General features: G+C 43.3%; 2 protein-coding genes and 4 non-coding genes across 11 annotated transcripts; 1 reads left to right on the forward strand and 5 right to left on the reverse strand.

Annotated features, from left to right (window-relative positions):
* Nucleotides 1-4,812: 4,812 nt before the first annotated feature.
* SNX13 (sorting nexin 13) lies at nucleotides 4,813-158,239 on the reverse strand. Of its 3 annotated transcripts, none has more exons than XM_044295794.1 (26): nucleotides 158,097-158,239; nucleotides 116,201-116,313; nucleotides 101,615-101,717; nucleotides 91,309-91,398; nucleotides 88,019-88,140; nucleotides 84,088-84,209; nucleotides 70,480-70,581; nucleotides 64,668-64,756; nucleotides 64,482-64,565; nucleotides 62,602-62,740; nucleotides 60,396-60,484; nucleotides 55,971-56,070; nucleotides 51,140-51,333; nucleotides 50,770-50,874; nucleotides 43,225-43,357; nucleotides 33,722-33,759; nucleotides 30,432-30,501; nucleotides 27,727-27,863; nucleotides 24,630-24,737; nucleotides 24,289-24,399; nucleotides 22,254-22,415; nucleotides 19,816-19,887; nucleotides 14,959-15,104; nucleotides 14,787-14,855; nucleotides 13,137-13,249; nucleotides 4,813-10,801 (listed from the first exon to the last, which is right to left on the reverse strand). In XM_044295794.1, the coding sequence occupies exons 1-26, from the start codon at nucleotides 158,106-158,108 to the stop codon at nucleotides 10,554-10,556; spliced, it is 2,871 nt and encodes a 956-aa protein (XP_044151729.1). In that variant the 5' UTR covers nucleotides 158,109-158,239; the 3' UTR covers nucleotides 4,813-10,553. The 3 variants fall into 3 exon arrangements, with proteins under 3 accessions (XP_044151729.1, XP_044151727.1, XP_044151728.1); XM_044295792.1 differs by having other exon boundaries at nucleotides 27,727-27,896; XM_044295793.1 differs by having other exon boundaries at nucleotides 27,727-27,896; nucleotides 116,205-116,313; nucleotides 158,097-158,229.
* A 228,899-nt stretch (nucleotides 158,240-387,138) lies between these two features.
* LOC122939716 lies at nucleotides 387,139-387,265 on the reverse strand. The gene has a single exon (XR_006390154.1). It is a non-coding gene; the product is annotated as a U4atac minor spliceosomal RNA (small nuclear RNA).
* Nucleotides 387,266-397,409: 10,144 nt separating this feature from the next.
* On the reverse strand, nucleotides 397,410-397,536 carry LOC122939719. Its single transcript, XR_006390157.1, has one exon. It is a non-coding gene; the product is annotated as a U4atac minor spliceosomal RNA (small nuclear RNA).
* A 9,572-nt stretch (nucleotides 397,537-407,108) lies between these two features.
* Nucleotides 407,109-407,235, reverse strand: LOC122939717. The gene has a single exon (XR_006390155.1). It is a non-coding gene; the product is annotated as a U4atac minor spliceosomal RNA (small nuclear RNA).
* A 5,770-nt stretch (nucleotides 407,236-413,005) lies between these two features.
* On the reverse strand, nucleotides 413,006-413,132 carry LOC122939718. Its single transcript, XR_006390156.1, has one exon. It is a non-coding gene; the product is annotated as a U4atac minor spliceosomal RNA (small nuclear RNA).
* Nucleotides 413,133-439,647: 26,515 nt separating this feature from the next.
* Nucleotides 439,648-943,500, forward strand: HDAC9 (histone deacetylase 9). 4 transcript variants are annotated; one of them, XM_044293915.1, is made up of 13 exons: nucleotides 439,650-439,753; nucleotides 739,770-739,832; nucleotides 801,953-802,191; nucleotides 820,605-820,761; nucleotides 829,791-829,917; nucleotides 836,986-837,107; nucleotides 890,900-891,031; nucleotides 896,068-896,183; nucleotides 906,578-906,700; nucleotides 928,996-929,200; nucleotides 930,592-930,806; nucleotides 939,881-940,132; nucleotides 941,603-943,500. In XM_044293915.1, the coding sequence occupies exons 1-13, from the start codon at nucleotides 439,666-439,668 to the stop codon at nucleotides 941,654-941,656; spliced, it is 1,893 nt and encodes a 630-aa protein (XP_044149850.1). In that variant the 5' UTR covers nucleotides 439,650-439,665; the 3' UTR covers nucleotides 941,657-943,500. The 4 variants fall into 4 exon arrangements, with proteins under 4 accessions (XP_044149852.1, XP_044149850.1, XP_044149851.1 ...); XM_044293916.1 differs by lacking the exon at nucleotides 439,650-439,753 and adding an exon at nucleotides 739,277-739,563; XM_044293917.1 differs by lacking the exon at nucleotides 890,900-891,031 and having other exon boundaries at nucleotides 439,648-439,753.
* Nucleotides 943,501-1,153,433: the final 209,933 nt, after the last annotated feature.

A 1,153,433-nucleotide genomic window follows, 5' to 3' on the forward strand; every position in this document is an offset into this window, starting at 1 on the left:
TTCTTAGTAAGGAAAAAGGAAGGAGACTTCCGGACCATCATAAACTTAAAACAACTGAACAAGTTTATTCTTTACAGGAAGTTCAAGATGGAGTCTCTCAGATCCTTAGTGCCGTTGATAAAGCTAGGGGCATTTATGTGCTCGATCGACCTGAAAGATGCCTATCTGCACGTCCCCATTCACCCAGATCACCAGAGGTTTCTAAGGTTTGCTGTCCTAGACCCTTCCAATCGGATTTGTCATTTCCAGTTTATAGCACTGCCCTTCGGGATTTCAGCCGCTCCAAGGCTCTTCACCAAACTTGTGGTAGAGATGATAGCCCCCCTCAGACAGGAGGGATTAAATATAGTGCCATATCTGGACGATTTCCTAGTCATAGCGGACTCAAAAGATCTCCTGCTGTCGGACCTGGAAGTATTTCTATCCCGCCTATCTCAACTAGGTTGGATAGTGAACGAACCCAAGTCAATGTTGGTTCCATCCCAGAAGGTGAGATTTCTGGGAGTTACTCTAGACTCCGTAACTCAGTCAACCTTTCTTCCACAGAGCAAAATCCAGTCCCTGATAAACAAGGTGAGGCGATTTCAACGGGGGAAAAAATGCTCAGTGAGGGAAGCAATGAGCCTAATCGGCCTCCTAACCTCCTGTATACCCTCGGTCGAGTGGGCACAGGCTCACTGCCGTGTGATTCAGACCTGGCTATTGTCCCACTGGAACAAGAAGAAGGGTTCGCTGGACTCCAAGCTCCCAATCCCAGGATTAGTAAAGAAGTCCCTCTCATGGTGGACGAAGGAAAGAAATCTGTCCCAGGGAGTCCCATGGATCAGATAACCGTCGATTACCGTCTTCACGGACGCCAGCCAATCCGGTTGGGGAGCAAAAATCGACAGAGCCTATTTCCAAGGAACGTGGAAGCGTCTGATATCTGCTCAGTCTTCAAATTTCAGGGAGCTGTATGCAGTAAGAGAAGCCCTTCTCGCCGCCAAGCAATTGATACGAAATCAGCACGTGAAGGTCCTATCGGACAACGTGACTGTGGTCTCCTACCTAAAACACCAGGGGGGTACTCGATCAAGGAGACTCCAGAGTATCTCAGAGGAGATCTTCTCCTTTGCAGAAAAGGAACTAAAGTCCATCTCAGCAATGCACCTGAAGGGATCCCTGAATCTAGAAGCGGACTTTTTGAGCAGACAGGTAATAGATCATACAGAGTGGGCACTGAACCCAGAGGTCTTCAATATGCTAACCCGAAGATGGGGGCTTCCTACAATAGACCTGTTTGCATCAAGGAGAAATACGAAGGTGCAAACATTCTGCTCCCTAAATGCTGGGGACCATCCCTGGAGAGTAGACGCCTTCTCCCTAAAATGGTGCTGGGATCTAGGGTACGCATTCCCTCCATTGCCGCTCATCCCGAGGGTCATTCAGAAGATTCAGGAGAGGAGAACCCCGGTAATACTGATCGCTCCGTTCTGGCCCAAGAGGAGTTGGTTCGCCCCTCTATTAAAGCTAGCAATAGACGAACCAGTGAGACTCCCACTCAGGGGGGACATCCTATACCAGGGTCCTTTGCTACATCCTCATCCGGAGTTCCTGAAGCTCACGGCTTGGATCCTGAGGTCTCCCTCTTAAGGTCTCAGGGCCTGTCAGACCAGGTTATAGCCACCCTGAGATGTTCTAGGAAAAAGGTCACTTCAGCGATATACCTGAAGATCTGGAAGAGATTCTGCTCATGGTCGGGCGAGGAAAATCCAAATTCCGTGGGGCCCAGTATCCAGAAAATTCTGGAATTTCTACAAAAGGGCCTGGACATGGGCCTTTCTCCATCCACTTTAAAGGTTCAAGTTTCGGCATTGAGCGCCTTCTTTGATTCCGACCTGGCAGACCATAGATGGATCAAACGATTCATTAGAGCTGCACGTAGACTGAGACCCACACTTAGGTCCCGCAGCCCAACCTGGGACTTAAATTTAGTTCTCAACAATCTTATGTGTTCCCCATTTGAGCCGTTGGAGGATTGTTCAATCAAATTGCTTTCATTTAAGACTGCCTTTCTTATAGCAATTACCTCTGCCAAGAGACTGGGAGAGATTCAGGCTCTCTCCATTAGGGAACCATACCTTACCATCACTGAGGATAAGATTGTGCTTAAACTAGACCCAGGTTTCCTGCCAAAGGTGGCCTCAGACCGCAACAGAGGCCAGGAGATCCTACTTCCATCCTTCTTCAACAATCCCAAGGATCAGGAAGAAGAGCAATTTCATTTCCTTGACGTTAGGCGTGCAGTTATTAGATACTTGGAAGCCACTAGGGACTTCAGGAAGTCTGACAGTCTGCTTGTCCAATTTGCTGGAAGGAATAAGGGATCCAGGGCCTCAAAATCCTCCATTGCAAGATGGATTAAGGACACTATTACCTTATGTTATAAGAACCAGAATCTGGATCCTCCTTCCAATATTAGAGCCCACTCTACCAGAGCTGTATCTACTACCTTCGCTGAAAGAGCAGGGGCCTCCCTGGATGATATATGCAGGGCCGCCTCCTGGTCTAGTATTCACACATTTGTGAAACATTACCGTTTGGACTTGTCTGGAACCTCTGGCCTCTCTTTTGGTCAGAAGGTTCTCCAGGCGGTTGCCCCCACCCATAAAAAATAATTTTATAACTCTCCTTGTGGCCGTCATGGTGATGATATGGGAAAACCGGAATTAGACTTACCGGTAATTCAGTTTCCATTAAATCACCATGACGGCCCATACATTCCCTCCCTTCTTTGTTGAAATTTTGTTTTTCACCGGTATTTTTCTGGTATGGTGTAATACTGGGAAATACTAGGACACTTCTGGCACTTGATATCTTTGGAACACTGAGGTGCGGTGGTGGGAGGGGGCAATTTAACCTCTTCTCTGTTTCCTGCCCCCACAGAGGTCATGGGTCAATCTCCTTGTGGCCGTCATGGTGATTTCATGGAAACTGAATTACCGGTAAGTCTAATTCCGGTTTTCCTCAAGTTTGTGGGATTTCACACTATGAAGTGAACCCGGTGCTTTTTCTCAGTGTCAAAATTATGTCATTACAATGATTTGAGAGCATGTCATAATGATGCGAGTTTATGTCATAATATAATAATGATGTCAATTATGTAGGACAATTTTATAAGGTGAATGATGTAGTAGAAAGGGAAAAAAAGGCTGGTCAGACAGGGGCACTAATAAAAGACAAATTTATTAAAACAAAACATTTAAAAAGTGTAAGATGCTACGTGTGTATGGGGAGGACCTCCCAGGAACATAGAGCACCTTTCACTTCTTGTTTTAATAAATTCTCCTATGATTAGCGCTCCTGTCTGACCTGCTTATCTGCATTTGGATACCTGCACACGATGCGGATTATGTGCGGCTTGTCCACTTAAATTTTCATCTGGAAAAAAAGCACAGTAATATAGTACCAGCAAAGTGAAGGAGATCTGACAAATCTCATGTACACTTTGCTTTTTTTCTTCCATGCAAAAATTGATCTGTTGTCCGGATTTTAAAATCAACAGCCTGTCCACTGTTTGTGCAGTTCCGTACCTTTCTGTAGAGCTATTTCCCCCATAGACTTGAGTGGGGTTGTTAATGTAAAGAGAAAATCCACATGAAATTCTGCAACAAAAAAAAAAAAATCACATAAAAACCACACAACGCGCCAAAATCGTGATAAATAGCGTGGATTTAGGAGCTTTTTTTAATGCGGATTTCATGCACACAACTCTGCACCGCCTTTCTACTACATTACATTGGAGGACCACTATTCAGATCCTCGAGTAGGAGGGAGCTGCTTTCTTTTCTCAGCTGTGATCTACTGTAAGGCCCTTAACAATTTCTAGTAAGCAGAAAGTTAATACAATATGGAGTGCTGTGCTGTGCTCTGTTCTGTAAATGGATGAAGTCCTAATGATGATGATATCAATATTAATGGCAGCAATGATGATATGCAGGGTGGTCCAAAAGTATGGAGACACCTAAATAAATGGAAAATGGTAGTTGGAAACACCATTCTGTGTTGCTAAGGGGTCAAATCTGTGAGGGGTTTGTGTCCAACACGGCAGCCATTTTGAAAGCCGCTATCTTGGAACCAAGTCTATATTTTCAAGTGGGAAGGGGTGCATGTGACATACGCATCTTACGTATCATTAACAAACGTTATTAACAATGTTCTCTTTGTTACAGACACAGATATGGCTGTGAGATAAACACGCAAGGAGATAACATCCATTGTGCCGATGTCCAGCAAGCTGGATACCTGAGTCCTTGCAGTGGATATCAACGTTTGGCACAGGTGGCAAACTGGATTGCCACATTTCAGCTTTCATTTTGTTTATTTGGACATGTTGCTGGTGGGAATCCTATGAATGACCCCAAGTTGACTGATTGCCCCTATTTTGGCAAAACAAAATGTGTATGGCCAACTTAAAAGGGGTTGTCCGGTACTCAAATACTGTTGACCTACTGTATCCTCAGGATGGGTCATCAATACCAGACAGGTAGGGATCTGACTCGTAACTGCATCTCAATTCCATTTACTTGAATGGGGCTGAGCTGCACAGAGGCCCTGTGACCAGTGGATGTGCCGAGGAAGAGCTGATCTGCATGGATGCCGGAAACAGGATTCCCACTAATCTGACATTAAAAATAATTAAACCCGGACAACCTGTCAGAACCAATGGCACTTAGACGCAACCTAACCAAAAGTAGTGGTCTATTAAAGGAAATTGGGCATCTTCGTCATCTCGTTAGAACCCACATCAATAACACGACACACATACTATAGAACAGCTTCTGTTGATACTTTATTAGTGTTACCAGTATTCCAGCGTCTCAGTTAAACAAAAACTCAATGAAAATGAAAAAAATAAAATAAAATGTTCCTTTCAACCCATTAAAACAGCTGTAAAACATTCGATTGCCCTTTGCTCGAAAAGAAAAATAAAGCAAGAAAAGAAATGAAATGGAGGAAATCGCATTCATAAAACAATGCACAAAACCATTGACTGTACATGATATGCACAATTCATATTAAAACAGTTCTACCAATAGCATATGCTATATAAATATTTGCCAAGGACAGTAGGACACACTGTAAGAGAACCTGGAGAGACAACCGAGACTTATAAAACAAGTCCTTAACGTGTACCCATATTCTATAGTCTGTGGCGGCAGACATTTGTATCAGGGAGAATTCAGCCTATCAGTTCACTAAGAACTAGCGGCATCATAGTAATCTAAGCTACGTGAAGCTCAGAAAATGGCTGGAGGTACACGTGTTATAGAGCTACGCAGGAACACAAAGGAATGTATCTTGGATCATTGAATCTCTATTTCCACCCTTGAATTATTGTTTTGCAGTCATTTTAAGCACCAAAGGGGCATTTTTTTATTTTTAAAGTGGGAACCTTTGTGACGCATCCTAAATAAAAAAAAAATAATCAAGTGGCTGATACAATAACCGAATGGCTATATAATTCAGGAGAGTTTAGACAGCCTCCCGCACGGTAAAATGAACCAAGTGCTAATCCCACGGGGATGACGTTAAAGGAGGGTTAGGAAAAAAAGTTGTAATACTAAACACAGCCAGTGGACGGGTGTGGAAAAGAGCTGGTCATACAACCACCTACTGTTTAGTCTCGGCAAATATCTAACCAGTTGTTTGGGCCAAGAAATGTGCAAATATATGTAAATATTGGGAAGCAGTCAGATAATGGCTAAAAGGGGCTTTCCGAGATCTCTTACTGATTATCTATCCTCTGGATAGGTCATCAGTATCTGATCGGTGGGGGTCCGACCGTCACTGGTTGGATGTTTGCCAAGAGTAAACAGTAAGGGGTTCTATGACCTTCTCTTTTCCCAGAGGATAGGTCATCAGTAAAAAGATCTCGGAAAATCCTTTTAACCAGTAAGAAGGTAGAGGTACATAAAAAAGTTTTCCCATCCCAATATTTGTGGCATTTCACTGGGATATGCCATCAATGTCAGACAGGTGCACGTCCCTCCTCTGGAACCTGCTCCTACCTCTAGAAAAGGGCCCCTGAAGTGAACGGAGAGCAGCCGCATTTGAGTGGACACCCTCCATTTGCCACTATGGGGCTTAAAAAAAAATAGCTAAGCCCAAAATGCTAAACTTCTCTACATACTTTCCTTTGGAATTACTCATTCACATCACCGCTGTTTGTGCCCCATTTGTTCCCCTGTCTGTTCATAGGATCAGTCAGTATGCAAGTATGTAAACCGTTACGGTGGGGGACCGACCTCAACATCTTTGGTGATGAAATAGCGAAGAATTAAAAAAGTATAGGAGTACATTTTAGAGTTAATTTTTTTTCTTTGATCCCGGGAAGCGCCCTAACACTAGTTCATAAAATATATTGTATGGGAGGTTTTTCCATTGCATTTTATTTATTTTTGGGGTATTCCTGTGTAAATGAAAATGGGTCCTAGACGCTGCAAAATAAGTCAGGACAGTGAATTAGAGATCCAAGTACCCGGACACTTTGATAGGTTAGACAGCTGAAAATATTGCACGTTATTAAAATAATCATACAAAATAAAGCTACATTTCATGTTTTAAAACCTGTGCACATTCTTACAGCATCACAAACGTTCAGATTCATCGATCGTCACAACTGTTGAGCCAATGGATCTCTATTACGGTCATCACGCTTTAAAAAAATATTAAGGCTAAAACAAGTGCATTTGCTTTGGAGAATGGCACAAATACATTTCCAGCAACGATCTGAAGCCCCCGACTGCTGAGCCCAGACATGAGAGCGCCCGCTTTATACACCTTATTGTACAATCAATTTGCAAGATTTTAGGAGGATACAACGGATAAAGGCAGAACTCAATTGTGAACCGCTTCACAGTCTGGTACAGCAGATTTTGAGCAGCACTCAAACTAATGAGAAAAACCTAATTCAATATTAAAAAAATATATATTTTATTTTCCTTAAAACTCCATCACTACTTCTCTCACATATAAAACACAGACTGACGCTATATTAGTGCGCAGTTGCCACGTCACATACAAACAAGTCAGAATGACTTTCTAAAGAGTGAAGGCCTCGGCACTGCTCTACAACCTATAATAGCTAGATGATACAACTCTTGGTTTGAGTGGACCCTTTAGTATAGAGATGTTGCACCACCCCACCAGCCCAGTAGGTGTAATAACATGAAACCACTGATGATAGCCCACATTATAAGAGCAACATATGCTGCTGGGGCAACAAGCTGCAGAAAATGAAAAAAAGCTATAAAATCTTATCTGGACAGGGATTATTGGCTTGGTTTAAGGGTAAATCTAAGATATGCCCATCTATCATTTTTATTCAAACAAAAAGATTTGTAGTCAACGAGAATCTGTGACACCAGCTAACCAGGAGATAGAGGACTGATCAATCCCAAATCATGACCAGAATAAAGGTGACCATGCTCATTAGATTAACTCTGGCCATCTAATGTATATGGGGGGTGTCCCATCTGTCCCCTTTTGACCAATCCTTTTGTTCTTAAAGGGGTAATTCCATCTGGACATTTATGGTGTATCGCACAGAGGATGATTTTCTCAATTCACTGCTATGGGATGTCCAAAATGAAAAGTCCCATAGCAATAAATGGAGAGGACGCCACTCACGTGCAGCCTGCTATCCGTTCATGGCAGAGCCCCATGCTTGAGATAGGACCCATACGTATTGGACATTTACGGCATATTCTATCGATACGCCATAAAATATCCAGCTGGGAAAACCCCTTTAAGGGAAATAAGGTGCCAGATGTCTCTCTCCCTGTTGAGGATATATGCATGCTCAGCAGTGCTTGCATATGTATGGAGGAGGTTTGGAAGGAATATCTGTTGGCTCAGCAGCTACTAAAGGTGCATTGTCCTCCTTTACATGAAGGCCTTTGAGCACAGCACACTTTCTGTAGCCCATTACTACGGCGCTCACAGCTCTGCTTGTTGCTGACAAACCATCATGATGGACAGCACCGATTAAGGGTTATCACAAAATGGGACTCTTGAATGGCTGCCATTTTATCACCACATTTTAACTGCAGCGTCCACTTAGGGAAAATGTTTAGCAAATAGGAACTTGTCCAGATACAGTCAGCTGTTTGCTGGAGGACCAAACAGACCAAACCAGAGGACCTGGAAAAACCAAACACAAGCATTTTGAGATCATACAAGCTCCACGGTGCTTTGCAATCCCGCTAGATCCCATACTATATTAGCAGAGGAAGGATAACAGAAAACATAGAGATCATGAGCCCTAACTACATGGCAGACTCCAAAAGATCCAGAATCTTGAAAACAGACTTTGAGAAACTCAACACACTACCCACCTCCAGGATTCTCTGCATCCAGATAACCCATAAATATCAACCAAAATTTCATTTCAGGGAATATGTAAATTGTTTATGTTATGTCCTGGATGAGCGTATTGAGTCATACAAATTAATTTGTTTCATCAACAAGAGGCCTTCAGCTCCAAGGTGCTGGCCCCACTGCTGAACGAGCCCCCTATGCTGCTTGACTGACAGAGCCGGACATGTCGGCTGTCCCCGACAATCTCACCTCGGGGCAAGTGCAGCGACTGTGCATTCACCGTAAAACTTCCAGGTTGCGGCATAAGAACAGTCTCCGCTCTGGAAGTGGAAGCAGAGCCACTGCACTTGTGCCGCTACTCACAGCAGCGTCGCAGGAATGAGACTGTGAGGGTCAACCGAGATGTCCAGCACGGTCAATCAAGTGGCAAGGGGAGCTTCTTCAGCAGTGTGACCGGCTCTTTGCAGATTAGGAACTCTCGTTAATGAGGCGAATCGATTTGCTTATCTCTAATCGGAATGAGTCAGATTATCTATTTCTACTGTATAAAAGAGGAGAAAAGAAGCTGAATGCTCGTTTTCTGTTCGATTTAAGGAACATTTGTCAGTTTGATCAAGCCTAACCAGTCATACTGCCTGGTAGGGTTGATGATGCAAAGTGCAAGGACCTTGCAATCCGATCTCATTGAGAAATGTATTTTACTTTCCTGCTGATGAGGTGCTAGGTTCACCTATGCCTTTCCACCTTAGTGGCTCCCTCTCTCCCAATGACTGACAATGTATCAATGCCTGGCCCTGAAATCTCACGCATGCTCTGGCGACAGTTCAGTAGGTGCAATTCAATCTCCGGAATGGGGAAAGCAGAGGGCATGAGCGAGATTTCAGCGCCAGGGATCGGAACACTAATAATGCCTTGCCCTGTCAATCACTGGGAGAGAGGGAGTAATTAAGATAGAACGGTGGAGGTGAAGCAGTGCTCCGAGGGACAAGGCCCGCTCCTCAGTGCTACAAGCACCTTATTAACATAAATATAAAGTACAAATGGCTCAATAAACACAAATTGGATTGCTACAAGAGATGCACTCAGAATGATTTACTAGGGTTGATCATGCTGACCGATGCTCTTTAAAAAGAGCAAAATACTGGGATATGGCATCTGAAAACCATACTGATGATCAGTAGATGGAACAAGCAGTTGTACAAGTGAAAAGTGTGGTATTTTTCATCAATCTAGAGATATGATCTCAAATTAACACTGTGCTCTGTGACCAAAATAGAAAAGACTGGCACCGGCATTGTGCTCACAAGGCAACCAGAAGACAATTGATGGGGGAGAGTATATGGCAATATCCAGGATAACTATACATGCAAGAAAGTCACACTGGGTAATGTAATACACAGAACGACTGGTGGTGAGATGCTTTTGTACTGAGCCATGATATTATCTTCAGCAGGTGGTTGCCTTTGTAAAGATTGACGTCAAAGTGATAATGAAATGAGGAAGCATCAAATAGACACCATCCAGCCTAATTGCATATTAGGGAAGAAGAAAAAAGAAAATCATACAAAAACCTCCCAAAATAACCTCCTCCTCAAATAATACAAGATCTGCCTAAGAAGCCTGTCATAAAACTCTAGTGATGAAACAGAAAACAGCAGCAGTGGCTTAGCAAACCACCAAGTCCTCAGATACCATTCTTGCTATTTGCTACATGGAAATATAGGCATCTCCTAGCCAATAAAAGCTTGGGCCACTGCCGCTGCATTGCCATCATTGCACAATTTCCCAGCTTTAACTCAATCCTGTCGATCCTCCAGCGTAGCGATGTATTTGTGCTTGATATTATGTAGAAAAATACAATCTGGCACGTATTCAACCACTGGTACGCTCCCATCATGCTCTTCTAGGTCTGAATCCAGAAGGTACCATCTCTGGTCTGGTTCTTTATTGTGATTCCAATGCACCAATGTAAGACATTTACAGCTCCAATCCGCGAATGGTCGCACAGCAGGTAGGATGAATAGAGCCACACAGCTTATGGATGCGTCGATATTCTATAGGACACGATATGACTGGTGCGGAAACGTCAGTAGCCATCAGAAGCCCTGGAAAATGATGTCCAAACCGCTAGACAGTTATTCCTGGATAAAACACTGCAGAGTTTCTAGGGCACAACTTGACCATCCAGAGTGTCACCTTTTCTGTAAGGCGGGTGCAGGATAAGACTGATGTCTCTCTCTATACCTCCTCATTCGCTCTGACCTGGAGTGCAGTTTGTTAAAAAGCTCATGGAATTTGCATTGTGAAAATAAGGTTTCCAGAAATCCTTCTAAAAAAACATAGGCAAGTCTCCGGTTTAGTTGGGTGTGCTGAAACATTTCAAAGACCCGAAGGATTCCCTTTCTAGTTGTTTCTGCCCCAATTATGTGCTTCAGTTCATCTAAGGGAGAAAAAATATTATTCATGAGAGGTCACGGCATAATGAAGTATGCTCAGAAACACACAGCACTGCTGCTGCCAGCGCATACAAATACATATAATGATGTCGTCACGTAGCAAAAAGCACCAAGAATCATCATATAAAATGGCGGTCAAACTCCTAGGTGCATACAGGCAGAATATACCGAAAAAATAAAGCTGGCCATACCATTCAAAAAGCGGTAGGCCAAACGGTTTGTTCGGCTGACGGCTAGTCATCAGACACCCCCATGAACGTGCAGACTCACGGTCTCCTTTGGCAGGAATCCCATATAACCGATTAGAGGGTCAGTTGGTCCTAATGTAATTGGCAGGTTCGGCTGACGTTTATCTGATGTGTATGACCATCCTAATTGTGATAGATTTGCTTTTCTATTCTGCCGGCTTTTACCTTAATTAAGGTCCCCAGCTGCCTCCTGCTGTGACGGCACGCCACCGTGGCAATGACATGAGCGTGGCAGCCACATAGCGACCCAATTTAATGAAGTGTGGATGACACAGTACTGCAGTGTATCCGGTACAAAAATCCCTTTAATGGGAGCCGCCAAGGTGAACAAGCGTGCAACAGGTCGTGACGCTAAGTCACAGCCTTTATCAAACACAACGTGAAATCTAAAAGTTCCTGCTTAAATACATTAAAACACACCCACTCACACAGGAGTGGCCAATAACACAATGAATAAAGTGCTGATGTCATCAAAGATGAGTACTCTTGTGCTCCTACATAGTGTCTAAGTATACACCCACCATGGGTATAAGATCCATTGCCCCACATACCTTCATGGCGCACATGTTCCTAGGCGTCCCTTGGCAGCCAGCACGCATCCCCGGACATGCGTGCTGGCTGCCAAGGGACGCCTAGGAACATGTGCGCCATGAAGGTATGTGGGGCAATGGATCTTATACCCATGGTGGGTGTATACTTAGACACTATGTAGGAGCACAAGAGTACTCATCTTTGATGACATCAGCACTTTATTCATTGTGTTATTGGCCACTCCTGTGTGAGTGGGTGTGTTTTAATGTATTTAAGCAGGAACTTTTAGATTTCACATTGTGTTTGATAAAGGCTGTGACTCAGCCGAAACGTCACGACCTGTTGCACGCTTGTTCACCTTGGCGGCACCCATTAAAGGGATTTTTGTACCGGATATGCTGCCTCCATCTTCTTTCTTGGGACTTGTTACTTAGGAGCCCTGATGAATCTTGGACCCCAGGTAGGCTGTTGCATGCCGGATAACCTCGAGATCTGGTGAGTGCGATTCCACAACTATTTTTTGTTACAGTACTGCAGTGGACAGTGACTGGCCGCTGTGGCCAAATGGGCTTGCCCGGGGAGAGCACATCACTGTGGAATCTGGTTATGGTTTGAGCTGGCATGGAAGTGTACAAGGTATCAAGTATAATACAAATTTTCTTCTTACTGTTTTTAAGGCTGAAAAACACACACTAAGGCCTTATTCACACAATTTCCATCAGTGATTGGGAGCCAAAACCAGGAATGGAGACTACACAGAGAAAAGGTATAAAGGAAAGATCCGCTCCTGTTCTGTCAAAATCACTGATGGAAATCACTGACCGAACACTGACTGTGTGAATGAGGCGATAATTCACACGACACAATCTGCACCACGAGTTGATTTTCTTGGCGCATGGAGCATCTGGCACTTCTTCTTTAAAACAAGGATATATAAAAAAATTACAAACATGTTCATACCTAGACTTAGTGTCCAGACAAAACCCCTCTCACTATGTGACCCACAATTTCCGACTCGGGTGGGGGGCGGTCTGTGCCAGTGGGGTTGCATTACTGTTTAACTGTAGACCTTGTGAGCCAGTTAGCTCAGTCTGGGATCCAGCTAATATTTTTTAGTTACTGGGCATAAATACATCTTGAATATTCGAAGAAAATGTCAGTGCTAAGTTTCTACCACCTGACACCTGGGATTTGCCCTGCTATGGCCTACAAATTGCAGAATGGACAACACTCTCGGTTCCAACCATTACACCTCACCAGATCTGATCCGAGTACATGTCCTTTGAGTTCTATGTAGTTTGGCGGATGTATGTTATTTTTATGCCTTTTTATAATGAGAAACATGGTGGTGCAGAATTTTGTTCAGCCCAAGCACCTGGATCCACTGATCAAATCTTCTCACAAGATCCGCTCCAATAAATGTGCCCATAGATTGCTGCGCATCTAAATCAATCTTTTGCTCGTAGCTCTGCTGATGAAGAAAATACTTCTGCCCTACGCTTCATTTGCACGCATTACTTAAAGCCGCGGCTTACATTACCTGGCATAATTTCCAGCAGCTTCGTTTTTGCAGATACTCTAGTACGCATTCGTATACTTCTGTCTCTGCGAGGCGCAGTCTCCGCCAATATCCCATTAGGCCAAAACGAGTCTCTGCAATCAATGTTTCGATTAGATGCATCTAAGATTCTAGTTCTAAGAATGTTTACAGAATGAGAAGTAAGAGACTTTCCACCCTTCAAGTTCTTTACTTAAAGTGTACCCACATTTTTTAATATACTTTCACTATTTTAAATGCCATAAAACAAATTTTGAAATATACTTCACTTTTTTAACGTTTACTTTATGAAATCGGCACCTTTAGTTCAGGTGTCTATAACCCTTTGGAATCCGTACACTTGTACACGGCTGACAAGTCAGCGGTGTATGGATTCCACACTGGAGTGATGCACAGGCAGAAGCACACATTGCTGTAACAGGCTTAGGCGACATGCACATGACTGTGCCGTGTTTTGCGGTCCGCATGCGCAAAACGGACAAGAATAGGACATGTTCTGAGGGGTGAAATGACGGGGGAGTGGTGCGATCACTACTCCCCGTAATTGCTCCCGCTCCATACAATGGAATGTGATTCGTTACGAAGTAATTTGTAACAAATTGAAATTTTCACCAAAGTTTGGCAAAGCAGTCAAACTTAATTTCTGAAAACTTCGCTCATCACTAGTCAAAAGTGTACATTGACCCTCGTGTTAATGTTTATAAAGGATGCTTATCAGCAATAGATCAATGCACAGGCATGTGGAGGTGCCATCCATGTCTACAGTGTGGATAAGTAATATTCACACCACTGATTTCCCCTGTACTCCCGTTCTGATGCTTCCCGAGTCTCCAGGCGTCTCTATTTCCCGATCCCTCTTGACATGCAAATCAGCCAATCGCTGTATGATGCGGGTCACCGCTGCGGCCAGTGATTGGCTGAGTGGTCATATTTCCTGTGTCAAGAGGGACCAAGAAATAGCGTTTTCTAAAAACATTTCATTGGCTGGACAACCCCTTTAACACTATAATGTAAATTAATTATAGGAAAAAGAAAATGATCATATATATATATGGATGAAAACGGACAGCACATGCAGTAGAAAAATACAAAAATTTATTCAGCCACAGTGGCACAGTTGGCTGAATAAATTTTTGTATTTTTCTACTGGATGTGCTGTCAGTTTTCATCTACATACTTTGGGTAAGCAGTGATAACCCTGGACATAGCACCCGCTCTATCTCTTTTATACTGGTGCTGCCACACTTTTCTATGTATATATATATATATATATATATATATATATATATATATCCATCAGATATGTTTTTTTTTGTTTTGCACACTCTTTACGACATTACTTCTGCCTATTTTTTAATTTATAATTACAGTCCTATTACATATATACCTTAGGGGTGCAGCCACACAACGTGGAGTTGCTGTGGGTTTTGTTGTGGACTCGCCCTGGATTTCACTCGATTCAAAGCAAAGGGATGACATAGCGCGTGGATGACATTTCTTAAAATCTCATCCATTTTGCTGGCACTGTAGAACACATGTTTTTTTGCACGCAAGTCCTGGGTGGCAAATTGGCAGCATATACCGTATGTCCCGTGTGGACGTACCCCAAGTCTACATTTACAAATGGCTTACCTGAAATGCTTGACATAATCAGCTACTTGGTCAGGTGATGTCATGGACTCTACATGATCAACTATTTTTCTGGTGATCAAAAGAAAAAAAAATAAGGAATCAGCATGTCCACTCATGGCATCCATTCTTGTTTCAGGAGGTCTGTCCCCTACAGTATGCCCCAGGCATTTACCTATTAATTGTGTCTCCATATGTGGCTCTAATGAGCTGCTGGAGAAGGCTGGTGATTTGTCTTCTTAACCACTGATTTCTTTCCTTCAGGTCAAAGACTTCATCCATGAGCAGAAGCATCACACGAAGAGGGATATTGTCATCAACCTAACAAAAGAAGATTTATGTGATGTCTCAGTTAAGACGTCCAACGCTTTCTGTCAATAGCTGGCCTTCTAACACAAGAAATTACACGGGAAATGTTTTTCATGTAAAGAATTAACCAATAAATCAGAAATTATGGAAAGGTCTTTCCAGCAGTTTGCTTTTGTGGCAGTATAGATTCTGTATGTATTGTCCTGGGTGGTAGTCATTAAGGATACTGACCAATTAGGCAGAAATACAGGCCCCAATTTATCAAAACTGTTGTGTACTATATCGGTGTTGATAGGGCCTGCACTGCTGGAGGAGTACTGTTATTTAATTTAAATTAAAGTAGTTAAAGCATTGCATCACTTTAACTCCTGCAAATGCGCCGGCAAACGCCACATTGCCGCTGGTTTTGGCCGTTCTCCAGAGCATGCGCAGTAGTTAAAGCGATGCTGTGCCAACAATGGGCATCGCAGTGCGCATGCTCCAGCCCGGTGAGGCAGTGCGCAGGCGCTGGATCTCGGCTGAACCTTAGGATGATGCAAGGGAATAGGAGGGCGGGCATATGCAGAGGCTGGGGACCAACACAGTGAACGCCGCCCCTGGGCACTTGCGGGTGCTCATTTGCATATCAATCAAAGTTCGTTTTTTCCAGCTTCTGCAAGTGTAAAGACAAAGGTACCATTAAATTCATGGATAGGTGTGCTATAGGGCAATGTAAGCACTGTATATGGCCATATGGAGGTGACAGACTCCCTTTAAATACCTCCTCCGGCCATTCGTCCCCCAAGACTGAAATCTTTTCCAGCTGGTAGCTAGAATAACGATAACTGTGCCAGGGTAAGTGGCCTCGCCATCACCACGCCCTCTTTATAGAAACTGGCGAGGGCAGCATACAAATGCCAGCTGCAATTAAAAAAGTCACAATAGCATTTAAAAAGTTACAAACCAGGTGTTGTGACTTTTGTTACGCCAGAAAACTGCATAGGGGGAATGATCAATATATACATTTATAAGAACGCTTCTATAACCCTGGCCTGGAAACTGAACAAGGAGACTTCTACAACGCTGGGATCACTCCTGCAGTTTATTTATTTTTTCTGATGAACAACATAATGGACCCAAAAAGAAGGAAAAGTATTGGACCCTTTCCTTCTCTCTTGTATCCACTTCTGTGTTCGGCTCAAGGGCTGCAGGTGCAGTTCTAGCCAAGAAGATGTTAACCGGGTTCAGGATTTCATGCTAATTCCTAAAGGGTTATATATGAAATAATTTCATTTTTCTCGTCCAGAAACAGCACCACTCTTGCCAATGTGCTGCGACTGGCACTGCAGCGCATCCATATTCGAATACTAGATTTAAAAGCTATGGACTCCTTCATGGCAAATTTTTATAATTGCATTTTACTCACTTTGGTCTAAAAATATTTTTTTTAATTGGCCTTCATTAAAATATTCGACAGTTTTTTTAGATACATGCCGTTAAAACTTATTTGCAGACCAAAGAAGAAATGATTTTTAGCCCAAAAGGAGTAAAATGTAATCCCCCCAAAGTTGTCCATCCATAGCCTTTAACCTGTGCAAAGCGCTCAGTTATTTTGAATTATATTACTCAATATTTAAAGAAGGTTATTTTATTATTATTTACAAAAGTAGACGTTCACCAAAAATCTGTATGAAAATTTCTGACATGTCTGAGCTTTCTCGTTCCATATCTAAGGCTTTGTTCATCTCTGCCACAAAGCTGTCTCGGAGATCCAAACAGCACCTTTCGGCTCCACCATCGGGGTTTGGTTTAGGTTTCCATTGTTCTGACAACAAGAATAAAATTACATTCTGTGTTCTTTCTGTAAAAAAAACTGATGTAACTGAACGGATCTCCACGACATGAGACGTGACTGGGAAACCATCATTTATATAGGTCGGACTAATATCTTACAAAAGATCAGTTGCAGCTTTTCTTTTCTAGCGGGAGAAAAAGTTCCACAGCATATTGCTGAAAGAATCACCAACATTTCAAGGAATTGTGTGCCTAGAAGACAATGTCTGAAGACAAGATGGGAGCTTTGCTAGTACTAAGTGAAGCACTTGATCATTTTACAGCCATGACGAACAATCCAAAGTGCTTTAATACGAAGGCATTTATCAATGTGATGGTAACACGGGCATGTTCGGGAAGACACCATGGAATGCTTTGATGTGACATATATAAAAATCACAGTGGAAGACAGGTGCAGATTTATGACGATGACCAATTCCCATATAATTACCAATAATCTTTGCAAGTTCAAGACAAAGAAAAAAAAATATCCATCCCATTTGGAAAAAACCCTGTAGGTACCGGTATGTTTTATTAATTATTCTGAGAAAAAGACATCAATAGAAGCCTGGACGTGTGTGAGCACAAACCGGACTTGTACTAAAGAAGTAAATTCAGTAATTTCACTATTCAACCCACAGAACATTAAAGGGGTCGTCTATTCTCGCAGTTACTAAAGCGAGATGAGACATATGAGATCAACACTGCAGGACTGGCAGAACTGGCATGGCGGAGGCATTTAAAGGCGTACTCGCTATTCTTGGTCAGCGTGCACGACTGCTCTCTGTTCACTGCAGGGGTCATGTAATGGAGATATGGGGACCTGCACCTACGTGACGCTGATGGCATATCCTAGCAATGCCATCAAAATCTCACATGAGAATACCCCTTTAAAATCTTATCCACTTTTTGGATGTAATAAACTCTAGCAAAATCTGAATGTAAAATCAATGGTAACTACCACTAGGGGGCGCTGACTACTCTTGCACTGCACTCAATAGTAACACATTATGAATTATTACCAAATAATATCACTTGACTCCATTTTAGGGCTCATGCACACAAATGTATTTTCTTACCGTGTCCGTTCCGTTTTTTTTTTCCGATGCATATATGGCACAGTTTATTTCAATGGGTCCGCAAAAAAAAAAAAAAAAAAACGAAAGTGACTATGTGTGAATTCCGTTTCAGTATGTCCATTCCGCAAAAAATAGAACATGTCCTATTATTGTCCACATCACGGACAAGGACTGTTCTATTAGGGAAAAAAAAGGAATGCACACGAAAGTCATCCGTATTTTTTGCGGACCACAAAATACATGCGGTCGTGTGTATGAGCCCTTATGCAGAGCATTTTGAGCACTGCATAAAGAAAAGTTCTGACTGCTATAAATTTATACACACAGAAGGTTGGATGACGCGGTAAAAGGTGAACATTTACCGTGTTTACACACAGTTTTTTTAAGCTTCTAGAGCACGGAAAAAACACTCAAAATATGACTACATCTGCATCAAATTCACAGAAATTCTGCAGCAAAATCAAGGCAGATTTCACCCTATACACAGAAAAGATTAAAACCTGTGGCTTTTCTGAAACCTGAGCATGAGGCAGATGTTAAAGCCTGCAGTATGCTCAACTTCCTAAACATGTACTTTAAAGTAAATGTCTGAGAATTTGAGGAGTGGAATGCGCATGGTGAATCTGAACTCAGTCCTACTGCTGTAAACTTGTAAAAAGTAGGAAGAAAAAAAAAAAAGGAAATTCAGCTATGCTTTTACTCTCTCTCTCTCTCTAATATATATATATATATATATATATATATATATATATATATATATATATATATATATATATATATATATATACAAATTACATGGCCATCATCATCCATGTCCCCCAGCCAGCGCCATCAGCCCCATGCCATTGCCATCATCATGTCCCCCAGCCAGCGCCATTGCCATCATCATCATGTCCCCAAGCCAGCGCCATCAGCCCAGTGCCACTGCCACCATCATGTCCCCAAGCCAGCGCAATCAGCTCAGTGCCATTGCCACCATCATCATGTCCCCCAGCCAGCGCCATCAGCCCCATCCCATTGCCATCATCCATGTCCCCAAGCCAGCGCCATCAGCCCCACACCATTGCCACCATCATCATGTCCCCCAGTCAGCGCCATCAGCCCAGTGCCATTGCCACCATCCTCATGTCCCCAAGCCAGCGCCATCAGCCCAGTGCCACTGCCACCAACATCATGTCCCCCAGCCAGCGCCATCAGCATCATGCCATTGCCACCATCATCATGTCCCCCAGCCAGCGCCATCAGCCTCATGCCATTGCCACCATCATCATGTCCCCCAGCCAGTGCCATCAGCCCCATGCCATTGCCATCATCATCTCCCCCAGTCAGCGCCATTGCCACCATCATCATGTCCCCCAGCCAGCGCCATCAGCCCAGTGCCATTGCCATCATCCTCCTCATGTCCCCCAGCCAGCGCCATCAGCCCAGTGCCATTGCCAGCATCATCATGTACCCCAGCCAGCGCCATCAGCCCCACGCCATTACCACCATCATCATGTGCCCCAGCCAGCGCCATCAGCCACATGCCCCAGTGCAGCTCATTCTTCCTATCTTTTCAGCTAAAAGGCAAAAAACAGCAAAGCGCACACCTTGCCTCTAGATAAAATTATCCACTGCAGAATTGTGTTCGATACCACATCAACAAATAAAAACCACTGCCTGAAGACTTAAGACGCAGCTAAAAGCAAAAGAACAAAAATGAGTTTATGTCAGAAAAGAACTACTTGTAGTTCAAACGGTTCTAGCGGCAGCGATATAGAGTACAAACGTACCGCACAGAAACCAATTTCACAATGTATATTTGTAGAGAGGCGACTCTGTACCGTACTCACATTATCATCTAGTTGCGCAGACACTCTGCAATGTTCAGGATCTGAATCCGGTTTTGGTACAAGCATTGGAGCCTAAAGAAAAGAAGAAAATAGGTAAATGTCAAAAATGTTCATGGCTTTAAGTAGCTAGAATTTTATCATTTAAAGGGATTGTGCCACTATAAATGTATCCCCCTCCCCAACAGATACCACTTTCCCCAAATACCACCATTTATCAAATCTGCCTTAGGGCTCATGCACACACGGATCAAAAAATACAGATGACGTCCGTGTGAACAGCTGGTCCCTGATGGAACAGTCCTATCCTTGTCCGTAATGCAGACATGTTCTATTTTTTTTGCATTACGGACATACGGAAAGCACACAGAGTAACTTCTGTTTTTTTGCGGACCCATTGAGATGAATGGTTCCGCATACGGTCTGCAAAAAATAAAATAAAAAAATCGGAACGGACACGGAAAGAAAATACATTCGCGTGCATGAGGCCTTACTCTTAAGTTATTAGCCTACTATTGAACCCTGTGGCAAATCTGTTTGGCTATTCGGCTGGTGTTGGTTATGTTCTGCATTGGAGCCTTGTAATGTAGGACGCACAAGCGCCATTGGTGAGAACAAGGGGTGTGGTTAGTGTCACATGATCTGCTGATGTCAGGACACATCTCACTGCCCTAAGGCATGATGGGACAGCTGACACATAAACCAGGATTCAAGCATGGGGGATAAAATAAAACTGCAAATGAGGTACATTTTGAAAAAAAACAAAAAAAACAATCCAAGAAGGAATATGAGCTAGAGGAATTGAGAAAAATAAACTTTAGAGTGAAAAATAGATTATGGTGCAACCCCTTTAACTCTATGTTGTGTGATGCGGCAGGGACTGATGTGACGTGGTTTGTGGAATGTGTAAGCGCAAGTTTTTAACATTTACATAGGGACAAGAGGTCAGAAAAAAATATAAATTATGCAAAAATAAATATTTTGTTCTTGGTCTAACCTACTGTACATTGTGGATATAAAGCTCAAGGACAAGAGTGACTTTTGCTCTAGAAGGTATGTGGTGCCTTTAACTCTTCAATGACAAGACCTAAATGGACAACCGGGTCTTGGACTGGTTAAATGAATTCTTGTATACAGAAGTTTTGTTGTAGGTGTTACATAATACAATGTTGGGACTTGATAGAAACAAACAAAAAAAAGTGACACAAAATGTGTTGATTTGAAGGCAAAATATCACAACTCACAAGTACTAGTGACTGGTAAGAAGATTACCTTCACTTGAGTTTACATCATGTACCTAACCGGTCAGAGAAGACACATTTTTGTGGGAGTGCGGAGAAGATTTTGAGAGACTGACCCAAAAACAAAAGCTCTGTTTGCACTGCTCTCCCCCATCCCTACCTATTGCTTTTAGCAGTTTTGCACGGTCAAAACTGCTGACAGACTCCCTCTAATATAAGACTAAATAAGAACTAAAACACAAAATATAAACAAAGACAATTATTTTAAAAAAATCCACAGGTGATGACTGTTTCAACTTTTAGAATGTCCAGAACTGGGCTGATAAGACTACTTTCACACTTGCGTTAGGTGCGGATCCGTCTGGTATCTGCACAGACGGATCCGCACCTATAAATGCACGATGGAATCCGTTCAGTGCGGATCCGTCTGCATAACAGCTTTTTCAGATCTGAGTTTTCACGATCGAGAAAACTCAGATCCGACAGTATATTCTAACACATAGGTGTTCCCATGGTGATGGGGACGCTTCAAGTTAGAATATACTAAGAACTGTGTACATAACTGCCCCCTGCTGCCTGGCAGCACCAGTGCCAGTGTTTTCACGATCTAACTCAAATCCGATGGTATATTCTAACATAGAGGCGTTCCCATGGTGATGGGGACGCTTAAAGTTAAAATATACCATCGGATTGGAGAAAACTCCGATCCGATGGTATATTAATAGGGACTCCTGACTTACATTGAAAGTCAATAGGGGACAGATCCGTTTGCAATTGCACCATATTGTGTCAATGTCAAACGGATCCGTCCCCATTGACTTGCATTGTAAGTCAGGACGGATCCGTTTGGCTCCCCACGGCCAGGCGGACACCAAAACGCTGCAAGCAGCTGTTTTGGTGTTCGCCTCCAGAGCGGAAAGGAGGCGGAACGGAGCCAAACTGATGCATTCTGAACGGATCCTTATCCATTCAGAATGCACTGGGGATGAACGGATCCGCTTGTGAGAGCCCTCAAACGGATCTCACAAGCGGAACCCCAACTGCAAGTGTGAAAGTAGCCTAAGTTAGTTATCCATTTCAATCATAAATGTTATGTTTAACGACAACTTTAGTACAGAACTATAAGGCTCATTTATCAAAAAAAATGAAAAAAAAAAAAACGACATGCATATGACATCATTTCAATTAACTGAACCAGACCTTAGTAAAAGATTGCTTAATATCTTGTCCGAGTCTTTCAGACATTTTGCCCATGTTGTCAGACATCTTATTCATCCCTTCAGCTAAGCTATCTGGAATGGATTTCACGGCATTGGAGACATTCCTCATTGAATTGCGCAGTGGATTTACAAATGTGTCCATCTACAAGGAACAATATAGACAACTTAGGACTAAGATCAGTGGAAGCAACTTTCACTAGGAATTTGGAACTTCTAGATATAGATCACAAAAATGACACCACAAGCCATGAATTGAAGCTAAAATTCCTTAAAACCTTATTTTTAGGGTCCATTCACACGTCCGTAAGTGTTCTGCGGATCCGCAAAACACGGAAACTGGCAATGTGCATACCGCAATTTGCGGACCACACATCGCTGGCACTATAATAGAAAATGCCTAATCTTGTCCGCAATTGCGGACAAGAATAGGACATGTTCTATTTTTTCCGGGAACGGAAATGCGGACCCGGAAGTGCGGATCCGGACAGAACATTCCGGCCCCATTGAAAATGAATGGGTCTGCACCTGTTCCGCAAAATTGCGGAACGGATGCGGACCCATTTTGCGGACGTGTGAATGGACCCTTATTTTCACAATTACTTATAGCACCAATATATTTTAGGTTTTCCCCCCCGAGTCTTAGGGGGTCATTTATCAAACTGGTGTAAAGTAGAACTGGCTTAGGCTACTTTCACATTGGCGTTTTAAATTCTGCTATTGACATCCGTCATAGGATCTCATAAGGGGAATTAAACGCTGCAGTCTTGTCCCCATTCATTGTCACTGGGGACAAAACTGAACTGAACGAAATGCACCAAAATGCATTCCATTCCGTTTGGTTGCGCTCCCTTTGCAGACAGAATAATGCTGCAAGCAGCGTTTTACTGTCCGTGATGTGGTGCGGAGCAAAATGGATCCGTCCTGGCACACAATGTAAGTCAATGGGGACGGATCACTCTTCTCTGACAATAGAAAACGGATCCGTCCTGGCAGACAATGTAAGTCAATGGGGACGGATCACTCTTCTCTGACACAATAGAAAACGGATCCGTCCTGGCAGACAATGTAAGTCAATGGGGACGGATCACTCTTCTCTGACACAATAGAAAACGGATTCGTCCCCCCATTGATTTTTCGATCCGTCGTGGCTATAGAAGACATAATACAACAGGATCCGTTCATGACGGATGCATGCGGCTGTATTATGGTAACGGAAGTATTATTGCATGAGGGATCTGCAAAAACCGTTAATGTGAAAGTAGCCTTAGTTGCTCATAGCAACCAATCAGATTCCACTTTTCATCTTCCAAAGGAGCTATCAAAAATGAAATCTGATTGGTTGCTATGGGCAATTAAGCCAGTTCTACTTTACACCAGTTTGATAAATGACCCCAAGTATGTTTACAGAAGCATTTTTTGGGGCTATCACAAATATTATTAAATGGGCCTCTGAAGGGAAGCATTTCTGCTCCCTGGGTCCACCCCTGGGCTTCATAGCCCACAAGTAACCTTCTGGCATGGGCTCGGCCCTTCTGTAGCCACTGCCGAAATGTGCCACTTGGCGGACACATAACTGCAGCAGTCAGTCATTGATGTTTAGTATGCAATGATTGACTCAGGGAGCCAGGACAGAGGGGCTACAAGCAGATCTGGTGGGGAGGGGGGAATTTAGGATAGTTCATACAGTTTTTCTTTTGGCCCCCTGTATAGAACTCACTAGCATAGCTGTATTGGCGCTTGTTACGGATAAGTGTACCATCATTCTTGCTACCTATTTCTGCATCAAACAAAGTGTCAATAGAGTCTAGGCCCCACTTTTTGGGGTCTTTTTCTGCAGTTTTTCTTCCCAGGACAGAATGGAGGAGGGCTGTGCTTGCTATCCAGTCCAACTACTGTCCCAGATCAGGACCAAAAATTCTCTCTCGCCTTATCTCCACATATATTATGATGGATCCTTCCACTAATGCATATCACATGTAAAAAAGATTTATATAATTATATTTTATTCTACATACCTTACGAGCAAAGTCCCCTTTCCCTTTATTGTAGGCTTTGTTCTCAAGAAAGTCGAATACACAATGGGCCAGTGGAGGACAGGCCTTCAGCAACTCAGGACTTAGTAACAACTACAAGAAATGGACAAAAATACATCACAAATAAAGCTGAAGCTTTCAGGGCCTGGCAAAAGAAGAGAGATCTCGAGTGAGACATTTTAACTGAAACCACCTCACCCCATAAATACTACATACCAGTCATTCCTGATCAAACTGGCCAAGACTGCATATCATAAGGACATATGGAAACAAGTGCAATAGTTCTATAAAATAAGGTTTATATAGTACAATAAATGTATTACCTGTAAGTACGCATTCAAATCATTTTTTCTCTTTTCCAAAAATTCTTTATCCATGTTGTTGAAAGTCTTTTTTCCTGGCAGCTTGAGGAGACTGGCAAGGTTTTCAAACTGAAATGGGTGATCGAAAAAAATAAAAAGTAACACATTAGGCTATTAAAGCACCCAAACACTAGAGACCTGGTTATACGTGATGCCAATAAAACAGAAAAACAACGTCCTAATGTTTTATGAATACGGCCATGCTGAAGAAACCTCTCATATTACCTTTCGGTTACTGCCGGACACTAGACAAATGTAGATAAATATCTATGTAAACGCACAGGTGTGCCACACAAGCCTGGCATCGATGGCCAATGACATGGCTGCTGGTTGCAGATGGATATTTTACAATGTAAGGGAATCTTATGACAAATGACAAGCAAAACGGAGGTGTAGGAGATGTCTCAAATTCTTTCAATTGCACACGTCTGGTAGAATATGTTACCCTAAGGGTAGGACCAAACGGCGCCGCGGTCGCATGGTCCCAAGCTACCTCTAATTGCACCAAGGAGACCACACTCTGGTCTGTATTGTTATTGGGCGCACGGTATTGAATAGACCCATTGAACAGTGCGGCCTCCTTTGTTTAAAGGGGTTGGCCACTTTCTGGTTAGTGTTGACCAATTTATATGTGAGATGATTGTATGGCACTTACTAATATAGCCTTTGTTGATATTCTGCGCCATTTTCTATATTTCATACGGCATGTCCCTTTGTTGGCCAACTCTTTTGTGCTGTCCACACAGAGGTCTAGGGCCTAAAATGGCAGCTGATGGAAGGTCATGTGACCTCCAAGTGATGTCTCCTCCATTAAAATACTAGCACTGTGAAGAGTTTAGTGCAGATGTAGTGTGTCTGAATGGAGGAGGCCGAGTGATTTGCCTGGTCACATGACCCTCCATCATCAGCCATTTTATGTACACGACCTCACTGGGGACAGCCCAAAAGACTTGGGAAACAGGAGGGTATACTTTATGAAATGTGGAAAAAAAAACACAGAATTTGTAACAAAGACTATATCAGTTTGTGCCGTATAGTCATCATACCTACACATTTGTCAATAGTAGCCAGAAAGTGGCCAACCTCTATACGACTGCAGCGGCACGCCACGTTGCCGTTTGGTTGTACCCAAATTGCAGAATATGAAGCAGGAGAAGTGGAGCTGGTTTGTGCTTTGTGTGTAAAATGATGATGAATAATCCAGATTTTTCCACCACTTGCTGGCTCTGGTTTGCCTAGCGGCTTCAGATGGACTTCTGACACAACAAATATCAAAAACATCTACGGTATGACAAGATTATCATCACTTTACAAATAGAAAACCCCTCCGACCCCATTGCCCCATTTATACGCTGCCCTTTTCTGACAAGTCCGCTTAAAACCTTCTCTTTCTTTTCATACAACATCCCCAAGTAAAACTAAATCACTATTTGTATGCCAGTGTAAAAACACACACGCAGAGCGTATAAAACGTATCCTGCACTATTCGTGGTCTTGAAACCAATGACAACGGGTAAAATATTCCAAGTGCTAGGTTAGAAGGTAACTCGGGGTGTTTGGCTGGTTTCATACGTCGCTGAACAAGTACTGCATTCGGTGGGTGGGAAACTCTGCTAAGCCTCGAGATCAGCACTTTATGGACAGCTGGAAGTAGGATCTGCATTTACATTGCCTCATCTACTTTAACAATGGATCAGGAGAGGTCACTTTAGGTTCAAAACGCGTTCCTTAAGATTTGCCACTTAAGGCACTTCATTTCATGCACTTCAAGTAGACAGACTGGGAAATAACTAGCTCTGTGCAGTGAGCAGAAAATGAAGAACTGTCGCTCCGGAAAGACATGGCGTCCCATAGTGGTTAACAGGAGTTTAACTATTACACGCCACGAAACACATGATCTGATAGAATTTTCATTGCGGCAACTCCTTACCTCCATTTACAAGCTGATATAGAAACCTGCATTCCACCATAAAACGCATATTTCTGGAGGCACAATGAGATGCCTACAGCTGTCTCCGCTCAGACCCCACAGGCCCATAAGCTGTCGCACAAAGCCTACACACTCAATTCCCAAGCTCACGTTTTTCCTCCCTAAGCTCTGTGACCAATACAGCAACTGATCCGAGCCACTGTTCTCCTGCGCTTCTCAGCCTCAGACCAGAAATGATCCGGTTACAAGATAAATATGACTGAGCTTTACTACTGACACATTACTGCCAAAGAATAAAATATCAACCCCTGAAGATCGACCATGTTCATGCTCCAGTCCACAAACTCCATAGGAATGTGTCACATCACTGCTGAAATGTGCTGCAGGTGCTTCCTTCAGGCCGACCCTTACAGAACCATCAGAACCACACAAGAATCGGTTCTGTTTTAGGTCTCCTGAACATGATCACAGTCCACAAAACAGACGCAGTCCGGGCACATTCCGCAGCGGTTGCTGGACCCAATGTAAAAAAAATAAAAAAATAAAAACAGACAAGAATAGGACAAGTTCTGTCATTTGCGACCCGGCCGCACAGAAGTGGCCAGCACCCGGATGACATCCTTGTGCTGTCAGTTTTCTTTTTGCGGACACATATAAATAAATGGGTCCGTGTGCGACCCGCAAAAAATGCAGATCGGACATGGACCAAAAATATGGTCATGTGCATGAGGCCTTTTGGTGCATTCACATGACCATATTAATTTTGCCGTCCGCAAAACATGAATTTGCAAATCATGGATTACGTCCGTGTGACATCCATGTCGTATCAGTTTTTTTTTTTTTATGGAGTCATTGACTTCCGCATCTGTATGGCCGTTCCGCAAGGGAAAGAACATGTCCCATACTTGGCCACAAAATGTGCTTCATGGACCCATTGAAGTCAACAGGTCTGCAAAAAAACAAACCAAAAAAAAATGGATGCAACATGAATGTAGATGTGGCTGCAGTCTATCACGTTTATAGCGAATGTGCGATCAATATGCCATACACTTTTCCAATTCTACGCATCCTTAATAATGTCACGTGTACGGTTCCCTGAAAACATGATTTAAAAGCCTAGGGCCATACCTGTTCAGTGATCCGCATGTGGAAATCATGGAAGTCACTGTAACGCCGATAGGTTTTCCATATTTCCTGAATGCCATCTCGCTTCTTGACAGTGATGGCGTACAGTGCATAGGTTTTCCCATGTTCATTACATACTCCTGCCACAGCATATGGGTCACAGTCAACATGAACTGGTAGATTAAAATGTACAGGGACAAATGCACATACAAAAAGGGTAGAAGAAAAAGCATGAAATGACAGGTGGAATGAGCAGAGAATGAAAATAAATCAGACAACCCTATGTTCCTAAGCTTCAGGATTTATGGCTGTGGTCTACACAAAGAAGAGGTGGGCTTTTTGTGGGTCACCTCAATAATCAGAAAAGTCATAGGTAGAAATAGAAACAAAACCATAAAGACCTGGCTGAGTGTATCCTGTGTCTCAGGCCTCTTCCACACTTACTCTACTAATTTCCATTGCCCAGGTGCAAAACAAAAATGAGGACTCAACATATAACTGACCCGGAGGAGCCAAATAAATCCCATTGACTATAATAGTGTTCAATTTTTGTTCGGGTATACCCTCTTTTTTTTTTTAAGTGGAGAAAGAAGTCCTCCATGGAGGTCTCTTCTCTCCACTGTTTTTGACAGAATCTACTTTGGAGGCTGTGAATTAAATCTCCAATACAGAAGTAAACAAGCCCTCACCAATTTCATGGATGTTACCTAAAATAAATAATTTGCCTAAATTATAGGTTCTTGTTTTTTGGGCCTAGACAAGACAATCTGCAGCCAATATTGCTCTGGAGAACCCCATTTAAGGCTTAAAGAGGTCCTCTGCTTTGGACAAACCCTACTTCTTAGAAGTGTCTCTTGACAATGCCCTGATTAAAATGCACCCCTTCCCCCTCCCCAAATTAGGACTCCTATTGAGCAAATGTAATCTGTGATGAAGTTAGGCATTACCCAGTTATCATTAAATTAATTACCGGTAGTTATTTATGTAATGTGGGAAAGGCATGCCCTCCGGAGCGAGAAACACTCTTTGTAACCGCTCTACACTTTGACCAAGAATTCCCTAAAAGGGTATCTAAAAATGGGTTTTCTAATCTGGATATCCTGTTTATCATCTGTCAGCATGATCAACCCTATAAAACCAGGCATGCAGCCTGGTAGGGTTAATCATGCTGATAGCGATACCTAATCCACTGCCTGATTGCTGGGAAAATTGCATTTATTCATATGTAAATGTCCTTAGTGGAGCACTGAGGGGCTGGCCAGAGCTCTCGGAGCACCAGTTTGTTACACCCCTTCAGCTTTAGGGCTCATGCACACAACCGTTGGCTGCTTTGTGGTCCGCAAATCGCGGATTGCAAAAACACGGATAACAGCCGTGTGCATTCTGCAGAACAGAACGGCCGTCCCTAATAGAACAGTCCTTTCCTTGCCTGTAATGCAGACAAGAATAGGATCATTTCTATAATTTTGCGGGCGGCATGCCCCATGGAAGTTAATGGGTCAGCATCCGACCCGCAAAAAACGGGTATTGGACGTGCATGTACCCGAACCCCCTGATAAATTGTCCCAAAGTGTTAATTACACATGAATGTAATAAATAACACATTAACTACTTTAGAAGCAGAGTGGCATTGGGAATTAGATAAAGTAGTCTGAAGCATTTTAAGAATGTGTTGGCTTCTCATCGGGGCGGACAGTGAACACATTCTTCACGCCAAGCTGCTGGTATAATCATTCACATGGTATTTCACTTGCCTATTACAAGATTTATAGTTCAGGAAAACATTTAGCACTGTGCAGTAATCACAATGCCCTGGGACTGACTGCGCTTCTGATACTGGCCAGCAGATATGGGTATTGATATGTGAAAATATGTGCTCAAAGGATGTCAAATGTTATATAACGACTGCCTCAAAACACTGAACTTAAATAGGTGAGGGTCATGTGCAGTCTGAAGGAACAGGTACACGCTATGTCATTCTAATGTAGAGAGAGAGCGAGGGACGGATGGGAGAGACGTCCACATTTCTACTTAAAACCTTTCTCTTAATTGTTCTCCCTCTCTCTCCCCATCCGCCCCTCCCTCTCTCTCCCCATGCGCCCCTCCCTCTCTCTCTCCCCATGCGCCCCTCCCTCTCTCCTCTCTCCCCATGCGCCCCTCCCTCTCTCTCTCCCCATCCGCCCCTCCCTCTCTCTCCCCATCCGCCCCTCCCTCTCTCTCCCCATCCGCCCCTCCCTCTCTCTCCCCATCCGCCCCTCCCTCTCTCTCCCCATCCGCCCCTCCCTCTCTCTCCCCATCCGCCTCTCCCTCTCTCTCCCCATCCGCAATTATTTGGAAAAAACTATTCTTTCCCAATAACTGCCTACTCATCAGTGGAGTGACAAATCCATAATGACTTCAGTGTTTTGCTCGTTCATCGGGTAATCTGTGGCCTCTTTACATGGGCAATTATTGGGAATGAGCATTGGTCCTAATGTTTGTTCATGATAATTGGCCCGACACTTGCCCCATCAAAATCTTCAATGGTCTTTACACCAGGTGAATCCCCAAGAAGTCATTCTGCTAATACTAGTGGTCTATCTCCAGTGCTGGGTTATGGAAACTGAAAGGATGACAGATGAGTGCACACAGGAGAGAAATGATGACAGCAAACTAAATACAGAAAAAAAAATAAGAGGAAAATGGTAGAAGAAAGTACGATCTCTCACCAGTGTCAGATATAAAAGCATGGATTTGTATTGGCTCTTCAGCGGTGACGTTGGACAGGTCATCCAGAGACTGAAAAAAAAACATTTGAAAGAGAAGTTACATTTTAGTATAAAACTAATGAATCCTCCTAAAACTGAAATAAATTATATAGACAAAAAAGAACATGACATTTCTAGATCAAACACAGCCCAGTAAGCATTAATTTCTACTTTTATGCCCCTTTCCCTTTAAAAGTGATGAAAATTGTGCAACTCTGTGACCTTCGGAATGACCTTTCCCCCAATTCATTGCCTGTTCTGTTTATTGTAACGGAGTGACACAGGGGAGCTGTATTATTTGAGTAGGCATTTACTCCAGACATGGAGCCGGGCCAGAAACAACTAATCTGCTAGTGTTCAAACACCTGCACAAGCACGGCAGTCCCAGAATAGCACTAAACATTACACACCGAGAGGAAAGTCAAAGATTCCTTCATATACACACTATTGTTTCCCGGACCTCGTACCAACACCAATGTTTCCTTCTCACTCAGTGAAACGTTCCTTTCAACGGTAATAACACAAGAATGCCATTCACTGGGGCCGGCAGAGACTTTCCTCCACCAGAAGGTCAGCTAACAACATTGTGAGTGACGGATATAATTTCTTATGGTCAACAGATCAGTCCACTAAAAACAGAGCTTTTTATACAGCGCCTCGTACTCTGGGCTCAGCGGGTGACCCGCAAGTGCCGGATTTTAAGCTTTTCTTAAAAAGAGCCCAAAGAATCTTATCTGAATGAACACAGTTTACAGGCTCAGACTGCCGGCATAAGACGTATATATTCCTCCCTGTCCATGTAGCGGTGACCATCAGAGGTTCATCTCAGCGTTGTAAAACTGGAAGACGCTTTCAATTTTTCATCAACTGGAAGTTCAATTAAAAGGGTTCTCCTGGGAGTATAATATGAATGACCAATCCTCAGGGTAGGTCATCAGTATCTGATCTGTGGTGGTCCGACACTCGCAACCCTGTTTGAAGAGGCCACGGCTCTAAGGTGAGCCCTGCGGCCTCCTCACAGCTTTCCAAGCAAAGCACCGTTCACTGGATGGTGGCTGTGATAGGAATTGCAGCCCAGGACCATTCACTTGAATGGACTGAGCTGCGCCATGGCCATGTGTCCAGTGAACGTGACATTGTTGGCCTAGGAAGAGGCCGCAGCACTCAGAGCACCATGGCCTCTTCAAACAGCTGATCAGTAGTGGTGCCAGGAGCCAGGGTCCCACAGAGCAGATACTGATGACCTCTCCTGAAAATAGGTCTTCAAAATGACATTCTTCCCGCTCAAAAATTGACAGTCAATTTTCTTTTTAAATGTTTGTTCTATGGAAAGATTCCGTTTCTCTCCGAGTTGATGTGCTACCCACACAAAGCAATAATGTGAATTAAGTGTTATTCAAGTAGTTTCCCACTCAAGCCTATTGGGATCACACTGCCTTGGAATCATAGTAAACCACATACAGATGTGTCCTATCCTTTTTCTTGGCTTGACATTTTCTGAGATGAGTGGCCCAAGATGACATATGTTAAAAAATGTTTTAAAAAAAACTGCCTTTTGGTGGCCATCCATCCCCTTTAGGCTCATTTGTTTGAAAAAATCTACATGTTTAACCAGGAGAGAAATTGGAGTCCTTCATCTTACTGAGCTGGTCGCACATGCTCAGTTTAAATCTTCAATTGTCACCAGCCATATTTTCTATTAGAAGCTGTGGTGCGTACAGGGAAAGAGCTAGAGCAAAAAGGACAAACCCCTGCCAGCCTAAAGAAAATCTAGAACAGCAATTGGAGCAATGAATGGGGAGATCTCTAGATCCATGTGAGGTACAGGGCTGGTTCCAAGTTTGTTGAGAAAGATTGTCACATACTGTATGATGTCTGATTTTTATTTTTTACATCAATCTTGGTATAAGCTCTTTAGATATATATATATATATATATATATATATATATATATATAACAGCAGCAGAGGGCGCTGCATATATAACTGGGCGAGCAGATGCAGGTTTTGAGACAGAGAAATACAAATTTTTAATCCTAATGTAATCTTTATGTAATGCTACAGCCGTCACTCAGACGCGTAGGCTGGTTAAGTGTTCAGTGCTGAGAGGACCTGCAAATGTGGTGTCTGTGGGATTAATAGTTGGATTTCGCCGTCATTCAGATCTATTTACTAATCTCCCTGGTCACCTATATAGCACTGTCAGCAGTTTTCAGGGTCAAGACTGCTGTCAGACTGCTTGTAAATCCTCTGCATCTTCTCTGTTGAACCAATGGGGGTCATTTACAAAGACCTGCCCTTTACGCCAGTCTTTGATTCCCGCCTGCACTGCCGGAGGATGCTCAGAATTTATGACAAGATGTGTGTCTCGTCATAAATCAGGCACATCTATGGCAGTCTGTGTGCCTGGAGTGAAAAAGCCAAAACGCTGCATCTGGATTTAAATTCCACAAGTCTGGACGTGCCGACTCCTTTTTATTTATTTTTTTCTTATTTTTATTGTTCACACTACCTATGGGGGATTTCAGCCCCCCCCCCCTTCCTGGAGACGAGCACCCACTACACTTACACTAAGGAGTGCTGTTCATCCTCGACTTTGCAACTGGAGTAGATTTTAGTGATCAATTATGCCTAAAACCAGTGTAAATGTAAGTGAATATGCCGGGGCCAATGCAATAGAAACACCATGTGCGACAAAATATTATTGCACAGGCATTTTATAATTCCCAAAACTGGCTCATGTAACTTTTTTACGCCAGTGCATTAGTAAATGAACCCTAATGACTAAAAAGGGCTAAACAGCAAATTTGGTTGCACAAACATTAAGATTGCAATGAAACACTGCAGAGATTTATGAAAACTGGTGAAAAGGGAAACGGGCTTAGTTGCCCATAGCAACCGATCAGAAACCACCTTTCATTTTTCAGAGCTCATTTGGAAAACGAAAGGTGAAATCTGAGTGGCTGCGATGGGCAACTAAGCCCGTTTTTCTGTTCACCAGTTTAGATAAATTTCCCCTGCAAATAAGGATTGTGAATGTGGTCACGCTGCAACAAGTGATGTAACGTAACTGCAACTGTGACAAAAACCCAAACCTGCTGCATTTCCGTCTGCAAAACCTACATCACATGCAAACTGCAGCCAGACTGCACCAGAAAACAGCGGTGTGCCAGCAAGCTGCAGAGAAGGCACACGCATTTTGTGGTCACTTGTAGACAGGACATGCTGTACAGCTTGGGAAGAATTACATACCAAATTGATGCTGCCCGTCGGCGATCCATTAAAAGACTCTATGGATGAAGGGGAAAAAAAAACTAATTAAAGCAAGACTTAGAATGCAGAGGGTTAATCAGCGATTGTAACCAAGACTAAAAATCCCATCAGCTGAAGCATGCAAAACATAGAACAGCACACACCCAACATCACAGCCTGTAATCCCCATCGGGCTGCAACATAAACATCATACTGGAAACGCCTGTGCACCTGCAGCAAGTGAAGAGCCGGCCATTCCCAGCCATAAGGATCTGTAGAGCACAGCTCCACGGGCCAGGTCACGCAACAGCACTACTCTGTGGATGTCAAACTCTGCATTTAGTGGGTTATTTAACACCTTGTGGGGCAAAAAGTTTGGTATTAAAGAGATATTCCAGCTTTAGGCAACTTTTTGCATTTGGCCAGTACTGCGCTAACCTGCTTTCCGCCGCTCGGTTACAGTGCACTATATACCCACCCAATTAAACCACACATGTGATCTAAAAAAAGTTGACTTTACTGCACATAATTATATCAAAACAATATAACACGGGAAAAGGGTGGAGTGAATTTCCCTGACATGCGGAGATACAACTTAGCTAGCAACCTTAGACATGCTCTGGACTGGATCTCAGGGAGAAATAGCTACTCCAATTATAATCTGGAGACGGCGTTAGCTGCTCCGTGGTCTTTGGTAGCACTCCTACACACGAAATATGCTAAATTGCCGCCTAATATAAAAAAAGTCTTGTAGTAAGGGACACGATAGCCACGTGGAAGGCGGTTCGGAAAGAGTACGGGCTCTCTTTCACTCTTTCCAAATATATGGTAATATGGGGCCACCCGGAGTTTATGGAAGGCAGATTCAACAAACAATTCTGTGAATGGAGGATGCAGGGAATAAGGTCAGTAAGTGATCTATGGCATAGTACCGAGCATCGATACCTTAGTTTTGAAGAAACGCGTAGCAAGTTCACATTGAGCACTGGGCACTATTTAGCGTATCTCCAAGTCTACAATTTTTTGAAACCTAGACTGATGGAAATGAGGAAAGAATTTCCCAGTAACAGGTTTGACCTACTAAGAGGCACAGCTTCGACGTCATTGTCAGACTTGCAAAATAAGTTACAAGAGGAGTGGCAGGTGGTCTCCCCATTATTGCCATTTAAACGGTGGGATAAAGAGATTATAGAGGAAGGGACCCATGAAGACATACTAAAAGGCTGGTTAGGTCTAAGGAAGGTGATCCCCAATGAAGTATGGAGGGAGACCCAATTTAGAATAGCGCATAGAGCCATATATGGGTTTTACAATACGCCTGCCTCAATATTGGCAAAGAAAATGACACAGTGTCCTAAATGTGGCCTGGAAAATTCTAATTTGCTCCACGGTTTATGGGCATGCCCGAAAATAAAAGAATTCTGGGCGGCCTTTGCGGAGTGGCTTAAAAATACTTTAAACATACGGATAACATTAGCTCTCGGACTTATTGTATTTCTACCCTGAGGGCACGAGAATAGCTCAAATAGTGCATGTTTGTATTTTGGCGGCGAAACGGTGCATACTCAAGAACTGGCTGCAACAGACCGCCCCTTGATGGAGGAAATACTCACTCAGGTGAAATGGTGCTTGCATAGGGAACTCTCATTTGGCAGCAGCAAACACAGATAAGGCACTACAGAGATTGATGGCCAGGTGGAGGAAACTTTATGGTCAAAGTGTTAGATTCACAACTGAGATTAAAGTCTAATAGACCCTTGAAACAAAGTCCTGGTACTTACTGGAACAAATGAAAGGCACTCTGGGTAAACTGGAGCAGTAAGACTCTCATCAGCTTTAACTAGGGTGTCTATAGGTGAGTTAGATAGGTAGGGATGAGATGGTACCTGATTCGCATGAAAGCTAGGGAGAGGGGATGGAGGGTGGTAGTTGGGTCCATTGTCACACGCCGTTATTTTATGTTTCCTGATCTGTTCCGTTTTTTTGCTGAACAGATCTGGACCGATCTGGACCCATTCATTTTCAATGGGTCCTGAAAAAAACGGACAGCACAATGTCAGATTTTTTTTCAGGACCCATTGAAAATGAATGGGTCCAGATCTGGTCCAGATCTGTTCAGCAAAAAACGGAACAGATCAGGAAAGAAACAACGGACGTGTGAATAGACCCTTATATGGTTTGTCTCTTTATTTTATATATATATATATATATATATATATATATATATATATATATATCTGACTGTATTCAATGGAAATGAGTACACCAAATCTATGATTTTTGAATTGACAAATAAAAATCAATAAACTTTGGTTTAAAAAAAACAAAAAAAAAACAATATAACACATAGGCACATCATAAGATCCGCGGTGGAGAACTGTAGAGCCAAAATCCCCCCCACACACACACACAGATACTATCAGCCTATATTGCATGTACCACATCCCATATACATAAAGTTAATAGTATATGCACATTAACAAGGCAACGCATAACAAAGTGCTAGTAATATAGGATACGGCACAGTTATCTATAGCAGGTCAGTAATAAAGATTTGATACTCAACTAACATATAGCCAAAACATATGCTGGGTCCCCCACCAGTCATGGTCCAGACAATGTGGCTCCAACTTGGGGACATCCCAATAAGTATCGCTAACAGCAATCAGAGTGGTATAAACAGATATTACCCAATACAAACATACAGTACACTAACCCTACTATCAGTGGGGAGAGAGAAAGAGGACAACTCCCTGACGTACATTTCACCTTAGCTTTATCCAAGGGAAAGGTTACAGTGCAGTCACCACTGCTCAGCAATGCTTCTGGTCCCAGGCCTGTATATAGCACTCTGCGGCCAGTGACTGGGCTCAGTGGTGGCGTGACCCAGCAGTGTGATGCTACGTGGGGACAAGCCACCAATAAAGCCAGTGTAGGCCATAACGGTGAAGGCCATAACCCTATCTGGACATGTACAGGTCTGGGACCTGAAGCATCACTGAAAGGAGAGACTGGAACTGAGCGCTAGAGAGCAGGTGAGCGGATGTTTCTTTTTAGGTACAGTGCAGCCAAATATAAAAAGTTGGATACAAAAAACAAAACCAAAAAAAAAACAACAACACTAGCCTGTTGTGGTCATCCAAGGTTCGTGTGGCATGTGTCCATCTGGTTGCACATGTCACTACTGAACCCACTGATTGGCTGGCAGCAATGATGTGCTGAGAGTCATGCCAGAAACATGCCTAAGGGACTGGGACGAGCAGAGCAGGAGAGTTTTTTGTTTTAACACACAAGGGGGGTCATTTACTAAGGGACTTGTGACTATTTTAGTTAAAAAAAATAGTTGCAAGTCCTCTTTTTTTTTAACTGGATGGGCGACAATATTTAGTTGCACGGCCGGTTTTATGCAGTGTTTGGCAGTTGGGTGGTAAGTGGGGGCATGTCGGCGGAGTACCGTGCCTGGCTAATTTACTAACATTTATGCGTGGAAACAGGTGTAAATGTTGGGGGAAAACTATGCCAGCCAGGGGCTGGTGCATTTTTCCTGCCAGGCGCAAGGACTGGCTTAGAGGCACACACTTCATCATACATTAGAGAATTTCTAGAGGCAGCGCAAGTGGGAACTAAGATTGGTGTAAATGCCAGTCTAAGCAAATGTGCCCCACCGTGCCTGGCCATTGCCAAAATATTACACAAGGAAGCAAAACTGCATGAACTGCCTATGAGTACCAAGTGCTGCCGGGTGCAATTTCACAATGTGAATTCAGTTTTGTTCAGTATGTTAATTGTGTGAAAACTGTCTCAAGACACTAGGTGGCAAAGGGTTAAAAATCGGTAGCTGTGAGGGTTAAACAGCAGACTATTGGGGAAGAAGTGGGGCTGGTTATTTTGTCCTCCTGGTGATCACATGAATAGGCAGGATACAGCAACCCATCCCACACCTAACATTACTGTATTTTTCAGACTATAAGATGCCCCTTTCTTTCCCCATAAGTGAGGGAAAACTGGCGGTGTGTCTTATAGTCCGAATGTTAATGAGTATGCAGGAGGCGCACGGAGGGGTGAGGGAAGCGCTGCACCTGCTGTATTCACCCTCCCTGGTCTACTTCTGGACCCCTTTCGGCACTGTGCCAGAAGCAGTGCACGTAGGCGCCCACTATAACCTGATGCTGTGTGACCTCAGGTCACAGCGCAGCGCAGGCAGAAAGAGGTGAGCCCTGGATCTGCCGAGTGCGCAGCGCACTGAGGTGAAGTCTGACTCAAGGCTGATGGATGCTGGGGGGGGGGGGTCTAATCTGAGGCTGATGGACACTGGAGGGGGGGGGGGGGGGGGGGTTCTAAACTGTGGGTGACAAAGCTTGGGGGTCTGATAAAAAAAAAAGAAAAAAATTTCTTATTTTCCTCTAAATTTCCTCTTATAGTCCGACAAATACGGTATATAGGTACATGATAATGCAAGGAGGGATTTAAAAAATTCTAATTAAAAATTAACCGACCATTGTAAATAAAGCTCAGCGGTCTTTGTCTGGGCTCAAGCACACGGCCGTCTGTCCGCAAAATATGGTTAGTGGACTTGTGCATCCCACACTTTCCTCAGTCCCTATTGTAGAAATCCCTATTCTTGTCTGCAAAACAGATAAGATTAGGAAATGTTCTATAATTTGCAGAACAGCCACGTGGGTGACATCTGTCTGCAGTCTGAATCTTTTTGTGGCCCGATAGAAATAAATCGGTCTGCCTCCAATCCACAAAAAATGCAGTTCGGACACGCACCCACTACACGGTTGCGTGCAAGAGCCCACAGTTCTACAGAAGTCGGGTGTTAGGGTAGGTGCTATTCCTAGCCGTAGCATTAAAGGTGGGAGCAATGATGGACCAGTGGTCCACCCAGTGGTAGGTGACAACTGCATATCAGCAGAATACAGAATAAAATACAGCTCTCAGATCTTGAGCTTGAATTTCTCATCATTTATAAGATCTCTAACGCATTTCACGGATGAAAACCCAGCACACCTCATTACAGCAGAGAGTTGTGATACACGTTAAAAAGCCTTACACTTTTGTGAAGAGTTTCTGAATGATTCTTACTTGACTGGAATCTGATAAGTTAAAGGACCTTTCATGATGTCAGTTTTGTAGGTATGTGCTTTATGTTGTGTGCCTGTATTAATGTCAGGCACATGGTCTTATTAGGGCGTATTCGCACGACCACGTCGTGTTTTGCCAAATTGCATATCCAGAAAACACGGATGCCGCCTGTGTGCGTTATGCAATTTGCGGAACGGAAACACACTCTGTGCTGTCCGCATCTTTTGCAGGCCCCAATGAAATAAATGGGTCCGCACCCGTTCAGAAAAAAATTGACGTGTGAATGAGCCATTACTTAGTACCTCCATGTGTCGCATAGTAGTAGCAAGTGACCCCCATTATGTTCTCATATAATGGGCAACATGGTGATGATGTCACAATTAATAAGGGGCATACAGAGGTTAAAAAATAAACCACACTATGCCTCACATCACCCCTTTGACGCATAATGCCATACATGTACGGCCCATTATAGACCTGCTCCTATATGTTTTGCGGGGCTGTGGAATGAAACAACGGGTGCGGACAGCACACTCTGTGCTGTCCGCATCTTTTGCAGGCCCCAATGAAATAAATGGGTCCGCACCCGTTCAGAAAAAAATCCTATTCACCGTAATAGATCTCTATTAGGGTTAATAGGATAAGGGATCAAAGGATCCCAGGTTCTAATCCCCTAAGGAGGCTAAAAGTTAAGCAAAAATGTAAAAATAAATAAATAAATAAAAACGAAATGTTAAACTTTAAATCACCAACCCTTTTGCCAATTTTAATATATATATATAGCTTGAGAAAGGCTCAGTTGGAGCCGAAACGTCGCTATGCCACATATGGGTGAATAAACACACATTGTTTGAAGATACGCCTGGAGTGCAGTCCAATTTTTTCATTTATATATATATATATATATATATATATATATATATACACACATATACATATACATACACACACACACAGTACAGACCAAAAGTTTGGACACACCTTCTCATTCAAAGAGTTTTCTTTATTTTCATGACTATGAAAATTGTAGATTCACATTGAAGGCATCAAAACTATGAATTAACACATGTGGAATTATATACATAACAAAAAAGTGTGAAACAACTGAAAATGTCATATTCTAGGTTCTTCAAAGTAGCCAGCTTTTGCTTTGATTACTGATTTGCACACTCTTGGCATTGTCTTGATGAGCTTCAAGAGGTAGTCACCTGAAATGGTCTTCCAACAGTCTTGAGGGAGTTCCCAGAGATGCTTAGCACTTGTTGGCCCTTTTGCCTTCACTCTGCGGTCCAGCTCATCCCAAACCATCTCGATTGGGTTCAGGTCATCTGGCGCAGCACCCCATCACTCTCCTTCATGGTCAAAGCAAAGCACCCCCACACCATCACACCTCCTCCTCCATGCTTCACGGTGGGAACCAGGCATGTAGAGTCCATCCGTTCACCTTTTCTGCGTCGCACAAAGACACAGTGGTTGGAACCAAAGATCTCAAATTTGGACTCATCAGACCAAAGCACAGATTTCCACTGGTCTAATGTCCATTCCTTGTGTTCTTTAGCCCAAACAAGTCTCTTCTGTTTGTTGCCTGTCCTTAGCAGTGGTTTCCTAGCAGATATTCTACCATGAAGGCCTGATTCACACAGTCTCTTCTTAACAGTTGTTCTAGAGATGTGTCTGCTGCTAGAACTCTGGGTGGCATTGACCTGGTCTCTAATCTGAGCTGCTGTTAACCTGCGATTTATGAGGCTGGTCACTCAGATGAACTTATCCTCCGCAGCAGAGGTGACTCTTGGTCTTCCTTTCCTGGGCCGGTCCGCATGTGGGCCAGTTTCTTTGCAGCGCTTGATGGTTTTTGTGACTGCACTTGGGGACACTTTCAAAGTTTTCCCAATTTTTCGGACTGACTGACCTTCATTTCTTAAAGTAATGATGGCCACTCGTTTTTCTTTACTTAGCTGCTTTTTTCTTGCCATAATACAAATTCTAACAGTCTATTCAGTAGGACTATCAGCTGTGTATCCACCTGACTTCTCCACAACGCAACTGATGGTCCCAACCCCATTTATAAGGCAAGAAATCCCACTTATTAAACCTGACAGGGCACACCTGTGAAGTGAAAACCATTTCAGGTGACTACCTCTTGAAGCTCATCAAAAGAATGCCAAGAGTGTGCAAAGCAGTAATGAAAGCAAAAGGTGGCTACTTTGAAGAACCTAGAATGAGACATATTTTCAGTTGTTTCACACTTTTTTGTTATGTATATAATTCCACATGTGTTAATTCATAGTTTTGATGCCTTCAGTGTGAATCTACAATTTTCATAGTCATGAAATATATATATATATATATATATATATATATATATATATATATATATATAAAGTTGGTGATCAAAAGTTGTATGTACACCAAAAACGGTACAAATAAAAACTGTTTGTCCTGCAAAAAACAAGCCCTCATACAGCTCTGAAGAGCAAAAATAAAACGTTACGGGTGTCAGAAAGCAAAGAAAATGTAGATTTTGTTTAAAAAGTTTATTTTTTCGCTTAGTATAGAGCAGGGATCAGCAACCTTCGGCACTCCAGCTGTGGTAAAACTACGACTCCCAGCATGCACACCTGCTTAGCTATTTTCAGAACTCCCATAAAAGTGAATGGAGCATGCTGGGAGTCGTAGTTTCAACACATCTGGAGTGCCGAAGGTTGCTGACTGCTGGTATAGAGTATCGCAAAACTTTTTCTTTGTATCTAAACCGAATCTAAACCGAATCAAAATTTAGGTATGGTGACAACTCATTCAATCAGCTTTGTACTACACAACCGTTTACTTTCCATGTTATTAACAGTAACCTACTCTGTTCTGCATTATATAACTAAAGACCCAATAACCGTTATTTAAACTCTAAGAAGAGCTATGGCTTTGGCCACTAGAGGGCGTCATAGCACAAGGCAGGTCCCAGCTTCTCCGGTTACAATGAATCACTATACTCACAGTCACTAAGACTTAAAAGCACACAGTCCCAAAACCAGAGAAAAGGAAGACATATCGTTGAATAAATACATCCAGATATCAGAAAATGTTAATGAAAGATGCTTCTGTATGGGGTTAAGCTGCTCACAGCTTATCCTTCGGATAATTAATACCAGACAGGCAGGGGTCCCGACTCTCAAAGATCTACAGTCCTGCAATAGCTTCGGTGAAGGGAACAGGCACCAGAACTACATGTCTCCATCCACTGTGTTGGGAAAGGAGCTGGTTAAAACATGACTGAACGGGAGCAGTGCTGCTGTAACCAGCTACGTCCACTACACTGTGGACGGAGCCGTGGAGTTCTGATGCCTGTATCCAAGCTACTGGAACACAGCTGATCGGTGGGGGTCCCAAGAGTCGGGCCTCTGCTGATCTGATACTGATGACCCATCATAAGGACAGGCCATCAATATAAAAGTCCCTGAGAACCCCTTTAAGGCTGGGTCTCCACGGGGCAGCTGCAACCTCTCCCACTTGCAATGGCCGATGGCTGCACGACTTTGCCAGTTAAGGGTCCATTCACACGTCCGCAATATGGGTCCATCCATTCTGCAATATTGCGGAACGGGTGCAGACTCATACATTTTCAATAGGGCCGGAATGTGCTGTCCGCATCCGCATCTGCGGATCCGCACTTCCGCATTCGCAAAAAAATAGAACATGTCCTATTCTTGTCCGCAATTGCGGACAAGATTAAGCATTTTCTATTATAGAGCCGGCGATGTGCGGTCCGCAAATTGCGGAATGCACATTGCCAGTGTCCGTGTTTTGCGGATCCGCAAAACACTTACGGACGTGTGAATGGACCTTAACAAAGGGATTACTTTAAACCTGTGCAGCCATTGGTCACCGCAGGTTGACAGGATTGTGGCTGCCTGCATGTCCTACACCTAGCTGTAACTGCCCTGTGGCCTCCCACAGAAGGCGTCTTTGTCTGCATGCTACCGAGACCCCTCTGCACAGGGAATGACAACTGACCTGGGTGATGCCAAGGGTTGCCCGAATGCTGAAGCAGCACTTCCGTATTCAGGAACACCGCACTCAATATGAGCGCCATTTCCAGGGTTTTCTGAGACAGTGAATGGATTATTTCAGTCCCCTGTTACCGTACAGGATCAGGCTGCGAGTGACCCTGTGCATGCGATGGCACTGCGGGCAGGAGCGTGGAGTTCCATGAAACTCACCCTGTAAACATACGCCTTGTTACAACCTAAAACAGTGCACGATGATCAATACAGCAACATTAATGGAGCTATGAATAATATATGCTAAAATAAATTATTTAGGAATAGATGTGAAGTGAGTGCTTCGTTATCTATCACACAGTGTACAAGTGACTACCTAGAAATCGTATAGGCAACCTCACCGGGAAAGCCGCTTATTACCTCCATCTCCATCGTCAGATCCTTTAAAGCTTGGCTCTTTTAACATGTCCAGCTCTGCAAGCATTCGTATGTAGAGAGCGTTGTGGCGAAACGCGGGATAAAAGTGTTCATCCCGCAACATGATGTCATAAACCTGAGGAGAAAACAGGAGAAATGTCAATCACTGGATGACAGATAAGTGCGAACATTACAACCCATACAATACAATTAACCAAGGAACAGATAGCACTATGGATGGTTGCACAGCCAGTGTCTGGACAGTTTTTTTTTTCTGGAACCCAACTGATATGTCTGTATGAGCACTTAGCGCACAGGCCCAAGTGTCCAAAAACTGACGGCGCAGAGCAGAAAAAGACAGCATGCAAAATAATTATGCAGACACCACGAAACTGAGCCGGATTGCTGGGCATTTGTGAAGGGGCCCTTAGTGATAATATAGCTGTAACGGCCACATTTACACCAATTATATGATGGATAATATAACACAACAGATTTTATTCCTGAGCAAGCAGAGAAAGCTGAACAGTAAAGCAAACTAAAAAGACCACTGGAATCCGTGGTTGGTCTAATAAGAGTGGTCTTTATTGTGATATAAGTTATACATAAAACACATATCGGGGTCCTGCCCCTTCTTCACTTACAAATCACAATCAGTACATACAAATCAGAGGTGCAGTGGTCATATAAATATCCCCAAAATTGCTCCAGTCCAGCTCACATGTGGGGGAGAAGCTTCATCATAAAAGAGGTGGTGAGAACAAAAAACTGTAAAATAACACTAGAGGACTGGATGAGTAAAAAAAAAAACCTAGATTTTTGTGAACTCATCTGTAAAATCTCTTTCTCGCTTAGTTCATTGGGGGACACAGGACCGTGGGTATAGCTGCTGCTGCCACTAGGAGGCGACACTAGGCAAAAAAGTGTTAGCTGCTCCTCTGCCGGCTATACCCCCTCCAGCCTGGAGAGAGCATATCAGTTTGTGCCCAAGCAGTAGGGGAAGGAGAAAGAAATAAACATAAAAGCAACCAGAAAACCAGTAATGCCAAAAGGGCCAAACTGAACTGAGGACCCCACCGGCCTACAAACCGCTAACACCTGCGGTCATAATGGAAAATAACGGGTGGGTGCTGTGTCCCCCAATGAACTAAGCGAGAAAGAGATTTTACAGGCGAGTTCATTGGGGAACACAGGACCGTGGGACGTTCCAAAGCAGTCCACGGGGCGGAAGTTCAAGACACCGCTGCCTGCAAGACTTTGCGACCCAGCACAGCATCCGCCAATGCAAAAGTATGCACCTGGTAAAACTTGGTGAACGTGTGCAAGGATGACCACATCTCTGCCTTGCACAGCTGTGAAGCTGAAGCTTGGTGGAAGCGAGCCCAAGACGCGCCCACCGCCCTGTGCGAGTAAGCAGTGATACGAGAGGCGGTGCCTTGCCCCGGGAGCGGCACTCCACAGCAATTGCCAAATGGATCCACCTGGCAATAGTCACTTTGGAGGCCAGCAAACCTTAGCGAGGACCTTCCAGAATAACGAACAGAGAGTCTGTACGGCGGAATGTTCTTGAGACAGATAAGTAGATCCTTAGAGCTCTAACCACGTCCAGCTGGTGGAGAGCCCTCTCCCTAGGATTCGAAGGAGAGGGGCAGAACGACGGAAGAACGGTGTCTTCGTTGACATGGAAGGCAGAGACTACCGTCGGCTGAAAATAAGGTATTGGACGGAGTACTGCCTTGTCTTGGTGCAGAATAAGGAAGGGTTCCTTACAGGACAGCGCTGCCAACTCAGAGACGCACCTGATGGAAGTAATGGCTACCAGAAAGGCCACCTTCCAGGAGAGAATACGGAGAGGAACTGTGTCTAAAGGCTCAAATGGAGCCGACTGGAGGGAACCTAGCACCAGGTTCAAGTCCCAAGGAGGGATGTTGTGGGCCAACCCTTGCAGGAATGTCTTAACCGGAGTCTGTAGAGCCAGAGGGCGCTGGAGAAAATTGAAAGTGCTGATACCTGCCCCTTCAAGGAACTCAGGGCAAGGCCCAAATCCAGCCCTGATTACAGTAAGGAAAGGAGGACAGGGAGAGAGAAGCGTAGCGGGGGGAAGCTACGTTCTTCACAGAAACACAAAGAGGATTTCCAGTTCCAATAATAAATCCTGGACGACACCGGCTTCCTGGCCTTAATCATGGTGCGGATGACCCTGTCAGAGAAACCTTGTTGCTTCAGAATGGCGGTTTCAACAGCCACGTCATCAAACGTAGCAACTCTAAATGCTGGTGGAAGACAGGACCCTGAGACAGAAGATCGGGCCTGAGCGTATAGCGCCACTGAGTGTCTCCTAGGAGACTAACGACGTCTGTGTACCACGTGCGACGAGGCTAATCTGGAGCCACGATGATCGTCTGGATGCCCTCCATCTTGATCCTGCGCAAGACACGGGGCAGAAGAGGGAGAGGCGGAAACACATACACTAGTGAGAACCCGTCCCATGGTGCTACCAGTGCATCTACCGAGTGTGCCCTTGGATCTCTTGTTCGAGAGAAGAAGACAGGGAGCTTGTGATAGAGTCTGGAAGCCATCAGGTCCACCTCTGGTTGACCCCACCAGAGACAAATCGCTTGAAACACCTCCGGGTGTAGAGACTATTCCCCCCGAGTCCACCGTCGTCCGACTGAGGAAATCCCCCGTCGGAATGTAGACCGCCAAAAGAACTGACACATGGGTCTCCGCCCACCGCAGGATCTTGGCTGACTCCGCCATCGCTGCTTGACTGTGAGTTCCTCCCTGATGGTTGATAGTGGGGTTGTCTGACTGTACCCTGATCGGCCGGCCCTGGAGGAGACGGGTCAAATGTAGAAGGGACAGGTGAATGGCCCGGAGCTCCAGTATGTTGATGGGTATCTTGGACTCTGACCGAGACCATACACCTTGGACGGTCCTGGACGTGAGTCAAACAAAAGGAAGTTTCCCTTTTGTAAAACTAAAAAAGGAAGTTCCTTTCAGTCAATAAAGTCAGAAAACTGGGAGAAGCAGGGGGTTCTTATTAAAGCCCAAAAAATGACGCCAGGCTTCAGGTAGGGGGGAGATTCTTTGTAAAAAAAAATGGGAAACTATCACCATGAACCCCAGGGTTCTAAATATCCTATCAAAAGGACTCTATATTTCCTTTCGTCTTCCTCCTCCTGTAAACCTGTTCAAAGTGACACCCATTAAAAAAAAATCAGCTCTTCTCCAGGAAAAACTGGAAGAAGGTATCCAGAATCTTCTGGCTCAGAAGGCTATTATCTCGGTTCCTCCTCTTCAACAAAAGACAGGTTACTATTCAACCGTTTTTTGGGTTAAAAAAAGGAATGGAGGATTTCAGTTGATGATAAACTTAGAGTCTGAACAGATTTATAAAATACGAAAAGTTCAAAATGTAATCCATAAAAACCACCATAAAACAAAAGAAGGAGACGTTTTAGTATCAATAGACTTGAAGGATGCGTATTACCATATTCCGGTATGCGAGAGAGCGCAAAAATGTCCTCGTATTGCAGTCTGTTAACAGAGTTGCATCATTTTCAGTTCCAAGTCTTCCCCTTTGGGATCACCTCAGCCCTGAGGGTGTTCACAAAGATAATGGTAGAGGTAGTGGCTCACTTAAGGAGGCAGAACATCTTAATAATCCCCTACCTTGATGATCTTCTAATCGTGGGAGACTAAAAAGAATGTCTAGAAAATAATTTATTTCAAACTTGTTTCAGACTCTGTATCAAACAGGTTGGGTGATAAAGTGGGAGAAATCAAACCCCTGCCCTTCGCAGAGTTTAACTTTTTTAGGGGTTCGTCTGGATTCCACCCTTTCAACAACCTTTCTTCCGACCGAAAAGGTGACAGGAGTAATGGGAAAAGTCTCAAGCTTTCAAAATCTGTCAGTCTGCACGGTCAGGGAAGCTATGAAACTGTTGGGCACTCTAACATCATGCATTTCCGCAGTCAAATGGACCCAATTCCACAATCGTCTCCTCCAGCAGTGGTTGTTAGGGTGTTGGAACAGAAGTCAGTAATCTCTAGATCAAACAGTTCAGATTCCCCTTTGCCTAAAACATTCCCTACAGTGGTGGATAAATCCAGATCACCTGAGGGAAGGAGTTGCCTGGTCTCCTAGTCATCTACAGGTTATCACGACCGATGCAAGTCTGTGGGGATGGGGAGCTTAATACTCTCATCACTCCTGTCAAGACCAATGGTCCGAAGATCAGATGAATTTCTCATCAAACCAGAGGGAATTCTCTGCAGTTTGGGAAGCTCTAAAGGCACTATCCCAATATATAGTGGGAAAGGACATTCAAATAAGATCAGACAACACAACGGTAGTAGCCTATATAAACCATCAAGGGGGAACAAGAAGTGTGGGATTAAGTCGAATGGCAGAAAGAATATTTTCCTGGGCGGAGGCTCATCTAAAATCCCTGTCAGCAGTACATCTAAAAGGGTCTTTAAACACAAAGGCAGACTTCTTAAGTAGGGTATCACTGAAGTCGACAGAGTGAAGAGAAACAGGTCTTTCTACAGATAACTGCTTTATAGGGGGGACCCCACAAGTAGATCTGTTTGCCTCCGCAGTAAACTCAAAAAATTACTTTCCCTAAACCCCTTCAATGGGACTTTCACCTAGCATATGCTCCCTTTCCACTGATACCCAGGGTGCTAAAAAAGGACCCTCAGGACAAAGCCCATGTGATATTGATAGCACCATTGTGGCTGAAAAAGTCATGGTTCCGTCTACTAAAAATCATGTCAGTACAGAGCCCAGGGATTCTTCCCTGGAGGCAAGATCTATTGTCCCAGGGACCAGTTCACCACCCCAAGGTGGAAAAATTACATCTGGGTGCTCGGAACCTGAGAGGCTAACTTTAAGAGCTAAAGGCTTATCACACGCCATAATTAACACCATGGAAGCCAGCAGGAAGATTACCTCCAAGATTTAGAGAAGGTTCTGCGGCTGGTGTTCCCAATCCAAAAATTCATCCCAGGACTTCTCTATTCAAACTATTTTGGGATTTTTACAATCTAGATTTGAGAAAGGGTTGCGTCCAAAAACCTTAAGTGTCCATATGTTTGATAAAAAATAAATTTGCAGACCATCCTTGGGTCATCCAGTTTTTGAAAGAGGCAGATAGATTAAGACCCTTTCTAAGGCCCCTTTCACACGGGCAAGTATTCCGCGCGGGTGCAATGCGTGAGTTGACCGCATTGCACCCGCACTGAATCAGGACCCATTGATTTCTATGGCTTCTCTTCTTTGCTGTGTACAGGAAAAGGACCTGTGGTGACGTCACTCTGGTCATCACATGGTCCATCACATGATCTTTTACCATGGTGATGGACCATGTGATGACCATGTGACATCACCACTGGTCCTTTTCCTGTACAAAGCAAAGAAGAGAAGCCGGGCTGCGCGAGCAAGTGGATTAGGGCGAGTTAAATTATTATTTTTTAAACCCCTCCAGCGCTATTGTACTATGCATTCTGTATTCAGAATGCTATTATTTTCCCTTATAACCATGTTATAAGGGAAAATAATACAATCTACAGAACACCGATCCCAAGCCCAAACCTCTGTGGAGAAGTTCTGGTTTGGGTACCAAACATGCCGATTTTTCTCATGCGCGTGCAAAACGCATTACAATGTTTTGCACTCGTGCGGAAAAATTGTGCATGTTCCCGCAACGCCCATGTGAAAGAGGCCTAAGACCTGCAGTTCCTCCGTGGGAACTTAATCTAGTCCTGTCTGGGTTATCTATAGCCCCCTTTGAGCCTCTTTCAGAAGCCCCTTTAAAATATATTACACAAAAAACTTTATTTTTAGTGGCAATTACCTCAGCACGTAGGGCAAGTGAAATTCAGGCCCTAAAAATTGTTGACCCTTTCTTTACTGTGTTTCCTGACAGAGTTGTGTTTAGGTTAGACAATTCCTTTCTCCCTAAAAGTTGTTACTAATTTTCACAGGCAGGAGGAAATTACAGTTCCCTCTTTCTGTTCTAATCCAAAATCGGAAGGGGAAGTTGAATTCCACAAGCTAGATGTGCAGAGAGCCATCCTGGCTTATCTAGAGGCCACAAAACCCTTCAGGAAGTCAAACTACTTGTTTGTACAGTTCCTAGGGACTTATAAGAGTCATATAGCCACAAAAAATTCCATGTCCAGATGAATAAAAATGGCTATATCTGAGTCCTATAATACCTTGGGTGTGACCTCACCCAAAAACCTGAAGGCCCATTCCACAAGATCATCCTGGGGGGGAAAAGCAAATGCTTCCATAGAACAAATTTGTAGGGCAGCAACATGGTCAAGCCCTCATACATTTACCAAACATTACAGAGTGGATACTAGGGCAAATCAAGACCAGTCTTTCAGAAGGAAAGTTTTGCAGGCCATAGTCCCTCCCTAAGCAACAATTAATCTGTTATATCTCATTGTATGCCGTCATGGAGGATGAAATGGAAAAACAATATTACTTACTGGCAGTCTCCTTTTCATGAATCCTCCATGACGGCATGGGGCTGGATCTCACAGGCTAGTAAGGCATCGGGCTACCTTCCCGTCACAGCAGCGCGGGGACCCGATGGCTGCTCCCTCCCCATACATCGCACGTGACGCCATCAGCGCGGACCACGGCACATCAAAGGTTAATGCGCTGGCATCAGTGTTTTCACTAATGCCGACGCATACAGCAGGGGTCCGACTATAAGTCACTACCGGACCCCTGCCGCTGATCGGGCGGGCACAGCTCCGGCACCCACACGATCAGCCTACCGTAATAGTACGGCACTGGGCGGCAAGTCACATCCCGCTGCGCCGTACTATTACAGCGCTGGTCGGGAAGGGGGTTAAATGAGTATTGTCTGACAGGTGGGGTTTTCACCTGTAGGAGAAAAGCAGTTTCCTGAGGCAAGACAAGGTGGACAGTAGTGGTGGCAGCAGCAACAACTGACCGAAGATGCAGTGAGTGCGTGGATCTCCCAGCTGAAGTCTATAGGATTTAAGGAAACGGCTCACAAGGGCTTTAAGCCGAACATACTGTGTTCATGAAATCAGTGGATGTCTATGCCTTATGGTTGTTTTCTTTCTTTAAAGGGGTTTGTCCAGGCTTTTTAATATTGATGACCTATGCTCAGGATAGGTAATCAATATCAGATGGGTGAGGGTCAGACAGCCAGCACCCGCGCCGAACAGGGAGACGGCTCGAGCAGTTTGCATGTGCCATCTCCGTTCTCTTTTATGGGACAACAGCAGCGGGCAGGATGAAAGAAGGAGCCGGCACATGCATACCGTGCGCACCCTTTCCCCGTACATCTGATCAGCTGGGGGTGCCGGGCGTCAGACCCCTGACCATCTGAGAATGGGTCATCAATATTAAAAAGCCCAGACAGATGCTTCGGAAGTGGATCTGAATGGGCAGATATTTTGAAATGTTAAACCAATACTTCCTAATAAGTGGTAAAATAAGCTATTCACAGTAATAAGAAAAACAATAATACATGACAGTTTTAAGAAACTTGCCTTTTTTTGGACCTCATCAAAGATCTCAGGCGTTGGGTCTTCATTCTTCACCACTTCTTCAAGCTTTGCAAGCAAATAATCATCGATTTGAACTCTTGGTGATGCCTGCAAAACAAAGCAATAAATCGGAAACTGTCCACATCGCAACAGAAACTGTGGCAAGAAGGCCAACAGTCTATTAGCCAGTGCTCAGATACTGCAGCTTTCTGATGACTACAGGCTATCTGAAGACACGGGGCCAGGTAAATAGGCCTGCAAGAGTAAGGACTCCCTCACAATAAAGGTCCCCAAGTTCCCTATACATTAAAAAACTGTGCCTATAAAATAAATCTGTCCATTTTACTTTTTAAAAAACCTGACATTTTCATACCTTTTCTGATAAGTACTGGTCAAACACGCCAACCGCAGCTTGTTTTAACAGCCCCTTTGTTGGATTGATCTGGTGCTTTCCGTCACGTTGCCGGCTATGAAGCACCTCCAGCTGCTGCTGTGCAGTCACCCGGTACCCCTCCACTGTGAGCCAGAAGAAGAGATGTGCTTGCCCCCCAGTCTGCTGCATAAAATCTAAGGCGACAAGAAAACTCATGAGGAAGTGGACACACACTTTTTTCTTCATAAATAATACAAATATGACAATTACTACAAGGCAGAGCTGCTTTCCATTTATTGCAAAACAGACTTGTATTGGGGTATTTTGAACACATGCAGGCAGTTGCAGCACCAAGGGGCTGGCTGTAGCACTTCGAGCACCGCTACAGTCATGCCCATAGTGCTCATTACACTCCCGCTCCCCTCTGATTGACAGAGCTAATAGCCCTGTGACTCACTAAGGGGATCAAGCGCAGTGTGGGGAGGAGAGAATACTTACCTTCCCATTCTGCCGACACCTGTGCTCCTCTGCTATGTGTGAAGCCGCTGGCATGTCAGTTCACCGGGAAGTGGAGGAGCCGGCAGCTTCACACAGAATGGGAAGGTAAGTATTCTCTCCTATGCCACCAATGACTGTATACATATGAGCCACAGCGCGATATCCGATGCATAACTTTGATCAAAGTAAACTGCCACCAATGACTCCACATAACATATTAAAGCCGGACCCCCAATGATTATTAGAGCGCCACAGCACAGGCACCACTAGACAGGGCTATTATCCCTGTCAATCAAAGGCGTAGCTGTAGCGGAGCTCTACAGCCCTCCCCTTGGCGCGCCATCTCCACAACGCTGCAACCTGCAGAGATAAATAAGGTATTGCTTTCACCAGCATGATCAACCCTATCGAGCAATATGCCTGGTTTAATAGGGTTGGTCACGCTGACAGAGGCTCTTTAAGGAGGGCCTGTCAGCCAGATCAATGCTATTCAACCATACATACTGCCCGGGATAGGAATGATCCTGCCGATTAAGACGATACCTGTCTTGTGATAATTGGTTGTGGCATTCCTTAAAAAAAATATATATATATATTTATGCAAATGAGGACTTCAGTGCACAGAGGGGCACCTTGGTGCATTGAAGCCCTCATTTGCATAAAGATTGAAAGTCAGGATCGCCACAACCTATTTTCACAAGACGGGTATCGTTTTAATCCGCAGGATCGGCTCTAACCAGCAGTATGCCTGGTGTAATAGATTGAACCTGCTGACAGATGCTCGGGTGAACAGAATATTTTATACCTCATTCAAATGCTCTGGAAATTAATGGTGCCTGTTTTTTGTCCACACTGAAGGAAGAATCACCCGTGAGGACAATCAGCAGATTCAATCTTTGAGCTTATTTCTGGCAGAGGTGAGGATTAGCGGATTGACTGACATTAGCGCTAGTCCTCATGTGGATCCGCGGAACATCAATAGCACGTGTGCCGACAGTCGGATCCTCTTGTAAAATGTGTATCAGATTTGCCATAAGGAAACCTGCGATGTGTTCTGCTGTTACGTAATATAGAAAATAATGAGCCCAAGTGCCTGTCTGGGTCATCGCATTCCTAACGAGAGCGGATAATGGAGGAAGAGCAGAGATGACTTTGGATCGCTTTAGATAATGATACTTGAACAGACGTTACATTCAGCTCTTCAGGATTGCGCCAATTACAATATATGCTGAGAACAAGCGCACTCTCTCATGGCTAATCTGTGCTTACTAATCTGTCCGAGCACAAGGATGTCTTTGTAGCGCTGCTCAGATCTGTGCAATAATCCGATTATAACGGCGCTGGGGAAGGCAGAGCACATGAGAAAGGACTACTTCACTGGAGGAGCTTGTGTCGGCAGTAGTCAATGGGCTGTGACTTTTATTCCAATTCCTAATACCCTGCACAAATCACAGCATAAAGGGGCTGGCCCGTCTCGCACATTGGTGGCATGTTCTAGCGATATGCCACCAATGTCAGAAAGGTGCAAGTCCTACCTCTGGGACCCGCACCTATCTCCAGAATGGGGCCCCAAAGCAAAGGGGAGCACACTGCGCATACACGGTGCTCCCTCTATTCACTTCTATGAGAGTTCCAAAAACAGCCAAACGCTCGGTCACCTCTTTTCGGAGCTCCTAAAGAAGTGAGTGGAGAGCAATGCACCCAAGGAGGGCTCACTGCTCAAGTGCGTCAACCTCTCCATTCTCCTCTATGGGAGTTCTGGAAATAGCCAGGTCCACGCTCGGCTATTTTTGGCACTCCCACAGAAGTGGAGAGTGGCCACGCTTGAGTAGTGGGCCCTTATTCACTTTGGGGGCCCGACTCTAGAAATACACGTGAGTCCCAGAGGTGGGACCAGCACCTGTCTGACAATATGCGAGATGGGACAACCCCTTTAATTTCATTAGATGACCATCTGAATAATGTAAATTTTGTATTCTAGACCCAAAGAATTTAAAGAGGTTGTCCCATGAAAAGTATTCTAGATTTCCCTGAGCTGTGACAGGGAAAGAGCTGCAGCAGAAAAGACACGACCCCTGAGCTGTGATACGTAAAGAGCTGTAGCAGAAAGGACACGACCCCTGAGCTGTGATACGTAAAGAGCTGTAGCAGAAAGGACACGACCCCTGAGCTGTGATACGTAAAGAGCTGTAGCAAAAAGGACACGACCCCTGAGCTGTGATACGTAAAGAGCTGTAGCAAAAAGGACACAACCCCTGAGCTGTGATACGTAAAGATCTTCAGTAGAAAAAACACGTCACCTGAGCTGTGATGCGTAAAGAGCTGCAGTAGAAAGGACACGTCCCCTGAGCTGTGATACGCAAAGAGCTGCAGTAGAAAAGACACGACCCTAAGCTGTGATTCGTAAAGAGCTGCAGTAGAAAGGACACGTCCCCTGAGCTGTGATACGCAAAGAGCTGCAGTAGAAAAGACACGACCCTAAGCTGTGATTCGTAAAGAGCTGCAGTAGAAAGGACACGTCCCCTGAGCTGTGATACATAAAGAGCTGCAGTAGAAAAAACACATCCACTGAGCTCTTATACGTAAAGAGCTGCAGTAGAAAGGACACATCCCCTGAGCTGTGATACGTAAGGAGCTGCAGTAGAAAGGACACGTCCCCTAAGCTGTGATACGTAAAGAGCTGCAGTAGAAAGGACACGACCCCTAAGCTGTGATACGTAAAGAGCTGCAGTAGAAAGGACACGTCCCCTGAGCTGCCAGCTTGAAATAATCCATGTGAGTTACAGGGCAGGTTCTACCTTTGTTAGAAAGAGATTGTCATGGACAATATGATGTCTGATTTTAATCTTTTTACATTAATCATGTAACGACAATACAAAACCATCAACATTTAAAAATTTCTAACAGGGGTTAAAGGTTTTTTAATGCAGAATTTACAACTCAGAATGTTCCTTTCGTGTGGTATAAATGTGTTATGCAGGTTAGGCCTCATGCACACGACCGTTGTGTGCATCCGTGGCCGTTGTGCCGTTTTCCGTTTTTTTTTGCGGACCCATTGACTTTCAATGGGTCCGTGGAAAAATCGGAAACTGCACCGTTTGGCAGCCGCATCCGTGATCCGTTTTTCCTGGCCGTAAAAAAAAAATATGACCTGTCCTATTTTTTTCACGGCCAACGGTTCACGGACCCATTCAAGTCAATGGGTCCGTGAAAATCATGGATGCACACAAGATTGTCATCCGTGTCCGTGATCCGTGTCCGTGATCCGTGTCCGTTTTTTCCTATCATTTCAATGGCAAACTTGACTTAGATTATTTATTTATTTTTTTCATGTCCGTGGATCCTCCAAAAAACAAGGAAGACCCACGGACGAAAAAAACGGTCACGGATCATGGACCAACGGAATCCCGTTTTGCGGACAGTGAAAAAATACTGTCGTGTGCATGAGGCCTAATGCAAAGTACCACGCTATATAAGGACCGTACACTGTGCAAATATTGACCGACGCAGAGCATGCTTTACAGCTAGAAACAAAGGGTTGTATCTGGTCAGCAGCACAGCAGAGAAGCGGGGGATTTATGCAGCTACCCACATGGATTTTATAGTAATAAATTATAATACAAAATCAATAAATATAAAAAGATTGAAAAAATGACATCCCAGGCACTGGTACAGTGTCTAGATTTTTATTTATTTCATTCTCTATCCAGACGGCAGCCGCCTCACCATGAGGGTATGGATACTGTAGATATGCCATGTCTAGGGTGGTAATACCCCTGGAAAGTGTACTTCCAGGCATAATCTCCTGCCTGATTTAACACTGGGCATGGATAGATAAATAAAAAAAATATTTTCTTAATTCCCAGAGAACACTTTTAAGGAGAATGCAGAAAAATAAAAAATCACTACATGTAATCACTCACTAAATGTATTATCGGAAAATTGCACTGAACACTGCAACTTCAAAAGCGGCATTATTAAAAGGTGCTGGGAAGAGGATGAATTCTTCCATAAAGGGGTATTCCCATTCCCATCTGGACTATGCCACATACACAGGGATACCTCTGGGACCCACTCCTATCTCAAGAACGGGACTCAGTTCCACAATGGAGTGATTGGAGATGGCTGCACCTGTGGGGTCACCGCTTGGTCCTGCTCCTATTTCATAAACAGGACTTGCTTTTTGCATTGCAGTGAGGGGTGACCCTACAGGTGCAGCCATCTCCATTCACTCTGTCATATCTTGTGGATATGCTATAAACCTCCTTTTCCTTTAATTACAAAGATTCATTTGAGCAATTATTTGTGCACAATATGAACGGTGATCACTCACCCATAAAAAACTGTAGTGCAACATTGTGTACAAGAATTTTGTCCAGTGGGACTGTGCAAAGTTTTCCAAAGTTTGCAGCCAACTTCACAGTATCAATTTCCTGTAAAAAAAAAATACATAAAAAAATTGTGAAATAGGGTAATATATCACTCCAAGTTTACAGGGGCAGATCTGTTTAATACTTAGTGTGGACTTTGTGTTCTTATGATGTTCTGGCCCTTAATGAATGCAGAACATAGCAAGCCAATCAATGCTCATAAAGAGCTCTTTACATGCAGCAGTTATTGTTAATATGAGAATAAATGAGATTTAGAAACAAACGATCGTACCAGTGGTCAATCCCAATCATCACCCTGTGCATAGGAACCCAAAAGAACACTTTGCATGGGATAAATCAGCAGGCTATTATCAGGAAGGGACATTTTGTTCCCGATAATTGCCTGCTCAACAGAAAAGGTGAAAACCACATTTAGATGCAGCGATCAACTTTTCTTTATGGGGAAAAATTATCACTCATCCTCATAGAAAATCCTCGTTTCTGGGCGGTAGATCCTTAGTTACTCAGCACAATCTGCTGCCCAGAAATGAAGATTTATGTGTCTGCAACTCTACACCAACACTTGGCACCTTCTACATAGAGCAGACATAGTTGCCGAGTTTCGGCCGAGATGTCTAGCCCTGTTAATCCAGGAGAAGGGGGGGAAGAATTAAAGCTGTAGTGGTGTTATCAGCTAGAGCAGGGACCAGCAACCTCCGGCACTCCAGATGTTCAGAAACTACAACTCCCAGAATGCTTAATTCTCTTGTGTGGTAGTTAGAAGAAGAACAGCCGAGCATATTTGCATGCTGGGAGTTGTAGTTTCACAGCAGCTGGAGTGACAAAGGTTGCTGAGCCCTGAGCTCCACTAAGCTCATTTACATAGCAATAAAAACATGCTTTTCTCAGGAGTGGAACAACAGAGGTACATAATTAGGATATTGTTAATGTCAGTATGATCAACCCTACCAGGCTATATGCCTGGTTTCATAGGGTTGATCATGCTGACAGATGCTCTTTAAATTGGCATTTTATGAACTGTCAGGAGTTCAGAGATAAGGCTACTGTCACTCTAGAAATTTGGCTTTTTAATTTGTGAGATCTGTCATCGGATCAGTTTTGCCCTAATGCATTCTGAATAGAAAAGGATCCGCTCAGAATGCATCAGTTTGCCTCCGTTCAGTCACCATTCCGCTCTGGAGGCGGACGCCAAAACGGATCCGTCCCCCATTGACTTTCAATGACGCTCATGACGGATCCGTCATGGCTATATAAGACATAATACAACATGCTGTTATATTATTGCAACTGAAGCGTTTTTGCAGATCCATGACGGATCCGCAAAAACGCCAGTGTGAAAGTAGCCTCAAAATGTCCGCAAAATGGATCCGCATCCGTTCCGCAATTTTGCGGAACGGGTGCAGACCCATTCATTTTCAATGGGGCCGGAATGTGCTGTCCGCATCCACATTTGCGGATCCGCACTTCCGCATCCGTGCTTCCGTTTCCGCCAAAAAATAGAACATGTCCTATTCTTGTCCGCAATTGCGGACAAGAACAGGCATTTTCTATTAGTGTCGGCAATGTGCGGTCCGCAAAATGCGGAACGCACATTGCCGCTTTCCGTGTTTTGCGGATCCGTGTATCCGCAAAACAGATTGCGGACGTGTGAATGGAGCCTAAGAGTTATACATCCAGGTTTCAGAACAGTAACATGATGGCTCAGAGGAAGACTGAAAGTAACTACTCTACAGGTAGGTTGAAACTGTTGAAACTTAACCCTTTAGGACAAATTGACTATAATGATTTTTTTAACCCAAAATTAGTCAAATTTAAGCATAAAAAAAAGAAATTGACCCGAAGATGTTCACACAGATTATACCACTAAGCCCTGTCAGAGACTGCTGACATTCCACAGTTAAAGGGGTTCTCCGGGAATTAAGTAAATTAAAATATCTAAATATTATTTTATTATAAATATATTCCCAAATATCTTTCATTAGTTATAATTAGGGATTATTAATACTGCGCCACCAATGAAGATAACTCTTTCATTCATTCATATACAGGAGACGGGAGCTGGCTGCAGAATCACAGAGCCGGTTCCAGACCTCCATGAGTGGTAGCTGCGATCCGCGGCAGTTAACTACCGCAGATCGCAGCTACTTGTCATAGAGGTCGGGAGCCGGCTATGTAATTCTGCAGCCAGCTCCCGCCTCCTGTATATGAATGAATGAGAGGGGTATCTTCATTGGTGGCGCAGTAGCCACAGCCCCGCCCGTCCTCTTGTCCTCCTTCCTCTCATTGGTGGCAGCGGCACAGGGGGGAGGGAGACACTGCTTGCTTCTCCCCTGTGCTGCTGAGGGAACACGGAGAGCGATGTCAGCAGCGCGATCAGTGTTCCCGATTAGTTATCGGAATATCGGCAAAATAGATGCCGATAACGTTCAAAATCGGGAATATCGGCTGATAATATTGGTAAAACCGATAAGCGGTCGATCCCTAGTTATAAGGACTCGTTTTGTCTGGGGAGCAATCACCAGGAGAAATAAAATGGCTGCTATTCTACTAGTACACACAAAACCTGTCCTAATCACATAGCAGGACACAGCCACATCCCCACCTCCTCTCTGTACTTCATGTCTCCTCATGAACTCCGTTCCTTCAGAGATTCAGCTGAAGATCATATTAAACTGTATTCAGGACCATAACCCCTGACAAGTAAAGCACAGAGGAGGACGAGGCAGCTCTTTACCTCAGTGTTGTAAAGTAACTTGTCCTGCTGTGTGATCAGGACAGGTTTTATGTGCACTAATAGGACAGCGGCCATTTTATTTCTCCTAATCATTGCTCCGTAGACAAAACAAGCCATTATAACTAATGAAAGGTATTTGGGAATATATTTATAATAAAGTAATATTTTCATTTTCTTAATTCCTGGAGAACCCCTTTAATGCAAGTGAATTGGGTAAAATGAATACACAGATTTATTACAGAAAATGTGCCCATTTTTGCACAGCTTTCAGCCTTGATACGGCACTTATCAATTGTTTTAGACACTATTCTAACCTTTTCACGTGTTGTCCTAATAAGGGTGTGGCTAAGTAGGCGAGGCGTTTTTGTGTCTGAAAAAAACGGATCCGGCACCATTGACTCACATGGTTTTTGGTGCTGGATCAGGCTTCTTCAGTTTCCCATGGCGCACACAAAAACGCCGCTTGCATCAGTTTTGCGTCCGGCATGGGAACGGAACAAACGGGAACGGAATGCATTCTGGTGCACTCTGTTTTGGTTTGTTCAGCTTTGCCCCCATTGACAATGAATGGGGACAAAACTGAGGCATTGTACTGTAGTTCTGAGACCCTGTGCCGGATCTCAAAATCGGACAGCATAACGCTTATGTGAAAGTAGCCCAAGTCAACTTCGAGGTGATGCAAACGGACTGGACAGTCTAAAGATGCGACATGTTTATGAGCCGCTGTGATAAATCTCGTGCATCCAGGTTTACTTTTAGGGAGTATAAGTAAAACTGTCCCAATTTTGTGCCATAGCCTCAATGAATTACATTCGGGCTAACCTGGATTTCTGCCACAGATTTTTTCAAAAATCACATCTGCCACTGGCAAAACAGACAGGTGAACATAACCTGAATGCAGCATGCATGAGACTTAGTTTATTTCCTCACAGCCATACATTTTTATATATTTTTTCCCTGATGTTGCTCTGGATACCTTGGTTTATGTCATTTTGAGATCTTTTTTATTGTATAATTTGGTGGCATTTTTCTTATCACTTTATATACATTTTTATAATTGCTTTTGATTATAGCATTACAACAGTCAAAAAACTGGGGTCAGAGGTTTCTCCAATCCCAGCAGTTGTTCACATAAAACCCATTCCCTCCTTACCCATGGGTGATCACAGTATCCCCCTGACGACAGTGCCCCCAGTGCTTTATGTTGCCAAGGGGACACTGATGGCATATTGCTAGGGTATGCCCTCCATGTCATAGGTGTGGGTTGCACCTTTGGGAGTTCTCCTATCTCCAGAATAGGGCCCCCAAAGTGAAGGAGAGTGTGCTGCGCTTGTGCAGCTTTGGACCCCCAAAAACCGCCAAGCCAGCACTTTTCAGAACTCCCATAGCGGTAAACAGAAGGTGGCCGCTCATGTGCCGCTGCTCTCCCTTCACTTCAGAGGCCTTGTACTGGAAATAGTAGGGGGCTCCAGAGGTGGGACCAGCACCTATCTAAATCGGACGACATATCCTAGCAATATGCCACCAATATCCCAGATGGGAATACCCCTTTATAAAGACTCACACGGGCCAAGCAGAATGTACAGTAGATACAAATCTTACCAAGTTCAGCAAAGTCAATACATGAACTTACTTTCCCAGACTGCACTCTCTGTATTCGCGTTTCACATACTTTCTTTACAAACAGTAAACTGTTTATCTGGTTTTTTATAGTGTTGATGTCTAGAAGACAAAAGTACGACATGGAGATTTTCCAAGGCCGGAGAAAGTCTTTCACACGGTGCATGTTTAATAGTCAAGGTTGTCTTTACAATAAACGTACAAAACCAAAATTCCTGGTATTTTCCACTTCTCTCAGTTTTTCCACCAGGGTAGACTAAATACCTATCTATATCGGGTCTGGAGAAAAATTGGTTGCCATAGTGACTGCAAAATCTGGTCTCGCTCTTTGTCCTACCTGCTAGAAGCCATGATGACTCTGCTGGGACTAGAAGAAAATCTCTAAAGAAGAAAAAAATGATCTATTTGAGGAGCGCACCCCCAAAATCGGGTTTTTCAAAATCTCTGTGATTGGTTGTTAGGGGCAACAAAGATTTTTTTTTTTCTTAGAAAGTTTAAAAAATCTCCTCCCTCAAACTCCACATGTAGTGAACTAAACCTGATCTCACAGAAATAAGACTGGCTCATGGACGGTCACACTCCGCAGCCCTTCTGACTTCATGACCTAATTCTAGTGATGGCCACTGATTTATAGAGGACCTGCCGGCTCCCCGGCTTGTCTGTTGTAGTAATGACTTATATTTCCCATTTGATAACACTGGAGCAGCTTCTCTCTTATTTTTAAAACTCTGTTCTGTCCTGTTACTCTGTTACTCCTCCTGGAAATAGACAACTAGGCTTTAGCATCCCACTTGTCAAGAGATCGTGTCCATACATATTCTGACACTGTCCAGTCAAGTGTTAAAAGCACGTGCACTCGTTAGCGATCATCTTGCAGTTTAATATTGCCGCTGATTGTCCGATGAACGAATCGGGCAATTCTGCCTAAAAATCTGTGTTTGTCGGCGGCAGATCATGCTGTCTAATAGCAATCTGCCGCCGCCAAACCACTATACAGCATAGGGATGAGTGATGGCACAGCGAATGCGCGTCCATACTGCGGAGGAGATCACTGCATGTAGCAGCTAGCGAGCAGGCGATTGCTGGAAGGGAACACTTCTCTCCTGACAATCGCTTGCTGATCTGCCCGTCTAAAGCCTCATGCAGACGTCCGTGGAGTCGGGACCGCGCTGCATCATTGGTTGCTATGACGCTGTGCGCTCCTGCAATGCCAGTCAGTATCTCACGGACCGTGTTCCAAGGACGTCTGCATGAGGCTTTATAGTAATGGACACGCCCTGAATGAGCAGGGACAGACCCCACTGACAATGTTAATGCACAGTTAAAGTAGGAATAACAGAGGACCGGTGCAACGCAGAGTTCTATTTGCATGACAAACTTTTTAACCCCTTCATGAAACGCGACCTACATGAAAGTCACGTTCTGCAGGCACTAATTTAAGTGTCTAAATAGTCATGAAAACTATAGCTCTCCCGACAAAAAACATCAAGCCCTCACACCCTCCATCAATGGAAAAATACAGAAACTTATGGGTGTCAAAACATGGTGACAAGAAAAACAATTTTTTGTAAAAGTTTATCAAAAACGATATCAACGTGTTATCAGCGCACTGACCGGCAGAATAAAGCGACCAGGTATATTTTTTATTGCATGGCGAATCCCAGAGGAAAAAAAAAAAAACAAGGAATAATAAATGGTGGCATTTTTTTCCATACCATAGATAAAAAATAAAATAAAAATGTTTTTAAGTACATAAATTGGTGACATAAAAAAAAAAGAAAAAAATCAAACTTATGCTGCAAAAAAAACTAATTCTCATACAATAAAGTCAACAGAAAGAACACAATATGTATACGTCTTAGGCAGAGATATAAAGTCGTGCCAAGTAGTAAATCTGTTTTTGTAACTACTTGCATTCCACATGGAAACATTCTGAAGAATCATTTCTTAGGACTATGCTATATCATTCCTTTATTACTCCTGTCAGAAATTAGGAGTGGAATATTTTTATTATTTATTATTGAAACTTGCAATAAAGGTCCATCTGGATGCTACCATTACCAGTTGGGGGGGGGGGGGGGGTTCCTGCACAGCCTAATTCAATCTGTCAGACTGTGCAGAGACAACCCCTCAACTAGTAAAACCCACCCAAGCACGACTTCAGACTTTACTTCGGCACAAGACGGTCTAAATGTCAGAATCAGCGCTCTACTACTTACCATCTCCCACGGTATCTAAAGAACGGAGAAACTGTAATTCTTCAGCAGCTTTGTCCCTCACAGCTTCCAACTCTCTAATATTGTCACTTAACTTAATGACATTCATGAAGGCCTCATAATTGCAATTGGAATCATGAATCTGAGAAAGAAAAAAAACAACGGTGTCACCTGCGTCTCAACGCGACTTTTCTGTTGGCATTCCGAATTTCAGCTTGGAAGAGGAACCGCAGTCAGGATGGCTACAGAGAGTCAAGTACTTTATATGGAGGCTTCAACCGCAGGGTGCTACTGACTACACACCCCGCTCCTTAGAGGGGTGGAAACGACTACTTACAGAAAAGATTATGTGGCACTGGAACGTCTAGCTGGACTAAGGGACGGGAGCATTTTGGTTAGTACTGCTGTTGCTTTGTAGCAATGGGGTCCTCAGTTCGAATCCAAACAAAGACAACTTGTGCATAGAGTTTGCACAAACATTTCAAACCATAAATTGTAAGTGACAATATAATTGAAAGCAACTTAACAAGGTAGCGTGAAACTAGAGCTCTTACAGTAGCTCAGGCCTGGTATGGACAACGTTGCCTGTCATTCCAATGATGATAAAGGGAGTCTGTCAGCAGCTTTGACCATACAAAACTGATGACAGCACTAGGTAGGGGCTGGGGAGTAGCAGGAGTAGTGCGAATATGAAGTTTTGTTCAGTTCAATTCTCTTTTTGCAAGTGCTCCTGGCGGAGCTTGACTGCAAAGCTGTCTCTGTTTCACAGCCCCTCTCCTCTGCCCTGAGGGAGAGATTTACCAAAGCAAGGGGTGGTCTGTGGAGCAGCTGAAAGCAGAGAGCACTACACAGTGAAGCTCTGCCCTGAACACAAAGGAAATCCATCACCAGAGTCCTCCTTGTCCAAAGTTTTGCATAGACACATAGCTATGATTCACCTGATTAAAACGCTGCATTCCTTTTCTTGATCCTGGGTTATGTTTTCAAGTTATAATACTTTTTCTTAATATACAAATTAGGCCTTCGGTGCAACGAGGGCATCACCATTGCTCTTGTTCGACACAAAATCCACTCCTTTCTGTGGCCAGCCGCTCCATGGCTGCTCTGATTAACAGGACCAGGCAACAGCAAATAGCGACAGAGGGGCTGGCCACAGAAATAAGTGGAGCTTGTGTTCAACAAGAGCAATGGTGACACTCTCATTGCACCAAAGGCCTTTATTAGAAAAAAGCATCATAACTCAAAACTGACCCTCGGATCAACAAAAGAAAAGCACTGTTTTAATCAGGTGAAACACAGCTATGTGTATGCAATTTGACAGAGAAGCAGAATAAAACTTCATATCCTAACTATTCCCAATTAGAAAAACTCCACAAAAGAAGATTGTCCTGCTCCCCCCAGTCCCTACCTAGGGCTGTCAGCAGTTTAGCATGGTCAAAACTGCTGACAAACTCGCTGTAGAATTTCCTTACACATCCCACACAATATTTCCATTAGACAGCTTGTATAAATTCTCTGCATTATGCATCATAATTAGTGAGGTTATGAAATTCGTTCACACTTCATTAGGTGGTAAAAGGAGAATTGCGTTATGGATTTCATTAGCACAGACTATAACGCAATTCTATGACGGAATGCATAACGGAATGCCATTAGAGGCATTCCGTTATTCATTCCGTCATAATAGAAGTCTATGGGCTGCAAAACGGATCAGTCCCATTTCCGTTATGCAGGGGATGAAATATGAAATTCGCTCATCTCTAATCATAATACATCACATACAGCACTCACACTTACTTGATTGTATATTATTATTATAACTCATTCATTAAAAAAGAAAATAATAAAAGAAAAAAACATTAAAATGCCATTGATGAGCTCACCATCCAAAGGATATATTGATTAATATAATCAGGATCACTGAGCTGGTTTATTAAAGGAAGAAGAATTCCTCGTGAAAGGATTTCCTGAAAGAAAATAAATAGTAAACTGGTCAATCAACATCCGAGTTGGAGCAAATATATTAGTAAAAAAAATGTTTGGGTAATAAAGAATCCTCAAGGTCTCACCCTCACAAAGTATCGCATGATCTTGTTCTGGAAGTCTCCAGGAGGTAGCAATAAATACAGTAAAACTTCACATAAATCCTTCAGGAAGCCTGAAATCAAACACGGTAAAGATACGCACTCGATATTAGTAAATCAGTAATCGCGGCAAAAGTCAAAGTTTTGTAATTATTGATGCATTTTCCATCACTAAAAAAGTAAGGGCTGCACGGTCATGTGAGTGCAGTACAAAAGACCTAAAACCAGATAGGAACTGACTATCATAAACCAAAAGAAAAACTATTACTCTAAGGCAGGGATGGCCAACCTGCGGCTCTCCAGCTGTTGTAAAACTACAACTCCCAGCATGCCCAGACTGCTTACAGGTATCAACCTACAGCAGGGCCTGGTGGGAATTGTAGTTTTTCAACAGCTGGAGAGCCGCAGGTTGGCCAGCCCTGCTCTGAGGCTACTTTCACACTTGCGTTCAGGGCTCCGCTTGTGAGTTCCGTTTGAAGGCTCTCACAAGCGGCCCCGAACGCATCCGTACTGCCCTAATGCATTCTGAATGGATGCGGATCCGCTCAGAATGCATCAGTCTGGCAGCGTTCAGCCTCCGCTCCGCTCAGCAAGCGGACACCCGAACGTTGCTTGCAGCGTTCGGGTGTCCGCCTGGCCGTGCGGAGGCAAACGGATCCGTCCAGACTTATAATGTAAGTCAATGGGGACGGATCCCTTTGAAGTTGACACAATATGGCTCAATTTTCAAACGGATCCGTCCCCCATTGACTTTCAATGTAAAGTCTGGACGGATCCGTCTGAGCAACTTTAACACTTAGAATTTTTTCTAAACTATAATGCAGACGGATCCGTTCTGAACGGATCCCATCGTCTGCATTATAGGAGCGGATCCGTCTGTGCAGACACCAGACGGATCCGCTCTGAACGCAAGTGTGAAAGTAGCCTAAAGCGCTCACCGAAAGATAGCTCAGCCTGCTGCAACCTTCTAGCTATAACACGTCAGTGTTCAGTAAATGGTTGGCTTGATATAATATATCTCTATATTTTATTCACAATAAAATACTTATTTTAGATCATAAAACATAACAATAAAAAAAATCATAAAAAACGAACAAAAATAAAACATATAGTAAATATCGCTGGATAGCAAACATAATATCAAATTATAGTCCCAGTCCTTCTACTGGTTCCTATTGCGGAGCTCTCGCAATTATATGGAACCTATAATAATAAATAGCAGTTTCTGTGCGGCTTTTTTGTTGCCGTTTTTTGTTTTAAGATTCTGGTCCTGCAATTGTTGCTTTTATTTTACAAAATGTTCCTTTATAACGATGTAATAGGATCTTAACGTCTGCTATGTTTTTTCAATGGAGGATCCTCTGATATCCAAAAGTTATAATGTATAAACCGGACCGTTTTGAAACCTGACCGTTTGGGAAAAGAAAGTTACTGAAGCGAGAATTGGATATCAGAGGATCCTGTAGAAGGACTGGGACTATAATTTGCTATTGTATTTGCTATCCAGCGATATTTACTATACGTTTTGTTTTTGTGTTTTTTAGGCTGCTTTCACACTAGCGTTCGGGTTTCCGTTCGTGAGCTCCGTTTGAAGGAGCTCACGAGCGGACCCGAACGCAGCCGTCCAGCCCTGATGCAGTCTGAATGGAGGCGGATCCGCTCAGACTGCATCAGTCTGGCGGCGTTCAGCCTCCGCTCCGCTCGCCTCCGCACGGACAGGCGGACAGCTGAACGCTGCTTGCAGCGTTCGGGTGTCCGCCTGGCCGTGCGGAGGCGTGCGGATCCGTCCAGACTTACAATGTAAGTCAATGGGGACGGATCCGTTTGAAGATGCCACAATGTGGCTCAATCTTCAAGCGGATCCGTCCCCCATTGACTTTACATTGAAAGTCTGGACGGATCCGTCCCAGGCTATTTTCACACTTAGCTTTTTTTAGCTAATATAATGCAGACGGATCCGTTCTGAACGGAGCCTCCGTCTGCATTATTATGGGCGGATCCGTTCAGAACGGATCCGCCCGAACGCTAGTGTGAAAGTAGCCTTATTGTTATGTTATATCATAAATCACTATGATGCAGTCGTGTTTCCTGGACTCAGGACGGTCATGTGAATCAGCCGTAAGGCCCCTTTCACACGGGCGAGTTTTCCGTGCGGGTGCGATGCGTGCGGTGAACGCACTGCACCCGCACTGAATCCTGACCCATTCATTTCTATGAGACTGTGCACACGAGCGGTGATTTTCACGCATCACTTGTGCGTTGCGTGAAAATCGCAGCATGCTCCTCTTTGTGCGTTTTTCACGTAACGCAGGCCCTATAGAAATGAATGGGGTTGCGTGAAAATCGCATGCATCCGCAAGCAAGTGCGGATGCGGTGCGATTTTCACGCATGGGTTCTAGGTGACCGTCTATTCACTGTATTATTTTCCCTTATAACATGGTTATAAGGGAAAATAATAGCATTCTGAATACAGAATGCTTAGTATAATAGTGCTGGAAGGGTTAAAAATAATAAAAAAAAGTTAACTCACCTTCTCCTCTTGTTCGCGTAGATCCCGGTCTGTTCTTTATCTGTGGGCTAAAGGACCTGTGGTGATGTCAGATCACATGCTCCATCACCATGGTGATGGACCATGTGATTGGAGCATGTGATCTGACATCACCTCAGGTCATTCAGCCCACAGCTAAAGAACAGACCGGCATCTACGCGAACAAGAGGAGAAGGTGAGTTAACTTTTTTTTATTATTTTTAACCCTTCCAGCACTATTATACTAAGCATTCTGTATTCAGAATGCTATTATTTTCCCTTATAACCATGTTATAAGGGAAAATAATACAATCTTAAGAACATCAATCCCAAGCCCGAACTTCTGTGAAGAAGTTCGGGTCTGGGTACCAAACATGCGCGATTTTTCTCACGCGAGTGCAAAACGCATGACAATGTTTTGCACTCGCGCGGAAAAATTGCGCATTTTCCCGCAACGCACCCGCCTCTTATCCGGGCAAAAAACATGACGCCCGTGTGAAAGAGGCCTAAGTGTTCTGAGAAAATAATAAAATAAAAAAAAGATAATAAAAAATATTTTGCTGCACTTCCAGCTGGCACTTTTGGAGTAAAAATGGCAACAACAAAGCAAGAAGAAAAAAACAAACAAAAAAAAAAAAAAACAGGGAAGGATTTAAAATAATAATAATAATAATAACAAATAATAACAATAATGCTCCTTTCACATCTGCTGGACGTGATTGATCAGCACAAACGCTTCAGTCACAATAATACAACCGTCTGCATCCGTTAAGAATGGACCCAGTTGTATTATCTTTAAAATAGCCATGACGGATCTGACGGATCTTGCTCCGCACCCCATGACGCACTCAAAAACGCTACTTGCAGCATTTTTTGTGTGCGTCATCGGAACGCAATGAAATGGAATGCATTCTGGTGCACTCCGTTCCCTTCAGTTCAGTTTGATCCCCATTGACAATGAATCGGGACAAAACTGAAGAGTTCTCCTCTGATGACGGATGTCAATAGCGGAAAGTGAAAGCGCAGATGTGAAAGTAGCCTTACAATAATAATAACAAAAAAATAAATAAAAATACATTTAATTGCCTGTCCCAGCAGCCCCACACTGGAGGACCACGCCGGCTGCTCTTTACTTCTGTGCAGTTGATTGCTTGCCATCTCCCGCATACAGACGAGACCACTAAGGCCAGTGATTGGCTTCAGCAGTCACACGATAACCCACAAGTACATAAACAGGGAGATCAAAGCTTCGGCCTTGGGGGTTCCAGCATATTAAATGAGTTTTATTTTTATCTTCCTTTAGATTTTTTGTATATCGTGGACAACTGCTTTTAAAATTTACATATGTGCTTTTAAAGCAATTTTTAACTTTTAATATGAAGACAACTATGGATTAAAGGGATTGTGTCATAAAACATCCGACCTATGAGAGCAGTTTCCACTCTGGTGGACCCAGCCTGCCCATACATCCCACAGATAGCCATTCATTTTAATGCCTGGCATGTAAGGGTACTTTCACACTAGCGTTTTTCTTTTCCGGTACTGTGTTCCGTCACAGGGGCTCTATACCGGAAAATAACTGATCAGGCATATCCCCATGTATTCTGAATGGAGAGTAATCCGTTCAGGATGCATCAGGATGTCTTCAGTTCAGTCTTTTTGACTGATCAGGCAAAAGAGAAAACTGCAGCATGCTACGGTTTTATCTCCAGCCCAAAAAACTGAAGACTTGCCTGAAGGCCGGATCCGGCATTTTTTTCCCATGGGAATGTATTCATGCCAGATCTGGCATTCAAAATACCGGAATGCCGGAAGGTGGAAAAAATAAATGCCGGATCCGTTTTGCCGGATGACACCGGAAAGACGGATCCGGCATTTCAATGCATTTTTCTGACTGATCAGGATCCTGATCAGTCTTACAAATGCCATCAGTTGGCGTACTGCTTGCCGGTTCACTCTGCCGCAAGTGTGAAAGCAGCCTGATGCTCCACCTCCCCCAGCAGCAGCCACATCTTACACCGATGTGATCAGCAGACTGCTGGGATACAGAGAAGCTGAACCCCTGCTGGCTTCCGTTTGAAAAGAGCTTGCCTTCATTAGAAAATCCCTTTAAAAAATATTATTTTTTCAACTCTGCCAGTCTACTCATTTTTGGGCTAAAAAACATTTTTTTAATTTGACTTTATTAAAAAAAAGTCATCCTTTTTTCCTTGACAGCTTTCACTTTCAGTGCATCTGCATACTGTTGCTTCCCGCTTCTCAATGAATCCTTCACAGAACTGGCTGCTTTGTACCCAAATGTCAGTAATGCCATACAAAAGTGAGCAGAGACATAGGAACTTGGTAAGTGGCCATGAGCTTACCTTAGTCCACAAGGAACTGCACCCCAGGTGCCCATGGGCAGCGGTGTAAACAGGCACTGGCATTCATAACCTTTCCAATGTGACACTTTATTCCTCTACTGCATGTGTGCTGAATGCCCCTTTCACACGAGCGAGTTTTCCGCGCAGGTGCAATACGTGACGTGAACGCATAGCACCCGCACCCATTATTTTTTCTTCACACATCAGTTCTGCGTTGCGTGAAAATCGCAGCATGTTCTATATTCTGCATTTTTCATGCAGCCCTGACCCTATAGAAGTGAATGGGTCTTCAGTGAAAAACGCATTGTATCCGCGCAGAAAAAAACTGAACGCAATTCGCAGACAAAACTGACTGAACTTGCTTGCAAAAGGGTCCGAGTTTCACTGAACGCACCCGGAGCCAATCTGTAACGCTCATGTGAAAGAGGCCTAGAGGGGTTGGCACAGGCGCGGCTCCAGGACATGCACTGCTTTCCCAGACGTTCTGTACCTCTGCTGCCTGCATGCACAGTAGAAGACAGACACACCACTTCTGAAACATTATGGACGCTGTTACACTGTTACCTATGAGTACCTGGGGTCTGGGGACTAGTCTATGCGGGTTAAGGTAAGCCCAGAGGCTATTTGGCAGGTTTTTATGCCACTGCACAAGCGCTTTAAAGGGGTAGGCCCATCTCGGTGCGCCCTTGTTCACTTTGTCTTAGAGATATCAGACGTCCGAGCAATATGCCACCAAAGTGCGAGATGGGACAACCCCTTTAAATCTGTTTAATGGTGAAACAGGAAATTTGCATCTACAAGCAACAAAACAACAATAAACACAACAAAATAGTGATTTAGGGTGAAATAATAATTTAAAACACACAACAGGCGGGAATGCTTAGAAATACTAATGATTCAACCAACCTTCTTCATCTTTGGAAGAAGTGCATATGAGGTCACGACAGACCATTTTCTCCATTTCAACTTCAACCTCAAAAAAAGTATCTACAAAATCTTCAGAGGAATCTACAGAAATGCGGAAGAAAAAATAAATAAAAAAAGTGATAAAAACACTGAAGGAAGCCAGCTAACTCAGCAGTAAGTATATGCAAGCCCTGCACAGTTAGGGTGTGTAAAGTTTGTGGTTCTGTACAAAACACACAATAGTAAACTAACAGCTAAGAGCACCATGTGCTGCACTAATTAATAAAACATGCTCTGAACAGACTGCAGAGGAATAGTAAACCGCAGCAGCAAAGGAAGAATCTCATGACACTTGAAAGGCATCAAATACTGTGAAAATTGTCTTGTGTTTCAGCAACCAGCAAAACTTCAGAGACCGCACCCCAATATCAGTATATATAGAGTGTTTCATTCGTAGCCCGCTTTAGCCATTACTTTCCATCTTTTGTAGGCTTTTATTCAATTTTTTGTGTTTTGCTGCGATAATGTACTTCAGTTGTTCACCTACCTCAGGTTCTTAACCCCTTAGTGCTATTTGACATGTATACTCGTCATGGAGCACTGCTACTTGGCGCTTCATGACGAGTATACACGTCATGGCATTAAACTGTCACCAAGTCTGCAGATGACAGCGCCGAGACCCCGGCTGTTACACACAGCCAGGGATCTCAGCTAACCAATGAGGGCGGTCCCGGGCCGGCGATCGCTGTGATTAGCTAGTCTGTACAGACTAGCCAATCACACGATCCTAATGCCAGCTGAAAGTTTCTGATCCCCACAGTCACAGACCTTGTTAAATATATGCATATGTATATAATTTCATGATGGCCGAGCAGTCGAGCCCCCCCCCCCCCCCCTTCCTTCCCCCATTTTCAGGGTGGCGGAGCCATTAGCAGAATGTCAGCATACAGCTGACACACTGCTTGAAACGACTGTTTAACCCCTTCCATGCTGCGGTCCATAGGGACCACTGTATGGAAGGGGTTAGGAGATAGAGGGAGCTCCCTCCCTCATCAGACTGCTGTTGTGCTGTGGCAGCAGGCCGATGCTTGATGGGTTAACACAGGGGGGAAGCTCCCTCCCTCCCACATCCGGCTTTTGCACTGCTGTGGCAGCGCCAGATGGTTACCATGGCAACTGGATGCCTTCACAGGCTTCCGGCTTGCCATGGTATAGCTGATTAGGCTCCTGCTAAAGGCAGTGCTGCTGCCTTCTCAAACTGTTGATTGGCGGTGGTCCCGAGTGTCGGACCCCCGCCGGTCAGATGCTGATGATCTATCCAGAGGATAGATCAGTTTAAACAAACTGCAGAACCCCTTTAAGTAATAAATAAAGTACAATGTGTCACAAGAAAACAATCTCAGAATGGCCTGGATAAGTAAAAGTTTTCCAAAGTTATTATCACATAAAGTGAATTTTGCCTGGTCATTAAGGTGAAAAATGGCTGTGTCCTAAAGGAGTTAAAAAGGACCTGTCACCTCTGACATGTCTGTTTTAGACACTACTTGTAGTTATAAGATGCTCCAGAATTATTATTTCTTGGACAAAGCACGTTGTGCTGTTCCGCTGCTATTCCTACTAGAACTGTGATGGCTAACCTCATGCACTCCAACTATGGTAAATCTACGACTCCCAAGACGCCCCCTTTGTTGGCTGTTCTCAGTACTCCATAGAAATGAATGGAGCATGCTGGGAGTCGTAGTTTCTCCACAGCTGGAGTCCTGGAGGTTAGCTATCACTGTACTAGAATTTTATGAATAAAATGCCAACTGGGTGTTACCATTCTCCTTGTCAAATATGTATGCCCCTGCACAGTCTGACTAGTCCTGGGACTTCTAGTAGGAGTAATAGTTGAAAGGCACAACAATCAGTAATAAGAACATATGCTCCAGAATAATCATTTCACGTAGGATGCAAACAGTTACTAAAACAGACATGTCAGCAGAGGTAATTTTCCCACTACATTAAGTGACGGCATGGAACTAGTATCGGCCATCACTTGCTGATATATAGGGATCAGACCCAAGGCCAGTGATGGCTAACCTCTGGGACTCCAGCTGTGGTAAAATTACAACTCCCACCATCCTCCATTAATTTCTAAGGAGTTTTGAGAACAGCCAAGCAAGTGTACATCTTGGGAGTTGTAGTTTTACCACAGCTGGAGTGCCGGAGGTTAGCCATCACAGTGCTAGGCGATCTTTATAGTCCTTTTAGATTGGTTGACTGAAACGACAAATGCCACAAACGAACCATTCATTCCCTGATAATTGCCCATTATTAAGCAGCAACTACCTATCATTATGCATCAATCATCCCCTCTGTATGGGAATGAGTCGTGCACCCCCACAGTGAATCATTGTTGGAAGCAAATTCATGTTTGCACAGGAGGATCTGTGGACAGCAAATGATGATTTAAAGGGGCTATCCATGAATTTGATATTCAGATCGGTGGGGGATCGACTGCTAACATCTTTGCTAATCAGCTGTCTTAAGAGGCTACAGTGAAAAAGTATGCTCTCTGATTAATGGGGCAAGGGGGTTGATAAAATGCATGTTATCCTCCCCTGGGACCATGTACAGTCACACAGGGACAGAGAAGGCACTGAGTGTGGAATGGAAAAGAACTGTACAAGAAAGATGGTTTGCATCTTTCTCTCAAGGGAACGAATGTCCTCAGTGAACAGTTCCAAGTATTTGCTAAGGAGCATTTAAACTAGGAAAGGGGGGCAAAAGAGTGATAATACAGCAGTCCGACTGCCCCCCGGAACAATGCCAGTAGCACAAAAGGTTAAGAAATGACAAGCTCAGAGTCTTGTCTACAAATGCTCGCAGTTTAGGGAATAAGATAAATGAACTTGAGGCTATAATGGCATCTGAGAATATAGATGTAGTGGCTGTTACTGAGACGTGGTTCAAGGGGAGTAATGACTGGGATATATCCATACCAAGGTTCTCTCTATACAGGAAAGACAGAGAAGGCAAGAAGGGGGAGGTGTGGCCCTGTATGTGAAAGATAGCATAAAATCTAATTTAATACAAGTTAGCGAGGACAATTTAGAGTCAGTTTGGGTTACCTTGCAGCTTGATAATCATAAGGTAACTCGTGTAGGTGTGATATATAGACCACCTAGCCAAGTCAAAGAATTAGATGATCTACTAGTTGAGGAAATGGCTAAAATTACATTGAAGGGGGAAGTTATCATTATGGGAGACTTCAATCTTCCAGATGTAAACTGGAAAACCAAAATAGCTAGTTCTGCCAGGAGTATAGATATTCTAAATTCCCTACTGGGATCACCTCTACAGCAAGTAGTGGAGGAGCCAATCCGGAAGGAGGCCATTTTAGATTTAGTATTCACAAATGGGAATTTGGTATCTGATATTACTGTAGGGGAAAGCTTGGGATCTAGTGATCACCAGTCAGTGTGGTTTACTATAAGTACAGTGACTGAGTCACACCACACAAAAACAAAAAGTTTTAGATTTTAGAAAAACTGACTTTTCTAAAATTAGATTAGTGGTACACGAGCCCCTATCAGAATGAAACAGTTTCACTGGAGTCCAGGAGAAATGGGACTACTTAAAAGTGGCACTATTGAAGGCAACAGAAAATTGCATTAGGCTTGTCAGTAAAAGCAAAAAAAGGAAGAGACCACTGTGGTACTCAGCAGAAGTGGCCAAAATCATTAAAAACAAAAAGATAGCATTTAGGAATTATAAAAAATAAATAAAAATGATGACAGGCAAATTTATTGAGATTAGGCAGAGAGAGGCCAAACAAGTTATAAGAGCTTCTAAAGCATAGGCAGAAGAGAAATTAGCTCAGTCAGGGAAAAGGGCGATAAGGCATTCTTCAGATACATAAATGAAAAAAGGAAATTAAAACAAGGAATTACCAAATTAAAAACTAAAGAAGGAAGGTATATGGAAGAAGATATAGAACTAGCTGACTGCCTCAATGAATACTTCTGTTCAGTTTTCACAAAGGAAAATGAAGGAGAAGGACCTCAGTTAGGAAAGAAGACTAATGAATCTTTTGACGCATGTGTCTTTACAGAGGAAGAGGTTCTAAGTAAGCTGTCTAAAATTAATACAAATAAGTCACAGGGGCCTGATAGGATACACCCAAAGCTATTAAAAGAGCTCAGCGGTGAACTAGCAAAACCATTAACAGATTTATCTAACCAATCACTGGCAATAGGAGACGTCCCAGAAGATTGGAAATGAGCAAATGTTGTGCCCATTCACATGGAAGGTAGTAGGGAGGAATCGGGCAACTATAGGCCAGTAAGCCTGACATCAATAGTGGGGAAATTAATGGAAACCATACTTAAGGAGAGGATTGTAGAACATCTAAAATCCCATGGATTGAAAGATCAAAAACAGCATGGGTTTACTTCAGGGAGATCATGTCAAACTAATCTTATTGATTTTTTTGATTGGGTGACTAAAATAATAGATGGAGGAGGTGCAGTAGACATTGCTCATCTAGACTTTAGTAAGGCTTTTGATACTGTCCCACATAGAAGGCTTATCAATAAATTGCAGTCTTTGGGCTTGGACTCCCATATTGTTGAATGGATTAGGCAGTGGCTGAGGGACAGGCAACAGAGGGTTGTAGTCAATGGAGTATATTCAGACCATGGTATTGTTACCAGTGGGGTACCTCAGAGATCTGTTCTGGGACCCATATTGTTTAATATCTTTATCAGCGAAATTGCAGAAGGCCTCGATGGTAAGGTGTGTCTTTTTGCTGAGGACACAAAGATTTGTAACAGGATTGATGTTCCTGGAGGGATACACCAAATGTAAAAGGACTTAGGAAAACTAGCAAAATGGTAAAAAATCTGGCAACTAAAATGTAATGTTGATAAGTGCAAGATAATGCACCTGGGGCGTAAAAACCCAAGAGCAGAATATAAAATCAGTGATACAGTCCTAACCTCAGTATCTGAGGAAAGGGATTTAGGGGGTCAGTATTTCAGAAGACTTAAAAGGTAGGCAGACAATGTCATAGAGCAGCAGGAAATGCTAGCAGAATGCTTGGGTGTATAGGGAGAGGAATTACCAGTAGAAAGAGGGGGGTGCTCATGCTGCTCTACAGAGCACTAGTGAGACCTCATTTGGAGTATTGTGCTCAGTACTGGAGACCATATCTCCAGAAGGATATTGATACTTTGGAGAGAGTTCAGAGAAGAGCTACTAAACTGGTACATGGATTGCAGGATAAAACTTACCGGGAAAGATTAAAGGACCTTAACATGTACAGCTTGGAAGAAAGACGAGACAGAGGGGATATGATAGAAACTTTTAAATACATAAACGGAATCAACAAGGTAAAAGAAGAGATAATATTTAAAAGAAGAAAAACTGCTACAAGAGGACATAGTTTTAAATTAGAGGGGCAAAGGTTTAAAAGTAATATCAGGAAGTATTACTTTACTGAGAGAGTAGTGGATGCATGGAATAGCCTTTAGGGCTGCAGCTAACGATTATTTGAATAATCGATTAGTTGCCGATTAATTACTACGATTAATCGATTAATCGGAAAAAACGACAAAATTACAAAACAGAGAGGTTTATATGATCTTACTTGAAAAATTATGTTCAAAGGCCATATTAAAACAAATTGTGGACGACACTATTATGGGGGATCTGTGGACGACACTTATGGGGGATCTGTGGACGACACTTATGGGGATCTGTGGACGACACTTATGGGGGATCTGTGGACGACACTTATGGGGGATCTGTGGACGACACTTATGGGGGATCTGTGGACGACACTTATGGGGGATCTGTGGACGACACTTATGGGGGATCTGTGGACGACACTTATGGGGGATCTGTGGACGACACTTATGGGGGATCTGTGGACGACACTTATGGGGGATCTGTGGACGACACTTATGGGGGATCTGTGGACGACACTTATGGGGGATCTGTGGACGACACTTATGGGGGATCTGTGGACGACACTTATGGGGGATCTGTGGACGACACTTATGGGGGATCTGTGGACGACACTTATGGGGGATCTGTGGACGACACTTATGGGGGATCTGTGGACGACACTTATGGGGGATCTGTGGACGACACTTATGGGGGATCTGTGGACGACACTTATGGGGGATCTGTGGACGACACTTATGGGGGATCTGTGGACGACACTTATGGGGGATCTGTGGACGACACTTATGGGGATCTGTGGACGACACTTATGGGGGATCTGTGGACGACACTTATGGGGGATCTGTGGACGACACTTATGGGGGATCTGTGGACGACACTTATGGGGGATCTGTGGACGACACTTATGGGGGATCTGTGGACGACACTTATGGGGGATCTGTGGACGACACTTATGGGGGATCTGTGGACGACACTTATGGGGGATCTGTGGACGACACTTATGGGGGATCTGTGGACGACACTTATGGGGGATCTGTGGACGACACTTATGGGGGATCTGTGGACGACACTTATGGGGGATCTGTGGACGACACTTATGGGGGATCTGTGGACGACACTTATGGGGGATCTGTGGACGACACTTATGGGGGATCTGTGGACGACACTTATGGGGGATCTGTGGACGACACTTAGGGGGATCTGTGGACGACACTTAGGGGGGATCTGTGGACGACACTTATGGGGGATCTGTGGACGACACTTATGGGGGATCTGTGGACGACACTTATGGGGATCTGTGGACGACACTTATGGGGGATCTGTGGACGACACTTATGGGGGATCTGTGGACGACACTTATGGGGGATCTGTGGACGACACTTATGGGGATCTGTGGACGACACTTATGGGGGATCTGTGGACGACACTTATGGGGGATCTGTGGACGACACTTATGGGGGATCTGTGGACGACACTTATGGGGGATCTGTGGACGACACTTATGGGGGATCTGTGGACGACACTTATGGGGGATCTGTGGACGACACTTATGGGGGATCTGTGGACGACACTTATGGGGGATCTGTGGACGACACTTATGGGGGATCTGTGGACGACACTTATGGGGGATCTGTGGACGACACTTATGGGGGATCTGTGGACGACACTTATGGGGGATCTGTGGACGACACTTATGGGGGATCTGTGGACGACACTTATGGGGGATCTGTGGACGACACTTATGGGGGATCTGTGGACGACACTTATGGGGGATCTGTGGACGACACTTATGGGGGATCTGTGGACGACACTTATGGGGGATCTGTGGACGACACTTATGGGGGATCTGTGGACGACACTTATGGGGGATCTGTGGACGACACTTATGGGGGATCTGTGGACGACACTTATGGGGGATCTGTGGACGACACTTATGGGGGATCTGTGGACGACACTTATGGGGGATCTGTGGACGACACTTATGGGGGATCTGTGGACGACACTTATGGGGGATCTGTGGACGACACTTATGGGGGATCTGTGGACGACACTTATGGGGGATCTGTGGACGACACTTATGGGGGATCTGTGGACGACACTTATGGGGGATCTGTGGACGACACTTATGGGGGATCTGTGGACGACACTTATGGGGGATCTGTGGACGACACTTATGGGGGATCTGTGGACGACACTTATGGGGGATCTGTGGACGACACTTATGGGGGATCTGTGGACGACACTTATGGGGGATCTGTGGACGACACTTATGGGGGATCTGTGGACGACACTTATGGGGGATCTGTGGACGACACTTATGGGGGATCTGTGGACGACACTTATGGGGGATCTGTGGACGACACTTATGGGGGATCTGTGGACGACACTTATGGGGGATCTGTGGACGACACTTATGGGGGATCTGTGGACGACACTTATGGGGGATCTGTGGACGACACTTATGGGGGATCTGTGGACGACACTTATGGGGGATCTGTGGACGACACTTATGGGGGATCTGTGGACGACACTTATGGGGGATCTGTGGACGACACTTATGGGGGATCTGTGGACGACACTTATGGGGGATCTGTGGACGACACTTATGGGGGATCTGTGGACGACACTTATGGGGGATCTGTGGACGACACTTATGGGGGATCTGTGGACGACACTTATGGGGGATCTGTGGACGACACTTATGGGGGATCTGTGGACGACACTTATGGGGGATCTGTGGACGACACTTATGGGGGATCTGTGGACGACACTTATGGGGGATCTGTGGACGACACTTATGGGGGATCTGTGGACGACACTTATGGGGGATCTGTGGACGACACTTATGGGGGATCTGTGGACGACACTTATGGGGGATCTGTGGACGACACTTATGGGGGATCTGTGGACGACACTTATGGGGGATCTGTGGACGACACTTATGGGGGATCTGTGGACGACACTTATGGGGGATCTGTGGACGACACTTATGGGGGATCTGTGGACGACACTTATGGGGGATCTGTGGACGACACTTATGGGGGATCTGTGGACGACACTTATGGGGGATCTGTGGACGACACTTATGGGGGATCTGTGGACGACACTTATGGGGGATCTGTGGACGACACTTATGGGGGATCTGTGGACGACACTTATGGGGGATCTGTGGACGACACTTATGGGGGATCTGTGGACGACACTTATGGGGGATCTGTGGACGACACTTATGGGGGATCTGTGGACGACACTTATGGGGGATCTGTGGACGACACTTATGGGGGATCTGTGGACGACACTTATGGGGGATCTGTGGACGACACTTATGGGGGATCTGTGGACGACACTTATGGGGGATCTGTGGACGACACTTATGGGGGATCTGTGGACGACACTTATGGGGGATCTGTGGACGACACTTATGGGGATCTGTGGACGACACTTATGGGGGATCTGTGGACGACACTTATGGGGGATCTGTGGACGACACTTATGGGGGATCTGTGGACGACACTTATGGGGGATCTGTGGACGACACTTATGGGGGATCTGTGGACGACACTTATGGGGGATCTGTGGACGACACTTATGGGGGATCTGTGGACGACACTTATGGGGGATCTGTGGACGACACTTATGGGGGATCTGTGGACGACACTTATGGGGATCTGGCCTTGGGGATCTGTGGACGACACTTATGGGGGATCTGTGGACGACACTTATGGGGGATCTGTGGACGACACTTATGGGGGATCTGTGGACGACACTTATGGGGGATCTGTGGACGACACTTATGGGGGATCTGTGGACGACACTTATGGGGGATCTGTGGACGACACTTATGGGGGATCTGTGGACGACACTTATGGGGGATCTGTGGACGACACTTATGGGGGATCTGTGGACGACACTTATGGGGGATCTGTGGACGACACTTATGGGGGATCTGTGGACGACACTTATGGGGGATCTGTGGACGACACTTATGGGGGATCTGTGGACGACACTTATGGGGGATCTGTGGACGACACTTATGGGGGATCTGTGGACGACACTTATGGGGGATCTGTGGACGACACTTATGGGGGATCTGTGGACGACACTTATGGGGGATCTGTGGACGACACTTATGGGGGATCTGTGGACGACACTTATGGGGGATCTGTGGACGACACTTATGGGGGATCTGTGGACGACACTTATGGGGGATCTGTGGACGACACTTATGGGGGATCTGTGGACGACACTTATGGGGGATCTGTGGACGACACTTATGGGGGATCTGTGGACGACACTAATGGGGGATCTGTGGACGACACTTATGGGGGATCTGTGGACGACACTTATGGGGATCTGTGGACGACACTTATGGGGGATCTGTGGACGACGCTATTATGGGGGATCTGTGGACGACACTATTATGGGGGATCTGTGGACGACACTATTATGGGGGATCTGTGGACGGCGTAGTTATGGAGAGGGGGATCTGTGGGTGGCGCAGTTATGGAGAGGGGGATATGTGCACTGTTATGGGCATAACAGTGCACAGATCCCTTTCCTCATAACAGTGCACAGACCCCCCTCCCCATAGCAGTGCCATAGACAGATCCTCCCCCCTCCCCATAGCAGTGCTATACACAGACCCCCCCTTCCCATAGCAGTGCCATAGACAGATCCCCCCTCCCCCTTCCCCCTAACAGCCCCGGCCCCGATGCTTGCATCTTTATTTTACCTTTTTACAATGACGCTCCCGCTCCTGTAACAGCCAGGAAGAGCGGACGGCGGCGTAACGTCACTCAATCACGTGACGCGCATGCTCCGCCCACTTCATGAATGAAGTAGGCGGAGCAGGCGTGTCACGTGAGTGAGTGACGTTACGCCGCCGTCCGCTCTGCCTGGCTGTTACAGGAGCGGGAGCGTCATTGTAAAAAGGTAAAATAAAGATGCAGCGACCGCCCGCCCGCCCGCCCGCCCGAATAGCAACGAATCGGCGATTATTCGATAACTGGATTAGTCGACAACGAATCCAGTTATCGAATATAATCGATTACATCGATTAATCGTTGCAGCCCTAATAGCCTTCCTGCAGAAGTGGTAGCTGCAAATACAGTGAAGGAGTTTAAGCATGCATGGGATAGGCATAAGGCCATCCTTCATATAAGATAGGGCCAGGGGCTATCCATAGTATTCAGTATATTGGGCAGACTGGATGGGCCAAATGGTTCTCATCTGCTGACACATTCTATGTTTCTCTCCCTGTGTAGCGTCAACACTTTCCCAATGCCCACCTCTTTTTCCTGACTCTAGCTGACATTTCAGCTGGCTAAAGAGAGATGGCTTTCTGCTGGCATATCTCGGGTTGTGTAACAGCAAGAGATTTATGCCAGTCTTGTTTTAAAGCTGACAAATTCAGCTTTAAAACAAGACCAAGATCAAGATTCTAGCCACAACAAAAATCGCAATGAAAGTCGGGAATGAAAGCTGCAGGTATATCCAGCTTTCACTGAGGCCCTGGACATACAGTCATGTGAAAAAATTAGGACACCCTTTGAAAGCATGTGTTTTTTTGTAACATTTTTAATAAAAGGTTATTTCATCTCCGTTTCAACAATACAGAGAGATTAAAGTAATCCAACTAAACAAAGAAAACTGAAGAAAAGTCTTTTCAAGATCTTCTGTAAATGTCATTCTACAAAAATGCCTATTCTAACTGAGGAAAAAGATAGGACACCCTTGCCCCTAATAGCGAGTGTTACCTCCTTTGGCTGAAATAACTGCAGTGAGACGGTTCTTGTAGCCATCTACCAGTCTTCGACATCGGTCTGAGGAAATTTTACCCCACTCCTCAATGCAGAACTTTTTCAGCTGTGAGATGTTTGAGGGGTTTCTTGCACGTACAGCCCTTTTCAAGTCACCCCACAGCATCTCAATGGGATTCAAATCTGGACTTTGACTTGGCCATTCCAGGACTCTCCATTTCTTCTTTTTCAGCCAATCTTTGGTTGATTTACTAGTATGTTTTGGGTCATTGTCATGTTGCATGGTCCAGTTCCGCTTCAGCTTTAATTTTCTAACTGATGGTCTCACATGTTCTTCAAGCACCTTCTGATACACAGTAGAATTCATCGTGGATTCTATGATGGTGAGCTGACCAGGTCCTGCTGCAGCAAAGCAGCCCCAAACCATGACACTTCCACCTCCATGCTTCACAGTTGGTATGAGGTTCTTTTCTTGGAATGCTGTGTTTGGTTTACGCCAAACATGTCCTCTGCTGTTGTGTCCAAATAATTCAATTTTGGACTCATCTGTCCAAAGAACATTATTCCAGAAGTCCTGGTCTTTGTCAACTTTATCTCTGGCAAATGTCAGTCTGGCCTCGATGTTTCTCTTGGAAAGCAAAGGTTTCCTCCTTGCACACCTCCCATGCAAGTTAAACTTGTACAGTCTCTTTCTGATTGTAGAGGCATGTACTTCTACATCAACAGTAGCCAGAGCCTGCTGTAGTTCTCGAGATGACACTTTAGGGTTTTTGGAGACCTCTTTTAGCATCTTGCGGTCTGCTCTTGGGGTGAACTTGCTGGGGCGACCAGTCCTGGGCATGTTGGCAGTTGTTTTGAAAGCCCTCCACTTGTAGACTATCTTCCGGACAGTGGAATGGCTGATTTCAAAATCTTTTGAGATCTTTTTAAATCCCTTCCCAGACTCATAGGCTGCTACAATCTTTTTTCTGAAGTCCTCTGACAGCTCTTTTGCTCTCACCATGGTGCTCACTCTCACTTCAACAGTCAGGAGCACACCAAACTAAATGTCTGAGGTTTAAATAGGGCAAGCCTCATTCAACATGCAGAGTAACGATCTACTAATTATGTGCACCTGGTGTGATATACCTGTGTGAGATCTGAGCCAATTTAAGAGGGAATACATGTGAGGGTGTCCTATCTTTTTCCTCAGTTAGAATAGGCATTTTTGTAGAATGACATTTACAGAAGATCTTGAAAAGACTTTTCTTCAGTTTTCTTTGTTTAGTTGGATTACTTTAATCTCTCTGTATTGTTGAAACGGAGATGAAATAACTTTTTATAAAAAATGTTACAAAAAACCACATGCTTTCAAAGGGTGTCCTAATTTTTTCACATGACTGTATATACTGTGGCCAGAGCTTCGATCTTGAAGTTGGGTTGAGTCTCTGTTACACAGCCTAAGATCCAGGTACATCCTTGGCGCAAGCCGCTTCTAAATGTAAGACAGCTGACAGCTTCCTAGCTGGTTTACATTTAGACCATTTTCTAGGTATAACGGCAACGCCCCCGTTGCTCCTAGAGGCTTATTTGCATATATTAAAACTTCATATTTCTCAGCAATGCGGGCACATATGAACACAGAACCAACACAGGTGCCTTCAGCTGCCAAGTGCACATGTAACAGATCAGCCAGTGTCATAGGTACAAATCTGCTGACAGATGCTCTTTAAAACCATTGTAAGTCAATGTGTCCGAGAAAACAGATCGGGCACCATTGACTAGCACTGTGTCATGCCGGATCCGTTTCGCTCCACATCCCATGAAAAACAGCTGCTTGCGGTAGTTTTCTGTCCGGTATGGGAGTGTAACCAAACGGAACGGAATGCATTCTGGTGCATTCTGTTCCCTTCAGTTCAGTTTTGTCCCTACTGCCAATGAATGGGGACAAAACTGAAGCATTTTCCTCTGCTATTGAGATCCTATTACGGATTTCAATACTGGAAAAGAAAAACGCAGATGTGAAAGTAGCCTAAAACAGGCGTAAAAAATGGTAAATGAGACGGGCCTACTAGACCGTCCCCTTCCCCGCCCACTTTGTTTTAGACTTGGCACGAGCGGGGAAAATCGCAATCTATGCCAGAAAGATGCCGAATATAGACGTATTTCTGTTTAATAAATGACCCCCAAAGTTCATAGGACTGGTGTTAATTTGCCACGAGAAAGAACTTGTTTGTGGGGTGATGCAACTGTTTATGTGGCACAAAGATATCGTTGTCCTAGCACGTCGCCCAGGACCAGCTGCCAACAAATAATGAAACTCTATGAGGAAGAACGACCCTAGTAATGATTGTTCACCCCCATACATGAAAACGAAGCTCAACAAAGCTAAGACCATTGTTTCCCCTTGTGCTGTTACCTTTCTTTTGATCTTCTTTCTCTGCCATCCTCTGCTGAGCTTTTCTGAACACTCGGAGGTGAGTGGCAAAGTCATCTACTAACCGGGTGGTAAAATAAGGCTGCCAGTCAACTTCTTTAGACCTTGTAAAGAGAAGAGATGCTTTATTACAGCACATAAAAGAGTCTGAAAACTGTTATTTTACATAAAATATATAAAATCTGGGCTATTAGTAGAATTCATGTCTATTAACGTCTAATTAAGATTTTTAATCATTATTAGTTAAAATGAATTCCACGTTTTTAGAATAATGTACAAGAGCCGCAAATAATGCCGTAAAAAAGACTATCACATAACTCCCACTTGCAAACAAGTCACATATACCGAAAAGACAATGTTCTGCAGGAAGGGGGCAAAGAAACAATATGTGTCTGTATATACATATTAAGTAGATGGAGAAAGGGGCAGAATTATTCTTCTTCAATGTGAGACCCCAAAGCACGGTAGTCCAAAAGGAACATTATATTTTTAATAACTGGGACTTGAAGAGCTCTTCAGGATTCCGCAATAGAGGACCTACCCGCCCACAACCTGAAGGCAGGTTTGGCACTGTTTTTGTAAGAAAACAGCCATCTTTTTCTAATCATGGACAACCTGTAATTACCCACAGACCCGTGAGGAGAGAGGAGGGCAGACGGAAGACCGTTTTATTAACCTACAGCATGCACATACCAGTTCAATCTGTACCTCATCTCACATCCCATTTCTGGGCATTGACTGGGATACCCCATTAAAGGGGTATTCCAGTAATCTGAAGTTATCAACTATTCACAATATAGGGGAAATCCATTGGACCTAGCACCGAGACCCACTCTGATCACGAGAATAGGGGACCTGTACCCCGCAAGGTCCCATGAAGGGAATGAATCGGCAGATCACGCATGCACTGCTGCTCCATTCATGCCCGTCTCCAGAACTCCCATAGAGATGAAAGGAACAGTAGACCTGCCACTCCTTTCATTTCACGGGCCCTTGTTCTTGCGATTGGTGGATGTGTTACCGCTGGGGCCCTCATCGATCTAATCCTGCGGATAGGGGATAACTTCCAATTACCGGGAGACTTTTATAAATCACTCTCCAGATAATCCATGTCCATGAACATTAATAAAATATACCCTCGAGTATCCTGAAATTGGGATGCCTGTCAGACTGGTCCATGCGGGTAAATAATCCTATGGTTGGGAAGGACTGCCTCCTGCTTTTTTACAACCTCCCTCCATAAATACATGCTCCATAGGATCAGGAATTTTCTGTTTTTGGCTTGATACCTACATTGAAGGGGTTGTCTCACTTCAGCAAATGGCATTTATCATGTAGACATAGTATATAAGACATTTCCTAATGTATTTTGATTGACCATATTGCCTCCTTTGCGGTCTTGATTCATCGTTCCACTTTTCGTTTCCATGGTTACGACCAGCCTGATATAAAGCAGCGGTGGCCGTGCTTGCACACTATAGAAAAAAGCACTGTCCTTTGCGTGCTCCTATGGTCCTGGCCACCAGAGAGGCCAGCGCTTTTTTCTATATTATGCAAGCACGACCACCACTGCTGAATTGCATGGTGGTCGTAACCATGAAAACTAGAACTATATAACGTGATGGAAAAATTAATCAAGCCATCTAAGGAGGCAATATGGACAATCACAATACATTAGTAAGTGCCTTGTATTAACCTTCTCTACATGATAAATGCCATTTGCTGCAGTGAGACAACCCCTTTAAAGCTTTCAAATTTCTTTAACATCTTAAGCAACAGTATAGAGCAGGCATGCTCAACCTGCGGCCCTCCAGCTGTTGTAAAACTACAACTCCCACAATGCCCTGCTGTAGACTGATAGCTGTAGAATGTTCAGGCATGCTGGGAGTTGTAGTTTTGCAACATCTGGAGGGCCGCAGGTTGGGCATCCCTGGTATAGAGTAACAGGTGGGAAATCATTTTCTTAGCAATAATGAATTTAACAGCAATCTGAGAGTCTGATAACGTTACATTCGGATCACAAGGTTTTATTTTTACCCTGTACTACTGCAATTTATGCAGGTCAACACTGAGGAGGCTGAGGCGCTTGACAAAGCACAGTGGCCATTGAAACAGCTAATCGGCAGGGTGCCGCGAGTAGGACCCTCACCCATCTGATAATACCCATTTCCCCAGCTATTAGATGTTAACAAAAATGTTCTAATCCACTGACTGCAAACAAACATCTTGAAAATGATGCACATCTGAAAAGCAAAGTATATTAAAGGGGTATTCCCATCACAGACAATGGGGGCATTTCGCTAGGACATGCCCCCATTGTCTGATAGGTGCGGGTCTCACCTCTGGGACCCACACCTACAATAAGAACGGAGCGGGGAAATGAACGGAGGGCGCACTGTGCATGCGCAGCCGCCCTCCATTCATTTCCATGGGGCCGCCGAAAATAGCCGAGCGCTGGCTTGGAAATTTCAGCCAGCCCCATAGAAATGAATGGGAGCAGAGGCCACGGGTGCGCTCCCATTCACTTCTATGGGATCAGCAGGGAGCAGCACTTGGTGGTGGACGGCCCCCGGGAAAGCCTCCAGCCACAGCTCTCCCCGCTCCGTTCTCGTTGTAGGTGAGCGTCCTGCACCTATCAGACAATGGGGGCATATTCTGCCCCTTTAGAGGAGCAATAAACAGAATTTGCACAAAAAATACCCCATAATCTACTCTTTTTCTTTGATCGTATTACAATAAAAAACTGAGCAACACAAAGATATCTTGTGTGTCCCAGGAGATCAGCCGTGTCCCCCATTCTCCTACTCACAATCCTGTGCCTGGCTATGAGACAACTGGCTGCAGCAGGAGCCTCCAGTTTGTTTTAGGATCATGCAGAAAATCCTAGACTGACAAACCATGGTTGGCAAGATTATCTTCTGCTTCACTTTTATCACTTACTTCTAGGTCTAGTGTTTCTTTCAAAAGTAGTAAAACGTACAGCTATTTGAATCTTCAAAACTGCTGACAGCCCTAAAGAGCTGTTTAAACATATCCATGTGGGTGGTTGTAGTTATCAATATTACTATGAAAGGTGGCCCGAAGGTGGCCCCCCTCTTGACTCTCTGTACAACCCTTACTCTGTGCTAAACGATGGCTCTAGCAGTCTCCTGGTTGGTGGCCACAGCCATCACTCCAGTGCAGGAGAAAGGGGTTGTGGATCGGCTCACTGTGAGAGTCGAAAGTGCTTTCAGCATGAGAGACCGCCTTCAGGACTCTTTTGGGAAAGGCACAGGCTGGGTTCAAGTGTCTCCTTCAAAGTAAGGCTTATATTACAGTACAAGCGCCCACACAGCTTGCCAGTTCTCCTACCTAGCATTGTTCAATTCTCTTGGACCTCCAAGATCATCAAGTGCTGGCCTTATGTAGGAGAGTTTCACATATAAGTAGAAAATTACTTTTAAAAAGTTGTGCAAGAATAAGGGGAGTTTTGGGAAACTCCCCACTTGGCCAGACGTGTAAAAGAATGATTACTTACCTAGCTCACGGTGTTGGCTCCCTTCTCCTCCTCCCAGCCTGCAATTCTCTGCTGGGCTCCCTCGATGACATCATCTGGTTTGAAACTGCCACAGCCAATCATTGGCCGCGTGGGGCAGAATTGATCCCCTGGAGTCATGTGACCATTTGCCACGACATAAGGGGAGCCGGTCACCACTTCGGCCAGTGATTGGCTTGGACGACATGGAGCCCAGTGGTGCATCATAGTCCGGAAGGAGAAGGGAGCCGGCGCTGGGAAGCAGTTAAGTCATCTTCCCTTTACAGGTTCTTATGGACAAAATAGTGCTGCACGAGGTCAGCTGAGAGCACATAGAGGAATACTGTGTGACCCCGCTTCAGTCACAGCATAAAGAACATGATAAAAGTGTTTACTTACCGGGTGGAAAATTGAACGAGTGCATTCTGAACAGTCTGCCTTATTTCAAGGAGAAATGATTCGTCCTCGCTTAGTGTGTAATACCAGTAATGGATATAGTCTCTTAAGGAATACTGTATGACCTAAAACACATAGAAAGCCATTTCTTGGGTTTGCAAAAACAGAAATGTAATAATACACATTCTCTGGCCAGAAAGCCGTACATGAGGCCATACGTTGCAGAGCTGAGGGTTTAGAACATGGCTTCCATCAACACCTCGAAAGGAGTCGTCCTAAAGCTTTGTTTTAGGTGGCAATAAACTGATCGCTCTCCACTTCCTTTTGAAAGGTTAGACAGTGACACAAGTCAGCCGCTGTGGTCATATAGCCGAAACCCTGCTTTCTTAAGTAGCAAAACAGTAAGACTACAATCAGGGGCGGACTGGGAACTTAAAGTGGAAAAGAAAGAAAAACTAAAAGTGGCCCCATGTCGTAGGTGGATCCAGATTGACGGAAGGCAGAGCAACACAAGTAGGTAGAGCTAGCAGTACCTTAGTGCAGCACAAAATACCGACCCATCAGCTCCAACTATCACAGTGCAGCATAAAATACTGCCACCCGCATCACAGTATTCAGCTGTATTACTGTTCTGAGAAAAGAGATGCAGTTGAATTCAGAAAGGCACTTGTGGATGCCAACCAGGGGCATAAGTACCTGATGCTCTTAACATTAATTAATGCTGAGAGCATCAGATCGTTATGTACCCAGGCAGGGACTATGAGAGCTTGGGTGGCCTCCTGGGCATCGGCCCACCGGGAAATTTCCCTTTAAGGTCTATGGCCAGTCCGCCCCTGAACACAATACGTGTAATTTACATGGACACATATTAAAAGTTTAGGGTTTTCAAAGATCCCAAAACCTTGGGGGGGGGGGGGGGGGGGGGGGGGGGAGAGAGAATGTGATGCAGCAATGACATGACATTACTACCCACATGATCACTGCACCCCACTGAAGATTTATAGGAAAGTAGTTGGCCATTTACTAATTATCGCATGACTCCTCCCCCACTATATTCCCAATTTATTTTTTTATTTTTTTATACAGTATAACTAATGTTTGACAGAACAAACCAGAGGACTGATCTTAATCCACACCTAGGAAGCCAAATACACTCGCCACAGCAAAAGGCATAAGGCACAGTTCCATCTGAAGAACATAAAAAAAAAAAAAAAGGATCCTGTAAAAAATAAAACAGTTCTCGAGTGTCAGTTATGCAGCACTGTATGCGGATCTCAGAAGGAAATGGCTCAAAACGGACGCCAAATGTGCATAACTGATGCCCAGGATTAGGTTTTTTCACAGGATCCTGTTTTTATTAATTTTTCTGTTCTTCTGACGGATCAGAAGAACGTAAAATGAAACGGTTATGTGAACTCCGCCTAAGTAGGGGTACAGCCATACATGGCCTAGACGCTGAGGAACTGCGTACGGAAAACCTTCACCATTTACTGGGGCAGCAATTTTCACAAATCTCATCCAAATATAGCGCGGGGGGTTCTGCACCAAAATCCATCGAACTTGACACGTGTTGAGGATTGCAATTTCTGTTGAGGATATCCGCAGCAGATTTTACTTGTGCAATGCTGCGGCAATCCCTCAGTATATCCGCAATCATTTTCACCTTTTGGTGCAGATTTTGCTGCTGAGCAATACAAGTAGATCTGCTGCGGATCCATGTGTGGCTGTAACCTAACAATATAGGGGGTCATTTATTATCCAGAAATATAACAATATTAGGCGTATTTCTAGCACAGTTTATTATTTGCGTGGCAATCTGCGACTTCTCTCCGCTCACGCCCATGTCTAAAAAAAAAAAAAAGAGGGTGCGGAAGGGCCGGTAGGCCCATCTCATTCATCATTTTCTAGGCCTGTTTTAGGCGCAGAAAATAGTCTAAATCTAAGCCAGCAAGGGAGCGGTCTGACATTTACTCTGGCGCTGGATACGCCAAAGTTACTCTGGCGCTGGATACGCCAAAGTTATGGAGCAACCAGCACCCTTTTCATAAATTCGGTGGATCCATTGCCAGCTATAGGGGTTATTATGACCGGCGTCTAAAACGTCAGTCTTAGTAAATGAGCCCCATAATCTGCATCATTTTATTTCTATTTGTCGAAAAAGTCTACATAAGAAATAATCTATCGCTTTCTTGATAATTTAGTCGAGTTATTTCCTAGGAAAGTGGATGATCATGAGTGCTGACAGCGGGTACATGATCCTGTGTCCTCAGCAGATTGTTATTGCAGAATTTCCTTTCTCATTGTCTATGTGAGAAGCCACTTCCTGTCTGCTGAACAAGAAAACAGGTGAGCGCAACATCCACAGCGGGTGTAAAGCCATTATACTGTATGTGCAATGTCACACTAAAAAAGAGAAAACCGCAATAACAGAATCAAAGCCGTTTTCGACCTTCCAGAACGGAATTAGCTGAAACCAAGCCTTGGACGTGACCAGCTTGACTATGTAATGAAGAGTCCATTCTAAATTCATTAATACTGCAATATACACGCAACAAAAATATTGCTCCGTTCCCATCCCCTCAGTGCCAGTGCAGTGATCTCATAGTGAAGAAGCCCAGATACCTTTCATTCATCCATCCAACCCTACGTCTTAGTTTATAGAATTATATAGCTATCTCTAAACAGTGGAGAAGGAAATTGGGGAAGAGGGGCATCACAGGGCTCTTTATTAATGGAATTGCTGCAGGTGTGTGAGGAAGGGGTTAATAAGAGCTGATTGCAATGCACTCCTGGGAGACGCAGCTAATTACGGGTCACATGTAACAAGCTGCTGCCCGCCCACAGAAAGGGAAGAGACAAGTCCTCCAGAGAATGTAAGTGGGAAAAAAAAATTAGAGAGAAGCATTATTTTTTTTTTTTTCACGGAAATTATAAATATTGGTCTGCGTATAATATAAAGGGGTTTCTCAGGACTAGAAACCAGGTCTGCAATTTTTTCAGATCTGTCTGTCTATAGTCCATGTAGGGTAATGCAGTTCAGCTCCACTCACTTACAATAAAATTCCCTCTGCAGGCATTTATCTAGCCCCGGACACAGCATTTAAAGGGATTATCTGGTCCCATAATTACATTTTTTTTCCCTGCCCAGAGTACCCCAAACACTGCACATGTATGCCCCATATACCCGGTCTTCCCCTGTTCTCAGCCTCACTGCATCCTGGCAGGATGTTTACATACAGAACTTCCTGTTTTCCTTTTCCTCTGGGAGACTTCTCAGGGCATTACACACTTACTTGTTGCAGGGGTTCATCAATCATATTGGCACCGGTCACCCTTCTGTCAATTTTGATGGGTCTAGCTTCACGTTTCATTTCTTCTAAGACCTGAAAAATGAAAAAACTAATTAAATTATAATCCGTTAGAAAAATGTTTCATCATCATTGATTTGCAAGAACTGGCCCAGATATTTGCCTTACAGCTAGCATTTGGACATAAGAAAATAAAATGATTTCTTTGATGGGAAAATGTTGTTGGCACGCTCTGTGACTAGGGTTGTCACCTGGCCAGGCCGGTATTCTAGTGGCCTTGATGATGCCGGTGATTTTTTTTTTTTCTTACCAGCAATATTAATTGCCGGTATTTTCCTGTGCCAACGGTTACCAATGAGCGCTGCCATTGTGGAGCGCTCAATAGTACAGCCTCACCTCCTCCATTTGCTCGCGCTGCGGGGAACGCTTACTGCCAACTGGATGTGCAGGACAGGACCTGCGAGATGTAATCATGCTGGAGCGCAAGGCCTGTCCTGAGCTTCCAGTCAGCAGTGAGCGTTCAGAGCGTTTTTTTGCAGAAGCAGAGAAGGGGGCACTAATGGGGGATTTTTTATGGGGGCATTAATCTTACTGAGGGGCACTAATGGGAGCATTATTCGGACTGCGGGCACTAATGGCAGCGTTATTCGTACTGGGGGCACTAATGGGAGCATTCTTTAACTGGGGCACTAAGGGGGGCATTCTTACTGGGGGGCACTAAGGGGGGCAGTATTAATTCTGGGGGCGCTAATAGGGGCATTATTATTGGGGGAGACTAACAGGGGCATTATGTATGTATTTTGTGGTCCTCAAAACAAGGATCTGCAAAAGGAAAAAAAAAAAAAAAATGATGACATCCGTGTTGGGGGTCAGTTTTCTTTTGCAGATCAATTGTAACAATGCCCATCCTTGTCCGCAAAACGGACAAAATGATTTTTTTGCGCAACGGACATGCAGATATACGGAAACAGAATAGACATGGAGTCATTTCAGTTTTTTTTTTTTGTGGACCCGTTGATATGAATGGTTCAGCATATGGATTTGTAAAAAAAAAAAAAAAACAGAACGGAAACAGAAACAAATAAGTTTGTGTGCATGAGCCCTTAAGTGATATGCATTACAAAAGTGATTAAACAATTGCATTGTGACATCCCATAGTAAGACAAACTAAATTATTAAAAGAAAACATTTTTATTCTATTAAAAGTGGCTTAATTTTGTAAACTTGGCAAAAACACCCATACACATATATAGTGTTGCCTTGTTTGTCTAATAGACTATAGTGCCCGTACTGCGACCGCAAATTGCAGTCCGCAATGCATGGGCAACCGCCGCGTGCAATCTGTGGTGCGGAGGCAGACCTATTGACTTAAATGGGTCAGCGATCAGAAAGATATGGCAAGACAGGACATGTCCTATAATTTTGCGGTCCGCAATATGGGCAAGGAGCACTTACGGTCGTGAAGGCTACTAGGTTTTGGAGGAGGAAATTAAGAAAAGAAAAATTTTCATCAGACTTCATCTCAGACCCCCAATGTTAATCAGATCAGACCCTCAGTGTAAATAAGACCCCCAAAAAGACCTCAGATCATAACCCCAATGTTAAGACCCCCAATGTTATGAAGACCCCCATTCAGACCTCAGATCAGCCCCCCCATGTTAAATCAGGCCTCAGATCCTGCTCCGGACACCACTCCTGAGATCCAGCACTCTTCCTGCCACGCTGTGCTGTGACCCGACATCTCACAGCTTGAGGTCACAGAGTGCGCTGACCTCCTCACTCTCACAGGTCTGCAGGAGAAGACCAGGACCACGTAGGGACTTCTACATTCACCGCTTCCTGGTCCTCCTGTAGTAATGCGCACTTCCATAATAATAGTATTTGCCCCCATAAGACACATTTTCCGAACTTTGGGGGTAAAAGAACTCGGCAGGGAGTAAAAATGAAGGACATGGACTATAAAATACAACAAATACCAGCTCTGCAGGGCTCCGCCATCTCTGGAACTCCCATAGAAATGAATAGAGCTGCTGAGTGACTGGCCGATCCATTCATTTCAGGGGAGCTGAAGGGGCTACGGGGCCTCCGTTCTCGTGATGGTTCTGTGGCTAGGGAATAACTTGAAACAAACCCCTTTAAGATAACTGGACTACCCCTTTAAGGTGTACCACACATGCACCAATTATAAAATCTACATCGGATACGTGGTATTACATGGCAAGAGGACAATGATGATGCCTGGCACTCTCAGCCAAGGGGAGAGAGGTGGTTTGTTTGGTTTACCCTGCTTATAGCCCCTCTTTAGGAAAAGTATGGACACGCAAACATCAGGATTGGATAAGTAAACTAATATATTCAGAAAGTTACTCAAAATGCTGTAAAATCAGGGGGGGGAAAAAAAAAAAAAAAAAAAAAAAAAAAAAAAGAAGTAGCATCCTCAGTAGCAGGGGTTCACTTTCTTACTATGTACCTCTGCCAGAAGTGTGTCCTATAGAGATTACCCATGGAAGACACACACTGTGCCAGCCCGGGGGGGCACACAGCCTGCAGCGTTACAATGGGCTCCATCCTATCACCCTCAAGGTTAGCACAATCTTGCTATTGTACAGTGCGGGGCTGGGCCCTCCACAGCACACATCTCCTCCGCCATCATTTGCAGAGGAAAATTCTATGCCGTGCTCCATTTTATGATCCGCAAGTGGCAAAACAAGTTTTTCTTTAAGTTAACCCTCTCATTTGGACGATAAACTGTATAAATCAGGTGATGACACAGTTCAAAGACTGGGAGAGCCAGGAAATGAGTCTCTTCCGGGCACAAGGCTTTTACAGAGTTTTCGTTGGGACGTTTTCCAGGCTTATGTTGTGTAACGTTCTGGCACCAGTTTATGAGGCACCAGTGTTATCGAGCCAATCTGATTAGCTTTTATGAGGAGGTCAATTATAAAGTGGATGTTGGTACGGCAGCTCATGTCCTAGATAAGGGACTGGAACGCAAGGCCGAGGAGCTGGGTATAGGGCAAATAATTGGCTTCAGGATAAAAAGCAGAGGAAGGCTACTTTCACACTCGCGTTTGGTGCGGATCCGTCATGGATCTGCACAAACACATCCGTTTAGATAATACAACCGCATGCATCCGTTTGTATTATCTGTAACATAGCCAAGACGGATCAGTCTTGAATGTCATAGAAAATGGATCCATCCTCACTGACTTACATTGTGCGTCAGAACGGATCTGTTTGGCTCAGTTTCGTCAGATGGACACCAAAACCAAATGGAGGCGGAACGGAGGCAAACTGATGCATTCTGAGCAGATCCTTTTCCATTCAGAATGCATTAGGGCAAAACTGATCCGGTTTGGACCGCTTGTGAGAGCCCATGACGGATCTCACAAACGGAAACCAAAACGCCAGTGTGAAAGTAGCCTAAGGGCTCATGCACAGAACGTATTTTCTTTCAGTGGCTGTTCTGGTTTTTTTTGCGGACAGTGTGCAGAACTATTAATTTCAATGGGTCCGCAAAAGAAAAAAAAAAAAAAAAAAACGGAAGTTACTCCGTGTCCTTTCCATTACGATTTTTTTTTATTTTTTATATGTCCTATTATTGTCCACATTACAGACAAGGATAGGACTGTTCTATTAGGGGCGAGCTGTTCTGCAGCTCTCTGGAAGAAAAGGACGGGAATCGGCTGGACCAAAACCACTGTGTGCAGCAGTTTTTGCCTGGCCGAATGCCGGCATATTCGCCGGGGAGCTGCTGTATCTCCGTCGGATACCATCACAGAGGATCCAGAAAACTTCGGCAGGTTCTGCCACGAGTGTGAAGCTAGCCTTACCCCCGTGGGAAAGAAGAGTGGTTACTACAGGGAGACCACAGTGGCTTTGCATTTAGGGATTACAGAATTAAAATGAATTTTTAAATGCAGCCACAAAATGAGCCACCATGTTAACACGGAAGAATTTGAGGTTTAGGGTACTGTATGCCGCCAAAAAATTCACAATGAAATCAGCAGAAATCCCAGGGTGACCCTTGGATTTCTGCAGATTTTCATTCAATAACTCGCAAACTATTAGCCTCCTTCACGGGTGATAACCCACGTGGTCACCTGCCACTGATGCCGCTTTTATCTGTAACGCAGATTGGTCTAGTCACTTGATTCCAAACCCCTTGACCACCACGCTATAGTGTCAGGAAACAGCCTTCTAAACATGGCCCTGTATAAATTGTCAGTTTCAACACTATGTATGGAATGAACTTACTGTGTGCCAACTAGAGCTAGTGGCCCCAGGACAGATGCAGCCGGGCAGAGCACACCTTGCGGTAGTAGGCATGGAAGTACAAGACAATGGCGCATCCGAGACCTCAGAAGGAGGCTGGGGGGATGTCAAGCTGGAAGGGAAGGTCTGAAGACCAAACTGCGTGATTATTCTGGTTATAGGCACCACCGCCATAACTATTCAACCTGCATTCAGCACATGGCAAGTTCATTAGCCGACAGTTTACACGGCGCCATCTTTATAAAGCTACTCCCCGGCGGTATAACACAGCGGTGGTTTAGGGGCCTCATATAAAGCGACAGGTTTCCTTTAAGTATTGCAGTAATTAATCTGGAAACCGGCCTCACAAAAGTTGATGAAGTCTGTTCTGTAGAGATCTCTTCTCCACCCATATTATTAAAGGGGTTATCCTGGAAAAAGGAGAGGTCATCATCATCACATGGGCAGGGGTCTCAGTCTCGGCATCTCTGCCAATCAGCTGTTTCATGTAGCTATGGTCCAAGGACAATTTATAGTGGCAGCGCTTGGTATTGGGGTTGAGCTGCAACTAGGCCACATGACCGATGTACAGTGATGTCACCGGCCTAGGAGGGGGCTATGGTACTCAAGGCCTCTTCTAACAGCAGATTGGTGGGGGTCCCAGATGTTGTACCCCCGCAGATCTGATACTGGTGACCTATCCTAAGAATAAGACATAAATATCATTTCCTGGATAACCCTTTTAAAGGTGTTGGCTACTTGCTGGCTATTTGGGACCAATGTGTAGGTAAGATTATTATATGGCATATACTGATTTAGCCTTTGTTGACATTCTGTGTCGTTTGCTATATTTCATGAGCCATGTTCCCTTGCTAGGCAAATCTTATGGAATGTCCATATAGAGGTCCGGTCCTCATAAGATGGCGCTGACGGTGGGTCATGTGACCAGACACATCACTCCGCCCCCTCCATGCTAACACAACGCACCTGCACTAAACTCCCAACAGTAAAGTGCAGATTGGAGGGGCAGTGTATCTGAATGAAGGAAACAACACACGGAGTTAATATGTCTGGTCACATGACCCTCCATCAGCAGCCTTTTTATGGACTAGAGTCGAGACATTTGCATGGACAAACAAAAGACTTTGCAAATAAGGGGCATAACTTTGAATTTCTACAAAGGCTGTATTAGTAAATGTCATAATAATCTTACAACCACATTCGTCAACAGTAGCCAGCAAGTAGCCAACCCTTTAAGCTGGAAAACGTGGCGAGATCACACCACTGACAATATAAAGATGAAGAGCACAGACGGGCGGTACTGCTCAGCCGTCTTTTCACAGATAGGCACACTGGACCAGCTGTGACCGGACACTCACTGCTGGTGGTGCTCTGCCAAATAGTCCTTTAGATATAAACGGATATGTAGAAAAATCAGGCGGCACACCCCACAAATTTGAAGTAGAATTTATTTATTAAAAAGGAATAAAAAATATGACATTGGGTGGACCACACACTGCAGGCAAACACTTATGCCCCCCCCCCCCCCCCCCCACACACACACACACACACACACACACACACACAGTGACCTCAGCAGAGGTCACACAGCATGCCCACAACACTCTACCCTTTAAGTGTACATCAATAAAATCCAGTTTAATTATACAAGTTTAATTATTAGCCCTTCATTAATTGACAGTGAAAACTGGGGTGTGGTTCAGAGGAAAGATTTGGATTATAAAATAATGGCGCTGCCAAGTGTCATTTACTAAAGACCAGCGCTTCCCATTCCAGTAAAAACCCAAGTGGTGGAAGATCCGACCAATCTTCTAAATGGCACATTTTCTGCTGCCTGTGCGCCAGAACATAAATCTACTCCAGCCAGGAGCAGGAGTATATTTCCGGTGTAATGTGCATCAGTTTTCAGGCAGTGGAGCTCCTGCCCGCAGCCCCCATGCCCCCCGCAAGTCACAAATCTTATTGACAAAACGGCACTTGTGACAAAATTTGCGACTTTGGCGTAGAACGTTAGTACGTGACCCCCAGAGTGTGACAAATGCTCCGTTTGTAGGCGAGCCAAGGTAACACGTCAATTAGGGAGGAATACAACTACTCATACAGGTTAGGGCAGGTTCACATTGCCATTTATTTTTCCGTTCTTCTGATCCGTCAGAGGAACAGAAAAATAAAGGAAAAAAAAAAACGGATCCTGTATTTTAAGCATTCGCTATTCTCATCTATGAGCATTTGGCATCCGTTTTAGCCATTTCCATCGGAGATCCGGTATTTTAGACAGAAAAAAGTCCTGCATGCATACAGAACACAGGATCCATTTTTCTCTTTATTTTTCTATTCTTCTGTTGGAGTGAAGCATCACGTCCAATTTTTTGTTAAAGGGAACCTGTCACCAGGATTTTGTGTATAGAGCTGAGGACATGGGTTGCTAGATGGCCGCTAGCACATCCGCAATACCCAGTCCCCATAGCTCTGTGTGCTTTTATTGTGTAAAAAAATATATATAAAAATTTGATACATATGCAAATTAACCTGAGATGAGTCCTGTACGTGAGATGAGTCAGGGACCGGACTCATCTCAGATTAATTTGCATATGTATAAAATTTTTATATATTTTTTTTCCACACTAAAAGCACACAGAGCTATGGGGACTGGGTACTTCGGATGTGCTAGCGGCCATCTAGCAACCCATGTCCTCAGCTCTATGCACAAAATCCCGGTGACAGGTTCCCTTTAAGGTCTGCCTTAGTTTATTCCTGTGTGCGCTCGGCCCGAGCAGAGTAAACATGGAGAGGATGATGGTTGTCAGGTGCACAACATCTAATGTGTATGGTCACTTCTATAGGCCCTTTTTCCAGTGGTATGTACAAATTATGCAGGATAAAACATGTAAAAATAAACTGACCAGTAGCAACCAGTGCCAGCAATCATAGAATGAGTAAGAAGGAACATAGAAGGACCTTAAGAAAACATAGTAGACCAGTAAGTAGACCACGGCTAGAAAATGCATCCTTGTGAATTCACATGATGTACTAGGACATTATTTTTGGGAACATATATCCAGAACAATCCTTTTTTTTTTTTTGTCTGCATTTTACTCCTACCGATGGAACCCTGCTGGAATAAGGCCACAGGCCACAGTACTGGGCAAGGCTATGTGTATCTGCAGTCTACTGAGGTGAACTGGTGCATAACCGCAATATGATGAACACACCCAGCATATTACCAGTACAGGGAGGCCACGCGGAGGTCACAACACAACGAATCCATTCATTATCTCCTAAGTGACGCCTCGAAGGAATACCAAGATGAGCAGGTCTCGTGACAGCATGCTAATGTAATGGTTCCTGCAGGCTGCGGTCAGATCCAGAAAGGACCTAATAATACACGCCATTGCAAAAAGCAGAATAAAAGTAAGGCCAAACTTTCTGCCATTAGGTTCAGACTGGTGTTACAGAGGATTGATCTGTAGAAACAGTTTCTTCTCACAGGTTCTGCAACAGATCCTCCACCGACATCAGCGCAGGGCTGGATCACTGACGAAAGCCTGGAAGCCTAAGCAGATTTCCGGGATGACGATGTCTATTTATGTCTATGGTGCTGACTGCTGGGGAAATAAAAAAGCCTAACGCTGGGTTCAGACCTGAGCGTTCTGAAACGAGCGCTCTGTATGCGCGATTGTACGGGCGTTTACAATCGCGCATACAGAGACAGGCGTGCACACATTGTCGCGCGTTCCCGAATATCTATGTGCGGGAACGCGCGACAAACACCCAAAAAAAAGCTCAAGCACTTGTTTGAGCGTCGGGCGTTTTACAGCGCGATCGTACGCGCTGTAAAACGCCCAGGTGAGAACCATTCCCATAGGGAATCATTGGTTCTTGCCTGTTGTGCGTTTTACAGCGCGTAGGAACGCGCTGTAAAACGCTCAGGTGTGAACCCAGCCTGAATGTATCAGGAGGGAATTTCTGAAGTCAGTAGGAGTTGGAGTTGCCATTGAGAAATCTGTCGTACACTTAATTAACATAGCTAACCACAGGTTTGCAAAAAATAAAAATAAAGAAAATAATATGGCTGTGCCAAAATTTGCAACTTTTTTCCACCAGAATTCTGGTGCAACTGGAATGATAAATTCTCCCCTTATTGGGCTGTCCCATAAAGGTCTATGGCAGAGAAAAACATAAGCGATATAAAAAAATAAATAAAATAAAAAAGGAGTCATGTATTAACAATTCTGAGGAGGTCAGCGTCCCCTCCAAGACATTAAAGCGTACCTGTTTCAGGTAATTTTTCATAATAAGCCGCTGTGTGTACATTGGAAATAACACTCTTTCCTGCCCTTATATGACTTGTATCTGGCATTTTTCAGTGGTTGTTCCCTGTGCAATCTGTCTGTAAGGGCTGAAAATCGCAGATCCGCATAACATGCTGCCATTTTTTTTTCCCACTATAATAGAGATGTCCTATGCTTGTCGGAAAAACACACAAGAATAGGACATGTTCTATCTTTTTTACGGGGCTGCAGAACGGATGCATGGATGTGGACAGAACATTGTGTGACGTCTACATCTTTTGCAGCCACACTGAAATAAATCGGTCTGCATCCGATCCGCAAAAAAAATGCGGATCGGATGCAGACCAAACAGAGGGTTGTGTGCATGAGTGCTAATTGTCAGTTTTTCCTGAGCTATTGTGGGAGACTAGCTGAAATCATGTCTGCCCATACACAGCACATGGAGAAACAGGAGAACCTGCTCCCCAACTCCCTGAAACAAACCCACAGAAGCAGCGGTAATGGAGGACATTATACAGAAGAACTAAGCAGTTTAGATATGAATCCAGCAAATCACAAACCAGCAGCAGTCTCTAAGTCTCACTCTTTATAGGTCTCCTGCAGTCCTTCCTTTCTCATCCTCACTCCTCTACATAGATCGAGCCTTCAGTGAGCAGGCAGCCCGTCTTCACTGAGGACAGATCTGAGCAGTGAATTGAGTTAAAGTGGCCATACACATTAGTCTAACGTTGAGAAAACCAGACAAGATGTAATATTAGCTATGAGTAAGGGTGCCACTACCCAAAACACATAAGTACATTATGGATGCCATTTTATTAAAAAGAAAAAGTATTGAAGATTTTATTCTGATGCTGGAAACATCAGTTCTATATCAAATTTGTCAACCTGAGGCCCCAGGTTATTTGTGCACCGTACTTGGATGTGAATTTGGCCAATTATCAAATGAACTTTCACTGGGTGAGGTGTCTAAAATTTGTTTGTACCAATGTCTTGTTAGTCTTATCTACTGGCAGAAGCTTATCTCAGCGGGAACATAGTGAAGTCCAACATGTCTGATGCTTCGTTCCCTTGATATCTGCTTTTGGGTGAGAGAATGAAGACCCCCCACATGCACTTTAGACAGCAGGACATCCAGAAATTTGTCTTTCATTCATCTAAAAATGTATAAAGACCTTTAGACGTCTATTATTAGCAATGTCCACATAGAGAAGTTCCAGGAGGACAAATCATGTGAACGACGACTAGATTTACATTAGGCATTACATTGGTATAATCTGTCAGCAGTTTTATGGTGTCCTAACTAAGGGCTAAAATAAACTAGTGACAGATCCGCTCAGCGAGATGCTGGGTCACTTTCTTAGAGTGCTAAAATCTTGTATTAAACATCTCCTGAATATTCATGAGCTCCTGATTTTCTCCACCCCTTGCTGCTAATTCAGTCGGGAGCGGTGAAAGCAGAAACTGATGAATATCAGGACGCGCGCTGGAGCTGTTAGGACCTAGCAGCATAAACGTGAGGACAGAGTCTCGGGTTACTCCCATCTGATAAAGTAATGGAATAGCTCCAAAGACCCCCACCAATCTTAAAGAGATGTCAAAGACATGCCATCACTTTATCGAATGTTAACAACCTCTTAAAACCTATTAGGGCAAATGGATATCCTCTCCTAAAATGTGCGCACACAAGCTATACTTAAACAGATCTTTACGTCACAGTAACCTACCCTCGAGATTCCAGCAGAAGTTGATGGAAGAAACGAATGCTCACATCTCTCAAGGTACTTCTCAGAGGTTATCTTTCCGAAAAGAAGCGAGACCACAAAACCCCTAAAAGGAATAAAAATAAATAAAACTAATCAGTGAGGTTCAGAGGGAAAAAAAAGGCACCAAGATGTAATAGTTAATAAAGGGTCACTAACCTTTCAAAAAACTTTTGAGACAGATCATTAGTTTAGTTTGGGGGAAATCTAAGAGCGGAGACCCTACGGACCTCTAGAATGAGGGTTGAGAAGGTTCCGCAGATCAAGACCACAGACATGTATGGAGCTCGTCCTGTGCGGTGAGGAGAGAGCGCAGAATATGCAAGCACTTCTCTCCACTCGTTCAAGAGATTGGTGGGGGTCTCAGCACTCAGATCTCCACCATCTAAACTTTTGATATGTCTCTATAATATACAGGTATATAAAGAGAATTTTGAAAAGTTAGTGACCCTTTAAAGGGCATCTGACAGCAGATTTGTACCTATGACACTGGCTGACCTGTTACATGTGCGCTTGGCAGCTGAAGGCTTCTGTGTGGGTCCTATGTCCATATGTGCAGACATTGCTGAGAAAAATTATGTTTTAATATATGCAAATGAGCAACGGGGTGTTACCGTTACACCTACAGGCTCTGCTCTCTCTGCAACTGCTGCACCCTCTGTACTTTGACCGACAGGACCAGGCAGTGAAAACGTCATCACACTTGGCCCTGTCAATCAAAGGGTACAGCAGTTTCAGAGAGAGCGGAGCCTCTAGGTGTAAAGGCAACGCCCCCATTGCTCTTGGAGGCTCATTTGCATATATTAAAACCTCATTTTTCTTAGCAATGCGGACACATATGAGACATGGGACCAACACAGATGCCTTCAGCTGCCAGGTGCACATGGAACAGGTCAGCCAGTGTCATAGGTACAAATCTACTGACAGATGCCCTTTTATGAAGAATTAGTCTCCCACTTCTCAATGTGTCTGAAGTAAGCTTTCAAAGAGTCTAAAGTAAAAAATACTCAAAACGTACTAGACTTCCATATCCTTATTCAAGTAAATATTCCTCTGCTGAAAACAAATTTGAAAAATTATCTGCCACTCAACATTTAGTATTAGATTGCCCAGAAATGGAAGCAGATGCCAGGAAATAAAGTGACGGGTGAAAGATTCCCAATATTATTACCATGAGGGGCCCTGAACGTTTTTTTTACTCACAGGGAAGCAGTTGGGGTAAGGCCTGCATGTGGACAAGCTATGACCACCCAACAATTGGCTGCCATCGGTGCCCATGGTTTGGCCCCATGCGACCAGGTCCCCCGGCAGCCATACTCCTACTGTCATACTACTGCAAAGACGCCTGGTGTAGGTGTGAGTAAGGCATTTTAGAACCTGTGACCAGCATTATGCTCTCCCCGAGGGGTTTTGAATATTCTGCAAAGTATATATGAGCAGGCTGAATCAATTTGCCATCTTTACTGTAAAAGTGAAAGGTCTGGCTGCAGAGTTCTAGGGAGCCCCCGGCTGGGGAGCTGGTCAGGGGAGGCATGCAGAGTAAGTCCCAATCACAGCAGGATCCTCAACAATCTTACACCTGCTGAGTCACGATTATCTTCGAGAAATGTATTTCCAGTAAATGATATTGAAAACTTTTACAAACTAATATTTGATGGTAAGATATTGGCAAGTTTGCATGCCCAAAGAGCTTCAGACACTTCTGGGGTCATTTATTAAGACTGGCGTTTTAGACTCCGGTCTTAACACCCCTTAAATCCCTTGCTGGCGTAGAGTTGGTTATTTTCCTACACCAAAAACTGGCGTAGAAAATGATATCCGAGTCGTGCCTGCCAACCCCTCCCTCTTCCCCGCCACTGCCACGCCCTGGGAGGTGGTGTGGAAGGAGAAGAAGATGCAGATTTAGTCATACGTCCCCATTGCAACCAAATCTGTGACAGATGTACGCCAAAATATGGCATATATCTAATCATAAATGGCCCCCTTAAGGTTACATCAAACTGGCACTATTTAGAAAGACCTGTACTACTGACTAACTGGATGCTGTCCTATAAGATTCTCACCTGTCTCGCACTCCGGTGTGACCAAAAAGGGTCCTCGTGGAGCTGCGGGACAGGTTACGCGTTTCTCCATTGATACACCAGCTCTGACCCCTTTGCGAACCGATACGGGGATGCGCCGGAGGGGAAGACCACGTGGCTTTCGGGGACAGCTTGGCCGGGCTAGTGGCAGTACGCTGCAGCCGAGCTCGTCTCCGGTGCCTATTGCGGATTCTATTCCGGTGTCCATGTCGACGCGTTCGCGCACTCTCGCAGAGCCTGTTGCGCATCTGCATTTACGTTCGAAAACGGGTTTGCAGGGGGATATACGCGGTCGCGCGTACGCGCTTCGTCGACCAGCGAAGGGAATAGCACCTGGCCGCAAGTTTAAAGCAGATTAGCGGGCCGGCATTGGTCTAATTGACTAATGACCTACCAAAGCCTTGTACACAGGTGTAAGGCTGGATCATGACCTATGGGGAGTGGACACTTGGCGCCCTGAGATTTGTTAGCAGGCACATAAAAGGTGGCCTCCCAGGTCGGTCAGCACCCACTGTTATCCTTCCTTATCCAGGTGCCGGTCAGTACTGCTAGCTACTGACTGAAGTTTGCTGGGACTCCGTCCATTCCAGTGGGACCCAGGATGTCCTAAGATTGCCAGCTCATTTCTAAGTAGTTCCATAAAAATGGTAACGTGCCACCCGAAATCCATGCTGGACCACCCGAAATCCATGCTGGACCACCCACAGAGTACAAATGTCAGGCACTGATCTCTGACATGGTGCAGCTGCAGAAGTAGTGGTCAGTTCCCCATAGAGAAGGCAGATACATTTTCTAACCATCCCTGTATACACAGTGCTCAATAAGTGCTGTATATACAGAAGCCGCTTCCTGCTCCAGTCATAGCAATCATGTGATCACTGGGTGACGGGTAACCGCACAAGCTACCGCTAAGACCAGCTTTACCCTCACCTACTGTGTCCTTCCTTCTGCCATACCATGTAGTAATCTTTCCCCCATCTTGTTCAACCCCCCCCAACAGACCTATCTATCACGATCAATGGCTGCACACTCTCCCCAGTCAACAAAGCCTGCTTATATCAGACTCTCACCTACAGTGGAATCCTTCAAAAGAAACCTGAAAACCCACCTCTTCAGACAAGCCTACAACCAGTGACCCTGCTGCCTATATACCGCCATGACCAACTTAACCCGCACCTACTGTGTCCTTCTCCCATACCATGTAGATTGTAAGCCCTCACAGGCAGGGCCCTCTCTCCTTCTGTACCAGTTTGTAACTCGTCTTCTTTATGATTAGTGCAATTGTCTGTATTATGTATGTGCACCGCTTATCATATGTACAGCGCTATGGAATGAATGGCGCTTTAATAATAAATAATAAATAATAATAATAATAATTGAAAGCCCTCACGGGCAGGGCCCTCTCTCCATCTGTACCAGTTTGTAACTCGCCTTGTTCATGCTTAGTGCAACTGTCTGTATTATGTATGTGCACCGCCTATAATATGCACAGCGAATGGCGCTTTAATAATGAATAATAAAAATAAGCTGCTGAACCCAGAGCAGCTCTGCAGTGCCGTCAGGTAGCTGTATTCCTATTAATATGTCTGCCCTACTTCCAGGAGAAATCAGTACATAAGCACCTTTATGACCTTGATGAGGGCACCATCTAAGGGTTGCTGGATTCCGGCAGGCAGATCCGGCAATCTGTATGCAAACGGATACCATTTGTAGACGGATCTGGGTGCGAATCCGTCTCACAAATGCACTGCAATACTGGATCTATCTCTACAGTTGTCATCCGTAAAAAACGGATCCGGTATTTATCTTTTTCACATTTTAAAAGAACTTTAAAAAGTTCTGAGTTTCAATGGCACAACCCTAACGGGCTCGCAGTGACGATGTTCATGTTGTAGCACGTGCAGGACATGCAGTGAGGCCGATACCCGCAGTATGTACCGCAGTGCGCAGGTAGATTCCCCCGCCTGTGCCTGCGTGAGATTCCAATACAAAGCAAATGTGACATTACAGGCAGAGAGAGAAGGTCATAGTGATGTTGCAGGCTGAGGGGAAAACTTGTGATAGCAAGATGGAGGTACTGGCAGCGACTTTGGTATTTTCGAAGATTCAAAACCCTCTGCTGGGCCGCATTGACATGTCAAACATACTTCATTATCTGGGGCTCAGAAAAGAAAACTAACAAAGGTATGGTCTGATCGAGGTTTAAAGGGGTCGTGTCATCTGAGACATTGGTGGCCTATCGCTAGGATATGCTACCAATGTCAGATAGGTGCGGTTCCCAGAGGTAGGACTCGTACCTATATCTAGAACAGAGAGCACACCACACAGCCACCTCTATAGGACTGCCGGAAATAGCTGATCCAGAACTCCTATAGAAGTGAATAGAGAACGGCCGCACTTGTGTGGTTCACTCTCATTCATTTTAGGGGCTCCATTGAAGAGATAGGCCGAACCACCTCTGGGACCCATGCCCATCTCCCTACTGAAAAAATACCGAACCTAGCTCGCTTGGCCAACACCTATCTAACAGGTATCCAATGTGTACAGCCATCTTTATAAAGGTTAGCCGTGTCCAGAAGACCACGGTGGAAACGCAATGACCGTATCGATACAAAAGGTGATTATTAGGTTAAATTTTGGGCGCAGAGACCTGAGGATTTTGAGTGCACATAAATCTGGGCATAGATTAGCGTAAAACATAACCTACTCCAGACATAGCAACATAAGCCAAGAACAATATCAAGATGTGTCAATAATTTCAGGAAAAAACAGAGCACAACTAGACTCCGCAAGAAGAAGATAAGGATCTAATCAGGAATACAAACACTCGCAAATAACAACCAGGGAAGTATACGTTAATAATAATCAAAAACACCTTCCCATCAATCTAAAATATACCTTTTATTAATCAATTAAAAATAACCAATCCGGGCGGAGATCTTAAGGATCAGGATAACAAATACATATATACAATATACCAGGTATGCTATTTAACTCCGTACACGAGATACCCCCCCCATGGTTACTCACGGTTAGCTGAAATCACACCATATCCTTTCTCAACAGGTAGGATGGGGATCAATCCATAGGTGTTGTGCAGGAACTTAGATAATGTCCAGGAGTTTGCAGGTGGTTTAAAATGGTGGAAAACCACAAGCTATGTAATAGATGACATAAACCTACAAATTCCCTGTATGTCCCTTGAAGGTAGGGGTTCCCCGTCCTCGTACCTAATCTAGTATCGCCTATAATCCCCTATCCTGTAGAGAAGGACAAGCTGAGTACATAGGCATACATAAAACGGACAAACAGAATGACAGACAACAAATTCCCAACGATACGTTTCCCCAGTCAGTATGGATCACGACTGGTTCGTCAGGGGAAAGAAAAAGATGATACTTCAACCATGAGTCTCACGGTGGAGACCATCATTCAGTGCCCCTCAATCAAGACCCTCTAGGAGAAAAAAACACCTGACATCCTAGATTTTTTTTTCTTCTAGTATATATTGTATAAATGTATTTGTTATCCTGATCCTTGAGATCTCAGCCCGGATTGAGGTTATTTTTTATTGATTAATAAAAGGTATATTTTAGATTGATGGGAAGGTGTTTTTGATTATTATTCAGGAATACAAAGGGAAAGTAATGCAGCCAATGATTCCTACTCACTGTACGGGACGCCTCTGTGCTGACGCTGGTCCTAATGACATACTTATATTTAGCTGATGACTTGCAACCATCCAATATGTAATATATGTATCATAATAATCACTTTAATAGATCAGAAAATGTCATTAGCCCCTGGGGTATCCAATTAAAGGGGTTATCCGGGATTGGGGACATTGTTGTGATAGTACTAGAGTGACATACATATTTCACACATGCATGTACTACCTGCGCCACATATTTCTGAAGCCCCGTTTGGATACTGCAAATTATTGGGCGGAAGTGACTATTTTTGTAAAAACAGTGACGTACCGGGTCCCCTGCAGGCGAGCGAAGCCTCTTCTTCCGCTTCGCAGGGAGCCCGGTGACGTCACCGTCAGTCTAAGTCATTATGCAGAGAGCACGGAGGGGCAGAAACTAGGCTGGCAGACATTGCGCTAAGCCATGCCACTCCGGTCTGGTGACGTCACCGGGCATGGATCTTTCTAATGGGGGAGGAATATCTGCAGCTGGAGGTGGGATATGCATGAGGGGGGCGGATAGATGGAGGAATGGACGATGTGCGGCAGGAGGATAAATATGTATGAGGGGGGCAGATAGATGGAGGAGTGGACGATGTGCGGCAGGAGGATGAATATGTATGAGGGGGGGGCGGATAGATGGAGGAGTGGACAATGTGCGGCAGGAGGATGAATATGTATGGGGGGGGATAGATGGAGGAGTGGACGATGTGCGGCAGGAGGATGAATATGTATGGGGGGGGGGCGGATAGATGGAGGAGTGGACGATGTGCGGCAGGAGGATGAATATGTATGGGGGGGGGCGGATAGATGGAGGAGTGGACGATGTGCGGCAGCAGGATGAATATGTATGAAGTGGGCGGATAGATGGAGGAGTGGACAATGTGCGGCAGGAGGAAGAATATCTATGAGGGGGCGGATAGATGGAGTAGTAGACTATGTGCAGCAGGAGGATGAATATGTATGAGGGGGCGGATAGATGGAGGAGTGGACGATGTGCGGCAGGAGGATGAATATGTATGAGGGGGGCGGATAGATGGAGGAGTGGACTATGTGCGGCAGGAGGATGAATATGTATGAGGGGGGGGGCGGATAGATGGAGGAGTAGACGATGTGCAGCAGGAGGATGAATATGTATGAGGGGGCGGATAGATGGAGGAGTGGACGATGTGCGGCAGGAGGATGAATATGTATGAGGGGGCGGATAGATGGAGGAGTGGACGATGTGCGGCAGGAGGATGAATATGTATGAGGGGGCGGATAGATGGAGGAGTGGACGATGTGCAGCAGGAGGATGAATATGTATGAGGGGGGGGGGGTGCAGGGACGAGTTGAAAGACCGTAGAAACCAAGAGATGCCGCGCTGCGCTGGGACCCGCAGTGCAGTGCGGCAGGAAGTCATCACACAAATAAACATCAATGTCAGCAATATGTGGGGGACCGTAGGAGCCATGCAGCAGTGTAATAATACCGAAAAACCATCGGGGGGACCTTGACTCGGCTAGTAATAGTGAGTAAACTATACTTGAAAAAATAATTTTGGTCCCGGACAACCCCTTTAACACGTAAAATTAAGGGTACGACCACAGGGTGCAGTTGAGTATCGTGTGGATGCAGAGGCCACTGTGGGCTCTAATTAAAATAACGAGGGCCACACTGCTTAATTTGTAGATTCTTTCACTTACAGGTCCTGTCTGGTTTTGAAAACCATTTGCTGAATACCCCATTAGAGAATTAGAAGTTAAAGGGAACCTGTCACCGGGATTTTGTGTATAGAGGACATGGGCTGCTAGCACATCCGCAATACCCAGTCCCCATAGCTCTGTGTGCTTTTATTGAGTAAAAAAAAACGATTTGATACATATGCAAATTACCCTGAGATGAGTCAGAGCCTGAAAATAGGACTCTTCTCTAGTCACACATATAAGATAGGACTCGTATGTTAATTTGCATAAAAGGCGGGAAGTACAAAAATGCATAATACTTACTGAATTTGTCTGCAAATGGACTTTAAAGTGTAATTTATATGTTCAGGGTAACACAATGAACATTTAGAAACGCTCAGTGAGAGTAGCATAGCAGAGGTGACAGGTTCCTTTTTTTATTTACTTGCAAGTATTTTGGGCTAAGGACATGTTCACATCTACACTGGAGGCTCCATTCGGGGCCTCTGTCACCAGGGCCGGCGTTAGCACCCGGCATACCCGGGCAAGTGCCGGGGCCCACTGTTCCTTAAGGGGCCCACTAGTTTCCGCGGCCCCTTTAAACATTTTGACGTACAGTACTTTAACTTTATGCTGCTGCTGCGCTGCCATATCATAGGATCTCCAGCAGATCGGAAGAGGACTGGAGGAACAAGCACGTGATCACAGCAGGGGCGGAGCTGATCAGCAGCGGGAGCGCAGCTGAAGACACAGCCGAGCGCCGAAGAAACCAGGACTCCTGGAACAGTAAACCCGTGCATACTGTGACATCGCAAACTCTGATCTACAGTACCTGTTATATGGGCAGATCCAAGAATCGTTCCTTCAGTTGTGGTTCCTAAGATGGAGCTGACTTGTAAGAGTTTCTTTAATATCGACATTACCAGATTGTATTACATGCAGTACATTATAGGTCAGACACACAGTGACTTCCCATTCACCCAGGGCAGCAGTCAGTGTGAGATGTGAGTCCTGTGACGTGTGACCACTGACACCACACACCAGTAACATGAGGGGGTGGCTGCAGGGCTAATGCATGGTGTAGACCCCCCAGTATACCTAACCTCAGGCTACCACATCTAATGTAATGTATATCGATGAGAAATGCACAGCAAGCAGTAAAGCTAATATTCCTAAAGGCTTAGCAGCATATCCAGCCTCAGTCAGCAGTGAGTTACTGATAACTTATCACGGAAGTTATCAGTAATGACAGACTCACTCTCTGCTGACTGAGGCTGGACATGCTGCTGACTGAGCCTTTAGGAAAATTTGCTTTACTGCTTGCTGTGCATTTCTTTTCCTCATCCATATACATGTACAGAGGCGTATCTATCACGAGGCAAACAAGGCATTTGCCCGGGGCGGCACTTGCCAATGGGGCGGCAAAATGCCTTGTTTGCCTAGTTAGTTAACGTACACAAATACGCCAATTTTTTCTCCCCTTGCTTTGTCCGATGCTTGCCGATCCTTCACTATGCCGCTGCAAGCGGCAGCATCGCCGGCGCCGCATAGTGAAGGAGTGACTTACTTCCTCCTCCCTCCTCCTCCCGACCCCAGGTGTTTCCGCAATTTTCACCTACCCGGCCTTGCTACCCACGTCACTTTTAGTAGTGACGTGGGAGGTGCGTCTCTCCCCTCGGCTCCTGATTGGCTCTGCTGGGGGTTTGTCGGCGCAGGTGCGGAGGATTCCCCTGTAGCAAATAGTGCACGTGCACAGTGAGAGTGAGACTCATAAAGGTGGTATGAAGTCAGACTGTCTATGGTGGCCCTGGCCTCTCCTTGAGGCTGCCCCATACAGACTGTATGGGGCAGCCTCAAGGAGAGGCCAGGGCCACCATAGACAGTCTGACATACATACCCCCTTTATTTATTGGGGCAGTCACAAGGAGACACTAAACTGTATGGGGGCTGCCACAAGCAAATAGTGCACTCTGCACTGTGTCATAAATAAATGTGGTATGTGTGTCAGATTGTCTATGGTGGCCCTGGCCTCTCCTTGAGGCTGCCCCATACAGACTGTATGGGGCAGCCTCAAGGAGAGGCCAGGGCCACCATAGACAGTCTGACATACATACCCCCTTTATTTATTGGGGCAGTCACAAGGAGACACTAAACTGTATGGGGGCTGCCACAAGCAAATAGTGCACTCTGCACTGTGTCATAAATAAATGTGGTATGTGTGTCAGATTGTCTATGGTGGCCCTGGCCTCTCCTTGAGGCTGCCCCATACAGTCTGTATGGTGCAGCCTCAAGGAGAGGCCAGTGCCACCATAGACAGTCTGACACACATACCACATTTATTTATGACACAGTGCAGAGTGCACTATTTGCTTGTGGCAGCCCCCATACAGTTTAGTGTCTCCTTGTGACTGCCCCCGTCCCCGCCCCCCATACAGTATAACACAGTATAACGTCTCCTTATGTGTGCCCCCCGTACAGCTTGTATAATGTCTCCTTGTGCCTGCCCCCGCCCCCATACAGTATATCGTCTCCTTGAGGCTGCCCCCATACAGTATAACGTCTCGTTGAGGCTGCCCCCATACAGTATAACGTCTCGTTGAGGCTGCCCCATACAGTATAATGTCTCGTTGAGGCTGCCCCATACAGTATAACGTCTCCTTGAGGCTGCCCCATACAGTATAACGTCTCCTTGAGGCTGCCCCCATACAGTATAACATCTCCTTGAGGCTGCCCCAAACAGTATAACGTATCCTTGAGGCTGCCCCCATACAGTATAACGTCTCCTTGAGGCTGCCCCATACAGTATAATGTCTCCTTGAGGCTGCCCCATACAGTATAATGTCTCCTTGAGGCTGCCCCATACAGTATAACATCCCCTTGTGTTTTTTTCTTTTAAACGGGTATTTATTGCAAAATATATATCGTTATCGCGATAAATTTCTTAATATTAGTATGCAAAACAGGAAAGGGTGGAGCCTAAAGAGGAAGGGGTGGGGTTTACAGAGGAAGGGGTTTGGCCGTGACAGGAAGGGGTGGGTCAAATTTATATTAGGGGGGTGCCCGAGTTTAGTCTCGCCTAGGGCAGCACAAAACCAAGATACACCACTGTACATGTATATACATAATGTGGCAGCCCCACTCACTATGCGGTGCTGAGACAATGGATAGAGCGGACTGTGGCGGTGAGCCTACCCCATACACAGCAGGTGCTGTGACGATCTTACCATCGCAGAAGTGTCTGTCCCTGTATGTGTGTGTCTGTCTCTCCCTGTGTGTGTCACCATCACCATGCCCACAGTGTTCCTATATCTTGACGCAGCTGCATCGGGACGTTCTGTGCGGGGCCAGAAGAAGGAAGAAGAGGCAGCGCCACCAGCATGGAGTCCCGTGGGAGAGGCAAAGAGAGGCACATTATGGACGTAGGTAACACTACTGCATGATCTACACTAGTGTTATCTGTGGTTTTACATAGGACTGCAGGTAATACTGCCACATTATCAGAACTAGTGTTATCTGTGGTTTTACATTGAACTGCAAGTAACACTACTACATTTCTGTACTCAGATAGCCATCACTGTGTTATTTGTGGTTTTACATAGGACTGCAGGTGATATTGAATACTTTGTCTGTACTCAAAGAGTTATCACTATATAAGGGGGCCCACTGAGACTTTATCGCCCAAGGGCCCACATGAACCTGGAGCCGGCCCTGTCTGTCACAGATGTTCTAAAAAAAATTGCGGAGAGGAAAGCGCAGGAATTTTCTCTCCTCTAAAAAAGCGTTCTCCCAAAGGGATCCTATTATAGTCAACGGGATCCGTTAGGCTCCGTCCCTGTCACTGTGTGCCGGCACTTCCTTTATTTTAGTTGTTCAGAATAATAATGTGAAAGAGACCTAAAAATGTCTTTATATTAAACATTTTCATGCAATCTAATACATAATAGGCAGCAGAATTCCTTTCACTGACAAATCCATCAGACTGGCCGCTGCAGACACTTAAATTTACATTGGTTCTAAGAAGATTAGAAGACCAACAACCATAATAAAAACCCCATAACAAGAATTATTTTTAGCCCAATATGCAAAAAGAACCTGCTCATCCCGAGTCCTCTCCTGCATAACGGAAACCGGACGGATCTGTTTTGCAGCCCATAGACTTCTATTATGGCGGAATAAATAACTGAATGCCTCTAAAGGCATTCCGTCATAGAATTGCGTTATGGTCCGTGGTAACGGAATCTATAACTCAATTCACCTTAATTACCAGTAAACGAAGTGTGAACGAATTTCATAACCTGAAATTCGCTCATCTCTAATCCCGGTACTTAAGACCCATTATAACACTCCTTAACACTCCTATCTTTCAAGTGATTTTCCTTTTTACTGTTGACTACACTCCTTTTTCGAATATGGAGGTGGCCACTGACTCCACAATCCGGAAAGGTCCACTCCTTTTATACCGGCAGCATGGTGGAGTCCTCTATTTGGAACTTTCTGGGAAGTCCTTCCTTGTGATATTTCCTACGGCAACTTACATCAGAACCATCAGACATTCTGCTATTTGATGCCTCCATGAGGTAGGTCTCACCTTGACAAAGAGCTTCTAGTAAGCCAACAGAGACTTCCGTCTGGTTGTTAGCTACCCCCCTCCCCATTCTTCCCAGCTTCTCCCCCTTTTCCTGTTCGTGGTGTCAACAAATGACTGGTTGGAAAAACTCAGAAAATTATTTTTGATAAACGAAACATGTTGGGAAAAAATTGCCTGGAAATCCTATTTTTGCTCCAGAGATGAACTTACCTTACAATCTCCAGGAACCACTAAGACTAATGAAATAGTAGAAATTATGACAGACAGTAGCGTAACGGTCCCTTTACACTGCGCGATGCTCAGTCAGATTATCGCTATGATTCACACGGACACTCGCTAGCGATAATCTGTCTGTATAAAGGTGCCACCAATTACCCAATGAACATGCAAACTCTCGTTCATAGGAGTAATAGGATCGTTAATGTGGTGACCTAAATCATCGCTTACCAGCAGCACATTGTGCCGTCTAAACAGCTGTATAGGGACGAGCGACGGCATTAGCGATTCCTCCTCCCCAAACTGTGGAGGAGACCACTGCATGTAAATGCAGATTTCTCTTCCACTGATGAGCAGGCGATTGTCAGGAAGGAACACTTCCTTACCGACAATTGCTTGCTACATGGGGCCATGTAAAGGGGCCCTAAGGCTTTGAGTATATGGGTTTATAGACGGGTGATACAAGCATGTCTAAAATTACACAGTAAACTGCTTTATAACCACCGGGAAAACTACTCACATGATCCTCTTCCAACTACACAACTAGCTCTTTACAAGCTACAGTAAGCAGTGAGTAATCAGCTTGAGACCATTACATTGTATTTTAACTGTGTGTGCCTTCAAGAAGAAAACTATAGAATGTACTAAAGGACTGTATATAGGATAGAATGCTAAATAGTAACAGTAGTAATAATAGTCACACTGCAATAATCTTCCATTGCAATGATTGATAGATAGAAATGTAAATGTGCATTTATCCATGTGCTCTAGAGTATATGGAAACTATAGAGGGGGGTCCCTAAGGAACAAACTCATCCATTATATGTCATTCGACCTAACAGCTGTCCATGTAATGTGTGTGATAGTGGTGGCAGACAGTTTAACAGCACATATGTACCTTCTTTTATCCTGTGGAGCATTGCATGGTCTATAAAACTCCTTACACCTACTATGTACTCTCCACAAGGCCTCTCACCCAACTCAGCTAGTCCTCTCTACACTGATGAGGGGCAATCACCCCAAAACAACTATCTGCAGATGAGAAACTGGCTTGGCTATAATCCTAAAATTACGTCTCAAGGCCTGTTTTAAAAGTTCGAACATTAACTTATAAGATAGCTAACTTTAACTTATAAGATAGCTAACTTCCAACTGGTGGCATCTTTTTGTGGAAAGATCCAATTTGAGTACAGTAATTCCTCTTACTTACTCAGAAGCAACATATAGAAACATCAAAGAGAAGTACTGAGCAGAATAGATGTGAATAAAGAAATTGGGGTGAGATATAACACTAAGCTGCTGAGTCTTGCCACTGTCAGCCCGTGTCTTCCTCATAATGCTGATCACTTCTCATCCTCTCCTGTCCACTGTATAGATTTCAGCGCTGGCGACTGCCTTGAAATAGCTCCTCAGGATAGGCCAACAACAGCAGAGCAGTGGGGTCTCACATCTGGCACCCCACCGCACCGATCTGATAATGAAGACCCATCCTGAGGTTAGGCCATCACTATCCAAATCCCAGAAAACACCTTTAATTAAAAAAATATATATGGTAACTGCTAAATTATCTCCATTGATATCAACACGCACACTCAATGTTTCTCATGATGGAATCAGGGGAAATAGCTGTGGGCTGAACCAGCCATCAGTATAGGACAAACTTAGGCTCTGTTCACACTTCTGTTGGCTCTTTTCCATCAAGTATGACTTGAATGGGACGATCACTGGCAATTGCAATGCCCCATCTCTACAAGAGAGGCGATGCACAGCTAAAGCTAAAGGAGCACTCGCACGAGCACCTCTTCTAACAGCTGATCAGAGGCGGTGCAAGGAGTCCAACCCCTACCGATCCGATATTGATGACCTACGCCCAGGATAGGTCATCAATACCTTGCTCACTTTGTTAGAGAGGTATAATAGGAAATATAGGCTGTAATTTGGGGTACCACAGGGAGGAAGAAGTAATCAAGATGGCAAACAACATTCCAAGCATATCAACTATATACAAAAGGAACACGCAAGAGCCTCTACATTTTCTATAACCGCCTAAGTTGAACGATCTAGGCAAACAAATAGCTTGAGTGTATTTATAAAGGGGAAATACAACATAAAAACATCTTCTAACAAGTCGCAGTACATGTCCGAAAATTCCACTGTTATCAGGAGACTCAAAGCGGTGACCCAGGGTTTGTCCCAGCGCCTGACTCCCAGCACAACTCTTGGCCTACAGCACCAGTAAAATGAAGAGATATTGCAGTATGACCTGCAGTCCTTCATATAAAACGCGTCCCTCTGTAAACATTTATTACTTACCCACCCACGAAGCAGAGGATGTAAAAGGCGAAGTAAAATATAGCAAAGGGTCCAAATGTTACGAGGAAGAGCACGCCACCGAGACTTCCCCAACCCCATATGGAAAGACTGGCCTGGAGAGAAAGAAAGATCATTACACATAATTGGAAACGGAGAAGCAAAAAGCACAAAGACAGGATTGTGTATGTATTTCACAAATATTAGAAATAATAATTTCAATCAACACAACGAATGGAGGAAAAAAAAAAAACACATGAAAAACGACTGATCCCGGCTCTATTTACCCCGATGCAGTGATGACATCACGTCGACAAAAAGTGACTGCTGCAGCTCCAACCAACGAGGCCAGCGATTGACTGCAGTGGACATGTGCTAAGGACATGACTTCACCGCTGCAGCTCGGAGAACCTGAGCGGTGAACTGGATCAATCAGGTAAGTACTTTATTTTTATTTATTTTTTTAGGCAGATGCCGAGGGTTGTCCAGTTTTCTCCTGAAACTATACAAGCCCTTTAACGCAAAATGTGGCTTGAGAAAACCGGAACACAGGCAATGATAACCCGCAGTGTGTGGTCCTAGTGTGGAGAAAGAATGCCGTCAGCACTGCCTTGCATATACTACCGAGGTTGGTCCTGATGGTACATCCAAGGCAAGAAGAGGCGGGGCTTGTGGCCAAAATATTTGTAGCAATACCCACTTTTATAATACCATGCTAGCAATTCTTGTGTCCCTGATCTCAGAATCCGCTTCTGGGATCCTGGAACCTCCTTCCCCATACAGGCCGCACTATAAAATGTACAGAGACATTACAGATAAAATGGATATATTAGGTTCCTTGAAGGGAGTCCGTCACCAGGAAATTCACTGGTAAGCCAGGTACTCGTAGGGCTAGCTCAGCCGAGCGTAATGATGCCTTTCGCTTAAGCTACTTTCACACTAGCGTTTTTTGCTGGATGCGGCACGGCTCAGCAAAAAACGCTTCCGTTATGAACGGATCCGGTTTTATTATCTTTAACATTGCCAAGACGAATCCATCATGAACTCCACTGAAAGTCAATAGGGGAAGGAACAGATTTCTATTGTGTCCGAAAAAACAGATCCGTCCCCATTGACTTGCATTGTGGGTCATGACGGATCCATTTTGCGCCGCATCCCATGACGGAATGAAGACTGCAGCATGCTGAGGTTTCTCTCCAGTATGGGAACGCAACCAAACGAAACGGAAGGCACCTTGGAGCATTCCATTCTGTGCAGTTCAGTTTTGTCCCCATTGACAATGAAGCGTTTTTCTCCGGTATTGAGATCCTCTGCCAGATCTCAATACCGGAAAATGTAAATGCCAGTGTGAAAGTCGCCTTAGTGATGTGTTGGTTCATTCTCGAGAAAAATGCAAATGAGCAGTTAAGTGCACCGAGGGTGGGTCTGAGGCACTCCGGGCACCTTTTCTGCTCCTGAGCGCCTGGGTATGGTCCATTATACAAGCTGTTCGCCGGTCCGTGTACCGCTGTAACATACGTGTCATGGCGCTCTGAAATCCTCTCAAGGTGTCAATTCCTAATAGTGGACCTTGCATGACAATGGTGGCATCACTTCACCGCCCGTGTACAAGCAGGTCCGAGTAGTAGGGCTGACCACTGGTAATAGACAGATTATGCGACTGAGAAGGATCTACAGACCACCAGGGGGCGCCCGTCGGTGGAAGAGGTGGGTCACCGCTGTGTGTGGAGGGTGAGCAGGAAGTGGAGACTGATGGGGACCCAGGAGGTGTCAGGACGGGGGCTGCGGGTGGTCAGTGAACCTCTCAGTCCGCAGATCTGCTGTGCAGTAATGTAAATGTGCAAGAGGCCAGTGCAGAACAGGAACCCTACTGTACCAGCCGCAGCGCTGTACGCTACGCCATGATACTCCATTTCTCATGTACGTTATACTCCTGATCAAATGTCTTTTTGGAAAGCTTCACCAGCCCCACCTCAGAGACCTCAAGGAATGTGGGATTTTAGTGTGGAAAAAGGGGATGTCTCACAATAACCCCCATCATTTCTGCAGGCCCACCTGCAGCATTCCAGGGGCACAACAAGGGGCACAGCCACTCTAAGACGGACAATCCCTCTAAAAGGAATCTCAAGGATCTGACTTTATGGGGCTCTTAAGTTTCAGTATATTTAGGATTAGTTGATTCTTCTGCTCTCTCGGGTTTAGCTGCTTTTGGACATACCTATTCTTTCCACAGAGACTCCATACCCGGATGTCCCGATGAGCCTGGGGTGGGCTTATTTTTGGAACAAGCAGAGCTGCAGGGCAAAGCATGGAAGGGGAGGGGGGGGGGGCAGATTGGCAGTCTAATCCTCCTCAGCTAGGAGATTTATTTTGACAAACATTAAACTCTATGCAGGCGACGCAGTGACTGATAAAGCAGAGCCAGATAGAAGCAAAACAGTCAACACTGCAGACCAGGGGGTAGGCAACCTCCGCAACTCCAGCTGTTGTGAAACTACAACTCCCAGCATATATACTTCCTCCGCTCTTCTCACAACTCTCACAGAAATGAATGGAGCATGCTGAGAATTGTAGTTTCACAACAGCTGGAGTGCCAAAGGTTGCCGACCCCTGCAGGTAGGTACTCCTCATAGACCGCGAGTTTGTAGTTTATACCCCCAATAGCGCTGTCACTTTAACCATTACCATGACAACACATAATATACACAATATTTATCTGACAGAAACAATAAACAGATGCTGGCATTGGCCCCTGAATGGTGGTGGGCGGATATTTATAAAGCGCCGCACCCCAGATACATTGTAGCATTATGTATGGTAAACAGCTGACGGGCAACAGATCGACCGATACATAGATATTAGTACCCTGTACTACGCTGCCACATGTAGGGGCCCCGTCGTGATACAGGCATGGGGCTGATGATGGCGCTGGCTGGGGGACATGATAATGGTGGAAATGGCACATGGGGCTGATGGCGCTGGCTGGGGGACATGATGATGGTGGAAATGGCACATGGGGCTGATGGCGCTGGCTGGGGGACATGATGATGGTGGAAATGGCACATGGGGCTGATGGCGCTGGCTGGGGGACATGATGATGGTGGAAATGGCACATGGGGCTGATGGCGCTGGCTGGGGGACATGATGATGGTGGAAATGGCACATGGGGCTGATGGCGCTGGCTGGGGGACATGATGATGGTGGAAATGGCACATGGGGCTGATGGCGCTGGCTGGGGGACATGATGATGGTGGAAATGGCACATGGGGCTGATGGCGCTGGCTGGGGGACATGATGATGGTGGAAATGGCACATGGGGCTGATGGCGCTGGCTGGGGGACATGATGATGGTGGAAATGGCACATGGGGCTGATGGCGCTGGCTGGGGGACATGATGATGGTGGAAATGGCACATGGGGCTGATGGCGCTGGCTGGGGGACATGATGATGGTGGAAATGGCACATGGGGCTGATGGCGCTGGCTGGGGGACATGATGATGGTGGCAAATTGGCACATGGGGCTGATGGCGCTGGCTGGGGGACATGATGATGGTGGCAAATTGGCAATGGCATAAGGCTCATGGTGCTGGCTGGGGGACATGATAATGGTGGCAATGGTATGGGGCTTATTGTAAAAATATTGTTTTCATAAGGCAATTTTAGCAATATGTTAGTTTAAGGTTTTTCCTATTAGAGTACTCGGTTAATACTCAATTGCTAAAATAATCGTTTCCTGCAGCCCTAGATATCATCAAGCTGTGTACCTGTTTTGGTCAACTCGCAAGCATGGAGGAGCCTACATGTGGGGAGGAGGAGAAGGAGGAGATGCTCATAAAGAAGACCGCTGCGATGTCGGTCATATGGACCTGGTTTGGGATTAAGGAGTCTGGGCGAGAATAATAGCAAAGATGGGGAATACAATTTATCACCTCAAAACGAAGCACGTTTTGGAATACGAAAATAGCCAAAAACTGCGCCCTCCTCCACAAATGCCCGGTCAGTCAAGTGGAAACCAAAAAGATGGCCCTACCCCTACACACCAGATTCAGATTTTAAAAGCATTTTCTAAAGGCATTCCATATAACAAAAGAATCGGCGGTGGATTGATATTACAAATGGCATTACCCTGTACCTGTATAAGGACCTGGTGCCGTTTCTTACAGTGGAGAAAAGCAGCTTTCAGAACATGATTAAGACACTCGATCCACGTTACGAGGTACCTAGCCGCAAACACTTTACCCGAACTGAAATGCCCAAACTGTATGACAAAGTCCACCAGCAAGTGAAGAAAGAACTCTGGAAAGAATAAATCAAGGCAACTGGACTTACTGTAGATTTCTTGAAAACGTTTCACTCGTTCTTCTAACAAGCTTTCTCAATTCTGAGTGACTGTACAAGAATTCTGGGAATAAATATGTAACTGAATCAACAACTGGTAATTATACCCAGCATTGGGTCAAAGGTGTTGATTCCATTATCCTAATTGGAGTCTGTAGGTGATAAAGACTTCCCAGAAAAAGGTGTCAAGACAGCATTGTATGTGGCAGTGTGTTTTGGAAAAGGAGGTCGATTGGTACAAACGAGGCGTGAAGGAGGCCATCTACGTAAAAATGGAGAAGCCAAGCTTGAATAGAGGCGGGGGCGGGGGGGGTTAGACATCTATTGTCTGCCACATACAATGCTGTCTTGACACCTTTTTCTGGGAAGTCTTTATCACCTACTGACTCCAATTAGGATAATGGAATCAACACCTTTGACCCAATGCTGGGTATAAATGACCTCTGACCCCATGCTGGGTATAATTACCAGATGTTGATTCAGTTACATATTTATTCCCAGAATTTTTGTACAGTCACTCAGAATTGAGAAAGCTCGTTGGAAGAACGAGTGAAACGTTTTCAAGAAATCTACAGTACGTCCAGTTGCCTTGATTTATTCTTTACAGATTTACCATGACCTGGATAAATGAGAACCTTCACAGACAAAGAACTCTTGAGCATAAAACACTATGCAACTACTATGGACAATGGAGCCTTATATTAGTCTCACAGTCCACTTCATCAATGACGAGTGGAAGTTGTGCAGCAGATGCCTACAGACAGCTTATTTCCCCGAGGATCATACAGGTGAACTGATATCTAAGGGATAAAAGGAAGCGCTGGAGTCATGGGGACTTAAAGAAGAGTTACGAGTCTGCATAACCACCGACAATGGCGCAAATATGGTGAAAGCAGTAGAAATGAACGGCTGGACAAGACTGCAGTGCTTCAGCCACAGGCTCCACCTCGCCATCGGTAGGTAAACGTTTGACGCGGGGGTATGGTGCTAATAATATCTTCAAATTTTGTGTGAAAGATGCCCGTGTTGAACATGCAATTGGCAAATGCAAGAAAATAGTTAGTGCCTTTTCTTACACTTGGAAAAGGAAGAGAGAAATGGCTAAGGCCCAGGCTAAACTAAACCTGCCTCCTCACTGAGACACCAACAAGATGGGGGTATCGACAACAGAGTATTCAGCGGGAGCTTGAACAAGAGAAGGCCATAGCACAGGTCCTGAAAGAAGACAGGAAAACCAGGCACCAGGTACCGACTTGGCAGGACATTGAGGTGTTAGAATCTATGAACAAGACCCTCAACCCCTGTTGGAGTTCCCAGATGCTCTTTTTGGAGAAGACTATGTGAGTGTGTCGTATGTCAAACCTGTGCTCCACCTTCTAAACACCACAGTTCTTCCTCCAGCTGATGATGACATTGACAAAGAGTACTCAGACCCTGCAACTGATGACCTCTTGGATATGGCCTCCTCTGTCGACCCACGCTTCAGATCATCATATATAGCAGATGACCGAAGAGAGTCCATCTTCACAAAAGCAGCAGCAGAAATTCAGGCACTACTAGAGACCCAGGCTATTTCTGCCACAGAGTCACCACCATCACACACAAGCACAGGAGCTGCTGGAGAAGCCCAGAGAGAACCCAAGAGGAGTAAAATGACGTCTGGGCAGCTTTTTGCAAAAATGCATCCGCTCAGCCTGGCCCAGCTGCCTTCACTGACAGAAGCAATTGAAAATGAGCTTAAAGGGAACCTGAAACCTCCAAAAAAACATCCCAAGACGGCAGCAGTACCTGCCGGCTGTCAGTCACAGCGAAGGGGCAGGCAAGGGGGCGTGGTTACCGTTACTTGAAGCAAGAAGGCCGCTGCCTGCGTGACTTTAAAGGGCTTCTGTCACCCCACTAAACTGATTTTTTTTTTTGTGTAATTATAATCCCTATCCTGCGATATTGCTATACCTTATGTTATTAATAATTTTCGGTCAGTAGATTTTGTGAAAAACGTACTTCTATGATATGCTAATTACCTTTCTACCAGCAAGTAGGGCGTCTACTTGCTGGTAGCAGCCGCAGAAAACCGCCCCCTCCTCTTGTTGATTGACAGGGCCAGCCGCGATCTCCTCCTCCGGCTGGCCCTGTCAGCATTTCAAAAATCGCGCGCCTGTGTTGATTCGGCGCAGGCGCTCTGAGATAAGGAGGCTCGCCTCCTCAGCACTCCCTCAGTGCGCCTGCGCCGATGACGTCTTCTCTTTCGGTGATGTCATCGGCGCAGGCGCACTGAGGGAGTGCTGAGGAGGCGAGCCTCCTTATCTCAGAGCGCCTGCGCCGAATCAACACAGGCGCGCGATTTTTTAAATGCTGACAGGGCCGGCTGGAGGAGGAGATCGCGGCTGGCCCTGTCAATCAACAAGAGGAGGGGGTGGTTTTCTGCAGCTGCTACCAGCAAGTAGACGCCCTACTTGCTGGTAGAAAGGTAATTAGCATATCATAAAAGTAAGTTTTTTGCAAAATCTACTAAACGAAAATTATTAATAACATAAGGTATAGCAATATCGCAGGATAGGGATTATAAGTACACAAAAAACAAAAAAACTAGTGGGGTGACAGAAGCCCTTTAAGCATGTGTGGAGAAGCACGCCGGCAGGGGATTAAAGATAGTTTTTACAGCTTTTGCTTCACCTTCCTGCAGGAAGAAAATGATCGCTACAAACATGCTGCTGGCTACTCTTACGCTGGGTTCACACCTGAGCGTTTTACAGCGCGTTCCTACGCGCTGTAAAACGCACAACAGGCAAGAACCAATGATTCCCTATGGGAAGGGTTCACACCTGGGCGTTTTACAGCGCGTACGATCGCGCTGTAAAACGCCCGACGCTCAAACAAGTACAGGAGCTTTTTTTGGCGCGTTTGACGCGCGTTTGGGCCATAGACTCTTTGGACAACACTGCTGTCAAACGCGCGTTCACTATTAAAAAAAACGCGCATAAAACGCGCGACAAAAACGCGCATAGAAACGCGCGTTTGAGAAACGCCTAGGTGTGAACCCAGCGTTAAGGTACTGCTGCCAGCTTGAGATGTTTTTTGGAGGTGACAGGTTCCCTTTAAGGAGTTACCTGCAGGCTGTAGAAGAAGCTGACCCACTGGTGTGGTGGAGGCTGCACCAGGCTAATTTTCCCAGGGTTGCAAGCCTAGCCAAGAAATACCTTTGCATACCTGCCACCAGTGGCAAGCAACATAGTAACATGCCACCGATCTGCACTGAAGCCCGAGACTGTGGACAAACTTGTGTTCCTGGCCAAAAATCTCGTCTTATGTGCAAGAAGTTTAATCACGGCACGCAAGGAGCGTAAACACTGATGTTCAGTCATGTTCGTATTTGCACTACATATTGCAAACAGTTTGAAATTTGTCGTATATTTACAGGGAACCTGTCATCAGCTTTAGGCTACATGAACACAACCGTATGTGTTTTGCGGTCTGAAAATTGCTTATCTGCAAAAAAAAAAAAAAAAAAAAGGATGACATCTGTATGCCATTTGGCTTTTTTTTTTGCAGATCCATTGTAACAATGCCTAAAACAGACAGGAATAGGACATGTTCTATATTTTTTTTGCAGTGTGTCACTGATGAGCTAAAAGTAAGTGGTTGCCGAGAACCAGCAACATAATCATTGCAGCCCAGGCCTTGAAAAGAGTCAAATCTAACGGATCCGTTTGCATTATTCATTCAAAAAAAGTCTAAGTCAAAAACGGATCCGTCTTGACTTACATTAAAAGTCAATGGGGGATGGATCAGTTTTCAATTGCACCATATTGTGTCAGTGAAAAACGGATCCGTCCCCATTGACTTACATTGTAAGTCAGGACAGATCCGTTTGGCTCTGCATCGTCAGACAGTCACCAAAACGCTGCAAGCTGCGTTTTAGTGACCGTCTAAAAAAAGCAACGGAGACCAAACGCAGCCAAATTGATGCATTCTGAACGGATCCGTTTTGGGCCGCTTGTAACAGCCCTGAAACAGATCTCACAGGGGGACCCAGAAACGCCAGTGTGAAAGTAGCCTTAGTAATCAGGACAGCAGGAACAAATGTAATGTTTATTTTTTTTTACATTTTGCACTTTATTTTCAACAATTTTGTGTTTTACTAGCACTTCATCTTTACATTGTTTGGAATAAGATCTGTTACACAATACACATCTTAAACATTTCTTGAAAAGTTTAGTAATTTGTACACAAACCAGCCCTAACTCGCGGGTTGTTAAAGGGGTTTTCCAGGATTTTTATATTGATGACCTATGCTCAGGATAGGTCATCAATATCAGATCGGTGGCGGTCCGACACCCGACACATCGGCCGATCAGCTGTATGAAGAGACATGCCGTCTTCCTTCTCTCTTCCTGCTCGCCATAGACATAGCAGCAGCAAGAGAGAAGGAAGACGGACAGGGGATAGGTCATCAATATTAAAAGCCCGGAGAACCCCTTTAATGGTCACATGGTTTTAGGCAAACTGTGCGTCCATTATCGGTCAGCAATGCACAGGCACTTCTTCCAATACCAATCCGCATGGGCTCAAGGCTCCTGGTAACATCATGTACACAGCCAGGCTGTGCGGCGGTCTCAGGGATACCAGGTGTCAGACCACCACTGATCTGAATATTTATATATTGTACCGTATTTTTTTACTTTATAAGACTCACTTTTTTTCTCCCCAAAGTGGGGAGTGGGAAAAATGGCCGTGCGCCTTATAAAGTGATTACTGGTGAGCACTTCCATATGCTATATTTTTGGAACGGACATAAGGATGCAGAAAGCACATGGATCACCCGTGTATTCTGCCTCTGTATGTCCGTTCCACAAAAAGACAGAATATGTCTATGGAGAAAATGTGGATCACAGATCTATTGAAGTCAATTGTTCTGCCCAAAAAAAAGCACACGGGCCGCATCTATATTTTGGTTTGTGGTCTGCAAAATGGACACAGGCTAGTTTCACACTAGTGGCAGGGGAGTCCGGCAGGCTGTTCCGGCGGGTGACCTCCCCTGTCGGATCCGTCCTGCCGCTAGTTCACGTGTGCCCTTGAGTTCCAGTGGCAGCACGGCAGCGCACGCTGAGAGGCGGCCAGACTAAGGCCGAAAGCACACGGCCGTGAGCGGTCCATGGTAACCCGGCCTGGCATCCTGCTGAGAGCAGGAGCGCACGGTGTCATTGGTTGCTATCACGCCGTGCGCGTCAAGCCGCCGCTGCACTACAGTAATACACTCTTATTAATCATACAAGTGTATTACTGTAGTGCAGCGGCAGCATGAAGCGCACGGCGTGGTAGCAACCAATGACGCTGTGCGCTTCTGCTTTGGGCAGGATGCCAGGCCGGGTCACCACGGACCGCTCACGGCATGCAGTACTTTTAGTCCGGCTGCCTCTCGGCGTGCGCTGCCGCCGGAAATCCCCCCCTATTATAGTCAATGGGGACGAAGTGGCAGTTCGGGGGCACATGTGAACTAGCGGCAAAACGGATCCGACCCGGCTGTTCACCCACCGGAACAGCCTGCCGGACTTCTAATGTGAAAGTACCCCCACAGTCATGTGCATGAGGCCTGAATGACACATTTTCTGTCTCTTGCTAGCCAGATGACCAAGAGGGATCTGCATGCTGCTGTGTAGGTCCAGGGTGGCCACGTGCACAGCTGCTAGCCCATGGTGTCACCCACTCTTTCAACCTTACATTGCCAGGTGAGATGAATTAAAAGTGAAATATGATTGGCTGCTACAGGCAATTGCTGCAGTGTCCACCGCCATTTCCATGTACAGACTTACATGAGGTCACGCCCTTTGGCCGAGACATCATAACCAGACATAAAAAAGGAACCGCTCATGAAGGACGCGCTGACATTTTCATGCTTTGCTTCAGTTGAAGCGGGACTTGTGAAATCAAGTGACAAACTGACTTCTGAAAATATCTCACCACTTACAATGTGCTTAGTAGCAAAAATAATACTGAGGTGTCAGAATGGAGATAGGAAGTCATTATTTAAAGGGCATCTGTCAGCAGTTTTGTACCCATGACTCTGTCTGACCGGTTACATGTGCACTTGGCAGCTGAAGGCATCTGTGTTGGTCCCATCTTCATATGTGCCCGCATTGCAAAGAATGAAGCTTTAATATATGCAAATGAGCCTCTAGGAGCAATGGGGGCGTTGCCTTTACACCTAGAGGCTCTGCTCTCTCTGCAACGGTTTCCTCAGTTTCATATACCGTATACAGAAAAGATGATGTACTGATTAAATACAAAATAAAAGAGATCCAGTAATATGCTTAACACTTCTTTACTGGTTCTATCGAGATTTCTAAACGCTGAGTAAGCATTTCACAGATAAATTATTACTAAATCATATGACTGACCAAAGTAGCAGTCATAGTCAGCAGCCACATATGTTCACAAGCTCACCTCTAAGCGTGTCAACTGTTAGTAGAAAATCAACTCCCAACTACATTAAACCTTGAAGGGGTATTCCAGTTATTTCAATTTATCCCCTATCCCAGTGGTCGGATCACTGTACCTTAAGCAGCCCCATAGAGATGAATGGAGGGACAGTCAGCATGCTCGACCTGCTGCTCCATTCACTTTGGGGGGTCCCGTGGGATCCTGGGGATAGGGGATAACTAGAATTAACCAGAATGCCTCTTATATAATAATGGGGGAAAAAAAAACAGCATAGCAATAAACTAAACTATCATGAGATGTGAAGGATTCTAGAAGAAGAAATACAAAGTACCTTGAATTTCCAACACCATTCCTCACAAAATATGATAAAATCCATACATGTCAGAAGTAACAAAAAGATTCATTTTCCACACATTTAAGGCTACTTTCACACTTGCGTTAGGAGCGGATCCGTCTGGTATATGCACAGACGGATCCGCTCCTATAATGCAGACTCTTGCATCCGTTCAGAACGGATCCGTTTGCATAACTGTTTATTTCAGATCTGATTTTTCACTTCGGAAAACTCAGATCCGACAGTATATTCTAAACACAGAAGCGTTCCCATGGTGATGGGGACGCTTCAAGTTAGAATATACTGAGAACTGTGTACATGACTGCCCCCTGCTGCCTGGCAGATGCTGCCAGGCAGCAAACCCCTTCCCCCCCCCCCCCCCCCCCTCCTGTATTTAACTTATTGGTGGCCAGTGCGGCCCCCCCTCCCTCCCCAGTATTAATTGTAAACAGTGCGGCCCCCCTCCCTCTATATTCATCTGTGGCCAGTGCGGATTCCCAATATTAAATATGACCAGTGCGGCCTCCCCCTCCCTCCCTCCCCAGTATTAAATATGACCAGTGCGGCCTCCCCCTCCCTCTATATTTATTGGTGGCCAGTGCGGATTCCAAGTATTATGACCAGTGCGGCCTCCCCTCTCCCCCCCCCCCCCCTCCCCCCCTAATTAAAATCATTGGTGGCAGCGGAGAGTACCGATCGGAGTCCCAGTTTGAATCGCTGGGGCTCCGATCGGTTACCATGGCAGCCAAGACGCTATTGCAGTCTTGGCTGCCATGGTTACGTGGCAATAAATACAAGCATTATACTTACCTGAAGAGCTGCGATGTCTGTGTCCGGCCGGGAGCTCCTCCTACTGGTAAGTGAAAGGTCTGTGCGGCGCATTGCCTATAGCACAGACCTGTCACTTACCAGCAGGAGGAGCGCCCGGCCGGTCAGACATCGCAGCTCTTCAGGTAAGTATAATGCTTGTATTTATTGCTAAGTAACCATGGCAGCCAAGACTGCAATAGCGTCTTGGTTGCCATGGTAACCGATCGGAGCGCCAGCGATTTAAACTGGGACTCCGATCGGTACTCTCCGCTGCCACCAATGATGGGGGGGTGATTTTAATTAGGGGGGGGGGAGAGGGGAGGCCGCACTGGTCATAATACTTGGAATCCCCACTGGCCACCAATAAATATAGAGGGAGGGGGAGGCAGCACTGGTCATATTTAATACTGGGGAGGGAGGGAGGGGGAGGCCGCACTGGTCATATTTAATATTGGGAATCCGCACTGGCCACAGATGAATATAGAGGGAGGGGGGCCGCACTGGCTACAATTAAGGCCCCATGCACACGGCCGTTGTTCACGGCCGTGTGCGGGCCGTGGAACCGCGGCCTGGATCCCTTCCTGTGAGCTGGAGCGCACGGCGTCACTGGTTGCTATGACGCCGTGCGCTCCCTGCTGCCGGCACAGAACAGTAATACACTGGTACGATCTATACCAGTGTATTACTGTACTGTGCCGGCAGCAGGGGGCGCACGGCGTCCTAGCAACCAGTGACGCCGTGCGCTCCAGCTCACAGGAAGGGATCCAGGCCGCGGTTCCACGGCCCGCACACGGCCGTGAACAACGGCCGTGTGCATGGGGCCTAATACTGGGGAGGGAGGGGGGCCGCACTGGCCACCAATAAGTTAATTACAGGAGGAGGGGGGGTCTGCCCCCTGCTGCCTGGCAGCATCTGCCAGGCAGCAGGGGGCAGTCATGTACACAGTTCTCAGTATATTCTAACATGAAGCGTCCCCATCACCATGGGAACGCCTCTGTGTTAGAATATACTGTCGGATCTGAGGTTTACGATGTAACTCAAATCCGATGGTATATTCTAACATAGAGGCGTTCCCATGGTGATGTGGACGCTTCAAGTTAAAATATACCATCAGATCGGAGAAAACTCCGATCTGATGGTATATTAATAGGGACTCCTGACTTTACATTGAAAGTCAATGGGGGACGGATCCGTTTGAAATTGCACCATATTGTGTCAACGTCAAACGGATCCGTCCCCATTGACTTGCATTGTAAGTCTGGACGGATCCGTTTGGCTCCGCACGGCCAGGCGGACACGAAAACGCTGCAAGCTGCGTTCGGGTGTCCGCCTGCTGAGCGGAGCGGAGGCCAAACGGTGCCAAACTGATGCATTCTGAGCGGATCCGCATCCACTCAGAATGCATTGGGGCAGTACGGATCCGTTCGGGGCCGCTTGTGAGAGCCTTCAAACGGAACTCACAAGCGGAGCCCTGTACGCTAGTGTGAAAGTTCTAATCTCCTAATACGGAGATTATATAAACTACCCATGTACATTACCCCATATATGCCTTTGTGGAGTCTCCCAGCGTTTCCGGAAGGTAGGCATTCCGGTCTTTTCAGAGTGTGGAGGAGTAAAGAGATCCTCCTATTGCGACATTTGCTGAATGAGGAGGGTACTGGGCTTTTAACATGGCCTGAGGTACAGTCCAAGTATCAGATCCCAGCCTCCCATTTTCTGTCTTATAAGCAGCTACACTCGTACTGCATGGCTCAATCTGTGAACCTGGGAGATCCTGAGAAGTTGAACTGGTTTGGGGCCCTGGTGGGAGCCCAGGAACACTCACTGTCTGATCTCTATAGGAAGATGCAGAACATTCTCTCTACCCCATTAGGAGATAGAGTGTTTAAGAAGTGGGAGGACAAGCTAGGTGAGGATACAGTCACTCCTAAATTGAGGGAGGGAATGGAGAAAGTGAGACAGGTGATAACAAGTGAAACGTGGAGAGAGATGCATTTTAGGATCCTTCATAAAGCTACGTACGCCTTTGACTTATCATACAGAGATGCGCCTGAGCATTATTTGAGATGGTGCCCCAAATGTCTGCTACAAAAGGCTAACCTACTCCACAGACTTTGGCACTGTCCTAACTTGAAGTCTTTGTGGGAGGAGACTGTCGAATATATCCAACAAGTGTGGGGGATAAAACCACAATGGTCACCTTTGCATTGCATCTTTCATTATATACCACTGGATGAAAGAGGGGAAATATCCCATACTACTCATATCAAAGGAGTACACTTGTTCCTCCTGGCAGTGGTAAAGACCATACTTAGACACTGGATTTATCCCACAGTCCCCACAATCCAGGAGGTTTTGGGGGTGATGAAATATGTCATGTACCTGGACAGGCTAGATGTAGAACGTAGCAAAGAGAAATCTGCAAAGCAATTCTTTCACACTTGGTTTATCATTCATTCATTGACTTCGGCAGAAGTATCGGAAGTGGTCATGCCTTTTGTACATACTAGGTGGTATTTAGAGGGAAAGCTGAAGGGTACCTTAGATAGGTTAGAAGTGGTCTAGGGGGAGAGAAGGTTAACGTGAGACTCCTACTGCTTATGAAGGAGAGGCACTCTATCTGGAAGTCCTAATAGGTGATATTGGCATGACATTGCAAGTTGGGTAACAGTTGGGAGGGAGGGGGGGGGGGGGTTTGTTTGGGGGGGGAGAAAATGGAAAAGTTTTCGGAAAAGACACATTCTAAATAAACGCTGGACGGCTGTCTAATATGTATATGATCCTACATGATGTAATGTATAATGTGCACGTGCCTGCGCGCATGAGAATTTACTGTAATCTATGTACTTGCTTACTGGCTATATGTCTTCCGAATAAAAATTGTTATAAAACAGAACGCATTTAAACACTTTGCACTCGCAGGGGAAAAAAAATTACACATTTTCCCGCAACACCCGCATCTTTTCCCGCACGTCACCTGCAACGCCCGTGTGAACCCAGCCTAAGGCTACTTTCACACTCGCATTTGGTGCGAATCCATCAAGGATCCGCACAAACGCATCCGTTCAGATAATACAACTGCATGCATCCGTTCAGAACGGATCTGTTTGTATTATCTGTAACATAGCCAAGATCCGTTTTCACTGACACAATATGGCACAATAGAAAACGGATCCGTCCCCTATTGACTTTCAATGGTGTTCAAGACGGATCCGTTTTCTATTGTGCCATATTGTGTCAGTGAAAACGGATCCGTCCCCATTCACTTACATTGCGTGACAGGATGCCTCCGCATCGTCAGGCAGACATCAAAACGCTGCAAGCAGTGTTTTGGTGTTCGCCTCCAGAACGGACCGGAGACTGATCGGAGCCAAACTGATGCATTCTGAGCGGATCCTTTTCCATTCAGAATGCATTAGGGCAAAGCTGATCTGTTTTGGACCGCGTGTGAGAGCCCATGACGGATCTCAAACAGAAACCAACCTAAATAAAACCATCAGCCTGTGAAGATGTGCACTTCGGGGTATATTCTAATCATCGTTTTCCCATCTTCATACAATCCCCCCAAGTCAGAGTAAAAAGCTTATTAACGTTAGGGTGCAAAAAGGGAGTTGATGTTGCACCTCATTGCATCTGAGGCTCCACTGATTTTCTTTCCAGGCGGTGCCTTCACCGCTTTGATTGACAGGTCCCAGCAGTGTGGACACCTGGCCCTTAAAAGGGCTTTCCAGGATTTTTTTTAAAACTGATGATCTATCCTCCGAATAGGTCGTCGGTATCTGATCAGTGGGGTCTGACACCCGGGATCCCTGCTAATCAGTTGTTTTGAGAAAGCAGTAGCGCTGCCTTTTCGCAGCTTACCAAGCACGCCGCCGTACATTGTATAGCAGCTGTGCTTGGCATTACGCTCAGCCCCATTCACTTGAATAGGTCTAAGCTGCCCCTAGGCCATGTAACGGATGAACTTGCCATCACTGACCTAGGAAAAGCAGAGAGAAGGCAGGAGCGGTGATGCCTTCACAAACAGCTGATCAATGTGGGGGGGGGGGGGGTCATCAGTATAAAAAAAATCTCGGAAAAACCCCTTTAAATCTCACAGCAGCAAGTTTAGCGCACAAGCAGTACATGGCTGGAAATCGCCAGGCAGGTGGAATCTGTTTGCTCATTTGTCCAACAATATCCAGCCATGTTCTGCACATGCGCTGAACATGCTGCTGAGAGACTTCAGGGCCAAGCGCGAGTCGGTCTCTGCTGCCCGGCCCTGCCACTCAAAGAGGTGAGGGCGTAGCCTGGAAAGAAAATTAACAGAGCCTCGGGTGCAACATCAACTCCCTTGTTGCACCAAGGTGCTAATATGCATAATATTAAATAGCTTATTTTTCTGAACTGGGGTTTGTATTCAGATAGGAAAAAGAGCACTAGAATCTACTGTCAAGAGCACATCTCCACAGGCTGATGGTTTTATTTAGAGGTATGTGGTGACAGATTCCCTTTCAGGGAGTGAGCTGAAAGTCCATCTTAGATTCATTCAGTAGAAAATTGAGAATATATGTTAGCTGATCTCTCCCCCCAAGCTAAGAAGAAAAAGAGGATTTCTTTCTCTGATAAGATATATTACAAAGTTTCTTATATTCGCTTGCATTTTTTATTTATGCAAAGCTGTGTGAAACGTGAAATTTACACTTAAAGAAAAAATATTCCTCCAAAATATGTAATTCTGATGCCTTATACAATCAGTAGCATGTGTTGTATTATATCTATTTCCCTAAAAACACGGGGGGGGGTTTGGCCCTGTGTCTCTAAGACCAGATTAGTCTAAGGGTACTTTCACACTAGCGTTTTTCTTTTCCGGCATAGAGTTCCGTCACAGGGGCTCTATACCGGAAAAGAACTGATCAGTTTTATCCCCATGCATTCTGAATGGAGAGTAATCCGTTCAGTTTGCATCAGGATGTCTTCAGTTCAGTCGTTTTGACTGATCAGGCAAAAGTGAAAACCGCAGCATGCTACGGTTTTCTCTCCGGCGAAAAAAACTGAAGACTTGCCTGAACGCCGGCATTTTTTCCCATAGGAATGTATTAGCGCCGGATCCGGGATTCAGAATACCGGATCCGTCGTTCCAGCATGCGCAGATCGGTAAAAATGATAAAAAATGTACAAGACGGATCCGTCGGTCCGCATGACAAGCGGAGAGACGGATCCGTCCTTGCAATGCATTTGTGAGACGGATCCGGATCCGTCTCACAAATGCTTTTAGTCAGCGGCAGATCGGCGGATCCGGCGGCCAGTTCCGATGACAGAACTGCCCGCCGGATCACACTGCCGCAAGTGTGAAAGTAGCCTAATCACACTGCAAACTACATACGGTGAGAAGATGCACATGTACCATTTGTGATTCTGATTTTACTGTCTGGCCAAGAAGGCTTTTAACTCAAAGATTTTTGCTCAATGTGGCAGGAAAGCCCCCAAGAGACCCTGCTCAAAATAGTATTTTAATTGCCAAGATGCTAATTTTAAACATTTTGCTTGAACCACAAGTTAAGACAGATGCCTGAATGCAAATAAGAGATGTAAGACAGCAATGCTGACACTAGTCTCGAGATCTCAACATGAAATGGAAACACAGGTTCTGTTGCTCCTTTATGCAGAGATCTAAGAACGCGTTGGCCATTAAAGTCACCGTCATGTTGGAGGTTTAGGCCTCATGCACACGACCGTTGTGTGCATCCGTGGCCGTTGTGCCGTTTTCCGTTTTTTTTCACGGACCCATTGACTTTCAATGGGTCCGTGGAAAAATCGGAAAATGCACCGTTTGGCAGCCGCATCCGTGAGCCGTGTTTCCTGGCCGTGAAAAAAATATGACCTGTCCTATTTTTTTCACGGCCAACGGTTCACGGGCCCATTCAAGTCAATGGGTCCGTGAAAGAACACGGATGCACACAAGATTGGCATCCGTGTCCGTGATCCGTGGCCGTAGGTTTTAGTTTCATACAGACGGATCCGAAGATCCGTCTGCATAAAAGCTTTTTCAGAGCTGAGTTTTCACTTCGTGAAAACTCAGATCCGACAGTATATTCTAACACAGAGGCGTTCCCATGGTGATGGGACGCTTCTAGTTAGAATACACTACAAACTGTGTACAAGACTGCCCCCTGCTGCCTGGCAGCACCCGATCTCTTACAGGGGGATATGATAGTACAATTAACCCCATCAGGTGCGGCACCTGAAGGGGTTAATTGTACTATCATATCCCCCTGTAAGAGATCAGGGCTGCCAGGCAGCAGGGGGCAGACCCCCCCCCCCCCCTCCCCAGTTTGAATATCATTGTGCGGCCCCCCCCCCCCTCCCCTGTTGTTAACTCGTTGGTGGCCAGTGTGCGCACCCCCCTCCCTCCCTCTATTGTTTTAATACATTGGGGCCAGTGTGCGCGCCCCCCCCAACCCCCCCCCTCCCTCCCTCTATTGTTTTAATACATTGGGGCCAGTGTGCGCACCCCCCCAACCCCCCCCTCCCTCCCTCTATTGTAATAATAGCATTGGGGCCAGTGTGCGCATAACCCCCCCCCCCCCCCCCCCGATCATCGGTGGCAGCGGAGTAGAAGATTTTCATACTTACCTGGCTGCTGGCTGCTGCGATGTCTGCGTCCGGCCGGGAGCTCCTCCTACTGGTAAGTGACAGCAATGCGCCGCACAGACCTGTCACTTACCAGTAGGAGGAGCTCCCGACCGGACACAGAGATCGCAGCAGCCAGCAGCCAGGTAAGTATGAATCTTCTACTCCGCTGCCACCGATGATCGGGGGGGGGGGGGGTTGGCGCACACTGGCCCCAATGCTATTATTACAATAGAGGGAGGGAGGGGGGGGTTGGGGGGGCGCGCACACTGGCCCCAATGCTATTATTACAATAGAGGGAGGGGGGGGGGGGGTTGGGGGGGCGCGCACACTGGCCCCAATGCTATTATTACAATAGAGGGAGGGAGGGAGGGGGGTGCGCACACTGGCCACCAACGAGTTAACAACAGGGGAGGGGGGGCCCACTGGCCACCAATGAGTTAAAAACAGGGGGGGGGGGGTCTGCCCCCTGCTGCCTGGCAGCACCTGCCAGGCAGCAGGGGACAGTCATGTACACAGTTTTTTTGTATATTCTAACCTGAAGCGTCTCCATCACCATGGGAACGCCTCTGTGTTAGAATATACTGTCGGAAATGAGTTTCACGATGTAGCTCATATCCGACAGTATATTCTAACATAGAGGCGTTCCCATGGTGATGGGGACGCTACAAGTTAAAATATACCATCGGATTGGAGAAAACTCCAATCCGATGGTATAACAGAACTCCAGACTTTACATTGAAAGTCAATGGGGACGGATCCGTTTGAAATGGCACCATATTGTGTCAACATCAAACGGATCCGTCCCCATTGACTTGCATTGTAATTCAGGACGGATCCGTTTGGCTCCGCACGGCCAGGCGGACACCAAAATGACTTTTTTTTCATGTCCGTGGATCCTCCAAAAATCAAGGAAGACCCACGGACGGAAAAACGGTCACGGATCACGGACCAACGGAACCCCGTTTTGCGGACCGTGAAAAAAAACGTCCGTGTGCATGAGGCCTGAATCTGAAGAACATGGGGCCATGGTGCATTATCTTCTTGGGAGCAAAGAGACAGGTAGAGGGGCCCTAAGACAACACAAATAGTTAGCACCTCTTATTACTTTGGATCACATGCACTGAAAGCATGGTCAAGAAGATCAAAAGTGACCACACTATTAGGAGACCACCTCTTAAGATGGGTCAAAGCATAAGCTTCACAAAACCTGTCACCATGATTTTGCGCATAGAGCTGGGGACATGGGCTGCTAGATGGCCACTAGCACATCTGCAGTACCCAAGTCCCATAGCTCTCTGCGCGAGCTAGCGCATGCGCAGTGTCGGCATCATGTTCATTCCCTGTACTGGCATCAGCACAGGGAACGAACTACGCATGCGCTAGCTCGCGCATCGCGAGATTTCGGCGCTCCAGCTCTGTGACGTCAGCCAGCAAGGAGGAGATTCGGAGGACGCGGGGCGGTGCTGGGCTCCTTTCCGCTTGACTCATCTCCGGCTACAGGACTCATATCAGGTCATTTGCATATCAATCAAAACGTTTAATAAAAGCGCAGAGAGCTATGGGACCTGGGTACTGCAGATGTGCTAGTGGCCATCTAGCAGCCCATGTCCCCAGCTCTATGGCCAAAATCATGGTGACAGGTTTCCTTTAAGATTTATAGCTTTTATAAGATTCATACCAAAGTGTCCAAACAGTGAAACAAGGTGGTGGAAATATTCAAAAGTGCGTGACCTAGTTTGGATCTTGACACCTGCACCACCAAATACACTAAGGAAAAAGACAACTCAATGCTTCAGACATGTTATACCTTCTGGAAGATCTTTGAGAAGAAGGATTCATACTGACGCAAGACAGTAACCCATAATACACTTCTAAGGGCTTGCCTCATCACAAATAACCTTCAGAATACAGCCCCTAGGGCAGGGATGGGCCAACCTGCGTCAATCCAGCTGGTGCAAAACTACTTCTCCCAGCATGCTCAGACTACCTACAGCTATCAGCCTACAGCAGGGCATGGTGGGAATTGTAGTTTTACAACTGGAGAGTCGCAGGTTGGCCATCCCTGCCCTAGGGCAACCTGATAACCTCACCTAGTCCTCAAGAAAGATGACGTATCCAGCAGTCGTTCCACCAAAAAACTCCAATTATTATTATTAAAGGGGTATTTAGGTTTTGCAAATTTCAGCAAAACAACACGTTCTCACTTACTAATAGTGACGGTTTATCTGTAATGCCCCGCTTTCCTGCACCCCATCGTGGTCATGTGACATTTTCCACTATGTTAGTTCCCTATCCCGATGACATCATGTCTACATGTGAGGCACAGCAAGGCTTGTAAGGCTCTGCCCTGCAGACATATCATAAGGGCCTTGCCTCTCAGGGCAGTGTTCTGCTCATTCTTCTGGACTCTGCCCTCTAGACATCGTGTCAGCAATGATGCTGTGTCTTAGGCCTCATGCACACGACCGTTGTTTTGGTCCGCATCCGAGCCGCAGTTTTTGCGGCTTGGATGCGGACCTATTCACTCCAATGGGGCCGCAAAAGACGCGGACAGCACTCCGTGTGCTGTCCACATCCGTTGCTCCGTTCCGTGGTCTGCAAAAAAAATATATAATATATATCCTGTCATATCCGTGTTTTGCAGATCCGCAATTTGCCGACCGCAAAACACACGACGGTCGTGTGTAGGAGGCCTTAGGGTGGGTTTTTTCTCCAGCGAGATGCTACAGACACTTCCCATGAGTCTTGAGGTAGGATGTAAACACAGGGTGCGGGTCAGAGATCACAGTTACTCTGGAGGAGTCCGAGTGCACTCAGAACCTCATCATCGGATAATATGCAGTAGGGCCGATTGCTGGTGCAACCAGAAAACCGCATTAAATCATCTGAAATCAGATTCTTCCAGTAGGTACAAGATTACTACTACGCGTTTCAGATAAACACATGTTGCCCTTAGGGTACAACACCACAGCACAGCCATATTGTGACTATGACCCAACAGCGCTGCGGTCGTGTATGGTGGTGCGGCTGTACAGGTTGCAGCTTCTCCGTTAGACTAATGATAAACGCACTGTTCAGTCTGTATTGTTAATGACCGCATGGCACCCACAATACCGCACTGCCATAAACAATGCACACATACTATAACAGCGCGGCCCTCATCACCAATATTCAATTGCAGTGCCCCCCATATGCACGGGCCCCTCACACGGAATCTACTTACCTGGCTCCATGCGCCGCTCCTGCTACTCCCCGTGCACGGATAAAAAAAAAGGGGGGGGGGGGAAGGTTGGAGAGGTGACGGGGAAGAGCGTCCCTAGCATCGGGGAGTCCAATCCCTACCTCTACGTGCAAATGTGCCCATCTGTTCTTCTAATTCCCACAGAAGTGAATGGAGCACTCTGGGGGTTGTAGTTTCAGAATACCTGGAGTGCCAGAGGCTGTTGATCCCTGTTATAGGGAAACTAAGTCCCATGCTACTCAACACCAGATCTTTGTCTTAAAGGCCTATTGACAGGACAGGTCGTGAATATCTGATCTGTGGGGTTAGACTCTCGGCACTCCCGATGTTCAGCTGCGTGCACAAAGCGGCCTCCTCCCAGCTTATGAAGCATGGCGCCGTGCATTGTATTGCACTTAAAGAGATTCTATCATGACATTTGAGGCCTATAACCTAAACATATGGCCAGGTCCCTACTAATAACCTGAATCCGAAACAGTCCTTATTAAATGTGCCTGTGGCTCTATTAGCTCATAAAACAGGTTTTCATAACCTGTCATTCACCTACCTAAGGTGCCCAAGGGGACGTCGCTTCATACAGGGTGCCCGGCTGCAGCCATCTCCGTCTGGTGCCTAGCGCTGCCTTCCCACTAGAAATCGCTGCCCTCCCTTTCTATAGAGCCGCCTCCCTCACCTCAGCGCCGCCTCCGAAATAGTCCGCCAGATCCCGTGAGGCTGTAAGAGGATGGCTGCAATAGGCCGATCAGAGGCAGGTTTGATCCTCACCGATCAGATACCAATGACCGATCAGTATTAAACTCCCTGAAAACCCCTGTAATCACGTACTGACACAAGCCACGCCGATCTGACCCACAGTGATAAGAACCCACTGTACTCAACCAGGTTGTTTTCTCTTCTTTCATTGTGTTTGGATCTCGGACAATGTTACCAACTGTTGTGGTTCTCTTCATCACAAACCTAACCGCAGGGGTTAATAAAGCCCTTAGGCTTCTTGCACACAAACGTATTTTATTTCAGTCTCTGTTCCGTTTTTGCGGTTTCCGTTCGCGGTTCATATGCGAAACCATTCATTTCAATGGTTCCGCAAAATAAAACAGAATGTACTCCGTGTGCATTCCGTTTCCATATTTCTGTATATCCGTTTCACTAAAAGATAGAACATGTCATATTATTGTCCACGTAACGGACAAGGTTAGTACTGTTCTATTAGGGGCCAGCTGTTCCCTTCCGCAAAATATGGAATGCACACTTAGGGGTGGGCGATATGGCCTAAAATCTATATTGCGATATAATTTTAAGCATGTGCGATATATATCGCAATATATAGTTTTCTATATTTGGGGGGGTTTAAACTTTTTTTTTTTTAACTTTTTATTTAATAACTATTAGCCCCCTTAAGGGCTAGAACCCTTGTCATATTCACCCTAATAGAGCTCTATTAGGGTAAATAGGACTTTACACTCTCCCTGCTGCCCTGTGCTTTGTGCACACAACAGCAGGGAGCTTACTATGGCAGCCAGCCTCTGATCAGCCCCCCAGCCTCTCATGTGCCCCCCCAGCCCCTGATGTAGCCCCCCAGCCTCTCCCTCTTATCAGCCCCCTCTGCTAACTCAACCCCCCCCCCCCCCCAGTATTAATCATTGGTGGCAGTGGCCACAGGGTCCCCCTTCCCCCCCCCCCCATCATTGGTGGCAGTGGGCCCCCTTCCCCCCCCACATCATTGGTGGCAGCAGCAGTTCCGATCGGAGTCCCAGCAGTGTAATGCTGGGGCTCCGATCGGTTACCATGGCAGCCAGGACGCTAGCTGCCATGGTATGTTAGTGAGCAGCATTATACTCACGTGAGCGGTGGCCCCCTGGCGCTCCTTCTGTGAGAAGAAGCAGCGCACGGCGCACGCGAGCCATAAGCATTAGCAATGTGCCGCACAGACAGAAGAAGGAGCGCCCAGCGGCCACCGCGCACGTGAGTATAATGCTGCTCACTGACATACCATGGTCGCTCCATGGTCATATCGCAGTCTGGCGATATGCACAAAATCCATATCGCCTATACCGCCCACCCCTAACTGATATCATCCGTATTTTTTGCTGACCGCAAAATACATACGCTCATGTGCAAGAGGCCTTAGTATGACATCAGAGTATAGCAGTGGAATTATATGGAAGAAGTTAAGATGAATCGCAGTCCATGTAATACAAGCTAAGTCCTCAAGAATGGGAGCAGCTCACATAGAGCAATTCTCAGGTCTGGCTCACAGATGGAGACCCGAGTGAGGGACGTCCTCTGTATGGTGGTGGTCTCAGGAGTAAACCCTTTCTGCTAATAGAGTGTTTTTCTTGAAGATTTTCAGTTCCAAAAGCCACAGAAGATTTTCGCAATAAAGTCAAGTACGAGGAAAACTAAAGATCAATGACGTATTCTGCGAAATCCACACATACGATTTTCAGTCTAACTCCACTGTGTATCATTTTTTATTTTTTGGCTCAGGTCTGAAGCCAAAGACAAACAAGAAGAGGCGAATGACATGGGCTTCCCTCCAGTCATCCAACCCCGGCCCTATTAAACATTTATGTGGTACATGAAGAAAGAGAAAACCAAGTATTCGGTTGCATCACAGGATACTCTCTGGAACACGCTCCGTGTTGTGATAAGCTGGATCAGCAGGTTTCGCACAAACTGTGGAATCCATGCCAACCCCAGGCCACGTTGATATTAAAGGAGTACTCCGGTTTTCCAATTTTACGAGACACAACACATACTATCACTTACTAATAGTGACGGTTTATCTGTAATGTCCCGATTTCCTGCACTCCATCGCGGTCACGTGACATTTCCCAGTGTGTTGGTTCTAGTGTTGAGCAAATTGTACCTGAAGCCGAACTTGCTGGCAAACATCGCAAGACTCTCTTCGTCTCGCGTCCATGACAGAGTCAAAATCTGAAGCTGAGCTTCGTTAAAAGGTAGGAAGTCGAGTTCAGCGTCGGTTTGGATCCAGGGCTGCCACCAGGAATTTCAGGGCTCCATAGATGCAAACTGTGCGCCCCCCACTCTCTTTTATTTATGCTGTTTACCAGTCACCATAAATAAGGCCCCTTTCACACGAGCGAGTTTTCCGCGCGGATGCAATGCGGGACGTGAACGCATAGCACCCGCACTGAATCCTGACCCATTCATTTCAATGGGCCTGTTTCACGCATCAGTTCTGCGTTGCGTGAAAAACGCAGCATGTTCTATATTCTCCCTGGGAATGGGGCTTTAGTGAAAAAACGCATTGCATCCGGAAGAGATGTTGTTTGTAAACCTTCCGTTTTATTATCACGCACGTGAAAAAGGCATCAAAGCGCATTGCCTTTTTTTTCCACGCGGGTGCAATCACAGACAAAACTGACTGGTCTTGCTTGCAAAATGGTGCGAGTTTCACTAAACGCACAGGGAGCCAATCCGTATCGTTCATGTTAGAAAGAGGCCTAATGTATCAACACTATATATTGTATGGGTTATTGTTACAGGGACACCAAATACTGTTTGGTGATATTTAATTACAAAAAACAGTAATATAAAGGCATTAAAAAAATCTGATCTTTCCAGCAGAGCTTTTCTATAGAGGAGTGGGTAAGGCAGCGGCTTACTGTACGGCAGGTCTGGGATTCAAACCTCATTGGGATCTGTAAAATAATCTTTATAGTAAAAGGTTTTGGCTGCAAAACAGAACTTTCACTTTCCAGCTTTTTTCTTTTATAGTAAAAGTTCCAAGTTTCTGTTAGCTAACAAAACAACTAAGCAAGAACATTAAAGTTTTTGTAAATATTTAGTATAAAAAAGCAGTATCTGGTATCCCTGTAGCCATAATAAGCGGTACAATATAGCCAACACATTATTTATGCTGACATTTCACTTCATTTTTGTAATATACTATTTAGTGTTATGCCTATGACGAAAATGGCTTTTTAAGCACAGAAAATATACCCCATCCCACAGAGCAGGTCTGTAGTGTAGTAGTAACTCTTCTGCCTGCCATACAGAATGTCCGGGATTCAAATTCTGATGAAGACCTGTTAAATAATTTCTTTAGTGACGGTCTATGTGCTGGAAGAGGTCTCCTCCCCCACACCTTATCCAACACAGCCTCATTAGTATTTGCTGCAGTGACGTGAATACTAATGAGGCTACCAGACCCTGCATGAGGCCTCTTGCACACGAACATTGTGTGGCCACGTGGCCGTATTGCGGCCTGCATATGGCGAGTCCGCAATACACGGACATCGCCCCGTGTGCACTCCACATCAAGGATGTGGACGCATTCACTTGAACGCAATCTCCCAAGAAATCTGTGTAAGCCAGTACTACTTTACACCAGTTTGATAAATCTCCTCCAGGGTGCGGGTCAAGGATTGCAATTCTGCCGGAGGAGACAAAATGCACTCAGAACCTCCTCATCTGCTTTATAGAATGCAGTAAGGTTCAATGCTGGTGTCATTTTTTTGTCTAACCGGAAAACCTTTTTTATAGCCCTAATAAATCGAATGTAGAAATAAGCGACTTTCTGATAAAAGTATATGTGTTTATAATTACAGACTATAAACGAGCCTTGTGCGCAGCATGATCCGTCTCATCCGTGTAACCCCATCTCTCTTCTCTATGCACCAAAGTGTGAGGCCCCAGAAATCCAGTGGGAGTTCCTAGCCAGTGACTGACTTAATTGTTGGGCCGCACGGACATGACCGTATCTGCAAAATACGCATACCAGCGTGTGCATGCCGCACTTTCCTTGGTTCCTATTAAAGAAATGACTATTAGGCCGAATGCACAGGGCTGTGTTTCACGTCCGTGAGCGGTCCGTGGAACCACGGGCTGGATTCCTGCTGAGAGCAGGAGCGCACGGCGTCATTGGTTGTTATGACGCCATGCGCTCCCTGCTGCCGCAATACACTGGCATGATCTATACCAGTGTATTACTGTACTGTGGCGGCAGCAGGGAGCGCACGACGTCATAACAACCAATGATGCTGTGCGCTCCTGCTCTCAGCAGGGACGTGTGCATTCGGCCTTAAAGTGGACAAGAATAGGACATGTTCTATCATTTGCAGACCGGGGCACAGATAGAGACAGCACAAGCATAACATCCATGTGCTGTGCCCAATTTGTTATGGCCCCATAGAAATGAATGGGTCTGCATGCCATCCGCAAAAATTCAGATTGGACGAGGACCATAAATACGGTTATGTGCATGAGGCCGTATGCGCATTCAGACAGGGAAGGCTATCGGTCACTAACAGGACCACATTTTCATGGTGATAGGTCCTCTTTAACCACTTCATTAGCAAAAAGCTTACCCCCCTATTTACCAGGCCAATTTTCAGTTTTAGGCTATTTTCACATTTGCGCTAGCAGGGTCCAGCAGGGGAACAACCTGCCAGTTCAGTACTAACGCTAGCCCATGTGTGCCGCCGGAAGTCCGCTCCATTCACTATAATGGGGACAGGCCTGACCCTGCTAGCGCAAGTGTGAAAGTAGCCTTAGGAAAAGGCCTATCTAAAAGGGAAATAACCACATTTCTCAGCCAACCTACACATATTTGGTATTTTTTACGGCATACCATAGACCTTTCTTTTGTGCCATTAGAAAAATTTAAAGAGGACCTTTCATCTGTTTCACTTATAAGAGCTAAATACCTGTACTTGCGGGGTACCCCCCACTGACACCACCACCCAGTTTTTTTTCCTTTAAAAACATCGCTCAAACGCCCCGCTGCGCCCGCCCGAAGTTCTTGCGCTAAGTATGTAAATACTGAGCATCAGAACAGGGAGGAGGAGACGCCAGGGTTTCTCAATAGGCGTCTCCTTCTCCCAGGCTGTGCCGCAATCCAATCACATCGGAGAGAGTCACAGCCAGGGAGCAAAATATAGCGTAACACACAAGTATCACATACCCATTGTAGGGAGATTCACCTCAGGAGAGCGGCACACCCCGACGCGCGTTTCGGCGATGCCTTCCTCTGGGGGCGCCAGAGGAAGGAATCGCCGAAACGTGCATCGGGGTGTGCGGCTCTCCTGAGGAGAATCTCCCTACAATGGGTATGTGATACTTGTGTGTTACGCTATATGAGGAAACAACTTACGCTGGGTTCAGACCTGAGCGTTCTGAAAGGAGCGCTCTGTATGCGCGATTGTACCGGCGTTTGCAATCGCGCATACAGAGACAAGTGAACGCCCATTGTCGCACGTTCCCGAAAGTCTATGTACGGGAACGCGCGACAAGACGCCCCAAAGAAGCTCATGTACTTCTTGGGGCGTCAGGCGTTTTACAGCGTGATCGTACGCGCTGTAAAATGCCCAGGTGAGAACCATTCCCATAGGGAATCATTGGTTTCTCCTTGTTGAGCGTTTTACAGCGCATAGGAACGCGCTGTAAAACGCTCAGGTGTGAACCCAGCCTTAGGGTACTTTCACACTAGCGGTTTTCTTTTCCGGCACCGAGTTCCGTGAATGCCGGAAAATAACTGATCAGTTATATCCCCATGCATTCTGAAGACTTGCCTGAATGCCAGATTTTTTTCTATAGGAATGTATTAGTGCCGGATACGGCATTCAAAATACCGGAATGCACAGACAGAAAAAAAGGTGAAAAGAAATAAATGCCGGATGCGTTTTGCCGCATGACACCGGAAAGACTGATCTGGCATTACAATGCATTTTTCTGACTGATCAGTCTTACAAATGCCATCAGTTGGCGTACGGTTTGCCGGATCACTCTGCTTCAAGTGTTAAAGTAGCCTTAGTCGTATATTTGCACATGCTCTTTAACATAATTATCATGTTAGGTATTCTGTATTTATGCTCTCCTTTATATGAATTCATATGATTTAATTATTTTGCCAATTACGGCTCTTTTGTGGAATTTTGTCCTCATAAGACCCCTGTTGCTCCCCTCATATATGTATTTCCCTATAACAGATGTATAACACTTCATTGCTACTATATATGAGGCAACCACTTGTTGATATATTTGCACATGCACTTTAACATTATCATTATGTTGGGGACTATGTATTTATGCTCTTCTATATATGAATTAATTTATTCTCTCATCAATCATGGTTTTCTATTGGGATACAGCATTTTTATAATCCCTGTCATTTCCCTCATATATGCATTTTGATATTATCTCCTCAGGAGTAGACCGCACTTTACATTTGATCTATCATGTCTCTTTATTTATTTATGTTATATTGTGTATTTAATAAAGTTTTTTTTAATTTTCAACCTAGTTTTTTCCGTGTAGGTATATACTACTGCTAAAACTAACAACTATAACCTTTTAACTTTCTTTATTAAAACATTTTAATTTTTTTATTCATCTGCATTTTCAATATCCAGGAAACATCCACCGGCTGTTATCAAAACATGATAAGTGGGTAAAGTATAGGCGGCAGAGCTCTTGTTCCAAGAGCACATGCATATTCAACAGAGTCAATGTGGTGCTCCAGCCTCTAGACCAAAAAGTATAATGAATGTAGAGCTGTATAACCAACTAAGTCCTTTATTTCCTCCAAGGAAGGGGGCAGGGGGCAGGACCACTCACACACAGCGCACCAGAAGTACACACGGTGGTCCTGAAGAAGCGCGTGATGCGCAAAACGGCCGTCGCTACTCTGGTGCACTGTGTGCGAGCCGTCCCTTGTAACTTTTTATCCTTGGAGGAAATAAAGGACTTCAATGTAATGTTTTGATAACAAACGAATACCGATATATAGGTTAATATGGGATTTAAAACATCTATTGATGGAAGTATCGAGCCAGGAGCAAGATGTGAAGCACAATGGGGACCCCAGCACCCCCGGTACGGCAGCAGGAGGGAAGGGTGAGGGGAGTAGAAGCGCAGTTATTTTTTATGTGCAGCCCCAGGAGAAAAGGTTTTTGCTCTCCTGAAGTAAGTAGCCCAGGAATAAGAATTCTCACAGAGATTGTAAAGGGTCTAACAAAAAATATAGTCCCAGTTAAAAAAGAAACTCCTCATACGGACAACAGCAATGTCAATATAACAGGATGCAGACAGTAAGGCTAGTCTCACACTAGCAAGGAGCAGCCGGCTGGAGATGTCCGAATCTGGCACTGCCGACCTCATTCACTATAACCGCACAGCGTTTTTTGTCTGGTTGCAGCCAGATCTCCGCCATTAGAGTGAATGGCGCTGGACAGAATTCCGGCAGCATCCCCTGCAGTGACGGATCCAGCAGGCCGTTCCCAATGTGAAGCAGCAGAGGTCCTACTCCTGCCACCAATCAGCTGCTGGAAGAGGCCGCGGTCCTCATCTGTTCTTAGGCCAGTGATGTCCTGATCCTCTGTCATGTGGCCTATTTGCAGCTCAATCCCATTAAAGTGAATGGGCCTAGGCTGCAATACCAAGAACAGCCACTATATAACGTACAACACTGAGCTTGGCGAGCCTTGAGGAGGCTACAGAGCTCAATGGAGCACCACCACGGCCTCTGCAAATAACCGATTGTGGGGGTGTCAGGGGTCAGACCCTCACCGATCAGATACCTATCCTGATGATAGGCTATCAATTTAAACTCCTAGAAAACTCCATAACTCATTTTCATACCAAAAGTTATAGAGTTTCTAGCAGAAAAAGATATCTTTGCTGCTGGGGCGACTTCTGGACAGAATCAGACTCCTTTCCTCTCCGGCAGCCGACGATATAGTCAACCCCTTCTAGAAGGGAAAGTTATCACTCAGTAAAATAGTACATTAGCAGAATTAGGATAACAGTATTACAGCTCTATTGTCCTCTTGATAAAACTAGATAAAGATGTCCACAGACTAAGAGCACTGCACTTACTGGTGTACTGTGTGGCGCTCTTCGTGAGTCACTCATCCCTTTCCCTCTCTGGCTGCAGTGAATGGACTGACCGAGAAAGTGCGAAAACTCCAAACAAACAAAGGAGGAAGAGCCAAGACAGGAAGTAGAAGACTTCAAAATATTAGATCCAGAAAACCATGCACCAAACAAAAAAAAAACAAAAAAAAAAAAATTGAAATATTCACATACAGGCTGTTAATACGCAATTTAAAAAAACTGCTAAAACTTCATGGTAATGCCCCTTTAAAAGTCACAAAAAGTAAAAAATGGCGGCTCGGATGCGGACCCATTCACTTCAATTGGACTGCAAAGGATGCGGACAGCACTCCGTATGCTGTCCGCATCCGTTGCTCCGTTCCGTGTCCGTTTTGCGAAGAATAGGCCATTATATTAATGGGTGACCATGCCGTTCCGCAAATTGCGCAATGCACACAGACGCTATCCTTGTTTTGCGGATCCGCAATTTGTGGACCGCAAAACACACAACGGTCGTGTGCATGAGGCCTTACAGTGGTTGTCCTCCAAAAAATATTCTGTGGTTTTCAAACCAGCACCTGGATCTGAATACTTTTATAAGGCTACTTTCACACTAGCGTTTTTGCTGGATCCGGCAGGGTTCAGCAAAAACGCTTCCGTTACTGATAATACAACAATCTGCATCCGTCATGAACGGATCCAATTGTATTATCTTTCACATACCCAAGACAGATCAGTCATGAACCCCATCGGCGGACGGATCCGTTTTCTATTGTGTCAGAGAAAACGGCTCTGTACCCATTGACTTGCATTGTGGTCATGACGGATCCGTCTTGCTCCACATCCCAGGACGGAAAGCAAACTGTAGCATGCTGCGTTTTTCTCTCCGGTATGAGAACGGAACGGAATGCATTTTGGAGGATTCCGTTCTTATCAGTTACGTTTTATCCCCATTAACAATGAATGGGGACAAAACGGAAGTGTTTTTTTCCGGTATTGAGACCCTATGATGGATATCAATACCGGAAAATATTAACGCAAGTGTGAAATTAGCTAAAGTAGCATGTAATTACATATTTAGTAAAGCCACTGAGTTATTCACTCCAACTGTATAGTGCCACTTGCTGTTTGTTTGTTTTTCCCTCATTTCTCTGTCCACCTCACAGAAATGGCCGCACATGCTCTGTTCCATCCTTCAACTGCCTTTTGAGCTGTGACTGGGAGAGAGCTGCAGCAGAAAGGACATGCCCCCTGAGGTGCAGCACAAAGGGCACCTCTGCTGAGCTGCCAGCTCGATATACAGTGGATATAAAAAGTCTACACACCCCTGTTAAAACTGGGGATGTAGCTGTGTTCAGAAGTAAGCAATCACATTCAAAATCATGTTAAATAGGAGTCAGCACACACCTGCCATCATTTAGGATAGGTCTACACGACGACAATAAGTTGCGCTACAATTTTTATAATGATAGGCTATGATGTCGCACTGCGACACGCAACAGTCACAGAAAAATCCATCTCAAATGGATTTTCTGCGACTGTTGCGTTGCAGTCGCAGCATGTTGCAGTGCGACACCATAGACTGCCATTATAAAAATTGGCGCGCGACATTAGTGCAACAAAATGTCATTGTGTAGACCTAGCCTTACAGTGCCTCTGATTAACCCCAAATAAAGTTCTGCTGCTCTAGTTGGTCTTTCCTGAAATTTTCTTAGTCGCATCCCACAGCAAAAGCCACTGGTCCACAGAGAGCTTCCAAAGCATCAGAGGGATCTCATTGTTAAAAGGTATCAGTCAGAAGGGTACAAAAGAATTTCCAAGGCATTAGATATACCATGGAACACAGTGAAGACAATCATCATCAAGTGGAGAAAATATGGCACAACGTAACATTACCAAGAACTGGACGTCCCTCCAAAATTGATGAAAAGACAAGAAGAAAACTGGTCTGGGAGGCTACCAAGAGGCCTACAGCAACATTAAAGGAGCTGCAGGAATATCTGGCAAGTACTGGCTGTGTGGTACATGTGACAACAATCTCCCGTATTCTTCATATGTCTGGGCTATGGGGTAGAGTTGCAAGACGAAAGCCTTTTCTTACGAAGAAAAACATCCAAGCCAGGCTACATTTTTCAAAACCACATCTGAAATCTCCCAAAAGCATGTGGGAAAAGGTATTATGGTCTGATGAAACCAAGGTTTAACTTTTGGGACATAATTCCAAAAGATATGTTTGGCCCAAAAACAACACTGCACATCACCAAAAGAACACCATGCCCACAGTGAAGCATGGTGGTGGCAGCATCATGCCAAGGGGCTGTTTTTCTTCAGCTGGACCTGGGGCCTTAGTTAAGCTAGAGGGAATTATGAACAGTTCCAAATACCAGTCAATATTGGCACCAAACCTTCAGGCTTCTGCTAGAAAGCTGAACATGTAGAGGAACTTCATCTTTCAGCATGACAACGACCCAAAGCATACATCCAAATCAACAAAGGAATGGCTTCACCAGAAGAAGATTAACGTTTTGGAATGGCCCAGCCAGAGCCCAGACCTGAATCCGATAGAAAATCTGTGGGGTGATCTGAAGAGGGCTGTGCACAGGAGATGCCCTGCCAATCTGGGTGTTTTTGTAAGAAGAGTGAGCAAATCTTGCCAAGACAAAATGTGCCATGCTGATAGACTCATACCCAAAAAGACTGAGTGCTGTAATAAAATCAAAAGGTGCCTAAACAAAGTATTAGTTTAAGGGTGTGCACACCTATGCAACCATATTATTTTATTTTTTATATTTTTTCTTCCCTCCACCTAAGATTTCCGTTTGTTTTTCAATGGAGTTGTACAGTTTATAGGTCACATTAAAGGTGGAAAAAGTTCTGAAATGATTTATCTTTGTCTCATTTTTTTACATCACAGAAACCTGACATTTTAACAGGGGTGTGCAGACTTTTTATATCCACTGTAAATCTAGCAGAGCAATGAATGTGGAGATCTCTGACCCATGTCAGGTACAGGGCTGGTTCTAGCTTTGTTAGAGGTTGTCACGTACTATATGGCCTCTTCCACCCGGTCAGTATTTGTGCCTCAGTATTTGTAAGCCAAAACCAGGAGTGGGTCCAAGACACAGAAGGGGCACAAATATTTCTATTATTCCTTTTCTCTGTAGGTTCCACTGCTGGTTTTGGCTTACAAATACTGATGCAAAATACTGACCAAATACTGACCGTGTGAAAGAGGCCTATGTCAGATTTTTATTTTTTATATTAATGTACTACCAAATTTACATCCTGCAATATTTCACACATTCGGCAGACTTCTCTAAACAGACTTTAAAAATTCTACCTTTTTATAAATCACTAGTCACAGTATTGGCTCCTGTGCCCAAGAAAGATATCAAAGCAAGTTCAAAGGAGGGCAATTAAAGTAATAAATGGGTGGGTGGGTGGGCTGCAGTACCAGAAAGATCATCAAAATTAAGGGTCATTCAACTTTGAAAAAAAGACGACTGAGAGCAGATCCAATAGTGATCAGTACCGAGATCTCTCTGCTTACACAACTAGCACCAAAAGTCCATGATAAAACACAGAAATCCGTGTCCTGTACGCGGAGAACGCGAATCACTGATGTGTGAATAAGCTCTTATTTATTGAGGCCAATCTTCGGTATTTCCACCTAAAGTAAGTAACATGCTACTGAGGGCTCAAGCACACAAACCTATTTTCTTCCGTTTCCGTGCCTTGTTTTTTTTTCGCCCCCTATGCAGATCCATTCACTTCAATGGGTTCGCATAAAATACAGAATTTACTCCATGTCCACATGGCCGTCCCTCAAAAAAATAAAAATAAACACAACATGTCCTATTATGGTCCACATTACGGACAAGCATAGGACTTGTTCTATTATGGGCCAGACCATTTCCGCAAAATGTGGAATGCACGCGGCTGTGTTTTGTGGATCCACAATGCGTGGACCGTAAAGCAGGCAACGGTGGTGTACAAGACCTTACTTTCATGGCTTTTCTTTTCGCAGGGGAGCATACACCTGGAAAACGTCCGACGCCTGTGAACGCAACCTTACGCTGGACGCATAGTCCATAATACCGCTGTGGCCAGTGTGTGAAGACCTCATGGTGCCATCGGCTCTTCCAACAGAGCAGTACATTCGTCTTCCATATAATAGGTGTGCTTAGTAGTCACTTACCGTCACGGTGTGCACAAAAGACTTCTTTACACGTAAAGGGCAAACAAATCGAGCAACAAAAACTAGAAGGCCCTGTTCTAACTCATGTAATAGTGATGGATCCGCACCTACACAGGTCACGTCAAGACCTGCAAACCACACACTAGTGACAATACACTCAACTGATTATGTATGGTGACATAATACAAGACAGCATGGATACCGGGTCACCAAGAATATCCGCTTCTAATCCACATGGACATGACGTGGGAAGAAACACCTCCTCCCCCACAAGCTCAGATAGCTGCACTTTTTGCCTGCTATTTAAAATAGCACGAATTCCAATTCAATTTTATTCTGTAAGACGATGTTCACCCAGCAAAATACATGCGGCAAAAACAGTGGCAGAGCAGTGAGTAACTGGTCTCTGAGAAGAGGTCGCTTGTGGCCTCCGAATAAACTACTGCCCCCCCTTTGCACGAGCGTGACGGATTAGGTCCGGATGCATTCAGTGAAACTCGCACCATTTTCCAAGCAAGTTCAGTCAGTTTAGTCTGCGATTGCGTTCAGTGTTTTCCATGTGGGTGCAATGGGTTTTGATGCGTTTTTCACACGCGTGATAAAAAAACTGAAGTAGGGCTAAAACAATTAGGGCCGTTTCACACGAGGGATGCCGTGCGTGGCATCCGCTCCGTGAAAGAGTGCCAAAACCCGATGCAGACTGCAGAAGCACGGAGCAGTAACATGACTGATAATGCTCCGTGCCTCTCTGTGACCTCTTTACTACGAAATCACAGTGACAACTTTATCTATTAAGGCTATTAAGAAGCGAAATGTGCCTTTTTTTGTGCTCATTAAGTTTATGAAAATCATATAGAAAGAAATCCTCCACTCGGGACCTTTCATGGTCCCCGCTATTTATTCGTTCATGTATTTATTTTACTCACTTAGGCTACTTTAACACTCACGTTTTGTGCGGATCCGTTCCGATAATACAACCGTCTGCATCCGTTTGCATTATCTTTAACATAGCCAAGACGGATCCGTCTTGAACACCATTGAAAGTCAATGGAGGATGGATTTGTTTTCTATTGTGCCAGAGAAAACGGATCCGTTCCCATTGACTTACATTGTGCGCCAGGACGTTTGGCTCAGTTTAATCAAAGTGGAATAGAGACGGAACGGAGGCAAACTGCGCGGATCCTTTTCCATTCAGAACACATTAGAATGCAAACTGATCCGTTTTGGACCGCTTTCGAGAGCCCTGAATGGATCTCACAAACGAAAAGCCAAAACGCCAGTGTGAAAGTAGCCTTATATAGCACCGACATAGTCGATGGCGGTTTACAGATACTATCACTTAGGGATGAGCAAATCAACTTCGGATTAAACATCCAAAAGTCGAGTCACATAAAACTTTGTTTCAATACTGTACGGAGCGAGCGCTCCCTACAGGATTACAATGTATTGGAACCGAACCAGAGTTCGGGAAAAATATTTTTACAAAAATCTATTTATGAAGTTATTACCCAAAGTCCCACGAGACTTCGCAAAGTAATAACTTCGGCTCATCGGAGCCAATACATTGTAATTACTGTAGAGAGCGCTCGCTCCGTACAGTATTGAAACAGTTTATGCGAATCAACTTTTGGATGTTTCATCCGAAGTCTATTCGCTCAACCCTAACTATGACTCCGGCCTGGAGATCAAGAGCATCCGATAATCACCATCTGTTGTGGATTTCTCCAGATTCTCTGAGCTAATAATAATAATATTTTATTAATTATTATTATTATTATTGGAAAAGGAACACAGTTTCGAGATTGTTCCACAGTTTACAGACCGTTTTCCTCAGATGAACCTCTGCCGATGTATTCATTAGACTCTCTTACATAGTGCTGACATAGCATCTTTTGCTCTCCCCAGAGGAGCTCACAATCTAAGTTCCCTATGTCTTTGTGCGGTTTCCTCCCACGCTCCAACCACGGGGAGAACATACAAACTCCATGCAGATGTTGGTCAGATACAAACCCAGGGCCCCAGCGCTGACCACTGAGCCACCGTGCCTTCTGGGGTGTACAGCAAGGGGTGTTTAATGATAACTGTACGATCTCTGGGGTACTGACCACTGCGACCCCCAACATTCACAAGGGTCCCCGAGTCCCCTGTGTGACTGGAGTAGTAGTGCGCAGGCGTGACCACGGCTTCATCTCCTGACTGCTCGGCTACAGTGGCACACAACTTCTCGCTTCACACTGGGGGCTTAAAGACCCCCGTTTATTGTGATCTGTGGGGACACAGCAGTCGGACACTGTCCAATCAGTCCATGCAGGTAACACCCAGACTGCTGGCAATACATTCATAGTCTACATCAGGGATGCTCAACCTGCGGCCCTCCAGCTGTTGTAAAACTACAACTCCCACGATGCCTTCTGTAGGATGATAGCTGTCAGGGAATGATGGGAGTTGTAGTTTTGCAACAGCTGGAGGGCCGCAGGTTGAGCATGCCTGGTCTACATGCTCCATCTTTGTTATTATATAACACAAGTAGTTACTAAAGATTCATTCACACAACCGTATGTAATTTGCGGTCCGCAAAATGCGGAGGCGCAGAAAATGCAGTTGACACCCGTGTGACGTCTGTGTTGAATCCTTATGCAGAAGAGGTTACAGGTCCTTTTTAAGGCCTCATGCACATGACTGTATACCGTTTTGCGGTTTGCAAGCCGTGGATCCGCAAAGCACGGATACCAGCCGGGTGCATCTCTCACTTCCTGCGGACCCTAAGTAGTACTGCCTATTCTTGTCTGGATGACATCCATGTGTTGTCCGCATCTTTTTGCGGCCCCACTGAAAAGAATGGGTCTGCATTTTAAAATTTAAAAAAATGTATGGTCGCGTGCACGAGGCAGAATATTGAGCAGGAAATGCTGCAGACAAGCTGGTCTCATCTGACCACCGGGCAAAGGTGTGGCATTCGATGGCCAACAATACTCGGACAAGAAGTTACAAGTTTGTTCATAAGGAAATAAAGCACAAAATGCTATAAAAAGTTCACCTTTGAACGTAGTTTCCATTCTCATCCAGATATTATGTACATATAAGGGCCGGTAGCTGTGTTCCGTGGATCCGCAATTTGCAGACCGCAAAACATCCAACGACCGTGTGCATGACGAGCCCTTAGGCTGAATATATCCATAGGTATTTTGTGGCTTCGTTTTGCACTTTTGCCATTTTAGCAGCGTGTTTTGGTGCGTTTCTTCTGGAAATAACATCAACTCCCGATGTTAAAGGGGTTTTCCGAGACTTTAATACTGATGACCTATCCCCTGGATTGGCTGTTCGGCTGATCAGTAGTGCCGTAGCTGCGGCCGGACCTCCTGCCCGCCTCCATTATAGTGCATGCCGCTAATGTGAAAGTAGCCTAATGGGCGTTAAACAGGTACAATACAACGGATGTACACACTGATGGCCAAGAAAAACTGACATTTTTTTTTCTGTTTACCGTCGTGTGACTGTACCCTAAGGTAGGCCCGGAGGTAGCTTAGCGGTGCTCATGCTGTTACACACGGCAGTATGCGATTACCGATATATGTACAAAATGGCTAACCCCTTTAAGGTGTCACTAAGGGTTCACATCGCGTTTTTGCTATCCGTTTAACGTTCACGTCCATTTGCGGCAGCAATCGCCAGGAGTTTCCGAGTCCGAATCTCCTCTGATATAAACTTCTGACATTCCTCTACGACAGATCAGACCATGGACCAGTAAGGTGGAGACCACACATAGGAACGGAGGAGAATTATCAGAAGTAGTACAATCTAAAACTGGAGCAGTTGCCCATAGCAACCAGATTCCGCCTCTCACGAGCTTTAGGGAACCGCTCTACTTTTCCTCTACGCTGCACGCCAATGAGCGGAAAAGCTCATGTGAGCCCTAGTGTACCGAGGAGAGGAGAGGCGAGCCGTCCGGTTATGGCATGAAGTAGCATAGCGGACCCCTAACACAGTCCACTCTACGAGCAGCGGTGATCAGCTCATCTCACGCGCCGCTGCTCTCCACACATTGGCCCAGACTTAGAAAGCCTTTAGATGGCGTAAACTCACACAGATGTAGCATTGTCTGAGGCTGGATGATAAATTAGGCCACGTTCACATCTGCGCCAGTTACTTCAGTCGCTCTGCTCTGTTAGAGGAGCAGAAGAAAGAATATAACGGACAGTGTCGGATCTGGCGCAAAACCGAAACCAACCTGAGCCGAACGGACCCCACAGTGTCCGTTCGGGTGCCCACTTTTTTATCGGGAAAAGGAAAAAAAGAAACAGATCTGCAGGCAGGACTTTTTTTTTTTGTCAGCTCTTTTATGGAAGAATTTGCAATGAAGGCCTCGAATGGAGCCTCCAACATGTCCTTAGCATCCAAGCCCCGCTTCCTTAGCATCCAAGCCCCGCTTCCTTAGCATCCAAGCCCCGCTGCCTTCACACAAAGCCTTGCCAAGCCAGAAAAAAAAAAGCTTAGAAACCCAAGTTGCGCCACTCTTTAGACATTGGGCACAGCTTGGGTTAGTCAGGGTCCCCCGGTTTCAATAATCTTGGAGTGGAGAGAGAAGACCCGGCAGCCATGATAGCCCCCACCACCCGCCAAAACCGTGCCAGTAGTCTCTTCATGCCGGAGCTGCCAAAACAAAACAGACTTTTTTTTTTTCCCCAGAAAACCTGTTTTTACTGCACAAAAGTACTAAACGGTTTTAAAAAATGATTTGATTAGGTATCCTTACTGCCACAGTAAAAGGCAAAGAAATTATGTTAAAAAAAAATCAAGTGATAGATGCCCAAAAAGGTGGCACTGAAAAATACAGCGCCATGAAGTGAAAATGCAAAAATGAAATGACAAAGAATAGACACAAACACGGCTTGGCTGGTAAGGGGTTAAACAGCGCGTCTGCAATAGCCATTTAGAGGAAACTAACGTACACGTTCAGGGCACTAACCCATCAGATAACCCAGCACTGGCATACGGCGCAATGCTCTGCGGATCGCCTAGAGACAGGACGACGACACGATTCTCTGGTTTCGCGGGGCTCGATCGCTGTCTGGCGATATTGATCACAGCAATAACAACAAACAGAAACACAGAAATCTCAGGGGAACGGCTTATTTTATAGCCCTGGCGCTCCATCAGACATGACTGAACGAAAAAAATCCTCCCGCAAATCCCAGGAACCACCGGACTATCAAATGACCCCGGGCTGAAACCAGTACCAGGAACCTGCACAGGTATAACATACGTGTAAGGCTACTTTCACACTGGCGTTTTGGCTTTCCGTTTGTGAGATCCGCTCAGGGCTCTCACAAGCGGTCCAAAATGGATCATTTGGGATTCTAATGCATTCTGAATGGAAAAGGATCCGCTCAGAATGCATCAGCTTGCAGCGCTTTGGTGTCCGTCTGACGAAACTGAGCCAAACGGATCCGTCCTGACACACAATGTAAGTCAATGGGGACGGATCCGTTTTCTATGACACAATCTGGCACAATTGAAAACAGATCCGTCCTCCATTGACTTTCAAAGGTGTTCAAGGCTGATCCGTTTTGGTTATGTTATACATAATACAAAGGGATCCGTTCTGAACGGATGCATGCGGATTTGTCTGTGCAGATCTATGACGGATCCGCACCAAACGCGAGTGTGAAAGTAGCCTAACCTGTATGTACAGCCACTGACAACCAGTTCACATATCACTCGTGACAGATGGGGGTGTGCCAAAAAATGACAAGTTATAAAGAATGACTGGTGAATGAATGAAGTCACCATAATCCCTGACCCTCCACATCACCCGCTGCCACCCAGCCTTCAACTCAACTTAGTAGTCACCCACTGCTGGAGCCCCCCGGCACACCGCCGTCACCCACTGCTGGAGCCCCCCGGCACACCGCCGTCACCCACTGCTGGAGCCCCCCGGCACACCGCCGTCACCCACTGCTGGAGCCCCCCGGCACACCGCCGTCACCCACTGCTGGAGCCCCCCGGCACACCGCCGTCACCCACTGCTGGAGCCCCCCGGCACACCGCCGTCACCCACTGCTGGAGCCCCCCGGCACACCGCTGTCACCCACTGCTGGAGCCCCCCGGCACACCGCCGTCACCCACTGCTGGAGCCCCCAAAAAAACTGCTGTCACCATCCCTACAGCACCTGCCGGTCAGTCCTTCCCAGCTGATCAGTGCACAAACAGCTGTCACCGCCTGGGTCCAGTGCCCGCCGCTGTCACCTCCTGGGTCCAGTGCCCGCCGCTGTCACCTCCTGGGTCCAGTGCCCGCCGCTGTCACCTCCTGGGTCCAGTGCCCGCCGCTGTCACCTCCTGGGTCCAGTGCCCGCCGCTGTCACCTCCTGGGTCCAGTGCCCGCTGCTGTCACCCGTACAGCCGCTGCTGTCACCTCCTGGGTCCAGTGCCCACCGCTGTCACCTCCTGGGTCCAGTGCCCACCGCTGTCACCTCCTGGGTCCAGTGCCCACCGCTGTCACCTCCTGGGTCCAGTGCCCACCGCTGTCACCTCCTGGGTCCAGTGCCCACCGCTGTCACCTCCTGGGTCCAGTGCCCACCGCTGTCACCTCCTGGGTCCAGTGCCTGACGCTGTCACCCGTACAGCCGCTGCTGTGACCTCCCGGGTCCAGTGCCCGACGCTGTCACCTCCCGGGTCCAGTGCCCGACGCTGTCACCTCCCGGGTCCAGTGCCCGACGCTGGCCCCTCCCGGGTCCAGTGCCGACGCTGTCACCTCCCGGGTCCAGTGCCCGACGCTGTCACCTCCCGGGTCCAGTGCCCGACGCTGTCACCTCCCGGGTCCAGTGCCCGACGCTGTCACCTCCCGGGTCCAGTGCCCGACGCTGTCACCTCCCGGGTCCAGTGCCCGACGCTGTCACCTCCCGGGTCCAGTGCCCGTCGCTGTCACCCGTCCAACTGCTGCCGTCCCCCCGGCGTCACTGCTGTCACATCCCCACCTGTCTCCCCGTCATACTCCCATCATCTCGGACGCTGCAGACTGCTCAGCTCACCAGGACTACTCCCCCCATCCAGTGCTGGTGACCCCATTACTGGGGTGTACGCGTCTTACCTTTGGGGTCATGATTACCACCGGCCGAGCCGCTCCTCTATCCCCGCAGCATCATAAACAAGCGTTGTTCCTCGCCTGTGTTTACCAGAGCAGCCCCTGCCCGGCCCTGTATATCCCTATCCTCCGGTAGCTGCTCAGGCTGACCCACCCCTACCCTCCGGCCGCCTCCGGAAGAGCCGGTGACGCGTTATACTACCCTACCTCGTGAGATTTCCCTACCCTCTGACTTCCTGTCGCATGAGCGATGACGTCGGGGGGCGGGTCTCACTTTTCTCCATCTGCGCATGCCCAAAAGGACACTCTAGTGAAAAGCTCAAGGCTGAACTTAGCAGCACGCCGGGAACCTGCGCATGCGTCTGGGAGCCAAGGTAGGGAAACATCACGGGTCAGTGCGCAAGCGCAGTTAACTCATTAAAATCCACCCGATATACGCGCCTGCGCAATGTGATGGTAGGGGAAAATTACGTCCCAGTGCGCAAGCGCCGAGGGTAAGCATGAATATCCATGCCAAAAGCACTTTTAACCCTTTGCAGGAGCTATTCTCATATTGGTTCTTGACTGATTGTCCTCCTATATATAGGTTCTATTATATAGGGGGTCTGTCTGCACAGTATATGGGGGGGTCTGTCTGCACAGTATATTTGGGGGGCTGTCTGCACAGTATATTTGGGGGGCTGTCTGCACAGTATATGGGGGGCTGTCTGCACAGTATATTTGGGGGGCTGCCTGCGCAGTATATGGGGGGGGGGGGGGGTCTGTCTGCACAGTATATTTGGGGGGCTGTCTGCACAGTATATGGGGGGCTGTCTGCACAGTATATGGGGGGCTGTCTGCACAGTATATAGGGGGGCTGTCTGCGCAGTATATGGGGGGGCTGTCTGCACAGTATATAGGGGGCTGTCTGCTCAGTATATGGGGGGGGGGCTGTCTGCACAGTATATTTGGGGGTCTGTCTGCGCATTAAATGGGGGGGGCTGTCTGCGCAGTATATGGGGGAATCTGTCTGCGCAGTATATTGGGGTCTGTCTGCGCAGTATATGGGGGGGCTGTCTGCGCAGTATATGGGGGGGCTGTCTGCGCAGTATATGGGGGGGCTGTCTGCGCAGTATATGGGGGGCTGTCTGTGCGGTACAGTATATTGGGGGATGTATGTGCAGCATATTTTGGGGGGCAGTGTATTATATTTGTGGCCTGTGTGTTAGATGTGTACAACCCTAATTTAATAAATACTACGAAACTGCAGCCATCTCGTCACTTGGAGAAGGATGAGAAGCGGCCCCCATCCAGAGGCACACATCTGCCACCAGATCCGTCGCTCACTGGATTCTGTAATCAACGTCTGCTGTGTATGTGCGCACCGTCCGTCTGCTGTGTATGTGCGCACCGTCCGTCTGCTGTGTATGTGCGCACCGTCCGTCTGCTGTGTATGTGTGCACCGTCCGTCTGCTGTGTATGTGTGCACCGTCCGTCTGCTGTGTATATGTGCACCGTCAGTCTGCTGTGTATGTGTGCACCGTCCGTCTGCTGTGTATGTGTGCACCGTCCGTCTGCTGTGTATGTGTGCACCGTCCGTCTGCTGTGTATGTGTGCACCGTCCGTCTGCTGTGTATGTGTGCACCGTCAGTCTGCTGTGTATGTGTGCACCGTCCGTCTGCTGTGTATGTGTGCACCGTCCGTCTGCTGTGTATGTGTGCACCGTCCGTCTGCTGTGTATGTGCGCACCGTCCGTCTGCTGTGTATGTGCGCACCGTCCGTCTGCTGTGTATGTGCGCACCGTCCGTCTGCTGTGTATGTGCGCACCGTCCGTCTGCTGTGTATGTGCGCACCGTCCGTCTGCTGTGTATGTGCGCACCGTCCGTCTGCTGTGTATGTGCGCACCGTCCGTCTGCTGTGTATGTGCGCACCGTCCGTCTGCTGTGTATGTGCGCACCGTCCGTCTGCTGTGTATATGTGCACTGTCAGTCTGCTGCACTGCGTCTGTTCTGCCATTTGCTCTAACAATTTTAATTTATTTTTTTGTGTCACATCTCTGACCAGCATGTTCTCCTATGGAACACGAAGTACCTGAAGTGGAATGAAGAAGCCCATGTTTGAGGCCTGCGCCCTGGCGGGAGCATTGAAGGGGCATCTGACACGTGACAAGCTGCTCCTGTGTACTGTGATCACCGCGAGTTCAGAGGTCGGCAACCATAGGCCGTCCACATGCTGTGAATTACATCTCCCATCATGCTGGTAAAGTATTATGGGAGGTGTAGTCCAAAACATCTGGAATACCAAATGCGTATGAATGAAAAGCATGGTGTGTGACTGGTCAGTAACAAGGGTTGAAGCCTTGACGTGGCGTTACTGCTCACATGTGTATCCATGTGCCAATTCAACCAATGTGAGTGACTGTAACTAATACTGATTAGTTAACTATAAATACTGTGACAATGGAGAATTAAAAGACTGTATCTCCTACACACCACTTACACCGTGACCGTATCTCCTACACACCGCTTACACTGTGACTGTATCTCCTACACACCGCTTACACTGTGACCGTATCTCCTACACACTGCTTACACCGTGACCGTATCTCCTACACACCGCTTACACTGTGACTGTATCTCCTACACACTGCTTACACTGTGACCGTATCTCCTACACACCGCTTACACCGTGACCGTATCTCCTACACACTGCTTACACTGTGACCGTATCTCCTACACACCGCTTACACCGTGACTGTATCTTCTACACACTGCTTACACCGTGACCGTATCTCCTACACACTGCTTACACTGTGACCGTATCTTGTACACACCGCTTACACTGTGACCGTATCACCTACACACTGCTTACACTGTGACCGTATCTCCTACACACTGCTTACACCGTGACTGTATCTCCTACACACCGCTTACACCGTGACCGTATCTCTTACACACTGCTTACACCGTGACCGTATCACCTACACACTGCTTACACTGTGACCGTATCTCCTACACACTGCTTACACTGTGACCGTATCTCCTACACACCGCTTACACTGTGACCGTATCTCCTACACACTGCTTACACCGTGACCGTATCTCCTACACACCGCTTACACTGTGACCGTATCTCCTACACACTGCTTACACTGTGACTGTATCTTCTACACACTGCTTACACTGTGACCGTATCTTGTACACACCGCTTACACTGTGACCGTATCTCCTACACACCGCTTACACCGTGACCGTATCTCCTACACACTGCTTACACTGTGACCGTATCTCCTACACACCGCTTACACTGTGACCGTATCTCCTACACACTGCTTACACCGTGACCGTATCTCCTACACACCGCTTACACCGTGACCGTATCTCCTACACACCGCTTACACTGTGACCGTATCTCCTACACACGGCTTACACCGTGACCGTATCTCCTACACACTGCTTACACCGTGACCGTATCTCCTACACACCGCTTACACTGTGACTGTATCTCCTACACACCGCTTACACTGTGACTGTATCTCCTACACACCGCTTACACTGTGACCGTCTCTCCTACACACTGCTTACACTGTGACCGTATCTCCTACACACCGCTTACACCGTGACCGTATCTCCTACACACCGCTTACACCGTGACTGTATCTCCTACACACCGCTTACACTGTGACTGTATCTCCTACACACTGCTTACACTGTGACCGTATCTCCTACACACCGCTTACACTGTGACCGTATCTCCTACACACCGCTTACACTGTGACCGTATCACCTACACACCGCTTACACTGTGACCGTATCTCCTACACACTGCTTACACTGTGACCGTATCTCCTACACACCGCTTACACTGTGACCGTATCTCCTACACACCGCTTACACTGTGACCGTATCTCCTACACACCACTTACACGGCCATAGAGGGACATATGTTCTGACCTTTCTGAGACCTGGGGGGATTTAAATGCGGTGTCTCAGAAGATATGTTGTAAGAACAGCAATTTTTTTTTTTAAACATTCATATTGTTCTTAACCTTACATCATGTTATGTTTGTTTTTTCCAACATTTAAACAGGTTACACAACGCGTTGCTGATCTATCCAGGACGGCTTCAGGATGGACTATAAGAAGGAGGTTCAGTCCCGATTGGGTCCGGCGCAACCTCAGGGAGTACATATACAGCGGCCTTGGTTTACGACGACGCACAATGGCACAAAGAAGGTAAATTATATATATTTTTTAAAGAAATGTAAATGAAATGTAAAAAGAAATGTAATTTAAGGGACTGTCTGTAACAGCAGAGCGTTTGGCTACCCTGTTTTGGACAGCCAACTTATGGTGTAATGTAGACGTAGCATCGGACATGGATGGTGTTTTTAAAGGTAAATTTTTATTTCATTTTTTTCATACAGAACTAAGAGCAGCACTCTGGAGACTGAACAACCTCCTGATGCGGAAAATGAATGGATCGCCAACGCCAGACCTCCTGTCCCTCATGCATCTGCTCGGGAGAATCCGGGTCCCCTACCGGATCCCTCTGCTCAACAGAGGCTCTTAGGTTGACATCAAAATTTAAGAGCCCTGCTGAGCAGGCAGAGATCCGGTGTGCCAAAGCAAAATGATTATGTGGCCCGTGTAGAGGTTGTTTCCAACACTGTAGAAGGTTTGGACGAACATCAGAAGGAGTTTAGTGCTGCCTTGATTCGCCGCTGGGAGGGAGCAGAGTCGGCGATCCAATGCAGCCCTAACTACCATTATGGGGTAAGCATAATCAATTTGGTGGACTCAATGACGCCCGAGCAGTTGCATGAGTTTAATATCATGCTTAGAGAATGTGTCACAGAAATTGGCCACGGCCCCCACAACCTCATCCCACACCAGTGACCATTACCGACAACCTTCCCATTCCCAGCCCCCGGGCATGTGTTCCCTTCTGTCTCTTTTCTACTTCTCCGTCCCATTATTTTCCCCACCACCTCTTCACATGCTCGGGTACCCTCCTCCTCAGACCCTTATACAACCCACAATTTCAACCTGCATCCTTTCTTGTGGACTGTATTTTTAGCTCAGAGAATAAAGAGGACAGGGGGGCTACCATTGCCAACCTCAAACCACCTACACGACAGTCCTACTCCACAAAAAAAAATTATTTTTTTGTATAGTATGTATATATATATATATATATATATATATATATTTTTTTTTTATGGATATATTGTAATTTATAAAAAAATAAAAAAATGTATAGTTAACTTCGATGTATTTGTGTTTTCATTGGCCGGTACAGGGTAACAGTACCCTTTAGCACTACCGCTGTGGTGACATTACAACTACCATAGGGTCACTACAGTACGTTTATTGAAAAGCCCTTGGTATTTTTTTTTTCCATAAACGACATTATTGCCAAAGGTGAACCATGAACAATACCATCAGTAATGAGCTATGTTTTGGCCCTTTATTGATCGTAGACCCTATGATTGCCACATGAACAGCAAAGGCTTGTTCGTCGTTCAATCTTGCCCCTTTTCATTTGAGCCCTTGTGGGAGTCACGGTCCATCAGCATCATCAGGAATTCATTAATAAATTGTAATTTAACAGTTTGATTAATGATTTCCCTATGACGCTATGACATAACTAGTGTGATTACCGCAAGGGACTAACTGCTGTTAAAGGGGTATCCCAATCAATGGTGGCATATTGCTTGAATATGCAACCATTGTCTGATAGGTGTGGGTACCACCGATGGGACACGCACCTATATTGAGAACGGAGCAGGTAGCGCTGTGGCTGGAGGACACCAGATTTAATGGGGTCCGTCGACCACTGTTTGCTAATCCACAACTCTCACATAGAGAAGAGTGGAGGACGGCAGAGCATGCGCATTGCGCCATACTCCAATTTCGGGGACCAGTTCTCAATATAGGTGCGGGGAACAGCAGTTATAAGACAATGGCATATCCAAGCGATATGCCCCTATTGTCTGAGATGAGAAAACTCATTTTAAGGCCTCTTTCACACGACTGTATTCCCTACAAGAGGGCCATATGTCCCGCACTGGCATTGATCATGCCAACAGGAGTACACACAATCCTAGATTACACTGATGCTGCGCAAGTCGAGCTTCAGGTGGGGCTATTGCTTAGCACGAATAGAGAATAGATCATATGAATGCGGGACAATAGCCCATTGTGAGGCACAACATGAACAACATCAAGATGCCATGTGCTCCTGTACGCACGATCAATATGGCCTGTTAACTAACACTATACATGTTTTAGTGCATATAGTCGTGTACAAGAGTCCAAAAGGTGAGATACGGTCACGGTGTAAGCAGTGTGTAGGAGATACGGTCACGGTGTAAGCAGTGTGTAGGAGATACGGTCACGGTGTAAGCAGTGTGTAGGAGATACGGTCACGGTGTAAGCAGTGTGTAGGAGATACGGTCACAGTGTAAGCGGTGTGTAGGAGATACGGTCACAGTGTAAGCGGTGTGTAGGAGATACGGTCACGGTGTAAGCAGTGTGTAGGAGATACGGTCACAGTGTAAGCGGTGTGTAGGAGATACGGTCACGGTGTAAGCAGTGTGTAGGAGATACGGTCACGGTGTAAGCGGTGTGTAGGAGATACGGTCACGGTGTAAGCAGTGTGTAGGAGATACGGTCACAGTGTAAGCGGTGTGTAGGAGATACGGTCACGGTGTAAGCGGTGTGTAGGAGATACGGTCACAGTGTAAGCGGTGTGTAGGAGATACGGTCACGGTGTAAGCGGTGTGTAGGAGATACGGTCACGGTGTAAGCAGTGTGTAGGAGATACGGTCACAGTGTAAGCGGTGTGTAGGAGATACGGTCACGGTGTAAGCAGTGTGTAGGAGATACGGTCACGGTGTAAGCGGTGTGTAGGAGATACGGTCACGGTGTAAGCAGTGTGTAGGAGATACGGTCACAGTGTAAGCGGTGTGTAGGAGATACGGTCACGGTGTAAGCGGTGTGTAGGAGATACGGTCACAGTGTAAGCGGTGTGTAGGAGATACGGTCACGGTGTAAGCGGTGTGTAGGAGATACGGTCACGGTGTAAGCAGTGTGTAGGAGATACGGTCACGGTGTAAGCAGTGTGTAGGAGATACGGTCACAGTGTAAGCGGTGTGTAGGAGATACGGTCACGGTGTAAGCGGTGTGTAGGAGATACGGTCACGGTGTAAGCAGTGTGTAGGAGATACGGTCACAGTGTAAGCGGTGTGTAGGAGATACGGTCACGGTGTAAGCCGTGTGTAGGAGATACGGTCACGGTGTAAGCAGTGTGTAGGAGATACGGTCACGGTGTAAGCGGTGTGTAGGAGATACGGTCACAGTGTAAGCCGTGTGTAGGAGATACGGTCACGGTGTATGCAGTGTGTAGGAGATACGGTCACGGTGTAAGCAGTGTGTAGGAGATACGGTCACGGTGTAAGCGGTGTGTAGGTGATACGGTCACGGTGTAAGCTGTGTGTAGGAGATACGGTCACGGTGTAAGCGGTGTGTAGGAGATACGGTCACGGTGTAAGCAGTGTGTAGGAGATACGGTCACAGTGTAAGCGGTGTGTAGGAGATACGGTCACGGTGTAAGCGGTGTGTAGGAGATACGGTCACAGTGTAAGCGGTGTGTAGGAGATACGGTCACGGTGTAAGCGGTGTGTAGGAGATACGGTCACGGTGTAAGCAGTGTGTAGGAGATACGGTCACAGTGTAAGCGGTGTGTAGGAGATACGGTCACGGTGTAAGCAGTGTGTAGGAGATACGGTCACGGTGTAAGCGGTGTGTAGGAGATACGGTCACGGTGTAAGCAGTGTGTAGGAGATACGGTCACAGTGTAAGCGGTGTGTAGGAGATACGGTCACGGTGTAAGCGGTGTGTAGGAGATACGGTCACAGTGTAAGCGGTGTGTAGGAGATACGGTCACGGTGTAAGCGGTGTGTAGGAGATACGGTCACGGTGTAAGCAGTGTGTAGGAGATACGGTCACGGTGTAAGCAGTGTGTAGGAGATACGGTCACAGTGTAAGCGGTGTGTAGGAGATACGGTCACGGTGTAAGCGGTGTGTAGGAGATACGGTCACGGTGTAAGCAGTGTGTAGGAGATACGGTCACAGTGTAAGCGGTGTGTAGGAGATACGGTCACGGTGTAAGCCGTGTGTAGGAGATACGGTCACGGTGTAAGCAGTGTGTAGGAGATACGGTCACGGTGTAAGCGGTGTGTAGGAGATACGGTCACAGTGTAAGCCGTGTGTAGGAGATACGGTCACGGTGTATGCAGTGTGTAGGAGATACGGTCACGGTGTAAGCAGTGTGTAGGAGATACGGTCACGGTGTAAGCGGTGTGTAGGTGATACGGTCACGGTGTAAGCTGTGTGTAGGAGATACGGTCACGGTGTAAGCGGTGTGTAGGAGATACGGTCACGGTGTAAGCGGTGTGTAGGAGATACGGTCACGGTGTAAGCAGTGTGTAGGAGATACAGTCACGGTGTAAGCAGTGTGTAGGAGATACGGTCACGGTGTAAGCAGTGTGTAGGAGATACGGTCACGGTGTAAGCAGTGTGTAGGAGATACGGTCACAGTGTAAGCAGTGTGTAGGAGATACGGTCACAGTGTAAGCAGTGTGTAGGAGATACAGTCACGGTGTAAGCAGTGTGTAGGAGATACGGTCACAGTGTAAGCGGTGTGTAGGAGATACAGTCACGGTGTAAGCAGTGTGTAGGAGATACAGTCACGGTGTAAGCAGTGTGTAGGAGATACAGTCACGGTGTAAGCAGTGTGTAGGAGATACAGTCACGGTGTAAGCAGTGTGTAGGAGATACGGTCACAGTGTAAGCGGTGTGTAGGAGATACAGTCACAGTGTAAGCGGTGTGTAGGAGATACAGTCACGGTGTAAGTGGTGTGTAGGAGATACGGTCGTTTAATTCTCCATTGTCACAGTATTTATAGTTACCTAATCAGTATTAATTACAGTCACTCACATTGGTTGAATTGGCACATGGATACACATGTGAGCAGTAACGCCACGTCAAGGCTTCAACCCTTGTTACTGACCAGTCACACACCATGCTTTTCATTCATACGCATTTGGTATTCCAGATGTTTTGGACTACACCTCCCATAATACTTTACCAGCATGATGGGAGATGTAATTCACAGCATGTGGACGGCCTATGGGTGAAGACCTCTGAACTCGCGGTGATCACAGTACACAATGCTGGAGCAGCTCGTCACCTGTCAGATGCCCCTTCAATGCTCCCGCCAGGGCGCAGGCCTCAAACATGGGCTTCTTCTTACCACTTCAGGTACTTCGTGTTCCATAGGAGAACATGCTGGTCAGAGTTGTGACACAATTTTTTTTTATTAAAATGGTTAGAGCAAATGGCAGAACAGACGCAGTGCAGCAGACGGACGGTGCGCACATACACAGCAGACGGGGATTACAGAATCCAGTGAGAGACGGATTTGGTGGCAGGTGTGTCCTTCTGGATGGGGGCCGCTTCTCATCCTTCTCCAAGTGACGAGATGACTGCAGTTTCGTAGCAAAAAACATGCCATGGCATAGGAGATATAGGGAATTTTTATTTATTTTTTTGTTAAAATAGGGTTGTACACATCTAACACACAGGCCACAAATATAATACACTGCCCCCCCCAAATATGCTGCACATACATCCCCCAATATACCGTACCACACAGACAGCCCCCCCCATATACTGCACAGACAGCCCCCCCCCATATACTGCACAGACCTCCCTATATAATGAGCAGACACCCCCCCATATACTGCACAGACAGCCCCCCATATACTGAGCAGACAGCCCCCCATATACTGAGCAGACAGCCCCCCCATATACTACGCAGACAGCCCCCCCATATAATGCGCAGACAGCCCCCCCATATACTGCGCAGACAGCCCCCCCATATACTGCGCAGACAGCCCCCCCATATACTGTGCAGACAGCCCCCCCATATACTGTGCAGACAGCCCCTCCATATAATGTGCAGACAGCCCCCCCATATAATGCGCAGACAGCCCCCCATATAATGCGCAGACAGCGCCACATATACTGCGCAGACAGCCCCCCCCATATACTGCGCAGACAGCCCCCCATATACTGCGCAGACAGCCCCCCATATACTGCGCAGACAGCCCCCCCATTTAATGCGCAGACAGCCCCCCATATACTGCGCAGACAGCCCCCCCATTTAATGCGCAGACAGCCCCCCCATATACTGTGCGACAGCCCCCCAATACACTGCGCAGACAGCCCCCCAATACACTGCGCAGACAGCCCCCCAATACACTGCGCAGACAGCCCCCCATATACTGCGCAGACAGCCCCCCCCATTTAATGCGCAGACAGACCCCCCCATATACTGTGCAGACAGCCCCCCCATATACTGCGCAGACAGCCCCCCCCATATACTGCGCAGACAGCCCCCCCCATTTAATGCGCAGACAGCCCCCCCATTTAATGTGCAGACAGCCCCCTATATACTGCGCAGACAGACTCCCAAATATACTGCGCAGACAGCCCCCCAAATATACTGCACAGGCAGCCCCCCAAATATACTGTGCAGACAGCCCCCCATATACTGTGCAGACAGCCCCCCAAATATACTGTGCAGACAGACCCCCCCCCCCCCATATACTGCGCAGGCAGCCCCCCAAATATACTGTGCAGACAGCCCCCCATATACTGTGCAGACAGCCCCCCAAATATACTGTGCAGGCAGCCCCCCAAATATACTGTGCAGACAGCCCCCCAAATATACTGTGCAGACAGCCCCCCATATACTGTGCAGACAGCCCCCCAAATATACTGTGCAGACAGCCCCCCAAATATACTGTGCAGGCAGCCCCCCAAATATACTGTGCAGACAGCCCCCCAAATATACTGTGCAGACAGACCCCCCCCCCCCCATATACTGTGCAGACAGACCCCCCCCCCATATACTGTGCAGACAGACCCCCTATATAATAGAACCTATATATAGGAGGACAATCAGTCAAGAACCAATATGAGAATAGCTCCTGCAAAGGGTTAAAAGTGCTTTTGGCATGGATATTCATGCTTACCCTCGGCGCTTGCGCACTGGGACGCGTATATCGGGTGGATTTTAATGAGTTAACTGCGCTTGCGCACTGACCCGTGATTTTTCCCTACCTCGGCTCCTAGACGCATGCGCAGGTTCCCGGCGTGCTGCTAAGTTCAGCCTTGAGCTTTTCACTAGAGTGTCCTTTTGGGCATGCGCAGATGGAGAAAGGTGAGACACGCCCCCCGACGTCATCGCTCATGCGACAGGAAGTCAGAGGGTAGGGAAATCTCACGAGGTAGGGTAGAATAACGCGTCACCGCCATGTTGTGGAGGGGAGGGACGGGCAGAGATAATGAACATAGAGCTCTAGCGACAGACTGGAGAGGAGGGGCGTGGCTAGTTCAGTCACTCCACGCTGTTCGCAGTCTAAAGCTTAGCCCCGCCCAGCCTTGGCCCCGCCCATCCGCTCTTCTCCAGTTTCTGGTCTGTCTCATCACAAGAGGGAGCGTCCCTCAGAATAATACACGTAACTGACGGGAGGCGCCCGTCATAAGCCCAGGCTGGTGCTGAGGAGGGTGCACTGCGGGTGTCTTTTAGGACAGACTACTGGAGTACTTGGGAAACAGTGGAGGGGGGAGCTTTAATCCTTGTTCACACATAGAGGATTCCAGCATTCTGTCTGCAGTGCATGTGAATGGAGTATGTTATGCACACCATAATGGTGCTGTATACACCTGTGTCAGGATTCTGAACATTTAGGCCCCTTTCACACGGAAGCGTCTTTTGCAAGAAGAATTTGGCGAGGATTCTGGGCCACAAAGTGTTCTGACGGATGTGTGGAATCGTTTTCAATGGGAGGCCATGATTTATGCCAGCACCAAGACCGGAGATGTCAAACCGCGATCACATGACCAGCAGCGCTGTCTCCCATTGAAAACAGTGGGAGGCGGACCCTGTGTGGCCGCCATTTACACGGAAACAGAGCCAAATTCTGTCAAACTCAACCATCCCCTTAGGCTCAGAATTTTTATGTGGTTTTTAGGTCACTCATTGATTGCCACACAGAATCCGCACCGAAAAGTATATATTAGGGGGGATTTATCAAAACTGGTGTGACGAAGAACTGGTTTAGTTGCCCATATAACCAATCAGCTTCCACATTTCTTTTTTTCAGAGCTCCTTTGGAAAATTAAAGGTGGACTCTGATTGGTTGCTATGGGCAACTAAGCTGGTTTTCCTTCACACCAGTTTTGCTAAATCTCCCCCAGGATCCGGTAGCCAGTTCTACTTTACACCTGTTTGATAAATGACATCAAAAGATCATAAACACTCTTCAAACACTTTTTCTATCATAAAACTTCCAATCTTATAAGAAAAATAGAACTTAAAACCCTGTACTCCGCCCCTTTCCGTGGTCACGTGACTTTTTCAGCCTATCAGGAATGGGATTCCCTCTTCCTCCCTCTCTCACATAGATGCTGTCAGCCAATAGGGTTATAGATTGTATTCTAATTCAGAAAAACGTGTTACGTTGGTATAGTACGTAACAGGATGGGGCGCCGGCTCTCCTTTGTTCTTCGGGTTACCTTGAACATTGCCCAGAAGAGGGACATCCTATTAAGCTGGAACTGAACCTGCCCAAACTGCAGAAAGCCTAGTCTATCTGATTATTGATCTACCGCACTGTTACCCTGCACCGCATGATTTAATGTCCAGTTCTATATCTGGGCCCCTGGGCTGTAATGTATTAGGATTATAGGATTATCGGATCTCCACCACGCCATTTGTTCTTAACTAGCTCCCGTCCGATACAGTTTAATCCTTCCGTGTCCCTGTTTGAAGTGTAATGGCAGACGGTGTGCCTCCAACTCTTTATTTTATTGTCATAAATCTTTTTATTAAAAGTCGGAGCTCAGATAAAACATACAGTAGAGATGTTACAAAAAGCCAATACGAAAATAGCTCCACTTTATAAGAGATCAAAACCGTTATCTCTTCCTGTGCAGAGAGGAGGCTGCAAGGACACATTTCAGGGGGTCCCACAATCGGATATTTAAAGAGCTTGTCTCACTTCAGCAAATGGCATTTATCATGTAGAGAAAGTGAATACATGGCAGTTAGAATATCGTGCAAAAGTCCATTTATTTCAGTAAGGCCTCATGCACACGACAGTATTTTTTCACAGTCCGCAAAACGGGGTTCCGTTGTTCCGTGATCCGTTTCCGTTTTTGTTTCCGTGTGTCTTCCTTGATTTTTGGAGGATCACTAGACATGAAGGAAAGTGAAAAAAAATCTAAGTCAAGTTTGCCTTGCAAATGATAGGGAAAAAAACAGACACGGGTCACGGACGCGGATGACAATCTTGTGTGCATCCGTGTTTTTTCACGGACCCATTGATATGAATGGGTCCGCGAACCGTTGTCCGTGATAAAAATAGGACAGGTCATATTTTTTTCACGGACTGGAAACACGGATCACTGACGCGGATGACAAACGGTGGGTCCGCAGAAAATCACGGAAAACGGAACAACGGAAATGGGACACAACAACGGTCGTGTGCATGAGGCCTTATGCAAATTAAAAGGAATTGCATTAATGCAGCTTAAAATCTGAATTTTGTGAAAAGGTTCAATATTCTAGGCTCAAAGTGTCACACTCTAGTCAGCTAATTAATCCATAACCCCTGAGCAAAGGGGACCTCAAAATTGTGACTTTGGGGTTTCATAAGTTGTAAGCCATAATCATCAAAATTATATCTGTGTTTTGCGGATGCGCAATTTGCAGACCGCAAAACACACAACGGTCGTGTGCATGTAGCCTAAGATTGAGAATAGCGATAAGCTAACCATGCGATGAACGTCAGCATCAGAGGGTTTAAGACTAGTGATGAGCGGGAGGTGCCATATTTGATTTCGTAATATTTTGCGAATATTCAATTGAATATTCGTCTTATATTAGTCGAAATCGAATATTCGTCATTATTGTATTTATCGCAAATAATATGCGATTTCATTATTCGCGTATTGCGATATTTTTTAACTGTATAAGGCAACTTTCCTATTGTTTGGCTATGGCTACTATGTGTATTTTACGAATATTCGCTATATTGCTATAACTTCCTTTTTTAGAATAGTCGTCATATTCAAAAAAACTAAGTTGTAGCAATATAGCGAATATTCGTAAAATACACATATTTACTGCAATTTAGCTAATATAGTGCTATAATCTTTTTTTATAGTAAAACATTTTTTGTCTCTTCTGAACTTCAGTTTTGGAAAAAATGTACACTATAAAAAAAAATACTCTAGCACTATATTAGCTGAATTGCAGTCTATATGTGCATTTTCGAATATTTGCTATATTGCTATAACTTTGTTTTTTAGACTATGACGAATATTCTAAAAAACAAAGTTATAGCAATATAGCGAATATATTTGTTATTTAGAATATTCATATATTTTTTTCAATGTGTACTGTTAGCATACTGCTCCCCGACAAGCGTCCCTGTCACCATGGAAACGCCTGTGGAATATACCATCAGATCTGAGGTTTTACGATCTCAGGGAAAACTCCGATCCGATGGTATTTTCTAACCCACAGGCGTTTCCATGGTGACGGGGGCGCTTGTCGGGGAGGAGTATGCGAACACCTGTACAGATTGGGAAAAAATAATGAGAATATTCTAAATAACAAATATATTCACTATATTGCCATATATTCGTTTTTTTATATTCTGCATTTTTTTTCCATATGAAAACATGATTCCTTCCTGCTTAAGTTGCTTGTTGGCCAATGACTCATTGAGCCACAAGAAAGAAGCAGGGAGGAATCATGTTTTCAGATGTTAAAAAATGACGAATATTCGAAATAGCGAATATATAGCACTATATTCAAAATATTTGCGAATTAGCAAAGTTGCGATATTCATGATTAATATTCACTATTCGAATATTCGAGCTCAGCACTATTTAAGACACCATCTCCGCCCAAACACATTCTGCCCAAATCCCCTGAGGACGCCAGATTAGCTGGCGAAACATGTCGGGGGCAGTGTTTGAGCTTATTTTTAAACAGCAGGTGCACATAGTTTTAAAAACTAATGAACAGTATAAGGAAAATGATACATGGCGCAGGGACAGAATATGAGTGAACTTGTATGTATGAGGGCGCTGGGAAGTTCACTACATCCCTTAGCTATTTATTCATACTGTGAAGGAAACGGCGTCTACTGATATAAAAAGACAAAAAGAAACAGCTGATATTTTTAAATCTTTATTATTTACTCAGTAGGTATTTATAATATGGATTCAATAAATGTTACATTTTAATAAATAGAAAGTAGCACATGGAATTAAAAGGCACCCCTTTAAGTGTGACTCCGTTAAAACATAAGGGATGAAGGGGCCTGATGGGGGAGGGTATGCGGAGAAAAGGTAAGGATTTGGGGAAAACAAAAAAACACAGAGCCTGTGTTCCCCTAACTCCCCCCACACAAATGGCTGATCACATGACTGTGACATCACCACAGGTCCTGTAACCACAATGTAGTGTTTAGTCCAGACTCTAGAGCTGCTCCTGGTGAGAGAGATGTCCGTGAGGAGTGGGGCTTCTCGGGAGAGGGGCTGGGCTTTATGTGTGCTGGACCTGGCAGCACTGCGCCACCAATGTTTTTAATACTGGGGGGGGCGCACTGCGACACCAATGAAGATAACTAAAGTTTAATACAGATACAGGAGGCGGGTGCCGGCAGCAGAATCACAGAGGCGGCATCCGAACTCTATGACAGGGAGAGGGAGTAGCGCAGCCTAGTATCGGTAAAAGTCAAATCCCGATATTGAATCGATACCGGTACAAAAGTATCGATTAGGTATCAATAATTCGATACATGGTGCAACCCTAATCAGATGTTTATTTAAAAAATAAGTGAAATGAGTTTAGAGGGGGTCTTATCCCTTGTGTGTGCTTCCAACTTTTGATATTTCTGATAAGTTCTTGGATACAGGTTTTTAATTTCCGCATGGTGCGCCCTACATACTGGAGCCCACACGGACCATCCAGTACATAGATCACACCAGCATGTTCACTAGTCAAATTGCCACGTATCCTGTATTCTTAGTTGAAATTATGTTTTTTTAGTTTTTACACATTTTCCTTTTGGTGGTCATTTTTTGCACCCTGTGCTAAAGCTGCACAATGTGAACAGGCCTCTGGATCATCCCTCTCTGCCACTTTTTAAACTCCTGTGTACTATTTTGCTCTTGTGTGTGCTTTAGGGAAAATACATTTAGGAGTTTTCCGTAAAACTGGTCCAATGATAGGGTTGATTTTTAAAATCCTCCAAATACTCTTAAAGGGGGTGTCCCACGAAAAATATTGTACAGTTTTCAAACCAGCAGCTGGATCTGAATACTTTTGCAATTGCATGTAATAAAAAATTTGGCATAGCCAATTAGTTATTCAATAAAGTTTACCAAGTCCAGACCTATCGATGAGGCAAGAGACTTGGAGGGCGGGCAAAGGCAGAGGCTGGGGAGGAGTAAAGTGAAAAGAGGGCAGAGCAGCCTGGGCACCTACACACTGAACGCCGCCCCTGGGCACTTGCAAGTGCTCATTTGCATATGAATTAAACTTCGTTTTTCCTGCTGGTGCAAGTCTAAAGACAAAGGTACCGTTACAATCCTGTATAGTGTGCTACAGAGCCATGTAAGCGCTGTATATGGCCATCTGGAAGTGACCGACTCCCTTTAACTTATTTGTACATAATCTGTACATCTGTACTCCTACCTTGTACACTCCCCTTATCTGTATATAACCTGTTTTTATTGCACTTGCTGCTCTTTGCACTTCTGATTAGATGCAAACTGTATCTCGTTACTCTGTATTTATACATGTGTAATGACCATAAAGATGAATCAAATCAAATTTGCCAATTACATTTTTATCATTTGGAGATGGCGGTCATACATAGACACAAACATCAATCTAACCTCCATTTTAGGCCTCTTTCACACGGGCGTCGCGTGTGAGTGCCGGATAGGATGCGGGTGCGTCGCGGGAAAATGAGCGATTTTTTTCACAAAAGTGCAAAGCATTTTAATGCGTTTTGCACGTTCGTGAGAAAAATCGGCATGTTTGGTTCCCAAACCCGGACTTCTTCACAGAAGTTGGGGTTTGGGTTAGGTGTTCTGTAGATTTTATTATTTTCCCTTATAATATGGTTATTAGGGAAAATAATAGCATTCTTAATACAGAATGCTTAGTAAAATGCCGATTGAGGGGTTAAAAATAATAACCAAATTTAACTCACCCCACTCCGCATAGCGGATCTCCTCTTCTTTCTTCAGGACCTGGGTAAAGGACCTTGATGACATCACTGCGCTCATCACATGGTCCATCACATAATCCATCACCATGGTGATGGACCATGTGATGAGCGCAGTGATGTCACCAAAGGTCCTTTTCCTCCCAGGTCATCAAAGAAGCAGACAGAAGAGAAGGCCCCCATCCCGATTATCTCCTAGCAACCATGCGTGAAAATCGCACCGCATCCGCACTTGCTGCGGATGCTTGCGATTTTTTATGCAGCCCCATTCATTTCTATGGGGCCTTCATTGCGTGAAAAACGCTGAATATAGAGCTTGCTGCGATTTTCACGCAACACACAAGTGATGCTTGAAAATCACCTCTCATGTACACGGCCCCATAGAAATTAATGGGTCCGGATTCATTGCGGGTGCAATGCGTTCACCTCACGCATTGCACCCACGCGGAAAACTCACCCGTGTGAAAGAGGCCTTAGGGTACTTTCACACATGCGTTTTTCTTTTCCGCCACAGAGTTCCGTCCTAGGGGCTCTATACCGGAAAATAATTGATCAGTTTTATCCCCATGCATTCTGAATGGAGGGAAATCCGTTCAGGATGCATCAGAATATCATCAGTGTTTTTGACTGATCAGGCAAAAGATAAAACCACATCATACTACGGTTTTATCTCCGGCCAAAAAAACTGAAGTCTTGCCTGAATGCCGGATCCGGCATTTTTTTCAATAGGAATGTATTAGTGCCGGACCCGGCATTCAAAATACCAGAATGCCGGATCCGTCCTTCCGGTTTGCGCATGATGGGCAACGGAACCTCAGGAAGGCTCCAGCCTATCGCTTTAATGGAACAGCTTCCTCAATCTCAGCTGGGGTAGTCTATTAGGGAGATTGGTCTCCCCAGTGGATCACTCATACTTTTATGCACTTATGGCAACCAGTATAACACAGGCACCCTTGGGCACTTATTGGTTAATGCATTAAACAGATCTTTATCAATAATACCACCCACCAACTCGTCATTAAGAGTCAAATCAATTTCAGTCCTAATCTGTACTGTAGGATCACCCTTTAGTTTCTTATATACATATGTTAGTATCTATCCATTGTCGTGCAGAGTCTTATAGACATTTCTGCTGTTGTGTGCACTTGGTTTTTGTGCTGCTATTGATGATATGATATGGAAAGTATGCTGCTTACATGAATTGCTTAAATTCTAATTGAATCAAAATGCATACATTGTATGTACTCTGCTTCCATGTGTGAACTGTGGTCAGGATTGGCAGGATACTTTGACCACAAACCCCCTCCAGGACTCATGCTAAATCCAGGCAAGAGGAGTAACAATACGCTTTTTTATTAATATGAACAAAATTTTGCAGGACAAGACTTGTCTTTAGATTACATTGAATGGGTACTGCTTCAACATAATGAAGGGAGAGCATCAGTGTTGGACTGTGGTGGCAACTGATTAGCTCCATTGGCCGCCAAATGTTTTTTTTCCCTCCTGACCTATTGGGGCTCATTATGACATCAGAGCCTGGGTCACCGGAGGATCCTCTGCTACTCTGGTGGACCAATCAGTCTTAAAATGCAATCAGTTGGCATACTGCCTGCCGGATTCCTCTGCCGCAAGTGTGAAAGTAGCCTTAGTCGCTTTCCCGGTACTCCTCAATACTTCCCGCTAGACTCTACTTAGTTTAACAGCTGTTTTGTTACCTCCTCTCACGAATACCCTCTCCAGAAATTTCTCAACCATCTTAGCTGCTTGTAACTTATATTCAGAACTGCTGCCGCAAATCCTCACACGTGTGAACTGTCCCTTTGGAATCCCATTAAAAACCTGTGGAGCATGGACACTGGCAGGTCTCAACAGAAGGTTTAGCAAAGAAAGTACTGATAATCAGATCATAATCTCGGTCCATTCTCACCTCCACATCAAAGTAATGTTCATGCTCCAAATTTGTTTCCAGTGTGAACGTAGCATGGCAAGCATTAACCTTTAGAGGGCTGGGCAATTTTCCTCTTTTTGCATTTTCTTTTTTTCTCTCTGCTTTCCAAGAGACAGAACTTTTTTATTTTTCTGTTCACATAGTCATATGAGGGCTTGTTTTTTGCAGGACAAGTTGTATTTTTTTTAATAGCTCAATTTTATATTGCATACAATGTAGTGGGAAGCTGGAAAAAAATTCCAAATGGGGTGGAATTGAAAAAACTAAAACAAAATGCAATTCCTCCACAGTTTTATGGGCTTTGTTTTTACAGGGTTCCCTATATAGTAAAACTGGCATGTTACCTTTATTCTCCAGGTCAGTACGATTACAGTGATAACACATTAAATAGTTTTTCTTGTGTATAAATACAGAAAAAAATAAAACTTTGTAAAAAAATTACTGTATTTTTTGCCCCATAAGACACCAAAAGTGGGGGGAAACTGCCCCTGCGTCTTACGGGGAGAATACTAATGAAGTGCTTCCAATATGGAAGCGCTCATTAGCACCGGAGGACTGGGAAGCGGTGAAGTCTCTGCACTTACCGCTTCCTGGTCCTCGGCTGTGCAGGGCTGCGCACAGCGTGAGGGCACACTGTGACCTCACACTGTGCGTGCCGGTTCACAGCCCAGCCGCGGCAGGAAGGAGACACAGCGCACTGGAGGTGAGGAGCGGTGGCGTCCAAGAGCAGGAGAGGTAAGTGTTTTTTTATTTTTTTATTTGCGCTGATGGCTGCAAGCTGACATGTGGCTGGGGGCAACATTAGGCTGATGGCTGACATAAAAATGGGGGCTACATGAGGCTGATGGCTGACATAAAGCTGGGGGCTGATGGCTGACATAAAGCTGGGGGCTGATGGCTGACATAAAGCTGGGGGCTGATGGCTGACATAAAGCTGGGGGCTGATACATGGCTGGGGGCTGAACTGAGGCTTGGGGGATGTCTGAGGCATTGGGGGTCTGATCTGAGGTCTGATTGAGGGTCTTATTAACATTGGGGCTGTAAGCTGAGGTCTGATTAACATTGGGGTCTGATTGCTGGTCTGACCTGAGGTGTAATGAAAAATATTTTTTTCTTATTGTCCCCCTCTAAAACCTAGGTGCGTCTTATCGTCCGGTGCGTCACATAGGACGAAAAATACGTTAATTCTTTCTTTAAATTGCCATATTATGTGAGAGCTCATTTTTATGTTGGGTGATCTGTATTTTTCATCAATATCATTTTGGAGTGTGTATGAGTTTTTTCTCACTTTTTTAGATCCAATCGTTTTTTATTAATTTTTTAAGACACAAATTAGGCAAAGGTAGCGGACGCAGCTGCTGGAATAACAATAAGGACACCAGTTACACAATCATAGATTACAGATAATGAAGCAAAGGTATACATCGTTTTACATTATAGATGAATTCCAGGACATCCACTTGGATGTAGCCAACCTGGTATTCTGACATGTTAGTGTTTATGGCCACTGAGATGTGACCTGGTTAACACTCTATTAGTAGTTGAACACCTTATTATACAATATAGAAAGCTTGACATTTTCTCGATTTATTAGACTGTATGGTATCCCTGATGTATATAACACCTTAATGTAATAATTAAGGATAAGAAAAGAGCGTAAGAGAAAAAAAGAAAAAAGGAAATAAAGGTCAACAACAACAACAAAAAAGATCAGTGAGCCCTTAGTTTGCATTGTATCACTAAGTTTTATAAGTAGGAGACAATCATATTGGAGACCAATTAGAGCAGTGGACTTTGTAACGTGTTAGGGTTACATAGTGAATGTACTAATAGACCACAAGTACCAAACATTCTTGAGATATTTTGTTGATAAGATAGAAGGGGTTAACGCCCTCTCATATTGCCGAGTGGTATTTATAGCAGATATCATCTCTTCCATCGTAGGAGCCAATGTCTCCTTCCAGTGCCTGGTAATTACTAATTTGCCTATCACTAAAATCTTGCAGGCCAGTATTCTACTGCTTGGAGGCAGTTTTTCTAGATCCAAATATAGTTTTGCTCACTTTTTAATATTTTTTTTGGGAGGTGAGGTGACAAGAAAATGGCAAATTTGCCATTTTGAATGTTTTTCCATTACGCCGGTCACCGTATGGGATAAATATTTTTAGATTTTAATTTTACAATGCCTATGATTTTTTTTATTGTTATTATTTTTTTATGTTCATTTTGGAGAAGGGACAATTTAAACTTTTATTTTTTCAATTTTTTTTTTTTACTTTATTTTATTTTTAACTTTTTTTAAAGACACCCTAGGTGACTATAACAAGCAGTCATTAGATTGCCACTTGCATTCTGATATTATCCATTACAGAATACAGACTTCAGTATATTCCAATAAAGTACTGCCACCTGCAGGCCTTTATTGGAATATACCAGTGATGGGCATCGGAACCTCAGGAAGGCTCCAGCCTATCGCTTTAATGGAACAGCTTCCTCAATCTCAGCTGGGGTAGTCTATTAGGGAGATTGGTCTCCCCAGTGGATCACTCATACTTTTATGCACTTATGGCAACCAGTATTACACAGGCACCCTTGGGCACTTATTGGTTAATGCATTAAACAGATCTTTATCAATAATACCACCCACCAACTCGTCATTAAGAGTCAAATCAATTTCAGTCCTAATCTGTACTGTAGGATCACCCTTTAGTTTCTGATATACATATGTTAGTATCTATCCATTGTCGTGCAGAGTCTTATAGACATTTCTGCTGTTGTGTGCACTTGGTTTTTGTGCTGCTATTAATGATATGATATGGAAAGTATGCTGCTTACATGAATTGCTTAAATTCTAATTGAATCAAAATGCATACATTGTATGTACTCTGCTTCCATGTGTGAACTGTGGTCAGGATTGGGAGGATACTTTGACCACAACCCCCCTCCAGGACTCATGCTAAATCCAGGCAAGAGGAGTAACAATACGCTTTTTTATTAATATGAACAAAATTTTGCAGGACAAGACTTGTCTTTAGATTACATTGAATGGGTACTGCTTCAACATAATGAAGGGAGAGCATCAGTGTTGTACTGGGGTGGCAACTGATTAGCTCCATTGGCAGCCAAATGGTTTTTTCCCCTCCTGACCTATTGGGGCTCATTATGACATCAGTTTTTCTTGATGCTATTAAGTTTTAATTTCACATTTTTATCTTTTCAAATTTTTTTAAACATGGTTAAAGTTCCGGTGCAATATTCACAGCAGTGAAGGTAGAAGATGAACGACCAAACGTTTCGGCCTTTCACGGCCTTCTTCAGTGGTCTAAATCTATAAAGATAATTCATATTTATATGAGTCATATGGTATATGCATTGGTACCTTCGTTACATGAGAAAAAAATGTTTTTATATATATTTATATATATATCTATGTACACATTTACAATTTGAACGTAAGGGAAAATAATTTACAAGGGATATAGTATAAAAACAATAGACAGCTCGTTGTCCCTTGTGAGTAAACATAATTGTATCAGCGATTATAATTTGAATCCATGCAGTTCAGTATGCTACTGTTGGTTAGTGGATTATTGGACGTGGTGCGTCACAGTATCTTGATTGCATGCATGGTGGTTTTGCCCAATGTATGACACATTCACACTACTATACCGGTATTATACATGAAGGAGGTAAGAGTCTTATGGACTATTTGTATAAAACTATGAAGACGTATATAAAGTTCGTGTGCTGTGTCTATCACTGGGCAGCCCCACTGATGCATAAAATTTATAATCAAGGCTCGTCCTCTAGTTGGAGCGGCTGGCGGCCGTCCCCCCATCCCCTTGAGTAAGTATATATGCATCTTCTAAGAATTTCTTAGGCAGCTAAAAACAGGTCTTATCAGGAACATATAAGCAGGCAACATTCTATCGAATAACAAACTAATTGATCTGTGGTCATTACCTTAAATGCTGTGTATCAGGGGTAAAGCGCCGGATGTAAAGTGTGTGAGCCGATTTAGCGCCTTTTATAGTCGCGGGGGGTGCGCGCCGCTGCGCTCTGAACGATGAGGCATATCCGGTCATGTGGTCGCGTTGGAGAGTGCGTGCGTTCCACTTGCGTGTCAAGCACGCAGATTGGCCGTTCGCTGGGTTGCCGTGCGCATGCGCGAGCAGGACGGAACTGTCCTGCGTTCCACCTGCGTGTCACTCGTGCAGTTCTATGGTAATCAGGGGAAAGGAGTTTTATGCAGCGTGACATTGTAAAATACTGTGCGCTGGGGCTGCGTTAGGCATCCTTGTGTGTTCAAGTAGCAGAGCCATATATTTAAATGTAGAACCTGGATGAAATTCATAACAGAGAGGAAAAAGGATGCACTTGGATGTACAGTAAAGCACCATATATAGTACCAGAATGGAAATTAGGTGGGGTGGATGGATAACAGGAGAGAGGGATGGGGAAGGTCTAAGGAGGGGGAGGGAGGGGGGAGGAATTAGGAAGGGAAGAGGAAAAACGGGGTAGGAAAAGGGGGGGGGGAGGGGGGGAGGGGAGATTTGTGTTATCTCACCCTCGCAGGTCGTAATATCAACGGGTCTGTAGGGAAAAATAAGAATTTGTTAAACACATATAGAGATTGCTCGATACATTAGACATTAATAGAAAAATCACATTCTCGATTGAGACCATGTGGTGTGAGAGTCCCGAGTGTGTGGATCCAATACGCTTCTCTTTGTTTTAAATGTAGAATCCGGTTTCCTCCGCGTCTTGGAGAGTCGACCTGTTCTAATACCTGGAACCGTAATTGTGATACCTGATGATTTTTCTCTTTGAAATGGTATGGGACGGGTAGCAGGGTGTGTCCGAGTCTAATTGTGGATTTGTGTTTGCTTACGCGATCGCGCACATGTTGGGTTGTCTCGCCCACATACGCAAGTCCGCATGGGCATTTAAGTACATAAACTACAAAGCTCGAGTCACATGTAAAAAATCCCTTAATCGGGTATTGTCGTCCGGTTCTTGGGTGGGTAACGTATTCGCCTCTAGTGACGCTCGAGCATTGTGCGCAGTGTAAACATGGAAATGTTCCTTGTCGTTGACTCCTCAGAAAAGTTTGTTTTGGCAGCCTAGTGAGGCTACCTATGTCAGCCTTAACCAGTTTGTCTTTGACATTATGGGGTCTCTTGTAGCATGTGATTGGAGGTTCGCTGAATTCCGGAATGTTGGGGTATGCTTTTATGAGTAGTGGCCAGTGTTTTCTCAATGCTTGGTGAATTTTAGGTATCAAGGGGTGGTATGTTGTAACGCAGGCTAGCCTTTTGGGTTCCTTGTGACGTGGTTCAACTTTTTCACTAATGTTGTTTAATGTCGAATTAAGGAGTGTTCGGGGGAACCCTCTTGTCTGAAATTTCTCTGTCATCTCCATCAGTCTGGTTTCCCTCACTTCAGTGTCCGTGACAATACGGTTGACTCTTATGAACTGGGATTTGGGCAGAGAATTTTTGGTGGCCCTAGGGTGGCAACTGTTGTAGTGAAGAAGACTATTGCGGTCGGTGGGTTTATTGTATAGATCCAATGTCATGTTGCCTGTAAGGTCAAGTTTAACTATTGTGTCTAGGAAACTTATTTTTTCTTTGCTTGACTGTATGGTGAATCCTAATTCTGGATAAATAGAGTTAAGGTCCTGCACGAATTTGTCGTCAATAGTGGTTGTGGGGCCCCCCCATATGCAAAAAATATCGTCGATGAATCGTAACCACGTGATTGAGAATTGATTGAACAAGGGATGAGTATATACATGATCTTCCTCAAAGGCTATCATATACGCATTTGCATATGGCGGGGCCACATTTGACCCCATGGCGGTACCTTTTTTCTGGCCGTAATATGTGTCCCCGAACATGAAGTCGTTTTTGGTCAGTATAGTTGTTAGTAATTCTATACAAAATTTCTGTTGTGTTGTTTCCAGATTTGAGTGATTATGTAGTAATCTGTCTGTGGCCTGAATTCCCTTTTCGTGTTCAATAGATGTATACAGACTGTTCACGTCTAGAGTGATTAATGTGCAACCAGGTGGTTTATCTATCTGTTGTAATTTGGAGATGAAGTCTGTTGTATCAAGGAGGAATGATCTAGACGTTTTAATCAGGGGCGTAAGAATCTTTTCTAAGTAAATAGCCAACGGTGAAAATATGGAATCTGTGGAGGCAACAATAGGGCGACCTGGGGGATCTTGTAAATTTTTGTGGATTTTGGGTAAAGTGTAAAACACTGGTATGATGGGATCTTGTTTGCTGAGAAATGTTACGGTCCTGGAATCAATTATCCCTAGATTATTATATCTGATTAGAATATTGGAGATGGACTCCTGGATTTGTGGTGTCGGGTTCTGTTTTAAGATTTCATATGTTGTTTCATCATCTAGTTGTCTCCTTATTTCACGCATGTATTTAATCTTGTCCATCACCACAAGGGCACCACCTTTATCGGCTGGTTTAATTATAATGTCGCTCTGTGTTTGTAGCGAATCTAGGGCCATCTTTTCTTCTGCTGTCAAATTATTGGTATGTTTATAATGACCTTGTTTGTGGTCTTTTATGATTTCTTGTATGGATTTTTGGGCAAAGGAAATGTATGTTTCTATCGGGTGTTTGTTGCGGGGTGGCATGAATGAGCTTTTATTCCTGAGGCCCAATGTCTCCAGGGATAATGCCCCTGGTGATTCCATGGTATTGGATGGTCCGGGTTCCGCCTCGCTGAAGTGTGCCTTCAGTCTTAAGGTTCGGTAGAACCTCTGGAGTTCCTGTTCCAGGGCAAATGTGCTCAGGCTCGGTGTTGGGCAAAAGGATAGTCCCTTTTGGAGTATGTGAGTTTGTGCGGGGGATAGATTGGTAGAGGAGATATTTACAACTAAGTTGTTCTCCTTACCTGCGATCTGGTCTGTACTTGATTTCCTTGACTGTCTCCTGCCTCCTCTCCTGGTGCGCCTGGTCCTGGTCCCCGTCCTCTCCGTCGGTTGCCTAAAAAATGAGCTGGGTGTTTGTAATTTCCTGATCGGTCACTGTCGGATGATGAACCGGAGTACTGTTGGTATCTGTTGTTCCACGGATTGTGCTGAGGATTCTTCTTCCAACGATACACGTTGTCAAGGCGATAGTCCTCCGCGTCGCGTACGAATTTTTGTCGCTTGTTCAATTCTGTATGTTTCTTATATTCACTCAGTTGTTTGTCGATCTTATCTTTGGCTTTTTTCCATTCTTCCTCTGGTGCTGTTGTGGTTAGAGTTGTCTCTGTGATCTCGATCTTCTTGGATAAATCTTCTATTGACTTTTGTAGTTGTTCTAGCGTGAGTAAAATTATATCAAAGGAACATTTATTTAAAATGTTTTCAAAGCGTGTTGAAAATTCTGTATTGTCGGAAAATAATGTGGGTCTCAATCTTGAGCGTAGACCTCTCGGTATACGGTTGGTACGGTAATATTCGGCAAGGGTGCTGCAGTGGAGTTCCCAACCTATCAGACGTTTTCGGTCTCTTTCATAGTCTCGTATCTTCAGTTCATGACTGGGTATGTGGAGAACAGTGTTGAGTTTTGGAGTACCGCACACCTGTATGGTACACTGGTGCTTGCAAGGACTTCTTCAGTCACACTATAATAGTAAGGAAGTTGCAGCACACAGTTTTTCTTGATGCTATTAAGTTCTAATTTCACATTTTTATCTTTTCACATTTTAAAACAAAGAGAAGCGTATTGGATCCACACACTCGGGACTCTCACACCACATGGTCTCAATCGAGAATGTGATTTTTCTATTAATGTCTAATGTATCGAGCAATCTCTATATGTGTTTAACAAATTCTTATTTTTCCCTACAGACCCGTTGATATTACGACCTGCGAGGGTGAGATAACACAAATCCCCCCTCCCCCCCCCCCTACTTTTCCCCCCCCTTTTCCTACCCCGTTTTTCCTCTTCCCTTCCTAATTCCTCCCCCCTCCCTCCCCCTCCTTAGACCTTCCCCATCCCTCTCTCCTGTTATCCATCCACCCCACCTAATTTCCATTCTGGTACTATATATGGTGCTTTACTGTACATCCAAGTGCATCCTTTTTCCTCTCTGTTATGAATTTCATCCAGGTTCTACATTTAAATATATGGCTCTGCTACTTGAACACACAAGGATGCCTAACGCAGCCCCAGCGCACAGTATTTTACAATGTCACGCTGCATAAAACTCCTTTCCCCTGATTACCATAGAACTGCACGAGTGACACGCAGGTGGAACGCAGGACAGTTCCGTCCTGCTCGCGCATGCGCACGGCAACCCAGCGAACGGCCAATCTGCGTGCTTGACACGCAAGTGGAACGCACGCACTCTCCAACGCAACCACATGACCGGATATGCCTCACAGTTCAGAGCGCAGCGGCGCGCACCCCCCGCGACTATAAAAGGCGCTAAATCGGCTCACACACTATACATCCGGCGCTTTACCCCTGATACACAGCATTTAAGGTAATGACCACAGATCAATTAGTTTGTTATTCGATAGAATGTTGCCTGCTTATATGTTCCTGATAAGACCTGTTTTTAGCTGCCTAAGAAATTCTTAGAAGATGCATATATACTTACTCAATGGGATGGGGGGACGGCCGCCAGCCGCTCCAACTAGAGGACGAGCCTTGATTATAAATTTTATGCATCAGTGGGGCTGCCCAGTGATAGACACAGCACACAAACTTTATATACGTCTTCATAGTTTTATACAAATAGTCCATAAGACTCTTACCTCCTTCATGTATAATACCGGCATAGTAGTGTGAATGTGTCTTACATTGGGCAAAACCACCATGCATGCAATCAAGATACTGTGACGCACCACGTCCAATAATCCACTAACCAACAGTAGCATACTGAACTGCATGGATTCAAATTATAATCGCTGATACAATTATGTTTACTCACAAGGGACAACGAGCTGTCTATTGTTTTTATACTATATCCCTTGTAAATTATTTTCCCTTACGTTCAAATTGTAAATGTGTACATAGATATATATATAAATATATATAAAAACTTTTTTTTCTCATGTAACGAAGGTACCAATGCATATACCATATGACTCATATAAATATGAATTATCTTTATAGATTTAGACCACTGAAGAAGGCCGTGAAAGGCCGAAACGTTTGGTCGTTCATCTTCTACCTTCACTGCTGTGAATATTGCACCGGAACTTTAACCATGTTTAAAAAAATGTGAAAAGTTAAAAATGTGAAATTAAAACTTAATAGCATCAAGAAAAACTGTGTGCTGCAACTTCCTTACTATTATAGTGTGACTGAAGAAGTCCTTGCAAGCACATACAGGTGTGCGGTACTCCAAAACTCAACACCATTATGACATCAGAGCCTGGGTCCACCAGAAGATCATCTGCTACTCTGGTGGACCAATCTGGCCCTGTGGAGAGTATCTCTCAATAGCTTGTCCTTTCAATGGCGTAGCATGGGGGCGCCAGACTGCAGGGGGGCGCTGGCCGCTTGCGCAAAAAATCTGTGAACTGAATGAGTTTCGCTCTGCTGCGGAGCCGGAGCAAGAATAAGAAGATGGCTACCACAGTGTGCTGCTTCAGGACTCCACAGGCAGCCTGAATGAGCGTCGAGCGACACTGACAGTGAGTCAGTCAGTGTCACAGTAGGTGTGACAGCTCCGTGAGTGTTAGGTGTGGGACTCACCCCACATCTTACACTCAGGGAGTGACTCAGTCACACTGTGACACTGACTGTCACTCACTGCTGATAGCCAAGCAGCAGGCAGTGAAGTGCCATGAGAGCCAGGCCAAGCAGATGGCAGTCAGGGTGCTGGTGAAGGATGACCAGCACAGTACTACCTAGAGGATGCCATCTCTGCTGTCCATATACTAGGCCTACCAGTATTACACTTTCATATAGCACCTGCTCGCCTGGTCAGGGTGACCAGGCATGCAGGCGGTATATGAAAGGGTAATACTGGTGGTAGGCCTGGTATATGGACAGCAGAGATGGCATCCTCTAGGCAGTACTGTCTCTGGTCATCCTTCACCAGCACCAGCAACTGTTTGCAAGAAGGGCTGGAAGGCAAGGGGAGTGATGTATTTTACATGGGATGGGACTGTATGCTGAAGGGGCTGAAGGCAGGCGGCGAAGAGAGGGAGGGTGATATTATTTACATGGGACTGTATGCTGGAGGGGCTGAAGGCAGGAGAGTGATGTATCTTACATGGGACTATATGCTGGAGGAGCTGAATGCAGGGGGAATGATGTATTTTACATGGGACTGTATGTTAGAGGGGCTGAAGGCAGGGGAGTGATGTATTTTACATGGGACTGTTTGCAAGAAGGGCTGAAGGCAGGGGGAGTGATGTATCTTGCATGGGACTGTATTCTGGAGGGATTGAAGGCAGGTGGCGAAGAGAGGGAGTGTGATATTATTTACATGGGACTGTATGCTGGAGTGGCTGGAGGCAGGGGGAGTTTTGTATTTTACATGGAACTGTATGTTGGAGGGGCTGAAGGCGGGGGAGTGATGTATTTTACATGGGACTGTATGCTGGAGGGGCTGAAGGCAGGAAAGGGATGTGTCTTACATGGGACTGTATGCTAGAGGGGCTGAAGGCAGGGGAAGGTTGTATCTTACGTGGGACTGTATGCTAGAGGGGCTGAAGGCAGGGGAAGGTTGTATCTTACATGAGACTGTATGCTGGAGGGGCTGAAGGCAAGGGGAGTGATGTATCATACATGGGACAATAATACTACAGAGGGGTCCATTATAATATTAACAATAATAATACAGAGGGGGCAATCATAATAATAATACAGAGGGGCCATTTTATATTATAAGTATACAGAGTGCATTATACTTATGGGCTCTACGGGTAGGGGGGGGGGGTTGTTATCTGAGGATGATAATAAAGTGAGGAATCTAAAACATTTTCTGTGAAACTCTGCAGAGACGAGACGCGGCTGAAAGAAGGTATCATGGCGGTCTTATCTCCAAATGAAGACGCTGAGGAAAGTCTACATCACAGGAGATGTCACTGGATGTAACAGGTATCGTCGGTATTCTACTGCATATAATAATGTCCATCCACATATCTGTTTACGGTAGGGTTTGAGGGTGTTGGATATAGAATTTAAATGTAAGCCACCATTTTGCCGCCCCCCCCTTCTCTGCGCCCTCAAGCAGCCGCTTGGGCTGCCTTATGATAGAGCCGGCCCTGGGTCTCTTTCTTCTCTTGTCCTGACCTGGCTACAAAATAGTACGATGATACTCTCAAAAGCACCCTGAACAAGATAGCTTCCTCTATGTTCAGAATCTCCCTGGGTCTCACTTATAAATCAAAATCACTGCCTAGAGAGAACACTAAAAGAAAATTAATATTTTATTTAAACTCCAATAAAAATTATATGCCCATTATGTGTCGAAAAACTCTGTGTAGGTCAAACTAATATATGATCCAGAGACAAAAAATAGGTCAATGGAGACCAGGGCCACAATAACTAAAGGACCACCTCCAATGACTGAGTATGTAATAGTGCCCTGTAGTTTTGATCTAGGTCCCTGGACCCATCAGTGCACCTATAGGCTGTGAACTGGTGCCTAGTTTAAATATATGTTTTAAATTCATTGGTGGCCAGTGCAGCCTCCCCTCTCCCCCCCCCTCCTAATTAAAATCCCCCCCATATACTATGGCCCCAGTTGTGCCCCCATCTTTATATTATGGCCCCAGTTGTGCCCTCATACATATACTATGACCCCAGATGTGTCCCTATACATATATTATGGCCCCAGTTGTGCCCCCATACATATATTACGGTCCCAGTTGTGCCCCCATACATATATTACGGTCCCAGTTGTGCCCCCATACATATACGATGGTCCCAGTTGTGCCCCCATAGTTATATTATGGCCCCACTTGTGCCCCCATACATATATTACGGTCCCATTTGTGCCCCCATACATATACGATGGCTGGCTGCCATGGTTACTTAGCAGTTTTAGAAGCATTATACTTAACTGCGCTGTCTGTGACCGGCCGGGCGCTCCTCCTACTGGTAAGTGAAAGGTCTGTGCGGCGCATTGCTTATTGCACAGACCTGTCACTTACCAGTAGGAGGAGCACCCGGCCGGTCAAAGACAGCGCAGGTAAGTATAATTCTTCTAAAACTGCTAAGTAACCATGGCAGCCAGGACTGCAGTAGCGTCTTGGTTGCCATGGTTACCAATCGGAGCCCCAGCGATTAAACTGGGACTCCGATCGGAACTCTCCGCTGCCACCAACTGGGGCCATAATATATCTGTGGGGGCACAACTGGGGCCATAATATATGTATGAGGGCACAACTGGGGCCATAATATATCTGTGGGGGCACAACTGGGGCCATAATATAAAGATGGGGGCACAACTGGGTCCATAGTATATGGGGGGGGGATTTTAATTAGGAGGGGGGGAGAGGTGAGGCCGCACTGGCCACCAATGAATTTAAAACTGGGGAGGGAGGGAGGGGGGTCTACCCCCTCCTGCCTGGCAGCACCTGATCTCTTACAAGGGGCCATGATACACACAATTAACTCCTCAGGTGAGGCACCTGAGGGGTTAATTGTGCGGATTACAGCCCCCTGTAAGAGATCGGATGCTGCCAGGCAGCAGGGGGCAGTCATGTACACAGTTCTCAGTATATTCTAACTTGAAGCGTCCCCATCACCATGGGAACGCCTCTGTGTTAGAATATACTGTCGGATCTGAGTTTTCACAAAGTGAAAACTCAGCTCTGAAAAAGCTTTTATGCAGATGGTTCTTCGGATCCATCTGTATGAAAGTAACCTACGGCCATGGATCACGGAAAACGGAACAACGGACACGGATGCACACAACGGTCGTGTGCATGAGGTCTTAGTTATCTGCTTATTTTTCTTAAATCATCATTTTCTCTTATCTCAGGCTTTGGAACTGATTACTCAACTTACAATGGTTTCAACATACAACAGTCATCCTGGAACCAATTAATACTGGAACTTGAGGGACCACTGTATTTCCTTGTCAGTGTGTGGTATTACCATAACTTCTAGGCAGCATGCCCACTGTCTTGTCTTGTGTCTTGGTTATGTTTGTATGATTCTAATCTCTCTTTCACTCCTATATTCAGTTGTTTGCCTCACTCATGTCACCTGCACCTCAAAACATCTCTAGAATTTGCCCTTTTCTTACTGTGGAAACAAACAAAAAAAAACTCCTACTGTTGCCCTGATCCATTCTCACCTTGATTACTGTAAGGGTACTTTCACATTTGCGTTAAAGTTTTCCAGTATTGAGTTCCGTCCTCGGGGCTCAATACCGGAAAAAAAACTGATGTATTTATCCTATACCTGCGGTTTGCAGCTTTTAAGTGTGCTTGCGGCGGTGATCGGGCGTGCCATCGGGTCCCCATGCGGCTGTAGGGGGGACCTGATGGCATGGAAGGCAGCGCGATGCCTAAGGAAGGCATCGCGCTGCCTTCCGATGATGAGTCTGAGATCCAGCCCCCTGGATCTCACAGGCTGGAAGCTGTATGAGTAGTATATACAGTATTACTCATACAGTCAATGCATTCTAATACAGAAGTATTGGAATGCATTGTAAAGGATTAGACCCCCAAAAGTTCAAGTCCCAAAGTGGGACAAAAAAGAAAGTGAAAAAAAGTTGAAAAAATAAAGTTTTCCCCCCAAAAATTTTTAAGTTTCAAGTAAATTTTTTCCCCAAATAAAGTTAAAAAAAATTGGTTAAAAATAGGGGGGAGGGGGAAAAGTATACATATTAGGTATCACCGCGTTCGTATCGACCGTCTATATAAACATATCACATGAGCTAACCCCTCAGATGAACACCGTAAAAAATAAAAACTGTGCAAAATAAACCATTTTTTTGTCACCTTACATCACAAAAAGTACAACAGCAAGCGATCAAAAAGGCGTTTGCCCACCAAAATAGTACCAATCTAACCGTCACCTCATCCTGCAAAAAATTAGCCCTTACCTGAGACAATCGCCCAAAAAATAAAAAAAAATTATGGCTCAGAATATGGAGACACTAAAACATCATTTTTTTTGTTTCAAAAATGATATTATTGTGTAAAACTTACATAAATAAAAAAAAGTATACATATTAGGTATTGCTGCGTCCGTATCGACCGGCTCTATAAAAATATCACATGACCTAACCCCTCAGATGAACACCGTAAAAAATTTAAAATAAAAACTGTGCTAAATAAACCATTTTTTGTCACCTTACATCACAAAAAGTGTAATAGCAAGCGATCAAAAAGTCACACGCACCCCAAAATAGTGCCAATAAAACTGTAATCTCATGCCGCAAAAATCATACCCTACCCAAGGTAATCGCCCAAAAACTGAAAAAATTATGGCTCTCAGACTATGGAAACACTAAAACATGATTTTTTTGCTTTAAAAATGAAATCATAGTGTAAAACAAAATAAAAAAAAAGTATACATATTAGGTATCGCCGCATCCGTGACAACCTGGTCTATAAAAATTTCACATGATCTAACCTGTAAGATAAATGTTGTAAATAACAAAAAATAAAAACAGTGCCAAAACAGCTATTTCTTGTTATCTTGCCTCACAAAAAGTGTAATATAGAGCAACCAAAAATCAGATGTACCCTAAACCAGTACCAACAATACTGCCACCCTATCCCGTAGTTTCTAAAATGGGGCCACTTTTTTGGAGTTTCTACTCTAGGAGTGCATTAGGGGGGCTTCAAATGGGACATGGTGTCAAAAAACCAGTCCAGCAAAATCTGCCTTCCAAAAACCGTATGGCATTTCTTTCCTTCTGCGCCCTGCCGTGTGCCCCGTACAGCAGTTTACGACCACATATGGGGTGTTTCTGTAAACTACAGAATATGGGCCATAAATATTGAGTTTGGTTTGGCTGTTAACTCTTGCTTTGTAACGGGAAAAAATTATTAAAATGGAAAATCTGCCAAAAAAGTTAAATTTTGAAATTGTATCTCTATTTTCCATTAATTCTTGTGGAACACCTAAAGGGTTAACAACGTTTGTAAAATCTGTTTTGAATACCTTGAGGGGTCCTTTTGCCTCCTTTTATCCAACAACATCCACCACACCCCATGCAATCAGAAACACTGCAGATAGTAGTTAGTGACTGGCTCATTCAGCTTTATATCTACTCTTCTATTAAGATGGCTGGAGTCTGGACCATTGTACAAAACAAGCTCTTTTTATATTTTATGCTCCTACATCCTCATAAATTGCAAGTTCTTGTGAGCCGGACCTTGTTACTATGTAATGTATGATTTGTTTGTACATGTACTCTGTAAAATTATAAGCCCTCACGGGCAGGCCCCTCTCTCCTTCTGTACCAGTTTGTAACTTGTCTTGTTCATGCTTAGTGCAATTGTCTGTATTATGTATGTATGTATGTATGTATACCCCTTTTCATATGTACAGTGCTATGGAATGAATGGCACTATAATAATAATAAATAATATGTTGTGGAATATGTTGGCACTATATAAAGATTATTATTATGGATAGGATGCAGTATTGTTGGTCTGTGTGCTCCCCCTAGTGGGAAGTTTATCTGTTTTTGCGCCGTATGTGTCTTTTAAGTTTAAATGGAATGTGTAATCAGAAAATGACCAACTGTTAAAATTATATTCGTTAAACATGTATTTTTTTGTGTGATTTAAAAAAAAAACATTTTCCAGGTCAGTATCTATATTTAATAAAAAGATATATAATCCTGAAATGTTCACACTGACCACTAGGCCTAATAATAGGTCTTGATTTCCTGTTCTGCACAGGTAATTTTTCAGTAGCCATTATGATTATCACCACAGGCAGACAATGACAAGTAACACCTCTATATAGATAACACAGAATCCACAATTCATTCCAAAAAGGCCGCTAACAATCCATATCCCCTGGATGAACTCAAGGGAAACATCACAAACACCATCCGGAGCATCACAAGCAGTATCGGCCAACATAATCCGACGTGCCCAAAGATGCAGAGACCTGAATGGGGACCACTTTCTGCATTTTTTTGTGACTTGTGGGTAATTAAAAAAAAACAATCCACTTGCTCGTTCATCTTGTCATCGCTGGAGGCGAGCTACTTTTTCATGGAACACCCTGTATGTTGATGCAAACTGGAAGACCACTTTAATGTTTTCTGGCGTGCATCAACATCTTTTAAAACAATCATTTATGAAGGTAGCAGTCATCTTCTTATTTTCTGTGATGTTATGTCCATGCGCTTGTCACAGCAGCAACAGGGGCAGCAATAGGGGCAGCAGTTACTAGCTGGGTGGGAGGGGGTATAAACTAGCTAGGCATTGTTAGGGGCGGTGCTGGACTGTGGTACAGAAAGGAGAAGTGTATCATGGGTTTGGTTGGTGTCACGGACGTTCCTGTGGCAGGTGGCAACACGTGGTTTGATCTGACATGTTTTCCGTTTGGATCAAATGAGGTCTGTGTTGTTTCTGGTGCTTGCCACACCTTTTTTCCCCAGGTGTGGCTATTATGGTCATTTAACCTTCTCTATTTATTGTTGTTTCCCCCACTATGTTATGCGGTTTATAGCTTCATTTGGAGTTGTGGATAGCTGGTGTCTGGATCTCGGCTGAGTTCCTGGTGCTGCCATAGCCACTCGAAGTTAAGTGTTTTCTTTCGCTTTTTTGTTTGGGTTATTTTGTGTGTTGCATTTCCCTGTCATTTGTATTAAGGCCTGAGGGAGACTTCTGTTCGTCCTTTCTTTTGGAGGAACAGGTTGTCTCAGTCCTGACATTAGTACCAGGGTCCTATAGGGTGAGTTAGGACATTAGGTATTCCTGTGTATGAACTCACCTACCTCTGGGGTCTGTTTATACTGGTAGTTAGTCAGGACTTTGATTCGGGTTTTACTACGTGGTGTCCATCTCCTTACCCTAGTATTTCCTCACCCCTTTCCCTCCTATGTTCAGTGTGGTGTTTCCCTCCCACATCCGAACGTGACAGTTGGATGCAGCAACAAGAAGTGCCTCATACAGGATGATAACCAATCAAGTCACTTGTTTACATTGTGATCTTTATAACGTAACTATAACTTTATAAAGATTTTTTTAATGGTCAATAACACAAAAGCTTTTTACATGTGATGCATTAAAGGAGCTTGGTCAACCAAATCACAATAATTAGTTAACAATTAATAAAAAGCTCATTTACAAATACCTTATTAGAGAAATAAGGTAGTCTAGGAGGTTCTCCAGTTCCTAACTAGTGTTGAGCGAGCATACTCGGCCGAAAACCTCGTGTGCTCGAGCGAGATCCTCGAGTCAGTGTATTTAAATTCAATTTAGCCTCTATTTCTGAAAGGTTTCTGCCCAGGATTTGAACTCACAACCATCTACATTAGAGGCAAGGACTTTAACCACTCAGCTATAAAGCTAAATAATAAACTGTGTCAGAAAAACCTCATAGTAGTTTGTCATGTAGTAAGTATTCCTATACAGCAGAAGTATAATTTCATATTTCACTGCACGGTTCTTGGCTCTAATGTAGAATGTTGTTCAAATCCCAGCAGAAACTTTTCAGAAATAGAAGCTAAATTAGATTTAAATACACTGGGTGTCCCCAAGCACTGACTCCATACATGGACATAACTATATATGGAGTCAGAGCAGGGACTCCTAAGCCTAAGAGCACCCGAGCATCGTAAAGTGTTCTACTCGAGCACCCGAGCACTTTGGTGCTCGATCAACACTATTTATAACCTTTATCTATTAGCCAGACTGACAGAGGCAACAGACAGCATCTCTCACTTTGGAAGACAGGGGACTTGAAAATTTAAATAATAAAAACTATGAAAACTAGTTTTTCAGTTAAATGGAGATCATTTCAAACCTTTTTTCTGTAACCATTGCAGAGAAAGCAGTGGGTCTAGTGGACAGTCCCAAGCAGGGACTCGCAGCAGCAGGCATTAGTGCCGATTCTTCTGAGGTGAAATGGACTACAAATCCCATTAGCACTTGCTCCTCCCTGCAGCCAATAGCAGGGTGACCAAGGGAAAAGGCTAAGGAAGGAAGAGGAACAGCAGCCATCTTAGAGACAGCAGCATGGGCAGGAAATGGAGAGACTGCGAGATCTCTGCAGAAAGAAGTGTGCCCTGTGTCTGTGCAGACATCACAGAACAGTCCTGACAGCTCCTCTATGAGAAGGGAAAGTTTAGCTGCTGCATTAACCCTACAGCACAGCCCAGGCAGCCCTTGTGTTTCCAGTGTGAGAAGAGAAAACTCAGTTGCTGCATTACCACTACAGCCAAGTGTTTTGGGCACACATCTTTGTAGAAACATTTGTCTGAGTTTAAATAAACCCCCCCCCCCCATATGATGAATAGAATGAAAAAGGATATCATCATTGTTCAGGAGGTGGGTCAGGATTTGTGATTCTTTTACAGTGGGATGCGTGTATCCAAGTCTTTTTTCCCCTCTAGTTTAACTGAGGTAGCTGTGGTGAGTAGTACTTGGTAAGGCCCCTCAAATCTGGGTTCCAATGTCTTTCTGACGTGTTTCTTTATCAGGACCCAGTCTCCGGGCTGCAACTTGTGACTTCCAGGAATCTGTTCAGTATCTGGAAGTGAAGAAAAAACTCGAAAATGCAGGTCAATTGTTTACATAGAGCAATCACATAATCAGCTAGACAGTCATACTGTAATGCATTACAGTATGACTGTCTAGCTGATTATGTGAAAATACTGTGACTAGATGTTCTGGAAAATACTGTCCTAACTTGGGGGCACTACCAAATAGGATCTCAAAGGGGGATAGTTTCTCTTTTCCCCTGAGGGTATGGCGAACACTGGCCAGGGCAATTGGAAGGGTTTCTGGCCATGGTTTGCCAGTCTCTTGGGCCATCTTCAGCATCTTTAGTTTCAGAGTGCCGTTCATTCTCTCTACTTTTCCGCTGCTTTGTGGTCGGTATGGTGTATGAAAGGCCAAGTGCGTTCCCAGAGCTGTCCATATTTCCTGTGCAATGTCCACAATGAAAGCAGTCCCTTGATCACTCTCGATCACTTCAGGTACCCCGAACCGACAAACCACTTCATTCAACAACTTCTTCACAGTAGTTTTCGCTGTCTGGTTCTTCACGGGGTAGGCTTCTGGCCATCCAGAGAACATGTCTACAACCACCAAAGCATAATGGAACCCCTGGGCAGGGGCATTTGGATGTGGTTGATTTGGATCCTTTGGAAAGGGTACAAGGGTTTTGCTAGGCACTTTGTGGGAACCTTCTCCAGCTTCCCTGGATTGCACTTGGCACAGACCATGCACCTGTTCACATATCGAGAGGTATAAGTGGAGATGGCTGGTGCAAACCATATGGAGGATATGAGATTGTTCATGGCTGTCTTTCCTAGATGTGTGGGTCCATGGGCCCAACAGACTACATTTGGTGTTTCCAGGACTGTAACTTCATTGACAGCCCGTAGATCTTGTACCATACGATAAGTGTCTGGCTGTCCATTTTTCCCCTTCTTTTTAACTGGGAAAAGGGGCATGTTACACGGAGAGGTTGTTTTAATTATTGCTCCCTTTTCTTGGAATGCCAGGATTTGCTTAGTCACCGCATCTATTTGTGCCACTGACAATGGATATTGGGGTTTGCGTGGTAGGATGGCACCTGGCTTGAGCGTGACTACTACCGGCTGGACCTTTAGTCTTCCAATATCTTGTGGCCCTGAGGACCATAAATGGGGAGGTATCAGCTTCATTACATCTGATGGGATAGTTGTTCCCGATATCTTATCCTATATTATTTGTAGGGCAGCAAGCATAACTGTCTCTTCTGGTTGTAAGAGGGAAGAAAGTGTAATTGTTCCGTCTTCATGGAACTGGATGTCTGCTTGCATTTTTTGGAGTAGGTCTGCCCCCAAGAGGTTGAGGGGGCAGGTAGTAGACGCTACAAATTGTGACAGGACCGTGGGAGAAAGGACTAAACCTGAGGACACAGGCAATGGTTTAGTCAGCACAGATGTTCTTGCCTCTCCATCAATGCCAATACATTGTACAGTAATATTGTCCAGAAAGGACGGGTCATAGATCTCTTCAAGTCGGAGCACACTTCTGGCTGCACCAGTATCCACAAGAAAGGTGTGTGGGTTCCCCCCCCCACCTGCAGCTACACAGTTGGTGTAGGGCCACACTGGGGAGGACACAAAGCCATAGTATTAAGGGCCTCTCTGACGTGTGGCTCTGGCTTGCCCCCGTCCTATGGTTGATTTGGGGCTGCCCCCATTTGTTGAACTGCCTGGGCAGTTTGGGTCAGTGCCCAAGGAAATTGGGGAGGTCTCCTCTGCCCCCCCCCCCCCCTTGGCCGATATGGGCATTCCCGTTTGTAATGTCCCTGTTGTCCACATCCATAGCAGGTGATATGGGCTCTCCAGGCCGGATCCTGAAATCTTTCTTCTGCTCCCCTGGGCCGCCTCAATGCTTTTTGCTATTACTACAAGTGTTTCCAGGTCATCCGTCCGATACTCAGGGCGGGCAATTTTTAAGGCTTTTTGGATGGGTATTTTTACCCCATCCACGAAGGCACTGGATAACATTCTTACTTGCACTGTATCATTACGATTGAATCCTAGATCCCGGAACATCTGTTCCATCCTGTTAGCAAATTTTTCTACGGATTCACTTTTGTCCTGCTTCATATCTTGTATCTGAGTAGCTTGATCAGCCAATCTTCCCCTTGCCCATTCCTCCAACTTCTGACTAAACTTCTCCCCTGACCCATATGTCTTTAAGTGTTCTTCTGATGCATACGATGGGAGATTCAATTCTCGCTGCATGGTGGGCCAGAAGGAGTCCCCTGCTTTGATTTGTACCAGCCCAGACAAGTCCCTCCATGCAGCTGAATGCGTCTTCCTTATCTGCTCTATTGCTCTGTAGCTCTGTAGAAAGGCATAGGGTGCAGTTCTGGATCCGGGAGTGAGTTCACTAAATTTGTGGGTGGGGCTAAACGTAACATATCTTCCTCCTGTTTTATACTCCTCACTGGACCTGACCGTTGAGGTCTGGGCTTGTCGTGCTAAGATGTCTATTTGTCCAGACAGTTTGGCTACCATTAGATCCAGTTCCTTCTCTTTCTCTACCCTGGACATATCATCCAACTCAGGTGGTACCTCATCTGCTACACCTGTATTCTCCTTGTCCTCATCGTCTGTTCTCTGGTCCTCCGTTCTATTGGATTTTGCAGCTCCTGTCCTCTTCACTCCCCCCTCTCCTGCCCCCATCATGATTGGCACCACTGGTTTCCCTCTTTGTGACACTCCCTTTTCTGGTACGTAGTACGTGCGTCAGCATTTATGACTAGATATATGGGCACTGGCAGGGGGGGCATGGGCTGAGTCGGCTCCTGTGTTTCCCCAAAGGAGATGAGAGGCTGTACATTATTATCTGGAGCCACAAGGGGGGGGGGGGGGGGGAGCTGAGGGGTTTGCAGCTACTGCTATCAGAGAGGAGGTGCTACAAGGCCTGGGGGCTCCACATGCCAGGCAAGCGTTATGTGTATCTGGGTTCTTCTGCCTGCATACCTTACAAACCCACCCCTCAGGTCTCTGTTGGGGAAGGGCACTTTTCAACAAGGCCTGCGAGTTCCTTTGTTTGTGAGTACCATGATAGGGTCGTGGCTCATCTGGTCCCACAGTATACATATACATTTTCTTTTTTTATCCCACCTTTCTGTCCCTCCAGTTGCCATAAATCGACTTGCCGCTCGGTGCCATGCCTGCGCTGCACCTAATAATCCTTCATCATTCAGCTTTCCCCGACATCGCTGTACCAGTCTTTTCAATATTTCAACATTCAATTCTCCATTAATATCACATCCTGCAATCTTCATTAACTTCTTATAATTTTTTACATGTTGACTTCCTTCTTCTCTCGCTACAAGCTGCAGTATATTCTCCTTCTTCATGTAAGTGGGACTGGCCCATCTCAACAGCAGTATTTCAGACTGACACACACACAAAACAGCACCTTTAACCCTTTCCTCCGCAGAAAAAGGATTCACCCTCCCCTCTGGTTGGCTCAAATCTGACTATCACGTCTGACTAGTCAGCTGGGACTCCCCGCACGCCTTCCCCCTAGAGGGTCAGGTGGCTCCACATGCGTCTTTCTGGGGTCAGGTCAGGGGGAGAATATCTCTGCAATCTTCCCTTCTAGAGGGTCAGGCGGCTCTACGCGTCTTCCTGGCCAGGTCAGCCGGAGTTTACTTTGTCCCACAAGGGGAGTGTGTGTGGCCACCATCACTGCTTACTGTTACAGATAGCCCACCCCCTTCACAAGGAGTTTTCCTTAGACAGAATGCTTTGTTCCTTTTATTGCATTATCTTTATGTTCTTCACCATTGTACACCCTTTCTCAAATAAACCTATTGATCAGTTAACTCCATCCTGGGGTGAGTGTTTCTACTGAGCTGGGCAGGGGTTTTCTGAAGTGGCCACTGGCAGAAGAGGAAGACACTCCTGCTATCCTATAGAGCTCCAAGCAAGATTTGGATGGAGGCACTGTGCCATAGTGAGAACCACCATACACCCTGCCTACCAAGGGCTGCCCGAAGGGGTGCTACATTTCTTTTTTTGTTCTTGATTCAGGTTCATTTTTCCTACCATGCACCTCTTGCTTCTGTTTGCCACTTATGTTTTATTAGCATGTCAGGAGAGTAGGGTGCTTTAAGGACTCGTGCACACAAATGCATTTTTATCTGTGTCCGTTTAGTTTTTTGGCGGCCCGTATGCGGAGCCATTCACCTCAATGAGGCTGCAAAAGACAGAAATTACTCTGTGTGCAATCCATGTCTGCATGGCCATTCTGCAAAAAACCAAAACATCCTAATATTGTCTGCATTACGGATAGGATTGTTCTATTAGGGGTCGGCCGTTCTGTTCAGCAAAATGCATGTTTTGCGGATCTGCAATTTGCAGACCGCAAAACATTCAACAGTTGTGTGCATGAGCCCTAACTCACACACTGCATTACAGTAAAGCTTTCCCTTCTTCTCAACCTGCACTCTACATGTCCACGTTCACTGAATATACACCAGCTACTCCTAGCCTTGCTCCAGTATTAACCCCTCCTACCCAGGGCATGCATAGCAATTAAGGAATATATCCCTGCCACATGTACACCTAATCCTGGATGATATATCCAGTCGTGGCCAAAAGTTTTGAGAATTACACAAATATTAGTTTTCACAAAGTCTGCTGCTAAACTGATTTTAGATCTTTGTTTCAGTTGTTTCTGTGATGTAGTGAAATATAATTACACGCACTTCATACGTTTCAAAGGCTTTTATCGACAATTACATGACATTTATGCAAAGAGTCAGTATTTGCAGTGTTGGCTCATCTTTTTCAGGACCTCTGCAATTCGACTGGGCATGCTCTCAATCAACTTCTGGGCTAATTCCTGACTGATAGCAACCTATTCTTTCATAATCACTTCTTGGAGTTTGTCAGAATTAGTGGGTTTTTGTTTGTCCACCCGCCTCTTGAGGATTGACCACAAGTTCTCAATGGGATTAAGATCTGGGGAGTTTCCAGGCCATGGACTCAAAATGTCAACGTTTTGGTCCCCGAGCCACTTAGTTATCACTTTTGCCTTATGGCACGGTGCTCCATCGTGCTGGAAAATGCATTGTTCTTCACCAAACTGTTGTTGGATTGTTGGAAGAAGTTGCTGTTGGAGGGTGTTTTGGTACCATTATTTATTCATGGCTGTGTTTTTGGGCAAAATTGTGAGTGAGCCCACTCCCTTGGATGAGAAGCAACCCCACACATGAATGGTCTCAGGATGCTTTACTGTTGGCATGACACAGGACTGATGGTAGCGCTCACCTTTTCTTCTCCGGACAAGCCTTTTTCCTGATGCCCCAAACAATTGGAAAGTGGCTTCATTGGAGAATATGACTTTGCCCCAGTCCTCAGCAGTCCATTCACCATATTTTCTGCAGAAGATCAATCTGTCCTTGATGTTTTTTTGGGAGAGAAGTGGCTTCTTTGCTGCCCTTCTTGACACCAGGTCATCTTCCAAAAGCCTTCGCCTCACTGCGCGTGCAGATGCGCTCACACCTGCCTGCTGCCATTCCTGAGCAAGCTCTGCACTGGTGGCACTCCGATCCCGCAGCTGAATCCTCTTTAGGAGACGATCCTGGCACTTGCTGGACTTTCTTGGACGCCCTGAAGCCTTCTTAACAAGAATTGAACCTCTTTCCTTGAAGTTCTTGATGATCCTATAAATTGTTGATTGAGGTGCAATCTTAGTAGCCACAATATCCTTGCCTGCGAAGCCATTTTTATGCAACACAATGATGGCTGCACGCGTTTCTTTGCAGGTCACCATGGTTAACAATTGAAGAACAATGATTTCAAGCATCACCCTCCTTTTAACAGGTCAAGTCTGCCATTTTAACCCAATCAGCCTGACATAATGATCTCCAGCCTTGTGCTCGTCAACATTCTCACCTGAGTTAACAAGACGATTACTGAAATGATCTCAGCGGGTCATTTAATGACCGCAATGAAATGCAGTGGAAAGGTTTTTTGGGGATTAAGTTCATTTTCATAGCAAAGAAGGACTATGCAATTCATCTGATCACTCTTCATAACATTCTGGAGTATATGCAAATTGCTATTATAAAAACTTAAGCAGCAACTTTTCCAATTTCCAATATTTATGTAATTCTCAAAACTTTTGGCCACGACTGTACATTACGGCAGTATTATAACAGAGTTATGGGCCTGTGACCAATGTATGTGGCATCATCAAGTCATAAAGAAGATCTGGCAGTTCCATGAGCGAATTATTGGTGACCCTTCCGGGCCCTATTAATTACCCTTAACCCGTAATACCTCCGTCTTTTCCTTTTTACGTGACCCTTACCAATAAAACACAGATACTAGAGTCGGATTTGAATTGGCCACAGCAGCCGTTATTTATTAAACAAAAATACAAATATATTAACAATAAATTAACCCAGACGAGGGAGGTCCTAGAAGCCCCAACATGTATAAATCCATGAAAACCACCAACTGGACAATCCACCTTGCCTACAGCCGTAAAACACCCAGCCTGGAGCCACCAACTGATGGATGCCTCACCGATTAACCAAGTGCCCAATCCTGAGAGTCCAGCCCCACCATTGAGGTCCTCTCATTCTCAAGCACCAACCCATTCCACCAGCTCCGAGGACCTCCCACCGCTCGACTGCCGCAACATAATAACATACAACCCTCCCCATACCCCATACTTCCTAACCTTTACCATCACAGCCTGCTAGCTCCACATCTACTAAAGGGAGGGGGGGTGGGCGCTTTTACTAATTGACCTAAAATGGCCACCGGGCTAAGCCCCTTATATAAGGTCCCCCCTAACTCCACCCTTAATATCCCGCCCCTACGCCTCCCATTAACCCTACACCTACCAGGCCCTTGCACTTAAATTCATCATGAAGGCCTACGCTTAGGGTAAACCTCTAGTCCGGCCTTACTTGATCATCTGATCAGCTGAGAATCTAGATTTGGAGACCAAATAAAAAATGCAAGTGTACTTAAAATAAAATTATATTCTAAAAATCAGCCTTGGAATAACTCTTTTAAGTGTAACTGTATAGTGGGTTATTTCTTCTATGGGAGTGCTGCATATTAATTGAACACAAACTGGATAGCTCCCCTACAAGTTACAGCTTATTTCTCGGGGACCCACAGGCAGGACAATCTAATAAATCTGGAATGTCAAAATTAAGATCCCCCTTAAAGTGCGAGAGGTGTATCTAGTATGTCATGAATTGTGCCACATGTATTATGTAGTGTGTGCCATTTGTGCCAAATTAAATGGAGTCTGTCAGCCGTTGGGCAAGAGGGTTTTCCGGCGTCATCAACATTTTACGCTCAAACATTTGGGCCACGGAAGCCTGCCTTCTGCCAGATGAACGTGACGACGGCACGGTGGAAGGTGGAGTGGAGGACAAATGGGAGGAGAGAGGAGAAAAGGCAGGACGTGGAACAACAGGAGTTGTTCCCTAGGTGAGTATTAGGCTTACCGCGACTTATGCGTTGACAGCACAGGCAACACATGGCAACACTATTATCAACAGCTGACACTTAAAAAAAAGCCACCAGTGCAGAGCCATGTGCCGGCGTCCTAGGAGAGCAAGATGTGACCTTGCATGGTGGATGGCTCACTCAAGATATATTTGCAGTCTGCTTTTTGCCTCCTGTGCACTGCGAGTTCTGCCTGCTTCTCCTCCTTCTCCTCCCTATCTGCTGCTCCGTCTCTCCATGTGAACTCCCCTTCTTTTCCTCTATTGTGGGCACCCACGTGACGTCCATCGACACGTCATCATCATCACCTTCACCACTGACATTAGAGATCTTGGATCAGGCAGCAACAGCGGGGACCACCCTCCTTGGGCTGATCTGGGTACTGTCGTCAGACCGCTGGGTGGCGGCCATTGCTACCTCCTTTTCCTCATCCGAAGCCAAGAATGGCTGCGCATCGGTAAGGTCTGGGAATGGATGGGAAAATAATTCCTCTGACTCGAGTGGAGGAGCTATGGTGGTTTCTTTGGGGGTGCACACAGTAGAGAGTGAGGAGGGTGCAGTGCAGATACAGAGGATGAGGAGGGTGCAGAAGCGGAAGGCTGAGTGAGCCACTCAACCAACTCTGGTTTGCTTTTTAAAGTTATTGCACGCGCCTTCTCCAACTTCCCACTTAGGCTCTGGCCTGGTGCACTTGCCCGACCCCTACCATCCCTGCGGAACGGTCTGCCTCTTCCTCTGCCTGTCATTTTCTAAATGACCCTCTGCCTAAGGGCTCGTTCACACGAACGTGTGCGGCCCGATGTTGTATTGTGGACCACATTTACTGATCCACAATACACGGGCACCATTCTGTGTGCATTCTGCATCAAGGATGCAGACTCATTCACTTCAATGGGTCCACAAATCCGGAGATGCGGAACGGAAAGACGGAACGGAACCCTACTATGGAGTGCTTCCTGGGGTTCCGTTCCGTGCCTCTGCACCGCAAAAATATAGAACATGCTTTATCTTTTGCAGAACTGAGGGATAGCAGACCCATTCAAGTGAATGGGTCCACAATCCCCATGCGGCTGCTCCACGCATGGTGCCTGTGCATTGCAGACCGCAATTTGAAGTCCACAGCAAGGGCATGGGCTTTACACTAAGTCCGTAGAGAAGAGCAGTATTTGTGGAAGAAGTTATATCGAGCCCTTAATCAGTATTTGGAGGAAACAGGTACATAGCACCCCTCAATCAGTATTTGGCAGAAACAGGTATATGGCACCTCTCAATCAGTATTTTGTGAAAGCAGGTGTATCGCAGCCCTCAATAAGTATTTGGTGGAAGAGGGTATATAGCAATAGCACCCCTCAATCAGTATCTAGTGGAAGGAGGTATATGGCACCCCTCAATCAGTATTTGGGGAAACAGATATATAGCACCCCTCAATCAGTATTTGGTGGAAACATGTATATGGCACCCCTCAATCAGTATTTTGTGGAAGCAGGTGTATTGCAGTCCTTAATCAGTATTTGGTTGAAGAAGGTATATAGCAATAGCACTTCTCAATCCGTATTCAATGGAAGAAGGTATATGGCACCCCTCAATCAGTATTTGGCGGAAACAGGTACATGGCACCCCTCAATCAGTATTTGGCAGTAACAGGTACATGGCACCCCTCAATCAGTATTTTGTGGAAGAAGTTATATGGCACCCCTCAATCAGTATTTGGCAGAAACAGGTATATAGCACCCCTCAATCAGTATTTTATGGAAGCAGGTGTATCACAGCCCTCAATAAGTAATTGGTGGAACAAGATATATAGCAATAGCACCTTTTAATCAGTATTTTATGGAAGAAGGTATATAGCATCCCTCAATCAGTATTTGGAGAAAACAGGTATATGGCACCCCTCAATCAGTATTTTGTGGAAGCAGGTGTATCACAGCCCTCAATCAGTATTTGGTGGTAAAAAGTATATAGCAATAGCACCCCTCAATCAGTATTTTGTGGAAGAAGGTATATAGCACCCCTCAATCAGTAATTGGTGGAAGAAGGTATATAGCAATAGCACTTTTCAATCAGTATTTTGTGGAAGAAGGTATATAGCACTCCTCAATCAGTATTTGGCAGAAACTGGTAAATAGCACCCATCAATCATTATTTGGCGGAAACAGGTATATGGCACCTCTCAATCAGTATATTGTGAAATTAGGTGTATCACAGCCCTCATTCAGTATTTAGTGGAAGAAGGTTAATGTCACCCCTCAATCAGTATTTGGCGGAAACAGGTATATAGCACCCCTCAATCAGTATTTGGCGGAAACAGGTATATGGCACCCCTCAATTAGTATTTTGTGGAAGCAGGTGTATCGCAGCCCTCAATCAGTATTTGGTGGAAGAAGGTATATAGCAATAGCACCTCTCAACCAGTATTTTATGGAAGAAGGTATATAGCACCCCTCAATCAGTATTTGGCAGAAACTTGCAAATAGCACCCCTCAATGAGTATTTGGTGAAAACAGGTATATGGCACCCCTCAATCAGTATTTTGTGGAAGCAGGTATATAGAACCCCTCAATCAGTATTTGGCAGAAACGGGTATATAGCACCACTCAATCAGTATTTGGCAGAAACAGGTATATAGCACCCCTCAATCAGGATTTTGTGGAAGAAGGTATATGTCACCCCTCAATCAGTTTTTGGCGGAAACAGGTATATAGCACTCCTCAAACAGTATTTGGTGGAAACAGGTATATGGAACCCCTTAATCAGTATTTTGTGGAAGCAGGTGTATTGCAGCCCTCAATCAGTATTTGGTGGAATATGTTATATAGCACCCCTCAATCAGTATTTGGCGGAACCTCAATACACGGGCACCGTTCTGTGTGCATTCTGCATCAAGGATGCGGACTCATTCACTTCAATGGGTCCACAAATCCGGAGATGCGGAACGGAAGGACGGAACGGAACACTACTATGGAGTGCTTCCTGGAGTTCCGTTCTGTGCCTCTGCACCGCAAAAATATAGAACATGCTCTATCTTTTTGCGGAACTGAGGGATAGCAGACCCATTCAAGTGGGTCTGCTCCACGCATGGTGCCCGTGCATTGCAGACCGCAATTTGCAGTCCAAAGCAAGGGCATGGGCTTTACACTAAGTCCGTAGAGAAGAGCAGTATTTGTGGAAGAAGTTATATCGAGCCCTTAATCAGTATTTGGTGGAAACAGGTACATAGCACCCCTCAATCAGTATTTGGCAGAAACAGGTATATGGCACCTCTCAATCAGTATTTTGTGAAAGCAGGTGTATCGCAGCCCTCAATCAGGATTTGGTGGAAGAAGGTATATAGCAATAGCACCTCTCAATCAGTATTTAGTGGAAGAAGGTATATAGCACCCCTCAGTCAGTATTTGGCGGAAACTAGTATATAGCACCCCGCAATCAGCTTTTGGCGGAAACAGGTTTACAGCACCCCTGAATCAGAATTTGGTGGAAACAGTTACCGTATATAGCACCCCTCAATCAGTATTTGGCGAAAACAGGTATATGGCACCCCTCAATCAGTATTTTGTGGAAGCAGGTGTATCGCAGCCCTCAATCAGTATTTGGTGGAAGAAGGTATATGGCACTCCTTAATCAGTATTTGGCGGAAACAGGTATATAGCACCCCTCAATCAGTATTTGGCGGAAACATATATATATATAGCACCCCTCTATCAGTATTTGGCGGAAACAAGTATATGGCACCCCTCAATCAGTATTTTGTGGAAGCGGGTGTATCACAGCTTTCAATACGTATTTGATGGAAGAAGGTATATAGCAATAGCACCCCTCAATCAGTACTTTGTGGAAGGAGGTATATAGCACCCCTCAGTCAGTATTTGGCAGAAACTGGTGTATAGCACCCCACAATCAGTATTTGGTAGAAACAGGTATATAGAAGCCCTCAATCAGTATTTGGTGGAAGAAGGCATATAGCAATTGCACCTCTCAATCAATATTTAGTGGAAGAAGGTATATAGCATCCCTCAGTCAGTATTTGGCGGAAACTGGTATATAGCACCCCGCAATCAGCTTTTGGCGGAAACAGGTTTACAGCACCCCTGAATCAGAATTTGTCGGAAACAGTTACCATATATAGCACCCTTCAATCAGCATTTGGCGAAAACAGGTATATGGCACCTCTCAATCAGTATTTTGTGGAAGCAGGTGTATCGCAGCCCTCAATCAGTATTTGGTGGTAAAATGTATATAGCAATAGCCCCCCTCAATCAGTAGTTTGTGGAAGGCATACAGCACCCCTCAATCAGTATTTGGCAGAAACAGGTACATAGCACCCCTCAATCATAATTTGGTGGAAGAAGGTATATGGCACCCCTCAATCATTATTTGGCGGAAACAGGTATATTGTGGAATCTGGTGTATCGCAGCCCTCAATCAGTATTTGGTGGAAGAAGGTATATAGCAATAGCACCCTTCAATCAGAATTTTGTGGAAGAAGGTATATGTCACCCCTCAATCAGTATTTGGTGGAAACAGGTATATAGAACCCCTCAATCAGTATTTGGCGGAAACAGGTATATTGGACCCCTCAATCAGTATTTTGTGGAAGAATGTATATCGCAGCTCTCAATCAGTATTTTGTGGAAGAAGGTATATAGCAATAGAACCTCAATCAGTATTTAGTGGAAGAAGGTATATGGCACCCCTCAATCAGTATTTGCCAGAAACAGGTTTATAGCACCCCTTAATCAGTATTTGGCAGAAACAGTTACATGCACCCCTCAATCAGAATTTTGTGGAAGCAGGTGTATCGCAGCCATCAATCAGAATTTGGTGGAAGAAGGCATATGGCACTCCTTAATCAGTATTTGGCGGAAACATGTATATAGAACCCCTCTATCGGTATTTAGCAGAAACAACTATGGCACCCCTCAATCAGTATTTTGTGGAATCAAGTGTATCACAGCCCTCAATCAGTAATTGGTGGAAGAAGGTATATAGCAATAAGACCTTTCAGTCAGTATTTTGCGGAAACTGCTATATAGCACCCTCATTCAGTATTTGGCGGAAACAGGTATGCAGCACCCCTCAATCAGAATTTGGCGGAAACAGGTACCGTATATAGCACCCCTCAATCAGTATTTGGCGAAAACAGTTATATGGCACCCCTAAATCAGTATTTTGTTGAAGCAGGTGTATCGCAGCCCTCAATCAGTATTTGATGAAAGAAGGTATATAGCAATAGCACCCCTCAATCAGTATTTTGTGGAAGAAGGTATATAGCACCCCTCAATCGGTATTTGGCGGAAACTGGTATATAAAACCCCTCAATCAGTATTTGGCGGAAACAGGTATATGGCCCCTCTCAATCAGTATTTTGTGGAAGCAGGTGTATCGCAGCCCTCAATAAGTATTTGGTGGAAAAAATTATGTAGCACCCCTCAATTAGTGGAAGCAGGTGTATCGCAGCCCTTAATCAGTATTTTGTGGAAGAAGGTATATAGCACCCCTCAATCAGTATTTGTCAGAAACAGGTATATAGCACCCCTCAATCAGGATTTTGTTGAAGAAGGTATATGACACCCCTTAATCAGTTTTTGGGGAAGCAGGTGTATAGCATCCCTCAATCAGTATTTGTTGAAAGAAGGTATATAGCAATAGCACCCCTCAATCAGTATTTTGTGTAAGAAGGTATATGGCACCCGTCAATTAGTATTTGGCGGAAACAGGTATATAGCACCAGTATTTGGTGGAAGAAAGTATATAGCAATAGCATCCCTTAATTAGTATTTTGTGGAAGAAGGTATATGGCACCCCTCAATCAGTATTTTGTGGAAGAAGGTATATCGCAGCCCTCAAGTAGTTTTTTTTGGGGGCAACAGGTACAAACCGGATTCCAAAAAAGTTGGGACACTAAACAAATTGTGAATAAAAACTGAATGCGATGATGTGGAGATGGCAAATGTCAATATTTTATTTGTAATAGAACGTAGATGACAGATCAAACGTTTAATCCGAGTAAATGTATCATTTTAATGGAAAAATATGTTGATTCAAATTTTCACGGTGTCAACAAATCCCAAAAAAATTGGGACAAGTAGCAATAAGAGGCTGGAAAAGGTAAATTTGAGCATAACGAAGAGCTGGAAGACCAATTAACACTAATTAGGTCAATTGGCAACATGATTGGGTATAAAAAGAGCTTCTCAGAGTGGCAGTGTCTCTCAGAAGCCAAGATGGGTAGAGGATCACCAATTCCCACAATGTTGCGCAGAAAGATAGTGGAGCAATATCACAAAGGTGTTACCCAGCGAAAAATTGCAAAGACTTTGCATCTATCATCATCAACTGTGCATAACATCATCCGAAGATTCAGAGAATCTGGAGCAATCTCTGTGCGTAAGGGTCAAGGCTGTAAAACCATACTGGATGCCCGTGATCTCCGGGCCCTTAAACGACACTGCACCACAAACAGGAATGCTACTGTAAAGGAAATTACAGAATGGGCTCAGGAATACTTCCAGAAACCATTGTCAGTGAACACAATCCACCGTGCCATCCGCCGTTGCCAGCTGAAACTCTACAGTGCAAAGAAGAAGCCATTTCTAAGCAAGATCCACAAGCTCAGGCGTTTTCACTGGGCCAGGGATCATTTAAAATGGAGTGTGGCAAAATGGAAGACTGTTCTGTGGTCAGACGAGTCACGATTCAAAGTTCTTTTTGGAAATCTGGGACGCCATGTCATCCGGACCAAAGAGGACAAGGACAACCCAAGTTGTTATCAACGCTCAGTTCAGAAGCCTGCATCTCTGATGGTATGGGGTTGCATGAGTGCGTGTGGCATGGGCAGCTTGCATGTCTGGAAAGGCACCATCAATGCAGAAAAATATATTCAGGTTCTAGAACAACATATGCTCCCATCCAGATGTCATCTTTTTCAGGGAAGACCCTGCATTTTTCAACAAGATAATGCCAGACCACATTCTGCATCAATCACAACATCATGGCTGCGTAGGAGAAGGATCCGGGTACTGAAATGACCAGTCTGCAGTCCAGATTTTTCACCTATAGAGAACATTGGCGCATCATAAAGAGGAAGGTGCAACAAAGAAGGCCCAAGACGATTGAACAGTTAGAGGCCTGTATTAGACAAGAATGGGAGAGCATTCCTATTTCTAAACTTGAGAAATTGGTCTCCTCGGTCCCCAGACGTCTGTTGAGTGTTGTAAGAAGAAGGGGAGATGCCACACAGTGGTGAAAATGGCCTTGTCCCAACTTTTTTGGGATTTGTTGACACCATGAAATTCTGATTCAACATATTTTTCCCTTAAAATGGTACATTTTCTCAGTTTAAACTTTTGTTCCGTGATTTTGTTTTATTCTGAATAAAATATTAGAAGTTGGCACCTCCACATCATTGCATTCAGTTTTTATTCACGATTTGTATAGTGTCCCAACTTTTTTGGAATCCGGTTTGTATATCACAGTTGTTGCAATTAGTAACTCCAATAGCGTTTGTCCTTCTATATAGCTGCGGTATCGCAGCAGAACTGCAATCAACTGCTGCACAATACAAATACACTATAATATACTTTCTATGTTAGAAAGTATATTATAAGTATATCACACACCTCTATATCACACCTATCGATATCACACCTATACCAGTCCTTAAAAGGACTTTTGTGGCCCTATTAGCTAGCGTTTAGTGTCCCTAACTGTCCCTGCTCCAAAATGCAACCTCTTCCTACACTGGCAAAACACAAAGGGCAAGATGTATCATTAGCTCAAGTCAGAATAATGGAGTGAAAAAGCGCAATCGCTAAAACTGCTCAACAAATTTTCTGCTCTGCACTATGCTTGGCAGTTTTCTGAAAGTGGGCGTGTTTTCTTATGTAAATTAATCTCTAGACAGATTTACTATTGCGACTATTTAAAAAGTCGCAAAAAAGTTGCAAAAAAATGTGCATCATCACTCCAGTGAGGACCATGCTTATCTTATGAGACTTTTTAATAGAACATGCGACTTTTTCGTAAAGACGTGCGACTTTTGTAAAGCTGCTTACTGACGGATAAACTGCTACCGTGAAAACCACATTCATTACAGTCTTAAAGGGCTGATCATAAATCTGACTTGGCTAAAACTGACTTTAGCCATATGTGAAAGTGGAGTGAGCTGTCAGAGTCATGATAAATCTGGCCCATAATGTAAAATGGCTGCCAGATCTGGTTCTGTTATAGGGTTGGGGGTGTGTCCATGTGTTGAAACGTCTCAATTGGCTGTCCTGTCCAACCTGATGGTTGTGTCATGGGTCAAAATTCGGCGCTATGCAAAAAATTATGGTGTGTGCGAATATCGCCATATGTTAGCATGTTCGGCGAATCGGGAATGCGTAAAGTTTGCCGCGAAACGACTACCGGGCGAACTGTAAGGTCAGCTCTACAGGAGATGACTACAGCTGGTACTCAGAGCACAGGGGAAGGGCTGTGAAGCAGCTGAGTGCAGAGAGCAGTTTACAGTGAAGCTCCACTTTCTGAGCACTTACAATAGCAAAATAAAACTTCATATTTACACTACTCCTGATAATAAAAGCTACACAAAAGGTATGTTTGTACTGCTCTGTTCTATCTAGTGTTGTCAGCATTTTAACATTGTCAAAACCACTGGTTCCTTTTGTTATATTGAAATTTTATTTTCTTTGTGTAGTGTTATAACACTAGTAATATATTCTCCAAAAAGTGTAAAGAAAGGGGATGCTTTTTATAGGTACTTTAAATGGACCACTCAGCTCTTTTACTACATTTTAGGACAGCGCAGCACTTGTAAGCATTTGTGGTCTGAAATGTTTCAATTATATGATGAAGATTCACATTGTTTCACCAGAAACGACTTATTCCACAGACTGTACTAAATGGCATTCACTTCTCTTGTAATATCTAGTGAACACTAGGTGGCAGTTTAGAACTTTTAAACTTAACTAATGTAGCAATGTACAATTACTAGACTTACAGTTTTTGACATTGAAAAATTATTCATTAAGTTTAAAGGCAGTAAAAACTGTCAAAATATGCTGTGACTGTCACCAAGGGAAGTTGTAAAATGAAAGCTCTAAATAAAAGCATTACTGCTGTAAATATCCTGCTTTTTGTTGCTATGTTCTCTGCTGGCTTTCCACTTCAGGGACAGAGAAACATAGTGGAAGACCCTTGTATAGGTAGAATATATGGAACATTTGTCCTCCAGCAGCACATTTAGGGCTCATGCACACAAACGTATTTTCATTCCGTGTCCGTTCCATTTTTTTTGCGGTTCATTACCGTTCATTTCAACGGGTCCGCAAAAAAAAACAAAAAACAGGAAGTTTCTCCGTGTGCATTCCGTTTCCGTATGTCCGTATTTCCATTCCGCAAAAAAATAGAACATGTCCTATTATTGTCCGCATTACGGAGAAGGATAGTACTGTTTTAGTAGGGGCCAGCTGTTCCGTTTTGCAAAATATAGAATGCACACGGTCACATCCGTATTTTTTGTGGATCCGTTTTTTGCAGAACACAAAATACATACGGTCTTGTGCATGAGCCCTTACTAAGAGGAAATGCTTGTCAGACAGCACCCCTGCATGGCTCCCAAGCTTAGCCTTTATCAGTGCTAATTTCCTTTGAATATGTCCGTTTGTTTTCCCTGGTGCTCTTTGGTATAGGTTTTATTCCATACAAATGTGCATATAAAAAGAACACAGAGTTCATGCCTTACATGATCAGAGGAGACCTGTTGGAATGTGGACCTGATGGAGGAACCTCCAAAGGGGAACTCTACAGAGGGCAATTGTTCGTTCACGATAACTGACCTGTGTAAAGGTGCTGCTGATCACACAAATGCTTGTTCATAGGGTGAAATGATCATTTCTGCAGACACCTAAATCATTGTTTCTGGACAGCAGATCTGTGCTGTGTGAAGAATAATCTGCTGGCCAAAAATATAGAATCTCTATGAGAATGAGTAATGGCTACTGCCACATCTCAGTACAGTAGAGATGATTGCTGCATGTAAATGCAGGTCTTACCTTCACTGACAAGCAGACAGTTTTCAGATCCCTTCCCGATAATTGCCTGCTTGGCCGGTGCATGTAACCTCAACCTCATGGCAGCAGCGATCGCTTGTAGAGATGATTGCTGCATGTAAATGCTGCTCTTTCTTCCACTGACGAGCAAGCAGTTATCAGGAAGGAACAGTCCCTTATCGATTATTGCCTGCTTGATCGGCGCTTGCACCTCAACAAACATAAAGGTTGTGATAGCGATCATAACTCTGTGAAATTGCATCGGTTCCTCATACAATCCTCAGTGTACATTGATTGCATTACTATTTGCATTAGACACTACCCTAAAAGTCCATTAATGTACAGTACATATAGACGAACAATGCATCTATGGATCACAATAAATACATTATTCAGCCACAATAGCACTTAGTGCTCCACAATGGAAACACAATGAAAACATATGATGGAACCCTGTGTCCTGCTATATCTTCATCATTTATTCCCAACCTTTAAACAGTATTTCCACCCAAAATTTCTAGGTAACTATTGTTTATTTTTCAGTGTACCAATGTACAGTATTCTTACAAAAACCAAACCTACTGTATAGTTTTTTTGTTCCCTTTGCAATTTTTTTTTAAATGTCCTCTAGCCATGCTTTTAGAGAAAGCAGGCTCTTCTCCTTGTGGTGTAAGAGCTGTGCTCTGTGACAGGCAGATGTCAGGTAGTGAGGCTCTAACATGACCCCACACAGTCTTCTACCGTCCTTTGTTATACTTTTTGGTGACTGGGGAAGTTTCTGAATATTTACAGAGATGTTCCAGGTGGGCTAAGGGGACAGAAGGCTTCTGGAAGGTGGGGACAATAGCACTTTCCTCTAAGACAAATAGAGTTTAGCGAACGCCTAGATGTTCCGGGAGGTCGGCCGAACTTTAAAAAAAAGTTCGGGTTCGGAACCCGAACTTGGACCCGAACCCAAACCCCATTGAAGTCAATGGGGACCCGAACTTCACTTTATTATTTTCCGTTATAACGGAAAATAATAGTATTAGCTTTTTCAGATCTGAGTTTTCACGATTGTACAGTGGGGGGTTCCGCCAACTCCCCACCGCGACAATAACTTGCAGTAAGATTAACTATGGAATTCAGATAATATTTTCAATTCTCTTTTCTTCCATGCCAAACTCAGCAGCCTTGTTTTTATTAATGGAAGCATTCCCATAGTGATGGGGTGTCACGAGGGTGTCAAGAGCCACGTCTGACTCCGTTATACCCGGGGTCAGGAAGTCGCAGCGGGTGGCTGCGCGCTCTATGTCTAAAGATCACGGTGTTTCTTAGTGTTTGTTTTCTGTGTTTGCCTTGCTATCCTTTTTGTCTCACTCAGGGATCCGTAGCTTCTCCTCCTCAGCTGTTTCTTGTCTGCCACTCCCAAACTCCTTATATTCTCCTCTCACACTTCTCTTGTTGCCAGTTATAGAGCTTCCTGCCTGGACATCTATACTGACCCACTGGAGCTGTGAATCCTGGTTGTTGTTCCAGAGTGCTTCCCTCCGGATCCCTGTTGGGCTTTTGTTGTCTCCTGTTGTTGCCCACCTGGGATTATATGTTTAGTTTGTATTGTCTGTCCTCCCCTTGGTGTTTTCCTCTAGAGCTAGTGGTGCGGACTAGTGTTCCCACCGCCCTGTTCACTATCTAGGGCTCATCCTAGGGAAAGCCAGGGTTTTAGGCACGTGATCGGCGTACGGGTGAGGAACCCGTCTAGGGACGACAGGGCAGCCAGGTGCCAGACGCAAGGTGAGTCAGGGGTCACCACCTTCCCTCTCACTAGGGCAGGGCCTCCCTCTTTTCCTCCCTCCGTGTCACGTATGTGACAGTTACGCCGATCGTGATATTATAACTGGCCCTTATTTTTTGAGAAAAAAAAAAAAATATATATTTAATTTTTTTTTCTCTACTTAGAATCCAATATGGATCCTATTGCTGCTTTGGCAAAACAGCTTCAAGGCCTGTCTTTGGAGGTGGCAGGATTGAAGGCGTCTGTCCTCCAACAGCAGCAGCAAATGCAGCAGACCGTAAGCCCAGCGGTTGCTATGGGTAACCAGGTTGTTACAGAACCCAAGGTTGTTCTTCCTGACAGATTCTCTGGGGGAAGGGACAAATTTGTGTTGTTCCGTGAGGCCTGCAAATTATATTTTAAGCTGCGCCCTTACTCCTCAGGTAATGAAGAACAGCGGGTGGGGATTGTTATTTCCCTGCTTCAGGGGGACCCGCAATCCTGGGCGTTCTCGTTACCCCCTGGTTCCCAGGCTCTCCGGTCAGTGGAGGGATTTTTTGGGGCTTTGGGTCTCATATATGATGACCCTGACCGTGTCGCCCTGGCTGAGTCGAAGTTACGGAGACTCCTACAGGGAGAGCGGCCAGCAGAGGAATATTGCTCAGAGTTCCGCAGGTGGGCTACGGATACTCAGTGGAACGACCCGGCTCTCAGGAGTCAGTTCTGCTCTGGGTTATCTGAAAGGGTTAAGGATGCGCTGGCGCTGTATGAGACCCCCCTTTCCCTTGATGCTGTTATGTCCCTCTCTATCAGGATAGATAGACGTCTTAGGGAGAGATCGAAAATTCCTGAGCAATCGGTAACCTCTCCCAAGCAGCAGTTAGTCTGTACGGACTTGGATGAGCCTATGCAGCTAGGAGGAACTTCTCGTCAGGTCCGTCCTCCTGAGGTTCGCCGTAGGTGGGGGGCTTGTTTTTTCTGTGGGAGGAAGGGTCATTTCATTAATGTCTGTCCCTCCTTTCCCAAAAACAAAAGACCGTCGGAAAACTACTAACCCCAGGCTGTGCGGAGGATGTCAGCCGGGGGGTATACGTTTCCTCCATACGAACATCTCAATTTGTGTTGCCAGCGGTTATTGTTTTTGGTGTTAAGACGGAGTCTATTTCTTTTTTTCTAGACAGTGGTGCAGGGGTAAATTTGATAGATGCCCATTTTGCCCGCACTATGGGTTTGTCTCTCTGTACGCTGCAGAGACCCATTCCCATATTCGCTATTGACTCTGCTCCTCTGTCTCAGAGAAACCTCACTCACGTTGTCCATAACTTACATCTTCGGGTAGGGGACCACCATAAGGAGCGTCTTTCATGTTACGTTCTGGAGGGCCTTCCCTCTCCTGTGGTATTGGGTCTTCCCTGGTTGGTAGCGCACAATCCAGTGGTGGATTGGCAGGCCAGGGAGATATTGGAGTGGAGTGAGCATTGCAGAGAGAATTGCTTAAATAACAATTGCTTAATCGCCTCCATAGCTTCCCTACCTACATTTATTTCGGACTTTGAGGACGTTTTTTCTGAAAAGGGTTGTCAGAAGCTACCACCTCATCGTCCTTATGATTGCCCGGTTAACCTGATTCCCGGTGCAAAATTACCCAAGTCCAGGTTGTATAATCTTTCGGGTCCCGAGAGACAAGCCATGAAAGATTATATCTCCGAGAGTCTGGCCAAGGGACACATCAGACCCTCTTCTTCACCCGTGGCTGCAGGGTTTTTCTTTGTTAAAAAGAAAGATGGGGGCCTGCGTCCTTGCCTAGATTTCCGTGAGCTAAACCGGATAACCGTCCGAGACCCATACCCTCTTCCTCTAATTCCTGACCTTTTTAATCAGATTGCGGGTGCTAGGTGGTTCTCCAAACTTGATCTTAGGGGGGCCTACAATCTGATTCGTATCAAGGAAGGGGATGAGTGGAAGACAGCTTTTAACACCCCTGAGGGGCATTACGAAAATTTAGTCATGCCCTTCGGTCTGACCAATGCCCCTGCTGTCTTCCAACATTTCGTTAATGATATTTTTAGTCATCTCATCGGCAGGTTTGTAGTCATATACCTAGATGATATCTTAATTTATTCGGCTGATCTGAAAACACATGAAGTACATGTCAGGCAAGTACTGCAGGTCCTACGGACGAATAAATTATATGCGAAAATTGAAAAATGTGTCTTCGCCGTTCAGGAAATACAATTCCTGGGATATCTATTATCTGCTTCAGGTTTCCGTATGGATCCTGGGAAGGTCCAGGCAATTTTAGATTGGGATCTTCCTGAGAACCTTAAAGCTCTACAACAGTTTTTGGGTTTCGCAAATTTCTACAGAAAGTTTATAAAAATTATTCAGTGATCGTTAAACCCCTTACTGACATGACTAGGAAGGGGACTGATTTTTCTAAATGGTCTGACGCCGCTAAAATTGCATTTTCCTCTCTAAAAGAGAGATTTACCTCGGCACCTGTCCTAATTCAACCTGATGTCTCCCAGCCTTTTATTGTTGAAGTTGATGCGTCGGAGGTGGGAGTGGGGGCTGTATTGTCTCAGGGTCCGTCTCCTGGCAATTGGCGTCCTTGCGCTTTCTTTTCCAAAAAATTATCTGCAGCAGAAAAGAACTATGATATTGGAAATAGGGAACTGTTGGCGATTAAACTGGCGTTTGAAGAGTGGCATCACTTCTTAGAGGGAGCAATCCACCCCGTCACGGTAATTACGGATCACAAAAACCTTCTGTACCTAGAATCGGCTAAGCGTCTCACCCCTAGACAAGCTAGGTGGTCGCTATTCTTTACCAGATTTAACTTTGTAATCACCTATCGTCCTGGGGCAAAAAATACCAAGGCAGACGCATTGTCCCGTAGTTTCCCTGGAGGGGGTAATGTTAGTGATCCGGTACCTATTTTACAAAGAGGAGTGGTTGTCTCGGCTGTACACTCTGTTCTAGAGGGAAAGGTGTTAGAGGCCCAGGGGGACGCCCCGGCCTCTTGCCCCTCAGAGAAATTGTTTGTACCGTTAAACCTGCGTCTTGAGTTATTGAAGGAACATCATAATTCGGCACTTGCTGGGCACCCAGGTAGTAAAGCAACCTTGGAGCTATTGTCTCGTCGTTTTTGGTGGCCAAGGTTGCGTCAGGATGTAATAGATTTCGTGTCTACTTGTTCTACTTGTGCACGCGCGAAAGTCTCTCATACACGTCCAGCAGGGTCTTTATTGCCACTTTTCATCCCCAATAGACCATGGACACATCTATCAATGGATTTCATCACTGACTTACCTTTGTCTGCGGGTAAAACAGTTATCTTGGTAGTAGTAGACAGGTTTAGCAAAATGGTACACTTTATTGCGCTACCCGCACTTCCTAATGCTAAGACTCTTGCTCAGGTGTTTATCAGTGAAATCGTGAAGCTTCACGGGGTCCCTTCCGATGTGGTTTCGGATCGGGGAACCCAGTTTATTTCTAAGTTTTGGAAAGCTTTTTGTACCCGTTTAGGGGTACACTTATCCTTTTCCTCAGCTTTCCATCCTCAGTCGAATGGACAGACTGAGCGTACCAACCAAAACCTAGAAACATATTTAAGGTGTTTTGCGTCTGAAAACCAAGAGGTGTGGTCATCATATTTACCGTTAGCCGAGTTTGCCATAAATAATCGCCGTCAGGAATCCACTGGCAAGTCACCATTTCTTGGTGCATACGGTTTTCATCCCCAATTTTGTACTTTCAAAGAGGGGGGGTCTTCTGGGGTTCCCGAAGAGGAACGGTTTTCTTCATCTCTTTCATCGGTATGGCAGAAGGTGCAAGCTAACTTGAAAAATATGAGTGGTAAATACAAATGCATGGCCGATAAGAAACGGTCGCCAGGTCCGGACCTAGGAGTGAATGACTATGTGTGGTTGTCTACTAGGAATATTAAGTTGAAGGTTCCCTCTTGGAAACTGGGTCCTAGGTTCATTGGTCCTTATAAAATTGTAGCCGTCATTAACCCTGTGGCTTTTCGCCTGGAGCTACCTCAGACTTTTAAGATCCATAACGTCTTCCATAAGTCGTTGCTCAAGAAGTATGTTCCACCTCTAGAACCATCACCGCTGCCACCTCCTCCTGTTGTTGTGGATGGTAATCTGGAGTTTCAAATATCCAGAATTGTTGATTCTCGTCGGGTCCGCCGCTCTCTTCAGTATCTGGTGCATTGGAGGGGTTACGGTCCCGAGGAAAGAATGTGGGTTCCAGCGTCAGAGGTAAACGCCAACAGGTTGATTCAGGCTTTCCATGTCTCTCATCCGGAGAGACCTGGTCCTGAGTGTCCGGAGGCCCCTCGTGAAAGGGGGGGTACTGTCACGAGGGTGTCAAGAGCCACGTCTGACTCCGTTATACCCGGGGTCAGGAAGTCGCAGCGGGTGGCTGCGCGCTCTATGTCTAAAGATCACGGTGTTTCTTAGTGTTTGTTTTCTGTGTTTGCCTTGCTATCCTTTTTGTCTCACTCAGGGATCCGTAGCTTCTCCTCCTCAGCTGTTTCTTGTCTGCCACTCCCAAACTCCTTATATTCTCCTCTCACACTTCTCTTGTTGCCAGTTATAGAGCTTCCTGCCTGGACATCTATACTGACCCACTGGAGCTGTGAATCCTGGTTGTTGTTCCAGAGTGCTTCCCTCCGGATCCCTGTTGGGCTTTTGTTGTCTCCTGTTGTTGCCCACCTGGGATTATATGTTTAGTTTGTATTGTCTGTCCTCCCCTTGGTGTTTTCCTCTAGAGCTAGTGGTGCGGACTAGTGTTCCCACCGCCCTGTTCACTATCTAGGGCTCATCCTAGGGAAAGCCAGGGTTTTAGGCACGTGATCGGCGTACGGGTGAGGAACCCGTCTAGGGACGACAGGGCAGCCAGGTGCCAGACGCAAGGTGAGTCAGGGGTCACCACCTTCCCTCTCACTAGGGCAGGGCCTCCCTCTTTTCCTCCCTCCGTGTCACGTATGTGACAGTTACGCCGATCGTGATATGGGGACGCTTCAAGTTAAAATATACCAACGGATTGGAGAAAACTCAGATCCGATGGTATATTAATATTACCCGAACACCGAACCCGAACTTTTACTGAAAAGTGCCGAACACCGTAAAGTTCGGTACGAACCCGAACTTTACAGTTCGGGTTCGCTTAACCCTAGTTACAGAGTTTCAAATCTTATTCATAAGATAATACTTGTACCCTCATGCTCATATATGTGCGATATCAGCGATAAGTTCAATTATATCTTTACTTTTACATATGTGCGATTTTGGTGATAAACACAGAAATTATTAATTGAACAATAATATTGATCTTACTGTACATGTGACGGACATCAATTACAGACCATACCATCCTGGATTATTTGATCTATCACATGTACAACTTTATAATCAATGCTATCTATGACATTTTTGGTATAATGATATACATTATGTATACATAATAAGAGTAATATAGAAATCCATCATTAGCATTATACTGTTTATAGTCCACATTTTGCCATGTATGTGATAAGCTATCAATTATATAACTCCTCTAGTGTAGCTGAAGTGTCACATATATATCCACAGTAGTTGTGGCTTGTCATTTTTATTTTATTGTATCTTATTTCCTTTTAAATATATATATATATATATATATATATATATATATATATAGTTACATAGTAACATAGTACATAAGGCCGAAAAAAGACATTTGTCCATCCAGTTCGGCCTGTTATCCTGCAAGTTGATCCAGAAGAAGGCAAAAAACCCCTGTGAGGTAGAAGCCAATTTTCCCCACTTTAGGGGACTATAAACTTCCTTCCCGACTCCAATCAGGCAATCAGAATAACTCCCTGGATCAACGACCCCTCTCTAGTAGCTATATCCTGTAATATTATTACACTCCAGAAATACATCCAGGCCCCTCTTGAATTCCTTTATTGTACTCACCATCACCACCTCCTCAGGCAGAGAGTTCCATAGTCTCACTGCTCTTACCGTAAAGAATCCTCTTCTATGTTTGTGTACAAACCTTCTTTCCTCCAGACGCAGAGGATGTCCCCTCGTGTAACAGTCCTACAGGCTCACCTGTGTCAGAGGACCGCTGGCTGGAGGTAGGAGTGGAGCCCAGTGGCAAGGACCGCAGGCAGGTAGTAAGCGTGGTCAGACAATCCGGATGGCAACGGTGGTAGCAGTTCAGTAGGTAGGGATAAGGCAGAAGAGTAGTCGGTAGGCAGGCGGTGGGTCAGGGCAGGCGGCAGTAAGCGTGGTCAGACAATCCGGATGGCAACGGTGGTAGCAGTTCAGTAGGTAGGGATAAGGCAGAAGAGTAGTCGGTAGGCAATTCCTGGTCAGCAGTGGACTTCCAGCAGTAGCAAGAGCAACAGATGAGGAGAAGCTTGATCAAGGCTCAGGAGCTCAATAATCAGCAAGCTAGAGTGCAAGGGGCTGGACTTATATAGGGAAGTACCAGGTGTGGGGAATCAAGGGTGATGAGCAAGGCTTGGCAAGACTGAGGTTAACTAATAGGTTTCAGGGAGGAATGTCCAGAGAGGATGGTAGCCTAGTAAGCAGGGCTACTGCCTGGGATGTGGCTGGTCACGGGTTTGAATCCCGACAGTACTCCCCCCCCCTTCCAAGGTGACCTCCGGGCACCGCAGGGGCAGGCTTACCGGGGTGCCGTTGGTGGAACTCTTTTACCAGTCTGGGGGCGTGGACATTCTCTTCTGGCTCCCACCCAATTAGGTATTGTAGTCTTCCCCGGTGGATCCTGGAGTCGAGGATCTTTGCGACAACGTATTCTTCTTCACCCTGTACCCTCACGGGTGGTGGTGGGGGCGAGTGGCGGCCTGTGAAGGTGTTCTCCACGTATGGCTTGAGGAGAGAGCAATGGAAGACAGGGTGCACCCTAATGGAGTCCGGAAGGTCGAGCCGGAACGTGACCTCGTTGATTTGTGCGGTGATCCGGAACGGACCCATGTATCTTTGGGCAAATTTTTTGGAGGGGACCTTCAATCTGAAGTTCCTGGTGGACAGCCATACCTTGTCTCCCACATGGAAACCCGGGGTGGGTTTGCGACGTCTGTCTGCTCCCTGTTTAAAGCGCCTCTGGGCAAGCTGGAGGTTGTCTATAATGTTCTCTTGTGCCTCCTGTAGGGTTGTTAGGCGTTCGGCCACTGCTGGGAGGGTGGGGGCAACGGGTAGGTGGGGAATGAACACCGGGTGTGAACCTGTGTTAGCAAAGAAGGGGCTGTGCTTGGTTGAGCTGTGCTCAGCATTGTTGTAGGCGAACTCGGCCGTGGGGAGATGATCAAGCCAGTCATCCTGCAGGTGGGAGCTGAAACAGCGTAGGTATTGCTCTAGGGTCTGATTAGTTCTCTCCGTCTGCCCGTTTGACTGATGGTGGAAAGCAGAGAACAGGTTCACTTTAACCCCGAGCGCCAGGCAGAAGTTCTTCCAGAACTTTGAGGCAAATTGTACACCTCGGTCGGAGACCACGTCGTCCGGGATCCCATGCAGCCTGAAGACCTCTCTGAGAATAAGATCGGCCGTCTGTTTGGCTGTGGGTAGGCCTTTGTAGGGGATGAAATGGGCCATCTTGGTGAGACGGTCGACCACGACCAGGATGGTGTTCATCCCTTTTGAAGGAGGAAGGTCTACCACAAAGTCCATGGAGATCGAGCCCCAGGGGCGGGAGGGAATCGGGAGAGGTTGTAACAGACCCACGGGAGAGGAACGAGGAGTCTTATTGCGGGCACAGACCGTGCACGAGGAGATGTACCTCTTGATGTCCTCCCTGTATGTTGGCCACCAGAAGGAGCGGGAGAGAAGCTCCTGGGTCTTTCTTGTGCCAAAATGGCCGGCCACCTTGGAGTCATGGTTGAGTTTGAGCACTTCGAGCCGTGCGATTTCTGGTACATATAGTTGTAGGTCCTGATGAAACCAATGACCGTTCTTAAACGTAAGGCTGACATTGCCTGTGGGGTGGGAGAGGAAGGGGTCATTTTCATATCCTTCTTTGATTGTGCCCAGGAGTTCTTTAGAGTAGGTGGCCCCTACGACCCTTCTCTCGGGCAAGATGTTATTTTGGCCCTTGTTACTCTGTGAGGGCTCGGAAAACATTCTGGAGAGGGCGTCAGCCTTGCCGTTTTTTGATCCAGGACGATAGGTGATGAGATAGTTGAAGCGGGAAAAGAATAGGCTCCATCTGGCCTGTCTGGCTGAGAGTCTCTTAGCGCTGCGGATGAACTCGAGGTTCTTGTGGTCAGTTAGTACGATTATGGGGTTGGTGGCTCCCTCCAGCAGGTGTCTCCACTCGGAGAAGGCATCCTTGATCGCCAGTAGTTCTTTGTTCCCGATGTCATAGTTCTTCTCAGAGGGGGACATCTGGCGAGAGAAATATGCGCACGGGTGTAATAGCATCCTCTCCCCTGTCCGTTGTGACAAAACTGCCCCCACCGCAGAGTCTGATGCATCCACTTCGACTGTAAATGGGAGCTCGGGGTTCGGGTGGATTAGGATTGGGGCAGAAGTGAAGAGGAGTTTCAACTTGGTGAAGGCCTCCTGGGCCTCGGGTGTCCAGGAGAAGGGGACTGCCTTCTTGGTGAGTTGGGTGATTGGTGCTATGACCTTGGAGAAGTTCCGGATAAACTTCCGATAGAAGTTGGCAAAGCCAATGAATCTTTGTATCTCCTTCTCGTTTTTCGGAACGGGCCAGTTCATCACAGCTTGGACCTTCCCCGGGTCCATACTTAGGCCCTCTGGGGAGATGATGTATCCGAGGAACTGAGTGTTGGTTCGCTCAAACTCGCATTTCTCTAGCTTGATATAGAGAGAGTTCTGTCTGAGCCTCTGCAGTACCCTGCGGACGTGTTCGCGGTGCTGCTCGAGGTCTTCAGAGAAGATCAAGATGTCGTCCAGGTAAACGACTACAAACAGATCCAGCATGTCCCTGAGGACGTCGTTAATGAAGTGCTGGAAGGTGGCGGGAGCATTGCAGAGTCCAAAAGGCATGACCAGGTACTCGAAATGACCATAACGTGTCCGGAAGGCGGTCTTCCATTCGTCCCCAGGGCGGATTCGGACGAGGTTGTAGGCCCCTCGAAGGTCGAGTTTGGTGAAGATCTTCGCTTCCCGGAGTCTCTCAAGGAGTTCGGAAATCAGTGGGAGCGGGTACCGGTTTTTTACGGTTATGTCATTAAGCTTTCTGTAGTCTATGCAGGGACGCAGGGAGGAGTCTTTTTTCTCTACGAAGAAAAAGGGGGCTCCCGCGGGAGAGGTGGAGGGCCGGATGAACCCCTTCCTCAGGTCCTCGTCCAGGTACTCTTTCAGAGCCTTGAGTTCAGGCTCTGAGAGGGAGTAGATACTGCCAAAGGGTATTTCGGCCCCGGGCAACAGTTCTATAGGGCAGTCGTAGGGTCGGTGTGGTGGCAGCTTGTCTGCGTTTTTCTTGTCGCAGACATCCTGGAACTCGCTGTATTGAGGGGGTAGCAGATCCTTGACAGATAGTTTTGAGATGGTGGTGTCTTCGGGTGGAAGGACGGGTTTGTGGGAGCAATTTAGCGTGCAGAACTCGGACGGGAATCGTATGCAGCGGGTTTCCCAGTCCACCGAGGGGTTGTGGGTGGCCAACCATGGGATGCCCAAGATCACTGGGAACTTCGGGGAGGCGATCAGAGAGAAGTGGATCTTTTCACGGTGATCTGGTTCTATGAGGAGTTGTAGTTCGGTGGTCTCGTGAGTGGCCGGCCCCGAGGAGAGTGGGGATCCGTCGACGGTTTCCAGGTCAACGGGGGCTGCCTTGATTGTCAGTGGAATATTCTTTTCGCGGGCGAAGGTTAGGTCCATGAAGTTGCCTCCCGCCCCGGAGTCTAACATCGCTGAACAGGGGAGTTGTCGCCCCTCAATCTCGATGAGGATGGGGACGATGAAGTGGGATCCATGAGCCGCCGTGTTGTTATTTTCAGGGGCTGCTGGTGGGGTTGGAGTCTGTGGTTGCTCCTTTAGTTCCGTGACGGCAATAGTCTTTCGGATCTTATGAGGACATTTGATGGCAAAATGACCCGGCTCCCCACAGTAGAGGCAGAGGTTTTCGGCCAGCCGTCTCTCCTTCTCAGCTGTGGATAGAGACCTACGTAGAGCGTCGACCTGCATAGGTTCAGTTGCTGACCGGGGGTCGCGCTGGGCGGTGGAAGAGAAGGAATAAGTGGGTCTGTGGTCCAAGGACCAGAGTCTTTCTTTCTTCCTCTCGGAGAGTCTTTGATCTATCCGGATGCATAACTGAATGAAGTCATCCAGATCGTCCGGGGCCTCAACTCTGGCGAGTTCGTCCTTTATTAATTCGGACAGGCCTCGCCGGAATTGGCTCCTCTGTGCCGCTGGGTTCCAGGTGGTGTCCGTGACCCAACGGCGAAACTCAGCGGTGTATTCGGCGACGGAGCGTCTCCCTTGCCGCAGACTATGTAGTCGCGCCTCGGCTGTCGCACAGCGGTTGGGGTCGTCGAAGACTTGGCTCATTGCGGTGATGAAGTTGTTTAGGTTGTTCAGGAGCTGACTGTTAGTCTCCACGTATGGTGATGCCCATGCTAATGCTTCATCCGTCAGGAGATTGACCATGAATAGCACCTTCTTCTTCTCGGTGGTGAAGGGGGCCGGGTACATCTGAAAATAGATGCGGCATTGGTTTAGAAACCCCCGATACTGACGTCTATCACCGCCGAATCTTGGTGGGAGTGGCATGCGGGTGTCTGCAGCCATGCCGCGGACGTCCAGGAGTTGCCTCTGTAGTTCAATAATCTCGCTCTGTTGGCTTTGGACTACGACTTGGAGCTGGGCAAATTTCTCCTGATATGTAGTACCAAATTCTTGAAGTTCAGAGACCTGCTTACGCAGAGTGGCCATTGCGGACTCCATAGTGCGGCTGATTATTCTGTAACAGTCCTACAGGCTCACCTGTGTCAGAGGACCGCTGGCTGGAGGTAGGAGTGGAGCCCAGTGGCAAGGACCGCAGGCAGGTAGTAAGCGTGGTCAGACAATCCGGATGGCAACGGTGGTAGCAGTTCAGTAGGTAGGGATAAGGCAGAAGAGTAGTCGGTAGGCAGGCGGTGGGTCAGGGCAGGCGGCAGTAAGCGTGGTCAGACAATCCGGATGGCAACGGTGGTAGCAGTTCAGTAGGTAGGGATAAGGCAGAAGAGTAGTCGGTAGGCAATTCCTGGTCAGCAGTGGACTTCCAGCAGTAGCAAGAGCAACAGATGAGGAGAAGCTTGATCAAGGCTCAGGAGCTCAATAATCAGCAAGCTAGAGTGCAAGGGGCTGGACTTATATAGGGAAGTACCAGGTGTGGGGAATCAAGGGTGATGAGCAAGGCTTGGCAAGACTGAGGTTAACTAATAGGTTTCAGGGAGGAATGTCCAGAGAGGATGGTAGCCTAGTAAGCAGGGCTACTGCCTGGGATGTGGCTGGTCACGGGTTCGAATCCCAACACCTCGTCATAGTTACAGTCCTGGGGATAAATAGATCATTGGAGAGATCTCTGTACTGACCCCTGATATATTTATACATAGTAATTAGATCTCCCCTCAGTTGTCTTTTTTCTAAAGTGAATAACCCTAATTTTGATAATCTTTCAGGGTACTGTTCAGGGTACTTTGTTCACTGGAGCCCAGAACTGTATTTACTAGCATTTTTGCAGAGTCCTGGTTAAGGAATGTGCAGATTTGAGAGATATTTTTGAGTTGGGTCGGCAGGAGGTAGAAAGGTCTTGGATGGGTCGTTTAAAGGAAAGAGCAAAATCATAGGTTACCCCAAGGCAGCGGACTTGTGGAACCATCAAACATATACACTTACTATTTGTTCATAATTGGATTTACAGAACAGCAGTAGGATGTAATAGCACTCCCTGTTCATCATGCAGGAATAGAAGCTATGCCAGACTCCCACTGCAACGGCGGGGATCAAAGAACGCTACAGTCTGGAGAACAAACTTAAAATGTTATTTATTTGACAATGTAAAAAGCGTAAAAATATAGCAAAACATAATGATGGAACTGCATTTTTTCCCATCACTGCTCCAAAAAGCAATTAAATAATTTTTGAGGCAACAATTAAAATAATTATAAAAAATGATTTACATTTCACTCTGCAATCATATGTGTGAACAAACAGTATGAAACGTTATTATATATTAGCAGCTCACCACCCTGCTCACTGTGAAAAAAGGTGCTCTGTCTATATGACTCACCCTGTCAAATGTAATGGTATGTATAATATATTATGGAAGGCAGGAACTCTTCACTTGGAATTATCCAGAAACAATGGGTACATATAATAATGGTATTTATTAGTTCAACTATGGCTACTTTCACACTTGCGTTCAGAACGGATCCGTCTGCATTATATTGTTAAAAAAAATTCTAAGTGTGAAAGTAGCCTGAACGGATCCGTCCAGACTTTCAATGTAAAGTCAATGGGGGACGGATCAGTTTGAAGATTGAGCCATATTGTGTCATCTTCAAACGGATCCGTCCCCATTGACTTACATTGTAAGTCTGGACGGATCCGCTTGCCTCCGCACGGCCAGGCGGACACCCGAACGCTGCAAGCAGCGTTCAGGTGTCCGCCTGCTGAGCGGAGCGGAGGCTGAACGCTGCCAGACTGGTGCATTCTGAGCGGATCCGCGTCCACTATAGCGGATCCGCGTGCCAAGTCCAGTATAGTATATCCTCCATGTACTTTATCACTTATCTATAATAGCCTCCCTACATTCAGTGCGCTGCCTATGTTGTTCATAGTGTGCCCTGTGCTGATGAAGGGCAGGAAAAGTCTAAAGCATATTGGTATGCCTTAAACTTTTTCCAGGGCATGGGTGCCCACAGAGAGGGATCTGAGTGCCACCTCTGGCACCCGTACCATAGGTTTGCCACCACTGCCCTAGGAGCAACAGAGGCCATTACACCTCATTCTGCAACTGTTGCGCCCTCTACACTTTGACAAGGCCAGGCAATGTAAACATTATTACGCCTGACCCTGTCAATCGATAGGCAGGGAGTGCAGGAGTTGCAGAGCGAGGTGAGCCTCTAGGTGTAACAGCAACGCTCCCGTTGCTCCGAGGGTAATTAGCATATACTAAAACATCACTTTTCACAGCAATTAGGGCACATATGAACATGGGGCCAACACAGATGCCTTCAACTTCCAAGCAACAGGTCAACCAGTTTCATAGGTACAAATCTGCTGACTAGTGATGAGCGGCATAGGCAATATTTGAATTTGCGATATTTCGAGAATTCAAGGCTTAATATTCGCCATATATTCGCAAATTCGAGAATTCGTCATTATTTTCTTGATTGTGAAAATTGGCAATGTAATATGCGCGTATTGCGCGCTCAATACAGGCGTGGCTCACTTTTGCATTTTTCAAGCTATCAGAAGTTTCCTGAGACTCGAGAAAATGGTTGGCAGCAACTTTCGTGACTGTGAGGAAGAACAATAGCTTTATATGCAGATAGTGTTCCAATATATTAGCGATTGCACAAATCGGCGCATTTTGGCGCAATATGTGCAACTTCACTTTTTATCAGTTCTGAGTAGATATTACTGATTGGTGCACTAAGTATTGTTGTGACATCACAGCACAGTAATTCCTATCACACTGCCTAACACCCTGCACTGGAACCTATCAGCTACACTATATCACTATCTAAGGCCCCTTTCACACTTGCGGCAGGACGGATCCGGCAGGCTGGTCTCCCTGTCGGATCGGTCCTTCCGCTGTTTCGCTCCGACTATAATGGGGACGGGGGCGGAGCTCCAGCGCAGCACTGCGGTGCATGGCGAAAGCCGCCGGACTAAAAAGTCCTGCATGTCCGACTTTTTAGTCCGGCTGCTTTCGCCATGCACCGCCGTGCTGCGCCGGAGCTCCGCCCCGTCCCCATTATAGTCAATAGGGGCGGAGCGGCGGTCCGGCGATACGGCGAAACAGCGGAAGGACAGATCCGACACGGAGACCAGCCTGCCGGATCCGTTCTGCCGCAAGTGTGAAAGGGGCCTTACCCACACTGACTATCTGTATTATATATATGAGCTAACTATCTAATGTAATTGAATAAGGATCCAGATGACTAAGCCAAGCACAGAGCACAGCAATGACACTGCTCTCTCAGAACTGCAAAAAACAGCAGAAAATGGCTGCTGGGGAGGTTCTTATATAGTAAGGGGGAGGCAACTTTCTTGCTAGAGATGTTGCTAAGCTCAGACAAAGATATTGCAGCCTTCTCATTGGCCCACAAGCAAGAAGCAGGGAGGGATCAATAGTACTGAAGAAAAAAAAAATCTAGAATATTCGAGATTACGAAGATATAGCACTATATTCTACATCTTCGCGAATTTTCGAAGTGCCGATATTCGCGATAAAAATGTGTGATTCGAATATTCGCGAGCAACACTAATGCTGACATTTATCTAATATATTTGCAACATGTACTTCCCAGTCATCATGGTGACTGTAAAATAAATTGCAATTTCAATAAGTCAAAGAATAAAATATGCAATGTAGTTACAGTAGTTACAGTAAATATATATTTTTGTCTTGCAGTACATAATATTTAATATTTTTCTGTGCCAACATATTTTTGGTGCAGGGTAAAAGGATTCTGTAAAAGCTAAACTCTGTACCAATATGTAAGCAGAGCGCGTAGCAGAGCGCCGTCTGATGGAATGCAATTAATGCCCAGCAAGAGAACCTGCAACCCAATCATAATTTAATGCACCGTGCAAATAACGCACTTTCCTAATTGTTATTTGCGTTTTATCTGGAACACATTTCAAGGTTATCCTTTTTCATACATTTATTACAAGTGAGAATCTACATTGTTGAGTACAAGACCAGCAAATTATTCACAATTATTCTGCAATATGTTCAATAACCTTGGGTATTATCTGCACTGTGTTTCAAATTATGATGCTTGGATCTCAAGAGGCGACTAAAAATGGTCAAGGTCACTGGAAGCAGAAATGTATAGCTGGGTTCTTTCATTTCTAGGCAATTGTTTTACATGTTATGTATTAACCCTTAGACTCCCAGGGTCTTTAGCAATATCGCGCCCACTCGCGAGCGCAGTAGGCGCCATAATCAGCGGGTCTTTGTTTCAAACAACAGACGCCCATGGCTAATGTCTGCGACTGGCAATAATGCTGATCGCAGGCATTTAACCTTTTAGATCCTGTGGTCAAGCGTGACCATGGCATCTAAATGGAGACAAACCCAGAAGCACACTTACGGGTGAGTATCTGTGTTTTAGAGCTGCAGTTACTATGGAGGCCTGCAGGTGGCATTAGTAGTCAACCAGTGAATGCATACAAACTGTCCATCAATCAAGTTAACTCCTGCCCCACTGTTGATAAATGCTTTGATTTTCACAGTTTTAGACTCTAGCGCCACCTCGGCAGACAGGAGAAAACGGGTACTACCAGTAAAAGACAAAAGTACCCACACTACCAATAGTAATTTGGGGATTAAACTTTTTTCTTTTTGTTTACACCTTGATGCTGCAAGTACGGAAAAATATTCACAAAATGTCCCTTCTTGCCACAACAAAAGCAGACTCCTTTCACATGACCCAAGCTTTTGCCAGTAGTTCCAGGAGTAGCTCCTCCTAACTACATAGGCTCATCACAAGGCACAACCACCCGTGTCTCTCCACCATAAGTGTCAAAGGAAGTAGTACCCTTATTGGACAGTACGTCCTGAAGGAGAGGACCCCTATATCTCCTTCTCAGGCATCTATCAAGAAGTACAGCAAGGGACATAGCTGCTTCCAATGACTCAGGATTTTCATGAAAAGCCAAAGCGTCCTGCAGTCTCTCAGAGAGACCCTGGCAGAATTTGCTACGGAGAGCAGAATGTCTCCGCAGAACGTTCTCCCTGCCGCAAACCCCGTAACTTGGTCTCGGCCTGAGAGATCCGATCCGGGTCATCATAGATAAGACCCAAAGCTTTAAAGAATTCATCTACCGACCGGAGGGACGGTGATCCGGTCGGCAGAGAAAAAGCCCAAGATTGGGTGTCCTCTTTAAGCAATGAAATAATTATACCCACACTTTGACACTCATCACTAGAAGAGTATGGACGCAGCCTAAAGTATAATTTACATGACTCCCTGAACCGGATGAAATTGTCACTACCCTCGGAAAACCTGTCCGGGAGAGCTACCTTCGGTTCAGGGCAGGCCTGGAACCCACCACCAGAACCAGCAGCCCGTGGACGCTGAATCTGCAAAACCATCGAACGGAGGTCTGCTACCTCCAAAGTCAGATTCTGCAGCTGTTCAACCAGTGCAGTCATAGCATCCATTGCTGCACAGATTAGAACAAAAAATGGTGGTATTGGCTCTGGATAATGTCACGGATGTAGTAGGGGAGAACACCAAAAGACAACAAGAAGGAAGGGAAAAGACACTAGGACTCACCGCTAGGGAAGGAAAAGGGTCACCACCTATAAAACCCTGCTCCTGGCCCTAACTCCTGTCCATATGGGCACCTCTCGATGGTAGAGATGCCCATACACAGGAACCTAGAAAACCCTGGTGGCCCTCGGATGCCCTAATGGTAATGACAGGGCAGAGACTACCCGCTCCTTCCCTGGTGAAGGAACCAGCGTCTCGCTGAGGCCTAGTAAACAACAAAGGTGGGGGGGAATACAAAATACACCAAACGGAACACTTAGTCAACAAAAACCAAAAATTGACCTAGTGTGTCCCAGTATAGGGAAAGGGGAGAACAGTGTCTGAACCGATGTAGACCCAAAAAACAGGGACACACAAGAATAAGACTCGGTAAAAGCTCAGAGTTAAATCAAGAAATGGAATCCTGGATTTCTCCATGACAACTCAAAATCTGAACCATAGTGATGGACAATTGGAAGAACATTGTGTCGGTGCTGTGTCAAGGAGGGCTGAGCCATAGCACACGTGTTCAATCTGGTTGTCAAATGGTTCCTGAAGTCTTCCACCCATCTGCAAGACATCCTAAAAATGGTCAGGAAACTTTGCATGCACTTCAGCCACTCGTACACAGCAAAGCACACCCTCCTTGAGCTGCAGCGGCAGAACGGCATCCCCCAACATAGGCTGATATGTGACATTTCCACCCGTTGGAATTCCACCTTCCATATATTGGACCAACTGTATGAACAGAGAAAGGCCATAAACAATTTACTGATGATCCAAGCAGACGGGAGTACTACCTTGTGTAACGTTGATGTCAACCAGTAGAAGCTCATGCGTGACAGCTGCCGTTTGCTCAGGCCCTTTGAGGAGGCCAAATTATTTGTCAGTCGCCAGGACTACGGGATGAACAATGTTATTCCACTGCTTCATGTCCTGGAACAGATTCTGGTAAATCTGTTTGGTCAGGGGCCTGGAGATGTGGCGCCTAGATCTTATGGCCACATGAGCCCTGTGGGGGCTGAACTGGAGGAGGACATTGGAGCACAAGAAGTGTGTAGCAAAATTGGTGGTTTTTACACACAGGTGACAGGAGAGGAGGAGCTGGAGCCGCCCGAGGAGCTACAGGGTGATGAGGAAGCTGCGGCAGAGGACCCAGACATACTGTGGCAGTATGCAGTGAAGATGGAGACAGGGAGTCCCTCCGAGTCACTTGCACAAATGGCCCGATGCATGCTCACTTGGCTTGCGTAGTGACAGCAGAATTGTCTCCATTCGGCAGAAGGATAACTTCTGGCTCTCCACCTTGTTGGACCCTCGCTACCTGTCCAAAATGGGGGCCTTTTTTACACCCGCTGAGAGGGAGGACAAACTGTAGTCAGTTGGCTGCTGCCTATCTGCTCCATCGTCCATCCTCTCGCAGGTCTGACCAGGGAGGCCCTCTGTGCTCACGTTCCTCTGCCATGGCTGAGGTGGTGGCATACTTGGACAGCACCCTGCCACCCCACATTGAAGATCCGCTGGATTACCGGGCAGCCAAACTGTATTCATGGCCGCAACTGCCAGAGTTTGCCCTGGAAAAGCTGTTCTGCCCAGCCAGTAGTGTGGCATCAGAGCGGGTGTTTAGTGCGGCGGGGGCCATAGTTACCCCAAGAAGAACTCACCTATGCACCCAAAATGTGGAGAGACTGACCTTTGTCAAGATGAATCAGGCGTGGATCAGCCAGGATTTCCACCCACCAATTCCTGATGCATCAGACTAGATCATCCATGGTGCCACACCAACACTTTGACAAAAGTGTTTTCTTCTGGCTACTGGCCTCAGCTACTATTCTGATGCTGCCACCTGCCTGATGCCACACATCTGAAGCCAAGTGCTCCTTCTTTTACCCACCATCTTCAGCTGGTACTGGTATTGCCACCCACCTCCCCACTCGATCACCGGGTCACTCTGTGGTCTCCTGATGCTGCTGCCACCTCCACACTATGTCACCTTGCCACTCTGTGGTCTCCTGATGCTGCTGTCACCTGCACATTACGTCACCTTGCCACTCTGTGGCCTTCTGATGCTGCTGCTACCTCAACACTATGTCACCTTGCCACCCTGTGGCCTCCTGATGCTGCTGCTGCCACCTACACACTTTCACTGTGCCACCCTGTGGCCTCCTCCTGATGTTGCTGCTGCCACCTCCACACTCTGTCATTGTGCCACTCTGTGGCCTCATGAGGATGCTGCTGCCACCTCCACACTCTGTCATTGTGCCACCCTGTGGGCTCCTCCTAATGCTGCTGCTGCCACCTCAACACTCTGTCAGAACCTTCTTTATTGTGTTTGGGAGTCTTCCACATGCTGTTTGGTGAAACATGCTTTCTTATGTTTATTCCTTAAAATAACATTTTATTCTCGTACCTGTTGGAAAGGTACATGTTGTAAACTGTAGTGAATGTAATCTTCTTACCAGTCACTGCATTTGTGAGTTATCTCCTCCCTTCTAATCCTTAGCTGTGTGATGTGACCAACTCTCTGATCTCCAACTGACACAGGAGAGGAAGTCAGTTACTTCTCTATTCATTCCTATGAGACTGAGATTGAGGCTCCCCTAGGAATACATAGAGAAACTGACTTCCTGTCCACACATAAGATGCTGTGTTATTTGGATAGACAAAGTGTTGTTCACATGATATAGCTGAGGATCAGAAGGGAGGGGATAACTCACAAATACAGACACTGGTCAGAAAAATAACTTCACTACAGTTTGCATCCTACACTTTTAACAGATCAGACAATAAAAGGTTTTGTGGCAGTGCTTCTTTAAAGGGTTTCTCCAATATCATAAACTGCCCCCCATGTGCTGGGCCCCTGGGGGGAGGCAGCCAATGGCAGACGGGGATAAGGACGAGCCTCCCTAGGATCGCGGGTGATGCTATGGAAGCTTTGTCCCCATCCCCACCTGCCATTGGCTGCTCCTCCCCGACACCGGATGTTTTCATCGGTGCACAGGGAGAAGCAGCAGCGGTGGTGTGGGGACCAGGAGCGGCACAGGGAGCGAGGTAAGTATATTCCCTGTGAGGGGCCTGACTCATGGGGAGCTTTTTATGATATTGGAGAAACACTTTAAGCAATGGCTTTTTTCTGGCTACTTTTCCATAAAGCCCCACTCTATGAAGTGTATGACTTATAGTGGACAGATAAGACCTCTGCTATAGGTCTTTAGAGCTCCTCCATGGTTATCCTTTGTGCCTGATTAATGCCCTTCTTGCCCACTCTTGTCAGGTTTCTAGTTGTGTCATATTCTTTCCATTTTGTTATAATGACTTTGATGGTGCTTTGATGGTGCACTGAGGGATGTTCAGAGTTTGGGAATTTTTTTTTTATAACCCAACCCTGATCTGTAACTCTCCACAATTTTATCTCGGACCTCTTTGGAGAGCTCCTTGGTCTTCATATTTGCTCAGTAGTGTTGCAGACTCAAGAGCCTTTGAGAACAGGTGGGTTTATATTGATGTGACAAATGATATGACATCATGTGACAGGGGGAACCTTAATTAATTAGTTATGTGACTTTAAAAGTTAATTGGTTGGGCTGGACCTTATTTAGTAGTTTCATAGCAAAGAAGGTGAATACATATGCACTCGCACTTTTCAGCTTTTTTTTTTTTTTAAACAGTTGCAGGCCGTCCTCATCTGCTTCTGCTGCTGCTTTCTCCCTTAGGGCACATGTGTTCTCCCTGGCTCTTGAAAGGTCAGAGTGAGCTGCCTATCCTGACCTGACCTCTGTCTGATCACTGTATTGACCCTGTGCCCCAACACTGACCTATTGCCTGACTACCATATTGCGAAAAATCTACCTGTCCTGACCTCAGCTTGTCCCCTGACCATGCTTTTGCCTGTCCCCTTGGTGCCACACAATAGTGTCTCTCAGCAGTCTTTGAACGGAGACTACTCCTAGAGTCAGCATCTTAGTAGTTCCTGCAGTGACTTCTGGATTCACATATTGGAGTGAAAAAAAAGAGTCCACCTTGACAACACTCTTAGTAGTAACCCCAAGCGAAATCTCCTCAGTAGGCACAGTGGGCCCACATCCACTGCATTCTATTTATCCATCCGTGTATGATAGAAATGTATTTATGTGTGTTATAGCGTATGTGTGATATATAACATTTTATGGGGCGGGTTAATTTATATATGTGTGTGTGTATAGGGGATTGGGCACCGAATCTTTGCCCCAGGTGAAGATGTGCTAGCTACAGTTCTGCATAAATATGCATACGCCAATTGTAATTAAAAAAGTGTCTGAACAGAGTCTTAAACAATACAAAGTACTAACTACACCATTCTATGTGCCATATCTTAAGAACCGCATGTCTTCTTGTATTAAAACATTCCAGAGGCATTGTATCTGAGCATCAAACCCTTCCAGGTTAAAGCTCGATTATAGTTTTTTTTTTACGAACGTCATCTACATTTTGAGTTACCTTGGAGACAAATAGCTCCATACTATCAAATTTTCATAGTAATGGAAATTGATAAATAGAACAGAAAAAAATTAGTAAAACGACGATATTCAACAAAAATCCTTTTAACACATGAAAGAAAGCACCTCTCTATTTATAAGCATTGTGATATTTCAAGTCCTAGGTGGATTCAAATGTTTCTTTTTCGCTTGTGATATGTGAAAATGATTGAAAGTGTTATAGAAGTAAGGAACCTAACCAGGATTTCAGTTTATGGTTGGCGGAAGTCTGAATCATGGCAGCATTTGTACTAATTGCCATTGCACCTAAATAACATATTTTTTCCAGTTACCACCTTTGTACTGTACCAGTGCAAATATTTCCCATTTGTACAATTCGGACATTTGTTTTAAACCCTTGCTGTACTGTTAGGCTCCTTGCAGAAGAGCGAGTATTCAGCGCGGATGCAATGCGTGATGCGAATGCATTGTGCCCGCACGGAATCCGGACCTATTCATTTCAATGGGTCTGTGTACATGTGTACATGTGCAGTGAAAATCGCAGCATGTTCTATATTCTGAGATTTTCATGCAATGCTGGCCCCATAGAAGTGAATGGAGCTGCGTGAAAATCGCATTGCATCCGCAAGTTAGTGCGAATGCAATGTGTTTTTCATAGATGGTTGCTAAGAGATGTTTGTGAACTTTCCGTTTTTTATCACGCGCAAAACGTGATAAAAACTGAACAACTGAACGCCATCGCAGGTAAAACTCAATGAGTTTGCTTTCGAAATCGCGCATTTTTCACTACACGCATTCGCAACGCATCGAGACCTAATCTGGACACGCTCATCTGCAAGGGGCCTTACAGTTAATTGGATCTGCCAGCTGCTAAAAACAGTCCATCGGTAGAAGTGCTTGGCATTGGACCCCCATCAATCTGCTAAGGCCTCATGCACACAACCATATTTTTGGTCTGTGTCTGATCCACATTTTTTGCAGATCGCACACGGACCCATTCATTTCTATGGGTTTGCAAAAAAAAATAAAAAGGACAGCACTCGGATGTCTTCCATATATCCATTTCACAAATTATAGAACATGTCCTATTCCTATCTGCTTGTTTGCAGTTTATGGACCGCAAAACGTATACGGTCATGTGCAGGAGGCCTAATGATGACCTTTCCAGTTAAAAATTTTTTGTTTTAGATATTTCCTCCTCGCCTTCCAAGAACCCTAACTTTTTTTTTTTTCCCATTCACATAGCTGTATGAGGACCTCCTTTGTGCGGCATGAGTTATACTGACTAACTGCACAATTTATATTCCAAAAAGTTATAGGGGTCAGAATATGGTGACGAAAAAATAACAGATTTTTTTTCCAAGGTTTTTATTATTTTATCAGTATCAAAATGCAAAATAAAAACTATACATGTAAGGTATCGTTGGATTCGAACTGACCTGTAGAATGAATGTAACCTGTCATTTTATAGCACATCGAATGTCGCAAATAAAAAATCCATAAACTGTTTTTTTTCCAATTCCATCCTATTTGGGATTTTTTTCCTGCTTCCTACTATATCATATGCAATTTTAAAAGGTGGGGTTGGCAAGTACAATTGTTCTGCAAAAAAGAAGCCCTCATACGACTATGTGATGATGATGATGTATAGTCTTGTGTACACGCAGTCTTACCCTAGGGCTGCGATGCGCTTAGCTGGCTAATTCAACAAGGGAGAAAAAAGAAGAAGGCATGACACTTTGCCATGGGCCACAAAGGCCAAGAGAATAAGGCACCTATTCCAGAGACCAATTTCCTAGCGCTTATCGAATGGAGAGTCAAGAAAAAGAGAAGGAAGGTAGGGGATCTAAAGGTTCAAAGGGTTCGGACGAGATATAGAGAATGTGAAGAAACTATTTAATAAACGTGGGGAAAAAGTATCTTTAAAATAAAAGAACATTACCAACCGTGAATTTATAGACTAAGATTTAAGAAAACCCCCAAAATTATATAAACCAAATAAGTGTTATATAGGAAGATCAAATGCCTGTTTGAAAAGTAAGGTTTTCAGTGCACGTCTGAATGAGAGAAGACTGGGAATCATTTTCAGGGCCAGAGGTAGGTGGTTCCAAAATCTGGCCCCTTGAGGGATGTTCAAATTTGCAGAGTTACTAGACCTCAATGTCCTCAACGGGGCGTACCTGGTGAATTTACGTCGCAGGTACAAGGGCCCCACACCATGGAATACCCTATGCATGAAGCATCCAATCTTGAACATCACCCGTTGTTGGACGGGGAGCCAGTGCAAGGCATTTAGAGAGGGAGTGATATGCTCTCGGCGGGCAACACCCGTTAGGAGCCTTGCTGCAGCATTCTGCACAAGTTGAAGTCTATGCAAATTCTTCTTAGGGAGTCCCATGTAAAAGGAATTACAATAGTCCAACCGACTGTTGATCGCTGCTCTGACCAAGGCTTTCCAGAGCGGGGATTCGATGTATTTTAAAATCCTACCCAGAAGTTTCAGCTGGTAGTGACAGGTACTAACCACCAGATTTTTCTGAGGGGCCAGGGTTAGGCCTCTTTCACACTACAGTATGTTGAATTCAGTGTTTTGCGTTCCGTTTTTCACGGATCCGTTGTTCCGTTTTTTGCTTCCGTTGTGGTTCCGTTTCCGTTCCGTTGTTCCGTTCCGTTTTTCCGTATGGCAAATACAGTATACAGTAATTTCATATTAAAAATTGGGCTGGGCATAACATTTTCAATAGATGGTTCCGCAAAAAACGGAACGGATACGGAAGACATACGGATGCATTTCAGTATGTGTTCCGTTTTTTTTGCGGACCCATTGACTTGAATGGAGCCACGGACTGTGATTTGCGGCCAAATATAGGACATGTTCTATCTTTTCAACGGAACGGAAAAACGGAAATACGGAAACGGAATGCATACGGAACACATTCCGTTTTTTTGCGGAACCATTGAAATGAATGGTTCCGTATACGGACCGTATACGGAACGCAAAAAACGGACCGTATACGGAACGCAAAAAACTGTAGTGTGAAAGAGGCCTTAATCTGGAGTCCAAGACCACTCCCAAGTCCCTGACCTGGGTGGCTGTCTCAGGGACAGGTCCAAAAGACAATGGCCATTGGGGTGCTGAGGGTGTAATTCTCTGGTCACTGAATGTAATACATTCCGTTTTGGTGCCATTAATCTTTAGATAATTGGCACTCATCCAGTGATCGATCGCCAAGAGACATCCGGCCATGTGAACAAAAAATAAAAAAAAGTTATGGCTCTGGGAAGGCAGGGAGTGCAAAACGAAAACGCAAAAACAAAAAAAAACTCAGGGGCAGAAAGGGTTAATAAGTACAGAATTCAGTTCATTTTTCTTAAATAAATACAGAAATGTATAAAAGTACACAAACAAAAATTGCAGAGAAATCACTTTTTGACTGCATTTACCCTGAATTTTTTCGGTCAGAGAAACACATTTTTAGGCTTTTTTTATTTTTAAAAAATTTGATTCATGTTTCTGGAAGTTCTGTCAATGCTGTTGACTCTACAAGTTGGGGGGGGGGGGAGAGAGAGATTCGGATTATGGAAGATGTTGGTCTTAGATCATTGGTAGAATGGAGAGCGCAGTAAGGTGGCAGACAGATGAGGGAGAAGATATCGGGGTGCAGCACTGTGGAGAGCTTTGTGGGTGAGAGTGAGACATGTAAATTAAATGATATACTGTATGGGTAACCAGTGCAGTCAGTGACTGGCATCAGTGAATATTAACATTAACCCTTTCTTGTCGTACATGTATAGCACAGCAGACAGACAGGTGGTTCATTCTCTCTGCCAAACATGTACGATGCAGTGATGAGCATCAGCAGTGGGTGTCAGCTATAACACATATATATATATATATATAGCACTCTGCTGCAACATCCAGGATCGGAGATAACTCCAGTCCCAGATGTTTAACCCCTTAGAGGAGGGCCTAATAGTTTGGCTGTCAGTCATATGCTTATAGCTATAATGCACTGCGATACAGTATATACACCAAAATTGCACTAATGAAAAGTATAGCTTATTCTACAAAAAACAAGACTTCATAATGATTTGACAATAGGACATTTTTTTTTTAAAAGGAACAGTTCTCAGAATGTGGAAACACAAAAACAAATGACTTTAAAAAAATATATTTTTATTGATCAAAAAAATAAAAGTTTAGAAATAATAATAATAATAAAAAAAACTGTATGCAATATGGCCACGGCCGTGTGCATGAGCCCTAAAGGTAACACGGACAGGTGTCGCACTAGGAGGCAAATATATTTTTCTAACCTTGGACAACCCCTTTTTTCAGTTTGCATCAGCATCCTTTATAATCATCTAGGAAGGTAGCTGTACTTTTGTAATGTATTTCTTTTAGCATTATTGTTCCTCTTTTGCTTTCTAGGTTGTGGTCACGTGACCATGTCCATGCGGGTCTTTGGCCAGCTTAAGCTCAGATTTACCATGGTTCTTACTTATATCTGAAGATAAAGTGATATGTAAATGATGTATACGCTCCATTTACAACTACATAAAACCACCCAATAATAATTTCTATATTACTTTCCAGTCAGATTGCCAAAAATTCCTTGCAGGGCAACCATAAGACAACTGACATTTTTTTTTGAAGACACTACTATTAGCTGTTCTGGGACTATAAGCATATTGGGGGTCATTTACTATCAGAAATACGCCTATATTAAGTGTATTTCTGGTGCAGGTTGTAGCACAAAAGGTCCTTTGCACCGCAATCTGCAACTTTTCCCTGCTCACGCCAAGTCTAAAAATGCCAGTCTTAAAGGGGTTCTGCACTTTGTTTAAACTGATGATCTATCCTCTGGATAGATCATCAGCTTCTGACCGGCGGGGTCCGACACCCAGGACCCCCACCGATCAGCTGTTTGAGAAGGCAGCGGCGCTCCAGCAGCGCCGCGGCCTTCTCGCTGTTTACCGCAGGCCCAGTGATCTTACGACTAGTATCACTAGCTTCCTAACTGTCTTACATTTAGACCAGTTTCTACTCCTACCCCTTCCCCGCCCACACGACGCCTACTTTTTTAGACTTGGCATGAGCGAGGAAAAGTTGCAGATTGTGGAGCAAAGGACCTTTGTGCTGCAATCTGCACCAGAAATATGCCTAATTTAGGCGTATCTCTTTGATAAATGACCCCCTAAATTCTTTTACCTCATCCTGGAAACCACATAGCCCCTTAGTACACAACATAGTTTCATAGTTTGTCCGATCCCTAAGGATGTTTTCCAGCTCTGTGAGTACACTTCCTGCCGCCTTAGGTCTTCTGTGGTCCGGAAGTGTCATCACATTCACTATTAGGGTCCATGCCACCACAGAGGCTAGTACATGGCTGCAGTGGCACACGTAACAACAGACAGGATGTCACACTTCCAGTCCACAGAAGACCTGAATCAGGGGTGTGGGACCCTCATCGCTGGAACATAGCTCCAGTAAACAGGAGGGTGTTTTTCTTTTTTTAAAGTTAAATGTATTCCAGGCCTTAGCTGATTTTACCATGGGGGTCAGGCAGACATGCAGCAATTCTTTTTCTCCACATTTCAAAAACCGTAACTTTTTTATTTTTCAGTTGGCATGCAGAATGCATTTTTTTTTTTGGGCAGAATGACTAGTATTTTTTAAGAGCACCCTGTTGGATTACACCTAATGTATAATTTTTTTTTTAGACATTTTCGATGTGACAGTGTGAAAAAAACTGCAAATACACCATTGTTTTTAGAATTACATTTTTACAGTGATCACTGCACAGAAATATTTTCCAAGGTTTTCATTATTTTTTTTAATTTTATTCTGCGGTTTTGCTACAATTATGGAGATACCAAATAAATTAAAAACAACATAGAAGGCTGTTTTTTCGTGCTCCTTTGTGTCACCATATTCTGGCACCCATAACTTTTTTTTTTTTTTCCATAGTGAATCTCTACCTCCAGTGCACTGGCAGAATCTGGCATCATTTAAAATTCATATGGTCACTACTCCTGATGAAAAAGGTTCCACAAAAGGTAAGTTTGTCTCTCCAACCCCTACATAGTGCTGTTAGCAGTTTAGTGTTGTCAAAACTGCTGACAGACTCCCTTTAAAAATCAGTGCAGGTTTACTAATTGTGTAGCCAGCGCAATTGATGACATTAGGCACACTCAGATTAGTAGACATGGGACAATGAATTCACATATAAACATGCATAGATTGTTCTTCTGTGTTATTTTACACTGTGATATAATTGTGGTTGCCTGGTTTAGTGGGTAAGACCACCATAGAGGATAAAATGAGTTATGAAATGTGATTTGATAAAGTGTTTATCATTCCATACACAAGCTCAATAGCATAAGTTTAGGATAATTCTACTGACATGATTGGTTATTTTACTACAGTGTATTTCTATGTATGATTGTATTTTATGTTGTGTTCTCAAAAAACACTTTGTACTTTTTTAACGGATTCCTCCATGAGCTTCAAATGAGCGTTCATATTAGTCCATAGTTTATTATTCAGGAAATTGGCCTGCTCATATTAAATCCCATGCAATATTAATTTGTTTATTGTAATCATGATATTACTGTGATCTTTCAATTTCCAGTAGTGTTTGGTACTAAAAGGTTTTAAGATTGTTAAATGGCCTTTTCGAAGTACTCAGAGTCTACAATTACAGCTCGCCGAGCATGTTTAACTATTTAGTTAATATTTGGAATGCATATTTTATATCCCATTCATAAATGTCTAAAGAAAAAAAAAACGGAGACCATTTTTCAGCCATAGTTCTGTCCCTTGCAGACCTCGCTGACTTGTCAACCCCACACGTAACATCCTTGATGTACTTGAGTGTTGTTTACTGTACAACGCTACTTGATAAGGTGCATTCAAGCTTATATTCTGGACATCACCAAATGGGGAGGCATGGATTACATTTCTGCGGTTTTCAAATCGACTGTTTGTTTTAACCCCTTAAGGATTGTGCCACCCGCAATAACTTTTTTACTTTTCAGTTTGCATAGCTATTTTAGGGCTTATTTTTGTGGGGCAAGTTGTATTTCCATATCTTTTATTGGAAAACGTGAATAATTACTTTGTGGGGTAAAATTGAAAGGTAAACACAATTCTGCAATTTTTGGGGGGGGTTTTGTGTGTACGGTATTCACTGTACATTAAGATCTTATTCTGTGCATGAGTACAATTATGGTAATGCTAAATTTATACAGTTTTTCTTATGTTTCACTACTTAAAAAGAAAGCCTTGTAAAAAATTTAAATTTGCTTTGTATTGTCACATTCTTTCTTTCAGTCTACAAAGATGTGTGAGAGTTAGTTTTTTTGTGGGGCAAACTGTAGTTTTATTGGTGCCATTTTGTGCTACAGATGGCTTTTTGATCATTTTTATTACCTTTTTTGGGGGTAGGCAAGGTAGCTAAAAAAAAAGGTGAATTGCGCCTTTATTTTCATTATGCATTTAAATATTTTTAGATTTTAATACTGCTGACATTTTTCGACATGGGGATACCAACTATGTTTAAAAAATGTTATTGTTATTTTTATGTCTAAAATTAGGAAAGCAAGTGATTTGAATTTTTTTATGTTTTTGTGTGTGTGTGTTTTTTTTTAAACATACTTGAATATGAGCTCCCCTGATTGAATGCAGTGCTATAGTATTGTAGTCTATGGGATTTTTATTGGGTGCCTGTCAAGCAGAACCCAGACTGTCATAGCAACTGATCTGAGCCCTGCGATTTTGCCATGGGGACTCTGATTAGGGGGACTCTTAATGGCCGCTCGGTATTGAAGGTGCTGCCACCATTAAGAATTCGTACTTCCTATACAGTGCGGTTAGTTAAATATCAGGCAGCTGCAGCCTAATTGGCCCTGCAGTTTTTGACCGCAGCTGGCCATGTAGTGTCCCACTTATGTGTATATGGGCCACTCCAAATTGTTATATGCCCTTTCATGTCATCTTGCACTAATCACTGTATTTTCCTTGGTCAATGCTGCTAAATTCCTATTACAGGCTGGTGAAATGCATTACACACTACCAACACTAGAGGTCACTATAACACCATTTATATAGGTCAGCCACAGGAAGTTAGAGTAGGAGATTAGGAGTGAGGAGTTAGGAGAAGGAGAGGAGATAGACTTGTCTCTGTTCTCCTGGGCCTTGCCCAGGAGGTAAGCAACTTGATCTTTTGGAATCCAGAAGCAGAGTCAAGGCCAGGCACTACTAGGACTATAGTTCAGACAACCTTTTCTAAGAATGGAGCCGAGAGTTTGCCTGCCATGAGGTAGACCGCTCTTAGGTTGTATACTTAGTACCAGAGGATCCATATTAATTGCAAGACTGAATAGCCAGAGCAAGATCAGGAACCAAGTAAAGCATCATCATCACTCCTGCATAAGTTGACCTGGAACCTACATTTGTCACCTCACAGAGCCTGATAATTGGGTTTTGCAGCTTTATCATCTTTACCAACTTCATGTAAGAGAAAGTACTGCTTTTGAATGCTACTAATTAAAAGAGTACAAACTATAAGTAAAGTTCCTGTTTGGTTCAACTACTGCCTCTCTCATCATTCTACTCCATCTCCTAATTGCACCTAACAGTGCTGGCGTCACGAACACAGGGGCCCAGCCACCAAAGCGTCACACAATTACCATCAAGGGCACCTTAACTTCCATCTGGCTGGTATTGCCTGCAGCGGAGAGTGCCCCGGAGGATTTGGTGCTGTCTTCCCCTCCACTGCACGCCGGCCCAGGGAGATACAGAAAAGGGAGTACAACAACTGCTGCACCCACTCGGCATATTCACCACCACTCTTACCTTGCACTAACTACACCCCCTTGTGGCCTGGTTGTCGCAGCCACTACCTGACTGGATCACGACCATGCCATGTGGTCGTACCCTTATACAGCCAGCACCTGCAGCATATGGAGTAGGCTTTTCTCATGAGCCTGCTCCATACTTCCTCTGCATGCAAATGCTGTACATACACTTACCTAAAGAATTATTAGGAACACCTGTTCTATTTCTCATTAATGCGATTATCTAGTCAACCAATCACATGGCAGTTGCTTCAATGCATGTAGGGTTGTGGTCCTGGTCAAGACAATCTCCTGAACTCCAAACTGAATGTCAGAATGGGAAAGAAAGGTGGGATACAACAGCAGAAGACCCCACCGGGTACCACTCATCTCCACTACAAATAGGAAAAGGAGGCTACAATTTGCACGAGCTCACCAAAATTGGACTGTTGAAGACTGGAAAAATGTTGCCTGGTTTGATGAGTCTCGATTTCTGTTGAGACATTCAAATGGTAGAGTCCAAATTTGGCGTAAACAGAATGAGAACATGTATCCATCATGCCTTGTTACCACTGTGCAGGCTGGTGGTGGTGGTGTAATGGTGTGGGGGATGTTTTCTGGGCACACTTTAGGCCCCTTATTGCCAATTGGCCATCGTTTAAATGCCACAGGCTACCTGAGCATTGTTTCTGACCATGTCCATCCCTTCATGACCACCATGTACCCATCCTCTGATGGCTACTTCCAGCAGGATAATGCACCATGTCACAAAGCTCAAATCATTTCAAATTGGTTTCTTGAACATGACAATGAGTTCACTGTACTAAAATGGCCCCCACAGTCACCAGATCTCAACCCAATAGAGCATCTTTGGGATGTGGTGGAACGGGAGCTTCGTGCCCTGGATGTGCATCCCTCAAATCTCCATCAACTGCAAGATGCTATCCTATCAATATGGGCCAACATTTCTAAAGAATGCTATCAGCACCTTGCTGAATCAATGCCATGTAGAATTAAAGGGGTTCTGCACCTTCATTTAACTGATGATCTATCCTCTGGATAGATCATCAGCTTCTGATCGGCCGGGGTCCGACACCCGGGACCCCCGCCGATCAGCTGTTTGAGAAGGCGGCGGCGCTCCAGCAGCGCCGCGGCCTTCTCACTGTTTACCGCCGGGCCGCCCGCCCACTGACGTCACGACTTGTATCAACTAGAGTGGGCGCGGCTAAGCTCTGTTCACTTGAATGGAGCTTAGCCGCGCCCACTCTAGTTGATACAAGTCGTGACGTCAGTGGGCGGGCGGCCCGGCGGTAAACAGTGAGAAGGCCGCGGCGCTGCTGGAGCGCCGCTGCCTTCTCAAACAGCTGATCGGCGGGGGTCCCGGGTGTCGGACCCCCGCCGATCAGAAGCTGATGATCTATCCAGAGGATAGATCATCAGTTAAATAAAAGTGCAGAACCCCTTTAAGGCAGTTCTGAAGGCAAAAGGGGGTCCAACACTGTATTAGTATGGTGTTCCTAATAATTCTTTAGGTGAGTATATATGGTATTTTGTGTGAAGGGGTTAATAATTTTTGGGTAGAGCTGGCCATACACATGCCAAACACTCAGCCTCCAGCTAACCCTGCAGACACATTCCTTCATACACTTGCCTGCTCGGCTGAGCGTACATACGTTTTAAATGGGGAGAAAGCTGCTGCCAGATGCAAGGCTTCATTCCTATGAGTACAATCAATATCACAGTCCCATTCTTCTTTTTGTGCCATTGAAGTAGGTCACGTACCCTCATTCAAATTACTTCATCACGAAGCGCATTTTTTTTTAAGTAGCGGGTGCAGTGACAGGGAGCTGCGATAGCGCAGCCCACGTCATTGTACCCCTCAGATGCCGCATTCATACATGATCGCGGAATCTGAGTGTAAAATTAACAATAATTTTTTTATCAAACTTACTGCCTCCATTTGCTCACGACGGGTCGGTCGCCTCTATCTTGCTTGAAGCTCTCGGCCGAAATCCTGTGCGGTGCGAGATTACACCATCACGCCAGCTGGCATGGTGACGCATGAAGTCATCACGTCAGCCAGGGTGATGATGTAATCTCGAACCGCATAGGATTTCGGCCGAGAGCTTCAAGCAAGATAGAGGCGACCGACCCGTCGTGAGCAAATGGAGGCAGTAAGTTTGAATTTTTTAGTTTTTTATGCTATTTTAGGTTAAATCGATTCGCTGACACGAAGCACAAGGAAATTCGTCTTCCAGGCAAATGGAATTTATCCTGAAATTCGGATCGAATTCCACTTCGTGGGATTCGATTCGCTCATCTCTAATCTGTACCTATGAAGCTGACTGACCTGTTGCATGTGCACTTGGCAGCTGAAGGCACCTGTGTTGGTCCCATGTTCATATGTGTCCGCATTGCTGAGAAAAATGATGTTTTAATATATGTAAATGAGGCATTACTGTTACACCTAGAGGCTCCGCTCTCTCTGCAACTGCGATGTCCTCTGAACTTTTATTGAAAGGGCCAGGTGTGATGATGCCAGGCCCTGTCATTCATAGTGGAGAGGATGCAGCAGTTGCAGAGAGAGCGGAGCCTCTAGGCGTAATGACAACGCCCCCATTGCTCCTAGAGGCTCATTTGCCTATATTAAATCATAATATTTCTCAGCAATGCGGACACATATGAACATGGGGCCAACACAGATGCCTTCAGCTGCCAAGCGCACATGTAACAGGTCAGCCAGTTTCATAGGTACAAATCTGCTGACAGATGCCCTTTAAAGGTAGAGACAAAATTAATTCATCAAGTCATCAACATAGTTAGTTATACAAGCTGAATAAACAGTGAAAGAAACAGGATAAATAAAAACTTGTTCATCTTCATCCAATCTTCATTTTCATCCTATGTGGTTTGGGAATTATTTTTTCACCATCATTATGTATGAGAAGCCGCCATCAAGAATCTTGGGATTCCAATAAAGTCATTAACTAATTGTGGCAATCCAGAAGAAAAATGTGGTCTTGTTATTTTGATACATTATGGCTAATATGAATTTTATGTTTTATCATATAGATTGTGGGAGGACTTCATTTAAATGCATTGCACATTATTGGATATCTTTGTATATGTTTTTGCACATTATCCTTCTAATGTACACCCGCCCACCTTGTGCAACATTGTGACCCTCCCTGGGGTGCACTGCTGGCATTGGATTGATGTTTTTCGTTTTTCATTCTTTACACTGTTTTTGTTTTTTGTACATACAGTGGTATTATTTTTAGGCACTAGTCACTTTATATTGGCTTTCCTAATATCTGTCTGCCTGCCTTGTGCCTCCTTTGTGGCCCACACCGACGTGCTTTTTTCCCCTAGTGGACATGTGCAAATATGGTTTGGTTACTCCTTAGCTAATTCCACTGGATTTGTAATAATAACTTGTATAATCCGGTGGATGGCCTATAGCGAATTGGCACTGACTGTATTTTTTTAGACTGTTCAAGTCAGTATGACCCCAACTACTTTTCTGTATTGATTTTTAATCTGGCCGGTCTTATTCTCTCCCATTGAATCTATTTAGTCAATTTATGGATTATTATATATCTGTAATAAATTTAGATAATATTTTTATGAATTGGTTATGAGTCCCATTACTCTCTTGGTAAGTTATATATCTTTAGTAGGGAAGAGCGAACTTCCGTTTTTGAAGTTCTGATTTACGCTGAATTGCGTTATGGATTCCGTTACCATGGAACATAACACAATTCAATGTGGTCTCCTGCATATCGGAAACCGGATGGATCCATTATGCTGGCCATAGACAGGCATTCCGATATGCATTCCATCATTGAATTGCGTTATGTTCCATGGTAACGGAATCCATAATGCAATTCATCGTAAACCCGAACTTCAAAAACGGAAGTTCGCTCATCCCTAACCTTTAGTATTGTTGGGAACACTGCACTCACTGAAGCTAGCTAGCTGGGGTACACAACATCTTTTAAAATAGCCACACTGCATTGTATTGCAATATACTGTACCGTAACTAATCTTTTGTAAAACTTTCTTTTCAAATGTTCAAAATAGCCCACAAATGATTTTTCTAATACTTAATTCGAATATACTGTATACTACAATCAATTATGCTGTTTTCCTGCTCAAATAGGCACCCAAAGTCCTGGGTGTAAAATCATTAATCTAGTACAGTGCTAAAAAAAACATAAATATGGTAAAAACAGAGCGCAAACAAGCTGCTCAAACGGTTATTGTTTCTCTCTGCAAACAGAACATCAATGAACCCATCACATGAAATGCTGGGTGTTTAATGCATACTGGCGAGTTGCTACTGCAGTCAGAGGCTGCGCTGGAGCTGCACTGTGTGAATGCCCCCTTATGATGTTGTTAAGTGATGGTTTGTAAGTGAAGTGGACTGGAGCTCAGAATAGAAATCCCTGAAGAAGCCTTGGGAGATGAAACTAGTTGGGCACAGGATTTCCATCCAGAGATGATTCCTACTATTTTACTGTTTTATACAAGATACGGAATTCATCTTGTGAGTATTCAGAATAAATACAGCAGGCTGCTTTATTTTAACTGATCCCGCACAAGCCTCTGTCTCTTTGTGTCTCCATATCTCATGATCCAAGATACACAGATCTGAAAGTGTGAGGAGCTGCAGTTGGCCATCTACAGCAACTTGTGGTGATCCATACTAGTCTACAAGAGGGACCGTCAATGAGGACTCTATGAGGAGACCATTAAGAGGACAGTGCCTCCATTGGGGTGCCACAAGAAAATTTAGACTAGCACATTCATAGTCACAGATGCACATCCATAAAGCTAGCATGCAGAAAGCAAAAAAAAGGTATGGCAGCACAACATTAAACATACAAACAGTAAAACTGGGGAATAGGGATTATTCTGAATTAAAGTGGTATTATACCTACATGAATTTTTTTTTGATCAAAACGTGTGTTGGGCCCATCTACCAGGCATCAAGATGGCTTCTTTAGATGGGTACCTAACACTAAGACTTCTTTCAGACGGGCGTTGTGGGAAAATGTGCGGGTGCGTTGCGGGAACACGCGCGAGTGCAAAACATTGTAATGCGTTTTGCACTCGCGTGAGAAAAATTGCGCGTGTTTGTTACCCAAACCCGAACTTCTTCACAGAAGTTCGGGCTTGGGATCGGTGTTCTGTAGATTGTATTATTTTCCCTTATAACATGGTTATAAGGGAAAATAATAGCATTCTGAATACAGAATGCATAGTAAAATAGCGCTGGAGGGGTTAAAAAAATAAAAAATAATTTAACTCACCTTAGTCCAGTTGATCGCGCAGCCCGGCTTCTCGTCTGTCTCCTTTGCTGAACAGGACCTGTCGTGAGCATTCATTGCAGGAACAGGACCTGTGGTGACGTCACTCCGGTCATCACATGATCCATCCCCATGGTAAAAGATCATGTGATGGATCATGTGATGACTGGAGTGACATCACCACAGGTCCTGTTCAGCAAAGGAGACAGACGAGAAGCCTGTCTGCGTTATCAACTGGACTAAGGTGAGTTACATTTAAAAAAAATTAAGATTAACCCCTCCAGCGCTATTTTACTATGCATTCTGGATTCAGAATGCTATTATTTTCCCTTATAACCATGTTATAAGGGAAAATAATACTGATCGGGTCTCCATCCCGATCGTCTCCTAGCAACCATGCGTGAAAATCGCACCGCATCCGCACTTGCTTGCAGATGCTTGCGATTTTCACGCAACCCTATTTATTTCTATGGGGCCTGCGTTACGTGAAAAACGTACAAAGATTTTTTTTTTTGCTGAATTTTCTGCGACTGAAAATCTGAAAATCAGTTTCATTCACCTGAATGAGACTTCCAGAAATTCATGTTGTTGCCCTATTCAAGTAAATGGAACTTATTTTTGGTCGTTGACAATTCTGCAATTTGCAGCGTTAAGGCACCCTTGTTGGTGAGAAGATTACTCTTTTGGGTTACAGCTGGTGTTTTGACATTGACTGCACTGATGACCTTTACTACCAATGTAGAGACCTTTTTTCATTTATACTTACAGCTTTTTAGGTTCACCTGTTGCGCTCTGGGTCCTTACATGGTTTATAGTACAGTACTGCCATGTTAGAGGAGTACTAATTTCACTGGTGGCTTCAGCGAACGCTGCACAGGCTTGAGCAAACATTGCTGCTCCTGCCTGTGCACCCTCTCAAGCTTGGGTGAATTCTGACATAGCACATCGGTACCCTGAACACAGTGGCGTAGATAGAAATGACTGGGCTCCAGAGCAAATTTTTTTAATGGGGCCCCCCTCCCACAGTAATTTTTTTGCAACCCCTTCCTTTCATGCCGCCACCTTTCCTGTGGTTACTAAGGATCGCTCTCTCAGACCAGGGCCGGCAGCTATTCCATCCGTTTCCTACACTGTCTATACTGTGAATGTATATAATTTTATTATGTAATACTGTTGAGGGGGCCCTGACCAAATTTTTTAGTCCTCCTCCTGGATAGGCCCCTTTTGGGTCAGGGCCCCAAAGCAGCCGCTTCCCCTGCTTCCCCTATAGCTACGCCCCTGCCTGTACAGATGTTCTATGCCAGGATTTAATGGAGCAGGCTCCAGCCTGAGCCCACACCACTCAGATCAAGGCTTTCTATAGCACATTGGTACAGGACTAGCAATATGCTATACTAGAATAATGATTTTAAGGCACAATAACTGATTGATAACGCATATTAGAAAAATCATTTGGGGCTATTTTGAACATTTTTATTAAAAGTTTTACAAAAGTTGAATTACTCTTTAATGTCTTCCCAAAATCTTAACATGTTGTATGTCAGTGTGTTGGTCATATGTGGTCAATGATTTTCACATCTTCTTGAAGACATCAACCAACACATAGGGGGAGATGTCTCAAAACTGGTGTAAAGTAGAACTGGCTTAGTTGCCCATAGCAGCCAATCAGATTTTACCTAAGAAGGAAGAAGCCAGCAGCACACCATTAAGATAAAAAAACACGTGTGGTTTATTCACCCAGTGTCATGTAGCAGCGACGTTTCAACCGCTTGTTGCGGTCTTTCTCAAGCTATGTGCACATATGTTAAAACCATAAAATATATAGGTGTGTCAATTCATGATACAAAAAATCCAATTAAGTAAACAAAATTCATGATAAATCACATTAAAAAAAATACAAACTCATCAGCATCAATGTGAAAATTACATAATTGGAATAAAGTGACAGTGCCTTGTAAATAATACATGATATATAGTGACAATACATAATTAGGTATAATTGATGATTAAAAAATACAGGTGTGCCCAATACATGATGTGTATTAAAAACTCACACAATCAATACACTGCGCGCGCCGAGCATAGCGGTCTCGGAGGCATCCACATTTGGTTATTGTGCATGAGCGAGAACAATAGATCTTGCGATATCTCGGGCGCAAGGGAACTTAATGGAGACCTCATCAAAGATGGCCTACTCCAAAGGTGCCCACATGTGCGCATGCTTACGCAAAAGAGGCCCCACACTCTAGAGTCATGTGATCCTTGTCACATGATCCAAACAGAGCCAGATAAACAAAACTATGGGGATGTAAAGGATCCAAGCGGTAGACTGCAGGTTAGGATCCCGCAAGCAGCCCATGATTCCCCAGTAATCGGCGGTACAAACACTGCCATGGAAACCCAAGGTCAAGCGTCTTACCAACCCTCCTACCGCTATATAGACCCATTCATGAAATACACAACGTGGGGAAAGAAAGTGTCTCACAGCCAGGACCAACCGGGTCAGCAGTAAAGTCATCACTGTAATAGGGCAGCAGTGGCGTTGGCACGGATCACCGTGTCAAACCGCCCATGCACCCTATGAGACACTAAACAAATCCACACGTATGCCTTGCATAGATAAAACCAGAGCTGGCGTGACCCCTTGACAGAGGGGGCAACACCTTTTCAGGTGTGACATGTACCAAAAACTTTCAGTGTATAAGTGGACCTAAAATTGCAATATGCAACACGTCACATGTGTGGCACAATACAGACACGGCCATCATAAAGGTTATTAACAAAATATGTAAAACAGAATGTGGATAGCTAATGGGGACCGAGATGCTCTTGTCTTCATGCAGAATATCAGCCGTGATCGTGATTAGCAGCCGAATCTACAAATAATACAAAAAAAAAGAGAAAATGTTAAAAACTATTTATATTTTAACTTGGTTGTATTATACACATGTTCACTATATCCATACCAGGGAATAAGGACAACACGGTACATGGGGAGAGACACCACTAATCCACCCTAAAGTCAACATTTAAACCATTTGGCCTGAGGGTCTTCAAGGTAAAAATACAAAATAGCTCTCGCTTTTGAGGAGAGCCTTCCTATCTCCACCATGTCTGCCCATCTGTATCTGCTCTAATATGCGGGACCTTAAATCTTTTTCCGAATGGCCCGCATCCTTAAAATGCTTGGAGACTGGCAAATCCATTTTTTCTTTTCTAATGGAGTACGAATGCTGATTTAGGCGTGTCTTAACGTCCCACATGGTCTCACCAACATACCACTTCTCACATGGGCATGACAATAGGTAGACCACGTAGGATGAATCACACGTCAAATACTAAGTGATTTTGATCATTTTATTGGTCACAGGATTATGGAACGAATCCCCCTTAAGCACAAGGCAGCAATTCACACAGTGATGACATGGGTAGCAACCAGTCTGCGTGGAGCCACATAGTGACCTCACACTGGTCCTGCTACCCACATCAGACTTAACCAATCTGTCACCTAGGTTCCGCCCTCTTTGGTAAGAAAAAAGTGGGGGTGTACGAAACTCTTCAATCTGAGGAAAACTGTTTTCTGATGACAGATGCAATTTGCGGGCTATCAGCAGAAAATTGTGAAATAAAAGGAATCCGCGGGACTCTTGTAGTATCATTGAATGGGGTTTGTGTATGATTACTATCAGCTCGCAAAATGCTCCCCGCAAAAAGTTTCTTGGGATATCCTCGAGCAGCAAATTTCTTACTCATTTCCCTACATCGTAAATCCCTAGTCGATTTATCCCTCACAATCCTCTTGACTCGGAGGAATTGACTATAAGGTAGCGACTGAATTATGGAACGTGGGTGATGGCTATCAAAACGCAACAGAGTATTTTTGTCAGTACTTTTCATATAAAGATCAGTGGTTAAACCCTGACCCATGACCTGAACTTCTGTGTCCAGAAATTGTAGTTTATGAGTTGAATAGACAACAGTAAATTTTACAGTGGGATCGATTTCATTGAGAAATGCGTGGAACGCGAGGAGGCCCAACATGTCGCCTGTCCACACCAAGAAGATATCGTCAATATAGTCCCACCACCCCAGAACATGTCTGAAGTGGGGGCTACCATAAACGAACGACTCCTCAAGGTGGGACATGTAGATTTTGGCATAGGTGGGCGCCAATCAGATTTTACCTTTCATTTTTCAGGGCTCCTTTGGAAAATGAAAGGTGCAATCTGATTGGTTGCTGTGGGGAAGTAAGCTGGTTTTCCTTTACACCAGTTTTGATAAACCTCCACCATAGTGTTTTTCAAGGTGTAGATATACAATAATTGACACATGGAGGCATAGATTAAAGGCTATTTACACCTTTGGGGGCTATTTTTTTTATGAGCTAAAAATATTTTTTTCAATTGCTGTTTATTAAAAATATGGAATCCTTTTTGTGTACTTAGCTGAGATGCAGTAGTAGCAGCCTGTGGATTTTTTGCCTTTTCCATCAGTTGGGGAGCTGTCGGACTCCTTATCTCTGCTCTCTGACATTATAAACACTCATCAAGGCTCAATCGTTATCTTACTGATAAGAATGAGGCTTAAATAAGTGTTTATGACCTCTCAGTAGTTTAGAGATAAGTTTTTTAGATGACCAACACAAAGTGAAATGAAAGTACCTGTGGTGGGGACCCGATGCAACACAAGGCAGCCCGATGCCGTTTAGAGGCGGCCCAATGCCTTGCTTGGCATCGGGAACTGCCTTCTACGGGTGCCGAGGAGATCCAGCCTCAGGCTGGGTCTCCTAGGCAACCTGTTAGTGTATGACTCAGTGTCATACACTAACAGGCAATGCATTACAATAGCAGTGGGGATCAGACCCCCAAAAGTGAGTGTCATAAATAAAGTAAATTTTCCGAAAAATTTCAAGATTTGCTTCCAAACTTCTAAGCCTTCTAACGTCCTCAAAAAAAAAAAGTCATTTTCATAATGATTCAAACATGAAGTAGACATATGGGGAATGTAAAGTAATTACTATTTTTGGAGGTATTACTATCTATTATAAAAGTGGAGAAATTGACATTTGACATTTGCAATTTTTTTTTTTTTATAAATAAAAATGTTTTGTCTTAATTTTACCACTGTCATGAAGTACAATATGTGACAAGAAAACAATCTTAGAATGGCTTGTATAAGTAAAAGCGTTTTAAAGTTATCACCACATAAAGTGACACATGTCAGATTTGCAAAAAAAATGGCCTGGGCAGGAAGGTGAAAACAGGCCCGGGGTTGAGGGGGTTAAAGTTCCTGGGCTCCAATACAAAATCTGTAATGAGGCCCACGCCTACCATGGCCATTATATTACTGGTTTCTAATCACAGCAAGACCTCAGCACACGTCTTATCAGCGACTTTTGTGGGTGCACGTCCCCTTTCAGACCCCTTCCACCCGAGGTGTCAATAAGTAACTTGTATTAGTGGTTTGGAGACAGCACACCAAAGACGGCATATAGCTTCAATTTAATGTTTATTTTACCAGTAGTACAATCTCAGAGTAACATTTATTGCTTATTGCGACGTTTTGGGCTCAATTTGGTGCCCTTTATCAAGCTGAGAAGGCCGGTCTTGCTCGATACCACACAGCTGACCTGGTGCTTTTATCAGAGTCTTTCCCCTCTGAAGGCATCCAGGCCAGTTGATACTACCCTCTCTGGCTACTTGTTTGCCCATCTTGAGATTACATCTGAAGTTGTTTCCTGTAATCATGTTATTCAGTGTATACGGTCATGTTTTCCAAACATGTCATTTTAATTTTCCATGTCCTATTCACTTAATCATGTATTTTCATCACACTTAGCCTTTGGCCCGTGTGACCCACACGGACATACTATGTTTCTTTGGACCGGCCTTCTCAGCTTGATAAAGGGCACCAAATTAAGCCCGAAAGTCGCAATAAGCATTATATTACTGGTGTCTTCTTATAAGGCAGAGGGGTTTTTGGCACCAGGCCTGGGTGTCATTGCACCCCATGTAGCAAGGGTCTTGATTGCACTCTCCTAGATTCTGACCCACAAGACAGAAAAGAATATGTGCTTTAATATACAGGGAGTGCAGAATTATTAGGCAAGTTGTATTTTTGAGGATTAATTTTATTATTGAACAACAACCATGTTCTCAATGAACCCAAAAAACTCATTAATATCAAAGCTGAATATTTTTGGAAGTAGTTTTTAGTTTGTTTTTAGTTTTAGCTATTTTAGGGGGATATCTGTGTGTGCAGGTGACTATTACTGTACATAATTATTAGGCAACTTAACAAAAAACAAATATATACCCATTTCAATTATTTATTTTTACCAGTGAAACCAATATAACATCTCAACATTCACAAATATACATTTCTGACATTCAAAAACAAAACAAAAACAAATCAGTGACCAATATAGCCACCTTTCTTTGCAAGGACACTCAAAAGCCTGCCATCCATGGATTCTGTCAGTGTTTTGATCTGTTCACCATCAACATTGCGTGCAGCAGCAACCACAGCCTCCCAGACACTGTTCAGAGAGGTGTACTGTTTTCCCTCCTTGTAAATCTCACATTTGATGATGGACCACAGGTTCTCAATGGGGTTCAGATCAGGTGAACAAGGAGGCCATGTCATTAGATGCCACGTTGTGGAGTACTTGGACGCGTGTGATGGAGCATTGTCCTGCATGAAAATCATGTTTTTCTTACCTTGCAGACTTCTTCCTGTACCACTGCTTGAAGAAGGTGTCTTCCAGAAACTGGCAGTAGGACTGGGAGTTGAGCTTGACTCCATCCTCAACCCAAAAAGGCCCCACAAGCTCATCTTTGATGATACCAGCCCAAACCAGTACTCCACCTCCACCTTGCTGGCGTCTGAGTCGGACTGGAGCTCTCTGCCCTTTACCAATCCAGCCATCTGGCCCATCAAGACTCACTCTCATTTCATCAGTCCATAAAACCTTTGAAAAATCAGTCTTGAGATATTTCTTGGCCCAGTCTTGACGTTTCAGCTTGTGTGTCTTGTTCAGTGGTGGTAGTCTTTCAGCCTTTCTTACCTTGGCCATGTCTCTGAGTATTGCACACCTTGTGCTTTTGGGCACTCCAGTGATGTTGCAGCTCTGAAATATGGCCAAACTGGTGGCAAGTGGCATCTTGGCAGCTGCACGCTTGACTTTTCTCAGTTCATGGGCAGTTATTTTGCGCCTTGGTTTTTCCACACGCTTCTTGCGACCCTGTTGACTATTTTGAATAAAACGCTTGATTGTTCGATGATCACGCTTCAGAAGCTTTGCAATTTTAAGAGTGCTGCATCCCTCTGCAAGATATCTCACTATTTTTGACTTTTCTGAGCCTGTCAAGTCCTTCTTTTGACCCATTTTGCCAAAGGAAAGGAAGTTGCCTAATAATTATGCACACCTGATATAGGGTGTTGATGTCATTAGACCACACCCCTTCTCATTACAGAGATGCACATCACCTAATATGCTTAATTGGTAGTAGGCTTTCGAGCCTATACAGCTTGGAGTAAGACAACATGCATAAAGAGGATGATGTGGTCAAAATACTCATTTGCCTAATAATTCTGCACGTAGTGTACTATCGGGCTTGAGTCTGGATCTTGCGGACCATAAGTACAGACGATTCTACAGTGCTTGTTTATATACAGCATATGTATGGACAAGGATGTAGTGGTCTGTATATGGAACACATAACTTATTACAAGGTTTGAACTTACTACATGCTGGTCAATCAGGGGTTTAGGCTACTTTTACAACACTTGTGTTTAACTTTTCCGGTTTTGAGATCTGACAGAGGAGAAAAACACTTCCGTTTTGTCCCTGGCATGGGCCAGGGGGCATCTACGGATGAGGGACCATTGGGCATCAGTGCTGTTCAGTGATGAAATTTGATTCACGCTGAGCAGAAATGAGGGCCTTCAACGATGTTGGAGACGTCAAGGAGAGCGCTATTCATCAGCCACTGTTGTCACCAGATGAGCATTTGGTGGTGGTGTTACAGTGTGGGCAGGTGTGTCTAGTGAATACAGAACAGCCCTACACTTTGTGAATGGTACAATAATAAGCCCATAATACTTATAACATTATTAATCCAGTCATTGTATGAACAACACAGGCCTAATTTCATCTTCATGGACAACAATGCGCCAGCTCATCGAGGTCACATCATTAGGGAACGACTGCTGGAGCCTGGGGTGCCTCAAATGTAGTGGCCTGCACTTTCTTCAGATCTGAATCCAATTCAAAACCTATGAGATCAGCTGAGTTGCTTTATAGAGGCTCGTACCTCTGTACCCTAGAACCTCAGTGACCTAAGGACTTCCCTTCAAGAAGAGTGGGATGCCATGCCTCAGCAGACAATCAGTCGACTTGTGAACAGCATGAGATGTCGTCAAGCTGTAATTAATGCTCAAGGCCACATGACAAGTTATTAAGACATTGACCATTTGTTTAAATAAATTGTTTGAGATGAGGAAATCACAATTGCAAGCCTGTACTTAAATGCCTTACTTACATGATATAATATCACTGCAGTGTCTATATATGTCTACATATATAGACCATTATTGTAGCAGGGGTCTAATATACAGTATATATATACAGTACACACCAAAAGTTTGGACACACCTTCTCATTCAAAGAGTTTTCTTTATTTTCATGACTATAAAAATTGTAGATTCACACTGAAGGCATCAAAACTATGAATTAACACATGTGGAATTATATACATAACAAAAAAGTGTGAAACAACTGAAAATATGTCAAATTCTAGGTTCTTCAAAGTAGCCACCTTTTGCTTTGATTACTGCTTTGCACACTCTTGGCATTCTCTTGATGAGCTTCAAGAGGTAGTCATCTGAAATGGTCTTCACTTCACAGGTGTGCCCTGTCAGGTTTAATAAGTGGGATTTCTTGCCTTATAAATGGGCAAGAAATAGTTTTGATGTCTTCAGTGTGAATCTACAATTTCCATAGTCATGAAAATAAAGAAAACTCTTTGAATGAGAAGGTGTGTCCAAACTTTTGGTCTGTACTGTATATATATATATATATATATATATATGTATATATATATAGTTCTGCTGTATGTTAATACATAACCATGCTGGTTATGACCAGGCACTCCTGAGAAAGCCAGCAAGTCTGGCGATACGCGTTGGGCATTTTTCCTAACCGCCACGCATGCCCCCCATCATGCTACTTTTATTATAAGTATTTGAGCCTTTATTCATTGTTGATGGATTACATGCACTTTATAATGTCATATGCTTATTGATGTGGGGGTTTGTCTATGAGTCTGTGGTGAGTCAGGGTGGCATGTGCTGATACATGGTTCACATGGCCTTGATTTGTTGTATACAACGATGTTAACTTATTTTGTGTTATGTCTGTTTCCTTGAATAAATTTGTTATATTTTAGATGTGCGGTTCCTGTTTCGGTATTCTTTTTCTTCTTTTTTGCTATATAACCATGCTGGTATAACCTGGGCATCTCATGTATATAATTATCTATGTACAGCTTGTATAAGTTATTCATCTTCTTTTATATAGTGATATGGACCATACTGTTCTAACCTGGGCATCTCCTATAAATAATTATATATGTACACCTGGTATAAGTTATACATCTTCTTGTATGTAGTAATACCTTTATGTGCCATGCTGCTATAATCTGGGTATCCCCTGTATAAAATTATATATGTATAGCTGGTATACGTTATACATCGTCTTGTACATAGAGGACGTAATAAAAATATTGTAATTTGCTATACAAAAGTATCTTTTATTAAGGCCCCAAGACTTTGCTTGGGGCCCCTGAAATGCCAAGCCCAACCCTGGCTGCACCTACAGCATGTGCATAAGAAAGTGTGGACACAGTGGCCCAGATTTACTAATCTTAAAGATGGTGTAGGCTTATACAGGAGGCATATTGAATAAGGGTAGATTTTTACGCCGGTCTTCGTTTACCCTCTGCACTGCCCTAAAATGTATCTAATTTATGACAATGCGTGTGCCTCATCATAACTCTATGGCAGTCCTTGCGCCTGATGATAAAACTACAGCAGCCTCTGTCTGGCATATGCTTTTGCCAACATTTACGCATGGTGTAAATGTTAGTAAAATTGCCAGGGTCGGAGTCCCAGCCCTGTCACAGTCCTCTGGCATGCCCCAGGTCCTCCCTTGCCCCGCCCAACTGGCAAACACATCGTAAAACCGGCCATGCGACCAAATAATAGCATGGCTGGTTAAAAAGGGGACTTGCAACTATTTTTTCCACTTAAAGGGTTTCTGTCATAAAAAAAATGGGTATTAATCTGGATGACATTAGCAATGTGATAATGTCAGCTGAACATAACTATATTAGTCCCATGTCACTATGTGCCACCGTTATTTAGAAAAACTAACTTTTATAATATGCAAATGAGCCTCTAGGAGCAATGGGGGAGTTGCACCTGCTCTTAGAGGCTCTGTTCGCTTACCTCTTTCCACGCCCTTCTACACTTGATTGACAGGGCCTGGGCAGCATTGGTCTCCTGTCTGCCGGGGAAATCTGGCACCTGCGCCGTCCCGTTCAGTATTCTGCGCAGGCGCAGTGAGGCAAGGCCACTCGCCGACAGCCGGCTTCCTTACTGCGACGTATTCAGCGCAGGCTTTGGCAGGCGGGGGCGGGTATGAGCCTCCCTAGCATCGCGGTTGATCCATCTATCTGGTAAAATCGGGGCATACCGTATAAGCCCTGCCCCTGGGAATGCCCCAACACCGACCTGAAACACTCACTTGTGGGCAGAGTTTGCGTTATCCCTGCCAATTTTCAGCCTGGGACAGCGCAAATTTGCCAGGACTGTCTCTAAAAATCAGGGACAGTCCAGGGGAATTTGGGACAGTTGGCAGCTATGGATACCATGTAACAGCAACAGGCTGTCTCATAACAATAAGCTATGTTTTACTTTAAAACATTGAGCATAGTTATATAGAGTGCTTGGCCCAGGGAGAAGTGTCTGCTGGACAGCTATTCCCCAACTTGTTCCCTGTGAACTATAAGGAGAGACGAATAAGGAGAGCCGTGTCTATGAAGCCAAGCAGGGAAAGTGAGGGGAGGGCACTGTCCAATGGACGCTTCTCCCCAAGTCATGCACTCTATTTATTTTACTTACATAGCACCAACATGTTCCACAGTGCTTTACAGAATTTATCATCACTTGGTCTCCCCAGTGGAGCTCACAATCTAAATTCTATATGTCTTTGAAGTGTGAGAGGAAAGTAGAAGAAACCCATGCAAACATGGGGAGAACATACAAACTCCATGCAGATATTGTCCTTGGTCAGATTCAAACCTTGAACCCCAGTCCTAACCACTAAGCCACCATGCTATTCTAAAAAAACAATATAGACCGTGTAAACTTAGTCTAAAGATACGCCAAAATGATCGCAGTAGCTCATCTGGATGATAAATTGTCTACATGGTTAGACACTTTTGTCTAACTTTACACGACCTACTAGTCGGCATAATTTGCACTAACATTCTGGTGAAATGTTGCAGCAAATTCTTGCACCTTAAGCCTTCCCCCTTGGTACAGATTCATAAAAATAGGTCTAAAACTAAAATGTGCCCAATTGAGCCATATTTGGTGTATTTTGAGCCAAATTCTAGCTGGCCTCTCTTTACTCTCTGTGTGGTTATGGCAGCTTCACACTGCTGACAGGTTCCCTTTTCATTTAAAATATGGGAATATGAGGCATGATCTTGATAGACTATTGTTCCAGTGAAATTACATATTTTTATCATACAACGGGCCATCCAAGATCATAATCTGTGACTGGTACCAAAACAGTCTGGTCCAACCAACTGAAATCTGTTCACATAATAATAACATGTATCAGACGTGATAGTTTTTTCTTTAGTGAGTGGTTATCCTCTTAGAATGGTGACTAGTACTGGATCTGATGAATGTGAGAAGTATATACATGATACCGCCCTCTATACTGCGCTACCTCTACTACTAGCTGACCACACGCAGTAAACGGCAGGCAGGAGGAAGATCATATGTTTATCGTATACAGGCATTAGCTTCCTGACAGCTGTAGTTATGAATGGAACTCAATTCACCCAGAGCTGCTGTATTTCTACCGACCTGATAGAAATATGCTGCTCTTCATATGTGCATATTAATGCAGCATGGTATAAGTAAGTGACACCTCTACCTGTGCAGGTGAGTGACACTTGACCCCCTTAATGAAACCTTATGTAAGCCATCAGCTACCCAGATAGACTGGCAAATAAAAAAAAATGGCCGTTAACGCTGACACGTTAGTGTACAAGGAGCTCGCCTGCACCCGTGCGTGCTTAATAATGTGGATGCTGCCGGTATCAATGCCCGTGCTCGTGTTGTGAAACTGATCCACGATTGTTGGCTCAGCCGGCCTCTCCCTCTCTCTATTGAGCTGCTATTTTTAGCAAATCCTACTCGTGTCGCCACGGGCTGTGATCAGATCTTTCTCTCCCTCCCATCCTCACCCATCCTTTCCCTCTCGATCTGCAGATTTCAAAACCTCATCAAGTCTGGTCTCCAGCTCTGCAATGCTCCTGTAACCTGGGAAGTTGCAGCGCCAAAAACTACTTTACGTCTTCTGCCTACTCCTTCCCATATCCCTTGTCTCCTTGGTGAAGATGGATGATGCAGATGCATTAGGAAGTTCATTATCAAGCGACTGAATAACCAGAAAGGTAAGTTGTTCTATGGTATGTAGCACAGTGCAGGCGCTAGAACTGTTTATTAACCCCTTGTGAGTAGACGGTGCTTAGTCACTGCATAGATGGGTAATTGCTAGTGAGAGACGGATTCGCCAAGTTGTGATAGCAGTTGCATCAATTTCTGCATCCCATGGAATGAAAAGAATCTATTACCTTGCAGGATTTTTGCTCAATAAGTTTTGGTTTTTTTTGGGCAAAATGTCCCTATGTTATATGTTTTATATTATTTTTACTGATGTTTTTTTTTTTTTTTTTTTTTTTACAGAAAAGTTAACTTGCTTACAGCTAACAGTCTGATACCCCTGTTTGTATGGCTGGACAGGGTAGGAAATCCTGATGAATGAGAGTAGGATTCTTAGTCTAAGTCGAGCACTCTGGGGATCAGGGAGTTCAAAGATGCTTCTTTCTATTGTCTGACAATGAGTTTCTGCAGTCAGGTACCGCCATACAGCTGCCACTCCATTTAATAGCAGAATAGTGAGGATGGAAATGAGGAGCAGCGGCGCAGGGGATTAATAACCACTTGTTGTTGGATGACATAATACCCCAGCTTGTTGGTTTAGTGAAAAACAAATCAATGTTTAGGTCAAAGGAAGGCGGCAGTAAGGGATATGTGATCACATGTAATTAAATCTTCCACTCGGGAGTCTCAGAGGGACCAGTAGGTAGGAAACAGGTGGAGCACCTTCCCCTCAACATGTAATTTCTGCTATTATCTTACAAGTAAAATAACGGGTGCCGAGGAGGCCGCCTGTGCTTCTGGCTCTCAACTTGCTATATTTGTCATGTACGAAAATATTACTTTATGCCATGCTGAGTTTAATTATCATGTTGCGGACATGTTTTTGTAGCTGGTTTTATAGAATGTGACCCTAAAGGATTGAAATCTGAAGTGTTTTCTATGATGTATTAATACCAGCCCATCCTGTAGAAAAAGGGCAGATGTTCAGCAATAGTAAATTATCTGTCTGTCTTTCTACTATCTCTCTATCTATTTATCTACAGTATCTATCTATTTATCTACAGTATCTATCTATCTATCTACAGTATCTATCTATCTATCTATCTATCTACAATATCTATTATCTATCTACAGTATCTATCTATCTATCTACAGTATCTATCTATCTATCTATCTACAGTATCTATCTATCTATCTACAGTATCTATCTATCTATCTACAGTATCTATCTATCTATCTACAGTATCTATCTATCTATCTATCTATCTATCTATCTATCTACAGTATCTATTATCTATCTATCTATCTATCTATCTATCTATCTATCTATCTACAGTATCTATTATCTATCTATCTATCTATCTATCTATCTATCTATCTATCTACAGTATCTATCTATCTATCTATCTATCTATCTATCTATTTATCTACAGTATCTATTATCTATCTATCTATCTATCTATCTATCTATCTATCTACAGTATCTATCTATCTATCTATCTATCTATCTATCTATCTATCGCTTATATATCTATCCATCATCTATCTATCTATCTATCTATCTATGTCATATCTTTATTTTCTATTTCATATCTATCATTCTATCTATCTATCTATCTATCTATCTATCTATCTATCTATCTATCTATGTATTATCTATCTATCTATGTATTATATATCTATCCATTATCTATCTATCTATCTATCTATCTTCTTTCTATCTATTTCATATCTATCTATGTCATATCTTTATTTTCTATTTCATATCTATCATCTCTTATATCTATCTATCTATTATCTATCTATCCATCATCTATCTATCTTCTTTCTATTCCATATCTACCTATCTATCTATATTCTATTCCATATCTATCTATCTATCTATCTATCTATCTATCTATCTTCATTCTATTTTATCTATCTATCTATCTATCTATCTATCTATCTATCTATCTATCTATCTAATATCTATCTATCTATCCATCTGTCTATCTATCTTCATTCTATTTCATATCTATCGATCTATCTATCTAATATCTATCTATCTAATATCTATCTATCTATCCATCTGTCTATCTATCTTCATTCTATTTCATATCTATCGATCTATCTATCTATCTACCTATCTATCTATATTCTATTCCATATCTATCTATCTATCTATCTAATATCTATCTATCTATCTATCTTTCTATCTGTCTATCTATCTTCATTCTATTTCATATCTATCTATCTATCTAATATCTATCTATTTATTATCTATCTATTTATTATCTATCTATTTATTATCTATCTAACTATCTATCTATAGATAAAACGGCTCAAACGCTCTGGAGAGTATTTATTGTAAACATTAAAGGGGTAAACCAGTGTCTGATCAGTGGGTTTCCGGCTGCTGGGCCCTCCACCATTCACGAGAATGGGGGCCTATGTTCCCCCATTGAATGAAGTGGCAGACATACATGCCACTCCATTCAAGTTTGTGGGGCTGCTGGAGACGGCTGAGTACTTGAACCTGACTATCTTCAGCAGTCCCATAGAGTTGGATAGAGCGGCGTACATGCATGAGTGTCTGCCATTGCATTCAAATGGGGGAACATGGCCCCTGTTTTCATGACTGTTGTGGGCCTCATCTGTCGGACCCCCACCGATCAGACATTATCCCTTGTCCTGTGGTTGTTAGTTTTTGTAATGGGACAACTCATTTAAAATATAGCCCAGAAAATGAAATGGACCACCACCAATTCTTCACAATATAGAGTCAAAAAGGTCTTATATGGGCCATCTTTATCATCTTTTGTACATAATAAACTGCTTATTTCTGTAGGTCTATATGTAAAAATATTTGGTAGGTGATCACTTACCAAATCAATGGGATGTCCATTGACTATCCTTTATGTTAAGAGATAGTGCCTTTACTATAAATAAATAGGAAAGTTGTTATGCTCTCCAATAATAAATAGCATAACTATTTTATAAAACACTTTCTTTTCATAAATAAATTGTTTCTTGTAATTATTTTTTTCATGTACTTTCATACATTTTCTCTGTACTAAAATAATATAAATATATGTATGCCATTTTAAAAATCTACAACTATTTGCCAAAGAACTAAAGAAGTAGACAGAAAAATAACAAATGTTATTAGGCCATAGAATAAATTCACTCTTGTACCCAATGCTACATTTATCATCTGTCCATGGAAAGGTGATAAATGATTTGAGCTGGAATGCATCTTTCAGGTGGTTTCACACATAGTATTTTTTTCAAAGCTTCATTGCCGTTCTTGATGCTGTTTTGACACCACAGTTTTATGTTTCCATTGTTCTGTTCCGTTAGAGGAGCAGAACAACAATAGTAATGGATGTGCTGGATTGACACGAATGGAGTCCGTGGAGTTTCTGTTCGGAATCCTGTTTTTGTACTGGAGAAAAAAGTCCCGCAGAACTTTTTCGACCGGTCTTTTTGACTGAATCTGAAAATGGAGCCTCCAATGCAAATGTGAACTTGGCCTAATCCAGAAGTGGATCCAGCAGGAAGGAAAAAGTATGAATCCTGCCTTCATATTTCTCCATCCTTTTGAATCTATTTTTTGCTTTGGCTAAAAAAAAAAAAGCAAGCTATAAAAACATTTAAAGGATTAGGAAGAGATTTACCATAAGGGAAATTTGTAAAGTGAGTTTTGAGGTGTCTGCGTTGCTGTATTTTGCGCAGAAATGATCAAGCATTGCACAATGTTTGATAAATTTGGTGAGTTATCAAGTCTAACAACTTGAGATATCATAACCCCTTTGCTGAAGTAAAATTAGGACAATTTTATTGACTTTTTACAAAGTTGTAGTTGGTAAATCTGGAGTGAAACTGATTAACATAGCTAATCATAACCACTTCCTCACCCACTGTTCAAAACTGGAGTGAATGGTGTGAAAATTTTAAATTTTGCTAAATTTTTGTGTAAATAAGCCCAAAAATAGTGACAAAACTCTATTTTGTGCCTTTTTTTAAAATATATATTTTACTACAAAAAGTAATTTACATACAGTTGAGGAGAAAAACAATCCTCCGGATAAAGGTAATAAAACATTGTAACATGGTCATAGGTAAGTCATATTTCTTATGAAAGAAAATTATTACATCTTCGGAACAAAGGATAATCTATATCTTTTTAAGGTCTGGTCTGAGGCGACTTGGCTGCAGGGGTCACAAGGATGGATGGATAGAGGGAGATATGGATGTCTGGTCTATCTCAAGTAGATCTATTACGTATGTTGAGTGTTTAACTTCTAATATCCGAGGTCCGGAATCAGTTTCCAAAACCTCTGCGTATTTTCCATTCATGCAATAATTTAGTAAATTCTGGTATGTCCTCAATTCCCAAGAAGAGATTTCTTCAAATCTATGGATCTGGTCTACTTTAAACGACCATTGTTCTAATGAAGGGATTCAGCCGAGAGCCAGTATTTCGGGATGAGGAATCTAGCTGTGCATATTAGGTGTTTAAATAAGCCCAAATTAGTAGCTCATTGATTTGGGGGGTAAATATTTAAGAGCGCTAGTTCATGAGATGGACACTGCACCACATATTTGATTGCATGTTTGAAATATTTGGTTCCACCATTGGAGGAGTATTGGACATTCCCACCAAATATGAAGGTAGGAGCCTCTACCGAGTAAGCATCTCCAGCATGTGTCAGACACGGACTCTGAGTACAGACATATGATGTTTGGGGTCTTATACCATCTCGTAATCACTTTGTAGCCATTCTCTTGGAGTCTAACACATCTGGGCGACTTGTTTGGGGAAATTAGGATAGTGTTTATCTCGGAGCTGGAGAATGAGTGGTTCAGGTCCTTTCCCATAATATGATATATGCCAGGGTTGAATTCGTCGCTGGGGTTCTCAATCTGTTGTATAATTGTGATATAAGTTTAGGAGGGCTTTGAGAGTTGCTGATCAGACCTGAGGTCGGTAGAAGTCACCCAGATTGATATGTTGTGATAAGTATGCTCGGAGGAAGTATAGAGAGTTGTTATGTGATGTAGGGATTCATAATTTGCTGTTCAAATCACCCAAGGATGGTATTTGAGTGTCCTGAAAAAGATCACGCAGCCAGATGAGGGAGTCTCTGGATGACCTGGGCAAACCTTCGAAGAGAGCTTTAGGGGCAAGATAAAATATATCCCTAACTTGAAGGATCGGGGAGGGGTGTGGGGCAGAATAATGTGTTTCCTGTATCCATTTTCAGGCTGCTATAGTAGCTTTAATTATAGGAGTGGCCCTAGGGGGGGGGGGGGGGAGAGGTAAGAGGGATCCGTGTCCAAGTAAAAGGGCCCTGAATGTGGAATCGATTAATGACTGTTCTATGGAGAGCCAGGATTTATGGGGTGGGGCTCTCAGCCAGTCTACAACCATAGAAAGAAGAACTGCTTTAACCATAAAGTTCAGGGTCCGGGAGAGCGATCTCGCCTGTTTTCTTAGAATGGCTGAGGGACTTGTATGAGAGGCGAGCTTTCTTTTTATTCCAAATGAATGATCTAAAGAGTGACCTTAGAGAAATATAGTATGAAGTCGGGACAGGAATGGGAAGTACTTGTAATAGATAAGTCAGTTTACGTAAAACCAATGACATAAGGATATTTTCCTACCAAACCAAGATAGTATAGACAAATCTAAGTTTTTAAGAGTATCAGAGATATGTTTCATTAGGGGAATGTAGTTTAACGAGAATAGTTGATTGGGCTCATTGCTAATTTTCACACCTAAATATGTTAAGTGAGGGGAAGACCAATTGAAGGGGGAGTTTTGTTCCAACTATTTTTATGGCATATGGAGAGGCCAGTACTAATGACTAGGGACTTGTTGTGGTTCACCTTAAAATTGGAATGTCTGCTGAAGTTTTGTAGGTGTTGATAGATTTTGGGAAGAGCTGTATCATGATCAGTAAATCATCCGCAAATACGGCAGTTTTGTGCTCCTGGTGACCTAGCAGTACTCCCTTTAAAGGGAACCTGTCATGTGGATATTTGATAATAATCTAACTAATTATATACAATCATTAACTACTAAAAAGTACCTTAGATGTATTCACTTACTGGTGTGACAGATGGTTACCTCATAATATACACACAAAGATGCCACATGCTGCATGCTAATGAGCTGATTTGAGTCCAGCATGATGTCATTGAGTCCAGCGTATATTTAATTCAGAACTATAGCCACTCCCCTGCCAACCTGCTGCTGAGTCATATGGAAAATAACTGTCATTCAGCAGCAGGTGGGCGGGGAAAGTCAGGAGCTCATGAATATTCAGGACTTATCATTCTGAGCTGGAGCTTTTCAATACAAGATGTTGGCAGATTGACTGGGTCTATTAAAGAAAGTGACACAACATTTTGCTAAGAGAATCAGTCACTTATTTATGTTGCCCTTAGTTAGGACACCATAAAACTGGTGACAGGTTCCCTTTAATTATGTTTCTGATCTGATTGTTTGTAAAAGGGGCTCTATAGTCAAGACAAATAGTAGGAGAGAGAGAGGGCACCATTTTGGATTTGAAAGGGACTGGAGAGGGTACCGTTAACCGAGATTGAAGTGGAAGCGTTAGTATACATGGCATCAAACGCATAAAGGAAGGGGTCTGGAAATTTCTGTGTTGTGAGGACCTGTTTCATGAAGGACCTGTTGACTCTATCGAAGGCCTTCTCAGCATCTGTGCTGAGAAGGACTAGGGGCATAGATTTCCTTTTTGCATAATGTAGAATGTTTAGTACTCTTGCGGTATTATCTTTCCCTCTCTTCCTTTAATAAAACCGGTCTGGCCCCTATGGATCAGCTTTGGAAGTATTTTTGCCAATCTATTTGCTAATCTTGGCATCTAGCCAACATCTTGGCTTGAATTTTTAAGTCAATATTGAGAAGGGAAATGGGCTTATAATTTGGACAAAGAGTATGGTCTTTGCCCTCCTTCAGAATAAGGGTTATATGCGCTTTGGTCATTTCCCTAGATAGAGGTTTATCTGCTAAAGCTAGATTATAAATGGGAAGTAAGTGTGGAATAAGGGTGTTTTGGAATGAGGAGTAATAAGGGATTGGTAGTCCGTGAGGTCCTGGGCTCTTTTCTTTTGGAGACTTTTGAATAACCTCTTTGAGTTCTTCCGAAGTAAAAGGAGATGTCAGATGTTGTTTGTCTGTATCAGAAAGAGTCGGGAGGTCAAGACCCTCCAGAAAAGGGTTAGTGGGGGGAATAAACCCAGTTGCACTTTGTGTCTGTTGTGTGGAATCCAGATTATATAATGTTTCGTAAAAGTCCCTAAATTGGGCGGCTATTTGATTAGAGTTAAATGTTAAGGAGCCGGAGGGATTACTGAGTATGTGCACATAGTTGTTCAGTTTCCTCTTTTTAACCCTCTGAATAACAAATTTGGAAGCCTTATTGCCATGAGCAAAGATCTTCTGCTGAGAGTGAAGATAAAATTTTGATGATTTGGTGTTCAGAAGATTCTTAAGAGTGTGTCCATAATTATTCAAATCAGTCAGCTGTGTTTGTAATAAGGATTGTTTATGAACTACCTCCAGGCGTCTAATTTTATTGTATAAAGCATCTATCTGCTTATTTCTGTCTTTCTTAATATGTGCACCTATGCTAATACAATGACCATGGATAAAAAGGCCCTGTGAGCGTCCCAAAATGTTTGTTGAGAGATTTCTGGGGTTTGTTCAGAGAAAAATATTCCTCCAACAGCTGCTGTAGGCGAGATTTTGTGTTGCGGTTTCCCAACAATTGTTCATTTAGACGACATGTCAGGAAGGTATGTTGTTTTTTGGAAGCAGATAAAGAAATGTAGATTGGGGAATGATCGGACAGAAGAAAATAATCTATGTCCGCCTCCGTGCACTGCTGGAGATGCTCTTTTGAGAAAAACAGGTAGTTCAGGCGTTGGTAAGAGCCATGTACTGAAGAAGAGAATGTATAATCTATGGTGTCTGGATGCATGGTTCGCCAGACATCTACAAGATGGGCTCTCCAAAGCTTGGAAGTAAGGGAGCGAAGGGAAGTCTGGGAATGTGCGGATTTACGTGAGGAGGAATCTAGTAGTGGGTTTATTATCAAGTTGAAGTCCCCTCTGAGTTTTATGACTCCCTGTTTGGCACCCGGGGCGGGTACTTTCTCTGGCACCCCCTCCCCCAATACTTGACCACATACCTCTTACATCCAGAAACATCTCCTGTCATGTAGACATTCTCTTTCCTCTTCTCCTCCGTTAGACCGCCATGAAGAAGCGCATCTCGTCTCTACAGAGTTTGTAACACAGAAACGTTAGATTTCTAAATTTTTCCATTAACCTCCCCATCCTGGTGTTCCCTCAGTGTCGTCCTGCTGCCACAGCTAATACTGTGCCTGTTGTGCTTCCCAATGTCCCAGGTACTATACTGCTAAAAAAAACTGTGACCCCCAGTAGACATAACTGGGGTAATTTATCAAACTTGTGTAAAGTAGATCTGGATTTCTAAAAGAGCTGTCAAAAATGAAAGGTGGAATCTGATTGGCTGCTATGTCAACTAAGCCAGTTCTACTTTACACCAGTTTGATAAATTATCACAAATGTCCCTATAGTGTCCACAGCAGCTTTAATGTCCCCTAGAATGCCCCCCAGTAATAATGACATCCTATATTGTGCTCCAGGCAATAATCCCTGTATAGTATCCCCAGAAATTATAGAATTGCCCCTATAGTGCCTCCCCAATAGCAAAGGCCCCCACGCTGCCCCCATACAGTAATTTCCCCTACACTGCCCCCACACAGTAATTTCCCCCACACTGCCCCATATAGTAATTTGCCCTACACTGCCCCATATAGTAATTTCCCCCCACACTACCCCCACACAGTGATTTCCCCCACACTGCCCCCATATAGTAATTTCCCCCACACTGCCCCCATATAGTAATTTCCCCCACACTGCCCCCAAATAGTAATTTCCCCCACACTGCCCCCAAATAGTAATTTCCCCCACTCTGCCCCCATATAGTAATTTCCCCCACACTGCCCCATATAGTAATTTCCCTCACACTACCCCATATAGTAATTTCCCCCACACTGCCCTCATACAGTAATTTCCCCCACACTGCCCCATATAGTAATTTCCCCCATACAGAAATTTTCCCCACACTGCCCCACACAGTAATTTCCCCCACACTGCCCCTACACAGTCATTTCCCCTACACTGCCCCCACACAGTAATTTCCCCCACACTGCCCCCACACAGTCATTTTCCCCACACTGCCCCCACACAGTCATTTTTTCCCCCATATTGCCCCCTATAGTAATTTCCCACACACTGCCCCATATAGTAATTTGCCCCACACTGCTCCATATAGTAATTTGCCCCACACTGCCCCATATAGTAATTTTCCCCACACTGCCCCCATATAGTAATTTCCCCCACACTGCCTCATACAGTAATTTCCCCCACACTGCCCCATGCAGTAATTTCCCCCACACTGCCCCCATATAGAAATTTCCCACACACTGTCCCCATATAGTAATTTCCCCCACACTGCCCCACACAGTAATTTCCCCCACACTGCCCCATACAGTAGTGTCCCTCACACTGCCCCCATACAGTAGTGTCCCTCACACTGCCCCCATACAGTAGTGTCCCTTACACTGCCCCCACACAGTAATTTACCCCCCACATAGTAATCACTCCCATAATTATTGCCCCCACATAGTAATCCCTCCCATAATAATTTGCCCCCACACAGTATCCCACCATAATATTTTCCCCCCAAAGTTGGCACACAAAATAAAAAAATAAAATAAAAAATAAATAAAAGCTAAATACTCACCTATGTCCGGGCGCTTGCTCGCAGAGGAAGGCGCGCACACTTTACTGTACTACTGCGTCCTGGCACAGTCGAAGTCATCGCGCACGCCTGCGTCGGGATTTCACTACCGTATAGGCCTCAGGCCTACTAGGCCTGAAGCCTATGGCGGTGATCGGAGGCGGGGCAGCCAGGGAACTATGTGCTGTATTGATGGAAGTGCTCTTTGCTTCTGGGCCTGGCACCCCCGTGAGAGTCGGCACCCGGGGCAGACTGCCCCCCTGGGCACTCCACCACTTCCAAGACATCTTTCAGCCACAAGATTTGCTTGTTGTTAGGGGCGTATACATTTATAAATGTATATAGGTGCTGATGTATCTTCCCTTTAATCATTATATATCTACCTTTAGTGTCTGTATTTTGGTCTATCAGTTGAAAGGAGACTTTCTTTTGGAAGCCTATGCTAACTCCTCTGGAATTGCAGGAGGGAGATCCACAGTGGTACCATTGAGACAAGTATGAATAAGTGAGGTTAGGAAAGTGGTTCAATTTTAAGTGCGTCTCCTATAGAAATAATACCGTAGCTCTGTCTCTCTTTAATGTTCTGAATATCTGTCTCCATTTAGAAGGAGCATTTAGGCCCCATTGTAGAAAGCTATTCTTATGTCAGCCATTAGGGTCATCAAGAGAGACTTTAACTGTTACCAGGAGTGTGCTACAAATCAAGATGTGTATATTTTGATAAAAGTACTTATCCATCAAAGGCAAGTATTGGTGTGTCCTGTAGACTTCCCTGCAGACCGTGACCCGCTCCAGAAGATGTACTGGTGACCTATTTTTAACAAAAGTAACATAACAATAATGAGAAAACAAACCTAGTGAGCAGTAGGACTGCAAAGACATGAGGAAGGAAAGTTGGGTATTTTAGCCTTGTTTGATTGTAACTTTACTTGTTAAAAGCATATGATTGTTGGACCTGGAACTCAAGACAAGGACCGAACCGCCCTGTCCCCAGACCCAGATCACCGGCATCATAAAGAAGGCTCTATACACCAAAAGGAATATACGGTGAAACATGCCTAAAGGACTAGTAAAGTGGACACAATAAATAAGGCATTCTCAACCTGGTATAAAACTAGAGAGGGTGTCTCTGGTAATTAACTGCTTGAAAGAGGTTTCTAAGGGGGGGGGGGGTTTAAGGTGAAAGGGAGGCTAGGAAAGGATAGGTGTTAGGAAGGGAGGGATGGGTGGAGGGGAAGGGAAGGAAAGAGAAGGGGGGAGGAGAATCGAGGGTGGGGGAATGTGAAAACTTATGCGGCCCCCTCAATATAAGGGGGGAGGGTCAAAAAAAGAATTATACTTAAGATCGTGATGAAGAGTCCCAGAACATCATTCTCTCCAGAAACGTAGAGTTGGCAGCTGGATAGCTGCGTGAAGAGGTACATTTTCAAAAGGTGTCTGTAGTTAGGCGTCTCAGTGTTAGGGACGTGTTCCTTTTCTTCTGGCTTTGGTTTTAGGGGTTCGTTGGCTGTTGTAGAAGAAAGAGAGGCCAAACGGGAAGGTCCAGCGGTAGAGTACTTTGTGGTTTCTGAGCCACTTTGTAAGCGGTTCAATGGCTTTGCGTTTTTAAGAGTAATAGGGTCCAGGTCTTGATATATGTTAATTCTCTCATCTCTGAATAGCACTTCAGTTAGTTTGCGAGAATTCAACAGTATAGCTTCCTTGTCTTGGTAGTTTGGGAAGCGGCAGATTATATCCCTGGGGGGTTCTGTTGGTTTTGGGCGTGGATGCAGCGCCCTACGGGCCCTCTCTAGGACTGTTGTGGGGTAGTCTGGTCCCAATAAAGTTTCACAAATTGCTTGGTTTGCCAGCGCCATCTTGGGTTTTTTAGCTGCGTATATGGCCGACGCTTTTTTAATAAACTTGTCCATCTCACCGATGGCAGCGGGGGTTTTCTGTTGCTGGGAGATGTCCCCAGATCTTGTTTGTTCAATTTTCACAAGTTTTGGCCGGTATCGCTAGTGTAAGCTGCAGTAAAGAGAATTCTGTGTGACGGAGCTCAAGCACACACAGCCAGTCTCTTCCAGTACTGGCGCCCCCCCTCCCTATTTTGTACCTTTTTTTAAGCCAGAATTCTGGAGTGCAGGCCTTTATAAATTCCCCCTTACGGTTCATGCACACAAACCTATTCAGCATCCAAACGCGTTTTTTCAGGGATGGATGCAGACCCATTCACCTCAATGGGGCTGCAAAAGATACAGAAAGCACACATGTGCTATCTGCATCCATATGTCTGTTCCATGGCCACTCAAAAAATAAATAAATAAATTGAACATGTCTTATTCTTGTCTGTTTTAAATGCAGAACATACACTGCCGTTATCCGTGTTTTGCGGACTGCAACAACGGCCATGTGCATGAGCCCTTAATCAAGTCTGTTTGCATTGTTGCATCTTGGCTGTGGCAGTGACAATGTTTAACAATGCCTTCAACAGGATTTCAAAAAATTTCATTGATGTAGCATATGGGATCTAGGTCTCTCTACGTTTCAGTTTTTTTTTTTTATCACTTGACTCCCATTTGCCATTTTTGTATTTTTCCACCTTTGTTGGTAGAAGGGAGGGGCTGATACCAGGATATGAGTAAAAAGTTATATGGCGCTCACAGGTTCCTTTATCACATTATTGTGTTATTATATACTGCAATTATATAGAATAGAAATTTTTAGGTTGGGAAAATATAAGTTTTTTCAACTCAGATAAAATTCATAGCAGAAGGAGGATTACCTTGCCGGACTCTATGGAACATTTATTCCAAAAGAAATCCTCTTGGCCATTTAGCAGAAAGTGATCTGCTGCTTTCCACACAGCAAAATGGCCCACATTTACTAATGTCAGCACACTTAGATTTTGCTGTAAATTGTGCCAAAAAGTTGTGCAGTTTGGTGCATTTAGGCCTCTTTCACACGGGTGTCGCGGGTGAGGGCTGGATAGGATGCGGGTGTACGTTCAGGGAAAATCGTTGCGTTCTTCAGTTTTTTCCGCGAGAGTACAGTGTGTTTTGCACGTGCGTGATAAAAAACTGAATGTTCGGTACCCAATACCCAAACCCGGACTTCTTCACTGAAGTTCGGGTTTGGGTTCAGTGTTCTGTAGATTTTATTATTTTCCATTATAACATGGTTATAATGGAAAATAATAGCATTCTTTAATACAGAATGCAAAGTCAAATGTCAATTGAGGGTTAAAAAATAATACAAACATTACTAACCCCATCCACTTGATCGCGCAACCGGGATCCTCTTCTTTGTTCTTATTGAAGGACCTGCAAAAGGACCTTCGCTGACATCATCATGCTCACCACGTGGTGAGCGCTGCGAAGTCAGCAAAGGTCCTTTTGCAGGTATTTTTGCAGAGTTTCTAGGTATTAGCTACCAGATATAAAGTAAATGAATGTAAATGAAGTTGCCACAGAAACGGATGAATCTCAGAGTTTTAGAATTTAATTAAACTGCTTAGTTGATTTATGCAGAGACGACTTTGACATCTAAAATGAAAACTTTCCACCCAATCCTACAAAATGATGAAGATTTGAATGCAAAGTAAAGGATTTACATATCTTCCTAGACAACCACCCTAATGCATTCACACTTCTAAGGATAAAATCCACATAACATGGAAATAAGTTTGCTCTGCTTATCTTTTGTTAGTCCTAAGTTACAGTATGTGATAGTGTTTATACATTTTGTCATATTCAGATATTCAGATTTCTGCTGGCTTTCTGTAACAAGGGAGCAGTGTGTTGTGGGAGCTCAGACGACAGGCCTTCATGAGTCACACATCATTGAATCATGAACATGTGCTGTCTGTCTTCTCCATGGATGGAGCTTGGATCTGTTGAATTCAATGAGCATAGTTGGACGTGGTATTTTTTTCTGCAGACCTTTGATCTGCAGAAAAAAAGACAGGAGCATGCACTAAACACACCCATTCCTGTCTATGGGTCCAAGGATGCCATTCGTGTCCGGTAGGCTTGAGCGATACTGTCCAGTATTAAAATGGATTGGCTTGGTGGAGGCCCCAAAGTTGCTTGAGACTTTGTTAAATAACTTCGGCATTCATATCTGCTTATTTAAAAATAAAAATAAAATAGGAATCAAAAGTCGGGGTTGGCACGGAGGTACCAGCAAGTACTAAACACGACTTCAGATTCCTATTTTAAAATGTTTTTGAATAAGCAGATAGGAATACTGAAGTTATTCGCCGAAACCTTGCGCAACTTCAGGCGAGACAAAGGTTTCCTCCACAGAGCCAATACATTTTAATGCTGTATGGAAACAGCATTTTAAACTAAGTTTTTCAATGAATCTACTTCGGATCTATGATCCTAAGCTCGATTCGCTGAAACCTATTGTCCTGTTTATTTTGCATGGACTGTTGCTAGGAGATGCTCAGGAAATCCCTATTTCAGCCAATCAGTTCACTGCAGGATTCAGGTCGTAGTAAATGGGCCACATTCCTTTTTTTCCACACGGATGACACACCCAGGGAAAAAAAGTCACATGGAACAAAAGTGAGCATAACACGGACATCGTCACAAATGAAAAACATCATGGACAGAAAATCGACACAGACCTGTGAAGAAGGTCAACTGTTTTCTAGAGCAACCACAAACGTTAGAATCGCAGATACAGCAAACAACATAAACTTACTTAATCTGGTTCAAAAACTATAAAGCAAATCACATTACTCAACTTAAGACATAAAATACTTAAATTTCTGAAGGCCCATATAGCAAGTAAACTATTATCGTTATCATTATGATTACCATGACATTAAGTTGGTTTCCTACCATTCTAAGTGTCAACATGATAGGTAGAGGTCCAACTGTAGGATCAACATGATGTTTATATTGATTATCAGCCATTGCAGTACAAGAACTTTGGACTATTTGGCTTATGCAGACTACATTTATTTCAGTACATAGCAGGTGCAGAATGCCATTCACTAGCAAATCTGTCACACTGGCCTGGCCTGGTTTGGTCTTTAGCCACTCCTCTCATGAATGGTCAACTAAGCTGATTTATGACCAAATGAAAGGTGAATTTGGTCATACATTTTCATCTAAAGGTTTTCATATCCTTTTGTAATGACGTATGAAGTTGTACACAGGACCTCAAAACTGGACCTCACTTATAGCAGTCACCATTTACCCACAGGACTTACAGTAGAGCTAAATTGCACAACAACCAGATGGTTTCATAAACCACATAAACAACACAGCAACAGACTGACCACAAACACAGCAACACACAAAACTCTGTGAAACTACATACTCCAAAATACACAGAAAACACATTAGACTTAATGGAACTACAGATTTCAGAATACATACTAAACTAGAACAAGATCAGAATAACAATGTGAGAGGACATGCACATGGCAAACAATATACCCAAAAACCAGAGTGGAATGAGGCCTTCCTATAAATAAGCTCAAGAATCAGCACTCCACCCTAATTAATCAGGCAAAGCTGGGCAATCTGGCCCCCCAGATCAGATGCAAATTTAGTAATTAGGTGAACTTGAAGCAATGGGCAGACCCATGTTAGTCATAAAACATTTAAAATGTTTGTGTTGTTTACAATCCCATTTTAAAAATAGCCTAGTAATTGGCTGCAATGGTCACATATGCCTGTGTTGGGACATTATTGCCGCAGCAGGAAACAGAGGATAATGTAGTAGAATGAGCAGCCTTTGAAAGCGAGCAGCAGAGCTTTTCTACCTCCATCCACCTAGAGTAAGCATACAGGTTGGACCATTCCAGGAGCCGTTTAAGATGAGTAGCCAAATAATACCTAGGAATGTCTGGTACTGCAAGTCCTCCCTGAGTCTTGAGAGCAATGAGGGTGCTACCAGCTATTCGATGTCTCTTCCCATTCCATATAAATCTGAATATACTCGATTGCAGAGCTCTGAGTTCTCTTCCCGGAACACATACAGGGAGAGTTTCAAACAAATACAGTAACTTTGGTAAGATAGACATTTTAACCGCCGCTATGCGGCCAAATAAAGATATTGGAAGAGACATCCACTTGCCCATCTGTCGCTTGAGGTCACGGAATAAAGCTGGGAAGTTTTGCGTATATAGAGAAGGATATGATGCTGTCAGATTCACACCTAAATAACATAAGGTCGTGTCTGTCCACCTAAAACGGAAATTAGCCTTAAGCGAGTCTAATCTATCAGCAGGGAGATTCAAGGGAAGGGCCTCCGTCTTTGCAGGGTTGATCTTATACCCTGAGAGTCTACCATACAGTGCTAACAAATCAAAAAGATTCGGCAGGGTGATATGCAGGTCTGACAAGGTAAGAAGGACATCGTCTGCGAATAAGGAAACCTTGTATTCAATTTGAATAATTTTAATCCCATGTACGTCTGGGTGGGATCGGATAGCTGCAGCCAAGGGTTCAATGCATAGCACAAAAAGGAGGGGGGAGAGCGGGCAACCCTGCCTGGTGCCATTATGGATAGGGATTGGGGCAGAGTTAGCATATGGCAGTTTAATAGTGGCCGTGGGATGACTAAAGCGAACAGAGGGCAGTGAGAAAAGGACAGTGAAAGCCAAATGATTGCAAGGTGGAGAACATGAAAGGCCAACTTAAGCGATTGAACGCTTTTTCGGCGTCCAGACCCTGTTTATTAACTATTTCAATAAAATCAATGGTCCTCCTCGTATTATCTCCACCTTGACGGCCCTTTACAAAGCCGACCTGATCTGTATGTATGAGTTGCGGGAGCCAATATGAGAGCCTATTAGCTAACAATTTCGTAAATATTTTCAAATCTGAATTAAAACCCTTTAAGGACACTAACTTATTTCACCTTAAGGACCAGGCCATTTTTTGCAAATCTGACCAGTGTCACTTGAAGTGGTGATAACTTTAAAACACTTTGACTTATCCAGGCCATTCTGAGATTGTTTTTTCGTCACATATTGTACTTCATGACACTGGTAAAATGAAGTAAAAAAAAAAATATTTATAAACAAAATACCAAATTTACCCAAATTTTTTAAAAAATTGCAAATTTCCAAGTTTCAATTTATCTGCTTCTATAATACATAGTAATACCTACAAAAATAGTTATTACTTTACATTCTACTTCATGTTTAGATCAATTTGGGAATGATATTTTATTTTTGGTGGATGTTACAAGGCTTAGACGTTTAGAAGCAAATCTTGAAATTTTTCAGAAATTTTCAAAAACCCACTTTTTAGGGACCAGTCCAGGTCTGAAGTCACTTTGTGAGGCTTACATAATAGAAACCACCCACAAATGACCCCATTCTAGAAACTACACCATTTAAGGTATTCAAAACTGATTTTAAAAACGTTATTAACCCTTTAGGTGTTCCACAAGAGTTAATGGCAAATGGTGATAAAATTTCAGAATTTAGATTTTTTGGCATATTTTCTATTTTAATCAATTTTTTCCAGTAACAAAGCAAGGGTTAACAGCCAAACAAAATGCTATATTTATTGCCTCGATTCTGTAGTTTGCAGAGACACCCAATATGTGGCCGTAAACTACTGTACTGGCACACAGTAGGGCCTAGAGGGAAAGGTGCGCCGTATGGTTTTTGGAAGGCAGATATTACTGGACTGGTTTATTTACACCATGTCCCATTTGAAGCCCCCCCTGATGCACCCCTAGAGTAAAAACTCCATAAAAGTGACCCCATCTAAGAAACTACACCCCTCAAGGTATTCAAAACTGATTTTACAAACTTTGTTAACCCTTTAGGTGTTGCACAAGATTTAATGGAAAATAGAGATACAATTTCAAAATTTCACTTTTTTGGCAGATTTTCCATTTTAATATTTTTTTTCCAGTTACAAAACAAGGGTTAACAGCCAAACAAAACTCATTATTTATGGCCCTGATTCTGTAGTTTACAGAAACACCCCATATGTTGTCGTAAACTGCTGTACGGGTACACGGCAGGGCGCAGAAGGAAAGGAATGCCATACGGTTTTTTGGAAGGCAGATTTTGCTGGACTGTTTTCTTTTACACCATGTCCCATTTGAAGCCCCCCTAGAGTAGAAACTCCAAAAAAGTGACCCCATTTTAGAAACTACGGGATAGGGTAGCAGTTTTGTTGGTACTAGTTTAGAGTACATATTATTTTTGGTTGCTCTATATTACATTTTTTGTGAGGCAAGGTAACAAGAAATAGCTTTTTTGGCACCGTTTTTTTTTGTTATTTACAACATTCATCTGACAGGTTAGATCATGTGGTATTTTTATAGAGCAGGTTGTCACGGATGCGGCGATACTTAATATGTATACAATTCTTTTATTTATGTAAGTTTTACACAATTATTTCATTTTTGAAACAAAAAAAATCATGTTTTAGTGTTTCCATAGTCTAAGAGCCATAGTTTTTTCAGTTTTTGGGCGATTATCTTGGGTAGGGTATGATTATTGCGGGATGAGATGACGGTTTGATTGGTACTATTTTGGCATACATGCAACTTTTTTGATCACTTTTATTACCTTTTTTGGGAAGTAGGGTGGGCAAAATTTCAATTTCCTCATAGTTTTTATTTTTTTATTTTTGTGAAGTTCACCGTACAGGGAAAGTAACATGACCGTTTTATAGATCAGGTCGATACGGACGCGGCGATACCTAATATGTGTAGTATATATTTATTTATTTATTTTTTATTCAGTGATAAATGTGTTTTTTTTAATCTTTACTTTTTTCACTTAAAAAAAAAATTGACCCAGACCCACTTGGTTCTTGAAGATCCATTGGGTCTGATGTCTGTATAATACAGTACAGTACACTATATAGTGTATTGTACTGTATTTTATGTACACTTTGTCTGAACAGATCTATGCCTTTAGCACAGATCTGTTCAGCACCATGGACAGCAGGATGCCTGAGAAGGCGTCCTGTTGCTATGGGAACCTTCCCCGTCTGCCACAACTGAGCAGATGGGGAAGGGGAAGGAGGGGAGCTCCCTCCCTCTGTCACCCCATCCTGTCTGGGGGCTGCAAAGGCACAGCAGCCCCCCGATGGGAGAGGGAGGGAGCTCCCTGACTGTTAACCTTTTCCATACCGCGGTCCGTACGGTGATCGGAACAACACATGACGTACCGGTACATCATGTGTCCTTAAGGACTCGGGAAACATGCCGTACCGGTACGTCATGTGTCCTTAAGGGGTTAAGGAGAGCAATAGGGCGGTAGTTGGAACAGTGCAGGGGGTCTTTGCCCAGTTCCGGGATAAGAGAAATGTGGGAGTGAAGAAACGACGTAGGGACCGGGGAACCCAGCAAAAAAGAGTTGAACTGAGTACACATATACGGTACCAAAAAAGATGAAAACGTCTTGTAATACAGTCCTGATTAAAAGTTTAAGACCACTTGAAAAATGGGAAAAAATCATATTTTACATTTAGCATGGCTGGATCTTAACAAGGTTCCAAGTAGAGCTTCAACGTGCAACAAGAAGAAATGGGAGTGAGACAAAACATTTTTTGAGCATTCAATTTAATGAAAACAACGAATAAACAGGTTGTTTTCCAGCTGATCAAAAGTTTAGGACCACACCTCCAAAAAAAAAAACTAACCCCGCCCCCCAAAACAGAAATCCAACTTTCAAACATGAACTCAGTAATGAGTAGCTCCGCCGTTATTGTTCACTTCAAAAATTTGTTTCGGCATGCTTGCTGCAAGCGTTTCCATGAGGTGAGTGGGAACATTTCTCCAAGTAGTGAAGACGGCCACACGAAGGCCATCTACTGTCTGGAACTGTTGTCCATTTTTGTAAACTTCCCTTGCCATCCATCCCCAAAGGTTCTCAATTGGATTTAGATCAGGGAAACACGCAAGTTGGGCCAAAAGAGTGATGTTATTCTCCTGGAAGAAGTCCCTTGTCCTGCGGGCATTGTGTACTGTAGCGTTGTCCTGTTGAAAAACCCAGTCGTTACCACACAGACGAGGGCCCTCAGTCAGGAATGCTCTCTGCAACATCTGAACATAGCCAGCGGCCGTTTGACGCCCCTGCACTTCCTGAAGCTCCATTGTTCCACTGAAGGAAAAAGCACCCCAGACCATTATGGTGCTGCCTCCACTGGCGCGTAGAAAACATCTCAGGTGGGATCTGCTTGTCATGCCAGTAACTTTAGAAACCATCAGGACCATCAAGGTAAAAAAAATTCTCATCAGAGAATAAAACTTTCTTCCACCTTTGAATGCCCCGTTTGGTGCTCTCTTGCAAAGTCCAAGTTTTTGGAGGCCTTCAGTCTCAGATGCCGTCTGATGGTTATGGGGCTGCAGTCAGAACCAGTAAGGGCCTTAATTTGGGTCGAGGATCGTCCAGTGTCTTGACGGACAGCCAATTGGATCCTCCGGCTCAGTGCTGATTAAATTTTTTTGGGTCTTCCACTTGACTTTTTTGTTCCATAACCCTCAGGATCATTTAAGAAATTCCAAATGACTGTCTTACTGCGTCCCACCTCAGCAGCGATGGCGCGCTGTGAGAGACCCTGCTTATGCAGTTCAACAACCCGACCACGTTCAAAAAGGGAGAGTTTTTTTGCTTTTGCCATCACAACGTGTGACTACCTGACAGAAAATGACAATGAATCCACATCTTTGCACAGATTTGGCCTTTTAAAAGGCATGTGGTCCTAAAATTTGGATCAGCTGAAAAACAGCCTGTTTCAGTTAAATTGTTATTTTCAATTAATTGAATGCTCAAAAAATGTTTTGTCTCACTCTCATTTCTTCTTGTAACCTTGTTAAGATCCAACAATGTAAAATATGATTTTTTGCCATTTTTCAAGTGGTCTTAAACTTTTGATCAGGACTGTATAAGTAAGGTAGACCATCCGGCACAGGTGACTTGCCATTGGGAAGTTGGGAAACCACCCCTTGTATTTCCTTAGTTGTAATCTGAGCATCAAGGGCAGACAAGGCCTCTCTTGACATCTTAGGGAGGTTACACCGAGTCAGGAACGAGGCAAAGAGGTTTTGGCATTCCACCGGGTTGGAGGTCACCTGCTGTGGTAGGGAGTAGAGGGAGGTATAAAACCCTGAAATAAATCAGAGATACAGTCATGTGAAAAAATTAGGACACCCTTTGAAAGCATGTGGTTTTTTGTAACATTTTTAATAAAAGGTTATTTCATCTCCGTTTCAACAATACAGAGAGATTAAAGTAATCCAACTAAACAAAGAAAACTGAAGAAAAGTCTTTTCAAGATCTTCTGTAAATGTCATTCTACAAAAATGCCTATTCTAACTGAGGAAAAAGATAGGACACCCTCACATGTATTCCCTCTTAAATTGGCTCAGATCTCACACAGGTATATCACACCAGGTGCACATAATTAGTAGATCGTTACTCTGCATGTTGAATGAGGCTTGCCCTATTTAAACCTCAGACATTTAGTTTGGTGTGCTCCTGACTGTTGAAGTGAGAGTGAGCACCATGGTGAGAGCAAAAGAGCTGTCAGAGGACTTCAGAAAAAAGATTGTAGCAGCCTATGAGTCTGGGAAGGGATTTAAAAAGATCTCAAAAGATTTTGAAATCAGCCATTCCACTGTCCGGAAGATAGTCTACAAGTGGAGGGCTTTCAAAACAACTGCCAACATGCCCAGGACTGGTCGCCCCAGCAAGTTCACCCCAAGAGCAGACCGCAAGATGCTAAAAGAGGTCTCCAAAAACCCTAAAGTGTCATCTCGAGAACTACAGCAGGCTCTGGCTACTGTTGATGTAGAAGTACATGCCTCTACAATCAGAAAGAGACTGTACAAGTTTAACTTGCATGGGAGGTGTGCAAGGAGGAAACCTTTGCTTTCCAAGAGAAACATCGAGGCCAGACTGACATTTGCCAGAGATAAAGTTGACAAAGACCAGGACTTCTGGAATAATGTTCTTTGGACAGATGAGTCCAAAATTGAATTATTTGGACACAACAGCAGAGGACATGTTTGGCGTAAACCAAACACAGCATTCCAAGAAAAGAACCTCATACCAACTGTGAAGCATGGAGGTGGAAGTGTCATGGTTTGGGGCTGCTTTGCTGCAGCAGGACCTGGTCAGCTCACCATCATAGAATCCACGATGAATTCTACTGTGTATCAGAAGGTGCTTGAAGAACATGTGAGACCATCAGTTAGAAAATTAAAGCTGAAGCGGAACTGGACCATGCAACATGACAATGACCCAAAACATACTAGTAAATCAACCAAAGATTGGCTGAAAAAGAAGAAATGGAGAGTCCTGGAATGGCCAAGTCAAAGTCCAGATTTGAATCCCATTGAGATGCTGTGGGGTGACTTGAAAAGGGCTGTACGTGCAAGAAACCCCTCAAACATCTCACAGCTGAAAAAGTTCTGCATTGAGGAGTGGGGTAAAATTTCCTCAGACCGATGTCGAAGACTGGTAGATGGCTACAAGAACCGTCTCACTACAGTTATTTCAGCCAAAGGAGGTAACACTCGCTATTAGGGGCAAGGGTGTCCTATCTTTTTCCTCAGTTAGAATAGGCATTTTTGTAGAATGACATTTACAGAAGATCTTGAAAAGACTTTTCTTCAGTTTTCTTTGTTTAGTTGGATTACTTTAATCTCTCTGTATTGTTGAAACGGAGATGAAATAACCTTTTATTAAAAATGTTACAAAAAACCACATGCTTTCAAAGGGTGTCCTAATTTTTTCACATGACTGTAGCTTTAGCGTCATACACCGTGCTACCATCACTCTTCCTCAAGGCCGCTGGGGTACCCGCTCAAGGCCGCTGGGGTACCCGTAACGTTGGAATTCCACAGTTGGCGGGCCAGTATAGTATAGGACTTATTCCCCCACATATAAAAGCGTTGTCTAGAATATAGTAGTAATTTGACAGTTTTTTCAAGAGCTAGCTCCTGTAATCTGGCACTCAGCATCACTATACGTCGTAACAAATGACAGGAGCGGCGGGACCCCACCTGAGATTCCAAGTGTTTTAACTGAGTCAGGACGGTAGCATGCCGCAAATTACGATCTATTTTTAATCGGGTGCCTATGGCTATACAGTTACCCCTAAAAACCGCCTTGTGCGCCTTCCACAGTGTGAAAATAGACGAGACGGAGGATTCGTTAAGGGAGAAATAGTCTGTGAGAGAGTCATGCAATTCCTGCCTGCTCGGGAGTTTAGATTAAATTGTCTCACAATGACACACTCTTGTTCGACTGCCCCCTGATTTAAGAGTGATAGGAACAGGAGCATGGTCTGACCACGTAATACTGCCTATCTCAGCATCCCCAAGCAGCCTTAGTTTGGGAATATTTCCGAAAAAATAGTCTATTCGGGTGTGTGTACGATGGGGGTATGAAAAAAAAGTATACGTTCTGGATGAGGGATCGTTAATCCTCCATAAGTCATATAGTGCAAACTTTCAGATAAGACGTCTAAAGAGACACGATAATCTACGTTGTGATTTGGAGGGTGGAGCATCCCCAGGGGGTAATCTGTCCCAATGCTCAGAGAAGGCGACATTAAAATCTCTGCCTACTATAACAGCCTCGGGTAGGTATTTAGTGAGCTTCCTCAAAAAGGGGATTTGGGCTGAGTTCGGGGCCTATACATTACAAAAAATAAGTGGATTGCCATTTAGGGACGCTTTGAGAATGACATATCTACCACGCACGTCAGATGTACAGGATTCTACCTGTACAGGGCAGTTAGCGGACAGGAGAATGGAGAGAGAGAAAAGGCAGAGAAAAAAGCCCTGTTGGTAGGGACCTGACTGAACGCCTTCATAGGTGGAACGGTAGAGAGAATAAAACAGCAACAATGCTTAGAAAAAATAAAGGTAAACTAGTGTAAGGAGACAGTCCCAATTAAACAATGGAGACGCTGCTCATCAATAGATCCTCTAGGTGCCTGGAGTTATCTTTAATGGTTTGAGAATGGGAGGTGATGATGGATTGCAATTGGGCCACATAGCGACGGGTGTCATCGTGCTCTGTTTCAATGTTATCCACCCGGGAGGACATATGCTTTAAGTCCAGACGCAAGGAGGAGATCTCAGCCTTACAGGCATTCCTCACCTCGGTGACCATGGCCTTGAAATCAGCTTTAGTGGGTAATTGCAGCAGCGTTTGCTGGAGCAATGCAGGAGTTTGGGACGCTGGTAAGGATTTGTCATTCCTATCATCTCCCAGAACAGAGAGCTGCTCCCAATTGTCAGTGCCCCCTTCAGTGCATTCAGGGGTGTGTGCAGAGTCCAGCGGATCATCAGGAGGGTCTCCCCAATCACGTTGGCGCTGAGATGGAGTTGCCGCCTGGTTTCTGGCCTGCTTGAGAGCCGCTTTAGGCGGCATAATGGGGCCCGCAGATGTAAGGCTGAGTACGCCCGAAGATGTGGTCGCCCCCGGGTCAGACGTGGGCTCTGGGCTGTAGGGCACAAACTCCTCTGCTAACGGGGACAGGGAGAACGCAGAGTCCACAGGGATCACCCCCTCACCCTCAGCTCGTGAACGGGATGGCGCGCAAACTGTCACGCCTGTACTGGGTTAAGAGGCGGAGGGCTGATGTAGGCCGTACTGAGAAGGAGGGAGCTGGGAGCCGCGGGTGAGGTAGGCTTCTAGCATCACAATTACTCTGGCGATCGGGTGAGTGTTGAGCTTCTTGAGGGGCAGCTTTTTCCCCATGGAACGCGTCTCCTCCGCCTGAAGAGGTCTCTTTATGAAGCGCAAGCATCGGCGCTCAGTACTTACGCCGTCATTCCCTCAGATGTCCAGGCCACGCCCCCCAAGGCTCTTTAATAAGCTGAACACTGACTTACAGGGTAACTCCTATAGATGGCTTTAAAGAGATATTTCTGCCTTCTGGAGGAGAGCTAAATTGCAAGGATGGTAAAACAAGGCATTTTAATGAACAAATTAATCTGTTTTATGGTAGACAGCGAGACCTATACTTGGAACAGTATGTATGGAGATATCTTAAAATGTATGTTAAATAAGTGTATCCTTTACATTAAGGGGTGGCGTTCAATGATTCATCACTAATATTTTTTTCTAGATGTCAATAGGGATCTATCCCCCTGAGTGTCAACCAGGCATTTTTTTTCCCAGGCGGAAAGTAGTCTTCCAGCAGCCTTTTAGTTTCTGTAGTAAAGTTTCTGTAGGAGTCTTATGAGGGAGTGGTATGGACAATTTTAAATATAAATGTAAAGATAAAAAGGTATGCCCATTGTAAAGGGGGAATATTAATCACCAATATTTATGCAAATATCGATACTTTATATTCATAAATAGGAAGAGCCGTCTATTGATGACTCCGCCTATTTATACCTTTACATAACAATAACACTAATACTTTCACTATACTTTGCCTTACGCTAATCACTAAGCTAGCTGCATGCACCTTACTGAACTATCGCTAATAACCACACATTACACAGATAGTTACAAATAAAACATAGTATTTATTAATACCAACAATACACTACTCACGCAATACTATAACAATACAGTACTATAAATACAGCACTAAACTACACTACACAGTTCCCAAATTCCACCCACAAAGCTATCTAATACAGTACACACACACACACACATGTATTAGCAGCCCACCCCACCTGACTAATTCTATCCTAAGGCTGGGTTCAGACCTGAGCGTTTTACAGCGCGTTCCTACGCGCTGTAAAACGCTCAACAAGGAGAAACTAATGCTTCCCTATCGGCATGGTTCTCACCTGGGCGTTTTACAGCGCGTACGATCGCGCTGTAAAACGCCCGACGCCCCAAGAAGTGCAGGAGCTTCTTTGGGGCGTCTTGTCGCGCGTTCCCGTACATAGACTTCAACAATGGGCGTTCGCTTGTCTCTGTATGCGCGATTGCAAACGCCCGTACAATCGCGCATACAGAGCGTACGTTCAGTACGCTCAGGTCTGAACCCAGCGTAAGAGAACGATGAAGGGTTAACGGTGGCACTGCAGGGGTGAATGCAGGCCACAGACATTACGGGGGTACAGTATAGAGAGCAGGGATGCTCCTGTAGGGTTAGGGTATGGAACAGCACTGCAAGGGTTCCTGCAGGGGTGGTATGGGGATGATGGGAGTAGGGATACGTTGGTGGGATAGATGGGGGTTGTGTAGGGGATATGGGAGGAGGTATAGGGATAGGGAATGTGGGAAAATCGTTGGTATAGGGATAGGGAATGTGGGAAAATCGTTGGTGGGATAGGGGATATGGGCAAATAGGGGTTAATCGTTAGTGGGATAGGGGATATGGGAAAATAGGGGTTAATAGGGAATATTGTTGGTGGGGTAGCGGTATAAGAAGGGGGGGATACTCAGATTGCTCGTTCGTCCAGGGGTTGATCCTCTTCCATCAGGAAGGGGGGGAGCTCCGTTCTCCTTGAGCGCCGGCTCCGCTCTCCTTCAGGGGGCCGGTCGGGCTCTCCTTCCAGTGCAGGGCTGCCGGACTTTATATCCCGCAGCCCGCACTCCCCGGGCCATGGCGCATGCGCTGTGCGCGCGGCATGGTAAAGACACGTGGGCCGGCGTGGTGATATGACGTCACTGCGCCAGCCTGCGCGTCCCTGCACACGCACAGCAGGGCCGCGCTATTTGCTGACAGGCGGGAGAAGTCTTTGATCTCCCGCCTACAGCACCTTGCATTCCGGACAGCGCGATAGTAATCGCGATGCCGGAATGCGCATAATAGAAGGAGGGGAGGTTTCTCCCTCCCTTCTATCATGCATAATTATCTCCAGCAGCACTGGAGATAATTAGAACAAAGGACTCAGATTCTGTTGAACCTGAGTTCTTTGTATCCATCAGGATGACCGGACCCTTGTCCGGTCATTCTGATGCAATCAGCCAGATTGCATCAGTGTGAATTCTTGGGGCACATTCACACTGATGCACCTGGTTTCAGGTAAAGGAGGGGGATATATGTATAATATACATGTGTATGGATGTTTGGGGCACATCCATACACATGTATACACTGATACTGGGGTATATAGGGGACCTATATCAGGGGGCATTTATATATGTATATTATAAGGGGGATTTATATATACTATACACCTATATTATAAGGGGGCACAGCTACCACATATTTCCCACAGGGGCCACCATGAGCCCCTGTGGGCCACTAAGGGCAGATGCTGGGCACATCTGCGCACATGATCCTATAAAGTGTCAATTAATGCATGCATATATATATCATACATGCACGCAATTGTTTGCATGCATATATGTATATATATGCATGCGTCTCAACCCTTCCTCAACAATCCCCCTGTTGTCGGAATTATGACAATATCTTGGGGGGAAAGGGTTGAGATATATTTGCCCTTCCCCCCCTCAACCCCATCCTTGGTGGAAGTTCAGGAAGAACTGTAGTGCACACTGATCTTTAGGTACCTAGACATCCCTCATCCAGCTTCCTCCGACCTGCCCTTCACCGTAGCCTACACCGTCTTCTTCTCGCGGGAACTTTCTTGACATCTTTTGAATAGTCTTCCAGTGTCGGCCACTCCCAATGTTTAGAGTGACCACACCCCCACAGTCTCATCATATAATTTAAGTACATTTCTTATCAGGGCTTTTTTTCTGGCGGAACGCACCGGAATGGCGTTCCGCCACCTTTTGACATCGCAGCCTGCCATGCTCCAGCATCGCAGGCTGCGATGTATTAGCGGGGAGGGACTGGGAGGAGGAGCTGGGGGCCGGTGCGTTAACTGTGCTCTGGCCCCGCTGCTCCAGTACAGTTATAAAATGTGTAATTCAATTAATAATGATTCATGCTGCCCCCTCTGTAGTATAACATTCAATATATCCTACTCACAGGGCTACTGTTATATCGTAATGCAGGCCGGCCGGGCAGACGACCGGCAGCGTGACTGACTGCCGTCACGTGCCTGCCCTTCATTCATTTATGCCATCCACAGATCCCCCATAACAGTGCCATCCCCAGATCCCCCATTAACAGTGCCATCCATAGATCCCCCATTAACAGTGCCATCCCCATCTGGGGGGTTTCTTTGCTGGGCTGGACTTTTATAGCCCCCCAAATTTTACTTGCATCCCTGTTCTCTAAAGGGGTGATTTTAGGGGGCGGTCCTAGGCGTGGGTAGGGGCGTGGCCAGGGAGGGGGGTGAGTTCCACCACCTTTTCTATGAGAAAAAAAGCCCTGTTTCTTATTAACTTTAACTTTAAAAAAAAAATTGCTCCCCCCCTTCTCACTGGCCGGCAGTACCTGTGGAGAAATCCATACTCACCTATTCCCGCCACTCTGTTCCAGCTCCCTAGATCCCAGACATTCTTCACTCTCTTCCAGTGAATAGAGTTAGGGAGCCAGAATTGAGTTCTGAGGGTGAGTATGGATTTTTTCCCAGGCTGGCTGTGGGACAAATGAAAAAAAATGGGAAAGAAGTCATCATAGAGTAACATAGTAACATAGTAACATAGTACATAAGGCCGAAAAAATACATTTGTCCATCCAGTTCGGCCTGTCATCCTGCAAGTTGATCCAGAGGAAGGCAAAAAAAAAAGGTAGAAGCCAATTTTCCTCACTTTAGGGGAATAAAAAATTCCCGACTCCAATTAGGCAATCAGAATAACTCCCTGGATTAACGACCCCTCTCTAGTAGCTATATCCTGTAATATTATTACGCTCCAGAAATACATCCAGGCCCCTCTTGAATTCCTTTATTGTACTCACCATCACCACCTCCTCAGGCAGAGAGTTCCATAGTCTCACTGCTCTTACCGTAAAGAATCCTCTTCTATATTTGTGTACAAACCTTCTTTCCTCCAGATGCAGAGGATGTCCCCTCGTCACAGTCACAGTCCTGGGGATAAATAGTTGATGGGATTGATCTCTGTACTGACCCCGGATATATTTATACATAGTAATTAGATCTCCCCTCAGTCGTCTTTTTTCTAAAGTGAATAACCCTAATTTTGATAATCTTTCAGGGTACTGTAGTTGGCCCATTCCAGTTATTACTTTAGTTGCCCTCCTCTGGACCCTCTCCAGCTTTGCTATGTCTGCCTTGTTTACAGGAGCCCAAACTGTACACAGTATTCCATGTGTGGTCTGACTAGCGATATGTAAAGTGGTAGGACTATGTTGTTATCACGGGCATCTATGCCCCTTTTGATGCAACCCATTATCTTATTGGCCTTGGCAGCAGCTGTCTGACACTGTTTTTTGCAGTTTAGTTTGCTGTTTATTAAAATTCCTAGATCCTTTTCCATGTCAGTGTTACCGAGTGTTTTACCATTTAGTATGTACGGGTGACTTGCATTATTCCTTCCCATGTGCATAACTTTACATTTGTCAGTGTTAAACCTCATCTGCCACTTATCTGCCCAAGCCTCCAATCTATCCAGATCCCTCTGTAGTAGTATACTATTTACTGTATTATTAAAAAGGCATACCTTTAGTGTCTGGAAATGTTTAGGACTATATATAGTGTTAAGTGAAGTGCGCTTCGGATGCAAGATCCGAAGTCGCTTCCGCCAAAACTTTGAATGTTGTAGGGAGATCCATCTCCATGCAGCATTCAATTGTATGGTCTCTGGCGAGGTGAAATTTGGTGAATAACTTCAGACTTTGATTTTTAAACTTGAAAACCATTCTAAAACCTGAATCTGAAGTCGGCTTTCGTACCAAGGTATCAGCCGGTACCGAAGCCGATTTCGGAATCAAGTTTTAAAATGGTTTTCAAGTTTAAAAATCGATGGCTGAAGTTATTCACCGAAGTCTCGCGAGACTTCAGAGATAACGAATTTCACTTCACCAGAGACCATATGTTTGAATGCTGTACGGAGAGCGATCTCCATATAGCATTCAAACAAACTTTTGACTGAAGCAACTTCGGATCTATGATCCGAAGCTCGTTTGGCTCAACCTTACTCTCATATGTTACAAGAGGTTGATATTTCAGTTCGGTAGTATACTATTGTAAAATATGAGTCATGACATTTTTTTTTACAGATGCCTTGTTTATGAGAGCAAAAGCAAAAAGCTGCAAAACCTGGTGATATACATTTATCTGCACCGTCATCACTTTTTATGTCGACTCATATGTGGCTAGAACGATATTACATTAATCTTACTCCCTTTTCAGAAATACAGTACATTTTTAGTATGCTGAAATAAAGAAAACTGAAGTCGTGACCCATTACAGAACAGCTGCATCATCCTATTTGACTCATCAAATAAAACTAGGTTGCTTGGGCAGCAGTATGGGGACAAGAGCACCTGTTACAAAGTTAGAACACAGTGAGAACATCCCAAATATTCTATATTACTATAGGAATAAGTTGATGAAAACCAGTCCATATAAAAATATACTAATTCTACTTTTGATTATGTTTAGCTTCATCTCTTCTAAAGAGTTCTCCACCTTCATGAAAGGTTTTAATTACTGGTTTGCATGTGGATGCCTACAACATTTTCTCATGGTTTTGTATGAAGATTTCTACAGCACGTCTGTTATAAAGGGGTTTAGGGATTTTTTTTATTAGATGCGTACTTCTAGGAGAACATGGCAGACAGGGTCCATGTTGAAGCATTGCACAACACTTAGAGAATAATAGGATGACTAAGAATTTTAAAAATGGCTGTCTAAGGCGACTTTCACACTAGCGTTAATATTTTCCGGTATTGAGATCCATCATAGGGTCTCAATACCGGAAAAAAATGTTTTGGCCCCATTCATTGTCAATAGTGACAAAACCTAACTGTACAGAACGGAAGGCCTGCATGCAATCCTTGGCGGTAACACCAAATCCACATGGGATACACGGGTTACATGCTTGACGGCAGTCAGAAGGTTCACCCAGTGGGCAGTAAAACTTATATATCTTCCCTGCCCGTGTTTGCTAGACCACGTGTCTGTGGTCAGATGTATCTTGGCACCGACACTGTGTGCCAGAGATATATTCACTTGCAGCTAACCGTGGCCATATAGCTCTTGGATGCCCTTCTGGGAGAAATATTTCCTTCCGGGGACCTTCCATTGCGGTTTACCAATGGTCACAAATTTTCTAAAGGCCTCTGAGTCCAACAGTTTATATGGCAGTAGTTGTGGGCTAACCAACAAGCCGTCAGCGGTTGGGCAAGAGGGTTATCTGGCGTCATCAACTTTTTGCGCTCTAACATTTGGGCCACAGAAGCCTGCCTTCTGCCAGATGAACGCGACAATGGCATTGTGGCAGGTGGAGTGGAGCACAACTGGGAGGAGAGAGAAGAAGGAGAAAAGGCAAGACGTGGAGCGCTGGGAGTGTGGCTTTGTGGGTTCTGACGGCATTGCTCCCACTGGGCTCGGTCATGGTAGGCCAAGTGCCTTTTTAAGGTGGTCGTCCATAAATGAGTGTTGGGCTTACCGCGACTTATGCGTTGACAGCACAGGCTGCAGATGTCAACACTGTTGTCAGCAGCTGACACGTTAAAAGAATCCCACACTGCGGAGCCATATGCCGGTGTCCTGGGAGCGCCAGAAGTGACCGTGCATGGTGGATGGCTCGCTCCAGATACATTTGCACTCTGCTTTTTGCCTCCTGTGCCCGGCGAGCTCTGCCTGCTTCTCCTCCTTCTCCTCCCTCTCTGCTGCTCCGTCTCTCCCTCTGAACTTTCTTCCTCTCTTATGGGCACCCACATGACGTCCATTGAAACATCTTCATCGCCACCTTCACCACCACTGACATTTGAGATCTCGGAGTAGGCAGCAGCAGCTGGGACCTCCCTCCTTGGGCTGATCTGGGTACTGTCGTCAGACCACTGGATGGCAGACGTTTCTACCTCCTCTTCCTCATCTGATGCCAAGAATGGCTGTGCATCGGTAAGGTCTGAGAATGTATGGAAAATAATACCTCTGTCTCGAGTGGAGGGGCTATGGTGGTGGTAGTGGTGATATGAAACCCCTTAATCAGTATTTTGCGGAAGCAGGTATATTGCAGGACTCAATCAATATTTGGTGGAAACAGGTATATCAAACCCCTTAATCAGTATTTTGTGGAAAGCAGGTATATCGCAGGCCTCAATCAATTTTTGGTGGAAGCAGGTATATCAAACCCCTTAATCAGTATTTTGTGCAAGCAGGTATATCGCAGGCCTCAATTAATATTTTGTGGAAGTAGGTATATTGAACCCCTTAATCAGTATTTTGTGGAAGCAGGTATATCACCGGAAACAATTTTTGGTGGAAACAGGTATATCGAACCCCTTAATCAGTATTTTGTGGAAGCAGATATATCGCAGCCCTCAATCAGTATTTTGTGGAAGCAGGTATATTAAATTCCTTAATCAGTATTTTGTGGAAGCAGGTATATCAAGCCCCTTAGTCAGTATTTTGTGGAAGCAGGTATATCGTAGACCTCAATCAATATTTGGTGGAAACAGGTATATCGAATCCCTTAATCAGTATTTTGTGTAAGCAGGTATATCACAGGCCTCAATCAATATTTGGTGGAAGCAGGTATATCGAACCCCTAAATCAGCATTTTGTGGAAGCAGGTTTATGACAGCGTTCAATCAATATTTGGTGGAAGCAGGTATATTAAACCCCTTAATCAGTACATTGTGGAAGCATGTATATCGCAGCCCTCAATCAGTATTTTGTGGAAGCAGGTATATCGCAGGACACAATAAATATTTGGGGGAAACAGTTATATCGAACCCCTTAATCAGTATTTTGTGGAAGCAGGTATATCGCAGGCCTCAATCAATATTTGGTGGAAACAGGTATATCAAACCCCTTAATTAGTATTTTGTGGAAGCAGGTATATTGCAGCCCTCAGTCAATATTTGGTGGAAGCAGGTATATAAAACCACTTAATCAGTATTTTATTGAAGAAGGTATATCGCATCCCTCAATCAATATTTGTTGGAAACAGGTTTATTGAACCCCTTAGACCTCTTGCACACAAACGTTATTTTTTTCCGAATACTTTCCGTTTTCTTGTGTTTCGTATACTGACTATATACTGAACCATTCATTTCAAAGGATCCACAAAAAAATGGAAGGTACATTGTATGCCTTTTGTTCCCATATTTTCATTTTTACGTTCCGTTCAAAGATAGAACATGTCCTATTATTGTCCGCATAATGGAAAAGGATAGTACTGTTCTATCAGGGGCCAGCTGTTCCGTTCCGCAAACAATGGAATGCACACGGACGTCATCCGTATTTTTTGCGGATCCGTTTTTTGTGAAAAGCAAAATACTGAAAAAGCCATATGATCTTGTGCAAGAGGCCTTAATCAGTATTTTGTGGAAGCAGGTATATCAAACCCCTTAATCAGTATTTTGTGGAAGCAGGTCTATCGCACCCCTCAATCAATATTTGGTGGAAGCAGGTATATCGAACCCCTTAATCAGTATTTTGTGGAAGCAGGTATATTACACCCCTCAGTATATCACACCTATCGATAGCATAGAAACATAGGATACCTATACCAATCCTTAAAAGGACTTTTGTGGTCGTATTAGCTAACATTTGGTGTCCCTAACAACTTGTCCCTGCTCCACAAATCAACCTCTCCCTACACTGGCAAAACTGGCTGCCAGATTGGGTTCTTTCATAGGGTGGGGGTGTGTTCATGTGCTGAAACGTCTCAATTGGCTGTCCTGTTCCACCTGATGGATGTGTCATGGGTCAAAGTTTGGCGCAATGCAAACGAATATGGCGCCGGTGGACATCGCCATATGTTCGCATGTTTGGCGAATCGCCGCCGGGCAAACTGCAAGGCAATCTCTAATCTTGAGGACTTTCTTCCTTTTCTGTGGGTGGACAGCAGCTCACATTAGACAATCAAGCACCTGTATCTCCTAGGATGCAATGTAATTAGCTATTGTCAACCCCTTCCTCCTCTACATAGAAAATAGTGCCTCACATATAGCCCCAGAGATTCTTATGGTATTTCATGCCCCACTATTTCCCTCTTCTGTTATTTCTCTGGGGACCCGATAACCCGGATCAGGATGTTGATCGGTGGTATGATAATACACCACCAATCACTATCCTTAGATCCTGAGAGGTGATGGTGACATCACCTCTCAGGATCGCTCTCATTGGTCGGCTGGGCGGGCGGTTCATTCAAATTATCGCAGCGCTCCTCTCTTCCTCCTTTTTAGTCTGGAGCCTGAGGAGAGAGAAACTCTGCACCATGTCTCAGAGCCAGCACCCCCCATCTGTTCAGAGTCCAGAATCCAGCACCCCATCTGTGCCCCAGCACCACCAGGTATTTAGGGAAAGGCTAGGGACAAGTTAGATTAGGCAGGGATAGTTAGGGAAAGTTAGTTGAAGAAAAAAAAAAAACTGTTTTGGTTGCATCACCCTAAATTGGGTGACCCTAGACCCCACAGGGGTGCGGCAGCCTGCCCCCCTCCCCCCCACAACTATTTTTAGTTAGTCTTTTCGTCTGTTAGGTTTAGGGTGAGTTCGCGAACACCCGTGCCCCCACACACACACATACCAAATAAAGATTTACACGCACACACACGCAGATAAACACGCCCGCTGGATGTTCTCGGCCGAGGAGGCATACACCCAGCTTGCCTCTGAGTCAGAGAGTCCCAGTGAGGACGAGGATGACCCCACTTTCCTTTTGTCATCAGCTTCCTCCTCATCATCTAGCGATGATGATGAGCCCCCAAGGCAGCGGAGACGCCGCCAGGCGGAGCAAGGGGACCACCATGCTAGGGACCCTGTGGCCCACCCTAGTACGAGCAGCTCTGGGGCTCGTACTAGTTTTCCGGCCCACCAGTTAAATCCACCGGAGACCCCTGCGGGTGAACCTGTCTGGTATACCCCAGAGCGTTATGAGACCGTGATTCCTGATTTTGTAGACCAATCAGGAATCCAGATTTCCACAGTGGGCTTCACTGAATATGACTTTTTTAGTAATTTTTTCAGTGACCACTTTGTAAATCTAATGGTGGAGCAAACAAACCTGTATGCCCAACAGTTTGTTGCTCAACACCCTGGCTCCTTTTTGGCTAGGCCCGGTGGCTGGACTCCGGTCAGTGCAGCCGAGATGAGGACATTTTGGGGCCTCGTGCAGCATATGGGCCTAGTCAAGAAACCTAGTGTCAGGCATTACTGGAGTGGGGACGTCCTCTACCAGGCCCCACTTTACAGTATGGCCACGCTCCTGGTTTGAGGCCATCCGGAAATGCCTGCATTATTCAGATAATGCAGCATGTCCCCCCCCCCTCCCAAGGTGATCCTGCCTAAATTTGTACAGGACTATGTACCTGGAAGGAAGGTCGCGGTTGATGAGTCTCTCATTGCGTTCGAGGGGAGACTCCTTTTCCGCCAGTATGTTCCCTCTAAGCGGGCGAGGTATGGCGTGAAGCTGTACGAGGGGCGAGATTCCCGTATTCAACCCCCAGAATGTCCCCCCACTCTGGGTGTTAGCGGGAAATGATAAGGGTTACCACCAGGACGTGGACGCTTGTCCCAGTCCCTAGCCGCCAGATCCACATCCGCTTGTGGGACTGTGCGGAAAAATCAACGCAGCCTCCCTACCTACCCCCTCCAGGTACCTATCCCCAGGGGTGAGACCCGTGCCCTTACCACTGGAAACCTGTTGCTGATCAGATATAAGGACAAGAGGGATGTCCTTGTACTGTCCACAATTCATGGTAACGGCATCACCCCTGTCCCTGTACGAGGTACCGCGGCAACGGTCCTCAAGCCCGATTGTATCATTTACTACAATCGGTATATGGGAGGAATTGATCTCTCGGATCAAGTCCTCAAGCCATATAACGCCATGCGCAAAAGCCGGGCATGGTACAAAAAAGTTGCGGTCTACTTGGTACAGGTTGCCTTGTACAATTCTTTTGTGCTGTCCCGGAGCGCTGGCAACACAGGGACATTGCTTCAGTTCTATGAGGCAGTCCTCAAGGCCCTGATCTTTTCTGACCGAGAAAGAGCAGGCTGGAGTACCTTGGGAACTGTAGGCGCCCGGATCGTCCCTGGCCAATACTTTCCAGGTGTGGTCCCCCATACTGGAAAGAAGGGACGGACCCAAAAAAAGTGCAGAGTGTGTCACAGGAGGGGGATACGGAAGGACACCACTACTCAATGTGACTCGTACCCCGATTATCCAGGCCTCTGCATTATTGGTTGCTTCAGGGAGTACCACACTTTCATGGAGTACTAAATTTATATCCCAATTTAGCCACTGACAATCGGATAAAAAAGTGGTTCTCAGATACTAAAACTAAAAAAAATTGTTTTAAAAAATATTATTTTGTAAAACTAAAATAAAATAAAAAGTTGACATATTAGGTATCGCCGCATCCGTAATAATCTGCTCTATAAAAATACCCCCCTAACCCCTCAGATGAACACGGAAAAAAAACGTGCCAAAAAAGCAATTTGTTGGCAAAGTTTCCATTTTAATCTGTTAACAGCCAAACAAAACTTAATATTTATTACTCTTATACTGCAGTTTACAGAAACACCCCATATGTGGTCGTAAACTGCTGTATGACCAAACGTCAGGGCGCAGAAGGAAAGGAACGCCGTATGGTTTCTGGAAGGCAGATTTTGAGGGCTTTTTTTTTGGGACACCATGTCCCATTTGAAGCCCCCCTGATGCACCCCTAGAGTAAAAACTCCATAAAAGCAACCCTATCTAAGAAACTACACCCCTCAAGGTATCCAAAACTGATTTTACAAACACCATTAACCCTTTAGGCGTTTCACAAATGTTATTGGCAAATGGAGATAGAATTACAGAATTTCTATTTCTGGTAGCCTTGCCTCACAAAAATGTAATATAGATAAACCAAAAATCATATGTACCCTAAAAATAGTCCCAACAAAACTACCACCTTATCCCGTAGTTTCCAAAATGTGGTAACTTTTATGGAGTTTCTACTCTAGGAATGCATCGGGGGGCTTCAAATGGGATATGGTGTAAATAAACCAGTCCAACAAAATCTTCCTTCCAAAAACCACACGGCACACCTTTCCCTCTATGCCCTACTATGTGCCCGTACAATAGTTTACGGCCACATATAGGGTGTTTCTGCAAACTACAGAATTGGGGCAATAAATATAGCATTTTGTTTGCTTTGTTACTGGAAAAAATGGATTAAAATGGAAAATTTGCCAAGAAATCTAAATTCAGAAATTTTATCTCCATTTGCCATTAACGACGTTTGTAAAATAACTTTTGAATACCTTGAGGGGTGTCGTTTCTAGAATGGGGTCATTTTTTGGTGGTTTCTATTATATAAGCCTCACAAAGTGATTTCAGACCTGAACTGGTCCCTAAAAATTGGGTTTTTGAAAATTTCAGAAAAATTTCAAGATTTGCTTCTAAACTTCTAAGCCTTGTAACATCCCCAAAAAATAAAATACATTTTCATATGTATCAAATCGTTTTTTTTTACACAATAAAAGCACACAGAGCTATGGGGACTGGGTATTGCGGATGTGCTAGTGGCCATCTAGCAACCTATGTCCTTAGCAAAATCCCAGTGACAGGTTCCCTTTAAACATTGTCTTCTCCTAGAATTGGCCTGGCCTCCCATTTACCACCTGGGTGAGGTAGGCTCAAAGTCCAATCCCAAAAGTCAAGCAGAAGACATCCCCATTAAACCTATCTTTGGACCACTCACTTGCCACTAGCGTCCGCTTCTTATATAGTATTTGATACACATTCAGTAACTTTGGAAATTGTATTATTTAGCTTGTATGTCTGCAGATTTCTGAGCTCGGATATCCTAACATGCTCTTGATTGTTTGGTGTCTGTTTAGAACTTGCTCTTCATTTGCATAATGGAAAGTATAGTCTTAACAATTATATATAATTCATAACATTTCCAGTAATTTAATATAGGAAAAAGTAATAACTAAATAGCCTTAGAGAACCGACATAATGAGGCAGATTTACTAATACTCTCTAAAAGTAAGAGACTGTAAACAGACAGTCTTAAAGGAAACCTGTCACCAACGACCATCCTATCAAATTGTTTGAATAGACACATAGCTGTAGTTCACCTGATTAAACCATTGATTTCCAGTTTTTGATCTGAGTCTCCATTCCCGAGTTATGATAAATTTTTCTAAAATGAAAATTAGGCCTTTTGTTGCACCCAAACTCTACTCCTTTCTGTGGCCAGCCCCTCCACCGCTAATTTGCTATTGCCTAGCCCAGTCAATTAAAGCTGACACGGAAGGGCTGGCCATAAAAATGAGTGGCACTTGGGTGCAACAAGAGCAATGGTGACGCCTTCATTGCACCAAAGGCCTAATTTGCATATTAGTAAAATGTATCATAACTCAGGAACGGAGTCTTGGATCAACTGGGGAAAAACTTTGTTTTAATCAGGTAAACTACAGCTATGCGTTCTATGCAGTTTGATAGGGAGGTCTCTGGTGACAGATTCTCTTTAAACTGCGCCAGATGTATCACAGTGGATGATGCTGGATGGTAAATCTGCTGCCTTTTTTGAACGTCTAGTCTAAGTTTACACCACTACAATTTGGCTTAGCGTTACGCCACATTTTTTGGCGCACATATTTAGGGCACACCCCTATCCCATTAAAACACACACTTTTCTGCTAACTGCACCCCTTGTCAGATGAGGCGTAAAAAGGTTAGAAAAGTGTCTAAAGCACTTGATAAATGCAGTGCAAAGCATGTACACCATGGCGCAAAAAAAAAAAAACATGCCACATTTTTTGTTGTAAATATGTCCCGGTATGCTGATATTCTACTGGGCTGATTTGAAGCCCTTCTGATTCCCTGCAAGGGTACACATAGACAGAGAACAGGATAGTTTATTTTATTGCTGTGAAATATAAATGTGTTCATTATGTAACTACAAATCGTGTATCAACAATGTTTATATATATTATTATATATTTAATATATATATATATATATATATATATATATATATATTATAATATATGTAAATATATTATGGCTAAAAACATCAGTAGTAGTTTCCCACATATTAGGCATTAATATATATCAGAAGTATGATTTTATCTATCTATCTATCTATCTATCTATCTACAGTATATACAGACGTGGACAAAATTGTTGGTACCCTTTGGTCAATGAAAGAAAAAGTCACAATGGTCACAGAAATAACTTTAATCTGACAAAAGTAATAATAAATTAAAATTCTATAAATGTTAACCAATGAAAGTCAGACATTGTTTTTCAACCATGCTTCAACAGAATTATGTAAAAAAATAAACTCATGAAACAGGCATGGACAAAAATGATGGTACCCCTAGAAAACACAGAACATAATGTGACCAAAGGGACATGTTAATTCAAGGTGTGTCCACTAATTAGCATCACAGGTGTCTACAACCTTGTAATCAGCCATTGGGCCTATATATATGGCTCCAGGTAATCACTGTGTTGTTTGGTGATATGGTGTGTACCACACTCGACATGGACCAGAGGAAGCAAAGGAAAGAGCTGTCTCAAGAGATCAGAAAGAAAATTATAGACAAGCATGTTAAAGGTAAAGGCTATAAGACCATCTCCAAGCAACTAGATGTTCCTGTGAGTACAGTTGCACATATTATTCATAAGTTTAAGATCCATGGGACTGTAGCCAACCTCCCTGGACGTGGCCGCAGGAGGAAAATTGATGACAAATCTAAGAGACGGATAATCCGAATGGTAACAAAAGAGCCTAGAAAGACTTCTAAAGAGATTCAAGGTGAACTTCATGCTCAAGGAACATCAGTGTCAGATCGCACCATCCATCGTTGTTTGAGCCAAAGTGGACTACATGGGAGACGACCAAGGAGGACACCATTGTTGAAAACGAATCATAAAAAAGCAAGACTGGAATATGCCAAACTACATGTTGACAAGCCACAAAGCTTCTGGGAGAATGTCCTGTGGACAGATGAGACAAAAATCGAAGTTTTTGCCAAGGCACATCAGCTGTATGTTCACAGACGAAAAAATGAAGCATATCAAGAAAAGAACACTGTCCCTACTGTGAAACATGGAGGAGGCTCTGTTATGTTCTGGGGCTGCTTTGCTGCGTCTGGCACAGGGTGTCTTGAATCTGTGCAGGGTACAATGAAATCTCAAGACTATCAAGGAATTCTAGAGAGAAATGTACTAGCCAGTGTCAGAAAGCTTGGTCTCAGTCGCAGGTCATGGGTCTTGCAACAGGACAATGACCCAAAACACACCGCTAAAAACACCCAAGAATGGCTAAGAGGAAAAAATTGGACTATTCTAAAGTGGCCTTCTATGAGCCCTGACCTCAATCCTATTGAGCATCTTTGGAAGGAGCTGAAACATGCAGTCTGGAAAAGGCACCCTTCAAACCGGACACAACTGGAGCAGTTTGCTCATGAGGAGTGGGCCAAAATACCTGCTGAGAGGTGCAGATGTCTCATTGACAGTTACAGGAAGCGTTTGATTGCAGTGATTGCCTCAAAAGGTTGCGCAACAAAATATTAAGTTAGGGGTACCATCATTTTTGTCCATGCCTGTTTCATGAGTTTATTTTTTTACATAATTCTGTTGAAGCATGGTTGAAAAACAATGTCTGACTTTCATTGGTTAACATTTATAGAATTTTAATTTATTATTACTTTTGTCAGATTAAAGTTATTTCTGTGACCATTGTGACTTTTTCTTTCATTGACCAAAGGGTACCAACAATTTTGTCCACGTCTGTATATATATATATTTATATATATATATATATATATATATATATATATATATATATATTAGTAATTACACATTTATTTAGTGCCATCCATTTTTTACAATTACAAAAAAATATATAAAATACATAAATTTAATTTAGCCTCTATTTCTGAAATGTTTCTGCCAGAATTTAAACTCATAACCTTCTACATTAGAGCCAAGAACTTTAACCACTATGCTATACAGCTACATGTTAACCTGCACTGAAATAGGAAATTATACTTATGCTGTACAGGAATACTTACTTCATGACAAACTACTATGAGGTTTTTCTGATGTAGTTTGTCATTAAAGTCCTTGCCTCTAATGTAGAAGGTTGTAAACTTTTCATAGATATAGAGGCTAAATTAGATTTAAATACACTGGGTGTCCCCAAGCACTGACTCCATATATGGACATAGCTATATATGGAGTCAGAGCAGGGACTCCTAAGCCGCAAACTCACACTGGGGGATTCCCTCACTGTACAGCGATCTTCTGCATAGACCTGAGTGGGACCCGACACCCTCCCCTCTTCAGAGCAGGGGGTGCCTGGTTTAATGCTTGGTTTCTTGCATTGACTTCCATTGTGCTTCGGTGCTCTGTAGAGCATTCGAGCACCGCAAAGTGTTCTACTCGAGCACCCGAGCACTTTGGTGCTCGATCAACACTACATTGGACCCCATAGACTTATAAAGGGCTCCATGAGATTGTCATCATGTTGATGGTAAGAAAAGTAATGTATGCTACACTTTTCTTGCTGTTATAAGTAGAGGAACCTCTGATGGAAACCAACTGGAGGTTCTCTTTGGCAGTGTGAACAAAGCCTTAAATATATGCTGAAAATAAGTTTTGTAAAAGAAAAATCTGAGAAAATAATACACTAACAATAGATACAAACATTATATATGGATCAAGCCGTCACTCTAATATGATAAAATCTGAGACTCTAAGTCAATATATTTTGATCAAAATACATCTGTGCCCACCTACCCCCACCAAGGAAGTCTCAGTCAGGCAGGAACTAATCTAAACTTATCTATGCCGTGGGGCATCTACATTCAGGAGAGCAGACCCTGCACATATAGTGTGCTGCTCCTAGTTACCTCTATGTGCATCCAGCAACCGATGAGAGGAGGAGCACACACACCTATATGTACCACCTAATCAAAGTCGCCTATGAGATAGGCGGGGCAAAAGTGAACAAAAATTCTACTCCCTAGATGAAAAAGAAGCGCATTCACACTGGAAGGTGCCACAAGTGTATACTACAAACTAAGAAAAAAATCACAGAGAAAATATAAAGAACTAAGATAAAAACATCCTGCACGATATGATAGATAAATATGTGGATGTCCATGTGACTGCATTTATAAAAAAATCATGACAGAAAACTACAGAAAATAATGCACTAATACAACAGATACAAGCATTATATATGGACTAACCCCTCACTCTGATATGATAAAATCGGAGACTCTCAGCCGATATATTTTGATCAAAACACATCTATGCCCACCTACCAGCGCCAAGGTGGTCTCAGTCAGGCAGGGCCTACTCTACACCTACCTATGCTGTTGTCCATCTATGTTCAGGAGAGCAGACCCTGCACATATAGTGTGCTGCTCCTAGTCTATGTGCATCCAGCAACCGATGAGAGGAGGGGAGCACACAGCTATATGTACCACCTAATCAAGGTCGCCTGTAAGATAGGTGGGGAAAAAGTGCACAAAAATGCTACTCCCAGGGTAAAATAGAAGTGCATTCACACTTGAAGGTCCCACTCCTTCAAGTATATAGTGCAGACCAAACAAAAATCGGAGAAAAAGATTTTAAAAAATCCTGCGTGATGTAATAAATGAATTTGCGGATGTGCATGGCTACATTTATAAAAGAATAAAATAAAAAAAATAATGCAATAGATGCAAATATTATATATGGACTAAACCCCCACTCTGATATGATATAGTCCGAGACTCTTAGCCGATATATTTTGATCAAAACACATCTGTGTCCGCCTACCAGCGCCAAAAGACGCCTTGGGTTCGGCAACTTAACATCTAAATTCTGACTATGGATATTTCAGTAGTAGCCCTTAGTTCCTTGTTGTTGTCCACATTGCCTGAGGGTTCATGGGCAGGGGCTTCCATTGTAAAACAATCACCCCTGTAAAGCAAACACTATGATAGTAATGTAATCATTGTTGTCAATCCAAGTGGTGGATGTGATGCTTGTGCACGCTCTGTCGGTATGTCATTTAGTCATATGAGAAGCCTGGATCACTGTGGATCTGGTGGACTTAGGACCAGGATCACCCTGTAGCACTTCAGAACCTCTTCAGCACGGCTTCAAGGTTTCACAGTAGAGATCTGTTGATACTGATGAGAGCGGATACATTTAGGTGGAATTCCCCTTTAAGCAGCTTCAGATCTCCCATTTAATACACATGGGATGTAGTCAAATGTTCCTTTATTCTGTAAGCACATTAGTAACAAATGCGGCATGAATATATTGAAGTTGTGTAACTAATGGAGTACAATAATTCTTTCTACAAAAATAATATATAATATTGAAGAGGGATTGAACGGATGCACTGTTGGTGAATGTGCCATTATATATCACATTATAAGTGCCGCCATCTGTTCTGAAAAGCTTTTATTTATAGATGCCTGTCAATACCAGGCCTCTGTCTGGGCATGCTGTGATTTATACTGGTTTGGAGAGATGGCATTATTACATTTGTAATGAATATTTCATATTCAGACAGTGAGCACGGCTTCTGAGGAAGCGGTTATTATTACATGTTTGCAGTAAATAACAATCTGGTGGTACTGTACGCCGTGTAGAGGAACTGCAGATGAAGCCTTGTGGGGCAGATTCAGCAAAACTATCCTTGTGGCCCATAGCAGCCAATCACAGGGCAGCTTTCGTTTTACCAGAACAATTTAAGAAATAAAAGCTGAGCTCTGATTGGCTGCTATGGGCAACAAAGACTACTTTGACAATCACTATGGCGTAGCTAAAGGCTCATGGGGCCCCTCTTCCCTCAGGGCTTTGTGGCTGGGGGCAGGGAGGCACATAGCCTTTGTGCTGCCTGACGGAAAAATTGAAACGGCACCCTCCCTATACCAAATTCTTGACCTAACCCCTTCCCTCCAGCCAGAGGTCTAACTTGACCAGCATGCATTTTCTATAATACTAGTGTTTTCTTATGCACCACAAGGGTCTTTGGGCCTCCTCAGGCTCCTTGGTCTGGTAGAGACTGCTACCTCTGCACCCCCTATAGCTAAGCTCCTGACTATGCATATTGGTAACATATATGGGACCCTCCCACCTGCCAGGAAATGGGGATCATCTTTTCCATAAACCTATCCAACCACGCATGTACATGGCTCCATGGAGAGATTAGAAACTTAAAGTGGCCCTGGAAGAAAAAAAATGTCTCCATTTTGTAAGCAGATCCAGACTGACAGAATGTGAGGCAGGGCCAGCAGTACTGTAGTGCAGCACAAACCACCGCCCCAGCATAACCAAATACAACAATGCAGCACAAAATACTGACTCAGTAGAACTAAATATCAGAGTGCAGCACAAAATACTGCCACCCTCACTGCACTGTTCAACTGGATCATGATCCTGAGGATGGTGATACAGTTAAATTCAGGCGGGCACCGGCGGCTGTCAGCCAGATGCATAGGTACTTGATGCTCTTAGAATTAATTAAAGCTGAGAGCTTCAGCTCCTTATATACCCAGCTAGTGGCTCCTGGGCATCAACCCATCAGGAATTTTCCTTGTAGGGTCTATGGCCAGTTCACCCCTGTGTGGCTCTCTTCATTGGTCTAAGGGTCTCCATGACTCCAACAGACTTCAGTGGAGGGCCCCATGTGCAAATACAGCTACATCTTCCCTGTGTGGAAGTGATAGGGGTCAGGTGGAGGTCTGATCCCTGAGACGGGATTGTGGCCTTGACTAACCTTATTTCATTTATGATTAGAGCAATGATAGTCCATACGAAGCGGGGGGAGGGGACCTGCTGTGCTCACATGCATGTACAACGGGCCCAGCACTGTCACTGTACCTCATGCCGGGCCCTGTCAGAGCGCTTAACTCACTTGCATAATATGTAGTACAGCATCACTCAGGGTGGGTGGGGCCTGACTAACATTGGTTAGGCTTCACCCACTCCCTTAATTTGTAAATCATTCTAGTAGGGCAGTGCTGGGGCCTGATAGATGCTGTACTACATGTGATGCAGCTGAGTTGAGCACTCTGATAGGGCCCAGACTGAAGTACAGTGCTGGGTTCCGTTATATGTAAGTGAAGACTTGGGGCAGTGGGGGACATTACTAGTGGCAGTGGCGATCATTACTCGGGGGCAATGTGGGACATTACCTGGGGCAGTGAGGGACATTACCGGGGAAGTGGAAGGACATTATTAGGGGCAGTGGGGGACATTACTAGGGGCAGTGGGGGACATTACCTGGGGCAGTGAGGGACTTTACCGGTGGTAATGGGGGACATTACTGGGGAAGTGGAAGGACATTACTTGGGGCAGTGGGGGACATTACCTGTGGCAGTGGGGGACATTACCTGAGGCAGTGAGGGATATTACTGGGGGCAGTGGGGGACATTACCGGGGGCCATGGGGGACATTACGGGGGGCCATTGGGGACATTACCTGTGGCAGTGGGGAACATTACCTGAGGCAGTGAGAGACATTACTGGGGGCAGGAGAAGGACATTACTAGGGGCAGTGAGGAACATTACTGGGGTCCATGGAAGGGCACTATAGGCATATTACTGTGGGCACTCTAGGTACATTAGTGGGGGGGGGGGGGATATTATTACCGAAGACGAGGGGTGTAACTATCACGGTCACCACAGATGGGGGGAGGGGTGGTGATCCAAAGTTTGCCCTGGCGCCCATAGAACTCTAGTTATGCCACTGATATGAAGCATACACATGGCAATGAAGATATTTCCTAATTTCCTGCTTTGTCACATTTTTAGGTGCATAGATTATTGATTCCCGTCACTTCAGTCATTAGCCAGCCACACGAGAATATAAAGCGGTGCATAATTCATAACGTTTTGAAATTTTTATCTTTGTAGATGTTACTAAAAATAAGAATTGAATCGTGATATTCCCTGAGAGATAAATTAGACATGCAATCCAGAATGCAGGAAAGTGTGTTGACCTTGATGATGGGATCAGAAAGAAATATGGATATAATATTCATAAACTTCACAGCCTAGAATTATTCATGCACAGCCACTGCCCAGAGAGAATAAAGCTATTTATAAGTAAAGATTTTGACAGCAACATCTTTGTGTGGAATAAGTTTCCTTATCTGGATGTATTTCCTTCCATCTCTATACAGAAAGTGCATTGATGCTTAGTCATTACCACCAGCAAGCATTATCTACTAGAAATGGCAATATTCTTATGTATAATGAAAGCTTCTTTTGTCTTAGAGTCCATTCACACATCCGTAATTTGGGTCCGCATTTGTTCTGCAATTTGCGGACCCATTCACTTTCAATGGGGCTGGAACGGATGTGAATCTGCATTTCCGGGATCTGCATCCGTTTTTTCGGGATCCGTTTTTTTTGGGATCCGCAATTCCGTTCCTGGAAAAAAATAGAACATGTCCTATTCTTCTCCGCAATTGCAGACCAGAAAAGGCATTTTCTATTGTAGTGTCTGCACATTGCAGGTGTCCATGTTTCGTGAATCCGCAAAACACTTGTGAATGGAGCCTTAAAGAGGTTTTCCGAGATAAATAAAACATTTTGGGCAAGCCCAATTGGCTTAAACGAAAAAAATGATGTTATGCTTATTTTTTTCCAGTGTTGTTCTCTGCTCCACCAGTCCACCTGTTTACAGACTGCAGCTCTGATGTACTGGCATATGGCACGTGACCACTGCAGCCACTCACTGACATCAGAGGTATATGTTTCAGTGACGTGCACATCGGCGCGCAGGCGTACGGCACATGACCGCTGCAGTGGTCATGTGCTGTATACTGTCAGGAGGACTGGATGGGCACTGGAGAACGGTGGATGTAACATCATTTTTTTATTTTAGCCAATTGGCTAAAGCTCATTATTAATCTTCTAGATAACTCACCGCAGCTGTGAATAGCTTAGAACCCCTCAGCTCACACTGCCTCTAAAACATATAAACTGTACAGTACTTACATAAGTAGAACAGATATCATTGATATTTTACTGCCCATTTTATTGTATCCTGGGGATAGGTCATTATCATCAATATGAAAAAAGTGGACAACACCTTTAATTCCTTGGGTCCCAGTAACAAAAAGCTATCATTTCTAACAAAAAAGGGTCAGTCTTGTCCATAACAACTAATCAAAATCACTTTTTTTTTAATCAACCTTTTCCAGAAAAAAATATGAAAGCTTGAATCTGATTGTCTGTTACACGTAACATGAACAGTTTTTATGCATTAGGCTCTAGGGCAGGAATGGCCAACCTGCGGCTCTCCAGCTGTTTCAAAACTACAACTCCCAGCATGCCCACACTACCTACAGCTATCAGCCTACAGCAGGGCATGGTGGGAGTTGTAGTTTTACAACAGCTGGAGAGCCGCAGGTTGGCCATTCCTGCGCTAGAGCCTAATGCATGAAAAACTGTTCGTGTTACGTGCTCAAGGGTGTATGTATAAGAAAACGCCCTCGGTGCCCCGAGTGGTAAAATTACTCACCACTTAATCTTCTGCTGTTTTCAGCCCTGCTGCGTGGTCCTCACCTCTGGTTTGGGTTGACAGCCTGCATCGGTGATGTAGCTGTATACAGAACATGACTATAGCTACACTGACAGGAGGCTGCCACGTGACACCCTGGTTGCTGCCTGCATGTCAGGTTAGGGCCACAGTCCTGGATGTAGACTTGGCTGAAGAAGGACCTGTTAACTTTAGCGAAAGGGGTGTGGAGAGGAGTCACTAAGACTAAGCTGATAGAATGGTGCAGGGGGCTCTTAAAGGGTTGTCCCATGTCAACATTTATGGCATATTGTTAGGATACAGGACCTGCTCCTGTCTCCAGAATAGGGCCCCCTAAGGGAAGAAGGGCCCTGTAGTAATTTAATAAAGAATATGTTTTTCTTGTTGCAAGTTATGTGTTGATATTAAATACCAGTGGTAATACTAGTATGTGTACAACGTGGTTTTGACCAGGAATGGGGGGTTTAGGGCCCTTTGTTATTAGCAGCAGTGAGGGTCCCAAACGTTGGATCCTCATCCAACTTACTTTTATAACCTGATTGACAGTTTTAAAAAGCACAGAACGGGTTTTCATGGGACAACCACTTTAACGTTTAATTGCAAAAGTTTCAAGTGTGTTTTTGTAATGTAGAAACTTCCCAAAAAAAAAAATATATATACAGTGTACACTACGTGCAGAATTATTAGGCAAATGAGTATTTTGACCACATCATCCTCTTTATGCATGTTGTCTTACTCCAAGCTGTATAGGCTCGAAAGCCTACTACCAATTAAGCATATTAGGTGATGTGCATCTCTGTAATGAGAAGGGGTGTGGTCTAATGACATCAACACCCTATATCAGGTGTGCATAATTATTAGGCAACTTCCTTTCCTTTGGCAAAATGGGTCAAAAGAAGGACTTGACAGGCTCAGAAAAGTCAAAAATAGTGAGATATCTTGCAGAGGGATGCAGCACTCTTAAAATTGCAAAGCTTCTGAAGCGTGATCATCGAACAATCAAGCGTTTCATTCAAAATAGTCAACAGGGTCGCAAGAAGCGTGTGGAAAGACCAAGGCGCAAAATAACTGCCCATGAACTGAGAAAAGTCAAGCGTGCAGCTGCCAAGATGCCACTTGCCACCAGTTTGGCCATATTTCAGAGCTGCAACATCACTGGAGTGCCCAAAAGCACAAGGTGTGCAATACTCAGAGACATGGCCAAGGTAAGAAAGGCTGAAAGACGACCACCACTGAACAAGACACACAAGCTGAAACGTCAAGTCTGGGCCAAGAAATATCTCAAGACTGATTTTTCTAAGGTTTTATGGACTGATGAAATGAGAGTGAGTCTTGATGGGCCAGATGGCTGGATTGGTAAAGGGCAGAGAGCTCCAGTCCGACTCAGAGGCCAGCAAGGTGGAGGTGGAGTACTGGTTTGGGCTGGTATCATCAAAGATGAGCTTGTGGGGCCTTTTTGGGTTGAGGATGGAGTCAAGCTCAACTCCCAGTCCTACTGCCAGTTTCTGGAAGACACCTTCTTCAAGCATTGGTACAGGAAGAAGTCTGCAAGGTAAGAAAAACATGATTTTCATGCAGGACAATGCTCCATCACACGCGTCCAAGTACTCCACAACGTGGCTGGCAAGAAAGGGTATAAAAGAAGAAAATCTAATGACATGGCCTCCTTGTTCACCTGATCTGAACCCCATTGAGAACCTGTGGTCCATCATCAAATGTGAGATTTACAAGGAGGGAAAACAGTACACCTCTCTGAACAGTGTCTGGGAGGCTGTGGTTGCTGCTGCACGCAATGTTGATGGTGAACAGATCAAAACACTAACAGAATCCATGGATGGCAGGCTTTTGAGTGTCCTTGCAAAGAAAGGTGGCTATATTGGTCACTGATTTGTTTTTGTTATATTTGTTATATTTGTGAATGTTGAGATGTTATATTGGTTTCACTGGTAAAAATAAATAATTGAAATGGGTATATATTTGTTTTTTGTTAAGTTGCCTAATAATTATGTACAGTAATAGTCACCTGCACACACACAGATATCCCCCTAAAATAGCTAAAACTAAAAACAAACTAAAAACTACTTCCAAAAATATTCAGCTTTGATATTAATGAGTTTTTTGGGTTCATTGAGAACATGGTTGTTGTTCAATAATAAAATTAATCCTCAAAAATACAACTTGCCTAATAATTCTGCACTCCCTGTATATATATATATATATACACACATATATATATATATATATATATATATATATATATATGCTAAAGAACTAAATGAGAATGAGTGTCTGAGCTTTACTCTGCATATTGAGGTGAGAACAATGTGTTCAATTATTTTCTTTTCATGAAATATAGTCAAGAGGTGAATTTCAGTTCTGCCAGGAAGCTTTTCTCATGGGATTCCATCTAGATTATCCATCCATTATAACACAAGTGTATTAAATAATAAATATTAAGTTCGAGGGGATATTTTTCTATTTTCCATTGTCTTAAAAAATGAATGGAAAAATCCATTGGTCTATCTTCGCCAGATGGAAAATCTCTGTTACAGGATAATAGATTTCTCTTTCTGTGAAGAGGTCTAATCTTATTAATATATACTAAAACCCCATAATGTCTCATACTGGAAACTTAAAGTTAAAACATGTTATAATTGCAAAATAAACAGAACTGTAATAAAAATCACTAAAAACATAAATACCAAAAACGGAAGAATTCTTTGGTACGATTCACGTTGGATTGCATTCAGAGTTTGTCCACCAGTGATTTTTCTTATTTGTGAATATTTTTATTAGCATTTTATTTCTTTTTAATAGTTCATATTTTAGAAGCTCTGCATGGTCAGCTTGGCTTCTATGTATCAGTACAAGCTCACCTTCAACAAGAAGTGGATAGGGCGCTGATTGTGTGTTTGGAGTCCTAGCTTTAAGGGGCACAAACAGCCTCTTAACTTGGTCTTTTTTTCTACACCACATACTTTGTAATTTTCAAAAAAATAAAAAGTTGTCACCCCTTTCCATCCAGTCTGTGCTCTTCCTGTCTGCCTTTCATTTACAGTCTCCTTTTGTAAAGTGCTTCTGCATTATAGAGATACATTTTGTAAAGCACACTGTGCATTAGTAAATTACCATCAAAGGTTTACACAAGGGAGTTCACTCCCTATTTACGGTATATTATAGTCTACATTTTCTTTAAGCAAGCCTATGATCAGAACATCAAACCACATTGCAGTCCCTCAGTTCTACAGTACATTACATTTAGGGGGACATTTATCCAATGTGGTGTGCCACTTTTGTGGTGTAAAAAAATTGTTAGATTTTTTGGTGCAGTTTTATTTGTGCAAAATTTGGCGACATTTGATCCCCTGCGCCATACTTTGCCACTTTCAAAAGTAGAGTCTTTTTTAAGGTCAAGTTAGCTGAGTAGATCACTTTTATGACTCATTCAAAACCTCACAAAAAAGTTGCATCTCCGCTAGGGAACTCCCTGGCATGCTTTTACTGACCGAGGTGAAACCACTACTTCCAAAGTTATTTTTAATATGCGCCACTGTAATAAAACTTTGGTACAACAAAAAACAAAAAAAACAAAGACAGGCTTAAAACTGACATAGAAACATAGAATGTGTCAGCAGATAAGAACCATTTGGCCCATCTAGTCTGCCCAATAAAACACACAGGAAATGATAACTTTGCCTTCTTAGTATTTTTTCCATGTTTGTGTTATAGTAGATGCAAATCCATGCCCAACCACTGGTCTATTGGTCTGAAGAGGCCTTAGCAGGCATCATAATATCAATAAATACTTCAGTAAGTAGGTTGTATATTTGGGCTGTTGATTGTTTTCCCTCTCTCTAGCAGAAGAAAATGTGTGTTATCGTACAAATATCCTTGTAACAGTGATATCCTCAGTTTTAAAGGGTCTGTAAAGGCATCTGTCAGAAGATTTGTAGCTATGACTCTGGCTGACCTGTTACATCTGCACTTAGCAACTGAAGGCATCTGTGTTGCTCCTATGTTCATACGTGCCTGCATTACTGAGAAAAATTACATTTTAATATATGAAAATTTGCCTCTAGGAGCAATGGGGGCTTTGCCGTTACACCTAGAGGCTCTGGTCTCTCTGCAATTGCTGTGCCCGCTCTACTTTGATTGACTTTAAGAGAAGTCAGGGCCAAGCGTGATGACTTTTTCGCTGCCTGGCCCTGTCAAGTAAAGTGGAGAGGGTGTGGCAGTTGCAGAGAGAGCAGAGCCTCGAGGTGTAACGGCAACTCTCCCAATACTCCTAGAGGCTCATTTGTATATATTAGAATTTCATTTTTCTCAGCAATGTGGGCAAATATGAACATGGGACCAACACAGGTGCCTTCAGCTACCAAGTGCACATGGAACAGGTCAGCCAGTATCCTTAGGTACAAATCGGCTGACAGATGCCCTTTAACTGTGCTGCCGAAATATGGTTACGGTATATACCTTATACTGGAGTTGATTATAATTATGATAGTTCAGATCAAATTTTGCTTTCTGGTTTGCAGATCCTTCATTTGAATTACCAATCATTGAAACAACTTTCACTGTCACTACAAGATCTTGGATTTGATCTCTATCACACTTGGGCAGCATGTCTTCTCCAACCGTGAGCTCCACAGCACAACCAGGTCAGACTTCTGATATACCTTAATATCAATTTACACCATTTCTGGACTGTTCAAACCTGGAAAGTGATTAATGTTATGCTATGACATGTTTAACGGCGTTGTGAACTTTAGACAAACATCATTTGTGTAACCAAACTCAGCACGTGTTAGACAAGTTTCCACTGACCTCAAAGGAGCCAGGTTAATACTTTATTTTCTCGGTTGTGTCACTGAAGAACAGTATATGGCAGATTGTCATGGTGATACATGTAGATAACTAGTGGTCCCAGGGATGTCACAGGCTTCTCTTTCAAGAATGTTCTGCTCTCCTTTCTTTGTGTCGAATGAGACACCAGGAGTAAAACTCACTGCGCATGGAGAGATAAGGTGGTAGTACTGTCTCAACCTACATCAGTTATAGGAAGATACATAATTTTATAGACAAATGGACTTGCTGTTACTCCAAACAAAACAACCATTATATTACACTAAAGCACTGAGATGGGTTTTTTCACTTTTGCTGTTGCTTTACATATACTTATTAAACAATATAAAATTGTTAGTGACACAAAGACAAATTATTGGAAATATGTAAATTATCTGGACTAGAGATGAGCGAATAAGGCAAGATTAGTTTGGTTTTAAGTTTACCAAATGTTTAGAATTTTTATTTGATTCAATTTTCTGAAAGAGAGCGATGACCCTAGCATGCCAAGTACGTATGCGCAGAAGCCCCTTTCTGGGAGAGGTATTCAAATTAGCTTTCCTAATTCCTGATGCTGCCAAATATTAGACATGATAATTTGCATATATTTTCCCCAGAAATCAAGAGGAGCATTGTCTAGCCTATAAATGAGGATACATCTGCTGGCATCAGATAGGTTTAGGAAAGCTAATTAGATTTTCTTTCACAGAAACCCAGAGGAGCTTATGAGAACATGACTCAGCATACTAGGGGGTCTCCATAATGAGAAAGGGTACCCTTAGACAACACGTATATATTAAGAAACATCTCTCTATCTCATGCTTTGATCTGAACCATTCCATTGTAGCTCTGGCTGCATGATTAGGATTGTTGGCCAGCTGAAAAGTGAACCTCTGCCCCAGTCTCAAGTCTTTTGCAGCCTCTACCAGGTTTCCCTCCAAGAAAGCTCCATCCATCTTCGTACCAATTCTGACCAGCTTCCCTGTCTCTGCTGAAGAAAAGCATGGTGTGTTCAGGGTGATGTGCAGTGTTAGTTTTCCTCCACACATAAAAAGTTTAACGTTGTGTCCTGTAAATGGCTTGTGGCAAATTGCAAATGGGACTTCTTATAAATTGCTTTGAAAAATGGCTTTCTTCTTGTCACAGTTCCATAAAGGCAGGATTTGTGGAGTACACAACTAATAGTTGTCCTGGGGACAGATTCTCCCACTTGAGCTGTGGATCTCTGCTGCTCCTCCAGAGTGTCCTGGGCTGGCTGTTTCTCTATTTACCTGGGCTGTCATTTTAGGTGGATGGCGATGGCATGGTAGGTTTGCAGTTGTGCCATACTCCCTGAATTTTCAGATGATGGATTGAACAGTGCTCTGTGAGATGTTCGGAGCTTGGAATATTTTTTATAACCTAACCCTGCTTTACACTTCTCCACAATTTTAATCCTCACCTGTCTGGTGTGTTCCTTGGTTTACGTGATGCTGTTTGATCACTAATGTTCTCTAAACAAACTCTGAGGCCTTCACAGAACAGCTATAATTATACTGAAAATAACTTATACCTAGCTGGGGTGTCTATTAACTAACTAGGTGACTTCTGAGGGCAATTGTTCAAACTGGATTTTATTTAGGAGTATCAGAGTACAGGAGGCTGAATACAAATGCACGTCACACTTTTCAGAGTTTTGTTTATAAAAAATTTTGAAAACCATGTATCATTTTCTTTTTACCTCACACATACAGGATACTTGTTACTTTTTGTTGGTCTATCACATAAAATCCCAATAAAATACATTTAAGTTTGTGGATGTAAAGTGAAAAATTAGAAAAACTTAAAGGTATCACTACCTTTTTTAAGGCACTGCATATATATGTACTGAAACAGACAGAAAAATATAGCAAGTACAACATGTGGAACACATAAGGGGGATTTATCATGGCCTCCTTGTTGCAATCTTAATTAATGGGGTTGTATATGAAGCGCAGTAACATCTAACAACAGAACATTTAGACTTAAAGATGCACCAAATGTAACAAACATCAACATGACATTTGATTAATTTGGTGCAAAACTGTCTTTAAAAATTCCCCTCTGCCCCCTACACTGTGAAAGTGTAAAGAGCAGTAGATTAGAATATTGAGATGAAATTTGCATTAATTGTTCTTTAAAGGAAACCTTTCCCCTGAAAATTCACTATTAAACCCCACACAAGGCTTGTACAGCTAGCTTATCTGAATGTAATGATACCTGTCACTGAGCAATCTGCTTCATTCTGTAGAATTCTTTATATTGCAAATGATCAGTTAAGTGCACCGAGGGTAGGCCCAAGCCAGACCCAAGTTAGGCTACTTTCACACTAGCGTTCGATCGGATCCGTTCTGAACGGATCCGCTCATATTAATGCAGACGGTGGCTCCGTTCAGAATGGATCCGTCTGCATTATATTGTCAAAAAATGTCTAAGGCTACTTTCACACTAGCGTTCGTCGGTCCGCTCGTGAGCTCCGTTTGAAGGGGCTCACGAGCGGACCCGAACGCTTCCGTCCAGCCCTGATGCAGTCTGAATGGATGCGGATCCGCTCAGACTGCATCAGTCTGGCGGCGTTCAGCCTCCGCTCCGCTCGCCTCCGCACGGACAGGCGGACAGCTGAACGCTGCTTGCAGCGTTCGGGTGTCCGCCTGGCCGTGCGGAGGCGTGCGGATCCGTCCAGACTTACAATGTAAGTCAATGGGGACGGATCCGTTTGAAGATGCCACAATATGGCTCAATCTTCAGGCGGATCCGTCCCCCATTGACTTTACATTGAAAGTCTGGACGGATCCGTACGAGGCTATTTTCACACTTAGCTTTTATATGCTAAAATAATGCAGACGGATCCGTTCTGAACGGAGCCTCCGTCTGCATTATTATGAGCGGATCCGTTCAGAACGGATCCGATCGAACGCTAGTGTGAAAGTAGCCTAAGTGTGAAATTAGCCTGAACGGATCCGTTTGAAGATTGAGCCATAGTGTGTCATCTTCAAACGGATCCGTCCCCATTGACTTACATTGTAAGTCTGGACGGATCCGCACGCCTCCGCACGGCCAGGCGGAGCGGAGGCTGAACGCCGCCAGACTGATGCATTCTGAGCGGATCCGCGTCCACTATGAATGCATTGGGGCTGGACGGAAGCGTTCGGGTCCGCTTGTGAGCCCCTTCAAACGGAGCTCACAAGCGGACAGCCGAACGCTAGTGTGAAAGTAGCCTTAGACCCTCCCGTTCCTCCTTGATTGACATGGAATAGGTACCTACAGTCGTGGCCAAAAGTTTTGAGAATGACACAAATATTAGTTTTCACAAAGTTTGCTGCTGAACTGCTTTTAGATCTTTGTTTCAGTTGTTTCTGTGATGTAGTGAAATATAATTACACGCACTTCATACGTTTCAAAGGCTTTTATCGACAATTACATGACATTTATGCAAAGAGTCAGTATTTGCAGTGTTGGCCCTTCTTTTTCAGGACCTCTGCAATTCGACTAGGCATGCTCTCAATCAACTTCTGGGCCAATTCCTGACTGATAGCAACCCATTCTTTCATAATCACTTCTTGGAGTTTGTCAAAAATAGTGGATTTTTGTTTGTCCACCCGCCTCTTGAGGATTGACCACAAGTTCTCAATGGGATTAAGATCTGGGGAGTTTCCAGGCCATGACCCCAAAATATCAACGTTTTGGTCCCTGAGCCACTTAGTTATCACTTTTGCCTTATGGCACGGTGCTCCATCGTGCTGGAAAATGCATTGTTCTTCACCAAACTGTTGTTGGATTGTTGGAAGAAGTTGCTGTTGGAGGGTGTTTTGGTACCATTCTTTATTCATGGCTGTGTTTTGGGGCAAAATTGTGAGTGAGCCCACTCCCTTGGATGAGAAGCAACCCCACACATGAATGGTCTCAGGATGCTTTACTGTTGGCATGACACAGGACTGATTGTAGCGCTCACCTTTTCTTCTCCGGACAAGCCTTTTTCCTGATGCCCCAAACAATCGGAAAGAGGCTTTATCGGAGAATATGACTTTGCCCCAGTCCTCAGCAGTCCATTCACCATATTTTCTGCAGAAGATCAATCTGTCCCTGATGTTTTTTTGGGAGAGAAGGGCTTCTTTGCAACCCTTCTTGACACCAGGCCATCTTCCAAAAGTCTTTGCCTCACTGTGCGTGCAGATGCGCTCACACCTGCCTGCTGCCATTCCTGAGCAAGCTCTGCACTGGTGGCACTCCGATCCCGCAGGTGAATCCTCTTTAGGAGACGATCCTGGTGCTTGCTGGACTTTCTTGGACGCCCTGAAGCCTTCTTAACAAGAATTGAACCTCTTTCCTTGAAGTTCTTGATGATCCTATAAATTGTTGATTGAGGTGCAATCTTAGTAGCCACAATATCCTTGCCTGTGAAGCCATTTTTATGCAATGCAATGGTGGCTGCACGCGTTTCTTTGCATGTCACCATGGTTAACAATGGAAGAACAATGATTTCAAGCATCACCCTCCTTTTAACAGGTCAAGTCTGCCATTTTAACCCAATCAGCCTGACATAATGATCTCCAGCCTTGTGCTCGTCAACATTCTCACCTGAGTTAACAAGACGATTACTGAAATGATCTCAGCAGCTCCTTTAATGACAGCAATGAAATGCAGTGGAAAGTTTTTTTGGGGATTAAGTTAATTTTCGTGGCTAAGAATGACTATGCAATTCATCTGATCACTCTTCAAAATATTCTGGAGTATATGCAAATTGCTATTATAAAAACTTAAGCAGCAACTTTTCCAATTTCTAATATTTATGTAATTCTCAAAACTTTTGGCCACGACAGTACATAGTGCTCTTACCTATTCCTGCTGAGCAAAACAGAGAGGGAGGGCTGGCAGAGGAAGGAAGGCTCAGGCCCGCCCTCTGCACTTAACTACTCATTTGCATATGGATTAAAAGTACTTTTTCTCCAGAATGAAGCAGCAGATCACTAAGTGAAAGGTATCATTATATTCAGCAGATTATCTGTGGGTGAGGAACAGAACTGGATCGCACATCCACAATGCTATGCTTTGATCTAACTCGCTTCTCAGCGCTATATTAAAGTGTACAGCCCCCCATACTGTATGCTGTACAAGAGGCATTAGTGTACAAAAGTATCTTTTGGTCTCTGGTGAGTGGGGGCCTATGGATATGTTCGGCATATATACTCTGGATGCTTTTACAACGTACACATATATGCCAAGCATGTTAACAGGGTTAACATACATCATTTAATACAAACACAAGTGCAATAACCATGAATGAACTGAGAGAGGGACCAGCACAGAGGCAGAGAAGACCCTGCCTGCTAGGGCTTACAATCTACACATATGCTTATATATTGCTTCAAGTCAAGTAAGACTATATAATGGAGGACAGGAGTCCAGAATTTTTATATATAGTAGTTTCTCTGGATTTGTCAGGCTGTTGGACCTACGAGTATTCGTGTATTTCCTGTTAGAAAAATCTAACCAAGTATTCAAAACAGCAATTTTGTTTGTTAGAGAGAAAAAGAAAAGCAATCCTTTAATTAGCGGGTTTATTTGATGCAGAATTACTGCTGAAATCTGGAATAAAAGACTGATACAGATGGTACACGCCTGTAATCCCACTGCGGCTGATCACCTAAGTGGCTGAATTTCTTATTCATCTTTGTATTATCTATAAATGGGATTTTACAAATGGTCCATCTCTCTTTTTTCTAAGTTCATCTCTGCAATAAAGAATGGCATAATTCAGAGCTGTAAGGAAAGATGCTCCAAATTTGTCATTTCATAGGGATACAAGTATTTAATAAAGGGGACATGTTGGGGGAAATGCCAGATCCTATTTTAGCCTACAGCTGCAATCACTAGGTAATATTAGAGTTAAGAAAAACCTCTATACCGTACATCTTGCCAGTTGTCAGATAAATTATGAGCGGTTCATAAGAATCTTGTGGCTTTTACTTCAAGTCCATGCTCTGTTAGGGCTGTTTCACACGAGCGGATGCCGTGCGTGACATCCGCTCCGTGAATGACAGCCAAGACCCAATGCGGACTGCAGAGGCACGGAGCATTAACATGACTGATAATGCTCCGTGCCTCTCTGTGACCTCTTTACTACGAAATCACAGTGAGATAAAGGTGTCACTGTGATTTCGTAGTAAAGAGGTCACAGAGAGGCACGGAGCATTATCAGTCATGTTAATGCTCCGTGCTTCTGCAGTCCGCATCGGGTCTTGGCTGTCATTCACGGAGCGGATGTCACGCACGGCATCCGCTCGTGTGAAACAGCCCTTAAGGTCCCTTTATATGGGACAATTTAGGAGGCGACTGTTGGGAAGGAACCAATCTCCTACACAGTATGGTTAATGCCATCGCCTATCCACATACAGAATCATTGTTTGCTGGCGGCAGAGTGCTGAAGAGAGAATGATCTGCTGCCAGACACATAAAACAATAATTTAGGTGTCCGCACTAACTATCCTATTACCCACTTAAAGAGCATGTCACTCTTTCATTAGGTAATTGATGACATCTTTACACCGCCAGATAATTCCTAACGAGTGTTCCTATGAATGCTAGTGTGACGGACTGAACAGTCACTGGGGCTGCTGGAGAAGCCTGAGGGCCAGCCTCCTTCCTACAGACTATGCACCCAGAACTATAGAGACCCCCTCATACCTTTTGGTGTTACAAGGAACTATGAACCCTAATTTATGTGTGTAATTTATATGCCACATATTTCCTATTGCCCATTAAAAAGGCATGGTGTGGATTCAGCAGCACAAAAAGGGTTAACTCTGCACTGAGACGCCCACTGATTGTGTTAGTGATGGGATTAAGATAGTTGATTATAATAGCAGCTGACTCCTAGATGAGTAGATCACCCTATGATACACTCAGGAGATAATCCCATCACATGTGTCTCCTCTCTTCCTATTCATTCATTATGGAGGGGTGAAGATGTCTGTTTGCATGTTGTTCATGGTTGATTGTGTTATGTTTTTAGACTTCTTGAACTGTATATATACTGAGTTAATCTTCAATAAAGAGAGTTCCTATATTACCCTTCATCATGTTGAGGCTGGTGTTTGGGTAACTGATCGACACTGGGGATTGCTATACGCTGAAGATTTGCTATACTCCCCTGGCTATATTACTAGCTCTTGTAAGAGCTGTTCCTGCTCTCTGGATTTAGGAGAGGTTCACCCACTGGAGCTTTGTCGTAGGTCCAGGGTGGGTAGGAGACGGTGAGACCTCAACCAAGCTTCGGCGGTTCGTGGGGTCTGCAGTGCTTACGGTGTCAAGTGGAGTGCTTGGAGTCCTCGGGAAGCGCTAGGAGCATTCATCGACGGAGATACCCATCGGGGTGCCAGGAGATCCGTTACAGCTAGTTAGTGATTATCTGGCGCATTCTCAGCCTGTGTAAAAAGGCCTTTAGGCCTAGTTGTCAGGGATTTCATCAGTGGTTGTGAGCCACAACCAAGTTAAGTAAACCTTCCCATTACACCATATCTCTTTGGAGGCCCCACTCCTGGTTTTGATGGAAATTACTGACCAAAAAGCTGCCGTGTGATCTAAGCTTTAGGTCACTTTCACACGGTCAGTATTTGGTCTGTATTTCTTATCAGTATTTGGAAGCCAAAACCAGAAGTTGATGCAAAACACAGAAGGGATACAAAACGTTCCATTATACTTTTTCACAGTAGGTTCCACTCCTGATTTTGGCTTACAAATACTGATGAGAAATACTGACCAAATACTGGCCAGGTGAAAGTGGCCTTGAAGTTAGTCTTCTGACACAGAGACTTGGATCTCTAAGTTAGAAGGCAATGGGGCGTAGCATTCTAAAGACCACCAAAGCCCTTTTGATGTCTAGTTTAAAGAGGGATTTCAAAATTATGGTTATGTCCTAGATATCAAACTATTGGAGTCTGCGATCTTAGATCACCAGAATACAAGGACTCTATGGGGCACTGCTTACACATTTCTGATTTATAGGCAGTAGCAGTTTTCTTAAACAGTTATGTCGTACTGTATTTCCAGTAACAGAAATCTCTAAGCAGTGCCAAAGTAAGTTGACCTCCCTATACCTCCCTATACGGCGCAATTTCAGTTTGTAAGTCACTGCTGGTCTGAGATAATTTACTAACGTAATTTTCTCACAGGTATCTATAACATAACAGTAGAACATTTCCCCCCTAGATACAGAAATATATTATTCCCTAGATCAGTAAAACGTATGATGTGAATTTGATAAAAATCTTTTCACCAGTCGATTGCAGAAAATATCTAAAATTGTGATGTTGTTGAAATTGCTTCCCACGGCATGAAATCACTACAGCGCTTGAGTATTTTATGTTCTAGTGTGAAAATAATGTATATTGTGACAGCTGGCAATGACATCCAACTGGAAGAGGATATGCAGAGCTGTAAACTGCTGAAATAATAGATGTGGTGTGTCATTCCATTATTGCTGAAGTTATTATCCGTAGTATTATAATTACGCTGCTCGTAGTGCCGTAGCAGATACATCTCCTCTAATATAATAACCTCATAAAAGTTAACCTAGACCATGAACAGTAGGAATATATATACAACCTGGGAGCTTTAATGTTTCTTATTACAGAATCAGGATGACTCCTGCCTTTCAGAAACCGTCTCAACTTTGAAATAGTGCTGTAATACAGTACTTCTAACATCGGCTCGGCAGTAGCTCCTTGTACATGGTAGATAACCACCGTAGATAAGTCACTCATACAGTTACACAGGGTGTACGTCTTGTCCTTAGTTGTCCTGCGGTGCCAAAGGGTGGGCATTGCTTTTAATTGTTCTTTCATGTCTCACAAGGCGTGCTTTTCTAAAATAGAACCATCTGGTTTAATCACCACTGGGATTTTGGACCTGCTATTTGAGACAATATTTTTGTACCTTTATTCTCTTGCGACTGATTCTCCAGGGCCCTTTGTGTCATCAGAACTGCAGTGCAGGAAATAGACCTGCTTGGTACATTATGCCAGCCGACTTTGTTATTTGCTAAGATAAAAAATATCTCACGTCTCGGATAACTGCTTGGATTTGCATTTTGTTTGTACAATCAGAGCAGGTTCTAGGTACGGTAAGGCACCGTCATCCTGTACTTTCTGTGGGTGCATGACACATAAATAACTGATCATACCATGCAATAAATTCTTACAGCAGCGACAAATGGTTGCCCCATGGTGGTCACTATTTCCAATTCTTGGTTTCCAGGTTAAGGGTGGGTTCACATCGTGTTTTTTCCCATCCGTTTAACGTATACAAAAAATGTATGCGTTAAACGGATGCCTCAGACTGACTGTCATACAGTGGCATCCATTCACCATAGAGTTCCATTGTAAAAAAACAAAAAAAAAGGATACTTTTTTTAACTGGACTCAAGATACAAGAACGTGGTGTGCTGCGTTTTTGTTTCTAACGTATACGTCAAACAGAGGAACTAAACGTGACGTGAACCCTTCTTTACAAGTTTCAGGTTCACATCTGCATTCGAGGCTCAGCTAGCAGAAAAAATTGTGAGGCATACATTAGTAAATTTTATGGTAAAATGACAAACCCCATGGTCAATAGTCGGTGCTGTAGCTTGGGTTGTCTTAATCTGGAGTAAATATTCAATGCTATACCCCTCTCCCCCCTCCCACCCACGCATACTGCGCCAGAAAAGGAGACTTGCTTAGATTTGGAAGTGAACAGGAAGTGTGTTTTGGGCTGTGTGAGTTGTATATGAGTGCAAAAACAAAATGCAATAGCTCTCTGCAAACACAAATAATAAAGTAAATACGTACAATGATACCATACTCACCATAGGAAATATACTAATGCTACATTATAAATGTAAAGCTCTTGGCAAATACATTTTGTACAAAATTACTTGTGCCTGTCCGCCACTGGCAAGGCAACCTTTTTAGGACAGGATCCTATGTTAAATTACCTCCACTGGCCACCTGCGCACTGGGATGTGCTTACTAACCCCCCATTTCATTCTTTGCATTGTATATGAGTGCAACCTGCAGAAAAGGCTCATTCTTAGGCTCCATTCACACTTCAGCAATTCAATTTTTTTTTCCGAATTGCGGACCCATTAATTTCTAGGGGGTCGCACAATGTGCTGCCTGGATCCGGAAATGCGGACCTGCACTTACGGGTCCGCAATTGCGATCCCGAAAAAAATAGAACATGTCCTATTCTTGTCCGGCATTTTCTATTAGATTAGGCATTTTCTATTAAGTGCCGGCGATGTGCGGTCCGCAAAATGTGGACCGCACATCGCCGTTGTCTGTGTTTTGCGGATCTGTGGATCCACAAAACACACACGGATGTGTGAATGGACCTTTAGAGTGTCCATTTTGCCACTGTATAAAAAACGGTGACCTTGGGGTCAGGGTGCACTGCGGCATTGAGACACCAAACACAGCAAACAGTCCGCATCTGGACCTACGGGACGTTGGTGACTCCAGTGCCAAGTACAGCTTGAGGAAGATAGCATGGGGCAGTGTGCCACAGCCCTATAAGACAAGGAGAGCACATGGTGTAAGGGAGAACTAGTGGCTCCTTTACAATGGGGGCAATTATTGGGAAGAAACATTCCTTGTAAACGTGCTGTCAATCACCCAATGAACAATTGTTTGCCTCACTTAAAGGATCACTGATGCAGTCACCTAAATCATCATTTCTGGGTGGCAGATTGTGCTGTGGTGCTTTACACCACTCCATCCTACACCTGGCATTGTGCTTCCATGCAGCTGCTCGGTCACTAGACCCAATGTCATGAAGCTCCCAGTGAACAGTTATTGTACTGATGTTAATGCCAGAGGCAGTTTGGACTCTCCAGTTATAGAACCAGCAGAGCATTGGGAACAATTACGCACTAGGCTCCTCAGCACTCGGTGGCCCCGCTCTGTAACTTTATGTGGTCTTCATTCATGGCTGAGCTGCTGTAGTTCTTAAATGCTTCCACTATGCAATAATATCACTCACAGTTGATGGTAGAATACTGTATCTAGGAGGGAAATATTTCAGCAACTTACATAAGTGGTGTCTCATTACAGGACCACATTTGAATAAAAGTGCTAATGCAAGTTTATACTATATATTTTTTTTTAAATGGGTCCCCTTTGTTCCTATATTGTCCCAGGGTTGTGTATAGGGAGTCATTAGGCCAGCCTGCGTTCACTTAGTTCCAAACCTCCTTATGTATATTGTATATCCATCCATTAGCAATGGCCCCAATTACTGACTACTGATTATTTGTTGAATAGGCTGTAAAACTGTACAATAAATATCACATACCTACTTGTAAACACCTATAATGTATGGAGGCACATGTGCTGCGAGCTCCGGAGGGGCCGGTGCAGAGGATGGGAGTGGTAGTGTCCCTGATGAAGTTTTGTGTCAGTGTCAGGCCTTTGCTCCTTGTGGATCGGTGAAGAGTAGTATTGAAGAATGAGGCAAAAAACCAAGCGTAACGAAGGGCAACATACATTCAATAGCAGCAAATCTTAGTGCAAATCTTCTCTAGCACCAGTAAAGATTAAGGAGGCAGTTTGGGTGGCAGCAATTTAGGTACTTGCCTAGTAACGTCCATGGTGATGGGTGTCTTAGCAATAGTCCTTCACCTTTCAGCAGTGTCTTTAATGCTGGTTGTAGCAGTTCACTCTGCTGTCTAGGATCTCAAGACTTCACTTGAGGCTTGGAGTAAGCAGAGCTCTGTGAAAAATCCTATTTAGGAGCAGGAGCTCTGCAGTAAGCGTCCTCTCTCCTCTGTCTCTCAACAGGAACTCCATCCTCCTGGCAGGAAGCAGGACCAGCCCACTCCTACCAAGAGGGGAGGAACAGGGTCGTTGACCCTGTTCTGTGCCAACATTTGCCATCCACATGCTAGTACAAACGTCCATATACATAAAAAACAATGCATAACGATTTACAACTGTAGTATCCCCAAGTCTGTGATACTACACATGGACTGCAAATCAGATCTGCAGTATGATCCAGTATTGTAGTCTGTTTGGCTCACTGTACCTCCTTGTCCGTGTATTGTAACATTCCAGAGAAGCAATGTCTCTAGTGGAGAATATCTTTGCTGTACTGCACCTGTGTGAGTATCAGAGGGACCTGAAGGTTAAGCAGGTGCTCAAAAATTATCAGCAGTGTATTATTTTAGTTTGCCTAAAGGACCCTTTATGATTTTTGGGCTAAGTTTGCCTAAAGGCCCCAGGGCTGGTTTTTTTTTTGGACTTATTTTAGGGAATCAACTTTCTTATGAACACTGGTTCCACATAACTGGCCTGTGTAAAAGTGCCACCGATTACTCAATGAACGAGTAAACGTTTGTTGACTGGGTGTAAGAATGCGGACACCAAAATCATTTTTTCTAGGGGGCAGATCATCCTATGGAAATAATGATAAGATGCCCAGAAACAACAAGTCTTTATGGGGACAAGCAATCGCTGTAGTGATCGCTCGTCCCCATACAGAGGAGATGATTGCAGCATGTACAGTAAATGCAGCTTTCACCACTCTGACAAACTGGCAATTATCGGAAACAAAAAGTTTGCTCACAATAATTGTCTCCAAAGTTGGTTTGTGTAAAGGGTCCATAATGCACAGGAATAATGCACACAGTGATGTTATAATAGTGGGGTAATGTGTACAGAGATGTTACATCCCAGGCATAATGTAATCAGTGAAGTTACAGCACAGTAACTATACATACTGGGCAGGGCCGCCATCAGGGGGGTACAGCCAATACCCCAGTAAGGGGCCCAGACCCTGGGGGGGGCCCAGCCAGTTCCCCAAAAAAAAAAAAAAAAAATGTTTTTTATATTTTTTAATATTTTTTTCCCCCTCCCATTTGTCAGTGACTTGAGTTGAACTTTATCGCATCGCTAGAGGGGGGCAATTAATTATTCCTTGCTAGTGATGTCCGGTTCATGAACGAATCATTCATTTGAATCGATTCAGTTCACTGAACCGGAGGAGTCGATTCCTCTGACTGAGCGGATCCGAGTGAAACAGCTCAGTCTGACCCAGCACACAATAGCAGAGCCGCTGGCAGCAGGGAGGGGAGGGGCTCGGGAGGAGTGTAATCTGATCCTAGAGTGGAAGCTTCTTCTGCCAGCCCCTCCCCTCCCCACCCACCAACCAATCAGAGCTGAGGAAAGGCAAGCACTAGCAGCTCTGAGTCTGAGTCTAAGAATCACACAGTACACAGAGTCTAAGAATCAAATGAGTCACAGGTTAAAAGAATCTAAAGATCCGACTGCAAGCAGCGTTTTGGTGTCCGCCTCCATAGCAGAATGGAGGCGGAACGGAGCTAAACGGATGCATTCTAAACGGATCCTTATCCATTCTGAATGCATTGGGGCAAAACTGATCTGTTTGGGGCCGCTTGTGAGATCTCTGAAACAGATCTCACAGGCGGACCCAGAAACGGCAGTGTGAAAGTAGCCTATGCCGCATACTGAGCTGAGCTATTTCAAAGGCTCCAAATTATTTATTTTCACATTGATCCTTATGTTGTCTACTTGGCTCGGCAGCTCTATGTTGTGTGGTCTTTGCTCGGGGGTAAAATGCAAAGCTGTTTTCTGGATTATCCCACAGGGCCAGGATCCTCCATCATTTATTGTTATTAACCCCTCCCTTGCCAGCCCACCCAGCTCTATTTAGCTTTGTGTTCTGCTTTGAAAAAAAATGTTTAGGCCATGAAGGGGTTAATTAAGTGTTGGAGGGGGTGGGTGTGTTATTGTGCATATTGTGTTTTGGATCCATTTAAAAAGTTTGACCAGTTGGGTTTGAGAGTGGTTGAGTGTCATCCACAGATCCCCCATAAAAGTGTCATCCACAGATCCCCCATAACAGTGTGTCATCCACAGATCCCCCATAACAGTGTTCGTCATCCACAGATCCCCCATAACAGTGTGTCATCCACAGATCCCCCATAACAGTGTGTCATCCACAGATCCCCCATAACAGTGTGTCATCCACAGATCCCCCATAACACTGTGTCATCCACAGATCTCCCATAACAGTGTTCGTCATCCACAGATCCCCCATAACAGTGTGTCATCCACAGATCCCCCATAACAGTGTGTCATCCACAGATCCCCCATAACAGTGTGTCATCCACAGATCCCCCATAACAGTGTGTCATCCACAGATCCCCCATAACAGTGTGTCATCCACAGATCCCCATAACAGTGTCATCCACAGATCCCCATAACAGTGTTCGTCATCCACAGATTCCTCATAACAGTGTGTCATCCACAGATCCACATAACAGTGTGTCATCCACAGATCCCCCATAACAGTGTGTCATCCACAGATCCCCCATAACAGTGTGTCATCCACAGATCCCCCATAACAGTGTGTCATCCACAGATCCCCCATAACAGTGTCATCCACAGATCCCCCATAACAGTGTCATCCACAGATCCCCCATAACAGTGTCATCCACAGATCCCCATAACAGTGTTCGTTATCCACAGATTCCCCCCATAACAGTGTGTCATCCACAGATCCCTCATAACAGTGTCATCCACAGATTCCCCCATAACAGTGTGTCATCCACAGATTCCCCCCATAACAGTGTGTCATCCACAGATTCCCCCATAACAGTGTCTCATCCACAGATTCCCCCCATAACAGTGTCATCCACAGATCCCCCTCCATAACAGTGTCATCCACAGATCCCCCTCCATAACAGTGTCACCCACAGATCCCCCTCCATAACAGTGTCATCCACAGATCCCCCTCCATAACACTGTAACAGTAAACCTTGTGCTTTTAAGGTGTTTTTTCTTAAATGTGCCAGGGGAAGATTGCTAGGGCAGATTAGAACAGGTAGTGTAGTTAGTGTTAGTGGAGGGTCCTGCTTAAAAGAGTCTACCTTGTCGTGGTAGCAGGCTTCATATTATTTGGTCAAAAATTAATTCCTTACTGAAATCGCTGATTATCACTTTTTACTGTCTTTGTAGTTGTAAAAAAATAATGAAATTGGGGGTAGGTCCTTGGGGGTGGAGGGGAGGTGGAGTCAGGACGAATTCTGAAGGGTAGGAGGGGGGGCCCAGGCCTTGAGCTGTGTAAGGGGCCCCAAAATTTCTGATGGCAGCTCTGATACTGGGATGTCACAGTACAGTGAACATCAAACTATGATATCGTAGCACAGGAATATTGCCAACAAGAAAGGTCATCATATACACTGTGACTTCATATAATCGGAAGAAAAACACATGATGTCACAGTACAGTAATGCTGCAGAAAGGGGATAAAGAACCCAGCAAGGATAAAACCTCATCATCTCTAATTGCACCTATGTCTGAGTGGAAATGGACCCCCTTTATTGTCGTTGCTCTGCCTGATACCTAGCCTATGGATACTACGGGCAATTAGTCACTAGAGAAAATTCCTATAGACTTTCACGATTGCATTTCATTTTATGTTACATTCCCGTGTTTGGCCTCATCACTGACTAGCAGCTGGATATGTTGCTTCATTTGTATAATGATCCTTGTGTTAATTTACCCCTAGAGATTTGCTAATAATTTGGTTACATTTGCTAAAAATTTCTACAAGGATTTTATACGTGGCTCTGCAGACTGTCTGAGTGGTATAGTTCCCTTTCGTCATTCCTTCTTTCCCCACAGTAATGTATCTCAAATGTTTCTTATGATGAATGATGCAAAGTGAAGGCCCTTGTGTGGCAACAAGGACTTCCAGCACAACACTTCCATGAAGAAAACAACCGCACTTCACCCCAGAGAAATGGGTTTTATAAAGGACTTATTAATTCCCACGGCAAAAAACCTAATGCCAAGTTTCAGCAAGGGAGAATGGATCGGGGCATTGTTATTTGCTTAATAAAACAGTGAGGTCATTAAGGAAATGTTCACATCCTGATTATGTCATATACTCCCAACAAGCAAGGGTAATTTTGTTGTAATATTTTGTATCATGTAGCGTCCTCTAAAAGTGAAAGATTCCTATTGAATCTCAGTGGTGATTATGCTGGATCATTATTCAACGGATATGTAAAGCAGTTTTCTTTTTTTTTCTTTTTTATAAGACCATATACTGAAGTAAAGCATTCCATGGCTTCAGACCTCTTTCAGTAAAGGACCATTTTCAGGTGGAGACGGAAGCAGATTTTTCTAAGGTTGCAATAGGGGCTGGCCCATCTGGGGCATACAATCAATGTCAAATCGGTGGGCGTCCCACCTCTGATTGTAAGATACACCTAGGGTTTAGAAGAGGAAAAATATTTTTAAATCAGACCCCAGATTTGACCTCCAATCTTCATAGGACCTCAGTTCAGACCCCTCAGTCTTAATCACACACCCAAATCAGACCCACAATATTTATCAGACCTCAGACCAGACCCCTCAATCTGTATCAGACCTCAGATCAGACCCCTATCTGTATCAGACCTCAGATCAGACCCCTCAATTTGTATCCGACCTCAGATCAGACTTCTCAATCTGTATCAGAACTCAGATCAGACCCCTCAATCTGTATCAGACCTCAGATCAGACCCCTCAATTTGTATCCGACCTCAGATCAGACTTCTCAATCTGTATCAGAACTCAGATCAGACCCCTCAATCTGTATCAGACCTCAGATCAGACCCCTCAATCTTTATCAGACCTCAGGACAGGCTTCTCAATCTGTATCAGAACTCAGATCACTACCCCTCAATCTGTATCAGAATTTAGATCAAACTTAAAAAAAAAATGAACTTACAGATGTAGCCAAGCTAAACTTGACTCTGGTAACACATGGCACAGTGTTATTTTGGTGACATTGAAAAGTTAGTTATCTTTTTCTTGACATTCTTTACTTAATGCGTTAACTATCAACTTTAGCTCGGCTGCATCTGTACCTCTCCTGCTCTGACGGCGTACTTTTCCTGTACTCACTGTAACAAAGTAACATAGTTTATAAGGCTGAAAAAATACATCTGTCCATCCAGTTCGGCCTGTTTTCCTGCAAGTTGATCCAGAGGAAGGCAAAAAAAAACTGTGAGGTAGAAGCCAATTTTCCTCACTTTAGGGGAATAAAAAATTCCTTCCCGACTCCAATCAGGCAATCAGACTAACTCCCTGGATAATCGACCCCTCTCTAGATGATGAGATAGATATCTGTACTGAACCCTGATATATTTATACATAGTTATAATATCTCCCCTCAGTCGTCTTTTTTATAAAGTGAATAACCCTGTTTTTGATAATCTTTCAGGGTACTGTAGTTGCCCCATTCCAGTTATTACTTTAGTTGCCCTTCTCTGGACCCTCTCCAGCTCTACTATGTCTGCTTTGTTCACAGGAGCCCAGAACTGTACACAGTACTCCATGTGTGGTCTGACTAATGATTTGTAAAGTGGTAGGACTATGTTCTCATCACGGGCATCTATGTCCCTTTTGTTGCAACCCATTATCTTATTGGACTTATTCCTTCCCATGTGCATAACTTTACATTTGTCAGTGTTAAACCTCATCTGCCACTTATCTGCCCAAGCCTCCAATCTATCCAGATCCCTCTGTAGTAGTATACTGTCCTCTTCAGTGTTAATTACTTTACACAGTTTAGTGTCATTTGCAAAAATGTATATTTTACTATGCAAGCCTTCTACAAGATCATTAATAAATATATTGAAGAGAATAGGGCCCAACACTGACCCCTGTGGTACCCACTGCTTCCTGCTCTTCTTTCAGGCCCTGCTCTGTACAGGGACCCGACAACGCACAGCGTCAGGACGTGTGCGCGCCTACGTGTACTACGTCCTGACACTGAATACAGTGCAGCACGGGGCCCAGAAGAACACCAGGGAGTGGCGAGTACGACCAGCGCTAGCAGTGCTTGCCTCCTGCATACATGAGCAGTTCCATAATGGAATTTGTATTCACTTTATAAGATGCACTGCCATTTTCCCCCACTTTTGGGGGAAAAAAGGGTCTTATAAAGCGAAAAATACGGCAATTCCTAATGATTAAGTGCTACCGATAATTTTGGCTTGTCCCCTTAAATTGAGGCATGTGTTGGTATTTGGGGTCGTTATTCACAAACATAATTTGAAAACTGCCTGGCCCTGTCAATCAACATGATGAAGGTGCAGCGAGAGGAGTGAGAACAGAGCCTCTAGGAGCAGTGGCAACACCCCCATTGCTCCTAAAGGCTCATTTGCATAAAATAAAAGTTAATTCTTCACATAGAAGGATGGGACAAAGATTAAGTTGACATTAGCACATATCTTAAGTCCAGTTTAATAAGGATCTTTCTGATGACAGAAGCCCTTTAAAAAGAACATTAACCTCTCTATGTGATGGATATATCCATCATACCCACATGGCATATGTATTGAGTGGGTTCACAAACTGAGCCCACTGCATAAATGAACGGTGCCAGGTGTTTAATGCAGCAGACAACCCCTGGTAATGACTGGTATAACACCAATTCCAGTCATTTAACCCCTCAGATGTCGTTGTCAATAGCGATTTTGGCATCTGACAAATTAGATACTGATCAGACCCTCTGTGGTCAAATTGTGGGGTTCCCATGGGTTGCTATGGCAGCCTGGTGCCCTTTAACCGCCTCCGGACCGCCTAACGCAGGATTGCATTCTGGCGGCGGCCGATCTGTTCCTCCTTGACGCGCCGGCGCGTCATCTCGCGAGACGCAAGATTTCCTGTGAACGCGCGCACACAGGAGCGCGCGTTCACAGGATCGGGAGGTAAACGAGTGGATCTACAGCCTGCCAGCGGCAATCATTCACTGGCAGGCTGTAGATGCGATTTTTTTAACCCTTGAAAGGTATATCAGATGCTGTTTTGTTAACAGCGTCTGATATACCTGCTACCTGGTCCTCTGGTGGTCCCTTTTGCTTGGATCGACCACCAGAGGACACAGGCATCTCTGTAATAAGTAGCACCAAGCACCACTACACTACACCCCCCCCCTGTCACTTATTAACCCCTTATTAACCCCTGATCACCCCATATAGACTCCCTGATCACCCCCCTGTTATTGATCACCCCCCTGTAAGGCTCCATTCAGATGTCCGTATGTGTTTTGCGGATCCACGGATCGGCTGATCCGCAAAACACGGACATCGCGGATCCGCACATTGCCAGAACTATATAGAAAATGCCTTTTCTTGTCCGCAATTGCGGACAAGAATAGGACATGTTCTATAGGCTCTACAAAAAACGCAGTGTTCGCCCGATCAGACCTGATCTTGTGCGCACACTTGCGTTCAGTCCGCCCCACCGCAGTGACAGAAATAAAAAATTTCTGATCACTGCAAAAACACCGTAAAATCGCTGCAGCGCTATAAAAAGATCACTTTTGAGGGGCATGGCGAGTTCATAGAAGAATTTATTTTTTTGGGCACAAGTTAGCGGAAATTGATATTTTTTTTTGTTTTTTCTTACAAAGTCTCATATTCCACTAACTTGTGACAAAAAATAAAATCTCACATGAACTCACCATACCCCTCACGGAATCCAAATGCTTAAAATTTTTTAGACATTTATATTCCAGACTTCTCACGCTTTAGGGCCCCTAAAATGCCAGGGCAGTATAAATAACCCACAAGTGACCCCATTTTGGAAAGTAGACACCCCAAAGTATTCCGTGAGGGGCATGGCGAGTTCCTAGAATATTTTTTTTTTGGCACAAGTTAGCGGAAAATGATTTATTATTATTTTTTTCTCTTACAAAATCATTTTACGCTAACTTGTGCCAAAAAAATATATATTCTAGGAACTCGCCATGCCCCTCACGGAATACCTTGGGGTACTTTCCAAAATGAGGTCACATGTGGGTGTCTACTTTCCCTAGGGTGTCTACTTTCCGAAATGGGGTCATTTGTGGGGTGTTTCTACTGTATGGGCATTGTAGAACCTCAGGAAACATGACAGGTGCTCAGAAAGTCAGAGCTGCCTAAAAATGCGGAAATTCACATTTTTGTACCATAGTTTGTAAACGCTATAACTTTTACCCAAACCAATAAATATACACTTATTGCATTTTTTTATTAAAGACATGTAGAACAATAAATTTTGAGAAAAATTTATATAGAAATGTAGTTTAAAAAAAAAAAAATACAACCGAAAGTGAAAAATGTCATTTTTTGGAATAAATTTCGGTAAATTTTGATTAATATAAAAAAAATGTAAAAATGTCAGCAGCAATGAAATACCACCAAATGAAAGCTCTATTAGTGAGAAGAAAAGGAGGTAAAATTCATTTGGGTGGTAAGTTGTATGACCGAGCAATAATCCGTGAAAGTAGTGTAGTGCAGAATTGTAAAAAGTAGTCTGGTCATTAAGGGGGTTTAAGCTAGGGGAGCTGAGGTAGTTAAAGTAGTATTCTTATCTCCAACATTGAGAGCCTATTGCTAGGATATGCCCCCAATGTCTGATATGTGTGGGTCCCACCGCTGAGGACCTATGTGTGGGTCCCACACCTGTCAGACTTTGGGGGCATATCCTAGTGATATGCCCACAGTGTCTGAGATGGGATACCCCTTAAAGTCCAACCTCAGATCATTTGTAGGTGTGCCATTAGGAAAATGGGGGTTGATAGGTGAATACCATTACAGAATACCCTCTCCCATTAATTCATATCCCCAACCATCCTTTGGTTGAACTTATAGACATATGTCTTTTTTCAAGCGTACAATGTTACTATGTAATGTTCATTAAACAGAAGACCCCTCTCTTAGTTCCCTGATAGGGCATATGAAAATTGATTTTGTAAAGTGGATAAACTTTTACATTTTCATGATTGTCAGAATTGTGTATTGTAGCCTACACAGGCCATGCTTTTCTCTGTGTGAATTATATACAGGATGTATGTAAGATAAAGAGGTTAATGTTTTTCCAGTCAAGTTATAAAATACAAGTCTTTTTTTCATGAACATTTATTTACTAAGCTCTGCCATTTGCTGATTACAAAAATGCACAAAGGTAATTTGAAAGAGGCTGTTTCTTACAGGAAGCATTATGTGATTCATTATTCCAATAATAGCATGCGTTATGTCGTGTTGCCTCAGCTGACTTTCTTCTAATAGGGGCTGTTCAATCAAAATTATGTTTTTGTGCTGGTGATTTGGTTAAGAACATAATAACTATTTCCTCTCAAATGGATTTACTGAAAACATTTATGCATGAAAAGTACCAAAAGTAGATTATTCATTGAAGAAATAACATAGGGAATAGAATTGTCTGTAAATCATGCATTATATTAAAGAGGTTGTCCAAGTTATTTTTTGTGTTCTTTGTATGTTTCTAACTAAGCAAATGTAAGGGGTTTTCAATTCACTTAATTCATCTTCAGTAGCCTTGTTTTCCAAGTCAGGGTTCATCTAGCCTTTCTGCTGCCTGAGGCGAAAACTAAAAAAAAACACCCCTTCCTCCCCAATGCCAATTTCTTAACCTAACCCCTTCCCTTCAGCCCATGGCCCTTGTGCTGCCCCTCTCGTGCCCCTACCTGTGCTGCCTGAGGTGGTCACCTCTACTGGCCTCATTGGTGGTGCACCCCTGCTCCTAGTTAGTGTGTTAGCGCTAGAGTGTCACATGACTCTGTGTCTCTATGATGTCTGCTTCTTTCCCTGCTCTAATGATGTCACTTTGAAGGCTTTGCTGGTTGGAGAGATAAGCCATGACCCCTTCACTTGCTGGATCTGCTGGCTGAGCTGTCTCCCCTCCCACTAGATTCTTCAGCAAAGTTTAACCTCTTTTACCATCAGCAGCACAGGTTGAGGGCTGGAGGCTCTGCCTCAGGTGCTGAGCAGCTGCAGAGTTTCCTCTTCTCCAGGCACCGAAGAGACAAATGGTGTGCACAGGATCCTCCCTCCCTCCTCACCCTAAAAACACAGAGCTGACAAAGACTGTACTGTACTGTATTCTTCTGCCGGCTGTGAGAAAGGCATCTGCAGAGCATTGCACTAGAACAGGTAGGGGGAATATCCCATGTGAATCAGCAATTACATTGTACTGTACAGCTGGGACTTGTAGTCCTACACGAGTATCCCATCAGGCAGGGCATCACTTTTATTCACTTCCTTTGCAGAACAGGGTAAGGGGGAAAAGCAGTCTTTGTTGACACCCACAAATATTCATGAGGAAAACCTCAGACATTATTGCTACACCGCCCAGCTCTGCAACTGCATGTCAACAAAGGGCCAGAATCGAACTAGGTAAATGAGTAAATATAATTTATTTTGCCTAAAACTTGCTTAGCTTATACATATATTGCTGACCATGACATTTGCAGTGCTTTATTTTTGTTATATAACTCGGACAACCCCTTTATCTATTTTGCTGTTCCTTTACAGGAACAGAAAAGAAGTATACAAAAAAATAAAGAAGCCCTAAATTTTTCGGACAGCAATAGCACTCCATGGGTCCCATTGACTGTAATGGGGTCCATTGGATTTATTTTCTGATTCCACCATCCTACCTGCTATTTTACAGGAATCTGGAATGGAGGACCTAAGCGGAACCTCCGCCACAAATGTGCAACTAACCTTATAGGAGTTTTTATGAATAAACTGGGGTTATCTAAGGGCTCTTTCACATCTGCGTTCTTTTCTTCCGGCATAGAGTTCCGTCGTCGGGGCTCTATGCCGGAAGAATCCTGATCAGTTTTATCCTAATGCATTCTGAATGGAGAGAAATCCGTTCAGTATGCATCAGGATGTCTTCAGTTCCGGAACGGAACGTTTTTTGGCCGGAGAAAATACCGCAGCATGCTGTGCTTTTTGCTCCGGCCAAAAATCCTGAAGACTTGCCGCAAGGCCGGATCCGGAATTAATGCCCATTGAAAGGCATTGATCCGGATCCGGCCTTGAGCTAAACGTCGTTTTGGCGCATTGCCGGATCCGACGTTTAGCTTTTTTTCAATGGTTACCATGGCTGCCGGGACACTAAAGTCCTGGCAGCCATGGTAAAGTGTAGCGGGGAGCGGGGGAGCAGCATACTTACCCTCCGTGCGGCTCCCGGGGCGCTCCAGAGTGGGGTCAGGGCGCCCCAAGCGCATGGATCACGTGATCGCATGGCACGTCATCCATGCGCATGGGGCGCTCTGACGTCACTCTGGAGCGCCCCGGGAGCCGCGCGGACTGTAAGTATACCGCTCCCCCGCTCCCCGTTCCTACTATGGCAACCAGGACTTTAATAGCGTCCTGGGTGCCATAGTAACACTGAATGCATTGTGAAGACGGATCCGTCTTCAAATGCTTTCAGTACACTTGCGTTTTTCCGGATCCGGCGTGTAATTCCGGCAAGTGGAGTACACGCCGGATCCGGACAACGCAAGTGTGAAAGAGGCCTAAGTTATGTTTTTTCCTCGTGATAAGGTATCATGTGCTTAAATGGCAGAGAACAGTAACATTTGTAACTACATACAGATAAAAATAAAAAGTTGCTTACTTGAAGAATTTGCCTATGGATTGGGAAAAGACTTTCTGGGCCACTTACGGTAATATGTGTGGAACCACTTTGTCAATCAACAGGTTTGAACTGTACTTTCAGGGGTATTGCTGGTGTGGCACTATTTCTTGGGGTAACTTTAGATCTGACTATATTATTTCTGAAGAACTGTATTTTGGGGCACTGAGCAACACAGCATGTACAGTGATATGGTCAAATGGACAGCAATAAGCACAGAAGTGGGGGGCCGCAGGATGGGGAGTTTGTGTAGGTGGTGAAAGGTGGAAAGGGTGCCAGAAAAGTGAGGCACTAAAGATGGCTGGGCAGCAAACTCTGGCATTAGGAAGATTTCATGACGGTCTGGGTCAAACGGAAAAGGTAGGAAAAGTGAATGGCTACAATCAGAGAAATATCACCTGTTAATTATGGGATTTAAAGGGGTTTTCTGTGAATTAAACAGTCTCTAACTTGTCACACAACTTTGCATTAATCAATAGTGCAGGTGAATATAAGAAACTTTTTGTCTCTTTCTCCATTTATTGGGCTCTTTTCCTCAACCCCCCAAACTAACATTCTCCTACTTACTGTAAGTGATCAAGATGGACTGTCAGCTAAGTAAAGGATCAGATTACATGCTGCCCATGGAAGTCTCTCAAGATAGGGAATGTTAGTTTGGGGGGGACCTGATAAGAGGAGAAATTGCCACACCCAGCATGCGTAAATAACTTATTTGGGAGTTCCGAAAACAGACAAGCAAGTGTGCATTCTGGTAGTTGTAGTTTTACAACACCTAGAGTGCCGGAGGTTACTGACCCCTGGTATAATGTGTTTTGTTCGGCAGCAGTATGAAGATAATATTTGACGACTGTATAGTGGTAATATTTAGTCCTGGTACAGTGGTATTATTTATTAATAGTAATGAGCAAATCGATTCATATAAATTGATGCGTTTCATCAACCAGAGTTATACATGTGCAAGAGGGTGTCCCCGAAGCTGAGGGCACTACCCTCGACACTTGATTGACAGGGCCATAAATCTCGGCCAGCCCTGATAAACTCGCACCTGTGACTGTGCTCCCAGTAGCGGCAGAAGCACGGAGGCTCAGTTTCCGGAACAGCAACTGTTCGTGCACTGCTCCAAATAATAAAATAATATCATTATTTAAGTAGGTTCATATATTAATCCCGGGCCAGTTTTCGCCCTTCTGCCCAGGTCATTTTTTGCAAATCTGACATGTGTCACTTTATGTGGTAATAGCTTTGAAACACTTTTATTTATCCAAGCCATTCTGAGATTGTTTCTCATGACACATTGTACTTCGTGATAGTCATAAATTTGAGTCAATATATTTTACCTTTATTTATAAAAAAAATCCCAAATTTACTCAAACTTCTCAATTTTCTAAATTTCTATTTCTATGCCTTTAAAACAGAAAGTGATACCTCATAAAATTATAATATTTATTACTTAACATTCCCCATATGTCTACTTTATGTTTGCATCATTTTGTAAATGTCATTTTATTTTTTTAGGATGTTAAAAGGCTTAGAAAATGTTTAAGAACATTTCCCAAACCCACTTTTTAAGGACCATTTCAGGTCTGAAGTCACTTTGTGAGGCTTACATAGTAGAAACCCCCCATAAATGACCCCATTGTAGAAACTACACCCCTCAAGTTACTCAAACCTGATTTTACAAACTTTGTTAACCTTTTAGGTTTTCCAAAAGAATTAAAGGAAAATGGAGATGACATTTCTAAATTTCACTTTTTTAGCAGATTTTCCATTTTAATCCATTTTTTTCTTTAACACATCAAGGGTTAACAGCCAAACAAAACTCAATATTTATTACCCTGATTCAGTGGTTTACAGAAACACACCACATGTGGTTGTAAACTGATGTAAGAGCACACAGCAGGGTGCAGAAGAAAATAAACGCCATATGGTTTTTGTAAGGCATATTTTGCTGACCTGGTTTTTAGATGCCATGACCCATTGGAAGCCCCCTGATGCACCCTTACAGTAGAAACTCCCAAAAAGTGACCCCATTTTGGAAACTAGGGGATAAGGTGCAAGTTTTATTGGTACCATTTTTGGGTACATATGATTTTTTGATCATTCATTATTACACTTTATGGGGCAAGATGATCCAAAAATTGTTAATTGTGGCAGTTTTTTTCATTTATTTTTACAGAGTTCACCTGAGGAGTTAGGTCATGTGATATTTTTATAGAACAGATCGTTACGAACATGGTAATACCTAATATGTATACTTTTTCTTTAAGTTTTACACAATAATAGTATTTTTGAAACCAAAAAAATGATGTATTAGTGTCTCCATAGTCTTTTTTATTTTTTGATCGATTGTCTTAGGTAGGGTCTGAGGTGATAGTTTTATTGGTACCATTTTGAGGGACATACGCTTTTTTGATCACTTGTAGTTGCACTTTTTGTGATGTAAGGTGACAAAAATGGCTTTTTTTTTACACAGTTTTTATTTTTATTTTTTACGGTGTTCACCTGAGGGGTTAGGTCATGTGATATTTTTATAGAGCTGGTTGTTACGGACACGGAGATACCTAATATGTATACTTTTTTTATTTATTTCATTCTAACACAATAATAGCATATTTGGAAAGAAATATGTTTTAGTGTCTCCATGTTCTGAGAGCTATAGTTTTGTTTTTGAGAGATTTTCTTATGTAGGGTCTCATTTTTTGCGGGTTGAGGTGACGGTTTTATTGGTACAATTTTGTTCAAAATACGGCTGTTTGATCGCTTGGTGTTGCACTTTTTGTGATGTAAGGTGACAAAAATGGCTTTTTTTTACACAGTTTTTATTTAATTTTTTTATGGTGTTTATCGAACAGGGTGGATCATATGATATATTTATAGAGTCGGTTGTTGCGGACGCGGCGATACCTAATATGTGTGTTTTTCCTTTATTTTCAATTTTTTATTATGAAAACTATTTTTTTTATTAAAAACACTTTTTTTTAAAACTTTATTTATGTCCCACTCTAGGACTTCCACTTTTGGGGGTCTGATCCCCTCCTCAATGCATTACAATACATCTGTATTGTAATGCATTGCCTGTTAGTGTATGACTCTGAGTCATACACTAACAGGTTGCCTAGGAGACCCAGCCTGAGGCTGGATCTCCTCAGCACCCGTAGAAGGCAGGTCCCGATGCCGTGCAAGGCATTGGGCAGACTCTGCACGGCATCGGGCTACCTTGTCACCCATCGAGTCCCCTCCACAGCAGCGTGGGGACTCGATGGGCTCCCTTACCCGCAGCAAATTGCTGTCTCCTCCTCCTTTGGCCATTCTTACTCTGGTATCCGCAGTACTGGCACAGCTCTTGCCAGTACTGCTTTTTATTTTCTATTGGCTGGCAGCTTCCTATGACACTTGCTACTAGCCAATAGCAGAGCGTCATGGAATCAATCCTCGCCCCCAGCACAAAGCTAGTGTAGAGCAGGCGGGCTGCATGCATGTGGTCACCGTGTGTATGAGTGCGTCTATATGTGGTGAGCACATGTATGTGGTGAACGCATCTATGTATGTGGTGAGTGCATGTATCAGTGTGTCCATGTATGGGGTGAGTGTGTTTATGAGTGCATCGATGTATGTGGTGAGTGCATGTATGAGTGCATCCATGTATGTGGTGACCGCATGTATGAGTGCCTCTATGTATGTGGTGACCGCATGTATGAGTGCGTCTATGTATGTGGTGGTTAGCATGTGTATGAATGCATCCATGTATGTGGTGAGCGCATGTATGAAGGCGTCCATGTATGTGGTGAGCGTATGTATGAGTGTGTCCATGTATGTGGTGAGCGCATGTATGAGTGCGTCCATGTATGTGATGAGTACGTGTATGCGTATGTACATTAAGTTGGGGGGCCCATACAAAAATTTGCTATGGGGCCCAGTTAGTTCTAGCTACGCCCCTGATTACAACTAAGCCACCCTAGTCACTTCAATGGCACAGCTCCCTCCTATTCACTTGAACAGGAAGGAGCTGTCCCATAGAAGTGAATGGGACAGCGAGATGTAATTACACCTGATCACTGCTGCGGTTGAGACGAAGAGTGTCGGACCCCCGCTGATCTGATATTGATGACCTATCTTGAGGACAACCCCTTTAATCAGGGACGGACTGGGAGCTTATAGTGACCCTGAAAAAGAAACTTCTAAAAGTGGCCCCATGTTGTAGCGGAGTCCAAATTGACAGAAGGCGGGGCAACACAAATAGGCAGGGCCAGCAATACCATAGCACAATATACTGCTCCCCCAAAAGCTGTCCTTCCTTTGAGGCCATCAATTTCTGTCCTCCTCCACTTGTCTCTGATTAAGTTATGGAGCAGGGACTTAGGAGGTGAGATGCGGGACACTCAGGAGGGCATGTCGCTGGCCGGGTACATGAGTTTCTGATTCTCACAACATTCATTACCGCTGGGATCTCATTATGTACCTGGCCAATGGCATAGAGGGGCGCTTGGGCGGCCCCCAGGGCATCGGCCCACCGGGAAATTTCCCTGTAAGGTCTATGACCAATCCACCTCTGCCTTTAAGTCATTTCCTATCTGCATTTCCCTACCATAGTCACTAAGCTAAATGTACAATTTGAAATATACCTTTTCATTTACCCTTGTGAATATGCAGTGTGATATCATCAAACATGTTTAGCAAACATCCCATCCTGCTTAATGCAGTTTTGCAGCTGTACCTCTTATCAGATGTCAATGTCACTCGAAAGAACAAAAACCATCTGGTTTATGTAATTTATTTTTCTTGACTGTTCGCAGCTAGTTTCAGTCACACGGAGTCTTAAAACCATTACCCGTCTATTTTTACTTCTGTGAGTTTGTTTTTTCTGAATCACACATTTGAAGTGTTTGTTCGTATATGTAACATTACTGTCAGCTGAGAGGTTTAGCGGTATTAAGAGACAATAGTGCTGTAGTGTATTTCTTCAAAAAGATTTAGGGCTCATGCACACAAACGTATTTTCTTTCTGCTTCCGTTCCATATTTTTTGCGGGCCGTATGCGGAACCATTCACTCAAATGAGTCCGCAAAAACAACGTTCCATTTTCGTATTTCCGTTCCGCAAAAACGTAGTGCACGTCCTATTAGGCCTCATGCACACGACCGTTTTTCGGGTCCGCATCTGAGCCGTAGTTTTTGCTGCTTTTTGCGGATCTGCGGTTTGCGGACCGCAAAAAAACGGCACAGTCGTGTGCATATAGCCTTATTGTCCACAAATCACGGTCGGAGGTCCCATTCAAGTCAATGGGTCCACAAAAAATACGGAACGCACACGGAACACACCCATATGTCATCCGTATTTTGCCGATCCATACTGTAGAAATTCTATGCCCAGCACATATTGCTCATGTGTTTGATGATTAATAAGTTACTGTTTCCGTTTCCGATCCGCAAAAAAAACGGATCGCATACGGAAACCATACGGATATGTTTTGTGGAATAACAGAAGAGGACTTAAATCAGAGGGAAAAAAAACTGAGATACGGAACAACGGATCCGTGAAAAATGGACCGCAAAACAACAACGGTCGTGTGTATGAGCCCTAAAACTAAGTTCACACGTGGCTGAAAATACAGCTCAAAACTACGCTGCGGCTTTGGTTGCGTTTTCACAGCAAAAACCACAACAAGAATTGCATTTTACGGAAAAGCAGGTGAACTTCACCCTTTCCTTTACAAAGGGTGAAATCCGCTGGGGAGATCCGCAGCATAAATTGATACTCTGTAGATTTCAAATCTGCACTGCAATTTACATTGCAGTTCTGGTATGCAGCGCATGGATGAGGTTTCCTAAAATCTCACACACTTTGCCGGTGCCATACAACGCTGAGGATTTGCCGCACTTTAATCTGCAACATCAAATCCGCAGCTATTCAGTCACATGGGAACCCAGCCTAAGATGCAGGTAGGGTGGTGCGGAATTGCATGTGGAAAATGTTCAGCATTCTACAAAGTGGATGAGATTTAAAGAGACAGCAGAAAGGGGTATTTTTTTTTACTGAATATTCATAGCAAACACATTTTTGTAGAACTGTAGCAGCACTATATCCCTAAAACAATACAAAAAAAAGTTGTTGTGTAACAGTCAACACAAATGATAATACCTCCTATATAGATAGCAGAAAAATGTCCAAAAGAGACTAAGCCAGCAATGCGCGGCAATACCCAGCTATGCCAGATCCAGAGGACTCCAGCAAGTTGTTCTCTGCCGGTTCCGGGATGCGGCTGATGTGAATGTAGGCTGATACTGTTCCATTGATATGGATTCATGTATTGTTAAGAAAAAAGGCATCAAAAACTGCATCAGATGTTTGGGTATACTGTAAGTAAGTTCTTATTGCACTGTTTAGAAAAGAATGCAACTAATTCTATGAGGATGAAGTCCCCAGTGGTACACTCTATGGCCCAGATTTACTAACGTGTCTGCACCAAACATCTGTCCATATTACTGCAATTTGGTGCATGTAGGGTTTCTACGCTTTTTTCCGACTGCTTGACCTGCTTAGCGGAAAGGGGCAGGTCTTCACATGAAAGTGAGCAGGGCCTAAGATGCGCCAAAATTTGCACCACAATTCTTAAAGGGACACTGACAGGCCCAATAAGCATAATTATCTATATATATGTATGCACAGGTCTTCTAATGTGTATTAAAAACATATAAGTATAACCCCTGTCCACCTTATAAATACAGCAAACTCATGTTTTATAACCTGATAGAATCGCTCTTTTCGGCCCAAGGGGCGGCGTTTCAGCTTCACTTGCGCCCAGCCAGCCGCGCCCAAACCGCCATTTTGAAGCACCACCCAGCTCATCAATATTCACTTCGCTGGGTGGCTTCTGCTGTCCCCGACGTTCCGAGATACCATAGCTTTCTACTTGGAATGCGCGGGATGCCCAGTAGAAAGGGGGTTATACTTATAATATGTTTTTAATACAAATTAGAAGACCTGTGCATTCATATATAAAGATAAATATGCTTATTGGGCCTTTCAGTGTCCCTTTAAGTAAAAATCTGCCTCAAAGCCAACCAATAGTTGGTATTGAGTGAGAGAAAAGTGTCTATCCTGGCACTAGATTCATCATCCACCCTGAACCCCTGTGAGAAATCTGGTTCAGGGCTAGACAGTCGGTCTAAGCTAGCGCCTTCTTTAGGATTAGTCAATCTGGGCCAATGAATACTTTTTTTAATGAAAAGCCACATACGTATTTTTACTTCTCGTTCTTGATTGTTAATAGTTGTGCGGTTTTACAGGTAAAACTGGTATCTGTGACAATTTCACAACTGTGCCCACCATGGACGTGGTTTTCAGCCACATGCGGCTGCTGCTACATGTCTCTTGCTTTAAGCTGGGTTCACAAGTGCAATCTACAGATGTTGCTGTGCTTCCGCAGCAAGAACGCAACAAAATTGCATGTATTACATATATTTTTTATCGCGACTAAGCCATCATATTTCACCCGCCCCATTTCAAAGGGAGAAATGCACTGTATAAATTGACAAGCTGTGGATTTCAAATATGCAAGGCTCCAGCTCTTTCTGTTGTACGCATCCACTTTGTTGGTACTGTACAACGCATTTGCCACGCAAATCCACAGCTAATCAGTCACATGTGACACCAGCCTTAGGGCTCATGCACACGGCCATAGATTTACTCCACATCCAATCCACATTTTTTTCCAGATCAAATGCGGACCCATTCATCTCAATGAGGCGGCAAAATATTCGGACAACACACCAACAACAAATTCTGTCTGCCTATCCGTGGCCCCACAAAAAATAGAACATGTCCTATTTTTGTCTGTTTTGTGGACAAGGATAGGACATTTCTGCAGAATTAAAAAAAATGGTGGCAGGCTCTCTGCCAGTATCCGTGTTTTGCGGCTCCAAGATTTGCAGACCGCAAAAAACGGATACAGTCGCATGCAGGAGCCCTTAAAATGAACATAGCTTCTGAATGCTGTTTTGTGGATCTAAACACATACACATTAGGCCTCATGCACACGACAGTTTATTTTCACGGTCCGCAAAAACGGGGTCCGTAGGTCCGTGATCCGTGACCGTTTTTTCGTCTGTGGGTCTTTCTTGATTTTTGGAGGATCCACGGACATGAAAAAAAAGTCGTTTTGGTGTCCACCTGGCCGTGCGGAGCCAAACGGATCCGTCCTGAATTACAATGCAAGTCAATGGGGACGGATCCGTTTGACGTTGACACAATATGGTGCCATTTCAAACGGATCCGTCCCCATTGACTTTCAATGTAAAGTCTGGAGTTCTTTTATACCATCGGATTGGAGTTTTCTCCAATCCGATGGTATATTTTAACTTGAAGCGTCCCCATCACCATGGGAACGCCTCTATGTTAGAATATACTGTCGGATATGAGCTACATCGTGAAACTCAGATCCGACAGTATATTCTAACACAGAGGCGTTCCCATGGTGATGGGGACGCTTCAGGTTAGAATATACTACAAACTGTGTACATGACTGCCCCCTGCTGCCTGGCAGCACCCGATCTCTTACAGGGGGCCGTGATCAGCACAATTAACTCCTCAGGTGCCGCACCTAAAGGGGTTAATTGTACTATCATATCCCCCTGTAAGAGATCAGGGCTGCCAGGCAGCAGACCCCCCCTCCCCAGTTTGAATATCATTGGTGGCCAGTGCGGCCCCCCCTCCCTCTATTGTAAGAAATCGTTGGTGGCACAGTGTGCGCCCCCCATCGCCCCCCCTCCCTCCCTCTATTGTATCAAATCGTTGGTGGTACAGTCTGCGCCCCCCATCGCCCCCCCTCCCTCCCTCTATTGTAATAAATCGTTGGTGGCACAGTGTGCGCCCCCCATCGGCCCCCCCTCCCTCCCTCTATTGTAATAAATCGTTGGTGGCACAGTGTGCACCCCCTATCGGCCCCCCCTCCCTCTATAGCAGTAACAACATTGGTGGCCAGTGTGCGGCCTCCCATCCCCCCTCCCCCCCCGATCATTGGTGGCAGCGTAGTTCCGATCGGAGTCCCAGTAGCGTCCTGGTTGCCATGGTTACCGATCGGAGCCCCAGCGCTTAAACTGGGACTCCGATCGGAACTCCGCTGCCACCAATGATGGGGGGGGGGAGATGGGAGGCCGCACACTGGCCACTAATGTTGTTACTGCTATAGAGGGAGGGGGGGCCGATGGGGGGCGCACACTGTGCCACCAACGATTTTTTGCAATAGAGGGAGGGAGGAAGGGGGGGGGCCGATGGGGGTGCGCACTGTGCTACCAATGATTTATTACAATAGAGGGAGGAAGGGGGGCCCGATGGGGGGCGCACACTGGCCACCAAGCTATTATTACAATAGAGGGAGGGAGGGGGGGGACCGCACTGGCCACCAATGATATTCAAACTGGGGGGGGGGGGTCTGCCCCCTGCTGCCTGGCAGACCTGATCTCTTACAGGGGGATATGATAGTACAATTAACCCCTTCAGGTGCCGCACCTGAAGGGGTTAATTGTGCTGATCACGGCCCCCTGTAAGAGATCGGGTGCTGCCAGGCAGCAGGGGGCAGTCTTGTACACAGTTTGTAGTGTATTCTAACTAGAAGCGTCCCCATCACCATGGGAACGCCTCTGTGTTAGAATATACTGTCGGATATGAGTTTTCACGAAGTGAAAACTTAGATCTGAAAAAGCTTTTATGCAGACGGATCTTCGGATCCGTCTGTATGAAAGTAACCTACGGCCACGGATCACGGACACGGATGCCAATCTTGTGTGCATCCGTGTTCTTTCACGGACCCATTGACTTGAATGGGTCCGTGAACCGTTGTCCGTCAAAAAAAATAGGACAGGTCTTATTTTTTTGACGGACAGGATACACGGATCACGGCCTCGGCTGCAAAACGGTGCATTTTCCGATTTTTCCACAGACCCATTGAAAGTCGTGTGCATGAGGCCTTAAACTGATCATACAGCCATCTCAGCTGTCGTATATACTGATCATTTCTGTAAGTGTTTTAATTAGCACATCAGAAGTATGAGAAATTTCAAGCATAGCAAAACATGAAAGTATTTAATCAGGATGTCAGTGCAGGATTGAGAAATAAGACATGTGTGAAATATGCTGGTTCTATGAGAATATCTTTTTAAACAAATTAAGCAAAATGGGTTGGGTTTTGTGGCAAATGATGTCAGGTTACATTACAACTGCAGTTTAAAAGCTATGAACACCTTTGCAATTTTTTATTTACTGATTAGTTTATTATTATCACGATCGGCGTGACTATCACATACGTGACACAGAGGGAGGGAAAGAGGAAGGCCCTGCCCAAGTGAGAGGGAAGGTGGTGACCCCTGACTCACCTTGCGGCTGGCACCTGACTGCCCTGACGTCCCTAGACGGGTTCCTCACCCGTACGCCGATCACGTGCCTAAAACCCTGGTTTTCCCTAAGATGAGCCCTAGATAGTGAACAGGGCGGTGGGAACACTAGTCCGCACCACTAGCTCTAAAGGAAAACACCAAGGGGAGGACAGACAATACAGACTAAACATATAATCCCAGGTGGGCGACAACAGGAGACAACAAAAAGCCCAACAGGGATCCGGAGGGTAGCACTCTGGAACAACAACCAGGATTCACAATTCCAGTGGGTCAGTATAGATGTCCAGGCAGGAAGCTCTATAACTGGCAACTAGAGAAGTGTGAGAGGAGAATATAAGGAGGTTGGGAGTGGCAGACAAGAAACAGCTGAGGAGGAGAAGCTACGGATCCCTGAGTGAGACAAAAAGGATTGCAAGGCAAACACAGAAAACAATCACTAAGAAACAACGTGATCTTTAGACATAGAGCGCGCAGCCACCCGCTGCGACTTCCTGACCCCGGGTATAACGGAGTCAGACGTGGCTCTTGACACCCTCGTGACAGTACCCCCCCTTTCACGAGGGGCCTCCGGACACTCAGGACCAGGTCTCTCAGGATGAGAGGCATGGAAAGCCTGAATTAACCTGTTGGCGTTTACCTCTGACGCTGGAACCCACATTCTTTCCTCGGGACCGTAACCCCTCCAATGCACCAGATACTGAAGAGAGCGGCGGACCCGACGAGAATCAACAATTCTGGATATTTGAAACTCCAGATTACCATCCACAATAACAGGAGGAGGTGGCAGCGGTGATGGTTCTAGAGGTGGAACATACTTCTTGAGTAACGACTTATGGAAGACGTTATGGATCTTAAAAGTCTGAGGTAGCTCCAGGCGAAAAGCCACAGGGTTAATGACGGCTACTATTTTATAAGGACCAATGAACCTAGGACCCAGTTTCCAAGAGGGAACCTTCAACTTAATATTCCTAGTAGACAACCACACATAGTCATTCACTCCTAGGTCCGGACCTGGCGACCGTTTCTTATCGGCCATGCATTTATATTTACCACTCATATTTTTCAAGTTAGCTTGCACCTTCTGCCATACCGATGAAAGAGATGAAGAAAACCGTTCCTCTTCGGGAACCCCAGAAGACCCCCCCTCTTTGAAAGTACAAAATTGGGGATGAAAACCGTATGCACCAAGAAATGGTGACTTGCCAGTGGATTCCTGACAGCGATTATTTATGGCAAACTCGGCTAACGGTAAATATGATGACCACACCTCTTGGTTTTCAGACACAAAACACCTTAAATATGTTTCTAGGTTTTGGTTGGTACGCTCAGTCTGTCCATTCGACTGAGGATGGAAAGCTGAGGAAAAGGACAAGTGTACCCCCAAACGGGAACAAAAAGCTTTCCAAAACTTAGAAATAAACTGGGTTCCCCGATCCGAAACCACATCGGAAGGGACCCCGTGAAGCTTCACGATTTCACTGATAAACACCTGAGCAAGAGTCTTAGCATTAGGAAGTGCGGGTAGCGCAATAAAGTGTACCATTTTGCTAAACCTGTCTACTACTACCAAGATAACTGTTTTACCCGCAGACAAAGGTAAGTCAGTGATGAAATCCATTGATAGATGTGTCCATGGCCTATTGGGGATGAAAAGTGGCAATAAAGACCCTGCTGGACGTGTATGAGAGACTTTCGCGCGTGCACAAGTAGAACAAGTAGACACGAAATCCATTACATCCTGACGCAACCTTGGCCACCAAAAACGACGAGACAATAGCTCCAAGGTTGCTTTACTACCCGGGTGCCCAGCAAGTGCCGAATTATGATGTTCCTTTAATAGTTCAAGACGCAGGTTTAACGGTACAAACAATTTCTCTGAGGGGCAAGAGGCCGGGGCGTCCCCCTGGGCCTCTAACACCTTTCCCTCTAGAACAGAGTGTACAGCAGAGACAACCACTCCTCTTTGTAAAATAGGTACCGGATCACTAACATTACCCCCTCCAGGGAAACTACGAGATAATGCGTCTGCCTTGGTATTTTTTGCCCCAGGACGATAGGTGATTACAAAGTTAAATCTGGTAAAGAATAGCGACCACCTAGCTTGTCTAGGGGTGAGACGCTTAGCCGATTCTAGGTACAGAAGGTTTTTGTGATCCGTTATCACCGTGACGGGGTGGATTGCTCCCTCTAAGAAGTGACGCCACTCTTCAAACGCCAGTTTAATCGCCAACAGTTCCCTATTTCCAATATCATAGTTCTTTTCTGCTGTAGATAACTTTTTGGAAAAGAAAGCGCAAGGACGCCATTTGCCAGGAGACGGACCCTGAGACAATACAGCCCCCACTCCCACCTCTGACGCATCTACTTCAACAATAAAAGGCTGGGAGACATCAGGTTGAATTAGAACAGGTGCCGAGGTAAATCTCTCTTTTAGAGAGGAAAATGCAATTTTAGCGGCGTCAGACCATTTAGAAAAATCTGTCCCCTTCCTAGTCATGTCAGTAAGGGGTTTAACGATCACTGAATAATTTTTAATGAACTTTCTATAGAAATTTGCGAAACCCAAAAACCGTTGTAGAGCTTTAAGGTTCTCAGGAAGATCCCAATCTAAAATTGCCTGGACCTTCCTAGGATCCATATGGAAACCTGAAGCAGATAATAGATATCCCAGGAACTGTATTTCCTGAACGGCGAAGACACATTTTTCAATTTTCGCATATAATTTATTCGTCCGTAGGACCTGCAGTACTTGCCTGACATGTACTTCATGTGTTTTCAGATCAGCCGAATAAATTAAGATATCATCTAGGTATATGACTACAAACCTGCCGATGAGATGACTAAAAATATCATTAATGAAATGTTGGAAGACGGCAGGGGCATTGGTCAGACCGAAAGGCATGACTAAATTTTCATAATGCCCCTCAGGGGTGTTAAAAGCTGTCTTCCACTCATCCCCTTCCTTGATACGAATCAGATTGTAGGCCCCCCTAAGATCAAGTTTGGAGAACCACCTAGCACCCGCAATCTGATTAAAAAGGTCAGGAATGAGAGGAAGAGGGTATGGGTCTCGGATGGTTATCCGGTTTAGCTCACGGAAATCTAGGCAAGGACGCAGGCCCCCATCTTTCTTTTTAACAAAGAAAAACCCTGCAGCCACGGGTGAAGAAGAGGGTCTGATGTGTCCCTTAGCCAGACTCTCGGAGATATAATCTTTCATGGCTTGTCTCTCGGGACCCGAAAGATTATACAACCTGGACTTGGGTAATTTTGCACCGGGAATCAGGTTAACCGGGTAATCATAAGGACGATGAGGTGGTAGCTTCTGACAACCCTTTTCAGAAAAAACGTCCTCAAAGTCCGAAATAAATGTAGGTAGGGAAGCTATGGAGGCGATTAAGCAATTGTTATTTAAGCAATTCTCTCTGCAATGCTCACTCCACTCCAATATCTCCCTGGCCTGCCAATCCACCACTGGATTGTGCGCTACCAACCAGGGAAGACCCAATACCACAGGAGAGGGAAGGCCCTCCAGAACGTAACATGAAAGACACTCATTATGGTGGTCCCCTACCCGAAGGTGTAAGTTATGGACAATGTGAGTGAGGTTTCTCTGAGACAGAGGAGCAGAATCAATAGCGAATATGGGAATAGGTCTCTGCAGCGTACAGAGAGACAAACCCATAGTGCGGGCAAAATGGGCATCTATCAAATTTACCCCTGCTCCACTGTCTAGAAAAAAAGAAATAGACTCCGTCTTAACACCAAAAACAATAACTGCTGGCAACACAAATTGAGATGTTCGTATGGAGGAAACGTATACCCCCCGGCTGACATCCTCCGCACAGCCTGGGGTTAGTAGTTTTCCGACGGTCTTTTGTTTTTGAGAAAGGAGGGACAGACATTAATGAAATGACCCCTCCCCCCACAGAAAAAACAAGCCCCCCACCTACGGCGAACCTCAGGAGGACGGACCTGACGAGAAGTTCCTCCTAGCTGCATAGGCTCATCTAAGTCAGTACAGACTAACTGCTGCTTGGGAGAGGTTACCGATTGCTCAGGAATTTTCGATCTCTACCTAAGACGTCTATCTATTCTGATAGAGAGGGACATAACAGCATCAAGGGAAAGGGGGGTCTCATACAGCGCCAGCGCATCCTTAACCCTTTCAGATAACCCAGAGCAGAACTGACTCCTGAGAGCCGGGTCGTTCCACTGAGTATCCGTAGCCCACCTACGGAACTCTGAGCAATATTCCTCTGCTGGCCGATCTCCCTGTAGGAGTCTCCGTAACTTCGACTCAGCCAGGGCGACTCGGTAAGGGTCATCATATATGAGACCCAAAGCCCCAAAAAATCCCTCCACTGACCGGAGAGCCTGGGAACCAGGGGGTAACGAGAACGCCCAGGATTGCGGGTCCCCCTGAAGCAGGGAAATAACAATCCCCACCCGCTGTTCTTCATTACCTGAGGAGTAAGGGCGCAGCTTAAAATATAATTTGCAGGCCTCACGGAACGTCACAAATTTGTCCCTTCCCCCAGAAAATCTGTCAGGAAGAACAACCTTGGGTTCTGTAACAACCTGGTTACCCATAGCAACCGCTGGGCTTGCGGTCTGCTGCATTTGCTGCTGTTGTTGGAGGACAGACGCCTTCAATCCTGCCACCTCCAAAGACAGGCCTTGAAGCTGTTTTGCCAAAGCAGCAATAGGATCCATATTGGATTCTAAGTAGAGAGAAAAAAAAAAAAAAAAATTTTTTTCTCCCAAAAAATAAGGGCCAGTTATAATATCACGATCGGCGTGACTATCACATACGTGACACAGAGGGAGGGAAAGAGGAAGGCCCTGCCCAAGTGAGAGGGAAGGTGGTGACCCCTGACTCACCTTGCGGCTGGCACCTGGCTGCCCTGACGTCCCTAGACGGGTTCCTCACCCGTACGCCGATCACGTGCCTAAAACCCTGGCTTTCCCTAAGATGAGCCCTAGATAGTGAACAGGGCAGTGGGAACACTAGTCCGCACCACTAGCTCTAAAGGAAAACACCAAGGGGAGGACAGACAATACAGACTAAACATATAATCCCAGGTGGGCGACAACAGGAGACAACAAAAAGCCCAACAGGGATCCGGAGGGTAGCACTCTGGAACAACAACCAGGATTCACAACTCCAGTGGGTCGCATACAAAACTCACCCCAAATCGCACGACGCCTGTGTGAAAGAGACCTTAGGGTGTATTCACACATGACCATTTTGTTCACCTGACTGTAGTTAATTCTGCAGTTAGCACACCCTATTGAGACATTTCTTTGGCTCAAAAAACCGTGGTGTTTTAAAAAAAAAAATATGCTGTGTGTGAAAACACTAGGATGGACATAAAAGGCCACTCTGAAATGTGCAGCACCTTGATATGCCACACCTGTGAGGTGGGATGGATTATCTCGGCAAAGGAGAAGTGCTCACTAACACAGATTTAGGCTACTTTCACACTTGCGTTCGGGGCTCCGCTTGTGAGTTCCGTTTGAAGGCTCTCACAAGCGGCCCCGAACGGATCCGTCCAGCCCTAATGCATTCTGAGTGGATGCGGATCCGCTCAGAATGCATCAGTCTGGCACCGTTTGTCCTCCGCTCAGCAGGCGGACACCTGAACGCTGCTTGCAGCGTTCGGGTGTCCGCCTGGCCGTGCGGAGGCAAACGGATCCGTCCAGACTTACAATGTAAGTCAATGGGGACGGATCCGTTTGAAGTTGACACAGTATGGCTCAATTTTCAAACGGATCCGTCCCCCATTGACTTTCAATGTAAAGTCAAAACGGATCCGTTTGCACTATCATGAACAAAAAATAATAATATAAATTTTTTATTTATTTATTTTTTTGTTCATGGTAATGCAAACGGATCCGTTCTGAACGGATCTAAGCGTTTGCGTTATAGGTGCGGATCCGTCTGTGCAGATACCAGACGGATCCGCACCGAACGCAAGTGTGAAAGTAGCCTTAGACAGTTTTATGAACAAAATTTAAGAGTAATGGGTCTTTTGTGTATGTAGAAAATGTTTCAGATCTTTGAGTTCAGCTCATGCAAAATGGGGGAAAAACCGAAAGTGTTGCATGTATATTTTTGTTCAGTGTATACCGATATATAGTATATAGATAGACATTCAGTTATGTGCAAAATAAGAGCAGTGTGTTTAAAACAACTGAGAAAAAGCTCATTCCTCATAATAGCATTTATTTCCATAGACACAAAGTCACTGGGAGCACTACACATTCAATTCCAAATGAAACCAAGAACCAATTTTCAATAAGGAATAACAGACTGTTAAAAAAATTGCAGTTTGCATTTTCAGTTATAAATGTGAATATTTCCACTATAAATTGAAATTTGTTTACAGATTTAGCTTTTCTGATAATCCCTGAACTAATGCTTAGCTGTATAACCTTTATTTCTGATTTATACATCTGTGTGGCATGGAGTCAACTAACATCTGACACCTGCGAACAGATATTCCAGCCCAAGCTGACTGGACTACATTCCTAAGTTCTTCTGCATTCTTGGGTTTGGCATCAAAAACAGCATTTTTATGTCACTCCATAAATTGAGGTCTGGGGATTGGGCTGGCCACTTCACACGAGCTGGTCTGGAACCAGGATGTTGCCCGCTTGCTGATGTGTTTGAGGTCGTTGTCCTGCTGAAAAACCCATTTCAAGGGCATTTCTTCTGTATCATAAAACAACATGACCTCTTCCAATATTTTGATGTATTCAAACTGGTCCATGCTGCCTGGTATGCGATAAATGTGCCTGACTCCAGGGTATGAGAAACATCCCCAAACCCTTATGCTTGCACCTCCATGGTTTACAGTCTTCACAGTGTACTGAGACTTGAATTCAGTGTTTATTGGTCGTCTCACAAACTGTCTGCGGCCTTTAGACCCAATAAGAACAATCTTGCTCTCATCTGTCCATAGAATGTTGCTCCTCTTCTCTTTAGGCCAGCCAATATGTTCTTTGGCAAACTGTAACCTTTCCAGCACACGTCTTTTTCTCAGCAATGGTACTTTACGAGGGTTTCTTGCAAATAGTTTGGCTTCACGTAGGCGTCTTCTGATTGTTGCAGTACTCACAGGTAACTGAAGATTTTCTTAGATTTTCCTGGAGCTGATTATTGGATGCTTCTTTGCCATTCTTGTTATTCTATGATCTACACAGATGGTGGTATTTCTTTTCCTACCACGTGTTTTGGGTTTTGTTTGCCATTTTAAAGCATTGGAGATCTTTTTAGCTGATGAGCCAATTATTTTCTGCTTTATGTTTTCCCCTCTTCAATTAATTAATTTTTTTTGCAAATCTTTATTTTTATTTTAATACAATTACATAGCTTTATACATTGGCATGTGAACATACAAGGAACTTCAGTAAACCAATAAACAGGGTCTTGGTCACAGTACTGGCATTGCTAAAAGTTAGAAACATCACAATATTAGAGACTTAGGGCTTGTTCACATGACCGGCTTTTTCAGTGTTTTGAGGTCCGTTTTTACGTTTTTTGTTTCAGTAGTGTTTTCGGTTCCATTCCGTTTTTCTGTTCCATTTTCCGTATGGCATATACAGTATACAGTAATTACATAGAGAAAATTGGGCTGGGCATAACATTTTCAATAGATGGTTCCGCAAAAACATAACGGATATAGAAGACATACGTACATTCCGTATGTGTTCCTTTTTTTTGCGGACCCATTGACTTGAATGGAGCCACGGAACGTGATTTGTGGGCAATAATAGGGCGTGTTCTATCTTTGAACGGAAAACCGCAAATATGAAAATGGAATGCATACGGAGTACATTCAGTTTTTTTTTGCAGAACCATTGAAATGAATGGTTCTGTATATGGACCGTATACGGAACAAAAAAAAACGGCCCGTATACGGAATGCAAAAATTTTTTGTGTAAACGAGCCCTTAGGCGACTTTCGCACTAGTGTCTTTGCTGAATCCAGCAGGGATCAGCAAAAACGCTTCCGTTACTGATAATACAACCATCTTCATCCATTATGAACGGATCCGGTTGTATTATCTTTAACATAGCCAAGACGGATCTGTCATAAACTCCATTGAAAATCAATGGGGGACAGATCCGATTTCTATTGTGTCAGATAGTGATAGAGTTGCATTGACTTGCATTGTGGGTCATGACAGATCCGTCTTGCTCCGCATACCATGACAGAAAGAAAACTGCAGCTTGCTGCGTTTTCCTCTACGTTTTGGGAACGCAACCAAAGGGAACATTTTTGGAGCATTCCGTTCTGTTCAGTTACGTTTTGTCCCCATTGACAATGAATGGGGACAAAACTGAGGTGTTTTTCTCCGGTATTGAGATCCTATGATGAATCTCAATACCGGAAAATAGAAACGCTAGTGTGAAAGTAGCCTTACGAAGAAAAGAAGCCTTCTTGCTTAGTCGTAAGAGTGAGTGTAGAAAGGGAGAGAAAAAGAGGCGGGGGGAATATGCATTGTGCACCCTTAGGTAAAGGGCCTTAACGTACCTCTGTCTCACAGAGCCATAACGGCAAGAGTACGAAGGGAAAAACTGTTTGCGTGAAACCAGGTACGCCACGGGTGCCATGTAGCGTGAAATCTGTTGTGAGAGTGGGTTCCCAACTAGTAAGTTCCTCCATTCTGCATATCTGCTGAACTTTTTACTTCCATTTCTCCAATCAACTTCTTGATCAAAGTTCTTACATCTTCAGTACAATGTCTGGAACGACCAATTTTACTCACTGAACAAGGGCTAAAACCAGCAGGTACAACATTTGCTGCCCTACTTCTTTAAAAAAAGGGCCATAATTGACACTTGTTTCGTCACATAATGAATGACCTCACTAATTGAACTCCACACTGCTATTAATTTGAACACCCACCTTTCATTAAATGAGTCAATTACACCCAATTGGCAGTGTGCATGTCATGACAGTTGATTCTGTTGGTTGCCCATTACTCGGCTACACCTAATCATTCCTTTTTTCCAATGTTGTATTATCTTTTCTACCAAAAACAGTAGTTAAATACATTAGTGATGTTAGACTGCTATTATTTTGCACATAACTGTGTGTATATACTGTATATTTTTGCTGGTGTAGGTGCCATTTTTTTCATCTTTCTGGCTGTATTTCAGTTTTTTCCACATCTCCTTCTCTATAGTAAAACACCAAAAACACTATGGGCAAACATACAGGGGGAGATGTATCAAAATTGAAAAAGGGAAACTGGCTTAGTGGCCCATAGCAACCAGTCAAATCCCACCTTTCATTTTTCAAGCTTCTTTGTAAAATGAAAGGTGGAATCTGATTGGTTACTATAGACAACTAAGGCCAGGTTCACATCATCGTAAATTATTTCATTCTGATCTGTCAGAAGAACAGAAAAATAAAGAAAAAAATGGATCCTTTATTTAGAGCATCCATTATGCACATTTGGCATTTGTTTTTAGCCATTTCTGTCTGAGATCCGTTATTTTAGATGGAAAAAAGTCCTGCTTGCATTGCAGCCATCTTTTGCACATGCAATTTTTAGTGTTTTTTTTTTTTTTAGAAAAATGCAAGCTCCAGATTTTTAAAAATGCAGCATATTATTAGATCAATGGTTTTTTTCAGCTTCTTTTCTATAGGGTGTTTTTTATTGCAAACAATGGGGGAGATTTATCAAAAATTGTGTAAAAAAAAATAGCTTAGGCCGGGTTCACATCACTGTCTATTTTTTCGTACTTCTGATCCGTCATCCATTATGCTCAGTTATGCACATTTGGCATCTGTTTTAGCCATTTCTCTCTTAGATCCGTTATTTTAGCCAGCCAAAAGCCCCTAAAAAATACCTGCATGGATCTCAGATGGAAATGGCTAAAACAGAGGAAAAATTTGTAGAACTGAGCCTAATGGATGCTTAAAATACAGGCTCCATTTTTTTGTTAACTTTTTTGTTCTTCTCACGAATCAGAAGAACGGAAAAATAAATGGTGATATGAACACAGCGTAAGGCTACATGCACACGACAGTGAAAAACGGACATGTGATGTATATTTTTTTAACGGCCATCACGCGTTTGTTTTAAGACCAATGATGGTCTATGGGGTTATTCACACAGCTGTTTTTTGTGGTGGCCAGTGAATAACAGACGTAAAAAAATCTTGTCCGTTTTTCACTGCCCGACTGCCCCCATACAATTGAATGGGTTGGTTTTTAACATCTGTTTCTCAGAAAGGCATCAGTGAAAAGAATGTCCATTAAAAATGTCGTATGCATGTAGCCTAAGGGTCATATCTCTTCATATTCAGTATCTGGTATTACATCTCAGTTCCTTTCACTTGTAGATTACTACAGCCCTAAGATCCCCTCAAATTAGGGCATTTATGATCTGCTCTTATAACAACAACCTGGTGGGGGTCTATTTTACTTGAGGAAAAGTACACTAAACTCTCAGTCGTGTGAGCTGCATTTTGGGCATCTTGCTACTGTTGACTTACACAGGAACATGTGACTGGCCCAAAGTCACATTTCCTTAAAATTGAGTAGTGCAGCTGATCTTTATAAATGGGCTTTTCACGTTAGAAAACCCATTTCCCCATTGTTCTTTTCTATAATGCTTCACGTAATAAGTGTACAATATTGTCTAAAAGAACAAGGGCTGGAGATCTAAGAATAGTAAATGAGTCATGTTTCACATGTTCTGCCAGTCAAAATTCACTTTAATGGCTTTATCTGTCTCAAGATTATCTTCAGTCTAAAAAGAAAAATCTTAAAATAAAATGTTAGCTACAGCATAATTCAGAGAATCAAATAATAAAGCAACCTGCTGCTTGTGCTCTGTCTCAAACCATGAGGAGTAGGCCTGGACATTTGCTTTATAGTGTTTTGTAGTCAATTTAAGAAATGCATTTATGTTCAGAAAATTGCTTGAATTAAGGGTCCTTACATGTATGTGGTCTGGAAATTTTCCGCCACAAGATTAAAATAAAATAAAATAGAAACAGCTTTTTTTGCTGTATTTTTTTCTAAATTACTGCGTGAACTAAATTTTTTCTGGCCTTTTTCTCATACAGAGAAGGAGATGTCGAAATGTCAGAAAAAATAAAAAATGCCACACTCTTCAAAAAGTCACAGAAACCCAAAAAGCACTACCTATTCACAGCAAGCCCAGGAAGGGACAGGACGAGAATGGTGGGGATGGTGAGGATGAGAGTAAAAGTAGTCAGTCATGGAAGTGGTCCTCACACTGGCTCTCCTTGGGTTGTGTAGTGAAAAGAGGAGTGCACCCTTACCCTCAGGGCAAACGCTGGTTTAGAGTCTCCTGCCTGGTGGTAGGTGGGGTGCTGTTGATGTCGGTGGGTTTTGGGGTGCAAGGCAGAGTTCCCTGGAGATGACATAGTTCAGGGCAGTAGCCATGTAGGTCATGATGCAGTACAATGATGAGGCCAGTTTTAGGTGAAAACAAGTCAAATGTACTTTACTGAAGCGACTCAGCAGATGGTACACATAGGCATTTGCAAAAGTAGGCACATTTTTTTACAAGCTGCATAGTTTTTTTCAAGGCTCAAGGAAGAATAGGCATTTAGAGTTAATCTGAGCAAACCCAATTTGGCCATCGGGTGAATTCATTCATTTTTCCATCACATTATACACTGCCCCTTTACATGGTCATGACCACCCTGCAATCCATCAGTGGTGGTTATGATTGCACACTATAGGAAAAATTGGTGAAACATTTGGTGTCCGGGAACGCACATAGGCTAGTGTTTTTTCTAGTAGTGTGCAAGAACAACCACCACTGATGTATTGCATGGTGGTCATAACTCTGGAAACAAGCAGTGTATACTGTGATGGAAAATGAATCCAGCAGAAAGCAGGAAGCAATTTGGATAATAACAATACATTAGTAAGTTACTTGTATTCGTCTATATAATAAACTCTTTGCAATAAGCCAGAGGTCAGCAACATTGGGCACTCCAGCTATTGTAAAACTACAACTTCAAGAATGCTCCATTAACCTTTATAAGAGTTCTGAGATCAGCCAAGCAAATGTGCATGCTGGCATTAGTAGTTTCACCATAGCTGGAGTGCCAGAGTTTGCTGACCCCTGCCCTAGAACATTTTCATACTGCTCAATTTTTTAAGTGGAGTGGGCAACGTGGAGAAGCACAGCCTAAACAGAAACCTTTTTTACAATCTTAGTCTGTGATAGACTTGTATAGAATTTCAATGCAAATATATGGGAATGACTAAGCTTTTCCAGACATAAACTATTCTTCAGACCTAAACAACAGAGCTAAACCATACAGTCAAAAGGTCAGTGTGTCTGTGTTTTTCCCTCCAAAATATTGTATAGATAAAAAGTCATAAACTATCGCCTCAGGAGATCTTAAACTCATAGGCTAAGTAGATGCAGATTGGGCTGGTGATTCAGAGGACTGTAAATCCACAGGTGGTTACATACTGAGGTTAGGTGAAAGTTTGATTTCCTGGTCTAGCATTAAACCTTTCCACCGTGCGGCTATAGTGTAATAACAGTGCAAATGAATAGGATATATTACATTAAATATACAAATGCTGTTCAACAATATGAAACAGTATAAGTGCACACAACAGGAAAAATCAGTGTAAGTCAACCCTTCAAAGTGCAATAAAGTAGGGATTTGATGACTTTATATAGTAGCAATGCTCCAGGGCACTAAGAAGCAGACAACAATTGAGGTGGAGATTACAGGATTATTTACAGGATTGATTTAGCATTAATCGGGTCTCCATCAGACGTAGCACGAGGAACAACAAGGTTTTATTCTGAAATAACAGTGCAACATATGAAGATAACTTGCACTAACATCAGAATCTCAGCACATCTGCTTCTGGCTTTCTTTCCCTCTCAGCTCTCTCTCTCAGTACATGTGCAGCGAGTCTCCTCCCCTTCCTGCCTTTTTTTTTTGCAGTATTTTATTAACAAAATAACACTGTGTCTGGAACAGGCAGTCACATAATGTAGTTGCAATAAACACAACAATAAGCATGATTCCAACACCCACACTCAACAACTACTCATCCTGTTAGTCCCATAGCTGAGCTGGATTGAGTTTTTTAAACTTGTAGTGGTTTCGTCATACTGTAGTATCAGCTACCATTTTTTCAGTTTCACAGCAAGCAAACTCAATTATGCCTCGTTCCACCAAATTACGCAGGTCATGATATTTTACATCAATGTGCTTGGTTCTCTAGCTAATTTTCTCACTGCTTGCAAGTTTAATGCATACTGTAATATCCATGACCATGCATACACTTTGTATTATTGTTTTCCCTTTCTATTTGTTTGAACTTTAAAATTCAATAATATAATTTTTCGCAAGAGTTGATTCAACCAGATTATTTCTTAACTTGCGTAGGCTGCAGTTACATATTCCGCTTCTGTAGAAGACAAAGCAACAGAAACCTGTTTTCTGCTAGACCAGGAAATCAGACTTTCACCTAACCTCAGTATGTAACCACCTGTGGATTTACAGTCCTCTGAATCACCAGCCCAATCTGCATCTACATAGCCTATGAGTTTAAGATCTCCTGAGGCAGATATCTTTAAACTTATATTTACAGTTGCTTTTAGAGATCTAAGAACTTTTAACAGCGTTCCAGTCTCTTTGACATGGTTTGCTTAGGTGTCTGCAGAGAATTCCAACTGTTGCTGTGATATCTGGGGGAGTCATGTTTGCTACATACAATAGTGCCCTCACTGCTTGTCTGTAACTTTCATTTTCAGGTAACAGATCATCTTATCTAATTTCAAGTAGGATGGATCCTTTGCAGTAGAAACACCTTTAGCATCCAACATTACAAACTGTTTCAGAATTGCAGTGATTTTAGCACCCTGACCACGAAGAAAGCTTCCATCTTCTTCTCTTTGGATCTGAATTTTTTGGTAATATTTTTCCAAGATCCTTTGTTTCAAAATGTTGATTGAGAATTTTACTCATTTTCTCAACTTGAGCTATAATCATGTCATCCGCATACAGGAGAATGTACATCCATTTTCCATCCACACATCTTGTATACAAACATGGATCTGCTTGACCTCTTTTAAATCATTCTTCCAACAGAACTTTGTTTATTTTGGTATTCCATGCTCTTGCTGATTGTTTGAGGCCATATAGATGCTTTTGTAACTTACAAACAAGATTCTCCTTACCCTTGATGACATAATCTTCAGGTTGAGTCATATGCAACTCTTCTTCAATGTCACCATTCAGAAAAGTGGTTTTGATGTATAAATGTCTAATGGTCATTTTGTGTACAGCAGCTACAGCCATTAGAGTCCTGAATGTGGTCTGCTTGGCAACTGAAGAAAAAGTGGCATCATATCTTCATATTTTTGTAAATATCCTTTTGCAACTAATCTTGCTTTAAATCTATGAGCTTTACCTTCAGAATCAGACTTGGTCTTGAAAACCCATTTACATTTGATTGCTTTCTTGCCTAGTGGTAACTTGGTGAGTTTCCATGTTTGAAGTTGTTGAAGGGATTCCATTTCCTCATCAGCGGCTTTAATCGATTTCTTTCATGTGTAGGTAATCGTTGCATCTCTTCCCATGATTGTGGTTCTGACTCCGGAAGTGTCTTGACCATATAAGACTACTGTTGAGCAGGGATGCCTTTGTTTGATCTAGTTGATCTTCTCACTTGAGGTTGATCTGGTACTTGATCTGGTACTTCTTTTGTTTGTTCAGCAGTTTACTCCAACCAGATTTCTGTATGTTCTTTCTGGTTGCCTTTGTATTGTGACTAAAGTTGCTCTTGTTTAGGTTGAACTATTGGTGTCACGTCATGAAACTTGAACGACACATGACTCTCATCAATCTCTACATCGCTACTTATTGTTATCTCGCTGGTCACTGGGTGAAGGATTCTTTAACTCTTTTGAGATTTACTGTAGCCTTCCAGGATACCGTCCTTGGCATGGGATTCCCATTTGATAAATTTTTCTTTGGGAACATATACAAATGCCTTCCTTCCAAATATTCGTATGTGGTGTAGTTTGGGCTTATTGTTGTTCCACTACTCATGTTAAAGATGTGTGCATTTTATTCTATATTTTGTATCTCTAGGACTGTGATGAGTTAACTTTTTCTTCTCCAAGTGCCCACCCACCCCCTCTTTGTTTCAAGATTAGAGAAGAGTGGGGGGGGGGGCAAAGGGCTGTGCTGTGAGAAGTGTCTGATTTCTCATCTTTGTACAGGCGTCCCAACATGGGAGCTATATAGAGAGTGAAGAAGTGCAAAAGCCAATTATATGGCTCGATGATATGTATATATTATTCACTGTCTATAGAGAAGCAGTATTATTGTTAGAATAGAAGCCATTACAAAATGGTGATGGTAACCAGAAGTTTACATTAGTTCACATTCCAAAGTAGGGCCCAGTGCGCAGATGCTGGTGTATTATCTCCTCTCTCTTATCTCTTCTTCCTTTTTGACCAATGAAACAATGTTTAAGCCTCAGTGAGGACTGCCCTCTTCTGAAGATGTATATACGCTTACCCCATGTAATAAAAGTTAGAGATTGCTTTGACCAACTTCTGTGTCAGTGTCCAGTCTCTCAACCACGCGTGGAGATTAATCCCCTGGGGGTACATTGATTTGGAGCACCAGAGTGCATCTAAAATGCTCTAATTTAGGGCTACTTTGACACTCATATGGAGTTTTCTCAGTAGCTTTACATGGTAATCTATTTTGAGTATACTAAGCTATCGTGATTGCTTCAGCCTAATATGTTGTTGGTAGATCTGCAACAGCATAACGCTTCCGCTTTCACAGACATTTTGATTTTTTCTTTCTGCAACACCATTTTGTTTAGGATTGTATGCTATAGTAGTCTGAAATAAGATTCCATTTATCTCTAAAATGGTTTGTGTTTTCTCACTTGTGTATTTACTGTCATTGTCTGCGCGTAGAATCTTTGACATTTTCTCCAACTTGTTACTTACTTCAGAGAGATATTCTTCAAGTTTCTCAGGAACTTTATTTTTGCTATAAAGCAAATAAACAACAGTATGCCTTTAATAGTCTTCAATAAAAGTGAGAAAATACAGTATATTTTCTTGCCAGGGGTGAGTGTACTCATTGGACCACAAACATCTGTGTGTATTAAGTCAAGTGGCTGCTCTGATCTTGTGGCACTATTTTTAGGAAATGTTTTTCTGGACATTTTCCTTTTAAATGGCTTCTACCACCAGAAATACCATTATGTAGCTGACTGATATAGCGATGCGCTAATGTCAGCACTACATAACAGTATGTTTGTTACATTTCTCCCTGCAGCCATTCTGATAAAACAAGCACTTTTATAATACGCTAATGAGCCTCTAGGTTCTATGCCTTCTGCCCGCCCCACTAATTTTGATTGATGTCACGGTTTGCAGCATCGCTGACGAAATCCCGCGCCTGCGCCGTTCACTTCTGTATTCGGCGCAGGCACAATGAGTGAAGACCGCTCTCCTGATGCTGGTTTCCTCACTGTGACGTAGTCGGCGCAGACGCAGTGAGGAATCCGGCACCAGGATCACATCATTCACTCACTGCACCTGCGCCGAATACAGAAGTGAACGGCGCAGGTGCGGGATTTCGTCTGCGATGCTGCAAACCGTGACATCAATCAAGAGGAGTGGGGCGGGCAGAACAGGGGACCTGGGCGGGATAAAGGGTGAGTAGACGGAGCCTCTAGGTGCTGAATCTACGCCCACATAGCACCTAGAGGCTCATTAGCATATTATAAAAGTGCTTGTTTTATCAGAACGGCTGCAGGGACAAATGTCGGAAACATACTGTTATGTAGTGCTGACATTAGCGCATCGCTATATCAGTCAGCTACATAACAGTATTTCTGGTGGTAGAAGCCCTTTAAGGCTACTTTCACACTGGCGTTTTGGTTTCTGTTTGTGAGATCCGTTCAGGGCTCTCACAAGCGGTCCAAAATGGATCAGTTTTGCCCTTAAAAGGAACCTGTCATGTGGATATTTGATTATAATCTAACTAATTATATACAATCATTAACTACTAAAAAGTACCTTAGATGTATTCACTTACTGGTGTGACAGATGGTTACCTCATAATATACACACAAAGATGCCAAATGCCGCATGCTAATGAGCTGATTTGAGTCCAGCCTGATGTCATTGAGTCCAGCGTTTATTTAATTAACAGCTATAGCCACTCCCCTGCCCACCTGCTGCTGATTCATATGGAAAAAAAAAACTGTCAATCAGCAGTAGGTAGGCGGGAAGAGTCAGGAGCTCATAAATATTCAGGACTCATCATTATCAGCTGGAGCTTTTCAATACAAGATGTTGGCAGATTGACTGGGTCAATTAAAGAAAGTGGCCAAGCATTTTGCTAGAGAATCAGTCACTTATTTATGTTGCCCTTAGTTAGGACACCATAAAACTGGTGACAGGTTCCCTTTAATGCATTCTGAATGGATAAGGATCCACTCAGAATGCATCAGTTTGCCTCAGTTTTCTTCCGTTCCGCCTGAGCCACACGTTTGCTGAAGGTGTTAAAATAGACCAATGCAATCAGATGATGAAATGTAGAAGCTGCCTAAGGCTACTTTCACACTCATGTTTGGTGCGGATCCATCATGGATCTGCACAAACACATCCTTTCAAATTATACAACCGCATGCATCCGTTTAACATAGCCAAGACAGATCTGTCTTGAACACCATTGAAAGTCATTGGGGGCGGATCCGTTTTCTATTGTGCCATATTGTGTCAGTGAAAACGGATCCGTCCCCATTGACTTACATTGTGTGTCAGGACGGATCCGTTTTGGCTATGTTAAAGATAATACAAACGAATCCGTTCTGAATGGATGCAGATGGTTGTATTATTTGAAAGGGTGCCTTTGTGCAGATCCATGATGGATCCGCACCAAACGCGAGTGTGAAAGTAGCCTTAGGGAGCTTCTACATTTCATCATCTGATTGCATTGGTCTATTTTAACACCTTCAGCAAACTGGTTTCGAACTAGCTTTCTTATGGCTTCTGGGTTTCTATGTGCAAAACGTCTGTGCCATAAGTAAACACAATGTGTGTGCTGTTCTTGTTTGGCAGTAAACACTAGAAGAGTGAAGTTTTTAAAAATGGGATTTGGTTGCTTCACCATATTTCTCCCAAAAATTCCTTGGCGCAGACGCAGTGAGGAATACGGCACCAGTAGCGCATCATTCACTCACTGCGCCTGTGCAAATACAGAAGTGAACGTCGCAGGTGCGGGATTTCGTCTGCGATGCTGCGAACCGTGACATCAATCAAGAGGAGTGGGGCGGGCAGAACAGGGGACCTGGGCGGGATAAAGGGTGAGTAGACGGAGCCTCTAGGTGCTGAATCTACGCCCACATAGCACCTAGAGGCTCATTAGCATATTATAAAAGTGCTTGTTTTATCAGAACGGCTGCAGGGAGAAATGTAACAAACATACTGTTATGTAGTGCTGACATTAGCGCATCGCTATATCAGTCAGCTACATAACGGTATTTCTGGTGGTAGAAGCCCTTTAACCACTTCAGCCCCGCTAGGTGAAACCCCCTTCATGACCAGGCCACTTTTTACACTTCGGCACTACACTCCTTTCACCGTTTATCGCTCGGTCATGCAACTTACCACCCAAATGAATTTTACCTCCTTTTCTTCTCACTAATGGAGCTTTCATTTGGTGGTATTTTATTGCTGCTGACATTTTTACTTTTTTTGTTATTAATCAAAATGTAACGATTTTTTTGCAAAAAAATGACATTTTTCACTTTCAGCTGTGAAATTTTGCAAAAAAAACGACATCCATATATAAATTTTTCACTAAATTTATTGTTCTACATGTCTTTGATAAAAAAAAAAATGTTTGGGCAAAAAAAAAAATGGTTTGGGTAAAAGTTATAGCATTTACAAACTATGGTACAAAAATGTGAATTTCCGCTTTTTGAAACGGCTCTGATTTTCTGAGCACCTGTCATGTTTCCTGAGGTTCTACAATGCCCAAACAGTAGAAAAACCCCACAAATGACCCCATTTCGGAAAGTAGACACCCTAAGGTATTCGCTGATGGGCATAGTGAGTTCATAGAACTTTTTTTTTTTTGTCACAAGTTAGCGGAAAATGATGATGATTTTTATTTTTTATTTTTTTCTTACAAAGTCTCATATTCCACTAACTTGCGACAAAAAATAAAAAATTCTAGGAACTCGCCATGCCCCTCACGGAATACCTTGGGGTGTCTTCTTTCCAAAATGGGGTCACTTGTGGCGTAGTTATACTGCCCTGGCAATTTAGGGGCCCAAATGTATGGGAAGAACTTTGCAATCAAAATGTGTAAGAAATGACCGGTGAAATCCGAAAGGTGCACTTTGGAATATGCGCCCCTTTGCCCACCTTGGCAGCAAAAAAGTGTCACACATGTGGTATCGCCGTACTCAGGAGAAGTTGGGGAATGTGTTTTGGGGTGTCATTTTACATATACCCATGCTGGGTGAGAGAAATATCTTGGCAAAAGACAACTTTTCCCATTTTTTTATACAAAGTTGGCATTTGACCAAGATATTTTTCTCACCCAGCATGGGTATATGTAAAATGACACCCCAAAACACATTCCCCAACTTCTCCTGAGTACGGCGATACCAGATGTGTCACACTTTTTTGCTGCCAAGGTGGGCAAAGGGGCACATATTCCAAAGTGCACCTTTCGGATTTTGCAGGGCATTTTTTACACATTTTGATTGCAAGGTACTTCTCACACATTTGGGCCCCTAAATTGCCAGGGCAGTATAACTACGCCACAAGTGACCCCATTTTGGAAAGAAGACACCCCAAGGTATTCCGTGAGGGGCACTGCGAGTTCCTAGAATTTTTTATTTTTTGTCACAAGTTAGCGGAAAATGATGATTTTTTTTTTTCTCTTTTTTCCTTACAAAGTCTCATATTCCACTAACTTGCGACAAAAAATAAAAAATTCTAGGAACTCGCCATGCCCCTCACGGAATACCTTGGGGTGTCTTCTTTCCAAAATGGGGTCACTTGTGGCGTAGTTATACTGCCCTGGCAATTTAGGGGCCCATATGTGTGAGAAGTACTTTGCAATCAAAATCTGTAAAAAATGACCGGTGAAATCCGAAAGGTGCACTTTGGAATATGTGCCCCTTTTCCCACCTTGGCATCAAAAAAGTGTCACACATCTGGTATTGCCGTACTCAGGAGAAGTTGGGGAATGTGTTTTGGGCTGTCATTTTACATATACCCATGCTGGGTGAGAGAAATATCTTGGCAAAAGACAACTTTTCCCATTTTTTTATACAAAGTTGGCATTTGACCAAGATATTTTTCTCACCCAGCATGGGTATATGTAAAATGACACCCCAAAACACATTGCCCAACTTCTCCTGAGTACGGCGATACCAGATGTGTCACACTTTTTTGCTGCCAAGGTGGGCAAAGGGGCACATATTCCAAAGTGCACCTTTCGGATTTTGCAGGCCATTTTTTACACATTTTGATTGCAAAGTTCTTCTCACACATTTGGGCCCCTAAATTGCCAGGGCAGTATAACTACCCCACAAGTGACCCCATTTTGGAAAGAAGACACCCCAAGGTATTCCGTGAGGGGCATGGCGAGTTCCTAGAATTTTTTATTTTTTGTCGCAAGTTAGTGGAATATGAGACTTTGTAAGGAAAAAAGAAAAAAAAAAGAAAAATCATCATTTTCCGCTAAATTGTGACAAAAAATAAAAAATTCTAGGAACTCGCCGTGCCCCCCACGGAATACCTTGGGGTGTCTTCTTTCCAAAATGGGGTCATTTGTGGCGTAGTTATACTGCCCTGGCAATTTAGGGGCCCAAATGTGTAAGAAGTACCTTGCAATCAAAATGTGTAAAAAATGGCCTGCGAAATCCGAAAGGTGCCCCTTTGCCCACCTTGGCTGCAAAAAAGTGTCACACATCTGGTATCGCCGTACTCAGGAGAAGTTGGGCAATGTGTTTTGGGGGGTCATTTTACATATACCCATGCTGGGTGAGAGAAATATCTTGGCAAAAGACAACTTTTCCCATTTTTTTTATACAAAGTTGGCATTTGACCAAGATATTTTTCTCACCCAGCATGGGTATATGTAAAATGACACCCCAAAACACATTCCCCAACTTCTTCTGAGTACGGCGATACCACATGTGTGACACTTTTTTGCAGCCTAGATGCGCAAAGGGGCCCAAATTCCTTTTAGGAGGGCATTTTTAGACATTTGGATCCCAGACTTCTTCTCACACTTTCGGGCCCCTAAAAAGCCAGGGCAGTATAAATACCCCACATGTGACCCCACTTTGGAAAGAAGACACCCCAAGGTATTCCGTGAGGGGCATGGCGAGTTCCTAGAATTTTTTATTTTTTTGCATAAGTTAGCGGATATTGATTTTTTTTTGTTTTTTTTCTCACAAAGTCTCACTTTCCGCTAACTTAGGACAAAAATTTCAATCTTTCATGGACTCAATATGCCCCTCACGGAATACCTTGGGGTGTCTTCTTTCCGAAATGGGGTCACATGTGGGGTATTTATACTGCCCTGGCTTTTTAGGGGCCCTAAAGCGTGAGAAGAAGTCTGGAATATAAATGTCTAAAAATGTTTACGCATTTGGATTCCGTGAGGGGTATGGTGCGTCCATGTGAGATTTTATTTTTTGACACAAGTTAGTGGAATATGAGACTTTGTAAGAAAAAACAAAAACAAAAACAAACAAAAAATGTCTGCTAACTTGTGCCAAAAAAATGGCTGAATGGAGCCTTACCAGGGGGGGGGGGGGGGGGGGTGATCAATGACAGGGGGGTGATCAATGACAGGGGGGTGATCACCCATATAGACTCCCTGATCACCCCCCTGTCATTGATCACCCCCCCTGTAAGGCTCCATTCAGACATCCGCATGATTTTTTACGGATCCATGGATACATGGATCGGATCCACAGAACGCATGCGGACGTCTGAATGGAGCCTTACAGGGGGGTTATCAATGACAGGGGGTGATCAGGGTAATCAGGGTGATCACCCCCCTGTCACTGATCACCCCCCCTGTAAGGCTCCATTCAGACATCCGCATGATTTTTTACGGATCCACAGAACGCATGCGGACGTCTGAATGGAGCCTTACAGGGGGGTTATCAATGACAGGGGGTGATCAGGGTAATCAGGGTGATCACCCCCCTGTCACTGATCACCCCCCCTGTAAGGCTCCATTCAGACATCCGCATGATTTTTTACGGATCCATGGATCGGATCCACAGAACGCATGCGGACGTCTGAATGGAGCCTTACAGGGGGGTTATCAATGACAGGGGGTGATCAGGGTAATCAGGGTGATCACCCCCCTGTCACTGATCACCCCCCCTGTAAGGCTCCATTCAGACATCCGCATGATTTTTTACGGATCCATGGATACATGGATCGGATCCACAGAACGCATGCGGACGTCTGAATGGAGCCTTACAGGGGGGTTATCAATGACAGGGGGTGATCAGGGTAATCAGGGTGATCACCCCCCTGTCACTGATCACCCCCCCTGTAAGGCTCCATTCAGACGTCCGCATGATTTTTACGGATCCATGGATACATGGATCGGATCCGTAAAAATCATGCGGACGTCTGAACGGAGCCTGACAGGGGGGTGATCAATGACAGGGCGGTGATCAATGACAGGGGGGTGATCAGGGAGTTTATATGGGGTGATCAGGGGTTTATAAGGGGTTAATAAGTGACGGGGGGGGGGTGTAGTGTAGTGTGGTGTTTGGTGGGACTGTACTGACCTACCTGAGTCCTCTGGTGGTCGATCCTAACAAAAGGGACCACCAGAGGACCAGGTAGGAGGTATATTAGACGCTGTTATGAAAACAGCGTCTAATATACCTGTTAGGGGTTAAAAAATTCGGATCTCCAGCCTGCCAGCGAGCGATCGCCGCTGGCAGGCTGGAGATCCACTCGCTTACCTTCTGTTCCTGTGAGCGCGCGCGCGTGTGCGCGCGCGTTCACAGGAAATCTCGCGTCTCGCGAGAAGACGCGTATATGCGTCCAGGAGGAATAAAGCAACCACCTCCCGGACGCATATACGCGTACGGCGGTCGGGAGGTGGTTAAGGCTACTTTCACACTGGCGTTTTGGTTTCTGTTTGTGAGATCCGTTCAGGGCTCTCACAAGCGGTTCAAAACGGATCAGTTTTGCCCTTAAAGGGAACCTGCCATGTGGATATTTGATTATAATCTAACTAATTATATACAATCATAAACTACTAAAAAGTACCTTAGATGTATTCACTTGCTGGTGTGACAGATGGTTACTTCATAATATACACACAAAGATGCCACATGCCGCATGCTAATGAGCTGATTTGAGTCCAGCGTGATGTCATTGAGTCCAGCGTTTAATTAACAGCTATAGCCACTCCCCTGCCCACCTGCTGCTGATTTATATGGAAAAAAACTGTCAATCAGCAGCAGGTAGGCAGGAAGAGTCAGGGGCTCATGAATATTCAGGACTAATTATTATCAGCTGGAGCTTTTCAATACAAGATGTTGGCAGATTGACTGGGTCAATTAAAGAATCCGTCATGGATCTGTTCTTGTTTGGCAGTACACACTAGAGGAGGGAAGTTTTTAAAAATGTGATTTGGTTGCTTCACCATATTTCTCCCAAAAATTAGTCACAAAGCGTTTTAAATCAGCTTTATCCTGGCCTGCAGTTAAACTTTATTGAGAATGTATCTCAGTGTACATCACTGTGCATTGCAGCATGTAGCAACATGCATAGCTAGTCCTTTCTAGTAGCAAAACAGTTAATGTGCATATTCAGAATGACAGGCAGGTCACATCATATATAGACGTGCGCATCATCGTGCTGACCCCTAACATTCCTAGCTAAACCAAAAGAAAAGCATACAGCAGCCTTCAGTAAAATAATAAAAAAAATGATTTGTGCCCCTGCAGGTGTCCCAATGACTGTCTTTAGTGCAACAAAATAAGGACATGGAGGCAGCACCAATAAAGTAGTGGAGAACAAAAAGCTTCTTTTAATCCATGTTGAGGCAGTTCAAACACAGGCTTTTGAATCTATTCTGTTAGCTGTAGAATGAATGGGCATCACTATGGGCTCATGCACACAAACGTATTTTCTTTCCGTGTCTGTCCATTTTTTATGCGGACCGTATGCGGAACCATTCACTTCAATGGGTCTGCAAAAAAAATCGGAAGTTACTCTGTGTGCATTCCGTTTCCATATGTCCGTATTTCCATTCTGCTAAAAAATACATGTCCTATTATTGTCCGCATTATGGACAAGGATAGTACAGTTCTATAAAGGGCCAGCTGTTCTGTTCTACAAAATACAGAATGCACACGGATGTCATCGTGTGCATGAGCCCTTAGGCTTAGTTCACACTTCACTTATTTGGTCAGTTATTCTCATCAGTTATTGCCAGCCCAAAGCAGGTGCGGGTCAAAACCACAGAACAGATGCAGATCTATTCATGATACCTAATCTGAGAGGCTTGGCTCCTGAATTTGGCTCACAATAAGTGATGGAAATGACTGACTAAATAACAGAAGTGTGAACTCAGTCTTATTGGTGTGGACTTAACCAGGCAGTGGCTCACAATTCAAGTAGTGGCCCCATGACAATGGGGAGGGTGTCATTAGTAAGGCTCTGTTCACATAACCGTTTATTTTTCCGGTCTTCTGATCCATCAGAAGAACAGCCCAGAAAAAATAAAATCAGATCCTGTATTTTGAGCGTCCACCTTGAAACTGTCAGTATTTGATCAGTATTTGATCAGTATTTGTAATAATATTTGCATCTGCTCTGTGTTTTGGACCCACTCCTGCTTTTGGCTTCCAGATCATGATCCAATCCTGAAGCAAAGTACTGACCATGTGATACAGGCCTCATGCTCAATTTGCATGAGTTTTGGCCATTTGCATCTGAAATCAGTTTTATTCGGATGGAAAAGAAGTTCTGCATGCAGGACTTCAATGGCCTCTATCACACTTTTTAGTATTTGGTCAGTTTTTTTGCATCATTATTTGATCAGTATTGGTAAGGCAAAAACAGGAGTGGGTCCAAAACAGAGATAACATCTGATGAAAATATTTGCATGTCTTCTGTGTTTTGGATCTCCTCCTGCTTTTTGCTTCCAAATCATGTTCAAATCCCGATGCAAAATACTGACCGTGTGATAGAGGCCTTATGAACGCTAAAACGACAGGACCTATGTTTTTTTTGCTATTTTTCTGTTCTTCTGACGGATCATAAGAACGGAAAAATAAACAGAGATGTCAACACGACCTAACAGGGACACTAGTTGCCCTTTAACAGACTGGTGAGGGTGGCAAAAGCATGAAGAGTCACAATTGTGGCCCTGGAACAGAGTGGTGAGGTTGGCAACAGCATAAAGAGTTACTATAGTACCCCCGGAGCAGAGTGGTGAGGATGGCAACATCATGAAGAGTCACAATAGTGACCCCGGAACAGAATGAGGAGGATGGCAACAGCATAAAGAGTCACAATAGTGGCCCCAGAACAGAGTGAGTGGGGCAACAGTATTGGCAGTAACAGCACAAGATGGTGGAAGTTCACAGTAGGAACAGATTGCAGTAGAGGCAGCAGGCGGGTGGCAGCATCAGAATAGTGGCAGCAGCACGTGGCAAGAAGTAGCCGGCAATTTCTCACAATGTTCTGGTGTGGCAGCGCACTACAGTCAGATCTTTATTGCCAGAATGATCTAGTCTGTTGCATCAGGCACCGGTGTCTGGAAATCCTGGTTGATCTATGCCTGATTCATCTTTATAAAAGGTTAGTCCTCAACATCTTGTTTTGAAAGGCGATTTCTCTTTGGGGTAACTATGCCACCCACCGCACTAAACACCCGCTGTGATGCCACACTACTGGCCGGGCCTTGCATGGTGCACTTTTCAATCTGGGTGTCTCCCGGTTCTTATAGTCTTCCACGCAACTGCAAAATGTCTTGAAAATGTCAAGGAAACTGTGCATGCACTTCAGCCACTCTTGCTGTGCAAAAAACACCCTCCTTGAGTTGCAAAGGCAGAATGGTGTTCCCCTAAATCGCCTCATATGCAATGTTTCCACAATTTGGACCTCCATGCTCCATATATTGGACCGACTGTATGAGCAGAGGAAACCTGTGACCAATTTCTTGATGATGTGGCAGCACACTACAGTCAGATCATTATTGCCAGAAAAATCTAATCTGTTGCATCAGGCACCGGTGTCAGGAAATCCTGGTCGATCCACACCTGATTCATCTTTATAAAGTTGAATATCTGAATATCTTGTATTAAAAGCCAAGTTCTATTTTGGGTAACTATGCCACCCGCCGCTCTGATGCCACACTACTGGCCGGGTAGGAAAGCTTGTCCAGGGCAAACTCAGCCAGTTGTGGTCACAATTTAAGTTTGACCTCCCAGTAGTCCAAGGGATCTTAAATCTGGGATGACAGGGTGCAGTCCAATTATGCCACCACATGCTGGTTCTGCTACATGCACTGCTGCTGCTGGGTGGTTTCTTCAGTAGGTAGATGAAGAAAAGTGCTCATCAGAGACTCAAGACCTAATTTGCTGCTGATGGAACTGGTGCTGCTCGTACCCTTTCATCCAGCAGTCATGGCAGTGGAGTGTGAACTCAGAGGGTTCCCCTGGTTAGATCTTCATGAGGATGGGCAATAGCGCACGTAGGCAGCGACCAACTGACTACAAAGGATGTCTCAATTGTAGTTGAGTTTTTCATCCTTCTCAGAAGGTGTAAAAAAGGGCACCCTTTTGGATCGGTAGTGAGGGTATCACATTGTGGAGCGCCAGTAGTCATCCCTCTCAGTAGGTGTAAAAAAGGCCCCCATTTTGGACAGGTAGCAAGGGTCCAACAAGGTGGAGAGCCAGAAGTCACCCCTCTGCCGAATGGTGACAATTCGGCTGTCACTATGCAAGCAAGTGAGCATGCATCAGGCCATTTGTGCATGGGACTCGGAAGTACTCCCTACCTCCATCTCCACTGCATACTGCCACAGTCTGTCGGGTCATCTCTGTTGTCTTAATTATCGCCCTCTAGTTCCTCCTGCTCCTCTCCTGTTACTTGGGCAGATAAACCACCTAGTTCTGTATAGAATTCCTGGGGGTTTATGTGCTCCTTCTCATCCTTCTCATGTGCCAGTTCAGCCTCCACAGGACTCAGGTGGCCGCGACTGTCCCCTCGCCAGTTAGATTTGTCAGCATCCCCTCCAAGACATGAAGGAATGGAATGACATCATTCATCCCATAGTCCTGGCGATTGACAATTAAAATGGCCTCCTCAAAGGGCCTGAGCAAACGGCAGATGTCACGCATGAGCTGCCACTAAGTCAAATTTATACCGGGGAGTAGTCCTGTCCATCTGCATCATCAAGAAATCGGATTTCCTCTGCTCATACAGTCGGTCCAACATGTGGAGCATGGAGGTCCAACGTGTGTAAACGTTACATATGAGGCGATTTTAGGAGAACACCATTCTGCCTTTGCAGCTCAAGGAGGGCATTTTTTGCACTGTAAGAGTGGCTGAAGTGCATTCACAGTTTTCTTGACATTTTCAAGACATTTTGCAGTTGGGTGGAAGACTATAGGAACCGGGTGATAACCAGATTGAAGACGTGCGACATGCAGGTCACATGGGTCAGTCCTCCCTGATGCAGCACAGATAGAATGTTCTTCCAGTTATCGGTGACCAAAGTTCCTATCTACAGTTGGCGAGGAGACATCCAGGATTCGATTTCTTGGTTGATGATGCGGAGCAGTTCCTCCTCGGTGTGACTTTGTTCGCCCAGGCTGACAAGGTGCAGAACCGTGTGACAACGCTGTGCTTTGCATAGGTGGTATACTGGAGGACCACTCAGAATGGTGCCTATAGTGGAGGCTGAGGACAAGGTCGAGGCTGAAGAGGACATTGGCGCAGAAATCCCACGATTCCAATGTGGAGTGGCATTGCCATCACCTGGCCAAGTTGCTGGTGTGCCTGGACCGGAAACCCATTTACTCAGTGTGCTGTAATGGACATATATTGTCCTTGACCATAGTTATAGCACCACACATCAGTATTGGAATGGACTGTACCAGATGCTGACTGGCTCAAGGACTGGCCCACCTTCTGCGCAACATATATGTGCAGGGCTGGTACAGAAAAGTAATGATGGCTTGGGACTCATAAGCCATCAGTTCTCTGAAATGTTCAATGTCCACTACATGGATAGGAAGGGACTGTAGTACTAGAAATTTGGCCAGGTGCACGTTCAGCTTCTGCGCCATTGAATGAGTTCACACATACTGTTGTCTCTTTGCAATTGCCTCTGTGAGCAATGGCTGGTGAAACATGTGACTAGGAGTAGGAGTAGGAGGTGGTGCATAAGGAGCAATAGTCAAAGGGAAAGGATGACGTCTTCCTTCTGGATGAGGAGCTCTGACTGCTGTGGAAGGCATGTTGGCCACTGGGAGATGCAGCGGTTGCTGCATCAGGCTCTACCACTACATTAGTGCCATGGTTTAACCAGGCCACTTGATGGACACTCTATATGTTGAATCAGCGTCGTGGTGCCAGCGACTTGATAAAAAATTTCCACACTGCCGAATGTGGCATTTTACTCCCACCACTCCGTGCTGACTGCCTCCTGCTGCCTTTATGAACCCATGCACCGCTAGTTGTTTCCTGAAAGGTAGGCTCCTGAGTAGCATCCGGTCTAACTCGGGCACGTTTTTGTCTCCAGATCTTCCACTGTTTCCACCCTGCTGGCTCATCGGCACACTGCCACCCTGCTACTGTCTCATAGGCGTGCTGCCACCCTCACCCCTGATGATGATGATTCCCCCTCTTCACCCGGCTCCAACATACAATTGACTACATCATCATCCACTACTCTCTGTTTATCAATTTTGTCACCCTCACCAGTCTCATGGCCATGTCCCTGACTGCTTGCAACACATGCTTCCACCCCACTGTCATCATCGCTAGGTTCACGCCCCAAGGGAGTACACAGCGTACCTCTCCTCCAAGTCTGTGCTGGTATGTAGGTGCTGACTGTCCTCACTAAGCTCGTCCTCGTTGAAAAGTGGAGCAGAGCTGGCAGCATATCACTTACTGAGCAGAAAGAGCAGCAAAAGAAAGAGGCAGTTTCAGGACAGGTGAGGACACAGAGGTTGTTCCTGGGCCATGCCAACTAAGTGTGGTGTCAGAGGTACCCACTTATTCCTGGCTATATGTATCTGTTGTCATCTGAGATTATGCTGAAGAGCGAGTCAACCATTCCTAGAACAGCTGGATTGTTGGTTCAAAATGCGACCGCTGGATGACAGTGGCAGCTCTGGCCTGTTGCTACGGCTGCTGCTTTCACTACCCCTTCTTCTGCTGCTACTTTTAGCTACTGCCCTTTCTTTTTGAGGGCCCAGGCAACTGTATGTTGGTTATATTGTACAGTAACTAAATCAGTAATCTAACCATGAAACTAAGTATGAACGGCGCAGCAGGTGAACTAGATAAATGCGCCTATATCAGACCGCCTGTTGACACAGAGTCTGATGTACAGTGAGTCTATGTATAACAGATTAAAAGTATAAATGGCGCAGCAGATGAACTAAATAAGCACCCCTATATATTAGACCGCCTGTTGAAAATGAGTCTGATGCACAGTTAGTGTAAGTATAACACAAAAAACTAATTATTGGCTCAGAAGGTGAACTAGGTAAACGCATGTATACACTCACCTAAAGAATTATTAGGAACACCTGTTCTATTTCTCATTAATGCGATTATCTAGTCAACCAATCACATGGCAGTTGCTTCAATGCATGTAGGGTTGTGGTCCTGGTCAAGACAATCTCCTGAACTCCAAACTGAATGTCAGAATAGGAAAGAAAGGTGATTTAAGCAATTTTGAGTGTGGCAAATGGTTGTTGGTGCCAGACGGGTCGGTCTGAGTATTTCACAATCTGCTCAGTTACTGGGATTTTTACGCACAACCATTTCTAGGGTTTACAAAGCATGGTGTGAAAAGGGAAAAACATCCAGTATGCGGCAGTCCTGTGGGCGAAAATGCCTTGTTGATGCTAGAGGTCAGAGTAGAATGGGCCGACTGATTCAAGAGCAACGTTGACAGAAATAACCACTCGTTACAACCGAGGTATGCAGCAAAGCATTTGTGAAGCCACAACATGCACAACCTTGAGGCGGATGGGCTACAACAGCAGAAGACCCCACCGGGTACCACTCATCTCCACTACAAATAGGAAAAAGAGGCTACAATTTGCACGAGCTCACCAAAATTGGACTGTTGAGGACTGGAAAAATGTTGCCTGGTCTGATGAGTCTCGATTTCTGTTGAGACATTCAAATGGTAGAGTCTGAATTTGGCGTAAACAGAATGAGAACTTGTATCCATCATGCCTTGTTACCACTGTGCAGGCTGGTGGTGGTGGTGTAATGGTGTGGGGGATGTTTTCTGGGCACACTTTAGGCCCCTTATTGCCAATTGGCCATCGTTTAAATGCCACGGGCTACCTGAGCATTGTTTCTGACCATGTCCATCCCTTCATGACCACCATGTACCCATCCTCTGATGGCTACTTCCAGCAGGATAATTCACCATGTCACAAAGCTCGATTCATTTCAAATTGGTTTCTTGAACATGACAATGAGATCACTGTACTAAAATGGCCCCCACAGTCACCAGATCTCAACCCAATAGAGCATCTTTGGGATGTGGTGGAACGGGAGCTTCGTGCCCTGGATGTGGATCCCTCAAATCTCCATCAACTGCAAGATGCTATCCTATCAATATCGGCCAACATTTCTAAAGAATGCTATCAGCACCTTGTTGAATCAATGCAACGTAGAATTAAGGCAGTTCTGAAGGCAAAAGGGGGTCCTATTAATATGGTGTTCCTAATAATTCTTTAGGTGAGTGTATATTCGCCATTTTATGGAAAAAATCGTTACCACGGGGAAATTCGGATTCATTGCGAATAAAATTTTTCTTAAAATTCAGATCGAAGTCAATTCATTTCACTTCAATTCGCTCAACACTAGTACACAAACTTTCTTTGCATTTTAGTTGATACAGTTCAGGGGCTGAAAATAGATTGCTGTATACAGGTATATTTATTGTTTCTGTGTGAAAAGGAAATTGTTAGTGGGGGTCACGTGTCACAATGGAGGAGCAGAACAGATTGCGCAATTAAAGAATGAAGCACCTGGTGAAAAAAAAATTACTGAACGGCTTTTTACCCTATCTACATTACCACTGTACAAAATGATATCATTTTTAATGGGAGTAATACTTTAAATTAGAGATTGTACTAAAGATTTAGTTCAGCAATATTTGACCAGGTAAATCATGGAAAAATTGCAAACACAACACCAACTCAATAAAAACCTTGTCACATGTAACCTTGCAAACATGGCAACCTTATTTCCAGTAGGCGTTGCGGTTGCATTGTGATTTACTGTAAGCGCAGCTTATTGTTCCCACATCTCTAGAACCCGGAGAGAGCATTTCATGATGAAGACGTTCCAGGATGGGCCTCAATCTTAAATTTGTGGTGGTCTGACTTCTAGGACCTTCTGACTTCTAGGACAACAATAAGCCACACTTAAATTTCTCCTTTCACTAACCTACTGTACCTAAACCTGGCTGGTATCGCCCTCTCAGTGTGTGGTACTATCATAACACCTAGGCAGCACACTAATCTTTCCTTTACCCCCTATTTTCAATCCCTTGCCCGTTCATGCTGCCACCTCAAAAACATCTCTAGAATCCGACCCTTTCTTACTGTGGAAACAACAGAAACTATCATTGTTGCCTTGATCCATTCTCGTCTCTATTACTGTGACACATTACTAATTGCCGCCCCTCACCAGATTACCCCATCTCCAATCTATCCTTAATGCAGCAGCCAGGCTTATCTGTCTGTCTAACCGCTACTCTGATGCCTCCACCACCCTGTGCCAGTCATTGCACTGGTTGCCCATACAGTACAAGATTTCTGTCTACCATTCTACCCTTGCCCTCTGTTCAGCTAATGACTTATGACTAACATCCACCATAATCCGAACCTCTCACTTCCATCCCCAAGACTTCTCCTGAGCTGCACCAATTCTCTGGAATGCCTTACCCCAAGCAATTAGGTTAATCCATAACATCTGCAGTTTAGACACTCCCTAAAAACACGTCTTTTTAGATTAGCGTATCGCATCCCCTGATCATACCCTTCTCCATGGGCGTAGCTATAGGGGGTGCAGAGGTAGCAGTTGCTACCGGGCCCAGGAGCCTGAGGGGGCCCTTGTGCCACATAGGAAGACACTGGTATTACAGAAAGTGCATGCAGGTCAAGTTAGACCTTTGGCTGGAGGGAAGGAGTTAGGTCAAGAATTTGGCATTGGGAAGGGGTCCTGTTTAATTTTTTCCTCAGGCAGCACGAAGGCTATGTGCCTCCCTGCCCCTGGCCACAAAGCCCTGAGGGAAGGGGGGCCCAAACTGAACTCTTGCACCAGGGCCCATGAGCGTATGCATCTATCATTGCAAACTGGGTAGTTTGTTAAAGGGGTTGTCCCATCTCGTACATTTGTGGCACACTGCTAGGATAGGTGGGACCCCCAACTATCTCTAGAATGGAGCCTGCAACATGAGAGAGAGAAGATCGCACATCTGCAGCCGCCCTCCATTCATTTTTATGGGACTGCTGTAAACAGCATAGCCAATGTGCGAGATGGCCCAACCCCTTTAAATAATCTCTTCAGTTCTTATATTGATCCATAGGTGGGTTGAGATGCTGTATGTTGCCTTTCTGTATGAAGTACGGTCTACTTGTGCAGGGTGGAGGCTGGGGCCCACCAGGGGATTCACCTGTTCACCTGTGGACCAGTCTGAGCCTGAGGACAAAGAAAGGGCATGTCACTATCAATACTATAATCCCAGAGAACCTGTCAGCAGATTTGTACCTATGACACTGGCTGACCTGTTACATGTGCACTTGGCAGCTGAAGACATCTGTGTTGGTCCCGTCTTCATATGTGCCGACATTGCTGAGAAAAATGATGTTTTAATATATGCAAATGAGCCTCTAGGAGCAACGGGGGCGTTGCTGTTACTCCTAGAGGCTCTGCTCTCTCTGCAACTGCCGCACCCTCTGTACCTTAATTGGCAAGCCCAGGCAGTGAATATGGCATCATCCCTATTACCTAGCCCTGATAATTAAAAGTGGAGAAAGTGGGGTACAACGTTATAAATACATTGACAGCCGGTTGTCAATAGTTGGGCGTGGGTCCCTGCTCACTCAGTCAGTGCTGATAGTACCAGGCTGTAGGGACATTGACAAGGGGAATGGTTACACTGCCATTAGGAATAACAGTGGAATGGGGCTCCTAAGGAAATATGCTGTAGAATTATTATTAGTGGGGGATACAAGTAATTCAAATATGTACTACAAGTCTGAAAAAGTGACAGGCCCCCTTTAAACATGGTGCATAATGCACTATACAGTAAGACAAGGAAATGACCTGGTTGGCCTGTTCTTGTCGCTGCTACTTTCATTGGCCATAATTTCCACAAGGGCCTATATTAGGGCTAATTAAATTTAAATTGGTTTATAGTCCGTGCGTGTAATTCTCTTTTACAGTATTATTGTAAGGGGAAAGTTCTGTTGCGCACTTTCCATGAAGGAGACCCAGGTAAGCTCTAGCATTCATTGTACAGAGTCCTGCCGTACATCTCTGGCATTCTACCAGCAGGGAACCCGCGTTACTTGATAGGAGGATACAGCGCCAGCAGATCTGAAATAGCGCTCATGGTGTGAATTAATGAAAGCTTAGCTTGTTTCCTCTCTCGCATCCTATTCCATTTTAATTACAATAAAATGATGATATAATGGCCTCATTAAAAGTAGTTTAGAGCCTGTGTAATGGCTTTAACTACAGAAAATGTTCAAAGAAAACAATAAAGAGAACAGATAAATATTAAAAAATGCATATCATTAACCCCTTAAGGACCCTGGGATTTTCCATTTTTGCGTTTTCATTTTTCACTCCCCGCCTTCCCATAGTTCTAACTTTTTTATTTTTTCATTCGCATAGCCTTATGAGGGCTTATTTTTTTGCGGGACAAGTTTTACTTTCTAATGGCACCATTTACGGTTGCATGCCATGTAGTAGGAAGCAGGAAAAAAAATCCAAATGGGGTAGAATTGGGAAAAAACACAATTCTGATAAAGGTTTTTATAAAAAAAAATGTATACTGTACACTATACGGTAAAATTGACCTGTTATTTTGATTCTCCAGGTCAGTACGGTTCCAACGATCCACACTTGTTTAATGTTACTTGCGTTTTAATACTGAAAAAAAAAAGTATATAATCTTCAAGGAAGATAACCATATTCTGAACCCTATAACTTTTTTGTAGCTATGTGTATGTGTGTGTGTGACTTTTTGATCACTTTTCATAAAAAAATTATTGGGTAGTTGAAGTGACAAAAAATGGCAAATTGCCTGTTTTTATTTTTTTTCCCCGCTACGCCATTTGCCGTATGCCGTTAATATTGTTATATTTAATAGTATGGGTATTTTCACACGTGGCGATGCCCATGATTTTTATTTTTATTTTAAGGAAAGGGGGATGATTTGAACTTTTATTTATATTTTTTTATATTAGTAAAAACTTTTTTTTTACTTTTTTTTTTACTTTTTTAAAGTCATCTTGGGTGACAATAACTGGCAATCATTTGATTGCCCATAGTATTCAGTGATGGCTAAACAGCCATCATTGAAGTCTTCATTTGCATTATATCAACACAAGGCTGCCACCTGGTGGCCTGTATGGATATATACATCTAATTGACTCTGAAGTGTGCGACTTCCGGTTCCGGTCTGCGCAGATGCCGGTTCCAGTCTGCGCTGATCACATACATGTGCCGCGGCTCTCTGCTATTTAAAATAGCAGAAACCCTGTGGCTAAGGCGCCCGCTGCACGTACGAGCGGTCACCATGTTTAGGGATTGGACCTATGACGTACAGCTAAGTCATGGGTCCTTAAAGGGTTAAATCTCAGATGCTTCCATACACAAGTCATACCCAGGATATGCTGAAATGTCTTATATCCTGCACATTATACTAACAGTAATATTAGTAGATCACCAGCTTGCTCCTTCTTAATATCCGTTCTTCCTGCTTTCACTGATCTGCATTTATTACCCTGTATTTTTGCATTTTATACATAGACACATTACAGAGGGAAATACACAGTAGAGGAGTTCTACTAATGCGTGTGCACCAAATTCATCCACAAGCCCTGGCAAAATTTAGAATGGACCCCACTCTCCCAAATTAACACCTGATAATGGGACCTCTGTTTTCTGTGAGCTTCCTTAACATATTACTTTACTGAGAGAGTAGTGGATGCATGGAATAGCCTTCCTGCAGAAGTGGTAGCTGCAAATACAGTGAAGGAGTTTAAGCATGCATGGGATAGGCATAAGGCTATCCTTCATATAACATAGGGCCAGGGGCTATCCATAGTATTCAGATATATTGGGCAGACTAGATGGGCCAAATGGTTCTTATCTGCCGACACATTCTATGTTTCTATTATCCCATGCATACCAGAGAACCAAATGTGCAAAGTTCATGTCTTACCTGCACTAATTTTTGCTACTTTTAGGGGGTTTAGAGCCCTGGTCGCCAATTTTCCAAAAAGTGGTCAGAGTGGTGTTCGGAGAGGGCAGTGCAGAGCTGGCGTAGCCAGATTATCACATTTGATATAAACTACACCAGGAAACTGGCAAGAATTTAAGTGGAAATCTACACCAGCTCCCACTAGGGGGAGCTCAGTACATATGAATTTATACAGCAACAATAGAACTCAGTAGGCGCTATGCAGTGAGCTCCCCCTGGTGACAACTGCAGGAAGTTCAACTATGTTGGTAGGCAGTGAAAGCAGCTCAGTGCAGGTAATCCTTGCCCTAAGGGCTCCTAGCAGTTACATGCAGGTCTGGCATCAGCACCCAGCATACCTGATCAAGTGCCACGGCCTGCTGCTCCTGGAGGGGGACCCACTGTGTATTGGCATGCCAAGGAGGGAAGGGGGGGGGGGGGGGGTCAGTCCACTCTGGGTGCCAGCTCTCATGCGGGTGCTGGCCATGAGCGCTATGACTCCTAGTGCCCCCCCCCCCCCACACACAGTATAATGACCTCCAGTGCACCCTATTTAGTATAATGATCCCCAATGACTCTCCATTCAGTATAATGACCACCAGAGCCCCCTCCATACAGTATGACCCAAGTGAGGGGGCCACAGGAGGCCATTATACTGTGTAGGGGCCACTGGGGGTCATTTTTCTGAATGGGAGGCCACTGGAGGTCATTATTCTGAATGGAGAGTCACTGGTGGGTCATTATACTGTGTGGGGGACGACTGGGGGTCATTATACTGTGTGGGGGACGACTGGGGGTCATTATACTGTGTGAGGGGCCACTGGAGCTCATTATACTGTGTGGGGGGGGGCATTGGGGGAGTATTATACTGTATGAAGGGCCACTGGGGGTCATTATACTTTCTGGGGTGAACTGGGGGGGAGAGAGTCTCTTGGGCAGCAGGGCCAGCCCAAAGCTGATTGTTGAACAAATTCGAGTCATATGAATTCATTTGCTCATCTCTAATCAGGAATCATTGATAAATGAGTCGGTCTTTGAGACCCTGCTTATTGTGACAAGAACACTGGTATCAGTTGGGGCTTGGCTGCAGATTTACCATTGCATTCCAGGAGCTTCAGCATTATGGGAGGTGAAGGCTTCCAATAATAAAATGAAAAAAAAAAAAAAAAAAAAAAAAAAAAAATGTGTGCTCATTTTGTGCCAAAATTTTAAAAAATTTTATACTTTAATTTGCAATTTCATTTTTAACTAAATATGTGACAAAAATTAAAACAGCCTTTTGTCATTTAGGCTCCTTTCACACTGGCATTTTGGTTTCAGTTCCAAAACGGATCAGTTTTGCCCCAATGCATTCTGAATGGATAAGGATCTGCTCAGAATGCATCAGTTTGCCTCCGTTCCGCTTTGGAGATAGACACCAAAACGTTGCTTGCAGCGTTTGGTCTGGTCAGTTTTTTTTTTGCGGATAGGATGCGGGCCCATTCATCTCAATGGGTCTGCAAAAAACGTGGACAGCACACCGTGTGCTGCCGCATCAATATGTCCGTTCCGTTGCCCCTGCAAAAAAACTGTGCATGTCATGTTTTTTTCTAGTTTGCGGACAAGGATAGACATTATTACAATGAATCCGTAAAAAAAAACGGATCTGCAAAAAAAACGGATGTCATAAGAAACGTCATCAAATTTTTTTTTGCGGACCGCAAAACAAATACGGTCGTGTGCATGTAGCCTTAGTCTGGCATTTTTAGGGCCACTTTTATAAGGATGCAGATACCTCTTAATAAATTAGTGCGCCAGAAACTGAAATCTATGGCAGGCAGGGGTTGTGGTAGACTTCAGCGCTACCTTATGCCAGTTTCTGGGGTAAATTTTAGTATATCCAGTGGAACGTGCGAAGCCCCACCCCTTTTATTCAGGACATAATAAAACACTGCACGCAACAGTTTTTATTTAGCCGATTCCAAGCACATTCACCGGGGAGCAGCCGGATCCCTTTCTAGGCAATTAGGCCAGCTGGCACAAGGTTAACATCCGGCATGCTACTCTCTGTTGCAGAAGCCGAAGCCAACAACCACTAGTGATAAGCTGACCTGGACCTACATTCATTAATAGAAATGTTTATCAAAAGACATAAATCTATTTTTAAACAGAGAATAAGGGTTTCCAAAAATTGCACCAGTCCAGTGCTTGCACACTAGTGATGCTCATGTGTTGTCTGTGGTGTTAGCAGTACTGACCTCATTACACATTCATTGATCAGTAGCTCAACCCCAAGAAAAGGATGGTTGGTCCCTGACCCTGAGTGACCAGGAGGGCCCCATGAGCATGTCTCTTTTCACTTAAGGTGAGAGGGCTTCAGGTTGCAGCTCATACCCAGAATGCTTTTCTGTAACTAATTTGCATATTCCAAGGACAAGCCCACTGTATGTGCCCTCTAACAATAAGGCTTTTCTCACTGATGCTGCTGGGGGGTCTTGTTTTGGAGTGTAGACACAGCCCTTTAACTTCAGTTAAGGTGGGAGAACTTCCCATTAGGCACAATACCCAGGATGCTGTTCTGCAAGTAATTTGCATATCACAAGTAAATATTTAACTCTCTATGGGTACAGCTACACAATGTCACTGGCTGTGTGACAGCTGTTGCAGTCAGGATCGCAGTGTTCCCATAGAAATTGAATGGTGTCACCATGTAGCCGTACCTAAGATGTGGCTTTTCACTATGATTTTACTAGGTGAAGTCTTGTATTGGCATTTCAGGTTGTAGACACACCCTTTAATGTCAGTGAGGGCACACACACACACGCCTACTAAAAACCTATGCTATGTGTTAAACAGTCCTCGTGGCCTGCGCTGCGTCGCAGTACTAAGCATGTACGTTTTGACATTTTGATTGTAATAAAGGCGTTTTCAATAAAAAAAATGCATTAAACAGTCCTGAAGGTGAGAGGACTTCAAGTTGGTGATCATACCCAGGATGCTTTCCTGTAAATAATTAGCATATTACAGGGTGGAAAAAAGATTTAGCACTCTAAGGCCCCTTTCACACGGGCGAGTTTTCCATACGGGTGCGATCCGTGCGGCGAACGTATGGCACCCGCACTAAATCCTGACCCATTCATTTCTATGGGGCTGTGCACATGAGCGTTGTTTTTAACGCATCACTTGTGCGTTCAGTTGAAATCGCAGCATGCTCTATATTGTCCGATTTTGACGTGACACAGGCCCCATAGAAGTGAATGGGGTGTGTGAAAATCGGATGGCATCCGCAAGCAAGTACAGATGCCGTGCGATTTGCACGCACGGTTGCTAGGAGACGATCGGGATGGAGACCCAATCATTATTATTTTCCCTTATAACATGGTTATAAGGGAAAATAATAGCATTCTGAATACAGAATGCATAGTAAACCAGCACTAGAGGGGTTAAAAAAAAATAAAAAATGATTTAACTCACCTTAGTCCACTTGATTGCGAAGCCCGGCATCTCCTTGTTAAGGACCTTCGATGACGTCACTCCGGTCATCACATGGTCTTTTACCATGGTAAAAGATCATGTGATGTACCATGTGATGACCGGAGTGACGTCATCGAAGGTCCTTAACCTGTATTTAATGGAGCAGCTCAACCCAGGTCCTGTTCAGCACAGAGGAGACACAAGGAGATGCCGACTTCGTGATCAAGTGGACTAAGGTGAGTTAAATTATTTTTTATTTTTTTTAACCCCTCTAGCGCTGGTTTACTATGCATTATGTATTCAGAATGCTATTATTTTCCCTTATAACCATGTTATAAGGGAAAATAATACAATCTTCAGAACATCAATCCCAAGCCCGAACTTCTATGAAGAAGTTCGGGTTTGGGTACCAAACATGCGCGATTTTTCTCACGCGAGTGCAACGCATGACAATGTTTTGCACTCGCGCGGGAAAATCGCGCATTTTCCCGCAACGCACCCGGCTCTTATCCGGGCAAAAAAACTGACGCCCGTGTGAAAGAGGCCTAAGGCCTAATTCACGCCTCAATGTTTTGATCAGTGATTTTCATTTGTGCCAAAATAGGGAGTGGTTCTGTGTTTTTGACCTGCACCTGTTTCTGGCTCACAATCACTGATGGAAATCACTGACAATACATTCAGGCGAATGTATGGCCAGTTGGCCACCATGTCTGTGTTGTGGCCATGTGAACTCTGTCCTGCGGTACGGACCCATCGACTTGAATGGGCCCGCAATCCGCAAGATACAGAAAAAGATAGGACATGTCCTGTCTTTTGCAGTGTGGAGGCATGGATCAGAAGCCCATAGAAGCACTTGGAAGCGCTTCCGTGGGTCCATGCCTCCGCACAGCAAAAGATATGACATGTTCTATCTTTTTCTGTATCTTGCGGATAGTGGACCTATTCAAGCAGATGGGTCCGCACCGCAGCACGAAGTTCACTTTGCTGGTGCCCATGTATGGCGGACTGCTATTTGCGGTCTCCAACACAGGTACATTCGTCTGAATGAGCCCTTAGACAGTCTTTTTTTTTTGTCGCATTTACTACTGAAATTGCGCCTGTTTTGGAGGCTTTTTTACCTATTTAGATTTTTTGCACTAATTCAGAAGTTTTCTAACTTTTGCGACCCGTGCGTTAGGGACTACAAATTGCGATCCGCAATGAACGAAATGGTCGGGCAACAGCCGAGTGCTTTATAGGTTGAGTTTATAGTTTATGGGGCCCGTGGGCTCCGTTCGGCTCTGTTATGTGCCGAATCCATCTTTTCCGTTTTCCTGCACCTAAACGGGGCAGGAGAACGGAAAGGCTAAACAGTGATATGAACAAAGCCTTATTCATTTCATTTACCTGTATGTAAGGGCCTCTTCTATTGGCAACCATGTGCATGTGAAAACTCTAGTCTATACACGTGTAAATGTGGGGTGTGGTGCAGGGCAGAGAGCAGAGTGCACCGGCCACCAGCGCACATTCATGGGTTTCACATGGCAATATATTGGTCAGTATTTTCCTTCAGAATCAAAATAAGGAGTCGATGCAATATACAGAGGAGGCACAAATATTTTCTATTTTACTTTGTTTCACTCCTGTTTTGGACCCGCAAAATTCTGCTACAAAATACTGAACATGCAAGTGTGAATGAGCCCTTTTAATGTGCTTTTACACATAAGTTTTCTTCTTGCGTTTTTCTGCGCATTAGTGTATTTAGAGAAAAAAAATCCTACTTTTGTTTCTTGGTGAATAATTTTTTGTAGGTAAAACACTCAGCTCCAGATGTTAGCGGAAGGTTTATGGGAAATATGGAATACTTGACAGTGACACACAAGCATTTTTATTTTCAGTACTGGTGTTTCTGTTAGGCCTCTTTCACACAGGTGTCAGTTTTTTTGCCCGGATAAGAGGCGGGTGCGTTGCGGGAAAATGCATGATTTTTCCGCGCGAGTGCAAAACATTGTCATGCGTTGCACTCGCGTGAGAAAAATCACGCATGTTTGGTACCCAAACCCGAACTTCTTCACAGAAGTTCGGGCTTGGGATTGATGTTCTGAAGATTGTATTATTTTCCCTTATAACATGGTTATAAGGGAAAATAATAGCATTCTGAATACAGAATGCATAGTAAAACAGCGCTAGAGGGGTTAAAAAAATAAAATAAAAATTAACTCACCTTAGTCCACTTGATCGCGAAGCCGGCATCTCCTTGTGTCTCCTCTGTGCTGAACAGGACCTGGGCTGAGCTGCTCCATTAAATACAGGTTAAGGACCTTCGATGACGTCACTCCGGTCATCACATGGTACGTCACATGATCTTTTACCATGGTGATTCACCATGGTAAAAGATCATGTGCCGTCATCAAAGGTCCTTAACCTCTATTTAATGCTCACCCCAGCTCCTGTTCAGCAGAGGAGACACAAGGAGATGCCGGGCTTCGCAATCAAGTGGACTAAGGTGAGTTAAAAATTATTATTTTTTTTTAACCCCTCTAGCGCTGGTTTACTATGCATTCTGTATTCAGAATGCTATTATTTTCCCTTATAACCATGTTATAAGGGAAAATAATAATGATCGGGTCTCCATCCCAATCGTCTCCTAGCAACCGTGCGTGAAAATCGCACCGCATCCGTACTTGCTTGCGGATGCTATGCGATTTTCACGCTTCCCATTCACTTCTATGGGGCCTGCGTCGCGTGAAAATCGGACAATATAGAGCATGCTGCGATTTTCACTCAACGCACAAGTGATGCGTGAAAATCACCGCTCATGTGCACAGCCCCATAGAAATGAATGGGTCAGGATTTAGTGCGGGGGAAATACGTTCACCACACGCATCGCACCCGCGCGGAAAATTCGCCCGTGTGAAAGGGGCCTTAAGGGGGAGTCACATCACTGTTTCCCTTTCTGTTAGGCCTATTTCACACGTGCATGACGGATTAGGTCCGGATGCGTTCAGTGAAACTCGCACCATTTTGCAAGCAAGTTCAGTCAGTTTTGTCTGCGATTGCGTTCAGTTTTTTCCGCGCGGGTGCAATGCGTTTTGATGCGTTTTTCACGAGCGTGATAAAAACAGAAGGTTTACCAACAACATCTCTTAGCAACCATCAGTGAAAAACGCATCGCCCCCGCACTTGCTTCCTATTGCAATGCGTTTTTCACTGAAGCCCCATTCACTTCTATGGGGCCAGGGCTGTGTGAAAAACGCAGTATATAGAACATGCTGCGATTTTCACGCAACGCAGAACTGATGCATAAAAAAAACCGCTCATGTACACAGATCCATTAAAATGAATGGGTCAGGATTCAGTGCGGGTGCTATGTGTTCACATCACGCACAAAACTCGCTCGTGTGAAAGGGGCCTTATAGTATTTAGTTCAAATGCAATTAAAATGGAAAACAACGGAATTGCTATAATGGAAAGCCAAATGCAACATTTAAAAAGCATTCCGTTTTAATCTGTCCTCATAAAAGAAAACAGAAACCAGCATTCCGTCACGGTTCCGTTATTTTGGACAGAAACAAGTGGAGTTTTTTGGCTTATTTTCAAAAACACAGAATGCTGACGTTCACGCATTTAAACATCAACTTCTCTATAGGAGAATATACACAAGGAAAAAATGCTAGTGAACCAACACACTAGGGCAGATTTACTAATGTCTGGGACAATAATCTATCTAAAAAATGGTGCAAATTGGGCTGAGCAGAAAGCGTCAATTTTGACGTAAATTTGTTTTCCCTTAGTCCTAACAGCAGCACAAGTGGGGTATTTGCCCCTGTAAAGCTGATCAGGACAGGCGGAATTTTTGTTGAATAAAATTCTGCATCATCAATAATTAATTAGTTAATTAATTCCACCCCCAACAGGACCAGTTGCTTTTTTAACAAGTAATCATAACAGCATAGAGGGAGGGATATTTGTGTGCTGCTGTTAGGACTAAGGGAAAACAAATTTACGTCAAAATTGACGCTTCCCTTTCGTCCTAACCAGCAACACAAGTGGGGAAGTAGCAAGAACCTCACACAAATTTTGGGAGGGCTAAAGGACTTCCTACTGACTAGTTGAACTATGCCACAGGAGTTAGGAATCTGACTTATGGGAGAGCAACATTTAGCACAGACCGTCCAAAGGCTGTTCCCTCTGCACGCCTACTGTCTAGGCGATAATGGGAAATAAAGGTATTTTGCGTACTCCACGAGGTGGCAGTACAGATCTGCTCTAAAGGGATTAATTTCCTTTCTGCATTATGACGTACAAACTGCCCTGCCCAAGAAAGATGGCGGTGGTAAGTCCTGGGACATCAAAGCCATCCTTAATCCATCTACTCAAGGTAGGCTTGGAAACCTTGAGTCCTCTGTTGTTCCCTGCATAAGCAATCAGCAGATTTTCTTATCTCCTGAATTCTTCAGTTCTGTTTAAATATATTCTGAGGACCCTTGGGATGTCCAAGGTAAGTAGTCTCTCCTCCTCAGGAGTGTTAGAGGTAGGAGAAAACACAGGTAGTGTTATCGTCTGATTGGTATTTACAAACGAAGGAACCTTTAGTAGAAAGGTAGGCAGAAATCTTAACAGGACCTTGTCCTGCAGAAATTTTAAATATAGTTCCGCTGCCCCCAGGGCCTGGAGCTCCCCTACCCTCTTGGCTGAGGTTATGGCCAAAAGAAAAGTAACTTTAAGGGATAGGTACTTTAAGTCTACCTGTTCCAAAGGCTCGAAGGGGGGAGAGCACAACCCCCTTAAGACCACTGGTAGCTCCCACTCAGGGATTGGTCTCTGGATGCTGGGCCTAAGCCTCTGAGCACCTTCAAGGAACCTCTTGATTAGGGGGTCCTGAGAAATTGGTTTACCAAGGCATGCCGACAGGGCGGCAACATGAGCTCTCAGTGTAGATGGGTTTAGACCCCTGTCTAGGCCATCCTGCAGGAACTGAAGGATATCAGAGAGAGGAGCATGTGAGGCAACTACCTCTCTATCCGTGCACCACCGCATAAATATCTTGAATATGCGGGAGTATTTCTGGTTCGTAGAATCCGCCCTGGAGTGAGAGATTGTTCTCAGGACCTCCATCGAAAGTCCTCTAGCTTCTAGAAGGGACCGGTCAGTCTCCAGGCTGTCAGACTGAGCCTCCTCAGATCTAGACAGGGACCTGTGTCTTGGTACACTAGGTTCTGTATTAGGGGAAGTCTCCAATAATTGCCCTGGCTCATCTGCATGAGCTGGGTGAACCAAGACCTCTTCGGCCAGAATGGAATGATGGCTATCACTGAGGTCTGGTCTTGCTTGATCTTCATCAATACCCTTGGTATCATGGAAATTGGAGGGAACACATAAGCCAGCCTGAACCTCCATGTTATGGACAGAGCATCTATCGCTACCGGATTGTCCTCTTTGTACAGGGAGCAGAACCTGCCTACTATGGCGTTCAAACGAGTTGCCATCAAATCGATCTCAGGAGTCCCCCAGCGTTGGACTATCCCGGAGAAGATGTTGTCGTTCAGGGACCAATCTCCAGGTACCGGAAGGCCCCGACTTAGATGATCTGCTACTATGTTGAGATCCCCTCTGATGTGGACTGCCACTAGATGAGATAGATTGCTCTCTGCCCAAGATAGAATTAATCCCACCTCCCTCAGGAGGGTCCGGGATCTCGTTTCTCCCTGTCTGTTTAGATAAGCAACCACAGTTGTGTTGTCGGTCTGTACTCTCACAGCCTGATTTTGGATGAGAGGAGAGAAATGATTGAGGGCTAACCTGACCGCCCTCAACTCCCTCAGACTGGACGAGAGGAGTCTCTCCTGAGGATTCCAGGTATTCTGAACTGTATTGTGTCCCAGATGGGCTCCCCAGCCTAGAAGGGAGGCGTCCGTGGTCAAAATCAGCCAATGAGGTTGGGACAAAGGCTTTCCATCCACAAGGTTCTTCCACCACCTGAGGGAAGAACTGACTTTTACAGACAGGGAGTGAGTCCGATCTAGGTCCCTGGGTTTGCGACTCCAAACCACTAAGACCTCTTCTTGTAGTGGGCAAAGATGCCACAAGGCCCAAGGCACTGCCTCTGCAGACGCTGACATGTGGCCTAACATCCTCATGAGAACCCGAATAGACACCCGTCTGGGGGATAGGAGGAACTCTGCAGCCTTTATTACTCTGTCTCTCCTCTGAGGAGACAGATATAGGGTCATTTGTTGTGAATCTATCACAAACCCCAGAAACCGCCTTGTGGTAGAGGGGACCAACTCTGACTTGTCCCAATTTATGAGCCATCCCAGGTTCTGCAGAGTGTGGAGAGCTTGTTGAAGCTGGACTTGTAAGACGTCTGCGGACACGGCTTTTAAAAGCCAATCGTCTAAATAAGGAACAACTTCTAAGCCTAGAAGTCTTAAGTGGGCGACCACAGGAGCCACAACCTTTGTGAAGTTGTGCGGCACAGAGGAGATGCCGAAAGGCAACACAGCAAACTGGTAGTGCTTCACTACCTCTTTTATGAAAACAGCAACTCTGAGATATTTCCTGTGGGCCGGATAGATAGGAACATGAAGGTAAGCATCCTTCAGATCTATCGTTACCATCTCGTCTGCAGGGTTCAGGATGTTTAGGACTGAGCGAATGGTTTCCATCCGGAAACGCTTCTTTCTGATAAACCGATTTAGGTAACGCAGATCGATAATTATGCACCAGTTTCCTGATGGCTTTGGGACGAGAAAAATGGGTGAATATACTCCCTGACCGAGCTTGCGAGGGGGAACCTCCTCTATGTACTGGAGTACAGAGTCCTCCAGAACCAGCTGCCTGTTGGGTGTTAAACGCCTTGTAAGGACGAACCTCTCCTGAGGTTGGGAAATAAAGTCGATCCTGTATCCGACTGTGATGACCTGCAACACCCAAGGATCTGGAATTGCTTGCTTCCAAAAAATTTTGAACCAAAACAAACGACCTCCTACTGGAGGAATCAAACAGGGAGATTTGTGCGGAAGTGTGGGGGGTGGGGACGGGGAGGTGGTCTGTCGAGAGTCCTGCCTGACCGAACCCACAGGACAGAAAAAAAACAACTGGTCCTGTTGGGGACGGACTATATAAGGGGGGGGATTAATTAACTAATTAATTATTGATGATGCAGAATTTTATTCAACAAAAATTCCGCCTGTCCTGACCAGCTTTACAGGGGCAAATACCCCACTTGTGCTGCTGGTTAGGACGAAAGGGCATTGCCTAAGTTGTGCCAAAATTCTAGCATTAAAATCTATCTCAAATAATGCAACCAATAGTTGGTATGAGTGTGAACCCGCGTGATGAATCTGGTGCAGGTCTAGACAGTCTGTCTAAGCTTACACCATCTATAGGAATAGTAAAGCCTGATTCACACGTCAGTGTTCCGTGGAGGTGTGCTGTACGTGTTCTCCATGGACGGCACATGCCCCGTTTATTTTAATGTGTGTATGTGTGTATTCACACATCAGTTTTTTTACCATCTGTTTTGTCTGTGTTCACGGATCCATCATGCCCATTATAGTCTATGGGTCCGTGAAAACCACGATGCAACATGGATACCATCCGTGTTTCATCTGTATTTAACGGATCACTAGGAAGAGATGCTTTGAAAAAAAAAATTCAGCTGTGCAGGGTCAGTGAAACACGGATGAGACACAGACAGCAAAAAATGAACACGCGGACCCTACACGGATCCATCATGGGCATGTTTAAGGATTTAAGCGCGGACACGGACATGTCAATGAGGCTTAAGTCTGGCCACTGTTTGTAAAAAAATGCAATCTGATAAAATTCATGTGTGTAAAGACTATGGGTGTTTTCTTCCAATTTCTTAAAGGAGAATTCCATTTATGTAACATTTAGATTGGTGGGGTTCTACTGCTGGGACACCCAGTGATGATAAGGACTAGCAGTCCCTATCCATTGGAGCCCCCACCCCCAAAAGGAACAGAGTGGCTGATCGGACATGCCTGCAACTGCTCCATTCATTTCTATCAGAGTTCTGGAGACAGCACCTAGCTGTTTGCTTTAAATCAGAGCATAAAATGAACCAGAAAAAACACAGATCTTCCTTTTTAACTAAAAGAACAGAGTTTCCTAAAATTGCACCAGTCCAGTGCTTGCACACTATGATGCTTGTGTGCTGTTAGCAGTACTGACCTCATTAAACATTCTTTTCTTTTTTTTCTGTGCTTTCTCACCCCGTGCAACAAAAACGTGCACTAGGTTGCGGTCTATCGCAGGCCCTCTCCATAAGAGAAGGCCCCCCTACAAACCATTTCCTATCCCTCCAGGGCCGAGGCTCCTGCAAGGGACTGGGATTTGGCGGGGGGGGTGAGGAACCAGTATGGTCACCAACCCCTCCCCCCCGTAGACCTCAGGGGGGGTACCCGTAATGGCGCCACAACTCTGAAAATCCTAGTGGACACTACAAACGTGTAAAGGTGCACACAATGAACACAAAAAATAAAGTGAATGTGTGCAATTACGGGCCGGACATTCTACCGGAATTATAAAAATTCCTCATCTTGTCAAGGCCGAAGCCGAGCAAAGAGAGGTGTGTGCGCTAAAATGTGAGAAAGAAAGTGCTGTGCAAACTCTCAGTGGGATCCCACCCCCAGTGAGTTCAGGCACCCCAGGGTCACCACTCCTGGGGCACTTGCACCTTGGGCTTTCAACACAACTCAACCTATTGGCTTCGATGCAGCAGCCCGGGCCACCTCACACAGGACATTTCTGCCCTAATGCTGTACACCCTTCGTGGGCCACTGTGTGGTTCTCTGTTCTCCTCAAATCCCATGGCTCAGCCTATCGCAGCCTTCCTCCATGGGCAGAGTTCAATCCAGGAGCAAGCTCAACCAAAACTGATAAGGACAAATACTACACTTGATGTTAGCAACATTCTTTAGTACAAATGTTTATCAAAAAACATAAATCTATTTTTAAACAGAGAATAAGGGTTTCCAAAAATTGCACCAGTCCAGTGCTTACACACTAGTGATGCTCATGTGTTGTCTGTGGTGTTAGCAGTACTGACCTCATTACACACTCATTGATCAGTAGCTCAACCCCAAGAAAAGGATGGTTGGCCCCTGACCCTCAGTGACCAGGAGGGCCCCATGAGCATGTCTCTTTTCCCTTAAGGTGAGAGGGCTTCAAGTTGCAGCTCATACCCAGAATGCTTTTCTGCAACTAATTTGCATATTCCAAGGAAAAGACCACTGTATGTGCCCTCTAACAATAAGGCTTCTCTCACCGATGCTGCTGGGGGGTCTTGTTTTGGAGTGTAGACACATCCCTTGAACTTCAGTTAAGGTGGGAGGACTTCACGTTAGTCACAATACCCAGGATGCTACTCTGCAAGTAATTTGCATATCACAAGTAAATATTTAACTCTCTATGGGTACAGCTACACAACGTCACTATTGCAGCCAGGATTGCAGTGTTCCCATAGAAATGAATGGTGATCCCATGTAGCCGTACCTAAGATGTGGCTTTTCACTATGATTTTACTAGGTGAAGTCTTGTATTGGCATTTCAGGTTGTAGACACACCCTTTAACGTCAGTGAGGGCACACACACCTACTAAAAACCTATGCTATGCATTAAACAGTCCTCGTGGCCTGTGTTGCGTCGCAGTACTAAGCATGTACGTTTTGACAATTTGATTGTAATAAAGGTGTTATCAATCAAAAAATGCATTAAACAGTCCGGAAGGTGAGAGGACTTCAAGTTGGTGATCATACCCAGGATGCTTTCCAGCAAATAATTAGCATATTACAGGGGGGAAAAAAGATTTAGCACTCTAAGGCCTAATTCACACCTCAATGTTTGTGACTTTAGCCAAAATCGGGAGTGGTTCTGTGTTTTTGACCTGCACCGTCCCCATCGACTTGAATGGGCCCGCAATCCGCAAGATACAGAAAAAGATAGGACATGTCCTGTCTTTTGCAGTGTGGAGGCATGGATCAGAAGCCCATAGAAGCACTTGGAAGCGCTTCCGTGGGTCCATGCCTCCGCACAGCAAAAGATATGACATGTCCTATCTATTTCTGTATCTTGCGGATAGTGGACCTATTCAAGCCGATGGGTCCGCACCACCGCACGAAGTTCACTTTGCTGGTGCCCATGTATGGCGGACTGCTATTTGCGGTCTCCAACACAGGTACATTTGTCTGAATGAGCCCTTAGAGAGTCTTTTTTTTTGTCGCATTTACTACTGAAATTGCGCCTGTTTTGGAGGCTTTTTTGCCTGTTTAGATTTTTTTGCACTAATTCAGAAGTTTTCTAGCTTTTGCGACTTTTTTTCATACTATTTATGTAGGTGTGCCTGATTTTGTCACAAGAAAAGTCTAATTTCTACTCCACTTCAGGGCTGGCATACTTTTCTTCGTGTTTTCAGTCATGTGACATGTGACTTTTCTCCACACAGATGCAACTTTTTTCATGCGCAAATAAATTAGACCAGTCTAAGTGAATATGAACCTGTCTAACTGAAAAAAAAACTCCAGAGGTCAGACTAATAACAATACTAATAACAATAACAGACTTGATAAATGTGCCGCTATTTGTCCGCAATATACGGCCCCGGTCGTTTGTGCATCGCGTCACGGATACGGACACATTCATTTGAATGTTCATCTTCTATTTTTTTTGCGGCGGTTCGGAAACCGTGCGGAAACCACACGGATGTTACCCGTGCATTAGGGACTGCAAATTGCGATCCCCAATGAACGAAACGGTCGGGCAACAGCCGAGTGCTTTATAGGTTGAGTTTATAGTTTATGTGGCCCGTGGGCTCCGTTCGGCTCAGTTATGTGCCGAATCCATCCGTACCGTTTTCCTGCACCTAAACGGGGCAGGAGAACGGAAAGGCTAAACAGTGATGTAAACAAAGCCTTATTCATTTCATTTACCTGTATGTAAGGGCCTCTTCTATTGTCAACCATGTGCATGTGAAAACTCTAGTCTATACACGTGTAAATGTGGGGTGTGGTGCAGGGCAGAGAGCAGAGTGCACCGGCCACCAGCGCACATTCATGGGTTTCACATGGCAATATATTGGTCAGTATTTTCCTTCAGAATCAAAAAAAGTAGTCGATTCAATATACAGAAGAGGCACAAATATTTTCTATTTTACTTTGTTTCACTCCTGTTTTGGACCCGCAAAATTCTGCTACAAAATACTGACCAGAACATGTCTCTTTCACACGTGCGTGACGGATTAGGTCCGGATGCGTTCAGGGTGCGTTCAGTGAAACTCGCACCATTTTGCAAGCAAGTTCAGTCAGTTTTGTCTGCGATTGCGTTCAGTTTTTTCCGCGCGGGTGCAATGCGTTTTGATGCGTTTTTCACGAGTGTGATAAAAAACAGAAGGTTTACCAAAAACATCTCTTAGCAACCATCAGTGAAAAACGCATCGCACCTGCACTTAGGCCCCATGCACACGGCCGTTGTTCACAGCCGTGTGCGGGCCGTGGAACCGCGGCCTGGATCCCTCCTGAGAGCAGGAGCGCACGGCGTCACTGGTTGCTATGACGCCGTGCGCCCCCTGCTGCCGGCACAGTACAGTAATACACTGGTACCAGTGTATTACTGTACTGTGCCGGCAGCAGGGGGCGCACGGCGTCATAGCAACCAGTGACGCCGTGCGCTCCTGCTCTCAGGAGGGATCCAGGCCGCGGTTCCACGGCCCGCACACGGCTGTGAACAACGGCCGTGTGCATGGGGCCTTACTGCCGGATGCAATGTGTTTTTCACTGAAGCCCCATTCACTTCTATGGGGCCAGGGCTGCGTGAAAAACACAGTATATAGAACATGCTGCGATTTTCACGCAACGCAGAACTGATCCATAAAAAAAAAACGCTCATGTACACAGACCCATTGAAATGAATGAGTCAGGATTCAGTGCGGTTCTATGCGTTCACATCACGCATTGCACCCACACGGAAAACTCGCTCGTGTGAAAGGGGCCTTAGGCCTCTTTCACACGGGCGTCATGTATTTTGCCCGGATAAGAGGCGGGTGCATTGCGGGAAAATGCGCAAAACATTGTCATGCGTTTTGCACTCGCGTGAGAAAAATCGCGCATGTTTGGTACCTAAACCCGAACTTCTTCACAGAAGTTCGGGTTTGGGATTGATGTTCTGAAGATTGTATTATTTTCCCTTATAACATGGTTATAAAGGAAAATAATAGCTTTCTGACTACAGAATACATAGTATAATAGTGCTGGAAGGGTTAAAAAAATAAAAAAGTTAACTCACCTTATCCTCTTGTTCGCGTAGTTCGTTCCCGGTCTGTTCTTTGCTAGCTGTGGGCTGAATGACCTGTGGTGACGTCAGATCACATGCTCCAATCACATGGTCCATCAACATGGTGATGGAGCATGTGATCTGACATCATCAAAGGTCCTTTAGCCCACAGCTAATAAAGAACAGACCGGGAACGAACTACGCGAACAAGAGGATAAGGTGAGTTAACTTTTTTATTTTTTTAACCCTTCCAGCACTATTATACTATGTATTCTGTAGTCAGAATGCTATTATTTTCCCTTATAACCATGTTATAAGGGAAAATAATACAGTGAATAGACTGTCACCTAGAACCCATGCGTGAAAATCGCACCGCATCCGCACTTGCTTGCGGATGCTTGCGATTTTCACGCAGCCCCATTCACTTCTATGGGGCCTGCGTTGCGTGAAAAACGCACAAAATAGAGCATGCTGCGATTTTCACGCAACGCATAAGTGATGCGTGAAAATCACCGCTCATGTGAACAGCCCCATAGAAATGAATGGGTCAGGATTCAGTGCGGGTTCAATGCGTTCACCTCACGCATCGCACCCGTGCGGAATACTCGCTCGTGTGAAAAGGGCCTTATAGTATTTAGTTCAAATGCAATTAAAATGGAAAACAACGGAATTGCTATAATGGAAAGCCAAATGCAACATTTAAAAGGCATTCCGTTTTAATCTGTCCTCATAAAATAAAACAGGAACCAGCATTCCGTCACGGTTCCGTTATTTTGGACAGAAACAAGTGGAGTTTTTTGGCTTATTTTTAAAAACACAGAATGCTGACGTTCACGCATTTACACATCAACTTCTCTATAGGAGAATATACACAAGGAAAAAATGCTAGTGAACCAACACACTAGGGCAGATTTACTAATGTCTGGGACAATAATCTATCTAAAAAGTGGTTCAAATTGGGCTGAGCAGAAAGCGTAAATTTTGACGTAAATTTGTTTTCCCTTAGTCCTAACAGCAGCACAAGTGGGGTATTTGCCCCTGTGAAGCTGGTCAGGACAGGCAGAATTTTTGTTGAATAAAATTCTGCATCATCAATAATTAATTTGTTAATTAATCCCCCCCCCCCCCCCCCATATAGTCCGTCCCCAACAGGACCAGTTGCTTTTTTAACAAGTAATCATAACAGAATAGAGGGAGGGATATTGGTGTGCTGCTGTTGGGACTAAGGGAAAACAAATTTACGTCAAAATTGACGCCTCCCTTTCGTCCTAACCAGCAGCACAAGTGGGGAAGTAGCAAGAACCTCACACAAATTTTGGGAGGGCTAAAGGACTTCCTACTGACTAGTTGAACTATCCCACAGGAGTTAGGAATCTGACTTATGGTAGAGCAGCATTTAGCACAGACTGTCCAAAGGCTGTTCCCTCTGCACGCCTACTGTCTAGGCGATAATGGAAAATAAAGGTATTTTGCGTACTCCACCAGGCGGCAGCACAGATCTGCTCTAAAGGGATTAATTTCCTTTCTGCATTATGACGTACAAACTGCCCTTGTAGAATGGGCAGATAAGAAAGATGGCGGTGGTAAGTCCTGGGACATAAAAGCCAGCTTAATAGCCTCCTTAATCCATCTACTCAAGGTAGGCTTGGAAACCTTGAGTCCTCTGTTGTTCCCTGCATAAGCAATCAGCAGATTTTCCGATCTCCTGAATTCTTCAGTTCTGTTTAAATATATTCTGAGGACCCTTGGGATGTCCAAGGTAAGTAGTCTCTCCTCCTCAGGAGTGTTAGAGGTAGGAGAAAACACAGGTAGTTTTATCGTCTGATTGGTATTTACAAACAAAGGAACCTTTGGTAGAAAGGCAGGCAGAAAACTTAACAGGACCTTGTCCTGCAGAAATTTTAAATATGGTTCCGCTGCCCCCAGGGCCTGGTGCGCCCCAACCCTCTTGGCTGAGGTTATGGCCAAATGAAAAGTAACTTTGAGGGATAGGTACTTTAAGTCTACCTGTTCCAAAGGCTCGAAGGGGGGAGAGCACAACCCCCTTAAGACCACTGGTAGCTCCCACTCAGGGATTGGTCTCTGGATGCTGGGCCTAAGGCTCTGAGCACCTTCAAGGAACCTCTTGATTAGGGGGTCCTGAGAAATTGGTTTACCAAGGCATGCCGACAGGGCGGCAACATGAGTTCTAAGTGTAGATGGGTTTAGACCCCTGTCTAGGCCATCCTGCAGGAACTGAAGGATATAAGAGAGAGGAGGATCTGAGGCAACTACCTCTCTATCCGTGCACCACTGCATAAATATCTTGAATATGCGGGAGTATTTCTGGTTCGTAGAATCCGCCCTGGAGTGAGAGATTGTTCTCAGGACCTCCACCGAAAGTCCTCTAGCTTCTAGAAGGGACCGGTCAGTCTCCAGGCTGTCAGACTGAGCCTCCTCAGATCTAGACAGGGACCTGTGTCTTGATACACTAGGTTCTGTATTAGGGGAAGTCTCCAATAATTGCCCTGGCTCATCTGCATGAGCTGGGTGAACCAAGACCTCTTCGGCCAGAATGGAATGATGGCTATCACTGAGGTCTGGTCTTGCTTGATCTTCATCAATACCCTTGGTATCATGGAAATTGGAGGGAACACATAAGCCAGCCTGAACCTCCATGTTATGGACAGAGCATCTATCGCTACCGGATTGTCCTCTTTGTACAGGGAGCAGAACCTGCCTACTTTGGCATTCAAACGAGTTGCCATCAAATCGATCTCGGGAGTCCCCCAGCATTGGACTATCCTGGAGAAGATGTTGTCGTTCAGGGACCACTCTCCCGGTACCGGAAGGCCCCGACTTAGACGATCTGCTACTATATTGAGATCCCCTCTGATGTGGACTGCCACTAGATAAGATAGATTGCTCTCTGCCTAAGATAGAATTAATCCCACCTCCCTCAGGAGGGTCCGAGATCTCGTTCCTCCCTGTCTGTTTAGATAAGCAACCACAGTTATGTTGTCGGTCCGTACTCTCACAACCTGATTTTGGATGAGAGGAGAGAAATGATTGAGGGCTAACCTGACCGCCTTTAACTCCCTCAGATTGGACGAGAGGAGTCTCTCCTGAGGATTCCAGGTATTCTGAACTGTATTGTGTCCCAGATGGGCTCCCCAGCCTAGAAGGGAGGCGTCCGTGGTCAAAATCAGCCAATGAGGTTAGGACAAAGGCTTTCCATCCACAAGGTTCTTCCACCACCTGAGGGAAGAACGGACTTTTATAGACAGGGAGTGAGTCCGATCTAGGTCCCTGGGTTTGCGACTCCAAACCGCTAAGACCTCTTCTTGTAGTGGGCGAAAATGGCACAAGGCCCAAGGCACTGCCTCTGCAGACGCTGACATGTGGCCTAACATCCTCATGAGAACCCGAATAGACACCCGTCTGGGGGATAGGAGGAACTCTGCAGCCTTTATTACTCTGTCTCTCCTCTGAGGAGACAGATATAGGGTCATTTGTTGTGAATCTATCACAAACCCCAGAAACCGCCTTGTGGTAGAGGGGACCAACTCTGACTTGTCCCAATTTATGAGCCATCTCAGGTTCTGCAGAGTGTTGAGAGCTTGTTGAAGCTGGACTTGTAAGACGCCAATCATCTAAATAAGGGACGACTTCTAAGCCTAGAAGTCTTAAGTGGGAGACCACAGGAGCCACAACCTTTGTGAAGGTGTGCGGCGCAGAGGAGATGCCGAAAGGCAACACAGCAAACTGGTAGTGCTTCACTACCTCTTTTAGGAAAACAGCAACTCTAAGATATTTCCTGTGGGCCGGATAGATAGGAACATGAAGGTAAGAATCCTTCAGATCTATCGTTACCATCGCGTCTGCAGGGTTCAGGATGTTTAGGACTGAGCGAATGGTTTCCATCCGGAAACGCTTCTTTCTGATAAACCGATTTAGGTAACGCAGATCGATAATCATGCACCAGTCTCCTGACGGCTTTGGGATGAGAAAAATGGGAGAATATACTCCCTGACCGAGCTCGCGAGGGGGAACCTCCTCTAACGCCCCCTACAGAGTCCTCCAGAACCAGCTGCCTGCTGGGTGTTAAACGCCTTGTAAGGACGAACCTCTCCTGAGGTTGGGAAATAAAGTCGATCCTGTATCCGGCTGTGATGACCTGCAACACCCAAGGATCTGGAATTGTTTGCTTCCAAAAAATTTTGAACCAAAACAAACAACTTTTGTGCGGAAGTGTGGGGGGAGATTTGTGCGGAAGTGTGGGGGGTGGGGACGGGGAGGCGATGGGCTGCCGAGAGTCCTGCCTGACCGAACCCACAGGACAGAAAAAAAGCAACTGGTCCTGTTGGGGACGGACTATATAAGGGGAGGGGGGAATTAATTAACTAGTTAATTATTGATGATGCAGAATTTTATTCAACAAAAATTCCGCCTGTCCTGACCAGCTTCACAGGGGCAAATACCCCACTTGTGCTGCTGGTTAGGACGAAAGGGAAGCGGGCATTGCCTAAGTTGTGCCAAAATTCTAGCATTAAAATCTATCTCAAATAATGCAACCAATAGTTTGTATGAGTGTGAACCCCCGTGATGAATCTGGTGCAGGTCTAGACAGTCTGTCTAAGCTTACACCATCTATAGGAATAGTAAAGCCTCATTCACACGTCAGTGTTCCGTGGAGGTGTGCTGTACGTGTTCTCCATGGACGGCACACGCCTCGTTTATTTTAATGTGTGTATGTGTGTATTCACACATCAGTTTTTTACCATGGTCCGTGTTTTTAGCACAGATGCACGCTCCGTTTTGTCCGTGTTCACGGATCCATCACGCCCATTATAGTCTATGGGTCCGTGAAAACCACGGATGCAACATGGATACCATCCGTGTTTCATCTGTATTTAATGGATCACTAGGAAGAGATGCTTTGTGCAGGGTCAGTGAAACACAGATGAGACATAGACAGCAAAAAATGAACACGCGGACCCTACACGGATCCATCATGGGCATCTTTAAGGATTTAAGCGCGGACACGGACATGTGAATAAGGCTTAAGTCTGGCCACTGTTTGTAAAAAAAGGCAATCTGATAAAATTCATGTGTGTAAAGACTATGGGTGTTTTCTTCCAATTTCTTAAAGGAGAATTCCATTTATGTAACATTTAGATTGGTGGGGTTCTACTGCTGGGACACCCAGTGATGATAAGGACTAGCAGTCCCTATCCATTGGAGCCCCCACCCCCAAAAGGAACAGAGTGGCTGATCGGACATGCCTGCAACTGCTCCATTCATTTCTATCAGAGTTCTGGAGACAGCACCTAGCTGTTTGCTTTAAATCAGAGCATACAATGAACCAGAAAAAACACAGATCTTCCTTTTTAACCAAAAGAACAGAGTTTCCTAAAATTGCACCAGTCCAGTGCTTGCACACTATGATGCTTGTGTGCTGTCTGTGGTGTTAGCAGTACTGACCTCATTAAACATTCTTTTTTTTTCCCTGTGCTTTCTCACCCCGTGCAACAAAATCGTGCAGCGTGCCACACAAAAACGTGCACTAGGTTGCGGTCTATCGCAGGCCCTCTCCATAAGAGAAGGCCCCCCCACAAACCATTCCCTATCCCTCCGGGGCCAAGGCTCCTGCAAGGGACTGGGACAAATGGCAACCCTCAGCTGAAGCCAAGGGTACGCCCGTCTGCGCTCCCGACTTTCGCCTAGGCTGCCACCCAGGGCGTCAGCAAAGGTCTGGACTCTCCCTGGAGGGAGAGCCCAAGGGGTTTGGCAGGGGGGGTGAGGAACCAGTATGGCCAACAACTTCCCCCTGTAGACCTCAGGGGGGGTACCCGTAAGGGCGCCACAACCCTGAAAATCCTAGTGGACACTACAAACATGTAAAAGTGCACACAATGAACACAAAAAATAAATAAAGTGAATGTGTGCCATTACGGGCCGGACATTCTACCGGAATTATAAAAATTCCTCATCTTGTCAAGGCCGAAGCCGAGCAAAGAGAGGTGTGTGCGCTAAAATGTGAGAAAGAAAGTGCTGTGCAAACTCTCAGTGGGATCCCACCCCCGGTGAGTTCAGGCACCCCAGGGTCACCACTCCTGGGGCACTTGCACCTTGGGCTTTCAACACAACTCAACCTATTGGCTTCGATGCAGCAGCCCGGGCCACCTCGCACAGGACATTTCTGCCCTAATGCTGTACACCCTTCGTGGGCCACTGTGTGGTTCTCTGTTCTCCTCAAATCCCATGGCTCAGCCTATCGCAGCCTTCCTCCATGGGCAGAGTTCAATCCAGGAGCAAGCTCAACCAAAACTGATAAGGACAAATACTACACTTGATGTTAGCAACATTCTTTAGTACAAATGTTTATCAAAAACATAAATCTATTTTTAAACAGAGAATAAGGGTTTCCAAAAATTGCACCAGTCCAGTGCTTGCACACTAGTGATGCTCATGTGTTGTCTGTGGTGTTAGCAGTACTGACCTCATTACACATTCATTGATCAGTAGCTCAACCCCAAGAAAAGGATGGTTGGTCCCTGACCCTGAGTGACCAGGAGGGCCCCATGAGCATGTCTCTTTTCCCTTAAGGTGAGAGGGCTTCAAGTTGCAGCTCATACCCAGAATGCTTTTCTGCAACTAATTTGCATATAACACAGAAAAGCCCACTGTATGTGCCGTCTGACAATAAGGCTTCTCTCACTGATGCAGCTGGGGGGTCTTGTTTTGGAGTGTAGACACAGCCCTTTAAAGAGGACCTTTCACTACTCTACAAACTAAAAACTAACTATACCTGTGGGCAGAGCGGCACCCAGGGGTCCCCCTGCACTTACTAGTAAGTCTGGGCGCCGCTCCGGTGTCTGCGCTCGCTCTGACTAATTTCTTGTAGGAGGTGTGTCCCTTGCTGCACTGCTGGCCAATCGCAGCGCACAGCTCATAGCCTGGCTATGAGCTGTGCGCTGCGATTGGCCAGCAGTGCAGCAAGGGACACGCCTCCTACAAGAAATCAGTCAGAGGGAGCTGAGACATCAGAGCCTATACCGGGCGAACGGAGCGGCGCCCAGGCATACTAGTAAGTGCAGGGGGACCCCTGGGCGCCGCTCTGCCCACAGGTATAGTTAGTTTTTAGATTGTAGAGTAGTGAAAGGTCCTCTTTAACTTCAGTTAATGTGGGTGGACTTCCCGTTAGGCACAATACCCAGGATGCTGTTCTGCAAGTAATTTGCATATCACAAGTAAATATTTAACTCTCTATGGGTACAGCTACACAATGACGACAGCTGTTGCAGCCAGGATCGCAGTGTTCCCATAGAAATGAATGGTGATCCCATGTAGCCGTACCTAAGATGTGGCTTTTCACTATAATTTTACTATGTGAAGTCTTGTATTGGCATTTCAGGTTGTAGGACACACGCCTACTAAAAACCTATGTGTTAAACAGTCCTCGTGGCCTGTGCTGCGTCGCAGTACTAAGCATGTATGTTTTGACAATTTGATTGTAATAAAGGTGTTTTCAATAAAAAAATGCATTAAACAGTCCTGAAGGTGAGAGGACTTCAAGTTGGTGATCATACCCAGGATGCTTTCCTGCAAATAATTAGCATATTACAGGGGGGGAAAAAGATTTAACACTCTAAGGCCTAATTCGCACCTCAATGTTTTGATCAGTGATTTTCATTTGTGCCAAAATCGGGAGTGGTTCTGTGTTTTTGACCTGCACCTGTTTCTGGCTCACAATCGCTGATGGAAATCACTGACCATACATTTAGGCGAATGTATGGCCAGTTGGCCACCATGTCTGTGTTGTGGCCATGTGAACTCTGTCCTGCGGTGCGGACCTATCGACTTGAATGGGCCCGCAATCCGCAAGATACAGAAAAAGATAGGACATGTCCTGTCTTTTGCAGTGTGGAGGCATGGATCAGAAGCCCATAGAAGCACTTGGAAGTGCTTCTGTGGGTCCATGCCTCCGCACAGCAAAAGATATATCCTATCTTTTTCTGTTTTTGCGGATAGTGGACCTATTCAAGCCGATGGGTCCGCACCACCACATGAAGTTCACTTTGCTAGTGCCCATGTATGGCGGACTGCTATTTGCGGTCTCCAACACAGGTACATTCGTCTGAATGAGCCCTTAGACAGTCTTATTTTTTTTGTCGCATTTACTACTGAAATTGCGCCTGTTTTGGAGGCTTTTGTGCCTATTTTGATTTTTTGCACTAATTCAGAAGTTTTCTAACTTTTGCGACTTTTTTCATACTATTTATGTAGGTGTGCCTGGATTTGTCACAAGAAAAGTCTAATTTCTACTCCACTTCAGGGCTGGCATACTTTTCTTTGTGTTTTCAGTCATGTGACATGTGACTTTTCTCCACACAGATGCAACTTTTTTCATGCGCAAATAAATTAGACCAGTCTAAGTGAATATGAACCTGTCTAACTGAAAAAAAACCTCCAGAGGTCAGACTAATAACAATACTAATAACATTAACGGCTGTGCGGCTTTTCATTAATACTCGGCAAAAGAGAGACAGACGAGTGAAATACACATACATATCAAATTTTATGCCTAAAAACAGACGAGTTTGATAAATGTGCCGCTATTTGTCCGCAATATACGGCCCCTGCCGTTTGTGCACCGCGTCACGGATACGGACCCATTCACTTAATGTTCATCTTCTATTTTTTTTTGCGGCGGTTCGGAAACCGTGCGGAAACCACACGGATGTTACCCGTGCATTAAGGACTGCAAATTGCGATCCCCAATGAACGAAACGGTCGGGCAACAGCCGAATGCTTTATAGGTTGAGTTTATAGTGTATGGGGCCCGTGGGCTCCGTTCGGCTCGGTTATGTGCCGAATCCATCTTTTCCGTTTTCCTGCACCTAAACGGGGCAGGAGAACGGAAAGGCTGAACGGTGATGTGAACAAAGCCTTATTCATTCAATTTACCTGTATGTAAGGGCCTCTTCTATTGTCAACCATGTGCATGTGAAAACTCTAGTCTATACACGTGTAAATGTGGGGTGTGGTGCAGGTCAGAGAGCAGAGTGCACCGGCCACCAGCGCACATTCATGGGTTTCACATGGCAATATATTGGTCAGTATTTTCCTTCAGAATCAAAATAATGAGTCGATTCAATATAGAGAGGAGGCACAAATATTTTCTATTATACTTTCTTTCACTCCTGTTTTGGACCCGCAAAATTCTGCTACAAAATACTGACCAGAACATGCAAGTGTGAATGAGCCCTTTTAATGTGCTTTTACACAAGTTTTCTTCTTGCGTTTTTCTGCACATTAGTGTATTTAGAGAAAATTTTTTCCTACTTTTGTTTCTTGGTGAATAATTTTTTTGTAGGTAAAACACTCAGCTCCAGATGTTAGCGGAAGGTTTATGGGAAATATGGAATGCCTGACCAGTGACACACAAGCATTTTTATTTTCAGTACTGGTGTTTCTGTTAAGGCCTATTGCACACGACCGTATGGCTTTTTCTGTGTTTTGTGGTCCGTTTTTCATGGATCCGCTGTTCCGTTTTTTGTTTCCGTTGTGTTTCCGTTTCTGTTCCGTTTTTCCGTATGGCATATACAGTATACAGTAATTACATAGATAAAATTGGGCTGGCCATAACATTTTCAATAGATGGTTCAGGAAAAAAAAAACAGCCGTGTGCAGGAGGCCTAAGGGGGAGTCACATCACTGTTTCCCTTTCTGTTAGGCCCCTTTCACACGTGTGTGACCGATTAGGTCCGGATGAGTTCAGGGTGCGTTCAGTGAAACTCGCACCATTTTGCAAGCAAGTTCAGTCAGTTTTGTCTGCGATTGCGTTCAGTTTTTTCTGCGCGGGTGCAATGCGTTTTGATGCGTTTTTCACGAGCGTGATAAAAAACAGAAGGTTTACCAACAACATCTCTTAGCAACCATCAGTGAAAAACGCATTGCATCCGCACTTGCTTCTGGATGCAATGCGTTTTTCACTGAAGCCCCATTCACTTCTATGGGGCCAGGGCTGCGTGAAAAACGCAGAATATAGAACAGGCTGCGTTATTGACGCAACGCAGAACTAATGCGTAAGAAAAACCGCTCATGTACACAGACCCATTGAAATGGATGGGTCAGGATTCAGTGCGGGTGCTATGTTTTCACGTCACGCATTGCACCCGCGTGGAAAACTCGCTCGTGTGAAAGGGGCCTTATAGTATTTAGTTCAAATGCAATTAAAATGGAAAAACAAGGAATTGCTATAATGGAAAGCCAAATGCAACATTTAAAAGGCATTCCTCATAAAAGAAAACAGAAACCAGCATTCCGTCACGGTTCCGTTATTTTGGACAGAAACAAGTTGAGTTTTTTGGCTTATTTTCAAAAACACAGAATGCTGACGTTCACGCATTTACACATCGACTTCTCTATAGGAGAATATACACAAGGAAAAAATGCTAGTGAACCAACACACTAGGGCAGATTTACTAATGTCTGGGACAATAATCTGTCTAAAAAGTGGTGCAAATTGGGCTGAGCAGAAAGCGGGCATTGCCTAAGTTGTGCCAAAATTCGAGCATTAAAATCTATCTCAAATAATGCAACCAATAGTTGGTATGAGTGTGAACCCCCGTGATGAATCTGGTGCAGGTCTAGACAGTCAGTATTCACACATCAGTTTTTTACCATGGTCCGTGTTTTTAGCACAGATGCACGCTCTGTTTTGTCCGTGTTCACGGATCCATCATGCCCATTATAGTCTATGGGTCCGTGAAAACCACGGATGCAACATGGATGCCATCCGTGTTTCACGGATCACTTGAAGAGATGCTTTGAAAATTATTTTTCAGCTGTGCAGGGTCAGTGAAACACGGATGAGACACAGACAGCAAAAAATGAACACGCGGACCCTACACGGATCCATCATGGGCATGTTTAAGGATTTAAGCGCGGACACGGACATGTCAATGAGGCTTAAGTCTGGCCACTGTTTGTAAAAGAAGGCAATCTGATAAAATTCATGTGTGTAAAGACTATGGGTGTTTTCTTCCAATTTCTTAAAGGAGAATTCCATTTATGTAACATTTAGATTGGTGGGGTTCTACTGCTGGGACACCCAGTGATGATAAGGACTAGCAGTCCCTATCCATTGGAGCCCCCCAAAGGGAACAGAGTAGCTGATCGGACATGCCTGCAACTGCTCCATTCATTTCTATCAGAGTTCTGGAGACAGCACCTAGCTGTTCGCTTTAAATCAGAGCATAAAATGAACCAGAAAAAAACACAGATCTTCCTTTTTAACCAAAAGCACAGAGTTTTCAAAAATTGCACCAGTCCAGTGCTTGCACACTATGATGCTTGTGTGCTGTCTGTGGTGTTAGCAGTACTGACCTCATTAAACATTCTTTTTTTGTTCTGTGCTTTCTCACCCCGTGCAACAAAATAGTGCAGCGTGCCACACAAAAACGTGCACTAGGCTGCGGTCTATCGCAGGCCCTCTCCATAAGAGAAGGACCCCCCACAAACCATTCCCTATCCCTCCAGGGCCGAGGCTCCTGCAAGGGACTGGGACAAATGGCAACCCTCAGCTGAAGCCAAGGGTACGCCCGTCTGCGCTCCCGACTTTCGCATAGGCTGCCACCCAGGAGCTTCAACAAAGGTCTGGACTCTTCCTGGAGGGAGAGCCCAAGGGGCTTGGCAGGGGGGTGAGGAGCCAGGATGGCCACCCCCCCATAGACCTCAGGGGGGGTACCCGTAAGGGCGCCGCAACCCTGAAAATCCTAGTGGACACTACAAACGTGTAAAAGTGCACACAATGAACACAAAAAATAAATAAAGTAAATGTGTGCCATTACGGGCCGGACATTCGACTGAAATTATAAAAATTCCTCATCTTGTCAAGGCCAAAGCCGAGCAAAGAGAGATGTGTGCGCTAAAATGTGAGAAAGAAAGTGCTGTGCCAACGTGCCATCTTTTAGTGGGATCCCACCCCCGGTGAGTTCAGGCACCCCAGGGTCACTTGCACTTTGGGCTTTCAACACAACTCAACCTAATGGCTTTGATGCAGCAGCCCGGGCCACCTCACACAGGACATTTCTGCCCTAATGCTGTACACCCTTCATGGGCCACTGTGTGGTTCTCTGTTCTCCTCAAATCCCATGGCTCAGCCTATCGCAGCCTTCCTCCATGGGCAGAGTTTAGTCCAGGAGCAAGCTCAACCAAAACTGATAAGGACAAATACTAGACTTGATCTTAGTTACATTCTTTAGTAGAAATGGTTATCAAAAAACATAAAGCTATTTTTAAACACAAAATAAAGTTTCCAAAAATTGCACCAGTCCAGTGCTTGCACACTAGTGATGCTCATGTGTTGTCTGTGGTGTTAGCAGTACTGACCTCATTACACATTCATTGATCAGTAGCTCAACCCCAAGAAAAGGATGGTTGGTCCCTGACCCTGAGTGACCAGGAGGGCCCCATGAGCATGTCTCTTTTCACTTAAGGTGAGAGGGCTTCAAGTTGCAGCTCATACCCAGAATTCTTTTCTGCAACTACTTTCCATATTCCTAGGGGAAGGGGGGGGGGGGAGGATTTAACCCTTTAAAGGTCTGGCTTTTCTCACTGATGTTGCTGCCTGAGGACTTGTTGTTAGGTGTATTGTTATTTTTTTTTTCATTTATTGTTCATGTGGAAAGTACATATAATACATTTACACAGTAGTTTTTAAGGCTTGTGTCGCATACAGATTATTTTTGGCACTTTTTAGGCACAGCACAAACAAGAGTTTTTTCGTAATGGCATTTTATGACATGTGAGGTACATTTTTGGGTCAATAGCATGTTTTTGAAATGGCAGATGTAGATGTTTGTGCCCTCATTTCATTTTCTGCCATTTCCGTCTGCGTTAATATTATTGCCTGGCAAAGTGGCAATGTGTGTGGTGTTTTTTAAATTCTGATAATACTTCCTCTTAGCGTAACATATAAATATAATATAAATATCATATAAATTATTTGGCCAAAAAGGGGTCATGCCCACAACCATTGCCTGTTTTGAGGTCTGCAAATTGTGGATCAGCAAAAACGGGGCCACGGAACAGACATCCTTTGCAGCCCTATTAAAGTGAATGGGTCCGCATCCGACCTGCAAAAAACGCGGATCAGATACGGACAAAATATACATTTGTGTGCATGAGCCCAAAGGCTACAAAAAGCTACAAAAAAATCTTCACAAGGCAACATTTTTTTTTGGATGGCATGCAGGTAAATATGAATGACGATGCAGTGTTGACATGAGGGCTGCGGCCTCTTTATACAACTGATGGCCGATTGCCCAGAAGTTGGACCCCACCGACCTAAGTATAGGTCAATATCTGTAGCTCAGACAACCCTTTAATAACATGCAAAGCAGGACTGGCCTTAGGATGGCTGGTGCCCTGTGCAGTACCTTCTATGGATGCACAACTCCCCTCATTGTCTATCATCTCTTATATATATATAAATATCCATTGAGTAATAGGAGATTTCGATATATATATATATATATATATATATATATATATCAAACCTATCAGATCAATTTCCTTTAAAGAGGTTGTCCATTAATAGAAAAACGTGGCTGATCACTTCCAAAAACAGCACCACCCCTGTCTACAGGTTGTGTGTGGTATTGCAGCTTTGCCCTATTGACTCTAATGTTGCCTAGCTGTAATAACAGACAGAATCCATAGACAGGGGTGGCGCTGTTTTTTGGAAGTGATCAGCCATGTTTTTCTACTCCTAGACAACCCCTTTAATTATACTGTAGCACTGCGTTATTGTAGAAATGTTATATTTGTATCTATTTTCACTGCATATTTAACACCATCTTCAATGCGCCTGCAATATAAAGATTTTCTTTTTCTAATAATTATTTTATTCAGTATTGTACATCTTACACTTAAATTTCCCAGGAATATAACACCTGAATTACACCGTATGTAAATCAGAATAGGAGGCTCCGTGCTATGGGAGGGTAGAAATGATCCTGTGTTATATTGTGGGACATTGTGGGACTGCTCAGGAGTTGTAGACTACATAGGTTCCCCCCCGTATACTGGTGCTCAGCTAGTCATGATCTGCGCAGACCTGATGGCTGACAAAGTCTGGAACTTGCAAAACAAAGGTAAGTTTACTTCATTCTCATCGCATTTTATTATATTTCACACCTCCCATCTTTGCTTAGCCTTCTACTAGCAATCAAATTACATAGACAATCCTGAGGGCATAATCAGGCGGCTGATTGGCATGTGATCCACGTTACTGGGTGCTCAAAGAGGTTTGCTAACCATCCACGTTGCCTTGGTCAGGGTGTTTAGATACAGGGCCAGGGCAGCGAGCTGCAGGGTGAGACTGGCCCTTCAATGTAACAGAAGATCTTCTGGTGGGCACAGGCTCTAATACCATAGTGGGCTTCCAAGGCCAGGAGAAAGACAATGTTTGGAGCTGACTTTGGAGCTAAGAACTTGCCACCAGGGCCTATTTCTTTGATTTACATCTTATTAGACTGTGTTGATGATATAAGGGTTGGGCCCTGAGAGTAATTTCCTCTGGTAGGACTAAAGAACCCCAGTCCAAGCCTGGTGAGCCGAATCTGCCTGATGGGAAGGAAAACTTATCACCAGCTATGTTCTCTATTATTTACTGCTCACTTTTTTAGCTATCAAGTCTTTTCCTCCACAATAAGTTCCCATTCCGAGCGTTCCATTAGGACATAGAAAAATAAGTTATTCCAAGAGATCTCCACAGATTGTATTTCCAGATAGACTGCTGCTGATAAGGGCTCATGCACACGACTGCATCATGTTTTACAGTCTGCAAATTGCGGATCCGCATAACACGGATGCCGTCCATGTGCGGAACAGCCCGCTCTTAATGGAAATGCCTAGGGAATGTTCTATTTTTTTAGTGGGGCCACGGAACGGGGCAACGGATGTGGGCAGCATACAGAGTGCTATCTGCATCTTTTGCGGCCCCATTGAAGGGAATAGGTCCGCACCCAAGCCGCAAAAAACGCAGCAACAGGGATGCAGAGCCAAACAACGTTCGTATGTATGAGAATGGCGTTTTGGTTTAAAAATAATTATGATTTTTTTTCTATATATCTCACAAATGCACACATTAAATGAATGTTCACCCTGAGCTTCTAGTAATACTAGAAATACAGATATAATATAAAGACCCCCCCGGGCACGTATTAGTGTATTGTCGGCCAAACCTGCCAACTCTCCCTCAATGACCGGGGAATTATCTCACCCAATCACCAGAAGTGTGTGGCAGTGCCTTTCTCCACTCTCCCCATTGACAACACATGAATGTTCAGCTGAACCAATCGTGTAAGTACATGGGGGAGCCGGGAAAGATAGCTGTCGACCAAATGATCATTCAGATTGTAAGGTATCTCCCACACTTTTGGCGTATTGTATTTCTGGTCATTTCAACTACAGTTAATTGGTTTCAGGACATAAGTTATGGACTCAAGTTAAGTTGTAACTTGAGTCCATAACTCTATGGAAGACTGGTAATTGGTTCCAAAGCCCTAAAATGTCACTTCAACATAAAAGAAAATAACGATTTCAGAAAAATAAGCAGATAACTAAGAGCTCATGCACACAAACAAATATTTTTTCCTTCCATTTTTAATATTTTTTTTGCAGCTCATATACAGAACCCATTCACTTCAATGGGGCCACAAATAAAACCCCAGAAATAACTCGGTGTGCATCCCATGTCCATATGTCCACATGGCCGTTCCACAAAAAATAGAACATGTCCTTTTATTGTCTGCAAGGATAGGACTGTTCTATTGGGGGCCAGCCCTTCCGTTCCACAAAATGCGGAAAGGACATGGCCGGAATTCATAATTTGTGGACCGGAAAACATGCTACGGTCGCGTGATTGAGCGCTAAGATCATGCAAGTCCTTACATGTAACAGTCAGGAAGCTGTAAATGACTCTCTATGATGAGGACAGGAGCTACTTCAGGGTCCTGTATAGCACATTGTGCTCCCCCGACATCCAAAAGAGGAGCTCATCCTGATGCAGACCGAGGGCGGTACAAGACATGTAGTACCGCACTGTACTGTAAGGAGGCGCTAAGGACCAATACAGGGGTTTTACCAGAGAAATGTTCATGTTGATTGGTTGGATACGAGTCTGAGGCATTGTATGTCGAGTCTAGTTTCAACTTATGATGGCCCAGGAAAGACCATTGTAAGCTGAAAATATTGTATCCTGAGGTCATTGTATCTCGAGGGATCACTGTATATACTTTCCATGGAGCAATGGACTCTCTGTAGCATCCACTAGAAAAGGCTGTATATTTGTATGTAGGCAGTGCGTATGGTGTGAATTTAAAATTATATTAGCTTCATGTTCCACACAGTAAGGCCTCTTGCACACGAATGTTGCCCGCATACGGCAAGTCCGCAATACAGGGGCACCGGCCTGTGTGCACTCCGCATCACGGATGCGGACCCATTCACTTGAATGGGTCCGCAATCACGGAGATGCGGAACGGAAGCACGGATTGGAACCCCACAGAAGCACTACGGAGTGCTTCCATAGTGTTTCTGTCCGTGCCTCCGCACGGACTTTGCCATTGCATTGGGGACCGCAAATTGTTTGTGTGCATGAGCCCTAAGTGAGAATGAAACCTAAGGCCTCATGCACACTGTAGAGTATACGGAGTAGTACAGAGCTATAGGACCTCCATTTGCCTTCGTACAGTACAATATTATGGATATATATTCTTTGTATATAAGCTATATTGCTAGGGGAGAATAAACGTGTAATACGACATTGGATAGAGCATGCCACAATTCGTGAAATGCAGCAGAAAACACCTCCAGATGCTTAGCTGTAAAGTCAAGGATACCCAGGGATCCAGCAGGACCTGTAAACTGCTATAAATACAAAGTTAAGGTAAATTATAAAACACAAAAATTACATTCAAAATAGATCCGCTCACAATATTTCATAAAGCTGTTGACAACGCTGGATTTCCTGATGCAGAAATCCACCTATGGGAGATACTTTGATACATGTTGGACTCCTTATCTTTTATTCGGTTTTGAACATGTGTTTTCACACTCCGTGTTTCCATTGAGGACTAATAAAATGGCCCAGCGTTTTGTGAGGCAGGACCCTCAGTAACATTTTACGTCCAGCAATAATGTTTTTTATTGGCTCTATGATAAATGTCGCAGCGTTAATAGGACTCGAGTGCAGCCAGTTCTGAAGTGATTAAGCAGTGAATAACACCTCTGTTATTGTAACAAGGTGCGAACACCACAACGCTGCTCCAAACGGCCGAATCCTGGGAACAGCCAGATTGTTTTCATGAATTTTTATTGGTATTTCCTTGTTTTCAGCTAAATGCAGCCATTAGGTTATGTCAATTATAGGAAACAGTTCAATATATTAATGGTGTCTGTAAAAAGCCTCTACTAAAAGCGATATAACAAAATTGCTTTGAACTTAGATAAATATAATAAATTAATGTATAATCTAAGATCTTAAATTCTATTGTATCTTGTGAGGATTTAATGTGTACGTGTACTTCCAGATAACATTTCAAATTTCATATTTTAAAGTTTGTGTGCGGGTTCGTGTTGTGGTATTTACTGAATTGCGTTATAGATTCCGTTACCACGGACCATAACGCAATTCCGTGACGAAATACATAACTGAACGCCTTTAGAGGCATTCTGTTATTCATTCGGTCATAATAGAAGTCTATGGCCTGCATAACGGATCCGTCCAGTTTACGTTATGCAGGAGAGGACTCCAGCATAACTTCTATTATGACAGAATGAATAACGGAATGCCTCTTAAGGTATTCCATAATGCATTCCATCAAGGAATTGCGATATGGTCTGTGGTAAAGGAATCCATAACGCAATTCAGTAAATACCACAACACAAACCCGGACATGAACTTCAAAATATGAAATTCGCTTATCCCTAGTGACCATTCTAGGACTTGTATTTGGCATTTTTAGCAAGTTTTGCCCTTTTTATTCTGCTCTGTGTCTCTAATTCTCAGGGGTCTGAACTGGTGGATGGAGACTAGCTGCTCATTATGTCTGCCCATAAGGAGGCAGCAGATTCTGCTCCCTGACTCTCACTCACTGAAAATCAGTCAGTAGGCTCAGAACTACCATATAGAGATGTTCTGAGCAGTATAGATGTGAATAAAGCAGTTGGGGTGACATATAACACTTACTACTAGCTTCTGAATCATTCATGTGCTGTCTCTCTGCAATCCCATCTCTATTGACTTCTGAGGGTTGATATAATCTGATCCTTCGGTGATCAGTCAGCCTGTCTTGGTCCCATGAGATGGACCTGTTATTGTGTCATGTGATCCTTCTGACATCATGGGTGATGGGGTTTGACTCCTCTAAGGACTCATCTGTATGAATGTATTATAGCTGTTCACTGCTTTAAACTCTGCACCATAATATGGCACCCATTGAAATCTTTGAGGTCATACTGTACATTTTCATTTTTTTCAGACTTAATATGGACGTATACAAGGTTTTTGGGAGCAGAAAAAACTAAAGTGTAACTTTTGTTGCGCCTAGACATAACTTTTCCTCCAGCAGCAGATGCACAATTAAGACCGGCGTCAACATCACCGGTCTTAATAAATGTGCTCCAAAGTGTCCACAGCTCCACTGTATGGAACCATAGGGACTTGTGCTTAACAGATGTCACAAGCCTGTTTCAAATTTGTAAAGTACATGAAACATTTTCTACTCCAAAATAAATCTTATGCCAGGTCCATATCCCCTGCCTTCTCAGCATGGTATGGAACATGCATCTATGATATATCCAGTGTATATGCCATACATGTCTGAGAAGGGAATACTCCATCATTGATAGCTTTCTAACAATCAGAAAACCCTGTCCAGGTCCCCAAATGCTAAATTCAGCCCCCCCCCCCCCTCCCCAAATGCCTTTTTTACCAACATGGAAATAGGAAAACCTCATTCTTTATGCTACTATTATTACATGGTAATCGTATGGGGACATAATAATGGATGATCACTTCCGAAGACAGAACTTTAAAAAACAAGGACCGGGACTTTTTAACCAAATCTTTTGCTTCATTTGTTGAGAATAATTGATCAATCCAAGGAGTCAACAATATTTCAACTCAAATGCTTGAGAAATTAGGACAATAAAAAAATCATCATGGGAGTGCTACCTGAATCTCCATTATTGAAATACAGAGGTTGGGCTTTCCATTACGTGAAGAGAGACGCTCTCTAAAATAAGCTTCTGCTCTGGTGGACTGTGTGCAGACAACTTATTCCCAGGGGTGAGAGAGGCAAGTGTTCATATTCCTCCTGATTTAGACAAATAACATTTAAATGGTAGCTACTGTAAAGTCAGAAAAAAATGCTAACAATAATAATATTCCTGGCACCTGTAGTTTGCTGAGGTCATCTCCTGGACAGCAGGCAATGATCTAGAAGTTCTAGCCATGCAATTATTAGACTATGGCCTTATAAAGATGAATGTGTGACCCTTTACTAGTCCCCCACCAGTCTTGATCTCATTCTTCTTTTGGACGCAAACATGTGACCATTGAAGCCAATCTTCTACAGGCAGTGATTGACTTTAGGAGTCATATGTCTGTGTCTAGAAGGTGGAGGCCATGTGACCACTGAAGCCAACCTTCTACAGGCAGTGATTGACTGTAGGAGTCATATGTCTGTGTCTAGAAGGTGGAGGCCATGTGACCACTGAAGCCAACCTTCTACAGGCAGTGATTGACTCTAGTAGTCAGATGTGTCTAGAAGGTGCAGGAAGTAAAGACCTGCGGGAGAGCAGGGAAGCTTTGGATACCAGAGTGGCAGAGATTTGGTAAGATGAGTATGACTTTTGCCTCATTCTAAACTGTTTTAAAAATGATTTTTTCATGGGTGGCTAACCCCTTTAATTAGAAGAACTTACATAACAGGTAATAGTATATGAAGTATATAAAACAACTGAAGATTTTGTAACATACTGTGAGAGATAATAAGACTAAACTAAATGTTAGACACCTACAGGTGTGACTGTGTATTTTAAGTGATAGATTTCTATTAGTACTTATGGAAGAATATGTTGTTTCCCCCCCCCCCCCCCCCTCAAAAAGTGATTAGCACCTTTAGTTCACGGCCACCCTCTCCTTTCTTTAACACTGAATATACAATCTAAATCTTTTTAGAACAAATTTGACCTACTTTGAAAAAGTTTTAATTGACGCCACATTTTTAACATTCGTGTATTTTCTACTCATGCAAATTATACAAAACCAAATTTCCTAGTGGGCTCTATTTAACATTTAACATTCAGCATTCAGCTTCTGTATTGTAATGAGGCCATGTGTAAGCAGGATGTCTAAGGGTGCCCTTTCAGGCAAATGTTTGGGAACACTCATTTAGGACATCTGACCGGTGTGCTGTCGATCACCAGACAAAGGGCCAAACTCTCATTTGTTGGGTGATCGTAAACAGGGGATGTGCTGCTAACAATATGCAATGAAAGGAGAACGAACATAGAAACATAGAATGTGTCGGCAGATAAGAACCATTTGGCCCATCTAGTCTGCCCAATATACTGAATACTATGAATAGCCCCTGGCCCTATCTTATATGAAGGATGGCCTTATGCCTATCCCATGCATGCTTAAACTCCTTCACTGTATTTGCAGCTACGATCGTAATGATCATCATTCATTCCCTATTCACTTTGTATCACACCAAATATCATTAAATATCATTGATTGGTGCTCGTTCAAAGCTGTTCTGTATTTGCCATGTGTAAAAGGAAAATCAAACTAAACATTGAACTACATTTTATAGAATAAGTTACTTTGTAAATACATTGGGCAAATTTACTAATCCTGTTAATATTTAGGCAATGTAAATATGCGTCTTTAGACACTTTTGTCTAAACTACTGGTTGGCTCACTTTTGTATACAATTTTTAAGCACATTGGTGCACATTAAAGAGGTTTTCTGGAATTATTATGTTTTTTTACAGATATGCTCATGTAATTGCTTACCTCCTGTACATCTTCCCATGTTTTCTTTTTAGGTTTGGACCCTTCTGACCCATTTTAACATGTAAAGCAATCCCTCTAGTTTGTCTACATTCTGGATGTAGCACTTCCTGTTGCTGTATCCAACCAAACCCATGGTGCACTTCTTCCTCCTCTACATCTTTAGCACCACCCCTAACAATACCCAGCTAGTTTATAGCTCCGCCAACCTATCACTGGGCCGCGTTGCTGCTTTGACACGCTCATGGACACGACATCACAGGAAATAAGAAAGAAGGGCATGGACATGAGCCCAGAACAGAAGATAGGGGCAATAAGGATAAAATAAGTACATTACAAAATTCCAGCAACCTTCATAAATGGTTATTTTAAAAGATGGTGATGAAAACCAGATAAGACATGACCTTTTCTGGTTAGGTCACTGCCCCCCTGCAAAAAGTGGTAATAAACAACTGGCAATAAGTAACAGAATTGTAAATGTAGCTGTAGACTATAATACAGACTGTGACTTGACTCCATAGAGGCATACAGTGGCATCTGTCATCCATAGACCCATATAAAGAATATATACTGGATGCTTATGTATGGAACAGTGCAGTAGGCTGAGTTATGCCATACAGCAAAACAACACATACCAGACTGATGGAGGCCAAATGGGCATTCTTTTGGCATTTGTCGAGGTGAAGGAGAGCCTATGGGCACATCTGAAGGTTTAAATGGGGCACTGTTGTGGTTGGCAGTGCAAAAGCAAGCACTTCTGTGGCTGGCACTGCATTGAAGAACTGCTGTGATTGAAGCTGCTATTAGATCTCATGTGGCTGGCACAGTTCTGCTTTGAAATGTTTCGAGGAACTGATAATGTGGCACTGCGATGGGGGCACTGTTGTTGTCAAACAGTGGGCTATAGTCAGGTAAAGGTGAACCTTCCTCTCTATGATTCAGCGTTGATACATTTGAGGAAGTAGCATGGCTCTCCTTACGTTGTGTGCTCCACTTTTGCAGAATGTAGAGGACTTCTTATGATTGTATTTTTGTGTATTATGTGCAAGGTAAAAAAAATAACCTCCTGTTTCATATTTTACAGAACCACGGTCCTAAACTATACAAGATACCTGTCCAACAATGTAGAATAATCCGAAGCTGCAATTTACAGCTCCATTGTATTAAATTTTTTATAACAGCCTGTATAAGACTTGTCCAAAAAATGTCATATTTAGAGTAAAAAAACACTTCTACGTGCAGCTCATCACAATTGACCGTTGTTTGGTTTAAACGCATTTTCCAGGAGTATAAAAAAAGATGGGCTGGTTCCCTGCCATTGTCATTCAGAAGGTGCCATCCACTTCCTGATGATGTCCCGACACAGCAAGAAGTGTCTGGGAAAGCTGCTCCGCCAATCACTGGCCAAGGTAGTTCTGATTGGCTGAGCAGCATTCCCAGCCACTTCCTGCTGTGCCTGGCTATTAGCAGGAAGTAGATCTCAGTGGGGACCCAGGCACTGCCGGCACAAGCAACTGCCGAGGCTCTTTTATTTTTAAAAACTTTGCAGCCCTTGGAAAATATTTTTTAAATGGATGTTATACCCCTTTAAACATTGTGCAGTTATCTATATATATATATATATATATATTTTTTTTTACTATGATAAGTTTCCCTCATTAAAATTCAACTTTAAATGAACTAAGGGATGAAAGCAGCATGCAGTCCTGTAGGAAGGAAAGCTAGTGCACTCTTTCCAGGCTCAGATCTTCAGCCACAGCTACACACTCGTGTCCATTGTGACATTTCAGCTCCCACCTAGTGCTTTGCTTGAGAATAGCTCCAGATGGGAGCTGAAATGCTGCAATAACATCCCTTCTTGTTTGTGCACCGATCTTGAAAATTGTATCAGAGAATAAGGATTCATTTTTGACAGAAATCGGTCCTTGGTGTCATTTCTCCTCGTCATTGACACGACGGTACTGGCTGGTTGGATGAGATGCTTTTGATGAAGCTCTGGGGGCTGGATGGGTTCTGTTTCTCATTGAGTAGATCCAGGTGGTGCATAGAGACTTTTTGGAGTAAAAATATTCACATTAGCTCTCCTCCAGAAGAAAGAAAACTATCTAATATTAGCCATACTAGAGACCCTTCCAAAAGGAAGAGACATTCATCTGTAGACAGCTGTTTCGGGTCTCTTGACCCTTGCCAGTAAAACGCAGGGCACTGTTTGATACGGGCATACTTTTTCCCATGGAACATTGCCTGTACGCAAGTCTCCATACACCATCAGGATTTTTTCAGTGAAAACCAGGACCACCCCACCCAAACTGCTTCAAAGGCATCTCATCCAACCAACCAGTACCCCGCTGTACCATTAGTTGCAAGAACTACAGACCAGCTGTCTACAGGTGAGTGTGTTTTCCTTCTGGATAAATATCTGGTTTGGCTGATATGGGGCTAATTTGTATTCTCAAGGGAACAAAAGATCTGGATTGTTGAAATGCAACATGCCTGATCCCACTTTCTCTGACAACTGTGATTGGGGGATAGTTGGAAAGTCCTGCATTACATATGAGATTGGTGGCCAATACCAGGTTTGGCCATCTTTTAACCCCGGGTCTTTAAACATAGCACCCGTCCGCACATGCAACAGGTGCCATAGCCACCTGGTTTCTGCTGTTTCAAACAGCAGAGACCTGCGGCACATGTATGCGATCAGCCATAAGGCTGATTATATACATTTCACCCCTCAGATGCCGTGGTCAAATGTGACCACGGCATCTGAGCAGCTTGGAAGTTGGAGCTATGGCTCCTGTAACAACATTCCTCATGCAGGCTTTGACAGCTATTAGTGGAAAAACCAATATAGGCCTCTAGGTGGCAGCACTGCATTGTTATATAGAAAATTATAAATAATAAAATGATTAATAAAATAATATAAAATATATAAAAAATACAATTATCTAATGATTGTCAGTTATAGTCACCCAGGGTGACTTAAAAAAAAAAGTTTTTAAAAATATATATAAAAAAAAGTTCATATCACCCCCTTTACCCAAAATAAAAATACTTAACCAATAAAAAAATACACATCATAGGCATCACTGTATGTTTTTACCCCTACTATTAAAATATAGCAATATTAATCGCGTACGGAAAATGGCGTGATGGAAAAAAAATATAAAAAAACTGCCAATTTGCCATTTTTTGTCACTTCAACTCCCCTAAAAAGTTAAATAAAAAGTGATCAATTACACACACTTCAAAATGGTATGTCTGAAAAGTGCAGATTGCCCCACCAAAAAAATGAGCCCTCACACCGCTCCATACATATAACTACAAAAAAGTTATAGGGGTCAGAATATGGTGATTAAAAAAAATGTAATTTTCTTTTCAAGGTTTTAATTTTTTTTTTTCAGTATTAAAACTCAAGAAAAACTATACAAGTGTGGCATTGTAATCGTACTGACATGGAACATGAAGGTAACAGACATATTTTACAGCATAGTGAACGCCACTACATTGCATGCAACCGTAAATGGTGCCATTAGAGAGTACAACTTGTCCCCCCAAAAATAAGCCCTCATAAGGCTATGTGAACGGAAAAATATAAAAGTCATGGCTCTGGCAATGCGGGTTGAAAAACAAAACTGCAAAAACGGAAATTCGCCCAGTTCTCTAAGAGTTAACCATGGAGAAATACACTGTTCTATCCTGTAGTGAGCGTCTGCTGAGCAGCAAAAGATGGTGACATTCCTGTCTACCAATGGTGGCCTCAGCTGAAGACCTATGCAAATGAGAAGTTAAGTGCACCATGGACAGGCTCAAGCCACTCGGTGCACCCTTGTTCCTGCCAGAGGAAAGGTGGCGTGGAAGTGGCCCAAGATGTGCCAGTTGCTTCAGATTGTCACCACAACTCTGTCATAAAATGCTGTCTCATAATGCTCCAGACAATAGTAGAATTAGACAAAAGTGCCTGTCCCCAGTGATAAATCTGGCACATGGCAAGCCAGCCTGTCTAGGTTTACGCCATCTACAGGTTTTATAAATCTGCCCCATTGTGTCTGGTTTAACAGTGAATTTCCTGATGACAGATTCTCTTTAAATAGTTCAAGTGGCCTGCTGCTGTTCGGAAGAGTTCCCAGCAGAGCAGCGTTAAATCGATTGCCATACGCTTTTATTTCTGTAGTACTCTTCAATAGGGGCTACATGCCGTTCCTGCACATGTCACCAACGAGGACAGTGATTGGCCGTCCAGGAGTAATATGCTTGTAGAAAGCAGTGCCACAAGCCCAGGAGGAGCCAAGCGGAGGATGGGAGTGGTAGTGGCTCTTGGTACAACAGCTTTTCGCATTAAATCCCAGTGGCAGCCCTCATACCAATCCTACCTTGGGCCAGGCAGTGACAGGAGTCAGAGTCTTTTCTAGTGCCGGAGTCAGTAACCAGGCCTGCAGTAGAAAATAGGTAAGTCTGTCTTTACTAAACTGCAGAATGCGAGTTGTAGTACATCCACTGGTATCAAAACACAATTCAAAACAATTCACAGTTCAAAACTTCCCCAATAGCAATGTATGACTATAAGCAATGGTGGGGTTGTAGTACTCCTCTCCTTTCCAAAGGCTCTCTCTGCAGAACCTTTGGTTGGCAAGAAGGATCTCGCAAATGTGTCTGTAATTTCCAGGCTGAGGGATGCAGGATTATGGCACAGCTGGCCAGGACAGTGTCTACGTGTGACAGTGCATATTAGCAATGTTCCTCTTCACAGCAGTAAAGTCTCTATCAGCCTTAAATAGCGAACACCTTACTGACTGCCGCAATGCTAGGCCATGCAGATTCTGGACCTTCTAGTTCTTTCTTTTTTGAGTACTGTAAAGTACAGATGGCTTTCTCCAAATATCTCAGAGATAATAATTCTCTGGGACTTAGGCCTCATTTCTCCAAGGAGTGAGCACATGGACTTCCTCTCTCTTCCTCAGCTAACACTAGACTCTACTAGACTGGTGGGCAGAGTCAGGATTGTTAACCCGGACCTATCCATACAAAACTATAAGGCCCCTTTCACACGGGCGAGTTTTCCGTGCGGGTGCGATCCGTGCGGCGAACGTATGGCACCCGCACTAAATCCTGACCCATTCATTTCTATGGGGCTGTGCACATGAGCGTTTTTAACGCATCACTTGTGCGTTCAGTTGAAATCGCAGCATGCTCTATATTGTCCGATTTTGACGTGACGCAGGCCCCATAGAAATGAATGGGGTGTGTGAAAATCGGATGGCATCCGCAAGCAAGTACGGATGCCGTGCGATTTGCACGCACGGTTGCTAGGAGACGATCGGGATGGAGACCCGATCATTATTATTTTCCCTTATAACATGGTTATAAGGGAAAATAATAGCATTCTGAATACAGAATGCATAGTAAACCAGCGCTAGAGGGGTTAAAAAAAAATAAAAAATAATTTAACTCACCTTAGTCCACTTGATCGCGAAGCTGGCATCTCCTTGTGTCTCCTCTGCGCTGAGCGGCTGAACAGGACCTGGGGTGAGCTGCTCCATTAAATATCGGTTAAGGACCTTCGATGACGTCACTCCGGTCATCACATGGTCTTTTACCATGGTGAATCACCATGGTAAAAGATCATGTGACGTACCATGTGATGACCGGAGTGACGTCATCGAAGGTCCTTAACCTGTATTTAATGGAGCAGCTCACCCCAGGTCCTGTTCAGCAGAGGAGACACAAGGAGATGCCGGGCTTCGCGATCAAGTGGACTAAGGTGAGTTAAATATTTTTTATTTTTTTTTTAACCCCTCTAGCGCTGGTTTACTATGCATTCTGTATTCAGAATGCTATTATTTTCCCTTATAACCATGTTATAAGGGAAAATAATGCAATCTTCAGAACATCAATCCCAAGCCCGAACTTCTATGAAGAAGTTCGGGTTTGGGTACCAAACATGCGCGATTTTTCTCACGCGAGTGCAACGCATGACAATGTTTTGCACTCGCACGGGAAAATCGCGCATTTTCCCGCAACGCACCCGGCTCTTATCCGGGCAAAAAAAATGACGCCCGTGTGAAAGAGGCCTACGGATACCATACAATACATCAGAACATTACATAGAAGCAAAAACATTAATGACAATAAACAAATTTGGTAATAGTTTATTTTGGGGGTATTCCAGCAGCAGAGGCTGGAGGCGCAGCCCTGGAACCATGAGTTTCCGACAAAATGAGTTAAATAAAAGTACTATTTAAATTATAGGTATAGTTTCCTGCCCTAGACGACACCATAAAACCCTTTCACCATCTTAACAATATAATAATAACGAACTATATAACAAGTGTTAACCATTTAACCACCATAGACTTAGGCCTCTTTCATATGTCAATGAATCATAGATTCGCCATTTGTGGGTCCGTGGTGACACCACCGGCTTTGTTGCCTTTTTTGTTGATTTGTTGATTTTCAGTCACTGTGAACCCAGCATAAACCTCTAAAATGGATAAAAATATGTATCAGAAAGGAGGAAATTCAGTTTAAAAAGTGAAACAGCGAAGCTATTAAACAGATGTAAATTTGTGGCATTGTTAAAGATAGATTTGACTTCCTGTCTGTGGATCGCACATGGCGTGAGACCATTCTGTTACTTATGTGTCGTGTCTTTGTTGAACTGTGAGTAGCCTGTACAGTGATTTTTAGGGCTCCTGCACACAAACGTTTGCGGGCCGCAATGCAGAAACACCGACAGTGGGGCAGCCGCAGCGGATCGCGGACCACTTCACTTTAATGGGTTCGCAATCCGGCCGTTTCGCAAAAAGATAGGACATGTTCTATCTTTTTGCGGAACGGAAGTACGGGACGAAACCCCACGGAAGCACGCCGTAGTGCTTTCGTAGGGTTCTGTTCCATGCTTACATTCCGCACCATTACACATCTCCCCAGATCTCACCCATTGAAGTGAATGGGTCCGCATCCGTGATGCAGAATGCACACGGAATGGTGCCCGTGTATTGCAGATCCGCAAATGCGGTCCGCAATACGGCATCAGGACACCTACGGTCGTGTGCAGGAGGTCTTAGTCACACATCCCGCTGGTAGATTCTGTAAAGACTCTAAACTTAGTCTTTCATAAACTGTTTGCTCTATTCGTGACTATGGGAGAAAGGAAATATAGGACGGAAATATAGAAGAGATTTAGAAAAGAAATGCTGGCTAATATTAGCCATATCATTCTTCTCAGCGAATAGAAGCCCCTCCAGCTACTAATACCACTTGTCACTTGAGGTTGAATATACGCCACACATGTTTCGCCTCTTATTAGCGCAGTGCTATGCTTTGTAATGTCTGCTATCAATTTACAATTCAGAGAAAACAGAGCAATTCTGCCAAATGTATCCAAATAAGTTTAAAGAGGACCTGTAACCCCTCCTGACAGGTCTGTTTTAGAGTACTTTCACACTAGCGTTTTTCTTTTCCGGCATAGAGTTCCGTCACTAGGGGCTCTATACCGGAAAAGAACTGATCAGTTTTATCCTAATGCATTCTGAATGGAGAGCAATCCGTTCAGGATGCATCAGGATGTCTTCAGTTCAGTCTTTTTGACTGATCAGGCTTTTCAGAAAACCGTAGCATGCTATATTTTTACCTCCGGCCAAAAATCTGAAACACTTTGACTGAACACCGGATCCGACCTTTTTCCCATTGACTTGCATTAATTCCAGATCCGGCGCCGTGTGTTCAGTCAAACCGGATCCGGCTTTTGCATGTTAAACCCGAAAAAGTCCATAAATGGCGGATTAGTTTTTTCCAATGCATTTTTTCATTGTGATCAAAATCCTGATCAGGATTCAAATGTAATCCGTTTTCACAAGTTTTTCCGGATCCGGCGGGCACTCCCGTCGACGGTATTGCACGTCGGATTCAAACAACGCTAGTGTGAAAGTAGCCTTAGCAACTAATTTCATCTCCCTTGTAATAACTATTCAGGAGCATCTATTCTTATTACTCTTTCTTGTTCCATTGACTTATTATTCCTGCTATAAATGATGAATGAATTGCTAGCTGTAACGCTGTGTCACTTGAACAGATTTGACTTGGAGCTACTCCCAAGGGCATAGTCTAAGTGGCCTCCTTGTCTTCACCCTTTAAGGCCTCATGCACACGACCGTTGTGTGCATCCGTGGCCGTTGTGCCGTTTTCCGTTTTTTTTTGCGGACCCATTGACTTTCAATGGGTCCGTGGAAAAATCGGAAACTGCACCGTTTGGCAGCCGCATCCGTGATCCGTTTTTCCTGGCCGTGAAAAAAATATGACCTGTCCTATTTTTTTCACGGCCAACGGTTCACGGACCCATTCAAGTCAATGGGTCCGTGAAAATCACGGATGCACACAAGATTGTCATCCGTGTCCGTGATCCGTGTCCGTGATCCGTGTCCGTTTTTTCCTATCATTTCAATGGCAAACTTGACTTAGATTTTTTTTTCATTTTTCATGTCCGTGGATCCTCCAAAAAACAAGGAAGACCCACGGACGAAAAAACGGTCACGGATCACGGACCAACGGAACCCCGTTTTGCGGACAGTGAAAAAATACTGTCGTGTGCATGAGGCCTTAGGGTAGTATGAGTATTACAACTATCAAAAGGCACATACTGCTTAAAGGAGTTATTCCATTCAAAACCAATTGTAATATACACCATTATTTTATCTATATCAATGCAAGAAACCCAGTTCTCTTGTGCAATTTTCATGTCACAGCAGCAGCTGTGAGTCGCTGCTACTCTGTTAAAGGGGTTGTCCGGGTTCAGAGCTGAACCCGGACATACCCATAATTTCACCCAGGCAGTCCCCTGACATGAGCATCGGAGCTCTTTTATTTACTATAACACACTGCCGGGTGGAGGCTTCCGCTCAGCAGTGTGTTTCGCTGACGTCACCGGCTCTAATGGGCGGGCTTTATCGCTGCCCTAGCAGTTTTATAGGCTAGGGCAGCGCTAAAGCCTGCCCATCAGTGCCGGCGACGTCACCGGGCTCACTGCTGGGCGGAAGCCTCCCCTGGCAGCTCGAAGGAGATCAGCTACACTATATCACTATCTAACCTACACGGACCATCTCCCACTGACTATCTGTATTATATATATGACCTAACTATCTATCTATTGTAATTGGATAAGGAATAGATGTCACTGCTCTCCCAGAACTCCATATAACTACAGTAAATGGCTGCTGGGGAGGTTCTTATATAGTAAGGGGTAGGCAACTTTCCTATTGGTTGCTAGGGATGTTGCTAAGCTCAGACAAAGACATTGCAGCCTTCTCATTGGCCCACAAGCAAGAAGGGAGGTTACTGATGGAAAAAAAAATCTAGAATATTTGCAATTACGAATCTATAGCACTATATTCTACATCTTTGCGAATTCACAAAATGAATTTTATTTGAGTTTGCTTTGTGCTTTAACCCCTTAGGGACCCATGACGTACCGGTACGGCATGTTTCCCGAGTCCTTAAGGACCCATGACGTACCGGTACGTCATGAGTTTAAATTGAGATTGTGGCGCCCCAGGGGTTAATCCGCACAGGATGCCGGCTGAAATCATTCAGCCGGCATCCTGTCACAACGCCTGGGGGGGTCATATGACCCCCCCGTATCGGCGATCGCAGCAAACCGCAGGTCAATTCAGACCTGCGGTTTGTTGCTATTTCTGCTGTTTCTGATCGCCGCGGTCCCTGACCGCGGCGATCAGAAACTTTAGTGTGGCACAAATCTATAGTGATCACCCCCCCTGCACCCCTGCATGATTTTAGCCTGGTGGGAGGTGCAGGGGGGGTGTTGCGGGCTGTGTGGGCGGTGCAGGAGGCGGGCGGTGCGGCAGGCGGGATCGCGATCCCCCGCCCGCCTCCCGCCGAATAATCGTTGGCTTCTAGTGGGTATACCAGGGTGCCAGCACATTGCTGGCACCCTGGTATAAACGGCTGACATGTGTGAATGGATGACAGCCGTTTAACCCTTTCCATACAGCGGTCCGTACGGACCGCTGTATGGAAAGAGTTAACAGTAAGATGCGGCTCCCTCCCTCTCCCATCGGGGGGCTGCTGTGCCTTTGCAGCCCCCCGATGGGAGAGGGAGAGAGCCCCCAGACAGCCCCCCGACACCCCAGTCCTTACCCTTCCCCGTCTGCGAAGTTGTGGCAGACGGGGAAGGTTCCCATGGCAACAGGACGCCTGCTCAGGCGTCCTGCTGTCCATGGTGCTGAACAGATCTGTGCTGAAAGCATAGATCTGTTCAGTGTAAGTAAAATACAGTACAGAAACATATATAGGTTCTGTACTGTATTATGCAGACACCAGACCCACTGGATCTTCAAGAACCAAGTGGGTCTGGGTCAAAAAAAAAGTAAGAAAAAGTAAAAAAAAAGTGAAAATCAAAAAACACATTTATCACTAATTAAAAATGAAAAAAATAAAATTCCCTACACATGTTTGGTATCGCCGCGTCCGTAACGACCTGATCTATAAAACGGTCATGTTACTTTCCCCGCACGGTGAACGCCATAAAAATAAAAAAATAAAAACTATGAGAAAATTTAAATTTTGCCCACCTTACTTCCCAAAAAAGGTAATAAAAGTGATCAAAAAAGTCGCATGTACGCCAAAATAGTGCCAATCAAACCGGCATCTCATCCCGCAAAAAATGAGACCCTACCCAAGATTATCGCCCAAAAACTAAAAAAACTATGGCTCTTAGACTATGGAAACACTAAAACATCATTTTTTTTGTTTCAAAAATTAAATCATTGTGTAAAACTTACATAGATAAAAAAAAGTATACATATTAGGTATCTCCGCGTCCGTATCGACCGGCTCTATAAAAATATCACATGAGTTAACCCCTCAGGTGACCACCGTAAAAAAATAAAAATAAAAACGGTTTAAAAAAAGCAATTTTTTGTCATCTTACGTCACAAAAAGTGCAATAGCAAGCGATCAAAAAGTCGTATGCACCCCAAAATAGTGCCAATAAGACAGCCATCTCATCCCGCAAAAAATGAGACCCTACATAAGATAATCGCCCAAAAACTGAAAAAACTATGGCTCTTAGACTATGGAGAAACTAAAACTTTTTTTGTTTTAACAATGAAATCATTGTGTAAAACTTACATAAATAAAAAAAAAGTATACATATTAGGTATCGCCGCGTCCGTGAGAACCTGCTCTATAAAATTACCACATGATCTAACCTTTCAGATGAATGTTGTAAATAACAAAAAAAAAAACGGTGCCAAAAAAGCTATTTCTTGTTACCTTGCCGCACAAAAAGTGTAATATAGAGCAACCAAAAATCATATGTACCCTAAACTAGTACCAACAATACTGCCACCCTATCCCGTAGTTTCTAAAATGGGGTCACTTTTTTGGAGTTTCTACTCTAGGGGTGCATCAGGGGGGCTTCAAATGGGACATGGTGTAAAAAAAACAGTCCAGCAAAATCTGCCTTCCAAAAACCGTATGGCATTCCTTTCCTTCTGCGCCCTGCCGTGTGCCCGTACAGCAGTTTACGACCACATATGGGGTGTTTCTGTAAACTACAGAATTAGGGCCATAAATAATGAGTTTTGTTTGGCTGTTAACCCTTGCTTTGTTACTTGAAAAAATATATTAAAATGGAAAATCTGCCAAAAAAGTGAAATTTTGAAATTGTATCTCTATTTTCCATTATATCTTGTGCAACACCTAAAGGGTTAACAAAGTTTTTAAAATCAGTTTTGAATACCTTGAGGGGTGTAGTTTCTTAGATGGGGTCACTTTTATGGAGTTTCTACTCTAGGGGTGCATCAGGGGGCTTCAAATGGGACATAGTGTCAAAAAACCAGTCCAGCAAAATTTGGCTTCCAAAAACCAAATGGCGCACCTTTCACTCTACGCCCTGCTGTGTGGCCGTACAGTAGTTTACGGCCACATATGGGGTGTTTCTGTAAACGGCAGAGTCAGGGCAATAAAGATACAGTCTTGTTTGGCTGTTAACCCTTGCTTTGTTAGTGGAAAAAATGGGTTAAAATGGAAAATTAGGCAAAAAAATGAAATTCTCAAATTTCATCCCCATTTGCCAATAACTCTTGTGCAACACCTAAAGGGTTAACAAAGTTTGTAAAATCAGTTTTGAATACCTTGAGGGGCGTAGTTTATAGAATGGGGTCATTTTTGGGTGGTTTCTATTATGTAAGCCTCGCAAAGTGACTTCAGAGCTGTAGTGGTCCCTAAAAATTAGGTTTTTGTAAATTTCTGAAAAATTTCAATATTTGCTTCTAAAATTCTAAACCTTGTAACATCCTCAAAAAATAAAATATCATTCCCAAAATAATTCCAACCTGAAGTAGACATATGGGGAATGTAAAGTCATCACAATTTTTGGGGGTATTACTATGTATTACAGAAGTAGAGAAACTGAAACTTTGAAATTTGCAAATTTTTCCAAATTTTTTGTAAATTAGGTATTTTTTTATGCAAAAAAAATATTTTTTTTTTACTTCATTTTACCAGTGTCATGAAGTACAATATGTGACGAAAAAACAATCTCAGAATGGCCTGGATAAGTCAAAGTGTTTTAAAGTTATCAGCACTTAAAGGGACACTGGTCAGATTTGCAAAAAATGGCCAAGTCCTTAAGGTGAAATAGGGCTGAGTCCTTAAGGGGTTAAGGCTTGTTTAAGGGTAAGTATTGAACTGATACCTAACACCTGCTGGCATCTTCATTATTATTATTAATAATAATTATTGAAGCGCCATGGTGCTGTAGATATGAAAAGTGGTGCACATACATAAGACAATTGGAATAAGCAAGACGAGTTGCAAACTGGTACAGGAGGAGAGAGGAGAGCAGAGGAGCTGACATTGATCGGACAGCACACTGTTCCTGGCAGACTCAACAACAGCATAATGTTAGGAAACCTCTAGACCAGGGATGCCCAACCTGCGGCCCTCCAGCTGTTGCAAAACTACAACTCCCAGCATGCCCGGAAAGCCTACAACTATCAGCCCACGGCATGATGGGAGTTGTAGTTTTACAACAGCTGGAGGGCCACAGGTTGAGCATCCATGCTCTAGACCAGGGATGTCAAACTCGTGGCCCTCCAGCTGTTGCAAAACTACAACTCCCATCATGCCTGGGCATACTACAGCTATCAGGGAATGATGGGAGTTGTAGTTTTGCAACATCTGGAGGGCCATGAGTTTGACATCCATGCTGTAGACTATTTATAAAAGTGCTTAACTTTTTAAGCACTTTTTAAGCGCTCAACTTAAACAATAAAAAACCTCTGTGCAAAGATGAGATTAGCTTTAAAATGTGTGGACCTAGAACCTTTTTTATCTGTGCTTCTGAAAATAAATGTTTTTTCTAAGAGACAGTGATTTGCAATCACAAAAAAAAAATTGTCGCACTCGTTATTGAGTTTCTCAGTAAATCTGCCGTTTCCATCATAACAATATTCTGCAATATTTCGAAGCAGCACATTAGTCACCAGAACGGGGTATGCTCGGCTATTATACTAAACAGAATGAAAAAAATAAACTAATGAGCTATTTGTATTATTGTCACTAAGGTAAGGGTACTTTCCCACTTGCGGCAGAGTGATCCGGCAAGCAGTTCCGATCAGATCTGAACTGCCTGCCGGATCCGTCAAAACGTATGCCGACTGATCAGGATCCTGATCCGTCTTACAAATGCATTAAAATGCCGGATCCGTCTTTCCGGTGTCATCCAGAAAAAACGGATCCGGCATTTATTTCATCACCTTTTTTTTAGTTTGCGCATGCGCAGACTGGAAGGATGGATCCGGCATTCTGGATGCATTCCTATGGAAAAAAAATGCTGGATCATTCAGGCAAGTCTTCAGTTTTTGGGCCGGAGATAAAACCGTAGCATGCTGCGGTTTTATCTCTGTCCTGATCAGTCAAAATGACTGAACTGAAGACATCCTGATGCATCCTGAACAGATTGCTCTCCATTCAGAATGCATGGGGATAAAACTGATCAGTTCTTTTCCGGTATTGAGCTCCTAGGACGGACGGAAAAGAAAAAGGCTAGTGTGAAAGTACCCTTAGAGCGGGGCTGATAGTTATACGTCTGTTGTATTTATGAGACCTCAACTCACCTTCTCCTGCACCCAACCAATGCTGAAGCCTACCATGGATCTGCATGTATGTCTTATACATATGCTTTATGTGCCTTTTTGGTATAATAGTCTCATGGACCTGTCATTGTGATATGCTACTTGGAAATAGGACACCATATTATGATGACAGATCTGCTTTATTTTTAGCCTTAGAGATAAATCTGCCCCATTTTTAGCACTGTATTTCTTTTTTAGTGCAGGATGTATTTTTTAACCATTTGTCGATGCCCGTTGACTATATACATCCGGGTGGTCGGCACATGTCTCTGCATGGATGTTTTAAAATGCCTGTGCAGCTGCAGAAGCGGGGAGCCTGATATAGTCAACTACAGCAGGGCTTACCTTTTTTTACCATCCCTGCCTTCCCCATTGCTCTATACACAGCACAGCACTGACCAAGTGTGACAATGCCACTTCCAGCTCCAGTCCTTGTGATCACGTGATCCTTGGGGGTCGGGAGTCTGCTTGAGATGTTGGGTCTTATCAGACCTATATGAGCTCTGCAGTGAGGCAGTACAGCACTGTACAATCAGTGGCGTGTCTAGGGAGGCAGTCCGCCTTGGGTGCCGGCTCTCAGTGGGGTGCCAAAAGCAATGAGCGCTTCCATCAATACAGATGAAAGCGCTCATTGCTTTTCCCTTTATAAGATGCAGTGCATCTTATAAAGGGAATACTAGTAGTGAGCCCTTCCATAATGGATGCGCTCACTAGTCTGCAGGAGGAGGGGGAGACTAGCGCTGTGAGCGCTGTCCAGTACTTACCTGTACTCCTGCTTGCTCTTCTCAGGGCCTGCGCTGCTGTGTCCTGGCTGCCTGCATCGTCAGGACATACAGAGCGCACTCTGACCTGATGCTGCAGGAGGTCAGGGGACTGCAGCGCCGGCCCTGAGAAGAGGTGACAGCTAGGACAGGGAGTGGTCGGCAGGAGAGGTAAGTATTATTTTACAGTCTGATCTAAGGTCTGATATCTGGAGGTCTAATGGGGGTCTGGAGTGGTCTATGAGGGGTCTGGAGGTCTGACTGGGGGGTTCTGGAGGTCTGACTGGGGGGTTCTGGAGGTCTGACTGGGGGGGGTCAGGAGGTCTGACTGGGGGGGGTCTGGAGGTCTGACTGGGGGGTATGGTCAGACTTGGGGGTCTGGAGGTCTGACTGCGGGGTCTGGAGGTCTAATGGGGGTCAGATATGGGGGTCAGGAGGTCTAATGGGGGTCAGATATGGGGGTCTAGGCATCTAATGGGGGTCTGGAGGTCTGATCTGAGGTCTGATTTGTGGGTCTGGAGGTCTGATATGGAGGTCTAATGGGGGTCTTTAATGGGGTTCTGGAGGTCTAATGGGGGCCTTATATAGGGGTCTGGAGGTCTAATGGGGGTCTTATCTGAGGTCTGATATTTAGTTGGGGTCTTACATGGAGGACTAATGGAGGTCTGATCTGAGGTTTAAAACTGGAGTCTTATATGGGGTCTGACATAGAGGTCTAAAGGGGGTTTAGTCTGAGATGGGGGGATCTCATTTAGGGTTTTATATGGGGGTCTGATCTGAAAGGAAGGGGGGATTTTTTTGGACTAGCGCACAAAATAAAGGGTTGTTTTTGTACTGATGCACTATCTGTGTGGTACCAGTATTTTCAGGAGGACTGTTTCTGCAGGAAAGTATTGGGGAGCACAGTGGACACAGTATTGGGGATGGCAAGATGGGGTGTTGAGAAGGTGGGAGGATGATGGAAAAGTAGGAAAGTAAGATGTCTGTTTATTAAAATCTGCAGAGATGAGCCGTGGCTGAAAGAAGTCACCATGGTTGTCTGGTCTAACAGGAGAAGAAGAGGAAAGAGAATATCTACATCAGACAAGAGAAGTCACTGGGTGTAAAAGGTATGTGGCGCTGTATGTAATGTTTTCAAAGTATGTCTTTAAAGGGGTTGGACGCTTTTTTTCTTTTGTATGAGCGCTCCCTTCTCTGCTCTGTTCACCTGCTCATCACTGCAAATACTACGGCGAGCAGGTGAACAGAGCACAGAAAGCAGCTCTTATATGAGCGCTGCCCTCTCTTCAAAAAGGTGGGGGCTGGGGGCACAGAGGGCATTACTACTATGGAGGGGGCACAGAGGGCATTACTAATGTGAGGCGGGCACAATGGGCATTTCTACTATCGAGGGGGCACAGAGCCAATGTGCATTATTACTCCGAAGGGGGCACAGTGGACATTATTACTGTGAAGGAGCACAGTGGGAATTATTACTGTGAAGAGGGCGCAATAGGGATTTCTACTATGGAGGGGGCACAGAGGGCATTACTAGCACAGTGGGCATTACTGTAAAGGGGCACAATGGGCATTGCTGTGAAGGGGCACAATGAGGATTATTACTGTGAAGGGGGCACAAAGAGGGCTTTACAACTGTGAAAGCGGCACAGAGAGGGCATAACTACTGAGGGGGGCACAATGTGGGCATAACTATTGTGAGAGGGCACAATGTGGGCATAACTACTGTGAGAGGGCACACATCTATACAAAACTACTGTGAAGGTTGTACAATGAGGGCAATACTACTGTGAGGGGTTACAATCTTTTTAAAGTATTGGGGGGCGGGGGGGGGTGCCAGAGAAAGGACCCGCCCCGGGTGCAAACACCCTAGACACGCCACTGTGTACAATCATTCTGGGGGCCGCACTTCCCTGTAACCAGTGTTGGATTGGGGTTCCTAGGATCCACTATTATTATTTTTTTTATATAGACATAGGCAATGTACTGTATAGCATCTTAGCCAGCCAATCTATATGTCAGTATACTGTGCTATGTGCCACTTAAGCAGGGGGTAGGGGACTAGGGGCTCACCTTGCTCAGGGGCCCACCAGGGGATTCACCTGTTCCCCTGTGGGCCAGTCCGAGCCTGCCTGTAACTGAGGCTAATATATAAGCACCAGTTACAAGAGAAATCAGCAATTCATTAAAAAAAAATGTCCCCCAGAGGTATGACCTTGTGGGGGGTAAAAAGCGTAAAATAAAAAGATTAAAACTAAAGACTAAATAAAAAATGCAACCGCGCGTAATACTGCAGGTTCTAGCGACACACGCTGCCACCATGACCCATACATCCCTTATATCAAAATGATCCATAATAAAAAAAAATTAAGATGCATGTTATGCTATTAAAAAGAATGTGGGAAAAAAACAGATTATTTCCCTTTTTTTTTTTCTTTTCTATAAAAAAATACTAAAATAAAAATGACAAACATAAAGCCCCACCAAAAAAGTCACAAAAATACACATAATCGAACAGAAAAAAAAAAGTCATGGCTTTCAAAGACTCATGTAATAAAAAACACGCCTTTTCAGGAAGGGGGGTGTTGAACTCGTTAAACTTCTTTTAATTGGATTTTCAGATAAAGAAAGCAATTTTTATAGCATGCGATAATCCGGCATTAACAATGTTATAACGCACTTTTCCCGTTTAGTCACAGCCGGCATATTGCATAACCCTAACCATTTACTTCAGATACGCTCATCATTTCATTCTAAATATAGGGTCATTACCAAGTGAAGTGGAAGGAGGGCGAGAACGTAATTATTTTTCTGTGCGGCTTTTTAGAAGCAGAACATATAACACCTTTCCTGCGCCTCTTCTCCAACTTCTTCCATTTATTTTTAGCTCTTTCTATGACCTTTCTTCACTTCTCCATTTGGCAGCACGTTAGATGTGAACATTGGTAAAAATCCCAACCGAAGCTAAATCATATGTACAAACAGCAGCACACTACCATGGACAGACGAGGCACTAGATCTGAGCCCGGAGGGACTCTTCACACTGTAAACACTTCTAGAGGTACGGAAAATGTCTGTGCTTTATAATAGTAATGGTATTATGGAGAACGCCAAACGGGTGGGGAAAGAAATGTAATGCGGTGACCACGTGGCCGGTGCCCGCATATTGCAGACCCGCTGTTTGTGGGGCAAAATACGGGCACGGCTGGGCAACGGCCGTGTGCATGAGGCCTAACTGTGACTGCTTGCCTCATTGGCTTGCGATTTGCCTGTCTGGATCCCATTAGGAATCTTTGTCCTAAATACCACCTGCGCTTTTCTTCTCTTATTCTACTTTATACACTGAGGCAGAGATGCTGATTTTCTATAATTTATTTTAGTATTTTCCTTTAAAAAAAATACTATTGAAAGAGAATCTATCACCGTGAATACGGTCCTAAACTACTATACTGTTTGGACAGATTTCAAGGAGGTCTTTGTTATCTCTGAACTCGCTTTCAAAATGCCTGTGCTTTTATAGCAATTGTGTTTCTTTTTTTATAAACCAAGCCCGAAAGGGTTAATGTCATCTGTCCATGTTTAATCAATTCAGAAAAATTCTCCTTCAGAGTTGAAATATTTACTCTTGTTTTGATATGTTTTTAAATGGAACTCAAGAAATCTGTAGTGTGGGCTATACCTCCCCCTACTGGAGAAACAGGAGATCGACATCCACAACAAAGACTCGGGAACTGAGTATCAAAGTTGGCAGTAGTTTGAAATACATTTCAGGTAGCCTTTGCGATATGGTCAGTAAATGTACAGATGTAGCAAACTTTATTTGGACATTTAACACATTAGAATCCAGTTAGAATTTGCTAAATCTGCAGGCTTTTCATGTGTCATTTGAAACAATGGTTATTTTTTGTGTGATACATTTTTAATGTGTGTCTTTATATCAATCATTAAGCACAATGGAACAAACTGCTTGTTTGACAGCCTATAGGGTGGTTCCACACATTTATCAAGATCGCTGTTGTGCACGTTGCTCTTGATTTGTCCAGCACTGATGTGAGATGCGCCACAATTATTAACAGGCACATGGTTCTTAATAAATTTGGCGCATGACAGTTTCCCTGTGCACCAGGACTGCCGGTTGCTGGAGTAGGTTTCTGGTGTAAAGTACGGACAGTTTTCTGTGGCACATTTTGTTGAATGAGTAGGGCCATGGAGGTCCTGCCCACGATCTGCCTCCTCCCGCCTACGCCCCGCCTGCTTTTTCGGAAAAGTGGCACGGTTGTCCGAGAAAGGTAAAAAACCTTCTAGGAGGTACATTGTCCCATGTATAATACAGACAGCACGATCGCTCAGTGAGTCACACTGTACTGGGGGTCCAAGGTGGACCTCTGTCCAGGGGATACATCTGTAGTGTTTGCATGTCTTCCACGTGTTTCTGTAGGTTTCCTGCGGCTACTCCAATTTCCTTCACACTGTGAACAGAGCTGCAGAATATGTTAGCACAATATGAACAATGAGCAGTAAATAGACGGCTTTCAGAACAGTACAGAGCTTCTGGGGAGAATATGGTATGAAATTAGTGTTGAGCTGCGAATATCGAAAAGCTAATTTTTTTTGCGACTATCAGCACTTCGAGAATTCACGAATATTTAGAATATAGTGCTATATATTCTTAATGATGAATATTTTATTTTTATTTTTTATTTTTAACAGTACATTTCAGGTGAAAATCACTCCTTTCTTCTAGCTTGTGGGCCAATGAGAAGGCTTTGTCAAAGCTTAGCAACATCCCTAGCAACCAATAGAAAAGTTGCCTACCCCACACCGATATTTTGCACGTATTACGGGAATAATACATTGCTGATTTTCGCAATCAAAAATATAATCTCGAATTCGCGAATTCACAAATATATGACGAATATTCTACAAAATATTCACGAAATATCGCAAATTCAAATATTGCCCCTGCCGCTCATCACTATATGACATCACGAGAAGGGAGATTACAAGGGTTTGTAGTGATAAGGATGCAGCAGCTGCATTGTCCCACTAGAGGATCCTCTGGTGGGACCATGCTTTTAATGCAATAGTGGTCCCCAAAGATTTGGAACTAATCACTCACCACTAAGGGTGTATTACTTTGATTCAAAACAGATTTGACTTGATATGGGCAGTGGTTAGCACTGGTGCCTTGCAGCGCTGGGGTCCTAGGTTCAAATCCAACCAAGGACAACATCTGCATGGAGTTTGTATGTTCTCCCCATGTTTGCATGGTTTCCTCCTATACTCCAAAGACATACTGATAGGGAACTTAGATTATGAGCCCCATTGGGGACAGTTGGATACTAATGTCTGTAAAGTGCTGCGGAATATAGTAGCGCTATATAAGTGCATAAAGTAAATAAATAAATACAGGGATGGGCCCCTAGACTAATTTCTTCTGGTGGGCCCAGTCCAACCCTGTTACAATGTTCTTATTCTCCCCTACTAACACTTTCTCTGCTTCTTCTTATTGCTGGTGATATCGCTCCAAATCCAGGTCCCCCTCAGCAGATCCCCACTATCACCTCTACCTCCTACTACAAATCTCCTTCTACAAATTTCTGCAACACCTTCAACCTAATAGCCATTCCTCTGAACCCTGCTCCTTTGGTTCCTTCTGCAGGAGCATTATGGAACGCACACTCTGTCTGTAACAAACTCTCCTACATTCATGACCTCTTCATCTCTCAAAAACTTTCCTTTCTTGGTCTCACAGAAACATGGCTGACACCCTCTGACACCTCCTCCCCTGCTGTACTTTCTTATAGCGGATTTTATTTCACTCACACCCCCTGCCCTGGTAGCAAACATGGTGGAGGAGTTGGTCTTCTCCTATCACACACCTGCTCCTACAGCCCAACTCCACTGCCACCCTCTGTTACACTCATTTCATTTGAAGTACACTCTGTTCGCATCTACTCTCCCTCCAACCTCCAAGTAGCTATAATTTACCGCCCCACAGGCCCAGCCACCATCTTTCTTGACCACTTTAACACCTGGCTCCTACACTTTCTTTCTGCCGACATCCCCACTATTATCATGGGTGACTTCAACATCCCTATTGACACCTGCCACTCAGCTACCTCTTAACGCCTATCACTCTCTTTCTCCTTTGGCCTGTCTCTGCTCCCTATCTACCCTTTCTAATTTGCCTCTCCCCCTATCCGACCACAACCTACTCACCTTCTCTTTACTGATCTCTTCTGCTGCTCCCCCGGTCCGCACACTAACACACCCCCACAGGAACCTTAAACATCTTGACTTTCGCTTGCTCTCTGACTCTCTTCTGCCACTTTCTACCATTTGTTCCCTCCAAGACCCAGATACTGCCACCACCCTGTATAACACCACAATAAGTACAGCTTTTGACACTGTTGCCCTCCTCACACAGAACAAAACCCGAAAAGTCAACAGACAACACTTGTACACCAACCTGACCTTCTGGATTTAAACATGCTACCATTACACCCATCCTCAAAAAGCCACTTGACCCATCTTCTTTGTCCAGTTCCATTCTGAACTGTCCTCTTTTCTCTCCTCCTGCTCGCTCTTTGACCGGCTACAATCTGGCTTCCGACCCCACCAACTAACTGAGACTGCCCTCACCATAGTCACCAACGACCTACTAACAGCCAAAACAAAAAAAAACATTACTGTGTCCTCCTTTTCCTTGACCTGTCCTCTGCCTTTGACACTGTCGACCACTCCCTTCTGTAACAAACTCTCTCATCTCTTGGCATCACTGAACTGGCCCTCTCTTGGATCACATCATGCCTCACGGAGCAGACATTTAGCATCTCCCACTCTCACACAACCTCCTCGTCTCATTCCCTCTCTGTTGGTGTCCTAGGACCCCCACTCTTCTCTATCTACACTTTTGGCCTGGGACAGCTCATAGAGTCCCATGGCTTACAGTATCACTTTTATGCTGACGACACACAAATCTACCTCTCTGGTCCAGACATCACCACCTTACTATCCAGAATCCCACAATGCTTATCTTCCATATCCTTCTTCTTCTCCTCTCGCTTTCTAAAACTTAACATGGATAAAACAGAATTCATCATCTTTCCCCCATCTTGGCTGCACACTCTCCCCAGTCACCCAAGTCCGCTGCCTTGGAGCGACCTTAGATTATGCCCTCTCCTTCAGACCGCACATCCAAGCCCTTTCCACCACCTGCTGCCTCCAACTCAAAAACTTCTCCCACATCTGCAGTTTCCTCAACTTTGAGTCTGCGAAAAAATGCTCCTCATCATCTCCCCCCTAGACTACTGCAACATCCTCCTCTGTGGCCTTCCATCTAGCACTCTCGTACCCCTCAAATCTATCCTCAACCCTCAACTCTGCTGTCCGACTAATCCACCTCTCAGCCTGTTATTCCTCTGCCTCTCCCCTCTGCCAATCCCTTCACTGGCTCCCCATTGCCCAGCGAATTCAGTTCAAAATACTAACAAATACATACAAGGCTGTCCACAACCTGTCGCCTCCCAGCTACTTTCCCGATACATCCCCACACGCAATCTCCGCTCCTCACAAGACCTTCTTCTCTCTTCTCCTCTTATCATCTCATCCCACAATCGCCTCAAAGATTTCTCCAGCGCATCCCTCACATTCTGGAACTTGCTACCCCAACATATCAGACTCTCACCTACAGTGGAATCCTTCAAAAGAAACCTAAAAACCCACCTCTTCAGACAAGCCTACAACCAGTGACCCTGCTGCCTCTATACCGCCATGACCGACTTCACCCGCACCTACTGTGTCCTTCTACCATACCATGTAGCTTGTAAGCCCTCACGGGCAGGGCCCTCTCTCCTTCTGTACCAGTTTGTAACTCGTCTTGTTCATGCTTAGTGCAATTGTCTGTATTATGTATGTATACCCCTTTTCATATGTACAGTGCTATGGAATGAATGGCGCTTTAATAATAAATAATAATAATAACTTAAAGGGATGCTGGTTGCCGAGAACCAGCATCATAATCATTGCAGCACAGGCACTGAAAAGAGTCAAATTTACCTGAGAAGAGTCATGGTTATTCATAATCTCCTGCTCTTCCCTACCCATCTGCTGATGATTGGCAGTTCTCTCCCAGAGAAAAAGGGAGAAAACTAGGTAGAAGATTGTCAATCATCAGTAGGTGGGCAGGGAGAGCAGGAATTTATGAATAACCATGACTCTTCTCAGGTGGCCGGGACTCTTTTCCAGGCCTAGTCTTCAATGATTGTGATGTTGGTTCTCGGCAACCACTTATTTTTAACTTATAGATGACAGACCGATGAAATCAACTCCCCTGTCTCTACTTTATTGTGCTGTTAGTATGGGCAGCATAAAGTTGATGACAGGTTCCCTTAAAGGCTGTAATTTAACAAAACACAAAAAAAGTCAAGGGGGGTGAACACTGTATGTTCGCATCTGTGGCAGTGTATCTGGCATTTTGTTCCAGAAGAGAGTTGACTTACAAAAGTATAAGTAGCAAAGAAAAAGGGGGTCAGTCAGCACATCCCAAAGCGCAGGGGCACGTTGCTATGGCTGAAAACAAGACTGTTAAACAAAACATGCAATGCAACAGCTCACTGCAAACCAAATAAAGTACAAAATTGCATCATAATTGCAAATGCTGAACTAATAAGTTAGAGATACTTGGCAAATCGTTTTGTACAAAATTATTTGAGCCCGTCTGCCGCACATCAAGGCGATCTCTAGTTAGACGGGTTCCTAACACTAAATTGTACCTGTTATGTGCCATGACGGCTACCATATAATTCAGAAAGTGCAGGTTCCACATGCATGCTGGATCCGCCTAAATTTCTGTCATTTTTGGTGCCAGAATGGCCTCCATTATATCCACGGAAAGCAGTTACCAGCATGCATGCCGGGCCTACTCCTGACCAGCTCATCTGTCCCACTGGCTGATTTTAATTAGTGTTAGTATATAGCTTGGCCTGCTCCCCCTCACTCACTGAAGCTATCTGGCACCAGGAGAGAGATAGTGTGTGGACTCTCATTGCAGTCTTTGGTGACCTTTTGGCGCCAGTGGTGGTGTGGAGTAGGCCCGGCATGCATGCTGGTAACTGCTTTCCGTGGATATAATGGAGGCCATTCTGGCACCAAAAATGACAGAAATTTAGGCGGATCCAGCATGCATGTGGAACCTGCACTTTCTGAATTATATGGTAGCCGTCATGGCACATAACAGGTAAAATTTAGTGTTAGGAACCCGTCTAACTAGAGATCGCCTTGACGTGCGGCAGACGGGCTCAAATAATTTTGTACAAAACGATTTGCCAAGTATCTCTAACTTATTAGTTCAGCATTTGCAATTATGATGCAATTTTGTACTTTATTTGGTTTGCAGTGAGCTGTTGCATTGCATGTTTTGTTTAAAAGTATAAGTAGGTACAGTACTGAAGCCCACTTCAGATCCCAGTTTTAAAATTGTTTTCAAGTTGAGAAATCGATGTCCAAATGAATTTCACCTCCGCGGAACCCATACATTTGAATGCTGTACAGAGACGGATCTCCTTACAACACAGGAGGCAAATGGATCCGTCCAGAGTTACAATGGAAGTCAATGGGGGCGGATCCGTTCGAAGGCGATCCGCCCCCCATTGACTCTTAATGTAAAGTCTGGACGGATCCGTCTGAATACAAATTGCACTTATACTTTTTTAGTAAAATATAATGCAGACGGTTCCGTCTGAACAGATACCATCGTTTGCATTATAGGAGCGGATCCGTCTGTACAAATACCAGACGGATCCGCTCCGAATGCAAGTGTGAAAGTAGCCTAAGCCAGACAAAAAAAACATTGCATGAAATGTTTTTTGTCCGGCCAACAGCCGGCATTTGTGCCGGATCAGGCATGCTGCAGATGTGAACGTACCCTTAGAAAACAACAACGGCTTTATTCTGCCGTGATGACCTTAGGCACGGACACCATGAGTTTATTTCCTCTGTTGCTCTGTTTATTCTGCCTTACTTTGAAAACAATAGATTTGGAAAAGAAAACAACTAAAACTCTGCTTACCTTTTCAATCCCCTGCAAATCCATCCCAGAAGCTATGAGTAAGGACTGGCTGCAGTGGTCATTGCTGGTAAATTGTAAACAAAATCCCTCCAAAACTTCCATGCTGGATCAGCGGCGGATTGAATAGATGGGTGGTGATTTTTCACTGTTATTTTGTAAAATTTGCAGCTCTTTTGAAGAAGCAGGCCACCCCATTTAAGCGTTTCAAAGTTTCACTCTTCCCCCTGTGTTGTTTCCATTCACATGAGCAAGCAGGGAACCTAAGGCCTCATGCACACAACTGTATTTTTGTTCCATGTCCGATCCGCATTTTTTGCGGATCGCACACGTGCCCATTCATTTCTAAGGGTCCGCAGATGTCATCTGTGCACTGTCCGCATCCGTATGTCTGTCCCTCAAATTATAGAACCTGCCTGATTGTCTGTTTTCCGGACAAGAATAGGCTTTTTTACAGTGGATTCCCTGAAAATTGCAAGATGCACAGGACCACATCCATATGTAGCAGATTTGCAATTTGTGAACCGCCAAACAGATACGGTCATGTAGATTAAGGCCCCTTTCACACGGGCAAGAAATCAGTGCGTGTGCAATGCGTGAGGTGAACGCATTGCACCCGCACTGAATCCGAAACCATTCACTTCAATGGGGCTGTGTACATGAGCTATGATTGTCATGCATCACTGGTGCTTTGCGTGAAAATTGCAGCATGTTCTATATTGTGCGTTTTTCACGCAACAAAGGCCCCATAAAAGTGAATGGGGCTGCGTGAAAATCTCAAGCATCAGCAAGCAATGCGGATGCGGTGCAATTTTCACGCATGGTTGCTAGGAGACGATCGGGATGGAGACCCGATCTTTATTATTTTCCCTTATAACATGGCTATAAGGGAAAATAATAGCATTCTTAATACAGAATGCCTAGTACAATAGTGATGGACGGGTTAAAAAATATTTTTTTTTTTTATAAACTCACCTTAATCCACTTGAACGCTCAGCCTGGCATGTCTTCTTTCTTTTTTGATGAAAAGGACCTGTGGTGACGTCACTGCGCTCATCACATGGTCCGTAACATTGTCCATTACCATGGTGATGGACCATGTGATGAGTGCAGTGATGAGCGCAGTGACATCATCAAAGGTCCTTTAGCCAGGTCCTGAAGAAAGTAGAAATAAGAGGAGATCCGCTACGCGACCAAGTGGATAGGGTGAGTTACATTTGTTTATTATTTTTAACCCCTCAATGGACATTTTACTAGACATTCTGTATTAGGAATGCTATTATTTTCCCTTATAACCATGTTATAAGGGAAAATAATAAAATCTACACAACACCGATCCCAAATCCGAACTTCTGTGAAGAAGTTTGGGTCTGGGTACCAAACATGCCGATTTTCTCACGCGCGTGCAAAACGCATTGAAATGCTTTTCACTTGCGTGGAAAAATCGTGCATTTTCCCGCAACGCAGCCGCATTTTGTCCGGCCCTCACACGCGACGCCCGTGTGAAAGAGGCCTTATGAGTATTTAAAATTCTTGGGCAACATGTTATGAATCAAATATAATTATTCTGGTTCATCTTTAATTGAACTAGACTCTGGATTGCCGGCCTCGCTTACTGCTCCTTCTTCCCTGGAAATGCGCATTTTATTCCTGGGCTTGGCCTCTTACTTCAGCTGCAGGGTCACGATGCTTGATCATATTTTTTGTCTTGCAGAGAGAAAGATTAGCTTGCCATGAAGATAAAGTGCAGGCTTCTCTGTAGTAGGGGTCAGAGGACACGCACAGCTATTTATTTGCTTTTAAAACTCAGATGGAATATGATTAATGCAGGATATTAGCTTATAACTGTGCAGGTGCTGTCATGGGATACTGACCCCGTCCTAATCCCCAGTAGTACAGTGAGCGCATAGAAAGGGACTTTGTTGTTGCCGAAAGCGCTCTCTTCTAACATTCCCAGTCCACACATCTGACAGATTTGTAGTCTCAGCCCCCCTAGCATTCTGTATGTAATCTGACAACAGCTTCTTCACTGACAAATGAAAACTTTTACATCATTTGATGATTTATATCAATATTTGCATTATTTCAACCCAAAGTTACATAAAAGCCCCACCATGCCGATAATAATAATAATGTAATGCAAGTAGTGCACTTTAATGCATGCGTTTTTATGGTGTTTTTTTTTTTGGACGCCATGCAGTTTTCTACAAGCATGTATCGCCCTCCCCTGCATAACGGAAACCGGACGGATCCGTTTTGCAGCCCATAGACTTCTATTATGACGGAATGAATAACGGAATGCCTCTAAAGGCATTCCGTCATGGAACTGCGTTATGGTCCGTGGTAACGGAATCCATAAAGCAATTCTACTTTTACCACCAAACGAAGCGCAGACGAATTTCAAAATATGAATTTTGCTCATCTCTAATTATTATTATTATTATTTAGTGCCTATAAAAGCCACTGATGGTGATGTTATGGAGGTTTCTTTATCCTGATTGGTGTCACTAACAGTGATGTTCAGTTCGCAGTGTTCGCCAGCGAACACATGCGGACTGCCATCTCGACTCCGGCGATGCACAGGTAAGCCCTTACCAGTGCCTGTGCTGGTCTGAAATCAAATGTGGTCAAAGGGAGCAGGCAGTTCCGAGAACAGCCTGATGAAGGCCCCCAGGGGCTGTTCTCAGAACTGCCTGCTCCCGGTGACCGCATTTGATTTCAGACCGGCACAGGCACTGGTAAGGGCTTACCTGTGCATCGCCGGACGGGTGAGTCAAGATGGCAGCCCGAATGTGTTCGCTGGCGAACACTGCAAACGGACCATCAGTGGTCACTAATAAAACACAAAATCACTATATAATACAGTACTTATACCATTTTATCTATATCAATCCAAGTAAAGGAGCACACTGACATCAATTTCAGATTCAATTGCTCAGATAACAGGCATATCAGACATGTGGGGAACGTACCCCCTGCCCCCGGACACATAAACCACATAAATGGTAAAAACGGATCTCGCCATTTCATCTTTTGATTTGGTTCCTGTAAACGGCGTTTATCTTTACAGTGATGCTCTTACCACAGTCCCGTACAGCTTTACGTGTATCTGCGGTATGTGATGGCTGGTATGGTAAATGGTTATCTATATGCATATACAAAGCAACAGCAGCCCACAGGTTTGCAACCTGTTTTGCACAGAGAGGGGCCGACTTTCCCTGGAGGTGTTAATCATCCATGACATGAGGAATGTTCCCACTTGAAGTATGACTTCTCCCTGGAGAAGGAGCTCTGGAATGCCTGTGTGCTGCAGGTCTGATGGGTGGAATGTGCTGCATTGTGCTCAGCTGTCATATAGACCTCATTGCTTGCCCTGCCCTGGATGAGATCTTGCTGGGATCAGTCATAGCAAACGCATATGGTGTGTAACGGTCACATATTGTAAATTACTTGACATTGGGCCTTCACTTCCTAAGAGAGAAGCACCTGCTCTGGGCTTTAACAAGCTGAGTCGTCACTGGGAATTTCTCCATGCTGAGTTATTATACTCGTATCCTCGTGTTAGATGGTGTGCAGGAGTATGAAATGATGAATCGGGTTCATAAAATATTCTGTATACAATAATACAGCCTATTACATTAAAAGTAGGATCGGATCACAGCACAAGGGAGGAGAGGAACATTTGCTAAGGAAGTATTCAGGAATGTTTCCACTCTCCCTCCTGCCTTGATCCAATCTTCCTTCTCATCGAAAATGACAGATCTTCTCGACATGATGTGCAAAGGAGCTTTAAAGGGGTTTACCAGGATTTCTGAATGGATGACCTATTGTCAGGGACCAGGGTAGTCCATCAATTGGTGGAGATCTGACACCCCCGCCTATGAGATGTTCAGGATCAGCTCCAGTGTCAGAACTACAGCTTTGTCCATTAGGCGTCATGCAAATCCAGGAAACACATCCGTTGCAGTCCAGGAAACACAGATCCCCCGCCATGTGCATTCCGCCTTTCCTTTTTTTGCTCCTGTGGAAATGTCCTATCCTTGTCCACAAAACGGACAAGAATAGGACATGTTCTATCTTTTTTGCAGGGCCAAAGAATGGACAAGTGGATGCAGACAGCTCACAGCGCGTTGTCTGCATCTTTTGGGCCCCCAATAGATTGAATGGATCTGCATCTTATCTGCAAAAAATGCGGATCAGATGCGGACCAAAAATATGTTGTGTGCATGAGGCCTTACTTAGCGGAAAGAGTTGGTTACTGCAGCGCTGCTTCCATTGAAGTGATCGGAAGCACCTCTGCAGTAACCTGGTCCATCTACTGCACCATGGATAGTTCCAAGGCCTATTTCAGGTACTGGACTAAGGGACGTCGGAGCTCCGCTAAACTTATATCAATGATCTATCGTGTGTGTAGGCAAATGATTTAAAAATCCTGGAGAATCCCTTTAAAATGGTTGTATTGGACTAGAAAAACATGGCTTCTCTCTCCCAGGAGCAATGACACTCTTGTCCATGTGGCTGACCTACAATGCCAGACATAGCCTGTAATGGATAGGGAAAGCACATCAGTTGACTGCAGCGGCCAATTGCTGGCTCCAGTGGAGATGTCACAATGGTCAATGTCATTGATGCAGTCACCGAATCATGTTGTTATTATGGACTTCAAATATGCCTGAAGGCACCATAGCAGCAGAGGGGAGAGATGGGGGTCTGTAGAGGAATTGGTAAAGCAAATACAGTACATTGCAAAGCTTGCACTTTTGAGCTCAAATGTGTAAAGAAGAATCTGTCACAGCAAAATAACTATCTCACTAGCGCCACCTTCTGAAAGTGGCTCCCTATCAAAGCTCAACTTTTTTTTTAACAAGCCTTGGGACACAATAAGGAAAAATAGCCAACTCAAATATCCATCCGTAGACAGCTGTTTCAGAGTGCGCCCCTCATCTGTATAGAGTAGGATTCTGAATGCAATGCCTTAAAAAAGCTAGCATGAACGTTTTTCACCATGCTGGAAAACTTTGGACATTCATCGGCCGAAACCGCATGTTGATGGTGTGATCGGCTAATTTCAGCCAATCACTTGCCATTATGCTCAAGCACCAGGTAGTCTGTTTTTATTTAAAAAAACGGACTCCCTGGTCGGGCAGTTTAGTTGGTTAGATCATTCGTATGAACTATCCCAATGGATGACTGATTAGCCACGATGCAGCCGAACATTATCTCAAATGTATGGCCAGCTTTATTGGCAATGCTCCTTGGAAAAAATGTATGCAAAGAGGTATCTCCTAGGGGAAGATAACCATCTCTCTGGTGCCCCCTTCTGGAAGCGAGATACATATTTTCAGGGAGATACCTCAAACATACATTGCAAACCAGCAAAAAGATTCTTTGTCTAAGTCCGCTTCCACACTATGTTTTTGTTATGGCCCAAAAAAAGACATACAATAATGCCTGACTTGTGTTTTCTTGTGTTTTTGTCAAAGCACCTAGCATTTTTAATGGCATGATTTTAGCATGGCTTGCATTTCTATGTAGGAAAGCATGTATACCCTCTGACATCGCTTCCTCTTTAGAACAGTAATACTAGAAAATACATTATTAAAAAAACAGCAGGCAAAAACGGCATTAAAAATGCCACACACATTTCCTTTTGCTTTGCTTCATGCAGGACAGAAAAATAAATAAAAAAAATGGATGTTTATAGGACAAAAATACCAGAAAAGGAGATTAAAAAACACCATATCCAGATCATGCTGTGATTTAAAAATGCCATTGACCGAAAAGTGCATCTCAAATGTCAAAAATAGCCTTTTGACCTGGAGCTGGCGTTTTACGTGTAAAAAATGCTGCAGAAAACACCTGTGGGAAAAAAAGTGCTATAAACCACAAAACAACTAAAAAAGTTAAAAACAAAAAAAAACACCCTGACACCAGCCTAAGGCTACTTTCACACTTGCGGCAGTGATCAGGCAAGCAGTTCCGTCGCTGGCAATCTGCATGCAAACGGACAGCATTTGTAGACGGATCCGGATGCGGATCCATCTCCGAAATGCATTGCAAGAACGGATCCGTCTCTCCGTTTGTCATAGGACATATGGATCTGTTTCTATTTTCTTTCACACGGATCCAGCATTGCAGTATTTTTAATGCCGGATCTGGCACTAATGCATTTGAATGTAAATTAATGCTGGGTCCGGCATCTGTTCAGGAACATGCTGCAGTATTTCCTCCGTCCAAAACGCCGTTCAGTGACTGAACTGAAGACATCCTGATGCATCCTGAAGGGATTTCTCTCCATTCAGCATGGGGATATGTCTGATCAGTTCTTTTCCGGTATTGAGCCCCTGTGGCGGAACTCTATACCGGGAAACAAAAACGCTAGTGTGAAAGTACTCTAATACTGCTCAGAAGTCAATATACAAATATATTTGCATTCATGAGAGGTATCGTACATGATTGGTTCTTGCTGTGTATTTTGCCTAAGGGCTCATTGCATTTGTTTTTATGGCATTTTATTTTTTTCAAAACAAATGTGTGGATGATGTTTTTAGGCAGTTTTTTTCCCTTTAGAGGAGAAAAAAATGCCTGAAAATATGCCATTGCTTCAAAATGCTTTGCTTAAAAAAAAAAAAAACACCAGGGATACAAAAAATCGCCACTGATAAAAAAAAAGGCACTAGTAAAAAAAAAATTAAAAAAAAATTCACGTGTGTTCTGCATTTCAGAATTTCCATAATCTTCCAGCTAATATCTGCAGGTGCGAAAACGTCACTAAAACTGTAAATCCAGCCTAAGAAAATGAATTGCTTCCCATTATTTTTTGTCTTGGTGACGTCACAAATGCCATGCACAGTGGTATCACTTGTCCTTCTTTAAAGAGCCAAACGTGGTCTCTGCCCCTGGGATGATAAATGTCAAGTTCTAGTAGTCTAAACAGTAGTAAAACCAAACAATACAAAAGAAAAAATGATTCAATAAAAAACATGATATTTTATATTTCCTTTAACATAGCACACAGGTCTTTCTATGATCTATGAGAAATCTAATGCATTTGAATAAGCTAATATAATAAAATACAATATGATTTAATACGTAAAATATGTAAAAATAATATGTAGAATAGAATAACAGCACTGCCACAAAATCCAAGATTTAACAGGTTGGGTTTGGGTATCAGTAAATTACACATTGCTGCCAATAGAGGGTGCTAGTGTAATGTTCTTCACATCTGCAGTATTCAGATTGGCAATCTAGAAACATTATTATTCTTTATCTAGAAAACGACTGAATGTCATTTCCGCCTCCAAACTAAAATGTTATTGTCTACTGAAAGATAATGAAGACAAAGTGTGAATTATGAATTGTATGACCCCAGTAATACTGTATCATTCCAAGGCCCTATAGGATATATTCTTCTAAATGTATGGTGCAAATAAAGGGTTTGTATAGGATTAGATCAGACAGAAAGGAAAGCTTTTGTGAATGCAAAAATAGTGCCACTCTTGTTCATGGTTTGTATCTGGTATTGAAGCTACTGTATCATACAAGACACATCCCATAGACGAGACTGATGCTGGAAAGAAGAATTTATTTTTTTGAAATATTTAAAGGGTTATTCTGACTTTCTGAAATACTCTGTTCTAGAACTTTGACTTAAAGGGGTTGTCCGCGTTCAGAGCTGAACCCGGACATATCCTCCTTTTCACCCAGGTAGCCCTCCTGATATGAGCATCGGAGCATTTCATTCTCCAATGATCTCCCTTGCCCTGAGCTGAATCGCACCGGGCAAGAGCTTTTTATGGCCATCTGGTGACGTTCCGGGATCTCCATAGGGTAAGCTAGGCAGAGGCTTCTGCCTATCAGTGACCCCGGGGACGTCACCAGCACTGATGGGTGGGCTTTGGTGTTGCCCAGGGGCATAGCTATAGGGGGTGCAGAAGTGCAGTCGCTACCGGGCCCAGGAGCCGGAGGGGGCCCAAAAACTCTTGTGCCACATAAGACACTTAGAAAGTGCATGCTGGTCTATTTATAGAAAGTGCATGCTGGTCTATTTACACCTCTGGCTGGAGGGAAGAGGTTAGGTCAAGAATTTGGAATGAGGGGGTGCCCTTTCAATGTTTGTCTCTGGCAGCAGGAAGGCTATGTGCTCCCCTGCCCCTTGCCAACAAGCACTCAAGGAATAGGGGCCCAAGCTGAACTCTTGAATCGGGGCCCGTGAGCCTTTACCTACGCCCCTGGTGCTGCCCTAGCCTGTAAAACAGCTAGAGCAGCACTAAAGCCCGCCGATCAGAGCCGGTGACATCATCGGAAACACTGCTAGGCAGAGGTTCCACCTAGCAGTGTGAAATATAAACAAAACAGGCAAAGGAGAGCATCGGAGCATGAAAGACTCCGGTGCTCATATTAGAGGAGCTGAGTGGGGGAAGAAGGGAATAAGTCTGGGTTCAGTTCTGAACCCGGACAACCCCTTTAATAGAGAGGGTCTCTGATAGTATATAATGGTGTTCCGCCATGAGTATATGCCAGTGTTGGCAAATTACCAGTTTAATGAAAAAGCATTTTTAAAGAGATTTTACATATTGATGAGCTATCCTCAGGATAGGTCATCAGTATCAGATTGGTGGGGATCAAACACCCGGCACCCCCACGGATTTAATTCCCTTGAACGGGAGGTGAGCTGCAGTACCCCAGCGTGGCCACTACACAGTGGACGGAGCTTTCTGCTTCCAGCTCTGTTCCCTGGAACATTTCCGGCATTGGCAACTGATTGGGGGAGGGGGGGGGCGGTTATATCCCCACTGATCTGATATTGAAGTGTTCAATCGGAGGCCACGCTGCAGTTCATGTGGCCAAGTGTTTTTGATGTGCAGTTTTGAAGGCCGCACCAAGATTGTACAGGTCCCCTCTCAAAGAGGCGCGGGAGCTCGCTGTTTAGTTCCATTTAATTGAGCTAAAGCTAGAGCAGTAACCACGGCACAGCTGTCTCTGCCGTGGGATACACAGAGGGTCTTGTTAACCTACCCTTATTCCATGCGGATGTCAGGGGAGGTTCCCTGAATGCTAGAATTCTTTCCTTCTACAACAACAGGTAAATGATCGGGTTTGAGTTACATTTTACAGTATCTTGCTCTTCTCCCTATGCAACCTCCTTCAGCTTAGATTTCGTAAAACGTACGACCAGAACGGGCTGTAAAGTGTTGAAAAGCAGCCTTTTACCAGCCCCTCTGACAGCCGAGGTGTGAGGAAGTCTTCAGCTGCTCGCAGACATATTATTACCTATTCCCTTAAAATAAAACTGGGGATGTTTTTCCTCCTGGGTCTCGGTTCTAACAGACATGCTCCACCATGTAAATTATTATATTTTCTTTGTATACCACAAAGGATTGAGGAATGTTACGGGAATCACTCTTTCCTGACTATCCCTTCAGTTCTTGTAGCCTGGGGACCCATTAAACTCTACAATTCTGTTATTGAACTGCCCTCCTCCCTCCATCACTGCATTTTATTCCCTCAGTACCAGCGAGGAAGCTTTTTATGGTATTTGCCATATAGTAGGTATTGAAGGATGTACAGCAGAAGGGAATGATCCTGTGCAGTACCAAGTTGGCGGGAAAATAACATTTTTAGATGCAGAACATTGGTTTACTATTGGCTTTTCTCACATTCAAAGCAAAGCACTGCAACATTGCTGATTAATATTAGTTTATGACTAGAGGTGGGACGTCGAATCCACGAATCCCTCGAATCTTGTTGGATTCGTGGGATTCGTGGACTCGAATCCCGACTTATTTAGTAAAATTTGAATCCGATGAATCCCGCAACGCGATATTATTACCTAATGATACACGCCCACCGCCATGCCGCACATCGCTGGTGTATCAACAGAGGGAGGAGAGGCTGGGGGCCGGCATCTGGATTAGGAATGACAGCGCGTGCAGTCCCTGCATTCTAATGCACCGACCCCGCTCACTGTAGTATAATCTTATCTAACCTGCATTGTTAAGATATAATAATCATTCATCTGTAATCCAGCTGTATTACTTATAACATTAAGTTCCGTAGCAGAGAGGAGGGAGGAGGCAGGCCGGGAGGGCGGGCGGCGCGTCATTCACTACGTCATGCGCCTGCGCCGCCCACTTTATGAATGATGCAGGCGGCATGGGCGTGTGACAAAGTGAGTGACGCGTCTTCCGCCCATCCTCCCGGCCTGCCTCCTCCCTCCTCTCTGCTACGGAACTTAAGTAATACAGCTGGATTACACATGATTATTATATCTTAACAATGCAGGTTAGATAAGATTACAGTGATCGGGGCCGGTGCATTAGAATACAGGGACTGCCTCGGTCCCCGCTGTCATTCCTAAGCCAGATGCCGGCCCCCAGCTCCTGTATTGGGGGTCATTCAAACTGCAGGGACACTGTTATGGGGGGATCTGTGGATGGCACATAGCATAAGATGCTATATATGTGTCATCCACAGATCCCCCCCCATCACAGTGCCATCCAGAGATCCTCCATAACAGTGCCATCCAGAGATCCTCCATAACAGTGCCATCCAGAGATCCTCCATAAAAGTGCCATCCACAGATTCCCCATAACAGTGTCATCCACAGATTCCCCATAACAGTGCCATCCACAGATCCCCCATAACAGTCCCATCCACAGATCCCCCCCATAACAGTGCCATCCACAGATCCCCTCATAACAGTGCCATCCACAGATCCCCCCCATAACAGTGCCATCCACAGATCCCCCATAACAGTCCCATTCACAGATCCCCCATAACAGTGCCATCCATAGATCCCCCCCATAACAGTGCCATCCACAGATCCCCCCATATCAGTGCCATCCACAGATCCCCCCCATAGCAGTGTCATCCACACATCCCCCCCATAAGTGTTTGGATCACTTTGTTTCTTACACCGTTCACACAATTCTAATGTTCAGGATTCCTAGGATTCCAGATTTGAAAGATTCGATATATTGAGAACCTTTTCGGATTCCCAAAAAATTGGATTTGTCCCACCTCTATTTATGACCGTCTAAATGCCACGCACATTACACAACCTTTGAAAGGTTGGCCTTATATTCTCTGAGCAAGGTCAGAATCATTTCCATAATTTGTAATCATTTTAAAGGATATTCTCATCTTAGACATTTATGGCATAGACACAGGACATGCTATAAATGTGTGATTGATGCAGGCTCTATCTCTCCAGAATGGGGGTCCCATGGAATAAATGGAGATAGCCACAACTGCAAGACCACCTGTCCATTCTCAACCACGGCCATGACACCAGGCATGATGGAGGTCAGGGGAAATCTGTCCTGGAGATGGGTGTAAGTCCCAAAGATGAGACCCACATCTATCAGACATTAATGAATACGATGAGAATACCCCTTTAAGCCCTATTCCAAGCCTCTTATGATAAGATGAGAGGAGGACGCTGGAGCCCAACCATTACAAATCTGGTTTTCCTGTTGTGATACTCTATGCAGAGGTAGTTGTCAGACGGCATCCCTAGCCTGGCGAAGTGTCGCGCCCAATAGCTTGCAAGGATGGTCAATTGCTGGTCTCAAAATGCCACATTTGGTATCATGCCCTGTAGTAGCTCGATTTGGACTCAAATTACTAGCCTGAGGGGTTTTCTGTGACTATAATATTGATGACTTCCTGTAAACTTAGGATAGGTCATCAGTCCGACTCCTAGCTCCCCCACCATACAGTTCTCAGTGTATAGGGCTGTGCTGTTGTTTGGTGCCTGTCCATTCAAACAGCTGATCTGTGGGGGACACCGGTAGTCATGCGCCATCGATCTGATAATAACGACCTTTCCTAAGGATAGGTAATCAGTATTACACCCCTGGAAGACCACTTTAATTCAGGAGATTCTTAGTATTTCCTTCTGCAGACCTTTAAGAATATGCTCCTTAGGCAGTAGACCAAAAACTGACCTAATGTTCAACTCAAACTGATAGAGTTTATACTACTGGCAACATAATACTTTCCAATGGTGTAATCCAGATATTATCTTTAATATAGTAGTGGCCCATACAAATAAAATAATGATTTTCAGAAGCTTACTGATATTTCTCCAGACGCCAAGGAACTGTTTTTGATGGTTTGACAACTATGGCTCTCCTCCTATGCACCCAACATGGACTATTATTTTAAGGTTTGATTGTTCCTGTGAATAAATTGATTTAAAAAAGTTGAATTCAGCCTTTCTGTGTATAATTATGTGCAAATGGTATCTGTGACCCGTACCCCTCCCTCCGATTATATGGTTTATACATTATAGCCATTCCCTCTGTGTGGGGACAATATTTTCATCTATTAAGGGTTAGAACTTTGTTTTTCTGTAATAAAATTATTTTAAACTAAACCAAATAACATATGATATTGTACACTAGTAAGGCCGTTCACAAGTTCAAAAGTGCCGAATATCAGTATTCGGCCGAAGGTTAACATGCAAGAATCATTATCAACAATTAAAATAATTCTGCCTCCAGAGGCTCAGTGTAATACGAATAAAGTTAATAATAATGTGTCCTAAATGTCCTATTGCTTTCCTTCTACGGGTGCAGTGCAGACCTATGTGTCGTCATGGTAACAGACAACAAACAAACTCTGAGTAGTCTGATCCTGCAGTTACACTTATTTCTTACTCACCTACTGTACGTGTGCTAGGGACATTAGGGATCATGTGGAAAGGATGTTGAGGGCAGAATCAGATAACTCAGGGGTTGTTGACAGTTTGTTACTGTGGAAACACATAAGTCTGCATAGGAGGTGTCAAAAAAACGAATAGGATTTTTTTAATTAAAACCCAATGCCAAGTTGCTTCAGTTTTGCTTTTGTAAGCACTGGGAAAATTAAAAAGTAGAAATGGTTGCCTTGATTCCCCATTAGGAACTAAAGTACTAATTACGGATATGAAGCTATGCTCACAGGCAACTAGCACAAATGAAGTCATTTCATCTACACTTGGAAATGTTGGAAAATTTCACAATCTGTTCCATGAACAACTGAATCCGCACAGTATTCTGTTAATAATCGTTGCGCTGTGCATCAGCCTTTGTCATTTATCCGCACATAGAGTTTACACCCACAGATCCTGAACTAAAGCCAGAATATCTGTCAGAAATCTATTACATCTTCCTTCTAGTGATAGTCGCTCTTACTGAGGCGTGTAAGGCTGTTATTACGGGGCATCTGGGAACATTATAGTGAGAGAGGTATAAGAGGAGAAAACTACAACTACCAGCATGTTCAGACTTATTATGGGGCGTCAGTGGGAATTACAGGGATAGAGTTATAAAAGAAAAGAACTACAGCTCCCAGGATTTCTAGGATGTCAGAGGACTTTGTAGGCAGTGAGTATAAGGAAAGAACTACAACTCCTAGTGTTTGACAAATTAGATGGAAACAATAACCTCTCACACACAGCACAGGAGCTCCGCCCACATTGTGACATCACACAGGTCCTTACAGGTCCTTCAGCACTTCTAAGCTTTGTTTCACTGTCTCAATGGGTAAATGGCGTGAAATTAAATTGGCTGGGATGGAATAAGCAAGTTGAAAAGGCTGGGAGGCAAGTGATAGATCTCAGGGGAGTGGGAGAGAAAGTGGCTGTGGCAGTGCAGGCAGATTCATCGGCTTACATTTCAGTGCGGCTGATTAAGCCCCACCCATTTCCTGAACTTCCTGTTCCATGTGTGTGTATGTGTGTGTATGTATCTGTGTATGTGTGTATGTATGAGTGTATGTGTGTATGTGTCTCTGTGTGTATGTATGTGTGTGTGTCTGCATGTGTGTGTATGTGTGTATCTTTGTGTATGTATGTGTGTATGTGTGTATGTATGTGTGTATCTGTGTATGTGTGTATGTATGTGTGTATCTGTGTATGTGTGTATGTATGTGTGTGTGTGTCGGTGTGTGTATGTATGTGTGTATCTGTATATGTATGTGTGTGTATGTGTGTAATCTGTGTCTGTGTGTATGTATGAGTGTGTGTCGGTGTGTGCATGTATGTGTGTGTGTATGTATGTGTGTGCGTATGTGTGTATGCATGAGTGTATGTATGTGTGTGTATGTACAGTATGTGTGTGTGTCTGTGTGTCTGTATGTGTGTGTGTATGTATGTGTGATGTCAGGCATGTTCACCTAGCAGTTCTTCAGCTGAAAATGAAGCAGACTGGGGATAGAAAAAGTTCTTGTTTGCAAGATCTGTCCTAAACTTCTTATGACAGCAGAGGGGTGCACCTTGTAGTCATAGCTGTGTGTGTGCTATGGATTAAATCTATGTGTATGATTTATGTTTTTTCAGGGTTTAGTTCCATTTAAAATTAATCTACTGCCAATGACAACTTTATCCTGCCTAATTGTTTTTTTAGGCTACTTTCACACCCGGCAGGGTTCAGCAAGAATGCTTAAATTACTGATAATACAACCATCAGCATCTGTTATGAACGGATCCAGTGGTATTATCTGTAACATAGCGATCACAGGTCCGTCATGAACTCCACTGAAAGTCAATGGTGGACAGATCCGTTTTCTATTGTGGCAGATTGTGGCAGAGAAAACGGATCCGTCCCCATTGACTTGCATTGTGGGTCATGCCGGATTCATCTTGCTCAGCATCCCATGACGGAAAGAAAACCGCAGCATGCTGCGGTTTGCTCTCCGGTATGAGAACGGAATGGAATGCATTTTGGAGGATTCCGTTCTGTTCAGTTATGTTTTGTCCCCAATGACAATGAATGGGGACAAAATGGAAGCTTTTTTCCCCGGTATTGAGATCCTATGACGGATCTCAATACTGGAAAATAGAAACGCTAGTGTGAATGTAGCCTTAAGAAGTCCTTGTGTCTAGACCAAGAGGTGAAAAGGGTTTAAGTATGTGTGGGAAGACCTTAACCCCTTAGTGACCACCCATACTTTATGGCGGTCACTAAGGGGCCTTAGGCTGGGCTTTACAGCGTCCGAGTCTAAGCGCTACACGGGTCTCCTGTGCAGTAGGGAGCCCTGCTCTAACAGCCTGGTATGACAGGAGTGCCAATCTGGGCTATTTAACACTTTTACATGCCACTGGCAATGGCGCCCGCTGCATGTAAAGTGCTGACAGAGGGAGCGGACTCCCTCTGTCTCCCATCGGTACCCCGCAAATGTGATCGCAGGGTGCCAATGTGTGTGAATTCTGGCTGGGGTCTCGTGTAGGCCCCAGACCAGCCATGAGTAATTTCCAGCATGCTGCGCTTCTCTGGTGCAATCTGCTGGTCAATGTCAGAATAGCATTGCCATTAAAATGCAATGCACAATAAATGCAATCAAAATACTGTCTGTTATAGTCCCCTTGTGGGACTATTAAGTGGTAAAAAAACACAAAAAAAACCACATTCATTAAATTTAAAAAATTCCATAAAAAATACGCTTTTTTCAATTGAAAATACGCTTTTCAATGAAAAAAATAGAAAAAAAAATCTCCCCCATATGTTTGGTATTGCCGTGTCTGTAACAACCTGGACTACATAAATATAATGTAAATTATCCCCTACAGTGAATGCTGTAAAAATAAAAAAATTAAAATGACAGAATTGCTAATTTATTCTTAGTTGCCACCAAAAAAACGTACCGTATTTTTTGCCCCATAAGACGCACTTCTCACACAACTCCAGCGATGCAAAAATATTTTTTTCTTTTAAAAAAGGGGGTTTTATTGCAAAGAAAGTACTAAAACATAAAAAACTATATATCTTTGGTATTACTGTAATCATACTGATCCAGAGAATAAAGATACTATGTTATTTATACCGTAAAATTAACGCTGGAAAATTTATAATGTAAAAACGCTGAGGTAATATTGCTGTTTTTCCCATCTCCTTCCCAGAAAGAGTTAAAAAAAGTTAATCAGAAAGTTATGTGTACCCCAAAAATGGCTCCATTAAAAACTAGAACTTTTCCCGCGAAAAACTATCTCTGATGCAGCTATATAGACAGAAAAATAAAAAGTTACAGACGATGAGAAAAAAGGAAGAAAAACGCATGGTCGGTAAGGCCAAAAACAGGTTGGTCGCTAAGGGGTTAAAGTTAAGAGGAACCTGTCACATTGAACATGGTGTCTGAGCTGCAGACATCATGTTATAGAGCAGGAGTAGCTGAGCAGATTGATATATAGCTTTATGTGAAAATATTCAGTAAAACTTGCATCTCAATCACCTTCATTCTAGCTGTTGAAGTCCAGGAGGTGGTCCTATCAGTGATTGACAGCTCTCTCATAGAGGGAAGGCTGTCAATCACTGATAGGACCGCCTCCTTGACTTCAAAATCTAGAATGAGCAGGAATTTAGGTGAATGATATGAAAGTTTTACTGAATCTTTTCCCATAAAACTATATATCAATCTGCTCATCTTCTCCTGCTCTATAACATGCTGCCTGCAGCTCAGACACCATGTTCAATATGAAACTTTCCCTTTAAGGGAGATAGGAGTGTGCCCTGGTGCTCAGTGCCAGGGTTGGTGCCATACTTAGGTATAGAGATGAAATTTGATTGTGAAATTCAACCTGAATTTAAAAAAGAATAATTGGATTTGTTGGAATCAGAATTTTGTTTGATTTGAGAATTGAGGAAATTTGGGATGGAATTTATTCAAATTAAACGGGCAATTTAGCCAAGTGGGATCCAAATACAAGTTTAAGCAATTTGCTCATCTCATACCTTGGATATTTAGATCAAATCCAAGGAAAGCAAACTGAATCTGTGCTGTCGATGAAGAAAAGCCTAGGTATGTCTTTGATTGTAAGGCTACTTTCACACTGGTGTTTCTGGGTCCGCTTGTCAGATCCGTTTCAGGGCTCTCACAAGTGGCCCAAACAGATCAGTTCAGCCCCAATGCATTCTGAATGGATAAGGATCCGTTCAGAATGCATCAATTTGGCAGAGTTTGGTCTCCGTTGCTTTTTTTAGACGGTCACTAAAACGCAGCTTGCAGCGTTTTGATGTCCGGCCTGATGATGCGGAGCCAAATGGATCTGTCTAGATGTCACAACCAGACAGCTGAGAAGCTCTGACAGAGGCCTTTCAGAACCTCCTCCTTGAGTTTCTGTGTTGTGGTATTCAGTTCCTCCTCTCGTTAGCCTCTCTCAGCTGTCATGTGTTGGACTAATTGCTTCCCTTTAAATTCCTCCCCAGAATGCTTTTCTGGGCGGCTTATACTTCTTCCTGGAGTGTGTGTGCATGCTGACCTTGTTCTCCTGTCTGCTACAAAGCTAAGTGTTGTACCTTTATCGTTTATTTTCTGTTTGCTGGATCCCAGGTGACCCTGACTCCCTCCGTATCTTGTGTAGGGAGCCGGTGGTCGTGTCCCCTCACTATTGTAGGGTGCTCAGGGCTTTATAGTCAAGGTTCGTGGATATGCAAACCTCTTAGTCCTACCCTGGGTACCTAGGATATATAACACTGGGTGTAGGCCATTAGAATTAAGCGTCCAGATAAAGGCAGTACGTGTAAAGAGAACAGAGCTGTAAGGCAAGACACACAAAAGTAAGGTACTACTGCTCTGGCTAAAAGCAAAAGTTAGTGCAGTTTCACAAAACAGTGCATAAATTCACATTGCGGCATCTATAAAAGAGTCCATACAACGGGCACAAATACTTGAACATTGTTCAACCTGTAAACATGTAAGCAAAATTAGTGCAATAACATTATGCAAATATCAGTGCAATCAATATTATTATTATTATTATGGTCAATTGTAATCCAATGGAACAATAAAGTTAATTAAAATCCACACAAGGTAGTGGGTAATTTCCACAATGGGTAGTTTTCCTCACAGGAAAGTCTGGAAATCTTCCTCCTGGATCCCATATTTGAGGAGGCAAAAGTTCTTCTTTAACCTGGGTGCTCTCTGCAGCTATAACTCCAGCAGAAACTTCATCTGCAATCTCCTGGTGGCTTTCGGTGGCAGAACTTGGAATTGCAGGATCACCTTTCTCTGGAAAATCCTCTGTAAGCCTTGGCCTTTTCCTGGTAGGTGACAGGTTCTCAGGACAGCAATAAAGGATAGACCCTTAGTCTTTCATTGCAAGAAGCTCTGGATTCTGTTGTGGTTCCGGAGTGCATGGAGCAGTATCAGTGGATTCCTCCTTATCCTCACACACATCAGGGCAGTGCTCCTGTTGGATGGGTTCAGCCTGTACAGTAGCAGTAGGCCCAGAGATTTCTGCAGTGGCAGTGATAATAGTCACAGACTGGCTCTTTTCTGGCTCTGCTATAGTAGTCAGGGGCAACAGTGGTAAAATCCGCCTGGCAGATGGTCTGCTGCTGCCTACAGAACTGGGAGCCTTCTTCGCTGTTGTTTCAGCGGTTGAAAGTCTCTAGGCGCAATGACAATGTCCACAGGGCAGTCCTTCTCTGACTCTATTATGGCAGCAGTTAGAGGCATGATGTAGGTGGCTGCAGCTGCTGTGATGGAGCTCCACTGAGCTCTTGTGGCAGTTCCTGGTACTGCCTTGGTAGTAAGGCTGGTTATCTCTAGCGGGACCTCTGGTTTAAGGTGGCTTTGCTTAGGGCTGTCTCCTCTGGGCGGCGGAGTGGGAGCTCCGGCCGCCTCCGCCGCACCAGCATGTGTGCATGGCGGAGCTGGCTTGGGCCTACCAGGGGTTTCAGAGTCTACTGGGCATGATGCAGGGGCAGCTTCGGACCGGGCCTGGGCCTCAAGGAGCGCGACTGCTCCTACCTGATGTCGCGGCCGGTTCCGCTGCCTCCTGGTGGTGCGCGGGGGGTTTTCGCGATAGGTGACATCATCAGGGCCGTCTTCAAAGTTGTAGTCCGCTCTGTGGGTATCGCGGCTTGCTTCTAGTCTGGGACGTCAGTGGCTGGGGCAGCCGGTAAGAGGGTTGGCACAGTCATCTTCTCCTGTGTCTGGAGAAGGGCAACATCTGCTTCCACGGAAGCGGGCTGGAGTGCGGTGACCATCTTGGCTTGTTGTTGGAAGGTATCTCCTGCCTCTGGACTTGCAGCCTGGGTCACCGCAGCTGTAGTGGCAGTGCTTCGTATCATTGGAGACACACGTTTCTCGCGAGGGGGTTCCTCTTTAAAAGGGTCATCATCCCCGAAGACTCGCACTTATATAAGGAAGAACAATCAGAATAAAATCCAATTATTTCTCTGGGAGAGTGTTATGGGTAATATGTGCAGTAGACATTGTGCTCAGAGTATGGGGACTGAACTGTCTCTGTCACCTATTGTCAGTAGTCCTCTGTTATCTGCCTCCAGCTTTAGGTGTCACCTTTCTTTGCAATCCTACCCTATGATAATAAGAACCATTGTGAACGTTTTGAAAATTGAGAGATTTCAGATTTTTTTTTAAATATAGATAGTGTCATGGAGAATCAAAGATTATTAGCTATTTGCAAAAATGATTTAAAAATGTTTGAAATAAAACCTGATTAAAAAAAGGCATTTTTGAACAACATATTTGCTTTAAGTGTGAAATACAGTAAAGATACAGTTCATCAGCATCTCCCAACATTTGTGTCATCACTAATTTTACGGTTCGCATGCTTCTGAAAAAAAGGTTTGTTGAAGGTGTTGCTCAAAATCCACTGCACTACATCTTGAAAATTACTTCCAAAATGTATTACAGTACATGGGGGCCATTCTCTGAATGACAAGTTTATAATTTCAAAGCATTTTTGACTTAGACATATGGAATAATTTTGTGTTTCATAATATAGAAGTCCTTGTTTTCTTTCACCCTTCCAATAAAAAAACTAAACACGTTCTAGAATCTTTTAGCATTATTTTAACACAGCTTGTAACTACTCATTGCCTAACCTTAAATTGATCAAGAAGTGCATGGGTTAAAGGGTGAAAATGATGCAAGAACTCAAGTATTCGGCCGGTAAATTGTTACTTGGAACAAAACTTGTAGCTCTGCAGTAGTCAATAGATTTTGCTGAAAATACATTTTCTTAGTTTCCGTAAAAAATCAAATGTACATTTTTATACATTAGCCAGGTGTGTGAAATGATTCATTGTCTGTAAAAAAAGAGAGAGAGAGAGAGAAAGAAAAATACTGCATAATCACAATAATAATTCTGTCATTTTCCACATGTAGCTTTGAGCTCATCTTTGAAGAAAACTATGCTCGCTTATCATTTTGTAAGATTTTGATGTTCCGCATGTGCAAATAATTTAGCCTATTATTCTCATAAATGGGACCAAAATTCTGACAATTTAGAATAACAATTACTTAATATGCCCATTTATCTATAAAGATGCATATCCACAGAAATGGACAGTACTGTCTGAAAGAACGCAGATTTGTTAGAAAAACAGAACTCTAATCTATATTCCCAAGCTAGAAATCTCTTTAGAACATTCTTTCTTTTATTGTCTTAAGTTATCTATTTTGTGTGTTGCTTTTATTATTACCTATCGTAGGAGTTATATTAATAGTAATAACATAAAAGTTTTATACATTTGAAGTACAACCCCTCTAAAAAATTATTACATTTGACCGTTAAAGGGGTTGGACCTCTTTGTACTTATTTTTACAAATGTGCATGAAACAGCCATGTAATCCACCTACTAATATAAAGTTATTATTTCTATAGTCATTTCTATAGTGCCACCCCCTTGTTGGGTACAGTCTAACTCAGTATCCGTATGGCGCTACTGGTCCCAATATTGCCGCTGATTACTGAATAACATTGTGCAAGGCTTTAGAGACTTGCATATGCACAGTGCCATACACATTGTTCTTCAGTGAAGGCAAGTCTAATCATATGCCTCTTTATTAGCGGTCATATTGGGACCAGAAACCCAACCTGTTACTTACTGTCGTTAGACTGTACTCAACGAGGGTAGAAATAAAAACTTGCCAGTGCTCTGGTAATAACATTACATTAATTAGAAGAATAAATGGCCGGTTTATGCACATTTTAAAAATATCAGTAGAAGGTGGTCAACCCCTTTTAAGGGTATGTTTATGTGTATCTGATTTACATTGCCTTGTGGAACATAAAATCTGTATATCTGAATGGAATTTGTAACAATCATGTACATGCTTCAGAAACAACCACGTTGAGATTTATAGAACCAATTTTCAGTTGCAGAAATTTATGCAACACATTTGCTCCTTCTGAGCTCACCTTTAGGCCCATGTGCACCCATTTGGGACACCGTTGTGCTATGATATGATTCTTTGTGTGGTGCTGTATGATGGAGATATTCACCACTAGACGGAATGCTCCTAGGTAATAATAGTTCTGTAATATAGCATCTGATGGAAAATTGCTTAATTTTAAATCTATACTAATAAAAATTAAAAACCATCAGGACTACCCAAGGGCTCATGAACTTGGCTTTTCTTGGCTGTATGCAGCCTCTGAGTTGTATAGAGCTGCAATATGGCTCCTATAGACCTCTGTGAACCCTACTGTACTTTTGTCATTTTATATACATTCTACATGCTTTTGCAGAATTTTTACAGAAAAATGAGTAGCAAAGTAGCAAAACCTATGACCAACTTCAGCAACAACCAGGCATGTGAACACAGTCTAAACATCCTACACTGGCAAATTATGCTAGAAATGCTAATAATCCCATAGGATTAATAATGTGGAATGCCAATTGCCTGGGAGGTAGCTAATTATTTTAGTTCTAATTTACATCATTGGCCCCAGTGGTCAAAGGTTCTACTAGAATATATTTTTGTGTGACTTTTTATGCCCCTGTATGTCACTATAGAATATAAATTAGCTATGGCCTTAAAGGACAATATTAGCTATCAAGAAAAGACCCCTAGCTGGCATTGCCTCCCGTAGGATTCATACTTTCCCTCTCCATGTTGCCCTGCAAACTGGCTCCCATACTTCCATCTTACAGTCCTTGGCTTATTTTCTTCCAGAGCATGGATGTGGCCATGCGCCCTGGCCAGAAAACAAGCCAAGGACCATAAGACAGAGGAATAGGAGTCAGCACAAGACCAGAGAATTTAAGCATGAATAGTTTAGGAAGTGACACAGGCTCAGGGTGTTCCCTTTATTTTCCCAGAAAACCCACTTTAAAGACCATAAGATATCAAATATTTTGGTGTATGGGTCTGGTAATATGTACTAGATTTCTAGAGATGATTTTTCTATACACAAAAAGTACAGCAAACTTCTTTATCAACCGTTAACAATGCTGTTATTATCTTTTATTATGTTTTTGTTTAGCTTTGTTTTATTTTATTTTATATTTCCATATAGTAACTTTGCAGTTCCAAAAATCTAATTTAGGCTGATTAACTAGACAGTATCTTAGTCCAGAACATTCCTGTCTTTTGGAATTTACAATATGAGAGCAACTGGAGTTGCCTTACATCTGGTTTGCTGCAATATGTTTGCATAGGACAGTTAATTAATGTCTGCATTATTTTGTAGAAAGGGGTCTATTCGATACTGCTAGATGTCAGCATCTGCAGTCCACACACATTGATATCTGTTAGATCTAGTTTGACCATGAAAGTTGTGATTATAGTATGTCACAACAAGCAAATGAAAAATTCATGCAAACATTTCTAATGTACACAAAGATTTATCCACAGTATAAACTAAATACCTTTAAATATGCAGAAGGAAACTGAAAGATAGGAGCTTTACATTTTCAGTCATTTCCTACATAATGCAATGCAAGGGATTTTGCAATTGTATTCTTTATGCCCAATGAGGTGGGGGTGGTCTTAGTTGTGCTAACTGCTTCTTTTAATGAGCGGATGATGCTGGGAGCACTGCTTGTGTCCACCATCGTAGAGAAGGTGGCTGTGGGAACTGTTTTGGTACCCTGCGGTGACAGAATGTAGTTTGAGAAAAATAACATGTGCTGTGGCATCTTTAGGAGGTGCTTTTAGGTGCCTAATGGAAGCCCAATATCGTAAATTAGAGATATAGCTGGAGTCAAGTAGGGTCTGGTCAAGTGGGTGTGAGGAGCCATGTCGAAAACTCAGGTGAATGATGAGACAAGAAATGTCATAGTTGTACCAGAGGCCTTAGAGAAAGAGTGGTACCTTGGAGGAGCAAGTTCCAGAAGACTGCAAGTGGAGCAGGTGGTCAGGAGCCCAGTGGAGACCCAACATTGTTACTGGAAATGAAGTTAAAGAGTAGGCCTAGACTGGTCATGAGGCGGGATATGGAGTCTAACAGAAAAAGACATCGGAGCAGTAGAATTACTTCCACAGTAGAGGCTATAATTTATGAAGAGCAATATGAGTTTTGTCTTCTATATCCTTCCATGGGCAAATAGGATACTGAGGTGCAGATGCCACACATACAAATAATCTCTATATCCATAAAAGGATTTAAGTGACTTAATCAGAAGGCCAGTTCTCTTCCCCCAGGGACTCAGACTGTCTAATGCCTGAAAACCACCAGCCTACCCCAACAAGATTAAAAAGTCACAGTAACCTGAAAGTTAAATAAAAAAAAATCCATCTGAGCATTAGGGAGGCATGCCAGTCACTATCCTCTAAATTATTTTTGTTTTTTTCTGAACAGATTTCAATTCTTAAATGATATTGTCATTTAAAAGTTGAGTAAGTGTCTATATAATGTAGTATTATAGGTATGGAGCTCTCAGCTCATGATGTCTGATCAAAATGAGATCATCGTGCAGAACGTGGCACAGAACAAAGAGGGAGAAGAATATGAAATACAGGATGGAGTTCTGGTTTCATTTCTGTTATGGGGAGAACTTCTCTGATCAACTTGCTATTACTTTGTCATTGTGAACAGACTATGGAATTGTCCACATGTTCCAATGAAAGTAAAAGATAACAATGATAAGTTCAGATAAAGTGTTATACAATGCACTGGAATGGTCCTGATGATGATACCAGGTAAATTAGCAATATTAGGTGGATGTAAACGCTGTGGTCAGTCAGCGACATATAATAAATAGTAGTAAATGGATTTCTCTTTGATAGTTATGCAAAGAAACCCCCTGCCTGAATATAAGAAATGGAATAAATGTGCTGTCCTTGACATGAGAGGGTGAGAGAGAAAACAGACAGGACACAATATGCCATTAATTTTGTTTCTGCTCACAACCACTGGACATTTTTGTGGATGCACAAGAATTCCTCTTTGTCTTCTAAGGAACTGTACTTGTACATTCTCAGCTTTTAAATCATGAGATGAGGCCTTCATACTCATGGGACCTCTGCAAGCATTCTCCTCCTCAAGTCACTATATGCATTCACTGACTTGGGGATATGAATAGTCCATAGGTCTTCTAGTATTGGTTACAAGCACCACTGAGTAATGTTAAGTAATACTTAATATATACAGTAGTACTTATAAAAAGTATTCATAGCCACTTATATTTTTTTATATTTTTCGGCATATAGGGACTTCATTTTCCCCCCTTTTTACTTTGCACAGCCATTCATAGTCTGTCATGATGTGCTGAAGTCTTAAGTAAAGAGCTATTTCCAGCCCTTCCACAAATTCTCAGAGGGACATCTGGTTTTTGATTTGGCAATTACAACACAGTAACAATGTATTTGAGCCAGTCTTGATTTTCTATTTTAAAGTCTCACAAATTGCAGTTTTCATGTGGACTGCGGCAGGTCTTTCTCTGGGATTTCTCTGTATTTTCATTAATTAGTTGTACCCTCTTCTATTATGTTTACCTGGTCTTCCCCTAATATAATATCGTTACCATCTTGCTTTACAGTGGAGATGTTGTCTTTCTGTTTCAATGGCCTTTCACTTGTGCCAATGTACTGATGGCTTCTTGTGGGTTTGAATTTTGTGCCGTTGTTCAGTGGCGATTGATGTTGCCACTGTCCGTTCGGACCTGGCCTTGGCTACATGTGGGTGTGAATTGTGCTTGTATCTCTCCTCTGTTCAGCATTGCATGATTTATTGTTCCCTGGTCTTGTGTGTGCATCTAATTTGACTAATGAGTTTGTTAAATCTGCTATATATGCCCTGAGCAGGGGCGTCGCTAGGTTAAAACATTCGGGGCCTGTCCCATGCCCCGAATGTCCTGCCTGCCTGCTAGATGCAACTGTATTGCCGTACACAGAACGGAAAATACAATTGAATCTTATACTGGGAAGAGGCGAAGGACCTTTGGTGACATCACAGGTCATGTGATCAGCAAAACAGGCTGTGATAGGATGACCTGGATGATGTCACCATCCAGGTCATCCTATCACAGCCTGTTTTGCTGATCACATGACCTGTGATGTCACCAAAGGTCCTTCGCCTCTTCCCAGTTCAGGATTGGACCGGAGTCAAGAGGAGAAGGAGCCTAATGGTGATGTCTGTACAGGAGAGGTAAGTGAAGGGAGAGGCAGAGAAATGCTGGGAGTTGTAGTTATTTAACTGGGATGTATTTTAGGGCTGAAGGGAGGGATGTTATTGACATGGAACTGTGTGCTTGAGGTGGCTGGGGGAGGGAGGGATGTTATTTACATGGGACTGTATGTTGAAAGTGGATGGTGGGGGGGAATGATGTTTATGTACATGGGACTTAATGTTTAGGGTCCAGTGTTTCCCAACCAGTGTGCCTCCAGCTGTTGCAAAACTACAACTCCCAGCATGCCTGGACAGCCTTTGGCTGTGCGGGCATGCTGGGAGTTGTAGTTTTGCAACAGCTGGAGGCACACTGGTTGGGAAACACTGGTTTAGGCTACGTTCACACTTGCGTTTGGGGATCCGCTTGTGAGATCCGTTTCAGGTCTCTCACAAGCAGCCCCAAATGCATCAGTTTAACCCCAATGCATTCTGAATGGATGCGGATCCATTCAGAATGCATTCGTTCGGCTCCGTGCGGTCCCCCGTTCCATTTTGGAGGCGGACCTCAAAATGCTGCTAGCACCGTTTTTTGTGTCCGCATGGCCTTGCGGAGCCAAACGCATCCGTCCTGACAATGTAAGTCAATAGGGACGGATCCCTTTGCATTGACACAAAATGGTGCAATTGTAAACGGATCCGTCCCCCATTGACTTTTAATGTAAGTCAGGACGGATCCGTATTGGGACTTAGAAATTAAAATCTAATACAAACGAATTGGTCCTGAACGGATGCATTTGTTTGTATTATATCGGTGCGGATCCGTCCTGTACAAGTACATGACAGATCTGCACGAACGCAAGTGTGAAAGTAGCCTTAGGGGGTGATGTTTACATGGGATTGTGCGTTGGAGGCGGCTGGGGAAGAGGTGATGTTATTTACATGGGACTGTATGGTAGAGGGAGGATTATAACTACAGGGGGCACTGCAAATCCAGGGGACATTATAGGCGTTCTTATTACTACTGGGGGCTCTATAGGAGGGTCTTGTAGATCTGCCTTATTTCTACTAAGCGCACTATGGGGGCCTTATTACTACTGTGGGGTCTGTAGGGAGCTTTATTGCCACTGGGGGAACAATAGAGGGCCTTATTTCTACTAGGGACTCTGTGAGGGTATTATTAATATGGGAGGGCATTGTTGAGGAGCATTATCACGGTTGGGGCAGTGTTACTAATAAGGGCATTCTAGAAGGGAATTACTATTGGTGGGACTATGAGGAGCACTATTACTATGGGGGGCAGTAATGTTTCTTTAGGATAGTATTTGGGGGTATGAGGGGGGGGGGGGGTTGAGGTTTTGGCATAGCAAGCAGCAGGATAACACTGTGGGGACTCCAATTGGGGGATAATGATAGAAAGTGAGGAAGCTAAGATGTCTGTGTGTCACACTCTGCAGAGACGAGGCGGCTGAGAGAAGTTGTCCAGACTGAGAAGATGATGACAGAGAGGAGACGTCACCTGGAGGCCCTGGATGTGACAGGTAAGTGCCGCTGTATAGCAAGTACAGCATAGTGCGGGGGCATATTTATTGGGGCTTGTGCCCCGGATCTTTTGAGACCCTAGCAACGCCCCTGGCCCTGAGTGTCTTGTTCCTGGCTGTGCAATCACAGATTCTCTCAGATTCTGTTGGATCTTTGCATGTTCTGTCTGTGTCTGGATTCCGTGAGTCTGTTCCTTGGTTACTGTTTTTCAGCCAGATTACTTTATCTGTTATCCAGTTGTTTGCCATGTTCGTGAGTCTGTTCCCGTGCATGGTCTGAATTCTGTCCTAGTTTTGTTTGCTAATGAATTCCCCAGTTCTTGTCCCTGTCTGTTCTGCCTTGCCAAGTTTTTGTGTATAAACCTGCTGTGTCTGAAATCTGTCCTGACCAGTTTCCTAGAGTTCCATACCTGTTCCATTTTGTCAAGTTTCTGCACAAGTACTGTACTGTTTCCTGAAATCTGTTCTATAGATTTTGCATGTTCTTTGTCTGGTTCTGTCTCGCTTGTGCTTCTGATGCCTTGCTTTGGCGTTTCTGACCTGTCCGTCTGCTGCTAACTACACCAGGACTATTCCAAGGGGTAGCAGCTTGGCGGCTCCTCTGCCGTGAACTCCAGATCCCTGTATAGGGGTTAAAACCCTCAGGTCTAACCCAATGTCAAATTGATTCGAAGGCTATAGCGTGATGCTATACAGCTTTGATGGCGAACCTATGGCACGGGTGCCAGAAGCGGCACTCAGAGCCCTCTCTGTGGGCACCCACACCCTGGATAAAGTCTATGGTGTACCGATACGCCTTAGACTTTTCCGGGCCTTCATCAGCACAGGGCGCAGTATGAACATCACAGGCAGTGCACTGAATGTAGGCAGGCTATTATGGCTACATGATAAAGTACATGGAGGATATACCGTACTATATTCGTATTCAGGGTAAATTGCCGTGTTTGCACTTTGCGCTTTTGTGTTGCAGTTTGGGCACTCGGTCTGTGAAAGGTTCGCCATTACTGCTATACAGTATCGATAGAAGGCTATGGGCTCATACTGTACATTACCTGTGTACATCTCCAATATCATTTGAAGGCATACTGAACAGTGATGAGCGGCAGGGGCAATATTTGAATTTGCGATATTTTGCAAATATTTGGGTAAATATTTGTCATATATTTGTGAATTTGCGAATTTGAGATCTCCAGTGATTATTTTCTTGATTGCAAAAATCGGCAATCGGGAAATTTCCGATACGAAAATTTGCGATCAACACTACTCCTGAAGTCAAAGATATTGCAGCCTTCTGATTGGCCCACTAGCAAAAAGCAGTGAGAGATCATGGGTACTGATGAAAAAAAATCTAGAATATTCGCGATTACGAAGATATAGCATTATATTGTAGATATTCACAAATTTTCGAAGTGCCAATATTCGTGATAAAAATTAGCGATGAAAATTTTTGAGATCAACGCTAATTCTGAACCCCGGGAAACAAATTGTGGGATGTTTAATTCTCCCTTAAAAGCACTGTGGAAAGCAGTGTTGTATGGAGGCAATGAACACTATATAGCAGTTCAGCACATTTCAGTTCTTTTTGAAATTCTAGGCACTTTCCCTATATACAATCTGACTGCAGTGTGCAAATAAACTGCTATCTGTTTCCAATGGCAACCTGCAGAATTTTCAACACATTTATATTCTCTACGTGTGTAAGGCCTCATGCACACAACAGTATTTTTTTCACGGTCTGCAAAACGGGGTTCCATTGTTCCGTGATCCGTGTCCGTTTTTTCTTCCGTGTGTCTTCCTTGATTTTTGGAGGAACACCAGACCAGAAAAGTGAAAAAAATATCTAAGTCATGCTTGCCTTGAAAATGATAGAAAAAAACGGACACAGATCACGGACGCGGATGACAATCTTGTGTGCCTCCGTATTTTTTCAAGGACCCATTGACTTGAATGGGTCCGTGAACCGTTGTCCAGACAGGAAACACGGATCACGGATGCGGATGACAAGCGGTGCATTTTCCGAGTTTTTAACAGACCCATTGAAAGTCAATGGGTCCGCAGAAAATCATGGAAAACGGAACAACAGACACGGATACACACAACGGTCGTGTGCATGAGGCCTAAATGGAAGAAAAAAATCATTCAATCTATACTAAAACAGTAAGGTAAAGTGATTTCAAATTTAATGAAATCTTGATACAGATTTTAATTGTAAAAATTAGAATTGCAGTTTCACGTCTAATTTATAAACATATTCAGATGAAGTTTAACTGGCAAACCTTACCTATAGCCTAAAAACATACCATACATTGTATGGACACATAAAAATATAATTGCAAGTCATTTTGTCTTGTGGGATTTTCTCTAGCTTCGCTAATCCAGTTTATTGTTTTTCACCAAAATGCTTAATTCAGTAATATAACATTTTGTGAAGTTAATTGAATTTATGAGAAAAGGATGATTGCACACTGTAAAGTGATTTAATATCTCATGGAACTTCATCTCAGCGCTGAGCAGTCTGAATTATTTTTCACTCTGCATGTTGTCCAAAGAAAATAAGTGGTGCTGTATTTGTTTCCATAATCTTGACAGCTGATGATGCTAATGGTTGCATTTATACTACTTTAGTCAGCTAGAATGCAGTTATTTAACGCGAGTTCAGTCTCATAGATACCAGCCCTGGCTGTTAGCTATTATTACACAATGAAAATGTTAGCTGTGCTAATACATTTTATGGATCAGTTGATTGCAGATAAATTGTATTTTAATAATCACATTAGGAAAGTTGAGGCTTAATATTTTCCTTACATTTGCAAAATGGCATATTTACTAGATTGGAGGTGAATAAGAGGCAGTAATTTCCAGCTCAATGCAATCGCTAGGGTTAAACTGGATTCTCACAGCTAGCGTTTCATGCAGTTCACACAGTGGATTTTCCATCCGGATCTCAGTGCCTATTCCATACTAACATGCAAGTGGAGTTTTGCTGAACATCCACCTCCATTGTCGGAATGGGAAATTCACTCTGCCGCTTCTTGGAATGGGGCTAAATCCATGTGCAGAGCTGCAAAATGTGGGTGAGTGTTTGATTTCTGCTGCGGATCCCTCAGGCCTTTCTTTATATTTCCCATTCCTTTTCAATCTACTACTGGTTTTGGCTCAAGAAACTGCTTAAAAAAACGGCTCCAAAATTGCACAAAAAACAGCAGTATTTGTGTGATTCCAGTTTTAAAAAGGTGCTTTCCAGGATCAAGTCCTTTTTCTCTAGCCCTAGATTCTGCTGTTCTCATACTTACCTGCCGCCAGCAGCCCCATTCTCGTGCCCTGGCTCAGCAGTGAGATGTCCCCAAGCAGAACTTGATGCAGTGGTGACATGCTGATTGAAACATCATTGCTGAGGTCAGTGCACATGACCCTGTCTATATTCTGGTCCAAAGTAAACAGGCCAGGGATCGGAAGATTGCCGGAAGGAGCCAAAGTATCATAACAGAGCTGTGGAGGGCAGGTGAGTACAGTATGAGTTTTTCAATAGGTGCAGCAGGTTCCAGGAACTGGAAGAAAAAAAAAAGTCTATAATCCTGGAAAACTGTTATAAGACAAAAAATTGCCCTAAAAAACATCCAAAAACGGAAAACGAGTCACACAGGTAGTTGCAACTTTTGATGCAGGTTTTTTTTTTTTTTCCAAATTGAGGTTCATGGTAACGCCATGAAATCCAACACAAAATCCAACACAAATCATGCTGGTAATTTAAAATCAGCACTGCAGTCCAATCTGCACTGTAGATTTACAGCAATACATTTGCATGTGGCCAATCTGCAGCATCTTCATATAGCTATAGGGTGAGTCAACAGAATCAGTTCCTCTGGTAGGAGGACATTGGTTTTAGAGTAGCAATTTGGAGGTGTAATTAGATTTTTACATCATGTCACTTGCTGATGCACTGGATTGATATTTTACTATGCAAGCCTTCTACAAGATCATTGATAAATATATTAAAGAGAATATGGCCCAATACTGACCCCTGTGGTACCCCACTAGTGAAAGTGACCCAATCTGAGTGTGTATCGTTAATAACCACCCTCTGTTTTCTATTACCCTCTGTTTTCATACACACATTTTCACCTAGTTCAAGCTTTCTTATTTTTGACCCCTTTTTGAATATTGGCACCACATTTGCTAAGTGCCAATCCTTTGGAATACTCCCTGTCAATATAGAGTCCTATATCAGAAATAAGGGTCTGGCTATGACGTTACTTAATTCTCTTAGTATGCCATCTGGTTCCGGCGATTTTTCTATTTTAATCTTTTTAAGACATTGCTGTACTTCTTCCTAGGTCAGATAGGGCACTTTTAATGGGGAATTTGCTTTTACATTTTATTTTCCTCAGTAAATATAGTGGATAATGAAAAAATATTTATAGATTCTCTTTCTCCTCATCACTCTCTGCAACTCCACCCTCATTACTCTGTAAAGGGCCAACACTTTCAGGTTTAAACTGTTTACCATTTACATAATTGAAAAACATTTTAGGGTTGGTTTTACTCTCTTTGGCAATGAATTTCTCTGTCTCCAGTTTGGCTGCTTTTATTTGTCTTTTACATATTCAATTTTTTTCAATTCTTCCGCACTACCCTTCTGTTTAAGTGATCTAAATGCTTTATTTTTGTAATTTATTGCTTCCTTTACATTTACATTTATCCACATTCTTCTTTTCTTGTTCCTTACCCTTTTATTCCTATAAGGTATGTACCTCTCACAATAAGTAGAAGATGCTTTTAAAAATATCCCATTTTGTGGCTGCATTTTTATTTTTGAGGACATTGTCCCAGTTAGTTAGGCCTATGGCCTCTCTTAGCTGGTCAAATTTTGGTATGTTTGTTCCTTCCTGAAGAAATACTCTTTTGAATGACAATTGGAAGGTTATTATTTCCTTTCCAAGATCTACAGGTTTCAGTTCCCTAGTCAATCTGGATAGTTGAAGCCCCCCAAAATAACGAATGCACTATAATTACGGTCACTGTGTTATATCAGCTTTACGTCTCAGATACTGCAGCTCAAAACTATGTGCCGGATTATGGTCATACAATAAACACATGCGCTCAAACATTTAAAAATATTTTTTATTGTTGAACTTTTACCTGCCAATTATATTCATTTGTAGGCAGCATGGGTGAAATGTTGTATGTCAATCTTAAAATGAAGTGCACTGGAGTAAAATGTGCTACATTTATTAAAGGGTGCTACATTTATTAAAGGGAACCTGACATTGTTGAAGTGAAAAATCAACACAAAGTTGAGTTTTTTCCCCCCCAATCGCAATTCAAAAATTCTTCCAACCAGCAAGCCACAGCCACTTTTCATTGTACTTGTACTTTTCATTGTACTTTTTCAAACTGATGTACATGGTACAAATGTTTGAAAAGTATGGTGCAAATGGTTAATAAATGTGTCCCACTGTTGATAAAACTCTTCTGATTCTGAGGGTAAAGTGAACCAGAAAAAAATATTCAAATACATTGCTAAATGTAGCTCTTGAAGTAGCTCTTTAAACACCTAATTTATTTGAGCACAAACTGGCGATTGCGACCACCTTGCTTGAAGGAACGCACTAATTCTCTTGCGCATTCATGTGTTTCATCACCACGCTAGGCAGGCTTGGTGACATCCTCACATAAGCATGTGCCCCAATTGGTGCATTTTCTTCAATCAAGATGGCCGCGACAGCCTCTCCGCAATCTAATGGAGGTGAGCACATATATTTTTGTTTTAACCCCTGATAGGCTGACTGCGACTCTCTGATGCCATGATCAGCATTGAACTTGGCACCTGACAGGTTAAATTATGGGGAGGGGGCAGCGCAATCGTAATTCCCCGTCATTGTGCCTGCTCCATACAATGGAATGCGATTCGTTACAAAGTAATTTGGAATGAATCAAATTTCTTGACAAAATTCTGCAAAGCAGCTGAATCAAATTTTTGAAAACTTTGCTGAACTCTACCAGCAAGTAAAAGCCCAGAAAACACATATATATTATGTCTTGATGCCCTATGGCTGATCCCCAGGACATGATTGCCACACATGCCGTTGCCCGCGGCAACAGGTGAAGTGTGTGGTTTATGTGTGTATTCCCCTTTAAGTGGCCGTCTTTCCTTGCCTTGTGTCTGAAGGGTTAATTTCCCTTCTGTGTGTGTGAACACTGGGTGTGTTTGTTGGGTGTGGCTACTTGGGCCTATAAAGCCTCACTGTTAGCTCCAGTCTGTGGGTTGCTTCAGCCATGCTTAGCTGGAGCAGCCTCCTGTTATTTCACCTGCCAGTGGGGGCCACCCTTGTGGTCATAAGTTTATGTCAAGTTTATGTGTAATGTCTATTTGATGTTTTCCTTGTTTTTCTGTGCAGCTATGGATCTGGGTCCCTGTGTGTGGATGCATTGTGATCTTCAGCTTGCCAGCACAGGGATCCAGTCCGCAAGGCTGTGGCAGGTAGGTGGAACTGGTTCAGTTCACCTGCCATATCCATAGATCTGTTTGTGTTTCCCCTTTTCCCTGCAGCTTGGCCAGTGAGACTCCTGTTCCTTCGTGTCCAGAAGGAACAGGTCGTCTTACCCTTTACTCCTAGTTCAGGGACCGGTCGGAGGGTGAGTAGGGATCCGAGGTTCCTGAGCATGGGTCCTCCTACCTTAAAGGTCGGCCCATGCAGCTAGGAGTTAGGGTCAGATTAGGGATGCGATTAGGAGGTGACCTGCTCCCTAATTCTGTCATCCTGGCCGAGCAGGGGTTAACATCATCTGGCATCGCACAGCTGAGGATTTTCCCCATCCTCAGCCGTGACAATATATTCGTATTTGCAAATATTCTAGATTTTTTTTTTCCATCTGAACCCATGATCCCTCCCTGCTTCTTGCTTGTGGGCCAATGAGAAGGCTGCAATGTCTTTATCTGAGATTAGCAACATCCCTAGCAACCAATAGGAAAGTTGCCTCCCCCTTACTATATAAGAATCTCCCCAGCAGCCCTTGTATGCAGTATTTTGCAGTTCTGAGAGAGACAGCAGTGTCATTGCTGTGCGCTGTGCTTTGCTGTGTCATTACATTAGATAAATAGTTAGTTTATATATATATATGATAGTTAGTGGGAGAAAGTCAGTGTAGGTTAGATAGTGATATAGTGTAGCTGACCATACATACATGCTACAGACATGTGATGTCACAAAACTTAGTGCACCAATCAGTAATAAGTAGTCAACCTGCTAAAATGTGAAGTTGCACGTATTGCATCAAATTCGCGCATCATTAATTGCTGATTTGCGCAATCGCAAATATATTGGACCACTCTATCTGCATATAAAGCTATTGTAATGTTCTGCTGTGCCAACCATTTTCTCCAGTCTCAGGAAACTTCTAGCAGCTTGAAAAATGTAGCAAAAGTGACCCACGCCTGTACTGCGCGCGCATTACGCGAATATTACATTGCCGATTTTCGCAATCAAGAAAATAATAACAGATTTGTGAATTTTTGACATATTTTTGCACAAATATTTGCGAAATATCTCGAATTTGAATATTGCCCCTGCCGCTCATCACTATTTTGGACTTGAATATGTGTCTACAGCTTCATTATTACATGGAGAACAGACCCGGTTCTTATGATCTGGAGCAGTCAGACCTCAAGCTGCTTATCCTCTATCCTGTAGATAGGAGATAAATTGTCCTTTAAAATCTACTTCTCAATCAAAATCATTGCTTTGATATTTTATGCATTGCTTTACTAGACTGATGGAATACAGATGAAGATACAAACTCTCTCTTTCGCTTCTCTTCCATAAACTGCAATTTGCATTTCCCTTTTAATGATTGTTCAGTCATTCAGTTTCAAAACTCTCAGTGCTGAATTCAGAAAGCAGCAAATTGAGTTGTAATTGATGCAATGAAATATGTTGTGCAATGGAGCTTTGCAGCAATCTGCACTCTAACTGATCATTAAAACACTTATTAAGTCTCCAGGCATGTTTCTCCTGCCCTATAACATACCCCAGGTGCTGCACCCAAGTACTTGTGGTCAAAACCTAGTGAAAACAATAAAAGCCTTTGTTTTAGGCCTGCTGATTATTTAATCTCTAGTTTTCCAGTTTTAGTTTATAACAAACATTAACAATTTTTAAAGAATTGCTTTGATCATATGTGACCCTTTTTTTTCACTGCGCAGCCAAGCAATCAGCTTTGCAATGAACTGTGGTAAAAAGTTCACTGTTGCTCGAAAACATTTTTTTAATGTCATTTAAGTATGTGTTGTGCCTTTCTAGAAGATCTTGATTATAAGCTAAGCAAATGTACATTTTTGGCAATTTAATTCTGTCCACGAAGTTTAGTTTGTTTACATCTACATAATATAGGCTGTGTCAGTTATCGCTAGCATTCCTTTAAGCTTTTTTCCCCTAAATGGTCCAATTATTATAAATATACATGCTCTATAGAAATTAGAAAATGCCTTTTATAATATTCTGGTATTACATCATACAATGGATGATATATATTTATTGTTTTTTACCCTACTTTTACTTGAATTGGGGAACAGCAGAAGTACTAGAAAGGAAACAAAATGCAATAAGTCAAACATTTTCGTGTTTTACTCAGAAATATTTCGCCTCTTCTATGCTTTACCCTTTCAGTACCAAGCCAGTTTTCACCTTAAGGACCAGGCGATTTTTGTAAATCTGACTTGTGTCATTTTATGTGCTAATAACTTTGGAATGCTTTTAGTTATCTAAGTGATTCTGAAATTGTATTCTCATGACATATTGTGCTTCATGAGATTGATCAATTTGATCTAATATGTTTTACTGTACCTTTATTTAAGAAAAAAACTAATTTAAATGTGTAATTTTTGAAATTTTAATTTCTATGCTTTTATGATAGTTAATGATCTAATATACACTGCCAGCAAAAAAAAAAAAAATTAGTCGCCACCTGGATTTAGCTAAGCAAATAGTTATGAGCCTACTATTGAATAATTACTGCATGGGTGATTATCTTTCAGCTGGCAACAAGGTATTTAACCTCAACTGGTGCAATGAGTTGCTTCTCATTTCTTAAACAACCATGTCGAAAGACACATCTAGTGGTCATGGAAAATATGTTAGTCTGTTTGAGAAGGGTCAAATCATTGGCATGCATCAAGCAGAGAAAACATCTAAGGAGATTGCAGAAACTACTAAAATTGGGTGAATAACTGTCCAACGCATTATTAAAAACTGAAAGGATAGTGGGGACCCATCGTATTCGAGGAAAAAATGTGGTGGGAAAAAAATTCTGAATGATCGTGATCGGCGATCACCTAAATGTTTGGTGAAATCATATCAAAGAAAAACAAAAGTAGAACTCGGGGCTATGTTTAATAGTGAAAGTAAGAGCATTTCCACATGCACAATGCAAAGGCAACTCAAGAGATTGGGACTGAACAGCTGTGTAGCCGTAAGAAAACCACTAATCAGTGAGGCAAACCAGAAAAAAAAGGCTTCCATTTGCTAGGGAGCATAAAGATTGGACTCTGTAGCAATGGAAGAAGGTCATGTGGTCTGATGAGTCCAGATTTACCCTGTTCCACAGTGATGGGCGCATAAGAGTAAGAAGAGAGGAAGTTGAAGTGATGCACCCATCATGCCTAGTGCCTACTGTATAAGCCTGTGGGGGCCGTGCTCTGATCTGGGGTTGCTGCAGTTGGTCAGGTCTAGGTTCAGCAACAGTATGTGCTCCAAGAATGAGGTCAGCTGACTAACTGAACATACTGAATGATCAGGTTATTCCATCAATGGATTTTTTCTTCCCTGATGGCACGGGCATATTCCAAGATGACAATGCCAGGATTCATTGGGCTCAAATTGTTGAAGAGTGGTTTAGGTAGCATGAAACATCCTTTACACACATGGATTGGCCACCACAATGTCCAGACCTTAACCCCATTGAGAATATTTGGGATGTGCTGGAGGAAGCTTTGCGCAGCAGTCAGACTCTACCATCATCAATGCAAGATCTTGGTGAAAAATTAATGCAACACTGGATGGAAATAAATCTTGTGACATTGCAGAAGCTTATCGAAACAATGCCACAGCGAATGAGTGCTGTAATCAAAGCTAAAGGCGGTCCAGCAAAATATTTTTGGTGGCGACTTTTTTGTTGTTGCAAGGGCAGTGTATAAAGCTTAGTGTATGTGTGTATGTCTGCTAAAGAAATCTGCACCGTCGCATTTACAATCACTGGCACACAGGTACATCAGGTGTCCAAAAAGGTTTTAGACCGGGTCTCAGCTCTCTAGCTCTTACCGTTCCTGAGATATTCCCAAAAAATGCATTAGCTAAATGAAACCTGGTCACAGCTGCAGAGTGGGAAGGGAGTGGCCTGACTGGGTCATGGGCGTGGCTTAGTGGGACCTGGGGGCGGGGTTTTTAAGTCTGTCTTTTGAGGGTGGCCTGAAAGCCCTTTAAAGCTGACCTACAGCAGTGAAGGAAAATGGCTGGGTTGTTATGGAAACCTGGTGTAAAACTGTGTGTATGTGAAGACTAAGGACCTGAGAGCTTCTATTGGCTGTTATAGTGGATACTGTTGATATCTTTTAACGACACACACAAACATTAAATGAAATAGATGAAATATACCCGTGTGAAGTCGGGTTCTTTTGCTAGTACCTCATAACATTGTTCTTGTTTTGCACTTACCATATGTCTACTTTATGTTGGCATAATTTTGTAAATGTTAGAATTTTTTTAAACAATTTTTTACATTTTCAAAATTGTTTCCAAAACCCACTTTTTAAAGGACCAATTCAGTTATGAAGTAAGTTTGCGGGACTTACGTAACAGAAACCATCCATAAATGACTCCATTTTTTGAAACAACACACTTCAAATGATTCAAAACCGATATTTACAAACTTTGTTATCCCTTTAGATGCTCCACAAGAATTAAAGGAAAAGGGAGGGGAATTTTTAAAATTTTACTTTTTTTGCAGCTTTTCCATTTTAATAAATTTTCCAGTAACACGGCAAGGATTAGCAGCCAAACAAACCTTAATATTTATTACCCTGATTCTGAAGTTTACAGAAATACCCAATATGTGCCATATGGTTTTTTCACTGGAACAATTTTCAGGCACCATGTTGCATTTGAAGAACCTGATGTACCCCTACAGTGGAAACCCACAAGAAGTGACCCCATTTTCAAAACCATACTCCCAAAAAGTGTAGTGTGCACTTTGGCCCAACAGAAAAAAATAGACATTTTACAGGAAACTTGTCTCTTTAGGCCCTTATAGTCACAAGGGGTAAACGAAGTAAATGCACCCCATTTTCTCTTGAATAAAGCAACACCCCATTTGTGCTCATCAAGTACTGTATGGGCACACAGCAGGGTTCAGAAGAGAATAAGTGCCATATAGCTTTTGGATGGCAGATTTCACTGGAATCTTTTTCAGGCACCAAGTCATATTTGAATACCCTAACATACCCCTCCAGTGGAACCCCCAAATAATTACCCTATTTTGGAAATTACATCCCCAATTTATTTTTCAAGAGGTGTAGTGTGCACTTTGACCCCACAAGTGTTTCATAGAACTTAGAAACACATGCCATGAAATATTTTACACGAAAATATCATTTTAGGACCTTTTTTTTCATTTTCACAAGGGGTAAAAGGAGAAAATGCACCCAATAATTTGTTACCCATTTTCTCCTGAATATGGAACCACCCCATATGTGGTCGTAAACTGCTGTTTGGGCACAGTGCAGGGTTCAGAAGAGAAAGAGCACCATGTGTTTATGAGGCTTAGTTTGGTGATTTATACAGCACTGACCGACAACTGCAGAGTCTCTGAGGTGAAATAAAAAAATACAGCCCAAAGAAATTATACAGATATGCAGTTTCTGTGCCCAATATTTTGTGCCCAGCATATGCCAGTGTGAAAAGCAACTGTTATATAGGGGACCTGCAGTCCTGTGTAACAACACAGATAATATAGTGATACTGTAAGTCTCTGAGTACATATGTAGTAGATGTTACATGTAGTCCTATGTAAGTACTTTCACACTCACGTTTTGGCTTTCCGTTTGTGAGATCCGTTCAGGGCTCTCACAAGTGGTCCAAAACGGATCATTTTGGATTCTAATGCATTCTGAATGGAAAAGAATCCGCTCCGAATGCATGAGTTTGCATCAGTTCAGTCTCCATTCCGCTTTAGAGACAGACACCAAAACGCTGCTTGAGTCCGTCTAATGAAACTGAGCCAAACGGATTCGTCCTGGCACACAATGTAAGTCAATGGGAATGGATCTGTTTTCACTGACACAATCTGGCACAATAGAAAACGGATCTGCCCTCCATTGACTTTCAATGGTGTTCAAGACGGATCCAACTTGGCTATGTTAAAGATAATACAAACGGATCCTTTCTGAATGGATGCAGACTTTTGTATTATCTGAACGGATCTGTCCATGACGGATTCGCACAAAACGCGAGTGTGAAAGTAGCCTAACACCACATATAACACAGTGATAGTTGTCTGAGTAGAGATAATGTACTAGATGTTACATGCAGTCCTGTGTAACACAACAATGATAACTCTCTCAAATAATGTAGTAGATGATGCTTCCTGCAGGGGGGAGGCTATTGCCGGTGAGGGGAGGTGACATTGGCATCCCGGAGGGAGTATTTTTCTACCCAGCTCTATTCCCATGGACTTTGTGTCCTCCTGAGGCTTAGCTCCTCTGCTGCAAACAGGACCCTCCAGTCTTTTTAAAAAAGTAAAAAAGTGAAAATCATGTTGAATACTTATGGACTTAGATCCGCTGTAGATCTCCTCCAGTGATGTCGTTTTTATCTCCTGCACTGTATTGTTTTTATGTTTAATCATGCAAATATTTGTGATTTTTTGTAATAAAGATTTTGAATAGCATAAGCGGTCTGGCAATTCTCTGTGTAGGTTCTATATATATATGATAGCTGCCATAGGCTTAGTCAATTACTTGGATAGAGTAATCATCCCTCGGTTGAGGTGGATATCGGATGTTTTAGCCAGCTCTAGCTTGAGTGCTCTGCTGGCAGTGTGATATCCTGGAGATAACCGGATAACAAGCCTAGGACTGATTGGCTGAGGCTCAGCTAAGCAGTGTTAGGCTTTGAGACCAGTGGAGATCCCCTAACCCCAGACAGCAGTTCATTCTTCTGGCTGTCTTCACATTCACTATCATAACTTACTTTATTGCAGAGGCAGAGAGTACAGAAGCAGCATGGCACTAGCACCCAAAAAGGTCAGGTGAAATTGTCAGTGGGCCCACCTGATGCTGGTTGGTGATCAGTAACACATTTACATGGGCCAATCACTGGGAACAAGTGTTCGTAGGTATCTTCATTCTCAATCAATGACCCGATCCTCAGCCAGTTTAAAAGGGCCCTAAGAAACTAATTCCACTTTATTGCAGAGTCTCCAAAATCCTGTTTGACAAACTATGACTTAGGGATATTTTGCATACAAAATCTTGAAATCTTTCTCAGATCTTATTGGACTTTAACTGGACTTTAAAAGATATTTAGCTACTTGGATATTTTCTTATATCCATGTCCTGATTGGTAATTAGTAATCATCTTATCAGGGAGTTTCTGGGAGTTATTATTTGTTCATGGTGACATTTTAGTACAGAAATAAATATAATCAGATAGGAAAAATAGTTGCCACTTGCCAAGATTTTTAAAACTGTCTTAAGTTAACTATTTTCACTGTTGCCCAGTAACAAAAATTTCACTTTTTAAGTTCCTCACATTTATTTATTTATTCTTTTTACTTTTTTGGGGGTTCAGGGTTTATCTCAATGTACGATAATCACTATAGTCCATTACATGTTGACTGGAAGTTGGCTTATTAATATTTTTTGTTTCAAATATATTTTAAAGTATCCTTTATATATTGGTCTTTAGAACATTTTACAGCTGAAAAGATCACTTGACTTTCTTGGCAGGCCGTCTGTGACAAAGCCAGATGAATAATGTTGTTATTGAAATTCGCCTACATCTCCTGATCCACATACTATTCTCTCCCACAGTGTAAAAATGAAATTATGGAGGCCAGAGCTATGTTGTAAAAATTCTGTCCCAAAAAGAGAGTCTTTCAGAGAGTGTCAGAGAAAAGTACATGCTGCTGCTGTGTGTGACCATGTTGTTTGGTTATTTTCCTTATAATTGAGAAACAACAAATAGGGATATTTATAATTTTATTTGATCTTTCAAAGCCAGGGTTTCAGCAGATGCGTCCAACATACCATAGGTTGCTCTCATAAATTGATACAGGAAATTAATACATACAACTTTATGGGCTTAATGTTGGGGTTGGCATTAGGCTAAAGAAAAAGAAAACACTGATGTAATGGTCTGTGATGAATTATGCCTCAGGAGCAAACTAACTTCCATCTTGATCCCACAAATCCCCCTCCCAAAAAAAAAGAAGTTAGATAAATCAAATCATGATATGCACCATGATACACTGTATGTAGGGAGAAAACATATTGTGACATTCTGTACTTCATGGGATGCTGCCTTGTGAAGCTATTCCAACTTGAAGCATTAACTGTCAGGAGGAACATCATAATATAGTACTGCATGGAGGCACCATACAGCATTAAAAGGAGTGCCTAAGCTGCATAATATGAAGCTATCGCACAGTCTCACTATAGAAGAGCCTATGTATGAGGTCTGAGAGTGTTCTAACGTCAGTCCACTGTGCAACGATCTAATAATCTCATTCTGGTTCATTTTAATGTAGCCAATGCAACAGTTTGGATAAATGGCCCATATGATATCCCAAAATTAAACAGCTCCTATTTAATTAACTTTCCAATTAAATGAACAAAAAAACTCCTTTGACCTTCCTAACATCCTGGTCATTTGGTCAATGTCAAACTCCATATTTTGATTAAAGCAGTTATCCCATGGATTAAAAAGAAATTCTGAAGGACTTGCTTGCTTTTTTCTTGGAGGGCAGCAGTTTATCAAATGCCGGCATCTCCCAGTATGCATTGCAATTAATTCTTGATGGAAAATACATAGGAAATAGTCGCTCACATGTAGCCCCAGAGATACACATGTATGTAATGCCCCACAATTTCTTATTCACTGTCTCGAGAGATAAAGCTAGGAATTCAGAAGTAGGGATGAATGAATAAAAGCTTTCTGGGCTGCTTCACTAGGTGATCACTAGGGGGAAGGGGATGGGAGCAGGAAAGCTACTGAGAATGTTAGTCCACCACTGAATGCAGGAGAATGTGGAACAGAGGGATAAAAGCAGGACGTACTACCAGAGAGAAAATATAATTAAAAATATATTGCATGCATGTTGCAATAATACTTCATTTTAAATACTCTATTCAATGCATAACAATACTTTTTCAGGAATAACCCCATTAAAATAAAGAAATAGGTGAGAATAGAATAGTTTTTTATGATATTTTACAGGAAAAAGTTGGACAACACCTAAAAAGCTAATTTTGGCAGCATAAAGTAATAAAGCTTACTTTACAGATGTATAAAACTACCTAATGGGGGGAAAATAGTAATTAAAAGTTTGAGGTGAATTAATAGTTAAGTGTTTGGCATAATAACATTTTGCTAAGAATTTATTATCAGTGGTTAAGTGCGGCAACGTTCTCTTTTAATTAGACTTTCTGCAACATTCACAGTTTAATAGGATATTATTTGGCACAACATATTGGAATCAAAGATAAGATAGCAGTTACATATGGAGAACTAAAATGCATTCTCAATCAGTCTTCAGACCCTTTCATGCCCCCCCCCCCCTTCAATCTGCAATCAATATCCCATAATGAGAAAGTAAAAACATAATTTTAGAAATGCAATATTGTCAACTAGCGCTACACCACATCAATTCACAGCGGTATGAGGAAAAATAATAGTAGTAGTAGAAAAATGGCAAAAAAGCCAACACAACAGGATTTTTTCAGGATATACAAAAAAGACATACAAAAAGAGGATGTAGAGGGGGCAAACGTAACAAAAAGAAAAAAGTTAACAAATAGTAGTGGGAAAAATAAAGGAAGATAACAGTACTGAAAATTTAGGACAGAAAATATATAATCTGAGTAAGCATATCTTGACAAAAGCAGAGAATGACATTTTAAGAAAAGGGCTAAAATTTGCTCCTACTGCCTATTTCAATAAATTTGAAGCCTTTCTGGGAATAAGGAAATTTATGAGGAAACTAGCCTTGAAAAGATACTACAAGAAAAAAGAGAAAAATAATATAGTAAATAGATACAATGAAGATGTCAACGAAAACACCTATATACATACAAACTTGAAAGTAAGATCTAGATTTGATCCATTGAACGAATACTCCATACCAATAAATACCTTTTCAAACCTAGTTACTAGAGAAATAAGAAAGGCTAAAGATGTCAATAAATATAAAAAAAACTTATATGGGTAATACAACTAAGGCAGAAAGAGACGCAATACGGAATATGCAACAAAATAATGAAATAACTATCCGCCCCGCAGATAAAGGGGGCGGCATCGTAATACTAAATAATGATGACTACGACAAAGAAGTTTTAAACATCTTGGGTGACCAGAAAACATATAAACGCCTTAAAAAGGACCCCACAGAAGATTACAAAAAAGATCTAAAACAATTAGTACAAGAAGGTAAGATGAAAGGTATCCTAAACAAAAATGAAAGTATTTATATAGATATAAAAAATCCAAGAACAGCTATTTTTTATCAAAACCCCAAAATTCATAAAGACATACAGAGACCCCCAGGCAGACCCATTGTGTCCGGGATTGAATGTCTGACCAGTACACTGTCTAAATATATAGATCAGTTTTTACAACCGTGCGCACAAGCACTACCATCATTTTTAAAAGACACTAATCATGTATTGCAGATCCTAAAAGATATAGAATGGAAAGAAGGATACATAATGGGTACGTTAGATGTAAAATCTTTATACTCTATTATTGAGAATCAAAAAGGATGCGCAGCGGCGAAACATTTTTTATACCAAAAAGGGGAATTAAACAGCGCCCAAATAGAATACATAGGGGAATGCATTTTATTTATATTGGAAAATAATTATTTTAAATATAAGGAGGAATTTTATTTACAGATATGGGGGGCCGCAATGGGAACGAGGTTCGCACCGGGGTTCGCTAATTTATATGTTGGACGGTGGGAGGCGGATTACATACACCCCAACGGCGAGCTCCGGGCGGGCCTCGTCCTCTGGCGGCGCTTCATTGATGACGTGATTTTTATTTGGGATAAAGGGGAAAGTGCACTTAAATTATTTTTAGAGGATATTAATAAAAATGAATTTTATTTGGATTTTACTTTGACGCACAGTAATTATGAAATAAATTTTTTAGACCTCACTATTTATGTTACGGGGGACCATATTAGCACAAAGACCCATTCAAAACCTACAGACTCAAACAGTTATATTAATAGAGAAAGTTGTCATCTGCCCAGATGGTTAGATAATATCCCCAGGAGTCAATTCCTTCGCCTAAGAAGAAACTGCACTGAAACTAAAGAATACGAGAAAGAGGCAGAAATTCTAGGAAAAAAGTTTACAGCAAAGGGATATAATGTGGATATAGTAGAAGCTCAGATAAAAGAAATAAAAATGATAGAAAGAGAAAAATTAATAACAAAGAAAAATGAAGATGAAAAACAGAAGGAAATAGAAATGAAGGAAAAAATACCACCAATCATAATCCCATATAATGCACAAACCCATATTCTCCAAAAAAATCGTAAACAAATATTGGGATATATTGAAAGAAGACAAAATTATAGGTAATCTTATACCAGCAAGACCAGTCTTCATATATAAAAAGGCAACCAATATAGGTAGTAAGATCGCTTCTACTAGTAAAGGTGCAGGAATATTGGGAAAAAAGACGTATGCAAAAGGAAATCTCCCACAAGGATTTTTTCCCTGTAAAAGATGTGCCCCTTGCAGAAATACAGCAAAGAATACAGTTAAAATACAACATATAAAAAACCATGAGGGCAGTTTTGAACAGAAGATAAGTGGCCATATTTCCTGCAATACAGAAGGGGTAATTTATGCCATCAAATGCCCCTGTAATAAGTTCTACATTGGACGTACTAAAAGAAAATGAAAAAAACGTATCAGTGAGCATATGAATAATATAAAGAAAAAATCTATAGGACATCCCTTATCTAGACACTTTACGGAACAACATGGAGGACAATTAGAAGGTATGTCTTTCCTGGGCATAGAAAAGGTAGAACTGGATGCCCGGGGTGGAGACTATATAAAGAAGCAATCAAAAAAAGAAACAGAATGGATATTTAACCTAGATACAATGTTGCCAAAGGGCTTGAACTCAGAGATTGAACTATTTGGTTTTGAATAGTAATTACGGAGACAGGAGAGAAGGATGGACAGCATGGACTATAAATGAGTAGAACTAAGGCAGTGGATGTAATATTCCCTGACGGAAGAGTGCCGCTGCACTTGAAACGCGTAGGATTGACTTCCACTGCTACCCGTAGCTCACCCGGGGTGACGTCACCAGCTCAGACGTGAGCGTTCAATTCAACAGGTAACGGGTATATTCTGCCACCGGCCGGGGCGAATCTCCTAATACCTAAATATTAAAAACCAATGCTACAGCCATCCTCCCCTGGATCCATTCCTCCTGTTCTGCACCAGATCCAGAATAGAAACGTGGACCAGCACAGAACACTGTACCGCAGCAGACACGTCTAGGTGAAGGTAGGACCGAGACATAGACATATGTTTGTAGCGGTCGGCTACTGCGTGATAAGTAGGGAAGGCCTTTTGTGTAGCTTTGTGGTATGAATTGTAATATAGCGCGCGGTGTTGCATTACTTAATATAGATATAATTTTAGAAATGTTTGCAAATTTATTAAATATGTACATTTTCCCTGGACATACCGTCAGTATTCAGACAATTTAATATGACACTTGAAATTTAGCTCTGGGAGTCCCTTATTTCTCTTGATCATCTTTGAGATGTTTCTACATGAGTGGATTCCACCTGGGGTATATTCAGTTGATTGGATATGATTTAGAAAGACACACCCCTGTTTATTTAAGGTCTTACAGCTGACAATGCATATCAGAGCAAAAATAAATCCATGAGGATGCAAGAACTGCCTGTAAAGCTCACAGACAGGATTTTGTCCACTAAAAGTTTCTAAGAGCACAGTGGCCTCCATAATTCTTAAATAGAAGATGTCTGCGACAACTTGGACTCAATCTAGAGATGCCTGCCTCACCAAACTAAGCAATTGGTAACAGATGTGACAACTTAATGGTCTGAGATCTAGAGATTCTGTGTGCAGATAGAAGAATCTAATGGAAGGTTAAAAGCACCAAAAGGACAATCAGACTGTGAGAAACAAAATTCTCTGCTCTGGGGAAGCCAAGACAAAACTTTGTAGCCTCAATTATAAGCATCATGTTTGGCGGAAACCAGGCACTGCCCAAAACCATCCCTACAGTAAAACATGGTGGCATCAGCATCATGCTGTTGAGATGTTTTTCAGCGGATGGGACAGGGATATATCAACACATGGCCCTAGTTGCACATCCTCCAGTGTACAGCAACCAGCCCACACGGAAGCAATAACTCATAGCAAATGTGGTGCCAATATACAAAAAAGGTCCAAAAACAGAGCCCGGAAACTATAGGCTGGTAAGTTTAGCATCTATAGTGGGTAAACTGTTTAAAGGTTTTCTAAGAGATGCTATCTTGGAGTACCTTAATAAGCAAATAACACCATATCAGCATGGCTTCAAAAGGCATCAGTAATTTAATCAGTTTCTATGAGGAGCTAAGTTCTAGACTTGACAGCAGCGAATCAATGGATGTCCTATATCTGGACTTCTCGAAAGCATTTGATACTGTACCGCATAAAAGGTTAGTATATAAAATGAGAATGCTCGGACTGGGAGATAATTGTCAAGGCTGTTGCAACCTGTGATTGTGGGTGGGGTGTAGGCTTTATAAGCTCCCCTCCCATGGTCATCTGACGCAGGCGTCATCCTGTGCTATTGTACTTTCGGTTTCGCCAGTCCTGCACGCACGAGGCTTCTGCCAGGTAAGTATGTGCGGGCATCCCACCCTCCACGCAGCGTCCCCGCCACCTCGTCTCATCCAGCAGGCCCGTTCGGCCATCAAGTGGGTACCCCACAATTCAGCCGCAGCGCTTGCGGTTTCACCATCCGGCCAGGCATCGGCTTCCCGGTCGCCTGGCTTCATCTCCGTGGCCGTCCAGGGCAGGGGAGGGTGGTTCGGACTCCGTCCCGCCCTTTCTCTTCCAGCGCCTCCCGCCACCAACACCCGGCCACCGCTCAGTTATTCAGCACGCCCCCGTCCTCGGTCCCCCCTCCCATGTCACCTCTGCCTGCTGCGCTCCAGGCGCCGGCCGGTCCCGGCAGACGCGGTGCCCTGGCTCCTTCACCAACAGATCCTGCGTCCTGTTCGATCCAGGGCAGCGGGGAGCGTCACAGGCCTCAGGGACCATGCGGCAGACGCTCTGCGCAAGCTCCCCTGCAATGCATGCAAGGCCCTAAAACACTATAGTTCAATGGGTCTTTCTAGTCCAGTTATTACAAACACTACAAATGGCTACAATCCAGCAGAGATAATAATCTAAATAAAAAAATAAAAATAAAAACTATTGTCATTTTCTGGTAAAAAAAAACAAAAAAAAACCCTGTCTGTTAAAAAAAACAACAAAAAAATAAAAACATATTTACTAGTATAATAACTCTGCTATGTCGCCCGTTTACATTACAGAAATACCTTGCTGGTTTTGTTCTGGCCGAGCTGTTGCGCGCCAACAGCAAATAACACAAAATTTACCCGACCTTTTGCCTGTCAAATTCATCATTAAAAGGTTGGTATTTTGCTTTACTCTCACCATTATCGCCATTCGCGCCCTGGGTACGGTAGTCTAGCCACGTCTGGTCATCCATGTTCCACGCCTGTCTTCGTGCTTCAGGCTTCGTTTGTCAGTCACGTCTACCGCCTGTTTACGTTATTCAAGCCACGTCTGTCTTTTACGTTTCATGCCTGGTTACGTTGATCAGGTCACGTCTGTCATTTACGTCTCATGCCTGTTTTCGTTATTTCGTTATCCAGGTCACGTCTGTATTCACGTCTCATGTGTTATTTACGTCTCAAGCCTGTTTTCATTATTCAGGCCGCGTCTGTCATTTACGTCTCACGCCTCTTTACATTATCCAGGCCACTTATATAAAAAAAATCCTGTTTACGTTATTCAGGTCTCGTCTGTATTTACCGTTTCATGTGTCACACCTGTTTACACTTCAGGACACATCTGTCATTTACGTCTCACGCCTGTTTTCGTTATTCAGGCCACGTCTTGTCTCTCTCACTTTCCACGCCTGTTTACGTCATTCAGGCCACATCTGTCATTTAAATCTCACGCCTGTTTGCGTTTTTCAGGCCACGTCTGTAATTAACATCTCACGCCTGTTTACGTTATTCAGGCCATGTCTTGTCTTTTCACGTCCCTCGCATGTTTACGTTTCAAGTCACATCTCTTCTTCTCGTCCCATGCCGGTTTCACATCTTGAGGCCACGTCTCGTCTCTCCGAATGTCTCATACTGTCCTCCTTCCGAGCCATATTTCTCATCCATGCATTCCGTCCTCAGCCTTCATCAGGCCACTCTGTTTTCACACACACGCCCTGGTTTTTCATTCTGGTCACGCCCCTGATTTTCTTGGTCTCACTCCTGCCACGTCAGTCAGGCCACTTCGTTCCCTCATCCATGTTCGTCTGTCTTTATGGCGGCCTACCCAGGCATCGGGTTCATTCTTTTACAATCTTGCTGATTGGCCATAGGCCCCTCCACTAAAACTTTTACTTTTTATCTCAGTCAAGAACTGATTTCGACTACAGTGCCACAAACCTTCAGGACCTGAGGCCTCGTTAGACCAGGTGGGATCTTCAGGTACTGGTCTTCTCTTTATCTAAATTCATCCGTTCACGGAGCCTCGTCACGTCTTTTTCTGGGTCACTGCAAGCATTTCTCTTGGGGCAGCAAACGCAATGCACCTCCTCGGGTTTCAGGGCCCTAATGATTCCGAAGCTACGTCTTCTTTAAACCCAAAAAACACTAAACCATGCTCTCTCTTTCAGCTTCCAACATGTCACGTCGTTCTGAAATTGATGACTCCGCTTACCTTCTGGATTCCCTGGCATCCAGCCACGCTAGTGTGGGGTCTCTTCGGAGCTGGACAATCCCCAAAATTATAGCAGACTTGACCAAATGAGGGATTCGTTACCCAGCTTCGGCCAGGAAGGCGGAGCTTTACCGACTCCTGGTGTCAGATTCCTCTCCCTCCGAAGAGCAGGTATCAATGTCAACAATCCAGTTGTCATTGACTCAGCTGCACGCCACCATCAACACCCTAGCGACTTCCATTTCAGAACAGGCTGTCCGCAGTGCAGTCCAGAGATCCGCCTCCCAGCCTCCCCGTCCCTCCTCTCCTAGTCGCTTCCACGTCCCAATCCGCATCCTCAGGTAGGGTTCCCGCCTTGTCCGAAGTAGCCCCGTCCCATGTTGTGACTGACACCATCAAACGAGACATCTTGGAGGGTAAGGACGTCAATTTGGCCGCTATTCTCATTGCCACCCACGACAAGGTTGAGAATAGGACTATCGCCTGTGAAAACGTGTCGATAGTTTTCAGGTCCAGGGATGCCCGATTAAACAGGAAACTTTCCATCCCAGAATTCGTCCTGGCTTTCAGCCTGTTCAGGGACATAATCTGCTCTGCCTTCCCCAAAAGGCGCGAGGAGCTAGATTTGTACTTGTACAGGGTCACGGATCTGGGGCACAAGTATGGAGGGTACGCATTCTATGACTACCATCGCTCCTTTTCGGCCAAAGCTGCGGCGGCCCTCGCCCAGTTCCAACGGGTCACCAATTGGGCATCCCTGGACATGAAGCTGTTTTGCCGACATTTTGCTGGCCTCAAAGCCCCTGCTTGCTCATCATGTCAATCCATCCTGCATGCCTCAGATTGGTGTCCAAATCCCAGCCTTCCAACGTCCCAGACTAAGGCCTCTTTCACACTTGCGTTGTCCGGATCCGGCGTGTACTCCACTTGCCGGAATTACACCCCGGATCCGGAAAAACGCAAGTGTACTGAAAGCATTTGAAGACGGATCCGTCTTCAAAATGCTTTCAGTGTTACTATGGCAGCCAGGACGCTATTAAAGTCCTGGTTGCCATAGTAGGAGCGGGGAGCGGGGGAGCGGTATACTTACAGTCCGCGCGGCTCCCGGGGCGCTCCAGAATGACGTCAGAGCGCCCCATGCGCATGGATGACGTGCCATGCGATCACGTCATCCATGTGCCCCACGTCACTCTGACGTCACTCTGGAGCGCCCCGGGAGCTGCACAGACGGTAAGTATGCTGCTCCCCGCTACACTTTACCATGGCTGCCAGGACTTTAGCGTCCCGGCAGCCATGGTAACCACTCTAAAAAAGCTAAACGTCGGATCCGGCAATGCGCCGAAACGACGTTTTCCTTAAGGCCGGATCCAGATCAATGCCTTTCAATGGGCATTAATTCCGGATCCGGCCTTGCATCAAGTCTTCAGGATTTTTGGCCGGAGCAAAAAGCGCAGCATGCTGCGGTATTTTCTCCGGCCAAAAAACGTTCCGTTCCGGAACTGAAGACATCCTGATGCATCCTGAACGGATTTCACTCCATTCAGAATGCATTGGGATAATCCTGATCAGGATTCTTCCGGCATAGAACCCCGACGACGGAACTCTATGCCGGAAGACAAGAACGCAGGTGTGAAAGAGCCCTAAGCCTGTGGCAGGCACCTCGGGGTCCCAGCCAAGAAAAACACGGGCACCTGCAATTACAATCAGTGCCGAGCGCTCCATGTCTGCTCCACTTGTTTCAGGGCCCACCCCCTGTCGGTTTGCCCAAACAGAACTGCCAGAAACAAGTGACTAGGCGTGGTCAACGTGGACCTGCTAGGCGCACTTCTCCGTGATCATCACAACCCCCACCAGGTTCATTTCCTAATCAAGGGTTTCACAGAAGGTTTCCACGTTGGTCTCGTGGCCCCAACCTCAGGTCCGCAATTTCCGATGCCGCTTCGGTGGGTCCTCTGGTCCAGGCGAAACTGGAGAAGGGTTTTCTCATCGGGCCTTTCTCTGGCATTCCCTTTGATTATTGGAGGATAAACCCTGTCGGCACGGTCACCAAAAATTTTTCCAATAAAAAATGATTAATTTATGACCTCTCAGCTCCTCATGGTTAGAACATTCCCAGCCTCAACTCCCTAGTCCTGTCTGAGGAGTTCTTAATGAAGTACTCCTCTCTTAGTGAAGTCATCTCGCCCATCCTCCTGGCAGGCCAAGGGGTTGGCTGTCCAAGGCAGACCTGGCGGATGCCTTCAAGTTTCTGCCCATCAACCCACAACTCTGGAAATTCGACGGTTTAAAATGGGACGGCTTTTACTATTTCGCCAACCGCCTCACCTTCGGCTCCAAAAGTAGTCCTTCGCCAACTGCCTCACTTTCGGCTCCAAAAGTAGTATGGCTTTTTGACCAGTTCGCTCAGGCCCTCCACTGGTTCCTGGTCAACCACTGCGAGTGCCCCATGGTCATCCATTATCTGGATGACTTTCTGTTGATAGAACAACCGCCTCACCCTGCAAACTCGACAGCCTCCTCCAGGTTTTTGCCAGCATCAACATTCCTGTCGCCCCTTCCAAAATCGAAGGGCCCTCAACCACCATCACTTTCCTCGGCATTGTCTTAGACACCCGCAAGATGGAAGCGAGGTTGCCTGAGGACAAGCTGTCAAAAATCAAGGAAGTCATTTCCAGATTTGTGGGTTGCAGGGTCATCTCGAAGCAGGAATTTCAATCCCTGCTAGGCATGCTGAACTTCACTGCCAGAATCATACCCCAGGGCAAGGCCTTCTTATCTAGATTATTGGATCTGCTACCGATAGCCACAGAGCAGGACTCCCCAATAGTCCTGGACACCCAAGCGATGGCTGATTTATCCATGTGGAGTTCCTTCCTGACCTGCTGGAATAGGATCTCCCTATTCATCCCTCAATGGCGTCCCTCTTCTCCCACCATTTTTTCCAACTCAGCAGCCTCCAAAGGTTTCACAGCCATCTATAACAAACAGTGGCCTCCCGAAATCTCTTCTCTCAGCGAGTACCTCAGATCCTCCCCTCTCCTAGAAATCTACCCAATTGTAGTGGCCGCACAAGTTTGGGGCAGGCAGTGGGCAAACTCCCTGGTGACATTCATTACGGACAATCAGACGGTAGTGGACATCATTATCAAAGGCAGGTCAAAATCCCATCACATCATGCCTTTTGTCCACAAATTAGTTTGGCTCTCCCTACAGCACAATTTTCAGGTTTCATGCAGACACATCCAGGGGGTCCAGAATTCCGCGGCTGACGCACTGTCACGCTTCCATTTCCACCATTTCTTCCAGGTCATGCTGGAGGCGGAGCCAGCAGGAATGTCCCCTCCAGAGCTCAACACCCTACTCATGGACTAGCGCAAATCATTTCATCCGCAAAATCCCTCATACAAAAATCACTTTCAGCCAACACAGTTAGAAACTATAAAACGTGCTGGAACAGCTTCCAAAAAATTTCACATCTCCATCCTAGGAGCGGCACGGATAGGACCACCTATTCGATGGCTTTTTTAGCTTATTGTCACCATCACCTCAAGCTTGGCTACAATTCCATCAGATTGTACATGGCAGGGGTGCAATACTACTTCACTCTTAAACATCCCGGTAGTAAGGCAATATTCACATCCCCCGCCATCAGGGTATTCAAAAAAGCAGCCTGCCATGCACTCCTACAAGGCAACCAATTTCAGGGGATCTGTTTAGGAAGCTTTCAAATTCCCTAGACAGCAACCCTTTCAGGCTCCATCCCAGCACCATCATAAAAGCGGCCATGTATTTAGGTTTCTATGGGTTTTTGCGGCTAGGGGAATTCACAGGTTTCTCCCCAAAATCCAAGGGTCTGACCAAGAGCCAGCGAGCTTGGAGTCATAACCATTTCATCTTGCTACTGTCTTCGCCCAAAATGTCGCAATCAGGGCCCCCACTCCAAGTTAAGTATTTCAGGTCCTTCAACAAATGGTGCCCAGTCCAGGTCTTCAACCAGTTAATGATCTCCTTGGGCCATTCCTCCCCAGACAGCCTGCTGCTGCCCTTCAAATCTAAGCCCCTCACGACCGCGCAATTCATTTCCCACATTTGTCTACTAGTTGCCGGCCTAGGTTTCGATCCCAAAACGATATCAGGTCACTCGTTTCGGATCGGGGCAGCTTCCGCAGCCTCCAAGCACAACGTACCCAGTCATATCATCCGCAAGATGGGACGTTGGGAATCATCTTGCTTTACCAGGTACATTCCCAATCCGCATCAGGAAATATCAGACGTTTTCCGCAAACTGGCATTGTAACCCGTGTACCCTTCAATAAAAATACTAATCTACCTTTTTCTTGACTTTTTGGCCCCTTATAGGCTACCTACGTTCGCGGCTATGGGCACAATCCAGGCCTACTTAGTTAGCAGTATGGTTAGGTTTTCCTGGGCTTTCACTGCGCTAGCACCAGTATCCATAACCACAACCATAATTGTCAAGGCTGTTGCAGTCTGTGATTGTGGGAGGGGCGTCCTTAACATCCTGTCCCTGCTCCACACAGCAACCTCTCCCTACACTGGCAAAACACTGAATATAAAATGGCGGCCAGATCAGGTTTATTTATAAGGTAGGGGGTATGTCCATGTGCTGAAATGTCTCAATTGGCTGTCCTGTACCACCTTATGGATGTGTCATGGGTCAAAGTTCTTCACAATGTAAAAGAATATGGCGGGGTGCAAATTTCTCCATATGTTTGCATGTTCGGCGAATCGCGAACACGCAAAGTTCGCCGCGAAATGACCGCCGGGCGAACCGCAAGGCCATCTCTAGTGTTAACTCCTATCCGGAATACAGAGCACACAGCAAGTAAGGAGAGAGATATGCACAATGAACATGCTCACACCAAAGTAGCCAAGGTCAGTATGCACGAGACAGGCGAGTGTGCACTGCCATACGGACACATGGCCCTAGATACACACCAAATGTACCCGGCAACCAGCCCACACAGCATACAATGGAACACATGAGCAGAAATCGTAACGTAATGGAGATCTTTACATATATAGTGCGGTGATGTGTATCGTAAATTAGTGGAGGGAGTGTATATCTCTCCCAGGTTCCTCAGCTGGGTGAGGTTGCTAAAATCCAGAAAGATGCATTTGCTTCAGCAGAGCATAGTCTGCTGGAGCTCTTTGTTTAGGTTTCTATTGGCTGGATTTCTTTGAAGTGGGAAATAGGATTGGCAGAGGAATTTCCCAGTCCACATCCTTCCATCACGGGTTTCTCCCATAGCCCGAGGTGATTTCAGGTGAGGCCTGCTTGGATCATCACTGTTGAATAAAGCAGACCTTAGAATGTCAGTTTGGGAGAGAAGGAAGCCTGAGAGGCTTTGTGTGGTCACAGCCAGGAGGGCTGTTAGACCGAAAGGGGGATTGAAGCCTGGAGAGAGGCATCATGTGGTCATAGTCAGGAGGACTGTTGGACCGTGATCCCCCCAAGGTGTCACATTGGTCATAGCCAGGAGGCTGTAAAGCTGCGTGAAGCAAGATCTCCTCTGGTGTGAACAGTGATCTATAGGTGTGACAAGAATTGCCTGTGTATTAGGTAGAGCCCAGACAGGCAGGCATTTATTTTGCTTTGTTATGTTATGCTGGTGCTGTAACATCTCCTTACCAAGTGATGCTATAACTTGGATGTGTCATGGAACCATGAACCAGACGTACAACAAGAGATAAGTGGAAATAAGAAGGCTTTATTCAAAATCAAGCTGTAAGGCAAAAGTCCAAACGGATGGCTAAACCGAAGCAGGGTCTTGCGAAGCCAGAGGTCAGGAACCAGAAGGGTAGTCAGACGAAGCCTGGATCAGGAACCAGCAGGGTAGTCAGACGAAGCCTGGATCAGGAACCAGCAGGGTAGTCAGACGAAGCCAGGATCAGGAACCAGAAGCAGCAGCAGTCTTGGAAGCATGTGAACACAGGAGGACCAAGCAAGGAACTGAAGCCACAGACCTCCTATATATATGAGCTAGGCATCCAGCTCCTCCCAGTGGGAAGGAGAAGCCGCAGGGTGGGAGGCTACAAGAAACCCAGAAACCAAGATGGCCGCCAGCACATGTCAAACGAAGGAGAACAGCAAGAAGGTAAGACCATGACAGTACCTCCCCCTCAAGGGCCCCTCCTCCGCGGAGTAAAGAACAGTTTCTGAGGGAAGCGTGCGTGGAAGGCTCGGAGCAAGGCAGGAGCATGGACATCTGCGGAGGGAACCCAGGAACGCTCCTCTGGACCATAACCACGCCAATGGACCAAAAACTGCAACCGACCGCGGACCAGGCGTGAGTCCAGGATATTGCTCACCTCATACTCCTCACGATTGCCCACTTGGACCGGACGAGGCCGAGGAACCGAGGAAGTGAAACGATTACACACCAGTGGCTTCAACAGGGAGACATGAAACACGTTGGAGATCCGCATGCCAGGAGGAAGCGCAAGGGCATAAGCTACCGGGTTTACCCTGCGAAGCACACGGAAGGGACCAACAAAGCGAGGCGCCAGCTTGGGAGTGGGCACTCGAAGGTTGAGGTTGCGGGTGGACAACCATACGCAGTCTCCGACCTGGTAGGAAGGAGCGGGCGCTCGTCTGCGATCAGCCTGGAGTCTCTGGCGCTGTGCAGAGACCTCAAGGGACCTCTGGATCTGTACCCAAGAAGCACGTAGGACGGAAAGGTGATCCTCCACAGCCGGAATATCCTGGGGAAAGAATACCTCCGGTAACACGGCAGGTTGGAACCCATAATTGGCCATGAAGGGAGACGTCCCAGAGGAAGAGTTCACCGCCGTGTTCCTGGCAAACTCAGCCCAAGGCAGGAGGTCAACCCAATTGTCTTGGTGATCGGAGACATAGCAACGAAGGAATTGCTCCAAGGCCTGATTGGATCGTTCTGCGGCCCCATTGGACTGAGGGTGGTAGGCCGAGGAGAAAGAGAGATGAATCCCCAACTGGGAGCAAAAGGAGCGCCAGAACCTGGACACAAACTGACTCCCCCGATCCGACACAATCTCCTTGGGCAAACCGTGCAACCGGAAGACCTCCCTGGCAAAAATCGTGGCCAACTCTTGTGCAGAGGGTAACTTCTTGAGAGGAACACAGTGGCACATTTTGGAAAACCGATCCACAATCATGAGAATGACCGTATGGCCCCGGGATGCAGGGAGGTCCACAATGAAATCCATCCCCAGGTGTGACCATGGACGCTCCCCGGTGGCTATGGGTTGCAAAAGGCCCAACGGAAGGTGCCGAGGGGACTTACTCTGGGCACAAACGGAGCATGCCGCTACATATGCGGCGATGTCGGAACGTAGAGAAGGCCACCAGAACAGACGTGAAACAGCCCAGGACAGCTGATTCTTTCCAGGATGCCCCGCGGCCTTGGAGTTATGGTAGGTTCGCAACAACCGAGTACGCAACTCCTCAGGCACAAAACATCTGCCGTTGGGTCTCCCAGAGGGAGCACCAGATTGAGCCGCCAAAATCTGCTCACCCAGGGGAGAGGTCAGGCTGGTGCGAATGGCGGCCAGGATCTGATTCGGAGGTATGACCGAAGTCGGAATCGACTCCTCCCCGGACAGCTCGGAGTACTGCCGTGATAAGGCATCCGCTCTGATGTTCTTGGAACCGGGTAGGTAGGAGACCACGTAATTAAAACGTGACAAGAACAGAGCCCATCTGGCCTGACGTGGTGTCAATCTCTTGGCCTCAGAGAGGTAGGTCAGATTCTTGTGGTCCGTCAGGATGAGAACCGGAACCACCGAGCCCTCGAGCAAGTGCCTCCATTCTTTAAGGGCCTGCACGATGGCCAATAACTCCCTGTCACCAATCTGATAGTTGCACTCCGCGGAAGACAGTTTCCGGGAGTAAAACCCACAAGGAAGCAGAGGACCCTCTGGTGTTCTACACTGAAACAGAAGGGCGCCTACTCCCGTCTCAGACGCGTCCACCTCGAGGACAAAAGGCAACCCAGGGTTGGGATGCGACAGAATCGGAGCCGACACAAAGGCGGACTTTAGAGCCTCAAAAGCTCGGATGGCCTCGAGCGGCCAGACCTGGGGATTACTGCCCTTCCTGGTCAGATCCGTGAGAGGCTTGGCTAGCATGGAAAAGTCCCTGATGAACTTCCGATAATAATTGGCGAAGCCCAAAAAGCGCTGCAGGGCACGAAGACCACTGGGCTGGGGCCACTGTAAGACAGCCGAAACCTCAGGATCCATGGAGAACCCCTCAGCGGAAATGATGTAACCTAAGAAGGTTACCTGGGATCGGTGAAATTCGCATTTCTCAAGCTTACCGAACAGCTTGTTCTCTCGTAACCGTTGCAACACTCGTCTGACATCCAGAATGTGGGCCTCCATGGATTCAGAATATACCAAGATGTCATCCAAATAGACCACCACACACTGCTGCAACAGGTCACGGAAAACATCGTTGATGAATTCCTGGAAGACTGCGGGCGCATTGCACAACCCAAAGGGCATAACCAAGGATTCATAATGACCGGTCCTGGTGTTAAACGCGGTCTTCCACTCATCGCCCGCCTTGATCCTTACCAGGTTATATGCCGCCCTCAGGTCGAGTTTGGTAAAGACCGTGGCCCCTTTGAGGCGATCGAACAGCTCGGAAATCAAGGGTATCGGATAAGCGTTTTTGATCGTGATGCGATTGAGACCCCTGTAATCGATGCAAGGCCTCAACTCACCGCCCTTGGCCGGGGACGAGGATTTGCGAATGTGTCCGCGTGAAAGCGCCTCCCTTACGTACTCCTCCATGGCCTCATTCTCCGCTACCGACAGTGGATAGACTTTGCCACGAGGAGGAACTGCACCAGATTGTAACTCTATGGCACAATCGTATGGGCGGTGCGGAGGTAGGGCAACCGCACGCACCTTATCGAATACGTCCCGGTACTCCTCGTATTCAGGAGGCAACAGAGAGACCGAGGAAGTACACAGCAACTTGACAGACCCATGGATGCAACTAGCCCCACACTGCGGTGACCACGAGAGGATCTCGGCCGATCTCCAATCGAAAGTCGGATTATGCTTCTGGAGCCAGGGGTACCCCAAGACCACCGAGTAGTGTGGAGACAAAATAACCTGGAGACAGACCGACTCTCTGTGAACGGCACCAATGACCATCCCCACTGGAAGGGTCTCATGAGTCACGTGTGGCGGCAGAAGGGGTCTGCCGTCTATCGCCTCAAGAGCCAGTGGGGAACCTCGAGGCTGCAGAGGAATGGAATTGGCGGCAGCGAACACACTATCAATGAACAAACCACCAGCACCAGAGTCCACCAACGCCTGGGTCGTCACCGAGACCCCGACCCAGGAGAGGACAACAGTAATCAGTGGTTTGTCAACACGGGAAACCGGGGACGAGGAGACTCCACCCAAGATCTGCCCCCGACAGGATCTCAGGTGCGAGCGTTTCCCGGACGGTTCCGGCATGCCAACCGAAAATGCCCACCGAGACCACAGTACATGCATCGGCCCTCGCGTCTCCGGAGTACCCTCTCCCCCTCGGACAGACGAGCAAACCCCAGCTGCATGGGTTCACCCCCAGACAAATCATCCCCAGGAGGCGTGGGAGGAGAGGGAGGCACGGGTGGGACAGCAAACGTAGGCGCCAATCTGTTAGAAGGCCTCCGCAGGCTCTCCTTAAAGAAAGGTCTCTCCCTGAGTCTGGTGTCAATCAAAATCAGGAAAGAAATAAGAGACTCGAGCTCCACTGGTAGGTCCTTAGCTGCAACCTCATCCTTCAAGGCATCCGAGAAACCATGAGAGAAAGCAGCAACCAGAGCCTCATTATTCCAGCCCACCTCTGCTGCCAGGGTACGAAACTCAATGGCGTATTCAGCTACGGATCGTGAACCCTGTCTGATGGACATAAGGAGCTTCGCAGCAGAGGCAGCACGAGCCGGCACATCGAATACCTTCCGAAGAGAAGCAACAAAACCGGAAAACTCGGCAACCACCGGATTGTTGTTCTCCCATAAAGGGCTGGCCCAGGCCAAGGCCTTGTCCGAGAGCAGCGAGATCAAGAAGCCCACCTTTGATCTCTCAGTAGGAAACGCATGTGGCAGCAACTCGAAATAAATGCCCACCTAGTTAAGGAAACCTCGGCACTGAGTTGGCTCTCCCCCAAAGCGCTGTGGAAGGGGGGCAGAACCGGTCATACCCCAAAACACCGCAGGCGCAGCAACAGGTGTCGGGGTAGACTCTGGCGCAACAACCGGAGCGGCAGTAGGAGCGGGCCCAGGAGCGACAACTGACCCATCGGCAACGGAAGCTAAATGAGCCGTGCGTTCAAGCAGGGTTTGCAACGCCACAGCGAACCGACCCAACAGGTGATCCTGCTGATCAAGTCTGGCAACCAGCGTAGGTAGCGAGGATGGCCCTGTACCGTCAGAATTCATGGCTTGGTCCTAATGTCATGGAACCATGAACCAGACGTACAACAAGAGATAAGTGGAAATAAGAAGGCTTTATTCCAAATCAAGCTGTAAGGCAAAAGTCCAAACGGATGGCTAAACCGAAGCAGGGTCTTGCGAAGCCAGAGGTCAGGAACCAGAAGGGTAGTCAGACGAAGCCTGGATCAGGAACCAGCAGGGTAGTCAGACGAAGCCTGGATCAGGAACCAGCAGGGTAGTCAGACGAAGCCAGGATCAGGAACCAGAAGCAGCAGCAGTCTTGGAAGCATGTGAACACAGGAGGACCAAGCAAGGAACTGAAGCCACAGACCTCCTATATATATGAGCTAGGCATCCAGCTCCTCCCAGTGGGAAGGAGAAGCCGCAGGGTGGGAGGCTACAAGAAACCCAGAAACCAAGATGGCCGCCAGCACATGTCAAACGAAGGAGAACAGCAAGAAGGTAAGACCATGACAGGATGCTAATCTGTTATGCAGAATTGACCAAATAAAGCACGGTTTGGACTCTAAAACCTGCTATCTCATGAAAATCTGTAATTGCCAACCCCACTGCGAGTACAGATCCCTACAATAGAGAAATAATTTTGTACAAATAATCAATTATTTCTCATATATATATATATATATATATATATATATATGTGTGTGTGTGTATATATATATATATATATATATATATATATAACAGAAAAAGAATTCGGCGGCACCAGTCTGTTGGCTCAGGTGCTATGTCCAAAGGAATGAGCTTCAACCTTCTACAATTTTCAGAGTCATGAAAATAAAGAAAACTCTTTGAATAAGGTGTGTCCAAACTTTTGGTCTGTACTGTATATATATATATATATATATGTAGAGAATGGGACAGCACTCCAAGACTTGAAAAAAGTAGAAATCTTTATTCACCCATGTGAAAAATAATTGCAACGTTTCAGCTCACAACTGAGCCTTTCTCAAGCAAACCTTGCTTGAGAAAGGCTCAGTTGTGAGCTGAAAGGTTGCAATTATTTTTCACATGGGTGAATAAAGATTTCTACTTTTTTCAAGTCTTGGAGTGCTGTCCCATTCTCTACAAATATATATATATATATATATATATGTATATATACAGTACAGACCAAAAGTTTGGACACACCTTATTCAAAGAGTTTTCTTTATTTTCATGACTCTGAAAATTGTAGATTCACACTGAAGGCATCAAAACTATGAATGAACACATGTGGAATTATATACTTATCAAAAAAGTATAAAACAACTGAAAATATGTCATATTCTAGGTTCTTCAAAGTAGCCACCTTTTGCTTTGATTACTGCTTTGCACATTCTTGGCATTCTCTTGATGAGCTTCAAGAGGTAGTCACCTGAAATTGTTTTCACTTCACAGGTGTGCCCTGTCAGGTTTAATAAGTGGGATTTCTTGCCTTATAAATTGGGTTGGGACCATCAGTTGCGTTGTGGAGAAGTCAGGTGGATACACAGCTGATAGTCCTACTGAATAGACTGTTAGAATTTGTATTATGGCAAGAAAAAAGCAGCTAAGTAAAGAAAAACTAGTGGCCATCATTACTTTAAGAAATGAAGGTCAGTCAGTCCGAAAAATTGGGAAAACTTTGAAAGTGTCCCCAAGTGCAGTCACAAAAACCATCAAGCGCTACAAAGAAACTGGCTCACATGCGGACTGCCCCAGGAAAGAAAGACCAAGAGTCACCTCTGCTGCGGAGGATAAATTCATCCGATTCACCAGCCTCAGAAATCGCAGGTTAACAGCAGCTCAGATTAGAGACCAGGTCAATGCCACACAGAGTTCTAGCAGCAGACACATCTCTAGAACAACTGTTAAGAGGAGACTGTGTGAATCAGGCCTTCATGGTAGAATATCTGCTAGGAAACCACTGCTAAGGACAGGCAACAAGCAGAAGAGACTTGTTTGGGCTAAAGAACACAAGGAATGGACATTAGACCAGTAGAAATCTGTGCTTTGGTCTGATGAGTCCAAATTTGAGATCTTTGGTTCCAACCACCATGTCTTTGTGCGACAAAGAAAAGGTGAACGGATGGACTCTACATGCCTGGTTCCCACCGTGAAGCATGGAGGAGGAGGTGTGATAGTCTGGGGGTGCTTTGCTGGTGACACTGTTGGGGATTTATTCAAAATTGAAGGCATACTGAACCAGCATGGCTACCACAGCATCTTGCATGCTATTCCATCTGGTTTGCGTTTAGTTGGACCATCATTTATTTTTCAACAGGACAATGACCTCAAACACACCTCAGGCTGTGTAAGGGCTATTTGACCATGAAGGAGAGTGATGGGGTGCTGCGCCAGATGACCTGGCCTCCACAGTCACTGGACCTGAACCCAATTGAGATGGTTTGGGGTGAGCTGGACCCCAGAGTGAAGGCAAAAGGGCCAACAAGTGCTAAGCATCTCTGGGAACTCCTTCAAGACTGTTGGAAAACCATTTCAGGTGACTACCTCTTGAAGCTCATCAAGAGAATGCCAAGAGTGTGCAAAGCAGTAATCAAAGCAAAAGGTGGCTACTTTGAAGAACCTAGAATATGACATATTTTCAGTTGTTTCATACTTTTTTTGATAAGTATATAATTCCACATGTGTTAATTCATAGTTTTGATGACTTCAGTGTGAATCTACAATTTTCATAGTCATGAAAATAAAGAAAACTCTTTGAATGAGAAGGTGTGTCCAAACTTTTGGTTTGTACTGTATATATTTAAAAAAGACCACCATAAATTAAAATTGGCTTTCTAGGGGGATATTTCTTTTAAAAGAGATTGCCAGTATACATGATATTTGATGGAACTGAAAATTGGTCACTGGAAATCTCATCTGTATAAAGGTGGCTTCTGAAAGAGGTGGACTTTTGGATAGGTTTTATTGCACAGTATATATGTAAGTGTGCAGATAGAAACACATTGACCTGAATGCAATTTGCATACAGATCAACCTCCTAGTGAAGATAACAGCTGATATTTTTACAAACATATCTATGGAAAGAGGAGGAATGAAGTGCTGTCACATATAAATGGAGCACTATAATCTTATAATGTATAATATGAGAAACTAATTTAAATAGTTGCTTTCTTTTTGTAATTGTAACATTAAGTACATTTGTTTTAGATTTCATTTTATATCACAAAAGAATACATTAGAGATGACATAATTGCTTGAAAGTAATTTCAGGTCTTATTCTAAGGAATCGGTCAGAGGATTCAGTTCGGGTACAAATAAATTTGATCCAAATCACTAGTGCTCAGATTGGCCAGTTGTGTATGACACTGAGGTCTCTTTCTATCTATTTTATTTTTTAGAATTTTTTTCTCAGTTGCTTGTTCTGAACAAGCAGTCTAAAAATTATGCCTTAATAAGGGCAAATGCCTGCCCGTGTTTATAGACAAAGTCATATTGGAAATATTGGGCACAGTATGTGGCAACAGTATATGCTGACAGTGATGAAAAATGCATCTATTGCAAACTTACTGATTTTATAGATTGGTTTTTGGAAGAAAATGGCTCAATTGTACAATGTCTGAAGCCAAAATATACACTGCTGGTGACACTGGAAAATATGCTTATTGTACATTTATTAACTATGGAAGCTTTGCAACAGGTTTTTGGAATGTTGTGTTCAATTTTGACCAAGGAAGCTTTCCCATGTTTTACCCCATACAGTAGGGAACGCTGTAAAAACATAACCTATAAAACCGTGGCAGAATTGAATTTTTTCCAAATCCACCCCATTCGATTTTTTTCAGCTTCCCAATACACTTTATGCAATAGTATATGGTGCCATTGGAAACATCAACTTGTCCCTCCAAAAAACAAGCCCTCATATGCCTATGTGATTGGGAAAATAAAGTTACAGATCCAGAAAGGAAGGGAGTGAAAAACTAAAAACAAAAATTGAAAATGGACTGGGGCTGTAGCGGTTAAACTGGCTTCTCTTGTCTTGTGTGTCGAATTGCTGTGTCTGTGACAGATCTATCCTATCACATCAGTGGCTGAGTCTGTTACAGTCTCAGAATTACTGATTTATTTTCTTATATTTTCACAATCCTGGTTTATGACCAACTGTTCCAGTACGTAGATAACATAATTAATTGTGTCTAAGCCAAGATTTCCTTTCTACACCATGAAAATATGAAGTGGCACTTACAGTTTATACTTTCTGAACATGATCTTGGCTTGCCTTTATCCACAAAAGTTTGCAATTTATAATTCAGTAACAGACCATTATGGGAGACTAGATTCATATATAGTGGCATAGCATATTGGATCACTTTTTGTAGCAATCCATAACATGGATCCTCATTGTTCCAACAGGAGTCAATAGTCTATATTATAAAATGTGGCCTTATTTTAAACTCTACTAAATAAAATTTGGAATTGTCAGCATATCTGATTGTTTTTCTCATATCTACCTATAATGTATGTCATCTAGTGGTGTTTATCATTCTGTAAATAGTGCAGTATATATCTGATTGTTCATATTGAATCTGCCTGTTCCTCAACCTCGAATCAATTTACAAAATGCTTGTCCATCCCCTCATATTATCTCACATAACCTATTGCAACATACTCCATTGTGGCCTCTTTTTTAACAATTTCGCCGCCCCCCCCCCCCATCCCCATTCAATCCATCTTTAGCTTTGCTGTCTGGCTAATCAAACTCTACTCTTGTTTCTGTACCACCTTTATTCTCTACCAGTCCCTCCACTACATATCCATTACCCAGCAAATTAATTTGAACATATACACAATCACATACAAGAAGGCCCAAACCTGCTATAATTTCCTGATACATCTACAAACACCTGCCCATAAAACACACCTAGGTTTGTAATGAGGAAAATAAGAAAAAAAATATTTTGAACCAAAAGGTGTGCTTTTGGTGGGTTTTGAACTAATGGTGGTCTGTGGATGACAATATTGTGGGGGATCTGTGGATGACGCACTGTTATGATTTTGTGGAGGACACATTGTTATGGGGGATCTGTGGATGGCACTGTTATGCGGGGGATCTGTAAATGGCATTGTTATGCAGGGGATCTGTAAATGGCATTGTTATGAGGGGGATCTGTGTATGGCACTGTTATAGGGGATCTGTGTATGGCACTGTTATGCGGGATCTGTGTATGGCACTGTTATGGGAGATCTGTGGATGGCACTGTTATGGGGACCTGTGGATGACACACTGTTATGGGGGACCTGTAGATGACACACTGTTATGGGGGACCTGTGGATAAAACACTGTTATGAGGGACCTGTGGATGACACACTGTTATAGAGAACCTGTGGGTGTCACACTGTTATGGGGACCTGTGGAGGACACACTATTATGTGGGACCTGTGGAAGTCACACTGTTATGGAGTGTGAGGGACCTGTGGATGTCACACTGTTATGGGGGACCTGTAGAGGACACACTATTATGGGACACCTGTGGATGTCATACTGTTATGGGGGACCTGTGGATGACACACTATTATGGGGGACCTGTGGATGACACACTATTATGGGGGACCTGTGGATGTCGCACTGTTATGGGGGACCTGTGGATGACACTGTTATGGGGGGTTTATGGATTACACTGTTATGGAGGATCTGTGGAGGGCACACTGTTATGGGGAACCTGTGGATTTTTCACTGTTATGGGGACCTGTCGAGGGCACACTATTATGGAAGACCTGTGGATGTCACACGGTTATGGGGAACCTGTGGATGACACACTGTTATGGGGGAGCTGTAGATAACACTGTTATAGGGGACCTGTGGATGAAACACTGTTATGGGGGACCTGTGGATGACAAACTTTTATGGAGGACCTGTGGATGACACACTATTATGGGGGAGCTGTGGATGTCACACTGTTATGGGGGACCTTTGGATGACACTGTTATGGGGGACCTGTGGATGACACACTGTTATGGGGGACCTGTGAATGATACACTGTTATGGGGGACCTGTGGATGACACACTGTTATCGAGGACCTGTGGATGACACTGTTATGGGGGATCTATGGATGACACACTGTTATGGGGGACCTGTGAATGACACACTGTTATGGAGGATCTGTGTATGTCACACTGTTATGGGGGACCTGTGGAGGACACACTATTATGGGGGACCTGTGTATGTCACACTGTTATGGAGGATCTGTGGAGGGCACACTATTTTGGGGACCTGTGGAGGACACACAATTATGTGGGAACTGTGGATGTCACACTGTTATGGGGTTATGGGGGACCTGTGGATGTCACACTGTTATGGGGGACCTGTGGAGGACACACAATTATGGGGGACCTGTGGATGTCATACTGTTATGGGGGACCTGCGGTTGACACACTATTATGGGAGACCTGTGGATGTCACACTGTTATGGGGGACCTGTAGATCACACTGTTATGGGGGACCTGTGGATGACACACTGTTATGGAGGATCTGTGGAGGGCACACTGTTATGGGGAACCTGTGGATGTTACACTGTTATGGGGGACCTGTCGAGGACACACTATTATGGAAGACCTGTGGATGTCACACTGTTATGGGGGACCTGTGGATGTCACACTGTTATGGGGGACCTGTGGATGACACACTGTTATGGGGGACCTTGTGGATGACACACTGTTATGGGGGACCTTGTGGATGACACACTGTTATGGGGGACCTGTGGATGACACACTGTTATAGGGGACCTGTGGATGAAACACTGTTATGGAGGACCTGTGGATGACAAACAGTTATGGAGGACCTGTGGATGACACACTATTATGGGGGACCTGTGGATGTCACACTGTTATAAGGGACCTGTGGATGACACTGTTATGGGGGACGTGTGGATGACACGCTGTTATGGGGACCTGTGAATGATACACTGTTATGGGGGACCTGTGGATGACACACTGTTATCGAGGACCTGTGGATGACACTGTTATGGGGGACCTGTGGATGACACACTGTTATGGAGGATCTGTGGATGACACACTGTTATCGAGGACCTGTGGATGTCACACTGTTATGGGGGACCTGTGGAGGGCACACTGTTATGGAGGATCTGTGGAGGGTGCACTGTTATGGGGGACCTGTGGATGTCACACTGTTATGGGGGACCTGTGGATGACACACTATTATGGGAAACCTGTGGATGACACACTGTTATAGGGGACCTGTGGATGACACTGTAATGGGGGACATGTGGATGACACACTGTTATGGAGAACCTGTGGATTTCACACTGTAATGGGGGACCTGTGAATGACACACTATTATGGGGGACCTGTGGATAACACACTGTTATGGAGGATCTGTGGATGACACTGTTATCGGGGGTTTATGGATGACACTGTTATGGGGGACCTGTGAATGATACACTGTTATGGGAGACCTGTGGATGACACTGTTATGGGAGGGTTTATGGATGACACTGTTATGGGGTACCTGTGGATGACACTATTATGGGGGACATGTGGAGGACAAACTGTTATGGTGGACTAGTCATAAGCGGCAGGGGCTATATTCGAATTTGTGATATTTCACAAATATTTTGTAGAATATTCGTCATATATTCGCAAATTTCGAGATTATTTTATTGAATGGAAAAAATCAGAAATGTAAAATTCGCGTAATGCAAATTCGTAATGCGAAATACAGGCGTGGGTCACTTTGGCTACATTTTTAAAGCTGCTAGAAGTTCATGAGTTTCTCCTGAGACTGGAGGAAATGGTTGGCACGGCAGAACATTACAATAGCGTTATATGCAGATAGAGTCAAGTGCTCTAATATATTCACGATTGTGATAATTGGCAGTGATTCGAATATTTTTTCGCACTACGTGCAATTTCACTTTTTAGCAGGTCTGACTACAGATTGGGGCACTAAGTATTGTTGTAAACTTGACATTGCTTCCTTCTCATTGTCCTACAAGCAAGAAGCAGAGAGGAATCATGTGTTCAGATGGAAAATAAATGCCGAATATTTGATATAACAAATATATAGCACTATATTCTAAATATTCATTGGGGGTGCAGTGCCCCCCCCCCCTTCCCCAGTACTAAAAACATGGGTGGCACAGTGTGCCTCCCGATCCCCCTAGTATTATAATCATTGGTGGCAGTGGCCACAGGGTCCTCTCCCCTCCTCCTCATTGGTGGCAGTGGCAGTTGTGATTGGAGCCCCAGCAGTGTAATCCTGGGGCTCCGATCGGTTACCATGGCATCCAGGACGCTACTGAAGCCCTGGCTGCCGTGGTAAGCTGCCTGCTGCTGTGTGTATCATGCACAAGGCAGCAGGGAGAGTGTGAGGTCCTATTCACCATAATATAGCTCTATAAGGGTGAATAGGATAAGGGATATTGTAAACAATAAATAGATAAACATATTACATATCGCCACGCCCAAAAAAGGGTAAACATTTAAAATAAAATAAAAATCTCCTATGCGGTGAACGCCGTAACAGAAAAAAATAAATAAAAATCGTGACTCACCATTTTTTTGTCACCTTGCCCCCCAGAAAAATACGATCGGACTGTTCGATTATGGGCCGGACGTTCCATAAAATGCGGAATGCACGCTGCTTTTTTGGTGTTTTATTTTTTTCGCGTGGTATTGAATAGTATCGAGTATCGCAATACTTTTTTATGGTATCGAAATCAAATCAAAATTTTGGTATTGCAACAACCCTACTGTGGATGACACACTGTTATAGGGATCTGTGGAGGACACACTGTTATAGGGGAATCTGAGGAGGACACTGTTAAGGGGTATCTGGCTGTGATACGGCTACAATGTGTGACATAGCTTTACAGACAGATTCCTTTATTAGCAGCCCTGGTCTGCTCCCCCCAACTACTGGGGAAAAAAAAGACACTGCTAATTTGGACTCAGGTTCTTAATCTATACTCCAACACCCCCCCCCCCCCCAATTAACATTGCAGACCACCTAAACAATGTCATCTTCATTAGTTTAACTAGCGCTCTCTATAGCCCAGACAGCCATGTGGTAATTGAACGCAGCACGGCCACATCACAAGCACCACACGAACATGCAGTTTGGTTGTGCACTGGAGTCACACCGAATCCACAGAACACAGGGAGCTCACACAGAAGAACACATAGTGCAACAGCACTCTACAAACCAAAAGTAGAGTACAAAAGTATATTACATTACAAATGCTATGCTATGCCCGTCTGCCGCATGCCAAGGCGATCTCTATAAGACGGGTCCTAACACTAAAAGCTCACCTGTTGGGTGCCATAACAGTGACCATGAAATCCAGGAAGTGCAGGTCCCACATGCATGCTGGGCCCCTTTGGTTTATATCTGTGTGGAGCCAAAATGGCCTTCGTTGAATCCAGGGACTACAAATACCAGCATGCATGCTGAGCCGACTATATACTCATGCTAATTAAAAATCTGCCAGTGTGGCAGAAGAGGGGCTAAAGGAGTGCACGACCATAGGAGTCAGCCACAACTCCTATACATAATACAACAAACACAAAAAGGGGAGCTCACACAGAGGCACAGGGAGCTTGCACGGGGGGGGGGGGCACAGGAAGCACGCACAGGGATCACACACAGACGGGGCACAGGGAGCTCACACAGCGGGCACAGGGATCACGCACAGTGGGCACAGGGAGCGCACAGGAAGGGCACAAGGAGCGCACAGGAGGGGCACAGGGAGCTCACAGGAGGGGGCAAAGGGAGTGCACAGGAGGGGGCAGAGGGAGCACGCAGGAGGGGGCACAGGGAGCACACACAGCGCACATAGAGATCACACACAGAGGGAGCACAGAGAGCTCACACAGCGGGCACAGGAATCACAAACAGTGGGCAAAGGAAGCGTACAGGATGTGCACAGGAGGGGCACAGGAGGGGCACAAGGAGGGGGCACAGGGAGGGGTGCAGGGAGTGCACGGGAGGGGGCACAGGGAGCACACAAGAGGGGCACTGGGACCACACAGGAGGGGGCACAGTGACCACACAGAAGGGGGCACAGGGGAAACACAGAGCTGATAGTGGGAACTCACAGGTCAGTGACCATCAGTAGTTGAGGGCAGTACAGGGCTGCTACAATGAGATGTGACCCCAGCAGCTCTGCACCCCCTCCACAGACACTGCTGCATGCTTCTTACTAGATGGACTTACCAGGTGCTTTAATAGGAGGGTCCTAGGAGCACCAGAGCCTGTGGGTTGGACACAGCAGAAGGCCCAGTCATCCCAGTCTGACGTTTGGGCCTTGCAGCATGGAGAAAGTGCAGGCAAAGGATAGAGGCAGGGCTATGTTAGCTCCGCCCACACTGAAAGTCCTGATGCCAGTCTGTGGCATCAGGATTGTGGATAATGCTGGCCTGTCACCGAGTTCTGGTGCACGGAGGGTGTGGGGGATACTTAAGAATCTAACAGCAAGTGGGCCTCTTTTGGAAAGGGGGCCCTGGGCAATTGCCCTGTTTGCCCCCTAACGACGGCCCTGCAGGTAAATATGACTGTCCGTTTACTGTTGGCTTGGCCACCTTTAGTGTGTAGTGTGTCGACTGATCAATGTCCAAAAACATCAGGTCCAAAATCAGTGAAAGGAGGCTCTACACCAGGCATGGCAAACCTGAGGCTCTCCAGCTGTTGTAAAACTACAACTCCCACTGTGCCCTGCTGAAGGGCGACAGCTGTAGGTAGTATGGGCATGCTGGGAGTTGTAGTTTTGCAACAGCTGGAGAGCCTCAGGTTGGCCATCCCTGCCTTACACTAAGTCTGTTGGCTGGTAGTTCAGCCATCTTTTGGGTTTGTGTTGACCCATGAAGTTTGCGACAAGTGATCCACTGGAAGATGACCCTGCTAATAAGCCTTTTTACCCTGAAGGCTCCTTCAGTAAACAGTCTTCCTTGACATTTGACTTTAATGTGGTAATGCTGCACAATTAAAGAAGCGACATGACAACATCCAGGAATCATGAGAGAACTTTTCTATTTGAACTCCATTTGTGCTTCTTTAAATCATCCTCCCACTCTTAACAGGGCACTCTCATCAATAAATGGGTCAAGCCTTTTTATGCACTGTCCTTGGGTATTGGCCTTTTGTTGATAAGGCTCTCCAACTCTCAAGAACAGGCTTCTTGTTGAACAGTAAGAATAATGTGGTTTCTTGAATGTTCCAGCTCTAATACTGCATACACATTATTACAGTGATGCCAGCCTTTACATCCATTTAACATAGAAGTGATACCTTTGAATGAGCGAGCTATGTGAGTTAAACAGGTAACGGCTCGAAAAAGTGATTTCCAGGTTGAGAATCTCTTGAATCTGCGGGATCTGAGTTGGAGATCTAAGGTTTCTGTGTGAAAAGCTCAGTTCAGACATACCCTTGATAACAACCCCCTTACAAGTTAACATACTACAATAATATTAATATAAAAATGGCTACGAAGAAGGTCAAGAACAGAAAATTATGTTTTTTATTCAGAGACTGTCAGAGGCAAAGTGTTCCGATGCAAAAATTGCATCTTCGACAAGTCATGAATCACTTGATGTCCTGGCATTACTTGACTTTCTTCTTGACCGTTTTGAATTCTACCCTGTTAGCAGTGATTGGCATATTGCCTGCTGGTCCCCTATCTGTAGCCAGACTCTATCCTACATGCCCTTTCCAGAGTTGCTAGCAAAATCAGTATACCTACCCGACCCCTGCACTCTTCCCTATGAGGGTCAGTATTTGGCATCGCTTGTTTTTATCTCCTTCTCAGAGATCCTACAATAAGGGTATATTTAAATGCAGCGGTTAAGGCTTTTCACAATGACTACCACAAAATTGTGGCAATTTGCTATGGTTTTTCTAGAGTCACAGTAAAAAAACATCTCGACAACACTACCATATAACCAGCTTCTACCCTCTCCTGTCATCTCTTTCCTCTCACCCTCCTTCATAGATTGCAAGCGCTCTCAGGCAGGGCCCTCTCTCCCTCTGTACCAGTCCGTCACTCATTTAGCCCATCTTTATCGTACTATGCTCTTTCTATAGGATTTTATGGGATCTTTTTCATGCTATCCACCCCTCTGTATTTGATGTACAACACCCTGAAAATTAATGGATCTGTAAGCGATCATACTAGCTGAAGCATTTTGTGATATTTCTCTGAATCTCATACCTCACTCTTATCATTAATTACAGTCTCTTTCCTTTTATATTACTTTAATTGTAAAAACAATCGTCTACTTTCTTTTGACTTTTTTTCCTGCAGGTCATGCTATGCTTTAAAATTAGTATTAGAGTTTACAATTTTGTTGAAAGCATTCATTTAAGTCACGTCCCGTAGCCTGCCAAGTAATAGTTGGGAGAACGAGACTAAACCGTCTGTTTTTCTTCCATGGCATAAAGTGGACTGAAACAAGAACGGTAATTTAATTTTATGTTTATACGTTCCGAGCCTTGTTTAATTTAGGATTGTGCATTGGAGTCTAAGTCAGTGTATCATAAACAGTGCCTGGGCGAGTGTAGAGAAAATAGGTTATTGGAGCTCGTTTACCTTACCATAGCTTTATCTTTATAGTGTTTTTCTAGTATTTCTTAAAATGCATTTCCACTTAAAATCAAACTAGCACCTGTAATTATAAGGACCTGGACCATTTTATTTTGCCATGTAGATAGACGTATAGTGCTTTTCACTATTTATTTTATGTCATTTTTAAGGAATTTTGCCAACCATCCAAGTTTCTTGGGGTTCGAAATGGTAAATCCTTCCAGTTAGGCAAAAATACAAGAGAAACTGATTTATCACTACCTAAGTTGTTTAGAGGAAGTTCTAGAGGTAATGGAGACTTTATTGGTAAGACACCTGGATAGAGATAAAAAAGATCTGTCCACTACTGCATAATTTGTAGAGAGAAATATGTCAATCACAGTGAGGAGGGGGAAGGAAAGGGTGGTAAGGCAGTGACGAGCCTCTCTTCTGTCACTCGGGACATTACATCAGTCGTCAGCCGGTGCATAAGGTATGAAAGCCGAGAAAGGCAAAAAAAAAAACACCTACTGCCTATTCTACTATTATTATACTACACTTCATACCACTGGGTAGCATAGGGAAGCATGAACTTAGATATTGGACTATGGTAAGCTGAAGCCACTGTCTTTGACAGGACCAGCTAGCAATCTAAGGTCTATGGAAAGCTCCCGACTCTCCACCGACATGTTGTCAGTTAGGAGCCGGATCAAGCCTGTTGAACTTCAGTTCCCAATCCTTTTACATTCCCAGAAGATAAGAGGTTTTCTCCCCTCTGTCCAATGAGAATATATAAATGCTTGGTTGAGTCAAAGTATGATGAAGTTGGGAGGGATAGATGTCAGCCAAAGCTATTGAAGTGCATGCGCAGCTTTAGTAATGCTTTTCCATTAAGCTTTATCTATGCTAAATTGAAATGGAGCGTTGGTAACACATGCTACCACTCCTTTAATGGACTTCCAAAGAGAAGCTAAGTACCTTGCTCCTCTATCTCTGGCAGTCCCCTAGAGCTGAATGGACTGGCAGTGCACATGTGTGACTTCTGCCCCATTCACTCCAGGAACTCTGGCACCTCAGTTTTGTGATTAATGTTAGCCCCAGCAGTCAGGCCACCACCATCTCCTATCCTGTGCATAGAGGACAGGTTGTTATGGTGGGACAACCCCTTTAACATCTAGTGTAGAGCAGTTTGATGCAGTTTTTAATAATGACAAAGATATGAATGAATCTTAAACCGGGGCGGACTGGCTATAGACCCTACAGGGAAAGTTCCTGGTGTACTGCTGGCCGGGTACACAATGATTTGCTCTATGTGTTAGTTAAGGTTAGGAGCATCAGGTCCAAGCCAGCAGGTAGGGCTAAAGATAGAATCTGGCAGCGGGCGCTGGCCACCACGGAGGGGCAGCTTCTGATATTTTTGATATTGATAACCTGTTGTCTGGACAGATCATCACTCATGGATTGGTGGTGTTCCGACACCCAGTACTCTCACCAGTCTTCTGTTTTGGGCAGCCAGCATCTCTGGAAGTTAAACAGTAGACAGAGCCAGAAGCAGAAGGCTCCTTCCACTTTGTAGTTTCTGGCACCTGCATATCTCAGCTCGTCTCCTATTCAGTTTAATAGAAGCTGAGCTGCAGTAATGAAGCCTGGCCACAGCACAATGGACAGAGCCTTTTGCAAAGCTTGAAAAGCTGCCTGAAACAGCTGATCAATGGGGGTGCTGGGTGCCGGACCCCTACTGATTGGGACCCTAAATTAATACCCCCACCAAAAGCTGGAATGGTCAAACATAACACAGTCCTTTTGAGAGGCAACATTCATTTTTTTCCTCGTTTATGAGTTGCACCAAGCAGCACCCTAGGAGCAAGCAGTCTGGATTTGGCTTGCCATGGCCTGGGCACACAAGTTGCTTTACCCTTATTAGTGTAATACTTTTTTTCTAAGGTACCCTACCTGGCATTTTACCAGCAGTAGAAGCGATATGCCTCCAATCTCTAATATGGGAAGTATTAAAGGGAATCTGTCATCACAGTCTTGGACTCTCACCTGTAGTAATACATGAGGAGTACTTCAATTAACTAGTTCTGATCTCTTTTTTTTTTTTTTTTCCTACTGCCCCCCCCCCCATTCTCCTGCTGTCAGCGTTTAAAGCTGCACTGTAATGCATTGTTAGGACGACTGTGCAAGCGCAGTCCTCTCCATTATATCAGTGTGGCACCGCAGTCTGCACTGTGTATTTCAGCGCAGCTTTGAGCGCTGACATTGTTGGAATGGAGGGCAGTAGGAAAATGAAAAAATGTCAATCTGCGTTCCTTACCTGCAATACTGCTCATATATTACTGCAGATACTAGTCCAATACCCTGGTGACAGATTCCCTTATACTGTGATGTATGTACAAAATGAAAATCAGAAATCATACAGTACCTTTCCAAAGCTAGAACCAGCCCTGTACCTCACATGGGTCCAGAGATCTCCACATTCACTGCTCCAATTGGTCTGCTAGATTATCATCAGCCTGGTAGCTCGACACGAAGGTGGGGGGGGGGATCCTTTCTTCTGCAGCTCTCTCATTGTATATGCCATAGCTCAGTGATCAGCTCAGTAAGACAGACCAAAAAATAAGGAAACTGACAAACAGCAGGTGGCGCTATACAGATACATTTTATTGAATAGCTCACGGTCTATACTAGATTTTTTTACATGCAATTCTCAAAGTATTCAGATTCAAGTGCTGGTGTGAAAAATGTAGAATATGTTTCGTGATACAACCCCGCGTGGGGAGATATAATATCATATAATAGCATAACATAAGCATACTGGGGTATTTTTCCAGTAGTTCAGCAAGTCACAGGCACATTACAGGTCAACAGTCCTTATCTCAGGAGGACTGCTCGCCCCAACAGTGTCAAATGTAATCCTGTAAAATGCTTGACTGTGAGAGTTAGGCCCCTTTCACATGGGCGAGTTTTCCGTGCGGGTGCGATGCGTGCGGTGAACGTATTGCACCCGCACTGAATCCTGACCCATTCATTTCTATAGGGCTGTGCACATGAGCGGTGATTTTCACACATCACTTGTGCGTTGAGTGAAAATCGCAGCATGCTCTATATTGTGCGATTTTCACGCGACGCAGGCCCCATAGAAGTGAATGGGGTGCGTTAAAATCGCATAGCATCCGCAAGCAAGTGCGGATGCGGTGCGATTTTCACGCACGGTTGCTAGGGGACGATCGGGATGGAGACCCGATCATTATTATTTTCCCTTACAACATGGTTATAAGGGAAAATAATAGCATTCTGAATACAGAATGCACAGTAAAACAGCGCTGGAGGGGTTAAAAAAAAAATAATTTAACTCACCTTAGTCCACTTGATCGCGAAGCCCGACATCTCCTTGTGTCTCCTTTGTTGAATAGGACCTGTGGTGAGCATTAAATACAGGTAAAGGACCTTTGATGACGTCATTCCGGTCATCACATGGTACGTCACATGATCTTTTACCATGGTGATTCACCATGGTAAAAGACCATGTGATGACCGGAGTGACGTCATCAAAGGTCCTTTACCTCTATTTAATGCTCACCACAGGTCCTATTCAACAAAGGAGACACAAGGAGATGCCGGGCTTCGCGATCAAGTGGACTAAGGTGAGTTAAATTTTTTTTTATTTTTTTTAACCCCTCCAGCGCTATTGTGCTATGCATTCTGTATTCAGAATGCTATTATTTTCCCTTATAAGGGAAAATAATACAATCTACAGAACACCGATCCCAAGCCCGAACTTCTGTGAAGAAGTTCGGTTTTGGGTACCAAACATGCGCGTTTTTTCTCACGTTAGTGCAAAACGCATTACAATGTTTTGCACTCGTGCGGAAAAATTGTGCATTTTCCCGCAACGCACCCGCCTCTTATCTGGGCCAAAAATAAGACACCCGTGTGAAAGAGGCCTTAGGGTACTTTCACACTAGCGATTTTCATAGGGGCTCAATGCCGGAACATAACTGATCAGTTTTATCCCCGTGCATTCTGAATGGAGAGAAATCCGTTCAGGATGTATCATGATGTCATCAGTTCAGTCACTGAACGGCGTTTTGGACGAAGGAAATGCTGCGGTATTATCTCCATCCAAAATTCCGGATCAGTTGCCGGAATGCCGGATCCGGCATTAATTTACATTGAAATGTATTAGTTCCGGATCCGGCATTAAAAATACCGCAATGCCGGATCTATCCTTCGCAAGACCGGTAAAAATGTGAGAAAAAAATAGAAATGGATCAGTTTGTCCGCATGACAAACGGAGAGACGGATCCATTCTTGCAATGCATTTGTGAGACGGATCCACATCTGGATCAGTCTACAAATCCTGTCCGTTTGCATGCAGATTGCCTAATCCGGCAGGCGACGGAACTGCTTGCCGGATCACTCTGCCGCAAGTGTGAAAGCAGCCTTAAGGGCCACATGTTGATGAATTCATATGAATCAGACTTTTTCTCTGCTTTTAGGTATATATATATATATATATATATATATATATTTATATAAAAGTACATTGCATTCAATTGTTTGTGAAAAACATAACTTTTAATTAAATAACAGAAGTTTCTCAAGTTATTTGCCAGGTTTTTAATGAAGAAGACTTTGATTATATAGGGTGACATATGGCTGAGATTCACTGACACATAAAGCTCCATTCTGTAGATTCAAAACAACAGGAAAGATATTGTAAGATGCATTACTCATTTCCTCCTAGACGTTGTGTGCAGATAACGTCCGCACTTCAACACCATTCTGTATGCATATATCTGTATAAAATCTTCTCTGTTTTACTGGTACATAGCTCCAAATCCCCTGCATAGAACATAGAGTTAAAGGGGTTATCCCATGATTAAAGTAAAAAATGAAAATCAGACATCATATAGTACATGACAATCTCTTTCTAACAAAGCTGGAACCAGCCCTGTACCTGACATGGATCCAGAGATCTCCTCATTCGTTGCTCTGCTAGATTTATTGATTCTTTTTTTACTGCTGGTAAGGGGGGGCGTGTCCTTTCCGCTGGACCTCTCTCCCTATCACAGCTCAGGAGGCAGTTGAAGGATGAAACTGAGCATGTGCGGCCTTCTCAGTGAGCAGGACAAAGAAATAATAAAAAGAATAAAAAGCAGGTGGCGCTATTTAGGGGTGGGCGATATGCCTAAAATCTATATTGTGATATAATTTTAAGCATGTGCGATATATATAGCGATATATTCAATATTTCGTGGGGTTTAAACTATTTTTTTTTTACTTTTTATTTAATAACTGTTAGCCCCATTAAGGGCTAGAACCCTTGTCCTATTCGCCCTAATAGATCTCTATCAGGGTGAATAGGACTTCACACTCTCCCTGCTACCCTGTGCATAGTACACACAGCAGCAGGGAGCTTACTATGGCAGCCAGGGCTTCAGTTGCGTCCTGGCTGCCGTGGTAACCGATCGGAGCCCCGCGATTACACTGCTGGGGTTCCGATCAGAAGCTGCCACCCTGGGGCCACTGCCACCAATGATTTATTCATGTGCCGACTCAGGATCTCATGGTGCGCGCCGAGAGCGGCGCATGCCATGTTCTACCGCGATATGGTAATATAAACGAAATCTCTATCGTTGGCCAAATTTATTTAGTTTATATCGCATATCGTCTATATCGCCCACCCCTACTATACATATACTTTTTATTGAATAACTAAGTGGCTATGAAGAAATTTTAATTAAATGCAATTACAAAGTATTCAAATCTAGGTGCTTGTTTGTAAACTGAGGAATATTTTCCATGGGACAACCCCTTTAAAGAGGACCTTTCACCGATTATTACGCTGTGAACTAAGTATACAGACATGGAGAGCGGCGCCCGGGGATCTCACTGCACTTACTATTATCCCTGGGCGCCGCTCCGTTCTCCTGCCTTGCCCTCCGGTATCTCCGGCCACTAAGTTATAGTAGGCGGAGATTTCAGTCACTAAGTTATAGTAGGCGGAGTCTGCCCTTGTTCTGCTGTAGCGCTGGCCAATCGCACCGCAGAGTTCACAGTCTGGGAGGTTATTTTCTCCCAGGCTGTGAGCTCTGCAATGCGATTGGCCAGCCCTACAGCAGAACAAGGGTTACCGGAGGGCATAGCGGGAGAACGGAGTGGCGCCCAGGGATAATAGTAAGTGCAGTGAGATCCCCGGGCGCCGCTCTCCATGTCTGTATACTTAGTTCACAATGTCAGGATCGGTCCTCTTTAAACGATAAATACAGACTACATGTTGCTGATCAAGATTTTTTTTCATTCCTGCCCCCCCAACTTCTATTTCACATCTATCTAATATTTATTTTATGCACTTATATATTCCGCAGAGCTTTACAGACATTAGCATCACAGTGTCCCCAATGGGGATTACAATCTAAGGTCTCTATCAGTATGTCTTTGGAGTGTGGGAGGAATCCAGAAGAAACCCACACAAACACAGGGAGTTGTTGTCCTTGGTCAGATTTGAAACCTACCTCCCTACCTCCCTACCTATCTACCTACCTACCTACCTAATTTTCTTTATACCTGTGGCTGGTTATTCGGGACATTGAAACCACCATACAGCCTCGTAGCGGTGGCTTTTCTTCTATTAAATGACAGTATAATCAGTAGTTCATAATGAGCTGTCAGCAGATGAGCGACACTGATGGATTGGCTCCTCTACACTCTTCTGCAAAGCTTCTGTGGTGGCTTTGTTGTGTTGAGATTCTGGATCTTTCAGGCTGTAATTACATAAACAGAGACTCTTCGGCTGGCCAGGTGTCACTGTCAGTTTTCCAGCTCGCCTGCCCATCCTCCGACTCTTGCTGTACATCACTTCTCCACTAGGCTGTGAGCTTTGATGTCCTGTGTCTATCTTCTGAAGCTCCCTCTTCTTCACTCCTAGATTAGATCCAATTTTTTTAAAATTTTACAATCATTCCAAAACATGGAAAATATTGTGGTTGCTTAAGGGAATGTATCCTCTATATACTATTTATTAGTTACAGCAGATATTTTCTACTCTGTGTATGCATTTCATTTTATTCTCTGTCTATAATTGTGAGGCGGTTATCTTCTATGAGCTACTGCTCCAAATTGTCTACAGAAGTTCAGAGCTTTGTTTTACTACATTTACTACACTTGTACTACTTGTTTGGCACTGTTTGTGGCAAACTGCACCTTTGGCACTTTTCTGCACCTCATTTTAGACACATTTATTGTTCAGATGCACCAAAAATAACTATTTTCCAGACATTCTCAACATTTCTTCGTTTTAACTAGAATATGGGCATCTTAGCTCTTATCTGCCTAATCTACATACATTTCTGAAGCTGAAATCCACTAACCTGGTGCATAAAAGTGGAGCAGAATAAACCAATTTAGATTGGACAAAATTGTGAGCCTTGGGACAGATTTTGTGGCATAAAAACAGAACTTTGGTGTATTGGGTCAACATTCTAGGGCATGTGGACACATTTTCGGTGCAAGCTAACTAATTGGTATTATAGCCGAGACAGTCTACAAGATCACAAGATGTAGCATCCAGCATCAGCCAAAATGTTATGCATTTTCAGACTAAATATATTTTTCCTATAATTCAGACAAGATTAGTATATGTGGGCCAAAGAGTGCTTTTGGGATCCGCCGGACAGGTATACATTAAAGGGGTTGTGCTGACAGTGCATATTGATGACATATCCTTAGGATAGGTCATCAATATCTGATAAGTGGGGGTCCGACTCCTGGCACCCCCACCGATCAGATATCTTAAGAGGAGGCAAGATCACACTACATGTCGCCTCGGAGGCACGGTGTAATTACAAGTGCTTCTTCCCTACACTTGAATAGGAAGAGCACTCGTAGTTTCACTGCGCAGCCGCTGCAGGGGAGACGATGTGCAGTGTAATCTTGAAGAGGAAGTAGCGATCACGCAAGCACCGCTTCCTCTTTAAACAGCTGGAGCAGGAGTTCCGGGAGTGAGAGCCCCACCGATCAGATACTGATAACCTATCCTTAGGATATCCTGGAGTCAATCCTTTGGCTGCACATCCCCTTTAATATAACCTGTTTTCTACCTACTGCACTACCACAAAAAAAAAAATCATACCACACAGTGTGTTTTATTATAATGATAAACTTTGGACAACATATTAAACTGTATTCAGAGTTTTTACATTGTTAAAGGGGTGGTTTGAGATAATTCAAAATCTTGGACGACCCCCAGCATAGCTTAACCCTTTCAGTACGGGCCACTTTTCACCTTAAATCCCAGGCCGATTTTTCCGAATCTGAAATATGTGACTATGTGGTAATAACTTTGAAACGCTTTTACTTATCCAAGCCATTCTGAGATTGTTTTATCGTGACACATTGTACTTCATGACAGTGTTAAATTTAAGTCAATATATTTCACCTGTATTTGTAAAATAATCCAAAATATACAAAAATATTTGGAAAAATTTACAATTTTCTAAATTTGAATTTCTCTACTTTTAAGACAGATAGTAATATCTCATAAAATTGTTATCAATCAACATTCCCCATATGTCTGCTTTAAGTTGGCATAATGTTGTAAATACCATTTCAAAAAACTTTTTTTTTTAAGCACCAATTCAGTTATAAAGTGATTTTGAGAGGCTTACGTAATGGAAACCACCCAGAAATGACACCATTTTAGAAACCACACCCCTCAAATTATTCAAAACTGATGTTAAAAAACTTTGTTAACCCTTGAGGTGTTCCGAAAGAATTAAAGGAAAATGAAGTAAAAATTTTAAAAATTCACTTTTTTGGTAGATTTTTTTAAATGTGAATCAATTTTTGCTTGCAACACAGCAAGGGTTAAAAGCAAAATAAACCTCAATATACATTGCTCTGATTCTGCAGTTTACAGAAATACCCCATATGTGGTGGTAAACGGCTCTATGGGCACGTAGCAGTGGTCAGAAGGAAAGGAGTGCCATATGTATTTTGGAGGCAGATTTCGCTAGAATGGTTTTTAGGCACCATTTAGTATTTGAAGAGACCCTGATGTACCCCTACAGTGGAAACCCTCAAAAAAGGACCTCATTTTGGAAACTACACCCCTTAAAGAATATTTTAAGGGGGGTACTGAGCACTTTGACCCCCTAAGCGTTTTACGGAATTTGGAAACACTTGGCTGTAAAAATAGAATGTTTAAATTCTTCCAATAAAATGTTTCTTTAGCCCCAAATTTTTTCATTTTCACATGGGGTAACAGGAGAAAAATCACCCCATAATTTGTTACTCATTTTTTCCTGAATACGGCAACACCCCATATGTGGTGGTAAACTGCTGTGGGGGCACATGGCAGGACTCAGAACGGAAGGAGCGCCATATGGCTTTTGCACAGCAAATTTTGATGGATTGGTTTATGGGTGCCGTTGTTTTTTATTTTTTAAGTGATTATCTTATGTGGGGGATGAGGTGACAGATTGATTGGTACCATTTTGGGGTACATAAGACTTTTTGATTGCTTGGTATTAAACTTTTTGTGAGGCAAGGTGAAAAAAAATGCTGTAGTTTATTAAAACATTTTTTATAGCATTCACCTGAGTGATATTTTTATAGAGCAAATTTTTACACAGTGAAATAATTTATGAACAGAATAAAATCTTGTTTTTGTTTCCATTTTCTGAGAGCCCTATTATTTTAATTTTTTTGGGCGATTGTCTTAGGTAGGGGCTCATTTTTTGTGGGATGAGATGACTGTTTGATTGGTACCATTTTAGGTACCATTTCTTCTGTCTTCATCTGTGAGCAATAGGACCTTTGATGACGTCACTGCGTTCGTCACATGGTCCATCACATGATCCATCACCATGGTGATGGATCATGTGACGGACCATGTGATGAGCGTAGTGACGTCATCAAAGGTCCTATTGCTCACAGATGAAGACAGAAGAGATGCCGGCTGCGCGGACAAGCGGCAACCAGGGGCAAAAGAATGTTACCAACAAAATAAAGTGGCACATTCCATACACATAAGGACAAAAACTCACTGAAAAAAGTGGCCTAAACGGTTGAATATGCTCCAAACCCAGACACTGTAGCGTGTCTATAACCGGGTGAGCAATTCCTCCGCATGCGGTCCGCAGACAACGGCAACCCCTTAGCAAAAAATGCATACAATGGAGGATGCCGGCGCGGACCACATGCACTACAAGAACATTGTGGCTACCATAGTTGGCGGCCATCATTTCTGCTCCGTGAACAGCACTGAGGGCCATTGGTCCCTTGTACAAAGTAGATGCTCTCTGGCCCATGTGGTGTGGTCAGGTACCCTTGCAGGTCACCTAACACGCAGACCACAAAAAATAATGCAGAGGGTTTTGAATGGTCTGACGTGACACTTAGGTGGCTCTCACCTCGCTTAAATGTGCCTGGAGTTGTGTTGCATTCATCTGGATCCGCAGGGCATTGTTCACAATGAAGTGGTCATCAGTGTGGGATGTGGCCAAAGGACGTCGACGCTCTAAGTTCAGTGGTGAGGTACTGTTGATCAATTGTTAGGTGTTTTCTTGGTCTCATGAGGTCAAAATATGAACAGCATGGTGAGGGGGACTGTTTAAATACCTAGTCTAATGGAACCAGAAAATGTTTTGGGTGATTCATGGATCAAACACCTGTTGTGAATTTTGCCATTAAGCTCCTTGTTAGAGAACAGCAAGTTGTGCAAAAAGTACTGAAACATTGACCAGTTGGACATGTGCATTCACAAGTTTAGAGAAGGTCACATTAAGTTCACCTGTAAAGGTTAGAGTGCATTTTAGGTTCATCCTGAAATTTCACCCACAAGCCAAATATCCCTTACTTTTTGTGAGTAGTGTATAGTGTATAGGCTCTGTCATAGTCTTCTGACTCCTTCTCATAACACTTTAGCTGCATGGTATTTAGGAGGTTAAACATGAAATCATAACTACTGGGGTATATAGGGATACTTGTGATTTCCTTTAAAACAAGAAAACAAAGTCATGGATTGGCCTCCTGGGCGCACTTGGAATAAATCCAATGAACACACAAACAGGCAGACCGACACTTTATACCTGGCCAGCATCGGGTACATTTTCTAGTAATCAGTGTTTGCCACATCAACCAGACAAATCTTGCCTTCCATTTTTTCAAGGTTGAAAAGGAAAGCAGATCTGGCTCTTTGACTTAGAACAATTTATATGCTTGACATGTTTAGCTAAGTGGATTTTAATGGATTTAATGGCTGTAGCCCAGGGTCCAGGTCCAGTGCCCCTCTGCTAAGAGCAGCCTTGGAAATGGGAGCTGGGTGTTCTGCACTACTACTACTTGCATTGTTTGCATAAACATGATATTCTGTATTTTCAGTAATATTTGTGATAAAAGTGATGCATACTTACATTCTTTTACAATGTGCAACAGAAAATATGGAGACTGCACCAATTGCATGGCTTGCTTTGTGTAAATAATTTAGCTATCTAAAAGATATTTAGCTATCTAAAAGATTTAGCTATCTAAAAGATATATATATATATATATATATATATATATATACACACAGGTCCTTCTCAAAAAATTAGCATATTGTGATAAAGTTCATTATTTTCTGTAATGTACTGATAAACATTAGACTTTCATATATTTTAGATTCATTACACACAACTGAAGTAGTTCAAGCCTTTTATTGTTTTAATATTGATGATTTTGGCATACAGCTCATGAAAACCCAAAATTCCTATCTAAAAAAATTAGCATATTTAATCTGACCAATAAAAGAAAAGTGTTTTTAATACAAAAAAAGTCAACCTTCAAATAATTATGTTCAGTTATGCACTCAATACTTGGTTGGGAATCCTTTTGCAGAAATGACTGCTTCAATGCGGCGTGGCATGGAGGCAATCAGCCTGTGGCACTGCTGAGGTGTTATGGAGGCCCAGGATGCTTCGATAGCGGCCTTAAGCTCATCCAGAGTGTTGGGTCTTGCGTCTCTCAACTTTCTCTTCCCAATATCCCACAGATTCTCTATGGGGTTTAGGTTAGGAGAGTTGGCAGGCCAATTGAGCACAGTAATACCATGGTCAGTAAACCATTTACCAGTGGTTTTGGCACTGTGAGCAGGTGCCAGGTCGTGCTGAAAAATGAAATCTTCATCTCCATAAAGCTTTTCAGCAGATGGAAGCATGAAGTGCTCCAAAATCTCCTGATAGTTAGCTGCATTGACCCTGCCCTTGATAAAACACAGTGGACTAACACCAGCAGCTGACATGGCACCCCAGACCATCACTGACTGTGGGGACTTGACACTGGACTTCAGGCATTTTGGCATTTCCCTCTCCCCAGTCTTCCTCCAGACTCTGGCACCTTGATTTCCGAATGATATGCAACAGTCCAGTGCAGCTTCTCTGTAGCCCAGGTCAGGCGCTTCTGCTGCTGTTTCTGGTTCAAAAGTGGCTTGACCTGGGGAATGCGGCACCTGTAGCCCATTTCCTGCACACGCCTGTACACGGTGGCTCTGGATGTTTCTACTCCAGACTCAGTCCACTGCTTCCGCAGGTCCCCCAAGGTCTGGAATCGGTCCTTCTCCACAATCTTCCTCAGGGTCCGGTCACCTCTTCTCGTTGTGCAGCGTTTTCTGCCACACTTTTTCCTTCCCACAGACTTCCCACTGAGGTGCCTTGATACAGCACTCTGGGAACAGCCTATTCGTTCAGAAATTTCTTTCTGTGTCTTACCCTCTTGCTTGAGGGTGTCAATGATGGCCTTCTGGACAGCAGTCAGGTCGGCAGTCTTACCCATGATTGCGGTTTTGAGTAATGAACCAGGCTGGGAGTTTTTAAAAGCCTCAGGAATCTTTTGCAGGTGTTTAGAGTTAATTAGTTGATTCAGATGATTAGGTTAATAGCTCGTTTAGAGAACCTTTTCATGATATGCTAATTTTTAGAGATAGGAATTTTGGGTTTTCATGAGCTGTATGCCAAAATCATCAATATTAAAACAATAAAAGGCTTGAACTACTTCAGTTGGTGTGTAATGAATCTAAAATATATGAAACTCTAATGTTTATCAGTACATTACAGAAAATAATGAACTTTATCACAATATGCTAATTTTTTGAGAATGACCTGTATATATGGAATCCATAAGAAGGGCCATATTATGGAGGTGTTCTCTTCTGGGGCATTGCTTCTAGGGGAGAATACGGTGCCTTACAGAGGAACCTTACAGGAATACATTGACTGTGTGAATGGGAGCTAAGCAGCAGTAAACTGACAAGACCGCTATACTGTGAACTGAGCTGTGCTTCTGGCTCAGTTTAAAGTATTCATTTTGGCACCTGTAGCGCAAGAAACTGCTGATCGGGTGTGAGCTGGGTGTTAGATGCCCTCCAGTCTGATATTGATGACTTCTCCTGAGGAAATCCCCTTTATTGTTGGCAGAGTCATTTTTTTTAAAATTTTCTATTAAATCATTTTCTTTTGCTTAGCATAGTTTGCCTGAATTGAATCACCAAAAATTAACAAAAACTTGGGTTGAATCCAACTCATTTGTAATCAATTCAATGATCTCTAATTGACAGAAAACTGTCAACGATCGGTGGGTGCGTGGAGGGAGCGTGATTTCTCTGACAGCCTGTGACTCTTCACCAATGAAATCAGTATGTCTAGTTTATACTGTGCTCAGTGAGTGTAACACACTGGGTGTCACAGTTACCTTTAAAAATCATGTTGAAGGGAACCTGTCAGCTCCAAAACAATGCAAAACTAGAATGTATTTTCCACTTTAAAAAATGTCTCCAAATCGGGACCTCACATCAAACCCCCATATCAGGAACTCAGTTCAGACTCACATATCAGGACCTCACATCAGACTTCCATGCCAGAACTTCATCAGACCTCTATGTAAGATCCCCATCAGACCTCAGATCAGACTTCCATGGCAGACCCCTATCAGACTCCTATAAGACCGCAGAACAGACTTCCATGCCAGACCCCTATCAGACCTCCATGTCAGACTCCCATCAGACCTCAGATCAGACTTCCATGCCAGACCCCTATAAGACCCCCATGTCAGACTCCCATCAGACCTCAGATCAGACTTCCATACCAGACCCCTATCAGACCTCCATGTCAGTCCCCTAACAGACCTCAGATCAGACTTTTAAAGTAGATAACTTCACTTATCTCTCCTGATCCACTGCTCCTTTCCAGGTCAGGCGGTCTCTGCAGAAGTGGCGCTACCCTGTCTTCTCCGGACTTGCGCTGCACTGTTATCTGACTGCAGCGTCGGCTCATAGTGCACTCAGGACATGGTCAGGATGTTCAGTGCAGGGTGACCCTAGGGAAGAAGACCAGGAAGGGTGAGTGCAGGAAGCGCTCACAGTGCTCCACTCCCCGCACCTACTGCATACTAGTGAGTGCTTCCGTAATAGAAGCGCTCACTAGTATTCACTATATAAGATGCACAGACATTTCCCCCCACTTTTGGGAGATATGGTATATATACAAGGTATATTGTAAATGATGCCAAGTCCGGTTATGTAATGTTTATCATCATACTCACTTGTGTTTAAACACTGCTCCCAGAAACCGGCAGTAAAATTAATTGTGAGGACTCCTCTTTGAGTCCTCTCCATTATGTGTGTGAGCACAGGATCCCCTCATGAGTAGACGTTCGTTAATGATTATCTTGTTCATTGGGTAATAGAACATTCATGCAGACACAAAAATTATTGTTTGCCGGCAGCAGATCGTGCTGTGTAATCAGTAGAGGATAATTGATACATGATATTTATGTAGTCCGTGTCATTACAGATGCGGCAATACCAAACATATGGGGGAGATTTTTTTTTTGCATTTTTTTTATTGAAAAATATTTTCCATTTCAATGGAAAAAAACGTATTTTTTAATATAATTTTTTTTATCACTTAATAGTCCCACAAGGGGACTATAAAAGACAATATTCTGATTGATTTTAAAATGTAATGCATTATCACTATAGTGCAGGGATGGCCAACCTGAGGCTCTCCAGCTGTTGCAAAACTACAACTCCCACCATGCTCAGACTGCCTACAGCTATCAGCCTACAGCAGGGCATGCTGGGAGTTGTAGTTTTACAACAGCTGGAGAGCCGCAGGTTGGCCATGCCTGCTATAGTGCATTGCATTTTAACGTCAGTGCTATACTGACATTGACCAGCAGGCTGCGCCAGAGAAGTAAAGCCTGCTGGAAACTACTCAAGGCAGGCTTGGGGCCTTGATAGGACCCCAGCCTGACTTTACACACATTTGCGTGGTGCTGATGGGAGACAGAGGGAGTCCCCTCCCTCTGTCAGAGGTTTTCATGCGGCGGGCACCATTACATCTGTACGAGCAAAAAGCTGGCGGGCTTACGAGTGTGCTCCAGCTACCCCATAGAGAAGATACAGTGTGTGGCAGCTTCTGTCCTCAGTGACATGAGGTTGCCGCACGTTAGTTCCTGTGAAACCCCTGTCTGTGGCAGGGCTCTGCAGGAATACAGTGCATTTCTCATACACCCCAATGCTAATGCATTAGAGTGTGTGAAAGAAGCAATCTGATGATTTCTTGTTATAGTTCTCTAAAAAGTGTTAAAAAAACAAATGTGTTTAAAAATAAAAAAATATAAAAATTGAAATAACTCCCCCTTATAATAAATGAAAACAAAAATACAAAAACAATAAAAAAAAATACACATGGGCATTGCCGTGTGCAAAAGTGCCCATACTATTAAAATATAAAAGGCCAATTTGCCATTTTTTGGTCACTTCACCTCCCACAAAAAAATGTGATAAAAAGTGGTACAAAATGGTATGTATGAAAAGTACAGATCGCCCTACAAAATATGAGGCTTTATCTACATAACCACCAAAAAAATTATTGGGGTCGGAATATGGCAACAAAAAGAAAAAAACATTTTTTCAAGGTTTTTATTTTTTCAGTATTAAAACGCAAGAAAAACTATATATACCGTATGTGGTATCGCCATGTTGTGGATTTCATTTTCCCCCCCCCAATTTCATCCCGTTTAGAATTTTTTTCAAACACTACATCGTATGCAATATTGTATGGTGGAATTCGAAATTGTAAGGCCCCTTTCACACGGGGCGAGTATTCCGCGCGGGTGCAATGCGTGAGTTAAATGCATTGCACCCGCACTGAATCCTGACCCATTCATTTCTATGGGGCTGTGCACACGAGCAGTGATTTTCATGCATCACTTGTGCGTTGCGTGAAAATCGCAGCATGCTCCTCTTTGTGCGTTTTTCACGTAACGCAGGCCCCTTAGAAATGAATGGGGTTGCGTGAAAATCGCAAGCATCCACAAGCAAGTGCGGATACGGTGCGATTTTCACGCACGGTTGCTAGGTGACGATCGGCATGGGGACCCGATCATTATTATTTTCCCTTATAACATGGTTATAAGGGAAAATAATAGCATTCTGAATACAGAATGCATAGTACAATAGGGCTGGAGGGGTTAAAAGATAAATAAAAAATAATTAAACTCGCCTTAATCCACTTGATCGCACATCCCAGCTTCTCTTCTGTCTTCTTATTTGCTGTGTGCAGGAAAAGGACCTGTGGTGATGTCACTCCGGTCATCACATGATCCATCACCATGGTAAAAGATCATGTGATGGACCATGTGATGACCGGAGTGACGGCACCCCAGGTCCTTTTCCTGCACATAGCAAAAAAGAAGATAGAAGAGAAGTCGGGCTGCGCGATCAGGTGGATTAAGGTGAGTTAGATGATTTTTTATTTTTTAACCCCTCCAGCGCTATTGTACTATGCATTCTGTATTCAGAATGCTATTATTTTCCCTTTATAACCATGTTATAATGGAAAATAATACAATCTACAGATTACCTAACCCAAGCACGAACATTTGTGAAGAAGTTCGGGTTTGGGTACCAAACATGCCGATTTTTCTCACGCGCGTGCAAAACGCATTACAATGTTTTGCACTCGTGCGGAAAAATCGCGCATGTTCCCGCAACGCACCCGCATCTTTTCCCGCAACGCCCGTGTGAAAGAGGCCTAAGGCTTTATTCACATGCCAGTGTTTTGGTCAGTGATTTCCATGAGTGAATGTGAGCCAACACCAGGACTGGAGCCTCTACAGACATAAGGTATAAGGGAAAGATCTACACCTGTTCTGTATTTGGAGCTGCACCTGGTTTGGGCTCAAAATCACTGATGTAAATCACTGACCGAACACTGACTGTGTGAAGGAGGCATAACTTGTCCTGCAAAAAAATAAAAAAACAAGCTCTCCTAGAAAAATAAAAAAAGTTATGGCCCCGAATCTGTGAAGTAGTAAGGATCTTTCTTGGCTCCTGGATGTTTGATGCCAGTATTTAAAAATGTAAAAAAGTATGTCAATACCTTAAAAAAAAATATTTAAGTATTTACACTACTCGTCATTAGAGAGGACGCCATAATTTTATCTGAATTAACGTAGCACAAATACATTGCATGCCAAATAAAAAAATAACTAAAAACACAAAAACACAGAACTTGCAAATGTTAACCAAGGATTCTTTATACTACTAGTGCATATGCATATTTTAGTGTAAATATATCCCTACACTGGATATGCTATGTTGTAGAAAAGACATTCCAGGCACAAATATGTGGCTAGCTTTGAAGGATTCATTAGCCTTGCAGAAAGATTGACATTTCGGTGTTATGAGTAAAAACATAGACTTCCTTGATGCTAAATACATGATGTTCTGTGAACATTCCTGACAGACCAATTTTCACTAAATGCTGTAAAGTGTTAAGTGGTGTGTCAGTTTTATTACAAACCAAGTGCTCGTTTTTATTTTTTTCAGGACAGTCGGAGACGCATCCTGTATAATTGCACAGCTATTATATCTTCATCTGCAAGTATTATAATTAGTGATGAGTAGGGATGAGCGAACTCGAACTGTATAGTTCGGGTTCGTACCGAATTTTGGGGTGTCCGTGACACGGACCCGAACCCGGACATTTTCGTAAAAGTCCGGGTTCGGGTTCGGTGTTCGTCGCTTTCTTCGCGCTTTTGTGACGCTTTCTTGGCGCTTTTTGAAAGGCTGCAAAGCAGCCAATCAACAAGCGTCATACTACTTGCCCCAAGAGGCCATCACAGCCATGCCTACTATTGGCATGGCTGTGATTGGCCAGAGCACCATGTGACCCAGCCTCTATTTAAGCTGGAGTCACATAGCGCCGCCCGTCACTCTGCTCTGATTAGCGTAGGGAGAGGTTGCGGCTGCGACAGTAGGGCGAGATTAGGCAGATTAACTCCTCCAAAGGACTTGATTAACTGATCGATCTGCAGCTGTGGATCATTGAGCTGCTGATCCTCAATTGCTCACTGTTTTTAGGCTGCACAGACCGTTTGTCAGTCTCATTTTTCTGGGGTGATCGGCGGCCATTTTGTGTCTTGTGGTGCGCCAGCACAAGCTGCGACCAAGTGCATTTAACCCTCAATGGTGTGGTTGTTTTTTGGCTAAAGCCTACATCAGGGTGAAGCTGTCACACCAAGTGCATTTAACCAGCAATAGTCTGTTCATTTTTTGGCCATATACAAAATCAGGGGCAAGCTGCGCCTGTCACCAAGTGCATTTAACCCTCAATGGTGTGGTTGTTTTTTGGCTAAAGCCTACATCAGGGTGAAGCTGTCACACCAAGTGCATTTAACCAGCAATAGTCTGTTCATTTTTTGGCCATATACAAAATCAGGGGCAAGCTGCGCCTGTCACCAAGTGCATTTAACCCTCAATGGTGTGGTTGTTTTTTGGCTAAAGCCTACATCAGGGTGAAGCTGTCACACCAAGTGCATTTAACCAGCAATAGTCTGTTCATTTTTTGGCCATATACAAAATCAGGGGCAAGCTGCGCCTGTCACCAAGTGCATTTAACCCTCAATGGTGTGGTTGTTTTTTGGCTAAAGCCTACATCAGGGTGAAGCTGTCACACCAAGTGCATTTAACCAGCAATAGTCTGTTCATTTTTTGGCCATATCCCAGTCTAATTCTGTCACTAAATCCATACCGGTCACCCAGCGCCTAAATACTAGGCCTCAAATTTATATCCAGCTAAATCTGTCCCTAGTGCTGTAGCTGGGCGAGTTATTTAGTGTCCGTTCAAGCACATTTCTTGTTCTGGGTTGAAATACAATTCCCAATTTAGCAATTTCATAATTTAGTGGTTCCTGCTATATCAGAGCTATTTGAAATCTATCCCAAAAAGGGTATATAATATTGAAGGTGCACATTGGGTCATTCAGAATAACTTCACACACACCCGCTACTGTGTATTTCCAAGTCTAATTCTGTCACTAAACCCATACCTGTCACCCAGCGCCTAAATACTAGGCCTCAAATTTAAATCCCTCTAAATCTCTCGTTACCCACCGCTGTACTGTTGTTGCTGGGCAAGATATTTAGTGTCCGTCAAAGCACATTTTTTGTTCTGGGTTGAAGTACAATTCCCAATTTAGCAATTTCATAATTTAGTGGTTTCTGCTATATCAGAGCTATTTGAAATCTATCCCTAAAAGGGTATATAATATTGAAGGTGCACATAGGGTCATTCAGAATAACTTCACACACATGCTTCTGTGCATTTCCAAGTCTAATTCTGTCACTAAATCCATACCGGTCACCCAGCGCCTAAATACTAGGCCTCAAATTTAAATCCCTCTAAATCTCTCGTTACCCACCACTGTACTGTTGTTGCTGGGCAAGATATTTAGTGTCCGTCAAAGCACATTTTTTGTTCTGGGTTGAAGTACAATTCCCAATTTAGCAATTTCATAATTTAGTGGTTTCTGCTATATCAGAGCTATTTGAAATCTATCCCTAAAAGGGTATATAATATTGAAGGTGCACATAGGGTCATTCAGAATAACTTCACACACACGCTTCTGTGCATTTCCAAGTCTAATTCTGTCACTAAATCCATACCGGTGACCCAGCGCCTAAATACTAGGCCTCAAATTTAAATCCCTCTAAATCTCTCGTTACCCACCGCTGTACTGTTGTTGCTGGGCAAGATATTTAGTGTCCGTCAAAGCACATTTTTTGTTCTGGGTTGAAGTACAATTCCCAATTTAGCAATTTCATAATTTAGTGGTTTCTGCTATATCAGAGCTATTTGAAATCTATCCCTAAAAGGGTATATAATATTGAAGGTGCACATAGGGTCATTCAGAATAACTTCACACACACGCTTCTGTGCATTTCCAAGTCTAATTCTGTCACTAAATCCATACCGGTGACCCAGCGCCTAAATACTAGGCCTCAAATTTAAATCCCTCTAAATCTCTCGTTACCCACCGCTGTACTGTTGTTGCTGGGCAAGATATTTAGTGTCCGTCAAAGCACATTTTTTGTTCTGGGTTGAAGTACAATTCCCAATTTAGCAATTTCATAATTTAGTGGTTCCTGCTATATCAGAGCTATTTGAAATCTATCCCAAAAAGGGTATATAATATTGAAGGTGCACATTGGGTCATTCAGAATAACTTCACACACACCCGCTACTGTGTATTTCCAAGTCTAATTCTGTCACTAAACCCATACCTGTCACCCAGCGCCTAAATACTAGGCCTCAAATTTAAATCCCTCTAAATCTCTCGTTACCCACCGCTGTACTGTTGTTGCTGGGCAAGATATTTAGTGTCCGTCAAAGCACATTTTTTGTTCTGGGTTGAAGTACAATTCCCAATTTAGCAATTTCATAATTTAGTGGTTTCTGCTATATCAGAGCTATTTGAAATCTATCCCTAAAAGGGTATATAATATTGAAGGTGCACATAGGGTCATTCAGAATAACTTCACACACACGCTTCTGTGCATTTCCAAGTCTAATTCTGTCACTAAATCCATACCGGTGACCCAGCGCCTAAATACTAGGCCTCAAATTTAAATCCCTCTAAATCTCTCGTTACCCACCGCTGTACTGTTGTTGCTGGGCAAGATATTTAGTGTCCGTCAAAGCACATTTTTTGTTCTGGGTTGAAGTACAATTCCCAATTTAGCAATTTCATAATTTAGTGGTTCCTGCTATATCAGAGCTATTTGAAATCTATCCCAAAAAGGGTATATAATATTGAAGGTGCACATTGGGTCATTCAGAATAACTTCACACACACCCGCTACTGTGTATTTCCAAGTCTAATTCTGTCACTAAACCCATACCTGTCACCCAGCGCCTAAATACTAGGCCTCAAATTTAAATCCCTCTAAATCTCTCGTTACCGCTGTACTGTTGTAGCTGGGAAAGTTATTTAGTGCCCGTCAAAGCACATTTTTTGTTCTGGGTTGAAGTACAATTCCCAATTTAGCAATTTCATAATTTAGTGGTTCCTGCTATATCAGAGCTATTTGAAATCTATCCCAAAAAGGGTATATAATATTCAAGGTGCACATTGGGTCATTCAGAATAACTTCACACACACGCTTCTGTGCATTTCCAAGTCTAATTCTGTCACTAAATCCATACCGGTCACCCAGCGCCTAAATACTAGGCCTCAAATTTATATCCCGCTGAATTTGAATACAATACATTGGGCCAAATAATATATTTGTTGTTGTGGTGAACCATAACAATGAGAAAAACATCTAGTAAGGGACGCGGACGTGGACATGGTCGTGGTGGTGTTAGTGGACCCTCTGGTGCTGGGAGAGGACGTGGCCGTTCTGCCACATCCACACGTCCTAGTGTACCAACTACCTCAGGTCCCAGTAGCCGCCAGAATTTACAGCGATATATGGTGGGGCCCAATGCCGTTCTAAGGATGGTAAGGCCTGAGCAGGTACAGGCATTAGTCAATTGGGTGGCCGACAGTGGATCCAGCACGTTCACATTATCTCCCACCCAGTCTTCTGCAGAAAGCGCACAGATGGCGCCTGAAAACCAACCCCATCAGTCTGTCACATCACCCCCATGCATACCAGGGAAACTGTCTCAGCCTCAAGTTATGCAGCAGTCTCTTATGCTGTTTGAAGACTCCGCTGGCAGGGTTTCCCAAGGGCATCCACCTAGCCCTTCCCCAGCGGTGAAAGACATAGAATGCACTGACGCACAACCACTTATGTTTCCTGATGATGAGGACATGGGAATACCACCTCAGCATGTCTCTGATGATGACGAAACACAGGTGCCAACTGCTGCGTCTTTCTGCAGTGTGCAGACTGAACAGGAGGTCAGGGATCAAGACTGGGTGGAAGACGATGCAGGGGACGATGAGGTCCTAGACCCCACATGGAATGAAGGTCGTGCCACTGACTTTCACAGTTCGGAGGAAGAGGCAGTGGTGAGACCGAGCCAACAGCGTAGCAAAAGAGGGAGCAGTGGGCAAAAGCAGAACACCCGCCGCCAAGAGACTCCGCCTGCTACTGACCGCCGCCATCTGGGACCGAGCACCCCAAAGGCAGCTTCAAGGAGTTCCCTGGCATGGCACTTCTTCAAACAATGTGCTGACGACAAGACCCGAGTGGTTTGCACGCTGTGCCATCAGAGCCTGAAGCGAGGCATTAACGTTCTGAACCTGAGCACAACCTGCATGACCAGGCACCTGCATGCAAAGCATGAACTGCAGTGGAGTAAACACCTTAAAACCAAGGAAGTCACTCAGGCTCCCCCTGCTACCTCTTCTGCTGCTGCCGCCTCGGCCTATTCTGCTGCTGCCGCCTCGGCCTCTTCCTCCGCCTCTGGAGGAACGTTGGCACCTGCCGCCCAGCAAACAGGGGATGTACCACCAACACCACCACCACCACCTCCGTCACCAAGCGTCTCAACCATGTCACACGCCAGCGTTCAGCTCTCCATCTCACAAACATTTGATAGAAAGCGTAAATTCCCACCTAGCCACCCTCGATCCCTGGCCCTGAATGCCAGCATTTCTAAACTACTGGCCTATGAAATGCTGTCATTTAGGCTGGTGGACACAGACAGCTTCAAACAGCTCATGTCGCTTGCTGTCCCACAGTATGTTGTTCCCAGCCGGCACTACTTCTCCAAGAGAGCCGTGCCTTCCCTGCACAACCAAGTATCCGATAAAATCAAGTGTGCACTGCGCAACGCCATCTGTAGCAAGGTCCACCTAACCACAGATACGTGGACCAGTAAGCACGGCCAGGGACGCTATATCTCCCTAACTGCACACTGGGTAAATGTAGTGGCAGCTGGGCCCCAGGCGGAGAGCTGTTTGGCGCACGTCCTGCCGCCGCCAAGGATCGCAGGGCAACATTCTTTGCCTCCTGTTGCCACCTCCTCCTTCTCGGCTTCCTCCTCCTCTTCTTCCACCTGCTCATCCAGTCAGCCACACACCTTCACCACCAACTTCAGCACAGCCCGGGGTAAACGTCAGCAGGCCATTCTGAAACTCATATGTTTGGGGGACAGGCCCCACACCGCACAGGAGTTGTGGCGGGGTATTGAACAACAGACCGACGAGTGGTTGCTGCCGGTGAGCCTCAAGCCCGGCCTGGTGGTGTGTGATAATGGGCGAAATCTCGTTGCAGCTCTGGGACTAGCCAATTTGACGCACATCCCTTGCTTGGCGCATGTGCTGAATTTGGTGGTGCAGAAGTTCATTCACAACTACCCCGACATGTCAGAGCTGCTGCATAAAGTGCGGGCCGTCTGTTCGCGCTTCCGGCGTTCACATCCTGCCGCTGCTCGCCTGTCTGCGCTACAGCGTAACTTCGGCCTTCCCGCTCACCGCCTCATATGCGACGTGCCCACCAGGTGGAACTCCACCTTGCACATGCTGGACAGACTGTGCGAGCAGCAGCAGGCCATAGTGGAGTTTCAGCTGCAGCACGCACGGGTCAGTCGCACTACAGAACAGCACCACTTCACCACCAATGACTGGGCCTCCATGCGAGACCTGTGTGCCCTGTTGCGCTGTTTCGAGTACTCCACCAACATGGCCAGTGGCGATGACACCGTTATCAGCGTTACAATACCACTTCTATGTCTCCTTGAGAAAACACTTAGGGCGATGATGGAACAGGAGGTGGCCCAGGAGGAGGAGGAGGAGGATGAGGAAGAGGGGTCATTTTTAGCACTTTCAGGCCAGTCTCTTCGAAGTGACTCAGAGGGAGGTTTTTTGCAACAGCAGAGGCCAGGTACAAATGTGGCCAGCCAGGGCCCACTACTGGAGGACGAGGAGGACGAGGATGAGGAGGAGGTGGAGGAGGATGAGGATGAAGCATGGTCACAGCGGGGTGGCACCCAACGCAGCTCGGGTCCATCACTGGTGCGTGGCTGGGGGGAAAGGCAGGACGATGACGATACGCCTCCCACAGAGGACAGCTTGTCCTTACCCCTGGGCAGCCTGGCACACATGAGCGACTACATGCTGCAGTGCCTGCGCAACGACAGCAGAGTTGCCCACATTTTAACCTGTGCGGACTACTGGGTTGCCACCCTGCTGGATCCACGCTACAAAGACAATGTGCCCACCTTACTTCCTGCACTGGAGCGTGATAGGAAGATGCGCGAGTACAAGCGCACGTTGGTAGACGCGCTACTGAGAGCATTCCCAAATGTCACAGGGGAACAAGTGGAAGCCCAAGGCCAAGGCAGAGGAGGAGCAAGAGGTCGCCAAGGCAGCTGTGTCACGGCCAGCTCCTCTGAGGGCAGGGTTAGCATGGCAGAGATGTGGAAAACTTTTGTCAACACGCCACAGCTAACTGCACCACCACCTGATACGCAACGTGTTAGCAGGAGGCAACATTTCACTAACATGGTGGAACAGTACGTGTGCACACCCCTCCACGTACTGACTGATGGTTCGGCCCCATTCAACTTCTGGGTCTCTAAATTGTCCACGTGGCCAGAGCTAGCCTTTTATGCCTTGGAGGTGCTGGCCTGCCCGGCAGCCAGCGTTTTGTCTGAACGTGTATTCAGCACGGCAGGGGGCGTCATTACAGACAAACGCAGCCGCCTGTCTACAGCCAATGTGGACAAGCTGACGTTCATAAAAATGAACCAGGCATGGATCCCACAGGACCTGTCCGTCCCTTGTCCAGATTAGACATTAACTACCTCCCCATAACCATATATTATTGGACTCCAGGGCACTTCCTCATTCAATCCTATTTTTATTTTCATTTTACCATTATATTGCGATGCTACCCAAAGTTGAATGAACCTCTCCTCTGCCTGTGTGCTAGGCCTAAATATATGCCAATGGACTGTTGCAGTGGTGGCTGACATGAAGCCTGATTCTCTGCTATGACATGCAGACTAATTCTCTGCTGACATGAAGCCAGATTGTCTGTTACGGGACCTCTCTCCTCTGCCTGGGTGCTGGGCCTAAATTTATGACAATGGACTGTTGCAGTGGTGGCTGACGTGAAGCCTGATTCTCTGCTATGACATGCAGACTGATTCTCTGCTGACATGAAGCCAGATCGTCTGTTACGGGACCTCTCTGCTCTGCCTGTGTGCTAGGCCTAAATATATGCCAATGGACTGTTGCAGTGGTGGGTGACGTGAAGCCTCATTCTCTGCTATGACATGCAGACTGATTCTCTGCTGACATGAAGCCAGATTGTCTGTTACGGGACCTCTCTGCTCTGCCTGTGTGCTAGGCCTAAATATATGCCAATGGACTGTTGCAGTGGTGGGTGACGTGAAGCCTCATTCTCTGCTATGGCATGCAGACTGATTCTCTGCTGTCATGAAGCCAGATTGTCTGTTACGGGACCTCTCTGCTCTGCCTGTGTGCTAGGCCTAAATATATGCCAATGGACTGTTGCAGTGGTGGGTGACGTGAAGCCTCATTCTCTGCTATGACATGCAGACTGATTCTCTGCTGACATGAAGCCAGATTGTCTGTTACGGGACCTCTCTGCTCTGCCTGTGTGCTAGGCCTAAATATATGCCAATGGACTGTTGCAGTGGTGGGTGACGTGAAGCCTCATTCTCTGCTATGACATGCAGACTGATTCTCTGCTGTCATGAAGCCAGATTGTCTGTTACGGGACCTCTCTGCTCTGCCTGTGTGCTAGGCCTAAATATATGCCAATGGACTGTTGCAGTGGTGGGTGACGTGAAGCCTCATTCTCTGCTATGACATGCAGACTAATTCTCTGCTGACATGAAGACAGATTCTCTGTTACGGGACCTCTCTCCTCTGCCTGTGTGTGTGCTGGGCCTAAATATATGCCAATGGACTGTTGCAGTGGTGGCTGACGTGAAGCCTCATTCTCTGCTATGACATGCAGACTGATTCTCTGCTGACATGAAGCCAGATTCTCTGTTACGGGACCTCTCTCCTCTGCCTGTGTGTGTGCTGGGCCTAAATATATGCCAATGGACTGTTGCAGTGGTGGCTGACGTGAAGCCTCATTCTCTGCTATGACATGCAGACTGATTCTCTGCTGACATGAAGCCAGATTCTCTGTTACGGGACCTCTCTCCTCTGCCTGTGTGTGTGCTGGGCCTAAATATATGCCAATGGACTGTTGCAGTGGTGGCTGACGTGAAGCCTCATTCTCTGCTATGACATGCAGACTGATTCTCTGCTGACATGAAGCCAGATTCTCTGTTACGGGACCTCTCTCCTCTGCCTGTGTGTGTGCTGGGCCTAAATATATGCCAATGGACTGTTGCAGTGGTGGCTGACGTGAAGCCTCATTCTCTGCTATGACATGCAGACTAATTCTCTGCTGACATGAAGACAGATTCTCTGTTACGGGACCTCCCTCCTCTGCCTGGGTGCTGGGCCTAAATATATGCCAATGGACTGTTGCAGTGGTGGCTGACGTGAAGCCTCATTCTCTGCTATGACATGCAGACTGATTCTCTGCTGACATGAAGCCAGATTCTCTGTTACGGGACCTCTCTCCTCTGCCTGTGTGTGTGCTGGGCCTAAATATATGCCAATGGACTGTTGCAGTGGTGGCTGACGTGAAGCCTCATTCTCTGCTATGACATGCAGACTGATTCTCTGCTGACATGAAGCCAGATTCTCTGTTACGGGACCTCTCTCCTCTGCCTGTGTGTGTGCTGGGCCTAAATATATGCCAATGGACTGTTGCAGTGGTGGCTGACGTGAAGCCTCATTCTCTGCTATGACATGCAGACTAATTCTCTGCTGACATGAAGACAGATTCTCTGTTACGGGACCTCCCTCCTCTGCCTGGGTGCTGGGCCTAAATATATGCCAATGGACTGTTGCAGTGGTGGCTGACGTGAAGCCTCATTCTCTGCTATGACATGCAGACTGATTCTCTGCTGACATGAAGACAGATTCTCTGTTACGGGACCTCTCTCCTCTGCCTGTGTGCTAGGCCTAAATATATGCCAATGGACTGTTGCAGTGGTGGGTGACGTGAAGCCTCATTCTCTGCTATGACATGCAGACTGATTCTCTGCTGTCATGAAGCCAGATTGTCTGTTACGGGACCTCTCTGCTCTGCCTGTGTGCTAGGCCTAAATATATGCCAATGGACTGTTGCAGTGGTGGGTGACGTGAAGCCTCATTCTCTGCTATGACATGCAGACTAATTCTCTGCTGACATGAAGACAGATTCTCTGTTACGGGACCTCTCTCCTCTGCCTGTGTGTGTGCTGGGCCTAAATATATGCCAATGGACTGTTGCAGTGGTGGCTGACGTGAAGCCTCATTCTCTGCTATGACATGCAGACTGATTCTCTGCTGACATGAAGCCAGATTCTCTGTTACGGGACCTCTCTCCTCTGCCTGTGTGCTAGGCCTAAATATATGCCAATGGACTGTTGCAGTGGTGGCTGACGTGAAGCCTCATTCTCTGCTATGACATGCAGACTAATTCTCTGCTGACATGAAGACAGATTCTCTGTTACGGGACCTCTCTCCTCTGCCTGGGTGCCGGGGCCTAAATATCTGAGAATGGACTGTTCCAGTGGTGGGTGACGGGAAGCCAGATTCTCTGCTATGGAACCTCTCTCCAATTGATTTTGGTTAATTTTTATTTATTTAATTTTTATTTTAATTAATTTCCCTATCCACATTTGTTTGCAGGGGATTTACCTACATGTTGCTGCCTTTTGCAGCCCTCTAGCCCTTTCCTGGGCTGTTTTACAGCCGTTTTAGTGCCGAAAAGTTCGGGTCCCCATTGACTTCAATGGGGTTCGGGTTCGGGACGAAGTTCGGATCGGGTTCGGATCCCGAACCCGAACATTTCCGGGATGTTCGGCCGAACTTCTCGAACCCGAACATCCAGGTGTTCGCTCAACTCTAGTGATGAGCAAAGTTTTCAAAAATTCGATTCGGCTGCTTCGCCGGACTTTGTTGCGATTCACATTTCATTGTATGGAGGGGACGCAATGATGAGGAACGGCGATCTTGCTGCCTCCGTCATTTAACCCCTCAGATGCTGCGTTCAGCGCTGATTGTGGCATCCGAGAGTCACGTTCAGGGGTTAAAACAAAAAAGGACATAGTCACCTCATCCATTGGATTGCAGAGAGGCCAGAGCAGCCATCTTGATTGAAGGAAAAGCGCCAATTCTCATGTGCGCTGTCGTGTGATTTCACCACGTCATCACGCTAGCCGGGTGCGGTGATGTCATCAGTGATCGCGAGAATTGCCGCGTTTTTCACTCCGTGATCAAATGGATGTGGTGAGTATGATTTTTTTTTACCGCTATTTCAGGAAAAATGTATTTGTTTCCACTAAGCAGCAAGAAATTTGGATTTGTGGCGAATCAAATTTTTCCTGAAATTCAGTTTGAATTCCACTTCATCAAGTCTGATTCGCTCAACACTAATTATAATATGCAAAACAAGGAAGCGGATTCAAATCTCTTTACTTTACCTTATTTTTGGACAAAAGAAATTAAAAACAAATTTGTTGTACGAATGTCACATTTTATAAACACATGTAGTATTTAGCCCTTCAAGGACCAGTGACGTTTTCCTCCCTGCATTCCAAGAGCCATAACTATTTATATTTTTTTCTTGACGTAGACATATGAAGGCTGTTTTTTTATGCAGGGCAAATATTGTATTTTTTAAACCCTTCTTAACTTCCATTGTACATGTTTTGCGGATGTCAGGTTTTTAAAGATTGTGCCCACTCCAGAGGGCAGCGGGCACCATAGACACTGGGTTTCTGCTATTCTTAAACAGCAGACACCCAGAGCTAATGTCTGTGATTGGCGATAACGCTGATCACGACATTTAACCCCCTCAGCTACTGTGTTCATTTGTGACCATGGCATCTGAGAGTTTTTTTTTACCAGGAGTGCTGCACTCACAGGACACAAATGGCTTCCCTGCGCTGAGATTGTGGAAGCTGTTCAATCACCGTGGTAGCCTCAGTCCCTTTGAAAAATTGGCGGTAGCACAGCATAACATTGCATGCAATATAAAATGGTGCCATAAGAAACTCCAAATTGTCACGCAAAAAAATAAGTTCTCATATAGCCATGTGAATAGAAAAGTAAAAAAGTCATGGGTCTGGGAAGGCAGTGAGTAAAAAAATTAAAATGCAAAAACATGTCAGGAAGGGGTTCAATGCACCTTTTTTATTCACACTTTTTTAGTCCCCCTAGGGCATTTGAACCTGTTTGGCTCAGCTCTTGAACTCACTACATACACTCCCCGTGCATCTGTGATGTACAGGTCCTTCTCAAAGAATTAGCATATTGTGATAAAGTTCATTATTTTCTGTAATGTACTGATAAACATTAGACTTTCATATATTTTAGATTCATTACACACCAACTGAAGTAGTTCAAGCCTTTTATTGTTTTAATATTGATGATTTTGGCATACAGCTCATGAAAACCCCAAATTCCTATCTAAAAAAATTAGCATATCATGAAAAGGTTCTCTAAACGAGCTATTAACCTAATCATCTGAATCAACTCATTAACTTTAAACACCTGCAAAAGATTCCTGAGGCTTTTAAAAACTCCCAGCCTGGTTCATTACTCAAAACCGCAATCATGGGTAAGACTGCCACCCTGACTGCTGTCCAGAAGGCCATCATTGACACCCTCAAGCAAGAGGGTAAGACACAGAAAGAAATTTCTGAACGAATAGGCTGTTCCCAGAGTGCTGTATCAAGGCACCTCAGTGGGAAGTCTGTGGGAAGGAAAAAGTGTGGCAGAAAACGCTGCACAACGAGAAGAGGTAACCGGACCCTGAGGAAGATTGTGGAGAAGGACCGATTCCAGACCTTGGGGGACCTGCGGAAGCAGTGGACTGAGTCTGGAGTAGAAACATCCAGAGCCACCGTGTACAGGCGTGTGCAGGAAATGGGCTACAGGTGCCGCATTCCCCAGGTCAAACCACTTTTGAACCAGAAACAGCGGCAGAAGCGCCTGACCTGGGCTACAGAGAAGCAGCACTGGACTGTTGCTCAGTGGTCCAAAGTACTTTTTTCGGATGAAAGCAAATTTTGCATGTCATTCGGAAATCAAGGTGCCAGAGTCTGGAGGAAGACTGGGGAGAGGGAAATGCCAAAATGCCTGAAGTCCAGTGTCAAGTACCCACAGTCAGTGATGGTTTGGGGTGCCATGTCAGCTGCTGGTGTACGGTCATGTGCAAGAGGTTCTGTTTTTTGCGTAGCGTATACGGACCATATACGGAACCATTCATTTCAATGGATCCGCAAAAAAAACCGAATGCATACGGAATGCATCCGTATGTCTTCTGTATCCGTTCCGTTTTTTGCGGAACCATCTATTGAAAATTTTATGCCCAGCCCAATTTTTTATGTACTTACTGTTTAAACATTATTGTATGCTTCTGTTTCCGTTTGCAATCTGCAAAAAACGGATCACAAACGGAAACCAAACGGAAAAACGGAATGGCAAAATACAGAAAAAGCCATACAGTCGTTTGCAAGAGGCCTAATACAGGGAAGTTTGATGCAGTGATTTGTCTTTCAAAGCTATACTTTTATCAGAAAAGGAATGTGTTTATAATTCAATATTCAACGAAAGCACTTTTTATTTTTTTGGGCTCTTTTCTTTTATCTTCCTCAGTACTATACCATACAATGCAACATTTTAGGGAACATTTATCAATGTCTTTATGCCACAATAGAGTAGTTGTGTAAAAAATAGTCACACATTATGGTGCACTCCATATTTGTGGCATAATTTGTGACTTTTTGGGATTAGTGGGAGGGGCTTCGAATGGCTTGCCGAAATTTACTATAACTTAGGGCTCATGCACACAACCGTTTTGCTGTCCGTTTTTCAAGGATCTGTTGTTCCGTATTTGAGGGGTATTTTTCTCAGATTTAAGTCCTCTTCCGCTCAGCTATTACACAAAACATATCCGTATGGTTTCCGTATGCGATCCATTTTTTGCGGATCAGAAACGGAAGCAGTAACTTATTAATCATCAAACACATGAGAAATATGGGCTGGGCATAGCATTTCTACAGTATGGATAAGCAAAATATGGATGACATACGGATGTGTTCCGTGTGCGTTCCATATTTTTTGCAGACCCATTGACTTGAATGGGGCCTCGGACCATGATTTGCAGACAATAATAGGACATGCACATTTTTTTTGTGGAACTGAAATACGGAAATACGGAAATGGAATGCACACGTAGTACCTTCTGTTGTTTTTGCGGACCCGTTAAAGTGAAGGGTTCTGCATACAGTCTGCAAAAAAAACTGAATGAAAGCGGAAAGAAAATACGTTCGTGTGCATGAGCCTTTACTGTACATAAAGATACTCACAGAAGACCATTGCACTTATCAATGTAATGTCTGATGTTCTAATTGAGTCACTCATCCCCTTTTCTTCTATGAGTAAGGCCTCTTTCACACGGGCGTTGCGGGAAAATGTGCGGGTGCGTTGCGGGAACACCCGCGATTCTTCAGCGCGAGTGCAAAACATTGTAATGCGTTTTGCACTCGCGTGAGAAAAATCGCGCATGTTTGGTACCCAAACCCGAACTTCTTCACAGAAGTTCGGGCTTGGGATCGGTGTTCTGTAGATTGTATTATTTTCCCTTATAACATGGTTATAAGGGAAAATAATAGCATTCTGAATACAGAATGCATAGTACAATGGTGCTGGAGGGGTTAAAAAAATAATAATAATAATTTAACTCACCTTAGTCCACTTGATCGCGAAGCCGGCATCTCCTTCTGTCTTCATCTTAGCTGTGTGCAGGAACAGGACCTGTGGTGACGTCACTCCGGTCATCACATGATCCATCACATGATCTTTTACCATGGTGATGGATCATGTGATGACCGGAGTGACGTCACCACAGGTCCTGTTCCTCCACACAGCTAAGATGAAGACAGAAGGAGATGCCGGCTTCGCGATCAAGTGGATCAAGGGGAGTTAAATTATTATTATTTTTTTAACCCCTCCAGCGCTATTGTACTATGCATTCTGTATTCAGAATGCTATTATTTTCTCTTATAACCATGTTATAAGGGAAAATAATAATGATCGGGTCTCCATCCCGATCGTCTCCTAGCAACCGTGCGTGAAAATCGCACTGCATCCGCACTTGTTTTTTTTTCACGCAACCCTATTCCTTTCTATGGGGCCTGCGTTACGTGAAAAACGCACAAAATAGAGCATGCTGCGATTTTCACGCAACGCATAAGTGATGCATGAAAATCACCGCTCATGTCAACAGCGCCATCGAAATAAATGCGTCGGGATTTAGTGCGGGTGCAATGCGTTCAACTCACGCATCGCATCCGTGCGGAATACTCGCGCGTATGAAAGGGGCCTAAGTGAGTTAAACAAAACTGTTTAACATGCCAGAAGTTCAAAGAGGAGGTTAAAGTCACTCCTGTGACTCCTTTGAAGTCACAGGAGTGACTTCAAAAACTTATATCCAGAAAACCATCCACCCATTTTTGTATTACAAATTACATGGAAAATTCACAAATAGGCTGTTATTGTTTAATTAAAAAATATTTTTATGTACCTAAAACAGCTTTTAACTAATCTGGTCTAAACCGGTTGCACAGCCCTATAATATGGCCACATTTTATTGTTGATACTGTGGTCGAACTTCCCATAGGTGATCAGTTCAGTAGTAGTATAGGGGTGCTAAAATATAGCCAAATTATGGCCATGTGAAACTGGCCTAGTACCAAAACAAGAACAACATTTCTATACACAGGATTTAAAGCTAAATAGTATTGAAAAAGAGGACACCATATAAAATGTGGAGTGAAATAAAACCCAATAGAGTCCAGGGATGCTCAACCAGTGGCCCTCCAGCTGTTGCAAAACTACAAATTCCAGCATGCCCTAATAGCTGTAGGCTGTCCAGGCATGCTGGAGTTGTAGTTTTGCAACAGCTGGAGGGCCGTAGGGCCCAAGCAGTATCTGTCATGTGACTGACCCAGTACTGTGTCGTAGTTTCTGTTTAGATCTTGACACCATCTAAAAACCTTAGGATATGAAATGCACTTTTGCAATTTTACAAAAATAGCAGAATAGCTTTAAAGATTCCTAACAAATTACCAAATATGAGCAAATAAAAATAAAAAAACTACAAAACATTTTTATACTTTTTTAGGATCCTATATACATGCCAACAGAAAAAATGGCGTGGTGTTAAACAAGCAGGGAGTGCTCTAACCCATATGCAGTTGTGCATGAGTATACAGGGGAGCAAATCCTGCACTTGTAGCCCGTTGCAAATGGCAATCCCCAGCAAAAATGCATACAGTGGAGGATGCCCGCAGCGGACCACAAGTACCACAATAGACATCCTACACAAGATTGCAATTATGTGGATGTGATAACCAATATACCAATATAATATTTGCAAAGACAGGTGCACTCTGCGGTCTTACTAAACCCTCATACTGATGTTAAAATTGAGAGATTAGCCAACATATCCTACTGTGGAGGACTTGTCTAAGCCTGAGCACTGCGCCAAGGTCTCTCAAATAGCTCAGGACCTAACACTCACTTACCTGTGCCATATGGGCAATACCAGAAGCCAGTGGGCAAATTACAGAAGCGTAAGGTTTTTTAGGATCCTATCACACTGGAAATTGTTGTCTCTCAATGTTTTCAATGGGAGGCAGTGCTGCAGTTTGCGGGTCAGTGGTTTAAAGCCGTGACCATGCCAAAAAGGGACATGACTGCTTGAAGCCACATTGGCTATCAACTCACGGGTTAGCTCATTCAATGGAGCTGTCACTAAAGGGATCAGTGAGGGCCTGAACTTCACCCACACCACTATCCCTACCTTCTTGCATGATCCTCCATAGGTGATGGCCCATAACTGGATGGTGGTCCTTTCCTAACTAGGTCCAGGGACCTACAGGAAACAGCACAAAGGACCAAAATAATAAACGTAGTGACAGATACTCAGAGCAGATAACAAACTAGTTGTTTTGGACAAACAGAACAAGAACCGAACAAAAACTAAAGATAGCAGATTCGTACAAGCCAAAGTTGATACCAGGACAATCTAATCTAAAGCCAAATCAGAAACGTACCAAGCCAAAAGGTCACACTAAGAAATATCATCAGATCCAAATCATCAGGCAAAAGGGGTAGTATACAGAGGTCAAAGCAAAAATAGCAGGGTATATGTGGAAAAGACTCCTTAAAGGGGTTTCTGAGGTTGGATAACCCCTTTAATCACAGGCAACTTTGGCCAGCAGTTGACTGTTTAAATAGGACGCACCATTGATCACATATCCAAGTCACATGGGCCGTGACATGATGACATCACTCCTGGTTGGTCTGTGCTCCAGAACACAGAGGGCCCGTCTGGTTACATGGCAACGAGGCACTGGACACGGGACAGAACACAGATGCTGACGGCTTTGGAGAGCGCCTGTCGGTAAGGTAGGGACCTAACAGGAACTAAGCCACCCGTGGGTCCACAGCTTCTAAAGTGAAGAACCACAGCAGAAACAAAATCCTCTGTATGAACAGGCCCTTAGAGCATTTTTTTAATTGCCCGGCAAGTAACAAATTCCTAACGTTATCATGTTATCACTGACTCTGGGTATGATAACTTATTTTTCTTTTGCCTGTCAAATGCGGTATATATTATACAGCACATTCTATCTTTACCTTTGGTGATCATAATCTTAACTTTTTTTTTTTTTGCTGAACAGAAATGTATATTTTATCTTCTCTTACAAGCGTGCTTTCTTTTTCTAACTGTTTTTACCAATTGCCAGCCTCATTAAATCAAGCACTTTATCTACCACAGAATAAATAATGTTATTCTTTTGATATATGGCCCTCTTCCCCTTAGAGACTCTAACCTATTGACACAACTCATTTTGTTAATGATCCAGTGTGTGCTGGAAGCTTGGTTTCCACAGGTGCGCCCCCTGAATAAAACCTCTGTTACTCTCAGAGAAGAAAGGAAGGGGGGGGAGTCGAAAACACGTTATGCTATTCACAGCTCTGTGAAAACGTCTTGTGTGTGAACCTGTTTTCTCGTTTTTAGCTAATGGTCTGCGTATTTCAGTAAGACGTAGCGTGGCTTTCTGGACAAGAGAGAATCTTGGAGGCTGTTTTTCGACTATATAAAAGAGGAAGAGAGGGGCCCCAAAAAAAGCAGAGGAAAATGGTGCTTTATGTCACAGGGGAATTGGCAGGGATGTGGAATACTTGTAATAACTGTGGCAGCAAAGGATTTTTATTGAACGAGGGGTACGACCTTTGACTTCTAACCTCAATACCTTAAAATTGGAGGTGAACAGGAAGTTAGGGTTAGGTATGCTTTTAAAATTTATAACTAAGCTTTCCTACAAGGTAACGCATAAATGTTCAAAGTGACATTCACGCTACTGACCCTAGGATTAGTAAAGGGAAAATGCGCCCATGTTCTAAATGCACATTTTCAGCTTGACAAACTTGACATTCTTCCAGGCAGGGGACCACGCATGGCTGTTACATGGAGCTGCCGGATAATAAATGAGCCTTCACTTGTGACGGGGATTTTAAACCAATAACAGCGATCATTTATCTTCCTTTCCCCCCTGAGCTCATTGTGTTTGGCTCCGTTTGCACCTGGTGTTTGTGACAAAATCCTGTGGACGTTTCGGCTTTTATTGTGGGAATACAGCTGTATTAGGTCCTCGTGTTATTTTATATGCAATGTCATAATATGTATTAAAGCCTGTGTTTGCCGACAGCTCTTTACCAGGCATGAGAGACGCTACAAATGTGTGTAATGTAATGTCTGTGTGTATCTGATGCTTCACATATACCAGATATAGTTACACTAACAGGGTAACACATTTTAGGAAATGCCTGTCTCATTCATCATTTTCTATGCCTGGTTTAGGCGTAGAAAATGGTTTAAATGTAAGACAACAAGGAAGCTATTTTACATTTAGAGTCAGCGGTGGATCTGCCAAAGTTATGGAGAGGCCCGCTCCTCCACATAGCTTTGGCGATCCGCCACCACCGCAGGTGCTTATTAAGACCGGCATCTGAAACACCGGTCTTAATAAATGGGCCCCGTGTCTCTTGGAGGAATCTTTCTTCATGCTTTGTAATGTACAGCACAGTATACCCTCAAAGATAATTAAGTGCCATCTATTTTCATAGAAGCACATGGCTTGGAAACACTGAAAAACATTTCAGCTGCTTGCAGTGGTGGGAGGGCCTAAAATGTTTGGCACCAGCAGTGGGTCCTTTTTCTGGACCCCCCCCCCCAATACATCGGGCCCCCTCACAGTAGTTATGCCCTCATTGTGCCCCTTCACTGTAGTTATGCCGTCAATGCACCCCTTCACGTATTTATGCCCACATTGTGCCCATCTCACAGTAGTTATGTCCACATTTTGTCCCCCTCACGGTAGTTATTTCATCTTCATGCCGCATTCACAGTAGTTATGCCCTCATTGTGCTTCCCTTACAGTAATGTCCTCTGTGTCCCCTATAACAGTATTTATACCCTCATTGTGCCCCCTCATAGTAGTTATGAACTCTCTGTGCCCCATAACAGTAGTTATTCTCTCTCTGTGTCCCCATAACAGTAGTTATAAATATTGTGCCCCCCTCACAGTCGTGATCCCTTCATTCTGCCCCCTTCACAGTAGTTATGTCCTTATTGTGCCATTTCATGGTATCTATGCCCACATTATGCCCCATCACAGTAGTTATGTCCTCTCTGTGCCCCTTCAAGTAATTGTGCCCACATTGTGCCCCCTTCACAGTAGTTATGCCCTCAATGTGCCCCCTCACAGTAGCTATGCTCTCCCTATGTCCCCTTCAGAGTAGTTATGCCCTCACTGTGTCCCCTCACAGTAGTTATGCTCTCTCTATGTCCCCTTCAGAGTAGTTATGCTCTCACTGTGTCCCCTCAGAGTAGTTATCCTCTCTCTATGCCCCCTTCAGAGTAGTTATGCCCTCATTGTGTCCCCCTCACAGTAGATACAGTATGTCCTCTCTGTTCCCCCCATAGCATTTATTAAGCTATGTCACAGTAGTAATGCCCTCTCTGTGCCCCTTCACAGATAGTAATTCCCCCTCTGTGCCCCTTCCAGCAATCTCGTGCAGGCACAGATTGCTCTGCAGCACTGTGTGGGAGGAGTGCACAGGCAGATTCCTGGGCTTCTGCTACACAGTCCAGCAGTGCGATCTGTGCCGGTAGGGATGAATGATGAAGCAGGGAGCTTTACCATGCAGTGCGCTGGTCTGGAGGAAGGACGGAGGGTGGGGAGCTGAGGTGTCAGTAAGTGAAGGGACCACCAGCTCGCCTGCACTCTAGCAATGAGTGCTTCCGTCTGCATTGCATTGCATCTGGCACCCCTCTGACAGCTGGCACCCAGGGCGGATGGCCGACCCACCCTCTCTCTCTCATTTGGCACACTGGCTGCTTGATTACAGAGTAATATCACCAAACAAAAGGTACTAGATCCAAGATTCCATCTTTACTGAAAATTTATGTTAAAAATATATATAATAAAGCAACACTAGACAAGTCAAAGACACATATAAGAATAAGGAGCCATCTTACAGTGTAGATAATAAAAAAATCTAATAAAGCAATAATAGTATAGATATCCTTACATAGCAAAAGTGGCAACATGCCTCACCCACCACTCCCAAAAATCTCTCTTTTTGGTTGATGTTGATTAGAGAGTTATCCCACAGATTTAAAACAGTTTTTAACTCACATATTTCAAGGATTTTCTTCCCTTTCTGACCTTATACTGCATCTGATTGTACTTACTAAACCTGCCCTGACTATGGTTTTGGTACCGGTGTCACTTCAACCCAATGGATCAGCTGTTACTTGGAAAGAGCCTACTCTGAGAATTAGTGGCCTGCTGGTTTTCCTACAGTCAGATCCCTGTAAGGAGGCTAATGGGTGAAGTCCAGGTGGGTCACTTAAATAACGTTCTTGGTAGTTGCCCCAAGTGAAATCTGTTCAAGTGACACAGTGGGTCCACACCTACTGAGTAACATTGCAGCGATCGTCGTGTAGCCCCAGCCCAAACCTTGGCATTGTCTGGATGACCTGTACACAACTCTGTTCAAAGTGGTGACAAAAGTGGTGACAATTTCACTTTAAGTGTTGTCTGGCTCATCATATTTTTTAAATGTTTCATTTTGCAATTTTATCTTCCAGATTAGATATAAGATTTAGTTTTCTTTCCTCACTCTCATTTGTAATTATTATCACTCTAAAGTGTGTGCATAAAAAAAAAAGTCATTGAAATTGCTGAGCCAGCATCTGTACACATTCTTTCCTTAGTGAAAATAGCTTCAGACAGTCACATTTTACCACAATCTCTTTGAAAATCTTGGCGGTTTCTCTTCAGTGGAATTACACTTAATTTTATTCATGGCCTCACATGAAGCAAACGTTTTCAGCGGTAACCTTTCCAAGCGGGGAGACAAAGCCCAGTAGTAAGTCATGATGGGAAAATTCTAGAGCAGAAGTGAACAATAATAACACTGGGCTCTGCTCGATGGAACCTCTGGCACGAGTCCTGTGTTTCCTGTATTTGGTTGTGTGGGTTTTAAAAAATGCTTCATTTGACAGGGAAAGAAACTGACAAAATGTTGGAGGAAGAAATGTGTTAGAACGGCTTGGGTATTGGTAAAAATAGTTTAGGATCTCCCTGCAGTGATGAGGAGCCAGAAGAGTATAAAATCCTATTTCTTCTTCATTCGCTGAGCTACTGTGCATGCGCCGCTCCTTACAATTATACACCAGGATCACTTCACAATATCTACAGTGATTATGGTTGAAAAAAAATATGGAGGACGTGACTTAACATGTAAATTCGAGCAAGAGACATTCCCTGAATGAGTTAACTAGCTTCATACAAATTACTCCTCACCACGCTGCGCAGTGGGAGGGGACCCCTACAGCTCTACCATTTATGCCCGTTTTGTGAAGAAGTAATAGATGTTTCTCACTGGCGTAACTCTCTAAAAGTATTTCCAACTTGATTTAAAACAATCACTACTGAATAGATGTGTGGTCACCAGTAGTGTTGAGCGCGAATATTCGAATCGCGAATATCGCCACTTCAAGAATTCGTGAATATTTATAATATAGTGCTATATATTCGTATTCGCAAATAGTTTTGAATATTAAAATATTACATTGATTATATTACATTGCCAATGTTCGCAATCAAGTAAACAATAACTGGAGATCACGTTCTCAAATTTGCTAATTTATTGCGAATATTCGGCCAAAAATTAGCGAAATATCGCAAATTCGAATATAGCCTATGCCGCTCATCCCTAGTCACCAGGAAATTCACTAGCTGTAGGACTAGCTCTGCTGAATGTTATGATACCCGTCACTTGGCAATCCGTTCTTTCATTCTGGAGAAGTGCTTTTAATCCATAAGCAACTGAGCAGTTAAGTGCACTGGGGGTGGACCTGAGCCACTTTGGCTCTATGCTCCTCCTGCTTCCTCTGTCAGTCCCTCCCTCTTCTTAATGATTAACTGAGTCCGGAGTCAGGTTCCTGCAGAGCCGTCTTACCTGGTCCTGTCAGTCAGGAGAGGGGGTTGAAGAGGAAGTAGGAGGAGCAAAGGTGCACAGAGTGGCTTGGAGTTACCCTTGGTGCACATAAAATAACTATTCCATTTGGGACTTATATGGAATATTGATAAGATATGCCAAGATTTTCTGATAGGTGCGGTTCCCACCTCTGAGATCTACTCCTTTTTCAAGACTGAATGGAGAGACATCAAGTGAATGGAGAGGCATCACGCATGCATGGCATCCTATTTACTTCTACAGGACATCCAGAAATAGCCAAGCCATCTTGTGAGTGGAGGATGGTTGTGTACTTGTGGCTTACACTCCATTAATTTCGGGATCCCGCTCAAGAGATAGGAGTGACTGGACTTACACCAATCAGAAATTTATAGAACATCTTATTGATGGACCATAAGTGTCTCAGGTAGGAATACCCCTTTAACCGCTCATTTGCATTTTCAGAATGGAAGTAAAAGCTATGATTACATTCTGCTGTGCTAGTCCTACTAGTAATTGTGCCCAGTTAATCAGTGAGTTTCCTGGTGACAGACTCCCTTTAAGCCAATTAGTAGACATTTTTCCCTCAAGTGTTTTAGTCTGATCACCCATCAACTTTTTATCCCATACTGTTATAAGAGACAAACAGCCTGGTTATGTTAATATGCAAAGGTTTGGCAGATAATTTATGCAAGGCTATGTTCAGACCGCATGATAGATGTCTATACACTTCTAAATTCTCGTGACCTGTGTCTATAGTGTCCTTCTAACATGTCTATACAGTATTCCTGAGATATTTCTTTGTATTCAGAATTACTTTGCTGGATTTACTGGTATGTCTAGGGCCATTGTCATGTCTCAAGGTTCAAGGTCCACTTTTGTCTGAACTTCAATCTTCCTACTGATGTTTTTTGAAAATGTGATCATTTATAGAGGTGGCAGAATTGATTCCCTACTAGGATTTGAATTTCATACAGAATTGGATTGATGAGTGTTTAAAAGAATCCATCAAACAAGAAGAGTAACAACCTGTATGTATCAGGGTTTGCAATGGAGATGACTCAGATGAGGCCTCCCCAACAACTCTTACTTTCCTCACAGTGATTGACGGGTTGCAATGTATGCAGATGAAGGGGTTGCTCTACTCATGAATACATCGAACTCCAATGTAACTACATGTCTGGACTCTGGAGTATCCTTTATTGTTCCTATTATCCCAACGGCACCAGATGTTTATGCAGTTCTGGCTAACAGGAGAGGGAATCTGAGAGAAGCATTTTCAGTTCAATTCCTGAAATAGGTGATTCCAGAAGTATGTAATAATCCTGAGGGAGTTTGGGTAGACCTGGTCAGTTGAAAGACTTATGGATCAGGTTCTCAGGATCAGATGGTGTAATGAGAATATTGAGGTTATATAGGACTATTTGACATACAAGAGTATGTTCTTGGCCAGATCAATCAGTAAGCTAGTGATGAAGTAGTGGCTCTTTGTGTCCTAAGCGCTCTGGTTAAAGTTTTGCAAGGTTTGTTTCCAGGAGAATAGAATCTTTAACAATGTGCTCAACTCTTCTTCCAGTTGTGACTTCTCTCTGCTAGGCTTGGTACACAGATTTCTTTGGCTCCTTGTTTTTCCAGCACATCCCTACCTGCTATTCTCCTACCTCCACATTCACTTTAATACTTTTATTGTATTGCTACCTCAGTTGCCAATAAACTTCTTTACCCCAGTAGTGTGCTTGTTCCCAGATACTGTATTGCAAAAAATAGTGTTGTCCTGCTGTCCCTTTCCTTTCAAACTCAATGTAGTGCCGACACCCATGACTATGCCAGCCACGCCCACAATCACCGCACTCCATAAATGAATATAGTACCCCCAAATGACATTGCAATGCAGGTAGCATCTCCAATAATAGTGCCATGCAAACAGTGCTCCCTGAAATAGTGGGACATAAAATGTGTAATAGTGGGACACCCAGTAACTCACATTAAAAAACATCATGCAGCAGCTAGTAACCCCAAAAATATCCTACAATAAATAACACCATGTAGTGATCCCTAATAAAAAATGCCTTACATATAGTTTATCCTCTAAAATACCCCACAGTAAATAGCTTTATACATATTGTATCCCTAATAAGTAGCAGCATACAGATGGTGATCTTTAAATTTATCCCATAGTAAATAGCCCCATAATACAGTGTTTCCCAAAGTGGCCCACATGAAATTGTAAGTGGAACCCTAAGAGCATAATTTAAACTTGTGCATATACAGTATAATGGTCTTTAGGTAACCCATATAGTTAGTGCCGCCTAAGAACCCAATATCAAATTATCCCATGATCAGTTCTTAATCTTTCCAGACTCCAAAATATCCTCATCTGATCTGTTTGAATCGGACAGGAGTGATATCACACGGACCAGCAGACAGCAGTGCACGGTCCAGCACAAGAGAACAGCAGCACAGATAGTGAATGTTGGAGAAGGGAGCTGCACCTACCAGAATTTATTAGACAGTACTCCTACCACTAGGGTATATATATATATATATATATATATATATATATATTATTGCTAAGTGCTGATTTAAGTACTTGACCTCGAGGGTAAAATAGAAGCCTGCTTTTACATAGGTAAAAACAGAGGTTGGCAAGTTATTTAGATATGGCAGTTTCTAAATGCCCTTTTGACTTACATTTTTAAAACTAGAGGTTATATAAAGGAACACTGGTATTTAAAAGGTAAAATAACAATTATTTTTGGCATGATTGGGTCATAAAATGGTTAATCCTTTTTTCCATAGCTGTGAATTAAATTAAGGAACCCTTTTCCTAGTGAGAATTTCCCTAAGTTAAGAGTGACTAACTTTGCTGAAAGTAAACCAAAACTCATGGGACTCAGTGGATATTTATTCAAACTTCCTAACATTTTGAGTCATCATCTGAGAATGCAGCACTATATACTAATCATTATTAATGAAGAAAAATGACCACTTCTTATTCTGACTCCAATAGCCTCTCTCTACTACGCCCTTTCGCCTGAAGGATTGCTGGAAAGGTTAACATTTAAATAAATGAGCCAAACCTCTCTATGTTTGATCCCCCAACTGTTTTCCTGTAATGTAATATCTTAAAAATTAGTGTTGCAAAATATTCTGACTTGAGACAGTTATACGAGTTTTTTTTGTTTGTTTAAACAAAATACAATTTTTATTTTCTACTGATTAGTGTTTAGTCATACTTTAAATTAATAAGAAAATGTGAAAAATCTTTAAGTTGAAAGATTATTACAAAACATGTAAAAATATATTTAACCCCTTCCCACGGTCTTGCTGGAGCCATAATATTTAAATGTTTTCATTCACATAGCCGCATGAGAGCTTGTTTTTTTACTATACAAGTTGTAGTTTCTAATATTAGTTATATTATTATTAATATTAATAATGCATAAAATGTAGGGAGAAGTTGTAAAACAACTCCATATGGGGTGGATTTGGAAACCCCCCCACAATTCTGCCATAGTTTTATGGGTTTCATTTTCACTGTAAAAATGCTGTAAAAATGACAGGTTATTTTCAATCTAAGGGTCAGTACGATTATAGCTATACCACATTTTTATACGTTTTCTTTTGTTTCATTATTTGAAAATTTTTCCCCAAAAATTCAGGCCATGGGAGATTGACTACGTTTCTAACAAGCTCTGCCAACAGCTATGACAGGCTTCAGAGCCTTCAGAAGGCATGTGACTGGATTTATTGGCAATCATGGATTCTGTCAGTGGATGTCTGCTGTGTAAAACAGCAGGCACAAAGTGGCTATGGAACCCGCTCAGCTCCTGAGTGGGTGCCATATGTAAAAACGCAACATATGGTATACCTGTACATCTGATCTCAGGAAGGTGTTAAAATTTTTGAAGAACAAGGTTGTTTAGAGTGTGAAAAAAATTGAGTTAATTAGTTTTGTTCAAAAATATATTTTAGTCTGCAGCACAAATTCTGCATAATATTTAACTTAACCCTTTTCAACTGTAACTATCTTCTTTAACTTTGACTAAAAGGGGTATTCCCATTACAGACAATGGGGGCATATCGCTAGGATATGCCCCCATTGTCTGATAGGTGCGGGTCTGCACATGCACACCCGCCCTCCATTTATTTCTATAGGGCCGCCGAAAATAGCCAAGCGCTGGCTCGGCTATTTACGTCTGCCCCATAGAAATGAATAGGAGCAGGGGCCGCGCGTGCACTCTTATTCACTTCTATAGGAGCAGCGCTCGGTGGTGGCTGGACCCCGGGAAATCCGGGATCCTCCAAGCCACAGCGCTCCCCGCTCCATTCTCGTTGTAGGTGCGGGTCCCAGAGGTGGGACCTGCACCTATCAGACAATGGGGGCATATCCTAGCGATATGCCCCCATTGTCTGTTATGGGAATGCCCCTTTAAAGGGAATGTAGCATCAGAATGTGCTATATTATTAAATCAGGTGTTTAATACAATAATATTTTCATGTTTTATTTTTTTTTTATCTTTAATCATAGGTATATTATTATTTAAAAAAAAAATATTCTGGCACACATTGAGGGAAATTTAGTAAGATCGCCCCTTCATATGCAAATCTTAGTAAAAAGCCAGCTGACATAAGATACGTCAAATTTACTAAGAGATACACAACTTCCCAAGATGCAGCATCTTGGGAAGTCCAGCTGGAAGCTGGTGTGTCTTTCAACTGTAATTTATGTCAGTTTTCTGGCATAGATAATGTTAAATTTGTCAGACTACACATTTCCTGCATCCCTCCTTATCCTCACCCACGTACATAAGTTGCAAGAACAATTTAACAGGGGAAATGTTGCAAATTTTTTAGCAAAATGGGGCTTGCAAAAAATGTGTGACTTTTCTAAGCCAGTGGTATAGAGGCTTTCAAAAAATGTTTCTCATTTTGATGATCGATTGTTTAGCTTTGCTGCATATTCTGGAATAGGGTCAGAAGAGTCATCTCATTATCAGTAGAGACCAGGGAATTTTATGACAAATTACCACTCTGGTGTACTACTGATGGCCTTGATTAAGCAGGAGAGCAGCGCTATAGACTGTACACATAAATTCAGTAGTGTCACATTATCATCACCAGCTAATATCATCACCATCACCAGCAAATATCCAGGTTAACCGTACTGTATAGCATGGACAAGCCACTAGACAGTCTGGGAGTGACTCAATAAGATCCTGGTAGGTTGTCACAGGTATCTGGAGCCATGCTGTCTGCACTGCTCCAGTGAATGGAGAAGGATCCATAGAGTGAACATGATGATCAAGGGGGTCCCACAGATTGGGCTCAAGTCTGGGGAATTAAGAAGTCAGTGTAGTATTTGGAAGTCTTGGTCATACTCTTCCGACCAATGTCAGACATTTCTAGTCATGTGACATGTCGCATTGTCTTGCTGAAAAATCTCATCCACCCTCAGGAAGATAATCATGTATGGGTGTATGTGATCTGCAAGGAATGATTCATGCCCAAACTTGCTGTCAGTGCTTTCCACATGGATGAGATGGCCCAAAGAAGTCCACAAAAATATTCCCCAGACCAAAACGCTGTCACCACCAGCTTGTGTTCCAACATCCATCAATTTGATGAAGCAGAAAATGAGACTCATCAGAGAAGATCAGCCTCATCAGAGAAGGCAGCCTTTTGCTAGTCAGAGGAAGTCCAATACCAATACTGCCACAAGAATTGAAGTCTTTTCTGCAAATGCAACTTTGTTAGTAGGGGTGCAGTGGCCTTCCATCTGCTTTGGAGCTCCACTAAACAGTTTTTTTTTAGACATATGACAGCTAGCCCTTTAGTTAATTCTGTCAGTGAGCTACTCCACTGTAGCGAGTCGGTCCACCCTTGTGCAGCTTTGTAGCTGATGTCCACATCTCACATCAATGGCACTTGGTGCTCCACATTTCCACATCTGTTTTTAAGTGGCACTCTTTGAATTGTTTTACACTGGAAATACTGATGCAAAAGTCATCCTTCATGCATTTTGCCTCTATTTTACAATATATGTCAAATACGTAAAATAATTAGTGACTAGTGATGAGCAAATTTCTTGAAATTTGATTCATATTTGATTCTGTCCAATCAGTCATATTTTAAATAGTCAGAAAATGTTTTTGCTTTTTTGGGACAAATGGCATATGCACCACCTGGGGTCGATGATCCACCTTCATCTTTTTTAGTATTTTGAGATAAAAAAAATGGCTTACATCATTTTGAGAAATTTGCCCGAATCGAGTCCCCAAAAATCCAGTTTTGACCTGAATTTTTAGAAAATCTGGCATTTGCCTATTTTCTCAGCTTCTGTAGAGATGACTGGAGGGTGGACACGCATTGATGCTAAATTTGCAACTTTTTGAGGGTTTTGTGCCCTGATTAACACTGTTCCAAAAAATGGTTGAGGCAGGAATAGTCAGTGCATAGCTTACCCAGCACATTTAATTATAATCTACACCAAGAAACTGGTGTAGATTATACATGAAATATACACTTTGCTGGAATAGATTTCAGTTCTGGTACACAGCCCTGCACAGATGCATCACAATTATTAAAAGGCATAAGCCTTAATAACTATGGCACATCTGATGTCATGGGAGATAGATTAAGATTGGTGTCTCTTCCATATTTTGTGGTACTTTTCACTACCTTTTTTGGTAGGATATACTCTGTATGGTAATTCTTTGCATGGGTGTTCTATATCATTTCAAAACAATCAAGAAATGTGATTCCATAAAATGTAACTAATTGAGATGAACGAATCGATTCACTCATCTCTATTAGTTACATTTTATGGAATCACATTTCTTGATTGTTTTGAAATGATATAGAACACCCATGCAAAGAAATACCATACAGAGTATATCCTACAAAAAAAAAGTTGAGAAAAATACCACAAAACATGGAAGAGACACCAATCTTAAAGGGGTTGTCTCACCTCCCTAGTTGCTGGCTGCTCTCAGGACCTCTCTTCCCTGCTTGCTGGGGGCGGAGCTGAAGCAAGGCAGGCGGGCAGGGAGGAAGTAGCCCCTCCCCTTGTCTGTACGTGCTCGCTCCCAAGGCTGTGAGAGGAGATTCAGCCTCAGGGAGAGCTGCACAGCTGCGGAGCAGATTGTGACATCCAATGGTAAGTTGCTTGTCACGACCTGTTCTGTGTGATGTGTAAAAGTTCCCCCTCCTGTCATCAGCACACAGCTTATGTGCCATAGTTATTAAGGCTTATGCCTTTTAATAATTGTGGTGCATCTGTGCAGGGCTGTGTACCAGAACTGAAATCTAAGTCAGCAAAGTGTATATTTTAAGTATAATCTACACCAGTTTCTTGGCGTAGAATATAATTAAATGTGCTGGGTCAGCTATGCACTGACTATTCCTGCCTCAACAATTTTTTGGAACAATGTTAATCAGGGCACAAAACCCTCAAATAGTTGCAAATTTTGCATAAATGCGTGGCCTCCCTCCATTCATCTCTACGGAAGCTTAGAAAAAAGGCGAGTGCCAGCTGGCAGTCTCATGGTGAACAGAGTGGTGGCCGCAGTTGTGCGGTGTCCTCTACATTCACAGCTGTGGGACTTCCGAAAATATCAGATCGAGCAAACTTGGCTGTTTTGGGAACTTTCATACACAACTTGCTCTCCTTTAGGGCTTATACACAGGACCATAGTTGTTTTGGGTCCACAAATTACATATCCGCAAAACAGGGACACCGGCCATGTGCGTTCCGCTGTGTGTGCACCGGCCCATAATAGAACAACCCGATCCTTGTCCATTTTGAGGACAACAATAGGACATGTTCTGTATTATTGCGGATGACATGGAATGGACATACGGATGTGGACAGCACACAGTGTGCTGTCAGCATCTTTTGCAGTCCCATTAAAGTGAATGGGTCCACATCTGACCTGCAACGCGGATCGGATGCGGACAAAAAATAAGTGCGTGTGCTTAAGCCCTTACTTTGCAGGCCCTGTTCTGGAGATAGTAGTGAGTCCCAGAGGTGGGACCTGCACACATCTGACATTGATAGCTTATCCTAGTGATATGCCATCAGTGTCTGAAATGAGCCAACCCCTTGAACCCAGATTGTCCAGATTGCATGTAATTTAACGCAATTGGGCGTGCAATTACGCCCATACTGTTAACTGTTGCTAAGACACTATAAATGTCACGATGTGGAGTGGGGGGAAACTCCACCCAGTACAATGTAGGTTGGTGGGATATGCCACTAGGCCTGAAAACAGGAATAAATGGAGCAGGTCACCTTCTAACACATTCCTAAATCCTAGATCTGACCTACTAACTGTATGAGCAAACCCTAATAGTAGGAGGGCTCATACCCGGAACCTCGGGCCCTACTAACCCTAGAGATCCCTGGAAATAATGTCAGGGCTAGGAGACCCACGACACCGGAGTCTCCAGCAGGCCTAGCAACAAGAAAGGAGCAGACAGTAGTATAAACCAGATTGGCAGGTAAGCACCCAGCGTAAACAACACACACTGGAACAACAGCACTTACCTGCCACAACAACTGGATGAAACAACAACTGCTACTGACTAGTGGTTCCCCCTCCAGGAAACCCTGGAGACCACTTCCACAGGCAGGTGGTCAACGCGGATCCCCCTCCGAGGAACCCAGGAGCCCCCGCACTGGAGGCACAACACACAGGGAAACGCCTTGCATACATGCTGGACGAACAACACCCCAAAGACCAGACATGAGACTACAACAAGATGTACACCACACCCTGAACATAAACCCACACCAAACATCAACACAGGTAAGGAAGAGAACATGAAGGATACATAAGGGAAGACAATCTATGTCCAACAAGATTTTCCTTAAACTGGACACATGGTAAGGTCCAGGATGGCAGTATAACTCCACAAAAAAGCTGAAGTCCCACTAACCTCAGGCTCCAAGCCCAAGTACTATAAAAGGCCACACCTAGCTCCACCTTGCTCACACTTTAACCCCATACCCACCAGAATGGGAAGGGACAACAACTTTAACCCCTTAAGGACTCAGCCCTATTTCACCTTAAAGACCGGCCATTTTTTGCAAATCGTACCAGTGTCACTTTAAGTGGTGATAACTTTAAAACCCTTTGACTTATACAGGCCATTCTTAGATTGTTTTTTGTCACATATTGTACTTTATGACACTGGTAAAAAAAAAAATATTTATAAAAAAATACCAAATTTACCCAAAAAATAAAAAAAATTGCACATTTCCAAGTTTAAATTTCTCTACTTCTTTAATACATAGTAATTCCTCCAAAAATAGCTATTACTTTACATTCCCCATATTTCTACTTCATGTTTGGATCATTTTGGGAATTATATTTAATTTTTTGGGGATGTAGGCTTAGAAGTTTAGAAGCAAATCTTGAAATTTTTCAGAAATTTTCAAAAACCCAATTTTTAGGGACCGGTTCAGGTCTAAAGTCACTTTGCGAGGCTTACATAATAGAAACCACCCAAAAATGACCCCATTCTATAAACTACACCCCTTAAGGTATTGAAAACTGATTTTACAAACTTTGTTAACCCTTTAGGTGTTCCACAAGAATTAATGGAAAATAGAGATACAATTTCCAAATTTCACTTTTTTGGCTGATTTTCCATTTTAATATATTTTTTTTACTTTTACAAAGCAAGGGTTAACAGCCAAACCAAACTCAATATTTATTGTCCAGATTTTGTAGTTTACAGAAAACCCCATATGTGGTCATAAACCGCTGTACGGGCACACGGCAGGGCGCAGAAGGAAAGGAATGCCATACGGTTTTTGGAAGGCAGGTTTTGCTGGACTGGTTTTTTTGACACCATGTCCATTTAAAGCCCCCCTGATGCACCCCTAGAGTAGAAACTCCATAAAAGTGACCCCATCTAAGAAACTACACCCCTCAAGGTATTAAAAACAGATTTTACAAACTTTGTTAACCCTTTAGGTGTTCCACAAGAGTTATTGGCAAATGGAGATGAAATTTCAGAATTTCAATTTTTGGGCAAATTTTCCATTTTAGTCAATTTTTCCCAGTAACAAAGCAAGGGTTAACAGCCAAACAAAACTCAATATTTATGGCCCTGATTCTGGAGTTTACTGAAACACGCCATATGTGGTCGTAAACAGCTGTACGGGCACACGGCAGGGCGCAGAAGGAAAGGAATGCCATACAGTTTTTGGACGGCAGATTTTGCTGGACTGTTTTTTTTGACACCATGTCCCATTTGAAGCCCCCCTGATGCACTCCTAGAGTAGAAACTCAAAAAAAGTGGCCCCATTTTAGAAACTACGGGATAGGGTGGCAGTATTGTTGGTACTAGTTTAGGATACATATGATTTTTGGTTGCTCTATATTACACTTTTTGTGAGGCAAGATAACAAGAAATAGCTGTTTTGGCACCGTTTTATTTTTTGTTATTTACAACATTCATCTGACAGGTTAGATCATGTAATATTTTTATAGACCAGGTTGTCACAGATGCGGCGATACCTAATATGTATACTTTTTTAAATGTAAGTTTTACATAATGATTTCCTTTTTAAAGCAAAAAAAAAAAAATCATGTTTTAGTGTTTCCATAGTCTGAGAGCCATCATTTTTAAGTTTTTGGGTGATTACCTTGGGTAGGGTATGATTTTTGCGGGATGAGATGACGGTTTTATTGGCACTATTTTGGGGTGCGTGTGACTTTTTTATTGCTTGCTATTACACTTTTTGTGATGTAAGGTGGCAAAAAATAGTTTATTTAGTAGTTTTTATTTAAATTTTTTTACAGTCTTCATCTGAGGGGTATGTGATATTTTTATAGAGCTGATCGATACGGACGCGGAGATACCTAATATGAATACTTTTTTTATTTATGTAAGTTTTACACAATAATATCATTTTTGAAACCAAAAAAATCATGTTTTAGTGTCTCCATATTCTGAGAGCCATCGTTTTTTCAGTTTTTGGGCGATTATCTTAGGTAGGGTCTCATCTTTTGCGGGATGAGATGATGGTTTGATTGGCACTATTTTGGGGTGCATATGACTTTTTGATCGCTTGCTATTACACTTTTTGTGATTTAAGGTGACAAAAAATTGTTTATTTAGCACAGTTTTTATTTTTTATTTTTTACGGTGTTCATCTGAGGGGTTAGGTCATGTGATATTTTTATAGAGCTGGTTGATACAAACGCGTCGATACCAAATATGTATACTTTTTTTATTTATGTAAGTTTTACACAATAACAGCTTTTTTAAAACAAAAAAATTATGTTTTAGTGTCTCCATATTCTGAGCCATACTTTTTTTTTTTGGGGGGGCAATTGTCTCAGGTAGGGGCTCATTTTTTGCGGTATGAGGTGATGGTTAGATTGATACTATTTTGGTGGGCAAACTCCTTTTTGATCGCTTGCTGTTGTACCTTTTGTGATGTAAGGTGACAAAAAAATTGTTTATTTAGCACAGATGCCTCCATTCTCCCAGTGTCCCAGGTGCGGCCCCCCGGTATGTGATGTTGGTGGCTCAGGAAAGGAGCTGCCGCCATCAGCAGTGAGTGTCAGTACAGTGCATTGCAATAGATTATTATTGCAGTGAGATGTACATCAATCAGACTTGAAGATCCAAATGGGACTTGATAAAAAAGTGTAAAAATAAAAAAGTAGAAAAAAAAGTTAAATAAATTAAATAAGCAGAAGAACAGAGCCACCGCCATCAGCAGGCTTAGTGTCAGTGTAATACTTACAGTACAGTGCATTGCAATAGATTACTTTTGCAGTACACTATATATCATTTAAATCCACTGTATCTTGAAAAAAAATAATAAAATAACTACACATAATTGGTATTGTCATAACAACCTGATCTATAAAAGGATCATGGTACTAATCCCGTGTGATGAACGCCGTAAAAAAAAATTATAAAAAAAAACAATGATGGAATTGCTGTTTTTGTCATCTCACCTGTCAATTTTTTTTTTTTTAAATGTAATTTAAAAAAATTATACCAATAAAAACTACAGCTTATCTGAAGTAAACAAGACCTAAAACATATATTGTATTGGTGGAAAAATAAAAACGTTATAGATGTTAGTATATGGCTATGCAAAATATAATTAATATACAAACTAATATAATTAATTTTTAATACAAAAGTCATTTTATGCTGAAAAAGTAATAAAACATAAAATAAACTATATCAATTTGGTATTTCCATAACCATATCAAACCACAGAATAAAATCATCATATCATGTATAGCATATGGAACGGCATAAAAAATAGAAATCCGACAGAATTGCAATTTTTGGCCATCTCACCTCCTTAAAAATGGTATAAAAAGTGATAAAAAAATATGTAATACAAAATGATAGAAATAAAAACTGCAGCCCATCCTACAAAAAAAAGCCCTCACACAGCTCAGTCAACAAAAAAATAAAAATGTTATGGCCTGTAAGAGAAATTTTTTGCAAATTCCATGTTAGAAAATCCCAATGCTCCTTCCCTTCTGAACGCTGCTGTGCTGCCATATGCCATATTTTAAAAAAAATGTATAACAAGCTGTGGTGTGCTTTTTCTCCTGTTACTTCTTGTCAAAATGAAAAATTTAGGGCTAAATTTTAGGGCTACGCTTGTTATGTCAAAGCATTCACTTCACCGCTCAATCAGTTCCTTGGGTGGTGTTGTTTCAAAAATGGGGTCACTTTTTGGAGTTTCCTTTCTAGGGGTACCTCTTTTCAAATTTGACATGGTAACTGAAAACCATTCCAGCAAAATCTGTCATCCAGAAACCATATGGAGCTCCTTTCCTTTTGCGCCCTGCCGTGTGCCCATAAATGATGCCAACATAAAATAGACATATGGGTAATGTTAATAACTATTGTGTTTTATCCAGTAACTTGAAATATAATCACAAGTGGTGTAAAAGTCTGAACTGAAATTTGCAACTATCTTTAAATTTGTGTTAATGAACCTAAATATTTTCAATTAAAAGTCATATGAAAAATATTCTACAGTTTTGAAACCAGCACCTGGATCTGAATACTTTAGCATAGCCAGTGAGTTATTTAATAACATGTACCTGTAAAGCCCCACCTGCTGTTTGTCTTTTATTCTTATTTGTTTGACCTGCTCACTTAGATGGCCGCACATGCTCCGTGTTATCCTTCAACTGCCTCCTGAGCTGTGATTGGGAGAGCCGAGACACACCCCCTGAGCTGCAGCATATAAGACACTCCCATTTGGGATAACCACTTTAAAAAATTGTATTAAGGCCTCATGCACACATTTTTGGAGGATCCACGGACATAAAAAACGAAAAAAAAAATCTAAGTCAAGTTTGCCATTGAAATCATAGGAAAAAACGGACACGGATCACGGGCACGGATCACGGACGCGGATGACAATCTTGTGTGCATCCGTGATTTTTCACGGACCCATTGACTTGAATGGGTCCGTGAACCGTTGGCCGTGAAAAAAATAGGACAGGTCCTATTTTTTTCACGGCCAGGAAACACGGATCACGGATGCGGCTGCCAAATGGTGCATTTTCCGATTTTTCCACGGACCCATTGAAAGTCAATGGGTCCGCGAAAAAAAACTGAAAATGGCACAACGGCCACGGATGCACACAACGGTCGTGTGCATGAGGCCTAAGGCTGGGTTCACATCACCAATTATTTTTCCATTCTGATCCGTCAGAAGAACAGAAAATGGATCCTGTATTCTGTATGCATGCAGGCCTTTTTCTGTCTAACATAACGGATATCAGGCGGAAATGGCTAAAACAGATGCCAAATGTGCATAAATGAGCATAGCGGATGCTTAAAATACAGGATTGATTTTTTATTTATTTTTTTCTGACAAATTTCTGTATTAACAAAATATCTAAATTCAGCGTGGGTCGTTGTGCGTTGCAGTTCATGTAGGTGTGCAGCTTCATAAAAGCAAGCAAAATATTGTCCAATGTTGAAGTTTTACTTAGTTGTTAATTGGCAGGTTAATGTTTTATTAGTTTCTGGTATCCTGGATTCGGGGCTGTTAAAAAGTGCAGGTGGTTTGGAGGGGTGAAGATTGGGGGAGTTCGTTTCAGAGTTATTACTAAATCATAAAAAAGGCATATTTCACCTGCCAATAATGCCAGAGGAAAGTTTAATGCCTTACCTTTTTTAGCTGATTAAGGAATGTGTATGGAATTCATTACTTACAAAATCTTTTATATTTTTAAGAAATGAAAAAAAAATAATAATCTGGAACATCCAAGAACAATACAATCATCAATTTGGAAAGAAATGTGCAGTCCTTGTGCCAATCCAGGCTGGTAAAGCATCGAGCCCCAGTTATTATTACAGGCGCTTATCAAGTGGGTGAACACTAGTTGAAGGGTTTGAAAGAAAGAATTCTACATTGTCTGTTAACTCCTTACTGACCACCCACTGTCTATGGCCAGTCGATGCAGGACCTCAGTCTGCAGCAATGTCTTTTGGCATTGCTGCAGTTGAGCGGCTTAAGGCCCCTTTCACACGGGCGAGATTTCCGCGCGGGTGCGATGCGTGAGTTGAACGCATTGCACCCGCACTGAATCCTGACCCATTCATTTCTATGGGGCTGTTCACATGAGCGGTGATTTTCACGCATCACTTATGCGTTGCGTGAAAATCGCAGCATGTTCTATATTCAGCGTTTTTCACGTAACGCAGGCCCCATAGAAATGAATGGGGTTGCGTGAAAATCGCAAGCATCCGCAAGCAAGTGCAGATGCGGTGCGATTTCCACGCATGGGTTCTAGGTGACAGTCTATTCACTGTATTATTTTCCCTTATAACATGGTTATAAGGGAAAATAATAGCATTCTGGCTACAGAATACATAGTATAATACTGCTGGGAGGGTTAAAAAAAAATAAAAAAAGTTAACTCACCTTATCCCCATGATCGCCTAGTTCCCGGTCGGTCTGTTCTTTAGCTGTGGCTAAAGGACCTGTGGTGATGTCAGATCACATGCTCCATCACCATGGTGATGGACCATGTGATTGGAGCATGTGATCTGACATCACCAAAGGTCATTCAGCCCACAGCTAAAGAACAGACCGGGATCTACACGATCATGGGGATAAGGTGAGTTAACTTTTTTATTTTTTTTAACCCTTCCAGCGCTATTATACTAAGCATTCTGTATTCAGAATGCTATTATTTTCCCTTATAACCATGTTATAAGGGAAAATAATACAATCTTCAGAACATCAATCCCAAGCCCGAACTTCTGTGAAGAAGTTCGGGTTTGGGTACCAAACATGCGCGATTTTTCTCACGCGAGTGCAAAACGCATGACAATGTTTTGCACTCGCGCGGAAAAATCGCGGGTGTTTCCGCAACGCACCCGCACATTTTTCCGCAACGCCCGTGTGAAACCAGCCTAAGGCTCCATTCAGACGTCCATAGTGCATTGGGGATCCGCAATACACCCAGCCGGCAACCCCAAAGAAATGCGTATTCTTGTCCGCAATTGCTGACAAGAATAGGACATGCTCTATTTTACGGAAGATCAGGGCCGCGCTCTGGAAATGAGGATGCGGAGAGCACATAGTGTGCTCTCCGCATCTCTTCCGGCCCCATAGAGAATGAATGGGTCTGCACCCATTCCGGATAATTGCAGAACGGATGCGGACCCATTCTATGGACTTCTGAATGGAGCCTAATGGAGCTCTCCAGCAATAAGAACGGACTGTTACTAACTGCCTCGGTTCTTACCACAGGCTCCAGCTACACTGATGGGGGTCAGAGGAACTTCCCCAGTGACCCAACTGAAGTTTGATGGAGTCATGCACAGTCATCCCTGAGGGTCTCTAGTGGATCCCAGGGCTGTTTATACTGTAAGCAGGCTGTATACTAGTATTGCCCAAACAGCAGTCTGTGTCATAGTGACACAGAGTATAATGTATTGGCATACAGGAATATGGATATATATATTTATATATTATATTTAGTGGTAAACATAAAAGGCGTAAAAAATAAACAAGCAACAACAAAAAAATTCGATAATTCTGCAGCACAAAAATTATATCAATTACACCATCATTTCAGGCCTGAACATTAAGGGGTTTAAAAAACAGCCTTATATAATCTGTGGAAATACCACATACAGCAGACCAGCTTCAGTATATAGTACATACATCTTGCTTTACAAAAAGTGCATTTTTATAGGGAGTTAAAGGTTTTTAGGGGAGATGCAGAGGGAATTACTATGGTTTTCTAGAATTGCTCATCAAAATGATTTCTCTTATGCCCCCAAACTAGGTTCTTCAGGGGGTCCGTGTGGAAAAATCAGCCTAAATAAGCTAAGGGTACTTTCACACTTGCGGCAGAGGATTCTGGCAATTCAGACGAAAACTGATGCATTTGTGAGACGGATCCGGATGCGGATCTATCTCACAAATGCATTGCAATACCGGATCCGTCTTTCCAGTTGTCATCTGGTATTTATTTTTTTCTCATGTTTAAAGGTCTGCGCATGCGCAGACCGCAAAACCGGATCCGTTTTGCCAAAACACTTGGAGCCGGATCTGGCATTAATGCATTTCAATGGAAATTAATGCTGGCATTCCGGCAAGTGTTCTGAATTTTTGGCCGGAGAGAAAAACTGCAGCATGCTGCGGTATTTTCTCCGGCCAAAAAACGTAAGAGGGACTGAACTGATGCATACTGAACAGATTGCTCTCCATTCAGAATGCATTAGGATAAAAATGACCATTTTTTTTCCGGTATTGAGCCCCTGTGACGGAACTCAATACCGGAAAAGAAAAACGCTAGTGTGAAAGTACCCTAAGGCCTTAATGCACACGACCGTTGTTGTTTTCCATTCCGCAAATTGGGGATCCGTTGTTCCGTTGTTCATTGCCGTTTTTATTTCCGTTGTGTTTTCGTGTATCTTCAGTTTTTTGGGGCGGACCGACCCAAAATAAAGGAAGGTAAAAAAAAAGTGTAATTTTAACCACTTCAGCCCCGCTAGGTGAAACCCCCTTCATGACCAGAGCACTTTTTACACTTCGGCACTACACTCCTTTCACCGTTTATCGCTCGGTCATGCAACTTACCACCCAAATGAATTTTACCTCCTTTTCTTCTCACTAATGGAGCTTTCATTTGGTGGTATTTTATTGCTGCTGACATTTTTACTTTTTTTGTTATTAATCAAAATGTAACGATTTTTTTGCAAAAAAATGTCATTTTTCACTTTCAGCTGTAAAATTTTGCAAAAAAAACGACATCCATATATAAATTTTTCGCCAAATTTATTGTTCTACATGTCTTTGATAAAAAAAAAATGTTTGGGCAAAAAAAAAATGGTTTGGGTAAAAGTTATAGCATTTACAAACTATGGTACAAAAATGTGAATTTCCGCTTTTTGAAACAGCTCTGACTTTCTGAGCACCTGTCATGATTCCTGAGGTTCTACAATGCCCAAACAGTAGAAAACCCCCACAAATGACCCCATTTCGGAAAGTAGACACCATAAGGTATTCGCTGATGGGCATAGTGAGTTCATAGAACTTTTTATTTTTTGTCACAAGTTAGCGGAAAATGATGATGATTTTTATTTATTTTTTCTTACAAAGTCTCATATTCCACTAACTTGCGACAAAAAATTCAAAATTCTAGGAACTCGCCATGCCCCTCACGGAATACCTTGGGGCGTCTTCTTTCCAAAATGGGGTCACTTGTGGCGTAGTTATACTGCCCTGGCAATTTAGGGGCCCAAATGTGTGAGAAGAACTTTGCAATCAAAATGTGTAAAAAATGACCGGTGAAATCCAAAAGGTGCACTTTGGAATATGTGCCCCTTTGCCCACCTTGGCAGCAAAAAAGTGTCACACATCTGGTATCGCCGTACTCAGGAGAAGTTGGGGAATGTGTTTTGGGGTGTCATTTTACATATACCCATGCTGGGTGAGAAAAATATCTTGGTCAAATGCCAACTTTGTATAAAAAAATGGGAAAAGTTGTCTTTTGCCAAGATATTTCTCTCATCCAGCATGGGTATATGTAAAATGACACCCCAAAACACATTCCCCAACTTCTCCTGAGTACGGCGATACCAGATGTGTCACACTTTTTTGCTGCCAAGGTGGGCAAAGGGGCACATATTCCAAAGTGCACCTTTCAGATTTTGCAGGCCATTTTTTACACATTTTGATTGCAAGGTACTTCTCACACATTTGGGCCCCTAAATTGCCAGGGCAGTATAACTACGCCACAAGTGACCCCATTTTGGAAAGAAGACACCCCAAGGTATTCCGTGAGGGGCATGGCGAGTTACTAGAATTTTTTATTTTTTGTCACAAGTTAGCGGAAAATGATGATTTTTTTTTTTTTCTCTTTTTTCCTTACAAAGTCTCATATTCCACTAACTTGCGACAAAAAATAAAAAATTCTAGGAACTCGCCATGCCCCTCACGGAATACCTTGGGGTGTCTTCTTTCCAAAATGGGGTCACTTGTGGCGTAGTTATACTGCCCTGGCAATTTAGGGGCCCAAATGTGTGAGAAGTACTTTGCAATCAAAATCTGTAAAAAATGGCCTGCAAAATCTGAAAGGTGCACTTTGGAATATGTGCCCCTTTGCCCACCTTGGCAGCAAAAAAGTGTAACACATCTGGTATCGCCGTACTCAGGAGAAGTTGGGGAATGTGTTTTGGGGTGTCATTTTACATATACCCATGCTGGATGAGAGAAATATCTTGGCAAAAGACAACTTTTCCCATTTTTTTATACAAAGTTGGCATTTGACCAAGATATTTTTCTCACCCAGCATGGGTATATGTAAAATGACACCCCAAAACACATTCCCCAACTTCTCCTGAGTACGGCGATACCAGATGTGTGACACTTTTTTGCTGCCAAGGTGGGCAAAGGGGCACATATTCCAAAGTGCACCTTTTGGATTTCACCGGTCATTTTTTACACATTTTGATTGCAAAGTTCTTCTCACACATTTGGGCCCCTAAATTGCCAGGGCAGTATAACTACGCCACAAGTGACCCCATTTTGGAAAGAAGACACCCCAAGGTATTCTGTGAGGGGCATGGCGAGTTCCTAGAATTTTATTTTTTTTGTCGCAAGTTAGTGGAATATGAGACTTTGTAAGGAAAAAAGAAAAAAAAAGAAAAATCATCATTTTCCGCTAACTTGTGACAAAAAATAAAAAATTCTAGGAACTCGCCGTGCCCCTCACGGAATACCTTGGGGTGTCTTCTTTCCAAAATGGGGTCACTTGTGGCGTAGTTATACTGCCCTGGCAATTTAGGGGCCCAAATGTGTAAGAAGTACCTTGCAATCAAAATCTGTAAAAAATGGCCGGTGAAATCCGAAAGGTGCACTTTGGAATATGTGCCCCTTTGCCCACCTTGGCTGCAAAAAAGTGTCACACATCTGGTATCGCCGTACTCAGGAGAAGTTGGGGAATGTGTTTTGGGGTGCCATTTTACATATAACCATGCTGGGTGAGAGAAATATCTTGGCAAAAGACAACTTTTCCTATTTTTTTATACAAAGTTGGCATTTGACCAAGATATTTTTCTCACCCAGCATGGGTATATGTAAAATGACACCCCAAAACACATTGCCCAACTTCTCCTGAGTACGGCGATACCAGATGTGTGACACTTTTTTGCAGCCTAGATGCGCAAAGGGGCCCAAATTCCTTTTAGGAGGGCATTTTTAGACATTTGGATCCCAGACTTCTTCTCACACTTTCGGGCCCCTAAAAAGCCAGGGCAGTATAAATACCCCACATGTGACCCCACTTTGGAAAGAAGACACCCCAAGGTATTCAATGAGGGGCCTGGCGAGTTCCTAGAATTTTTTTATTTTTTGCATAAGTTAGCGGAAATTGATTTTTTTGGTTTTTTTCTCACAAAGTCTCACTTTCCGCTAACTTAGGACAAAAATTTCAATCTTTCATGGACTCAATATGCCCCTCACGGAATACCTTGGGGTGTCTTCTTTCCGAAATGGGGTCACATGTGGGGTATTTATACTGCCCTGGCTTTTTAGGGGCCCTAAAGCGTGAGAAGAAGTCTGGAATATAAGGCCTCGTTCACACTTCAGTGTTTGGTCAGTGATTTCCATCAGTGATTTGTGAGCCAAAACCAGAAGTGGAGCCTCCACAGACATGGGGTAGAAGGGAAAGATCTGCTCCTGTTCTGTGTTTAGAGTTGCACCTGGTTTTGGCTCACAAATCACTGATGGAAATCACTGACCAAACACTGAAGTGTGAACGAGGCCTTAATGTCTAAAAATGTTTACGCATTTGGATTCCGTGAGGGGTATGGTGAGTTCATGGGAGATTTTATTTTTTGACACAAGTTAGTAGAATATGAGACTTTGTAAGAAAAAACAAAAACAAAAACAAACAAAAAATTTCCGCTAACTTGTGCCAAAAAAAATGTCTGAATGGAGCCTTACAGGGGGGGGGGTGATCAATGACAGGGGGGGTGATCAATGACAGGGGGGTGATCAATGACAGGGGGGTGATCAATGACAGGAGGCTAATCACCCATATAGACTCCCGGATCACCCCCTGTCATTGATCACGCCCCTGGTAAGGCTCCATTCAGACGTCCGTATAATTTTTACGGATCCATGGATCGGATCCGCAAAACACATGCGGACGTCTGAATGGAGCCTTACAGGGGGGTTATCAATGACAGGGGGTGATCAGGGTGATCACCCCCCTGTCACCGATCACCCCCCCTGTAAGGCTCCATTCAGACATCCGTATGATTTTTTACGGATCCATGGATACATGGATCGGATCCACAAAACACATGCGGACGTCTGAATGGAGCCTTACAGGGGGGTTATCAATGACAGGGGGTGATCAGGGTGATCACCCCCCTGTCACTGATCACCCCCCCTGTAAGGCTCCATTCAGACATCCGCATGATTTTTTACGGATCCATGGATACATGGATCGGATCCACAAAACACATGCGGACGTCTGAATGGAGCCTTACAGGGGGGTTATCAATGACAGGGGGTGATCAGGGTGATCAGGGTGATCACCCCCCTGTCACTGATCACCCCCCCTGTAAGGCTCCATTCAGACATCCGCATGATTTTTTACGGATCCATGGATACATGGATCGGATCCACAAAACACATGCAGACGTCTGAATGGAGCCTTACAGGGGGGTTATCAATGACAGGGGGTGATCAGGGTGATCAGGGTGATCACCCCCCTGTCACTGATCACCCCCCCTGTAAGGCTCCATTCAGACATCCGCATGATTTTTTACGGATCCATGGATACATGGATCGGATCCACAAAACACATGCGGACGTCTGAATGGAGCCTTACAGGGGGGTTATCAATGACAGGGGGTGATCAGGGTGATCACCCCCCTGTCACTGATCACCCCCCCTGTAAGGCTCCATTCAGACATCCGCATGATTTTTTACGGATCCATGGATACATGGATCGGATCCACAAAACACATGCGGACGTCTGAATGGAGCCTTACAGGGGGGTGATCAGGGAGTGTATATGGGTGATCACCCGCCTATCATTGATCACCCCCTGTAAGGCTCCATTCAGACGTCCGCATGTGTTTTGCGGATCCGATCCATGTATCCATGGATCCGTAAAAATCATGCGGACGTCTGAATGGAGCCTTACAGGGGGGTGATCAATGACAGGGGGTGATCAGGGAGTGTATATGGGTGATCACCCGCCTGTCATTGATCACCCCCCTGTAAGGCTCCATTTAGACATCCGTATGCGTTTTGCGGATCCGATCCATGTATCCATGGATCCGTAAAAATCATGCGGATGTCTGAATGGAGCCTTACAGGGGGTGATCAATGACAGGGGGGTGATCAATGACAGGGGGTGATCAGGGAGTGTATATGGGTGATCACCCGCCTGTCATTGATCACCCCCCTGTAAGGCTCCATTTAGACGTCCGTATGCGTTTTGCGGATCCGATCCATGTATCCGTGGATCCGTAAAAATCATACGGACGTCTGAACGGAGCCTGACAGGGAGGTGATCAATGACAGGGCGGTGATCAATGACAGGGGGGTGATCAGGGAGTTTATATGGGGTGATCATGGGTGATCAGGGGTTTATAAGGGGTTAATAAGTGACGGGGGGGGGGGGGGTGTAGTGTAGTGTAGTGTGGTGTTTGGTGCGACTGTACTGACCTACCTGAGTCCTCTGGTGGTCGATCCTAACAAAAGGGACCACCAGAGGACCAGGTAGGAGGTATATTAGACGCTGTTATGAAAACAGCGTCTAATATACCTGTTAGGGGTTAAAAAATTCGGATCTCCAGCCTGCCAGCGAACGATCGCCGCTGGCATGCTGGAGATCCACTCGCTTACCTTCCGTTCCTGTGAGCGCGCGCACCTGTGTGCAGTCGGCCCTCGCGAGCAAATGGACGCAGTAAGTTTGATTAAAAAAAATTCTAACGTTAATTTCACACAGTTTTTACACTCAGATGCCGCGATCATGTATGAATGCGGCATTTGAGGGGTACAATGAATTTTGTCACATAGGGAGGGAAGAGTGCAGCCCTGATCTCCACCCGCTCCTCTGTCCCTACCTACTTGCACGGCCTGTCCTAACTGATGGGGTACAACTTGGCAGCGGTCCCTAGCTTAGATACGTGCAGGGGCCTAAAGGGTAGAGATGTTCCAAACTATTCGCCGGCGAATAGTTCCCGGCGAACATAGCTTGTTCGCGTTCGCCGCGGTGGGCGAACATATGCGATGTTCGGTCCGCCCCCTATACGTCATCATTGAGCAAACTTTGACCCTGTACCTCATAGTCAGCAGACACATTCCAGCCAATCAGCATACCCTCCCTCCCAGACCCTCCCACCTCCTATCAAATAGCAAGGACAGCATCCATCTTAGGGACAGCCTCCATCTTAGATTCATTCTGAAGCTGCAGTGTCACAAATTTGACTAAGTTGTAATCACAATGCGATTAATACAGGTTATAATAATCACATTGCGAATTCAACTTAGAGCTGGGTTCCTAATGGTTGTATTGCTAGAATATAACGAAGATTGAGAATATAGTGCTATATTCATTATATTCGTCAATTCTAGCAATACAACCATTAGGAACTTAGATCTAAGTTGTAATTGCAATGCGATTAATACAGGTTTTATTAATCGCATTGCAAATGCAACTTAGAGCTGGGTTCCTAATGTGGCGTTGCTATGGCTCGTGTCACCCGGTGCGGTAGAAAATTGTGTCACCCCTGCCCCCCCCCCCCCCCCCGAAGACATAATAAAGAGATGAAGAGAAAAAAAAGAAGTCACTAAGTCAGCTCCAATCAGATATCTGCATAGACCCAGAGTCTTGGTCTATGTGCAGATATCTGATTGGAGCTGACTTCTTATTTTCTCTTTTGCACATAAACGTTTAAACTATATTCCTTAATAAAAATGACCAGCCCACACCATGTGGGTCTATATTTATGAGGGCCCCCCTGAGCAAAGATTATTAAATGTGGCCGCGTGGCCCCAGCCCACAGTTCAACCCAACCCCTTATGTCTCCTGGCCTGGGGCCGTCTCTATAATAATCCACAGTAATTTATGAATGGGGTTAGGTTATTAACTTATTATTATTGGGGTATTCTATAAAGTCAGAGTCGCTCTACCTACCTCCTCCTCCCGGCACCAGAGACTCCTGCAGGGCAGCTGCCGCGGCGCCCCACCGCTCACCAGGCTGCAGTGAGTCACACCCCCGTCCCCCTTTACCACGTGACGGCCCGACCAATACAACCATTATGAACTCAGACCTAAGTTGTAATCGCAATGCGATTAATACAGGTTATATTAATCGCATTGCGAATTCAACTTAGAGCTGCTGGGTTCCTAATGGTAGTATTGCTAGAATATAACAAAGATTGAGAATATAATGCTATATTCGTTATATTCAGAATCGTCAATTCTAGCAATACAACCATTATGAACTCAGACCTAAGTTGTAATCGCAATGCAATTAATGCAGGTTATCTTAATCGCATTGCGAATTCAACTTACCACACTCTGCGTCAACTACGTAATTTTCCATGGGATTTTTGCCATGGATCCCCCTCCGGCATGCCACAGTCCAGGTGTTAGTCCCCTTGAAACAACTTTTCCATCACTATTGTGGCCAGAAAGAGTCCCTGTGGCTTTTAAAATTCGCCTGCCTATTGAAGTCTATGGCGGTTCGCCCGTTCGCGAACATTTGTGGAAATTCGCGTTCGCCGTTCGCGAACGGAAAATTTTATGTTCGCGACATCACTACTAAAGGGTGCTAAAGTAATACGTAACAGAGTCAGAGAAGCAAAAGTCAAAGCCAGGAGGTTACGCAGGAACACAAGGGAAAAACACAATAGCAAGGTGAAAACAAACTGAAGTCAGAAGCCGAGAGGTCACGTCAGAAACAAAGCCGAGGTCCAAACACAATAGAAAGGTAAATAGGAAGACTGGTGAAGGTAGAAAGACCAATCACAGGCAACCTGTGGCCAGCAGGCTACCGGTTTTTATAGCCTAGACTGGTGAGTCACATGACGTGGCCAGCGTCACGTGATTCGCATAACACAGCCCAACATAGTCGAGTGATAATCATCATTATTGGCGCTCAGCGCTCCTGCTGCTTGTTGTCTAAGGGACAGAGGACGCGGGCCACGCCTAGGAGGCATGCGCGGCCGGATCCTCACTGCCCCCTGGTCCCCATGGAGACGAGGACACCGCCCGCGTCCTCGCTCCACTATGCGTGCAGAATGGCGGCAGCGCTGCGAAGGGAGAGTGCGCCCCCCCCCCATGACACTATCAATGCACCCACAACTTACAAAAAAATGCGCTTCGTGATGAAGTAATTCATCATGAAGCGTATTTGTTTTTACAATTCGGCGAATCAGCCGAATCGAAGCTTTGAAATATTCGCTCATCTCTAGTAGTCACCATGGATGAAATGTTACACATTCTTTTATGGAAAGGGGTTGCAGGCAGCACAGAATTGTTAATACAAGTGACAGTCTAAAAATAGACGCAGTTTACATTTGGTGTTATTTGCGGTAAAAGTGTTTATTGCCATATTTCTAGAGAAAAAGAGAAAAATAGACTAAGTTCATATTTACAGTTATTTTCCCTAAAAGCGTTTCTTGTCATATTTCTACTGTCTATACTACGAGAAAAATAGACATAGTTCACATTTGGTGTTATTTGCGCTAAAAGCATTTAGTCATATTTCTAGAGAAAAAGAGAAAAATATTAGCAGTTCACTTTTTCTGTTATTTACTTAGAAATCGTTTTGTTGCCAATTTCAAATCCTTTAGTTACCTATCAGTAAAAAAAAGATAAATATATTTGGCGCTTTTAGGGGTGTTTTAATTTGCTTTTAATTTATTTAGTTCAGCTAAAAGTACATCAGACAGAGAAGTGCCAGGCCATTACTTTTGTCAAGATGAATCAGACGTGGATCAGCCAGGATTTCCACCCACCAATGCTTGATGCATCACTTTCCATCCATCATCCATCTCTACACTATGTCACCATGCCACTCTGTGGTATCATGCTGCTGCTGTTGCTGCCATGTCCACACTATGGCACCATACCACTCTGTGGCCTCCTGCTGCTGCCATCGCCACAGTATGTCACCATGCCACTTTGTGACCTCCTAATGCTGCCATGTTCACACTATGTCACCTTGCCACTCTGTGGTATCATGCTGCTGCTGTTGCTGCCATCTCCACACTATGTCACCATGCCACTTTGTGGTCTCCTGATGCTGCCATGTCCATACTATGTGACCTTACCACTCTGTGGTATCATGCTGCTGCTGTCATCTCCACACTATGTCACTGTGCCACTTTGTGGCCTCCTGATGCTGCCATCTCCACATTATGTCACCTTGCCACTCTGTGGTATCATGCTGCTGCTGCTGCCATCTCCACACTGTGTCACCTTGACACTCTATGCCTCCTGATGCAGCCATGTCCACACTATGTCACAATGCCACTCTATGGTATCATGTTGCTGCCATCTCCACACTATGTCACCACCATGACACTTTGTGGCCTAATCATACTGCTGCTGTCACATCCACACTTTGTCATTGTGCCACTCTGTGGCCTCCTGATGCTGCCGCCACCACCAGACCCTGTCATGGTGCCACTTGGTGGTCTCGTCATGCTTCTTTCACCTCACCACTTTGTCATAGGGCCACTCTGTGGACTTCTTTTGCTGTTACCAACCTCCCCACTCTATGACAGGGTCGCTATTGTCCTTGTTTGGCCTTCTTGAAATCACCATTTATTTGACCTTTCTTCTGATTGGTCAGAAGGAAGGAAAAATGAGACGCACAACAGATCCTGTCTGTGTAGTAGATGTAGGGCCTGTATGGTCCCATCAGAATTGGCTTATGATTTGGTAGCCAAAAGCAGGAGTGGGTACAAAACACAGAAGACATGCAAATATTCCATTTTCGGGTCATCTCTGTCCACTCCAGTTTTTTTGGGCATTACCAATACTCATGGATTACTGACCAAATTCTGACCTAGTGAAGGCGTATTCTCCACAGAGAGGATCAGTTTTTTGTGGGTTATTGTTCTGACGGATCAGAGGAAGGGCAAATTAACCAGTGACGTCAACACAAACTGCTGACACCCTCTCCACATTGTCGGGGGGCTCTACTTGTATAAGCGTTTAATAGAACAGGTTCTGTAAACATCTATGTGGAATCAGCAGACCAGGGTGTAAAATGAGTGCACTTCTTCTTGGCGCTTACATCGACCTGTGAGGCTGAGTTGATACTTGAATTATTTGGTCAGTTTTGGCCCCGAAGTGAAGTGTGCAGTGATTCTAATAGCGACGCCTATCATCTGTATGTCATACTGACTGACAGTATTATTTCACTACCCCAGCAGACTCCCTATGCGTGTTACTGCAAGGCACAGTGTTCTACACCCATATATAGGCTCTCTGCAGCCTGGAAGCAATTTTTGGGGGAAAATTCAAAAATCCAATTTTTTAGAAATTCGCTCATCTCTATTCAGCATGATAGGCACTGGATATGAATTCATTATTACCTCTCCCTCCCTTACACAATTCTCAATACCAAATATATACAGATACATTCATACACTGCCGTTTGCTCATTCTCTTCATTCAGCCCTTTGCCTTTAGTTGATCGGCGGCAGAATGTCCATCTGGGTATCATAGGTGCTGGTCCACTGTTCAGATCATGTTGGCATGCTCACAGCAGAAAATTGTATGTAGCCTTTCAGGTGCAGTGGTCACAGGGGATAATACGGCACCTGATGGAACACCCTGTGCGTTTTACATTGATGTGAAATAAGTCAGAAAAAGAAGTAAAAAAAGAAATAAAAGACATATAGAGGTCCACTATGGACACCATACACTGCTATGGGTGCCATATTACAGCGCCATATAACTTACATTATAGGGCTGTATATAATGTAGACTATGCAGAGCTGTGGGATGTGCCATGTGCATGAGGATTTCCCAAAAATTGCATCCAAGAATGTATATTTACTTTAAAGGGCATCTGTTAGCAGTTTTGTACCTATGAAATTGGTAGAAGCGCAGAGGGGGCAGCAGTTGCAGAGAGAGCAGAGCCTCTTGGTGTTAGGGCAACGCCCCTGTTGCTCCTAGAGGTTCATTTGTATATATTAAAAGTTAATTTAAGCCATGTAAACAGATATGAACATGGGACCAACACAGCTGCCTTCAGCTGCCAAGCGCACTTGTAACAGGTCAGCCAGTTTCATAGGTACAAAGCTGCTGACAGATGCCCTTTAAAGTGTTACTTTTCCTACAGAAAACAGAGCAGATAAAATCAAAGCGCCTGTACCTTATATTACCATTACTTCCATCAAATGTGGATACCAGCTAAGTATTAGCCGTCATACAGCCATCTCCTTCTAATTAAGTCTGTAATTGACGTTGCTTCTTTCAAAGGCATCTGAAGTTCCTAGCGGCTGTTTCATTTTTTGTTGTCAGTTTTAACAATTAGTCCTGTCATCTGCCAAAACGAAGGCGCAAACCTGACAAATCCAATCTCATCTAGAACTGGAGGAAACACCAACAATATGAAGAGAACACAATTTACTGTGATATAGCTCTGCAGGGTCAGAAGTTCAGGAAAGTGTTGGAGGCTATAAAGTCAAATGGTGGAAGTACACAAAGTCTATTTCCAGTGAGACATTTGTTACATCATAGCACAGGGAACACATAGACCACCCCAGGCAAGATTAACTTGTCTCCATGTTCTAGTTACCCGTTATCTCTTTGTAGCCCCTGAATTTGTACTTTTTTGCTTGAGATTGGTAAACCCTTACCTGTTACTAAAGAAAACAAGCACTGATTCGTAGAGCATGGTCCACAGCATGTAAACATAGCCTAAGTGAATCCTTAGCTCATTTTAATGTTATGAACCCCAAATATAAGCCACTTTGCATTATTTTAATAAAGGGCTATTCCTATATTTAATGAGACTCCTAGACACCCCCATTGTATGGTTCCATTAATGCAGAGTTTCGTCCAGTTATGAGTTTGGGTGGGCTTGATCTATCTTCTAGACATCTATACCCATTGATAGTTTCCAAGGTTTCCAAGGGGTAAAGCAACCTGGGACACTGACTGTATCTCCTACAGGGTTGTAGCCATAAAGCAGGAATGACAAGTAGGGATTAAAGGGATTATCATATTGATGACCTACCCTCAGGATAGGTCATCAATATGAGATTGGTGGCGGTCCAACTCCTAACACTTCTGCTGATCAGCTGTTTCAAGAGGCTGTGGTGCTCTGTGAGTACATAGGCCTCTTCCTAGGCCATTTGGCAACATGTTAATCGGTCACATGGCATAGATGCAGATCAGTCCCATTCAATTCAAGTGAATTGGACTGAGCTGCAATACCAAGGACAGCCAGTATCAAATAGATGGCGCTATGCTTGGTAAGCAGCGAGGAGGCCATGGTGCTCATCAGAGCTCCAATGAGTGCCGTGGCTTCCTCAAACAGCTGATCAATGGAGGGGCCGGAAGTTAGACCCCAACCTTTCTCATATTCATGACTAGAGATGAGCGAAGTTCTTAAAAATTTGATTTGGCTGCTTCGCCAAATTTTACAAAAAGATTTGTATTGTGATGAATCACTTCTTCAAAAAGCGCATTTCTTTGTAGCGGGTGCTGGCCGGCGTGGTGACATCATATGTCACCATGCATGAGATTTTGCTCAGGATCTCCAAACAAGATGGCCGCGGCGGCCTCTTCGCGCTGGAATGGATGAAGTGAATATATATATATATATTTTTACCGACCTTTCAGAGAAAATTGATTTGTTACCACAAAGCAAGAGGAAATTCAGCTTCGCTGTGAATCGAATTTTCTACTTCGGATCCTTCAATTTGCTCAACACTATTCATGACCTATCCTGAGGATAGGCCATCAAGAAGAAGAAGAAAATCCCTTTATTGTCCCTCAGTGGGGAAATTCAATATGGGGATTTTTAATATGAAAATCCTCCCCCAAAAAACTACCTCTCTCACCCTATATTTAAGTACCCTGGCAAAGGCAGAGTGGCTTGATGGCACCCCTCCTTGCAACCAGCACCCAGAGCACATGTTTCGGTCGCTCCCCCTTAGCTGTGACTCTTAATAGGGTAATATTAATAGGGTTAATGTTTATACAGTTGCAAGAAAAAGTATGTGAACCCTTTGGAATGATATGGATTTCTGCACAAATTGGTCATAAATTGTGATCTGATCTCCATCTAAGTCACAACAATAGACAATCACAGTCTGCTTAAACTAATAACATACACAGAATTAAATGTTACCATGTTTTTATTGAACACACCATGTAAACATTCACAGTGCAGGTGGAAAAAGTTTGCGAACCCTTGGATTTAATAACTGTTTAAACCTCCTTTGGCAGCAATAACTTCAACCAAATGTTTCCTGTAGTTGCAGATCAGACGTGCACAATGGTCAGGAGTAATTCTTGACCATTCCTCTTTACAGAACTGTTTCAGTTCAGCAATATTCTTGGGATGTCAGGTCTGAATCGCTTTCTTGAGGTCATGCCACAGCATCTCAATCGGGTTGAGGTCAGGACTCTGACTGGGCCACTCCAGAAGGTGTATTTTCATATGTTCAAGCCATTCTGTTGTTGATTTACTTCTATGCTTTGGGTCGTTGTCCTGTTGCAACACCCATCTTCTGTTGAGCTTCAGCTGGTGGACAGATGGTCTTAAGTTCTCCTGCAAAATGTCTTGAAAAACTTGGGAATTCATTTTTCCTTCAACGATGGCAATCTGTCCAAGCCCTGACGCAGCAAAGCAGCCCCAAACTATAATGCCCCCACCACCATACTTCACAGTTGGCATGAGGTTTTGATGTTGGTGTGCTGTGCCTCTTTTTCTCCACACATAGTGTTGTGTGTTTCTTCCAAACAACTCAACTTTGGTTTCATCTGTCCACAGAATATTTTGCCAGTACTGCTGTGGAACATCCAGGTGCTCTTGTGCAAACTGCAGCAATGTTTTTTTTGGACATCAGTGGCTTCCTCTGTGGTATCCTCCCATGAAATCCATTCTTGTTTAGTGTTTTACGTATCGTAGATTCGCTAACAGGGATGTGAGCATATGCCAGAGACTTTTGTAAGTCTTTAGCTGACACTCTAGGATTGTTCTTCACCTCATTGAGCAGTCTGCGCTGTGCTCTTGCAGTCATCTTTGCGGCCACTCCTAGGGAGAGTAGCAGCAATGCTGAACTTTCTCCATTTATAGACAATTTGTCTTACCGTGGACTGATGAACAGCAAGGCTTTTGGAGATATTTTTATAACCCTTTCCAGCTTCATGCAAGTCAATAATTCTTAATCATAGGTCTTCTAAGAGCTCTTTTGTGTGAGGCATCATTCACATCAGGCTATGCTTCTTGTGAAAAGCAAACCCAGACAGTGGCGTACACACAATCCATGGGGCCCTGGTGCAAAACTGATCCATGGGCCCCCGTCCCCACCCCCAACCCGCCGCCGCTACCCCCCCAACCTGCCTCCATCCCCCCCAACCCACTGCCGCCACCCCCCAACCTGCCTCCACCCCATCCCCACTACCTCCCCTACCATTCACCCAACATGCCTCCTATCAGTACCATTTTGTGCGGGACAGGCTGATTTTGGATGGCAATCCTGCTGTACTGCCGTCTGTGGAGGACACTGTTATGGGATATCTGTGGAGGACACTGTTATGGGATATCTGTGGAGGACACTGTTATGGGATATCTGTGGAGGACACTGTTATGGGATATCTGTGGAGGACACTGTTATGGGATATCTGTGGAGGACACTGTTATGGGATATCTGTGGAGGACACTGTTAAGGAATATCTGTGGAGGACACTGTTATGGGATATCTGTGGAGGGCACTGTTATGGGATATCTGTGGAGGGCACTGTTATGGGGGATCTGTGGAGGGCACTTATGGGGGATCTGTGGAGGGCACTGTTATGGGGGATCTGTGGAGGGCACTGTTATGGGATATCTGTGGAGGGCACTGTTATGGGATATCTGTGGAGGGCACTGTTATGGGGGATCTGTGGAGGGCACTTATGGGGGATCTGTGGAGGGCACTGTTATGGGGGATCTGTGGAGGGCACTGTTATGGGGGATCTGTGGAGGGCACTGTTATGGGGGATCTGTGGAGGGCACTGTTATGGGGGATCTGTGGAGGGCACTGTTATGGGGGATCTGTGGAGGGCACTGTTATGGGGGATCTGTGGAGGGCACTGTTATGGGGGATCTGTGGAGGGCACTGTTATGGGGAATCTGTGGAGGGCACTGTTATGGGGGATCTGTGGAGGGCACTTATGGGGGATCTGTGGAGGGCACTGTTATGGGGGATCTGTGGAGGGCACTGTTATGGGGGATCTGTGGAGGGCACTGTTATGGGGGATCTGTGGAGGGCACTGTTATGGGGGATCTGTGGAGGGCACTGTTATGGGGGATCTGTGGAGGGCACTGTTATGGGGGATCTGTGGAGGGCACTGTTATGGGGGATCTGTGGAGGGCACTGTTATGGGGGATCTGTGGAGGGCACTTATGGGGGATCTGTGGAGGGCACTTATGGGGGATCCGTGGAGGGCACTTATGGGGGATCCGTGGAGGGCACTTATGGGGGATCCGTGGAGGGCACTTATGGGGGATCAGTGGAGGGCACTTATGGGGGATCTGTGGAGGGCACTTATGGGGGATCTGTGCTATATATGTGTCATCCACAGATGCCCCCATAAGTGCCCTTCACAGGTCCCCCATAAGTGCCCTCCACGGATCCCCCATAAGTGCCCTCCACGGACCCCCCATAAGTGCCTGGCTTCTTGTAATTTATCAGTGGGGAGGGAGGAGGTGGGGACACTGGCGGCAGGGCCGGCGCTGTGCACACACCGGGGGAAGCTCCTACCTTCTGGAAGTTCTGCTCCAGCCTGCAGGACATTTTGCTCCACGATCATGGCCCAGCTCCTCCCCGCGCTTCTTCTGCTGCTGAGATCCAGAGCACGGGGCGGCAGCTGTCAGGGCAGCGGGGCGGGCATATGTGCCATGCTGCACTGCAAGGGGGGGGGAAACCACGAGCCGGCATCTCTCCCTGAGCATCCTCTGTCATGCGCCTCCTGCCCCGCCTGCCTGCTTCATTCATAAAGTGGGAGGAGCACGCAGACGGGGCAGGAGGCGCATGACGGAGATTTTTCTGACAGTGACTGCTGGGCCCTGGCATTTTGCCAGCATCTTCAGTGGGGCCACAAATAATTGCTGCGCGGCCGACCGCCCGCACAGCTTAGTTTGAGGGAACACTGACTGCAGGGGCCAGGGGAGTGCACAGGCGGCCGGGCCCCCTGGAGTGCGGGCCCGGTCGCAAATGCGACCCCTGCGACCCCTGTATGTACGCCACTGAACCCAGAACTGGTGTGTGTTTTTTATATGGCAGCTGTAAACAACACCTCCAATCTCATCTCATTGATTGGACTCCAGTTGGCTGACACCTCACTACAATTAGCTCTTGGAGATGTCATTAGTCTAGGGGTTCACATACTTTTTCCACCTGCACTGTGAATGTTTACATGGTGTGTTTAATAAAAACATGGTAACATTTGATTCTTTGTGTGTTATTCGTTTAAGCAGACTGTGATTGTCTATTGTTGTGACTTAGATGAAGATCAGATCACATTTTATGACCAATTTGTGCAGAAATCCATATTATTCCAAAAGGTTCACATACTTTTTCTTGCAACTGTGTATATATATATATATATATATATATATATATATATATATATATCTATATATATATATATATATATATTTATATTATCATGAATGCAGCCATCTTGCCTGAGTAGCTGTATACGCAGCTCCAGAGATCTGAAACCAGGCATCTGACTGTCATGGGAGAGTGTTATAATTATCCTCTTTCACATGAGTTTTGAGCTGTGACCATCACCTATTGTGAATGTTGGATCCTGTGTTATCTGTGTATACACGTGCATTTGGTCATTGTAATCACGCCTGTGATTATAATTAGTGTTGAGTGCGAATATTCGAAAAGCGAATTTTTTTCGTGAATATCGCAACTTCGCGATTTCGCGAATATTTCGAATATAGTGCTATATATTCGTAAAAACGAATATTCGTTTTTTTTTTTTTCCACACAAAATTACAGTACACATATAATTGATTGTTTCCCAAAGGTCCAACAGCTCAGATCTTACTCACATTGCCTAGAAAGTGATTGAGGCGCGAATCTTCGTAAGGTGATTTTATTAGCGCACATGCGAATATCGGCACGTCCCAGAACAGAGGCAAAGGGCTTTGCATTCATACATTAGTGAATTGAGTTGCGAATCTTCGTAAGGCGATTTTATTAGCGCACATGCAAATATCTACACTTGTCCCAGAACAGAGGCAAAGGGCTTTGCATTCTTACATTAGTGATTGAATTGAGCTGCGAATCTTCGTGAGGCGATTTTATTAACGCAAATGCGAATATCTACACTTGTCCCCAGAACAGAGAGGCAAAGGCCTGTGCATTCATATAGTATAGCACCATATTCGCGAATACGTAGAACTTCGTAAAATTCGATTTACGAATATTCGTATTTTTTATTTTACTTTCCACCTTACAGATGACATTGATCTGTACTCTGTCAACTACTGTCATCACCCCCCACTGTATCTCGATTGATTCCCAAAAGTCCAAAAGCTCAGATCTTACTCACAGTGCCTAGAAAGTGATTGAGACGCGAATCTTCATAAGGCGATTTTATTAGCGCACATGCGAATATCTACACTTGTCCCAGAACAGAGGCAAAGGGCTTTGCATTCTTATATTAGTGATTGAATTGAGTTGCGAATCTTCGTAAGGCGATTTCATTAGCGCACATGCGAATTTTGCATCTCATAATATGTATTATGCGATGCGAAAATTCGAATTATCGCATATGCGAAATAATAACGAATTCGAATATTCGCGAATATTTTACGAATATTCTTTCGAATATTCGCGAAATTTTGCAAATTCGAATATGGGACATGCCGCTCAACACTAATTATAATGTGATGACCTCTTAGAAATGATCTCACAGGAAGTGCTTTGGGCAAAACTGCCACTGTAGTGCCAACTAAACTTAGCTGCCAGGTGCCAAAGTTAGCTTTCTGCAGGTGGTTCTAGAGATCCAGTTTTTTTCATTGTGGAGGACATATTTATTCCATGCATCACTGCATACAAGGATATATATATATATATATATATATATATATACCAGATTATCTCCACAAGGAGAACCAGCACCCCTGATATAATCACTTTAATGGAAAAACATCAAGGAGATAAAATCCTCAGTTGTCTCTATTACTAGCAGTTCTGCTTGACCTTGCATGGTCATTGTACACATGGGGCATTCTCCTTTCCTAGAGCAGGCGAGGCGGTTTCTCTGTGAAACAAAATGTAATTAAAATATATTACAGTAAAATATTTTACTGAGCCAAATAGTCAATGTTCTTCTAAAGTGTTGCTTCACTTTTAATGCTCTTGTTTGCTCTAATTCTAAAGCAAAGCTGTTTTAAATAATACTTATGATATTGTTGGTCCCATATGGTGTTAAAGGGGTTGTCCCATAAAAAAAAATATTCTACAGTTTTCAAACCAGCACCTGGATCTGAAAAAACTGTGCTATTCTATAAAAGTACCAGTATAGCGCCACCTGCTGTATGTTCTCAGCCTTATTTCTTTGCTCCTCTCACGGAGAAGGCCGCACATGCTCAGTTTCATCCTTCCACTGTCTACTGACCTATGATAGAGAGAGGTCCAGCAGAAAACCCCCTTGAGCTGTCAGCTGAATATAAATCAATGAATTAGGAGATCTCTGGATCCATGTGAGGTACAGGGCAGGTTCTAGCTTTGTTAGAAAGAGATTATCATGTACTGTATGATGTCCGATTTTAATTTTTTACGTTGATCATGGGATAACCCCTTTAATGCATAAGGGACCAGGCCAGAAATGGCAAAAACTTGAGTGTCTTCATAGACTTGAACTGATGGATAACAATAGATACTTTTTTCCCCTTGAATTTATATTTTTCAGCACGCAAGGCTAACCTATATCTAAATAAATCGATAATAGGAGACTAAAATAAATGATCATTATTAACATAGAAGCTCTACATTTTTAAAAGGCCATTTTAGAGATGAATTTGTTCTGACTTCTGCACTTTAGTCTGTTTTATGTAGGTGCATTGTACATTATTTTTAATGTTACCCTGCACAAGCCCCATTTTATCTATGATGATATGTCTGTGTGTTAGAAACAAGCGGTGCCATCTATTTTAGTCATTGGGAATCTGGAAATAGCAGCATGCACTGTAGCCGACAGAAGGCAGGTTCCCATTGCGTCACAGTTTATGCTTTCATGCTATATTGAAAAATTAGTAACAAATCGTTCACTCCAGTCAAATGCTTCCCTTGTGTATCAACATCCTTCTAGCAACAGTTGCTGTCTACTCACTGAAAAAGCAAACAAGCTAAAAGGAGATGCTGCAAAGTAAAATGCTCATCTTATAATTAGCATTTCAATGTTCAAATATATTTCTAGGAGATATATTAGACTTACAAAGAGACAGCATGTCTTGTAGTAAAACCAAAAAAAGTCTGTAGGATTATATATATACAGTGGGATGCGAAAGTTTAGGCAACCTTGTTTATCGTCATGATTTTCCTGTATAAATCGTTGGTTGTTACGATAAAAAATGTCTGTTAAATATATCATATAGGAGACACACACAGTGATATTTGAGAAGTGAAATGAAGTTTATTGGATTTACAGAAAGTGTGCTATAATTGTTTAAACAAAATTAGGCAGGTGCATAAATTTGGGCACCACTAAAAAGAAATGAAATCAATATTTAGTAGATCCTCCTTTTGCAGAAATTACAGCCTCTAAACGCTTCCTGTAGGTTCCAATGAGAGTCTGGATTCTAGTTGAAGGTATTTTGGACCATTCCTCTTTACAAAACATCTTTAGTTCATTCAGGTTTGATGGCTTCCGAGCATGGACAGCTCTCTTTAAGTCACACCACAGATTTTCAATTATATTCGGGTCTGGGGACTGAGATGGCCATTCCAGAACGTTGTACTTGTTCCTCTGCATAAATGCCTTAGTGGATTTTGAGCAGTGTTTAGGGTCGTTGTCTTGTTGAAAGATCCAGCCCCGACGCAGCTTCAGCTTTGTCACTGATTCCTGGACATTGGTCTCCAGAATCTGCTGATACTGAGTGGAATACATGTGTCCCTCAACTTTGACAAGATTCCCAGTACCTGCACTGGCCACACAGCCCCACAGCATGATGGAACCACCACCATATTTTACTGTAGGTAGCAGGTGTTTTTCTTGGAATGCTGTGTTCTTTTTCCTCCATGCATAACCCCCCTTGTTATGGCCAAATAACTCAATTTTAGTTTCAGCAGTCCACAGCACCTTATTCCAAAATGAAGCTGGCTTGTCCAAATGTGCTTTAGCCCACCTCAAGCGGCACTTTTTGTGCTGTGGGCGGAGAAAAGGCTTCCTCTGCATCACTCTCGCATACAGCATCTCCTTGTGTAAAGTGCGCCGAATGGTTGAACGATGCACAGTGACTCCATCTGCAGCAAGTTGATGTTGTAGGTCTTTGGTGCTGGTCTGTGGCTTGACTCTGACTGTTCTCACCATTCGTCGCTTCTGTCTATCCGAGATTTTTCTTGGTCTGCCACTTCGAGCCTTAACTTGAACTGAGCCTGTGGTCTTCCATTTCCTCAATATGTTCCTAACTGTGGAAACAGACAGCTGAAATCTCTGAGACAGCTTTCTGTATCCTTTCCCTAAACCATGATGGTGAACAATCTTTGTCTTCAGGTCATTTGAGAGTTGTTTTGAGACCCCCATGTTGCTACTCTTCAGAGAAAATTAAAAGAGGAGGGAAACTTACAATTGACCCCCTTAAATACTCTTTCTCATAATTGGATTCACCTGTGTATGAAGGTCAGGGGTCACTGAGCTTACCAAGCCAATTTGAGTTCCAATAATTAGTTCTAAAGGTTTTGGAATCAATAAAATGACAACAGTGCCCACATTTATGCACCTGCCTAATTGTGTTTAAACAATTATAGCACACTTTCTGTAAATCCAATAAACTTCATTTCACTTCTCAAATATCACTGTGTGTGTCTCCTATATGATATATTTAACTGACATTTTATATCGTAACAACCAACGATTTATACAGGAAAATCATGACGATTACCAAAGTTGCCCAAACTTTCGCATCCCACTGTATATATATATATATATATATATAGATCCATAAAGAGATTCAGGCAGCACTCCCTTTAGTGCAAATATAATAATGCAGGTGCACGCGGTGGTCCCTCGATATGGGACAAATTCAGTAGAGAAGGAAAGTCCGCAGCACTCCTTTAAGTAAAAAAGTGAAATTTATTCACACATGTCAGACAACGTTTCGGTCCTCTCACAGGACCATTTTCAAGTCAAGTGAACAAAAAAGTGCATAGTGCAAAAATAAATACAGCTCTACAGCATGACACAATCCATTATCAGCCAATAGAGTACTAGTGCACTCCCATTCATGGGTGGACTACAATTCATATAATTAACTCCATATATTGCCGTGCATATCAACTTCAGTAGCAGTACATCGGTGATACATTCAATAGTAATTTATCATAATATGTGTACATAAAGTGTATATAATAAAGTGAACCGTGCAGTTTTAAAAAATTCTTGACTGTATTACCTTGCCTTAAGCCTGCTGGAGAACCGAGATAATTTGTGGAGAAGGCGTCTCTACCTGTATCTGAACACGCCACTCATCCGCGTCCTCTACTCCTTACTGCGCATGTATTTAGCCCCGTTCCGTTCACGCAGCTTCTAATACTCCTACGTCGCCTCTATGGTGGAAACCAACGTGATGACGTACGGTCGATCACGTCCAGGCGCCGCACACAGACACGTCTGCGTCAGCGTATAGACAGATCGTCCGCGCCCCATCACGAGTCCATATCCACCATCTTTTTTTAGGTAATATTTTTGGGTAAAAAATATCATGCCTCCATAGCTCACATATTTATCTCGTCTCCATCTAAACACGGCCCGGCACTGGCATAAAAGTCAGCATACATATATATCTTCAGGCAAATCATTGTAGCTTCCATTTAATTCACTGCATATAGAGAGCGGACAACATCAGGGTATAGGCCATGTAAGTTGGGTATCTAGCTAACCATTCCTCCTGTCACCCTAAATTCTACATTTAACCCTTTGGGTTTTAGGGTATCAAGCTGAAAAATCCACCTAAGTTCAGTTTTTTTTAATTTGCTTAATCGATCACCTCCTCTTTCCAATGGTTTAACATGATCTATAATCATAAATTTCAAGTCACTTTCTTTGTGATTTTTTTCGGCAAAATGCTTTGATACAGGCAGATCTCTTCTTTTATTCCTAATAGACTGCCTATGGTTATTTAACCTGGTCTTTAGATCGCAAGTGGTTTCACCAACATATAATTTTTTACAAGGGCACCATAGTACATATATCACCCATGACGAATCACAGGTGAGATAATGCACTATATCAAAGGTCTCGCCCGTGTCTGGATGTGCGAACGTCGATCCCTTGACCATCTGTTTACAGTTCACACATCCCAGACACGGGAAAGAGCCCGTGCGCCTTGTTTTAAGGAATGTCTGTCTAGATTGTCCTTTATCTGGTACTTTGGAGTGTACTACCTTATCCCTGATGTTGCCTGCTCTTCTATATGCCATCATCGGCACACTTCTAAATCCAGTGTCGCCTTATTATTTTTTCAATTTCAGGACTCAACTCGTTATATGATGATACAAACGGCATTCTGTCATTAGTTCTTCTAGTTTTCGGGGTCAATAACTCATCTCTGGGGATTTTTTTAGCCCTTTCTGCATGTCTTTTCACTAACTTTCTAGGGTATCCCCTGTCTATAAAAGATTGTTCCATATTTTTCATTGCTATGCACATATTCTCATCCTTATCAACAATTCTCCGCACCCGAAGCATTTGGCTAAACGGCAGAGAATCTACCATCCTTCTTGGGTGCCCACGACGTTCGCACATCCAGACACGGGCGAGACCTTTGATATAGTGCATTATCTCACCTGTGATTCGTCATGGGTGATATATGTACTATGGTGCCCTTGTAAAAAATTATATGTTGGTGAAACCACTTGCGATCTAAAGACCAGGTTAAATAACCATAGGCAGTCTATTAGGAATAAAAGAAGAGATCTGCCTGTATCAAAGCATTTTGCCGAAAAAAATCACAAAGAAAGTGACTTGAAATTTATGATTATAGATCATGTTAAACCATTGGAAAGAGGAGGTGATCGATTAAGCAAATTAAAAAAAACTGAACTTAGGTGGATTTTTCGGCTTGATACCCTAAAACCCAAAGGGTTAAATGTAGAATTTAGGGTGACAGGAGGAATGGTTAGCTAGATACCCAACTTACATGGCCTATACCCTGATGTTGTCCGCTCTCTATATGCAGTGAATTAAATGGAAGCTACAATGATTTGCCTGAAGATATATATGTATGCTGACTTTTATGCCAGTGCCGGGCCGTGTTTAGATGGAGACGAGATAAATATGTGAGCTATGGAGGCATGATATTTTTGCCCAAAAATATTACCTAAAAAAAGATGGTGGATATGGACTCGTGATGGGGCGCGGACGATCTGTCTATACGCTGACGCAGACGTGTCTGTGTGCGGCGCCTGGACGTGATCGACCGTACGTCATCACGTTGGTTTCCACCATAGAGGCGACGTAGGAGTATTAGAAGCTGCGTGAACGGAACGGGGCTAAATACATGCGCAGTAAGGAGTAGAGGACGCGGATGAGTGGCGTGTTCAGATACAGGTAGAGACGCCTTCTCCACAAATTATCTCGGTTCTCCAGCAGGCTTAAGGCAAGGTAATACAGTCAAGAATTTTTTAAAACTGCACGGTTCACTTTATTATATACACTTTATGTACACATATTATGATAAATTACTATTGAATGTATCACCGATGTACTGCTACTGAAGTTGATATGCACGGCAATATATGGAGTTAATTATATGAATTGTAGTCCACCCATGAATGGGAGTGCACTAGTACTCTATTGGCTGATAATGGATTGTGTCATGCTGTAGAGCTGTATTTATTTTTGCACTATGCACTTTTTTGTTCACTTGACTTGAAAATGGTCCTGTGAGAGGACCGAAACGTTGTCTGACATGTGTGAATAAATTTCACTTTTTTACTTAAAGGAGTGCTGCGGACTTTCCTTCTCTCTCTCTCTCTCTATATATATATATATATATATACAACCTATATTTATGCTTATTTTTAGTCAAGTACATAAAAAATTTATGCAGACCATGAAAAATCAATGCAGCTCAGTATGAATGTGTATGCTATACATTTATATGTTATGGCCACACAGTTTTCTGCATGCAGTTTTGGAAGCCGGAATCAGGAGTGGATCATAAAAGGAGAGAAAGTTTAAATGACAAATGCAACTTCTCCTCTTTTTCAAATTCACTCAAAGTTTTGGCTTCCAAAACTGCATCCCGAACCCTGATGTGTGGCCGTACCCTTAGGCCCCATTCACACGGGCGAGTATTCCGCACGGGTGCGATGCGTGAGGTTAACGCATTGCACCCGCACTGAATCCGGACCCATTCATTTCTATGGGGCTGTGCACATGAGCAATGTTTTTCACGCATCACTTGTGCGTTGCGTGAAAATCGCAGCATGCTCTATATTCTGCCTTTTTCATGCAACGCAGGCCCCATAGAAATTAATGGGGCTGCGTGAAAATCCTTCTATCTTTCTGCAGGACCTGCGCTTATGCCACCGCGCTCACCACATGGTGAGAGAGATGATGTCATCGCAGGTCATTTTGCAGTTACTGCAGGAAGAAGAAAGAAGACGATACCGGCTGCGCAATCAAGTGGATGAGGTGAGCTTATTTTTTTTTATTTTTTAACCCCTCAATGGACATTTTAGCATTTTAGTTACCATTCTGTAGTAAGAATGTTATTTTTTTCCCTTTTAACCATGTTAGAAGGGAAAATAATACAATCCACAGAACACCTAACCCAAACTTCAGTGAAGAAGTCCATGTTCAGGTCTGGGTACCACATTCAGTTTTTTCTCACACGCTTGCAAAACGCATTGCACTCACGCGGAAAAAACTGAACAACGGAACGAAATCGACGACAAAACTGACTGAAATTGTGTGCCTACTCGCGCGGGTTTCCCGCAATGCACCCTGAACGCATCTGGCCCTCACCCGCGATGCCCATGTGAAAGAGGCCTTAGCATGGTAAACCAACAATGTCAACAAGACAGATATATGTATCCAATATAAAGTGCATCTCTATCCGTATATTATATCACATATTCTTTCGGTTGTATTACTAATGTACACCAAACGTATACCCAGTGCATATAATAACCATATAAACCTACAAAATATTGCACCAGAAACACGTAATCACCAAATATTCTAAAATCATCAAATCTTTATGGAGACAAGATACATACATAAAACCTGAGTGTGCAAGGATGGAGGCAACATCTCCGGGAGAGGGAAGGGGTAAATATATATACAAATAGTAGGGAAAAATGTCCATTAGCATTATTGCTAAAATCACTAAATTAAGACAGCCAGGCTAAAAAGCTTGCAAATCTCACTGATACTGAAAAAATCTAAGGATCTTTACAGTAGTGCTTAAAGACTGCTCAGTTCCAGGGGTTATGGGCACTACTGCAGGACAGATACAAAGTGAATGAGACAGGAGCTCCTGTGCATGCGTGTCTATGAGCACTCCCACAGTCCCAGCCACCAGAAAAGCTGGCACTTATTCCTATAGTGTGCAAGCACGACCCCTACTGCTGGATTGCAGGGTGGTAGCGAAACCCCTGGATATGAGCAATGTATAGTGTGATGGAAAAATTAATCAAGCCAGGAAAGGAGGCAATATGGAAAATCACAATGCATTAGTAACTGCCTTGTATTACCTTTCTCTACATGATAAATGCTATTTGCTGAAATGAGACAACCCCTTTAACCACCTCCGGACCGCCTAACGCAGATGTGCGGTCCGGAGGTGGCGGCCCTGCGCAGAGTCACGCATATATGCGTCATCTCGCGAGGGCCGGGATTTCCTGTGAACGCGCGCACACAGGCGCGCGCGCTCACAGGAACGGAAGGTAAGCGAGTAGATCTCCAGCCTGCCAGCGGCGATCGCTCGCTGGCAGGCTGGAGATCCGAATTTTTTAACCCCTAACAGGTATATTAGACACTGTTTTCATAACAGCGTCTAATATACCTCCTACCTGGTCCTCTGGTGGTCCCTTTTGTTAGGATCGACCACCAGAGGACTCAGGTAGGTCAGTACAGTCGCACCAAACACCACACTACACTACACCCCCCCCGTCACTTATTAACCCCTTATAAACCCCTGATCACCCATGATCACCCCATATAAACTCCCTGATCACCCCCCTGTCATTGATCACCGCCCTGTCATTGATCACCCCCCCTGTCAGGCTCCATTCAGACGTCCGTATGATTTTTATGGATCCACGGATACATGGATCGGATCCGCAAAACGCATACGGACGTCTAAATGGAGCCTTACAGGGGGGTGATCAATGACAGGCGGGTGATCACCCATATACACTCCCTGATCACCCCCTGTCATTGATCAACCCCCTGTCACTGATCACCCCCCTGTAAGGCTCCATTCAGACGTCCGCATGATTTTTACGGATCCATGGATACATGGATCGGATCCGCAAAACACATACGGACATCTGAATGGAGCCTTACAGGGGGTGATCAATGACAGGCGGGTGATCACCCATATACACTCCCTGATCACCCCCTGTCATTGATCACCCCCCTGTCATTGATCACCCCCCTGTAAGGCTCCATTCAGACGTCCACATGATTTTTACGGATCCATGGATACATGGATCGGATCCGCAAAACACATGCGGACGTCTGAATGGAGCCTTACAGGGGGTGATCAATGACAGGCGGGTGATCACCCATATACACTCCCTGATCACCCCCCTGTCATTGATCACCCCCCTGTAAGGCTCCATTCAGACGTCCGCATGTGTTTTGCTGATCCGATCCATGTATCCATGGATCCGTAAAAATCATGCGGACGTCTGAATGGAGCCTTACAGGGGGGGTGATCAGTGACAGGGGGGTGATCACCCTGATCACCCCCTGTCATTGATAACCCCCCTGTAAGGCTCCATTCAGACGTCCGCATGTGTTTTGTGGATCCGATCCATGTATCCATGGATCCGTAAAAAATCATGCGGATGTCTGAATGGAGCCTTACAGGGGGGGTGATCAGTGACAGGGGGGTGATCACCCTGATCACCCTGATCACCCCCTGTCATTGATAACCCCCCTGTAAGGCTCCATTCAGACGTCCGCATGTGTTTTGTGGATCCGATCCATGTATCCATGGATCCGTAAAAATCATGCGGATGTCTGAATGGAGCCTTACAGGGGGGGTGATCAGTGACAGGGGGGTGATCACCCTGATCACCTCCTGTCATTGATAACCCCCCTGTAAGGCTCCATTCAGACGTCCGCATGTGTTTTGTGGATCCGATCCATGTATCCATGGATCCGTAAAAATCATGCGGATGTCTGAATGGAGCCTTACAGGGGGGGTGATCAGTGACAGGGGGGTGATCACCCTGATCACCCCCTGTCATTGATAACCCCCCTGTAAGGCTCCATTCAGACGTCCGCATGTGTTTTGTGGATCCGATCCATGTATCCATGTATCCGTAAAAATCATGCGGATGTCTGAATGGAGCCTTACAGGGGGGGTGATCAGTGACAGGGGGGTGATCACCCTGATCACCCCCTGTCATTGATAACCCCCCTGTAGGGCTCCATTCAGACGTCCGCATGTGTTTTGTGGATCCGATCCATGTATCCATGGATCCGTAAAAAATCATGCGGATGTCTGAATGGAGCCTTACAGGGGGGGGTGATCAGTGACAGGGGAGTGATCACCCTGATCACCCCCTGTCATTGATAACCCCCCTGTAAGGCTCCATTCAGACGTCCGCATGTGTTTTGCGGATCCGATCCATGGATCCGTAAAAATTATACGGACGTCTGAATGGAGCCTTACCAGGGGGGTGATCAATGACAGGGGGGTGATCAGAGAGTCTATATGGGTGATCACCCCCCTGTCATTGATCACCCCCCTGTCATTGATCACCCCCCTGTCATTGATCACCCCCCTGTCAGGCTCCATTCAGACATTTTTTTTGGCACAAGTTAGCGGAAATTTTTTGTTTGTTTTTGTTTTTTCTTACTAAGTCTCATATTCTACTAACTTGTGTCAAAAAATAAAATCTCCCATGAACTCACCATACCCCTCACGGAATCCAAATGCGTAAACATTTTTAGACATTTATATTCCAGACTTCTTCTCACGCTTTAGGGCCCCTAAAAAGCCAGGGCAGTATAAATACCCCACATGTGACCCCATTTCGGAAAGAAGACACCCCAAGGTATTCGCTGAGGGGCATATTGAGTCCATGAAAGATTGAAACTTTTGTCCTAAGTTAGCGGAAAGTGAGACTTTGTGAGAAAAAAACAAAAAAAATCAATTTCCGCTAACTTATGCAAAAAATAAAAAATTTCTAGGAACTCGCCGGGCCCCTCATTGAATACCTTGGGGTGTCTTCTTTCCAAAGTGGGGTCACATGTGGGGTATTTATACTGCCCTGGCTTTTTAGGGGCCCGAAAGTGTGAGAAGAAGTCTGGGATCCAAATGTCTAAAAATGCCCTCCTAAAAGGAATTTGGGCCCCTTTGCGCATCTAGGCTGCAAAAAAGTGTCACACATCTGGTATCGCCGTACTCAGGAGAAGTTGGGCAATGTGTTTTGGGGTGTCATTTTACATATACCCATGCTGGGTGAGAAAAATATCTTGGTCAAATGCCAACTTTGTATAAAAAAATGGGAAAAGTTGTCTTTTGCCAAGATATTTCTCTCACCCAGCATGGGTATATGTAAAATGGCACGCCAAAACACATTCCCCAACTTCTCCTGAGTACGGCGATACCAGATGTGTCACACTTTTTTGCTGCCAAGGTGGGCAAAGGGGCACATATTCCAAAGTGCACCTTTCGGATTTCACAGGCCATTTTTTACAGATTTTGATTGCAAGGTACTTCTTACACATTTGGGCCCCTAAATTGCCAGGGCAGTATAACTACGCCACAAGTGACCCCATTTTGGAAAGAAGACACCCCAAGGTATTCCGTGAGGGGCATGGCGAGTTCCTAGAATTTTTTATTTTTTGTCACAAGTTAGCGGAAAATGATGATTTTTCTTTTTTTTTCTTTTTTCCTTACAAAGTCTCATATTCCACTAACTTGCGACAAAAAATAAAAAATTCTAGGAACTCGCCGTGCCCCTCACAGAATACCTTGGGGTGTCTTCTTTCCAAAATGGGGTCACTTGTGGCGTAGTTATACTGCCCTGGCAATTTAGGGGCCCAAATGTGTAAGAAGTACTTTGCAATCAAAATGTGTAAAAAATGGCCTGCGAAATCCGAAAGGTGCACTTTGGAATTTGGGCCCCTTTGCCCACCTTGGCTGCAAAAAAGTGTCACACATCTGGTATCGCCGTACTCAGGAGAAGTTGGGGAATGTGTTTTGGGGTGTCATTTTACATATACCCATGCTGGGTGAGAAAAATATCTTGGTCAAATGCCAACTTTGTATAAAAAAATAGGAAAAGTTGTCTTTTGCCAAGATATTTCTCTCACCCAGCATGGGTATATGTAAAATGGCACACCAAAATACATTCCCCAACTTCTCCTGAGTACGGCGATACCAGATGTGTGACACTTTTTTGCAGCCAGGGTGGGCAAAGGGGCACATATTCCAAAGTGCACCTTTCGGATTTCACCGGTCATTTTTTACACATTTCGATTGCAAGGTACTTCTCACACATTTGGGCCCCTAAATTGCCAGGGCAGTATAACTACCCCACAAGTGACCCCATTTTGGAAAGAAGACACCCCAAGGTATTCCGTGAGGGGCATGGCGAGTTCCTAGAATGTTTTATTTTTTGTCGCAAGTTAGTGGAATATGAGACTTTGTAAGAAAAAAATAAAAATAAAAAATCATCATCATTTCCCGCTAACTTGTGACAAAAAATAAAATGTTCTATGAACTCACTATACCCATCAGCGAATACCTTAGGGTGTCTACTTTCCGAAATGGGGTCATTTGTGGGGTTTTTCTACTGTCTGGGCATTGTAGAACCTCAGGAATCATGACAGGTGCTCAGAAAGTCAGAGCTGCTTCAAAAAGCGGAAATTCACATTTTTGTACCATAGTTTGTAAACGCTATAACTTTTACCCAAACCATTTTTTTTTTGCCCAAACATTTTTTTTTATCAAAGACATGTAGAACTATAAATTTAGCGAAAAATTTATATATGGATGTCGTTTTTTTTGCAAAATTTTACAGCTGAAAGTGAAAAATGTCATTTTTTTGCAAAAAAATCGTTACATTTCGATTAATAACAAAAAAAGTAAAAATGTCAGCAGCAATAAAATACCACCAAATGAAAGCTCCATTAGTGAGAAGAAAAGGAGGTAAAATTCATTTGGGTGGTAAGTTGCATGACCGAGCGATAAACGGTGAAAGGAGTGTAGTGCCGAAGTGTAAAAAGTGCTCTGGTCATGAAGGGGGTTTCAGCTGAAGTGGTTAAGAATGTACCAAATCACATTTACAGCAGCATTATAGCAGTATTTCTTACATTCAGGTTTTGCCAACTTGCTAAAGGGCTAGCACAAGCACACCCAAATTCTTCCTCAACCTATGGCTGGCTGTTCCTAGGTACTTAAGGCACCTTCCCAAGTGGGAGGGTGCCTGAGCTTTAGGTTCCTAGTCTCTAGTTGACCAAGTGAAGGTGCGATTTTCTTTCTGACTACCCATGTACCAAACTTCTGTCTGATTCTGTCCATACCTCATGTTCTGACCTGAGCCTGTTTACCGAATTGCCCCATTGCCCCCACCTCAACAGCAGATCTTTTTAATGAACATGCATGAACCCTAAAAGCCCTGACCTTAGCCTATTTTCTGACTATGAGTACTGCATGATCCTTTGATGTTACTCAACATCTTGGATCTCTGTGGGTCAGCTGTCAACGGCACCCTGACTACTCCAGGAGGTAGCTGCCTGGCTGGTTCCCTGCAGCGAAGTCCAGATCCCTGAATAGGGGTTAAAGAAGGAATACCAGGGGACCACCAGGACAATGTCCTTAGGATTAGCCCAAAGTCAAACCGGTTAGTTAGCACGGTGAGTCTGCACCCATAATCCATAACAGCTAGCTCAGCCCTTGGACCCTCCTGGCTCACCTCATATGGGCAGGGCCATTTCTAGGGAATTTTACCAACAGGGTGAACACTAAAAAAGCGCCCCCCCCCCCCCTTAAAGGGGTTGTCTCACTTCAGTAAGTTGCATTTATCATGTAGAGAAAGTTAATACAAGCCACTCACTAATATACTGTTATTATCGATATCGCTTCCTTTGCTGGCTGGATTCATTTTTCCATCACATTATGCACTGCTCATTTCCATGGTTACAGACCACCCTGCAATCCATCAGTGGTGGCCGTGGTTGCACACTATAGGAAAAAGCATCAGCCTCTCTGGAGCGCACATAGGCTGGTGCTTTTTGCTATATTGTGCTAGCACGACCACCACTGATGGATTGCAGGGTGGTCTGTAACCATGGAAACGAGCAGTGTATAATGTGATGGAAAAATTAATCCAGCCAGCAAAGGAAGCAATATGGAAAATAACAATACATTAGTTTGTGGCTTGTATTAACTTTCACTACATGATAAATGCCACTTACTGAAGTGAGACAACCCCTTTAAGGGCTCATGCACACGAATGTGTGCAGGGCGCAAACAGCAGGTCCACAGTATACGGGCCCCAGAACGGAGGCACGGAACCCCACAGAAGCACTATGGAGTGCTTCCGTGTGGTTTCTCACCGTGCTTCCGCACCATAAAAAAATAGAACGTGTTCAATTTTTTTGTGGTGTAGATGGATCAGTCAGTGGATAGCGCATGCAAATTGCGGTCCGAATGAATGGAATGACTGGTCAACAGCCGTATGCATGAGCCCAAATACAGTACAAGAAATGTGTATGAGATTAGATCTCATTCATGTACACTTTGCTTCTGGGACTGTATGTTGGAGGGGCTGAAGGAAGGGAGGGGTAATGTGATTTACATGGGGCTGCATTGGAGGGGCTGATGTTATTTACATGGCACTGTAATATATACTGCCCATGGCAGCCTTTCAGCTCTGTATATATTATAGAAAGGCTGTCATACACATTATATAAATATTTATATCAGCTATGCAGCATAAATATACATATATAATATGAGTATGCATGCTGCATAGCTGATGTGTGTGTATATATATCTATCTATAATGTGCACGGCAGCCTTTGTATTATATATACATAGTTGGAAGGTTGCCTTGGGCATTATAAAAAAGATATATATATATATATATATATATATATATATTACACACAGTATAAGCCTTCCATACACATCATATATATATATATATATATATATATATATATATAATGTGACATGTATGTATGTATGTATGTATGTATGCGGCATAGCTGATATATACTCACCTAAAGAATTATTAGGAACACCTGTTCTATTTCTCATTAATGCGATTATCTAGTCAACCAATCACATGGCAGTTGCTTCAATGCATGTAGGGTTGTGGTCCTGGTCAAGACAATCTCCTGAACTCCAAACTGAATGTCAGAATGGGAAAGAAAGATGATTTAAGCAATTTTGAGCGTGGCATGGTTGTTGGTGCCAGACGGGCCGGTCTGAGTATTTCACAATCTGCTCAGTTACTGGGATTTTCACTCACAACCATTTCTAGAGTTTACAAAGAATGGTGTGAAAAGGGAAAAACATCCAGTATGCGGCAGTCCTGTGGGCGAAAATGCCTTGTTGATGCTAGAGGTCAGAGGAGAATGGGCCGACTGATTCAAGCTCATAGAAGAGCAACGTTGACTGAAATAACCACTCGTTACAACCGAGGTATGCAGCAAAGCATTTGTGAAGCCACAACACGCACAACCTTGAGGCAGGTGGGCTACAACAGCAGAAGACCCCACCGGGTACCACTCATCTCCACTACAAATAGGAAAAAGAGGCTACAATTTGCACGAGCTCACCAAAGCTGGACTGTTGAAGACTGGAAAAATGGTTTCTTGAACATGACAATGAGGTCACTGTACTAAAATGGCCCCACAGTCACCAGATCTCAACCCAATAGAGCATCTTTGGGATGTGGTGGAACGGGAGCTTCGTGCCCTGGATGTGCATCCCTCAAATCTCCATCAACTGCAAGATGCTATCCTATCAATATGGGCCAACATTTCTAAAGAATGCTATCAGCACCTTGTTGAATCAATGCCACGTAGAATTAAGGCAGTTCTGAAGGCAAAAGGGGGTCCAACACCGTATTAGTATGGTGTTCCTAATAATTCTTTAGGTGAGTGTATATATATTTATTAATATGGCAATATACGTGTCAGCTATGCAGCATCCATGTGTGTATATATATATATATATATATATATATAGCAGGCTTATACAGCTGCTTAGTACATATGTACAATTATGCTCAGCACTGTTACTGTACATATAAATTATAATTACACTCAGTATATTATCTATAGTATTATCTGAGACTGAGTATAATTATACATACAGTAACAGCACTGAGCATAATTATATATATGCACATGTACTATGCAGCTGTATAGGCCTGCCATACTGTCTGTATTTTTAACCTAATACTTCTTTAACTGTACAGAACTTGGGCCCTGGGCCGGCCTAGTGCCACTTCCTGACTGAATCTGCTGGTGGAGGACCGGAGGCTGAGGAGACTGACACCCTGGATTCTGTGCCAGTGCAGTTAGTGAGTGAGCAGAGACACTAAGAAAATGGCACCCGCCACGCTCGTCTGCTCCCGCCTGAAGTAATGGACGCACGCAGCAGAGCTGCCTGTGACGTCACCTCGCACAGCACACTGGTCTGGGGGGGTTCCGGACATGCTGCCAGGCCCTATCCCTTACAGCTTACAGGGCAGCCGAGCCTGCAGCCAGAGATTAGCAATGGAGTGCAGTAGCACTTTTAACTTAGCTTGTGCTGCCAGCCTGTAAATAGATGCAGACGGTGCCCACCTCTTCTTGCTGGAGACACGCACCCCTTGCCCGGCTCTAGAAACGGCCCTGCATGTAGGTCTGCCCAAGGTTTTCCAACTCAGCAGTGAGACTGCCAGGAGCACATACTGGCCTACCTGCAAACCTGCAAATCAGTTACTTGGCACAGCGGGTTCGTGCCCACTGTCCATAACAAGCTTGAATGGGAGAGGAAAATGTAATTACTCTGCACTGCTGCTACAATAGAGATGGCAGGCAGGTGAACATTGAAGAGGAATCGGTGCTCACACAAGCACCGCTACTCAAAAAGCTGAATGCAAGGGGTACTGGGTCCCACGAAGATCTGATATTAAACTGTCCTAAGGATAGGCAATAATTACCATCCGTGTGCTAAACAGACTGCACTGACATAACATTATGGTTATTGGTGGTATTTATGCTTCAGTTTGTGCTGTCTGTGCCGAGCATACACAATTCTTGTCTCTTCTGTCTGAAACATATTCATTCAAATGAATGGGTCTGGTAAAGGAACAGAAATACCAGGACACTGTACAGACTTTCAAATATGCCCATGTTTTGCTGACAGAAATTGGGATGGACGTCTGAATCTGGTCTAACTTAGAAAAGACTATTGAACTGCACTTCAGCTCCCTGACGCCCCCCTTCCCCTACCAGCAAATGCAAAGTGGTACCTTGCAGGCAAAGAGATCCACCTCACTAGCGCCACTTTTTAGAAGAGGCACCCTATAAGTCGAAGTCCAGCTTTTTAACAAGCCTTGCCGGAGGATATTTGGCTTGTTTATTATCTCTATGGTTTGTCTATTTTCCCTTGTCATGGCCCAAGGCTTGTTAAAAAGTCAGACTTTGACCAATATGGAGCCACTTCCAAAAGGTGGTGCTAGCAATATCATTCTTTATGCCTGAGAGATACCTCTTTGTATAATATTTTCCCAATAAGCATTGCCACCAAGTCTCCGCAGATAGCTGGTCTCCTAAGGAGAGGCAGCACCCCGCCTAAGCTACCTCCCAGCAAGGAAAGTGCACATAGTAACTAAAGGCTATACACATTAAATAACATGCAACTGACAGTTCTCTGAACTCCCCATAAAAATGAAGATTTAGGAATGTTTATTTCAATTAGGAGAGGGAATAAGCTGCCATCAGACGTCTCTGGTGGTGGTTTATCATCTTTTTCAAGAACCTAGGAATGGACATGGTGAAATCCAATGTTCTCAATCCTTTTCTTCCAAAATCTGCTGTCAGTGATGAGTCAGATATCCCCATATATACTATGGTGATCCAAGAAAGCCAATTCTGTCTAATAATGTTTGAGCGCAAATAACAAATTAGGATAATAAAGGGCGACCACCTGAGTCAGACAGAAAAATTATGTAGTAAGTGGTCAAAATTAAAACTTAACATTTAATAAGTATATTTAGAAAATTGGTCCCAAGATATAACGATACATAAACATAAATCAGAAGCAACGCGGCGGGTTGCCACACGGGAAAGCTGGTACCCTGTATCAAGTCAAACACTGAAAAGGGATGCTCGGCGGCACCAAAAATAACCGTATGGTCCTACCACTCAGATGAAAGGCTTCTGGATCCACAATTGTCCGGCTGGTGTTAATGGATGTGCACACCGTTGCTCTGGCAATTGCGTAAATACAGGGTGGTCTGTAGTGCTGGCTGGCCCTAGTAATGCCCTAGAGCCCTACACTGTCCTATGTGACCGGATAGCGGTGAACCGGTGAACTGGCCTGTAGGTGACTGGTGGCGGTTCACCGCTATCCGGTCACATAGGCCAGTGTAGGGCTCTAGGGCATTACTAGGGCCAGCCAGCACTACAGACCACCCTGTATTTACGCAATTGCCAGAGCAACGGTGTGCACATCCATTAACACCAGCCGGACAATTGTGGATCCAGAAGCCTTTCATCTGAGTGGTAGGACCATACGGTTATTTTTGGTGCCGCCGAGCATCCCTTTTCAGTGTTTGACTTGATACAGGGTACCAGCTTTCCCGTGTGGCAACCCGCCGCGTTGCTTCTGATTTATGTTTATGTATCGTTATATCTTGGGACCAATTTTCTAAATATACTTATTAAATGTTAAGTTTTAATTTTGACCACTTACTACATAATTTTTCTAATAATGTTTGAGCCCCTTAACCCTAAGTTCAGACCTGAGCGTTTTACAGCGCGTTCCTACACGCTGTAAAACGCTCAACACAGAGAAACCAATGATTCCCTATTGGAATGGTTCTCACCTGGGCGTTTTACAGCGCGTACAATCGCGCTGTAAAACGCCCGACGCTCAAACAAGTTCTTGAGCTTTTTTTGGGGCGTTTGTCGCGCGTTCCCGCACATAGAAATTCGGGAACGCGCGACAATGTGTGAACGCCAGTCTCTGTATGCGCGATTGTAAACGCCCGTACAATCGCGCATACAGAGCGCTCGTTTCAGAACGCTCAGGTCTGAACCCCCCTGTTACAGTAGCAATATAAGTAGCAACACCTGGTACCACCACAGTTCTGCTGAACTAAACTTAGGTCATCATAAAAACATAGTATGTTTGGTTGATTAGAATTATAGGACGTCTTAAAGAGAGTTTCCAAGATTACTATAGTTTTTAAGAAATATGCTCATGTAGTTGCTCACCTTATGTACATATCCCCAGACTTTTAAATTTGGACTCTCCTGCCCAGTTTTCACCATGTAAACAAATCATTTTGTTATATCCTGTATATATAACTTCCTTTTTGCTGTATGCAACCAAACCCATGATGCACTCCTCCTTTCTCTGCCACAGCTCTAACACCGCCCCTAACAAGGCGCAGCTAGTTTATAGCTCCTCCCACCCAGCTAGCTACATAGACATTCCCCTATCACTGACACACCCATGGACACAACATGACAGGAAGTAAGAACAAACTGCATGGACATGGTCATGTGACCACAGCCCAGAATGTGAGATAGGAGCAATAAAGGTAAAAGAAGTACTTTAGAAAATTACAGCCACCTTCAGAAAAGATTATTTTAAAGGATGTGGATGCAGATCGGACTATCCTTTTAATATTCCAGCTCTAACTATTATAGTTGTGTGATCTCGTCCAAAGGGAGCCATTTTTGAGCAAAGCAATTTTTTACAAGTACGATTAATCGGCAATTATTAAGGCCTAGTTCACACGCACGTATGGCTTTTATAGTTTTTTGCGGTCTGTTTTTCACGAATCCGTTGTGTTTCCGTTTTTTAGTTCCGCTGTGTTTCCGTTTCTGCTCCGTTTTTCCGTTCCGTTTTTTCCGTATGGCATATACAGTATACAGTAATTACATAGAAAAAATTGGGCTGGGCATAACATTTTCAATAGATGGTTCAGAAAATTACGGAACGGAAACGGAAGACATACGGATGCATTTCCATATGTGTTCCGTTTTTTTTGCGGACCCATTGACTTGAATGGAGCCACGACCCGTGATTTACGGCCAAATATAGGACAAGCTCTGTCTTTCAACGGAACGGAAAAACAGAAAAACGGAATGCATACGGAACACATTCCTTTTTTTTGCGGAACCATCGAAATGAATGGTTCCGTATACGGACCGTATACGGAACACAAAAAAACGGCCCGTACACCCGCAAAAAAAACGTTCGTGTGAACTAGGCCTAAGTAGTATTTTATTCTTCATATCTCTAAAAACAAAGCCCACACACCTCATATCACCCCTCAAATACACATTTAGGTCAGATAATATCAGTCGTCAATGTTTAAAGTATCTGCAGCAAGCCGTACGTATATATCCGCTGTGTATGGTATGGCATGTTTGCTTTTTTTTTTTGTCGTTTATTTTATATCCCCTTTTGTATGTTCCTCTGGCACATTGCCTAGCAGAGAAAGCCCAGCTCTCTGAATATTGATGGCCATGTGATATACAGTTATTGCCTTGCTGACATATTTTCCTCCCCCATATTTTAGCTTCAAGTGCACTTTTATACTTTATGATACCACAAGTTATTGCCTGTATTGAAAGGTTTGTGTGTTACTCAAGATGACTTGTAAAGTTTTGTCAATCTTCCCAACCAAAAGCAACAGGAAATACCAGAGAACACTAGACTCAGTAAACCTATAAAATTTCAGAAAGTAGCCCATTATTCCAAGTCACTTTTCACTGAACACATTGGGAAGTTCTGACTAATTAGTTTTTGGCTTTCCCAATAACAGTTTCAGGGCCCTTTTTTCTTTATAGCGTTCATATTAGGTTAAAGAGGCGGAATGGATCTGAAAGATGAAATATTGGCAGTATATACATTTACCTCTCAGTAGGGGCTCCACTCTTTGATCTGCTCGACAATTATTTTCTTACTCAACCTTTATTGCCATTCCGCAGAGTTAATAGGCGTTGGCATTATTCACGACGGACACATGCATTACTGAAAACTGATGACTTGAGGGTAATGAATTCTTTTCTCGAGCCAAGAAAACACATCTTTTGCAGCGTCTTCACTATTTACGGTACATCCAAAATAAAGTAATAAATGCGATATGTATAATGCATATAGTAAGTAGCTTCACAGAATATATATGTTTTTCCATAGTAAGCGCAGCAATGCATCACACGACTGGATCCTTAGGGAAAGCAAAAGGTCACGAAAGGGAAATAAAAATAAAGATGGCACGTCTTAGGTCATGCACGAAATATGCAAGAACAATCCATTTCCCAGGTTTATACTGTGATTAAACAGGAGACAAGAGAAGGAAAAAAATACCGCTGTGTCTTTTAGAAATGAGAAATGGATTCGAAATGGATGCATTATGATAGTGGCCGGATTACAGTGTCGTTGCTTTTGGGTGATAAATATGCCATCTACTTTCTAGGTCACACTGGTGCCAGAGCAAAACAATGAACAGCACAGATTTCCGAATAATCAAAATCAAATCTACTCAAAGTGATTACATGTCATTGAACCATGTATTGTCTTGCTATGACACGACTCCCATTTGACACTCTGTTGTCCATGGAGTGAACTCCTGAGGAGTCGGTGTAGAGCAGTGGTGGGCAAACTTTTTTGTCAACTGAGCCAAATATCGCCAAAACCACGTTTGAAATTTCTTTCGAGAGCCACATTTTTAAAACCTAAAATATTGCGTCAACAGTACCAGTGAGGATTATTAGGGCTCATGCACACGATCGTGCGCCCGCCGTTGCCATATTGCAGACCGCATACGGCGGGTCCGCAATACACGGGCACTGGTCGTGTGCAGCCCGCATCATGGACCCATTCACTTCAGCATGCGCTACTGTTTTGCTGTGCGGCCAGTCGGATGCAGATCGCGATCCCCATTCAAGTGAATGGGTCCGCGATCCTCATGCAGCTGCCCCATGGTCTGTGTCCGTGCATTGCGGACCGCTATTTATGGTCCGCAGCACAGGCACGGCGCCCTTACATTCGTGGGCATGAGCCAAGAGTGTGTTTTTACATACTGCAGGACAGGCCGATTTTGGATGGCAATCCTTCCGTACTGCGATCTGTGGATGACGCACTGTTATGGGAGGATATGTGGATGACGCACTGTTATGGGGGGATATGTGGATGACGCACTGTTATGGGGGGATAGGTGGATGACGCACTGTTATGGGGGATCTGTGGATGATGCACTGTTATGGGGGATATCTGTGGATGACGCACTTATGGGGGATATCTGTGGATGACGCACTTATGGGGGATATCTGTGGATGACGCACTTATGGGGGATATCTGTGGATGATGCACTTATGGGGGATATCTGTGGATGACGCACTTATGGGGGATATCTGTGGATGACGCACTTATGGGGTATATCTGTGGATGACGCACTTATGGGGGATATCTGTGGATGATGCACTTATGGGGGATATCTGTGGATGACGCACTTATGGGGGATATCTGTGGATATCCCCCATCTATCACCCGCGCCACCTAGACGTAAGGGAACACTGACTTCAGGGGCCAGGGGGGTCCACAGGCGGCCGGGCCTGGTCGCAACTGTGACCCCTGTATGTACGCCACTGCGTGGGAGCCCGCACCAAAGAGCCGCATTGAAGGGTCTAAAGAGACGCTTGTGGCTCGCTAGCCGCACTTTGCCGACCACTGGTGTATAGGATGAGAGTAGTAGTGGCCCTGATAATGTGTTGTCGTGGTGTACCCCCTCAGGCCTTTGGTCCCTGGAGATTGGTGCAGTGGAAATGTAGTACCAAAGAATGAGGCCAGGGTCAAACTTTTAACTAAGTGCAAGTAGAACTTTAAATACATACAGTAGCAACAGGCTTTAAATGCAAATCTCTCTGGCGCCAGTAAGGATATGGAGGCAGGTTGGTTGGTGGCAATTCAGCACTTAGGTCTTACTTGCCTAGTGGTAGTCTGTTGATGGGTGGCTTGGCTATAAACCCTCACCTCGCAGCAGTGCCTTCAATACTGATGGTAGCAGTTCACTAGGCTGTCTGGAGTCTCAAGATTATACTTGAGAAAAGTTGGTTTGGTTATCTCTGGAAAATTTGAGCAGGAGCTCTGCAATTTGCTTCCTCCCCCCCTCTTTTTCTGAACAGGAACTCCCTCTCTTGACAGGGACTAGGACCAGCGACCAGCCCGCTTCTACTAAGAGAAGAGGAACAGGGTGGTTAGCCCTATTCCTTGCCAACCATTCCTTCCTGGCAGCTGCAGACAGAAATAAACCGTAAAATACATAATACATAACAAAACAAATTGTGTAAAAATTGTAGCAGTAGGTGAAGTTTTAGTTTAATTTGTATGTCGAATTGGCCAGCAGTAGCAATAAATATCCAAAAGTTACTGTATATTTAAGGTGTTGTCTGGCTTTGGACTTTTTTACTTTTCGACCCCAGCCTGCTGTACCTATTGAAAGCCACTCATCTGCTACCTACCTCTCTGCTCTGGTTCCTTCGGTCCCTGGCGCCCTTCAGCAGTCTTACGAACAGATGGGTTCAAATGTGCAGCTGCAGTTAATGACTGGCCGTACTCATGTGTCTCCAAGCAGCACGTGAGCCAGCAGTGATGTGCTGCTTGGGGATATGTCACCACTGAAGTTAGTCATTGCCTCAAGACCCTGTCCTTCTGGAAGTTTACTGGATGGGTACTAGAACACTGTTGAAAGGAGCCATGGGTTTGAGTGACAGGGAGTAGGTGACTGTAATTTTTTCAGGAGGCATAGCAAGTTGGGGTTGAATAGTAATAATGGCCAAAAAACTGGACCATCCCTTTGAGGCTGCGTTTTCACAGGACATTTTGATATGTTTTGGAAGTCCTCTTATTTGGAAGACAGGAATGGTTTATACTGAATGTCCGACTGCACACTGTGTGAACGTGTATGAAGACAGAACAGTTACTTATCTATCTTGTAGTTCTTTTTATTTTGTATTTTAAGGGGTTATTCCATGACTAAAGTAAACAATGAAAATCAGACATCATATAGCACAGGGATGCCCAAACTACGGCCATCAAACTGTTGCAAAACTACAACTCCCCGCATGCCTGAACAGCTTACAGCTGGAATTGGTTGTCTCTGGTGCTATACTTATTCCAATGCCTTATAGGGAAATCAGGGCCTAGGTATACTGCTTATGAATATTCCTACCTTCAAGGTCTATTTATATTGATAGGTAGTCAGGGCCCGCATTAGGGTTGTCTAGGAGGTGACCTGTTTCTTCCCTAGTTTCCAGGCCCAGTTACTGTTCCCCTTCCCTCCTGTGTTCAGTGTGGAGTCGTCCCCCCCGTCCCCCCCCACGCTGATCATGACAGCTGGACAAAGAAATAAGATAAAAAACAAACAGCAGGTGGCGCTATACAGATACATTTTATTGAATAACTCAGTGGCTAAATTTTTAAGTACATGCAGTTACAAAAATATTCAGATCCAGGTTCTGGTTTGAAAACTGTAGAATATTTTTCATTGGACAATCCCTTTTAAGTTTCAATGGCATAGTACTGCTAAATGAAAAGAGAAATAGCAGCAAAAAGGAATAATTATTGGCATTGGGGCCAAGTATGGCAGTATTTCTGAAACTGCGCAGTTTGTAAACTATTCACATGGTGGTGTGGTGAACGTGAGCGGACAAATGACATCACTGTGAATAAGCGATGTGGAAACCACCACGTGCCATTGATGTGAGAGATGTCAGCCATGAAGGTAAACAAAGGTGGACTGACACGCTACAGTAGAGCAGCTCACTGCCAAAATAAACTAGGGGCTACCAGACATGCATCTAAAAGTACAGTTCAGTGAACTCTACTGCGTATGGGGCTCTGAATAAAACGGATGGACGACGTTTCATCAGCAGAAATGGCTTCAATATTTGCGCCAGTATCAGACCTCCACTGATTGGCAAAGGGTTGCCTTCTCCGGATAGTCACGTTTTCTGCTTTTAATATTTTTGGGCATTCTCTGGGCCCAATCATCCATGTGGAAGGCACGCTCAACCAATTTGGGTATGAATCTATCCATCAACCCATACATGCTAATTGTCTTCTCTGGGGCAGATGTGATCTTCTGGCAAGACAATGAGACATTTCCCATGGCAAAAAAAGTGTCCAACATTGATTGAAAGAGCCAGACCAAGACTTCCAAGTACTACCCTGGCCCCCTAATTCCCCATATTTGAACCTAATTGGGCATCTGTGAGACCACCTCAATCATCATGTTCACTCTATGGATCCACCCTGATCCCTGATCAGCATAGCTCCAGATACCTGTGACAACCTACCGGGACCTTATAGCTGCTTTCCGTGTATCTGAAGTCCGTGCTGCCCATGGTGGTTACTTTGGATATTAGCTGGTGGCCATAATAATATTACTCAACTGTATTATATGAATTTTAACCCAATCGATAGCACACTTTCCCCTTTGAGTTGAATTGGTATTCAGCAATTCTATTTGTAACGCCTGTAAGAGTCCACAGATAAACTAAATAATTAGCATCTGACAGAGAAGCAAAGATAAAACTTTACATGACAGATTCAGTGCACTGATTCAGGATGGGAAATGTTACGCCTCCAACGCAGAGAACCTAGTGTACTATCACAGCACAGGATGGTGATGATGAGTAATTCAGAAATTGTGTAGTGGGAATAGTTCTGCAATGGCAATTAGATCTCTGCCTATCCAGCAATTACCAGTAATATCATTTGTTCATAATTCCTGGAAATATCCGCTGAAATAAGAGACTTGACAGGTGACTATTGATGCTTCATGATGAGCAGGTGGGCACAGTCATAATTTAAATGTTTTCAAAATCTTTGATTCATTTGTCCCAATCTCTAGACCTCTTATATACACATTTACTTGACTTCTGGAAGTAAAAAAAAAGTTAAATAAAATTAAAAAAATCAATTGGTATTGTCACATCTGTATGTACATGAACTATAAAAATATGATTAAACAACAGTAACCAGGATGTAATAAACAAGGTTAAACTATGTGCCCATACCTACCTATATGTTGTATGTAGGAAGCGTAGATGTATTTCCAATCGTGTTTATGTTTCTTTTCTATAGATAACAGATAACAGTCCTCCTTGGCGTCTTCTGCATCAACCCTCTGCGACAGTGCCGCTCCAGCCGGTAGCTAGTGCGCGCGGCGGAAACTTGTGGTTAGTAACTAGGAGCGTTCCTATGTGACGTCACACTGAGGTACAGATGCCTGTAAGGGTTAGAATTATGCCAACGCGTTTCGGAATATACGTACTTTTGCCCTTATTTTAAAACCAGCCTATACCCTTATGGTGTATCCATGAGATAACTATGAATCCAATCCGAAGTAATGAGGATATGGATATGAATAGTTCCAAATAGGAAGAAGAGAGATGCGGTTGTTACTATGGAGACAAGACACCTATTTAACCAAGGAGGGTTGGGAGGATTTCTTATTCCTGATTAAGGAATACGTATATTCCGAAATGCGTTGGTTTAATTCTAACCATTACAGGCATCCGTACCTGAGTCTGATGTCACATAGGAACGCTCCTAGTTACTAACTGTAAGCTTCCCCCGTGTGCGCTAGCTACTGGCCGGAGCGGCGCAGTCTCAGAGGGTCGATGCAGAAGACGCCAAGGGGGAGTGTTATCTCAAGAAAAGAAACATCAACGCGATTGGAAGTACATCTGCACTTCCTACATACAACATATAGGTATGGACATATAGTTTAACTTTGTTTATTACATCCTGGTTACTGTTGTTTAATCACCCATTCAGCACGGGAAACTCCTTAAATAACTAATTGCAGCAGCGCATGTGAATTTTGTAAATACAAATTCTATAAAAATATGATATTATTTAGGCTACATGCACACAACCGTATGTGTTTTGCGGTCCGCAAATTGCGGATCTGCCCAAAAAAACAGATGACATCCGTATGCCATCCTTTTTTTTTTTGCGGATCCATTGTAACAATGCCTAAAACGGACAAGAATAGGACATGTTCTATTTTTTTGCGGGGCTACAGAACGGACATACTGATGCGGACAGCACACGGTGTGCTTTCCGCATTTTTTGCCGACCTATTGAAATGAATGGGTCTTCTGCATCCTATCCGCAAAAAAAACCAGAATGGACAATGAAACAAACAACGTTCGTGTGCATGTAGCCTTATCCTACCTAAGAAATGATCCCAGAACTGTCATTGTTGGTCATCTTAGCTCCTAAGAAACATAACAAAATGTGGCCAAACAGCTATATGTAATCCCAAATGGTACCAACGAAAATATCAACACATGGCGCTAAAAAACACGCTCTAACATAACTATCTTCAGAAAATAAAAAAAATAAAATAAATTAAAATAAATAAAATAAAAATAAAAACTTTAAGAAAATGACACCACAAAAACATGATTTTTATTAACTGAGTGCTTTTATTATGTAAAAATAGTAAAACTTTTAAAAAACAATATAAAATTGGTATTGCTGTAATCATACTGACTAGCAGATTAAACGTAGCATTTCATTTATATCGCACATAAATACTGTAAAAAAAAATAAAACCCCAAAAAGGGGCTGAATTGCTGTTTTATCTTTCTTCTGCTTACCAACTCTTAAAGCTAAATAAAAATTGACCAAAAAGTTTTATGAACCTAAAAATAGTACCACACAGTTGCATAGAGAGAAAAATATATAAAAAAAATATTTTTTGAAAAATGGCAAAACTAAGCCATTATTTTAAAAATATTTATTGCTTTTACTGTGTAAATGTGGTAAACCATTAAAAGGTATACATTTGGAACTGTGTAATAATATCTACCTAGAGAATAAAAAATAGATATAATTTTTACCACATGGTGGACGCAGTGAAAATGAAGAGCAGTGAAGGAATTGCTGCTTATTATCCATTCCCTAACCTAAAAAATATTAAACCGGGTGTACTCTGCAGAGTTTACTGTATATATGACCCAAAATTATGAACTGAAATACCAGTAAACCCCAAACACAAATACCCTAAGGGGATTAATTTCCATAATGGGGTCATTTCTTGAGGTTTACACACTACTGGTTAGTGTTAGAGTCCTTGAAAAAGTGACAAACCAGTCCACCAAAATCTATGCTCCATATGTCAAAAAGTTATATTTCCCTTCTGAGTCCTGTGCTGGGCCAAACAGCAGTTTACATACACATTTTAATATTGAGGATAATCCACCTAACAATTTAAAAGGTGTGCGTCTCTAAACGCACAAGCTAAGCATAAAATAATAGACCTTGAAATGCCATATCTGCTTAAAAATTGCAATTTCCACTTTTCACCATCTGCCGCACTATAATTGTTCCCTAAAAATAGATTTTAGAAAATGTCTTAACATTTTGGAAAATGCTGTTAAACTTCTAGACCATCTAATGTTCTAAAATAAAAGGATGTTTAAGAAATGATGCCAATATAAAGTAGGCATGCGGCAAATAGTACCCCGGACCTGGGGGTATCTTTAAATGCCATGCTATGCTATGTTATGTATTTTATTGTTTTGTATGTACAACCAGCGTGATAATATATATAGTTGGGAGGAACAGGGCAAACCACCCTGTTCCTTCCCTCTTGGTGGGAGTGGACTGGTCCTGCTTCCTGCCAGGAGGGGGAGGGATTTCTAGCCAGAACAGTGTCGAGAAAGGAAGCATGTCCAATTTCTCCTGCTCCAGGGGTCTTAGGGACGAGCAAGAGATTCTACTCTCCTGTGAGACCATTGCTCCAGAGACTGCAAGAAAATCTACAGAGTGAAATAGCAGAGTGACCAGCAAACCACAGCTTCTGCCAGGGAAAAGGGGTGGGGTTTCTATCCAAGACAACGAGGAGGAAGGAAGCACGACCAACTGCTCCAATTCCAAGGGTCTTAGGGATGAGCTTCACATCCGATTCTCCTGTGAGACTACTACTTCAGAGAGACTGCAAGAATACCAAAAATAGATACTTGAAAAGCTACAGCATTTACAGTCAGCAAAGTGGCAAAGACAAAGCTTTACATATCCTGCTGCAGGTGAGGGACTATGGTTTAATCACCCATCACCTAGATATCACCCAAGCCAGACCAACTCCAAAACCTGCATTACACACTGGACAGCTATATCAACGAGTGCCAAATTATAGCAGTCAACTAGAAGTTCAAGGGAGAGTCATCAGCAAACTAGAAAATCAGAGGTGCCATTAATTGCAACTTGGCCCACCACCATACCACATGAGCTTTTGCTAGAAATTGCACTTTGTACAAACTACTGCTTAATGTACTACAAATTATCTTTTGCACTGAGTAAAGTGAGACTTTAATCCTTTTACTTCTGGACTGAGTCTTTAAATCACCTTTCCACTGCACTTATCCCCAGTAAGCAATGGCCTGAGGGAATACACCTTGACACAACATCTTATCAGGGCCACTACCCTGTAAATATGGTAACAAAAAAAAAAAAATATAATGCATAGATGAGCTTACAGCATATATACACTACGTGCAGAATTATTAGGCAAATGAGTATTTTGACCACATCATCCTCTTTATGCATGCATCTCTGTAATGAGAAGGGGTGTGGTCTAATGACATCAACACCCTATATCAGGTGTGCATAATTATTAGGCAACTTCCTTTCCTTTGGCAAAATGGGTCAAAAGAAGGACTTGACAGGCTCAGAAAAGTCAAAATTAGTGAGATATCTTGCAGAGGGATGCAGCACTCTTAAAATTGCAAAGCTTCTGAAGCGTGATCATCGAACAATCAAGCGTTTCATTCAAAATAGTCAACAGGGTCGCAAGAAGCGTGTGGAAAAACCAAGGCGCAAAATAACTGCCCATGAACTGAGAAAAGTCAAGCGTGCAGCTGCCAAGATGCCACTTGCCACCAGTTTGGCCATATTTCAGAGCTGCAACATCACTGGAGTGCCCAAAAGCACAAGGTGTGCAATACTCAGAGACATGGCCAAGGTAAGAAAGGCTGAAAGACGACCACCACTGAACAAGACACACAAGCTGAAACGTCAAGACTGGGCCAAGAAATATCTCAAGACTGAATTTTCTAAGGTTTTATGGACTGATGAAATGAGAGTGAGTCTTGATGGGCCAGATGGCTGGATTGGTAAAGGGCAGAGAGCTCCAGTCCGACTCAGACGCCAGCAAGGTGGAGGTGGAGTACTGGTTTGGGCTAGTATCATCAAAGATGAGCTTGTGGGGCCTTTTTGGGTTGAGGATGGAGTCAAGCTCAACTCCCAGTCCTACTGCCAGTTTCTGGAAGACACCTTCTTCAAGCAGTGGTACAGGAAGAAGTCTGCAAGCTAAGAAAAACATGATTTTCATGCAGGACAATGCTCCATCACACGCGTCCAAGTACTCCACAACGTGGCTGGCAAGAAAGGGTATAAAAGAAGAAAATCTAATGACATGGCCTCCTTGTTCACCTGATCTGAACCCCATTGAGAACCTGTGGTCCATCATCAAATGTGAGATTTACAAGGAGGGAAAACAGTACACCTCTCTGAACAGTGTCTGGGAGGCTGTGGTTGCTGCTGCACGCAATGTTGATGGTGAACAGATCAAAACACTGACAGAATCCATGGATGGCAGGCTTTTGAGTGTCCTTGCAAAGAAAGGTGGCTATATTGGTCACTGATTTGTTTTTGTTTTGTTTTTGAATGTCAGAAATGTATATTTGTGAATGTTGAGATGTTATATTGGTTTCACTGGTAAAAATAAATAATTGAAATGGGTATATATTTGTTTTTTGTTAAGTTGCCTAATAATTATGTACAGTAATAGTCACCTGCACACACAGATATCCCCCTAAAATAGCTAAAACTAAAAACAAACTAAAAACGACTTCCAAAAATATTCAGCTTTGATATTAATGAGTTTTTTGGGTTCATTGAGAACATGGTTGTTGTTCAATAATAAAATTAATCCTTAAAAATACAACTTGCCTAATAATTCTGCACTCCCTGTATAGTGCCAGATCCAAATCTAGAGCATGGATATAGTAGCACACACAAGCTTGCTGAAAAATATATTGTGATTTGCTTCCGATGAATCTCTCAAAATGGCACCAACCATTTTACAGGTCAGAAGACAAAAAAGGCATCTGTCCCCAAAAAGGAGTAATTTCTTGACTATGTGCAGCGAGTCCATGAGAAATTGGAGAGGACTAGTGGCTCTGTCTGTCTTGATCACAGGGGCTGTCCTCATACCGTAGCTCTCTAGGGCCATGCAGTGAAAGGAGGGGGTACCGTCTAATGGTAGCTGGGATGCTCTTGATGGTAGGTGTTTGGATGCATACAAGGCAGGGTGTGTAGAACGTATGGTGTATGAGTCAGGAAACCAGGGCAAAAATAGAAGAATAGACGTTTCTTTTTACTGTAGTGCAAAATAGGAGTAGTAAATTCGGTCGCTTCGCCAAATTTCCCCCCAAAATTTGCTTTGATTCAAACTAATTTGTCATGAAGTACGTAAAATCAGGTCTATCCCAGCCTGCAGTTAAACTTTAGGGAGAATGTATCTTGGTGTACATCACTGTGCAGCGCAGAAAATTAAATAGCTAGTCCTTTTTGGTAACGAAACCGTAAGGCCCCTTTCACACGGGCAAGGTGTAGGCATTGCACCCGCACTGAATTCGGACCTATTCACTTCAATGGGGCTTTTCAGATGAGCGTTGATTTTCATGCATCACTTGTGTGTTGCATGAAAATCAAAGCATGTTCTATATTCTGTTTTTCACGCAACGCAGGCCCCATAGAAATGAATGGGTCTGTATGAAAATCGCAAGCATCCGCAAGCAAGTGTGGATGCGGTGCGATTTTCACGCATGGTTGCTAGGAGATTGATAAAAGTACATTTTCTGTATTATTTTCCCTTATAACATGGTTATAAGGGAAAATAATAGCATTCTTAAAACGGAATGCTTACTAAAATGAGGCTTTAGGGGTTAAATTATTATTATTTTTTTTATTAAACTCACCTCAACCTGTTGTTTGCACAGCCGGCATCATCTTCTTTCTTCTTCTTTCAGGACCTGCCAAAGGACCTTAAGAATGCTATTATTTTCCCTTATAACCATGTTATAAGGGAAAATAATAAAATATACAGAACACCTAACCCAAACCCGAACTTCAGTGAAGAAGTCCGGGTTCGGGTCTGGGTACCACAGTCAGTTTTTTATCACGCGCGTGCAAAACGCATTGCACCCGCCGATAAAAACTGAACATCGGAATGCAATCGCAGTCAAAACTGACTGCAATTGCGTACCTACTCACACGATTTTCCCTGATTGCAGACGCAACGCATCCGGACCTAATCCGGACACGCTCGTCTGCAAGAGTTCTAATTGTGTGTCTGAATGACAGGCAGGTCACATATATGCATGCGCGCATAATTGTGCAGACAATAAACATTCCTAGCTAACCCCTAGCTAAACACAAAAAAAAGCATACAAGTTCCGTTAGTAAAGAAAAAAAATATAGAAATGTTAAGCATCCCTGCAGATGTCCCAATGACTCTTTAGCGGAACAAAATAAGGACAGCGCCAATAAAGTAATGGAGAAAAAAAAGGTTCCTTTAATCCATGTTATGGCAGTGCAAACCCATGCATTTGAATCCCTTCTGTTAGATGTAGAAAGACTGTATGTCACTACTAGGCTTATGTCTGTGAAGGTTCTCATTTATCCAGGTCATGGCTGACTTTGCAGCTACCCACTGAAACGTAGAGGAAAGTAGCAGATTTCACAGTACATGCACAGCTAGCTCAGCACACTATGAGCAAGGAGAGGCAGAAGAACAAGTTCTACATTTTGTTATCCCGAACTGCAAACAGCCATACCAGTGAGGAACTGACATGGAGGCGAAAGGAGGAAACAAGGACAGTACAAAATGGGAGAGAAATGGGTGCAGAATCTTTTAGACCGGGTTCTCACCCAGCCTGAGATGGATGTCCTTGCTAAAGGGTTGAATTTCGCAATCACACCAAGAACCATACCAATAGTTGATATTATTTCAGCCACTGAAGCCTCAATCCACAGCAACAAAGCACCACAGGGTGCGGCTGAACAACTTCGCCTTAAAGTGTCTGCAGCTCTGGCCAGTGCCAAACCACCTCCTTCAAACTTGAGTAGAGAAGAAAGGAAGGCGGTTACATCCCTGAAGAAAGACACAAACATCACCATCCTGCCTGCGGATAAAGGAAGATGCACGGTTGTACTTAATACATCTGACTACGATGCCAAGGTGACCACACTCCTGTATGATAACAACACATATGAGGCCCTAAGACGAGACCCAGCCAGTGGCTACAAGAAGAAGGTTATAGAACTACTACTACAACAACTAGAAAAGGACAAAATCATTGATCGGGCCATGTATCATCGCCTCTACCCTGGGGAAGCCCCTCCATGTATTTATGGACTTCCTAAGATACATAAGGATGGAATCCCTCTCAGGCCTATTGTCAGCAGCATCAACTCTGTGACCTAAAATGTGGCAAAATACTGGAAAAACACAAAATCACATACAGAACTCTCAGGACTTCACCATCAAAATCCAGAACTTGGTATTGGGCACAGAAGAAACAATGGTCTCCTATGATGTTACATCCCTCTTCACCTGCATACCCACTACAGAGGCAATTGAAACAGTCAGGAAACAGTTGCTACTAGACAACAACTTAGGCTGCAGAACAGAACTTAGCCCAGACCAAGTGTGTGCCTTATTGGACCTTTGTCTGAGTACCTCCTACTTCAAGTATAAGGACAAGTTCTACAAGCAAAAACATGGCTGTGCTATGGGATTGCCAGTCTCACCTATTGTAGCGAACCTGTATTGTCACAACCAGACAGCTGAGAAGCTCTGACAGAAGCCTTTCAGAACCTCCTCCTTGAGTTTTCTTTGTTGTGCTGTTCAGTTCCTCATCTCGTTAACCTCTCTCAGCTGTCATGTAGTTGGACTGATTGCTTCCCTTTAAATTCCTCCCCATAATGCATTACTGGGCGGCTTATACTACTTCCTGGAGTGTGTGTGCATGCTGATCCTGTTTTCCAGTCTGCTACAAAGTTAAGTGCTGAACATTTATCTGTTAATTTCTGTTTGCTGGATCCCAGGTGACCCTGACTCCCTCCGTGTCTGGTGTAGGGAGCCGGTGGTCGTGTCCCCTCACTATTGTAGGGTGTTCAGGGATTATATAGTCGAGGTATGTGGATATGCAACAATCCACCTCTGGGATCTTTGCATAGGCTGAGCAGTCAGGGAAAGTCTCAGGTCTTGTGCAGGGGTCTCCCTTTTGGTTCCTTAGCTTTGTATCCAGTGAGTCATATATGCATGTTGCTTTGTCTTGTTTCCTGTACACCGTCCGTTACATTATAAGCCGCCAAAACCGTCTCAAGCATGGATCCGGTTTCACTTTTGGCTGAACGCTTCCAGGGTCTTTCATTGGAGGTAGCTGATCTCCGTAAGACTTTTTCTCAGCTTCAAGTGACCGGTTCAGCTTGCGTTCATGGAGTTTGTTCTGAGCCTAAGATCTCGCTCCCGGATACGTTCTCCGGGGGTAGTGAGAATTTTGTGCGTTTTAGAGAGGCTTGCAAACTCCATTTTCGCCTTCTTCCCCATTCCTCTGGTGATGAGGAACGGAGGGTGGAGATCATTATATCGCTGCTCAGGGGTAACGCTCAGTCTTGGGCCTTTTCGCTGCCGGAGGGGGCACGACCTCTCCGTTCAGTGGATGAATTTTTTTTAGCCCTGGGTCAGATATATGATGATCCGGATCGTATTGCTCTGGCTGAGTCTAGACTATGTCTATTATGCCAGGGTAAACAATCCGCTGAAATATACTGCAGCTGATACTGGTTGGAATGATGCTGCACTCCGAAGTCAATTTTGCCATGGTCTTTCAGAGGGATTGAAAGAGGCCTATTTCTTTGGACTCTGCTATGTCTCAGGCCGTTCGTATTGACAGGCGTCTTAGAGAGAGAGGAGAGATGTCCCCTTCCTGTCATACTCAGTCCCAGGACAGTGCAGCGGTCTCATTCTGTGTGCAGGGGTCTCAGTCGCTGTCAGCCCCTTCTGAGCAGGAGCCCATGCAGCTGGGGTTGATTGCTTCTGACAATAGAAGATTCAGCTCACATGGGAGGGTTTGTTTTTGTTGTGGAGGTATAAATCATTTAGCAAATGTTTGTCCCTCTAGGAGTTTCAGGCAGTTTTCTGGGAGTAATAAAGAAACAAACAGGAAAAAATCTTTTAAAAATGTTCCGTCTGTTACTATTGGCAGGGTTGAGGCGGAAATTGAAGGTTTTCCGTTTGCTTGTAGTTCCCGTTTTGTCCTGCCGGCTAGGGTGGCGCTAGAGAGCAAGAACATTTTTTGTGAGATTTTTGTGGATAGTGGAGCAGCTGTCAATCTCATTGATAATCAATTTGCAATAACTCATGGTTTCCAGGTGCGCACTTTGGGAAAGGATATTCCTGTTTTTGCTATTGATTCCGCTCCACTTTCTCAGAAATCATTAAAGGGCATAGTTCACAATATCCATTTAATTGTGAGTGATGCTCATGTTGAGGATGTGTCATGTTTCGTCCTTAGCGGTTTGCCTACTCCTCTAGTGTTGGGGCTACCCTGGCTCACTAAACATAACCCCACCATTGATTGGCAAGCGAGGCAAATAAATGGTTGGAGTGACTTTTGCAGAGAGAATTGCCTCACGACATCTGTTTCTGAGGTTCCTACTAAGACTGTACCATCTTTTCTCTCTGAATTTTTGGATGTCTTCTCTGAGAGTGGAGTTCAGGATTTGCCCCCGCACAGGGAGTACGATTGCCCTATTAATCTCATCCCAGGCGCCAAACTGCCTAAATCTCGTTTATACAATCTTTCCCAACCTGAGAGGATCGCTATGCGTGCTTATATCTCTGAGAGTCTGAGAAAAGGACACATACGACCCTCGAAGTCACCTGTTGCCGCTGATTTTTTCTTTGTTAAGAAAAAAGATGGTTCTTTAAGACCTTGTCTGGATTTCAGGGAGCTGAACAGTATCACTCTTCGTGACCCTTATCCGCTTCCTCTGATCCCGGACCTGTTTAACCAGGTTGTTGGGGCTAAAGTCTTTTCCAAATTAGATCTAAGAGGGGCATACAACCTGGTCAGGGTCAGAGAGGGAGACGAATGGAAGACGGCCTTCAATACCCCTGAGGGCCATTTTGAGAATTTGGTTATGCCTTTTGGTTTGATGAATGCCCCAGCCGTTTTTCAGCATTTCGTGAACAGAATTTTTTATCAATTGATGGGAAAATTTGTATTAGTGTATTTGGATGACATTTTGATTTTTTCTCCTGATTTCAAAACTCATAAGGAACATTTACGTCAGGTCTTGCTCATCCTGCGGGAGAATAAATTATATGCGAAACTGGAAAAATGTGTGTTTGCGGTTCCAGAAATTCAATTTCTGGGGTTTCTTCTCTCCGCTTCTGGTTTTCGCATGGACCCCGAGAAGGTCCGCGCTGTGCTTGAGTGGGAGCTTCCTGAGAATCAGAAGGCGCTGATGCGTTTTTTGGGCTTTGCCAATTATTACAGGAAGTTTATTTTGAATTATTCCTCTATTGTTAAACCACTCACTGATATGACCAGAAAGAGGGTAGATTTTTCTTCTTGGTCAGTAGAGGCGCGTAAGGCTTTTTCTAATATCAAGGAGAGTTTTGCTTCCGCTCCCATCTTGGTGCAACCTGATATTTCTTTACCCTTCATAGTTGAGGTTGATGCTTCTGAGGTGGGTGTGGGGACGGTCTTGTCTCAGGGTTCCTCTCCTGCCAAATGGCGACCGTGTGCCTTTTTCTCGAAAAAACTCTCCTCCGCAGAGAGAAATTACGATGTGGGAGATGGGGAATTGTTGGCCATCAAGTTGGCTTTTGAGGAATGACGCCATTGGCTAGAGGGAGCCAGACACCCTATTACCGTATTTACTGACCATAAAAATCTGGCCTACTTGGAGTCAGCCAAGCGTCTGAACCCGAGACAGGCCAGATGGTCTTTGTTCTTTTCTAGGTTTAATTTTGTGGTCACGTTCCGCCCTGGAGTTAAGAATGTGAAGGCAGATGCCCTGTCACGTTGTTTTCCGGGAGGCGGGAATTTTGAAGACCCGGGTCCCATTTTGGCTGAAGGTGTGGTGGTCTCTGCTCTTTTTTCTGAATTGAGGCAGAGGTGCAGGCAGCCCAGTCAGAGGCTCCTGATCTTTGTCCTCCTGGGAGGTTGTTTGTGCCTCTCGCTTTAAGACACAAGATTTTTAAGGAACACCACGATATGGTCCTTGCTGGGCACCCGGGGGCAAGAGCCACACTGGATCTCATCGCTCGGAGATTCTGGTGGCCTGCGCTTCGTAAGTCGGTTGAGGGTTTTGTGGCAGCCTGCGAGACTTGCGCTCGTGCCAAAGTCCCTCATTCACGGCCATCAGGTCCTCTCCTTCCCTTACCCATTCCTTCCCGTCCTTGGACACATCTGTCCATGGACTTTATAACGGACCTGCCTCGTTCCTCGGGGAAGACTGTGATTCTGGTGGTGGTGGTGGTGGACCGTTTTAGCAAAATGGTGCATTTCATCCCTTTTCCTGGTTTGCCCAATGCTAAGACGCTGGCGCAGGCATTTATTGATCACATTGTCAAATTGCACGGTATTCCTTCAGACATAGTTTCTGATAGGGGCACGCAGTTTGTTTCCAGATTCTGGAAGGCTTTCTGTTCTCGCTTGGGGGTTCGGTTGTCATTCTCTTCTGCTTTCCACCCGCAGTCGAATGGCCAGACAGAGCGCGTCAATCAGAATCTGGAGACATATCTGCGATGTTTTGTGGCGGAGAATCAAGAGGATTGGTGTTCTTTTTTGTCCCTTGCTGAGTTTGCTTTAAATAACCGTCGTCAGGAGTCCTCTGATAAGTCACCATTTTTTGGTGCATATGGGTTTCATCCGCAGACTTTCTCGGGAGAGGGGTCTTCTGGTTTACCTGATGAGGACAGATTCTCCTCTTCTTTGTCATCTATTTGGCAAAAGATTCAGGATAATCTAAAGAGCATGAGTGAGAGATATAAGCGTGTGGCAGATAAGAGACGTGTGCTTGGTCCGGACCTGAATGTTGGTGATCTGGTGTGGTTGTCTACCAAGAATATCAAATTGAAGGTTCCCTCCTGGAAGTTGGGTCCTAGGTTTATTGGGCCTTACAAAATCCTGTCTGTCATCAATCCTGTTGCCTACCGTCTTGATCTTCCTCAGACTTGGAAGATCCATAATGTTTTTCATAAGTCCTTATTGAAACCTTATGTTCAACCCATTGTACCCTCGCCTTTGCCTCCTCCTCCGATTATGGTTGATGGGAATCTTGAATTTCAGGTCTCTAGGATTGTGGATTCTCATCTTGTCTGCGGTTCTCTTCAGTACCTTGTTCATTGGGAGGGTTATGGTCCTGAGGAGAGGATGTGGGTCCCAGTGACGGACATTAAGGCCTCTCATCTCATCAGGGCTTTCCATAGGTCCTATCCTGAGAAGGTGGGCTCTGAGTGTCCGGAGTCCACTCGTAGAGGGAGGGGTACTGTCACAACCAGACCGCTGAGAAGCTCTGACAGAAGCCTTTCAGAACCTCCTCCTTGAGTTTTCTTTGTTGTGCTGTTCAGTTCCTCATCTCGTTAACCTCTCTCAGCTGTCATGTAGTTGGACTGATTGCTTCCCTTTAAATTCCTCCCCATAATGCATTACTGGGCTGCCACATACAATGCTGTCTACCACCTTTTTCTGGGAGGTCATTATCACCTCCTGACTCCAATTAGGATAATGGAATCAACACCTTTGACCCCATGCTGGGTGTAATGACCTCTGACCCCATGCTGGGTATAATTACCAGATGCTGATTCAGTTACATATTTATTCCCAGAGAATTCTAGTACAGTCACTCAGAATTGAGAAAGCTTGTTTGAAGAACGAGTGAAATGTTTTCAAGAAATCTACAGTAAGTCCAGTTGCCTTGATTTATTCTTTACAGATATACTACTAGGCTTAGTTCACACTTCACTTATTTGGTCAGTTATTGTCAGCACAATGCAGGTGAGTGCCAAACCCACAGAACAGGTGCAGATCTTATCATTAAACCTAATCCGAGAGTAGTCTTGGCTCCTGAATTTGCCTCACAATAAGTGACGGAATTAGCTGACCAAATAACAGAAGTGTGAACTCCGCCTTACTGGTCAATGTCAGTGTCAGTGCAGTGGCTTAAAATTCAAGTAGTGGCCCCATGACACTGGGGAGGGTGTCAGCAGTAAGGCTGTATTCATATCACTGTTTATTTTTTCCGTTCTTCTGACCTATCACGCAGTCAGTATATGGTCAGTTTTTTTTTTGCATCAGTATTTGATCAGTATTGGTAAGGCATAAACATCAGTGGGTTCAAAACAGATGACACGTGATGGAAATATTTGCATGTCTTCTGTGTTTTGGACCCACTCCTGCTTTTGGCTTTCAAATCCTGATGCAAAATACTGTCCATGTGATAGAGGCTTTCTGGACGCTCAAATGACAGGACCCGTTTTTGTTATTTTTGTTATTTTTCAGTTCTTCTGATGGATCAGAAGAACTTAAAAAAAAACCTGTGATGTCAACACGGCCAAACAGGGACACTAGTGGCCCCTTAACAGACTATTGAGGGTGGCAACAGCATGAAGAGTCATAATAGTGGCCCCAGAACAGAGTATGGATGGGGGCGTCAGCAGTGGCAGTAACAGCACAAGTTAGTAGCAGATCACAGTAGGGGTAGGTGGCATTAGAGGCAGCAGGTGTGTGGCATCAGGCGGTGACAGCAGCAGAATAGTGGCAGCAGGACGTAGGCAGAAGTAACGATCCATTTGTCACAATGTCCTGGTGTGGCAGCACATCACAGTCAGATCATTACTGCTGAAATTATCTAATTTGTTGCATAAGGCACCTGTGTCTGGAAATCCTGGTTGATCCAGACCTGATTCATCTTTATAAGGGTTAATCTCTCAAATGTTGTGTTGAAAGGCAAGTTCTCTTTGGTGTAACTATGCCACCCGCCACACTAAACACCCGCTCTGATGCCACACTACTGGCTGGGCAGGAAAGCTTGTTGCAGCCACGATTCAAGTTTGGATGCCCAGTAGTCCAAGGGATCTTGGATTTGGGGTGACAGGGTGCAGTCCAAGTTTGCCACCACCTGATTGTTCAGGTTCTGCTCCATGTCCTGCTGCTGGGTGGTTTCTTTATTAGGCTGGTGAAGAGAAGTACTCAGTGACAACGCAGTGCCTTGCATAGGTGGTATGCTGGAGGACCACTCTGAACTGTACCTGCAGTGGAGGCAGAGGACAAGGTGGAGGATGAGGAGGCAGAGGAGAATATTGGAGCAGAAATCCCATGTTTACAATGTGTAGGCGGCATTGCAACCACCTGGCCAAGTTGCTGGTGTTCCTGGGCAGGAACCACATTTACCCAGTAGGCTGTAAAGGACATAAACTGTCTTTGGCCATAGTTACAGCTTCACACGTCAATGCTGGCATAAACTGTAGCAGACACCGACAGGCTCAAGGACTGGCACACCTTCTGGTCAACATATGTGTTCAGGGCTGGTACAGATTGTTTAGGCTTGAAAATCTCCACCTTGGGTGGGCACAAGCCATCAGTTCTCTGAAATGTTCAGAGTCTATGATAATGCAAAAGAAGGGACTGTAGTACCAGCAAATTGACTAGATGTATGTTCAGCTCCTGCACCGTTGGATGAGTTCACACACACTGCTCTCTTTGCAATCGCCTCAGTGATCGATTGCTGGCAAAACATGCGACATGGAGGAGGAGCATCAGTAGCAATAGACGAAGGGAAGGAATGTCAGCTTCCTTTTGCTGAGGATGAGGAGTCCTGACTACTTGAGAAGGCATGCAAGCTGTTGGGAGATACAGCAGTTGCTGCGTCAGGCTACACCACTGCATTAGTGCTACGGTTTTCCCAGGCCACTTTATGGTGACGCCCTGTGGGTTGACAAAGGGCTGTGGTGCCAACATTAAGACACTTACCCATGCTTCACCTTCTGCCCACATAGCCTGCATTCTGCAACGCTAATGTCCTATTGTGACTTGATAAAAAATTCCCACACTGCCAAGAACAGCCAGACGTACTGCCTGTACATCTGGTTCAGCTGCACAGTGGTCCAGAGGGTAGCAGGATAAAGAGCAGAAGCAGAAGTGACCAGGTTTCAAGCTAAGCTTAGCAGGCGAATGGGGGTGGAGCTTAGTTGGTTGACTGGCGCAGAGGGCTTAGTGGGGTGCTTGGGCAGGACTTTGATGTGTGAGAGGGATGGGGCTAGAAATGTCAAATTCATCCCTGACTAAAATTCACTGCTATCTGAAGAGGCTTTTATTTGATAAGTTAAATAGGAGTATTTCTCCTTAAAGAGGTTCTCTGGGAAAATAAAAATGCGTAAATATTACTTTATTATAAATATATTCTCAAATACCTTTTATTAGCTATAATTAGAGATGAGCGAATCGAAGTTGACGAAGTGGAATTCGATCCGAATTTCAGGAAAAAATGTATTCGCACAGAAGCCGAATTTCCTCACACTTTGTGGTAACAAATCACATTTTTTCCTAAAATGGCTGCTGCACTTGTTAGAACATGGAGCAAAGAACTCTGGGAACGAGGGATCACCCACAATGCCATGCATGCAGCCAATCAGCAGCCAGCCAGCGCCTGTGATGTCACAGCCCAATAAATGGCCTCAGACATTTTGGATTCTGCCATTTTCCAGTGTGCTTAGTGCAGGGAGAGACGTTAGCAGGAGCTAGGGACAGTGATAGAAAGACTTCATTGCGCTGAAAAAAAGATTTACAAGTTCAGTTCAAGGTGTAGGGAAAGCATAGGGACGCATCATCCACACTATAAAAGCAGAACAAGGTGCAATAGGAGAGTGTAGAGCCTGGGTAATAGTAGCAATTCTATTATACCTTGCAGCACTGACTGGGGATCCAAATTGCTATTATTCTTGTGTTTTTAGGTTTGCACTAGATAATACCTCTGTAATTCCAGCAAACCTTGTTTATTATTTTGGTTCAAGTGCTGTATTGCTGGGTGTATTTATAGGAAATATACGTACGTCATATAAACCATTCTGCGGTGCATTTATATTGCTCTACAGTTTTTTTTGGGGTGTATAAGTGTAATGAAAAGTACATCTTACTTGCTGTTCTGTGGTGCAGTTGCTTTGTACTAGAGACTTTTATGGGGTGTATAAGTGTAAAAAAAAAGTACGTCTTAAATGCCTTTCAGCGGTGCAGTTACTTTGTAATTCAACCGTTTTGGGGGTTTATAAGTGTAAAAAAAGTACATCTTATTTGCCGTTCTGCGGTGTAGTTACTTTGTACTACAGCCTTTTTCGGGGTGCATAAGTGTAAAAAAGACAGTAGTGGATGATGATGAATCCGATTGCATTTGGGAGCCGAGTGAAGAAGTGGCTTCATAATCATCAGGAGAAGGGGGTGGCAGCTTGTGCATGAGGCAGCGGCTGAGCCAGCAAAGTGGTAGCGTGTCCGCGAGTCAGAAGGGTGGCAGCAGTGTTGACAGGCAAATGTGCCCGTGGTAGACCGCCCGCTTCGTAGGAGACTACCTGCCCGGGAAGTAGCGGTGCAGGGGTTCACGGAGGCAGTGGTAGTAGGCAGTCAGTACGGAGTGTTGGGGGGAAAATGCCATACTTGCCGGTGTAGCAAATTTTTGTTAGTCCGCAGGAGGAGTTAAACATGACTAATTTCCGAATTTGTGGGCAGAAGGTGAAGCGTGGGCAGGGTCCCAATGTTGGCACCACTGCCCTCAGTCAATACATGCAGCATCACAATAAAGTGACCTGGGAGAACCGTGGCTCCACATTGGTGGTCCAGCCTGCCGCAGCAACTACTACGTCACCCAGTGGCACGCACCCAATTTCATGCAGTCAAGGCTCCACTACCTCAGCCAAAGGGAGCTGTCTGTCCTTCCAATCATCTGCTGTCCTGATGGTCCTGCTCCTCCTACTCCTCGTCATTCATTCCATCAGCAACCGATCACCGAAACGATTGCCAAGAGACAACAGTATGCGTGCACTCATCCAATGATGCAGAAGCTGAACGTGCTCCTGGCCAAGTTGCTGGTGCTGCAGTCCCTCCCTTCCCAAGTGGTGGACTCTGCACCTTTCAGAGAACTAATGGCTTGAGCCGAGCCAAGGTGGAAAGTCCCAAGCCGTCATTTCTTTGCCAAAAAGGAAGTACCAGCCCTGCACACATATGCAGAACAGAAGGTGGGCCAGTCCTTGAGCCTGTCGGTGACAATATATGTCCTTTCTGGCCCACTGGGTAAATGTGGTTCCTGCTCAGCCTCACCAGCAACTTGGGCAGGTGACTCCACTTCCGTCTCCACATTCTTACGCTGTTGGTCCTGCGACAATGTCTGCCTCTGCCTCCTCATCCTCCACCGTGTCCTCAGCCTCCACTGCAGGGACAATTCACAGTATCCCACCAGCATAACACATGTGCAGGGCACAGCGGTGTCACGCTGTTCTGCACTTAGTTTTCCTGGACGAATAGAGTCACACAGGGGAGGAACTGCTCTGCGTCCTTCATCAAGAAATCAAATCCTGGCTTGCTCTTCGACAACTCAAAATTGGAACCATGGTGACCGACAACGGGAAGAACATAGTGTCGGCACTGCACTGGTTGTAAAGTGGTACCTGAAGTCTTCCGCCCATCTGCAAGAGATCCTGAAAATGGCCAGGAAACTTTGCATGCACTTCTGCCACTCGTACACCGCAAAGCACTCCCTCTTTGAGCTGCCACGGTAGAATGGCATCCCCCAACATAGGCTGATATGCAACATTTCACACGTTGGCATTCCACCCTCCATATGTTGGACCGATTATATGAACAGAGAAAGGCCATAAACGATTTCTTGATGATACAGATGGACAGAGGTACTCCCTCATGTAACTTTGGTGTTAGACAGTGACGGCTCATGTGTGACACCTGCCGTTTGCCCGGGTTGTTTGAGGAGGCTACTTTATTTGTCAGTTGTCAGGACTACGGGATGAACAACATCATTCCGCTGATTCATGTCCTGGAACAGATGCTGCTAAATCTGGCTGGCCAGGGGACAGGAGACGTGGCTACTATATCTCATGGCCACATGAGCCCTGTGGGGGCTGAACTAGAGGAGGAGGAGGACATTTGAGCACAAGCAATGTGTAGAGAAATGGGTGGTTTTTCTACACAGGTGACAGGAAAGGAGGAGCAGCCAGAGGAGCTACAAGGTGTTGAGGAAGAGGAGACAGAGGACCCAGATACACCGTGGCAGTATGCAGTGGAGGTGGAGGGAGGGAGTCCCTCCGAGTCACTTGCGCGAATGACCCAATGCATGCTCAATTGCTTGCGTAGGGACTAGATGGCCTTGCAGTTTTCCCAGCGGTCATCTTGTGGTGAACTTTGCTCGTTTGCTGTTCGCCGAACAGGTGAATATATGTCGATGTCCGCCGGCGCCATATTCTTTGAATTGTGCAGAACTTTGACCCATGACACATCCATCAGGTGGGACAGGACAGCCAATTGAGATGTTTCATCAAATAGACAAACCTTCTACCCTATAAATAAACCCGATCTGTCCGCCATTTTACATTCTGTTTTTTGCCAGTGTAGGGAGAGGTTGTTGTGTGGTGCAGGGACAGACTGTTAGAAAGTATAGAGACACCAAACGCTAGCTAATAGGGCCACAAAAGTACTTTTAAGGACTGGTATAGGTGTGCTATCGATAGGTGTGACATACTGAGGAGTGTAATATACTTATAATATACTTTCTAACATAGAAAGTATATTATAGTGCCAAATGCCATTGGAACAACTAATTGCAACTGGTGTGATATACCAGTTGCCCCCAAAAAAATCGGATTGAGGCAAGGGTGCGATATACCTATAATGTAATTTATATATAGTGCATTTGTATTGTGCAGCATTTGTGTGCGGTTCTGCTAAAATACCGCAGCTATATGAGGAACAAAAGTCATTGAAACAACTAATTGGAACTGGTTTGATATAACAGTTGCCCCCCCAAAAAAATCTGATTGTGGCAGGGGTGTGATATACCTAGAATATAATTTCTATATAGTGCATTTGTATTGTGCAGCATTTGTGTGCAGTTCTGCTGAGATATCGCAGCTATACAGGGAGATAAACACCATTGCAACAACTAATTGCAACGGGTGTGATATACTAGTTGCCCCCCAAAAAATCTGAATGAGGCAGGGGTGTGATATACCTACAAAATAATTTATATATAGTGCATTTGTATTGTGCCGCATTTATGTGTGGTTCTGCTGAGATATTTCAGCTATACAGAGGGACAAATGCCATTGCAACAACTAATTGCAACTGGTGTGATATACCAGTTGCCCCAAAAAAATCTTATTGAGGAAGGGGTGTGATATCCCAATAATATAATTTCTATATGGTGCATTTGTATTGCACAGCATTTGTGTGCAGTTCTGCTGAGATACAGCAGCTATACAGAGGGGCAAACATCATTGGAACAACTAATTGCAACTGGTGTGATATAACAGTTGCCCCCCCAAAAATCTGATTGAGGCAGGGGTGCGATATACCTATAATATAATTTTTATATAGTGCATTTGTATAGTGCAGCATTTGTGTGCGGTCCTGCTGAGATACCGCAGCTATACAGAGGGACAAATTCCATTGCAACAACTAATTGCAACTGGTGTGATATAATAGTTGCCCCCCAAAAAAACTGATTAAGGGGATCCATATACCTGCTTCCACAAATACTGCTCTTCTGGTGGGACTTTGGCACAGGGTCATTTTGAAAATGACAGGCAGTGGAGGTGGCAAGCTGTTCCGCTGAGGTGGTAGGGGACGGGCAGGTACACCAAGCCGGCGCCTAAGTGGAAAGTTGGAGAAGGTGCAAGCGATTACGTCAAAGGACGCACCAGAGTTGGTTGAGTGGCTCACTCAACCTTCCACTTCTGCACCATCCTCTGTATCAGCACCTCCTCACTCTCGGCTGTGTGCACCCCTAAAGACACGACCACCACCACCATAACCCTTCTACTCGAGTCAGAGGAATTATTTTCCCATCAATTTCCAGACCTTACCGATGTGCAGCCACTCTTGGCATCAGATGAGGAAGAGGAGGTAGCAACGGCCGCCACCCAGCAGTCTGAAGACAGTACCCAGATCAGTCCCCACTGTTGCTGCCTACTCCGAGATCTTTAATGTCAATGGTGGTGAAGGTGATGATGATGACATGTCGATGGACGTCACGTGGGTGCCCACAAGAGAGGAAGAGGAGGGGTGTTCAGAGGAAGAGACGGAGCAGCAGATAGGGAGGAGAAGGAGGGGAAGCAGGCAGAACTCACAGTGCACAGGAGGCAAAAAGCAGACTGCAAATGTAAATGGAGCGAGCCATCCACCATGCCAGGTCACATCTTGCGCTCCCAGGACACCGGCACATGGCTCCGCAGTGTGGGCTTTTTATTAACGTGTCAGCTGCTGATAATAGTGCTACCATCTGCAGTGTGTGCTGTCAATACATAAGTCGTGGTAAGTCCAACACTCACCTAGGGACGACTGACTTAAGAAGGCACCTGGCCTCCCATCACTGAGCCCAGTGGGAGCAACGCCGTCAGAACCCACAAAGCCATACTTTTGGCCCTCCACGTCCTGCCTCATCTCCTTCTCCTCTCTCCTCCCATTTGTCCTCCAATCCACCTTCCACCATGCCGTTGTCATGTTCATCAGGCACAAGGCAGGCTTCTGTGGCCCAAATGTTCGAATGTAAAAAGATGATGACGCCGAATAATTCTCTTGCCCAATGGCTGACCGCTGGCTTTTAGGAACTGCTAATCCGCCAACTACTGCCATATAAATTGGTGGGCTCTGAGGCCTTTAGAAAATTTGTGGCCATTGGCACAACACAATGGAAGGTCCCCGGAAGGAAATATTTCTCTCTGAAGGGCATCTCTGAACTATATGGCTACGTTCAGCAGCAAGTTCATATATCTCAGGCATACAGTGTCTGTGCCAAAATATATCTGACCACAGACAAGTGGTCTAGCAAACACAGGCAGGGAAGTTACCTAACTTTTACTGGCCACTGGGTGAACCTTCTGACAGCCGTCAAGCATGTAACCCGTGTCACCTGTGTGGATTTGGTGTTACTGCCACGTATTGCATGCAGGCCTGCCTCTTCTACTCCTCCTTCTACTGCATCCTTCGTCTCCTCATCGGCTGAATCCTCCTTTTCCACTGCTACCGCCTCTTTCGCTGCATTCCCCAAGCTTCCCAGAACCTATTCGATGTGCCAGGTGAGATGTTGCCAGGCTGTGCTGCAGCTGTTGTGCCTGGAAGCCAAGAGCCACACCAGTCCTGCACTCCTTTTAGCTCTGTGGTCACAGGCCGATCAGTGGCTAACCCCCCTCAATTTGACAGTTGGTAAAGTAGTGTGCGACAACGGTGCCAATCTGCTGAGCATGCTGAAACAGGGAAAAATGACACGCGTGCCGTGCATGGCACACATCCTGAACTTAGTCGTGCAGTGTTTCGTTGCCAAATTCCCCGGGTCCAGGATGTCTTGTGGCAGGCCAGGAAAATCCCATTTTATAAGCTCTTACATGGCCATGGCTCACCTTGCTGATGTTCAGCGGCGACACCACTTGCCTTTCGGATGTCTGATTTGTGACTGCCTGATGCGCTGGAACTCCACCTTGTATATGCTTGATAGGCTGCTCCAGCAGAAACGTGCCATTAACGACTACCTGTACGAACTCTGCGGCAGGACAGGTTCTGGGGAGCTTGGTTTATTTTCACCGCGCCAGTGGCTGCTCATGCGCAATGCATGCAGACTTCTGCAGCCATTTGATGAGATCACCAAACTGGTCAGTTTCAGGCAGGGCACCATCAGTGACATTGTACCTTACCCCTTCTTTCTGGAGGGTGCATTGCATTGTGTCATTGATCAAGCCGTCGAGGAGCAGGAAGATGAGGAAGTCGCAATGCTTAATGAATTCCCAGGGGGGCTACTCCATCTGAGAAAAGTCAGCAGGAGTCTGAAGAGGAGTCAGAGGAGGATGGTGCCTGGGGGGAGGAGGAGGACCAAGTTTAAAGCCTGAGCAAGCGCAGGCTTTAAACTTTTCAAGGATCCCTGGTGTTGTCCATGGATGGGGGGGGAGGAGACCGAGGACAACATTCTCCTGGGCGATGAGCAGGAGCCGGGGCGCTCCACCGCTTCCAATTTAGTGCAAATGGGGTCTTCATGCTCCAGTGTTTGAAGAGGGATCCCCTTATAAAAAGCATAAAGGGCAGGGACCAGGGCTGGGTGGCAAAACCCCCGGTACAAACACAAAATGGTGGACATGTTACCAGCATCACAGAGCGCTGGCAGAATGCAGCATTTCCAGGCCTTACTGCGAGACATGCTGCATTCTGCTGCTGCGGGCGCTGGCAGAGGAATTTCCACCCACTGAGAAACAGTTGCGAGTACCAATCCTACCGCGCCTGCAAGAAGAGGGCAGTTTGAAGATGTGTTGGTCACTTCGGATATGAGATCATTCTTGCAGTCAACCCATCGACAGCCGCCCTCCGGATTCAGCCTCAGGAAATGCCTAGACCGACAAGTGTCAGACTACATTGGGTTAACGGCCGATGTGGGCACTCTGAGAAGTGAGGAACCCCTTCACTACTGGGTGTGCAGGCTTGACCTGTGGCCAGGGCTAGCACAATTTGCCATGGAACTCTTGGCTTGCCCCTCGTCGAGTGTCCTGTCCGAAATGACGTTAAGCGCAGCAGGGGGGATTGTGACCGATAAGCGCATTTGCCTAGCTCACGACAGTGTGGACTACCTCACATTTCTAAAAATGAATAAGGCATGGATCTCGGAGGAATTCAACACCTGTGATGACCACGTTTAATTGAATTTCCTTATGACAGCCCAACAAATATCTGCCACCACCCAGAACAAATAATGATCCCTGTCTTAGGTAAATACAGCGGCATAAAAGTCCTTTTCTGTCCAGTGAATGCCTAATGTTTGGGACCTCGGAGGAATTCAACACCTGTGACGACCACGTGTTATCGAATTTCAACTATTATCATTTGGGTTTTTTCAAGAGGGGGGATTTCATTAGCCATGTTTTTAATCAAATTTTATATTTTTTGTTCTATTAAACATATGTATTTGACATCTATTTGTACTGGCCTGCAGCAAAATGTATATCCAATGACTGTCTTATATACCTCTAGCCACATAATTACTTGTTCTTTTCTGTCCGGTGAATGCCTAATGTTTGGGGCCTGTACTCCACTGGCCTACAGTAAAATTTATATCCATTCACCGTCTAATATACCTCCAGCCACATAATCACGTTATCATTTATGTACGGTGAATGCATAATTTTTGGGGTCTGTAATCTAACTAGCCAACAGTAAAATTGTTATACGGTGACCGCCTAATGTACCTCCAGCCACATTATCAATTGTTCTTTTCTGTACGTTGAATTTAAATTTTTGGGGCCTGTAGTCCACTGGCCTTCAGTGAAATTTATATCCATTGACTGTCTAATATACCTCTGGCTACATAATCACTTGATCTTTTTTGTACAGTGGAATGCATAATTTTTGGGGCCTGTAATCTAACTGGCCAACAGTAAAATTGTTATACGGTGACCACCTAATTTACCTCTAGCCACATTATCAATTGTTCTTTTCTGTACAGTGAATGAATATACTTTGGGGCCTGTAGTCCACTGGACTGCAGTAAAATTGATATCCATTGACCGTGTAATATACCTCTGGCTACATAATCACTTGATCTTTTTTGTACAGTGGAATGCATAATTTTTGGGGCCTGTAATCTAACTGCCCAACAGTAAAATTGTTATACGGTGACCGCCTAATGTACCTCCATCCACATTATCAATTGTTCTTTTCTGTCTGGTGAATGCCTAATGTTTGGGGCCTGTACTACACTAGCCTGCAATAAAACTGATATGGAATGTCCTTCTAATATACCTCCAGCCACATAATTACTTGTTCTTTTCTGTCCGGTGAATGGCTAATGTTTGAGACCTCGGAGAAACTCAACACCTGTGACGACCACGTGTTATCAAATTATCATTTGTTTTTTTTTTATCAAATGTTTTTAATCCAATTTAATATTTGTTGTTCTTTTAAACATATGTATTTCACATCTATTTGTACTGGCCTGCAGTAAAATTGATATTCAATGACCATCTATTATACCTCCAGCCACATAATCACTTGATCATTTATGTATGGTGAATGCATAATTTTTGGGGCCTGTAATCTGACTGGCAGACAGTAAAATTGTTATACGGTGACTGCCTAACATACCTCCAGCCACATTATCAATTGTTCTTTTCTGTACGGTGAATGAATAAATTTTGGGGCATGTAGTCCACTGGCCTGGAGTGAAATTGACATCCAATGGCCGTCTAATATACCTCCAGCCACAACATAATTACTTGTTCTTTTCTGTCCTGTGAATGCCTAATGTTTGGGGCCTGTAGTCAACTTCCTGCAGTAAAATTGATATCCCATGACCGTCTAATATACCTCCAGCCATATAATTACTTGTTCTTTTCTTTCCGGTAAATGCCTAATGTTTGGGGCCTGTACCCCAGTGGCCTACAGTAAAATTTGTATCCATTGACCGCATAATGTACCTTGAGCCACATAATTACAATTTCTTTTATGTCAGGTGAATGCCAAATTTTTAAGGACTGTACTCCCGTCGCCTAAGATAAAAAATTTCTAGGCTCCAGCAGGGCACATTTCTGAGAATTTCCCTTTAAGACGCATAAAAATGGCCCCTGATTAAGATATATGCAAATATGACCTAAAGGTTTTTTAGGTTCGCCTACCATTAAAGTGAATGGGGCCTGCCGCAAACTTGCTGTTCATGAACATTTGATCGCGTTCGCAAATCGTCCCGACCGATGTTCGTCCATCACTAGTAGTGACAGCCGAATTGTCGCCATTCGCCAGAGGGATGACTACTGGCTCTCCACCATGTTAGACCCTTGCTACCAGTCCAAAATGGGGGCCTTTTTCACACCTGCTGAGAGGGAGGACAAACTGAACTACTATCAAGACATCCTATGTAGACAGTTGGCCCCTGCCTATGTGCGCCATCGCCCATCCTCACGCAGGTCTGCCCGGAAGGGCCTTCTGCACTCACCTTCCACTGCCATGGCTGCTGTGTGGTGTGGGGTGGGGTGGGGGTGGGGGAGGAGCATTACCAGCTCCATCAGCAGCAACTTAAGTCTAGAGTCGCCTACTGAAGAAACTACTCACCAGCAGCAGCAGCAGGTAGACATAGAGCAGAACCTGAACCAGCAGGTTGTGGCATACTTGGAGTGCACCCTGCCACCCCACATCAAAGATCCCCTGGAATACTGGGAAGCCAAACTCGATTTGTGGCCGCAACTGGCTGAGTTTGCTCTGGACAAGTTTTCCTGTCCTGCCAGCACTGTGGCAAAAGAGCGGGTGTTTAGTGTGGCGGGGGCCATAGTTTCCCCAAGGTGAACTCACCTGTCCACCCAAAATGTGGAGAAACTGACCTTTGTGAAGATGAATTTAGCGTGGATCAGCCAGGATTTTCAAACTCCAGTAGTGATGGACAAACATTGGCTGGGACAGTGCGCGTTCGAGATCAAATGTTGGTGAACCGCGCGTTTGCGGCGGCCCCTGTTCACTTTAATGGCATGAGGAAATTCAATTACACGTGGTCATCACATGTGTTAAATTCCTCAGAGATCCATGCCTTATTCATTTTTAGAAAATTTAGGTAGTCCACACTGTCGTGAGCTAGGCGAGTGCGGTTATCGGTCACGATCACCCTGCTGTGCTGAACATCCTTTCGGACAGGACACTCAATGAGGGGCAAGCCAAAAGTTCCATGGCAAATTGTGCCAGCCCTGGCCACAGGTCAAGCCTGCACATCCAGTAGTCAAGGGGTTCCTCGCTTCTCAGAGCGTCCACTTCGGCCGTTAACCCAATGTAGTCAGACACCTGTCGGTCTAGGCGTTCCCTGAGGCTGGATCCGGAGGGCGGCTGTCGATGGGTTGGTTGCAAGGAGGATCTCATATCCGAAGTGACCAACACATCTGCAAACCGCCTTCTACTTGCAGGCGTGGTAGGATTGGTACTCGCACCTGTTTCGCTGTGGGTGAAAATTCCTATGCCAGCACCTGCAACAGCAGAATGCAGCATCTCTCGCAGCAAGGCCTGGAAATGCTGCATTCTGCCAGCCTTCTGTGATGCTGGTAACATGTCCGCCATTTTGTGTTTGTACCGGGGGTCTTGCCACCCAGTACTGGTCCTTGCCCTTTATGCTTTTTATACAGGGGTCCCTCTTCAAACACTGGAGCATGAAGGCCCCCAACTTGCACTAAATTGGAAGCGGTGGAGCGCCCTGGCTCCTGCTCATCGCCCAGGATAATGTTGTCCTCGGTCTCCTCCCCCCAGCCCAGGACAACACCAGGATCCCCAAAAAGTATAAAGCCTCAAACTTTCTCTTCTTGGTCCTCCTCCTCCACCCAGCCACCATCCTTCTCTGACTCCTCTTCAGACTCCTGCTGACTTGTCTCAAATAGCCCTCCCTGGGATGTGGCTAATGAGCAGCAGCACTTGTATGCAGTCTATATTACCACAGCCCCACATTACCACAGTCTGTCCTGTCCATCCTAATGTGTGATTAGGACAGGTCGGACTGGCCCACCAAAGTATAATAATTAATGACAATTATGGACCTCAATAAAACAAGGACCATAGGGTCCTATATACACAGAGGGTGGGCCCTCAGAATCATTTCCTCTGGTGGGCCCAAGGGAATTCAGTCTAATACTAGGTGGGGTGCACACTTGTAGATTTACTAAGTGGCACGGACTGTAAACTTATACCATACAGGTATTTTGTGCTGCAATGTAGTATTTGGTGCTGCCAGGGAGTTTTTTTGTGCTAAACTGTAGTATCTGGTGCTATTGTGGAGGTATTTGTGCTGCACTTTAATATGTGGTGCTACTACACTGGTATTTTGTGCTGCAATGTGGTGTTTGGCGCTGCTTTGGAGGTATGTTGTGCTGCTTAGTATTATTTGTTTGGTGCTGCTAGTAAGATATTCTGTACTGCACTGTGATATGTTGTGCTGCTGGGGGGCATTATGTGCTGCACTGATGTGTGTATTGTTTGTCATTAGTTTTCTGCGATATGGGTATAATTAATTCAGTATCTAAATGGTTAAAAAAATAATCCCATTTCTGTGAGCTGGTGTAATAATGATAGCTGAATCAATATTTAGTGTATATTTTACTTGATAATATCTTGGAACATTTGTTTTTCTTTCATTCCAGTCCAGATGATATAATTGGATTACTAATCTCTGCCTGATGGTTTCTTAATTGAATTAATGTACAATTATATTTTGCTTTTGACATCCACATTTTTTTATATTGCAGCAGAATTGTCATCTTTTCAAAAGTCTCAGAAGTTTTATTAATTGAATATAGGAGAAATGTAACTTAAAGGGAGTCTGTCACCACATTTTAGCATGTTAGACCGTTAAAATAGGGTTATATGATCCACCCAGAACATAAAAACGGTACCTTTGTTGTAGAAAACTGACTTTTCTTTTTGCCGAAAATGAACTTCGCTACCAGAAATCACAAGAAAATTCGGCTTCACGGCTAATCAAATTTATCCTGAAATTCAGATCGAATTCCATTTTGTGGACTTCGATTGGCTCAACACTAATTATCACCTATTGTTGAGCAGTGTAGTGTAGTGTGTGGTGAGACCTCATCCCCTAGACAGCTCTGCAAGTAGAGGCAACCAGTCCTACTCACATTCTATGGCAGGTGGCTGGCAGCCCTTTTAAATCATTCCCGGAGAACTCCTTTAAAGGGAGTCTGTCACCACATTTTAGCATGTTAGACCGTTAAAATAGGGTTATATGATCCACCCAGAACATAAAAACGGTACCTTTGTTGTAGAAAACTGACTTTTCTTTTTCCCAAAAATGAACTTATAAGATTATGTTCTGAGCCCTCTCAAGTGCCCAGGGCGGTCTCTCAATCCTCGGAGCCCCAGGCAGGCACCTCCTAAACGGCTCATAACCCCGCCCTCCGTGTGCCTCTGCCCGCCCGTTTAATCCCCTCCCCTGTCCTTTTCCACTACTGCTGTGTGCGGTCCAAATCGAAGCGGGCGCATGCGCAGTAGGTATTGCGATGCCCTGCCATGAGCGGGCATCGCATTGCGCATGCGCCCGCTACGATTTGGACCGCACAGCCACAGTGGAAAAGGACAGGGGAGGGGAGTAAACGGGCGGGCAGAGGCGCACGGAGGGCGGGGTTATGAGCCGTTTAGGAGGTGCCTGCCTGGGGCTCCGAGGATTGAGAGACCGCCCTGGGCACTTGAGAGGGCTCAGAACATAATCTTATAAGTTCATTTTCGGCAAAAAGAAAAGTCCGTTTTCTACAACAAAGGTACCGTTTTTATGTTCTGGGTGGATCATATAACCCTATTTTAATGGTCTAACATGCTAAAATGTGGTGACAGACTCCCTTTAAAGGAGTTCTCCGGGAATGATTTAAAAGGGCTGCCAGCCACCTGCCATAGAATGTGAGTAGGACTGGTTGCCTCTACTTGCAGAGCTGTCTAGGGGATGAGGTCTCACCACACACTACACTACACTGCTCAACAATAGGTGATAATTAGTGTTGAGCCAATCGAAGTCCACAAAATGGAATTCGATCTGAATTTCAGGATAAATTTGATTAGCCGTGAAGCCGAATTTTCTTGTGATTTCTGGTAGCGAATCAGTAACCTAAAAAAGTGTAAAAAAAACTTTCTTACCTGATCTATTTGCTCGGCGACGGGCCGGCTGCAGCCATCACGCCAGACGTGATGATGTCATCACGGGCCGCCCGAGATTTCACGTCAGATCTTCAAAGATGATGGCAGCCGGCAGCCCGTCAGGAACAAATGGATCAGGTAAGTATGATTTTTTTATTTATTGTACACTCTGTTATTTATATCAGATGCCGTGACTATGTATGAATGTGGCATCTGAGGGGTACAATTACTTGGAGTGGCACAATCACAGCTCTCTGTCATTGCACCAGAGTGTGATGTGTACTGAGGCCTCATCCTCTCACCCCCTTGGCAGCTCTGCAAGTAAAGACAACCAGTCCTGCTCCTATTCCAGGACAGGTGGCTGGTTGCCATTTTTAATCATTCCTAGAAAACCCCTTTAATAAGACTGGACTTTCCTGAACTCCTTCCCTAATGTGAAACACTGTCTTAAAGGGATTCTGTCACCTCCCCTAACCCAAAATCGGATTTTAAAGCAGTCATGTAGCACAGCTTACCTTGAATAGGCTGTGTTCTTCTATCTTGTAATCCGTCCAGTAGTTTATGTGAAAATCGACTTTTATGGTTATGCAAATTAGCCCTGAATGTGCCCAGAGGGGCGTTTTATTCCCCTTAGTGAGCCCAGTAACGCCCCTCTTACAGTGCCCAGCCCGCCTTCCTTGCGACTGTCTAAACGCCCCCAGCCTCCCACAGCCTCTCATCCCTCTCCTCCCTCTCCCTCACGGCCGAACGAACTCTCGCACAGGCGCAGTACCCACTGAGGGCTGCACCAGTGCGATCTGCAGGAGACTGAGGGCAGGAGCTTCATCCTCGTCACTGGGCATGCGCCCAGCCCAGTGACGTCCGATGCTTGCTCTTCCCTGCTGACAGTCGCAAGGAAGGCGGGCTGGGCACTGTAAGAGGGGCGTTACTGAGCTCACTAAGGGGAATAAAACGCCCCTCTGGGCACCTTCAGGGCTAATTTGCATAACCATAAAAGACGATTTTCACATAAACTACTGGACGGATTACAAGATAGAAGAGCACAGCCTATTCAAGGTAAGCTGTGCTGCATGACTGCTTTAAAATCCGATTTTGGGTTAGGGGAGGTGACAGAATCCCTTTAAGGACACTCCCTAGTGTATCAGATAAAAATACGGTAACGCACATTAGGGTAATTGCATAATTAATAATGAATAAGCAAATAAAAAAAATCATTGACAACATCTGAATTAAACACAGCCTACCTCCCATAAACTGCTTCCTATGTGTCCATATAGTAGTACCTGCCAGAAATTACCCCATTATAAGCAATTGCATATACACTGTATATACAGTGACAATCAACGTGTGCCCCTGTTTTGTCTACTAGAGATTGCTCCCATAAATAGCACCCCACCCAGAAAGTAGTATCCTATATACTATCATCGATACAGAGCCCCCTCCCACACAAGAAGTGTACCATTTAGGGCGTGCCCATCCAGGGTGCCCTTATACAGCATATACATTCACTACTGTGGCATGTCCTCATATACACATGGAAGGCTATGCACTTTCTCCTTGTTCCTATGAAATCCAAAAGAAAGTGACCTGTAAAGGACCAATTTGTTACTGCGCACAGTTATTTTATATCCCTGCAGGATCCTATGGCAGTGATCCATGTGAGTGCTTTAGATGCAGGTGGTGGTCTGTTGCATCTCAACCTAGAGGACATAGAAAAAACTAAAGGGGCTTTCCAGATTACTATGGAATTATACAGACATGCTCATGTATTTGCATACCTCCGATACATCTTCTCCATGCTTTTTTTTCCAGTTTGGACTCTCCCGTAAACTATGCAAGGCTTTGTTTATATCTCCATTCTGTGCTGGAACAGCCTGCCGGATCTCACATGATCTGGTGTTGACAGATCCTCTACATCACCTCCGAAACATCATTGACTGCAATGAGGTCCGGCAATGATCAGGCACCTGGCTGCCCTCATGTCTCTAGACGGGCTGCTAGCCCATATGCCAATCACGTGCCTCGTCCCTGGCTTACCCTGAAATAAGCCCTAGGTAGTGAATGGGGCAGTGGGAGCACTAATCCTCACCACTGACACCTTGGGTAACAACAGGGAAAGGACAAACAACACAAACACAAACAACAATCCCTGAAGGGAGACAGCAACAACAGGAAAAACCACAGGAGTGAACCGGAGATCCAACAGCTCCAGTTCCAAAGGCTCCACAGCAACAGTTGTCCACCTAAGGTCATATTAGTAGATCTGGAATGAAGGTCTATATCTAGCAACAAGGGAAGCAGAAAGGGAGAATATATAGTAGCTGGGAGTGTCTGACAGAGTACAGCTGAAAGTAAAAGCTACAGATACCTAAATGGGACAAAAAGGATTGCAAACCTAAGCAGCAAAACCTGGACCGGAATCCATTAGGTCATGGAGCGATTTCTTAAAAGCGAGCTGGTAGCCTTCCGCTGCAACCTTCTGACCCCAGGCACAACAGGGTCAGCGATATGTCGTGACACCCTTGTGACATCGGATCTCCAAAACGGAGATATGAACGCAGCCTTAACAGATCCCCCAGGTTAGTTTATATCCTTCAAAATCACACAAGAAAAGAGGTAATGCGATATCTATATCACAAATCACTGAAAAATCCAGAAAACCAACTAATGCCGTAATCAATTATTACACTAAAACATAACTTTCAATTCAACAATATTAAAAAATAATAGGCACTTAGGTGATATGATTGAACCCAGTAGCTCCTCATAGAGAGTCACAAATGATAAGAACTCGGGTAAAAAAATGGAGTGCACGGCGGCACTTAAGGAAACCTTTGCTCCTACCGCTCTGTCGTCAGGATCCAGAAGGCAGCCAGTATCCAGGTAAGTAGGAATCAACTCTCTTGGAGGAGACTATATGCTGCAATAACTAACGGGATTATAGGGTCTAATATGTCCCTAATATGGCCCTGTGGTGTTATAATAACCCTAGCCAATAGATTTTAGAGCAGCCTCACCACAGGGCACTCATCCTTAAAAGGGCGAGCTATCTGGAACCTTTCCCTGTTTGCTGGCCCTGATATGGCCCTATCCTAATCCCAGTCCCTAGACGTTTCATATTCCAAAAGAACAATCATCAGGGGAATTAATCAGGATACTTAGGCAGAAAAAAAACTAAAACAAGGGAAGATTGTGGTGGGTATATTATTGATCCCAGCTCAAACCACTAACAATCAACAGTGTGATAAACTGTTCCCTCTATGAATGGCAAGGTGATACCAGTTATAACACACCTATATAACCATCCAAAAATTGCCGCAGGCAATGGATCGTGCCCACGCTGATAAAGGCGCCAGCTTTTAAATGCTTACCAACTTCAAGCCATGACTGCTGCGTTCCCCGCGTCCTCACGTCATCCTGCGAGCTGGACGTTGTCAGACTATGCATGCGAGAGGACGAAGCCGCCCAAGTGAGAAACGTGATGACGTTAGTATCAAATGATCCCGTCCTAACGTCAGAACGCACTAAATGACAGCGCGATCAGAGGCGAGTCAAGTTGCTGAGCAACCAGGGTACGTCCTCAGCAACCTACACCAACATGGCCCCAAATCAGGGCCGTGTTTCATAAAAAAGGCATTTATAGCGTCAGATAAAAATCAGAGACCAGGTCTGGGGAATAGAACAGTCAGCTTGTACATACACATTACTACAACTGATTATTAATGGAAGGTTGATTACTTCACAAGGAAAAAGAAAGAAGACAAAGGAATTTAAAGAGGAAAAAGGATTAACATATAAACCAGCACAACAGGATAAATATAAGGAAGGTCGCTGTTAATAATCCTAAATTAGAGTAATATATCTTAGGGAGAATGTTCAAATGAAGCAGCTAAAATTCAGCTGCTGATTTAATCCGGTGGGTGAAACGGTAACCAAAAGAAACGTCCACCAGGCCTCTCGTTGCAACAGGACACAGTTCCAGTCACCCTCTCTTATGGTTGGTTTAGCCACTAATGCACCGCAAGTCTCCCTGATGATGTTCATGTACATGTCTCGACACTGCCATGTCTCGATTATTGGCTATATTACCAAAGTGCTCTCCAACACGTCTTTGCAACTCCCTTCTCATTTTGCCTATGTACTCCATTTTGCACTCAGATGTGATCTTATAGATCACACCACGACTTCGGCAGGTAATAAAGTCACGAATACGGAAGGTACGTTGTAGGTTTGTGCTGAAAAATGTCTTAGAGGTCCTCATTTTACCACAGGCAACACAGCCACCACACCTAACACAACCCTCCGGTTTTCGATCTAACCAAGTACCGGATATGGGTCCTGAGGAGTAGTGGCTATGAAGCAAAATATCTCTGAGACTTTGACAATTTCTGAATGTTATTCGTGGGTAATCATGTACAGTCTCCCGGATATCAGGGTCCATAAGGAGAATTAGCCAGAGTGTTTTTTCAATATATTCCTAACTATATCAGACATCCATCAAATGTACCAATCAGACGAATTTTGTGATCCCCTAACCTTTTCTCGTTATGGGTCAGAAGTTCAGTATGAGGTGTCGATCTGACCGTCTGGTACACCTGTCGCAACACATTATCCGGATTACCTTTAGAATGGAACCTTTCCCAGAGATCTTGAGCCTGTCTTGCAAACTCATGGTTCTCAGAGCAGTTCCTGCCCTCCTGGAAGACCCTTTTTGAGAGGGGTAGGGTGGCTACTAGACCAATGTAAAACTGAGTTTGTAGAAGTGGGTTTTCTATAGATTGTGGTACATAGTTCGTCCTATTGTCCCCTAGAAATACGGATGTCCAAGAATGGTAAGTGAGTTGGGTCAACATCATAGGTAAATCTTAGGGCAATTTCATTACAGTTAAGTTTTTTAACAAACTGTGTGAAGGCAGAACTGGAGTCATTCCAAATTATGAATATGTCATCGATGTACCGGGCCCACAATAAAATGGCCCCGGTACTCGACAACATGCCCTCACCAAAAACAACAGTGGATTCCCACCAGTCCAGGAATAGGTTGGCATAAGATTTTAAAAAAGAACAACCCATCGCTATTGCTGTACCCCTGAGGTGGTGGTAAATCCAGAAATTGTGTGTGAGCGAGTATCGTAATAATCTTAGCACAAAATGATTATGCTCAAAGTATTGTTGACCCCTCATACTCAGAAAGTGTTGGACTGCATTAAAACCAACTTTGTGGGGAATTAAGTAATACAACGCCTCCACGTCAATGCTAGCCAGCATTAAATGTTTATTGATAATAATGCCTCGAGAAGATTCAGCCTCGAGAATATCCATCGTGTCCCTTGTGTATGATGGAAGCGATGTCACGAAGGGCATAAGGATCTGGTCGATATACATGCCTGGATTTTGATAGATACTCCCAACTCCTTACACGATAGGTGTACCTTTCATGGGTTTCGTCCCCTTATGAATTTTAGGCAGACTGTAAAATGTTGCTGTTATAGTGAAGCTGTGATAAAGAAAAATCGCACTCTTCATCAGAGATCAGTTTTCTGTCTTTAGCGTCTACTAGTATCGCCTTGAGTTCCAGTAGGTATGAATCGGTGGGATTAGAGGCCAAAATTGCATAATTACCTCTGTCCAGAAGAATTTGGGTACACATTGATAATCCGACTGATTCATAACCACGGTATTATCCTCTTTGTCAGAGGGTTTAATAATAATTGTGGGGTCGTCCTTCAAGGAGACAACTGCTCTCCATTCCTCACTTGTGTAGTTGTAGGCTCGATGGGGTGGAGGAAGTGCCATAACTTCTTCTGACACTAGCTGTAAGAAAACATCCAGGCATGAAATATTTGTAACTGGGGGCATTTTTTTGCTCTTATTTCTTAATGTGGTAAACGGGCCCTCCCCATCCAATTTAGTGGTCCCATCCATTATGCTCTGTAGTAACTTTACATCCGGTAATAAATCTACTGGAATTCCTAGGTCTTGCTACTTTTGTCTATCACTGCTTTTAAAAAATTTGTGCCAGCGTAATTTACGAACAAAAAGATGTAAATCTTTGACCCAGGTAAATAAATCAAAACGGCGTGTTTGGACAAACGAAAGGCCCTTACTAAGGACCGCCATTTCGATGTCAACTAGAGTCCTATTTGATAAATTAATTACTTCTGGGCCGTCTGTTCTCGGGGGTTGGTACGATTTTATAGGTGATACGGCACTCCCTAGTCTAAAAAAGAATTGGCGGACGTGATGGAATGGCCTAGACCTCTTAGACATCTTATGCCAACCAACTCCTGGGCTGGTGAGAATCCATCGTTGTTTTTGTGAGGGCATGTCGTCGAGTACCGGGGCCATTTTATTATGGGCCCAGTACATCGACGACATATTCATCATTTGGAACGACTCCAGTTCTGCCTTCACACAGTTTGTTGAAAAACTTTACCTATGAGGTGGACCCAACTCACTTACCATTCTTGGACATCTGTATTTCTAGGGGACAATAGGACGAACTATGTACCACAATCTATAGAAAACCCACTTCTACAAACTCGGTTTTACATTGGTCTAGTAGCCACCCTACCCCTCTCAAAAATGAGTACACCAGGAAGTCCGTGCCTATGTGTACGCCGGAACTGCTCTGAGAACTGTGAATTTGCGAGACAGGCTCAGGATCTCAGGGAAAGGTTCCATTCTAGAGGTTATCCGGATAATGTGTTGTGACAGGCGTACCAGACGGCCAGATCGACACCTCGTACTGAACTTCTGACCCATAAAGAGAAAAAGTTAGGGGTTCACAAAATTCGTCTGATTGGGACATATGATGGGATGTCTGATATAGTAAGTAATATATTGAAAAAACACTGACAAATTCTCCTTATGGACCCTGATATCCGTGAGACTGTACATGATTACCCACAAATAACATTCAGAAAGGGTCAAAGTCTCAGGGATATTTTTGTCCATAGCCACTACTCCTCAGGACTCATAGCCGGTACTTGGTTAGATCGAAAACTGGAGGGTTGTGGTGGCTGTGTTGTCTGTGGTACAATGAGGACCTCTAAGACATTTTTCAGTACCAACCTAGTCAAAGTCGTGGTGTGATCTATAAGATCACATGTGAGTGAAAAATAGAGTACATAGGCAAAACGAGAAGAGAGTTGCGAAGACGTGTTGGAAAGCACCTTGGTGATATAACCAATAAGAGAGACACCGCATTGTCGAGAAATGTACATGAACATCATCAGGGAGACTCGCGGTGCATTAGTGTTGAAGGTTTAGAACTGGCTAAACCACCCATCAGAGGGGGTGACTGGGACTGTGTCCTGTTGCAACGAGAGGCCTGGTGGACGTATCTTTTGCGTACCGTTTCACCCACCGGATTCAATCAGCAGCTGAATTTTAGCTGCTTCATTTAAACATTCTCCCTAAGGCTACTTTCACACTTGCGTTCGGGGCTCCGCTTGTGAGTTCTGTTTGAAGGCTCTCACAAGCGTCCCCGAACTGATCCGTCCAGCCCTAATGCATTCTGAGTGGATGCGGATCCGCTCAGAATGCATCAGTCTGGCTCCGTCTGTCCTCCGCTCCGCTCAGCAGGCGGACACCTGAACGCTGCTTGCAGCGTTCGGGTGTCCGCCTGGCCGTGCGGAGGCAAACGGATCCGTCCAGACTTACAATGTAAGTCAATGGGGACGGATCCGTTTGAAGTTGACACAGTATGGCTCAATTTTCAAATGGATCCGTCTCCCATTGACTTTCAATGTAAAGTCAAAACGGATCCGTTTACACTATCATGAACAAAAAAAAAAAAAAAAAAATATTTTTTTTTGTTCATGGTAATGCAAACGGATCCGTTCTGAACGGAGCCACCGTCTGCATTAATATGAGCGGATCCGTTCAGAACGGATCCGATCGAACGCTAGTGTGAAAGTAGCCTTAAATATATTACTCTAATTTAGGATTTAGGATTATTAACAGCGACCTTCCTTATATGTTGTGCTGGTTTATATGTTAATCCTTTTTCCTCTTTAAATTCCTTTGTCTTCTTTCTTTTTCCTTGTGAAGTAATCAACCTTCCATTAATAATCAGTTGTAGTAATGTGTATGTACAAGCTGACTGTTCTATTCCCCAGACCTGGTCTCTGATTTTTATCTGACGCTATAAATGCCTTTTTTATGGAACACGCCCCTGATATGGGACCATGTTGGTGTAGTTTGCTGAAGATGTTCCCTGGTTGCTCAGCAACTTGACTCGCCACCGATCGCACTGTCATTTAGTGCATTCTGACGTTAGGATGTGATTATTTGAAACTAACATAATGACGCTTCTCACTCAGGCGCCTGCATCCTCGTGCATGTGTAGTCGGACAACGTCCGGCTCGCGTGATGACGTGAGAACGTGGTGTACACGGCAGTCATGGCCTCGGTCTGAAGTTGGTAAGCATTTAAAAGCTGGCGCCTTTATCAGCGTGGGTGTGATCCATTGCCTGCGGCTGCTATCACACCCCTATGAGAGACTAGGGAGTTATATCTAAGGCTCCCGTTCCCTCTTCTCCTTACAATTTTTGGATGGTTATATAGGTGTGTTATAACTGGTATCACCTTGCCATCCATAGAGGGAACAGTTTATCACACTGTTGATAGTGGTTTGAGCTGGAATCATTAATATCCCCACCACAATCTTCCCTTGTTTTTTTATCTGCCTAAGTATCCTGATTAATTCCCCTGATGATTGTTCTTTTGGAATATGAAACGTGCATGTAGGGACTGGGATTAGGATAGGGCCACATCAGGGCCATCAAACAGGGAAAGGTTCCAGATGGCTCGCCCTTTTAAGGACGTGTACCCTGTGGTGAGGCTGCTCTAAATTAAATTGGCTAGGGTTATACCACCACAGGGCCATATTAGGGACATATTAGACCCTATAATCCCATTAGTTACTGCAGCATATAGTCTCCTCCAAGGGAGTTGATTCCTACTTACCTCGATACTGGCTGCCTTCTGGATCCTGATGACAGAGCGGTAGGAACAAAGGTTTCCTTATTAAGTGCTGCCGTGCACTCAGTCTTTTAGCTGAGTTGTTATCATTTGTGACTCTGTATGAGGAGCTACTGGGTTCTATCATATCACCTAAGGGCGTATTATTTTCAATATTGTTGAATTAAAAGTTATGTTTTAGTGTAATAACTGATCACTGCTTTGGTTGGTTTTTAGTTCATATCTTGTATGAGGCACTTCCCGTTGCTTTAGCTAACCAAACCCATGATGCACTTTTTCTTTCTCTGCCACAGCTCCAGCACTGCCCCAAACAACCATCAGCTAGTTTATAGCTCCTCCCACTCAGATCGTTACATAGACACTCCCCTATCACTACTGCTCCTGTTGCTGCTTTGACATGGACATGACATAATAGGAAATAAGAAAGAGCTGCATGGACATGGTCATGTGACCACAGCTCAGAACAGAAGATAGGAGCAATAAAAAAGAAGCACATTACAAAATTACAGCTATCTTCATAAATGATTATTTTAAAGATGTTGATGTATTCTGGAAAACCACTTTAAGTCCCTAGCATGTCCTATTGTGGTCACAGGACATGCGACTATTAATTTCCTTACTGTACATCAGTCTCTTTCCTAGCCTACCAAATTGGAGGCTCTTGATGTGTGATACATACGTGTCCCTGGTATGTCCGTGACTGCATGGTCTGTGTTTCATTTGTGATCCTGTCCATGATCCATCCGTGTTTAACCTGTGGCGCCAAGATTTCCAGTCCATCCGTACATCATGTGTTTCACAGACCTTGCTAGGGTGAAAATTAGTTTCCAGAGCATCTTCTAGCAACGATCCGTGAAAACTCAGATGGCATCATTGTTGTGTCTATGGTTTTCATGGATCCATTGCCAAAGACGTTCCCGTGACAGGTGGCAGGAGATCGGTGAGACTGGCAACACGTAGTTTGATCTGACAGATTTTCCTTGTGGATCAATAGGCATCTGTGTTTCTGGTAATGACCACACCTCTTGCCTCAGGTGTTGCTAATGTGGTCATTTAACCTTTCTTATTTATTGTTGCTTCTTCCATCACAATGCTGTGCAGTTTATAGCTTCAGTTTCAGTTGTGGATTGCTGATGTGTGGATCTTGGCGGAGTTCCTGGTGCTTCCATTGCGTCTTTCCTTTCCCTTTTGTATTTTGTTTGGGTTCTGTGTGTTGCATTTCCATATTATTTGTATTAGGCTTGAAGGAGACTCCTGTTCGTCTTTACTTTTGGAGGAACAGGTAGTCTCATCCCTGCCATTTGTACCAGGTTCCTATAGGGCTAGATAGGACTTTAGGTATTCCTGTGTATGAACACACCTACCTCTGGGGTCTTTTCATACTGATAGTCAGTATTTTGGTTAGGGTTTTACTAGGAGGTGTCCATCTTCTTTCCCTAGTTCTTAGGCCTGACTCCCTGTTCTCCTCTTCCCTCTTATGCTCGGTGAGGTGTTTCCCTCCCCCACCGAAACATGGCACCCATAGACTATATTGTGCGTGAAGGATCCATATTCACTGACCAAAAAGGCCATGCTTCCATGGTGTTACCACTGACCCATGGTCCATGGTAAATACAGTGGTCCCTCAAGATACAATGGCCGAAGGATACAATATTTTCAACATACAATGGTATTTTCTGACCCATCGTAAGTTGAAACTAGATTCAACATACAATGTCTCAGATCAGATCCAGCAAATCAAGGCCACTTCTCAGGTAAATAGCTGTATTAGTTGCTAGTCAGTGATGCAGGGGCAATATTCGAATTTGCGATATTTCGCAAATATTTGGGAGAATATTCGTCATATATTTGAGAATTCGTGATCTCCAGTCATTATTTTCTTGAAAATTAGTGATAAAAATTTGCTATACGAGAATTCGCGACTAACACTACTCTTAAAGTCAAAGATATTGCAGCCTTCTCATTGGCCCACAAGCAAGAAGCAGCGAGGGATCATTGGTACTGATGAAAAAAATATAGAATATTCGTGATTACAAAGATATAGCACTATATTCTAGATATTCGCAAATTCTCAAAGTGCCAATATTCGCAACACTATTGCTAGTTAGGATCTATCTCTGACTGTTATATGTGAGGACTTGATTTATCTGTCTTAGGCTACTTTCACACTAGCGTTCGATCGGATCCGTTCTGAACGGATCCGATCATATTAATGCAGACGGAGGCTCCGTTCAGTACGGATCCGTCTGCATTAATAACTTAGAAAAAATTCTAAGTGTGAAAGTAGCCTGAGCGGATCCGTTCAGACTTTCAATGTAAAGTCAATGGGGGACGGATCCGCTTGAAGATTGAGCCATATGGTGACATCTTCAAGCGGATCCGTTCCCATTGACTTACATTGTAAGTCTGAACGGATCCGCTCGCCTCCGCACGGCCAGACGGACAGCTGAACGCTGCAAGCAGCGTTCAGCTGTCCGCCTGGCCGTGCGGAGGCGAGCGGAGCGGAGGCTGAACGCCGCCAGACTGATGCAGTCTGAGCGGATCCGCATCCATTCAGACTGCATCAGGGCTGGACGGAGGTGTTCAGGTCCGCTCGTGAGCTCCTTCAAACGGAGCTCACGAGCGGACCGACGAACGCTAGTGTGAAACTAGCCTTAGTTATCAGCTTATTTTTCTTAAATCTTCATTTTCTCTTATCTTTGGAGGCATTTTAGGGCTTTAGAACCAATTACTCAAGTTACAATGGTTTCAACATACAATGGTCGTTCTGGAACCAATTAATATTGTAACTTGAGGGACCACTGTAACTGTGTGAATACACATATTAAAGTCAATAGAGACCATGGACAGAACACATACGTGAATCACTGACATGTGGAAGAGTCCTTACCCCTAACTAATTAAAAAATAATGGGACATTACCCATTTGTTCCGTAAAAAGGCACGGTAATTGTTAAAATGCTGAATGCATGTAGAAGTAGATTTATAGTGCTCGGGATATACCTATATTCTTGGCACATCCAGTCCAATCTACTTAGAAATCTACAGTTCTACCTTTATGGATTTTACTCCTTGCAGAATAAAATGTCACATTTTAGCCAGGCAATTTAAAGTAAATCTCTAAGTAAATTTTTGCGGTTGTTTCTTAATTGTGTGGCTTGATAATTATCATATAAAACTGCTGCGCAGCTGAAAATCGCCAGTGACACATAATACATTATTACTGTCTTGCCAATATAAAACAGAAGTGTTCTGCCAAAATCTTTTTTAAACATTTGGGCTTTCTATTAGGTGAAGGCTTTTCTTTAAATAGACTGTACTTATTATTTTTTCATGTGAAGGGATCATTGTTTATATCCCAGCAGGGAAGAGTGAGTGGTGTGACACTGTTAAACCTATTTTGGTTCACTTATCTGCGTAGCGTCCTGCTAGCATACTGACTGTCTTTTCAGGGCTGTTATTTTCTTTCCTTTTTTTCGCTGGATAATTATTTGTGTATTACAGCTGAACATTTGCAAATCAAAAGGTCAAATGATTTCCTTATGCTTTTCAGAAAAATTCAAACAGAAAAGAACAATCGCAATTGTTTAAAATGAAAAAAAAAAAAAAACTCTATCTCATTCCTTAACATGCAAGGCTCAGAAAGACCATTTGTTTCAACTTTCGGAAAAGTCTGTACTTATTTTGTGAATAGTTTTGTTCATTTTTTTATTTATATACACAGCTAAGTCACATTTGTTATGACCAGCAGCTAATATCCAGAGTAACCGCTGTGGGCAGAACAGATGGCAGCAAGACTGTCTGGGAGTCACTCAGTAAGGTCCTGGTAGGTTGTTACAGGTATCTGGAACCATGCTGACTGCATCCCACCGCTGATGGAGGGTGTGTAGAGGAGGATCCATAGATGATCAAAGTGGTCCCACAGATGTACAATTGGGTTTAAGTCTGGGGAATTAGGGGGGTAGGGTTATTCTTGGAAGTCTTGGTCATGCTTTTCCAACCAAAGTTGGAAATTTCTAGCCATTTGACATGTCGCATTGTCTTACTGGAAGATCCAATCCTCCGCAGGGAAAACAATCAGCATGTATTGTTGTAGGTGATCTGCAGGTGAAGGCACTCCCAAGTTTGAGAGTGTCTTCCACATGGATGAGTGGGCCTAGAGAATGCCATGAAAACATTCCCCAGACCATAATACTGCCACCACCAGCTTGTGTTCTTCACAGTTACAAGGTGTTTGTTCTGTGAAGTTTCTTGCCTGAAACGCCAACATCCATGCATTCAATGAAGCAGAAAACATGACTCATCGGAGAAGGCAATCTTTTGCCAATTAGCAGAAGTCCAATTCCAATCCGAAAAGTGAAGCCTTTTCTGCTAATGCAACTTTGGTAGCAGAGGTGCAGTGACCATCTGTCTGCATTGGAGCCTCATATGCAGTAGAGTTCACATATGTTTGGTAGCCCCCTGATTCATTTTCGGAGTGAAGTGCTCCATTATAGCATATTGGTCTGCCCTTGCACACCTTCATAGCCATAGACAGTTTCCACATGTCTTATTCACAATGGTGCAATTTGTCCACTCACAATACACTTATACCACACAGTACAAGAACAGGTCACAAACTGCTCCGTTTCAGAAATACTGCCACTCTTGGCCCAAAAGCCAATAATCATCCCTGTTTACAACTCTGATAAATCGTTACTTTTACCCATGACTGCAACTAGGGATATGTGTGCAGACAGCCTATAACACACTTTATATACCCACCAAGTCAGCTCACCACACGTGACTTCCTCTATGGACTACACACTGCCCACATCGAAAGTAGGAAGTGGTCATAATAATGTGACTCAACTGTGTATAATTTTTTATAAGAAATTGAGCATGTTCAGGTCCACCCTTTAAAATGGCTGAAGTAAGACTTACCTCTGCTTTCCACTGGAGACAGCTAGGCTCATAGGCTTGTAGTATAGGAGTAACAGCTTTATATTATTTAAAACATATTTATTTCCATTGTGTATATCATGAATATACCGTGGATATAAAAAGTCTACACACCCCTGTTAAAATGTCAGGTTTCTGTGATGTAAAAAAATGAGACAAAGGTAAATCATTTCAGAAGTTTTCCACCTTTAATGTGACCTATAAACTGTGCAACTCAATTGAAAAACAAACTGAAATCTTTTAGGTAGAGGGAAGAAAAAATATAAACATGAAATAATATGGTTACATAAGTGTGCACACCCTTAAACTAATACTTTGTTGAAGCACCTTTTGATTTTATTACAGCACTCAGTCTTTTGGGGTATGAGTCTATCAGCATAGCACATTTTGACTTGGCAAGATTTGCCCACTTCTTCTTTGCAAAAACACTCCAAATCTGTCAGATTACGAGGGCATCTGCTGTGCATAGCTCTCTTCAGATCACCCCACAGATTTGATTCAGGTCTGGGCTCTGGCTGGGCCATTCCAAAACTTTAATCTTCTTCTGGTGAAGCCATTCCTTTGTTGATTTGTATGTATGCTTTGGGTTGTTGTCATGCTGAAAGATGAAGTTCCTCTTCATGTTCAGCTTTTCTAACAGAAGCCTGAAGGTTTTGTGCCAATATTGACTGGTATTTGGAACTGTTCAAAATTCCCTCTAGCTTAACTAAGGCCCCAGGTCCAGCTGAAGAAAAACAGGCCCAAAGCATAATGCTAATGTCACATGTACCACACAGCCAGTACTTGCCAGATATTCCTGCAGCTCCTTTAATGTTGCTGTAGGTAGCCTCCTGGTAGCCTCCCAGACCAGTTTTCTTCTTGTCTTTTCATCAATTTCGGAGGGATGTCCAGTTCTTGGTAATGTCACTGTTGTGCCATATTTTCTCCACTTGATGATGACTGTACCCTTCTCCTGACTGATGACTGCACCCTTCTCCTGACTGATACCCTTTAACAATGAGATCCCTCTGATGCTTTGGAAGCTCTCTATGGACCATGGCTTTTACTGTGGGATGCGACTAAGAAAATTTCAGGAAAGAACAACTAGAGCAGCTGAACTTTATTTGGGGTTAATCAGAGGTACTTCAAATGATGGCAGGTATATGCTGACTCCTATTTAACATGATTTTGAATGTGATTGCTTAATTCTGAACAGAGCTACATCCCCAGTTATAAGAGGGTGTGCACACTTATGCACTCACATTATTTACGTTTTTTTTTTTTTAATTCTCTCCACCTATCCACCTAAAAGATTTCAGTTTATTTTTCAACTGAGTGGTACAGTTTATAGGGCACATTAAAGGTGGAAAAAGTTCTGAAATGATTTATCTTTGTTTCAATTTTTTACATCACAGAAACCTGACATTTTAACAGGGGTGTGTAGACTTTTTATATCCACTCTATGCAGGGCCGTCTTTACCAAGGGGCAAAAGGGGCAACTGCCCTGGGCCCAGTTGCTCCTGGGTGGCCTAAGACAGCTGCCTCTTGAGCCCTGCTAGCCACTGCACCGGGTGTCAGGCTGTCAGCTACACAGGGGGTGCTGCCATGCCTGCCGGCACTGAGTCCAGGCAGCGTACTGTGAGAGCTGTGATCTAGGACCTTAGATGACATCATCACCATGTGACCAGTAACCTAGCAATATTACTGGTCACATGGCTATGAGGTCATCACAGGTCCTACCAGGAGTGTTGCAGAAGTTTGCCTTAACTGTGGAGCTTTTTTTGTGAAGATTACATCAGAAAAAGGTGACAGGGGCTGTTATGCTAATATACTGTAAACTACTGTATAGTGGGGTGCTGTATGCTGTGTGGGGGCCTGTATACTGTGGAGGCCTGTATACTGTGGGGGGCTGTATACTGTAGGGGCTGTATACTGTAGGGGCTGTATACTGTGGGGGGGCTGTATACTGTGGGGGGGTCTGTATACTGTGGGGGGGTCTGTATACTGTGGGGGCCCTGTATACTGTGGGGGGCCTGTATACTGTGGGGGGCTGTATACTGTGTGGGGACCTGTATACTGTGGGGGCCTGTATACTGTGGGGGGCTGTATACTGTGTGGGGGGCTATATACTGTGTGGGCTCTATACTGTGGGGGCCTGTATACTGTGGGGGCGTGTATAGTGTGGGGGGCCTTTATAGTGTGGGGGCTGTATACTGTGTGGGGGGCTGTATACTGTGTGGAGGCCTGTATACTGTGTGGGCCTGTATACTGGGGGGGCCTGTATAGTGTGGGGGCCTGTATAGTGTGGGGGCCTGTATAGTGTATACTGTGGGTGCTGTATATTGTGGAGTTCTATACTGCTGTACTGTATACTGTGGGGGGCTGTATACTGTGGGTGCTGTATAGTGTGGAGTGCTATACTGATGCACTGTATAGTGTGGGGGGCTGTATAGTGTGGGGTGCTGTATCATGTATAGTTTGGCGTGCTGTATATGGAGAGGTGCTATACTGCTCTACTGTATACTGTGAGATGTTGTATACTGTGGGCTGCTGTACTGCTCTACTATAAACTGTGGGGTACTGTATAGTGTAGGGTGCTATACTGCTCTACTATAAACTGTGGGGTACTGTATAGTGTGGGGTGCTATACTGCATACTGTGTAGTGCTGTATACTATAGGGTGTTATACTGCATACTGTGGGTGCTGTATACTATAGGGTGCTATACTGCATACTGTGGGGTGCTGGGGTGCACTGTAACACTAGAGTGAGCCGAGCCCTGGTCTCCTTCCTGCAGAGCGGTGCCCACTTCCAGCCTGAGCCCAGATGCCCAGAGCACTGATCCTGAGCCGCTGGAGTCTTCAGAACTGGAAGTATTTACAGTCATTCACTGGACTCTACCAGATGTGTGGATTTTTTGTGTGTGTGTTGTGGTGGAGGGCGTGATTTCCTGCTAAGGTGTGGGAAGGCGGGATCCGGGGGGCCCAAGTCAATATTAAAGACGACCCTGACCCTGTATGTGTAGATCAGTGCTGTGCAGAGACTGTCATGGCTCACATTATTCTCTGTCACTACTGGGGCTCAAATCTAAAACACATACTGTATTTTGCACACAGACATAGTAGTATTAGTGAGTATTTCTACTGTCAGTCATGACTAGTTAGTGGTGGTGTGAGATGCGTCAAGTGGTGCACACCTGTTAATAATTTTGAGGCATTTTGGTATTGGGGAGAGCATGTCCTACCTCATCCCTCTGGAACCTTTCCCACTTTTTCCTTGATATAAAAAGGCAAAATGATAGGAATTTTTGTGCAAAAAGAGGTTAGCTCAAAGGGCTTGAAAATCTCCCCATATTATATATTTTAACAATTTAAAAGAAAAACCATCTTTGTTGCCCATAGCACTCAATCACATTCCAGCTTTCATTTCAGATTCTGCTCTTTGGTTTCTTTGGGCAGCACAGACAGGTTTTCTGTTAGACAGTCTTATAAATCTGTCTTGATTTCAAAGGAAGCTAATTATCCTATTAGCAGGAGCGGATTTGGCATTTCTGAAAGCCCAAGCAAAGTTACGACTGAGGGCCCCTGTCACACCACTAGGCTCTTCCCCAAAGCACTGTTAAGCTCTGCTCCATCACACCGCCTATATGGTGACCCCTTTTTAATGTCCCCTTATGTGCACCTCACACACTATTATGCCCCCTTATTTGCTCCAACACAATATGGTGCCCCTTATGAGTCCCATTCACAATATGGTGCACCTTATACATCTCCAAACACATTATGATGCCCCTTATACAGTATGTCTCCAAACACAGCATGGTGCCCCTTATATGTCTCCAAACACAATATGGTGCCCACTTATATGTCTCCAAACACAAGATAGTTCCCCATATATATTTACAAACACAATATGGTGCACCTTATGTCTCCAAACACAACATAGTGCCCCATATATGTCTCCAAACACAATATGGTGACCATTTATATGTCTCCAAACACAATATGGTTTCTCTAGCACAATAAGGTGCCCCCTTATATGTCCTCAGACACAATATGGTGCCCCTTATATGTCTTTAAACACAATATTATGCCCACTTATATGTCTCCAAACACAATATGGTGTCTCTAGCACAATAAGGTGCCCCCTTATATGTCTCCAAACACAATATGGTGCCCCTTATATGTCTCCAAACACAATATGGTGCCCCTTATATGTCTCCAAACACAATATGGTACCCCCTCAGTGTATACTTATCATGTCCACGTTCCTACAACAAATAGAGCAGATCTCTCACTGCAGATCTGACCCCAGCTGGCGCAATGATTAGTGATGAGTGGTAGGGGCAATATTCGAATTCATGATATTTCATGAATATTTTGTAGAATATTCGTCATATATTCGAGAATTCGCTATTATTTTCTTGATTGCGAAAAGAGGCAATGTAATATTCGCGTAAAGCGCGCACAATACCGGCGTGGGTCACTTTTGCTACATTTTCCAAGCTGCTAGAAGTTTCCTGAGACTGGAGAAAATGGTTGAAACGGCAGAACATTACAATAGATTTATATGCAGATAAAGTGCTTCCATATATTAGCGATTGCGCTAATCGGCAATTAATGATGCGCATATTTTGGCGCAATACGTGCAACTTCACATTTTAGCAGGTCTGACTACATATTACTGATTGGTGCACTATGTATTGTTGTGACATCACAGCACTATGTCTGTAGCATGTACGTATGGACAGCAGAACCTATCACACTACCTAACACCCTGCACTGCAACAGCTACACTATATCAGGATCTAACCTACACTGACTATCTCCCACTAACTAATTGTATTCTATCTATATAAGCTAACTACCCATCTGTGTAATGTAATGAGTGGAAAGCACAGAGCACAGCAATGACACTGCTGTCTCTCTCAGAACTTTAAAAAAAACTGCAGAAAATGGCTGCTGGGGAGGTTCTTATATAGTAAGGGGTAGGGAACTTTCCTATTGGTTGCTAGGGATGTTGCTAAGCTCTGACAAAGACATTGCAGCCTTCTCATTGGCCCACAAGCAAGAAGGGAGGTTACTGATGAAAACAAAATCTAGAATATTCAAATATATATCACTATATTCTAAATATTCGCAAATTCTGGAAGTGCCGATATTCGCGATTAATATTCGCTATTTAAATATTCGTGCCCAACACTAGCAATGATGCCAAGTTATCAAGCTTGCCAGCATGCTGCCAGTCGCAGGGTAAGAGGTAGTGCAGGGAGCTGACGGCTGGTTAAGGTTTATTTTCTGATGACGCATTCCGTTTAAAGGTAAACTATACAGTGAGCACATGTTCTTCTGATGGGTAGCAGTAGGTAAAGCACTGAAGGGCCACCTGTTGGGCGCCAGCTCCGCAGTAGCTTGCATGCACAATGTACTATCCACACACTGATGATAAAAGCTGCCTCAGGGTTTTCAGCCGAGCTGTTTGATATTTAGTGTTTAGTTTGCTTTTTTTATTCTCCTCGCACAGATGAATTAAAGCTTGATGATGGCACTTTGCATAAGAACAATCACAACGTGTCCAATAAATAGCAACATCCTGCACACTCTTTATCTTGTATTAGATGTCTTTGCTAATGGAAACAACAGGCTGACTGTGGGGCTTTGATCAGTAGATTCCACAAGATAGCCAGCTGTGAATAAACAGTGCTACCGCTAATGAAAGACATAGAAATGCAGGAAACTGTGCGAAAATACCAGGAAAAATCGGACTATTTTATTTACCACTTATTGCGTGTTTTTGATGACAGTTTTACAGAACACTGCCCTTGCTCTGCTGCAAAATGACAGCAGCTTTAAGGTCCTCATACACATTAGTCTAAAGCTAATTAGAACTGGAGTTTGTAACCAAAACAACAAATGATGGCTTCTTCCTGCCACTCTAGTCCCAGTCTGTCAGTTTCCGCACGGATGGGGTCAGGTATGCCGCTCCAACCATTGACTGGTCTCAGTGGTGATGTGTTTCCAAGCTTCATGATCATGTGCCGCTTGGGGACACTTCACTGCTCAGGCTAGTCATTGGCTGTAGTGCTGCAGTGACCCCATCTATTTGAAAGTTAACAGATGGGGAAAATTTACAAAAAAAATTCCTGGGCCCATTTACACTGGCGGGTAATGCAATAAATCGTCCACATACAGTTTCATTTATCTATTTATCTATCTATCTATCATCCAATTAAGTAACAGAAGCATATTAGCATGCTATTTTAAGCTATTGTCTTAATTTAAATGTTGACTATGCTTCCTTTATTTGCAGACGTTTTATGTTATTATTCTATTTTATCTATTAGGAATAAAGAGCCAACTTCTATTTAAAAAATAAATTATATACTAACATTTAATATAGCACAAACATGCTAAATCGGTGACTGGCTCCTTCAGATATATGCTTTTTCAACATTTTAACCACGTATAAAAAGAAAATTCAACAAAATGGCACAAATCAAAATGTTTTGTATGTTGTGTGTTTTGTGTTTTACTACAGCCTTTTTAATTAGCATCTGGCTATAGGAAGTTTGGACATTTAAGAGAAAAGACCTCAACAAAAACATTACAAAAATGCTGCAAAGTATTGGGTGTAAATCCAGTATTTTATAATTGCATAAAGGATATGAACACTTTCTGGGGCAATTTTGTATGATTGTATTTTGCTCATTTTGGGCTACAAATATATATTTTTAATTGGAATACATTTTTCTGTAGTTTTTGTTTTACAGGGTTAAGTTTCAGACTATCTGCAGAGTATCTTGCGTTCAGTTTCACACTGAACCATTGGGTTTCTGATCCTAAAGCTCATGTGTAGCCCTTATCTCTGAATTCCTAACAGCTCATAAACACTCATTTTAGCTAAACGCTTATAAACTAATAAGAATATGGCTTAATGAGAGTTTATGTCATGGTCCCCCCTGTGACAGATGTCAGGAGATCAAAGAGACTGGCTACACGTGAAGGAATCTAACAGCCTCTTTGGTTACTTGCTTCAGTTGTTGTTGCTCTTGACCACACCCCTTGTTTCAGGTGTGACTTAGTGGTAATCACACCTCCCCTTTATAGTCTGACCTCACCCTTCTGGCTGTGCATTTGATAGCTTCATTTGGGCTTTGGAAGAGCTGGTGTGTTGTCCTCCCTGGAGTCCATGCTCGTCCATCTCTTCAGAAGTTAAGTGTCTTGCTCCTTTGTGTTTTGTTGTCCCCCCCCTTGTCTGCTGCTACTAGGCCTCAGGGAGATGCTGGTTCCTTCAACTGGGAAGGAGCGGATCGCCTTATGCCCAGCCTTTATCTATAGGGCTCCTTAGGGTCTCAGGTTACGGTGTATGGGCATTCCTACCTTCGGGGGTGTGCCCATATGGATAGGAGACATGGCAAGGAGTAAGGTTATTTAGGAGGTGACCCTTACCCTTTTTCATAGCATTGAGGCCTAGTGGCTTTTCCCTTCCCTCCTGTTGTTGGTGTGGTTTTCCCTCCCATACCTCACCTGTGACAGTTTATGAGATATTAGGAGTTAGGAGATAAGGGCTATACATCCAGTTATCAGAGAAGCAACCTGACGGGTTCATCGTGAAATGGAAAGCAAGATATTCTGCAGATAGACTTAATCCTGTAGAACAAAAACTGTTCAAAATTTTTTAGAAAAACCAATTTAAAAAAGTTTTTTTTTAGCCCAAAATGAGTAAAATGAAATTATTTAATAAATTGTCCCTGAAGGTGTTTCTAGCCTTTACATTTATCTTAACCTGCTCAGGCTTGGTGACCTATATTATTATTATATATTAAATCTGATCGTACCAGTCCATAGCAATCTATGGATGTGCATGGAGTGATCTAAAGGATTCTGGGAAACTCCAGATGTACTAAAGCATTTTGTCTCCCTGTCTGGTAACTCTTAAAATACTACTCCATAGGTTAACCATTGGGGTTCAAAAAAAGGAGTCAACCTTTTTTGCATGGGTTACCTCATATAAAAAATGCTTATTTGTGAGCAACACATTGTCCTGTGTAAATAGGGGGTGTGCTGCCAACAAATTAAAACTGTATGGGTACAATTTTATTGCAGATCGTTTGTCCCCATACTAATGATAATTAGTTATGCGGTTATCATTGACTGGTGCTCCTTAACAGGCAGAATATTTGCCCATGTAAAAGAACCCACAGAGCCATAGTTTCCTTATCTTTAACTAATAAAATGTAATATGCGCCAAACAGCTGAATACCAGATAACATGAAGACTTTCATAATCTTGGCTTATCTCTGAATGTACATGTGGTTGTAGGATTGGCAGAAAGTAATTCAGATGTTAATCCTGTTCTTCAATCTTTCATTATATGGCTTTTTGGCTTCTTTTCACACTTGTTCTACGATATGCTTGCTCCACACTATAGAGCCATAAAGGGGAATTTATTACAAGGGCTTGAAGTAAGTATTCATTTACACTGCAATGTTGCTGTTTGTTAAAGGGTCACTAACTTTTCAAAAACTTTTGATATGTCACAGAGACATATCAAAAGTTTAGATTGGTGGGGTTCTAAGTGCTTAGACCCCCACCAATCTCTAGAACAAGGTTAGAGAAGTGCACACACTGCATGCTCTCTCTCCTCGCTGCTAGATACAGGTTCTACAGAAGTCTATGGGCCCCTCTACAGTCGTGGACAAAAGTTTTGAGAATTACATAAATATTGGAAATTGGAAAAGTTGCTGCTTAAGTTTTTATAATAGCAATTTGCATATACTCCAGAATGTTATGAAGAGTGATCAGATGAATTGCATAGTCCTTCTTTGCAATGAAAATTAACTTAATCCCAAACAAACCTTTCCACTGCATTTCATTGCTGTCATTAAAGGACCTGCTGAGCTCATTTCAGTAATCGTCTTGTCAACTCAGGTGAGAATGTTGACGAGCACAAGGCTAGAGATCATTATGTCAGGCTGATTGGGTTAAAATGGCAGACTTGACCTGTTAAAAAGGAGGGTGATGCTTGAAATCATTGTTCTTCCATTGTTACCATGGTGACCTGCAAAGAAACGCGTGCAGCCATCATGGCTTTGCAAAAAAATGGCTTCACAGGCAAGGATATTGTGGCTACTAAGATTGCACCTCAATCAACAATTTATAGGATCATCAAGAACTTCAAGGAAAGAGGTTCAATTCTTGTTAAGAAGGCTTCGGGGCGTCCAAGAAAGTCCAGCAAGCGCCAGGATCGTCTCCTAAAGAGGATTCAGCTGCGGGATCGGAGTGCCACCAGTGCAGAGCTTGCTCAGGAATGGCAGCAGGCAGGTGTGAGTGCATCTGCACGCACAGTGAGGCGAAGACTTTTGGAAGATGGCCTGGTGTCAAGAAGGGCAGCAAAGAAGCCACTTCTCTCCAAAAAAAACCCATCAGGGACAGATTTATCTTCTGCAGAAAATATGGTGAATGGACTGCTGAGGACTGGGGCAAAGTCATATTCTCTGATAAAGCCTCTTTCCGATTGTTTGGGACATCAGGAAAAAGGCTTGTCCGGAAAAGAAAAGGTGAGCGCTAGCATCAGTCCTGTGTCATGCCAACAGTAAAGCATCCTGAGACCATTCATGTGTGGGGTTGCTTCTCATCCAAGGGAGTGGGCTCACTCACAATTTTGCCCAAAAACACAGCCCTGAATAAAGAATGGTACCAAAACACCCTCCAACAGCAACTTCTTCCAACAATCCAACAACAGTTTGGTGAAGAACAATGCATTTTCCAGCACGATGGAGCACCGTGCCATAAGGCAAAAGTGATAACTAAGTGGCTCGGGGACCAAAACGTTGACATTTTGGGTCCATGGCCTGGAAACTCCCCAGATCTTAATCCCATTGAGAACTTGTGGTCAATCCTCAAGAGGTGGGTGGACAAACAAAAACCCACTAATTCTGACAAACTCCAAGAAGTGATTATGAAAGAATGGGTTGCTATCAGTCAGGAATTGGCCCAGAAGTTGATTGAGAGCATGCCCAGTCGAATTGCAGAGGTCCTGAAAAAGAAGGACCAACACTTCAAATACTGACTCTTTGCATAAATGTCATGTAATTGTCGATAAAAGCCTTTGAAACGTATGAAGTGCATGTAATTATATTTCACTACATCACAGAAACAACTGAAATAATGATCTAAAAGCAGTTTAGCAGCAAACTTTGTGAAAAATAATATTTGTCATTCTCAAAACTTTTGGCCACGACTGTAGATTCCGTCTTCAGCAGTGAGGATAGACAGCTTGCTGTGCACGCTTCTCTCTCCTCTTTCTAGTGATTGGTGGGGGTCTCAGCACCCAGATGCCCAGATGCCCAGATCTAAACCTTTGATATGTCTTTGATATGTCTCTTACATAAAACATTTTGGAAAAGTTAGTGACCCTTAAAATCTGGTGAATGTTGGAACATAACTCTGCTGTTGAGAAATGTTACTTCAGTTTGTCTATGCTACCTCCCTATTGGAGTGAGATTGTGACTTAAAAAAAAAAAAAAAAGCTACAGTTAGAGATGAGAGTTTTGAATCCCACGAAGTGGAATTTGATCCAAATTTCAGGATAAATTCGATTCGCCTCTAGGCCGAATTTTCTCATGCTGCGTGTAAGCAAATCGATTTAACCTGAATCAGTGTAAAAAACCCCAAAATTCATACTTACCTCCTCCATTTCCATCTTGATTGAAGATCTCGACCGAAATCCTGTGAGTGGTGACGTCACCACGTCGGGCGGCGTGATGGCATAATCTTGCACTGCATGAGATTTCGTGCTAGATCTTCAAGCAAGATCGCGGCAGCCGGCCCGTTGTGAGCAAATGAGGCAGTAAGTTTGATTGTGTGCTTCGAGTCGGTTTAATGTTGGAAGACCCAGCCATGACCCATCTTCAATGCTCTGACTGAGGGAAGGGGGTTGTTGCTCAAAATCTCACAATAATTGGCCCCATTCATCCTCCCGAAGTTTAGACCAAAAAGTTCTACTTTGGTCTCATATGACCACATGACTTTCTCCCATGCCTCCTCATCCAGATGGTCATTGGCAAACTTCAGATGCGCCTGGAGATGTGATGACTTGAGCAGGGGAACCTTCTGTGCAATGCATGATTTGAAACCATGTCGGCTGTTTTACCAACATTGACCTTTGAAACTGTGGTCCCAGCTCTCTTCATGTCATTGACCAGCTCCTCCCTTGTAGTTCTCGGCTGATTCCTTAACTTTCTTATCATCAGTGATACCCCACGAGGTGGGATCTTGCATGGAGACCCAGTCCGAGGGAGACTGACAGTCGTCTTTAGTAGGGATCGACCGATTATTGGAAGTACCGATATTATCGGCCGATATTCTGGATTTTGTACATTATCGGTATCTGCATCTAACCTTGCCGATATACCGATAATGCGTATAAAGCGAACACTAATGAGCGCTTCCATTATGGAAGCACGCACTAGTATGCACCGGGTGCTGGGAGTGGGGAAGAAGCGCAGCAAGCGCTTCCGATACTCACCCTCCCTGGTCTTCTTTGATGGTGCCCGTGCTGCACTGTCCTGACCCCGAACAGCGTTAGGATGTAGTGCGCGCACTATGACCTGAAGCTGCACGCTGTCAGGTGACATTGCAGCACGGGCCGGAGAGAACACAGGGGAGCGAGACACCGGACCCGGAGATGAAGAGGAGCCACGGCACAGCAGAGGTGAGGAGTTTTTTATTTTATTCATGTGAGGTCTGATAGGGGTTAATAAAGGTCTGATAGGGGATAATAAAGGTCTGATCTGAGGTCTGATAGGAGTTAATAAATGTCTGATAGGAGTTAATAAAGGGCGGATCTGAGGTCTGATAGGGGTTAATAAAGTCAGTGATGAGGGGAATGGTGTGGAAATTGGCATTTGGCACTAATATATTCTAAATGTAAATTATAAATTGATTACCAACTAAGGGCTTTATTAATGTATAATTTACATTTATAATATACTAGTGCCAAATGTTAATTTCCACCACCTCAGTGACTGCCAACTAATATAATATATATTATGAGATATAAAATATCGGTATAAATTATCGGCTATCGGCCTCAAAGTTCACAGATTATCGGTATCGGCTCTAAAAAAAAAATCTATATCGGTCGATCCCTAGTCTTTACCCTTTTCCATTTTCTACAAATTGCTCCAACAGTTGATCTATTTTCACCAAGCTGATTGGCAATTGCCCCTTAGCCCTTTCCAGCCTTGTGGAGATCCACAATTTTGTCTCTGGTGTCTTTTGACAGCTCTTTGGCCTTGCCCATGGTAGTAGTTGGCATCTGACTGACTGTGGAGTGGACAGGTGTATTTAAAAAGCTCAGGCAGGTGCTACTAAGTTAGATTAATAGGTGGAGTACAGGTGGACTTTTTAAAGGCACGGTAACAGGTCTTTGAGAGCCAGAATTCTTGCTGTTTCTCAGGTGTTCAAATGCTTATGTTCAGCAGTGCAAGACAAATAAATTCTTAAAAGATCATACAATGTGATTTCCTGATTTTTATTTATTTATTCTGTCTCTGAGTGGGAATGCACCTACAATGTGAATTTCAGACCCCTCCATGATTTCTAAGTGGGAGAACTTGCAAAATCGCAGGGTGTTCAAATACTTTTGTTCCTCACTGTAGGTCTGGAGCGTCAGGGGTGGGCATGTATGATTATGTAGATTACTGACCACCTATTACTTATCACAAGAGGGGTTAGACAAAGTTTCACTGTGGCCAGAGCCCATGTACACCCCTATGTGTCAGGGGAAAGAAAAAGTATATGTGTATATATGTGTATATAGTGTATGATTGATGCACACACCTGAGGTTAAACTGGCACAGTGAAGAGGAAAAGAGCCACTAATAGAGATCCACGAGGGTACCCCAATTGGATTAAGTGGTATTTTTTAGAAAACCCTCCACGTGAAATACAAGGAGGGAGTCCCAATACATCTGCAAATTAGTTAGTTTGGAAAAGCAGATGAAGCAATACCACTCCTCCCTATTATTAGGCTCCAGAGCTACATTAAAGACTTAGCTCTATTAACAGAAAGCAATCTATCTGTTTATCATATACTGTGCTGCCCACCCTGCCCACCCTCAACTTGTCTACTAACAATTTTGCCTGTTCTCTTGGTGTCACTCACAATTTTGCCTGTTCTCTTGGTGTCACTCACCAGTGTCTCTTAACCAACCTGTGTCAGCTTTCACTAAACAAAGACTTCTTCAAAAGGTAGTGACCTGGTGGTTCCCCTGCAGTAGAGTCCAGATACCTGTACAGGGGTGAAAACCAGAGGGATCACTTAGATAATGCTCATAGGAGTAGCCCTAAGTCAAATTGAATTTGATGCAATGGCTCCACCTCAGCTACGTTTCACATATTCCTACACATTTAATGAATATTCTGTATGAATATTCTTCCTACATTTATTATCATTGCCTTTTTGTCCTGCATGTTTGGGCAGTTGTATAGCAAGAATAGCTCAATTTCAGTGTCAAATGCTGCATCTGCAGGGAAATACAGTCATCCTACTAATCAAGCTACCACATTACTTGGTGGTACATATGAGGTCTGGTAAGGATGACAATACAAGTTCAATAGCTATTGGCTAAACACCTGTTTAAGCAACAGCTATTCCTCCCAGCCCCCCTCACCCACCCATGCAGCACACTCAATTCAGGAGAAGAGGAAGTAAGCTACGTACTTTCATATCTCTCTGACAGTAGCTTATCTTCCTTTAGACCAAGAGATAGAGCATATTGATATTAAATATACTCAATCTTTTTAAACTCTCATGTCTAACAGATTTTGGCCAAATACCTAATACACACTAGGCTAAGTTCACATCTCCATTGTAAATCCAGTAGTATGTTCCGGCAGAGAAACAGGCTACTGAAGTTACTAGATCTGAAAATCTGACAAAGCCAGACACTGCCGGATTCCCATTTGCTATGATGAGATCCAATGGGTTTTTGACAAAAATGCCATCTTTCCTTGGCAGAAAGCTCCCGGAAAACCACTGGATCCCATTTTATTAAATGCCCAGTGGTGTCTGGCTATGCTGGATATTGTAACTCTGGTAGTCTGTTTCTCTGCCAGAACAGACTACCGAAGTACACAATGGAGAGGTGAACAAAGATGGTCATCTAGTCCTACTGACAAAGGAGGTTTTGGCCGGTTTGTATATAATAATTTATTTGGCTAAGAATGATGGTGTCAGTTTAGAAGATGTGATGCTCAAAGCAAAGTTATTTTCATTTTTAAACGTTGTTACAGTCCATTGAAAATCTGAAATAAGAACACAAATATGTCTAAATCCCTTGAAGGTACAGGGATTAGGTACTTGAAAATTATTTCCACGTCTTAGATTGCTAATACAGTTGTGATCAGAGGCAAACATTTGACCCATAAAACAGTCAGATCATGTTGCTCTTTTTATAAGGTCTGAGTAGTTCTGAGAAATGCATTTGTAATTGTTTTCCTCTATGGTGGTTAGATGTGGGTGATCAATAACACTAATCATTCAACTTCCAGTTCTGCACATATTCTTTGGAGACAAACAGGTAGATCCTTGTAGAAATGATTGTGTGGGTTTAAAACTTTTCGATGAGATCCTGTTTCAAAGGCAATCAAATTTGCTGTGTCCACATACAATTATATGTAATCCCATTGACTTTTTTCATTGTAGGGTTCAGGTCAACTTCAATTTGGATTCCTCAGAAGTTAATTAGTTTTGATTGCTTGCAGGTACATAATATGCTCTTTGCAGCACCTTTGAAATGTCAGCTGAACTGATTTGATTAGAATATACATTCCTAACCATATTGTTTTTCAGTAGAAAATAACCATGCCAAGGGTTAATTATCTGATAATGCTAAAATAATTTATTTTCTGTTCTGCCTTTTCCTTCTATGTACTTTCTCTGCGTGTTCTTTTTTTTATTGTCAAGTCTTCTTACATTTTTCTTCTTTCTTGCCCCAACAACAACTGAAAGCCCCAATAAAAGAGGATATCCCAGAAATTTAAAACCATTTGACTCATTTATCTAGAGGACTTTCTTCCGTTTCTGTGGATGGGCAGAAGCTCAAGTGCCTGCATCTCCCAGGATGCATTGCAACTAGGACTTGTTAACCCCACCCCCACATGCAAAATAACCCTGGCATATACCTCTAGAGATACATATGGTATATAAAGCCCCCACAATTTCCTTCTCCACTGTCAAGATATATATATATATATATATATATATATATGGACCAGAAGGGTAAGCAGCAGGGGGCACTACCAGAGAGGAAAATACAGAAGTACTGAAAAAAATAACCTTTATTTCATGTATATTGCAAATAATACTTCATTTTATAGGCCCTGTTCATTACATAGGAATAGTTTCGCTGGATAAAACCTTTAAAGGCAACATATAACTCCAAATTGAGGCAAATATTATATGTAGAGTGCTATGGGCCCCTTTAATCTCACAGCATTCATAATCCCATCAATGCTAACTTCTGGCATAAAGTGCATGACATAGTTAAAGGGTGGTGTTCTTGGAGTCAGTTGGACTACGAGTAGTATTGGGCAATTTTTAATACCTTCCAACTGAAGAAAATGTATCTTTATGTTTATGGCTTGTTAGAAGGGTGTCTTGGCAATAAGGTAATCACATAGTATGTGCAAGCAATGCTCATTATAATTGCTTTCTGCTCTGACCAAGAGATTAAGATCCTGAACAGAGGAATAGTCACTCCATTTATTCTATTTCCCATCCTGACTCTTTAAGTTCCTATTTGTTTGGACTTTTAGAAAAGTCCAAACATGACTTTTTTTTTATCAGACTATTGCTGCGACCTGAGAAAGACTCAATTAGTGCATCACACATTACACTAATCAGTGCCATGCTCTTCTGTGGACATCTATATCTAGGCCTATCCCTCACAGCAACAGTAAACTGACATTTGATCACCAATTTATAGAGGAGGTTTTATTATTTTTGTTGACTGCTACAGAAAGACAATATTTTATATTTTATTTTCAATGGTATATATGGGGATTCGCTCGGGTAGTTAGGACTAGTGTATGCAGTATAGAGGCAAAGTACACAGTTCATGAATCAAACAGCGGTGTTTATTCACACATTGGTGTATAACAACCTGCACATAAGGTGTATCACAAAACACAGGGGGCTTGGTATTTGTTCACACACAAGGAAAGTCCATAAACAATAAAAGTCACCTTTTCTCCTGGGTGTTAATTCACACCCTGTTAGCCTTTCAGCTTCATCAAGTCCATAGGCGGCCTGTTCGCCTTTAGAGGGGCCTGAGTCCTCCAGCCCGATTCAAACTTAAAATCCCAGCAAAGCCCTCAGTTCACAGCACACAGACTCCTGAGCTCCACTGTCAGAGGGAGGTAAAAACACACACGTCAGTGATGGCTGGTTTCTATGCCTCGCAAAACTCGGCCTGGAACATGGGGAGTAGTCACCCACCCAGCACTTTGACTACTCCCAGTAAGAGCCGTCCCAGATCAGCTATAACAGCCATGCTAAATCTTTAGGTGTCAATTAGCAATAGCTGCTGCTGACATAAAATACCGCCTCTTACTTCACCGAGGCCAGGAACCTCGGTGACACATACCTTCCATCCACGATGATTCCAGGTAACTTCTTACATATAGTAACGGTGACATGAAAATAGCCCAAAATTATTTAATAAATTACCGTATTTTTCGCTTTATAAGACGCATCTGATTATAAGACGCACCTAGGTTTTTGAGGAGGAACATAAGAAAAAAAATATTTTAAATCAAAAGGTATGCTTTTGGAGGATTTTGAACTAATGGTGGTCTGGGGATGACATTGTTATGGGCGACCTGTGGATGACGCACTGTTATGGGGGATCTGTGGCTGACACACTGTTATGGGGGATCTGTGGATGACGCACTATTATGGGGGATCTGTGGATGATGCACTGTTATAGGGGATGTGTGTTTTGACACATAGGGCCAAGAGAGGGACCAGCATAAGATGCTATATGTATGGATGACACACATATAGCATCCTATGCTGGTCCCCCTCATGGCCCTATGTTTCACAGCATTACTTTATTAATATGTGTACCATTACACTTTGCGCACAGCAGTCTCTTTGTATGTAAAGTCTATTTCTTTAATGTTGAAGCAATCGCCCTCCTTTGATAAACTAGCCTAATCTTCTGAAACAGTACTCACTATAAATGCAGCGGTCCGGCCAGAGCGTGACGTCACTCAATTAGTCACGCTCCTCCCACTTTATTAATGAAGCAGGAGCGCGACTGACTGACTGACGTCACGCGCCGGCCAGACCGCTGCATTCATAGAGTGAGTACTGTTTCAAGCAATTAGGCTAGTTTATCAAAGAAAAGCGATTGCTTCAGCATTAAAAAAATAGACTTTACTTACAAAGAGACTGCTGTGCACGGGGCCTGGTGTAATACGGTGACTACATCGGGCCCCGCCGCGAGTTGCCAGCCTCCAGCCCCTCCTCCCACCCCGCATAACTGTAACTGATGTATTGCCGGCCACGCTGTGCAGCATAACGGCCCGCGATACATCAGTCTCAGCCATGTAAAAATGACACCATCGCTTTATAAGACGCACAGCCATTTTCCCTCCACTTTTGGGGGAAAAAAGTGCGTCTTATAAAGCAAAAAATACGGTACCTTGTATAAATTATGAGTTGAAAAAATATCCCTTTATGATGGAAGTGTACCTCATACAAACGAGCTGAACTGTCACTTTTAACTAACAAAAAGTCCGAAAAAAAAGGGAGAAAAACCAAAAGTTTCCTACTACCCTAAGCTGCACCCCTACCCATGCCTTAGTTGAACTTGATGGACATATATGTTTGCAGCCTTGTAACCATGTAACTATACAGAGTATTGAGAACCTTGTGCAGATGTTTCAAAAGTCTGAATGAATTAAATCTGATTAGCTGTTATCGGCAGCACTGACACTTATTGTCCACACATTTTTATGGATGAGGCCACGTTACAATTTGATGACTCCATCTTAACTCTCTCTATAGCTTTATACATCTAGATTTGGACTAATAATGTTGCCATTTTGTGGTCTTCTTGACGTAGAAATGCTTCATCATAGCATATTTTCATCCTCAGAAAGTTTGCTTTTAATGTGATTTATAAGTGTTGCTAAAATTGACTCTAAGTATTATTACATTGTGCGCTTGGCTCCCCCTCATTAATTATACGGCACTTGCCGTCATACTTTACTAAATAAAAATAGGATTTTAATGGCCAGATTACGCAGCTAAGCGCCAGTAAGCAGAGCACCTGATTCATGTAGCATTTCTGTTTAAAGTGCAGCTTTACAATGAAGTCTTCATTTTGTAAACACTTATACTGTCAACTACTGCCTGCGGGTGGGAGACAAAGGTATAATTGTATTGAGAGTAGATTTCATTACGTTACTGTTCCTGCAGTTCAGTTGACAACAATTCACGGCAAAAAAAAGGTTCTGCTTTAACCAGTTTTAGAATAGTGTAAGAGATCTGAAATATAGAGATCAGCGAGTTGATTCTAAACTAATTGGATTAATTACAAATATCACTAAAAATCATCTGTCATCTGTTATTTGCTTCATACGAATTGCGTAAAAACAGCGCACGGTGGTAATTTACTGTAAAACAGGAGGGAAAAATAGGAGGGAGGAAGCAAATGGATCATATGACACTGGGAGGAAGAGTGGGGGGCTATACCTGATTGGCTTGGAGACTGAAAGCCTGATCAGCCAATCAGGGGCAGTATGCAGGCAGATTTTAGAGTTTTATCAGGGAAAGCTACATATGTATAGTGAGTGAGGGACTGGTCACTCTCTCAATTGTTTCATACAGCTTGCATTAAAGTCTGCATTAAAAAGTCCTGCAAGAAATTCAGATTTTCAGAATTGCATAAATTCTGATGAAAACACTAAGGTATTGCCCCATTTTTCTGTTTGCTGTTTGCAATTGGGCATTTCAGAGCATTTCAGTGCAATATACCCATTATATTGAAAGTGTTGCATATTACTGCAGGATACCGTTCTTTGTTACAGAAAAAGCATTTTACTGCAATAATGTAATTATTATATCTGTGTTATTAAATGCATTGTATGTTAATGCAAGCTATCCTATTCCCTCACACCTTCTTCAGCCCCCCCCCCCCCCCCTAGCTATCATCACTCACCTTACTACAATATTCAATATCTCTTCTGGTATCTTTCTGTCCTCTTTCAAATATTGTGTTATAACCCCACTACAAAAAAAAAAAATCTCTTGAACCCAACCTGTGCTGCTAACTACCGACCTGTTTCTAACCTCCCCTTCATCTTTAAATTCCTGGAACATCTCATCTACTCTCGCTTAATAAGCTATTTCTCAGCTAATTCTCTTCTTGACCCCTTACAATCTGCCTTTCGCCCTTTTCACTTTAGAGAAACTGCCCTTACTAAAGTGTCTAACGATCTTCCAACAGCTAAAAGGAATGGCAACTATTCTCTACTAATTCTTCTGGATCTCTCTGCAGCATTTCATATGGTAGACCACAAACTCCTCCTCACCATGCTCCACTCAATTGGTCTTAAGGACACTGCTTTCTTCTGGTTCTCTTCCTATGTCTCTGGCCGCTCCTTTAGTGTATCATTCGCTGGCTCTACTTCTCCTCTTGCTCTTGATGATGGGGTTCCTCAGGGTTCTGTCCTAGGTCCTCTACATCTTCTCTCTCTACACAGTACTCATCAGACAGTAGATTTGGCTTTCAGTACCATCTCTATGCTGATGACATGCAACTATACACCTCATGTAGTGTTGCGCGAGCATGCTCTGCCGAACACTAATTTTACTCGAACATCGCCATGCTTGGCACATCGTGGTGTTTGCCGCAATGCTCCAGTCTCCTCCCTGCACATTTGTTGGCTGCTACGCAGCCAATAAACGCGTGGGGAGGTACTGGCACTCACTGTACTGCCGTAGCCATGTTGGCTACTGGCATTACAGTGATTGGCTCAGTCTTAGGGCTCCTTCACACTTGCGTTCTTTTCTTCCGGCATATAGTTCCGTCGTCGGGGCTCTATGCCGGAAGAATCCTGATCAGTTTTATCCTAATGCATTCTGAATGGAGAGAAATCCGTTCAGGATGCATCAGGATGTCTTCAGTTCCGGGCCGGAACGTTTTTTGGCCGGAGAAAATACTGCAGCATGCTGCGCTTTTTGCTCCGGACAAAAATCCTGAAGGCTTGCCGCAAGGCCGGATCCGGAATAATGCCCATTGAAAGGCATTGATCCGGATCCGGCCTTAAGCTAAACGTCGTTTCGGCGCATTGCCGGATCCGACGTTTAGCTTTTTCTGAATAGTTACCATGGCTGCCGGGACGCCATGGTAAAGTGTAGTGGGGAGCGGGGGAGCAGTATACTTACCGTCCGTGTGGCTCCCAGGGCGCTCCAGAGTGACGTCAGGGCGCCCCAAGCGCATGGATCACGTGATCGCATGGACACGTTATCCATGTGCATGGGGCGCTCTGACGTCATTCTGGAGCGCCCCGGGAGCCGCACGGACTGTAAGTATACTGCTCCCCCAATCCCCACTACTACTATGGCAACCAGGACTTTAATAGCGTCCTGGCTGCCATAGTAACACTGAACGCATTTTGAAGACGGATCCGTCTTCAAATGCTTTCAGTTCACTTGCGTTTTTCCGGATCCGGCGTGTAATTCCGGCAAGTGGAGTACACGCCGGATCCGGACAACGCAAGTGTGAAAGAGGCTTTAGTCAGGGAGAGCTGTGCTGAAGAAGGGACAGATAGTGTAGGTAGTGAAATAGTGATATTACAACTATTGTTGTATCTGGCAGCAATATAATTATTAGTGCAACTTGCGCTAAATTGCGTGGAATTGTTAGAGACCCAAAAGTCCTTTTAAGGACTATAGTTACAGTATATTTGGCTGCAATGTATATTATTAGCGCAACCTGCGCTAAATTGCGTGCTGCTTCTGATAGTGACAGCCTCTGCTACATCTTTTATTTTACATTTGCGCAGCCTAAATATCTGTGACATTGAGCGCAATTGTTTGGCCGCTGGTGACAGCGCTACATCACCTGTATAACGTTTACAGATCCTAACATATCAGTGACATCCATTCAGTGTCATTTTTTATTAGCTGCTAGTGACAGTGACATTACTTGTGCTATACCTCCTGTATAACGTTTGCGTGTCCTAAATATCAGTGACATTCAATGTACTTTTTTATAGACGCTGCGGACAGTGACATTATCTGTGCTACACCTCCTGTTTAAAGTGTTCACACCCTAAAAATATCTGTGACATTCTGTGCACTTTATTTGCGCATACACTTACAAAACCTGCGCTACTGTACATGTGACATACTTGCAAGCATATATACCATTTAATATGTGCAAGGCGAGCAGTAAGGGACGGGAAAGTGGCCGTGCTGCTGATGGCTGTGGCACTGGGCGCGGTGAAACTGTGCCTGCTGCCAGAGCACAGGTGCTACCGATGCCAAGGATTGCGGGCCCTACTTCCATCAGGGTTTCCGCCACCACCTATGTTAGTGGCTGCAACCCCCCCTTCTCCTCCTTCGCCTCCTCCTCCACTGCCACCTCTTAATTATAATCTTGCAGTACCAGTCAGCCATCAGTCAGTAGCTGGAAGCAGTGTAGCACTGCAGTGGGAAAGCAGCAACAGGCCCTGCTTAAACTGATCTGCTTAGGTGACAAACAGCACACCGACGCAGAGCTGTGGCAGGGGATAAGGGAGGATAAGGGTACAGACTGAGCTGTGGCTCTCGCCACTCAACCTAGGACCAGGCATGGTTGTGTCTGATAATGGCCGTAACTTAGTGGTGGCTTTGGAGCTCGGCAATCTCACACACATACCATGTCTAGCCCACGTGTTAAACCTAGTGGTTCAGCAGTTTCTCAAAACCTACCCCAATTTGCCTGAGCACATGTATGCCTATTTCTGCAAGTCATCGACAGCTTCAGCCGGTCTGTCAATGCTGCAGCAGCGCTTGCAATTGCTAGCTCACCGACTGTTGAGCGACGTGAGCGCGCGCTGGAACTCCATGTTCCACATTTTGGCCAGGCTTTGTGAGCAGCAGAGGGCAGTAGTAGAATACCAGCTGCAACATGGTTGTTGCCTTTCCAGTCAGCTTCCGCTCTTCACAAGCGACGAGTGGGCATTGATGTCTGACCTCTGTGAGGCTTTAAGAAACTTTGAGGAACCAACACAGATATGAGCGGTGATAACGCTATTATAAGCGTAACCATCCCACTTCTGTGTCTACTCAAAAACTTGCTGCTCACTATTAAGGCGGATGCTTTGCATGTGGAAGAGGTGAAATAGGGGAAGACCGTACACAGGGTTATAGCCAGACCACCCTCAGTTCGTCTTCTCAGCGCAAATTGGATGATGAGGAGGAGGAGGAGCATAAGACGGCTGCCTCCGCTACAGAAGGTAGTACCCATGGAAGTTTTAATCCGTCTGTTCAGCGTGGATGAGTAGAAAAGGAGGAAGAGGATAAGGAGATTGCTGTCCTCATCAGGAGGATGACTCTCAAAGTCTTGTCTGTTTGGACTCTGGTACACATGGCTGACTTTATGTTAGGCTGCCTTTCCCGTGACCCTCGCGTGGTACGCATTTTGGCCAACACGGATTACTGGTTGTTCACCCTTCTTGACCCCCTCTATAAAGAAAACTCATCTCTCATTCCTGTGGTGGAGAGGACAAGCAAAATGGTTCAATACCAGAAGGTCCTTGTGGAAAAATTGCTCCAAAAATTTCCATCCGACAAAGCTGGCTGAAGAGTACTTAGTTCCTTGGCCAACCGAGGAGGGGAGACGAGGGGACCGCACAGCAGTTCCAAGAGAGGCAGGGCAACACTCTCCAAGGCCTGGGACTGTTTTATGACACCTCGCCAGCACCCTCAACCTGATGCGCAGCCTAGTGTCACAAGGAGGGAAACATTTTGGAAGATGGTGAAGGAGTACATAGAAGACCGTGTCAGTGTCCTCATTGATCCTTACAACTATTGGGTGTCCAAGCTGGACACGTGGCATGAACTAGTGCTCTATGCCTTGGAGGTACTGGCCTTCCCCGCCACTAGCGTTTTAGAGGGTCACCAGCAGGCCCTTGTTCATAATGTTGGCCATCACCCCTAATGTTTTAGATGGTCAGATCAGCAGCAGGCACTCGCCCCTAATGTTTTAGAGGGTCAGCTCAGTAGCAGACCCTCACCCCTAATGTTCTAGAAGGTCAGCTCAGCTGCAGACCCTCACCCCTAATGTTTTAGATGGTCAGATCAGCAGCAGGCCCTCACCCCTTATGTTTTAGAAGGTCAGATCAGCAGCAGGCACTCGCCCCTAATGTTTTAGAGGGTCAGCTCAGCAGCAGGCCCTCGCTCAAATGTTTTAGAAGGTCAGATCAGCAGCAGACCCTCGCCCCTAATGTTTTAGATGGTCAGATCAGCAGGCCCTCTCTTCAATAGTTTTTGAGGGTCACCAGCAGGCCATCAATCATAATTTTTCAAGAGTGTGTAGGATGTCCTCTTTTATGTGTAATAAAGGGTGTATTGTAGTGCCGATTCCTTGTAATTTTTGGCAGCCCTTTCACTTAGTGCATAAGCTTTATGAGTGTAGGAGTCCCACTACCTGAACAATTGTACCACAATGTGAATGAGGCCCTCTTTTATGTGATATACAGGTTGTATCGGAGTGCCTCTTCCTTGTAATTTTTGGCAGCAATTGCACTTTATATACAAGTGAATATACAGGAAAGAATGTTTCCTAACAATATTTCCTCTAAAATTGATTTTATCTTTGGTTTTGTGTGTATTATTGTCAGTCTGTAAAAGCGTTATACTGCTCGAACAACATCGTTCCCAGCAGCAACCTCGGAGTCCAAGATGCCTCCAGACATCCTCCCCATGCTGTTCCTGAACCATTTCAGTGTTTTTTCAATCAATTTCTGACCTTTTCCTGTGAACCACCCTCCCCTCTTCAGAGCAGGGGGTGCCTGGTTTAATACTCTGGTTCTCCCATTTACTTTCATTGTGCTCGGGTGCTCTGTAGAGCATCCGAGCATTCGGAAGTGTTCTACTCGAGCGCCCGAGCACTTTGGTGCTCAACCAACACTAATCCCCTGACATCACCCTGCTTTACTACAAAACACCAGTAATTGCCTTGTAGTTGCATCATCTGTCTTCACTGCCCCTTAGTGGGGCACCTTCTATTTTCCTAAGAAGGCAACAAAACCTTGGCCAAAACCTCCAAAAGAACAAAATATGCTTCTATTGTGGTCAGCTCAGGAACTGGTCATACGTCTGATACTGTGGCTGCAAATTTGAAAGGTGCCAAACGCAGGCCAAGCTCGGCTGCCACTAGCTTTGTGTGTCAATCCCGTATAGTGTTTTTTTCTCCACAAGACACAAAAAAAACACATCCATGTTGTAACGGTCACATACACTACACACAGGGGGGAGGATAGTGAATACTGCGCTCCACCCTCACCCCTGGCCCTGCCTACTTGCCTCACGAGTCCTGATGACAGGGGACTACTGGACGGCAGTCCCTAACTTAGGATACGTGCGGGAAGGACAGACAAGACAAATAACGGATAGTGAACAGACCGGGTCAAAACCAAGAGGACAACGCAGTACAGAGGGATAAGCAAAGAAAGGTCAGGAGAAGCCGGGGTCATAAATACCAGGAGAGTCGAGAAGTACCAAAGGAGTCCGCAAAGAATAGTCAGGTGGAAGCCGGGGTCAATATACCAGGAAGGATGCGCAGTACAGGAGGAGCAGGCAAAGGATCGTCAGCGAACAGGATCAGGTAAGTACACAGGTATCCAACTGCCAGCAACCTAAATTAACCGGCAACCTTTGGCCAGCAGGCTGCCTGTATTTATAGTGGGGAGTGAGGGTCATGTGACGTGGCCAGCGCCACATGACCGACAGACCGACCAGTCGAGCACCGAGTGATCAGCTCGGCGCTCAAGGCAGACCTAGGAGCAGGGAGCCTCCCGGCTAGCAAAGCCGCCCTGGGCACGAGGTCAAACACAGATCCTCGCTCCCGAAGCTAAGCAGCAGGTCTGCGGCTGATGGGAGACGGAGTGTGCCTTCGGCACCCCGTTACACATGTGCAAGATCTGCAGGATAAAAATAAGCAGTGGGCGTTCAAACATTTGTCTCATTTTTAAAATATTGTGCACATAAGTCAGTATCACTAGGCCAAATGGGGGAAAAAAATAGCCAGCAAAAACTTTTTCGGTATGCCATCAGCGACAGTTTTTGCCATATCCCATCCGTCTGACTGTTGAATTATTCTGTACCTCATCAGTTGGACTTTTGGCCAGAGAGGCATTCATAATAATTATGTCATCATTGAGGAAATGTGGCACAGCTCAACCAAAATGTAATTCTGCTGTATGATATACTGTACAGCTAGCCATTTCTTTAAAAAAAATAAAAAATAAAAAAATGTTTAAAATTGTCTTGTTTTCTAAATGACTGTGGCCTTTCCCTGGCACATACCGCATTCCCTGACTCCATGCTCTTCTGGGCAGAAATATTGAAACAGTGGCCAGAACTGGTCCAGTTTGCTCTCACTGTACTTTCTTTGTCGAGCCTCCAGTGTCATCTCAGAGAGTGTTTTTAGTGCAGCAGGTGGTATGATTATGCCAAAATGGACATAGTTGTCAGTGTACAAAACATCTCTAATGTCAAAATGAATCAAGCATCTGAGGCCATTGCTGATGGTGGCTATTGATGGCCAGACCCATCATGCCAATGCCTGTCTCTGCCTGCCTACCATAATGTTTCATTCCATATGGCTGCTTCTGCCACCACCGCCGCAGCCGCTGCTCCCCATTGCTAATCCCCTACTGCTACTTCCATTACCCCTACTGCCACTACCATTACTCTTACACAGCTGCCACTAATACTATTACCCCATTACAGCCATGCATTCATGAACTTGCTGCCTTGTCTGTTCAATACTGTGCTGCTGCTACTGCTGACACTACTATTGCTGTCGCTATTAATCCTACACCCCTCACCCTTTTCACATCCACAGTGTACTGCTGTTGCTCCTAAATAAAAGGGAGAATATTTACAGGCCTGTTGAACTTCAGAGCAAGTCAATATTTCTTATGACAATTAACATTTGTGTGTGAATAAATACATGCAGGCATTCTGTCACCAATTAACACATACTTTTTAGACACTTGTGCAGTTTTCCCCCAAATTAAACCTAAACCTAAAAAAAGGAAAACAATCTGTAAAAAATGCTCAAAAGTCTTAAGTGTCAAGTGAAAAACATCACAAAGATGATTTTAATAGTCAAACAAATAAAAAAGTTAGGGTCATTAAACCACCACGTGTACAAAATCACAAAAATATTGCCTGGACATTCAGGCCTTTTTTAGGTCCAGTCATAAAAGGGTTAAATATCAATAAGTCAATACTTAGCCTTTTAGACAGGTCTTAGAGCATAACGTAGATTTTCCCTCATCAGTGCTCAGAAGAAAGAACTGGCTTGAAAGCGTTGTCTCATCATGGACAATGGGGGCATATTACTCTAGGATATGCCCCCATTGTCTTATAGGTGCAGGTCCGTTCTCGATATAGGTGCGGGTCCCAGCAGTAGGACCCTCACCTATAAGACAACGGGGGCATATCCTAGCGATATGCCCCCATTGCCCATGATGAGACAACTCTGGCCGAACACATCGGGATGCTCGAGTGCTCTACCGAGCACCCGAGTATAATGGACGTCAATGGGAGAACCCGAGCATTAAAGGGGTTCTGCACTTTTATTTAACTGATGATCTATCCTCTGGATAGATCATCAGCTTCTGATCGGCGGGGGTCCGACACCCGGGACCCCCGCCGATCAGCTGTTTGAGAAGGCAGCAGCGCTCCAGCAGCGCCGCGGCCTTCTCACTATTTACCGCCGGGCCGCCGTCCCACTGACGTCACGACTAGTATCAACTAGCGTGGGCGCGGCTAAGCTCCATTCAAGTGAACAGAGCTTAGCCGCGCCCACTCTAGTTGATACAAGTCGCGACGTCAGTGGGCGGGCGGCCCGGCGGTAAACAGTGAGAAGGCAGCGGCGATGCTGGAGCGCCGCTGCCTTCTCAAACAGCTGATCTGCGGGGGTCCCGGGTGTCGGACCCCCGCCGATCAGAAGCTGATGATTTATCCAGAGGATAGATCATCAGTTAAATGAAGGTGCAGAACCCCTTTAAACCAGGCACCCCCTGCTCTGAATAGGGGAGGGTGCCTGGTTCATAGGAAAAGTTCAGAAATTGATGGAAACACCACCGAAATGGTTCAGGAACAGCATGGGGAGGATGTCTGGATGCATATTGGACTCCCAGGTCGCTGCTGGGAACAATGTTGTCCAAGTAGTACGCCACTTTTACAGACTGACAATAATACGCTCCAAACCGAAGATAAAATCGATTGTAGAGGAAACATTGTTGTTATGAAACTTTCTTTCCTGTATATTTACTTGTATATAAAGTGCAAGGGCTGCCAAAAATTACAAGAAAGATACACTCCGATTCAACCTGTATATCGCATAAAGGAGGGCCTCATTCACATTGTGGTACAATTGTTCATGTAGTGGGACTCCTACACTCATAAAGCCTATGCACTAAGTTAAAGGGCTGCCAAAAATTACAAGCACTCCAATACACTCTTTGTTACACATAAAAGAGGGCATCATACACACCCTTGAAAAATTATGATTAATGGCCTGCTGGTGACCCTCAAAAACATTTGGCGCAAGGGCCTGCTGATCTGACCATCTAAAACATTATGGGCGAGGGCCTGCTGCCGCTTTGGTGACTCTAGATAACCTGGGGCCGATTGCACATCTCCGTGATGGTGACGATCCATTCGGATGTCTGCCATATCAAATTTCAATGTTATTTTCAGCGCAAAACATGGTGACCACGGGTAACTGGGAATCATGGTTCGATTCCGGAGAGGGAGCGTGAGAAACGGCTACGGCTACCACATCCAAGCAAGGCAGCATGCGTATAATTAGGTATATTTAGGTGAGGGCCTGCAGGTGAGCTGACCTGATAAAAGATTTTGGGTGCGGGCCTTCTGGTAAGCTGACTCTCTAAAAAATTATATGCGAGGGCCTGCTGGTGAGCTGACCCTGTAAAAGATTTTAGGTGAGGGCCTGCTGGTGAGCTGACCCTCTAAAAAAATTATATGCAAGGGCCTTCAGGTGAGCTGACCCTGTAAAAGATTGTAGGTAAAGGCTTGCTGGTGAGCTGAACCTATAAAAAATGATATGCGAGGGCCTGCTGGTGAGCTGACCCTGTAGAACAATATATGCGAGGGCCTGCTAGTGAGCTGAGCCTATAATAGATTTGAGGTATGGGCCTGCTGGTGAGTTGACCCTCTAAAAAATTATATGCGAGGGCCTGCTGGTGAGCTGACCCTCTAATAGGTTGTAGGTAAGGGCCTGCAGGTAAGCTGACCCTCTAAAACATTATATGCGAGGGCCTGCTGGTGAGCTGACCCTGTAAAAGATTTTAGGTGCAGGCCTGCAGGTGAGCTGACCCTGTAAAAGATTTTAGGTGTGGGCCTGCTGGTGAGCTGACCCTCTAAAAAATTATATGCGAGGGCCTGCTGGTGAGCTGACCCTGTAAAACCTTGTAGGTGAGGGCCTGCTGGTGAGCTGACCCTGTAAAAGATTGTAGGTGGTGTCCTGCTGGTGAGCTGACCCTCTAAAAAATGATATACGAGGCCCTGCAGCTGAGCTGACCCTGTAAAACATTATATGCGAAGGGCATATATGCGACGAATAAGCATGTTAATATAATGGAAGAGAAGGAGGAGGAGGAGAAAAGGAGGATTCAACCATATACTCTTGTTTGTACTGGAAGGGGTGCATGGGAATAGAGTGTATTCAGTACATTATAAACGACACATTTAAAGTGCCTTTATGTTCAACCACTTTCCTCTGGTGGAGTCGAGAAGTCATGGTCAATCCAGGCCTTGTTCATTTTTATAAGAGTCAATCTGTCAGCATTTTCAGTTGACAGGTGGATACGCTTATCTGTTATAATGCTACCAGCAGCACTAAATACCTGCTCAGACAAAACGCTGGCGGCAGGGCAGTGTCACGCCCATGCTTATGGTTGTGACTCCTTGGGAGCCGCATGCAGTTGCCCGCGGTCTGGATGTTGTCAACCGCAGCAGGGGGCACTTAGTTGTTAGCCTCAAGTGCGGTTGCCGCGGACAACAGGTATGCGCGCGGTTGCCTTTGGTTATGTGTGTGTGTGTTTGTATGCACTTTCTATGTCTGGTGTGCACGAGGTTTATGTATGGGTGCATGTCCCCTTTAAGTGGCTTTCTTCCCTTCCCTGGTGTTGGAAGGGTTAACTTCCTTCCTAGTGTGTGTGCACTGGGTGTGTCTGTGTGGGTATGACTACAATGGCTTCTCACGTGGTGATCCCTCGTCCCTCTCCATGTTCCTATCTCTGGTCGTCTGCTGGCAGCATTCCGTTAGTGTTCCGGCTGCGTGCTGGTTAGGAGTGTCTGCTGGCAGCGACTGGAGTAGGGACATGAGTGGAGAGTGGACGCAGTGTCAGTGCGCTCTCCCCGGGCTGTTTCTTTGCTGGTCTCCGGTTCCTGTGTGTTGCTCCGGAGCCTGGCAGTCGGCTCCTGGTTCCTGTGTGTTGCTACAGGGGCCGGCAGCAGTCCTGGGGAGACGTGCATGTAATGACGCTGATTCCTCTTCTCCTATCCTCTTGTTGGGTCACTCACTAGTTTCCCTTTTTTTTTTTGGTGGGGGGCTTTGAGCAGCAGCACTAAATACCTACTCAGACAAAACGCTGGCGGCAGGGCAGTGTCACGCCCATGCTTATGGTTGTGACTCCTTGGCAGCCGCATGCAGTTGCCCGCGGTCTGGGTGTTGTCAACCGCAGCTGGGGGCACTTAGTTGTTAGCCTCAAGTGTGGTTGCCGCGGACAACAGGTATGCGAGCGGTTGCCTTTGGTTATGTGTGTGTGTTTGTATGCACTTTCTATGTCTGGTGTGCACGAGGTTTATTTATGGGTGCATGTCCCCTTTAAGTGGCTTTCTTCCCTTCCCTGGTGTTGGAAGGGTTAACTTCCTTCCTAGTGTGTGTGCACTGGGTGTGTTTGTGTGGGTGTGGCTACATGGGCTATTTAACCTCAGTTGAGACCTGATGTCTGAGGGGTACTCCAGCCTTGTAGTAAGCTGGAGGCACCCTCCTGGTCTCTAATACCATCTGCCAGTGAGGACTACCCTTGTGGTCAAAAAATGTTATATGTGATGTTCAGTTGATGTTCTTTTCTCTTTCATATTTTATGCACCTATGGATCTGGGTTCCTGTGTGTTTGTGTGTGCTGTATCCATTTATGTTTGGGTGTGGACACTAGCGTGTATTGCATGGGATCCAGTCTGTGTGTCTGTGGCAGGTAGGTGTGGAAGTACTTTTCATCCTCCTGCCATATTCAAAGGGCTGTTCATGTTCCTATCCCCTTGCAGCTTGGCCAGTGAGACTCCTGTTCCTCCGTGCCTAGGAGGAACAGGTTGTATTACCCTACTCCTAGTTCAGGGCCACCCTGAGGGCTAGCAGGGACTATTAGGTTCCGGTGTATGAGCCCTCCCACCATCAGGGTTGGCTCATATGGTTAGGAGTCAGGGTCAGGTTAGGGACGCGATAGGAGGTGACCTGCTCCCTAATTCTGTCGTCCTGGCCGAACAGCCAATAACATCTTCTGGCATCGCACGGCTGAGGGTTTTCCCCATCCTCAGCCGTGACAGGCAGGCTATCACCTCCAAGGCGTAGAGCGCCAGTTCGTGTCACGTGTCCAACTTGGACACCCAGTAGTTGTAAGACACTTAGGGATCATTGAGGACGCTGACACAGTCTGCTATGTACTCCTTCACTATCTTCTAAAATGTTTCCCTCCTTGTGAACATAGGCCGCGCATCAGGGTGAGGGTGCTGGAGGGGTGTCATGAAACTGTCCCAGGCTTTGGAGAGTATTGCCCTGCCTCTGTTGGAACTGCTGTGTGTTCCCTTTGTCTCCCCTCCTCGGTTGGCTAAGGAACTACGGACTCTGCCGCCAGCGTTGTCAGCTGAAAATATTTGGAGCAATCTTTCAACAAGGATCTTGTGGTATTGCACCATTTTGCTCATCCTCTCCACCACAGGAATGAGAGATGAGAAGTTCTCTTTGTAGCGGGGATAGAGAAGGGTGAACAACCAGTAATCCGTGTTGTTTAAAATGCGTATAAGGCACGGGTCGTGGGAAAGGCAGACTAACATGAAGTCAGCCATGTGAGCCAGAATACCAACAGGCAACACTTCGCTGTCATCATCAGGAGAATAACTCTCAATCTTCTCATCCTCTTCCTTCTCTTCTGCCCACCCACGCTGAACAGATGAAATTAAACTTCCATGGGTACTACACTCTGTAGCGGAGGCAACCGTCTCCTGCTCCTCCTTCTCTTCATCGTCCAATTCGCTCTCCTCTCTACCACAGGAATGAGAGATGAGAAGTTCTCTTTGTAGCGGGGGTCGAGAAGGGTGAACAACCAGTAATCGGTGTTGGTCAACATGCGTGTAACGCGAGGGTCACGGGAAAGGCAGCCTAACATAAAGTCACCCATGTGTGCCAGAGTCCCAACAGACAAGACTTCACTGTCCTCATCAAAAGGATGACTCTCAATCTCATCATCCTCTTCTACCCATCTACGCTGAACAGATGGAATAAAACTTCCATGGGTACTACCCTCTGTAGAGGAAGCAACCATCTCCTGCGCCTTTTCCTCCTTCTCATTATCCAATTTGCGCTGAGAAGATGAACTGAGGGTGGTCTGGCTATCACCCTGTGTAATGTCTTCCCCCATTTCCACCTCTTCCACATGCAAAGCGTCGTCCTTTATTGTGAGCAGCGAGCTTTTGAGTAGACGCAGAAGTGGGATGGTTACGCTGATAATAGTGTTATCGCTGCTCACCATCTGTGTTGATTCCTCAAAGTTTCTTAAAACCTCACAGAGGTCAGACATCAATGGCCACTCGTCGCTTGTGACTGGAAAGGTGATGACCATGTTGCAGCTGGTATTCCACTACTGCCCTCTGCTTCTCACAAAACCTGGTCAACATGTGGAACATGGAGTTCCAGCACATGCTCACGTCTCACAACAGCTGGTGAGCTGGCAATCTCAAGCGCTGCTGCAGCGTTGACAGACCGGCGGAAGCTGTTAATGACTTGCGGAAATGTGCACACACGTGGCACACCTTCACCAGTAGCTCAGGCAAATTGGGGTAGGTTTTGAGAAACCGCTGAACCACTAAGTTTAAGACGTGGGCTAGGCATGGGATGTGTCTGAGCATGCCAGGTTCTAGGTTGCGTAGCGAGAGTCACAGCTCAGTCTGGTCTCTTATCCCCTGCGGCAGTGTGCTGTTTGTCCCCTGAACATATCAGCTTCAGCACGGCCTGTTGCCGCTTCCCTACTGCAGTGCTACACTGCTTCCAGCTACCGACTAATGACTGACTGGTGCAGCATGTAGATAGTTCGGAGGAGGAAGAAGAGGAGGCGGAAGAGGAGAAGTGGGGATTGAAGCCACTAACGTAGGTGCTGGCAGAAACCCTGATCAACGTTGGGCTTGCAATCCTTGGCATCGATAGCACCTGTGCCATCCCAGGGTACGACTCGCTTCCGGCCTCCAAAACATTCACCCAGTGTGCTGTCAGGGAAATGTAGCTTCCCTGGCCAAATGCACTTGTCCATGTGTCCGTGGTTAAGTGGACTTTTCCAGTAACTGCCTTGGTCAGGGCACATTTGATGTTACGGGACACATGTTGGTGTAAGGCGGGCACGGTACACCTTGAAAAATAGTGGCAGCTGGGGACTGCGTAACGCGGGATGGCCACCGACATCAGGCTGCGGAAGGCCTCAGTGTCCACAAGCCTAAATGGCAACATTTCCAGGGCCAGTAATTTGGAAAGCTGTGCATTTAGTGCTATGGCATGTGGGTGGGTGGCTGGGTATTTGCGCTTGCATACAAATGCCTGGGGTAAGGACATTTGTACGCTGCGCTGGAACACGGAAGTGGATGTGGTCGCTGATGGTGCTTGTGAAGGTCCAGGTGTCCGTGCCTGCGTCTTGGACAGGGATTGGCCAGCACATAACACAGGGGAAGAGGAGGCAGTGGTGTGACCCGCAGACACAGATTGTGGACCCAGGCGTTCGGCCCACCTATTACAGTGCTTTGATGCCATGTGGCGGATCATGCTGGTGGTGGTGAGGTTGCTAGTGTTCACACCCCTGCTCATTTTTCTATGGCACAGGTTACAAATTACAATTATTTTGTCGTACACACTTTCCTCAAAAAAGCGCCAGACTGCAGAACACCTACCCCTTGGCAAGGGAGATTTCTGCAAGGGTGTGCTCCAGGAAACAGTTGCGGGCCTGTTTAGTGTGGCCTGCCTTCTCCCTTTTGACACCCCACTGCCTCTTCCAGCCTGTTGCGTTGCAGCAGATCCCTCCCCCTCTGTACTGCTGTCCTCACTCGGCTTTCCACATTCCCAGGTTGGGTCAGTGACTTGATTGTCCACCACCTCCTCTTCCACTTCCTCACTCTGATCATCCTCCTGACTTGTTGACCTAACCACTACCTTAGTGATTGACAACTGTGTCTCATCCTCTTCATCAACCTCTTGAGACAGTAATTGCCGTTGAGTTATTGGCAACTGTGTCTCATCATCATCCACCTCATTAAACAATAATTTCCGTTTCCCACCGTCATTTTCTTGTGATTGTGGATGCTCAAGAGTTTGGGAATCAGGGCACAAGATCTGTCCCTCTTAAAGCGTGCTTGGCGAGAGGGCCACATCAACGAATGGCGCTGAAAAGAGCTCCTCGGAATATCCGAGTGTGGGATCACTTGTTTGCCCAGACTCTCCATGGTGGGAGGAAGGAGGATCAGGGCGAGGATTGGGTTGAGCAGACTCTTGGCTACTGAGACTGGACTTGGTGGAAGACAGGGTGGTGCTTAACTGACTGGAAGCATTATCTGCTGCAATCCAACCAACCACCTGGTCGCACTGGTCTGACTTCAAGAGTGGTGTCCTGCGCCACCCTGCAAACTGGGACATGAAATTAGGTATCGTGGATGATAGTTTTTGTTGTGCTCTGGCAGCAGGCACAGTTTCACCGCACCCAGGGCCACGACCTCTGCGTGCACCATCAGCATCACGGCCACTGCCCCGTCCCTTACTGCTCGACTTATTCATAATAAATGTTATATATGATTGAAAGTCTGTCACACGTACAGTAGCGTAGGATTTGGAAGTGTATGTGCAAACAAATGTAAAAAGGTATTTGGGATGTGGAAACGTCACACAGGAGACATCCCGCAGATAATGTCAATGCTGTCACCAGTGGCTAATGAAAAATTACAGGGAATGTCACAGGTATTTGGGATGAGGAAATGTTATACAGGAAAGGTACCACTGGTAATGTCACTGTCCGCAGCATTTACGCAAAAAAGTACACTGTATGTCACAGATATTTTTTTCATGCCACGCGTTAAACTGCAGGCACTGGTAATGTCACTGTCAGAAGCGGACACTGTCTACTGACAAAGTGATGTCACAGATATTTTTGGGATGCGCACAGCTAATGTCGCTGTCTGCAGCGGCCTAACTATTGCGCGCTATTTAGTGCAGGATGCACTAAAAATAGATATTGCTGCCACACACAATAGTCCTTAGAAGGACTTTTGGGTCTGTAAAGTTTTAGCTATTTTTCCCAGTTTGCACTAAAAATAGATATTGTTGCTGCCCCACAAACACAATAGTCCTTAAAAGAACTTTTGGGACTCTGACAAGTTTTTCTACTAAAAATATGAATATATCAATCCCTACACCATCTGTCCCTTCCTCAGCACAGCTCTCCCTGACTTAGAATCAGCCGAACATGCGCCATTGGGGGCTATATAGCACCCGATGACACGTTCCGGCCAGCCAATCATTGTAATGCCAGCAGCCAACATGGCAACGACATTACAGTGAGGGCAGTACTTTCCTGCACGTTTATTGGCTGTGTAGCAGCCAAGAAACATGCGGGGCAGAGACTCAAGCATTGCGCTCGAGCACATGCGGTATTTGGCCGAATACCTCCATGTGCTGAGCATGCTCGATCATCACTAGAGACAACCCCTTTAAAAGGGTTGTCTCAATTCAGTAAGTTGCATTTATCATGTAAAGAAAGTTAATACAAGCCACTTACTAATATATTGCTATTATCTATATTACTTACTTTGCTGGCTGGATTCATTTTTCCATCACATTATACACTGCTTGTATCCATGGTTACAGACCACCCTGCAATCCATCAGTGGTGGTCGTGCTTACACACCATAGGAAAAACCATCAACCTATCAGGTGGCCGTGACCATGGGAGCACATAGGCTAGTGCTTTTTCCTATATTGTGCAAGCACGACCACCACTGATGGATTGCAGTGTGGTCTGTAACCATGGAAACAAGCATTGTATAATGTGATAGAAAAATGAATCCAGTCAGCAAAGGAAGCAATATGGATAATAACAATACATTAGTAAGTGACTTGTATTAACTTTCTCTACATGATAAATGCCACTTGCTGAAGTGAGACAACCCCATTTCAACAAGGATGTAGTCTGCACAGAACCTTAGCTTTCTTCTCCTTTAAGAAGGAAAGCTAATTTCTGTATCTTTTTCCCAGAAACCCAGAGGAGCAGTGTCCAGCCTCTGATACTCCTCACACCCACACTTATTATGCGCTCTCCATAAGAAGAAATTGTACCCCCTCAGATCCAGACCAAGTCTTCTTGCCTGATCCAGTTCTTTCTGCTCTACACTGATGAGGGGCAATGTAAGTTATGCTTTGAGGTCCAATCAAAAGGCTAAGCATTGACATAGCAGCATGGTACCTAACATCTGGTAGCTAACTGAAGTTTAGTTTTCTGTTCTTTTTGGCATGAAAGACTCTTCCTGTGGGTAAATGCCTCTCATATTTGGGTAGAATTGATTTGCACCCAAATTGAAGGGAATTTTGAGAAACTTTCATTGATATTTTTACCATATAAATATTGTTAGGTCAGCTGTCTATGTGGGCCTCTCCCCTGCAGGCATGAAACCCCTGCTACTCATAATGCTGTTGCCTCCATACTTCTGCCTTGTGCTCCAGCCTCTATCTCCTTAGGCCTCTTTCACATGGGAGAGATTTCCGCGCGGGTGCAATGCGTGAGGTGAACGCATTGCACCCGCACTGAATCTGGACTCATTCATTTCTATGGGGCTGTGCACATGAGCGGTGATTTTCACGCATCACTTGTGCGTTGCGTGAAAATCGCAGCATGCTCTATTTTGTGCATTTTTTATGCAACCATCCATAGTGATGGATCATGTGACGGACCATGTGATGAGCGCAGTGACGTCACCACAAGTCCTTTTCCTCACAGACAAAAGACAGAAGAGAAGCTGGGCTGCGCAAACAAGTGGATTAAGGTGAGTTAATTATTTTTTTTATTTTTTTTAACCCCTCCATCACTATTTTACTAAGCATTCTGTATTAAGAATGCTATTATTTTCCCTTATAACCATGTTATAAGGGAAAATAATTACATCTACACAACCTTGAACCCAAACCTGAACTTTACTGAAGAAGTTCAGGTCTGGCTACCACATTCAGTTTTTTATCACGCACGTGCAAAGCGCAATAAAAACTGAACAATGGAATGCAATCGCAGTCTGACTGAAATTGCGTACCTACTCGTGCGGTTTTGTTGCAATGCACCCTGAGCCAAAACGTGGTGCCTGTGTGAAAGAGGCATTAGGGTTCACGCACGCTAACCTCTGGCCTCTGAAAGGGTTAATGCACTTCCAAATCATTCCCCAGCCAATGTGTAGGGGTCCGCTGGATATTTAAGGCAACCTCTCCAGCAGGAGGGTGTCTGAACTTTAGGTTCCCTGGTGACCAGAAAAGGTGTTCTGATAATCTAGTGCTGTGGTGATTTACCTGCACCTATCCTGCGTTTGTTCCTGTCTGTGCTCCAGCTTGTACTTGCCCTGCCTTTGTGTTTCAGCACTTCCAGTTTCAGTTCTGTCTGTGTTTAAGTTAACCCTGTACATCTTCTGTGTTCCTGACAAGTAGGCATCCTGTCCGCCTCGTCTGTATCTTCACCATCACCCGGCCTTCCTCTGTATCCAGTGTCTCCCACCATCATCGCTTCAAGTGTGCTGTCTGAATCTCAGAAACCTGCATTCAAGTCTTAGTGACTGTTAAGACTATACCTGTGGTTTTCCTGCATTTTTGGTAAATTTTCTGTATCCAGAGCTTCTGGTGCTTGCACCAGAGTCCCTGACCTCTGTGGGTCAGTTACCAGCCACACCAGGACTATCCTAGGAGGTAGCAGTCTGGTTGTTTCACTGCAGCAAAGGCCAGATCCTTTAACAGGGTTTAAATATTGAATACAAAGGGAGCACTGGAATAACCCTTACCCTGGGTTCAGACCTGAGCGTTCCGAAAGGAGCGCTCTGTATGCGCGCTTGTACGGGCGTTTACAAGCGCGCATACAGAGACAGCCGTGCACACATTGTCGCGCGTTCCCGAATATCTATGTGCGGGAGCGCGCGACAAACGCCCAAAAAAAAGCTCAAGCACTTGTTTGAGCGTCGGGCGTTTTACAGCGCGATCGTACGCGCTGTAAAACGCCCAGGTGAGAACCATTCCCATAGGGAATCATTGGTTCTTGCCTGTTGTGCGTTTTACAGCGCGTAGGAACGCGCTGTAAAACGCTCAGGTCTGAACCCAGGGTTAGGGTTTAGCCCAGAGCCTAACCAGTTAGTTGGCACAGTGGGTCGACACTCACTCATCTGGAAGTTATAGCTAGAGATCTAGCTATACTTTCTTTCACATAGTGGCGGACAAATATTTAGTTACCTATCCTAGCCCAGGTATCTAAGAACCTTGGTCAAGATATTTTGGCTTGTTAATGCCCTTGTGGCTCTCAGCACCTGGGCATATGTCCACCAGCCACCCTCTGTGACTCTAGCATTATGTGCAGAAAATAATGCTGTCCACATACCTTATTAAGGCCTCATGCACACGACCGTTGTGTGCACCCGTGGCCGTTGTGCCGTTTTCCGTTTTTTTCTGCGGCTCCATTGACTTTCAAAGGGGCCGTAGAAAACTCGGCTTGTGCACCGTTTGTACACCGCGCCCGTGACCTGTGTTTCGAGGCCGTGAAAAAAATATAACCTGTCCTATTTTTTTCACGGCCAACGGTTCACGGGCCCATTCAAGTCAATGGGTCCGTGAAAATCACGGATGCACACAAGATTGTCATCCGTGTCCGTGATCCGTGTCCGTGATCCGTGTCCGTTTTTTCCTATCATTTCAATGGCAAACTTGACTTAGATTTTTTTTTCATCTTTCATGTCCGTGGATCCTCCAAAAATCACGGCAGACCCACAGAAGAAAAAACGGGCACGGATCACGGTACAACGGAACCACGTTTTGCGGGACGTTAAAAAATACGTTCGTGTGCATGAGGCCTAAAACACATGGAAATGACCCCCTCTATGAACCAGAACTGAGAGTCCTGTATAAACTCTTCTCGTTCTGACAGACTCAAGTCATCTTTTTATTACAAGGATGGCCATTCATGGACGTAATATTACACTTACTTGCAGACATACCTAGCTGATTGCGGCTTTCCCCCAGTGAAAATAGGCTGTTTGCCAGGGGAGCAGGATCAGGGGTGATCAGCTGATTGCCCCAGGGGCCGCATTTTGTAAGGGGTTATTGCTGATGAGATCACCCCTTTTATTTTACTGCCTGACAACAAAGTAATGCACTTAAGGACAATAAAGTGATCATGGCAGAAGATCCATAATGATTGAAGATGAATTAGTCACCAGGGTTTTATGTGGGTTTGCATCTGAACAGAAGGCATCCACTGCACATGCACTTCTTTGGAATGGATTATCATCAGGATGTGTGTGCCAATACTGGAGTAGTCATTGCTGCACCTGACCAAAGTGGAGTAGACTGTGATGAATCCCTTCCTCCCTTATTAGCTATTCTCTATCACTCCATAAAACAAGCAAGCAAATTACTACATCTGTTAAATAAGCAGGATTGAACATGTCTTAGCATTAGTATTCTTTTATACAAAGGAGACAGCTTTCCAATCTCAGTAGCGATACAATTCCATGATTGTATTATAGTTCTCCAAACAAATGATATTGACTCTTGCATCTTGTCAGGAAGCAGAAGGTCACCATAGACGTCAGCTAGTTGGGCTGTGCAAACAAAAGCGGCAGGCTATGCCTTGTGAATGAGAATGGGAGGCATTACCATATGATACATTTCAGCCGTATGTATGAAGTTAAGAGACAGGCATTAAAGCTGACAATGTTATGTTTGTAATTGTCTGGGTAATTACTGTATGCCATATGCAGAGCTTTAGCCGGACTCATTATCACTTTGGAATAGGAAATCAAGTCTTCAATAAAGGATCGTGTCCAGTAGGCACTTATTGTACAGCTCTTCTATATTCATGAATGCATCGACACATATAGAAAAGCTTGTCACGAGGGGCACAATGAATAAAGATAATGACTTTGTATGGAAGGGAGGTTTAGGTGGCACGTTCTAATGGTTTCCAGTATCAGAGTTCCTCTTGTCGTAAATAAGCATTTATAATCTGTTATTATTATTATTAATAATATGATGACTTTCTTATTTGTATAATATAAAATGTCAGGTTCAATTGACATCTGGAGCGGATTGGGAACTAAAAGTGGCCCTGGAAAAAACGTGGCCCCATGTTGCGGGCTGGTCCAAATTGACAGAAAGCAAGGCAACATATGTAGGCAGGGGCAACAATACCATAATGCAGAGCAATATACCGCCCCAGCTGTACCAAATACCAAAGTGCAGCAGAAAATACTGCCACCTGCACCACAGTATTCAACTGGATCGCTGTCCTGAGGATGTCAATAAAGTTGAATTTAGGAGGGCACCAGGTGCGTAGGAGAGAATACCATTGTGTACCCAGCTGGCTGCTGTGAGGAGGACATGAGTGACCCGTCTAGGCATCGGCCCACCAGGAAATGTCCCTGTAGGGTCTATGGCCAATCCGGCCCTGATTGACATGCATCTATGTATGGGCAGCTTGGCTCTAGCTACAGCTTTTGAAGAGGTATTCTGGCTATGTGAAGCTATACCCTATGCACAGGATAGAGCAGTGATGGCTAACCTCCATCACTCCAGCTGTGGTGAAACTACGACTCCCAGCATGCTCCATTCATTACTGTATGCATCTTCACCACAGCTGGAGTGCCGGAGGTTAGCCATCACTGGGATAGGGGATAACTATTAGATCGGTGGGGGTCCTACTGCTGGGACCAGAGGTCGCACGAAATTTTTTCCGAAAGAGTAAAAATACTCCTCTTACCGTTTTTGAGGAGTATTTTCAGCCGAAGAGGAGTACGAAAGTTGAAGTAATCAATAGATAGAATACTTAGGTCTAAATAACATTAGGCTGGTGCTATTTATGCAGGAACCATTCTACTCTAGAATCGTCTTCTATACATAAATAGTAAATTTAGACAATTTGACATTTCTGAATTTTGTGAAATTCAAAAACTCGTGTTTTCTCCATCATATTTAAAATATAACGCAGCCAAAATGGCAAATTATCAGTGCTCTGCATCGCCAGTATTACATTGGCCCATCGGCACCATGATTAGCCCCACAATGCCCTGCTGTGTAGATCCAGTGCCCACATATGAGATGACCGAGCTGACCGATGTTGGGATGATGCTGATGGGGCAAAAAAATACAGGATACACAAAGCACTGCATTAACATGATATAGACTAATATGAGGCAAATACACTCACTCACTGATCACTGCATCAGTAGGCTCTGGCTGAGCAACTGAGCCAGAGCTTGCACTAGCAGGCCCTTGCACTTAGCCAGAACGTTCTTGCTGAGCACCTGAGCTGGAGCCTGCTGGTGCAGTGATCAGTGAGTCCTCTGACTCAGATGCTCAGCCTCTGGACTCACTGATCACTGCACCAGCAGGCGCTGGCTGAGCACCTAACACAGCGAGAACACAGGAGAGTTTAGCATTGCACTTTACATTCCGGTGTTAAGACTCCGAGAGGTATGATGACGACCTCTTGTCTGGGAGTCACCTCCCCACCTCTGATGTCGACAGCTGGCTCCTCTAAGTGATCCCATTACCCCGGTGCAGAGCAAAGATCAGTGTTCTGTCCGTCCACAGTTCCTTATCAGCTTGTCCCTAGACATCAGTAGGCCTCCTCAGGGGCTGCTCTCCCATCTCCATGGATCTTTCCTCAGCCAGCCACTAGTTAGCCTACACAGTCAGGGACTCTTGAGAAGCAGGGCTCCCATATTGGCCAATGAGCAGCCTCCCTCTCTAATAACAAGCGCCTTACTTACACCTGCCAGTAAGGAGCTTAGCTATTGGATGTTCTGGGGAACAGCAGTATTGCTTTGCTGCCCATGAGATTCAGAGTGTGCAGACTGCGCTGGTTAACTACATGAAAAGTCTTAATGCAGATTCATTGGCTGAAACAGGAGTCTCTGACGCTTGTACAGGCGTTATTGCGACCTCTGGCTGGGACCCCCACTAATCACAAGAATGGGAACTGCGTACCAAGTGGAGGCCCCCCAAAAATAACAGAGCAGTCAGTTGGCATACAGCCGCTCCATTTATTTCTATGGGAGTTCCAGAAATAACTGAGCACTGAGCTAAATAGTATATTTGTACTGCTCTCTCCAACCGCTGACCGCCACTGTCTGCAGGCGAGCATGATCAAAACTGTCCACAGACTCCAATCGAAAGGGTCTTCCCATATATAGTCACTGATGACCGATCCTCTGGATAGGTCTCAGTATCTGTTTGGTGGGCATCCAACACCTGGGATTCCCGCCGATCAGCTGTTTGAGAAGGCACCAGTGCTCGCAGTAGCGCTGCGGCCTTCTCCTTGATCGCACCGTCCATTTGACAGCGCCTGTGCTTGGTATCGAAGCTTATTCACCTAAATGGGGCTGAGCTGTGCCTAGGCCATGTGATTGATGAACATGATGTCACCCGCCCTAGGGAACGCTGCCAGTGCCAGTGTCTTCTCAAGCTGTTGATCGGCAAGGATCCCGGGTGTTGAAACCCTACTGATCAGACGATAGGTCATCAGTAAAAATATCTCAGAAAACCCCTTTAACTACCCACGCAATTGCCAAGAGGAGGGTACCTCTCAATATGTTCCCATCAGCAGTAGCGGAGGTCGCCCCTCCGTTATATACTCGCTTTGCTTACACCGTGTAACTCATTTCTTCATAGTTTCTTGAGATTATTTTTCCTTTCTGCATGTAAAATGCTTCCATATCCATACCCTGCGTGTGCAGCCAGAAGCCGGAGCAGACCAGTGTTTTTGCACTATGCAATATTCATTGACGCTATGCCTATGAATACATTGAGATATAAAGTGGGTGACATTCTGTTCTAGGTTTTTAATACAATTCCGAGGCGCAGTCTATTTATAGGTGAGGACTATTAGCCGAGCGCTGACACGTAATGCCATTGTGCGTGGTTTACTATTCTCCTTGGTAAATAAATCATGTCTTCTGCTTTATCTCTGTCCGTTATCTTGAGGTATTTCTATTCATGTATGCTGATGCACAGTCCAGACCATGGTCCGTCTAATCTCAACTGTTCCGTGTAAAGTCGGATTTTTATGTATTTCAACTGACAAGTTATTATTATTGATGAAATCTGCTATAATTTATGTAATGGTTATAATAAAGCAGCTTAGCGGTTTATTTTCTGTGATAAATGAAATAGTCCGATCCTATTTATTGTGTTGTGAATTGAGTGGAATATACAGATATGGAGATTTTATGCACATTCGGATAGAGATGGCCTTGCGGTTCGCCCGGAGGTCGTTTTGCAGCGAACTTTGCCCATTTGCGATTTGCCGAATGGGCGAATATATGGCGATATTCCCGCCCGCCATATTCTTTTACATTGTGAAGAACTTTGACCCATGACACATCCATCAGGTGGGACAGGACAGCCAATTGAGACGTTTCAGCACATGGACACACCCCCTACCTTATAAATAAACATGATCTGGCAGCCATTTTACATTCTGTGTTTTGCCAGTGTAGGGAGAGGTTGCTGTGTGGAGCAGGGACAGACTGTAAGGGACACCAAACGCTAGCTAATAGGGCCACAAAAGTCCTTTTAAGGACTGGTATAGATGTGCTATCGATAGGTGTGACTTACTGAGGGGTGTAATATACTTATAATATACTTTCTAACATAGAAAGTATATTATAGTGCATTTGTATTGTGCAGCCGTTGTGTGCGGTTCTGCTGCGATACTGCAGGTATATAGAGGGCCAAACGCTATTGGAACAAATAATTTCTACTGGTGTGATATACCAGTTGCCCCCCCCAAAAACTGATAGAAACGGGGTGTTATATACCAATAATATACTTTCTTGTATATTATATTGTTGGCAACCATCTTTTCTAATCGCATCCAACTTTGGTCTGGGGGAAACAGTTGCTGTAGTAGGTCGCTCCTATTTTGCGCGAAAATTATATTGCCGATATCTTGCATTGAAAAAAATAATGAATGGTATAAAATAATTCGAATAATACATCTGGAATGTCACTGTCCATGTTGTGGGACTATTTGTGCACTTCTAGTAATTATTTCTTGGCTGCAAATATGAGCTGAAGGTTTTTCAGGTTCGTCTGCCATTAAAATGAATAGGACCCGCCGCGAACTTGCGGTTCGCGAACATTTGGTCGCGTTCGCGTGATCGCAAACCGTCCCAGCAGATGTTTGTCCATCACTTACATTCGGATAGGACAACTGATATTGTGCTATAATAGAAGTTCAGATGTCTGCTTTGTGACCCTAAAGTGGACCTGTGTAGGGACGGCGATGTTAAACATTTTTGTAATATATTTTTATTAAGGAAAGATGTTTCTTATGTCTTCTTCTCAAAGCTGTAACTGAGCCTTTCTAAGAAGAATCTGTCTTCAGTTCCACCGAGCGCTGAAGACGTCTGTGTGTCACAAGTTAGGTCGGCGGGATGATGGGCAGGGATAGGGAACATGGGCATAATCAGGGACTGAGGTAGTGACACAGGCAGTGGCGGACTGGGAACTTTAAGTGGCCCTGGAAAAAATACTAAAAGTGGCCCTGTTTTATATTTGGGTCCAAATTGATGGAAGGCAGGGCCAGCAATACCATATTGTGGCACATTATACCATCTCAACAGAGCCAAATACCACAGTCCATCACAAAATACTGCCAGCAGCACAAAATACATCCCCAAAAACTTCCAGTGGCCGGTCCACTGGGCATCGGCCCACCAGGAAGTTTCTCTGTAAGATCGCCAATCCACCCCTGCACACAGGCGTCTTCAGCGCTAAGTAAAATTGAACATTCAGTTTAGCGATGCTCAGATAGAGCTTTGCTAACAGAATTCTTTCTTCCCCCTAAGGGCTCATGCACACGGCCGAATACGGGCAGGGCCGGGCAACAGACGTCTGCCTGAGCCCTAATAAAGTATATTACAAAAAATGTTTAACATTCCTGTTCCTATACTATATTAAAAATACACAGAAAAGACAATTACACTTTAAACCTTAGTTAGATGGAAGTTTATTCTACTCTGTGGGAGGGCTGACAGGAAATAGAACAGCCCCCACAGGCCTCCCTTAAAGGGGTTGTGCCATGAAACACTCTACATTTTTCAAACCAGCACCTGGATCTGAATATTTTTGTAGCTGCGTGTAATTACCGTATATACTCGAGTATAAGCCGACCCGAGTATAAGCCGAGGCCCCTAATTTTACCCCCAAAAAATGGGAAAAATTATTGACTCGAGTATAAGACTAGGGTGGGAAATGCAGCTATAATGCAGAGTGTATGTGTATATAATGCACACACTCTACATTATATACACACATCTGCAAGAGGGTGACTCAGATTGATGGGAGTCTGACTCTGACTTCCTGTATTTAATGCAGAGTGTGTGCATTATATACACACACACTCTGCATTAAATACAGGGAGCCATCCACAGATCTCCCCCCTAAACAGTGCCATCCACAGATCTTCCCCTAAACAGTGCCATCCACAGATCCCCCCTAAACAGTGCCATCCACAGAGCCCCCCTAAACAGTGCCATCCACAGATCCCCCCTAAACAGTGCCATCCACAGATCCCCCCTAAACAGTGCCATCCACAGATCCCCCCTAAACAGTGCCATCCACAGAGCCCCCCTAAACAGTGCCATCCACAGAGCCCCCCTAAACAGTGCCATCCACAGATCCCCCCTAAACAGTGCCATCCACAGATCCCCCCTAAACAGTGCCATCCACAGATCCCCCCTAAACAGTGCCATCCACAGATCCCCCCTAAACAGTGCCATCCACAGATCCCCCTAAACAGTGCCAGCCACAGATCCCCCCTCCCCTAAACAGTGCCATGATGGCACTGTTTAGGGGAGGGGGGATCTGTGGATGGCACTGTAGGGGGATCTGTGGATGGCACTGCCATCCACAGATCCCCCTACAGTGCCATCCACAGATCCCCCTCCCCAACGCCCCCCCTAACTACTTTAACTTTAATCATCGCTCATTGCTGAGCTCTTTACTCTGATTATTTGGATATCTTACCGGTACTTTGTCTTAGCTCCGGTAATAGCAGGCAGTGCGGGGGGCGGCGCTCACTTACTGATGTCACGCGCCTGCTCCCACTAGGCGGCGCAGGCGCGTGACGTCAGTGAGTGAGCGCCGCCCCCCGCACTGCCTGCTATTACCGGAGCTAAGACAGACCTAGACTCGAGTATAAGACGAGGGGGCTTTTTGAGCACAAAAATATGTGCCAAAAAACTCGTCTTATACTCGAGTATATACGGTAAACATTTAGTATAGCCAGTGGGCTATTCAAAAATAAAACTGCACATGTTATTCCAGAGTAATATTGTTAGTCCGGGTGTTCAGACCCCACAGGTGCCTGTCGTATGCGGTATAATACAAGAGCGAAATGCATCCACAGTAAAGTTGTGTGAAACTAACCTTAGGCTACTTTCACGTTTGGTGCGGATCTGTCATGGATCTGCACAGACAGATCCGCACCGATAATACAACCGCATGCATCCGTTCAGAACGGATCCGTTTGTATTATCTTTAACATAGCCAAAATGGATCAGTCTTGATCACTATTGAAAGTCAGTGGGGGACGGATCAGTTTTTCTATTGTGTCAGTGTAAACGGATCTGTCCCCATTGACTAACATTGTGTGCCAGGACGGATCCGTTTGGCTCCGCATCGTCAGACGGCCACCAAAACGGTTCAAGCAGCGTTTTGGTGTTCGCCTCCAGAGCGTAATGGAGACTGAACGGAGCCAAACTGATGCATTCTGAGCGGATCCTTTTCCATTCAGAATGCATTAGGGCAAAACTGATCCGTTTTGGACCGCTTGTGAGAGCCCTGAACGGATCTTACAAACTGAAAGCCAAAACGCCAGTGTGAAAGTAGCCTAAGTGCTCACATCTTGTGGATCTTTTGCTTTGGTGTCTATAGGAATCACGGCACGCCAAGATTGGAACAGAACACCCCTGGCAAGGCAAACTCTTAGTTTAAATTCATCTATTCAACACATTATATCTTAGTGTTATAAGTTGTTGTTCTTCCACTCTACTTTACATCATAAATAAGATGGTGATAGTCACCGTAATGCAGGCGATATGACTCATAGTAGCTCGTGCAGAACTACACAGACGTTATACGGGCTTCTTATCATTTATCAATACTAAAACTGACTACATAAAAGCTGGCATAGAAGAGAGGTGAGTCCATACTATAGAGAGTGCAGAGATAGCAGTCACTACCGGGCCCAGGAGCCTGAGGGGGCCCAAAGACCCTTGTGCCACATAGGAAGACACTGGTATTATAGAATGTGCATGCTGGTCAAGTTACAGCTCTGGCTGGAGGGAAGGGGTTAGGTCAAGAATTTGCCATGGTGAGGTGTCATTTAAATTTTTGCCCCTATGTGCCAGTATGTGCTTCCCTGCCCCTGGCCACAAAGAACTGAGGGAAGGGGGGCAAAAGCTGAACTCTTGCACCAGAGACTTTAACTACGCCCCTGCTTGTAGCAGCAGACTTTTTTTTAATGTTTTTTTTATTATCTGTTTTGGAACCTTCAAAAAAGATACCTAATAATCTCGATGAAACAGAACTATTGAGTGCACAGATTTCCATACAGATTTCCATTTCAAGACCTAAAATATCCCAAAATTCAAGCATAGAAACATTTTCAGACACTCTATTGAAAACCAGCATTTGAAAAAGAAGACAAAAAGTGGACATAACATGTCACAGTATTGTAGGCGCTTTAATGTACAAGGTAAAATATGATATACAAAAGGGAATCAGATCATTATAACAGGAAGGTTAGAGTAAGGAAAAGAAGCCATTATTCAAATACATAAAGATTTAGAAACTATAATATTCTTAAAATATCTTTGCGAACATAGAAAATCTCGCATAAAAGCCAAGGAGATACATGAAGGCAGGTATAGCGTGGTCTTCCAAGACAACCCAAGAAGTGCAACCTAAAATAAGAAAAAAAAAGAGCTTAGAATAAAATCAGAATGGGAACAAAGTCTGAAACCTTACACAGAACCAAGGTCCATGGAAGAGACCTTACAGACCTAACCATAGCTTACTGTATATTCTTTCTGCAATGTTTAGTGGGATTCTAACAGGCAATGTAGGGATCTACAGTATAATGGAATCTCTTGAGTTGGATGAAACTTGATGCTATCGCTGGGTAAAGGTGCACATGAGTCTCAAGTTGATCAAAACTGACAATCTCTCGTCAGGTGAAAGGACGATAGTTTAAGCCGACCGATGACAGACCATCATCGTCTGAAATGAAGTTGTCCATGTTTGAAATTTTCATCTGATAGACGAAAAAGATGTTTCTTTGTTAGAACATTCACAGAAATATCTTTTGTTCATTAACCAGTTTCATTGAACATGTATGGGCAGTTTGAACAACTGTAACGCCCAATGTAAACTACAATGCGTATGGCTGTGTCTGTGAAACAATTATTCACTAGAGGATTGTTTGTTTAACTGCTATTCAACCATCTACTAACTTCTATCTAATGTGTATGGCTCTGTAATGGCCAAGTCTGAGGCTGTGTAAATTGGCGCTAGACTAAAGTAGACATTCTGTTGTGGCATTCATTGTTGCAGGGGTGAACATACTGTAGGAGAAAGAGGACCACGGAGCTGCTGCTGGTTAACTTATCATGTTGACTATGCTGTGCAATCCACATGTAGGATGCTATAGAGTAGATGGAGATAAAGAAGATGAATTATACAGGAAACTTATATTTTATTGATCAAAATCCCTGCTCCCTGTTAGCTTATGAGTCCAGTGGGTGATCTCAGTCAATGATTGACAGTAGAGTTGAGCGAACACCTAGCTGTTCGGGTTCGGGGAGTTCGGCCGAACTTTAAAAAAAAGTTCGGGTTCGGGATCCGAACTTGGACCCGAACCCGAACCCCATTGAAGTCAATGGGGACCCGAACTTCACTTTATTGTTTTCCGTTATAACATGGTTATAACGGAAAATAATAGTATTAGCTTTTTAAGATCTGAGTTTTCACAATCGTGTAAGAGATGGGGTGCTGCCAGGCAGCAGGGGCCAGACCCCCCTCCCTCCCTAGTATTAAAATCATTGGTGGCAGTGGCCACAGGTTAACAACCCCCCTCCCCCCCATCATTGGTGGCAGCGGAGCGGCAGTTCCGATCGGAGTCCCAGTTTAACCGCTGGGGCTCCGATCGGTTACCATGGCAGCCAGGACGCTACTGCAGCTACTGCTCCTCCTACTGGTAAGTGAAAGGTCTGTGCGGCGCATTGCTTATAACACAGACCTGTCACTTACCAGTAGGAGGAGCACCGGCCGGCCACAGACAGCGCATGTAAGTATAATGCTGCTAAAAGTGCTAAGTAACCATGGAAGCCAGGACTGCAGTAGCGTCCTGGCTGCCATGGTAACCGATCGGAGCCACAGCGATTAAACTGGGACTCCGATCGGAACTGCCGCTCCGCTGCCACTAATGATGGGGGGGTTGTTAACCAATGACTTTAATAAGGGGGGAGGTAGAGGGGAGGCCGCACTGGCCACCAATGATTTTAATAGGGAGGGGGGGCGCACTGGCCACCAATGATTTTAATACTGAGGAGGGAGGGGGGTCTGGGCCCCTGCTGCCTGGCAGCACCTGATCTCTTACAGGGGGCTGTGATCTGCACAATTAACCCCTCACGTGCAGCACCTGAGGGGTTATTTGCGTAGATCACAGCCCCCTGTAAGAGATCAGGTGCTGCCAGGCAGCAGGGGGCCATTATGTCCACAGTTCTCAGTACATTCTAACTTGAAGCATCCCCATCACTATGGGAACGCCTCTGTGTTAGAATATACTGTCAGATCTGAGTTTTCACGATCTAACTCAAATCCGATGGTATATTCTAACATAGAGGCGTTCCCATGGTGATGGGGACGCTTCAAGTTAAAATATACCATCGGATTGGAGAAAACTCAGATGGTATATTAATATCCGATGGTATATTAAAGGGACACTGACAGGCCCAATAAGCATATTTAGCTATATATATGAATGCATAGGTCTTCTAATGTGTATTAAAAACATATAAGTATAACCCCTGTCCACCTTATAAATACAGCAAAATCATGTTTGATAACCTGATGTAATCGCTCTTCGTTTCAGCTCCACATGGGCTCACACACGCGCCCCAACCACCGTTTTCAAGCGCAGCCCAGCTTATCAATATTCACTTCGCTGGGCGGCTTCTGCTGTCCCCGACGTTCCGAGATCCCGCACATGCCCAATAGAAAGATCTCGGAATGTCGGGGACAGCAGAAGCCGCCCTGCGAAGTGAATATTGATGAGCTGGGCGGCGCTTGAAAACGGCGGTTGGGTGCGTGTGTGAGCCCATGTGGAGCTGAAACGCCACCCCTTGGGCAGAAAGAAGAGCAATTACATAAGGTTATCAAACATGATTTTGCTGTATTTATAAGGTGGACAGGGGTTATACTTATATGTTTTTAATACACATTAGAAGACCTATGCATGCATATATATAGCTAAATATGCTTATTGGGCCTGTCAGTGTCCCTTTAATATTACCCGAACACCGAACCCGAACTTTAACTGAAATGTTCGGGTTCGGGTGCCGAACACCGTAAAGTTCGGTACGAACCCGTATTGCTGCCAATCCTGAACATGACCCTTCATTGAGTTAGTAGAGGTTTCAATCAATTAATAATAATGTTATATCAGTCTTTTCAGCTCCTCCAGATCCTCAGATTGGACAGTGTGTTCCACAGGTTCCCTCTAGTGCCACCACAGCGTCACTCCCCCCCCACCCATACTCACACTCACACATTATTCTTTACATGGCGACAGCTCAAAATTTTGTATTTAACAAATCCAGACACACAAGTATTTACAATTAAAAATAAAATGAATGCATATTTTTTTATGATCCTAATTGGGATTGCCAATAGTCTTAAATAGTGACATATATTCTTGTTTTCTATCTTCTCTTTATTTTCTGATTTTATTCTATTAATTGAACATGATTATGGGGGCTGCCATACTGCCTGAGCTGTTGTTAAAGAAGCACTCCCACAATTTTTTTTATTCTTTGACCTTTTAGAAAGGTATATGATGTAAACTGTAGTAATGGTAATCTTCTTAAAAGTAACTGAATTTGTGAGTTATAACCTCCCTTCTGATCCTCAGCTGTGTCATGTGACCAACACTCTGATCTCCAACTAACACAGGACAGGAAGTCAGTTGCCTCTCTATTTATTCCTGACATTGGGGATCCCACAGGAATACATAGAGAATCTGACTTCCTGTCCACATAAACGATGCTGTGTTATTTGGAAAGTCAGAGTGTTGTCACAGCTAAGGAACAGAAGGGAGGTTATAACTCACAAATACAGTCACTGGTAAGAGGATTACCTTCAATACAGTTTATATCATAGACCTGTCTAACAGGTCAAAGAGTAAACAATTTTGTGAGAGTGCTTCTTTAACAGCATATTGAGATATGCTTTATGTAGGCCATAGACACAATAGACTTAAAGGGACCTTCCCATTCACAGAACAGGATTTCAGGTGTTTTTTTATTTTTTTTATTGCAACATGAATTAAAACCCAAAAATCACCCAAAATCCTAAAAAAATATATTTAACAGAAAACTTGATTTAAACAATAGGTCATTCTTTGATGGCACATTTTCCTTTAACTGAAATATGTACAAAATTCTTAAAGTCATGTTACGCACTTATCTCAGAACTTTCACAATGCACATGTTTAAGTTACCTTTTACTTTCTATGCTCTACACTTTTCTTCAGAACCACTAGGATGACTAATTAAAGCTTATTGACAGACATTATAATTGCACCCTGCAAAGACATTACATAATTTGTAATGCAATTAAAAGAAGACACACTGAGGTAACGTGAGTAGCAATCTAAATGACATGTAAATGGCAGCCACTGAACCATGCACAAGTCATCCCACGAGCTGTAATTTCAGCCCCAACGCCGTCCTACGCCACTGTAACATTTCGTCAATGCAGACGTTTCCAATTAATTTCCATGACCTCATCTGCAATTATAGTGTGTAATCTTCAATGCAATAATAATGGCATAGTGAAAACACACACAGAAACACCAGCAGCAGTAATCTATTCTCAGCCACGGACTGAAACTGCAAGATATCAAACGTACAGTGCATCAGCCAACTGCAGCGCAGCTAGAGAAGCAAGCAACGAAAATAGAATACCAGGATGGCAGTGCGTGGGCGATACTCAAACCACTTTATGAGCAAAAGCTTCCAGTGATATTTTAGACTTGACATAGAATAGATGACAGTTCCTTTTCTCTATTTACTAGTCTTATTTTGGGAGGAGAACATGTATATTTATATGAAAGCCAAGTCCCAGGAGACAGCATTCATTCCTACATACATAATAACTCATACTTTACATAACTTTTTACCCTCAACTTAGTGTTAGTTTACTCCCCCCCCCCCAAAAAAAAGGTTTTTATTTTAGCATCTGCAACACTTTTTAGAGATTCAGAGCAAATGTGTCATTATTTATTATGTATTTATTTAATATAATTCGGTTACTATCATCATACTGTATTTATATATACTATATACTTAATCTTATTTTACCTAAGCAAATAAAAAAATTATAGACTTGTAGGGGTTTTTCAAACCCCTCTATAAATGCTGGTGATAACTTGACTGTTCTGCATTTCACACTAGAAAAGAAATGTAGTACTACATGGTACCTTATAAAACAAATGGGAAAGCATGATATACATGGTAGTCCAGAAGCGGCTCTTTCCAGGGGCCTATATACTCTGATTAAAGGGGTTGAGTATTTCATTAAGCTTCCCACCCAAAAACATGGATTGTGATAAAATAATAAAGGAAGGTATACTCACCCATCTAATCCCTTGTGCTTCTAGTGCTGCTGATTTGGTCCTCCCTGCTGGGCTTTGTTTAATTGGCTGCAGTGGTGACGTGCTGTATACCCCATTTGACTGCTACAGCCAATCACTAGCCTTGACAGTCTTGTGTCATATACTGGTGAGGCCAGTGATTGGCTGCAGCGATCACTTGCGGTATAGCACTGTCATGTCCCCACTGCAGTCAATTAACCAGCTCCGGACCGCCTAACGCAGGGATGCGTCCTGCGGGCGGCCGGGTTATTCCTCGTTTGTGAACGCGCGCTCACAGGATCGGAAGGTAAACTAGTTGATCTACAGCCTGCCAGCGGCGATCATTCGCTGGCAGGCTGTAGATGCGATTTTTTTTTTAACCCTTGAAAGGTATATCAGACGCTGTTTTGTTAACAGCGTCTGATATACCTGCTACCTGGTCCTCTGGTGGTCCTTTTCGCTTGGATCGACCACCAGAGGACACAGGCAGCTCTGTAATAAGTAGTACCAGCAACACACTACACTACACTACACCCCCTGTCACTTATTAACCCCTTATTAACCCCTGATCACCCCCTGTCATTGATCACCCCCCATTAAGACGTCCGTACGTGTTTTGCGGATCCGTGGATCCACGGATACAAAAAACACGGACACCGCGGATCTGCAAAACACGGACACCGGCAATGTGCTTTCCACATTTTGCGGATCCGCACATTGCCAGAACTATATAGAAAATGCCTTTCCTTGTCCGCAATTGCGGACAAGAATACGACATGTTCTATAGGCTATACAAAAAATGCAGTGTTCGCCCGATCAGGCCTGATCTTGTGCGCACACTTCCGTTCAGTCGGCCCCACCGCAGTGACAGAATACTTTTTTTTCTGATCACTGCAAAAACATCATAAATTCGCTGTGGCGCTATAAAGATCACTTTTGAGGTGCATGGCGAGTTCATAGAAGATTTTTTTTTTTTGGCACAAGTTAGCGGAAATATTTTTTATTTTTTTGTTTTTTCTTACAAAGTCTCATATTCCACAAACTTGTGACAAAAAATAAAATCTCACATGAACTCACCATACCCCTCACGGAATCCAAATGCGTAAAAAATTTTTACACATTTATATTCCAGACTTCTTCTCACGCTTTAGGGCCCCTAAAATGCCAGGGCAGTATAAATACCCCATAAGTGACCCCATTTTGGAAAGAAGACACCCCAAGGTATTCCGTGAGGGGCATGGCGAGTTCCTAGAATATATATTTTTTGGCACAAGTTAGCGGAAAATGTTTTTTTTTTTTCTCTTACAAAATCATTTTCCGCTAACGTGTGCCCAAAAAAAAAATATTCTAGGAACTCGCCATGCCCCTAACGGTATACCTTGGGGTGTCTTCTTTCCAAAATGGGGTCACTTGTTGGGTATTTATACTGCCCTGGCATTTTAGGGGCCCTAAAGCGTGAGAAGTCGTCTGGAATCCAAATGCCTAAAAATGCCCTCCTAAAAGGTACTCATTGGAATTTGGGCCCCTTTGCGCAACTAGGCTGCAAAAAAGTGTCACACATGTGGTATCGCTGTACTCAGGAGAAGTAGGGCAATGTGTTTTGGGGTGTATTTTTACATATACCCATACTGTGTGTGAGAAATATCTCTGTAAATGACAACTTAAAAAAAATAATATTTATACAAAGTTGTCAATTTACAGAGGTATTTCTCTCACCCAGCATGGGTATATGTAAAAATACACCCCAAAACACATTGCCCTACTTCTCCTGAGTACGGCGATACCAGATGTGTGACACTTTTTTGCAGCCTAGGTGCGTAAAGGGGCCGAAAGTCCAACTTTCTAGAGGATAGGTCATCAGTAGGAAAGTCTCAGAAAACCCTTTTACGAAATTGTTCAAATTGCAACATCATAAATCATAATATAAAATTTATCTACAGGAATATTCAAAATCCACAGCCTGAATCTGAGAACTGCGTGTTACCTAATAATCCAACATATTAGCACTTACATTGTGACGGTTCCTCTTTCACTTTTGTGATATAGGTTATTTAAAACTTTTAGAAAAAGTCACTTCCCTCTTGGAACAAATACTTACCTCTATTTTACCCCAAAAGCTGTTACTGATCTGAAACTACTCAGGTACTGTTGTTAAAGTGTAACTGTATTTTAGGATTTTTTACAACATTATGTGCAGATTAACTTAATTATATATTTCCATAAAGACATCAAAAAGTCCTGCTGTTCCAGCACAATGGCTTCCATCCAGGGGTGTAACTATAATGAAAGTAGGGGTAGCGGCTGCTATGGGGCCCGAACTCAGAAGGGGCCTGTCTGGGAGGAGGACAACATTTTTTATTGTCAGGCCCCCCGCAACAGTATTACATAATGACATTATATACAGTGACAGTATACTGTATACAGTGACATGACATACAGTATATACGTGTAAGAAAAGGATGGTGTTGCTACCAGGCCTAGTTTGAAAGAGTAATCTTGATTAGCCACAGGAGAGGGTTGCACAAAAGTTGCTGGTTGGGAGGGGACCCCATTCAAAAATTGCTCTGGGGCTCAGTCAGTTCTCGTTACTCCATCTTCACTATCTCTGGTTTCTTCCGGACCAGAGGCGATGACATTCCTTATCTAATCACATCACCGCTACAGCCAATCAACCGCCTCAGCAAAGATGAGTTTATTATCAGACTCAGAGTAAAAATGCACCAAATAAGCTTCTTTATGTTTCTTTATCAAAAATACTTCACATTATAGTGCATACATGAATGACTCATGGTCAAAAGCACATAGTATCACAAAGTCCATACTTATCGATAAAGTCCTGTGTACATAGGGTCCTTCTGAGGTTCAGCACATGTGGTGCCTAGCAAGCATGTAGCTACGTTTCAGGGGTCCGCCTCCTTTGCCAAATTCAGAGAGCTGGGACAGGCTTTGTGAAACAGGTCTTACTATCTGTTTGAATTACTGGAAAATAAATGCATTCCAATCACTGAAATTGATTGGGGGACTATTAGTATAGATGAGCGAATCGAAGTGGAATTTGTTCCGAATGTCAGGAAAAATTTGATTTACACCGAAGCCGAATTTCCTCACGCTTCATGGTATCAAATCACAATTTTTCCTAAAATGGCTGCTGCACATGTGCGGACATGGAGAAAGGAACACTCGGAAGGCGGGATCACTAATAATGCCATGCATGCAATTAATCAGCAGCCAGCCCTGTGATGTCACAGCCCTATAAAAAGCCATCTTAGATTCTGCCGTTTACCAGTGTACTTAGTGTAGGGAGAGATGTCTGCAGGCACTAGGGACAGTGCTAGAGAAAACGTCATTGTGCTAAAAAAAACTATTTGCAAGTGCAGGGAAATATTATTCAAGCTGTAGGGAAAGGATAGGGAGGAATCATTCCACAGCCTGGGTAATAGGGTCACAGCCTGGGTAATAGGAACAATCCTATTACACCTTGCTGCACTGACTGGGGATCCACATTGCCATTATACAGCTCTGTAATTAAAGCAAACCGTTCTTATTGGGGTGCAAGTGCTGTCTGATACAGCCATTAACAGTGGTTATTACAAGGAAATATTTCTACGTCTTATTTGCCTTTGTGCGGTGCAGTTATATGTTCTAAAGCATTGTTTAGATTGTATTAGTGGGAAAAAAGGGCTTATTAGCTGTTATGTGGTGAAGTGCGAAAATTACAGCCCTTTTTGGCGTGTATTAGTGGCAAAAGTAAAATATATTTGCCGCTCAGCTGTGCAGTTGTATGTTGTAAAGCCTTTTGTGGCGTGTATTAGCGGAAAAAGAAATAATATATTTGCCGGTCAGCGCTGCAGTTGTCTGTTTTAAAGCCTTTTGTGGCGTGTATAAGAGGAAAAAAGTAAGCACCTATTTGCCGTTCAGCGGTGCAGTTATATGTTCTAAAGCCCTTTTTGGCGTGTATTAGTGGGGGAAAAAGTATTTCCTGTTGTGTGTTGAAGTGAGAAAATTACAGCCCTTTTAGGCATGTATTAGTGGTAAAAAAAAAGGGCTTGTTAGCTGTTGTGTGCTGAAATGAAAAAATTACAGAGTTTTTTGGGATGTGTCACAAGGCGCCAAAGGCGCACTCGGTCTCCCATCAGCCGCAGACCTGCTGCTTAGCTTCGGGAGCGAGGATCTGTGTTTGGCCTCGTTCCCAGGGCGGCTTTGCTAGCGTTTAGCCATACTTATGTTTGGGTAGCAGGCTTCTGTTGGTAAGTGCAGCCTCAGTGTACTTAAGTAGTACCGGGGTTTGAGAGGAGCCACTTAGCGTTGGCGTCAGTCTGTGCTTACACACACGCGGTTCAGTGGGTTACTTTTGGCATACAGCGTCGGCAGGGGTTGGGAGGAGCGCTATTAGGTTAGGGTAGTGGTGCCGCAGCAGTGATACGTTTGGTCGCCTACTTGTCATTACTTGTTTAGGTTTTCAGTTCGGCCAGCTACTCTGCTGTGACACTGCCGGGGTAGGTTGCTGTCATGGCCGCCAGGTGAGTTAGACGCGATTCTCATGTATGGGCTCCCTTTGGTGCTTCTTGGGGTTGGCAGGGGTGTATACGGGCATGCAGCCCAATTTTGCTAGTTCCGCAGGGTGGCGCCTACTGTCGTGGCCACTGGGGGGGGGTTTTGAAAAAAAAAATAATTTAAGTAAAAAATAAAAATAAAAAAATTATTTAGACCCTTTAACTGTGTTGAAGGGTCTAAGGAAGATGTCTGTTAAGAAACGGCATACTTGTCATCCATTCACTGTTGATATGTTTAGGTCTGTGGCTGACAAATTACAGAATAAACCTTTCGGGCCGCAGCTTAGTGCTCTACTAGAGACAGCCATGTACCTGGCCTTCTATGGGTTCCTCAGGCCAGGCGAGCTTACGGGCGCCAACACGCCTGCTAAATTCCTGCGCAAGGATCAGCTCCGCCGGCACAGCTCCATATACGTTCTTACCTTGGCCTCGTCCAAGACATCTCGGCCGGGGGAATCGGTAGAGGTCAGGTACTTCCCCTCGGCCAATAGGTGGTGTCCGGTACGGGTGTTAGACGCTCGGTTGCTTATGGTCGGGTCCGAGCCTGCAGTTCATCAAACGGTTGGGACGCTGGAGTTCCTCCTGCTACATGCGTTACATCCCAGATCCCCAATGTGAGATGTCGCTGGCCTTTCAAAATTTGGTTTTGTAGTGCTGTGTTAAATAAAGTATTTTCAATTTCTAGGCGTTGCATCTTTTGGCCCCTTTAGGCTACCCTTCGACAGCAGTTCCGGCATAACCCTGCTGCTCTTTAGGTAGGGGTGGGGTGGGGTGAGTAGGGTTAGTTAGGGTAACATCTCACCATGAGCCGATCCGAGCACAAGTGTAGGCAATTAAGGTTGCCGGGTTTGTGAGAGGGGAAGCGGGGCATGGCCTAGTTATGCCGACCTCTCCTGCTCACACTCGTCGGTTTGAGCGCTTCGGCCCTCCCAGGTACCCACCCGTCTTCTCAGGTACTCCTTATTGGTGTAGCCCCCTTTAGGCTACCCTTCGATAGCAGTTCCGGCATAACCCTGCTGCTCTTTAGGTAGGGGTGGGGTGAGTAGGGTTAGTTAGGGTAACATCTCACCATAAGCCGATCCGAGCACAAATCAAAATCGGAACCGTGGTGACCGACAACGGGAAGAACATGGTGTCGGCACTGCGTCAAGGAGGGCTTAGCCATGCATGGCCAGGGCCAGTGCAAGGATTTTTGCCGCCCTAGGCAAAGATCCATTTTGCTGCTCCCTCATGTCACTCACTCACTGACAGACACACACACACACTGACAGACATACATGCACTCAGACACTCACTGAATGACGTACACATACACTCACTGACAGACACACATACACTCACAGACAGACACACACTCACTCACTGACAGACACTCACTGACAGAAATACACCTACCCACTGAAACATACACACGGAAACTCACTGACAGACACTCAGTCACTGGCAGACAAACACACACATATATTTACTGACAAACACACAGACACTTACTGACCGACAGACATCCACACTCACTGACATACACTCACTCACTCACCGATATACACACACAGACACTCAATGACAGACACACATACATTTACTAACAGAAAGACAGACATACATACACTCACTGACATAAATACACAGGCAGACACTTACTCAGTCAAACACTTAAACACTCACCTCGCTGGAGTCCAGTGTGGTGCAGCTCCTCAGTAATCCAGCGCGCCGTTTAGTATGCCGGGGCTGGAATGACGTCATATTCCGGCATTACAGAGGGCGCATGAGGGAGGAGTTTGCATGCACTTCAGCCTCTCATACACCGCAAAGCACATCCAGCCGTCATTGGAGATCTGCTGGACTACTGGGCAGCCAAATTGGATTTGTGGCCACAACTGGCCTAATTTTCCCTAGAAAAGCTGTCCTGCCCGGCCAGTAGTGTGGCATTAGAGCGGGTGTTTAATGCGGCGGGGCCATAGTTACCCCAAGAAAAATTTGCCTGTCCACCTAAAATGTGGAGAGACGGACCTTTGTCAAGATGAATCAGGCGTGGATCAGCCAGGATTTCCACCCACCAATGGCTGATGCATCATACTAGATCATGCATGGTGCCACACCAACAGTTTAACAAAAGTGACCGGTTTCTTCTGGCTACCTGCTTCAGCTACTATTCTGATGCTGTCACCCGCCTGATGCCACACATCTGATGCCAAGTGCTCCTTCTCTCACCCACCATCTTCAGCGGGTACTGATAATGCCACCCACCTCCACACTATGTCACCTTGCCACTCTGTGGCCTCCTGATTCTGCTGCCACCTCCACACTATATCACCTTGCCACCGCTGCTACCTCCACTCTGTCACCTTGCCACTCTGTGGTCTTCTCATGCTGCTGACACCTCCACACTATGTAACCTTGCCACTCTGTTGCATCCTCATGCTGCTGCCACCTCCACACTATGTCACCTTGCCATTCTGTGGCCTTCTAATGCTACTGCCACCTCCACAATATGTCACCTTACCACGTGGCCTCCTCATGCTGCTGCCACCTCCACACTATGTAACCTTGCCACTCTGTTGCATCCTCATGCTGCTGCCACCTCCACACTGTCACCTTGCCACTCTGTGGTCTCCTCATGCTGCTGCCACCTCTACACTATGTCACCTTGCCACTCTGTGGCGTCCTGATGCTGCTGCCACCTCCACACTATGTCACCTTGCCACTCTGTGGACTCCTGATGCTGCCGCCACCTCCACACTGTCATTGTGCCACTCTGTGGCCTCCTCCTGATGCTGCTGCCACCTCCACACTCTATCATTGTGCCACTCTGTGGCCTCCTTATGCTGCTTCCATCTCACCACTATATCATAGGGCCACTCTGTGGACTTCTCATTCTGTTCCCACCCTCCCCACTTCATGACTGGGCCACTATTTTGCCTTTCGGCCTGGCTGACATCATCATTTATTTGACCCTTCTTCTGATCTGTCAGAAGGAAGGAAAAATAAGATGCACAACGGATCCTGTCTGTGTAGCAGCTATAAGGCCTGTATGGTCCCATCAGAATTGGGTGATGATTTGGTAGCTAAAAGTAGGAGTGGGTACAAAACGCAGAAGACATGCAAATATTCCATTCACGTGTCAACTCTGTTTTGGATCCACTCCTGTTTTTTTGGCATTAGCAATACTGATGGATTACTGGCCAAATGCTGACCGAGTGAAGGCGGATGCTCCACAGACAGGATCCGTTTTTTGTGGTTGTTCTGACGGATTAGAGAAAGGGCAAAATAATAAACACAAACTTACTGCTGACACCCTCTCCACTCTGTCGGGGGGGGGACTCTACTTGTATAAGCGTTTAATAGAACAGGTTCTGTAGACATCTATGTGGAAATAGCTGCCGACAGTGTAAAAGGAGTGCGCTTCTTCTTGGCGCTGTAGGAAGGAACAAGGGGTCGTCATTGATGGGCGGTATGTGTCACTGAGGTTCCTGGCCTCGGTGAGGTAAGAGCCGTTTTTTTCCTGAAATGTCATTATTGCAGTCTAAAAACTTCAGCTGTTTAGTATGGCTTTAGTATTGCTGTAAAGCTGATCCGGGGCGGCTCTTACTCCCCACGTTCCAGGCCGGACCTTGGGAGGCTTATGAAAGCAGTCAGCACTGTCAGGTGGTGTGGATTATCCTCCATCTAACAATGAAGCTGTGGAGTCTCTGTGTTTTGGGATCTGAAGCTGTGTGCTGTGCTAAATGGCTGAGAGCCGCATGCTGGAACACTAAAGCCTGCTGGGGACCGCTGACGAAAAACTGCTCACAAGGTGAATGTTTTGTTCTGTGGACTTTCCATGGTGTAAACGAACAACAAGACTGTGAACTGTCATTTTGTTTTGGCTTCTGTGTAAATAAACACTGAACTGTTTAAGTTGAAGACTTTGTGGTGGCCTCCATACTGCGTCTGCTGACCTGCCTACCAGAGCGAATCCCCACAGCGCTAACATCGGCTGAGTTCATACTTGAGTTATTTTGGTCAGTTTTGGCCCTGTGACTGCCCAAATAAGTGAAGTGTTCAGTGATTCTAAGATCGACGCCTGTCATCTGCATGTCATACAGACTCAGTATTATTTCACTACCACAGCAGACTACCTATGAATGTTACTGCAAGGCACAGTGTTCTACACCTCTATAAAGGCTCTCTGCAGCCAGGAAATAGCAGTTTTTAAACATAATTCGCCTTGAATTAATTCAGATTAAACCGAATTTTTGAACCGGCGAATTGAATTTTTGAAAAATTTGCTCATCTTTAATTATTAGCAGTGTGAATCTAATTTATCTGTATGTAGCAGTGCTGAGTGTTATTTGGTTTAGCTCATTTGGATCTTTATATTTGGATCAGTTTTTTTTTTTCAGTGAAACCTACTGAATTAATTTGAATCCTTTAAGTTCTCAATGTGCACAAAAAGAAACAGTTCTCTAAGCTTAGCTCTGCTACATCCAGGTCTCTAAATTCTTTCTCATATTTAACTTTTGTAAAATAGTAGAAGACTGTCAAACTTACCCAACTCTCGTTAAATCATACCTCAATAAGATGAACCTGGTTCTGAAGTTGTCAACTTTCCAGAAAAATCACAAGTTTTCCTACATTTATCAATGTGCTGGCATTTTACTGGATTGTAAATGAAGGCTTATCTGCATTAGTTGGGATAATGGATTAGATTAGAATAGATGCCAGATTCTGGACTGAATGAAGATAATAATAATCATCATCCTTATCATATGAACTATTGTCTAATTTAGCTTTTGAATATACATTTTTTTTTAGAGAATGACCACATGTCTGGATTCTGATGACTCATAATAAGGCCTCACACAGTATAGACCGATGTAGTGAGGAATCATATTATTTAGGTCACTGTCAATATCTATTGTTTTCTGAAAGTATTCATGAGTTTATGACTTGCTGGAGTTTTTTGAAACTTCATCATATCAGATTAGTCACAGTTTGTGGCAAGCTGGTTTGGGACATGGTTCTGGGGGGTGCAGAGGTAGTAGTTGAAAAGAAGCCCAAAGGACAGATTTTTCTATTCCCTGAACATGATTACAGAGGCAGCCATCTTGCCTGAGTTGTTCTTAACAGCATTTAGAAAGCATTAAAAAAATTGCTTTACAGCTGCCCCATGGGCCATAGACACAATGGTCAGGGGGGACCCCATTGACTTCTATGGGACAGTTTTCTAGGCATGTTATGTGCCCTGTGCAGGGGTCATTGTACAAGGAAAGAATAGATATGCTCTGACAATCACCTACTGTATTGTGAATGGAGGATCCTGACTTATCTATATGCAGAGGTGGTATCTTCTCATCATTACAGGCAGGATTAGAATGAGTTGACTGCGGTAAAGTGATCTGTACCAACCAAGAAGTGGCGCCTATTATCAGACATAGTGGCCAGTGCAAAAACTGCAGGATTTTGGGTTTTAGTTTAAATATAAAAAGTGACATGGAAAGCTGAAAATTACTGCATCAGAAATTATTTAAAAATATGTTAAACATTAAAAGTGATTTAACCCCTTCCCAACACATGCGTAATAGTACGTCATGGCGGCAGGTGACTTGCCGCATTTTGACGTACTATTACGTCATGGTGATCGGGCGGGCACTGGAGCGTGCGCGCCCGATCACTGCAGGAGCCCGGCTGTGGCTTTTACAACGATGTCGGCAGACTAACCCCGACCGCGCCATAGAAAGTATTTGCGGCGGGTGAGGGAGCCCATCAGGTCCCCGTGCTGCTGTGGTGGGGACTCAATGGGTAAGAAGGCAGCCCGATGCCTTTCAGAGGCTGCCCAATGCCTTGCAAGGCATCAGGACCTGCCTTCTACGGAAGCCCACGAGATCCATCCCCAGGCTTGTCTCTTAGGCAACCTGTTAGTGTATTACTCTGTGTAGACAAGCAACGCATTACAATACAGATGTATTATAATGCATTGCAGAGGGGATAGGACCCCCAAAAGTTTAAGTCCCATAGTGGGACAGAAATAAAGTTTAAAAAAAAGTCAAAAAAAGGGTTTTTAATAAACACTAAATAAGTTTCAAGTAAAAAAAGATAAAAAACACCCCTTTCCCCTGATTTTATAATAGAAAAAAGAAAAAAAAAGAAAAAACACATATATTAGGTATCGCCGCGTCTGTAACGACCGGCTCTATAAATATGTCAAATGATCCACCTCGGCCGATAAATACAGTCAAAAATAAAATCAAGACCGTGCCAAAAAAGCCATTTTTTGTCACCTAACATCAGAAAAAGTGCAACACCAGGCGATCAAAAAGGCGTATGCCCCCAAAATATTACCAATTAAACCGTCATCGAATCCCGCAAAAAATTAGACCCTACCTAAGATAATTGGCCAAAAAATAAAAAGCTACGTCTCTCAGACTACGGAGACACTAAAACATATTTTTTTTTGTTTCAAAAATGCTATTATTGTGTAAAAAAAATAATAATAATATGTATACATATTAGGTATTGCCACATCCTTAACAACCTGCCCTATAAAAATATCACATAACCTAACCACTCAGGTGAACACTGTAAAAATAAATAAATAAAAACTGCGCCAAAACAACCAATTTTTTTGTCACCTTGCCCCATAAAGTATAATAATGAATAATCAAAAAATCATATGTACCAAAAAATGGTATCAATAAAAACTTCAACTCTTCCTGCAAAAAACAAGCCCCTGCACAAGACAATCAGCTAAAAAATTTAAAAAATATGGCGTTCAGAAAATGGAGACACAAAAACAATTTTTTTTTCAAAAATGTTTATTATGTAAAACTGAAACAAACAAACAAAGAAACTAGACATATTTGATATCATCGCGTCTGTAACAACCTGCTCTTTAAAAATAACACAAGCTCTAACCTATCAGATGAAAACAAAAAATAAAAACTGTGCCAGAACAGCCATTTTTTGGTTACCTTGCTGTCACAGTACCTCCTGTGACAGAGGTTAGAAAATCTGAGATACTGGCTGCACACGGGGTTAACTGACAATTTTTTGATTCTCAGTGTTGTTGCTTGGTAATGACCACACCTCTTGTCAGGGGCAGCTGTGGTCATTACTGCCTTCCCTATTTAGTTTGGTCTCACACTTCATACCATGCGGTTGATGTTCTCTGCTTGGATTTGCAAGAGTTGGTGTGTGGACCTTTCCTATGTTCCTACTCATCCATTTTCTTTAAGTTAAGTTGTACTGCTCTTTGTATTTGGTTGTTCCCCTGTGCTTGTTGTTACTAGGCCTCAGGGAGACGCTGGTTCGTTCACCTGGGAAGGAACCAGCAGCCTCATTCCCTTTCACTGCTTCAAGGGCACCTAGGGTCTAGGTTCCGGCGTATGTATTTTCCCACCTTCAGGGTCTATACAAACTGACAGGAGTCAGGGCCAGGTTTAGGGGTTTCCTAGGAGGTGACCTTTCCGCTCTCCCTAGCCTTGAGGCCTAGTTCTGTGTCCCTCTCCTCCCCTTTATTCGTGACACTTGCCTCACATAAAATGTAATATAGAGCGATTATATGTGATGACACATTCCCTTTAAGAAGACACCGGTATTATAACTGGCACTCAGTAAGGCCCAGTTTACAGTTGTGGTCACATTCCGGCAGACCATTTCCTTAGTCTGTTCCGGCATAAATTCCGGTTGTTGGCTGGACAAAAACCTCTTCATGCAGCAGTATTTATCCAGGAGAAACCCCACATTTATGCTGGAAAAGCATCTGGAACCCTGCCAGATTCCATTATAGTGACGGGGATCATACGGTATGTGGTCATATCCAGCAATGCCGGATACGGTGAACTCCTGACCTTCTGTTGGATCAGCTACTTGAATACCAACGTAACTGTGAATAAAGCCTAAGTTGCAGGTTTTACATTGAGGCCCAGAAACTGTTATACCTCCCATAATGTCTGTGTCGACAAAAATTTTCTATAGATGCAGTTCTAAAGATTTCAGAGGTTTCAGAGAGCAATGATGTGATAATGAGATACTTATAGTAGACTAGATATATTTTTCTATATTGTGTAGTATATATTTCTTACAGTATATACAGTAGATCCGGTTTGCTGGGGTCAGCAGTAGAGATGAGCGAATCGAATCTTATGAAGTGAAATTCTATCGGAATTTCAGGATAAATTTGAGTTTCCTCGAAGCCGAATTTCCTCGTGCTTCGTGTTAGTGAATAGATTTATTCTAAAATATTGTAAAAAAATTCTAACTTACCGCTCCTATTTGCTCGCGACGGGCCGCCATCTTGATTGAAGATCTCGGCCAAAATCCCGTTCGTGGTGACATATGACATCACCGCGCCAGCCGACGTGATGACATCATCTCGTGCTGCAGGAGATTTCGTGCCAGATCTTCAAGCAAGGTGGCGGCGGCCGGCCCGTCGCGAGCAAATGGAGGCGGTAAGTTTGATTGATTTATTTTTTATGTTAATTTTACACTGTTTTTACACTGAGGGGCACAATGATGGAGAGCAGCGCTATTGCAGCTCCCTGTCATTGCACCAGCTACTTACAAAAAATGCGCTTCGTGACGAAGTAATTTGTCACAAAGCAATTTTTTTTCGAAATCAATCAAACTTTTCAATAATTCGCTAATCTCTAGTCAGCAGCAGTAGGGTGGTAAGTTGTTTTTAATTTTTTTTTTGTAATTATTCGATTTTATAGTCCATAGTAAATGCTACTACTGTATTCAGATTAGTATCAGCGCTATGGACATATTTGACTAATATTTATTAGCTTCATCATTACTTTTCAGTTATTAAAGGGCCAGACATGATGATGCTTTTACTGCCTGGCCCTGTCAATCAAAGTGCAGAGGATGCAGCAGTTGCAGAGAGAGCTGAGCCTCTAGGTGTAATGGCAACGCCCCTGTTGCTCCTAGAGGCTCATTTGCATGTAAAACATCATATTTCGGACACATATGAACATAGAACCAACACAGATGTCTTCTGCTGCTATGCGCACATGAAACAGGTCAGCCAGGTTCATAGGTACAAATCTACTGACAGATGCCTATACTAACCCTGGTGGTTGGTTAAGGTATTAACATTTGAGACAGGACAAATTTGCCATCTAATAGAATATCTGGTACATGGAATATCTGGTACATGCACACGACTGTATGTATTTTGCAGTCCGCAAAATGCGGATCCGCCAAAAATACGAATGACGTCTGTGTGACATCCGTGTTGCATCCTTTTTTTTGGGGGGGCGAATCCATTGTAACAATGCTTATGCTTGTCCGGAAAATAGGACATGTTCTATATTTTTTGCGGGGCTACCGAACGGACATATGGATGCGGACAGCACACGGTGTGCTGTCCGCATTTTTTACGGACCCATTGAAATTAATGGGTCCACATCCTATCTACAAAAAAAACGGAAAGGACACGGAAACAAAATACGTTCGTGTGCATGAAGCCTTAAGGAAAGTTGTTTGGGCGGCATCACTGCTGCACTATGTGATCACTACCCTGGCACTGAGAGGAGGAAGGGAGCAAGAAAGCTACTGAGCTTGTCTGGTCCACCACTGAATGCTGAAGTTGGACCAATATTTCATCCACATTAAAAACAGCAGGGGGCGCTACCAGAGAGGAAAATATATGTACAAAAAAAACTGAACAATATTTTCATTGCGTATATTTTGCAATGATACTTCAATTGAAATCTCCTATTTGTTATATTCAAACACATTTCATATAGCTAATGACGCAGGGGTGTTTGACATCCTAGTCACCCTTTGTAGTAGTTAAGAGCTGGTTGTGCACATTCATAAGTACCATTTGCAGTTCCAGAGACTGGTGTCTCATATAGGAAGATGGCTGCCTCTTCAGGCGATGATAGGGATATGTTATCTTCCACCTCTGTGTCCTTCATTTTGCCTGTGGAGGCACTGCAGGGAAAAGACTGTTGGTAAATAAGGATTAACCCCTGAGGGAAGGGCCACCCGGTCAGGCCTATTCACAACCCCTTTACCTAAAATAACAGACTGACAACCATTTTCCTTTTAATGCTGGGTGATGATCGGCCACAGCTTTCTTTATTTAACGATAAACACCATAACTGTAAATGGCGCAGTATGCCAGCCGCTGGCCTCCCAGCGGGCAAGTCTGCCTTGCGCCATAACCACATTCCATACTGAATTATTTACCGCCAGCTGTGACTTGTTCTCATATCATATATATCACAATATATATTCCTATTTTTTTTATTTATTTTTTATCACTGTTCTTTATTCTCATTTTATTTATTTATTATTATTTTCTTTTTTTTTTACATTTAATTATTATTATTATTATTATTATATAATTTTTTTAACACAAAAGAATAACCTCACATGAGGAACAATACGGATCCAGTCCGTCCAACCACCGCGATCTCACAGGGAGGTCCAACGGGAAACCAGTGCATCCACCGTCAAGAGGAAGTGACGGGTGCAATTCCAGGAATATATAGCCTCCAACACCGCCCCTTCTCCTGATGAATCATGGGAAGGCTATCCAATTAACTCCTTCCACCCTTCTCCTCCCATTCTGCTCCTAACTCCTAAACAGGGCCATGACCCTTATTAACTGGGGGGGGGGGGGGGCAAAGGGAATTAGGAAAAACCCCCAGTCTCTTATCACCCTCCATAAGCAGTCGGGTGCTTACCATGAACACTTGTTCCTGGATTCCCAAATGGATTACAGTTATTCGCTGAAGGTCCTATACCCTGTGATCAGCCCCTTTAAATTCTGCATACATTTAAAAGAAACTACTGTCAAATCATTTCCTAGAGACAGTAAACCTAATATTAGCATTAACTATACGGGATTGTATATGAGGCCAAATCTCAAGTAGGGGTCTGCACTTGGTTTGATTCTAACCGCTACCTTATTAGAGGTGACCGCCTGTGAGTGAGAAGACAAGATGATGACATGTTCTAACCATAGGTTTTTTATCACGTACTTAGCAGGCAATTTGTGTGGGGGAGAAGAGCATCGCATCCATAGTTTTATGCACACAACCCATAATTTGTAATGTGACTTGCTGACAGACTTGCGTTGTTTGGGGGCTTCAGTCTTGCAGAGTTCCAACTGGGAATTACAATTGGGCTTTCTAGAGAAAGTTATACAGCATTATCTTTGGTAACTCATTTCCGATTTGTTTTAACCCTCCCCCGTCAATCTTTGTTTTATTGTAATGTGCAGGTGACCCAACAATAATTGGAAATATACTATAAAGGCCGCATTACAGTGTTGGGAAAGACGACTTCCATCTGGACAATCACCTGGAGGACAAATCTGTATTTACATGCAGATCTCCTCCACAGTATGGGAGAAGGAATCGTTAATGTCACCGCTCGTCCCCATATACAATCATTGTTTGGAGACAGCAGAGTGCTGTTTAGACGCCATGCTCTGCTGCCCACAAATGATAATTTAGGCAACCGTACCAGCGTTTTGCTCATTCATTGGGTAATCGGCTCCACCTTTATAACAAGCATTCGTATGAATATTGGGCAGTGAAAAGGGGCCTTAACCAGATTTTACTTTATAAAAGCAATACCTCACACTGTAGCCCGTGTTCCCTAGATGTCATATCGCTACTCTTTTTCATGATATGCCCCTCTGTTGCGCCTCTGTGCCCCTCGTTCTGTTTAGGCGCCCTGTATGCTAATTAATAGCATCGGAACAGGGAGGAGGAGACGTCAGCTTTTCTCAGTGGGCGTCTCTTCTATCTGGCTGTGGCGCTGTCCAATCACAGCCATTGAAAAAAAAAACAGCTCATCTTGTGAGAGGCGCTCCGTTGTGATTGGACAGCGCCACAGCCAGATAGAAGAGACGCCCACAGAGAAAAGCTGATGTCTCCTCCTCCCTGTTCCGATGCTAATAATTAGCATACAGGGCGCCTAAACAAAACGAGGGGCACAGCAATGGAGGAGCATATAATGAAAAAAATTTGCGATATGACATCTAGGGAACACGGGCTAGAGAATGAGGTATTGCTTTTATAAAGTAAAAACTGATGAAAGGTTCTCTTTAGGCTACTTTCACACTGGCGTTTCTGGGTCCGCCTGTGAGATCCGTTTCAGGGCTCTCACACGCCGTCCAAAACGGATCAGTTAAGCCCCAATGCATTCTGAATGGATAAGGATCCGTTCAGAATGCATCAATTTGGCTGCGTTTGGTCTTGGTTGCGTTTTTTAGACGGTCACAAAAATGCAGCTTGGAGCGTTTTGGTAACAGGCTCCGCATCGTCAGACGAACAGATCCGTCATGACTTACAATGTAAGTCAATGGGAACGGATCCGTTTTTCACTGACACAATATGGTGCACATGAAAACGGATCCGTCCCCCATTGACTTTCAATGTAAGTTAAGACGGATCCGACTTTTTTTTAAATGAATAATGCAAACGGATCCGTTATGAACGGATACAAGCGTTTGCATTATTGGTGCAAATCCGACTGTGCAGATACAAGACGGATCCGCACCAAACGCGAGCTTGAAAGTAGCCTTATGTGTATACTATAAGAGATGTGTACAACCCTGTTTTCTTTTTAGATTCTTTTTTATGTTACTCTTCTTTATGTCTCGTAGGCTACTTTCACACTTGCGTTCGGGGCTCCGCTTGTGAGTTCCATTTAACCACTTCAGCCCCGCTAGCTGAAACCCCCTTCATGACCAGAGCACTTTTTACACTTCGGCACTACACTACTTTCACCGTTTATCGCTCGGTCATGCAACTTACCACCCAAATGAATTTTACCTCCTTTTCTTCTCACTAATGGAGCTTTCATTGGGTGGTATTTTATTGCTGCTGACATTTTTACTTTTTTTGTTATTAATCGAAATTTTACGATTTTTTTGCAAAAAAATGACATTTTTCACTTTCAGCTGTAAAATGTTGCAAAAAAAACGACATCCATATATAAATTTTTCGCTAACTTTATAGTTCTACATGTCTTTGATAAAAAAAAAATGTTTGGGCAAAAAAATAATGGTTTGGGTAAAAGTTATAGCGTTTACAAACTATGGTACAAAAATGTGAATTTCCGCTTTTTGAAGCAGCTCTGACTTTCTGAGCACCTGTCATGATTCCTGAGGTTCTACAATGCCCAGACAGTATAAAAACCCCCACAAATGACCCCATTTCGGAAAGTAGACACCCTAGGGTATTCGCTGATGGGCATAGTGAGTTCATAGAACTTTTTATTTTTTGTCACAAGTTAGCGGAAAATGATGATGATTTTTTATTTTTATTTTTTTCTTACAAAGTCTCATATTCCACTAACTTGCGACAAAAAATAAAAAATTCTAGGAACTCGCCATGCCCCTCACGGAATACCTTGGGGTGTCTTCTTTCCAAAATGGGGTCACTTGTGGGGTAGTTATACTGCCCTGGCAATTTAGGGGCCCAAATGTGTGAGAAGAACTTTGCAATCGAAATGTGTAAAAAATGACCGGTGAAATCCGAAAGGTGCACTTTGGAATATGTGCCCCTTTGCCCACCTTGGCTGCAAAAAAGTGTCACACATCTGGTATCGCCGTACTCAGGAGAAGTTGGGGAATGTGTTTTGGGGTGTCATTTTACATATACCCATGCTGGGTGAGAAAAATATCTTGGTCAAATGCCAACTTTGTATAAAAAAATTGGAAAAGTTGTCTTTTGCCAAGATATTTCTCTCACCCAGCATGGGTATATGTAAAATGACACCCCAAAACACATTCCCCAACTTCTCCTGAGTACGGCGATACCACATGTGTGACACTTTTTTGCAGCCAAGGTTGGCAAAGGGGCACATATTCCAAAGTGCACCTTTCGGATTTCACCGGTCATTTTTTACACATTTCGATTGCAAAGTTCTTCTCACACATTTGGGCCCCTAAATTGCCAGGGCAGTATAACTACCCCACAAGTGACCCCATTTTGGAAAGAAGACACCCCAAGGTATTCTGTGAGGGGCATGGCGAGTTCCTAGAATTTTTTATTTTTTGTCGCAAGTTAGTGGAATATGAGACTTTGTAAGGAAAAAAGAAAAAAAAAGAAAAATCATCATTTTCCGCTAACTTGTGACAAAAAATAAAAAATTCTAGGAACTCGCCGTGCCCCTCACGGAATACCTTGGGGTGTCTTCTTTCCAAAATGGGGTCACTTGTGGCGTAGTTATACTGCCCTGGCAATTTAGGGGCCCAAATGTGTAAGAAGTACCTTGCAATCAAAATCTGTAAAAAATGGCCTGTGAAATCCGAAAGGTGCACTTTGGAATATGTGCCCCTTTGCCCACCTTGGCTGCAAAAAAGTGTCACACATCTGGTATCGCCGTACTCAGGAGAAGTTGGGGAATGTGTTTTGGGGTGTCATTTTACATATACCCATGCTGGGTGAGAGAAATATCTTGGCAAAAGAAAACTTTTCCCATTTTTTTATACAAAGTTGGCATTTGACCAAGATATTTTCTCACCCAGCATGGGTATATGTAAAATGACACCCCAAAACACATTGCCCAACTTCTCCTGAGTACGGCGATACCAGATGTGTGACACTTTTTTGCAGCCTAGATGCGCAAAGGGGCCCAAATTCCTTTTAGGAGGGCATTTTTAGACATTTGGATCCCAGACTTCTTCTCACACTTTCGGGCCCCATAAAAGCCAGGGCAGTATAAATACCCCACATGTGACCCCACTTTGGAAAGAAGACACCCCAAGGTATTCAATGAGGGGCCTGGCGAGTTCCTAGAAAATTTTTTTTTTTTTGCATAAGTTAGCGGATATTGATTTTTTTTGTTTTTTTCTCACAAAGTCTCACTTTCCGCTAACTTAGGACAAAAATTTCAATCTTTCATGGACTCAATATGCCCCTCACGGAATACCTTGGGGTGTCTTCTTTCCGAAATGGGGTCACATGTGGGGTATTTATACTGCCCTGGCTTTTTAGGGGCCCTAAAGCGTGAGAAGAAGTCTGGAATATAAATGTCTAAAAATGTTTACACATTTGGAATCCGTGAGGGGCATGGTGCGTTCATGTGAGATTTTATTTTTTGACACAAGTTAGTGGAATATGAGACTTAGTAAGAAAAAACAAAAACAAACAAAAAATTTCCGCTAACTTGGGCCAAAAAAATGTCTGAATGGAGCCTTACAGGGGGTGATCAATGACAGGGGGGTGATCAATGACAGGGGGGTGATCAATGACAGGGGGGTGATCACCCATATAGACTCCCTGATCACCCCCCTGTCATTGATCACCCCCCTGGTAAGGCTCCATTCAGACGTCCGTATAATTTTTACGGATCCATGGATCGGATCCGCAAAACACATGCGGACGTCTGAATGGAGCCTTACAGGGGGGTGATCAATGACAGGGGGGTGATCAATGACCGGGGGGTGATCACCCATATAGACTCCCTGATCACCCCCCTGTCACTGATCACCCCCCCTGTAAGGCTCCATTCAGACGTCCGCATGATTTTTACGGCTCCATGGATACATGGATCGGATCCACAAAACACATGCGGACGTCTGAATGGAGCCTTACAGGGGGGTGATCAATGACAGGGGGTGATCAGGGTGATCACCCCCCTGTCACTGATCACCCCCCCCTGTAAGGCTCCATTCAGACGTCCGCATGATTTTTACGGATCCATGGATACATGGATCGGATCCACAAAACACATGCGGACGTCTGAATGGAGCCTTACAGGGGGGTGATCAATGACAGGGGGTGATCAATGACAGGGGGGTGATCAGGGAGTGTATATGGGTGATCACCCGCCTGTCATTGATCACCCCCCTGTAAGGCTCCATTCAGACGTCCGCATGTGTTTTGCGGATCCGATCCATGTATCCATGGATCCGTAAAAATCATGCGGACGTCTGAATGGAGCCTTACAGGGGGGTGATCAATGACAGGGGGGTGATCAATGACAGGGGGTGATCAGGGAGTTTATATGGGGTGATTATGGGTGATCAGGGGTTCATAAAGGGTTAATAAGTGACGGGGGGGGGGGGTGTAGTGTAGTGTAGTGTTTGGTGCGACTTTACTGACCTACCTGTGTCCTCTGGTGGTCGATCCTAACAAAAGGGACCACCAGAGGACCAGGTAGGAGGTATATTAGACGCTGTTATGAAAACGGCGTCTAATATACCTGTTAGGGGTTAAAAAATTCGGATCTCCAGCCTGCCAGCGAGCGATCGCCGCTGGCAGGCTGGAGATCCACTCGCTTACCTTCCGTTCCTGTGAGCGCGCGCGCCTGTGTGCGCGCGTTCACAGGAAATCTCGCTTCTCACGAGATGACGCGTATATGCGTCCAGGAGGAGTAAAGCAACCACCTCCCGGACGCATATCTGCGTACAGCGGTCGGGAGGTGGTTAAAGACTCTCACAAGCGGCCCCGAACGCATCCGTCCAGCCCTAATGCATTCTGAGTGGATGCGGATCCGCTCAGAATGCATCAGTCTGGCGGCGTTTGGCCTCCGCTCCGCTCAGCAGGCGGACACCCGAACGCTGCTTCGGAGGCAAACGGATCCGTCCAGACTTACAATGTAAGTCAATGGGGACGGATCCGTTTGAATTTGACACTATATGGCTCAATCTTCAAACGGATCCGTCCCCCTTTGACTTTCATTGTAAAGTCTGGACGGATCCGTCTGCAGCTACTTTCACACTTAGAATTTTTTCTACAATATAATGCAGACTGATCCGTTCTGAACGGATCCCATCGTCTGCATTATATGAGCGGATCCGTCTGGGCAGACCCCAGACGGATCCGCTCTGAACGCAAGTGTGAAAGAAGCCTAACTTGTTATTGTAACATAACAAAAACAAAGTCAGGTGCACTCTGCGGTCTTACTAACCCTCGTACTGGTGCTCGGGCTCAGACATGTCCTCCAAGCAGGATATGTTGGCTAATTCTCAATTTTACACCAGTACGAGGGTTAGTAAGACCGCAGAGTGCACCTGTCTTTGTTTTTGTTATGTTATTTTGACTGCTTATCACATCCACACAATTTCTATCCTGTGTAGGATGTCCATTGTGGTACTTGTGGTCCGCTGCAGGCATCCTCCATTGTATGCATTTTTGCTGGGGATTGCCATTAGCAACGGGCCACAAGTGCAGGATCTGCCCCCCCGGTATAGATGCACCACTGCATATGGGGTTGAGCACTTCCTGCTTTTTAATACCACGCCAATTTGTAGTTTCTAACTTGTTATTGGTCAAAAGTTTAAAATTGCAGTACCGCACTACGGCCTGATGTCATGGGGTATATTCAAACATGGCAAATTTGTTGCAGAAATGCCTACAACTGTACCTACTGATCTCAACGGGGCTTGGAGAAATTCATACAGATTCTACAGGGACAACCCCAGGAATGGAACCGATACCCTTAAAGTGGATGTCAGAGATCAAACAAAATGTAGCCAGATCAGGAAAATATATTACACCCCCCCCCCCCATTCATGTCCTCCCCACCAGGCTTTGTTTACAATACCTGAATATCGCAGTGAGTCATCGGCTTTAGTGGGAAGGACAGGACTTTTAGGCCTCATGCACACGACCGTTGTGTGCATCCGTGTCCGTTGTTCCGTTTTCCGTGATTTTCTGCGGAGCCATTGACTTTCAATGGGTCCGTTGAAAACTCGGAAAATGCACTGTTTGTCATCCGCGTCCGTGATCCGTGTTTTCTGTCCGTCAAGAAAATATGACCTGTCCTATTTTTTGGACGGACAACGGTTCGCGGACCCATTCAAGTCAATGGGTCCGTGAAAAAACACGGAGGCACACAAGATTGTCATCAGTTTTTTTCCTATCATTTTCAAGGCAGACTTTTTTTTCACTTTTCTGGTCTGGTGATCCTCCAAAAATCAAGGAAGACACACGGAAGAAAAAACGGACACGGATCACGGAACAACGGAACCTTGTTTTGCGGACCGTGAAAAAATACTGCCGTGTGCATGAGGCCTAAGAATGAGCATTTTGTTTTGGCATTTATCCTTTTGGTAAGATTTTGTCCAATGTCAGAAAACCCCTTTAATGTTTCCTAAAAGGGCTTATTTTTGCTGTGGTGGACCTGGTCTGTCCATGGATTACATGGTTGGGCATTCATTTGACTGGCTACCATGTAACACCACATTTCCCCTGAAGTAACCTTCCTTTAGACTGGTTTAAATTCTGAATCTGTACCAAAAATACGTATGTGATTCTGGCCTTTCCCAGTTCAGAAAAAAAGAAAAGCATGCATGCAAAAACAATACTGTGTGAACAAGAAGGAAAAAAATAGCTCCACGACCCAAATACCAGATCTATATTAGCCCCCACCTACTATGTGCCATTTATATTACTGGTGTCTTCTTATGTGGCAGAGGGGCCTACAAAGCTCAGCATCGCTACTTCTGCACCCCCAATAAAAACTATTTTAAAAACAAATGAAAGTTAAAGGGGTTGTTAAAGACTAGAAAAAGTTGGCTGTATTTTTTCTAAAAACAGCCCCACACCTGTCCACAGACTGCATGTGGTATTACAGCTCATCCCCATTCAATTCAAGGAAGCTGAGCTGCAATACCAGAAATAGCCCATGGACAGATGTGGCGCTGTTTTTGGGAATAAAAAAAGCTTTGTCTAATTCTGGACAACTGCTTTAATATGTGTGGTTATTGCCACCATGGAAGTGGGCTTCTTTTGGGACATTTTTTTATGTGGTTCCTAGAAAAGTTTCAAGTTTCTTTATGATATATTGAAGAGAAAAAAGATGTAAAAACAGTGAAGATCAAGGAGCAAAATGCAAATACAGGAATTAGGGGAAGCACTGTATAAAGGAGGATCAAAATCCAATTAACTGTCAGATTCAGCCATTGTAGCAAACTAGGAGTTAAATACAACACAACATTTCAATTGAATGGGTATTTGTTTTCCTGTATTTGGTATAGTTTTCATGATACCTCAGCATTGTCCATTTATAACGCTGCTTAGCCCTCATGGGGCACAGGGCCTTTAGGCCCGCTCATGCATCAGGGTTCAGATGAGACTGTAACCTATGCACCCTCACAGCTACCACAGTCTTCATACTGTCTGGAAGTCAGACCTCCAGCTGGCTGATCTACAGATATACGGTGGTCATCTGACAGCAGTCCTATAAACAGTCCCAATAGTTTGGGCCCTGTTAGAAGGTTCATGGGGGACAGGGTTTAGGTGGGACTATACCCTATGCACTTCACAATTACCACAGTTTTTAAACGTCTGAATGCCAGGCCTCCAGCTGGTTGATCTTCACACAAAGTGGTCATCTCACAGCAATCCCATGAAGAGTCCCAATAGTTTGTGTCCTTTTAGAGGGTCCACAGGGACAGGGCCTTTAGGCCGGCTCATGCATCAAGGTTCAGATGGGACTATAACCTATTAACCCTCACAACTACCACAGTCTTCATGCGTCTGGAAGCCAGACCTCCAGCTGGCTGATCTTCAGATATACGGTGGTCATCTGACAACAGTCCTATAAACAGTCCCAATAGTTTGGGCCCTCTCAGAGGGTTTGGATCTCAGGAGGCTTCAGGCTACACCTCTTTATTTTCTACATATTGGTCTATACTTTGTCAGCATGTACTGTTCTGGTTTGACTAGTAGGTCTATCTACTTGTCAAATGTTAATGATTGCACCTTAGAGGACTGGCTGTGTTCCTCCTGAGACAGGGACCGGACAGCTGTGTTTGCTGTGATATTTTTAAATCCATTAATGTAGGCTCCGATCACTCGGCCCTGCTTGACCTATTTTTGGCTGGGGCTGGCCATTGTTCTATTTTTGACTCTGTAGGCCACGCTGTTGTTGATTCACATGCAAATGAGTTATCACCAGCTTTAGCCAACTTTACTGTAAAGCCAGGCAGAAGGAGCGAGACAGGGCGAGAGGGAGGAAGCACATGCAAGGAGGAAAAGCCACAGATACAGGACAGGGCTCGCACTTCCTCAGGGGGCTGCTGGCTGTGTCCTTGTTCCTCTCTCAGTAGAGCGGACATATTTATCCGTCCTCAGCTTTATTTTCACGCTTTTCATCCTCTTATTTCATGCTGCCTTTCATTACTGAGACAGAGGAAACCCTGAGGCTCCAGCCTCCTGTTGCACCTGCTCTCAGGACAACCAGAGATCCTAGGTATCATCTCCTCGCCTCTGACAGCTCCTTGCAGAAGCAGCATCCGTGAGGGTAGTTAGCACAGTAAATATGTGTGTAAAAATGGAATAATTGTCAAAGTGTATGAGAGCCTCCTCCTCCCCCTGTGGAGGAGTTAACACTGCTGAGGGGGTCGCTTCCATACAGAAGAGTGATGAAGCTTTCATGTGTCTGAACTACACACAGTGACTGGAATATGCTGCAGACCATTTATGAGAGTGAATCCTGTTTTTCCTCAGATGGGGTATCTGGTCGTGACAAGCTCCTGGCACAGCACAGAATGCATAGTATGATCAGCCCAGGTAAGACGTAACCGCATGCTCTCATTATAACGCACAGCATCTCACAACTTCTCCTTTATGGAGGATTTCTGGATTCTCGTCTTCTTTTCCATTTAAATGTTTATCTATTATTTAAGTTCATATTTTATGTGACACAATGTATACAATGTATCAGAATCCATCTATCTATCTATCTTCTAATATATCTATCATCTATCTAATACATTTCTTTATACACATATATAATGTTGCTGTTAATGCACGTATATATATATATAAATATATATATATATATATATATATATATAAATCTGTGCTTCTCTATCTATAATGTATTATATGGATATTTATATTGATATTTGATGCACAGGTGGTTTGACGCTAGGTGGATATATATCTAATAACCTCATCATGTGCTATCTGTGATTTCATGTGATAACATGTGTTATCGTGTGGGCAGCACGGTGGCAGCGCTGGGGTCCTAGGTTTGAATCCGACCAAGGACAACATCTGCATGGAGTTTGTATGTTCTTCCAGTGTTTGGGTGGGTTTCCTCCGGGTACTCCGGTTTCTCCCATACTCCAAAGAGAAATTAGATTGTGAGCTCCTTTGGAGACAGAAAGCAATGATAAGGTCTGTACAGCTCTGCGGAATATGTCAGCGCTATATAAGTGGGAAAAATAAATAAATCATTTCCATGGGACTGCAGTTAAGGCCCCGTTCACATCTCCGTTATTGACAGATTCTCCAGTTTACCGCCAGATCCCCCTTAAATGTAATGAGATCCGGCAGTGATCCGGCCCCCTTTCTAGCATAAATGCCGGTTTTCGGCCGGACAAATACCCCAGCATGCAGCGGTTTTTGTCAGATCAGGCAGCTGGATCAACTCTGACAGAGATGTGAACACAGCCTAAGCCATCTACATTATGGCAGACAGTACAGTCCGCATAACTACTCAGCTCTGCTACATCTATGTAAATACAGCAGCACGTAATCCACCTGTACATCAGTCTACCTCATGTGATGGACAGTACTAATTAGGACATTACTAGTGTGTGGGAGATGTTCAGTAAGACGTACACTTACCACACACTTTAAGAGTTTGGTAAAGGCCTAGAAATGCCTAAATTCTATCTGTAGCCCATGGAAGGGCTGCATGTGGGTTCAAGCCTATGGGCCTCACTTTTGGATACTTTTAATATTAATAGACATAGGTACTGTACGTACCATCTGGTAATCAGATTTCATGGTAATTCATCACAATATAGTCTTTGTCTACTTCTTCATCAGAATGGACAGTTCTACCACTGCATCCATGACAATTGTATATAGAATATGGAAAATACATAGTCACCCCAAACATTATTCATGCCATATACATCCTATTTCACCTGCCTCTAATAATATGTCATTGAAGTACATGGAAAGCCCACAGCCTCATTGCCTGACTAATATAATCCAAGAGTGTCCAGGTGTGCAGCAATATAACATACCTTCATCCTGCTGCCTTATATCAGAAACCACTCACAAATCCTGCTTCCTCTCTGGGTGCTCCATATTGCAGATGGAGTAGTGTTTCATTATTGTAGCTGGATATTTTTGGGAAAAGCTTGGGGTAAATGGTTACATAATAAATGTAACCTGCGCCATGACAAGGTGGTGACAACGTGCATCGAGTTTACAAACCCCATCTCCTGTCATGGTGATGCACTCCTTACCCCATTGTTCATTTCTTCATTGTAGTCCCACTCGCCACCAGCTTCACCAGAGGATTGCAGATGTAAAATATGGAGTCCCTTAGGTTATAAATTATGTTGTATGTCCAGTATTCTCAACATGGCTGTTAATTTAAATTTTCTTGACTCTGATATCTACAACTATTTGTTGAGATAAGCAGCACCAGAGTGGTTTGGCAACTTCTTATCCCTTCTACCATGGGTTTAGCTTGTTTACAGGGGACCGCCAAAGGAATTTTTTTAAATTTGTCTAAAGATTGTTTTAAAGTGTCCTTTGTTTGTCTAACGTGAATTCAGTCAAATAGTGTTAATTCCTCCACGTTTTGGCTGGAAAACATAGACAATTTTTTTTTTAAGTGACCACAGAGAGATGGTGTCCATGTGCTATCCATTTTCACTTGAGTGAATGAATATTGCGAAAAAAATCGGAGCTGGGTGGTGCATGAGCTGATTGTCCGTGCGGAAAATCGTTTGTGTGAACTGTCCCACTAACTTTAATAGGACAGTGCTCAGTCCAGGTGATCTCCATTCTACACTTGGACAGCATGTGGACTGGAAAATCAGTCTTTAAAATTAATTGTAAATTAGGTACGAATGGTGGGGCTTCAATGTGATTGTTCTATTGACTTAACACACGTCTAGATGATCTCTAAAAAAAACACTTCACCATTTACATAGACCCTACCCCTACAGATCTATATGTTCCTCATGCAGATCTTCATGCCTTCCTATAATGGTGATGATACATCTTGAATTTCCCTTACCTCAAACCATATTCTCTTTGGAAAAGTATTAATTTAATCCATGGCCAGCTAAAAACAAAGGTTTGATTTCTGAATTGCAATTTTAATGATGGATAGATGGCAGGTAGATCAAACATAGCTGCTTGGTTACTTATATTACCTTGTCATACATTAGTGCTGTCCAAGGATCGCCCGGGGGCGGCCATTTTGACAACTCTAAAACATTCAGTATATAAGCAGCAATTACTCTGACAAGCAATGCATTGAAGATGCCATTGTAAAACATGTACAAAAAACGGTGGTAAAAGAAAGACCATAGACTAAAATACCAATAAAAGACAGACTATAGACTAAAATACCATGGTAAAATAAATTACTGAAAGACCATACACTAAAATACCAATAAAAGAAAGACTATAGACTAAAATACAGTGGTAAAATACATTAGTAAAAGAAATTCCATAGACTAAAATGCCAATAAAAGAAAGACCATAGACTAGAATATATTAATAAAAGAAAGTCCATAGACTAAAATGCAGCTTTAAAAGACCAGAGAAATCTAAATTGTTGGAAAGGTTATATTTTATTCTACTTTAGTTTTATCTCCCAGTCCCCTTGTTCCTATTTGTCAGATTTGTCAATTTTTTTTCTTAATCAATCATACTTATCTTAAAGGTGTTGTCCAGGATTTTTACATTGATGGCCTCTGTATAGGCCATCAATATCAGACTGGCGGGGGTCCGACGCCCCCACCCTTGCCTATCAGCTGTATAGTTGTAGCTCCAGCACAGGTGGAAAGACTTGTAAACTGCTGTGGATCAAATTAGGAATTGACAACTGGGCATTGCTAGTTTCCTCGTCAGAGGAGTGGATTCCCACCAACACACTGACTTTGGGACACAGCCTATACTAGTAATGAGTTGTCAGTTTACTTACACATTAATAGAAGGAATAACAGAGGAATATGAAGAATAGCACAATACAGAATTCTAAGAAAAGATGTTTTGGAATTGTTATGCCATAAAGAATACAAATCTTTTTTTTTTAACAGACACGCCATAAAGGTTGGCATGTCCACTTTAAGAGTACCTCCGAACCCCTGATTTGGGAGAGGGGATAGTAGCATTCTGTATGATAATTACAAATTGCTATTGCCATAGACTGGGCTGGACGGATTAAACAACACAATATGAGGGAAGTGTGAGTGCCCCCTAGAGATATGGTGGTACCAGGGTGGTAGCCTAGGTTGCCTATAACTAAAATGTGACTGTGTATGAAAGTACAATGACATGCAGGTGTAAGGTAATGCATGAAACACATGGAAAAGGTTAGATTTCTTCCCTTCTTCCCATAAACATTCCCCCTTTAATGCACAATTTTGTCACATACTGTATTGTGGGTGACAGTCAAGACCAAAGATCCCCATTTTTAAAAGGTTTCATTGAGAAATGATATTCGGAGCCGTTAGGGGTGTCGCAGATAAGCTTCCTAACATTTACTCATTGTACATTTTGACAACATACGCTCCTAATGCTGCTCCTATAATTACTGCTTTGCCTCCCTCATTTATTTTTTTCCTGAAAAGGCTTTTTCTATGAACGGGGTGGTTAGAATCTGTAATCTAGGAGTCATATAATTAGAAACACCTACACGTCAATGCTACAATAAATTGAGGTAAAAATGAACAACTTACCACACATCGTTAAAGAGTGAATTAATCTGAAAAATAAGATTAGCTGATTAGCATTGTGCACATAATGAGAAAATACTCTGTTACAGTCTCACGTTTTGATGTATTGGAAGTAAAATGGTGGAACTATATGGTATTTGCCGTATGAAATCATCACTTAAAGGGGTATTCCCATCTGGAACATTTATGGAATATTGCTAGCATCTGCTATAAATGTCTGATTGGTTCAGGTCTCACCTCTCCAGAAAGGGGCCCAAAGTGGACGGAAAGAAAACCACTCATGTGCGGCCACCCTCCATTCACCTTTATAGGACTTCGGAAGTCCCATAATGGTGAATGGAAGGTTGCCCAAGCTTTTACAGCTTGGTCTCCACTCACTACTATGGGACTTATGAAAATTGTTTTGTGTTCTCTCTACCACTGTCCCTGGCGCCTGCTGACGTCTGTCCCTGCACTAAGTACACTGATAAATGGCAGAATCCAAGATGGCTGATGCTATTTATAGGGCTGTGACATCACAGGGCTGGCTGGCTGCTGATTTGCTGCATGCATGGAATTATGGATGATCCCGCCTTCCCAGAGTTCCTTTCTCCATGTCCTCACATATGCAGCAGCCATTTTACTTTCTATGTAAAGAGTGAATAGAGTCTACTAGTTGGATGTAAGGAAACACGACTAGGGTGGTCAACAAAGCTGGGGTAAGGTTAAGGGTTCGGGGAACCCTAGGCTTCTTATGGGTGGAGGATGGGTACGGCCCCCTCTTTGTCCTCATTGTCATTTCAGCCTGCTTGGCCTCTAATTATAGTTCAGTTTGTTGTGAGATGTCATAGCGGCAAGTGGTGGGAGAGAAGTGGTCATATAAGGATGTCAAGGTCTAAAGAGGTCAGGATACAGAGAATGGTAAACCTGGATTTTCTAAGGTGAATTCGAAGGATAATAGAATGTTAAGAAGTGTCAGACCCAATGTTTTTGGTTGGCCTCAAGGCCATTTTGCTAAATGTTTCACAAATCTTAAGACTTAATAAATGGCTATTGTGGGCATTTAAGCGGAAACTATCACCTCCTTCAGACACTATTAGGAGTTGTAATAGTACTGCTCCTGTGAGACTAGAATGTTAATTTTTATGTGTGCACTCTTACTCTTCCCCTCACTGTGCGCCCACAAATAAGAGTTGTAATGAATTGCCAGGACTTCTGAGCTGTGAGCACATAATAGAGAGGACTCCTAAGCATGGGCCAAGAGATTGTCTCAATGTATTACAGTGCCAGTGCACAGTAATAGCCACTCAGGGGTAATACTACTCATATATTGCTGCTCTTAATAGCACTCGAGGGAGGTGACAGACTCTCTTTAACCCAAGTCACACCATGTTGTGTTTTTTTATCTAAAATTTAGTGGAGCACCACTAGGCTCCTTGGTCATGAAATATTTTTAGTAGCGTGTACAGGTGGTGTCCGACAATTATAGATGCAGCACAGCATATGGATCCTGCTGCCGGGACCGCATTGTGCACAGGCAGCCTAAAAGGGCTTCTAATCATAGTTTAATTTCACCTGGAACATTACAGAATTCACCGGCTTCTAAAAGGTATAATAACTGTACATTTTCTATGTGATTGAATCCTACTAGCTTCTATTCTGTATATTGTTTTTATACTGTAGCCTAACCTAATTTGACGGGGTTTTATGTTTATTTCTCAATAACGAGATAAGGCAAACAATAACTTATGCAAATTTAAGAGGTAACTTTGAACATATCTACCACTGGTACTTAGCAGCTCTGAGCGGTAGAGTGTATTTTTAGTGTCCTCATATTTGTAGAAGGACATACAGATGTCTGGATAGCTTCCTCTTACGTTTTGTGTAAGCTATGTACAAGATTTGAGCAGTATGCTGAGCACATACAGTCACTTCTGGTTTGCATCCACAGTATATATAGTAGCGTTCTTATTATAGTAATGCATAACTTCCCTATTTTCTTTAGTTCTGTTTTAGAATTTTTTTTGTGAGAAATGAGATACCAGACCTCTTAATTCTTTCAGAGCCAAATAAACTCCGTTCACATGAGTACTTTTCCCTTTTCTTTCCAGGTTGAGGTATTTTTGATGTCAGGAACAGCATAGTCTACGGAAGTGTTCTTCAACTCCAGTTTTCAGGGCCCACCTACCGGTCATAATTTCAAAATATCCCACAAAATGAATATCTGTGGTAAGTCCTGATGCATGGACACTGATTATATCACCTGCTCAACACTAAGGAAATCTTGAAAACATGACCGGCAGTTGGGCCCTGAGGACCGGAGTTGAGGAATACTGGTCTATGGCACAATTCTTCTAAAAAATTATGGAACTTCAACAGAAATCTGATGGGAGCGCAAAAATATTTTGGCCTATTCTTGGAGACTGAGGCTATTCTGAATAAATATAAGGGTATGACCACACGGCACGGTAGTGATCAGGTAGGGTTGCGGCTGTGTTGCGTTCAAGAACCGTCGGCCAATTAGCCCGCAGCTGCCTTTCATTTAACTAATGAAGACCACACTGTATAATCCGTCTTCGTTGTTAATGGTATTGAAGTTGACACATGGCATTAGCAATGAAGACCAACTATACAGTGCGTTCTTCATTAGTTAAATGAAAGGCAGCTGCGGGCTAATTGGCTGCACCGTTCTTGACCACAGCGCAGCCACAACCCCATGGATCACTAACGTACCATGTGTTCGTACCCTAAAGGTGTTGTATTAAGAAGATGACACCTGTCCATAGGTCTTACTAGGAGACATAAAAATTAGTTCCTCACTGTTATCCAGAGAAGAAATCCACTAGAGCAGTTTGTGCTTTGTCAGACTCCATGTTAACACCTCATTAGTCTGCTACAATTCCTTTTTTAATTATAGCAGCCTACCTTGGAGGTAAACCAGATTAGCAGAGGTTCCAGAGCCCCAGCGACCATCTTACCGCCAGGATGTCCTTGGTTTTGGAGCTACATCTAGACTTTGTGTGGTACTTTGGATTGATTGTAACTAACTGAGCTGTAGTCCAAAGCAGTAAATTGACTTGTATGCAGTTTAAAACAAGAAATCAAAAGTGCTACAAAAAGTGAGAGCCTTAAAGGAGTTGTCTTGTCAAAACACCCATTTAATTCATATATGAAAAGATAAGAATGGAACTTTATAATGCAGTGAATTCAGACCTGGCTCTGTAGATCTTATTCACTGGGGGTCAGTGGGGTCCCCAGTGGTCATCATCAATTTTCAAGTCTAAACCCCATTAGTAACAATTTACCGCTGGGCATGGACCAGAATAAACAAGAGTTTTGCATTGTAAATAGCCATCTTCATCTCATATGGATAGGAGATCCTATTTAATATACAGTATGTATTTTTTAAACCGGCGCTTAGTGTGGCTCCTGCATGATTTCTGAGATGAAGACCTTGCTATAATGAAAGTCTTTTTGCTAACCTTCCTCTAGACAAAGGAGGACAATCGTCCTTTGTTCAGTCCCTGTTGTGCTTACTCACACTCATAGTGTTCCGTGCAATCATCATTTTCATAAATAAAGTGATTATTTTAAGTTCCAGTATCCTCTGATACAATGAGATGTCAGTTCCTTTTATGTAGGAGTATTCTGGAATTTCTATGAACTAATTTAATGCAGAAGTGTAATTCTATGGTTACATTTTCTGTTATTTTTGCTATATTTTTTGGTTCAGTTGTCATAATTAGCCATGTGAAATTTTACCCTTGTATTAAGAAGTATGAAATATGGAATATGAAGTATTCTAACAACGAGTCATGTAGTTTACCAGTTCCCACACAGCCATCTAACACTCCTGTAACTGCCAATATGATCTCCAGATCTTTGTTGAGCTGCAATATAGCCAAGTATCTGGACAGTGGACAGAGAAGGACTACACTATCATTGTGCAATATAGCCAGGTATCTAGACAGAAAAGGACTACACTGTCATTGTGTGATATAGCCAGGTATCTGGACAGAGAAGGACCATGCTATCACTGTGCAATATAGCCAGATGTCTGCACAGAGAAGGACAGCCATTGTGCGATATAGCCAGATGTCTGGACAGAGAAGGACTACACTGTCATTGTGTGATATAGCCAGATTTCTGGACAGAGAAAGTCTACACTGTCATTGTGTGATATAGCTAGATATCTGGACAAAGAAGGACTACACCGTCATCGTGTGATATAGCCAGATATCTAGATAGAGAAGGACCACGCTATCATTGTGCAATATAGCTAGGTATCTGGACAGATAAGAACTATGCTGTCATTGTGTGATATAGCCAGGTATCTAGACAGAGAAGGACTACACTGTCATCATGTGCTATAGCCAGGCATCTGGACAGAGAAGGACTATGCTATCATTGTCCTATATAGCTAGGTATCTCGACAGAAAAGGACTATGCTGTAATTGTGCAATTTAGCCAGATATCTGGTCAGAGAAGGACCATACTGTCACTGTGCGTTATAGCCAGGTATCTCGACAGAGAAGGACTACACTGTCATCGTGCGATATAGGCAGGTATCTGGACAGAGAAGGACTATGCTGGACAGAGAAGGACCATGCTTTCATTGTGCAATATAGCTAGGTATCTGCACAGAGAAGGACAGCCATCTGGACAGGGAAAGTCTACACTGTCATCATGTGATATATATATATATATATATATATATATATATATAGACAGGCGGCTGGACAGAGAATGACTACGTTATCATTGTGCAATATAGCTAGGTATCTTGACAGAAAAGGACTATGCTGTCATTGTGTGATATAGCCAGGTATCTGGACAGAGAAGGACTACACTGTCATAGTGTGATATAGCCAGGTCCCCGTACAGAGAAGGACTACGCTGTCATCGTGTGATATAGCCAGGTATCCGTACAGAGAAGGACTACGCTGTCATCGTGCGATATAGCCAGGTATCTGGATAGAGAAGGACTATGCTGTCATTGTGTGATATAGCCAGGTATCTGGACAGGGAAAGTCTACACTGTCATCATTTGATATATATAGACAGGAGGCTGGACAGAGAAGGACTACGTTATCATTGTGCAATATAGCTAGGTATCTAGACAGAAAAGGACTATGCTGTCATTGTGTAATTTAGCCATGTATCTGGACAGAGAAGGACTACACTGTCATCGTGTGATATAGCCAGGTATCCGTACAGGGAAGGACTACGCTGTCATTGTGTAATATAGCCAGGTATCTGGACAGAAAAGAACTATGCTGTCATTGTGTTATATAGCCAGGTATCTGGACAGAGAAGGATTATGCTATCATTGTGCAGTAGTGTAAGGTGTGTTAATAGTTTAGCATCTGCCGCCATGTGTTAAAGCTGGAAAAAGCACCCCCAAATACAAAATAGAGAGTGGTGCCCATATTTTGCACAGTGGCTTCCAGGATATAGCAGCTGGAACAGATAAGCCTGGAGCTGGAGCAGATAAGCCTTCCAACTTGGTGCTCAAACCTTCAGCACCGGTAAAGTGTCCGGAGTATTTGTAGGTTGGTCCCTCTGGTTTGTAGGTTGGTATCTCTGTTATCATAGACTGAAAATCTAAAGCATGCTCTGATTAGAAGCCATAATAGGTGTGAAATTGTAAACACACTCATATCTGTTTTTTAATATAGCCTGAAATAAATATTGTTTTTAATTTTCCATGGAGTGCTGGACCCACATCTCCATTGTTTGGATGTCCACCTGGTTGCTGACCCAGCGTTTTTTTTCCTGCACCCACTCATGAACGCCACAGATCACACGCATGTAATGGTAACAATGAGCTGATTGTTATTGATGCTGTAGTCACCTACACAGCATAATATATTACTTTGTTATATAGCCTTTGAAGATTCCCTTGTTTGGCCAATGAACAATCAGCTGCAATAAGTATAAAACTAACACGTGAAATGTGTACATAAACAATATTGTAAAGTATATGTTTAGTCATCAGATAAGAGTAATCATTAATGGTCACTGACCACATATACACAAATGACAGCGTCCAAGTCAACTGGACTGTTATCACAAACATACTAATAACCCACTGAAAATTGTACGTAGGGCTGGAGGTATCATGATGTCTTAGGCGAGTTTCACGCAAACATGCCAAGAATTGGAAGGACAAATGTGCACAGTGATATTTGTCTGCCTGATTTTCGGCACATCTAAAGGATTGTGGCTGGATCTTCTCCAGTTCCCATTATAGATAATGGGGCCAGCGTGCATTCAGGTAGTGTCTGGCAATGCAGGATCCAGGGAACAGCCTGCCACGTCATGCACACAACCGTATGTATTTTGCGATCCGTGTTGCATCTGCATTATTTGTGGACCCACTGACTTCAATGGGTCCGTGGTCCGCATTTTGCGGCCAAGTATGGGACATGTTCTATCCTTTTGAGAAACAGACATATGGATGCGGAAAGCACATGGGTCATCCGTGCCCTTTCCACATCTGTATGTCCGTTCCTCAAAAAGATAGAATATGTCTAAAAATGTGGGCCGAGGCCCACTTAAGTCAATGGGTCCGCCAAAAAAAATGCAGATGGCACACGTCTGTATTTTGTGAATCCGCGGTATGCAGTCATGTATGTGCATGAGGCCTTACTGGATATATTGTTAATAATAGAGTATAATACAGAATATCCTATATTATAGAATATACAATATTTCTTTGACAGGAAATGGCTGTGTGCATGTGGGCCGTAAAAACAGCAACAAGCAATAACGCCCAATTATATATCGATCTTACAATTAAAAACGATATCTCGCCCATTACGCTCCCCTGAAATTCATTTATTATACATGGCTAATCACTGTTCTGCAGAGGTCTCAAATTCACACACAATACGGCCTGAGAAAAGAACATGGATGTAACCAATCAATACCGTTCGCGAAATGGAAAACAACAAATTCTTTTCAAGGAAAGCTTGTTAAAGCTTATTCTTAAATAAATTAAAGCGTAAGCAGCTTATGTCTATGGATATCTTTAGCAGGCTGGCTCCCCTGGGTCAGCTATTCTTAGACAATTATTTTCATCTCATGCCATTGCACGTCTAAGATTAGTCTCTTAGGTATTATCATGCCATTCAAGCTACCTCCTAATATAACTGTACACCGGAATGACTATTTATAGCCAGCAGCCATTCTGTCATATTTGGTTTATTTGTGATCGCTATGAAGAAAACCACAAATTCCTGCCTGCTACCAAAACATCTCTGATAAGATGCTTGGACGGGAGGACATTATCATGTTTAAATTCTCATTCTCACAAGCCAGGGTGAAGATGCAAGCTCTGGGGCAATTCTGACTCGTCTTCTAAGGGATCCACCTTGTCACCCAGCATACAAATACTTGGGTGACATTAACAAGAGCAGACAACGAGATACTATTTATAGGTGGTTTGTTTCATGATAATCTGCGCCCAGTGCTAGAAGATCACTCAGACGCAAATAGCTGAGAGGAAAGTGTTTATCGTTGTCATTTATTGCATTAGCTGGAACCTTTAATATGCCAGATTGCTACTAAAAGCATCACATGGATAGGCAACACAGCCAGGCATTATGTAATATAACATTTAATGTAAGTGCTTCTCAAGTCTATATAAAGTCTTCATCAGTCAGTTTTGCGTAGGGTATAGCTTGATGCTGGTTGTGAAGAACCCTACTATATAGGCAGTGCACACCAGAACACACACCAACAGCTGTATGGTATATCTTGAGGATAAGTGTTCTACAGATGTCCACCTCTGGGACTTGGTCTGTTTCCAGAATGGGGTCTCCTGTCGCGAGTCCCACAGCCACCATGGATGGAGAGGTGGTAGTGCATGCTAAACTCTCTCTATCCACTTTTTATGGGAGATCAGAAAATAGCCAAGCACACTTGCTCACCTTTTTGGAACTCAGAAATGAATGGAGAGAGCGGAGCGTGCACAGCCACCTCTCTGTTCGCAGCAGAGGGTCCTGAAGAAAGGTTTGGGTCCCAACTGGTGGAATACACATTTATTAGACATATATGGCTATCCTGGCATATATATCACACATAAGTAAGATGGGAAACTCCTTTTAAGTAGTAGTCAATGCTCATCCATACAACTTCTGGAAATATAGAACAAAGCCGTCAGGAGAAAAATTGCCACCATATATTCCTAGCACTGCTGTCACTTCTCTCTGTAGTGTGTTTCTTGTTAGGTGTATGGCTGTCACTTCTTTCTAACGATCACAGCCTGATTTTCGTAGTCGGTACTGAGGCAACCACTGTAAATAATTAAAAAATATATGTATATGAATAAATAAAGTGATTATTTTAAGTTCCAGTATCCTCTGATACAATGAGATGTAAGTTCCTTTTATGTAGGAGTATTCTGGAATTTCTATGAACTAATTTAATACAGAAGTGTAATTCTATGGTTACATTTTCTGTTATTTTTGCTATATTTTTTGGTTCAGTTGTCATAATTAGCCATGTGAAGTTATTTCAAGGAAGATCTGAGCAAAGCACCTTTTGGAAGTACAGGTGACAATACTCTCTACATACAGAGTTTAAACCTCCACCCTGTGGTTACTTGCTTTTTAAGCTCTTTCCCAAAAAAGGAAAAAGAAGCTAAGGTTCAGAAGATATGAATGTGCTAATTTACATATTTTTTTAACCAGAAATCCAGAGGAGCATTGCCTTGACTACAATATTCTTCATGTGTACTCAATGCTTTCCATAAGGAAAATGCGTAGCTCCTCCCCTGGGCCCCCAACCAAGACCTTAAGCAAAGCTTTTTGTCTTTGCTTAACTCTAGAGAAAAATAAAGCTGCTCGAGACACTCAGTTTTCTTTTCATTTTGGAATGAAGACTGGTTTGCCCATCTTATTCTGGAGGAGCATTATGCAGAGACATTTGGTTTTTGGAAGAGGACTAATTTGCATCTTCATTTTCCAAAGGAGCATTATGTGGGTCATTTACCAAGTGATATACGCCAGTTTTTTTTCGCGTATCTGTCACGGATTGAGACGCAAAGGTTATTTGTGCAGCAATCTGTGACTTTTCCCTGTTCACACCAGGTCTAAAAAAGTGGACATGGTGTTGGCGCGGAATGGGATGGGCCAGCAGGCCCGTCTCATTTATAATTTTCTACACCAGTTTTAGGCATAGAAAATGGTCTAAATTTAAGCCAGCAAGGAAGCTGGCTTACATTTAGACTGGCGGTGGATGCCCCGAAGTTATGTAGAGGCCGGCGCCTCTTCATAATTCCGGCAGAATCACTGCCAGCTATAGGGGTTATTAAGACTAAAATGTCAGTCTTAATAAATTACCCCACCCCTATGTGTTTCTGGTATCTGTACTTTGCCCAAAACTAATCTTAAAAGTTTGGGACACATTTCAAATTGGTAGAATTGATTTATCTCTAGTCTGAAAAATATCAGGCTGAATCAAAGGTGCCCTAACTGCCTTGAAAAATTGTGTTCAACACTCTGAGGTCTGCTAGGACTGTATCCAATCTCTTTCAAGCTCTTTGATACCAAGACAGCATTAGTAATGTCAAAGTGACAGTGATATATATGTCTATGGCTTAATGGAGAGTAGCCTGTTTAATAACACACTGCACTGTCTGATTTTTATTTTCTTTACATTTAAAAAACAGTCCAAATATGATCCCATTTGGTGGCAGATGCCTTCTTCTCAGTCTTCTGTAAAATGTTGGCTGCCATTTTGAATGATTTATGCTGGATGAAGCACAACAGTTTCGGGTTTGCCAAAATGAGAGTCTTTTGGGACGTTTGTGACAAATTCAATTCATGTAGAATCGATTCGCTCATCCCTAAAAAAGCCCTACAACACTGGTTAAACATACTGTACAGTTACGGCCAGCTCTACTTCTAATGTACATTAACAGCTTAATGTTTTGCAATGCTAAGTCCTGCATACTCTCTGCACATAGGCAAGCGCAACGGAGGAGCAAGTGTTAACCCTTTGTACTTACGTTCATCTTTAATCATGTTTGATAATTGTAGAATAATAGGTACATAGTTAATAATAACCTCAGCAAATTGTTCACCACTTGCTAAAAATATTTGACTAAGATGATTCACATTTTACCAGAGAAAGACAGTTTAAAAATAAAGTTGTTATTCTCGACATGCACCATCATTAGGCACAAAGCCCAAAACTAATTACTGCTTTTGTGTTACCGGAATATTAATAGAAACATGGGAGTCACATCAACTGAATTAATTAGGAAAAATAATATTGAAATCATCAGCAAGAATAAAGATTTTCAAATGGTAAATTTCAGTTTATCTCCTAGTCGAGATTGGTGCAATTCAAGACTGTATTCAGAGTTTGTGTTCAGCTTTAATTGGACTATGAAAATAGATTAATGCAAACTAATTGTTTAACTGCTGTAAGGGCCAGCCAACTGTGGACGTGCCATTTATTCCATGTAGTCCTTATACACAGCGAAGCTCTGACAATGACTTTTTTACGATTCATGAGTAATTGTAAGGAGTCCTAATTATTCATATAAATCGTGTGGAGCAGGGCTCTACACAGGGAGCAAACAAAGCTTTGGAGCCACGCCAAAGGACTATTGAATTATTTCTTAAAGGGAACGTGTCATCAGATTCATGCTGCTCGCACCATGGGCAGCAAGAAATCCTAGGGTTCCTCATGACGAAGAGTTTTACTCTGAAATGCTGCTCCATTTCAGAGGAAACAGGTGAAGGTTTACTAATCCAAACTGGCTTGCATTTCTTGAACCAAGAAGTGTTAAGATACCAAGTGTTAAGTATTTTAGATACCCTTGGCCAAGGAGAAGAGTCTCTTGTGTGGCTTCTACCTATTCTACTTGGCATGGTTAATAGGTCTCTCTCTATTTGTGTTTAGGGAGAGACCTAACCACGGAGTAGAACATTGCTGTCTGTCGTGAGGGACCCTGCCAGTAGTTCATGCTGCCCTTGGTTCGGGCAGCATAAAACTGATGACATGTTTCATTTAAAGGGGAATTCTCATTTTAGATGTTTATGGCATATCTGCAGTCAAATACATGAATAACATCCTCTCCTCAAATGTGTGACCACATATGACTGCCTTGGTTTGCCCTGTTCTTCTTCTGGGTGTTTCCTTTGGAAATGACATAAATCTCTGGAATTAACTTATAAGAAGTACTTTTATCTGTAGGAATTATTTGAAGATAAGGCTATGTTCGTATTGCCTCCACAAGGGGTTCCACCATGGTTAACAGTGAGGAGAGTGCCGCATGCAGCTTTTTCCTTCCTGTCAAAAGAACAAATACCTCAATGGAAGCGCGACAACCCTTTTTATAAGTCAGTGAGCACCATCATACAACAGATTCAGATTAGTATCATAATTTTAATTTTAATTGAAAGCCATATGTGAATACAGCCTAAAATGATCAAATTAGATAACTCAAGATCTGACATACAGTCCTTTTTGAATACAAGTGATTGCTGTAGCTTGTTGTCTTCAGAGTTTGTCACAGTTCAGAGTTTCAATCTCCCTCTGGAGTTGGGGCTCCTCAGTTTTAATCTCCCTCTGGAGTTGGGGCTCCTCAGTTTTAATCTCCCTCTGGAGTTGGGGCTCCTCAGTTTTAATCTCCCTCTGGAGTTGGGGCTCTTCAGTTTTAATCTCCCTCTGGAGTGGGGGGCTCCTGCCTGGCGTTGGGTGTGGTGCCCTTCATGTTAGATGTTTGGGTGCAAGGCAGGACTGCAGATGAAGTGGCCAGCAGATAATGGAGTGAATAATCAGTCTAGTTCATTTCAACAGATAACAATCTCTTTACTGATGATAGGATATAGCAGGAAAATGCATAGTTCCAAAGTATATCAAGGTGCAATCTTCTCTCAAGCAAACAAATACCTTGCTGTCTGAAGCATGCATGGCCTGGATGGTTCTGGACCTTCTAATATGACTGGTCTTTTTCTCTCAGGGGTCCTCTAGTAATACAGCAACTTCTCTGGCAGCTGTTATCTCAGAGTCAGAGGTTCTCTGGACTAGGGCCTAGCTCTCAGGAGCTGGCGCATATGAATCTTCTCTCACACTCACTAACCAGGGGGCAAACCAAGTCCATCACCCTGGTAAGCTAAAGTTAACCCTATGTTGCCCATTGATATAAACGTGCACAGTGCATAGAAAGAGAAGTATTACAGCAACGAATTGAAACATTTAACACGGCAAACATTGAGTCCTACTTGTTAACCCTTTGCAGGGCCCCCACTAGGGTGCAGCACGGGCAGCCCTCTATGAGGGGTGGACTCTGCTTCATGGACATCATTGGGAGGACCTCAATTGGAATCCTGAATGCTGCTGTCAGGTGAATAACTAACTCATCAGACTGAATGAATCCAGCAAAGCAAGTAGACACCAAACGGTGTAATGAATGTTCTTATACTAATTAAATCCACTTTTAGCCCCAAAATAAAACTATATTGTGTCTGCTGGTGGCTCTACATGGTCATCTGCAATATCGAACAGTAGTCATGATATCATAAGTTCTGGGTTGAAACTTTCCCTGAATATTTTTAAATGCTAGAATCTAGGTGAATGTAAGGACTCTATGACAAATGTAAAGTTTGATAAATAAACAAAGATACAAAGTTATGGCATTGACTATATAACTATTTGTATTATAGTTTGTATTGGCTATGAAAGTTTCATCATTCTTAGTGATTCTAAACATTTGCACAGATAGAAAGATAGAGAGATAATGGATAGATAGATTGATATATACTGTAGCTAGAAAGATACTGTAGATAGATAGATACTGTAGATAGATACTGTAGATAGATAGATAGATAGATAGATAGATACTATAGATAGAGAGATACTGTAGATAGATTGATAGATACTGTAGATTGATAGATACTGTAGATAGATTGATAGACACTGTAGATAGATAGATACTGTAGATAGATTGATAGATACTGTAGATTGATAGATACTGTAGATAGATAGATTGATAGACACTGTAGATAGATACTGTAGATAGATTGATAGATACTGTAGATAGATTGATAGATACTGTAGATAGATACTGTAGATAGATACTGTAGATAGATTGATAGATACTGTAGATAGATAGATACTGTAGATAGATAGATACTGTAGATAGATACTGTAGATAGATTGATAGATACTGTAGATAGATAGATACTGTAGATAGATACTGTAGATAGATACTGTAGATAGATTGATAGATACTGTAGATAGATAGATACTGTAGATAGATACTGTAGATAGATTGATAGATACTATAGATAGATACTGTAGATAGATAGATAGATACTGTAGATAGATACTGTAGATAGATTGATAGATACTGTAGATAGATACTGTAGATAGATTGATAGATACTGTAGATAGATACTGTAGATAGATTGATAGATACTGTAGATAGATAGATAGATACTGTAGATAGATACTGTAGATAGATTGATAGATACTATAGATAGATACTGTAGATAGATAGATAGATACTGTAGATAGATACTGTAGATAGATACTGTAGATAGATTGATAGATACTATAGAGAGATACTGTAGATAGATAGAAACATTGATAGGTACTGTAGATAGATAAATATGAGATAAAAAATAGAATATATGTACACACACAGTATTTAGGTATAGAGCTGCTGCATTTTGCTGATTGAAGACATCTCCAGACCTTGCACTACAACTTTTGGCATATACCAGAGATACATGAGAATGTCAGAAGTGCATTTCCATCAATTTACTACGCTGGCTATAAATAAAGATTTATAAGATTTCAGATTTGAAATTGGAGGCATTTTAAATTAGTCATCATCTTAAATATGTTCATTGCGCACTACGATTTTTCTTCTGGCTGAATTCTATTCCTATTATTTTTCTCTTTTGCCTCCACCTAACAGGAGCATATCTCCTTCAGCTCACTCATTTTATCTATTCACCAGAGACTAAATCCATGAACATGCAATGAAACGTGATCTTTTCAGGTTCATGGGAATTACATGTAAGCCTTGTTAATCTATAAATGTTATATCCAGGTGTACAGTGGCAGTGGCTGCATGAGGATAGAAAAAAACCAAGGCAAATCTCAGATATCATCGTTGGGCTCTGAATTATGAAGACAGTGTCCATCGCTAGAGTGGTCTGGAGGTCTAAATCACTCGATCCAGAATAGGATATAAGGCGTCACTTAATATGCAGAGGTATTTTCCTGGCAGAAATCCGGCATTCATTTCGGAACCCAGAAAGACCCTATTATAGTGAATGGAGATCCAGTTTGCCCCGATGTTGTCTGGCTGTGTCAAATACAGCAAGTCTAGTATTCTGTTCCTCTGCCGCAACGTCTGCCCCAGATGTGGATGTAGTCTAATAGGTGGTGTAAAGTTAGACAAAAGTATCTAAAGATGCACCTCACATCATACAGCTTGAGCCACTGGGATAAATCTGGAGCACTGTCTAAATATGAGACTGGATCAGTAAATCCACCTCACTATGCTGGGAAGTTCAGTAAAATCTTCTCCATCCACACCCAGAATCTATTATTTTACTTTTAAAGTTCTACAACTTGTGTATGACTTGCAGTACCTTGTATGTTCAGACTCCAGCTATTTTGTGAGGAGCTTGAATGGACCACTGAGATGTCTTCACTTTCTTTAGGGCATGCTCTGATGCCAGATATCATACAATCCCACAGGGATACATTCTGTCCGCAAGGGATACATTCTGTCCTACAACTTTGATAAAACCTGCCACTAGGGTTGAGCGAATGAAAGTATATGAAGTGAACTTCCATCCGAATTTCAGGAAAATGTTTGATTTGCTGCAGAGCCGAATTTCCTTGTGCTTCGTGGTAACAAATCAATTTTCCCTTAAATGGCAGTAAAAAAAAAAACTCATGCTCACCTCATTTGATTGTGAAGAGGCCTCCACGGCCTTCTTGATTGAAGATCCCACTCAAAATCTCATACGTCACTCCGCCAGCCAGCGTGATGATGTCATCACGCACAGTGCAAAATTTTGCACAGTGTCTTCAATCAATATGGCCACGGCGGCCTCTTCATACTCAAATGGATAAGGTGAGTATTATATATATTTTTTTAATGGAGTAACCCCTCAAAGCCCTCACTATCATTCTCCGATGCCACGGTCAGCGATGGACGCAGCAGCTGAGGGGTTCACTGACGGGGGCGCGCAATCGCCATTCCCTATCATTGCGCCTATTACCTACAAAAAAATGTGCTTCGTGGTGAAGGAATTTCATAACAAAGCAAATTTCTTTGTGAAATTCAATAATGCAGCCAAATTACATTTTTCAAAACTTTGTTCAACACTACTTCCCACTGTAGAAAGACATTTGAGGACCAATTTTTATTACAATATCTTTTTTAGGTAGTTATTTTGAACCCACAATGGATGGAATGATCGATGGACATCTATGATTCCAAGAACCAGCATTGTATATGTTTCTTTCCTTAAAGGGGTAATTTGATGAACTATGTGTACTATGAGTAGAGGTCAGCAAATTTCACAAAATGTATTTCAAGTCTAATTTGGTTAGCCCTGAAAATTAATGTATGACACGGAGGTCTCCTGTGATTGTATCCCACCCCTTTCAAGCCCATTAACACCAAGACAACATATGGCTGTGGGTAAATGGATAGTAGCCAGTGGTAAAACAGTCTGTTTTGGATTCGTTTATACTTTCTAAAGTTTCTAACATTAAAAAATATACAAAAAATGTCCTTTTTTTTGTGGCAGATGCCTTTTTCTCTGCCGTTTGATCTATAAAAGGGTGACCACCCCTTTGACTCATTAGTGCGGGACGAATCACAAAAGTTTTGGATTTGCTGATGTCAGAATCTTTTGGAAATTTCATAAAAATTTGATTGGTGTAGAATCGATTAAATCCTCTCTGGTAACTCTCTGGTTTCTGAGATTGGTGAGGATTCCGATGGTAGGCGTTTGAAAGAGTCAGAACAGTTATCCACTGAATGGTATATATGTTTTTAAACAAGATATTCCTTAAAAGGTCTATGAGGAGAAAAAGGAGTATGAATATGACTAGTGTTGAGCGAAGCGAAGCATTCAAATTGCTATTCGGTCTGAAGTATAGGAAAATTTCGGTTTGCAGCAAATCCAAATTTCCTCGCGCTTTGTGGTTACGAATCTGTTTTTCCTAAAATGGCGGCTGCATGTGTTACAAAGCAAAACTTTGTAGAGGAGACAAGGCCAGGAATGTGAGATCACCCATAATGCTGTGCAGCCAGCCAGTCTGCAGATGTGATGTCACAGTCTTATAAAACCCTCATCTCGAGTGTTTTCTTTGCCAATGTACTGTGAGTTGAGCATAGGGAGAGACGTGTCAATCACTCATGCGCTAGGGTCAGTGTTACAGAAAACGATTAATAGAAGAATATTATAGAGATAGAGTGCAGGTAGAGTACAAGGAGACTGCAGGGATACTGCAGGAAGAGTGCAAGGAGACTTATTCTGCGTCAGTTTTATTTATTTATTTATTTATTCCTACATCACCTGTAAACTAACATATGTAATTCAATACCAATAAGATAGAAGCCTTTATTTTTCCGGTGCCAGCGTGCCAACCAATACCATCCAGTCTGCATCCCTTATGGGGGGCAGATCTTAATGATGACTATCCTCATCTTTTGGAGACTTTACTTCTTCCAAATCATCCTTCAAAGTCTCCATGTCCTAGAAAAGTTAGCAGGATGTAGAGAGAGGAGGAGCTGGATGTTCCTGATGACATATTCTTATCGATATTAGATGATGTGGAAAAGTAGGAAAAGCAGATGGCAGAAGAAGGACTTCCACTTGTAGGGCAGGAGAGCGCTGGGGTTGGAGAAGTGTGTATGCCAGAGCAGATTAATATTCAGTGTTTACTGTCAAAAACCTGCATAAGATTGCAAGCCAGAACAGCAATAATATGCATATTGTGCCCCCACCTAACCAGCCAGACCCCATACAAGCAACAGCCCCTGTTTAAAGGTGTTGCAAGGCCATTAATAATGAAGAAGGTCTATACAGTGCAGTCTTCATGTGTAGCTGTGTGGCTATGGGTATACCTGATTTATAATGATGCGTGATGAATTAACTCGGAACTAATCAAATTTCTTGGCTAACTTCAACGTTGCCAAATCAAATTTTTCAAAACGTCACTCATCTCTAAATAGGACTGAACATACATCAATGCATGAATGAAGAAAACAGACCATGCAAATTCTTATCATATCACTTAGCTTTTAATGAAAAGTGTAAGATAAAGCCAAGCAGGTGAGGTCCAACGTGGGCACAGGTGAAAGGAATGTCATCGACATATCCCTACGTATCTCTATCAGCTGATGGTGGGTGGCCTCTGCACAGGAACCTACTTCTTGCCCACCTTGACTATACCCTTTGCTGTCCCAACATATATATATATATATATATATATATATATATATATAATGGAAAAAATTGGACAGCACTCCAGACGGTATCTTCGGTAAAGCAGATAAAGTTTAATCACCCATGTGGTGGCAGCAAAAAAGCAACGTTTCGGCTCTACATGAGCCTTTCTCAAGCTTGAGAAAGGCTCATGTAGAGCCGAAACGTTGCTTTTTTGCTGCCACCACATGGGTGATTAAACTTTATCTGCTTTACCGAAGATACCGTCTGGAGTGCTGTCCAATTTTTTCCATTGTCTATTGTGGGTAAGCTCCAGTTGCCATCCTTGGACTCTGCACCCAATTTTTCCATAGGTGGTGCTGCCGGTAGATTTTTATACTTTATATATATATATATATATATATATAGTTAATGAACCCCAAACTGTATGGTATTTTACACCCCTTCTTATCTACATACACAACTCAAATTAAATTAGTATAAACATAATTTTTGGTCAGCTAGGTCACGTGACTGTCCTGTGAAAATCAGAACTGTTGGCAAATATCTCATGGGTTAATGTAATCAGAATGTATTAATATTAATATGCATAATAGACATGGTAATTTTATTTTTTTCCTATTTCAGGGAAACCCCTGTGTGGCTGGGGTACAAGAACTCTATTTTCATCACTTACCTTAGATACACCAGTCAAGTTCAGAAGATAGGACTCTATATTTGACATGTGTGACAAATACAAATTGTACGTCTCTGGGGATTTAAAAACAGGGAGGTCTACTTGAGAACAGCCACATCAGTGCAAATATCATGCTGGTAACTTGCACCTAACACCAAGTGATTGACTTTACGTAATGAGATAGCCTATAAATTGAACCTTTGTTTTGCAGCGTTGACATGTCTAGAGCTTAGAATAAATTTCAGTTTCCTGCTTTAGCTCTTAGCTGCAGCTTAAAATAGCTAAGAGAATTTACATTGAAAGCACAGGACTTAAACCATTCTCCTAGCAAGGTGACAAGCCCTGATCACCTGCAAGCTTTTTATTATTGCTGCAGAAGGCAGAGGAGAAAACTGAAGAGGTGAGTAACATGACTCCATTGCTGTGTGTAAGTGCATGGACTTATAACAAAACTTAACGAAGGAGGGGGGCCGTGAATTAGGAGACCGACAATGTCTTACTGCACTCGCCCTATTCAGAACACATGTATGCTTGACAGGTTGTATTTGTATGTTTATAGGGGCTTGTGACAGCTATTGAATGTGTATGAACAGTGTAACTTATAAAGGCCAGAGACATGGATCTTTCTCATACATTTGTATAATTGGATTTCCATGTATATTGTAGAAGATCGCTAAATTAAACAGCATTAAAAGGAAAAATGCAGACAGCATCTGCAGCAAGCCCCAGAGAAGCTGGTGCAGAGGATGGGAGTGGTAGTGACCCTGATGAAGTGTTGTGTCACTGTGTACTCTCTCAGGTCATTGCTCCCTGGGGATCAGTGCTGTGGAAATGCAGTTTGAAGAATGAGGCCAAAAGTGAACAGTCTCTTTCTACTACGTGCAAAGTATAACTTCAGTTACTGTACATTCAATAGTAGTGGATTCAAAGTGCAATTTCGGACACCAGTAAAGAAGTATAGAGGCAGGTTGGATGGCTGCATTTGTTGGTGTAGATGTCTACTATCAGGTCTAAACTTGTATTGTAACTGGCCTATTAGTAGTCTGGGTGATGGGTGTCTGAGCCATAGTCCCTCACCTTACAGCAGTATCTATTATTCAGGTTTTTATCTGTTAACTCTGCTGTCTTGTCTTTCAAGTATTTGCTTGCGGCTGACTTTAGTTGTTATCTCCGGAGAATCTCTTCCAAGAGTAGTAGCTCTGCCATGTGTATTCTCTCTGTCTCTAGACCGGAACTCCCCCTCCTGGCAAGAAGCAGATCCAGCCCACTCCTAATAAAAGGGGAGGATCAGGGTGGTTAGCCCTGTTCCTGACAACCATTAGCCAACCATATCCATAAATTATGACCAAAACATGAAGAATGCATAATATTACAATAATTGCAGATACCCTCAGTATAAATAACAGTAAATGACTAAAAATACAAATCTGTCACAAAATTCTCATCACAATTCAGTGATCTTTACATTCCCTAAAGACTTCTGTGTAGGGGATGTGTAGCATAGGAATTGCAAACTATTGAGCCCATGACCAAGGCATGGGTAGAAATACTCAAAGGACTGGTCCAGGCATATACACTAGAGGGCCACTGTGCACAAGAAGTGCTGTATGTGACCACTTGTTGCCTAATAACTGGTTTGCTAAGAGCGCAGTGCTCATCAAGGAGCTCCTTTATGGCAAACCTTCCACTAGTCTGCTAATTTGTGTAGTTGGTGGATTGTAATTGTGAGTCATGGGAATCAACACAATTTTTTACAATTAAATCTAGTAGATATAATCCCGCTCTCCTCTCAGCAAGTGAGATTTCCATTCGACTTGTATTATCCCCATAAGCATGGGTATTTGTATGAAATTATTATTAACCATGTTTATAAATTAGAAACCTACGGACTTAAGGATTTATAATATTATAAATGTTATATGGATATGAATTTTGTACTATAATCAATAAAATATAATAAAAAATAAAATAAAAAATCTAGTACATATTAAAGAGTTTGGGTATTTTCTGGTTAGGATGGCAGGATTGCCGTCAATGATGCTTTATTCATATAGCACTTCATGCACATAACCATATTTCAGTCCAAAAACCAACACATTTTTCTCATCCCCATCAATAGAAATGACTATTCTCGTCTGCAATGTGGACTGGAACAGGGTATAATTAATGAAACAATCACATGGATCTGCAAAAAAAATAGATGTGTGCATGGCCTCATGGAAATGAATAGGCCAGAGTGCTATGTGCAATAAATGGGGAAGGAACACAGATAAAAAACAGGAGACATGTTCAATAAAAATGATGTGTTCTACAATCTTAATGGAAGACGCACCCAGAGCTTGTTGGATTGGTGTGCTACGTGGGCTCTCATGTAGATCGTGAGCAGATACTAGATCTCAGATGATTCTTCCCGCCCATACTAATTTCTAGAAGCAGTGATTCATGCTGTAATAGTGTATCATTATTAAGTCTTGTGACAATAGGTAATAGAGCGTGACAGTGCAGAAGACATTTAGATAACATGTTAGTTTTAATATTTTGTGGTGCACTGCAAAAAGATGATTTTAGAACATAGGAGACTTCATTATTAGGTGCCTGTAATTATGGTTTCTCTGCTTATGTCAATGTCAGTTGTATTTTCTAACCTGTTTCCTTTACATTTTTATTGCTTATCTTCATCAGATTTTTTTTTTTAAGATTCAGGACCACTTTATGGGCCAGTTTGTAGAAGCTCCCACTAGGGGCAATGCTCTGTAGGATCTCGTAATCTCTAATGCAGTGTTTCCCAACCAGTGTGCCTCCAGCTGTTGCAAAACTACAACTCCCAGCATGCCCGCACAGCCAAAGGCTGTCCAGGCATGCTGGGAGTTGTAGTTTTGCAACAGCTGGAGGCACACTGGTTGGGAAACGCTGCTCTAATGATGCCGAGCTTGTTGGTAATGTTACTGTTCGAGAAACACTAGATAATAGTGACCACATTATAATTATATTCTCCCTAAACTATAAGAAGCAAACTCTGTCAGGCAGAGCAAAGAAACTAAATTTCAAAAAGGCTAATTTCCCTGGGTTGAGGGCAGAATTTCAGGACATAGATTGGGAGCAGATACTATCACATAATAATATTGAGGATAAATGGGAGAGTTTTAAATCCACATTGAGTAATTGCACTAAAAAATGAATTCTTTTAGTTAACAAGTATAAACAGCTAAAATTAAACCCCCCTGTGGTTTACAGCTACGGTAAAAATGGCAATGAAATACAAAAAAAGGCATTTAAAAAATACAAATCTAAGGGGCAGCTGGAGCGTTTGAAGATTACAAAGGGCTTAATAAAATCTATAAAAAGGAGATAAAATTAACAAAAATACAAAATGAACAGCAGGTAGCAAAAGAGAGCAAAACAAATCCCCAAAAATTCTTTAAATATATAAATGCTAAAAAAAATCTCGGTCTGAGTAGGTAGGTCCACTAAATAATGGTAACAGGGGGGTTGTCACTGAAGATAAAGGAAAAGGCAGAGTTACTAAATGTTTTTTTTTTAGCTCTGTATATACAAAAGAAGAGAAAGGAGCTGATATCTGTAGTGCTGGGGCTGTTAGTACATCCAGGGATATACTCAATTGGCTAACTGTAGATATGGCCCAAGAGAAGTTATTAAATAGGGCAAATGTGAACAAGGCTCCGGGTCCAGATGGATTACACCCAAGAGTGCTTAAAGAGCTCAGTTGAGTCATTGCTGTGCACCTGTTTATAATTTTTAAAGATTCTCATGGTACTGGTACAGTGCCAAGTGATTGGCGCAAGGCAAACGTGGTGCCCGTATTAAAAAAAGGATCAAGGTCCCTCACAGGTAATTATAGACCAGTTAGTTTAACTTCTGTTGTGGGAAAAATGTTGAAGGACTCTTAAGGGACTATATGCAGGAGTATCTGACTGTAAATAATATAAGTGAAAACCAACACGGGTCTACAAAGGACAGAAGTTGTCAGACTAACCTGATTTGTTTTTATGGGGAGGTGAGTAGTAGCCTAGACAGAGGGGCGCTGTGGATGTAGTGTTTCTGGATTTTGCAAAGGCTTTTGATACTATACCTCATAGACGTTTAATAGGTAAAGTAAGGTCTATAGGCTTGGAAAGTATAGTTTGTAATTTGATTGAAAACTGGCTGAAGAACCGTGTCCAGAGAGTTGTGGTCAATGATTCCTAATCAGAATGGTCCCAGGTTATAAGTGGTGTACCCGAAGGTTCAGTGCTGGGCCCTTTATTATAAAATGTATTTATTAATGACTTCGAGGAAGAGATTAATAGCACCATTTCTATTTTTGCAGATGATACTAAGCTATGTAGAACTGTACAGTCTATGGAAGATGTCCATAAACTACAAGCTGACTTGAACACTCTGAGTGATTGAGCATCAACTTGGCAAATGAGGTTCAATGTGGACAAATGTAAAGTTATGCATTTTGGTAGTAATAATCTATGTGCTTCATATGTCCTAGGTGATGTAACACTGGGAGAGTCACTTATAGAGAGATTTGGGTGTCCTTGTGGATGGTAGATTAAATTACAGCATACAATGTCAATCATCTGCTTCTAAGGCCACCAGGATATTGTCATGCATTAAATGAGGCATGGACTCGCAGGGCAGGAATGTAATATTACCACTTTACAAAGCGTTGGTGCGGCCTCATCTGGAATATGCAGTTCCGTTCTGGGCACCAGTACATAGAAAGGACGCACTGCAGCTGGAAAAAGTACAGAGGAGAGTGACTAAACTGATAAGGGGCCTGGAGGGTCTTAGTTATGAAGAAAGATTAAAATAATTGAATTTATTTAGTCTTGAGAAGAGACGTCTAAGGGGGACATAATTAACCTATGCAAATATATAAATGGGCCATACAAATAATACGATGAAAAACTGTTCCATGTAAAATGCACTCAAAAGACAAGGGGGCACTGCCTCCGATTGGAGAGGAAAAAGTTCAGTCTCCAGAAGCGTCAAAACTTCTTTACTGTGAGAACTGTGAAGCTGTGGAATAGACTTCTTCAGGACGTGGTCACAGCAGGAACAGTAGACAGTCTTAAAAAGGGTTTAGATGATTTCTTAAAAGTAAACAACATTAATGCTTATGGAAATGTGTAGAAATCTGAGTCTCACTTCCTTCTGGTATTCGCATCCCCACCTATCCCTTGGTTGAACTTGATGGAAATTCACTGATAAACCAGGCACAATGTCTTATAGGTCTAGCTCAACTGAACATATTGATCCCTTTCACTTAACAATCTGTTGCTTCATTCTGGAGTTAAAGTGATTTTAACCCATATGGAATTGAGCAGTTATGTACACTAAGGATGGTCCCAAGTCACCTGTGCACTGTTGCTCCATCTCCATCCTCTTCCAGCCCATCCCTATCCTTTGTGATGGGTATGCAGGAACCTGACCATGTCAATCACAGTGGCTTGGACCCACCCTCAGTATACACATCCTTAATTTGCATATGGATTAAAAGTACTTTTTTCAGAATGAATCATTAGATCACTAAGTTAAAGGTATCATTACATTCAGCTGAGCTAGTCCTACATCATATTGTGCCAGGTTCCATTTAAATCAATGTGTACCATTGCAGAATATCTCTTAACATGTCATAGACATTGGTGGAGTCCTCCACCTCCAATTACCAGTACAAAGGACCAACAGCGCTCTACAGAGAATCTGAATTGTTATAACATGTGTGAGGATTTCACATGGGGGAAAATAACTGATACAACACTATGGCCAAATCCCATTCATTTAAATGGACCCTTGTTTAAAATATAGTATCCATGATTCTCAGCAATTGAAATCTTTGTGCAGTATTTAATAGATTTAGGGTTTGTGTAGTCCTCAAAACTGACAAAAGCACAAGCTCACAGAGCTTTTTTTCTCTACCCTCTACAAAGTTTAAACGGTTTATACAGATTATTATGTAGGTTGAGTTTCTCTACTAACTGACCTTCTTTACCTTTCCCCTTGGCTCGACATATTCCGATATGTTGAAAATGGAATGTAGAGGGGCACTCCTTATATGGGAACAAAGGGCGGTAGTAAGGATAAAAATATTTGTCCAAATTAAAATTTAATGTAAATAACACGCATCACATATAATAGTCATATAAAAACATACATCAATTAACATCAAAAATAAAATAATATAAAAGGTGGGGTCCTGGTTAGACCTATTGCAGTAAAAAAGTTCAGGGGTTCATGGGACACTGCCCACAGTAGGAATCAGTCCCAACAAATCCACATGCACCTAGATGCAGTTTAAAGGGCGTGTGGTTAGATTAAATCAATTGAGGTAAGGTTACCACACAGTGTCCAGCTTCAGGCCTCCAGAGCAGGGAAATAGATGGTAAGATCAAGTCCTGGAGGAAATAGCAGTAAGCGCTTCTTACCGTAAGCCTTCAGTAGTCTCGCTATAGTGGAGTGGAGTATCAGCCTAGCACAGCTGAACGCGGCGTCCCACGTGGTGCAGAGTCGAAGCGTGACGTCTCACGTGACTCACCAGCTGGAGCTGTAATAGCTGTGGTAGAGTATCTTTTTGTGCTTACAAACACCACCTCAAATGCGAGACTGGTTCTGCGGATCACCCCGACCGGCGTTGTCACTACTCGGTCACTTGTGGTATTGGGGGAAAAAGACTCACTGTCCCGACTTGCCCAAACGCGTTTCAGGGTAAACACCGCTTCCTCAGTGGTGGAGACAGTGAGCTCTGGACAGCTTTTTATATCCTCCCAGGAAGTTCGTCACAGGTGATATTGCCCTAATTAGGACCTCAGGAAAACCCGATGTGGGAATCAGTAGTAATTCATACAAAACATCAGATCCTACAATATTCACAGCATCGATGTAGTGGACATATTAAAATACAGTTATAAAATCAACATAAGAAGACGCATATATCAACCCCTGCATCTTTCAATAGACCTTCATGTGTCCAATCACACACACCCATCTATATGAGGATCTATATAAGGATCCAATATCATGGAAAAATCCCCACATTTACTAACTGAGAATATTTAATTATACATAAAATATCCTATAAATTATTAAAACTTGAGAAACGACAATGCCGATGCGATCACAATATCAATTACAATGAAAACGCATAAAAAACGCACATGCGATCAGGTGCGTTTTTAGTGCGTTTCTGATGCGTTTTTTCCAAAAATGATAAAAATAATAAAATCTACCAATAAAAGGTTAAAATAACATACTAGAAAGTAAATTACATTAAATGAAACTTTAGAAAGAGTATATATTCAAGGGGAAGCAAACATATCCATAGAATTCATATGAAGATCCATATCTCACGGAAAGGGGAGGGGAGCAGGGCAGGGAGGATGGAACAGTGCTGGAAAACACTTCCGATATGTAATAGCGATAGTCCACTGGTGTTTATGCACTATTCCTATACTCTGTGCTGCAGTTTCGCAGCAGTACCGAACTCCCTGTTGCTCAAAAATTCCTCAGTATAAAAACTCCATTTAGGATACAGCGTGCTATCTTTCCCGATATCCTTACTGGTTCCCCTGCTCGAAAAGACCACAGATCCATGCCAATACAAAACCAAGGTTACCTTGTTGTTGATCTTCTTTTCGTGGCCTATACTTTTCCTCATACTGCATGCTTGAATCCAGGGTATATCGGGTCTGGTATCTATACTTTGGACCGGTGGCGGCGCTCTGTTCTAGTAAGTTAAAAGTTCGCACTCATGTGGAGCAGCTAGTGATGTCAGGGAATCAGCGCGGTATCCTAAATAGAGTTTTTATATTACCGATATGTGTGTTACTTTACGAGATGTCCAGCTTTAAAAAAATAAATAAAATAAATGCAAGTGATCAGGTTGACTGTAAATGGGGGGCATTGGTGGTTGAAAGTGTTTACTTTGTTACTGACCCTGCATTGGGTCATTGTGGCTGCCACCATCTGAGACCACCAAGGGTGATCCACATGCATACTATAGTCGCTGTGTTAAACTAAGACAAACAATTATTATAAAAGGATTAAGGAACATTAAAGATGTTCTCGAAGACTTTTATACTGATGACCTATCCTCTAGCCTGTACTCATGGACTCTACCAATGATGACCTATCCTTCTCCCCCAATGTCCTTAGTATCTTATCCGGGGGGGGTTTGACACCCAGGAACCCCGGCAATCAAATGTTTCAGAAGGCAGTGGCGTTCACATTAGCGCCAAGGCCTTCTTGCAGCTTAGCCTAGGCCATATGACGTCACATTCATTGGTCACGTGGCCTAGGGGCAGCTTAGCCTCACTGAAGTGAATGGAGCTGAGTTGCAATACCAGTCACAGCCACCATATAATGTACAGTACTGTGCTTAGTAAGCTGAGAGAAGACCTCAGCGCTACTGCAAACACCAGTGCCTTCTCAACAACTGATCGTCGGGGGTCCCAGGTGTCAGACATCCACCGATCAGATACTGAAGATCTATCCAGAGGATAGGTCCTCATTCTAAAAGTCTTGGAAAAACAGTTTGAATGTTTAGTTTTAAAAACTTTGATGTGAGAGTGGTAATTTTTCTTGGAGCTCAGTTCTCTCACATTCTCCTATATAGCTGACAGCCCGATTGCTCATGTGGCCCAAGATGCTATAAACCTCCACCAAGGTAAAATAATATAATGTTTTTAGATATGAAAAAAGTTAGCCATGGAGCACTCTGGAGTACACAAGATATAACCTTGATATATTGGGACTGCCTCTCTGTAACCTGTAGTGAGCAGTCACTTGTTCCTTGTCTTTGATCCTCGCTAATCCCTCACTATAATGCTGAATACCAGGACAAAATCTGTACGCTGTACTCAATTTTCTTGACTGTTTTACTGTAGCACTAAAACCTGATTCCTCTCCAGGTTTGGCTCTCAGCTCTGTTTATATGCCTGCGGTAAATTTTATTGAAGACGAAAAAAAAAAAAGGAAAACATTCCAGGAATCCTGCAATTCATGAGTATTGGAAAGACCAGAGTCCCTTCAACTGCTGAAAGAGAAATAAATAGTTCCCTATAGAATTCATTTTCATTATATTTGGATGGTAATTGCTGTACATTAAACATGCAGGGCAACGTGTGTTCGGAGTGAAGCACGGTTAATATTCTTATGTTCAAAATATCATAACCAAATAGCCTTGTAAAGAAAAAGAAAAATCTGGATATGAAATCACTGGACTATAAATCAAATCAAATGATTGCTCTGGAAATAGCTCTGCACTTTCTGTTCACTCAGGGTTCTGTAGAGTTTAGTCAGATACCTTTTTATCAAAATGTTGGTAGTGAAAAGTAAACCAGCAATGCCAAGAATCCACCCGTAGATTGCTTGGAAGTTTCTAGAATCCTTGACTTCTTGTTTGGACAACCTATGGTGAAGTAAGAACCCTTGTGTGCAGCAGAACTACAAAAATAGAAAGTCATTTTTCCTACTTTATATACTATACTTAGTACCGAGAAGAGCATTTCTTTCAAGTCTTCTCTGATGTTCTACCCTCGATAAGGTCAAATAGGTTATTTGTGAACCAATTTATGAAAAATATAGCCTAGTGCCAAGCAATTGGCGTCAAAGTCATCTTCAAATGGGGTCCTCTTCTGCAGGAACTTTGAGAGTTGTTATTCTGTCAAGACCAGGTCCACCAGAAAATCTTCTGATATTCTCACAGTCTGGTGTAAACATTATTATGGACATTTGACAAGTTTTAAAAGTGCAGAATTCTAGATGTTTGGAGAGATTTATCAAAACTGGTGCAAGAGAAAAGTTGCCCATAGCCACCAATCAGATTAATGCTTTCATTTTCCAAAGGAGCTCTGAAATATGAAAGGTGAAATGACTTGTGACATCAGTTTTGGTAAATCTACTCCATTGTTTTTAGTTGTCACCTAACTCTCAATCAGGCCTTTATACATTTAGAGATTATTACAAACTGAAGGCCTTAATTTCGCCCTTCCAAAGTAGTGGACGCTTTCTAAATATGACTACCTCTCTGCCACAACCCCCATACTCCACCACATGCAGTTATGGCTGTCATATATTCTATAAGAGAAATAAAAGACATGGTTCTCCATGGTGTACACATTGGGGCACATTTATTAAGACCGGCATTTTAGACTCCTGAAGATACCTCCTGAGGGCTATCAAGCTTCCAACAGATGATCGCTGCCATGTTGATGCAGGTGAATGATCGGGAATGAGCGATGTTAGTAATGGCCCCTTTACACAGGACGACGATCTAGCACAGGGATCAGCAACCTCCGGCACGCCAGCTGTTCAGAAACTACAACTCTCAGAATACTTTATTCAATGCTGTGGGAGTTAAAAGAATAGCCGAGCATGTTTGCATGCTGTGAGTTGTAATTTCACAGCATCTGGAGTGCTGAAGATTACTGATCCCCGATATAGCAGATTGCCGGGAAGGAAGCATTCCTTCCTTCCCAACAATCTGCTGGTTGCTGGTGGAGGAGACCAGTCCATTTACATGCACCGATCTCCTCCAGCTCCTCCAGAGTATGGGTAGGTGCGATCGCTAATGACATCGCTCTTCCCCATACTGTCTCTTTGTTTCCCGGCAGCAGATCGTGTTTACACATCAAAAACTACCACTGGGAAAGAAGGATCTTTTGTGCTGCACAAAAGATACGATTACCCGATGATCGAACGTTTTACTCATTCATCAGCATTTACACCGCCAGATCATCACTAACGAGCATTGCTGGGTGATTGTTTTAATTGTCAGCCTGTGTAAGGAGCCCATAACACTCGCTTGGCCTATCATTGGCCTGTGTACGATGGTCCTAAGATTATTTATCGGGGTCTTTCCGTATGAAGAATGCCATCTTATCTCGTTAGGTAATCTTTTATAAAAGGACACTTGACCAGAATAATTTCCACTTTGAAGATTAATATTCACATGCTTTTTTGCAACGTGCCACCCCCCAGGGCTGATCTTGTCTCAGGTCTATAGGAATGCCGAGTGGTGTGGCATAGTTAATGGTGGAGTTGGAGAATAAATATTGAGTCCAGACCTTGATAAAGTTCAGCAGCTTTACCTGGGTAAACTTGCATCCAGACAATATTCAGGCTTTTGCTTGGTTCCAGGTTTTGCATAAACTGGCAGGCACACTTGATAACTCTGCTTTCTCTCTCTGCTGGGCTGGCAGGCTTGCTTGCTTGCTTTCTCTCAGCTGTACTAAACTCTGCTTGGGTCTAGTTACCCAACTTTTGGTCGGTTTTTCGTATCCCTACTGACTGTTGTCCCCCTACTGACACTTAGTAAGTAAATTAGCAAGGAGTCAGGGTGCTCTATGAGCTACTTCACTTTAGAGAGACTCCTGCTGCAGCCAGAGAACTTTTTCCCCTTGCTGCTACATATTTCATGTCTTCTCAGCTCCACTATCAAGTCTAAACTGGAATTAACTAGAACTGCAACCCCTCCCTTTGGTAGGAAAGAGGACTGGCCCACTTCTGCCCAAAACGGGGGGAATGGAATGGTAAGTTCCATTCTGTCTAAAGATAGATCTGCCATAAGCGCTGCCACCTGCTGGTCAACCAGGCATATTACATGAACATAACAGTTTCATAACAATATTATTAATGCACGACGTGAAGGACCTGGAAATAAATACACAGCTGACATTTATGTTAACCATTAGAGACAGTAGCAGAGTGCAGAAATGGTATTACCACTCCGGGGTATTACATTATGACCATTTAATGATTTATTGAGGAACAGGACATTTCAATACAAAGTCTGAGATTGTGTTGTTTACAGTGTAATGAATCCCAATAGTCAGATACACAAATCCCAGACACACATCTAACGTCAGTCTGCAACCTCCATCAAAGTAACTCATTTATAACATGATCAGAAAGATGAATTATTATATCCTATATCCCTGATACCATCATTACCGGTTCTTTACAAGAGACATGGATTGCAGTTGTCGTTTCCCATGCCATGAGAAAATAAATGTGTAAAAAAAATCTGGAAAAAGAAAAGAAAATACAAAAACCTCTTGACTCTTAAGTTCACAGTCAAACCATTAAGAACATGCTGTGCAAAAAATTACAGGTATATGAAAGCATTAATCATTATACTTAGCTGCTGCCATAGTGCGGGTTTATACCTTTGTGCTCTGTGGAAGGTGGTTTTAATTCCTGATGGTCTTTGTTGGCAGTGAATCTGAGCTGCAGTAATTTAACAGGAAGGGTGCGTTATACAATGAGGAGCAGCGCCGTGCATTACTGAGATGGGCAGAAGACCGCAGGGGCACAATTAACACTATGGCCCTACATTCTTCCAGCTAATCACCTGGCAACAGCTATACATTACGTGGAGACAGGGAAGTTACAAAGTCATAAACAGCGGTATAATATAATATATACAGTATATAGCTTGTGGCAGAACATAAAAACATAACATAAATAACATAGAACATCCTTTAGAATTTACTATCTATCTATCTATCTATCTATCTATCTATCTATCTATCTATCTATCTATCTATCTCATCTGTGTCTATCTATCCATCTTTATCCGTGTCTATCTATCTACCTATCTCTGTATCTATTATCATGTATCTGTTAGTCTGCATTATTCAGCCATACGCACAGTTCCAGCTCTGCTTCATGGATTCTTCTCCATAAAAGTCACAGAGCAGGGATGAGATGTTCTGCATATGGGTGACATTTCCATTCCTTCTCCACTTAATCTGCTTACTGCGCTAAAGACTTTTTCCCTTTTTTACGTACAGTATCTCCCCTCTCTCTTTTAATATAATCATATTAGCCCACATTTACTAAAGAGCTTCTGTCAGTTTTTCACATGACCTGGTAAATTTGACAAGTAACAAGAAAATTGGACATACAGTTTAAGTACAGTTACCAAGAGTCCTGGGAAGCAGGCTGAAAGGGGACAGAGTGGGGGTGGGGGCAAACCACCAAAGGCCCACCGAGGAGGAGGCTACCAAGTGCACACAGATGCTGACGTGTTCCCTTACCGCTGCAGACCCAGCCCCAGACTCCAGGTTGCACTGGGCTTGCTCCAATTTGTAGGGCCACCCACCCCGACAATGCACACAATTTTCACTGTGTGCATTGCCAGAGTGGGCGGCCCCAGAACATGGAGCAGGCCCAGTCCACAGTGCCCACAGTGCCCAGTCTTAATGTCCTGATGCTAGCTAGCTTCAGACAGTTCTGTGCGGGGCTCCCACCTGGCACCACCTCCTTCCGTTTCCCAACCTGCTGCCACCAGAAGAGGAGGATAACACAACTGCAGCATGGCAAGGAGGAGGAGGTGACAGCAGTTTGGAGTCCTGTGGAACAGGCATAGGCCACTACAGGTAACATTTACTAAATTATCTGTACTCAGAGAGCTATCACTATGTTATCTGTGGTGTTGCATAGGACTGCAGATAACATCTACTACATGATCTGTACTCAGAGAGTTATCACTGTGTTATCTGTGGTGTTACATAGGACTGCAGGTAACATCTACTACATGATCTGTACTCAGAGAGTTATCACTGTGTTATCTGTGGTGTTACATAGGACTGCAGGTAACATCTACTACATGATCTGTACTCAGAGAGTTATCATTGTGTTATCTGTGGTGTTACATAGGACTGCAGGAGACATCTACTGCATTATCTGTACTCAGAGTTATCACTGTGTTATCTGTGGTGTTACATAGGACTGCAGGTAACATCTACTACATTAGGCTACTTTCACACTTGCATTTGGTGCGGATCCATCATGGATCTGCACAAACTGTTCCGCTTAGATAATACAACTGCATGCATCAGTTCAGAACGGATCTGTTTGTATTATCTGTAACATAGCCAAGACGGATCCGTCTTGAACACCATTGAAAGTCAATGGGGGACGGATCAATTTTCTATTGTGCCAGATTGTGTCAGTGAAAACGGATCCATCCCCATTGACTTACATTGGGCTCAGTTTCGTCAGACGGACACTAAAACGCTGCAAGCAGCATTTTGGTGTCCGCCTCCAGGGCGGAATGGAGAAGGAACGGAAGCAAACTGATGCATTCTGAGCGGATCCTTATCAATTCAGAATGCATTAGGGCAAAACTGATCCGTTTGGATCGCTTGTGAGAGCCCTGAACGGATCTTAGAAACGGAAAGCCAAAATGCCAGTGTGAAAGTAGCCTTATCTGTACTCAGACAGCCATCACTGTGTTTTCTGTGGTGTTACATAGGACTGCAGGTACCATCTTCTACATTATCTGTACTCAGAACATCTTCTATATTATCTGTACTCAGAGAGCTATCACTATGTTATCTCTGGTGTTACATAGGACTGCAGGTGACATCTACTACTCTATCTGTTCTCAGAGAGCTATCATTGTGTAATCACATTGGACTGCCGGCAACATCTACTACATTATCTTTACTCAGATACTTTTTACTGTGTTATCTGTGATGTTACATAGGACTGCAGGTGACATCTACTGCAGTATCTGTACTCAGAGAGTTATCTCTGTGTTATCTGTGGTGTTACATAGGACTGCAGGTGATATACTACATTATCTGTAGTGAGAGAGTTATCACTGTGTTATCTGTGGTCAAAATCAACTCAGCAGTAGCTTAATGGTGACTAACGGAAATAACATTTGAGATATACAGTCCTGATCAAAAGTTTAAGACCACTTGAAAAATGGCAAAAAATCATATTTTACATTGTTGGATCTTAACAAGGTTCCAAGTAGAGCTTCAACATGCAACAAGAAGAGATGAGAATGAGACAAAACATTTTTTGAGCATTCAATTTAATGAAAACAACGAAAAATCTGAAACAGGCAGTTTTTCAGCTGATCAAAATTTTAGGACCACATGCCTTTAAAAGGCCAAATCTGTGCAAAGATGTGGATTCATTGTCATTTTCTGTCAGGTAGTCACACGTTGTGATGGCAAAGGCAAAAAACTCTCCCTTTTTGAATGTGGTCGGGTTGTTACACTGCATAAGCAGGGTCTCTCACAGCGCGCCATCGCTGCTGAGGTGGGACGCAGTAAGTAATTTGGAATTTCTTAAATTATCCTGAGGGTTATGGAACAAAAAAGTCAAGTGGAAGACCCCAAAAAAATTCACTAGCACTGAGACGGAGGATCCAATTGGCTGTCCGTCAAGATACTGGACGATCCTCGACCCAAATTGAGGCCCTTACTGGTGCTGACTGCAGTCCCATAACCATCAGACAGCATCTGAGACTGAAGGGCTTCAAAAACAAAAAATGTCTTCAAAGACCTCGTCTCCTTGAACGCCACAGAACTGCTTGTTTGGACTTTGCAAGAGAGCACCAAACATGGGACATTAAAAGGTGGAAGAAAGTTTTATTCTCTGATGAGATTTTTTTTTACCTTGATGGTCCTGATGGTTTCCAAAGTTACTGGCATGGCAAGCAGATCCCACCTGAGATGTTTTCTACGCGCCACAGTGGAGGGGGCGCTATAATGGTCTGGGGTGCTTTTTTCTCAGTGGCGCTTCAGGAAGTGCAGAGGCGTCAAATGTCCGCTGGCTATGTCCAGATGTTGCAGAGAGCATTCCTCATGACTGAGGGCCCTCGTCTGTGTGGTAACGACTGGGTTTTTCAACAGGACAACGCTACAGTACACAATGCCCGCAGGACAAGGGACTTCTTCCAGGAGAATAACATCACTCTTTTGGCCCATCCTGCGTGTTCCCCTGATCTAAATGCAATTGAGAACCTTTGGGGATGGATGGCAAGGGAAGTTTACAAAAATGAACAACAGTTCCATACAGTAGATGACCTTTGTGCGGCCATCTTCACCACTTGGAGAAATGTTCCCACTCACCTCATGGAAACGCTTGCATCAAGCATGCCAAAACAAATTTTTGAAGTGATCAACAATAACGGCGGAGCTACTCGTTACTGAGTTCATGTTTGGAAGTTGGATTTCTGTTTTGGGGAGGTTTAGTTTTTTTGAAGGTGTGGTCCTAAACTTTTGATCAGCTGAAAAACAGCCTGTTTAATTTTTTGTTGTTGTTTTCATTAAATTGAATGCTCAAAAAATGTTTTGTCTCACTCCCATTTCGTCTTGTTGCATGTTGAAGCTCTGCTTGGAACCTTGTTAAGATCCAGTCATGCTAAATATGATTTTTTGCCATTTTTCAAGTGGTCTTAAACTTTTGATCAGGACTGTAGCAGCACTCTTGCTCATTCGGAATACATGGCTGGGGATCCACACTCTGATTTTTGGTTGACATTTTTAAAGCCAAAACCAGGAGTGCACTGAGTATAATAGAAGTAGTAGCACCCGTCCTATATAAAGTCCTTTCTCCCCCTTTATAACCCATATGGGTGCACTTCTGCAGTTGTAAAACTGCATTGGGAGGCCCACTGATTTGATGTGTTGCCCCACCCCCCAAGCTGAACGCCTATCTTTGTCTCTGGGGACTGTGTAGATCACAAACAGGGTGAGAAATTGCAGGGTTTATGCAAAAGTACCTTAAAATTTAGCAGTGGTCCCTGGTGGGGATTAAAAGTCAGTGAAAAGGGCAAAAAATGTACAAATACAGCAGGTGTAGCTTTGATTGAGAGCTGAAATGCCCTACAGTCATTAAGGCTCTCATGCACCTTTAAATATTCACCCTAAGTAGCCAGTAAATGTGGAGCGATGGGTTTTGTACAGTGATTACATACATTTGTATTCTGTAGAACTGGTATGTTTCTATTATTCTGTATGTTTCACAGAACCTATTAATTTTACAGTGTGGGCTACAAGCTTTTCTTTCAGGTTATAAATGCATTGAGCTGGGTCAAGATGACATTTTGTGTGCTAAGTACACTTATATGAAATTGTTAGTAATCAAAATACTTTTTTCTCTTTAGTGGAACATCAAAAAGGTTTTCTTATAAACAACGTTTATTGCCTATTTACATGATTATGAGAATGGGGACCCCGAGTCCCCTGTGTTAGTGGAGCGCTCGTGTACATGCACAACCACTGGTCCATTCACTTCTATAGGGCTGCTGAGTACAACTTCATCAACTTTATAGAAGAGAATGAAGCGGTGGTCACACATCCATACTACCATTTTACTCACAGGTGTTCTCATGACCAATAGGGGTCCCAACAATTGGATTCCCATCGAATGTTGTTGATGGCCTATTGGATGGGGTTTAAAGGATCATTACATTTTCACTAACGTTTTCATGTCATTGAGACATATTAAAAGTTTTTGATTGTTGAGGTATGAACGCTAAGACCCACACTGATCACTAGAACAAAGAGAGAGAAGCGTATGTATAATGCACTCTCTTTCTCCCACATGGACTTCATTGGAGGTCTTTTTCTGCATCGAGAAGAGGAAGAGCGCTTTCCGCACATTTATCTCCCCTTGTTCTAGGGATTTGTGGGGGGCCCGACACTCAGACCCCCACTGATTTGAACTTTTGATATATCTCAATTACATATAAAAAACTGAACAGACCCAATTGGACATTATGGCTTCCATCTGGGACACCACTTTTTGTACCTGACAAAAAAGTCCTGCATGCAAGACTTTGATGGAATCTTGAGGGGTAAGGGATGGGCACTGCTCCAATAAGTGATCATGTGTGGAGCTATAATTTGGGGATGGGGGTGACTGATGGACAGATAACACAATAGTACTAGGTGTGGGCCCTGATGGAATAAATTACCATGTCTGACCCTCTGAAATGGGTGGGGTTGACTAATGGGTTTTTGCTGTGGTAGTTATTTAGTGCTGTTGGGGAGATATTATGTGTGGCATGGTGGTATTTATATAGAACTGTTGGGTGGTATTTGTGCTGCACTATGGTGTTCATTTGGTACTGTTCAGGAGGTATTTTGTACTGCAGGGTAGTAATAAATCGTTTTTTGTGCTTTATTATGGTACTAGCTGAAGGCCCTGGCTTCGCTCGGGTATATTTAATCTATTTCATTTCATGTTTGTGTGTGTCGTTAAAAGATATCAACACTGGCCCACTATAACAGTGACATCTACAGCACCCCGCCCCCTTAACAGTGACCTCCACAGCCCCCCACCCCTTAACACTGACCCCCCTTAAAATTGGACCTCCACAGCAGCCCACCCCCTTAACTCTGACCTTTACAGCAGCCTTCCCCTTTAAAAGTGAGTTTCACAGCACACCACTCCCTTGACAGTGACCTCCACAGGGGCACGCCGCCTTAACAGTGGCCTTTACAACAATCTTCCCCCTTAACACTGACCTCCATAGCAGACTATCCCTTTAACTGTGAACTTCACAGCAGCCTGCCCCTTGGGTGGCCAGAGGTCCAGTTTTAGGGCATACAGTCCGGCTTTCAGACTCCCTGTCCTCCGTCTGTCGCAGGGCCTGGACGGACACCCTATAATGTCCTTTTGAACAGCTCAAGAAGAAAGTCACCGTCCCTCCCACCCCTGAAGCTGTTTATTTTAAACTTCATTTTATTAATCCCTGTCGGCTGAGAAGTGGGAGGGGGCATGGCCTAACCAGATCAGAGCGGGACCTAGAAGTTGATTTTTAACTTCATTTTTTCAATCTCTGTCGACTGAGGGGTGGGCGGGGCGTGGCCTAACTGGATCGGGGGCATGTCCTTTTGAATAGCTCACTCTAAGACAGCAGCACTGTGCTATCTGAGTGTGAGCTGCAGGGAGAAAGCACCCTCCCTCCCACCCCTGCAGCTGACAGAAGTTGATTTTTACCTTCATTTTTTCAATCCCCGTCAGCTGAGGAGTGGCCTAACCAAATCAGGGGCGTAGCTTAGCGGGACCTGGGGGCGGGGTTTTAAGTTCATCTTTTGAGGGTGGACACATTGTTGCAGGGGGCATGTCTGGGCTCCTTCCTGCAAGAGTGACACCCCCCCTGGGCACCTTAGTGGCTCATTTGCATACCAAATAAACTGGATTTTCAGAGGATAAAAACATCTATTGATGGAACAAAGGCACATCTTGAAATAAGGTACTAAGTGCTATTAGGCCATGGCTTTACTTCCATAGCGATTATCCTGGTGACAGAGTTCCTTTAAAGCTCTCCTACAGCAGTGAAGAAAAATAGCTGGGTTGTTATGGAAACCTCAAGTAAAACTGTGTATGTGGAGGCTAACTGCCTTCGAGCTTCTATTGGCTGATACATTTTTTGTGAATATCTCAGGAATGGTACGTCCTAGAGAGCTGAGACATGGTCTAAAACTTACTGGAAACCTGATGTACCTGTGTGCCAAATTTCGTGATTGTAAATGCGACGGTGCGGATTCCTTTAGCGGACATACAGACACACACACACATACACACTTAGCTTTATATATTATATATGGAGATGTAGGGGAGGTAAAATATGTCTCTGACCATGTGATTGGTCATTTTTTGTTATACTTTTATTTCCTTTCTGGTATTGATGGTTTATATAGGGGTATGACCAAGGAAAGCAAAATTCACTGTGCCCGCTATCTTTATGCACTCATATGTGGGCTAGTGAGGTTTGTGTGCCGGGCTGCTTTGTAATACCAGTCCAGCCCTGGATGGAGCTGTATAGTTCCGGTGTTGGAGCTATAACAGAAAAGCTGATTTGTAGGGGGGTGGAGAGTGTCAGACCCCTGACAATCACTTGTAAAGGGTTGGAGAGCTACTTTAAGTTATGCCAATTTAATTGAAACATAGGTTTATGAAAACCTAGCGTTAAATGCTATGGACATCTTCGTGAGACATTTTTTATTGCATTGTACTGATATTGGAGGGAAAAAAATATTCAAATTGGACTTTTATACCATTTTCACTCGGCAACCTACATGTTTTGACTTAAATTGCTTTCTGTTTTGTCAAATTCAGTGCTTAAAAGAGTTGTTCACGTTTTTGTTTATGTTCTTCCCCCTAGCAGGACCTGTAAAGGCAACTATACTTATCTGCTTCCCTCTGCTCTTTTCAGACTCCATAGCTCCCAGGTTGTCTTTACCAAACTTCTGGTCCTTGGATGTAAACTTCCTGCACAGATCAGGTCACTTGCGCCGCTGCCGCCAATGATGAAAAATGTACCACTTGGGGACACGTCACCGCAGAACCAGTAATTGTCTTCAGCGGCACACGTAACCCTATCCATGCAGAACGTTTACATGCAGGAACCAGAAGTCTGGTGAAGATAGCGCAGGATCCACAGATCCCAAATAGACTGCCAGGGCGTATGTAGACATAGCACTCTCAACGGTTCTTACTGGGAAGGGGGGTTCATTTAATAAAAATTATTTTTGTTCCCTTTAATCCATATGAAAAACTGTCTAACGGATTCGTCTTTAGCCCCTCTCTCTTCACCCCTTAACCCTCATAGATGCTCATTTAAAGTGTAACAGTCATTCTTTTTTTGTCTTTTTGTAATGTGTAGGGGTTGTGATACTGACCATTTTTGTAATATACTTTAATTACGGAAATCATACATTTCTATCAGAAAAATTGCTCTAAAGTGGCCCATTTTGAGCCTCTGTCTTCTGTTTACATAACACAGTCAATGCTGAGCAGGTCTCCACAGTTATGTAAACAGAAGGCTAAGGCTCAAAATGGGTAATTTTAGAGCTATTTTTCTAATAGAAATGTACTTTTTCAGTAATTAAAGTATATTAGAAAAATGGTTAGTATCACTGCCCCTATACATTACACAAATAAAAAAAGAATGACAGTTACACTTTAAGCTGAATTCTGATCAGAATATATATTGTTTAAAATCACTTATATAGAATAATTAAATTATAAACATTATTCATCTAATATTTCTATTTGTATCATCTATTTTATATCTTAGATCTCTTGACCTAGAGAGCGAGAAATTATATAATTATTAGAAAAAACATATTTTTTTAAGGATATCTTATCTGTAGTTAAAGGGGTTGTGCCAATTTTTGAAGTTATCTCCTATCCAGAGGGGCGATCCTCAAGAGTACAGCGCTCTGCTATTTCTGGCAGTCCCATATACTGAGTGGCAGGGAGACATTCCAGTTCCCAAAATATATATTGTTTGGTGAATAGAAGCAAAGGAAATGCGAAGTGAATTTTTCTTTGAATAAAGATATTATATATCACGTCTGTCATTCTGAAAATGCGTGAATTTAAAAAGTACACTACTTGAGAAACGGATACCTTCTTAGTGAAAACTGAGTGCTGCTAAATCTCCGCGCTGCTGACGGGTGTGGGGTACACTTTCACATAATGTCTTGTGTGTCAAACACGGAATTATGAAGAAATCTTATAGAATTACTGTGTATATGCCAACGCTAATAACTGTGCATTAATATTACATTACATTGGTCTTAATAACATGCTTTTCAGAGGGTGGTCCAAGATCAGAATTACAATCAGACAGGCCGTGAATGCAGAATCTATGAACCTGTAATTAAATAAATCCCGAGTACTTTAAAGGGGAGTTTTGGGATTCATTTTTTATATTTCGCTTAAATAGAATTGATCTTTTTGATTATTCTCATAAGATTTTTTTCTTGTATTTGAAATATCTCTACTATTTTCTGCATGCTTTAACTAAGGCTATGGATGGGTTCTTGTGATGTAAGCTTCTCTGGGGCTGTAATAACTACATAGAACACGTTGTGCTATATAAATGATTACTGAACAAATATATACATTTTTATGTATCCTGCACTGATATATTATTTTAGTTAAAGGCTATGTACACCTTCGGAGGCAATTTTTTAAAGATTGCATGTTAGTAAATTTTGGTTAAAATAATTTTTGCAAGTGTCCATTATTAAAAAAATATTGAGCTGTTCTGTCACAAAGGGTTAACTGTTTTTCTAGCAGTGTGACTGGTATTTTCACTTTGTGCCATCATCTAATAACCCTTTTTTCTAAACTACTAAGAGGCCATAAACACTTATTTAAGCCACATTCTTACCAGTAAGATAAGAACTTAGCTATAATGAGTATTTATAAGGTCAGAGAGCAGAGATAAGGAGTCTGTCTGCTCCTGGTCTGATGGAAAATCCAAAGGGTGCTACTAGGGCATGTTAGCTCTGTACAGAAAAAAATGACGTCATATTTTTTAATAAAGACCAATTTAAAAAATGATTTTTAGCTCAAAATGAGTCCAATGCAATAAATAAATGCCCCCAAAGGTGTACATAGCCTTTAAAAGGGAAGTCTCATAAAGGCATCCCGCATCCATATACCCTAGGGCTTAGATTGTCAAGCCATAATATATATACTCCAGGGGGTTTTCATTGTACCCCATGGTGTATGATCACAGATTTAGGGGTATTTGATTTTTTTTTCTGTTAAAGGTGTTATCCACCTTTTATGAAGTGATGACCTACCCTCAGAATAGGCTATCACTAGCCGATTGGGTCCGACACTGGAAGCAGATAGCTCTGTCTATTTTGTAGTGACTGAGCTTGTCCCATTGAAGTCAAAGGAAGTAACACTGCAATGATGAGCTCAGTCCACTATAAAATAGACAGAGATATTGCCAAAAAAGCTTAAGGGCAGGGTTGTGGGGCGTGTTGGACCCTTGCCAATCTGCTAGTGGTAGTCTACCCTGAGGATAGGCAATCACTTAATAAAATGTCCCTTTAAGGTACTTGGCTTAGAAGCACTGCTGTAGGGCACACTGACATTACAGAGGGCAGTCCTGGGCTCGTACTGACCCTTTTATGATCCACAGCAGCTCCGCTTTGGTAGATCTGGCGCATCTATGGGTGACAAGGCCAGTCATTCATTTCAGTGACTGATGTACAATACTAGTCTCTCCAAGGGAAATGTATCGCCAACTGTTGCTTCCCCCTGTGATAAGGAGATAACAGAAGCCAGACCTGAAGTGATCAGATGAGGCTTAAATGTAAAGGGTTACACGGGATAAAGGGTTAAATGTAAAATTGCCACTATTTATTTGCCAAATTTCCATTGTATATACTTAAAAGGGGTCTTTACTTCTTAAGGCCTCATGCACACGACTGTTGTGTGTTTTGCGGTCCGCAAATTGCAGATCCGCAAAACACGGATGTCATCCGTGTGCGTTCCGCAATTTGCGGAACGGCACGGACAGTCATGGATAAACTGCCTATTCTTGTCCACAAAACGCGTACAAGGATAGGACAGGTTATATATTTTTTTCGGACCACAGAACGGAGCAACGGATGCATCTTTTGCGGCCCAATTGATGACGGCTCGGATGCGGACCAAAACAACGGCCGAGTGCATGAGGCCTAAAGGGGACTAAGCACCAACCACCAGGTGACTGGGAAACAGCGGAGCTTTAATAATGGCGAAGTAGTAAGGAGCTGGAGGAATTCTACTGTTTACCACATCCCATTTCCTTTCCGAGGGTCAGAGCGATATTAAAAGAATGTCTTAATCACAGATTTTTTTTTCAATTTGCAAAGAAAATACTAAACGTTAGAACAAAATCAGGCAGGAGAAAGTGCCTATGTTTTAAGGTAATGAAGCCTTATTGAGGACATACATTCCTTATGTGGACTGGGCTTTGATCAGCCATGTTAATGCCGTACTTAGTGATATGTTTTGGGAACACGTCAGTTAGGCGCTGCAAATACAGTACCTTATGTGCTTGCAGTTAAAGGGTCCATTCACACATCCGTGTGTGTTTTGCGGATCCATGGATCCGCGGATCCCAAAACACAGACAGCGGCAATGTGCGTTCCACATTTTTCAGACCGCACATTGCCAGCACTAAGAGAATATGCCTAGGACATGTTCTATTTTTCCACAACCAGTCTCTGCGGGTCACACCACTGGCTCCTCTTCCCCTGTGTTATGTGCTGGCCAATCCCCTGTCCGAGACGCAGGCCAGGATGACTCCCACCATGCACCAGGACCTTCGCAAGCACCATCAGCTAGCACATCCACTTCTGTGTCCCAGCGCAGCGCACATATTTCTATACCCCAGGCCTTTGAACGAAATAGCAAATACCAAGCCACCCACCCACAGACCATAGCACTTTTCCAAATTGCTGGCCCTGGAAATGTTGCCATTTAGGCTTGTGGACATTGAGGCCTTCCGCAGCCTGATTGTGGCGGCAGTCCCGTGGTACTCTGTCCCCAGCCACCAATATTTTTCACGGTGTTCAGTACCAGCCTTAGGCCCCCTGCACACGGCCGTGTTTCACAGCCGTGTGCGGGCCGTGGAACCGCGGCCTGGATCCCTCCTGAGAGCAGGAGCGCACTGCGTCACTGGTTGCTATGACGCCGTGCGCTCCCTGCTGCCGCCGCAATACAGTAATACACTGGTATGATCTATACCAGTGTATTACTGTACTGTGCCGGCAGCAGGGAGCGCACGGCGTCATAGCAACCAGTGACACCGTGCGCTCCTGCTCTCAGGAGGGATCCAGGCCGCGGTTCCACGGCCCGCACACGGCTGTGAAACACGGCCGTGTGCAGGGGGCCTTACATCAACATGTGTCCCATAACATCATCCGTGCCCTGACCAACGCAGTTATTGGGAAGGTCCACTTAACGACTGACACATGAACAAGTGCTTTTGGCCAGGGATGCTACATTTCCCTGACGGCACACTGGGTGAATGTTGTGGAGGCCGGGAGCGAGTCTAACCCTGGAATGGCACAGGTGCTACCGACGCCAACGATTGCAGGCCCTACTTCCATCAGGGTTTCCGCCGCCACCTACATTAGTGGTTGCAACCCCCCTTTTCCTCCGCCTCCTCCTCCATTTCCACCTCTGAATTATCATCTTGCAGCACCAGTCACACATCAGTGAGTAGCTGGAAGCAGTGTAGCACTACAGTGGGGAAGTGGCAACAGACAGTGCTTAAACGGATCTGCTTAGGTGACAAACAGCACAGAGTTGTGGCAGGGGATAAGGGACCAGGCATGGTTGTGTCTGATAATGGCCGTAACTTGGTGGCGGCTTTGGAGCTCGGCAAGCTCACACACATACCATACCATGTTTTAGAAGGTCAGCTCAGCAGCAGGCGCTCGCCCACAAAATGTTTTAGATGGTCAGCTCGGCAGCAGACCCTCACCCACAAAATGTTTTAGATGGTCAGCTCAGCAGCAGGCCTTCGCCCACAAAAGTTTTTAGATAATCAGCTCGGCAGCAGGCACTCACCCACAAAATGGTTTAGATGGTCAGCTCGGCAGCAGGCCCTCGCCCACAAAATGTTTTAGTCAGCTCGGCAGCAGGCCCTTGCCCACAAAAGTTTTTAGATGGTCAGCTCGGTAGCATGCACTCGTCCACAAAATGTATTAGATCATCAGCTCGGCAGCTGGTCCTCGCCCACAAAATGTTTTAGATGGTCAGCTCGGCAGCAGGCCCTTGCCCACAAAAGTTTTTAGATGGTCAGCTCGGTAGCATGCACTCGCCGACAAAATTTATTAGATGGTCAGCTCGGCAGCTGGCCCTCGCCCATAATTCTTTTTAGATGGTCAGCTTAGCAGCAGGCCCTTGCTCCTAATGTTTTTGATGGTTATCAGCGGCCTGCAATCATAATTTTTGAAGGGTGTGCATGATGCCCTCCTTTATGTGTCATAAAGGGTGTATTGGAGTGCCGGTTCCTTGTAATTTTTGGCAGCCCCTCTACCTGAACAATTGTACGACAATGTGAATGAGGCCCTCCTTTATGTCATATACAGGATGTATCGGAGTGCCTCTTCCTTGCAATTTTTGGCAGCACTTGCACTTTATATCCAAGTAAATATACAGGAAAGAATCTTTCCTAACAATTTTTTTCCTCTAAAATCGATTTTATCTTTGGTTTTGTGCGTATTATTGTCAGTCTGTAAAAGTGGCGTACTACTCGGACAACATCGTTCCCAGCAGCGACCTGGGAGTCCTAGATGCATCCATACATCCTCCCCATGCTGTTCCCGAACCATTTCAGTGGTGTTTCCATCAATTTCGGACCTTTTCCTGTGGACCAGACACCCTCCCCTCTTCAGAGCAGGGGGTGCCTGGTTTAATGCTCGGGTTCTCCCATTGACTTCCATTGTGTTTGGGTGTTCTACTCGAGCACCCTAGCACTTTGGTGCTCGACCAACACTATTCATTACCCCTTAAGGAAGCTGACTGCGAAATGTGCGTTGGGGTAACTTTGTGGTGTGGTAGGCATTTGTCCCTTTGTGTTTCAGCAATATGGGTCTGTATGTGTAATTTTGGATTTCCTAACTTTTTTGTATTTCTTTTATAACTTTTATATGCACTTTATCTTTTTGACCTCCTGGTCGACCTCACATTTGCACTTGCACTTTATTACTTATGAATCGATTCCTGTTTTTGATTAGCTTTTTTCCATATTTACCGTATTTATTATGATATGTGTAAGAACTATGGAGGTCGATTATTAAGATCAGCGTTTTAGATGCTGGTCTTAATAAGACCCAGAACTGGCAATGGATCCGCAAAAGTAATGTAAAGGCATCGACTCTACATAACTTTGTAGTATCCAGCACCAGTCTAAATGTAAGACAGCTTCCTTAGACCAGTTTCTACATCTAACACAGGCGTAGAAAATTATGAATGAGATGGGCCTGCTGTCCCGCCCCTTTACCTTCCTACTTCATGCCCACTTTTTTAGACCAGACGTGAGTAGGGAAAAGTCTGAGATTGCGATGCAAAGAACCTTTGCGCTGTAATCTGCATCAGAAATAGGCCTAATATAGACGTATCTCTGATCATAAATGACCCCCTATATGTTGCAGCCCTAGTGAATTGGAGACATATATTTGAATTGTGCTTACATGTTTTAGGCGTAGAAAATGGTCTAACTGTAAGATAGCTCAGAAGCTGGCTTACATTTAGACCGGCGCAGGATGCATGAAAGTTATGGAGAAGCCTGCTCATCTACATAACTTTAGCGGAACGACCGCCAGCGCAGGGACTTTATAAATACCGGCATCTAAAACGTTGGTCTTAATAAATGGGCAGCATAGTTTGCAGGCCAAGGGAGATGATAAATCTTATCCTAAGGGCTCATTCACATAACTGTGTGTGACCTGTGCCCATGCTGTGGACTGCAAATTGCAGTCTGCAATTAACGCGCACCGTTCACCATTCACGTGCACCGTGTTTGCAGATGTGGACCCATTCAAGTCAATGGGTCCGCGTCCTTGATATGGAATGCACACTGCCGGTGCCCATATATTTCAAACCCACTGTATGTGGGTCGCAATACAGGCACGGGAAACACACGTTCATGTGCATGAGTCCTAAGTCTCTTTTAATTAATTAATGACAAGTCTCCTCTTATTACCAGCTGAATTATTGCTGATAAAGTCTCATTTCTTCTATTTCACAGAGGTATTGTACTATGAAAAAAAGGTCCTTTTAAAGGGAACCTCTCACCATTAAAATACAATTAATCTGCAGGCACCATGTTACAGAGCAGGAGAAGCTGAGCAGAGTGATATATAGTTTTATGGAAAAGATTCAGTAAAATCAGTTTTTCATTCCTGTAAATTCCTGCTCATTCTGAGCTGTGAAGTCCAGGAGGCGGTCCTATCAGTGATTGACAGCTCTCTCTGTATACACAGTCAGAGGGAAGGTTGTCAATCACTGATGGGTCCTCCTCCTGGACTTCACAACCCAGAATGAGCAGGAATTTAGGGGAAATGTTTTATTGCAAATGACCTATTGTGTAAATCACATTTTTATGTTTAACAGATTTTTAAACAGTTTTAGATGGTTATTTTTAATTTTGCATGTCAATATCTACAGTGGATATAAAAAGTCTACACACCCCTGTTAAAATGTAAGGTTTCTGGGATGTAAAAAAAATGAGTCAAAGAAAAAAGAAAATAATGTGGTTGCATAAGTGTGCACACCCTCTTATAACTGGGGATGTAGCTATGTTCAGAATTAAGCAATCACATTCAAAATCATGTTAAATAGGAGTCAGCATACACCTGCCATCATTTTGAAATGTTCTTAGTCACATCCCACAGCAAAAGCCATGGTCCACAGAGAGCTTCCAAAGCATCAGAGGGATCTCATTGTTAAAATGTATCAGTCAGGAGAAGGGTACAAAAGAATTTCCAAGGCATTAGATCTACCATTGAACACAGTGAAGACCGTCATCATCAAGTAGAGAAAATATGGCACAACAGTGACATTACCAAGAACTGGACGTCCCTCCAAAATTTATGAAAAGACGCAGAGAAAACTGGTCTGGGAGGCTACCAAGAGGCCTACAGCAACATTAAAGGAGCTGCAGGAATATCTGGCAAGTACTGGCTGTGTGGTACATGTGACAACAATCTCCCGTATTCTTCATATGTCTGGGCTATGGGGTAGAGTGGCAAGACGAAAGCTTTTTCTTACGAAGAAAAACATCCAAGCCAGGCTACATTTAGCAAAAACACATCTGAAGTCTCCCAAAAGCATGTGGGAAAAGGTGTTATGGTCTGATAAAACCAAGGTTGAACTTTTTGGCCATAATTCCAAAAAATATGTTTGGTGCAAAAACAATACTGCACATCACCAAAAGAACACCATACCCCCAGTGAAGCATGGTGGTGGCAGCATCATGCCATGGGGCTGTTTTTCTTCAGCTGGACCTGGGGCCTTAGTTAAGCTAGAGGGAATTATGAACAGTTCCAAATACCAGTCAATATTGGCACAAAACCTTCAGGCTTCTGCTAGAAAGCTGAACATGAAGAGGAACTTTATCTTTCAGCATGACAATGACATAAAGCACCAGAAGAAGATTAAAGTTTTGGAATGGCCCAGCCAGAGCCCAGACCTGAATCCGATTGAAAATCTGTGGGGTGATCTGAAGAGGGCTGTGCACAGGCTGTGCCCTCGCAATCTGACAGATTTGGAGTGTTTTTGCAAAGAAGAAGTGGGCAAATCTTGCCAAGTCAAAATGTACCATGCTGATAGACTGAGTGCTGTAATAAAATCAAAAGGTGCTTCAACAAAGTATTAGTTTAAGGGTGTGCACACTTATGCAACCATATTATTTTATTTTTACATTTTTTCTTCCCTCTGCCAAAAAGATTTCAGTTTGTTTTTCAATTGAGTTGCACAGTTTATAGGTCACATTCAAGGTGGAAAAAGTTCATTTATCTGAAATTTTAACAGGGGTGTGTAGACTTTTTATATCCACTGTATATTTAAACTAAAATCATATAATCCTGCCATTTTCTCACTGGCCATTAGGTCTAATAATAGGTGCCCCTTTTGTACAAATCACTTTACTGCAGTTATCTGCTTATTTGTCATTTTAATCCTGCCTGTAATGATATAATCTCTGTGTACAGATAACACAGAATCCTCCATTCACTATATGTGATTGTCAGAGCTTATCCATTCTTTCCTGCACAGGTCTCAGAACATGCCTAGAAAACTGTCTGTGGGCCATGGGGCTACCATAAAGCGATTTTCTTAAGAACCGCCATCATAATCATGTCCAAGAAATAGAATTTAAAAAAAATCTGCAATCAGAAAATAAAACCAGATGAGAAAAAAGGATATGTGTTACTATCTCGTTTTAACTAGTAGACATTTTTTTCCGACACATGTCCTTTAAGTGAAGAAAACACTAGTTTTTCTGAATATTTTCCCTTAAACCTATATATCATTCTGCTCAGCTTCTCCTGCTTTATACCATGCTCCTCCATCTCAGACACCATGTTCAACGTGACAGGTTCCCTTTAAGAAGGAGTGACATCTGCATCCTAATTATGCTGTTTTCAGATGGAGGAAAGTGACGACGGTTGAATGTTTGGCTACTCTCACATACAGACAGATGCTTCTCCTCTGGCTAACGCAAAGGTTGCCATGTTAATGACTGTAATTAAGCCGTGTCTGAAAATTGGGATCTGGTGATGTGGTGCCTGGTACAAACACAAAAGATGCATGTGATCAGCGAGCGGCATCGCGCCGCTATTATTATTGCTTCTCGCAGGGCATATTATCCTGTCATAGGAGATGTAAGAAAATCTATCTCCGAGCTCCGAGATGATAAGGCTTTGTCACTCGCAACACAATTACCGTTAAAAATAGAAGGAGGCATTCAATCGGATTGTGACTTGCAGGGAGGAAACCATTGTCCAGCCTGGTGTGACTCATCCGCGGGGCCGCAGTAAGCCCGCACAGAGCTGTCAGTTTACTGATTGCCATCGTTCCCGCACTCCCTGCCTTTGATGAAATATTCATGCCTTTGCTGTGCTCTCAGCAAGTACTATTGATTTCTTGTGTAAACGGGGCTATATTTAGTCTAGACAAATGGAATGTGGATTGCTGCTGAATGAATTGGATGGAGGGCCGGCCTCTCGCCTGCTTTTAGCTTCCAATTCAAGCCTATTATTTATAATCAAGAGTAGTTTTTGTGAGCTTAAGAGCGATTTCTCACAATTTAATGATTAGTCTGGAAAACCAAACCAAACAGTTTAGGAGGAATTATTTCACCAAGTAAAAAAAAAAATAAAAAAAAAAAAAACGCAGACCGATTTGTACTTTTTAAATGACAGGACAATAGAACGTTGTGTTTTCTGGAGATTCAAAATTTAAATGTTGTAAAAATTTTTTTATAGAATATAAAAAATTGTTGAACTACAAGTGTCAGGATGCAATGCTGCAAAAAATCAAAAGAAAAAGTCAACTGGTTTGTTTTTATGATGATGAAATTGTTCTGCTCATATGGTGCAATTAAAGGGAACCTGTCGCCATTAAAGCACCGTGAAATCTGACGGCAACATGTCATATATGATTGTAAAGCGCTGTGGAATATGTTGGCGCTATATAAATAAAGATTATCATTATTATTATTATTGCAGATGAGCTAAAAAATTAATCCCCGTAGAGTATTAGAAATTATGGGCTCCCATGAGACAAAGTTAGTTATTCACGAAGTCGCGCGAGACTTCATTGAATAACTTTGGTAATTGATTATTACAGTGAAAAAGTGTTTTTTCACTGTAATAATCAATTACTGAAGTTATTCACTGAAGTCTCGCGCAACTTCGTGAATAACTTACTTTGGCTCTATGGAGCCCATACATTCTAATACTGTACGGAGACGAATGTACAGTATTATGACAAATTTTTCTATCGAAGCGGCTTAGGATGTAGCATTTCTTCGCTTATCTCTCAAAACTTTGATTCGGCTGTTTTGCCAAATTTTGCAAAGAAATTTGCTTCCTGATTAATTACTTTGTCACAAAGCAAATTTCTTTGTGAGTAGCGGGTGCAATGACGGGGAACGGAGATGGTTCAGCCCCCGTCATTGAACCCCTCCAATGCTGTGTTCATTGCTGATCACACCATCTGAGATGACCACTGAGGGCTGTTAGGGGGTTAATCTGTAAAAAAAAAAATATAATAATATAAAACGCTCACCTTATCTATTTGCTTGCGAACAGTCTACCATGGCCATCTTGACTGAAGATCCAGCAATCTTGTGCAGTGCACGATGTCATCACGCTGGCCAGTGTGGTGAAATTCTACGTCACCGCGCACAAGATTTCGCATGGGATCTTTAGTCAAGATGGCCGCGGCAGACTCTTCAAATCAATGAGGTGAGTATGATTTATTTTTTTACCACCATTTTAGGGAAAATTTTGTTACTACGAGGAACAAGGAAATTCGGCTTTGTGGCGAATCAAATTTTCCCTGAAATTTGGATTAAAGTCCACTTTGTGAACTTCGATTCACTCAACACTAATTATTATTATTATGATAGAAGAGAACCAGAGTGGATTGATACATTAGAGCAGATTTATTGTAACCCAGCGGTGTACACCGGTCTATAATAACCAGATGTGGGCTGCACCTAACTGATGACAAGGCCTACACTTCTTCAGAAATTAGACGCAACATTCAGCAGTCCATGCACTTGTATTGATATCCACTAGTGTTGATCGAGCATGCTCGGACGAACACCAGTTCGGCTCCAGCATCGCAATGTTCGGCACATCACAGTGTTCTGCCGAATACCGCGTGTGCTCGAGCGCGATGCTCGAGTCTCCTCCCCGTACGTTTGTTGGCTGCTACGCAGCCAATAAACATGCAGGTGGATACTGCCACTTACTGTAATGCCGTAGCCATGTTGGTTACTGGCATTACAGTGATTGGCTGGCCAAAACGCGTCATCGGGTGCTATGAAGCATCCCATGACACGTGGTTCGGCTCAGTCTTAGTCAGGGAGAGCTGTGCTGTAGAAGGGACAGATAGTGTAGGAAATTGAATTTTACTTTTTTGTTAGGCAGGGTTGGTTTTAGAGACCCAAAAGTCCTTTTAAGGACTATTGTTGTGCCTCACAGCAATATATATTTTTAGTGCAACCTGCGCTAAATTGCGTGCGATTAGAGACCAAAGTCCTTTTAAGGACTATAGTTGTATCTGGCAGCAATATATATTTTTAGTGCAACCTGCGCTAAGTAGCTTGCAATTGTTTGGCCGCTGCAGACAGCAACATTATCTACGCTACATCTCCTGTATAACGTTTGTGCATCCTAAAAATATCTGTGACATCCAGTGTACTTTTTCCGTAGATGCTGCGGACAGCGTCATTATCTGCGCTGCATCTCCTGTATAACGTTTGCGCATACTAAAAATATCTGTGACATCCAGTCAATTTTCAGTCAAAAATTTCAGACAGTCAGTCAATTTTTTTTGCTGCTGGTGGCAGTGACATTACCTGCGCTACATCTCCTGTATAACATTTGCACAACCCAAATAGCTGTGACATTCTCTGTAATTTTTTAATTACCTGCGCTACATCTCCTTATAACGTTTGTGCATCCTAAATATCAGTGACATTCAGTCTAGATTTTTAGCCGCTGGTGGCATTGACATTACCTGTACTACATCTCCTGTATAACGTTTGCACATCCTAAATATCAGTGACATTCAGTTTAATTTTATTTGCGCATACACTTACAAAACCTGTGCTAGTGTACGTGTGACATTCTTGCAAGCATATATACCATTTAATATGCAGAAGGTGAGCAGTAAGGGACGCGGAAATGTCCGTGCTGCTGATGGTGCACGCAGAGGCCGTGGCCCCGGGCGCGGTGAAACTGTGCCTGCTGCTAGAGCACAAGAAACACACTCATCCACGATACCTAGCTTCATGTCCCAGTTTGCAGGGTGGCACGGGACATCTCTTTCGAAGTCAGACCAGTGCGACCAGGTGGTCGGTTGGATTTCAGCAGATAATGCTTCCAGTCGGTTAAGCATAGCACTGTCTTCCACAAAGTCCAGTCTCAGTAGCCAAGAGTTCTGGCCAATCCCCTGTCCAAGACGCAGGCCCGGATGCCTCCCGCCATGCACCTGGATCTTCGCAAGCACCATCAGCTAGCACATCCACTTCTGTGTCCCAGCGCAGCGTACAGATGTCCATACCCCAGACCTTAAAACAAAAGCACAAATTCCCAGCCACTAACCCACAGGCCATAGCACTAAATGCGCACCTTTCCAAATTACTGGCCCTGGAAATGTTGCCATTTAGGTTTGCGGATACTGAGGCTTTCCTCAGCCTGATGGTGGCGGTGGTACCTCGTTACTCAGTCCCCAGCCTCCAATATTTTTCACGGTGTGCAGTCCCCATCTTACACTAACATGTGTCCCGTAACATAACCCGTTCCCTGGCCAACACAGTTCGGCCTCTTTCACACTACCGTTTTTTTCCCCGTTTTGTGGGCCATTTTTTGTGTTCCGTATACGGTCCGTATACGGAACCATTCATTTCAATGGGTCGGCAAAAAAAACGGAATGTACTCTGTATGCATTCCGTTTCCGTATCTCCGTTCCGTGCAAACATAGAACATGTCCTATATTTGGCCGCAAATCATGTTCCGTGGCTCCATTAAAGTCAATGGGTCCGCAAAAAAAATGGAATGCATACGGAAATGCATCCGTATGTCTTCCGTATCTGTTCCGTTTTTTGCAGAACTATCTATTGAAAATGTTATGCCCAGCCCAATTTGTTCTATATAATTACTGTATACTGTATATTGATACAAAAAATTTGTTCGCAAACAGTCGGTTGCTGCTGTATATAGGGTGACACCCATCTAAGCTTTTGGAGCACAGCTCCCATACCCTTGGCGTGACCACATTTTTTTCCTTTTCTGACTACACCCACTGTGGCACAGTGTCTGAAGAAGGCTTTGCATAGCTGAAAACGTTTACATGCACTGTTTTGCTGAAAATAAAATAAAAAGTAAACACAGAGAAAACCATTTCAACTGCTGTAAGCTTTGTATACTGTATATGCCATACGGAAAAACGGAACCATAACGGAAACACAACAGAAACAAAAAACGGAACAACGGATCCATGAAAAACGGACCGCAAAACACTGAAATAGCCATACGGTAGTGTGAAAGAGGCCTTATTGGGAAGGTCAACTTAACGACTGACACATGGACAAGTGTTTGTGGCCAGGGACATTACATTTCCCTGATGGCACACTGGGTGAACATTGTGAAGGCCGGGAGCGAGTTGTACCCTAGGATGGCACAGGTGCTACCTATGCCAAGGATTGCGGGCCCTACTTCCATGAGGATTTCCACCACCTACATTAGTGGCTACAACCCCCCCTTCTCCTCCTCCACCTCCTTCTCCACTTCGACCTCTGAATAATCATCTTGCAGCAAAAGAAAAACTGTGAGGTAGAAGCCAATTTTACTCACCTCAGGGGAAAAAATTCCTTCCTGACTCCAATCAGGCAATCATAATAACTCCCTGGATCAACGACCCAGCTTTAGTAACTATAGCCTGTAATATTATTACACTCCAGAAATACATCCAGGCCCCTATTGAACTCTTTTAGTGAACTCACCATCACCACCTCCTCAGGCAGAGAGTTCCATAGTCTCACTGCTCTTACCGTAAAGAATCCTCTTCTATGTTTGTGTACAAACCTTCTTTCCTCCAGACGCAGAGGATGTCCCCTCGTCACAGTCACAGTCCTGGGGATAAATAGATGATGCGATAGATCTCTGTACTGACCCCTGATATATTTATACATAGTAATTAGATCTCCCCTCAGTCGTCTTTTTTCTAAAGTGAATAACCCTAATTTTGATAAACAGTAGTTCACCCATTCCAGTGATTACTTTTGTTGCCCTCCTCTGAACCCTCTCCAGCTCTGCTATGTCTTAAATAAGGAGAGAAGAGAAGAAATTAATCGCACATCCACTGCTAATGCTATGATCTCATCCCTGCGTTCCTGGAGACAGCACTGAATAGCGCATGTGTACCACCTCCAAGCTACATGCTAATTGAGGCATTTGTGTACATTTTGATCAAAAGGCAATAAGCCCACTCACCACGCCAAGCTTGTCTTTATGAGTGGGTCCTAACCTAAAATTGGCGCGGCGCTACACGGCGACCACCAGCGCTGTGGCGCCATCCCGGCCGGCGGCGGGACCCAGTGGCCAAACAGCACCCCTGCTGCTTGACCATGCCTTGACTCTGCTATGTCTGCCTTGTTCGCAGGAGCTCAGAACTGTACACAGTACTCTGTGTGGTCTGACTAGTGATTTGTAAAGTGGCAGAGCTATGTTCTCATCACGGGCATCTATGCCCCTTTTGATGCAACCCATTATTTTATTGGCCTTGGCAGCAGCAGCCTAACACTGGTTTCTTTGCGTTTCACCAAAACTCCTAGGTCCTTTTCCATGTCAGTGTTACCCAGTGTTTTACCATTTAGTATGTACTAGTGACTTGCATTATTCCTTCCTATGTGCATAACTTTACATTTGTCAGTGTTAAAACCTGACCTGCCACTTCTCTGCTCGAGCCTCCAATCTATCCAGAGCCCTCTGTAGCAGTATACTATCCTTTTCCATGTGAATTACTTTACACAGTTTAGTGTCATCTGCAAAAATTTATATTGTACTGTACAAGCTTTCTACAAGATCATTAATAAATATATTGAAGAGAATAGGGCCCAATACTGACCCCTGAGGTACCCCACTAGTGACAGTGACCCAATCTGAGTGTGTACCGTTAATAACCACCCTCTGTTTTCTATCACTCAGCCAGTTTCTTACCCACATACAGACGTTTTCTCCCAGTCCAAGCATTCTCATTTTATATACTAACCTTTTCTGTGGTACAGTGTCAAATGCTTTGGAGAAGTCCAGATATACGACATCCATTGATTTGCCGCTGTCAAGTCTAGAACTTACCTCCTCATAGAAACTGATTAAATTAGTTTGACATGACCGATCCGTCATGAAGCCATGCTGATATGGCGTTATTTGCTTATTTTCACTGAGGTGCTCCAAAATAGCATCTCTTAGAAAACCTTCAAACTGTTTATCCATGACAGATGATAAACTTACCGGCCTATAGTTTCCGGGCTCTGTTTTTGGACCCTTTTTGAATATTGGCACCACATTTGCCATGCACCAATCCTGTGGAACACTCCCTGCCAGTATAGAGTCCTTACATTTTAGAAATAAGGGTCTGGCTATGACATTACTTAATTCTCTTAGGATACGGGGGTGTATGCCATCCGGTCCTGGCGATTTGTCTAATTTAATCTTTTTAAGACGCCGCTGTACTTCTTCCTGGGTCAGACAGGGCACTTTTAATGGGGAATTTACTTTTACATTCTGCATTTCATCTGACAGTTTATTTTCTTTAGTAAATACATTGGAGAGAAAAATATTTAACAGCTTTGCTTTCTCCTCGTCGCTCTCTGCGACTCCCCCCTCATTACTCTGTAAAGGGTCGACACCTTCAGATTTATACTTTTTACCATTTATATAATTGAAGAACATTTTAGGGTTAGTATTACTCTCTTTGGCAATTAATCTCTCGGTCTCTAGTTTGGCTGCTTTTATTTGCCTTTTATATATTCTATTTTTTTCCTTATAGTCTTTTAGTGCTTCCTCACCACCCTCCTGTTTTAGTGATTGAAATGCTTTCTTTTTGTCATTTATTGTTTTCTTTACAATTCTATTTATCCACATTGTTTTTTTCTTGTTCCTTTCCTGTTCCTTTTATTCCTATAAGGTATACTCGCAATAAGATTTTAGGATGGTTTTAAAAATATCAAATTTTGTGGCTGTATTTTTATTTTTGAGGACTTTGTCCCAGTTAGTTCGGCCTATGGCTTCCCTTAGTTGGCTAAATGTAGCTTTTTTGAAGTTTGGTATTTTTGTTCCTCCCTGAAGAGACACTCTTTTGAATGACAATTGGAAGGTTATTACTTTATGGTCACTATTTCCCAGGTGTCCCCCAACCTGCACGTCTGTTGTTCTGTCAGGTCTATAGGTTAATACTAAGTCCAGTGTGGCCGTCCCTCTTGCGCAAAAATGCCAGAAAACTTTAGGATAAATCTGTCCCATAGTTTTATGGGAAAAGATTCAGCAAAACGTATTTCATTCATTTAAATTCCTGCTCATTTATGGCTTTGAAGTCAAGGAGGAAGTCCTATCAGTGATTGACAGCTATATCTGTATACACAGTCTTTCGTATTCGCATTCACACGTCTGTATTTTTGTTCCGCATTCAATCCGCATTTCTTGTTGATCAAATGCAGACTCATTAATTTCAGTGGAGCAGCAAAAGATGCGGACAGCCCACCTTGTGCTCTCCACATCCTTATGTCCGTTCTGCAGCTCCCCTCCGAAAAAAATGGAACATGTCCTATTCTTGTCAATTGTCCATGCATTACATAGTGCAAGAGTCACCTGAAGGTGAAAATGTGGGAAGCACATGGCCGTAATCTATGTTTTGCGGATCTGTGATTTGTGGACTGCAAAACGGATGCGGTCGTGTAAGTGCCTCCTAAGTGGTGTAAAATACAAAATGTTACAAAGCATTTGCTCAAATAAACCCAAAAAGTTGCAAAGCGCTATTTTGCTATTTACTTTTCGAAGCCAGAATTCGAGAGTGCAGGACTTCACAAATTCCCCTAATACAGGTGAAACTCGAAGAATTAAAATATCGTGCAAAGTTCATTTATTTCAGTAATGCAACTTAAAAGGTGAAACTAACATATGAGAGACTGATTACATGCAAAGCGAGATATTTCAAGCCTTTATTTGTTATAATTTGGATGATTATGGCTTATAGCTTATGAAACCCCAAAGTGACAATCTCAGGTCCCCTTTGTCCAGTGGATATGAATTAATTAGCTGACTAGAGTGTGACACTGAGCCTAGAATATTGAACCTTTTTTACTAAATTCTAATTTTAAGTTGCATTACTGAAATAAATGGACTTTTGCACAATATTCTAATTTTTTTGAGTTTCACCTGTATATTTAGTCTATTTGACTGTGCCAGTAACAGTATGGCAGTAATAGGTCAGAAGATAATCACCAAAATTCACAGGGAGAGTGATCATTTCCACTAACAATGCATATTTTTATTGTCATCTTGTCTTACATTATGCAGTTAATGTCATCAACCCGTGTGGTCATATGGACCCTAACAGTAATTCCTATTTATGAATTTGCTCCACAGTTGGGCCCATATTAGATATTTATGGGATACTTAGACTTAATATCATTTAACCACTTCCCAATGACTGTGGACAGAATGCAGGCAAGCCTCTTCGGAAATGCTTTGCTTTACTTGTGGCAGTACTTGGCAGTCTGCTAAAATTTTAGAACAATAAAAGTGTGAGAGGCTTTAAGCCCTAGTGGGGTTCTACTTCTCCTTGTGGGCATAAGAAGTTTTACAAGTTTTGCACTTTGGGAAAATGTTGGTAAATTAGCTCTCTCCTATAAAGAAGAAAACTCTATATAAAGCTACTTGTAGGTATTTAACCCAAAAGTCTGACCTATTAAAGAGTTTTGATACTTGACTAGTTATTTTACCCAAGCACAGTCTAGGTAAAAAGGAAGACACCCATCTGTAACATCTTTTTCGGGGTTCTTGTTTTTAGTCAGTACAGAGCAGGGTACTGGTTGGCTGAGTAAGAAGGCTTTGTTATACCTCCTCAATATGAAACTGTACCACTCTTCCCTCCAGAGAGCTAGATCAAAGGCTTCTAACCCAGCCAACCAGAAGCCTGCTTTGTACTGACGAGGGGTAAGACCCCTGAAACATCTGTCTACAGATGGGTGTATCTTCTGTTTGGAGGACACTCTGGCTTGGCATCCTCATATTTCAAGGCTCTTTAATCAGTTGGGCATTAACTTAGAGGGCAGCTACCTAAAGGTGGCTTTAGAGAGAGTTTTATTCCTTTGGGAGGAGAGCTAATTTGAAAACTTAAAGGAGATGTCTCATCTTGGATAAGCCATCAATGTCATAAAGGTGGGGATCCCAGAGGACCCTCTAGGACCCGCTCCTATCTCTAGAACTGTGAAGCTAGTGAAGAGCAGCTACGCAAGCACAGCCACCCTCCGTTCACCACTATAGGACTACTATTTCCTGCAGGTGAATTGAACAGTGACCATGCGGTGCGCTATCCATTCACCACTATGGAACTAACGATGAATACAGAGCTCACCACATGTGTGGCATGCTCTCCTTCACTTTGCAGACCCTGTTCTGGAGATAGGTTCAGGCCCAGACTCTGGGACCTGCTCCTATCTGACATTTATGGAATATCCTAACAATCCTGTGCCATCCATCCATGTCTGAGATGAGCCAACCCCTTTAACGTAAAAGCATTTTAAAATACAAACATAGATATCTATGGAACCGATTGATGTTCTAAATCCAGTTAAGCTGAAGTGTGGGAGTTCTAGGTAATATACGTAATATGCACACTAAATTGTGGCTGCCAGAATATGATCTGTATTAGATTTTGCTCACCTAATCAGATTGTGCTTAACCTCAATTTTCAGATATCTTAGCTTCTGAACGCTTATCTTGGTTTTTAGACTTTTCTGTAGAAGATAATAATAAAGAATCTGCTGTTTGGCTCTTATTTCAGATATCAAGTCGGAAGTTCCTACAGGTTTGGACCCAGTTACACCACTGGATCTAAGGACAGATCTGAGAACAGTGATGCCAATTTTAGATCCCGTGTTGCGGGAGAAGCAGCTGCAGCAGGAGCTCCTGTTAATCCAGCAGCAACAGCAAATTCAGAAGCAGCTGCTCATTGCTGAGTTTCAGAAACAGCATGAAAACCTCACCAGGCAACACCAGGCCCAGCTCCAGGAACACCTCAAGGTATCCATGTTAGTTATATTGTGCTAAACCGCAAACTGATGTGATACCAGTATTGGGGCTGGTTTTCTACAAAGTGGGGTTGGCACAAGCCAAAAAAGAACATGAGCAATGTAAACTTTACCATTCCAAGTAAACCTAAATATGGTCTCTTCTGTCAATAGAAAAATTTTAAGCTTTAGGATGAAATTAAATTACTACACTGGGGTAAAGCTTAGTTATTATTATTATTATATTTTTTTTTTGTATTGCCAACTTTTTAGCTCTGCTCAGTTACAGCACAGTCATGGTCAAAACAATTTTAGGCTGCTCTCTTCCTCTCTTATGCTTTATACTACAGCTTTATGTGCTCAGATGTGTATAGGGACAAGCGCATAAGGGAATAAGTGAATGGAACGTTGATAAGTAAGGAAGATTATAAAAAGTAACAAAAACACTAGTGGGAAAAATATAGGACAATCAGGTTATTGCAAAAAATCTAACCACTTTTAGCCACCAGAGGTAAAATATAACAGGCTTTACTTGAATCAACAGACACTTGAAAATGGCTGCTGCCTATGTGTTTCAGGTGCACTCTGCACCCTTTGTCATAGGGTGCAGCATGAACCTGAAATGTGTAAGTGACAGCTATGTCCTGAAATACGCCCAGTCTGTTTATTTTTATGAAAATTAAAATAAAGCCTGTTATATTTTTCTTCCATTGTATGGAGTTAGTTCGGTTTTGGATTAAATGTGCTCCCTGTGCCTATGTGCCTCATATATACACTAAAGGCTATAGTAAAGTAGATGTAATTAGTTGGTACAATATGTAAAATGTCTAACACTTGAGTGTACAAGATAATGATTACATTAAAATTTGTAAAACTTCTATATTTTACCCTATTCCCAAATCTCTTGCATCTACTCCCTATTCCTTGTACATTGTCACCTCATATGGGACTCCTGCCTACTGGATCACTTATTTGTACTATGTAAAGTGCTACTAAACTTGATGCCACTATATTATATCTATTTAATCTATCTATCTATCTATCTATCTATCTATATCACCATGATAAAGTTAGCAGCAGCCCTGGCTTCTACTTATGGCTATCCATCTTCCATGATCACAGGACGCTATATATATTAGTGCCCCATCATCTCAGAAGACTGTGTGTGGGTGTTACCTCTGGGAAGACGCTGGGATGGTTTGTTAGCAATTTCATTGTGGCCCCATTCGAAAATGTGAAAGTGCAATATTTCTAAGATAATTAGACATTTTGGTTCATAACGATGGTTTCCCTCCTCTGTCTCGTAAATAGTGTCATTTTCTAGTTAGCTATAAGTGCTCACTTTACTCCTTAAAGACCTCTGGATGGAAATTGTAATGATGGGTTTACTCTTATGTTTAAGGTTTATTTAGTCCAGTATCAATATTTTTTTAAAGCTTAATGGTAGATTTTAAATTCTGACTGAAATTGAAACTTGGAGCCAAGGAATAGTCAAGGTAAAGGAATGACAAAGAAATAGCAATATTTTTTTTTATTAACAATTGACCCTGTAGTGACTAGTGAGTATGTTCAGATATTCACATGCAGGCTGAGGAGCTTCTTGTAGGATCCCAGTGCACTCCAGACTACAGACAGCTATAAAACTTCTTGAACATCAGGAGATACTGGGGGAATGTATAATTTTTATCTTTTATACCTTTTTTTGTGCAGTGTGTGCCAAATGTATCAAAAGTAGTGTTGACCACGAATATTCGAATTTCAAATTTTTATCGCGAATATAGGTACTTTGCGAATATTTGCGAATACTTCGAATATAGTGATATATATTCTTAATTTCGAATATTAGTTTTTTTTTTTAATCAGTACACATGATCCCTCCCTGCTTCTAGCTTGTGGGCCATTGAGAAGGCTGCAGTATATTTGACTTTAGGAGTAGTGTTGTTTGTGAATTTTTGTAATGCAAATTTTTGTAATGCAAATTTTTCAACTTACAACTATTAGACAAAGAAGATTATAGCACAAAATTAGCTAAATTGCTCTATATTCTTTTTTTTTTATATTCACTATATTGCTATAACTTCGTTTATTCGAATATTCGTAATATTCTAAAACAAGAATATATAGCAATATAGCGAATATTCAAAAAACTCTGAATATAGAGCAATTAAGCTAAAATAGTGCCATTTTTTTTTTTTATAGTTGTAATTTTTTTCCAATCTCAACTTCGGATGAGAAAAAAATTACAACTTTTAGACAAAGAAGATTATAGCACTATATTAGCTAAATTGCTCTATATTCATTTTTTTCATATTCGCTATATTGCTATATATTCTTGTTTTTTAATATTACAAATATTCGAAAAAACAAAGTTATAGCAATATAGCGAATATTCGAAAAAAATTAAACGAATATAGAGCAATTTAGCTAATATAGTGCTATAATCTTCTTTGTCTAATAGTTGTAATTTTTTTCTCATCTGAAGTTCAAAAAAAGGCTATAGCACTATATTAGCTAAATTGCTATATATTAGTTTTTTGGGGAATATTCGCTAAATTGCTATATATTCTTGTTTTAGAATATCACAAATATTAGAAAAAACAAAGTTCTAGCAATATAGCGAATATTCGAAAAAAAACAAAAAACAAATATAGAGCAATTTATCTAATATAGTGCTATAATCTTCTTTGTCTAATAGTTGTAAGTTGAAAAATTCACAATAAAAATTTGCATTACAAAAATTTGCATATTACACGATCATTACCTTGCCGATTTTCGAGTAAAAAAATCGTAAAATATAACGAATATACGAATTTGCAAATATTTTACAAATATTCTACAAAATATTCGCGAAATATTGCGAATTCGAGTATGACCCCTGCCGCTAATCACTAATCAAAAGTCACAGCTTGGTTGATAAATTTGGCACATCCTAAAACTGTTTAGAAATTCTACCCCTGTGTGTAAAATACAGAGGCTTCCAGCTTGCCTCTTGTCATTACCCCAATTTTTGGCTATGTACATGTCCCCTGACTATCACTGGCCCTCACCCCCTCTCTGACTTGTTACACACCGGTGTCTTCTGAAGACAGACTCTCCTTAGCATCACAGTTAGAGCTTCCCTAAGAAGACTCTTTACACCCTGCTTTCTCGCAAAAAGAAACACCTTTCTCTAATAAAGTATATAACAAAGGGCTCTTTCACACCTGCGTTCTTTTCTTCCGGCATAGAGTTCCGTCGTCGGGGCTCTATCCCGGAAGAATCGTGATCAGTTTTATCCTAATGCATTCTGAATGGAGAGAAATCTGTTCAGGATGCATCAGGATGTCTTCAGTTCCGGACCGGAACGTTTTTTGGCCGGAGAAAATACCGCAGCATGCTGCGCTTTTTGCTCCGGACAAAAATCCTGAGCACTTGCCGCAAGGCCGGATCCGGAATTAATGCCCATTGAAAGGCAATGATCCGGATCCGGCCTTAAGCTAAACGTCGTTTCGGCGCATTGCCGGATCCGACGTTTAGCTTTTTCTGAATGGTTACCATGGCTGCCGGGACACTAAAGTCCTGGCAGCCATGGTAAAGTGTAGTGGGGAGCGGGGGAGCAGCATACTTACCGTCCGTGCGGCTCCCGGGGCGCTCCAGAGTGACGTCAGGGCGCCCCAGGCGCATGGATGACGTGATCGCATGGCACGTCATCCATGCGCATGGGGCGCTCTGACTTCATTCTGGAGCGCCCCGGGAGCCGCACGGACTGTAAGTATACTGCTCCCCCGCTCCCCACTACTACTATGGCAACCAGGACTTTAATAGCGTCCTGGCTGCCATAGTAACACTGAAAGCATTTTGAAGACGGATCCGTCTTCAAATGCTTTCAGTTCACTTGCGTTTTTCCGGATCCGGCGTGTAATTCCGGCAAGTGGAGTACACGCCGGATCCGGACAACGCAAGTGTGAAAGAGGCCTAAATTGCTTAAAATCCCTGTCCCTACACTATAGTAAAAAATTAACTGAAATGACAGTTACACTTTAACCACTTCAGCCCCCCTAGCCTAAACACCCTTAATGACCAGACCACTTTGTACAATTCTGCACTACATTACTTTCACCGTTTATTGCTCAGTCATGCAACTTACCACCCAAATGAATTTTACCTCCTTTTCTTCTCACTAATAGAGCTTTCATTTGGTGGTATTTCATTGCTGCTGACATTTTTACTTTTTTTGTTATTAATCAAAATGTAACAAAATTTTTGCAAAAAAATGTCATTTTTCACTTTCAGTTGTAATATTTTTCTAAAAAAACGACATCTATATATAAATTTTTCTCCAAATTTATTGTTCTACATGTCTTTGATTAAAAAAAATGTTTGGGTAAAAAAAAAATGGTTTGGGTAAAAGTTATAGCGTTTACAAACTATGGTACAAAAATGTGAATTTCCACTTTTTGAAGCAGCTCTGACTTTCTGAGCACCTGTCATGTTTCCTGAGGTTCTACAATGCCCAGACAGTAGAAAAACCCAACAAATGACCCCATTTCAGAAAGTAGACACCCTAAGGTATTCGCTGAGGGGCATAGTGAGTTCATAGAACTTTTTATTTTTTGTCACAAGTTAGCGGAAAATGATGAATTTTATTTATTTTATTTTCCTTACAAAGTCTCATATTCCACTAACTTGTGACAAAAAATAAAAAATTCCATGAACTCACTATGCCTATCATGAAATACCTTGGGGTGTCTTCTTTCCAAAATGGGGTCACTTGTGGGGTAGTTATACTGCCCTGGCATTTTAGGGGCCCAAATGAGTGCAAAGTAGTTTGAAATCAAAATCTGTAAAAAATGGCCGGTGAAATCCGAAAGGTGCTCTTTGGAATGTGGGCCCCTTTGCCCACCTAAGCTGCAAAAAAGTGTCACACATGTGGTATTGCCGTACTCAGGAGAAGTTGGGGAATATGTTTTGGGGTGTCATTTTACATATACCCATGGTGGGTGAGAGAAATATCTCGTCACAAGACAACTTTTCCCATTTTTTTATACAAAGTTGGCATTTGACCAAGATATTTATCTCACCCAGCATGGGTAAATGTAAAATGACACCCCAAAACACATTGCCCTACTTCTCCTGAGTACGGCGATACCACATGTGTGACACTTTTTTGCAGCCTAGGTGGGCAAAGGGGCCCACATTCCAAAGAGCACCTTTCGGATTTCACCGGCCATTTTTTACAGATTTTGATTTCAAACTACTTTGCACTCATTTGGGCCCCTAAAATGCCAGGGCAGTATAACTACCCCACAAGTGACCCCATTTTGGAAAGAAGACACCCCAAGAAGACACCCCAAGATATTTCGTGATGGGCATACTGAGTTCATGGAAGTTTTTATTTTTTGTCACAAGTTAGTGGAATATGATACTTTGTAAGAAAAAAAAAAACATCATTTTCTTGTGACAAAAAAAAAAAATTCTAGGAACTCGCCATGCCCTGTCATTGATCACCCCCCTGTCATTGATCACCCCCCGGTAAGGCTCCATTCAGACGCCCGTATGGAGCCTTACAGGGGGGTGATCAATGACAGGGGGGTGATCAATGACAGGGGGGTGATCAGGGGTTCATAAGGGGTTAATAAGTGACGGGGGGTGTGTAGTGTAGTGTAGTGTAGTGTAGTGGTGTTTGGTGCTACTTTACTGAGCTGCCTGTGTCCTCTGGTGGTCGATCCAAGCAAAAGGGACCACCAGAGGACCAGGTAACAGGTATATTAGACGCTGTTATCAAAACAGCGTCTAATATACCTGTTAGGGGTTAAAAAAATCGCATCTACAGCCTGCCAGCGAATGATCGCCGCTGGCAGGCTGTATATCCTGTCTCTTACCTTGCGATCCTGTGAACGCGCGCGCACGTTCACAGGAAGTCTCGCCTCTCGCGAGATGACGCACGGATGCGTCCAGGAGGAATGAATCGACCGCCTCCAGGACGCATCCGTGCGTTAGCTGGTCCGGAGGCGGTTAAAGATGATTAAATTGTCAGCTCTTCTGTCATGTCTGTACTACTACTACTACTACTTCATTACACATGAAATTAAAATTCTGTAGTTTGTTTTACTTAGAACTCTGTGTGATGCCATTCCTCCTTAGAAATGTATGAATCTATTGACAAATAAGTGGTAGCAGTTGAGGTTTTTTCCCTACAGACTCTGACACTGTCCAATCACAAGTATGCACCGCTTTCAGAACAGAAATGGTAACACCCAGTTATTTCTATGAGGAATAAAAGAAGAACAGCACAACACAGAGCTTTAGGCAAAGGTAATCCAAAATAGCTATATGATGAAGAATAATCATGGACTTTGGTTGGCAGCAGTGACAGTTTGTGAAAGCCGCAGCTCTCCTACTGATACAAGCGACACTAAACATGGAATCTATTTATTTGGATCAACTCAGCAGGATAACAGGCTGAACTGGATGCCCGTATTTCTTCTTTCAGCTTACAAACTATGGGGATCATTTATTAAGACCAGCGTTTTAGACCCTGTGCGCTGGCAGTGGATCCACCGAAGTTATGAAGAGGCTACATAACTTTGGCGCATCCACCACCGGTCTAAATGTAAGACAGCTTCCTCGTTGGCTTAAATTTAGACCATTTTCTATGGCTAAAACAGGCCTAGAAAATGATAAGTCAGACGGGCCTACCAGCCCTTCCCCGGCCATGCTGCGTTTTTTTAGACCTGACATGAGCAGGGAGAAGTCGCAGATTGCCAATGAGCCAAGTTTGGCTGAACTGAACATCCCTATTCTTATATATTTTTTAAACTGGTGGTGTGGACTTCCACTTTTCTGAACATTTCGCTATTTATTTGTCAGAATTTTAGACCTGTGAAATGTCTACTTGAACAACCAAGACTTTTAGGCCCAATGCACAAGAACGTATTTTGCATCCGTATCCGATCCCTATTTTTTGCAAATTGTACACGGGACCATTCATTTCTACGGGTCCGCAAAAAAAAAAAATGGACTGCACACGGCCATAATCAGTTTGCTGTCCCTATCTTATGTCTGTTCTGCAAATTGTGGAACATCTCCTATTCTTCTCTGTATTGAGAACAAGAATAGTCCTTTCTAGTGATGGAAGTAAGAAAAATACAGAGTGCACATGGAAGGTGTCTGTATTTTGTGGATTCGTGGTTTGCGGATCAAAATACGGACATGGTTTATGTGCATAAGGCCTTAGATAGGATGTAAAACATATACATCTTTGTCTTAGATCCTGGATATCATGGCTGTTTCATAAAACTTTAGTCCCAGTCACATAAGAAGTGGACCATCTGCACAGTAACAAAGTGGAGCACATTTATTCATCTGAACCTTGAGTCACTCAGTTGAATCTTCTCCAAGTAGCAAAGCCAAGGGATCAGATCCTGCAGCCGGCTATTGCTTGTATATTGACCCCTAGATCATCCCACGGCCATGTTTATCACTCTGTGAAACTGAAAGTAGTCATGTGACCGCGGTCGGAGGCAGGAAAATCCAGCCGAAGGAATGAAGTATAAATCAAAGTAATTAACATCTTATTGCAGGCCAATATTTACGCTGTAAAGTAATGGCATTGAGCGGTCAGGGAATCGTCCTAAGCCTCCAAACGCCGCCTGCTTTGGAGCCTGTTAATGTCAGCTGGGAGCCAATGCAAATTAAAGTGGAAGGGGAAACACACTGGGTGTCTGTGGGAGACGAGGGCCTTCCAGGAGCTGTGTGGTCTGTGGAAGTCTTGGTGTGAAGTGCTGTTTACTCAGGGACGTGGACGTAGGACTAGGACGTAGCCCATTATTAGATATCGCTAGGTTTAGGTTAAGGAGCACAAGAAGCTCACATTTCAGTATATCCTTTTCTGAGTGCAGGTCGTCATCGGATTTTCTGAGCCTCATGTCTAGTAAATATGTACTAAAGCTGAGATTATTTTTAGAGGATAATAATAAAAATAATGTGATAAATAGTAATTATAATTGTAATAATAATAAGAATTTTCCATGAGTTTTCACCTAACTTTTCAGATAGTAAATTCTGTAGAAGTCGGCATTATTACATTTCCTTCCTTCTGCTATCCCTTTTACTCATCTGCCTGTGCACCACAGTTTTATGACAGTGCTGTAGTTCTGGTATTCTATTCATAAATGAAGGAAGAAAGGGCGATCAGCATCGACAGTACCTTAGGTATCTCTGACATAGGGGAGTAAGACTGGCTGCACACTTAAAGGGTTTTTCTGAGATTCTTATACTTATGACTTGTCTTCTGGATAAGTCTTCAGTATCCGATCAGTGGGGTTCCGACACCCAGGACTCCGACTAATCAGCTGTTTGAGAAGGCAGCGGCATTTCCATTAGCGGCGCAGTATGAACCTAGGCCACGTGGCCGATGAACGTGACATCACATGGCCTAGGCTAAGCTGCAAGAACCAGTGCCTTTTCATATAGCTGATTGGCGGGGTCCCCCCTCCTGGATGATACTACAGGGGAATCAAACACTTGTGCCAGGTTTGCCCCATACAGTAAAAAGTAATTGCTGGGTGTCATAACAGCAGAACGCCCTGTGATTAGACAATCTTTGCTGAACCTTTCTAATAAATTTCTTACATACAGCTCAACATGGTTCACCAAATCGTCTTCTCACATACTGCCTCCCAAATTTTCACATATACTGCTCCCCATGGTACACCAAATCACCCTGTACTTTTCTCACATACTGTTCCTTATTCCCTTCCTTTTCACATAATGCTTCCTATGGTCTCCCATGCTCTACATGGTCCCCCTTTTCTCACATACTGCTCCACATGGTACACCCTTTCTCACATACCACTCCCCATGTTCCCCCTTTTGTCATATACTGCTCCCCATGGTCTGTCCTTTCTCACATACTGCTCCTCATGGTGATCCTTTTTCTCATATACTGCTCTCTATGGTCTCCCCTTTCTCACATACTGCTCCTCATGGTGACCCCCCGACCACTGGTTTAACTGAACCAAGCTCACAGCATCAGAAATCCCTACAAGTGAGCTGTGAGTTCAGGTCAGTTAAACTAATGTTTGGGCTGGGACACATGCAAGTAATCCGGATGGTTAATACATCCGCAAAACCCTTGTGTGAATAACCCATTAAAGAACATTGTTCCTATGGTTCTGTGATTTCCTCCACCTTCTTCTTGTCTGTGTCTTCTACATCTTCTTTTTCTTTTCTTCCTTTCTGGTCCTGGTGTAGGACTTTAGCAGTGTGACTAAGGCCCTGCACCAATTTCAGTTGCCTTTTTGCCACAATTTGCACAAAGTTGAAGGAAAGCTATCTTGTTTTGCCACAATTTTACACAAATTGTAGCAAAACTGTTTTTTAAGAGAGACAGGCCAGGTGACCCACTATCTCACAAGCCTACTGAGAATCTGCTCATTAGGGCAGATTACCAGGGTAAGCCTGGTGTACAGAGTTTTTTTTAGCTCAACTTTTCAATTTTAACTTTTCAATCAAGCTACAACTCCAGTCCAACTGAAGGAGTAGTCCTGCTGAGAGCACCCACTGATCACAAGAAGGGGACTCCTGTGCCACTCTCACATGAATAGAGCAACAGTTTAGAATGTGCAACTCAATTCATCCCTATGGAACTGACGGAGATATAGTATCTGAGCGCTATATTCGGCTTCTCTTCACCAGTTCCATAGAGATTAATAGAGTATAGGCTCAATGACTGCTTCCTTCATACCAAGGGACACAGAACCTACTGTCTCATGATTATGAGGGCCACAGTTATCCACCCCCCACTGATCAGGCAAATACTCATGTGGATAGGTGATAACTTTGACTCTTTGGACATCCCCTTTAAGCCTTAAGTTTCCACATCCTTGTCATGTGGATTCCACCTATTTTTCAGAGTATGCAACATTTTTCTGGGCCTTTAGAACTGCGTGGTGTGAACTGGGCCTTAGATTAGCATTAATAGACAGGTATCAATATTATATTCAGGTATGTCAGAAGGCCGATTTTAACTATGTATTATTGCAGTCTACAGCTACGCATAAGATGATATGTCTGATACGTGAGTTATAGTTGTGTGGCTTTCAGTGCATGCTGAGAGTTGTAGTTCTGCGGCATAAGGAGAGCCCCAGATGGGCCACCCCTGTATTATAACTCCATGTACTGTATAAGCTGTGTGCAATCTGGTGTCTACAATGTGGCGCTCCCGCGATACACTATGATTCACGCGCACAGTTTAGCAGTATTACAGGTTGCCACTCGGTGCATGATTAATGTCTCTCCACTTCTGAAAGGTTAACATTGCTTTTGATTTTGGTCAAATTGTCCCAGGGCCACCCCCTCTAAGCAAGCAATGGGGCAGCAGCTTTCTTTAATTCAGCAAATCTGTTTCCTGCATAGTTGAGTAGATTTTTCATATTAACAGGGCTTCCATTGTCATTCTTCTTGTCTGTTTTCCAAAAAGGAAAAGAGTGACTAGGAATGTTTCTCTCAAGAACATTTACAACTGACTGTGAATGGTTCCCCGGGGCATTGCTTCCATTAAGTTCTTTACAAAGAAATGTGATTTCCAAGAAAGCTCAGGTTTTGCAATATGAGCTGTTGGGGATGTATGGGACACAGCGTACCACCCATTGCCCTGGCACAGGACAGGTTAATGCCTGGGTAGGATCTAAGCTCTCTTTTAGGATGAAATGATCCCATTGTTTTCCCACACAGGCATTACGCTGAGAGTTTATTTGTTTAATTGCCCAATTTTCTTCTATTTGATTTTTTAAACTGCAATTTTTTTTAACGACTGTAATTCAGAAAGTTACAACTAGACATTAATAAATTATTCACTAGGTTTGTGTCAATAAAATGGAAAAATCTGGGTGTTTTAGGATAGGTTTGGACAAGTGCATCGATGTTCCAAGATATAATCCAGCCATATCCAGTAGAGTCACTGAATAACCAGTGGGGCCGCAGGAACTAGCTGGAGGGTGTTTTAGAGATAGGGAAAGCCAGCAATTGATCCTTATTATCTTGTCCATGTCCCAACTATAACTCTGTACAACCTCAGAGCTGTACTGTAAGGCCTCTTTCACACGTCTGTGATGACATCCATGACAAGATGGTCAGTAGTTCATCCCTGAAGATATCTGTGAAGAATCCATGTTTGCTCCTTGCATCTGTTTTTTGCCCTCAATGTGTCATCCATATTCCACAGACAGTGCTAGGCTGAAAATTAATTTCCAGAGCTTCTACCAATGGGCCATGAAAACCATTGACCAAACACAGATGCCATCCATATTGTGTCAGTGGTTTTCATGGCTTCATAGACTTTAATGGCGGTGTTTGGTCCACATCATGGAGCAAGATCGTGCATGTCTCCGTGGTTACTCCACTAACTTACGATCAGTGGAAAATCATGGACGTGTGAATAAACATATTAAAGTCAATGGGTACGTGTGCTATGCATGGAGGACATGGACAGCACATTCTGTGATTCACTGACATCTGAATAAGGCCTAGGGAGGATTTTCGACCTGTTGACTTTCAGGTTTCTGCAGCGGTTTTCATTTGCATGCTGTGGATCTGTCTGTGGCTATACCCATGCAGACACCTGGCATGGTTTTCAGCAGTTTCTATGCAGAAACCGTGACAAGTAGGAACATGTCTTTTAACTCCTTCCCGTCCAGCGCCATACATGCGCAGCGTCCCACATATGTGTGTAAAAGGGACACTTTAAACATCTGCCTATTTATTTAATGTATTTGCAATGTATGGTATTTCCTATTTATCAGGCTGGCAATGTCATTAACCCATCTGCCCCTAGGTGATGCTTGCACCATATAGTATATATAGCTTGGGGTGTGTCTAGCTCAGAGCATTCTAGTGTAGTGTGTTGTAAAGAGGAAAGCAAGTGTATGGAGGAGAGAAACAGGCCTTATCCACGACCACGATGTAGCTGCAATTTCTTTCCTCTGGGACCTGATCAATCCTGGAGAGGACAAACTAAGAGTAGTTACAGCAGCTTAGCACTGGACAGTAAGTCTACATCTAAATATAAAGCAAGTCTAGTGAAGGTTAGAGCTGAGTCTGGCCTATGGACTTCACAAGCACAAGTGACCAAGAGTAACTTTCCAAGTTCCTGGACAAGACTGGCTGATTAAAAGCCATAATTATCCTTATTCACTGGAAGCCTTCTGGAATATAGTGAACCTGAATACTTCAGGAGAGCATCCTGCAAATAATGTTGCAGAGAGTTTGCCTGCCACGAGGGATAAACACCCTTATTGGATAGCTCAAGATAAGTCGAAAACAGCGTATTTAGTACCAGAGTGCTATAGTTTGGATTTAGAATAATTGCAGAAGTCTTGTCTGTAAAGTGTCAGCCTTAAAGAGAACTCCTCAACTGACAATTGCCTAAACCTGATAACAGGAATACTACTGAACCTATTTCAGAGTCATCACTTATGCCATACAAATGAACTGTATCTGTACTGACTACCTGAAGACACATGATTCAGTAAATGTTCGACTGTTTCATTACAACCGACTCCTTATCATTTCTACTACTACACTCAACATTTGCACCTTACGGAGCTGGCGTCACGAACACAGCAAAGCACCTTAAACACCTAAACCATCAAGGGCACCTTAACTTCCATCTGGCTGGTGTTCCCTGCAATAGAGAGTGCCCTGGAGGATTTAGTGCTGTCTTCCCATCCACTGCACTGCCGGCCCACGGAGGCTCTGCTAACCGTGAGAACAAACGACTACTACCCCCATCAGCCCACCGTAGCCTCACGTGTGACCCCTGCGGACCGGGTCGCTACACATGTATCGCGCAGGGCAGGTCTTTAAAGATAGTTGTAAACACCCAATAACATAGATCACATACATTTAACCCCTCAGACCACGGAACCTAGGAGCACAAATATCTGGAAGCACGAACTTCCAGGCGTGCAATGCCTCCCCCTAGCAGGGATTGGGTGGTGAGTGCCACAGCCTCGGAGGCCTGTGGCAAGGCTCCATAGGAACATAATGCAATCCTCACAGACTTGAATACTAATGTATTGGTGTCTATGAGAGAAGCAATCTGATGATTGCTTGTTATAGTTCTTTAAAATATATAAAAATTCTAATCACCACCCTTTCCCCAAAGTAAAAAAAACATAAACAACAAAACAAAATGCCATGGGCATCGCCACGAGAGCGAAAACACATGTATTATTGAAATACCACAAGACAGAAAAAATGGACGATTTGCATTTTTTTGGGTCGCTTCACCTCCCACAAAAAATTGAACAAAGCTGTCAAAAAGTACAGATCGCCCCACATGAAATCAGCTCTCACACAGCTCCATACACATAACTACAAAAAAGTTATAAAGGTCAGAATATGGAGATGAAAAGAAAAAACAACTTTTTTCTAAGGTTTTTATTTTTTTTAAATATTAAATCGCAAGAAAATGTATATAAATGTGGTATCGCTTTAATGTTACTGACCCGGAGAATGAAAATAACAGGTCAGTTTTACTGCTACATCATATGCAATACTAAATGATCTTATTAGAAAGTACAACTTGTCCTGCAAAAAAACAGGCCCTCATGCAGCTATGTGAACGGAAGAAAAGTTATGGCCCTGGAAAGGCAGGGAGTGAAAAATGAAAACACAAAAATGAAAAAAACAATAAAAAATGGGGGTGAAAGGCTTAATAGCAGTGCAGATACCCATTAAAACCAATGAGAGGTGGCTTCTGCAAAAAATGTTAACTAACCCTAACGCTAGGCTCACACCTGAGCGTTTTACAGCGCGTTCCTACGCGCTGTAAAACGCACAACAGGCAAGAACCAATGATTCCCTATGGGAATGGTTCTCACCTGGGCGTTTTACAGCGCGTACGATCGCGCTGTAAAACGCCCGACGCTCAAACAAGTGCTTGAGCTTTTTTTTGGGCGTTTGTCGCGCGTTCCCGCACATAGAAATTCGGGAACGCGCGACAATGTGTGAACGCCAGTCTCTGTATGCGCGATTGTAAACGCCCGTACAATCGCGCATACAGAGCGCTCGTTTCAGAACGCTCAGGTGTGAACCCAGCGTTACTATGCCACACTTTTTCATATGGAACCAGGCTGAAACATTTTTTTAGGGCGGTTTCATATGGATGCTGACAAAAAAAGTGCCCTTGTCACATACGGGAACCGCCCTGTCACGTGACCCGGGTGCGACTGCCAAGGGTCGATCTATTTCACGCACTCAATCTCTCGCGCCCCTACACATAGGCCTCAGATTGAGCCTCGATCACACCCTGACACAGCCTCTCATGCACCCCAGCAAGCTGCCCCATCTATGAAATTTAAATCAATACACCGATTAATTAAGGGCTCATAGAAAACCTCACAGCGCCCCACTCGCAAGCAGGCTCACAGTGGCACAGGCCACACGTATAGCAAATACATGGTAACGCAAACCGCACTCATACACTTAAAAAATTGAGGTTACTGGGCTTGTTCAGGGCACAGGGCAAAACCATTAAAGATGCCGGCACCCCCATAGAAATGACTATTCTTGTCTGACAATAATAGGACATGTTCTATTTTCTTGCGGAGCTGCGGACCGGAAGATCCCCATAGAGAATGAATGGGTCCGCACCTGTTCCAGATAATTGTGGAACAGATGCGGACCCATTCTACGGACTTCTGAATGGAGCCTTAAAGTACTAAAAAGGTACAGTACTTAGTTACAAAAAGTTAAAAGAAATAAGACATACATAAATGTGCACAAATCAGTATAAAAATAAAAGGATAAAAAGCAGAAAGGTTTTTACTCAACGAATTGCGTGGTCAGAGTTCCTGCTGGTTTCCGGGGACAGGAGGAAAGTGGAACACAACCCAATGTAGATCGGATCCCCAAATTGTGTCAAAGAAATGTTCCCAATTGTTCATCTTTATCCCCATTGGGCAGAAGGTCCCAGGGATCACACGCAATGATCAATGCAGTGAGTAGTGATGAGCGGGAGATGCCATATTAGATTTTACGATATTTCGCGAATATTCGATTGAATATTCATTTTATATTCGTTGAAATCGAATATTCGTCATTATCCTATTTATTGCGAATAATATGCGATTTCAATTATTCACGTATTGCGATTTTCTTTTAACTGTATAAGGCAACTTTCCTATTGGATGGCTAATGGCTATGGCGCTATGTCTATGTGTATTATATGAATGTTCTCTACAGTATATTGCTATAACTTTGTATTTTAGAATATTACGAATATTCTAAATAACAAAGTTATAGCAATATATCGAATATTTGTAAAATACACAAATAGACTGTAATTTAGCTAATATAGTGCTATAATTATTTTTTTTTGTCAAATATTTTTTTTATCTTCTGAACTTCAGATTTAGGAAAAATGTACTCTATTAAAAAAAAAATACTATAGCACTATATTAGCTAAATTGCAGTCTATATGGTATTTTACGAATATTCGTTATATTGCTATATATTCTTGTTTTAGAATATGACGAATATTCAAAAAAACTAAGTTATAGCAATATATAGAATATATTTGTTATTTTGAGTAATCGTCTTTTTTTCTATGTGTACTGTTCTTTCACTTTGGCATACTGCTCCCCGACAAGCGTCCCGTCACCATGGAAACGGCTGTGGGTTAGAATATACCATTGGATCTTAGTTTTCCCTGCGATCGTGAAAACTCAGATCTGATGGTATATTCTAGCCCACAGTTGTTCCCAGGGTGACGGGGACGCTTGTCGGGGAGCAGTATGCTGAACAACTGTACTGGTTGAAAAAAAAAAAATATGAATATTCTGAATACCGATTTTTTTCTCTGGAATATTTGCTAAATAGAAACTTTCTATATAGCGAATATTCAAGGAAAAAAATAGTCTAAATATTCGTAATTTTTTGTCTATCTGAAAACGTGGTTCCTTCCAGCTTCAGTTGCTTGTGGGCCAATGACTCATTGACCCACAAGCAAGAAGCAGTGAGGAATCATAAAAGAATTACGAATATTCGATATTGCGAATATCTAGCACTATATTCGAAATATTAGCGAAATCTCTAAGTTGCAATAGTCGAGAAAAAAATTTGCTATTTGAATATTCGCGCTCAACACTAGCAGTGAGTTGTACCAGAGATGAGTTATCGCTTATGAGAAATTTTCTTCATCCTCTGGCACTGTATTTGAAAAGCTTCTGGACCCCCGCTGGGTGAGGTTCCGTGCTGTCTGAGTGTCTGCATTTCCAGGAACCACCTTCATTACCACTTGCAAAGGGCCAGTTTTTTAACATTCAGGTGATAAACTGATTTCCTCCAAGGTCAGTGCGTATACCACCTGCAGGCCCAGACGGAATGGCACGTACAATCACAGAATGGCATGAGCATATATGGGATCACAGGACAGGTATAAAACATACAGAGATAATAAAAGTTATGAGAATTGTCCATTTCTCACAGCCCTGCTCCAGTAGACACGGAGGGTTTCTAGGGAAAATATTGCAGACGCCACCCAATAAAGTCTGTCCCAATTCGTAGCAGGTGCCACCAGAGCTGCCCGACTTTATTCAATGTAGACTCTATGCAGACTGTCATCACTGTCATCACATGTTCATTGTTCATTTCTTTATTAGTGTTGATCACGAATATTCGAATTTCAAATTTTAATCACGAATATAGGTACTTCGAAAATTCGCAAATATTTCGAATATAGTTATATATATTCGTAATTTCGAATATTCTATTTTTTTTTCCCTTTTATTATTTTTTAATTTGATATTTTTTTTTTAAATCAGTACACATGATCCCTCCCTGCTTCTAGGTTGTGGGCCAAGAAGAAGGCTGCAATATACTTGACTTTAGGAGTAGTAGTGTTTGCGATTTTTGCTCTATATTAGTTTTTTTCGAATATTCGCTATATTGCTATATATTCTTGTTTTCGAATATTACGAATATTCGAAAAACGAAGTTATAGCAATATAGCGAATATTCGAAAAAAAAAAAAGAATATAGAGCAATTTAGCTACCGTAATATAGTGCTATAATCTTTTTTTTATAGTTGTAATTTTTTTCCAATCTGAACTTCAGGTGAGAGAAAAATTAGATTAGACAAAGAAGATTATAGCACTATATTAGCTAAATTGCTCTATATTCGTTTTTTTCGAATATTCGCTACATTACTATATATTAGTTTTTTCGAATATTCGTAATATTCTAAAACAAGAATATATAGCAATATAGCGAATATTCGGAAAAAATCGAATATAGAGCCACTTAGCTGGTGCTATAATCTTCTTTGTCTAATAGTTGTAAGTTAAAAAATTCGCAATAAAAATTTGAATCCGAAAATTCGAATTGCGAAAATTTGCATATTACGCAATCATTACCTTGCCGATTTTTCGAGTAAAACAAAATTGCGAATTTTCGAACTTGCGAATATTCAACGAATATTCTACAAAATATTCGCAAAATATTGCGAATTCGAATGTGACCCCTGCCGCTCATCACTATTCTTCATAATCAGAAGTTATGAAAGTTATCAGGCTCTAATCACAGCTGCATCATGGCTTCTATCATAAAAGGAAAGACGCAGTGCTGTATCTGTCCCGCAAAGGGCACCAGTGGTGATAGAACCCATTGACTTATAATAGAGTCCACACAGATGGGAATGCAGTATAATCAAGTCTTACACATCGCTTCTCTGACGTTATATCTTGTGTACTGTACTTCAACTTATTAGTATAGCTCCTGTATTAAGGTTCATTTGGTAGTGTACATGCAGGTACAGTAGTTTATAACTATTCTGTATTGTGTAGTAGAAATTAATTTCTTCCCAAAAAAATAATAAAAAATAATAATAATCATTTGAAGCAGACCTGCAGTGTAAAGCATGAGTGAAGAAAGCTGATTTAAAGAGGACCTGTCCTATGTCTGTTTTAGCAACTACTTGCGTCCTCCTTGTAATAACTATTCTGGAGCATCTATTCTTATGACTTTACGTTGTGGCAATCTTATAATATTCCTGCTAGAAGTTTGCACTAAAGGTCCAGATAGGCGTTACCAATTGGGGGGGTGTCCCTACACAATCTGACCCTATCCAATCAGTGTTCTCAGTGTCAGACTGTGCAAGGACACCCCCCCAACTGATAACTGGACCTTCACTGCAAACTGCTAGTAATCCAATCATAACTTCTAGCAGAAATGATACTTCATTGAGTCATAAGCATAGATGCTTCAGAATTGTAGATCACTCCTACAAAGTGAACATACCCCGTCAGTCCTGCAGGGGGCGCAGATGACCAGTGAGAACAGTATTTGGGACTGAATCTTAACAGCGTTCTTAGTTCCTTGATCTATTATATTCTTGTTGCTTATTAAAATGGATTTTTTTTTCCCTCCTTTTTTGGTTACAAGTTGCAGCACGAATTACTGGCGATGAAACAGCAACAGGAGATCTTAGAAAGAGAGAAAGAACATAAATTGGAGCAGCAGAGACAGGAGCAGGAAGCAGAGAGGCACCGGCGGGAGCAGCAGCTGATGCACCCACGTACAAAGGAGAGAGGCAAAGAAAGTAAGATGAAACAGTCATGTCACCTCTACCATTTACACATGTCATTTAATCAGTTTGAAGCTGTGGAAATTTAAAGGGGTTATCCCATGACTAATGTAAAAAAATGACAGAGATCATGTATGTGACAATCTATTTCTAACAAAGCTAGAACCAGCCCTGTACCTCACATGGATCCAGAGATCTCCACATTCACTGCTCTGCTAGATTTATATCAAGGTGACAGCTCAAGGGGAGGGTCTTATCTGCTGCAGCTCAGGGGGAGTGTCTTTTCTGCTACAGCTAAGGGGGCGTGTCTCGGCTCTCCCTATCACAGGTCAGGAGGCAGTTGAAGGATGAAACTGAGCATGTGCGGCCATCTCAGTGAGCAGGTCAAAGAAATAAGAAAAGAAAAAAAAATGCAGGTGGCGCTATACAGATACATTTTATTAAATAACTCAGTGGCTAAGCTAAACATTTTATTTACATGCAATTACAAAAGTATTCAGATCCAGGTGCTGGTTTGTTTTTATTTTTTGTTGGACAACCCCTATAAGGACCCATACACATTAGTGTATTGTCGTCTGAACCAGCCAAGAACAGTGGGTCTGGCCGACAGTCTAATGTGTATAAGGAGCTCCTGACTCTCCACCCACAGATAGTATTGGGAGTGAGAAGTCTCATTCATCTCCCAGGATATAAGCCACCGCAAAGTGTCTGCCAGAGTCTTTCTTCTCTCTCCCCATTGACAGCACATTGTATATGCTCGGACAAACCAAATGCGTATGCGTAGTCAGGAGGGAATTGGGAGAGAGAACTGTTGGCTGAATGACATTCCCATCTAATGAATGTGTATGGCTGGCCTAGGCTAGTTGCACACTAATGTTCAAATCTTCCGACAGAGGGATGGCCTGATGGAGTTCATTGTATCTGGCATAGCTAGAGGGTGCCGGAGCACTGCAAGACCCCATTGACTATAATGGAAGTCGTGGGGATCCAGTCTGTTTCCGGCATTAGTGAAACAGACTGGATCCTCGCCAGGTCCCATTGTAGCCAATGGGCTATGGTTGGGAAAGGCAGTATCTGGCTATGCCGGATACAATGAACTCTAATAGGCTGAAGGAAGATTTTAGAGTGAAACTAGCCTTCGGTAATTTTCACACTTGCGTAAAATAGATCCCAAGGAATCCTGAGTTTTGTACTGCCATTTTCATGTTCATTAGTTAAGAATGAATATACCGTATATTGCAGTCCTTGAAAATTCTGGAACACTGGCCTAGTTGCCCATAACAACCTATGAGAGTGCTGCTTTCACTGTACCAGAACTATTCATAAAATAAAAAATGAATTTTGAGGGGTTGCTATGGGCAACAAAGATGGTTGCCAAATCGACATTTTGATAAATTTGTGCTATTGTGAGGACGCTTACAATGAGTCAATGACGAGTGTTGGCATGAAAATATTGCATTCTGCAGGCAGCATGTTATAGAGCAGGAGGAGCTGAGCGGAGCTGATTGATACATTTGTGGGAAAAGACTTCACACATTTAAATCTCAGCTTTTTCTGAGCTGTGTGTAGTGTGTTTACAGAGATAGCTCTCAGTGTCACGGCTGAGGATGGGGGAAACCCTCAGCCGTGCGATGCCAGAAGATGTTAGTCGCTGCTAGGCTAGGACGACAGAATTAGGGAGCAGGTCACCTCCTATCGCGTCCCTAACACTGACCCTGACTCCTAACCGTATGAGCCGACCCTGATGGTAGGAGGGCTCATACACCGTAACCTATAATCCCTACTAGCCCTCAGGGTGGCCCTGGACTAGGAGCAGAGTAAGACGACCTGTTCCTCCTAGGCACGGAGGAACAGGAGTCTCACTGGCCAAGCTGCAAGGAGAAGGGGAACATAAACAGACATATGGATATGGCAGGTGAACTACACTAGTTCCAAACCTACCTGCCACAGCCTTGCTGACTGGATCCCATGCTCCACACCAAACATAAATGGACACAGCACACACACATAAACACACAGGAACCCAGATCCATAGATGCATTAAACATGAAAAGGTAAACAACATCAACTTAACATCACATATAAACATTTATGACCACAAGGGTGGCCCCCACTGGCAGATGGTAAAAGACCAGGAGGATGACTCCAGCTTACAAACAAGGCTGGAGTACCCCTCAGACTTCTGATCTTAACTGAGGCTAAATAGCCCATGTAGCCACACCCACACACAGACACACCTAGTGTTCACACAAAGAAGGGAGTTAACCCTTCCTACACCAGGTAAGGGAAGACAGACACTTAAAGGGGAAGTGTACTCATACATAAATCCCGTGCAGACCAAAACAACAAAAGTGCACACATATAAAGACAGGTTGCCTGGTGCAACCGCATGCACTTTACAGCAAGCTGCCTAGCACCAGCTCAGGCTGCTATACTTCCACATACATTATGTTGCCAGCGGCAACCACAGGTGAGGCAACATACTACAGCCCTTACCTGTGATTGACAACAAGAGAAGACCGCAGGCAACAGCATGCGGTTCCAGGAGTCACGGCCATGACCATGGTCGTGACAGTCAGATTAGACCGACTACTGAGCTCAGAAATGACAGAGACCAAGGCCCCTTTCAGACAAGCGAGTGTCTCGCTGCGGAATCGCAGCACAGCACCCGGCCAGGTCTTCCAGCACTGCCGGGGTCACGTAGCATTATATTGATTTATGATGATATGTAACACTTACAGTTCTGGAATGTACTGACATTATGTCAGTGTCATCTAAAACATTCCAGTGCGGGCAGTCCAGGCCGGGTGCTGCTCTGTGAGTCTGCAGCGAGACAGTTGCTCATCTGAAAGGGGCCTTAAATACATAAATTACTCTTTATATATCAAGGGGAGAAAAACAGAACTGGATCGCACATCCACAATGCTATGCTTAGATCTAATTAAACTTGCTTCTCAGCGCAATATTAAGTACACAACCCCCCATACTGCATGCTGTGCAAGAGGCATTAGTGTACATTTTGATCAAAAGGCATAAGCCCACTCACCACGCCAAGGTTGCCTCTTTGAGTGGGACCTACTCTAAGAAAAAGGAGCAGCACAGTGCGGTGACAAAGCGGCACTGCCCTAGTAGGCGGCAGGACCCAGGAGTCAAACAGCAACCCTGCTATCCGACAATGCCACCCACGGCACTGGGTCCCACCAACCCACCAGCACAGCGCCACAAAAACAAAGGCCACCACACAGTACTGCTTAATTAGATCCAAGCATAGCATTGTGGATGTGCGATCCTGTTCTGTTCTTCTCCCCTTGATATATAAATTACTTTTTATATGGAATCTTTTCTCAAACTGGTGTAAAATAGAACTGGCTCAGTTTCCCATTGCAACCAATCAGATTCCACCTTTCATTTTGGACAGCTCCTTTGGAAAATGAAAGGTTGCTATGGGCAACTAAGCAGAGCGTGTCTTGGACTACAGACGCATAGTGTGCATCAGGTATTCTGAGAAAAGATGCATCCATCTTGGAAGGGTGAAGAGGAACCCAGGAATAAACAGATCTGTAGATGAAAAGATGAAAGAGACCACCAGATAAATGTTCTGGACGTTCCCTTGGTGATGTAAATGTTTACTTGAACCAAAGGGTCCCTTTAAGGATGAGAAACACATTAGGTGTTTTTTTAAAATACACTAGTGGCAGAAAAAAAAAACATGACATCACTAAAATCAATGACATCACTAAGCATAATATATTTTGCAGTACTCTTTCGTGTCCTGTAGATGTCACTCTTGCCATACTGTAGTTTTCAGTCAGGAGGAGGGGGGCTAGTGAAGAGGGCCACAAACAATGGCTCTCCAGGACACTAGAGTATGCAAATCCTTCGAAGCTCTATGAATGGTAATATTTCTAGTCAGCATCAACCATATATATAGTGATGAGCGAACTGAAGTCCATGAAGTGGAATTCGATCTGAATTTCAGGATACATTCGATTCACCGTGAAGCTGAATTTCCTCGTAGTGAATCGATTAAACCTGAAATAGTGTAAAAAACTAAAAAATTATAATACTTACCTGATCCATTTGCTTAGGACGGGCCCGCCACCATCTTGCTTGAAGATGACGTATGACATCACCACGCCGGCTCAAAAGCAGATGGATCAGGTATTGTTATTATTATTTTTTTTTTATTTAACACCGGATTATTGCTATCAGATGTCGAGATCATGTGTGAAAGCGGCATCTGAGGGGTACAATGACGGGGGTGGCACAATCGTCGATCTCTGTCATTGCACCCTCTACTTACAAAGAAATGTGCTTTGTGACGAAGTAATTTGCCACTGTAAAATTCGGTGAAGCAGCCGAATCAAATTTTACAAAGGTTTGGTCAACTCTACATATATACTTGCTAAAAAAATAAAAGATGCCAAAGTAAGTTGCTATAGTCACCTTATATGGTCGTTATGATGTAATACATTTTCATTACCAAGAAAAAAAGGCAAAAAATCCCAATCTGAACTCCCTTTATAACAGCAAAATTATTCTTCCATTTGTCATCCATTTCTCCAGTTTCACTTTGCATTTGTAATCAGTCCATGACAGATTGTCACAAAGAACTATAGACCGAAACAATCTACATATGGCAACTTGACCTTCGCACAATTGATCAAATTTCCCATAAATCCACATTCCTCTTTTCCTTTCAACGGGATAGTGGCACGAAAATTATATATTATTCTCTCTCTTATTATTCTCGGCTACTTTTCATATTTTGGATCATAAAAAGAGAGAAAGTTTAAAGGACAGACAGGACTTCTCTTTTTTTGAATTCACTCCTGGTTTTGACTTCCAAAACAGCATCCAGAAACGTGACCGTGTGGCCGTTCCCTACCAGGTCGAGAGACACATTGGAGGGCTGCATGGTGCCCACTGATTTCATATTGCCCTGTGGAAACTAACATCAGATTGTGAGGACACGGTAAAGTCTTTAAAGGGTTGACCAGCAGCTTACAATGGTGTCAAATAACAAACAGAATAATGGTCACCTTACTGCTCCCCTGCTGCTCCCTGGCCGCCTCTGGTCTATGTTGCCTCAGCTCCATCAATGAGGAATCAATGCAATAGACATGTGACTGCTGCAGCCAGTCACTGGCCAGACATCGTCATGAGACCTTAATTTATTTTACACCACTGTAAGCAGTTTTTTATTTTATTTTATATATATATATATATATATATATATGGTTGGACATCACTCCGGACGTATCTTTTAGTAACTTCCTGCATTCTCTATATAATATCAGTTTTGAAGCATCTATTCTTATGACTCTCTGTTATGCTCTTCGTCTATTATGCCACCTAGAAGCTTATGAATGATTTGCCATCAATAAAGGTCCAGCTAGGTGTTACCAGTTGGAGATGTCCTTGCACTGATTGGTTAGTGTCAGACTGTGCAGCGACCCCCCCCCCCCCCCCCCAACTGGTAACACCCAGTTGGAACTTTATTGCAGACAGCTGGTAAATATTTCATAAAGGTTTAGAAGGTATAATAGAGGAACATCACAACATAGAATCATAAGAAGAGATTTTCCAGAATTGTTATTATACAAGTGGTTACTCCCACAGACTTGTCAGGAGAGGCTACAGATCCTCTTTAAAGGGAATCTGTCATCTCTGAAACACCCAACAGACTAGAGCAGGCATGCTTAACCTGCGGCCCTCCAGCTGTTGCAAAACTACAACTCCCAGCATGCCTGAACAGCCTACAGCTATCAGCCTACAGCAGGGAATTGTGGGAGTTGTAGTTTTACAACAGCCGGAGGGCCGCAGGTTGAGCAATGCCTGGACTAGAGTAAGCCGTGTATAGTGTAATTGATGCTGATTCCGATTATATCATTTTATCTTCATACTCACTTTCATTCCGACGCAGTGCTCCCTCTAACCAGCAGTAAAATGCATTGAGAGGACTCCCGAACACGTTTCCCAACCAGAATTTTTCTTCTTTTTTTCTGGACAATTTATCTCAAAATCACAGACAGCCTGCAAATTGGAAAACCATAAGGAATGATAAAGATTATAGTAATACATGTCTATAGCTCAATATATTGATAGGAACTCATTACGTATGTACTGTGAGCTGTAAAATAATGATAATTATAACCAAAATGATCTAGTCGAGTACCATCAGTCTCATATAATCACAGACACAGGAAAAGTTGCCTATTTCTGGACGGTTGGCAACCCTGCTCCCGAGATCATGTATATAATGGAGAGGACTCAAAGAGGAGTCCTCTCGATGCATTTTACCTCAGTTTTTTTTGTACACTATACACCACCTACTGTAGTTTTGAGGGGGGGGGGGGGTGAGCTGACATTCTCTTAAAATACTTAGGTTTGTACGACTGGTCTATGACAATGATTTCCAAGATAATAATTCCTGATCCCACAGAAGAGCACTTCCTTCTCTTGGCAGGTTATGAGGGCATCCTTCCCATGATGGGGGCTGCTAAGAAAGTCAAGTGAGATGAAAGAAGATTTTGAAAACTTTTTATTTTTAATTTGATACCCACTCATTAAAGAAGAAACCCAGAGGTAGATACTTTGAGCTTATGGAACTCAGCACACACAGAATATTGATAGATCACAATATTGTTCCTTTGGTTTTCTGTTCCGTGTACAGTATGTACCTGTGGCTTCCATCTATTAGTTGTTATCATTGGCTCAAGTAAGAAAATGCTGATAATTTTAGCACTATTGGATACTTCCTTAGGCCCTTGTCCTACTGTTTCCTCACATGACTTGTATTTTTAGATGTTCCTTCAGTAGGATGTACTGGTTTCTTTAGACACAACAAACATTTTTCATCCCTCTTCATCAACCTTGAACATTTTTAGAGGTTAACAAATATCTGCAGGATGTTTCAATGAAAAGGAACCCAAAAGATCTGAAGCTATTTTTGACAGTCCGTGTTTTACGTGCTTGCTCACTAGAGGGAGACAAATGCATGCAGTTTTCTCTGAAGATGAACACTTCTTATCTTATAGAATAGCAGAGAACGTAATTCATGCTGTTGTATACTAAATAGGTGGGTTATAGCAAACCTAGGCTGTGTATTTTTTTAACCATTTAAATAGGAGAAATTAATTTTTAGTCAAACTATTTAAATTTATGGGATTAACACAGTACTATACTTTGTTAAGAAAACCTAGTAACTAAAGTCAGTGACATATTTGTGTCTCATCTCACCATTGACTATGTAGGGTAGGGATAACTATCCTTTCACATTTGCAGCATAGCCCTACAGCAGAGAATTCCAGCAATCGGCTGGACAAACACCATTGCGTGCATTACTGGCATATTTTCGGGGTAGCAACTGGTTCTCCGCCGGACCCCAATATAGTTAATGGGGCTAGCGGGCAGTATGGTAACATCCGGCAATGCCGGATCCAGAGAACTGAATGCTGTGCGTGCCACAAATGTAAAAGTAACCTAAATCCTTATATCCTTTCCCTTTCTATAAGAAAGGAGTGGATTACCACCTCACTGTGATGCCAACTCTATGATCACAGCAAAGGCGTCAAGCACAAGCAGATGTTGTCATCGCTGGGATTTCTAGCCACTTGTGGACAGCTACAGGAGATGGTATATGGTGCTCTTAGTGTCTTCTATATCTCTGAGCTGGTCTGAAATAAGAACTATGAATAAAAAGTAACGTAATCATATTTAAAAAAAAATCTCCTGATTTTGAGGTCTGTAACTGGAGGAAATGGAACTGCTTATATGTGGTCATTTACATGGAGGAAATATGTCCTAGATCCAAATGAGTGTATTTTATGTCAATAAAAGGAAAAGAACCTGGCAGATAGGAACCACCACATATGTTGTTCTTCATTTTGGTAGACACTTTTGGGACTTTGATGCCATTGCAGTCACAATATACCATTATTAAAGGGGTTCTGCACTTTGTTTTAACTGATGATCTATCCTCTGGATAGATCATCAACTCTGATCGGCGGGGGTCCGACATCCGGGACCCCCACCGATCAGCTGTTTGAGAAGGCAGCGGTGCTCCAGCAGCGCCACGGCCTTCTTACTGTTTACCGCCGGCCCAGTGACGTCACAACTAGTATCAACTAGTGTAGACGGGGCTAAGCTCCATTCAAGTGAACGGAGCTTAGCCGCGCCCAGGCCAGTTGATACTAGTCGTGATGTCACTGGACCAGCGGTAAACCGTGAGAAGGCCGTGGCCCTGCTGGAGCACTGCTGCCTTCTCAAACAGCTGATCGGCGGGGGTCCCGGGTGTCGGACCCCCAACGATCATATGCTCATCAGTTCATATGCTCATCAGTTTAAACAAAATGCAGAACCCCTTTAACTAAGTTTTCTGAGATTCTGATGTTGATGATGACCTATTCTTAACATATATCCTTTCCTGCTGGAGTCCCCTGCTGCTAATGTGAAAGTACCCTTAAAGGAGCCAGTCGTGGTGACAATTTCCTTCTACAAGTTCAAGAACGGAATGACGACAATGGCCAATACTTTGTTAGAAACCACACCGATTTTTTTATTTTAATTGCTGAGTTTCTTGCTCTCATCCCACCATGTAGGTGCAGCAGGTTTTTCATTTAGCACTGAGACTGACGTTTAATTGACCTTAGGGGAGAGCATTTAATCCATTTTCCAAAAGCATACTCAATGTATTTTATGTCTTCACAGCTACAATATTAATTTGAAATGCTGGCAGTAAGTCATTTCGCAACTACCCTATGGGTAAACAAATAGTGTGGGAAGCTAAATTAAAGTGTCACTTTTATAGGAGTTTCCTTCTCGCTGAGTGTATACTGTGCAAAGCTGTTACCTAGAAACAAGCAAAATGAAGTCACACTTCCTAAATCACATTTAACCCCTTTACCATTACTACATATTTATAGTTTTAGAATCCCGGCTTGTGGGCCTCACAAAGTGTTCTGGTTTTGCGTAGAGAAGTCTCCTGCTTTTATCATTTATCATTAACACTGTTTGGCGGTGTTGTTTTTTTGGGTTTGTAGGAGCTGTGGCCAGCACCGAGGTAAAGCTGAAGCTCCAAGAATTCCTCCTGAGCAAATCTGCAACGAAAGACATTTTTACCAACGGAACCAATCATTCCATAGGCCGCCACCACAAGCTTTGGTACACGTATGTCATCATATCTCAATGTCTTATTTTTGCAAGGAACTTGGGTTATTTTAAAGGTAGTGTTAAGGTTTTGTTAAAATGGTTTTTCAAGTGTTATTCTGATGACCAATCCTCAGGATAACTCATCAGTAGCTGATTGGTGGGGGTTCGACTCTTGGCACCTCCACCGATCAGCTGTTTGAAGAGGCAGCGGTATTCCAGTAACCTTTTCTAGACCAGTGAAGTCACATGTGAATGGGGCTGAACTGCTAAACCATGCACAGCCCCTGTCCAATGGACAACGCTATGCTTCGTAAGCTGCAAGGAGCTAGGGTACTCACAAGAGCACGTGACTTCTTCAAACAGTTGATTGGCAATGGTGTCAGTCCTCCGTTGATCCCATACTGATGGCCTATCCTGAGAATAGGTCATCAGCATAAAACACAAGGAAACCCCTTTAGGTATTTAGTACAAAAACAGTGATTCAGATAACTTTTACATAGGTCAAATGTAGCTTAGTATAAGCACACTCCTGGATGTTAACATCCTTACTAGTGATGAGTGAGCATGCTCGGCCAAATACCTGTTCGGCCCGAGCATCGCTATGTTCAGCAGATCCGAGTACTCAGCCGAATAATTCGGTGCTCGAATACAATTTAATACAATGGAAGTCAATGGGAGACAACTAGGCACCCCCTGCTCAGGAGACAAGAGTCTGGTTCATAAAAAAAGGTTAGAAATTGATGGAAACCCCATCAAAATGGTTTGGCAACAGCATTAAGAGGATAGCTGGATGTGTCTTAGACTCCTATTATGTACAATATTATTTTTTTAGAATATTACGAATATTCTAAAAAACAAATATATAGCAATATAGCAAATATTATTTAATAATTTTGTAGTAAGTCAGTGATAATATCTGATACGGGAAAAGCTGGGTAATAACTCAGTGTAGATTGCAAGTTATTACCCAGCTTTCCCAGTTTCAGATTTTATCACTGAGTTATTACCCAGCTTTGCCAGTGTCAGATATCATCCTAGTGTAGATCGCGAATATTCTAATCGCAAATTTTCCATGCAAAAGGCTAGTAAGCTTGTCATAAGAATCAGTCTAATATTCTTGTCAGAAGACTATGAAACCAATAGAGGGCGTTATTGAGTTATGAACAGCGCCCTCTGTTGGTTTCATAGTCTTTTGACAAGAATATTAGACTTGTCATAAGACTGTAAAACCAATAGATAGCGCTGTTCATAACTCAATAGCGCCATCTATTGGTTTTCATAGTCTTATGACAGCTGAAAAACAAGGTAGATTCTGCTCATTTGCATGTCTTTCCCATAAGCCCATGTTTATGCAAATGAGTTTTTACATGACAAAATTGTATAGAAAGGTTATTGAATATTATGTTTGGACAATTAGAAAACTTTTTGTCGCCCTAATGATATTGATCTAGGTGTACAGGTCCGCCCAAGCCATCCAACACATGCATCTTCCCCTGAAGACGCTGGTTTCACAGTGAAACATGTCAGGATGCAGAGTGTAGGAGTGTATAAGTTTTAGGCAGTGTCAGCGGTGGTAGCTTGCTCAAATATACAGGCATACAGAGTGATTGAGACAGCAGACAATAGAAACAGGACAGATATAGCATAGGAGAAATAGCAACTAAGAGGAAAGAGGTGTATGACTAGTAGTAGCTGAGTAAGAGGGAGTCTAACAGAAGCAGCAGGTGTGGTGATACAAATAAAAGAGGAAAATAAAGCTACTCCAATACACAATCGATTGACAAAGATCAAGATAAACGCTCCAAAGAAAAAGGAGCGTCTGACATCTATACTATATAGTTGCATTAACCTTCACGCAATTCCTTCACATCCCACAAAATCCTACCACCCTTTTCTTCCCTATTTTTCCTTTCCTTCCCCCTTTCCCGTCTCTCCCCTTAGTAGTTCTGTCCATGTATCTAAAGCCAGACAAAACGGTAGAATATATATAATATTTAGATAGACCGCAAGCAACCGAGCAAACCCGCATCACTGATAGTTTTAACGTCTATTGTTTAAGGCAGTCATGCTCAACCTGCGGCCCTCCAGCTGTTGCAAAACTACAACTCCCATCATTCCCTGACAACCTACAGCTATCATCCTACAGAAGGGCATTGTGGGAGTTGTAGTTTTACAACAGCTGGAGGGCCGCAGGTTGAGCATCCCTGGTTTAAGGGATTCATTGTTAGAAGTGAAAATACAATATATATATATTACAAGAATAAATAAAAGTGAAGTTTTAATATAACTAAACAGTACATGATCCAAAACGTAAATAGGTCCAGTGTGACCATCAGTTAGTAAATTAAAATACTGGTTTGGAATATCTCATAGTGCACAAGGCTGCCATTGTAAGGTATGCTGGCTGTTATCTGTCTCATGGATAGATTGGGCACATACCCTTTTGTGTGGTTGTCTATTGTATGTAGTACATAATAGGAGTCTAAGATGCATCTAGCTGTCCTCTTAATTCTGTTGCCAAACCATTTTGATGGGGTTTTTATCAATTTCTAACCTTTTTTTTATGAACCAGACACTCTCTTGTCTTCTGAGCAGGGGGTGCCTGGTTGTCTCCCATTGACTTCCATTATGCTCGGCCGAGCTCACGAATATAGCAATGTGTTCGGGCCAAACACCCGAATACTTTGGTGCTCGCTCATCACTAATCCTTACCACTGGTGTTATTTGAGTTACACAAAATATAAGATCTTCCTGTTGCTGGATCATGATGCATTTCCCAAAACTCATAAGAACCTCACCACCACTAACTCACCATCCTTTATAGTAGAGAAGGCTTTGTGATTTTCAAATACCTCAACCTCCTATTTCCTCCTATTGCCTATATCACACTTAAACCCTTGGCCTTTGCAGTCCACTTTTTTTTAAAAAAAATCTGATTACTAAGCCATTCTGTTTTTTATCTCCTGCCAGCCCAAATTTTGATCTATTAGTAGTAGCTGCATTGGAGATATACTGCCAAACAAACCTCATACCTGGCAATCAATCTGCAACAGATTATTCAGCTTCTCAGTTCTGGTTGAACCTGGACTGAAAAAAGACAAGGGATGATGTGCATCCCTGGGGAACTCATCAAGTCCAAGACCCGAATGCCCATTGATTCCAATGGGCACTGTGTAATAATTAATTTCTCCGTTGCATGTCAGTTTATACTATTAGATATAAAATTTGATAAAATCTTAATCATTGGGTTCACAATACTTCACATCTCTGCTAAAGGTAATCTGGTAGTCTATTCCAGCAGAGGAACAGACTACTGTAGTTACTGTATCCTTCATAACCAAATACCACCATACACTGCTGGATCCCCATTGACTATCATGGGATTCAACAGGGATCTCCCACTTTCCAAAATAATGCCATCTTTCGGCCAGAGAAATACTGCTGGGAATCTGGCAGTACCCAGCGTTGTGCGGCTGTATCCGCCTCTGCCAGATACAGTAACTCCAGTAGTCTGTTCCTCTGGCAGATAAGACTACCGGATTACCTTTAGCTGAGATGTGAACGTAGCTTAAGCTTTTCCAGAATTATGAGTTGATGTTTTGCCACTAAGATTGATCAACGAAAGGTCAATCAAGTAAAGTCACTGGGAGGTAAAGAAGGGGCTCAGTACGGCCAACAGTTCCCCTATATTCCATAAACTTTAGTGGAGAGGCACTGTGCATGAACAGCCACCTAGTTAACAGGAATATGGGTCAAGTGACTCCAGGTCTTGGAAGAGGTGGGAGCGCAGTGGTGAGAACCTCCCCAAAACTCTTCATTTATTATTATTATTATTATTATTAACTAAATTATTATTAATGACTATACATGAGCAGATGCTCTACGTGTTTCAGAAGGCTTCAGTTGTAGTAAATTGTAGTGTTGAAAGCAGTAGTTTCATTTTACAAGCCTGGTTATGGTTATGAAGCTGGTTTATGTGAAGCGGTACAATTACATCATAGGACTGTGCCTTTCTACTTCTCTTTAGTAGCCAGTGCCTATGTTATGGAACTTTGAGGTAATTTATGATGTACTAATGGTCCAACACAGTACGATTTCCTTTCATCATAGAAGATATTTTGAACTAAAGTCTTACCTCTTAACTATTTGATTCACTTGAATGCTTTCATTTCATGTTGCATGTTTTTCATGCCGCTTCATAATTTTGCCTTGTTCGCTGCAGCATCATAGCCGAGCTCAATGTATTAAAGGAGCACTAAACATCAGCCAAGGTCCTAGCCACCCCTAATAGTCATGTGCCACTGAGTGCAAGGAATCCAGTGTAGGGTTTATATCTACAGTCGTGGCCAAAAGTTTTGAGAATGACACAAATATTAGTTTTCACAAAGTTTGCTGCTAAACTGCTTTTAGATCTTTGTTTCAGTTGTTTCTGTGATGTAGTGAAATATAATTACACGCACTTCATACGTTTCAAAGGCTTTTATCGACAATTATATGACATTTATGCAAAGAGTCAGTATTTGCAGTGTTGGCCCTTCTTTTTCAGGACATCTGCAATTCGACTCGGCATGCTCTCAATCAACTTCTGGGCCAATTGCTGACTGATAGCAACCCATTCTTTCATAATCACTTCTTGGAGTTTGTTAGAATTAGTGGGTTTTTGTTTGTCCACCCGCCTCTTGAGGATTGACCACAAGTTCTCAATGGGATTAAGATCTGGGGAGTTTCGAGGCCATGGACCCAAAATGTCAACGTTTTGGTCCCCGAGCCACTTAGTTATCACTTTTGCCTTATGGCACGGTGCTCCATCGTGCTGGAAAATGCATTGTTCTTCACCAAACTGTTGTTGGATTGTTGGAAGAAGTTGCTGTTGGAGGGTGTTTTGGTACCATTCTTTATTCATGGCTGTGTTTTGGGGCAAAATTGTGAGTGAGCCCACTCCCTTGGATGAGAAGCAACCCCACACATGAATGGTCTCAGGATGCTTTACTGTTGGCATGACACAGGACTGATGGTAGTGCTCACCTTTTCTTCTCCGGACAAGCCTTTTTCCTGATGCCCCAAACAATCGGAAAGAGGCTTCATCGGAGAATATGACTTTGCCCCAGTCCTCAGCAGTCCATTCACCATATTTTCTGCAGAAGATCAATCTGTCCCTGGTGGGGGGTTTTTTGGGAGAGAAGTGGCTTCTTTGCTGCCCTTCTTGACACCAGGCCATCTTCCAAAAGTCTTCGCCTCACTGTGCGTGCAGATGCGCTCACACCTGCCTGCTGCCATTCCTGAGCAAGCTCTGCACTGGTGGCATTCTGATCCCGCAGCTGAATCCTCTTTAGGAGACGATCCTGGAGCTTGCTGGACTTTCTTGGATGCCCTGAAGCCTTCTTAACAAGAATTGAACCTCTTTTCTTGAAGTTCTTGATGATCCTATAAATTGTTGATTGAGGTGCAATCTTAGTAGCCACAATATCCTTGCCTGTGAAGCCATTTTTATGCAACGCAATGATGGCTGCACGCGTTTCTTTGCAAGTCACCATGGTTAACAATGGAAGAACAATGATTTCAAGCATCACCCTCCTTTTAACAGGTCAAGTCTGCCATTTTAACCCAATCAGCCTGACATAATGATCTCCAGCCTTGTGCTCGTCAACATTCTCACCTGAGTTAACAAGACAATTACTGAAATGATCTCAGCAGGTCCTTTAATGACAGCAATGAAATGCAGTGGAAAGTTTTTTTTGGGATTAAGTTCATTTTCATGGCAAAGAAGGACTATGCAATTCATCTGATCACTCTTCATAACATTCTGGAGTATATGCAAATTGCTATTATAAAAACTTAAGCAGCAACTTTTCCAATTTCCAATATTTATGTAATTCTCAAAACTTTTGGCCACGACTGTACTATACAATTTATAAGAGAAGATAGTGAGTAGCATTAGTACTGTTTATTTATTGTATGCACTTATATAGCACTACTATATTCAACAGCACATTATAGACATTGGCATCAAGCCTTCTCCAATGGGGTCACAATCTAAGTTCCCTATCAGTATGTCTTTGGAGTGTGGGAGTAAACCGGAGTAAACCCACGCAAACACGGGGAGAACATACAAACTCCATACAGATGTTGTCCTTGGTCATATTTTGTTTTGTTTTAAAATTGTTTTTATTGTTTTCCAACATGAAATAAACAACAACATAAAGGTCATCACTATTTCAAGCTCCTGAGAGTATACACATACCCTGAGCATACATCATAAACGTATATTCGTATAGTTGCACATACCAAAGAATAACATGCACATTGTTTTCCAAATGATATCCTCTAAGAAAGTCCTTGGTCATATTTTAACCTAGGACCCCAGCACTGCAAGGCCACCGTGCTGCCCTCTTACTATTACCTGCTCTATACTGCCCATTTATAATACATCTGTCCCCTATCTAGCAGAGTGCTTTATGCTTTAGTTGCCTCTCAACAGCGGCAAATTCCTGATATGACTACAAATTCTGCACCCCTCTAGTTAATCAAATGTCCACCTCTTATAAAAAAGTTGATAATATTGTTCACACCTGTGTATGCAAAAGTTTTTAGAGGTGATATGTGACATAAAGGAGTAGTCATGGGCGTAGCTATAGAGGGTGCAGATGTAGCAGTCACTACCGGGCCCAGGAGCCTGAGGGGTCTAAAGACCCTTGTGGTGCATAAGAAAACATCAGTATTATAGAATGTGCATGCTGGTCAAGTTACACCTCTGGCTGGAGGGAAGGGGTTAGGTGAAGAATTTGTAACGGTGAGGTGTCATTTCAATTTTTGCCCCTATGTGCCAGTATGTGCTTCCCTGCCCCTGGCCACAAAGAACTGAGGGAAGGGGGGCAAAAGCTGAACTCTTGCACCAGGGCCCATGAGACTTTAACTACGCCCCTGGGAGTATTGACTATATGGGCAGACATGTAGCCAAGATCTACCTCTTACTTCTTTACTACATCTATTATTCAAGTAATAAATACTGGAAGATAGTAAAGTTCAGGATTTTAATGGCTAAAATCCAGTCTTTGGAATTGTCACATTCTGTTACTTATGTTGCAGGGCAGCACATCATACTTCATTGGATCAAAGCTCTCCTCCACTCAGTGGGACCTCTCCATCCTACAAATATCCTTTACCCGGGGCTCAAGACTGCAAGGATGATTTTCCATTACGAAAAACTGGTAGGCTTATTATCTGAATTCTGGTTATATGCGCTAACACAGTCAATGGTTCCTTATTATGCAGATCTTGCAGTACAGCAGCTGCAGACCAGGGAGATGTAGGGGCATTCCTCTTCCAGGCGTCATACAAGACCACACCATGTATTGTCAGTTGCCATTTCTATTGAACTATCCTCCCCTAGAAGCAATGCTCCAATGGCATCTGATGGAACATGTCAGACAGAAAAATCTGTATATGGCCTCATGCACAGGACCGTTGTGTGTTTTGCAGTCCGCAAAACACAGATGGCGTCCGTGTGCGTTCTGCAATTTGTGGAATGGCGCGTACAGCCATTAATATAACTGCCTATTCTTGTCCGCAAAACGGACAAGAATAGGACACCTTATAAAAAAAATTGCGGACCACGGAAACGGAGCAACGGATGCGAAAAGGACACAGAGTGCTGTCCGCATCTTTTGTGGCCCCATTGAAGTGAATGGGTCCGCATCCAAGCCGCAAATACTGCGGCTCGGATGCGGACCAAAACAACGGTCGTGTGCATGTGGCCTATGCCGAATTAAACAGGAGACATGCGGCGTTTACAGTAAGGATCTATGCACTGCTATTGGCGGCCATTTTTCCTTCTCTTGTGTGAATAAGGCCTAATGGCTATGAAATACTAAGATATTCATATCTGTATGGTACACCTTGTAGAGCAGCTTGGCCTACGGTGTGCTCACACATGCCAGGTTTATTGCAGGAATATCTGCCGCTGAAAATCAGCTTAAGCTCTCCTTTGACATTTTGCATAATGACTGCTATTATGAAATGCCAATGCAGTCAGCAGGATCAACTCTATAAAACCAGGTATGCTGTTTGGTAGGATTGATCCTGCTGATTAAAATGTTAACTGTTCTGTGGACACCTGTCGAGGCGTTTCCTACGTTTTTATTCTTTATACAAACCAGGGATTGGCCAGCATTGGAAAGCTGAGAGGTTATGCCCATTCCTCGGTGCACTAAAGCCCTCATTTGCATAAGCAGCCCAAGTCTGGAAGCCGCAAGCAATTTTCATAAGACGGGCAGCATTCCAGTCAGCAGGCAGTAGGCCTGACTTAAGAGGGTTGATACTGCTGACAGAATAAACTCTGCTAAGGTTAATTCTTTCAAAACTGAATTTGCAACTAAGAGCCCTTTTACATGCGAAGAGCATGAAAATACCAGCAAAATCTCCATTTGTCAGCAGCACATTGCCTGTCTTAAAGGGGTTATCTCACGAATAATGTAAAAAAGAAGACCATACATCATATAGTACATGACATCCTCTAGCAAAGCTAGAACCAGCCCTGTACCTCACATGGATCCAGAGATCTCCTCATTCATTGCTCTGCTAGATTTATATCCAGCTGACAGCTCAGGGGGCGTGTCTTTCCTCCTGCAGTTAAGGGGGGCGTGTCCATGCTCTTCCTATCACAGCTCAGGAGGCAGTTGAAGGATGAAACTGAGCATGTGCGGCCTTCTCAGTGAGCAGGTCAAAGAAATAAGAAATTAAGTGGCGCTATACAGATGTGTTTTATTGAATAACTGAGTAGCTATACAGAATTTTTTATTAAATGCAATTACAAAAGTATTCAGATTCAGTTGCTGGTTTTAAAAATGTAGAATATTTTTTGTGGACAAAATCTTTAACAGGAGATGTGCTGCCGTTATACTGAATAGGGGACAAAAATAATAATGATCATTCATCCCCCTTTTGCTTTGCCACTGGCTATGTTAAAGGATCTTTAAAGAGCGCAGAGGGCGCAGCTGTTACAGAGAGAGCAGAGCTTCTAAGTGTAACAGCAACGCCCCTGTTGCTCCTAGAGGCTCATTTGCATATATTAAAACTTCATTCTTTGCAATGCGGGCAACATATGAACATGGGATCAACACAGATGCCTTCAGCTGCCGAGTGCACAGGTCAGCCAGTTTCATAGGTACAAAACTGCTGACAGATGTCCTTTCAATTTTGATTGATTCATTTGTATATCGTCAATTGACTCGTCATGGGCACATGTAATAGGATCCTAAGTAAATTGGAATTTATGCACACATGTAAATGAAATACAATCTTAGCTTAGTGTCCTGCTTCTAAGGATTTCACCTACACAATAGTTTACATAAGCCAAGTCTTTCCACTTTTCCAAGCATCCATAGTAAACACTTTATATCATCGCCCTTTGATGGCTAATCCAGGATAAATCCTTGCTGTTTTCCTTTGGTTCCAGTGGGATTCAGGATCTGTCCTGCTCTATATTTTCTGATGGACATCGTGTTTGCATCAAGTGAAAGTTACTGAACCCCTGCTGAGAACATGAATAGGTGCAGAAATGTCCGTACCCTGAAAAAGTCCTGCACGGCTGCTATTGAAGTTTAATGGAAGTGGCATTTGAAAGGAATACACGTCCCAAATGCCTCCCTTATCAGAACCTCCGAGTGGGGAATTTGTCCTTCAGGTTTAGCCGATGTCCATTTCTATTACACGTAACTGGGCAGATATCTTAAACAGATGAAAGATGTAGACATGGCAAATGAATCTTGAAGGATGATTATGTGTGTAGCTGGGTAAACATGTGGGCAGGGAAAAGCCTGCATTCCCGCTGTGAGACTGAATACCTAGCAAATACTCCCACTATTAACTAGTGCTCCCTTAAAGGCTCCTGTAGAGTGTGGTTTGTTATCATTGGCCACCAATTATACACGGAAGATTTCCTGCAAGCGAGAGTGGAAAACGCTGCAGCGAGAGTCAGCTCTTCCTACTAGACAGAATAACACACGAAATGTTGGAATAAGACTAAAAAATGGGAAAATTTGATTGTAAGCCCCCACTACAGGCACCAATAGTACAATCCTGCGCTGTGGTGGTCGTAGATCTGTGTTTCTGGAAATGCTGCTAGGATGAGAATAGGAAAGAAATGGCTTAAGAGGGATTCATCTCAAGGAATACATCGGATAGAGAAGTGTGCGGCTATTTGATGGGATTGGTCATGGATCATAATTAGGTAGAGATGCAAAATCGTGATGAACACCTTGCCTCTACTAGTTCTCATACACGAGGTCCGTAGTCTGTTACCATGGAAACTCATGAGTCTACACAGGAGCTGTGCAGCGCTTTGTATTTTAGATTAATTGGAGCAATAAAATATTAGTGTCAACAATATATAAACGGCAAGATAAGTTTTTCCTGAACAGTTATCTATCTATCTACAGTATCTACAGTATCTATCTATTATCTATCTACAGTATCTACAGTATCTATCTATCTATCTACAGTATCTATCTATTTTCTATCTACAGTATCTATCTATCTACAGTATCTATCTATTTTCTATCTACAGTATCTATCTATCTATCTACAGTATCTATCTATCTATCTACAGTATCTATCTATTATCTATCTACAGTATCTACAGTATCTATCTATCTATCTACAGTATCTATCTATTTTCTATCTACAGTATCTATCTATCTACAGTATCTATCTATTTTCTATCTACAGTATCTATCTATCTATCTACAGTATCTATCTATCTATCTACAGTATCTATCTATTTTCTATCTACAGTATCTACATCTATCTACAGCAGGGGTGCACAACCTTTTCTGGTTGGGGGCCACGTTGTGAGCCTGAACCAATTCCAAGGGCCGAAAATAATACTTAAAGGGGTATTACCAACTGAAAAACTATTTTTATGGCATATTAAACATACAGTATGTATCATAAATGTCTAGTTACACTTCCAGGATTCCCATCTAATGGGAAAATACATGAAAGATACATGTGAGCAGCCACAAGACATAGACATACATGTCTGTTACCAGATGGTTGGGGGCCGCACAGAATGGTATTGAGGGCCGCATGTGGCCCCTGGGCCGCAGGTTGTGCACCCCTGATCTACAGTATCTATCTATCTACAGTATCTATATATCTATCTACAGTATCTATATATCTATCTACAGTATCTATCATCTATCTATTATCTATCTAGCTATCATCTATCTACAGTATCTATCTATTATCTATCATCTATCATATAACTACAGTATCTATCTCTATTTATCTATTTATCTATCTATCTACAGTATCTGTCTGTCTATCTATCTATCTACAGTATCTATCTATCTCTATTTATCTATCATCTATCTACAATATCTATTATCTATCTATCTATCTATCTATCTATCTATCTATCTATCTATTTATCTATCTATCTACAATATCTATTATCTATCTATCTATCTATCTATCTATCTATCTATTTATCTATCTATCTACCTATCTATTTTTCCTATTGATGGTAAAGGTATAGGTTGCAGGCCTTGATAACATTATGCTTATGGTGTAGATTTTCCATGGGGTAGATGATTTACTCGCTCCACCACATTTCATTCATTAACACGACATTTTAACAACATCCAGAAACACCCTGTTTACCTATTAGATAGGAATAAGTACAATAGAGTTAATTCTAGCCCTCAGCCACATAACCCTTATGTTTTTATGCTGGTTTTATCAGGAAAAGAAACAGGAACCCCGACACGAGTCAGATGACCCTTGCCTCATTTAAGTAGCCACAAGGCTATGCTGTAGGCCTTGGGGACAATGAGGGACTGTTGTCCTGCTCTGTCCATTGCACATACAATGACGCCCTGTATATGCTTACAGTGATGGACAGGCAGAAATCTTTCACCTTTGCCCTTGAGGTTAAGCCTCTTTTTCCTTAGCTATGGGCACCAGTGCTCATTCCTATAACAAATATAGGATACATTGGCTTTGGCATAAAGTGCAATTCCTTAATAGATTTTCATTATTGGATTTGTTCATTTTAGGCTACTTTCACACTGGTGTTTCTGGGTCCGCCTGTGAGATCCGTTTCAGAGCTCTCATAAGTAGGGATGAGCGAACTCGAACTGTATAGTTCGGGTTCGTACCGAATTTTGGGGTGTCCGTGACACGGACCCGAACCCGGACATTTTCGTAAAAGTCCGGGTTCGGGTTCGGTGTTCGTCGCTTTCTTCGCGCTTTTGTGACGCTTTCTTGGCGCTTTTTGAAAGGCTGCAAAGCAGCCAATCAACAAGCGTCATACTACTTGCCCCAAGAGGCCATCACAGCCATGCCTACTATTGGCATGGCTGTGATTGGCCAGAGCACCATGTGACCCAGCCTCTATTTAAGCTGGAGTCACATAGCGCCGCCCGTCACTCTGCTCTGATTAGCGTAGGGAGAGGTTGCGGCTGCGACAGTAGGGCGAGATTAGGCAGATTAACTCCTCCAAAGGACTTGATTAACTGATCGATCTGCAGCTGTGGATCATTGAGCTGCTGATCCTCAATTGCTCACTGTTTTTAGGCTGCACAGACCGTTTGTCAGTCTCATTTTTCTGGGGTGATCGGCGGCCATTTTGTGTCTTGTGGTGCGCCAGCACAAGCTGCGACCAAGTGCATTTAACCCTCAATGGTGTGGTTGTTTTTTGGCTAAAGCCTACATCAGGGTGAAGCTGTCACACCAAGTGCATTTAACCAGCAATAGTCTGTTCATTTTTTGGCCATATACAAAATCAGGGGCAAGCTGCGCCTGTCACCAAGTGCATTTAACCCTCAATGGTGTGGTTGTTTTTTGGCTAAAGCCTACATCAGGGTGAAGCTGTCACACCAAGTGCATTTAACCAGCAATAGTCTGTTCATTTTTTGGCCATATACAAAATCAGGGGCAAGCTGCGCCTGTCACCAAGTGCATTTAACCCTCAATGGTGTGGTTGTTTTTTGGCTAAAGCCTACATCAGGGTGAAGCTGTCACACCAAGTGCATTTAACCAGCAATAGTCTGTTCATTTTTTGGCCATATACAAAATCAGGGGCAAGCTGCGCCTGTCACCAAGTGCATTTAACCCTCAATGGTGTGGTTGTTTTTTGGCTAAAGCCTACATCAGGGTGAAGCTGTCACACCAAGTGCATTTAACCAGCAATAGTCTGTTCATTTTTTGGCCATATCCCAGTCTAATTCTGTCACTAAATCCATACCGGTCACCCAGCGCCTAAATACTAGGCCTCAAATTTATATCCAGCTAAATCTGTCCCTAGTGCTGTAGCTGGGCGAGTTATTTAGTGTCCGTTCAAGCACATTTCTTGTTCTGGGTTGAAATACAATTCCCAATTTAGCAATTTCATAATTTAGTGGTTCCTGCTATATCAGAGCTCTTTGAAATCTATCCCAAAAAGGGTATATAATATTGAAGGTGCACATAGGGTCATTCAGAGTAACTTCACACACACCCGCTACTGTGTATTTCCAAGTCTAATTCTGTCACTAAATCCATACCGGTGACCCAGCGCCTAAATACTAGGCCTCAAATTTAATTCCCTCTAAATCTCTCGTTACCCACCGCTGTACTGTTGTTGCTGGGCAAGATATTTAGTGTCCGTCAAAGCACATTTTTTGTTCTGGGTTGAAGTACAATTCCCAATTTAGCAATTTCATAATTTAGTGGTTTCTGCTATATCAGAGCTATTTGAAATCTATCCCAAAAAGGGTATATAATATTGAAGGTGCACATAGGGTCATTCAGAATAACTTCACACACACCCGCTACTGTGTATTTCCAAGTCTAATTCTGTCACTAAACCCATACCAGTCACCCAGCGCCTAAATACTAGGCCTCAAATTTAAATCCCTCTAAATCTCTCGTTACCGTTGTCCTGTTGTAGCTGGGAAAGTTATTTAGTGCCCGTCAAAGCACATTTTTTGTTCTGGGTTGAAGTACAATTCCCAATTTAGCAATTTCATAATTTAGTGGTTCCTGCTATATCAGAGCTATTTGAAATCTATCCCAAAAAGGGTATATAATATTGAAGGTGCACATAGGGTCATTCAGAATAACTTCACACACACCCGCTACTGTGTATTTCCAAGTCTAATTCTGTCACTAAATCCATACCGGTGACCCAGCGCCTAAATACTAGGCCTCAAATTTAATTCCCTCTAAATCTCTCGTTACCCACCGCTGTACTGTTGTTGCTGGGCAAGATATTTAGTGTCCGTCAAAGCACATTTTTTGTTCTGGGTTGAAGTACAATTCCCAATTTAGCAATTTCATAATTTAGTGGTTTCTGCTATATCAGAGCTATTTGAAATCTATCCCTAAAAGGGTATATAATATTGAAGGTGCACATAGGGTCATTCAGAATAACTTCACACACACCCGCTACTGTGTATTTCCAAGTCTAATTCTGTCACTAAACCCATACCTGTCACCCAGCGCCTAAATACTAGGCCTCAAATTTATATCCAGCTAAATCTGTCCCTAGTGCTGTAGCTGGGCGAGTTATTTAGTGTCCGTTCAAGCACATTTCTTGTTCTGGGTTGAAATACAATTCTCAATTTAGCAATTTCATAATTTAGTGGTTCCTGCTATATCAGAGCTCTTTGAAATCTATCCCAAAAAGGGTATATAATATTGAAGGTGCACATAGGGTCATTCAGAGTAACTTCACACACACCCGCTACTGTGTATTTCCAAGTCTAATTCTGTCACTAAATCCATACCGGTGACCCAGCGCCTAAATACTAGGCCTCAAATTTAATTCCCTCTAAATCTCTCGTTACCCACCGCTGTACTGTTGTTGCTGGGCAAGATATTTAGTGTCCGTCAAAGCACATTTTTTGTTCTGGGTTGAAGTACAATTCCCAATTTAGCAATTTCATAATTTAGTGGTTTCTGCTATATCAGAGCTATTTGAAATCTATCCCAAAAAGGGTATATAATATTGAAGGTGCACATAGGGTCATTCAGAATAACTTCACACACACCCGCTACTGTGTATTTCCAAGTCTAATTCTGTCACTAAACCCATACCTGTCACCCAGCGCCTAAATACTAGGCCTCAAATTTAAATCCCTCTAAATCTCTCGTTACCGTTGTCCTGTTGTAGCTGGGAAAGTTATTTAGTGCCCGTCAAAGCACATTTTTTGTTCTGGGTTGAAGTACAATTCCCAATTTAGCAATTTCATAATTTAGTGGTTCCTGCTATATCAGAGCTATTTGAAATCTATCCCAAAAAGGGTATATAATATTGAAGGTGCACATAGGGTCATTCAGAATAACTTCACACACACCCGCTACTGTGTATTTCCAAGTCTAATTCTGTCACTAAATCCATACCGGTGACCCAGCGCCTAAATACTAGGCCTCAAATTTAATTCCCTCTAAATCTCTCGTTACCCACCGCTGTACTGTTGTTGCTGGGCAAGATATTTAGTGTCCGTCAAAGCACATTTTTTGTTCTGGGTTGAAGTACAATTCCCAATTTAGCAATTTCATAATTTAGTGGTTTCTGCTATATCAGAGCTATTTGAAATCTATCCCTAAAAGGGTATATAATATTGAAGGTGCACATAGGGTCATTCAGAATAACTTCACACACACCCGCTACTGTGTATTTCCAAGTCTAATTCTGTCACTAAACCCATACCTGTCACCCAGCGCCTAAATACTAGGCCTCAAATTTAAATCCCTCTAAATCTCTCGTTACCGTTGTCCTGTTGTAGCTGGGAAAGTTATTTAGTGCCCGTCAAAGCACATTTTTTGTTCTGGGTTGAAGTACAATTCCCAATTTAGCAATTTCATAATTTAGTGGTTCCTGCTATATCAGAGCTATTTGAAATCTATCCCAAAAAGGGTATATAATATTGAAGGTGCACATAGGGTCATTCAGAATAACTTCACACACACGCTTCTGTGCATTTCCAAGTCTAATTCTGTCACTAAATCCATACCGGTGACCCAGCGCCTAAATACTAGGCCTCAAATTTAATTCCCTCTAAATCTCTCGTTACCCACCGCTGTACTGTTGTTGCTGGGCAAGATATTTAGTGTCCGTCAAAGCACATTTTTTGTTCTGGGTTGAAGTACAATTCCCAATTTAGCAATTTCATAATTTAGTGGTTTCTGCTATATCAGAGCTATTTGAAATCTATCCCTAAAAGGGTATATAATATTGAAGGTGCACATAGGGTCATTCAGAATAACTTCACACACACCCGCTACTGTGTATTTCCAAGTCTAATTCTGTCACTAAATCCATACCGGTGACCCAGCGCCTAAATACTAGGCCTCAAATTTAATTCCCTCTAAATCTCTCGTTACCCACCGGTGTACTGTTGTTGCTGGGCAAGATATTTAGTGTCCGTCAAAGCACATTTTTTGTTCTGGGTTGAAGTACAATTCCCAATTTAGCAATTTCATAATTTAGTGGTTTCTGCTATATCAGAGCTATTTGAAATCTATCCCTAAAAGGGTATATAATATTGAAGGTGCACATAGGGTCATTCAGAATAACTTCACACACACCCGCTACTGTGTATTTCCAAGTCTAATTCTGTCACTAAACCCATACCTGTCACCCAGCGCCTAAATACTAGGCCTCAAATTTAAATCCCTCTAAATCTCTCGTTACCGTTGTCCTGTTGTAGCTGGGAAAGTTATTTAGTGCCCGTCAAAGCACATTTTTTGTTCTGGGTTGAAGTACAATTCCCAATTTAGCAATTTCATAATTTAGTGGTTCCTGCTATATCAGAGCTATTTGAAATCTATCCCAAAAAGGGTATATAATATTGAAGGTGCACATAGGGTCATTCAGAATAACTTCACACACACGCTTCTGTGCATTTCCAAGTCTAATTCTGTCACTAAATCCATACCGGTGACCCAGCGCCTAAATACTAGGCCTCAAATTTAATTCCCTCTAAATCTCTCGTTACCCACCGCTGTACTGTTGTTGCTGGGCAAGATATTTAGTGTCCGTCAAAGCACATTTTTTGTTCTGGGTTGAAGTACAATTCCCAATTTAGCAATTTCATAATTTAGTGGTTTCTGCTATATCAGAGCTATTTGAAATCTATCCCTAAAAGGGTATATAATATTGAAGGTGCACATAGGGTCATTCAGAATAACTTCACACACACCCGCTACTGTGTATTTCCAAGTCTAATTCTGTCACTAAATCCATACCGGTGACCCAGCGCCTAAATACTAGGCCTCAAATTTAATTCCCTCTAAATCTCTCGTTACCCACCGGTGTACTGTTGTTGCTGGGCAAGATATTTAGTGTCCGTCAAAGCACATTTTTTGTTCTGGGTTGAAGTACAATTCCCAATTTAGCAATTTCATAATTTAGTGGTTTCTGCTATATCAGAGCTATTTGAAATCTATCCCTAAAAGGGTATATAATATTGAAGGTGCACATAGGGTCATTCAGAATAACTTCACACACACACGCTTCTGTGCATTTCCAAGTCTAATTCTGTCACTAAATCCATACCGGTCACCCAGCGCCTAAATACTAGGCCTCAAATTTATATCCCGCTGAATTTGAATACAATACATTGGGCCAAATAATATATTTGTTGTTGTGGTGAACCATAACAATGAGAAAAACATCTAGTAAGGGACGCGGACGTGGACATGGTCGTGGTGGTGTTAGTGGACCCTCTGGTGCTGGGAGAGGACGTGGCCGTTCTGCCACATCCACACGTCCTAGTGTACCAACTACCTCAGGTCCCAGTAGCCGCCAGAATTTACAGCGATATATGGTGGGGCCCAATGCCGTTCTAAGGATGGTAAGGCCTGAGCAGGTACAGGCATTAGTCAATTGGGTGGCCGACAGTGGATCCAGCACGTTCACATTATCTCCCACCCAGTCTTCTGCAGAAAGCGCACAGATGGCGCCTGAAAACCAACCCCATCAGTCTGTCACATCACCCCCATGCATACCAGGGAAACTGTCTCAGCCTCAAGTTATGCAGCAGTCTCTTATGCTGTTTGAAGACTCCGCTGGCAGGGTTTCCCAAGGGCATCCACCTAGCCCTTCCCCAGCGGTGAAAGACATAGAATGCACTGACGCACAACCACTTATGTTTCCTGATGATGAGGACATGGGAATACCACCTCAGCATGTCTCTGATGATGACGAAACACAGGTGCCAACTGCTGCGTCTTTCTGCAGTGTGCAGACTGAACAGGAGGTCAGGGATCAAGACTGGGTGGAAGACGATGCAGGGGACGATGAGGTCCTAGACCCCACATGGAATGAAGGTCGTGCCACTGACTTTCACAGTTCGGAGGAAGAGGCAGTGGTGAGACCGAGCCAACAGCGTAGCAAAAGAGGGAGCAGTGGGCAAAAGCAGAACACCCGCCGCCAAGAGACTCCGCCTGCTACTGACCGCCGCCATCTGGGACCGAGCACCCCAAAGGCAGCTTCAAGGAGTTCCCTGGCATGGCACTTCTTCAAACAATGTGCTGACGACAAGACCCGAGTGGTTTGCACGCTGTGCCATCAGAGCCTGAAGCGAGGCATTAACGTTCTGAACCTGAGCACAACCTGCATGACCAGGCACCTGCATGCAAAGCATGAACTGCAGTGGAGTAAACACCTTAAAACCAAGGAAGTCACTCAGGCTCCCCCTGCTACCTCTTCTGCTGCTGCCGCCTCGGCCTATTCTGCTGCTGCCGCCTCGGCCTCTTCCTCCGCCTCTGGAGGAACGTTGGCACCTGCCGCCCAGCAAACAGGGGATGTACCACCAACACCACCACCACCACCTCCGTCACCAAGCGTCTCAACCATGTCACACGCCAGCGTTCAGCTCTCCATCTCACAAACATTTGATAGAAAGCGTAAATTCCCACCTAGCCACCCTCGATCCCTGGCCCTGAATGCCAGCATTTCTAAACTACTGGCCTATGAAATGCTGTCATTTAGGCTGGTGGACACAGACAGCTTCAAACAGCTCATGTCGCTTGCTGTCCCACAGTATGTTGTTCCCAGCCGGCACTACTTCTCCAAGAGAGCCGTGCCTTCCCTGCACAACCAAGTATCCGATAAAATCAAGTGTGCACTGCGCAACGCCATCTGTAGCAAGGTCCACCTAACCACAGATACGTGGACCAGTAAGCACGGCCAGGGACGCTATATCTCCCTAACTGCACACTGGGTAAATGTAGTGGCAGCTGGGCCCCAGGCGGAGAGCTGTTTGGCGCACGTCCTTCCGCCGCCAAGGATCGCAGGGCAACATTCTTTGCCTCCTGTTGCCACCTCCTCCTTCTCGGCTTCCTCCTCCTCTTCTTCCACCTGCTCATCCAGTCAGCCACACACCTTCACCACCAACTTCAGCACAGCCCGGGGTAAACGTCAGCAGGCCATTCTGAAACTCATATGTTTGGGGGACAGGCCCCACACCGCACAGGAGTTGTGGCGGGGTATAGAACAACAGACCGACGAGTGGTTGCTGCCGGTGAGCCTCAAGCCCGGCCTGGTGGTGTGTGATAATGGGCGAAATCTCGTTGCAGCTCTGGGACTAGCCAATTTGACGCACATCCCTTGCTTGGCGCATGTGCTGAATTTGGTGGTGCAGAAGTTCATTCACAACTACCCCGACATGTCAGAGCTGCTGCATAAAGTGCGGGCCGTCTGTTCGCGCTTCCGGCGTTCACATCCTGCTGCTGCTCGCCTGTCTGCGCTACAGCGTAACTTCGGCCTTCCCGCTCACCGCCTCATATGCGACGTGCCCACCAGGTGGAACTCCACCTTGCACATGCTGGACAGACTGTGCGAGCAGCAGCAGGCCATAGTGGAGTTTCAGCTGCAGCACGCACGGGTCAGTCGCACTACAGAACAGCACCACTTCACCACCAATGACTGGGCCTCCATGCGAGACCTGTGTGCCCTGTTGCGCTGTTTCGAGTACTCCACCAACATGGCCAGTGGCGATGACACCGTTATCAGCGTTACAATACCACTTCTATGTCTCCTTGAGAAAACACTTAGGGCGATGATGGAAGAGGAGGTGGCCCAGGAGGAGGAGGAGGAGGAGGAGGAAGAGGGGTCATTTTTAGCACTTTCAGGCCAGTCTCTTCGAAGTGACTCAGAGGGAGGTTTTTGGCAACAGCAGAGGCCAGGTACAAATGTGGCCAGCCAGGGCCCACTACTGGAGGACGAGGAGGACGAGGATGAGGAGGAGGTGGAGGAGGATGAGGATGAAGCATGGTCACAGCGGGGTGGCACCCAACGCAGCTCGGGTCCATCACTGGTGCGTGGCTGGGGGGAAAGGCAGGACGATGACGATACGCCTCCCACAGAGGACAGCTTGTCCTTATCCCTGGGCAGCCTGGCACACATGAGCGACTACATGCTGCAGTGCCTGCGCAACGACAGCAGAGTTGCCCACATTTTAACCTGTGCGGACTACTGGGTTGCCACCCTGCTGGATCCACGCTACAAAGACAATGTGCCCACCTTACTTCCTGCACTGGAGCGTGATAGGAAGATGCGCGAGTACAAGCGCACGTTGGTAGACACGCTACTGAGAGCATTCCCAAATGTCACAGGGGAACAAGTGGAAGCCCAAGGCCAAGGCAGAGGAGGAGCAAGAGGTCGCCAAGGCAGCTGTGTCACGGCCAGCTCCTCTGAGGGCAGGGTTAGCATGGCAGAGATGTGGAAAACTTTTGTCAACACGCCACAGCTAACTGCACCACCACCTGATACGCAACGTGTTAGCAGGAGGCAACATTTCACTAACATGGTGGAACAGTACGTGTGCACACCCCTCCACGTACTGACTGATGGTTCGGCCCCATTCAACTTCTGGGTCTCTAAATTGTCCACGTGGCCAGAGCTAGCCTTTTATGCCTTGGAGGTGCTGGCCTGCCCGGCAGCCAGCGTTTTGTCTGAACGTGTATTCAGCACGGCAGGGGGCGTCATTACAGACAAACGCAGCCGCCTGTCTACAGCCAATGTGGACAAGCTGACGTTCATAAAAATGAACCAGGCATGGATCCCACAGGACCTGTCCGTCCCTTGTCCAGATTAGACATTAACTACCTCCCCATAACCATATATTATTGGACTCCAGGGCACTTCCTCATTCAATCCTATTTTTATTTTCATTTTACCATTATATTGCGAGGCTACCCAAAGTTGAATGAACCTCTCCTCTGCCTGTGTGCTAGGCCTAAATATATGCCAATGGACTGTTGCAGTGGTGGGTGACGTGAAGCCTCATTCTCTGCTATGACATGCAGACTGATTCTCTGCTGACATGAAGCCAGATCCTCTGTTACGGGAGCTCTCTCCTCTGCCTGGGTGCTGGGCCTAAATTTATGACAATTGACTGTTGCAGTGGTGGGTGACGTGAAGCCTGATTCTCTGCTATGATATGAAGACTGATTCTCTGCTGACATGAAGCCAGATTGTCTGTTACGGGACCTTTCTCCTCTGCCTGGGTTCTGGGCCTAAATTTATGAAAATTGACTGTTGCAGTGGTGGGTGACGTGAAGCCTGATTCTCTGCTATGATATGAAGACTGATTCTCTGCTGACATGAAGCCAGATTGTCTGTTACGGGACCTTTCTCCTCTGCCTGGGTTCTGGGCCTAAATTTATGAAAATTGACTCTTACAGTGGTGGGTGACGTGAAGCCTGATTCTCTGCTATGATATGAAGACTGATTCTCTGCTGACATGAAGCCAGATTCTCTGTTACGGGACCTCTCTCCTCTGCCTGGGTGCTGGGCCTAAATTTATGACAATGGACTGTTGCAGTGGTGGCTGACGTGAAGCCTGATTCTCTGCTATGACATGCAGACTGATTCTCTGCTGTCATGAAGCCAGATTGTCTGTTACGGGACCTCTCTGCTCTGCCTGTGTGCTAGGCCTAAATATATGCCAATGGACTGTTGCAGTGGTGGCTGACGTGAAGCCTCATTCTCTGCTATGACATGCAGACTAATTCTCTGCTGACATGAAGCCAGATTGTCTGTTACGGGACCTCTCTCCTCTGCCTGGGTGCTGGGCCTAAATTTATGACAATGGACTGTTGCAGTGGTGGCTGACGTGAAGCCTGATTCTCTGCTATGACATGCAGACTAATTCTCTGCTGACATGAAGCCAGATTGTCTGTTACGGGACCTCTCTCCTCTGCCTGGGTGCTGGGCCTAAATATATGCCAATGGACTGTTGCAGTGGTGGCTGACGTGAAGCCTCATTCTCTGCTATGACATGCAGACTAATTCTCTGCTGTCATGAAGCCAGATTGTCTGTTACGGGACCTCTCTGCTCTGCCTGTGTGCTAGGCCTAAATATATGCCAATGGACTGTTGCAGTGGTGGGTGACGTGAAGCCTCATTCTCTGCTATGACATGCAGACTGATTCTCTGCTGACATGAAGCCAGATTGTCTGTTACGGGACCTCTCTGCTCTGCCTGTGTGCTAGGCCTAAATATATGCCAATGGACTGTTGCAGTGGTGGGTGACGTGAAGCCTCATTCTCTGCTATGACATGCAGACTGATTCTCTGCTGACATGAAGCCAGATTGTCTGTTACGGGACCTCTCTGCTCTGCCTGTGTGCTAGGCCTAAATATATGCCAATGGACTGTTGCAGTGGTGGGTGACGTGAAGCCTCATTCTCTGCTATGACATGCAGACTGATTCTCTGCTGACATGAAGCCAGATCCTCTGTTACGGGAGCTCTCTCCTCTGCCTGGGTGCTGGGCCTAAATTTATGACAATTGACTGTTGCAGTGGTGGGTGACGTGAAGCCTGATTCTCTGCTATGATATGAAGACTGATTCTCTGCTGACATGAAGCCAGATTGTCTGTTACGGGACCTTTCTCCTCTGCCTGGGTGCTGGGCCTAAATTTATGAAAATTGACTCTTACAGTGGTGGGTGACGTGAAGCCTGATTCTCTGCTATGATATGAAGACTGATTCTCTGCTGACATGAAGCCAGATTCTCTGTTACGGGACCTCTCTCCTCTGCCTGGGTGCTGGGTAGTGTTGAGCGCGAATATTCGAAAAGCAAATTTTTTTCGCGAATATCGCAACTTCGCGATTTCGCGAATATTTCGAATATAGTGCTATATATTCGTAAAAACGAATATTCGTTTTTTGTTTCCCCCCCCCCCCCCCCCACAAAATTACAGTACACATATAATTGATTGTTTCCCAAAGGTCCAACAGCTCAGATCTTACTCACATTGCCTAGAAAGTGATTGAGGCGCGAATCTTCGTAAGGCGATTTTATTAGCGCACATGCGAATATCGGCACGTCCCAGAACAGAGGCAAAGGGCTTTGCATTCATACATTAGTGAATTGAGTTGCGAATCTTCGTAAGGCGATTTTATTAGCGCACATGCGAATATCTACACTTGTCCCAGAACAGAGGCAAAGGGCTTTGCATTCATACATTAGTGATTGAATTGAGCTGCGAATCTTCGTAAGGCGATTTTATTAACGCAAATGCAAATATCTACACTTGTCCCCAGAACAGAGAGGCAAAGGCCTGTGCATTCATATAGTATAGCACCATATTCGCGAATACGTAGAACTTCGTAAAATTCGATTTACGAATATTCGTATTTTTTATTTTACTTTCCACCTTACAGATTACATTGATCTGTACTCTGTCAACTACTGTCATCACCCCCCACTGTATCTCGATTGATTCCCAAAAGTCTCACATTCCCTAGAAAGTGATTGAGGTGCGAATCTTCGTAAGGCGATTTTATTAGCGCACATGCGAATATCTACACTTGTCCCAGAACAGAGGCAAAGGGCATTGCATTCATACATTAGTGATTGAATTGAGTTGCGAATCTTCGTAAGGCGATTTCATTAGCGCACATGTGAATTTTGCATAGCATATGTATTATGCGATAATTCGAATTATCGCATATGCGAAATAATAACGAATTTGAATAATCGCGAATATTTTACGAATATTCTTTCGAATATTCACAAAATTTCGCGAATTCGAATATGGGACATGCCGCTCAACACTAGTGCTGGGCCTAAATTTATGACAATGGACTGTTGCAGTGGTGGGTGACGTGAAGCCTGATTCTCTGCTATGACATGCAGACTGATTCTCTGCTGACATGAAGCCAGATTGTCTGTTACGGGACCTCTCTCCTCTGCCTGGGTGCTGGGCCTAAATATATGCCAATGGACTGTTGCAGTGGTGGCTGACGTGAAGCCTCATTCTCTGCTATGACATGCAGACTAATTCTCTGCTGACATGAAGACAGATTCTCTGTTACGGGACCTCTCTCCTCTGCCTGGGTGCCGGGGCCTAAATATCTGAGAATGGACTGTTCCAGTGGTGGCTGACGTGAAGCCTCATTCTCTGCTATGACATGCAGACTAATTCTCTGCTGACATGAAGACAGATTCTCTGTTACGGGACCTCCCTCCTCTGCCTGGGTGCTGGGCCTAAATATATGCCAATGGACTGTTGCAGTGGTGGCTGACGTGAAGCCTCATTCTCTGCTATGACATGCAGACTAATTCTCTGCTGACATGAAGACAGATTCTCTGTTACGGGACCTCCCTCCTCTGCCTGGGTGCTGGGCCTAAATATATGCCAATGGACTGTTGCAGTGGTGGCTGACGTGAAGCCTCATTCTCTGCTATGACATGCAGACTGATTCTCTGCTGACATGAAGCCAGATTCTCTGTTACGGGACCTCTCTCCTCTGCCTGTGTGTGTGCTGGGCCTAAATATATGCCAATGGACTGTTGCAGTGGTGGCTGACGTGAAGCCTCATTCTCTGCTATGACATGCAGACTGATTCTCTGCTGACATGAAGCCAGATTCTCTGTTACGGGACCTCTCTCCTCTGCCTGTGTGTGTGCTGGGCCTAAATATATGCCAATGGACTGTTGCAGTGGTGGCTGACGTGAAGCCTCATTCTCTGCTATGACATGCAGACTAATTCTCTGCTGACATGAAGACAGATTCTCTGTTACGGGACCTCCCTCCTCTGCCTGGGTGCTGGGCCTAAATATATGCCAATGGACTGTTGCAGTGGTGGCTGACGTGAAGCCTCATTCTCTGCTATGACATGCAGACTAATTCTCTGCTGACATGAAGACAGATTCTCTGTTACGGGACCTCTCTCCTCTGCCTGGGTGCCGGGGCCTAAATATCTGAGAATGGACTGTTCCAGTGGTGGGTGACGGGAAGCCAGATTCTCTGCTATGGAACCTCTCTCCAATTGATTTTGGTTAATTTTTATTTATTTAATTTTTATTTTAATTCATTTCCCTATCCACATTTGTTTGCAGGGGATTTACCTACATGTTGCTGCCTTTTGCAGCCCTCTAGCTCTTTCCTGGGCTGTTTTACAGCCTTTTTAGTGCCGAAAAGTTCGGGTCCCCATTGACTTCAATGGGGTTCGGGTTCGGGACGAAGTTCGGATCGGGTTCGGATCCCGAACCCGAACATTTCCGGGATGTTCGGCCGAACTTCTCGAACCCGAACATCCAGGTGTTCGCTCAACTCTACTCATAAGCAGCCCAAAACGGATCAGATCAGCCCCAATGCGTTCAGAATGCATCAATTTGGCTGCGTTTGGTCTCCGTTTGCGTTTTTTAGACGGTCACTAAGACGCAGCTTGCAGCATTTTGGTGTACGCCTGATGATGCGGAGCCAAACGGATCTGTCCTGACTTACAATGTAAGTCAATAAGGACAGATCCATTTTTCACTGACACAATATGGTGCAATTGAAAATGGATCCATCCCCCATTGACTTTCAATGTAAGTCAAGACGGATCCATTAAGAACGGATACAAGCGTTTGCATTATCGGTGCGGATCCGTCTGTGCAGATACAAGACGTATCCGCACCGAACGCAGGTGTGAAAGTAGCCTTACACTTCAACAGAGAAGCAAAAGGAAGCAAACATTTTCCGTAACTCTCCTGACATCCCATCAGAAAACTCGGGCTGTGGTCAGAGGCTTACCTTAAAGGGATTATCCCATGATTGGTGTAAAAAAAAATAATAATCACATAATCTAGTACATGACAACCTCTTTCCAACAAAGCTAGAACCAGTCCTGTACCTCACATGGATCCAGAGATCTCATTCATTGCTCCAATTGTTCTGCTAGATTTATTTGAAGCTGGCAGCTCAGGCCTTGTCTCCTTTCTCAGAGGGCATGTCCTTTCTGCTGCAGCTGGCGGCAGTTGAAGAATGGAACTGAGCATGTGCTTCCATCTCAGTGAGCAGGACAGAGAGATTAGAAAAAGAGCAAACAACAGGTGGCGCTATACAGCTAGATTTCAGTGAATAACTCAATAGTTATAATACATTTTTTAATTACACGCATTTATAAAATATTCAGATCCAGGTGCTGGTTTGAAAACTATTTTTTGTGGGACAACCCCTTTTAAAGCTCGTAGGCCCAAATGCAAAAGTAGGAAACTGGACCCCCAACTATATCTAGTCTCCTCTTATGACATGAGGGGACATTGGGACATTTTGAACCCTTTCCCCCCAGGCTTTAGAGATCATTAGTGTGCATTGGCTATAATGACGCCCCCGCTATGGAACGTGAATGCATACTGTTTATAGTGCAGGCTCAGCTTCTCCATAAATATATTAGAGAATTGCATAAGTTGCACCTCTTTACACATAAACCTCCTTCAAATCACTTTGGGAGGTCTTCTTTCCTGTACGTCCTTTGTGATCATAAGGGAATGCTTCCTTTTTCCCTAGCGCCAATATCCAGTTATTGCCAAAACGGTGATGTGAAAATGGCTTGATGGAAATCAAGAAGGGTGCAGTCCATGACTGAAACAACTTTGGCCAGCCCTGGGCACTATCAGGAGACTTGGTCAAACCACACGGCTCTTGGGGTTGGTAGATTTTGCCTTAATTTGCTATTTATGCCATTTCCTAATATATTAATGTGGCTGCAGGAAGGGTGTGCTTGTTAGTGTGCCGCCAAAGAAACTTCACTGCCCTTGCAGGACATCAGATTTCACACCACCTCCCTAATGGGTTATCTACAGCAGCGTCACTTTGATCCCTGTCTGCTACTGACATGCTAATTCACATTTAATGGCCTCTTCTCAGTTTAGCATTTAGAATAATAATGTCTTTATAGATGCAAAAATGTGTTTTTTACGAGCTTGCGGCTTTTTGTCTGTTTTGCAACTTTAGGTCCAGACATGCCCTGCTGGCTATTGCTCAATTTTGTAAAGCACCATTAATGGGGCATAGGTTAGATGGCCGTTATGTGTAGTCCAGTCAATCACGTCCACAATTCCCTGTCTGCACATAAAGCTGGATGTGCATTGTCCATTCTGGCTGATGTTAGATGTTTATGAGGACAACCACTAATTTCACTAATACTTGGCTGTCACTCAGCTTCCTGCATGTCCTAAATGTGGATACACTTTTTACTCAGGATAAAGGTTCAGTTCACTACCTTAACCCTGTATCTAAATACCCAGGTATTAATCCCCATCATAGCACCCAGCACCCAAGTCATATGTCCTGTCAGCCTTTCCTAGCTATGCTCCTGGATAAGGAAGCCCAAGATGAAGGATTGCTATAGATTTCTTTCATCTGTGGTCACAATGTATTGCGGGCTCCTGGACTATCTAGTTAACACCCAGTTCTAATGGAGACTAAGCTAAATTTATAGTCAATGAGATTGAAAAAAAAAAATTCCTAACTAGTTTTCAAAGTGGTTGTATATATGGAAATCTTACAAAGGATTGTCTAAGATGTTTTTAAAAATCCCTACCTGTGGAGGAGTCCATGCTCACCTGCTCCTTGCTGCTTAGTTCTGACTCCCAAGCTCTCTTCACTGGGCTTCCAGTTCCCTTCTGTAAACTTCTGCACAGATGGGGTCCAGGGGTGCACTGTATACTTCTGCACAGATGGGGTCCAGGGGTGCACCACAAATGAGACCAGTTGAGGCGATCGCCTCAGGCAGCACCAGGTAGGGGCAAGAGGGGGCAGCAGAAGGGCCATGGGCTCTGAGAACTTTCATTGTGGCAAAGGGGCTAGGTTAAGAAATTGGCATTGGGGAGGGTAAGTGCCATTTCAGTTTTCGTCTCAGGCAGGAGAAAGGCTAGGTGCACCCCTGATGGGGTCACATCCACCACTGTGGCTAATGACTAGCCTCAGTGCTGAAGTGGATCTTGACCCAGCAGTGCCAGTTGGCAGATGAGTACTGGAAGTCCAATGACGAGTGCTTGGGATCCACGAAGCACAGGTAAGTTTGGATTTCTTCACAGGTACCACCGTTTGGGAGGGGAATTTAAAAAAATAAATACTAGATTTTATGTTTGCTTAAATTTTAATACTTCATATGATTACATTTTTGACAAGAATTGTATCACTCACTTGTCTTTGGCTCTCACAACTGTGGACATCATTGTAATTTATCTTTTATTTTTCCCACTGGTGGTTATCTCATAGGATAACTTTCAGTTTATTTCTTACAAAATTATCTCTTAGTAATAAATCATGAGGACAATGGTAGCCATGAATTTTCTTGTTTTGAAATTTGAGTGAAAGTGTACTCATGTAATTGATAGCCTTTTCTGAGTAGATAATGTTGAGTGAATACAGTTGAGGCTCCTAGTCTATAAAATGAGGCTTTTCACTTGAATGATGTGGGTTGTGGCTGCTCAGCCTTATGGACCCCTTCATTAGGAGCAATTTTCTCCTCCAAGCTAATATATGTAGAAATGTTTTTGAGAGGTCTGTCATTTCACATACACCAAGGGGCTCTAGTCTCCAAAATGACTGTCCTGGCCTTATTGAGTATTGACCCAATGGTTAGCTTGGCTGCTTTGAAAAACTGGTGCCATGGGTTCTAACAGCATGGAGGTTACTGTTTTTTTTTTTTTTCTTGGGATTTTCTTGAGGTAAAGTGCTCCAGTTACATCTGAATATCCCCATAAACATTTAATAGCTGTTCAGCTGACAGTTATCTCCCCCTTACACATACATGCCTGGCTCTGCCAAACGTGTATGTCTATACTATAGGGAGAGCAGAGAAAGTCTATGCCAGACACTTATGTCCTGGGAGAAGTAAAGGATTGGGCTAAATATTATAAATTTTACCCAATCCTTCTCTCCCCTGACATCAACTATTGGGAAAGATTTGGAAGCTCCCCATATACATTACGGTGTCAGCCGAACCCTCTATTCTAGGTAGGATCAGCTGACAATACACGCATGTCTATGGGGGCCTTAACATCCTAAATGCATGCATAGTTTAATTGGCTTCCTATTAAATTGACCCTGCCTTGTGTATATTTATGGGAACCAAGTGATCGCAACTAATTATAATTCTGTGAATTATTAGAGGAATAATATATCAGCCGTTTTGATGGATGAGTAAATGTATGGACTCCAGAACCACTGGAATTTTTCCAGTAGCAGAAACTCCTTTGGGTTAAATATCCTGACATGTTAACTTGGGCCATGGTTGACTACCAGGTCTAGTGGGCTAAACCAAAGCCTGGGAACATATCACACACAACTGTGTACTAATGTGTGTAATGTGTTTGCATTACATTAAAGGGGTTGTCTCACTTCAGCAAATAGCATTTACAAACCACTTACAAATGTATTGTGATTGTCCATATTGCTTCCTTTGCTGTCTTGATTTACTTTTCCATCACATTATACACTGCTCGTTTCAGTGGTTACGACCACCCTGCAATACAGCAGCGATGGCCATGCTTGCACACTATAGGAAAAGAAACAGCCTATGTGTGTTTCCATGGTCCCGGCCACCAGAGAGGGCAGCGCTTTTTCCTGTAGTGTGCAAGCACGACCACCACTAATAAAGTACAGGGTGGTCGTAACCATGGAAACGAACAGTGTATAATGTGCCTTGTATTAACTTTCTCTTCATGGTAAATGCCACTTGCTGAAGTGACACAACCCCTTTAATGTTATGTTAATTTTAACCGGCATCAGTTCAATGTAGTAACTTTATATGGATCCAGTTTTAGGACTATTAGCAGTTACTTGTTGTTTGCTTAGTGTCTGGTAATTATTTGAAAGTGGATAATCTGTACAATTTTGCAGTAGGGTCACACTTCAATGTTAATGTGAGAGGGGAAACTAGTCCTAGGAAATAGGGTTGATCTGATGCATTAAACTTCTCTTGCTAAAATGGTGAAGTACCGTAGGTAGGTGCTTTAATGATCTTCTATAATAGAAGCTCTCAGTTTGGAGATAATTAATTATCATGCTTATCTTGTAAATGAAAACCAAAGGTATTAGTCAATAAAAAGTGGACACAAGTTTTGCTAAATCTTTCATCTTGACCAATCAAAAAGGGTTTTTCCGGGAGAAGAATATTGTTGACCTACATACAGGATAGTTTTTTTTATATATATATATTTTTTTATTAGAATAAATCAAATACAATTCATTTTTATAGTGAAGGTTCAAAATACAATATATACAATATACATAAATACATAATAGGAAGGGAAGTATATCATCAAAATGTAAAGACTCCATGCCTCCTATATCTTGGTCCACTTCTATTGAGCATTTATTTGCTTATATAGAATATTCTCATAGTTTTTAATCTTGTTGACCAGATTTATCCATGTATTTATATCTGGAGTATATTTTGAAAACCAGACCCGGGTAATCAAGAGTCTGGCCAGAAATAATATTCTACCTATGAAAATCTTTTTATATTTATGACTACTTAGCTTAGAAAGATCACTCAATATACAGGTGAAACTCGAAAAATTTGAATATCGTGCAAAAATCCATTTATTTCAGTAATGCAAATTAAAAGGAATTGCATTAATGCAGCTCAAAATTAGAGTTTTGTGGAAAGGTTCCATATTCTAGGCTCAAAGTGTCACACTCTAGTCAGCTAATTAATCCATACCCCCTGAGCCTAGGGGACCTCAAAATTGTCACTTTGGGGTTTATTAAGCTGTAAGCCATAATCATCAAATTATAACAAATAAAGGCTTGAAATATCTCGCTTTGCATGTAATGAGTCTCATATGTTAGTTTCACCTTTTAAGTTGCATTACTGAAATAAATGAACTTTGCATGATATTCTAATTTTTCAAGTTTCACCTGTGAAACATTCCACCCTAAAAAGGGATTTGTAGCTTCAATTTATGAATAAGAAAATTATAAATACCATTCCAATATTGATTTAATTCTGTGAAGAAACAGAACATGTTGCAGATCACACCGTGGACATCTAGAACTATCCCTTAGCCCACATTTATTGAGCCATAAAGGCATGACATATAATCTATGAAAAATATTAAATTGTACCAAAATGTGATTAAAATTGTGAGACTGTGAACTTAAATTCGAGAAAATATTTCCCCATCCCTCTAGCTGAATACTAGGACAGTCAACTTCCCAGGCCCTTTGTCCTAGTGATTGTATTTTAGCAAATTGTGCCTTACGAAATAATTTGTAAATATGTGAAATCTTCAGATTCTGCTCTGAATTCCCTATCAACTCATTTAAAAAGGTAAAAGTATCTATCTCTAAAAGTGATTTGTCCTTTAAACTAAAAAGTGCCGATCACAAATGAAAATATCTAAACCACAATAAATTATCCACCTATTGTGCTAGATCTAAGAACGGCAATATCTCTCTATTCTTCACCACTTGTGTGAGATATAAAATACCACTCTTATGCCAAAACTGATCCCCGGCTATTCCACCTAAAACATGCAAATAAGAGTTACACCAAAGAGGGGTGCGTTGAAGTGATCCATTTACCCCCAACCATGATCTAATGATACCCCAAGACTTGGATAATAACTTTTTAGCCTCTCTATAATCCTGTATAATCAATTGGCCGGATTCTAATAGGGTAAATATGTTATTATAAGAGGATCGCCTGACCAGAGTCGTGAAGAATGCACTTTTCTGCCATTCACGATACCACCATAACTGGTTAGCAATAAAATAACACTTGAAGCAGGGGAGGTTTAAGCCCCCCCTGCTCCAATGGTTTATACAAATATTCCAATTTAAGCCTAACACGCTTCCTTCCCCACAACAAATCATTAATAATTCTCTCCATAATTTTAAAGAACTTGTCTTCTATCCATATAGGTGAATTCCTAAGAATATAAAGAAGTTGGGGTAAAACCACCATCTTAACCAGGGATACTCTATCAGCTCTAGATAAGGGGAGTCGAAGACATATCCTGATTTTTTAATTCAATTTAATTACCAATGGAATCAAATTAAGCTGTAAAAAGTCCTCAATCCTAAATAATGGAAAGAGTCATAAACATTCAATTTAGTCAAGAAATCTTCATTAGAGGGTACAAAGTCCAGTGGCATAAGGGTAGTTTTTGACCAATTTATATCTAAACCTGAAACCCCGCCAAAGAGGTTAACCATGCGGATGAGTCTTGGAAGAGTTATACTTGGTACTTGTATACTCTATAAAAAATAAGACATCATCCGCATATAGGGAGATACGATCTTCCATCCCTAATGTTCCAAACCCTCGGATTTTAACATCCTGTCTAACGGCCAGAGCCAAAAGGCTCGATATCAATATCAAATAGCAATGGATATAGTGGGCAGCCTTGTCGAGTGTCCCTATTCAAGCCAATACTAGAAGTCAAGATCCCATTAACATTCAACCTTGCCAAAGGAGATTTATATAATAATTTAATCATGTCTATAAATCTATCTCCAAAACCCATCCTACCCAAAACCTTCCAGAGGATGCTCCACTCCACCCTGTCGAAGGCCTTAGAGGCATCCAAAGACAGGATGGAGCAAGAGATTCCCTCGGGGTACTGAATGTTCGTAAATAAGGCTACTTTCACACTCGCGTTTGGTGCGGATCTGTCATGGATCTGTACAAACGCATCCGTTCAGATAATACAACCGCATGCCTCCGTTAAGAACGGATCTGTTTGTATTATCTTTAACATAGCCAAAACGCATTCATCTTGAACACGATTGAAAGTCAATGGGGGACGGATCAGTTTTCTATTGTGCCAGATTGTGTCAGTGAAAACGGATCCGTCCCCATTGACGTTTGGCTCAGTTTCAGAGGAAAACTGATGCATTTTGAGCAGATCCTTATCCATTCAGAATGCTTGAAGAGCAAAACTGATCCGTTGTGGACCGCTTGTGAGAGTCCAGATTGGATCTCACAAACTGAAACCAAAACGCCAATATGAAAGTAGCCTTACTAATGAAGATTATAATAGGTACCCTTATTTGAGATAAAACCATTCTGATCTGGATGAATAATAGAAGGGATAACCTTAGAGAGCCTTATGGCCAGAATCCTTGACAGAAACTTCACATCCGTATTTAATAAAGATATAGGTCATTAATATCTGATCTGCGGGGGTCTAACTCCCTGCACTGCCACCGCTCAGCTGTTTGAAGATGCCAGTGCTGAGGCCTTCTCTCAGCAAATCAAGCACAGCCTCATACATTGTATAGCAGCTGTGCTTTGTAAGACATTCCAGGCCCATTCACATGAAATGAGCTGCACATAGGCCATTTGACTGATGAGTGTGATGTCACAGGCTTAGGAAGAGGCCAAACTACTCTCCAGATCACTACCACCACCTCAAACGGCTGATTGGCGTGGGTGCCGAGAGTTGTATCCCCAGCGATCAGATGTTGATCACCTATGCCGATGATGAGTCACCAATATTCTACTCCTTGAAACCTTTTTTTAATGTGTTCCATGTAAGAAAATGAAAAAATGCTACAGGCTGTTTCCATTGCCTTCTTGGCCCTCTCCAGGCCTCTTTTTAGAATACTATGTAGCAATATGGCATCCACTGAGATATCATATAATGCAGCATCTCAGTGCAATGCCATGATTGTTCTCCATGACTATTTGATGTGATGACTCAATGGACTTTATATCACTAATCAGGGTTTTAGAGAAACAGAGTGAGCAGTGATGGAAACAAGTCTATAAGTGTGTTGAAAGAAAAAATATTTTTGCAAATCTTATTTTTTTTTTTTATTCACACTAATACTGGAAAACCACTCCCCCCCAGCCCCACCCCCACCAGCTTATTGCATGTCTATGGAAAGGTACATGTTAAAAACGTTCACCATTAGACAGCGTTCTGGGGATCAATGCTTGGGGATCTTACTTTAAAGGGGTTTTCCATAAACCATATTTATCCCCCCTTCATAGTGTAGGAGATAAATGTATGATTGAATGAGAATTGCATGAGAATGGTGTTCCTCAGTCCGCTATGTACCTAGAGAAGCAGTGTGTATGTGTGACCAGCGCATCATTCACTGTCTATGGGACTCACAGAGATAACGGACCCTATATGTCCCCTACAAAGTTACCTTTAAGATCTGATAATAATTAAGAAAAATATATTATGACATCTATTTCTAAAGAATCTATCGATCCAATATCACATCCTACATGAAGTAGACAATCTTTACATAAAAAAAAGGACATTGGTGGCTCCATTTTGCCTTTTGTTCCCAAGGGAGCCTGTAGACACTAGAGGTCTGGCAGTCCTAGACGTTAAAGGAGGAATTGTCCAGAAGACATCACATTCCTAACGAGCTTCAGTGGACCATGTCACCTAGCTGTCTAGGTCCTATCTGTGAGAAAGGTCAAAAAGCATTAGGATATAGAGCAATAAATATCCAATCATAAAGGGGGACAATAAAACTAAGAGCACTTAATCCCCATTCCCATTGCTGACAAGCCTTCTCAAAACAACAACAGTACAAAATAATTCTTGACCTTTTTATACATGTTAATCCATTTCTTTCCCAAGAAACTTAATACTACTTTAGGATTCTAAATCAGTGCCACAAAGATGTCTTCTTCCTGATGGTTTTCATCCTAGTTCGTTTCAATGAGTTGACCTTTTCTGTAGATCGTGAAAGACGGTTTAACAGCACATTAAGTGCAACATAATTTGAGACTTTGCTTATAAACAGCTTGGAGCTTTCGATCCTTGTATGCTAAGCAAAGCTGACATAACACAATACCTCAAGAGCCAATAAGCAGTATAATGATTTATTTAAATCAAGTACAGAACTTGTACTCAGTCATTGTTTCATGAGCAAGGCAACTATCTGCCAAGAGCATTTTGTGTTGTTGTTTTTGAAGCCCCTGGACTCTGACAGTGAGCCTTGCAAAATCAAATCTAAAGTACAGTCAAAAGATTTAGTTTCATTCTCTACAAGAAACTAATAGTAATAAAAAAAAAAAAAAAAATCTTAAAAGGGTTTTCCTGAAACAAAAAACATTTAAATGAAGACCCATCCATACTTACCTGCTTCCTGTCGCTCCGATCCTGCAGGCTGGCTTCCATTTTTCCATCTGACCATGCCCCGTTTGGGAAAAAACAAGCTGGAGACTGGAAGAGGGAGGAGCAGATACCTACATGTTGGGCTAGAAATTAGGAATCATTCAATAGGCGATGCAGGATAGGGGTCTTCAATTTATACAGTAGTTAATGAGGTTGTCCAGCTTTAAAGCCAACAACTCCTGGGGTCCTCAACTATCTTCTAAATATTCCAACCCCATCTCACCTGTCCTGCCACTGCTGTGTTCCTGGATACTTCCAGTTTCTGCAGGACCACTGTGGCCATTCACAGGTCTCAGCAGTCACAGCAGTATGAACTCTATGTCACAGCAATAATGTACCATTCAAGCCACTGAGACTAACGAGGTCTGTGATTAGCCACAGCAGTCATGGGATCAAGACGATTCCTGGTCCTGCGATGACTGGAAGCAGGCGGAAATGGAGTAGAGGCAGGACAGTAAGCAGGTAAGTGTGGTTTGTTATGTTAAGGGAGACAGGGGAGAACCCAAAGGATTGTCAGCTCTGAGGTATCCAAGCCCAGACAACCCCTTTTATTATAAAAAAAACTACAACAAAAAAACTTTAGGCCACATTTTCTGTCAATATTGGTATATGTAATAAGTATAAAATCAGCCTAGTAGACACACACCGAAACTTGTGTCAGGCTTAGTAACGTTTATGGATTTTCTTGATTCTAAAGCTGCCCATACACAATAGTCTTTTTGTTGGCCGAACCTGCCAAAAACAGCGAGTTCAGCCAATACTATAATGTGTGTGGGGAGCTCCCAAGAATCAGGCGAAATAACCTTTTAAAATGACTTGGGCTCAAAAACAGTTTTAAATAATTTTTATATTTGTATACATTATATCAGATTTTGAATGATCAACCAATGAAAGAAATTAGTACAGTATGAGCTTTGATGTCATATAATATTGTACATAGCCTTATCTTAACTCTATAGTGTATCTGTGAGTGCATTTACCAAGATAAAACTACTGCATTCTACTGTATTGATTTTAAAGAAATATATATTAGGCTACAGTATGGTTTCTACATTGTAGCAGACACTCTGTCCTTTGTTATCTTACTATCCCTACTCAGGCAAGTACTGTAAGCATAGTGACCACCAAGAGTATGTAGAAAAAAGTAACTAAAACGATTCTTTGAAAAATTACAAATGGAAATGATGCATCATGGGGCACAACATAATTACATATTTCTACAGTCACCTCTTTATACAACCATTTGCTTAGACACATAGCTGTGGTTCAACCGATTAAAGCACAGTTTTACATTTGTTGCTCTGAGGGTCCATTCCTAACATTTGGTTCAACAGCAGTTTCACAGTTGCTCTTGTTGCACCGCTCCTCCACTTATTTCTGTGGACAGCCCCTCCCACAGTGCTTTTCTACTACCTGGCGGCCACAGAAAAGGGTAAAGTTTGGGTGCAATGAGAGCAAAGGTGATGCTCTTGTTGCACCAAATGTCTATTTTCCATATTAGGAAGAAGTATCAAAACTCTGGAATGGAGACTCAGATCAACAATTAAAATGCACGCTTTTATCAGATGGACCACAGCTATGTGTCTATGCAAACAGTTGGATAGGGAGGTCGCTGATGACAGATTCCCTTTAACCCAATTTCTTTCAATCAGAGTAGGAAAGCTGCATTGTATAATTGTTCTCCTCATAACGTTCTGTGCTTTTAACATTTTTTGCTAGACAAACTGGAAGGTAAAGCATGTTACATCTGAACAATAATAAACTCAGCACTGAAACCTACTCTTGGCAGACTTCGACTTCTCTGGGCTCTCCATATCTCAATATCTTGCTCTTGATGAGAACTGCTTGTTCGTTGTTACTTTTTGATTAAGGAAAACCAATGAAGATTGGTTGAAAACAACAGTGACCCTTGGAACCTGGCTTTTCTATATAAGATGAACTGACACATGCTGCATAAAATAGAAATATTTCAATAATATTCTTTCTAAGAAATAGAAATGATAGAATGTAAAGCAGATTAATTGTATATAACTAAAGGTAATGCAATCATTAGTGTTGAGTGAAGCGAAGCATCTGAAGTGGAATTCAATCTGAAATTTAGGAAAAAATTTATTCTAAACTAAACCGAATTTCCTCGCGTTTTGTGGTAACAAATAATTTTTCCTAAAATGGCTACTTTAATTCCACATGATGATCTCTGCTGTTGAGAGATGGTTGTGAGGCCCCTATAAACTTGAGAGAATTTGCAAGCCAGTGGGTTCAGATGACTTTTTGTAATGTGGCTTTTATACCCTGTCCTCACAAAAAGTTGGCTTCCACTTTATCAATGGGTATACATTTAGACTAGATAAATGATGCTGCTTCAAAATGAACCTTAAAAGGCACTAAATAAATATCAGTAAATAAAGTTTATAATTTTATATTATCTTATAATGGAAAAACAGTCAAATAAAAAGGCTAAAAAGTGCCTAAAATAATAGCTTCAACATTCAACTAGCTTTGGCTCATTAAATAGAAATTTGCAATTCATGTCTTTTAATTAAAAATTTTCCTAAATTTTAAAGACCTTAACGCAAAATATTATTTTCTGTCCAAAAGCAAAATATTTGAGTTGTTCTTGAAAAATTGCACAAGCTTTATTCTCTGCTGTTGGTGTCCTCATGGGAAAGTCATATAAATGAGAGTGATACCTCCCTGTTGGGTTTAGCTGTTAGAAATTCTAAGCACGCTGAAATTGTACATAATTCTCTTCCAAAGGAAATAGCATTTCAGTAGTTTTTCCTCTGTGCCTCATTGAGTTATGGTGCTGCAAAATTATCCCTGTTAAATGACTCTACCAGATGGAAGGCTGCCTTGTATATTTGGTTAATTAAGTTGTAGGGGACTGGAATAATATCCCCAAACATAACGACCGTATCAGAGAAACACGACCAATTAACATCAATTTCCAATTACATTCTAAATACAATTTTTAACTGGTGTCATCTAAATTTAATTAATAAGACAAATAAACTTTCTAATTTGAAGCATTTTTAAAAAAAAGTTATATTATTTTCCCATGCAAAAAACTGGAGTAAAGCCGTCAGCACTACATGATTTATTATACTTTCCTATTGATATTTGTGCTTTATTATGTTTAAAGGATAGCTTTGTATGATGTATTTTCACTGTATTGTATGAATAACATATATATATATATATATATATAGTCCAAGAAAATAGGCAGCACTCAAGAAAAATAAAGAATAAAAAAGTTTTTTTTCACCCATAAGGCAATGCAACGTTTCAAGCTTGAGGAAGACTCTAACACTGAGTGGAAACGTTGCATTGCCTTATGGGTGAATAAAACTTTTTTATAGTTTATTTTTCTGGAGTGCTGCCCGTTTTCTTGGACTTCATATATGGGATTGTTTCATCCCCAATTGGGCTTTTTGCACCCATCTGTTCATTTTTGGACAGTGCTGCCATTCTTTATTATATATATATATATATATATATATATATAAACGCTAACAATGCTCAGTACTGATTAATTTACCTAATATCAGAAATGATCTGAAATTCATATGCCATTCTTAAACAAAAGTCCACTGGAGTAAATTGTGCCAGAATTATTAAAGGAGTTGTCTAAAATTAGGAAAACATTATTGCCTGTGCAATACCAGACACAACCTATGGACAGGTTTGTCACTGTTTTTAGAAAAAGGCAACCATGTTTTTCTAACCCCTTTTTATTTTACTCACTTACATAGCGCTGACATATTCTACAATGCTTTACAGACACTCCATGTCCCCTGTGGGGCTCAGAATCCAAGGTCCCTATCAGTATGTCTTTTGGAATGTCAGAGGAAACCATAGTACCTGGGTGAAGAAACCAATACAAACTCCATGCATATGTTGTTCTTGGTCAGATATGAACCTAGGCACCAGTGCTAACCAGTGAGCCACTATGCTGCCCTTTAAGAGCTGCCTGCCTGCTAATCCTACCCACTTTTTTGCTACATTTGAAAAAGGGTGAGAAGTTGCTAAATTTGGCTTATCCTAAAAAATGTCCAACTTCACCTCTTGAAATAAATAACTTAAGTCTAGAAAAGCTGGTTTAATGCTAATACATTTTAACCAGTTGGTTTTAGATAGAATCCTATTAATTAAATCGCATTGTGTTGAGTACTACTCTAATTCCCTATTCTTAAAACTATGCTAAATATATATATCTTACATAACATAAGTAGTAGTTTACCAATTTATGTAGAGTCCATACAATTCATTTATTTCTTATACTCTTAATGAACTTGCTTTACATCAAATGTATCTTACTACCAGGGCGAGAATAAAGGGCCTTGATAAGAAAAGAGAAGCATCAGATACCCTCAGGGATGGAGCAGCACTTCTGTAATTTGTACTTATGAAGAACAAATGTGCGTCTTTGTCTAGGAACCATATGCCTTCATTGTGTAACATTCACACATTACAGATAATGGCTGGGTGGTTACTGAGGGTTTTAACATTTACATTATTAGTTAATCACTCCCTTGTCTCTTAAATGAGCCTTTCAAGGTTCCTGCAGTTCTGGTAGTTAAAAAAAAAATGCCAAATGAATTCATCCATTTTTAATGGACATTAGAAACAGACAGACGTCCAGAAAATTGCTGCAAAAAAGGTTGAAAAACATCCATGAAAACCTAACAGTGTGTCCGTGTGAATGTACAAAACAAATAGAATGTGGTGGAGAAGATTTTGCCCACAACTTTCAAATGCGTAGTTGGAGGTAGAGACCACGAGTGATTGGAGAAAACTGGTCATATAGGGAGAAACACTAGACCATGATCATTTTTTTATAGCAGTGGTAACGTGTCTGTCACCCATTGCAATCAAGATCTTCAGTCTACAATACAATTTATTGTTGCTGAAATAAAAGTGGATAAAAGAACATCTGTACATATATGGGGTTTAAATATTTCTAAACCAACATCATGGGTCATCATGGATGCTCGTGTACAGTATATTGTCCATCAAAAGGAAAATATTTATGGCATCCATGGTATATTTTCAGTAGAGTTTTAGCCAATAAGCATTGTAAACTATAAAGACTATGAAGCCAGCCATAATGTCAGACAGTTTTCATGCAGAATACTCATTCAGCAGAAGCTATTCCTGCTGAGGAGAGATGAGATGTTTAGTGGATTTGAGAGCACTTGAGAACAATCGGTTGGGTATGTTTCTTTCTGTCTGTCAACATCTGCCGTCAAGGAAAAGTCAGGATATCCCCATACAAATGAGATAGTCGGCTGTTCTTGGCTGTTTGTCCATCGTTCATGGCCATCTTTACTGTAACAGTGATCATCACACTATGATATTACATAGTTGTGTGTTTTGTGTGCTCACAGTTAGATGTGAGGCCCCAGTAAAGGGTGTGTCTATCTTTGAACATCATTTTATAGTATGTATACACAAATGCAATGTACAGAAACTTTGATTAACTTTGTAACTATGTCGCATTACTTATGTTTTACTATTTTTGACTTACAACCTGTATTATAACTCAGAGTTGTATACACAATTCTGCAAATGGTTATTGGCAAAATCGTTTTCAGACAGATCTCTTACCCTAACTGCTTTGTGAATGGTGTAAAGACTGAGAATAGTCCCAGAATATAAATCACTAGCTTCACCAAACTTTGTCCATACATTGCACCAGCACTGTAGGCAGGGAGGCTTGAGCTCAAAAGCCTGCAGAATTGAGGGTCAAGAGTTCTAGAAGATAAATAACTAAATGAATTGTAAGTAATCTATAAATATAGAAATGAAAGTTTATTGGTTTGTTTATTTGCTCTTGATGGATCTCAACCAAATTTAGTACATATACTCTTCATGATCCAAATCAATGTAACTGCTTCTCACTGCCACTCATTTCCCCTGCATTTAAGTATGCCTCTTTTCTCCCTGCATGTGCTGTCTAAAAGACCAACTGTCTCATGCCTATAGCAACCAATCACTGAACAGCTTTCATGTTTTGCACATAGCAACCAATCACAGCATAGCTTTCATTTTACTACAGCTCTTCTCAATCTGCCTCTCCCTGCATTCTGTTCATACATAAGGACCTTTATGATTCAGAATGTTAATCTACTTGCGTTGTCCATAGCAACCAATGATGCCGTGTGCATTTTATACACTAATGTTATTGTAACTGCTGATGCACTGCTTCACACTCTGCCTCTCATCTCCCCTGCATTTTAGATTACCTCTCATCTCTCTTCATGTGCTGTCTAATCAAGACAAACTGGTTTACAGCATTGTAAGAAGCAATGCAATAAAATGAAAGCTGGTTGCTATGGGCAACAGTTTATTTTTTAGACAGCAGATGGAGGGAGATGAGAGGTAATCTGAAATGCAGAGGAGATGTAAGATCCAACAGACTTTATGCAAATGGTAACTCCCTAAACAGATGCAAAGATATTTCCTCTGTGAATGGGAACCTGGGGCAGTAGTGGGTTTTGTAAAGTTTGTAGGCACAACCAACATGTTAGAGCAGTCATACACATTTATTAGCTGAAAAATAATCTATTTATCTGAACTTTTCCTAGATCCCCCATACACATACACTTTTTGCTTGGCTGAATGTGGATGTAATGGGTGGAGAGGAGAATGCCACTGCCAAAGAACAAAAATATTAATTTTGGCTGATCCTTCCCTTCCCCAACATCCTCTGATGAGGGAGAATTGGAAGCTCCCCATAGACATTAAACTGTTGGCCTAAATCACAGGTTTGGCCAGCAATGCACTAATGTGCATGGGAGCCTATAGAGAGAGAAAAAAAAAAATATTCCAAAAATGAATGTTTTCTTTATTTATCTAATCTGGCCTAAGACAACGAGTATTTCTAAGTAAGAAATGTTATTAGAAAATATTTATATAGAGATATACTGGGCAATGCCGTGTATATATGGTAGTGTATGAATAATTCAAAATGTGAACTGTTCTGGAAGGCGGGGCACCATTGGTTCTCTTTCAGCTGGTAAAGGGCTATCTGATATGAGCCTTGATTTTCTTCCTTTTGAAGGAAATGTAAACTATAAAATGGTTATTGTTAGCAGATAGACAGTTTGCAGGAATTTCTGTGACCTCAGAAGTGAAATAGCCAAACTTTAGTAATGTGTCTCAATGTTGTCAATGAGTTGAGTTCTTGGTGACCATTGTATACAGATGTGAAGTTGCACACCCAGTCAGTACATGGACTCTCTGTGAGCACCTCACAACCAAAGACCAGATGATGTATTACATAAAAGCCTTTATGAAACTAGCCTTCATTTCTAAGGCAGTAATGTTATAATGCGCCTATAAATGTTATACCCATTTGATAGTGAAGATCCACTTTATCTGACCCACCTTATAAAATAATGATGTATGATGATCTATTAAACTGAAAATCTGAAATGACTTTAGCATTCTGTCATATTAAGAGCTAAAGCATGCATAGTCACATACCTCAAGACATAGAAATGTTCTTTGGTGAACGCAAGGAAATACTAAAGTAGAATTTATAATTGTCTGTTTCAGTATAAGAGGGAACATCTGGTGGACATGTCTCATGGAATACTCACCACAGCTGTGCTTTAATCACTATTGACTCATGTACCAACTGACTATAAAAAGATTATGTATTTTAAGAGGCGCTGATATATGGGGGAAAAAAACTCTGTTACATTGTTTTACCTTTTTTTATTGTGAAACATCAATACAGGTGAAACTCAAAAAAATTGAATATTGTGCAAAGTTCATTTATTGCAGTAATGCAACTTAAAAGGTGAAACTAACATATGAGATAGACTCATTACATGCAAAGCGAGATATTTCAAGCCTTTATTTGTTATAATTTGGATGATTATGGCTTACAGCTTATGAAACCTCAAAGTCTCAATTTTGAGGTCCCCTTTGCTCAGGGGGTACGGATTAATTAGCTGACTAGAGTGTGACACTTTGAGCCTAGAATATTGAACCTTCTCACAATATTTGAATTTTAAGTTGCATTACTGAAATAAATGAACTTTTGCCCAATATTAAAAATTTTCGAGTTTTACCTGTATTATCAATATAAAATAAAATTTCACAAAAATATTTAAATATGATCAAACATTTGAAGTAAGTCTATAAACTTAAGCTTGGTCCATTGTTATTGATCTTTCCTAGATTTGTAAATTATTATATATACGCTACTCACAAAAACTTCAGGATGAATGTTTTTTTAATTTTAATATTATGGGCATTTTCGCACATGAGTATGCCCATGATGTTATTTTATTTTTAATTGTTAATTTATTTTGATTTTGTGGAAAGGGGGGTTAATTTCAAAACTTTTTTTTATATTTTTATATTTTTCAAAACTTTATTTTGTTAGGTCGCCATTTGGATTTTGTATATGATGAATTTGTATAGAATAATGGAATTTGCTCCATTATTCTATACAGTATATACTATCATTGTATTACAGTTCAGTGCTGCCACCTGCTAGCCTAAACTGTAATATACAAGTAATGAGCCTGGCAGCTTAGTACAGGTTTAGGCTCATTACTATGAATGAATGCTTTCCTCGATCTTCGCCCGCGTTCCTTACCCATAAGTGTGCCCTCTCAGATGCCGTGGTCAGATTTAACCACAATATCTGAGGGGTTAAATGTCCATGGTTGGCATTACCGCTGATCGCAGACATTAGCCACAAGTGTCTGCATCATCTTTAAACACCAGGCATCTGCCGTACATATAAGGCTGATGTCAGGAAATGGTTAAATCTTCCTAAAAGCACCCCTAATCAAGCAGGCAACACCATCTACAAGTTTGCATACTTTCACTTCAGAAGTGTGCCAAAATGTTGGCACAGTTATTGGCATGGAGGTCATCCCTTGGAGGTGTAAAATGCTCATAAAAAGTGTGCAAAATAGTAAATGTGATGCAAAGCATGGACGCCAGATTTCTGATGCAAAATGCACAAAAAAAAACTGGCACATTTTCAATTGTAAATCTGCCCCATTGTGTATGATGCCATCACATAGAGCATTTATAAAGGAGACTTAGGATCTCAAATTGACCCTAGGTTCCAGTACCTATATGGCAGCCAATAAATTGTCAGGGAGTAGCCCCAGCCACACAACCATCCCTGTGCTTTGAGTCACTATAAGAAAAGCGTATTACAAATATTTGTCATTGTCATTTGCCATTGTTGTTGTATTATCTTCAGACCATTCAAAGAAATGGCAAAGGAATGTGGTATATGATGTCTGTTTTGGCATATGTTCACATTGCATTTATTGTGTATACTATAGGAAATGCTCATGGCATATAATGGGCCAGACACATGGAAAAGACTGTCATTTTGGCATATACCTGGTTAATATGCTTTGGCATACTTTTCTGTCAATTGTATTGAATAATATATGTGGCTATGATCTCCAGCACTTCATCCCATAACATTTGCAGCGTGCTATACATTTAACCAGTAAACTTATGCTATTTTTTTTGTACTAGCTGAAGGACCCGGCTTTGCTCGGGTATATTTAATCTATTTAATTTAATGTTTGTGTGTGTCGTTAAAAGATATCAACACTATCCACTGTAGCAGTGACATCTACAGCATGGCTCCCGCTTAACAGTGACCTCCACAGCCCCCACCCATTAACACTGAACCCTCCTCCCCACAGTTCCCCGTCCCTTAAAATTGGACCTCCACAGCAGCCCACCCCCTTAACTTTGACCTTTACAGCAGCCTTCTCCTCTTAGTGAGTTTCACAGCACACCACCCCCTTGACAGTGACCTCCACAGGGACCCGCCCCTTAACAATGGCCTTTAAAGCAATCTGCCCCTTAACACTGACCTCCATAGTGGACCATCCCCTTAACTGTGACCTCCACAGCAGCCTGCCCCTAGGGTGGCCAGAGGTCCAGTTTTAGGCTGGACAGTCCGGCTGTCAGACTCCATGTCCTCCATCTGGTGCAGGACCTGGACGGACACAAGGATGTCCTTTTGAACAGCTGACTCTCAGACAGCAGCACTGTGCTGTCTGAGTGTGAGCTGCAGGAAGAAAGTCACCCTCCCTCCCACCTCTGCAGCTGACAGAAGTTGATTTTTAACTTCATTTTTTCAATCCCTGTTGGCTGAGGAGTGGGGGGGTGGACGTGGCCTAACTGGATCGGGTGCATGTCCTTTTGAACGGCTCACTCTAAGACAGCAGCACTGTGCTGTCTGAGTGTGAACTGCAGGGAGAAAGACACCCTCCCTCCCACCCCTACAGCTGACAGAAGTAGATTTTTTCCTTCATTTTTTCAATCCCTGTTGTCTGAGCAGAGGGAGGGGGCATGGCCTAACAGTATCAGGGTAGTGGCTTATCGGGACCTGGGGGCGGGGTTTTAAGTCTTTTGAGGGTGAACACATTGTGGAAGGGGGTGTGTCTGGGTTCCTTCCTGCAAGAGTGACGCCCCTTTGGGAACCTTACTGGCTCATTTGCATACCAAATAAACTGGATTTTCAGAGGATAAAAACATCTATTGATGGAACAACGGCACATCTTAAATTAAGGTACTAAGTGCTATTAGGCCATGGCTTTACTTCAATAGCGATTATCCTGGTGACAGATTTCCTTTAAAGCTCACCTACAGCAGTGAAGAAAAATGGCTGGGTTGTTATTGGAACTTTGAGTCAAACTCTGTATGTGGAGGCTAACGGCCTGCGAGTTTCTATTGGCTGATAAGGGTCATGTGACCAAGCTTCTATTGCCTAATGAATTTTTTGGGAATATCCCAGGAACAGTACGTCCTAGAGAGCTGAGAACTGGTCTAAAACCTTCCCGGACACCTTGATGTACCTGTGTGCCAAATTTTGTGATTGTAAATGTGACAGTATGGATTCCTTTTGCATACATACATACACACACACATACACTCAGCTTTATATAGATTTATATAGATTGCTGAAGGTTTCTACTGGTGGCACAAAGTACACTTCTTGTATTTTTTAAATGGGTTATCCCATGACTAATGAAAAAAATTAAAATCAGACATCATATGGTATATGACAATCTCTTTCTAACAAAGCTAGAAAGCCCCGTACCTCACATGGATCCAGAGATCTCCATATTCATTGTTCTGCTAGATTTATATCAAGCCAACAGCTCAAGGGGAGGGTCTTTTCTGCTGCAGCTCAGGGGGCGTGTCTCAGCTTTATCACAGCTCAGCAGGAAGTTCAAGGATAAAACTGAGCATGTGCAGCCTTCTCAGTGAGCAGGAAAAAGAAATAAGAAAAAACAACAGGTGGCGCTATACGGATACATTTTATTAAATAACTTAGTGGCTATGCAAAATTTTTAATTACATGCAATTACAAAATTAAACCAGGTGCTGGTTTGAAAACTGTTGAATATTTGTTTGTGGGACATCCCCTTTTATCCAATATTGCACCAAAACTGCAACTACATCAACAGTCCCTGTCACCCTACAATACAATTAATTTGGACATTGCACCTCTGCACCATCCACTTGAACTGTTGTCCTATATGGCAGATGAGCTTCTAGACATAGGAATGTGATTGCATTTGGAACCTCTAAACTCTATTGGTATACCACTGTGGCTACAAGTGAAATCACAGGTTGGTCAACCCGGCGTCCCAGTGTTTCATTTTGAAGAATTCATGGATAGGGAGGAAATAAAGCAAGGAAGAGAATTCCACATAGCCTTGTAATTAATATGGCGTTTAGAAAGTTCATCATTGAGTTGATCAGGTTTCATATAAAAAGTCTGCATGTCAAATAAACATCATTCAAGAATGTACAGTAATAACTGTAATAAAATCAGCTATTTGTAAAAGGCCTCATTCTATCTTCAAAGAAGAGCCATGGCACTTCCTGAATCTCGTGTTACCGATGTCTAGTGCAGACTCTACAAGAGGTCCTGATTTCTCCTCTACCCCCACTTCCTGTCTTTTTTCATTAAGTCCTGATTTCCACTTGGCACACATCACAGTGATACAAAGGTAGGAGTTGTTCTCCATCCACAGACCATCAGAAGCGCCGTGTCATCTGCCTCTAACACAGGAACTGACCACAAACATTGTTTAACATAAAGCAGCCTGACACTAAAGTACTCAGCAGCCAAATAATGTATGAAGAACAGTTTTCCCAATGGTCAGATGGGCAGGTAATTCAATACATAGTATAGCTTGAATTCTGCATGTTCTCCCTGTGTTTGCATGGTTTCCTCTCGATTCTCTGGTTTCCTCCCACACTCCAAAAAACATACTTGTACTTATACTTGATTAATTTCAAATTGTGAGCCCCAGTGGGAACTGTGAGTGATGACAATCTCTGTACAGCGCTGCAGAATTTGTTAGCACTATATTAATAAAATAAATATGTCCTTATTAGAAACGTCTTCCCACCATAAATCAATCACCAGTGAATGTAACTCCTTCATTTCTTCTCAGATTGTTAAAAAGAAATCTGCTGAGCCGCTCCTTACTCTCTGTTCACTTCAAAGGACTTGGTCGGTGTCCATTTTGGAAAGGAAATATTGTACATCCCAACATGGTTTTACACTAGAAATATTTAAAAAAAAATCAGATAGGATGCTGATAGTATTTACGTGGACTTATGAATATCTGTTAGAGCCGCTTCACATATATATTCAGTGATCAGAGGTGAACCGAAGCCAAAACCGATCCCATAGTTTTCTATGGGATAGTTCACTTACATCCGGCACATCACTTACGATGACAGTTCTCAATTAGCTCTGGACAGAAAAAAACACTGCATGCTACATTTTTCGTCCTGGTGCTGTCAGTCTATAGATGCTGGACCTGCGCACCGAAGTGTGCTACACATATATCAGTTGTGTCTGGTTCCGGGATAAAAAAATAAAAAATGGCTGGCCACAACTGATATATGTGAAGCAGGTCTTAACATGTGAATTCCTAATTCCTCATGTATTTATGAGTGAATGCAAAAGACCATTCAAAGTACACCATTTGGCACTCAAAGTACTAAAGAGAGACACCAAAATAAAACAGAATGCCTGTATCTGTCAAGTGCAGCTATGATAGGTTTCATAGTTGGATTCTTGTAAGCAAAAGTGAAAACAGTAGGTAATGGTAAAGGTAAATGTATGGAAAGATAGTAGACTTAGCAACTAGAGCCAATTTAGAACATAGAAGAGAAAGGTTCTTATAGCAGAAGTTACAAGTAGGCCCCCATCATGGTATGAGGTTATTCAGGACAATGACCTGTCTCACTCTTTAAACTCTTGAGGCTTTCCTCACCTCCTTACTAACAACATAGTTGGAGGGGTTTCTGGAGACATTTAAACTGATGATCTAACCTCTGAATAGGTGATCAATATCTGATTGGTGGGGGTTAGACGCCTGGGACCACTGCCAAGAAGCTGTTGGGGAAGGCAGCAGCACTTGCAGTAGCACCGTGGCCTTCTCTCACCTCATCTAGCACAGTGCCGTACATTGTATAGTGGCTTGATATCGCAGCTCAGCCCCACTCACTTCCATGGTGCTGAGTTTTGCCTAAGCCATGTGACTGATGAACATGACCTCACATGGCCTAAGCAAAGTTGGAAGGGCCTGTGCCTTCTCAAACAGCTGATCATCCCAGGTGTCAGATTCCCACCGATCAGATACTGATGATCTCTTAGAACACAAGCCATCAGTTAAACTATCTCGGAAAACCCCTTTAAGGTGTTCAAATACATTCGACTTAGCTTGGCCAACCTGCCATTTTGAGTGGGAGCAGTGTGCCATCCCCTGTGTATGAAATGCTTGGCCGACATTTGTCAGGGGCATATGTTATTTGCATTTGAATTTCAACATGCCTGATTCTTTGTTCTCAAGGAACATAAATTGATGACAGAAGTGTCTGGCACTGATTTTTTACCCTTTCCCCCATTAAAATAAATGTATGTTAGGCTGAACAAAGCATGGCAGTCTACACAACATCATTCAGAATAGCTGTTTGACCAAGAACTATTGAGTGTGTGGCCTGTTTTACTCTGAATAGGGGAGTCATGCACAGGTTCTCACCAAAGTTGATTGAACCAACCAAGGCTGGGCCCAATCCGTCTAAGGGCCTATAGCTGTCACTTTGGGATACATGTCCTTAATTATAGCAGTTGTTAATGAGAGGAGGAGCGCTATAAACAAATTCATTGAAAAGGAAGCAACAATCTCCCACAATAAAAGAATTCACATTTTGGTGCACAGCAACTCAACAGCACCCAGTCCACAAGACCCCTTTTTACCCGCATAGCTCGCTCAGTTATTAGGTCATGTTTGACAAATATTTCAGAAGTTTCTTGTGTAAATTCCAGTATCCACCATAGTACTGAACACTTCTGAAAATATTTTCATTAGACTTGTTCTAATGGTGGTTATTTGTCAGGAGTATTATTACAACCAGTAAGTAAAGTTGTACATTTTTGAATAAATATTTTCCTAAATTCCCTTTAAATTAGCTAAAAGATAAAATGTTTCAATGATTCATTGCCAAACAATTATTTTCCCCCAAATTTGTTTTCAGTAAAACTTCAAAGTATTGCATTTTATGGTTTAACCCTTTAAAGACCAAGGTATTTTTGGTCTTAATGACGTGCCATAGTTTGTGGGTTTTTAGTACATACTTGTTTAATGCATGTGGAGTGGCTAGATGTCTATATTACATTGTATGGTGTGCACATTTCTCCCCTAGAAACAATTCTACAAGGTATAATACCTCTGTAATTAGGTACTGGGTGCTACCAAGATTTTTTTAAACTTTTGTGCTAATGGGAGTGCAATAAGAGTCTATAGATTTTATTGGGTGCCATATTTGAGATCTACGTGACATGGTTCTTGAGTTTGGCTGTACGCTTTCATCCCTATGGCTGTAATTTAATCTGTCAGTGCTCATGCCCATAGCTCTGCTTGGAGCCTGTAGTTACCGCAGAATTGAGTTCCCCCATAGTACCTCTATATAGCACCATATTATAGTGCTGTGATATATAGTGCCATAGCACAGTATATAGTATAGTGCTGTATAATGTTTACTCTAGAATCAGCATCTATATATTTTCCCGTTGGATTCTGTCTGAATTTTCAAAGGAGTCATGCAGTCACACAGTATAGACCCATTGTCGTATATGCTTTCTAAAGATCTAAGGGTCTAATGATTGATACAACTCTGAGCTTCTGCAAAGCTGTAATACAGCCATGTACTTGATCTCTAGGCTAGTAGTGACATTTGCATTCCTTTTTTCTAGATGGATGGGGCTTCCTTTTTTTCTTCAAATTTTATGTGTCTAGTCCTTGCATTTTTAGAAAATGTCTTTCAATAAAGCTATTGAGGATAGGTCATCAATATCAGCTCGGCGGGGGTCCAACTACCTTCGCCAGTCAGCTGTTCAAGCGCAACTTCCTCTTCAAAGTTACCCTCACATCCTCTCCTTTGTAGAGGTGGCACAGTGTAATTACAACTGGTCTGACCATTCAAGTAAACCCACTGCCCAAACCTTTTAATTTGAAGTTGCTATAGATCATACATGTAATAGATTCCTTTCTATAGTGCAGTTTGACCACACACCCATATGTGGTAATAAAAGTCATTGCCAATCAAGTTTTTATCCAGTGCCGCTCAGTTCTGCACATTTTGTGACTATGAACTTTTCCTTCTTGCAATAGTGATTTCTCTGAATTTAGAAAGAGTCCGATTATTCCTAGTGTGGCGTCTACATGTCAGCACGCAGCGCTGCGTCTTTACAGTGCCTACTCCTACATAGATAAAAACATATATCATTTTCAGCATTACATAGGTAACTTTAGTCGTGTGCTCTTGTCCTCAGAAAGAAAGTGCTGTGCTTCCCAATATCATGTGGACCTAGGAACTGTGTTTATTTAAATTCATCAAGGGAAAATGTCTCTGGCAACAGCAGGTTTTCATTGTAGCTAATTGACCATGGGCTGCTGCGGGGGATACTAATTTCAGTAGATATGTACACAGCAAATAAAAAGGAAAGACTGAGATAGAAGTTTTCATTGGAAAAACATGTGCACACTTTAGCATAAAGAATACCACATGTCAGGATGTGAGCTGGAAGAGATGCTTCAGATCAGGTGCACCAAGACAGATAGCGTCTCTAGTCTATTCTGCACCTGCAAAAAAAAAAAAAAAAAAGACAATTATATAGCAATGAAAATCAGTCTTTCACCAGTAACAGTGGTTACTGTTAAGACTAGTTTTAGATTGATATAATATGGCCCATCAGAGAACTCTATGTCGACCAATTTTTGGTTCAGAAGACCCATAAGTCGTGGTGGAAACATCCATAATACTATCTACAACCCATGGCCATAGATGAAGCACTATCTCAAAAAATACTTTATAGTAAAGTTTCTTAAAGGGTTGTGCAATGCTACAATATTGATGACCTATCCTGCTTTATTATTATCTGCTCATCTTGCTTGTAGAGGCAGTGCAGTGTAACTACAGATGCTCATCCCATACACCGCTCTGGTATTTCGGCGAGCACTGTCCTCCCTGTCCGCCTCCCTGTTATTGTCCGTGTCAGGCTGCATTATGGGGCAGGTATCTGCGTTGATGTGTTGCAGGTGTCTTCCCATTATCAGCCGCGATCTGGGATCTGTCCTTGCAGATATCGTCCTTCCTGGAATTAATTCATTCCATGGTTTCCTTTCAGCCCTGCACACTGCATACCTTTCAGCCTGTTACCTGTAGCACCTCATTAAGGTCTGGTGCGTGTCACTTCCTGTTCTTTAAAGGTTTTGCACATGTGACCTGTGTGACCATCCCAGTCATCCTGCACGCTTCTCAGGTGCCTGAGCGTCAAAGAAAGGTCCTTCTGTCCTGCAAAGGTGAATTTGTCTGTGCTTGAGTTCCTGTGTTCCGGACCCGTGCTTGTCTGCTATCTGGTCCTTACCTGCAACGTCTCAACTCTCCTGTTGCTGACCTGTATTGCCTGACCTGCATCTGTGCTGCTTGTCCTGACCCATTTCTTGTACAACTACACTTCTACCTCATCCTCGGGCCTGCACTGTCACTCCTGGTTACGACTTGGCCTTTTGACTACATCCATACCTCTGGTACCCTGCTATGGTACCTCCTGGTCTGCCTGGACCAGCTGCTTTGTGTGCCAATCCTCCTCAAGAGATAGCGACCTGGTGATCCCCTCAGGAAGTATATTCCCAACATCAGGGTTATATGTCATCAATATTGTAGTATTGCACAACCCTTTTAATCGTTTTCTAATGTTTCCTTACTAGTCAGAGTATGGTAATGCCTAAACCTTACAAAAAAGGGGGGAAGTTGTCCCTCCAAGGGAGAATGGTGCAGCCGCACCTCTCACCAGAGTACTGCTCAAAAGCGTAATATGTGAAAGTTAAAGGGGCAGTAACGTTTTAAAATCTATAACTTTTAATGATACGGGTAAAATTATATGTAATCCCCTTACAGACACAGACAGACAGACACAAGCGGGACCCTAAATGCGAGTAGACCGCTGGGAGGCAGGTCACGGTAAATGCAGCCCCACGGGCAGACCCTTGTTGAAAATGTGTGGACCCCAAGGGTCAGGGGGAACTACACCTGATGGTGAAAATAAACGTAGGTGTCCTGTATACCAGAGTGAGGGCCAGGACAGTGCCTTATGTGGGTAAGAAAAAGGAAAGATCTTACCAGTACAGAGTTATAGGCAGCGTTTATTCACTGAGCTCAAAAGGTCACCGGAAATGATGGTCCTTTCCCAGTGCATAAGTGAGGTGTCCTTTTGAAGGAGGGTCTTCGTGAGATAGGTCATGCGTTGCGGAGAGCTGCAGGGAAGTGAGCTGTCCCTGTTGCACCCTGCTTGACCTATTGTAACCCTAGTGCCCTAACACGGGATCCGTGCCCCGCAAGGGGTGGTCCCGTCCGGAACCTCACCCTGGTCTAAGGTCCCTATAAGACCCTGCCGGGGTGGTTGGAAGGGCACCTGATGTAGTGGTAATAAAACCGTGGATACAATGAATGAGTATGTTCACCTGTCCCTACGCGTTTCTTCAACTGAACATACTTGTAGGATAGTTATAATGGACCCCATGAATGCCTAAACCTTACCATTAGTCATAATTTATTTCAAAATACGTAAAAATGACCTCAATATATCTTGCAAGTTGTCTCCTGAGCCTAGTACAACATTAAAATAAGCACACAATGAGTTTGTGGTGTTTACAAACCTGATAGGAGCAACCGTTGAGCATTCTTTTCTGTCACAGATCAATGCACATACCTCCAACTGGGGAGCACCTGACCACCTCACAGTTAAAGTAATAATAGTTGTGTTGCTGATGTGAAAAAAAACAATAAGATCAGCATAAAACTTTATAATTAATAAAATTAACTTTTTTCAGAGCTTAAGCCAACCATCCTCGCCAGCAGGAAAACTCTTTAGGAACATGATGTGCAGAACCAAGCAGTGAAGAGAATTTGCTTGGCCGAATATGTATTTGATAAAGCAAAATACAGCTTGGTGTGATTGAAATTGGGATTTGATAATATTGCCAAGGGCGTATGCACCATAAAGGCAGCCCATGCAGCTGGTCAAGAGCCCTTGAAAATAGATAACTAAGCCCTCATTGGTATCATCTATCTTTCTATTCAATGGCGAGAATCTATGTACATTGGCTTTATCATACCAGAAAAAGACACTGTTACCAAACAAGAGGGTAATGAACTGTTCCAAGCAGTGGTGTATATAGAAGTCATATTAAAATGGGCTCCCGTGATGATGTCAGTTTTTACCACCCACCCAGTAGGTGTTTCTTAATCCTGGAAAATTCCCTACTCCATGATTTGCCAACAATACTGTTCCTCTGGAGAGGGGAGTCCTGCACAGGATCTCACCAACCAGTAGAAAAGTAGAAATGGACAACAAAAGCTGGTCCTATCTCTCCAAGGACCTCACAGCATCTACATGTCCTGCCTCTATACTACAAACAACCTTAAAGGCTTTGTACACCATGTTGGGGTAAAAAATTTTATGATTGCATTTTACTCATTTTGGGCTAAAAATATTTTTTTCAATTGAACTTTACTAAATATATTGAGCCGTTCTGTCACAAAGGTTTAACAGTTTTTCTAGCTATGTGAATTCTACTTTCACTTTCACCTTGTGCCGTCATCTAATGACCCTTATCTCTAAATTACCAATAGGTCATAAACACTTTTTAAGCCAAATTATTATCAGTAAGATAAGGATTGGGCTTTGATGAGTGTTTATGAGGTCTGAGTTCAGAGAGAAGGAGCCCAACCATTCCCTGTTTGACAGAGCAGAGAGAAAATTCAGATTCTGCTAGTGGAACATCTCAGCTCTGTACAGAAAAAGGACACAATATTTTTAATAAAGACCAAATGAAAAAAAAAATGGACCTCATAATGAGTACAAAAACAAATTGTTCCCAAATGTGTACATAGCCTTTAAGCTCAAGTGTCATAAAAAGGGGGGGGGGGGGGAGAGTGAAGCAAACATCAAGCCCTTTAATCCTGGGTGGGATACCCCAGTACCATTGGGGCCTAGTTTAAGTATCTTTTGCTTATGTCACCGAATATGGCGGCACAATGTTAGAACAACTGTCTGGTGTTACATGTAATCATAGATTGTAAGTATGACAAATTGTAACCCAACGTTCTTTAAGTATGAGAAAAATAAATTTTCCATCCTTGTGGTGTAAAAAGATCTGCAAATATTAATGTATTTTTTTGCACTAATTATTTCAGTTAATTGCTGAAGAAAAAGAAGTCTGCAGAATATTTATGTTTCCTCTGTTTCAATTCCAGATTGAATGTTTTCATTTCAATAATTTATGTTATGCAAGGTTACCTTCGCAGCAGGCAGGCAAATTCAGAGATATGAAAAAAAGTCCTACTGCTGATGTGATTAAAATGCAGAGTGAAAACTGTATGGTAAAAATAGGAAGGCAATCAGTGCCACTGGGCATGAAACACATTGACACATAAGTTCAACATCCCTCTGGTGAATACTGAACAGCTTTCTTCTCTGAGCTGAGGGACTACATCTCACATTAGGCAGTCACTGGTATGGAAATCTCCTATGAAACTGATCTTAGGAAAACATTAAGATAATGCACAGATTTCCTTTGAGAAAAGGGGATACTTGTTTACTCGTAAACATACCAACCTACAACCATATATATGTTATGCAGGTTATTTGTCTGATATTATCGGGAAAATATTGTTCTCAGAATTCATTTCTACCCATTTCTTTCTATGCATGATACAGAGAAATTCTCTTTAACTGAAAAATTTAGAGTAAAAGAGTATTTCTGGATGATAAGGTTTACCAAATCAAAATGACAAATAACCAGCAAAGACCATTAGCTCCTCTTTATTAGCTTGCATTGAGGTCAATCCTTCTACCACCTACTGTATACTAGTCTTGCAATTCAGTCATTGGTCTTCAGAACAGTATAACAAACCAGAACTCTATGCCCAGAGCTAATTGTGTTCTTATACAGGCCAACCTCATGAAGGCAACTACCAAAAACTGGGAAACATGGTCAAGAGGGGTTATTCACTCGAAGAAGCCAATGTCCATAGGATATAAAATAATTGAAAATCCAGAACAATCTTTTGGAGTGTTTTTGAAAAATAAAGTAGAAATGGTGCTGTAGAGGTGCTCATGCCGCTCTACAGAGCACTAGTGAGACCTCATTTGGAGTATTGTGCTCAGTACTGGAGACCATATCTCCAGAAGGATATTGATACTTTGGAGAGAGTTCAGAGAAGAGCTACTAAACTGGTACATGGATAAAACTTACCAGGAAAGATTAAAGGACCTTAACATGTATAGCTTGGAAGAAAGACGAGACAGAGAGGATATGATAGAAACTTTTAGATACATAAAGGGAATCAACAAGGTAAAAGAGGAAAGAATATTTAAAAGAAGAAAAACTGCTACAAGAGGACATAGTTTTAAATTAGAGGGGCAAAGGTTTAAAAGTAATATCAGGAAGTATTACTTTACTGAGAGAGTAGTGGATGCATGGAATAGCCTTCCTGCAGAAGTGGCAGCTTCAAATACAGTGAAGGAGTTTAAGCATGCATGGGATAGGCATAAGGCCATCCTTCATATTAGATAGGGCCAGGGGCTATCCATAGTATTCAGTATATTGGGCAGACTAGATGGGCCAAATGGTTCTTATCTGCCGACACATTCTATGTTTCTATGTTAAATAGAAAAATCTAATTGTATAGTAAAGTTTTATAAAATATACCATATAAATTAGTAACTTTGACTATTAAATTTAGCCCCCCTTTTGTCAACAAAAATAATAATGAGTAGGAATGTCAAACCTCAAAAAGAGACTCTCTACAGAGTTCTGTAGAGTTATTTTTAACTCTACAGAGATAGGTAGCCAACCAGTAGTACAGAATTGGATTGTACATGTCTGGGGGAACCAAGTCAGGGAAGAAACTTCACCTATGTCAGTGGTCAGGTCCTCAGGTGAGATAAAATATGATGAGTTTGTGAATTGAGACAAAAACTGCCTTTGGTTGCAGTTAACCTTTCTAGAAACGAATGGAGGAAATGTATCATTTCCTTTGCACCAGAAAACTGGTACCAAAAAGTTGTGACACACGTAGTAGTTGTGGCACACACTGTAGTTACACAACATTTTGCTACTTTTTGGTGGTTGTAGGCATTCCTCGCCACTTTTCAAAACAGCAAGTGGAGTGGGGCCGAAGTAGGCGGCCCATCATATCTATCATAATCTACATCAGATGCCTGCGATAAGTTATAGCTTAAATCTAGACTAGCACCCTGTTCCACACAGACCTGCACAGTTGCTCCATAAAAATGAAAGGGGTGGTCTCACTTCAGCAAATGGCATTTATCATGTAGAGAAAGTTACTAAAAGGCATTAACTAATGTATTGTGATTGTTCACATTGTCTTCTTTGCTGCCTTGATTAATTTTTTCATCGCGTTATACACTTCTCGTTTCCATGGTTACGACTAGAGATGAGCGAATCGAATCAGACTAAGTGGAATTCTATCCGAATTTCAGGAAAAATTTGATTTGCAACAAATGCGAATTTCCTTGCGATTCGTGGTAAGGAATCGCAATTTTTCCTAAAATGGCAGCTACAATGGCGGCTACATGTGTAAGGACATGGGGCAAGGAACTCTGGGAAGGCGGGCTGACCCATAATGCCATGCATGCAGCCAACCAGCAGCCATCACTGTGATGTCACAGCCCTATAAATACGGCAGCCATCTTAGAGTCAGACATTTTCAAGCATTCTGAGTGCAGGGACAGACGTGAGAAGGGACTAGGAACTGCAATTTGAAAAACCTCCTTGTGAAAAAAAACCTGAAAAAACGATTTATAAGTGCAGGGAAAGGATAGGTAGGAATAATTTCACAGCATCTTAGTGCAGGGAGAGACGTCAGAAAGAGCTAGGAACAGTGCCATAAAAGCAATTTACAAGCGCAAAGGAAGGATAGGGAGGAATCATTTCACAGAATCTTAGTGCAGGGAGAGACTTCAGAAGGCACTAGGGACAGTGCTAGAAAAGAGATTTACAAGTGCAGGGAAAGATTATTTGGGGATCCAAATAGCCATTATACAGCTCTGTCATTCCAGCTATTTGTTATTGGGGTGCAAGTGCTATGTTAAAAAGCCTTTAGTGGCTTATATCTTTTCAAACAAGAAAAATATATACGCAATTGACTTCTGCAGTTATATGTGCTGAAAGTGTACAGAAAGAAAAAAATATACACACTTCACTGGTGCACTTATTTGTGACAAAAGGGTTTAGTGGCCTATTTCAGCACAGAAAGAAAAAAATATATGCACTTCAGTGGTGCATTTATTTCTGCTGAAATCGTTTACTGGCCTATTTCAGTACAAAAAAAAATATTCTCAGTTCATGTTGGCAGTTATATGTGTTGAAAGCGTACAGAAAGAAAAAAATATACGCACTTCACTGGTGCAGTTATTTGTGGAAAAAGCATTTAGTGGCCTATTTCACTACAGAAAGGAAAATATATATGCACTTCACTGGTGCATTTATTTCTGCTGAAAGCATTTGCTGGCCTATTTCGTTGCAAACATAAAAATATATTCTCAGTTCACGTTGAAGGTTTATGTGTTGAAAGCATGGCTGGGAGTCAGCAGGGTGGCAGCAGTGGGAGGTCGGGAGCCAAACATGCCCGGGGTAGAGCACCTGCTTCGCCGCAGCCTACCTACCCGGGAAGTGGTGGTGCAGAGATTCACAGAAGTAGCGGCAGTAGCAGTCAGTCAGTGCGGCTGTTATTTTGTATTTCAGTACAAAAAGCAAAATACATTCTCAATTCACCTCGGCGGTGGTTATATGTCTTGAAAGTGTTTAGTGGCCTATTTCAGTACAAAAAGAAAAATACATTCTCAGTTCACGTCGGCGCCGTTGATATGTGTTAAAAGCGTTCCGTGGCCTATTTCAGTACAAAAGAAAAATACATTCCCAGTTCACGTTGGCAGCGGTTATGTGTCTTGAAAGCATTTAGTGGCATATTTAAGTACAAAAAGAAAAGTACATTCTCAGTTCACGTTCGTGGCGGTTAAATGTCTTGAAAGCGTTTAGTGGCCTATTTCAGTACAAAAAGACAAATACATTCTCAGTTCACGTCGGCGGCGGTTATATGTGGTAAAAAGTTTATTGAAGTATTTTGATCGAAAAACTAAATTTATTCAGCGGTCAGCGCTGCGGTTATATGCGGTCAAATCTCCATGATGTCTCCATGATAAATCTGCAGCATGGGGACCCCATGTGGCTTCTACACACTTTCAAAAATAATCCTTCAGCGGGGCAAATAGATGCCGGATGACCGGGTCACTCCATCACCTTCCTAGGAGCTGCTGTTTGGAGCAGCGGTTTATTTCTGAGGCGTCCGTATAGTGCGGGGAGAATCCGAAGACCCTCTCGATCTCCGTGCTCCCTTATATGTGGTAAAATCTTTATTGATGTATTTCGGTTGAAGTTATATGTTGTAAAACCTTTTGGGACGCATTTTGGTCGAAAAACTAATTTTATGCTGCTGCCACCTCCACACTCTGTCATTGTGCCACTCAGTGGCCTCCTAATGATGCTGCCACCACCTCCAGAATCTGTCATTGTGTCACTCTGTGGCTTTCTCATGATGCTGCTACTGCTGCCACCTCCAGACTGTCATTGTGCCACTTGGTGGCTTCCTCATACTGCTGCCACCTCTACTCTCTGTCATTGTGCCACTCAGTGGCCTCTTACTGATGCTGCTGCTGCCACCACCTTCTGACTCTGTCATTGTGCCACTCTGTGACCTCCTCATACTGACGCCACTTCCACATTCTGTCATTATGCCTCTCGGTAGCCTTCTCCTGATGCTGCTACTGCTGCCGCCACCTCCAGACTCTGCCATTGTGCCACTCAGTGGCTTTCTCGTACTGCTACCACCTCCACACTCGGTCATTGTGCCACTCGGTGGCCTCCTCATACTGCTGCCACCTCCACACTTGGTCATTGTGCCACTCGGTGGCCTCCTTATACTGCTGCAAACTCCAGAATCTGTCATTGGGCCACTGGGTGGATTTCTCCTGATGCTGCTACTGCTACTGCTGCAACCTCCAGACTGTCATTGTGCCACTCGGTGGCTTCCTAATACTGCTGCCAACTCCACACTCTGTCATTGTGCCACTCAGTGGCCTCCTACGGATGCTGCTGCAGCCACCACCTCCTGACTCTGTCATTGTGCCACTCGGTGGCCTCATACTGCCGCCACCTCCACATTCTGTCATTATGCCTCTCGGTGGCCTTCTCCTGATGCTGCTACTGCTGCTGCTGCCGCCACCTCCAGACTCTTCCATTGTGCCACTCGGTGGCTTCCTCATACTGCTGCCACCTCCACATTCTGTCATTACAAGCATAATGTGAAGAAAAATGTATCTAGCCAGCAAAGGAGGCAATATGGACAATTACAATACATTAGTAAGTGGCTTATATTAACTTTATCTACATGATAAATGTAAGTTGCTGAAGTGAGACAACCCCTGTAAATGGCATGCACCTCTTAATATTTGGGTCACATCTGATGCAAACGAAGGGAAAGATTAAAAGTGACATATAAAATGCCAGATCTGATAAATCTCCCTGTATGCATTTATCCTGTTTGTTATGTGATAGCTAAAACATCTTAGTATGCACTGTTTAATTATTTCATTATCATATATTTTTCTTCATTGTCATCCTCTGTTCTATTCAACTTAATTCAGTATATTTTATGGTAACTTTAACCATTTGTATTTTGATACACTTTGATATTGATATTTGCATATGCATGCTCAATAGTTACACCCTTCTTTATATTGCTGGAACTTGTTCTCTTATTCTGCTTTTAGTCAACTTTTTTGGCAAATTCAAGGATAAATCAAAGTTTAGGGTAACTGAAAATGCTGTATATTTCAGTTGAAAAGGCACAATTAACAGATGGCACATTTCCTATCAGTACAGTCAGAAGTCTGCCTTATGTAACAGAATTTGGTAATTCGATTTGAATATTTTTTTAATTATATTCATTTCAGCTTCAGAACCCAACCTGAAGGTTCGGTCTCGGTTAAAACAAAAAGTAGCAGAGAGAAGAAGTAGTCCTTTGTTGAGAAGAAAAGATGGAAATGTCACAGGTTCATATAAGAAGAGAATATTTGAGGTGGCAGGTACAATCAGCTTATTGTATGTATGATCTAATGTATACAAAAATTATTGAATACAAATAATTTTATTATTCCCAACATCCATCATGTTGCGTCATATTTGGTTTTTATAGTACCTCCATAATAATACATTTAACAAAGCGGGAGAGTTAGTTTCCCAACAGCTGGAGTATCACAGGTTGGAGACCAATGCTCTAAGTCTATATCACTGTACAAATAATATTGGTCCTGAAACTGCTTTATAGGGTTAGTTTCTAAAATTTCCCATATTACCGTATATTTATGTAAGAATTTATATTGTATTGATATGTCCATATCCAAGGTATTAAAAAAAACACTCAACGGCAAGGCAACATCTTATAAAAGAGAAGATTATAAGCAGATTTACTAATATCAGTCACACATGTCTATGGGAGTGTTTCTGAAGAGTTTCAGAGCTGGAGATACGTGAGATAAAGCATTAAAGGTCATCTGTCACCACATATGTCCAAATAAAACTGGCTGACGTTTGAGATATGCACTGGTAAGCTGAATGCCGCGGTCTTGGTCTCATCTTCCTTGGTGCCTGCATTTCAAAGAAAACTGATGTTTCATAACATGCAAATGAGCCCCTAAGGAGCAACAAGAGTGATGCCATTGCACCTTGTTGCTCCCAGAGGCTCCACTCACAGCCCTTCATGCTGCACCCCCACCGCTGAGTCTAACCAGCCACACAGTTGAAACACATCCATTCTTGGTGCTGAAGTTTTACAGGAGCACATTTGGCACATGCGCAGTAAAGGAATGGAGACCACTGAGCAGATAAGCAGTGTCCCTCCCTTTACTGCACCTCCCAAGAGACTTCAGGACCAGGCGTTAATATGTTTTCACTGCATAGCCTGTCAGTCTTAGGGCGGGTTCTCATTAGCGTTCCTAATTCCGTTATAGTGTTCGGTTATGACAGAATGCAAAATGAAACCCTTTAGGCCCCTTTCACACGAGCGAGTTTTCCGCGCGGGTGCAATGTGTGACGTGAACGCATTGCACCCGCACTGAATCTGGACCCATTAATTTCTATGGGGCTGTGCACATGAGCGGTGATTTTCACGCATAACTTGTGCGTTGCTTGAAAATCGCAGCATGTTCTATATTCTGCGTTTTTCACGCAACGCAGGCCCCATAGAATTGAATGGGGCTGCGTGAAAATCTCAAGCATCCGCAAGCAAGTGCGGATGCGGTGCAATTTTCATGCATGGTTGCTAAGAGACAATCGGGATGGGGACCCGATCATTATTATTTTCCCTTATAACATGGTTATAAGGGAAAATAATAGCATTCTTAATACAGAATGCATAGTACAATAGGGCTGGAGGGGTTAATAAAATAATAATAATAATATAACTCACCTTAATCCACTTGATTGCGCAGCCCGGCTTCTCTTCTGTCTTCTTCTTTGCTGTGCACAGGAAAAGGACCTTTGATGACGTCACTACGCTCATCACATGGTCCGTCACATGATCCATCACCATGGTAAAAGATCATGTGATGGACCATGTGATGAGTGCAGTGACATCATCAAAGGTCCTATTCCTCAAGAAGAAGACAGAAGAGATGCCGGCTGCGCAAACAAGTGGATTAAGGTGAGTTAAATTATTTTAAAATAATTTTTTAACCCCTCCAGCCCTATTGTACTATGCATTCTGTATTCAGAATGCTAATATTTTCCTTTATAACCATGTTATAAGGGAAAATAATACAATCTACACAACCTTGAACCCAAACCTGAACTTCTGTGAAGAAGTTCGGGTCTGGGTACCACATTCAGTTTTTTATCACGCACGTGCAAAACACATTGCACCCGCGCGATAAAAACTGAACAACGGAACGCAAAACTGACTGCAATTTCGTACCTACTTGCGCGGGTTTGCCGCAACGCATCCGGACCTTATCCGGACACGCTCGTCTGCAAGGGGCCTTAGGAGGCATTCCATTTTACTCCATCCTCATACATTTCTATGGGCAAAAAAACAGTTCAGTTTTTTTCTATTATACATGATGGAAAAAAATGTCCTGTCGACAGCACTTTTTTTTACCGTCATGCGTAACGGAATGCCTTTTAAAGGGTTCCATTTTGCATTCCGTCCTAAATTTCTGTTATGTTCCATTATAACTCTGTTATAAAGGAACACTAGAACGGAATTAGGAACGGTAATGCGAACCCGCCCTTAGCGGTGGGAGCACAGCATGAAGGGCAGTAAGAGGAGCCTATGGGAGCAACAAGGTGCAATAGCTTTGCCCTTGTTGCTCCTAAGGGCTCATTTGCATATTATAAAACAGCAGCTTTCTTGGCAATACGGGCTCCGAGGAAGATGGAAGCAGTACTGCGGCGTTCAGCTGACCAGTGGACATCTCAAAGTTCAGCCAGTTTCATTTGGACATATGATATGTGGTGACAAATTTAATTGCGGGGTCAGATATTTTTCTGGACTTCCCATCAGTAATCTTATGAAAGGACACTTCACTTATATACAGTATATTCTTCGTGTGCTCCAAATTTAAAGAAGACACACTTTAGGCTTAGTGAAGCAAGCAGTGTTAATGTCCTTTAGTCCATGCATTTTTTCACATCGAGGCAGGATGGACATTTTATTTATGTGTTGACATAGAAAGGGGCAGCACAGTGGCAGCCTCCACACTAGATTGATGGCATGTTATTATGACCTTTGGAAATCTACTTTGTTTATCTTTGGTGACACAAGAACAAATCAAATGTCCTTAGTCCTATAGCAAAAACAAGACTCTGTTCAAATATTGCTCCAAGTTTTTTTTTTTATTGGAACACCCATTATCTTTTTACAGTCTGAAAATTTGACCTTTTGCTTTATTTTGGTCACAGGATCCAGTAAAAAAGTAAAGTTCCCTCAACTGTCGTTCATTTATTCACAGTAAAATAATGATACAATACAAAATTCCTTGTACAACCCTCAAGCCTCCAGTGACCTCTTATGTATTTTGTGTAACTATTTGTAATTTGCGGAAAATCAGATTATTATTTTTTTTTGGGGGGGGGGATTAAGAGCAATTAAACAAAATATGAAAGGCTCCCACTCTCCACATCTAGGTACACTAATGTCCTCTATCTATCAAGACCTACAACTATACAAAATCAACATGACACAAAAATCCCAGTAGTAAGGAAAAGTAAGTCAAGCATGAAACTACTGGTTCCCATGTTTTTTCCCTGCCACCGTCTGGTCACCATATGTTATAAGTAGTTCTATGCACCAGACTGACCACAAGCTGGGTGCTGCAGATATTCCAGATGGCCAGCAGCATTCATCTTTGATATTAATAGTTTATGTACATCAGTTCATATATGGAGATAATTTATTTCATTTTTTCATCCTGTCTGTTATTTCATGGAGTTTTATTTATTCAGTAGGTATTTAAAGTTGTGTTTTACGTACGTTTTCGTCATGAGCTAGTTGCTGTTTTAGTAGCTGGACCTTCTTAATGTTCTTCTTGTGGTCAAAACAGTACCTTAAAGGGAACCTGTCACATTGAACATGGTGTCTGAACAGGAGCCCAAGGAGACGGTCCTATCAGTGATTGACAGCTTTCCCTCTATGACTGTGTATACAGAGAGAGCTGTCAATCACTGATAGGACGCCTCCTGAACTTCAAAGCTCAGAATGAGCAGGAATTTACAGGAATACATTCTGCGTTTTGCTGAATCTTTTCCCATAAATCTATATATCAATCTGCTCAGCTCCTCCTGCTCTACAACATGCTGCCTGCAGCTTACATTGTATTTCATGGTGACAGGTTTTCTTAAATAATTACGCAACATTGGTGCTTCACTTAGAACTAGGTTACTGTGGCATGACCATTTATTGAATGTGTTCTGTTATGAAAGATGTGGTATGGAAATGCAAAAGCCATAACTTGAAACTTCTGGGCCCTAATGTAAAATGTGTAACAGGGCCCCATCTGCCATGTGGTCCTCTGAACCTAGTAGTCACTACTATTATTGCTATGTCTGCACCTTCTGTACCAAAAGCACTGGGAAGGACATTGTCCAATGCAATTGTAGCGCCATTTGGTAAGGCTTCTTCCACATATGCAGCAGAGCAATCTGGCAAGGTTGTTTCGGCACAGCCAGATAGTGCTGCGTGCCCGCCGGACTCTATAAGCTATTATGGGATCCAGTAAGAATCCAGCATTTATGATGAGATTTGGCAGGACAAATATCGCTGCATGGCCGAATCCAGGTACAAATGCCGGGGAGCACATGCCCCTACACCAGGCTTATACAGTAGAGGTTATCTAAAGATAACAGAGGTGGTATCCTTATTATGTCATAGAGCCTCTACTGAAGAAAAATCTGATAAAAACCACAGCTTGGGATGAGAAAAAGAATATCTGGCTACCTTTCCTTCTTTTCTGTTTACAATGCAGCCATGTCAGCTCAACAGCGAAGTCTTGGCAGATGGTTTGGTTGCAAGAGATACACTCCTTAACAGTTACAGCCTTGTACACTTTGTTGTATTATGTATATGTGTTATACGGATCTGAAGATGGCACATATGATATGCTAAGGACCCATCCTAAATATCTGTGAGCTGCCGATATTATACAAAGGCATATGGAGGCTTATTCTTATGGACTCCTATGCAAGCACACTACTCTGAGGTCCTTGGAAAAAGGGTGCTCAGCATAAGCTGTCCTCATCACTTTTTATATTGGTTGCAGACATCCTATGTCAGGGGCAAACAATCACCAGGGCTGCCTGTACCAGATTGGGTGTAGCAATGCAACCTACCAAAAGCCACCCACAACTTGATTTTTGCTATGGGGACCTCATATAGTCTTCTAGCTTGCGGCCTATACTGTGCCAGTAGCACACTAGCAAACCATAAAAGAGAAGTTGGACAGTCCACATTACTAAATTGACAATACCAGACATAGCCAAATACATACTGTCTGCACCCCATAATCAATGTTATGATGCATATTTCTCAATTCTATGTATTTATCAGTTCATTTTGTTTGTATTTTAGAGTCTTCAGTCAGTAGCAGCTCTCCAGTATCAGGACCCAGTTCTCCAAGTAATGGTCCAGTTAGCATGGGTGTGGAAAACGAAAGCTCTGTCTTGCCAACTAACCCTCATCCTGAGGTATGAGTTATAATTTGTACATAAATCTATGGATTTCCCTGATGAGGAGATATGACAGGAACCTAGTACCATAATACGTATCACATCTATACTTATATATTATTTTTTGCCCTATGATTAACTTTTTGGTGGCAATGTTTAAAGATATGGCTGCCTTTTACTCAAGGCCTCCTTCCACTAAGGGAGCGGACTCTTGAATCGAAACCAAATTATAGTCAGTAGGTCCTTGGTTCAGTTATGTGTCAAATGCTCTTTCATTATTTGTATTGCTCTCCTTCTAAAACAGAACAGTGGAAACTGATAGCGCTGCTGTGAATCCAGCCTTAGGCTAGGTCTACACGACAATAAGTTGCGGGACAGATAGGGCACAACTACACTGCAACATTTGTCGTGCAACATTTTGTTGCACCAATGTCGCGCGACAATTTTTATAAGGGCAGTCTATGGTGTCGCACTGCAACATGCGACATGCTGCAACTGCGATGCGACAGTCGCAGAAAAATACATCCATGGATTTTACGCGACTATCGCGTCGCAGTATGTTGCATGTTGCAGTGCGACACCATAGACTGCCCTTATAAAAACTGTCGCTCGACATTGGTGCAGAAAAATGTCGCGCGACAAATGTAGTCGTGTAGACCTAGCCTTAGATTAGTAATTCAATTGTCATACAACACATTTGTGGAATTTGCAGCAATCTGTGGCACTTAAAGCATGAGATGCAAAAAAATTTAAATGATTTCAGATATCCCATCACCTTTTCTACGCCTTGTTTCTGAGAAGGAAATATAAATTGAGGAATAAATAACTTCAGCAGATCATATCTGTTGAAATGTTTGATCGTCTACTGACAGTGATCACTGCTGGATCTCATTGTCAGGTTTGATACAAGCCAACAGACTGGGTCCAGAAGAGCTTTGAATGTGAGAAAGGAATATTCTGTGTAGAACCAATTTAGTTTACAGTAGGTGGGTTACGGTGGAGGGCAGATCTGAAATGTGAGCATGTTGAATTTAGCAAATTCTCTTTTATACCTCAACACACTGACTTATTGTACAGATCTATAATAGGCAAACATAGACTGCTCAAAGCCCACTCGTGAGTATATCTCAGATATACTACAAAGGCATGTTCCAACACATGCCATATAACTCAGATATTCTACAGTGCTTCTAACAGTCGTCGGCAAAACCCACCAAGTTTGTCAGGGCTGGCCGACAATCTAACGTGTATCAGTGCTTCCTAACTCTCCCCGACAGATGATGTTGGGAGAAAGATGGATTAGGCAAGTTGATCCTATTGTTCTGCCAGGTGATAAACTGCTGCCAGAGGTGTCTGACAGTGGCTTTCTTGCCTTTGGAAACATATGCTTGCTGGGGCTGATCCAAGCATGAATGTGTATGATAGAATCAGGAGAAATAGGTGTTGGTTGAACAAGTGTTCGTCTGACAGCTATTGAAGGAGATGGGTACTGTTAGGTGAAAATAAAGTGCCACATATAGGCACCAGATGGTGACCCACACTGTGCCCACAGGCCCATAAACAGTGTAAACCCAATATTACTCATGGAGTTTTGAGATGTTTGGCTGGGCTCACACCTGAGTTTTCATTTTCATTTTTCTGTTCTGTCATAGAAACACACACACACACAAAATAAATCGTCCCCCTAAATTGTCTCATGGCGTTTGTCTTTTTCAACGCAGATGTGAAGAGAACCCAAGCATGCTTTTGGTTCTTGATTGTGCAAAACTACAATAGGCAAAAATGTTGTGCCAGAGATACCTTCTGTCTGGTGTGATCAAGAGAATGAGTCCTGTCTAGGACACATTCTACTGTATGGGCATTTTCCAGTAAGCATTGTATGAATTTTGTGCATTTCATTTCATTTTTTACAAGTTGAATAATGATCGGCAAATGATAGTCTTCATGTATCATCAAAGTGTTAACGCCACATAGATACCGTTTTGCTGCAGAATGGATGAAGTCCATTTTATCACTCTTCCAGAGAAAATCTAATTCCAGACATTGTGTTTCGACGACATCTTTGCTTCCAGTAAAAAATAAAATTGCTTGCACAGCAGAAAAGTTTAGGTCACCAGCAGGACATACAGCCTGAGCCTAAGACACTTCTACTTCCAGCATTCCCATTCAAAAGAAATGAATGGTTTGTGAACTGTGATCCTGAGGGCAGGTGTTTGACCCCTGCCCACTGATTAGTAGCCCCCTGTGGACGCCAGAAGAGAAATAATGTTACGCTGATAGCTAACATGTGGCTTCGTCTTGTAACCCTTTTGTATAAGGAACCAGGGATGTCAAATTGAGGTAGAAGAATGAAGACATCATTACTCCACAATTAGTCAATTAGGAAGTGATTGTTCAATAATGAAGGTCTTACTGCTCCAGGTACACACATTTCTGTATTGTAGAGCTCACCGTCATGTAGGACATCCAATATTAGTTACACTTGATATTAATAAAAGTTTTCAATCCTTGCATTTATCAAATTTCAGCCTGACGGTGCCTTAGAGATTGTGGTTTTGCATTTTCCATTACTTTTGGGTGAAATTCATTTTATTTTCACTGCCAAAAGGAAGCCAAATATTTTTCTGCCTTGCACGATGAAGATCCAAATCTTTTGTCTTATTTTTTTTATATAGCATTCTTTCTGTGGTTTGGATCCGTGAATGTAAGACATTTGATGGCAGATGAAGTCAAACTTAGCTGATACCATCTACTCAAAAGCACACTAATATCCTAGGCTGAGTAGAATTTTATCTGCAATGAATGGTACTCAAGTATATATACATATGTATACAGTGAATCCTCTTTGAGACAGCCACACAAAATTGCATTAAAATAGTTTTTTGTAGAAGGATGGACCTTTCAAAGAAGATGGTCAGTAGCATATGACAGAATGGAAAATTGGCCAAAGAAATTCTAGTGTAGATGAAGGGACGATCATCTCAAAGAGGTGATAGGTTGGAGAGGTTTCATGACCCTTTCCAGAGCGTAAAATTTACAACTGTAAAAATAAAATAATGTAAAAAGTTTTACATAAAATAAAATATTTTGTAGCATAGTAAAATAATGAGGAATATGTTGGCAGTATATAAAGATTATTATTGGCATAGAAATCTGATCACCATTAGGGCCCATTCAGACAGCCGTAGTGCTTTGCGGATCTGCAAAACACGGATACCGGCCATGTGCGTTCCGCAATTTGCGGACCGCACATGGTCGCAACCATAATAGAAAATGCCTATTCTCGTCCGTGATTGCAGCCCCCTGAGGCTTGTGGCATTGTTCCATTGGCTAGAATGCAAAAATAAGAAAAGAGATAACACTTGGCATCTGCGCATTGTTTTACTAACTCTGGTGTGTGAACTATGTAAACATCTAAGTGCAAGCACCATATTCTAATGGCTTCACACTAGCACCAGTACAGCATACGTCCTATATGACACATCAGAGAGGAGGGTCCTCCTGGAACTTAAGTGAATAAGGCGCTAGCTGAGAGCTGGAGGATATGGGGGCCATCTTAGTTAATCAAGAATGATATCCACATGTCTATCACCACTCTAAGGCCCCTTTCACACGGGCGAGTATTCCGCGCGGATGCTATGCGTGAGTTGAATGCATTGCACCCGCACTGAATCCCGACCCATTCATTTCTATGGGGCTGTTCACATGAGTGGTGATTTTAACGCATCACTTATGCGTTGCGTGAAAATCGCAGCATGCTCTATATTGTGCGTTTTTCACGTAACGCAGGCCCCATAGAAATGAATGGGGCTGTGTGAAAATCGCAAGCAAGTGCGGATGCGGTGCAATTTTCACGCACGGTTGCTAGGAGACGATCGGGATGGGGACCCGATCATTATTATTTTCCCTTATAACATGGTTATAAAGGAAAATAATAGCATTTTGAATACAGAATGCATAGTACAATAGTGCTGGAGGGGTTAAAAAAAAAATAATAATAATTTAACTCACCTTAGTCCACTTGATCGCACAGCCCGACATCTCCTTCTGTCTTCTGTGCTGTGTGGAGGAACAGGACCTGTGGTGACGTCACTCCGGTCCTCACATGATCCATCACCATGGTAAAAGATCATACGAGGACCGGAGTGACGTCACCACAGGTCCTGTTCCTCCACACAGCTAAGATGAAGACAGAAGGAGATGCCGGCTTCGCGATTGGACTAAGGTGAGTTAAATTATTATTATTTTTTTTAACCCCTCCAGCACTATTTTACTATGCATTCTGTATTCAGAATGCTATTATTTTCCCTTATAACCATGTTATAAGGGAAAATAATACAATCTACAGAACACCGATCCCAAGCCCGAACTTCTGTGAAGAAGCTCAAGTTTGGGTACCAAACATGCGCAATTTTTCTCACGCGAGTGCAAAACGCATTACAATCTTTTGCACTCACGCGGAAAAATCGCACGTGTTCCCGCAACGCAACTGCACATTTTCCCGCAACGCCCGTGTGAAAGAGGCCTCTTTTACACGTCAGTGTTTTGGTCAGTGATTTCCATCAGGTATTTGAGCCAGAACCAGAAGTGAAGCCTCCACAGACATAAGGTGTAAGGGAAAGATTTGCCCCTGTTCAGTGTTTTTAACCCGTACCTAGTTTTGGATCACAATCAGTGATGGAAATCACTGACCAAACACTGACCATGTGAAAAAGGTACGGCCATGAGTGACGTATATGCTGAGAACTTTACGCCAAATGGTGCATATTCCTTTTTGGAATTCATTGTGGAAATGCAAAGGATAATATCCACAGTAGGTATCCGCGACGCAGTGTAAACTGGTATGATTTTTGTTGTGAAAATTTTCTGTTGCATGAGCATGAGATTTTTTAAAATATCATCCACTTTGCTGCTACTGAAAATGTTGCAGATTTTCTGCATGTGATTCCTGTGCAATATATCTGCAGTGAGTATGCCGCGTGTAGCCATGATTTATATTCTGTAGTAGGAAAACTGAACATTGTGAGTGACTGCAGGCACACCAGAATTTCCAGGTTTGTAGTAGTATCGTTCTTTAAACCCTTCACGACATCTTCCGTACATGTAAGGGGGATGTCGGGTCTCTTAAGATGGCGCCATAGCTGCTAGGTGCCTGCTGTTTCATGCAGCAAACACCTGTGGTCATTTAACCCCTCAGATACCATTGAGAAATGTGACCACGGTGTCTGAGAGGGCTGAAAGCAGGAAGCGTGCGCAGGAATGCTTTGTCCTGGAGGAGATCGGGGAAAGCGTTCTTTGCTGGTAATGAGCCTGAGCCTGTATTAGGCCTGAGCTTGAGCCTGCATTGCATATTACAGTTCAGGCCAGCAGGTGGCAGCACTGAATTGTACTATAGCGATTTCTCTATAGAATCATGGAGCAAATTCCATTATTCTATGCAAATTGCAATCTGATGATTGCAAGGTGGGGTCCACTTGGGGACATCAAAAAAGTTAAACTTTTTTTTAGAAATATAAAATTTCAATCCCCTTTGCCCAAAATCAAGATAAATAAACAATTTTTAAAAAATAACACCATGGGCATAGCCGTGTGTGAAAACTGTGCTAAACTGCATTAAAATATAAAAAATGAATGTCATAACGGAAAAATAAATAAAAATGGCCAATTGACTTTTTTTTATCAGTATACTTCCCAAAAAAAATTGAATAAAAAGTGATCAAAATGTCATACACACCCTAAAATGGTATTAGCAAACACAACAAATTGTCCTGAAAAAATAAGAGCCCTCAAACAGCTCCATAGGAACAACTAGAAAAAAAAAAAAGTTATGGGGGTCAGAATACAGTGATGACAAATTTTTAAAAAGTACATTTTTCTTTTAGTATTAAAACTCAAGAAAAACTATGCAAGTGTGGTATTATCATAATCATACTGACTCGTAGAATGAAGAGCATGAGTCAGTTTTACCAGCATAATGAACACCGTCAAACAAAACCCATAAAATTGTGGCAGGATTCCTTTTTTCTTTCCCAATTCTATCCTATTTGGAATTTTTTTCCAGCTTCCCTCTACATTGTATGCCTTATTAAATGGTGGCATTAGAAAGCACAACTTGTTCCATAAAAGACAGGCCCTTATATGGCTACGTGAATAGAAAAATAAAAAAGTTATGGGTCCTGGAAGGCAGGGAGCGGAAAACGAAAAATGGAAAATAGCTAAGTCAGGAAGGGGTTGATGCTGCTGTTTTTCTGCTGTGGTAATTTACCAGAATAATCAGATGTTCCATTGAAGTGGATAGGATTTTGTAAACCCTGCACACAATTATATATATATGAGTAAAATAAATGAATAAAAAAGTAATATATATCATTCTTACTTCGCCAGTGATTTAAAACCAAACCATATAATATGGGTAAATACGTGACTATGTTCCACTTTTATCTTCCCCTGCAAGGACTTGTTCACAAGTGTGGTCTTTGCTGTACTTCTAATGCATGGTTTTATTTCTATAATTAGGTGTATTTTTTTTTTTTTTATCATCTGGAAAACATTTTCATGACGTTTTACACATTAGTAAAACAAAAAAAGTGCCAAAAATGCAGCTAAATGGACAAGTGTGAACACACCCTTTGTGAACACAGACTGCAGATCCCACTACAGGGGCTGGTCAGTTTCCTATATTGATGACCTATTCTGAGGATAGGATATCGATATAGGAAACAAGCCTACCTCTTAGGTCCCTTTCACATGAGCGTGATTTCTGCGCGGGTGCAATGCGTGACGTGAACGCATAGCACCCGCACTGAATCCTGACCCATTCATTTCAATCCGTCTGTACATGAGCGTTTTTTTTCACGCATCAGTTCTGCATTATGTGAAAAAAAAGCATGTTCTATATTCAGTGTTTTTCACGCAGCCCTGACCCAGTGAAGTGCATGGGTCTTCAGTGAAAAACACATTGCATCCGGAAGAAAGTGCGGGTGCGATGCGTTTTTTCACTGAAGGTTTCTAAGAGATGTTGTTTGTAAACCTTCAGTTTTTTATCACGCACATGAAAGACGCATCAAAACGCACGCACAGAAAAAACTGAACAACTGAACGCAATCGCAGACAAAATCGACTGAACTTGCTTGCAAAATGGTGCGAGTTTCACTGAACGCACCCGGACCTAATCCGTCACGCTCGTGTGAACTCGGCCTAAGACTGTGAAAAAAAAGTCCACTCCATAATAACCTGTGTTATAATCCAGAGCTGTGTTCACAATGCTGCATTGCAGGCTCCAGAGCTGAAATGTCACAGAACCGTCCTACTGTGGAAAGTATATTCTTCACGCGAGGCACAGTCTAGTAATCTGAGTAGAGTGAAAAGTACAACCATATTATAGGCGCTAACGCAATCAAGATTATAACTCATCGAAAAAGTAATACAACTGCAAAATAACGTGTTTACACAAGAATTATTGTAAAATGGTGTTCAAAGGTGGACATGTCCTTTAAGTACAGAACCCCTTTAATACACATGCAGTAGTACGCAATATCTACTTTACATATTTGATTTCCTGTATTTCTTCTTTTAACTGTTTACTTTAGCTATGTTCATTTTTAAGGGCTCATTCAGATGGCAGTATGCTATCCGCAAAAATGCGGATCAATTTTTTGCGGATTAGATGCTGACCCATTCCCTTCTATGGCGCCCTTTTCTATTCCACAGTTCCGCAAAACAAATGAAACATGTCCTATACTTGTCCGTGAAAATCAGGACATGGCCCCATTGAAGTCTATGGGTCCGCAAAAATACTGAATGCTATCCGATTTTTTTGCAGATCCGCAAAAAAACGGATAGCATTCAGTATTTTTGCGGACAGCATACGGCCTTCTGAATGAGCCCTAACTCTGTCTATATAGCAATTTTCCCTTATGACCGCTGATAAAAATAATGCCCCCTTTAGGAGTCATGAAGCATCTTTTTTTCTTTTACATTCTAGCTATAACGATGTGCCACCTAAGACTAATAAAAAGGTTAACAGCTACCATCCATCCTGGTGGGGAGGTGGTTTAGTGACATGGAACAATGAATGACTAGTTCCTTGATTTACTATAAATATAGTCATTTAACACCTTTTACTACTGTGCAACCTTTTCTTGTTTATCATTCCACCCTTGGGTGCACACAAATGTCAAACAGAAATTTATGTGTCCCATCTCCTCTGGCCCATTACTCCCCGGGACAAGCCATAGGCTGCATCTGAAAACAACACTAGCCCATGAAGGTTACATTTTTGAGTAACTAACATCCTGTATTTTGGTGTTGCTTTGCTCTTCGCTGACAGTTACACATTACCAAAATTTATTTTCTGAAGTTAATTGATATCCCAGATTTATCCATTACACAACTCCCAGCCCTTCCAACCCCTACATGCTTGACAAGTTATTATATTTACTTAGTGAATCCTATGTGTGCTGGATCCTTCTCGGAGGTGGTCTATTAGGGCAGACCCATATGCTTTCTGTTTGGGAAGAAAGCAGTCACTGTTGTCATACTGTTACACAGGGTATTCTTTTTCATTGATGCGACTCCCTTGGGGATAATATTATGCCATAGCTCCTAATGCTAATGGAGCCTACGTGGGTCTTATTATGTGGTAATGCAGAAGAAAAGGCGAAAATAGACAGTGTAATTCAAGGAAGATTGTGAGGCCACATGTGGAAACTATATGGAAGTATCTTACATGGTGGAGCTAAATTGATTTCCAGGAACTCAAAGATAAATTACAAACACAGTGGCAATATTGCTGTTTTACTATGAGAAAACCTAACCAGGGAGGTAGCTGTGAGTTAGTGGTTTCTTTTAGGAGCTCTCCTCCATTTCAACATATCTAGGCAGTTGGCTGGTTTCTTGTGCCACTAAGGTTGGTTTCAGATAGCTGAAAATCATTAGCATTTTTATGTCCACAGATTAACATGGGAAAATGATTGTGAACTCCCCAGAGTAATACATTTGGAAAAATAAAATAAAAAATAACAGGCAACACATGAGCCTTGCTGCGACAATAATTACAGGAGTCATCAAAGCAAAAAAGTAGGTCTTACAGTATGCCACCAAAGTCCAGCTTACTGTGACCCTCACCAATTGCTAGAATTCAAGAATTAAATTTATTTTTATTTTTACACTGATGACCTATGCTCAGGATAGAAAACAAGATAGACTCAGACTCAGAGAAGAGTCAAAAGAACCACCCTATAAATGCACCTCCAACAATGACCATAGGTAAAAGTTTATATATGAAGTTTATTAGACAACTAAAACAGACAGACACATAAAAAAAATGGTATACAATATGAACAGCGTGTCGGTAACAGAATAAAACCGACACATACAGAATCCACTGAGCGTCCACAAATCAGGACATGAAATATATGCCAGCTATACACAATATCAACCTATAGACTGCATGTAGACAATGTTAAATAAGGTATGGCCACTAATGAATAAAAGTAGACCACAATGAGGTCAAAAAGTAAGAGCCAGAACCTTCCTCAAGAGGGGACCCTTGAGGAAGCCGGACTGCGCCAGCGATACACGTTGGACATCTCTCAATTTGGTTCAGATCCACAGCACCAGCTGCTTATACAGGTTCTGGCTCTTACTTTTTGACCTCATTGTGGTCTTCTTTTATTCATTAGTGGCCATACCTTATTTAACATTGTCTACATGCAGTCTATAGGTTGATATTGTGTATAGCTGGCATATATTTCATGTCCTGATTTGTGGATTCTGTATGTGTCTGTTTTATTCTGTTACCGACACGCTGTTCATTTTGAATACCATTTTTTTTTATGTGTCTGTCTGTTTTAGTTGTCTAATAAACTTCATATATAAACTTTTACCTATGGTCATTGTTGGATGTGCATTTATAGGGTGGTTCTTTTGACTCTTCTCTGAGTCTATCTTGTTTTGTATCATTTCAAACCACCCTCCTGCACTCCCTGGATTATTTGTATTTATTGGTGTGCCCCCTCCTTCCACACTTTATGCTTAGGATAGGTCATCAGTGTCTGATTGGTGGGGGTCTGACACCCGGCACCCCGCCGATTAGCTGTTTGAGAAGGCACCGGAGCTTGGAGTAGCAGCATGGCCTTCTCACAGATTAGCCTAGCCCATGTGATGTTATGTTCATCAGTCATACGGCCTAGGCGCAGCTCAGTCTCATTTAAGTGAATGGGGCTGAGCTGAGATACCAAGCACAGCCGCTATACAATGTAAGGATATGTAGGATATGTTGAATTTAATTTCGGGAATCTGCTGTATTTAAAGCCAACCAGAGATTTTAGTTTCAGCTGCATTGACTTGATTTTATTCACCTAGCGATGTGATGTGAGACTAATGCCGTTTTTATACTGCTTCTATTACAGCATTTGACCTCACATCAACTTATTCTACATCACGAGAAGTCAATGAATCTGCTAAGCTTATACACATCTCCTTCATTACCCAACATCACCTTGGCACTCCCTCCTGCTGCTCCTCAACTCAGTGTAAGTAGAACATTTAATATAAATATGTCAGACTGTATTGATTCAAGAGAAAGTGTTTTTTTTTTTACATCTAACCTATTTTCTCACGACATAATATTTTATATCTGCTGCCACCATAGCTAACATTTACACAGGGTCACCCTTCTGTCTGAAGTACAAATATATTCAGTACATCTAATAACTTCTTTGTGGTCGTGGCAACCAAGAACGTGTCTGCCCTAAGTGAGCTACCCTAGCCCTAGGCGGTCAGAGTTGTGCCGTGACCGTGTCGAGGAGGGACACCTGAAAGAGGGCATCCCCTTAGAGTGTAGCGGAGAAAAGGGGTGGGTGGGAGGGAGGACTTTGCACAACGTACGCTTGTGGGAGGGCGCCGGCCGTTGAAGTAGGTGGCCAAGCCCCTCCCACAAATACAGGCCAATGAATCGGCCTTACACTTGTGGTCGTGGCAACCAAGAACGTGTCTGCCCTAAGTGAGCTACCCTAGCCCTAGGCGGTCAGAGTTGTGCCGTGACCGTGTCGAGGAGGGACACCTGAAAGAGGGCAAAAGACATACTGGTAGGCAGAAGTGTTTTATTGCAAGTTTACAGAGCTAAAGTCTGAAAGGCTGCCGACATTTCGGTTCTAGGGTGTGGTATGTAGCGTTTGAAACAAGACGAGTGCCAACGCCCCAGTTTCTGGATGACATACGCAGGTACTCGGTTTCTGGAGGCCGCGGATGCCGCGCCTATGCGGAACGAGTGGCCCGAAATGGTGGCAGGGTCGCCGCCTGTGCTGGCCACTAGTGACCTCACATGGGATACGAACTGCTGGGTGGTAAGCGGTACCACCCCGAAGGGCAACAATGGACTGTTCGGCCCGGCCCCGGACAAAGCGGACCGTAACTGACGAAGCACTGAGACGGGACACCAGCGATGTGCTGTGGGAAAGTAGGACACCTGGACAGGGGGTCCCACCTGGGAAGTCTTGGTCGTCTTGAGCAGTAATGTAAACCCGTCGGAGTTCTGGACCAGTTGGCTGACTGTAAGGAAGCTGTTGCTGCCTGGGGAACAGGTAAATTCCCCAGGTCTCAGAAAGCCGTAGAAGGCTAAGTAGATGGCTGATTTAAGTACCAAGCTGGCCAAAACCCCGAAAGGATTACCGTCCAAGGCGTCGGACATCTTGCGGAAAAGGGGCCCGGTGACCGGCTGCCTGCGTACTTGGCTTTGAGGCCCGCACTTGCTCAACCCCTTGAGGGTGGCTTTGACAGTGTGTAAGGTGAACACTGATGCTAGTTCGGGGTGGCTAACAGAGAGGAAATGTTGTACTCCCGCCAGGTATGACCTAACTGTGGCGTGGGAGAGCTTGCGTACAGAGTGGCAATAACCGATGAACGCCAGGATGTACTCTGGAAAACTGGCGTCCTCCTGAGGACATTCTCCTTGAAACCTGCAGAACGTCTTCCACCCGGTGTTGTACGCCCTGGTCGTGTTAGGCGAGAGGGAATGGCGTCTCAGAGCGTGGGCCGTGTCAAGGTGGTCGGCTACACTAGCCTTAAGGACTCGAGAGGAGGGATGGAGGCGCCCGTCGAATCCGCCTCTGGCATGATCTGGAAAAAACGGGAGAAGTTAGCCCTCGACAAGGCGTCAGCAGCCCCGTTTCGCGCACCTGGCACATGCGCGCTGAACACATGGAAGTGGTGTTGCAATGAGAGCTGCACTAATCGTCTGAGAAAGCACATGACTTGGCTGGATTTTGATAGCCCGCTGTTGAGAATGTCAACCACGGCTGTGTTGTCAGTTACGAACAGTACAGACTGCCGTGCCCAGAATTTGCCCCAGATGTGGGCGGCCACCACGACGGGGTACAGTTCGAAAAGCGCCGAGGTCTGCAGGAAGCCCGGGATTTGTCCGACCTCGGCAGGCCATGCGTCTGCCACCCAGTGGGTGCCGAAAATGGAGGCAAACCCTGAGCCCGCAGCTGCATCTGAAAAGACTGTAGGCGACTGACACGACAGCCCGGGTACGAACAAGGAGACCCCGTTCCACTGACTCAGGAAATGGTCCCACATGTGGAGGTCCGCTAGGGCCTGGCTGTCCAAGCACACTGGGCTGTCCTGTTCTGGGGCGGTACTTAAGAGTGCGAGTAGGCGGGATATGAATGCTCTGCCCTGCGGGATGATGCGCATGGCAAAGTTCAACATGCCTAGTAGACTCTGGAGGTCAGCCTTGGTGACCACGGCCGTGACTGAGAACCTGTGGATGACTCCTCTGATCCTTGTTAGCTTGTCCGCCGGCAACCTAGCTAGCATATGCTGGGAGTCCAATTCTATGCCCAGAAAGGTGATGACTGTGGCCGGGCCTTCTACTTTCTTGGGGGACACCGGGACACCTAACTGGGAAAAGCACCTGAGTAACTTGCCCAGCCCTAGGGGGAGTGCCCCTGGCCTCTCAATCAGTAGGAAGTCATCCAAGTAATGGATGACAAACTCACAGAGGACGGTGTGTTCCAAGATCCAGTGGAGTGCCTGGGCCAATTGATCGAAGAGCCAGGGGCTACTCTTGGACCCGAAGGTGAGCTTGGTGGAAAAATAGTACGAGCCTTTCCACTTGATGCCGTGCCACTGCCAGAGGGCTGGCATGATGGGAAGCAGCTTGAAGGCATCTGATATGTCGGCTTTGGACAACCAGGACCCTGGGCCCGTTGTCATGATGATGGCGATAGCCTGATCTATGGAAGCGTATCTCATGCCCACTTCTTCTGAAGGAATGAGGGAGTTGAGGCTGGGGATTTGGGAGCCGTGTGGGGCCGACAAGTCGATGATGAGTCTCTCCTTCCCGCTGAACTTGCCTGTGACTACCCCCACGGGACTGACTCTCCAGCGTTGAAAAGGGGGCACCCCAAAGGGACCGATAAGGAACCCCTTACTTAGCTCGGCCTCTATTAGTACGTCTACCGAGGCGGGATTCCTTTCGGCCGACTGAAGGTTTTTGCACTCGTGTGTGGATTCCGGAGTCGTGATCAGTCCCGTGTGGAAGCCCTCGTGAAATCCTGTGACCAGGAACTGTACAAACCCAGGGTTGTGGTGACCTTGCAAGACCTCTCGTAGACGGCTGATATTGATCACACTCATATAATTTTTTATCGACTTTAATGAGCATGCTACTCGGGGGTGAGCCCTGAAACAATTGGTACAGATATGCAACAACCGGCACTGCCCAAAATTACAAGAGGCGTAGTTAAAGTTGTTGCATATCTGTGCCCTCCCTAACTGGACGATGGGCCGGCCCAGCTTGTCTACCGAGTTGGGGGGCCTGAAGACCTCAAGAGGACCAGCTGCTGAGCTGGAGGGGTGGGATGCCGTGCTGACGGCGGACTTGTCGCACCACTCGACCGAGTGGAAGATAGACTGACAGGCAGTACAGGAGGGAGCTTTCAGACCTGCAAAGTGTCTGCAGAAGAGCTCAGTGTCTAGGTTGGCCCAGTCAGTAACGTGTTGAAACTGGGAGAGAGCCGCTGACGCCTTGGCTGCAAATGAACAGTGGTAGTCATAGAACGCGGTTCCCCCGTACCTATGACCCAACTCTGTGACCTTGAAGAGGTAGAGATCTAGTTCCTCCCTCCTATCCGGCCTGACAGTGCAAATGACATCCCTAAATAGACTAAATGCAATAACAAATTCCGGGATGGACAGCTTGCGGTTGAGTCGGTGGTCTCGGCTCCTGAGTACCACTGACACTTCTCCACAAGCTATAATCTTGTTGTCCGAAAGGTCCCTGGAGGCTACGAGTAGCGACGCAAGATTGACATCCCTACCCTCCAGGATGTCCTTCCTGATGTTGAGCGGGACGTAGTGGGAGGGAGTCACGTTAGGGACGGACTGGGCAGAGCGAACGTCTGCCATGGCCGAGGTGGAGGCGACCGGAGTCTCATGGGAAGAAACTGGAGCGACTGTGCTGCGAGCTTCGATGGACTCCAACCTCGCCTGCATGGATGTGACGGCCGACGTCAGACTGTTCAGCAAGACGTGTATTTGAGACAAGGAAGTTTGCATCGTCGTTGCAGGGGGGTCACCGATGCTGGGTGCCAGGGAGTCTCTCCACAGCCGATATAGCTCGGTTTTCCTGGCAGTTGCCGGGAAAGGAACGCCCCGCTTTCTCAACTCAGCCATCAGCCTAGGAACTGTCCAAGCACGTAGGGACGGTGTACTGCCCCTCTCAGGTGTCTGAGCCACGACCTCGTCCACCGACGCGTCGACAATGTCGGATGCGCGTGACATCGTGGCTGTGGAAAGAGTGACGTGACATGACCGTCTAGCGTGGATGGTTGCTGGCACCCGTGCAGCTATCTAAAATTGAACAGTGAACAAATCCCGTGAGGCATCCACACTGCACCAGAAGAGCCGTGAAGAAGTGGCTAGGATCCGCCACCCGGAAGTCCATGCGAGGACCTGACATACTTACCAACTGAGACTGACTATGGACTGACTTCCACGGAAGTGAAGAATGAAAAGAAATGACCTGTGCGTTGAGACAACCGTGAGACCCCAGTCTGAAGGCATCCACTACCCGCCCCCCCGATGTCTACCCCACTACCTTGGTAGCCAAGAACAATCAATTTGGGATCCCACCAACTTCTTCCTGCCTAAACCACGTATGGAAGCCTGGAAAACAACAACGAAACAATGCAAGCCGGTCAATGCGTGAAGCTCTATTGCCAGGCCGTGTGTGCGAGGTGAGGTGTGGTGACTGGTGGGAGCGGGTGTTTTTTTTTTTTTTTTTTTTTTTTTTGAAGCCCTACCTGTCTAGGCGGCACAGCGGCCCATGCCAGACTTTGATGTAGGCGAGGAGCGAGCCGCTGCGTGCCCCGCCGGGCTCCATGGCAACCGCGTGGGGAACGCGGAGTTCCCTGGTGCCATGGACCACGTGGGTATGAATTCGAGGCAACGGCTGGCACTCCCCGCATACACGAGACGTGTGCCACGTGGAGAGCTGACGCGTGTCCCTGACAGGGTGCCCAGTGCGGGGCCCTTTCTGCCCGGGAGGCGCCATCCGCCGGCTGGGCACCTCTGCCGCGTGGGGAGCAGCGCAGCACTCTGGCGTGCGGTCGGCTCAGGGGGGCCCCTGACAACGGGGGCCCCATCTTGCCGAGACTAAGCTGCCGCGTGGGGGGCCTCACCGGTCCCTGATGGAGCGCCCAGTGCGGGGGTGCCCCCCCCTTTTTTTTTTTTTTTTTTCTCTGAGGCCGCCCCCCCGCCGGCTGGGCATCTCCACCGCGTGGGGAAACGGCGCTGCCCCCTGGCCTGGGGGGAAGCCTAATTGGACATGCCTCCCCCCTTCTGTTTTGAAACGTGCCACGTGGGGGGCGCATCACTCCCTGATGGGGCGCCCAGTGCGGGGGTGCCCCCCCTGCTCCACGAGGGGCCGCCCCCCGCCGGCTGGGTACCTCCACCGCGTGGGGAAATGACGCTGCCCCCTGGCCTGGGGGGAAGCCTAATTGGACATGCCTCCCCCCTTCTGTTTTGAAACGTGCCACGTGGGGGGCGCATCACTCCCTGATGGGGCGCCCAGTGCGGGGGTGCCCCCCCTGCTCCACGAGGGGCCGCCCCCCGCCGGCTGGGCATCCCCACCACGTGGGGAGAAACGCGCCCCCTGGCAATGGGAAAAATATGCGCCAGGTTCATGCTGCCTGCGCTGCCCCCCAGGCGGGGAATCGGGCCAGCGCAGGCCGTGTGCAGCTGAGACGGGGGCGGGGACCGGGCGGGGAGTTCGGCCCGCCTGTGACCGCCGGCTCCGCCCCCCGGAGAGCGGCGCTGTGTGTGAGCTTTGAGCGGTGGAGGGAGGGGGTGCCGTGAGCGTGGTTCAGTCCCCCCCCTCCCGGAGGCTGCCGAGGTGCCGCGTGTGGCACGGCCAGCGATGGACGGACGCAGCGGGTGGCGGCCCCTACGTACCAAAGGGCCGCCACTGCGCCGATGCCTGCGCTTACCTGGGAGCACGGAGGAACAGCCAGGTACGTGCGCACGCCGGAAGGATCAGGACTTTGCACAACGTACGCTTGTGGGAGGGCGCCGGCCGTTGAAGTAGGTGGCCAAGCCCCTCCCACAAATACAGGCCAATGAATCGGCCTTACACTTATTGTGGAAATAAGGACAACTCTTTTAGGCCACCTTCAGACAGTTGCAATGGGGCCAGATTTTAATGTCTAGATTATGGCCCTAATGCATGGACCTCCAGTGGTTCCACTAAACATAATGTACGTACATCACCACAGACCCATCTAGTAATCTATGCTAAATTCAGTTGTATATACCATAGTGGTTATTGATGCAACTTCCATAGGGTCAGTGCAGAGGTGGACATCTGGTTGGCCACATGGGTTGTGGAAACCTAAGCCAGGCTTTCACTCAACAGGCATTGCAAGAAAGGAGAAAGAACTGATGAGTCAGACTCCCTTTCGCTCCTAAAAAGCAGAGGACAGGGTTTATGGATGACCAAGAAATGGGTCCTTCATGTCCTGGATAAAGGTTGGGGGGTTGTAGAGCTATAGCTCTGTTATAACATTCAAGAGTGTTATAATGAAATGCTACATCTTGTAATCTAATATTCAGCATGTCATGTACTTTCTGCTTCTTTTGACTGCATTCAGTACTTTTGCAGCCAGGAATCTTTCAATCATTTTGTACTCCATCAGCCAGTAATCTTTCAATCTTGTTTTCTCTATTAGCCAAAGGTCGTTCAATCTTTTCTATTGCTGTTAAGTGTATACTTCTGCATTCCCCTTGGAACCCTATTGCAAAACTATACATCAAGTCACAGCGCTTATATAAGTCTCTTTGCACCAGTGAGCGTAAATTTATATAAATTGTATAGAAATGCAAACTGTACATATACAGTGGCGATCAAAATTAGAGAACAACACGCAATTTCCGAAATGTCAAGGTCACAGTGTAGTCCTATGTGAATATATCCTAACATGAGTAAAATAGCAGTATTTTAAGATTATTTCATAAATTGTATATATTCTAAAACACTGAATAAAAAATGTAAATGAGATAATTGAAAAAGAACACTGATCAAAATTAGACAACACTTTCAGATACCTGCACGTTATTGGTGTTAATCTGGCAACTGGTGCTAATTTCCTTAATGATCTGACAATGACAAACGCTATTTAACTGGCAGCCTAACTTTCCAGTTTTCACTGACTTTGCCAAAATGGTGTGCCGTTCCAAAGTGACTGAAACCCTATGGCAGCAGGTTGTCCAGATGAAGGCCAAAGGGGTGACCCTATCAGCCATAGCAAGAGAAATTGGTCGGTCCAAGTCTGTGATTTCTAGAATATTGCATCTTTACAACATCACAAACTCATTCAAGTCCCCCAAGAAGGCTGGCCACCCTCGAAAGACAAATGCAAGAGAGGACAGTATAATGCGGAGAATCTCCATGGGTAATCATTTCAAATCTGCAGCTGGAATTGCTCGCCAGTTCAGCACTGAAGAGTATCTGTCTCGTCAAACAGTGTCTCGACGTTTAAGAGCATTTGACTGAAAGCCCACTCTGCAGTGACCAAACCTCTAGCAGAAAGAATCAAAAGGCTAGACCCACCTTTGCTGAGGAGCATGTTGTGTGGACAGAGGAGAGAGAAGTGCTCCACAGTTCATTTTAGTGATGAAAGCAAGTTTAATTTATTTGGGTCTGATGGGAAACATTATGTTTGTCGACAAACTGGAGACAGACTGAACCCAAAGTATGTAAAGAAGTCAGTGAAAGGTGGAGAAGGAAGTGTCATGGTTTGGGGAATGTTTTCTGCAGCAGGAGTTGGACCTCTCATATAGCTACATGAATGCAGGTGTGTATCAGAACCTTCTTTACCAACACATGGTTCCTTCCTTGCGTTCATCACTTAATCAGCCAGCAATTTTCATGCAGGACAATGCCCCCTGTCAAAAACGGGTAAAGCCGTTCCTTGAAACTAAAAACATTGAAACAATGAAATGGCCAGCCCAGAGTCCTGATCTAAACCCAATACAAAACCTCTAGAAAATCCTTGGTGACAAAGTTATGGTCAAGAAACCCACAACAGTCACAGAACTGCTGAAGAGACTGGAAGAAGAGTGGACCAAAATCCCACCAGAGCAGTGTGAGAGACTAGTGATGTCCTGTGGCCGCAGATGTGCTGAAGTCATTCAAAGCAAGGGCCTGTACATTTCTACTGATTGCTGACTGTTTAAATGTAGCTAGAATCTTTTTCTGTGCTGCAGTCATTGCTGTTCTCTAATTATGATCATCAGTTTTTTTGAAAAATAAAGGTTTTATGTTGATATACTTTAGCTATTTTCTGTTCTAATGGCATGGTGTTCCCCTTACAAAAAATCCTTCAAATGATGATCAATGTAGATTACATTATAATGTTCATAAATTGTTCTCTAATTTTGATCACCAGTGTATTTAACCCTTCACTTTGAACCCAAGAATATAAAATGTTTAAAGCTCTAGTATCTTCTTACATTTGACTGTAAAGTGTTAACATCTCAAGGTCCATTTTGCATGTTTGAGAATCTAAGGCCTCATGCACACAACGGTTGTGTGTTTGGCGGTCCACAAATCGCGAATCTGCAAAACACGGATGGCGCCCATGTGCGTTTCGCAATTTGCAGAACGGCACGGGCAGCCTTTAATATAACTTCGTATTCTTGTCTGCAAACGGAAGGGAGCAACGGATGCGGCCCCATTGAAGTGAATGGGTCTGCATCCGAGCCGCCAAAAAACTACAGCTCGGAGACGGACCAGACCAGAACAACGGCCGTGTGCATGAGGCCTTTGGGGCATATTTATTAAGACCGGTGTTTTAGATGCTGGTCTTAATAAAGCCCCATAGCTGGCGGTGGATCCTCTGAAATTATAAAGAGGCGCCGGCCTCTAAATAACTTTGGCGCATCCAGCGCCAGCTCTAAATGTAAGACAGCTTCCTAGTTGTCTTACATTAAAACCATTTTCTATGCCTAAAACAGGCGTAGAAAGTGATGAATGAGACTGGCCTGCCGGCCCACCTGCTTCCCCGCCCACAGCACGCCCACAATTTTAGACCTGGCGTGAGCAGGGAGTAGTCACAGATAACTGTTGTGCTGCCATATGCGCCTGAAATGCATCGGAAGTGACCTCTAAATGTTTGCATTAAGTAAACTTCATTAAATGGATTTCTTGATTCTTTATTTTTAAGAGATTTGTTTGAATCCAATAACAAAAGATTTGTATTTGTCTAGAATCCAAATACTTGATAAATTCAAGACAAATTTGATTAGTTTCAATCAATTTGCTAATCTCTTATGATATGTCATATAAGCATGGTAGGCAGCTACATCCTCCACAGTGGACAACTGCAGCCTCCACAATGACTTGACCGTAGGAGCTGTTAGGATGGGTTCACATTGCGTTTTATGCAACTGTTTGATATATATAAGTTAGAATTAAAAGAAAACCAAAATGCAGCAAACCATGATTTTGTAAAAATTTTTATTTTTTTTTTACAATAGAACTCTATGGTGAACAGATGCCACTGTATGGCGTCCGTCTGAGGCACCCGTTTAAAGTATACATTTTTGTATACCAACCAAATGAATCCAAATTTTTATGAGCTGCTTCAGGTGAATCATGTAAAAACCGTGCCCAGTGCACTTTTACTGGAAAGAGAAATCCGGCTCACTTCAGGTGAAGTATAATAGCTTTTATTCCAGCAAAGTAAAATCCGTGAACAAGTGTACATAAAACAATCTACGCGTTTCAGACCTCTTAGGTATGTGGGTCCTTCCTCATGACAAAACATCTTGAGGAAGGACCCACATACCTAAGAGGTCTGAAACGCGTAGATTGTTTTATGTACACTTGTTCACGGATTTTACTTTGCTGGAATAAAAGCTATTATACTTCACCTGAAGTGAGCCGGATTTCTCTTTTCTGTTTTTTGGACTTTCATCGCACCCAGGCGCGGCATCCGTGCACCACAGGTGATTCAACCACTGCAGGTGAGAGCTGCCTTACAATTTTCTATAGTGCTCTTTTACTGGTAACACTGGTGGGGAAAATGACAATAAGGAAGAAGATGGAGGATCATGTGATGTTGGAAGAGAGGGTCGAGGGCTTGCCATGATTGGCTCAGAGGCTTAGAGAATGAGCAAGGTGACATTTTGTTCTCAGCCATGGATGAGATAGGATGTGTTGTAGCTGTGCAGACATAAGCCAGTTACTAAAGACAATATAGGGGCACTATATGGAGAGAGTTGAAGATATAATTGGGTAGATTGTAAATTTTTATCAAGGAAAACTTAGCGTAGAGAGTGAGTGAGGAACTGGTCATTGTCGCAGTTGTTTCATAAAGCTTAGGCCTCATGCACACCACCGTTGTGTGCATCCGTGGCCGTTGTGCCGTTTTCCGTTTTTTTTCGCTGACCCATTGACTTTCAATGGGTCCGTGGAAAAATCGGAAAATGCACCGTTTTGCAGCCGCATTCGTGATCCGTGTATCCTGTCCGTCCAAAAAATATGACCTGTCCTATTTTTTTGACGGACAACGGTTCACGGACCCATTCAAGCCAATGGGTCCGTGAAAAAACACGGATGCACACAAGATTGGCATCCGTGTCCGTGATCCGTGGCCGTAGGTTACTTTCATACAGACGGATCCGAAGATCCGTCTGCATAAAAGCTTTTTCAGAGCTGAGTTTTCACAGTGCGGCCCCCCCTCCCTCTATTGTATTTATATCACTGGTGGCCAGTGCGGCCCCCCTCCCTCTACTGTATTTAACTCATTGGTGGCACAGTGTGCGGCCCCCCCTCCTTCCCTCTATTGTATTTAACTCATTGGTGGCCAGTGTGCGGCCTCCCCCGGCCCCCCCTCCCTCCCTCTACTGTATTTAACTCATTGGTGGCACAGTGTGCGGCCCCCCCGGCCCTCCCTCCCTCTAATGTATTTAACTCATTGGTGGCACAGTGTGCGGCCCCCCCCGGCCCCCCTCCCTCCCTCTATTGTATTTAACTCATTGGTGGCACAGTGTGCGCCCCCCCCCCCGCCCCCCTCCCCCCCTCTATTGTATTTAACTCATTGGTGGCACAGTGTGCGGCCTCCCCCCCCTGATCATTGGTGGCAGCGGAGAAGCATCATACTTACCTGCTGGCTGCTGCGCTGTCTGTGACCGGCCAGGAGCTCCTCCTACTGGTAAGTGACAGATCATTAAGCAATGCGCCGCACAGACCTGTCACTTAACAGTAGGAGGAGCTCCCGGCCGGCCGGTCACAGACATCGCAGCAGCCAGCAGGTAAGTATGATGCTTCTAATATTGCTAAGTAACCATGGCAACCAGGACTGCAGTAGCATCCTGGTGGCCATGGTTACCGATCGGAGCCCCAGCGATTAAACTGGGACTCCGATCGGAACTCTCTGCTGCCACCAATGATCGGGGGGGGGGGGGGGGCCGCACACTGTGCCACCAATGAGTTAAATACAATAGAGTGCGGCACCTGAGGGGTTAATTGTGCGTATCATAGCCCCCTGTAAGAGATAGGGTGCTGCCAGGCAGCAGGGGGCAGTCATGTACACAGTTTGTAGTATATTCTAACTAGAAGCGTCCCCATCACCATGGGAACGCCTCTGTGTTAGAATATACTGTTGGATATGAGTTTTCACGATGTAACTCAAATCCTATGGTATATTCTAACATAGAGGCGTTCCCATGGTGATGGGGACGCTTCAAGTTAAAATATACCATCGGATTGGAGAAAACTCCGATCCGATGGTATAAAAGGGACTCCTGACTTTACATTGAAAGTCAATGGGGACGGATCCGTTTACAATTGCACCATATTGTGTCAACGTCAAACGGATCCGTCCCCATTGACTTGCATTGTAATTCAGGACGGATCCGTTTGGCTCCGCACGGCCAGGCGGACACAATTTTTTCATGTCCGTGGATCCTCCAAAAATCAAGGAAGACCCACGGACGAAAAAACGGTCACGGATCACGGACCAACGGAACCCCGTTTTGCGGACCGTGAAAAAATACTGTCGTGTGCATGAGGCCTTACTGGCAGGTTCTGCATTACAAAAATCCTGAAAGAAACACATATTTCTATGTATGAACACCCAGTCAGCTCTTTTTGTAAAAAAAAAAAGTTTTACATTTTATAGGCTTATTGCCAGCACCCCAATAGCATACATTCTGCTGCAAACGCTGAGCAACTTTTGCTCATCTTTATTTCCAATCTGTTTCGTTTTGGTGCACCGACAGAATTCTGGTGTAAATCTGGCTCAGGATTTAACACAGTCCAAATGTATGTAGGTCCATGAGTTAGAAGAGTAAAACTATCTAACAACTGTGATTTGTATTCTTAGACAGTGCATAGTGCAGCCCGTTTCCATAAAGGCAAAAAAATGGGATAAAAAATAAGCTGTTAACTAAAAGATTTGAAAGCTCGTTCACGATGCTTTTACATGAGATAACGGACATTTGGTTTCCTAGAGAAATAGTAACAAAAATAAAATGCAAGCAAAAAATGCACTTTTCTTATGTTGTTCAGTCCGGTCTCATCCACACCTCTATTGACCCTGTTGTCCTATATGTAGCAGAGACCTCATGAGCATCCACTCAGAAAATGTCAAGTTTTAAAAATCTATTCATATATTCTGCATTTAATACTAAAGGAGATGAAGGGCAGTAATGAATGGAGGGGACAGGTCAGGCAGTGGTGGGAGTAAAACCACAGATCTATAAAGAAAAGCGGCTGGACAGAGGATATATCACAGGCAGAACCACACATCCAGCATTTAACCTTTCGTTGTCAGCTCTGATAGATTTGAGGAAAAAACACAGATGTGTAATTATGAAGTGCTGCAAAATACTCATTAAAATTCCTTTCTCACTGGACAACAAAAAATGTGCAGAGAGCAATAAAGTAAGTGCACCTCACACCATTCACTTTAAGGACATTGCACAGATTTTGCCTTTAATGCTTTTATGGACAGAAAGTAAGACTTCTATGAGTAATTCTTGTGCAAATCTTTTTAACCCCTTAAGAACCCTGGGATTTTCCATTTTTGAGTTTTTGTTTTTCACTCCCCGCCTTCCCATAGTCCAAACTTTAAAAAAAAATAGTTTTCCATTCACATGGCCTTATGATGGCTTATTTTTAGCGGGACAAGTTGTACTTTCTAATGGCACCGATTACGGTTGCATGCCAAAGTACTAACAAACACATACAAGGCCGTCCATAACCTGTCCCCTCCCTACATCTCTGAGCTAATTTCCCGATACACCCCCACACGCACTCTCCGATCCTCACAAGACCTCCTTCTCTCCTCTTATCGCCTCTTCCCACAATCACCTCCAAGATTTCTCCCATGCATCCCTCACACTCTGGAACTCGCTACCCCAACATATCAGACTCTCACCTACAGTGGAATCCTTCAAAAGAAACCTAAACCCACCTCTTCAGACAAGCCTACAACCAGTGACCCTGCTGCCTATATACCGCCATGACCAACTTAACCCGCACCTACTGTGTCCTTCTCCCATACCATGTAGATTGTAAGCCCTCACGGGCAGGGCCCTCTCTCCTTCTGTACCAGTTTGTAACTCATCATGATTAGTGAAATTGTCTGTATTATGTATGTGCACCCCTCATCATATGTACAGCGCTATGGAATGAATGGCGCTTTAATAATAAATAATAATAATGTAGTAGGAAGCAGGAACAAAAAATCTAAATGGGGTAGAATTGGGAAAAAATGCAATTTCTGATAAAGGTTTTTATTTTTTTTACACTGTACATTATGCTGTAAAATTCTTATCTTCATTCTCCAGGTCAGTACGGTTCCAACGATACCACACTTGTATAATGTTTCTTGCGTTCTAATACTGAAAAAAAATTAAAACCTTTGAGGATTTTTTTTTTCCATAACCATATTCTGACCCCTATAACTCTTTGTAGTTATGTGTATGGGACTGTGTGAGGGCTCATTTTTGCGGGGCGATCTGTTCTTTTCGGTGATACCAATTTTAAGTGTGTGACTTTTTTTATCACTTTTTATAAAAAAATTATTGGATAGAAACTTTTAAATACATAAAGGGAATCAACAAGGTAAAAGAGGAAAGAATATTTAAAAGAAGAAAAACTGCTACAAGAGGACATAGTTTTAAATTAGAGGGGCAAAGGTTTAAAAGTCATATCAGGAAGTATTACTTTACTGAGAGAGTAGTGGATGCATGGAATAGCCTTCCTGCAGAAGTGGTAGCTGCAAATACAGTGAAGGAGTTTAAGCATGCATGGGATAGGCATAAGGCCATCCTTCATATAAGATAGGGCCAGGGGCTATCCATAGTATTCAGTATATTGGGCAGACTAGATGGGCCAAATGGTTCTTATCTGCCGACACATTCTATATTTCTATGTTTCTATAGTTGAAGTGACAAAAAATGGCAAATTGGCTGTTTTTTTTTTTACCACTAGGCCATTTGCCGTATGCCATTAATATTATTATATTTTAATAATATGGGCATTTTCGTACGTGGCGATGCCCATAATGTTTATGCCCATTATTTTTTTATTGGTTAAGTACTTTTATGTTTATTTTAAGAAAAGGGGGGTGATTTGAACGTTTAGTTTTTTTTATATTTGTAAAACCTTTTTTTTTTTCTTTTTTTAGGGCACCTTGGGTGACAATAACTGGCAATCATTTGATTGCCCATAGTATTCAGTAATGCCTAAATAGCCATCATTGAAGACTTCATTTGCACTATATCAATACAAGGCTGCCACCTAGTGGCCTGTATTGATATATACATCTAATTGACTCTGAAGCCTGCTTGAGGCTTCGGTCAATTAGCGTAAGGTAACAGGTTCCCTGATCTCAGCCGGGGAACACAGTTACCGGACCGGAAGCGTGCAACTTCCGGTTCCAGTCTGCTCAGATGCCGTGGTCACATTTCATCACGGCATCTGACGGGTAAGATGTAGGATCGCATACATGTGCCGCGGGGCATAAAACCCCGGGGCTAAGGTGCCCGCTCGCACATGCATGTTTAGGGACCGGATCTGTGACGTACATGTACGTCATGGGTCCTTAAAGGTTTTTTAATGATCATGCAAAAAAAAAAAGACCACATTAGTAATGTCAAAGCAACAGCAACATATATGACTATGGATAAATGGATGGTAGAGGGTGGTGATGAGCTGCCTGTTTAATAACACATTTGTAAATTAAAACAATGCGGGTCATTTATCAAACTGGTGTAAAAGAAAACCAGTTGTAAAAGAAAAAAGTTGTCCATAGCAACCAATCAGATTCCACCTTTAATTTTGGACAGCTTCTTTGGAAAATGAAAGTAGGAATCTGATTGGTTGCTATAGGCAACCAGTTTGATAAATGACCCCTATAGTCCACAAATGATCCCTATTTGTGGTAGATGCCTTCTCCTCTGTCTTATGACCTGTAAAATTGTAGGCATCATTTTGAGCAATTCGTCTGTATCGAATCACAAAACATTTGTCCAGAATCCAAATATGTAAAAATTTAGATGAATTTGATCAGTTTAGGATCAATTTGCTCATCTTTATTCAACAGTAATCAATAAAGTTACAAATATGGCTGCACTCCCTGTCCCCGGAAATAAACTGCTCTATGGACATTTTAAAGTAATGAGTAGAGATGAGTGAATTTCTTTTTAATGCTATTCTATCATGTTCTATTTGGCCAAATCAGTTGAGTGATTCGATTTGGGTCTGAAAAGATTTGACCAGAATTGAAAGGTCCAGAAAAGGTCCAGTTCTCCCCTAGAACTGTATGCAACTAATATCAAGCACTTTATTGCCAGGCCAGTATATTTGACTATTATGGCAGGGGTCAGCAACCTTCGGCACTCCAGCTGTGGTGAAACTACATCTCCCATCATGCACACTTGCTTTGCTGTTCTCAGAACTCTCCTAGAAGTAAATGGAGCATGCTGGGAGTTGTAGTTTCACCACAGCTGGAGTGCTGGAGGTTGCTGACCCCTGGACTATGGGTAAAGGCATGGCTCCTGGTGGTAACAAATAGCCTCTTTAAAAATAAACTGCACTGTAGGATTTTTTATGTTGAAACAAATGGCCCAAACAAATTTCACTTTTTGGTGAGAAATCGCTGCCGGTGTGTATACAGACACCTCCCGGGTCCTGTGATCCTCTTTCTTCATCCTTCCTGTCTTCTGATCTGAGAAATGACTGATCTCATTTTGAGAAACTCCCCCAAATTGAATCTCCAAAAATTTTGATTCGTCCTGAGTTTTGGGAAAGTTCAGGTTGAATTCAATTATCTTAGAAAGAATTTGCTCAAGAAATACAACGTAACTCACACGGTATTTGAAATACACAGATTTCAAATACAGGATTTTTTTCATTAATCAGTTTCCATTGTCAGTTTTTCCAATACCGCTTTAGGCACCTTTCACACGAATGAGTATTCGCACGGGTGCAACGCATGATGCAAACGCATTGTTGCCCGCACAGAATACGGATCCATTCATTTCAATGGGTCTGTGTACATGAGCGTAGGTTTTTACGCATCACTTGTGCATTGCGTGAAAATCACAGCATGTTCTATATTCTGCTATTTTCACGCAACGCTGGGCCCATAGAAGTGAATGGGGCTGCGTGAAAATTTCACGGAAGGTTGCTAAGAGATGTTGTTTGTAAACATTTCGTTTTTTATAACGCGTGTGTAAAATGTGTTAAATCGCATTGCACCCGCGCGATAAAAACTGAACTTGCTTGCGAAATCGCGCAGTTTTCGCTGAACGCATCAGCAAGCATCCGGACCTAATCCGCTCACGCTCGTCTGCAAGGGGCCTTAGGCCTCATGCACACAAGCGTATTTTAAGGGAGCTGCAAAAGATGTGGACAAATTTTGAGCAAATCAAAGTCTACTTCGATTTGCCATGAAGCCGAATTTCCTCGTGCTTCATGGTAGCGATTCGATTTAACATGAAATAGTACAAAAAAAATAAAAATCATACATACCCGCTCCATTTGCTTGTGACGGGGCGCCTCTCATCTCTAATGTGGACAGCACAGGGGAAAATGCGGGATGCACACAGCTGGTATCTAAGTTTTGAAGATCCTCACATTGTGGACCGTGAAAACGGATATGATCGTGTGCATGTGTCCTTGCATTAAGATTTTATTACACTGTTTTATAAAGCATTTTCCCGGACTGAGAAATAACTCATTGCAATAAAAAAGTATTTATGGCTTGTCCATCATCCATCGGCATTTGTATGCTAATTGACATTGCTTTTCGCTGAAATGTCCCAAACAAACCTTTTCATGTGGGAAGTGGTAATCAGATCCTAAAAGGCTTTGTGAAATATGGCCAGCAAATCAAATGAAACATGTGGATTGTGTTTTATGTTCTCCTATTAATAGTGTCTGTGATATTAGTGGGAAGACAGTGCTGTTATTGGAGCGCCATAAACTGGCCGGCCGACAGTGTCTTCCAGCCACCGCTCCATAACATTCCATGTGATCAGTTCTAGGTCTCCAGATGCTCAGTGAGCTTTATGGGCTAGACGTAAGGTCTACTTAATGCAAATGACTAATTCAAACTCGTGAGCAGAATAGATGATGGATGGTCAGAAGTTCTTAATTACTATTGGGTTTACTAAAAAAAAACAGAGAAAGGCATTTTGAACATAACCTTATTTTTATTAGATTTTCTTAGTATTGATTTACTTTACCTTTCAGATGGACTGTTGTAATTGTGAAGTGCTGCTATATTACTATATATTAGAGGATTGCATAGACAGCACCCGTCGCCTTTCCTGACATGTCTGTTTTAGTAACGACTGACATTCCCCATGTTATAACAGTTCTGGAGCATCTATTCTTATGGCTCTATGGTGTACAATTCCTGTATTAATCCTGCTAGAAGATATGGGGGAATTGCTGGCAGTTTTCAATGAAGGTCTAAGTGGGTGCCACCAGTTGTCCAATCAGTGCTTCCAGCTTACCATGGCAGCCAAGGCTTCAGAAGCGTCCTAGCTGCCATGGTAACCGATTGAAGACCTGCAATTTCACTGCTTGGGCTCCGATCGGAAGCTGCCACTGCCGCCAATGAGAATACTGAGGAGGAGGGGAGGGGACCCTTTGGCCACTGCCACCAGTGATTTATACTGGGGGGTGGGGTGCACTGCACCACCAATGATTATAATACTAGGGTAGGGCGGTGCACTGTACCACCAATGATTAAAATACTAGGGTGAGGCGCACTGTGCCACCAATGATTATAATACTGGGCGGTGGGGCGCACTGGGCCACCAATAATTATAATACTAGGGTGGGGGGGTGCACTGTGCCACCAATGATTATAATAATGGGAGGTGGGGCGCACACTGTGACACCAATGATTATAACACTGGGCGGTGTGGCGCACTGCGCCACCAATGATTTTAACACTAGGGTTCGGGGGTACAAATGTAGGCAGGGCAGGGCGACCCATGGCAATTAACCCCTCAGGTACTGCACCCGCAGCCTACATTTGTATTAATGGTTTAATTATAATCATTGATGGCGCAGTGCGCCCCCCAACCTTTTATTATAATCATTGGTCCCCTCCCCTCCTCCTCACTGCTCTTCTCATTGGTGGCAGGGGAAACCGTGTCACAGTGAGGAGGGAGAGACTCCCTCCTTCTCCACTGTGCTGGCTCAGGAGAACATGGTGCGCGCTGATGGCAGCATGTGCCATGTTCTCAGTGCAGTGCCCCGTCCCCCAGGAGCAGTGGGCCCTGGCACTTGCCTGGGTATGCCGGGTGCTGACGCCGGCCCTTCCAGCAAGTGTCCAGAAGGCGGAGCCTCACTGTAAAGTGCTCTCTGCATTCCGGTTCCTTCTTCCTTTCTTTATACTAAACAGTTTCTGCAATTACTTTTTTAGACTTATACGTAGGAAATATTGTATAAAATACCTGTCATGGTTCCTCTCCCGCTAGTCGTTGCCCACAGGTACGGTGTGGTGTGCCTTACTTTAACATAGTCACAAACTGGTGTTTTATTCTATATTTTATTGATGTGTTTGTAAAAAAAATTAAATAAAAGAGCAGTGAACCATCTAAAACAAGGCTGTTATGAACAGAACCTAGTACACAATCATCATCGGCCAGTATGAACAGCAGACCGGTAATGCGCTGTTCGGCAGGCAATATATTGTACATTTCAATGCATGAGTTTGTCTTAAAGTCCCAAACATAAAAAACCCAGCAGAGGTCAGCTTGGAGTGATACCACTGTGTGCATGTTGTTCTCCCATCCAAACTAAATAACTACTGTGGATTTATTATCAGTCGCTCTGAAACCAGGTATAAGGGAGTGAAAGCAAGAAAATATCTCTCCTTCATCCTTAAACTCCCGGTGACAGCAATTAATGGGTGATGATATCCAGATCTGATTTACTCCCCAAACAAAATAAGTACCTTAACCATATGTTTCCCTGATCCATAATGCCCTTATTCATAAAGCCGACCTCAGTCCTATAAAATAAATCACACTTTGATTCCTCAGTACATAACGTGAGTGTTTGCTTTTATATATCGAATTATAGTTTTATGTTAGTAATGCCTTCCTCAGTTTATTTCTCATTTCGGCTACATGCACATGCCCATATGTATTTTGCTCTCCGCCTAGCGCAGAGCCACAAAATACGGATAGTGGCCAAAATACGGATAGTGCATGTCACATTTGCCTGATAGAACTGTCTATTCTTGTCCACCAAACGGATAATAATTTGAGAAAGGGCCACACGGAAAAGGACATGACAAGGATAGGACAGGTTCTATAATTTGAGAAAGGGTCATACGGATACGGACAGCACACGGATGACATCTGAGTGTTGTCTGCATTATTTGCGGCCCCCTAAAAATAAATGGGTCTGTGTGCCTCCGCAAAAAAATGAGAATCGGACGCAAACCCAAAAAAAACGGTCTTGTGCATGCCCTTAAATAAAGTTCCATATTTATCAATTGGGGCATCAGCATGGAAATGATATATTTGATAGGAGGCCAAAGCCAATGTAATATTTCAACAGTGTTCCACAGCATTTTTGCACTCGCTTGCGCAAAGATGTAAGCGATTGCACAAAATTTTGCAACTTTTTTGCATTTTTACACCACTCACTCCAGTTATGTAATGTGGGTGGGGAAATGGGTGTGGTCAGCTATGGTAATGAGTTTTATTCCAGGTTTATCGCGGAGTCGCAAAAAAGGCGCAATCTCACTCAAGGAGGAGGGTGGAGTAGAAAAACGGAAGTAGCTTCTCTGGACAAAAGTGTTAGGTCTAAGGGCTCATGCACACAAATGTATTTTCTTTCTGTGCCTGTTCCGTTTTTTTTCTGCAGACCGTATGAGGAACCATTCATTTCAATGGGTCCACAAAAAAGACAGAAGTTACTCCGTGTGCATTCCGTTTTCGTATGTCCATATGTCCGTATTTCCATTCCGCAAAAAAATAGAGCATGTTCTATTATTGTCCGCATAACGGACAAGGCTAATACTGTTCTATTAGGGGCCAGCTGTTCCGTTCTGCAAAATACAAAATGCACATGGACGTTATCCGTATTTTTTGTGCAAAAAATTTACTGTTGTTTGCATGAGGCCTAAGTATAAGACAAATTTATCAAGTAACATGAGACATTTGATAAAGTTCTCCAACGCAGACTCAAGCAAAACTGACTTCAAATTTTCCTCTCATGTTAAATTCCCCTAAATGTGTTCACTCCATCACCTAGAGACAATAAAGTAATTACGAGGAGGTATATAGTTATCTTTAAAAGGGAGTTCTTGCATAGGACTCTTCTATGATCCTAAGCGAAGAGCCATTAAGTAACAACAGATTCCTCTCTGGTCTGTGACCGGGTTGTACATGTATTGCTGCCATGTTTTATGATAATTCCATTTTTTATATATATAAAATGAGCTACTTCAAACCCTGGTAAGTTATAGTGAACATATATTATATTATTCTTTGGTTAAATACAAATTTGGAGTTATACCTAATCATATTACTTTAACGTAAAGGGGTTGCCTGGGATTTTTGTTTCTTCAGAGTAGATCATCAATATCTGATCCATGGGGATCCAACTCTTGGCGCTACCATGAATCAGATGTTTGAAGAGACTGTGGCGTTCATGCGAGGGCTACGTCCTGTTCCTAGGTCAGTGGCATCATCTACATTGGTCACATGGCCTAGGCGCAGCTCAGTCCCATTCAAGTGAATGGGCCTGGGCTGAAATACCAAGCTCAGCCACTATACAATACATGGCTCTGTGCTTGGTAAGTTGTGAGAAGGTTGCAGCACTCACCGGAGCACCACAGTCTCTTCAAACAGCTGTTCGGCGGGGCTGCCGGATGTTGAACCTCCACAGATCATATATTGATGGCCTATCCAGAGGATAGGCCATCGATATAAAAATCCTGGTCAATCCCTTAAAATTTAAACATTAAAGTGTATTATACAATGGTAATGGGGTGTTGTAACTTAAATATTGATATTTCTTCCTTAATTACGTAGACACAGCCACTTATCTGCACAAGCGGCTCTGCCCGGCACTAGAGGTCAGGTCCCTTTATTGCGATCATCGTCAGAGTCAATGAAGCTGAACCACTATCAATGAAAAATTGATGATCTATCTTAATCCTTTTCCCCTTAGTGGAATCCGATTAAACAAGTTTTCTGGAAATTGAATATTGATGATCCACCCTCTGGATAGATCACCAATATCAGATTGGTGGGGGTCCGACTCCCGCACCATTAGTCACATGATCTTTCTGAAGCCTCGTCCTATTCAAGAGAATAAGATGGAGCTGCGATACTGAGTACTGGATTTATGCAGTGCATTGTGCTGTTGTGGTATACTATGAAGATGATGGGTCATCAATATGTAATTCCTTACTATGAAGAGGATGGGTCATCAATATGTAATTCCTTACTATGAAGAGGATGGGTCATCAATATTTAATTCCTAGAAGGCCCCTTTAGTCATTGTAGCACTACAAATGCTGGATCCTTCATGTTTTCATTTAATATCAGGTTGTCTACATTGTCACCTTTGATCACTGTGGTCAAAGACGATCAGAGATTGAAGACTCTTGTTAGCTGAGCTCCACTGCTCCATTACAACTGACCATCTATGTCCTTTGAAATGGTTCACCTAAGATACAGTCACCAATTCATTACTGGTGAATAGTACAACACTTGTATCCTAACATCCATGTAATGGGATTAGAATAATTCTCTGATTTTCTTGCTGCAGGCCTCATCTTCATTAAAAGAAAAACAAAAGAATGAGCCTCAGGCGCCCAGGCAGGGGGTAACGCTCCCTGGACCCTACACAGGAGCCCTCCCTGTGTCTTCGGCTCACACACCGCTGGAGGGCAAGACCAACAGCAGCCACCAGGCCTTACTGCAGCACCTACTGCTCAAAGAACAAATGCGGCAGCAGAAGCTTCTAGCCACAGGTAATGACGAGGGTCACTGAGGGATTTCAGATGATGTTTCCAAATTTAGTAGCTGAAATGACCAATATAAAGGATTTGGTCCCAAAAATCAACTCAGCATCAGTTTATTAACCAGTGCTGAAACAGGTCATACATTCAGAAAAGTTATGCTGCTTATCTGAAGTATTCTAATCTGGGCAGATTTAGATTTCTATGGTTTTAGGGCTCATGCGCACAACCGTATGTATTTTGCGGTCCGCAAAACACGGATCTGCAACAAAAAGGATGACGTCCGTGTGACGTGTTGCATCAGTTTTTTTTTTACGGATCCATTGTAACTATGCCTGTCCTTGTCCGCAAAACAGACAAGAATAGGACAAGTTCTTTTTTGTTGCGGAACGGAGATACGGACGTGAAATGAACACAGAGTCATTTCCGTTTTTTGAAATGAATGGTTCTGCATACAGGCCGCAAAAGAAAGAGAGCGAACACGGACAGAAAATACATTCGTGTCCATGAGCTCTTAGTGTTATCTGTAAAACGCGCACAATACAACACACACACCTCTCTACTCCATAAGAGAATTGTCAAGAGGCGCGAAAATGGTAGCACGTTATTCCCTATTGAAAGGGGTACATATACTATATAGAGGCATCTAACAGAGCACCCCCCATGGCATCTCTATCACAGCTTTATGTACTAAACTATGGGGGAGATTTATCAAACTGGTGTAAAGGAGAACTGGCTTAGTTGCCCATAGCAACCAATCCGATTACACCTTTTATTTTCCAAAGGAGCTGTGAAAAATGAAAGGTGGAATCTGATTGGTTGCTACGGGCCCTCATATTCACCCTGAGAAACATATTATTTTCTGTTTATTCTTGGATTTGGTTGTTATTATTTTTCTTTACCTGTTCAATATAAAATGCAGTGCAATCTGCAGGCAGATCTTATAGAGCAGGAGGAGCTGAGCAGATTGATATATATGCAGTATATGTGTGTATATATGTACATGGGTGCATAAGCTCTACTATATATATTGTATATAACTAACATTTATCAAACTGGTGCAAAGTAGAACTGGCTTAGTTGCCCATAGTAACCAATCCGATTCCACCTTTCATTTTCCAAAGGAGCTGTGAAAAATGAAAGGTGGAATCTGATTGGCTGCTATGGGCACCTAAGCCAGTTCTACTTTACACCAGTTTAATAAATGACTCCAACAGTTTTTCTTTTATCCACCTTCATAAAAAAAGCTCTACTCTGTACAATTCTTCCCTTTCCCAGTGATTGGATTATCAGGATTTCCAGATAATCAGATGCTGAAAGAATGAATTGCAAATGTTCACATAATCTTTAGAATTCCCATGTCTTCAGCTAAAAAAACACTCTTTTTCTCATTGATTCCTCAGGTGGAGCTCAGATTCTTCAGGCCCCACTAACATCAAAGGATAGAGTTTCACCGGCTGGGAGGGTGGTTCACAAACTTCCCCGCCACAGACCCCTGCACAGGACGCAGTCTGCCCCCCTTCCTCAGAATACCCTGGCGCAGCTCGTCATTCAGCAGCAGCATCAGCAGTTCCTGGAGAAGCAGAAAAAGTATCAGCAGCAGATCCAGATGAACAAAGTGAGCAATATGAATACAATATATACAAAAATGTCTGCCTTATTATTGTATTGTTATGCCGGATGACAGTCGCCGCACCAGGGACCTCTAGCACATGTCTTATAGCAAGTGGCGGTCCTGTTGGTGTTGACTATTGCCGTCACAGCCAGCAAACCCGACCTGCCCAGTGCTTATAGCGGCCCATTGCTTTCATCCATAGCTTGGTACTTAAAGGGTTTCTGTCACCAGATTTAACCCTATTAAGCTAGCTGACATTAGCGATGTGCTAATGTCAGCTAAACCTAACTAGCCTATTCCTACTTTTATCTATGCCCCCGTTACGCCAGAAATCTAACTTTTATAATATTCTAATTAGCCTTTAGGAGCGGGGGGGGGCGTTCTCCCACCTTTGTCGCCTCCCTCCAAGTCCTGATTGACGGGGCCAGCGGCCAGGCAGCGCTCGCATCTGTCTGCCAGCCCTGTGCCCTGGGGAAATCTCGCGCCGTTCAGCTTCCTCACCGCGCCTGCGCCGAATACTGAATGGCGTGAGATTTCCCCAGAGCACAGGGCTGGCAGACAGATGTGAGCGCTGCCTGGCCCTGTCAATCAGGACTTGGAGGGAGGCGAGAAAGGTGGGAGAACGGAGCCTCTAGGAGCCGGACCAACGCCCCCCCCGGTCCTAGAGGCTAATTAGCATATGATAAAAGTTAGATTTCTGGGCGTAACGGGGGCATAGATAAAAGTAGGAATAGGCTAGTTAGGTTTAGCTGACATTAGCACATCGCTAATGTCAGCTAGCTTAATAGGGTTAAATCTGGTAGCAGGAACCCTTTAAGGTATGTCTGCATCCTATCATATTGGTGCAACGCCTTAGGCCCACAGCTCCCTTGGTCTACACCTGCAGCTGTCTGCATTCTGTGCAATGAAATATTGAGCTTAAATATTCTAACATATTAACCATAAAAATACTTAAATGTGACAGCCGTTCTAACTGTGAAACTCATCTGAATCCTAATATACAAGGAGAGCTTGACAGGAGCTGGAAGTGGTTTCCCCACTAGAGGGAGCCTGATAAGCCTGCATCGCTCTGCCGACTTGCTGAATATTTGCTACATCTATAATGAAATCTTCTTTCGTTTGTTTCCCAGACTATTGTTTTTATGAATAGATTTAACATTTAATCAGTAAAGGTTTTCTATCCATTTTTAGTCAAGACTGAACAGGAGACAAATAAACAGCACTTTGTGGTCTTTCAACAATCACATATTTACATGAACAGATAAGAATGCCTGATAACTTTAGGAAAGTTCTCAGAATAATCTTTTGATAATTGTATTTAGCCTTCTGACATCATTGACAGTGGGTCACTTAGGATATGGACAATGTGGGACATACAGGGTCGCAGTGGATATTTTACCTGTAGGTCCCACTCTACGTAAAGCACCTTGGAAGCTGCGCCTGCAATGTAAATTGTGACATTCCATCTGAGTGTGGGTGGAAATAGTTTGCCTGACTCTTTTAAATATTCATGTTTGGAAATCTGAACTGTGCTTTTCTATTAGGAGGTAGATTCCAGTCACACTGAATTCATTTCTATACCGCAAACTGCTGCCTCTTTAAGGCACCTTTCACACAAGCGAGAATCCGGACCCATTGCGCCCGCACGGAATCCGGACCCATTCATTTAAATGGGTCTGTGTACATGAGCGTTGGTTTTCACCCATCACTTTTGCGTTGCGTGAAAATCGCAGCATGTTCTATATTCTGTGATTTTCACGCAACGTTGGCCCCATAGAAGTGAATAGGGCTGCGTAAAAATCGCATCAAGTGCGGATGCGATGTGATTTTCACGAAAGGTGGCTAAGAGATGTTGTTTGTAAACATTCAGTTTTTTTATCACGCGCGTGCAAAACGCAGTAAATCGCATTGCACCCGCGCGATAAAAACTGAACGCGATCGCAAACAAAACTGAATGGCTTTGTTTGCAAAATCGCACAGTTTTCACTGAACGCATCCGCAACCCATCTGGACATAATCTGGACACGCTCGTCTGCAAGGGGCCTAAGTGATCATTTTCCTAACCTTTATTCTAATATTGCCGTATATATCAGAACAATGATTGTCTCTGTTTTTTATTAATAATAAATTATTTATATTTTAACTAAAAAACAATAAATTAATAATGATACAAATATTACCTTATGTATGATAACGGTGCTTGATGAAGCATCAATTAAGGCTTTCTGCATATGACCGTGTCCATTTTTAGCGGTTCGCAAATCGCAGATCCGCAAAACACGAATATCGGCCAAGTGCATGGCACCATTTATTTTTTCACTTCTGTAGAAATGGCCTGTCCTTGTTGGCAAAACAGACAAAAATAGGACATGTTTTTAGCAGGTCGCTGAATGGACTTACGAACAGTGATGGTCAGTTGGCAGTGTTCGCCAGCGAACACATGCAGGCTGCCATCTTTAGTAAGGTTAGACTCACCCGTCCGGCGATGCACAGGTAAGTCCTTACCTGTACCTGTGCCACGAGGCGGTCTGAAATCAAATGCAGTCACCGGGAGAAGGCAGTTCCAAGAACAGCCCGATGAAGGCCCCCGGTGGCTGCTCTCGGAACGGCCTGCTCCCGGTGACTGCATTTGATTTCAGACCGGCTCGTGGCACAGGCACAGGTAAGGGCTTACCTCTGCATCGCCGGACGGGTGAGTCTAACCTTACTAAAGATGGCCGCCCGCATATGTTCGCTGGCGAACACTGCGAACTGACCATCGCTGTTCACGAATGCAGAAAACACATGGTGTGTTAACCGTATCTTTTGCGTCCCCATTGAAATAACTGGGTCCGCATTGCATGAGCCCTAAGGATGTCCAGTTAATGGAGGCAATCTGTGCGGCTGTTGTAGGAACTATGAAAACGGGGCTGCAGCACAAGGTTCTTCTTGGACAATACCTGTACAAAAATAGATGGTAGCATGAACCAGGATTGATTGGGCGTGTACCCTCATTTCTATTTACACCCCTAAAAATGTCCTACGTTACTGTGTATGAATAGCAAGAATGGACACCTGTGGAGTCTTTTTCTAGCTTTTTGATGTTTCCATTCAATAATAAACTTACACAAGGTTATAAAAAAAAAAAAATACATCAGGGTTAAATTACTAATACTTGTTTATAAAATTACATTGGAACATACGTGCAGTCTAACAATCCCGGGTCATGCTGCAAAATCTATATCAGCTCCCATTTATACTACAGGTATCCTCTGATGTGGCAGCACTTCGCAGGTGCAGCAGCAACCTGTGCACCTCAAGTGGTTATGGCCCTTAAAAATGTACATTGCTACACCTCAGAAACTTGATAATAAACACAGTGGTATCTCATATTAGATATTAAAGATAGAGATGAGATATTAAAGATAGTGATGTCACAGTACAAGGATAATAAATGCAGTGATGTCACAGTACAAGGATAATAAATGCAGTGATGTCACAGTGCAAGTATAATAAATGCAGTGATGTCACAGGGAAAGGTTAATAAATACAGTGCATTATGTATAATAGTTACTGTATGTCACAGAACATAAATGCTACACAATGATATCCCATCACAGGGATAATAAACAGTGATGTCACAGTGCAGGGATAATAAATACAGTGATGTCACAGTACTGGGATAATGTACACAGTGATGTCACAGTACAGAGATAATATACACAGGGATGGCACAGTGCAGAGATAATGTACACAGTGATGTCACAGTGCAGAGATAATGTACACAGTGATGTCACAGTGCAGAGATAATATACACAGGGATGGCACAGTGCAGAGATAATGTACACAGTGATGTCACAGTGCAGAGATAATGTACACAGTGATGTCACAGTACAGGGATAATGTACACAGGGATGGCACAGTGCAGAGATAATGTACACAGTGATGTCACAGTGCAGAGATAATGTACACAGTGATGTCACAGTGCAGAGATAATATACACAGGGATGGCACAGTGCAGAGATAATGTACACAGTGATGTCACAGTGCAGAGATAATGTACACAGTGATGTCACAGTGCAGAGATAATATACACAGGGATGGCACAGTGCAGAGATAATGTACACAGTGATGTCACAGTGCAGAGATAATGTACACAGTGATGTCACAGTACAGGGATAATGTACACAGGGATGGCACAGTGCAGAGATAATGTACACAGTGATGTCACAGTGCAGAGATAATGTACACAGTGATGTCACAGTGCAGAGATAATGTACACAGTGATGTCACAGGGAAAGGTTAATAAATACAGTGCATTATGTATAATAGTTACAGTATGTCACAGAACATAGATGCTACACAATGATATCCCATCACAGTGATAATAAACAGTGATGTCACAGTACAGAGATAATATACACAGTGATGTCACAGTACAGGGAAAATATACACAGTGATGTCACAGTGCAGGGATAATATACACAGTGATGTCACAGTGCAGGGATAATAAACACAGTGATGTCACAGTGCAGGGATAATAAACAGTGATGTCACAGTACAGGGATAATATACACAGTGATGTCACAGTGCAGGGATAATATACACAGTGATGTCACAGTGCAGGGATAATATACACAGTGATGTCACAGTGCAGGGATAATATACACAGTGATGTCACAGTACAGGGATGATATATACAGTGATGTCACAGTGCAGGGATAATATACACAGTGATGTCACAGTACAGGGATAATATACACAGTGATGTCACAGTACAGGGATAATATACACAGTGATGTCACAGTGCAGGGATAATAAACACAGTGATGTCACAGTGCAGGGATAATATACACAGTGATGTCACAGTACAGGGATAATAAACACAGTGATGTCACAGTACAGGGATAATATACACAGTGATGTCACAGTGCAGGGATAATAAACACAGTGATGTCACAGTGCAGGGATAATATACACAGTGATGTCACAGTACAGGGATAATAAACACAGTGATGTCACAGTACAGGGATAATATACACAGTGATGTCACAGTACAGGGATAATATACACAGTGATGTCACAGTACAGGGATAATAAACACAGTGATGTCACAGTGCAGCGATAATGTACACAGTGATGTCACAGTACAGGGATACTATACACAGTGTTGTTACAGTACAGGGATAATGTACACAGTGATGTCACAGTGCAGGGATAATATACACAGTGATGTCACAGTACAGGTTATAATATACACAGTGATGTCACAGTGCAGGGATAATATACACAGTGATGTCACAGTACAGGGATAATATACACAGTGATGTCACAGTGCAGGGATAATATACACAGTGATGTCACAGTGCAGGGATAATATACACAGTGATGTCACAGTGCAGGGATAATATACACAGTGATGTGACAAAACTGGCATAATAATCCCAGCAATCTCTGCACAGTGATGTCACGGCATAGGCATAATAGAGCATTGTAATACAAGAATAAAGCGCGCAGTGATGTCACAGTACAGATTAAGCAAACACAAACTGTGTTAATTAATGCAGTTATGTCACAGCACAGGCAATAAACATGACAAGTTATGGGTATGCATTGATTTTATAACATTTCTAAAAGAGATTTGATATTTAAATGCAGCTAGAAACAATTAGACGCATATAGTGCAATAACGTGTAATTGTTTACGAGCCATCATTATTACAATCCGCTTCTTTTTAGATGTCAAAAGTAAAACACAGTCCATCCACAAACCACAGTTAAGTACCGTCTGTTCTGCACTGTAATACTAACTTCAAAGCCGGCTATGTGAGAATTGAGCAGATAACCCTTGGCATAGCTGTTTCCTATTAAAAGGTTTTTTTTCGTTACAGGTTCCAGAGACTCTTGTGTTAACTCTTTCACTGCACATAGGCCTGCCATCAGTGCATCGTTTAGTGCTCAGTGAATTGACACTAAAACTAAAGTATCCCTGCAGTGTATTTATTTTAGGATTGCATGTAAGCTTGGCCATATACCTCACTGTTAGTGATGAGCAAAGAATAAAAAACATAGATTTGACTGCTTCGGCAAATTTTACAAAAAAATCACTTTGTCACGAAGCACATTTCTTTGTAAGTAGTGGGTGCATACATGATGGCGGATTCTGATATAGATGACACAGCGTAAAATGGACTTCGATCAGAATTGCATGCTTCATGTTAGCGAAACGATTTAACCTGAAATAGTGTAAAAAGACCACCCCAAAAATATACTTACCTCATCTATTTGCTCACGACGGGCCAGCCGCCATCTTGCTTAAAGATCTGTTGCGAAATCTTAATCAGACCGTGATGACACTCACGTAGTTTTGTGAGAGATCTTCAAGCAAGATGGCGGCGGCTTGCCCGTCCGCGAGAAAATGGATGAGGCAAGTATGATTTTTTTGTCTTTTTACACTATTTCAGGTTAAATCGTTTTGCTACCATGAAGCACGAGGAAATTTGGATTTGCGGTGAATTGAATTTCTCCTGTAATTCTGATCGAAGTCCACTTTGTGTTCTTCGATTTGCTCAACACTACTCACTATCTTGACAAGCCACCTATATGGAGACCAGTGATGTCAGCTGTCCATACAGTGTATACAAGTATAGTACATGAAGTCATTTAAAAGTTTTACTTTTTAGGTTACAGACTTTATATTGCTCCTTAGTTCCTAAAGAACAAGTGGATTTGAAATTCCCAAAGCTTTCCTGATTATCATTGATGCTTCCATATCATCTACTTCCACTGCTTATAATGATCATTTCTGAAAACCTCGTGGGGGTCAGTTATAAAATCTGATATGTCAGTTTTGTGGTGTAAAAAAGTAATGGCAACTGCAACATTTCCATGGCAACTGTGATTTTTTGGGCGACATTTCGCGATCCTCGCCATTTTTCACAGTGGTCTATGTTTAAGAGCTAAAAGTGAGATTAGATCTGGATTATGGCTCATTTAATTTTGCAAAATTCGCAAAAAAGTCGCAACTGACACCAGGCAACCCCCTGGTGTACATTTGCACCTAAAGGAGTAAACCACATTACACTCACGTCACATATATTATTAAGTTGCACCAGTTCATAAATTAGGTGCAGGCACACAAAGCAAAACCAGACTTAAAACTGACCTAAAAACAACCTAAAATGATAAATGACCCCCTGTATTTGTAAATTGCTGTTTATGCAGTTCTTACAGATGATCTGAACATTGGCTCTGAAGCTGTTTGTTCACTTTAAAAGTCAATTCTGTAAGTAAATAATCTAAAATATTGCTTATCTGGCCTCATAAATTGGATTTCCCTATCTAGCAGATGTCCAGATTTGTGCTGCCATTCAGAGATTTGCCCTATAACCCTGGCTTTTATATTCGGGTAGAGGAAAGGAGGCGGGGCCATTAGAACTGTAGGCTTAAAGGGGTTGTGCCAAGTTCAGGTGGTAAGAGTCTGATTGGTGGAGGACCGGCACAGGGAGCTCCGCCCATCACAGGAATGGCGGTACTGTGTCTCTCCGTGTAGCATGCATGCTGACACTCGGTTCATTTCTATAGGGCGGTCAGACACTGCTGAGCACTGTACTTGGCTTCTCTTCGATGGTCCCATGGAGATGAATGGAGCCGCAGCATGCATGCTCGATCAATGATCATGTGATTGGTAGGAGTCCCAGAAGTCGGACTCTTACCCTCTATGCTGTGGCTGGATTTTAAAAACTTATTATAAATGTTTTTTTTTCTTGAATTTACTGAGTTAACACATCAGGGCATTACTTTGTATGTATTTCTCTTATATAATTGTATTAGTTAAATGTCTGCTGTAAAAAGGACAAATGTTAAAAACAGTAAAGTCTCTACTGTGTCTTCTGAAAAGATCAACCAGTACCTGAATGTGCTCTTTAAGGACTCATTCAGACGACCGTATCCATTTGTGCTGTCCGCATATTGCGCATCCGCAAAGCATGGATAACGGCCATGTGCGTTCCACATTTTGCGGAACGGAACGGGCAGACCTATGATAGAAATGCCTATTCTTGTCTGCAATTGTGGACAAGAATAGGACATGTTCTATCTTTTTTTGCAGGGCCACGGAACAGAATTATGGATGTGGACAGCACACAGTGTCCTGTCTGCCTCTTCTGCAGCCCTATTAAAATGAATAGGTTCGTATCCTTTCCGCAAAATTGCAGAACGGATGCTGACTCAAATATATGTTGGTGTGAATGAGCCCTAACACTGGGGTAATGTTTTTGGCTGCGTAAAGCATTTTTGCCTGCTGTTCCGAATTTGAAAAGACTGTCCCTAATCTTCAAAGAGAGTCCCGGTTTAAAAATCTGTGGTGTTTGCATCTATACCTTGGCCACAAGTGGGTGGTACCTGGTTTGGGCAGTCCTGGGGCAGGGTTTACATGCCCTAAATTTACCAACTGGTAAGTAGGCATAAAGAGATGATTAGTTGTGTAATTATAGTCTGTGCCTTGATATAAACTGCACTAAAAGGGATAATGAAATCTCTTCTTTGTGGCAAGCTATATAGCAGTCTCATCTATTTAAAGGGGTTGCCTGAGTTGTAGATATTGATGATTTATCATCAAGTTCTTGCCTCCACCCAGTGTTGCCAACCGTCCAGAAATTCCTGGACAGTCCATAAAAATAGGGCACTTTTTTCCAGCTTCCATAAAAAAAAAAGTTGTGTGTGTGATTATTTTGAGGCTAGCGGTGCTTGAGCAATCATCGTGATTGTGATTATTATCATTTTACGTCTATCACTATAGACTGCTAATGCTTTCATATCAGTAAATTAAGGCTTTCACACTAGCGTTTTCAATTCTGCTATTGAGATCCGTCATAGGATCCATAACGGTGATGTGAATCCACCTAAGCTACAGAAATGTATTACTTATCATTTTTATCATTCAATGTGGTTTTCCAATTTGCCCGTAAAAAATCCAGAAAAAAGAAAAATTCTGGTTGGCAACCCTGCCGCCAACAAATGTTCAAAGGTTGACTAAGCTAAAGATTTTTATGAAACAATTTACTTGAAGTTAATATCATTATTTCATTTTTTTCTAAGTTGCTTTCCAAATCTATTGAACAACTTCGCCAACCCGGAAGTCAACTGGACGAATCTGAAGAAGAACATCACAGTGATTATACAATGCGAGAAGAAAAGGTTTTAGCCACTGCAAACATAAGAAGTCATAGCAGCACTGATCTCAGAACTGAACTCCTAAAGTCCGTGAAGGTGAAAGAAGAACCGCCAGACAGTGACGATGACATTCAAACACATCCTGAGCCTAGTCCAAAATCAGCCTTTGTACAACAGGTAACAGGCAAAGGTTTTACTGCACGATCTGTTTAATCATTTTTGCTTTGACTTGGGACTCGCCTAGGGATTTAAAGAATATTAAAAAGAGCTCTCTTTCCCTGGGAGATACCTCTTTGCATATTTTTCTCCCATGGAGCATTTTTCTTTCCCAGTGAAGGTTTAGTTACCCTTTAAAGCCATTGATGGCTATATTTAATGACACGGAGGTGAATGATGGAAAAACCAGTATATTTTATATAGTGTCATGTTTAAATAAAGTTACTATTTATTAGGGAATTTATATAAATATTATAGAAAAAAACTTAATATGCAATCCTGTGATTGCTAATGCCATAGATTGCAACAGAATACTTGCAATGCAATACTATGTGACAGTTTTGACAGGTAGTTTGCTATGGCAGGCCTGGGAGCCTTCACAAGGTCCCAGGCTGCCATAGCAATAGATCGTAACCCCGTGATGCCATTAATATGGAGTTGGTGCTACCACAAATTATTTGAATAGAGGTCCTGATGCTCCCCTTGACTTGGTGATGTTTGAGAATCTCAGCTAAAAGAAAGTCCTATATCAAGTGTCAAACCCCCTGAGTAGAGATGAGCGAATCGAATCCCACAAAGTGGAATTCAATCCGAATTTCAGGTATTATTCGATTCGCCTAGAAGCCGAATTTCCTCGTGCTTCGTGTCAGCGAATAGATTAATCCTGAAATTCAAACTTGCCGCGCGAAGGGCCGCCAGCCTCCATCTTGCTTGAAAATCTCGGCTGAAATCCCATGCGGCGCGAGATTACATCATCACGCCGGCCGGCATAATGACGTAATCTCGGGCCGCACGTGGTTTAGGCCGAGATCTTCAAGCAAGATGGTGGCGGCCGGCCCGTAGCGCGCAAATAGACGCTATATGTTTAATGCAATGTTTTTTTTTAATGTTAATTTCACACTGTTTGTACACTCAGTTGCTGTGATCATGTATGAGCGAGGCATCTGAGGGGTACAATGACAGGGGCTGCGCTATCGCAGCTCCCTGTCATTTCACCCACTACTTACAAAAAAATGCTCTTTGTGGCAAAGTAATTAGTCACAAAGTGAGATTTTTTGTGTGAAATTCGCCGAATCAGCCGAATAGAATTTTCAAGAAATTCGCTCGTCTCTACCCCTGAGCATGAAGTGGTTTCAAAACAATGTTATTTTCTTACTGCATTTCTCTAAAATTGTCATGTACTGTATTTTGCGCACATAATTTGATCTTTTAGGTAATATTATTCTACTATGTAACATTCTGTCTTATGAAAAGCTGGTTTATGCTTTGAACAAATAAATAATAAGTGGGTCAAAATTGTGATGTCATTGAACTAAAGCAGTTCCCAGTGATGTCACTGTTTTCACTACGCACAATTGTAATACATCTTCACCTTATATATATTCTAATGAAATAACTGTGTCATCCCTTCTCACTTTTTTGTATGTGTAGCAACATATTTTTCACACCCAAGAGGAGAACTTGCAGCCTGCTCGCATTCTGTAAGTGGAGGACACTCTTTCTCAGTGTCTTATATTGTGACCACTCACTAAAAATCACAGTGCTCCTTGGAACCTATTTCCCAAATCTTCCGCTTATTCTGAAGATCTCAGCTACTTTGGGACATCAAGCTCCTGCTGACAGCAGCAAGTACAAAGACGACTTCTTTTTATAGAACCAAGAACTTCAAAAAGATTGTTCTACCAGCACTTACACCTGTACCTTTAACCCGAAAAGCCTTCATTTTGGATCTACTGTTTTCATGATGACTATTTGTGCATGACTTGACATTTTCATGACTTGACATTTCCTTTACATTTTGTATCCTCTTTTGAGACATCCATCAAGTCATTTGAGGTTACAGAGAACAACATGTGAACAGAGTCCTCTCCTTACATGGTTTTATTCTGTATGAGTATGTCACAAACCCTATTTTCTTCAATGCTACCAAAAGAATAAAGATTATATTTGACTTTTTCTAGGACAATTACAAATTGATTTAGTTATATTTATTATTGTCATGGAAACATATGTTCCTGATACTTTTAATGTATGCCATCATTATAACGCATGCTTTCTTACATATCTCTTAATAACGGGAGTTGCCTATATGGGGTTGTCCTCAGTTCCTTTTTGTTAGAAAGGTCCCATGTAGAGATGAGTGAATTGATTTATAAGAATCGCTTCCGCTTATCAAGCAGAGTTCTGCACCTACAACAAGTTCTCCTTAAAGCTGGGGACTCGCCCCCTGACGCTTGATTGACAGGTATGGACATCTCTACCAACCTTGACTATCTCGCACCTGTACCGCTACTCTATGTATCTGTGTAAGCGTAGAGGCTCTCCACAACTTTGCGTGTCCCGCTATACCTCCCGGCCGCTGCTCCAGTAGTTGGAGCAGAGCCTCTGCACTTGCGCCTCTACTCGGAGCAGCGGCACAAGGGCAAGATTGTCATCTCTGGATGAAATGTCCAGCCTTGTCAATCAAGCGTTATAGGGAATGTCCTCAGCTTCAAGGAACCTCTGTCACCGTTGAAGAACTCTGCATGATCTGCTTGATAAGACGTTCGAACCAATTTATATGAATAGATTCGCTGATCTCTTGTCCCATAATGACACAAGATCAGATGAACATGGCTTTGAGTGTTTAATTTTGCTACAGCGCCACCAAAGGTGAAATAAAGCATTGAACAGTTCTTATAGAAAGCAATGGGCTGACCACATAATGCAGAGCTGTGGCGGGTCCTCCAAGGTGAGGGACACTCTTTGTAGCCTCTCTTTACACAGGCTGATAGATGAGAGTACTGAGCAGAGGACGCCCATCTGATTGAGTCAGAAGACTTGATAACTTAGACATCCATATTAAATAAGCTGTTTTATTACTTTAATTAGCAAAGTGCCAGTTCGGACATTTCAGCGTGTTCTGCCAAGGATCTATCTATTGGCTTTAGGCTTGATGTTTGTACTTTTACACAATGAAGGCTGATCTGGTCAGTGTCCACAGAAATTCACGTCATGACTAAATAAATAATAGTAGTTCATTTCTAATGTTTTGGCTCTTGATTTACTGCACAAAATGACTGCACACAAGGTGCTTGTTAAATAAAGGCGCAGCTTCTACCATGGAAATAAAGTAGTACAGACTCCTTGTGGAAGAAGCTCACCTGTCCTGCTAAGTCATTCAAAACTATGCTGATTTTTTAAATGATAATCATCTATAATCCTCTTGATATTAAATAGGACCTGTCACCTTTCCTGACGTGTCTGTTTTAGTAACTACTTGCTTTCCCTGTGTGATAACAATTCTGGAGCATCTATTCTTATGACTCTATGATGTGCCATCCCTCTGTTATTCCTATAAATTAATTGCCAGCAGTCTGCAGTAAAAGACCAGCCGGGTGTTACTAGTTGGGGGAATGTCCCTGCACAGTCTGACAATAGAAGCACGGATTAGATAGTGCCAGACTGTGCAGGGACACACCCTTAACTGGTAACACCCAGCTGTACCTTCACTGCAATATCACAGCATAGAGTCATTACATGCTGTAGAATTGCTACTACGTGAGGAATGCAAGTAGTTGCTCAAACAGACATGGCAGGAGAGGCAACAGGTGCTCTCTAAATCAGTATGGCTCAATTACTCATTTAGGGCTCATGCACACGACCGTATATATTTTGCGGTCCACAAAATACGGATCCGCAAAAAAAATATGGATGACGCCTGTGTGCATTCCGTATTTTGCAGAACGGAACAGCTGGCCCCTAATAGAACAGTCCTACGAGGACAATAAAAGGACATGTTCTATTTTTTTGCGGAACCGAAATACAAACATACGGAAATAGAATGCACACAGAGTAACTTCAGTTTTTTTTTTGTGGCCCCATTGAAATGAATGGTTCCGCATACGGTCTGCTAAAAAGATGGAATGGACACGGAAACAAAATACATTCGTGTGCATGAGCCCTTAGATTGAGGTTTCCCACCTCAGTAAAATGCCTGCCAGAGTAAGATGTGGCTAATTTATTAAGAGGTGCTTCATTGGTGTCTGTGCATCAGAAACGTAAACCTATGCCAGCTAGGAGCTGGTATAGATTTTATTTATAATTTACGCTATTTTTCTATGGTAAATGATTGTAAATGTGTCAGACAGTGGTGACCACGCCCACAAAAACTAACATACGAGTTGTAAATGACCCCCTAATGTCTTTTGCCCTTGTTTGAATTGGAAGAGTCAAGTGTGGCCACCCATGTGCTGCTCTCATATGTCCCATTCACCATGGAGGGTGTCTGTGCATACTCGGCCACCCTTGTCTTGTGAGGAAGAGACATGAGACCTACATTCTCCATATGATAGAGGCATATATTTGTGCAACAAGCTGTGTATTATACCTGCTGAATGGTACATAAATGGAAGAACAGGTCTGGGGCTGCATACGTTCCTTGGACCATCACTTTCCCACCACTGTTCCATTGAAGACAAGGTTTCCACATATTTCAGAGTGTCTTAAGATGGCATCTGTTTAGTTTTCTGTAATGCATTGACACCAGAAATCTGCAGTATACCTCATTTAGGAGTAGATATTACTTTTTACAGGCATATTTTATTTTCCGAAGAGAAAAATGCCTTGTGACGTACTGCGGATTTTTATTTATTTAGATACATGCATAGACGCTAACGGTCATGTTGAGGATTGTTTTTAAAAACAAAAGATGATTGGCTTTCCTCCATGAGCAGTTATGTGAGGGACTATGGTGGTAGATTCATCTTCCAACCTAAAATACAAGTATTTTTAATAAAAAGCTGCTAATGTCAGAAGTACTTTATGTATAGTATGCAAACATTTAGCTTGTAGATTACAAAAACTATCTTTTGTTCTGGTAAGGTACACGTACATATATACATATACATATTTATATATTATGAAAGAGATGAGCAAATGTTTTAAACCACTGCTAAATAGGTGTACTAATATTTTACAGGGTGTCTGTCAGAAGTTTTGTCTATGCAAAACTGCTGACAGATATATAGGTAGGGGATAGAGGACAGGAGGTAATACACTCTTCTGTTAATACATTTAATCAATGGAATGTTGCAATGCCAATGCCACCAGTGCACCAAGGCAGGCTGCCAGGCTGCAGTGCTTCAGGCTCAGTGTATGGGCAGCTCCACAGTGTATGGGGTTGTGTTGCTGCTTATAGCACTGCAGCCTGGCCACTCCCAGATAGATATACTGCATACATTTAAACAGATTTTTTTTTTTTTTTATCTGATAAATACTAGAATAATAAAATATAAAAAAAACACTGATTTCAAACTCCTTGACCTGAGAAAAAGTTTAACTTTTTTCCAAAACTATTTGGCTCATCAAATTCATAATCAATTTTTTTTTTTCATATTGAATAAGCTTTAATTTTGGGTTTAATTGACAATTTTTAATTTTGTTTAAATAATCATGTACATCGAAAAAAATTGAAAATTATATTTATTTTTATGTGATTTAAATCCAGAAAAAATAAAAATATCTGAATCAATAAAGAGACACAATATTAACATATTTAAAGGTTAGCACAATTCAAATAATATTTTACTTTGGTACTTGTGTATATTACTGTTTAATCCGATGTATTTATTTTCACCACTAGTGGTGATTTTATGCTTTATTTTGTACATAAATTATCTTGGTATGTTTAATTTTTACTTTATGTTATTCTATTCTTTTCACAAATAAAGTTTTTGTTCCTTTTTAATTGTGTTTCTTTTTTTGTGTGTTTGTACTCAGATTAAAAGATATATTCTTTCTTCGGTTAATGATTATAATACAATATTGTTTTCTTTTTTTTTCTTTTGTTGACACAATTCAACAACAATCTAACATACAGTGTATACAAATAGCAATAATCATTTCGGATATTGGAAAAACCGTCACATTTATAGTGAATAAAACAAATACTATCTGTGTTTACCTTTTTTTTTTTTTTCAAGATCAGTCAATGGCATTTGTCTATGCTTAGGGTTACATATGTCTGGAGCTTATGTTTGGTGGCCCAATTGGTGATGGTGGTGCGAACTTAAATGGAGCGTGTAACATCATTTTCACCAATATCACTAACAACTTTGCCCCACAGAAGATTTCAAACACATTCCAAACATACCTGTGTCTTTATTCCATGTCCAGAAAAAGTGATTTTTATTCTGCTGGAAATTAGCTCCCAAGTGCCCAGCTGGGCGGGATTTGGTTTTTCAAGTTCCAAAAGCAAACCTGAAGAGGGCAGGGCTACTTTAGCTGATCATATCTTGGGATTAGTAGCCGCTAGAAATATGGACGTTCCAAGCTTTCAAACAATACCAGAATCACTGCCTTATGTCCACTACATTGGAAGCTTGCAATGCCAGCTTTCGAACAAAGCTAGGCTAGCTACCAATCTAGCTGCTATCAATCCTGAGATATGAGCAGCTAAAGCAGCCCTCCCCTCTTCAGTCTTGTTTGCTTTGGAACATCATGGCCTACCTATCTTGGCACTTGGAAGCTGATTTCCAACAGAATAAAAGTGCTTATTCTGGGTATGGAATAAAGACATAGGGCCAGATTTATCATGACTCTGACAGCTCACTGCACTTTCACATATGGCTAAAGTCAGTTTTAGCCAAGTCAGATTTATGATTGGCCCTTTAAGACTGTAATAAATGTGGTTTGACGGTAGCAGTTTATCCGTCAGTAAGCAGCTTTACAAAAGTTGCACATCTTTACGAAAAAGTCGCATGTCTATTAAAAAGTCTCAAAAGAAAGCATGGTCCTCACTGGAGTGAAATTGCACATTTTTATGTGACTTTTTTGCAACTTTTTAAATAGTCGCAATAGTAAATCTGTCTAGAGATTCATTTACATAAGAAAACACGCCCACTTTCAGAAAACTGGCGAGAATAGTGCAGAGCAGAAAAAAGTCGCAAGCGATTGCGCAAAAATGTGAAACTTTTTCACTCCTGACTTGAGCTAATGATAAATCTGGCCCATAAAGTGCACACAGGTATGTTTCGAATGTGTTTGTAATCTTTTGTGGGGCAATGCTTTTAGTTATATAGGTGAAAATGAGGTGACAGACTACTATTAATAGTCTATCTGAACTGAAGATGTGTGATCGTTATGGCTTCTACAAGGTAGGTCAAATATAATTTCATGTAATATCAGTTTCACTTAAGGTAGCTACAAATTAATTTAAAATGGGCCTATTGCTACTTTGGAAGAGAATAACAAACCTAAAGCAGTGCTAAACTTTCAGATCCAATAAAGAAGAGAAGAAAGTATAAAAGAGAAAGCATGAAAGAAAAACAGAAGATAAACATACATGCTCATGTTAGCTTTCTCAACCTGAAATGAAAACAACAATGAGTGTGATATTGAGCATTGATTGGCAGAAACTGCCAATGTGGCCAACTGCAACGTCCTAAACAGCTGGGTGGCTGGGATTGCTGCTGGGCAGGGAAGAACAGTAAAGGGTGGCAGTAATGTGGCCCCTTCCCTTAGGACTAAAGTGATGGCATATGCTAGTGATGCAATACTTTATAAGATTGCAATATCCCTTTAAAGGGAATATGTCACCACATATATCGGCATTAATCCAGCTGACATGCAAGATGTGCACTTGTCAGCTGAATGCAATGCTCTTGGTCCCATCTCCATAGGTGGCTGCAATGTTGAGAAAATAGCTTTTCCATAATATGTAAATTAGCACCTTAGAGCGCTCGTCTCCATCCTGGTACAATGTGAGCTCCAAACGCACTCCCACGAAACTTCATTGCTAGGAGTAAATATGTTTTTGCTGCTTGTCCTGTAAGGGGGGGGGGGGGTGTTACAGAAGACAGGGAAGAGGACCTCGGGTTGCAGCTTCCTTTGCCAGTAGACTCGGCTTATCTGTAGTTTTTTTTTCTGTTGAGCTGCCCTGCCAGTTTAATTTTCTTAAAATTGACTGCTCTTTAATATCCCCCATTTATTCTGCCCTTGTCGTTAGCAGCTGATCAGTCATGTCACCTAATTTGTCACTCAGGTGACATGACTGACTCACTACAACTCCAGTCTTCAGACCCATAAAGGGGTTATATGACTATAAATGACTGATGCCCTACCCTTTGGATAGCTCATCAGCATCTGGGGGTGGGGGTCTGACACCTAGGACCCTTGCCGATCAGCTGTTTGAGCAGGCCTGGTGAGCGCCGCTGCCTTCTCACTGGTTACCCTAGGCCAGTAAAATTATGATTCATCAGTTGCGTGGCCTAGACGGCGCTCAGCTCCATTCACAACTGGTCTGTGTGTGCTGACCCTCCACTGTACAACTATGGAATATAGCTTCACAGTGGTCTCCTGCATGTAAGGGGGAGAGAGGTGACAGGGAAGAGAGGGGAGACAGGCTCAAGCTGCATCACACAGGAAAATATGGAGACCTTGCAGTGTGAGTGGACAGAAGCTGTGTCACTAATCTGTCATGGCTACCCTCAGAGGACATGGAGCAGTGTTGTGGTGGAACCCCCCCCCCCTTCCCCCTCTGTCTCTGCAAAGCCAGGCATGATGGGAAATGTAGGATTCAATTGTAAAACCATATCTGACTGGAGAAGGAACCAAGATGGCCGCCAACCCACAAATTGCACATCAAATAAAATAGGTACAGTGCCTTCCACTTTTTTCGTATTTTGGTGCCTCACAACCTGGAATTAACATGGATTGTTTGAGGATTTGCATCATTGAATTTACAGAACATGCTCACAACTTTGAAGATTTATTTATTTATTGTGAAGCAAACAACAAATAGGACAAAATAACAGAAAAAGTCAATGTGCATAACTATTCACCCCCCTAAATTCAATACATTGTAGAGCCACCTTTTGCGACAATCACAGCTCCAAGTTGCTTTGGATAAGTCTCTATGAGCTTGCCACATCTTACCACTGGGATTTTTGTGAACAGCAATCTTTAAGTCTGACCACAGATTTTCTATTGGATTGAGATCTGGGCTTTGACTAGGCCATTCCAACACATTTACATGTTTCCCCTTAAACCACTCAAGTGTTGCTTTAGCAGTGTGTTTGGGGTCATTGTCCTGCTGGAAGGTGAACCTCCGTCCTAGCCTCAAATCACGCACAGTGGCACAGGTTTGGCTCAAGAATATCCCTGCATTTAGCATCATCCATCTTTCCCTCAACTCTGACCAGTTTCCCAGTCCCGGCTGCTGAAAAACATCCCCACAGCATGATGCTGCCACCACCATGTTTCACTGTGGGGATGGTGTTCTTTGGTGGATGTGATGTGTTGGGTTTGCGCCAGACCCAGCATTTTCTTTGATGGCTGAAAAGTAAAATTTTAGTCTCATCAGACCAGAGCATCTTCTTCCATACATTTTTGGAGTCTCCCACAGGACTTTTCACAAACTCACAACGTGCCTTTTTGTTTTTAGCTGAAAGTAATGGCTTTCTTCTGGCATCTCTGCCATAAAGCCCAACTCTATGGAGCGTACGGCTTATTATTGTCCTATGTACAGATACTCCAGTCTCTGCTGTGGATTTCTGCAGCTTCTCCAGGGTTACCTTTGGTCTCTGTGATGCCTCTCTGATGAATGCCCTCCTTGCCCGGTCCGTGAGTTTTGGTCAGCGGCCGTCTCTTGGCAGGTTTGCTGTTGTGCCATGTTCTTTCCATTGGCTATGATAGATTTGATGGTGCTCCTGGGGATCATCAAAGATTTGGATATTTTTTTATAACCTAACCCTGACTTGTACTTCCCAACATTGTCCCTTACTTGTTTGGAGAGTTCCTTGATCTTCATGGCAGTGTTTGGTTAGTGATGCCTCTTGCTTAGGTGTTGCAGCCTCTGGGGCCTTAAAAAAAAAGGTGTGTATATGTAATGACAGATCATGTGACACTTAGATTGCACACAGGTGGACTACAAGGCTTACACAACAGCCTCTATCTTATTCTTTAATAATGGCCCGTTCTGCACCATATAGGTAAAGAATAAAAATCCAGGGGTGCTTCTTTAGCTGTTGTGATTAGTCTGAAAGTGGAAGGACCATTAAATTAACCTTTCCAGATTTACTTTAAGGGTGTTGTCACCTGTTCCTTGATGCAGTTTTAGAAGCCCAAATAAGGAGTGGTCATACAATGAAAGAAAGTATAAAGGACAGACACTACCTCTCCTGGTTTTGACTTCCAAAACTGCATCAAGAAACCTAACCGTGTGTTTCACATTTCTGCTCATTTGTTGCATGTCTATTCAGCAGAGGTGATAGTTCCATGAAATTGCAGCTCTCACTTCCTCTGACAAGCAGGCAATTATCTGGAATGATCAGTTTGTTCTTGATAATTGCCTGCTGTGTTGGCCTGTGTCATGGGGCTTTTAGACCTCGTTGACAAGCAATATCTGTGATAAGAGCAATTAGAAATATATGGCTTGTTTAGGGTCTTATGAAAGGTACAATTGGTTAGGTAGCGGAAGAGTAGCCTGGGGGGGTGTGTGTGTGTGGGGGGGGGGGGGGGTAGGAGACAGGCAATTTACTCCGGCAAATGTGCTGAGCCATAGGTTAAAAGGTCAGACAGGCCCACCTCAGCATTTTCTCATGTCCCTCTTATCCGGGTGTTCATAGGACTTAATAAAGTACATTTTCTTTTCTAATTACAAGAAAAATGAATATGATGCATGAACAGGTTTCCCTCGGCCTGTGTGAGCAGCCTCTGCATAGTGCTGAAATGGCTTAATTTAATAAGCCCAGAGGGCATAAACAAATGAAATCTGGATGTCCTTTAGGTAGCCTTATGCAATGTCAAGGAGTTAGTGTACTTGCTACTTTTTATGTGCACTATATAAACACAAAATTTGGCACATTTCTTAAGCCTGGGACTTCTCACCGGACCAATTTAACATAAAAGATTTACTGTTACAGTTTGTGTGTGGCCAGGGAATGTCGTATGGAAAACATGTTTCCTGTTATTTAATTTAATTACTGGGATCACGTGCCAGCCTGAGGCATGTCATTCTCAACCTCTAAAGCTCTTTGTCTGGCAAGAGATGGACAATATTGTGGCTTTGTTTTGCCGTTCACGATCTTCAGATGCAGTCTTTCCTATCCGCACTGTTTGTTTTACCAAAATTGCATATTTTTCAGGATTTGGCTCTGAGGAAGATGTCACTTTGACCTCCACATTTTTCATTTGGAAATGGTTTGTTGGGAAAACAGGAATGTAAGAAATACAATGGCCACAATCAGGTAAATCTTCCACATTTTGGAGTATTTATCTTTAAAACACATACAAGTCAGGATATTTTGCCCAGATTGGAACTAAAAATGTAGAAAATGTTTTTAAGGACATTTTCCCAGGCCTAGAGAATGATGACCTTTCCTCAGGATAGTTCATCAATATCAAATAAATGGGGTCCGACACTTTACATCCCCACTGTTCAGCTGTTTTGGGCAGCCACTGGCATAGCAAAATATACAGTGTGCGGAGCTGGAAGCCAGGCCGTGCCAGGCTACGGCAGCTAAGATCCCATTTAATTGAATGGGAGCTGAGCAGAAATACACTGGTGCCACAAATTGTACAGTCTTGGGTTCTGTTTCCAGCACAATCCACCGTGTTGTTTCTGGCACCGCCAGCTGCTGTCAACAGCTAATCATTGGAGTTTCCAGGAGTTGGATACCCTCTAATCTGAAATTGATGATCTATCCAGAGTATAGGTCATCGGTATCTAAGTTTCAGAAGACCCCTTTACTTTGGGAAATTTTGGGCTCATTGTTGCAAACTAGGATGTTTCCTTTGGACAATCTATTTTTTTTTTTTGCAAGGGTCCACCAAAATGAACTGATCGCAAGTTGTCCCCCTGCGATCTGCCTGGGAACCTAGCAGTGAGTGTTCAAGTCCCCTGGAGAGCACCACAGAGAAAACAAAGCCTTGCATGATGCCTATAAGAACCAATTGTCTGTTCATGTAGTGCACACGTGTTGTGTTCTTCAGGGAGATAGAGATGCTTTGTGTCTCTGGTTAATAAATGAGGTATGGAGTGTGGGCTCTTACAAATGAAAGGCTAATTATACCTGTTAATGGATGAGAGGCCTGAGGCTTAAGGGGCTTTGCAGGATTAAAAAATATGACTATTTTTCCAAAAACCCTCAAACACTACTACACTTGTCCAGTGGCTGTGTCTGGCAGCATAGCTCAGTTCCAGTAAAGAGGGTAGTCTCTTGAAAAATATTCTACTTCAAACCAGCACTTGGATCAGATTGCTTTTGTAATTGCAACTAATTAAACATTTTGTATAGCCACTGGGTCATTCAATAAAATCTCTCTGTATAGCTCCGCCTGATGTTTGTTCTTACACCCTTATTTCTCTGTCAACCTGGTTGAGGTGGACGCACATGCTCAGTTCCATCCTTCAACTGCCACCAGCTGTATCTACCGTTAGAAGCTGTGATTGTTACAAGGAGAGACCTGAGCAGAAAGGACACACCTTCTGAGAAAGGACACACACCATGAGGTGCTTGCCTAAAGAAAATCTAACAATAATTGGAGCAATAAATGGGGAGATCTTGGGTCCATGTGAGATGAAGAGCTGGTTCTAGATTTGCTAGAAAGAGAATGTCATGTACTATATGATGTCTGATTCTCCTTATTTTTGTTTCCTGTTATTCATGGCATAACCCCTTTAGAGTAAATGGGTTTGAGGTGCAATACCACACACAACCTATGGGACAAATGTGGTGCTGTTACTGGAAGAAAACAGACAAATGTCACTATCCCTGGCCATCAGTTATACCTGCCCACAAGTTCCAGAACGTTCCTGGAACTCAATTATATAATTTACCTCAACTGGGCAGGCATTCTTTAAAGTATATTTGTAAGTAGAGTCACACTCTAAGAAGATGAATTGGGCTCATCCCACAAATAAATGTATTGAAATATAGATATGTACTATTAAAGAGATAGTGCCATGATTGATGTAAAAAAGGACATCATACAGTACCTGACAATATATTTCTGACAAAGCTAGAACCAGCCCTGTCTCCATATGGATCCAAAATATTCATAATTTGGACCTGACCTGGGTAAGGCTATTTAACATATTTATTAACAGATGCCTAAACAGGCAGTAAAACCTATCTTGACCCAGGTTGAAATTAAAACTTCACTTTTATTATTACATAAACTAAAATTTAAATGTAAGCGAGTGTGATTTTAGATTTTTATTAGTGAACCAAAAAATGTTAAAAATACAGTCACCAATCCACAGGTGGGTATAGATATTGGTCAGTGAGGGGCGGTAAGGAGATGTGCACTGTCTCCCACCCTTTCACTTCAAATGCAAAGTGCTGCCGTGTCACTGTCTGCAGAGCTATTGCTGACTGAATAGGGTTGACAGACCCACCGTATAATGCAGTGGAACACAGTGTGCGTGCAGCCCACTGTCAAATTAGCACACCCAGCGATCGCATGTGCTAGCAGACTAACATTGAGCCTGATGGCAATTTAGCCCTGCAAACAGAAATAGCCACAGTGTTGGTGCCGTGTCTATCTTAGGCTCATTGACAAACTAAGCATTTGGATATGGTCCAGCCGACTGTTAATAATCGATTCGCAGTGGAGAATTGCGTTTAAAAGCTAAAACTGCCCCCCCCCCAACATGTTTCACCAGGATTCTGGCTTCTTCAGGGGTAAATGGGCAGCAATGAGTGTCCCCATCAGACTGGAGGTATAAGTACTCAATATTTAAATTGACAGAACTGATGTCCTATTACATTCGGGGCACCCACACCCACAGGAGGAGTGGAACACCAATCCCGAGCGTCTCTTGGGTCGTCATCAGTGACGCGCTGCGCACTAGCTACCTGTGCGCAGCAGGTCTTAGCGCAACAGACGAGCAGCTATGTGCCATCTGTAGTGCTCCATTCTTCCCAAGTCTATGCATAGCTTTAGTCTGCGCAATATACCGTTTTTGGGTAGAGTCCATGCGCATCACTGTGCTGCACAGCGCATGTGCAGTTCTGACAACATTTGTCAGTGCATGCGCAGTTCCAATAATATGAGCTCTCCTGCTCTAAGTGTTTTGGCAGGTAGCTAGTGCGCAGCGCGTCACTGATGACGACCCAAGAGACGCTCGGGATTGGTGTTCCACTCCTCCTGTGGGTGTTCGGTATCTAATATAATTGGTTGGTGAATCTTTTGCCCCGAATGTGATAGGACATCAGTTCTGCCAATTTAAATATTGAGTACTTATACCTCCAGTCTGATAGGGACACTCATTGCTGCCCATTTACCCCTGAAGAAGCCAGAATCCTGGTGAAACATGTCGGGGGGGGGGGGGCAGTTTTAGCTTTTAAACGCAATTCTCCACTCCACTGCGAATCGATTATTAACAGTCCGGCTGGACCATATCCAAATGCTTAGTTTGTCAATGAGCCTAAGATAGACACGGCACCAACACTGTGGCTATCTCTGTTTGCAGGGCTAAATTGCCATCAGGCTCAATGTTAGGCCTCATGCACACGACCGTTGTTGTGTCCCGTGTCCGTTGTTCCGTTTTCTGTGATTTTCGGCGGACCCATTGACTTTCAATGGGTCCGTGAAAAATTCGGAAAATGCACCTTTTGTCAGCCGTGCCCGTGATCCGTGTTTCCAGTCCGTGAAAAAAATAGGACCTGTCCTATTTTTTTCACGGACAACGGTTCGCGTAAAACCTGCATATTTTCATTTAGGAAAAAAGCTGAAGAGGAAATTTACTGCATTTTATTTTATGGGGAAAACATTATCTGTGTAATATTTCTGCTGTGCACTGTACAGTATGTGTGTTTTAGTGGATTTCAATTATTTTTTCATAGATTTCAATGTAATTCTAATTTCACACTACAAAAAATTTGCACACTTTTGGAAAAACTACAGAAAATTATGGAAAAAGCTCACTGACAGATTTCTAGCTTGGATTTTGTGGCATATTTTGTGAAATCTCCTCTTCCGTCAAGACTGTTTGATTGATTTGCATAAAAATATTTGCTGTTGTGTTACATTGTAGAATATAGAACGTTCACTTTATCTACCCATACGATATAATCAGACAGGCGGTCTCCGCCATTATTCTAGGCTTTCAGGTTGGAAATACTTTCTTGATCAAGTCCAATATAAATTATGGCGTTAAATAAGATGCATTCTCTGTGCCAAGCATAAATATCAAGATTAAAGAGGTAATGCTAACCACTTGGACAGGGAGCAGCAACTAACCTTAGATTGTATTTTGAATAATACCTTTTATTGTGGACGGCGCCAATTTTTCTCTGGGGCAGTTTCAAAGCTTTTTAAGGAGCAAAACAAATGAGGCGGCAGACAAGTAACTTATACAAGTGGCCTGTTCAGAAAAGAGCTCAACATACAATTCATTCAATGTCAATACACATCCAGTCATCAGGATATTGGCAGACTTGTCTCAAAGATTTCATCATACTTAAATCATAAAAAACTGAAAAATAACCTACAATATAGTTAAGGAAAAGTGCAGTCTGATTATGTATGTAAAACTTCAGACTTTACCAAAGGATCTTTTTAGCTCATGAGAGGTATATGTGGCTCCCTTACTCAAGGTTGGCAGTGGGATACAAGCGAATACATATGTAATAGGCACAGTGGCTTTTACTGCTCTCAACAGAAACAACTAGTTGAAAGGGGTTATACAACCCCTATAATGAACCCCTAATGCCCAGGCACCTCATATAGGTTTAGTTAGGGAAAATTGATTTGTTACCACGAAGCACACGGAAATTTAGCTTTGTGACAAATCAAATTCTTCCTGAAATCTGTATCAAAGTTCACTTCTGATACTTCAGTTTTCTTAACACTAACAACTACAAAGCATATGCAATGTGCCGGGGCACAGGGGATAGTGAGTGTAGTGGTGGTGAGCTGGTGGGTGCAGTAGTTAATTTACTCACAGTTAAGTTGTCCCCTGGGTCGGCAGTGCAGTGGATGGGAAGACAGCACTAAATCCTCTGGGGTACTCTCGGTTGCAGGGAACACCAGCCAGATGGAAATTGAGGTGCCCTTGATGGTAGTGGGTATGCTTAGGGTGCTTTGCTGGCTGGGCCCCTGTGTTCGTGATGCCAGCACCATAAGGTGCAATTAAGAGATGGAGCAGAAGAATGAGAAGTGAGGCAGTAGTTAAACCAAACAGGAACTTTACTTGTCAGATGTAGTAAGGCATCCAATATCATCATTTTGTCTTGCATACAGATGGCAAAAAGGGTAAAGCTACAAATCCAAATTAGCAGGCTCCTAGAGGTGAAATGTAGAGGTTATCTCCTGCTCACTTTAGTAGACGTGATCTTCTTACTTGTACTTGGTTCCTGATCTTGCTCTGATCACTCAGCCTTTCAGTATTAGTTTAGATCCTCTGTAAATAAGTATTCTGACAGATGGCCTTTCTGTCCTTAATTACGGTAGGCAGCCTGTAGCTTAGAAACTCTCCACCTAATGCAAAGGTGACTAAAACCTGACAAACGGCAGTTATCTTCCTTTGCCAATAGTCTATAGTTCAAAGATTCAGCAACCCAAGGGCGATCTCCCTCATGGCAGGCACACTCTCTGCTTCATTATTTTAAAAGGTTGCAGTCCTCTAAGTAATAATCCACTTGATACCCGGAAGGGTAATCTACAATGTAGAATCAGATACTCCTAATCTTCAACTCAAAGGTTGAGGTAAATTAGTTCCCCTGACTAGGCCCGGGAGAACAGAGACAAGACTGTCTCCTCTCCTTCCTCCTAACTCCCAACTACTAATCTCCCCATTACTTCCTGTGGCTGTCTGTGAAGGTTCTCATTTATCCAGGTCATGGTATATATCTGTAAAGAATAAATCAAGGCAACTGGACGTACTGTAGATTTCTTGAAAACGTTTCACTCGTTCTTCCAACGAGCTTTCTCAATTCTGAGTGACTGTACAAAAATTCTGGGAATAAATATGTAACTGAATCCACATCTGGTAATTATACCCAGCATTGGGTCAAAGGTGTTTATTCCATTATCCCAATTGGAGTCAGTAGGTGATAAAGACTTCCCAGAAAAAGGTGTCAAGACAGCATTGTATGTGGCAGACAACACCTTAGGCTGCAGAACAGAACTTAGCCCAGACCAAGTGTGTGCCTTACTGGACCTTTGTCTGAGTACCACCCACTTCAAGTATAAGGACAAGTTCTACAAGCAAAAACATGGCTGTGCTATGGGATCGCCAGTCTCGCCTATTGTAGCGAACCTGTATATTGAGGAAGTAGAAAGGAAAGCCCTGACCACTTTCAAGGGAATTACACCGAGTCATTGGTTCAGATATGTGGATGACACTTGGGTTAAAATTCATAAACAAGAGTTACATGCTTTCACCGACCACATCAACTCAGTGGATCGTAACATCAATTTCACGCGGGAAGATATGCAGAACAACAAACTGGCGTTTCTGGACTGTCTTATAACAGTGGAAGAGGGAAGGAAGCTGGGAATAGAGGTCTATTGAAAACCAACACACACAGACCAGTACCTGCAATTTGATTCCCACCATCCTCTAGACCACAAACTGGGAGTCATCCAGACTCTACACCACCAGGCAGAGAAAATCCCTACCAGCACAGAGGCCAAGGAACTCAAACACCTCAGAGGGGCACTTAAAACTTGTGGGTATCCAGTTTGGGCCTTTGTCAAAACAGAAGGAAGGAGAAGAAAGAGCACCAAGACTACAAGTGAGGGCGAGAAGCATGACAAACGCAAGAATATGGTTATCCCATATGTAGCTGGGGTGTTTGAGAAACTCAAAAGGATTTTTAATAAACATCACATTCCTGTTTGCTTTAAACCCAGCAACACACTGAGGCAACAACTGGTTCACCCCAAAGACCCAACGCCTAAACACAAGATGGACAACATTGTGTACGCAGTCCAGTGCAATGAGGAATGCTCAGAACTGTATATTGGCGAAGCAAAACAACAACTACATCAGCGTATGGCTCAGCATAGAAGAGCCAAAACTTCTGGTCAAGATTCAGCCGTGTACTTACATCTAAAAGGAACAGGTCACACCTTTGAAGACAGTCAAGTACGTGTTTTGGATAAGGAGGCCTATTGGTACAAATGAGGCGTGAAGGAGGCCATCTACGTAAAAATGGAGAAGCCAAGCTTGAATAGAGGTGGTGGTGGAGGGGAAGGGGGGGTTAGACATCTATTGTCTGCCACATACAATGCTGTCTTGACACCTTTTTCTGGGAAGTCTTTATCACCTACTGACTCCAATTAGGATAATGGAATCAACACCTTTGACCCAATGCTGGGTATAATCGCCAGATGTGGATTCAGTTACATATTTATTCCCAGAATTTTTGTACAGTCACTCAGAATTGAGAAAGCTCGTTGAAAGAACGAGTGAAACATTTTCAAGAAATCTACAGTACGTCCAGTTGCCTTGATTTATTCTTTACAGATATATTCCTGTGGCTGCACTATATAAATGGTTTGATGGAGACCTCTAGTGGTGGAAATATGTAATGTATGCTACTAGTGTAGCATACATTACAGAGAAAACAGAGTTTTCTTTATTTTCATGACTGAAAATTGTAGATTCACACTGAAGGCATCAAAACTATGAATTAACACATGTGGAATTATATACATAACAAAAAAGTGTGAAACAACTAAAAATATGTCATATTCTAGGTTCTTCAAAGTAGCCACCTTTTGCTTTGATTACTGCTTTGCACACTCTTGGCATTCTCTTGATGAGCTTCAAGAGGTAGTCATCTGAAATGTTTTTCACTTCACAGGTGTGCCCTGTCAGGTTTAATAAGTGGGATTTCTTGCCTTATAAATGGGGTTGGGACCATCAGTTGCGTTTTGGAGAAGTCAGGTGGATACACAGCTGATAGTCCTACTGAATAGACTGTTAGAATTTGTATTATGGCAAGAAAAAAGCAGTTAAGTAAAGAAAAACACACCTATACTTAGAATAGAGCCCGCAAAGTGCCGGAGGGCGCACCGTGATTCGAGGCTGCCCTCCATTCATGACTATGGGAGCGCCAAATATAGCCAAGCACCCATTAAACAGTAAGGGTATATTCACATAGGTTATTTTCCCTACAGACCATCGGTCCATACAGAGAAAATAGAAGCATGTTCTATCTGTATCCATTTTTTCCACAAGACTCACTCATTAAAATCAGTAGGGGAAAAAAATGACCACATAGGGACTCAATACATATGCTGTCCATTTGAACACTTGGCTGTGTTTCCGCATTGAACATGGACAAGTTTCCTGTTGCTCACCCACATGGGCTTATAGATCTTTATTTCTGTCAGTAATAGCTACATCAGTAAATTAGTAACCTGTGCCCAGCTGATATATTATACTAGAATTACAGAGGAATATTTAAGTGGTAAATTGCATTGGATGTACGAACTACTTTACAGTATACACATTGCATTTTTTAAATATTTTTTTTAACCATTTTCTTTTGTAAATTGAAATGGTTATTCCATTTTGGTGCTATAAAAAGATTATTGCCCCTCAAAAAAGACAACCAAAATCTGAAATGTAAAAAATATTCAACTTTAGCATGCATTAGTTCAAAACACATTGACCCTTAAAGGGGTTGTCCAACCTCAGATTCAGTTTTGTTCATTCTACCTCCCCCTTCCCCATCCAGCAGGACTTGTCGAGTGAAGCATACTTAGGCTACTTTCACACTAGCGTTCGATCGGATCCGTTCTGAACGGATCCGATCATATTAATGCAGACGGAGGCTCCGTTCAGAACGGATCCGTCTGCATTAAAATGTCAAAAAAAAGCTAAGTGTGAAAATAGCCTCGGACGGATCCGTCCAGACTTTCAATGTAAAGTCAATGGGGGACGGATCCGCTTGAAGATTGAGCCATATTGTGGCATCTTCAAACGGATCCGTCCCCATTGACTTACATTGTAAGTCTGGACGGATCCGCACGCCTCCGCACGGCCAGGCGGACACCCGAACGCTGCAAGCAGCGTTCAGCTGTCCGCCTGTCCGTGCGGAGGCGAGCGGAGCGGAGGCTGAACGCCGCCAGACTGATGCAGTCTGAGCGGATCCTCATCCATTCAGACTGCATCAGGGCTGGACGGCTGCGTTCGGGTCCGCTCGTGAGCCCCTTCAAACGGAGCTCACGAGCGGACCGACGAACGCTAGTGTGAAAGCAGCCTTACTTGCTCCTCGAAGCTTTGTTCTGGCTCCATGGGTCCTCTATTATCTCACTGCTGTTTTGTCACCGCATGCAGGTTGGACAGTGGTCACATGTGCTGCTGTAGTCAGTGACTGGCCGCAGCAGTGACTTGTCCTCAAGCGACATGACACTGCTGGGTTACGTGCCACTTGTGGGACACGTCGCCACTGTGGCCAGTCATTGGCTGCAGCCACGCAAATGACCCCCAATCCATGCCGGAAGTTAACATGGAGGATCAAAGTGCAGTGAAAACAGCGCTGAACCCAAAGTCAGGGAGAAGGTAAGTATGCTTCCCTCAAATAGTCTCGCTAGGTGAGAAAAGCTCATTTATAAAAATTATCTGAAGTTAAACACTTCCTTTAAGGTACCCATACTCTTTCAATAGCTGTTGACAAATGCTTATACTCTCACAACTTCCCCATACACATTCATACTGAGTTTCGCCAACAACATTCTATTGTGTATGGGGCCTTTTGCTTCTTCTATGACAGATCAACAAATAAGCTGAAGACAATTACAAACTGTTCATGTGTGATGTCTATAAATTATGTTCTCAAGAACACAGTGTCATTGTGATTTTAAAAAAAAGTTGATCTTGAGATATTAAAAAACAAGTTGTTAAAATATATAAAGTCTTGGAAGGGTTACACAGCAATGTCTAAGCCTTTGAGGCTCAATCAAACTGCAGTGAGAGCCAAATAGAGAAGGTTTGATACAGTGGTGAATCTTCCCAGGAGTGGCTGGCCTGCCAAAATGACTCTAGGGGTACAGCTACTAACTCATCCGTAAAACCACAAAACATACCAGAAGAACGTTTCATAAAAGTACAGGCCTCCCATACCTTAGTTAAGGTCATGGTTCAGGACTACATAATAAGGAAGAGATGGGATTCATGAGAAAGTACTGAGGAGGAAACCAATGTTCTTGGTCTGAAAAATTAATTATGCAATTCAACCTATAGCATAAAATGTTTTTTTTTCTTTCTGTGTTAGAAGGACAGGCAACAGCCAGAATCAGCAGTGTATGTGAGTAGAGGAGATCAGCAGGCTCCATATTGACCAGCAGTATTCATCTCTGTGATTTATTGACCATAGAATTGTCGTCAGCAGTAATCATGATCGCAAATCAGGATTTTTCATACCGGATGAATAAAATAGCGAAGAGAAGTTGTATTTGTTTTTTTTATACTTTCTTTTTATGATTCTCTCCTGATATTGGCTTCCAAAACTGCATCAGGAAACCTGACCATGTGGCCCTACCATAACAGTAGTATTCGAGGCCAGCCAGGAAGGGGACAAGTATGGTCCACTGGTCATTACATTTACCTCCTCCTCATCTGTAAGTTATACCTGTAAATGGTTTCTACCATTTCCAATGAAATGAGTGTTCTACCTAAGTTATATTAAAGCAGACCATTTAAATTACAATAACTACACTATGGAAGTCATCTACGGTACATCATAGAAACTGTTATGTACATGCATACGGACAGTAACTGTAAAACTACTGTGCCAAGTAACAGGTTTGTTGTAGGGTCAAAATCTAAGGGCATTATTCTGGCACCTCGCCAATATTCACCCTTTAACCCCGTGTACAGGGATGAGAACTTTGCTGCAGGTCACTGACCAGACCGCTACCTCCTGGCATGGTCCCAGTGTACTTGGCAGCTGACCTACTAAGGCTACTAAGCTCTATACAGAATCGTTCAGAGCACATACAATCCATGACAAGGTCAATCAGAGTACATAGAATGCATAGAGCGGACACAGGGTACAAACAGACAGAAAACCATCCAATGCAAGGCATTTTGCAACACATGAAAGAAAGACATGACATAACTGCCCAACCAGGGCAGGTCACAGATAGCCACCAAACTGACACAAGAGTCCGGACTATATAGCAGACTTAATGAACCAAGTAGTTGAACAGATGTAGACACACACAGCCAGGGAAGGAGTAACACTCAAGATAACAGAACTGAGTAAGGATACAAGCACATAAACAAAATTCACATGAGGATACACAGAGAAGTGACAAAATGAACCGCCAAACATATCCAAGGCCTGTCTAACAATCCATTTCTATCAAGGTCTTAAAGAATAAAACTAGATGTTCATTGTTTCTAGAAGACATTTCTTGACATATATGGTGCCAATTCTTTTTATATCTAATATATAAATCTAAGTGTATGCATGTATGTGTGTATGTCCGCTAAAGGAATTCGCACCATTACATTTACAATCACAATATTTTGCACAGCCACCTCCTGTGACTTGGGAAACGTCATAAACTATGCTTTGAGTGGAAATGTTCACTCCGCACTTTCCAATTATTTGCCAAAAATATGCTTAGTAACCTAACCGCCAAACTACAGGAGCCATTGTCTGTTGTGGCAGTTAGCCTGGATATTCATCAGGTTGCATATATCAACCAATCACAGCTCAGCTTCTATTTTGCTACAGGTCATTATTATGAGCTCTGATTGGTTGCTATAGGGAACGAAGCACATTCTTAGTATAAGACAGCTTATGTGGGAATTAATATGATTTTGATTGTGACGCTTAGCCAATGTTGTTGTAGAGGCTGATGTAACTTACATGACCTTAAGTGTATACTAATTCTGTGGGGTTTTATATACTGTCAATAAAAGACAATAATGCCCCGCTGTGGAGGGGGGCGGGTGTTGTGTTGTGGAGGTCACTGTTAAAGGAGTGGGCTGCTGTGGAGGTCAGATTTTAAGGAGGCGGGGCACTGTAGGGGGATTAGTGGACCCTGTCACTTATTAACCCCTTACTAACCCCTGATCACCCCATATAGACTACCTGATCACCCCTCTGTCACCCCCCTGTCATTGATCATCCCCCTGTAAGGCTCAATTCAGACGTTCGTATGTGTTTTGCGGATCCACAAAACACGGACACCAGCAATATGCTTTCCGCATTTTGCGGATCCGCACATTGCCAGAACTATATAGAAAATGCCTTTTTCTTGTCCGTAATTGCGGACAAGATTAGGACTTGTTCTATATTTTTGCGGAACGGAAGTGCGGACCCGGAAGTGCGGATCCGCAATTCCGGATCTGAGCGGGACAAAGTCTGTCCCCATAGAAATGAATGGGTCCGCAATTCTATTTAGCAAAATGCGGAACAGAGTTGCGGACGTGTGAATGGGGCCTAAGGGTCCCTTATCACCGCCAGTTAGTTAGCTATTTGTTAGGTAGATAGCGCCCAGCCCACCACACCACAGTCACTGATTATCGCTGTCGCTAATCAGCACTAGTACTATATAGTATCTGTAAGTGATCAAGACTGATCGCAATCAGATCTATATCAGTACATTAGGGTCACCTTAGGTTCTACAAAAAACGCACTGTTCGCCCGATCAGGCCTGAACTTGTGCGCACACTTGCGTACAGTCCGCCCCACCGTAGTGACAGAATTTTTTTTTCTGATCACTGCAAAAACACAGTAAAATCGCTGCAGCGCTATAAAAACCGCCTCCGGACCACCTAACGCAGGATCGCGCTCCGGAGGCGGCAGCGCTGCGCACTGTCACGCATATACGCGTCATCTCGCGAGACGCAAGATGATACGCATCGCGGACTGGAAAAAGTTAGAGGGGGGTCACATCATCCGCCTGCCAGCCAATGATCGTGGCTGGCAGGCTGGCGATTTTTTAAATATCAAATCAGAAGCCAGTTAACACATCATATTAGTAAATATGATGTGTTAAATGGCTTTCCTGCTCCTCTGCTGGCCCTTTTCGTCGGTTGGATCCAGCAGAGGAGCAGGCTTCACAGTGAGTAGCACCAAACACCACACTTAGCCCCAGATCACCCCCCTGCACCCCAATTAACCCCTTGATCACCCCTTCTTACCCCTGTCAATCACTAGTGAAAGTGAAAAAAGTGATCAGTGTAAACTGTCCCTTTTTTTTTTTACTGGTATTGACTGTTAGGTTTTAGGGATAGTTTAGGCCCCTTGGTTAGGTAGTTTAGCGATTGGTTAGCGCCCAGCCCACCGCACCGCATTCACTTATTCGCTGATGAGCGTATCGCTAATCAGCATTTGTACTTTTATAGTATCTGTAAGTGATCAAAACTGATAACATCAGATTTATAATAGTATTAGTGTCATCTTAGTTCACCCTCCACCCAAAACGCAGTGTTTGCCCGATCAGGCCTGATCGGTCGCCCACACGTGCGTTCGCCCACGCCCGCCCCGCCGCAGTGACAAAAAAAAAATTTTTTTTTGATCACTGCACATTCACTTTACAAGCACTGCGGCGATAAAAAAAAATCTGTTTTGATATTTTTTTTATCAACCGCAGCAGCCTCCGGTGCTTCGCTAGCCTCCCATTTGTAAGACAGGCTTGCTTTTTTTCTTGGGTAGTCTCAGGGAATACCCCTAAATTTAGTTGCCCAAATGTCAAACAAGGGGTATTCTTCTGAAGAGGCCTACAGGCTTCTGACCCAGTCGGATGAGGAATGGGAACCCTCATCTGACGAATCTAGCGGGTCAGAATATGAACCTGTAGAAAGCAGTGGCAGTCTGACTCAAAGTTCGGACGAGGAGGTTGAGGTCCCTGATACCACCAGGCGTACCCGGCCCCGTGTTGCTAGACCACAGGTTGCGCAGGATCCGCTTCAAGGGCAGCAGAGTGGGGCTGGCGCTGTCGGGTTACGTGGTGAGGCATACACCAGCAGCGCAGCTCTCCCTGGACCTAGTACCAGCACTGCCGTACAACATGGTGAAGTGGCGAGCACCAGAAGGGCAGTTGAAGCTGGTACGGTGGCACGTGCATTAGTTACCCCGTCGCAGCCATTTGAGGCCATTTGAGGCCATCCTGCATTTCCTGCACTTTAGTGATAACACCACCTTCCGTCCCAGAGGCCACCCAGCTTTTGACCGGCTCCACAAAATTCGGCCCCTCATAGACCACTTCAACCAGAAATTTGCAGATTTGTATACCCCTGAGCAAAACATTTGCGTAGACGAGTCCCTAATACATTTTACCGGGCGCCTTGGCTTCAAACAATACATCCCAAGCAAGCGCGCCCGGTATGGGGTCAAATTGTATAAGCTCTGTGAAAGGGCCACAGGCTATACCCACAAATTTCGGATCTATGAGGGAAAAGATCAGACCCTGGAGCCGGTCGGTTGCCCTGACTACCTGGGGAGCAGTGGGAAGACAGTCTGGGACTTGGTGTCACCCTTATTTGGCAAGGGGTACCATCTTTATGTGGACAATTTCTACACAAGTGTGGCCCTTTTCAGGCATTTGTTTCTAGAACAGATTGGCTGCTGTGGCACCGCGCGAACTAGTCGCGCGGGCTTCCCCCAACGGCTCGTTACCACCCGTCTTGCAAGGGGGAGAGAGGGCTGCCTTGCGTAACGAAGAACTGCTTGCAGTGAAATGGAGAGACAAGCATGACGTTTACATGCTCTCCTCCATTCACGCAGACACGACAATCCAAATTGAGCGAGCAACCAGAGTCATTTGAAAGCCCCTCTCGGTCCACGACTATAATTTGCTCATGGGAGGGGTGGACTTCAATGACCAGATGTTGTCTCCGTATTTAGTTTCCCGACGCACCAGACGCTGGTATAAAAAGGTGTCTGTATATTTGATTCAATTGGCTCTGTATAATAGTTTTGTTCTCTACAGTAAGGCTGGGAGAACAGGATCCTTCCTCAAATTTCAGGAAGAGATCATCGAGAACCTCCTGTACCCAGGAGGTTCCGTGGCCCCATCCACCAGTGTAGTTAGCCGTCTACACGAGCGACAATTCCCCAGTGTCGTTCCTGGTACCTCAACTCAACCGTCACCCCGAAAAAGATGACGTGTCTGTAGCAGGAGTGGAATAAGGCGTGACACCCGCTATTTCTGTCCTGACTGCCCTGACCACCCTGACCTATGCTTTGGAGAGTGTTTCCGGAAGTACCACACACAGGTACACTTAGCATAGGGATCACATCTCACCAGGACAGGCACACAGGGCTATTAGGGCCCATTCACACACAGAGCTGCTGCAAGCCTCTCCTTTCACTTGGGACAAAGTGCATAATGTACTTTGCCACATCTTTGGGCGATTTGCGCTTTGCACATTGTCCCATGGGGTAGGAGTGGTTTGTCCTATAAAGGTAAAAAACAAAAAACAAAAAAAAACACCAGTAAGCAAAAAAGTTAACATTCAGTTTCAAAAGTTAAATAAAGTTTATATGTTCTGTTCTAAAGTTATTATAAAGTTAATAAAATTTATTGCGTTGCGGTCTGGTTTTTTCTTTTTTTTTTTTTTTTTTTTTACCTTCCAGGTGGACCAACCGATCGACTAGCTGCAACACTGATGTGCATTCTGACAGAAGCATTGCGCTGCTGTCAGATTACACACAAGTCGGTGTATGCGGCGTTGCAAGACAAGATTTCTCCTCTGCAGTAAAATATAAGTTTGCCAAGGCATATGAGCTGAGGAGGTGGCGGTGTTCATATGCTTTGGCAAACACTTTGTATATAAAAAAAATATATATAATCCCGGCAATGATTTATTTATCCACATCGATTGATGTGAATGGAGAAATCGTATTTGCCAGGGCATACGAGCTAAGTGGGTATGGATGTTGGGCGGAGCTCCTATGTCCTGGCAGTCGCCTTTCCCCTCCTTTTTTTTTTTGGCAGAGATTTTTTCATCCACATTGATCGATGCGAATGAAGAAATCTGTGCCGTTCATTTTTTATTTCAGCCCAGAGGCTGAACGAAAAAAAAAAATCTCATTACCCGTATGCTCAATATAAGGAGAATTGCAGAATTTCCTAATGCTGGCCATACATGTAATGATTGCGGAGATCCTCAAATGCAAGGGCAATACAAACACCCCACAAATAACACCATTTTGGAAAGAAGACACCCCAAGGTATTCGCTGAGGGGAATATTGAGTCCATTAAAGATTGAAATTTTGGTCTCAAGTTAGCGGAAAGGGAGACTTTGTGAGAAAAAACAAAAATAATACATTTCCGCTAACTTGTGCCCAAATTTTTTTTTCCCTATGAACTCGGCATGCCCCTCATTGAATACCTTTGGGTGTCTTCTTTCCAAAATGGGGTCACATGTGAGGTATTTATACTGCCCTGGCTTTTTAGGGGCACTAAAGCGTGAGAAGAAGTCTGGGATCCAAATGTCGAAAAATGCCCTCCTAAAAGGAATTTGGGCCCCTTTGCGCCCCTAGGTTGCAAAAAAGTGTCACAAATGTGGTATCTCCGTACTCAGGAGAAGTTGGGGAATGTGTTTTGGGGTGTCATTTTACATATACCCATGCTGGGTGAGAGAAATATCTTGGTCAAATGCCAACTTTGTATAAAAAAAAAGGGAAAAGTTGACTTTTGCTGAGATATTTATCTCACCCAGCATGGTTATATGTAAAATGACACCCCAAAACACATTCCCAACTTCTCCTGAGTACGGCGATACCACATGTGTGACACTTTTTTGCAGCCTAGGGGCGCAAAGGGGCCCACATCCCAAAGAGCACCTTTCGAATTTCACAGGGCATTTTTTACAGATTTTGATTTCAAACTACTTCTCACGCATCTGGGCCCCTAAAATGCCAGGGCAGTATAACTACCCCACAAGTGACCCCATTTTGGAAAGAAGACACCCGAAGGTATTCTGTGAGGGGCATGGCAAGTTCCTATAATTATTTTTTTTTGTCACAAGTTAGCGGAAAATGATGATTTTTTTTCTTACAAACTCTCATATTCCACTAACTTGTGACAAAAAATAAAAACTTCCATGAACTCACTATGCCTATCATGAAATACCTTAGGGTGTCTTCTTTCCAAAATGGGGTCACTTGTGGGGTAGTTATACTGCCCTGGCATTTTAGGGGCCCAGATGCGTGAGAAGTAGTTTGAATCAAAATGTGTAAAAAATGGCCTGTGAAATCAGAAAGGTGCTCTTTAGAATGTGGGCCCCTTTGCCCACCTAGGCTGCAAAAAAGTGTCACACATGTGGTATCGCCGTACTCAGGAGAAGTTGGGGAATGTGTTTTGTGGTGTCATTATACATATACCCATGCTGGGTGAGAGAAATATCTCGGCAAAAGACAACTTTTCCCATTTTTTTATACAAAGTTACAAAGTTGGCATTTGACCAATATATTTCTCTCACCCAGCATGGGTATATGTAAAATGACACCCCAAAACACATTCCCCAACTTCTCCTGAGTGCGGCGATACCAGATGTGTGACACGTTTTTGCAGCCTAGGTGGGCAAATAGGCCCACATTCCAAAGACCACCTTTCGGATTTCACAGGCCATTTTTTACACATTTTGATTTCAATCTACTTCCCACGCATCTGGGCCCCTAAAATGCCTGGGCAGTATAACTACCCCACAAGTGACCCCATTTTAGAAAGAAGACACCCGAAGGTATTCCGTGAGGGGCATGGCAAGTTCCTAGAATTTTTAATTTTTTGTCAGAAGTTAGCAGAAAATGATTTTTTTTTCTTACAAACTCTCATATTCCACTAACTTGTGACAAAAAATAAAAACTTCCATGAACTCACTATGCCCATCATGAAATACCTTGGGCTGCCTTCTTTCCAAAATGGGGTCACTTGTGGGGTAGTTATACTGCCCTGGCATTTTAGGGGCCCAGATGCGTGAGAAGTAGTTTGAAATCAAAATCTGTAAAAAAATGGCCTGTGAAATCAGAAAGGTGCTCTTTGAAATGTGGGCCTATTTGCCCACCTAGGCTGCAAAAAAGTGTCACACATGTGGTATTGCCGTGCTCAGGAGAAGTTGGGGAATGTGTTTTGGGGTGTTATTTTACATATACCCATGCTGGGTGAGAGAAATATCTTGGCAAAAGACAACTTTTACCATTTTTTTATACCAAGTTGGCATTTGACCAAGATATTTCTCTCACCCAGCATGGGTATATGTAAAAATACAGCCCAAAACACATTCCCCAACTTCAGGACCTGGCGGCAAGTCCTCCACGTCTCCCACCATCAAACTTAGCGGGGTTGTCTCCCCCTCTTCCACCGAAGTGGTGGTCACCCCTACCGCTGGCCCTTCAGTCTCAGGTTCCCAGGGTCCTGGTCTTCCCCCTGTGCCAGGCCACTCTGCTAGGGTTACCCCTGTCTCATGGGTATCAGTCACTCTCATAGCAGGCCACAGTGCCGGGAATCCTGGGAAGTCTCTCCCTAATATAAGTTTGGAGTGTAAATTTGGGGCAACTGCCACTTTGTGAGCCCATCTGCCAGGCCCTGTGGTTAGAGACACAAGGGCGGTGGGATAGTCTTTAAAGTCTCCATGGATGCACATGACCCCGACTTTCCGTCCGGTATACTCCGCTGACCGTACCAGGGGAGGCCTTTCTAAGGACACCATACTCCTTAAGTCCAGCAGAGCCTCTGCTGGAGTGTCTCCTACCTCCACCTGGCACAGGTGGTTTAGAGTTTTTGGGGTACCTGCTGCACACAGCTTCCTGGCATATAGCAACTGATGGTAGCCATAGTTAGTATCTATGGGTCCCACCTGATGGAGACAGTCAGAGCTCTTACATGGCCCGGCTCCTGACACCGCCAGCAGAATATCGGAGCCAGGTCCGTAGAGAGTACACCCCAGGTGTGTTTGGTTGATACAAGTCACCGGGTCTGGGATATATATATATATATATATATATATATATATTGTAATATATAAACTTTGGAAAAATGAGGATGCAGCACACTGTAGGATGCGGGTGCAGGTCAAGCCAATGTGAACCGGCACCTGGGTCCAATGCGATAAAATAGCAAAAGAAGGCCGGCAGCACAACACGGATTTCAACGGAAAACGTGTAGTTTATTCACCCAGTGTCAGCAGCGACATTTCAACAGCTTGTTGCTGTCTTTCTCTCAAGCTATGTGCACATGTGTTACAGGCATACAATATAAAGGTGCATCAATTGAAAATACAATTAAAAAATGTATCCATACAAGGACAGAAATTCATAAGAACAGTAATTTATCTTAGTCAACAAAATCCATAAATAGTGTCTCAGGAGTTGCAGGATACAGTACATATAGCAAGTGTCAAATAAAAATGCATAGTGTTTATAATATAAGACAAGTACTGTAATTACCTGTAGTTAGTGCAAGTGTGTCCACATGATCCCAAAACATTAAAAACTCACAGTCAGCTGATGGTCCGTACAGAGCCGGCATCGCAGTCTCGGCGTCGTCCCTATTCAGTCTCTGAAATCGCGCGATACTTCGAGCGCAGAGAGACTGACTAGCGACCACAACAAAGATGGCTAGGCCTGTCTCTCGGTCAGTGTGCGCATGTCCATGTGCAAGTATCGGCCTCCCATCAATAGTCACGTGATCCAAGTCACATGATCGGATACCATCAGGTACACAAACTTAATTAGGGAAACTTCATGTTAAAGTGTAGGTCTGGATCACTGTGTACCCGGAAATCCCACAAAGGAACAAATAAGGGAATCCAGGATCCAGCGCCCTGTCAACCTTATTGCTGACCATACAATCACCCTAACGTGCACATAATAGGCAGGATTGGTGTCCAACGGCAGCGATTAGTCGTATCAGCGATCCAATCACTGTCGGGCTGAGGAGGTGACGACGTCGTAAAATGTCCTCCCCGCGAACCGTCGTCCACCCCAATGGACCACCTCACCCTCCAATCCGTGCACAGAGTGTAAATGCCAGAGCTAAATATAATGGTAATAAAAATATCAACAACATCTTATTGGAAAACCGTATATATGTATTATATTATGTGGGTCGGCTCCGAGCTGGCATGGATCATGCTCCACATCTACACTAGAGCAACAGTCGGGTCATCATGTATGTGGACGATATCAAGAAAAACTGTGGGTAGCCAACCGGATCAGCGATGTTCCATTCACCATACAGAGCATCAATCATGACCATGATTAGTGTATAAATCTAAAAACAAAAGAGAATTTTTTAGAAAAATTCAAAATCAATTAACTTTATTATGTACACATGTATACTCAACCATATTTACAGTATAATATATATGTATATATATATATATATATATATATATAGATATATATATATGTATAGTAGTGTCACAGGATGAAATAGAAATAAATCACTGCTGAGCATGTAAGCAGTGTTGCAGAGGGAGACAGGAATTAGCCTGTGACGAATATATCTACCTAGCGTAGGTCAATTATGCAGCTGTGCTTCAAGGCATTTCAGTAAGAGGGGGTTAACAGGATGTCAGGCTAGGGGCACCGAGAGGGTCTCTTTCAAATACTTGTTTATGTTTTCAGGAAAAAATAGCTTTTTATTGCTTTTTAAATTAATAACTTGCCTTTACAAAACCGAAAATCCTGATGATCAAAAAGTAATATTATAACTCTATCTCCATCATTATTCTCATTACACAGGTTCACTTTGATATTATTATGAATGCACTTTTGAACTGTGCCTCATTCTTTGTAGTTAGGAATATTGTTTGTAAGAAAATTCAGAGAGACCACAAATGGTTAAATATATACGAAAGGTGGAAAATCTATGATACACAGTTCCTTGCAAAAGTGTGATTCCCATCTCGGCTTGTTGCTTTCCTGGCTTGTTATTTATTACTTATTTATTACGCACTTATATGGCGCTAATATATATTTCGCAGCGCTTTACAGACATTAGCATCAAGCTGTCCCAAATAGGGATCACAGCCTATGCTCCCTATCAGTATGTCTTTGGAGTGTGGGAGGAAACCGGAGTACCTGGAGGAAAGCCACACAGGGAGAACATACAAACTCCATGCAGATGATGTCCATGGTTGTTACATTACAAACTGGAATTAATATGGAGTTTATGGGGGCTTTGTATCATTTTATTCACATTATATACCTTCCACATTGAAGGTGCAATTTTTTTTTACTGGGACACAAAGAATAATTATTAGTGTTAATCGAGCACCAAAGTGCTAGGGGGCTCGGGTGCTCTGGCCGAACACATCGGGATGCTCAGGTGCTCTACCGAGCACCCGAGTATAATGGAAGTCAATGGGAGAACCCAAGCATTAAACCAGGCACCCCCTGCCCTGCTCTTAGGAGGGGAGGGTGCCTGGTTCATAGGAAAAGGTCAGAAATTGATGGAAACACCACCGAAATTGTTCAGGAACAGCATGGGGAGGATGTCTGGATGCATCTTGGACTTCCAGGTCGCTGCTGGGAACGATATTGTCTGAGTAGTACACCACTTTTACAGACTGACAATAATACGCACCAAATCGAAGATAAAATCAATTTTAGAGGAAAAATTGTTAGGAAACATTCTTTCCTGTATGTTTACTTGTATATAAAGTGCAAGTGCTGCCAGAAATAACAAGGAAGAGGCACTCCGATGCAACCTGTATATCACATAAAGGAGGGCCTTATTCACATAGTGGTACAATTGTTCATGTAGTGGGACTCCTACATTCATAAAGCCTATGCACTAAGGGAAAGGGCTGCCAAAAATTACAAGGCATTCCAATACACCCTTTGTTACACATAAAGGAGGGCATCATACACGGCCTTAAAAAAAAGTATGATTGATGGCCTGCTGGTGACCCTCAAACATTTGGAGCAAGGGCCTGCTGATCTGACCATCTAAAACATTATAGGCGAGGGCCTGCTGCCGTTTGATGACTCTAAATCACCTGGGGCCGATCGCAATTTTGGGGGCAATTTTTCAACAAGGACCTTCTGGTATTGTACTGTTTTGCTCATCCTCTCCACCACAGGAATGAGAGATGAGATGTTCTCTTTGTAGCGGGGGTCAAGAAGGGTGAACAACCAGTAATCCGTGTTGTCTAAAATGCATATAACGCGTGGGTCGCAGGAAAGGCAGCCTAACATGAAGTCAGCCATGTGTGCCAGAGTACCAACAGGCAAGACTTTGCTGTCGTCATCAGAAGATTCACTCTCAATCTCCTCATCCTCTTCCTCCTCTTCTGCCCAGCCACGCTGAACAGATGGAATTAAACTTCCATGGGTACTACCCTCTGTAGCGGAAGCAACCGTCTCCTGCTCCTCCTCCTCTTCATCGTCCAATTTGTGCTTAGAAGACAAACTGAGGGTGGTCTGGCTATCACCCTGTGTAATGTCTTCCCCTATTTCCACCTCTTCCACATGCAAAGCGTCGTCCTTAATTGTGAGCAGTGAGCATTTGAGTAGACACAGAAGTGGGATGGTGATGCTAATAATAGCCTTAACGCCGCTCACCATCTGTGTTGATTCCTCATAGTTTCTTAAAACCTCACAGAGGTCAGACATCCATATCCATTCCTCGCTTCTGAATAGCGGAAGCTGACTGGAAAGATGATGACCATGGTGCAGCTGGTATTCCACTACTGCCCTCTGCTACTCACAGAGCCTGGCCAACATGTGGAACGTGGAGTTCCAGCGCGTGCTCACATTGCAAAACAGCCGATGGCTTGCGTAAATGTGCACACACGCGGCGAACCTTCACCAGTAGCTCAGGCAAATTAGAGTAGGTTTTGAGAAATCGCTGAACCACTAAGTTTAAGACATGGGCTAGGCATAGGATGTGTCTGAGCTTGCTGAGCTCCAAAGCCGCCACCAAGTTATGGCAATTATCAGAAACAACCATGTCTGGTTCTAGGTTGAATGGCGAGAGCCACAACTCAGTCTGGTCTCTTATCCCCTGCCACAGCTCTGCGGCAGTGTGCTGTTTGTCCCCTAAGAATATCAGCTTCAGCACGGCCTGTTGCCGCTACCCCACTGCAGTGCTACACTGCTTCCAGCTACTGACTTATGACTAACTGGTTCTGCATGTGGATAATTCGGAGGTGGAAGTGGAGGAGGAGAAGTGGGGGTTGGAGCCACTAACGTAGGTGCTGGTGGAAACCCTGATAGACGTAGGGCCCGCAATCCTTGGCGTCGGTAACACCTGTGCGATCCAAGTTACGGCTCTGTCCCGGACTCCACAACATTCACCCAGTGTGCGGTCAGGAAAATGTAGCGTCTCTGGCCGGATGCACTTGTCCATGTGTCCGTGGTTAAGTGGACCTCCCCAATAACTGCGTTGGTAAGGGCACATGTGATGTTAAGGGAATGTTGGTGTAACGCGAGCACGGCACACCTTGAGAAATAGTGGTGTCTGGGGACTGCATAAGGAAGGCTGCGGAAGGCCTCAGTGTCCACAAGCCTAAATAACAAGGGCCAGTAATTTGGAAAGCTGCACATTTATTGCTATGTCCTGTGGGTGGGTGGCTGTGTATTTGCGCTTGCATTCAAATGCCTGGCGTAAGGACATTTGTACGCTGCGCTAGGACACGGAAGTGCATGTGGTCGCTGATGGTGCTTGCGAAGGTCCAGGTGCAGGGCGGGAGGTATTTGAGCCTGCATCTTGGACAGGGGATTGGCCAGCACGTGACGTAACACAGGGGAAGATGAGGCAGTGGTGTGACCCGCAAACATTGGTTGTGGACCCAGGCATACGGCCCACCTATTAGTGTGCTTTGATGCCATGTGGCAGATCATGCTGGTGGTGGTGAGGTTGCTAGTGTTCACGGCCCAGCTCATTTTGGTACGGCACAGGTTGCAAATGAAATTTTTTTATTGTCTGCACTTTCTTAAAAAAAGCGCCAGATTGCGGAACACCTAGCCCTTTGCAAGGGAGATAGACGCAAAAGGGTGCTCTGGGTAACAGTTGTCGGCCTTTTTGGTGTGGCCCGCCTACTACCTTTTGCCAACCAACTGCCTCTTCCAGGCTGTTGCGGTGCAGCAGATCCTTCCCACACCTTCCCAGGTTGGGTCAGTGACTTTATCGTCCACCACCTCCTCTTCCACTTCCTCACTCTGCTAATCCTCACTTATTGACAACGGTGTCTAATCTTCATCATCAACCTCTTGAGACACTAATTGCCGTTGACTTATTGGCAACTGTGTCTCATCATCATCATCCACCTCGTGAAGCACTAATTGCCATTCCCCACCGTCATCTTCTTGTAACTTTGAATGCTCAATAGTTTGGGCATCACTGTACTTGATCTCCTCATGTCCCTCTTCAAGCGAGCTTGTCGAGAGGCCCAAATGAAGGAATGGCGCTGAAAAGAGCTCCTCAGAATATCCGAATGTAGGATCTCCATGGTGGGAGGAAGGAGGATCAGGGTGAGGATTCTGTTGACCAGACTCTTGGCTACTGAGACTGGACTTTGTAGAAGACAGGGTGGTGCTTAACCAACTGGAAGCATTATCTCCTGCAATCCAACCGACCACCTATTCGCACTGGTCTGACTTCGAGAGTGGTGTCCTGCGCTGCCCTGCAAGCTGGGAGATGAAGCTAGGTATCGTGGATGAGTTTGTGTGTTGTGCTCTGGCAGCAGGCACAGTTTGTACCATTACCTCAGTGATTGACAACTGTGCCATATACTCTTCCACAACCACTTGAGACAGTAATTGCCGTTGCGTTATTGGCAACTAGACACATCATCATCCACCTCATTGAACAGTAAATGCCGTTCCCCACTGTCAACTACTTGTGATTGTGGATGCTCAAGAGTTTGGAAATCAGGGCATAAGATCTGTTCCTCTTCAAGCCTGGTTGGTGAGAGGGCCAAATCAAGGAATGGTGCTAAAAAGAGCTCCTCTGAATATCCGAGTGTGGGATCACTTGTTTGCAAAGACTCTCCATGGTGGGAGGAAGGAGAATCAGGGTGAGGATTGTGTTCAGCAGACTCTTGGCTGCAATCCAACCGACCACCTTGTCCCCACTTGCCTAAAGTCCTCCACAATTGTCCCAATTCCAAAACAGGCCGGGGTGAAGACCTTAAATGATTATCGCCCGGTGGCTCTCACTCCTATTGCTATGAAGTGCTTTGAACAACTTGTCCTCAGGCACATGAAGAGCAAGATCTGCACCTCCTTGGACCAATACCAGTTTGCTTACAGAGCACATAGGTCAACTGAGGATGCTGTCTCACTTACCTTTCACACTGCGCTGTCACACCTGGAGCAGAGAGACAGCTATGTGCGGATGCTGTTCATTGATTACAGCTCGGCCTTTAACACCATCCCTACCAACAAGTTGGCAACGAAACTGAACAACTTGGGTCTCAGCTCACACCTGTGCAACTGGATAATGGATTTTCTTACAAAAGGACCACAAATCGTACGCATGGGCAAGCACTATTCTTCGTCCTTAACACTAAACACTGGGGTACCGCAAGGCTGTGTGTTGAGCCCTCTCCTTTACTCCCTCTTCACAAATGACTGTAAACCTATTCACAATACCAATACCATTATAAAATTTGCAGATGACATGACCGTGATAGGCCTAATCTCCAACAATGATGAAACAGCCTATAGGAAAGAGGTTGAGAACCTAGAGAGATGGAGTAAGAGCAACAACCTCATACCAAGAAAACAATGGAGCTAATTCTGGATTTTAGGAAGAAGAAACAAAATGGACACCATCCCATTAGCATTAATGGTGGAAACGTGGAGATAGTTCAAAGTTTCAGATTCTTGGGAGTTCATATTAGTCAGGACCTGTGATGGATAAAAAACACAACAGAAATGACCAAAGAAGGCCTTCAGAGGCTTTATTTTCTGAGGAGTCTGAAGAAAGCACAACTCCCAAAACAGCTGCTAGTCAATTTTTACAGGTGCACCATAGAACCTGTTATCACATACTGCATTACAGTGTGGTACTCCGGCTGCTCTTCTGAGAATAAGAAGTCCCTCAAGCACATCATCAGAATGGCTGGCAGAATCACTGGTACTCAGTTACCATCACTGGATGACATCTTCACTGCTCGCTGCAGCAACAGGGCAAAAATTATCTGCGGGGATCTAACTCACCCGGCCACAGCCTTTTCATTCCCCTACCCTCTGGTAGGCGTCTTAGAGCCCTACATGCCCACACCACTAGGCTGAAGAACAGCTTTTACCCCAAAGCAATCAGTCTCCTAAATGCTCAGAGATTATTGCCCCCTCCTAGGATAGAAACTACCACAGACTGAAAGTGACTGCTGCATTCATGAACCCATGATGACCTCTTGTCTGCAGTGGTGTCTGAATCAGTGTATATATACTCATAAGCACTTCCTACTTTGCTCTTTCTATATATATGCTGTGAACTGTGAATAGTAATGCTTTCTAGTGCAATGTTTCTTTTTTTTTTTTCTAGTGTAATGCTTTAGTTTAAATGTCAGTTCTTATTCCTCTGTCCATGGCATCTAGGATTGCTCCAAACAACATTTCATTGTATTTTTCATTGTATTACATTGTATTGTACAATGACAATAAAGGCATCTTATCTTATCACCTGGTCGCACTAGTCTGACTTCAAGAGTGGTGTCCTGCTCCACCCTGCAAACTGGGACATGAAGCTAGGTATCATGGATGATAGTTTTTCTTGTGCTCTGGCAGCAGGCACAGTTTCACAGCGCCCAGGGGCACGGCCTCTTCGTACACAATCAGCATCACGGCCACTGCCCTATCCGTTACTGATCGCCTTCTTCATATTAAATGATAGATATGATTGAAAGTCTGTCACACGTACAGTAGCGTAGGATTTGGAAGTGTATGCGCAAACAAATTTCAAAAGGTATTTGGGATGTGAAAACGTCACACCGGAGATATCCCGCAGATAATATCAATGCTGTCATCAGCGGCTAATAAAAAATTACAGGGAATGTCACCGGTATTTGGGATGAGGAAATGTTATACAGAAGAGGTACCACCGGTAATGTCACTGTCTGCAGCGTCTATGCAAAAAAGTACACTGGATGTCACAGATACTTTTTTTTTAAACGCACACGTTACACTGGAGATGTCGAGCAGCTAGTGTCACTGTCAGAAGCGGACACCGTCTATTGACAAAGTACACTGTCACAGATACATTTTGGAAGCGTACACGTTACAGTGCAGATGTGGCGCTAGTAATGTCACTGTCCGCAGCGGACACCGTCTATGGAAAAAGTACACTGTATGTCACAGATACATTTTTACAGTGCAAATGTTACACTGCAGATGTGGCACTAGTTATGTCAGTGTCAGAAGCGGACACCTTCTATTGAAAAAGAACACTGTATGTCACAGATATTTTTGGGATGTGCACACTTTACACATGAGATGTGGCGCAGCTAATATCACTGTCCGCAGCGGACACCGTCTACGGATAAAGCACACTGCATGTCACAGATATTTTTTGGGATGTACACACTTTACACTGGAGATGTGGCGCAGCTAATGTCACTGTCCACAGCGAACACCTTCTATGGAAAAAGTACACTGGATGTCAGATATTTTTGGGATGCGCACACTTTACACTGGAGATGTGGTGCAGCTAATGTCACTGCCCGCAGCAGACGCCGTCTACGGAAAAAGGACACTGGATGTCACAGATATTTTTTGGATGTGCACACTTTAGCTGCGCCACATCTCCAGTGTAATGTCACTGTCCGCAGCGGACACCGTCTATGGAAAAAGTACATTCTATGTCACAGATACATTTTTTTAAGCGCACATTTTTTAAGCGCACATGTTACACTGCAGATGTGGCACTAGTTATGTCACTGTCAGAAGTGGACACCGTCTATTTAAACAGTACACTGGATGTCACAGATATTATTTGGATGCGCACACTTTACACAGGAGATGTGGCACAGCTAATGTCACTGTCCACAGCGGACACCATCTACAGAAAAAGTGCACTGATGTCACAGATTTTTTTGGGATGCACACACTTTACACTGGAGATGTGGCGCAGCTAATGTCGCTGTCTGCAGCGGCCTAACTATTGTACGCTATTTAGCGCTGGATGCACTAAAAATAGATATTGCTGCCACACACAATAGTCGTTAGAAGGACTTTTGGGTCTGTAAAATGTTACCTATTTAGCGCAGGTTGTGCTATAATTATATATTGTTGCTGCCACACACAACAATAGTCCATAAAAGGACTTTTGGGTCTCTGAAAAGTTTCACTCTTTACAACGTCTGTCCCTTCCTCAGCACAGCTCTCCCTGACTAAGAATGAGTCGAACATGCCTCATCCGGTGCTATATAGCACCCAATGACGCGTTCTGGCCAGCCAATCACTGTAATGCCAGTAACCAACATGGCTACGGCATTACAGTGAGGGTAGTACGGATGGAGTAGAGTTAATACTCCTTTTTTCTGAGATTTCTGAGTTGTGTTATCTAATCTAAGCAAACACCTTCAATTGATTTCCAATGCCTTTTTATTCACTATAACGCGATGAGTTAAGAAATTTGAGTTAAGAGCTGGAGTGCTAACCCTGCTACATCTGTACTTACCTGCACGTTTATTGGCTGTGTAGCAGCCAAGAAACGTGCGGGGTGGAGACTCGAGCATTGTGCTCGAGCACAGGCGGTATTCGGCCAAATACTGCCATGTGCCGAGCATCGAGATGCTCGAGCCGAACAGGTGTTCAGCTGAGCATGCTCGATCATCACTAATAATTATGACAAAATAACTGAGTAAGCTAGTTGGATTATTATCGAAACAAGTAGAAAAAGTCCGGTTGCTCTGAGTACTACTGATATACCATGAACTGGATGAATGAGAACCTTCACAGAGATATTCTACTGGAATATAGCGGTGGCTACATAACTTCCCTCACTTATCTTGGCTTTTTGAACCTTAGTCAAGTTTGCTAATGTTGGGTCTAATGCTTGTTAATGTTGGGTTCAGTGGCTATAAGGGGTGAAAAGGTACCACTACCAACCCTGATGCTAAGGAGGCCCAAAGGTCCCTTTGCCACAAAAGAGGACGCCTTTATTATAAATGGCACATAGTAGGTTTAGGGCCCGTAGGAGCTTGAACTTACACCTCTGGAAGTGTTAATTAGCAAAGGTGTACTTCAAAGCAGCTTGGGTCATCTTGTATAAGCATGGTGTATATGTTTTATAGGGAGACTAAACAGTTTGCGAGATGTGAAATTCTATTAACAGATTTTGACACAGATATGTTTTGCCAGGTTAGAATGAGAACAGTTTAAGCCATAGAATTGTGTCTTTATCAGCACCATTAGCGAAATGAGCAGGAAATATAAGATCATGCATAACTAGCGCTGTATGAAATTTGCTCTATCCAGGTCATATATGTCTGAGTTAATGTCTTAGAAGTCCTACATGCTTTAAGACCTGTTGAGTGATCCTGCGAGTATAAGAGTTTAATAGTTTACATCTTCTTTACTTTTAGCTCCATATAAATTGCTTGATAATTTCCATGACATATTGGATTTATGTAATCCTTCTGTGGAGAAATCTACAATGTAGGGTTTAGGCACACTGCTAACAGGTGTATGGCTGGATATCTATCTTCCTTAATCCATTTAATCTTTTACTTAAACTAGAAGAAGTTACCCAGGTGCTTATGTCACAAATGTTCAACCAAGGTTTTTTTTTAGTATATGTATCACAAATGTTATGTAAAATAATACAGGAAGCAGAGATCGTGATTCCTATTTATAAAGATATAAAGAGAACATTACTGCCAGAATGATCTAGTCCAGTGATGGCGAACCTATGGCACGGGTGCCAGAGGTGGCACTCAGAGCTGTCTCTGTGGGCACCCGCACCCTGGAGAAAGTCTATGGTGTACCAATATGCCTTAGAATTTGCCTGCCATTCAATAGTGCAGGACATGCTATGAACAGCACAGACAGCACATTGAATGTAGGCAGGTTATTATAGCTAAATTATAAAGTACATGGAAGATATATAATATTGGTGTTCAGGTTAAATTGCCGTGTTGGCACTTTGCGATAAATAAGTGGGTTTTGGGTTGCAGTTTGGGCACTTGGTCTCTAAGAGGTTAACCATCTCTGATCTAGTCTGTTGCATAAGGCACCGGAAATCTTGGCTGATCCACCCTGATTCATCTTTACAAAGGTAGTCTCTCAACATTTTGTCTTAAAAGGTGAGATCTCTTTGGGGTAATTAAGCCCCCCGCCACAATAAACACCCGCTCTAATGCCACACTACTGGCCAGGGAGGAAAGCTTGTTCAGGGCAAACTTGGCCATCTACAGCCACAATTCAAGTTTGGCTTCCGAGTTGTCCAGGGGATTTTGGATAATGGGTGACAGGGTGCAGTCCAAGTATGCCACCACGTGCTGGTTAAGATTCTGTTCCATGTCCTGCTGGCTGGTTTCTTCAGTAGACAGGTGAAGAAACGCGCTCATCAGAGACTGGAGACTCAATTTACTGCTGACAGAGCTGGTGCTATCCCTGCCCTCCTCTTCCAGGAGTCATTGCAGTGGAGCATGAGCAAAGAGGGCCCCTCAGTCATATCTTTATGAGGAGGGGCAATGGGGCACATAGGCAGCAGCCAACTGACTACATAGGATATCTCAGCAGATGTAAAAAAGGCCCTGATTTCGACCCAGTAACAAGCTCTAACATGATTGAGGGCCAGTAGTCATCCCTTTGCTTAATGGTGATAATGCAGCTGTCACTGCACAAGCAACTCAGCATGCATCTGCTCATTTGCACAAGGGACTTGGAGGGACTCTCTGCCTCCATCTCCACTGCATACTGCCACGGGTGTGGCGGGGTCACCTGCCAGGTCTTCCTCATTGTCCTTCAGCTTCTCATACTCCTCCTGCTCCTCTCCTGTCACTTGTGCAGATAACCCCCCTATTTCTGTATGCATTGCTTGTGCGTTAATATCCTCCTCCTCCTCCACCAGTTCAGCCCCTACATGGCTCAGGTGGCCATGAGATGTAGGCGCCATATCTCCTGTCCCCTGGCCAGCAAGATTTTATCAGCATCTACTCCAGGACGTGAAGGAGTGGAATCACATAATTCATCCCGTAGTCCTGGCGACTGACAAATAAAGTAGCCTCTTCAAAGGGCCTGAGGAAACGGTAAGTGTCACACATGAGCTGCAACTGGCTAACATTGAAGTTAAACAGGAGAGTAAGAAATCGTTCACGGCCTTCCTCTGCTCATATAGTCAGTCCAACATGTGGAGGGTGGAGTTCCAACGCGTGGAAACGTTGCACATCAGGCAATGTTCGGGAACGCTATTCTGCCTTTGCAGCTCAAGGAGGGTGTGCTTTGCAGTGTAAGAGTGGCTGAAGTACATGCACAGTTTCCTGGCCATTATCAAGATGTCTTGCAGTTGGGTGGAAAACTTCAGGAACCACTTTAGAACCAGATAAAATACATGCGCCATTATGGGTGATCTCATGTTCCCAGACTTCTCACGTTCACTTTGTAACACGTGAAGCCACCATTTTAGGTAAAAATCAACTTGTTACACAAGTCGACGGAAAATTTGGATTCGGTGCAAATCAAATCTTGCCTAAACTTCGTATCGAATTCTACTTCAGACACTTCGATTTGCTGAACACTAGAGACTAGGGATGAGCGAACTCGAACTGTATAGTTCGGGTTCGTACCGAATTTTGGGGTGTCCGTGACACGGACCCGAACCCGGACATTTTCGTAAAAGTCCGGGTTCGGGTTCGGTGTTCGTCGCTTTCTTGGCGCTTTTGTGACGCTTTCTTGGCGCTTTTTGAAAGGCTGCAAAGCAGCCAATCAACAAGCGTCATACTATTTGCCCCAAGAGGCCGTCACAGCCATGCCTACTATTGGCATGGCTGTGATTGGCCAGAGCACCATGTGACCCAGCCTCTATTTAAGCTGGAGTCACATAGCGCCGCCCGTCACTCTGCTCTGATTAGCGTAGGGAGAGGTTGCGGATGCGACAGTAGGGCGAGATTAGGCAGATTAACTCCTCCAAAGGACTTCACTTGATTAATCGATCGATCTGCAGCTGTGCATCATTGAGCTGCTGAAATTCAAATGCTCACTCACTGTTTTTAGGCTGCCCAGACCGTTTGTCAGTCACTTTTTTCTGGGGTGATCGGCGGCCATTTTGTGTCTTGTGCGGTGCTGCGACCAAGTGCATCCAAGCTGCGACCAAGTGCATTTAACCCTCAATGGTGTGGTTGTTTTTTGGCTAAAGCCTACATCAGGGTGAAGCTGTCACACCAAGTGCATTTAACCAGCAATAGTCTGTTCATTTTTTGGCCATATACTAAATCAGGGGCAAGCTGCGCCTGTCACCAAGTGCATTTAACCCTCAATGGTGTGGTTGTTTTTTGGCTAAAGCCTACATCAGGGTGAAGCTGTCACACCAAGTGCATTTAACCAGCAATAGTCTGTTTATTTTTTGGCCATATATTACATCAGGGGCAAGCTGCGCCCGTCACCAAGTGCATTTAACCCTCAGTAGTGTGGTTCGTCAAGCTGTGACACCAAGTGCATTTAACCAGCAATAGTCTGTTCATTTTTTGGCCATATACTACATCAGGGGCAAGCTGCGCCCGTCACCAAGTGCATTTAACCCTCAGTAGTGTGGTTGGTCAAGCTATCACACCAAGTGCATTTAACCAGCAATAGTCTGTTCATTTTTTGGCCATATACTAAATCAGGGGCAAGCTGCGCCCGTCACCAAGTGCATTTAACCAGCAATAGTCTGTTCATTTTTTGGCCATATACTACATCAGGGGCAAGCTGCGCCCGTCACCAAGTGCATTTAACCCTCAGTAGTGTGGTTGGTCAAGCTATCACACCAAGTGCATTTAACCAGCAATAGTCTGTTCATTTTTTGGCCATATACTAAATCAGGGGCAAGCTGCGCCCGTCACCAAGTGCATTTAACCAGCAATAGTCTGTTCATTTTTTGGCCATATACTACATCAGGGGCAAGCTGCGCCCGTCACCAAGTGCATTTAACCCTCAGTAGTGTGGTTCGTCAAGCTGTGACACCAAGTGCATTTAACCAGCAATAGTCTGTTCATTTTTTGGCCATATACTACATCAGGGGCAAGCTGCGCCCGTCACCAAGTGCATTTAACCCTCAGTAGTGTGGTTGGTCAAGCTATCACACCAAGTGCATTTAACCAGCAATAGTCTGTTCATTTTTTGGCCATATACTAAATCAGGGGCAAGCTGCGCCCGTCACCAAGTGCATTTAACCAGCAATAGTCTGTTCATTTTTTGGCCATATACTACATCAGGGGCAAGCTGCGCCCGTCACCAAGTGCATTTAACCCTCAGTAGTGTGGTTGGTCAAGTTATCACACCAAGTGCATTTAACCAGCAATAGTCTGTTCATTTTTTGGCCATATACTAAATCAGGGGCAAGCTGCGCCCGTCACCAAGTGCATTTAACCAGCAATAGTCTGTTCATTTTTTGGCCATATACTACATCAGGGGCAAGCTGCGCCCGTCACCAAGTGCATTTAACCAGCAATAGTGTGGTTATTTTTTGGCCATATCCCAGTCTAATTCTGTCACTAAATCCATACCGGTCACCCAGCGCCTAAATACTAGGCCTCAAATTTATATCCCGCTAAATCTCTCGTTACCGCTGCCATGTTGTGGCTGGGAAAGTTATTTAGTGTCCGTCAAAGCACATTTTTTGTTCTGGGTTGAAGTACAATTCCCAATTTAGCAATTTCATAATTTAGTGGTTCCTGCTATATCAGAGCTATTTGAAATCTATCCTTAAAAGGGTATATAATATTCAAGGTGCACATAGGGTCATTCAGAATAACTTCACACACACGCTACTGTGCATTTCCAAGTCTAATTCTGTCGCTAAATCCATACCGGTCACCCAGCGCCTAAATACTAGGCCTCAAATTTATATCCCGCTAAATCTCTCGTTACCGCTGTACTGTTGTGGCTGGGAAAGTTATTTAGTGTCCGTCAAAGCACATTTTTTGTTCTGGGTTGAAGTACAATTCCCAATTTAGCAATTTCATAATTTAGTGGTTCCTGCTATATCAGAGCTATTTGAAATCTATCCCTAAAAGGGTATATAATATTCAAGGTGCACATAGGGTCATTCAGAATAACTTCACACACACGCTACTGTGCATTTCCAAGTCTAATTCTGTCGCTAAATCCATACCGGTCACCCAGCGCCTAAATACTAGGCCTCAAATTTATATCCCGCTAAATCTCTCGTTACCGCTGTACTGTTGTGGCTGGGAAAGTTATTTAGTGTCTGTCAAAGCACATTTTTTGTTCTGGGTTGAAGTACAATTCCCAATTTAGCAATTTCATAATTTAGTGGTTCCTGCTATATCAGAGCTATTTGAAATCTATCCCTAAAAGGGTATATAATATTCAAGGTGCACATAGGGTCATTCAGAATAACTTCACACACACGCTACTGTGCATTTCCAAGTCTAATTCTGTTAGTAAATCCATACCGGTCACCCAGCGCCTAAATACTAGGCCTCAAATTTATATCCCGCTGAATTTGAATACAATACATTGGGCCAAATAATATTTTTGTTGTTGTGGTGAACCATAACAATGAGAAAAACATCTAGTAAGGGACGCGGACGTGGACATGGTCGTGGTGGTGTTAGTGGACCCTCTGGTGCTGGGAGAGGACGTGGCCGTTCTGCCACATCCACACGTCCTAGTGTACCAACTACCTCAGGTCCCAGTAGCCGCCAGAATTTACAGCGATATATGGTGGGGCCCAATGCCGTTCTAAGGATGGTAAGGCCTGAGCAGGTACAGGCATTAGTCAATTGGGTGGCCGACAGTGGATCCAGCACGTTCACATTATCTCCCACCCAGTCTTCTGCAGAAAGCGCACAGATGGCGCCTGAAAACCAACCACATCAGTCTGTCACATCACCCCCATGCATACCAGGGAAACTGTCTCAGCCTCAAGTTATGCAGCAGTCTCTTATGCTGTTTGAAGACTCCGCTGGCAGGGTTTCCCAAGGGCATCCACCTAGCCCTTCCCCAGCGGTGAAAGATATAGAATGCACTGACGCACAACCACTTATGTTTCCTGATGATGAGGACATGGGAATACCACCTCAGCATGTCTCTGATGATGACGAAACACAGGTGCCAACTGCTGCGTCTTTCTGCAGTGTGCAGACTGAACAGGAGGTCAGGGATCAAGACTGGGTGGAAGACGATGCAGGGGATGATGAGGTCCTAGACCCCACATGGAATGAAGGTCGTGCCACTGACTTTCACAGTTCGGAGGAAGAGGCAGTGGTGAGACCGAGCCAACAGCGTAGCAAAAGAGGGAGCAGTGGGCAAAAGCAGAACACCCGCCGCCAAGAGACTCCGCCTGCTACTGCCCGCCGCCATCTGGGACCGAGCACCCCAAAGGCAGCTTCAAGGAGTTCCCTGGCATGGCACTTCTTCAAACAATGTGCTGACGACAAGACCCGAGTGGTTTGCACGCTGTGCCATCAGAGCCTTAAGTGAGGCATTAACGTTCTGAACCTGAGCACAACCTGCATGACCAGGCACCTGCATGCAAAGCATGAACTGCAGTGGAGTAAACACCTTAAAACCAAGGAAGTCACTCAGGCTCCCCCTGCTACCTCTTCTGCTGCAGCCGCCTCGGCCTCTTCCTCCGCCTCTGGAGGAACGTTGGCACCTGCCGCCCAGCAAACAGGGGATGTACCACCAACACCACCACCACCACCTCCGTCACCAAGCGTCTCAACCATGTCACACGGCAGCGTTCAGCTCTCCATCTCACAAACATTTGAGAGAAAGCGTAAATTCCCACCTAGCCACCCTCGATCCCTGGCCCTGAATGCCAGCATTTCTAAACTACTGGCCTATGAAATGCTGTCATTTAGGCTGGTGGACACAGACAGCTTCAAACAGCTCATGTCGCTTGCTGTCCCACAGTATGTTGTTCCCAGCCGCCACTACTTCTCCAAGAGAGCCGTGCCTTCCCTGCACAACCAAGTATCCGATAAAATCAAGTGTGCACTGCGCAACGCCATCTGTGGCAAGGTCCACCTAACCACAGATACGTGGACCAGTAAGCACGGCCAGGGACGCTATATCTCCCTAACTGCACACTGGGTAAATGTAGTGGCAGCTGGGCCCCAGGCGGAGAGCTGTTTGGCGCACGTCCTTCCGCCGCCAAGGATCGCAGGGCAACATTCTTTGCCTCCTGTTGCCACCTCCTCCTTCTCGGCTTCCTCCTCCTCTTCTTCCACCTGCTCATCCAGTCAGCCACACACCTTCACCACCAACTTCAGCACAGCCCGGGGTAAACGTCAGCAGGCCATTCTGAAACTCATATGTTTGGGGGACAGGCCCCACACCGCACAGGAGTTGTGGCGGGGTATTGAACAACAGACCGACGAGTGGTTGCTGCCGGTGAGCCTCAAGCCCGGCCTGGTGGTGTGTGATAATGGGCGAAATCTCGTTGCAGCTCTGGGACTAGCCAATTTGACGCACATCCCTTGCTTGGCGCATGTGCTGAATTTGGTGGTGCAGAAGTTCATTCACAACTACCCCGACATGTCAGAGCTGCTGCATAAAGTGCGGGCCGTCTGTTCGCGCTTCCGGCGTTCACATCCTGCTGCTGCTCGCCTGTCTGCGCTACAGCGTAACTTCGGCCTTCCCGCTCACCGCCTCATATGCGACGTGCCCACCAGGTGGAACTCCACCTTGCACATGCTGGACAGACTGTGCGAGCAGCAGCAGGCCATAGTGGAGTTTCAGCTGCAGCACGCACGGGTCAGTCGCACTACAGAACAGCACCACTTCACCACCAATGACTGGGCCTCCATGCGAGACCTGTGTGCCCTGTTGCACTGTTTCGAGTACTCCACCAACATGGCCAGTGGCGATGACACCGTTATCAGCGTTACAATACCACTTCTATGTCTCCTTGAGAAAACACTTAGGGCGATGATGGAAGAGGAGGTGGCCCAGGAGGAGGAGGAAGAGGGGTCATTTTTAGCACTTTCAGGCCAGTCTCTTCGAAGTGACTCAGAGGGAGGTTTTTGGCAACAGCAGAGGCCAGGTACAAATGTGGCCAGCCAGGGCCCACTACTGGAGGACGAGGAGGACGAGGCTGAGGAGGAGGTGGAGGAGGATGAGGATGAAGCATGGTCACAGCGGGGTGGCACCCAACGCAGCTCGGGTCCATCACTGGTGCGTGGCTGGGGGGAAAGGCAGGACGATGACGATACGCCTCCCACAGAGGACAGCTTGTCCTTACCCCTGGGCAGCCTGGCACACATGAGCGACTACATGCTGCAGTGCCTGCGCAACGACAGCAGAGTTGCCCACATTTTAACCTGTGCGGACTACTGGGTTGCCACCCTGCTGGATCCACGCTACAAAGACAATGTGCCCACCTTACTTCCTGCACTGGAGCGTGATAGGAAGATGCGCGAGTACAAGCGCACGTTGGTAGACGCGCTACTGAGAGCATTCCCAAATGTCACAGGGGAACAAGTGGAAGCCCAAGGCCAAGGCAGAGGAGGAGCAAGAGGTCGCCAAGGCAGCTGTGTCACGGCCAGCTCCTCTGAGGGCAGGGTTAGCATGGCAGAGATGTGGAAAACTTTTGTCAACACGCCACAGCTAACTGCACCACCACCTGATACGCAACGTGTTAGCAGGAGGCAACATTTCACTAACATGGTGGAACAGTACGTGTGCACACCCCTCCACGTACTGACTGATGGTTCGGCCCCATTCAACTTCTGGGTCTCTAAATTGTCCACGTGGCCAGAGCTAGCCTTTTATGCCTTGGAGGTGCTGGCCTGCCCGGCAGCCAGCGTTTTGTCTGAACGTGTATTCAGCACGGCAGGGGGCGTCATTACAGACAAACGCAGCCGCCTGTCTACAGCCAATGTGGACAAGCTGACGTTCATAAAAATGAACCAGGCATGGATCCCACAGGACCTGTCCGTCCCTTGTCCAGATTAGACATTAACTACCTCCCCTTAACCATATATTATTGGACTCCAGGGCACTTCCTCATTCAATCCTATTTTTATTTTCATTTTACCATTATATTGCGAGGCTACCCAAAGTTGAATGAACCTCTCCTCTGTCTGGGTGCCAGGGCCTAAATATATGCCAATGGACTGTTGCAGTGGTGGCTGACGTGAAGCCTCATTCTCTGCTATGACATGCAGACTAATTCTCTGCTGACATGAAGCCAGATTGTCTGTTACGGGACCTCTCTCCTCTGCCTGGGTGCTGGGCCTAAATTTATGAAAATGGACTGTTGCAGTGGTGGGTGACGTGAAGCCTCATTCTCTGCTATGACATGCAGACTGATTCTCTGCTGACATGAAGCCAGATTGTCTGTTACGGGACCTCTCTCCTCTGCCTGGGTGCTGGGCCTAAATATATGCCAATGGACTGTTGCAGTGGTGGCTGACGTGAAGCCTGATTCTCTGCTATGACATGCAGACTGATTCTCTGCTGACATGAAGCCAGATCCTCTGTTACGGGACCTCTCTCCTCTGCCTGGGTGCTGGGCCTAAATTTATGAAAATGGACTGTTGCAGTGGTGGGTGACGTGAAGCCTGATTCTCTGCTATGATATGAAGACTGATTCTCTGCTGACATGAAGCCAGATTCTCTGTTACGGGACCTCTCTCCTCTGCCTGGGTGCCGGGGCCTAAATATCTGAGAATGGACTGTTCCAGTGGTGGGTGACGGGAAGCCAGATTCTCTGCTATGGGACCTCTCTCCAATTGATTTTGGTTAATTTTTATTTATTTAATTTTTATTTTAATTCATTTCCCTATCCACATTTGTTTGCAGGGGATTTACCTACACGTTGCTGCCTTTTGCAGCCCTCTAGCCCTTTCCTGGGCTGTTTTACAGCCGTTTTAGTGCCGAAAAGTTCGGGTCCCCATTGACTTCAATGGGGTTCGGGTTCGGGACGAAGTTCGGATCGGGTTCGGATCCCGAACCCGAACATTTCCGGGAAGTTCGGCCGAACTTCTCGAACCCGAACATCCAGGTGTTCGCTCAACTCTACTAGAGACTGTGTAAGGTAACATATATGATTTTAGCCACTTTTGTTATTTAGATGCACAAAAAGAATGGCTTTCCCTGATAACCTTAATGTTTCCCAATTTTCAATTAGAATGTGGGCATGGATAACTTTTGTCTAGCTTTTAGATTCATTTATGAAGCTGAAATCCATGATTCTGGAACACAAAATGTGGTTCAGATTGAACCAACTTAGAACTTATCTAAAGATTTAGATTTTTGTGACAAATTTACAAAATGTGACACACCATTAGCTAAGGCTACTTTCACATTAGCGTTTTTGCTTGATCCGGCAGGGTTCAGCAAAAAAGCTTCCTTTACTGATAATACTACCATCTGCATCCATTATAAATGGATCCAGTTGTATTATCTTTAACCTCTTCAGGACACATGACATACCGGTATGGCATGTTGTCCTGGAACTTAAGGACACATGACGTACCGGTACGTCATGTGTATTTCCGATCACCGCCGCACCATGAGCCAGGCACCTTGGCTCAATCTGTGAACCCCCCCCCCCGTGTCAGCGATTGCGAATTCAGACCTGCGGATTGCGGCTTTTACATGCGGCGGTTGCGGTCGGCAGTGCCACCGGGTCCCCGTGGGGCTGTAGGGGGGACCCGATGGCATGGAAGGCAGCGCGATGCCTAAGGAAGGCATTGTACTGCCTTCCGGTGATAAGCCTGTGAGATCCTGCCCCCTGGATCTCACAGGCCGGAAGTTGTATGAGTAATACACACAGTATTATTCATACAGCCAATGCATTCCAATACAGAAGCATTGGAATGCATTGTAAAGGATTAGACCCCCAAAAGTTGAAGTCCCAAAGTGGTACAAAAAAAAAGTTGAAAAAATAAAGTTTTCCCCCCCAAAAAATTTAAAGTTTTAAGTAAAAATAAACAAAAACGTCATTTTCCCCAAATAAAGTTAAAAAAAATTGGTAACAGATAGGGGGAAAAAAAATAGACATATTAAGTATTGCTGTGTCCGTATCGACTGGCTCTATAAACATATCACATGACCTAACCCCTCAGATGAACACCGTAAAAAATAAACAATTTTTTTGTCACCTTACATCACAAAAAGAACAACAGCAAGCGATCAAAAAGGGCGTATGCCCACGAAAATAGTACCAATCTAACTGTCACCCTATCCCACAAAAAATTTGCCCCTACATGAGACAATCGCCCAAAAAATAAAAAAAACTATGGCTCAGAATATGGAGACACTAAAACATAAAAAAGCTGTTATTTTGTAAAACTTACATAAATAAAGAAAAAGTATACATATTAGGTATCGCCGCGTCCGTATCGTCCGGCTGTATAAAAATATCACATGACCTAAACCTGCAGATGAACACCATAAAAAAAATAAAAACTGTGCTAAATAAACCATTTTTTGTCACCTTACATCACAAAAAGTGTAATAGCAAGCATTCAAAAAGTCACACGCACACCAAAATAGTGCCAATCAAACCGTCATCTCATCCTGCAAAAATCATACCCTACCCAAGATAATCGCCCAAAAACTGAAAAAACTATGGCATTCAGACTATGGAAACACTAAAACGATTTTTTTTGTTTCAAAAATGAAATTATTATGTAAAACTTACATAAATTAAAAAAAAAGTATACATATTAGGTATCGCCGCGTTCGTGACAACCTGGTCTATAAAAATACCACATGATCTAACCTGTCAGATGAATGTTGTAAATAACTAACAAAAAATAAAAAAGGTAACAAACAGCTATTTCTTGTTACCTTGCCTCACAAAAAGTGTAATATAGAGCAACCAAAAATCATATGTACCCTAAACTAGTACCAACAAAACTTCCACCCTATCCCATAGTTTGTAAAATGGGGTAACTTTTTTGGAGTTTCTACTCTAGGCGTGCATCAGGGGGGCTTCAAATGGGACATGGTGTCAAAAAAACAGTCCAGCAAAATCTGCCTTCAAAAAACCGTATGGCATTAATTTCCTTCTTCGCCCTGCCGTGTGCCCTTCCATTCATTCTTGTGGAACACCTAAAGGGTTAATGACGTTTGTGAAATCAGTTTTGAATACCTTGAGGGGTGTAGTTTGTAGAATGGGGTTATTTTTGGGTGGTTTCTATTATGTAAGCCTCACAAAGTGACTTCAGACCTGAACTGGTCCTTAAAAAGTTGGTTTTTGAACATTTCTGAGAAATTTCAAGATTTACTTCTAAATTTTTAAGCCTTGTAACATCCCCCAAAAATAAAATGTAATTCCCAAAAGAATCCTAACAAGAAGTAGACATATGGGGAATGTAAAGTAATAACTAATTTTGTAGGTATTACTATGTATTATAGAAGTAGAGAAATTGAAACTTGGAAATTTGCACATTTTTCCAAATTTTTTCCAAATTTTGTATTTTTTTATAAATAAAAATGATTTTTTTACTCAATTTTACAAATGTCATGAAGTACAATATGTGACGAAAAAACTATCTCAGAATGGCCTGGATAAGTCAAAGCGTTTTAAAGTTATCACCACTTAAAGTGACACTGGTCAGATTTGCAAAAAAAGCCTGGTCCTTAAGGTGAAATAAGGCTGTGTCCTTAAGGAGTTAACATTGCCAAGACGGATCCATCATTAACTCCATTAAAAGTCAATAGGGGATGGCTCAGTTTTCTATTGTGTCAGAGAAAAAGGATCCGTCGCATTGACTTGCATCGTGGGAACTTGCTCAGCATCCCAGTTCGGAAAGCAAACCACAGCATGCTGCGGTTTTCTCTCCGGTATGAGAATAGAACAGAATGCATTTTAAAGCATTTCGTTCTGTTCAGTTATGTTTTGTCCCCATTGAGAATGAATGGGGACAAAACGGAAGCATTTTTTCCCGGTATTGAGACCCTATGACGGATCTCAATACTGGAAAATATTAACACTAGTGTGAAATTAGCCTAAATTTGTTGCATCAAATAACTTTAGATTTTTTACTCTAAAGTCTAATCATATTTATTGCAATGATAAATCTTGCAAAAATGTAGCTTTGCCCATGAAAGATCGGGCCAACTCTTAGAAAATACAAATTGCTGGGCACAGCATAAATCACCCTAAAATGGTGCAAATATGTCATAAATTTGTTCCAAATGCCTACGCCCCAAATAAAACAGTTAATATCACTCTACTTTTCTGGTGCAGTGCATTTGATACCTTACCCACTTATTTTACTAGCTACAAATAAGAGTAGTACTAAATCTGGGCCACTGAGTGTGAACAATTTACAACTGTACATATCACTGCAATATTGAAAAAATGATGCCCCCCCCCTATAATGTGAAAACCATCTGAACTATAATACCCTTTGAAGTGACAAAAAGGAAAAGCTTATGCAATGTTGTGCAATTTGTTCTGTGTTCGCCTTCTTTTTTAAATGTAAATTTGCAAAGAAAACATCTAGTTCCACCCACATTACACATCAATAAGCCAATCCACATTTTATAAAATACAACTGATACAAAAGTACTAATTTGAATTCTATGTCTTGTGTCCTGAAGGCTGGGTTTCAGTTATCTAATGAAGTCACAATTAGTTGTACAAAAAGTTTAAAAAAAAATTCCAATATGAAATTGGTATTTATGTTTTAAACTATGGTTCTCATTTGCTATTCCTATTTGGTATTCCTTTTCAGTTCACATGTCACGTTTCACATGTCTCTGGGACTTTGTAGCAATAAATTCACCAGGTCAGAACATTTGAAAGTATTTGCTCTTTTAAAGTAGGAACATATAAGATTACCTTGTATAATTACAGCTATAATTTCTTTACATCCAAGATCCCAAACCAAATTCCAAAATTTCCCTTTTCTAAAAGTCTTCAAATATTGTTCAGTAATTACATTGCATTCTCCTGTGCTTTATACAAACATTCAACTATATAATTAAGTGATTTGGTTGAATTTATTCTCATGAGATTTTTTTAAAATAAAATATAACTGAAAATCCTTTTGAAGATAATTTGAAGAGAAAAAGTTCTCCCCACCCTCTCTGTGGCTAACCACAACTTCTGAAAGGTTAGCTCAAGTATGTCTGAGCCACAGATAAAGTCAAATATTTATACCTAGGGACAGATGGGCAAGAAAACTGCCTTTGTGCACTTTGTTGAGGTTCTTCAGAGAAAGGTGATGCGATACAACATTGATTATAGTATTTATATTGTGAAATGTGATGCCTCAATTATCCCCTTCAGGACCCTGCCATTTTTCACCTTAAGGACCAGGCCATTTTTTGCAAATCTGACATATGTCACTTTATGTAGTGATAACTTTAAAACGCTTTTACTTATCAAAGGAATTCTGAGATTGTTTTCTCGTCACATTTGGTACTTCATGACAATGGTAAATGTGAGTCAAAATATTTCATTTTTATTTATAAAAAATATATACATTTTTCCAAAAATTTCTCTGCTTTCAAAACAGATAGTGATACCTCCTAAAATAGTTATTACTTTACATTTCCCATATGTCTACTTCATGTTTGGATCATTTTGTAAATTAAATTTTCTTTTTTGGGGACGTTAGAAGTTTAGAAGCAAATCTTGAAATTTTTTCTGAAAATTTCCAAAATCCACTTTTTAAGGACCAGTCTAGGTCTAAAGTCACTTTGTAAAGCTTACATAATATAAACCCATTTTAGAAACTACACCCCTCAAGGTATTCAAAATGAATTTCACAAACTTTTGTAACCCTTTAGGTGTTCTACAAAAATTAAAGGAAAATGTATATGAAATGTCAGAATTTCACTTTTTTGGCCGATTTTCCATTTTAGTAAATTTTTGCCAGTAACAAAGCAAGGGTTAACAGCCAAGCAAAACTCATTATTTATTGTCCTGATTCTATAGTTTACAGAAACACCCCATATGTGGTTGTAAACTGCTATACGGGCACATGGCAAAAAGCAGAAGGAAAGAAACGCCATATAGTTTTTGGAGGGCAGATTTCACTGGGATAATTTTAAGTTGCCATGTCACATATGAAGACCCCTGATGCACCCCTAGAGTAGAAACTCCAAAAAGGTTACCCCATTTTGGAAATTTCACCCCTTAAGATATTCAAAACTGATATTACAAACTTTGGTAACCCTTAGGTGTTGCACAAGAATTCTAGGAAAATGTAGACAAAATTTTATTTCACTTTTTTTTGCAGATTTTCCATTTTAATCAATTTTTTCCTGTAACAAAGCAAGGGTTAACAACCAAACAAAACTCAATATTTATTGCCCTGATTCTGTAGTTTACAGAAACACCCCATATGTTGATGCAAACTGCTGTACAGGCACACGGCAGGGCGCAGAAGGAAAGGAACGCCATATGGTTTTTGGAGAGCAGATTTCACTGGGATAATTTTAAGTTGCCATGTCACATTTGAAGACCTCCTGATGTACCCCTAGAGTAGAAACTCCCCAAAAAATTACCCTTTTTTGGAAATTACACCTCTTAATATATTCAAAACTGATATTTAAAACTTTGGTAACCCTTAGGCTAGTTTCACACTAGCGTTCGTCGGTCCGCTCGTGAGCTCCGTTTGAAGGAGCTCACGAGCGGACCCGAACGCCTCCGTCCAGCCCTGATGCAGTCTGAATGGAGCGGATCCGCTCAGACTGCATCAGTCTGGCGGCGTTCAGCCTCCGCTTCGCTCGCCTCCACACGGACAACTGAAGGCTGCTTGCAGCGTTCAGCTGTCCGCCTGGCCGTGCGGAGGCGAGCGGATCCATTCAGACTTACAATGTAAGTCAATGGGAACGGATCCGCTTGAAGAGGTCACCATATGGCTCAATCTTCAAGCGGATCCGTCCCCCATTGACTTTACATTGAAAGTCTGAACGGATCCGCTCAGGCATCTTGCACACTTAGAAAATTTTCTAAGTTATTAATGCAGACGGATCCATACTGAACGGAGCCTCCGTCTGCATTAATATGATCGGATCCGTTCAGAACGGATCCGATCAAGCGCTAGTGTGAAAGTAGCCTTAGGTGTTGCAAAGAAGTTAAAGGAAAATGTAGATAAAATTTCATAATTTTAATTTTTGGGCAGATTTTCCACTTTAATCCACTTTTTTCAGTAACAAAACAAGGGTGAACAGTCAAACAAAACTTCAGTCAAAAAGACAAATTTTTAGTGTCTCCATATTCTGAAAGCCATGGGTTATTTTTATTTTTTGGGGCGACTGTCTTATGTAGGGGCTCATTTTTTTCGGTATGAGATGACAGTTTGATTGGTACTATTTTGGGGTGCATATGACTTTTTGATCGCTTGGCATTACACTTTTTGTGATATAAGGTGACAAAAAATTGCTTTTTTGACACTGTGTTTATAAAAAAGTGCTTACAGTGCTCACTTGAGGGGTTAGTTCATTTGATATTTTTAAAGAGCAGGTCGTTACAAACGGGGAGATACCTAATATGTCTACTTTCTATTTTTTTTTTACATTTAACACAATAAAAACATTTTTGAAACAAATAAAATCATGTTTTAGTGTCTCTAGAGTCTGAGAGCCATATTTTTTTTTTTTTTTTTTTTTTGGGCGATTGTCTTAGGTAGGGGCTCATTTTTTGCAGGATGAGGTGATGGTTAGATTGGTACGATTTTGGGGGGCATATGCCTTTTTGATCGCTTGGTGTTGCACTTTTAGCGATGTAAGGTGACAAAAAAATATTTTTTAGCACAGTTTTCATTTATTTATTTTGACGGTGTTCAACTGCATGACGCTGCAAGATGCTGTGGTAGCCATGCTGGTTCAGTATGCCTTCAATTTTGAATAAATCCCCAACAGTGTCACCAGCAAAGCACCTCCACACCATCACAACTCCTCCTCCATGCTTCACGGTGGGAACCAGGCATGTAGAGTGCATCCGTTCACCTTTTCTGCGTCGCACAAAGACACGGTGGTTGGAACCAAAGATCTCAAATTTGGACTCATCAGACCAAAGCACAGATTTCCACTGGTCTAATGTCCATTCCTTGTGTTCTTTAGCCCAAACAAGTCTCTTCTGCTTGTTGCCTGTCCTTAGCAGTGGTTTCCTAGCAGATATTCTACCATGAAGACCTGATTCACACAGTCTCCTCTTAACAGTTGTTCTAGAGATATGTCTGCTGCTAGAACTCTGTGTGGCATTGACCTGGTCTCTAATCTGAGCTGCTGTTATCCTGCAATTTCTGAGGCTGGTGACTCGGATGAACTTATCCTCCGCAGCAGAGGTGACTCTTGGTCTTCCTTTCCTGGGGCAGTCCGCATGTGAGCCAGTTTCTTTGTAGCGCTTGATGGTTTTTGTGACTGCACTTGGGGACACTTTCAAAGTTTCCCCAATTTTTCGGACTGACTGACCTTCATTTCTTAAAGTAATGATGGCCACTTGTTTTTCTTTACTTAGCTGCTTTTTTCTTGCCATAATACAAATTCTAACAGTCTATTCAGTAGGACTATCAGCTGTGTATCCACCTGACTTCTCCACAAGGCAACTGATGGTCCCAACCCCATTTATAAGGCAAGAAATCCCACTTATTAAACCTGACAGGGCACACCTGTGAAGTGGAAACCATTTAAGGTGACTACCTCTTGAAGCTCAACAAGAGAATGCCAAGAGTGTGCAAAGCAGTAATCAAAGCAAAAGGTGGCTATTTTGAAGAACCTAGAATATGACATATTTTCAGTTGTTTCACACTTTTTTCTTATGTATGTAAATCCACATGTGTTTAATTAATAGTTTTGATGCCTTCAGTGTGAACCTACAGTCATGAAAATAAAGAAAACTCTTTGAATAAGAATGTGTGTCCAAACTTTTGGTCTGTACTGTATATTTATGTGTGTGTGTGTATAGGATGGCTGGCTGTACGGCATTTTGGGTGATCTTGCATTCCTGGGCTTCTTACTTTCACTTTGTAACATGTCCAGCCACCATTTTAGGAAAAAGCATGAGGAAATTCAGATTTGTTGCAAATCAATGTTTTACTAAATTTCGGACTGAACTCCACTTTGAATGCTTTGCTTCATTCAACACTATTAGTTACCCTTTAAGATTAACAGTTTTGTCTAAAAATGCTATTCAAGTTTCCTGCACCATCCCCCTACTGAAGTGGATTTTACATTTTTAATTTTCCCACCCACTTTTCAAAACTGGAGAAAGTAGTATAAAAATGCAAAAAGTGATAAAAAAATGTTGCGTAAGTGGCCTCAAAAAGACACACACACACCCAGTGTGACTTTTTAAAGAAAAAGAAAATGGGTCAGCACTTCACCTTTGTGTTGCACGCTGCACGGGAGAGGAGCAACCTCCAATATATCAGAAATGAAGAAATCCCAGCTGCTGTGTCTTTGTGAATAAGCCTCTTTTTATTTTCTCAAAGTAGAATGTCCTACAACCAGTAGGACATTCTACTTTGAGAAAATAAAAAGAGGCTTATTCACAAAGACACAGCAGCTGGGATTTCTTCATTTCTGACTTTTTAAAGACCCCCTATGACTTTGGTCTGTCTTCACTGACCAGTTACCCAAAGTGGAACATCTGTTGGCGTTTGAGATCAAAACTTTCGCATGAATAAATAAGATAGTTTTCATTATGGTAGTGGTTCTTAAGCTGGCGGACCACAATAACCGCATAGATACAAGAAAGATTGGCACAAATACACAAGGGACATTCTTACCAAATTGGATGGCTATAGATGTCTTTAAGGGTAGGTTTTCTAAAAGTTTGGAAAGAAAACACATCTGCACTTATATTTATTAATCTAAAGGTGGGTTCTTTGAGTTCCACTAAAGTTTTAGATACAAAAGTAACAAACAGCAATTGATTTATGTGTTTTATATGGTTGATATTTCAAATATATTAAGCAAACCTTTACAATATAAAATAAATAATACATTTGGGCATTTGAATCACTGGTTTTAGATCTCATTCCACATTTATCTTCTTCAGTATTATTTATACTTGCCTTGTGGCTAACCATCTTTGAATGCTGCAGCCTAAACAGGAAGCTAAATATCCTTGGGGCATGGTATGTATTATATGTTATAACAAAAGTGGTGCAGTTCTCTGAGGGACAAGTGGCTGAAATGTTGTTTATTTGGCTAAGTTCAGGACCAAACTGCTAATATTAATGGTAGCTGGCCACTTAGTAGCTAATTATTTGCTAAAACTGATTGCAAATGTTCGTGTTAAAGTCATTTCAGTTCTATGACCTATGTTGATCTCTGCTGATCACCACAAAGCCTATATATATTCCTTCTATCATGAGCCTATCGTATTCTATAGATTGAATTTTGCACACAGGCTATGCACCTATTATACATGTATTTCTATAAGCAAAGTTCATTGATATTAACACTCTTTTGATCAGATTACAGTGTCATATTGTGGAAATCTCAAATTTTTTAATTCACTTTTGCAGTTTACAAAATATGGGGGAACTTTATCAAGACTGGCATTTCATGTATGTGCTATACACAAAAAGCAATATAGAATAAAGAAATAAAAAATCAACAAAAAATTGACAAATGAAACAATAAATGCTTTAATCATATATAAGTATCATATTAGGAACCTGAAATTGAAAAGTGGTTTCTCTAATTTAGTTTAGAAAACTTTTGTGAAAGTTAAGTACAAACCGGATTCCAAAAAAGTTGGGACACTATACAAATCGTGAATAAATACTAAATGCAATAATGTGGAGGTGCCAACTTCTAATATTTTATTCAGAATAGAACATAAATCACGGAACAAATGTTTAAACTGAGAAAATGTACCATTTTAAGGGAAAAATATGTTGAATCAGAATTTCATGGTGTCAACAAATCCTCCAAAAGTTGGGACAAGGCCATTTTCACCACTGTGTGGCATCTCCCCTTCTTCTTACAACACTCAACAGACGTCTGGGGACCGAGGAGACCAGTTTCTCAAGTTTAGAAATAGGAATGCTCTCCCATTCTTGTCTAATACAGGCCTCTAACTGTTCAATCGTCTTGGGCCTTCTTTGTTGCACCTTCCTCTTTATGATGCGCCAAATGTTCTCTATAGGTGAAATATCTGGACTGCAAACTGGCCATTTCAGTACCCGGATCCTTCTCCTACGCAGCCATGATGTTGTGATTGATGCAGAATGTGGTCTGGCATTATCTTGTTGAAAAATGCAGGGTCTTCCCTGAAAGAGATGACGTCTGGATGGGAGCATATGTTGTTCTAGAATCTGAATATATTTTTCTGCATTGATGGCGCCTTTCCAGACATGCAAGCTGCCCATGCCACACGCACTCATGCAACCCCATACCATCAGAGATGCAGGCTTCTGAACTGAGCGTTGATAACAACTTGGGTTGTCCTTGTCCTCTTTGGTCCGGATGACATGGCGTCCCAGATTTCCAAAAAGAACTTCGAATCGTGACTCGTCCAACCACAGAACAGTCTTCCATTTTGCCACACTCCATTTTAAATGATCCCTGGCCCAGTGAAAACCCCTGAGCTTGTGGATCTTGCTTAGAAATGGCTTCTTCTTTGCACTGTAGAGTTTCAGCTGGCAACGGCGGATGGCACGGTGGATTGTGTTCACTGACAATGGTTTCTGGAAGTATTCCTGAGCCTATTCTGTGATTTCCTTTACAGTAGCATTCCTGTTTGTGGTGCAGTGTCGTTTAAGGGCCCGGAGATCACGGGCATCCAGTATGGTTTTACAGCCTTGACCCTTACGCACAGAGATTGTTCCAGATTCTCTGAATCTTCGGATGATGTTATGCACAGTTGATGATGATAGATGCAAAGTCTTTGCAATTTTTCGCTGGGTAACACCTTTCTGATATTGCTCCACTATCTTTCTGCGCAACATTGTGGGCATTGGCGATCCTCTACCCATCTTGGCTTCTGAGAGACACTGCCACTCTGAGAAGCTCTTTTTATACCCAATCATGTTGCCAATTGACCTAATTAGTGTTAATTGGTCTTCCAGCTCTTCGTTATGCTCAAATTTACTTTTTCCAGCCTCTTATTGCTACTTGTTCCAACTTTTTGGGGATTTGTTGACACCGTGAAAATTTGAATCAACGTATTTTTCCTTTAAAATTATACATTTACTCGGATTAAACGTTTGATCTGTCATCTACGTTCTATTACAAATAAAATATTGACATTTGCCATCTCCACATCATTGCATTCAATTTTTATTCACGATTTGTATAGTGTCCCAACTTTTTGGGAATCTGGTTTGTACTTCCTGGGAAGCAGTCTTACAGAAATATAACTTATGTGTATAAAGGTAGTCCCACTTTTTGTACTGATTAGCTACCATTGCACATCTTTGTGATAAAAAAATATCAATCATTTGTTCAATAAAGCCCCATAATATAAGCCAAAACTTTGATAATAGTTAGAAAAAATAGCTCAGAATTCTAAGTGGTGGAGCTGGCCATTTCACAATCAGTATAGTTAGGGAAGTATAGTGTATGATGAGTATATCTTAGGTCTCCTAAGTTTGTACTGGGGGTGTCATGTCGCGACATGGATCCATAGTTCACCGTGGGTAGGTTTTCCAGTTGCCTTTCCCTAGTACTAACTGTGTCCCCCGGTACTCAGATACCCCTTAGATAACTCTGATAACTGTAGAACAACTAGGGAGTCACATGGAAAATATATGAAGCACATATTAACTCTATCAGGAAATAAGTATACAGCAATAAACTAACTGATTGACACCGGGAACCAAGTGGTGATGGCAATGAATGAAGGAGATAGCAGTCTAGCAATGAGGCAAACAGGAGATGGTAATGACATTAAGGGTAGAGAATACTGAATGACAGTGAGTAGAAAAACCCCCATTACAGACTGACCCTGCATTGTAACACAATCTAATAAGACAGTCAAGACTAGAAATAAACAACTCTCTATAATTTGCCCCACACAATAGCCTCAGAAGACCTGACAACCACCCTCAACTCCTTTCTAGACTCACTCCCCTTGCCAACTATTTCTGAAGACCAAAAACAGAAATTGGCTTCCCCTTTCACCTTAGAGGAATTAGAGACTGCATTAAAACAGTCCCCCTCAGGGAAAAGCCCAGGCCCAGATGGCCTTCCGGTCCAATATTACAGAACGTACCAACAACGCTTACTTCCTCACCTATTAGAGGTATGTAATTTAGCCTTGCAGGGAGAGAAGCTTTCCAGGGACATGACACTAGCACACATCACTTTGATCCCTAAAGAGGGGAAGGATCCCAAGCACTGTGCTAACTACAGACCCATTTCCCTCCTCAATATTGACCTCAAATTATTAGCAAAATTGTTGGCTAACCGCCTTGCAGTTTTCCTCCCATCAATAGTACACGGGGATCAGGTGGGCTTTGTCAGAGGCAGGGAAGGTAGAGACAATACAGCTAGAGTACTGAATATAATACAGTTCTCCTCCGTTCGCTCAAAACCGCTTTTACTGTTAAAGCGTTCGACAGAATCAGCTGGTCTTATCTGCGAAGCATCCTGACCCGATTTGGCCTACCTGATCCCTTTGTACAGGCCACCTTTGCAATGTATGCCCAAGCCTCGGCCTCTGTTATGATAAATGGTGACCTATCAGATCCCTTCTCAATTCAAAACGGTACTAGACAGGGGTGCCCATTATCCCCCCTGCTATTCGTCTTGGCCCTGGAACCGCTCCTCCTAAAATTGAGAACTGACTCGGAGATCCGAGGAGTAACATTAGGAGGTACAGACCACAAAGTTGCCGCCTTCGCGGATGATATTATGATTATGACGTCCAACCCGAAGGAATCCCTACCTGCAATCCAAAAACATCTGGATATATATAGCGCCCTTTCCAATTTTTAAATCAACAAACAGAAATCATTAGTAATCTGTATAGGTATCCCCCAATCAACTCAAAGAAGTTTAGGGAGAGATTCCCCTTTCAACTGGTCCTCCCCTACCATAACGTATTTAGGGATTAAAATTAGTCCTAAACCCTCTGAGTTATACTCACTAAACTATACTCCATTATTGGATAATATTTCCCATAGCATAAGTAAACTAGATATTCCAACCATATCCTGGTTTGGTAGGAAAAACCTGCTTATGTCTCTGATACTTCCTCGCCTTACCTACCTACAACAGGTTCTGCCTATCCCAGTCCCCAAAACTTACTATAACTCTCTGAAAAAACTTTTCCGATCCTTTATCTGGAGAGGAAAGAAACCTAGGTTGTCGTACGAGCTGTTATCACGTCCTAAATGTTTTGGAGGTATTGCACTACCTGACCCAGAACTATATGGAAAGGCAGTTTTAATATCTAGAGCAATAGATTGGCTTAGATCTGATAACGTAAAGCCCTGGGTTGCGATAGAGCAAGAACTGATTCGCAAACCATTTAGATCCCTTCTATTAGCTCAGGGAAGCTCATGTACGTTACCCTCCTCACCATATCCTGTTATTCAGGCCACCATCAATGCATGGAAGTGGTTCCAATCTTCCCATTGCTCAATCCCTTTTCCTTCCCCACTTCTCTCCATCAGGGATATCCTGGGAACTGCTCTACCCGCAGTAATTGAATGTACTCCAAAAGAATTGAGAGATTCATCTACCCCAATCCTGTCCTTCTTTGATACTAATGGCCCCTTACTCCAGCCTAAAGAGTTCCAAAAACTTTTCAATGCCGACGGCTTACATATCTCCTCCACATCATACGTACACGCATACCTCTCACAACACATTACAAAAAGCGACCTCTTTCACCCGTTGCAGTGGTCGGAGATTCTCATCTCGGACCCTGTTCCCCCAAGAAGACTGATCTCACAACTATACAAAAGAATCAACATACCACCGCTTTTCACCAAACCGGCGTTTATCCGGCACTGGGAAAAGGATATAGGCCAGGAAATTCCCTTTTCCGTTTTGTCAAATGCCCTGTCATCCCCACACCAACTATCTAGATGTGTGCGCATACAGGAAAATGGATACAAGATCCTAACCAGATGGTACAAAACACCGGATATTACAGCCCTGTATTCGCCTACAGCCTCTGATATATGTTGGAGATGTGGTAAAAATAGAGGAACCTTTTTCCACATTTGGTGGGATTGCCCAATCATCAGGACCTGGTGGATAGAAATATTCCAGATTAGTAATTTAATCTGTAAGACAAAAATACAAATATCTGCGAGCAGAGCCCTCCTTAACCTCGACATAGCTAAGGAAGTACATCCTATGCCTTTTCTTTTCAAGCAGCTCTTGATAGCAGCTAGATTATTAATACCTAAATACTGGTTGTCTACCTCACCTCCCCCCATTGAGCAATGGAAATTGAAGATTGACCAAATTTTCCGTTTTGAGGAAATTTCCTCATGGGAAGCGAGAAACCACCCGAAGTTGCAACGCCAATGGCATCTGTGGCAAAAATGTAGGCACCCTAGCTACTCACAGTGACTTTTTCTCAATCTCTCTCATTAATATACCTCCCTATATTTTTAGCTTTTTCAGTCACCAATGCCGCTGACACAGAAATTTTCCTAAACGGTGCTATATGTCTATATAGTTTTAGAAACATAGTAAAGTGTACTATGGCTGTATCTTGTGTGACAAATGTTCTGACTTCTTTGTAATGCAACATGCCCTGCGAGGCGTGTCAGTAACTTTACTTGTACCTTGTTGCGTTGTATAAAATAAAAAATTTATTTAAAAAAAGAGAAAAAAAGACTAGAAATAAACAAATTTCTGGAAATATTAGGTCCACTTCATCCAAATCAGTTGTCTTTTTTGATTTTGACTCAAATTGATTCAACCCAAAATTGAAAATGCTTCAATCTTCTTGAAAAGCTATAAATTACATTCTGGTGTTCTTTTTCTCCCTCACTCACAAAATTTACTGAATCGAATCACATTAAATTCTGATTCTACAGATTACACATTTTTCAAAAATTTGGGTTGAATTTTGATTCAGTGGAAATGATTTGCTCATCTCTAGTCAAGACAAATCAAAAAGAAAATTCAGCAAAGAAACAAACAGCAAATGTTATTGGTAGCAGCAATGAAAAGCATGAGAACCACAATGACCCAAATTAAATAGACTAGAACAGGGGTAGGCAACCTCCGGCACTCCAGATGTTTTGGGCAGACTAGATGGGCCAAATGGTTCTTATCTGCCGACACATTCTATGTTTCTGTTTCTATGTTTTGAAACTACAACTCCCAGCATGCATAATTACTCTGCTATTCTCAGAACTCCCATAGAAATGAATAGAGTATGCTGGAAATTGTAGTTTGACAACAGCTGGGGTGCTGAAGGTTGCTGACCCCTGGACTAGAACAAGATACTAAGAATAAGAATAACAAAGGCACAAAGCTTACGCTATCACTGGAACAGAATTAAAGAAATTCTGAACATTTATAGGAAGGCTAACCAATGAAAAACTGCCCCTAAATCAACCAGGTGAAGTAAATTGATAATCTGACCCAGATTCAGGTGTAAAGCAATTGCACAACAACTACCCCAAATAGACATGAGTGAATTGATTCATACAAATTGATTCATTCAGCAAACAGAGTTCTTACTCACCTGGCTTGATTGACAAGGCTAGATATCTCGCCTGGCTCTGTCAATCACACACTTGTGCCACTGCTGTGAGTAGTGGCGTAAATGCAGAGGTTCTGCTGCTGATACCGAAGCAGTGACTGTTCATGCACCGCTACACTTTTGGGTAGCGGCACATGCAAGGCCCTACATAGGTAGCAGCAGCAGAGCCTCTGCGCTTGTGCTGCTATTCAGAGCAGGCGTAAGATTGACAGGGCCAGGCGAGATGTCTATCCTGTCAATCAAATAGGAGGGAGGAGCCTCTTGAGCAAGATCGAGTATGCTGAACAAATGGATTCATTTAAATCAATTCACTCATTGCTAACCTAAAGCAATGTTAGTAAACAGGAGAAGAAGAGGTAGCCAGGAAACCCCTGTTGTCCAGTGTCTGGTACATTAACTAATAGCTGGCTCCTTTGTTTTTACACTTCAATGGTAATAGAAAAATGTAAATATTCCCAGTAACTCCTAATAAAGAGAATGTGTCACAAGATGCCGTCCTGTGGTTACAATTCTGGTGTGTACTTATCATGAAAAGAGCAAATGTTTTGTAAAGTAAGAATTGTGGTGAAAATGTTACTTCTGTTTTAGTGGGTGGGGTATGTGCTCTGTGGTTACACAGAAAAATTAGCTCTTGATAGAATAGCCAACTCTTTTGAGGTGAGGGAAGCATTAAAAGATTCATAGTAATAGCTGAGTCTTGAATTAAGTACTTGCATAAGAGGAAAAAATTTAAATAAAAATCCATGATGAAGTGAAATAGATCAATTCATGGGCAAGTTTTGAGGTTTGCCACCTTGAAAATAAGATTTAGTGACACAAGGTTGTGGTCATTTTAGTGTTTAGCTGAGCTTTTGGAGGACGTGTAAAAGGGGTAAAAGAAGGCTTTTACTGAAAAATATGGTTTTGGCTGCAGATGAGCTTGGTTTGGCCGAGTACACAATATTGTTGCTTACTTTCAAATCTTTATATGAAGATATTTTCAACAGTCTGATGCATTGTAACATTTATATAATATAGTGTGCTTGGGAAAAAACACATTAAACATATACATGATAGAAAGCCTTAAATGGACACTGTAAAAACTCTGCTTAAATCAATAATACAGGTAATTATAAGAAACTTTGTAATATATCATCGGAAAAAAATGTCTCTTTTTCCGCTATCCTTAATTGCCATTCTCTGCTGAATAAGTCTTGAACAACAAGACAGACTGCCAGCTAACTGAAGGATTATATTCTATGCTGCCCAGAGAAGTCTAATGCTCATAGAAGTCTATATAGAGAGGAGGAGTGAGGAGGAGTGGGCTGCAGTGAGATAGACACAGACACATGATGGCCATAGAAGTCTATGGAGAGGTGAGAGAAGGAGTAGACTGCTTGAGGGAGAAAAGGGCACTTTTCTCTTGATTTGTTATATTACAGAGTTTCTTATATTCACCTGCATTATTTATTGATATGAAGTTTGCTGGAAAGTACAGTGACCATTCTTTTTCTATTTGTAGTTAAAGGGGGTTGTTTCACTTTAGCAAGGGGCATTTATTATGTAGAGAAAGTTAATACAAGGCACTTACTAATGTATTGTTATTACTCACATTGTTTCCTTTGCTAGCTGGATAAATTTTTCCATCCCATTGAACACTGCTTGTTTCCATGGTTACGACCACGCCGCAATTTATCATCGGCGGCCATGCTTGCTTACTATTAAAAAAAAGCACCAGCCTAGGTGAGCCCCCACATTCCCAGTCACCAGAGAGGCCGGCATTTTCTCCTGCAAGCACGAGCATCACTGACTGATTACAGGGTGATCATAACCATGGAAACAAGCAGTGTATAATTTGATGGAAAAATGAATCCAGCCAGCAAAGGAGGCAATATAGACAATCACAATACATTAGTAAGTGCCTTGTATTCACTTTCTCTACATAATAAATGCCACTAGCTGAAGTGAGACAACCACTTTAACTGAAAACATGAACCACTGTTTCTGTAATGACAATAGTGTATGTTGGCTTAAATGAATTATTTGAAAAGCATTGCTAATACTAATATTGTAGGACTTGGCCATACATGTCTACATGTTTTGTTTGTGTGGATCCTTTTTGATTAAAAAGTGACACTGTATTTTAGTGGTTTGGTGACTTTTCACCAGCAGCTGAAATGTGTTTTATATAGGTTTATGTCTCAAGTGCTGTAAAGCACTATAATACATACCTCATATGCTGCAAACCTTGTTTATGAGCAGGATGATGACCTTTCATATGTGTTCAGAAGAGTAACCACAGCACTTGTGTAGAGGGCTTTCGTGGGTGCCCGTCTCCAATGATTCCTTCCACCCCAGGAGTGGACCTTTTATATGTGTTAATCATTTACTCAATCAATAATGGACAGAAATTTAGCCCTTAAAGGGTTTGTCTTGGCTTTACTAAGCTTTGGCCTATCTTTAGATAGACCATCACTAGCTGATCAGCAGGGGTCCTACACACACCTCCATCGATCAGCTGTTCAGGTTTAGCTCCATTACTGAAAGTTAGCGCTGGAACTACACAACTCTGTCATCTGTGTAATGGACAGTGCTGCTCCAATTGACTTCACTTAGTAATGCCCTGACAACTTCTTTAAATGGACATAACCCAAACATGGCTGTCTGCTAAATAGTGGTTCAGCCTACAACAAGTCTTCCCATCCCCCACTGATATGCACAATGGCTTGGCCAAAAGTGCATATGTTCTCAAAAGGTACAGAGGAAAGCCTCTGCAAGACACCTCTGATAAGTGGCTTATCTCCTGTGAGAACAAAGTATCAAGCATGTTGAAATCCACCTTCAAACACATTAAATGGTTGGTCAGTTTTGACAAAATTGGAAGGTTTGGCAGATGTTCATCTAATGTTTATGGCCACCTTTAGGTTCTGTAGCATTATTGTAAATATGGCATGCTATACTAAAAATGAAAATGGATATTAGAGATCTCCCTAACATGTCATGACCTGTATAAATGCCCTTGGCCTGCAGCCATGTGTTTTTATGAGGTCAGGCAACTCCATGGTAACTTTTAAAATCAGTATAACTAATAGCAGAGGACACATTTTACATGTATAAAGTGCACTTACATCTTCAAGAGGTCTTTCAGGAATTCAATATTGATGATCTATCCTCAGGGTAGACTATCAATATCAGAACTTTGGGGGTATAGCTACCAGGCACACCCAGTGATCAGGTTGAAGAGGCCACGTGTTTGGACATTATATAATTGTTGTATTTCTTAGTATAGGTCTTTCCCTTTCACTTCAATGGGACAGAGCAGCAGAAAGGCCATTTAACTTAGAGATGTGATGTCAAACGCTAAGGCCCCTTCCAAAAGCTGATTGGTCAGGGTGTTTAGAGTTGAACAGATATGACCTGATATTAATCACCAAACCTAAGCATAGGTCATCAATATTTAACTCTTGAGAAAACCACTTTAAGAATGCAGCTATTTTTGGAAGAAAAACACTCTGTGCACATGATTTACAAACACTTTAGTTTAGTTTGCACATTTCATGCCAAAAATGTTTACAATCAGTTTTAGCTTTCATTGAAAGTTGCTTTAATACAATCTATTTATTCTTTAACTGTCTTAAATAAGGGTAAGGCTTGCTTTAAACATCATTTTTGTGGCAGTTTTTTGGAGCTCCCGAAAATCACCATCATATTTATGTTTTTTTGTAATTTTTCTGGTTGCACATTTTTCCTCCCATTTGTTTCTCTATAGAGAAGTCTATGAGAAAACTGGAAAAAACGACCTACCAAGAAAAAAATAAAACTAAAAATAAAATAGAGAGGATCCAGAACATGCAACAAAAGTGAGAAAAATGCTCCAAAATGGTCTGTTTGCAATGCATTTCATAATTCCCTATTTGATTCAGCAGATTCTGGGTGTGTGGTGTTTTTGCAAAAAAAAAAAAAAAAAAGCCCACTCACTGATAACCTAAAAGCCAATAACTTGCTGGCTTGTGCCAAACTACAAATCAAATTGCCCTGAATGCTAAAGCCCCCTTTACGCAAGATAACTGACTAGGCATTTATCAGGAACAATGTGTGAAATGTGTACTTTTTCTGTATATTGGCTTACAAATACTGATGCAAAATGCTGTCTGAATACTCCTCTGTAAATTAGGACTCAACACTGGGAACTAAGCTCTTACCAGACTAATTAGAATTATCCTACCATCTCCCAGGCTTATGTTTAGACACTGAAAGCTATGTGAGGTCTCCTTCACACCTGCTATTTTTTTTAGACTTTTTAAAAGCTTGGAATTTAACAGTTTTTTATAGTATTTTTGTAAGCATTTCTGGTGGCATCTTTTATTTTGTTAATTTTTTTTACCCTTAAAAGACCGAACTATTTTGCATTCGTTTTTTTTTGTTTGTGTAAGGGGCTTGTTTTTTTCTATACAATTTGTACTTTCTAATGGCACCATTTGCATACAATGTAGACAATGTAGTGGGAATCTGAAAAACAATTCCTAATAGGGTGGAAGAAATAAAATACAATCTCACCAATTTTATGGGTTTTGCTTTTATGGTGTTCCAAATGTGGTAGAACTGACCGGCTGATCTTTATTTTCTGGGTAACTATGATTACAGAGATGCCACTTTTTTTTTCACTCTTACTTTTTTTTTAGCTCCCCCAAAAGTCTAACAACATGCAATCATCATATTGCAATTTCTATTTAGCAATATAATTAAATGTATAGTCAAATAGAGCATTTAGTATAGTCCAATGTAATGCCGCCTCCTGCAGGTTATGGCCATAGAACAGCTTCCCCAGGCTCAGTGAAGGGGATCCAAGTGTGAGTGCAGCACTTACAGATTTTCACCACTTAGATACCATGGTCACATTTGACCACATCATCTGGGGGTTAAATGTCTGTGTTCTGTGTTTGATTCGTTTTTTCCCTACCAGAACTCTCATTATACTGTATTTATCCTCTCATATCTGTTTTGTACACTATTATATTAGTACAAACAAAGTAATTATTAAAAATAAACAACTATGAAAAATAACAAAATCATTTTCAGTGCCTAAGAGGCTGTTCTTCCAAAACCAATGTTATGGGAGACATGAAACGCTTATTAATAAATTAAGCAATTTTGAAACTTACAATGTAGTGTAAAGTGAATTACAATTTGTTAACCCCTTCCCACACCTAGGCATAACTGTATGTACAAGGTGCATGGAGGATGTATGGCGCTGCTCACAAGATGATCCCACATCATACACAGTGGGTGCCAGCTGTACAATACAGCTGATACCTTCCAGCAATGATCTAGATAGGAGGTGACTCCAATCCCAGTCATTGTACACCGGTCAATAGTGACTGAGACATCTGAGGGAAGGCTTTCCAAACCATAGCAAAATACTCATTACCTGTGGTAAGGCTCCAAATGAAGCCTGTGAAAACTCTCTAGGGTGCAGTATTATTCTACAAGCAATCAGAATATTGCATATTTCAGTCCCCTAAAATAAAATGAAAATATTTAGAAAAACACAAACTCAAATCCCCCTTTCCCAATTTTAAATATGAAAAATAACCAATAAAAAATGGTATTGATGCATTTTAAACTGCCCTATTAAAGCATGAAAATATTTATCATGCATAGTGAATGTTGCAAAAGAAAAGAAAATCAAACTGGTCATTCTCCCTCCCCCACAAAAAAATTAATATAAAAGTGATAAAAAATTCAGATGTAGTTCAAAATGGTACCAATGAAAACGACAGCTTGTCCCACAAAGATCAAATCCTCACACAGTTGTGTAGACAAAACTTTAAAAAAAATTATGGGTGTCAATATGGCGATGTAAAGAACATTTTTTGAGGGTTTTTATTTTTTAAACAGTGGTAAAACAAAATAAAAACGATATACATTTGTTATTGCCATACAATCACACTCTTTTAGCATAATAAAAAAAATATATATTTTTTTTCAATTTCCTGTATACAAGAATCAAAGTAGGGTCAAAAAACATTCTTTAGAATCCTGTATACAGAAACAACCATACAGAAACCTCCCATATATGCAAACCTGTTATTGTACTAGAGCAAAAAAGAAATAAAAATGAAGGCTTAAATACCCATCATAAATAGAACCTGACTAATGGTCCAAATTGTATAACCTGCATCAATAGGCTGCATATACAACGAGTTCACAAACGATGTATACAATATACCATGTAAAAGATCAATATAATATCCAAGCCTTCACTATGTTAAAGGGGTTATCCAAGACTATTAAATGTCCCCATATGCCTGGGCCCCTCACAGTGAATATACTTACCTGCTCCCCACTCCCTGCGCCGCTCCTGGTCCCCGCACCACCACTGCTGCTGCTTCTCCATGTGTGCAGATGAAAACATCCGGTGTTGGGGGGAGCAGCCAATGGCAGGTGGGGACAGGGACAAGCATCCCTAGCATCACCCCACAAATAGACCAGTATATAGGTGACTGCAGATAAAAAATCCTAGGTCTAGAGGCTTGCATATTGTGTTCTGTGCCATGCGTATTACCTGTGTCTACTGCTGTCTCAGTAGCCAGTGAACAAACATATGGCTGCAAACAGGCTCGGACTGGCCCACAGCGGTACAGGTGAATCCGCCAGTGGGCCCCTGAGCAAGCTGGGTCCCTAGTCTCCCATCCCCTGCATAAGTGGCACGTAACACAGTAGACTTACTGCACTACATATGCTCATATACAAATTTGATAGATTATTAGAGAAACTCCCCAGTTTATTATTATCGACACGATCAGAGCTGAGATGACTTCTAGGTATAGAGGAAAGCTGCCAGTGTCCTATTTTCCCCAGGTCCTACCTTCTCAAAGTCGCTGCGGGGACCCCCATATTCAATCATCTGGTAGGATCTTGCTGCTGTGTGAGCAGGTCATATTTGAATGTATCTGTACGGTGGGCCCCCTAAATAAATTTTACTGGTGGGCCCTAGGCACCCCAGTCCGACTGTCCGACACTGGCTGCAAAACATGCATAATACAAACGTCATTATATACAAGCAGTGGCGACTCTAGGAACAATATATAGGGGGGGCACAAAGATACCACAGTCAAAAATGGGGGGGCACAAACAAAATAAGTATATATCAATAAGATTACAAAATACGAGAGAATTGCGATATGCAGGGATACAGTTATAATAAAGCAATTTACTTACAAAAGAAGCTATTCAGTCGTCTGCAGTGCCGTCCTCTGCTTGCTTCCACGGATTCTTTCCCCTTCTTTCTGTCTCTCGTCAGTGCACAGGCGCACTGTTATGGTGGATCTGTGGAAGACACACTGTTATGGGGGCATCTGTGGATGACACATTATGCCTCTCATTAGCCCTCATTATGCCTCTCATATCAGCCCCCATATCAGCCCTTATGCCTCATTAGCCCCCATATCAGCCCTTATGCCTCATTAGCCCCCATATCAGCCCTTATGCCTCATTAGCCCCCATATCAGCCCTTATGCCTCATTAGCCCCCATTATGCCTCTTATTAGCCCCATTATGCCTCTTATTAGCCCCATATGCCTCCTATTAGCCCCCATATGCCTCCAATTAGCCCCCATATGCCTCCAATTAGCCCCCATATGCCTCCAATTAGCCCCCATATGCCTCCTATTAGCCCCCATATGCCTCCTATTAGCCCCATATGCCTCCTATTAGCCCCATATGCCTCCAATTAGACCCCATATGCCTCCTATTAGCCCCATATGCCTCCTATTAGCCCCCATATGCCTCCTATTAGCCCCATATACCTCCTATTAGCCCCATATGCCTCCTATTAGCCCCATATGCCTCCTATTAGCCCCATATGCCTCCTATTAGCCCCCATATGCCTCCAATTAGCCCCATATGCCTCCAATTAACCCCCATATGCCTCCTATTAGCCCCCATATGCCTCCAATTAGCCCCCATATGCCTCCAATTAGCCCCCATATGCCTCCTATTAGCCCCCATATGCCTCCTATTAGCCCCCATATGCCTCCTATTAGCCCCCATATGCCTCCTATTAGCCCCATATGCCTCCTATTAGCCCCATATGCCTCCAATTAACCCCCATATGCCTCCTATTAGCCCCCATATGCCTCCAATTAGCCCCCATATGCCTCCAATTAACCCCCATATGCCTCCTATTAGCCCCCATATGCCTCCAATTAGCCCCCATATGCCTCCAATTAACCCCCATATGCCTCCTATTAGCCCCCATATGCCTCCAATTAGCCCCCATATGCCTCCAATTAGCCCCCATATGCCTCCTATTAGCCCCCATATGCCTCCAATTAGCCCCATATGCCTCCAATTAACCCCCATATGCCTCCTATTAGCCCCCATATGCCTCCAATTAGCCCCATATGCCTCCAATTAGCCCCCATATGCCTCCAATTAGCCCCCATATGCCTCCTATTAGCCCCCATATGCCTCCAATTAGCCCCCATATGCCTCCAATTAACCCCCATATGCCTCATATTAGCCCCCATATGCCTCCAATTAGCCCCCATATGCCTCCTATTAGCCCCCATATGCCTCCAATTAGCCCCCATATGCCTCCAATTAGCCCCATATGCCTCCAATTAACCCCCATATGCCTCCTATTAGCCCCCATATGCCTCCAATTAGCCCCATATGCCTCCAATTAGCCCCCATATGCCTCCTATTAGCCCCCATATGCCTCCTATTAGCCCCCATATGCCTCATATTAGCCTCATATGCCTCCTATTAGCCCCCATATGCCTCCTATTAGCCCCCATATGCCTCATATTAGCCCCATATGCCTCCTATTAGCCCCATATGCCTCCTATTAGCCCCATATGCCTCCTATTAGCCCCCATATGCCTCCAATTAGCCCCATATGCCTCCAATTAGCCCCCATATGCCTCCAATTAGCCCCCATATGCCTCCTATTAGCCCCCATATGCCTCCTATTAGCCCCCATATGCCTCCTATTAGCCCCATTATGCCTCATATTAGCCCCCATATGCCTCCTATTAGCCCCATATGCCTCCTATTAGCCCCATATGCCTCCTATTAGCCCCATATGCCTCCTATTAGCCCCAAATATGCCTCCAATTAGCCCCAAATATGCCTCCAATTATCCCCCAAATACGCCACCAATTAGCCCCCATATGCCTCCAAATGCCCCCATATGCCTCCAATTAGCCCCCAAATATGCCTCCAATTAGCCCCCATATGCCTCCAAATGCCCCATATGCCTCCAATTAGCCCCCATAATGCCCCCAGCAGCCACATTTTCTATAAAATAAAAAATAAAAACACTTACCTCTCCTGCTCCTGGACGGACGCCGCCTGCCATTTTCTCCTCAGTCGACTGTGCTCTAAACTGGCGCGCACAGCGTGAGGTCACAGAGCGACCTTACGCTGTGCGCAGCCCTGCACAGCCGACAGCTGAGGACCAGGAAGTGGTGAGTACAGAGCGTTCACCACTTCCTGGTCCTTCGGTACTAATGAGCGCTTCCATAATGGAGGCGCTCATTAGTATTCACTCTGGGGAATCAGCGGGGGGGCACCTGGGGGGGCAAGGGACAACATAGGGGGGGCAATTGCCCCCCCTCGCCCCCCTCTAGCGACGCCACTATATACAAGCAGTAGTATGTAACATAACTAGATAGCAAACTGGATGCAGGTAGGTAAGCTTATATGTGTCCAATAGTGGTGCCCTCAGTCCCATGCGGAAACAGAAGTTTCTGTTTGCTTACAGAGTTCAAGGACATTTGTGCTGATTTGTGATAACAAATGAGTTTGATAATGTGGTTAACGCATGAGCACCTGTTGCCCATAGCCAAAGTTAAAGAAGATGTAACATACACATCCACAGCATATGTGACAGTACACAATGACCACAAGGACAAGTAGTTAAACAGCACATGCGCCAAAACCACCATCGGCCAACATAATGGTAAGAAAGGCAAAGCGACTACCTTATACTACTAAAGCCCCTTTCACACAAGCGATTTTTCCGCGCGGGTGCGGTGCATTAAGTGAATGCATAGCACCTGCACTGAATCCTGACCCATTCATTTCAATGGCTCTGTGCGTTGCGTGAGAATTGCTGCACGTTTTATATTCTGCGTTTTTCACGCAGCCCAGGCCCTATAGAAGTGAATGGGACTTCAGTGAAAAACACATTGCATCCGGATGTAATCCAGATGCAGTCCGGATGCAATGTGTTTTTCACTGATGGTTGCTAGGAGATGTTCTCTGTAAACATTTAGTTTTTTTCACGCGCTTGAAAAGCACATTAAAACTGATTGCATCTGCAGAGAAAAAATCTTTGCATACAAAGCTGATTGAACTTGCTTGTGAAATAGCGTGAGTTTGCATCTTGACACAATCCGTATCGTTCGTGTAAAAGTGACCCAAAAGTGCCTACCCATTTTTATGCATTTTTTTACCCTACAGATTTTTTTTTTAAATAGAAAATATGGTAAATTAAATGGTGCTATTACAGAATACAACTTGTCCAAGAAGCCCCCCCCCCCCCCCCAACCCTACATGTAAACAAAATAGTTAAAAAGTTATGGCTCTAAAAAAAAAAAAAAAAGTTATGGCTCTTTGGAAGGCAGGGAGAAAAAAAGAACTAAGATGGAAAAATAAAATTTGGCCTGATCCTGAATGAGTTAATAAAAAAGGATTTGGCAGAATGGATGGTAATATTTTTTTTGCACTGTAGTCAAATGCTTTTTAATATAAGAGAACATTTAAAAAATCCCTCTTTAACTAGCACAAAATTACTTATTAAACCGGTGTGTGTTTTAACTACATTTTTACGTTTCGTGGCCAATGTAGTAGATGAAAAATGAACATGAAGATCTAGTTTAGTCACCAATGTACTTGACTTTCCAAAAATATGATTTTTTTTCTTTCAAGCTACCCAGCACCTTACCGAAGAGAACACACAACTGCTTCTAAAAAAAAATCAAAGTGTTGTTAAACTGTTTTTAAACACAGATTTAAAGAATGAAATTGAGGGTAATAACCTGGTAGCCAATGAAAGCAAAACGTTCTGGAATGTTGTTAACCAACTGCTTGCAAATCATCCAAGCATAACATCTTGAATTGCTGGTGCTGTAATAAATTATAGAGTTCTCTTTTGCATTTTCAAGAAAAAAAACATTTCACCAGTCAAACTGCAAAAATGAAGCAGAGTTATGGCATTTCTAATGCAAGATGTGTGGAATTTCTGAGTGTGCTGCAGTCAGTGAGAAAGAAAATACAGAGCCAAAGCATGTTATATAACAGTAAAGCTTGCTGGGACTTTACAGACTCATCTCATATTTTAGATCAGTGAGGCTTTTTGGCTTTTAGGTTACATTTAAAAGTGTCAGTTACACAATCATTGTGGGATGACCTTAGAGGTGGATCCTAATGGACTGTACAACACACTGACCACTGGGGACCTACAAAACCAATTCCATAGCTTAATTTGTGTCCATGATTAAAAAGGTGAACAGCTCTACATTTGATTACTAGAAACATATGTCCAATTGGACTATGCTGACTTTTTCATTATAATGAGATAGAACAGAGAGGTGGAAAGTGCTGTTAGGTGGGAATACTGTAAAAATGGAAAGCAGCTGAACATTTTTCTCAGAAGACTTGCAAAATCAGTGACATCTTTATTATTTAAGTTCCAAAAGAAATTAACAAACCACCTAGTAAGATATATATTAAAGATGAGCAAACCAGACAAGATTCATTTGAAGTTCAAAAAATGTGGTTACAAGTAAAGAGAAACTAGTACAGAGACATGTGTTTCTCAACAATATATCTAGTGGCATTAAAGGCAGAGCTTATTAAGAGCCCATTTGCATCCAATTCTTCCCAGAATTCTAGAAGAGCATGTATAAGACTTCTCATGCCGATTAAGCCACTCTCACCAAGGAGAGATATTTGAATCATAACAATATATATGCATTGTCTAAGATATACTCTTTTTCATTATGGAGAGCCCATGGTATGCCAAGTACGCATGCACAGTATTGTAAACTAGTCAGTGACCCCACTATGCAGAATATGTGTATGTAGTATTGTAGTCCAAGCAATGCCCCTCTGGGTTGCTGGGAAAGGTATTCAAATTAGCTTTCCTAAACCTATCTGATGCTGGCAGATGTTAGACTTGATAATTTGCATATATTTTACCCAGATATCCATAGGAGCATTGCCTAGCCTACAATAGTTGTCAAGTGTATGAACTGGTCTCCATAATAGAAATAGTACCCACCTAGACGTTCCCCCTAAGGTCTTGCCTACAGATGAGCTGACCCTCTAAAAGTTTGAAGGTGAGGGCCTGCTGGTGAGCTGAACCTCTAAAATATTACATGTGAGGGCCTGCAGGTGAGCTAACCTACTAAAAGTTTGTAGGTGAGGGCCTGCTGGTGAGCTGACCCTCTAAAACATTACATGTGAGGGCCTGCAGGTGAGCTGGCCCTCAAAGAGTGTAGGTGAGGGCCTGCTGGTGATCTTACCCTGGAAAACATTATGGTTGAGGGCCTGCAGGTGAGCTGACCTTCTAAAGCATTACATGCAAGGGCCTGCAGGTGAGAGATGACAAGTTCTCTTTGTAGCGGGGGTCGAGAAGGGTGAACAACCAGTAATCGGTGTTGGCCAAAATGCGTACAACGCAAGGGTCACAGGAAAGGCAGCCCAACATAAAGTCAGCCATGTGTGCCAAAGTCACAACAAACAAGACTTCGCTGTCCTCATCAGGAGAATTACTCTCAATCTCCTCTTCTGCCCATCCACGCTGAACAGATGGAATTAAACTTCCATCTGTACTACACTGTGAAGCGGAGGCAACCGTCTCCTGCTCCTCCTCCTCATCATCCAATTTGCGCTGAGAAGATGAACTGAGGGTGGTCTGGCTATCACCATGTGTAATGTCTTCCTCCATTTCCACCTTTTCCACATGCAAAGCTTTGGCCTTAATTGTGAGCAGCAATCGTTTGAGTAGACACAGAAGTGGAATGGGGACGCTGAAAATAGCGTTATCGCCGCTCACAATCTGTGTTGATTCCTCAAAGTTTCTTAAAACTTCACAGAGGTCAGACATCTATGCCCACTCCTTGCTTGTGAAGAGCAGAAGCTGACTGTAAAGGCGACGACCATGTTGAAGATGATATTCCACTACTGCCCTCTGCTGCTCACAAAGCCTGGCCAACATTTGGAAAGTCAAGTTCCAGAACGTGCTCACGTCGCACAACAGTCGGTGAGCTGGCAATTGTAATTACTGCTGCAGCGTTGACAGACCGGCGGTGTCATGGTAGGTGAGGGAAGGGAAGCAAACCAAATACAACAAAAGCAACAAAACACCAGGCTAGGCCCCAAAGGTAGGGAATAGGGAAAGGTTACCACTTGACAATCCCTGAGTCTTTCCCTGACTGCTGACAACATGACCGAATCCTAAAGCTGAAAGTGCTCATGCGCTGGAACCTAAGCCTAGCTGAAACTGAAACAAACCCTCAGCTAGGGAGCTGGAGATAAGAAAAACAGTTCCTAGCGCTTGGTGCAGGAATTTGCATCTTCCTGAGGCCTAGCAAAAACACACAACAAAAGGGAAGGAATAGGACTTGGCTTAAGATGGACGAGGGGCAGGAGATCCACCAAACACCAGCTGAGAACTCTATAGTGAGAGACAGGTATAAATAGCACCACTAAATAGCTAATGAGCAGAACCTGTGGGGAGGTGGGAACCTGTCCAAAATCACAGCAAAAAGAAACAAAGCAATCTGTCAAATAGACTCACATTTAGCAAGTCTATCAGATTTTCTCAGGCCTCTCACAGGGCAGAGCATGACAGGTGGAACTTATTGATGACTTGCAAAAAAGGGCACACACGCTGCACACCTTTACCAGTAGCTCAAGCAAATTGGGGTAGGTTTTGAGAAACTGCTGAACCACAAAGTTTAAGACGTGGGCTAGGCATGAGATGTGTGTGAGCTTCCCGAGCCCCAAAGCCGCCACAAAGTTACGGCCATTATCAGACACAACCATGCCTTGTTCTAGGTTGAGTGGCGAGAGTCACAGCTCAGTCTGGTATTTTATGCCCTGCCACAGCTCTGCGGCGGTATGCTATTTGTCAGCTAAGCAGATCAGCTTAAGCGCGGCCTGTTAACGCTTCCACATTGCAGTGCTACAGTGCGTCCAACTACCGACTGATGGCTGACTGGTGCTGCAAGAGGATAATTCTGAGGTGGAAGTGAAGGAGGAGGAGAAGTGGAGGTTGGAGCCAACGTAGGTGGTAGCAGAAACCCTGATAGAATTAGTCCCCGCAATCCTTGGTGTCTGTAGCACCTGTGTCATCCCAGGGTACGACTCGCTCCCGGCCTCCACAACATTCACCCAGTGTGCCGGCAGGGAAAAGTAGCATAACTGGCTGAAAGCACTTGTCAGTGGTTAAGTGGACCTTCCCAGTAACTGCGTTGGTCAGGGTACGGGTGACGTTATGGGACACATGCTGGTGTAAGGCGGGGACGGCACACCTTGAAAAATAGTGGTGGCCAAGGACTGCATAACAAGGGACTGACGCTGACATCAGGCTGCGGGAGGCCTCAGTGTTCACAAGCCTAAATGGCAACATTTCCAGGACCAGTAATTTGGAAAGCGGTGCATTTAGTGCTATGGCCTGTGGGTGGGTGGCTGGACATTTGCGCTTGCATTCAAATGCCTGGGGTAAGGACATTTGTGTGCTGCGCTGGGACACGGAAGTGAATGTGGTCGCTGATGGTGCTTGCGAAAGGTCCAGATGCAGGGCGGGAAGCATCCAGATCTGCACCTTCGATAGGGTAATTGGCCAGCACGTAACACAGGGGAAGGTGAGGCAGTGTTGTGGCCCACAGACACAGATTGTGGACTCAGGCATTTTGCCCACCTATAAAGGTGCTTTGATGCCATGTGGCAGATCATGCTGGTGGTGGTGAGGTTGCTAGTGTTCACGCCCCTGCTCATTTTTGTATGGCACAGGTTGCCAATGACAATTTTTTTGTCGTCAACACTTTGCTAAAAAAGGCACAAGACTGTGCAACACCTACCCCTTGGCAAGGGAGATTGCCACAAGGGGGTGCTCCTTGGAACAGTTGCGGGCCTGTTTGGTGTGGCCCGCCTTCTCCCTTTCAGGGCACAAGATCTCATGTCCCTCTTCAAGTCGGCTTGTCGAGAGGCCCAAATAAAGGAATGGCGCTAAAAAGAGCTCCTCTGAATATCCGAGTGTGGGATCACTTGTTTGGCAAGACTCTCCATGGTGGAAGAAATGAGGATCAGGGTGAGGATTGTGTTGATCAGACTCTTGGCTACTGAGACTGGACTTGGTGGAAGACGGGGTGATGCTTAACCGACTGGAAGCATTATCTGCTGCAATCCAACCGACCACCTGGTCGCACTGGTCTGACTTCGAGAGCATTGTACTGCACCGCTGTGCAAACTGGGACATGAAGCTAGGTATCGTTGATGATTTTTTTTCTTGTTCTCTGGCAGCAGGCACAGTTTCAACGTGCCCAGGGCCACGGCCTCTGCGTGCACTATCAGCATCACGACCACTTCCCTGTCCCTTACTGCTCGCCTTCTGCATATTAAATGTTATATATGCTTGAAAGTATGTCAAACATACAGAAGTGTAGGATTTGTAAGTGCATGCACAAAAAAATGTAAAAAGATATTTGTGATGTGGAAATGTCACACAGGAGATATACAGCAGATAATGTCTCTGATGTCAGCAGTGGCTAGTATAAAATTACAGGGAATGTCACAGCTATTTGGGATGTGGAAATGTTACACAGATGTACCCCAGGTAATGTCTGCAGCGGACACTGTCTACGGCCGAATACTGCATGTGCTATATAGCACCCGATGACGCATATTCAGCTCATTCTTAGTCAGGGAGAGCTGTGCTGAGGAAGGGACAGACGATGTAGGGAGTGATTTAAAATTGTTATTACCACCAAAACCAATATGAGTGGCTGCAGCAATCTATATTTTTAGTGCAACCTGCGCTAAATAGCTAAAATTTTACAGACCCAAAATCCCTTCTAAGGACAATTGTGTGTGGCAGCAATACCTATTTTTAGCGCATTCTGCGCTAAATAGCGTACAATAGTTAGGCCGCTGCAAACAGCAACATTAGCTGCACCTCATCTCCACTGTAAAGGGTGCGCATCCAAAAAATATCTGTGACATACAGTTACCCCTTCCACCACAAACAAGGGTATATGGTTAAATCTTCCTTTTCTCATCCTCCATCTTCTCTTCCATTATGTCAACATGCTTATTCGTTGCATATAATGCCCACGCATATATGCCGTTCGCATATAATGTTTTACAGGGTCAGCTCAGCTGCAGACCCTCATATACAGTCCTGATCAAAAGTTTAAGACCACTTGAAAAATGGCAAAAAATCATATTTAGCATGGCTGGATCTTAACAAGGTTCCAAGTAGAGCTTCGACATGCAACAAGAAGAAATGGTAGTGAGACAAAACATTTTTTGAGCATTCAATTTAATGAAAAAATAAAAATAAAAATGAAATCCAACTTCCAAACATGAACTCAGTAATGAGTAGCTCTGCCGTTATTGTTTATCACTTCCAAAATTTGTTTCAGCATGCTTGATGTAAGCGTTTCCATGAGGTGAGTGGAAACATTTCTCCAAGTGGTGAAGACGGCCGCACGAAGGCCATCTACTGTCTGGAACTGTTGTCCATTTTTGTAAACTTCCCTTGCCATCCATCCCCAAAGGTTTTCAATTGGATCTAGATCAGGGGAATTTGTGTACTGTAGTGTTGTCATGTTGAAAAACCCAGTCGTTACCACACAGACGAGGGCCCTCAGTCATGAGGAATGCTCTCTGCAACATCTGGACATAGCCAGCGGCCGTTTGACGCCCCTGCACTTCCTTAAGCTTCATTGTTCCACTGAAGGAAAAAGCACCCCAGACCATTATGGCGCCCCCTCCACTGTGGCGCGTAGAAAACATCTCAGGTGGGATCTGCTTGTCATGCCAGTAACGTTGGAAACCATCAGGACCATCAAGGTTAAATTTTTTCTCATCAGAGAATAAAACTTTCTTTCACATTTGAATGTCCCATGTTTGATGCTCTCTTGCAAAGTCCAAACAAGCAGTTCTGTGGCGTTCAAGGAGATGAGGTCTTTGAAGACGTTTTTAGTTTTTGAAGCCCTTCAGTGTCAGATGCCGTCTGATGGTTATGGGGCTGCAGTCAGCACCAGTAAGGGCCTTAATTTGGGTCGAGGATCGTCCAGTGTCTTGACGGACAGACAATTGTATCCTCCGGCTCAGTGCTGATGACATTTTTTTGGGTCTTCCACTTGACTTTTTTGTTCCATAACCCTCAGGATCATTTAAGAAATTCCAAATTACTGTCTTACTGCGTCCCACCTCAGCAGCGATGGCGTGCTGTGAGAGACCCTGCTGATGCAGTTCAACAACCCGACCATGTTCAAAAAGGGAGAGTTTTTTTTGCCTTTGCCATAACAACGTGTGACTACCTGACAGAAAATGACAACTAATCCACATCTTTGCACAGATTTGTCCTTTTAAAGGCATGTAGTCCTAAAATTTTGATCAGCTGAAAAACAGCCTGTTTCAGTTTAATCATTATTTTCAATTAATTAAATGCTCAAAAAATGTTTTGTCTCACTCTCATTTCTTCTTGTTGCATGTTGAAGCTCTACTTGGAACCTTGTTAAGATCCAACAATGTAAAATATGATTTTTTTGCCATTTTTCAAGTGGTCTTAAACTTTTGATCAGGACTGTATAATTTTTTAGAGGGTCAGCTCACCAGCAGGCCCTCACCTACAATGTATTACAGCATCAGCTCACCAGCAGGCCCTCGTATATAATTATTTAGAGGATCAGCTCACAAGCAGGCCATCGCATATAATGTTTTACAAGGTCAGCTCACCAGCAGGCCCAGGCATATAATTTTTTAGAGGGTCAGCTCACCAGCAGGCCTTCACCTACAGGTCCAGTCTCACTAACCAAGAGTCAACACGATCCTCACCGCCGGGGGTCGCGTAACTAGTTATCACGGACGAGTCTCGTTCGTTATTGGAATTAACCAGACAAATCGCTCCAACAACAAAGAACGTCCATGCACTACCACCCACAGAATCGAGAAAGAGCTATCAATCTGTCAATCCTTTCCATGTCTGGGTTGGGTGAGGTTTCCCATGTTGAGTCAAATTAAGCCACAGGCTCCACTCCTGGTGGTGTCCTTTCGTCAATTCCTTTAAGTTTCGGCTTTGCAACCATACTTCCCCCGGAACCCAAAGACTTTGGTTTCCCGGAAGCTGCTCGGCGGGTCATGGGAATAACGCCGCCAGATATCATTGTTTATGGTCAGAACGACGACGGTATCTGATTTTCTTCGAACCTCCGACTTTTGTATTTGATTAATGAAAACATTCTTTGCAAATGCTTTCGTTTTGATTCGTCTTGTGCCGGTCCAAGAATTTCACCTCTAGCGGCGCAATACGGATGCCCCTGGCTGTCCCTCTTAATCAAGGTTTATAGCATGAAGTGTAAAATAACATGAATATTACATTGCAAATCAATTGTATTTACAATAGTAGTATCCCCAGATCTTGGGTAGTTCAGGTTCAAATCCACTTGAATCATGATATCAACTGCCTTGAAGTTCTCTTTTTATGTTATCCATTTTAAGAAAATTCACTTGAACATGAAGTCAAAGGGGAAAAACTGGTGTTTTTCCCAAAAGTTGATCACAGGATGTTCATTTATTGTTAAGTTTCTGGGTTTCCCAAAAATCTGATGCAATCTCTAGAGAACCTGGCAGCAAGTGTTCCTTTATCTTTCCGCACCACCATCGGTAAAATGAAGGTTTACAGCTGAAATCAATGGCCTGTCTGTGTAATTTATAGATGTGATGGGTCCTCTAGAAACACTTCTTGTAACACTTTGGCTAATCGATGAGCATCCGAAAGAGGGAATCTCTATCAACTCAGAATTCCCTAACAGATCATTTAAAAATAAGATTTCCATACTAAACCCCTTTAAATGAACAATTGAGTAGATTATAGCCCCCATGAAAACTAGTAAGTTTAGGTCTGTTTAGGTTTTAATTACGACTATGCTGTACGTAATCCATTTTATGATGGATCTTAACGGGGTTGACCTTATTGACTTATATTCGTCATATAGTACATCTAAGGTATAAGGACATATCTAAAAATGGGGAATAAGATATTGTATAGATGTGACAAAAGTGATGGTCAGTACCCAATCTATAATAAGGATTTTTTTTCTTTCTACATAGTGTAAAAGTGTAAAACAAAGTTTATCAAATATATAATTGACAATAGTTTTTTTCCACACGTTACTAACAAGTAAAACAATTTCACAATTTGCTTATCAGATTTTGTTGGCATCACACAGGTAGTACTTATCATTGTCAGGGCTGATTATTTGTGACAATCTCTAAAACATAATTCACAACCAGGAGCATCCTTTCAGCTTCCCATCACAACATTGACTATTCCCATCCTAATAGACTGTGCTACGTTCTACAAGGACTTGAATACACGTCTTCCTGTCCCACCTCTCACAGTGTCACAGTGCTACCACCTACTTCTCCTGATCTCATAGCTGAAGACATCAGCCTCTGCACTTGCAGAGTTACACCCAAGTCAATATATTTGGTTACCAGCCTGTGTTCATCATGAGTATTAGTATTGAGCGCAAATATTAGAAAAGCGAATTATTATCTCGAATATCGCAATTTTGAGAATTTGCGAATATTTCGAATATAGTGCTATATATTCGTTTTTCGAATATTCATAATTTTTTTCCATCTGAAGTCATGATTCCTCCCTGCTTATTGCAACTTAAGCAGGAAGGAATCATGACTTCAGATGGAAAAAAATGATAAATATTCTAAAAAACTAATATTTAGCACTATATTGAATATAGGGCTATATATATAAATTTTTTAGAATATTTGTCATTTTTTTCCATCTGAAGTGAACACTGTTCACTTCAGATGGAAATAAAAGACGAATATTCCAAAAAACAAATATATAGCACTATAATGAATATAGTGCTATATATTAGTTTTTTAGAATATTCGTCTTTTTTTTTTTCATCTGAAGTCATGATTCCTCCCTGCTTAAGTTGCTTTTGGGCCAATCATGTGTTCAGATGGGAAAAATGACGAATATTCTAAAAACAAATATATAGCACTATATTCTATTCTTAAAGTGTTTTTCTCAAATCAGACATTGGTAGTATATTACCAGGATATGCCACCAATGCCAGATAGGTCCCACCTCTGTCTCCAGAACAGGACCTTTAGAAGTCCCTTAGAAATAAATGGAGAACGCACCATGAAAAAAGCATAGTGTGCTATTTTCAGAACTTCCTTAGAAATGAATTGAGAGCATGCTGCACATGTATGGTTTGTTCTCCTTCACTTTTGGTCGCCTATTCTGGAGATAGGTGTGGGACTTGCACCTATCTGAGATCAGTGGCATAACCTAGCAACATGCCACCAATGTCTGTGATGATAAAAAAAACTTTAAAATTTAAATTCATTGCACAAGAGCCTCAAATTTCCCAGTAAAGTGAAAAATTTAAAAGTTATGGCTATAATAATACAAAACAAAATAAACACAGTTGGGTTAATATTTAAGGGGTCAACCCCCAAGTGAATGGGACAAAGCTACAGTGCCCAGCACAGTTGCTGCATAAAGTATGACATTACACAGTATGGAGCAATGAAATGAACGGAAAGTTCACAAGGACAGCTTATCTGAGCACCGCAATCTCATCAAATAGCTGTTAAGTGGGGGGTGTCAAGAGTTGGACCCCCACTATCTAATTATGATTTCCTATACTAAGGATGGGCCATCAGTTTTAAAATTCGGAATAACCCTCTTAAGAAAAATGAACTTCTCAGATGCCTATATGGTCTTTTGGAAGAGTAGAGTCACCTCCCAGACTTTGAGAGTACTTGTTAACTTGGGCTTTATAATGATTTTTTTCCCCTCTGCCTCATTTTTCTTTTAAACTTTAATGAGATATAAGACAGAAGAGAAAGGTGCTCTTACAGCATATAGAGGTCAAGAACTGGTCAAGAGCTGGTTTGTTTCAGATTCTGATGCTGGGGCTTGATAAGAAGTGTTAAGAGGCACATGACAGAACATTTTAAAGGAGGACTAGGACAAGTAGTTCCCTCCCTTTAAAAAAAAAAGAGAGAGGTAAAAGTAAATCTCCTCAGTAAGCTATCTACAGGGTACTGGATATGAGCTGGAAAGATGTGATTTATTTTGTGCATGTCCTGGAGTTCATCTTCTATGATAGACTCCCTTGATCTTGACATACATAAATTAATTAAAAGAAAAAGTAATAGAGGAAACTGCATTAGAGGAGCTCTTACTGTGTGCATAAACAGGGCTTGCCCTTCAAAGCCTTGTTATCTTTTAATAATAAAGATAAATTACTTTGGATTAGTGGCAAATCTCAATCCCATATAACTGTGTTTCACTATGATACTCCTCTGTCAATTTCTGTTCTGATGCCTTCTCTGGCAGTCTTTAAATGGGGCTTCCCTGTTTCATCAAAGCTAGGACTGGACAGTAAGTAAGTAGCCAAATGCCTAGCCTTGTACAGGAATGTCTTTAACTCTTGGTTTCTAGTAACATGAAGAAATGTTAGATTTATTAGGACAGAAATGTACTGAAAATTCTTCAATTACAAGCATTTCAGAAAGCATAGAAATAAGGATGGAGCTAAAGGAGGTACAAAGGTTGTAAAATGGTCCTGTTACCTAAAAATGGGGACCACAAACTATTCTGCTCTATCAGGGTATGGTGGTATATTATGATAATTGGACACAAAGTCATAACTGCAATGGATACAGAGTTATCCATAACAGCAGGACCCTTAGGCTTCTTTCACACGGGCAAGATTTCCGCGCGGGTGCAATGCGTGAGGTGCTCTTTTTTGTGCGTTTTTCACTCAAAGCAGGCCCCATAGAAGTGAATGGTCTTGCATGAAAATCGCAAGCATCCGCAAGCAAGTGCGGATGCGGTGCGATTTTCACGCACGTTGCTAGGAGATGATCGGAATGGGGACCCGATCATTATTATTTTCCCTTATAACATGGTTATAAGGGAAAATAATAGCATTCTTGAAACAGAATGCTAAGTAAAATGTGGATTGAGGGATTAAAAAAAATAATAATTAACTCACCTCCTCCTCTTGATCGCATAGTTGCCGGTCTCTTCTTACTTCTTTAAGCATGAGCTGCCGGCTCAAGGACCTGTGGTCACGTCACATCACATGGTCCAATCACTTGGTCAATCGTCGTGGTGATTGACCATGTGATTGGACCATGTGATGAGCTCAGTGGCGTCACTACAGGTCCTGAAAAAAGAGCAGAGACTGGCAGCTATGGAGGAGGTGAGTTATTTGACCTTCTACTAAGCATTCTGTATTAAAGAATGCTATTATGTTCCCTTATAACCATGTTATAAGGGAAAATAATAAAATCTACACTACAACTAATCCAAACCCGAACTTCATTGAAGAAGTTCAGGTCTGGGTACCACATAAGGTTTTTTCTCACACGCGTGCAAAACACATTGCACTCGTGGGGAAAAAACTGAACCACACAACGCAATCGCAGTCAAAACTGACTGAAATTGTGTGCGCACTCGCACCCGCATCCTATCCGGCCCCAATCTGTAACGCCCGTGTGAAAGAGGCCTTACAGTACTTTAAGGAATTGTCTGGGTTCAGAGTTGAACCCCGACATATCTACATTTTCACCCAGGCAGGCCCTCTGAAATGAGGATCGGAGCATTTCATGCGTTCCTTTTCCCTGCTCGATTAAGCTTTTTCTGGAGATCAGGTGACATACCATGCTCTCTATGGATAAGCTAGCAGGAGACTTCTGCCTAGAAGTGAGCCCGGTGATGTCACCAGCACTAATGTGCAGGCTTTACTGCTGCTCTAGTCTGTAAAACGGATAGGTCAGCGCTAAAGCCCGTCCATTAGTGTCTGTGACATCACCAGGAACACCGTTAGGCGGATGGAAGTATAAAAAAGCATGAAATGCTCCAATGCTCATATCAAAGGGCTGCCTGGGTGAAAATGGGGATATGTCCGGGTTCAGATTTGATCTATCTATCTATCTATCTATCCATTTATCCATCTGTATCTGCAAACAAAATATAATACCAGATTGTTCACCTGTCCCAGAAGCTTTAAACTATTCCCCTGCAAATAAAAGCAGACAACCTTTTCAAAATGTTGAGTTGTAAGCTCGTAAGTACAGTGAAATCTTCCCAGAGGACTACCTCTTCAAAATACTACCCCCTCCAGATTTCTTCTGTGACTAATTTTCCTCTCCATTATACTCAGTGGACTAAAAAACACTTTTTAATCAAATACTCAGTGGAATCTCCCATTAACCACTTCCCATCTGGGCCATTTGCCCCCTTCCTGACCAGGCAGGCCTAATTTAGCAGAACTGACATATCTCACTTTATGTGGTAATAACTTTGGAACGCCTTTACTTATCCAAGTCATTCAGAGATTGACTTGGATAAGTAAATGATAGTCATAAATTTGAGTCAATATATTTCACCTTTATTTATGAAAAAATCCCAAATTTACCAAAAATTTGGAAAAATGCACAATTTTCTAAATTTCAATTTCTCTGCTTTTAAAACAGAAAGTGATACCTCATAAAATATTTATTACTTAACATTCCCCATATGTCTACTTTATGTTGGCACTGCACCGCATCACTGGACCGGAGCAATCAGGAACAGGAGGCCTGCAAGGACAGTGTCAAAGAGCTGAAAATCACTCCTCTTTGAGTGAAGACTCCAGGTAGCTGCCCGATTGGCAAAGCCAAGGATTCGTGTATTCGACAATAACAGTATCAGGACTCAGATCTTGGAAATAAAAAGAGGCTAGAATAAAAAAAATGGAACACATAGTGGGGCAGCCGACAATTCAGAAAAATTCTCTGTATACGTTTATTAATGTGACAACAGGTCCTCTTTAAGGCAACATACTTTTAGAGTTATCAATACATTATTGTAGTTGTAATATTTAATTTTATCTCCATTACATTTATATTATTGCAGTTTAGCCCTTTAAATAAGATTATTATATTTTACTAAATATCTCCATATACTTAGTTTTAAAGATAAACCTGAAAATCTATTTTTATGTGCTATAGATAGACAGATAGATAAACTATATTTCAGTTATGTTATTATTTTTGCCTATTTTACTTATTTATCATCTGCTACAGTGTCATATTTTCATTAATAAATCATACAATTGCCTGCGGAAAATTCATAGTGTGGGCATTAAAGCATGATCTTAAATCCAAGCTAATTTAAGAAAACAGTTTGAAATTCACATAAATTATTGTGTCTGTCCAGCTATTTCTGACCACAGTGACCTCACTCCAGAAAATGCAACTTCCACTGGATAGGGCTCTGACCAGGAGGCGGCATTTAAAAAAAAGTCTACTTGGGTTAATTCTTTGCAGATGCCAAGTGCCGGAAGTTTTGCAAGAAAAAATGAAAGCCATTCACTCTTTCAGTGACACAAGCCTTTGATAGCAACACACAGTTATTTGGACAGAGAGCTCGGGGTCAGGAAGGCACATAAAGATTGGTGATTAGAGAAATACAATATCAGTAAAGTGTGGCAAGCTACTAAAAGAAACTCTAGCTTTTATCATTGTACTGCTGGATCTGCCCGGGGCTATTTATATTAGATATTGAGTTAAGCATAACTTATTTAGCCCAAGCATTCCAGAAAACATTTTGATGTCAGCTACTGCAGGAAAGTAAACACAAAGGGAAGGGAAAGGAAACACTCTTGATTTTGCTAAGATAAAAATGTGTAATTTAATTTAATTATCCCATGCATTTTTCAGAAATTAAGGAGGTATTTTGTAAATGTTCCTTTTAACTTGGGAAGAAACGGACAACTAACTTTTGTGCAGATGGTTTACGAATAAAGTTTACTCCAGTTGCAAGAAACGCATACAGCGCTGGATGGATGGAGCTAATAATCCTTAATAAGGTCTCATTGCCAGAAGTCTCTTTTCAGAGTGGAGGTAGCTGAAAAATTAAGATTTATGTGTAGATTCGGCAGTTAAGGTAAAGATTCATCCAGGCAGAGTTTTTTGTTTGCAGAATTTGATGTGGATTCTGCAACAGAAAACCCAGGTCTTTTTGACAAAATTTAGAAGTTTGAATGCAGAGGATATGCTCACAGTATGTTTTCTGTTTCCGTTTTTTTTACAGGTCCATATGCAGAACCATTCACTTCAACAGATCCGCAAAAAAACTGAAATTACTCCGTGTGCATTCCCTTTCCGCATGTCCGTTCGGCAAAAAAATAGAACATGTCCTATTCTTGTCCGTTTTGCAGACAAGGATAGGCATTGTTACAAGGGATCTGCAAAAAAAATGGATGCAATATGGATGTCATCAGTTTTTTTTTGTGGATACGTGTGCTTGAGCCCAAGTCAAAGTTTTTATAACAATAATTTTGGAGTACATATAATTTATTGATTGACTTATTAAAATGTTTTTGAAGGGAGTAGGTGAATGGGAAAAGTAGAGTAAAAAAAAAAATCCACCAATACTTTTTTAGGCTGTGCCCATGGCTTATAAATACAATAAATACTAAGTATTATTGCTGCCACCTGTAGGCTGCAGGGAGCTTTTATAAAGAGAGGATCTCACTATTTTCAGGGTTCCATTGGGAGAAACACCTGCTACGCAGAGGACCAGTCTGAGCCCATTCTTCTTTGTAACAGTACCATGGTATTTATGACATAAAATGGTTGGGACTCTGGTGTTTCTGATGGCAAGAATATTGTTGCAGACCATGCTATTCTTGCCATCAAAGACACTGAAACAGTCATAAAGCTGAAGCATTCATTTTAGCTTTTTGTGTGAAAATATAACACAAAAAGTTTTAAAACCAAGCAAGTAAAGTCCAACATAGTTGCTGCAAAAAAACTAATGTTATGTGAGCAATGTTATAAATAGAAATGAAGCATCTAATTACTGTAGATCTTTCTGCAGATTTCTATAACAGGTAACCAAATTATGTTGTACATCGTATAATTTACTCAGCCAATGGCCCGTTACAATATGTTACTAAATTGTATTGAAATTTCATGGAACATTTACTTCTGGAATATACATTTCCTAATGTTTTCTGCTTCAAAAATTTGCAACAAAACATATCTGTAGTTTAATGTTGTTTAACTGGTAGCGAATATGAATGAAAATAAATGATGTGTATAAAGGAAACATCAGGGGACAATTATCAAGACTGTCGTTCTCATATGCCAGACTTGATTCCCTGTGCTCTGGAGTAAAGAAGCCTAATTAATTAAGATGCAGATGCCTCTTAATAAATTATGCGCATCTCTGGCACCCTGTGAGCAAAAAAAACAGCACAAGTTATAGCAAATCTGGCAGGCGGTGACAGGCTCCACTTGCACACTAAGCCCCACAACTTTTCTTGTCACTTTAGAAAAGCGACAAGAAAGTCATAAAATTTACACAAAATATAAACATTTTAATGCCACAATGCCCCCTCAAAATGTACTGGAAATGATCATTTACAGGATGCATTTGTCTAATTTTTATGTCAAAAACACTAAACTCCTGTACATACACTCCCCAACATTGAAATTGCAACACCAAGAAGGAAAAGTCATGGAGCTATGAAAATCACAGGATTAATAGACATGTTAATGATATGCAAATGCAAAAAAAAAAAAAAACTTAAATATTTAATAAACAATATTTGACCTGGCATTTTCCTGTTGTAAAATAGCTCCTGGGATGCTTTGGAGAAACTATCATACCAATGGTTCCACAACCAAATCAATGTAACGCAAAGCTGTTAATGTACCTGAAATAATAACTAGAGGGGTCTTGCTACTGTACATTATGCTACCTCACACCGTTATCCCTTTATCCCCAAATATCACTGAAAATAAAAAGGTAAAAAAAATAAAAATAAATAAAACACCACTGCCACTATGGGAGCTGTCCTATTAAGCATTAACTTTTTGGTACTCTTTTTTTTCAAATAAGACCCAAATAAAGGCAATACAAATACATTTCACAAATAGCAAGCTCGGGCAGCATGAAAACATCTGTGGTGCACAATGCTGAGCAAGATAATAAAAATTCACAAATGTTTCATTATGAACTATGGTGGAATACCCAGTGAACATTTACACCTATTTATGTACTTTTTTTTTTTCTATGATCTCAGAAAACCCTTTTAATGTTTATCATTGCTCTGATAGCAAGACTCTCTTTATGTTTTTCGAAGAGAAGAAGACAGAATTTATTCTACCCATTCACATATTTTTTGTTCTATTACCCCACATGTCCCAACAAAGTGTAAATTAATTATTATCACTGTATAATGATAACACTTCTAATATACAGTGTGTACAATTCCTCACCAATATGTTTGTCAGTTCATGGAAGGCTGATAACTGGTCTTCCTAATGTATAACTGACAAAAAGCGCATAGTTTTGCCGAACTTCGTTAAGAAATTTGATTCATGATGAATTACATCATGAATCGCTTTTTATTGTATGAAGCGGACGCAATGATGGGGAAAGACCACAATTAAACAAGCATAATTATGTAATATAATGTGCCATTTATGCCTAGTTCACACCTCAGTGATTTGGACAGTGTGGGGTCATTGATTTCTATTAGTGTTGAGTGAATCAAAGCATTCAAAGAGGAATTCAATCCAAAGTTTAGGAAAAACAGAATTTGCCACAAATCTGAATTTCCTCGCCCTTTATGGTAACGAATCAGTTTTTCCTAAAATGGCGGCTGCACGTGTTACAAGATGAAAGTAAGAAGCCCGAGAACACGAGATCACCCATGCTTTTCAGCCAGCAGATAACCATCCCCTGTGATGTCACAGCCCTGCGCTGTCTCTGCCATTTTCCTGAGCATAGGGCTCATGCCCTTGGGACAGTGTTGCTGAAAACTGTTTTAAAAAGAATATTGGATAGGGAGAGTGCAGGGACAGTGCAGGGACACTGCAGGTTAAGTGTAATCACCATATGCATGTTGTTCAACTGCTGCGACATTCATAGTTAATCTGTTCTTTTCTACAAAGACATACTGTGCCTCAGTATTAAAGGGTGGTCTAACATATCGATTGCTACTGTACACTATGGCCAACAGACAGTTGCCTAGGACCTTCAAAGGCATGGTCAGTGGCAAAAATGTTGCTATAGCATCCACCAAGTGAATTTTGATTGCGAATATCGCCACTTTGAGAATTTGCGAATATTTAGAATATAGTGCTATATATTTGTATTCTCGAATATTCTAGATTTTTTTTTTCATCAGTAACCTCCCTTCTTGCTTGTGGGCCAATGAGAAAGCTGCAATGTATTTGTCTGAGCTTAGCAACATCCCTAGCAACCAATAGGAAAGTTGCCTACCCCTTACTATATAAGAACCTCCCCAGCAGCCATTTGATGTAGTTCTATAGAGTTCTGAGAGAGAGAGCAGTGTCATTGCTGTGCGCTGTGCTTTCCTGTGTCATTACATTATATAGTTAGTTAGCTTATATATATAATAAAGATAGTTAGTGGGAGATAGTGTATGTTAGATTGTGATATAGTGTAGCTATATTCCAGTGCAGGGTGTTGGGTAGTGTCACAATACTTAGTGCACCAATCAGTAATATGTAGTCAGACCTGCTAAAATGTGAAGTTGCACAAAAATATGCGCATTATTTATTGCCAATCGCGAATATATTGGAGCACTCTATCTGCATATAAAGCTATTGTAATGTTCTAAAAATGCCAACCATTTTCTCCAGTCTCAGGAAACTTCTAGCAGTTTGAAAAATGTAGCAACAGTGACCCACGCCTGTATTGCGCACGCAATACGCGCATATTACATTGTCAATTTTTGCAATCAAGAAAATAATCGTGAATTTGAGAAATCTTTAATATATGACGAATATTCGTCCAAATATTTGCAAAATATCCCAAATTCGAATATTGCCCCTGCCGCTCATCACTAGTCAGTGTAGCCCACACCCCATCTCCAACAGTCAGGGCTCGGCAATATCAGTAGAAGGAAGCTGTTGTTTCTTTCTATCGACTTCAATTTTGTCTGTTGCTCCAGATAGTTCTCCTTCTCCTTGTCACTTGTTTCCACAGCAATCGATCACTGAAGTGATTGCAAAAAGACAACAGTATGTTTACACTCATCCAATGGCGCAGAAGCTGAACGTGCATCTGGACACGTTACTGGTACTACAGTCCCTCCCTTTCCATGTAGTTAACTATGGAAGTAGTATGTAATAGAAAATGGAAATAATTTTTTATGCACCCCTTACGGGGGCCATGTCTCAATGTTGACCATCCTCATTTTTTGCTGACTTTGCTTTCCCCAACTCATCCTTTGCGGTCTTCATATCCAAGAAAAGTCAACAAGATGCAGACAGAGGAGCTGGATATTCCTGATGACATTATCATCGGTATTAGATGATGCGGAAAAGGGGGAAAAGCAGATGGCAGAAGAAGGGTCTTCCACCTGTAGGGCAGGAGAGCAATTGAGGTTGTAGAAGTGGGTTTGAAACTAGAGGGTGTGTGTGGGGGGGGGGGATTTCTTCTTCTGTCACTCTGAGAATGCCCCTTGACCATTTTTCTCTCCTCTTTTAACAGTTTGCTGAATCCAACTGCCGGTCATCTGCTTCACGACGAAAAACCCTTCATATGTAGTTTCAGGATGCAACGGTTAAAGATATGTATAACTTTAATTATTATGTACAATGTATACAGTGGTCAACTATTGGCGATTTTATGTAATTATCTATACAAAGGGGCATTTTCAGGACATAGCAGGCCACAACAGCAATAATTTGCATATTGTGCTATGCACCTAACCAGCCAAACCCCATACCAGCAACAGCCCCTGCTTGGCTAACATACTATAGTTCCATATAGAATGCCAAAGTACCTCCAGGTAGACACATCATCTCTGGTAGTGGTAGTTTAACTGAGAGGGTTGGACACTACCTTGATACACAACTCAAGGGTATGGTGTTTAATTTACCATCCTATATTCAGGACACCAGTGATTTTTTGCAAAAGATTGATGGGATACACTTGGAGGAAGACATAGTACTGGTAACATGTGACATTGAGTCACTTAGAGATTGCCTTGCGGTTCGCCCGGCGGTAGTTTCGGAGTGAACTTTGCTGGTTTGTGGTTCGCCGAAGGGGAGAACATATGGTGATGTCCGCCCGCGCCATATTATTTTACATTGTGAAGAACTTTGACCCATGACACATCCATCAGGTGGTACAGGACAGCCAATTGAGACGTTTCAGCACATGGACATACCCTCTACCTTATAAATAAACCTGTGACTTACTGAGGGGTGTAATATACTAACATGGAAAGTATATTATAGTGCATTTGTATTGTGCAGCAGTTGTGTGCGGTTCTGCTGAAAAAAACTGATTGAAGCAGGGGTGTTATATACCAATAATATACTTTCTATATAGTGCATTTGGGTAGTGCAGCATTTGTTTGCGGTTTTGCTGCATTACCTCAGCTACAGATAGTGAAAAACGCTATTGGAACAAATAATTTCTACTGGTGTGATATACAAGTTGCCCCTCAAAAAAAATGATTGAAGCAGGGGTGTTAAATACCAATTATATACTTTCTATATAGTGCATTTGGGTAGTGCAGCATTGGTTTGCGGTTTAGTGACAAACGACATTGGAACAACGCTCCAACAGGGTACATTTCAGAGAATTTCCCTTTAAGATGCATAAAAATGTCCCTTGATTAAGATACATATTTTTTGTTGGAATTTTTGTCATTTATCCCCCTTTAGTATGTCACTTCCATGTTGTGGGACTATTTGTACACTTCTAAGTATTTGGTGGCTTGCTAATATGAGCTGAAGGTTTTTCAGGTTTGCCTGCCATTAAAGTGAATGGGGCCTGCCGTGATCTTGCGGTTCGCAAACATTTAATCATATTCACGCTATCGCGTTCGCGAACCGTCCCGGACAATATTTGATCACTAGTCACTATATACCAGCATCAGGCATCAGGATGGTATTCAGGCCATTGACTACTTTTTAGAGAGGGGAAATATGAACACTGGTAAGAGGAGATTTTTAGTCGATATGCTGGAATTTGTTTTAACCCATAGTTTTTTTATTTTTGATGTGTCCTTCTACCTACAGCTCCAGGGGACAGTGATGGGGGTGCCTTGTGCGCCCTCTTATGCTAATCTGTTCCTGGGGCTGTGGGAGAGGGACCTTTTTCTGTCAGATCAGCACCAATTGATGAACCTCACAATTTTTTGGGGCATGGTACATCGATGATGTGTTCTTGATCTGTCAGGGTGATTTCTGGCCGTTACAGGCATTTTTTGTAGCCTTGAATGATAACATGAAGAACAGTAAACTTATTTATAAGTTTGATAGGGATGTCATTGATTTCTTGGATGTACAACTTCGGAGGGGGGCCGATGGCTTTATTCTGATTGTTTTTGGGAAGCTAACAGTGGTGAACTTGTACTGACATGCCTCCTCATCTCATCCTCCACAGATGATTAGATCAATCCCATTTGGACAGTTCCCAGGATATGGGATTTGGGCAGTTCCCAGGGCGCACAGGATATGTTCTACTGATGACATATTTAAAGAACGTGTGGAAGAACTGAGGCAAAGGTTCTCGATTACGGGGTACAGTCAACTATCCATCAAGACTGCATATAAAAGGGCAAAGTCGTGCACCCGCTCAAGCCTACTTTACTCCAGGAAGGAGAAATCGGATGATGATAAAGCAAGGTTTATTACGAATTACCACTCTAGATGGCATGAAATGAGGGCCTGTTTGGAGAAGTATTGGCTGGTTCTGTTAACGGACCCGGGGGTTTGCACCGTGCGGTAAATGTATAGCCTGCACCAATATGGTGAGGGCTGTAGATTTTTCGGATGCTACTGGTGAGAAGATTTATTGAATCACTCACTGCTTGACATGTTCTAGTACAGCGGTGGTTTACCATGCGACATGTCCATGTCCGAAAGTGTATGTGGGCCTTACCACAAGAGAATTGAAGATTAGGGTGCGGCAACACGTTCAGGATATTATATCTGACAGAGATGAAAGAGATGAGTCCAAGTTGAAACCAGGCATTTTAAACTCCATCATTGCTGTGACCAGGCTGGCTTGAAAGTTCGGGCCATAGATTGTGTATTAAAGAATATGCGTGGTGGAGATATCCCAAGGAGATTGGCTCAATTGGAAGGTAAGTGGATTTGGAAGTTTAAAGGGGTTGCCCGAGTTATTTTTTTGTTCTTTCTATGTTCCTAACTAAGCAAATGTAACAGCTTTCCAATTCACTCACTTTATCTCCAGTGGCTGGTTTCTCAGATTTCACTGAGGGTCACATGACCTGTGATGTCAGCTTCTCTCCCTGCTCTGATAAAGGTCATTTACAAGCCTGTAAAAGAGACTGTGCTGGCCACGCCCCCCCTTCACTCCCATCTACTCTCTGCTAGGATTCTTAACCCCTTCAGCTGCACAGCAGTGAGGAGACAATGCTGGGCACTGGAGCTGATATACTAGAGAGAGCATTGCACAAGAAGGTAGGGGGAAGATCCTGTGTGTATTAGCAGTGTCATTATACAGCTGGGACATGTAGTCCTACACTTACAACATTCTGCAGAGTCTCCCAGCACTCAGAGCAGCTCTTGTATCCACTCCCTTAGCAGTGTCATTATACAGCTGGGACTTGTAGTCCTATACATACAACATGCTGCAGAGTCTCCCAGCAGGCAGACATGTCACTCAGGGCAGCTCTTGTATTCACTACCTTAGCAGAGCAGGGGGAGGGGCAGAGATTGTTTTTAATGCATGTAAACAAAGGACCAGAAAAGAACCAGGGAAATGAGGAAAAAAAAAATTATATTTTTTTTTCATAAAACTTGCTTAGCTCAGTTATATATAAGATTTTCAGTGCTATATAATTTTTTTTCATAACTCGGACAACCCCTTTAACACGCTTAGTCTACTGTCACACTCGCGTTTTGGCTTTCCAAAACGGGCTCTCACAATAGGTCCAAGACGGATCAGTTTTTGCCCTAATGCATTCTAAATAGAAACGGATCCGCTCAGAATGCATCAGTTTGCCTCTGTTGCGTCTCCATTCCACTCTGGAGGCGGACACCAAAATGCTGCTTGCAGCGGTTTGATGTCTGTCTGTCTGTCTGTCTGTCTGTCTGTCTGTCTGTCTGTCTGATGAAACTGAGCCAAACCGAAGTCAATGGAGGACGGATCCGTTTTCTATTGTGTCAGTTTTCACTGACACAATCTGGCACTATAGAAAACGGATATGTCCTCCATTGACTTTCAGTGGTGTTTAAGACGGATCTGTCTTGGCTATGTTAAAGATAATACAAACAGATCCGTTCCGAACGGATGCAGACGTTTGTATCTGAAAGGATCCGTCAATTGACGGAACCGCACAAAACGTGAGTGTGAAAGGAGCCTACGTCCTAATGGTCTTAATGAGTCATCTGGCTTTTTCGTTGTTTTTATAGACATTTCTCGGATCTGCATACTCCTTATTTTAATTACACTTTTTCTTTTTATTATTATTATTTTTTATTCTTGGATGTATCACTTGGGATCACTTTATTCTTTATATCTCTAATTGTTCGGTCGCTTAGACTTTTGATCTCTGTACTGGTGCGTCAATTTTCTTTTGCAATTCTCTTTTTATATATATTGTACATTTATTATATAAAAATTTACAAATTTGTGACTTAACATTACGTATTTGATAATTTGTATGACATGTATACCATATTAGTAGTTATCTGCAGACACTTTTATGTTTCTTGAATCCTATATTATTTATATATCCTGCACTGTTTGATCATGTCAATATTTATGTTTAGTTAATTATGTATTGAATTATTTACAATTTTGTGATCTTACACTATGTATGAGATAATTGGTATATCACAATGCACACTTTTTTGTTGTTTGAATCATGTACACTTATTCATTTGATTTGCACCACTCACATTATTTACATACCATGTGCTGATTATGTATTAATATTTATGTTCACCAATCATGTATTGATTTTTTTTTTTTGTGCATTTTGCATATTATATTTACTGTGTTGGTTAGTATACAATAATTTTAATTCATGTAATTTGTTTAATTCATGTAATTCATTCACGATTTTGTCACTTATCTATTTATGTTTCTTTAATTTAGCTATTTTATTGTTTTAAGGTTATGTGTCTAATTATGTATTCACAGTATTTGATCATGCTTCGGTGTATAACAGTTTCTCATCTATTCATTGTTCTAATTAATTTTGCTATGTATAATATGTGTATAAAGATGCGTTGGGCCAGCGCATGCACAATGTTGCGTTTGATGCCATCGGCATTTTCTGATGTGGGACCACGTGACACTGCGCGATACACCGCGTCACAGTAACCCAGCCCCGCTCTTCCTCTTCTTTTTCTTTCTTTTTTCTTTCACGCCACTTACACAAATGTCCACTATTTATTAATTGCTTGGTGTGGGTTATAATTGGCCGGTTAATGTATTTAATGTGTGTCCCTCGGAGATGACGCCACCCCCAGATGAAGGTTCGCCGAAACGCGTTTCGGGTTGTTGCCATCCTGGAGGAGACACATAATGGGTAATTGATTCTCTGTATTACATGTATCTGATGACTTTTTCACTATGTACATGCACTTTATTATTGCCTTTATGTGAAAGATATACTGAGTCCTCATTTGTGTCTCCTCTTGTGGATGTCGCCTTTTCCCTGCACTTGTTTTTATGTATGGATTGTTAACCATGAATTATGTTAATAACATTTATTTAAATGTCATGCAGTCTAATAGTTTTTGATGGGTACTTGTAACATACTATATGGTAGCTACTAACATACTAGTCGACACCTGCCACGTATGGAGCTGGCCCACTGCAGCCCGCTCCATAAATTTCCTCAGCCACCGTGATGTACGGGTACACCCAATTTATTGTTATTTGTGACGAATAAATACCTAACTTACCAAATTTCTTGTAGAAGTTTGGCGAATCGACCAAAATGAATTTTTCAACACTTTGCTCACCTCTAATTTCCATTAGTCATTATGAGTCAAAACCAGAAGTGGAGCCCACCCAGAAATACGGTATAACAAAAAGATTTACACCTGGTGTGTTTACTGGTATTATCCTGCTTGGTGCTGAAGAATTTACTTTATAATCTCCTTAACCAATAAAGCATCATTCACACTTTAGTGCTCCATGGACGTGTGCTGTCCGTGTTCTACACGGACAGCACACGTCCCCATTCATTTTAATGTGTGTCTTCACACATTAGTGCTTTAGCGTGGTCCGTGGATCCATGTTTTTAGCACGGATGCATGCTCTATTTTGTCATCATTGTGTTGCATCCGTGTGAATGAGGCTTAGCAAGTTAGCAGCCAAAGCTTACCTAAATAGATTTCAAAGTATTGCAGTTACCCATCAACCAAGATATTACATCTGCTTCTCAGGACACATATCTCATGAAATGTCTGGACCTGTATTATATCAAGGGTGATTTGACCTTTGCAATGGTCTTTGAAAAAAAAGCAAGTTATAGATGAAATGCTGCAGGAAAACTTCATTAGATGCTCAGAACAACTTAGAAACGTGGCAGTACACAACTGAAGTCAAGATACAACAAAAAGGTTAAGCAAGACCTCATGTTAGCATGAGTTAGTATGTCCTCTGGCTTTACATTCAATGGCTTGAACAAGGGCCTGCATTCTGTAACCCTATTATTTACAATCGGAATCATTTGTATTGTTTATCCCATACACAGCCTGACAAGCAAGTTGCTCCTAAAGTTTAATATTCACCAGGGAGAATAGATGGATGGGAAATTATGAATAAGGAAATTGGATGGGAGCTTCGTCTGTGTAGCTTCAAGTAGTAAAGTGTTCAGATAGGAGGTGGCAGGCAGGAAACCTGTGTCCTACCACAGCTGTCTGCATCAAGGACATCAAGAAAATTATACTATACTAAATTATACTATTTGTCATTGTTTTCTGGTTTATTTCTGTTCAATTTGTTGTCTTCAGGGAAACTTCTGGTTAATAATTATGGTTAGTAATTTCCATAGAAAAAAATTGTGATGTCATGTATTTCCTCAAACAATACATAAAAAATGTATACTATATCCAGAGTCACCAGGAGAGAACCCTTTAATTGAAAGGGATTGTGCCAAGTATGAAATTTATCTCCAATCCAGGATAGGGGATAAATAACTGATTAATAGGGGTCCGACTGCTGGGACCCCACTGATCTAGTACAGGCTGGACTCAGGGCTGCAAGCCTGGGGGTAGCCCTGGCATGAGAGAGGCTTGGAGGGAGTGGATTTTGGGACTTATGGGGTCAATTGGTGGTGCGGGGGTGCGCGGTGCTTCAGGGGAGGGGTATAATGCTTAAAAAGGGTGGCAAGTGCAGGAAAGGGGCCATCTTGTGGGGTCAGCAGATTTGCAGCAGCCCCTGTCAGAGCTGCTGCGTACCTCTTGTGTGGCCGTTTCTGCACCAGGATGTCCTCTGTGTAAGTGCTGCTGGCGAAGCTCCGGGCGGCGGCGGAGATCAAGGGACCTGAATGGCTTCAGGCGATTGTGCATTGCTTGCTTCCGGGGTCGGGGGACTCGGCCTCCACAACCCCTTAGACGACCATGGAGGACCAGGCCTCTGGCATGCCTCAGTCTGGAGGAGACCCCGAGGGTCCGATGCCAGGTGAGGGGCCCCTCCAGGTACCCTCTGGCATGCGCCACAGGTAGGAGCAGTGGAGCCAGGTGGTCGCGTACCGGGAAGAATCCTATCACAAGGCGGGGTCCTGGGCGGGGGAGACCGGGCACCCCTGCCTCTAATTCAGCCGGCGGGAAATCGGGACCAGGATCGGCAGGTGGGACAGGTAAGGCTCACCATGCCCGGCACAGTAGTGGAGTCCAGGATCCTTCCACGGGGCGGCAGGGTCAAGATGGCAGCCCTATGCTGGGTTCACTGATTGGGCAGCGTGGGGCTGGCTCAGTGTCGGCTTCAGCTGGGGAAATGGCGGCCTCTTGTGGTCAGGATGCTGAAATGCAGGCGGATCTGGACTTGTTTATGAATGCAGCTGGGGGTACGGTTTTGGGGCATACTTACAGGGTTGGTGGTGTTTAGGGGAGTGGCCAACGCGATGGCAGGAAGAAGGCTGGGTGAAGAATCTGGTGTTGCTGGAACTCCCATTGTGGTGGCAGTGTCCATTTGGGGGGAATTTTTTCAGAATAGTAAGGTACGATTCCATTGTGACAATTTGGGAGTGGTGGATGCCATTAATCTCGTTTCAGCTTCATCACCGCCGGTTGTGTGCTTGCTTCAGCATTTGGTTTTGAGTTGTTTATCATTGAATGCTTGGGAAGTTGCGTCCCATGTGTCAGGGGTGAGGAACTCAATTGCGGATGCTTTGTCTCGTTTTCAGTAGGAGCGGTTTCGGGTGCTGGCACTGGAGGAAGATGAGCAGGGAGCGAGCTGACCCCAGGAGGTGTGGACTCTGCCATTTGGTCGGTCGGAGAATTGGTAAGGGGATCCTTGCCTGCGGGGAGTTGGGTGGCGTATAAGAAGGCATGGGGCTTATGGGAAGAATGGAGGTGATGTTTTCAGGGGTGTGAGTTAGAGGAAGGGGCTTTGATGTTGCTTTTTGTAGGGTACTGCAGAGAGGAGGGATGGTTGGTGTCCAGAATGAATACGTTTATGGCAGGGGTGGCTTTTGGTTGTAAGTGTTGGGCTACATCGGATGTGACTAAATCATTCTGGGTATTACAGGCATGAAAAGGTTGGAGGAGGCGGTCGCCAGCGTGGATCAGTGTAGGCCTGTTTCATTTGCATTGTTGGGGGATATGATGGAGCAGTTGGGGAAGATTTGTGTGTCAGTTAGTGAGGTTAGGCTGTTTAAGCTAGCATTTTCTTTTGCTTTCTTTGGGGTTTTGCTCATTGGAGAATTGGTTAGTCTGAGTAAGAGCAGAGCGGGTGGGCTTCAGAGGGAGGACGTGGATTTATTTCATGACATGACAATTTTGTATTACGAGGTCAAAAACAGATCAGTTGGGTCAGGGTTGTTGGGTGGTTTTATATCAGGTGGTGGGGTCAGCTGCATGCCCAGTTCGGTGTCTTAGGGAGTTTGGGGGGCAAGAGGTTGGGGAGGTTGAACCGTTGTTGGTTCATAACAATGGGTCATTTCTTTCTCATTTCCAGTTTATTGCAGTATTCCAATCTTGTTTAAAAGGGCTGGATAGGGACCCCTTATTGCTTGGGGGTCATTCTTTCCAGTTGGGTGCGGCCAGGCAAGATTCTAGGAGAGGGTTGGATAAAGAGGTTATTCGTCGCATTGGTCGATGGGAGTCTATCCGGTTCCGGTCCTATGTTAGGACGGCGTTGCTATAAAAGGGGGTAATGGTTATTGGGGTTGGAAGCAGGTGGTGAGCCGTTTCATTTCTTTTAATGTATGGTATTTTGTGCTTCTTTCAGGTGGTTCTGCATGCTTGGTTTGGATTATGGGGCACTCTTACGTGTTCTGGGGAGCGTTGCAAGCAGCTGTAAGGCCAGACGGTAGACAGTTGGGTTTCCAAGAGATTCTGCAGTGATTCGCTGGTTGAGGATGAGAGGAATGTTGTGGAGCCGGGTTCTTCTGGAGTTTCAAAAATTTGCAAGGTTAGATACGTACCCGGGGTTCTTGGTGTTACATGTTGGGGGTAACGGTTTTGAGGGTGTCCTGGAATGGTGACGGTCTAGTTGGATATGGTGCCGCGTAAGCAATAGAGGGATGCTAGGTCAGTGGAGAGGCTGAATAAAGCGAAGACAAAAGTCAATAGGGCGGTAGGCCGTTTTGTAGTGAGGAATGTCGGTATTGTGGTTCATCATAGGGAACTGGAGTCGGAAAAGGGGTGTTCTGGAGGGGGGATGGGGTACATCTGAATGCGGTGGGTATTGATTTATGGTGTTCAGGTTTATAGGATGGAATTGAGTTGGCTCTGCGGGTGTGGCGGGACGCAAGGAGGTGAGGTTTCACCCCCTTGTGTCGTGGGCGGTGGTGGGTCCTTGGAGTTATGGTGGCTCTGGCGTGCTAGGGAGGGAGACAAAGGGACTCTGGACTCCCCAGGGATTGGATTTTAGGGTTTGATATGGCAGGTATCTGCCCATGGTTACCGGTTCTGCCTCTGAGCTGGCATTTATCGGCTAGAGGTAATTTAATTGAGGGACGGGGGCAGTTATCCATCAGGTTTACCGAGCACCCGCGCACAATGGAAGTCAATGGGAGAACCTGAGCATTAAACCAGGCACTCCATGCTCTGAAAAGGTCAGAAATTCATGGAAACACCACTGAAATGGTTTGGGGACAGCATGGGGAGGATGCCTGGATGCATCTTGGACTCCCAGGTCGCTGCTGGGAACGATGTTGTCCATGTAGTACGCCACAGGCTGACAATAATACGCACCAAACCAAAGATAAAATCTACACACCCTTGAAAAATTATAATTGCTGGCCTGCTGGTGACCCTCAAAAACATTAGGAGCAAGGGCCATCTGGTGACCCTCTAAAACATTAGGGGCGAAGGCCTGCTGCTGATCCTACCATCTAAAACATTAGGGGTGAGGGTCTGCTGCTGAACTGACATCTAAAACATTAGGGGTGAGCGTCTGTTGCTGATCTGACCATCTAAAACATTATGGGCAAGTGACTGTGAGGGACTGTGAGGGGTGAGGGTCTGCTGCTGATCTGACCATCTAAAACATTAGTTGTGAGGGCCTGCTGCTAAGCTAACCATCTAAAACATTAGGGGCAAAGGTCTGCTGCTGATCTGACCATGGAAAAAATTATGGGCGAGAGCCTGCTGCTGAGCTGACCATCTAAAACATTATGGGCGAGGGCCTGCTCCCGAGCTGACCTTCTAAAACATTAGGGGCGAGGGCCTGCTCCCGAGCTGACCATCTAAAGCATTAGGGGCGAGGGCCTGCTGCCGAACTGGTCATCTAAAACATTATAGGTGAGGGCCTGCTGCTGAGCTGACCATCTAAAACATGAGGGGTGAGGGTCTGCTGCCGAGCTGACTCTTTAAACATTAGGAGCAAGTGCCTGCTGCTGATCTGACCATGGAAAAAATTAAGGTTGAGGGCCTGCTGCTAAGCTGACCATCAAAAAATTATGGTTGAGGGTCTGCTGGTGAGCTGACTCTCTAAAACATTAGGGGCGAGGGCCTGCTGCTGATCTGACCATGGAAAAAATTATGGTTGAGGGCCTGCTGCTGAGCTGACCATCAAAAAAATTATGGTTGAGGTCCTGCTGCTGAGCTAACCCTCTAAAACATTAGGAGCAAGGGCAGCCTAATAAGGGTACTTTCACACTTACGGCAGAGTATTACGGCAGGCAGTTCTGTTACTGGTACTGCCTGCCGAATCAGTCAAAATAAATGCAAACTGATGGCATTTGTGAGACTGATCAGGATCCTGATCCATATGAAATATGCATTGAAATGCCAGATCCGTCTCTCCAGTGTCATCTGGAAAAACATAAATTTTTTTCACATTTTTTGCGGTCTGAGCATGCGCAGACCGCAATATCTGATCCGTTTTGCCGGAACACTCGGGCCAGATCTGGCATTAATGCATGTCAATGGGAAAAAATGCCGGATCCGTCATTCCGGGAAGTGTTCCGTAATTTTGAATGGAGATAAAACTGCAGCATGCTGCGGTATTATCTCCGTCCTGAAAAGTCAAAAAGACTGAACTGAAGACATCCTGATGCATCCTGAACAGATTGCTCTCCATTCAGAATGCATTGGGATAAAACTGATCAGTTCTTTTCCGGTATTGAGCCCCTAGGACGGAACTCAATGCCGGAAAAGAATAACAGTAGTGTGAACGTACCCTTAGCATGTTGATATGATGGAGGAGGAGGATAAAAAAAGGAAGATTGAACCATACAGTGTATTCAATACACCATAAAAGCCACATTTAAAGTGCCTTTATGTTCAGCTGCTTTCCTCTGGTGGAGAAGAGAAGTCAGGGACAATCCAGGCCTTGTTCATTTTGATAAGAGTCAACCTGTCAGCATTTTCAGTTAACAGGCCGATGCGCTTATCAGTTATTATGCCCCCAGCAGCACTAAATACCCACTCTGACAAAACGCTGGCGGCAGTGCAGGCCAGCACCTCCAAGGCGTAGAGAGCTAGTTCGTGCCACGTGTCCAGCTTGGACATCTAATAGTTGTAAGGCATTGAGGACGCTGACACGGTCTGCTACTTACTCCTTCACCATCTTCCAAAACTTTTATCTCCTTGTGACAGAGAAAAATGTCCCAGGCCTTGGAGAGTGTTGTCTTGCCTCGGTTGGAACTGCTGTGTGTTCCCCTCATCTCCCCTCCTCGGTTGCCCAAGTAACTACGTACTCTGCTGCCAGCATTGTCAGCTGGAAATTTTTGGAGCAATTTTTCCACAAGTACTTTATGGTATTGCACTATTTTGCTAGTTCTCTCCACCACAGAAATGACGACCGTGTTGCAGCTGGTATTCCACTGCTGCCCTCTGTTGCCTGGCCAACATGTGGAACGTGGAGTTCTAGCGTGTGCTCACGTCGCACAACAGTTGGTGATTTGGCAATCCGTTGCCAGACCGGCGGCAGCTGTAGATGACTTTCAGAAATGGGCACACAAACGGCGCACATTGGGGTAGGTTTGGAGAAACCGCTTAACCACTAAGTTGAACACGAGGGCTAGGCACGGTATGTGTGTGAGCTTGCCGAGCTCCAAAGCTGCCACCAAGCTACGGCCAATATCAGATACAATCATGCCTGGGTCTAGGTTGAGTGGCGGGAACCACAGCTCAGTCTGGTCCCCTATACCCTGCCACAGCTCTGCGGCGGTGTGCTGTTTGTCACTAAGCAAATTAGTTATAGCACGGCCTGTTGGTGCTTCCCCACTGCAGTGCTACACTGCTTCCAGCTACTGACTGATGGCTGACTGGTGCTGCAAGATGAGAATTCAAAGGTGGAAGTGGAGGAGGAAGTGAAGGGGGTTGGCAGCCACTAATGTAGGTGGTGGCAGAAATCCTGATGGAAGTAGGGCCCGCAATCCATGTCATCTGTAGCACCTGTGCCATCCCAGGGTACAACTCGCTCCCGGCTTCCACAACGTTCATCCAGTGTGCCATCAGGGAAATGTAGCATCCCTGGCCAAAAGCACTTGTCCATGTGTCAGTCGTTAAGTGGACCTTTCCAATAACTGCTTTGGTCAGGGCAAGGGTGATGTTACGGGACACATGCTGGTGTAAGGCGGAGATGGCACACCTTGAAAAAGAGTGGTGGCTGGGGACTGAGTAACGAGGGACGGCTGCCGCCATCAGACTGCGGAAAGCCTCAGTGTCCACAAACCTAAATGGCAACATTTCCAGGGCCAGCGATTTGTAAAGGTGTGCATTTAGTGCTATGGCCTGTGGGTGGGTGGCTGGGAATTTACGCTTTCGTTCAAAGGCCTGGGATATGGACATCTGTACGCTGCGCTGGGATACAGAAGTGGATGTGCTAGCTGATGGTGCTTGCAAAGGTCTAGGTGCAGGACAGGGGATTGGCCAGCACGTAACACAGGGGAAGAGGAGGCAGTGGTGTGACCCGCAGACACTGATTGTGGACCCAGGCGTTTGGCCCACCTATTAGGCTGCTTTGATGCCATGTGGCAGATCATGCTGGTCGTGGTGAGGTTGCTAGAGTTCACGCCCCTGATTATTTTTGTACGGCACATGTTGCAAATGACAATTCTTTTATTGTCTGCACTTTTCTCAAAAAAGCGCCAGATTGTGGAACACCTACCCCTTAGCAAGAGAGATTGCCACAAGGGGGTGCTCTGGGGAACAGTTGTGGGCCTGTTTGGTGTGGCCCTCCTTCTACCTTTTGTCACCCCACTGACTTTTCCAGCCTGTTGTGGTGCTGCGGATCCCTTCCCCTCTGTACTGCTATCCTCGCTCGGCTTGCCACCTTCCCAGGTTGGGTTAGTGATTTCATCTTCCACCACCTCCTCTTCCACTTCCTCATTCTGGTCATCCTCCTGACTTGTTGACCTAACAACAACCTCACTTATTGCCAACTGTGTCTCATCCTCATCATCAACCTCTTCAGACACTAATTGCAACTGTGTCTCATCATCATCTTCCACCTTGTGAAACAATAATTGCAGTTCCCTCTGTCATCTTCTTGTAACTGTGGATGCTCAAGTGTTTGGGCATCAGTGCACATGATTTCCTCATGTCCCTCTTCAAGCGGGCTTGTCGAGAGGCCCAAATGAAGGAATAGTTTTATTTATATATTTTTCTCATTTCACTTCACCACTTCACCAACAAAAACTGGATTTAGACCATGCGGCAGATCGCATGTCCTAATATGGAGCGTTCTTTTGATTTCAAAGATTCGTCTGGAGCTAGATCATTCAAAATCCATCAATCCCTCACGTGCTCCAGCACACGGGTGGTGTATTATGCTGTATGCCCATGCCCCAAGATCTATGTGGGCCTCACTACCCGTGAATTAAGGGTCTGCGTGCGGGAGCACGTGAGGGATATCCTTAATGCACAGGAGATAAAGGAGGTTGAGACCCTGAAACCGATCCCTAGACATTTTAGGGAATTCCACTCTTGCAATCCAAGATGTCTTAAAGTTAGAGGTATTGATTGCATTCAGGTTGATCTACGTGCTGGCAATACATCCAAGCGGCTCGCTCAAAAGGAGAGCCGCTGGATTTGGACCCTTGGGACCTTACGCCCCATGGGTCTTAATAAGAATTTGGGCTTCTCGCCTTTTTGTAGCTGTTGGGCCCACAACTGTGGATCCCATTTTTCTTTTAACAGACTGTTTGTATAATAATTATTCTTATATTTTCACATCTTATCTTTCCCCAGCCTCTATTTGTGGGACATTGAGCCACTGATTTCTTGATTCATCATGAACGGACTCTTTTTCGCATATTCCGACCTATTAAGATGCGGCGGGGATTCATGTATTCGTACTTCACTTTTTTTCATTAGACTCTATGCAAACCACGCAATTTTTTTCACGCATAACTTATTGTTGTAATCAATTATGCATTTTTTTTCAAAGGAATCTGTATTTCCCTTTTTTATCATTTTTTTCTGCATTCTTGCATCATTATTCATCTTTTATTCACTCTTCTTCACCCATCTACTCATATCTTGAATGGTATATCCAGATCTACCTAATTTTTCTTTTTTCTTTTTTCACTCATTTGCTTCATTTATTGTAATGCCTTGCACGATGTTTCTTTTGGCCTTTTTTTGCATTCATATTCACTGTTTTCATGAATTTGTATTTATATATATATTTATTCATATCTATATCTTTTTACTTACATGTCTATTCACATTACATCTCAATCATGTTCCTAACCATTATTATGGTCTTAATCACTGTTTTTAATCATTAATTATGATCCACATATCCTTTAATCATGGTTCCTTGGTGTTTATATTAGATCTATTGATATATAATGTACATATGTATAGATATATCTATGTACTTATTATACCATATTTTATTATTTTTTATAATGATTTTCTGTATGGTTTGTTCTAATATAATATATGCCGCGCCGCTATATATATATATGTGATAATTTAGACTTTGCAATCTGTCCAGTTCCGATCACGTTCTGTCCAGTGGCTGCCTGACTCTCCTCCCCCTGTGTGATGCGTGCGCGCGTCATCCAGCATCGCCTCCGACGCCTCACGTCCGTGCCTCCTTACGTCGGAGCCGCCCAATCATGTGATTCCTTCACGTGGTGTGGGCGTGCCGACAGGACGCCGGCCGTGGGGTGGGTGGACTCGACTCCGCTTTGGATTTTCGCGCGCCCCTACCCATACACACCTGGGGACAAGTGAGTTCCGATCCCCCCATTGGCTGTGGGAATCTTCTTATACCTGATTCACAGTGATGGCGCTACCCCCTGACGAAGGCACGCCGAAACGCACGTTGGGGTAGCGCCACCCTGGGTCTCTCCTGCACACAGTTCTTGTTTTGGTGAGCCCCTGTCTCCTGCTGTTCTCCTCCGTTTATTTATCTTACATAGATTTTTGGTCTGCAGTATACTTTCATCTTTATTTTCTGTCTGCATACCCGTTTTTCATCTACTGAGGGGACATGCGCTGACAGGCACCTCACCTGGTACCTTACTGCTTCTACATTTTGTACATGGGTTTGATTATTCACTCAGTATTAGATTCCCATGTCATACATATACTATGTACCATGCTCTTGTGATCCGTGTGTTTTTTCTTCCCAGGGTGGCAATCTTTTTTGTCCTCCGTCCCCATTTCTTCATGTTTATGGCATCGTATCTATTTATTTATTACTTCTATTCATGTTATTTTTTAATCATGTCTTAATAAAGCATATATATTTTTTGGTATTATGAGCTCCTATCTGTTTGTTTTTGCTATTTAACTCGGAGCTTTTACCGAGTCTCACTTTTGTGTGTCCCTGTTTTTGGGTTTACATTGGTTCAGACATTGTTCTCCCCTTTCCCTATACAGGGACACACTAGGTCTTGATAGACTATTGTGTTCTGATCCATCACATACAATTCAGATTAACAAAACATTGAACTTAAGGCTGTAATGTAACAAAACACGAACAAGTCAAGGGGGTGAATACTTTTGCAAGGCACTGTAAATGACTTGTACAGAATTGTGTTTATGAGGAGCAGTGAGTAAACATGAACATGCATATACAGTATTCAATATGTATTTATATTACTGCCTAAGTTGTTTACTTACAGTTTCTTTTGCAAGGTTTTCATTCAATGAACTGTATTATGTGTCAGTGTAAGAATTTGTTGAAACATGTTGTGCCTCTTGGCAATATTATTGTGGACATGCACCACTTGTTTTCTCAGTATCCGGAATATAATTACCATCGTAACAGACCAAAGCTGGACGATGTCCAATTCTGAAGGCTGGTGGAAACATCAGAATTATCTCAGTGGTGTATCTCCAAGTCTTGTTGCTCAGGCACCACATTCTACATTATAGATGGAAAGTTGATTTTCTTAATTTATTACAATTTTTGTGCGTATTTGGAAATGGTTTTGGACAATTGAGAGACATAAAGGCTCAGTCCACACTATCAGTTCATGGATTCCATTCATTGCCATGGGACTGAGACTGATGACAAAGATCATCAGTCAAAAAACAAAAAACGGAAACTAAAGTGTGGACAGAGCCGATCTGTTATGTGACCCTATCAATCTAGCTGTCATTAGTCTCCTCATCAGTGAGTTATTGAGGAGCTGTGTTGGCCATTGTCTTAGTTCCAAAGTCTTTAGCTGTTTTTAGCAAGTGTATTAGAATTCTGAATGTCACTTTTGAAACATTTCTGGTCATACCGAATAAGATTATTTGTTAGACTTAAAGGGAATCTGTCACCATGATTCTAGACTATTATCTGCAGCAATACATTAGAAGTACTGCAAATAAGGAGTCCAAAATCCAAGATCACTACTTTTTTTAAAAAAATGTTCAACTGTTCCCTGTGCCAGTGCTGTCAGCACTCAGCACTCACAGCTGCATTCAAATACAAAGTATGGACTGCTGTGCAAACATATGTACATGCACAGCATGTGTACATGGACAGCAGTCCTGACAATGTAGTTCAGCACAACTTTAAACTGTAACAGCACAGGGACGAGGAGAAGTATGAAAATAAAACATTCTGATCTGCAGGACTACTTATGTATTACAGTGGCTAGTAGTCCAAGATTGAGGTTATTCCCCAGTTGTCTGACCCTTAAGAAAAATGATTGAGCAGCGAAAAACTGCTTAAAGAATACACTTTTTGAAAGCTCCTCCATTCAAGCTTTGAGGCTTCCATCCCTACTGCTTCTGGTCCCCGGGAGTGATGATAAACACTGAAGCCATTCTGACCTCAATGGTGATGTGCCCCAAGCAGCACCGGCATGTGACCAGAGATGCTCAGCAGAGGTGCCACTCGGAAAAATTTTATGGGTGTGTCCTTTTAAAATTTTTGAGTTAATGGAGAGTAGGGTTTTCTCAGACTAGGCTGGTTTGACGCAATGTATAGGCAATGTTTCCTCCCGTAAACCATTATTTTTTTTAAAATAAAAATCAGGAATTAATATGATAATATTGGGAGATGGATCTCCTGAAGGTTTAGCGAACATAGTCTAATGGATTCTATTTTCCAAAATACATTCTTAAAGGTGTGCTTTGAGCTTTCGTGCCATTCCAGACACAAAATATCCACACTTTGTACAAGCTCTAAATTCTATTATTTTTGAATATAGAAGTTTGTAAGATCTAAATGTGACAGTTGCCAGATGGTATCAATATCAGTCTGCCATTAATCATGAGAAAGGCTTTGTTCATGAAGTCTTTGTTGATTGTTGTAATTTCTTCTAAACGTTTTGGCCCATGAGGTCCAATATTCATATTAATATTAATGTTCATTTTAGACTGTGAGAACTGATAGGTTTCCGGACATGATCTAGTATTCACCAGACCTGATGATTCTCAAATGTCACTGAAAAAACATCTGTTGATTTAATTTATTGACTGAGTCGCTCTCTTTTTTTTTTTTTACACCATTTATAACAGGCCTGACCTAATGAACTTAATTTGCTGACATGTTTCTCCCAATGTCTTACTTGATCCCCTCTCATGTTACTTTCTACTGTGCTGTATTCTTGGCAACTGCAGTCCCCAGACCATCAGCGTATCAACCAATTTTAAATCTACCAGGCTGAGATGGATACAGTTGGCATGGAGGGATTAGAAAAACACCAGCCTGTTTCCAGAACACAGTCTTCCCCTGCTGCTTAGATGTTAGCTCAGTCAGCCACAGACCAGCCCATCAAGCATGTCTAAGAGACTGGTAGGACTCCCCAAAGACCATTTTTAATAGGCACGATAAATTCACTGTTCTTGTAGGATCAACTGATTTAAATGCTTAGAATACCACCAGTAGCTGAACATTCATTCTCCTGACTTTTTTTTACTGGAGGACTTGAGGTTATGTTGGCATCGTGACAGCCGCTGTAGCTGATAAATCAGAAGCAGTGCATTCACACACTTGTAAATCATCACTATCATTGAAGGACTATGCTGAAATCTCAACAGGTGCACTTTTGGGTATTTATAGTTTTTGTTCTACTCATGACAGTTTTGACTTCTCACATTCTTATAGTCTAGATGTCAGTTTAAAATGTGACTTTCCAAATGTTATTCCAAGTGCAGTGTATTTTTCAAGTTCACTATTTTCTAAAGCACTTGTCATGTTCTCTGTCATCAAATTAAGGGTGTCATTAGATTAAAGTTGGCTGACTGTGCTCATAGCTATAGTGTTTCGGGGTGTCCTGACTGTGTTTCCATGAATGATATGTCACTGAAAACCATGCGCATGTACGGAGGAGTTGGGACAAATTGCTGAAAACTATCTGTGTATAGTCACCTTTAACGCTTGTCTTCATATTTGAAGTCATATTTGATCATGCCATTGACTGCAAGATAACAGTCAAATTTCACCATATTTCATTAGGGTACTGGTGTTTTTATTTTTATCTTTAAAACCATGGAGAGGAAGATTTACTAAGTATTGTGCTCCTGGATCCTGTCTCAAATTGCTTCACAATAACAAACAAGGCTTTGTGCTGTATATACCACATTTTGGTGTATACGCATAGCAGCTATGAGGTGGTGTAAGAAAAAGATGCCAAATGAGAAATGGCAAGTTTATACTTCCACGTGCTCCATTTTAATTGAAGTGAGGTGGAACTGAGCTCATTCTCCCCAACTTTCAAATTAATCTTCCTCTTCAGACTGTAACTTGTTGTGACACTGGATGTTAACGGACGCTGCTTTCCTGCATGCACAGGTGCTGGCTTCCAGTGTATGAATTAGAACTTGTATTCATTGTACTTCTGTCTTCGGCACTGCTAGGAATAATCTTCTCTTGCTCTGTGAGCTGCTGCATGGCTTTGTCTAAATGCGGTCAGCTGCTCCTGCACATTCCTAGCTGTTTCTTTCAGTCTCGGCCTGTGCAATTGGTCTTTACAGATCCGATAGGTCTTTCTAGTTAGCCAGAGCCTGTAAGAGCTTTTATCCATTTGCCTGCCTCTGTACCTGTCCTGTACCTGTTCATTGTTCTATTCCTTTGCTGTCTGCTTTGATCTTTGGATTGTTTCACAAATTTGCACCTTTTCTTGCCCTGACCTCTGTCTGTTTCCTGACTGCAAGAGTTTTTCTGTTACCTCAGTGCCATGCACCAGTGTCTCTGATGCCCTTGGGTCTGCAGCCAATCACACTGGGACTATTTCAAGAGGTAGCGGTCTTGTGGTTCCCCTGCAGTAGAGTACAGATTCCTGTATAGGAGTTAAAGGGTGAATACCAGGGGACTGCCAGAAGAACACCCTTACCAGCCCAAATCATTTGGTTGGCACATTGTTTCCACAGCCATTGCCGGTAAAAGTTTGCACAGGCCATCAATCCCACTGACCTTACCCGAAGTATGCCAGGAACCAGCTCAACAGCTTGACCACTAAAAACGACTGTTGGATTTTGTGCACAACAAGTCTACCCACCAGAAAGTCTTGACCATTACCACAGCTTCATCTTCGCCTGTAGTCTTGTCTGCAGGAGAGTCTACTTTACCTCCATGTTACGATTGAGATACCAAGCTGTACCATGGCTTCCTTACTTCCCTACTTATTTTGTACTACATCCACATCTGTTTTCTTCTGATTTGTCCAAGATTGTCTTTGTGATCTTGTTCCTGTCCTGCGTGGCCCTCATCTGCCCTAATCCATTATGGGAGAGAGGCAAACCTGGATGTACCTCTTCTGCAACCTCTTCCATTTTGCAACTTTGCCAGGGTGATCTGCCTGTTAGGCATTATGCCACTAAATTCTGTACCCTGTCCTGTAAGGGGACCTTGAACAAAGAAGCTTTAGTGGCAGCATTCTGGGAGAGCCTGTCAGCTCATATTAAAGAGGAAAAACCTTCATTAAAGCAATAAAACTGAGGGATTCACAACAGGGAACTATTAGGGTTAAAAAGACTAACATGGTGGATGGATCTAACATGGCAGCTGGATTATTGTAGCAACACTGTCCCTAGCGCCTGCCATGTCTCTCTCTATGCTTAGCTCACAGGACAATGGAGGAGACTGTGAGGGATGAGGGTTTTATAGGGCTGTGACATCATAGGGGATGGCTACCTGTGGATTGGCGGGCTGAACAGCATTATGGGTGATCTTGCATTCCCGGTCTTCTTACTTTTACTTTGTAACACTTGCATCCACCATTCTAGGAATACCTGATTAGTTACCACGAAGCGCGAGGAGATTTGGTTTCGTTGCGAATCGAAGTTTTCCTAAACTTTGGACCGAATTCTGCTTTGAATGCTTTACTTTGCTCAACACTATCAGTTAGCCATCCACCTCCTGGAAAAGCCCTTAGTGGTGACCTCTGTCACTGGAAAGGCTCTTTATGAGACCATCCAGTATGTCACTGGTGCCTTGGAGCTTGCAGTAGGCATGTTCCATTAGGGTTAATCTTCTCCTGCTATCACGATCGGTGTGCCTATCACATAGGTGACACAAAGGGAGGGAAAAGGGAAGGCTCTGTCCAAGGGAGAGGGAAAGGTGGTGACCCCTATCTCACCTTGAGGCTGGCACCTGACTGCCCTGACGTCCCTAGACAGGTTCCTCACCCGTACGCCGATCGCGTGCCTAAAACCCTGGCTTTCCCTAAGATGAGCCCTAGATAGTGAATAGGGCAGTGGGAACACTAGTCCGCACCACTAACTCTAAAGGAAAACACCAAGGGGAGGACAGACAATACAGACAACATATAATCCCAGGTGGGCGACAACAGAAGACAACAAAAAGCCCAACAGGGATCCGGAGGGTAACACCCTGGAACAACAACCAGGATTCACAGCTCCAGTGGGTCAGTATAGAAGTCCAGGCAGGAAGCTCTATATCTGGCAACCAGAGAAGTGAGAGAGGAGAATATAAGGAGATTGGGAGTGACAGACAAGAAACAGCTGAGGAGGAGAAGCTACGGATCCCTGAGTGAGACAAAAAGGATAGTAAGGCAAACACAGAAAACTATCATTAAGAAACAGCGTGATCTTTAGACATAGAGCGCGCAGCCACCCGCTGCGACTTCCTGACCCCGGGTACAACGGAGTCAGACGTGGCTCTTGACACCCTTGTGACACCTGCTCTCTGATCTTTTGCATGTCTGTGTCCAATTGCTAATCAGCTGCTCCTATATAAACCTTGCTGATTCTTTCCGACTTGGCCAATGCAATTGGTCTGTACAGATCTGATAGGTCTCTAGCTAGCTACAGCCTTAAAAGCTTTATACCTTTGCCTGTATGTATATCTGACCTGTGCCTGTTCATTGTTCTGTTCCTGTGCTGCCTGCCCTGACCTCTGGATTGTTTAAATGAACTTTGTCAGCCCTTACCTCTGCCTGTTTCCTGACTATGAGTTTGCCTGTTTCCGAGGTGTCACACGCCAGTGTCTCTGATTCCCATGGGTCAGCAGCCAACCACACTGGTACTGTTCCAAGAGGTAGTGGCTCCCCTACAGTGAAGTCCAGATTCTTGTACTTGAGTTAAAGGATGAATACCAGGGGACCGCCAGGATAACACCCTTGGGTCTAGCCCAAAGTCAAACCAGTTGGTTGGCGCAGTGTTTACACAAACATTGCCAGTAACACTTGTACAGCATATTTAAATAAATTTCTACCAACATTAAAGAAAAAACTACTTTAAATGGAGTCTGGTGCATTCAGTGGAGGTGAGTGAATTTCCCACTCTCTAAAAGCATACTAATGATAATGGACTACTATTCACTCTTATTTAGTCATAAGTGCCACCTGTCACTTTGTAGCTTTAGTGCTGGAAATTAGAGATGGAACTACTTAACTCTCTGAAATGAATAGGAGCAGTGCTACAGTTATCAACTGCATCCACTACACAATGGATTGCGCTGTGTAGTTCCAGCACTGACTTCTGCAGCCAGCGGTCTCCCAAAGCAGCTGATTTGGTGGTCATCAGATCTTGTTGATCTAATAAAGATTGCATATCCTGAGGATAGCCCTTTAATATGAAAATCCTAAACAACCCCTTTAATATTGTGCAATCAATACAAATTTTTAATGTTGCTTTTAGAGGATTGTTCCTGATTCCTGAAGAAACAAATAATATTCTTAAAAGCCTCTTCTTTTGTGTGCCACCAAGCTAAACATCAGTGCCTCTTGAAGAATTATTCCATATAATTCCTACATATAAATGTATGATTTATCAACACTAGAGTATGTTTTGGCGTACAGTTACAATTTTACTCTGCACAGTCTAAACATAGTTAAACATTTATATGCATCCTGTCCACACATAAGGGCTTACTTGACTATTGCCAAAAAACAAAATGGCTCATTAATAGACGGACTTGGTACATTTTCACTGTGATCTGATGCGAAATCCCATCAACAGAACAAATTAAGCAGACATAAGAGCTGCCAAAAGATCACTACAGCCAAATATGTCAGTTGGGGGTTGTGTTCTTTAATATTAAAGGCAAGAGGAAAAATATTTCTAGTTTACAGATATCATCTAGCTTTTCCTGCACTAAAAGTTAAATATGTGACTAATTTACTATTTAAATATAGATTAAACAGAATAATGCTTTGGTATTTTGGGTGGTCGGCAAAATGGGATACTTTAATCTAACAAAGTGCAATAGTTAGGTAACAAGAATTTGGTTTAGGCCCATGGACATGGCCATATTCTGGCTCCAATTTTGTACAGAGCCATAATAGGGCTGCCATTCTAGTGCATGGGGCTTCTACTTGCCCTACATTTTCCTGTTGGAATCTGAGCATTAAAGATTTTAAAAAATTGTGTAATGCTTTAAAGAAACCATATGTAAGAAGTAATACTTCTACTGGTGAATAGTTCCAAACATACTGTCCATGACAAAGTCTGTGCAGCTGCACATGAATACTGCATGGCTCCCTGCTGTGTATCTGTATAGGCTATGCAAATACAGCTCTGCAGCATCTATGAGGAAACCGTAGAATTTATGCAAAAAAGGGGTCAACCTGAGTATTTATTTATAGAAAATGAAACTCATCCTGTTAAACTACATAATGCAACTTTAGAATGATTTGTAATTAGAGATGAGCAAATTTCCTAAAATTCTGATCGAGTCAGATGCACCGAATCAGCTAAGAAATTCAAATCTGGTACGAATCGATTCTATCCTAAGCAAAAGTGCTTTAAATGCCTGGAAAATCTCTCTCTCTCTCTCTTTTGAATATGAAGAGGTATCCACCAAGGAAGAGAACATTCTGGCCAGCACCATGTCTTCCTTAGGAGATGCTTCTTTGCATATTCTTTTCCCATGAAGCATTGCCAATTAGTTTCCATACCATGGAGTACTTCCAGTAAGTTTCCACACAGGACTGGTCTCTTTAGGGAGATTCAACCCCCACCTGGCTTTAAAAAAAAAATAAAAAAAAAAAATTGAATTTCAGTTCTAAAGAATCAATTTGCTCATCTGTATTTTTTTATTGGCACTGGTTTTATTGGCACTATTTTGGGGTGCATATGACTTTTTGATTACTTACTATTACACTTTTTGTAATGTAAAGTGACAAAAAAAGCAATTTTTTTGTCACCTTAAATCACAAAAAGTTTAATAGCAAGCGATCAAAAAGTCATATGCACCCTAACATAGTGCCATTAAGACCGTCCTCTCATCCCGCAAAAAACGAGACTCTACTTAAAACAATCGGCTAAAAATAAAAACTGACTCTCAGACTATGGAGATACAAAATTTTTATATTTTTTGTTTAAAAAAGGATATTACAGTGTAAAACCTAAATAAATTTTTAAAAGTAGCCATATTAGGTATTGCCGCGTCTGTAAGAATCTGCTCTATATAAATAACACATGATCTAACCCCTCAGATGAACACAGTAAAAAAAAAAGAAAAAGAAAAGGTGTAAAAAATTATATTTTGTAAACTGATTTATTTAGTTTTTTTTTTTACTGTGTTCATCTAAGGGGTTACGTCATGAGAGCCATAGTTTATTTTATTTTTTTTCAGGGCGAGTGGCCAAATAGAATTAAAATTGGGGAAGGGGATTATAAATTTTGTACTCCCCCTCATGTGACACACTCTGCACACTCTCCCTTCTTTCCAGTATGGGAGAACCACACCTAGAAAGTGTTGGCCAGGGACGATCCGGCTAGGGAAGATCCGGGCTCCTCCAGTTCCCGCGGTACTCTGACCTGCTCTTTCCCGGTCAGAAAAGATCAGGACCTTGAGGACTGCCTCATAGAACTGCAGGAATTTCCCTGTGTTGCCAGTGCTCCGGGACAGAAAAAAAGAGGTATACAAGGCAACTTTTTTGTACCATGCCCGGGTTTTGCGCATGTCGTTCAGATCAACTCCTCCCATATACCGATTGTAGTCGACGATACAATCGGGCTTGAGGACAGTTGCTGCGGTACCTCGCACAGTGACAGGGGTGATGCCATTACCGTGAATTGTGGACAGTACAAGGACATCCCTCTTGTCCTTTTATCTGACCAGCAACAGGTTTCCACTGGTAAGGGCACGGGACTCACCCCTGGGCATTGGTACCTGTAGGGGGTGGGTAGGAAGGCCGCGTTGACTTTTCCACAAGGTCCTACAAGCGGACGTGGATCTGGAAGCAAGGGGCTGGAACAAGGGGATACTAGTATAAAAGTTATCCACGTACAGGTGGTAACCCTTATCTAGCAGTGGGTGCATAAGGTCCCACACAAGTTTCCCGCTAACACCCAGAGTGAGGGGACATTCTGGGGGTTGAATATGGTAATCTCGCCCCTCATACACACAAAACTTTTAAGTGTGCCCTGAGGTACTCTCACAAAGTTTGTACAGCTTCACGCCATACCTTGCCCTCTTAGAGGGAACATACTGGTGTAAAACAAGCTGCAGCACCCCTGGAGTGTGCTGTGGACCCCAGACACCCGATTAGGGTGATGCAAAAATATCAATGAGATGAGATTGGAGGTGTTGGTTACAGCTGCCCTGCCCTATAAAAAACACACACCAGTTCTGGGTTTGCTTTTCACAAGAAGCTTTGCCTGATGTGAATGATGCCTCACACAAAAGAGCTACAGAGCTACAGAAGACCTACGGTTAAGAATTATTGACTTGCATAAAGCTTGAAAGGGTAATAAGAGTATCTCCAAAAGCCTTGCTGTTCATCAATTCACGGTAAGACAAATTGTCTATAAATGGAGAAAGTTCAGCACTGCTGCTACTCTCCCTAGTAGTGGCCGTCCTGTAAAGATGACTGCAAGAGCACAGCGCAGACTGCTCATTGAGGTGAAGAAGAATCCTAGAGTGTCAGCTAAAGACTTACAAAAGTCTCTGGCATATGCTAACATCCCTGTAATGAATCTACAATACGTAAAACACCAAACAAGAATGGATTTCATTGGAGGATACCACAGAGGAAGCCACTACTGTCCAAAAAAACATTGCTGCACGTTTACAGATTGCACAAGAGCACCTGGATGTTGCACAGCAGTACTGGCAAAATATTCTGTGGACAGATGAAACCAAAGTTGAGTTGTTTGGAAGAAACACACAACACTGTGAGTGGAGAAAAAAAGGCACAGCACACCAACATCAAAACCTCATCCCAACTGTGAAGTATGGTGGTGGGGGCATCATGGTTTGGGGCTGCTTTGCTGCGTCAGGGCCTGGACGGATTGCTATCATCGATAGAAAAATGAATTCCCAAGTTTATCAAGACATTTTGCAGGAGAACTTAAGGCCATCTGTCCACCAGCTTAAACTCAACAGAAGATGTGTGCAACAGGACAACGACCCAAAGCATAGAAGTAAATCAACAACAGAGTCCTGACCCCAACCCGATTGAGATACTGTGAGATACATGACCTCAAGAAAGTGATTCACACCAGACATCCCAAGAATATTGCTGAACTGAAACAGTTCTGTAAAGAGGAATGGTCAAGAATTACTCGTGACCGTTGTGCATGTCTGATCTGCAACTACAGGAAATGTTTGGTTGAAGTTATTGCTGCCAAAGGAGGTTAAACCAGTCATTAAATCCAAGGGTTCACATACTTTTTCCACCTGCACTGTGAATGTTTACATGATGTGTTCAATAAAAACATGGTAACATTTAATTCTTTGTGTGTTATTAGTTTAAGCAACCTGTGATTGTCTATTGTTGTGACTATAGATAAAGATCAGATCACATTTTATGACCAAGTTGTGCAAAAATACATATCATTCCAAAGGGTTCACATACTTTTTTTTTGTAACTGTATATTTTTAGCGCAACCTGTGCTAAATTTCTAAAACTTTACAGACCCAAAAGTCCTTCTTCTTTTGTGTGTGGCAGCAATATCTATTTTTAGCGAGCGCATCATGCCGCTGCAGACAGCTACATTAGCTGCGCCACATCTCCAGTGTAAAGTGTGCACATCCAAAAATAATCTGTGACATCCAGTGTACTTTTTCCGTAGACGGTGTACGCTGAGGACAGTGACATTAGCTGCACCACATCTCCAGTGTAAAGTGTGCGCATCCCAAAAATAATCTGTGACATCCAGTGTACTTTTTCCGTAGACGGTGTCCGCTCCGGACAGTGACATTAGCTGCGCCACATCTCCTGTGTAAAGTGTGCGCATCCAAATAATATCTGTGACATACAGTGTACTTTTTCAATAGACAGTGTCCACTTCTGATAGTGACATAACCAGTGCCACATCTGCAGTGTAACGTGTGAGCAAAAAAAAGTTATCTGTGGCATAAAATGTCCTTTTACCTTAGACGGTGTCCGCTGCAGACAGTGAGATTAGCTGCACCACATCTCCTGTGTAAAGTGTGGGCATCCAAAAAAATATCTGTGACATACAGTGTACTTTGTCAATAGATGGTGTACGCTTCTGACAGTGATATAACAAGTGCCACATCTCCTGTGTAACCTGTGTGCTGAAATAATGTATCTGTGACATATAGTGTCCTTTTTCTGTAGACGGTACCCGCTGGGGACAGTGACATTAGCTGCGCCACATCTCCAGTGTAAAGTCTGCACATCCCAAAAATATCTGACATGCATTATACTTTTTCCATAGACGGTGTCCGCTGCAGACAGTGAAATTAGCTGCGCCACATCTCCATTATAAAGTGTGCACATACAAAAAATATCTGCGACATCCAGTGTACTTTTTTCGGAGACGTTGTCCACTGCGGACAGTGACATTAGCTGCGCCACATCTCCAGTGTAAAGTGTGTGCATCCAAAAATCATCTGACACCCAGTGTACTTTTTCCGTAGATGGTGTCCGCTATAGACAGTGACATTAGCTGTGCCACATCTGCAGTGTAACGTGTGCGCATCCAAAAGATATCTGTGACATTCAGTGTACTTTGTTAACAGATGGTGTCTGCTTCTGACAGTGACATTACTAGGGCCACTTTCAGCCTCCGCTCCGCTCAGTGAGCGGACACCTGAACGGTGCAAGCTGCGTTCGGGTGTCCGCCTGGCCGTGCGGAGGCGAGCGGATCCGTCCAGACTTATAATGGAAGTCAATGGGGACGGATCCGCTTGAAGATGACACCATAGGGCTCAATCTTCAAGCGGATCCGTCCCCCATTGACTTTCAATATAAAGTCTGAACGGATCCGCTCAGGCTACTTTCACACTTAGAAATTTTCCTAAGTTATAATGCAGACGGATCCGTTCTGAACGGATGCAAACGTCTGCATTATAGGAGTGGATCCGTCTGATGAAACATCAGACGGACCCGCTCCGAACGCTAGTGTGAAAGTAGCTTAACATGTGCGCTTCAAAAATTTATCAGTGACATACAGTGTACTTTTTTGTGTAGACTCTGTGTACAGTGACATTACCGGTGATACCTCTCCTGTATAATGTTTCATCTTAAATACCTGTGATATTCCCTGTAATTTTTCATTAGCCATTGGTGACAGCATTGACATCTGCGGGATGTCTCCTGTGTGACGTTTCCACAACCCAAATACCTTTTTAAATTTGTTTGTGCATACACTTCCAAATCCTACGCTACTGTACATGTGACAGACTTTCAATAATATTTAACATTTAATATGAAGAAGGCAAGCAGTACGGGACGTGACAGTGACTGTGATGCTGATGGTGCACGCAGAGGCCATGGCCCTGGGCGCGGTGAACTGTGCCTGCTGCCTGAGCACAAAAAAAGCAATCATCCACGATACCTAGCTTCTTGTCCCAGTTTGCAGGGCTGCGCAGGACACCACTCATGAAGTCAGACCAGTGCGACCAGGTGGTCGGTTGGATTGCAGCAGATAATGCTTCCAGTCGGTTAAGCACCATCCTGTCTTCCACCAAGTCCAGTCTCAGTAGCCAAGAGTCTGCACAACCCAATTCTCACCCTGATCCTCCTTCCTCCCACCATGGAGAGTCTGGGCAAACAAGTGATCCCACACTCGGATATTCCAAGGAGCTCTTTTCAGCGCCATGCTTTGATTTGGCCCTCTCGCCAAGCACGCTTGAAAAGGGACAGATCTTGTGCCCTGATTCCCAAACTCTTGAGCATCCACAATCACAAGAAGAAGATGACGATGGGGAACGGCAATTACTGTTTAATAAGGTGGATGATGATGAGACACAGTTGCCAATAACTCAACGGCAATTACTGTCTTGCCCATTATTTTATATGTCAGAAGACAGAGAAGAAGACATATTTCATGAGTTATTAAACACTGTTTGTTGCTGTCACTTTATCATTACTAATGCTGACTTTGCGTTAAAGAGTTTGAAAGGAGATGGATACAGGAGACCTCAGAATGTCATTCGCAACTTTTCATGGCAATTGGAGCACTTTCGATTAGGACCAAATTTATTCAGAACAATTCAGAGACCTGAAAGAAATTTTGGAAAATGCAATAATTTCTACTCAAGAATATAAAGGGATCCATATGTTAGATGTAGATCTTTGTCATGATGACATCGCTAGTGCTTCTCAAATCATTCAGGGATTGAAGATTTTAATCAAGCAACACCAAAGTATTTATGCTGAATAACTGAGTCTAGTACTACTGGCAAGGGTAAAGTTGTCTTGAGGTATACCTAAATTTACATATTCTAATCCAATTAAGATTATAAAAAATTGTCATAATGATTTAGCAAGAAACTTGTAGGATACTAGCGAATCCAATGTGCTCAAAGGCTTTTTCACTTCAAGCAAATATTTATGAACAATATAATTATACTTCCTTGCTAGAATATACAGTGTATTTTGAGAAGTCAAACCAAGATGACAGAACTTTGGACAACCCTAGGTGTGGTCCAAGAGAAAGAGGTCATGAAGCCATTAATCCTCAAGCTTTGAATGATAATATCATCAAGCATGTGTTTATTTCTAAACTACGCGTTACTGAATCAGGCAATGTGGTTAGTTTGGAAGGCAGATTGAGAAAAATGGATAGCCAACACCAACAGTGAGTCAGCCTTTCAACTAGTGCCAGGGCACCTGGACTCCCACATTATGTGCTGATATTATTTTGAGGGCTATGCATTCCAACATACATCATCTATTTATCTGCTATTTTTATCCTCACATTCTGCCATGAAGACTACACCAAGTCTTTTGGTGTAAAGATTGTAATGTATATTGTTTTTAAGATATTCTCATGTAATTCTTTATTTGCTGCTTTTAGTACATCTGCCATATTTAACATGACAGCAACATTTAAAAGTGTGTGAAAGTTAAAAGCATGGTAATGGATACTAAATTATGCCCTACACTGGGATTCAAATTTTTTCACAGGTTCCCTACTCAACAGCGTACACGTGCGTGACAGTACATTTACATATAAATGCACCATATATATGCAGCAAACATTCACATAAATACTCCACATACATGGTACACATACATAAATATACTATATATACACTACACACACATACCACCCAATTAAGGAGCTAAACTATCAACAATGCGTGAAGCAATAGAAGTGAACATCTCCAGCTGCCCTGCTACCGCCAGAGCACCGGATCGGGACTTAGCCGGTAACACGGTTCTCCGATCCAGTTGTAATTTTAACAACCGAATCTGGGGAACTGGAGGGAAATGGCTGAATCCCATGCCTGGCCCTACTATAGCGCTAAACTATAAAAAGAGTTGGCCACTTTCTGGCTAGTTGAGACTGATGTGTATATAAAAGGATTATATGATACTAATACATGTTTTGTTAATATTCAGTGCCGCATGCTATATATCATAAGCCATGTCCCCTTGTTAGGCAAATCTTCTGTGCTGTCCACAATGAGAGCCTGTCTATACGATGCTCGTTGATGGCGAGTCATATGACCAGAGCAGAATAAACAAACAGACACGCGAAAAGATATAGAAAGCACAAAGTAGTTTGACAGAATATTAAATTTACCGATAGATGACAGAAAACTGGATGAGGATGGCAACGGATGAGGGAGATGGAGTTCAGTAATGAAACAGATGGCAGAAGGCACTGGCATACAGGCCGAAAGCGATGCATGTCGGTAAAAAGATTTGGCAGAAACTGAACTGAAATTGCTATGTGAACAAGAGAGACTTAAAATCAAAACCCAAGCAGCAAACAGAAAGCCAAATTCACAGTAATACAGAGAACAATAAGAACATAGAACCCCAAATGTTAGAGGGTACTCAAAGCATACAGACTAGGAGTCATGACTCTGGAAACAAACTGCATACAGCTTTTTCTATACCTGGCAAAGAGGCACAGAAACTAAAGAAATGTTAAAGCCTAACTGGCTGGTCTTCTGGAGCTCTCTGGATCCAGAATTGCTGGCCGTTACTGGTATGCCCATTGGCCCCATTAACTAGAATGGGGTCTGGCAAAGATCCAGACACTATCTGGCAAATATGCTAGGACTTGGCTGGACAAATACCACTGTTCTATGCTGGAACTCCTTCCACAAATGTGAAACAGGTCTAAGCAAGTTAATAACAGAACATTATTCAGGGATAATGCAGTTACATAGCAGCTGCCAGAAACAAAGTTAGTAAGGAACAGACGAGAGGTCCTCATTGTAACAAACAGGCATGCAGTACCAAGTCCTGGAAAAAAGTTGCCTATGCTGCTGCTTCTGCTTCCTTCCCTGATTGCCAGGAAACTGACTATACCTGTGATATATCTTTCTTCCTACACATGACAAAGAGCCTTTTATTCTATCTGTATGTCATAAATGGCTCTACATGGACAGATGTACACTAATGTTAAATCGAGTGGTTTGGTAGGGATAGATAGATTAGAGATTGATAGATAGATAGATATTACACAAATTATAACAATTACCAGTAAGGCACACACATTTATATGCATAAAATGGCTAAATGTTTTTGTCCTAAGTTCACCTCTGATCAAATAATATCCTGGTTATTATCCACATAAACTGAGGGATAATAGATTGTTCTGCATTGTGTTAATTTAACAACAGAAGATCTAGAACATCACATAACACTGACCTCTCCTACACATACCCGTATGCTCTCCTATGCACAACATGACAGTATCTTGGCCGAACTTTGTCATTGTCCCATATGGGACAAGTATAATGTTTAGTGTACCTTGATTTTTTCTTGGCTCCCAAAACCACAAATTTCCACCTTCATAGACTCTGAAATATTAAGACAAATACATATAGCTATATTTTACTAAGAATCTGGAAAATTAGCTTTGTTTGCCAGTTCGTTGTAATGTTATGCGTTCACTCTTCAGCCACAGTGGTTTACCAAAAGTATTTCATCTTCTGCAAGAAAATGTGTCAAAGATTTCAAAGCTAAACTATTTACACTGTATCGGACAGACAAAGTTTGACATGCTATTTTATAATACACCTTATAATTTAAGTAGGTAAAATGTTATTTTGGTTCCGTAAGGCTTCTGGTTGTTTTGATAGATTAATATTATTGCTCATATGTTTTAATGCTCATCCAAAAATAATGACCTTCACCAAGCTTGCCAATGACAAATGCTGACTAAAGGTACTTGAAAGGTACATTTGGAAAAACGCGTAAATTCCAAACCACGCAAAATCACTGACTTGCTGTCATACTTTAGTGAATCAAAAATCTTGCCCAGACCAGATCAGTGCTTAGTCTCTATACCCATGTTTTTTTTCCTAAAGATTTTGTGAAATGTATACAAAATTTGAAAAAGAATGCCAGCACAGTATCAATGCCCACATTCCTGAGTCTACCGTACCGTCCCATTTAGCCATGTCTCAATGAGGATATACATCAAAGGTAGAGATTAGAGAATCGAAGTTCACAAAATGGAATTCAATCAAAATTTCAGGAAAAATTTGATTTGCACCGAATCCGAATTTCCTCAAGCTTCGTTGTAACAAATTACATTTTTTTCCTAAAATGGCTGCTGTACGTGTGAGGAAATGGGGCAAGGAACTCTGGGAAGGCGGGATCACCCATAATGCCATACATGCAGCCAATCAGCAGCCAGCCCTGTGATGTCGCAGCCCTATAAATAGCCTCAGCCATCTTGGATTCTGCAATTTTCCAGTGTACTTAGTGCAGGGAGAGTTGTCAGAAGGCGCTAGGGACAGTGCTAGAAAAAACGTAATTGTGCTTCATTGTGATTTACAAGTGCAGGGAAAGATTATTCAAGCTGTAGGGAAAGAATAGGGAGGAATAATTCCACAGCATTTTCGTTGAACAGGGTTCAGTAGGGGAGATTATAACCTGGGTAATAGGAACAATCCTATTACACCTTGCTTCACTGACTGCAGATCCATTATATAGCTCTGTAATTCCAGCTAACCGTTCTTATTGGGGTGCAAGTGCTGTTTGATACAGCCATTAACAGGGTTTATCTCAAGAAAATATTTCTACGTCTTATTTGCCCTTGAGCGGTGCAGTTACATGTTCTAAAGCATTTTTTGCCTTGTATTAGTGGGAAAAAAAGGTTTATTAGCCATTGTGTGGTGAAGTGCAAAAATTATAGCCCCTTTTGTCGTGTATTAGTGGCAAAAGTAAAATATATTTGCCGTTCAGCTCTCCAGTTATATGTTCTAAAGCCTTCTGTGGTGTGTATAAGTGGAAAAAAAATAAGGGCCTATTTGCCATTCAGTGGTGCAGTTATATGTTCTAAAGCCCTTTTTGGCGTGTAATAGTGGCAAAATAAAAATACATTTCCAGTTCAGATGTGCAGTTATATGTTCTTTTCTTTTCAATTCTCTTTTTATTGAATTTTTCAATATTTAACAAGTATAACTGTAGTACAATATAATCACAGAGTACATAAAGCAGGGATAACATGCAATGACTCAACAAACTATATTAGTATCAAATGTGTCAAGCGATTCGGAGTGAATTGGGGAGGGGAGAAGGTTGGGGTAGTGAGGGCTCCAGGGCGAGAGTGAGAAGAATCTGAGGTCAAATGAGTTGAATTGGGGTACAAATGAAGATTCAGTTTGTCTCCGCTAGCTTATTTAGGGCGGGTGTAGTTGAGCGGTATGCTGACCAGTCCTTCCATATCTTTAGGAATTGGTATGTGTTCTAAATTTTTCCATGCAGAAAGTTCCTCCATATGATAAATGTGGTTTACTTTGTGTAACCACTGAGATATAGTAGGTGAGGTCTGTTGATTTCAATATTGCGGTATCAGCAACTTCGCTGCTGCGTTCAGAAAGTGGAAGAACCTTTGTTTAGTGTGGGGTATGTAGTTCAATCTAATCTTTAACAGTACAGATATTGGCGATGGGGTTTTGTCTAATATGCAAATGCGTTTTGTCAGTTCTAGTATCTCAGACCAAAATGGCTGAATTACTGGGCGGCTCCACCACATGTGTAGGTATGATCCCTTTGAGTAGAGGCATCTCCAGCAGTTGTCAGAACTAAGTCTGTTTGAGTCGAGTTGGAGTCAGATGCCACCTGGAAACTAATTTGAACAAATTTTCTTGAAGGCAGGTGCATCGGGATATACTGTGTGAGTGACAATATATTTGTTTTATTTTGTGTTTTGTCCATTTGATATCAAAATCTCTACTCTATTCTGATACATATCCTTTGTTACATGGGTATTTTAAGAACTGGAGAATCTTGTAGACTTGAGAGAGTGGATGTTTGGAAGGGACTCTTGAGGCAATCAATTTTTCAAACAGGGTCATTTCTCTCTGTGGGAACAAGAAGAAAGGATGCTTGACTGTTCGAACGTATGGAAAGTAGGAGGCGCACTATCACAACTGGATGATTTGTATTTTTCAGGTTTATTGGTAGACAACACGTTTTGGGGTACTTCTGACCCCTTTATCAAGTCGGAGGTTTTTAGGTTGTTGGTCAAAAACCTTATATTCAGTGGTGCCTGCAGCACGGCTGGTGTATCGGCAGCACAAGGTGAACGCTGACAGCGTGTCAACGTTCACCTCGTGCTGCCGATACACCAGCCGTGCTGCAGGCACCACTGACATAAGGCACCCCTTGATAAAGGGGTCAGAAGTACCCCGAAATGCGTTGTCTACCAATAAACCTGAAAAATACAAATCATCCAGTTGTGATAGTGTGCCTCCTACTTTCCATACGTCCGACCGAAACAGTCAAGCGTCCTTTCTTCTTGTTCCCACTGTCTAACCCGAGTGGTGGGGCTCCCACCCAAGGGATTTGGAGAGATCTGGGCTGCACCAACTGTGAACCATCCACAAACAACCGTTCCTGGGGTTGCACCCAATTAGGTGCAACCACAAAAGGTGAGCAAACAAAACCCTTTTTTTTAGTGGATTTTCCACTTATTGAACATACTCACCCTATGAGCACCTTTCTCTACCCTCTGGCCATCATTTCTCTCTGTGGGTCAGGGGAGGTCAAATAGGGGGTTAGTATGGTTCAAATGTGCTCTGGAGTGGATCAGTGGGTCTTCTGTATTTTCTGGGTCTAAGAATGAGTAAATCGGGATGAGTTTTAACTCCGAGACTCTGAGACCGACGCTTGAGTATTTTGCGAGGTATAGTTCTGCGAGGTCTGCCAGTGACATGAGTGGGGATAGAATGGGACTGAGATTCCACATGTGTGACTACCAAAATCTCAGTGATGCCTGGGTGATTGAGTTTTGTGTAAGTTGGCTAGGCGTTTGTTTCTCCCTATGCCATAGAAGGGATCTCAATGGGCTGTTTGCTAATTGTTCTTCGAGTGGAACCCAAAGCTTGCTATTATCTGTCCTCGTCCAATGGATCAGCTTGGACAAATGCACTGCTTCATAATATAATCTCCAATAAGGTAGTGCCATACCTCCTCTTGTTTTATGTTGAGTGAGCAGTGCATTGTTTAAACTGAGTCTTTTGTCAAGCCATAATAACTTATTTATGAGGTTTTTTAATTGTGGTGAAAAATGAGACTAAGAATGGAATTGGCAGTGTCTGAAATAAATATAGTAATTTTGGAAGTAGTATTGCTTTAATAAGATTTTTAAGTCCTATCCAAGACAGGAAAGGGAGAGACCATGATTCCAGCATTGATTGGAATGTTCGTGGAATAGGGTTATAGTTAAGAGTATATAGATCTTTCCAGGCTGGACTAATCGTAATGCCAAGGTATGTAATGTGTGATGACATCCATTAAAAGGGGTATCGAGATTGTAAGCTGCTTCTTACTTACTTGCTGATGTTTATCCCTATAGCCTTTGATTTGGTAGAATTTATTTTGAAGTTATAAATAAGGCCGTAATTGTGCAGGAGCGTCTGTAACACAGGTAGTGCTGTGGTTGGGCTTGTTATGATCATTAGAATGTCATCTGCATAAGCTGCTGTACTATGTACAAAACTTCCATCGTTGTACCCACTGATGTATGGGTGTTCCCTAATTGACTGTAATAGAGGGTTCAAGGGACAAAACGAACAGGACAGGGAATAGGGGGAATCCCTGCCTAGTCCCGTTACATATCCTGAACGGGGCTGATAAAGATCTTGTAATGCGTAGTCTAGCATTGGGGCAGGAATACATCACAAAGATGGCTTCAATGAAAGTTTGTGGGAAACCAAAATGGCTCAATATTTGTTTCATGTAGGCCCAGCCCACCCTGTCAAAGGCATTTTCTGCGTAAGTCCCCAACAGTACCAACGGGGATTTATTACTGTTCTGTATTAAGGACAAGACTCTCATGGTGTTGTCTTTCCCTTCCCTGCCTGCCACAAATCCCACCTGTTCAGGTGAGATTAATGTGGGAATCAGGGGTTTTAGTCTGTTCCCCAATAGGCTGGCATAAAGCTTCAGATCTGTGTTTAGCAATGGTATTGGTCTGTAACTGCCACATTGGGTAGGGTCTTTTCCTTGTTTATAAATTAAAGTGATATAAGCTTCTAAAGCTTGATGAGGCATGGACACCCCTGACAGATATGCGTTAAAAGTATCCGTCAGCTGTGGGATTAGGACAGAGGAGAAAGCTTCATAGTACGAGCTAGGAAGACCATCCGGGCCTGGAGACTTGCTTTTTGGGCACTTTCGCAGGGTGGACCGGACCTCCTCCCGGGTGAATGGTTTAAGCAGTTCTGCATGGGCTAAAGGTGCAAGTGTGGGTAAGGTGATGTGTGATAGAACCTTTGTGATGGAGAGGGATCTGTCCTGTGAATCTCCTCCTCGTTCCTGGGAGTTTAATTGATACAGAGAGGAGTAAAAAATCGATGAATTCTCTCTCTATGTTTGCCGGGTCCTTGGTGATGTCGCTTATTTTAGTTTTGATTAATAAGGAACATCATGTGTTTTGAGGCCTTATCTCCATGTGCATAAAATGAGTGCTTTGCTGACATGTAGACTTTTGTGGCGTTCTTGTTTAGTAAGTCAAGTAGTTGCATACATGCTGATGTGAGTTGTTGGAGGTGAACGATTGCTGTGTGTTTTTTCCAGCCTTCCAATCTCTAGTTGTATGTATTTTATTTGTAAATCTCTTTGTTTTTTTTAATTAAAATGTGCCTGTAGATATGAATTCCCCTCTGATTGTAGCTTTATGGGCCTCCCAGACCATCGGGATGGAAGTTCCTGTGTTCAGGTTTTGTCTGAAGAAGAGGTCGAGGCGGTCCAGTATTTTAAAGTGAACCAAAGGCATGGAGAGTAGAGTTTCGTTTAGGTGCCAGGATTGTTTGGAGGTTGCGTGTGGAGGGTCAGGATCAGTTCTAATGGAGAGTGATCTGAGTGACTGCTTGAGCCTATTACTGAAGACTGCACTTTGTTGAGAGACGTCTGTTGTATAAAAAAATAATCTATCCTGTGATAGGAGTTATGTGGGGCGGAGTATAATGTTCAATCCCTATCAGTGGGTTGGGTGAAGCGCCATGTGTCTTTTAGCAAAGAAGTTGTAACAATTTTTTTATATGCTTGAGGGTTTTGTATGAGAGGGATGATTTTCCAGATGTGGTATCTAATAGGGGGTCTAGGGCTACATTGAAATCTCCCCTATGATCAGTTCCCCTTTCTTAAGGCTATCTAGTAGAGTTAGGGTGGTGCGGATCCAGGAGGCTTGTTGTGTATTTGGGTCATAAATATTTGCTATAAGGATGTGTCCTGCCATCTGGTTTGTGAACAGAATAACAAGTCAGCCATGGGGCCGACTTCAATAATGTAAAACATTAGTGAGAGAAGAGGAGATTCTGGAATCTTTTAGATTAGTACTGCAGAATGGGTCTGGTCTATTGTCCCTCTGGGTAAGAGGGGGGTTGGAGGCAAGGTGACGCAAGGCACACATCTTCCTCCCCGGGTGAGGAGTAACTAGTTCAGAGGGTAGGGTCTGTGTGATGTAGGGTGAATTGACCCTTACTTCGCTGCAGCGCCCCCCCCCCCCGCCGCCAACTCCAACACATTATAATATGCGTAACTGTAGGGTATGTAAGCATAAACCTAATAACAACTTATTGATATGATAAATAGCACTTATCACTCTACGGCTGAAGAGGTCATGTGGGATCTACTTCGATGCATCTAGGTGTCATCTTTCCTTGACATTTGCGGTTTCTGCCGTGCTTCTCTGCACCCACTAATTCCCATGGTGTCGGTGGCAGGATAGTTGGCTGTGCCGTCAGCTCTTGTATCGGGGACCAGTCCAGTATGTCCAAGTCTGTGATCTTTAGTAGTTGTAGGATCTCAGGTAATTTTGAGTGGTCTCTTAGGATTAGTCTCTTTCCCTCTAGTGTCAAGGAGAGGCCAAAAGTGAACAGCCATCTGTAGGGGATGTTACTTCTAAAAATCTGCGTCAGTGGTCTCAGGATATTTCTTTTAGAGAGTGTAACTCTTGCTAGATCCTGGAAGATAGATATGGTAGATCCCTCCATCTTGGCAGGGGGGGTTTTGTCCTAGCCAGGCGCAGGATGTCATCTCTGACTTTTGAATGGAAGAGGCGGCAAATTACATCTCTCAGGGGATTGGATGGTTTATCTCTTAGGGCTCTATGATCTCTAGCGAGTAAGAGTGGATGATGGAGAGGAAGAGTTGTTTGACTGCATCAGGTAGGGCTTCTGGTGGTACTGATTCAGGGATACCCTTTAGATGTAGGTTGTTTCGTCATGCTCTGTTTTCCTGGTCTTCCATCCAGTTCACTCTTTTATACATATGTGCCTGACAGGAACTAAAGGTTCCTGTAGAAAATTAGTTGAGACTGTGTGGTTTCCAAATGCTTGACTGTACCTCCTATGTTTCTGACATCCTGTTTGATATCTTGTAGTTCCTTCACCACTGGTTCTAAGGATTTAGCTAGGGCTTTCCCCCAGAAGGTTTTGGATATGGGGAGGCTTTTGTCAGTCTGTATGTCCTCTCCATCATTCTCCATCTCCTGTTGATCAGTGGGAGAGAGTTCTCTATTTGTGTCTCTCTGGGGAGGTTTGGTTTGAATAACTTGGTTTAGAGAGTGAGGAGGATCGATATTTCTGTACAAAAGAGTTCAAAGAGCCTGTATTGGACTTGTGGGGGCCAATTTTCACCATATCTAGTAATTCAGTGCAGTTATATGTTCTAAAACCCTTTTTGGCGTGTAGTAATGGCAAAATAAAAATATATTTGCCGTTCAGCGGTGCAGTTATATGTTCTAAAGCCCTTTTGTGGAGTGTATAAGTGGAAAAAAGTTAAATATACTTTCCGTTCAGCGGTGCAGTTATATTTTCTAAAGCCTTATATGGTGTATATAAAAATAAGGGCCTATTTGTCGTTCAGTGGTGCAGTTATATGTTCTAAATTCCTTTTTGGTGTGTAATAGTGGCAAAATAAAAATATATTTGCTGCTCAGCAGTGCAGTTATATGTTCTAAAGCCATTTTTGTTGTGCATTAGTGGCAAAAGTAAAATATATTTGCTGTTCAGCAGTGCCGTTATGTGTTCTAAAGCACTTTTAGTCATGTATTAGTGGCAAAAATAAAATATATTTGCCGTTCAGTGGTGCAGTTATTTGTTCTAAAGCCCTTTTGTGGAGTGCATAAGTAGAAAAATTTAAAATACACTTGCCATTCAGTGGTGCAGTTATATGTTCTAAAGCCTTCTATGGCATGTATAACTAGAAGAAAATAAGGGCCTATTTGCTGTTCAGTAGTGCAGTAATGTTCTAAAGCCCCTTTTTGCCGTGTAATAGTGGCAACATAAAAATATATTTGCCGTCAGCGGAGCAGTCATTTTGTTGTGTATTAGTGGCAAAAGTAAAATATACTTGCCATTCAGGGGTGCAGTTATATGTTCTAAAGCCCTTTTTGGCATGTAACATAACAGTATTAAAATAAAAATATATTTGCCGTTCAGCGGTGCAGTTATATGTTCTAAAGCCTTTTTGTAGAGTGTATAAGTGGAAAAAAGAAATATACTTGCCATTCAGCAGTGCAGTTATAAGTTCGAAAGCCTTCTATGGCATGTATAAGTGGGAAAAAAATAAGGGCCTATTTGCTGTTCAGCAGTGCAGTTATATGTGCTAAAGCCCTTTATGTCGTGTATTAGTGGCAAAATAAAAATATATATGCCGTTCAGCGGTGCAGGTATATGTTCTAAAGCCCTTTTTGGCGTGAAATTGTGGCAAAATAAAAATACATTTGGCGTTCAGCGGAGCAGTTATATTTTCTTAAGCCCTTTTTGTTGTGTATTAGTGTCAAGAGTAAAATATTCTTGTCATTCAGTGGTGCAGTTATATGTTATAAAGCCTTTTGTGGCGTGTATAAGTGGAAAAACATAATGGCCTATTTGCTGTTCAGCGGTGCATTTATATGTTCTAAAGCCCTTTTTGGCATGTAATAGTGGCAAAATAAAAATATATTTGCTGTTCAGCAGTGCAGTTATATGTTCTAAAGCCCTTTTTGTCATGTATTAGTGGTAAAATAAAAATATATTTTCTGTTCAGCAGTGCAGTTATATGTTCTAAAGCCCTTTTTTGCATGTATTAGTGGGGGAAAAAGGGGCTTATTTGCTGTTGTGTAGTGAAGTGAGAAAATTACAGACTTTTTGGGGTGTTTTAATTTCCTTTTAATTTATTTATCTGATCTAACAGTATGTCAGATAGAGAAGTGCCAGGCCCTTCACAGGGGAGTAGCATAGGCCTAAATGTTTCTGGTATAGGCACAGGTCGCAGCAGAGTAAGAAGGTGTCGCAGAGAGAGGCCTGAGCTCCCCGTGTCATCTAGTGGTCCTGTCTTGACCAGCAGCACAGCGCTTCATGAATGCTTGACACCGTTATCTCTGTTTTGGATCCACTCCTGTTTTTTTGGGCATTAGCAATACTGATGGATTACTGACCAAGTGAAGGCGCATGCTAAACAGACAGTATCATTTTTGGGGGGTTATTGTTCTGATGGATCAGAGGAAGGGCAAAATAATCAGTGACATCAACACAAACTTACTGCTGACACCCTCTCCACTCTGTCGGGGGGCTCTACTTGTATAAGCATTTAATAGAACAGGTTCTGTAGACATCTATGTGGAATCAGCTGACGAGGGTGTAAAAGGAGTGCACTTCTTCTTGGTGCTAACTTCGGCCTGTATGGCTGAGTTTATCCTTGAGTTATTTGGTCGGTTTTGGCCCATGACTGCCAAAATAAGTGAAGTGTGTAGTGATTCTAAGAGCGACGCCTGTCATCTGCATGTCATACTGACTCGGTATTATTTCACTACCACAGCAGACTCCCTATGCGTGTTACTGCAAGACACAGTGTTTTACACTACTATAAAGGCTTTCTGCAGCCAGGAAATAGCAGTTTATTTACGCGATTCGCTGCAAATAAATTCGGATCGAACTAAAATTTTTCCAAAAATTTGGCGAACCGGCCTAATTGAATTTTTGAAATATTTGTTCATCTCTAATTAACGGCATAGAGTAAATCCTATAAAAGAACCATGCGGATTCTGGAAAAGGGGATCCAGGTAAAGTTTGTTTAATTACTTTTATTAAAGTGTGATGAAAACTAGTGTTGATCGCGAATATTCTAATCGCAAATTATTATCGCGAATATTGGCACTAGAATATAGTGCTATATCTTCGTAATCGATAATATTTTCAATTTTTTTTCATTAGTACCCATGATCTCTCACTGCTTATCTTTGACTTTAGGAGTAGTGTTGACTTTAGGAGTAGTGTTGATCATGAATTTTCGTATCACAAATTTTCGTATCGCAAATTTTCCGATTGCCGATTTTCGCAATCAAGAAAATAATGACTGGAGATCACAGATTTGCAAATACATGACGAATATTCGCCCAAATATTTGCGAAATATCGCAAATTAGAATATTGCCCCTGCCGCTCATGACTGGTGCAAACCTGTAAAGGAATCCTTTCTGTATAGGTCCTACAAACAAGGTTTGGGAAGTTATCCCAAGGATCATGAGAAAGAGATGGGACAAGATAACTCACTCTATCAGATAGGGCTGCAATTAAATATTTGCTTTAGGTCCCCTTCATATGTATGTACGTCACTGATCCCCAAACTATTTGCTTAAAACAAGTTTATAGCAAAAACAGTATACAGCTATTCTGAAAAATCCAACCAAGTTACATGAAATATTAGCACACAATATTATCCTTGTGCTGAGAAATCACTGCTGGGTTCTTTGCTATTAGAAAAACTGTGTGCAAGGTCTAGCTCAGAAGGCTAAACAAATATACTCCCAAATATTCAGAAGGCAAATAAACTGAACCCCTTGAATGGGGACAGATGAATAAAACGTAACATTTAATAGGCAATAATTAGAATAAATGGCGCAAAAAATAAAAAATCACAAAACACAAATAAGACAAGCCCGTGTGGGCCTAGACAAATGCAGGGTATTGCCTGTAAGACAAGGAAAGGAACGTTCTCACCCAAGATGGACGTGATGAATGGATCTCATCAGGAGGGTAACATGTCAGGATTCCATGGAATGAGTCTTCCAATTCTTTGAGCTGGTGGTAACTGGATGCCATGCGAAAAGGATGTCAATCAATATGTTGCTATAGGCAAATGCAGAAGTCGGGAACTTGCGGGGCAAGTACTCCGTATAGGTAGGCAGGGCCTTATTAGCCCCTTCCCGGCTTTAGGGCCTAACTAGGGAAACAGTTCCCGACTTCTGCCTTTGCCTATAGCAACATATTGATTGACATCCTTTTCGCATGGTATCCAGTTACCACCAGCTCAAAGAATTGGAAGACTCATCCCATGGAATCCTGACATGGTACCCTCCTGATGAGATCCATTCATTACGTCCATCTCGGGTGAGAATGTTCCTTTTCTTGTCTTACTGGCAATACCCTGCATTTGTCTAGGCCCACACGGGCTTGTCCTCTTTGTGTTTTGTGATTTTTTTATTTTTTGCGCCATTTATTCTAATTATTACCTATTAAATGTTAAGTTTTATTCCCTCTGTCCCCATTGAAGTGGTTCAGTTCTTTGCTATTAGCTGTGACATTGCTGTGGCAGCACTTCCCCAATAGTGTTGAGTGAAGCGAAGCATTCAAAGCGGAATTCGGTCCGAAGTTTAGGAAAACTTTGATTCGCAACAAATCCAAATTTCCTCGCACTTCATGGAAACTAAAATGGCTGCTGCACCTGTTGCAAAGTGAAAGTAAGAACCCTGGGCATGCATTATCAGCCATAATGCCATACAGCAAGCCAATACACAGGTAGCCATTCCCTGTGATGTCACAGCCCTATAAAAGCTTCATCCCCCATGGTCTCTGCCATTGTCTTGTGATCTGAGCATAGGGAGAGGCGTGGCAAGTGCTCATGCGCTAGGGACAGTGTTGCTGAAAATGATTAATAGAAGAACATTGGAGAGAGAGAGTGGAGGCAGAGTGCAGGGAGAGGGCATGGAGAGTGGAGGCAGATTGCAGGGAGACTGTAGGGAGACTTATTCTGCATCAATTTTATTTATTTATTCCTACATTTACTTATTACTACATCAGCCGTAAACTTAGTAATGTAATTCAATACCAATAAGATAGAAGCCTTTATTATTCCACTGCCAGTGTGCCAACCAATGCCATTCAGTCTACACCCCGCAGATGTGACATCACTGTGATTATCCTAGCATCATTGCAATTAAGGTGCATTTACTTAAAGGGAGGGCTGGGCACTCTCTATATCTGGAGTCAATGGTACTTTATTCAATAAATTCATTAAAATATTATACTATAAATTATAACACTGTTAATAAAATGATTAAATGCACAGGTCTGGCCAGACTAAAAAGTACCTACAAACATTAATAAAAAACACAAAGTAACTGAAACACAATGGTTATCTAATGATCCAATATTCAAATTACGTATAAATATCGAATGAGTTTCTAATAAAAAGTCACAAGGAAAAGATAACTAATATTTTCCAAATATTCGATCCAAATGTTCGATCCAAATGTCCGATCCAATGTCCGAACTCTTATATATAGTCGTAGCTTATCCAATTTTCGCTATAAGCTTGGTTAGTCTCTTTAACCACCTCAGCCCCCATAGGTTAAACACCCTTAATGACTTCCTTTTCTTCTCACTATTAGAGCTTTCATTTGGTGGTATTTCATTGCTGCTGACATTTTTACTTTTTTTTGTTATTAATCGAAACTTAACAACATTTTTGCAAAAAAATTGAAATTTTTCACTTTCAGTTGTAATTTTTTTTTTAAAAAACGACATCTATATATAAATTTTTCTCTAAATGTATTGTTCTGCATGTCTTTGATAAAAAAAATGTTTGGGTAAAAAAAAATGGTTTGGGTAAAAGTTATAGCGTTTACAAACTATGGTACAAAAATGTGAATTTCTGCTTTTTGAAGCAGCTCTGACTTTCTGAGCACCTGTCCTGTTTCCTGAGGTTCTACAATGCCCAGACAGTAGAAAAACCCCACAAATGACCCCATTTCGGAAAGTAGACACCCTAAGGTATTTGCTGATGGGCATAGTGAGTTCATAGAACTTTTTATTTTTTGTCACAAGTTAGCGGAAAATGATGATTTTTATTTTTTTCTTACAAAGTCTCATATTCCACTTACTTGTGACAAAAAATTAAAACGTCCATGAACTCACTATGCCCATCATGAAATACCTTGGGGTGTCTTCTTTCCAAAATGGGGTAACTTGTGGGTAGTTATACTGCCCTGGCATTTAAGGGGCCCTAATGTGTGGGAAGTAGTTTGAAATCAAAATGTGTAAAAAATGGCCTGTGAAATCCTAAAGGTGCTCTTTGGAATGTGGGCCCCTTTGCCAAAAAAAGTGTCACACATGTGGTATCGCCGTACTCAGGAGAACTTGGGCAATGTGTTTTGGGGTGTCATTTTACATATACCCATGCTGGGTGAGATAAATATCTTGGTCAAATGCCAACTTTGTATAAAAAAATGGGAAAAGTTGTCTTTTGCCGAGATATTTATCTCACCCAGCATGGGTATATGTAAAATGACACCCCGAAACACATTCCCCAATTTCTCCTGAGTACGGCGATACCACATGTGTGACACTTTTTTTTTTTTTTTTTAGACATTTGGATCCCAGACTTCTTCTCACACTTTAGGGCCCCTAAAATGCCAGGGCAGTATAAATACCCCACATGTGACCCCATTTTGGAAAGAAGACATCCCAAGGTATTCAATGAGGGGCATGGCGAGTTCATAGATTTATTATTTTTTTGGCACAAGTTTGAGGGCCTCTGCAATCATTCCATGTATGGCCAGCATTAGGAGTTTCTGCTATTCTCCTTATATTGAGCATACAGGTAATGATTTTATTTTTTTACGTTCAGCCTCTGGGCTGAAAGAAAAAATGAATGGCACAGATTTCTTCATTCGCATCGATTAATGTGGATGAAAAAATCTCTCCCAAAAAAAAAAAAAGGAGGGGAAAGGCGTCTGCCAGGACATATGAGCTCCGCCCAACATCCATACCCACTTAGCTTGTTGCCCTGGCAAACTCGATTTCTCCATTCACATCAATCGATGTGGATAAATAAATCATTGCCGGGATTTTTTATTTTTTTTAAAATACAAAGTGTTTGCCAAAGCATATGAACACCGCCGCCCCCTCAGCTCATATGCCTTGGTAAACGTATCTTTTACTGCAGAGGAGAAATCTCGTCTTGTAGCGCCGCATACACCGACTTTTGTGTAATCTGACAGCAGCGCAATGCTTCTGTCAGAATGCACATCAGTGCTGCAGCTAGTCGATCGGTTGGTCCACCTGGAAGGTAACAAAAAAGAAAAAACCAGGCCGCAACGCAATAAATTTATTCACTTTATAATAACATTTGAACGGAACATATAAACTTTATTTAACTTTTTGAACAGAATGTTAACTTTTTTGCTTACTGGTGATTTTTTTTTACATTATGCACTTTGTCCCAGGTGAAAGGAGAGGTTTGCAGCAGCTCTGTGTGAATGGGCCCTAATAGTCCTGTGTGCCTGTCCTGTGAGATGCAATCCCTATGCTAACTGTACCTGTGTGTGGTACTTCCGGAAACACTCCCCAAAGCATAGGGCAGGGTGGTCAGGGCAGTCTGGACAGAAATAGCGGGTGACGCCTTATTCCACTCCTGCTACAGACACAACATCTTTTTCGGGGTGACGGTTGGGTTGAGATACCAGCAACGACCATGGGGAAATGTCGCTCGTGTAGACGGCTCACTACACTGGTGGATGGGGCCATGGAACCTCCTGGATACAGGAGGTTCTCGATGATCTCTTCCTGTTCTCCCAGCCTTACTGTAGATAACAAAACTATTATATGCAGCCAATTGAATTAAATACACAGACACCTTCTTATACCAGCGTCTGGTGCATCGGGAAACTAAATAAGGAGCCAACATCTGGTCATTGAAGTCCACCCCTCCCATGAGCGAATTATAGTCGTCTACACAGAGGGGCTTTTCATTGACACTGGTTGCTCATTCTATTTGTATTGTCGTGTCTACGTGAATGGTGTAGAGCATGTAAACGTCACGCTTGTCTCATTTCACCGCGAGCAGTTCTTCATTACACAAGGCAGCTCTCTCCCCCCTTGCAAGACGGGTGGTAACGAGCCGTTGGGGGAAGCCCCGGCGACTAGGTGGCGCGGTGCCACAGCAGCCAATCTGTTCTAGGAACAAATGCCTGAAGAGGGGCACACTAGTGTAGGAATTGTCCACATAAAGATGGTACCTCTTGCCAAATAAGGGTGACACCAAGTCCCAGACTATCTTCCCACTGCTCCCCAGGTATTCAGGGCAACCGACCGGCTCCAGGGTCTGATCTTTACCCTCGTAGATCCGAAATTTGTTGGTGTAGCCTGTGGCCCTTTCACAGAGCTTATACAATTTGACCCCATAACGGGTGCGTGGGATGTATTGTTTGAAGCCAAGGCGCCCGGTAAAATGTATAAGGTACTCGTCTTCACCATGTTTTACGGCAGTGCTGGTACTAGGTCCAGGGAGGGCTGCGCTGCTGGTGTATGCCTCACCACGTAATCCGACAGCACCAGCCCCACTCTGCTGCCCTTGAAGCGGATCCTGCGCAACCTGTGGTGTAGCAACACAGGGCCAGGTACGCCTGTTGGTATCAGGGATCTCAACCTCCTCGTCCAAACTTTGGGTCAGACTGCCACTGCTTTCTACAGGTTCATATTCTGACCCGCTGGATTCGTCAGATGAGGGTTCCCATTCCTCATCCGACTGGGTCAGAAGCCTGTAGGCCTTTTCAGAAGAATACCCCTTGTTTGACTGCACCACAAACAGGAATGCTACTCTAAAGGAAATCACAGAATGGGCTCAGGAATACTTCCAGAAACCATTGTCAGTGAACACAATCCACCGTGCCATCCGCCGTTGCCAGCTGAAACTCTACAGTGCAAAGAAGAAGCCATTTCTAAGCAAGATCCACAAGCTCAGGCGTTTTCACTGGGCCAGGGATAATTTAAAATGGAGTGTGGCAAAATGGAAGACTGCTCTGTGGTCAGACGAGTCACGATTCAAAGTTCTTTTTGGAAATCTGGGACGCCATGTCATCCGGACCAAAGAGGACAAGGACAACCCAAGTTGTTATCAACACTCAGTTCAGAAGCCTGCATCTCTGATGGTATGGGGTTGCATGAGTGCGTGTGGCATGGGCAGCTTGCATGTCTGGAAAGGCACCATCAATGCAGAAAAATATATTCAGGTTCTAGAACAACATATGCTCCCATCCAGACGTCATCTTTTTCAGGAAAGACCCTGCATTTTTCAACAAGATAATGCCAGACCACATTCTGCATCAATCACAACATCATGGCTGCGTAGGAGAAGGATCTGGGTACTGAAATGGCCAGTCTGCAGTCCAGAGCTTTCACCTATAGAGAACATTTGGCGCATCATAAAGAGGAAGGTGCAACAAAGAAGGCCCAAGACGATTGAACAGTTAGAGGCCTGTATTAGACAAGAATGGGAGAGCATTCCTATTTCTAAACTTGAGAAACTGGTCTCCTCGTTCCCCAGACGTCTGTTGAGTGTTGTAAGAAGAAGGGGAGATGCCACACAGTGGTGAAAATGGCCTTGTCCCAACTTTTTGGGGATTTGTTGACACCATGAAATTCTGATTCAACATATTTTTCCCTTAAAATGAAACATTTTCTCAGTTTAAACTTTTATTCCGTGACTTATGTTCTATTCTGAATAAAATATTGACATTTGCCATCTCCACATGATTGTATTCAGTTTTTATTCACGATTTGTATAGTGTCCCAATTTTTTTGGAATCCGGTTTGTACTTCAATGTAAATATATATTTCCAAATACCTTTCATTAGTTATAATGGCTTATTTTATCTAGTGAAGAATCATCAGGGGAAATAAAATGGCCACTGTCCTGTTATTACACACAAAACCTGTCCTAATCACACAGTAGAACACGCTACTTCACAACACTGAGCTAAAAAGCTGCCTCATCCTCCTCTCTGCTCTGTTTCTCAGGGATTATGGTCCTGAATACAGATGATAAGATCTTCAGATGAATCTGTGGGAATGGAGTTCTTGAGGAGACATGAAGCCACACTTGTATGCAGTCTCCATTACCACAGTCTGTCCTATCCATCCTCTCTGTACTTCATGTCTCCTCATAAATTATATTCCTCAGAGATTCAGCTGAATATCTTATCATCTGTATTCAGAACCATAACCCCTGACAAGTAGGGCAGAGAGGAGATTGAGGCAGCTCTTTACCTCAGTGTTGTGAAGTAGCTTGTTCTCCTGTGAGATTAGTACAGGTTTTGTGTCTAGTAATAGGGTGGCAGCAATTTTAATTCCCCTAATGATTGCTTCCCAGACAAAATGAGCCATCATACCTACATTAAATATATTTCGGAATATATTTATAATAAAGTAATATTTAAGTATTTTCATTTTATTAATTCCCGGAGAACCCCTTTAACTTTGTTTATCATCCATGTGACATCACAATCTTTCTTTTTGCAGTACAATGACATCACTGTGTCTATTATACTTGTTCTGTGATGTCACTGGATTTATTATGGTGATATGACTGGCCAAATAATCAAAACTAAATAACTCACATGAGCATGGCCTTCTTTCATTTTCCTTATCTGTGATGATTCAGCACATATATCTGTATGCAATTTTTAATAGGAAATCAACATTATAAATCATTTTCTGTGCTGCCCAATAGATGATTCAGAATAAGTATTATAAGTATAATATTTAGTTCTTAATGACTAAAACAAAAATGAGACATACATGCATTCCTTGTGTTGAATACTAAGTCAAAGCTTCAATGAAGTGAGCGAATACTAAAAATAGTTACAACAAAACGCTTGCCAAGACAAAGAGCGTTGCAAACGATTCAGCAATTTCACTGTTTTGATGATCATAAGACACATAAACCTTTAACAGAATACTTAGGTTAAATATCTACTGACTGTGATAATATTTTTTATATAAAATATTTTATCGATTACAGCACATTGACCAAAAAAACGAAACAAAAAAACTTTAAATCAGGTCATATAGGTTAGAGATGAGTGAATCAATTCTAAACGAATCAGAATCGTCATAAATTTCACAAAAACTCATCTGACAAATGAATCGAAAGATTTTGGATTTGTTTCCGATTAATAGCATAAACACTGTGAATGCGAAGTGGCCTGAGTTTATACATCCTGTGCCCTCCTGCATCGGGTATCGCGCAATGACATAATGACGTCACAAACACCTGTGTTGCAATGTCATCATTTCATCCCGCGAGACCCGATGTCATTGCAATCTCATTCGCCGTTCTACTGTCTCATGGGTGTTCCTGTGCCCTGTCATAAACTTCTGCCCCCTCAGAGACAGCCAGGCAGGTCACCCACACCCCCAACCTCATGGGCCTCATAGTGACTGCCTGTTCTGCCTCTATTGGTAATACCCTACTGGAGCAGACACACGATGATACCAAAATGCACAGCGGAAGAAGACACTGTGTAACTGTTGGGGACCCACATGCAGGGGAGCACCCAGCAATTTTGTCTAGGGGGAGTGCAAGGGAAAAAAATGTGTCTCAAAAATGTTTGCCCCGCCCATTGTCATAAGCCCCTCCTACATAAAGCTTCTGTACTCAAACTCTTCTTCTTCCCTCCCTGTGACTGGAATCACCATCCAGTTCTGTTTCACACACTGCCCACCATGTAGCTCTGTGGTAGGAGCAGTTGCAGCCTCACTTCCTCCCTCCTAGTCCTGGAGGCGCCAAAAGAGGAGTGGAGGAGGAGCTGCATGATATTTAAGGTATGTAGGTCTGGGTAGAGGCTCTACACATCAGAGGGGAGGGTCGCCTTGGCTGCACTGCCTGCTTCACATTATACAATAGACGACAGCAGGCTACAGCCAGGAAGCTCCTCCCCTCTCCTCCATCCCTGGATGCTATGGTTCCCGCACCATCTGCCACCTGCCCGCGGCCTGCTGCACCCATAGGCCATCCTTTCTAGGCCGAAGCCCCTGCCCCATTTGCAGCCACCAACATACTTATACTGTATCTTCCCCTAATCTGAATCCTCCTTCTGCAAATGGCAGGGGAGGAGCCAGAGCATTTCCTCTCCTACATAGCACCACATACCTCTTACATCCAGTGAGGTTACTTTTGATGTAGACGTTCTCTTTCCTCATCTTCTCCATTCAGACCAGACCACCATGATGATTTGTCATACAGAGATTGACAAACAGATATTAGTTTCCCACTTTTCCATCATATTCACATCTTCCGAACACCCCATCCTGCCACCCCCAATACTGTGCTCCCCAATACTTTACTGCAGAAACAGTCCCCCTGAAAATACTAGTACCACACAGATAGTCCCCCCTTCAACAATTATTGGCACACAGTGCTCTAAAAAAAATAACTATGCCCGGTAAATAGTGACCCTGACACTAATAGTATAAACATAATGTCTCCCTAAAATAATTGTGCTAAGCTGATACTGTGCCAGGGTGCCCCCACAGTAACAGTGCTCCCCCAAATCTCGCCAATAGAAATAATTCTCTGCCAGAGCACACTTAGTAGTAATAATAGTGCCCATACTAGTAATCATGTTCCCCATAGCCCCCAGTAGTTGCAAAGCCCACCATAATACCCCCTAATAGTAAAAATTCTCCTTATAATATGACAGTACAAGAAATAGCTCTTCTTAGTGCCCGCAGTTGAGCCAATGTTCCCGTAATAAATGCCAGTATAAAATACCCCTATATAGTGCCCCCATAATGCCCCCCCAAAATGGGCGAGTAAGAAATGACCATTTTTTGTAAATTCTTTATTTCTGAAGAATTTTCAATAAGTAACAAAACATGGAGAGACCAGTACAGTAAAATAAGGCACATAAGACACATAATATGCCGTAATCGCGAAGAGACATCCGCAAACTACTCGGTTGACATATACATATTTCCAGGTGCGGTATGAAAATGTAGATAATACATGCAAGAAAGATACGTGGACTATTTTCTCAGGGACCAGTTCCTGCAAGGCAAGGTGTGGGTCGGAATGTCAATCCATGACTTGATCATATTGGGCACATCATGTGGCTTGGCTTACAGTAAATAACTGCACATTCAATCTCAGAACAGAACATAGAAAACTAGTGAACATAACCTATGGGTAGTTTCAGTCTAGGGATATAAAGCATGGGAGCATTCTTGTACCATATATATAAAGTAGATGACAGACTCAGTCAACCTAGGACACATTAGGGTGCGTTTGTTGAAGCATGTATGGTCAAGAATGTGACACTAAACGTAAGACTTTGAGGTGGTAAAAAAGTGTTCCATTACATATGAATTCTTGTAGGTCTAAACTCATAATCAGTGAGTGGGTGTAAGTTGATGTTCTCTATCAAAGAGTGGGAATGTTTGAGCTAGCTATAGGTCTTGTAAAAATCCAACCACGGTTGCCACGTGCTCAGAAAGGTTTTCCTGTTTCCTCTTTCCCAACCCAGCATTTCTTCCATGAGGCAAATCTGGTGTACTTTCTCCAACCATTCTCTAATGGTGGGTGGTTCAGTGTTTTTCCATTTGGTGGGGACAACAAATTTTGCTGCTCCTATCATATGTGTGATCAGGTTATTGGGGGAAGGTTTGAAACCGTTATGTGGCAGCCACAGTAGTATGAGAGCTGGCGCTAAAGAGATACGGGAACCACAGACTCTGTTAATAATTTGTTCCACTTCTGTCAAGAAGTTGGAAATAGCTTTACAGGACCACCAGATGTGTGAGATGGATCCACATTCTTCTTGACAGCGCCAACACTTATCTGAGGGTGACAAGTGGGCTCTGTACAGGAAATCTGGGGTTTTGTACCACATAGATATAATTTTAAAGGAATTCTCCTGAATGCGAATGCACCTCGAGAATCCATGGGAGTGCTTTAAAATTGCATTGACCTCTTCATCTGAAAGAGAGCTCTGCAGTTCCCGTTTCCAAGCTCTTAAGTAGGTGGGTTTCTCACTTGAGGAGTCTAATACAAGTTGGAAGTATAGCTTGGAGAGGGTTTTTGTGGGTGGGGGGGAGTAGAGTGTAATTTTCGAGCCAAGTGGGGTCGTCATGAGGTTTTGCATGTATTTTGCATCCTATACTTTTTGCAGCTAAGTTCTAGGTCTAATTCAACTAGCCTGGAACGCAGAGCCCCAGGTATATAAGCATGAACCTTTTTTAGGAATTCCAGGAGGTTTATGGCTTTAACCAGGTCGGAGATTTTAAGGTCCGAGAGATATGACCAGGCTTTATGAAAGTCACTTCCACCTTTATTAAGATAGTACGGAAGGACAGACAATTGGGCTACGGGGGATAATTTGTTAGCAGACATTGATAGGGCCTCTGATCTGTTTCAAAATTGGAACATGCAGCGCGTTAAGGCACTGAGAGGGTTCTTTTTCTTTTTGGTGGAAGAGAGGACCCAAAAGTTGTGAGTAGCGTCTTCTCCTAACAGAGCTTTTTCCAATGCTACATGTAGTGAACAGTTAAGGGGTCTAGCCAATTCAATCCACCTCTCCAACTGAATAGCATGGAGATAGGTTTTAAGATCAGGTAAGGATAGCCCTCCTCTATTTGTTTTCCTAACAAGTAGAGGGTATGCTAGTCGTGGTTTTTTGTCGGACCAGAGGAAATTACTGAAGAGAACCCGGAAATTAGAGAAGAACTTGTTTGCCAGCGGGATAGGTAAACATCTCAGAATATAAAGGATCTGTGGAAGGACATAGGTAGCAAGTAGATTTTTCCTACCTAACCATGAAAGGAAAGGAAGCTTGATAGAGGCCAGGAAGGTTTTGATTTTGCTAAATAAAGGGACATAGTTAAGTCTAAACAGATGTAAGGGGTTTGCCGGAATCATGATTCCCAAATGTTTAATAGCTTCATTCGGCCATTGGAAGGAAGTGTGCTTTTTAACTTCCATCATATGTTTATCTGGGGCTAAGACATTAAGTATCTCAGATTTGTCATAATTGACCTTAAAATTGGAGATTTCTCCAAAGTCCGTAAAAATCTTAATCACCTCTGGGATTGCAACTACCGGGTTTGTAATGAAGAGAAGCAGGTCGTCCGCAAAGGCTGCCAAGGAATGAGTTTTCCCTTTCACTTGGAGACCTTTAATGACCTCAGAGGTTCTTAATTTGCATAGGAGTAGCTCAAGAGTCAAGATGAACAGAGCTGGAGAGAGAGGGCAGCCCTGTCTCGTTCCGTTGGATATACTGAAGGGCGGAGATAGGGTACCATTGACAAGAACTCTAGCTGAGAGTTGTGAGTAAAGCGAGAAAACGGCAGAAATAAACAGAGGTGGAAAACCGAAATGGCGCAAGGCACTATTAATGAAAATCCAATTGACCCTGTCAAATGCTTTTTCAGCATCAGTTCCTAACAGGGTCAATGGGACCTTGTGTTTTTTTGCGTAGTATATGGCGTGCAAGACTCTGCTAACATTATGTTTGCACTCACGTCCCTTCACAAAACCCACTTGTTCCTCGCCAATCAGCTTGGGTAGTAGCTTCACTATTCTATGACTTAAAAGTTTGGCCCATAATTTAACATCTACGTTAAGTAGGGAAATCGGTCTGTAGCTGCTGCATTTAGCGGGGTCTTTCCCCTCTTTGGGGATAACTGTTATGTGGGCGATTAGTGATTGTGGTGGGAGGGATGTCCCTTTTAATAGGGAATTGCATAAGTCTGCTAGATGTAGAGCAAGGATTTTCTTAAACTTTTTGTAGTACATTATAGGCAACCCATCTGGACCTGGACATTTCCCTGAGGGAGTACTTGCTAGGACCCCTAATACCTCCTCTACTGTAATCGGGGATAGTAACATATCTTTTTAATAGAATCTAGGGTTGGGACTTTAATTGTCTCTAAAAAGGTCTTAATTTTGGCCAATGTATGTTCTGGGCTATTGGATTCTAAGTCGTAAAGGGAGGAATAAAATTTTGCAAATTCTTCTGCTATTGCAGGGGTGTTGGTGAGCTGGTGTCCCTTTTCCGACTTAATTCCTAGTATAAAAGTTTTCTCCCTTTGTCCTTTAATCATTTGTGAGAGTAGCTTAGAGCCTCTATCACCATGCATATAGACCTTGTATTTAGCAGACGTAAGGGCTTTGGCTGATTTAATGTTTAATAAATCCTTCAACTGACTTCTTAGCTTAATATGTTCCTTATAATGAGCATCTGAGGGATCCCTTTTAGAAATGTTTTCCAAGACAGAGATTTGGGTCAAAACAGAGTCCACTTGAAGCGTCCTTTGTTTGCGTACCCATGTGCCTAAGGATATAAGCTCACCCCTCATGTACGCCTTATGAGCCTCCCATATCATAGCCTTATCCATAAGAGGGGTACAATTCAGTTCAAAGAAGGCTTCAAGTTTTCCCTCTAGCTTAAGTCTGTCTCTGTCATTTTCCAGGAGGGTCTCATTAAGTCTCCACGACCATGCTTTAGGAGGGAGGCCTTTCAACTGGAACACCAGAGAGACAGGGGCATGATCAGATACAGTAATCTGCCCAATAGATGAGGACTTAATCCTTTCTAGGACATGGTTAGAGAGAAAAAGGTAGTCAAGGCACTGAAAAGACCTATGTACAGCTGAGAAAAATGTGAAATCTCTGTCACTAGGGTGAGCCAATCTCCAGGTGTCTGTAATTTGATGATCAGAAAGTGTCTTCTGTAGTTTACGGAGTTGTGCAGTAGAGTATTTGGGGGCCCCCGAAGTAGAGTCCATGGGGTAATCTAGAGTTAGGTTCAAATCTCCTCCAAGGATCAATAGTCCCTCTCTAAAGTCTTTAAGTGAATTTAATACCCTAATCAACCAGGGTATTTGCTTGGCGTTAGGAGCATATATATTGACTAACTGCACCGCTGAGCGGCAAATATATTTTTTCTTTTTCCACTAATACATGCCACAAAAGGCTTTAGAACAGATAACTGCACCGCTGAGTGGAAAATATATTTTACTTTTGCAACTAATACACGACAAAAGGGCTGTAATATTAGCACTCCACCACACAGCGGCTAATAAGCCCTTTTTTCCCCACTAATGCAAGCCAAAAATGCTTTAAAATATATAACTGCACCGCTCAAGGGCAAATAAGACGTAGAAATATTTCCTTGAAATAAACCCTGTTAATGGCTGTATCAAACAGCACTTGCACCCTAATAAGAACGGTTTTCTGGAATTACAGAGCTGTATAATGGCAATTTGGATCCCCAGTCAGTGCTGCAAGGTGTAATAGGAATGTTCCTATTACCCAGGCTGTAACCACCCCTAATCCTACTTAACCCTTTTCAACATAACAGCTGTGAAATGATTCCTCCCTATCCTATCCCTACAGCTTGAATAATCTTTCCTTGCACTTGGAAATCGCTCTTTTAGCACAATGAAATTTTTTCTAACACTGTCCCTAGCACCTGCAGACATGTTTCCCTGCACTATGTACACTGGTAAATGACAGACTATAAGATGGCTGCCGCTATTTATAGGGCTGTTACATCACAGGGCTGGCTGGCTGCTGATTGGCTGCATGCATGGCATTATGGGTGATACCGCCTTCCCAGAGATCTTTTCTCCATGTCCTCAAATTTTTCCTGAAATTCAGAACAAATTCCACTTTGTCAGCTTCGATTCGCTCATCTCTAGTCAAGACCCATTGGACCCATCCTGTCGGTGTGCCCCTGCCCACATGGAAAAAGTCTAATGGAAGAGGAAGTGCTGTCACTTGAGGAGGAAGAGGGGTAGGAAGAGTCGCTTGTGCAGCAGGACAAGGCTAATGATTATGATAATAACACTGGCCACAATGACAAATTTTTGGAAGATTTCTTAATATGAAAAACAATAACACATGCGATGGTGCAGTGTGTTTTTAAACACATTGTTTGTTAACACTGTCAACCATATGTTTACCCATAGCTATATATGTCAGCGTCACTCTCGCGTTATTTGGTATTGCTGTCATTACGTTCAAGAGCTTAAGGAGGGGGGGGGTAGAAAAATCTGATAATGAAAGGATATAAAATAAATTCCTATGAGCCCTGATCCCTCAGAGCGGTATATAATAAATTTCAGGCTATTTGGAGCTGTTTTGATTCATTTATAATCGATTTGGTCAATTATTATAATTTTTTTTATTCAACGAATCTGACACCTAATACATCTCAAGAAGTTCTCTCATCTCTATTATAGGTCTATATGGCAAGATACCATTTCTAACTATGATATCGTTCCTTGCAGTCCTTGAAGTATTAACATCTAAATTAAAGGGGTTCTGCACTTTGTTGTAACTGATGATCTATCCTCTGGATAGATCATCAGCTTCTGTTCGGCCGGGGTCCGACACCCGGGACCCCTGCCGATCAGCTGTTTGAGAAGGCCTTCTCACTGTTTACCGCCAGCCCACTGACGTCGCGACTACTATCAACTAGCGTGGGCGCGGCTAAGCTCCATTCAAGTGAACAGAGCTTAGCCCCACCCACGCTAGTTGATACTAGTCGTTAAATGAGTCAGTGGGCCGGCGGTAAACAGTGAGAAGGCTGCGGCGCTAGTGGAGGGCCGCTGCCTTCTCAAACAGCTGATGCCTTCTCAAACAGCTGATCGGCAGGGGTCCCAGGTGTCGGACCCCCACCGATCAGATGCTGATGATCTATCCAGAGGATAGATCATCAGTTAAAACAAAGTGCAGAACCCCTTTAATAATGAGGCGTTGAGTACTATAACAAGTGTAGTTGTCAGATACTTAGTCATTACATTTTCGCAATAATAGCGTGTGATGCAAAAACATTTAGTTTTTGTCACAACCTTCCAAGAACCATAACTTTTTTATTTTGCTTTGTCAAAGTAGCCATATAATGACTTGCTTTTCGTTGGATAAATTGCATTTTTAGTTGTACCATTTTGTGGTAAATATAATGTGTTGATTAACTTTTATTAACTTTGTTTGGGGTGCTAAAGCAAAGAAAAGAAGAAAAATTCTGCGATTGTTTTTTCACTTTAAATTTACGACGTTCACCGTGCAACATAACTAGCATGCTACTTCTATTCTGTGTGTCATTATGATTATTAGTGCTGAGCGAATCGAAGTATCCGAAGTGGAATTCAATCTGAAGTTCAGTAAAAATTCTATTCACCTCAAATCCAAATTCCCTCGTGCTTTGCAGTAACGAATCGTTTTATTTTCTAAAATGGCTGCTGCAGGTGTTACAAAGTGAAAGTAAGAAGCACGGGAACGCTATATGACCGATAATGCCGTGCAGCCAGCCAATCTGCAGATAGCCATCCCCTGTTATGTCACAGCACTATAAAAGCCTCATCCCGCCATGTGCATCTTGTTGCACATCTGTTTATACATATACTCACTGTGCCTCAGTATTAAAAGAACGGTTTAATATATCGCCATGTGCATCTTGTTCAACTGCTGCCACATTCACAGTTAATCTGTTAGCTTATACATAGACTTACTGTGCCTCAGTATTAAAGGGCATTCTAATATATTGCTGTGTGCATCTTGTTGAAGTGCTGCCACATTTACAGTTAATCTGTTAGCTTATACATAGATTATATACTAAAAATGGATGCAAATACAAAAAATACTACAGTATACCAAAATAGAGCAGTATAGAACAGTATACCAAAATGTTTTGAAAAATGTTACTACTTTGGTATTCATGCCATTTTTGTAAAATGTTAGCTCTAGGGTTGCTACCTACAGTTTTCTAGAGGCCATCTGGTGTCTTAACCCAGTGTTTCCCAACCCGTGTGCCTCCAGCTGTTGCAAAACTACAACGCCCAGCATGCCCGCAGAGCCAAAGGCTGTCAAGGCATACTGGGAGTTGTAGTTTTGCAACAGCTGGAGGCACACTGGTTGGGAAACGCTGTCTTAACCTATACTTTTTAACTTGGACTCAAATATATAATTGCTGTTTCCATATATGAGTCCTCGATATTTTTATACCGTAGTTCATAGAATGATTTATATGGTATTTATATATTTTATATTACCATTAGGCATACTGCAGGTTCTAATATAGTGCTCATGTTTTCTGATGAGTATAAGAATAACATTTCTTCTCCATAGCATAACCACATCCATAATAATAGGTTTTGATTTCTGTCTGTGCGACCTTAGTGTGTGAAAAAAGACTAAAGTTATTTCCCAGCATTCTTCTTTCATTTTTTTGATAGACAACAAAAGTAATGAAGGCCAGTCTGTCACATTGATGTTGTCATGGGTACCAGGTTCAAAAGCCTTCATGGCTTTGAGTTGTCATTTATAACTTGGATCTGAATCTCCCCAGTATTCCCTGGACAACTCCAGAAATTGATAACAGACCTTGAGACTATTTTATGACTCTAAGGAGCCGAGCCCAGTCATATGACCATTGGCAGTCAATAATATTTCTTGACATGGTTGTAAAAAGTAAAAAAGGGCTTATGGCATTTGTTTAGATGAGAAATGGGCTCTCAAGCTGTGCATGATCTTCCAAGACCAGAACAGAAAGGGACCAGGGGAATACTAAGCTTGCAAAAAGAAGATGCCTTGGTATAAGTTTGCATCTAATGCACCGGTCCCAAGGGTAAGTCCCGCAGACAGCAGAGAATTCCACTTTTATCAAAAATAAATGCCAAGTTCTAGAAAAACAACCGACTATGTATGTAAAGCTAAATCTTTACATTATAAAAGGAGGAGCTGTAGAAGAGTCAAAACAACACTCAGCATGAGGTGAGGCATGCACAGAATAAATCTCAGCATCTTGGCTATCTGGAGAAAGAAGCATATCACACATACTGTATGAAGTCTGGGTTTCATTAAAACATGTTTCCTTTATCCCATTTAACGTCTAAGGCAAGCATATAGGGATTTTTTAACCGACTTTTTAAGCTACATATAAGTTTTTGAGACTTCTTACCATTTGTGTTTTTTAAGCAGCAACTTTTGTATTCACCATCAAAGAGATAATCGAGTTTTTCTAAACATGTGTAGAGAGTAGCGGCTCACTATACTTCAGTTGACCAAGTATGTGTTAAGTAGTACGTTTAGATGTTTGCGGGACTCTCAAGGTGTGTGGTACAGCCAGTGTCCGGCAACACCAGAAAGCAGGTGGGATTCCAGAGAGATGTCTCTCAATCTGTATTTCGTCAAAGAAAGTGGTGGATAAAGGCAACTATACAGTTGCTCATCCGTAAATACAGCAGGTCCTGACCAAACGCGTTTTAGGGTTTCTACTATACCCCTTCCTCAATGGTGACCTGGTAAGGCAACTAACATCCCCTTTTATACCTCTTAAAGGACTTTTGGAAAACCAGGATTCAGGTTCCAAGTATAAGCCGGATTGTATTATCATGAAAATGTTCAATATTCTATGAAGTACCAACAAAATAACCAAAAACTTCAACTTACATATCTAAAAAAACAATATAGATAAACAAATACTATGTAAAAAACATAAAAACGCACATGTGGCTTTCATGCGTTTTTTATGCGTTTATTCTCATATGATGCGGTTTTATCACTAAAACTGCTTAAATGGAACATAAAAGGAAAGGATCCAAATATGACTAGGGTACAAAAAATGCAATATATTACATAAAAAAATTGTAAAAACCTGCATACAATGTATTCATAGATGTATTCATAAATATTCTTTTCATAACCTTGTGTTCAATGTTGTATTGATTAGAGATGTAGGTGGAGGCCTTAACCTAAGGGGAGAGCAAGAGTACGTAGAGACAAAGTACCTCTGCTCACCCGTCAAGTCGAGGCACCCACCTATAGTCAAAGTACCTCTACAGGGCGCCTCGACTTGACGGGTGAGCAGAGGTACTTTGTCTCTCTGGAATCCCACCTACTTCCTGGTGTTGCCGGACACTGCCTGTACCCTTGAGAGTCCCGCGAACATCTGAACGTACTACTTACCACATACTTGGTCAACTAAGGATCACATGAACGGGCCCGTTCACATTTATAGCAATAGAGGCGTTTTAGGCAGCGTGTTTTGGGGCATTTTTCCTGCAGATGGATTAACACACCTGTTGATTAATTAATGATACTGGCTAACTGAACTTGAGGTGTGTACACAGACTCACCATTTAAACCTGAGGTGGAAAGATATACCAAACATTGTTGATTCTGCTTATTCGAGTATTTCAACCCCTTGATGTGGGAGTATTAAGACATTATATTGCAGCATATAGTTTAATTTGGTTTATTTGGGTCCATTGAATGCAGAGTATATTTTAGGACTTATATGTCAGTATACAGACGTGGACAAAATTGTTGGTACCCTTTGGTCAATGAAAGAAAAAGTCACAATGGTCACAGAAATAACTTTAATCTGACAAAAGTAATAATAAATTAAAATTCTATAAATGTTAACCAATGAAAGTCAGACATTAATTTTCAACCATGCTTCAACAGAATTATGTAAAAAAATAAACTCATGAAACAGGCATGGACAAAAATGATGGTACCCCTAACTTAATATTTTGTTGCGCAACCTTTTGAGGCAATCACTGCAATCAAACGCTTCCTGTAACTGTCAATGAGACATCTGCACCTCTCAGCAGGTATTTTGGCCCACTCCTCATGAGCAAACTGCTCCAGTTGTGTCCGGTTTGAAGGGTGCCTTTTCCAGACTGCATGTTTCAGCTCCTTCCAAAGATGCTCAATAGGATTGAGGTCAGGGCTCATAGAAGGCCACTTTAGAATAGTCCAATTTTTTCCTCTTAGCCATTCTTGGGTGTTTTTAGCGGTGTGTTTTGGGTCATTGTCCTGTTGCAAGACCCATGACCTGCGACTGAGACCAAGCTTTCTGACACTGGCTAGTACATTTCTCTCTAGAATTCCTTGATAGTCTTGAGATTTCATTGTACCCTGCACAGATTCAAGACACCCTGTGCCAGACGCAGCAAAGCAGCCCCAGAACATAACAGAGCCTCCTCCATGTTTCACAGTAGGGACAGTGTTCTTTTCTTGATATGCTTCATTTTTTCGTCTGTGAACATACAGCTGATGTGCCTTGGCAAAAACTTCGATTTTTGTCTCATCTGTCCACAGGACATTCTCCCAGAAGCTTTGTGGCTTGTCAACATGTAGTTTGGCATATTCCAGTCTTGCTTTTTTATGATTCGTTTTCAACAATGGTGTCCTCCTTGGTCGTCTCCCATGTAGTCCACTTTGGCTCAAACAACGACGGATGGTGCGATCTGACACTGATGTTCCTTGAGCATGAAGTTCACCTTGAATCTCTTTAGAAGTCTTTCTAGGCTCTTTTGTTACCATTCGGATTATCCGTCTCTTAGATTTGTCATCAATTTTCCTCCTGCGGCCACGTCCAGGGAGGTTGGCTACAGTCCCATGGATCTTAAACTTATGAATAATATGTGCAACTGTACTCACAGGAACATCTAGTTGCTTGGAGATGGTCTTATAGCCTTTACCTTTAACATGCTTGTCTATAATTTTCTTTCTGATCTCTTGAGACAGCTCTTTCCTTTGCTTCCTCTGGTCCATGTCGAGTGTGGTACACACCATATCACCAAACAACACAGTGATTACCTGGAGCCATATATATAGGCCCAATGGCTGATTACAAGGTTGTAGACACCTGTGATGCTAATTAGTGGACACACCTTGAATTAACATGTCCCTTTGGTCACATTATGTTCTGTGTTTTCTAGGGGTACCATCATTTTTGTCCATGCCTGTTTCATGAGTTTATTTTTTTACATAATTCTGTTGAAGCATGGTTGAAAAACAATGTCTGACTTTCATTGGTTAACATTTATAGAATTTTAATTTATTATTACTTTTGTCAGATTAAAGTTATTTCTGTGACCATTGTGACTTTTTCTTTCATTGACCAAAGGGTACCAACAATTTTGTCCACGTCTGTATGTCATGATATGTAAGTTTATAGTAGATTTTTATTGTATGTGCCTTGCAGGGAATAAATATTTTTTTTATTTTTAACATATCACCTGGTACATATGTAGTATTCCAGATTTTGAGTGCTCAGCTCAGCTTTTACCTTTTCAAGGCAAAAATATGTCTTTAGCTTCCACTTAAAGAGAATGTCCACCTTTTATTGTTCTATTGTTCTAAGTCCAGCATTTGGTGCATACATTTGCTTAATGCATTTGTTAAGGGGGTTCTCTAAGATTTAATGACTACATATAAGCAAATCTATTCTACACTAAATGGATTTCAGCAAGATCTGAATCTTTTCAGATTTGATTTGTGGCCACCATTTTACAAGTCAGAAGTCAGAGACGAAGGCATCTGCAACCAATAAGAGACAATTTGTGGACTACTCTATGTAGAAATTAAAAATAAAATCTGACAGCGTGGTGTGTTATTAAACAGGTTGTTTGTTACCACTGACTACCATGCTTTTACCCATAGACATATATATCACTGTCATTACTAATGTTATCTTGGCATTAAAGGGCATCTGTCAGCAGATTTGTACCTATGAAACTGGTTGACCTGTTCCATGTGCACTTGGCAGCTGAAGGCATCTGTGTTGATCTAATGTTCATATGTGCCCACATTGCTGAGAAAAATGATGTTTTAATATATGCAAATGAGCATCTAGGAGCAACGGGCGTAGCAGTAGTTGCAGAGAGAGCATAGCCGCTAGGTGTAACAGCAATGCCCCCATTGCTCCTAGAGGTTTAGCTATATATATTAAAACATCATTTTGCTCAGCGATGCGGACACATATGAACATGGGACCAACATAGATGCCTTCAGCTGCCAAGCGCACATGCAACATGTCAGCCAGTTTCATAGGTACAAATCTGTTAAAAGGTAAAGAACTTGAAAGAGGTTGGAGACAGTCCAAGAAGTCCTCAGATCATCATACCCAACATTTCAGGGCAAACTGAGTAGTTTTGATTTAGGTCTAATTTGTTCATACCCAAATCGAATCTGCTTAGCGATTCATTACTATTAGAGTTGAGCGAATTTTATTCTCCTCAAAGCCAAATTTCCTTGTGTTTTGTGGTAGCGAATCGATTTAACCTGAAATAGTGTAAAAACAAAAAAATCATACTTACCTCCTCCATTTGCTTGCAGCGGGCCATCTGCCGCCATCTTGATCAAAGATCACAGCTGAAATCCCATACGTGGTGACGTATGACATCACCACGCCGTCTGGCATAACAACGTCATCTCGAGCTGCACGAGATTTCGCGCCAGATCTTCAAGCAAATGAAAGTGGTAAGTGTGATTTCATTTCTTTTTTCTGTTAATTTTACACTGCTTTTACTCTCTGATGCCACGATCATGTATTAGCGTGGAATCTAAGGGGTACAATAATGGGGAGCGATGCTATCGCTATTTTTGTAAAATTCGGCAAAGCAGCTAATAAAATTTTGAAGAAATTTGCTCATATCTAATTACAATCAGACTGTTTTTCAGTAGCCCCCGTGCCATGGTTACTGCAGTTCTGCTCCCATTGACGTAAAAAGCAGAGCTCTCACCACTATTCTTGGTGTATAATATATCTTTTTCCATTTATTACATGTCTCCTTTTTTACACCATTAAATATTTTAGGGTTAAAAGTTACCACTATATTGTGACTGTAAAAATATGGACACACAGAACAGACATTTCTCGGTCAGTGTGAAATGAACAAGATGTGACATATTTATAAGGAGAATTCATATTCAATTATGTCTGTCACTGTGAATTCTCCTGCTGCTGTCATCACTTAGATTTACCACGTCACTCAGTTCTTGTCTGCTGTGAGAAGTTTCTGAAGCAAACTGACCTGTGTGGAAACAATGCTTATTTATATGATGTAGGTGGACTATCACTGAAATCAACATTTTTACTAAAACACTAATAATATAATTTAATACAATCTTGTTTGGGATAATAGTAAAGTACCAGACATCTTCTTTTCTCCCATTTAGATAACGAATGTGGGGGGTTGACTACTAGAGATGGCCTTGCAGTTCACCCGGCGGTCGTTTCGCGGCAAACTTTGCTCGTTTGCGATTCGCTGAACATGCTAACATATGGCGTGTAAAATTTTAGAAGATCTTACATGGCCATGGCTCGCCTTGCTGACATTCAGCGGCGACACCACCTGCCCGTCAGACGTTTGATTTGTGACAGCCCAACGTGTTGGAACTCCGTCTTGTATATGTTTGATAGGCTGCTCCAGCAGCAATGTGCCGTTAACGACTACCTGTACGAACTCTACAGCAGGACAGGTTCTAGGGAGCTTGGTTTCTTTTCACCACGCCATTGGCTGCTCATACGCGATGCATGCAGGCTTCTGCGACCATTTGATGAGATCACCAAACTGGTCAGTCGCAGCCAGGGCACCATCAGTGATATCGTACCTAACACCTTCTTTCTAGAGCATGCATTGCGTTGTGTCATTGATCAAGCCGTCGAGGAGCAAGAGCTGGAAGATGAGGAAGTCGCAATGCTGAATGAATTCCTAGAGGGGCTACTCCATCTGAGACAAGTCATCAGGAGTCTCAAGAGGAGTCAGATGAGGATGGTGGCTGGGGGGAGGAGGAGGAGCAAGAAGAGCAAGCTTTGAGAAGGACTTTAAACTTTTCGGGGATCCCTGTTGTTGTCCGTGGCTGGGGGGAGCAGACCGAGGACGACATTCTCCTGGGCGATGAGCAGAAGCCAGGGTGCTCCACCGCTTCTAATTTAGTGCAAATTGGGGGCCTTCATGCTCCAGTGTTTGAAGAGGACCCCCCCCATATAAAAAGCATAAAGGGCAAGGATCAGTACTGGGTGGCAATGTACTTAGACCCCCTGGTACAAACACAAAATGGCGGACATGTTACCAGCATCACAGAGGGCTGTCAGAATGCAGCATTTACAGGCCTTGCTGCAAAAGATGCTGCATTCTGCTGTTGCGGGCACTAGCAGAGGAATTTCCACCCACAGCGAAACAGGGTACCAATCCTACCACGCCTGCAATAAGAGGGTGGTTTGAAGATGTGTTGGTCACTTCGGATATGAGCTCATTCTTGCAACCAACCCATCGAGAGCCGCCCTCCGGATCCGGCTTTAGGGAACACCTAGACTGACAGGTGTCCGACTACATCGGGTTAACGGCCAATGTGGACGCTCTGAGAAGCAAGGAACCCCTGGAGTACTAGGTGTGCAGGCTTGACTTGTGGCCAAAGCTTGCACAATTTGGCATGGAACTCTTGGCTCAGACAGGACACGCATCGAGTGTCCTGTCCGAAAGGACGTTCAGCGCAGCAGGGGGTATCAGGACCGATAAGCGCACTTGCCTATCTCACAACAGTGTGGACTACCTCACATTACTAAAAATAAATTATGCAGATCTTGGAGGAATTCTACACCTTTGACGACAACGTGTAATTGAATTTCCTCAAGCCCACACATATCTGTCACCATTCAGAACAAAGTATGGTCCTTGTCTTATGTATATACAGCGGCATAAAAGGCCTTTTCTGTCAGGTAAATGCCAAATTTTTGGGGCCTCTACTCCAGTGGCCTGCATTAAATTTGTATCTAGTGACCGCCTAATGTACCTCCAGCTACATCATCACAAGTTCTTTTCTGTCCGGTGAATGCCTAATTTTTGGGGCCTTACTGGCCTACAGTAAAATTGTTTTCCACTGACCGTCTAATATACCTCCAGCCACTTTTTTCACTTGTTCTTTTCTGTCAGGTGAATACATAATTCATGAGGCCTGTACTCCACTGGCCTACAGTAAAATTGTTATTCAGTGAACGCCTAATGTACCTCCAGCCACATAATCACTTGTTATTTTCTGCCTGGTGAATGCCTAATGTTTGGGGCCTGTACTCCACTGGCCTACAGTAAAATTGTTATCCAGTAACCGCCTAATGTACTTCCAGCCACATAATCACTTGTTCTTTTCTGTCAGGTGAATGCCTAATTTTTCGGGCCCGTACTCCCGTGTCCTAAAATAAAAATTTTCTAGGCTCCAGCAGGGCACATTTTTGAGAGTTTCCCTTTCAGACGCATAAAAATGGCCCCTGATTAAAATACATATTTTTTGTGGAAATGTTTGCCTATGATCCCCCTCTGGTATGTTACTGTCAATGTCACTTGTTTTGGGACTATTTGTGCACTTCTAGTAAGTATTTGGTGTCTGCAAATATGACCTGAAGCTTTTTTAGGTTCGAAGTCAATGGGGCCCGTGGTTCGCGAACATTTGATCCCGTCCATGTTTGTCCATCACTATTGACTACATCTTTTGCATCTGCTGTAGCTATGTCAGTAACCTATCTAGACATTCAGAGGGGAATCTATCATTCTCCCCACTCCAGTTTTCCGACCTAAAAAACCTTGTGCTTCCGACCTAAAAAACCCTTTTGACTTTTTATGGGCCACTGTGTCTAAGTCTAGGCACAAGTGGTGTTTATACGCCGACATTGCCTTTTTCCCCAAAAAGTGGTGTGATGAGGGAGGGGCTGGGGTCAGTGGGCCCAGCATGTTTATCTTTTATGCTAGTTTTCTGACATAAAATAAGACTGAACTCTACAGCAAGTCAGAGCTGGCATAGGTTTCAGTTGAGGAGCACAAACTGCCAGAAGATGCACCTAATTTATACTGCGCACCACAACATGCTTATGTGTGCTTATAATAGTGCCTACCTTAGGCCGCATTCACAGAAACGTGAGCCGCCTGTGCTGCGGATGGCAATTTGCATGGGCACAGGCCATGTGGATACCGTATTGTGGCACGGAGACATTGTCTTGAATGGGTCCACGATCCTCAATATACGGCAAAAGATAGGACATGTCCTATCTTTTGTTGCACATGCCCAAAAGCCCACGGAAGCAATTCCAATCTGTGCCTTCACTCCATACATTGTGGATTGCGGACCCATTTAAGTCAGTGGGTCCTCATCCTTGATATGGAATTCACATGGCCGGTGCCCGTATATTGCGGATCTGTCACTTGCTTATGGTCATGTGAATGGGCCCAAAAGGGGTTCTCTGGGAATTAGAAAAATGAAAATACTTAAATATTATTTTATGATACATATATTCTCAAATACCTTTCATTAGTTATAATAGCTAGTTTTTTCTGGGGAGCAATCATCAGGGGAAATTCTCATCCTCCTCTCTGCTCTACTTTTCAGAGATTATGATCCTGAATATAGGTGAATCTATGTGAATGTAGATGACGAGGAGACATGAGAGGATAATGAGCAGCAGCACTTTTATGCAGTCACCATTACCACAGCTCCACATTACCACAGTCTTTCCTGTCCATCCTCTCTGTACATCATGTTTCCTCATGAACTAAATTCCTGAGGGATTCAGCTAAAGTTTTTATCAGCTTTATTCAGGCAGCCTTTAGCTCAGTGTTCTGAAGTAACTTTTTTTGTTGTGTGATTAGGACAGATTTTGTATGTACTAATAGGACGTTGGCCATTTTGTTTCCTCTGATGACTGCTCCTCAGACAAAACAAACCCTTATAAATAATGAAAGGTTTTTGGGAATATATTTGTTGTAAAGTAATATTTAAGTGTTTTAATTTTCTTAATTCTCGGAAAACCTCTTTAATAAGTATAAAACCACAGTGGGGGAGATTTCGACATTTATCATGTGTTTTAACTTTTTCTGCCTCACTAAACAGTTTTGAAAATTGTTTTGAAAAGGTGGTGGTGGCTAAGTGGAGTCGTAATGCGGCAGTATTATTAATGGTATGGCCCATTATTTAAAGCAAATTGATGTAAATTTAGCCAGCCAGAAAACAGCATAAAGAGGAGACAACTGTCTAACATATAAGATTTAAAAAACTTACCTGTCTCTTCTGGTGACTCAAGAGATGGCCAGTTCCCCATTTCTCCAATTAAAGAGTTCCAATAAACCCAAAAGTGGTAGTAACATGCAAGAGAGTCCTCTTAATTTATTCTGTGCTGTATGACTTGCTAATGCCTGAGGCTCAAACAGATTAACTAAACTAAAGACAGTGATAAAGGAGGTAGTACTTCAACTGAGACATACAGAACAATCAAATTCAATATTATACCCATAAGAAATGGATAATCTGGGAATTGCTAGGAGATGCCATCACTTTGTGATCAGTGGTGGTCTGACTGCCTGGACCCCCACGATCTTAAGATGAGATACTTTGTGTGATGGATATTACCCTATAAATGAAATTTAAGGACACTGTAGTATCAATTCAGTACCCACATACAGAATATGTTTAAAAAGGATTGAAAAAATGACAATAATATTAAAGGGCATTTGTCAGCAACTGCCACTTCCTCCCAACTATGACAGGACCAGGCTATAAAAATCTGATCACACCTAGCCCTGTCAAAGTGCAGAGGGGCAGCAGTTGCAGAGAGAACAGAGCTTCTAGGTGTAATGGCAACAACCCTGTTGCTCCTAAAATCTCAGCAATTGGGGCACATTTGAATATGGGACCAACACAGATGTCTTCAGCTGTCAAGCACACATACAGTCATTTTCATAGGTACAAAACTGCTGACAGATGCCCTTTAAGTAATGACTAGAGATGATCTAGAGAGAGACAGACAGTTAGGTGGATTTTTTTCTAGGCAATCAAAACACTTTCAATTAAGGTAGAATCAATTCAGACCTAAAACGAATCATACCTCTGATATAAACTAACCAGACCCGAATCGAATGTTAAAAACTCTCTAGCATGACAAGTGAAAGTAGGAAAACACACACAAACATTCACAAATACTATTTTGTGAAGCCTTCTGGAAGCTCACTGCATTTGAATAAAGTAAATTTTTACTTCTGAAAAAAATGTAGTTTTCGTATTAAGTTTATGCTTCCTGGCACTCCGTACTGTCATGGGACACCACTTCATACCTCTGATTTGGCTTTACAAAATCTCTTGGATGCCTTTGGTTCTCTTAGCAAACATATTGATTTCAGCATAATTAATCTACAAATATTTAATTTATTTGGGGAAACTTTTTTTTAACACTCACAGAAGAAGTTATGTTTGTATCGTGTTTTCAAAAGTATCACATGTCTATGTTTAGTAGACTTGGATGGGAGCCTTGAGCAGGAAATAGGAGGTGCACTGAATGTCTAAGCATCAAGCGGGTCACAGTACCCAGACATCAACACTTTTTTTTCTTTTTTTTAAGTAAAAGATAAAGCCAGTATTTGCTCAACATCAAGTATAAGAGTATAAATGGGTCAGAATTCTCTGATATTTTCATTCTTTATTCTGGGTTCCAGAGTATGAAAGGTCCGAGTGGCCCTGAGACATTTCCATCCTTTTACTTAGTCTGAGTAATGCAAGAGTACACTGTGAACTTTGTGTATGAGCCTTGCCTGTATGTTTCTGCAGGTGCCTTCATACTTAAGCCCAACAACTGAATGTTGGAGCAACTACCAGTGCTGTACATTCAAAGTAGAGCAAAACAGCTGTTGACCCCTTCACCACTTTTTTTGCTTATTTATTACCACAGAGATTTAGGGCTGGGTCAAAAGGTAATATGTTGGCCATATAATGGATTATAGGAAGACTGGAAATACCCCCAGCCAGCAATTTGTGATGAAATGATAAAATTGACCTTACCCCCTACACCATTCTAAGGCTGCCACTCCGATCCTTCCTGCCAGACTTTGCTTGAGATATCAATGACAGAGGGTTGAGCAGGTTTGGGGGAGTAACTCAGTGACTTGGCAAATCCAGCTACATGCCCAGATGACTCATAGTCCCAGGCTCCCAGTCACACAGGAGGACTAGTTACTTCAGAAAACTGAGCTAAAGAGCTGCCTAATCCTACTCTCCTGCATCTTAGGGATTGTGATCCTGAATACAGCTAATAAGATCTTCATCTGAATCTCTGTAGGAATAGAGTTCATGAGTAGACATCACGTATAGAGAGAATGGACAGGGCAGACTGTGGTAATGAAGACTTCATACAAGTGCTGCTGCTCATTTGCCAGACCACTCTTCTCTGTACTTCATTTCTCCTCATGAACTCCATTCATGCAGAGATTCAGCTGAAGATCATATTAAACTGTATTCAGGATCATCAAGTAGAGCAGAGGAGGATGAGTGAGCTATTTAGCTCAGTGTTGTGAAGTAACTTTTCTTCCTGTGTGATTAGGACAGGTTCTGTGTGTACTAATAGCCAAGCTCACCTTGATGGTCAACGTGTTAAGTAAAGAAGGGCAAGAAAAAGATTACTAACTTTTCAATGGATTTAAATGACTTTTGTCACTCGATAACCAAGATAACACCGTGCAATGTGTTATCAGAGTGAAGATTAGCAGGACTACATCTGTAATTAACGAAAGGTATTTGGGAATATATTTATAATAAAGTAATATTTAAGTATTTTCAGTAATTTTATTTTCTTAATTCCCAGAGCTCCTTTAAGTTGGTTATTTCATTACAAGAGATTCAAATCATCCAGGACCAGTAGGACTAGTCCAGGAATGAAAATAGCATCAGAAAAGCTAACAGTTTGAAAAACCTGCAATATTAATTAGTGGCCTAATTCAGTACAAAAAGAAAAATATATTCTTAGTTCACTTCTGCAGTTATATGTGTTGAAAGCATTTAGAGGCCTTGTATTTTTCTTATTAAAGGGAATGTGTATTTAGAAAACCTATTGTTTAAATACTTTTTTTTAAGTGTTGTTTTTTTTTTCCATGTCACTATCCATATTAAAAAAAAATATATAATCCAACAATTGTCTTGCCACCAGAGGTTAAGTGGGAGCTGAAAATGTGTGATATCACCTATTGTGAATGGTGTATCCTGTGTCATCTATAGGTGCTACTTGTCATTGTAATTCTGCCTATGGTTATATTTAGAGATGAGCGAATCAAAGCTGAAAAATTCAATTTGCAATGGATGTGAATTTCCTCGCGCTTCGTGGTAGCGAATCGCTTTTTTCCTAAAATGGCTGCTGCGCGTGTGAGGACATGGAGAAAGGAAGTATGGGAAGGCGGGATCACCAAAACTGACATGCATGATGCAGCCAATCAGCAGCCAGCCAGCCCTGTGATGTCACAGCCCTATAAATACAGCGGCCATCTTAGAGTCAGACATTTTCAAGCGTTCTGAGTGCAGGGACAGATGTGAGAAGGGACAGCAATAGGAAAAACCTAATTGTGAAAAAACAACAACTGAAAAAGCAATTTACAAGTGCAGGGAAAGGATAGGGAGTAATCATTTCACAGCATCTTAGTGCAGGGAGAGACGTCAGAAGGCGGTAGGGACACTGCTACAAAAGCGATTTACAAGTGCAGGAAAAGAATATTTGGAAATCCAAATAGCCATTATACAGCTCTGTCATTCCAGCAATTAGTTCTTGTTATTGGGGTGCAAGTGCAATGTTGAAAAGCCTTTAGTGGCCTACTTTACAGAAATAAAAATATATACACACTTCACGGTTGCAGTTATTTGTGGCGAAAGCATTTAGTAGCCTAATTCAGTACAAAAAGAAAAATATATTCTTAGTTCACTTCTGCAGTAATATGTGTTGAAAGCATTTAGTGGCCTATTTTAGTACTGAAAAAAATATATATACGCACTTCACTGTTGTAGTTATTTGTGGAGAAAGTGTTTAGTGGCCTATTTCAGTACAACAAAATATATATATTTTGAGTTCACTTCAGCTGTTATGTGTTGAAAGCGTTTAGTGACCTATTTTAGTACAGAAAGAAAAATTATATACACACTTCACTGTTGCAGTTATTTGTGGCGAAAGCGTTTAGTGGCCTATTTCATTACAGAAAGAAAAATATATTCTCAGTTCACTTCTGCGGTTATATGTGTTGAAAGCGTTTAGTAGCCTATTTCAGTACAAAAATAAAAATATATTCTCAGTTCACTTCGGCGTTTATATGTGTTAAAAAGCGTTTAGTGGAGTATTTCAGTACAGAAAGAAAAATATATACGCACTTCACTGTTGTAGTTATTTGTGGGGAAAGCATTTAGTGGCCTATTTCAGTACAAAAAGAGAAATATATTCTCAGTTCACTTCGGCAGTTATATGTGTTGGAAACATTTAGTTCCCTATTTCAGTACAGAAAGAAAACATATACACACTTCACTGTTGCAGTTATTTGTGGCGAAAGCGTTTAGTGGCCTATTTCAGTGCAAAAAGAAAAATATATTCTTAGTTCACTTCTGCAGTTATATGTGTTGAAAGTATTTAGTGGCCTATTTTAGTACTGAAAAAAATATATACACACTTCACTGTTGCAGTTATTTGTGGAGAAAGCGTTTAGTGGCCTATTTCAGTACAGCAAAATATATACAGTACAGACCAAAAGTTTGGACACACCTTCTCATTCAAAGAGTTTTCTTTATTTTCATGACTATAAAAATTGTAGATTCACACTGAAGGCATCAAAACTATGAATTAACACATGTGGAATTATATACATAACAAAAAAGTGTGAAACAACTGAAAATATGTCATATTCTAGGTTCTTCAGCCACCTTTTGCTTTGATTACTACTTTTCACACTCTTGGCCTTCTCTTGATGAGCTTCAAGAGGTAGTCACCTGAAATGGTCTTCCAACAGTCTTGAAGGAGTTCCCAGAGATGCTTAGCACTTGTTGGCCCTTTTGCCTTCACTCTGCGATCCAGCTCACCCCAAACCATCTCGATTGGGTTCAGGTCCGGTGACTGTGGAGGCCAGGTCATCTGGCGCAGCACCCCATCACTCTCCTTCATGATCAAATAGCCCTTACACAGCCTGGAGGTGTGTTTGGGGTCATTGTCCTGTTGAAAAATAAATGATGGTCCAACTAAACACTAACCGGATGGAATAGCATGTTGCTGCAAGATGCTGTGGTAGCCATGCTGGTTCAGTATGCCTTCAATTTTGAATAAATCCCCAACAGTGTCACTAGCAAAGCACCCCCACACCATCACACCTCCTCCTCCATGCTTCATGGTGGGAACCAGGCATGTAGAGTCCATCCAGTTCACCTTTTCTGCGTTGCACAAAGACACAGTGGTTGGAACCAAAGATCTCAAATTTGGACTCATCAGACCAAAGCACAGATTTCCACTGGTCTAATGTCCATTCCTTGTGTTCTTTAGCCCAAACAAGTCTCTTCTGCTTGTTGCCTGTTCTTAGCAGTGGTTTCCTAGCAGATATTCTACCGTGAAGACCTGATTTACACAGTCTCCTCTTAACAGTTGTTCTAGAGATGTGTCTGCTGCTAGAACTCTGTGTGGCATTGACCTGGTCTTTAATCTGAGCTGCTGTTAACCTGCGATTTCTGAGGCTGGTGACTCGGATGAACTTATCCTCCGCAGCAGAGGTAACTCTTGGTCTTCCTTTCCTGGGGAGGTCCACATGTGAGTCAGTTTCTTTGTAGCGCTTGATGGTTTTTGTGACTGCACTTGGGGACACTTTCAAAGTTTTCCAAATTTTTCGGACTGACTGACCTTCAATTATTAAAGTAATGATGGCCACTTGTTTTTTTCTTTACTTAGCTGCTTTTTTCTTGCCATAATACCAATTCTAACAGTCTATTCAGTAGGACTATCAGCTGTGTATCCACCTGACTTCTCCACAACGCAACTGATGGTCCCAACCCCATTTATAAGGCAAGAAATCCCACTTACTAAACCTGACAGGGCACACCTGTGAAGTGAAAACCATTTCAGGTGACTACCTCTTGAAGCTCATCAAGAGAATGCCAAGAGTGTGCAAAGCAGTAATCAAAGCAAAAGGTGGCTACTTTGAACATATTTTCAGTTGTTTCACATTTTTTTGTTATGTATATAATTCCACATGTGTTAATTCATAATTTTGATGCCTTCAGTGTGAATCTACAATTTTCATAGTCATGACAATAAAGAAAACTCTTTGAATGTGAAGGTGTGTCCAAACTTTTGGTCTGTACTGTATATTTTGAGTTCACTTCAGCTGTTATGTGTTGAAAGCGTTTAGTGACCTATTTTAGTACAGAAAGAAAAATATATACACACTTCACTGTTGCAGTTATTTGTGGCAAAAGCGTTTAGTGGCCTATTTCAGTACAAAAAGAAAAATATATTCTCAGTTCACTGCGGCGGTTATATGTGTTAAAAGCGTTTAGTGGCGTATTTCAGTACATTAAGAAAAACATATACACACTTCACTGTTGCAGTTATTTGTGGCGAAAGCGTTTAGTGGCCTATTTCAGTGCAAAAAGAAAAATATATTCTCAGTTTACTTGTGCAGTTATATGTGTTGAAAGCATTTAGTGACATATTACAGTCATTCTCTGTTCACTTCTGCGGTTAAATGTGTTGAAAGCATGTAGTGACCTATTTCAGTACAGAAAGAAAAACATACGCACTTCACTGTTGCAGTTATTTGTGGCGAAAGCATTTAGTAGCCTATTTCAGTAAAAAAAATATATATTCTCAGTTCACTACAGCGGTTATATGTGTTGAAAGCGTTTAGTGGCCTATTTCAGTACAAAAAGAAAATGTTATTCTCAGTTCACTTCGGCGGTTATATGTGTTGAAAGCATTTAGTGGCGTATTTCAGTACAGAAAGAAAAACATATACGCACTTCACTGTTGCAGTTATTTATGGCGAAAGCATTTAGTAGCTTATTTCAGTGCAAAAAGAAAAATATATTCTCAGCTCACTTGTGCAGTTATATGTGTTGAAAGAGTTTAGTGGCCTATTTCGATACAGAAAAAAAACATATACGCACTTCACTGTTGCAGTTAATTGTGGTGAAAGCATTTAGTGGCCTAATTCAGTACAAAAAATATATATTCTCAGTTCACTTAGGCAGTTATATGTGTTGAAAGCATTTAGTGGACTATGTCAGTACCAAAAGAAAAACAGATATGCACTTCACTGTTGCAGTTATTTGAGGCAAAAGCATTTAGTGGCATATTTCAGTGCAAAAATAAAAATATATTCTCAGTTTACTTGTGCAGTTATATGTGTTAAAAGAGTTTAGTAGCCTATTACAGTTATTCTTTTTTCACTTCTGCGGTTATATGTGTTGAAAGCTTTTAGTGGCCTATTTCAGTACAGAAAGAAAAACATATACGCACTTCACTATTGCAGTTATTTGTGGCAAAAGCATTTAGTGGCCTATTTCAGTGCAAAAAGAAAAATATATTCTCAGTTCACTTTGGTGGTTATATTTGTTGAAAGCGTTTAGTGGCCTATTTCAGTACAGAAAGAAAAATATATACGCACTTCACTGTTGCAGTTATTTGTGGCAAAAGCATTTAGTAGCCTATTTCAGTAAAAAAAATATATATATTCTCAGTTCACTTCAGAGGTTATATGTGTTGAAAGCGTTTAGTGGCCTATTTCAGTACAAAAAGAAAAATATATTCTCAGTTCACTTGTGCAGTTATATGTGTTGAAAGAGTTTAGTGGCCTATTTCAGTACAGAAAAAAAAACATATACGCTCTTCACTGTTGCAGTTAATTGTGTTGAAAGCATTTAGTGGCCTAATTCAGTACAAAAAATATATATTCTCAGTTCACTTCGGCAGTTATATGTGTTGAAAGCATTTAGTGAACTATTTCAGTACCAAAAGAAAAACATATATGCACTTCACTGTTGCAGTTATTTGAGGCAAAAGCGTTTAGTGGCCTATTTCAGTGCAAAAATAAAATTATATTCTCAGTTTACTTGTGCAGTTATATGTGTTAAAAGAGTTTAGTGGCCTATTACAGTTATTCTTTTTTCACTTCTGCGGTTATATGTGTTAAAAGCTTTTAGTGGCCTATTTCAGTACAGAAAGAAAAACATATACGCACTTCACTGTTGCAGGTATTTGTAGCAAAAGCATTTAGTGGCCTATTTCAGTGCAAAAAGAAAACTATATTCTCAGTTCACTTTGGTGGTTATATTTGTTGAAAGCGTTTAGTGGCCTATTTCAGTACAGAAAGAAAAATATATACGCACTTCACTGTTGCAGTTATTTGTGGGGAAAGTGTTTAGTGGCCTATTTCAGTACAAAGAGAAAAATATATTCTCAGTTCACTTCTGCGGTCATTTGTGTTAAATGCATTTAGTGGCCTATTTCAGTACAGAAAGAAAAATATATATGCACTTCACTGTTGCAGTTATTTGTGGGGAAAGCGTTTAGTGGCCTATTTCAGTACAAAGAGAAAAATATATTCTCAGTTCACTTCTGTGGTTATTTGTGTTAAATGCATTTAGTGGCCTATTTCAGTACAGAAAGAAAAATATATATGCACTTCACTGTTGCAGTTATTTGTGGGGAAAGCATTTAGTGGCCTATTTCAGTACAAAACGAGAAATATAGTCTCAGTTCACTTCGGCAGTTATATGTGTTGAAAGCATTTAGTCGCCTATTTTAGTACAGAAAGAAAAACATATACACACTTCACTGTTGCAGTTATTTGTGGCGAAAGCGTTTAGTGGCCTATTTCAGTGCAAAAAGAAAAATATATTCTCAGTTCACTTGTGCAGTTATATGTGTTGAAAGCGTTTAGTGACATATTACAGTCATTCTCTGTTCACTTCTGTGGTTATATGTGTTGAAAGCATTTAGTGACCTATTTCAGTACAGAAAGAAAAACATACGCACTTTACTGTTTCAGTTATTTGTGGCGAAAGCATTTAGTAGCCTATTTCAGTAAAAAAATATATATATTCTCAGTTCACTTCTGCGGTTATATGTGTTGAAAGCGTTTAGTGGCCTGTTTAAGTACAAAAAGAAAATTATATTCTCAGTTCACTTCGGCGGTTATATGTGTTGAAAGCATTTAGTGACGTATTTCAGTACAGAAAGAAAAACATATACGCACTTCACTGTTGCAGTTATTTATGGCGAAAGTGTTTAGTGGCCTATTTCAGTGCAAAAAAAAAATATATTCTCAGATCACTTGTGCAGTTATATGTGTTGAAAGAGTTTAGTGGCCTATTACAGTCATTCTCTGTTCAATTCTGCGGTTATATATTTGTTGAAAGTGTTTAGTGGCCTATTTCAGTACAGAAAGACAAATATATACGCACTTCACTGTTGCAGTTATTTGTGGCAAAAGCATTTATTGGCCTAATTCAGTACAAAAAAATATATATTCTCAGTTCACTTCGGTGGTTATATGTGTTGAAAGCATTTAGTGGCCTATTTCAGTACCGAAATAAAAACATATATGCACTTCACTGTTGCAGTTATTTGTGGCAAAAGCATTTAGTGGCCTATTTCAGTGCAAAAATAAAAATATATTCTCAGTTCACTTGTGCAGTTATATGTGTTGAAAGAGTTTAGTGGCCTATTACAGTTATTCTCTGTTCACTTCTGCGGTTATATGTGTTGAAAGCGTTTAGTGGCCTATTTCAGTACAGAAAGAAAAACATATACGCACTTCACTGTTGCAGTTATTTGTGGCAAAAGCACTTAGTGGCATATTTCTGTGCAAAAAGAAAAATATATTCTCAGTTCACTTCGGCGGTTATATTTGTTGAAAGCGTTTAGTGGCTTATTTCAGTACAGAAAGAAAAATATATATGCACTTCACTGTTGGAGTTATTTGTGGCGAAAGCATTTAGTGGGCTATTTCAGTACAAAAATATATTCTCAGTTCAGTTATATGTGTTGAAAGCATGGCTGTGAGTCAGCAGGGTGGCAGCAGTGGGAGGTCGGGAGCCAAACGTGCCCAGGGTAGACCACCTGCTTCGCAGCAGCCTACCTCCCTGGAAATAGTGGTGCAGGGGTTCACAAAAGCAGCGGCAGTAGCAGTCAGTCAGTGCGGGCTGTTGAGGGGAAACTCACCTACTTGGCGGTGTGGCATTTTTTTTAAGCCGCCAAAAGAGGTTAACATGGCCATATATAGAATATGTGGGCAGAAGGTGAAGCGTGGCCAGGGTGCCAATGTTGGCACCACAGCCCTGCGTCAACATATGCAGCGTCACCATCTGTGGTATCCTGATGCTGCTGCTGCTACTGCCATCCACACACTATGTCACCTTGCCACTCTGTGGTATCCTCCTAATGCTGCTGCTGCCACCACCTCCACACTCTGTCATTGTGCCACTCGATGGCCTCCTCATACTGCTGCCACCTCCAGACTTGGTTATTGTGCCACTTGGTGGCCTCCTCCTGATGCTGCTGATGCCGCCACCTCCACACTCTGTCATTGAGGAACTCTGTGGTCTTCTCATGCTGCCGCCACCTCCAGACTGATGTGTGAAAATAAACACTCATGTACACAGACCCATTTACATGAATGGGTCAGGATTCAGTGCAGGTGCTATGCGTTCACATCACTTATTGCACCTGCGCGGAAAACTCGCTCGTTGGAAAGGGGCCTTACATAATTTAAATCATGAACTGATTGGAAAGAAGGGACTCATTTATCAACATTCAGAGAAAACTGCTTTCTTGTCCAGAGCAATCGACCTGCATTCAGCTTTCATTGTGCCTTTACAGATTAAAAAACTAAAGCTAAATTCTTGTTTCAATTAAAATGTTGCCATAACAAGTTGCGTAAGGTGTCATAGCAACCATAGCAAATGCATGAACGATGATGTAATCATAGCCAACTGGATAAAAGATGTTGTCATAACAACCATAGCAAACTCCCTCTACTGATGCCATAGTAACTAGGGTTGAGTGAATCGAGCTCCACGAGGTGGAATTCGATCCGGATGCAATCCAAATTTCAGGGAAAATTATTTTATTTTATGTCGATTCAACGCAAAGCCGAATTTCCTTGTGCTTCGTGGTAGCAAATAGATTTTCACTAAATAGCGGTAAAAAAAAATAAATAATCATACTACCTCAGAAGAGCCAGCTGCCGCCATCTTGATTGAAGATCTCGCAGAAAATCCTGTGCGCGGTGACGTATAATGTCATCACGGGCCACGTTACATTTCATGCGAGATCTTCAATCAAGATAGAAGCGGCTGGATCTTCACAATCAAATGGATGAGGTAGGCATGAGATTATAAAACATTTTTCATTTTACACTGTAATAATGTCAGATCTCGCGATCAGCTATGAACACGGCATCTGGGAACACAGCATCTGACGGGGAGAGGTGCAATCTCCGCTAACAAAAAAAAGCGCTTTTTTGTAAACTTTGGCGAAGCAGCCGAATCAAATTTTTCAATACTTCACTCATCACTAATAGTAACTATAGCAACCTGCATTAAAGGTGATAATTCTAAAGTAACCATAGCAAACTGCATGATAAGTGTTGACATTTTATTACACAAAGATCTGAGCTGTTTCATTTTCAGAATTCAGGTATCATTTTTCCTTTGCAGTTTAAAAACTCAAAACTGAATTCCCATTGGTTACTATAAAAAAAATGCTTATTTTCCCATAAATAGAATAGAAAAACTGTGTGAGCCGTCTGCTTTTATTATATTTTTATGTTTTGTGTAGGCAGTGCTCTAACGAGTTAATATTGGTTGCAATAGTCATAAACACCAACTCTTCTCAGGGTAAGAGCCTTGTGATTTTTGCTCAGCTGAATTAATCCTTATAAAAGATATTGGAGTCGCCTAGGATGGTGCAGACAGGAAATGTGTAGGAGGAACACAATCCTCAGCCAAAGAACTACATAGGTAGTCCAAAAAAAATAACAATGTTATTCAAGGGATCCCAGAAAAATATTAGAAAGTAGGAGCTGAGACTTAACTCCGTACTCACTTTAATGAATATGTGTAGAAATCATTAAGCATGTTAAAACAAATGTTAAACTCTCTGTTCTATAAGGCCAGCCAGTTTTTATATACAGTTTTTTTATACTGTATATACACATATTTTTATTACATATGTCAGATGGAGGCTAAATCTGAAAGCTTAAATATGCTTTACAAGCTGCCATTTGGTGAGAACGGTGTTAAAAAATCTACAGTTAACGACATGAAAGGTGATGATGTCATAGTAAACTGTATGAAAGATGTTATAGCAACCATAAAACGTGCAAGAAAGATGTTGCCATGGCAACCATAGAAAACAACTAGTGTTGGGCGAGCATGCTCGGCCGAACACTAATTTTACTCGAGCATTGCAATGCTTGGCACATTGCGGTGTTCGGCCTAATACCGCGTGTGCTTGAGCCTGATGCTCGAGTCTCCTCCCCGCACATTTGTTGGCTGCTACGCAAGTACTGCCAGTCACTGTAATGCCGTAGCCATGTTGGTTACTGGCATTACAGTGATTGGCTGGCTGGAACGCGTCATCGGTTGCTATATAGCACCCGGTGACGTGTTCAGCTCAGTCTTAGTCAGGGAGAGCTGGAGAGCAGAAGGGAGAGATAGTGTAGGGAGTGAAATAGGAATATTTTAGTTTTTATACTTGTTATAGACCCAAAAGTCATTTTAAGTACTATTGTTGTGTGTGGCAGCAATATATATTTTTAGCGCAACCTGTGCTAAATTGATAAAACTTGTTAGAGACCCAAAAGTCCTTTTAAGGACTATAGTTGTATCTGGAAGCAATATATATTTTTAGCACAACCTGTGCTAAATAGCTTGTAATTGTTTGGACGCTGCAGATAGCGACATTATCTGTGTACATCTAGCGCGTGCGAAGCCTAAAAATATCTGTGATATCCAGTGTACCTTTTCTGTAGATGGTGTCTGCTGCAGACAGTTGCATTACCTGCTCTACATCTCCTGTATAAGTTTGCATATCTGGAATATCAGTGATATTCAGTCAAATTTTTTTTCTGCTGGTGGCAGCGACATTACCTGCGCTTCATCTCCTGTATAACGTTTGCTATCCTAAATATCAGTGACATTAATTCAGTGTATTTGTTATTAGCCACTGGTGACAGCGACATTATTTGCGCTATACCTCCTGTATAAAGTTTGTGCATCCTAAAAATCAGTGACATTCATTCAGTGTAATTTTTAATTAGGCGGTGGTGACAGAGACATTACTTGCGCTATACCTTCTGTTTAACGTGTGCGCATCCTGAATATCAGTGACATTAATTCAGTGTAATTTTTGATTAGCCGCTTGTGACAGCAACGTCACTTGTGCTATACCTCCTGTATAACATGTGCGCATCCTAAATATCAGAGACATTCATTCAGTGTAATTTTTTATTAGGCGGTAGTGACAGCGACATTACTTGCGCTATACCTCCTGTTTAACGTGTGCGCATCCTAAATATCAGAGACATTAATTCAGTATAATTTTTTTTTAGGCGGTGGTGACAGCAACATTACTTGCGCTATACCTCCTGTTTAACATATGCGCATCTTAAATATCAGTGACATTCATTCAGTGTAATTTTTTATTAGGCGGGGGTGACAGCGACATTACTTGCTCGATACCTCCTGTTTAACGTGTGTGCATCCTAAAAATAAGACATTCTTTGTACTTTATTTGTGCATACACTTACAAAACCTGTGCTTCTGTACGTGTGACATACTTGCAAGCATATATACCATTTAATATGCGCAAGGCGAGCAGTAAGGGACGGGGAAGTGGCCATGCTATTGATGGTGCACGCAGATGCCTTGGCCCTGGGCGTGGTGAAACTGTGCCTGCTGCCAGAGCACAGGAAACACACTCATCCACGATACCTAGCTTCATGTCACAGTTTGCAGGGCTGCACAGGACACCACTCTCGAAGTCAGACCAGTGCGACCAGGTGGTCCGTTGGATTGCAGCAGATAATGCTTCCAGTCAGTTAAGCACCACAAAGTCCAGTCTTCCACAAAGTCCAGTCTTAGTAGCCAAGAGTCTGTTCAACAGAATCCTCACCCTAATACTCTTTCCACCCACCATGGAGAGTCTTGGCAAACAAGTGATCCCACACTCGGATAATCCGAGGAGCTGTTTTCATCGCCATTCCTTAATTTGCCAAACCTGCTTGAAGAGGGACATGAGGAGATCTTGTGCCCTGATTCCCAAACTCTTGATCATCCACAGTCACAAGAAGATGACGGTGGAGAACGACAATCAGTGTTTCACGAGGTGGATGATGATGATGAGACACAGTTGACAATAAGTCAACCACAATTAGTGTCTCAAGAGGTTCATGATGAGGATGAGACACAGTTGTCAATAACTGAGGTTGTTGTTAGGTCAACAAGTCAGGAAGATGAGGAAGTGGAAGAGAAGGTGCTAGACGATGAAGTCAATCACCCAACCTGGGAAGGTGGCAAGCCGAGTGAAGACAGCAGTACAGAGGGGTAGGGATCCACAGCACTGTAACAGTCTGGAAGAGGCAGTGGGGTGGCAAAGGGGAGAAGGCGGGACCACACTAAACAGGCCCACAACTGTTCCCCGGAGCACCCCCTTGCGGCAATCTCCCTTGCCAAGGGGTAGGTGTTCTGCAGTCTGGCGCTTTTTTGAGGAAAGTGCGGATGATAAAAGAATTGTCATTTGCAACCTGTGCCGTACCAAAATGAGCAGGGACGTGAACACTAGCCTGCCATTAAAATGAATGGGACCCGCCGCGAACTTGCGGTTTGCGAACATTTGATTGCGTTTGCGCGATCGTGTTCGCTAACCGAACCGGCAGATGTTCGTCCATCACTAGCAACAGGTATATTGCAGCCCTCATTCAGTATTTTGTGGAAGAAGGTAAGTGACAGATCATTAAGCAATGCGCCGCACAGACCTGTCACTTACAAGTAGGAGGAGCTCCCGGCCGGTCACAGACAGCGCAGCAGCCAGCAGGTAAGTATGATGCTTCTAATATTGCTAAGTAGCGTCCTGGTTGCCATGGTTACCGATCGGAGCCCCAGCGATTAAACTGGGACTCCGATCGGAACTCTCCGCTGCCACCAATGATCGGGGGGGGGGGGGAGGGGAGGCCGCACACTGGCCACCAATGATATTAATACAATAGAGGGAGGGAGGGGAGGCCGGGACACTTTAAGTTAAAATATACCATATATACCATTGGATTGGGGAAAACTCTGATCCGATGGTATAATAGGGACTCCTGACTTTACATTGAAAGTCAATGGGGGACGGATCTGTTTGCAATTGCACCATATTGTGTCAACATCAAACGGATCCGTCCCCATTGACTTGCATTGTAAGTCAGGACGGATTTGTTTGGCCCTGCACGGCCAGGTGGACACCAAAACGATTTTTTCCTTCATGTCCGTGGATCCTCCAAAAATCAAGGAAGACCCACAGAAGGAAAAACAGACACGGATCACGGACCTACGGAACCCGTTTTTGCGGACCTCAAAAATACGGTTGTGTGCATGAGGCCTAAGGGAGTGAAATTACGTAATTTGTTCAACATTTCAGCAACTTAAAAATTTTTTAAATCTGACATGCACCTAATTAAATAGCTAATAGGGATGAGCAAATTTAATATTTTGAAGTTCATGTGCGGGTTCGTGTTGTGGTATTTACTGAATTACATTATGGATTTCGGTACCATGGACCATAACGCATTTTCATGACGGAATGCAAAACGGAATGCATTTCATAATAGAAGTCTATGGCCTGCATAACGGATCCGTCCAGTTTACGTTATGCTGGAGTCCTCGACTGCAAAACGGAAACTGGACGGATCTGTTATGCAGGCTATAGACTTCTATTATGACGGAATGAATAATGGAATGCCTCTAAATGCATTCCGTTATGCATTCCGTCATGGAATTGCGTTATGGTCTGTGGTAACGAATGCCATAATGCAATTCAGTAAATATCAAAACACAAATCCAGACATGAACTTCAAAATATGAAGTTCACTCATCCATAATAGCTAAACAAGCCCACCTTTCAAACGTGGCAAGAGCGAGGCAAAATGACAAAAAGTGGCAAATGTTTTGTGCAATTAGGGACAAAAAGTGACAAAGCCCCAAAATTCTGAAGTGTGAAAAATTCTTTCTGCTGACTCAAGAAAAACTGACTCTGATAATAAATTCCTCTCACTGATTTTTATTCTAACATTTTATCCTTCATTGTCTTATATATTTACATATATAATGATATACTATAATGGACGACATTCTGTTTAGGACTAGACTACATTTATACAAACATCTGGCATGCCGTAAAAATCTGTGTTGATAGTACAGCCTATAGTAATTCTCTGTATTTGAAAATAAAATAAAAAAGACCTTAGAATTTTGATATATGTCCCATAAAAATGTAAGAAATGTAAACTGTGCTTTATAAACTCTGAATCTGAATGCTGAGATTGTTATTTAATGTCAAGCGGAGACCATTATTAACTTTATATGTAGCATACCATTGAGTATGAGCAGTTATTATTTTGTTGAGCAACATGCCAATGTGTCAGGATATCAGCTTGGCTGGCCTCAAATAGACTATAATTTATCTGCATCCCTGCCCCTGAAATGAAAATATAAATGTGGTTTCTGATTTTTCTCAATGTATAATTCTTAACTCCTGTGATAAATGAGCACAGCAGGGAACCTGTGGATAGGAGATGTAAGGCCATTCTTTGGCACTGTCCGTGTTCGGCTGGGAGGAGTCAGGCTTGGAGAGAATTTCTGTCTCGCTTACAGGTATTGGCTATCATTGCTGGTCTTGTCAAGAAAACCTGCACACCACAGAATATTATTTATTGGCTTAAGTAAAATGCAAATCCTGCAACTTATGACTGATAATAAGAGTGACCGCACCAATACTACCATAAAATTTACTGGATTTTTATAATAATGTAATTCTAGCAAAATATGGGAAATAATCACTCCTATATACACAGCCAAAACATTTTATTATTTTTAAATTATTATTATAATTTTTATGTATGCAGTCATGGGAAGAAGAAAGTACACACTCCTTTAATTCTATGGCTTTATTTATTAGGCCCCCAAGCAGCAACTTTGTGGTCCTTAAAGGGGGTTTCCTGAGACTTTTATACTGATGACCTATCCTCTGGATAGGTCATCAGTATCTGAATAGTGGGGGTCGGACACCCGGGACCCCCGTCTGATCAACTGATTGAGAAGGCAGCATTGCTTGCAGTAGCACAGCAGCCTTCTCTCAGCTCACCAAGCACAGCACCATATATTGTATAGCGGCTGTGCTTGGTATCGCAGCTCAGCCCCTTTCACTTCAATGGGGCTGAGCTACACCTGGGTCTTATAGTCAATAAATGTGAAATGAGATGGCCTAGGCAAAGCAGTGAGAAGGTTGTGGTGCTACTGCAAGCGCTGGTGCCTTCTCAAACAGCTGGTTAGCACGGACCCTGGGGGTCGGATTCCTACCAATCAGATACTGATGACCTATCTATCGGATTGGTGGAGATTTGACCCCACTGGTCAGCTGATTGACTCCGGCAAGTGGATCACCATCTTTATTGTTTACAAAGCACAATGCTATACATTTTATAATGGCTGTGCCTGGTAATACAGAGAGCTGCAAATCAGTCATTCCAAGTCAGCATATAATGAAGATTCCCCACACACACCAATCTCCCTTTATGTTCTGAAAGAACCCTATAATAAATGTGACTACCTATGAGTTCTGAAAGAACCCTATAATAAATGTGACTACCTATGAGTTCTGAAAGAACCCTATAATAAATGTGACTACCTATGAGTTCTGAAAGAACCCTATAATAAATGTGACTACCCAAACTGCAATTTGACCACACTAGGTGAATAGTCCCTAAAAGCAAAATATCAATGACGTTTTGTGTTTTACAGCACTCATATGTGTGTCTATATCATGGCAAGAAGAAAGGTTAAATCGCATGACTTCATAATAGCATTTCAGCTTATCTGGAAAACTGTAGAATGCACTCAAACGAAGCAAATGGACAAGGATACAAGACTCTGCAAACAACTGCACAGAACTATTGTTAAACCGAGCAATGAGACACAAAAACTTATGGTATTTAAAGGCATAACAATCAAAAAGCCCTTCCTGGCAAACACCAGACTAAGCAAGTTCATAACTAGGGTTGAGCGAACCCGTTGAATATTGGGTTCGCCGGGTTCGGCCGAACTTCAGGTCAAAGTTCAGGTTCGGAACCCGAACTTAACCCGAACTTCATCCCGAAGTCAATGGGGACCCGAACTTCACTTTATTATTTTCCGTTATAACATGGTTATAACGGAAAAAAAATAGCATTCTTAAAGCAGAATGCTAAATAAAATGTCTATTGAGGGGTTAAAAAAAAATAAACTCACCTCATCCATTTGATCGCGCAGCCGGTATCTTCTTTAGGACCTGCAAAAGTACTTGCAGTGACATCACCATACTCACCACGTGGTGAGCGCCGATGTCGATGCCGAAGTCACGGCAGGTCCTTTTGCAGGTCCTGCAGAAAAGAAGATATCGACTGCACGATCAAATGGATGAGGTTAGTTTTTAAAAAATTTTAACCCCTCAATAGACATTTTATTTTGCATTCTGTTTTAAGAATGCTATTTTTTTCCGTTATATAACCATTTTATAGCGGAAAATAATAAAAATCATCCGAACACCGAACCCGAACTTCAGTGAAAAAGTCCGGGTTCGGGTACCCTAACTCGCAAAGTTCGGTAAGAACCCGAACTTTGCAGTTCGGGTTCGCTCAACTCTATTCATGACAGAACCTTCACACACAATCATGATGTGACCAAATCCTCAGCTGAATGCATTCGATATGCAGCAGGTGCCAACTGTGCAATACAGCTGGCACCCAGTCATAATGACTGGTATCATTTAACCTTCTCAGATGCCACAGTCAATATTGAACTTGGCATCTGAGTGGTTAGACAGAGTGAGAGGGCTTATGAGCCCCTGTGACTTTCAAACTTTAGCCGTGAAGACACAGGGCTTTGATTTATTGCAATGACAGCCTGGGTCCTTCTGAAGGCTTACAGGCCTGTCTTAGTGAGTTTCCTGCGGTGCTGTGCTGCACGCAATCAGAAGATCACATGTACAAGTCTCCTAAGGAGACTAAAAAAGTTTTTAACCCCTTATGGACTCTGCCCTATTTCACCTTACGGACTTGGCCATTTTTTGCAAATCTGACCAATGTCACTTTAAGTGCTGATACCTTAAAAACGCTTTGACTTATCCAGGCCATTTTGAGATTGTTTTTTCATCACATATTGTACTTCATGACACTGGTAAAATAAAGTTAAAAAATGTCTTTTTTTTTAATAAAAAATACCAAATTTACCAAATTTCTTTTAAAAATTGCAAATTTCCAAGTTTCAATTTCTCTACTTCTATAATACATAGTGATACCTCCAAAAATAGTTATTACTTTCCATTCCCCATATGTATACTTCATGTTTGGATTATTTTGAGAATGATATTTTATTTTTTGGGGATGTTACAAAAGCCTTGTAACATCCCCAAAAAATAAAATATCATTCCCAAAATAATCCAAACATGAAGTATACATATGGGGAATGGAAAGTAATAACTATTTTTGGAGGTATCACTATGTATTATAGAAGTAGAGAAATTGAAACTGGGAAATTTGCAATTTAAAAAAAAAAAAGGTAAATTTGGTATTTTTTATTAAAAAAAAGACATTTTTTAACTTTATTTTACCAGTGTCATGAAGTACAATATGTGATGAAAAAACAATCTCAAAATGGCCTGGATAAGTCAAAGTGTTTTAAAGTTATCAGCACTTAAAGTGACATTGGTCAGATTTGCAAAAAATAGAAGTTTAGAAGCAAATCTTGAAATTTTTCTGAAATTAAAAAAATTATAATTTTTAGGGACCAGTTCAGGTATGAAGTCAATTTGCGAGGCTTACATAATAGAAACCACCCAAAAATGACCCCATTCTATAAACTACACCCCTCAAGGTATTCAAAACTGATTTTAAAAACTTTGTTAACCCTTTAGGTGTTCCACAAGAATTTATGGAAAATAGAGATACAATTTCAAAATTTCACTTTTTGGGCAAATTTTCTATTTTAATCTTTTTCCTCTAGTTACAAAGCAAGGGTTAACAGCCAAACCAAACTCAATATTTATGGCCCTGATTCTGTAGTTTACAGAAACACCCCATATGTGGTTGTAAACTACTGTACGGGCACACGGCAGGGCGCAGAAGGAAAGGAATGCCATACGGTTTTTGGAAGGCAGATTTTGCTGGACTGTTTTTTTTTACACCATGTCCCATTTGAAGCCCCCCTGATGCACCCCTAGAGTAGAAACTCCCAAAAAGTGAACCAATATAAGAAAATACACCCCTCAATGTATTCAAAACTGATTTTACAAACGTTGTTAACCCTTTAGTTGTTCCACAAGAATTAATGGAAAATAGAGATACAATTTCAAAATTTAACTTTTTGGCAGATTTTCCATTTTAATAATTTTCCGGTTACAAAGCAAGGGTTAACAGCCAAACCAAACTCAATATTTATGGCCCTGATTGTGTAGTTTACAGAAACACCCCATATGTGGTTGTAAACTACTGTACGGGCACACGGCAGGGCGCAGAAGGAAAGGAATGCCATACGGTTTTTGGAAGGCAGATTTTGCTGGACTGGTTTTTTTGACACCATGTCCCATTTGAAGCCCCCCTGATGCACCCCTATAGTAGAAACTCCATAAAAGTGACCCCATCAAAGAAACTACACCCCTTAAGGTATTCAAAACAGATTTTACAATTTTCGTTTACCCTTTAGGTGTTCCACAAGAGTTATTGGCAAATGGAGATTACATTTCTGAATTTAAATTTTTGGGCAAATTTTCCATTTTAATCCATTTTTCCCAGTAACAAAGCAAGGGTTAACAGCCAAACAAAACTCAATATTTATGGCCCTGATTCTGTAGTTTACAGAAACACCCCATATGTGGTCGTAAACAGCTGTACAGGCACACGGCAGGGTGCAGAAGGAAAGGAATGCCATACGGTTTTTGGAAGGCAGATTTTGCTGGACTGTTTTTTTTTTTTTACACCATGTCCCATTTGAAGCCCCCTCTGATGCACCCCTAGAGTAGAAACTCCAAAAAAGTGGCCCCATTTTAGAAACTACGGGATAGGGTGGCAGTATTGTTGTGTCATGGTCTTACCTTCTTGCTGTTCTCCTTCGTTTGACATGTGCTGGCGGCCATCTTGGTTTCTGGGTTTCTTGTAGCCTCCCACCCTGCGGCTTCTCCTTCCCACTGGGAGGAGCTGGATGCCTAGCTCATATATATAGGAGGTCTGTGGCTTCAGTTCCATGCGTGGTCCTCCTGTGTTCACATGCTTCTAAGACTGCTGCTGCTTCTGGTTCCTGATCCTGGCTTCGTCTGACTACCCTGCTGGTTCCTGATCCAGGCTTCGTCTGACTACCCTGCTGGTTCCTGATCCAGGCTTCGTCTGACTACCCTTCTGGTTCCTGACCTCTGGCTTCGCAAGACCCTGCTTCGGTTTAGCCATCCGTTTGGACTTTTGCCTTACAGCTTGATTTTCAATAAAGCCTTCTTATTTCCACTTATCTCTTGTTGTACGTCTGGTTCATGGTTCCATGACATTAGGACCAAGCCATGAATTCTGACGGTACAGGGCCATCCTCGCTACCTACGCTGGTTGCCAGACTTGATCAGCAGGATCACCTGTTGGGTCGGTTCGCTGTGGCGTTGCAAACCCTGCTTGAACGCACGGCTCATTTAGCTTCCGTTGCCGATGGGTCGGTTGTCGCTCCTGGGCCCGCTCCTACTGCCGCTCCGGTTGTTGCGCCAGAGTCTACCCCGACACCTGTTGCTGCGCCTGTGGTGTTTCGGGGTATGACCGGTTCTGCCCCCCTTCCACAGCGCTTTGGGGGAGAGCCAACTCAGTGCCGAGGTTTCCTTAACCAGGTGGGCATTTATTTCGAGTTGCTGCCACATGCCTTTCCTACTGAGAGATCAAAGGTGGGCTTCTTGATCTCGCTGCTCTCGGACAAGGCCTTGGCCTGGGCCAGCCCTTTATGGGAGAACAACAATCCGGTGGTTGCCGAGTTTTCCGGTTTTGTTGCTTCTCTTCGGAAGGTATTCGATGTGCCGGCTCGTGCTGCCTCTGCTGCGAAGCTCCTTATGTCCATCAGACAGGGTTCACGATCCGTAGCTGAATACGCCATTGAGTTTCGTACCCTGGCAGCAGAGGTGGGCTGGAATAATGAGGCTCTGGTCGCTGCTTTCTCTCATGGTCTCTCGGATGCCTTGAAGGATGAGGTTGCAGCTAAAGACCTACCAGTGGAGCTCGAGTCTCTTATTTCTTTCCTGATTTTGATTGACACCAGACTCAGGGAGAGACCTTCCTTTAAGGAGAGCCTGCGGAGGCCTTCTAACAGATTGGCGCCTACGTTTGCTGTCCCACCCGTGCCTCCCTCTCCTCCCACGCCTCCTGGGGATGACTTGTCTGGGGGTGAACCCATGCAGCTGGGGTTTGCTCGCCTGTCCGAGGGGGAGAGGGCACTCCGGAGACGCGAGGGCCGGTGCATGTACTGTGGTCTCGGTGGGCATTTTCGGTTGGCATGCCCGAACCGTCCGGGAAACGCTCGCACCTGAGATCCTGTCGGGGGCAGATCTTGGGTGGAGTCTCCTCGTCCCCGGTTTCCCGTGTTGACAAACCACTGATTACTGTTGTCCTCTCCTGGGTCGGGGGCTCGGTGACGACCCAGGCGTTGGTGGACTCTGGTGCTGGTGGTTTGTTCATTGATAGTGTGTTCGCTGCCGCCAATTCCATTCCTCTGCAGCCTCGAGGTTCCCCACTGGCTCTTGAGGCGATAGACGGCAGACCCCTTCTGCCGCCACACGTGACTCATGAGACCCTTCCAGTGGGGATGGCCATTGGTGCCGTTCACAGAGAGTCGGTCTGTCTCCAGGTTATTTCGTCTCCACACTACTCGGTGGTCTTGGGGTACCCCTGGCTCCAGAAGCATAATCCAACTTTCGATTGGAGATCGGCCGAGATCCTCTCGTGGTCACCGCAGTGTGGGGCTAGTTGCATCCATGGGTCTGTCAAGTTGCTGTGTACTTCCTCGGACTCTCTGTTGCCTCCTGAATACGAGGAGTACCGGGATGTATTCGATAAGGTGCGTGCGGTTGCCCTACCTCCGCACCGCCCATACGATTGTGCCATAGAGTTACAATCTGGTGCCGTTCCTCCTCGTGGCAAAGTCTATCCACTGTCGGTAGCGGAGAATGAGGCCATGGAGGAGTACGTGAGGGAGGCGCTTTCACGCGGACACATTCGCAAATCCTCATCCCCGGCAGGGGCTGGATTTTTCTTTGTGAAAAAGAAGGGCGGTGAGTTGAGGCCTTGCATCGATTACAGGGGTCTCAATCGCATCACGATCAAAAACGCTTATCCGATACCCTTGATTTCCGAGCTGTTCGATCGCCTCAAAGGGGCCACGGTCTTTACCAAACTCGACCTGAGGGCGGCATATAACCTGGTAAGGATCAAGGCGGGCGATGAGTGGAAGACCGCGTTTAACACCAGGACCGGTCATTATGAATCCTTGGTTATGCCCTTTGGGTTGTGCAATGCGCCCGCAGTCTTCCAGGAATTCATCAACGATGTTTTCCGTGACCTGTTGCAGCAGTGTGTGGTGGTCTATTTGGATGACATCTTGGTATATTCTGAATCCATGGAGGCCCACATTCTGGATGTCAGACGAGTGTTGCAACGGTTACGAGAGAACAAGCTGTTCGGTAAGCTTGAGAAATGCGAATTTCACCGATCCCAGGTAACCTTCTTAGGTTACATCATTTCCGCTGAGGGGTTCTCCATGGATCCTGAGAAGGTTTCGGCTGTCTTACAGTGGCCCCAGCCCAGTGGTCTTCGTGCCCTGCAGCGCTTTTTGGGCTTCGCCAATTATTATCGGAAGTTCATCAGGGACTTTTCTATGCTAGCCAAGCCTCTCACGGATCTGACCAGAAGGGGCAGTAATCCCCAGGTCTGGCCGCTCTAGGCCATCCGAGCTTTTGAGGCTCTAAAGTCCGCCTTTGTGTTGGCTCCGATTCTGTCGCATCCCAACCCTGGGTTGCCTTTTGTCCTCGAGGTGGACGCGTCTGAGACGGGAGTAGGCGCCCTTCTGTCTCAGCGTAGAACACCAGAGGGTCCTCTGCTTCCTTGTGGGTTTTACTCCCGGAAACTGTCTTCCGCGGAGTGCAACTATCAGATTGGTGACAGGGAGTTATTGGCCATCGTGCAGGCCCTTAAAGAATGGAGGCACTTGCTCGAGGGCTCGGTGGTTCCGGTTCTCATCCTGACGGACCACAAGAATCTGACCTACCTCTCTGAGGCCAAGAGATTGACACCACGTCAGGCCAGATGGGCTCTGTTCTTGTCACGTTTTAATTACGTGGTCTCCTACCTACCCGGTTCCAAGAACATCAGAGCGGATGCCTTATCACGGCAGTACTCTGAGCTGTCCGGGGAGGAGTCGATTCCGACTTCGGTCATACCTCCGAATCAGATCCTGGCCGCCATTCGCACCAGCCTGACCTCTCCCCTGGGTGAGCAGATTTTGGCGGCTCAATCTGGTGCTCCCTCTGGGAGACCCAACGGCAGATGTTTTGTGCCTGAGGAGTTGCGCACTCGGTTGTTGCGAACCTACCATAACTCCAAGGCCGCGGGGCATCCTGGAAAGAATCAGCTGTCCTGGGCTGTTTCACGTCTGTTCTGGTGGCCTTCTCTACGTTCCGACATCGCTGCATATGTAGCGGCATGCTCCGTTTGTGCCCAGAGTAAGTCCCCTCGGCACCGTCCGTTGGGCCTTTTGCAACCCATAGCCACCGAGGAGCGTCCATGGTCACACCTGGGGATGGATTTCATTGTGGACCTCCCTGCATCCCGAGGCCATACGGTCATTCTCATGATTGTGGATCGGTTTTCCAAAATGTGCCACTGTGTTCCTCTCAAGAAGTTACCCTCTGCACAAGAGTTGGCCACGATTTTTGCCAGGGAGGTCTTCCGGTTGCACGGTTTGCCCAAGGAGATTGTGTCGGATCGGGGGAGTCAGTTTGTGTCCAGGTTCTGGCGCTCCTTTTGCTCCCAGTTGGGGATTCATCTCTCTTTCTCCTCGGCCTACCACCCTCAGTCCAATGGGGCCGCAGAACGATCCAATCAGGCCTTGGAGCAATTCCTACATTGCTATGTCTCCGATCACCAAGACAATTGGGTTGACCTCCTGCCTTGGGCTGAGTTTGCCAGGAACACGGCGGTGAACTCTTCCTCTGGGACGTCTCCCTTCATGGCCAATTATGGGTTCCAACCTGCCGTGTTACCGGAGGTATTCTCTCCCCAGGATATTCCGGCTGTGGAGGATCACCTTTCCGTCCTACGTGCTTCTTGGGTACAGATCCAGAGGTCCCTTGAGGTCTCTGCGCAGCGCCAGAGACTCCAGGCTGATCGCAGACGAGCGCCCGCTCCTTCCTACCAGGTCGGAGACCGCGTATGGTTGTCCACCCGCAACCTCAACCTTCGAGTGCCCACTCCCAAGCTGGCGCCTCGCTTTGTTGGTCCCTTCCGAGTGCTTCGCAGGGTAAACCCGGTAGCCTATGCCCTTGCGCTTCCTCCTGGCATGCGGATCTCCAACGTGTTTCATGTCTCCCTGTTGAAGTCACTGGTGTGTAATCGTTTCACTTCCTCGGTTCCTCGGCCTCGTCCGGTCCAAGTGGGCAATCATGAGGAGTATGAGGTGAGCAATATCCTGGACTCACGCCTGGTCCGCGGTCGGGTGCAGTTTTTGGTCCATTGGCGTGGTTATGGTCCAGAGGAGCGTTCCTGGGTTCCCTCCGCAGATGTCCATACTCCTGCCTTGCTCCGAGCCTTCCACGCACGCTTCCCTCAGAAACCGTTCTTTACTCCGCGGAGGAGGGGCCCTTGAGGGGGAGGTACTGTCATGGTCTTACCTTCTTGCTGTTCTCCTTCGTTTGACATGTGCTGGCGGCCATCTTGGTTTCTGGGTTTCTTGTAGCCTCCCACCCTGCGGCTTCTCCTTCCCACTGGGAGGAGCTGGATGCCTAGCTCATATATATAGGAGGTCTGTGGCTTCAGTTCCATGCTTGGTCCTCCTGTGTTCACATGCTTCTAAGACTGCTGCTGCTTTTGGTTCCTGATCCTGGCTTCGTCTGACTACCCTGCTGGTTCCTGATCCAGGCTTCGTCTGACTACCCTGCTGGTTCCTGATCCTGGCTTCGTCTGACTACCCTGCTGGTTCCTGATCCAGGCTTCGTCTGACTACCCTGCTGGTTCCTGATCCAGGCTTCGTCTGACTACCCTTCTGGTTCCTGACCTCTGGCTTCGCAAGACCCTGCTTCGGTTTAGCCATCCGTTTGGACTTTTGCCTTACAGCTTGATTTTCAATAAAGCCTTCTTATTTCCACTTATCTCTTGTTGTACGTCTGGTTCATGGTTCCATGACATGTTGGTACTAGTTTAGGGTACATATGATTTTTGGTTGCTCTATATTACACTTTTTATGAGGCAAGATAACAAGAAATAGCTGTTTTGGCACCGTTTTTATTTTTTGTTATTTACAACATTTATCTGACAGGTTAGATCATGTGATATTTTTATAGAACAGGTTGTGACGGATGTGGCGATACCTAATATGTATACTTTTTTTTATTTATGTAAGTTTTACACAATGATTTCTTTTTTGAAGAAAAAAAAAAATCATGTTTTAGTGTTTCCATAGTCTGAGAGCCATAATTCTTTCAGTTTTTGGGCGATTACCTTGGGTAGGGTATGAAATTTGCGGGATGAGATGACGGTTTTATTGGCACTATTTTGGCGTGCGCGTGATTTTTTGATTGCTTGCTATTACACTTTTTGTGATGTAAGGTGACAAAAAATGGTTTATGATTTATTTTTTACGGTATTCATCTGAGGGGTTAGGTCATGTGATATTTTTATAGAGACGGTCGATACGAACGTGGCGATACCAAATATGTATACTTTTTTTATTTATGTAAGTTTTACACAATAACAGCTTTTTTTAGACAAAAAAATTATGTTTTAGTGTCTCCATATTCTGAGCCAAAGTTTTTTTTATTTTTTGGCCGATTGTCTCAGGTAGGGGCTCATTTTCTGAGGGATGAGGTGACGGTTAGGTTGGTACTATTTTGATGGGCAAACGCCTTTTTGATCGCTTGCTGTTGTACTTTTTGTGATGCAAGGTGACAAAAAAATGGTATTGGAATGCATTGGCTGTATGAGTAATACTGTGTGTATTACTCATATAGCTTCCAGCCTGTGAGATCCAGGGGGCTGGATCTCACAGGCTCTTCACCGGAAGGCAGCGCGATGCCTTCCCTAAGCATCGCGCTGCCTTCCATGCCATTGGATCTCCCCCACAGCCCCATGGGGACCTGATGGCACCCCCGACCATCGCCGCCGCAACATGTAAAAGCCGAAAACCGCAGGTCTGAATTGACCTGCGTTTTGCGGCGATCACCGACACGGGGGGTCACGCAATGATTTGAGCAGGCACCATGTTCCGATCACCGCCCGCCCGCCGGGCGGCGGTGATCGGAACTATAGATGACGTACCGGTACGTCATGGGTCTCTAAGGGGTTAAAAGTATGTAAAAAAACTAAAATACTTAAAATTAAAATCCCCTTTCCCAAGTTTACATAAAAAATTAACAAATTAATAAATAAATATAATAGGTATTGCCACTTCTGAAAAGGTCTGAACTATTCAAAATAAACATTTTTTTTTTCCTGCGCTGGGAATGCTGTACCTAACCGCCCAAATAAATTGAATAAAAAGCTTTAAAAAAGTCAAATGCATCTCAAAAAGGTGCCAGTAAAAGCTAAACCTCGCCCCTCAAAAAACAAGCCCTCATACATCCCATAAGACAAAAATATAAAAAGGAATATTTGAGTAAAATAAAAATAGGGTTAATTATTTTTTCCTTATTTTAAATGAAGAAATACAGTGAAAAGCAGTGCTGAATAAGGAATGATTTCCATCTACTTAGGCAAGAAAAATGGAAGCACAGAAAAATCTTACGGGGAGGAAAATATTCTGATACCACTGGTTAGGAAAAATCTCAGTTACAGTACATATTAGATGCCACCAAACTGTTAATGGAACTATTCTGACCACCATAAATACTCAATGTTCTCCATACTCATGGCCAAACATCTTGTTAAAAATTCTTGGCACAATGATGTGGAATTGATAGTAAACCACATAGAGTTCTTCATGTTTCATTAGTAGTCATAACATAACAGAATAGAACATGTTTGCGTCACTAACTATCATAATAGGCATTGCCTAATGCAAATAGTTTTTGCTCTGATTTGGTAAAAAAGCAAAAATGATCGAGGCTAGTTTTAAAAATAAAAAAACACAGAGGGGGACATTTATTAAGACTGGCACTGCCTGTGGATGCACCAAAGTTATGTTGAGGCGCAACCTCTACATAAGCTTGGCGCTTGCTACTGACAACTTTAAAACATGCTTTAATTTACGCTAGCTCCCTTGCTGGCATAGTTTAAGGTAATTTTCCACTCCAAAAACTAGCGTGGAAAATGATGAATGATAGGGTCCTGTCAGCCTGCCCTGTTCACCGTCCACACCATGCCTCTTTTTCGTCACTTTGTGAGTGGGGAATATGCCAAAAATGGGGTAAAAACATTAATAAATGACCCCCGTAACATTTTCAAAACATGTGGTACCTAAATGCACTAAAAGGGTGACTTTTTGTTGATGGCCTTCATCAGTATCCATGGCCTTATGGGATTTTTTAGAAACAAGTAAAATAAGGTAAGAGTTAGTGTTGAGTACGAATATTCGAAAAGCTAATTTTTATCTTGAATATCGCCACTTTGAGAATTCACAAATATTTAGAATATACTGCTATATATTCGTTATATCGAATATTTGTTATCTTTTACATCTGAACACATGATTCCTCCCTGCTTCTTGCTTGTGGGACAATGAGTCATTGGCCCACAAGCAACTTAAACGGCGAGGAATCATGACTTCACATGGATAATAATGACGAATATTCTAAAAAATGAATATACAGTATAGCACTATTTTTTCCTGGAGAGAACATATAACTGCACCGCACAAGGGCAAATAAAATGTAGAAATATTTCCTTGTAATAAACCCTATTAATGGCTGTATCAAACAGCACTTGCACCCCAATAACAAGAACGGTTTTCTGGAATTACAGAGCTGTATAATGGCAATTTGGATCCCCAGTCAGTGCAGCAAGGTGTAATCGGATTGTTCCTATTACCCAGGCTGTAAACTCCCCTACTGAACCCTTTTCAAAATAAATGTCCCCCCCAAAAAGATGGAGCCCACCAACTAATGCTGTTAGTGGGATCCAGTGAATGAATGTCTTTTTATCAAAATAAATCTTGCAGAATGATTCCTCCCTATCCTTTCCCTAGACCATGAATAATCTTTCCCTGCACTTGTAAATCATTTTTTTTAGCACAATGAAGCACCGGCACTGTCCCTAGTGCCTGCTGACGTCTCTCCCTACACTACGTACACTGGTAAACAGTGGCGTCTCTAGCTTTCAAAATTTGGGGGGGCACACTGGGGGCCAGGACAAAAGTAGGGGGGGGGCAGCTATAACAACGATACATTTACACAAGTACGCTTCGAAATGCTGCGATACCTAAAACCGCAACAGGGAAGAAAAGTCCAGCTGTCTGTGGATGACACTTTTATAGAGAGGGGGATCTGTGGATGACACTGCTATGGGGGGGGGGGGGATCTGTGGATGCCACATACCGGGTATAGCATCTTATGCTATATGTGTCATCCACAGATCCACCCCATGACAGTGTCATCCCCATTTCCCCCTCCATAACAGTGTCATCCCCATTTCCCCCTCCATAACAGTGTCATCCACAGATCCCCCTCCCCGTCTCTCACAGGAGTGTACATTTGACATTTCTAAACCGTAATCCATATCCTGCAGTAACTTTAACTTTAAATCAGGATTCAGCAGCCGCTCATCTCTACTAGTACCTTAACCTTACACCACTCGGCTAGCTTCGGTAACAGGGCCAGGCTACAGCCTACTGGTACTGCCTGTTAGTTGTTATCGAGCGAGCGCTGATTTCTGCAGGTCAGAGGATACGGATTACAGTTTAGAAGAAATGTACACTCCTGTGAGCGGTCCAGACCAGTGGCGGATCCAGAGCCTGGTCTCGGGAGAGGCACTTCCAGATTATTTTCTGTCCGCCGCCACAGAACAAGGGTGCTTATAGAACAGACTCCACAGTGTAGCGGTATACTGTATACTGTGTGGCACAGTGAAGCGGTATATTGTATATCGTGGGGCACAGTGTAGAGGTATACTGTATATCGTGGGGCACAGTGTAGAGGTATACGGTATACTGTGTGGCACAGTGTAGAGGTATACTGTGTGGCACAGTGTAGAGGTATACTGTGTGGCACAGTGTAGAGGTATACTGTGTGGCACAGTGTAGAGGTATACTGTGTGGCACAGTGTAGAGGTATACTGTGTGGCACAGTGTAGAGGTATACTGTGTGGCACAGTGTAGAGGTATACTGTGTGGCACAGTGTAGAGGTATACTGTGGGGCACAGTGTAGCGGTATACTGTATATTGTGTGGCACAGTGTAGAGGTATACTGTGGGGCACAGTGTAGCGGTATACTGTATATTGTGTGGCACAGTGTAGAGGTATACTGTATATTGTGTGACACAGTGTAGAGGTATACTGTATATTGTGTGGCACAGTGTAGGCTATATGTGTATAACATAAACATATTTCACATGAACACTCACAGTTACTTGGCTTGGCCCTTGGGGATCTCAGACGCCACTTCCACACTTTGTCCGGGGGCTCGGCGGAGCTGATGTGTTTTATCCTAATGAGAAAGATTTCATAATAAGGATTTGGTGAAGGGGCAGAGGGATAGCAGAGTAGGGAGAGGCTGGTGCTGCTACTAGGGGGTCATACCATGGGGGAGTAATAAAGCCCACCATTATGCCCCCCAGTAGAAATAATTCTCCTTATAATGTGACAATGCAAAAAATACCCCTTTATGCCCCCAGTTGAGCTAATGTCCCCCATAATGTGCCAGTATAAAATACCCCTATATAGTGCCCCCAGTAAATGCCCCCATAGTGCTCCTCTCCCCCTTCCTCCTAGTGCCCCCCATAATGTACCAGTATAAAATGCCCCAGTAGATGCCCTCAGTGTCCCCCATAATTTTGCAAGTATAAATTACCCCTTCTTAGTGCCCCCGTAGATGACTCCATAGTACTCCTCTCCCCCCCTTCCCCATAGTACCCACCATAATGTGTCCCAGTATAAAATGCTACTGTACAGAGCCCCCCATATAAAACACCCCTTCTTTGTGTTGCCTCAGTAGATGCCCCTATAGTGCCCACCAATAATGTGCCAGTAATAAGCCCCCCATTACGTGCCAGTAATAAGCCCCCCATTACGTGCCAGTAATAAGCCCCCCATTACGTGCCAGTAATAAGCCCCCCATCATGTGCCAGTAATAAGCCCCCCCATCATGTGCCAGTAATAAGCCCCCCATTACGTGCCAGTAATCATGTGCCATTATTAAGTCGCCCCCCATTACGTGTCAGTAATAAGCCCCCCATTACGTGCCAGTAATCATGTGCCATTATTAAGTCGCCCCCCATTACGTGTCAGTAATCATGTGCCATTATTAAGTCCCCCCCATCATGTGCCATTATTAAGTCCCCCCCCCATCATGTGCCATTATTAAGTCCCCCCCCCATCATGTGCCATTATTAAGTCCCCCCCCATCATGTGCCATTATTAAGTCCCCCCCCATCATGTGCCATTATTAAGTCCCCCCCATCATGTGCCATTATTAAGTCCCCCCCATCATGTGCCATTATTAAGTCCCCCCATCATGTGCCATTATTAAGTCCCCCCGTCATGTGCCATTATTAAGTCCCCCCTCCGTCATGTGCCATTATTAAGTCCCCCCGATCATGTGGCATTATTAATTCCCCCCCCATCATGTGCCATTATTAAGTCCCCCCCATCATGTGTCATTATTAAGTCCCCCCCATCATGTGGCATTATTAAGTCCCCCGATCATGTGCCATTATTAAGTCCCCCCCCGTCATGTGCCATTATTAAGTCCCCCCATCATGTGCCATTATTAAGTCCCCCCCCGTCATGTGCCATTATTAAGTCCCCCCTCCGTCATGTGCCATTATTAAGTCCCCCCTCCGTCATGTGGCATTATTAAGTCCCCCCGATCATGTGGCATTATTAAGTCCCCCCCATCATGTGGCATTATTAAGTCCCCCCCCATCATGTGGCATTATTAAGTCCCCCCCATCATGTGGAATTATTAAGTCCCCCCCATCATGTGGCATTATTAAGTCCCCCCCATCATGTGGCATTATTAAGTCCCCCCCATCATGTGGCATTATTAAGTCCCCCCCATCATGTGGCATTATTAAGTCCCCCACCCCTTCAGTATCACTATTGTAAGAAAAAAAAAAAAAAAAAGAACAATTATACTTACCTCAGTGGCAGCGATGCGATGCAGGCCTCTTCTGGTCTGTGTCCCACGCTGTATGGCTCAGGCAGCGCGATGACGTCATCGCGCCGCCTGCGCCGGCCTCTGATAGGCTGCCGGCCTAGTGCCGGCAGCCTATCAGAGCAAGGGGAAGGGACACGCCTCTCCCTCCCCTGCACTGCCGCTGGCACAGGCAGTAGTAAGGAGATGAGCGCAATGGAAGCGCTCATCTCCCTGTGTCCGGCGGCGGCGGCTCACTTTGGGGGGGGGGGGGCGCATTTTAGTTGGGGGGGCACATGGGGGGGCCGTGGCCCCCTCTGGCCCCCCCCTGGCGACGCCACTGCTGGTAAATAAATAGCAGAATCTAAGATAGCTGACGCTATTTATTGGGCTGTGACATCACAGGGCTGGCTGGCTGCTGATTGGCTGCATGCATGGCATTATGGTTGCTCCCGCCTTCCCAGAGTTCCTTTTTCCATGTCCTCACACGTGCAGCAGCCATTTTAGGAAAAAATGCGATTTGTTACCACAAAGCGTGAGGAAATTCGGCTTTGGTGCAAATCGACTATTTTCTGAAATTCGGATTAAATTCCACTTTGTCAGCTTCAATTTGCTTATCTCTAATGATAATCTCTTTCTAACTAAGATAGAACCGGCCCTGTATCTCAGATGGACCCAGAGATATCCCCATTTATTGCTAGGTTGCTCTGCTATATTCTTCAGGCTTCAAGCTCCGGGGTGTGACTTTCCTGCTGCAGCTCTCTCCCTATCACAGCTCATTGTGTGTCCTTTCTCAGGGGGTCTGTCCTTTCTGCTGCAGAACTGCTTTCTGCTGGAACTGAGCATGTAGGTGGACATACAATTACTATGCAGTTTAAACACCAGGGGGCACTATTACAATGAAGAGAATATCTCACAACTGGAGACTGTTTTAACAACTGAAAGTAAATAACAAAAGTAACTAGTTTTTCATGCTGAATTATATTACAATAACATTTAATTGTGACACAACCTATTACTACAGATGAGCAAAGTTTAGAAAAATTTGAATTGCGCTAAATCAGGTATCCCCTAATCATATTCATCCCAATTGGTGGCCCAATCACAGTGTAAAGGCTTGGAAGTTAAACTGCAAGGAGAGGGTATCGCCATGTGCATTGCATTCTAGTGCATCCTCATTCTGTGGGTACTGTGTCTTCGGTATTACATTTATCTCTGTCTACATCACTGTGCAGTGCACCAAGATTCATAGCTAATCCCTTCTGTTAAACAAATAGAAAAACATACAGCACACTTCAATAAAGCAAAAAACCTGTGTGCACCCCTGCATTGCAATGGCCCCTTAGTGAAATAAAATAAAGTAATGGAGGCTATGCCAATAAAGTAGTGAAGAAAAAAATAATAAGTTCTTTTAATGCATGTTGTGGCAGTCCTAACACTTTTTAATCCCCTCTGTTAGCTGTAGTTTTACTGGACGTCTGTATCACAGGTCACTGTTACCATCAGGTCTAATTTATTGTAATGGACTTAACCATGTAGTGCCCCAAGATTCAAGTAGTGGCCCCATGACAGAGCAGGGAGGGTGGCAGTAACAGTGACAAAAGTGGCCCCAGCGACAGTAAGGCTGTTTTCACATGACTGTTTATTTTCATGTTCTTCTGATCTGTCTATTACACATTCATTCTCATATTGGGGTAAATAACCTGTGTAATATGAATAGAGATGAGCGAGTTAAAAAAAAAAATCAATTCGGCCGGTTTGCTGAATTTTTCGGAAAAACTTGCTTTGATACGAATTTATTTGTGGCGAATCGCATTAAAATATGGCTATTTCCTGGCTGCAGAGAGCCTTTATAATGGTGTAGAACACTGTGCCTTGTAGTAACACGCATAGAGAGTTTGCTTTGGTAGTGAAATAATACTGTAAGTCAGTATGACATGCAGATTACAGGTGTCGCTCTTAGAATCACTGCACACTTCACTTATTCGGGAAGTCACGGGGCCAAAACTGATCAAATAACTCAAGTGTCAACTCAGCCTTAAAGGTTGATGTAAGCGTCAAGAAGAAGAGCACTACTTTTACACCGTCGTCAGCTGATTCCACATAGATGTCTACAGAACCAGTTCTATTAAACGCTTATACATGTAGAGTCCCCCCGACGGAGTGGAGAGGGTGTCTGCAGTAAGTTTGTGTTAAAGTCACTGATTATTTTGCCCTTCCTCTGATCCGTCAGAACAATAACCCACAAAAAATGGATCCTGTCTGTGGAGCATATGCCTTCAGTTGGTCAGTATTTGCTCAATAATCCATCAGTATTGCTAATACAAAAAAAAAAAAAAAACAGGAGTGGATGTAAAACAGAGATGACACGTGAATGGAATATTTGTATGTCTTCTGTGTTTTCTACCCACTCCTGCTTATGGCTACCAAATCATAAGCCAATTCTGATGGGACCATACAGGCCTTACAGCTGCTACACTGTAATGACCGACGTCACGCACAGGGAGGAACACAGGGAAAGCCCTGCCCAAGGGAGAGGGAAAGGTGGTGACCCCTAACTCACCTTGCGGCTGGCACCTGACTGCCCTGACGTCCCTAGACGGGTTCCTCACCCGTGCGGCGATCATGTGCCTAAACCCTGGCTTTCCCTGAAATGAGCCCTAGATAGTGACCGGGCCGGTGGGATCGCTAGTCCGCACCACTGTCACTAAGAGGGAAACACCAGGGAGAGGACAGACAAATACAGACAAACACATACACCCAGGTGGGCGACCACAGCAGTCCACAAAGGTCCAACAGGGATCCGGAGGGTAGCGTTCTGAAGCAACAATCAGAAAACGCAGCAACACAGCTCCAGTGGGTCAGAATAGATGTCCAGGCAGGAAGCTCTATCTCTGGCAACCAGAGAAGTGTGAGAGAGGAATATAAAGAGGTTTGGGAGTGCTGGACAAGGAACAGCTGAGGAGAACGAGCTACGGATCCCTGAGTGAGCCAAAAGGGTTTGCAAAGCAAACCCAGAAAGCTACCATAAGGAAAACAGCCCTATCTTAAATAGAGCGTGCAGCCAACCGCTGCGACTTCCTGACCCCGGGTATAACGGAGTCAGGCGCGGTTCTCGATACCCTCGTGACATACACAGACAGGATCCATTGTGCGTCTCATTTTTCCTTCCTTCTGACAGATCAGAAGAAAAGTAAAATAAATGATGATGTCAGCCAGGCCGAAAGGCAAAATAGTGCACCAGTCAAGATGTGGGGAGGGTGGGAACAGCATAAGAAGTACACAGAGTGGACCTATGACATAGTTGTGAGGTGGAAGCAGCATGAGGAGACCATAGAGTGGCCCAATGACAGGGTCTGGATTTGGCAGCAGTATGAGGAGGCCACCGAGTAGCGCAATGACAGAGTCTGAAGTTGGCAGCAGTATGAGGAAGCCACCGAGTGGCACAATGACAGAGTCTGGAGGTGGCGGCAGTATAATGAGGCCACTCAGTGGCACAATGACCGAGTCTGGAGATGGTGGCATCAGGAAAAAGCCACCGACTGGCACAATGACAGAGTCTGGAGGTGGCGGATGCAGCAGCAGCATCATGTACTTTTTGTATATTTGTGGTTTCATAATATATCTTTTCCTCACACTTTCAGATGTCACACGATCTCACACAACGTCATTCAGTTCCTACAGCAAAAGGAGTTTTTCAGTCACCCATCAACATTACCGAGAAAAAAAAACACTTTGAAAGAGTGGCACAATGACAGAGTCTGGAGGTGACGAATGCAGCATCAGCATCATGAGAAGGCCACCGAGTGGTACAATGACAGAGTCTGTAGATGGCAGCAGTATGATGAGGCCACCGAGGAGCACAATGACAGAGTCTGGAGGTGGCAGAAGTATGAGGAGGCCACTGAGTGGCAATATTACAGAGTCTGGAGTTGGCAGCAGTATGAGGAGGCCACCGAGTGGCACAATGACATAGTGGTGAGCACGATTACGTCATCAAAGGTCCTTTGGCAGGTCCTGAAAGAAGAAGAAAGAAGATGATGCCGGCTGCACAAAAAACAGGATGAGGTGAGTTAATTTTTATTTGTTAACCCCTAAAGTCACATTTTTGTAAGCATTCTGTATTAAGAATGTTATTATTTTTTCGTTATAACCATGTTATAAGGGAAAATAATAAAATATACAGAACTCCTAACCCAAACTTCAGTAAAGTAGTCCGGGTTCGGGTCTGGGTACCACAGTTAGTTTTTTATCACGCGCGTGCAAAACGCATTGCACCCGCACGATAAAAACTGGAAATCGGAACGCAATCGGAGTCAAAACTGACTGCAATTGCGTACCTACTCGCACGATTTTCCCTGATCACAGACACAACTCATCCGAACCTAATCCAGACACGCTCGTCTGCAAGGGGCCTGACGTTGCTACCGCCGCTACTTCCGTGAACTCCTGCACCACTACTTCCCGGGCAGATAGGCTGCTGCGAAGCAGATGCTCTACCAAGGGAGATATTTGGCTCCTGACCTCCCACTGCTACCACACTGCTGACTCCCAGCTATGCTTTCAATACATATAACCGCCTACATGAACTAAGAATATATTTTTAGGCCAGTAAACGCTTTCAGCAGAAATAAGTGCACCAGTGAAATGCGTATATATTTTTTATTTTTTTACTGTTATACGCCCCTGTACGCTTTCAACAGAAATAACTGCAGAAGTGACCGAGCATATCTTTTTCTTGTTGGACTGAAATAGGCCACTATACGCTTTCACCAGAATTAACTGCAGAAATGCACTGAGAATATATTTTTCTTTTTTTTAATGTAATACACCCCTATATGCTTTCACCAGAAAAAACTGCAGAAATGCACTGAGAATATATATTTTTTCTTCTGCAATATGCCCCTATATGCTTTTAACAGAAATAACTGCAACAGTGCAGTGCATATATATTTAATTTTTTTTTATGAAATACACCCTTATACACTTTCACCAGAAATAATTGCAGAAGTGACCTGAGAATATATATTTCTGGTAGTACTGAAATACGCCCCATACGCTTTCACCAGAAATAACTGCAACAGTGCAATGCAAATATATTTGTCTTTTTTTTTTTACTGTAATATATGCCCCTATACGCTTTTAACAGAAATAACTGCAACAGTGCATATATTTTTCATTTTTTTACTGTAATACGCCTCTATATGCTTTGACCATAAATAACTGCAACAGTGCAATGCGCATGTATTTGTCATTTTTTTCTGTAATTCGGCCCTATACGCTTTCACCAGAAATAACGGCAACAGTGCAGTGCATATGTATTTGTCATTTTTTTTCTGTAATACACCCCTATACACTTTTAACATAAATAACTGCAACAGTGCAGCGTGTATATATTTTTCTTTTTTTACTGTAATACTTTCCTATACACTTTCAACAGAAATAACTGCAACAGTGCAGTGCGTATATATTTGTCTTTTTTTCTGAAATATGCCCCTATATGCTTTCAACAGAAATAACTGCAACAGTGCAGTACGTATATATTTCTTGTTGTGCTGAAATACGCCCCTATACGATTTCACCAGAAATAACTGCAACACTGCAGTATGTATATATTTTTCTTTGTTACTGAAATACACCCCTATTCGCTTTCAACAGAAATAACTGCAGAAGTGAAATGCATATATATTTTTCTTGTAGTACTGAATAAGATAATAAGATATAAGCCTCTAAAGGCTTTCCAACATACCACTTGCAGCCCAATAACAAAAAGCTTGAATGACAGAGCTGTCTAATGACTATTTTGATCCCCAAATAATCGTTGCCTGTACTTGTAAATCACTTTCCTATCAACGTCCCTAGCGCCTTCTGACGTCTTTCCCTGCGCTAAGATGCTGTGAAATGATTCCTCCCTATCCTTTCCCTGCACTTATACATTGTCTTTTTTTTTCCACAATCGTTTTTCCAATAGCTGTCCCTAGTGCCTTCACACGTCTGTCCCTGCACTCTGAGCGCTGGAATTTGACAGAATCTGAAAATGGCTGTTGTATTTATAGGGCTGTGACATCACAGGGCTGGCTGCTGATTTGCTGCATGCAGGCATGTCATTTTAGAGTTCTAACCCCATGTCTAGTGATGAGCGGGAGGTGCCATATTCGATTTCGCGATATTTCGCGAATATTCGAATGAATATTCGTGTTATATTCGTCGAAATCGAATATTCGTAATTATTCCAATTATCGCGAATAATATACGAATTTTTTTTTCGCGTATTGCGATTATTTATCTTGATAGTATAAGGCAACGTTCCTATGCTAATTGACTATGGCTAGGCTAATATGTGTATTTTACGAAATTTCGTGATTTGCTCTAACTTCGTCTCTTAGAATATTACGAATATTCTAAAAGACGAAGTTAGAGCAATATTACGAAATTTCGTAAAATACACATATAGATTGTAATTTAGCTAATATACTGCTATAAACCCTTTTTTTGCCTCTAATTTTTTTTTTGCCTCTTCTGAACTTAAGTTTTGTAAAATATGTACACTATTAAAAAATAATACTATAGCAGTATATTAGCTTAAATACAATCTATGTGTATTTTACGAAATTTCGTAATATTGCTCTAACTTCGTCTTTTAGAATATTCGTAATATTCTAAAAGACGAAGTTAGAGCAATATTAAGAACATTTGCAAAAGCCGAAATTGCGATGCGAGTAATATAATACGAAATAATCGCATGAAGATTTCAACTTAGCACTGCTATATTCCATATTCTAGCCTAATATGGAATATAGCTGTGCTAAGTTAGCACTGCTCTATTCCACACTAGGCTAGAATATGGAATATAGCAGTGCTAAGTTGAAATCTTCATGCGATTATTTCGTGTTATATTACTCGCATCGCAACTTGCGAAATTTGCAAATGTTCTTAATATTGCTCTAACTTCGTCTTTTAGAATATTACGAATATTCTAAAAGACGAAGTTAGAGCAATATTACGAAATTTCTAAAAGACGAAGTTAGAGCAATATTACGAAATTTCGTAAAATACACATAGATTGTATTTAAGCTAATATACTGCTATAGTAATATTTTTTAACAGTGTACATATTTTACAAAACTTAAGTTCAGAAGAGGCAAAAAAAATTAGAGGAAAAAAAAAGGGATTATATAAGCTAAATTACAATCTATATGTGTATTTTACGAAATTTCGTAATATTGCTCTAACTTCGTCTTTTAGAATATTCGTAATATTCTAAAAGACGAAGTTAGAGCAATATTAAGAACATTTGCAAATTTCGCAAGTTGCGATGCGAGTAATATAACACGAAATAATCGCATGAAGATTTCAACTTAGCACTGCTATATTCCATATTCTAGCCTAGTGTGGAATAGAGCAGTGCTAACTTAGCACAGCTATATTCCATATTAGGCTAGAATATGGAATATAGCAGTGCTAAGTTAAAATCTTCATGCGATTATTTCGTATTATATTACTCGCATCGCAACTTGCGAAATTTCGTAAAATACACATATAGATTAGATTGTAATTTAGCTAATATGGAATATAGCAGTAAGTTGAAAACGCCACTGACTGGAGCAGCCAGGAAGCCAGGAATCCAAAGGACAGGTAAGAACAACTTTAGAGAAGTGGGAAAGAAAAAAAATATTATAATAAAAAAAAAAATACGAATATTCGAATTCGCGAATATATAGAACGATATTCTAAATATTCGCGAAATCTCGAAATTGCGATATTCGAGAAAAAAATTCGTAATTCGAATATTCGCGCTCAACACTACCCATGTCCTCAGTCCTCACACGTGTAGCCGCCAATTTAGACAAAATGCGATTCGTGACCCTGATGCGAGAGGAAATTCGCATTTGTTGAGAATTGAATTTTTCCTAAAATTCTAAATGAATTCCACTTTTTCAGCTTTGAATCGCTCATCTCTAAATATGACTGTTATTGGGGTGCCTACATTAAGATTGAAAAACGTATTTTACATATATAGTTACTGATCAACTGGATCGACACCACCTGGTGCATGCACGGGTGTACCTCCAAAATATGCATCAACAACATGGTACTACAAAATACCCAAAATATCAAAAATGTATTAGACATAAAAACATAGACACAAATACAAGTCTGAAGAAGCTAACGCGAAACGTGCATAGAGGACCACGCCAGACAGTGACAGCCCACTCATACACAGCAAGATATCGGGTAAGAGAGATCTGACCTGTTCGGTGAATATAAGATTTGCATCTCATGGATGTATATAATATACACTTGAACGACCGAACCGGCTACACTATACATGTGTCATCTACATCGGCTATACTTGCATCGCATATTTAAGACAGTCCTTATGATAGACACGTTGTTCTAGATATATGCTATGCAGATTTTGAATATTCTTGCTGTGGATACTACAGGTGATTTCTTATAGCTGCTATACCATGGAATCTTTGTGAGCTGCCACTGTGGGCACTTTGTATTGTCTCTACAGACTTGTATTTGTGTCTATGTTTTTATGTCTAATACATTTTTGATATTTTGGGTATTTTGTAGTACCTGTTCTCTTTGTTGATGCATATATAGTTACTGTTACCGTACAACGGGCAGTGGCAAAAATGTTGCTGGAGCCAGCAGAAGTAGCATCAGAAGAAAGGGTGGTGTTAGCAGTAGACGCAGCAACAGGCCAGAGCAGCCACTGGCATCCAGTTATGTTTTGATGACCAATCCCACTGTCTTGGAATGGTTGACTCTGGAATGGTTGTCTTCAATATTATCTCAACTCTTTGACACCCACATCCAAGAGTTGGTGAGTTATTCTGACAACACACTTAGTTGGCATGACCCAGCAACAAACTATGTACTAAACCTGCCTCTTTCTTTTTCTGCTCCTTTTGCTTGGGAATAGTGTTGAGCGAGCATGCTCATTCAAACTGCTGTTCGGCTCGAGCATTGCTATGCTCAGCACATGGCGGTACTCGACCTAGTACCGCATGTGCTCAAGCGCCATGCTCGAGTCTTCTCCCATCACGTTTCGCGGCTGGAGTATGTTCGGCAAATTTGTAGTTAGGGAGAGCTGTGCTTAGGAAGGGACAGAAAGTGTAGGGAGTGTGATCACAATCTATTTAGTAGAAAAACTATTCAAAGACCAAAAAAGTCCTTTTAAGGACTATTGTGTGTAGTGGCAGGCTGGCAGCAATATAATATAGCCATCACATTTTTTTCCCCAGAATTTTCAAAACTTTTTTTTATAGAGGGTGTCTGCAGTGACTTGTGAAATCTGTCCAATACCTTCTGTGTGTCAAGGCCAGAGATAGAAAAAATATAAGTGAAAACTAGTATATTTTTTCCATCATTTTCTATACTTTTTCTATAGAGGGTGTCTGCAGTGACTTGTGACATCTCTCCAATACCTTCTGTGTGTCAGGGCCAGAGATACGAAAAATATAAGTGAAAACAAGTATATTTTTTCCATAATTTTCAATACTTTTTGTATAGAGGGTGTCTGCAGTGACTTGTGACATCTGTCCAATACCTTCTGTGTGCCAGGGCCAGAGATAGAAAAAATATAAGTGAAAACTAGTATATTTTTTCCATCATTTTCAATACTTTTTCTATAGAGGGTGTCTGCAGTGACTTGTGACATCTCTCCAATACCTTCTGTGTGTCAGGGCCAGAGATAGGTAAAATATAAGTGAAAACTAGTATATTTTTTCCATTATTTTCAATATTTTTTTTTATAGAGGGTGTCTGCAGTGACTTGTGACATCTGTCCAACACTTTCTGTGTGTCAGGGCCAGAGATAGGGAAAATCTAAGTGAAAACTAGTATATTTTTTCCATCATTTTCAATACTTTTTCTATAAAGGGTGTCTGCAGTGTCTTGTGACATCTGTCCATGACCTTCTGTGTGCCAGAGCAAGAGATAGAAAAAATATAAGTGAAAACAAGTATATTTTTTCCATCATTTTCAATACTTTTTTTGTAGAGGGTGTCTGCAGTGACTTGTGACATCTGTCCAATACCTTCTGTGTGTCAGGGCCAGAGATAAGTAAAATATAAGTTAAATCTCTTTTCTTTTTCATACTTTTATGTACTTTTTCCAAATACTGTGCTTGCTGTGAACTGTGACATCCGTGCCACATCTTGTGTGTCAAGCCTGCATATAACATTTAATATGAAGAAGGCGAGCATTAACCACTACCCGACCGCCTAACGTAGGATTGCGCCCTGCGGGCGGCTGGGTTATTCCTCCTTGACGCGCCTGGGAGACGCAAGATTTCCTGTGAACGTGCGCTCACAGGAGCGCGCGTTCACAGTATCCAAAGGTAAACTAGTTGATCTACAGCCTGCCAGCGGCGATCATTCGCTGGCAGGCTGTAGATGCAATTTTTTTAACCCTTGAAAGGTATATCAGATGCTGTTTTGTTAACAGCGTCTGATATACCTGCTACCTGGTCCTCTGGTGGTCCCTTTTGCTTGGATCGACCACCAGAGGACACAGCCAGCTCTGTAATAAGTAGCACCAAGCACCACACTACACTACACCCCCCTGTCACTTATTAACCCCTTATTAACCCCTGATCACCCCCCTGTCATTAATCACCCCCCTGTAAGGCTCCATTCAGACGTCCGTCTGTGTTTTGTGGATCTGCGGATCCGCAAAACACGGACACCGCAGATCTGCAAAACACGGACACCGGCAATGTGCTTTCCGCATTTTGCGGATCCGTACATTGCCAGAACTATATAGAAAATGCCTTTTCTTGTCCGCAATTGCGGACAAGTATAGGACATGTTCTATAGGCTCTACAAAAAACGCATGTTCGTCCGATCAGGCCTGATCTTGTGCGCACACTTGCGTTCAGTCCGCCCCACCGCAGTGACAGAATATTTTTTTTTCTGATCACTTCAAAAATACCATAAAATCGCTGCGGCGCTATAAAGATCACTTTTGAGAGTTCATAGAAGATTATTTTTTTTTTGCTTGGGAATAGTGTTGAGTGGAATATGAGACTAAGAAAAAAGAAATATACATCATTTTCCGCTAACTTGTGACAAAAAATAAAAAATTCCATGAACTCACTATGCCCATCAGCGAATACCGTAGAGTGTCTACTTTCCGAAATGGGGTCATTTGTGGGGTGTTTCTACTGTCTGGGCATTGTAGAACCTCAGGAAACATGACAGGTGCTCAGAAAGTCAAAGTGTGTAAATTCACATTTTTGCACCATAGTTTGTAAACGCTATAACTTTTACCCAAACCAATAAATATACACTTATTGAATTTTTTTTCATCAAAGACATGTAGAACAGTAAATTTTGAGAAAAATTTATATAGAAATGTAGTTTTAATTGAAAAATTTTACAACAGAAAGTGAAAAATGTTATTTTTTTGAAAACATTTCGGTCAATTTTGATTAATATTAAAAAAAGTTAAAATGTCAGCAGCAATTAAAAAACCACCAAATGAAAGCTCTATTAGTGAGAAGAAAAGGAAGTAAAATTTATTTGGGTGGTAAGTTGTATGACCGAGCAATAAACTGTGAAAGTAGTGTAGTGTAGAATTGTAAAAAGTGGTCTGGTCATTAAGGGGGTTTAAGCTAAGGTAGCTGAGCTGGTTAAGGGACGGGGAATTGGCCATGATGCTGAAACTGTGCCTGCAGCCAGAGCACAAGAAAAACAATCATCCACGATACCTAGCTTCATGTCCCAATTTGCAGGGCGTCACAGGACAAAGCTCTTGAAGTCAGACCAGTGCGACCAGCTGGTCGATTGGATTGCAGCAAATAATGCTTCCAGTCGATTAAGCTCCACCCTGTCTTCCACCAAGTCCAGTCTCAGCAGCCAAGAGTCTGGTCAACAGAATCCTCTCCCTGATCCTTCTTCCTCCCACCACTCGGAAATTCAGAGGAGCTCTTTTCATCTCCATTACTTGATTTGTCCCTCTCGCCAAGCACGCTTGAAAAAGGAACATGAGATCTTGTGCCCTGAATCCCAACCTCTTGAGCATCCACAGTCACAAGAACATGACGGTGGGGAATGGCAATTAGTGTTTAATGAGGTGGATGATGATGAGACACAGTCGCCAATGAGTCAACTGCAATTACTGTCTCAAGAGGTTAATGAAGAGGATGAGACACAGTTGTCAATCACTGAGGTTGTGGTTAGGTCAATCAAGAGGATGATCAGAGTGAGGAAGTAGAAGAGCAGGTGGTGGACGATAAGGTCACTGACCCAACCTGGGAAAGAGGAAAGCCGAGCGAGGAGAGCAGTACAGAGGGGGAAGGATCTTCAGCAACAGGCTGGAAGAGGTAGTGGGGTGGCAAAAGGGAGAAGGCGGGCCACACCAAATAGGCAAGCAACTGTTCCACGGAGCACCCCATTGCATAAATCTCCTTTGCCAAGGGGTAGGTGTTCCGTAGTATGGCGCTTTTTTTAGTAAACTGCGGACGACAAAAGAATATTGGTTTGCAACCTGTGGCGTACCAAGATGAGCCGGGGGCGTGAACACTAGCAAACTGAACACCACCAGCATGATACACCACATGGCATTCAAGCCCAGTAATAAGTGGGACGAACGCCTGGGTCCACACCACGAGTCACACCACTGCCTCCTCTTCCCCTATTGTGCATGCTGGCTAATCGCCTGTCGAAGGTGCAGGCGAGGATGCCTCCTGCCCTGCACCCGGATCCTCGCAAACACCATCAGAGACCACATCCACTTTTCTGTCCCAGCGCAGCGTCCAAATGTCATTACCCCAGGCATTTGAACACAATACCCAGCAACCGACCCACAGGCCATAGTACTAATTTTTCAAGGTGTGCCGTGCCCGCTTTACACCAACATGTGTCCCAAAACGTCACAGGTGCCCTGACCAATGCAGTTTCTGGAAAGTTCCACTTAACCATGGACACATGGACATGTGCATTTGGCCAGGGACGCTACATTTCCCTGATGGAACACTGAGTGAACATTGTGGAGGCCGGGAGTGAGTCGTACCCTGGGATGGCACAGGTGCTACCGACGCCGAGGATAGCAGGCCTTAATTCCATCAGGGTTTCCGCTAGCACCTACGTTAGTGGCTCTAACCCCCAATTCTCCTCCTCCGCCTCCTCCTCCACTTCCACCTCCGAATTATTCACATGCAGCATCAGCCGGTAGCTGGAAGCAATGTAGCACTGCAGTGGTTAAGCGTCAACAGGCCATGCTGAAGCTGATATGATTAGGGGACAAACAGCACACTGCCGCAGAGCTGTTGCAGGGGATAAGAGACCAGACTCAGCCTACAACCCAGCATGGTTGTGTGTAATAATGGCCGTAACTTGGTAGCGGCTTTGGAGCTCGGCAAGCACACAAACATCCCATGCCAAGGCCACGTCTTCAACTTAGTGGTTCAGCGGTCTCTCAAAACCTACCCCAATTTGCCTGAGCTACTGGTTAAGGTGCGCCGCGTGTGTGCACATTTCCGCAAGTCACCAACAGCTTAAGCCGGTCTGTCAACGCTGCAACAGTGCTTGAAATTTCCAGCTCACCGGCGGTTGTGTGAAGTGAACACATGCTGGAACTACACGTTCCACATGTTGGCCAGGCTTTGTGTGCAGCAGAGGGCAGTTGTGGAATACCAGCTGCAACATGGTCGTCGCCTTTCCAGTCAGCTTCCGCTATTCACAAGCAAGGAATGGACATGGATGTCTGACCTCTGTGAGGTTTTACGCAACTTTGAGGAGTCAGCGTCACCATCCCACTTCTGTGTCTTCTCAAACGCTCGCTGCTCACAATTAAGGACGACACTGTGCATGTGGAAGAGGTGGAAATGGGGGAAGACATTACACAGGTTGATGATAGCCAGACCCCCCTCAGTTTGTCTTCTCACCACGAATTGGAGGCTGAAGAGGAGGAGGAGGAGCAGGAGATGGTTGCCTCAGCTACAGGGAAGTACCCATGGACATTTTATTTCATCTGTTCAGTGTGGGTGGGCAGAAGAGGAGGAAGAGGATGAGGAGATTGAGAGTGATCGTCCTGATGATGACAGCGAAGTCCTGCCTGTTGGTACTCTGGCACACATGGCTGACTTCATGTTAGGCTGCCTTTCCTGCGACCCACACGTTATACACATTTCAGACAACAAGGATTACTGGGTGTTCACCCTTCTCGACCCCGGCTACAAAAATAACTTCTTATCTCTCATTCCTCAGGTGGAAAAGACGAGCAAAACGGTGCAATACCAGAAAGTCCTTATTAAACTTATCTGACAACGCTGGCGGCAGAGTCCGTACTTTCTTGGGCAACCGAGGAGGGGAGACAAGTGGAACACACAGCAGTTCCAACAGAGGCAGGGCAATAGAGTTGAGCGGACACCTGGATGTTTGGGTTCGACGGGTACGGCCGAAGTTTACAAAAAAGTTCGAGTTCGGGACCTGACCTTGACCCTGATCCCAAACCCCATTGAAGTCAATGGGGACCCGAACTTTGGAGCACTAAAATTGCTCTAAAAAGTCATGGAAAGGGCTAGAGGGCTGCAAATGGCAGCAAAATGTGTTTAAGAGCATGGCAAGTGCTCTGAAAACAAATGTGGATAGGGAAATGACTCAAAATAACATAAAATATGTAAAAATAAAAAATAATAATCTTGATCTAGGAGGAGGAGGTCCATATGGAGTTGGAGGTTGAGGAGGCGGTGGATGTAGCGGTGTAGGTGGAAGCAGCGGTGGAGGAGGAGGAGGTAGCCAACATTGGTTTTTGGTTTTGTTTTATATTTTATTTTATTATTATTATTTGTTCAAATTTAGGTAGACCCCAAAACATTAGAAAATATTAAAAATTCAACAAAGAGAAAGTGCGCTGGAGTAAAGCAATGGCTGGGTAAGGCCGGTGTACATGTCTATTTTGCACAAGGTACAGACAAGTCCTGTGGGATCCCTGCCTGGTTCATTTTAATGAACGTGAGTTTGTTCACATTGGCTGTGGACAGGCGGCTGTGCTTCTCTTTGATAAACCACTCCTGCGGTGCTAAACAAACGTTCAGACAATACACTGGCTGCATGGCAGGCCAGCACCTCCAAGGCGTAAAGGGCAAGCTCAGGCCATGTGCCCAATTTGGAGTCACAGAAGTTGAAGGGGGCAGACCCATCAGTCAGTACGTCTAGGCGTGTGCACACATACTGCTCCACCATATCGCACGTCCCCGTGATGTCCACAATCCAATTGGATATTTTCTCTATCAACTTTCGATGTTCTTTTCTGTGTCTACTATGGTGATCACGGGTAGCAGGGAATCAGGGTTCCAAGCCAAAGAGGTAGCGTGAGTAAGGGATACCACATCCAAGGGAGGTAAATGGATGAAATTAAATGATCGATCGAGCGGAAATGTGTGAAAACTATTAAAGCAGAAGCTTCCAAGTAAAGGAGGGGGCACTCGGCAATTACCCAAGATGCCCTGTTATTAGAATGAATAATAAAAAAAAAATAGAGGGAATGTCACTGGGTATTTTGGATTTGGAAACGTACGACAGGAGAGGCCCTGCTGCCTCTTGTTGACTCTAGATAACTTCTGCCTGATCGCACGTCCACGTGACGTCCATGATCCAATTGTATATCTTCTCTATCAACTTTCGATGTTCTTTTTTGCGCCTACCATGGTGATCACGGGTAGCAGAGAATCAGGGTTCCAAGCCAAAGAGGTAGCGTGAGTAAGGGATACCACATCCAAGGGAGGTCAATGGCTGAAATGAAAGGAGGGTCGCGCGTCAATTAAAGATTAATTTTAGAAATTTATGTCCCTGTCATCTATGCAGAGCAGGGGTTTTTCATCGGCAAAAATGGGTTGATGTTACCCACTAGCGGAACAGTCGATTTTAAAAGATTTCGGTCCCTGTCAACTATGCAGAGCAGGGGTTTATTCACGGCAAAACTGTGTTCATGTCACCCACCAATTGAACAGACAATTTTACAAAAATTAGGTCCCTGTCACCTATGCAGAGCAGGGGTTTGTATACGGCAAAATTAGTAAAATGTCACCTGACAATCTAACAGACGATTTTTTGAAATTTAGGTCCCTGTCACCTATGCAGAGCAGGGGTTTATTCACGACAAAAATGGTAAAATGTCACCCAAGAATATAACAGATGCTTTTGCACACTGCTCCCTCTTTTGCTGTGCTGGTGCCTCTATGCAGTGATGGTCAGTTCGCAGTGTTCGCCAGCGAACACATGCGGGCTGCCATCTTTAGTAAGGTAGACTCACCCGTCCGGCGATGCACAGGTAAGCTCTTACCTGTGCCTGTGCCGGGAGCCGGTCTGAAATCAAATGCAGTTACTAGGAGCAGGCAGTTCCGAGAACAGCCTGATGAAGGCCCCCGGCAGCTGTTCTCGGAACTGCCTGCTCCCGGTGACTGCATTTGATCTTAGACCAGCTCCCGACACAGGCAGGGAGGGCTTACCTGTGCATCGCCGGACGGGTGAGTCTACCTTACTAAAGATGGCAGCCTGCATGTGTTCGCTGGCGAACACTGCAAACTGACCATCACTGCCTCTGTGCAACCACCGCCTCTTCCTCCGAACTAGA

This window comes from Bufo gargarizans, chromosome 5 (genome assembly GCF_014858855.1).
Source record: "Bufo gargarizans isolate SCDJY-AF-19 chromosome 5, ASM1485885v1, whole genome shotgun sequence".
NCBI lineage: Eukaryota > Metazoa > Chordata > Amphibia > Anura > Bufonidae > Bufo > Bufo gargarizans.

What these genes read in the sequence shown, in the direction of transcription:
- SNX13 (XM_044295792.1), bottom strand. An exon ending in TTGATGAACCCCTGCAACAA is followed by an intron (nt 88,141 to 91,308) that starts GTAAGTGTGTAA and finishes TATGTGTTTTAG; the next exon opens with GTCATACAGTATTCCTTAAG. An exon ending in TTAAGCAATCTTTTACTAAG is followed by an intron (nt 19,888 to 22,253) that starts GTCTGGTTCAGT and finishes TCTTTTCTTTAG; the next exon opens with GCTCCAATGCTTGTACCAAA.
- HDAC9 (XM_044293915.1), top strand. Translation starts at nt 439,666, where the DNA reads ATGTACAAACAGCAGCACACTACCATGGACAGACGAGGCACTAGATCT. An exon ending in AGCTCCAGGAACACCTCAAG is followed by an intron (nt 802,192 to 820,604) that starts GTATCCATGTTA and finishes TTTGGTTACAAG; the next exon opens with TTGCAGCACGAATTACTGGC. An exon ending in GCAGAAGCTTCTAGCCACAG is followed by an intron (nt 929,201 to 930,591) that starts GTAATGACGAGG and finishes TTGATTCCTCAG; the next exon opens with GTGGAGCTCAGATTCTTCAG.